Source organism: Acinonyx jubatus, chromosome C1 (assembly GCF_027475565.1).
Source record: "Acinonyx jubatus isolate Ajub_Pintada_27869175 chromosome C1, VMU_Ajub_asm_v1.0, whole genome shotgun sequence".
Taxonomy (NCBI): Eukaryota; Metazoa; Chordata; class Mammalia; order Carnivora; family Felidae; genus Acinonyx; species Acinonyx jubatus.
The window spans coordinates 56675699-57829131 of record NC_069381.1 but is presented as its reverse complement, the minus strand read 5'-3'; the positions used below and the strand labels follow the sequence as shown (position 1 = coordinate 57829131).

At 35.8% G+C, this 1153433-nt stretch overlaps 5 protein-coding genes, 4 long non-coding RNA genes, 2 other non-coding genes and 3 pseudogenes across 36 annotated transcripts in view; 9 read left to right on the top strand and 5 right to left on the bottom strand.

Annotated features, from left to right (window-relative positions):
* The window catches only part of LOC113599313 (uncharacterized), a 220382-nt gene extending 54300 nt beyond the window's left edge, over window positions 1–166082 (bottom strand). Inside the window, exons 1-6 of one of the 7 annotated variants that reach the window (XR_008294954.1) lie at window positions 164545–166082; window positions 158781–158844; window positions 56393–56547; window positions 27484–27578; window positions 21545–21674; window positions 13736–13945 (exon numbers count right to left, since the gene is read on the bottom strand). This is a non-coding gene — a long non-coding RNA (uncharacterized LOC113599313). Of the gene's footprint in view, window positions 1–13735; window positions 13946–14176; window positions 18749–21544; window positions 21675–27483; window positions 27579–56392; window positions 56548–79613; window positions 82475–158780; window positions 158845–164544 lie in introns of those variants that run through there. The other 6 variants (XR_008294957.1, XR_008294955.1, XR_008294952.1 and 3 more) reach the window with 6 other exon arrangements.
* Window positions 166083–196206: 30124 nt separating this feature from the next.
* LOC113599635 (U6 spliceosomal RNA) lies at window positions 196207–196313 on the top strand. Its single transcript, XR_003420554.1, has one exon. It is a non-coding gene; the product is annotated as a U6 spliceosomal RNA (small nuclear RNA).
* A 2126-nt stretch (window positions 196314–198439) lies between these two features.
* Window positions 198440–207172, bottom strand: LOC106982691 (nucleosome assembly protein 1-like 4; annotated as a pseudogene).
* Window positions 207173–263270: 56098 nt separating this feature from the next.
* CTH (cystathionine gamma-lyase) lies at window positions 263271–287938 on the bottom strand. Its single transcript, XM_015080881.3, has 12 exons — window positions 287566–287938; window positions 284423–284504; window positions 281825–281920; window positions 279988–280097; window positions 277825–277956; window positions 273805–273862; window positions 273271–273348; window positions 271355–271507; window positions 270133–270254; window positions 268650–268702; window positions 264692–264830; window positions 263271–264215 (listed from the first exon to the last, which is right to left on the bottom strand). The coding sequence occupies exons 1-12, from the start codon at window positions 287731–287733 to the stop codon at window positions 264189–264191; spliced, it is 1218 nt and encodes a 405-aa protein (XP_014936367.1). The 5' UTR covers window positions 287734–287938; the 3' UTR covers window positions 263271–264188.
* Window positions 287939–322740: 34802 nt separating this feature from the next.
* ANKRD13C (ankyrin repeat domain 13C) lies at window positions 322741–413219 on the top strand. 2 transcript variants are annotated; one of them, XM_015080876.3, is made up of 13 exons: window positions 322742–323523; window positions 346479–346520; window positions 363727–363831; window positions 369321–369406; window positions 370585–370630; window positions 374413–374479; window positions 379096–379240; window positions 384962–385093; window positions 388206–388367; window positions 398585–398664; window positions 400358–400456; window positions 405580–405680; window positions 410868–413219. In XM_015080876.3, exons 1-13 carry the CDS (start codon window positions 323079–323081, stop codon window positions 410996–410998), a joined length of 1641 nt encoding a protein of 546 aa, XP_014936362.1. In that variant the 5' UTR covers window positions 322742–323078; the 3' UTR covers window positions 410999–413219. The 2 variants fall into 2 exon arrangements, with proteins under 2 accessions (XP_026914679.1, XP_014936362.1); XM_027058878.2 differs by lacking the exon at window positions 400358–400456 and having other exon boundaries at window positions 322741–323523.
* On the top strand, window positions 330642–335935 carry LOC128313890 (uncharacterized). The gene is made up of 2 exons (XR_008294951.1): window positions 330642–333934; window positions 334164–335935. It is a non-coding gene; the product is annotated as an uncharacterized LOC128313890 (long non-coding RNA).
* A 5083-nt stretch (window positions 413220–418302) lies between the features above and the next one.
* SRSF11 (serine and arginine rich splicing factor 11) lies at window positions 418303–462065 on the bottom strand. Of its 9 annotated transcripts, none has more exons than XM_027058891.2 (13): window positions 461913–462065; window positions 445774–445995; window positions 439170–439303; window positions 435303–435412; window positions 433273–433365; window positions 432490–432539; window positions 430958–431085; window positions 429059–429140; window positions 425119–425250; window positions 422545–422634; window positions 420337–420453; window positions 419802–419940; window positions 418303–419696 (listed from the first exon to the last, which is right to left on the bottom strand). In XM_027058891.2, exons 2-13 carry the CDS (start codon window positions 445971–445973, stop codon window positions 419499–419501), a joined length of 1473 nt encoding a protein of 490 aa, XP_026914692.1. In that variant the 5' UTR covers window positions 445974–445995; window positions 461913–462065; the 3' UTR covers window positions 418303–419498. The 9 variants fall into 9 exon arrangements, with proteins under 9 accessions (XP_026914692.1, XP_026914693.1, XP_026914694.1 ...); XM_027058892.2 differs by having other exon boundaries at window positions 445774–445998; window positions 461913–462052; XM_027058893.2 differs by lacking the exon at window positions 461913–462065 and adding an exon at window positions 446203–446595.
* On the top strand, window positions 442257–442356 carry LOC113599645 (uncharacterized; annotated as a pseudogene).
* Window positions 462066–462096: 31 nt separating the features above from the next.
* LRRC40 (leucine rich repeat containing 40) lies at window positions 462097–509011 on the top strand. 2 transcript variants are annotated; one of them, XM_027058889.2, is made up of 15 exons: window positions 462097–462302; window positions 473336–473517; window positions 474939–475012; window positions 476776–476905; window positions 480093–480216; window positions 483860–484002; window positions 485243–485415; window positions 487398–487485; window positions 487602–487647; window positions 494136–494244; window positions 496903–497010; window positions 500384–500494; window positions 502541–502618; window positions 505184–505350; window positions 507575–509011. In XM_027058889.2, exons 1-15 carry the CDS (start codon window positions 462152–462154, stop codon window positions 507586–507588), a joined length of 1698 nt encoding a protein of 565 aa, XP_026914690.1. In that variant the 5' UTR covers window positions 462097–462151; the 3' UTR covers window positions 507589–509011. The 2 variants fall into 2 exon arrangements, with proteins under 2 accessions (XP_026914690.1, XP_014936366.2); XM_015080880.3 differs by having other exon boundaries at window positions 462098–462302; window positions 505184–505369.
* Window positions 509012–520426: 11415 nt separating this feature from the next.
* Window positions 520427–544930, top strand: LOC128313889 (uncharacterized). The gene is made up of 3 exons (XR_008294949.1): window positions 520427–525784; window positions 539087–539163; window positions 542696–544930. It is a non-coding gene; the product is annotated as an uncharacterized LOC128313889 (long non-coding RNA).
* Window positions 526599–1077573, bottom strand: LRRC7 (leucine rich repeat containing 7). Of its 9 annotated transcripts, XM_053214212.1 has the most exons (28): window positions 1075905–1077573; window positions 972557–972654; window positions 932862–932937; window positions 881042–881244; window positions 834255–834372; window positions 811321–811399; window positions 802022–802111; window positions 795915–795971; window positions 730239–730302; window positions 675371–675445; window positions 669269–669413; window positions 664128–664200; window positions 645504–645633; window positions 644383–644498; window positions 639472–639541; window positions 637403–637502; window positions 635363–635487; window positions 633093–633341; window positions 628019–628219; window positions 620009–620120; window positions 619616–619796; window positions 616125–617805; window positions 612027–612167; window positions 602813–602932; window positions 572078–572299; window positions 558480–558572; window positions 544289–544363; window positions 526599–528543 (listed from the first exon to the last, which is right to left on the bottom strand). In XM_053214212.1, coding segments are annotated over exons 3-28 (4629 nt in total). In that variant the 5' UTR covers window positions 932863–932937; window positions 972557–972654; window positions 1075905–1077573; the 3' UTR covers window positions 526599–528435. The 9 variants fall into 9 exon arrangements, 8 of the variants coding, with proteins under 8 accessions (XP_053070187.1, XP_026914680.1, XP_053070186.1 ...); XM_027058879.2 differs by lacking the exon at window positions 932862–932937 and having other exon boundaries at window positions 1075905–1077572; XM_053214211.1 differs by lacking the exons at window positions 932862–932937; window positions 1075905–1077573 and adding an exon at window positions 1075551–1075852 and having other exon boundaries at window positions 544289–544346.
* Window positions 531388–531517, top strand: LOC113599692 (small nucleolar RNA SNORA51). Its single transcript, XR_003420605.1, has one exon. It is a non-coding gene; the product is annotated as a small nucleolar RNA SNORA51 (small nucleolar RNA).
* Window positions 567326–572642, top strand: LOC128313888 (uncharacterized). 2 transcript variants are annotated; one of them, XR_008294947.1, is made up of 2 exons: window positions 567326–567684; window positions 571903–572642. It is a non-coding gene; the product is annotated as an uncharacterized LOC128313888 (long non-coding RNA). The 2 variants fall into 2 exon arrangements; XR_008294948.1 differs by lacking the exon at window positions 567326–567684 and adding an exon at window positions 569562–570284.
* Window positions 1030740–1031649, top strand: LOC106982685 (shugoshin 1-like; annotated as a pseudogene).
* Window positions 1077574–1153433: the final 75860 nt, after the last annotated feature.

Below are 1153433 nucleotides of genomic sequence, written 5' to 3'. Positions count from 1 at the left end.
TCTTAGAATAGATTTCAAGGCCTTATAAAACCAACTAATGATATAATGATATTTTATTCTATTTAATTACCAGGCATAATGCAATGTAATTAAATCCAATGGTATGAGGATAACAGTACCAAGATACAATTAAGTTAATCACAACACATGTAAGATCTATTTATGTACCATATAAATCTTCAGACAAGAAGGATCTAAATCTACCTTAATGAAAATAAGCATTTTTCTTGCATTTGCACATGATAAAAAGATACCAGTTTCCAAATTCTAAACAGTATAGGATAAACAGGCAATAACAGCGTTTTGAAAAACTAGATACTAACATTAACTGATCTTTAAAGAATTGGATTTAAGAGCGTAAGAATTATGTCTTCTAGTTCAGATGCTTAGAGACCCCGGGTGAGAAAAAATTAAGAATATTGAAGATGAGTATAAAGAAGTTAAATCACTATGTGGCACACCTGAAACATAGGTGTTTTGTGTCCACTGGACTCATATAGCCCTCAATGTAATGGTATTAGAAAATGGGGCCTTTGGGAAGTAATTAAGTTTAGATGAGGTCGTGGAACCTTCATTATGGGATCAGTGTCCCTAAAGAAAAAGACATCCCAGAGCTTTCTTCCTTTTCCTCTCTCCACCAAATGTCTGTACAGCAGGAAGGTAGCCATTTACAGGCCAGGAAGAAGGCCCTTACCAGAATCTGACCATGCTAGCACCTTGACCATAGACTTCCCAGCCTCCAGAAGTGTTATAGATAAGTGTCTTTTGTGTAATCCATCTAGTATATGGTATTTTGCTAAAATACTCCAGATTAAGACACTGTCATTTTGAATATTCTTCCCTATTTTTCCATATATTTAACAGTAATAAGTTTTTGGAAACTTTCTTCTTGTGCTCTTTGCCCATTCTACTGTATTTTTCTTATTGGGCTGGAAGTGATCTTTTTTAAGTATATGTAAACTGTGCCATATTTTTTTTTTGCTAAAATTTCCCCAGTTAAACATATACTTTTAAATATGATCATTTTTGCACACACAGATTTTTTTATCAAGTCCAGTGTATCAATATATACCAGTATATTTTTCATCATCTTAGAGTTAAAATTAATTCATATTTTCTGATTTTTAAATTATTTCATTTTTATATCAAATTTTTCATTCATCCGGCATTAATTTTGACATATGCTATAACAGGAAGGTCAGCTTGATTTTTGTCCCCAAACATCAATTTTCCTAACAGAATTTATCAAATAATCTCATTCCCCATCTGTTTGTGATACCTTATTTATTATATAATAAATAGGAAAATATAATTCCTACATATTATAAGAACAGTGTTGGGGCTCTTTCTTCTGAATTCAGATCACATTCTTACTCTTGAGCCAACACTATACTATCTTAATATATTGTTGCTTTATACTGTATCTTAACATTTGGTTACTGTGAATCAAGATGTAACAGAGGTACCTGGGTGGCTCAGTTGGTTAAGCATCCAACTTCGGCTCAGGTCATGATCGCATAGTTTGTGAGTTCAAGCCCTGCCTTGGGTTCTGTGCTGACAGCTCAGAGCCTGGAGCCTGCTTCGGATTCTGTCTCTGTCTCTCTGCCCCTCCCCTACTTGCTCTCTGTCTCTCTCTCAAATATAAAACATAAAAAAAATTTTTTTTTATAAGATGTAATGTAAAGAGCTAACACTAGTTGAAAAGTAGACTTTAGAGTATGGCCTTTCTGTTTTTGCTCCTGTAGTTTTTAAATTCTTATGCAAATTAATGGAAGCATTGTCTCCTCTAAGAAGAATTTTCTAAATTTTTTTTTAATGTTTATACTTATTTTTGAGACAGGGAGAGACGGAACATGAGCAGGGGAGGGGCAGGGAGAGAGGGAGACACAGGATCTGAGGCAGGCTCCAGACTCTGAGCTGTCAGCTCAGAGCCCGATGCAGGGCTCGAACCCATGAACCATGAGATCATGCCCTGAGCTGAAGTCAGACGCTCAACCAACCAAGCCACCCAGGTGCCCCTAAGAAGACTTTTCTAAATCCTTTTCCTTCTCCCAGGTTGGGTTTGGTGGCTTTCCTCTATGTTGCTTCTTTACATTCTCATAATGTCGCATGAATAGCTTTGTTATGACATATATCTCACTGCATTATGAGAGCTGAGTATTTGACTCTACCAGTGGACTATAGTAAACTCTTCGAATGTAGGAGAATATGTTCTGTATCCATGAGGCCTTGAATAGTTTCTTGCCATATTAGGAGATGGAGAAATTTCCCTTCAATAAATTAATAAATGGTATCAGTTGAACTTTCCCTTAATGTGGATATAGGGGAAAAGGAAATCTAGTGTACAATTTAGGCAATGTTTTCATTAATCTAGGATTTATTACAAATATATACACTATAGTCATTTTAAATACAAATATCTAGGTATAATTCAGCATTGTCTTGATTTTGAATTTTCTTATTCTGCTTCAACAAAAACATTTGACTATCACCACTGGATATTCAAAAGCTTTGGTTTGTATGCAGTTCCTAGTCATTAGCAGTTAAAATGCCCCTTGCAGGGGCACCTGGGTGGCTCAGTCAATTAAGCTTGGACTCTTGATTTTGGCTCAGATCATGATCTCACGGGTTCATGAGTTTGAGCCCCACACTGTGCTCTGCACAGACAGCATGGAGCCTGCTTGGGATTCTCTCAATCAATCTCTCTCTCTCTCTCTCTCTCCCTCCCTCCCTCTCTTTCTGCCCCTACCACACTCATGCTTCTTTCTCTCTCTCAAAATAAATAAATAAATTTTTAAAAAATTAGAAAAAAATGTCCCTTGCAGTTTTTCTCTGTTGTCAGCTCTATTTGCTTTTTAAGTCAAACCAATTTAAATCAAGTATCTGCCAAATATCTGGTAATCCCAGGAGGAGCTGAAAGTCTCAACACTTGTTATTTACACTTGAAAATAAATGACTTTTTGTTGTACACCCCTAACCTCACATGCTACTAGACATTATAACCTTTAGACACATAGTCACATCCCCAGCAGACTTTTGAGGACTAAAGTTTCCAATTAGAGATTTCTTAGGAAACTAACTTGCATCCCAACAGCTACTTAAAAAAAGAGGTCATTGATTTCCTTGGTAACAGCTGTGGACTTTTGTATTTTGAATCAGACTTACATCTCAGGATCGGATGTAACTAGCTTATTAAAGAGACCATACCTTTTACAAGAATTAAATTTAAAAAAATCTGAAGAGAATATTTGTGTTTTCAAATGAAAATATTAGAAGTTTTTGGATAGCTTCTGAGCAACCAAAATGATCATAAAATCTAGTGTCCGGTCTATTGAACTGTGTCAAAAACATTTTGGAATAAACCAATGTATAAATAAACATATAAATGCATACACTAAGAAAGGCAGATACCTTTTATAGAACAGAAATAATTGGGTATATGAGCACGAGTGAGCAGTGGAGCAGACAGCCTAGAGAGAGCTAGAGTAACTATAAAAGCTTAGCTGTAAGCTACAAAACAAAGAAGGCAGTCATTTAAAAGAGATTCAAATTGGCAAAACCGATGTGAAGTGGAGCACCAATGAATCTTTTATTAATGCAGTCTAAAATAGCATGTATAATATTGACAAATGCTTCTGCATTCCATGTTTAGTTAATGAGACCATCTTGAAGAATGCATGTTGACCACTTATAACACTCAAGGCTCCCTTTAACCTCTTGCTCCTCAGAAATGTGGCTTTTGAATCATCTATTTATGGTTGGACATGACATTACAAGATTGGAAACTTCACTTTCCCCCTCAGGAGCAAATGGAAGTCACAGCAAGCATCAGCCTTTCCTGCACTCACCAGCCACAGGGGAGCTCTGGAGCAGAGAGGAAATGATGGATGGATACCACACCTAAGAAAGCCACTGCTTCCTGAAGGATCTGACTATATGGGTTAAGCACAAACTAGTAATGAAGAAAAGAATATTCAGTGTAGCCAAATCCAGGGGATTAAAAACTCATTTCTATTCTCATTTTCCAAGCAGGATTTCAAAGTTTTGATTTTCATAAAAGGGGAATAATATAAATGTTTAATTGTGTTAATAAATAAGGAATAATTATGTTCCAGCTAAAACTAAATCATAGAGTAAGTTTTCCACATCATTATTAGTGCCAACATGCTTGAGATATAACTTTACCTTCAGAGGTGATTTTATATTGGGCATTAATAGTCTGCCTCATCCCTCCAACTCCTTACAGCAAAAAGAAATTCCCAGGCAAAGGACTGAAATCCCCACTAATGGAGAAGTCACCCTTTATGAAGTAAGCATTTATGTTTAAATGCTTCTTGTTCAAATACAAATAGCCCTGAAAACAGAGTATCAAAGCTTAGAAATCTTGAACATTTCAAGTGTAGATTTGCTTATCAAGGTCTTTTTGCTTCAGGGAAACTAGGGGAAGGGAAAACCCTGAGGCTCTTGTGTGGCCTGGGTAATTAGGGTTTCACCAAATAATTACCTGTCCACTTAGAATGCTGGGAGCAGCAAAGAGGGAGTGGGACACAGGGATTCTGATGGCATAGAAAAGAGAGACATAGGCCCATAGCTCCTCAAACACCAGGCCTCATCCTTCTAGGCCTCTGCCCTTGAAACTCTGCTTCTCTGTCCCAGCCCCAATGTCACCTCTCTACCCAACTAGTTCCTATTCAACCTTCGAGTCTTAGCATAAATGCTACTTCCTGAGGCAAGCTTTCATGGGCTCCTAAGATTAGCATGTTGTCATAGAATACTGAAATTTTCCAATTTTGAATATAGCAAATACCAATTAATTCTCTAATTATTTTTTAATATCAGCTTCCCAACTGGACTACTAGCATCAGCACAGAAGGGCCATAGCTGTATTACTTACCATTTTTTTCCCAGCCCCTAGCACACAGTAAGGAAATAAAAAATATGTGTGACAGATTGATTGGTACATTGTGAATGCATTCAGTAAGTGGAAGTGGAGTGTTATAGCAGCTCCTGTTATAGCATGACAGGAGGGTGATGGATATCTGGGTGGCAAGATGAGTCTGCAAAGAGAATGGATAAGGTTGAAGGAAAAAATGAATGAAGGAGGAAATAATCTTTAATTTCACAATTTGACCAAGCTTTGCCCTGTTACTTTGTATTGGCCCTTACGTTTTCTATTTCCTATAGCCTTTGCTTTGAGGGTTTTGGTAGAAACAACAAAAAATCAGACAACAATTTAAATAGTGCCTACCATGTGTCAATGCTATTCTAAATGCTGCACGTATACTAACTCATTTGGTCATCACAGTAATCCTATGAGAGAAAAACTGTTTTATTATCTTCACTTGAAAGTGAAGCAATGAGAGATTAAGTTGTTTCCCAAATTCACACAGGTAGAATATAGTGGACCTAGTGTTAGAACTCAGCACTCCGACTTCATAATGCATGCCCTTAGATGATTTGGTAGGATTACGTACAAAGGGAGTACAGAAGACATCCTCACTTAATTAACATCTATTTCCAACCTTCTTTTCCCTTGCCTATCTCCTTTGTAGAAAAAATCAAATGTTACTGCTTTTATTGTCTTCTTTGCACCTAGCAGTGGCTTTGTAAGCCATTTCTGATAAATAAGGCATAAGCAGACTATCTTCTGGACAGAAAATCCTTCTGAGAAAGGATTACTTTTCTGAACATGTAATAGTATAAATGTGGGTGTGGCCATCTTTCCCTCTGGTTCCTGCCTGGAACACAGATAGTAAGCCCTGGCAGCCATCTTGTACCCAAGAGGGAAACACTGAAGAATCATGAAGGTGATAGCCAAAGCCTTGAAATATTGAGGCACTGAAGCAATATCAGCATCTAATCATATTCATTCTCCTTGTATGTGATAAAAACAAACTCCAATTACTCACTCTTGGTAATGTTTTCTATTACTCATAACTGAAGACAAACTTAAATGATACAAGTCACAGAAAACATTACCAATAGCAGGTAAAAAAGACTTGAGGTAGTTTTGTTTATTTATTTGCTTATTTTACCACACAATAAAAAAAGAGTGTCCAAGAGATTTCTGAAAACATGTCAACCTATAATGATAATTTAAGAAAATACTATGAACAGCTAGAATTATGCCCTATTATACCAGAGTTTCAGAAAGAAAAAAAACATTCAAAAGGGCCTACCTGAAGATCATTCAAAGGAGATTGTATACAGAGAATTATAGAGTCAAGGAACAAATGGGATAATGAAGCACCCAGAATCTAGCAACAGCAGGAAGCTGGGCAAAAAGAGAGAACAAAGTTACCAGAGGTCAGAAAGACCTGAAGCTGGGAAGGAGCCCACTACACAGGAACTTTGTCCATGGAGATACGTAGTCACTGCCAGGGCCATGGTAGTCAGGGCTGGAGCGGGAGGTGGGTGCGTAACTATACCAATACTCCTCTTTTCTTATCCCCTGCCAGAGGCTCCCCTGTTGCAAACCCAACTGGAAGTCAGAGGGCAAGAAGACCCTGGGAGATCCCCTTCATAGAAATCAGTCTCCTAGGGCACTGAAAAAGCAGAGAAGGACTGAGAATAGATCTGGTAGCATTGTGGTCTGGGGCTCAAAGGGAGAGCTGGAACGAAAAACAAGAGGTACAAATGGAGAATACAATCAAACTTGCCTTGGAACAGAGAGAAAATGGATTTCCTCCTCGTCTTTTTTCATATGTCTCCCTAAACTAACTAAATGTTGAATATTTGGTAAAAGTAATAAGAATACTTCTAGCCCCTACAAATGGTGTGGCCAATAGCAAGTTACTCAACCATTGTCTTAAGGAATCCCAAGTCCATCTATACCCTGATGGTTCCAGGATTCAAGAGAATAGCTCATCCAATGCCCTACTCTTTTATTTCCTGGACTGACTTAATGATCTTCATTCATACCCATTCGTGACTATACTTCAATTATACATATATTTTTCCACTGGGAACTGTGAACATAAACAATCTTCAATCTTGATACAGTGATGTAGGAGTTTGAAAAAAGCCCCTCTCCAACACATCTAAGCCAAACCCAGACCCTGTAAATATGCTAACTTATATGGTATAAAGAACTTTGCAGGTGTAATGCAAAACAGGTGGAAACAATGAGGTAATCACAAGTGTCCTTTTAAAGATAGTGGGAGATGCTACCATAGTGGTGGAGACAACAATGTGATGACAGAAGCAGAAATTGGAATAATGCAGCCACAAGCCAAGGAATGCCAGCAGCCACCATAAATTGGAAGAGGCAAGGAATGGATTCACCCCTAGATCCTCCAGAAGGAACCAGTCCTGGAAACACCTTGGTTTTAGTCACATAAAACTCATTTCAGACTTCTTCTTGAGAACTTATAAGAGAACAAATTTCTATTGTTTTAACATGTTAAGTTTGTGGCACTCAGTAGGAACCCAATACAAACACCTTTCCTTTCAGCTCCGCATATGTTTGATTCCTCAGAAAGTTCCCCTGGTTCTTTTATTTTCCTTCAACAGTGTCCTGCTGTCTGTCCTTCTCTCCATTTGCATGATTTCCTTCAACATCCTCTTTTCCCAAGTACCCCTTTTCTTCCATCACACCCACTCAGCAAACACCAACTCTAGGTCAGTCCCAGTACCTGCTTTCTCATTCCTAGACCTGGGATGCCAGGAACTTCTGAAGAAAAAAAAAATCACGATTTCAGGAAATTTTACCACTGAAAATATAAGTTCTCAAACTTAACTTTAGGACAGCTTTTTTCTTCTAATTTTCTTGAGTCTATTTGTCTCCATGCCCTTATCAGATTTTTCCAGAGACATTTTTTAATAAATCCTTTTGTAGGGTCTGCTTCTGGAGAATCTAATCTAAGACATTAGAAAAACCAGTGCTATGTCTCCTTCCTCATGTATAACAGTGCTTAAGATATAAAGTCAACAAGCAGGAAGATGGGTTGAATCTCTGCTTCCAATCACTCCAGCCCCTCCAACAGATAAACTGGTAAATTCTCATTCTTCCCTAAGCTAGATTGAGTTTGATTTCTGTTACTTAAAATTAAGAAACACAATTCATCAAGGGGAGATAGAGTGACTCCTTCCCTTTTCCATTTAACAAGATTTTCTTTCTTTCTTTTTTTTAACTTTTTTTCACATTTATTCATTTTTGAGAGAAAGAAAGAGCATTAGCTTGGGAGGGGCAGAAAGAGAGAGAGAGACACGGAATCTAAAGCAGGCTCCAGGCTCTTACCTCTTGGCACAGAGTCCAATGCAGGGCTTGAACTCAGGAACCGTGAGATCACGACCTGAGCCGAAATTGGATGCTTAACCGACTGAGCCACCAGGCGCCCCTAACAACAGATTTTCTAAACAAGGGAGACATGTCCATGATATCACCATAGAGGAGAGTAAATCAGCAGTATTTTCTAAATAAAGTTATCACAAGATCACTGTCATATTCATTGTACTTTGGGTGTCATATACTCAACTTATAATTTATATATCTTCCACTAGGGTTTAAGGGTCTGTTTCCAGTCTCTTCCACAGTAACAAGCACCTGAAAAATTCAATCTATCTTGATATGGTGCATAATCCATATCATATATATGTTAAGAAAGAAAAAGAGAAAAGAGCAAAACCTTTCTAAAATGCACATCTGATCATGTCAGACCATTGAAAGCCTTCAGTAACACTTCTTTGTTTTCAAGATAAGGTTCATACTCCTTAAAATATCCTCCAAATACTATATTTTGTGGTGGAGGGTGCAATCTCCAACTACATTCTCCCCACTCCACTTTCATATTCCCATTACAGTGAAGACTTTCACCTCCTTGAGTGACATGCTCTTTCTTAGCCTTGGGCCTTTTTCCCTCCTCTCCTTCCACATGCTCATACCTCAGCCTCTCACCTCACTTGGATTACTTCTTTTGAGATTTCAGGACTTTGCCAAAATGTTACTTCTTCCAGGAAGCCCTCTTTGATGTCCCACAATCTATGTCTCTTATGTGCTCCCATTGTTCCCTTTTACTCTCCTATAATTTCATATATCACTCTCTAAGGTGATTAAATTTGTTTGTTTGAAATAGGAATATATGAGGTAAAATAGTGTCTGTTTGTTCAATGTTATATTGCTGGAGTCTAAACCAGTACCTGACTCATAATATATTCCTATTTTTGAATGAATGGTTGAAAAAGAAAAGAGAAAGAGATGTTGAGAGAGGAGAAATGATGTCTTTTTGAACGCCAGTGTAAACGGACACTGATTCCAATCAGGAAATGTCTCCTGGAGAGAAATATCTTGGTGGAAAAAAACATGTATGTATATTTTCACGCCAGCATAATTCTCCCTGGATGTCAACTCTTTATGATAGCTAAGGTTAATAACCATAAAATATGTACTCAGATACAAGACAACTCCTGTGATTAAACAACAGGATCCAGGGTCACTTAGCCATGATATCTGGCTTCCCTCCCAGAACAAGGTACCCAAGTTCTCTTAGAAGAAAGCTGAGATTGTATACTCACTGCCAAGGAGACTTAGGCTGATCACTCAACCTCTTTATTGTTATATTAACTTATAGATTAATAGTCAGGGGCAGCTAGCTGAAAAAACTGCTATTTAAAACAACTTTATTTCCAAATGTGTCATTTAGTAAGCAGGCATATTAAAGAATAAGGAGATACTGACTTACAGAATGAAGTGCAAGACTGAAAGTCAGAAGTTCATGCACTATGAAAGCAGAAACAGAAAGCTCTAATCTACATATTCTGTCTTATCTGGTGCAGTGAGAAATTTACCATTCTTTCAGAAGAGTTTATTCGTTTTAAACTGTCAAGTTTTACCTTGACTAAGATCATTTTGCTGAATGTTATAGCCTCAAATAACGGAGTAACCATTTTCAGAAATGGAGGATATGACCATGGTACTGCCACTCCCCTATGCAACTTCCTTGATGGTCACACTAACTCATCATGACATTCTTTTCCATGAGACAGACTCATTCTCAGAGTGTTCCTCAATGCATTCTTTCAGCAGTCACTGCTGGCCAAATAAAGTTGCCACAGGAGATAAAATTACGGTGTCACTCTGACTTTTCTGTTGAACCAATGACAGAATTATCTTTTGGGATGTTAAACACTCATTTCCCTGCCATTACTGATTTCCCTGTCAATATTCACAGAACTACTCACTACATGCCAAGCTCTTAGAGCACATAGGGTGACACCTATGGAACCAATGAAAATAACTGCCGACCCACATTGATTTTAAGCAGCATTTACTTCTTGGGGCTTACTCTTTGTTTCCTTTGCTATAATGTTATGGATTCCTTCAATGTTCACAGGTGCAAATAATGCCTGAAGGCTCATCTCATGGTCAACCCAATCCAGTCCGAATCTACAGAGATGTGGGTAAGGCATCCACACAGGCAAGAGTACCAGTAAGGCTTCTTTGTTTACATAAAAGTATATCAATCCTACCCACATACTCCTTTCATTTTTAAATATCTTGATCCAAGTACATTTGACAAAGAATGCTTGAAAATATGATCTTTGCCTTATGCTATTTGCTTCCCATCTCATCATTGATCTTAAAATCTATTTTATCTTCCAAATTCCTTGGCCCTCCATATTTCCTCTCTTATCTCATAATCCAGCTCAGGGTTATCTAAAATTCAATCATTTATATCATGCCTTCACAACCTTTGCCAACTATACTCTTATAGGTGATAGACAGATAGATAGATGACAGATAGATAGATAGATAGACAGACAGACATAGATAGACATAGACATTGATAGATATATAGACAATCTATTTTTAAGTAGCTCACTTTTTATAATCTTTTGCTTGTCCTAAATAAGAATACCCACTGATACTTATATATGTTTTTATGATACCCATTAAAAACCTTCATAATTACAACTTAAAGTGATTTAGTACCAACTAAAATGATCTTAACTGTGAGTATAACTCTCTGAGAAACAATGATTTATGACAGTGGTTGTCAATACTGGCATATCAGAATCACCTTCTCAGACTTTTTAAAAAATTCCAATTCCTAGATCTCACCCCAGAACAATTAAATCTGAATGAGAATATCTGACAACAATGGTATGTTCAAAAGATAAAAAATTATCATGCAGAAGATTCTCACTCTAGCCTATGAACTGTGTGAAAAACTCAAGATAGACACTTCCAATTAAAAAAAGATGTGATTGATGCATCACTAACTAACTTTGGGATTTCTTCCCATCAGGAATTTAGAAACTGGCATTCAATTTCTGTCCTAATCACTGGTTCTAATTTTTAAAAAGTGAGTTGTTGTTGGCTACAAAATTTAATTTTTCAAAGTTCATTTAAACTGAACAAAATAAAATCTTTCTTGACTAATGTAGAGTTCTTGACGTTCCTCCACCTGTATGCATTGGACTTGACTATGAGTTCTTTAAGAACAGGGCCTTTATATATATATATATATATATATATATATATATATATATATATACACACACACACACACATATATACCTATAGCTCTAATATTCATAAGGTTCGAGTTGTGTAAAAAATATTTTATAATTAGGGCACCTGGGTGGTTCCGTCAGTTAAGCATCTGCCTCAGTTTCTGCTCAGGTCATGATCTCACAGTTTGTGAGTTCAAGCCCCATGTCAGGCTCTGTGCTAATAGTGTGGAGCCTTCTTGGGATTCTCTCTCTCCCTCTCTCTCTGCCCCTACCCCACTCACGCTCTCTCTCTCTTTCTCAAAATAAGTGAATAAACTTTAAAAATGTTGTAATTACTTCCCTTCTCACTTGGACTTCATCATCTCTGTTGCAAGGTTTTCTTATAATAACTTGAAAGATAAAGACTAAAGTTTTCTAATATCTCATCCCTTGCTAAAAGGTAATAGTGAGAAATTAAATGCCATCTTAATTATCCGTTTTAACTGCACATGTTTTAGCATTTGAGATCTGAGGAGCTCCCATCAATTTCAAAAGAGGTGATTGCTTCTAACCATTACAATTGAACTGGCAGCATTTCACTCATATCCAACCACTGTCCAGTGTCCAGCACTTGCTATGTGCTCAATATATCTGAAATGGGGATTTGAACAAACATGACTTGTGGAATATAATCACAACACTTTTCAGTGGGGAAGTTTTTCCTCTATCACTTGATAAAACCCCTGGCAAGCCCCACAGCTTCCTACCAAGTACATTTAACCTTCAAAAAATTCATTTTCTTCATCTGAGAAGAAAGGGCTGATACTATATACCAGGCCCTCCTTTCTACTTTTAACATTCTCTCTCTTTTTTAAGCGTATAATTCAATGATATTAAGTACATTCATATTGTTGCTCTATTTCTAATTTTCTGACAATATGAATTTTCTCTGTCAGATCTGGATATGTCTTAACTTTGTTTTCTCATTCATAATTTCAGGAAATGGGATGACACCTTGCATTTCCATAGAGATCCCACTATGGTTTAAGTATTGATTTCATGTACACTTTTCAGCAAGGACAGGGTCTGTGCACACAGTGGATCCTGACAGAGCTAAAGTCGTTGACCTACAGAGAAAGACATACAATCTGCCTGATGATTTTAACGTCTTCCTATCAGGCATTTGCCTTTTTTTTTTTTTGAGAAGGTTTTAGTTTTCATTTAATTGATACATGTATTCAATGTGATTTCTTCCTCTCCATCAAGCTTTTGGATAGGTGCTACCAAATCTGCAAATATGGGCACGTTTCATACACTTGTGGAGAGATATATATTGGAAACTTCCTTCACACCATTATAAATTTCTCATATAAGACCTAGGGCTCACATTTCCTTGAGCTCCAAGAGCAGTGACTGCAAAATACTGGCGATTCTTATTATGGTGATATCTCTCACTGAGGCATGAACAGTCACTGCAATTGCATTGTCCTTGACTGATGTTTTTATTTTCTTCAGAATTAAATCCGAGCCAATTCTACCATATGTTGCACACAAAGGATGAGATAATTTTGGTTTGTTCCCTTCTCTTTTGTATCTGAAGCCCAACCTTTTAATTTTCTTATCTTGAAGAGAGATGTCAGAAAGAAATCTTTTTTGTTCCATATTGTTGAGCCAGTAATGAAAAATGCAAACTAAAACTTGCATTCTACTTTCTAGTACCAAATGAAAGGAACACATAGTTCTAGTGGGTAACAGCCAAGAAACTGAACTGTATCCTGAGGGGCCAGGAAGGAAACATGGCATCGTATTGTTCAGAGCAGCACTATTATGGGATGTAGATATCACTCGTGCCCTTCCTCTCAGAGAGTACATATTATACTAGAAATAGGAATGTGTGGGTGGTGAAAAATCCTCATAAGAAACCAAGATAGAACCTATTGCCCTCTATTTCTATTTTGGGGAAAATAGCCAAGAGGTTGTTGAGGAACCAAGGAAGTTGGATCACATTCTTCTTTTTATCCATATTCATTTATTTATTCTTTCTTTTGTACCATAAACTATATATCAGCACTGTGCTAGCTTCTGGGAACACAAATATAAGCTGTTAGCCATCAATAAGCTGAAATCAAGTTGGGAAATAGTAACCTATGCAGATTCTTATAATACAAGCTTTCCAGAGATCATGATTCTGAATTAAATTTTGCTTTAGTTAAACACTAAGCATAAATTTAACTAGTTGAGTAATACCACTTCACACTTGTAAAAAATTTTTTCCTTACCACATTCACACATACACACTTACCCGTAATAATTATTAAATGCTGAGTGTCAGGGCACCCAGGAGGCTCAGTTGGTTGAGGGTCTGACTCTTGATTTTGGCTCAGGTCATGATCCCAGGGTCGTGGGGTCGAGTCCCATGTTGGGCTCCATGCTGAGTATGAAGCCTGCTTGGGATTCTCTCTCTTTCTTCCTCTGCCCCTCTCCCCTGCTCATGTGTGCATTCTCTCTCTCTCTCCAAAATAAAAAAAATTAAAAATGAAAGCTGAGCATAAATTAAACTTTAAAGGAAGGAGTTAAAAGGTGAAGGACTGTAGACAGGATTGTGTTTTAGTTGCAACACTCTGGCTGCTTTCGGAATATGAATTTTGAGGAGGCAGAGCTGTTAATTATAATAGAGAGAGCAAACTGGGAGCTCATGAGCTACATCTAAAACGTGCGCGCTTGTGTGTGTGTGTGTGTGTGTGTGTGTGTGTGTGTGTTTAATTATTCTCTGCTTGTTCAATGCTAACATGCAATTTAACAAACCAAATTTTCAGTTTAAGTAATTAAAAAGCAGGAAATTTCACATAAAAATTTGGATTCCTGGCTTGTATTGAAAAACCGGAAACTCTGGGGTTATAAGACCTGCTTTTCTGGATGACAGTAACTGGCAGCAGTTGAGTAGCAACTGCTCTTCAGCATGCAGAATGGACTCTCCTACTCGACTGCCTGACCTGCTTTCACCAGCACATACTACATGCCTGGGCCTGTGGCACCTGCCCCTTTACACTACCTTCAAATACACTGCATGTTAAATATTCTTGATATAAACGGCCAGAAGAAAACACATACCTGAACTAGCAACTGCGTTCTCACCAGCTACCCCAAACTAATGGCACAAACGTATGGACCAGACAAATGTGAAGACAAGCTTTAGATAAGCGCAGGGGTAATGCCCATTCATAGGATCATTTCAAACATTATTTTCATCTTTTGACAGCACTGCACATTTTAGGTATGATGGTAAAATGACCCAAATGTAGAACAACTGAACAATCTCTTCCTGGGATTACAAGCAGTAACTTACCAGAAGGAAATACCATTTCGATTATAGTTCATTAGCAACTCCAATATTACTGGAGCAGAGTAAACCCACCCTCACCCTCCTCTTCCTTGGACCCAGTGCGCCCTTGAGATATGGAACACATAGGGTTTCAAGAAGTTTCCCAAATAAAGCCCCTGGCCACTATCCTTCCCAGCCCTGACAAAAGAACTATGTGCGACACTGGTCACTAACTTCCTCTTTTTCAAGGCCCATGTAATTTGTGGCTTCTACTTTTCTGAGTTCCTTTACAACGGCTGTACATTTCATCAAGACTTTTAGCCAGAAAGAAATCATGTTATCAGAGAAGAGAGCAGAATAAAATTAAAAGAGCATATACTTTCTGCCAATTATACCATACCTGTGAGTTTCCTCATTTGTAAATATTACAGGCCACAGGAAGAATTCCCAACTCCTTTCCATGTTTTATGAGACCTTTCATGATCTGCTTACCTCATTACCCAACTCTCCCATCCCTTCAGCCCCAAACTGAGTCGCCAGTAGTATTATGTGCTTTCATTTCCTCAAACATGTCATGTTCTCCCTTCCTGATCTCAGCACATGCTCTTCCCTCAACCTTGAACACTTTCATGAGACCCCTACCATTTGTTGCATATTAGTTACCTATTGTTCATGTAACAAAGTAACCAAACTTAGCAGCTTAAAACAACAAATATTTATCTCATAGTTTCTGTGGATCAGGAATCTAGAAACAGTTCAGCTGGGAGATTCTGGTTCAGGGTCTTTCATAAGATTGTGGTCAAACTGTTGGCCAGGGATACTGTCATCCAAAGCTTTTCTTGGGATGGAGAATTCACTTCCAAGATGGCTCACTCATATGGCTATAGGCAGCAGGTCTCAGTCCTTTGCCACCTTTTGGCAAAGGTATCAGCTCCTCATCACATAAGACTTTCCACGTGGTTTCCTGAACATCCCAACAACATGTCAGCTGACTTCTCCCAAAACAAATGGTCTGAGAAGGAGCAAGGCAGAAGCCACATGTCTTTTATGACCTAGTCTTGGAAGTGAAACACCATTACTTTGGCCATATTTTTTTTTATTAAGTCAGTAAGTCCAGTCTACACGCAAGGGAGGCAAATTAAACGCCATCTCTTGAAGGGAATGTCAAAGAACTTGTGGACACATTTTATACCACCACAGCCTTGCTAAAGCCAAATGTCAGATAGTTATTTTCTTGGCTAGTCTTTGTGACTGCCCCAAGACTGATGTGGTATCTCTCTTTAGCTCACAGGAGGTACTTCTCCAAATAAGGACTACATTTTTGGAAAATACCCTAATTCGTCTGTCTTTTGCAGTAGAGAGTAAGCAACTTGAAGCTAAGGACTGAGTCTTGCTCACATGTGTATCTCCAAGCCTGGCATAGTTCTTGGCTGTTGGTAGGCATTCAATGGTCCCTGAAAAATGAATCATGCCACTCAAATAAGTTCTTTTCTAGCCTTTCCACAGGATAAGCAGAGAATGAAAGGGGAGAAATGAATTTTATACTGCACTGCCTCCTGTGTCTTGCACTTTGTATATATTATCTCATTCAGTGACGCTGAAAACTATGATAGAAACACATCTGTGTGGTGGAAAAGAATGCATACCCTCCTGCCACTTGTTACCATAGAGTCTTGGCAGCTAACTTAGACTCTTGGCACTTTAGTTTTCTCCTGAAAAAAAAAACAACTAAGGATGTAATAATTCCTTTACCAACCAACATGGCTTTAATAGCATCAAATAAAACAACATAAATGAATGTTAAATACAAACCATAAAACATCATACAGTATATGAATATTACTATTTCTCAAATTTCTATGGAGTATGGATGATATTGCTAAACATGGAGAAGATGTTTGCATTTTTGGAAACTTAATCAAATGTGAAATTCTTATCCCAATATTTTAATTAATTCATTCATACTAGTATCATTTTTAAGTTTACTTATTTATTTTGAGAGAAAGAGAGCATATGTGCACACATGGGGGGAGGGAGGAGCAGAGACGGGGAGAGAGAGAATCTTAAGCAGGCTCCGTACTATTAGTGTGGAGCCCAAGTAGGGCTCGATCTCAATGAACTGTGAAATCATGACCTGAGCCAAAATCCAGAGTTGGACATTTAACTGACTGAGCCATCTAGGTGTCTCCATTCATTCTAGTATTGGTTGAACTCCTACCATGTGCATATTCCAAGCATAGCCCAAGTGCTCAGATACCTTAGATCCTTCAATTCAGTCCAAAAGCATCTGCAAGTTCTCAAAATCTTTTTATACAATTAGGTTCCATTTGTAATAACTAGCACTTTTTAAATGACGGTGAAGCTTGCCAGAACAACAATGCAAACAGTGGGCTAGAGGACTCAGTTGACTATTTCTGGAGTCAGATCTCTAGTAGTGCCTGCTGCTTGCTGCTAAAGCCTTGGGTCTCCTCTCAGGGCAGGAAGTGTTGGTGCCCAGCATTCAGCAAGCGCTTGATCTTGGTTAAACAGAATGACATAAATTGCTATCCCTTGTACAAGGGTCATTAGATGTGATGGCTAGATGGAATGACTCAAGTTTCCAAGCAAGCTGCCATATTTTGCAGAGTAGGAAGTAGAAGCTCACTAAGGTTAAGTCCCAAGATCATACACGGAGTCAATCGCAGAGTTTAGATTCCAAATAAATATTCTGACTTCCAGCTGTATGCGCATTACCTTTATTAAATACTGGACTCTATTTTAACAGTTTATCAATAATAGGGTTCCTGGGTCCTGGGTGGCTCAGTCGGCTAAGAGTCCCACTCTCAATTTCGACTAAGGTCATGATCCCCCAGATTGTGAGATCGAGCCCTGGGTCAGGCTCTTCATTGGGCATGGAGCCTGCTCAAGATTCTCTCTCTCCCTCTCGCTCTGCCCCTCCTCCTGCTCACACTCACTCTGTCTCTCTCTCTCTCTCTCTCTCTCAAAAAAAAAAAAGTTTAAGAGATTATCAATAGAAATAGATGACAAAAATGACTTGTCTCACAGGCTTTGCCCAAAGGACTATAGAGTAATGATGTCAATAAAGTACTTCACATATTTCCTTAATTATTCCAATGATAGCAATTGTGGCCAAAGTTTATGGACAAGCAGCACAGGCACATTAAATCTTCTGGACACCGGGGTAGCATTTAACACAAAGCAAATTGTGCATGAAAGGTATCCTGCAAAATGTTAATGTTAGAGCCGTCTTTTTGGCATAATAATAATATACAATAAAGTGTCAACAACACCACAGAAGTAAACTAGCACAAATTGTGCCTTTGTTTTATTTCTCCTCTCATCTGTATTTTCCTGATTATTAAAGGTCAATAGTATTTCCCCTAAAGAAAATAAGTGCTTTGTATCAATCGCGAGGCTGTGTGTCAGTTTTCCAATCAAGGTGATTCTGATGATGCTGAAGGCAGATTATTCACGCTCTGCCTTAGTTTTCTTGAGGAAGAGGGACTCATCCATAGGCTCATCTCACTAGCTGTTGAAAGCTAGAACGATTTCAATCACTTCCCAATATCTTCTTCCAGCAGTACTCTCATTACTTTCCCTTAACTACTGGTTTTGGACTTGTGGCTTTTACAAACACGCTGATCTTCCTCATGGAGTGTGATTACCATCAAATCATCCACGACACCTCTGGCAGGTTTTGAGCCAGGCTGGGCCTGCCTAAGCTCCTTTTAAGGAATTTGACCCTGAAGCAAAAACTTGAGAGTTTCACTGCTGGACCCATCAGTCGATATAAAATGTGATTCATTTTAGGCAGAAAAATATTCACTGTTCCATTTTCCCTAGTGCCTTGGAGGAATGCATGTGGCCTGTTTGTCTAAGTTCCAAGTGAGCAAAGCTTCAATATGCCTGGCATTTGGGGAAAGGAGTTGTAACTCTGAGTGAAAGAAAGTAAAGGGGCTTATTTGTGAGGGCCTTGCTAGCAGTCATCTCATGCTGTAAAGCAAAAGCAACACACAAATTGGTGAGAAGTGCAGTGCGGTGGTTAAAATGTATGCTTTCATATAAGAACTTGGTTTACAATCAAGCTCTGCACTTGGCAATTGTGTGAACCACGGTGAAAATTAAAACTTATTTATAAATTGGAGATAAAATACCTGAGAGCAATGTTGTGAGGATAAGAGAAATAATGACTCTAGATCATTTATTCGGTGCCTGTAACGTACTCAGTGTTGAATGAATTGGAGCTCTTATTATTACAAATAGTAAAACCAAACAAAGGTGACTTATTCTCTAAATAGTGTTCACTGCTCTTTAAGAATTCAAGAGGCTTTGCAATGTACACTTGCTTTCACCATAAATATGTGATAGATCACTAAACTGACCTAAATTCCCTGAGCCAATTAATGAAATGAGAACATTTATTCCTGTAAAGATGCAAAGCTCTGAACTTCCAGGATCTAAGTGGAGGTAAATCTAAGCTGTCTCCTCTCTTTCATCGGGAATTTTCAAGCGCTAGAATGAAAATCTACAGCTGGTCAAAGTGAGGCCTCACAGGTGTAGAGAATTTCTTTTGAGATGGTTCCTATTTACAAAATCTTGGGCTACACCACCCTAAAGTACTTCACAACAAATCCTCTTCTCCAACTAATACAGATCTCAGCATTAGCAAAGGAAAACGTTGATAGAGTAAAAATCCAGAGTAATCTCATTCAGGGATATTTTGCTATCCAATTAAATTTGCTTTCCTCTCTTATAAATAAGACTAATGGTATAAGTATAATGCAGAATGAAAAATTACAATAGTACTTTTAGTGCCATGGCAAGCAGCCCGTTCCTCCAAATTAGGATTGCCAAATAAAATACAGGATGCCCATTAAATTTGAATTTATGATGAACAACAAATAATTTTTTTAACATAAGTATGTTATAGATTGGTCCTGGCCTTTGGAGGTGGACTTAGAAAAATCATCAGGGTCACCCTTCACGACCAAACTCTATGTCAGATGCACATTTGAGACATAAAAATTTAACTGTGTGTCCTATATTTTATTTGCGAAGTCTGGCAACTCTCTTACAAATGAACTGAATCTGAGGTGCCTGAGTGACTCAGTCAGTTAAGCATCTGACTTCAGCTCAGGTCATGATATCACAGCTTGTGGGTTCGAGCCCCACATCGGACTCTGTGCTGACAGCTCAGAGCCTGAAGCCTGCTTCGGATTCTATGTCTCCCTCTCTCTCTCTGCTCCTCCCCAGCTCACACTCTGTCTCTCTCTCTCTCCCTCAAAAATAAATAAACATTAAAAAAAAAACAAATGAACAAAGCAGACTCTACAGTTATTTGTCATGCAATTACTTGATCACCTTTCAAAAAATCATATTCTAAGATCCCTTCAGACATTTTCCAGTACTTGTTTATTTTGAGGGGATAACAAAAATTCTAGGTTAGAAATTTATTGAGTGTGGTCACTTTTTATAATTTAATTTTACATAATGATAACTTCATAAGAAGAAAGTTAACATGCATAAAAATAGTACTTCACTCTCCATAGACAATCATGAAATAAATAGACAAGTGTAGGCTTCTGGGAACTGGAGACAGTTTTACTCTTATGATCGGAACCAGCTGGATAATTTTTTATACTAAGTCCATGACATTTGGTCACAAAGAAATTTCCAATTTCAAATTCTGGACAGTTTTTGCCAATGATATCATAGCCGAGAACTGGGTATTTTGGACTTGAAATGATATCAATATCATGTATTCGTAGACTGAAAGTTCAAAGTTCACCTGGGCTGATTTTGGACATTGTCATATTCGTGCCATCAAGGTTTTAATGCTGTTGAACTACCTTCTGGTGGCTGATAAGTGACAAAATCTGGAAAAAATCATTCCAAGTCCCAGTGAATAGTTGTAGTGCAGTTTCTCAACACATCCCTACAGGGTTTTGTGGAATTTCCTCTCATAAGAAGACCTCATTCATCTAATTGTTCAGTGTGTTGAGAGAAGCTTTGCAAGGATGTAGCAATGACAGCCTCAATGTGTGACCTTTGTTGGCTGAGGTCCTTCAAGCCTCTTATGGGTAGTTAATCTTGATGACCTGTGGCCCTTGAACTCGTCACAAGAGGATTCCAAGTCTTTTGCATTTCCCGTACAGTCTCTGGTGGATTTTGATCCAAAATGGGTAAGGACCGAATCTAGACCTCAAGAGTGCTGTGGGGTCAACAGAGCTGCTGTCTCAGCCATTACCACCTCTCCATGTGCTCTGCTCCCACCACCTTGTGGCCCTTTAACTGGAAAATGAACACCCACCCCCACTTCTGGCCAGTCCTGCAGTGTTTATTTGAGGGAAAATACATCGTCTCATACGGAGTCCCTGGCAAGCTGCTCTTTTTGATTTCCACAACCTCCTTCCTCAAGGAACTTAGGACAAATTCCCAATGTTGGGTCAGACGATATTTCAGTGGCTCCTGCTTTGCCTCACTGTCCTCTGACGTTGCCACTTTGCACAGGCTTCTGTGCATCTCGATTCCTTTCCTTCACTGGAGTGAACTTCTTGTCCACCCAGAGCACTTTACCACCCTTTTATTTTTGGAGACAAACTTTAGAACGTTGGATCCCATTGTAAATTTAAATGTATTCCCTGTTTTATCCAAAATACTGATGTACTTTTGCTTGTTTGTTTATTCAAATAATATTTTGCTTCAACAATGTCGAGTCAAACAATTTGCTTCCTGCCTTCATGAATCTCGTAGCTTAGAGGAGATATAGGTACAGAAGAAATAACTTACCTTATGAAGACATAAGACTATCTTATGTCTTCTCAATTCTCTCTAAATCTTGTTGTCTTGTAATTTGTCAAACTTCAAAAGAATAGCGTTTGTTTGTTTGTTTTTTTCCTAAGGAAAATGCAGTTCTTGCCTAGAACAAAAGGAACATTACTCAGGTTTGGGTTTCAAATCAGACTTCTTTCTAGGTATATTTAGAGCAGTACTCTTGGAAGCTTGGTTTTCTGGAGAGAGAAAGAGGTGTTCTGAATCCTGAAAAATTCCCTTAAATATCGGTCTAAAGTTTGAAGAATTGACTAGGGCACTTATCATAGAATAGGGAAGGGTGTATGTAGGCAAGAATATAATCTTTGGCTTCAGGGATGCCCCCAGCTCCCATGAAGGAAGTAAAATAAAAAGTTTTTCCAGGGCTTTGGGAGGAATAATAGGAAGGTTGAGAGAAGGGGAATCTAGGTTAGATACTGCCTGGGCATTCTCTAGACCCAGTGCGCATCACCTCCCAGGCCTCAGCACAGAGTGGAGATGGGGAGCAAGATCATAAGTGCGGGAAACACGAAAGTCCAATGGATCAAACCAAGTAAAAAGAATGAAACAGGTTAAGTTTCTTCTTGTGGAAGAAATTCTAGTTATCACCAGATTTCCCATTCATTCTTCCTTCTGGGCATATGGCTCCCTGGAATCAGGCATGGCCATGTGATCTACTTTGAGCAATAAAATGTGAACAAAAGTGAAAAGCTTCACTTCTAGGTAGAAACACTAGAGTCTCCATGTGTTCCTCTCCTGCTAGGCAACTCAGAAGGACCCAGACAGCACAGTTATAAGATATCAGAGATTCTGTCAGCCTGGATTCCTGAGTATGCGCAGCAGTGATATTTGGATTGTATCTTACATTTCCTTATTATATTTCTCAATTTATCCTGAACTCAAGGGGAAACAACAAATGTTTTGAGATGGAAATCATGGACTCAATTTTGGATATGTGAATATGTGATACAAGAGACATCTAAGATGTTAAGACAAATGGATATGTGGATATAAATTGATATAAAGAAAGATATATAAACTGATATATATAAATACAATCTCCCAGCCAAAGTACATGTCCCTCATTAGAAAAGATATTTTGAATTCAAGAAGGATTTAGCTTATGATGATCTTATTTAACTGGTGCTAAGTACTTAGAAGAAAATTGTACACATAAGCCACATTATTTTGAAAATATATAAAATATTTTCATTTATACGTGTATAGAGAGAAAATAAATGGTGCTACCATTTCCCTTTCTTGAAATTCCACTATATTTCTGTTTCAGTCTCAGATGAATCCATTTATTCATAGCAGTGATACCAAATACAAATTGAAACTAATGAATTTCATTCCTTAATTGATTTATTTCTGGATATTTTTAAAGGTGATTTTAAATCTTTTCAAAGTTTATTTATTTTTGAGACAGAGAAACAGACAGAACATGAGTGGGGGGAGGGGGCAGAGAGAGAGGGAGACACAGAATCAGAAGCAGGCTCCAGGCTCTGAGCCGTCAGCACAGACCCCAATGTGGGGCTCAAACCCACAAACTGTGAGATCATGACCTGAGCCAAAGTCAGACCCTTAACCTACTGAGCCACCCAGGCGCCCCTAACGGTGACTTTAAATCCAAGGTTTGAGAACACTGAAAATTAGAAACATTTAAAAATACATGAATTAATCAAATACTTCCCTATGTGCACCTAAATTTTGGACTCCATTAGGTCCAAAGTTATGTCCAAGTTATGAAGTAGGTGAGGTGAGCCAGTAAGAGGCATATAGGTACATGTGTGTACACAACCGATAAGGCAAAAGTGAGTGCACAATGCCACAAAACAATGTGTTCCTCTTTGAAGTGAAAAGAACTAAGTTGTTGCATGTTTTTTAGCTTACTACTGAGATTAGACCATTGACTAGTGACTTTTGCCTCACCATAGGAAGAGGAGAGATTAATGAAAGCAGCCATGATAGGGAAGAGACTTGAATTTGGGCCATCCATGGAGTGGTGGTAGCAATACGGTGCAGAGGGGAATGCCAGGGAGGAGAATAGCTATTTGAAATATTATAATGGCTTTTACATGTAATTGGATGGGCGTTTGATTTGGCAGTTTCAGAAGATAGAAGATACAGAGGTAGATTTCGCTCCAAAATAAGTGAAGGTTTAGAACTATTTTTCTTCTATTTCTGATTCCTTTTTTAAAAATGTTTCTATTTCTTTTGAGAGAGAGAGACAGAGTGCAGGCAGGGGAGTGGCAGAGAGAGGGAGACACAGAATCTGAAACAGGCTCCAGGCTCTGAGCGGTCAACACAGAGCACTACGTGGGGCTCAAACCCAAGAGCCATGAGAGCGCGACCTGAGCTGAAGTCAGGAGCTCAATTGACTGAGCCACCCAGCTTCTCCATCTGTTTCTGATTCTTAAAGTAATATGTATGCACTGTAAACATTTTTGAAAAGTACAAAAAAAGATATGTTAAAAAGAAAACACTCATAAGCCCTTCAGCCAGAGATAATCATTAATATTTTGTATATTTATATATTCATTTCAGCAATCATGTGCTGAGTCCTAATTACGTGTCAGCTCCTCCATTAGGCAGTGGAATACAGCAGTGAACAGAAAATGTCCCTGCGTTTAGGAAACCTGCATTCAAGCGAAGGGGAGATAGGTAATAAAGCATATAATATGTCCATTAGTGAGATATTCAATAAACAAAAAATAGAGCCAAGATAAACCGGGGTGCCTGGGTGGCTCAGTCAGTTAAGCGTCTGACTTCAGCGCAGGTCATGATCTCACAGCTTGTGAGTTTGAGCCCCGCATCGGGCTCTGTGCTGGCAGCTTGGAGCCTGGAGCCTGCTTCGGATTCTGTGTCTCCCTCTCTCTCTCTGCCCCTCCCCCACTCACACTCTGTCTCTCTCTCTTTCAAAAAATAAACAAACATTAAAAAAAAAAAAGAGAGAGAGATAAACCATGATGACATGAGGTAGGGAAGATATATTGTATGATTATGATGCTATTTCAGCAAAAACTTAAAGGAAGGAACCCAGCCATAGAGATATGTGGGAGAAGAGCTTTCTAAATATACACAACATAAGACTTACATAGCTTTGTAACCTGCAGTTTTATTTAACAATAAATAAGGAACCTCTTTCATGCATTAAGTATGTTTCACAAATGCTATTTTTAATGTATACATAGTTTATTGCATGGATATACGTAACATATGCAATATTCCACTGTTGGACACTTGTGTTGGGTTAACTATCTTGCTACTATACTGAATATCTTCATATAAATTATGTGCAGCTCTGATTAATTTGTTTGGACAATTTTAAAATAGACTTTCTGAATCAAAGGATAGTCTTTCGGTGGGGCGCAGGGGTAGGCAGAGGCAGAGGGAGAGAGAGAATCCCACACTGGGCATGGAGCCCAGCACAGAGCTCAAACCCACAAACTGTGAGCTCATGACCTGAGCTGAAATCAAGAGTTGGATGCTTAACTGACTGAGCCACTCAGGGGCCCCTGTCTACTCCTTTATATAGGAGTGAGCTGCATTTTGTGTGTGTTTGTTTTACGGCTCTCCTAGAAACCATGTCACTCTTTGAATCTCTGGAACTCACAGAACCTGTCTAGGAAACTGTTAATTAAGCCCAATTCCATATTTTATGAACAAGGAAATTAAACGACAGAATAGGTATGTGACATGTCCAAAGTCATGCTAGTTGATACCAGAGTCTGGACCAGATGCCATATCTTCTTGATTTCTGTTCTCATGTAGTTCGCACATACTACAGCCTCTCTCTTTTCCCACAAAGTTGTTTTTTTTTAACGTTTTATTTATTTTTAAGAGTAAGAGCATAAGAAGGAGCAGGAGAGGGACACAGAGAGAGAGGGGAACAGAAGATCTGAAGGAGCTCTGCACAGAGAGCAGCAAGCCCGATGTGGGGCTCAAACTCAGAAACTGTGAAATCATGACCTAAGCTGGTGTCGGGTGCTCAACCAACGGAGCCACCCAGGCGCCCCTTCCCACAACGTTTTGTTCTCCCCACTCATTCATCTCCCTTCCTTCCATCAGAAGTCCTCCATCTGTCCCTGCCTATTTCTGAGGCTCCACGATGTGAAAAAAGAAAAGCAGTGCCTTAGAGCATAAGGGGCTCTGAAATCAGACAGGCCTGGGTTCAAATCCTAACTCAGTCACCCAACCCCTGTGTGAATTTGGACAACTTCCTTACTCCACTGAGCCTGTTTCCACACCCATTATACTATGTAGTATTGTAAATAGAAACCGAAAACTACATGTCAAACAAGTATCCATGTAAGAGCTGGCACAATCTAACACTTAGAAACTGTTAATCTGTATCATTAACTATTTGTATTATGCTACACATGAGTATGTATTTATTTGTCCTGACACTCTGTTTGTAATGTGCAGGCACATCCATAGAGAAGGTGTGAGTTCAAACCCCGTATAATTAATATTGCACCGAACGCTGAGATTGTCTTTAATACTCTGACACAGAGAAGTCAAAACAATCTCTGAAAAAAGCCTGTCTCCAGAATTCTTGAAGCTGCAATCGTTGCTGCAAACACAAGAAAATCAATCCTGAACTCAATCTTTTCATTTCTTTTCATGATTACTGTTCTCAAATGGAGAACACAATTAAAACTAATGTTATATTAGTGCACTCTCCTCAAAATAACCATTGATCAGATTCTGTGTGAAGGGTCTGTAACATCTCTTCTGTAATTATTTTAAAATACATTAACAGGGATCTGTGTATTGTAGGACAGAGGACACCGTTTCTGCAAGACAGGAGCTCGGAGTTCTGGCACTAGCTCCTCCATTCACCAACCATGTGACCTATGGAAAGTCATTTCTTCTGGCTGACTCTCCATCTCCTCTGTAAAACGGGTACATTCCTACCTCCCAGAATTGTTCAAGGATCACACAGGTCATGAATGTTAAAGGCAACATTGTAATATATTTATAATAAACCATTATGATTACTACCCACATTCCTGAAAATATGATTAACACAAGCCACACATAAAGCAGAATCATTGCCTCAACACAAATAAGTTACAATGTTTATTATCATTATGATATGAAACAAATATTACCCAGAGTGCTCAGTGGGCTAACTAGCTTATATAATAAGAAAGGTTATTTCTTTCATTCTTAGATGACAGTCAAAGGTAAGAACATGGCTGAGGCTCACTACTGAACACTGAATTTTTTTTATTAAGTAATTATGCCTCCAACCGACCCAAAGTGATCAGGAACTGAGATACAATATACATAGTTTTGCATTCTTTTCAAAAGCAACCTACTGCTAGTGTGGAATACCAACCCAGGCTAACTGTTTGTCATAAATACTCTTTAGATTTTACTTTTTCCCTCAACAATGCTGATGCCTCAATATGCTGTTACCTAGGAAATGCTTCACTAATGCAAACGTTAGCTTAGCTCTTGTCAAAACCTTTAGCCATGAACTCTGACACTGTTTTGGAACTTCTAGATTTTCGTGTAGATGGAAATTTTGAAAATCCTATTGCTACCTTTAATAGCCCACATGTTGGATTAATTGTGGCTATCCAATAAAGCATTGCTATGCACACGAGTAATACTACTTTAACAGACACATAACGATGTCAGGATACGTTGTTATCAGCCATCATGGATTTCACAACACTATAAAACTTAGTCTTTCTTCCAGGTCTTATTGGGCTAAACAAAATGTTGACCCCCTATTTCATATCATAAAACTGACAACATTTATATCCAGACTTGATGCCAGAGGAGATAAAATTTTCCTGAAGACAGGAAATAAACCATCTGCTATGCTCATAGAAGGGCTGGACCAACTGCAAGCTCTTAATTGTCATCTGTAATTACTAGATGAAAGGGAAATGAGAAATTACCTTTTCAACAGAGGCATGAAACATCAGCAGGACCATGTTTTGTTGAGAGCTGCTACTCCAGAGGTTAACATTCCTCAGAGCCATCAGAGGGTTATCTAGAACAAAAAGGAAAGTGCAATTGAGGATATACAAGATATCCTTATGAAAATAAACCCAAGTTCCTTTTGACAAAAATTTCTTTATCTCATTTCTTTCTCTAATAGTTCAGCTAAATGTTTTTCATTCGACATTCAACAAACATCTATTGATCAATTAGTAATCTTCTTTCATTATTCAAGGCGCAGATAGAGGTGGAAATGGCACAATACCTACATTCAGGGAGCACAATGTCTTTAGGAAAGAAAAGTGTGTTCCCAAGCAATCAGAAAACAATAGGATATTATAGAAAAGGCATTCTAAATGCTATGGAAGCACAGAAGCATGGCAGATCCATGTTGTTAGTTAGCTTTTCGATAAAGAGGAAGCAACATTTAGCTGGAGCCTTGAAACTTACATAAAAGACAAGGTGATGATATTCTAGGAAAAAGGAATCAATAGTACAAAAGCACAAACTATGAGAAAGTATAATACCTTCAAGAAATAACAAGTAATTAATTACATTTGTGTGGATAATCGTTTTCGTACAAGAGATTATTGACTTCCAACTTTCTGAAAAGAACAGTGAAATAACCTGTTTGATTGATTGCTTACTGTGGTAAGAGGAGCCATTTACGACTGTGACAGAATCGTAGTAGCATCTTGGAAGCAGGGAGCAAAACCGCATTTGTAAGGTTTGGGGATCTAATATAACACATATCTTTCAATGAGGGAGTCTGATTGGTACTGAACAATGTTCATAATATAACAGCATAAGATTAATGGATAAAACAAGGTGGGGACTTTGAAGAGAATCTTTGAAGATTAAACATAATTTGACGAGCCCAGTTGAGTGATCTATTCTTCTAACAAGAGGGTATTTATCTAATTAGAACAAATTGAGTATTTCGGTAAATAAATTCAAGAGGGTCTGAAATAGATAATAGTTTCAACTTAATCTTTCTGGGCAAACATGTCCTGGAATATAAAATTAGGTAAGGCAGAAGTTGAAAAGTAAAATTATGTTAATGTGGAGAGCAAGCTGTATGGGTATAGATGGTTTCACTTATCAAGAAGCAGATAAAGTTTGAAATAGAACTTGGTGCTGAATTGTGACAGTCCTCATATGCCATTTTGAAGAATTCAAAATGGGCAGAAAGAGAGCAGTCTAGACCCCATGCTAAAGTGCTCTCTGAAAAAAAAAAAACAACACCGAAATTCATTTAATTTTTATAGCAATCCTGTAAGACAGATATTATCATCCCCTTATTCCAGATGATACTGAGGCTTAGAGAAGTGATACTTTAAAAATAATCCTCGCCCAACATCTTTTAAGGAATTAGTGGAGCCAGATTTCAAACCCAGTTCTAGCTGATTCCAAATTCATCTTGCTCTTTCTCTTACATAATGCTGTTTTAAAGCAGGGGTACAAACTGAAAAGATTTCTCTTTAGAGATTGACTAAAACATGGACCCATGGACCACCTGGCTGCTTTTAAGAAGTGCAGACTCTTGAGCCCCACACTGGAACTCCTGAATCAAAATCTACAAACAATATTCAGGTGATTACTATGCACATTAAAATTTAAAAAGCACTGTTGTAAAGGACTCAAGAGTTCTTGAGTCGCCATCCCTATGAGATCAGCTCATGTCACACAGTGGGCTTTTCTATACCCCTCCAGCTTCCAGCCCTTTCCTTTTACCCCTTATCTTCCTTATCTGTGATTTAAAGAAAAGTAACAGACACTGTTAGCATAATATCCTATGGAAATTGCTATGGAAGTGCAATGAACAGAGCAAGAAAAATTATTTCTTTAGTTATTTCTACCTTAAGGCTGAAAGACTTGAGCCTACTTCTAGTTGGGAAATTAGGACCAACCATTGTCTGTCCCTGATGGAAGCTGGAACTCATCTCCAGACTACAAACGAGACTATTGATTTGGTGGTGAGGGAAAGGGCAAAAGGATGCAAAGACAGGAGGAAAGATGGGAGGAGAAGGAAAAGGGGGTAAAATAAGGACGGAGACTAGACTTCAATGAGATTAGTAGCTACCCACAGAGAGGCATCACTGTGGAATTTTGGGGAAAACAAATGTTTTATATCATCTGAATCCATCCACGCATGTTGACAATCATAAGATCATAGCATTTCCTTTTGGGTAATTGTCTGTACCTGCACTGTAACCAAATATTGTCACTTTCTTCATTTATTCACTCATCATTTTTTTTTAAGGCCTATAATGTGTTAGACACTGCTCTAGGCAATGAAGATACACTGTCAAGATAAGTCTGTAGCTTCTTGGTGATTATATTCTAGTGGGAAGGAGAGATAGAAAATAAGCGGAGGAAGATGATTTCAGCTGTTTAAAGAACTTCTCTAAGTATAATTATAAATAGATGTCTAGACTATGAGGACAGGTGACATTTGAAATCAGTATTTTGGAGGGGAAAGAGTGGAAAAACTGCAATTTGCAGAGGGGAAAGCTGCAATTGAGCAGAATGGTGCATCATCTCTCATCCCTTCTTTTCAAAGCACGGCAGTAGTGTGATCATCATGGCTCTGATGGTAGGAGACAAGGAGTGGTCTCTGTACCATATGAGCATTTTATATTATTTCTCAATTTCTTACCACAACATTCTCTTGAGAGACTCTTTGCAGAAGGAATAGACACTCTTGCTTCTAGTTCCCTGCCTTTGAATCCCATTGTCCAAAGCCCTCACATAGATTTTTTTTTCTCATTATGAACAACACTAGAAAGTATGCCATCAATAGCTGTTCAATCATCACCTAAGAAAGCCTCCCAAACAGACATAGCTTGCTCTCCCCGGGGCATTTCCTGTGTGACACATGTGTCTTAGCAGCTTCGGTGTGACTTTCCTCCAGAGTGGCCTGGTTGTTCATCTGCATCTGGGTGATGTGGCTAGTGATGTCGCAGAGGTCTGGCTCCCTTCTATTAGCACAAAGGTTTTTACATTCTCTCTGCAAGTCTGAAGAATGGTAACTGTCATTTGTATAGTGTTTGATGGTTTACAAAGGCTTTTGTCACACTGTCTTATATTTTTATATCTTACAGCTAGGAAAATTGATATTCAGAGACCATAAACATCCTCTCCAAACATCTCTGTGCCCAAGAATTAAGTGCCATGCCTTCTAATTCCAAAGTCCCTACTCTTTCCACTATTCCAATGCTCATGTTCCATCATAGCTGGTCTCTCCCTCTCCCTTCCTTCTCTTTCCTTCTCCCTCTCCCTTTCTCTCTCTCCCTCTCTCTTCCTTATGGTTTAGATATTTTTAAGGCTCAAGAAAGATAAAAGTGAAGTAGGCATTCTTTTTTTTAAAAATTTTTTAAAAATATTTATTTATTCTTTGAGGGAGAGAGAGAGCACAAGCAGGTGAGGGGCAGAGAGAGGGAGATACAGAATCTGAAGCAGGTTCCAGCGCTTGGACTCACGAACTATGAGATCATGGCCTGAGCCAGAGTCAGACACTTAACCAACTGAGCCACCCAGACACCCCTGAAATAACCATTCTTAACTAACCTCTTACATTAACTCACTTCTTATTTTCATTGTCTTCTTTTTTTAAGATTTTATTTTTAAGGAATCTCTACACCCAACGTGGGGCTCAAACTTACAACCCTGAGATCAAGAGTCTTACGCTCCACTGACTGAACCAGCCAGGAGCCCCTTCATTGTCTTCTTTACAGGAATAAAATGTTTAACATTCTTCCATCATCATTTTCTATAAAGATAACATTATTAGTTATTATCCTTATCATGAATTATAAACTCCATTGTTAGTCCTACTGGCACTAAAAAGAAACGGTTGAATGATTACTGTAGGTCTTAAACTAGGTCTTGGTTTTTTGTTTTGTTTTTTTTTTTACTTTTTATTATTATAATGTATTAGCATTATTCGTTAAGGCCATAACAAGGACATAAATTTGGCGTTGATGGAGAAAATACCCACACATATCTCTTGGAGCACTTTGAAGTATATCACCACCAACAACAAAAAAGTCATTCAAAAAGGAAAAACAATTCCTCCATAGGAAACTTTTCTTTTGTATACAAGGCACTGATTATTTAGCCAGTTACTGAAACTTGAAACAAACTTCCCACTGAAGTATGTATATAAAACAATCTATAAACTAACTGTGGCAAGGATGAAAAATAAAAGTATGAGCAGTAATGTATGTAGAGATTTTAAAGAAAATCCTTAATGGATTATTATCACCTCTTCTCTTTTCAGTACCAATGTCTTACTGAATAGAAAATATTTGACTTCCTCTATGGTTGTTTCTTTTTAATTCGGAAGCACATTTACTTTGCACACTAAAAGTAAATTCGGGAATGCCTCAGTTTTGAAATTTTACCCTGATGCTCAGGTGTACTCAGTTTATAGATCATACTTTATCTGCCTCCATAAAGTGTTTACAAGAAAATTAAAGCAATTGTATTGATTCCTAAACAAGAATCATGTGGGTCCAAGAATTTATATTTTTTTAACCAACTTACCAAAATGGGATGAAAAGGCATTTAGCAAAGTTCCAGAATAAATGTCTACATTCTAGAAAGGTTCCAACAAATATCCTCAAATCCCAGAGAAACTTAAACTGAACAGACTACCTTCAAAAATTGTATTTTTTTCATACAGTTGTAATAAATAGTATGACAGAGTCAAATTTTCCGTGAACAGAGGAAGAAACCATGCCATTTATGTTTGCGTTTATAGACCTAGAGTAGCAACTGGTTTAGATATGTAATATACATGATACTGAATTGAATATATACTGATACATTGAGCTCTGTTCTTTCCAACATACCCAGGAGGGCAGAAACAACTAAATATGAAGAGAAGATTCCCTCTTCCCCACCTTGTGTGTGTGCATGCACACATGCAGCTCTGTTTGGATTCTCTAGTCCTACATTTGCCTTCTATGGCTAGATGAGAGGTTCCCAAGCCACTGTGTAGCCTGACTGTAGCCAAAGTGAAGTTGAGATAGAGGTATTGCCCCTCTCACTCTGAAAGTAGCTTTTTTGCTCCTGTTTCTGCCCTTTTCTCGGGCCCTATTGAATTACTCCAGGATTAAACTCACAAGCTCTCTTTCTGTTCTGATAATTTTTAAGATATTTCTTAGTATGATTGATGTTCTGCCATCTCACTATGATATTCCTGGGTGGGTTTTTCTTCTTTGTTTTTTAATCCTCCTCCACACTCAATAAGACTTTTCAATTTGATAGCTTAAATATTACTTCTAGAAAATGTTGAACAATATGTGCTTAAACAACAGAAATTTACTGTCTTACGGCTCTGAAAGCTAGAAATCTGAGACCAAGGTGTCTTGGGGTCAGTTCCTTCTGAGAGCAGTGAGGGAAAATCCTTCCCATGCCTCTCTCTTAGCTTTTGGTGGTTTGCTGGTGATCTTTGATGTTCTTCGACTTCTCCAGCATCACCGCCATCTCTGCCTCCATCTTCACATGGCATTTCCCTTTTGTGTGTCTATGTGCAAATTTCCCCTCCCTGTAAGGACACCAGTCATATTGGATTAGGGGCCCACCCTAATATGACCTCATCTTAACTAATTACCTCTCCAATCATCCTATTTCCAAATAATGTAACATTCTGAGGTAATAGGGGTTAAGACTTCAATATATGAAGTTGATGGCAGGGTGGAGTTCACAATTCAACCCAAATTCAACCCATAATAGACACCAACAATGTCTTCTGCACTATCCTTAGTCTGGTGTCCGTGTCTCCAGTCTCTGAATTCCCCATCCTCACAATATGAAGCCTAGATCACACCTGCCTGCACCCTGGCTATAATGAAGATTAGAAACAAAGTGTCTGGAGTTTAATTTCGGAAGGTGAGACTCATATTGTGTGATCCTAGTAGAATGTAGGGAGGGTGTTAAAAATACGAAGATCCATAGCTAGGGTTTATTTTGGACCCTTCCCCTTCTTGACTTGAGTTACTTAATCTCACTGATTCTTCAATTTCCTCATTTTTAAAATGGGGTGCTGTGTGTGTTAAATGTTAAGGTGTTAGCATAGTGTATGGTGTTCCATATATGTGTGTGTGTGTGTGTGTGTGTGTGTGTGTGTTCCATATAAACAGGTGTTCCATAAATGCCAGGTCATTCTATTTTCACTTCTCCAAACCCTCAAAACTCCTCAATTCTTGTCCAACACATTCTGTCTTGTGTTTTTATGTTTGCTTGTCACATTTATTTAATTTTATTGTGTTTCAAGAGCCAGGGACAGTTCTTCTCAAATCATTTGTGATAAAGGACCATTAATATATATCCAGACTGTCAAAGACCAAAATTTTTGTAAAATATAATAAAAATTTTTCTTTTTTAAAGTTTATTTATTTATTTTGAGACAGAGAGCAAGCAGGGTAGGGGCAGAGAGAGAGGGAAGACAGAAAGAATCACAAGCAGGCTCCACACAAAGCCTAATGTGGGGCTTGAACTCACAAACCATGAGATCATGACCTGAGCTGAGATCATGAGTCAGACACAACCGACTGAGCCACCCATGAGCCCCTCTAATAAAAATTTCTAATGAAATTAAGAAAAACAAAGACATATAAATTACAAGCCCCAATTTTATTTTATCATATTCAGTAGACATAAAATTACTCTGTCAAAATGAATTTTAAATGCTTACTTCAAGTTTCTGTATTTAATCCATTGTATACCAGTAACCAATATTTCGCTGGTCTATAGACCACATTTTGATTGGCATGTCCCTTACTCCCGGAATGTGGCCCCAACACCAGTAGTTTGGGTCTCACCCATGACAGTAGTGCAAATGCAGAATTCTGGACCTTATCTCAGACCTATTGAATCAAAACTGGCACACTGAGGTTTGAGAAACACTGTCCTGGTATTTTGAATACCTTTTGTTACTGAGGCTCAAGAGTTCAATCAAAAATCTATTAAAAGTGTTTGAGAGTAGAGACATTCACAAGAGGCCCCAGTATGTAACTTTAAGTGCATCTGTCAGGGAATTTTCATTTTATTGGGATCCTGTAACTATTTGTTGATGAATAATTGAAGGATTTTTGGAGGTCTTCTCCTACTACTGAAAACACCAATTTTTACATGAATAGATGATCTTATATTTTTAAATTACAGTATTATTACAACTTATATTCTTAATGCATGTGCATAGGGGTGTGTGTGTGTGTGTGTGTGTTTACTTCTGTCTTGTGTCTAGGTTTCAGTTTGTGAAGTATGTAAAGGAGGAACATAATTAACTAATTATGGTAACTCCACTGGATAATTTGCTGTTTGTGTTGCATTAAGTCAAGATTAAGATTGATAGAGACAGATTTCAAACCTGCAGTACATCATTGTGAAAGGAGATCGGCTTTGAAGTCAGAAATGCCTCCATCTGAACGCTGGGTTTTTGTCCATTGTTTCACTTCTTTTCTTTAATCAAAATTTGTAAAGTGAGATTAGTATTCTGATTCTGTGGGACTGATAAGGTTAAAAGACTTCGTATTAGGCACCAGTAAGATGCTTCCTCTACTGTTAGTACCCAGTGAACTTTGACTTTCTAAATGAAGAAAGGAGCTTAGATTAACATTTTTACTCATTCTTTTATGAGGCCATCGGAAGAACTGAAATGCATACAATGAAGTGAAGGACTCATAAAGTATATAAAACAAACAAGTAAATAAATTTGTTAGAGAAATATATGGTAGTCATTTCTTGGATACTTGTAAGCTTACCATTGTTGCTATATGCCACAAGTTGTAGGTCCTTAACGTGGTTTCCTCCATGGTAAAACTGATATTCTGCCAATATGAATCTGTCACATACCACTAGTACCTATTAAAGTGCCTTGCTCATAGAAGATTCCCCATAGATGTTTCTGGAAGAAATTGTGACTTCTTTGCTGTCATGTTTTATCTCTCCTTATCCTGTGGTCCTCTCATCGGTCTGTGGCAGCATACCAGTGTGCTGCTGTGCCCTGGTGAGCCACAGAGGGTTTTCAAGTGACCAGAGATCCTGACCCTCTATGCGTGCCCAGCAGCCCTGAGGAGCCTGGAAAACTACAGCAGCTTCCTTCCGTTTAGCCCAGCAGTGTTCTGACGTGAGAAAGATTAAGAGAAATGGGCCCATCCTATCTTCTTTCCAAACTGGAATTATTGCTATACATGGGTCTCTCCTATAAAGAAAATCCTTTGAAATGCCATCTGAATTTTATTCACCTCCCTTCTTTCCTCCTAGACAAACACAATTCATCTTTAGATGATTTGGAGTGACATTCTTACCAATTATTTTAAATAACAATTTATGATTACTTTTTGGTAAACTTGGCCTTGTCTCTAACTTGATGTCTTTTCTTATGTCACTTTTTCAGATACACCATACTATAAGTCGGTGCCTGACAGCATGCTCACTGAAATAATTTTACATAGTGTATCACTCAAGTTTTCCATGTTCAATTTCTTTTCAGTCCTCCAAGAGACTGCTCCAGTTTGGTGTTTGTGTGACTTTAATATCTTCTTAATCTCATGCTATTTTCCCTTTTTAACAGCGGGAATATGAGACCTCAAGTGTTTTAGTAGGCAACAGTCTCTTACCAAAATTTAATAATTTTGTTTTATGTTTATTGTCTTTATTTTTATAGTTTGTTTTAAAGCAAAATAAAACTATATTATTACTACATTATTCCTTTAAACTATAGTAATACCAAGCTACTTTTCAATATACACTTATTTAAGTAACAAAATAAAATGTTTACGTTCATGGATATAGCACACTCAAGTATATAGACATAGTAAATACATTAAAATTATACGCAAATAACTGAAATGTGCAAAACACCAATAGGGCAGAAAGGGTACTAGGTTTTGAATCTGAATACCTGTGATTGAGATGCAGCTTTGTCAGTTACTCCAGAAACCTGCCTCAATTACTCAAGACACATTTTTCCCCCTCATCTGTAAAATAGGGATTACAACTGCCTGAAAGAGCATTTCTTGTGAATTAAGTGAAACTATGTCTGTGAAAGAACTTTCTGACTAGAGAGTGACACAAATGTTAGTTATTTTTATGAATATATGACAACTGCCATTTCACATTTTACCACAGTGTTCTAAGAGTCTTATGAATGATATGAGTGTATTACATTTTTATCTTTTATTTATTTTCTTATTTGAAAGGAAGAGAGAGAAAGAGAGAGAGAATCTTAAGCAGGCTCCACTCTCAGCGCAGAGCCTGATGTGGGGCTTGATCTCACAACCCTGGGATCATGACCTGAGCCAAAAGAGTCAGATGCTCAACTGACTGAGCCACCCAGGTGCCCCAAGTGTATTAAAATTTTTTGATTTAATTTAAAAATTTTTGATTTTTTAATTTAATTTGAGGCCTAACATCAAAAATAATGAGTTTTAGGGGCGCCTGGGTAACTCAGTCAGTTAAGTATCTGACTTCAGCTCAGGTCATGATATCACAGTTTGTGAGGTCAAGCTCCGCATCGGGCTCTGTGCTCACAGCTCAGAGCCTGGAGCCCGCTTCAGATTCTGTGTCTCCCTTCCTCTCTCTCTGCCTCTCCCCTGCTTATGCTCTGTCTGTCTCTGAAAAATAAATAAACGTTAAAAATTTTAAAAATAATAATAATGAGTTTTATGGATTTTGTAAAATCCTATCAATATTGGCAACACTGGTATCACATTTATTTTCAAGGTTTATTATGTGCCAAACTAGCTTCAGGGGTAGCCAAATACGACTAACAGAGACTATTGTGAATGAGCTGCACCAGGCAATTAAGGAACTCCTTGGGCAGAGGATAAGAGAAAACCAAGTGGGGTAGAAGAAAGCAGGTTGTACTCTGAGGAGAGGTGATTAGGGGACTGTGTTCCTGGGTGGGTGGATTGGGGTGGGGGGGTAGATCTGGCCTACTTTGAGCCTCAACAATGTTTCCATGGGAACCTAATGAGTCTGATGGGAAGCAGGAAAGGAAGAGTGCCCAGGGATACTGTGGGACTTTCACACTGGTGGCAAGCCAGGCTATGTGCTCTCAAGAAGCCTGCCAAAATACACAGTCTACAATAAACTAAGGCTTCAAGAAACTTGGAGTACACCACTCTCCTAACCGTCACAATCCACATACTTCAAATAGCAAGCAGAGAAAAGGGGGAGATTTGGACTTTCTGGAAACCTCTAGAAGAGAAAGCCAGTTAGGCTCCAATAGATTCATTTACATACTATATGCCTGATGGGTTTGTTGAGGCTGAAAACCAGAAAGGAATATATATTTGAATCTCACAACAATCACTCTGTTAAATGGCTTATGGAAGCAATCAGATAAGGCTCCAAGTGAAAAAAATCAGGAGAAAGGACTATTATTATTTCTTATCTCTGCATGTCAGTAATGACAAAGGTCCCTGACCTTTCCCACAGCTTGTGTGAAAGTTTTAGAACTTATAAATCTAAATGGATATTTATGCATTCCAATACCTTATGCTACTAAATAGTCTATTTTCTTTAAACTTGGATCATCTTAGCCATGAATACTATTGTGCTATCAACCAAACAGCATTGATAGGACATTCCTTGTGCCATTAAGTTTATTGACCAACCCAGCCATTCTCAAATGTAGTCCTGAGACCCCTAGAAGTCCCCAAGACCCACTCAGGTGATCTGTAAGTCAAAACTGTCTTAATAATAATTTTAAAATGGTATCTTCCTTTCTTTTTCATTCTCTCATGAGTGAACAGCGCTGTTATGCAGAGTCAATATTAAATGCAGTGATGTAACAGAATGAATGCAAAAGCAGATACAAGACTCTAGCTGTCTTCTATTAAGCCATCAAAAGATCTGCACAAATGTTAAACAATGCCACTTTCCTCCTAATTTTTTTTTTTTTGTTTTGGGAAATATAATTAGTATTCAGTAAAAATAGGTCATTTCTGTTGACACTGATTTCCATTATTGTGTAATGGGTTTATTATTATTGTTTTCAAATGAAGAATTTCTCAGTTTTAATTTTTAACATAGAACCCAGCAATAGATATGTAACAGACAAGCAGCAACAGACATAGCACGTACTTTGGGTCCCATAAAGGCATCCTCTGGCCAAAAACATTGAGACCCATTAGACTAAGCTATTAAGCTGCCAGTTGCAGAGCTAATTTTCTTTGGTTTGGATTTTCTGGTATTGCTTTGAAGAAAGATAACCCATTATAACTCTATTAGCCATTTCAATTAGGTGGCAGCTGGATTACCATTTGTGAATATAACTACACAACACCCAGAGAGGAATCTTCTTCTATCAGCTACTAATCTGCTGTGCCCATCCTGAGCTGTAGAATCTTCACTGCAACTATCCTTAAGGATTTATCTGTCAGCGGTCAGACTATTGCAACACTTGAAGAGATGTTTAGATCTGTGAGTTTAAACGAATCACCAATGTTTTGATAAGAAATGGCTGAACCTCTAGTATGGTATAAAAACTGGAGACAGGTTTGTATGCAATCAAGTTGGGCCAAATGACATACATCACAAATACAAAGACTATGCAGCAGAGTTCTGGCAGTGACTTAAATCCTCTCTCACTAGAAACTACTGAATTCTTACAAAGGAGTATTGTGCAGTGAAGGATGCGGGCCCTCGTGTCAAGCAGAGCTGGGTCTGAACCACATCGCACACTTGTTAACAGCATGACCTTGGGAATTTTAATTTTAATTATTTCTGGAAGGTTCAGCTTCCTCATCTGTAGGATGAGAATAGTACTAAGCTTCACTTCGTGGGATGAATTGCAAACTAAATGAGACAATATGCAACATGCTTTGTGTACATCACTTCATTTAGCCCTCACAGTGATCTTAAGACATAGATGCTGCTATGTTTTCATTTTACAGAGAGGGAAACTGACATTTAGAAAAGCCAAATAACTTTCCAAAGATCATGCTACTATAAATGGTAAAACAGGGATTTGCTTTTGATGGCTCTAAATACAAACAGCCACATTACTGTGTTTTCTTAACAGCAAAGATTAGAAAATGGCATGCTTCTTTTTCTCTTGTCCACTGTTTTTAGCCCAACACCTCACTTTGTGTGAAATACACACAAACCAGAGCTTCCTGGAACACAGGGCAGGAAAATGGCAAGGAGGCTCAGGATAAGGTAGAGAGGGAAGAAGAATTTTATAATTCCCCAAGATATAGGAGAATTCACACAGCATATACGTATTTCACTAGTTCCTTTTAATATGCTCTGGAATAGGGTTGAGCATTTGTGACAGATACATAGAAATATTGGTTTATACACTAAGTGATAAATGATCTTAAGAAAGGGGAAAAATTACTTCCTCATAAAAGAGCTCTTACTGAAGCGTTCTAGACAAAAGGGCTTGAAGCAGTGCAGGCTCACTCTTCCTGTACCTTCGGGTTCACATGCTGAGGACTGGATGCCCTACAGCTGAAATTTTCTGTGTCTTAATATTGTAATGGAGATGTAGAGTAGCTGTGAATGTCTCCCAGATCTTGCTGTTTAAGAAACAATTCTATTTGGAGCAGTGTTGTTCCATTTATATACCAGACAAGTTAAAAAAAAAATCCCACATTGATGCTTTTAAAAAAAAAATGTTTATTATCAATTCAGAGTAATAGACTAGTGATTACACAGTTAATAATCTATGCATCTATTTATATTATGTGGATATCTATAGCCAGGAACCTTCTCTGTTTCCAGGCTGGCCATGTAAAATTGTAAGTAAATTTTTACATTTGATCTCAGTGGTTACTGTTTTCTCTTAGGTGACTAACAGGAACTGCTCACAACTCAAATCATCTGACATCTCTGGGAGGCACCTACCCATCTCCTAGTACTCAGTTGTAAATGTGACTGCTGCATGAATTAGTGGTGAACCTGATTAGGTCATGTTCTAGCCTTGAAGAAAGATCTCACCGAATGAATCATGGCCATAACCCATGAGTCAGACTCTTCTTTAGCTCTGTAAACCATAATTTTGATTTCACTTTTCCACTAGGATAGAGATAAGAAATGGCATCTGCTCATGTAAAAGTTGGTAGTTTTATGTTCGCCTTGTTATTGCGTAGATTGATATCAGGAGTTATCATATGCCTCTTATTCAGATTATTTCTATTTGAATTAATTCTATTTGAAGTTACTTGTGGATCAAAGGAGGCCAGTGGCAATAAGCTCCAACTTCAGTTTTCCATCTGGTATCCTGAGGACAGCACAGTTAGGGCTATGGGAATGATAGGCCAGTGCTCTGCATTCCTGTAACATCTTTCACCTGTATCTTTCTTTCACTTCACTTTTTAAAAGTAAGAGAAATTATATATGATGGTTTTCTTCTTTTTTAATTGTTTTTTAATTTTTTTAACTTTTATTTATTTCTGAGAGACAGAGAGAAACAGAGCACGAGTGGGGGAAAGGCAGAGAGAGAGGGAGACAAAGAATCTGAAGCAGACTCCAGGCTCTGAGCTGTTAGCACAGAGCCTGACGGGGGGCTCAACTCACATACACCATGAAATCATGACCTGAGCTGAAGTCAGTCGCTTAACCCACTGAGCCACCCAAGCACCCCCTAGATGATGGTTTTCTAAGATTAGATCCTAAACTATGACATCACACTTTCTAGTTCATTCACACATACTTCCTCCTTAGAAAAAATAATTACCAAGGTATTTTACGTATGTGTACGCAAATATTCTTCAAGGTCTAAAAACAACAACAGCAAAAGGTCCAAGATGTCATAGAATTCATTCAGGAGAAACCTTTTGATATGCAAGCCATTGGACACAACAAACAATAAATGCCTCATCCTTTAGGATTCCTTTGAATAATCACCTCCACTGCACAAATGCCATGTAAAAAGTAGAACTTAGGTATTCTCTCATTCCCAAAACTTCAATTTGTCCTGACTTATTCCTCTGACATTGCTTTACTCTTGATATCCCATAGCTTCTAACTTTCCTATTTTCATACATACTTCACTTTTTTAGAATTGACCCTCAACACTGTCTTCCCCCAACTTTGCTGTCCCATTGAACTTGATTTTAATTTTGATTCTTCCTCTAGCAATGTCCTCCATGTCATATTGAATAAATCTTAGTACTTAGTACAATAAATTTTACTTTTAACATTTCATTTATTTGAAAATCAATTTTATTGCAGCCAAAAATGTGGAATTAACTGTAAATAGTAAACTATTTCATATATATATATAGACACACATTTTAAGTTATAAGTTACTTTGGCAGATAGTGTTAAACAAGATGAATTAAATTACTAACTACTTTCAGTAAGTTTCCCACTTCAGTAGGGCCCCTGCAGTCCCTCTCTTAAGACCATCCCTGTGAGTGTAGTCTTATCCAGTTGATGCTGGCTTTGAAGCCAGCAAAACTTCTTACAAGAAGAAAAGGAGAAGGAGTGCCTGGGTGGCTCAGTCAAACATCTTTTGGTTTGGGCTCAGGTCATGATCTCATGGTTTGTGGGATGGAGCCCTGCATGGAGCTCTGTGCTGACAGCACGCAGCCTGTTTGGAATTCTGTCTTTCCCTTTCTCTCTGCCCCTCCCCAACTCATGCTCGTGCTCTCTCTCTCCCTCTCAAAATAAATAAACATTTTTTAAAAAGTTAAAAGAAAGAAAGGGAAAGAAATACAGATCAAACATAAACTGGTCAAATAAGTGCCTTCTTAGCTAAAATTTCTTTGGGGTTCCTAAGGAGCCAAAAACAAAACAAAACAAAACAAAACCAAGGGCTTAGTTAACAAATTCAGAGGTATCAGGGTAGCCTCCATCTGGTTTTGTTCATGAAATTCCAACTGTACTATCACCACTGGTATTTCTCTCTAACCCATATTTGTCAGGTACTGTTTCATGGTAGATGGAAATGCAGGGTTGATTGAGAAGTTTCCCAACTCCTTTCACTTCCCATAGGATCTGGGAAGCTCACAGCAGTAACTTTATTCTGAGCCTCAATATTCTGCTGAGAGACACAGTTCTTTTTACCTCAAGTAAAGGGAACTATATCAGGTAGCAGTTGGTAGAAACCCTGTTCTCAAACATCATGCTCTATCACTTCTTATTAACAGAAAAGATTTTACAATAGTGTAGGTGTAGATTCAAATTCCAGGCCTAGTTCTTACTACATGGTATGGGAAACATTTCTTCACCTGTAAAAATGACAATGATAACACTTGTGGATTTTTTTTATGAGATTAAAATAGGAAGAGTTAAGTGTGAACGCACCTATCAAATTGCCTGTCATTTAGCATATGCCAAATATACATAATATACTCTGTCTCTAAGTAACTAAAGGAGGGACCAAGTTCACTATCAATATGCTATTGGTGTCTTCTGTATTCAGCTTTTATTAAAGCAGTGCATCATCTTTCTTTTTTTTTTTTTCCAGTGCATCGTATTTCTATAGGACTGAAAACTCACTTCACTTTAGAGTCAAATAAACACTCTCAAGTGTGATAGAGTCTAAAATTAAAGCATATCATAGTTTCTACCCAAACATTCTAGAGGGGCCAACTTAAATGGAAATGCTTGTGCCTTTCTTCAGCAGATATCTCACCTCCCTACATTGTATTTATTATCTCTATAGCCAAGATGGAAAGTTTAGTAATCCCATCAAAAATTATTCCTGGATATGTTTCCTGCTCTTCCAAGTCATCTTGCGTGGGTTTAACTGATATGAGATCAAAAACTCAATACAAAATATCATTTTTCCAATGCTAAGTAATCCAAAGAAGGTTTTTTCCTAAACACATGATAAATCTGACCATAATGCTGCCTCTCTGGAACCAATCTGACAGTAACCAAAAACAGACTCTCATGGAACTAGATTGCACAAGGGGAAGAAACATGAGCAAACCTTCATACTTCTCTGTTTCTATCTCCTCTTTTGGAAAGCTGCCAATAAATGAGTCAGAGTCTTAATAATACAGCTCACATTTCCATCTGTAATGACTTGGACTGTATCTGAAAATCTCTGATTCAGTAGGACTTGTTAGGAAATAAAAAAAAAAAGCCATTTGTGTAAGACGCCTTATTTTATTCTTCAAGTCATTAAATATAAATAGAACAATGACAGTAAATGTTTATGAAATCAGGTTTTCATGCGTGTTTGGGTTAAAGAAACATTTCACTTCAAAGGGGGAGTCATCCACCTTCCTTTATCATCTTTAATATTTCATACCTAAATTCCACAGTCCATACTGCAATCATTTGTTACTTCTGCTGAGAATATTCATTTGGCCTTGGTATTTTTTCTTGCCACCATGCCTCCTGCACAGAACATTACAAAGAATGGCATATTGCCGTTGTGTATAACTCACCTCTATTTTCTTTATCCTGCTATTGATCCTGTCGAACCCTGGTCCCTGCTTCTGGAAGGAGTAGAGTAGATCTTACTTGCAAATTACTGAGTAGATTTGTTCTAACTTGTCTAAGGGCTACCTGAAGGACTTTTACAAAATACTTATTTCCTTTTGGCTAACTCAGAACTGAGGCCTCAAAAGCAGGAGGCATTGCTTTAAAATGCTTTATGGTGTGGGGAATAAGCTTAGGAATTCCCTGAGCCTGCACTGATGGGTTAACAAGGCATAAAGAATTAAATAGGCATAGGATGTACACACCCAAGTTTGGGTAAACAAGATTAGGTAAATAAGAATAGGTAAAGTGGGCCAAGGTCCCAGTATAAGACAAAGATATAGGAATAGGGAATCTCAGTATGAAAACTTCCAAGATGAGGTAAATAAGACTAGGTATTCAGGGTGGAAACGCCCCCTAACTTAGTGCAATAGCAGAAAGCTACTTTCTCAGGAAGGAAGGACCAAATTAGGTAAGCAACCGCAGCAGGCTGAAGTTGCCCAGAGTGGAGCTAATTAGCAAAAGAAAGGTACCTTGCTGACTCTGAGGTAGCAGGCTCTGTCTTTCTTGTCCCCCAGTCCAGTTTAGGTAAACAGAGGTGGCTTCTCATGTCTGCTGTAAACAATCTTCTGCCAGGAGCCAGGATTTTGTTTTGTATTAACTCAAACCCCTAACACCACATGTTTTCAAAACCCCCTTTCCCTCATGCCCATAAGTTAATATTCACAGTTTCATTGTCTCTTTGTGCACATCCATCACCAAGTTTGTAAGCTTTCTGATCCTAATAAAAATGGAGCAAGGACCCTTAATCAAGGCTCTTGTCTTCTCCTGTACATTAGCCTCTCTTGCACTTTTAATCTTGTGTCCTGCTTTCTTGCTGGACAAGAAAGAACTCCAGACCCAGAGTCTACGACATCATGGCAAACTAGCAATGTACAGACCCATACTACAAAAGATTACAGTACAGATATATAAAAGAAGCCTGTGGTACAGGAAGAAAAGCTGGGGAAAATTATTTGAGAAATTAGGATATTGAAAAGAACTATTTATATGGAAGGTTTAGAAAGCCACACATTTTCCCAGGGCAAGATACATGCTTAGAAAATACCCCAGGCTTTCACTTCAAACTGACCACCAGGCTTATTGAAAGCCTGGCTAAGTACTGCACCCCAGCACAGAGCCAATCTGCAGAAATGGGAAAAGTTGTTTTCTTTTTTGGTTTTGGTTTCTAGCTTCTAGCATTCAAGGAAATCTCTTCTAAAATATTAGAGCAATAACTAAAGCTACTGAAGACTTCAGTTACCAACAGGATAAGGAAGATAGTCTTTGCAAAAATAGTTTTTAAAAAGAAAGCAAATCTTGGGAATGGGAATAATTTGACTTCAAGGTGACTACACTCTAATATTCAAATGTTCAGTTTTCAACAATAACAATAACAAAACAAAAACAACAGAACACAAGACATAAAAGAAACAAGAAAGCATGAGCCACTCAAAGGTACAAAACTGAAAGAAATCATCCCTTGGGAAGCCCAGACATCAAAATTACTAAGAAAAGACTTAGAATAATTGACTTAAATATGTTCAAAGATCTAAAAGAAAACATGGACAAAGTACTAAAGAAAATCATGAAAGTGATGTCTTATCAAGATGAGAATATTGTAAAGGGAAATATAAAAGGTAACCAAAGAAAAAATCTGTAGCTGAAAAGTACAATAACTGAAATGACAAGTTTAAGAGAGTTTCAAGAGCAGATTTGAGCAAGCAGAAGAAAGAATCAGACAACTTAAATATAGATAATTGAAAGGTCTTAGTTGCAGAAAGAAAAAATAATAAAGCCACCGACTGGGTGGCTCAGTCGGTGAAGAATCCTACTCTGGATTCTGGCTCAGGTCATGATCTCAAGCCCTGCATTGGACTCTGCACTGGCAGCATGGAGACTGCTTGAGATTCTTTCTCTATCTCCCTCTCTCTCTGCCCTCCACCCCATAAAATAAATAAATAAACATTAATTTTTTTAAAAACTGAACAGAACCTAAGGGACCTATATATTGGAAGAAATAATAACTGTTGTAATAAATGTAGAGTTCTGTATAAAGACTCACATAAAACAGAAAAAAAATGACTGAAAACTTCACAAATTTTAAGGAGACATGAATTAACAAAGAAGTAAACTGGATCTTTAGATCAGAGTTTTCAAAATATTTTAGAGAAGGTATGCCACTCTACTTGGCATTGATAACATTCTTGTTCATCTTGCTATTCATGTTTTTTTATACATATATTGCTTACTTAACCTGATTATAAATCCCTAAAGAGTAATAATTGCTTTGTCTCAGAAAGTGACTGTACATTATTATAGAATCCATGACATGGAATGAGCCACCATCACTGGGCTGGGGGATATATTCAGGCTCAGGACCTAAGAATAACAGAGGATTCAAGAGTAAGATAGTAGAAAACACAGCGATTTACATGGAGGGGTTCAGAGGTTGGGGGTGTTCAGAAATTGGGAGAGAACATCCAAGTACATGGTCAGAGTAAAGTGAAAGAAAAATGTAAAGCAAAAATTTAGTGTCTCCCAAATTTAGGAAAACAGTTGTTACCAAGAAAATCTAGTAGCGGGGTGAGCCATGAGGTATGGTTTAGTCTTAAGTGGTAAATATTGTTTTTCATACCTTAAGGAAATAAGAACTAACAGGGAAAAATGGGTAAGATATTGATTATATGGTTCCTAGGGAAGCTACCAAGACCTAAACACATCACTGGAGCTTCAGGTCAAAATTTCGTTAACAGAATTAGAGCAGAAGAAACTTAATTAGCAGCAAGAGTACTTCAAAGTTGAGCCCCAACAATGAGAAAGAACGAAATATGGCCCTTTGTAGCCACATGGACGGAACTGGAGAGTGTTATGCTAAGTGAAATAAGTCATAGAGAGAAAGACAGATACCATATGTTTTCACTGTTATGTGGATCTTGAGAAACTTAACAGAAACCCATGGGAGAGGGGAAGGAAAAAAAAAAAAAAAAGGGTTAGATTGGGAGAGAGCCAAAGCATAAGAGACTCTTAAAAACTGAGAACAAACTGAGGGTTGATGGGGGGTGGGAGGGAGGGTAGGGTAGGTGATGGGTATTGAAGAGGGCATCTTTTGGGATGAGCACTGGGTGTTGTATGGAAACCAATTTGACAATAAATTTCATATATTAAAAAAAATAAAAAATAAAAAATAAAAAAAATTTAAAAAGTTGAGCCCCAAAATAATGAAATCAAACTCCTTAAAACTTTCCAGTCTAATTTTCAAGATTAGCTAGAGATTAATATGGGAATAAGCCTATGCATTTAGTGTTCTTATGCCTGGACAAGAGGTATGTAGCATTAAAAAGCCAGTTGGATCCTGATAGGAATTTTTGCTCCTTGAACTCCTCATGAGTACCCAACACAGATCCCTAAGTTAAGTGGCTGTCCAATAAATGTAAATGGGATAATAAAAGTGATCTGTACTTCTACTGGCATATCCTCACTTTAAGAATTTCTAATTAGAAAGCTCTGCAACTTCTTGTGAGAAAATAGAAGAGCCAGTTTTGTATTAACAAGAGCACTTAACCTTACTCCAAAATAACATTAAAAAGAAGGAATTTAGTTTTTATATGGTGTTCGGGTTTAAAAGCCCATTCAAGATATATCCTTCTGATTGTCACAAACAGATGACTTTTTATGGGGAAAAAAAAGCTCCAAGTAAATGCAAAATAAGTAATAATTTCTATGTAGCACAATGTCTTTACAAAAGTTATGGGACTTTAAAACTGGGATTTTAGTCTTGTTAAATACATGAATGAGTTTAAATAATATAACTCAAGGAAACAGTAATTATATTACAGGCACTGCAAAAACATGTGAGACATAAACTTTCCCATCACGGTAATTAAAATCTTAATAAGGAAATAAGACATGACAAACATGTATCCCAGAGATGAAATGTAAACTGCATATCCTAGACAATTTTATCTATTTCTGGCCATGTCAATAGGACTATTTGAGCTCTTCCCAAAGTTTGTTTATTCATATAATAAAGAAACTGGATAAGAAGTGAAAATGATCTATCACTTTAAGATTGTCAGCCACAGGACTTTCTGTATAAATATTGTGGATTAAATGCATCTATTTCCTTTGGCTCCCTCCCAAAAATCCCACTAAAATAATAGTAACATGATTCAGTTTAAAGGTATAAACACATAAATTAGGGAAAATGGAAGATAAGCCTACAGTAGCAAAATTTGTGTGAGCTGAAAATAAACTTGAAAAAAAATACTGAATCCTAAGATAACAGTGAGAAATGCTACAAAGTAACATGATATACAATTTGAAATATCCTCTAAATCTCAGGAATGGTTGGCACAACAAAGTAGAGAGGAAATGGCTAAAATGAAAGGATTTTTGAAAAATTTCTTGGAAAGTTAGATGCAATTTCTTTCTCCACTCTGATCATATATATGACTGTATCTCCCTTACTCTCACAGAAGCCTGGAGAGATTTTTATTTTGCTCTGTTTCTCTTAAGAAATTTCAAAAAAGAGTGTCTTTAAATTATAGCATGATACTGTAACAAAAACAGAGAAAATAAGCAAATGAATGTAAACTAGATGCTGAATTTCCCTTGCCTCTTACCCCTACTTAGTTGCAAAATGTTGGAAACAAGACATTTACCTTCCAAGTATGAAATGGAAATGACTTGGAGGAACTTCTCTGCACTCCATCACCAGACAAACAAGCAGCAAAAACAATCAATAGCAGCCTACCATTGTGGAAGGGATAAGAGCCTGGAGAGACACCAGAGTAAAGGACAAGAACTGAGAAAAAGGCCTAAACAACAAACATCATGATAAGAACAAGGCAATAATAAAGAAATGTAGAGCTGGTGGTGCACTAAAGTTCACCATAGCAATGAGCCCAAAACCTAATTAAAATCCTTACTATATGGACACAATATCCCACATCAACGGCCTAGCAGAAGGAAGGGTGTATCCATTGTCAGTCATGAATACTAGTTAACCCAGCCTCTGCTCCTCTACACGCTATGTCCAATAATCAATTAGACTTTGTAAGACATGCAACATTGGAGAAAAAACAACGCATTGTCAAGGATAAATCTATCAATAAAACAAGATTCAGAGATAACCTAGATAATGTATTTATTAGAGAGGGAATTTAAAGTGATTAGGATTAATATGTTATCTAATGAAAGGAGTAGACAGCATGCATGAATTAGTGGGGAATTTCAGGATGAACAGATGGGGAAGGTAAAGGGTAAGAAAAAACCAAATAGCAATGCTAAGAAATAAAAATCACAGTTGCAAAGATAAAGAATGCCTTCAACTGGCTTATCAGCACACTTGACACAACCAAGGATAGTTACTAGATATCACCCAAACTAAAACACACAAAGAAAGAGCTAGAAAGGGAAAGCAAAACAGAGCATGCAAGAGTTTTAAGACTCCAACATACATGTAATAGTAATTCCAGAAGAAGACAGAGAAAAAGAGTTGAAGAAATATTTAAAGACATAATGGCTGAAAATTCTCCAAAAAGATTAAAGGTATCAAACCACAAGCCTTGGAAGCTCAGAAAAACACAGAAAGGATGTAAAAATTAATAATTAAATTAAATTAACACATCTAGACACATGGTACTGAAAATGCTAAGCACAAAAGATAAAAAGAAAATCTTGAAATCATCCAGAGAAAAGGCACATTATATAGAGAAAAAAAAGATAAAAAACACACCAGACATCTTGTCAGAAACTTCCCATGTCAGAAAAAGATAGAGTGACATTTTAAAAAAATATTTATTTCTATATTTTGAGGGGTGTCTGGGTGGCTCAATTAGTTAAGCATCCAACTTCTGCTCAGGTCATGATCTCATGGTTCTTGAATTTGAGCCCCGTGTCGGTCTTTGTGCTGACAGCTCAGAGTCTGGAGCCTGCTTGGGATTCTGTGTCTCCATCTCTTTCTGCCCCTCCTGCACTCGTGCTCTGTCTCTTTCTCTTTCAAAAATAAACATCAAACAAAAAATAAATAAACAGATAAATAAGTAAATACATAAAATGTTTATTTATTTATTTTCAGAGAGAGAGTGAGCAGGGATGAAGGCGGCAGAGATAGGGAAAAAGAGAATCCAAGCAGGCTCCACACTGTTAGTGCAGAACCCAATGTGAGGCTCAAACTCACGAATTGTCAGATCATGATCTGAGCCGAAACTGACAGACGCTTAAGTGACATTTTTAAAAGGCTGAAAGAAACTGTCAATCTTCTATATCATGAAAATATCATTCAAAAATAATAAGGAAACAAAGACTCTCCAACAAACAGCAACTTAGAAAATTCATTAGAAGCATACTGAAAGACAAGAAATGTTAAAGAAAATTCTTCAGGAAAAAATACTGACAACACAGAAGTTCAGATCTACACAAAGAAATGAAGATCCCTGGAAATGGTTAAAATAAAGATAAATATAAAAGCCATTATTTTTCTATCTCTTTTAATTCCTCTAAAATATCATTGACTCTCCAAAGTAAAAGCAAGCAATGTATTTTGAGTTTAAAACACACGTGAAATCAAAATATATGAGACAACAATAGCACAAAAGGTGAACAGGAGATATTGATAAAGTAGACTGCGATTAACTTAAGATGTATATTGTAAACCCAAAGGTAATTATTCAAATAAATTAACATGAGATGTAGAAGAAATAAGTCAATAGTAGAGATAAAATATAATCTTAAAAAATACTTAATTCATACATGAACCAAAACACAAGAAAAAGAGCAAAAATATACGAAAACAACAGCAATATGGTAAATATTAATGAGACCATAACAATACTTATAGTATATAAGTAATAGGATACATATGACATACACACAAACATTCAAATCAGATATTGTCTGATTGTATTAAAAAACAAAACACACTATGTATAAGGAACCCATTATTAAATATAAATACTTAGAAATATTACAAGTAAAGGCATATTAAAACAGATAGTATGCACACACCAACCGAGAGAAAGCAACAGTAACTATATTAATATCATACAATGCGCAATTTTGAGCAAAGACTGTTACGAGGGATGAAGAGGAGTCTTACATAATGATAAGGGGCTCAATTCACCAAAAAAGACTTAATAATCCTATAGTTATGCACCTAACAGTAAAGCTTCAAAATACATGAAGGAAAGAATGAAAGGAGACATGAACAAATCTACATTTATCATTGGAGACTTCAGTACTCTTCTCTAAATAACTGACAAAACAGGACAATGGAAAATCAGAAAGGATATGGAACCTCCGAATATCACTAAAAATCCACTTGACCTAATCGCCATTTATAGAACATACAACCAAAAAGCAACAGAATACACATTCTTCTCAAATACACATAGAACATTCACCATGTTAGCCCATATTTGGGTAGATAAACCAAACCTCAAAGAATTTAGAAGAATTTAAATCATACAAAATATGTGTCCTGATCATAATAGAATTAAACCAGAAATCAATGACAGAAAGATATCTGGAAAATTAGAAATTAAGCAACATTCATCTATATAAGCCACATGTCAAGGGAGAAGTCACAAAGACTAAAGACTATTTAGAGATGTATAATAGAAACATCAATGACAGCTGCAAGATGTGACAAAGCAGTGCTTGGGGTATGTTTATAGCATTAGATTCTAGAAAAGATGAAGAGAAATAATTACATCGAACCAGACCAACCAAAAAATATATATAAAACACAAATCTTAGTTGCATTTGGTGTCATTGCATTTTTGTTTAATTTTCCTTAAATGATTTTCTGCTCCCTGCCATCAAATATCCTTAACCAGAATAAGGATAGACACATAATATAAACAACCCTGGAAAAATACAATCCCACGGGAATATTAGGATTCATGTTTAGTTGAAACGATTTAGGGAGAATACATATTCAGTTAACTTAATTTGTTTCATTTAAAACAAATTAGTCTCCACCGGGAAAATGTGCCTATATGAATCTACTTCTTTTTGTTTAATGCTTATTTTATTTTTGAGGGGTTGGGGGAGGGACAGAAAGAGAGAGACACAGACTCTGAAGCAGGCTCCAGGCTCCGAGGTGTCAGCACAGAGCCCGATGCAGGTCCGGAACTCACAAACCAGGAGATCATGACCTGAGCTGAAGTGGGATGCTTAACCAACTAAGCCACCCAGGCGCCCCAATGAATATACTTCTTAATGAACTGGTATTACATTTTAAATTAATACTGCTTAAAGTAATGTTACTAGAGAATAATTGAAATAGAAGAGGCCATTTTTTTATTTCATAAATTCTGCAGATGAAATCATTTTACACAAAACTACATATTTCTATAATTTTTAAGTTATTTGACTGCTCTAAGGGGAGAAATAGCTAGTAAAGAGAAAATGAGTGGTGTTTGGAAATGATAGGGGAAGCTACAATAATCCTAATATGCTAATCAGTCACCAAGATGTGACAGACTTTGTACCATATCTTAGCGAGGAATATGAACGAGACCAAAAAACAGTTTCTTCAATCTAGAGATACCAATCTAATTAAAAAGACAGGAATGCTTCATGTAGATAAAACCAGAGAACAGAGACAACATTAGTAGGGGATTTTTGAGAAAACAAAAAAAACAAAAAAACAGGGGGAAAAAAGTTGTATGAAGAGATAATACTAGAAAAGTAGGTTATGATCATTAAATGTTAATTTAAAGTTTTGAACAATATTCTGTAACAAGGATAGATTGTTTAGACTGAAAATTCTAGCCACTTTCCTGTGGGCCTCTATGATGGTTAACTTTATGTGTCAGTTTGACTGCACAACAGGAGACCCAGATCAAACATAATTTCTGGGTATGTCTGTAAGGGTGTTTCTGGACGAGATTAGCATTTGAATTGCCGGACTCAATAAAGAAGACTGCCCTTCACAAAGTCTCTAGGCATCATACAACCCTTTGAGGGCCTAAATACCACACAAGGTGGAGGAAGAAGGGATACATCCCTTTTCCCGCTAGCCTGCTTGAGCTGAGATCTCATTCTTCTACCCTTGGACTGGAATTTACACCATCAGCTCCCTTGGTTTTCAGGCCTTGGAGTTGGACTAAAATTCAGCAACTGTCTTTCCTGTATCTCTAAGTGGCAGATGGCAAATTGTGACACTTCTTGCCTCCATGATCCTGTAAGCCAATTTCTCACAATAAATTGCATTCTCTCTCTCTCTCTCTCTCTCTCTCTCTCTCTCTCTCTCTCGATATCTATATCTAGATACAGATATCTATAGATAGATAGATATCTAGATATCTATATCTAGATACAGATATCTATAGATAGATAGATATCTAGATCTAGATATCACCAAATCTGTATCTATGTCTATATCTTTGTCTATGTCTCAGTCCTGTTTTCTAGAGAACTCTGACTAATACAGCCTTTTTTATCCACTTGCCTCTTAGTGGCTGCTCTTTTGGATATACTTGAACAATAGCCTCACAAGGAAAGACACAATCCCAATCCAGTGTTTTTCCTGAGACTCACTTCTATATTAAATAAGATTTTTGAGAAAGACCTAGCACCTCACTATTCTCTCCTTCAAGGCTGTCACTTAAATTTTCTTGCTTCAGCTTGGGGGTATACTAACATTAGCCTAACATTCCCATTTCTTTAAGACTCAAGGTTGTGAGATTTAGTCAATTTGAATTTCAGGCCATTGGCAGAGAGCACCTCTCATACCAAATTGTATATATAGTAGATGAAGTGCAAAAAAAAAAAAAAAAAAGTCTCATAAGTTGGTGACTTTCTTTGTTATAAGACTAACAAAATGATTGATTTGACCTGCACAGCTAGACCACTGAACGTTCTGTGGGTCCAACAACATGGTAGAGGTCTGTCCCAGTCTAGATATGGTTTAGTACCATGTACTGGTCAATTGTGACTTCTAGGACAGCCCCAGTTACCTGGTAAGATTAGGCTTGGAGAATACTGGGATGCAGGGATCTACCTTCTTCCTGTTACCTTCCTGCTTCCCAAAGAGAGCTGCTTGCTAGTGTTCCATTTTCCTTACCTCCCTTCTTTACCACCCATTTTTCCAAGAAGATAAGTACTTTCTCCCACCCTGTTTGAGAACTTTTGTGAAAGACAGGAGCCAATTGCCAATAGCATTATTTCTGAATTCGTGTTAGCGACATAAATTATAATATATATCATCAACAAGGTGGATTTAACCAATAATGCAAGTATGATCAATACTGGGCAAAAAAATTCTGAATATATTCATCATGTAAATAGATTAAAGTAAAATAAAACATGTGACACAAAATGCTAAAATGATGAAGAAAGACCTTCACCTTCAGTAAACTCCAACACTTACTCATGATAGAAACTCTTAGGGAGCAAGAGATGAAGTATCTTTTTTTTTTTTTAAACAGGATAAAAATGTCTGCTAAAAATACAGAACAAGCATCATGTTTTATGGTAAAAGATTGGAAGTATACTCCTTAGTAACGGTAGCAAGATAAAAATGTTATTTGCACCACCACTACTAAACAATTCAAATTGGAAGCCCAGTCAGAATAATGAGCTAAAGAAAAGAAATATAAATTTAGGAAAGCAAAGAAAGCAATTATTCTTTGTAGATGATATTATCTATAAAGAGTGTTCAAAAGACTCTACAGAGAATCTACGAAAACTAACAAAGAGTTCAGAAAGCTATTGGATTCAATGTACATAAAATCTGTAAATAAATGGTGATATATCACATGTATAGGTGAGAAGAATCAATATGTTTTTAAAAAGCCAGGCTTTTCCAAAACTCCAACAATATTTTTAGCAAAATTACCAAGCTGATAATAAAACTCATATGATGAGAGGAAGACAAAGAATAGAGAAGTACATTATGAACAGCAACAACGAAGAATAGGGAAGAGGTGTGGGGAGGACTTGTAGCAGCAAAGATCAAGAAAGAGAATTCCTAAGGTAATTGGAGCACAGCAATTTTGGTGTAGGGATAGAAATATAGAATACATGTCTCAGAACAGAGCCAAGCATTTATGAAAACCTGTGAGAGATATGGTATTATAAATCATAAGAAGAAAAGGTGCATGTATGTGGGGGGAAATTATATAAATGGAAAAAAATAGAGTTAAATGCTTATTTCATATCCCACATGAAAATAAAACATAGAGTCAATAACTATATACAGAAAGACAAACCTTTGAAACTATTATAAGGAAACCGAGGGGTGAAGTTCAAAGGAAGACTGTAGGGGAACAGGATAGTTTTTGACTTTCCAAACTCCCCTACAAAAGAGACAAAGCAAACAGTATAGCAAAACAAAGCAGCCAAATCTAAACAAAACTAAAACAGCAAAACTAAACAAGTTCTCTCTAACAACCCCAACATTGAGGAACTGAGAGCAAATTGACTACAACAGTTGTAGTAGAGACTGTGAGGGAGTAAGCAGAGAAGGTGAGAAATTTCTGACAGCTGAGAAAGCAGGACTCAGAAATTGAATTGCCCAAGAACCCCAGATTGAGGGATCCATTCTGGAAAGCTCATGGGTCCTTCTTAGAACAACACCAAAAGTGGGAACTGGTTTCACAGACTCCAAGCCATGGGTGAGTGCAAAGGGACAGCAAAAGGTCAGATGGTATGGGTCAGTTTGTACCCTATAAAATTTTTAAATAAAACAACTAAAGTTCCTTTGTAGGACAAAGACCAGCCTCCCGGAGAGTCTTCTGGGAGTAGAATGTAAACTGAGCATGATAAAGACACTAGGACTAAATGAAAGAAAAGATCTAGGTAAAAGTACAGGAGGAGAACAAAGAAGATGGGTCATAGAAGTGTAAATCATGTATTTGACCACTCTGCAATAATAAGATGTCGTTTTACAACTGTGAAGCTAGGAAAATGCTGGCCAACACTCCTCTTCTGAGAGTGTGTGGAAAAAAAAATGATTTCACTTAAACATGGACAAGAGAAAACACTGTGATCAAGAGAGATAAAAGAAAATAATGCACAGAATCAAATAGGAAAACATATTTTGAAGAACATAGAATTAAACATCATGTATTCACATAAGAATAGATAGGCAAAATTTAAAAATACAAAATAGATCCAATTTCATATGAAAATTTAGTATATGCCAAAAGCAGCATCTGAATCAGTGGGAAAGATAAACTTTTTAATAAATGGTATTAGAACACCTACAGGTCTATATGGGGGGAAAGATTTGGTGCCTTTTGCAAAGGATAAATTCCAGTTAAAATAGATATTAAAATTTTTAAAAATAAAACCACACAAATACTAGAAGAAATTCTTAGAGAAGAATGCACACTTACAAAATGAAAACATAGAGTATATTATCTATATTATATGCAAGTTCATTATAAAAACTATATAAAATTTGTTTTGCACCTTGCAATTACAGAATGACTTCATGTTTGTTAACTGATGGCACTTTTTGCATTCATCTTTTGAGGTAAGTAGAGACATGGTATCATCCCTTGCAAAATACAGGAGGTGAGATTCAAGGAACCTGTCCCTGGTCATATAGCCAGGAATTAATGGAGCTGAAAAAAAAAAGTTCATTGTGAATCCAGAAATACGTGTTTCTCCTATTTCATCATGCTGTTTTTCCTTTTCTTTATGTTCTATATGCCTCTTAAAAATATTATTTTCTTCCCTTTACTTTCCTTCCTCTTTCTTCCTATTTTACTTTTTTCTGGTTAGAGAGAAAGGTACTGTGACAGATAGGTGGGGGTGCTTGGGTGGCTCAGTCATTTAAGTGTCTGTCTCTTGATTTTGGCTCAGGTCATGATCTCATGGCTCATGAGATTGAGCCCTGCATAGGGGCTAAGTGTGCTAAGTGTGGATCCAGCTTGGGATTCTTTCTCTCCCTCTCTCTCTGCCCCTCCCCTACTCATGCACGCACTCTCTAAATACATACGTACATATATACATACATACATACATAATTTTAAAAAAGAAAGATAGGTGGATGGGTACAAAGGAGGGTCAATGAATAGAGGCATAAATTACTAGATATAAAGACAGAAGAATAGAAAGATAAAGGGCTCGAAGATGAGTATGTAGTATGTAAGTGATATGTCATGGAAAAGAAACAATAAACTTATCTATTCTCAACCTGGACTATGACGTGTTAAGGAGAGCCATGTTCTACCACTAACATTATCTGGGAAAATAATGATTAGAGTAGGCTTTTGTGAATTCCCACATAATCCTCATGCTTCCATAGTATGTCCAGAGAAGTAAAGGATGTTTTCCAAACAAAATTATATCATGGCTGCTGGTTTGTAGGAAAACAGAAAATAACAATTACTATTACTATTATTATTACTATTATTATTATTATTATTATTATTTCATTTCTGCTATACTACTTTATGATCAAACCATGACCATTAGTGAAGTATGGCTGTGGCCCCCACTTGTCAAAATGCTAAGGATGATTTCCTAACTTGGGTATGAACTGTGGATGATTGTTTCTGGCAATGACACATTATTGATCACTTGTTGCCAAGAGTAATTTGCCATTTATTGAAGTTACCAGGAATAATTTGCTTTTACTAACAAGTTTTGTGAGATGTAATTCTTTGGTCTTGGCTCCTTCAGTTGAAACATGTTATCTATTGTTATTCCCAGGATCTTTTTGAGAGGCCCATAAACAATTTCAATAACCATTATGGCTGGTGGAATGATTGCACCCGCCAGCCTGATAATCAGGCACTGATTTTGTGTGGTCTGCTGAGGAAGAAAATGTGTTTCTTCCATTCATTCAGACTATCAAATGTTGTCTTTGCCAATTGCATTTTGAGTCATTAACAGACACTGATTGTTATTATAGAACAGTTACTTAGCTGTGCAATTGCCAGATTACTGTGTCTACAATATTGAGTACAGAACATGACTTCCAGCTAGAATTGTGGTACTTGGCTGTGCTGTAGAGATGAGGCAGTTACTTCATGAAGTGATTGCCTGAGTCTGTGGATAGCCTCAGGAACTCAGCAAACAAACCTATAACTCAATAAGCATTAAGTTTACACAATAGAAGTGCATCAGGTTCATAATCACTGGGCTCTACTTTTTATTCTCCTACTGTTCAGATGTATCTAAACAACAAAGTCAAGCTAAATATCCAGATAATTTATCTGTGACATGAGCGAAGAACCACTAGTTTTTCTTTGCCCCATAAAGAACATTTGGGCCTGAAAATAAATAGGGCAATTTTCTCAAAACTGCATTTCTTTTTTTTTAAGTTTATTTATTTATGTTGAGAGAAAGAACGTGCAAGTGGGGAAGGAGTGAAGAGAGAGAGGGAGAGAGAAAGAATCCCAACCAGGGCCGCACCACTAAGGCAAAGCCCAATGCAGGGCTCAACTTCATGAACACAATGATCATGACATAAGCTGAAGTTGGATGTTTAATTGATTGAGGCACCCAGGTTCCCCCAAAACTGCATTTCTTAAATCTCTTAAACCCATAGTGACCAAGAGAACTTGAAAGTAAATAGAGAGGCAAATTTATGGTAGGAGTCCCTAGAATTTTTCTTTTTTTGTTAGATAATGCAAAAACAAGATTTCAATATGGGAAAAAATAGCCTTTATGTATCTTTGCATCAATCATTGAGTGTTAACTCTGTCCTCAGTGCACATATATCATCATTTCTTATATTGATAAACATAAAGATTGGTTATTATCAATCAGTCAGTTAGTCAGTGAGTCTGTCAGCTGGTCAGGATGTTAACCCAGAAACAAGGATGGCTGGATAAAGCTTAAAAGAACCTTATATTTAGGGGCACCTGGGTGGCTCAGTCAGTTAAGTGTCCAACTTCAGCTCAGGTCATGATTTCATGGTTGGTGAGTCTGAACACTGCATTGGGCTCTGTGCTGACAGCCAAGAGCCTGGAACCTGCTTCGGATTCTGTGTCTCCCTCTCTCTCTGTACCACTCCTGCTTGTGCTCTGTCCCTCTTTGTCTTTTAAAAATGAATAAACATTAAAAAAAAACTTTAAAAGAAAAAGAAGAGGGGCAGAGAGAGAGGGAGAGAGAATCCCAAGCAGGCTCCACACGATTAGCACAGAGCCTGATATGGAGATCAATAGAACCATGAGATCATGACCTGAACTGAAATGAAGAGTTGGATGCTTAACAAAGTGAGTCACCCAGGCTCCCCAAAGATCTTCTAAATTGTATGTTTCCTGAGACCTCTATTTCCAGGAAAATGGATAGATAAATTTTTCCTTTTCCTCCCACCAAGTAGATGGACCACATATGAAAATGACCATAAGAAGACTCTAAAAAGTACAGAAAAGAGGAGAGAAGAGGAAGACTGGTTAAGAACCTTGAGGCTCATGGAATAACACCATGGTGAGTTTCCCTTTCTACCTCATATATCCCAAACCTGAAGTTGAAGAAGTCAGCAACCTGGAAAAGCCAATGGACAGACACACAAAAAGCCCCAACTTTTTTTGGTCTACTCTTTTAGCAAAAAGACCAGAAAAGTCACAGTCAAGCAGGACAAAAATCTTTTAGACAACAACTGCTTTACTACAGCCAAATCACAGAATAGCCATGGATCCATCCACACCCACACCACCAAAGGCTGAGTGGGGAGCCTAGGCTTCCATCCATGATAGGCTATCACAAGATGTCTCACCACTCCTACAAGGGTACTGTCAAAGAAGACCAAGTAAGGAGTCAGGAACTTCATTCCTGATCATCAATAACAAGCATACTTCCTCTTCCTTTCCCCTCCACTATCAGTGAAGACCATGCAGTGAACCAGAACTCCCATTTCCAATCAGCGATAATGAGAAGCTCTCTCTTCTGGTATCATTAGAGGGTAACAGTAAACCTCTATGTGGTAGTAATGAGGTAGCACACCCCCTCCACAGCTTGAACAATGCCAGAGAAAGCCAGCTAAAACTGAATGCTTAAACAATAACCACAGTCTCATAGTACAACACAGATTCAGGTTTCAAAAAAAAATTACTTCTCACACCAAAACACAGAAAAATCTCAAACTGAATAATAAAAAAAAACATTAGATGCTGATACCAAGATGACAGAAAGTAGAATGATCTGACAAAAATTTTAAGCAGCCATGTTAACCATGCATTAATCAACAATTATGAACCAACTGAAAACAAGTGAAAAAAAAAAGAAAACCTCAGCAAAGACATAAAAGATATAAAGACAAATCAAATGGAAATTTTAGAACAAAAAAGTATAATTGTTTAAGTACAAAGTGTAGGGGTGCTTGGGTGGCTCAGTTGGTTAAGTGTCCAACTCTTGATTTTGGCTCAGGTCATGATTTCATGGTTCATGAGTTCAAGTCCCACGTCAGGCTCTGTATTAACAGCACAGAGCCTGTATGGGATTCTCTCTCCCATTCTCTCTCTGCCCCTTCTTCTCCCCCACTCATGTGCATGTGTGCACACACACTCTCTCTCAAAAATAAATAAAATTTAAAAAAAGAAGAAATACAAAGTGTAGTGAATAGACTAGCCAACAGAGTGAATATGACAAAGGAAAGAATCCATGAACTAGAAGACAGAACAATAGCAACTATCTAAGCTGAAAAAAAGAAAAAGTAGGCTAAAGTTAAAAAAAATTGACAGAGCCTAGAGACCTGTGGGACAAAATATCTAACATTCACATTTTCAGGTTCCTGAAAAGAGAGGAGACAGAGGACAGAGCTGAACAGTGCTTGAAGAAATGATGACCATAAACATGCCAAATTTGGAAAGGACCATAAACCTATACATTCAAGAAGCTGAATGCACCCCCAAATAGTGTAAATTTAAAGAAATTCAAGCCAAAAAATACCATAATTTCTGAACAATAAGCAAAGAAAAAAAAATCTTGTAAGCAACCAGAGGGGGAAAACACCTTCCCTATAGGAGAGAAATAATTAGAAAAATAAGAAATATCTCATTAGAAACCAGTGTAATGAATGAAAAGAAGTGTCAGCACATGATCCTATACCTACAGAAAATGTCCTTCAGGACAAATCAAGACAATGTCTGATGAAGGAAAACAAAAAATTTGTCACTAGCAGATACATCCTAAAAGAATGCCTAAAAGAACTTTTGTAAAAGAAAGGAAATGATAAAAGAACTTTGGGACATCAGGAAGAAAGAACACAGTAAGCAAACGTATGAGTAAATATAGGGTTTTCTTTTTCTCCTCTTGAGTTATCTAAATTATGTTTGACATCTAGAGCCAAAATTGTTAACACCCTCTGTTGTCGTTCTAAATATATAAAAAGAGGAAACATGTTAGACGATTAGAAATGGAGAGGTTAAAGAGATATAAAGGAAGATAAGATTTCTGTACTTCACCCAAACTTGTAAAATGATGACATCCATAGACTGTGGTAAGTTACGTATATACAGTGTAATACATAATGCAAGTATTAAAAAAGCTTTACAAGAAGATATGCTCAAAGACATATAGGCAAACCTATATGAATCTATAGAATTCTAAACAATGTTCAAGCAACCCATCACAGATTGGAAAGCAAAAACAGAGAAATACAAAAAAAACCCAGTACAAACAAAATAAAAATTAAAATGGCAGACGTAAGCCCTGGCACAACAATAATTACATTACAATACATGATCTGAATACATTAAAAGAGATTGACAGGGCAAATTAAAAAATACCCAACTATATGCTATCTACAAGAACCTCTCTTTAAAGTAACAATGTAAGTAAAACCTTGGTTTGCAAGCATAATGCATTCCATAAACATGCTTGTAATCCAAAGCACTTATATGTCAAAGAGAATTTCAAGAACCATTGGCTCAGTTGTGATCATGTGATGTTCGGCATCACGTGTTACTCATATTGCAAGCCATCGTCCATTTATCAAGTTAAAATTTGTTAGAGATGTTTGCTTGTCTTGCAGAACACTCACAGAACAAGTTACTTGCAATGCAAGCTTTTACTATAGTCAAGTTGAAAATAAAAGGATGGGAAAAAAACAAACACTAATCAAAGGGGGAAAAAAGGAGCTGGATAACATCAGATAAAGTAGACTTCGGAGCAAAGAAAATTACCAGAGACAAAGAAAGATGTAATATAATGATAAAAGGCTCAATCTATCAAGAAGACATAAGAATCCAAGATGTATTTTCTCTACATCAAACATCAAAGCTACAAAATACATGAAACAGAAACTGAAAGAATTTAAAGGAGAAATAGATAAATCACACATATAGCTGTAGACTTCAATACCTCAGCAACGGTACAATAGCTAGACAGAAAATCAGCAAGGATATTCAACAACTCAACAACGCCATAAACCAATGGATTTGGTCAGCATTTATAGAAACCCTCCCCCAAAAACAGAAAATGAAGCATTCTTTTCAAATTACCACAGAACATACACCAACATAGACCATAACCTGGAGCATAGAACAAAGCTTAACAAATTTTTAAAAATTAAAATCATACAGCCGTGTGTTCTCTGGTAACAAGAGAATCAAATTAGAAATCAGCGACAAAAGATAATAGGAGAAGAACTATATATTGTAAACTAAATAACATACTTTTAGATAAAACATGGGTCAAATAGGAAGTCTCAAAGAAAATCAAATACATTTAACTGAAAGAACACAAAAACATAGCATTCGGGGTTTGTAAGATACAACTAAAGCAGTGCTGAGAGAGAAATTTATATCATTTAAATGCATATATTAGAAAAGAGAGTTTCAAATAAACAATCTAACCTCTACCTCAAGAACCTAAAAAACAAAGTTGAAACAAACTCCAGAAGAAGGAAATAACAAAGATAAGGGCAGAAATTAATGAAGTTGAAAACAGAAAAAAAGCAACAGAAAATCAATGAAAACAAAGACCCGGTTTTTTGAAAAGATCATTTAAGTTGACAAACTTCTAGCAAGTGTGACAAAGAAAAAATGAAAAGATACAAATTGCCCCTACTGGGTAATCAACAGGTGATATCACTACAGGTCTTAGAGAATCAAAAGGATAATTTAAAATGGTACAAACAGCTCTGCACTCAAAATTTTGACAACCATGAATAAATGGGTCACTTCTTCAAAACACACAAACTACAACTTCCCAGTATGAGATAGATCATTAGAAAGGCCCTCAAACTATTAAGGAAATTGAGTTCATAGTTTAAAAACTTCCCCCCCAAATCTCCAGGCACAGATGGTTGCACTGGAAAATTTTATTGAAAGTTTAAAGAATTAACACTATATAGTCTCTTCCAGAAGATACAACAGGTGAAAATATCTCCAAATTCATCTTAGGAAGCTAGTATTGCCCTGATACCAAACCAGACTAAGACACTACAAAAAAAGAAAACTATAGACCAAGATCCAAGTTCTGGTACAACGGTTGTTGTAATGTTGTTCTGCATTGTACTACTACAAGATGCTACCAGTGGGAAACTGGTAATATGTAGAGATCTTCTTTATTATTTCTTATAACATGTGAACCTAAAGTATCTCAAAATAAAAAAAATTTCACATATAAAAAATTGCTTTTTTTGGGCCTCATATTCTGAAATATTTTTACTGAATAAAATTATAAGTAATCATTCTTTTTCCAATTTTAATTAAACAAATTTCTCAGTTGGAACCAACAATCTTTTCCCATATCAATACCAAGATGAAGAAACTGAGATCCAGAAGAGTTGCATGTCTTGATCAAGTTTAATGACACCTTCACTACTGAATTATGACAGAAGTCCATGATGTCCAATTCACACTTTCTACCAAAATATCAGATTGAACTATATAAAATTACCAATATTGAGTCATTATTATCTATAAAAAGGTGCAACCCAGTGTATAATCTCTCATCATGGAAAAGACTTCAGATGTTGCTGTATTTTCAAATAAGCATTTATTTAGTATCCACTGCATATTTAATTAAGTATAAGATGTTTCACTCTAGGGGCCCCTAGGTGGCTCAGTCAGTTAAGCATCTGACTCAATTTCAGCTCAGTTCATGAACTCACCATTCATGAGTCAAGCCCTGCCTTGGACTCTGTACTCATAACTCAGAGCCTGCTTGGGATTCTCTCTCTCCCTCAGTCTCTGCCCATACCCCACCCCAACTCATGCTCATTCTCTTTCTCTCAAAATAAATAAATAAACTTAAAAAAAATTAAGATATTTCACCCTAAGGAATATGTCATTTAACTTTCCTCTGATATTATTGTGGTAGAATCCACTCCCTAAGGAAAGAAAAAAAAAGAAAGAAAAGGAAAAAAACAAAAACAAACAAAAAACTTCAAGGTAACCTGGCTATGTGCCTACGTGACGACATCCCTCATGACCTTGTAAACTGAGACTACTTAATCAGACTACATGTTTGTGTGTGTTACCATATATAGGAGACAAAAAAATAGAAAATGTGTTTTAAAAAAAAAAACTATGCCACGGGATATTCAGGGCTCAATTCTGATATTCAGGGCTCAACCCAACTGAGTGGTGCCAGCAAGGAATAACGTTGCTTCCTGGAAAGAAAAGCCTTGGTGTCATGACTCTCTGTGTGAGAATCCTGCTACATTACTAGTATTGTTTCCAGGACCTGAAATCCCTCAGGAATGACCCAAAGTTTCATTTCCTCCATCCTACCCTGAAGTCCTCCATATCTCTTGTGTCCTACCATGTTGATAGATTTGATGTCACTGGATGGGATTCTCAAAGCACCAAAGAAGCTGAAGGACTACCACTTGATCTATGCTCATCCAGAGGCTTGGCCCCTGGTCCAATCCAAAGTCTTCTAAGAAGCTCTAGGTCTAAATAAGTGTAAGACTCCCCAGGGCTTCTGAGAAACTCCCAGACTGAAAATTATTCCTAGTGCTCCTTTTTGTTTCAGACTAGGATTAACTCTAAGTGGCCAGGGACGGGTGTTGGAGAGGATGAGGCCCCAGTATCAACCTGTCCTGGGAGTTATTCACAATGGGGGGCATTTAGGGCATTTAAAGAAAGAGTCCAGGGCCTTTCCATTAGGCAGTCTCAATGCCACCACAATGCATTGCTTCCTGGTGATCCTGAGAACACACTTCTACCTACCTACTTAGGTTCTTATTTGGCAGCTGTCTCTTCGTGGGCCATAATAAATACAGACCAGAACAAAGAACCTGGGTGCTCATCCCAGCTGTGTTTGTGAGCAACAGTGTGACCTTAAGCACCAACTTTATTTTTCTTAGACTTTCTTGCTTAGCCGATAAAGTAGTGAAATTACTGATATAATAATCTAATAAGATAATGCTATGTTTTCCAAACTAGAGTATGTTCATTATTCATGATATATGAGATGATTTTAGGTGGTCTGTGATCAATATATTTATCTTAAGTACTTTTGCCTTCCATTTAGGAGAAGACAAATGGTTTCCTATTTACAGTAAATTCCCTTTAAAAAAATAAATGTGTGTACATTTTTCAAAATTTAAAGTCATTTAAAGGAAAATATTAAGTACATAATATTATAGGAAACACATGGATGTGACAAAATAACTTGTGTTATTAGAAACACCAAGTTAACAAATGTTGCACGTGTCGATGTATGAGAGCTTCTCTGGTCATTCCAACACTGTGATCAAAAGCAGTGGTGCATGCCTGAATTATCCATATGTCCACTCATCTTGACAAAATTTACGAGTTAATTGCTTCACTTTCCCTTTCTCTTTGCCAACGTATACAGTCCCAGAGCCTGCACTCACCAGAAACTTCCCTAGACTTCAAGATACATCACGTCATATCACATCATTGGCTTCCTGTGACTTTCAGTGTCCAACATAAAGTCGTTACCTTTATCATCACCTGAACTATTATCACCTCATGTCACCCCCTTTAACCACTCAAGACGCACGTCATCCTGGTTAGCACTCTGCTCACTGACCTTGTCTACCATGCTGCTGCTACTCTGCACATGCCCAATTCATTCTGCAAGGTGCATTTCAAAACAGACTTGTGTCTGCAAATCTAGCAAACCACATCACTTTCATACGATTTATTAATTTCATAAGGTCCCTCACCCTGGCAGTGAAGAAAATAAACTATATTTAATTACAGGGTTAACTGAAGACTACACTGCTCACAGCCATCTCCCACATTCTATTTCTGTCAAGTGAGTAATAAAGTTGAAGGTCATGGTAGAAAGACAGAGATAAAGATGAACATCATTTCTTTTTCTTATTTTCTTCCAGTTATAATGCCTCTCTCTGAATACCTTGCCAGACAGAGATGTGGCAACAGCTTCCTGGATGCCAGAGGGCAAACACTACATTCACCCTGGACGTGATCAAAAGAATATTTATTGACTGACTGATTGCTATTACTCAAAATATCCAACTTATAAACTGCCTTCACATAAATTGCTTTTATCTCCTTTGGTTTTCATGAAAACTCTGGGAAATAGCTAACGTCACCTTCCTTTAACAGAGAAGGGAAAAGAAGCTTAAACAAGGCAACGATGTAGCTAATTATGGCAGGACTTGGGTTTGGGTATGCTGCCTCCAGGTCCAGCAGGTTTATACTCCTTACATCTCTACTGAGAGGGTCTCTGACATAAGCCATGGCCATAAAAGAGATATTAGTTAGGTTCACTATTCTTTGAGTCTCTTGAAACGAGGCAGCGAAGTTGATGTAAAGGTGCTTACTTGTAGATCAGATGGCTGACATCATCTGGCTTCTCTTAACCTCATCCTGTGGCTTTATTCCCCCATCCACTGTTCTCAGTGCCCTGGGCCTCCTTGCTATTCCTCAAACAGGTTAAAGCCAACTGTGCTCCCCACTGGCTGTCACCCCATCTGGAATTCTCCTCATGACCCCCTTTCTAAGAAGGACCTTATTGAAATAGCATCACTCCCTTCTCTTCTTATCACTTTCTCACTCTTCCCTGCTGTATTTTTTCCCATAGCTTTTATCACCATCTGGCATAGCATAAATTTTATTGATTTGTTTGTTTGTTAATATGCCCTTCCCCACTAACATAAACTCCATTATGGCAAGGATTTTTATTGCATTTACTACGCTGTATTCCCACTCCCCAGTGACTGACACATAGCAGACATATAAATGCTGGCAGAGGGGGAAAAAAAGAGATCAAGAAGAGCAAGAAGGGGGAGAGTGAGGGGAGGAAGGAAAGGATTTGAGTTCTGACTCCACCACCTAATTCACAGCTGGGTGAACATAAGTCACTTTACTTCTGGGACAGTTTCTTCCTCTGACAATGAAGTGTTTAGATTCAGTCACCTCTAAGATCACTTCTGACATAATGCTCCATAATTCTGTGCATGATGATTCTATGTTTCCCTTGTTTACTGATTAGGTACAGGAGGATAAATAGTCATCACAAGGCAAAAGGCTGCACACATCAGTGAACTCCCCTTCCTGCTGGTATCACTTGTTAGTGTGCTGAACACAGCTAGCCTGATTCTAGCGTATGAGAGACCTTTCTATGTGGCAGTTTTTGAGAAATTTCAGGAAAGCTACCACTTGATAAAAAGTATCTTTCCCCCACAAGTTTCTGTTGATGTTTAAAATTCTAAGGTGAACAGCATTTCTGTGGACACCATCTCTTACCAAACTATAAAGGTCCCTCTAAAACCCTTATCAGTCTCGGATACATGTTTGGCCGCTCTGCAAAAAGACTAAGACTTTTGGAATGAAGAAAACCTGGATGGGAAGCCTGGTCTGCCACTTAGAACAGACTACCAGAACATGACTACCAAAACTTGAGCAAATGATTTATTTCTCTAAAACTTAGCTTTGTAATCTATAAAATGGGGATAATGATAGTACTTGTTTTATATAGATTTTCTGAGGATTAAGTGACATTAAGTTTTTATAGAACTTAAGAAATGATCAATAAATTATAGTTAGTATATTGCTTTTAATAGTATAAGAATAATTTTATCTGATCCCAGTGATCAGTTAACTTCTGGTGTTGGGTTTGTAAATAGGCACACTCTGGACAAAAGGAGGACATATAGATTCAGAATACAAGAGCAAATATTTCTTTCAGGATTCAAAAGTGCTAAAGGGCACCTGGGTGGCTCAGTCAGTTAAGCATCTGACTTCAGCTCAGGCCATGATCTCATAGCCCCTGGGTTCGAGCCCTGTATCGGGCTCTGTGCTAACAGCTCAGAGCCTGAGGCCTGCTTCAGATTCTTTGTCTCCCCCTCTCTCTGTCCTTGCCCCACTTGTGCTCTGTCTCTCTCTCTCAATAATAAATAAACATAAAAAAAAGTTTTTTTTAAATAGTGCTGGTATACTGGGAGGGGAGGCTGGGCAGTCTGGAGTCACAGAGATTCCATAAGGGAGAAAGGGATCAAAAGCAAATTGCAGTAATCACAGTCAGAATTATCACTTTTCCACTGATGTTTTAAACTTGAAAATTACTGCCTTTTTGGTTAATCATGACCACAGATCACTGTAACTCAGGAGATGTCACATATCACCTCACAACAACTCAATGCAACAGTAGCAGACAGAAGAGAATTTGGTTCTCCCTGAGGCAGACATGACAATCAATCAGTGGCCCTGAGTTCATGGTTCTGCCAGGAAACTTATCAACAAAGGTCAAAGTTGTTTGGGAAAGACCAAAAAAAGAAAAAGTACTGAAATCCTAGGCAGTGCCACTCATTAATCAAGACTAAATGAAAACATTGTTTCTATGCCTAAAGCACTGACATCTTCTGTACAAACTACAACACTTTTATTTTAGTGATTACGTTATGTTTCAAAACTGATAGAATACCAAGGAAAAGGAGCGGGAAGTGTCCAGAAAAATAGCTTTGCCCCCAAAATAAAAAAGAACCAGTATAATTGGAAACTAAGGATCACTCTGAATTTCTGTCTCCTTATTAAGCCAGTTCCTGTTTTACTACATATCATGAAAGTTTTTTTCCATATTTTCTCAATGTTTTGCATCAGTTATCTGAAATGTGTAATATTCTATATTAGAAAACTATAACTGCACTTATAAATAATAAAAACCTTTAGGGCAGTAGAAACAGAAAATGACAGTCTTAAATGTCTTATCACTTGATAAACTGCAAATTTATGATGTGACCTCCTTCTAAAGAACTCATATTTGGGTTAGAACAATTCCTGATTCAATGTTTGACTTATGAATGGTTTTAACAATTTGAGGACTATTTTTCTCAGCCATAAAATAATTGCTTCATAGAACGAATATACAAATAACAGTCATTTGGCAATTTACATAATGCTAACGACAGACATAGGCACTCTTACCTCTCAGGTCCTGCTGTACCCTGTATGGGTGGTGGTACATTTCACTTTGCATTTAAGCCCTTGAGAGCTGAAAGTTCTTAATTTCATCACTATCATGGTGCCTAGCACATATTAAGTACTCCATTGAATATCTTTTAAATTAATAATGAATAATGGATAAATTAGTCACTGGGAATGTGAAATTGTGTAAGGCTCAACTGATCTTACAAGTTAGTTGGATAGTTAAGATATGCAAAATTAAATTACAATCCAAAGGTTGAATTAACCCAGAGGCTAAACTGTTCCAGGGAAGAGTACCTGGGCAGTAACTACTGTGGAATGAGGAAAGGCAGATTAGTGTGCTAGGTAAGAATTTAGGCTCTGAAATCAATGGAATAGGTTTGTTGCTTGACTTTACCATTTTCCAGCTGTGCAAATGTAGATAAATTACTCTCAAAAGACCATGAAACCATCACACATTCTCTGAAATAAAAAGACAAAGGCTGAAGATATTCTTACTACAGCAAGAAAGAGTGAGACTGGCTAGGCACAGGCTCAGCTGGTCTTCCATAAAATTTGGGGAGGCATGCAGTTCATAGAGACTTTTAGGGGCATCTGTAGAAACCTGATTACTAGGTGTAAAAACTGCTGTTGATGGGTTAAAACTCAGCAATGTGTTTACTGGTGCAAGTCCTGAATGGCTAACTTTCAGAAGCAGAGGACTGGCCCTGATAAGTTGGCTTATGAAAGCGCACTCACTGTAAGGGACAAATTTAAAAACAGTTCTGTTGACTAATTGTTGCCATGGCTACAGAACAATTAATCATACCTTTGTGAAAACTAAACCTTTCTAAATTTGAGTTTCTTTATCAATAAACTTCACAGAGGTTTCATAAGAATTGTAAAAGGTGATGCTCATAAAGAACATACATTGTACTTGCCACATACTGAGTAGTCAATAAAGTTATGTTTATATTTTCAAGATAGATGGAAGGCAACTTGTCTAGAATATATATAGAATTCCTATGAAATATGGTCTAAATGCTTTTGCCAGAACACCATGAAATACTGCTTTATTCCCTCTCTACACTCTTGGTTAAAAAAAAAAAACAAAAACAAAACTAACATGGTATTTTATTTGCAAGGTCTAACACTAAGGTTAAATGGGTTTGTATTATGTAGGATTCTGCTTTTCTTCTGTTCTTAGCTCACCTTAGATTCTGAAGGCATGAGATAAATAGAATGGATATATGCCAGGCTCTAGGAGAACATAGGGAGATGTGGACCGGATTATGGTTTCTAATTCTTCCCTCCCACCTTGCTATAAAATTGTACACAACCTTACAGTATCACTCACCAAGTAAATAGTATGTTGCCCACCCCCATTGGCACTAATGTTGGTCATGTGAATTACTTTGGCCAACATACTGTAGCAGCTATGATATAAGCAGAGGTTTTAGGTTGCTTTCAGGATTTGGTTCAGAAGTTTGCATCTCTGCCATCCACCATGAAAGTAACATATGCTATCAAAGAAGCAAGGAGATACATGGAGCAGATCTGCACCCAACATTCAGGCTGAGGCCAAACTCAGCTCATCAACAGATCCATGAGTGAAAAAAAAAATTTTTTTGGTGTGAAGTCACTGAGATTTTGAAGTTGTTTGTTATACCGAGAAAATTTACTACATAAGGGAAAGACATAAGGCAGAGCCTGGATTGTTATAGAATGGAAAAGAGAAATGGAGCAAACATGGGGAATGAAGAATCAGAGAAATAGATTAGCCTAAAAAAAATAATGCCATTATTTGGTTTTGCTTCAGCTGTAAAGGGAACATTAATAAATTAGTACTTTCTCTCTTCCTAGGTACAAAATAAAACTAAGATAGAGTAGTCACAAAGACTACAGTATAAGGCTTTCCAGGAAAGAAAGATACTCAGAGTAAAAACGAAAGGTGAGTACTCAGTGCCTGACATATAACAAGCTAAGAAGGATATGAGCTGGAAAACCAATCCCAAGATTGAGGAGGTTCTGAAAGAATAGAGAAGACCAAGAATCTAGGTTCTAGGACAGTCCTCTTATAAAGCATCTTAGCACACTACAGATTGGATTCAGTGCAGGATTAAACTCAATTTGTTATGTACATATATGGGAACAAAGGAGCAGATATTAAGTAAAAGCATAGATCTCTGATGCACTGCTAGAAAATATCAGCAGATCGTAATTAGATGGGATGAATTTGGTAAGTGTGAATGTCAAGGCTTGTCTGTTAAAAGCAAGCTAACTCTGGCAGAAACTATAAAGAAAATTTAAAACCACACTCCATGATACCAATGTTTTCTTAGAAACAGATTTCAAGACTTCTGGGGATGAGTGATGTCACACTTTCAAAGTTTCTAAGTTAAGTTTCTTTGGTTGAAAGCAATATAATCTGACATTGGTTAACCTAAGGAAGGGGGGAATATATATATGGAGACAGAGAGAGAAAGAGAGAATCTTACCTACATTATAGCATCAGATAATCAGGGCTTAAGTTAGAGCAGCTCTGAGCATCTTTACGTGGACTAATGGAAAGCGTCATCTGGGCTGAACAAGCTGCGATTCTTTTTATCCTCGTGTCCTTCCCCATAAGTTTCCAAAACCCAGGCTGCTGAGACTGGCTGCCTTAGTTTATGCCATGTCCCTTTGTACCATCAAGATTGCAAACAATAAGGGAAGGATAAGTTTTCCAGAAAGAAATTGTAAATTGCACAAAAAGGGGGTTGGTGTGACCACATACTAGGTCACAAAAATAACGGACAATTCTTGTTTTGATTCTTTCATTAATTTATATCTTGGCGTGCCTTGCTCAGTGTTTGGTCCATAGTGGACACTCAATAAATATTTTTTGAGTAAATATTGAATGAATGAACATAAAATGAATGCTCTCAGGCCTGCTGACAATCCCTTTTTACAACTTCTATAAAATGGTTATGTTAATATCTGTCTTATCTTTTCATTTGTCTCAAATTGGGATGATATAAGAAATAATTTAGAAAATTTAATGATCTACACAAACAGAAGGAAGTTGAGTATTTTTGTCTACAATAACTTATATTTTGGGGGCACTTTTAATGGGTCAGCCACCATGCTAAGTACCTTACATAATTTCATTTGCTCTTCAAATCCTATGAAGTAGACGTTATTCATATAACACTCTACTGCTTCCATTTTATACTTGCAGAAACTAAGGCTGGAGGGCCATAATATGATTTGTGCAAGATGTCAAAGTAAATGAGAGTAGGTGTTTGAATCCAGAAGTACATGACCTCAAACACCACACTCTTGACCATTACATTCAGTAGGCATTCAGACTTTTCTGATCCAGAAGGAACGTGCAGATTTCATAATCATCAATGTAAGCATGCGTTATCTTTTTTTAAACATGAATGTACAATAAGAGAAAGTGGCAAATAATATAATTTAAGCCTCCCAGTTTAAGTTATGAAAATTAAATTACTATATGATGAAATAAAATACCATGTGCTTTATTTAGAGAGTGTTACCTCTGATTAAGCTAATATTAAAACTCTGATCAAAACTCCAGCAGAATAGCTTTATCTAGGTCAGATCCATTTCCATGAGAGTCCTGTTAATTTATAAGTGTTGAGCTAATTTCTTTTGTGAATAAGATTTTAATTTCAGATCCCAAGTGTTTGACAATGATAGACAAAACAAAAATGACCCTTTGGAAACAAAATATAAACTTAGTATAAATTATGCATGCCAGACAACATCTAATAAGTTTAGAACACTTTGCTCAAAAGCTTAGAATGCAATGAAATTAAACTGTTTATATTTGGGAATTCTGAACTTTTAGAAGAAAGGCTAAACTGGTCTCCATCAGCTCATCACTCTCTAAAACAGTTGATGTCCATTAAATGGCTATGAGATTTTTTTTTCCTTCACCCTGTGTGATGGTGTTGTAATAGTCACAACTTAGGGAAAAAGAGTACAAAGATATCCCCTGCTTTTCAGAATTTTTGCATTATGCCACTTCCCTTTTCCAGAAAACCTATGTTAGTACCTATTTTCACTAATAGAAATCTGAAGAGGATTTTCACTCTTAGGAGAAAAGGTGAAAATCGAAAATAACATTCCTCATTTGTTTCAGAGAGAACCTGTTAGGCAGCGCACCTTGAACAGCGAGAATGGCGCCACCAAGCTCTTTCCCTGGGAACTACACTCAGCACCTCAGCAATAGCTGCCATAGTTCTGAACTGAGTGTGAGTCCGTGTTTATCTCGATTTATTTTGTGCTAGTGTTAGCAAAATGTGTCCTAGGTATCAGAAAAACCTAAAAGAGGTTATTTTGGGGGCCTGGAAGTGCTGAAAATTTTTTCCACATAAATTAATGGTGATTGCTTCTTCACTTTATACCATTTCAGCTTACAAAATTTTCCATCGGAACATTCTCCTGTTAGCGGGGGACAATCTGTACTTTGTTCTCACTTCTGCATTTTTTTATAACATTCTCAACTTACCTCCACAGTCAAAGGAAAAGCAAATTTAGGACCCACTCTTTCCCCCGCTTAAACTTCTATTGCTAAAAGAAGACTCTGAAGCCTGATTTAGAGGTTCTCTACATAATCTGAATTTGTTGGATAATAATTGAAACTTTCACTTTGGTTTGGCAAAATGGGATTTGTAGGATACGTTAATATAGCTTTTGAAACTGAGGAAGTGCTCCGAACTAGTGACTATTGATCAACTAGACTGCTTCCAGGTACCATGAACCAAAACACAAGTAAAAGTTCCTTAAACAATCAAGACCTTTGTAACTCTTTTAACAAGAAGTCCAGAGGTAGGGAATCTCCAGAGTTGGTTAGTTCAGCAGCTGATTGAGCTCTGGCATCTTCCATACACTGATTTTCATCCTTGGGCATATGTCTTCTTGGTTACAAGGGAACAGCAACAGCTCCAGACAGCACACCTTCACAGCATAGCCCCTGCCGGGAGGAACCAAAAATGTCCCTGACTTCTGCCTGCTCCCTTTTTCCAAATTCCCTCAGGCAGTGCGGAGCCTGCTTGAGATTCTCCGCCTTCCTCTGCCCCTCCCCTGCTTGCTCTCTCTCTCTCTCTGTCTCAAAACAAATAATTAAAAAAAAAAAAACATAGTTAAAAAAAAAAGTAAATTAGTCACAGTGATTCTTTAAATTAATATTATCCTTCATGATTTTCAAAAGTATGTTACTTCTAGGAATCCATTTTCTAGAAATACATGCACATGTACACCTGTGTGTGTGTGTGTGTGTGTGTATTCACTGTCAAGTTATTGTAATCATGAAATTTTAGGAGCAGTATAAACTCATCAGTAGAAGCAGAGTTAAATTAATTGCTATATATTCATAAGGTAGAATTGTGGGCAGTTCTTTAAGAAAATTGGTAAATTTATACGCAGTGATGGAGAAGATGTATATCATAAATTATTCTGTTTTAAAAGAAAAATGTGGAACAATACTTACCCTATATTACATTTTTGCTTTAAAAAATACATGTGATATGAGCATAGAAAATCTCTGAAAGGATACACAGCAAACTGTTAACAGACAAATTTGTAGAATTGGTATTAAGGAATAAAATATTTTAATTTTCACTTTATAAACTATGTAACTGGCTAAGTATTATGTTTATAATTTTAAATAGTCTAAAAAGAACAAAAAGGAAAATTTCAGAATATTGTAGCCATTATCCCACTGGTTTTTTCATTAGAGTGATTTAATAAAAGGTATTGTAGGGAAGCAGTACAGTGTAGTGATAAACAAACTGCCTGGGTTTGAACACCAGCTCCTCTAGTTCTAACTATACATGCTTGGGCAAGTTACTTAATAGCTCTGTTCCCCACTCATCTGTAAAGTGGGGATAATCACAGTACCAATAGAGATTGTTGTAAGAATAAAAGAAGGTACTGGGTGTCATATGAAAGAGATGAATCACTGGATTCTACTCCTGAAGCCAAAACTACACTGTTAACTAACTTGAATTTAAATTAAATACACACACACACACACACACACACACACACACACACACACATATACAGGGAATAAAAGGAGCTAGCACATGAAACATTCTAAAACAGTTACCTGGAACATAGTAAGAGTTCAATAAATGCTAGCAACTAATAGAGAAGAGGTACAGAAAGGACACATGTCTTAATGAAAATGGTCTATCTCTTTGGTCCCAGAGTTGGGATTAGAACTTAAGTTGTTTAGTTCCTGGTTCAGTTGCCTTTGAACAACAGCTTTGTTCTTTCTCTTTTAAGCCTTTGAGATCAGTCTAGTTTCCTCCATTCTTTATTCTAGAGGACACTGTCTCCAGCATTCAAATGGAATATGTAGAAAATGATAAAAAAACAAACAAACAAAAAACAAGTCATCAAGAAAATATTCAAACTACAAGGACAGTAATTCACTCAATAAGTCTAACAATTTCCTGAAAACTTGTTTTCTTAAATTCAATATCCTGCAATTGTCAACAAGGTGCATGTGTATGATTAACTCTGAGGAAATAAGGATCTGCCAGCAAAATTTAACCTGAAAAAAAAAAGTGTTATGAAGCAAAATCCCTCAAAATATGACCAACGTGTCATGTCAATTTCATAGAAGAGCATAATGGCTCAAGCAACTGTTCATCACGGGCGAAATATAACATACATTTATATTCTCAAAAGATGCCACAGTACACCATCAAATGCAATTAGTACATATGAATACCAAAGCTTTTCCATGAATGGCCTGAGTTTTGGAAAGCCGTATAACTGTTTGTCACATATTAGGTATTCAAGAGATATCTGCTGAATGGATTAATGAATGTACACTTCAAATCTGATTACATAATTACCCAGCTGCTAGCTGTCCATCTCTGATGTACTTGAAAAAGCTTCTTTCTTTTTTAATATCTTACAAAGTAGAACAAAAGAGATTTTTAATTTAATACTATCTAAATCAACTACCAGTGTTTCCATTTTTCTACTAACAGAAACACTAAGCATTGAGAAATATTGTTCTGTTACATGAAAATCCTCTATGTTTTCATAAAATTTCATGAATACGTCAAAAAAGAAAGGGGAATGGATATATATGTATATATAGAGAGAGAGACAGAGACAGAGACAGAGAGACAGAGACAGAGACAGGCAGGGTTGGGGGAGAGAAGAGGAGAAAAAGGGGAAAAGGAGAAGGATTGAGATATTTCTACAATGTGATTACTCTAATTTTGGCTCTCGGGTCTCAACAGCTTCATTTCCCCTTTATTTCTTTTAAGATAGACAAGTAGTTTAGTTTCCTGGGTGGATTGCTGACTTCCACAGTCCCTGAATATCACTTTTCCTTCCATTTAAATTACCTTTACTGGCATGCCTGTTCCTCACACAACCCAAGTCTGGGAGACAGTGCCTTCTTTGACCCATACTGAAAACAGGAAGCAAAGCACTGGGTTTGCTTTGAATGACTGGGTTTGCTTTGTTTTCTTCTTTTAGCCTGAAGCATGAAGCAGAGTGTACCTTTTGGTTTTTTAACTTGTTTCAACTAAACACTACCATTTTTGTTACATCCACTAGACAAAATCTATGGAAGTTCCACACAATCACAAGGGAACTGGGAAATTCCACAGAAGACACACAGCTATTTGTAGCTCCATTCTTGGCAGTGTTGAGATTTGAAATTAAGAGGAAGAAAACTAAATACAAGACTGGAAGCTACTATTTCTAGAATTAGTTGGTTTTCAAATGCATTAATTAAGAATGTCCAATTACCTGGCTTTACCATGTTTGTGATTTGCACTCTTTTCTTCAGTTCTATCATCAGAAAATCATTTCAGACCCTGCCATCATTGCCACAATGTTATTTTGGTATGTTTTCAGTATGAAATCTCCTTTTCAGTGTTTTTTACATGTGTTGTTTATGCTTTCAATTTCTGATTCCTTTGATCTCTTTTATACTTTATCATTTATTTTAAAGCCTGTACTATATTCTAGTTGTTTTTATGGGTGATTCACAACCGTCTCTGAGTAAAAGCGTAAAGGTTTGATGAGCTTATTATGAACTGTGTGTCCTGTCCTTCTTTATTGGAACAAGAAGCTCTTCAGAATCTCAGTGGCTACATTCATAGCTTCTCAGAGCCTTGACACCAGCTTGGGGACACAGCCTACAGGTTTATCTGCTCTTTTCATGTTGTACTCAGAGCAAGGTGATATTGTTACTTGGCTTCTTGCATTATTTACAAGATAAATATTTTTGTTTACTACAAGCCTCCTAGACCAATACTTCAAAGAAATACAATCCAGGGCAGCAAATATTTACTGTAAGATAATAGTGAAAAACAGTAGGATCTGGAACCAAAGAGATGGTAAAGGAAGCTCCCTCCCCCACTGATTTTATATCTAATTAGGAAAACTAAGATGTCCTGAATGAAAAAAAAAATGGTGAGTAGATAACCTTAATTTTTTTTTTTTAGTTCTAGGATTCTGATTCCATCAGGAATAAAAGATAAATGAATAATTTTAAATGCAGGAGCAAATTAGACTGAACTCATTATATTATGAATAAAGGATTTATGGCATGTAGTCTCAGTACTAGAGAAGAGGAAAGGAGATATCTGCTACTCTCTGTTTCAAGAGGAATATGAGCCTTCTCATTCTTGGTGGGCCCATGAGGCCATGCATGATTTACCTCAGTATTTTATTATTTTTGCTTCCCCATGTGTCAGGCATCCCTCAGCACCCTGGAAATCTTCCTCTAAGAAACTTTGAGTCAGATACCTGTGCTATGTGACCTACAACCTTAAGCATATATCCCTGCTGTTGCCTCTTTACCCCCACTTTACTACAAATTCCTACAGGACACGGATATTGCAATCAATCATCACATCAATGAAGAGTTCTTCTTTATTAGATAGAAGAGATGTGGGTATGCGTATATCCTTGGAAGAATAAATAATTCAGAATTCTATAAATGGCTATGCTGCATTTCTACAGTGCCTCTTTCCCTCTATCTCCTTATTCTCCTCTGGTGTACATACTTCCTGAGAATTCTGGCAGGAGAGAGGAAGGATATGGAGCCAAGAACACTCAAGCATAGCAAGCCAGTTACACTGCTTCCTCAACAAAAGTCCACCTTACATCCATATTGTCATCAAACAAATGAATATTACAGTGAGGCATGGACCAGTGCAGACCCATCATTATTTCTCTAAGCCAGTATTTCATTTAAAAGTTGTACATGGTTCCTCAGTGAAGAACATGAGCTCTAGAATCAGGAAGACCTGAATTCAAGTTTGTCTCTCACTCCTGGCTACATGAATTTGGGCAAGAAACTTAGTTTTTATGCTTCCTTTTTTCAACCTATAAAATGGTGATACTCATAACAAATAACCTCGCAGAGTTATTGTGAAGGGTAAATAAACCAATATGTACAAGAAGAGCTCACACAGTGCCTAACAGTAAATATGTGCTTGACAAAAATTAAGTATGATGATTTATTCAGACCTTCACTTATTCATGCTTTCAACAAATATCAGTGCTGAAAATACACAGGGAAGAAAAGGGATAAAAATTCTTATTTTTACAAGCTTTCATTCTAGTAATAGAGACCACAGATTCATAAATATAATACATGATGTGTTAATGCAATGCTAGGGAGGAAAAATACAGCAGGGAAAGAAGAAAACTGAATGGGCATAACAGTGGTAGTGGTTGCACTTTTAAATTGGGTGATCAAGGAAGGCTTCACTCTGAAGATGATTACATAAAGTCATTACAACTCTTCCAATCTCCTGTGCCTAAGTAGGATCATACATAGAAACAAAAAAATTTCAGAATGTAAGCTCCACAAGATCATGAATTGTGTTTATTTGATTTATTACCATATCTGTAGTAATAGTGCTTGACAGGTAGGTGTCTAATGAATGTCTGATGAATGCTGATGAATAAATATTAAAAGTATATAAAGTGTTATGTGGCATGTATTATAAACATCTTGGTTGACAAAAGAAAATACAATCATTTGGGGCAAATAAGTATTAAAAATAAATGATAGAGTAAAATCAGTGTTCAATTGTTAGGAGCAGTGAACACTGCATTAGAAATCCTAGAAATATTTTATGGTAGCTGCTCCCCAGCTTTCTTCCACTAGGGTCTCTCTCTCTTAGGGAATCTGTCATTCCTTTCTCCCATATGGCAAATGGCAAACTACAAAGTGACCAGGTAACAAATGGGTGGGAAGGGCTGGCCCCTGGCAGAGATGGCCCATTCTAGGCAGAACACCAATTTTGGTGAGCTCATTTGAAGAGAAGCCAAGCCAATTAGACCCTCTGCTTGAGAAATTTGAACTGAAAGAACAAGATAGTTACCTGTAATTTGGATGCTTGAGCTGAAGGTTCATCTAGAGTTTGGGCTGCAGTGACCATTTCTGAGCCATGTTATGAGGAAATTGAGACTCAGAGAAGCTGGCTGGGAGTGAGAGATCAGAGTAACTGCAGAGAGGAAACAGGATGCCATGCGACAGAAAGACAAAGATGGGGAAGTGGCTGGCACTTAAGATTGCCTCAATTCCCACTGACTCTGCAGCCCGGTTGTTTAGTCTGTCCTGGATTATTGTGAGACATCCTCATGTCTTTAAGATAACCTCATTTTTACTTAGAGTAAGTTACTTTTCCTTCTAACCAAGAGAACACAGACTCTTGGTCATCAACTATATGCTTTGTACTTCAAACACAGAGTCTAATTTAATTATTAACACAATCCTTTTACTCATTTACTTTTGCAAGAAAATAAATGAAGTTTCAGAAAAATTAACCAATTCACCCAAAGTTGAATGGCTGTCAAATTAAAGATCTCACATTTAAGCCAAAGTTTGTCCAAGACCAAGGCCAATAATTCTCATCCTATTCTGGAGGATAGATAGAATATAAGCATTATGGGAAATAATAAAAAACAGACTCCTTTTGATTAGAGTATATAGATAAAACTTCATTATGAGAGGAAGGACTTGAGCAGACCTTAAAAGAGGAATAGAATGGAGAAGCATAGAGAATATTTTGGACTAGTGATTGAATGCTATTCCAGGTATAAATAAAACATAACCAAATCGTAGTGGGGATGACGAGAACGTCAGGCAAGACCACAGAGACACAAAGAAGCTTTGCATCAGTGAGAACAGGCTTAACTTTAGAGGATGGTATGAAATCAAGTTAGATCGTTAACTCTTGTAAATCCTGAATTCTTGACCTTGCATATTTAATACTGCTTGATGAATATTTTTTGAATGTGTGAGTGGCCTTATTTCTGCAATTCAAGAGTTGGAACTCGAGACAAAGATACTATTTTAGAAGAAAACAAAGACTACCCCCAATACTTTTATGTCTCTTCCCGAGGATCATCCTCCCCCACCCCCTTGCCACAAAAATAGAACTCTTCCTGACTCTAGGGAAACTACATTTCCAACTTTGGAATTGCTGATATCATCACTATAAGAGTAAATACCATGGCTCACCCTGTGGTCATGAGAGAGATTCAGCTATGACACTCAAGTACCGATAAGGTAATTTCTCTACACGGCATTTTAAAATTATTTGATTATAAAAATAAATCTTAAAGAAAGCAAAAACTGTATAAATCTCAAAGTCACTTAGAAGCAACTATCCCCACAGTAACCAAATCCTCTGGGAAAAAATCATGGTATATTTTCAACCCCCTAAAAATCCATTACTTTTCCAATAGCTTCTAATTCCTTGCCGTCCACTCATCATTAACTTATTGCATTATGACTATTATGACTATATATAACTATTGCATTACCTACTCTCTTTGAATGTAACAGTATGGATTAGTTTTATAGGACTGCCATAACAAAATATCAGAGACCAGGGGATTAAACAACAGAAATTCATTTTCTCACAGTTCTAGAGGCTAGACTTCCAAGAGCAATGTGTCAGCAGGTTTATTTCTTCAGAGATATCTTTCTATTTGGTTTGCAGATAGCTGTTTCCTCATCGTGCCCTCACATGGGCTTTGGTCTTTTTTTGTGTGTGTCACATCCCTCTCTTTTGGTGAGTCTAAATTTCCTCTTCCAATAAGCACACGAGTCAGGTTGGATTAGTGCCCACCCTAATGGACTCATTTTAACTTAATCACCCCTTTCAAGGTCCTATCTTCAAATTCAGTCACATTCTGAGGTGTACTGTTAGGCTTTCAACGTATGAAGTTTGAGGAGACACAATTCAGCCCATAACACTGTGGCTTCCTAATCAATAAATCCAAAGTTATTTCCTGCCCTCACTGTCCTCGAACTCTCTGGCATTTAATCCTGTTGTTCACTTCTTCCTCAAAATTGTCCTCCCTTTCCTCCTTCTCCTGGAGGGAGATGCTACTGTAGTAGGACCTCTGACCTTAGTGCCTTTGCACATGCTAATTTTTTCTAATTAGAGTAATTTCCATGCTCTTTTTACTTCCATCCCCAGTTGAACATCATTCCTTTGGGATGCCCTCCATTACCACCCTCATCAGTTTATATGTACCTTATCCTCTCCTATAATAGTAATGACAAAAATAATAAAAGGAGGAATCACTGACATTTATTGAGTAGTTTCTGTGTGGCTGGCACTGTTCAAAGTGCCTTGCATGTATTAATCTTTTACAACAACCCATAAAGAAGTAATAAAATATTATTCCCATGGTATAGAGAATGATATTGAGGCATAGCAAGGTAGGCTGTAGTCCATAATATTTCTGATAATGTTTAAAAAATCTTCATATACATAACAAATCTCTTGTGAGAGTTATTTTAATAATGGTGACAAAAAAGATTTATTGTCTGAACTCATTTGTTAGAGTTCAAGCCATTCCGCTCCTTCTTTGCACATAATTTGTACATTTTGGATGCATCCTGATTGATTTGCTCTGTCATACAACAACCTGCCATTCCTTTGAAGCCTGCAGCCAGGGTATCTGATCTCTCTCTCCACTGTGTGAGAAAGTACTTCCTCTATTTCTAGCCCCCATTAACGTAATTTCCTCTTAACTTTCCACCAGAATGCTTTACCAAGAACTATTCTGACTAGATGAAGAAAGAAATGAAAAGAAGGAAAAGAGGATAGAGAACATGGATAAGTAACCATACAAAAGCAGAAGGGAGATAACAGAGAATAGAAGACAAATATCCTGGCCTGCAACCATTTCATTGCAAATGGTTCTAGTTTCCTAGAACCTCCACACAGAGCCCTTCCTGAACAACCTGCCAACTATAGGGGACATTTGGATCTTCAAATGAACTGGCATGAATTTGGACCCTTTGTGTGATTACCTGGTACAATCCCTTTCCATCAATATTCCAATTGTTCTCATCAGACCCAGGTGTCACTGGCAGTTAAATTTAACTTGACATTCCTTTTGGTTTCTTGGTCTAATCTAAATGATAAGTCTTCATAGTTTATTACTTGTGTCATGTATTTTCAAGCTTACTTTTATCCCTTTAAATAATTTCAAACCTATTTCTAATAATTTAAATTTTAATTCCAGTATAGTTAACATACAGTGTCATATTAGTTTCAGGTGTACAATATACTGATTCAACAATTCTATTCATTACCTAGTGTTTATTGTGATAAATACACTCTTAATCCCCTTCACCTATTTCACCCATCCCCCACTGACCTTCCCTCTGGTAAACATCCATTTGTAACAACCTATAAGACCTATAAGACCCTCCCCAATGTTTACCCCCCTACTCCTCACTTCCTCTCTGATTTCACTTCCTTCAACTCTCCCTTTTGCTCATTCAGCTCTAAGCACACAGATAGTATTTGCAGTGTCTCCAAGGTCTTCACATTTGCTGTTCCCTGTGCATGCATTGTTCTTCCCTTCAGATATCTCTCTAGCTCACTAAACTTCAAGACTTCTCCAATATTACCTTCTGACTAAGATCTTCTCTGACCATGCTATCTAAAATTGAGCCTATGCTTTTCATACTCCCTGCTTCCCTCTCTGCTTGAAACTTTTCCCCATGGTGTTTATCACCATCAATCTTACTATTTAATTTACTCGTTTATTTTATTTTCTCTTTTCTGTTATTGGAAGATAAGTTCCAAGAGGGCAGAAAATTTTGTCCACTATTCACTGTCCTATCCCCAGTATCTAAAAAATTCCTGGAACATAAGAAATATTTAATACATTTGGGAATGAGTTTGCTTTCTCTCTTCACACATATCTTATGAAGGTAATACTTTATTGTGAACATTTTAAAAATCTGAAATTTTTTCTCACTTTAACTTTTTTTAATGTTTATTTATTTTGAGAGACAGAGAGAGAGATAATAAGTGGGGGAGGGACAGAGAGAGAGGCTCTCACAAACTGTGAGATCATGACCTGAGCCAAAGTTGGATGCTTAACCAACTGAGCCACCCAGGTACCCCTATTTTTTCTCACTTTAAAAACAACTATCCTACCTGCACACAGAAAGGCTTCAAAAGTATCTGTAGTTTGAATTTCTCAAATAGGAGCTCCTGTTGTGTTCCTGTTCTTAGGTAAGTACTGAGGGAAGCCCTGTAATTTTTTGGTAAGAAATGCCTAGAAAACATTTCTCAAATCAGCTAGAGCAGAGAACACTACATCTGGGACCTCAAAATACTTCTTTTTTAATTTGGAGAGAGAGAGAGCACCAAGGAGGAGCAGAGAGAGAGGAAGAGAGAGCCTAAGCAGGCCCCATGCTGAGTGGGGCTTGATCCCACAACCCTGCGTTCACCACCTGAGCCAAAATCAAGAGTCAGACGTTCAAACAACTGAGCGACCCAGGCACCCCTCAAAATATTTATTAATCCCCAAGAGGCTTTTCTCATGTTAATTCTTCTCAACTCTTTGATCACCATTATTTTTCTAATATACATGAAAATCACCTGGGGTGGGGGAGGGCAGGCAATGATACACAGGAGGAGAGCAGATTCTTCATTTGAGGGGAAAATGATCACTTTGAACCTGCCCCAAAATTTCAAATCCAACATATAGAGTTATGTAGGGTAGGTCTCATTATTAAGTAATCAATAATATTGGTCCTTAGTTAAGTGAGTCAACTTTATTCTCTATTTAGTCCACTGGATGACATTTAATGATGATAATATACAGTTGAGGATAAGTTTGCTTAGCTTTTGTTTTTCTACTACAGCTGTCCTTCCATAGAGGTCAGCACACAGTGCAATTGCCTTAATAATGCAAATCATCTATAATTAAAATTATATTAGCCATTCTCTAGGGGCACCTGGGTGGCTCAGTCGGTTAAGCGTCCAACTTCTGCTCAGGTCATGATCTCGCAGTTCGTGAGTTCGAGCCCCATGTCGGGCTCTGTGCTGGCAGCTTGGAGCATGGAGCCTACTTCGGATTCTGTGTCCCCCTCTCTCTCTGCCCCACCCCTGCTTGTGCTCTGTCTCTCTCCGTCTTTCAAAAATGAATAAACATTTAAAAAAAAATTTTTTTTAATTATATTAGTCATTCTCAATCCAGGTACCTAATTCTCCTGCAGTTATTAAATAACTAAGTTTCAAAAGGTCCACAAAGGAGGAAATAAATTAATATGTATTGCTTGCCTACTTTGTGTCAGTCACTAAGCTGGGCAATTGTGTGTAGGTGTGTGCACGCATGGTTCTTCATAAGAGTCCCATGAGATTAGCAACATCATCTCTATTTCCACCGTTGAAATAATTTGACCAAGGTGTCGTAGCTCAGTGAATTAGCATTTCTAATTCAAACATCTGTGACCCTTTCTTGCTCTGGTGTTTTCACATAAGATTTAGAAGATTTATGGCAAATAGGTATAAGGCTAACTATGTCAGTCAGCTTAAGCCAACCAAACACATTCTTTCGTGTCCCATGATTTGGAAGTGTGCATATTACATAAGACGGGAAGAGCTGTGTCCTTATTCAGCCAACAGCTCAGCTGCCAATTTTCTTGCAATCTACAGAAGTTAATAATCATTTGGAGTCTGGAAGAGGAAGCTTCAGTTTTAGGTTGTGGTCTATTTTCAACACAGCATCTAGAGTAATCTTTTTTAAAATAGAAGAAGCTAGATTCTGTGTCTCCTCTGTTCAAAACTCTCCAGTGGCTCCTTGGGTAGAAGCAGCAGCACTTGCTATAGTCTTCAAGGCTCCAGGTAATCTGGTACCTCTCCAATCCAATCTCTCATTATTCTCCCCCTTGCTCCTGCTTCTCTAGCCAGAGCTCCCATCACACATGCTCCCATCTTTCATTTGTTCTTTTTCACTTGTTCCTCTATCTAGAATGTTCTTCCCCCAAACAATCCCATGGCTCATTCCATCACTTTCTTCAGGACTTTACTCAAATATCACTTTGGGAGAAACTCCCTGGCACCATATCTTGGTCATGTCCACCATCACCCAGTGCATACATCATTCCCCGCTGCATCCACACAGGCACCCTCACTACCCTCAGCACTTCCTATTCTTACCTGTCCCTCTTCTCCCCACATTAGAATGTGAAATTCACAGGGTACCTGGGTGTCTCAGTTGAGCGTCCAACTCTTGATTTCAGCTCAGGTCATAATCTTACAGTCGTGAGATTGAGCCCCCACATTGGGCTCCACACTAATCATGGAGCCTCTTAAGATTCTCTCTCCCTCTCCCTCTGCCCTTCTGCTCAATGTGACTCTGCCAATGCAGAGTGTATTATCATTGCAGGTGTTTTTTTTTTTCCTTGCTCAATTTATCCATATAAGCAAATCTGCTGGGCCTTGTTTTTGTTTTCTACTGAATTTCCCTGAAATCATTCTTGTTTTCTTCTGAAATGTGGAGGATTTTCTGACAATTTTTGATAGCTATTTGCTATATCATAAAATAATATTTCATATAGAAAATTCCCAGGGTAATAAAAAGAAATATTCTCTCTTCTTATGACAGAATAACTCTAAAAATATAGAGAAATATATTGGGACTCCTGTGGGCATATTAGATTACTAAGCAGTAGCTAATTTATTGTCAATATGAGGCCTTCACAGTCTATTTCAACTGTATCTCAAAACTCTCTACATCACCTGAATTTTTTCATTTCTACTTATTTCATTTCTAGACTTATTGGTTTTCATTTTTACAAAGGGATTTTATTTTGCCTTATTTACAGTTACATAGCATTTGCAGAACCTTAACATCAAATTAAAGCCCTAAAGCAGATATGGCTTTGGGGACAGGGTGTTGTGTAATGGTGAAAAATTCATTACCAACCTTGCACATATTTCCATATGCGTGATTTTGCTAGCCACGAAGTACTGTGTAAGTAACCAGATTTGAGCCAGCATGAGAAGACAGAATAAACTTAAGTATATGTCGGAGAAATACAATTCTTGTAGAAAAAATATTTCCAACAGGAACATAAAACACAGGTAGAAGTTTATGGACCAACCAACCAATGTTTCCAGACCAAAATAAGAAAAAAAAAAAAAAAAGCAATCCCTTAGGCAAATAGACATATTGCCTTTAGGAATGCAGTTCAATGTCCATATTTGCAACAGTGCCCTGAATATTCCCATCCTTATCCCTGATTCTAATAATACATTCTGTTTAGTTCCATTACCTGTACATGCAGCAAATTTACTTTTGTATATAAAATTCCATGAAAAGATGCATAAAGATGCAATTTAAGGGGTGCCTGGGTGGTTCAGTAGGTTAAGTGTCCGACTTTGGCTGAGGTCATGATCTCACAGTTCGTGGGTTCAAGCCCCCACATCAGGCTCTGTGCTAACCCCCGGAGCCTGGAGCCTGCTTCATATTCTGTGTCTCCCTCTCTCTCTGCCCCTCCCCCCACTGGTGCACACGCTCTCTCTCCCTCAAAAACAAAATACGCATTAAAAAATAAATAAATAAAGTAACTTAAAATCATTGGCATTTGGCTCATCTTGCTTTTACGAGGAAAATTAATACTGATCAGGCTGAACTGTACACTATGTGCTCGGTGAGTGTCTGAAGCTATATAAACATTGTTATTAACACGTGATCAAGTAACAAGTGTAGCATTCTTATGTTCTCTTACCTGAATTTTTTGGAGTAGATTGATTTTTAAAGCATTTTGTTCATTTGCATCTTTTTTGAAATCCTTAAGAAAACTTGTATACTTACAACATGCATGTAAAAAAATATATTATAGTAGATTACCAAAGTGATTTTTCAAATTCTTCCTCTTGGTCTTCAAATGGTAATTGCAACCTAACAAAAAGAGCTACTACTTAACAAGTGTTCATGTCATGCTGGGTGATTTTTTATATTCTCTCTAATGCTACCAATGATCTTACAAAGAAAACATGAATTATGGCCTATTCTACAAGTGGAGAAACTGAGGCTTGCAGAAATGAAGGTGACACAACTAAGAATTGGTAAAGTCAGAATTTGAACCCAGTTCTCTGGGTATATGTTCCATTTATTCCATGGCATAACTTCTGTAAAATATATCTCAATAAGTATAATCATTTTATTTCCTTTCATTTCCCAGCATCCCCTTTTCCCCATTCACCTCTAAACATCATCTGGCATAATTTTTAGTTTAAATAAATTTACATTTTATGTATTTTCAAAGATTTTACAAAAATCTCATTAGGAATTTGAAAACACTGCTATGTTGCAAACATGGATAAAATTTCTGACTTACAGAAATTAATATTTTTAAGAATTTAGTCTCTTCCACTTCAAAAACCATCATTTGGGTTATGAATATTTTCTGATTTATTAATAAAAAAATTCATTCTTCCTTCAATATAACTCTGTGTTTCAGATAATAACCTTTTTTAATTTTAGCTAACCAATATGGTAATAATTTTCTTATTCATGCTATGCTTTGCTCATAGAATGTATTCATAAGTAATAACTAATATATTGATAAGTAATTCTTGAGAAGTTAAACAAATTATACACATTATTTTAATTTTTCAGTTTATAACTGATATTATACTTTATTCTATGATTTTTTACTCAATTAGTTTTATTTAGATGTTTCTACTTAAAGCTAAAATCTTTCAAATTATGCTCTAGGCTTCTCTTCCTAGAGTCTTTTATGGGGAAAATATTATCATTTTTGAGGTTTGTGAAATGCCTAAAATGAGCTTTGGAAAGTTCAGCTTGGTCCTTGACCGTTGAGAGTTTACAATGGATGGCAACATGATTCATTTTTTATTCACTGTACATATATCACTGAAATATGTAATCAGGAGGTCATTTATCTTGGCACCTCAACTATCTGAAATAGATCTGAAAATTAAAAATTATGCTACAACCCCATGGCTATGCTCCTGGTCACCTCAGAATCGATTTAACTTTTCAGTAGCATAATTTCAATTAGCTTGCTCATCCCCCTCACTGTTCCATTTCCCTCTCTCCTCCCCCACATAGTCATTTGGGATTTTTTGGTTTTACTACCCTGCACCTGGGCATCTTCAGTGCTTCTATGGAAGCTCAGGTCTTCATTCTGTTTCTTCTGACCATGGTAACCACCTCCCCAGTAGCTCCAGTCTCAATTCTCCTCTCCGATATCCTTCACCAAGGTGATCCTGCTATAAAGCTAATGGAATCATATCCAAACCTTCTGGCCTAAATCTTTAATGGATTCCCAGTTACTTCAGAATTGAATAATTGTTCCTGAGAATGGCATATAAGGCTCTTCACTCACTGGCGCCTGCTACCTGCAGACCAAGTGAAAGAGAGCAACTAAGGGCTGAGAGCGCCCCTTAGACATGTTCACAAGGTATTGTCCAGAGAGAAGGCCTCTGGCTTTGCACAGAGGTCTAATGTGCCCAGTGATCTTCCTAGATTTCTTAATGTCTAGTCTTCTCAGGCCTTTAAGAAGGTGAAAAGTCAGGAAGATTAGGAAAAGCTGTTCTTTCTTGGCCTGTTCTTGAATTGGTTGAATAAATTGATTAAATGTTTTTATCATTTTCAGAGCATTTTCTATTCAGTGAAAATTAATGACATTTTTTTCAGTCCCCAAAATCCAATAACTTCCATTGCTTTAGTAGAAAAGATATTGCAACAAATCAAAACCACACTCAGATATCACCTCACGCCAGTCAGAATGGCCAAAATGAACAAATCAGGAGACTATAGATGCTGGAGAGGATGTGGAGAAACAGGAACCCTCTTGCACTGTTGGTGGGAATGCAAACTGGTGCAGCCACTCTGGAAAACAGTGTGGAGGTTCCTCAGAAAATTAAAAATAGACCTACCCTATGACCCAGCAGTAGCACTGCTAGGAATTTACCCAAGGGATACAGGAGTACTGATGCATAGGGGCACTTGTACCCCAATGTTTATAGCAGCACTCTCAACAATAGCCAAATTATGGAAAGAGCCTAAATGTCCATCAACTGATGAATGGATAAAGAAATTGTGGCTTATATACACAATGGAGTACTACGTGGCAATGAGAAAGAATGAAATACGGCCCTTTGTAGCAACGTGGATGGAACTGGAGAGTGTGATGCTAAGTGAAATAAGCCATACAGAGAAAGACAGATACCATATGTGTTCACTCTTAGGTGGATCCTGAGAAACTTAACAGGAACCCATGGGGGAGGGGAAGGAAAAAAAAAAAAAAGAGCTTAGAGTAGAAGAGAGCCAAAGCATAAGAGACTCTTAAAAACTGAGAACAAACTGAGGGTTGATGGGGGGTGGGAGGGTGGGGAGGATGGGTGATGGGTATTGAGGAGGGCACCTGTTGGGATGAGCACTGGGTGTTGTATGGAAACCAATATGACAATAAATTTCATATATTAAAAAAAATAAAAATAAATAAAGAAAAGATATTGCATTATGAGTATTTTAAAAATTGTATTCCAATACCTAAAACTGGTATATCGTTTTCTTAAGCTTTTACTAAAAACTCATTAGAAGAATTTTAAAATATTTTATTACATAAGTTTTAATATAGGTAATTTTCAAAATGATAGCATAGAACATTTAAAGGCTCAGAGACGATTTGATTCAAGGTTTAAGCAAATAAAGTCATTTGGTAATAATCTTGGTAATAACCAAATTGTTCCATTTTCCTACAAAAGTATAACATCATTCATTTTTTATTGCTTATTCTTATTAAATATATAAATTCAAAGAAGATAAGAATCTGAAATTGGTCCTCCATTATTCTAGAACATGGTCCTTATTTTATTTTTGGCTTATTTTGTCACATTTCTAAGGTAGATAACTTATTTTAACTATAAATTTTTCATGGACTGCAAAATAGGTGAAAAACAAGATATACGGATGCCCTATCTTGTTTAAAGTCACATGTAACCAGGGTGCCTAGGTGGCTCAGTTGGTTAAGCATCTGACTTTGGCTCAGGTTATGATCTCGCAGTTTGAGGGTTTGAGCCCCACATCGGGCTTGCTGCTGTCAGTGTAGAGCCCGCTTTGGATCCTCTATCCCCTTCTCTCTGCCCCTGCCCTGCTGTGTTTGCTGTCTCTCAAACATAAATAAACATTTAAAAAATATAAAAAAAAAAAAAAGGCACATATAAGGTAGTCTGAAGGTACTCAATGGCCTAGGAATAAATTTATATGTTAGGGATGACTAAGTAATTAGTAATGACTTAAATTTTGTGAAAATTTTGTTTAAGAGTCAAATAAAAGTCAGATTCTCTTTTTAAGGTGGGCAGCAGGCTGACGAACTCAATAGCTTTCCATTGGTTTTCTCTCTGATTTTTCTAGTCTTTCAACTTGGTCCAGGAGGGACTCTACACCATCCTTATAGCATAGCCATAACTAATACAATACAATCACCATATTAGTCACGGAAAAGACATTATATAAGACATATATAAAATCACAGGAAAAGTGTCCCCAGCAGATAATAGAAGCATCTATCACTCCACGTCAGGATATTTCAACTACAAGGGGCAGAATAACAGACTAAAAGTGGTTCAACAGTAGAGGTTTATTGTCATATAAAAAAGGTCTGGTAGTAAAAGATTTCAAGGGAGGTTTAGCAACTTCAAAGAATCCATCAGGGACCCAGTCTTGCTCTTTTTCTCCCCCATCCTTGGAATATCCACAATGTTTCTTTTCATGGTTGCAAAATTGATGTTATGTTTCTAATTACAACCATCATGTTCACAAATGACCATATCCAAAGAGAAGAAAGAGTGGTTCTCCCTCTTCTCTCTCTCTGTTTCTCCCTCTGCCCATCTCCACCTCTCTCAAGTCAGTAGGGTGCATGGCCTAAAATTAAGGCCAAATATTATGTACTGTCTTGACATCTGGAAAAACTAGGAGAGTATCCTATGACCTAAAAGTCCCCTCTCCAGGATGTGGAGAAATGGGAACCCTCTTGCACTGTTGGTGGGAATGCAAACTGGTGCAGCCACTCTGGAAAACAGTGTGGAGGTTCCTCAAAAAATTAAAAATAGACCTACCCTATGACCCAGCAGTAGCACTGCTAGGAATTTACCCAAGGGATACAGGAGTGCTGATGCATAGGGGCACTTGTACCCCAATGTTTATAGCAGCACTCTCAACAATAGCCAAATTATGGAAAGAGCCTAAATGTCCATCAACTGATGAATGGATAAAGAAATTGTGTTTTATATACACAATGGAGTACTACTTGGCAATGAGAAAGAATGAAATATGGCCCTTTGTAGAAACGTGGATGGAACTGGAGAGTGTGATGCTAAGTGAAATAAGCCATACAGAGAAAGACAGATACCATATGTTTTCACTCTTATGTGGATCCTGAGAAACTTAGCAGAAACCCATGGGGAGGGGAAGGAAAAAAAAAAAAAGAGATTAGATTGGGAGAGAGCCAAAGCATAAGAGACTCTTAAAAACTGAGAACAAACTGAGGGTTGATGGGGGGTGGGAAGGAGGGGAGGGTAGGTGATGGGCATTGAAGAAGGCATCTTCTGGGATGAGCACTGGGTGTTGTATGGAAACCAATTTGACAATAAATTTCATTTTAAAAAATAAATAAATAAATAAAAATAATTTAAAAAAATAATAAAATAAATAAATAAAAGTCCCCTCTCCACACTTTTCCCATGGATAAGGTCCTGTAGCCAAACAATCCTCCTTTTCAAGGTGATCAGTGCAATTCCCGATTATCCTTAAGTAACAAGTTTCAGTTCCCTGACAGCCAGAAGAATTATTCAAAGAATCCAATCACATCTCCCCACAGGAAAGGGGGAGCATCCCCACTCTCTTGAAACTACAATGCCTGTCCCCAGAGGCCCTTGTTGTCTACTCTGTTCCCTAGTGCAATCCCCATGTGGTCCTGCAGGGCACGGTGTCCTCCTTCCCTGGGCTGTGAGTACATGTAACTAATAAATTGCTGTCAATCTCATCTGTCCAGTCTGGTGTCATGTGTTCAGCCATCCCCATAACCTTAGGATGGGACTCCCACCCTACCCCCTTTCATCGCTAAAGAAATGAATTGGAGGTGATTAAACCAATCAAGGAAGGAAACCTTTCCCTGAATTTCCTCAGGAAAGTTCCCTGAGGTTCCCTTATGTCTCATCCACCGGAAACAATTCACATGGCCACCTCTGAACTAATCACTGGCAAAAATGACTAGTGATCACGACTGGCCTAGAAGAGTCGGGCACTCATCCTCTGAAGGCTGCCCAGGGCTGCCCAGTGTCAGGACAAAACTGAGGTTCTATTAGCCTAGCCGAGGCGATGGCTGTTGGGGAGGAAAGCACTGAGCCATCGCAACCATTCTGTCAACACCTCTAAGGCACCTTCAGCGCTGCTAGCCTCGTCTCTGCAAAGAAGAGCAGGGCTGCTTCTAAATATAGACCATCTGGTACTTTTCATTCTGCCTGTAACGCTAGGAGGCGCAGTAATAAGTCAACGGTTAATGGCTGCCAAGGAAATATAACGGAGGCTAGGCAATCACAATAGCTTTGCTTTCATTCAATCCTTCGAAGCAACCTCTATGTGCCAAAATATTATTATCCACATTCCTCTGGCGGAGAGTTAAAGTTTTACATGAAGTTCAAGGACATCACATACTGAGTGGTGGATTTGGGATTCAAATGTGGGTCTCTCTAAACACAAAGCTCAAGCTCTCTTGTCACTGCACAATTCGACCTGGCTGAGGCATGCATGACCCCCAAGAGGCTGCTGAAGCAGAGAGAATAAGCTGCTGACACCAGAAAACTTGCTTTATGGGTATGAGATCTGAGTAACTGAGGCCCTGGGGGGCTTCTTCAGGATGAAGGAAATAAGAACCCATAGGAACAAAGTGAGTTTTGATGCATCGGATTTAGTCAGCTCTCAGTCATCTGGGAACTGATTAAAAGTCTGAGGATTCGAGTTATGTCTGCTTCCTTTCCTACCAGAGTCCTACATTTTGGTTGTTCTTCTAAATGGAAGGGATACTCATCAGTTACCTTTGCAGTTAATTAATAGATTTGATAAACTTTCCTGAGGGAGAAAGTTTAATGTATGGGCTCTGAGGATGTCTATGGACTCTAAACCATAATTTTTGAGAATAGATGTAATGTGTTTTTCTAATTCAACAATTCTGTATCTTTTGTTCTAATATTTCTAATCACTCCTGTTCAGAGCCCTCATTTGAATGTATTTCATAATAGAATTAACAAGGTAAATGAGAAAGTAAAGGAAAAGTAAGCATATTTTTGTAATCAAACTAAAACTAACTGATATATTACAGAGAGAGAGAGAGAGAGAGAAGTGGAAAGAAATCTGAGAGTGATAGGCTGAATAACGGCCCCTAAAATACCCAAGTCCTAATCCCTGAAACATGTGGATGTTACTTTATACAGCTAAAGAGCCTTTGCAGATATGATAAAAATGAGGACCTTGAGAGGCGCCTGGGTGGCTCAGTTGGTTAAGTGTCTGACTCTTGATTTCAACTCAGATCATGATCTCATGGTTCATGGGTTCGAGCCCTGTGTCAGGCTCTGCACTGACAGCACAGAACCTGTTTGGGATCTCTCTCTCCCTCTCTCTCTCTGCCCCTCCACCCCTCTATCCGCCTCTCATAATAAATAAGTAAACAAACTTTAAAATAAGGACCTTGAGATGGGGAAATTATCCTGGATTATCCAGGTGAGTCAGATGTAATCACAGTGTCCTAAGAGGGAGGAAAAGGGAGACGACCACAGACAAGAGAAAGACAAGGTGATGTGGGGAACAGAGACTGGAGTAATATGCTTTGAAGATGGAGAAAGAGATCACAAGTCAAGGAAAACATAGAGTCACTGGAAGCAGAAAAGGACAAGGAAATCAATTCTTCTCCCAGAGGCTCCATCAAGCCCTGCCCACACCTTGACTTCAGTTCAGTGAAACTGATTTTAGACTTAAAGCCCCTAGAACTATAACAGAATAAATTTGTGTTATTTTAAGTCACCAAGTTTGTGGTAATTTGTTAGAGTAACCATAGAAACTTATAAACTGAGCTTTACTATGTATTCATTTTTAAAGAATAATTTCAAAAAACATAGAAAAAAAATAGGCTTGAGATGAATGAACTGATTTCGAGTATTAGGTCCTCCAGTTATTACCTGTGCGATCTTGGAGAGTTCACCAGTTTAAGAGGAGAATTACTAAACCTTTCTGAAGCTCTTTACACATCCTCAACAGGGGTAATAATGACTATTGTATTAGAGTTCTTCAGAGAAACAGAATCAACAGGATGTATACATACAGAAAGAGAGAAAGATTTATTTTAAGGAATCGGTACACATAGTTGGGAAGGCTTGGCAAGTCCAAAATCAGCAGGGTAGGCTGGAAGACTGGAGGCTCAAAGAAGAGTTGCAGTTCAAGTCCAAAGACAGTCTGAAAGCAGATGTGCCCCTTCCCCTGGAGAGGTCTGTCTTTTTCCATCAAGGCCTTCAACTGATTGGATGAGGCCAACTCGTGTTATCTGCGCTACTCAAAGTCTACTGATTTAAATGTTAATCTAATCTAAAAATGCCTCTATTGAAACATCTAGAATAATGTTTAACCAAATTCCTGGGCACTGTGGCCTAGCCAAATTGAAATAAAATTAACTATCACAACTGTATTATGAAATTATTATGAAAGTACATGAGAGAATATATGTAAAATAAAAACTAAGATAAAAACAGGCATTACTATTAATATCACTGCTCACAAATAGGTAACATGATATACTACAAGGGGCATGAGTTTTGGAATCAGACAACACTGAATTCAAATCTTTACTTGATCGTTCTTTGTACCTATGATTTCATTGACTTTACTCTCTGACAATCAGCTTCTCCATTAATAAAATATGATTAGTAAAGCCTAGCCAATAGGGTATGTGAAGGTTACATAAAGTATTCATTGAAATTAGATAGTGACAACATGCATTGTGCTAGGTGGAAATATATGTGAATGTTCCTACCATCTCTCTTTTTCTTCCACCCTCCTCCTTCCTGCCCCTTGCAGCCTTCACTGTATCTTGCACATCTCTGGTTTCCATTGTTGCTACTGCTCATCTGATAGGACCTCAGGAGAGGGTGAGCAGAGACGTGGGCAGGGTCTAATTATTTACCATTGAGTGTTTCTGTTGGGAAAATGAATATAATTTTACACCATAAGATGGCCAATGGGACTAAAACAAGCTCTGGTCTCTGGCTTAGAAACCCCTCTTCCGGGTTCTTCTTGCCCTGTTTGCTGCCCATGCAGCACAAATATGGAGGCTGACAACTATAAATTACCCTTCCCGCTTGCATTCAGGATCAGATCTTTGGAGAAATTGTCTCCTCTGAGCCCGCCGGTGTTAAATAAATCTCCGATCCACCAAGATCTCTGAGTGCCGCTTGGTTTTTCTGCCAGAGTTCCAGCATGGTTCTGTAACATAGTCACTTAAAACACAACCCTCTGGCAACATCCTACTTTCATAAACACTCATTTCATGAAGTGATTCCCATATCCTGGCCAATGACCCCACTAACAAGGATGTGCTGATCTGGTTTCAACAAATTCTATTAAGAAAAAAATGTTGTAGACAGATGGATTCCCAAGGCTGTGTATGCTAAAGTCAGCCAATTTGGCAATTACATTGTAATTTTCAATCCATATTTATACTTTCTACTGTAATTGTGTCCAGCAAGATCTCAGTGGAGTTTAAGAGCAGGCGAAGTGGAAAGAACACTGGCTCTGGGATCGTTCTGAGCCTGGTCTGGATCCAAACTTAGCCACTTTTGAACTCTGTGATCCTGAGCAAGGTTCCAGGGCTTGATTTCCTCCTTTTTAAATGGAGATAATAATAGTGCCACTGTTCCGGATGGCCACAAGGGTTAGAAATAGTTACCCTAAGGTATGCAGCACATAACAAAATAAATGTTTAGACAATATACTATTGTCACTATAGGGAGTTTTCTAGAGCCTGGAAAGGACTCTAAGGGATAGATTTGAGGGTAAAGGATATCAGAAAGTCTCGGTGAGCTATAGAGTGAAGGATAAAATGTCAAGCTCAGCACACAGAATGAAAATGAAATAAGCGGGATCTCTCCTGCTGAGAGATATTCCTCTCCCTTAAAACAAAAATTAGTAAAGTATTTGGAAGACTTTCTCAAGTGTGTTATGATACAAAGCCCCTGATATCTAAAGAAATGAAAGAAAATGTCAGTAATTACTAACTTTTCCAAGATGAGTAGAAAAAAGACTTTCCTCTGCCTCCGTGGAATCTTTGTGATGGGGGAGAAACAGACAGGGATCAAAGACTCCCTTTCAGCCCTGCCAGTGAGTTACCATGGGGTATGACAATTTCAGAGAGAGAGTAAACAAAAGACAGGTTGAATCACTTTCCCAAGGATACAGGTATCAGAATTAGTTTGACTATGAATAACCCAAAGTAATATTGGTTTCAGCAAGATAGAACACGTAGTTTAGGTCTTGTTTGGTGACTCCACAAAATCATCATCTTTTCCATTTTTGTGCTTTCTATATTTCATTGTCAAGATGGCTCATGGTCTAGGAGGTGTGGGAGAGCCCCCCATCATGTTCACATTCCAAAGAGCAGGAAGGCGTAAAGGACAGGAGTATGAAAAGAGCTCACCTCCTATTGAGTCAGCAGCTTCCCAGAACCTTATCACATGGCCAAATCAAACTTCAAAGAGGCAGAAAATATGGTATTTTAGATGAGCATATTGCTTCTCCAAATAATATTGGGGTATGATTACTAAGGAAAAGGAGATAAGAAATATGTGATGGCAGTCCTAGAAAGAGATGGGAAATAGGACTACAGCTTTTTCACCCCATGCTTTCATGAAGTTGGTTTTAAGTGGATGTCCAAAAATTATTTGATTCTCCTCTCCAAAAGGCTAATTCCTTTGGGGCACCTGGGTGACTCAGTTGGTTGAGTGTCCAACTCTTGATTTCAGCTCAGGGTGGTGGGATTGAGCCCTGTGCCAGGCTCTGTACTGAGATTAGAGCCTGCCTGGGATCCTCTCTGTCTCCCTCTGCCCCTCTCCCCCACTCATGGGCTCTCTTTCTCTCTCTCAAATAAAAAATGAAATCTTTTTTTTTTTTTTAAGACTAATTCCCCTCCTCTTGAGTGTGAGCAGTGCTTAGTGATTCTAATGAACAGAATGTGATAGAAGTGGGTATGTTAGACTTCTGAGACTAGGTCATAAAAGACATTGTAACCTCCCCCCCTTCCCCCACTGTCTTTCTCTCTCTCTCTCTCTCTCTCTCTCTCTCTCTCTCTCTCTCTCATTACTTCTCAGGGAAAGAAGTCAGCAGCCATATGATGAGATCACTCAAGCAATCTATGTAGAGACTTGCATGGCAAGAAACTGAGACTTCCTGCCAGCAGCTATGTAAGTGGGCTATCTTGGAAGCAAACCCTTGAGCCCCAGTCAAGCCATCAAGTAACTGCAGCCCCTCCCAACACCTTGATGGCAATTTTATAGAAACTCTGAGCCAAAACCATTCAGCTAAGCCATTCCCAGATTCTTGACCCATAGTAACTGTGTGATGTGATAAATATTTGCAAGTTTAAGCCACTATCATCTGGGGTAGTTATGTAATAAGAGACAACTAATACTGATAGCTAAAATATCTATGGGTCAAAAGGGGATCTTTCATGTTTATCCTTTTTTTCTCATCATCAAATATTTATTGAACACCTTCTAGGAATCAGGGCACTGTTCTAGATACCTGGGATACACTCTAGTAAACAGTAAGCACAACAATCAAGTAAATAATATGTGGGATGCCATGAGGAAAAATAAATGCATGTTGTTATAATTCAGAGTCTTAAATTCAGGCAATAAAGGGGTGCCTGGGTTACTCAGTTGGTTAAGCGTCCGACTTCAGCTCAGATCATGAACTCATAATTCATGAGTTTGAGCCCCGCATCAGGCTCTGCATTGACAAGAGGAGCCTGCTTCAGATTCTCTCTCTCTTTCTCTCTGCCACTCCCCCACTCACACTTTCTTTCTCTGTCAAATAAATGAATAAACTTTTTTTTAAAAAAATGCAGGTAATAGAAGCTACTAGTTGCCTCTGCAGGAAGGAATTTATTAAGAGCTAATAGAAAGTTCACACAACAACGACCTCCAGAACTTTATTACAAAACTCACCTCAGGAAGCTGCTATGGCTGCTGTTACTGTTGCTAACTTTTGTATTTTGCATTATCAACAAGGCTGTTTTCTCTCCTGCCAACCCAAGGACTCATGGCTTCTGCTGACATTTGCATTAGCATGAGTGAGTACCCACACTCAGCCTGTTTGTCACACTGCTGCCTTCCAACTCAAAACCTTCCATGTGATTAGTGGTATCTGTACTCCATTGTCAAGAAATGCTTTTTTTTTAACTTCTACATTAGAAAAATTGGAATCTGTACTGGGTTCACAATATGAGACACTGTCAAAAGGAGGAGAGGAAGCATAAAATATTAGGGGAAATCCATGAGTGCTATATATCCACTATGCAGAGAAAAACAGGCTGGAGAGTAAGGGGGGCCATCAGGGAAGACTTCCCTGAGAAGGTGATATTTGAATGGGGACCTGAAAAAAAATAAAGGAGCAAGTGAAAAAACTTGGAGTATGAAATAGCACATTCAGTGTTTGAGAAACAGAAAATTCATCATTGAATCTAAAGCAGAGAGAGCAAGGGAAAGAAGAGGAATTTAAGACAGCTAACAGAGGGGGACCTAGTGGAGGATTTAGTAGGGATTATTTGACTATGAAGAGGGTCATTTAAAGCCAGTTTCTCCAAACTTCTGTTTGTTTGTTTTTTTTTTTAAGTACATGTCATTAACTTATAAGTTGGGAGCAGGAGAAATAGTTCCTGAATTAAGCTTAACATTAATGGTCATTCCTAACCTTGCTCATCACGGCACAAGTTGCTTGGGCCAGTGAGCTGTCATTTTGTACCAGTGTAGGTCTTTGAGTATTTCACTCTTTTTTATTATAATTGTTTGCTGTAATGTAGGCAAGTCCTAGGTGATTCAATCTACAAAGGATCTGTGTGCTTGACATGGTGGTATCCACCTTGCCTATGTTTCTCTGAATCTAACTAGAATGCACGACTCTCTCTCCTTAGAATGAATTCCCCTTCTGGAGATTTCTTGGCATCTTCTGTAAATAGGTCTCTAGCACCCTGTCCCAAATCAACTAGTTTCTTAACTCAAGCATAAGCCTGTGATATAGCAAAGAAAATAAAAGGGGTAAAAAAAGACCTCAAAACAAAGAAACCTGGGAATCAAATTAAGGTAGATAATATGTAAATATATTTACTTTGGGGTGGAGGAGACAGCTGGTAAGAGACAAGCCAATACTGAAAACCATCAATACTCTTGAGAGCCACCTACCTCACTGTTGTGGGTGGGGTAGTTGATAGGAGCTTCCCAGAAATTGTGGAAAATTATACTTTCTGATGAATTCTAAAAAAACATACACACTCTGGTTACCTAGGCTAAGAACACTGGTGGCAATTTTAATAAATTGATTCCCCATTTCTTTCAAAAATATAAAGCTTCTAATTCCTTGACTTGATTTTTTACAACTGGAATATATGGAGTAACTTTAATTTTTCTGACTGAACCTTGACTGATAGACCCAGGAAAAAGTGACCATTCATGTTTATGCCCACACTATAACATATAGTGATATTGATCATAGTATTTATAACAGTGTATTGTATTTATTTATTAAAGTATCTACCTATACACCTCCTCCCCACCTCTATGCAGCACACTTAAGAGAGATGGTGTTCTTTTACTTTTTGTACCCTCAACATCTTAGCATGATCTCTAGAATAACAGGAGTAAAAATAGGCTGTTTATTTTTAATGTTATGAACCATAATTGTTAATCGGGTCAAGGATTTTTTTCTTCAAGATGCTAGGGAAATGGAAGACAGGACATTGCCCACTTCCCACAAGTGACACAGTAGTTAGCTTTAAATTTTTCCTCGTGCCTAGTTGCTCCTATTTCCAAGGTTTGTCCTGCCCTCGAAGCAACAGCAAAAGGGAAAATTATACCTAAATCTACTGCAGTGTCTGGGGAATCTATCTCCTTCTCAAATAAACAAACAAACATTCATACACACAAACATGCTATTGTTATCCATAGTTAGCAATCACATTTCATCAATCACTCAGGCTATAGGCTCAGTTCACTACTTAACCTACTCTCCCAAAATTCAATTTATTATCTTTCCCTGGCATGTGTATAAAAATTTGATACACAAGTGTTTTACATACATTTTTTAAATGTTGAAAAATCAAACTGAGAGGATCACTTTAATGTATTCCCCTATTAATGAATAAGCATATCTGTTCATTCAGTCCTGCCTACAATAAAAATGTCAGCTGCTGCAACCTTCCCACCACTTGGTGGACAGCAATGCCCAGCTCCTGTTTGGCCGTACTGGATGGCATTGATTCCCCCAACATCTGAGGAAATGGGTAGCCCTAATCAGAGTCACGATGCTGGAGCAGAGTAGGTCATCTTGCAGTGTGGACATTCAACTGTCCATATATTCTACCTCATTGGGATTACTCAAAAATTGTCTGTTGAATAAATGAAATAATAAATGGATAAAAATCAAACACGTCCATATCTATACTTAAAAGTGTCTTTTGTGGTGCCAAGAGGAACAGAAAGAAAATGAACATTTATTGATTTCTACTGAGTGGTAGTAGTTTTATCTACCTTATTTCATCCAATCATTATCAACTAGATACTATCTTTGTCTTTTTACCAATGAGGAAAGTGACGTACAGAGAGGTCATTTATATAGCTAATAAATAAAAGAATTAAGATTTGGACCTAGATCTGTCTGGCTCCAAATTTCCAACTTTTTCAAACCTCCAATTGCTTCATACTGCTTCTCTAATTTTCATGTTTTTTTTTAATATTTCTAATGAAGAATGACCCATCAAATAAAACATGTTACTTGTAGACTCTAGGTTGTAAAGTTATCAGATATACCCTATTTGTCAGATAAAGCTCAGAATTTTCAGTGAAAGTTTGGCCCAGAGTAAACATTCTAAATATTTATCAAATATACTGAATAAATAAGAAAATAAATGTTTTGCTTTTATATATAAACTGGAAGTGAGGATCATAAAATGGAAAAATAAAGCACATATGATATCCAACTTCTTATTGTTAGAGCATTTTAGTTATTGATGCAAACTGCACCTTCATGTATATTATAGCTCCTTGTCCAGAGTCTACCAAGTAATCACAGTATCAGATGTGTCAGTGACTTCACGCAGGCACAAGGCACACTACTGAGAGATAAATAAGCCACCCAGTCGACAGTACCGGCTACGCTTTTTATACAGCGTCCCTTACATTATCAAATAACAAAAGTGAAATTCGCTAGAGTTCATTTGATCTGTGCATAACTGTAAAGGTATTTATTTATTTTTTTTAATTTATTTATTTTTGAGACAGGGAGAGACAGAGCATGAACAGGGGAGGGTCAGAGAGAGGGAGACACAGAATCTGAAACAGGCTCCAGGCTCTGAGCTGTCAGCACAGAGCCCTACGCGGGGCTCGAACTCACTGACCGAGAGATCATGACCTGAGCCGAAGTCGGCCGCTTAACCGACTGAGCCACCCAGGCGCCCCTGATCTGTGCATAACTGTAAAGTCAAAACATATATCCTAAACTTTGCCTGCAACAAAATCCTGTTATGAGTCAGCAATCAGTAAGTAGTTTAAAAGACAAGGCACCAGAACTTTCTCCATATTGTGCCCGCTAAGACACCCTACTCTCTTTGTTCTTGAGTGTAAATAGACTAATATTTAATGATAATGGTAATAGCTAAGATTTGTGGAGCACTAACCAAGTTGTACTACACCCACATTATCTCATTCAATCGTTATTTTTCAATGTTCTCTCATTTCCACGTTACAGATGGAGAAAAGTGAGCTTCTGACTTTACTAAAGTGAGACATAAGTGTCCCAAAGAGACTGAAGCTGAAGCAGTCTTACTCTTATGCAACTAGCCTCTCATAGTTTCATTAGTAAGCTGAGCAATTTTCAACACCCTGTGCAAAATTCGTAGAGAGAATATTATAATTATGAAAGCTAAGGGCCAAGGGCCCTCGTGCAAAAAAACTTGATGCAATGATAATAAGATATTAAATATGATTTGTTCATTTATTGCCTATCTCTTTTACTGGGATATGAGTTGCATAAGTGCAGAGATCTAGTCTTTCCTGTTTAGAGCTGATTTAAATACCTACAATCGTGCCAGCCATAGAGTAGGTGCCCAATAGTTGTTGAGTGAGAGAGTAAATGAATGAATGATGTACTATCAATAATTAAAAATTTTTAGAACTATTTTGAATTTTTATTTTAAATAATTAATTATATCCCTTGCAAATAAATGGCTTTATTAATGTCAGAGAATAGTAAATACATCTTAAATATATCTTTAAAATGAGAATTCATGTTTACCTAAAGAAGGTAGTATTATGTTAAACCTCACTTATCATAAAGAAAATATTCTTATTCAATGGTTACCATAATTTTACATTTTAGTAAAAATTTTTAAAAATTTTAAATTTTTAAAATATTTATATGACAAGCATATTACTGCTAACTTCATATTTTATAAGGTATGGACATTATTTTTCAAATCAATCAATCAACCATCTCCTTAATCAGCCTTTCATAAAATAAAGCATATTTTCCAGCCAAATAACTACACAGGGCTTAATCTCAGAATAAAAAACAATGCTTCCCCCAAAATAATAATAATTCATCTGACATTAACACAACTATGTGACTTTATTCTAATTTTTTCTCAGTTTCCTGAAGATGGTTGTAATCTCTGACATGTACTGGCACTGATCCACCAAAAGCTTTTTGTGCTAAAGCCTTTAAAAATTACTTATCATTATCAATGCAAAATCCATTAGTCTATATCTTAAAAGTGTAGTTGTCATTCAGGAAATTATCCTGAACTCGGTGTGTCAGGAATTTTCACATCCAACATTGCCCAAAATGCTTGGAGGCAAGTATTAGCTCCATTGTGTGGATTACAAAAGTGGCCCTGGAAGAAAAAGCAAATTACACAAATTCACACATGGACATCAATCATGAAGAAAACAGTTTTACAAATTCACACATAGACATCAACCAATTATACAAATTCACACATGGACATCGACTGTGAAAAAAACAGTTATACAAATTCACACATAGACAATGACCACATTCACTCTTTCTACAATGTCATGTCTATCTTAATTTTCAAGATATATATTCGGTTAGATATTTTTTAACTATCCTTAGCCTCACTTCAATCTCTACCAAAAGGGAGACATTTATCTCTTCCTCCTTTCTGCCTTTGTGCTACCTGGTATTTACTTCTACCATGACAAGTTATCCTGGCCTTGCATTTGACATGTCTTTCTCCCACGACCAGACCACGAGTTCCTTGAAGGGCAGAGACAATCTTACTATATAGTCATTTAGGATCTCCAAAAGCAAACATATTTATACCTGGAAATTATCCCAATAATTTTGGTTGAATGAATAAGCAAATACCTCATTTTGCGGAAAAAATGAAGTTTAAAGCACAAATATCGAAACTAATATTTAAGTTTATACTTGCCAAAAACCTGCCCACATAGTTCTCTAACCACAGCAAAATACACAACATCATTTTAACAGATGTTTTATCATCTGAGATATGTATATTTTCAATATATAGTAAAGGAGATTTTAGCTTTAAAGAATTTTAGAAATTAAGGAGTCAAACACCATTAATTTATGGATAAAGGAACGGAGCCCAGCGTGGTCTTGCAACACAACCACTCATGTGTCTGAGTTGATAATCAGAGGCCACAAACTGCATCTCCAGACTCCCAATCTACTCTTTTCTTCTGCATCATGCCATTTAAATAATATTTGCATTGCTAGCTGATTTTCCTTTCTATAAATAATTCAGTCCTGATATTTATAATTAATTAAATATATTCTGCCTAGATTAAAGCCCTTCAGTATTATGTTCTTGAATTTTAGTTATACAGAGCTATAGATGATTCTTCTAATAGTCTTCATGTTATCCAAATAGCACATTTCAAAAATCTACCCCTAAATGGACCTGTTTGCTAGCATCTCAAAATACAGACCTAAGGACAGAGGAGATGTTCATTTACAAATTCATTTAGTTGTCAAGCATTTGAGTGCCTAATGTATGAAAAAGATTGATTTTTATAGATGTGATGGTTACTAGTATTTAACAAATATTAGATAGTTTGAGTTTATTCAAGGTTAATAATTCATAGGCTTGCCAGACAAAATGTAGACAATATTTAGGAAATACTTATACTAAAAAAATTTACTTTTTATTTGAAATTTAAATTTAACTAGACAGCTTGTGTTTTTATTTGCTAATTTTGGCAACCCCATTAGTCTGACACATATTTCTCAGGGCCTTACTATATGCCAGGCCCTTAGAATATAATAATGAGCCAAACAGACTAAGCACCTGCTCTCCTGGAGCTTATATTCTAATTGGAGGGTTTTTATTATTGGTAAATAATGCATCAAAGAAAGACAAGTAATCTGAAGAATATGAGGAGGCAAGACATGCAAACAGGGCAACTGCTTATCATAAAAGTAGAAGACATAGTTTGTATTTCAGGAAAGTAGCATGGCAGTCCTACAAGCAAATGGCTTGTACCAGGGAGATAAAATAACAAGTGTAAAATCCCTGGAGTGTATATAATCTTGAGATACTTAAGAAGCAGGATATAGAGAAATAATTGAGAGAAGCGGTAGAAAATGAGATTGGAGAAGTAGTCAGGAGACAGATCATGCAGTTTTGTAGCCCATGGTAATGTCTTTGGATTTTAGTCTAAATGTTATGGGGAACCATTGGATACTCAGAGGACAGTGACACAATCTGGCTACAGAACCAGGGAGACCAATTGGGAGGCAGGCAGTCAACCAAGAGATGTTGGTAGTTTGAACACTAAGAGGTAAGACATGGCCAGCTTTAGGACATCATTCCTAATTAAGTCTGGGGCATCAGAAAAAGAGAGGAGTGAAAATGATTCCAAGATTTTTGAGCAACTCAGTAAATGAAGTGCTATTTGCTATGATGGGGACAGTATAGGAGGAATAGTATTGGAAGAGAGAAATCGGGAGTTAACTTTTTAGACACTTTAAATTTGAGATGCTAAAGAGACATCCAGTCAGATATTAGGAGTAGCCTATGATTCAGAGGCAATTCAGGGGTGAAAACATAATTTGTGCATAATCAGCATGTATTTATTCAAGCCTTGGGTTATGATCTATGGTGTGAGTATAGGTAGAGAAAAGAAGATAACTGAGGATGGAGTCCTGAGTTCTCCAACGTTTGAAAGAATGGAAAAGGAAGACAATATAGGAAAGAAGGATGAGTGCTAGTGGCCCATGAGGTAATTCATGTGGAATATCTCCAAAGCCAAGTAAAGAAAGGGTTTCAAGAGGTAAAAGTAAAATCTCTATCATATGCTCTTAGAAATGAGGGCTAAATATTGACATTGACTTCAGCAGTATGGAGGTCTTTGCTAATCTTTGCAAGAGTCATTAGAGAAGGATGATGAGGATGGAAACTTCATTGCAATGATTCCACTAGAGATTGAGAGGCAAGGAAAGCAAGATAGCATCTATAAAAAACTTCTTCAGGAAGTTTTCTATAAAAGGAAAACATGGGATCATGGCTAGAAAGAGACATGGCATCTTGGGATGGTTTTTTTAAGATTAGAGATGTTGTATCATGTTTTTATGCTGATGGTAAAAACTGATAATTTCAGAATGACCGTGGATAATTATAGAAGCAAACCCCATGAATAGGCAGATAGGATTAGATCCAGTGTTCGAGGAGATGAATTGACCTAGGATAGGCACTCTGACAGCTCCAGAACAATTGGAAGGGAGGCAGTGGATATGAGGTCAGAAGCATGCAGGTTAGTGAATTCAGTGGTAGGATAAGGGAATTTTCTTTGCATTACTTCTATTTTTCTCAATGAAATGTGAAGCAAGCTCACTGACTGAGAATGTCAGGGGGAAAGCAATGGTTTAAGAACAGAAAAATTATTCTCTGGAAGATGAAAGAGTGATTGAAAAAAAGATAGGAAAATGGTAGGGGTAAATGTAGAAAAATGTATTCTTAAAAAACATAGCAGGATTCACATTTCAATGTTTTGTCCAAATCATTAACCTTATATATAAGATCTATGTATTTAGCAAAAAGGTGAAAACACCTGAGGAGGAACTAAACTTTCTGTTCCAATTTCCGAATAAACTAAAATTTGAGTTCTATGAGAGAAGGAACTGTTGTCTGCTTTGCTCACAGCTAAAGCACTGTGTATAGAACATTGTCTGTACATAGTAGACAGAAGGCAGAGTTCAAAATATTAAGCTCTCAACAAAAAAGAATACAAAACTTGGAGTTTTAATTTGTCATATTCTGCTATTATTCTGTTTTAATTTCTCATATTCTAGACTTCAATAGTCCAGGTTGGATTAAAGGAACAAAACTTTTAGGACAAACTTCCAAGTATGTTACATACTGAAAGACTCTTCAACCAAAATCCCCCTAAGGAGTCTGGCTTGCAACCATAATTTTTTTTATCATAATCTGTTTATTTATTTACAGCAACAACAGTAGAAATTTTAACTATTTCTAATTATTTCACAGAAATGGATGGCTTTGTGCATTTATTGAACAGAGAAGAACAGAACATCTGCTCCTCTTCAACCACTGGAGGATATTAATCTTATTCTTTCCCACAAATTGGTCAATAAGTATGTGAAAAATATATCATTTTTCTAAGCAAACATAGCAATGAAAATAAAAGCAATAGACAGCATTTTCATTTATTAAAAAGATGATAAATGTCCACTAGCATATGGGTTTCCCATATTTTTAAATTATTTTCTTAGGGTAAAGCTTTTAGAATGGGATTATTGGATGAAAAGCTATGAGCAAGATTATGGCTTTGGAAATATAGAGCTAAATCACTTCTGAAAATTATAACAAATTACTATAGTGAAAGTATAAATTTTATAACATTCTGCCGACGTCAGCTTCTGGGGATTAAAATGTTTTTTTAAATTTAATATACAGCGAAAATGCACTTTCTTGATATATGTTCTATGAGTATAAACAAATGTATGTAGACATGTAACGATGCCAAAATTAAGATACAGGACAGGTCCACCACCCCCAAAACTGTCTTATCTTTACCCACTCCAACTTCTGGAAACACTGATCTCTTCTCTGTTCTTGTAATTTGCCTTTTCCAGAATGTCATATCTTTGAACATAAACTCCATGAAGTCTTTTGAAGCTGCCTTATTTCATTTAGCATAGGCATTCATTGAATGAATCAATAGTCTATTTCTTTTATAGTGGAGTAGTATACTGTTCTGTGGACATACCACAGTTCACTTATTCATTGACTGGTTGGGTTGTTTGCAATTTTTGGTGATTATGTCTGAATCTGTTATAAACAGTTCTGTACAAGTTTTTATGTGAATCAGAGATTTATTTCTGTTGAGTTGGTTGGTTGGTTGTTTTTTGTTTTTTGGGGGTTTTTTTGATTTGTTTTTTTTTTTTACAATTACTTATCCCATATTTATTCTGAGGTTTTTAAGTTCCCTTGTTACAAATTCAAGTTCTCTCAGGGAATTCTCGTGCCCCAATTTGAGCAACATAGGCTTAAGTAAAGAATAAGCAAAGTAGTAAAGTACTTTACTTTAAGTAAAGTAAAGGCTTAAGTATACAAGGCTATGTACATAATGCCCCTAGCCCTTAGTTGAAGTTTGGAAAGTGCTAGAGATACAAAGATACTTTCATAAGTAAAATTGTAAGACTTAAAATATTCATACTAGGTAATGTGTTGCTGTTGTTGTTGTTTTTAAATAATGTTTTCAACTTTCAAAACCTACTCTGAATGCTTCTTTTGGTTATGAGGAAACATGTAAGCCACAAAAACTTCTCAAATTATAAAATTTCCCCAAACAACTTCAAATTTGAATGATCCACATCAATTTCCAACAATCTTTGTAATTCTAAAAATAAAATACTAATAATTTTCCCTGCCTGCAAGGAGTTTACAGATTCTCTAGAGAGTTACCTTGTGTCTGGAGAGACACCCCACAATCCAGGACAGAAGGTTCAGAATAAGCAAGGAATGTAATAGTAAGTACTAATGAGTTCAGAGTTGGGACTTGGGGGAAAGACTTGTGGGAGATAAAGCTAAGGGTAAAATCTGCTGTATCTTGAGGGGAGACAGGACATTTCATTTGAAGTTGCAGCCTTCTCCTATCACTGGTCCATACTGGAGTGTAAAGGCAATTTAGACAGGCTCCTAGCACGGATTCTTCTCCCTGTCCTTGTACAGAGCTATAATGAATCACAATGCCACCTAAAATAATTAGAAAGCCCTTTTGGCACCCAAATAGCAGAATATAGTTACCTGCATATCCAGAATACTTGTTAAATGTCTTCTTCTACATCTGTCTGATAATACCCATACAATAGATTACACAACACTGCTGTTACATGTGGAGAACATCAACAAAGCAGGAAAGACTAATGAGTCATTCCAAGTAAAGTGGTCTGATCCCATTTGCATGACAAACTGATCAAAGTCAGATGCAGCTAAGTCTCAATTCACATATAATTTTGCAGACAGAAAATAATAGCGTTTTCTGTTTAATACCAAGGAGAATACACTTCCAGCACGTTTTCCAAAATGTGCCCACCTAGCACATCATATAAAAAAATCACGAGTTCATATAAAAATATTTTTGCACAAAAAAGTACATGAACAACCACTTTCCCTTTCTGCTTTCCATCTGTTGTTCTCTTTTACATTATTATTCCTTCATGCTTCTTCAGCTCCCCGCCCCCCCCCCAATAGTGGCAGTCAAGGAGTCTCCCCCCAAGAGGCCCTCCCTTAAGAGAGCCTGCAGGAGTTCACCAACATTCTTTCTCTCCTTTGCTTCCTGGGCACACAGCTAAATTCCATTTCCTTGCCTCCTTGCTGATTGGTTGGTATCACAAAACCAAGTTCTGGGAAAATGGAATGTGATATATTCTACTGGCCTGTAAAAAATCTTCCATAACCAAAGCCCCATTCTCAACCTTCCCATTCTATAGTGATTAAGATATTGGAAGTGCCAGTACCCAAGATGAAAGGAACCTGTGTTCCAGAATAGCTGCTTGCAGTAGGGTCCCTCTACCAACCAACACTGCACTGGGACATGAGCACAAAATAAACCTTTACTGTGTTAAGTCACTGAGATTTTAGGATTGTGTCATTACAGCAGTTACCCTGAGCTTAGAGTGTTTCTTCTATACACTAACCCTCTACTCTCCAATGTATATATTTTTGACTTGGCTTTTTATCAGTATACTGGATATTATTCGAGTGTATCAGTATACTAAGCAGCGTGACTAATTTTTACCACCTTCATTGAAGCCTGTTTCACCCACAACTCTATACTAACTAATTGGTACTGAACTTCTGTGTCCAGTTGTACATCTGCTCTAGACAAGAAAATCTCTTAGTTTCAAGACTTAGGGCCTTTCAGGAAGAAAAAAAGGCTCCTAAAACTGTGTTGACATTTATGCATACTGCTAGAGACTTCTTCCTGGAGACTGTTTACCATTTTCCTTAGTCATTTGGGTATTCTCATCTTTCTTTTCCTCTCCATTACTGTGACTTCCTTCAATCAGAAAGCAAGTTTTTATTTCACAGTTAGCAAAATAAGCAATCATAATATATCACTCTAGGGTTTAACACAGGTTATTTTTAGCAAGAAAAGTACCATATTAAACTCTTATCTTAAAATTGTTTTATAAGAACAGGGGTACCTGGGTGGCTCAGTCGGTTAAGCATCTGACTTCAGCTCAGGTCATGATCTCACGGTTCATGAGTTCAAGCCCCACTTCGGGCTCTGTGCTGCCAGCTCAGAACCTGGAGCCTGCTTCGGATTCTGTGCCTCTCTCTCTCTCTCTCTCTCTCTGCCCCTCGCCCGTTCATGCTCTGTCTCTCTCTGTCCCAAAATAAAAAACAAAACAAAACAAAACAAAAAAAAAATTGAAAAAAAAAGAACTTTAAAAAATAAGAATATATTTAACAAAAACATAAATGCTTACTGTAAAACTTGAAAAAAAAATACAAACAGATCTAAGGAGAAAATAATCTCTTCTTTATTCGCCCTAATTCCAGCCATAACCAACTTAAACTTAGTACTTTGTAGCTTCACAAGGAACTTGATTAGATTTTTATTACAAAAGTTAAACATGCTTCCTGAAACATGGGGAATGATTTAACCACATATAAAGATAATAATCTTTCTTTGATTCTCCTTCTAATGCCATCTCCTGGGATAAGCCATGTTTGGTAGCGTAGCATATATCCTCCAAACTTTCCCCATGCTCAAACAGCAGAATACAAACCTTTTTTTTTTTTTTTTACTTTTTATGAAATATTTTTTTATTATATAGTTGACATACACCATTATTTATGTTTCAGGTGTATAACACAGCAATTCAATAATCTTATACACTACTCAATCCTATACCACAATAAATGTAGTCACTATCTGTGATTATATTGTTATTACAATATTATTGACTATATTCCCTATATTGTCATTTTCATCTCTGTGACTTACTTATTTTATAACTAGAAACTTGTACCTCTTAATCCTCTTTACCTATTTCACCCATCCTCCACCTTTCTCCTCTATGGCAACCACCAGTTTGTCTGGTGAGTCTGTTTCTGGTTTTTTGTTTGTTTGTTCATTTGTTTTGCTTTTTAGAGTCCACATATAAGTTAAATTATATGATACTTGTCTTTGTCTGTCTGACTTATTTCACTTAACATTATATCCTGTAGGTCCAACCATGTTGTTGCAAATGGCAAGATTTCATTATTTTTTATGTCTAAGTAAAGTGGGTGTTGGGGTTTTTTAATGGTTTTTTAATGGTTTTTTAAAAAGCTGTGCAAAAGCTTTTTACTTTGTTGTTGTTCCAATAGTGTATTTTTGCTCCTGTTTCCTTTGGCTAGGAAGATATAGCCATAAATATGTTGCTAAAGCCGATGTCCAAGAGATCACTACTTACATTTTCTTCTAGAATTTTTATGGTTTCAAGTCTTACATTTAGGTCCTTAATCTAAAGGACCGGAATGTGGTTATTTTTATGTCTGGTGTTAGCGAGTAGTCCAGTTTCACTTCTTACATTTAGCAATCCAGTTTTCCCAGCACCATTTTTTGATGAGACTGACTTTTCCCCATTGTATATTCTTGCCCTATTGTATATTTCCCTATTGCATATCTAGATCAATCGATCATATAAGTATGGATTTATTTCTGGGTTCTGTATCTTCTTCCATTGATCTATGTGCCTATTTTGTGACCATACTATTTTGATTACTATAATTTTGTAGTATATCTTGAAATCTGAGATTGTCACACATCTGCCTTTGTTCTTCTTTCTCAAGATAAATGTGGTAGATATTTTTACATAGAATTTTCTTTTGTTACTTAAATATAGATCCTGGATATCCCTCAAGGACAGAAGATATAGCTGTAATTCATTCTTTTAAATAGTGACCTCAATTTCATAGTAGGAGTGAAACAAATGTTTTCAACCATCTCCTTATTGATATATATTGACTTTCTTTTATAGTTTCTGGGGGGGGGGGGGAGGAAGCAGTGTATCAGCGAGTGAAGAGAAAAAGGTCATCAATGCAAACTGTACTTCCATAAACATAGTTACACATAGGAGTTATATTAAAAATATATAACAACCAGCATGGCAAAGACACTTACTAATCAGAAGTGATATCCAATCAATATGCTGGTACTCTATGCCATGCATAATTTGATTATCAGCTATACTTTTGCATTCCTTCTTTTATATTGCTGCTTGTATTTCTATAGATTAGCCTCCCCCAAGATGATTGTACAGGTTCCATTTTTCTTTTCTTTTTTTTAATGTTTATTTATTTATTTTGAGAGAGAGAAAGAAATAAAGAGCAAGCAGGAGAGAGGCAGAGAGAGAGGGAGACAGAGAATCCCAAGCAAGCTCTGCATTGTCAGCACAAAGCCCAATGTGGGGCTTGAACCCACAAACTGTGAGATCATGACCTGAGCTGAAATCAAGAGGTGAACCCTTAACCAACTGAACCACCCAGGAGCCCCAAGTTTCCATTTTTCTACTATTTCATAGTAAACCATTCCACATGCAAAGTATGCTTATCCTCTCCAAAATTCTTCTAAAGTTTCATCCTATTTTAGCATCAATTTCAAGATCTGAGATCTTATCATCTAAATTCAATCCAGGCAAATGAGGTTACTTGTGTGTCATTCTTCAAATGTAGATTGTTTAGTATTCTTCCTCTCTATTTGAAGACCTGTGACCTAAGTAAGGATGACACAGCTATCATCAGGCAGAGTGACAGTAATAAGATATTACAGATAGAATCAGACACAGAAAAGAATACAGAAGTACTATAAAAAGAAAAAGAACAACAACTCATGCATTAATTTGAGCTATTTAATTTTTCCATAATTAATACTATACTTCTCAAATGTACTGAGATCATGAAAGCCTCATGCATCACAGAGGGATTGGTTGACATTAATTTTGACACTGTAGTTTGGAGCATAGCTCGGAAGTAGGCTCTGGGTTTTAATCCCACCTCTAATCTTCCCTGATTGTACAACTTTAGTTATTAATAACACAAGGTTACTTTATGGCTGTGCCTCAAATTTTTTATACTTGAAATGAAGAAAATAATAGGATCTATCTTACAACATTATTGTTAGGATTACATGGTATGATATACATAAAATGCTTAGAAAGGTACTTGGGACACGGTAAAAATCCAATAAGTATTAGCTATTGTTATTTTTATTATTTAGTTTAGTTTAGTTTCCTTTAGAAGATAAAGTATTTAGAAAGAATTTTATCACAAGTGGCTAAAATAAATATCACTCGGGTCTTAAAGAAGTGTGCTCCAGTTATCTGAAAAATCTGCTTATATGGAATTTTCTCATTCTAGTAAAGGCAGATAATAATACATTAGTGTCCATATTTCATAGACAAGGAAACAGACACAGCTGAAAGGATGAGCTGAAAGCCCTCAGAAGTCAATCTTAAATTCCAGTTCTAATAAAATCCAGGAAAAGATTTTATTGTTCTGTTTGCCGTTCTGCACGATTCTTTCTTGAATGGTGTCTTTGAGTATTGCTTGCCAATCTGGTCTGCCTGTTGCTGTCTTCTAATATCCCTAGGGCAGAAAAAATTTCCTTTTGTGGTTTAAAATGTCCTGACATTTTTTTCCACTCACTATTTGTGAGGCATTAAAATAAAAAAGCATCCTCGTGCCTGGGTGGCTCAGTCAGTTAGGCCTCTGACTTTGGCTCAGGTCATGGTCTCACAGTTCCTGGGTTCAAGCCCTGCATCGGGCTCTGTGCTGACAGCTCAGAGCCTAGAGCCTGCTTCTGCCCCTTCTGTGCTCTCTGCCCCTTCTCTGCTCACACTCTGTCTCTCTCTCTCTCTCTCTCTCAAAATAAATAAATATTTTAAAAAAATGTTTTTAAATCAAAAATCATCCCTTACAAATACAAATCAAAACCACAATGAGATACCACCTTACACCAGTCAGAATGGCTAAAATTAACAACTCAGGCAACAACAGATGTTGGCAAGGATGCAGAGAAAGAGGATCTCTTTTGCACTGGTAGTAGGAACGCAAACTGGTGCAGCCACTCTGGGAAACAGTATGGAGGTTCTTCAAAAAATTAAAAATAGAACTACCCTATGACCCAGCAATTGCACTATTAGGTATTTATCCAAGGGATGCAGGTGTGCTGCATGCACCCCAATGGTTATAGCAGCACTATGGACAATAGCCAAAGTATGGAAAGAACCCAAATGTCCATTGACAGATGAATGGATAAAGAAGATATATATATACATACACACACACACACACACACACACACACACACACACACATACACACTGGAGAATTATTCAGCAATCAATCAAAAAGAATGAAATCTTGCCATTTGCAATAACATGGATAGAACTAGAGGGTATTATGCTAAGTGAAATTAGTCTGTCAGAGAAAGACAAATATGACTTCACTCATATGTGGAATGTAAGATACAAAACAGATAAACATAAGGGAAGGGAAGCAAAAACAATATAAAAACAGGGATGGGGACAAACCATAAGAGACTCAAATACAGAGAGCAAAGTGAGGGTTACTGGAGAGGTTATGGGCAGGGCGGGATGAGCTAAATGGGTATGGGGCATTAAGGAAGATACTTGTTGGGATGAACACTGGGTGTTATACATAGGGGATGAATCACTGGAATCTACCCCTGAAGTCATTATTGCACTATATGCTAACTAACTTGAATGTAAATAAAAAAAGGAAATGAAAAAAGGGGGGAAAAGCATCCTTTACAATCTAAAGATATGAACAACTTTCTAAATAACCATTTGGGAGCAGTTTCTTGAACTTTGGAGGATCATAAATTTCTTTAAGAATCTATTGAAACTATTGATCACTTCTCCATAAAAAATGCATGTATGCATTTGTGTATAATTCGGGGAATCATGTGGATTTCCCCTAAGTTGATATATCAGAGAATCCATGATTCATAGTTTAAGAACTTCTGATCTAAAGACATTCGTAAGGTATGGCTTCCTAGAGAAGCCAAGTGTATTTTTTCTAATAGGGTCATTTGTCTTCTTTCTAAAAATTATAAGCAGAAATAATTGCTAATACAGCACATCCAGTTTATCTCCCCCAGAACTGAGCCAGAATCATCATCATATGCATTTGTTTCCTCTAATCTATATGTTTCTAGAGCTATTCTTGAATTGTCAAAGCATTCCTAGATTTGAACCTCATGTAATTGTAGAATCTGTCTTCCATGATTATTTTCCAAAATGTAACTTCTGTTTTGGATTCAATTTTTAGCCAACAACCAAATATTCAAAATATAATACTCTCACAAAAATTTCTCAGATTATTTCTGTTTTGCCTCTAGCCTTACCTTCTCTTTGGTGTTCCTGGGGAAAGAAACGCCCTTCACCTGAATCCAAGTTTTGCCTGCTTAGAAGAATCTATGATTGTATGCCATGCATCAGAAGAAACACAGAAGATCTTATAAGTAGCTAGACTGATTTATCCATTAAAAGGATCTCAGTTACACATCTTCCCATAAAGTGAATTTATATCCCCCATCCTTAAGTTTTCTAAATTTGCCATAAATATTATTTATTTGTTATATTTTATTTATAAAATAAGTTTATTTATTTATTTAATTTTCCCTAAAACATTGACAAAATGCCTTAAGAGATAGAAATGGAAAAACATATGATCTATGGAGGGACCATAAACGTTAGAGCTAAAAGATACAATAAGGTTGTTAGTCAAACACCCTCATTTATATATAAGGAAACTGGGGCCTAAGGAATTTCAACAGCTTATTGAAGTAAAGACCTCATGTAAGAATTGTGATGGACAGAATTGTTACAAATAAAGATGCATTGAAATACTTGGTTTGCCAGTTTTTCTTAATGATGAATACAAAAGTTTTTCACACCTGAATTTTTAGTGTGACAAATAGTTTCTTCCTAAATTCATTGTCTCAAAGTCCATTTAGTTATTCTACACTTTGGAGAGGGTGGAGGAAATATGATTAAAACTTCCCCATCTGTAAGAGTCTTACTGCATTCTTTAAGATTTCTAGTTAAGTCTCTTAACATACTGTTGCCTGAGGGGAGGTGGGTAGGGGAATGGGTAAAATAGGTGAAGGGGGTTAAGAGTTATAAACTTCTAATTATAAAATAAGTCACAGGTATGTGAAGTACAGCATAAGGAATATAGTCAATGATATTGTAATAACTTTGTATGGTGACATATGTAACTACAATTATGGCAGTGATCATTTTGTAATGTATGTAAATGGAGAATCACTATGTTGTACAACTGGAACTAACATAGTTATTGTATGTCAGCTATACTTCAGTTAAAAAAAAGTCTCTTAACATGCTAATAATAGCAATCTTAAAATTGGGCTAAATACAGTCATTGATTGGGGAGAGTCAAAAAGCTGGTTTTTCTTTATGCAGTCTACAAAAATTCAACTTTCCTGTGTGAGTTGAAAGCAGGGATAGAGATGACAGTTTTACACTCCAGTATGACTTAAAATTCCTGATTGTTTAATCTCAACTCTTTATTTCCTACTTCCTCTATCTTCTTTTCAATCATCACCTGAATCTTTGAAGAATTCAGTGAAATTTTTCCTTCTTTCATAAGCCTGTATTAACTGCTGTTTTGATAGTGATGTGGCATGCTACATAATGGAGAAGATTTAGCGAAAGTTTTTTAGTAGAAAGTTGTTTTACTAGAACATAAAGTTGTTTTACTAGAAAGTTGTTTTTGGTTGTTTTGTTGTTGTTGTTGTTGTTGTTGTTTGGGTGGGGGTTTAGAGAAAGAGAATGAGAGCACGAATAGGGGAGGGCGCAGAGGGAGAGAAAATCATTAGCAGGCTCAGCACTCAGCGTTGAGCCAGACGTGGGGCTCCATTCCACGACCATGGAATCGCGACCTGAGCGGAAATCAAGTCAGAGGCTCAACCAGCTGAGCCACCCAGGCCCCCCTAGAAAGTTGTTTTTATCCAGCACAATTAACCACCCCACCGTCTGGAACCTCCACGCCCTTAATGTTAAGTTACCGCAAACATTAGACTTGCGATCCCATGCCTTTGAGTCACAGCCATATATAAATATATTTTCTTTTTTCTTTTTTCTTTTTTCTTTCAAGTTTATTTATTTATTATGGAGAGAGAGAGAGAGAGAGAGAGAGAATCCCAAGCAGGCTCCATACTGTCATTACGGAGCCCAACGCAAGGCTCGAATTTACCAATCGTGAAACCAAGATCTGAGCCGAAATCAAGAGTTGGATGTTTAACCAACTGAGCCACCCAGACACCCCTATTTGCTCACTTTCTTGAGGGTAGATGCAAAGCAGTAAATTTTTTTCAAAATCTTTTATGATTAAAATGTATATATCACAGGTTAAACAGCTTAGACACACAAAGGGCTAGCATTAGACTTTACACTGCAGTGTTAGACATTTATTGAGCAGTTTCTCTCCCAGGATGATAGGAAAAGGGTTTCTTTTCTAATGTTGACAAACTGTGAGTGCCATTATTACTTTCCCCTGGAGTAACTACGATTTTTACCCTTCCTACAGCAGCAAGGACAGTGAATAGCCTTCTCTAATGGTAGCAGCTTGTAAACACTGAGTTGCTAAGAACTTGAAAATCCACTATCCAAAGGTTGCACTCCTATTATGTCCTACTATCAGCCTAAAATAAAACACCCATAGCTTTGATAATAACTTTAATGCATATCATCTATCTCCCTATAACAGTTTCCGAGAAGCCCTTCCAAAAGAATTCTTAATTAGCACCATTATCACCTTTTTTTAGAACACACAAAATCTGTGCAATATTTGCCTCCATTCATCTATAATAATCTTAAATAAAGCCATTTAACACCTGGCTTCTGGGGGGAGTTAAAATATCCTGCCTGGCATCTGGCTGAAACATAAAACCATTACAAGGTATCAAGCATGTGATTAACTGGGGAACTGCTCTCAGACCTTCAGCAAATGACAGGAAGCCATTAACTGCACAGCAACAAATTAAGGTTAGCAAGGGTGGGACCAGAACTGAGGAATATTCAAGTGCAATGGCCCCTTCCACTGGCTTGGAGTTGGGCCAGATGGGAAACAAATCTTCCAAGGACCATTTGCCTCCTGTAAGAAGCACAAATCACCATCTCCTACCAACAGCAGAAGAGGACATTTTCATAGGCCAACTGTCATGGCAGAACTGAAAATCTTAAACAACACAAGGGCTACATATCAAGCTTGACTCTCCCTGAATGTGCAGAATGTTTTCAGCTTTTGGTTTTTGGTTTGTTTTTTTTTAATTCTGGTGGGAAATTGATCATTTGAATGTCTTCAGAAAGACATGTACTCTACCTCAGGAACAAATAAGATATTTATTTCTTTTACACCTGGTAATGTGGTTATTTTAAGGAAGAGATTTGATAAACAAAACAGTAAAAGAAAGAATAAGAGTTTGGTTCAACAAAGTCTTTCCATGTCATAATTTATAAATAAATATAATGAATGGAATAAGGCCATGGTTTGTTGGATCTCTAAATCTAAATCCCATCATTCATAAAGGGTCCAAAAGACAGCTGTGAAAACCTCAGGCAATAAAAAATGTGGGCAGGACCAATCCTCCTCCATCTATTGGTGGAGTAGGTGCAATATTTGCCTTTCCTTTCTGAACAGTTGGCTTTTTTCATCTGAGCACCTGTTACTCAGGATGCAGAGAAAAGGGGAACGTTTATGCACTGTTGGTGGGAATGCAAACTGGTGCAGGCACCAGGAAAACAGTGTGGAGGTTCCTCAAAAAGTTAAAAATAGAACTACCCTATGACACAACAATTGCACTACTAGGTATTTACCCAAAAGACACAAAAATGCTGATTCAAGAGGGCACATGCACCCTGATGTTTATAGCAGCACTATCGACAATAGACAAAGTATGGAAAGAGCCCAAATGTTCGATTGATGAATGGATTAAAAAAAAAATGTGGTATTTATATGCAATGGAATATTACTTGGCAGCCAAAAAGAATGAAATCTTGCCATTTACAACAATGTGAATGGAACTAGAATGTACTATGCTAAGCAAAATAAGTCAGAGAAAGACAAATATCATATGATTTCACTCATATGCAGAATTTAAGAAACAAAACAGATTGGGGCACCTGGGTGGCTCAGTCGGTTGAGCTTCTGACTTCGGCTCAGGTCATGATCTCACCGTCTGTGAGTTCGAGCCCCACGTCAGGCTCTTTGCTGACAGCTCGGAGCCTGGAGCCTTCTTCAGATTCTGTGTCTCCCTCTCTCTCTGACCCTCCCCCATTCATGCTCTGTCTCTCTCTGTCTCAAAAATAAACATTAAAAAAATTTTTTTTAAAAAGAAACAAAACAGATGAACATAGGGAAAGGAAAAGAAAAATAAGGTAAAAACAGAGAGGGAAGCAAACTATAAGAGTCTCTTAAATACAGAGAACAAACTGAGGGTTGCTAGAGGGGAAGTGTGGGAAGGATGTGCTAAAAGGGTGATGGGCATTCAGGAGGGTACTTGTTGGGATGAGCACTCAGTGTTATATGTAAGTGCTGAATCACTAAATTCTACTCCTGAAAACATTATTGTACTATATGTTTACTAACTTGGATTGAAATAAATAATTTTTTAAAGAAGAATGAATGAACTTGACTGAGTCATGAGTCATGAGTGGCTTTGAAAGCAGAAGTATGGGGCGCCTGGGTGGCTCAGTAGGTTAAGCGTCAGACTTCAGCTCAGGTTACGATCTCGCGGTCTGTGAGTTCGAGCCCTGCGTCAGGCTCTGGGCTGATGGCTCAGAGCCTGGAGCCTGCTTCCGATTCTGTGTCTCCTTCTCTCTCTCCCCCTCCCCTGTTCATGCTCTGTCTCTCTGTCTCAAAAATAAATATTCAAAAAAAATTGAAAGCAGAAGTCCTATCTTAAATAAATAGGAAAATAGATGATGATGATGTTGATGATAATGATGATGATCTTGGATCATCTACTAATGTCTGGATTGCTATGAGATAGAGACTCTTGTTTTAGCCATTGTATTTTTGGGTCTCTATTGCTACAGCTTAGCAGTGATAAACTAATATAAACGTCATTGAAATGTCTTTACCTCACTTGAGATTCCAGAGAACAGTTTCTTCCTATGCACCTTCCTTATTCTCTAATGGAAACATTAAAATGGCAAGCAAGGAAAACTTTGGACATAGAATTTTCTAGTACTACATGTTCCCTTACCTTCTTTTATTTTATTGCAATATGTATAGCTATATTCCTTTTGGAAAAATATGTTTGGAGTAGGAGACTGGATATACAAACAGGCAATGTCCAGAACATATAGCTAGAAAGTAGAACTCTGACCCACAACCTGTAGCAAACCACCCAAGTTATCCCCCTTATCTACAATAAACAGCCTAGGAATCCAGCCCCCTATTTCAGACTTGTGTGAAGTCAGATTTCAATCTCTAGTAATAATTCAGAAAGCCAAACAATGAATTCTGTAACAATCATCCCCAATTGGCCAGGACTTGATCAATAACTGACAGCTTCTCTAATTCTTGTCTCTGCTGCCAATGTAGGACAAACCAGAGAAAGACAAACATGCTCCATAATCAATCACATAGGACACCCCGCTTCTACTTAGCTCCCCACAGCTTCCCCATGCAAACAACTCTAATCAGGGCATATCTGAAGCCTTCCCTTTTTTTCCCCTATAAAACTTTCTAACTCCTTTGCCTGCCTTTGAGTCTCTACCAGAACACAGGGAAGATGGCTGACTTCCTTGCTATAGCAAGCTCTGAATAAACAGCTGTGGCTATTCTCATTTCATTGGTCTTCATTTATTTCCCCAAGAGGCTTACTGAATCATGCTGGTAAAACATTTGTAGCCAAAAATATAAAAACTCCAGAAGAGTTTTCCAAGGGTCTTCTGACTGTTCTTGACATGTTTCCTGGAACTTGGGGATTCTTCTAGTCCTGATCTAATCATAGTTCCAGCTTCTAGAATTTGAATCAGCAATGATGAGAGTAAGCTCTCTGGATTCACAGTGAGGACCTTTTGATTTCCTGGTCTTGTCCCCATTGCTGCTGACCAGGGCAACTTTCACTAAAAAATCACTTTAGGTACAACAAAACTATGTTTCCAGACTCATAAGCTATGTACACATAGTTCTAAGTGGAAAGTTGGCATAAATCCTGTTAATTTGATCAATATAGACAGACAACAGGATAATTTAAGCCAAAATCAAAATAGACTTTGGCAGTCTTATTTGAATTTGACTTTTTAATTTATTTATCTAGTACCAGATCTCTATTTTCCTTTGTGCTGACTAGCCACAGACTCAAGATTTTTACTAGATTTGATGGTATTCAGAGTGGTAAAATGAACTTCTGTTATACTATAATTTAATTGTGTTCCTCTTTCTTTTGACGGAATTATAATGCTATTATAAATTCCGCCATCACCACCACCACCATAATTCATCACTTACTGATGGATATGCAAAATCCAAGGACAGAAACTAAGATGAATATACAGTGAGGACAGATGTTTTGATTATAGTTAGATTGGGATGGATAAAATATTAATTTATAAGCTAAACTTTGTCTGCTTGGACCCATTAAGGTTTTTTTCTGGATTTTAATGGAAAATTACATACTACTTCTCCTAGAGTAATTCAGACTAGTGTTATAGATGACATATATGTTCTACAAAACAAAGAAAGTATTCGAGTAAGGGATCTGGAATCTTTAGTGTAGGAAAAATGGCTCAAATTGATGTGGTTCATTATTGAGTCAAATTAAATAAAAATGATGCAGAAGTGGAGGGACTCACAGCATCCTTTGCAGAGGAGAGACCCATCAGTAGGTATGATTGCGGAGAGAAAATATTGTTTGTGTATCTTGTGCATAAGGGAAATAATGATTATAATCTAGGTTGACAGTATATAAGGTTCTTTTTATTTTATTCCCACTGCCTCTCAGGAAACATCACAGAGCCTTCTAGAGAAAATTTTTAGAATGAAGATAAATGGCTAAAACTAATTTAAATGCTATTTGCCAAGTTACCGTCATTGCTGAAGATTGTTATTTTATTCAGATTATTATTAACTTGCTGAATGCTTTTGGTTGCACTGTATAAAATGTCATTTCGGGCTGATTATATGATCTCTATTCTAGAAGTCAGGTCTTGGCCACCCACCTCTCTGTGCATGGCCTTCTCATTGCCCTTCTCCTCACAGGTGGTCAGTGTCTATAGAAATCATCATTTTGACTTGATTTATTTATATTAGAGTTGTTTTATTTACCACTGAATGCAAAGGCTAAAGTGACTGAGTAGCTTAAACCCCTGACCTCCCATCTTAATGGTCAATTTATACACGACAGAGAAAGTAAGAGTCTCCAGATTCTCTGCCCTGCTGCAGCTAGCAATATAGTCCTTCGCAGTTTTCCTGGAAGCTGTTGGGGGGAAACATAATAAGGAATTTTTAGAGAAAATAAGGTTAGAAGCAGAAATAAGGATAGTATCTGAAAAATGAAAAAGCATTTACAAGTATTTTTGCGTTTACCTTATACACAGTGCTTACCATATGTTAGCTCTCATCCTTAAAATATCTGTTTCTATATCTCCCCTCACCATCACTTACACAAAAAATATTTTTCCTACACAGGACCTGACTTTTTCTACTTCATATACTGCAGCAACTGAAACTTTTTTTTACTGAATGATTAACTGGAGTTAGCATATATGTTCTTTTAAAATAAATGTGGATAACTCTAGGAGTGTTAAGAGAAGATACCAGTTGTTTTAACCTCCTTATGAATTAAATGATATCATATGCTTACATAAATTTTCTTTGTGCCAACTGCTGTTATAATAGTCCATTTATATATTAATTTGTTTAATCCTGTGGCAAGTAAATGAGATTAAATCGATAATTATCATCCCTATTTTACAGATACTGAACCTGAGACCCAGAGATGCTTGGGACCTTGTCTAAGTTTAGATGACTACCAATTACAGAGTTTTTGTTTCAGTTCAGAAGACACATTCTTTTTTTTTTTTTTTAGTATTTTTTAATTTAAATTCAAGTTAGTTAACATATAGCTTAGTATTGAGTTCAGGAGTAGAATTACATATGATACTCAGTGCTCACCCCAATAAGTGCTCCCCTTAATGCCCATCACCCACTCAGCCAATCTCCCCACCCATCTCCCCTCCAGCAACCCTCAGTTGCTGAATTTAAGAGTTTCTTATGTTTGCCTAAACTCTCTGAATTTAAGAGTTTCTTATGTTTGCCTCCCTCTCTGTTTTTATCTTATTTTTCCTTCCTTTCCCCTATGTTCATCTGTTTTGTTTTGTTTCTTAAATTCCACATGAGTGAAATTATATGATATTTGTCTTTCTCCAAATGACTTATTTCCCTTAGCATAACACATTCTAGTTCCATTCACATTGTTGCAAATGTCAAGATTTCATTATTTTTGGTTGCTTAGTGACATTGTATTACATATAAATACCATATTTTCTTTATCCATTCATCAATAGATGGACATTTGGGCTTTTTCCATAATTTGCCTATTGTTGATAGTACTACTATAAATGTTGGGGTGCATGTGTCCCTTCAAATCAGCATTTTTATATCCTTTGCATAAATATCTAGTAGTGCAATTGCTGTGTCATAGGGTAGTTCTATTTTTAACTTTTTGAGGAACCTCCATACTGTTTTCCAGAGTGGCTGCACCAGTTTGCATTCCCACCAACAGTGCAAAAGTATTCTCCCTTCTCTACATCTTCGTCAACATCTGTTATTGCCTGAGTTGTTAATTTTAGCCATTCTGACAAGTGTGAAGTGATGTCTCATTGTGGTTTTGATTTGTATTTCACAAATGGTGAGTAATGTTGAACATCTTTTCATGTGTCTGTTAGCCATCTGGATGTCTTCTTTGGAAAAGTGTCTATTTGTGTCTTTTGCCCATTTCTTCACTGGATTATTTGTTTTGGGGGTGTTGAATGATAAGTTCTTTATAGATTTTGGAAACTAGCCCTTTATCTGATGTGTCTTTTGCAAATATCTTCTCCTATTCTGTCAGTTAGTTGCCTTTTAGTTTTGCTGATTGTTTCCTTCACTGTGCAGAAGTTTTTATCTTGATGAGGTCCCAATAGTTCACATTTGTTTTTGTTTCCTTTGCCTCCAGAGACATGTCTAGTAAGAAGTTGCTGTGGCCAAGGTCAAACAGGTTGTTTCCTGTGTTCTCCTCTAGGGTTTTGATGGTTTCCTGTATACATTTACATCTTTCATCCATTTTGAATTTATTTTTGTGTATGCTGTATGAAAGTGGTCCAGGTTCATTCTCCTGCATGTTTCTGTCTAGTTTTCCCAGCACCATTTGCTGAAGAGACTGTCTTTCTCCATTGGATGTTTTTTCCTGTTTTATTGAAGATTAGCTGGCCATACATTCATGGGTCCATTTCTATGTTGTCTATTCAGAAGCACTGATCTATGTGTCTCTTTTTGTGCCAGTACTGCACTGTCTTGGTGATTAATTACAGCTTTGTAATACAGCTTGAAGTCCGGGATTGTGATGCCTCCAGCCTTGTTTTTCTTTTCTAACATTGCTCTGGCTATTTGGGGGTCTTTTCTGATTCCATACAAATTTTAGAATTGCTTGTTCTTGCTCTGTGAAGACTTCTGGTGCAATTTTGATTGGGATTGCATTGAATGTGCAGATTGCTTTGGGTAGTACAGGCATTTTAACAATATTTGTTCTTCCAATCCTTGAGCATGGAATATTTTTCCATTTCTTTGTGTCTTCTTCAATATCTTTCATAAGTTTTCTATAGTTTTCAGTGAATAGATCTTTAACCTCTTTGGTTAGGTTTATTCCTAGGTATTTTGTGATTTTTGTTGAAATTGTAAATGGGATCAATTCCTTGATTTATTTTTCTGCTTCTTCATTATTGGTGTATAGAAAAGGAACTTATTTCTCTACATTGGTTTTATATCCTGAAACTTTTCTGAATTCATATATCAGTTCCAACAGTTTTTTGGTGGAGTCTTTCAGGTTTTCCATGTAGAGTAGCATGCCATCCATGAAGAGTGAAACTTTGTCCTTGACAATTTGTATGCCTTTTATTTCTTTGTGTTGTCTGATTGTTGAAGCTAAGACTTCTCTCTGTCTCTCTCTCTCTCTCTCTCTCTCTCTCTCTCTCCCTCTCTCTCTCTGCCTCTCTCTCATGTGTGCACATTTCTTCTCACACTCTCGCTCACTCTCTGTCTCCTCTCTCTCTTTCAAAATAAACATTAAAAAAGAATATTGTGTGGAGGTTCTATTCACACTTACATCTTACTATATATAACACGGTCACATGGCCACACATAGGTAAAGAAGAGCTTGATAAAGGTAATGTCCAGTGCACTGCCAATTTGAGGAAGAAGAATTAATCACCAAAAGGCAGAAGGGAAAAATAAATACAAGGAAAATAAACATCTTTGCCACAGATATTATAACAGCTATGCACCAAATGCTGAGAAAGTTACAAAAGAGCACAGAATACCTCTCTTTTTTGAAGCATTGTCCTGTCAAGCCCACGAGGCTTGGTAACGGGTTGCAGACAAATCTACATCTGTTTTTTATCTTGGGGATTCCAAACTTTCTCAGGCATTTGACATAGAAAACTTACCACCAAAGGGCTGAGAAGTAGTGCAGATGTTATATAAATATTATTTAATGCTTTTGGGGTTGTAGAAAGAAAACAATAGAAAAAAATCTTCACTTGTTCTCTCTTCCTAACAATTATTTCAGATCTAGCAAAGAGATAAGTCATGTCAGATTTTTACAAGGTCCTGAATTGTACCTTTCTTAGATATTTTAACTTTTTCTTTTCTCCTTTGTGTCTAAAATTCAAATAATAATCTGTCTAGTGAATTTTGAAATACTTAGAAAAATGTAAGTATAAAAGATATAAAGTGCTATTCATAGTTGCGCCAAAGAATTTGGATGATTTCAGTATAATAAATTATTCGCTTCTCACTTAAGCACCTGATCTCTGGAATTAAGGCTGTCCCAGGATTAAGAATGCTATTTCTGTACAGTTTAGACTTACCTATCAAGTGTAACCACCTCCACATCTATTGTCCTAAATGTTTTTCATCTTTCTGGTAAGTGACACATAGAATTTATTTCATTTTATTGTGCATGTGGACATGGGTGAGAGATCCAGATGTCAATATATGAGTAAAACCCTGATCCCCAGTGCTTTAGGGAAGAATCTATTATGGGGAAAGAGCTACAAGAGGGCGATACTCTGAGCCTCACATGTATAAGAGGGCTTAATCTTAGACTTTTGAAATTATCTAAAAATGAAGTCATGCATATGGATATTTTATCTGTATTTCGACATATAAATAGTTTCTAATAACATTTTTTCTAACTTTGACTTTTTTTAATTTTTCAACTCCCTGGAAGCCACAAATGTTTATTGAGTAAAATATTATAAGATCCCATAAGCATAAAGAAACTCCCTAGGACAGAGTAAAGTTTGCAGAGGTAAAGTGTGATTTACCCTCTCTTCTAAAATGTTCCCTAGAGGCACTTGGATGGCTCAGTCGGTTAAGTGTCAGACTCTTGATCTCAATTCAGGTCTTGATCTCAGCTAAGTGAGTTCAAGCCCTGCTTTGAGCTCCATACTGGGTGTGGAGCCTACTTAAAATAAAATAAATTAAAATAAAATAAAATAAAATAAAATAAAATATTCTCTAAACCACTATCAAAAAATATAGGTAACAACCATATTATATTTGGAGAAAACTAAAGATGGGAAAATACTGGTAATGCTGTGCTACAAGGTAGGGGTTTGTTTGAAATTTAAAAAAATATTTTTAAAAATGTATACATTTGATACAGGTTAAAACATCACATTGTCTTCATCCTACATAGCTCTTGAAAAATATATTGATTCTTGTCTTTTTTCAAATTACTCTGGAAAACTAAAGGACCATAAATGTAGTTATCAATGGGAATATTCTGAGCTGAGGCCAGACATTTAAAATCTTTGAAAAAAAATATTTGTTTACCTGGAGGATACCAGAAGGGAGAATCCATCATCTACCACATAAAATGAGCAAATTGCAAGTGCAACATGTTTCAAAAATATACCATTTTCTTTCTTTCTTTCTTTCTTTCTTTCTTTCTTTCTTTCTTTCTTTCTTTCTTCTTTTTAGAGAGTGAGAGAGAGAGCGTGAGCACAAGCTGGGGCAGAGGGAGAGAGAGAGAGAGAGACAGAAAGAGAGAGAAAATCTTAAGCAAGCTCCACACTCAGCATGGTGCCCAACACAAGGCTCAATCCCATGACCCTGGGATCATGACCTGAGCCAAAATCAAGAGTCAGATGCTCAACCCACACTGAGCCCCCCATGAGCCCCTCATTTTTTTTTATTTAACTCTTCTATGTTTTCTCTCAAATATCTGCTAAGCCTGCTTTGGGAACCAAAATCTTACTCTTGCAACCTCTTTCTCAAAAAAAGCTGATTTCCAGCCATACAGAGAAAGACAGATACCATATGTTTTCACTCTTATGTGGATCCTGAGAAACTGAACAGAAACGCATGGGGGAGGGGAAGGAAAAAAAAATGAGGTTAGAGTGGGAGAGAGCTAAAGCATAAGAGACTCTTAAAAACTGGGAACAAACTGAGGGCTGATGGGGGGGTGGGAGGGAGGGTAGGGTAGGTGATGGGTATTGAAGAGGGCATCTTTTGGGATGAGCACTGGGTGTTGTATGGAAACCAATTTGACAATAAATTTCATATATTAAAAAAAATAAATAGCTTATTTCCAAGGCAGCTGGGTGGCTCAGTTGGTTAAGCATCCAGCTTCAGCTCAGGTCATGATCTCACGATTTGTGAGTTCGATCCCCACATTGGGCTCTGTGCCGACAGCTCAGAGCCTGGAGCCTACTTCACATTCTGTGTCTCCCTCGCTCTCTGCCCCTCCCCTGCTCATGCTCTGTTTCCCTCTCTCTCTCTCTCTCTCTCTCTCTCTCTCAAAAATAAACATTAAAAAAGTATTTTAAAAGAATAAAATAAAACCTTTTAAAAAAGTAGCTTATTTCCTAATCCAATTCAAGACCACAGATTCCTGAAGTAGTCATTCCTGCAAGAAAAGTGAAGTGATTGCAGTTATGATTAATGAATTTGAAGATGAAATTAAGATATGCAAGTAAACAATATAATCAAGGAAATCTGAAATCAAGAGTGAAGTACAGTCATACTGTTTCAAGTTCTTGTGTAGCTAATAAGCTCAGGATCTTCTTATTTTATTTTATTTTATTTTATTTTATTTTATTTTAGAAAGCTTCTTTCTTTCTTTCTTTCTTTCTTTCTTTCTCTTCTTTCTTTCTTTAATATAATTCATTGTCAGATTGGCTTCCATACAACACCCAGTGCTCATCCCAACAAGTGCCCTCCTCAATGCCCATTACCCACTTTCCCCTCTCCCCACCCCCCCATCAACCCTCAGTTTGTTCTCTGTATTTAAGAAGACACAGGATCTTTAAACTCAGGATAACTACATAACAGAAGTAAGGGAAGATTGTATATTTAAGATTAAGAGTTCCTGAAAACAGATAGGAAGCACGACCAAAAGGATGGTATACATGAGCAATACAAATATGATTTTTTTAAGTTAAAGAAAAAAGAAAAAAGGAAGGGAAGAAGGAGTGGAAAGAGGGAGAGAAGGAAGGAAGAAGAAAAGCAAGGAAGGAGGATGACAGGTGCATGATGGAATGGAAAGTGTATAAACACTTCCAAATAATATTACAAACACATACCTGGGATCAACAGCTTTCATATGTGCAGAGCTTCACATCTATACTTACCAATAAATAACAACTCAGTTCTTGTTTTCTAGGCATTATTTTTTTTGTTATAAAAGTGACAGCTAGAACTCATCCAATCCTACCTGGGGTGTTATGTTGAATAATATAGGAATATTACATTCTAGTTGGAACAGAACAGTGAGAGTAGAGGTGGAACTGATGCACACCACCTGTATTCCATCACTTTGCCTTCTTGTGATGGGACACACGTGCAAGATGACTGACCACTATGAGAAATTCAGTCTATAGTCATGATTGGGTGATTCTATGTGAAGATAAATGGTGACCATGGCAAATGGCCCTTTGTCCTCATACACATAATAGAAATAATGACTGATGAGCAGATTTAGAGAAATATTAAGTCAGCCACATTCCAGAAATAAACTCCCTTATGTGCATCAGAACAGGGATTGCCAACTTGGGATGACACATGGAAGAAAGATCTATAAGAATTATCTGGAGAACTGTTTAAATGTGTACATTATCACCATTACCTAAGATTGAGAACTGTTCCTATCCCCCTAAACGCCTAGAGATCGAAGCTCTTCCATGCGCATGACTGCATTAAGGCAAAGTACACTCAAGAAAACTGCAAAACATAATACTCAAAGCAAGCATTCTTCTTTCTGTTTTAAAAATACAGGAGGGGCTCCTGGGTGGCTCAGTCGGTTAAGCGCCGATTTCGGCTCAGGTGATGATCTCACGGTCCGTGAGTTGGAGCCCCGCGTCAGGCTCTGTGCTGACAGCTCAGAGCCTGGAGCTTGTTTCAGATTCTGTGTCTCCCTCTCTCTGACCCTCCCCCGTTCATGCTCTGTCTCTCTCTGTCTCAAAAATAAATAAACGTTGAAAAAAAAATAAAAAATTTACAGGAGAATATGCTTTAGCTGTTATAATGAGAAAAAGGTCTACAATTTCGTTAAGGGGCTCTCTACCTCACCACACATTGAAGTATCCTAAATAGCCTTCAAAAATATGCATGCCCAGGCCCATCCCAAACCAACTTAATCAAATCTCTGGGGGATGAGTTCAAGTCCTTGACAGTTTTTTAAACTCCCAAATTGTTCTAATACCCTGGCAATCATTGGGAGTATTGAAACCACTAAATTAGATCAAATAGCATAAGGAAATCAGCACTTGATCAGAAATGTGACCTAAATTCTAATCCCAGCTCTGCTATGAGTTTGATGTGTGGCTTTTAGTAAGTTACCCAACCTCTTAGATTCTTACTTTTCTCAAAGTTAAAGTGAGAGAACTGGATTCAATCATTCAACAAATAGTAGCTTTCTAAAGGTACATCAGACACACATCTTAACATGCCTTAAATAATCCTTGCCGCCTTCCCCCAAGTGTGCTACTTTCAACCTCCAATTCTTCACTTCTGCCCTAGTGAACCTATTTTAGCTCCTTGATCACCTGTAATGTCTCCTTTGCTTCCCAATCCACATACATTATAGCCTCTCATTAGGAAACACTCTGGGTGCTCCCCCTCTTTTCTTAACCCAGTTATTATTACCTATCTAATCACATACACTTCTGACATAGGGCTGTTCTTGGGGCCATAAGTATCCTTAAAAGGGCAGAAAATTAACATTGATGGAGCCCTGCACAATAAGGCAATGTAATCATGTAATAAAGAATACTCAGAGAGAAAATCTCCAAAATTTGAGTTCTATCACCAGGCCCTGCTCTATTTAGAAAGTTAACCAAACACAACCCAGTAACTTCAATAACAACCTCTCTAAGTCTCAGGTACCCCTTTATCTGATTCATAAAGTTGTCTCCAGAATAAAAGGCAATCATAGATAAGGAAACACTTTAAAAGATTTTTAAATTATGAACCTAAAATATCATTAACACATACTGGAGGAGCTGAGATAGAATGCAGATCTTTCTAAGCAGTTCTTTGCAAAGAATTGTGGTAGCCATGAATTTCCTGAGGTGGATGAACCTGTCATGAGAAGTCTTCTAAGGGATGACCATGAGGTCAATTTTAAAACAGAATATGGTAGAAAGTTTGAGTCGTCCATATTATTTCCCATTCTCAATAACCACTGCTTCTGAAAGGTCATCTTTGGAAAGGTCAGGAAATGGAAATACATGCATCAGAAGAGACTGAAAACAGAGGATCTTCTTTCCCATAAACTCTGCAAATGAGTACTTCAAGGTCCCAGTGAGAAAGACCTTTAAACTTTCCTTGCCTTCTACATCAGGATAATGACTGTGGGAAGTAGAGGAAGTGCAGAGCATATTTTAAAGAGACAATAGGGGGATGTAGAAGCAAGGAAAGAATTTTGTTATACTTTCCCACAAATGCTAGACAATTTTACTAAGAAAGCATGTTATATAATCATGATATAGATGCAGGGCCAGCTCTCAGAACATTTAAGAATTAAAAGTGTATTCTGTTTTGTTTTGTTTTGTTTTGTTTTTTGAGATTTTATTTTTAAGTAATCTCTACACCCAACATAAGGGTTGAATTCACAACCTCAAGATCAGGAGTCACATGCTCTACCAACTGAGCCAGTCAGGCACTCCTAGAAGTATACAGTGTATTCTTATTCATTCCCCCTCCTTTTGTATCTATTTAGCCCTTTATAGAGCATCAACAGACACAAAATGGCATTTGGTTATTCCTAATTGCTCATGGCAACATATTGTGATGCCCCATCCAGCCCATCCCAGGCTTCCTCAATTTACTCAATCCTCTTCCTATTATACCCTGCAAGTCATGAAGCATGAAGAATGACAACAACAAAAGCCAAAAACAAACAGTGTTTTCCCCAGCTAGAGTATTTTGATCTGTTTGTGACTAAGAAGCAGAGAAATAAAGGGCAAGTAGGGGAAATTCACAGGCAATATCTCAGGTGGTAAGTGGGAGGGTTGGCTTTAGTGAGAGCAGGCTATTGTTACAGAATACATGGGTAGGAATGAAAGAATGGTGGGAATTTAGAAGTGGAGAGATGACTTAGTTGTATTGTGATGGTTCTTCATCAGGAAATGAGTAAATTCCCTTATTCATTAGAGATTAGAGGGATTAGAGAAGGCATAGCTGATACTGGAAGTTAACAGAGAGAGAAGGTATGAAAGCACCTCATAGTTAGAAAGCAGATCTATTAGGGAATTGTAGGAAGATGAACAGATAGCTCTGAGGCCTCACTTGAGATTTGTAATCATAAATGCAAAGTGAGAGCACTTCGCAAAAGTATGTTTCCAGAACTGCAGCCACATTCCCTGATGGGGTCCAGTGTGGAGTGGGCAGGTCATTGGTTTTGCCAGTTAAGCGAGTAGGAAGGAAAGGGTAACAGAGCATTGAGACCATAGAGTCTAACCTGGGCAAGGAGAAAAGAGAGAAGGGGAAACACTGGACAGTAAAGGGTGTTGGAGTGGATTGGAGGTCTGCATGGGGTGACAGAATGTTCAAAGCTAGTGGAGCAAAAAGGAACATGGTAGTGAGAAAAGATTAGGCTGCTTAAAATTGAGGTTCCAGGGTTTCAGTAGTTATTGATGATGATGACGATGAGGTCTAGACTAGTACTTTACAAACTGTTTTGGACAATAACCCTCAAAAAGAAAGAAATTTTACATAGATGTTTACTACACATCTACAAATTTTCACAGCATAATACTTAAATGCACCATATTTTAAATTCTATTCCATCCCATTTTTTAAAAATTCTAGTTACTAAATTAATTTTCAGCCCCACCAATATGTCACAATCTGCATTCTGAAAAACACTAGTCTAGGATAGGTTCAAAAGGAGTAGCTAAAGTGGGATAGAATAAAATACAGAATTAAGGAAATCATGGACTCCAGAGGCCAGAGTATAGAACTACTCATCTTAATTGGTATTGCAGTTGCCAAGATTAATAACAAAAGTAGTAGTGGAAAAGAAACAACTAATCAGATGTAAAAACTTTATATTAATTAATCTTTTCAATAAAAATAAAATTGTAATGGGGCGCCTGAGTGGCTCAGTCTGTTGAGCTTCTGACTTAAGCTCAGGTTATGATTTCACCATTCATGAGTTTGAGCCCCGCATCAGGATCTCTGCTGTCAGCACAGAGCCTGCTTTAGATCCTCCGCCCCCATCTCTTTCTTCCCCTCCCCTACTCATGCTTTCTCTCAAAAATAAATATTTTTTAAAAAATAAAATAATAAAATAAAATTGTAATAAATGGGTAAATGAATAAATAAATGAATGGATAATACATTACCCTTTATGCACTTGAATCCTTTCTGTAAGTTGGCATGAGTAAATACATTAATTAATAAATAATTATTTAAAATTAATTAATTATTACATAATTGACCAATTAATCTGGCATCTGTTTATTGAACAAACATTTGAGAACCTTCTCTGAGCCAAGAACTGTGTGCTAGTCTCTGGATGGCTAGAGATTATGGCGAAAAAAGACTTTAGCTTCTAGCCTCATGTAGTTTGTAATCTAGTGTGGGATGAGGACATTGAATAGATAATCACATAAATAATAGATAATCACATAAATACTGAGTTACAACTTGTGATAAGAGCAACAAAGTACTAAGAGAGAGAATATGGATTAAGGGAAGTAGTATTTGGGACACTTTCTTTGAAGAGATGATGTTTTATCCGAATCCCAAAAGATGAGTAAAACATAGTCATATGGAAATTCCTTTAGCTTTCTGTACCTTACCTTCTTCATTTATGAAATGACAATTAAAATAGAGAATCTCAGGATGGCAAGGAGCCTAATAATCCATCTATTTCAACAACTCTTCTGATTCTTGAATCCCTTATAAAATATCTCTGCCCAGAGGTGCCTGGGTGGCTCAACCAGTTAAGTGCCCAACTCTTGGATTTGGCTCAGGTCACGATCTCACAGTTCATGACTTCAAGCCCCACACTGGGCTCTGTGCTGACAGTACAGAGACTGCTTGGGATTCTCTCTTTTTCCCTCTGTCTGCTCCTCCCTCTCTTTCTCTCTGAAAATAAATGAATAAAATATCTCTGCCCAAATGTCAATATTGTGGCAAATGTGCTCTCTTTCAAAGGCAGTTAGTGAAACTTCCCTAAATATTATCTTATGTTTTTTCACACATTAATTCATTCAGTCCTCACCACTACCCTGTAGGAAGTAATGTGCTCTAATTTGTAGAGGAGAAAATAAATGGAGTTTATCTTGTTACACATTGTCCCTAGTAGCCACCATTTCTGGAACTTGTCCTTGAGGTGTTAATAGTGGCCAGATTTTTCTCTGATGCACCAACATATGCTAAGCAGCTACCTAGGTTTAAGTCAGTCACACGGTCATGGGACAGTTTCTTTGAGTAACCATCTGCCCATGAGCCAGCATGAATTTACATCCATGATCTTATTTGCATCATGCTGTAGTGAAATCTAGCCAAATGATTGATGTTTCATTCCCTATTGGCCCTCATTCTTTCTAACCAACCAACTCTACTAAGAGTCATTAGGCACTAAACTTGGGGATAAAGAGAATTATATTCCTGCCCCCCCACCTCAAGTGCTTACAAATTAATGGGGAGAAAGAGAAACAGAAGTTCCACACTAAGCACAGTGAGAAATGCAGATAAAGGTAAATAGAGGCTGCTAAGGGAGTACAGAGAAGAAGCACATACATACTTTTGTAACTCTAGTGGGAAATGCAGAGTTTTACAGTTTTTTAAGCATATGCTGCCTTCTGATAAACATTCACATTTCAAGTCTCTCCCACAAAAAAAAAAAAAAGTTTTAAAAAACTCCCAAAGGAGCCTCTATTGAGAACTGCAGTATTTTGTTTTCTTACTAGCATTTATGTTTCATATTCTGAATTACACAAACAATAGAATTGTCTTCTTTTTCCAAATTAAAAAAAAAGATCATATTGAATACACTTTTTAAACTAGCTAACCTGTGATCATCCCATATCTTTCACACAAAATCCCACTCAGCCTCCTTGGCAGGAGGATCTCATGCGTCCTCCTACTAACTATACCTCCTGAAGAATCCCTGGGTTTGGGAGGATGTCAAAGAACCAGCAAGTAACCCCAAGCACTTAAACTGAGGATTCTCAACTTTGGCTGCTCCTTGGAGGCTTTAGCAGTACATTTAAAATATTCTAATGTCCTTCCTTACAACAGTCCAAATTAAATAAGAGTGGTAGGGTGAGGTTAGCACCCAGGAAGATGGCACTGAATTTTTTAAAACATCCTAGCTTATTTTAATATGCAGCCAGGGTTGAAAACCACTAATAGAAATATAAGGCTGCCTTTTCTCTTTAATTCGTTCCAGAAATGTTCCCAATGGTACTTGGACTCTCCTGATTTGATTCATCTTGGGGGAAGCAACTCATTTCTATTTACTAGTGCTCATTATCCCGTTGATAAACAATAGCAATGGCCTTCTATCTTATGTCCTTACAGTAAGTCTCTCTACTTGCACTTGCTTGTACATGTATTCATTCATGAAGTGCAACAGTCAACCATTCGACATCATTGAGCACCCACTCTATGTTCAAGGTAGTGTTAAGAATATGCAGTGATGAAAGTTAATGGCCACTGCCCTTAGGAACTCTCAGTCTAACAGCAAGATCACACTCTGATAGATTATGGGAAGTATGTTAGGAAGGTATAGGTGCACAGGAAAAGAGCATTAACTGTGTCTGGGCATGGAATTAAAGGGGACACCTCAGGTCTACCAAAGGAAATACCTCAGCTGAGTACTATGAAAAATGGACATGAACTGTCAACTGTCAGCTCCCTAAAAGTCCATCAGAAAAATCTGGAGATCAGAACTAAACTTACGAGACTTAACTGCAATAATGGATAACACCACCTTGTCTCAGAAGAGTGAAGACATGGGATGATAGAGGATGTTGAGATCCAGGCTCAGTGCCTTTAAGGTGGGTTTTACTAGACCCATTTAGTCAGGGAGTTAGATGTGAATGGGCAGAGCTTATGACATAACTGTGGGTTGGTTTTGAGGCCAGTCTGGACAATGAATCAGTTGTCTCAGTAAGTAAAGTATTTTAACTAGTTCATTGTCTTACCTTCCAGGAACATGTCTTTCCTAGAGCAAGTAGCTAAGTTATTTGTGCTTGTTCTCAGTATTATTTAATATAAGGACAAGAAAATATGTCCAGACCCAGTATTGTTTAACCAGGAATACAAAATGTTATTTTCAGTACTCACTAAAGGAGATGAAGCAGTGGAGAGAAGGGGACTGAGCAATGAGATCAGTATGTGCAAAGACAAAGCAATAAAAGCAGCATATTCTCTATAAATCTGCCTCTTCTGCTTTTTGAATCAAGTCCAAGCTTTTCCACTTGATGTTTCAGAACTTCTAGAATGTAAAGCAACTTCCATCTAAAGCATTACAGTAACACCTTACATTGTAACTTGTTTTGTGAGTGTTCCACAAGGCGAGTAAACATTTCTAATAAATTTTAACTTGATAAATAAGCAACATCTTGCAATCCAAGTAATACATGACATCGAACATCACATGATCACAACTGAGACAATGGTTCTTGAAATTCGCTTTGATATACAAGTGCTTTGGATTATATGCATGTTTTTGGAATGAATTATGCTCGCAAATGAAGGTTTTACTGTGTTTCCTATTAATTACCTACAGTGCAACCAAAAAGAATTAGTCACCTTTCCTAATCTGCTGTGTCATTGCAGCACTGTTTGTGCGCCTTCATAACAGGGATCAAATCCCAGCTCTAACATTTCCTCAACCATGACTTTGAGCAAATAACTTGAACATTCTGTGCCTATTTCCTAAACTGTAAAAAGTTGGCAGTAAAATATCTACCTTGTAGATCAATACTAGTAAGATAATCTGTCAAAAAACAGATATCTACTCAGTATCTTCTAGTGTCAAGCCCTTGTTCTAGGAGGAAAGACTACCTGCATTCAAGTAACATATATTTTTAGGTAGGTCATGAGGAAAAATACTGAGTAATGTGACAGAGGATGACTGTGTTGAAGAGGCAGTCTACTTCAGCTGGGAGATTTAAAATGATCCCCATGCTCTTTGAGGAAAGGGACCATGATTATGCCTTTTTTGTGACACACACAACATTCTTCCACACTGTTGGCACTGAAAACCAATGAGTGAATGAGTGAACAAGTAAGATTCTCACATTATTACTGTAGAAAACGTAACAAGTGGTTTTTATACAGAAGCTTTTCCATGACCTTTAAAAATCATCTTGATGAAGGTTTTAGGAGGGAAAGTTGGGTTCAGCATAAGTTGTTAATTGATAAGTATCATTGTTAATATAATTGTATAATTAATATAGTTAATATAATTGAATATAACTGTTAATAATAAAATATGCAGCTATAATTTTGTAGGCAAAAATTAGATGCAGCAATGAGGTTTTTGTGTTTGAGAAGTAGGGCCTATAAAAAGTAGGGCCTATAAGGCCTTATCGTGCTAATAGAGAGAGCTTTTTTCTTCCTGAAATCAAACAAAAATTATGCAGTATTTAATACATTGCCCCCAAATTGATAAAATTTAAACCCTCTCTCTCAGGATTACACTAAAAATTAACAGTGTCTTCACAGAGCAATAAGCTCATTACCTCAGCTGCTTTTTCTAGCCATTGGGAAGAATGATAGAACAATTACATTTTCCCAAAAATAATACATTGTGAAGACGTTTTTGCATGGAGAAATTATCTGGACAAATGACATCAAACTAATAGAACCTAGTTTCAATTATCTGAATTCAACTCTACCAATTCTTGCTTCAACTCTATCCTTACAATATGCTTTTAAAGAAAAAAATACATTTAGGGGCTCCTGGGTGGCTCAGTCAGTTAAGCCTCCAACTCTTGATTTCAGCTCAGGTCATGATTCTAAGGTCGTGAGACGGAGCCCCATATTGGGCTCTGTGCTGAGTGCTGAGCATGGAGCCTGCCTGACATTCTCTCCCTCTCCCTCTGCCCCTCGCACATATGTGTGCTCTCACTCTTTCTCAAAAAATAAAAACTAGGGGTGCCTGAGTGGCTCAGTCAGTTGAGCATTCAGCTTCGGCTCAGGTCATGATCTCATGGTTCGTGGGTTTGAGCCCCACGTCGGGCTCTGTGCTGACAGCTCAGAGCCTGGAGCCTGCTTCAGATTCTGTGTCTCTCTTTCTCTGTGCCCCTCCCCCACTTGTGCTCTGTCTCTCTCTCTCAAAAATAAACATTAAAAAAATGTTTTAAAATAAATAAAAAGATAAAGAAAAATACATTTATAATTACTGAATAATAACTGTGCCAGGAACTATTCTAAACACTTTATGTTCACTATCTCATTTCATTCTCACAATAGCCCTAAGGGGTAGGTACTATTTTATCCCCTATTACATGTAAGAAAACAGGTCCAATAAAATTAATTGCCACACAGGTCTGGATATAAGACAACCCAGAATATAAGATGATCTTTCAATATCCAAATAAGAATACAAACACAATTGCAATGAGGGTAAAATCCTGATTGAATATATGCATACTAATAAGAATATAAATTTTAAAAGCCAAATAGCTCCATATTTGATTTAATTAGTTACATACTGGTTTTAAATCACCTATTCTGTAAATTAATGCATTACATTAAAAATATTACTTTCTTCTACCCTCAAATTTCATGAAACAACTTTATTCAAACTCTTCACATGCCTCTCAGTATCAAAATCCTACTCATCAGTGGAGCCACTTTTCTGAGACAAGTCAACAGTTTCATAGAAATAACATTTGTATTAATCAAGTTCTCTGAAGAACTAATAATACACACACATGCACACACACTATAAAAAATATAAAATTACACACTCACATACTGAGGGAGAGAGAGGAGACTTATAAGGACCTGATTCACACAATTATAAAGGCTCATAAGTCCAAAATCTGCAGAGCATTCCAATGGTGTGCAAGACCCACAGAGAGATGATCCACCTGGACGGCCATCAGGCAGGAAGAGCCAATGTTGCAGGTAAAATCAGAAGGCAGTTGGTTGGAGAATTTTCTCGTGGAGGGAAGGATCGTTCTTTTTGTTCTATTCACCCTTTCGACTGATTGGATGAAGTCCACCCACATTACAAAGGATAATCTGCTTTACTCTACAATTAAAATGTAATGTAATCTAATATTAAAATCTACTAATTTGAATGCTCATCTCATCCAAAAATGCCCTTGCAGAAACATTCAGAAAAATGTTTAACCAAATATTCAGGCACCATGGCCCAGTCAAGTTGACATATAAATTTAACCATCCCACCATCCTAACTTCCAAGTTGATTGAGATGTAGCATTTTTTGAATATGAGTGTTATATAGTCACAATAAATTCTATTATGGGATAAAAACACACTTGCATAATATTACTTTTTTCTACTAAATGTAGGTATATGTTTGTGATTTCCACAAGGTTAACTACTCAGAGTATTATTTTTAAGCAGTTATTTTCAAATGTGGTTGCATATTGAAATGGCCTGGGAAGTTTTTAAACATATATTGCCTGGTGTCAGCCCCAGAGAATCAGACTTAATTGATATGGAGTTGGACCTGGGCCTGAGAATTTTAAAAGCTCCGCAGATGATCCCAATCACTGTTTTTAAAGTAATCTTTAAAAGACTTTTTAAAAAACATCCACCACCTGCCATTATGAGGTCGTCCCCTAAAAAGAATCTGAATTTGAGCTATTTCTGTAGCTCCTCTTGGCCATTCCCACTGGGTAAACTCCAGAAGCTTCCTAAACTAGCATTTACTGAGATCATTTGGGGTCAACGTGCCTCAATCCAACGGCAGCAGAAGCACTGATGCTTTTGATGCTTTGCCATCTTTGGGTCCCACCAAATTCATAATGAAATAGTTTTTTTTTTTATCTTTGTTGACTCATTAACTACCCTGGGCAAGTCTTCTCACCCAAGGGACTATAAGCCCAAGACATGTATCACAGTTTATTTATCCATTCATCTATTGAAGGACATCTTGGTTGCTTCCAAGTCTGGGTAATTATGTATAACACTGCTATAAACACCCATGTGCAGGTTTTTGTGTGGACATAAGTTTCAACTCTTTGGAGTAAATACCAGGGAATGTGATTCCTGAGTGGTAGGTAAAAGTATATTTAGTATATTTAGTCTATATATATTTAGTATAAAAACAGTGGTTTTTTTTAAATGTTTATTTATTTTTGAGACAGAGAGAGACAGAGCATGAACGGGGGAGGGTCAGAGAAACAGACACAGAATCTGAAACAGGCTACAGGCTCCAGGTTCTGAGCTGTCAGCTCAGAGCCCAACGTGGGGCTCAAACTCACGGACCGCGAGATCATGACCCGAGCCAAAGTCAGATGCTTAACCAACTGAGCCACCCAGGCGCCCCAAAACAGTGGTTTTTATACAGAAGCTTTTCCATGACCTTTAAAAATCATCTTGATGAAGGTTTTAAGAAGGAAAGTTGGGTTCAGCATAAGTCATTAATTGGTATCATTCTTAATAAAATTGTATAATTAATATAGTTAATATAATTGACAAACTGTCTTCCAAAGTGGCTGTACCACTTTGCATTCCCACCAGCACTGAATGAGAAAGCCTATTACTCCACATCCTTAACAGCATTTGGTGTTGTCAGTGTTCTGTATTTTGGCCATTCTAATAGGTATGTAGTAGTATCTCTCTATCATTTTAATTTGCCATTTCCTAATGACAGATGATGCTGAACATCTTTTTATCTGTAGGTCTTCTTTGGTGAAGCTTCTCTGAAGGTCTTTGTCCCATTTTCTAATGGTTTGTTTTCTTATTTTGAGTTTTAAGAGTTCTTTGTGTATCTTGGATAATAATCCTTTCTCAGATATGTATTTTGCAAATATTTTCTCTCAGTCTGTGGCTTGTCTTATTATCATCTTGATATTTCACAGAGCAGTTTTTAATTGTAACAAAGTCTACCTAATCAATTATTTCTTTCATGGTTTGTGCCTTTGGTATTATATCTAAAAGTCATTGTCATACCCAAGGCTAACTAGCTTTTTCCCTATGTTATCTCCTAGGAGTTTTATAGTTTTGCAATCTGTTTTGAATCAATTTTTGTGGTGGATAGAAGGTCTTTGTCTACGTTTTTTTTTAGCATGTGGATTGTCCAGTTGCTCTGGCACCATTTGTTGAGAAAAGTATCTTTTCTCCCTTGTTGTTGCCTTGGCCCATTTATGAAAGAGCTATTGATATTTATGTGGATCTATTATTGGACTTTCTCTTCTGTTCCACTGATGCATTTGCTTATTCCTTCACCAATACCACACTGTCTTGATTACTATGACTTAATAGTAGGTTTTGAAGTCAGGTAGTGTCAGTCCTCTGACTTTGTTCTTCCCCTTCAGTTTTGTGTTGGCTATTTTGGATCTTTGCCTCTCTATTTAAACTTTAGAATCAGTTTCTCTATATCCACAAGGCTATGGAATTTTTTTATTGATAAATAAGACATATCAATGGGCTATAGAATTTTCACTGCATTTGTAAGCAATGGAGCACCACTAAAATGGGTAGATGGAAGGGTGGCAGGTACATTGTGAGCTTTAAAAAGTAATTTTGGTATTGGGGCCCCTGGTCGGTTAAGCGTCAGACTTCAGCTCTGATCATGATCTCACAGTTCGTGAGTTCGAGCCCCACATTGGGGCTCTCTCTCTCTCTCTCTCTCTCTGTCCCTCCCCCACTTGTGCACTCTCTCTCTCTCTCTGTCTCTCTCTTTCAAAATAAATAAATAAACTTTTAAACCAAGTAATTTTGGAAGTGTATTGCTTTAGAAGAGCAATACAGTAAGGGTGGAAAGGTGGTCCTATTTCCCTCCCTCCTGCTCTCCCTTGCTCTGCACTTCCTCCCCTCAATTTCCTTTTCCTTAATCTAGGCCTAACCAATGTTAACTTTCATCCCCTACATGGGACCTCTCTGTCAAGACTGGGAAGTGGTTGTTTTATATATGCAGAAAACACAATGTGGAAGTATTGTAAAAATGTAGAGCTTTTGTATACATTTGAAGTGAAGCTGTTGTCAGCTTAATATAGACAATTATAAATATAAGATGTTTTATGTAAGCTTCATCATAACCACACAAAAGATAAAGAAAAAGGATCAAAGCATACCACTACAGAATATCATCAAATCAAAAAAGAGACACAAAGAGGAGAAATGAACAAAATAATTATAAAAATAAACAGAACTCAATTAACAAAATGGTAACATAACCCCATATCTATCAATAATTACTTTAAATGTCTCGATACTACCCAAAGCAATCTACATATTCAATGCAATCCCTATCAAAATAACACCAGAATTCTTCACAGAGCTAGAACAAATCATCCTAAAATTTGTATGGAACCAGAAAAGACTCCAAATAGCCAAAGCAATCTTGAAAAAGAAAACCAAAGCAGGAGGCATCACAATCCCAGACTTCAAGCGATACTACAAAGCTGTAATCGTCAAGACAGTATGGTACTGGAACAACAACAGACACTCAGATCAATGGAACAGAATAGAGAACCCAGAAATGGACCCACAAATGTATGGCAAACTAATCTTTGACAATGCAGGAAAGAATATCCAATGGAATAAAGACAATCTCTTCAGCAAGTGGTGCTGGGACAACTGGACGGTGACATGCAGAAGAATGAACCTGGACCACTTTCTTACTCCATACACAAAGATAAACTCAAAATGGATGAAAGACCTAAATGTAATACAGGAAGCCATCAAAATCCTCAAGGAGAAAGCAGGCAAAACCTCTTTGATCTCGGCGGCAACAAAACTTCTTACTCAATACATCTCCACAGGCAAGGGAAACAAAAGCAAAAATGAACTACTGGGACCTCATCAAAATAAAAAGCTTCTGCACAGCGAAGGAAACAATCAGCAAAACTAAAAGGCAACCGACAGAATGGGAGAAGATATTTGCAAATGACATATCAGATAAAGGGTTAGTATCCAAAGTCTATAAAGAACTTATCAAACTCAACACCCAAAAAACAAATAATCCAGTGAAGAAATGGGCAAAAGACATGAATAGACACTTCTCCAAAGAAGACATCCAGATGGCCAACTGACACATGAAAAAATGCTCAACATCACTCATCATCAGGGAAATACAAATCAAAACCACAATGAGATACTACCTCACACCTGTCAGAATGGCTAACATGAACAACTCAGGCAACAACAGATGTTGGAGAGGATGTAGAGAAAGAGGATCTCTTTTGCATTGTTGGTGGGAACGCAAGCTGATGCAGCCACCCTGGAAAACAGTATGGAGGTTCCTCAAAAAACTAAAAGTAGAACTACCCTATGACCCAGCAATTGCACTACTAGGCATTTAACCACGGGATACAGGTGTGCTATTTCGAAGGGACACATGCACCCCCATGTTTATAGCAGCACTATCAACAATAGCCAAAGTATGGAAAGAACCCAAATGTCCATTGATGGATGAATGGATAAAGAAGAAGTGGTATATAGATACAATGGAGTATTACTCAGCAATCAAAATGAATGAAATGTTGCCATTTGCAACTACGTGGATGGAACAGGAGGGTATTATGCTAAGTGAAATTAGTCAGTCAGAGAAAGACAAAAATAGTGACTTGACTGATATGAGGACTTTAAGAGACAAAACAGATGAACATAAGGGAAGGGAAACAAAAATAATATAAACACAGGGAGGGGGACAAAACAGAAGAGACTCATAAATATGGAGAACAAACTGAGGGTTACTGGAGGGGTTGTGGGAGGGGGGGTGGGCTAAATGGATAAGGAGCATTAAGGAATCTACTCCCGAAATCATTGTTTCACTATATGCTAACTAATTTGTATGTAATTTTTTTTAATAAAAAAGAAAATTTAAAAAAAAGAATAAAAAGAAATGCAAAAGAGCAATAGGAAAATCAAATTTATATTTTCACCCTTCAGATAACAAGTAAATCTTAATTTCATTATGTTCATAGCATTTTCATGAATAGGCACAGGTTATTTTGTCTTTATGGATATATAAATTTCATTTGAAAAGAAGAGAATTAAAAATCAGAACATCCAGGTAAATTTGGATTTCAAAAACAAACACAACAAATCATGTTTAATGTAAGTATGTTGCCAATATTGCATTGGGCATACTTATACTAAAAAATCATTTGTTACAGAGAACAAACTGAGGGTGGATGGGGGGGCTGGGGGAGAGGGGAAAACAGGTGATGGGCACTGAGGAGGGCACTTGTTGGGATGAGCACTGGGTGTTGTATGTAAGCCAACTTGACAATAAATTATATTCATAAAAAATAAAAATTACTTTAAATGTAAGTCCATTAACTCTCCAATTAAAAGGCATGGAGTGGCTGAATGCACTGAAAGAAAAGAAAAGGAAAAAGAAAAAAAGAACAAAGTATATGCTGCCAAACTTTAATTTAAGGACACACATAGACTGCAAGTGAAAAGATGGGCAAATATATTCTATGCAAACGGAAATCAAAAGAAAGCAGTGTAGCTATACTTATATGAAACAAAATAGACTTTCAGCCAAAGATTGTAACAAGAGACACAGGTCATTATATAATGATAAAAAGATCACTGCATCAAAAGGATATAACATTTATAAATATTTATGCACCCAATATAGAAGCACCTAAATATATAAACAAATATTAACAGATCTGAAGAGAGAGATGGACAGCAATACAATAATAGTAGGGAACTTTAATACCCCACTTTAAACAATGGCTAGATCATCCAGACAAAATAAATAAGGAAACATTGGACTTAAACTACACATTAGACCAGATGGACTTAATGGACATATATAGAACACTCCATCCAACAGCCACAGAATACATATTATTCTCAAGTGCATATGGAGCATTCTCCAGGATTGATCAAATGTTAGGCCACAAAACACATCTGATAAAGTGTCACTATTTAAAATATATTTGAAAACTTATACAACTCAGCAACAACAACAAAAAAATCCAATTAGAAAATGGGCAGAGGAATTGAATAGACACTTTTCTCCAAAGAAGACATAAAAGTGGACAACAAATACATTAAAAGGTGCTCAGTATCACTCATCATCAGAGAAATGCAAATAAAAACCACAATGAGCAATTACCTCCCACGTGTTAGAATGGCACTCACCAAAAAGACAAGAGTGAACAAGTGTTGACTTGAATATGGAGAAGAGGGAACCTTTGTGCACTGTTGGTACACTGTTGGAATTGAAATTGGTACCACCACTATAAAAAACAGAACTGAAGTGCCTCAACAAACTAAAATAGAACTAACATGTGATCCCACTTCTGGGTGTATATCCAAAGGAAATGAAAACAGGATCTTGAAGAGATATCTACACACCCTTGTTTATTGCAGCCTTAGTCACAATAACCAATATACAGAAACAATCTTAGTGTTCATTGATGGAAAAATGGATAAAGATTCAAGATACACACACACACACACACACACACACACAAATGGAATATTGTTCAGACATGAGAATGAAGGAAATTCTTCCATTTGCAACAACATGGGTGATCCTTGGAGGCATTATTTTAAGTTAAATAAGTCAGATAAATACAAATACTGTATATTATTTATATGTAGAATCTTTAAAAGATGAACTTGTAAAAACTGGGAGTGGAATAGTGGTTACCAGGGACTAGGAGGTGGGGCAAAACAGGAAACATTGGTCAAAGTATACAAACCTCCAGTTATAAAATGAATAAGTCCTGGGGGTCTAATGTACAGCATGGTGATTATAGTTAATAATAAGGTATTACATACTTAAAAGTTGCTTAGAGAATAGATCTTAAATGTTCTCAATACCCCACACACACAGAAATTATAATTATGTGACATGTTACATATTACACAAAAAAAAGATATGTTACACAAAAAAGAAAGGATAATTACATGATGTAATAGAGATGTTAGCTAATGCTATGGTGATAATCATTTTGCAACATGTTAAGTGTATCAAATCAACACATGTACATCTTAAACTCATCAATGTTATATATCAAGTATATCACAATAAAACTGGAAAAAATAAAATCAAATGTTCTGGGCTGCTTTTAAGTTTTTCTCTTTATCTCTGATTTTAAGTAATTTGATTATGATCATCCTTGGTGTGACTTTCTTCATGTTTCTTGTGATTTAGTTTCATTGAGCTTCTTGGACCAGAAGCAATTTGGAAATAATTACAACTAATATTTATTCAAGCACTTTTTTCACCTCCCACTCCCATTGCCCATCAGTTCTGGTATCTCAACTACACAAATGTCAGACTGTTTGGTATTATCCTCCAGGCAGAACCAGCTAGATAATTTGAAGAGATCAGTGCAAAATTAAAATGATGGATACCTTATTCAAAAATTGCTAAGAATTCCAAAAGGTAACAGTCAAGCATAAACTAAATGAGGGCTCCTTCTGAATGCAGGGAGAATGTGAAAAGAAAGGTGGCATACCTATGAAATCTGCCTCATAGGTAATCTAGTCTCTTTTCATATTATTTCAGTCTTTTTCTCATCCTTCACCTTGGATAGCTTAGTTGCTATGCTTTTAAGATCACTTATCTCTTTCTTCTGCTGTAGTGTCTAAACTGCTGTTAAGTTCATCCAATAATTTTTTTCATTTTGGGTACGGCATCCTTAGCTCTACAAGTACCATTTGGTTATTTTGTGTTTCTTCCATTTCTCGTGATGTTCCTGTATTCCTACACATCCTTAATTCATAGATTAAGAACAATTAATGGTTGAGATATTCTGTCTAGTCAGAAAGCCAATGTTTTTCAGCACCATGTAATCTCCAGAATCTCGGTTCAGCTCCCCACCCACCAAGAGAAAGAAAGATAGAAAGAAGAAAGAAAGGAAGGAAGGAAGGAAGGAAGGAAGGAAGGAAGGAAGGAAGGAAGGGAGGAAGGAAGGAAGGAAGAAAAAGGAAAAGAAAAGGAAAAGGAAAAAAGAAAAAACCTGTAGCTGTTCTTTGCAAGACCTCATACAGTCATCCTGCTCCTGTGTGGTTTAACATTCAGCCAAAACTCAAGGATCCCTCTGAAGATTCTTTGTTCCTCAAGTTCGCTTTGCTCTCTCTCCCTGAACACCTATACCATTTATTACTTTGACATTTTTTATATTATAGGGGACAGGAATACGGAGAGTAAGTAAAATGGTTTACAGCATTACTATTTTTTTTAGAATGCATTCTCTAAAACTTTTTCCCCAAATTACACAAAATTATCTACATCTTATTTATAATAAATATCATTCCCTGGCAAAGGAAACAGGCACATGCTATATATCTATGAAAATGACCGTTCAAGTCAGGCATAATGTATGTAATACTTTTTGTCTTCACCGGGTATACAAATATTTGATTAGATTTCACTTAGATACACAGTATAATCATGTATTTGCAAACTCTGCTGAAGATTGGAATAAACTCCAACATGCTTATTCATATGTGTTATGACAAAATTTCTAACATATCTGAGAAAACCAACTTAACAAGAGCTACAAGCTAACTCGCCTTTATTTAGTGGACAGAATTCAGAACCTCCTGCCAACTATAGGCACAGATCTAACCTTCTTTAAGTGTTCTATTCTTTTTATGAATTTTATAATTTGTTTCTATTAAACTCTACAAGAGTGTCAGTACTATTCATTGGAATGAATCAAAAGTTTCTTCATACCCTATAGCCAAAACAAACTAAAAAAATAAACAAAAGATGATTACTGTTATCCAAAAAACCTAATTTCAGGTTATTGAGCTCATCCAAACTGTCTCAATGTTCTTATTAATTAACTTATTTTAAGTAAGTGCTAAAGTTGGAATTTTCAAATAAATTATTAATGAAATATTGTTTATATATTTTATAAGTTGTATATATGAGAAATCCACAGAAGATATAATTTTTTATAAAAAATATTTCCCCTTCTAAAAATCAGTTTTGAAAATCACTATTTAAGATGAACAAATAGCTTTGATGTTCAGAGAAATCCTAGATTGATTCTGGCTTAAATACTTTGCTTTTTTCTGGGCCTTCCTGCCTTTTTCTTTCTTGTCTTTCTGTAGTCTCTTCCCCCCATTTCTACCTCCTATGACATGCAAAAAAGCTACTTTTTATGTTTTCACAACCACGCTAATAGTAGCATGGATGCAACAAAATTTAATGAACATTATTTTATTGATAAACATTTACTTTGTTTCCAATACTCCTTCATTATAACGAACACTATCATTAAGATATTCAAGATTATAAACCATTTCATATTTTAGATTATTTCCTTAGGACAGACTCAAAGTAATGGAGTATTAGATAAAAACTATTATTTATTTCTTAAAAGACTTTTAGCAAATCATTTCAGTGGATAGTGAGAGCCTCTTCATACTGGAAAGTAAATACTGTCTTGTGTTATATGCTCAAATTTAATTTCACAGAACCTCTGCCTATTAAGTCATAGATGTTAACCTGTTAGATATTTGTTTTGCATCCCTTGCTCCAGTAAGACTTCCCTCATTCGTCCCCTCTACCACCCAAGACTGAGGATATATTCCTTTCTGTGGGCCCTCAGGGACCCCTTTGTTTTTATCTTTTATAGCACTAACACTGTTTCATAATTGCTGTTTCATATGTCTGCCTCACCCCGAGATTTTATGTACATGCCAACAGGGCTTTGCCTTGTTCACAGATATATTTCCCAGAACCTGAAACAGTGTCTGGCACTTAGCAGGGATGCTATAATTTATGCTGAATTAATTAGTTATCTTTATTATGGACGTAGTTACATATCTGTAGAGGACTAATTACTATCCATGCTCCCACAGCCAGCTTCCTCCACTCCAAATACAGACAATGACAAAGGAAGGTGATGAACAAAAACTACTAAACAAATTCATATAAAAGAAACCTTGAGAATATACATCAGGCCACTTGGAAATGCTCACTTTCCCATCCTAAATATGCCTCCAACACACATTCCCTGGCAGCATCCCACTTATAATTAACTTTTTCCCCCTTAATTTCTACAATGAGGAAATACACATGATGTCTCTAGAGCACTGGCATGAACAGTGTTCTCTGAAATGTCACCCAGAGGGAGAGGTCGGCAAGGGAACATTGTGTTCCAAAGACTTATATGCTAGTCACTTCTTATTTTATGGTCGCTATTATTTTCCCAAAGTAGGTTATGTAGGGAAAAGAAAAATGCCTTTTTAAAAGTTAATATCAAACAACACCGATATGCTTTTTTGCATCATTACAGGCAAAGGGCTAAATTGTTACCTGCTGGCTTGGAAGCTCTTTTAGCTTCTGTTCATAAGAAAGTCACAGAAAGAGACGTCTGTATCAGGTCCAGGGAGGACCATGGTGAAGAGGTGCCCCCCTTGCAGTGATCAGATCCATTGTTCTTGTAAGTGTAGTTTCACTCGTGTACTGTATTCAGGCTCACGGAAGTGTGGTCAAGGGCAACAAGGAAAATGAGAATCTGGGGACCGGTCCTGGACAAAGTTTTCTTTCATTTGAATTAGTCTACAACACTAATTCATCTTTTACCAAAGATTATTTTGTGCCTGGTGGCTCAGTTGGCTTTAGCATCCAACTCTTGGTTTCCACTCAGGTCTCATGAGTTCATGTTCATCTCACCGTTCATGAGTTTGAGCCCTACGTGGGGATCCGTGCTGACAGTGTGGAGCCTGCTTGGGATTCTCTCTCTCTCCTTTTCTCAGCCCATCCGCTGCTTACTCTCTTTCTCTCTCTCTCAAAATAAACAAACTTAAAAAATTTTTTAAAGATTATTTTGATGCCCTCAATCAATTCCGAGTGACAATATATTCCCATAGGCAGGTTTACTAATGTTGCTGTAATGGAGTTTTAGAAAGGAAGTGCTACTTGCTTCATTGTATATTAATAAAGGTTGATGCATGTCTCAACTGTTTCCTAATAAAATATGCCTAAGAGTGAGCTTAAGTAGGCAGCAAATTTAAATTATACACTGCCTTCAGGGACATAAACATCAGTTTTCTAGCATCTCATATTTATCAGTGAAATTATATTAAATTGTGAAACAGAAGTTCTCTTGGCTTTTGCTTACTTCCTACAGTGTAGTACCGAAGCACTATATCACTCAGTAGGCTTCGTCCTTCTCTGCCAAATCTATTTCTCAGAGTTTCTGGCAGCACAAAAAGAAGGCACCAGAGATGATTACTAATGTGTTAGATTATTAAAAATTAAGTTACCCAGAGTTCTGTTTTAAATTCATTTTCCAGGAAGGTAGTTCAGGACACTTGAATGAAAGGGTGCTCCTTGACCAATTTAACTTTGAATTGCTTCATTCAGAAGGCTGAAGGTCCCTCTCACAATCTGGGCATTTTAATGACAATGTAAATTGCTGACTAAAAGAAAAACAATCAACAAGGGACGGCCAACCAAATACCTGAAATAAATTAAGCTCAATGTTAACAATATTAGGTAGCAGACAACCAAAATGACTCAGAATTCACCCTCTGCATCACGTATATCATCAACACAGGTGTTTTTTTGTCATGGTAATTTGTCTGGGATGTACGAACAGATTTTAGGACAGATGGGTAAAAAGTATAACAAAAATAAGAAATTGCAAAGCTTCCCTAAACCTAAACATCTGCAGTTTAGCCCTTCTGTTATGCCCAGGAAAGGCAGAAGATTACAAGGCAAATATATAAAGATGTTTAGTATTCTTCCACATTCATAGCAAGAACTGGTGATAAGATGCTGTAGTAGAAATCATCAAACAACTTCTAGTTAGTATTCTGACATTAATCAGGTGACCTTCGAAGTTTCTTAGCTTTCTGACATAAGCCTATTTGGTTGTAAAATCAGTGGATTTGGCTATATCTTTTACATCCTCTTACAGCTATAGAACCACAAAGTTCTGCAATTATAGAAGCCTTATTTCATTCACTGCTAAACTTCAGCACTTAGAATCATGCCAGCACATGGTAAATTTTCCGTAACTGTTTCTTGAATGAATATAGGCATAAATGTTTGTTGAATGAATGCATATACAAATATGTATCCTTTCAATTTCTTACTAACTACATTATTATTTACATTCAGGGAATATGTTGTGAATAATTTGTTGAAAACTCCCAAAGTACCATGAGCTAAAATACGTGGTATAAAAAAAGTTACAGAATAAAGATAATATTTTCTAACATTTTTACTCTATTAAATACCTGGAGATTAATATATGAGCAATACATGAAGTGCAACAGATCAAGATCAGTGAAAACTGGTTAGTGTTTGGGGAAAAGATAAAAGTATACAAAATCCTTTTTTCAAATCTTTGAATTTTTTTCTTTTAATGTTTATTTTTTTTGAGAGAGAGAAAGAAAAAGAGCATGAGCGGTGGAGGGGAAGGGGCAGAGAGAGAGAAGGAGACACAGACTCCCAAGCAGGCTCCAGGCTCCCAGTGATCAGCACAGAGCCTGATGTGGGGCTTGAACTCACAAACCATGAGATCATGACCTGAGCTGAAGTCAGATACTTAACCAACTGAGCCACCAGGCACTCCTAAATCCTTGAATCTTTTGAACAAATGTTTCCCAGACTTCTGAGTTATAAAACATGAAATTAACAAGTTTTTAGACTAGATATTCAGACATCGAAACTGCCAAAGCAATTTTATCATGGCCTTGAGTATACCTCTTTGACTTCTATTGTCCATGTGTCTCATATGTGCATTTCAATTTGAAACTAAGAATACATGGCTACCGCAGGAGAAATACATCTTGTTCAAGCTGATATAATGAGTTAACTGCTAGCTAATGAGGTTTTTCTTTTTAGTGAAATCATTTATATTTGTCTATTTAAACATTGGAACATGCATTCTAAATGTAGAATTAGGTAGAATTAATGCCAAGCTCTTATTGTTGACAATAAAGAATCATACATTCAACTTCTACTTAGAGTCATTTTTCTTTTCTATGATTTTAAAGTCACCCATCTGTATCAAAGAGAAAATTTAAGGGAGAGCAATAGAAATAATGCAAGTAAAAAAAGGGAAAATCTTGTAGAATTGAGTGTGCACAGACCTCATAGAGTTTAGAAAGGCAAATGAGGAGACAGAAAATAATTTTAATAAACTATCATTCATTGAGTGACTACTATGAGCAATAAATTATATAATACTCATAACATTCATTAAAAAGTAGATATCATCACCATCTTACAGATGAAGAAGTGGAGGTGCAGAGAGATAAAGTAGCTTGCCAAAGGGCAAATAGTTAAAAAGTAAGATTTAAATTAAATTCTATTTGACTCCACAGTCCACTCTTTTGACCACGTCAAACTTCCAAAAGAGAACTTTTGATACATCAGTAATGTATTTACAGTGTCTCTGTACAGTGACATTACATGTATGTAATGACATACACATGTAATACAGTGTATTACAGTGAGAAGTCATGAATGTGATTTTTATTTACACTTCAGTTGTCAGGACTGATCACTTGGTTCTTTTATTACATACACTGCCCTTATAAGGCCTTAAATTAAAATGTTCTTAAATTTCCATATATTTTAATATTTCAGAGCAGGTAAAGCTTTAAAGAATGAATTCCAGTTTTCAGAGCTGAGCTAAAAATGTGCCTTTGACTTCCCTTCTCTGCCTTTCTAATCACATCAGTCACGATATTAAATCCATACTTCTCAGAACTCTCTTCTCATAAGCTCTCTTTCACAATACAATACCACCCCGTGTGTGTGCGTGGGCGTGTGTATACGTGGGCGTGGTGCGTGGGATCGATCAATCTAGATCTATGTTTCTATTTATGTCTATGTTATATTTATATAGATACAGATTGATGGATCTCACATTTCAGAAATAAGAACTCGACTCCATTCTTTTGAGGAATCTATAGTTTTTATTTACAATTTGTCTTCTTTAATCTTTTTCTTCCTTCCAACAGAATTGAGGTCCCAGGACTTTTCAAATGGTTTCCTCTGTGTTTCTCCCATCTCCAGTCTCTTAACTGTGGCCTCTCTTCTTCTCTTCATTCCCTACATCCCTCCCCCTTCCCTACTCAACTGAAGCACCCCAGGCTCATGCTGCTCCTCAAACATGCCAGGGAACTCCAGCCTGACAGTTTTGCATTTATTGTTTGGCTTTTGCTTTTTCCTGGGATATTCTTCTCTTTCTCACCAGATATCACACAACTCACTATCTTACCTCTGTAAGCCTTATGTCAAATGGAAGCAGCTCAATGCGCTTTCACTAAACACTTTTAACAAACTGCTCCCACAGCCTACACTTAACCCTGCTCTACTTGTCTGTAGCATCGATCACCTTCAAACATACTAAGTCATTTGCTTTTTATTTTGTTCATTGTTTATTGCCTGTCCACCCCCTATGCCGTGAAAGCTCCATGAGGACAGGGGACTTAGTTTTCTTTACTGATATATTCCCCAGTGCCCAACGCATAATAGGCTGTCAATAAATATTAGCTAAATGAGTGAGTATTTCATTAATATAAATTCTTAGGGTGAAATTTCTTAGTCAAAGAATGGGTAGATTTTAAAATTCAAATGCTTACTAGTAAACTCAATAGTTTATACTTATTATAAAAATTACCTAAGCCAGGGGTGCCTGAGTGACTCAGTAAGTTAAGCGTCTGACTCTTGATTTAGGCTCAGGTCATGATCTCACAGTTCATGAATTTGAGACCCGCTTCAGGCTCTGCACTGACTGTGTGGAGCCTGCTTGGGGCTCTCTCTCTTTCTCTCTTTCTGCCTCACCCCAGCGCTCTCTCTCTCTCTCTCTCTCTCTAAAAAATAAAAATAAAAGTTTAAAAAAGATTTTAACAAAACAAAAATTATCTAAGCCAATAAAAATTATGACCTTAAGATAGAAGTGCTTAAAACTCTGCCATCTTCACAGAGGACTCACTTCCTTAGTTCTTCCTCCTCCTGTGACCACCAGCCACAATTATCTACAAAACCCCATCACTGAGGAGCAGCAAACATTTCTAACTCTGATCTACTCACCCAACAAAGGTGCTTAAAAACTAAAGTGCAGACAACCACTGTTCTAGACACAACAGTCATGATCCAGGTGCTTTGTTTTATGGACCTTCTTTTATATGCAGACCCCAGAGATACTGTTCTCACTTTCCTTCTCTAGATTTTATTCTTTGCTGGTTTTGACAGACCTACTTCCAACCCAGGATCTTAATTCTTATCCTAGAGCCACACCTCTACTAACCCATCTTCCTGACCTGGCTTGGACTCCTCTTCTTGCCTATTTCTTCCATTTCCATCACCTAAGAGATAGGCTGCCAAATTCATAGTACCCATGCTTTCACTTTCTATAGAATACATGCTATGTCATTTATCATGCTAGCTGGACCTGCCCTCCATTGTACTCCACATTCAAACAAATATAGATCAAATATAAATGGGAAAAAAATATACATGTAGAATTATATACATAATGTGTATGTGTTCCAACTATTCTTCTCTGTAGGGTCCTTAACATATTATTAATGCATGTATTTATATCTCCTTCTACTTGTTTTTCCTAAGCCTGGCTCCCATTTAATGTTCACATTTCAGAGTACTTTGTCTCCTTTGGCATCTCACTTATTACTGAGAAAAGTTAAGCTTGCTCTTAATTGTTGCTCATTTGTTTTGACTTCTGAATAATAATAATTCATGATAGCAGTACTTTCTGTTTCATGGAAGAAAGCTGTATTAATTATAAGGGAAAGGGAATATAGGGAATTGAACAATTATAGTAAACATAAAGAGAAAGAAGTATAGAGAAGAACAAAGAAGGGTTAATACATCAAGTCGGGTATTCATACCATCCAGCCTTCTGACTGGGGAAGCCCCATGGTGAACAGCCCAGTTGAAGTCCCCATTGAGGGTCCTGGGCAGAATGTCCTCCCCTTATGTGAGGCTTTCCCACCAGGGCAATATATATACTACCATTGTCTGATCTACAGTTAGTCATTAAATTTGTCTAAGTACAATCCGGGGCGCCTGGGTGGCTCAGTTGGTTAAGCGGCCGACTTCAGCTCAGGTCATGATCTCGCGGTCTGTGAGGGCTGTGAGTTCAAGCCCCGCGTCGGGCTCTGTGCTGACAGCTCAGAGCCTGGAGCCTGTTTCAGATTCTGTGTCTCCCTCTCTCTGACCCTCCCCCGTTCATGCTCTGTCTCTCTCTGTCTCAAAAATAAATAAATGTTATAAAAAAAATGTATAAATTTGTCTAAGTACAATCCTAAGCAAGCTGGGTGTTTTTCTGTTTCTTTTATCATATCTCACAATCTTAGGATCGTGGACGTTGGCATATTTCTCTTCCCTCCTTGATCCGTATTTCTCTTCCATCTTGAGCCTGGTCAGGCTCAAGAAGGTGAAGCAAGTTAATCCCTCTTGGCTCCAGGAATAGAAGGGCCAATTCTGATCCCAAGGCCAGATATGGAGCATGAGCCAACAAAGCCCCCATGATTGTTTGTGTATGTGCAGGTCTGGGCAGAAATGCATGACAAATCACATCAACAAGTTCTATACAGAACATTGCCCCTTTGAATAAATGGAACAATGGAAGTAACACTTGGCTTTCTGTTTTATGTGCCTTGTGGTTTTCTACCCTGCACTACCAAATGCTAATCCACTTCTGCAAGCCTCCATCCATATTGTGTTCCATCATTCAGGGAAGAGCTCAAAGTGAGACCCACATTCTTCTGTCACACTCTCTAATGACACAATCAGCAAAAGTGCCACATTAACCCAATTAGATGCAAATATATTCAGGTTTATCTTTAAATCCCTTGTGTGCTATAATGCAGCATGTGTGCATTTTTCTCAAAATTTTCACACATTAAGTATTTATGATCCTAGGCTTTTACTAATTCAATCCTTGCAAGTTCCATTCCAATTTCCCCTTTCTCCAGCAGGGGGCACAGACTGAGGCTGACTTAATGGACTCTTAGATTTCCTTGTTATTTTCACTTCTCTGTCTTTCTAAGCAAGGTCTTTTTTTTTTTTTTTTTTTTTTTTTGTCTTATATCCATGGTGTTTCCCTGTGTCCATTCCCTGTTAATTCCTGATGAGCTTTTCAGAAAGGTCTCAAAGCCAAGACTAAATGATAGAGCTGTTTTCATTGTTCCCATTTCCCTTACCCCTTCTGGCTTCCAGACTAGACTCAGCTCTCTCGTGTGGGCCACCATTCCAGGCTCCCACTTACCTGTCTCATATCCATTATAGCTGGCATTATTTTCCACCTTAAAACATAATGCGACCACAATAAAACCCTTGGTGAAACACCTCTGTCCACATCACCACCACCGTCAATCCATCAACCTGTGGCCTCATAGCCAAAGACAGAAACCTCAGACCAGGGAAAAAGTAAAGATCACACATTGCAAAACCAACAGGGGTCTTTTCGGAATAGATGAGTAAGGCTGTGTTCTGCAAATCATATTAGAACATCTGCTTGATATATTCAAATTTGGCTATTTTTCTTTCTTTTCAGATATATTTCAAGTCTCCCTACTGCCATCTTTATCTAAAATGTGAGATTTTTTTTTATTTATTTTGAGAGAGAGAGAGAGAGAGAAACAGAAACGTGAGTGGGGAAGGGGCAGAGAAAGAGGGAGAGAATCCCAAGCCTGCTGCTCATTGCTGTCAGCTGGGAGCCAAGCCAGAAATGCTGAGGTCATGATCTCACGGTTCTCCAGCCCCATGTCTGGCTTGGCTCCCAGCTGACATCATGGAGCCTGCTTGGGATTCTCTCTCTCTCTCTCTCTCTCTCTCTCTCTGCCCCTTCCCCACTCACACTAGTGCTTTCTCTTTCTCTCTCTCTCAAAATAAATAAATAAACTTTAAAGTGAGATTTTGAATGCCAATAAATTATCTTTTCAAACTTTTCTCCTGGTGGACAATATGGGCCGCAGTAATCAGGATTGATGCCATTTACTTAGCATCAGGTTGTAGTCATCTGGATGCAAATCCTAGTTCCACAATTACTTATTTCCACAGCCCACTATTTTTGAAAACTTGTGCAAATAACTTAGGCTTTCTCATTCTTAGTTTCCTAGTCTGTTAAATGAAAATAATAATTGTAGCCTTTGAGGATCCAGCAGGGTTTAACAAAAGAAGTATTTACAAATGAGTGGGCAGACTTTAGAGAAGGCAACAAAGAGGTGCCCAGTGTTCTCAATGGCAAGAGTCCTTTCTAACCCTAGACCTGAGAGACAAATGATGTGGCAGTTACCAGAACCAGAGAGCTCAGAGGAAAGCAGCCAACCCAGTGTAACACCTCAGGCAGAGAGCTAGGCAGTAAACACACTGACATCACCCTCTTCCCTTTTTCCAATGTCTCCTCAGTATCTCCCATTGGCAGAACCCAACTGGAAGGCAGAGGGCAAAGGGACCCACTAGCTGCTGTCCACAAAAGTCAGCCTCAAGCACCTGAGCAGGAGGCAAAGTGTGAGTAGTGGATCTGGAGGGGCAGCAGAAGATATTCATCACGGTCTACTCATTTTGCTCCTCAACATCCATTCTGATCATTTATCTGGTGAAAAATAAATCTGTGTCCCTGCTATAGATGGCAAACAAATCATTAGCTATTACTTTAGTGCAGAGTCAGACCATAATCCCACTTAAAGTCTAAAACATTAGGTATGACCAGCACTCTAAATACAAGGCAGCAGGGGGAAGCAGCAACAATTAATTAACATGCAATTTAGGTGCTATGGTCACTGGCTTTGTAAATACAAAGCCTCAGTTGATAACCACAACTTGCTTTTTCTACAACCAAGTTGTTTACCTTACCCTCTTCATTTCTATAGGACCTGAGTCCTTATCAGTTCAGTCTTTACTGAGTTGCCACAGTTTACTGAACTACCAGTTACCAGAACTATTGGACCAGAGAGTACTAAAGGATGTTCTAACAAATTGCCTAGGTCCCAGGCATAGTCCTCCTTACCTTGACCATGGAGCAACAACCCATTTTTCCCTTGGCATTTGGGCACATTCATGTTGGCAAACAGTGACTCCTTTCTCTGCCTGTTGATTTAGTGGTATGAAAAGCCCAGAATAGCCAAAGTGCAGTCTGAACTTTCAGACTATGACTAGTTTCCCTGATTAAATCACTGCTCTCTTGGGCACTTAGATTTCCAAATCTACCAAGCCCAGGAATACACGTATAAGAGGCAAAAACAATTTTAATATGTCATTTGGCATAAAAGAAAGTATCCTTCTCGGGACACCTGGGTGGCTCAGTTGTTAAACATCTGACTTCACCTCAGGTCATGATCTCACCATTCGTGAGTTCAAGTCCCGCATCTGGTGAGCACAAGCTCTGCTTTGGGTGAGCCCTGCTTCTCTATGTATCCATCTCTCTCCACCCCTCGCTCTCGCTCTCTCTCAATACAAAGTGTTCCTCTTTCTACTATAAGAAGGTGGTCATCTGTAAACCAAGAAGAGAGAACTCACCAAAACCCAACTATGCTGGCACCATGGTGACCTTAGACTTCCAACCTCCAGAACAGTTGAAACTCTGGAAAATTAATAAAAGGAAATCTCATTTAGAATACAGTATGGAAGCTGGCAGGAGATGCATTCATGCCCTTTCACTCATCAACTACAGACCCAACAGGAAGAGAAGCACTTTGAACATAGACACTTCTTTACTATCCTAGCGTGGAAAAAGAAAGGCTTTCCTTCTCACTTAGCAACAGCCCAGCCAATGAGAGACAGCCACAACATAGCTAATGAAAAACCACTATACTTAGAACTCCAAGTTTACTCCAATGGATTTTTGTTTATAACAGACTTCCCAACTCCTCTTTTCTGTAAAAGAGCATTCCTCTCCTTTGTTTGGGAGACTAGCCTGTGGTTTTGCCATAGCTTGTTTATCCATCATTGCTATTCCCAAACAAACCCATTTTGCTGGTAGAAAGAAAGAAAGAAAGAAAGAAAGAAAGAAAGAAAGAAAAGAAAAGAAGAAAGAATGAAATAAGAAGTTCTAGTCTCCATTTTTTATCCCAGAGCCTCATATTCTGACTAAGGGGGAGACTAACACATGTGGGCTGATGGTTTAAGGCATACACCACAATCTGTACGATAGCTTGTAATCTTACGGCATGTCATCTCATAGCTGGTACTGTGTGACTGCTCCCGGCTCCCTGAAGTAAAGCAAAATCAGTGAATGTTGTGGGAATGAACCTATTGCTGCCCTTTCCTTGATGTAACATGTGCCCCAGTGGTGGAGGAAATGCTTTGTGAAACAGCCTGGTGATAGATAATACATCACTTTCTATAAGTCTATGACCGCTTGTGCCAATGGAACCACTGTGGGCAGAGAGACAAATCTGTACCCAGACCACATGTCTATTCTGATGGGAACAAAGCACAGCCTCTGCAGTGTTGAAAGAACTTTGATGTGATCAGCACATCACCAGATGACTGTCAGGTCCCCCTGGAGAATGATACATGTCCGGGATCAGATTTGGTGAAGGGAAACCCATGTTTATGGGCTCATGCAGAGATTCTGACACTGCTGCCATAGCTATATGTGTATGAAAGCTTAATACACATGCTGTGAGAAAAAGGCAAATGGAGAGACGTCTTGTCAACCTGATTACTGGAGCCTGCTTCACAGGGGATACCCTCTGGCAACACGTAAGCGAGGCGCAAACATTTCCCCACTTGTTACCCACCATGAAAGGAACATCACACACGTCTCTCCCACACCTCCTGACTATCAGACTCCAGCCTGGTCCTGAGTCATCTCTGTCCTGTGACTACAGAAGTTGGGAACCCTTTAAAGCTGCTACTGAGCCCTTCTGATTTTATACTCATTTCAGAGGTAGACATTTGGGCACTTTAACTTTTCCTTTACCACTTTCCTTGAAAAGAAGTGTATTTGTGACCATACAATCTCAGAATTTCACTTTAGGGATGTAAATTCTAAGGCTACTCTTGAAACCAATCACTTTGTCAGTCAGGGCACAACCAAGCTGGGTAACTACAGGGAATTAAAGAGCTAAGGTTGTGGGCAGAGTTTAAGGAAAGCAACAAGGAATGAATAGATATTAATATAACCAAAGGAAGTGGGAGCCAAGAGGAAGAGTTTTCAGGGAAAGACAAGAACACTTGTTAAAAACTACTTTATGCCACTCTTTTTATTTATATTGCCTTATATAATCCTCACAACAACCTTGCAGAGTAGTATTTGTATTTTTTTTACAGGTAGAAGCCTCAGAAAGTCAAGGAGCTTGCCCAAAGTCACACAGAAATTGAGCAGTAAAGCCAGAACTTGAGAACAGGAATTTCTCACACTCCAGGCTGTGTCCTTCCCACTGCCTTCTGTCACACCAGACATGCTAGAAATCTCTTCTCTCCTGACGCACACTTACACCCTACCCCTTTGCTTCCTCTGACCTTCATTCCATTACTTAGTTGGTCCAATTAAAACCACTCAGCTAAACACTGACTCATGTCAGTTCTGTTCCTTTCCTCCTTTATTTTGTTCTGCCCTAGGCTTTGAAGAAGACACAGAATATAGAAGTCTCAGACAGAAGCTTTGCTTACGAACATCGATAATTATTATTAAAGGGGCACCTGGGTGGCTCAGTTGGGTAAGCGTCTGACTTCAGCTTAGGTCATGATCTCACAGTGTGTGAGTTCAAGCCCCATGTCGGGCTCTGTGCTGACAGCTCAGAGCCTGGAGCCTGCTTAGGATTCTGTGTCTCCCTTTCTCTCTGCCCCTCCCTTGTTCTCACTCTCTCTCTCTCTCTCTCTCTCTCTCTCTCAAAAATAAAAAAACACTTAGAAAATTTTTAATTAAAAAATTTTTAAAATTTTTTTAAATAAAAATATTATTAAAGACCACACACACATATTGATTTTGTCATTCATTGAACCAGTATTTCTTGAGGTGCTACTATGTGCCATGTATATATTCTGAGCAAAGAAGAATTAGGGAATAACGATGTATTAAAACCCCCGCCTTCAGAGTTTATATTCTATTAGTTTGGAGAGATGTTAGGGAAGAGGAAGACAATAAAAAAAAGAAATACAAGTAAATATATAATGTGTTAGATGATAATAAAAGGGATAGGAAATGGGTGGGGGTTGGGGAGAGGGGCAGGCTGTAATTTTAAATGAGATGGCCAAGAAAGCCCTCATGGAGGAGGTGACATTTCAGCAAAGACTAAAAAGAAAGAGGGAGTCTTTATATATTTAGGTGGGAAGAGCATTTCAAGCAGATTGAAGAGCAATTGTAAAGACCCTGAGGGACAATGCTGCCAAGCATCTATGAGAATCAACAAGTGTGGCCGGAGAAGAATGAGTGAAGTGAAGGTCAGATTAGATGAAGTGAGAGTGGTAACAAACGCCAGACTGTGCAATGCTTTAGAGCTTTAGGAGTTCAGCTTTTACTCTGAGTGAGATGGGAAGCCATAAAGGCTTTAAACCAAGGAGGGACATGATCTGACTTCTGTGTAAACAGAAGCAGAAGGATCACTCTGGCTGCTTATGTAGAATGGACTATGGGAGACAAAGGCAAAAGCATAAAGATCAGTTCAGAGGTGACTGGAAACACACACACACACACACACACACACACACACACACTCCAATCAACTTATAAGAGTTTCATTCATTCGTTCTTTCTTTTTGTCACTTAATAAACATTTATTGAGAGCCCACTATGTACAAAGAACTATAAATGATATTATAGAAACCCTCTAGCCCACTTCCACCCCTAACCAAGAACTTGAAAAGAGGGCTGCTACAGACTGTCTGTAATCCCCTGAAAGTCATATGTTGAAACCTAATCCCCAGTGTGATGGCATCTGGACATGGGTCTTTTGGGAGATGATTATGGCCTGAGAACAGAAGCCTCATCAACACAATTTGTGCCCTTATAAAAGAGGCCTCAGGGAGGTCTCCTGCATCTTCCACCACATGAGGACACAATGAAAAGACTATGAACTAAGAAACAGGCTCTCGCCAGACATCAATCCACCACGGCCTTGGTCTTGGAGCTCCCAAGCCTCCAGAACTGTGAGAAATGAATTTCTGTTGTTTGTAAGCCACTTGGTCCATGGTATTCTGCTATAGTGGCCCAAACAGACAAAACAGGGCCCCTTTGCAAGTATTGCAGCCCCACCTTGTCTTCCAGGAAGACCTGACAGAGCTTTGAAAAGAGTTTCATATCTTTAATGCTTACTAAAGTAAAGACACACAACAAGACAGACGAACTTTCTGGATCACCACATAATCAGCTTACTTCACTTGATATTATTCTCAGAACTGTTGTATGTTTCCAAAGAAAAACTGTATTGTTCATAGAAATACAACCAGGGCCCTTAAAAAAAGACACAGATAATATCAGCAATTATTTTTATTACAAGAGGAGATTTCCTCATAATTCAAGAAAGAACTACAGTCATTTTTGCTATTTGGAAATATACATAAACATTATTCAAAGTTTCTACTTCTTAAGATTCCAGGAAAAGGAACTTTGTTTTTAAATACCATTGAGATGATCTGAGGGCCCAAAGCTCTGCAGTAATCCTGATGCTGTCCAGGATTGGGGTCATATAACAAAAGTCTCTAATCAGCAAGCCAGCAATCAGAGAAGCATGAGGCAAAGTCACTGGACTTCTTAGCTTTAATAGGTTTCTTGTACTGAAGCATTGACTTAAAGAGCATTGACCTTAGAAATCGTATACACTATCACTGTTCCTGGGATTTTAAGAATATGAAACAGATCATCACTTCTATTATGGTATCCTCTAGCTTGAAGTATAAGGTTGTGGGAAAGGGGGGCACCTGAGTGGCTCAGTCGGTTGAGTGTCCGACTTCAGCTCAGGTCATGATCTCACACTCCATGAGTTCAAGGCCCACGTCAGGCTCTGTGCTGACAGCTCAGAGCCTGGAGCCTGCTTCAGATTCTGTGTCTCCCTCTCTTTCTGCCCCTCCCCTGCTCATGCTCTGTCTCTCTCTGTCTCAAAAATAAATAAAAACATTGAAAAAAGTTTTTAAAAATTAAAAAAAAAGGTTGTGGAAAAGGAAAAAATAAACAAGGTTTGGGGAAAAAGTATGATGTTGGAGTTTGAGTACCATCTATCTTACACCTGAATGCCTTATTAATGCAGTTTTCTTTCCCATCTCTCTTTAATTGGCTCGCTTTCATTCATCCCTCAGTTTCTCATTGGGCACATCTCCTGCAGAAGTCTTCACTCAACATGAATCTCTCTATTATTTGTGTGTGCATCTCATCACTTACCATGTACAGTGAGTATCTTATCCATGAGACTATAAACCCCTTGATGAAAGGGATCCTGTATTATTCATATTTGTACCCATAGACTTTGCATGGTATTTAACAAATAATGTGTTCAATAAATGTTGGTAACTTGAAATGGATTAAAGACTTAAACATAAGACCTGACATCATAAAACTCCTAGAAGAAAACACAGGAAAGAAGCTCTTGATATTGGTCTTAGCAATGGTTTCTTAAACATGACACCAAAGGCACAAGCATTAAAAGCAAAAATCTAGACAGTATAATGCTAAGCAAGATAAGTCAGTCAGAGAAAGACAAAACCACAAGATTTCACTCATATGTGGAATTTAAGAACCAAAACAAATGAACAAAGGAAAAAAAGAGAAAAAAAACAGATTCTTAACATAGAGAACAAACAGATGGTTACCAGAGGGGAGGTGGGTGGGAAGATGGGTGAAAAAGATGAAGGGGATTAGGAGCACACTTACATGATGAGCACTAAGTGATGCATACTATTGTTCATGATACTATGCACATGAAATTAATATAACACTGTATGTTAATTATACTGGAATTTTAAAAATAGACTAGTAATGATAATTTTAAAAATAATAAAATAAAACTTTCAAAGAAAAAGAGAAAGCTACCGTTACATTTAGCATTGCTATTTTACTATAATTTCTTATGGGCCACATTTCTTAATAATATCATTTTCTTATTCCCTTGACCCCTCTCCTCAAGATTCCCAATTTGGTACATTTCCTAATCCTTTAAGTTCAAGATCTGGAAGCTACCATTGACTTCCCCTTTCTCTTTTACCTAGTCCCTGGCATGTGCAATCCATTTCCAAATCCTGCATTTCTCCCTTCACAGACTCCCTCGTATCTAGCTTTTCCTTTACATTTTTTTTTTTGAGAGAGAAAGAGGGAGAAAGAGAGAGAGAGAGAAGTGGGGCTTACCCGAAGCAGGGCTGGTGCTCACCCCATGCAGAACTCGTGCTCACCACATGTGGGGCTTGTGCTCACCCAAAGCAGGGCTTGAACTCACTCAATGTGGAACTCGAATTCACAATCCATGTTCTGTGTCAGTTTGCAAAGTGGGGACAACCCGGGTGAAATTTGAAGCTGACCCGTGCACACAGAGGGTGAGAAGAGACAGTGGAAGAAAGAGGCAGGCCACTTCAGAATGGTAGGAGGCGGGTTTCACAAGGAAGGCAAGTTACCTAGAAGGCTTGTTGTCCTCATTTCCACAAGATGAGTGGATCTTTGCACTCGCACACCGGAATTTTAAAAGTTTATAAAGAAGCATTAACTGGGTTCAGTCATATATACAGTCCTGATCTCAACAACACCTTATAGCTCAAGGCTGTGTCCTTGAAAATGTCTCCCACAGTGGGAACAGTAGCAGCAGAACGTGCATTCCAAGAACAAGGGAGGCCTAGAGGAGCCTCGCATTGCCCAGAGCCAGCTTCAGGGTCAAGCCGGGGTCAAGCCAGGGTCAAGCCCTCTCAGTGACCTCCTCCAACAACGTGGTGCTGCCTATTTCTCCCTCTTTTCCTCACTCACTCTGCCCTACTTGCTGTGCGTGCTCCAGCCAATTACACCCGTTTAAGTTCTGCACACTCACCTATCTCTTTCCCAACAGGATGTGGGTGTCAACTGCTCCTTTTGTCTTTATGATCTCCCCTGGGATCCTTATGGAGCTGTTTCTTTCTCATTCTCTAGCTTTGAGATCAGATATCACCTTTTGAGAGTAGCCTTTCCTGAACACCTCTAATGAGGTGATTCTCATTCACTGGATATTCTCCATCCCATTACCCTGGATTTTGTCTTTGCAACAATTGTATCACTCTCTGATTATCTTGCTCATTTACTTCTTTACTTGTTTATTGTCTATTTCCCTCCACAAAAACAGGAATTTATCTCTCTTATTTATTGCTATACATATGGTTCATTGCATAATTCCAGCCTCACAGGATGTGTTCAATAAATACTATTGAATAAATTAATGAATTAATTCATACATAAATACCTGAACTCTGGGGTCAAGGTCAATCACACTGAGGTCAAATTCCAGCTATACTTTACCAACTGTATGATCCACAAAGTTATCTAAAATCTCTAAGCCTTCATATCCTAACATGTAAAATAAGTCTAAGAGAATTTCTCCATATTTCAATTATAAATATTCAATCAGATAACATTTGTAAAATTTCTACATAGACACTGGTTCATATTAGATTCTCAGTAAATGCGGCTTTATTTCTCCATCTTATTTCTGAGTTCCTCTTCTGGTAAACTACCTATTCCCCCAGAACCCCCTTTCCTCTTTGCCTCTATGGATTATAGTGAATCCCCTGTTGAATGGGATAAAACAATACTTACCTTGTGGTAGGATCCCCTCCCTAAGGAAAGGAAAAAAAACAAAAAAAACCTTCAAGGCAACCTGGCTATCCACTTACATGACAACATCCCTCATGACCTTGTAACATGAGACCACTTAATCAGACTGCATGTTTGTGTGTTACTATATATGGGAGACAAAGAAGTAAAAAATAGATATATAAAAAACTACACCACGTGGCATTCGGGGCTCAGCTCTTTGGGTACGAACCCAGCTGAGCGGTGCCAGCTCCTGGGAAGAAAAGCCTCGGTGTCATGACTCTGTGCGAGAATCCTGCTACAACCTCACAGAGCTGTTCTAAAACAGTGATAATAGTGGTTAAAACATTTAACTAATACTGTTACTGCAACATCAGACACTAGATTATTGAAATATCCTGCAGAAAGATGCAAGGTACGATAGGCATTACTAGTATTTCCAATATCCAATATTTTTCCTATTTCCTGACTGTTGTGAGGACATACCTCTCCATCTCTTTGCAATTGACCACAGTTTTAATAAATGAGCTATCAAGTGACATGTGTCACTTTCAGACTGTGGTGGTGAAAATCCCATGCAGGATTTTCCAGTCTGTCTTCCTCTCCAGCGTGACAAGCCTTCTGTTGAGAAGTTTGAAACAAGTTATATGACTGAGTTGCCACTTGGAAGGCAGTTGTCTACCAGATATCCCAACAGATTTTGTATAAATAAGACAAAACCCTGGGGCGCCTGGGTGGCTCAGTCGATTAAGCTTCAGACGCTTGATTTTATTTCAGGTCATGATCTCACAATCTGTGAGATCAAGACCCGTGTCAGCACAGAGCGTGCTTGGGATTCTCTCTCTCCTATCTCTCCGCCCCTCCCTCGCACCCTGTCTCTCTCATTCAAAATAAATAAATAAACAAACAAACAAACATTCAAAAAAATGAGACAAAACCTTTTTTTGCACTGAGATTGGGATTTGGAGGGTTGCTTGCTACCACAGCCCACTTTATCCTATGCTGACTAATATATCCTATCCTATCCTATGTTGACAGAGTCAGGGGATAGTTCATTTCCTGGGGTAGCCATAAGCAGGACTTCTCTGAAGGTGACAAGGAATTCATTGACTTCATTGTTTCACGTTTTATAAGGGGACCAAATGCATTTTAGGATGTGGGAATAACCATAGCACTGTGACCTCAAGAAAATAACTAGATGCAAATGTTTTGATATATGCAGCAAAAGACTGACCCAGGTTACCTCTAAGGCTATAAAGTTATCTGATGTTATCAAAAAAGTCTGAAATTTCACATCGTTTTATAAAAGCATTTGCTTAAAAAAATGCAGACAGCAATCAGTTGAAAGGTGACTATGGACAACTCATTTTTATTAAATCATTTGTGTAAGGTCAAGAAGTCAGTTCTACAGAAACAAAGTCTTCTATATGAAAATTGAAAATCCTTTATATTCCTGTAAATGTCAACTAAGAGGCTAAAAGTTTTGCAATATCAAAAGTATTATATGTGCTTTTTGCATAAAATATTTGAGCAAAATACTGGTCTTTGGGTTAAAAAATTAATATCAGCATAACTCGTAAAATAACTTCTCTTAAAAACCAGTAAATCCCCTGGAATTATGTCTCTAATAAGAAGCCTCAGGGAAAAAGACTACTGCATCTAGCTGAGTTTTAGGGCATCCCATCTTTCCTTCACATGTGTAGCCAAGGAGATATATTCCTGTTAATGAGAAACTGCCTTGGAAGGTATTTTTCAGAAGCCTCTTTTGCAGTTGTAATCTCCACATAGCAATAAGGCTTTTAGCTGCATCTAACAAATTGACCTATAAATTTTTGTCATTTAAAAAATGTTGCACATACATTTCAAATTGGCTAAAATGCAACTAAGTTTCCAAAGTATTAACCACCTAATTTAAACCAATTATTAAAAAGAAACACAATGGTTCACTTTCTTACCTATTTCAGTTCTTTACTCAAATGCCACCTTTTCAATGAGTCCCTCCCTGAGCACACTAGTTAAAAAATGAATCCTACTGCCACAAGCACACACAATCTCTATCTTCTGCTTCTTTTTTCTCCATAGCATTTATAATGGTCTAAGAACATACTGTGGGTTTTATTTATTTATTGCCTATCTCAATCTCACTAGAATGTAAGTTCCCCGAGGGTCAGAATCTTGGTCTATTCACTATTGTATCTTAAAAACCCAGAAGAATATCTGGCACATAGAAGGTATTCAATAAATATTTGTGAATATTATGAATTATGAATAAGTGAACAAATGAATTCTCTTCCAGGAGACTTTTATTTTTTTATTTCTTATTTTTATATTTTAATGTTTATTTTTGAGAGAGAGTCAGAGCATGAACAACGGAGAGAGACACAAAATCTAAAGCAGGCTCCAAGCTCTGAGCTGTCAGCACAGAGCCCAACGTGGGGCTCGAATCCACAAACCGGGAGATCATGATCTGAGCCAAAGTCTGACACTTAACCAACTGAGACACTCAGGCGCCCCTTTTAATTTTTTTTTAATGTGAGGAGACCTTTAAACACTAACTAGACAAACCACTGTGTAAATCAATTTCTGCCCGCTAAATGATACAAACCCAGAAAATATGCTGGTGCACCTCTCCTCACATTCTAACTCCTCCATACAAACTGTAGCAGGAAGCAGTGCAGATACACGCAAATATAGGCTGATATTATCAGGAAAATGGTTTTGTTTTATCTATAAGTAGAACTTGGAATAAGAAAAGAGAGATGGCAGATTAGCCAAAGCCTTGTCCAACACTGTGTACTCAACAACAACAAGAAACATTACCCAGAATTCAACATGAGCACAGTGTTTCATAAGCTGGTCCTTCTTTCTCAAAAGAACCATATCTAACATTTTCCAAATTGTAGTTGGCATAAATTATTTGGATAACCTAACCACAAGGTTAATATAATAGAACTGCCAATATTGTAGCACTCTAGAAGAAACAACAAAGAAAACAGTGACGTGATCATGGTTAAGCTTTAAGCAACCTGCTTTGCCTTAGCAACCTCTAAAGGCCTGTTTTCAAGAACTTAAAAATAATTTGTAACAAACTGGGCTCTGTGGCTTCATCTGGTCTTACCTATTACCAACAGTTAGATTATAAGAGATTCATAAGGTCCCATGGTTTAGGTTATTGCTTTTAGAGGACTGACAGAGCAAAAGTAGGGTAGGTCAGATATATTACTTAGAACTGCAAGATGTTAGGTCAGAATTGATTTCAAACAACAAACGTATATAGCCTAAAACCAAATGCAAAGCCTTAAGATTGAGGGTTCAACAAACAAAATTAGATTTACAAAGCCTATTTTATTATAATTTACAAAAGCTTTCATCCATTTATTCAATCAAGTACTTATTTAGTGCCTCTTATGTACTATGCCCTGGTAATACAGTCATGAACACTGCATTCTTGGTCATGTTTCTTAAAGAATAATCTGCTCAGATAAGCCTTAATTACAGGTAAAATTCAAATCAGATATATAAATTCCAGATAATCCAAAAGCATAATCATTGAAATTGGAAAGGGATTACACAGATTAAGGCAGAATGAGGACCTGCAATCTTGTCCCTAAATCAAAAGAAGATGATTCATAGAAAAAAAAATCAAATTAATATCAAAAGTACTAAAGAAGAATATGTCTTAACAAGCAAAAAACTTATGACAATTAGTACTGGTCTCTTTTAACAAGTACAGTATTTAGCATAGTATCTTCCTTTGAGGACGCTTGACAGTCTGTATCTCAGCCTTTCTTTCTCTTATTAGTTCAAAACAAATGCTTTTTACCATTCATGATACAAACAAACAAAAAAGCTATGTCTAAAGTGAAACAATACAGGGATCCTCAGACTTTTCTCATCCTACAGTTCTCTTTTCTCATCCACCGACACCACCCCACCCTTGTGTTCTACTGGATGGTATAACAGCAAAGAGCTTTGGACCAGGAATCATCATGTCTGAATTGTAGTTCTGGATCTACCACTAATTATCTGTCAACTTTGTGTGAACTGTGACAAGTTACTTAGCATACACTGACCTCATTTTTCTCATCTGCAAAATTGAGTAATACCTGCCCTAACTACCACACAGGTTGATTATAAAGAACAAATGGCATAATGTATTTGATAATTACCTATACAAGTACGATGGGGCAAATACAAGTCCAGTACCTATATTTTCCTTAAAAGTTATATTGACATTCAACAGTGTGAACAAGGAGAACATGTGATTAATAAGATATTACCATATGTAATTAAGATCTCTTTTTAGGTCATATGTAATTAAGATCTCTTTTTAGGTCATTATGGTGGACTTGAACAAAAGGATTTTTTAGTTAACATTCTATCAAGACCTCCAGAAGTTAGAAATTGTTGGATGTGTATTATCTATCAAGTTATTTAAAAACAAAAAACAACAAACAAACAAAACCTCACCCTACTTTGCAGTGTTAAATTAATTGGACAAGCAGGCCATTAGCTTGAGATGGTTCTTTTTTTTTCCTTTAAAAAAAAAAAAAACAAAAACGGAGATCATTCTACTGCCTTGGCAAATTACATAAGCAAACCCAGATCTAGCCTGTAAATACTTCAAGGTTAAGAAATCAAAACTGAAAGACAACTGATTGCAAATAGCTAATGAGGCTTTCCAAATAAGGCAACCATTTAAACTATAACCAATCAAATAATTTCCTTGCTTTCCTTCTATGTCTTCTCTATAAAAGTCTTACCCCTAGCTCCTGTCAGTGGAGCACTACGAACCACTTCCAGTTTGGTGCTGCCTGATTCAAACTGACATTTGATCAAATAAACTCTTAATGTGTTTAACACGCCTCAGTTTATCTTTCAATAGCAGTATGTCTCACATTTTAATACAGAAATAAATCTAGAAGTCATCCAAGACACCTACATCTCCCTTGCATCTAGCCTCCCTCTTAATTCATCACCACATCAATTGGTTTTTATTTTTAAAGTTTACTTATTTATTTTGAGAGAGACAGAGAGCATGAGTGGGAAAGGAGCAGTGAGAGAGGGACAGAGAGAGAACCACAAGCAGGTTCCACATTGTCAGCATGGAGCCCACATAGAGCTCGAGCCCACAAACCATGAGAGCATGACCTAGAGCTGAAATCAAGAGTCCTACACTTAACCCACTAAGCCACTCATGCACCCCAACTGTTCCTTGATAAATGTGCCAAATATATTCACTTCTCTTTCTCTCCATGGTCATTATTCTATCCAGGGCAAGACCAAGATATTTATACATCCCATAATAGTTAATAATTTGGTGCCACTCAAAAATTATTCTTGGGGCACCTGGGAGGCTCAATTGGTTGAGTGACTGGTTTCAGCTCAGGTCGTAATCTCACAGTTCCTGGAATCAAGCCCCATGTCAGGCTCTGCACTGGCAGCTCAGAGCCCACTTGGGGTTGTCTTTCTCCCTTTGTCCCTCCCCTGCTCTCTCTCTCTCTGACAAAATAAATAAACTTAAAAAATATAAAATGCATGATGTGGTATGTATATATGGTGGAATAGTACAGAGCCTTAAAAAAGAATGAAATCTTGCCAGTTGCAACAACATGGATGGATCTAGAGACTATAGCGCTAAGTGAAATAAGCCCATCAGAGAAAGACAAATACCATATGATTTCACTCATATGTGGGATTTGAGAAATAAAACAAATGAAAAAGGCAACCACTCAGAGAAACAGTGCAGCTTTATCTACTAGAGTGGAAGATGTCCATTTCTATGATTTAATGATTCTACTCTAAAGTGGTGAATATAGTACGACATTGTGCGCACATGTACTCTGAGTGCTAGGTACAAGGATACTTTATATCAGTAATATGCAGGATAGTAAAAAATTGGAAATGACAAAAATGTCCACTGACACTACAGCAGTTAAATAAATATGGCATATTCATACAATGGAGAATTACACAACATTGCAAATGAACAGATAACAACTACACGCAACATGAATTCCACAAACAATACTGAGTGAAAGACACCAGATACCAAATAAAACATTTTGTATGATTTCATTTACATTAAATTTGAAAGAGGCAGAATAATCCATAATGCTAGAAGTAAGGATAATGGTTACTTTAAGGGATAGAAGACTGATTGAGCACGCATAAAATGTTCTAATATAGTGGCAGCGTTTTATTTCTTGACCAATATTTACTGAGTATTCATGGTTGTGTTCCTGAAACATTTTAAATTTCATTTGTGAACTGGAATTATGCTATCTCAAGAGGTCATTGTAAGGATTAAATAGTAATGTATGTAAAAGATGCACATTGTACCTGATACCTGCTCAGACAGTTGTAATTGTCATTGCTGTTATTAACAATGCTGTGCATACAATAAATTTGAAAACTTAAATAGTTAAAAAAAAAGAAATAAAACAAATTAACAAAGAAAAAAGAGGCAAACAAAAAAACCCCAGACTCTTAAATACAGATGGTTGCTAGAGAGTTGGTGGCTTAGGGAGATGAATGAAATAGATAATAAGCAATTAAAAGTACACTTATCTTGATGAGTATTGAGTAATGTATAGAATTGTTAAATCATTATATTGTCCACTTGAAACTAATATAACACTGTATGCTCATACCCTGCGACCCACCAATTGCACTGCTAGGTATTTATCCAAAGGATGCAGGTGTGCTGTTTCGAAGGAGCACATGCACCCCAATGTTTATAGCAGCACTATCAACAATAGCCAAAGTATGCAAAGAATCCAAATGTCCATCAACAGATGAATATATAAAGAAGATGTGGTGTATACATATACAATGGAGTATTACTTGTCAATCAAAAGGAATAAAATCTTGCCATTTGCAACAACATGGGTGGAACTAGAGTGTATTATGCTAAGTGAAATTAGAGAAAGACAAATATTATATGACTTCACTCCTATGTGTAATTTAAGATACAAAACAGATGAACATAAGGGAAAAGAAGCAAAAATAATATAAAAACATGGAGGGGGGAAACATAAGGGACTCTTAAATATAGAAAACAAACTGAGAGTCACTGAAGGGGTTGTCGGTGGAGGATAGACTAAATGGGCAAGGGGCATTAAGGAGGACACTTATAGGAATGAGCACTGGGTGTTACATGTAGGGTATGAATCACTGGATTCTACTCTTGAAAGCATCATTGCACTATATGCTAACTAACTTGGATATAAATTAAAAATAAATAAATAACAAAAAGAAGGAGAGAAAGAAAGAAAGAAAGAAAGAAAGAAAGAAAGAAAGAAAGAAAGAAAGAAAAGAAAGAAGAACGAGATAGAGGGTAGAGGAAAAAAAGAAAGAAAAACAAAAACTGAACCAAAACTGTTCCCTATACTTCACTCTCAAAAGTGTTTCTAGATTTTCCTTAGGCCCTTTACATAATTTCATCACTGTGAAAATAAATGAATGAAAATAGTTTGTAAAACTTAAGTCACATCAAAAAGAGACCAAATACTATTTTGCTAATTAACAAAGTTGAAAAAAAAACTGTATGTTCATTGTACTTCAATTAAAAATGTGTAATTAAAAAATCTCTTAATAAACTAAATGTATGCTTTACCTAATAAATTAGAAAGAATAAAGGAAAAGTCCAGACTACATAAAGACTCCCTTTGACAGTGGGGTGTGTGGGACAGGGAGAGGAAGAAGAGAAGAGACAGTGAAAGCAAGAAGGCTATATGCTTTCGTCCCCTAAAAACAAGCCCTTGGAGTCTTGGGAGTTGGAAGCAGAGGAACCCTGGAATCTGAGAGGAGAGGGGGGGTCTGTATTCTCTGAGAAGATTTGACAGCTATGTTCTCCTTCTTCAGCATAGTAGGAGAGTAGTAGACAGAATATTTGCAAGATTTGTCAAGTTGGAGACATTCCCTGTTCATCACTGTGGTCCAGGAGCAGAACCAGAGGTTTCTTATATACTACATGGGGCTCAGAGGCCATGTGATTCAGACACATATGTCTCAATGAACACATAAGTGACACACATGAAAATAAAATTACCCTATGGTCCAGCAATTGCACTATTAGGTATTTACCCAAAGGATACAAAAATACAGATTTGAAGGGGTACATGCACCCCAATGTTTATAGCAGCACTGTCAACAATAACTAAACTATGAAAAGAGCCCAAATGTCCATTGCCTGATGAGTGAATAAAGAAGATGGGGGAAGGTAAGAGAGGGAAACAAACCACCAGAGCCTCTTAATGATAGAGAACAAACTATGGGTTGACAGAAGGAGATAGGTGGGAGATAGGCTAGATGGGTGATGGGTACTAAGGAGGGCACTTGTTATGATGGGTGTTGTATGTAAATGATGAATAACTGAATTCTACACCTGAAACCAATATTGCACTGTATGTTAACTAACTAAAATTTAAATTTAAAAAAGTGACACAGATGGACTGATTACTAAAAGTGAGAAAATTAATGTAGATCTCAGCTAATAATCATAGTGGATAGATGACAATAACCAAGGATGAGAAAAAACACTCCCAGAGCCCCCATAAGTCCTCTAGAACTTAGATACAATACAGGGGAAATATGTAGGAGGGACGGTACCCCGGAAATGATTAAATTAAGATTTGATCTTCACCAGCAGGCAGTATAGGGGTTCAAAATCTGAATTGGTATAAAAAAAAATAAGAAATTTTTTTTATTTGTTCTTGTACTTCATGGCCTGAAATCTGCACTTCCTAGGCCTGCATATCTAAAACAATCAATTTGAAGGATACATTTACTGTGATTCATCATTTAGGGGAAAAAAAGGGAAAATTATGTGTTCTTTTATATTCCTTGCCAGAGTCTCCTGAATTTTTCAGCTCTCATTATTGATGGATTCCCAGAACTGCAGTGAAATTGAAATCATGATGGAGTCCACCTGACATTATTTCTACAGCAAAGACAATTTTAGAAATTACATCTAGCTAAACAACTGAGAGTCATATAAATAATGGAAACTATTCTCCACCTCACTCTACCCTCTGGTGACTATTACTACTTTGCAGACACAGGGAATATGCAATTTCAACTTGATATACATTTCCTCTGTATAAGTGGATAAAAGAAATTTTATTTACAAGAGTGTCAATTTCACATGTAAAATTAATGCCTATACCATATTACTCAGAGCCTGAAGAAATTTAAGATTGTGTACTTTCCAAATCTCTCTGCATTCTTTCAAAACTGTAACTTAAGGGGTCCATATTTATCCCAATATATTTTGAAAACAAAAATGTTAAGTGAAACTAGAAAACTAGAAAATTTACAGTCTTCTGTGAAGCTTTTTCTTCTAGAAAAAAATAATCAGTTTTTATAACAACCAAGCAGCAATTCCAAAGACCAAATTATTGGAGGGTGGGGGTAGGGAAGGTGTTTGGTAACAGTAAATATTTATTTAGATAAGCCAAAGGTTAAGTTAATTTTAAAGTTTCTACCAAACCTGGACATGCTAAAGAAGTTACTTATTGAGTTAAGTCCATAAAGGAACTGAAGGTGACAAGAACAAAAGAGAGAAAAATTATATGATTTAAAAGAGAGCTTGAATTCCTGGGTACCTCAGTCAGTTAAGCGTCCAACACTTGATTTCAGCTCAGGTCATGATATAACGGTTATGAGATCGAGTCCCACTTTGGGTTCGGCTCTGGGTATGAAGTCTGCTTAAGATTCTCTCTCTCGCTCTCCCCCTCTCTCAAAAAGATAAACAGATACGAATAAAAAAATAAAAGAGAACTTGACATAAAGCAGTAACCAATCCCCAGGTAAAGCTTCTATTGGAGAGACAAATGTGTAGAGTAAAATTTTACTTCCCCTACACAAATCTTTCACAAACCTGCTTTGTATAACATGAACCTCTTTCCCCAATATCTATGGTATTCCTGTATCATAGTAATGTTGTAATGATCTATGAAATGCTCTCTACTGTTGTTGTCCCCCATTTCTGCCCTTCTTTTCATTCATATATAAATCTTCTAATAATCTCTTAAGTCCTAATCTCTCTCTCTCTCTCTTACACACACACACACACACACACACACACACACACACACACACACACACATCACACATACATCTCCAGTGGCCCTAACGAATATCTCCCCACTGATAAACCCAAAAGACAGCTATAGCTCTTGTTGCCAGACCAGTAACACCTTTCTCATCCTCCAATTCATTTATGCCTGACCTATCCAATGGATCTTGATGTTATTTGAGGGTTGAAAATATGACTACTATAGTTTTCTTATTCCCCAAACACTCCAACCCCTTGTTGAGACTCCATAATTGAAGCAACTCTGAAAAATCTTCCAGAGTTTAATAAAAATTAAGTTCCTCAATTCTACTGAGAAAGTATTGCAATCTTCTGGAAAGAAGAATTTACTAGAAGAATGACCCCAGTTTATATCAATTTCACATACTGGCTAACTTGAAGAGATGCCCATACATACCAATTACAACTTTGGATTTAGGGCTTTTGGACTCGATTTCCAATGCTTTTCCTTAAGAAAGTTAAAAGAAAACTGAATTTAGCTGCTCCTGAAGCCCTCTATTTCAGAGATTATGTTGGAAATAAAATAGTTAGTTGACTAGTAAAGTGGAAATAAACCAGAAACAGATGGTTGATATTTCCTTCAAATCAGACATAATTTTAAAAGTTTAGGACAAAGGTGATTTGCAAAACAATAGCAACAACAAAAACATGATTCTGAGTTTAATACCTTCCAGAAACTTGTATAAGCTATCTTGATAGTACAAAATCATTTGGATTCATCCATCCATGACAAAGAGTACGTAAATATAGCCTGTAATATCTTCTTTATTAGCCTTCAAGATATATTTCTCCTTGAGTAAATGCACATCCCTTACTTCTAATCTAATCTCTCCAATTCTTTCCCAATTGTACATTTCTTGTGCTTAGCATCATGATATCTTGGTAACCAGTTATACAGAGCAAAGAAATAAAAGTTTTTAAAAAGACAGAGATTTATTTTTCTTACAATGAAGAAACAAACAAAAAAAACCTCACACACGCAAAACTATGCATGAAGTTCAAATCAATACACCTAACCTTATTCTGACTTCAGTTTTCAGGTAAAAGGGCTTATTTGTTGCCTAACACTTTTAAAATACATACATTACAAGTATCAACAGGCATTTATGTTCACTGAAAATTATGTTAAGAATTATTCTCATCTTGGTAAAACACTTCAAGTGTAAACATGTTAATGAAACAAACAAATAATGCTAAAACCCTATAATGATGGTGATGATAATGATAATGATATGATGGAATGTTAAAGACCAGGTTTCATATCTAAGCACCTCTATATACCATCTGTGTAACCCTAGGCTAGTTACTTAAATTCTGAGTCTTAGTTTCCTTATTTTTGAAATGCTCTTATAAGGGTTAAATAAAATAATATATGTGAAACTCCTTCTAGAGAACCATCTGTGAATGTTAGTTTCCTTCAGTATCAGTTATATTACTTGCAGTCATATGTTACAATTATCGTGGATCTACCCAAGTAGGGGTTTATTTTTATCACATAACAAGAAGACTAGAGGCACAAAGTCCAGGGCTGGTGCAGTGCTTAAGAAAGTTATCCAAGACCCAGGTTCCTTGCTGATCTCTGGTCGACCCACTTTAACAAGTGGCTTTAACCTTATGACCACAGGATTGCTGCTCTACTTTCAGACAACACTTCTGATTTATATTAGCATACAATCTTTTTACCTTTAAGTGAGTTCCTTACAGACAATATAGTTGGGTCAAGTCTTTTGAATGTATACCCAGAAGATAGATTTCTGGGTCATATGATAATTCTACATTTAGTTTTTTGAGGAACCTCCATACAGTGTTCTATGGTGTCTGTACCAGTTGGCATTCCCACCAACAGTGTAGAAGTGTACCCATTTATTCACATCCTTGTCAACACTTACCTTTTTTATACGTAATGGCCCTTGTACCTTGGGTGAGGAGATACTTCATTGTGGTTTTGCTTTGCATTTCCCTGATGATTAGTGACGCTGAGCATCTTTTCATTACCCATTGGCCATTTGTATATCTTTTTTGGAAAAATGTCTGTTCAGTTCCTTTGCCCATTTTTAAATCAGGTTATTTGTGAGTTTTTTGTTTTTTGTTTTTTGCTGTTGAGTTGCAGGAAGTCCTTGTTTATATTGGATATTAACTCCTTATCATAAGATATATGATTTGCAAACATTTTCTCCGAATCCATAAATTGCCTTTTTATTTTGTTGATTGTTTCTTTTGCTGCACAGAAGTATTGTAGTTGATGTAGTCACACTTTATTTTTCTTTTTGTTACTTGTGTTTTTGATGTCATATCCAAGAAATCTCTGACAAGACAATGTTAAAAAGCTTGTTCCATAAGTGTTCTTCTGAAAGCTTTCAAGTTTCTGGTCTTACATTTAAATCTTTAATTCATTCTGAGTTTACTTTTGTGTATGATGTAAGGTAAGAATCCAATTTCATTATTTTATGTGGATATACAGTTTTCTGAGCACCATTTGTTGAAGATACTATCCTTTTCCCATTGTATGTTATTGACTCCTTTGTCAAAGATCAAGAATGTATATGCATGAATTTATTTCTGGGGACTCTAAAATGTTCCAGTGGTCTATTTTATTTATTTTTTAATTTTTTAACGTTTATTATTGAGAGACAGAGCATGAGCAGGGTAGGAGCAGAGAAAGGGGGAGACACAGAATCCAAAGCAGGCTCCAGGCTCTGAGCTGTCAGCACAGAGCCCGATGTGGGGCTCAAACTCGCAGTGGCTCAAACTCACAAACCACAAGATCATGACCTGAGCTGAAGTCAGAGGCTTAACTGACTGAGCCACCCAGGCACCCCTCCAGTGGTCTAAATGTCTATCTTTATGGCAACACCATACTGTTTTAGCTACTGCAGCTTTGTAATATATTTTGAAATGAGGAAGTGTGATGCCTCCAGTTTTAACCTTCTTAAGATTTCTTTGGCTCTTTGAAGTCATTCTATATGATCCCAAGTGATTCCATACGGATTTTAGGATTTCTTTTTCTATTTCTGTTAAAAATGCCATTGTTGGGGCGCCTGGGTGGCTCAGTCAATTGAACATCTGACTCTTGATTTCAGCCACACTGCTAGAGCAGAGCCTGCTTGGGATTCACTCTCTCCCTCTCTCTCTGTCCCTCACTGCTCTCTCTAGCTCTTTCTTTCTCAGAAAAAATAAATAAACTTTAAATAAATAAACACATACATACATACATACATACATAAAATTTTGATAAGAGTCACATTGAATCTGTAGATCACTTTGGGTAGTACGGACATTTGGACAATATTAAGTCTCCCAGTCTGTAAACATAAGATGCCTTTCCATTTATTTGTGTCTTTAATTTCATTCAGCAATGTTTTATAGTTTTCAGTACACAAGTCTTCTACTTTCTTGGTTAAGTTTAAAGTATTTTGTTCTTTTTGAAGTTATTGTGAAAGATTATTTTCTTAATTTCATTTTTAGATAGTTCATTGTTGATGTATAGAAATGAAGCATTTTTGTATGTTGATTTTTGTAGCCTACAACTATACTAAATTTGTTTATTTTTAATAGATTTATTGTGTAGTCTTTAGGGTTTTCTACATATAGGTTCATGTTATCTGCAAACAAAGAAAATTTTACTTTTTCCTTTCTGATTTTTGTGACTTTTATATCTTTTTCTTGCCTAATTGCTCCAATAAGGACTTTCAGAACTATATCGAATAAAATTGGTGAAAGTGTGCATTCTTGTCTTCTTTCTGGTTTTGGAGGAAAAGCTTTCAGTTATTCACTGTTGAGTATAATGATATTGTGGGCTTTCCACATTTGACTTTTATGACATTGTGGTAAATTACTTTTAAAACTATACCATGGAGAGTTTGTATCATGAAAGGATGTTGAATTTTGACAAATGATTTTTCTATATCTATTGAAAGGACCAGGAGACTTTTATCTTTCAGTTAATATGGTGTATGAAATTAATTTATTTTCCTATGTTGAACCATCCTTTCCTCCCAGGGATAAATACCACTTGATCATGGTGTATGATCCTTTTAATGTGCTGTTGAATTTGGTTCTCTATTGTTTCATTTGGAATTTTTGCATCTATCTTCATTGGAAATACTGGCCTAGAGTTTTCTTCTCATGTGGTGTCTTTGTGAAGCTTTGGCATTAGTAATGCTGGCCTCATAAAATGAGTTTGAAACTGTACTTTCTTCTTCAATTTTTTGGAAGAGATTGATAAGAATTGGTGTCATTTCTTTAAATGTTTGGTGTAATTCACCAGTGAAGCCATCTGATCCTGGGGTTTTCTTTTTAGAATGTTTTTTATTACTGATTCAAACTACTTATTTGTTATTAGTCTGCTCAGGTTTTCTGTTTCCTATAGAGTTCAGTCTTGGTAGGTTATATGTTTCTGAGAATTTATTCATTTCTTCTAGGTCATCCAATCTGTTGGTACACAATTGTGTATAATTGTTTATTATGATCCTTTTTTTAAACTCTGACTTAAATTGTAATGTCTCCTCTTTCATTTCTGATTTTGAATCTTCTCTCCTTTTTCTTAAATAGTATAGCTAAGGGTTTGTCAGTTTTGTTTACCTTTTCCAAAAATCAGCTCTTAGTTTCATCAGTGTATTTCTAGGTTTCTATTCTCTATTTCATTTATTTCTACTCTGATATTTATTTTCATCTTTCTGATAACTTTGGGCTTAATTTGTTCTTTTTCTAGAAACTTGAGGTATAAAGTTATACTGTTATTTGAAATCTTTCTTCTTATAAATGTAGGCATTTATCAGTATAAATGTTCCTCTTAGTACTGTTTTTGCTACATCCCAAAAGTTTTGGTATGTATGTTGTGTTTTTATTTTCGTTTATCTTGAGATATTGTGTAATGTCTAGTTTTTCTTTTGATTTCTTCTTTGAGCAAATAAATTGTCAAGAGTGTGTTTTTAATATCTGTGGCTTTTCCAGTTTTCCTTCTTTATTAATTTCTAGTTTCATTCCACTGTAGTCAGAAAAGATATTTGATATAATTTCAACCTTCTTAAAATTTGTTTTGTGACCTAACCTGTGATTTATTCTGAAATATATTCTGCATGTGCTTAAAAAGAACACGTATTCTCTTGTTGGTTATGATGTTTTGTATACGTGTGTTAGGTTCCTTTGGTCTATAGTGTTGTGAAAGTCCACTGTTCCCTTATTGATTTCCTGTTTGAATGTTCTGCCCCGTATTGAAAGTAGGATATCGAAGTGTCCTACTATTACTGAATTGCTATAATTTCTCCCTTCAGATCTTTCAATTTATTTTTGTTTTATATATTTAGGTGGTCTGATGTTGGGTCCGTATATGTTTATAATTATGACATATTCCTGATGAATTGACCATTTTATCATTATATAATGATTTTTTGTGACAGCTTTTAACTTAAAGACAGTTTTGTCTAATATAAGTACAGCCACCCTGCTTTCTTTTGGTTATCATTCCAATGGAATATCCTTTTCCAACTTTTTACTTTTAGCCTGTATGTGTCCTTAAATCTAAAGTGAGTCTCAGGGCACCTGGTGGCTCACTCAGTTAAGTGTCCAACTTCAGCTCAGGTCATGATTTCTCAGTTGATGAGTTCAACTTCCGCATCAGGCTCTCTGCTGACAGTTCAGAGCCTGAAGCCTACTTTGGATTCTAGGTCTCCCTCTCTCTCTGTTCCTTCCCCACTTGTGCTCTCTCTCTCTTTCTCTCTCTCTCTCCCTCTCTCTCTCTCTGTCTCAAAAGTAAAGAAACATTAAAAAAATAAAAATAAAATAAAGTGAGTCTCTTATAGACAACATATAATTAGATGTTATTTTTTAAATTCATCAGCCATTCTATGTCCTTTGATTGACGAGTGTTTGTGCCCTACCCTGACCCCAAATTTGAATCTTGAAATCCTAACTTCCAAAGGTGATGATATTAGTAGGTGGGGCCTTTGGGAACTGATCAGGTCTTGAAGGGGTAGCCCTCATGAATGGGATTAGTGTTCTTGTAGAAGAGACCCCCACAGAGCTTCCTAGCCCCTTCCCCATGTGAGGATACCATGAGAAGTCTGCAACCCAGAAGAGAACCTTCACCCAAACATGCTGGTACCCTGATCTTGGACTTCCAGCCTCCAGAACTATAAGAAACAAATTTCTGTTGTAAGCTACTCAGTCTGTGGTACTTTATTATAGCAGCCCCAAGGGACTCAGACTGCTTCTTTAAAATGATTATTTTTAATTCTTTATCAGGAGATTCATATATCTCCATTTCTTTAAGGTCAATTGCTAGAGATTTATTTTATTCCTTAGGATGTATCATGTTTTCCTAATTCTTCATGTTCCAGTAGCCTTAGGTTGATATCTGCACATTTGAAGAAACCATCACGTTTACCAGACTTTTTGAACTGGCTTTGACTGGGAAAGACTTTCACCAATCAACCTAGCTAGATTCTGGCCTTTGTACCTAGCTGTGCCAGGCATTCAGTCTTTTATCTTTCTTTTCTTTTCTTTTCCTTTCCTTTCCTTTCCTTTCCTTTCCTTTCCTTTCCTTTCCTTTTCTTTTCTTTTCTTTTTTCTTTTCTTTTTTCTATTCTTTTCTTTCTTTCTTTCTTTCTTTCTTTCTTTCTTTCTTTCTTTCTTTCTTTTTGCTGGAACCCATAATCTCTTGCTCCCTCTGGCGTCTGACTATATTGGTTCCTTTGGCATTTATTGTGAACAATCAACAGTAACTGGCCTCCAGGGAGTACACTAAAGCACTGGAGATGTTAGAGACATGTTCTATTTGTCTCCCTCAGTTCTGAGTCTTCTCCCAATCTCTCAGAGCTGGGCCAGATGCAGAAAGCCACCTGCCCACTTTACTTTGTTCTTAGCTGCCTCAAAAGTCCAGAAGTGCCAGTATCTTCAGCTCTCCAAGGCAGGACAGAAACCAGGCCTTCAGGAAATGCACTGAAACACTAGGGACATTGGAGGCACACTCCACTCCTTTCCTTCTCTACCCGGGGAGAAGCCTCAGTTCTGTGCCTTTTCCCAATCTTGCAGATCTATGCTGGCCTCAGGGAGATTCCCTCCCTTTTTCCTTTCTCGTACCTGTTCAAGGCATCCAGACAATGTCAGTTATTTCAGCACTCAGCGAGAGGTAAGATAGAAAACCAGTCCTTTGGGTTGCAACTAAAAGAGAGGGAGGTCAAGTGCAATGCTTCACTCTCCTCACCCTCAACACACAACTGAGAAGTCACAGGCTGACCTCACCTCTCTTGGCACTGAGCTGTGCCGGTTTGGGGGAGGGGGTGCTAACACAGATAAAATGAAATTGCTCTTATTATCCATTTCAGTGCAGCTGTTTTCAGTTTTATGTTTGACTGAGGTGCTGCAACTTCTTAATTAGATTCTTGACTTATCATAAAGATAGGCTGGGACCACCTATTCCTCCATCTTCCTGACATCGCTCAGAAAAATCAGGGAAAATTAGTTTCATTTAATCCAATATATCCAAAATCTTACTTCAACTTATAATCAACATGAAGAAGTATTAATTAGATATTTTATATTCTTTTTACATGCTAAGTCTTTGGGACCTAGTGTATAATCTACATTTATAGCACATCTCAATTTTGGTAATGACTACAGTCACTTCATTGATAGCACAGCTCTAGATCTTCTCCCTACCCATGGCCATCCACAGAGTTTAATTCTTTTCCAAGGGGGGGCATTCTCTTCATCTATCACCCTCCAGGGCTATAAATGAGGTGAACATTATAGAGAATGTCTTTCCTGGAGTTGCATGGTTTTCACAACCCCTTGTATCTTATGTATGTTTGGAAGGTCTACTGATAACCTTAGAGGTTGAGTAATTGTAGTCTGTTGCTTGTTAAGTTTGTGTATCTTTGGCAGTAGAATTCACTCAAAAAATAAGTATTGCTTCTGTTCAGTTCTTTATAAAGCAATCATAATCAAAGATCTTGTGTAGACAGTTTCTTAGGATGTCTTAGGAGAGACCTGAACTTAGAAGAGAAGTAGGGCCTCAGTATGATGCTTGCATTGGCTTTGGTGACAGACATAGAAGCAGTTGGCATTTTTATCCTATCAGTCAATATAGATTGCAGGCTGAGATAAAGAGTATCTCCCATATTAAAGATGGACTTCCTTCTACCTTTGTTTGCAGTAAGGTGGCCCAGCATCTGGTTTGCCTAAGACTAAGAGGGCTCCTAGAATGCAGAGCTTTCCATTTTAAGACTGAAATAGTCCCAGGCAAACACTAGTTTGCAGATAAGTCAATTCTAGACTTAGGTTGTCTCTGTTGGGATTTTTTTTTCTCCAAAGTCCGATCCCCACTGTATTTTAGGATTTGTATTTATAGCAATCACTTCCAGGTTTTAGATGCTTTATTGGTTACACATTGTATTTGAATGCATACAATCAGAAACTTAATTACAGAAGTTTAACTAAATAGAAGACTATTTTTCTCAATAACTAGCAGTATGAAAGTAGATAGACCAAGTCTGCCATGGCAACTCCATAAAACTATAAAAGACTCAGGTTCACTCTTTTTCCCACTTAACTTGAGCATTTGGCTTCAGTCCTTATTATCACAAAATGACTGCTCCATCTTCAGGACCTGCATATGTATTTTAGGCAGGAAGTAAATTTAAGGTAAAGTACCAAAAAAAATAAAAAAAGAAAAAGAAGGAGAAGGAGAAGGAGAAGAAGAAGAAGAAGAAGAAGAAGAAGAAGAAGAAGAAGCGTGCCAACTGAGGCTGTGTTATTAACCAAAAAATTTTTAGAAGTCTTTCTCAGAAGCCCCATCTAGTTGAATTCTACGTATATCTCATAGAGCTACTCCAAGCTGCAAAGAAGTCCGGAAGATGAGTATTTTTCAGTTTCATTGATGCTTCAAAAAACTACATCTTCTGTTAGTAAAGGAGACCTGCATAGTTAGTAAAGGATACTGCATAAAGGATAAAGAATAAAGGACAAGGATAAAGGATAAATCAACTGATTTATAACTAAATCAATACCCTGCTATATAATAAAGGTAAAATTTATCTTATCTTATTTATCCTATTAAATTCAAAAGAAAAATACATAAACTTTTTAAAGATAAAGTAACAATGGAAGGGCCTACTTTTGCACATAATTCTTCACAAATGAATTTGTTCAGTGACTCAATTAAATTCATGAGTTTTATGTGAAAAACTTCAAAGAAATGCAGGTGACCCTAAGGAATTAGACTGAATCCAAGAGAATTTTGGGAACTTGAGTCCTTGTTCTTTTTAATTAATTCTACAAAGTCTGTGACTACTCCAAAGCCAAAGTCATAAACTCTGTCACCAGAGCGGTAACACAAATTAGTGAAAAATATTGGTATAAGACACATATTTTGATTGCTTGTTAAAAATTGCTTAATATTCTTGACAGCTAGAAAAAAATGTATTTTCTTCCATTTTTCTTGAAGCACAATGACCTTTAGGTCTATTTTTCATTTTCCCACTTTTAAGACATAGTAAAGAGAAATAGTTCTCTACTGTGAGAAAATAACAGTGCAAGCACAATGATAAATGACAACTGGCATTTGGTCTAGATTTGGAAGGCCAATTATGTGGGTTTGTGTCTGGCAAATAGGAGAGAACCTACCCTATGTAAAGGGGGACGTACTACCAAGAGCTAGGCATTCTTACCTATAGAAGTTCAGATCCAGAACATGCTGTCAGATTATGTTTAGGATCCAGATGTTTTCTATCAAATTTCCTGAGTCTTAACTATTGGTTCAAAAAGCATAAAAATAATGGACAAAGTAGATATACCAGTTCTGTAAATCAGATTTGGATTATGAACCATCAGCTGAATACTTTTGCTCTCCAGAAAACCTCGGAAATTTTCCAAAATCCTACATCTTTGGAAAGCAGTACAAGGGCATTAGCTGTTCAGACATGGGGCAGAGAAAATAAAACTGGTAGACCAGAGTTGGAAAAGAGGAAAAACAGAGTTCACACATTTTATGTTCTGATGTCATAAAGATGTAACAGATGCTTTAATTATATTTTGCAAGGACTCTATGTATAGACTTCAGACTGATTTTAATCACTTTTCAAGTAATGGTAGTAATTAATGCACTTCAATGAAAACAGGGTTGGCCAAAGTGGTCAGCACCAATAAATATTAACGAGGGTCAGTAAATGTTTTGCAGACAAAGGGCTAAGTCTTAAATTTTGAACTACAAAAGTCTGCAAGGCTGTATATGAAATAGGAGCAGGAATGTTTGGGAGAAAGAAAAGGAAACTACAAGCTGGATAAATAAAAACTTAAACAGTATAGCAGCATGGTTTAAAAAAGTAGGCTTTGGAATCAGGCAGATCTGGTTTAAAAGCTAGGTCTTGGCACCTATAGTTCTATGAAATGTAATAATTACCTTACTTCTTCAAGTATCAATTTTCTCATGTACAAAATCTCACTAATGATAATCCCTATCTTAAGCATTGCTGTAATGCTTAAATTAGTGTTTAGGCAATATATGTAAAGCACTTAGCAAATTACCCAGCACAGACTGAGAACTGCTACACCTGATATTTACATTCTCTGAGGATATGCACATCTTCTTGTATATTTTTATATATACTATTCAAGAAAGCCATCACATGCAATGAAATTCCACCAGTTTTTACCACTTTGCATTATTTTTCCTTGAAGATTCTAAGTATTTATAGCATATTCATTTTGTAGCATTTAGTTTAATAGGAGCATATTGATTTAATATATGTTTTCCCTGGTTTCACCAGCCTTTTTTTTTCTTAAGAAGAAAAAATATGTGCCCTAAAAAACAGGGTAAGTTTTACTGTTCTTTAGCTACAATCTCATTTTTACATGGTCTCAACAAACCAAGTGTGCTTTTCTTTCAAGCAAAAGATGAGAGTCTGAATGACAGCATTTGATAAGTATCATGTGAAATGCCTAGAAACCAATTAACCATGTTTCTCTCATTGAGCAATGCAGACAAGACAGAACATGCCTGTCATCACAGGCCTCCCCTTGGGGTTCTTTTAAGTGTAGAGGAAAAGAGTACCACGTTAGTAATCATTTTTTGCAATCTCAGAACTTGCCTTTTAGTGGAACACTGTATTCCCTCGAAAACCCTTTACGAAGTTTTTCCCAGCATTGTCCAGGCAAGACAAACTTTGTGTTATTCACAGTTATATTCCATAATATATGGAAAGTGCTCACCATAATATATGGAAAGTTCATTCGTGGGAATGAACTAAACTCTTTCTATGTTGATAATTCTCCTGGCAGACAAAAGAAAAGTTAAAATGTCCAAAATAGCACTTAAAGTTTGCACCATTATTTTGAATGATTGATGACTCTACTCATGTCAGTTTTGAGTGACATAAGCAGTCATTTTTTATGTTTTCTTCTCCTCTCAACAACAAGCACACATTAGATGTTTATAAATATCTACTAAACTAAACTAATATTTTCCATTTCCTTTTAACAATGACTAGGGACACCTGGGTGGCTCAGTCAGTTAAGCATCCGACTTGGGCTCAGGTCATCGTCTCGCAGTCTTGAGTTCCAGCCCTGCATCAGGCTCTGGGCTGACAGCTCAGAGCCTGGAGCCTGCTTCAGATTCCCTCTCTCTCTCTCTCTCTCTCTCTCTCAAAAAAAAAAAAAAAAAAAGAATAAACATAGGGACGCCTGGGTGGCTCAGTCTGTTGACAGCTCAGAGCCTGGAGCCTGCTTCAGGTTCTGCGTCTCCCTCTCTCTCTGCCCCTCCCCCACTCATGCTCTGTCTCTGTCTCAGAAATAAATAAACATTAAAAAAATTTTTTTAAAGAATAAACATTTTAAAAAATTAAAAACAATGACTAGCAATGCAAATTTTATACTAATGTAATCCAAGCTGTACACAGCTTGTTCTTGAAAATAAAATGACAATGCAATGAATTCATGAGATTGGAAATCTATAAACCACAAAATCAGACATAATTCTATTAAAAGAAGTAGAGTACAAGTTTTGAGTTGAGAAACAATAAAACCTTCTTATTCTAGACTAATACTAATGTTTCCTTAACTATGAGGATGTTGAAGAAATAAAGTAATGAGCCCATCTGGTTTAAAGTTCAAAATGATTGTGTTAAATAAGAACACCAGGATATTCTATGACTGCAAACCTCATTTGGTTACCTGTTATAGCAACCTATTTTGAGCAATTTGAACAAGGCAATTGAGGTTTCATAGGAGAAAATGACAGCAATTCCAGTTACATAAAAGTAAGTAATTCAATAAAATAGAATTTCTTCCCTAGAATTTATTAGCATAGCAAATAGATGAAATCAGTCTATACACAGTTCCCATTAGTAACCTCCCTGATAATAAAACAGATGGCATCATTCTGAATAATGTAAAAGGCAAGGCTCCTTAAAAAGACAGATGTAGCTGCAAAATATTAAGGTACAACTAAACAAAACCTGAGCCCTGAAATTTTAGGAAAACTTTTTTCTGATTTATTGAGTGCATTCCACCAATTCTTACATGTATGTCTGAAATACTGCATATATGTTTCAACTCGTACTAGGTAGGAATTTGGTTTTTGCCATTTACACTCTCTACTCCACTTCTCTGTGAGGAATGCGTAACTGTTTTTCCCTTAAATATGTAAATCTACATTTATATTTAATTTTGTCTAACATATTTTGCTTTGAATTTGTAGTGGGATGAGCAAACTTGAGAAAATGCATTAGAAAATGTATTTATTTCCTAAACCATGTGAATTCCAAAGAGGAAAATATTTCTTTATTTCTTCTAATGTAAACTAACAATAAAAAGTAAGGAAAGGAAGACATTTGTGTGATTAAATAACATGACAACAGAGAAAAAGTTCATTGGAAAATTCTAAAATTCTCCTCTTTGAATGAATGCATCTTCCTTCTTTGTCTCTATGAGAGAGCAATCAAGAGAGAACATTTCACATACACCAAATTTTGTAAATACAGCCTAAATCTTAAACTTCTTGATCCTCTGTTTCTGTTTCTTATTTTATTCATTTCTCTTATCTTTCTTATTTCCTTTCATCAATTTTCTTTAGCTTTTCAAGTCCTTCCTTAAATAACTCAAGCTATTTTCAAATTGAGCTGTAAATGAACTTCTATGCACTTTTCTTAGCAACTTGGATGAATAGAACTTTCATTGTCACTCAATTCTAAATAGATTGTAATTTTCATTTTGATTTCCCCTTAATTTCTTATGCAGTCTTACTTTTTTTGGTTTATAAATCTATAGAGTTTTTCTAAATAGTTTTTTATTATTGATTCCTAATTTAATATACTGTGTTCAGAAGACACGTTCCAACCTTACTGGAACTTCTTTTGGCAACTAATACCTGACCAATGTTTATTACTGTTTCATGTATCCTTAAAGAGAATGTATATTTTCTATTTTGGGGTGTAGATCAAGCTATTTATTCAAAATCATTACTTTTTTATCTACTTGATCTATCGATTCCTTATAAGGTTTATTAAAAACCTCCCAGTGTATTTGTGAGTTTGTCAGATTTACTGTATAATTGTGTCAGCTTTATATTTTGAGACAATGTTATGTACACAGAAGTTCATAATTTTTATATCTTCTTGCTAAATTCTTCCCTTTTTATTCTGTGATAACCTTTATCTCTACTAATGCTTTTTGTCTTGGTTTCTACTTTGTACTATTTTGTTGTGCTAACTTTCTTTTAATTATAGTTTTCTTAATATGTATTTTAATAACACTTTTATTTTTTTCATCTTTCTGTGTGGTTTAATTCCAGATTTGACTCTTGGATACATCATATAGCTAGATTTTGTAATGTTTACCCAATCTAATTATCTCTCCTTTAATAGTGAAGATTAATCAACACACATTTATTGAATCTTCATATGTACTATCACACTAGTCATAGTTTTATCATTTTCTTTTTTGTCTTCACTTTTTCTCCTTTGCCACATTCTACTGAATTGATAGTTTTGTATAATAATAATAACAGCTAAAATTGATGAGCATTTAGTATAGACTAGTTACAGTAAGGGCTTTGCATGTATGAATTCATTTAACCTTCACAATAACTCAGTAAGGGAGGAACTGTTAATATATCCACCTTACATTTGAGGAACTTAAGGCACAGACAGACTAAGTAACATGTTCCACATCATACGGACAGTAAGAGGTGAAGTTGGATTTGAACTTGGCAGCCAAGTTCCAAAGTTGCTCTCTGAACCACCATGTGTATTCTTCTTATAGTACCTTGTACAATGATTTTTAAATGATTTTTTGGTTTCAGAAAAAACCTACACTTACATCTACAATAATATCCAAACTGTGAATGTTTTAGTCTAACATCAACAGTGGAAAATAAGCAAATGTTTTCTGAAAACCTGCTATAATGTTACTCTTCTATTGATTGCCTGAAACTGGGAGAAATAGGGGAGAAAACTCAACACATAGCCTTATGATTGTTTTAAGTTACATTTTCAAAGTCCAAACCATTTACACATTAAATCCAAAGGAAATTTATTTTCAAAGTAAAATTATAATTTATAAATCAAAGGAAAATTATTTGGAGCAAATGATGATCTTGAACTTCATGGCCTAGGCTTTAAGAAGGTCCGGCAGCTTCTGCTTCACGCTCTTTGGTCCCGGAGGAGGCATGTAAGAAGGTTAAGTAACTAGAGAAAGTGGCCCTGAGGATGAGATGCAATTTGGAGCAAAAGTCGCATGAAGAAACATCAAGTGCCAGAGATATGAGTGAAGAAGCCGTCCTCAATATTCCAGCTCCCAGCCGTTCCAGCATCCCAGCTGAAGCCCCAGACGTTGTGGAGATTAAACAAACCATCCCCATGTGCCTTGCCCAAACTCTTGACAGAATTATGAGAAACATTTAAGTTATTGTTGCTTTAAACCACCTTTTCCACCTTTCTCATTTCCACATCAAGTCCCACACTTTGCATATGATCGCTGAAGCCAATGTCACATGCCTGTGGCAGCAGCAAGGATGTCCACTAATCTGCATCCTGACTCTTCCATTAGAGGTGGGACACAACAACAAAATTTCTCCAGTACATGAAAAGATAATAGCACCCATGAATAAGACACATGAGTACTACACATACCTTATAGCCATAATATGAAAAATATGAGCAGTTAACCATGGATCATGCATAAATTAGATGCAACTTGACAGCAGAGACTTTATCTGCCAAACTCACCTAGAAAAGAGTCTAGCAAATGCATAGTAGACACTATTTGTTAAAAATTACAGAATTATGGAAATATACATTTAGCATATCTCTCATTCCAATAGATATTAATATGTCTTTCTTGTTGACAAGAAGTTTCCTATACATTTTTTTCTTTTTGATGACTGTCACAGGGTGGGGATGGGATAAGTAGTAACAGCTTCTGGGACTCTTTGATTAAATTGTTTAAGGGAAAATGGACATAGAATAATTAATAAAACCCAGTTGAGTTATTGAATTTCAAAGACAAAGAAATAATACTTTACTTATCCAAAGGAGAAAACACATTTGATGGGTAATTTTATGTGTCAACTTAACTAGGCCATGGAGTGTCCAGACATTTGGTCATACCTGATTCTGGATTGTCTGTGAGGTGTTTCTGGATGAGATTAACATTTGAATCAGTAGACTGAGTAAACAAACTGTTCTCTTTAATATAGATGGAACTTATCCAATCAATTGAAGACCCGAATAGAACAAAATGACTGAGTGAGAGGGAACTTTTCCTTCCTGTTGAGCTGGGACATCAGCTTTGTCCTGCCCTCGGTAAATTTACAACCCATCACCTCAAAATCTACCAATTTTTAAATATTACACAGTAACTCTTAACCCAATTCTAATCAAGCCCCCACACTGAAAGTCCAGGCTTAACTTGGACTTCAAAACTCTCATAAATATCCCAACTTTGTCCTCCCTCTAAGATGTGAAGACATTGTCAACACAGTACTCTCCCTAACCATGGTAAGAATAAATTCAGTGTTTCCTTCTCAATGAGTTGTTTAGGTGACATTTTGAGCAAGCCAGTATTTAACAAAAATAATGACTAAATAAGAAAAACAACATAAATCATCTAGGCAAGAAAGTAATTACAAACAAGAAAATTCAATGATACCTCAGAAGGTCAGGATGGGGATGAGGAGGAATGAAGTACATAAGAGCTAGAAGCAAGTAAGACTACCAAGGACAAGATTCCCTAACAAAGGTCTGAGGTGGGTTTAACTTCTTTAAAAATAGAGTTTTAAAGGTAGCTGTTGTATTCCTTCTTGGGAGGCTGAGGGAACAAAGATCAATATAAGACCTTTGCCTTCTGTCTCAGGCAGTATTTATCAGAAATGTGAGTCATGGACTGCCTACCTCAGAATCATCTGGATTGCTTGATAGAAATGCATTCTCCTAGGTCTTATCAGATTCTGAAAGAAGGCCTTGAAACTGGCAGTTTTAATAAGCACTGCACTTTGGTAAACTCTCACACCAAATTAGAAAGTCACTGAACTAAAGGGTACAATTATCACATTAAAATCACCCTTTCCAACATTACCATTTATTATGGGAGGTATGACTCTTTAATTAAAACTACTGAGGGGCACCTGGGTAGCTCATTCAGTTGAGCATCCTACTCTTGACTTCAGCTCAGGTCATGATCCCAGGGTGGTGGGATCAAGCCCCACATTAGACTCCGCACTGAGCATGGAGCCTGCTTAGATTCTCTCTCTCTCTCTCTCTCTCTCTCTCTCTCTCTCTCTCTCTCTCTCTCTCCCTCCCTCTGTGCACTCTCCCACCCTCACACTCTCTCTTTAAAATAATAAAAAATAAAAAATAATTTAAAAAAAATAATTAAAAAAAAACAGCTGAGAACTTCTGGACAGAATAAGTAGTAGTAAGGTAACGTTCAACAAATCACATGGCTAAACTTTCTCTCCCTTAACCAAGCTCCCTTCTCACTTCCATGTACCACACCCCTGACTAAGTGTTGACTTATTGGGAAAAAAGTCATTTACTAGTAACACTACAGCAACTTGACTTCTTTGGAGTAATATCATGATTCCATTCCTTTTATTGTTCAACTATTTGCTTAAAGTTTGTTTGCTGGATAGTAATCTCTATAAGAACAGAGAAAATTTGCCTGATACCCAGACATTTTTAAAACAAAACTTATTCATGATACTTGTTAAAGAATAGTAAGGCAGATTTATTCAAGAGAACTATCATGATAGTGCTGGAGAGCACAGCAATAGAGTTTTACAGTAGGACAGAGTGATTGGACTCAACTCTAAATATAACAAGGAAAATGGAAATGTATAGCAAAGGAGTGGAGTGAGAGATGGAGGGGAGTCAATAAAATGGAAAACTACTAAGAGGAAATAGCAGGCATAAGGGCGATTCTGGCTAAACTGTCCTACTGGGATTCTTGCTGAATGTAGATCATGGTAATCAGACATCACCTGAGGGATGATGCAAGATGAAGGACCCTGTCAAGTATACCCCCAGAATACCCCAACGAGAATGGGGGATTCTGGTTAAACTGACACAGCAGTGTTCTTGCTAAAACTGGACAATGCAGAGATTAACACAAAAATCAAAAAGTCAAAGCCTAGTTGAAAAAATCTCAAAAGAACCTAACAAGAATTTGATCAAGGGAAAAATCTTTGAACAAAAAAGAGAGGGGGAAGAATTTTTGTCACTATGTCTCCAGATCCTAGCAGAGTGCTTTGCACATGGTAGATCTTCAATAAATATTTGTTAAACTAATTAGCATAATAATGAAAATGTTGGTCAAATGCATTGATTTCCGTTTTAGTGGAATCAATGGTTAGATAGTCTTTCAAACAGTAATTTGTCAACAAGTTATATTATTACGTAGGATCACTCCTCATTTGTGACAATAAAACAGTAAAAAAGATAAAATCTGAGAAGAATCAGTGCAATGAAAAGATTAATAGTTTTTGAATCTTATAAGAACTTTTTAAAATCCAAGATAATACATTTATTCTCTGTGTGACGTAGGCAAGTTATTAAACTTTTCTGAGATTCCAGTTTTCTGTGGAAATTGGTGGTTGTATTAACTAGGTCACTTACCTATGAACTAGAAGTGTTGACAAACGATAATTTATGGGCCAAATCTGGGTTTTACAGTCCAATCTTGTTCAGTCTGGGAACAAAGAATGGTTTTCACATTGAATAGAAAAAGGAGAAGGAGGATAGACTCTATGTGGCCCACAAAGCCCAAAATATTTACTATCTGGGCCTTTAGAGAAACAATTTGCTAATCCCTGTATGATAATTAAATTTATGTGTCAACTTGAATGGGCCAAGGAATGCCCAGATTAAGCCTTATTATGGGGTGTGTCTGTGAGGGTGATTCTGGATAGCTTAGCATTTGAATCAGTGGACTTGATAAAGTAGATTGCCTTCCCCAATGTGTGTGGGCTTCATCTGATCTATTGACAGGCTTCAAAAAGAACAAAATAGAACAAAAAGGCAAAGGAATGAGAAATTTGTTCTTTTGTGTTTCCTACCTGGCAGCCTGCTGAGTTGAGACATCAGTCTTCTGCCCTTGGAATGAAATTTACACAATGGGCTCCCTGGTTCTCAGGTCTTCAGATGTAGACTAGAATCACACCACCAGCTTTCCTGGGTCTCCAGCTGGCAAGTAGCAGATCTTGGGACTTCTCAACCTCCAAAATTGTGTGAGCTAATTCCTCATAATAAATCTCTTCCTATATTCTATGTATCCAATTGGTTTTTTATGTGAAGAACCTTGGTAATACACCCTAATAATGGTAAAATGCTAGAGAGTTGACACAGATAGTTGAGGTAGGATAATAAAGGGGCTGAGTCAAAGCAAATTGGTTTGTTAACAATTTTATTAATTAGTATAGAGAAAAAAAGCATTCAATAGGTCAATAATTACCAAATGCCAGAAGGTGTATTGATTTTCTCCAGTGACAAAATTTCATCTGGAAAGGGAGAGCTGATGGATTCACTACCAGATTAAGTTTACAGTAATCCACTTTCATTCTCCAAGATCTGCCTGTCTTCCAAACAGACCAAACAGTGAATTGAATCGAGCCGTGGTTGAAATGATTATTTCTGCATCTTCCAAGTCCTTGCAGGCTCTAATTTCTGCAATCAAGTAAACGCTGTCATAGAACACTTTAGTGAATATAAACTCTTCCTGGTTTGCCTGGGACTTTCCTAGTTTGGGCATTCTAGGATTCCTCTCAGTCCTGAACAAATCAGGAGTTTAATAGAGTGTTTTGGTTGCTTCTGAGTGACCTGGACAACTAGGGGAAAGAAAATTGTAAACTCAGAGTTTTAAGTTCCCCACTCAAAGCCTTGTTCAGGACCCAAAATTCTATAACTGCCCTGAAAGGAACCTCTGCCTTACATAGGGATTGGATTATAAGTGTCTATTGCTGACAGTTTAAGTACTATTTCGCCACTGCATGTCATGAAAAACAAGTGCTCTTTTTACCAATGGAAACAAGGTTATTACTGCCTTTAAATCTAATCACACCCAAGAACCAATTCCAAAAAACATCCAGAGCCAATTCATGATACCAATCCTTAAGGTTCTCTTCTTCTGGAACCACATCCAACGTCAACTTCTATAATAGGGTTCAATCAGAGAAAAAGAACTGCCGTGACTGATAACAGAAAAAGGAATTTATTAAGAGATTAGACCTCGCAGTATTCTGGGAGTTGGTGGTGCTGAGAGCTGTATTTGAAAACAGGAAACAAAGTTTTACTACTTTAAGAGTAAATTCAGGGACACCTGGGTGGCTCAGTCGGTTAAGTGGCCGGCTCTTGGTTTCAGCTCATGTCATGATCTCACAGTTCATGAGTTCAAGCCCTGCATCAGGCTCTGTGCTGACAATGCAGAGTCTAGTTGGGATTCTCTCCTCTCCCTCTCTTTAAGCCCTCACCCCCACCCCATTCGCTCTCTCTTAAAATAAATAAACTGTTTTTAAAATATAGTTTAAAAAAAAAGAGTAAATTCAGCCATTCCAGGTTAAATTCAACCAATTTAGAATTTGTCATCTCTGCTTTTCTCAGAGAAATAGCATATAAGTTCCCAAAGAAGGGTCATCATAAGAAGCAGGAGTAGGAATGCTTGCTTCGGCAGCACGTATACTAAAACTGGAACCATACAGAGAAGACTCGCCTGGCCCCTGCCCAAAGATGACACACAAATGCATGAGGCCTTCCATATTTTTATCCTGTTATATGCCCTGTGTCTGTTTTCCAATAAAAATAAATAAATAAAAAAGAAAGAAAAGAAACTGAAGGAAAAATAAAAAGAAGCAAGGGTGGGAAGTAGGAGCTCAGAGGTGAAGGGAAGGTAGCTGATTCTCCCCTATAGATCCTGGGTCCTACACTCTGCTGCCATCTAGTGAGATTCCAGTCCCAGTCAATGCTCAGATGTGTCTTCAGTCCACACTGGCATTCGCTGAGGCAGCCAACTTCCCACCTGGTCTTTGATTTTATGGTCCACACTTCTTTCCTCTGTAGTGTCCCTCATCAAGGATATGAGACTTTCTCAGATCTATCAAGTCTCTCTCTCTCTCTCTCCCCCTGTCACAGCTAACAGCTGTCCTCCTTAAGAATATGGAGAAAAATTAGCACACTATGCCACCCCAGTACCACGAGAGTTCCATTAAACCCTCTGCCCCTAACTCTATTTTATGGCATTCCTGACATGGTGGCATGGGGACTCCATGATACTGAGAAGTGGCCTTCTTGTGTGACTCCAGGCAGAAGTGAGAGAGAAAACACTCATACTTCCCGGGGAGTCCATCCTCCCTCCTTCTCAGAGACCTTTTCAGAGACCTTCACACCCGTCCAGCATTACCATTATCTCCTCAACCCATCTCCTTTTTCTAGCCCACAGAAGGTTCATCATTCCTGTTTTGACTGGGTTTATTTTCATTTGTGCGGGATTTATATTTTACAACTTTAATAAAATATTTTAAATATTTCATACACATTGAAAACCCTACAGTACATTACAAATGTGTGTAAGGCAAGGCATTCTCTACATGCCCGGTGATAATGCTGATGTTCTACTAGTGCCCTGCCAACAGACTGCTGCCATACATTTGAACATTCGGCACGTCAATCGAGAAACAGATTGTACCAAATCCAGGGCTTTCAAAGCAAAGTAAAATAGAGCGGTTGAGAGATGAAAGTATTACTGATAAAACAAGAATTTAAATTTATGGTTCAAAATGAGAAATTTATACTTTCTATTCTAAGCTTCTCAACACTAGTTGAGAAATAAAAAAAAAAAAACTAATAAAACCTGACTCTTGGTTGCAGCCCATTTAATTTTTAACTGCAAAATCCAGCCTGTATATTATGAAAACAATTCTTCTCCTTCAATAGCTATTGGCAAGAAGATGAAGATTTTCTGCACAGGCCCCTCACAATGATTAATAGACACCATTTCCTTCTGGACCAAGTTACCAGACCTTTGGTCACAAACATAACTTCATAAATCTTGAAGATAAGCAATAGCCTAAGTGAAAGTGCCTACAAACAAGATTTTAATATATATGAGGATGAACCCACAAAGAAGCACACAAAAGCCAGTGTACCCTCTTTCCCCCACTCACCCCATTCTCTGAAAAATTCAAACTGTGCAGTGTGAAAATGTAAGAAGAACATGAATTTACTCAACTTGGCTTGTCTGGCTGGTTAGCATAAATACACATATGAAGTGGTTTTTACATGAAGCAGGTTTTCGTTGCTGGAAAGAAAATGTGGAATTTTTCTAAAGAAACAAAGAATAAATTCTTTTGCTGGAGTGTTACAAAAGATTCTAAGAACCTCTGAACCACACTAGCATATTATCATCCCTATTTGTCTAGTGACCATTCCAACACTGCGGTCTCCCCTGCCATGCCCAACCTCAATGTGGCTTCTATTAGGTCCTCCCTCAGTGCAGGGCCTGAAAAGATCACCTATGTTGGTACCCAAGCCCCTAGAAAGTGCTGTAAGAGCTTTATTTCTATTTCTGATAACATTTGAGTGACAAGCAAACTTTTAAAAGGAGGAAGGAAGTTAAAATGAAAACCATTCACTCGTAAAGAAGTTATTTGTAAACACTGTCAATAAGAATTATTGTAGCAATGACTAAATCCCCGCCTACTGAGCCTGGTGCCCTGACATATCCATTACCTGTTCAAGCTTCACAGTAGTGTACTTGCTTCTTCCTGCTGCATGCATTCAGTGGGTTGGGTAGCTTTTTTTCTAGAAATGTATGAAAGATACACAGTCAAAAAATTACAATTAGGGTCAACTTCAGCATTTTCCAACTTTTCCTCCTTCCTCTTTCTATAACCTATTCTTCTCCTTTCTCACCTTCCTCAAACTTATCAGTATGTCTATGGCTTCCCCAGAAAAGTAATACACAGTATGTGGAACGATGTTTTCCAGAAGTGTCTAGTTTCAAAATCCAATGTTAATGTGAATTCTGAACCTTCGTCCAATGACTCTTCATCTCCAGATGCTATCTGTAGGCTGAAGAAGTTAATTTTAAAAAAAATGAATCACTCCAGAGTTGTTCAGTAATTGTTCTAACAGTGCCTAGACACCATGTTTCTGTTTTTCTGATTGTTTTAACTGTAACAATTTTCCTTTTTAGCAATTTTATAATCAGTATTACACCCAGCTGTCAACTATTTCAGGGCCTTTAAAACAAAAATGTTCTACCTTATCTGGGTCTGATTTTATCTTGTAAGTTTTTGTCAGAACTTTCTTGGTAAAGTAGTCACTGGGTTCAACATGGAAATCTAAAACAAGACACAGCGCAACCAGATCTGAAAATTCTACCCTGCAGGTTGTTCAAGATTTGTTCATCGTATTTCTGTGCTAATTCACTTACCTACCTAGAGGTTGGAGAATATATCTAGAGCAGGGAAACCAGAACTTTGAAATTCATTTGGGATCTGGGTTTCCTACTGTTGCTGCTTTTACTTCTGGTTTGACTTGTTTATTTTTCAGGACTGTTTTAGATTGTTTGAGCCACTATAACAAAATATCAGAGACTAGGTGAATTATATGAAACAAACATTTATTTCTTATAGTTCTGGAAGCCTCAAAGTCCAAGATCAGGATGCCACCACACTTGGGTTCTGGTGAGAGCCCTCTTCTGGGTTGTAGACTGCCAACTGCTCACTATGTTCTCACATGGTGAATGACTGCACTAGATCTCTGGAGTTTCTTTCATAAGAGTACTAATCCTATTTGAGTGCCCCCCTTCATGACCTCATCATCTCCCAAAGGCCCCAGCTTCTAATGCCATTAATTCAGGGTTTAAGATTTCAACATATAAATATTGAGAGGCCATAAACATTCAGACCATAGCAAGGACTCCAGCCAATTTATTCTCTACATCATTTTCACTGTTCCAGTCTACCTCTGCTTCTAGAAGTTCAACGTTACCACAGAAATTTTTTTCCCTTGCCAAGGAAAGATTGGGTTTAATGCTGCATACTTTATTTCTAAGTATAATTTCTTCATAGATCTTGGTTTCCAGATGAGCACATTTCACCTGAAGGTATCTCAGGGCATTGGTCTTCTTACTGCTTAGGTAGAGTTTCAATGTCGCTTAAAGGAATGAAAAGATGATTTTAAGTCGTTCTCAAAAAAAATCCCAAAACGTGAAGATCCTGCATCACCAGGATTTTCTAATTTACATTAGATTTTCTTTATTATCTTGCACTTTTAGCAGCTTCTAAGAAATCCAAAGGAACATCATTAGTTGTCAGAATGCTTTTAGCCCTCATGACTCTTCCAACAGGGCAGCGCCGTGGCTGTGCTCACTCTTTGGGCATGGCCGCCAGTGACATGCTCGTGTGCAAGGGAGAGATTTTAAACACCTATTTGTCACATTAACCTAGCTTATAGTCTCCCAAAATATAATTTATATATCCATGAGAGGTGCTTTTTTTTCACTTAAAAGCAATAATATTCATATGCATTTAATCATGTGTACCTGTGTTCTGTTTTCAAGGGGCAATGGGGTTCTCAAAGGCCTCAAATCTAGTAGTACATGGGGAAGAATCCTGCACTTAAAAGGAATGATTTGGGTGGAAAGGGAGACATATGCAGTCATGCTTTACAGTATCATCCCACCATACGACCTACAGTCCGGTGTCCTTTGTCCACAAGGCAGTCCATGTTCCGACCCCTGCCAAGGATTCCATCCTTATATCCTGTCACTCCTAACCCTTCCCTTCATACATGTACAAACCTGTGCCCCTACAGTACATCATCTGCAGATCATCACACTCTAAGACCAGGATGTATTCTTGTTTTCTCTTCTCCACTAGAATCTTTAAGAGGAAGGTTGATAAAGTAAGTACCCCCTCTATCTAATAGTACATATAATAAGTACTCAGTAAATATAAATGAATTAATAAAACAAACGAACATTACTATCTCATACAGAATTACTATCTCATACAGGATTTATATTAATTATTGTTTTAAAATTTTTTAGTGTTTATTTATTTTTTGAGAGAGAGAGAGAGACAGAGTGAGAGCAGGGGAGGGGCAGAGAGAGAGGGAGACACAGAATCCAAAGCAGGCCCCAGGCTCTGAGCTGTCAGCACAGAGCCCAATGCAGGGCTTGAACCCACGAATCGTGAGATCATGAGACCACAACCGGAGCCGAAGTTGGATGCTCAACCAACTGAGCCACCCAGGCACCCCAGGATTTATTTTAATTATTGATTACTTACCTTACCTTGTCATTTGACAAATAGATGTCTGCTCACTTCCACCATGGCCACTGTCCAGCCTCCACTTCTATTATCACCACTTAATTGTGGGGTCTTTGGGGACAAGAAAACATGTCATTAGCTAGTGTCCTCTGAAGCACATATCACACTGCCTGGCACAAAATTAGTATTTTAACTGCACTCACAGTATTATCTCAAGCTTGCTTTTACACTTTGTATGTCACTAAATGGACACCACTTGTATCTTCCATAACAGGCTTTAAAATGCATTTTACAGTCTTCTCACTTTATCTCCTAAGATATATTGCAAATGGAAGTCACTGTGAGTGATTCAACACTTATCATCAAGATATTATGAAGATTTCAAAATGCTTTAAAATTGATTCAGCAGTTAAATATTTCTCCATTGCTCCTTGGAGAGGCTCTAAAAGTCTTCCTCTTTTCCTTCTCCCTGTGACTTTATTTTCTTTTGATTTCTAAACATGTTTTCAGGACATTAAAACAAACCACTGAGAAAAATCTATGAGGCAGTTTAAATGAATTGGAATTTGTAAGAACTTTCCTTTTAAATCTGGGACCTCTAGGGACTAGTAAAGGCAACATTTTGCTCTTGGAATTAAATTCACTCTGTCTTTTTCTTTAGAAGCAATAGAGATTCCAGTATCATGGTTCATTATTTCAGCTTCCATAAGAGTTTAAATACATCTGAAAAGGTGGCTAGCTTTGTGAGGAATGAGATATGAAGAACTAGGAAATCCATGACATACAGTTGGAGTTGAAGATACAAATTAAAGATAGAAATCTGATAGTCAGATAACACCCTTTTGGAAAACTACTAGAATTTAGTCAGTGATGGGGTTCAGTGTTATATTAAAAACATAATTCTTGGGGTAACTGGGTGGCCCAGTTGGTTGAGCATCCAACTCTTGGTTTTGGCTCAGGCTATGACCTCACAATTCATGAGGTCAAGCCCTGAGTTGGGCTTTGTGCTGATAGTGTGGAGTCTGCTTGGGATTCTCTCTCTCTCCCTCTCTCTCTGCCCCTCTCCCACTCACTCTCTCTCTCTCTCTCTCAAAATAAATAAATAAACTTTTTAAAAATGAAGACATAATGCTTGCACAAAGGTCAAAAACTACTGTTCTTTGTTTTTTGTCCTCTCCTCCAATCTTGTCAATTTCCTCACATGGCATTTGGGTTCATCACCAAAATATACCATGACGTGGATAGGCTTCCAGAACCTTCTAACTACCAGCAGTGGCAATGAGATATTCGACTTGAAAGTACCCCCAAGAAATCAAATAACTTTAATTTGTTACTAAGGACTTCAGATTCTTAATATATAATAGCATTTCAATACTCTATGCAAGAGCTATATCAGAAATTTAGTGTAGATATTTTGTTTTTTGAAGTAAAAAAAAAAAAGTTAAATAAGAAGATGTGAGGAACAAAATCAACTTTAATTTATCATGTTGTAGGGTTGAGGGATGAGTGAATAGATGATGGGAATTAAGGAATGCGCTTGCTGTGACAAGCACTGGGTGTTGTACGGAAGTGTTGAATCACTATGCTGTAAGTTGAAACTAACAAAACACTGTACACAAACTACCTGAAATTAAAATAAAAACTTAAACAAAATAAGTTTACAAACACTTAGAAAAAAACTTACTGTGTCCTAAAGAAAAAATTACCACTGTATAATAAAAGTTACACCTCCCTCTTCTTTTACAACCAAGTCACATCTCACTAATAGGAATTTGATATTCAAACAATGTGAAAAATCAGATTGTCAAATTTTGTTGAAGAAGTAAGCACTGAAAACGTAGCTGAGGGGCACCTGGGTGGCTGAGTTGGTTGAGTGCCTGACTTTGGCTCAGGTCATGGTCTCTCGGTTTGTGAGTTCGAGCCCCACTTCAGGCTCTGTGCTGACAGCTCCAAGCCCAGAGCCTGCTTTGGATTCTGTGTCTCCCTCTCTTGTTGCCCCTCTCCCACTCACGCTCTCTCTCTCAAAATAATAAACATTTAAAAAAAAAAAAAAGAAAGAAAACGTAGCTGAGCCTTTTGGATTCAACTAAAGTGAAAAGTTCTACTGCTTTATTTTATTTATCAAAAAATCATATATTAGACCTTATTTGGGAATTACCTCTCAAGTTAAGCAAACGTAAAACTTGTAACACAAACACAGAAGAACTTTTATGAAAGGATTCCAGCAGAAGCAGGAAGACATTGGTACCATTACTTAACTAAAAGAAAAAGGAAGTTGCAAGTTTTCAAGCCAAATGTTTGTGGCACCCAATGTTTGAAGCTAGAGTAAACTTCTTTGTCCACCAGAGTGGACAAAGTTACTCCCAAAGACTCAAGTGAATCACAGCAACACAGACATCCGAGCAATATCCTTCTGGGAGATAAAAGGAATAAAAGAAAGCAAATACTAAACTTATATCATTATTTCCAAAGGAAAAATGTGTAAAGAAGTTGCTGCAACTGGTTTTCTGGTTTGTTGTTGTTGGTTTGGTTTTTGGGAGTGGAAAATGCAACCTCATCTTTGGGATCCAGTTTCCTTCAAGCACAGAGTAATGTATGTTGTGTTCCAAATTTGCAAAGTCCTGGTGTAAATATTAAGAATCTTAAGGAATATTCACTGCTTTGTATCCCCTTTGATTTTTGTTATTTCTATTATGTATCATCAGAAAAAAATAATAAAGTTTATCATTCCATAAAACTAACTTATTAGAGGTAATAGTCACAAAAGATTATAAAATTAACTTTCTCTGAAGTAGATCATTAATTTTTACAACAATCAATTAAAACTGGTGCTGAAATACACACGACATTCGGGAGGACTTGGATCAAGCCTGAAACAGCACTTTAAGACCCAAGAACTGAGAAGTCTGCGAACTCAAAATGAGTGACAGTGAGCATCAAATGACACATTTATGCACCTCTTGAATCTCTGATAGTCTAGTTATCTATGTTCCCTTTAATGACACTTATCACTAAAGTTTCTGTACATAAGAACCTGAAAGATATAATTGTGTGATTTTTATAAATATTCAATTAATGTGTATTTCATAATTTTGAAATTTTTGTGACCAAATAAGGACTCTTATCTTGCAACAATTGTTTGGTCTACCCTTTTCTTTCTTTAAGAATACAATACCAGCTTGCTTTAAAAAAGAAAAAAAAAAAAAGCACCGTCATGGAATGAAAACACCAAAAAAGAAACACTTTTGGAGGTTGGTATAACAGAATAGAAATTCTTAATATTAGAGATTAGAAATTCTCTCAATTTATCATTTTTCTCCTCTTATTCACAGGAAAAAATCCTCAATCCCAAGAACCAGTTTTAGTTTATCAAGTAGATAAACAAAAGAATCCATAATTTATAATGTAAGAATGATAATAAATTAGAATGCCATCATGTATATTCCCTGTGGCATTTTTTTATCTAGCAGCTGTCTCCTCTGTCTCTGCTAATTCTCAAAAACAACTAAACCTAGATAGTCCTCTTATAAATTGTGATATATTTCTGGGAACATTAGAAAATCCTCAGCTACACTGCAATTGTGTCACACTATATATAGTAAGAAAATTATTACATTTTTGTTAACTTCCTGGTAACTGTTGGAATTAAGTCAGGCTTTTATGAAAAAGCACCAAAAAAACTTTTCTAATTATGGATTTGTCAATTGAGTAACTGATCATAAATTCTATTTTTTCCAGTATCCTATTAATTTTTTCTAAATAATAACCGTGTTGTTGGATAACAATAGAGGCATTTTGTAGTGCTTAGGAAAATGCCTGATGCAAAATAGACAGTTAATAAATATTTTTTTAATAAATGACAGAAAGGTACTCCTAATTTTATTATCTGCCTTCATGTCAACCAAAGTTGTATTTTCTTTGGTTACTGTAATACACAAATATAAAACGTTCCATCTGATATGAACCTAACCCTACCTTAAAATAATCTGAAACTTTAAATTTAGCCAGTGCAATTTATCCAGATCCACTATGTTCTTAGTGGACACAGACCATGCAGGGGAAAAAAAAAAAACAAAACAAAACTGGAGGGATATAACAGTCAGCCCCCTCCCCCTGCAGAGCATGCAAAATAGGAAGGACAACATGTACATTAATAACTATAAGACTAGGGAAAATATAAGCATCAGAAGACAAGGGAATATACAACAGTTTAGCAGGGACCTCAGAAAAGGTGTCATGGAAAAGGTGACATTTGAAATAAATTATGAAAAAAGGTCACAAGTCTTTGGCATATGACATTATGCCTTGGGATATCTCAAGCAAAGAAAGCACAATGTACTTTTTCAGGTCTATTCAAGGAACTATGACTAACCCACTTGTACTGGAACAAATGGTCAATGTAGGAATAAAGAACAAGAGGAGCCTGAAAGTTGATGTTCAGCTTGGGGCTGGGGAGTCTATACTTACTGTAGTAGGTAATGGTTTAGGGTTTGTATCAGACAGAGTCTAAAGCAAATAGCACATTCCAGTGGTATCAATGGGTACAGTGGGATGAAGACAATATTTACAAAGGGTGTGGGCTGAGTAAGGGACACCCACAAGGAATGGGAACAACATCCTGCCACAACAGCACGGTCAGCAGCACTAGTCCCAAAGGGGGAAGTGGAAGGAAATATTACTAGAACCTGCAGAGAGAAACTATAACCATAAGAAAATGCCTCCTGACACGAAGCAAGACCTTCTGTGGTGGTGGGCAAGCAACCTATAGCTGAGCAAGGAGAAAACCAGAGGAATAAATACCCTAACTTCCTGTTTGCTCCTTCCAATCTGCTCCTAGTGCCCCCTACTGGCCAAACCCAAATGGAAGCCAGAGGCAAGAAATCTCACTGATGCAGTCTAAATAGGTCCTCCTCCCAGGGCAGAGAAGGGAATGGATCTGGAAGGGCAGAAGGGAAATATCCAGCACAAAGTTTCTAAGCATAACTCCTCTTAGAAAAATTAATCCAACAGTACTGGTATTAACCCAATAGAATCAATGGATGTGCAGATTAAGAAACTAAGAATATAATAGAGAAGACTAGTAAGGACAGTCAGAAATTGGGCCATGGCAGTGGAAAGAGAAGTGAAAAATTGTCTCTGAGAAATATTACGGTGATAGAATTGGGGGCTTCTAAAGGATTAAATGTATGGGGAAAGGAAAATTAGAGGGTCAAAATTTTCAATCTCAGTTCTTGGGAGAACAGGCCATTGTTAGAAACATAAAAATTAAGTGCTGGATTTTAGAGTAAAATAGGTAGAGTTACTAAGTCCTTCTCATGGGAATGGGGTAAACAGGAGAATGTGTGCTAAGAGTAGTATCTTAGAAATCAGGCCCAACCCAGGGTCATGTCAAAAAGCACAAGAGAAAGAATCCAAATCAATTTTGGGCCTAATATCATATACCCTTCATGAAAAAGTTGCTTTAAAAACTAATACTGCTGGAGTGCCTGGGTGGCTCAGTCAGTTAAGTGACCAACTCTTGATTTTGGTTCAGGTCAAGATCTCACAGTTCGTGGGATTGGGCCCCGTGTGGGGCTCTGCACTGACAGGATGGAGCCTGCTTGGGATTCTCTCTCTCCCTCTCTCTCTGTCCCTCTCATGATCGTGCTCTCTCTCAAAATAAATAAACTTAAAAATAAAAATGAATACTGCTGATTCCTCTCCCAAAAAATATTCCAAAAACCATGTAAATGGGAGGACAAGTGGGAAGTACTAACATAGAATGAAAGGCAAACAACTGTACTGATTGTGGTTATAAAACAGATGGCACAGTCAAAACTCTTGAAAGGCTGCATAAAGTAAAATCAGCAATTTGGCAATAAAACAAATAAAAATCCAAGAAAATACCAACCAAAGCAAAGAGTAGAAGGACGAGAAGAAACATGACTGTCAGCAATTAAAACAGTGTGGTAGTGTCACAGGACTAAGCAAATAGATGAAGAGAAAAGAATGATGCATCTGGAAAAGGTATGTGTGCATATAAGAATTGGAACATGATTAAAATCTATTTAAATTAGGGAAAGGGAATATGGATTACTTGATAAATTGTTTGGAAACAGCCAATCTTTAAGAAAAGATGCACATGAGATTTGGTATCATTTAGGAATGACGTCATGTGCAAGTAGCCAAAATCCCAACTAACAGTTGCTTAAATAAATTAGGCAGGGGGTGGTTACATGGTTGGCCAACAAGAACTCTGGGGATAGGCATTTCAGAACTGACAATGACTTAACAATATCACCAAGAACCAGGTTGTTTCTCTTGCCCACTCCACCATCACTACTCTGCTGGCTTTTGTTTTCATCCATGTTGGCTGAACCTCATGACCTCAGGCCTGTATCCCAGGCAAGCAGAAAGGGGAAAGGCAAAGAGCAAAATGGCCATACCAGTCACACATGCACCCAAATCTTACTGTTGGTGATATCTGTAACTGGAAGATTTTATGATTGGTTTCTTTGCTTAATCTGAATCTTTCCAAATGATCATGCATTGAATTTTGCCAGAAATTCATGAACCTGTTACCATTTTGCAGAAAGATTAATTAATCAAGGAAATCATAAACTTCTTCCTAATTCAGCAAGCTTCCACTGCTCTGTGATTCTCGGTATTTTGATTCATCTTAAATTTTATTTTTAGCATAGACCATTTACTAGATTTCTTCTTCTGGAAAATGAGCTGCAGTGAAAATTTACTTTTATGTACCAAACCCTTGGGAGCACAAAAATTATAGGTTGTCTTAGCAATAATGCTGAGTCTCTAAGAACTTTATTTAATGCATTTAGATAAGCTGTGTATTTCCAAGTATCTAATTGCAACTTTTAAAAATCATTCCCAGCATGATCTTCCCAGAAGGGGAAGATCTGGGAATGAGAAGAGAAAAATCAACCTACAATGAACTTTTCAATACTTCTCTCCATTTTCCTATTTTGTTTAAATATTCTGTTCTGCCATAGAATATTTCATATGCCATAGAATATAGAAATATAAATTTATTTTTACCACACAGATTAATATAATTTTTAAGAATCCAATAATATCATATAGTACCAAAAAGATTGCTAGAATTTGGAAAGAACAGAAATGTCTGTGCTTGAATTAGAAATAAACTCTCACTGTCCCCTAAACTAAAATGGTTCTTGTGATTAACTTACATGATATACTGAGGATTTAAATCAGGTTAATTATCTCATATGTGTAGGTTAATCATACTAACATTGGTGGCAGGAAAGCAGTTAAAGTCCAAAAGAAGAAAATGGTATTTAATTTGGGGTGACAGATTTTTCTTTCTTCCTGATCTTCAAATAACTCAAGAAAATCATTTTCCACATACCATTTCTTTTCCATATGCAGTCCTTTAATAACCACGTTGGTCTTCCAGTTAGGAATTTCTAGAAGTGGTGGAGAGAATGGACATCTGACCAGGCTGCTTTTCAACCCTAGCATGGCACTCAGTCATTTCTTGTAAACAGAAAGAAGTTGGGAACTGGCATGTTATGTTCTCTTTTTTAAAAACATTTTATTTGACATTTGTTTTTATTTTTGGGAGAGAGAGCATGAATGGGTCAGGGGACAGAGAGAGAGGGAGACAGTATCTGAAGCAGGCTCTGTGCTGAGAGTCGAGAGCCAGTTGTGGGGCTCAAATTCACAAACCATGAGATCGTGACCTGAGCTGAAGTCAGAGGCTTAACCGATTGAGCCACCCAGGTGCCCCATGGTGTTTTATGTTCTCTTTATCCTCTTCTCCATCAGTGGGATTCTGTCTGATTCATGGAAAAGGGTCGATTGCTACATTAACCAAAGCTATTTCTGATATCACTGTAATGTTAGTGTGAATCTTAGCTCTCCACTAAGGAGGTTCCTGATCTTTAACAAGTCAGTTAATAACTTTGGCTCTCAGTTTCCTCACCAGTAAAATAGGTGCCACTGGGAAGATTAAGAAAGATCATGTTTCAAAAGTGCCTTGCACATAATAACCATTTAATATGTTTTAGCTGTAATATATATTATTTTATGTTATATTGCATTATATTATTAAAATCCTATCCATTTTCAATACTCTTACATTCATGTCCAGCTTTCTCAATGAAACCATCACCCCTATAAGGTAGTCTAAACAATCTGCCCTTACTGATTTTTGTAAGACACAGTATCTTCCCTATTTGAGAATTTAATTACATCCTGTCTTATAAGTCACTCCCCAATTTTCTCATGTTGTCCCAGAAGGAGACCTTGATCCTACGGGGTCTGATGTCTTGTCCTAATCCTGACCAAAGTAGGAGAAACACACACTGTCGTCCAATATCTTTCTGGAATAATTCTGTGCCCTATACTTCATGCAAATGGATGAGCTCCATTCAATTTGCTTGTCCATTAAACAGATTTTCCATCTTATTCAGATTGCCTTGCATGTAAGATCGGGTGTCCAGAGCCTGGCATCTTTTCTTAAACCCATTCTCCTTTGTTTGTATCTCTTACTATCTCCTGCCAATCTTCTCCCCCAAAAAGGAGTGAGGCTATTTATTTCTGCTTCCTGCTTCCATCTTCCAGTCATAGGTAAGGATTATGTTAAAAATATCAATCACATAAGGTCGGTATAATTATGCTAGCAATGCCTATTCAAGCTTTCTTTGGTTTCTAAATTCTCTTTGTCATCTCTCCCATCCTCCCTGTGAGTTCATCAACATGACTTTGAGTATGGCTTATTTAACTTGTCCACACTCCCACATGAGGCCAGACCTGCAGCTTGACAGATTCTGTGACAAAATGATTGAGATTGTCCAGACCCTTAAGGAGAAGTAAACAAGCTTATACTTTGTCATAATGAGAAGCCCTTGAGGGTTTTAAAAAGGGAAGTAACAGGATAAAATATGTCTTTTAGGAAGATCTGTCCGAGCACAGTGTGAAGACATCTGGATGATATCTTTTTATTATAAACATCAAGCCAGTTATGAAAGGAAGGAAAAACCTGGAGGACAAGAAGGCCCAAAGAGGGTGAAAGGAAAAGGTCTGGTGTTAGAAAGTGGTGTGCAGGTGGAGAGAAAAGGAAGGAAATGTTACAGATGTTGAATCAACAGAATTTGATGACTATTTGAATATGTCATGGGGTAAGAGAAATGAGAAAAATGAAATAACTTGCTTAAGGTTGAATATCACATGCATGTTTCTTGCCTCATCAACTACGACAGGAATGATCTCAAATGTTTTCATACACACTTCAGTGCCCAGTAAACATGTGTTCAGTTAACCAACAAAGAACCAATCAATCTGCCTATGTTATCTGCAGCAAGCCTTGTCTATGAGGAATTGTCTTATTGAAATCTGGAATGTAAGCTGCAAAGCAATTGTAGCCAGTTTTTCCAAGTTTGCACTGGAAAACAATGCTGACAAAAAATTGCAGAGATGCCTGGAAACTAGAATATCAATTCACTCATTGTTTTAGAGGTAATATGCTGACCCGAGCCTTCTCAATGTGATAAATAATCATTAGAATAAATTTGGATAGGTGCTAATTAAGTTTATCTCATTTAAACTAAGGTTATCTAATTTAAGATACACCAGTGGTCCTCAAACTGCAGTGAGCATCAAAACCACCTAGAAGGCTTTGCTTTTCTTTTAATTAAAAAATCAGTTTCTGATTAAGTTGCTTTAGAATAGTATCCAAGAAATCACTTTGAGAACCACTGCCTTAGTACAGTGTTTCCAAAACTTCGATTATGAAAACCACCTACAGTACTTATTAAAAATAAAGTGCCCAGGGGCGCCTGGGTGCAGTCGGTTAAGCGTCCGACTTCAGCCAGGTCACGATCTCGCGGTCCGTGAGTTCGAGCCCCGCGTCGGGCTCTGGGCTGATGGCTCGGAGCCTGGAGCCTGTTTCCGATTCTGTGTCTCCCTCTCTCTCTGCCCCTCCCCCGTTCGTGCTCTCTCTCTGTCCCAAAAATAAATAAACGTTGAAAAAAAAAAATTAAAAATAAATAAATAAATAAAATAAAGTGCCCCAGTATCTCCTCGGATCACCTCTGAATCAGAGTTCAGGCGAGGTGTTCAGGTATCTGATTTTTTGTTAAATGCCTCATATGATTTTTAGAATCACCCAAGTTTGTGAAACACTGCCTTAATGCAGCCCTGAGGTAGATTCTATTATTATTCATATTGTACAAAACAAAAAGCAGAGGATTAGCAAGCTATAATACCAATAAACGGCAAAGTTCTTAACCCTTCCAATAGAGAGCTTAAACCACTGTTCATGATCAAATACAAAAAGTTTCTTATAGGGAAGTACTATGAACACTTTGATAAAAGGAATTTTATCTTATTTATCTCGGTATCTCTAAAACCTGGCAAGGTGGATGGATACTGAATGGTTGGTTAGAGCCAAGCCCTATAAAACAACGCTATGCTGATACAAAATTTAAAACACAGAGCAGGGGCGCCTGGGTGGTTCAGTCGGTTAAGCATCTGACCCTTGGCTTCACCTCAGGTCATGATCTCACAGTTCATGAGTTCAAGCCCCATACTGGGCTCCTCACTGACAGCACAGAGCTTGCTTGGGATTCTTTCTCTCCCACGCTCTCTCTGCCCCTCCCCCACTCACTCTCTCTGTCTCTCTCTCTCTCAAAATAAATAAATTTAAAAAACAACAGAGCAGCTAACAGCAAACAGACAAAGAAAAAAAAAAAAAACTCAGCTCAAACAATGAGTGAAATTCAGGAAGGCAGAATCAAGTCTTCATTTGAATGAATTGACTGAAAACTTAAAATTCTCAACTCAGTAACTCTTAGTAAGCAGAGAAAAAAACATATATTGACTTTGATGCCATAATAAATGTATTTTATTAAGCATTTTATAAATGGCTTGATATTTATAATAAAAAGACATTTATTACCCAGATGTTAAAAGCCTTAAAAGTGACTTATAGGGGTGCCTGGGTGGCTCAATCAGCCAACTTTTGATTTTGGCTCAGGTCCTGATCTCACAGTCATGAGTTCAAACCTTGCATCAGGCTCCACACTGGACAAGGAGCATGCTTAAGATTCTCTCCCTCCCTCACCCTGTGCCCCTCCCTCCCTTTAAAAAAAAGCGGGGGTTGTGCGTCTGGGTGACTCAGTAAGTTGAGCATCTGATTCTTGATTTCCGCTGAGGTCATGATCTCATGATCGTGAGATCAAGCCCCAAGTCGGGCTCTGCTGAGCATGGAAACTGCTTGGAATTCTCTCTCTTCTTCTCTCTCTCTGCCCCTCCCCTGTGTGCTATCTCTCTTTCTCTCTCAAACTAAATAAATAAGCATTTTTTTAAAAACACCTTACACATTTTTTACTAGATATTTCAGGATTTTCAGAAAATGAAATATCACTGTTTGCCACAGTGGTTTACATGCGCCAGCTATCCAAAAAAATTTTTCCTCTGAAATGTTCCACAATTTGATTGAATGACTTATCTTTTATTATTATTTTTAGAGAGAGAGAGAGTGAGAGTGAGGGAGAGGGGCAGAGGGAAAGAGAGAATCTTAAGCAGGCTCCATGCTCAGAGCAGAACCCAGTGTGAGGCTCCATCCCACAACCCTGGGATCACGACTTGAGCCAAAATCAAAAGTCAAATGGTTAACTGATTGACCCACCCAGGCACCCCAGATTAAGTGACTTAAAAAAAATTTTTTTTATGTTTATTCATTTTTGAAAGACAGAGAGAGACAGGGCACCAGCAGGGGTGGAGCGGAGAGAGAGAGGGACACAGAGTCTGAAGCAGGCTCCAGTCTCTGAGCTGTCAGCACCAGAGCCCAACACGGGGCTCGAACTCACAGAGGTGAAATCATGACCTGAGCCGAAGTCGGACACTCAACCGACTGAGCCACCCAGGTGCCCCAGATCAAGTGACTTTTAAAATATTTAGGATTTTATATTATTTGACTATAAACTTATGTAAATAATAACAGCTAATATTGATTATACTCTATGTCTTTTAACACATTTAGTTCTCACAACAAGTATTTGAAGTATGTATTATTATTTTCATCATTTACAGATGAGGAAACACAGGCCCAGAGAGGTCTGAGGCTGCCCATGGTTCGCTTAGCCAGAAAGTGGTGGAGCCAGGCAATAAAACCAGGCCGTCTGGGTCTAGAGTTCACATGCTATTCGACCATGATGTTATGCCGTCGCCTATATTTGGAATAAAGAACAGATATCCTCATTTCACTTACTTTCTGAATTTGTATCTCCCGGTGTCATTATTTGCAATAATAGAAGTATATTAGAGATGAAATGGAGACAATAAATAAACAATAATAAAGAATCATCTCTCAAAAAAAAAGTGCTTAATCTGGGCCACAGCTAAAAAGACAAAGAAGGAATTAGTAGCCAATACAGTTATAGGGATTAGACCACTAGCGGCCAATTATTTTTTCAAAGAGCAGCTCTACAGGGACAAGCAAATTCTGCCAAAACATGTTGAAAATTTCTTAACACAGCCTTGCTACAATGCTTTCCTAGAGGATCTAGTCAAAGAATCATGCTCCAGGTGGCTTGACAGATGCTGATTTTTGGTGTTCAGTCCCACATTCACCCTCTGGGGTTATGGGATGGCAATGTAAGCCAAAATCCCTGCCTTTCAGAATTGCAGTGGAAAATTTGAACAGATCCAGACAATTGAGAAACCTAAATCCCCAAACCCATTGTGCTTCTCTTGCCGGTAAAAGCAGAACTCCCTGCCATCTCCCTTCTCCTGCCCGAAGATCCTGAAATGACCCCATTGAGAGAATTCCAGTTCTCCTCAATTTCTGATTTCCTGACTGAAAACACACTGACATAGCAGAGTCACATTTTAGACATAATGGCAATAAATTTCATTAGTTTTACAATGCAAGGTACACAGCACATGCATAATGAATATTTGTTGAGTGGAAAGTTAGACAAAGTCTTAAGCAAGCCCATCTACACTATCAAATTCTAGACTTTGATGAGGCATATTACAGTAAAAATCTAGTAGGCTCCAATATTTTCTTCCTAACCTTATTTTTCTAAGTCCAATCTGATGAAAAGGAAGATAATTATACTAAATTTATAAATGTTGAATCTCCTTTCTGAACAAAAGAGCCCTTAACTTTCAATTAATAAAAATAAGAACAAAGACTGATTTTCCTAATAGAAGAAAAGCTTAAGGTAAAATTTATTAATTTTACCTACAGTGGCTTTTTATCTTCTAAAATATTTTTTTTTATTTTTATCAAAGTAATACATGAATACAGTTCAGAAATAAAATAAGATCAAAAGACTTATAAGGAAAAACAATTGTCTTCTATGTTACCCCCTCCACCTATCCATTTTACTTTCTAAGGGGAAACACTTCTGTTTTTTTTTTTTTTAATTTTTCTAAATTTTATTTTAAATAGGTTCCACACCCAATGTGTGCTTGAACTCACAACCCTGAAATTAAGAGTCCCATGCTTTACCGACTGAGCCAGCCAGACACCCCAGGAGAAACATTTCTGAAGTCCTTTCAGTATTTATTTTGGCAGTTAGTGTCAAATCTCCAAATATTTTTAGGTTGCTGTTCGTTGTTTAGCTATTCTAGATTTTATTTATCCACTACTATAATGTATGCATATTTAAATTCTCCCACCCTCTGTCTATTCTCCATCTTTCTCCCAACACAGTTATATAAAGTTTTAGTTAAAATTGCTAAGCTCTGTTTATAATTTTAGGAATGTGTGAAGCCAAGAACTTTACAGTGATTATATTTCCTTTCCTGTACAGATTTCCTGGAGTTTCTCAGTGTTTTTCTTCTCTTCATAAAATTTATTTTTTATAATAATCTCTCTCTCTCTTTTTTTTTTTTTTTTTAAGTTTCAATGGAGCAGATCCTCTGTGTAATCTCTATTTGTCCAGAGACCTCCTCCCTGGAGTCTTCTGTCTTCCTGCTGCCAACCAGGCTGTTTCTCAGATTTATTTCATGACTATCATCCCAATGATTTTTGCAGACTGAGCTTCTGGATCCCACTCTGCCTCATGTTGGTTTACTTCTCTATTTTACTAGGGTATATTTTCATAGAATTCTACTGAGAAATAAAAGCCATTCAGGTAAGATACACTTCCATACCTAAAAATGCATTTGAGCTGCCCTCCACTTGAGTTACAGTTTGAATAAAGAACACTTAGTTAAAAATCACTTTTCTTCTGAAAACTGTACCAGTGCTATACCCCCAGAACCTCCTAGAACAATTCCTAGTGCATATTTGGCACTCAATAAGTATTTGTTAAATGGGTGAATGAATGAATGTGATGCTTGTTCAAAGCTCCTTTTAATTCTCTTCTGTTTCCTGCCATGTTTCTTATTTTTCATTGCTCAGGATTCTCTCCCAAAAATACAGTGATCCTTCTTTGTCTATGCATATTTAAGAAAAAAAGCTCTGAAAAACTGATTGAGAGTGCTATCCACATGAGTGGTTCTCAAAATTTGCTCTTCAGCTTTACCTGGAAACTTGTTAAAAGGAAAATTCTCTAGCTTCATCCCAAACTTAGTGAATCAGAAACTCCAAAGTTGAGACCAAGAAGTCTGAGTTTTAATAAGCCCTCCAACTGATCCCAATGCACACAAATGTTTGAGAACCATGTAGGTAGGACCACTGCTTTTGGGTTATCTGGGGAGGAGTGAGCATTCATATAGGGAGATCTTTTATATAGGATTGCTAAGTTCTTCAGGGAAGAAATCTTGGGTCTCTCACCCACAAGCTAAATATCTAACTGCTAGTGTTTTGCTGGATGGTTGAGAGTGGGACACAATGACTCACTCCTCTGATATGATGACAAGATGGACAAAGTGACTCTTGGATCCTTAGAACTGCTGTAACTTTTCAACAAAGAGCCATCATTCCAATTCTCTAAGATATCTGTCATTTGGACCACTAATTCAGTTTCCTGTACCTCCTTTTTTGGAGACTATCTTTTCCATAAACTGTACCCACTTGAGGTAATTGAGTATGTCTCTGCTCTTGCCACTTGCAAGAACATGACAAACATAGTTGAAAATTATAAATACTTGTCATTATATGTACTATTTGAATTTCTTGCAACTCAAAAAATTTGTGTTGGGAAACAACAAAATAATTCCAGCTCTTCACTTTATTATAAAGTACATTTCACATATTTCTGAGAAAGACCACTAGGTGGCACTTTCTGCTCTTCTTATATTCACAATTTTCTCCTTTCCTTTAGGGTAAACCTTTTATGGAGTTCCTTTGCCTCTTGTTGGCACCTCCTCAAGATCTCCTGAAAGAATGGTTGCACTTTGGTGACTCAATTAGTCTTTGGTGACTCATTCAATTAGTTCTGCTGCATCAGTAAAGAGTCAAGTAATGTCTTCTAATTGTTCACCACCCTGTCACAAGTCGCATGTATTTTTACCTTGCCTGGTGGGAAATCTGAATACTAAACCCCCAATTCAACAAACTACAAAACAATTGCCTCCATCTGAAATGTAAAATGTTAGTAAGCTTATCACTCTGAGGATATTTTTGTCCTTGCAATAGGGTCCAACCAAATGAAGTTCAAAAGGAAAAAAATGGTTCCTACAAATAAACACGAGTTCCTTACACAGAGTAGTAACAATGATCCTTTGCCTTTTATAAAAATTTTTGTCTTACAAGTTTAAACAATGTGTAAATCAATATTTCATTGATCATCAGTGGATTTTTTTCTTATTTGAGAGGATTTCCTAAAGATTTTTCTTCAAATTTTTCCTATGTATTTAATGCTACTCATCCTTTAAGAATCTGCTCATTTGATCACGTCTGACAAATCTTTACCAAAATCTTGCTCTGTTTGAAGCTGAATTAGGGGTCCCACCTCAGTGCTCTGCATACCTCTACATGGCACTTCCCACATTGTCTTAGAATTGTCTTTTTGTGAGTTAGACCCCCTTAAAGTACAGGGCTGTATGAGAATGATTTCGATATCCTATTTCTATGGTGCACATTGCCATAGTGCACAGTGGGGTGTCTAGTTAGATTTTCATTTGAAAAGCAAGATAGGTCCTTAAGGGGCGCCTGGGTGGCTCGGTCGGTTAAGCGTCTGACTTCAGCTCAGGTCATGATCTCACAGTTTGTGAGTTCGAGCCCCGTGTCGGGCTCTGTGCTGACAGCTTGGAGCCTGTTTCAGATTCTGTGTCTCCCTCTCTCTCTGCCCCTCCCCTGTTCATGCTCTGTCTCTCTCTGTCTCAAAAATAAATAAACGTTAAAAAAAATGTTTAAAAAAAAGATAGGTCCTTAATTATTTGATGAGAATCTTTTAATGTTCACTCATTTTCTTAGAAGTCAGCAATCCAGTTAATTAGCGAAGCATATTACAAAGCAATACCAGCTAATATAAAGTGAGATTGGGAAAGAAAAAATGAGATTACCGAAATGGTAGAGATGACCAGAAGGAGACGTGTATCTTGTGCAAGTGACAGGTTACTTGGTTGTGTCCTCTTCTCTAAAATGCCATGGGGTGTTAAAATATGTGAGTTCGGTCCTTTGAGGTCTTTCCTTAAAACCCTCACCTTAGGTCACTTTATGTCTTACTAAATGACATATTTTTCATAAACATGAAGCAGTGCAAAACAGTCATCCAGTTGCTCCAAGTTTCCCCAAAAGTTCAGCAGCATTGAAAGGTGAAACATACAAATTATAGTCACTGGCATACAAATTATCACCTGCTGGCAGTTTCACAAAGTAAAATATAAATGTGCTTCCTCTGAACTTCGGCAGGTTATCTATTATTGGATTTGAGGGATTTTAGTTATTTTTAGGGAAATGGATAGGGACATTCTAAACAGGGGTAGTAAAATGTGGTTTCAGTAGAATAAATGAATTTTACCATGAATGATTTGTTTTTAATTTTTGAATGTTTATTTATCTTAGAGAGAAAGAGAGAGTGTGCAACTGGAGCAGGGGCAGAGAGAGAAGGAGACAGAAAATCCAAAGTAGGTACTTTCCTGTCAGTGCCAAGCCCAACATGGGGCTTGAACCCAAAGTCAGACACTCACAACTGAGCCACCCAGGCACCCCGCCATCAATGATTTTTTAACATCTCAGGGGATGAACTGTGAAAACAAACTGACCAGATGACTAAATATAAGAGAAAATATTATTTATGACTCCTTCTATGTCTTGTCAGCTGAAAAATGCTGAGCCTTTCCAAAGAGATACTAAGGGAAGACAAGACAGTAACCAGTCTTCTTCCTCAGCCAGAAAAAATCCCTGCTTTCAGTGTATAAAAATGTGTGAAACTGACCCAGAAAAGACCCTCTCGCTGGAACATAACCCAGCTTTCCACCTCTTGTGCTGGCTTCCAGGCAGCCTGACACTGAGACTAGACAAGAACCAGAACTGAGTTAGGGAGAAGAGAAAATGAAGAATGTGAGTGACCAAGACTTTACTTTTGTTTATGTGAAACTTCTCTCCATCAAGCTCTTCTCAACAGTTTGTTTAAGATGAACCTACAAAGAGTAAAACTGTACAAAATAAACTCCTTATTTGGTTTCAATCATATATCATCTCTAAGAGGCTTAAATAGGCAGATTTAAATATAATTTTATTTCATTTTCCTACACTGTGTTGTTTGGAGAGGAAGCAATGGACTGTGTAATCCCCATTCTGGGATGCATTACGGTCTTCTGAATGATAGGGAACAACTTGTCTTTTAGTTTTAAGAGTCAGAAAGCCCAGAGGCCATGGATTCAAGTCCTGGTGCAGACATGACTTTGAGACTTGGGCAAGTCATTCTATGAGCTCTGATATCTCCTAAAATAGCAATGATGGGAATAATTACTTCATATGACTTCTGCATGAGTCAGAAAAGGTAATACTAATAACCACCAAAATTTCTCATCTTGGAATAAATTTCTAAAGAGTAATTGTGCATTGAGAGGTAGAATTATAGACTGCTCTATTGTAGTCAGGAGGACTCTTTGACAACAGCCTTTCTTTTTGGAGAACAGACAAAAAAAAAGGAAGAAAGAAGATTAATTAAAATCAGTAATAAATCTAACTAGTGTACCCAAGAAAAGGCAGGCATAGCCTGCCCACAAAAGTCACTCAGGGAGGGATATACAGATCTGGGCTTTCTATTCAAAATGTTATGCCATTGGGTATGCATTCCTGAAACCTGGCTTATAGGTTTCCTCCAAAAAGTCTTGAGTCTATAGTCACCCTGTAGTCACATACACTATTCAGTTTACTTAACCTCCTACTGTGAGCAGAAGTGGCTCAGTTATTTCTACTGTCACCTGCCAGAGGATTAAATTCAGAGTAGAGCTAAGGACCCCTGAAGCTTGAGCAATTTTTCTCCTCAGTATGACCTAAATGATACATCTTCACCATAAGAAATTATAATGCTATACAGATGAAATAAAAAACTCTCACCATTTTCAAATGTTTCAGTTTTATACAAGCATCCAAAGAACAATTTTTTCAGTTTATTTCTTTGAGAGAGAGAGAGAGAGAGAGAGAGCACATGCAATTGGGGGAGGGGCAGAGAGAGTGGGAGAGAGAGAATCCCAAGCAGGCTCCACTGTCAGCACAGAGCCCAACTCAGGGCTTGAACTCATGACCCATGAAATCTTGACCTGAGCTGAAATCAAGAGTTCGATGCTTAACCCACTGAGCCACCCAGGTGCCCCCATCCAAAGAACAATTTTAAAATAACAGTTAATCCGTTTGTAGAAGCCTTTCCACAAGTACTATTTCAATTTACTACTGATGGACTTCAACGGAAAAGAAATGTCACAAGAAATCTCAGTCAGTGTGCCTGTGCAATGAAATCTCCATTAAAAACCCTGAACAATGGGGTTCAGAGAGCTTCCAGTTTGGTGAACACATGGAGGGACTGGGAGAGTGATATGTCCAGAGAGGGCACCCAACCAGCCTCTCCACATCTTGCCCTATACATCTCTTCCATTTGACTGTTACTTTGTTGTATCCTTTTATAACAAACTGGTAATAGTAAGTAGTGCCTTGCTGAGTTCTATGAGCCATTTTAACAAATTATCAAATCTGAGGAGGGGGTTGTGGGAACCTATAATTTGTAGGTCGTCATTGCGGTGGGGACTTGTGAATGGCATCTAAATTGGGAGTGGTCCTGTGGGGCTGACATCTTAACTCATGGGACCTGAAGCTAATTCCAGAGAGGTAGTGTCAGAATTGAATTGTGGGCACCCAGTTGGTGTCTGGAGAAATGGAGGATTGGTTGATATGAGAAAAAAAACCCACACATTTGGTATCACAAATGATATAAGTAAAAATAGCTTAAGTATTAAGAAAATTTTGAAAGGAAAAAAATTTTAATATGTTAGAGCTTAAAAATAAATAAAATGAAAATTTATGTTCACGTGGAATGTTTATAACACATGAATGTTTATAACAGCTTTATTTGTAAGAGCAAAGTACTGGAAACACAAATGTCCATCAATGGTCAAACTGTTCAATAAACTTTACGTATTGTTTGGAATAAAAATCTGTACAATACAGTACTATTTATCAATTAAAAAGAAAGAGCTATATATAGATACCCATGACAACCTAGGAGGTCCTCAAGGGCATTATGCAGAGTGAAAAACAAGTCAATTTCAAAAAGTTGTATTCTGTATGATTCCATTTCCATAATTCTCTCAAAATACCAAGACTATGGCAATGGAGAACAGATTAGCAGTTTGCAGAGGACAGGAGTGTCAATGGGGGGTATCAAACACAAAGAAGTAGCATGATGAAATTCTTTTGCGATGGAATAGTTCTGTATCTTAACTGTGGTGATGGTTGCATGAATCTATACATGGGATTAAATTGCACAGAGCTACACACACAAAAGAATGCAGGTTAAAATTGGTGATGGGCAAATGAAGTCTGGTTTATTTAACCAGACTACTTAATATTCTGCTTACTAGCCTAGTTCATTTTAATAGTTTAGTTAACAGCAATTTTAATAGTTAAGATTTAACAGCCTAGTTAACAGTAATGTACCAATGTCAATTTCCTGGTTTTAATATTGTACTATAGCAATATAAGATGAAACCACTGGAGGAAGCTGGGGGAAGGGTACATGTGTGAGATTCTGTGCTATTTTGTAACTTTCCATAAGTCTATAATTATTTCAAAATACACAGTTAAAATATAAAAAATAATAGTTAAAATAATACTTATATTAGGTTGTTAACATTTGCTTTGAATTTTGTTAATTTTTAAGAAAATAGGAATTTTTTCCCAATGTGTTAAACAAATGTCACTGTCTTCCCTTGGGCCATTTCTGATTTCACTTCATTCTGACCTGAAAGTCAGATTAAGCATTCCACTGACCTCCCCATTAAAAAAAAAAAAATCCATTTCAAGAGGCATTGATGAAAAATACAGATTTTATTAAAAATTTTATATAGGAGGGGAGCCTGGGTGGCTCAGTCGGTTAAGCGTCTGATTTCAGCTCAGGTCATGATTTCACGGTTCGCGAGTTCAAACCCCACATCAGGCTCTGGGCTGGCAGCTCAGACCCTGGAGCCTGCTTCGGATTCTGTGTCTCCCTCTCTCTCTGCCCCTCCCCTGCTCGTGCTCTGTCTCTCTCTCTCAAAAATAAAATAAACATTAAAAAAAATGTTTATATAGGAAACATTCCATAATGCACAATATTAAGTTCCCAGTTAGAAAATATAGAAGGATCCTATTCGCAATTGCAATAAAACCCATAAAATTAATAGGAAAAATGTAACAAAAAATGTATAAAACCTATACCAACAAAATTATAAAATCTTCTAAAAGATATAATTGAAAATTTAATAAATTGACAGAAAAATATAAAAGTTCCAGATGGGAGAAGATAAAGCTACAAAGATGCACTTCTACTGTAATAATCTTCAAAGCCAAAGTAATTACAATAAAAAATCATGAAGATTTTTTAGAAAATTCAATAAGCTTGTTATAAAGTTGATATGGAAAAGAAGGTGCATAATAATAAAAACAATGGCTAAAATTTCTGATTACTTAATATTCTCCATGTCACAAATTATCTTATAATCCTTATTGCAAGGATCATAAATCATCATTACAAATGAGGAAATTGGGTTTTAAGGAAGCTAAATGACTTGTCTGTTATCACCAAATGAATGAGATGAAGCATTACCTCTGACCCCAGCTGGTTTGACCCAGAGTCTCTGCTTTTAGCCACTAGATTCTTCTTCCTCAGAAGATAGGAGTCAACAAATTCCTCTTTTTTTTTTTGAGTAAACAAATTCTTTTATTTTTTAAAATGTTTATATTGAGAGAAAGAGAGAAAGAGATAGTGCAGAGAGGCAGAGAGAGAGAATCACAGTCTCCGTGCTGTCAGTGCAGAGCCTGACATGGGACTCCACCTCACAAAGTGAGATCATGACCTGAGCAAAAACCAAGAGTTGGAAGCTCAACCAACTGAGCCACCCAGGCGCCCCTGAGTCAACAAATTCTTAAAAAGAACAAAAATGGAGCTCCTGGGTGGCTCAGTCAGTTAAGCATCACTTCAGCTCAGGTCATGATCTCATGGTCTGTAGGTTCCAGCCCCATGTCAGGCTGTATGCTGACATCTTGGAGCGTGGAGCCTGCTTTGGATTCTATGTCTCCCTCTCTCTCTCTCTGCCTCTCCCCCACTCATGCTCTGTCTCTCTGTCAAAAATAAATAAACGTTAAAAAAAAGAAGAAAAATGAGGAACATGGAATGGTAATAGTTACAATTAATTAAATAATGTGTATATACAAAAATAAACAATAGAAAATAGAGCCCAAGAAAGGATCAGTAGTGATATTGATGAAAACCTAGCTTATAACAAAGGTTGCATTTCATATTAGTGGAGAAAAGATGGCCTAGTTGATAAATGGTGTTAGTATAATTGGAAAATATAGAGTTTCAGAGAAAGTTTGGAAATCAATGTTTGGTAAAAAAAAAAAAAAAAAAAAATACTAGCCCTACCTCATGACACACAGTAAATGCATTAAAGATATGAATGTATTAAAAATCATAGCAATACCTAAATATCTATAAAAGAATATTTTCAAATATTCAGGTAGAAAGAAACATCTTATATAAGGCATAACTCCATAAAACATAAATAAAAAATAAACTGATTTGTCCTAATAAAAATTCAGAACTTGTGTGACAGAAGAAACCATTAACTAAATTGAAATGCATGTGACAGATAAGAGATTTGTAAAATATATAATAACCATCAATAGCCAGTTTCTGTAAAGTATTTTTTAAATAAGAAAATCCAACACACACATAAAAAATGTGTGTGTATGGATGTATGTTGTACATGGAAAGATAGAAAGTAGATAGAAGTTTCAGGCAATTCACATAAAAATGTTATTTTCCATTAAAATTTTAAAAAGATGTTTAACCTCATCATTAATCAGAGAAAAGCAAATCAAAAACAAAAATGAAATATTATTTTTGCCAATCTGAATGGCAAATTTATTACAGATTGATAATAACAAGTAATGCTTTAAGAAAATGACCATTTTTTTTTTTTTTGGAGGTGAAAAAGAAAGGAATTTATTTCCATGAGGCCAACACCAGAAAGACAGCTGACTAACATCTCAAAGACTGCCTCCAAAGTGCTGAAAATACTTCTAGGTTTATATAAGGAAAATGTGGGACAAGGGTGGGAGGGTACCTGCAGTTGGGCAATAGAGGTCAGGTTGGTCATTGTCTTGGGGTCAATCACACCGGGTCTTGCTAGCGTCAGAGCGGTACCTATTGCTTGAGGGGGTAGTTTCGGTTCCCATTATGGGATGCTTTGCCAGCTGGGTCTTTTGCTTGAGTTAAAAGATAAGCTGGGGCTCCTGTGGGGAAATCTGAAGTGGGCGGTTTAAGTCCAGGAGAGCCCCTAAGTCCCTTCAAGATGATTTAGGAGGTGCTTCATTTTGAACCTCATAAGGAGGTAGCCCAACAGCTTGGGGTGCTTTTTTGCTCCTCAGTAGTGAGGGTAGGGGGCGCAGGGGCAGATGGCGGCAGAGGCACTGAGGATGATTTAGGAGTTGGCTACCAAAAGTGAGCATTCTTTTTTTTTTTTTTTTAAGTATTATTTATTTATTTTGAAAGAGAAAGAGTCATGGAAGGGCAGAGAGAGTGGGAGGGAGAATCCCAAGCAGGCTCCATGCTGCAGAACCCGATGGAGGGTTCAAACCCCTGAACAGTGAGATGAACCTGAGCTGAAGTTGGACACTTAACCAACTGAGCCACTAGGTGACCCAAAAGTGAACATTCTTAAGCAGTATAATTCCAGAATAAATTGAAGATGTCTTTCAAGAATACATTTTTGGCAATATCTTTTCAACTTTTTCAAGCTTCTATTCTCTGCCCAAGCAACCTCACTGTTAGAAATGTTGCCTAAAAAGAAATACTTTCACTTGTGCCCTAAGACCTATGCACAGGTATGTTTGATGTAACAATATGAAGCATGAAAAATTTAGAAACAGATGTGTGAATATAAGGTATTTACATAAGGTGTTTACAAAAGCATCCCTCAGAAGAGTCACTTTATAATTGGCTTCCCACCTATTCAAATTTACATTTCTCTGTGCCTTTTCAATCACATTCTTTTGAACAGCCAAATAATGTTTAAAGACGTATTAGCAAAAACAAACTCTAATCAGTTAGAAAGACTGAGAGAAAGAAAGATTTAACACAGCTGTTGTAATTATTCCCTCAAGTATGACTCACAATTAGAAGTGTTGGATATCCCAATTAACAAGCCTTTTAAAGACTTTTAAAAAATAATTCACTAAAGTAGGTTATGCAGAGGAATAATAAAAAATGCAGCTGTCCTACCATTATGCTGATATTATGTGCTTTCAGTTTGGCTGGGTACTCAATTTCAAATAATGGCATCACAAACAGGTTTAAAAAAATAAGTGAAATCTTAGCATAGAAATGAAGATGTTTTGCTTTAGAAAAGTGTCAAATGAGTCAAAAAGTGGTTCAATGATAGATAAGGATAACAAGGCAACATTAGAAGAGTTTGGATTCAATTGTTTTAGGGGTGCTCGAGTGTTTCAGTTGGTTGATCATCCAATTCTTGATTTTGGCTCATGTCATGATCCCCAGGGTCATGAGACTGAGCCTGGCATAGGGCTCCGTACTGAGCGTGGAGCCTGCTTAAGATTCTCTCTCTAACCCTCTGCCCTTTACCCCAGCTCATGCTCTCTCTCTCTCTCTCCTTTTTTCTAAAATAAATAAATAAATAGTTTCATAATAATATAATAATGACCAAAATCAGCTACTAAGTTAATATCCTAGAAATATGCATGATATTAAGTATTTGCAATAACTAAATTAGTATTACAAGTATTGCTCACTTCATCTTTACCTTGAAGGTTTATGTATTCACTATGACCAAAAGAAATGGGGGTTCTCATTACAAGAATGAGAGGAGTTGCTTTATTTGGAGAGTCACCCTACTTTAGGGTAATAATTGCCCAGCAGTAAGAGAGTCATTAAATAAACTATATCCAAACCATTAGTAGAATAAAATGCAAAAGTTACAAAGAATGTTAGACCTACATGATGTGACATGGAAATTTTTCCAAAAGAGTTAAAAATAAAACAAAACACAGTTGACCCTGGAACAAAGAGGTTTGAACTGCATAGATTCACTTACATGCAGATTTTTTTCAATAAATACAGCACAATGGGGCACCTGCATGGCTCAGTTGATTAAACATCCTACTTCAGCTCAGGTCATGATCTCACAATCCATGAGTTCAAAGCCCCTCATCAGGCTCTGTGCTGACAGCTCAGAGCCTGGAGCTTGCTTCAGATTCTGTCTCCATCTCTCTCTGCCCCTCCCCCACCTATGCTCTATCTGTATGTGTGTGTGTGTGTGTGTGTGTGTGTGTGTGTCTTTTAAAAATAAATAAACATTAAGAAATAAATAAATGAATAAATAAATGACAACACGTGCTGTAAATGCATTCTCTTCCTTATAATTTTCTTAATATTTTTCTTAAGCTTTCTTTATTGTAAAAATACAGTATATAATACAAATAATGTACAAAAACATGTGTTATTGTTTGTTATCAATAAGGCTTCTGGTCAACAGCAGGCTATTAGTAGTTAAGTTTTTAGAGAGTCAAAGTTGTACTTAGATTTTAGATTGTATGGGGGTCAGTGCACCTAACCCCCACGTTGTTCAAGGGTCAACTGCACTTGCTTTGTGTGTTCATTTAAATGACTCTAGAAAGATGTACATGACATTGTCAGCAGTTACATCTGGAAAATGAGAGTGGGTAAAGAGGGACCTTAACAGTTTGCTCATACTTTTTTTATTCTATGAATCTTACAAAAACGATATTTGTGTGTTGCTTATGCAAATTTTAACAGAAAAAAGGAAACTGATATAGATATAATGACATGGAAATACAGCAAAGATAAGTTGCTAACTTTTTCAACGTGATGGAATAATGTTTATGAAATCATGAGTATATGTATATGCATGTATAGATATATATTCCTCAAAGGGGTGTGTGTGTGTGTGTGTGTGTGTGCATGCACATGTGTCCAAACAGATTAGCATGATTACCTCTAAAAAAGAGGATGGGGTAGTAGGTTTTGGAAAATGGAAGTGACAGTCAATATTACAGTTTTGCTTAAATTTTTCTGATATGTATATATTATTTGGTAATTTAAAGTTTAAAACTTTTTTGCCTATAATTCACAACCCTCTCTAATTGGCCTTAAAACACATGTCCAAGCTTTTCTTTCACATCTAAAACTTGTATGTATAGTCCTTCACTCAGCTCAAAACTGCTATTTACATAAAGCCATATGTAACCACCCCAAGCCAAGACTGCAAGATGCAGTTATACAGGATGTACAGGATGTGCCCTGTACAAGAGCATCTAGTCAATGGAGTAAGTGGGGACCCACCAAGGGGGTGAGGAGCTCATGCTCACCAATTCTGCCATAGGCCTGACAACCTCCCTGACCTCAGCTAAGAGTGAACTTGCCCTCCTATGAATTCTTATGAGTCAGTCACCATCCTTTATAGACCATCCCCCTTTTCCCCCCTATTATACAGTGAAAATTCCTGAGGATGAGAAAGTTGCATTTTACTATCCTTCCAAGTAGAAGGATAGTAAAGGAGGTGTTCTATCCGAGAACACATACAATTTGGCAAGAAAGTTCTGCTAAATGATGAATGTATTTATAAATGTGCCATTATACACCAAAGTAGCATGAACCTTTCAGTATATGGATTGATATATAAACTTTTACTATAACTGAGGATTTATATATTGCAGCAATATCATACTGCCAAAACTTTGAGCTAAGTAGGTCATGAAAAATGATGTAAGGCAATATCCAACTTATAAAAGAGCAAAATGGCATAGTTTAACTCCCAGCTGAGACCAAAATATAATTAGTTATTTATTAAAACATAGAATACTGGGGCACCTGGATGGCTCAGTTGGTTGAACGTTCAATTCTTGATTTCGGCTCGGGTCACGATCCTACAGTCATGGGATGGAGCCTGGTGTCAGGCTCTATGCTGTGCGGAAACTGCTTAAGATTCTCTCTCTCTCTCCCTCTGTCCCTCTCCCCTGTTCGCTCTCTCTCTCTCTCTAAATTAAAAAATTAAAACACACACACACAAAACACTTTGCCCCTTGAATATATAAGTGAGCCAGATAAGAGAAATAAGACTTCTGAACAAGTAACAATGCAGGATTGGAGAAAATCAAAGGGAAAAAATTATAATTTACATATGAAGGCAAATCAATTCCATAAAGTATGCCACAAATATGATGGCATTCAAACATGTTATGTGAACTAAATAAAGATACTTAACCCAACTCAGTAATTGGGCTCTGTTAATAGGTTATTCTCCTGGAGCTCTTATGCTATGATTCAGATCAACAAGTATCATGAAGCAGGAACAGGCTCCAATCTGTAGTCTACATTCAAACCAGGATGTGTTCATTTAGCTCCAAAGATTGGACTACAGGGAGCTATATAGTTAATAATCTCCAGGGATCATTTTTCAGTATCTCAGCCAATTTAATTAATGTCTTTAGGTGCCAACTTCCTTATACAATGTGTTTGTGCATTTCTGGTACATTAATCACACTAGATAGACCTGGATGCTTGATCTTAACTTTAGAGCTCTGGGATTTAATACCAGGATATCAGGGGATTATATAGTGGATGAAATGAAAATTATTTGAATAGAAATTAAATCATCCTGCTATTCCTTAGCCAAAATGCCCATGTTGATTACTTATAATATATTGGTAATGATTAGAATCTTACTTGATTGCCAGTGAACTTTATTCCTTATTGGCAAGATTGCCTAGGAAATGTGCTCAAATTTACAGATAATTTTATTTGGTCTCCATAGTTTAGGCCCAAGAACTAGCTTGAACTCAGGTGCACAAAGCTAAATACCTAGTCTGCATCATAAAAGTAATTCATTGAGATTAAAGTCCCTCAAGGTGTTTCATATTAATTTCATTATATTTCAAAGCAAATAAGCATATAAGACAAATAGTTTTCTAAGCAGAAATAGAAAACTTCCTGCAGAGGATACAGCTGGGCCCATGGACTCAATATCTTGACGTATGCCAGTCTGATATAAGGGGGTGATCAATGGCTCATGGAGTCCTGTCATACTCATAAGAGAAGTAGATGGAGTATCTCTATTATCCTTACCTCATTGCTACAATTTCTCAACTTCTGCCCTCTCCAAAGATCCATCTTTTCTTAAATATCTGGATTTTGATGCTTGATATTTTTTATGACATGGAACATTCAATCGAGGAACTAATTCACATTAAAGTACTCATTACTCAAACATTTTATATTCTTTCTCTGTCATCCCCCTGATTCCAATTTTAACATCGATGATACTTGAACCTTTCACTGATGCCACATCTTTCCCAGTATATCTGTGTTCCTGAAGACTCATCCTCGTGAACACTTTACTCTCCAATTCCTAGTATTAGGAGAATCTCCACATCGCCTCCTACAATTCGTTCTTTCTTTCAGTTCTACACTTATTTAAATGTGGTAGTCAGCCATTTTTCCTTGATTTGTTAGAAGGCATTTCTTATATAGCAGACATTACTGAAGGTTCGGGGAAATGCATAAGGTCTATGTCAATGCAACATAAATGACCTAAAATTAAATGTTAGAGTAGTTCCTCAATTTGTTTCTACCTACTTAAACTGCAATTTTCAATACTGCTACTCTGTTGGTTTGCTAATCCCCAACCCCCATTACTCCTGCTTGATTGGTGTAGGCAAATTCCTCTGTCTTCAAAGCCAGCAATGTCATCTCTCTCTGACCCTACTTCTGTTTTCTGCTGTCATGTCACTCTGACCATAGCCTCTTCCTAGCTCAAGGTCGTTATCCTTAATCACAATGTCAAAGTCCTTTTGGCCAAGTAAGGTAACCTATTCACAAATTCTGGGCATTAGGACATAAACATCTTTATAGTGTGTGTGGTGCAATCAGTGGACACTTTTCAGGTGTATGTGGTACTGGAAGTGGCACTATTTGTGCCTTCCAAACTGCCCATTCATTTGTAGCCTTGGCATTCTTATATACAGTTAGCAGAACTTGGCAAGTTCATTTTAGAGGTTGGTTTCAAATATATCAAAATTAAATATGTACATTCTCTTTGACTGCATATACCTCCATATCTATGAAATCTATGCCACAGAAATAATTATTTATTTATTTATTTATTCAACAAATAATTATTGTAAGTATATTATATGCCAGGTATTCTTCTAGTTTCTAAGAATAAAGAGAAAGCCCTTGATCTCAAACCACTAGTGGAAGAAGGCAAAAAACAAACAAGCATGTATTATACAAAAGGGTCATAGATGCTTTTTTTTAACTGATGAAAACAAAAGCTTTAATCTTTCTTAATTCTTCTCCTTTCCATACAAACCAACACATCTTAGTGGTTCTATCTTCAAAACATGTAAGAATCCGACCATGTTCTGTTCACAAATATGCATTTACAAAAATATTTCCCAAAATAAACCAACACATTATTACCAGATTATAGGAGAGCAAACATTGGGTAGGATACAAACAAGCGTTTACCACGATATCTTATCCACATATCCAAATGTGTATAACACAAAGTCTAGCCGAGTAATTTACAGTTATGGCACACTGGCATATCATGAAGTCTTCACAGCTATCTATCAAATTTTTATTATTGCATAGATATTTTTATACCCTACCTGAAGATACATTCTACTATGACGATATCTGTTGAACAGATCATTGAGCTAAATGAGTGATATAAAGCAGTACTTTACCATATACAAATTGCTGTAAGTAAAAGCTAGAGTGATAATTCAGTATTAGGATAGCATCAAAGTTAGATCTCACATTTTCTAGAACATATGAGAACCTTGTTTCTTAAACATGGAAGCAAATCCAGTCAAGACCATAACCCGCATATTGGCAAACTTTTTCTATAACAAGATATTAAATATTTTAGGCATTGCAAGGACAAGTCATTTGGAATCTGCCACAACCACTGAGCTCTACTGTTAGAGCACAAAAGTAGCCACAGATAATACATAAAAAATTGACCATGGCTATGTTCTTTTTTTTTTTTTTGAAGCTTATTTATTTATTTTGAGAGAGAGAGAAAGAACAGGAGAGGGGCAGAGAGAGAAGGAGAGACAGAATCCCAATCAGGCACTGAACCATCAGCACAGAGACCATCTTGGGGCTTGAACTCATGAGCCATGAGATCATGACCTGAGCCAAAGTCAGTTGCTTAACCAACTGAGCCACCCAGGCACCCCTACCATGGCTATGTTCTGATAAAATACCCAAGTGTCATATAATTTTATTATAAAAAGGTTAGTATTAATATCTAAAAGAACCTCACTTTTAAAAACATAACAATGTTTTTGGCAGATGATGGGCCAGGCTATAGTGTAAAGATCCTTGCCATAACCAGTTCTGTTCAAATAACATAATATTGAAAGACATGAAAGTACATAGCCCAATAAATATCAATTAAGTGCAATTTAATTACATCAAGTATGCCTAAAACATTCCTATGTTTAAAAGTGTGCTATGAAAAAGCAAAAAACAAAAGTGTGCTATGAATAAGGTTAAGAACCACCCAAGTTCCCATTTGCCCCAGCTAGATGTGACTAAGTGCTTGCTGTTATGATTCAGAACAGTAAGTGTCATAAGGTAAGCAGGCTCTAATCCTTGGTCTATATTCAGAACAAAAATACCTTGACTCTTCTCAAAAGAGCATCTTATTTGAAGCTCAGTAGTCAGGGAACTTCAGGGTACTCTATTTTAGTATAAGTGCCCAGCTAATTTATACTCTTAGCTGACATTTCAAAAAGGTTTGAAAATAAGTGCACTAATCCTTCCAGAATCTGTACTCCTGATCTTCCCTTCAAAGAAGCAGGATTTAATACCTAGATATAATGAGGTTTAAGTTATGGCTGTAGGGCACACCAGAGCATTTAAAAATCACTTGGACAGAAACTGACTTTTCACTTGACTCAATAGCTGAGACTTATTTACTATGATCTATTAATTCTATCCAGACCATTTTGGCTGTCATTATTTTTGGCTGTAAAATTATTTTTCTTCAGTGACAGGATTGCTAAGTGAATGAACTCAGAAATTTTATTGACCACAATTTTAGCTTAAGAGCCAGTTCAAACAATTGCACAAAGCTACATTACACAATTTAAATCATTAAAATAGTTGGATGAGGATCAAATTTTCTAAAGACATTCCACATGGATTTCATTTTACTTACAGCACATTTTACAGCAAACAAGCATCGAAAGTTAAGTATCTTATTAGATGATAATTGCACTTTTCTGCAAATGTCATTGCTAGGCCCTCAGATTCAGTGGTCTGTCTCTTTCTAACATGAAATAAAGTAGAGGCCAAAGACCCAGGGAGCACCACATTTGAAAGAAAATCTCTCTTTTATAAGCCTCTTTCAAGTATTGTATACCCCTTTCTCAGAAATACCTGTGCCTCTTCCTACAGCTCTTCTTCCTCATGGGTACCTACAGGCATTAATGCTGCCCAGGACCCTTACCCCTTGCTTAACAGAATTAAGCCTCTGATAAAACTGTTTCCAACAAAACAGTAGTGACTTAAATACATTAGCTTCATCCTCCTTTTTGACACAACCAATAATAATTTTAACTCACATGTCATATATCCAGCCTCCAGTGGACTCCTTGATCCTTTCTCTCAGGATTATTGAGCATTCCTGTGATTAACCCTCTCCTGTCACCACTAATGCGTTTGTTCCTGAGTCCTTCATTATCGCCTTCCTTGACTGAGGTGTTCCATCATGTGAAACTCAGATTTATTTTCTTGTTTTCTGCAAACAGAAAAAAAGGAAAATGAAAAAGAGATCATTTATGTGATAGCCTTTTGTGAAGATATAAGGACAATAAATGAGGTTAGGTAGCAGTGACACACACAGTTCAATATTATCCCCACCAACTTTGAGAGAAGCATCTTCATGTTGCTCACCTCTCTCTTTCCCTCTTTACAAACACCAGCATTTCAAAAATACCACCTCTGGGGGCGCCTGGGTGGCTCAGTCGGTTAAGCTGCCGACTTCAGCTCAGGTCACGATCTCGCGGTCGGTGAGTTCGAGCCCCGCGTCGGGCTCTGTGCTGACAGCTCAGAGCCTGGAGCCTGTTTCGGATTCTGTGTCTCCCTCTCTCTGACCCTCCCCCGTTCATGCTCTGTCTCTCTCTGTCTCAAAAATAAATAAACGTTAAAAAAAAAAATTTAAAAAAAAATACCACCTCTGGGTTTCCTTTTATATATCCAAAGACTCTTCCATATGCTCTGGTAATCATAATCATTTTGTCTGAATCTAACTTTTCTCTCCAACTCCCCAGTCTCTAAAAGCAAGAGAGCTGAATGGAGATTTAGTCACTGATATGAATTATCAGTGAACCCTCTACATTGTAGGGCCAGCTAGCATTAATTTTTATTTTAAATAACCACTATTTCATTCTGTAACATTATATATCCTTGCTACTAGGTTCAGTGTTTCTCCTCGTAATGTGTTTAAACTATCTGTTTGGGTCTCTCTTCCCTCTTGGCACTATGAGCTTTTCAAAGTCAGGAACCAAGTCTTACTGTTTTGTTCTTAACTGTTTATTATGCAAAATAGTCTAATGAACCCATCTTCATTAGTACTCATCACCCAACTTCACCAGTTACCAATTTATGGCCGATTTGGCCATTATTAGAAAAATTTTTGTTTTTACATGTATTTATTTTTGAGAGACAGAGAGAGTTAGAGTGTGAACGGGGGAGGGGCAGAGAGGGAAGGAGACACAGAATCCAAAGTAGGCTCGAGGCTCTGAGCTGTCAGCACAGAGCCCAACGTGGGGCTTGAACCCACAAACCACAAGATCATGATCTGAGCCAAAGTCAGGCACTCAACCGACTGAGCCACCCAGGTGCCCCCCCGATCTGGCCATTTATACCTTGTCCCTTGCTCTCCCCAATATATAATTTTGAAGAAAATCCAGTTATCATATAATTTTACCTGTAAATTTTTAGTATGGGTCTCTTAAAGATTCAATAAAAACAATACAAAAAAACAATAAAAAAATGACCATAATGACACTATCATAAAAATATTAAAAATAATGGTTTCATGGGGCATCTGGTTGGCTCGGTTGGTAGAGCATGCAACTCTCAATCATGAGGGGGTGAGCTCAAGCCCCATGTTGGGCACGGAGCCAACTTAAAAAAAAATTAAAAAACAAAACCATTCCTTCATTTAATCATGGTTTGCTTTCTAAGTTTCCATTCCTACACAACACAACATGGAAGTGTTCAACTACTGTCTCTTGAAATATTGAGCTCTCAGGAAATTTTGAGGATGCAATACTCAGTCTCTCCTTTTTTCCCCAATAGATTCTGCGAACATTTCAAAATTCAACCCAATATTACCTTTTCTATGAAGACATCCCTAATTCTCCCAAATACAGTTAATCACTTCCTCTTGAGGGCTTTTGTAATTCATCATTCATATTATTTGCATGTATTTCAATACTATGTATTGTAATTATACATTTACTTGTCTGTGTTCTTGAATTCCGGCATTCTTTTAATGCAATAATTGTACCTTGTTTATCGCAGTAACCTCAACTTCCAGAGAGCCTGGTTATAAGAGAGATTATCTAAGTATTTGAAGAAAAGAAGGAAGGGAGGGAGGACATAAGAAGCTGGGGCTCATTTATGCTGCCTGTCATAAGAAGTCTGTGGGAGCATTTGCATGGCCCCCACATACCCTGACTTTGCTCTTAAGTAAGCAATAAGGCAGAGGTGTTCGTCTGTTTTACTTATTGTTTTATCTCTAGCACCTGGAGTAATACCTAGTAAGAGTTTAATAAATATTGGAGGAAGGAAGGAAGGAAGGAAGGAAGGAAGGAAGGAAGGAAGGAAGGAAAGGAGGGAGGAAAGGCCCTACATAAAAGATTGATGAGTTAAATGTGCACTTGTAAATTAAAATATCTATTATATTAACACTTTTAATGATTTCCGGCTTTCACAAACCTTTTGAATAAACCAGATATTTATACAAGTGTCCACCACTTGTGTTCAAACCAGGATGTATTCCTCTCAGATGAAGTATATATTATTTATTGTCTTAAACAATGCCTACCTAACAATCAGTGACCTGCTAGGAACTTGATTTCAATGTGAAAGCCCCCAACATAATCAATGCCCTTGATTGCCAGATCCAATGGTAGATGGTATTTCTGGGTGTACTGATCTTAATGCAAATGGCAACTCAACAAACAGAATTCTTGCTTCTTCCTTCAGGGTAACTGGATCCATTACCCAGATCTGCCAGGCAGAGCAGAGTAGTTGGCAGACAGATCTAGATGATTTAATTTACTGAGTTAAAAATTGCATTCTCCTTTGTTTCCTTGGCTCAGAAGTGCAGTTTGATTTACTTTGACCTGGAGATATTATTTGTATACTTGTTTGGCTGTCAGTGAGCTTTGGGCAATGGAGTCAAAAACCTTTTATGAATCCTATTGGTCTCCCTTTTCCCAGCCTAATAGTCAATAGCTTCAAGTAGTCACATGCAAATCACCTGATTTACCATTTAAAAAGACAAATATCCTTAACTTCCAAGATAACATCTCTAAGTTCCCATCATATCTAGGTACTTAGCCCCCCAGCTATTAATTATTTGGCACCTGCCAGCCTGAAAGAAAAGAAATACAGAATAGTGAAGGGTCAAAATGTCAGAACGAAATCTGTGAGATTTCTGTCAACCCCCATCCTCTTTTAAACACTCTTCCCACATGGCCCAGCTACCTTTCTTTCAGTAGCCTTTCTTTCCTAGAGTGCTTCAAGTTTTGACTTTTTTTTATATTGTATCCTGGAGTAAAATAATCTGATAAACAAATTTATGCCAAGATTTTCACGACATCCTACTTTATTCTACACACACACATACACACTTTTTTTTTTTTTTAACCAGGGGACTTCCAATTCATCCTTCAATTTTCAGTTCAGTAATTATTTCTCTGAGCTACTCATCACTGAATAAATGCCCCTTCTCATTAGAATTAAAATGATCTCAATAGCAAAATGGAAAGGCGAGCCACAAATATTTGTAAATTACGTATCTTATAATGGACTTACATCTACACTGTATAAGAAACTCTCAAAATGCAATAATAAGAAAACAACTAACTCAATAAAAAAAATAGACAAAAGATTTGAACCAATACTTCACTAAAGAAAATACAGAGGTGGAAAACAAGTACCTGAAAAGATGCTCATCATTATTAATAATTAACAAAGGAAATTAATACCATAATAAATAAGATGCTTCCACGTACTTATTAGATCGCCTAAAATTAAAAATTCAGACTATACCAAATGTTAGCAAAGATATAGAGTGAGTGGAATTCTCATATACTGGTGGTAGGAAAGTAAAATGGTATAATGGCTTTGGAAATCAGTTTGGCAGTTTTTAAAAAGTGTAATATTACCTACCATATGACCCAGCCATTCCACACCTAGGTATTTACCCAAGAAAAAATGAAAAAATATTATTTACATAAATACGTGTACATGAACCGTCATAACAGCTTTATTTATAATAGCCCCAAAGTGAAAACAACCCAAATGTCCATCAATGAATAAACAGAAATATAAATTGAGGATTAGCTTTGCAATTGAATACTTCTGGCAATAAAAAAAGAGACTAACTACTGATACACACAGAAACATGAATAAATCTCAAAGTAATTATGCCAAGCAAGAGAGGCCAAGCAAAATGAAATACATACAATATTCCCGTTTATATAAAATTTTTAAAAATACAGAGTAAACTACAGTGACAGAAAACAGACCAGTAGTTGTTTGGGGCAGGGGGAAGAAAAGATAAAGGGGAGAGATTACAAAGAAACACAAGGATATTTGGGGGAGTGATGGTTGCAATCACTGATTGCAGTGATGGTTTCATGGTTGTCAAAAATTCTGATTGTATATTTTAGATATATGGGATTTCTTTTAAGTTCAATTACACTTCCATAGATGCGTTAAAACTATTTCTTTCGTGATAGGGACAAAATATTAATTATATTTGTATCCTTGAGTTCTGGATGCTGCCTGCCCTTGGTACATAGTAAGCAGACTATATACAATAATTCGTAGCAATTGGCAAATGAGATAAGACGGGGATGGTGTCCACCTCCTATGGAGAAACCTCACAGTACTGTGGTCATGTAGATTGATTCTGAGCAAATAGACTCATCTCAGTTTCTGCAAGTGGTTACAGAACATTTATGGCGAAGCCTGTTTCATGGGAATACTTTTGGTTTTTAATAAATGTTTAAAAAGGATTTACTATCAGAAATATCACTATCATTCTTTGGGTGGAACCTTAGTACTGTTTTCTGTTATTAATTTCAGATATTCATTGTCTTTTAGCCAGCTCTTCATTCAGATCAATAGAAAAAAGAAGTATCTCAGTTACAAAGTATGAAAAGAAGGAAGAAAAAGCAAAACTATTTTATCTATTTTATCTTTAATTAGAACCCAATGGTGAGTAAAATTATAAAATGTTTAAACTCCATTAAAAACATTCGGCAATACATATAGTAGGGAACAATTCTGTCACTTTACAGCACAAAAAGAAATAACTATGAAATAGAATACATTCATTTAATCTAGGTTAAAATTTATAATAAAAATGTAAATCATCCATATGGTAAAACTCACTCTTTGGCACTTCCATCTTTAAAAAAATCACCTGACTCTATAAATCTATATTTATTGTTAATGTTGGATTTGAATATAGAGTGATAAGAATGCTATCAGTTGAACTGAAATCTTTGCCAAGGCATTTCTCATCCAGAAGGAAAATGGGAAAGACAGAGAGTTGGTAGAAAAGAAAATACAAATGACTCTTAAATATATGAAAAGATGTTCACTAAATGCAAATTAAAACTATAATGAAACACCATTTTTTGTGCATCAGATATTAGCAAGGATAAAAAGATCTGATAACTTCCTATGTTGGCAAGTGTTGGGGAAAGAGGCACTTTTATTCCTTGCTGTGGGCCAGCAAATTAATGCACAACACCCATGGATGACAATCTATCAAAATTAAGAAGCACATATCCATTGGTCTGGCTGATATGTACAGTCTTCTCAGTATAGTACTTCAAATTTATGTTCTGGGAATAAATGCCAGTCATACAAGTATCCTTTTTCTTAATGTATTATTTACTGTTAATGTAATTGCATGAATAGAAGAGAGCCCGTCTAAAATAAAATTTAAACTATGATATAGATTGTCTTGGTTAAAGTTTCTACATCATAACTTTTTCCACTTGGCCTATAAATTCTCACCAAATGTGTCTTTTTCCCCCTAAATGACCTAGCAACACTATTTGAAAAACAGAGACAGTACATCCCCATAGCTACACAATATTGGACCCCAAATGTCTTTTTTATCTTCGTTCCTGCTGTGCCTAGCACAAGCACAGCACATCTGAAGATTTCATTACAGATTTGTTAAATTAATCTAGAGACTGGAGGGATTTAAGAACCACTAAGGAACTTTTGCTAGCGAGGAATTTTTAATCATACAACATCCGTGATTTTGCATAGGGACAGGAGAGGCCTATTTTTGATTCAGAGTGCAAGCAGAATTTGCCAAAGCAAATTTAAAACACAGCCCCTACAAACACGGAACTATAACATGAAGAAGTCATTTTTATATACTAGTGCAAATAAAAAGACAGCTAGTGGTTTGAGGAAACATATTAGAGGAAAGCATACCCTTTTGTAAAAAAACTATTAATAAGGGCTTGATCCTTAAAGACTGTACTTTAAGTAAGTACATAATCAAAGGCTGGTTTTGTAATAGGAGCCTTAAAGGAAGAAACTGACAGATCGTATTTGTAGGACAAGATCCATATGGGACATACTCAACAGAATAAAGATAGGACCAGAATGGAAACTATTTCTCTGCCACAATAGATAAGGGATGTCACTAGATTCTTAGCAAAGAGAATTGAGGATTATTTCTGAAACAACTAAGAATCCTTTAAGGTGTGTTATATGTAAGTATATAAGGTAAACATTTCTTCTTACACAGTCTGTTTATTTATTCCCAACAAATCATTTCATTAAGTCTCCAGTTAGAGATAACAGAGTAGTGCAAGACTCCTGACCATGTTGCAAATCAAGGAATAGCCTGCACTGAAAAATTGTAATGAAGCCTATTTCGATCTTAAAAGGCAAAAGGTATTACAAATTTAGATTTTTCCAAACTGTATTTTTTGAAAAATTAGACATGGCTGATGCTCCCTGGTTTTGGGGTGAAGGAGAGAGGGCCAAGAGAGTGAACTGAGCATAAGTTCCTTAGTTCAAAAATGCTTACTATAGACCTCTTTTGGAAATTGATAAAGTATGCTACCTTATTAATGGTGGAGAATGGCTGCACTAAAGAAACGTCTTTAACATAACTTTCTCAAAGTTTTTTTTTTTTTTTACATAGATTCAATAATACACAGAAAGATCTACTATTTCACAAGACAAGCTTTGGAAGAGCTTTGTGGTAACTAGAGATGGGAGTAAGGTGCCTAGAATATAATTAGGCCCCAATAAATGGGAACTGTTTTCTCCCATACCAAATTATAAATCTGTTAAAAACAAAGACTGATGGTTTAATAACTAATATCCAGGAACACGAGTATGATTTGAAATATCTTGGATAGAATGACTTCTTGGGGAGTCTGTGTTCAAGAGTTTGGTCAGAGAGGGGCACCTGGGTGGCTCAGTCACTGAAGCGTCTGACTTTGGCTCAGGTCATGATCTCGTGGTTCATGAGTTCAAGCCCCATGTCAGGCTCTGTGCTGACAGCTCAGAGCCTGGAGCCTGCTTTAAATTCTGTGTCTCACCCTCTCTCTGCCTCTCTCCTGCTCACACTATGTCTCTCTCTCTCTTTCAAAAAGAAAAAAAGAAAAAAGAAAAAAGAAAAAAAAGTCTCAGGATACAAAAAAAACCGAGTTTGGGGAGGGAGAAACACTGCTAGATTGTATTGCTTAACAAATTGGAGGCATAGGGTAGAGTGTAACGACTCATAAAAAAGGGAACAAGTCATAAGACATCTAATGTGGTTTTGGAAAGCACAATCTAAGTAAAAAGGCTTTAAAGGGAGAGAAGAAGCCCCAGTAGGAAATCTCCTGAGATAAGAAAGTTTAAAGGTTAAGAACTATGGTTAGGAAATCATTGGAGAAATTAATTCTAGTTTACAAATATATGTTGACAGAGGAGGAGCCAACATGGAGGAACAGCATGGAAGTTTTTTGTCTCGCGTCCATGAAATACAGCCAGACCAATACTAAACCATCCTACACACCTAAAAAACTGACTGGAGGATTAACACAACAATCTGCACAACCTGAACCACAGAATTCAGAAGGTAAGCAGCGGGGAGAAGTGAACTTGGGGAGAGGTGCAGGAAGGGAGGTGCTTTTGTGAGCGGAGAGAGGATGGAGACTGGGGAGGGGGAGAATATGGGAAAAGCACCCCTCCCCAAAAGCAGCTGGAGAGAAACTGGAAAATTGGAAATAGCTGCAGGGACTATACTAAAAAGGTAGAAAGGAGAAAGGAGGGAGTTTAAATTCCATTAAGACTGTAAACAAGGGGAGCGTAGTTTGCAACTCTGCAGCTCCATACCTGGTGGTGCTCTGGTGGGAAGGGCGAAAACCCAGGAACAGAGTGGGGTCCAGGAGGATCTCGGGCCACACAGGGAAAAGCGGTTCCACTGCTGGAAGGTCATTTGGTAGAGACTGTTGAAGCCACCTGGTCCCAGCAGACTCCAGAAAGTGGCCACATTCACTGGGGCTAGAACAAGGTCATTAAGGGTGAAGCCTGGTGCCAGATGTGTGTTGTGATCTTCCATAATCCCTGAAACGCTGCTGCTACACTGTCTCGTGAACTTTTTGGGGGGCGGGCTGGCACCTGGCCGCAGTCTCTGGGCACCTGCAGCAGCAGGGTCCAGCAAACATTCCTGGGTGCAGCTGACATTCGGCCATTGCTCTTTAGGCCATTGCTCAGTGAGACCCTCCGGCAGAGGGGCAGAATGGGTCAAAGCCGCAGTCCTTCAGAAGTAAGGGGCCGGGAAAAGCAGCCGCATCTGAGACAAAACTCTGGAGAGAGGTACTGCCTGGGGCCTGGTCACAGAGAGTGAAAAAGCAGGTAGTGGACGAAAGCTGGAGACAGAGGATGGGTGCATGATTGCTGATCCCGGAGAACAGACTGGGTAGCTGGGTACGCGAGTTTCACCGCTCCCGCGCATGCGCATACGCACCTACAGGCGCCACAACACTCCACCTCAGTAGGCTAGCAGCGCCATCTAGTGGAAAGCGGAACTGTTACACTGAGCTCCGCCCAACTGGGCCAATCTGGCTCTTCAAGAACACAAGTCTCACTGCCGTCTTAGTTTATGGAATATAAAGTGCTTCATAGAATGACTTCTAGGGGAAAACAATTTCAGTCCTACTTCAATCTAGTCCATCTATTGAATTTGGACCTTCTAGCAGGTCCATCTATTCAATTTTCTTTCTTTTTTTTTCTCTTTTACACTTCTTTTTCTTGAATACAGAAAGAGAAAAAAATTCATTTTTACCTTCAATTTCTATTAAAAATATTTTTCTTTAATTTTTTACTATATTTTTTGCTTTTATGTAAATTTTTTAAAATTCTATTTTACTTCCATCATTTTATTTTAGTCTACTACAGTGTATTCGCTTTTTTAAATTTTCAAACGATTTTGTTTTTTCCTTTTTTTCTTCTTTTTTCTCTTTTTTGTTTCTTTTCTTTTTGTTGAATATAGAAAAAGAAAAATTCTTAAAAATTCTTAAAAATTTATTTTTAATTTTTAATAAAAATATTTTCTTTAGTTTTTTCTACTATATTCTTTACTTCTGTGTATATTTTTTCAAATTCTATTTTACCTCCATCATCTCATTTTAGTCTACTTCAGTGTATTCATTTTTTTCAAATTCTCAAACGACTTCCTTTTTTTTTCTTCTCTCCCTTTTTTTTTTTTCTCTAATCTGTCAAACCACTTTCAACACCCAGACCAAAACACACCTAGGATCTAGCATAATTTATTCGGGGTGTGTGTGTGTGTGTGTGTGTGTGTTTAATTTTTTAATGTTAATATTTTTTTAATTTTAATTTTTTTAATTTTAATTTTTCTACCTCATTAATTCCTTTTCTCCCCTTCAAAATGACAAAACGAAGGAATTCACCCCAAAAGAAAGAGCACAAAGAAACGACAGCCAGGGATTTAACCAACACAGATACAAGCAAGATGTCTGAACCAGAATTTAGAATCACGATAATAGGAATACTAGCTGGAGTCAAAAATAGATTAGAATCCCTTTCTGTGGAGATAAAAGAAGTAAAAATAGCCAGAATGAAATTAAAAATGTTGTAATTTAGCTGCAATCACAAATGGATGCAGTGGCAGCAAGAATGGATGAGGCAGAACAGAGAATCAGTGATATAGAGGACACACTCATAGAGAATAATGAAGCAGGAAAAAAGAAGGAGATTAAGGCAAAAGAGCATGATTTAAGAATTAGAGAAATCAGTGACTCATTAAAAAGGAACAACATCAGAATCATAGGGGTCCCAGAAGAGGAAGAGAGAGAAATAGGGGTAGAAATGTTATGTGAGCAAATCATAGCGGAAAACTTTCCTAACCTGGGAAAAGACACACACATCAAAACCCAGGAAGCACAGAAGACCCCCATTAGATTCAACAAAAACTGACCCAAAACAAGACATACCATAGTCAAATTCACAGAATACTCAGGCAAGGAGACAATCATGAAAGCAGCAAGGGAAAAAAAGTCCATAACCTTCAAGGGAAGACAGATCAGGTTTGCAGCAGACCTATCCACAGAAACTTGGCAGGTCAGAAAGGAGGGGCAGGATATACTCAGTGTGCTGAATCAGAAAAATATGCAGCCAAGGATTCTTCATCCAGCAAGGCTGTCATTCAAAATAGGAGACATAAAAAGTTTCCCAAACAAAAATTAAAGGAACTTGTGACCACTAAACCAGCCCTGCAAGAAATTTTAAGAGAGACTCTCTGAGGGGGAAAAGATGAAAATATATATATAAATAAATACCGAAAGCAACAAAGATTAGAAAGGACCAGAGAACACCACCAGAAACTCCAACTCTACAAACATCATAATGGCAATAAATTCATATCTTTCAGTACTCACTCTAAACGTCAATGGACTCAATGCTCCAATCAAAAGATATAGGGTAACAGAATGGATAAGAAAACAAGATCCATTGGGGCGCCTGAGTGGCCCAGTCGGTTGAGCGTCCAACTTTGGCTCAGGTCATGATCTCACAAGCCCTGCATCGGGCTCTGTGTTGACCGCTTGCTCAGAGCCTGGAGCCTCCTTCAGATTCTGTGTCTCCTTCTCTCTCTGCCCCTCCCCCGCTCACACTTTGTCTAACTCTGTTTCTTAAAAATAAATAAATGTAAAAAAAAAAAGAAGAAGAAAAGAAAACAAGATTCATCTCTATGCTATTTACAAGAGACACACTTTAGACCTAAAGACACCTTCAGACTGAAAATAAGGGTATGGAGAACCATCTATCATGCTAATGGTCAACAAAAGAAAGCCGGAGTAGCCATACTGATATCAGACAATCTAGACTTTAAAATAAACATTGTATCAAGAGATGCAGAAGGGCCTCATATCATAATCAAGGGGTCTATCCACCAAGAAGAACTAACAATTGTAAATATTTATGTGCCAAATGTGAAAGCACCCAAATATATAAATCAATTAATCACAAACATCAAGAAACTCATGGATAATAATACCATAATAGTAGGAGACTTCAACACCCCACTCACAGCAATGACAGATCATTGACAGATCATCTAATCAAAAAATCAACGAGGAAACAATGGCTTTAAATGACACACTGGACCAGATGGGCTTAACAGATATATTCAGAACATTTCATCCTAAAGCAGCAGAATATACATTCTTCTCCAGTGCACATGGAACGTTCTCCAGAATAGACCATATACTGGGACACAAATCAGCCCTAAGTAAGTACAAAAAGATCGAGATCATACCATGCATATTTTCAGACCACAATGCTATGAGAAATCAACCACAAGAAAAAATTTGTAAAGGTAACGAATACTTGGAGACTGAGGAACATCCTACTAAAGAATGAATGGGCTAACCAAGAAGTTAAAGAGGAAATTAAAAAGTATATAGAAGTCAATGAAAATGATAACACCACAACCCAAAACCTCTGGGACGCAGCAAATGCAGTTCTAAGAGGAAAGTACATAGCAATCCAGGCCTTCCTAAAGAAGGACGAAAGATCTCAGATACACAACCTAACCTTATGCCTTACAGAGCTGGAAAAAGAACAGCAAATAAAACCCCAACTCAGCAGAAGACAGGACATAATAAAGATTAGAGCACAAACTAATGCTATTGAAACAAAAAAAAAAAAACACAAAAAAACAAAAAAACAACAAAAAACAACAACAGTAGAACAGATCAATGAAACCAGAAGCTGGTTCTTTGAAAGAGTTAACAAAATTGATAAACACCTAGCCAGTCTGATAAAAAAAGAAAAAGGAAAGGACCCAAATAAATAAAATCAAGACTGAAAGAGGAGAGACCACAACCAACACAGCAAAAATAAAAACAGTAATAAGAGAATATTATGAGCAATTATATGCCAATAAAATGGGCTGGGCAATATGGAAGAAATGGACAAATTCCTAGAAACATATACATTACCGAAACTGAAACAGGAAGAAATAGAAAATTTGAACAGACCCATAACCAGTAAGGAAATCAAATTAGTATTCAAAAATCTGCCAAAAAACAGGAGTCCAGGGCCAGATGGCTTTCCAGGGGAATTCAACCAAACATTTAAGGAAGAGTTAACACCTATTCTCTTGAAGCTGTTCCAAAAATTAGAAATGGAAGGAAAACTTCCAAATTCTTTCTATGAAGCCCCCATTACCTTGATTCCAAAACCAGACAGAGACCCCACTAAAAAGGACAACTATAGACCAATTTCCCTGATGAACATGGATGCAAAAATCCTCAACAAGATATTAGCCAACCGGGTCCAACAATACATCAAAAAAATTATTCACCATGACCAAGTGGGATTTATACCTGGGCTGGTTCAATATCCACAAAACAGCTAACGTGATTCATCACATCAATAAAAGAAAGGACAAGAACCATATGATCCTCTCAATAGATGCAGAGAAATCATTTGACAAAATACAGCATCCTTTCTTGATAAAAACCCTCAAGAAAGTAGGGATAGAAGGAGAATACCTCGAGATCATAAAAGCCATATATGAACGACTCAACGGTAATATCATCCTCAATGGGGAAAAACTGACAGCTTTCCCCCTAAGGTCAGCAAAAGACAAGGATGTCCACTCTCACCACTGTTATTCAACAAAGTATTGGAAATCTTAGCCTCTGCAATCAGACAACACAAAGAAATAAAAGGCATCCAAATCAGCCAGGAGGAGATCAAATTTTCACTCTTCGCAGATGACATGATACTCTATATGGAAAACCCTAAAGATTCCACCAAAAAACTTCTAGGATTGATTCATGAATTCAGCAAAGTTGCAGGATATAAAATCAATGCACAGAAATCGGTTGCATTCCTATACACCAGCAATGAAGCAGCAGAAAGAGAAATCAAGGAATCAATCCCATTTACAGTTGCACAAAAAACCATAAAATACCTAGGAATAAATCTAAGCAAAGAGGTGAAAAATCTATACACTGAAAACTATAGAAAGCTTATGAAAGAAATTGAAGAAGACACAAAAAAATGGAAAAATATTACATGCCCCTGGATAGGAAGAACAAATATTGTTAAAATGTTGATACTACCCAAAGCAAGCTACATATTCAATGCAATCCCTATCAAAATAACACCAGCATTCTTCACAGAGCTAGAACACATAATCCTAAAATTTGTATGGAACCAGACAAGACCCCAAATAGCCAAAGCGATCTTGAAAAAGAAAACCAAAGCAGGAGGCATCACAATCCCAGACTTCAAGCTATACTATAAAGCTGTAATCATCAAGACAGTATGGTACTGGCACAACAACAGACACTCAGATCAATGGAGCAGAATAGAGAACCCAGAAATGGACCCACAAATGTATGGCCCACTAATCTTTGACAGTGCAGGAAAGAATATCCAATGGAATAAAGACAGTCTCTTCAGCAAGTGGTGCTGGGAGAACTGGACAGCGACATGCAGAAGAATGAACCTAGACCACTCTCTTACACCATACACAAACATAAACTCAAAATGGATGAAAGAACTCAATGTAAGACAGGAAGCCATCAAATCCTCAAGGAGAAAGCAGGCAAAAACCTCTTTGATCATGGCCGCAGCAACTTCTTACTCAACGTGTCTCCACAGGCAAGGGAAATAAAGCAAAAATGAACTACTGGGACTTCATCAAAATAAAAAGCTTCTGCACAGCGAAGGAAACAATCAGCCAAACTAAAAGGCAACCGACAGAATGGGAGAAGATATTTGCAAATGACATATCAGATAAAGGGTTAGTATCCAAAATCTACAAAGAACTTATCAAACTCAACACCCAAAAAACAAATAATCCAGTGAATAAATGGACAAAAGACATGAATAGACACTTCTCCAAGGAAGACATCCAGATAGCCAACGGACACGTGAAAAGATGAGTGAAAAACCGTCACTCATCATCAGGGAAATACAAATCAAAACCACAATAAGATACTACCTCACACCTGTCAGAATGGCTAACATGAACAACTCAGGCAACAACGGATGTTGGTGAGGATGTGGAGAAAGAGGGTCTCTTTTGCTTTGTTGGTGGGAATGCAAGCTGGTGCAGCCACTCTGGAAAACAGTATGGAGGTTCCTCAAAAAACTAAAAATAAAATTACCCTACGATCCAGCAATTGCACTACTAGGCATTTATCCACGGGATACAGGTGTGCTGTTTCAAAGGGACACATGCACCCCCATGTTTATAGCAGCACTATAGACAATAGCCAAAGTACGGAAAGAACCCAATTGTCCATTGACAGGTGAATGGATAAAGAAGATATAGTGTGTATACATCTATGTATGCACACAATGTATGGTATATATACATAGTATATATGTATACTCAGTTACTCAGCAATCAAAAAGAATGAAATGCTGCCATTTGCAACTACGTGGATGGAACTGGAGGGTATTATGCTAAGTGAAATTAGTCAGTCAGAGAAAGACAAATATCATATGACTTCACTCATATGAGGACTTTAAGAGACAAAACAGATGAACATAAGGGAAGGGAAACAAAAATAATATAAAAACAGGGAGGGGGACAAAACAGAAGAGACTCATAAATATGGAGAACAAACTGAGGGTTACTGGAGGGGTTATGGGAGGGGGGATGGGCTAAATGGGTACGGGGCACTAAGGAATCTACTTCTGAAATCATTGTTGAACTATATGCTAACTAATTTGGATGTAAATTTTTAAAACTAAAAATAAAACTCAAAAAAGTATATATATGTTGATAAACTGACCTTATGTCGTAATTCGTAATTTACACCTATTGTCTCAGCATGACAAGTAAAAGCATTCACTTTTGCTCTCAAAGATGTTTCAATTTGGGTATAAATTATATGGAGACCCCTTATCTATTGAACAGCTGCTATGTGCCAGTTGCACTAAGCAGTAATAAATTACAAAAAAAAAAAAAAAACTAAAACAATAAAAAAAAGGCAGGTTCCTTGCATCAAAGAAGTGAACAACTTCATTACAGAGGCAAGAACAGCATGTCTGAAACAAAGTGTAAACAAGAACAGGTTTTCTAGTTTAAGGTTAGTGTTTAGTACAGCAAAGATAGTACAAAAAAAAAAAAGCAGCAAGGAGAGAGGGTATAATGTACTCAAGGTGTTGATGAAGGTTGATGGACAGGCTGGTCCCTGGAACCCACACCTGAATCACTGTGCCCTAAGTGGAAAAAGGGTGCACACAGACATAACCCACTGACTCCACACAATGACCTTCAGGATGCCTTTCCTGCAGCAAGCAAACTAAGACTACATTCTCAAAGGAGGCTCAATTATGAAACCAGTTTCTTTGGATTAGGTCAGATACTGCTTCTACAGTAAATGCACCCCAACTATAAACAAGGACTTTCTCTTGTCTCCTTCAGACCATGAATATACCAAATTGGGAATTCTATTTATTTCCCCCAAGAACCTTTTAACTTCCAGAAAAGGGCACATTTTTGATATCCGGAAGCCAAACCGTAGGACTGTTTTGCTCTCAGAACATTTCCATGTCTGGGGAGCCTCTGGTTCTTGATCTCATCATTTTCCACTATGTCAGCAGTCCCTTGCTGAGTGTCAGCTCCTAAATTAGATCTGCCCCCCATGGCCTTGTGGGTTGAACCATGCCATTTTTCTAAAAAGTACATTTTCATTTTAACAGGTCTTATTTCTGAGTAGAGCCACAGAAGAACACAGCCATAGCTCATAAAAAGCAGACTTATATATTTTATGAACTTGGGTGGTTTAGGAAGAAGACACCTGCTGAGTGTGGCACAGAAGTCCACGGTTTTCACAGGGAAAGATGAATGAGGACATGTAATCATCCCCTCTGCGAGCAGCAGACCTGATGAAGAAAAGAGCCCTTTCATGTGGGTGCTTCCTAATGCTTTTTGCTGACTTCACACAGCAACTTCAAAGCCCTCCTCTGCCAAGAGTAATTCTCCAATTTGAAGAGCAACACACAGTCTTTTCACAGATCCACAGTCCCCTTCAGACCTCAGGCCATCTGGATGTGGATACTGGATAGCACTTCATTTCTAGTAAAGGAAACAAGTTCCTCATTCAGCCAATGCAGGAGGAAGGGGAATATTTTCAATTAAAGATTTCCCAAAGAGTTATGTCCTTGGTGTTGGCCTGCTACTCACAGTGGTCCAAGAGCCCAAGTTAGTACAACTTGAAATTAAAAGAAAGTATTAATTCTTGGATCACTGAAACAGAATCCTAGTGTGTGGGGCAACTCTTATATGAGCAAATCAATCCTAATGTTATATAAGACACAATAAACTAACTAATAAAATGAACAAAATGCTGACTTGTGCAACCTTAATTTAGTCCCTTAATAGTACTATTGTGTAAAAAACCACTTGATTCTTCAAACAATTACTGTCTGTGAAACAAAATATAATTCACATTTTCTTCAAAGGCAGTAGAAATTTCTTCAACATGTGATATTTTTTTACTAATTTTTTTAATGTTTATTTATTTTTGAGGGGGGGGGAGGGCAGAGAGAGAGGAAGACACAGAATCTGAAGCAGGCTCCAGGCTCCGACCTGTCATTACAGAGCCCCATACAGGGCTCGAACTCACGAATAGCGAGATCATGACCTGAGCAGAAGTCGGACACTTAACTAACTGAGCCACCCACGTGCCCCTCAACATGTGATATTTTTAAAGAACAAATGATAAAATATGAAAGGATTTTGGGATCCCAAATTGTTCTCATGTGCAATCTTTTGCATAGGGATTTTGATCATTTTAGTGCATCTTGCTAAAAGATACGAAAAGTGTGTGAAGGCTGTTACCCATTGTGAATTAACTTTCCTAGGATCCCATGCTTTTTTTTTTTTTTTTAACATTTATTCATTTTTGAGAGAAAGCGAGCAAGCGGGAAGGGGCAGCGGGTCAGGGGAATAGAGTATCTGAAGTGGGCTCTGTGTCAACAGAAGAGAATCCAATGCGAGGCTGGAACTCACAAACCATGAGATCATGACCTGAGCCAAGGTCGGATGTTGAACCGACTGAGACACCCAGGTGTCCCAGATTTCATGTTTTTAATTATTCACTAGTGGTACCTTTACATCTAAATTCTAGAAATAATTGCTAAATTTCTACTAGCATTTCTTTTATGTGGAAGTGATTTGAAACCAGCAAGAATCAGCTATGCACAGAACCTTTTCCCAATACATTGTTTTAATTAATTCTAATTTTTAATCAAAGTATTATATTTGAAGCATTTTTTTCTGGTATTGAAATGCCATGATGATTAGCCTTGAAAAAAGTGTGTCATTATTTCTTGTGCTGGAAATTTAGTGGGCTTTTCCAATCTGGAGTCATAAGTCTTTCAATTCTGGGAAATTTTCCAGTATAGTATCTAATTGAAAATGTATTCATTTCTGTTTATTCTGTCTTGCTGGGACTTATCTCAGTAGGATGTTAAGCCTTCAGAAATAAGGTTATCTTTACTTTCTTATTTTCTTATCTTTTCCCTCCTATTATCTATCTCTTTGTCTTTTTTATTTTTCTAGGGATTTTCTTTTTTTATGTTTATTCATTTTTGAGAGAAACAGAGAATGTGTGGGGAAGGGGCAGAGAGAGGGAGAGAGAGGGAGACACAGAATCCAAAGCAGGACCCAGGCTCCAAGCTGTCAGCACAGAGCCCAACAGGAGGCACAGGGGCATGAACCCACCAACCATGAGATCATGACCTGAGCGGAGATTAGACGCTTAACTAATTGAGCTACCCAGGTGTCCCTTAGGGATTTTCTTGGATTTATCCCTTGGTTCTCTTTTGAGTTTGTTTTTATTCAGCTTATCTTAATTTCCTGGAATCCTTCCATATTCTGATTGTACCTTTTTTATTGTATTCTGTTCTTGATTAATGGATGTCATACATTTATTATCTCTTTAAGGATAGTGACTTTAGTTCCTTTGATGTTTCCTTCTGCTGTCTGCATCATCTCTGCTTCCTCCAATGATTTCATTTTTTAGGTTGCTTTGTTTTGATGTCTAGTGCTCCTTAACTATCAGGGTCAGCCCTAGAGCTAAACGTATCCCACAGCATGTTTTTGTAAATACACTTGGTTTCACTTTCTCTAAAGACTAAGTCTCTAGTCTTCTGTAGGAGTGAAGAGGGTTAGTAACCTAATTAGCCAGTAAGGGGGAGAAGACAGGATCAATCTAACTCCTTCTTTTACAAACTCTTAAATAATCCCCTATCTTGGGGCCCCTTTAATACCACTTATGCCTACATTATGAATTATATTTCCAATTTCTGACGTTTCTCAGGGTTCTGCAGGGCAAATTAATTGGCTCATCCAAAGGGAAATTGCTATCCCTTCTGGAAGTAAGACATTCATTCAATACACAATTTCATCTTCTTGGTCTTTGAAGAGCCTAAGGAAATGTCACCTATAAAACAGAGAGCTGGATTGTGTGCTAAAATTACTATATTGAGGAACCCAACTCAGGATCAATACATTCTGTGATGCAAAGATTTCCTAGAGGCATAATTGTTTACTGCAGACAGAACCCCATAAAGATGAATAGGGGTAAACAAATAAAAATTGAAACATAACCAGAATGAAACCATCTGGTAGTGATGTTGCCAAATACAATCTAAAGTGTAATTGGACATCTGCTTAATGACCTTTGAGAGCTCCAAGGAATGTCTTTTAGCCACTGAGCCAAGGATGTCACTAACCACATTGCAAGCAGCCCAGAGTATGTCCAGAGGAATGATTTTCTAGTTAAGCAGAGACCTCTTGAGCTTTCACACTAAATTAGACTGACACTAGAGTGGGTATGGTAATGGAAATCTTTGAAAATAGATAGAATACTTAATCCAATTTTGCAAAGACTGATTTGTTCTTAACAAATCCCATGTTCTACTCTTAAAATACTCTTGAGCTCAGAAACGCTGGCTTCACAGCATGTAAAGCATTTTGTCCTAATTTTAATTCCAACTAGCCATGAAACAGAGGAAAGAAATTGAGAGAAGAGGGAGAGGCACAGAGGCAGAGACAGAGAAAAACAGAGTAAGAGAGACAGAATAATAAACTGTAATAAAAGATGACTCCCATGAATAAAACAATCATACACCTCCATTCAAAGATAGTTTATATAATAGAAGAATAAGACAAACCCCTTGCTCACATGAAGACTAGATCCTAGTATAAAGACATAAGATGTATATATCAGAAATATGGGATCACAGAAGCTTTTTATCTTCATGAGATCCCAATAGTTCATTTTTGCTTTTATTTCCCTTGCCTTCAGAGACATGTCAAGTAAGAAGTTGCTGTGGCCGAGGTCAAAGAGATTGTTGCCTGTTTTCTCTCTAGGGTTTTGATGGTTTCCTGTCTCACATTTAGGTCTTTCATCCATTTTGAGTTTATTTTTGTGTATGGTGTAAGAAAGTGGTCCAGTTTCATTCCTACATGTTGCTGTCCAATTCTTCCGACACCATTTGCTAAAGAGACTGTCTTTTTTCCATCGGATACTCTTTCCTGCTTTGTCAAAGATTAGTTGGCCATACATTTGTGGGTCCAATTGTGGGTTCTCTCTTCTATTCCACTGGTCTATGTGTCTGTTTTTGTGCCAATACCATACTGTCTTGATGATTACAGCTTTGGAGTAGAGGCTAAAGTTTGGGATTGTGATGCCTCCCACTTTGGTTTTCTTTTTCAACATTACTTTGCCTTTTCGGAGTCTTTTGTGGTTCCATACAAATTTTAGGATTATTTGTTCTAGTTTTGAGAAGAATGCTGGTGCAATTTTGATTGGGATTGCATTGAATGTGTAGACTGCTTTGGGTAGTATTGACATTTTAACAATATTTGTTCTTCTAATCTGTGAGCATGGAATCTTTTTCCATTTCTTTGTGTCTTCTTCAATTTATTTCATAAGACTTCTATAGTTTTCAGCACGCAGATCTTTTACATCTTTGTTAGGTTTATTCCTAGGTATTTTATGGTTCTTGGTGCAATTGTAAATTGGATTTATAATTTTATAAGTTATTTGTTTGTTTGTCCCCTTGTATGTTTAAAATATTATCTCCTAAAATTAATTATCTGAGAGAATGACTAAAAGAAGGAAGAAGGAAAAAGAAAAAAGAAGGAAATTCCTAAAATAATCTCTCTTGACAAGTGTGAATATGCTTCTCTAGAAACAAATTTATTGACAATATAATCTTGCTGAATATGTTTGCTGCAAACTTCAGTGAAATACATTTCATCAGTGGGTTACTTTGTCTGAAGTTTAGGTACTTTTGGTTGGGGATTCCCCTCAACCCTCTATGAGCCAACTGTAGTTTGCTGTTTCTGACACTGTTAATAAAACTCTGGGCACAAGACCAGATGTTCTTGAAGATCTACCAAGGATTAGTAATACAGTAAGTCTTTTTGTAAACAAAGAACCAAGGAAACACATTATCAAAATACCCAGCAACTTTAAAAACATTACCAGTTTGAAAAAGTGAAAAGTCAGAAGAGAGGGGGATTTTGAAGTGTCTTTTGTAATAGCAAAGCAAAAATGTAGTCAAATTTGGTTATAACTGATTTGAGGCATAGAGAGACAAGATAAATACTTCTCTCCTACAGATTTTTCCCTAAGATGAGGAGAAAAAATATCACCCAACATCGCCGCATACACAAGCTATGCGGAGATTCAGAAACAAGAGCATGGATTAGGGTGCAGGCAGGAAATGACCTCTGATCTTGGATCCACCATAATTGGCCATGTAACCACTTTCAAGCTCCTTCTCAATACCCTCGAGATAATAACAGTGCTCTTTCAACAGTAAGTTCTTGTATATATGTCAGACACTGTGCTAAGCACTTTACAAGTATTCAATCAGTTATGGTTCAAAATAATCCAGAAAAGTAGGTGACATTATCATCCCTGTTTTAGAAATAAGGAAACAGAGAGGAGAATAAGTAATTTGCTGACAGTCCCATGAAAGGCAAAAGCAGAATTCAAATTCAGGACATTTGGCTCCAGAGTCCATACTTGCAATCCCTTTTTGTATTTGAAAAAAAGTATGATGTATTCTAGAGACAGTATGTGATGTATAATATTGAAGTATATTTCACAGTGTTGCAAAATACGTGGTATTACAAGTTAAAATGTTAATCTTTTAAGTTAAAATTGTATTTCATACAATTTATGTTAAATTATGTTTAACAATTATGTTAAAACAATACTTTGCACAATTTTCCCCTTCTCTACTTCTGATAATACATTTTCTTGAAGACTGGTGAGTGGGGCAGTAGAGGGACATCTAGATATGAACTCACAAAATCTGGCCTCTGGTATCCAGGTGAAAGAATCAAGCTTATTGTTTCAGATTCGTTATCCCTCACCAAAATGGGGATGTTTTCTAAATGACCTTGCTCCTACCTGCCACCAGGTTAGATTCAGCTCAATACAGAGGGTAGGCCCTGGTTTTGTAGGTCTGAGGAGCAAGGAGAAATCAACTAAGAGTTGAGGAAGATTTTTTGCTTTTTAAGAGAGAGTTCAAGAAAGTGCATGAGCAGAGGAAGGGCAGAGGGAGAAAGGGGAGAGAGAATCTTAAGCAGGCTTTATGCCCAGCACAGAGCACTATGTGGGGCTCGATCTCAGGATCATAAGATCATGACCTAAGCCAAAATCAAGAGTTGGATGCTTAACTGACTGAGCCACCAGGCACCCTAGAGTTGAGGAAGACTTTAAGACTCAGTCAACCTTGAATCTGACCTGGAAGTAAGAAGGAAGCAGTGTTGGAGATCATTACCCCAATTTCGGTGAGGGATAACCAATATAAAAACATAATCCCCTTGATTCTGCAACCTGAAGTCCAGATGCCAGGCTAGAGAATACACATGCAGGTTGTAAATTTTTCCAGAATAACCTGAATATATAACACCTTGGATTATCCAAGTGAGCCCAATCTAATCATATGAGCTTTTAAAAGTGGAAAATCTTTCCCAGCTGGGTCAGAGAGATGAGCCGGAAAAAGAAGAGATTCAAAGCATGAGAGGCACTCAAACCACTTTTTCTGGCTTTGAAGATGGAGGGAAGGAAGCCCTGTGCCAAGGCATGTGGTGGCCTGTAGAAGCTGGGAACAACCTACAGATGACAGCCAGCAAGAAAACAGGGATCTTATTCCTACTATTACAAGAAGCTGAACAATGAAATGAATTCTCCCCTGGAGCCTCCAGAGAGGAACACAGCATGGCTGATAATACCTTGATTTTAGTGCAGTGAGACCTGTCAGTCAGACTTCTAAACTTCCTAACTGTAAAACAATAAGTGTGTGTTATTTAAGCTGGTAATTTTGTGGTAATTTGTTATGGTAGTGATATAAAACTAACACAGAAGGGATCTTAGTGATGTTTTAGCTTAGTCCTTAATTTTAACCAGTGAGAAAACTGTGTCCTAGCTATGTTGTAGAATGTTCTTCCAATCCTGTTCATCTGGCTAATACCTACTCTGCTCTCAAGATTCAACTTGGACATCTTTCGTTCCAGGTGTTTTCCCTGGCCTCAGGACTTTGGTTAGACATTCCTGCTGTATGGTGTCATGACACTCCATGCATGACTTAGCACATCTACTTCCCAGAAGCGCCACTAAATTTTTAAGAACTAGGACTTTGTCTTATTTAACGTGGTATCTCCTAAACATAACACATTTCTAGCAGTTATAGCTCAAAAACACTGAATGAAAAAAAGACAATTTGTCTCCTGATTACCAATCCCAGACTCTTTCTCCCATGCTGCCAGAGTATTCTACTAAAAAGGATGAGAGCATGGCAAACAAATTGGTAATCTTGAAGTAGCAATATGGCTTGTTTGTTAAGAGCATGGCCTTTAGGAATCATACAAACCAGGTTCATGTCCTGGCTCTACCATCTACTAGATGGCCTAGGCAAGTTTTTTTAAAGGTTAGTTTCCCTTAGTGTTAGTTCCTCATTTATAAAAAGAAGACAGTGATAGCATCTGCTCAAATAATTGCATGAGAATTCATTGAAATGATGCTTGTAAAAAGCTTAGTCAAGTACCTAGCACATAGGAAAAGCTAAATGAAAATTGGCCATTACTACTAGATATCTGTGATAGTTAATTTTATAGGTTTATTTGGCTGGGCCACACTGCCCGGATATTTGATCAAACATTATTCTGGATGTTTCTGAGGGTGTTTTGGATGAGATTAAAATTGAAATTGGTGTACTTTCAGTGAAGCAGATTGCTGTCTATAACACGAGTGGCCTCATCCAATCAGTTGAAGGCCAGAATAGAACAAAAGACTGACTTTCTTCAAAAAGAAAGAATTCTTCAGCAGATAGACTTCATACTTGAACAGAAACACTGACTTTCCCTGCATCTCCATTCTGGCAACACACACACACACACACACACACACACACACACACACATACACACACTCTCACATCCTACTGGTTCTGTTTCTCTTGAGAACTCTAATACAATATCAAACCTGTAAATATAATATTATTATGTACAACCTGTAAAAATAAAAATATGAAGATAAGTAAGATTCCCATTATCCTTTGTAAATAAATATTTCCTTCATTCCAATATCAGAGGGGGTTATTTGTGTTCAGAAAATCAGTAACAAGATAACAAAAGAGAAAGTAGCCTAACCAAAAAAAAAAAAAAAGGAAAAGAAGGTTAAATGGATGCCAGGCAGTCAAAAACAAAAGGTAGCCACTCTAACTGCTTAACAAAATCACTCTTTGCAATTTTGGTTATTCTGTCTTTTACAAAGGCTATTTGATTTTTGAGAGCCAAAACCACAAGAGGATATCTGGCACTAAATAATTTTAAATCTTCCATGCTGTAAACTCATCCAACATAGAAAATTTTTAACAATGAATTTCCTTTCTTGGCACCTTCAAAACAAGAGCAACTTCAGGGATGTCTGGGTGGTTCAGCTGGTTAAGCGTCCAACTTCGGCTCAGGTCATGATCTCAGAGTTTGTGAGTTCAAGCCTCACATTGGGCTTTGTGCTGACAGCTCAGAACCTGGAGGCTGCTTCAGACTCTGTATCTCCCTCTCTCCCTGCCCCTCCTCTGTGCTCTCTCTCTCTCTCTCTTTCTCTCTCTCAATAATACAATAAAACATTAAAAAAAAAAATTTAAACAAGAACAACTTCAAACCTTTCAGCAATATTCCAGTGAACATTATTGCTATTTGGTGATGATTAAGCTTTTAATCTTGCTTTGTATTTCAAAATACTCTTGTTATAATTTGTATTAGCTACCACATATGGGTTAGCCAGATCCTCTGACATTTCTTTCTGCAATATTTAACTAAAAACGAAGAGGAGGAAGAAGAAGGAGGAGGAGGAGGAGGAGGAGGAGGAGGAGGAGGAGGAGGAGGAGAAAGAGGAGGAGGGGGGAAGGAGAGGGAGAAGAATTCCCCCACACCAGTTGGTTGGAAGCAGCATGTGGCTAAACTAAAATGAAAAAAAACCTCCCCGCTTCTCCCTCCAACCAGAATAACCAGTCTGTAACTTAATAACAAAGTGTTGTAAATCTAAACTGCAACAGGAGTTGAACCACAGTTTTTATTTGCCATGACTCCACTATTCAAAACAGTCTATAAAAGAACTTGAAGGTGTACACACAGAAATTTTACGATGGTTATAACTAAGCTAAGGGATAGCTAACGATGACTGAGGACCTACCACACGTGCTTTACATTTATTATGCCAGATGATTCTTATAACAACTCTATGAAGCAAACATTGTTATTATCTCCATTTTACTTATAAGGACAGACAGTGATGCTTCAAGCATTTAAATAAGCTGCTCAAAACAAGGTCAAGTAGCTGGTAAACACATGAGCTGGGGTTTTGAACAGTCTGATTTCCACTTTTAATAATGGAAGCCTTTTTTTTTTTAATGTTTAGTTAGAGAGTGAGTGTGTGTGCACATGCTAGTGGGAGAAGAGCAGAGAGAGAGGGGGACTGAGGATCTGAAGCTGGCTCTGCTCTGGCAGCAGAGAGCCCAATGTGGGGCTCGAACTTGCAAACTGTGAGATTATGACCTGAGCTGAAGCCAGACACTTAACCAACTGGGCGCCCCTGGAAGCCTATTTTTTTTAATTGCCTTTATGGCGTTGGGGAACAAGAATTTCCTGTCCTTTTCAAGGTCCTTTTAGTTGGACTAAGAGTCAAATTGACATGAGACAGATAAACAGGAGAAAATAAAATTTAATTTCGTTCATATGGGGCATTTACACAGACATGGACATTCCAAAGACAGTCTGGAAAATATATAAAATTATATATATATATATATGAGATAAATATATGTATATATTTATCTCATATATATATATATATATATATATATATATATATATATATATGTCTTTCTGAACTAAGGAAAAGGGGTAGGAGTCTGGAACTTTAAAGAGAAAACATGCAATTCACAGGAAGATGAAAAAGAATAAATGTTTGGCAAACAAAGATTTCCTGGACCAAAAGGAAACAATGGGGTATAGAGGGTTTTGGTCAAACAGGCCTTACTAGGTTCTTCCTTGTCTAGCACTCCTAGTTTATAGCATAATGTAGTTATCTATGGTGATAACTCTTTTCCTAGAGCAGGTCCTCTATCTAAATTGAGGTGGGGGGGGGGGGGCGCGGGTAAAAACCTTTTTCTGAAGCTGCTGAGTTTTGATTGCTTTATTATTTTTATTTATTTATTTTTAATTCTTTTCATGTTTATTTATTTTGAGAGAGAGAGAGAGAATGAGCAGCAGAGGGGCAGAGAGAGAGGGAGAGAGAGAGAATCCCAAGCAGGTTCCATGCTGTCAGCACAGAGCCCAATTGGGGTCTCAATCTCATGAACCACGAGATCATGACCTGGGCCGAAATCAAGAGCCGGATGCTTAACCAACCAAGCCACCCAGAGCAGAGGTTCCTGATTGCTTTTGTTTTTTTAAGATTTTTAAAAAAGTTTATTTATTTATTTTGAGAGAGAAAGAGCAAAGGAGGAGAAGAGACAGAGGAGAGAGAGAATCCTGAGCAAGCTTCGCACTGTCTGTGAGCTCAGAGCCCTCCATCAGGCTCCAACCCATGAATGGTGAGATCATGACCTGAGCCAAAATCAAGAGCCGGATGTTTAACCAACTGAGCCACCCAGGCGTGTATCCTTGATTGCTTTTTAACTAAAAAATAATCTTCATGCCAAAGTGGCCCATCTGGAGGTGGCCTATCCCTGGCCTCTGTACCTATAACTCCCTAAACTCTATAGAACAAATCCTTTTGCCAAAAGAGAAAAAAAAAAAAATACTATGGGAAGGAGAAATTTTATCATATTCCAATAATCACATCACAGCCTCAGTAACTTTTTTAGACTAGCTTGGAGGTTGTCAGATATAAATGGACAAGGAGTAACTTAACACTTGTAGTGGATACTCTAATATCCAGTGGATATCCTCTACCATACCAGGTACCCATCCACCCTTCTCCAAAGAATTGCCTTGTGCTGGCTGGAGTCACTTCAGCAGGGAAGTTACCCAAACCCTCTCCCACCACCACCACCTTCCCTGTCCCCTCTCCATCCCAGTTCATAACTAATGACTGAATAATACAGGACTGTAAAAGGCCAGTCCTCTTTCCCCATTTCTGTAGGGCATTTATTTCAGAGACCAACCCTTAAGAAGCAGTCCAAGGCTAGACTTTGCTAGACTCTTATTCAAAATAAAATAAACTGTACGAATCAAATACATGTCTATCTTAGAGAGTTCCCACCCTATTCTATTCCCTCACCAGAAACTAGGGTTTTCCTTATAATGACTTGATCACATAATAACAACTTTCACAATTTCACCACCATAGAGTGGTTTGCTAATCTGTTTAGGAATTCTCTTATGCTGGACTAAGGAATGGTGTCCTAGAACAATGAAATGAGGTCAGAAGACCAGAGTTCCAGCCCTGGTTCTGCTACGTGATAAGGATCACAAGACCGCTCCGAATCTTCCTTTGCTTCTCTGTAGAAAATGGATTATACTTGTACTTTCCAATTTAACAGGGAAGTGTGAGAACAAGAGAGCTAATAAATGAAAACAAAAACCCATCAAACAATCAGGTCTGAGCATTTTTCTAATTGAAGAAATTGAGATATAAGGTTTAGTAAAAATAATAATGAAGTAAGTAATCTCTAATTCCTAGTACTATGTACTATATGTGTTCTGTCAGAGGCATTTTACTCAAAAGATGGGGAATGTTTGCAATTTCGACAGTTCCAGTGGGAACAAATTTATTTATTTATTTTAATTTATATTTTACCATACTTTCTTAAAATTTATTTACTTTGAAAGAGAGACAGTTCGAGTTGGGGAGGGTCAGAGAGAGGGAGAGAAAGAATCCCAAGTAGGCACCACACTGCCAGAGCAGAGCCCAATGCGGGGCTCGAACTCACAAACCTGAGATCATGAGCTGAGCTGAAATCTACTAGAGTCAGACACTTAACCAATTGAGCCACCCAGGCCCCCCCTTGTGGGAAAAAATTTGAATTGACTCTGTGACAAATAAGTCAAAATTGAATCAAAGGTGAATCTTAAAAAAATAATAATACAGCAATCCTTTTCTCAACTCATCTTTAATTTCTAACCCAAAGCAATTATATTTTTCATTATACTTATTTTTTTTTTCTAAGTTCACATTTGGATCATGAAGCGAATGGAATCAGGGTTTCTTTTATTGTGGAGATGGAAATTCTTTTTTTTTCTTGTTTATCTTTGAGTAATTCCTAAGAGAATTTCCCTTATTTTGAATAATACTACTTTTGTAGTATTTCTCTCTCTCTTTTTTTTTTTTTTTTTTTTTTGCTTATTGGCCTGAGGGTTTTCTTATAAAGCATTTATGTTGTTTTTCTAAAGTGCATTACAAGCTTTATTTCCTTTGCCCTAAAATTTTCTTTAGGTCCACCTGAGTAATTAAGTGACATTATTTTCATTTTATAAAAATACAGGATATTAGATTCCCATTTTTGTTAAAATAAATGTATAGTTCCCAAGTGTTTCCTGGCTTCTCTGTGGAATTCAGGTCATTTAAGTCTACTCTTGTTAAAAAGGATGTCTTGATTTTTAAAAAATATTCCAGATTTCATGGTACTTTTTATTTACTCCTCACATCTCAGAGCTGGTAGTCTTTGGCACAAAATTCCAAAATCATGGACCACCTTACCAACTTTACCTATAATAGAAATCTCTAAAAACTAAGAAAACCTACAAGAACACCGAGAGGAAGGGTAAGTGCCATTTCTTTTGTTATGTAATAGAAAGCAACCAGAAGCCAGCTATGAATAAGCTCTCAGGTACAAATATATGACTAAACTGAGTCACAAGCAAAAGAAATGAGCTTGTTATACTCTGTAATATTTTCTCTTAAATGTCATCTAGCTGAATATAATAAACATACTGCTGTATGTCTACTTAAGATAGTACCCACTGGCTTTGGTGTAAGGTACTAATTTCATTCAGAATTCCAACAGTGAATGTAGTAAACACGAGGGTAGAATGTTATTTTGGATAAAGTGCCCTATAAAGCAACTCAGTGAAAACAGTGTTCTGGCAGCCTGACTTCAGCTAACCCAACCAGAAGGTGACTGTCTAAGTATTATTTCCTTCTTACAAGGCCAGATGTATTATGAAGGGGGTGGAAGGTAGAGGGTGCAGTGTTTAAATACTAAGTCACTGCCTCTGTGTAAACTATATTAATGGAGAAAGATATGCTTGCAGACAACCAAAAGTTGTAGATAAACCTCATAAACCCTAATAAACATAATGGTGTCTTCTCAGGCAGTAAGTAAGGAACAGTGCCTAGGACATGTTTGTGATGGTTAATCATGCGTCAACTTGGCTATGCTTATAGTGCCCACTGTTTGGTCAAATACCAGTTTAGATGTTATTGGGAAGATAACTTTTAGATGTGATTAGCATTAAATTAGTAGATTTTGAGTAAAGGAGACCAGTCTCTATGTTGGGGGCCTTCACCCAATCAGTCAAAAGCAAAGAATTTAACATAAAACTAAGCCTCAAGACTGCAACACAGAAACCCTGTCTGAGACTGCAGATTCTGGACTCAAGACAGCAACAACTCTTAATGAATCTCTAGCTGGACCCACAGATTTCAGACTGGCCAGCCCGAGTAACATTAGCCAATTACTTAAAATTAATCTCTTTCTCTCTCTTTCTCTCTCTGTTCTGTTCCTCTAGAGAACCCTAATACAAGGGTAGTTACTGCTCACAAGAAGCTCTGAGAGACTGAATACACAAATGGACCATGGATAGACCTTATACAAACATGGAACTTTGACCTACAATCTGCAGCAGTCTCTGCAGAAAACCAAACCCTTTATCTACAAACAACAAACAACTGAGGAAGCCAGCCAGCTAGAAGTCAGACCTGCTATCTCTAGTGACAATCCAGGAAGCTAAATATTAATTTCTGTAACAATCATCCCCAAATGGCCAGCACTTGATTAGTAAGTGACAAAGTGACAGCTCCCCTAAGTTTGTCTGTTTTCAACTGAAGACCAAACCTAGAAAACCACATATGCACCCCTAACCAATGGCATTGGACATCCCACTTCAAATTAGGTTGCCTGCAGCTTCCCCATGCCAACAGCCCCTAACCACGGCATACTGAAACCTTCACTTGTTCACACTATAAAGCTTTTCCACTCCTGTCAGCCATAATTTTTCAGCTTTTTTTTTTTTTTTTTTTACATTTCTGACAGTGGTTTAATGTTTTCCATTTAAAAGTCTTCTGAGTTTTAAAAAAAAAATTTTAGTGTCTATTCATTTTTGAGAGAGAAACTGAGTGTGATTGGGGTAGGGGCAGAGAGAGACACACAGAATCTGAAACAGGCTCCAGGTTCTGAGCTGTCAGCACATGGCCCGATGCAGGGCTCGAACTCATGAACCACCAGATCATGACCTGAGCCAAAGTCAGATGCTTAACCGAATGAGCCACCCAGGCGCCCCTGCTTTTTTAAAAATATATTTTAAAAAGAGTAAGTAAGTGGGGGACAGGGGCAGGAGAGAGAGAATCTCAAGCAGACTCCATGCTCAGTGCAGAACCCAACCCCACAACCCTGGGATGATGACTTGAGCCGAAATACAGTCAGATGCTCAACCGACTGAGTCACCCAGGGGGCCCTTCTGACAGTTTTAAATATGGAAATCTTAGTTTCTCATCCACATCAACAGATACTAAATTTTCTACAATTCTTTTTGTTGTTAAGTAAGCTTCATGCCTAGCACAGAGCCCAACATGGGGTTTAAACCCACAACCCTGAGATCAAGACCTGAGCTGAGACCAAGGGTTGGATACACACTTAACCGACAGAGCGATCCAGGCACCTCTAAAATTCTACAATTCTTTTTTTTTTTTTTTAAGTTTATTTATTTATTTTGAAAGAGGGAGGCTAAGAGAGAGAGAGAGAGAACATGAATAGGGGAGAGGCAGACAGAGAGGGAAAGAAAGAAAATCCCAAGCTCCGTGATGGCAGGGCAGTGCCCAGTGAGGGGCTTGAACTCATAAACTGTGAGATCATGATCTAAGCCGAAATCAAGTCAGATGCTTAACCGACTGAGCCACCCAGGTACCCCCTAAATTTCTACAATTCTTTATGCTCTGCTTGCCTTTGAGTGTCTGTCAAAACACAAGTGACAGTACCTGACTCCCTTGTAAGCTTAGTATAAATAGTCCTTGCTTTTCTGATTTGGTTGGTTGTTGTGATTTCCACAGCCCTAAGGTACTAAGATAGGACCTGCCTCAAAATGCTGCTGCCTACAGAGTCAGAATTTCCAGACTCTTATCATGTAATTCAGAATATGCACAATATATAATATGAATTCTTGTGTATTTGCCGCCTACCTGGCATTATTAATCAAGTTCAATAATATGCTTTTTTAAGGTGAAACAAATGGCAAGAGCAGACAAATGACTAAAAGCCTTTAATATAAAAGCAATTTAAAACATCTAATTATTTGATTTATGGCTTCTTGACAATAACTTGCTGACAATGCACTTAATTCTAGAAGATTCTTATTTAAGCATTTATTTAGACTCAGTAAATTTACCATTACAGATAAAAATATAAATAGTATGTCTCTCTATAAAAGTGGCTTTTGACCTCCCCTGCTAGAATCTATAACGAATCTGCAAACACTAAGATTTGGACATGACAGTTACACAATTGAATTTACAAAAATTACTGTAAGTGGCTGAGACCTTTAATGCTGAGGATTAAAAGGGCCCAGGAATCCAAGTTAATGCCACATAATATAGGAATATCACAATAGGATGCATTTGATAATTAGATTTATTTATTTTTTTAAATAGTAAGTACAACGTTAAATCAGCAGAATTTCACAGTAGGCTTCTCAAGTATTTGATTTTTGGCTTATGGTAATTAAGTGTAAACCATTGCTTTAAGTGCTGTTTTCAACAATATGCAACAATCACACTTGATTTAAGAACGTTCATTTAATAATTTAAATTCTTCAGAAAAACATCAAAAATGAATTATCACTATATTGTAAACATGATCAATATAAACCTTAAGCTATGAAAAAAAGATCACAATCCCAAAAAGCAGCACAAATCTCGCCTCCTTCAGAGGGAAATGCATACCAAAATTATCAAAAAGAGAATAACAGAATTGACCTGTCAATTACAACAAGAGAAAGAGGAAACTGTTTTTAACAAGGATGATCCCTGTAAGGTTACAGCTGTGAAAGGTAATGAGGTGCCTTAAAATTTTCACTTGAAAGTCCTGCAAAGGCTCTTTAATTGCCCGTTTGATTACGCAGAGTTGACCTTCTCAGGAAGCAACTTCTACTAGCAGTCCTGGAATGCTAGTTATGACCTGCGTGTGGAGGGTGCTGTATTGAAAGCGCACAAGAAAAATGTTATTAGACCCACAGGCAGAGACTTCACTTCTTCTCACGACTCTTTTCTGAATACTACCATTTTTTTTTTTTAATTTTTTAATGTTTATTTTATTTTCGAGAGAGAGAGAGAAAGACAGAGCACTAGTAGGGAAGAGACCAAGAGATAGGGAGACACAGAATCCAAAGCAGGCTCCAGGCTCTGAGCTGTCAGTACAGACAGAATCCGATGCGGGACTGGAACCTGTGAACCGTGAGATCACGACCTGAGCCAAAGTCGGTCACCTAACCAACCGAGCCACCCAGGCGCCCTGAATACTACCATTTTTAAAATCTGCCCTTCTACTGAGTTCCCTGTCTATTGTAGGAAGAGAAGGAACCTTTAGAGTTTACAGTGAGGCCACTCTAGAAAACAGTGACCACCCCCTCCAAGATGAGGCACACAAACACCCCAAAATAATTAAACTTACTGCTGCCTTCAAAGCTTGATCTAGATCTTCAAGTATGTCTTTTTTATCCTCTAAGCCCACAGAGAGGCGAATCAGTGTGTCACTAATTCCAAGGGCATCTCTGTCGCTCTTAGGCACTGATGCATGGGTCATGATTGCCCTAAAAGAAAGAATAAGCAAATTTTAGATCACTATATTGTATTTTATTAACAAATTACAATTATCTTCCACTTTTTTCTACTCTAGATGCCAAATTCTTCATATGTCTATAATTTTTCACAGGCAAAAAAAAAATTTGTGAAAATTATCTTTTCTAGTCAGTAAGTGAAAACGAAGATCTTTTATTGTTTTTACAGCACCAGTGTTCTCAATCCAGACACTGAAGGTGCCAATCAAGCACTCCCATGCAGGAGGGAAAAACAGCCTCCAGTGCATGCGTTTTAACACCTGCCTGAATGAGGCTTTGACCAAGTCATAAATCCCATGACCAAGCAGCCAGACTTATGGAGGGTCCACTGGACTGAGAGCCAGCCAGAATTAATTCCCTCTGAATCAATGGATTAATCCAGAATGGCACCTTATGAGGCTGATCAGGGAAAGTCAACCCAGGAACACCAGCAGTGGCCAGCAGTGAGCATTAGGAATTCCAGCACATAGCCTATGAATGTAGAGGCTTGAAAGGATTTTCAAAACTACCTAGCAACCCATCTTCATCAACATGTGTAAAGGTAAAGCACCTACCTAAAGGTCAGGCACTATAATAAGAATTGGGAAACCAAAAAAAGGAGATATTTTCTCCACTCTAGATAACAAAGCAGAAGCTAAAGATGATGACAATTCATGGAACAGAACAGTCTGCAGCAAATGCCAAACAAGTATGGACAGTAAGGATTGCCAGAATTCAGAGGAGGGAGAAACCTGTGGGCGGAGGCATCATGGAGGAGAGAGGCTTGTAGCCTTGCTGAGCCCTACATACATACGCTGTCACCAATACTCATCCTTTCCCTGCAAAAAAATGCTTCTACCCGCAAAATCAATGCCTTAGTTGCTTTGTCCTGTCTCACTTCAGATCCATGGATAGAAAATCTCAGACGTGGTCAACGTAAATGAGTATCTTCTTTTATCACTCTACTGAAGGTCTACATGCAAACACCCTTCTTAAAATGTTGACTTTTCAGGCTTTTAATTCCTTAAAAGAGAGTATACACATAAAAATAAGAACTTAGGCCTCTGAGACCAACAGACCTATGCATGAATCAGTCCCTCCACACACTGGCTGAGTGGGCTTGTAAAAGTTACTTGTCCTCAGCATCGATGTCCTTATCTAAAATAATAATAGCGGGGCACCGGGGTGGCTCAGTCAGTTGGGCATCTGACTTCAGCTCAGGTCATGATCTCACAGTCTGTGAGTTCGAGCCCCGCGTCAGGCTCTGTGTTGACAGCTCAGAGCCTGGAGCCTGCTTCAGATTCTGTGTCTCCCTCGCTCTCTGCCCCTCCCCCGCTCATGCTCTGTCTCTCTGTCTCAAAAATAAATAAAAACATCAAAAAAAATTAAAAAAAAAAATAACAGCTATCACTTATTATATGCTTACCATAAGGCAGGTACTCTATGAGGTCATTTGTGTGCATTAACTCATTTTTTAAAAATGAATACACATTGGATATAACACCTATTTCAAAGTTTGGCACAGTCATTAATAGAAGAAACACATATAAAGCATTTACAAGTGTAAATGTACAAGTATGGAGTGTATTAGATGCCTAATAAAAAAAAGTAATTCCTGGTAATAGGTGACATTTATGGGGCACCTGCTATGAATCAAGGCATTGGGTTTGGGATATTTTTTTCCCCATATTTCCATAACAACCCTAAGAGCTGAGTACAGTGCTATCTACATTTCACAACTCAGGACAGGAGAGATTAAGAGAGCATCGGTAACTTTTCTGAGGCCATGGAGTGAATATGTGTTGTCAGGCTGGCAGACCAAGGCTGTGCACATTGGCTTCGCTTCCTCCCTCCCTTTTTGCAATGCTGTAGTCCTTGCAGTGATTGGGAGTCACAGAAGGAGGGGGATAGAACAGACAAGCCCTGACCTAAATTCACTCGTCCACTGGCAGGCATTGAGGTTATGGCGTAGCTGGAATATCTGAGGGCCAAGCAACTTTAAACCAAATCCCCAAATAAATCAAGAGGGCTCTATTTTTAAGAGAGACCTAAAGTAATACACATTTCTTTACTATGAAAAATAACCCAATTTCATATGCGGAGTGTGCCCTCTTGTGCATCCAGACTTACTAGCAGGCATCTTCTTGAAGACTCACAAAAACCTATTTTTGTTATCTTAATTATTTGAACAATTATTTGGGCATCATAGATTTTTTTTTTTAACTTTCTGTGAAACTGCCTGACTCTTCCCAGAAACTGTAAACTACTTACTGTGAGAGGGCAGGGCAGCAAATGTGCCTAAATTTTGGCAATCCCTGACACTCCTCAACACAGTCCTTCCAGAACATTGTTATTCCAGAAATGTTTATGAAAATTGAAACACAGAAACATACCAGGGACATTTAGTACACTTGATAACTATTAGGTAATGATGGTGAATTACCACTGCAATAATTACAATCTGTGGGCAGAGTGACACATAATAAAATCAGGACACAGCTCAGGAAGGCTAGGAGGGACAGGTAATCAATAAATGGCAATTATTATTTTAATTATCAATCACATTTTATGGATGAAAAACACTGAAAGCTTAGAGGTGAAGTAATTGGTGGGGCAAGTCTCAAACCCAGATCCAGGATGCTTTTACCTCCTCTCACTGTTTCCATGGGAAGTTTCAAGAGTTGCTAACATTTTCCCATGTTAGGACTAATCAGCAAAACTTGCTGAACCTTTGTTTCCTTGTCCATAAAATAAGTTGTTGGACTGATGGATCTCAGGCTGCACATTCTAACATCCTCTAGTGCTTTGATAAAATTAAGATGAATTGACTGGATCAAGAACACCAAGTTAAATTTGGGGTCTGTCTTGCAAATAACAGGAAGTCATTCAGGGTTTACCCAGAGGAACAGAAAATAATAGTATCTAGTAGGGCCCTCCTCTGACCATCGAGGGCATGGAGGTACTTTATCAGAGACACAGTCCCCATTTCAACATTTCAAGGAGATTTGAAATCTGCCCTTTTTTTTTTAAATATATTCTTTTTTTAAAGTTTATTTATTTTGAGAGAGAGAGAGGGAGAGAGTGAGGGGCAGAAGGAGAGGGAGAGAGAATCCCAAGCGGGTTCTGTACTATCAGTGCAGAGTCTGACATGGGGCTCGATCCCATGAACCATGAGATCATGATCCCAGCTGAAAACAAGAGTCAGATGCTTAACTGACTGAGCCACCCAGGCGCCCTGAAATCAGCCCTTCCAATACAAAGTCTCCAACCTCCCTTCTAGAGTGGAGTGGGATAGAACAGTCAGAGCTCAGAGGTCCTAAGGTACAAGCCCCCTGGAATCGTCTTCAGGCTGAAGGGGGAAGGAAGCAACATTGGGTGCGGGCGGGGATACATATAGCTCACTGAGATTTTATCAGGGTCTCCATTCTATTGGGTTAAGAGTCCATTCTGATTAGATACCAAGATGCTGTTCTTATTGTTCAGTATCTTTTTAAAAAAAATTTTTTTTTACTGTTTATTTATTTTTGAGAAAGAGCACGCACACAAGCAGCAGAGGGGAAGAGAGGGAGACACAGAATCCAAAGCAAGCTGCAGGATCTGAGCTGTCAGCACAGAGACCGACATGGGGCTCGAACCCACGAACTGTGACATCATGACCTGAGCTGAAGTCAGATGCTTAATCAACTGAGCCACCCAGGCACCCCTTATTGTTCAATATGTTGAATTATTCCTGATTTTACCACACTCTTTTTCTAAACAATTGTTAAAGCTGACATCAAAGTTAAAACACGGAGAAAACAGAAATATACTCACGGAAGCTCAGCAAGACTTTCGTATCCTCCCAAGCTCTCAGCCAGAGTAAATAACTATGGCAAAGAAAACATTCGTTTAGATCTTTCACTAAAATAAAACTACAAAACTAAATGTTTTTAATAGAATGGCCCTGGACAGACGGTGAAAAATGGGGATTATGAAGAAAACACCAGTCGGGCAAGAAACCCAGAGAAAAAAATGAAAATAAAATCCGTAACACTGATTTCACCCATTAGACATATTATGTGCAAACTTATAAAACATTAGAAGTTGAGGAAAGTGAATCTCCCATACCTTCCTAATTTGGTCCTATACTTAAGTAATAATTAACATGAGCCCTAAAACCTCAGAATTATTGCATTTGAGACCTAGTTCTGTGGTTACTCTTAAATAAAACCTCTATATGTCTACCAAGTTACATACGTTTACTTGTTAGTATATATCACTTACTAAATTAATACATCCATTTAACTGCCTCCTGGAGTAGAAGGGAAAAAACCTGTTTTTGTATTTATTTAGTGTTATAGTGTCATAGAATTTTACAAATATTTTAAAATTACTCTCCTAACCGTATTTAATTAAATATATGCTATCTTTCTGCTTTTAGTACAACTGTTAGTTACCAGTAGGCTTTGACTAATCTGGCAGCAGCCTATTCATTGACTTGCAGTATTTAAAACTCAGAGTCTGCTGCATGAGCTCTGTAAGCCCAATGTATGTAGTTACATAGACCTCTCTCCCAGGGCCCCTGAGAGCCCCCTGCTACCATGAAAATTAGACAAAGGCCTCCCTTCCTTCACCACAGGCAGACGCAGACGGGAGGCACAGGGTTTAGAAAGCCCTTCGTAGGCTGGATTTCAGAATAGCCTTTGTGCAGTGCCCTGACCACACATTAATTTGAAGTTTCATGTACTATTTCACTTGAAAGTGAATTTTTAAAAGTGAATTTTTAAAATAAATTTGAAAAACCAATGCATCAGAACATTCTGTCTCTCTCGAGTTCATGGCTATGACTCGAGAGTTAAGTAAATAAACATATTCAGATATCTGCTACTGAATCAAAGTCATTTTCCAACCCAATGCATTTCATGATAAGGAGGTTTGTGGGTGTGACTTGCAGGTACAAAAACATTAATCCGAGTTGGGTGGAAATGACAGATAATGAACTGCTGTAATTTATCTCTATTACTTATTTACTTTTAAATGTTTATTTATTTTGAGAGAATGAGAGAGCATGCATGTGCAAGCAGGGGAGGAGGAGAGAGAGAGAGAGAGAGAGAGAGGGAGAGAGAGAGAGAGAGAGAGAGAGAGAGAGAGAATCCCAAGCAGGCTCCACACCGCCAGTGCAAAGCCCAATGCGGGGCTCAATACCACTAACCATAAGATCATGACCTGAGCCAAAATCAAGAGTCGGACACTCAACCAACTGAGCCACCCAGGAGCCCCTATCTCTATGATTTAAATATCTCTTTTGAAAGTTTACCTTTAGGTTCTTGAGAAAAGTCTCAGCATGTTGAAGAGTGCCCTTAATATAAAAGGTGATCATCCCTGGACAGCCTGTGCACTGACGCTTTGCCAGCTCATGCTGGGGATGAGAGGGCAGTCCTATAATCATGAGGCATAATAAAAGTCTTATTTATAGTCAAACATGTAATTTCAGGACAAAAAAAAAATCACTGTTTGCCAAAGCAAACTGCAAATAAGCCTAATAATGAGCTTTATGCCATGGTCACATCTGATGACTTGTTCTGGCCCTTGTCTCTATGTCTCTGGCTTCATTTTGACCTATCTTTTCTACCCTCTCCATGCTGGAGCTACATTGGCCTTCTTTACACTGATTACCCCAGCCACTCTGTTACTTATATCATTCTTTAATTTCTTGCTTAACATCTGTCCTATCCACCAGACTAGCTCCGTGTGGAGAAATCCATTTCTTTTGTTAATAATTGGATCCCAGTTCCTAGTACAAAGCTTGGTCCGTAGTTGGCAATTGATAAGCATTCATTCACTGAATGAATCTGAATGCCTGTTCATGCCCTTCTAACAAGTGCTACCCATTCTTCAAGACACAGCCCAAAACTTTTCTCCCTCCTTCCATTTAAAATATACACCAGTCAACAGCTCTTTACCTAGGGTACATATGTAGTTCTGTCTTGGCTTACCTAAGCTCCTTGAGGGCAGGGATCAGGCCTAATTCTTCTGTCCACCCAAACTATATGGCAAATACCTCAAAGGGTTTAAAATAACTATTTACTTAAGACCACCACAATTTAAATAAAATAAATTCAAGGAGTAATACAGAAGTCTGCTAACTCCACATGAGCATTCTAGATGTTGCCCAGAGGTAAAAAATTCAAAAAGCAAGAGAGCTTCAGGGGAACTTTGGTACGTAAGTATCAAGTCTGAATTTGACAAATATCAAGTCCCAACCCAAATCAGATAAAAGTTAGAGCTAATGCAAAATAGTTGACTGACAAGACTATAAGCAAATCAACTGAAAAGTAAAATGGTGTAATCTTGGAATAAACACAAACTTCCAAGCTAAAGGCCATCACAGGAACATCTAACACATAAAATCAATTTCCTAACATCCAAGCAGCCACTAGACTATATGCAACACAAGGCCACAGATCAGGTCTATCTTCTTCGCCACCAGACCCACCACAGAGCCTGCCCATGAAACCCTAGGAGTCTCATTAACGTACCAGGATAAATAACCTTTTCTACCCTAGGATTAGATTCCAGAAACCGAGCAACTGCCATCCCATTTTCGAAATGCTTCTCCATTCGGACCTGTAGAGTCTTCAGACCTCGATTGCAGAGGTAACAGTCAACAGGAGATGGAACTGCTCCAAGAGCTGGAAAATGAACATATTCTGGGTTAGTCTGAAAGGTGGGAGGGACCCAGAAGATTCTCTCACTCTTTTTCATCATTGTGACTCTCAGAAGCCAGCTACAAAGGCCAATGTTTGACTTCTCCAATCAGAAGCATGAGAATGAAGTATAAATTATGCTTAAAGAGGAGCGCCAGGGTGGCTCTGTTGGTTAAGTGTCCAACGTTGGCTCAGATCACGATCTCACCATTTGTGAGCTCAAGCCCCGTGTCAGGCTCTGTGCTGACAGCTCTGAGCCTGGAGCCTGCTTTGGATTCTATGTCTCCCTGTCTCTCTGCCCCTCCCCTGCTCATGCTCTTTCTTTCAAAAAAAAAAAATAAACATTAAAAAAAAATTATGCTCAAAGAAATGGGCTTTTTAAATTTTTTTTAACATTTATTCATTTCTGAGAGTTGGAGAGAGACAGAGCATGAGTGGGGGAGAGGCAGAGAGAAAGGGAGACACAGAATCTGAAGCAGGCTCCAGGCTCTGAGCTATGAGCACAGAGCCCGACATGGGACTTGAACCCACAGACCGTGAGATCATGACCTGAGCTGAAGGTGGATGTTTAGCTGACTGAGCCACCCAGGTGGCCCAGAAACAGGCTTTAAAATGTGAGGGGAAATGAATACCCTGCAAACTACACATGAATACAATATGAACTTTTCAAATATGAAGTAAATAATCCTATGGTTTTGATTAAATGACATAGTGCACATAGTTTAACCTCACATTTCTTTGAAAAAGTAGAGAAAAATAGCAGTTCAGCTCCTATTGTTACTGAATGTTCTTCTAGCATTCTATTTAGCTTTTGTCTAAAGCAGCCTAGGAGTTAATATGCCTCCAGGGTACATACCTTGCCTCCACTTTATATAAATGAAAGGAATTTATCAAGCAATAAGTTTTGCTTTTCCTCCTTGGTGCTTCCTTGTTTTACTTTAATACTTACTTCCTAGGGAGGCATTTTTATTCCTAATTATGTTTCTCTCTTATCTGTCAAATTACAATGGTTAACGAAGTGTCTTCAAATAAACCCTTACCTATACTTGAGATAAGTAAACTATCTAAACAGGACATGGTGTTTAGACATCTGTTGAAAATATAGAAGTTCACATATTAAGTGCTATTTAAAATTAACCACCATTCTAGATATAAAAGGTATAGTATAAGAAAGCCATTATTCCAAAGGTTTTATTTAAAAACAAATCAAGTAAGTTTGAAAATGAAAAATTCATGTGGGCTTTACCCAATTACAGTCAAAATTAACATGAATTTGAAAAATAACAAAATTGGGGCGCCTGGGTGGCGCAGTCGGTTAAGCATCCGACTTCAGCCAGGTCACGATCTCGCGGTCCGTGAGTTCGAGCCCCGCGTCACGCTCTGGGCTGATGGCTCAGAGCCTGGAGCCTGTTTCCGATTCTGTGTCTCCCTCTCTCTCTGCCCCTCCCCCGTTCATGCTCTGTCTCTCTCTGTCCCAAAAATAAATAAACGTTGAAAAGAAAAAAAAGAAAAATAACAAAATTGATCCCTTGAGTCTTGTTATAAAGCCCTGCTATGATCTCTCTAACTATATTTTTATATCCCAATTTTTCTACTTTCCTTTAAAACTCAGAATCTTTCTCCCCCACATCTCATTTCTTCCTAATTTAGTAGAAAGCTATCACTTCTCAACATTTAGTGGAAATACAAATTACCAAATGTAGTCCCTCTGAGGGGTTAAGGGGAATTCTGGACTTTTCAGTACTTACAATTTTGTAAGAAGCGGAGCCTATCATGGAGGCTCTCAGAATTAAGAGACACTAAGCCCATTACAACATCACTGTGGCCTAAAACAAAACAAAAACCTTTAAGTTAAAAACAATGCACGTCTATTCTTCATTCTGGAATTTCTAACATATGACTTTCACTTGAAAAAACTCTTTTGGAAAATGATAGAATAAGTTTAAATAAACTGTGTTCAATTTGATAGTACCAAAAGGTATACCTATAATAATAAAATAAAAATCATATAAAAATTAAATGTTTCTTTTTAAGCTGTCAGTAGGATAAAAATGTAACTTTTTTTAGTAAATTTCAATCCTCTGTTCATAAGTCATGAGCATAGATTTGTCTGCTATAAAATGGAATCCCATATTTAACCAAAGTATAATTTTTTACTTTCTACATGAGTCACAGAGAAAACCAGAATAATAGAAGAAAAAAATATCAAAATATCAAACCCTATGGTATTATCATGTATCCATGGAAAGGAACACTCAAAGTGTAGACTATGTATGTCTTACCATTCATGTATTTTGTTGCTGAATACATACAAATATCAGCTCCCAGAGCCAAAGGCCGCTGAAAAGGAACAAAAGATTTTCATTTTCAGTGGTAAAGCACTTGAAAATATGTTTCATTACATGCTTATTTGCTATTGTAAATTTCATTCCTAGTCTAACTTTTCAAAAACACATGCGTCTTAAAATTTTCCAGGATCTCTGATGCTATCTTTTCCCTTTCTCCCTCCCACCAAATAAAAATACAAAGTATTGGACCCAGTATTCAATCCAAAAAGCACAAATTTTCTGGAAATAGCAGGTAAACTCAGGTCAACTGTTCTCCTGAACTTGTTTCTTTAGAGCAGTTGCTAGCTGGACCTAAGTGTATTACTAAATTTACAATGCAGAGATGCTGGCATTTTATGACTCAGTAAACACAAAAGTAGTTGACATAAACATTCAGCAACTGTTTCATCAAGTGAGTATAAAACTAATATGCTTAGATCTTTGATCATTAAAACCTTATAATGTATGCTGTAATTATTCACTTGATGTGCCATGATCTTGACTCTTAATTACTCTTTTATTGTACCAGTTGTGCCAAGTGTAAAGTCACTTAGTAAGAAAGTTGTTTGGATTGTTTTCCCTCACCCAACTTTCCTGCAAATCAATCCTTTAGTCTTAAAATGTCTTTGTTGGGGAGCCTGGGTGGCTCAGTCGGTTGGGCATCCGACTTCGGCTCAGGTCATGATCTCTCAGTCTGTGAGTTCGAGCCCCGCGTCGGGCTCTGTGCTGACAGCTCAGAGCCTGGAGCCTGTTTCAGATTGTGTGTCTCCCTCTCTCTCTGCCCCTCCCCTGTTCATGCTCTGTCTCTCTCTGTCTCAAAAATAAATAAATGTTAAAAAAAAAAAAATTTTTAAATGTCTTTGTTTATAGTGAGAGTTAAAGTTATAATCAACTTATTCACTAAACAATGTATTATCAGCATCTTTCCATTCTCTTTTTTTTTTTTAAAGTAAGCTCTATGCCCACTGTGGGTCTTGAGCTCACAACCCTGACATCAAGAGTCACATGCTCTACTGACTCAGCCAGCCAGAAGCCTATTCACATTTACATTTTCTGTAAAAGAAAGTGTGGGCATGTGTGGGCATATGTGTGTGTGTGTGTGTGTGTGTGTGTGTGTGTGTGTGTGTATTAATTAACCTCACCAGTTGTTTAGTCTTTGGAAGGTGTTACTATAACGGGGCTATAAGGCTTTTTCATTTGAGGTATTTCAAAAACAGGACATTTTAAATCTGGTATTACTCAAAGCACTCTCTACATAGGTGCTTGCTCATCTTCAAAGTGATGGAGTCAAACTAGATGAGGGTCTCTTCCAATGCTAACATTCTGTAAACTCTGGTCAAAAGAAAAGGAAAAATGAAGACCAATAACTAACACCTGTTGAGCTTAATATGTGCTAAGAACCATGTTAATACTTTACCTATCCCAGGGAAGCACAGTACAAAATATTTTACCCGGCTCAATAAAATCAGTACCTTAAGATTCTAATTGTACAGATGAGGAAAAAGGACTAAGAAAAACAAAATAGATCACTCAGATTAAAAAGCTGGGAGAGCTGGCACTCACACCCCGACTACATGAATCTAGAGGTTCTATCCTGAAACACTGAAACTTTATGCTGGTATGTCCATTTTGCCTTTTGTGACATTTATAGAAGATCCAGAAGACAAAAAGTAGGGAAGAAGGAGAATGTATCCAGTTTTCAGGAGGGTAAAATAATGAGAGGACCTCTTCAGAAGATTTGATTTATGGAATTAATACATGCAGTTCTTTATGGACAACATGATTCTGATTAACTCACCTGGAATGAATCCAGGTTGAAATGGAGCAAACTGCAGTCCCTGGCATGAGGAAATGTGATGTGGGCTTCAGAAAGGTAGAAAGACTGGACCTATTTTAGTGACAGTAATAGCGAAAAAAAGGGCCAGGCGTGATGAGTAATCTGGGCAGGCCCAGGCTAAAACAATTCATGTAGTCTCCATGGGAACATACAGGACTTAATGTGACTCAGCTAGAGCAATGCTATGCTGTGTTAACTGGCCTAGTGTAAGTAGTATATGGGGTAAGAAGTTGGGATAAAGAATCCAAGAGTGAAAATCACCTGGGACAAATAGAGAACTCCAGGAGTTTTTCACTTGGAAACAGTTTTACCTGATACAAGAAGAAGCTAAAGATATATCGTGAGCCAAATGTAGGTGGCCCATGAAGCTATCCAATCAATGTAGCCAGGAAACATGTTTGAGGAAAAGAAAAGAAAATATGGTAGTACCTTCTCACTAAAACAGAAGAAGGTGAAGAACAGGTTTATATAAACTCCCAGGAAATTGGCCAGTCACATGAAGGCAGCAGCCTGCGCCAACTTCAGGGACCCAGAAAAAAAGGGGGCAAGTATAAACAATTGGCTGTAAACACCTGCCTAGTTTAAGAGTAGCAGAAGATGAGCTGGGCTTTCAGAAACTCTGCAGGAAGTGCTTTAAGAATGAGCATAAGGTACAAGCAGGAAGGAAAGAGCAAGGAGAAGGTAAGCTCCTAATAAGGAAAGGAAACAGATTGGGCTACTCCAAGGAAAGAGAGAGAACATGTGGGAAAAGGGCAGACAACTAGTCAATTGTAAGGAGATCCCCAGATGATCTACCAAAAGGAGCAAAACAGAAAGAAGAATATGGAAAAAAGTAGGAAGAAAAAGAAAAGGAATGGAGGGTGAATGGGAGGGCTTGAGAGGAGTGGGGTAGGAAAAGAGACAGCTTAAAAGGAGCACTGCTGGGATGCCTGGCTGGCTCCGTCAGTTAAGTGTCTAACTCTCGATTTTGGCTCAGGTCATGATCTCAAAGTTCATGAGATTAAACCCTATGTCAGGCTCAGTGCTGGGTGTAGGGCCTCCTTGGGGTTCTCTCTCTCCCTCTCTCTCTGCCCCTCACTTGCTCATGTGTGTACGTACACACACTCTCCCTCTCTCCAAAAAAAAAAAAAAAATTTAATTTAAAAAAATAAAGAAATTCATAATATAAATAAGGTAAAGCTATAAAGAGCTGGACACTGAGGCACTGAAAGAAGAGAAACTAGAAAGGAGGAAAGTGGAGAAATAATATGTGTGACACACACTGAGATGTCATGGAGTATAGCCTGTGTTTTCCATTTATTTGGAAGGTTAGCCAGGTTTAATTATATAATGCATTATATATATATATATATATATATATATATATATATATATATATATATACACATATATATATATACATATATATATATATAATGTAGTACATTTAAATATACATCAAACTATATAGCTTAAGATTTAATTATATATTTTAATAATATATTAAAAAATAAACACATAATACATACATTAAATATATAACATACCTGTTTTTCAGTCACACCATATATATAAAAAATAATATAACTGACTTGTAACCAGTACATAAACATTGAAGTCCCTACTATTTATAAAGCACTGACAGATAAAATCACATAAGGTCAGCTCTTCAGAGAGTTTACACATCCTAAGAGAACTTAAAAGCTTTAATTAAGACATTTAAAACACACAAAGTCCCATACCACATATTAACCTCGGTTTCAAAAGATATTAACTAATGGCAGAAGGGTCCAATTAAAAAAAATTTTTTTTAATCTTCATTTTTGAGAGAGAGACAGAGTGTGGGCAGGGGAGGAGCAGAGAGAAGGAGACACAGAATCCGAAGCAGGCTCCGGGCTCTGAGCTGTCAGCACAGACCCCGACACGGGGCTCAAACTCACGAACCATGAGATCATGACCTGGGACGAAGTCGGACGCTCAACCGACTGAGCCACCCAGGCGCCCCTAGAAGGGTCCAATTTTAATTTTTTGTGTAATCAAGAACTATGATTATATTCCATGAGTTTAATAATGATTTTAATGTAAGCAAGTCTTTCCTTTCCTAGTTACAGGTATCTGTGTGGTCTACTAATAATGCCAAAAAATTTATTTTCATTTACCTGGAAATACGCCGACATGAAAGTGTTATCCACGACCAAAATTATGTCGCCGTGTTTATGGACGGTATGTGCACAGGCTTCAATGTCAATCATCTTCAAGTTAGGGTTTGTGGGGGTTTCAATCCAAACAAGCTAAAACAATTCAATAAATGACAATAGTTTATAACAATCCACTGCACAAACATACATCTCATATATTGTAACCATCTGGCAGACTACAGTGGAAGAGTGTGGGTGATGAAGTTGCAAGGTTTTTGAATCTGAATCCTAGGCCACATTAATTTCTGAAAAGTCATAGCTAAGTAACTTACCCTCCATATTCCTCAAATTTTACATCTGTACAATGGGGTTGATAATATTTATCTTATGGAGTTGTTATAAAGATCAAATGAGATCATGTTACATAGAAGCAGAAAAGTGCTCAAGTTAATTATTGTAATTATTTTCCATTATAAAGAAGATGAATTTCAAAGACATAGTTCAGTGTCTAGGAATTTTGTTCTCAAAGGTAAATAACACAGAACACTAAGATTATTAAAGCCTAGAATTTTCATTAAGGAGAACTACCCCTAAGCTATCAAACATATTCTAAATATTAACTTAAAAAGTGCCATATGCATTAGAAACTGTAAAATAAGTATCCAGAACTTGAACAGCATGGGTTTCAAAGTAAAGGAGAGAAGTTACACACAACAGAAAACCTGCTCACAGCTCATTTAAGAGACAGTATCATACCCCAAAACTTAGGGCAATTCAGGCACTGAATAGTAGATGCTTGATAGTGATTGAAAAGACCAAAGAAAAGAATTCTGTTTATTAAACAAGATGCCATTGCATTAAATGACATTACCTATAGCTTTCTTTTTAAAGGGGTTAATGATTCTTTATTACTATGTAAATGAGCAAGATATCTAGTTCAGTATTCTTCTGACTCAAGAGTTTTACCATGGAAAAGATAAGGGAGTTAATGCATATTCTATAAGAATTGAATTATTTTAAAAATAAAAAAATACTTTGGGTAAGAATTTATTACTCCCATTCACAATAAAAAATTAGTTAAAATAAAAATAAGTAAATAAATACCAAGTTGATTTTACAGGGACTTGAAAAATCTACTTCATATGACGAGGCAGATATTTCAGGGGGGAAAATGTATTAATTCAAGTCAGTAAAGAGCCACTACATAAAGTTCTGTTGACAAGAATTAACATACTCACAATTTGCTTTCCTCCCTTAGAAAGACTCAGACCAGCTATTTTAATAAGTATCTTTTCTCCTAAGCAAGATAAAAAACAAGTTCCTTTGAAAACAAACCTTAATCACTCAAAGCTCACCCCTGTGTTAATCTTAAAGTAATAATTTGTGTGAGAAAAGGTTTTTGTTTTTTAGCATTCACCACAACATAATCTTAGATACAACTGAAACCTTTTAATCATTAGCAAAAAGTTGGAAAAGGCTGACTTATAAAAGACACTGGTCCTTCTTTTACCCATGCAGAATTTAAATGAGGCCCCAAGAAAGAATATCACATATGCCATTCACTCAGGCACAAAACACCTTCCGGTGGCATACAAGATTCCCAGGACGGAGGCTGAAGATTGTTTGTGGCCTATTCTCTACTTGTAACTATTATTTTGCTGAAGTATCACTTAGAATTCTTAAAAAGCCAGTATGCTGAGGGTTTGGGTCTGGCAAGCTTCCTTTTCTGCAATCCAATCTCTGTGATGACTGTTACCAGTACCAGCTTGATAATGCAGTACAGAATTGTATGCTTTTGCTAACAAATCTTTTTAACAGTTTTTATGTGTTAGATACAATCCTAAGCATTTCATAAGCCTTACTTCATCTACTTTACACAACCACCTTTCTATAAAGCAGGTGCAATTATCCCCATTTTGGAAATGAAGAAATTGAGACTTTGCTTAAATAATTTGCCCCTGATAATACACCAACTATGATACAGAGTTAGAACTTGAACCCTGCTATGGAATTCATGTTCCTGAACATCACGAGAAGCCAGACCTATCTTAATCTTGTTGATGGTTTCCAATGGCTTCTAATAAAATTTGTTGTGCAAATTTAAATTATGTCCTCTAGTAAACAAAATTATAAAAACACAACATCACACAGAAAACAGACAAAACTGAAAACTAACTAAGTTACCTTGGTTTCGGGTGTAATGGCTGCCTCTAGCAACTTGGTTTTGGAACAATCAACAAAAGAAATCTTTAATCCAAATTCAGCTGCCACCTGCCTGAAGTACCTGTTTGTACCTGAGGCAGAAGAGAATCAGACAAAATGGAAAGGACACTGTACTGAGAAATGTTTATTCCTTATAGGTATAAATACTTTAAAAATATAAGGAAGTGTCAATCACCAATAAAAACAAAATCAACAATTCTACTTTGGTCAAATAATTTAGCTATCTTGTATAATAAAGAAGATAAGGCTTGGATTTTAAACTAAGAGTTAAAGGGTCAAATTAAACACACTTGATATCTGCACCAAGAACATGAAGTGAAGCAGAAAATATTTCTGAAAACATACAATCTCTGCTCTTTAAACATTAAGTGGCATGCATGCATCAGTATCTTTTTAACAATTTTTTCGTAGTAATCAAATTTAAAATGACTGAACCACTGTCAGTAAAACGTTCAAAATAAATTTTCAGTCTGATTATGCTTTGATAATAGAAAAAAACAGGTTATTATTCTTTGTACTTTCTCAATCTTTTTGTTATGTGGTTCTAAAAGCTTTAATGATAAATGAGGCAAAAAAATCAAACTACTAGCTTATAGTTTTACAGTGAAAGAGAGAAGTCATTCAACCTAGAATAATTTCTTTCATAAACACTGTTCTGGATTTGATTTTTACATATGCAAATTTAAAGGAAAAATTTCTATTATTGCTAGTCAAGCAAAAAAAAAATACTCTATGACCAAAGATATACTGAACTTTGATGTTATAAAGACCAACCCTAAGTAACGTAAGATTGAAAAAGAATGTAAAGAATTGTTAAAAATCAACAGCAATTTTCAAGATTTTATACCTAAGTGTGCCATGAGGTTTTTATACTGCATTATAAAAGCAACTAAGGGTTTGCTATTTTTATAATTTCTATTCAACAAACTATCATAGGGAACAACCATATATACCAAGCAGTTGGCAAATTTCTAGGAGGGTTAAATGATTACTAAAAGTAAGATTTAACTTTTTGTTAATAGGAGATAGATAAAATAATATTCTAGAAGTTTCATTTTAATTATCTGGAAGCATGTGGAATATATATATGTATTTACAACATTTTTGCTATTGTTTTGAACACAAAATCAGTCTTGCTTACAGGGCAACCTGTCTCCTTTACCTTCCTGTCCACCACTTTAAATAACTTGCATTTATTTATTTATTTTTAAGTTACTCGCATTGAAATTGTTTAAAATTTGAAGTTCTTAAATTTGGATCCATGATGGACTTCAAGAGGTAAGACTTCTTGACCCTAAACTTAAAATGATAAACATTGGGTGTAATCTTAAGTACACTTTTTGGGGGGAAAGGGGCCCATAGTTTTCGATAGATTCTTAAAAGGTTAAGTGTGTGGCAGGGATACAGGGGTGGATAGAGGTAAACTCTTGAGAGTGACCTGGGTTATAGCTCATTCTCATTACAGGTAAAAATTCTAAATAACACTAGAATACTCTCTCTTTAAACACTATCTTCTCTGTAGTAGAATATATGTAGAAGGTAAATCAGGTCCAACATCCTCATTCTAGCAGTTTAAATAAAATTATTATTAAGCAATCTCTCTTATAAGCAGTTCCAGAGCATGGATCCTAAATGTTTATACTCTTCCTTTACCAGGTCTGGGCCAGCATGGAGGTGTCCCTCACACCTTTAAAAGATAATAATCAATAAGCCTGGTAACATTGTTAATATAATTCTGGACCTACTTTATTGTCTTTAAATATCAGTTGACACAACATGAATGAGAGAGGTCACCTACCTCCATATACATCATCCATACAAATAATTTGGTCTCCTGCTTTTAAGAGATGGGTAATAGTCACAGTGGCTGCTAAACCTGAAGCAAAGGCCAAACCTAAAATAAAAGCCAAGTTAGAGTAAGCCAAAAAGTTAAACCTAAAAGTTGAAAAACACCTAGAGTATTTACTTGCTTTACTTTATGTACCTCTCTCTGCTGTTAAGGACAGCCGTTACTACTGAGTCACCAGAAGTCCTCCAGTTAATAAAATTGCCAAATTCCCTTGCTGCTTAGGATAAAGTATCTTTTTTTTTTTTTTAAGTTTATTTATTTCTTTTGAGAGAGATGGAGAGAGAGAGAAAGAGAGACAGAGAGAAGGGCAGAGAGAGAGAATCCCAAGCAGGTTCCACACTGTCAGCATGGAACCAGAGTCCAAGTCAGGGCTCCATCCCACGAACCATGAGATCAGGACCTGAGCCAAAATCAAGCACTGGATGCTTAGCCAATTGAGCCACCGAGGTGCCCCAAAGATAAAACATTTTTAACATCAAAATGTATAATTCTGCTTTCATTATAAAATTTAAACATTTCAAAGAAATAATTCTTTACAAAATTCTGAGATTAAAGGCCAATTGCCAATTAAGTTACAGTTTAAAAATAACTCTAAAAAAATTTCAAGCCTGAAGAACAGAGCTAAGATAGGATCACTCATTAACTATATGGATATCTCAAAATCAGACTTGAGATGTATCTGGTAAATTCTAAAAATATGAGTTTTTGAAGATTTTTTAATGTGGAATCTCTTTTAAACAAATATGATCCTGAAATCTCATACAGAACAAAAATAATGAAAACAACTTAAAAACAAAACCTGGCATTGTGTACATTAAACACTGTAAACGAAAATATCCTGACAAAATGTCAATACATCACTGTGATGATAAAAATCACTATATGGTAGAGAGGATAATTCAATAACTTGAAAAATGTAATTATTATAAAATCTCTCAGAAGTGTTTAGGTTGGGATTACAGTTCTCTTCTCAGCAGACCTGTGATCCAACAATGAATTCATATAGAAGGCTAAACTTTAAGCCCAGTTAAAAACAACCATGTTTTCTATATCCCACTTGAAAAACTTGTTGGCAAAACATATATAAATACTCAGCCTGTATACCTCTCACAGGAGGAAATAATGTTCCCCATACAGTACTAAATTATAGTACAAGTTTAGTGTTTAAAAAGAACTCCCCTAATGCTAACTAGTGCAGCCACTCTGGAAAACAGTCTGGAGGTTCCTCAAAAAATCAAAAGTAGAACTACTCTACACCCCAGCAATTGCACTACTAGGTATTTAACCAAAAGATATAGGAGTGTTGTTTCGAAGGGGCACATGCACCTCAATGTTTATAAGTGTGTCAACAATAGCCAAAGTATGGAAAGAGCCCAAATGTCCAGCAACTGATGAATGGATAAAGAAGATGTGGTATATATATATATATAGAGAGAGAGAGAGAGAGAGAGAGAGAGAGAGAATAGAATACTACTTGGTGATCAAAAAGAACGAAATCTCGCCATTTGCAACAACATGAATGGAACTAGAGTATACTATGCTAAGCGAAATAAGTCAGAGAAAAACAAATATCATATGACTTCACTCATATGTGGAATTTAAGATACAAAACAGATGAACATAGGGAAGGGAAGCAAAAATACTATAAAAACAGGGAGGGGGACAAACCATAAGACTTTTAAATACAGAGGACAAAACTAAGGGTTGCTGGAGGGTTTGTGGGTGGGGGAGATGGGCTAAATGGGTAAGGGGCATTAAGGAAGAGACTCAGAATGACCACTGGCTGTTACACACTGGGGATTAATCACTGGAATCTACTCCTGAAATTATTGCACTATACGCTAGCTAACCTGGATGTAAATTTAAAAAATTAATAATAAAAAAAACCTCCCCTCATCCAAAACAAAAGGAAATCCCCCCAAAAAATCCCAACAGCTCTTATTAAGATTTCTAACCCCTACACTCTTGCAATGAGAAAACTCAGAAGACTCTTATTTTCTATTCACTATTCTGCCCTCATTTAGTAACATTTATATAAAAAGTACAAAGATGATTTAACGGTAATCCACGCCTCTCATGAAAAAAAAAAAAGATTCAAGGAGTTAATCCCTCATCTCTGAGGTCACATTATCAAGGGTACCTGGGTATTGCAAATGTTCCCCGATGTTATTCTCAAGCATTATCAGGTGACTGAACCAGAGTATAAGAAAGTTTATATTCTCAGAGGCAGTGTTATAAAACTCAGTTAATATTTATCTATTTACACTGACAGCTCCAGATGGAGAGTGTATTTACACAAATACTAGATGGCAAATTCTGCCATTTTGCCTCTAATCATATTTATTTTTACCTAATAATTACACATACGCATATCATGCCATCTGTGGGAACTTAGACAAAAAAAATTCAATGTCTTAGTAAAATAAAAGTTTTTAAGTAGCTAATCCTTACTTCCTTCCAATTTAAAATTCTGTGTCTCTATGATTTTGTCTACACAGAGAAGACTGGGTTCTAGGCTTCACAAACTTTGAAATGGAAATCACTTACTGTACTTGGCCCCATCTAGTGCTGCCACTGCTTTTTCCAAGCAATTCCTGGTGGGGTTTCCAGAACGACTATATTCAAAACCCTGAAGAAAAGAAATGAGAGTTAATCCTAAGAGATTTACGTTTAGTTATCAGTGTCCTAACACAGCCACCTCCACAACTACAGGTTCATCCTACCATAATGAACTTCTATTATTTAGTGATGACATGTCTTGCCATTAAACAGGAACAATACTGTGGCTGCAGCCAGTGTGATTAGAATTAGGTATCTGCCGCTTATGAGCTGTATGCCAAATAGGTAAGTTACTTAACGTTTCCTAGAGTGAGCTCAGTACCTATTAAATGGGAATAAAACACAGAAAAATAATTCGTAAAACTGTTGTGATGATAAAACTATGTAATGTATAATACATTTGCTCCATAGTGATTGGCACATGCTAACGACTAGAAAAGTGGTTGTTTTTATTAGTAGTAGTATTACTATGTTAGACTCACCTTTACCCGTTCACCTGGGGGCATCAGGAAAAGGGAATCACCAGAGTAAACAGACTACACTTACTTCTACCCTATATTTCATTTTCTAAGAAATCAGTGGTAAAAGTCCTGTTTAGCAACCTACAAGAAACTATCAACAGATCCCACAAATGCTCAAAGTTCAGATCTTGGCTCTCCAGAGCAACTCGAAAATATGGAGAGTAATTCTTGGCAAAGTGGCTACACACAATGTTTTTAATTCGCTCCTTTTACATGCACCGTACTAGCTATGTTCATCTAGTCATTTCATTTAATGCTCGTGCTCTGCTTTTACAAAAGTGAAGCCAAAGACCATGGAGAACATCAGAGCCAGTATTCAAACCCAGGATGTAAACATTGACTAAAAATATAATTTTCTCCCCATGCTTCATATACCACATAACAAAACACATTGTTTCTGATTTGGGAGCCCAGGTATTAATAATATATATATATATATATATATATATATATATATATATATATATATATATATTTTTTTTTTTTTTTTTTTAAGTTCTGTTGCTTTGTCTGTTTCCTTGTTTTTGACAAACTGAGTTGACCTATTTTATAGGGTTCCAAGATATCCTCCACCCTCCCTCCCATCACCTCCTTGATGTCACCTGCAGCTGTACTCCCCAGACAAAAAAATGTTTGGATTCATGTGGCCACTGCCACAGAAAGGCACCCCATGTTTCCATAATTACTCACTGCAGAGATTTAACTTTCTTTGTGGGGGGGAGGGAAGGAGAAGTATATCTCAGTGGCAAATTCCCACCCTCTCACCCATTCTATGGCTTTCCAAATGGAACAGGAGAAATAGATGCTTCTCATTCAGCTCCTCAGATTGTCTTTAGTGCTCTCAACTGAGTTTTTAAAGGTATTAACAGGATTTTACCTGGATTTTACCATCCCTCCTGGCTCTCTGAAAATACTTAATTATTAATATCTAGTTAAATGGTTAATTTTGTACCAAGAGCTCAAGATTGGGTAGCCACACATTCACAAAATCCTACATCAGCAACAGACTGCATGCTTGGAAAACAGATTGTATAACACGTTTTGATTCCAAAATACAGTAGCTAGAAGTATCCTAAACCAACTGTAGAAATGCCCTTAGAATTCTATCTCACAGGGGCTCAGTAGGTTAAGTGTCCAACTTCGCCTCAGATCATGATCTCACGGTTCCTGGGTTTGAGCCCTCCTTTGGGCTCTGTGCTGACAGCTCCAGGCCTGGAGCCTGCTTCTCACACTCTTCTCTCTCTCTCAAAAATAAATAAACTTTAAAAAAAAAAAAAAGGTTTTTTTGAAAAGAATTCTACCTCACAAAACAAAGAGTTAAGTTTAAAATAATTTTTCTAGATTTATATAACAACACAATAAAGAGGTTTTTGAAATATAATCAAGGCTTTGGACCTAACAAGGTTTATTTAATCAATTTCCTTAAAAGCTCAGCAATTTTAAATACTTCAAGATCCCATCAATGTGTTATCAAAAGGGAGTAACAAAAAGAATCCTCCTTCAGAGCCTTGTAAGTCATTTATCTCTAACTCTGGGTCAGTTCCTTCTGTATAAAACTTGTGTAATACCTGTCCTGCCCTCTGACCTGGGGAAAGTGTGAATGTGAACACCGTGAAATACCCACCTACTGAACAATTATAATGTATGATAAAGCTTAACATATGTATCAACAATTCATGTGGTAAATACTATTATTAACCCATTTACTCAGGATTAACCTGAGGCTTGGATAGGTTAAGCAACTTGCTCAAGGTCACCCAGATCAGAAGAAGTGGTGTTAGAATTCAAACCTAGCTCCTCAGACCAGGTGATTTGTGCTCTTAATCACTAAGCCTCACTGCATAAATGATGCAATGAGTTAGATTATTACTAGTATTATTGGAGTAGAGCAGAGTGTAGCCTAATGTCTAAAAGCAGGGTTCTAGAGCAGAGTTGGAATCCTAGCTCCACAACTTACTAGCCATGTGGCCTTAGGCAATAGTTACTTAACACTCTTAAATCTGTTTCTTCCTGAGAAAAATGAATACCTAGTTCACACTAGGGCTGTTGTGAGAATTATCCCAGAGCATACTTGAAATACATATGATATACTATGTGTAAGTCTGTATCTAGCCCATAGCAAGTACTCAATAACTATTAATAACAATACAGCCATTGGGCATGATCTTGATTCTAGGTGAGTTATCAGATCCCGAGTTGTTTTTTGGGTTTTTTTTTTTGGTTGACTCCCTAGTATGTCTTTATAATTTCTGCTGCTGAAAGTGATTCAACAAAGTTATGACCCTCAGTTTTGAACTGCAAATTTCCCAAAATTACATGAATTTCAGTTTAAATCTACATGGCAAGTTGGACATACTGTTCCTTCCAGTCCTGCTTTATCAAAAGAAATGTGATCACTTGACCATCAAATACAAAGATTTAATGCAAGGAAGATTACAGGTGTAGTAAACATCTTTTGGGGATGCAAAGTGGCTACACACAATATTTTTTTTAATTTGTATAAGCCATCTTATAAATTATTTACATGCCTTTTTATGTATAAGCCATCTCTCATTTCCCGCCCAACCCCTGACTCCCATCCACCCACCTCCCCAGCCAGACCCAGCTTACCGAGTGATGGCCGGGAGCCTCTTGCTTGAACGTGGTGGACAGTGAAATGGGGGGCACCACAGCATGGGAGGTCCATTGCTCGGGTTCCTGGCCCACATGGATGGCCTGCGTGGCGAAATGTTGGAAGCGAGGCTGGAAACCGTACGGGGAGGCGTCTTTTTCCTGCATCCTGAGCTGCGCGGGAGGGAAAGAGAAAGAAGGCGAGGAAGATAAAACTAGACAACTGGTACGACGGGCCTGAAAGAGACACAAGACTAGACGAACGAGAGCCAAAGAAACGGCGGGTGAACCACCGCGAGCGCACAAAAACCGGGCTCCCCGATTCAGTGCCTGACACTTTAGTAGCCGGCCGGGAGCTTTGCGTTTACCGCAGGCGGAACCAGAGAGACCCAATGAGCTAAGGCCCCGACGCGGCCCCTGTTCCTCATTGGCCGGAAGCGGAGGCGTTGCCTGGAGCGTCGTTGGGACCGCCCTTCCCGGTGCTGAAAGTGGAGTGAAGCGGGAGTCAGTGTGTCCACGTGGTGTTAGTCCCTGCGGGCGAAATTCCTGAGTCCGGCCCTGCGGGAGCCTGCCATACTGGCTCCAGAGAGTCACCGAGGCGTCTGTGTGACCTCAGGGCAGAGGTTCGCCGGAGCCCGGGAGAAAGGCTGGCTCAGTTTGAAACCGAGTAACCTGTAAACAGGCCACACAAATAGCTTCCCCTTACTGTGTAGCCAGTGTCCCTGACCCCATCCCCAACCCCCTTTGCCCTAGGGCGATGCTGACCTGCCGCTAGCAACCAAGTGGAGATTCCAACGAAAACCGCGGCGCAATCTGCCATACCTGCAGCTTGGATTCTCATTAACTTCGGCAGCCTGCCTTTTAAAGTACACTGAACTTTGTAATGACCCAGTACTTGCAATGATGGAAACATGAGTGAGGGTCATATTTTTCTTAAGGGCAAAGCTGCTGTAGTGAAGATCTCTAATCAGAACTTTGGCAGCTTAATTTGAGCTTAAAATTAAAAGCTTAAAAGCCGAATTTGAGTTTTTTTCGAGCATCATTTTCTTCTTTTCAAGACCCGGAGAAACTCTCCCTGATGAAAAAGAGTGTGTGGCTTCAAAAAACTTATTGGAGCCTGAAATCCTTACACAAAATGACTTCACTGTTGCACAACTGACAGCCACATCCTGGTAGGAAAAAGGAAGCAATCCCCTGTGGCGATTTACTACTCACCTGCACCCAGAGTCCTACTCTCAAGGATCACTCATTTAAAAGAAACAACAAAAATCTCCTTGTTCCCTAAACAATACAGATTTGACCTACTTACTATTGTGACTGTTTTCTAGGATTGGGGAATTTAGGAATATTTCTGTTCCCACAAAATATTAGCTAAAGATCTGAAAACTTTATTAAGCCATCAAGAAAGAAGAGATTACAGAATAAACAGTTCTTAAAATTTTACTGGAAAGACCAAGGCAATTTGCTTTTCAAATTAGCTTCAGGGACACTCAGCCATTAAACACTAGAGGAGCAGTGTGAGAGGGTCTGAAAACTTTTAGAGGCCTACCAAAATGTGTATGCCTGGGAGAAAAAAATGGATGGACTCCAAAACACTAATAGATATTAATATCTATTTAATTAATATTTTCTATTTAAAATATAGCATGTCAACTCAAGAGGTATATAAAACTATACATGGGTATGTTTTTATGTGATATGCTTAGGGACCGGGAGGTTCTAAATAGTCCTCATTAGTTTACCTCCTAATATTTATGAGCAAAACCTGAATTGTATAAATATGGATTTTTTTTTTTAGTGTTACTGTAAGAAAGGATTCTTTAAAAGATAGCACCAATATAAATGTTCTATGTTATGCCTTCTTTTACTCTTATAAACTGAGGAGACTGGGGGTGCCTGGAGCGGCTCAGTCAGTTAAGCGTCCAACTTTGGTTCAAGTCATGATCTTTCAGGTTCGAGCCCCACAAGTTGGAGCCCCGCGTCTGGCACTGTGCTGACAGCTGAGAGCCTGGAGCCCGCTTTGGATTCTGTGTCTCCCTACTCAAGCTCTGTCTCTCTCAAAAATAAGTAAACATTAAAAAAAATTTTTTTTAACATTAAAAAAATAAAATTAAAAAATTGTTTAATAAATAAATTGAGGAGACTTTCTTCGATGATCGTTTAGTATTCTGTATCAGGGATTCTTATGACTCATGAATTGTAGGAATTTATCTTTCATATGTATTCCTACGTGTGTGAAGATGAGCCAGGACGTTCTTTATACCTGTTTTTTGCCATTTTTAATATCAAAAGAATAGAAAACAGCTTAGCTTCCAACCATAGGAGACTGGTCAGTCAGTTATGGCATAGTTCTGTGATAGGTACAGTTTGGCAGAGAAGCAGGAGATGAGATGAGGTGGTATGATGTGATCTCTAATTTCTGAGACAGCAAAGCAAAGTATATGTTATGCTTCCACTTTTGTCAAAAGAGTATATAACGTGCTGCATTATTTTTAAACAGATATATATGATTTAATGTGTATAAAAATCGTTCTGGTAGTAGAGACCATGGATCTGTAGTAGAAAGAGAACGTTCTTTACGTTTTATTTGCTTTGGTGTTCAAGTTTTATGCCATGGGCATATTTTACCTTTTCAACAATAATAATACCAAAAGTTGTAAGTTTGAAATTGTAGTTAAGCAAGTTATTTAGCAAAAAAAGTTTTTAAATAAATATAAAAGGTAGCCGCTTTATAGTAAATGCTACATAGTTTGGGGTGTATGCTAATTTTTCATGTAAATTAGCTTGTAAACAACAAAATAGCATCAACATACCTACTGAAATACTATTAATTCCTCCTGAGACTGAGATTCAGCATGGGCATATATTTTAGAGGAAATGGGAGACTTCTCATTGTTTACATGTTTTCACTCTTTAATCGTTTTATGTAACACAAAGTTCATTATTACTTTTATAGTATATACTTTGTAAAAACTATGAAAATGTCACTGTGCTTCTTGCATATATACACAGAGACCTCAACTACTCTCATTAAAGGCAGGCTGTAAATAAAATACTGTGACTGAATAGCAAAAACAGCACAGTAAGGACCCTGGAGGGATGTTCACATACTACGTTATTGTCAGTTTACATATGGGAAATGATTAGATCTATTTTGTTTTACCTCAAAGGAAGAAAAGTTTTGCTCTTCCTTAGGCTTTTGCCAATGAAATTATTAGAAGGGAATTTAGGGCATGGGGAGAAATCCTGAGGAACAGTGCACAAGTCCTTAATTTGTGGGTTTGTAGATCACTGCAGCCGGCCAAAGCCTTCCAGGTGACACCCACTTTCACTTGCTGGTGAGAACAACTTTTAAAAATAACATCAAAAGGAAGCAATCTGGTTTTGATATGACATAACTGAAAGTGACGTATCTTGAGAATGAAAGATTTAATACTGTTGATGGGATTACTAAATGTAATATCAAGAGAGACATTGGACAGTGAGTTTCTAACACAGTTGCTTTGTTTGAATGATGAGATGCAGAAAACAGAAGTGACATGCTCATGCTAACATATACAGTGAATATCTAATCTGAGAATAGAACAGAACTTCATTGGGATAAGAAGAAAAAAAAACACAGAAATCATTAGAATGCATTCAACAATGATATAAATGTTGCCAAAAATGACTGAAAACATAATGAAGTACTGACTCAGGCACTTTTGACTAACACTAAAACAGCTGAGTTTTGGAGTCAGAATGCTTGGGTTTGAAACTCAGCTCTAGTACCCTAGTACCTGCTATCTCAGTGACCTTGAGGAGTCAATTTACTTAACCACTGTCAGTCTCAGTTTCCTCCTCTGTAAAATGAGGACAATATTAATACTTGACAGTTCTCAAAAAAAAAAAAAAAAAAGTCCTTAGAAGCTCACGGCAGGGCAGAGATAGGGTAAGGGCAAATAGACTGAGTGAATGGCATATAGGTCAGAAAGCCACTTTTTTATATTTTTAATATTTCAATATCTTTGCAAAAGAATACTATTCTTAGGCCATGTGGTCCGGAGAAAGTGGGTGAGGTCTTTTTGCACAGCTCATAAGCCACCACAGAGATAAAATACAAGACATAAGATAAGGTGACTTGAACTATCCAGACATGCAGAAGTCTTATTCAACTGGTGATACAACAATTGAAAAGCTCTTGACTTTCTTGCTGACAATTTTATATCACAGAGAAAACATTTTAAAGGAAGAGAGAAAGGGAAAACACTTAAATTCTCCATGTTTCAGGACTGTCTGGCTTACTGCAGAGCAGTTAACCTTCCTGGTGGCCAGTGGCACACCCCCACGTTATTTCATCAACCCCAGCTGAGAACCATGGCGCTTGGAACTAAAAGACTGATCTGAAGTTAGTCTTTCCAACAAACAAAATGGATTGGTAATAGATAAAATGGAGAACTGTGCCTCTAGGAATATCTGTACAAAACAAACGGTTCTGTGGCCAAACACATTTGGAAAACACCACGTAATCAGCCATGTTTAGATTCCTAATGCCTGCTATTGGCATGACAAAAGGTCAGAGAAGTCTAAGACCAGGAAACCAAGTAATAAATATTTAAAAAGGGAAAACTCTTTTTTTCCATATGCCTCTTAAGATGTACTCTTCCTATGACCCCTTTCCCATTTCTGCTGTAACTGTGTTCGGTTAGCAATTTAAAATGAGCTTCTCTGCAGTTTTTTAAATATTTAAGAAAAAGTATAAAATAATTCTAGTGTAAAAGAAGACAGATCAAGGGGCCCCTCCGTAGCTCAGTTTGTTAAGCATCTGACTTCAGCTCAGGTCATGATCTAACAGTTTGTGGGTTTGAGCCTCGTGTCAGTCTCTGTGCTGACAGCTCAGAGCCTGGAGTCTACTTCAGATTCTGTGTCTCCCTCTCTCTGCCTCTCCCCCACTCAATCTCCATCTCTCTCTCTCTCTCTCTCTCTTTCTCCCTCAAAAATAAATAAACATTAAAAATAATTTTTCTTTAAGAGAAAAGAAGTCAGGAAAGTAGTAGAGGAAGCTCTATTTTTTTTTTAATGCAAAAGGAATGTAGTGTTTTAAGATTCTTTCCTCTGATCCTTTAAACCAATCACAAATTCCCTGGGATGTCCACAATTGGTCAGTTTATTTTCTGAACTGCCACTACAGCTACAGTAGGCTTTCACCACTCTTTTTCAAACCCCTACCCCAAGACTCTCTTCCTTCTTCTCTTCTTCATACCTTCACAGAAAAGTCAAGTGTGAGCTCACTTAAATTTCCTTTCTGTGCCCCAGCTTTTATCACCCCTTTATTGTACTTGTCTTATCTGAAAGTCACACTCTTATAATAATAATAGTTATAATAACTACCTTTTGTTGAATGCCTTGCTTATTCTAAGGGCTCTGCATAATTACAGTTGAACTTCGAGCAATGCAAATTTTAGGGTGGCTGATACTCCCCACTCCATGCTGTCAAAAATCTGCATATAACTTTTGACTCCCCCAAAACTGAACCACTAATAGCCTACTGTTGACTAGAAGCCTTGTTGATAAGATAAAGTCGATTAACACGTATTTTGTACATTATATGGACTATATATTGTATTCCTACAATAAAGTAAGCTAGAGAAAAGAAAATGTTATCAAGAAAATCGTAGAAAAGAAGATGCATTTACATTACTGTAGTACACAAAAACCACATATAGGGGCACCTGGGTGGCTCCGTTGGTTAAGCGAACCACTTTGGCTCAGGTCATGATTGGCTCAGGTTGGTGAGTTAGGGCACCACATGGGGCTCTATGCTGGCATTGCAGAGCCTGCTTGGGATTCTCTCTCTCTCTCCCTTTCTTTCTGCCCTGTCCCTATGCATACTCTCTCTCCCTCTCAAAAATAAGTAAACTTAAAAAAAAAAAAAGCCACATGTAAGTGGACCCATGCAATTCAAACACATGTTGTTCAAGGACCAGCTATAATTTCTAATCCTTAGAACAGTTTCAGAGGGTGGAAATTACCTCAATTTTATAAATGAGTAAACTGAAGTTCAAAGAGGTTATATAACTAGCTCCAGTCATAGAGTCAGTGGATGAAGATTCTAAGACTCCAGATCCTATCCTTACTTTCTTCTCCTACCTTTTATTATATCCTTCCATCCAACTCCTTACCCTCAGGGTGCAACCATGCTCAAACTCCTCCTGTTTAAAAAAAAAAAAAAAAAATCCTGAATCTCTTCATCCTTCTCTAGCAACAACCCTAATTCCCTTAATCTTTTCATAATCAATGCATCTTTTAAATGTTTTTGTGTTTTAAATGCTTTTTGTGCCCATTGCAGCATTCTTGATCAGGTTCTACTGTGTACTTCACTCTGTTCCCTTTTCAGTTGACATTGCACATTATGGGCAGAATCATTTTTCTAAAGTACAGTTTTGATCATGTCAGCACTCTCGAGTCACTTCTCCTAAGAAAGGACTTTGTGGGGCACCTGGGTGACTCAGTCAGTTAAGAGTTTGACTCTTGATTTTTGCTTCGGTCATGATCTCACAATTTGTGAGATCAAGACCCTTATTGGGCTCCATGCTGATGGCAGGGAGCCTACTTGGGATTCTCTCTCTCTCCTTCTCCCTCTCTCTCTCTTTCTCTTTCTCTCTCTCCCTCTCTCTCTCGCTCTCGCTCTCTCTCTCTGCTCCTCCTCTGCCCATGCTCTCTAAATAAATAAATAAATAAATAAATAAATAAATAAACAAACTTAAAAAAAAAAAAAAAGGACTTTATCCCTAGAGCTATATATGCATGTTTGGCAACTACCAACATTAACCTATATTCATTCTTCGTTAATTTATTCATTCAATAAACAACTATTCAATGCCAATTATGTGCAATCACAATGCTTTGTCTTGTCTTAAGTCTTTTACCTGTCACCTGGACTATTTGTAATGCTTCCATTCAACCAGAAAGAACATTAAAAGTTAAGGTACAAAACTTCATAGTCTGTCCTGCCTAGAAAAAGTTTAAATTCCTTTATCTGCTGTCCCAGAACCTTGGTTATCTTGCCCATCTTGTTGGGGAATGTCATTGAAAAGACATGACTGCCAGTTGAGTTGTGAGTTGGATCCCAGCAGTTGCAGGCTCCTTACTCCCTGCCCTGTTCTTGGAATGTGGGTTCTGCTTGTCCTTCCCAATCCCAGAGCCTGCTCCAAGAACACAGCCTTGAGCTAGAGATGTGGTGTTGAGAACACCTACACAGTATATGTGACTAAACCCAGGTAAGGCCTCTATAAACTTTTAAAGATTTGGTGGGTGGGTCCAGGGATCTATTTGTCTTGTCGCCTCCTGAGACAAGCCTCATATGTAAGTTCTCTCTGCTTATTAAAACTGCCACTACCAACCTCTAGTGGCCGGCCTCTTTCTTCTGGTCTCTCCCTGTCCTCTGAATATAGGGTCCAGTTTCAGATTACAACAGAGAAGATTCTTAGAAGGTTGCAAACCAACACATCCTTACTCTTCTCCAGCCACACCAAGCTATATCTATTTGAATATGCCAATGTCCTTTCATGATTATGGGTCTATATTGTTATCCTGGGATTTTCTTCCCCCTTCCTCACCAGGTGAACTAACTCATATATATCTCAGGTCAAGCTTTTCCTCTTCTGGCAAAATTTATCTGAAGCTGCTATCCCTAGAGTTAGTTCCTTCCCACAGACGTGGGTTCCATAACAGTTCTTAGTGTTTTTAATTGAAATTTCTTGTCTAAATGTCTTTTGCTAAATTATATATTCCTGGAAGGAAGGGAGAAATATTTTGTCTTAGTATCACCAGCACCTACATCTGTTTCTGGCATAAAAAAATGCTCAATAAACTTTTATTAAATGACAGAATAAACACTAGGCAATCAAGGGAATACCAGCACGTAGTCTTTGTCCACAAAAAGTCTAAAAAGTAAATAGTGGAAGCACACCAGTATTGCCACACTATTTACTGTGTTTTTTTACTTGTTTTAAATAAAACTAACTTCTTTATAAAGGAACTTTGTTCCCAAGTGAATTATAAAGAGCTGATTATAAGACAGCTGTAGATATATCCATAGATCTTTGGTTGTCTGTACGAGTGATTCTTCTGAAGTACAAATCTGACCATAGAAAGAAATTAATGTGAAAATATAGGGAGAGTTGTTAAGAAGCAATGGAAAATGGGAGAATAGGAAAAAAGTAAGCTAGCAGATTAAACTGTTCTTCCGATGGTTGTAGTTCAAGAAAAAGGAGGAGAAAAGATAAGCATAATATCTGCTGTTGCTCTTAAGTCTTCTGTCATCAAGTTATCACTCATATACTTTGTCTTCTACATGACTCTTATCTAATCATCAACAAAACAAATTATTCAACCTGAAAGACCATTGGGTAATTTTATCCAATAACATTGGAGCACTGTTGAATTCCTCTTACCGTAGTGTTTATTCTAAATGGGCAGAAAGTCATGTTCCTCCATTTATAAATCCATGGTTATTTATTTAAAAATTCCTTTAACCTTTGCAGAAAATTTTTCATGACAAGATATATTCCCTGAGATACCATAAACAGAAATTCTAAGTCCATTTATTTGTGCTAAATGTTCACTTATTAACAGAAACTTAAGCAAAAGATTGAGTCACAACTATTAGGGTTGATAATATCACCATCCAGTCATTCATTGAACATTATTTATTGAATTCAAACTATGTGCCAAGTACTGTGCAAGATGCTGGGTACATATAGATCCAGTGATAAGCAGAATACACGTAGTCCCCAACCTCAAAGACCAAACAAATAATCTTAACATGTTTTCTTAACACAGAAAGTCATTTTTAAAAGACATTCTTATTTGTTATGTCATCACCCAACTGATATTATGAACGATCCTTCCATTTTAACCATTAAAGACACAAGTATTTCCACTGCCTTTCACCACTGTCTCTCTGATGGATTACTGTCTTGGCCTCTCTTTTCCAGCTTACACTCCATGCAACACAGCAGCCTGAGTGATCATTTCAATATATAAGCCAAAACATGTCCTTCCTCCTTAATACTTTTACTCTTAACACTCAGGGTAAAAGCCAAAGTTCTTAAATTGTCCTACAAGACCTTAAATTGCTCTCATCTCCTACTCTTCTGCCCTCCATTCACAGTGGTCTTCTTGTTGTTCTTTGAACAAGCCAGACATGCTCTTGCCTTAGGGCCTCTGCACCAACTATTCCCTCATTCAGTGTACCTAAAGGACCCTTCCTCCAAATAGTCCATGGATGATAGCTTTACCATCTTCAGGTCTTTGCTCAAATGCCACCTTATCCTCAGTAAGATTACCCTGACCACACTATTTATTTAGTGTTTAAAAATTTTTTTAATGTTAATTTATTTTTGAAAGACAGAGCATGATTGGGGGAAGAGCAGAGAGAGAGGAAGACAGAATCCAAAGCAGGCTTCAGGCTCTGAGCGGTCAGCACAGAGCCTGATGCAGGGCTCGAACCCATGAACCGTAAGATCATGACCTGAGCCAAAGCCAGACGCTTAATCTACTGAGCCACCCAGGTGCCCCTGACTATACTATTTAAAATCTCAACCATTTTCTCCCCCAACTCTGATCTCCCTTATTTTGCCCCAAATTTACCGTAACATTTGTTGTCTTCTAGCAGACTACATAAATTCCTTATTTATTATGTTTATTAGATATCATCTTTCTCCTCACTAGAATTAAAATCTTTGGGACAACACTTTTTATCTTGTTTACTCACATATATCAGCAGCTAGTACAGTGTCTGGTAGATACTAGGTATGCTATAACTATTTATTGAATAAATAAACATAGAAAAACTACTGCATTCCAGTTACATAAAAAGCAGACTACTTTTTACTTGTATATTGATTCAGCCAAATTTATTAAGCATAAGTCATGACTTAGACACTCAAAGTAGAAGGTGAAGATGAATGGAACCAGGTTCTTTCCATGCAAGTGTTCATATACACACTAGTGGGGAAACACATAATTTCGTTTTGTCAGGTTAAGTATCACAATAGAGGATACCATATGAGCACAGAAGTAGAGTAGCTAAGTTTTGGAGATGCTCATAGGATGCAGAGAGATAATTTCAGCTCATAATAATTGCACTCATTGTATGGCTGTTTGTGGGGGGTGGTAGGAATCTTGCTCTAAAGAGGCTGGATGTATAAAATAGTGGTTGAACGTTACTGAGGTCTGGAACTAACATGCTTGAATTAAAATTTTAGTTCTACTCCGTGAGAGTTCTGTGATGTTGGGAATAACATCAAATATATCTTACAAGCACTATTATTACTTATCTTGACACAAGAGGTGCTATAACAAACACTCTTACATATCGATTTTAAATAAAGAACTCATCAAAGCAATAGATTTGCTTCACCTTTATGGACAAAAGGAAAAGAATAAATTCTAAGGCCCTTCTGTCTAAAAGACCAAGCTGATCAATTTTTATACCTTTATAAATCAGAGGTGTTCATCTGAGTACTATTACTGGAGACAACCAGTTAACAAGTGAAACAAGCAATACAACAAGCAAAGCTCTTCAGAGAATAAAGGATGCATTTCATATGCATTTCATATAATCTTTGAAGCTTATGTATATTAAATAACTTATTTTCCTGCTAATATCAAAAGGGTATTTTTAAAGTAACAGAAAAGTGAACAGGATGATTTTAAGTATAAGTTCTCTGTTGTGTCTATATATTAGGCAAAGACAGGTATTCTTGAAATGTTCTCAAGTTGATGCCTTTATAAGCAGCTTAAACTAGATTCACTTTTCAGAATTCTGTCTACACAAAGAGGAAAGAACAATTTCCTTTTCTTTACCTCTATAAATTCCTTTCACTATGGTTGTTCACTAGGATGCCTTGCATTTTTAAAGGCCAAGTACAGGGATTACTTTTGTTGGCACTGAGTAAAAAGTATAAAGAAAATGAAAACTTATTTAAAATTGCAAAATGTATGCATTTTTAACAACTGGAATATGTGACATGGAACACTCTGCTTCTTCATCTAGTTTTGGGGGATATTAAGTGAATTAATGCAGTAACAATTTTCTTTTTTAATTTTTGTTTATTTATTTTATTTGAGAGAGAGAGAGAAAGTGCAAGTGGGGGAGGTGGGGAGGGAGAGAGAGAGAGAGAGAGAGAGAGAGAGAGAGAGAATCTTAAGCAGGCTCCGTGCTCAGAGCTGAGCATCACATGGGACTTGAGCCTATGACCCGGGATCATGACCTGAGCCAAAATCAAGAGTTGGATGCTCAACTGACTGAGCCACCCAGACACCCCACAAGTAAAGTTTCTAGAACAGTAACTGGCACACAGTAAATGCTCAATAAATGTTATCTATTATAATCATGCAAAGTCTGTTTGCCAAAAAATGTTCTCCCAAAGAGGTAGAAAAATGCTAACAAGTCCATTAAAAGTGTTGTGAAGAAATCTCATGTGTTGATTCACTCTGATTTTTAAAACCAAATCAAGACAAAAATATTTATTGAGTACCTACTATATACAGAGCACTATACTTTGCCCTATGTTTATAAGTTATTATCAGTTTCATATTTGGCTTCTAATTTCGCCACAGATCCTTAGGGAGAGGTCCTAGAAATCTTAACATGCTAGAACAGCAGTTTAACAATGACAAAACAAAAACTACAATAATAAGTACATGCATGTTTAAAAAAAAAATTAGTTTCCAAATACTTATTTCACCTTCCCCTCCTCCCATATATCTTTTGCCCTTCTCTTTTGAATTTCAGTGAACTTCTGTAAGAAATTTTGATAATCAAATTAAAAGATACAATTTCATTAAAATATCTGAAATCTGGAAATTTTTGATTATTTGTATTAAAAGGATTTTAAAAATTAAAAGAATAGGGGCACCTGGCAGACCCAATCAGTAAATAGAGCATGCAGCTCTTGATTTTGGGGTTGTGAGTTCAAGCTCCACGTTGGTAACAGAGTTTACTTTAAGAAAATAAAATAAAGTAATAAAATAAAATAAAATAAAATAAAATAAAATAAAATAAAACAAAACAGTAAGATCTTGGAGAGGCGCCTGGGTGGCTCAGTCAGTTAAGTGTCTGACTTCGGCTCAGGTCATGATCTCCTCACAGTTTTATTTTTTGGTTTTTTTTTTTTAATTTTTAATGTTTATTTAGTTTTTGAGAGAGAGAGACAGAGTGTGAGTGGGGGAGAGGCAGAAAGAGAGAGGGAGACACAGAATCTGAAGCAGGCTCCAGACTCTGAGCTGTCAGCACAGAGCCCGACGTGGGGCTCAAACCCACAAGCTGTGAGATGATGACCTGAGCCCAAGTCAGATGCCTAACTGACTGAGCCACCCAGACGCCTCTCCTCACAGTTTTTGAGTTCAAACCTCATGTCAGGCTCTGTGCTGACTGCTCTGAGCACGGAGCCTGGTTCAGATTTTGTGTCTCCCTCTCTCTGCCCTTCCCCTGCTCACACTCTGTCTCTCTGTCTCTTTCAAAAATAAATAAACATTAAAAAATTTTTTTAAATAAATAAGTAAATAAGTAAGTAAGTAAATAAATAAATAAATAAATGAGTAGGATCTTGGAAATCTGCTGCCCTGAATGAGGTTTCTTGACCTCTACACATAATTTCCATCCTTATGCTTCTTCCTTGCCAAATGATGACATAGGGCTTATAGGAAGCTTGAAGCAGACAGGAATCAACATCAGTGCCCTAGTAGGAGTGGGAGTGCCTGGTCCTCATGACCTTCCTGTGGCTGGGAGAGTATGGGGAGATAAGGGCACATAGAGGCAGCAAAGCCTCATGAGGGACTGGCAGACAACCACCAGCCCATGCAGGGAAAGATAGAATTGCCTTCGTCCACCTGCAGTACTATCATATCTCAGCTACCATTACAACCAGACTTAAAACTCAAAGCTGACAAAGGAAAATACAGTTCATTCAAGGGACCATGGTATACCAGTTTCCCCTAGAAACGGTTTCTGCAACTCTAAGATTCATGTGTTGGGGTGGGGGGAGGGGTAGCGAAGATTCCAGGTAGCAACAGCTGTGATATAAGAGAAAACTGTGCAGAAGGAAAAGTTGAACTGCTGTGCCGTTGCAACAGAGGCTCCAGTAGTAACTATTGGGCACTCAGCACCTGGAATAGCCCTTCAACGTTGTCCTGCCTTGAGGCAAGATGGATGGACTTGCCCCCTCATGTACCAGTGGCTAGATATAGACTATCCCCAGGGAGGGGGTACATTGTTGGGTGAGGTGACTCTCTTCAGCTGTGGGCAATTCCTTGAGGGAGATTCAATAGTGACTCATTGGTCACCAACATTCAAAGCAGCTGGGAGAATGAGTGTGTTCTGTAGGGAGATCTGAGTGGCACACCATGGCATCCACCCAACTTTAGCCTGGGAGCTAAAGAGAGTGAGATCAATCTGGTCAAAGAGGATAAACATGCAGTGGAAGAGAACTGATGCCATCTTTAGTTCTCTCTTGGCTGTCAAATGTACTTAGTCTTGGTAGTCGTCCAAATGCTAACTCTCTTGTGGGGACCTTTCATGACCATCTCTAACACACATCATTAAGGATTATCCTTTATAGGTCCCTGATACAGACTTGTAACTTGTAACTTCTCAGTCTAATGGTTTCTGGTGATATACCTGGCACATAGACTCTCTCTCATCCTTCCAGATAGATTTCTTGGGTAGTTTTCTTATTATAGTTTTTTCTGTGAGGACCACATCATGCTCTGAGAAATAATTACCTTTGCCCATCTATGGCAGGACTGCAATACTTCTACGATGGGAAGCAGCAAGTGAAAGGGAAACAAGTGCAGGACCCAGAGTAACAATGGTAAAGACCAACCATGCTGCCTCTCTACCTTCTCAGTTCCAAGCTTGAGTTAGGCATAAGCTTGGGATAAGCAAGGTTATTTATCAATATTTGAATGAAAATGACAAAATAATCTGGCCCTATTGCATCTGACTGAGATTTCATGGACATGGAGGTGAGAGGCAGAAAAACCATTTGACATAATGGGTTTAAAAGTACAGAGATGATGCAACTACGTGAATGGAACTAGAGGGTATTATGCTAAGCGGAATTAGAGAAAGACAAATATCATATGACTTCACTCATATGAGGACTTTAAGAGACAAGACAGATGAACATAAGGGAAGGGAAGCAAAAATAATATAAACACAGGGAGGGGGACAAAACATAAGAGACTCTTAAATATAGAGAACAAACAGAGGGTTGCTGGAGGGGTTGTGGGAGGGGGGATGGGCTAAATGGGTAAGGGACACTAAGGAATCTACTCCTGAAATCATTGTTGCACTATATGCTAACTAAATTGGATGTAGATTAAGAAAATAAATTAAATAAAAATACCATAAAATAAAAATAAAAAAATAAATGTACAGAAATGAGAATAATGTTGCTTCTGCTTATACCCTATTAATTTTAGTTCTTTCAATTAACTGCTTTCATGCTTTCATAGATATGGTACTAGAATAGGAAGGAGTAAAAGGAACAGTGAGCAGAAGTGAGAAAAAAAATTAGATCCATGGTAAAATGGTGGATCACTTAGTAAATTTTGCTGCAGTATAATCTAGGAAACTGCAAGGACAGGCTTGGAGTTAGAGAGCTCGCCACTGATAACCTTGAAACTCAGAAACAAAAACCATGTTTGATTCTATAAAAAATAAAAGATTTTGGTATGACAAAAGAAACCCTGGGGTGCCTGGGTGACTCAGTAGATTAAGTGTCTGACATTGTCTCAGGTCATGATCTCACAGTTTGTGGGTTCAAGCTCCGCATGGGGCTCTGTGCTGACAGCTCAGAGCCTGGAGCCTGCTTAGCATTCTGTGTCTCCCTCTGTCTCTACCCCTCCTCCGCTCATGCTCTGTCTCTCTCTGTCTCAAAAATAAATAAACATTAAAAAAAATTTTTTTTAAAAACTGACAAGAGATAACTGCTGTGGATATTGGCTACTTATTTTATTTAGGCCCTACTCTATATAATTTGTATGAATTGACTCATGTAATCCTACAACCCTATGATGAAAGTATTAGTATTATCCTTAAGAATAAGACAACCTAGCCACAGGGAATTGGAAGAAATTGACATTGTTTATCTGGGTAGTAAATAGCAGAGGAAAGACTCACACTTTAGCAGCTAACCCCAGTATGAACCCTGCTTCCCACTACACTATTTTATCTCTCTGGAGTGTGGGAAAGTGTACCCCACACATTACTGATGATATGATGACAGCCTTTTGGAAAACCATCTGACAACATCCATTAAAAGTATATATATGTATATATACGTGCGTGTGTGTATGTGTGTGTGTGTGTGTGTGTGTGTGTGTGTGTGTGTGTGTGTGTGTATGGTTATTGAACCTATAATTCCAAACCTGGGAATCTAGCCCATATAAGTAAAACAACCAGCACATAAAAATAAATGTATAAGAAATGGGGAATGATGAATTAAATGATGAGATATCCAGAGAATGGAATACTATGATCACAACAAAAAAGAATGAAGTAAACTAAATTGACTAAAAATTTTCTTTAAGGTATTACTGAATGAAAAAAGCAAGATGAAAATAATTGTACATATAATCCCACACTTATAAAATTGACCAAAAAAACTGTGTGTGTGTGTGTGTGTGTGTGTGTGTGTGTGTGTGTGTGTGTGTGTGATAGAATTACAGAAGCCTGGAGAAAAATAAAGAACTAAAGAAAACTATAAACAGTCATAAAATAATGGTTAGGAGCTTCAGTTTAGAGTCAAACTTAACAGGTTCAGACATGAGATGCACCACTTAATGACTATGTTACTTTAGACAAGTCACTCACTTAACTTCTTAGTTCCTAAGTTTATCTACACAATGGAGATGATTCCAGTATAGACATCACACAGTTGTTAGGATGAATAAACCAGTTAATATACATAAAGTAAATAGATAGTGCCCAACACATAGTGAGTTCTCACTAGAGGTTATTTATTATTATTATTATTATTATTATTATTATTATCGAGAAATGGGAGGAGTCAAGTAAAAAGGAATTTTTAGATGACCTGATGAAAGTATTTTACAATTGCATTTACATAAAATTATGTCCATATATGTCTACATATTTTTAATAGACTTTATTTTTTAGAGCGGTTTTAGGTTTACAGCAAAACTGAGTTGAATTTCTAGAGATTTCCACATAGCCCTTGCCCTCACTTATGCATTGCCTCACCCATTATCAACATCCCTCACCAGAATGTCACATTTTTACATTTGAGGAATCTGCACTGACACATCAAAATCAACCAAAGTTCACAGTTTAAGTTTCACTCCTGCTATTGTACGTATTTCGGGCTTGAACACATGTATAATGATGTGTACTCATGGTAGTATCCTAGAGTAGCTTTGCTTCCCTGAAGATTCTCTGTGCTTCACCTATTCATCTGTCCCTTCCCCTAACTCCTGGCAACCACTGATCTTTTTACCCTCTCCATGGCTTTTGCCTTTTCCAGAATGTCATATAGTTTGAATTATACAGAGTTTATCCTTTTCCAATTGATTTCTTTTACTTAGTAATATGCATTTTAAGTTTCTATCATGCCTTTTCATGGCTTGATAGCTCATTGCTTTTTAACACTGAATAATATATTGCATTGTCTGCATGTCCACAGTTTATCCAGTCACCTACTGAAGGACATCATGGTTGCTTACAGGTTTTGGGATTATTAATAAAACTGCTGTAAATATCCACATACAGGTTTTTATGTGAACATAAGATTACAACTTCTTTGGATAAATACCAAGGACAGAGATTGCAGGCTTTTATAGTATGTTTCTTTTTATTATTTTTTAATGTTTATTTATTTTTAAGAGAGAGACAGAACATGAGCAGTGGAGGGGCAGACAGAGAGGGAGACACAGAACTGGAAGTGGGTTCCAGGGTCCAGGCTGTCAGCACAGAGCTCGACACGGGGCTTGAACTCATAAACTGTGAGATCATAACCTGAGCCGAAGTCAGAGGCTTAACTGACTGAACCACCCAGGAGCCCAGAGTATGTTTCTTTTTGTAAGACACTGTCAAACTGTTTTCCAAAGTGACTGCACCGTTTTACATTCCCACAAGCAATGATTGAAAATCCCTGTTACTCCGAATTTTTATCATCATTTGGTGTTGTCAATGTTCTGGATTTTGGCCATTCTAATAGGTATGTAAGTGTATCTCATTGTTTTATTTTGCAATTTTCTGGTAACATATGATATGCAGCATCTTTTTCTATTCTTATTTGTCATCTGTATATCTCCTTTGTGAAATGTCTGTTGAGATCTTGGCCTATTTTTAAATTAGATTGTATTCTTGGTTTGAGTTTTAAGAGTTCTTTATATATTTTGGATAATAGTCCCTTATCAAATGTGTTGTTTGCAAATATTTTCTTTCAGTCTGTGGTTTGTCTTCTGATTGACATTTTCTTTCGCAGAACAAAAGTTTTAAATTTTAGTAAAGTCCAGCTTATCAATAATTTATTTCATGGATTCTGCCTTTGGTGTAGCAACTAAATAGTCATTGTCATATGCAAGATCATCTAGGTTTTCCCATATGTTATTTCCTAGGAGTTTTGTAATTTTTGTGTTTTATGTTTAAGTCTATGATTTATTTTCAGTTAGTTTTTGTAAAGGGTATAAGATCTGTGTCTAGATTTTTTTTTTTTTTTTTGCATGTGGATGTTGGGTTGCTCCTGTACTATTTGTTGGAAAGATTATCTTTGCTTCGTTGTATTGCCTTTGCTCCTTTGTCAAAGATCAGTTGGCTAATTAACAACTCAGGCAACAACAGATGTTGGTGAGGATGCTGAGAAAGAGGATCTCTTTTGCATTGTTGGTGGGAATGCAAGTTGGTGCAGCCACTCTGGAAAACAGTATGGAAGTTCCTCAAAAAACTAAAAATAGAACTACCCTACGACCCAGCAATTGCACTACTAGGCATTTATCCACGGAATACAGGTGTGCTGTTTCGAAGGGACACATGCACCCCCATGTTTATAGCAGCACTATCAATAGTAGCCAGAGTATGGAAAGAGCCCAAATGTCCATTGATGGATAAATGAATAAAGAAGAAGTGGTACATATATATACAATGGAGTATTATTCGGCAATCAAAAAAGAACGAAATGTTGCCATTTGCAACTACGTGGATGGAACTAGAGGGTACTATGCTAAGTGAAATTAGTCAGTCAGAGAAAGACAAATATCATATGACTTCACTCATATGAGGACTTTAAGAGACAAAACAGATGAACATAATGGAAGGGAAGCAAAAATAATATAAAAACAGGGAGGGGGACAAAACAGAAGAGACTCATAAATATGGAGAACAAACAGAGGGTTACTGGAGGGGTTGTGGGAGGGGGGATGGGCTAAATGGGTAAGGGGCACTAAGGAATCTATTCTTGAAATCATTATTGCACTATATGCTAACTAATTTGAATGTAAATTTAAAAAATAAAATAAAATTTAAACAAACAAACAAACAAACAAAGTCTCTTCTGGTTTGCCTCCTGCCTTGTTTTTATCTTATTTTTCCTTTCCTTCCCCTATGTTCATCTGTTTTGTTTCTTAAATTCCACATATGACTCAAATCATGTGATATTTTTCTTTCTCTATAATAATCCCTTTAAGGAGGATTCAACAATGTGTTCCACAATAATAATATAAACAACTATCTCAAATATAAAAATTAAATGAAAAGTTGATCCCTCTTTCTTTTTTTTAAGTTTATTTATTTACTTTGAGAGAGAGAGAGAGAGAGCACAAGCAGGGGAAGGGCAGAGAGGGTAAGAGGGAACCCCAAGTAGGCTCCGTGCTGTCAGCCTGACGCGGGGCTCAATCTTGTGAACTGTAAGATCATGACCTGAGCTGAGACCAAGAGTCAGATGCTTAACCTACTGAGCCACCCAAGTGACCCTGATCCCTCATCTTCTGATAAATAAGACCTTTAGAAGTACTTTAGATGACGCTACTCAGTGAATTATAAATAAGATTCTGATATGACTTACAAAGTAACCAATATTTGTATTAGACCAGATCCAGTAATATCACATGACATCATCTCAAAAAGTAGGGTGGTTTATTGATTATGAACCGGAACACTGAAGCCAGTCTGCATGGGATCACGATAATGCACTTTAGGCAAGTTATTTGATCCCTTTCTATGCTTCAATTTCCTTATTTATAAAATAAGGGTTATAATAGTTTATATCTCAATGTTTATTATGCGGATTAAAGAGTGAATGCATGTGAAACACTTAGAACAGTGCCTTGCAAATAATTATTCAGTAGGTGTTAATTATTGTAATTTCTGAGGGGGAAAACCCATTTTGCAGAAAACTCAAATCTGTATGAAAGATGCATATTTGCAAGTTCCATTACGGTGACACATGAAACTTTGTTTTTTAAAAGGGCTTCAGCCTAATAATCAGGCTTTGGGTATGAGTTCCCTTGAATCATACAATGAAATTCCATCTCCTGACCAAGAATCAATTCATTAACAACCTAAATCATGTGACTCCAACTGGTGATTTTTGAGGAAGGAGATTTTGGCAGTGTCGGGAGGAAGGGGGAATGTGGTATGGTTATTGCAACCCTGCATATTATTTGGTAAAAAAAAAAAAATACAACGCCTTATCCAACAAATTCCAGTTCTGACTCAGTGGATAACAAACTGCCACCCCTAATTCCAATACTAATGGTCAACTGAGTATAAGTGTAATTTTTAAAGCCGTTGGTATGCCCTTCAAAGGTGTCCCTGTTAGGAGGTTTTTCTCCATCTTGGAGAAACAGCAATCCTGTTAAATCAAAGCAATTCTTCATTTACATTGTTTTCACACCAGCATTTTTACTCTATTGCTTTTTGGCATATTTATTATTCCCTAAAGTAGCCTCCAAACACATTGGGCTGCCTGACTGGGTTGTTTAAAGTTTCTTCTGAAGCACCAACTATTTTCTTGATACCATTCTGGCCATAGGGTTGCATAGGTTTTGGGTGGTCTGCTTCAACCCAATGTTGTTATTTTTATTGCATAATATTGCAGATTGTGAGGGTTGTAGTGGCATATATATGATACATAAGGTATGGCATAACCCCAACATCTTGAATTAATCATCATCCCAAACTTATTGTTATCATCCCAAGTTTAGCATTTTCATCATCATAAACATTTGTATGGTCACAGCACTAGACTAGTAGTTTCGAATAAAGATGATACAAAAGTCATACAAAAAATAATTCCTGCCAATAAGATATCTGAAATCAATAAGGGAGAGAGAATATATACATTAAAAAGACAAATAGCAAAGTATACTTAAGTATAAATTTAACAAAATATGTACAAGATCTCTAAAAGGAAAACTAAAACTCTGATGAAAGATATCAAAGAACAATGAGATAAAAGGAGAGATTCCATGTTAAAGGCTAGGAAGACTAAATATTGTTAAGATAGAAGTTCCTCCCAACTTGATCTATAGATTTAATACAATCCCAACCTAAGTATTTCATTTTTGGGTATGCTTCCATAAATGATGTTGTGTTTTCTTTTTCTTTCTTTCTTTCTTTCTTTCTTTCTTTCTTTCTTTCTTTCTTTCTTTCTCTTGCTTGCTTGCTTTTAAATTCTATTTATTTATTTATTTATTTATTCATTTAATTAATTAATTAATTAATTTAAAGAACAAGGGAATAGGGAAGGAGCAGAGAGAGAGGGAGAGAGAATCTTTTTTTTTTTTTTTTTAATCCAAGTTAGTTAACATATAGTGTAATAATGGTTTCAGGAATAGAATTTAGTGATTCATCACTTACATATAACACCCAGTGCTCATCCCAACAAGTGCCCTCCTTAATGACCATCACCCATTTAACCCATCCCCCCACCCAACACCCCTTCAGCAACCCTCAGTTTGTTCTCTGTATTTAATCTTATCTTATTTTTCCTATTTTTTATTTTATTTTTCTTTCCCTTCCCCTGTGTTCATCTGTCTTATTTCTTAAATTCCACATGTAAGTGAAATCATATGACATTTATCTTTCTCTGGCTGACTTATTTCACTTAGCATGATACATTGTAGTTACATCCACATAGTTGCAAATGGCAAGATTTCATTCTTTTTTGATTGCCAAGTAATATCTCATCATGTATATACCATATCTTCTCTATCCATTCATCAGCTGGTGGACATTTGGAGTCTTTTGGTAATTTGGCTATTGTTGATAGTGCTGTTATAAACACTGGGATCCACGTGCCCCTTCAAATAAGCATTTTTGTATCCTTTGGATAAACACCTAGTAGTGTAACTGCTGGGTCATAAGGTAGTTCTATTTTTAATTTTTTGAGGAAATGGTGTTATGTTTTCAATTTCCAGTTCCATTTGTTAATTACTGGTATATTAAAAAGTGATTAACTTTTATATGTGTACATATAAATTTAAGAATGTCAGACACAGTGTTTAAGGACAAAAGAGCCACGCTAAAGGGATTTCCAGCCACCAGGGATTCTGGACCCAGGTCCAGAATTGTGATGCCTCCAGCTTTGGTCTTCTTTCTCAACATTACTTTGGCTATTTGGGAGTCTTTTTCTGGATCCCATACAAATTTTAGAATTGCTTGTTCTAGCCTGTGAAGAATGCTGGTGTTATTTTGATAGGGATTGCACTAAATGTGTAGATTGCTTTGAATGGTATAGACATTTTAACAATAGTTGTTCTTCCTAACCATGAGCATGGAGTGCTTTTCCATTTCTTTGTGTCATCTTCAATTTCTTTCATCAGTGTATTATAGTTTTTAGAGTACAAGTCTTTCACCTGTTTGGTTGGGTTTCTTCCTAGGTATTTTATGGGTTTTGATGCAATTATAAATGGGATTGATTTCTCTTTCTGCTGCTTCATTATTTGTGTATAAAAGGCAACAGATTTCTGTATGTTGATTTTGTATCTTGAGACTTTAGGGAATCTGTATATTAGTTCTAGCAGTTTTGTTTTGTTTTGTTTTGTTTTGTTTTGTTTTGTTGTAGAGTCTTGGATTTTCTACATAAAGTATCATGCCATCAGCAAATAGTGACAGTTTCATTTCTTCAATGCTGATTTGAATGCCCATTATTTCTTTTTGTTGTTTGATTGCTGAGGCTAAGGCTTCTAGTACTATGTTAAATAACAGTGGTGAGAGTGGACTTCTCTGTCCTGTTTTTGACCATAGAGAAAGAGGTCTCAGTTTTTCCCATTAAAGAGGGTTTTTATCAAGAATGGATATTCTACTTTGCCAAATGCTTTTTCTACATCTATTGAGAGGACCATATGGTTCTTATCTTTTCTTTTATTAATGTGGTGTATCACATTGATTGATTTGTGAATATTGAACTACCCTTGCAACCCCAGAATAAATCCCACTTGATCATGGTGAATGAATTTTTTAATGTATTTTTGCACTTGGTTTGCTGGTATTGTATTGAGAATTTTTGCATCCATGTTCATCAGAGATATTGGCCTGTTGTTCTGTTTTTCAGTGGAGTCTTTATCCAGTTTTAGTATCAGGATAATGCTGGCCTCATAGAATGAATTAGGAATTTTTCTTCCTGTTTCTGTTTCAGAATAGTTTGAGAAGAATAGGTATATATTTTAATTTTTTTAACATACTGTATACTGTGTATACGGAATGCCTTAATTACTAATTAGCAAATGTGTTATAATAACAATAAAAAAGATTATTATAATTGTATGAATGAAATATACCCAATCAACAGGTTTTAATTACAAAGGGATCATTCAGAGAATATATGTGCTTGATAAGATCTGTGAGTACAGGATCTTGGGGAAAAAAGAAAGAAATGCTGAAGTAACATATCTTGGATATGAAAAAAATACAGGTATAGCAAAACAACATGTATGATGAACAGCCATGGCATCAAACAAACTGAAATTATATTCAAAATTCAGGGGGTACCTGGGTAGCTTAGTCAGTTGAGCGTCCTGAGTCAGTTTGGCTCAGGTCATGACCTCGCTGTCTGTGAGTTTAAGCCCCGCATAGAGCTCTGTGCGGACAGCTCAGAGCCTGGAGCCTGTTTCAGATTCTGTGTCTCCCTCTCTCTGCTTCTCCCCCACTCATGCTCTGTCTCTGTCTCTGTCTCTCTCTCTCTGTCAAAAATAAACATTAAACATTTTTTTTAATTCAAAATGAATTAATTTTGTATAATGAATAGTAGAACATTGAAAGGAACAAAAGCATATATGTAGGACTTGTTGAAAATTCAGGAAAGAGAATGATAGGAAATGCCTGCATTATGAAGGGGCACTTGGATGTTTAAAAATTCGAGATTGATTTATCAAAATGAAGCTGTACATATGTCCTAATATGTTTTGTTTAAAATTAATCTGAATACGTTTCTTCTTTTTTTCCTTCCACTTCCCCTCCCCCCTCCCCCCTCTTCCTCTTTATATTATTCATGGTTATTTAAGAACTAATTAGAAAAGCTTTGAGAAATAAGAATAATTGTCCTGTATTTTGTGTGTGTGTGTGTGTGTGTGTGTGTGTGTGTGTGTGTTTTGCACACAGGTACCCGTGTACATGTAAAAGGGTTGTTTAAAAAGTTTAACAAATATTTCAATTAGTACATCACATTTGTTAGTAATTTTCCTAATTCCCACTTCCTGAGATGAAATATTAAAAATATTTTTGCTTTTTATTTTGTGTTAACAGTATATGGACACAACATTGAAAAGCCTCCCCAAAACATAAAAATAAGGGAATAGTTACTTGAATTAAAATTTGAAATGATCACAGCATAATATATAGACTTGTTGAATCACTATGTTGTATGCTGAAACTAGTGTAACATTGTGTCTCAACTACGCTTCAATAAAAAAAAATACCTTATTAAAAGATACAATTAAATATAATTATCTAAAGTAAAAAAAATTGGAATCATCACATAATACATATGAGTAGAGATGTGCAAAGTCATCTAAAGAAATGTAACAGCTTTCTGGATTGGACTGGACAATAATCACAGGGAATGTTTGTTTTTGTGTTTGTTTCTCTATTGAAGTATAGTTGACACAGAATGTTATATTAGTTTCAGGTGTACAACACAGTGATTTGACAACTCTCTTTTTTTTTTATTTGAGAGAGAGAGAGAGAGAGAGAGCGAGCATGCAACTAGGGGAGAGGGGCAGAGGGGTGGAAGGAGAGAATGGCAGAATCTTAAGCAGGCTCCACTCTCAGCACAGAGCCCAACACAGGGCTCAATTCCACGACCATTGGATCATGACCTGAACCAAAAACACTGATGCTCAACCAAATGAGCCACCCAGGTGTCCCGATTTGACAACTCTAAACCTTGTGCTATCCTCACCCCAAGCGTAGCTACAATCTATCACTGTACAATGCTATTACACTACCATTTACTGTATTTTCTGTGCTGTTCCTTTCTTTCTGGTGATTTAGTCATTCCATAATTGAAACCCTGTATCTCACGCTCCCTTTCACCCATTTTGCCTATACCCCTACTTACTCCATCCCCTCTAGCAACCACCAGTGTGTTTTCTGTAATTATGGGTCTGTTTCTGCTTTTTTTGTTTGTTTGTTCATTTGTTTTGTTTTTTAGATTCCACATGTAAGTGAAATCATAACGTATTTGTCTTTCCCTAAGATATTACACTTAGCACAATACCCTCTAGGTCCATCCATGTTATTGCAAATGGCAAGACCTCACTCTTTTATATGGCTGAGTAATATTCCAATGTGTGTGTGTGTGTGTGTGTGTGTGTGTGTGTGTGTGTGCACCACATTTTTATACATTCATTTATTGATGGGCACAGGTTGCTTCTATACATTAGCTATTATAGTAATACTACAATAAATGTAGAGGTGCACATATCTTTTCAAATTAGTGTTTTTGTTTTCTTTGAACACCCAGTAGTGGAATTACTGGATAGTATGGTATTTCCATTTTTAATATTTTGAGGCACGTCCATCCTATTTTCCACAGTGGCTGCACTAATTTATATTCCCACCAATAGTATACATAGATTCCCTCACATCCTCTCCAAAGACTTGTTATTTATTGTCTTTTTGACACTAGCTATCCTGACAGGTGTAAGATGGCATCTCACTGTGGTTTTGATTTGCATTTTCCTGATGATTAGTAATGTTGTGCATCTTTTCATATCCCTGTTTGGCCATCTGTGTGTCTTCTTTAGAAACATGTCTAATCAGGTTCTCTGCTCATTTTTTTTAAATCAAATCGTTTTGTTTTGTTTTGGTTTGGTTTGGTTTGGTTTTGAGTTGTATAAATTATTTGTATATTTTGGACATTAACCTCTTATTGAATATATCATTTGCAAATACCTTCTTCAGTTCAGTAGGTTGCCTTTTGTTTTGTTAGCGGTTTCTTTTGCTGTACAAAAGCTTTTTATTTTGGTGTAGTCCCAATAGTTTAATTTTGCTTCTGTTTTCCTTGCCTTAGGAACCATATCAAGAAATATGTTGCTAAGGCCCATGTCAAAGAGATTACTGCCTATGTTTTCTTCTAGGAGTTTTATGGTTTGAGGTCTCATGGAATGTTTTAATATATCTAAAGAAAAAAGAAGCAACATGTAGATGCATATGAGATTGGCGGATGGAAGTGTTAGTAAGAAAAATGAGTCACAGAGGCACAAGTTGGCCCTGGCCATCAAAGCATGGTATGCTGGTGAGGAGTGGATTATTTCTTCTTAGGTCTTGTGAGTGTCCATATGCCTCACAGACTGAATTTCATTCTTGTGGAAGTGTGCACATCAGGCTTTCAGAATGCAATGCCATTAAAAATTAGAATCAAACACCTGACCCCTCTTATTCTGATTCCATGCTCACTAAGCAGCCTTCTGCTTATTTGGCTTTGTATGCAGTTTATCTACAGGGGGGTGTGCTGATGGATAATTCTAGTGTACTCAATGATTAATTTTAGATTAGAATTCTGTTACATTAGTCTGTTATCCTTGGTGATCTCAACTCCATCCCTAGAAAATGGACTCACTCTCAGAGAGCTGACAAAATTAAATTTCTTTACTTGTCACCCTGAAGACAAGCTCACAGACTATGGTGAATCCACCATAGTAAGTGCAACTAAAGAATGCTCTTGACTTTTAGCCAATATTCTGCAAACAATAGCTCTTTGCATTCCCTGGGCCAAACGTTTCTAACAGTCAAGGAACCACAGTAGGTTTAAATTTTAGCAACAGGGGTCCTCAGTAATTATATGATTGCTTAGTTTATTTTTCTTATTTTTTTCTACTCTTGATTTTGTCCCCAAATGACCCAGGTAATATTATTTTGGAAGCCACAAAGGTAGAATGTGAGGATAGGAGTTACCTGAGTGCTGGAATCAGAAAGCCTGAGAAATGGAAATAAACAGGGTGCCGTTGGAGTAAAGATGGCATCCTTATGATACTGTACTTATGACACCAGTTTCACATATTGTTTTATCCTGTTCAGCATGTTCCAGACTCTTCACCGGTATCTGTCTTTTCTTCCGTTAATGAGAATGAGGGAATGCTAAGGAGCAAGGATTCTAAGAAGCATCTTGAAATCAGGTAAAGTTCCTCTGCTATTTGAAGGAAGTGTTGTAAAGTTAATAATGGTGTCTAGAAAACTGATGAACAAGAAGGAGAAAGCTCGAGGAAGCAAACCCAAGGAAGTAAAGGAAAGTTTTATTCTTTTAGTAAGGTAGCAATGCACTGATGTTTACACATGGGATTAGGAGCTGTTAGTACATCACAATCTTTAGGTAGCACATGGACTTTAAGGGAAATGAATGGAATTTAAGGGAAAAGAACAGACTGAGAAGAAAATACAGGTAACAATGAAATTTTCAATAGAGTCCATAAATGCAAGTGGAAAGTATCAATGCATAATACCTATTGTATAATGTAATAATACCTACTATATTGACCGAATTTGGATTTATAGATACACAAAGCACTTTTCACAAACTTAATATGTAAGTCTAAGTGTGGTTTGTATAATCCGAGGAACACTTGCTATGGGTTTATTCTAAACAACAAAAGCGAGACCTAGTTTAGGTGACAGGTGATATTGAAACCAAACTTTGCAATATAAATGACAGAAGAGAACTTTATTCCAGGTAATGACTTCTAACCCGCATACTGTGAGGTGGCAACCTTTATGTTTACATCTAGATACTGATTTTAAAATGGGGTTCATATTAAAGTAAAATTATAACACACCTCAAGAATGTTAAATAAACCCGCCATGAATGTTAACTAACTAATTCATTCCTAAAGAAAATATTTATTGATGGTCCATTAGTGCCAGGCACTGGGTGGGGGCCATAGATGTTAGGATGAGTTCAACACAGTCACTGTATTTTTAGAGTTTATATTCTAACGGGAGGTACAGAGAAATAAGTCAGCATTTACACTTGGTGAAAATAAATGGGAAGCGGTGGTAAAAGTGCTGGTTTCTCTGGAAGAACAAAGAAGTACCTAAGCCAGATAGAGATGAGGTGCCAGTGAAGTACTAATAACTAACTTAAGATTTAGGGACAAGAGCAAGAAGGGTGGGGCTAAGTTCTTGAAAGAGGGAATAGAATGGATGATCTTTCGAGGGAAATTGTTCAGGACAAACAGACTGTTGTGTCAAGAACTAGAAGTGCCAAGATTAGAGAGGTAAACAGAGTCAGTGAAACCATGGTGGTGTTTGTAAACCATATTCAGTTCTTTGGACGTCATCTAGAGGGCTGCTAAAGATTTTTAAAATATATTTTATATATTTGACACACAAAAAAAACATAGTACTATAAAAAATCTGTGTATACACTACTAAGCTTAAGAAATGAATCATAAATACTCTTTAAAAAGGGAATAAGGGGCGCCTGGGTGGCTCAGTCGGTTAAGCGGCTGACTTCGGCTCAGGTCATGATCTCGCGGTCCGTGAGTTCCAGCCCCGCTCATGCTCTGTCTCTCTCTCAAAAATAAATAAACGTTAAAAAAAATTAAAAAAAAAAGGGAATAAAACCCCCAAAACAAAATTAGATACACATGCTTAACACAAATACACCTATGATGGAATTTGGCACATTTTCCCTTCATGCTCCACAGAAACCACTATCTTGAATTTGGTGTTGTTATTCCTATACTTTTGGATTTGTATTTTAACTACATATGTAACTCTAAATAGCACAAATGGTTGAGAGGTGGGTAAGTTTGCCATATAAAATACAAGATTAGTTAAATGTGAGTTTCAGATAAGCAATAAATAACCTTTTAGTATAAGTATGTTTCAAATATTGAATGAATATTTTCAATACTTGCAATGTTGTCCAATGCAATATGTGGGACATACTTATACCAAAAATAGTTTACCTGAAATTCAAATTTAACTGGACGTCTTGTAATTTTACTTGGTAAATCTGGCACTCCAAGGGGTAAATGGATGTAGGCTTCTGCATATGCATGTACAAGTGGGAAATGGAAGCTGGAGACACAGCGATTTGGAGGCAGTTTCAAGTGGTAGCTGCCTGAACCCAAGGATGGCCACTGTAAAATCAAGAGAAATGGTTCAACTTTAGAGATATGTGCAAAGTATAAAGGTCAAGATTTGGTAACTGCTTGAATGTGGGGCTGAGAGAGAGGGAGGAATTTAGGATAGTGGAAATTATACACAATTTTGGCCAGTGGGATTGCTGATGGAAATCAGCTCTACTTTGGACATGTTGGAGTTGGTTGTTCTCTTGAGGAACATTTAGGTTAATTGATACAACATGTAGTTGAATGTACTTTAGGCAATAAAACAGAACCAGGAAGCCATGGACACAAATAACTGACCCTTATCCATCTATTCCACTTAATCTCTTACATATCTACTTACTGTATCTTAACCTCTTTCAATGAAAAATCCACTCATATCCCTATTCTATCTCTTGTTCCAAGTCTTTGTTGGTAATCTAAAAATAATTTCACTTATAAATGTTGCAATGTATCTTTTCATATTCATCTCATATTGGCTTGTTTTCTCATTATGCTCCTGGCGTCTTTCCTCTCTCTCCCCTGCATAAATCTGTGTGTTTTATCTGTCTCAGAGGAATTCCTTCCCTCGTTCTGGAACTTCCACAGCTATTGGCTCTGGTTTCCTTGGCAACCTCTGCCTCTCTGATTTTTTTCTGATTATTTAAAAGAAATCTGACTAAATCACTGATAGTCACTGATCAGAAATAGTAGAAAAAAAGGAAAGTGCCCAACATTGCCTCAGAGAAAGGAATTGGGAAGATTGAGAGGAAACAGGAAAATACTGAGACCTAGAGAGATGGATGTAAAATGTGTGATGAAGGTATTGATCTACATGGTTTGTTATTTTCATTTTCAGTGCACTGTTAGGAATATTGTCAGGGGATGCTCAAGACGATAACCTCATTAGTCAGGCAGCTGTATCATCTATCCAAACAAAATTCTCCTAGACCTAGCTCAACCAATATGGAGTGCAGGAAATAATATTTCAGATTATTGTGAAAATATGAAATACAAGCTTTTAGAGAAAGAGGAAAAAAAGATGTAAACTGAACTTGCTTTAATTTTTCTATTAGAAATGTGTTTCTGGAGTAAGATTAGTAACTACCAATTTTAATTGTAGGTTTCTTGATGTATTTATAAAATATAACCAGTGAGATATTATTTTTTTTAACGTTTATTTATTTTTGAGACAGAGAGAGACAGAGCATGAACGGGGGAGGGTCAGAGAGAGGGAGATACAGAATCCGAAACAGGCTCCAGGCTCCGAACTGTCAGCACAGAGCCTGATGCGGGGCTCGAACTCACGGACTGCGAGATCGTGACCTGAGCGAAGTCGGCCGCTCAACCGACTGAGCCACCCAGGCGCCCCAAGTGAGATATTATTAATGTGTACAGTACATTCTGTGTTTCAGACTGTGATACGATTGCTCTCATTAAACCAGACAATGGGGATTAGGTGCTTTGTCTAAAGCTAAAACAGATACATACATTTCCAAAAAAAATTCAGAAATATAGATTCTTAGCTACACCAGGGGAGAGATTAAGGACTAGAGCATTACCTAGTAAGCTCAATAGTTGAGTTACACAGTTCACTGTTGTATTGAATTCTGTCTTGGTAATATTTGAATAAAAAGTAAATTTGTTGTTGGATGGTGTAGTTATTCACCTGTTTATGTAATTGATAATCACAATGTATTTCATCATATTGAATTCAAGACACAAGTTTTTTTTTTCCCAAGTAAAATCTCATTTTACATCTGAATGTAGTACTTTTGCTGACTGCTCTTGTCTTTGTCTCCTTTTCATCTTTCCCACCTAGTTCCCATTATGAAATAGTCTTTATAGTTTGTGAGGGTTTATCCCCAACTTGTCCAGTTCAGAAATGAGTGCTGATTGGCAAAACTAATCACGGTAACCACCTCCCCCACAGGGAGTTGTTTAGGTAACCCAGGCCTGAGCCAATCAGCACTCTCCTAGCTACAGGGATTGGACAGGGTCCTTTTATGAATGTCAAGCACCACACTTCTATGGTCATGGGCCCTGTTTCAGGAACTGAAGGAGGGAACACATGGCCCCTGTTAACTGCTGGCAGGCATCTTCTTCCCTGAGGGAAACTGGCTTTTCAGGGGGGACACTCCAAACAGGGAGAGGCATACTAAGAGTCACCTAGAAAGTGACATGTAGTTTGGATCAGGCCCCTCTTGAAGACATATCTTTGCCCCTTTCTGTAGTATAAGTTGATAAATCAACTTAATTTAAGCCAGTTTTCATTGAATTTGTTGTTATTTGTAAATGAAAAAACAATCCAAGATGAAATATTTTCTCTTGGGTCTCACATAAGAATCCAAGAGAGTAGTAGTCAACTTCAATGTAGTCAGACTGGGATTATTTGTTTATTTAGCATCTCATCACTTAGTTTACAATTGTCTTGGTACATTGTAGATACTTTGGGGTTTTATGTTCTAATTGATTGGTTAATCCAAGAACTGTTAATTATTAATATTAAGCATTCACTATTTCACTATCTGAAAGGCACTGTGCATACAGAAATGATAAACATAGTTCTGGGACTCAGAGAGCTCAAAGGACTAGTTGAGGAAGCAGACAAGATATAACTTGCAAAAATTAAAATGGGAAATCAGAAAGAAGGCAAAGGAAGGACACCTAATTCAGAATGGTGGCACGTTGGATAGGAGAGAAGGAGAGAGGAGGTGTCATTAGAGACTCCTAAAAAGGAGTAACTTAAAAAAATTTTTTTTATTATTTAAGTGTAGATGACATGTAATGTTATACTAGTTTCAGGTGTACAATGTAGTGATGCAACAGTCCTATGCACTACTCAGGGTTCACCATAGTAAGTGTAGTCATCATTTGTCATGCAGCGCTATTATGTTATTGACTATATTCCCAGGCTGTGCTTTTCATCTCTCTGACTTATTTATTTTACAACTGGAAGTTTGCACTAACTTTTGTTTTCGTGCCAAGAACCTCTTTGGCAGTATGGTGAAGCCTAGAGAGCCATTTTCAGAACAATGTTTTTAAATGCATAAAATACTTTGGGTTACAAAAGGAAATAGCTAATGAAATAAAACAAATCAAATCAAAATAAAACAAATCAAATAGCTATTGAAATCAAATAAAAATGTGATATAGTAATTAATGTGCTTTATTAACTCATTAAAAAACAAGATCAAGTAGTGGACATATTAATTAATGTAAGTTTGAGATAGTGATGAGCGTAAATGGTATTTTGGGATATCTGTAACAACTGTAATGTGGCCCAAAAATGTGTTTTCTTGTGATTGCAAAGGCACAAGTGCTGCCAATACTATTGTGGTTTGTGACCTACATTCATAATAGAAAGCCATGCTAAAATGAATTTTATTTAGAGGTTTAGTTCAATGTAATTTCCTGGACCCCTGAATTCTATGTCAAGTTAAAAAAAAAACCCTTGTGCTAAGAAGAGAGAAAATTTAAACTAATTTTGACAGACTGAGGAGGTATCTAGGTGAATGAAATAGAAATGGGTTTAGGACATATGGAACGGCATGTGCAAAGGCATGGAAACATGAGAGAGGATCAGGGACTGCCAGCAGATTGTTTTGGTTAGAATGAGGAATGAATCTGGAAATGTGGGAGGAGGCGAAGCTGGAAAGTTTGGCAGAATCTCCTGTTTTTGGAAGATGGGTTGATTATACATTATGGTGATTACATGTGGTCCTGTCTTTACTGTGTTTGAAATCTTTTGCAAACTCTCCACTGCCTAGTATATACCGTCCAAGTGTCTTACAGTTGCTCTTTACAACCTATCTCCTGCTTTGTTTTCTAGCCTTATTTACGACCACATTTCCTGTCACATACTATGCTCCAATGGTTCTAAAATATAATGCTGCATTTATACCTACTATTTTTTCACCTCTACTAATCAGCTGGATGATCATTTCCTGTGCCTCAGTTGCCTCATCTGTAAAATGGGGACAGTAAGTACCTCATAGAGTTGTTGTGTGATTAAATCGAACAGTTATTGAAACTTGCTTGGAACAATGCCTAATACATGGTAAGCTCTCAGTAAATGATAGCTGTTATTATTATAATTATTGTTATTATCTATATTTTTCCCCTTGCCCAATTGGCCAACTCTATACATTCTTTAAAACCTAATTCAGACTATTATCTCCTTCAGAAAGACTTGCTAATCACTTGACTTTCATTTCCTTCAAATAGAATTAATAACTTCTGTATTATATCAGGATCTCATATAATTTCTTGTATTTTTCACAATGTGTTGCAATCTTATATTTCTACACCACTTTTCACTATTATATTGTTGAACCCTTAAAAATAAGGGCTGAATATTACTTTTGATGCCTGCAGTGTTTGATTTTACTAGAGGGACACAGGAATTTTCATTTCTATCTACAAGTGGCAGTCACTAATAAGGTACTTTTAAATTCTAGATCTAGTGATAAGATACTTCTTAGCTATAATGGTAGACTATTTGGTGTAGGTTTTTGATTACAATAGGATATTGGCCACTCTTTTTATACACAAGCTTTACATATTGGTATTTTATTCTAGACTGGACCTTAATTTCTCACACTATGCACTACACACTGTTCCTTGGGGAAATTCAAAGACTTCTGTGGCATCAATTACTGTGTAATGATAACTCCTGAATCTTAACCCCGATCTCTGCCTTCTAGGGTAATTTCAAAATATCCAAAATGTAAACCATCTTACTTCTTCTGGTTGAGCAACAAGAAGCTTCAATTCAATATGCCAAAAGCGAACAAAAAAATTTTTTTAACTCTTGCACCTTCTCTAGCATCACTCTTACTAACTTGGTTCATGCTCTCATAATTTCTTACCATCTGAATTACTGCAAACTTCTTTAAAAATTAATTAATTTTTTCTGAAATAAAAACTAACCCTTTCCCTTTGTAAATAAACATTCAAGCAATGTAGGAAACACGTGCTTTTGCAATCCCATCTTCCAAAGCTAACCACTGTTCACTCTGTGTGATAGGTATATTCTGCCATACTTCTACATGCATTTACTAACACATTTATTTTTTGATTTATGCAGTAGTCTGTCAGTTTCTTTGTCTCTAGAGTAGCCTCCTTGTAGTCTATTCTTGATACATGTTTTTCTAAAGTATGAGTGAGTGAATGGCTCTTCTAAAAGGCAAATCTCATCATCCTATTCCCCTATTCAACGTCTCCAAAGGGCTGTCCATTTCCTGTGGGCTAAAGTCTAAACTTTGAAGAAGACATACAAAATCCTGCATGATCTGGCTCCTTCCTAACTCTCTAGCTCTAGAATCAGGCCGCATTGTGCTGCATTCCAGCTTTGAAGCATTGGGCAAGTTTTTTCAACTGTCCAGTGAAGATTAAAAATAATATCACAAGGAGATAATAGCATATAAAATGGCAAGCATATTGGCTGCCTTAGAGTTAATAAATATTGGCTATTGTGGAAGAACAAAGTGTTTTTGTATGTATGTGTTCAGTATCTCTTGCTTTATGAGTAGGATAGGATCCTTTGAGATGTTGATTAGGTAATGGTTGAAGATAATTGGAACAACCTTCATCCCCCTCCCCCTCTCCGCCCCGCTAAAAAAAGAAAAGAAAGCAGGGTAGAAATAAATCGAATTGAATAGATTTGGAAGAAGATGGGAGGTGAAAACCTGAATGGCAGGGAAGGATAAAGAGACCCCAGCTCCCACAGTTATTTATTTATTTGCCGAGGAATGGAGGTGGCAATAAAGTTTAAGAAAGAAGAGATTTGAGAGAAGCAGCTGTCAGTGTAAACGAGACTTCGAAAAGATAAAACGAGTGAAGGAAGACTTCGAGGATGTTTTTGCTAACTACCCCACTTCAAGTTCCCCACAACTTTAGTTATTTGGTCCAGACTTCAGATTTACGTTTCTTCAGAATTTGACGATGGGTCGAGTTTGGCCATGAACTAGTCCAAGGATATTTCATTTACACAATTATTATTTGCCATCCTTTAGCGTCCATTCCTTGCTTGAAACTCTGACACCTGTTTGTAACTCATTTATCTAACAAAAATCTGACTTCCCTTCACCCCGTTTGCCGAATAGACTGTTTTCCAAGGTCAGCCCCTAAACTGTTGTCTTTTCTGACACCCCAACGCGAAAATTTTTCTCTTATTTATTTGTTTAGTTTAGTTTTTTGTTTTCAACCCAGCTCCCAATTGTTTATCGTCCCCCCACCCCCACCCCCCGCGTTGATCTCTTTGGAGCCAGGAGTGGCGTCTTGGAAATCTAGTAGCTCAGTGTATGATACAAAGTAGATGCTTAGTAAATGTTGATTGAATGAGTATCTTGTGCAACATCATACTGACATCACATCCTGTGTGCAGTGGCGTCAGTTTGCATTACTCTGCTGGAGACCCAAAGGTCTGAGGGTTTCAGTCATTGTTTACAAACTGCATCGAATATCTCAAACACAAGTTAAGGTTTTACACCGCCCATCAGAAGCGCCAATTGTCAGGTCCTAAACTAGGGGCGGAGCTCGGTTACTCTCCGGGACTAGACGGTGCGAGGGAGGGAGCGGCCAGCTCACTTATCGCGGTGTTTCCTCCCTCCTCCCGAGGGAGCTCTCGCGAGAGAAGTCAGGGTAAGATGGCCGTGCCCTGTTTTCCGGCGTGAGGTAGTGGCGGCAGCTGCGGCAGCGGGGACAGGGATCCTGGTGTCGTGGGCACCTGAGCTCTAGCTCCCCCCAGCGAGCGCGCGTCCCTTCGTGCCTAGGCGAGAGCCGGCTCTTCTCTCTCCAGGAGATGCGTTTGTCCCGGGCTCGGGGGCGCCCTGAGAGTTCATGCTGCGCTGGAGGATCCTGGCCACCGCTCTAATCGCCTTGCGCCGCCGCAGCGCCAGCTCCGTCGCGGGCGGTGAGCCTCCCGGATCCCCTCTCTGCCCCTGGCGGCGATGACCGGGGAGAAGATCCGCTCACTGCGGAGAGACCACAAGCCCAGCAAAGAAGAGGGGGACCTGCTGGAACCCGGGGATGAGGAAGCGGCGGCTACCCTAGGCGGCACCTTTACGGGAGGCAGGCTTGGGACAGGCGGCGGCGGCAAGGGCGGCAAAGCCTGTCATAAGATCTTCAGTAACCATCACCGCCGGCTGCAGCTGAAGACAGCTCCGGCCTCCTCCAACCCCCCTGGCGTCCCGGCCCTGCCGCTGCACGGTTCCTCCGTGACTACCACCTCCCAGTCCCCGGCTCTTCTAGCGGGCACCAACCCCATTGCTGTCGTCGCAGATGGAGGCAGTTGTCCCGCACACTACCCGGTACACGAGTGCGTCTTCAAGGGGGATGTGAGGAGACTGTCCTCTCTCATCCGCACGCACAATATCGGGCAGAAAGATAATCACGGTGAGGAGTGCTCGTCCCTCTCCACCTCTCCTTTCCCGAACGTAGGGTGTGCCTTCCCAGGCCTCTGGAATCCTAGGCTCCTCTCCAACAGACCTTTCTTTCCTCTCCTTTGCTCGTCATCCGGGCCAAATGCCTGTAAATCATGACCGTTTCAGTAATAGCATGCCAGTGGTCAGGGGATTGATGCTTGTGGGTGCAAAGGAATGTTTCCTCCTTGCCCACTTCAAACTTTCCTCTGAGAAGCTGTTTTGTTTATTTTTGAGACAGGCCTTCAATGTATTGATTTTTTACAAAGAAATTGAAAATTGCCCCATGTCCAACCTGGCCTTCCTTTGTTTATGTAACTGTGTTTCTTTTCTTTCTCTCCCCTTCTCTCACCTGGGGATCTCGAATTTTGTACATATAAAATGGCCCACCTCCCTTTCATTATTCAGGTACAGATCCCAACTTGACTGTAACTGGTTGTGATTTCTACCTGCCCCCAGGTTGTCTGTTTCTTTTTCTCTGCTTTCAGGAAACTTAGTTTGATACAAAGTGTCTACACTTTGCATTTAAGATGGGATATAGAATGCTTTGATTTCTAACAGCCAAAATGTAGAGTTGTTGGCATTTGATACCTAGAGTAAGTAAAATGACTTAAGTAGCTAAAATTGTGGAGTAGAGTTTTGAGTGTTTTGCTTGTTTTACATAATTGCTAATAATGTTTCATCTTGATGACTGTGACTAAAAATAGTACTACAGTTTTTCATAGTAACTTCATCATAACCTATATGGCAAAATAGAGTATCATTTATTATTCAAGGACTGTATTTCTACTTTCTGTCGTAACTCATCAGCTGAACTTTTTTTTAATTTCAAAAATGTGATGTAATTGAGTTGACTTCCAAGCAGCAGTGCGTTTATTAATGAAAACACGTCAACACTGACATTTTCAACATTTAATAAGCCATTTTAAATTGAGTAGTTGACAAATACTATTTATAGCTCTGCTTTTAACTGAACATGACTATTGTATACATTCATTTAAGACACACTCAACTCTGGTCAAAATAATATATAACACATTAATGAAATGCTTGCCTGAGGAATAAGCTCCCTTAATTCCAGTGGACTCTAGGCTTCTTATGTGAAATTAGGGCAAAAATTTAGATTAAAAAATAGGATTTCTATTGGTTGTATAATTCTCCAACAATTGCACTTGTATCTGAATTTCCAGTATTGTTTTTTTAAAATAGTTGCCTTTTTAAAAATGTTTATTTTTGAGAGAGAGACAGTGCGGGGCAGGAGGCAGAGGCAGAGGCAGAGAGAGAGGGAGACACAGAACCCGAAGTAGGCTCCAGGCTCTGAGCTGTCAGCATAGAGCCGGATTTGGGGCTTGAACTCATGAACGGCAACATCATGACCTGAGCCAAAGTCGGATGCATCACCAACTGAGCCACCCAGGCGCCCCTGAATTTCCAATATTGTAATAATATCACTGTCATTGATCATAATTCAAATCCTCAAAAAAGTACCTGAAAGCTGCACCTGGTTTTTCATTCCTACATTTATTCAATCATTTTACTGTTATTGCAACAAGCATAATATTGTTTGTTGATGGTAATGAAGTAATTAGAATCCTAAATCCCTTATACTCTTGTCCTTAGCCTACTGAACTTCTCTTTTTACATTGCTTTGATGTACCAAATGTTTGCAGTGAACTTAGCTGCCCTTGTATTGTTGGTATTTCTGATGACTGTAACCAGTGGTTCACATATCTATAGAGAGTCTAATTTTTCCCCCTTCAATATATATTTTCATCTCTCACCATGAAGTCAACTAGGAAGAGTAGCTTATATTTAATGTGCTACTTCTTTAGTCCCTTTTCTTTCTGTAGCTGCATAATTTCCCCATTACATTACATGACTTTTATTCCTGATATTTTACTAACCTGGATACTTATTTAGATTTTAAGGATATTTTTTCCTTCACATTACAAAAGATAAACGCTTTTAAAATCACCAAACAAATGCAAGCTGTATATTATATTTGGATTGTTGTAACATGATAAGTGCGTAGCAGTTTCATACACTCATGCAGGTGCATAGCAGAGCCATGCAGTCATACCACATCATACCACATAGTTAGTTTTATATTCACCAGAGAGATACCTTCTACAACATGATGATGATGATGATGATGATTATCCTCATCATAGATACAATTTATTGAGTGTGTCAGCACTATGCTAAATGTTACCTATATTATCACATTTAATTTGCACAATCACCTTGCAAAGCAGATTCTTTTATCCTTATTTTAAAGGTGAAAAAAGTGAAGCCTAGAGATACAAGGAAACTTTGCTAAAGTTGCATACTTGGTATAAATTGCAAAGCTGGGAACTGAACTAATAGCTAGGACTCCAAAGTCCGTGGTCAGCCTCGGTAAATATTTCTGTTAGTCAGGACCCACTATACTGTACAGAAGTAAATTCTAGTAATGTGTACTGTGGAAATTTACAACAAAGTTCTTTAATATGTATTTTCTCATTTAGTCCTTATAGTAGCCTTATGGAGAGATTTTGCCGTTGGACAAATTTCAGAGTTGCTATAGAGCCCAAACCGGTCACTCTTGTTTGTTCTGTTTCCTTTTTATGTAATGGCACAAATAAATGGGCTACCTCATCCACATGATAGCCCTTTAGATCTTTGACAAGAGCTGTCATGTTCTTATCTTTCAGTTAAACATTCCTAACTTCTGCATCCATTCTTCATTTGGCATGGATTATAAAGTGCTTAGATGGTCCCTGAAACATTAAATACTAGATATGTGTGTTAAATAAGTAAATGAAAATCTTAATCATTGTCTTTTAGTGAAACTCAGTTTGTTAATTCTTCCCTTTGAGGATGGTGCTAAGAACTAACCTTAGTGTTAGAGCTATAGTAGCCTCATAAGCAAAGACAAAAAGGAGAGCATATTCGTTGCTTTAAGCAATGTATGTTTAGAGCTGAACAGTGTGCCAATGTGTACTAAAAAGCACACATTAAGTAATGCAGTGCAAGAGTATGTTAATTTTTTAATATTGCTTTTTCTCAAGTGATTGGCTGTCTCTCCATGCTTCCCTTCTTACAGTTATTTTTTTAACCTAAAATAGGACTTTACATTTATTAAATCATACTTTGTTCGTTTTGATCCTTTATTCTATCTAGCTGGAAAGCTTACTGTGCCCTAATCTGGTCATTTAGCTCACTGTTCGTTAGCTCTTTCAGTTTCCAGTGATGTCTTATTCGATAAACTTTTTAAAATGTGTTTTTGTGTATTTTTGTGTATTTACAAATTACTGACTTGAATAGGAGCAAGGATTGAACTTTTTCTTTTGTGATAAAATGTTCGTTGAGTATGAGTTGCTTTTTCTGAGTCATCAGTTATCTTGAGGAATACTGTCTTTGGATCCAAACAAATCTTTGGAAATATAAGTTAAATACAGTAATAGCTATAAATCGTGAGTATACTGTGTTCACATATGCCAAATAATTGTGACTCATTGTATATTTAGTAAAGTTTTGGGGGGGTGGGAAAAAAGATACACTACATTAAATGTTCACAAATTTATTTTTATTAATTTTTTTTAAGTTTATATATTTATTTTGAGAGAGAGAGAAAGTGCAAGTGGGAGACGGGCAGAGAGAGACGAATGTAAGAATCCCAAGCAGGCTCTGTGCTGTCAGTGCAGAGCCCAATGTGGCGCTTGATCTCACAAACCATGAGATCATGACCTGAGCCGAAATCAAGAGTTGGACACTTAACTGAGCCATCCAGGCGCCCCTAATATACACAAATTTATTAAATTTTATATCCTTAGTATATCTTTAGTTATATACTATTTTTTCTTTAGTATGGAATAAAGTTTAAGTCTAAGCCTCTCTTCATATTGTAAAAAATTTTCTGAATTACTTTTTGACATTGGTAGTTAAAGCATCATGGTGAAATGCTATTTTTTAGTTGATGGTAATGATTTTTACTTCTTTAGCACTTTCAGAATTGAGAATGCTTATGAAGCATATAGAAGACTTTCTTGATTTTGACTGCACTTCTCATTTGTTAAACTTGTAATTTTGTTTTTTCACTTGAGTTAAATATCCTCAGACGTAAATTATTTTCCTTTGGTCATTAATCAGAAGCTCTTAGGTACCAGAGTGATTGAAATCCTTCATATACGAATTGATTAAACCAGCTTTTCCTAGATGTGAAAAATTCCTGATATATTCTGAGAAATTTGGCAGTTTCTGCTGCCTGTAATTACATTGCCTGGCATGTGACAAGCCATCTTCTGTATACAGTTAATTTTCATTTAAAAAAAAAATTTTTTTTTTAACGTTTATTTATTTTTGAGACAGAGACCGAGCATGAACGGGGGAGGGTCAGAGAGAGGGAGACACAGAATCTGAAACAGGCTCCAGGCTCCGAGCTGTCAGCAAGAGTCCGACGCGGGGCTCAAACTCACGGACCGCAAGATCATGACCTGAGCCGAAGTCGGCAGCTCAACCGACTGAGCCACCCAGGCGCCCCTTAATTTTCATTTTTAATGAGTTGTAATGTAATCTTCGTGTAGCTATTACACACAGTGATTGGAGATTTCAAATGTAAGTTAAATCTCAACTGCGAGTATTGCTGCCAATGCTGGAAACTCAAGGGAATGGTAATGAAATGGTTAACATGTGTAACCTCTCTGCCCAGTGGCTGGCAGATTTCTTCAGACAGGGATTTTATTTATATTTTTACTTCTTTTTTAATTTTATTTTTTATTTTTTAAAATTTACATCCAAATTAGCATATAGTGAAACAATGATTTCAGGAGTAGATTCCTTAATACCCCTTATCCATTTAGCCCATCCCCCCTCCCACAACCCCTCCAGTAACCCTCTGTTTGTTCTCCATATTAATGAGTCTCTTCTGTTTTGTCCCCCTCCCTGTGTTTATATTATTTTTGTTTCCCTTCCCTTATGTTCATTTGTTTTGTCTCTTAAAGTCCTCATATGAATAAAGTCATATGATTTTTGTCTTTCTCTAATTTCACTTAGCATAATACCCTCCAGTTCCATCCACGTAGTTGCAAATGGCAACATTTCATTCGTTTTGATTGCCGAGTAATACTCCATTGTATATATATACCACTTCTTTATCCATTCATCCATCAATGGACATTTGGGTTCTTTCCATACTTTGGGAAGTAGTTGATAGTTGAAAGATTGTTTCTTTCCATACTTTGGAAAGTAGTTGATAGTTGAAAGATTGTTGATTAGTGCTGCTATAAACATGGAGGTGCATGTGTCCCTTTGAAACAGCACACCTGTATCCCGTGGATAAATGCCTAGTAGTGCAATTGCTGGGTTGTAGGGTAGTTCTACTTTTAGCTTTTTGAGGAACCTCCATACTGTTTTCCAGAGTGGCTGCACCAGCTTGCATTCCCACCAACAATGCAAAAGAGATCCTCTTTCTCCTCATCCTCGCCAACATCTGTTGTTGCCTGAGTTGTTAATGTTAGCCATTCTGACAGGTGTGAGGTGGTATCTCACTCTGGTTTTGATTTGTATTTCCCTGATGATGAGTGACGTTGAGCATTTTTTCATGTGTCGGTTGGCCATCTGGATGTCTTTGGAGAAGTGTCTATTCATCAGACAGGGATTTTAAAACATCAGAAAGATTAAAAACATGTTTGGGAATTGAGGCAATAGGATAATTTGATGCCTGTATGGTATGTTTGTTTTGGCTTATTCTATATAAATCTTTAAATTTCATTTTGATATTATTTTCTCTGCTTTGTTTTTGTCACTAAAATCTTTATGATGGGTGATGCAAGAAAATACTGCATTTTATGTCTGTTTGAGAAGAGGTGACTATAAAGCTACACTTTGCTTTCAAAAAAATTTTAGAATTAAGTGTTAGATGAACAGTTTTAGCCAGGAAGGTTAAAATGCTGGCACATCTTTAAAAGAACAGCAATAGCTTTGTATTTTTCTCCTGTGTTTTGTGGTGTTTTCTGAACTTTGTTTTTGAAAGGCAGACCTCAGTGTCTCTTAGAAAAAAAAAGTGAAGTACTTTTTGGAGGCCCAAGATAATCCATTAAAGCATCATGTACCTTCACTTGGCATGAAGGTGGATTGGCAGTGAAATCTATCATTTCACTGATCTGTCAGGGTTGATTCAGTTGATCTTCATGTCTATGTGAATATGACCTTCCTCTTACCTCTCTTCCCCCATATGCATCTCCCAACAGAGTAGGACTGTCCTTGGGTTAAGTGGCTATGTTTGTTGATGGCATTGTTATAAGTATTAGAATGTGACTTGACACTTAGAATTGTTACGTGAACACATCTGCAGAGCTACCTCATAAGAGGGTAGAACGAGTCCTCTTCTCCCCTTTCCTGTACTGAACTATAATAGGCGCAGGAATCCCTGACCTTTCAGCTTTGGCAAAAAAAAAAGGAAGCAGAAATGAGCAGTTACTTCATGTTGTGTCCTTTGCATCCTCAATAAGGCAGGAGAATTCTGGAGGAGTCCTTGAAGAATTGAATTCTAGGCAGTCTGTCCCAAGTTAATGTCATTCTTAAGTCATAGAAATCTAATGTGGAGTATAATATAATTGTCAGGATGCTTTGGATTCTAGAAAATGAACATAGTTCTTCAAAAATTGAGTGAGGGCTGGGTAGTCAAACAACATGTTCCTGTTCATATACTATTTATTTCATTGGGGGACAGATGGAACCTTAGTTTTATTAGAGCAAGACTGATATTGCTGAGGGTAGGAAAAAGAAAAAAGGTCTTCTTTCTGTTTGAAGATTATGAATGGTGTTTGTTATCAGGATATATTAGGTTTAACTGTATGGCTTGGTTGAATTTCATCTGTTCTTGAGCCTGTCACTCTTGTTGAAACCTCAAAGATGATCTGCAAAACTAGGAGGCCATCTCTATATTTGGAATTAGATCTTAGTTTGAGGCCACACTTCTCTACAAAGAGGTTTTTCTGAAATTCTATTTGCTTGACTACTGAAATAAGAAGATACAATAATATCTACCCCTTGGGTGGGGTACTGTAGTCTTGAATGGGAGACTGCATTTGAAACTCCCTTTGAATGGGAGACTGCATTTGTTTTTAACTCTGAAGGCTCATTTAATAGTAATACCCATTGATACCAATATCTTACTCTCGGTTTTCATGTTAAGTGTCTTCCAGCAGAAGACATTCTTGTTCCTGAGGTTTAGATAGTACTTCAGTTGAGGTTTTTATCTGATACTTGAATTTATACTGTCAGTCTTCTAAAGGGTTAGGTTTATTTGACTCTCATAGAAGTCATCTTTGATCTACTGGTGTAGTGTGTTTTGATTCTTGGCTGTAAGTATTTATCAGGCATGTTAATGCATGTGCTCTCTTACTCAGTACTATACTGAATTCTGTAAAACCACCTATATGCTGTGTTGAATATCCTCTTTAGCACATATATCCTTTGATTGGCTTTCATAGAGAATCATGTGGAAACCTGCATTGTTCTGTGATTGAATGCTTTTTGGAAAGTTAAAAACAGATTTTAACACCATTTTTTTTTTTAAATTTTTAACATTTATTCATTTATGAGAGACAGAGAGCACAAGCAGGGTAGGGGCAGAGAGATAGGGAAACACAGAATTGAAGCAGGCTCCAGGCTCTGAGCTGTCAGCACAGAGCCTGACACGGGGCTCGAACTCACAAGCTGTGAGATCATGACCTGAGCTGAAGTTGGATGCCCAACCGACTGAGCCACCTAGGTGCCCTGATTTTAGCACCATTCTAATGATTCTTTATAATTATTTAGTTTTTCTTCTCTTTGTTCATTCTTTCCTTCATTTAACAGATACATACTGAGCTCCTACTATGCGACAGTATTTTAGGTGCAGGGGTTGCAGCAGTACCTAAAGAAAATTAGGGAGCAGATATCTGGCAGAACAGTTTCAGATCGAGAATAACAAACATAAAAGCCCCATGTTCAAAGGGGTAGAAGGAAGGCCAACTGTGACTGGTACAGGGGAGAGTGGTAGGAGATAGGAGACTTGAGAGGTAGTAGAGGGGGTTAAGCCTGTGGAGCTTTTGTAGACCAAAAGGATTTTGGCTTTTATTCTGAGTAAATAGGAAGTGAGGATTTTGAGCAGAGAAGTAACACAATCTGATTTTACAAGGCTCCATCTGCTGCTATATGAAGCAAAGCTTGGATGGGCAAGGGTCAATTTAACATGCTATTGTAACTAGGGGTAGCTGTGGAAATAAGGAAAAAGTAGACCTGGTTTGGAGTCTAATATTATGTGTGTGTGAGTTTTAGTAGTATAGTACTGTTTATGAGAGAAAATACAGGAATTCTCCCTTCTTAATGCTTGCTCGGATGGGATTTGAAGGTGTCTAGAAGCTGGAGCTTCCTGTTTTCTCCCTAATTAGGGAGCGGGTGAAATCAAAACTATTTTTGTAATAATACAAAGTCATTGCTTGCCTTTTTCACTGTGCTGACACTTTTGCTGATGTCACAAAAGCAGTGGTGGGTAAAGTTATCAGAACCTGAGTATGAATCAAAGACCAAACTTGCTGGTATTTACTGTGTAGTCACATAATGCGTATGCCACATATTCGAGTTAAAAAAAAAAAAGCCAGTTTCACTTAATGTCTTTGTTGAAGCTGTAGAAATGATTAATCAAGTCTTAATCTTGAGTACATATCTTTTTGATATTCTTTGTGACATAATACAGTTTTTTCATGATGCTCTTCTGCATACTGAAGAGAAAATAAGGGAAAACATTTGTATAGTTCTTTGAGTTGTAAGCCAAACTAGCAGCTTTTGTCATAGAACACCATTTTTACTTGAAAGAACAGCTTCCAGACAAACTATGGTTTTTCCAATTTAGATACTTGGCAGACATTTTTCTGGAAAGTGAATGACTTCACAGAAGACAATTGGTAGTATTTATTGCCAATGAAGAAATTCAGACTTTGGATCAAAAATTACAATTTGGGAAACTTGTCTTTGTCACTTTGACAGTTTTCCAGGATCCAAAGACTTTTTTGGTTGGATTGATGGTATTTTGATTTTTTTTTCTTTGTATAATGAAATATGTTGATATTTGGAAGATCTGCATAACTCAATCAACTGGTATTTTTCAGATGATCAGAGCATGATGTTTCAAAATCACATAGAAGATCCATTTAAAGTACAAGAGAAACCAATGGGCTTCAGTATAACTCAATGCAAAAAGTTTATTGATACAGTTTTAGATTTCACATTGCAGCTAACCTTTAAGACATGACTACTTACTGGGGTGTCTGGGTGGCTCAGTTGGTAAAGCATCCGACTTTGGCTTAGGTCATGATCTCACAGTTTGTGAGTTTGAGGCCCGCATTGGGCTCTGTGCTGACAGCTCAGAGCCTGGAGCCTGTTTTGGATTCTGTGTCTCCCTATCTCTCTGTCCCTCCCCTGCTCTTGCTCTGTCTCTCTCTCTATCTCAAAAATAAATAAATATTAAAAAAAAAAAAAAAAAAGAAATGACCACTGAGTTTTGGTATAGTAGCAAAGAGCACCTCCAATTATTTAAAAAGGCTATTAAAATACCCCTCCTTTTTTCAACTGCATAGCTTCTGAATGTAGGTTTTCTTCAGATCAAAGCAAAATTTACACATTATTGAATGCAGAAATAATTATAAAAATCTAGTGTCTTCTATTAAGCCAGACATTAAAGAAATTGATTTTAATTTTTAATTAAAGAGTTTAAAATAGCACCATTCCTGTCATTTATTTTTTGTTTTGTTTTGGAAAATGCAATTATTTTCCTCATAAAAAATTTTATTAGTTTGTAATAGAGTGATTGTAATTTTAAAATTAATAACATTCTACATTTAATTTTAATTTCTAATATGGTAAATATCGATAGTTTTGTCCATATAAATAATACACATAAAAGATCTTTTTTAAAAAAAAGATCTTTAATAATTCTTTTTTCTAATAAGATTTCATTTTAATTTATTTATTTTGAGAGAGAGTGAGCGAGCAAGGGAGGGGCAGAGAGAGGGAAAGAGAGAGAACCCCAAGCAAGATCCACACTGTCAGTGCAGAGCCCGATGCGGGGCTTGAACTCATGAACCATGACACCATCACCTGAACTGAAATCAAGAGTAGGATGCTTAACTGACTGAGCCACCCAGGTGCCCCAAAATCTTTAAGAGTATAAATGGGATTTGAGACAAAAAGTTTGAAAACTGTTCATTTAGTAAAAAATTAACATACAGATTTCAGAGTCATGACTCATACAATTTCTAGATATATAATTTTAGGAAATTATCTAACTACTGTTAGCTTTATTCTTCTTACCTGCAAAATAGGAATAATATTTGTCTCACAGGGTATTGGGGTAAGATAAGGTTTATGTGGGGCGCCTGGGTGGCGCAGTTGGTTAAGCGTCCGACTTCAGCCAGGTCACGATCTTGCGGTCCGGGAGTTCGAGCCCCGCGTCGGGCTCTGGGCTGATGGCTCAGAGCCTGGAGCCTGTTTCCGATTCTGTGTCTCCCTCTCTCTCTGCCCCTCCCCCGTTCATGCTCTGTCTCTCTCTGTCCCAAAAATAAATAAACGTTGAAAAAAAAAAAAGATAAGGTTTATGAAGTATATATAGTACAGTACTGGGCACATACAATAGATGCCCTTTAAATCTAGCCTTTTGGTTGATAATTTGCATACTTCAGCACTGCAGTGGTCTTAATGTTACTGGAATATTTTTTATTCATTTGACAGGACAGAATTCAGTTTATTTACCAAGTTAGAACCACAGCATCTGATTTCAGATTTAAAAACTACATTGTGGAAAATTGGCAGAAGGTTATTTTAAGTTTTAGTATCTTTTATGTAACAAATTAGCTTAAGCAGCAGGTTGAGGTCTTAGAAAACTGAAGGGATAGTCGATGAAGCTTAACTAGGACATTTGAGCACTTAGTTTCATGGCATACTTGGCCAATAAAGCAAATCCAGTGTTGTCTAGAGAAGGAGTATGATGAAAAAATGATGATGATTTGCTTTTAAAATATTGAAGTCAAAGCATGATGTTTGTTATCTTTAATTAGAATATATTATTTCTGATTATGTACTTAACCTATAAAATGAGAGGGATTGGATAGTTGAATGCAAAGTCATTTCTAGTTCATAAATCTTCTAAAAATGTGATTAATTTAAACTTGTTACAGTAATTTTAATTTGTAAGCATCAGTAGGTACTGATGCTTTTGCCCTTTCACCTTTATTTTCCTTGCAAGCTTAAGAAAATAGAGTAATAATGTAGGTGCATAAAGGCCTGCTTTCTTTACCTAGGTGCTCTGCCTAGACTCTGGTAAGTTCTCCTTAATTTGTGTAGTTTTTTGAATAGTTATTACATTCACATGCTACAAAATTATAAAAAGATGTAAAAGATACATTGTAAAAATAGTTTGCCTCCCACTCATCTTTACCCACTCAGTTACCCTTCTTAACAGCAACTGGTGTTATCAGTGCCTTGTTTTCTTCTTGTCACCATTTAGAACATGGTCCTTTTTTTTTTCTCCTGGAAGATAGAGAAGTGAAGAAAGATAACTATTATTACCTTTTATACTATTAGGGCAAAAGTGGATATTCACAAATTTCTATGTTTGATTTTAAATGTCTCTTTTTTTACTGTCAAATTTGCATATACCTCCAATCTAGACTTCTTGGAGTTCCCATATTTTATAATTATCTCCACTTGGGAATCTCAGAGATACTTCAAAATTCATTTGTCAAAATGTTATTATTATTATTTTCCACCTTATCCCCTCCTACCTGGCCATCCAGTCCTTTATTAAATCACATCATTAATTATCTGGTTGCTCAAGCCTCAATTATTGGGATCATTCTTTGTCTCACCTCCTCTTCCTATCCATGCATATCTAATTAAGAGGTTATTTTGCATCATTCTACTTTCTGTCTCTATTGCCACCATTTTGAACACAATTTTAATTTTTTTTCCCCTTGGAATGCTACACTGGACTCATATCTGGTCCCAGGTCCCCCTTCCTTCACAAGAGTGATCTTGGAATGTCATTTTTATCATGTCATGTCCCTGTTCAAGATTCTTTAGTGCCTTCTCCACTAAAAAGTAAGTTCATATTTCTTACCATAGTTATAGAGCCTCACATGATCTGGACCTTGCCTGCTTCTCTGATATAATCTTTTGTACAAATGTCTCTTTTTTTTCTTTTCTGGCAATACTTGTTTTCTTTTCGTTCCTTGAATATGCCAGGTTATTCCTGGTCTCTGACTGTAATGCTTTTCTTCTTATTCTTTGATTTCTTAGTTTCTACTCCTCTTTAAGATCTCATTTTAAACATTATCTCATTAGAGAGGTTTTCCTGCCTGAAGAATCAAAGTTATGTATCCCTTTATTAATTTTTGTCTTAGCTCTTTGTTATTTTTCTGAACACCTATCATAATCTGTTTTGTCTCATTTTCTGTTTTTCTGCTCTCTTTTGTTAACATAAGCTCCTTGAGTACAAGAATTATTTCTAATCATAGTGGTTGACTCTTTAATATCTAGCACTATGCCTAGAACATAGTAATGCTCAGTAAATCTTAAGTGAAGATGAATGGATTTTATCTCTGGGTAAAATGTTGGGAAAAATAACAACCTTTGAACTTCTAATTTACATTAAACTATAATAATGACTCTAGAATCAAGTAAACTAGATTATGAGAAAAAATTTTAATAATAATATGTGATTATATATAGAAATTATATTGACTGACAGGTGTTCTATCCTGGAAGCAATGCAATATGACATGAAACCCTTGCTGATCAGAGCAGGGGTCTGCATACATAATTAAAGGGCAAGATAGTTATACCGTTGTTGAATCACTCTGTTATATACCTGAAACATTGTGTGTGAACTATACTTCCATTAAAAAATTTTTTTTTAAAGTGCGAGACAGTAAATATAGGCTTGCAGGCCTTACCATCTGTTGTGTGAAAGTAGCCATCAACAATGAGAAAGAATGAAATCTTGCCATTTGCAACAACATGGATGGAACTGGAGGGTATTATGCTACATGAAATAAGTTAGTCAGAGAAAGATATCATATGTTTTCACTCATGTGGAATTTGAAAAACTTAGCAGAAGACCATGGGGTAAGGGAAAGGGAAAAAAATAGTTTCAAACAGAGAGGGAGGCAAATCAGAAGAGATTCTTAAATACAGAGAACAAACTGAGGGTTGATGGAGGGGGGTGAGGGAGAGGAGAAAATGGGTGATGGACATTGAGGGAACTTGTTGGGATGAGCACTGGGTGTTGTACGTAAGCGATGAACCACGGGAATCTACTCCTGAAGCCAAGAGCACACTGTATACGGTGTATGTATACATTGACAATAACTTGATAATAAATTATATTAAATTTTTTTAATTTAAAAAAGAGAGTAGCTATCAACAATTCATAAACAATCAGCAGGTGGTTATATTCTAATAAAACTTTATTTATGTCATATCCCTGAATTAGAGGGTGAGAATGTATCTATATGGGAAACAGATGGCAAGTTTGTGCCCTACAATAAGCCTACCCCTTCTTTTTGCCTTCATTTATTGCTATCCTTAGGATTATAGCAGTAGAAAAATAATAAAGCTATTTCTAGTATCTTAGAAATATTCACATCGAAGAAGCAAGTGGGCAAGTAAGCTTATTTTAGTCAGGCGACATACCTGGGTGATGATTCTTTAGGTAAAATAAGATGTCCAGTACAAAGGCTTTTGTAAGGAAGACTTCTGTTTTTAAAATCGTTAGGGACATGAATAAATATTTGCTGCAATTCTAGCAACCTTACTTATCCCCCATTTATCTTCTATTTATTTTTAAGCAGCATATTGTAATATTATTCACATACCATACATTTGAACCATTTAAATTATACAGTTAAATGGTTTTTGTTGCATTCAAAGTTCTGTAGCCATTACCACAATTTGAGAACATTTTCATTCCCTGAGAAGAAGTCCTGTACTCTTGACCTTTTACTTCCTCCTCCCCCCCCCCATTTGCCTCAGCCCTAGATAACCACTAATCTGCATTCTCTATAGATTTGATTATTCTAGACATTTCATATCAATGGAATCACAATATATGGTCTTTATGACTGGCTTCTTTCACTTAGCACATTGTTTTCAAGGTTCATCTATGTTATAGCATGTATCAGAACTTTATTCCTTTCTGTTGCCAAATAATATTCCATTGCATAGATGTACCTCATTTTATTTATAGTTAATGGGCATTTGAGTTGTTTCTACTTTTTGACTATTATGAATTACACCGCTATCAACATTTGTATGGCAGTTTTTGTGTGAACATGTTTTCATTTTCTTGGATATATACCTTTGGCTGGGCCATGTGGTAACTGTGTTTTTCAAAGTATTTTACTTTGTATGAGGATGTATTTCAATTTCTCCTCCTTGCCAATACTTGTGTTACATCTTTTTGATTATAACCATCCTAGTGAATGTAAAGTTGTATCTCATTTTAATGGCTAATGATTTTGAGCATCTTTTCATGTGCTTATTGGCCATTTGTGTATCTTCTTTAGAGAAACAGCTATTCAGATCCTTTCCTGTTTTTAAATTGGTTTTTTTTAATTATTTAGTTGTAAGAGTTCTTTATATATCTGGATACTATCAAACTTATAATTTGCAAAATATTTTCCTCCCTAGGTTCTCTTTTCACTTTCTTGATGCCATTCTTTGGAGCAAAAAACATTTTAATTTTTATGAAAGCCAATTTATTTTTGCTTTTGTGCTGTGCTTTTGATGTATCTGAGAAGTCATTACTTAATTCAAGGTCACAAAGATTTACTCCTTTGTTTTGTTTTGTTTTCCAAGGGTTTTAATAGTTTTAGCTCTTATAGTTAGGTCCATGATCTATTTTTTCTTAATTTATTAAAAAAAATGTTTATTTATTTATTTTTGGGAGAGAGAGAGAGTAGAGGAGAGGCAGAGAGAGAGAAAGAGAGACAGACAGACAGAATACCAAGCAGGCTCCTTGCTGTCAACACAGAACTCAACGTGGGGCTCAAACTCACTAACCAGGAGATCATGACCTGAGCCAAAACCAAGAGTTGGACGCTTAACCAACTGAGCCACCCAGGTGCCCCTAAATTTATTTTTGAGAGAGAGAGACACACAGAGAAATGCATGCAGGGGAGGGGCAGAGAGAGAAGGAGAAAGAGAATCCTAAGCAGGATTTGTGTTGTCTTGTGGAGCCCTACATAGCGCTCAAACTAATGAACCATGAGATCATGACCTGAGCCTAAATCATGAGTCGGATGCTTAACTGACACCCAGGTGCCGCCTGTCCATGATCTATTTTGAATTAATTTTTGTGTATGGTATGATTGATCTGTTGATATTTAGGAGTGTCTTTATGCAAGTACATACTGTTTTGGTTACTGTGGTTTTGTAGTAAGTTTTGAAATTTGTAAGCCTTCCAACTTTGATGTTCTTTCTCAAGATTGTTTTATATATTCTGGGTACCCTGAATTTTTATATGAACTTTAGGATCAGCTTGTCAGTTTCTTCAAAAAAGCCAGTTGGGATTTTGATGGAGATCGTTTTAAAATTATAGACCAATTTGGGGAGTATTGTCATTTTACCAGTATTTAAATCCATGACTTCAGGATGTCTTTCTGCTTATTTAGGTATTATTTAATTTCTTTCATCGATATTTTATAGTTTTAGGAATATGTCTTGCACTGTTATTTTTATCTTTCATTTCTATGTAACAACTCCTCTGTCTCTCAGCTATCTGATACTCTTTGTTTTATCTAGAGTATTAGAATAGAGTGTCACAGGAAAATGCTTAGATATCAGCTTGTTCTTTTAGCTTCAGAGTTTAGAAAGGGTTTTTTACTTTGGTTCATTTTTTGAATGAACTGAGAGGAAAGTGGGGGAAGTCTGATTGTCTTTTCCCATACTAGATTTGAATAAATCTTCATTGCAGGATGGATGAGCAGGAAAAAAAAGTCATTTGATAGTCTTTGAAAAATACTCATTTAAAAGAAGTGTCATCAAAGTATCCTGAAGATACTGTTAAGTAAAGGCTTGACAGTATAGAAAATTAAATGAATGATGTAAAAAAAAAAATTTGAAAACAGACTGTAGAGGAAAAAGAAAAATTAACGAGAGATAAGTTATAAATACAGAGTTATACCTCTATAGATTTCATTTGATGAGTAATATGTACTTTCAGATAATAAAACAGAATAACTAGAACAGAGGCAATACTCAAAGCTACAAGTAAAGAAGAAAAACATTTTTTGATCTAAAATTGATTCAGACTCCAAAGTTACAACTCATAGAAAATTAATGAAAAGGGATTCTGTATATCTTGGTGATATTTTAAATTTTAATGAAGAATTCTATACATATATAAGTAAAGAGCACAGATTGCTATTGAACAAATGAATATCAGTTTGGCCTCAGACCTCTGCAATATTAGATCATACTTGCTGTGATATCCTCTAACTGTAGAATTCTTTCTAGTCAGGTATTCATTTGTGAAAGCAACAATAACATTCTAGAAAATAGATTAACCACCATGCTATCATTCCTGAAAAGTATTATTCAAAGAAATATCCCAAATCATAAGAGATGAATTTACATGATTAACCCAAGAAAGGAGTTGTGTCAGAAAAGCATTGATAGTGAACATTGAAACCACTTAAATGTACCATAGATGAAATCTAATAATCATAGTAAATATGATTACAATCTTGACAGCAAATTTCCAAAATAAAAAATCTTTTGCTTCAAAATTTAAGACATATATTCTATAAAGGGTAAGAAAAAGGTTTATAACTATTGATTAAATTAGTGAAACAAAAATGGAGATGAGAAATAAAAGCATTAATTTTTTCATTTTTTGTAAAAGGGAATCAAATGTATGGTTTATTTTTTGACTGTTAGATAAATGTTAAGTTTAAAAGTATTTTCTAAAAAGGTGTAAATTTTACTGCAAATAGAATTTAAAATCTGTCTATATTCTGTGTTACTGCAGAAAATAAATGCCATTTTATTTATTTATTTTTTAATGTGTTTTTATTTTTGAGAGAGAGAGAGACAGAGTGTGAGTGAGAGAGGGAGACACAGAATCTGAAGCAGCTCCAGGCTCTGAGACGTCAGCACAAGAGCCCAACATGGGGCTTGAACTCATAAACCACGATATCATGACCTGAGCCAAAGTCGAATGCTCAACTGACTGAGCCACCCAGGCGCCCCCCATTTTAAAAGCCCAGATAAAGACAGAATAAAAAAGCAAAAGCACTTTTAAAAAACAGAAATTTCCCAAACTGTGATTAGGGCAAATAAGGCTTTATATTCTTTTATTGTATTAGAAATGGTTTTTGCCATTGCAAGTGAAACTCACTGCAAACTAGATTAAGCCCAAAGGTATTTATTGATTTGTATAACTGAAAGTGATAGAGTAAGAGCTAATCTTGGGTTTGTATGTATCCGGATCTCCTGCAGTGTTGTGAGGACTTTTTAACATTTTTTTTTCTTTGTCTAATAATCTCTTAGCTTTGCTATTAGGTAAAGCTCCATTTTTTCCTTTTGCAGTTGGGCTTTATCTATTTCAGTTTTTTAGCCTCTGCTCTTGACATTTTGTGCCAGAGAATTATTTGTGAGATGAAATTGTCCAGTGCATTGTAAGGTATTTAGCAGTATCCTTGGCCTCTACTTTCTAGATGCCATTAGCACCCTCACTCCTCAGTTTTGACAAGAAATGTGCCAGACATTGCCAACTGTTCCCTTGGCATAAAATTGTCCCTGATTTAGAACCAGTAACTGAGGTGGTAGAGAATATGAGAACCACCTTAAAACATTGTGGTTCCAGCAGCAAAAGACAGTCTTCCCAGCCAGTTCTAGCACCAAAATAAAAATGCAGAAAATAATTTTCTAGGAAAGAAAGAAAGAAAGAAAGAAAGAAAGAAAGAAAGAAAGAAAGAAAGAGAAAGAAAAGAAAAGAAAAGAAAAGAAAGTTAGTCAGTCCCAGGTGGGAATTGTGCCTTTCCCGGAAATAGTATTCTAGCTGGGTCTAAAAATAGTAGCTATGGCATCTACTAAAAGGAAGGGAAAAGACTTTTACAGACACATCTAAAGGAGATTGGAAAAAATTGAAAATTTATGGCTGAGTCAATGGCAAAGATTATGAATGGAAAGATTAGTTACTGATAAAATTGAACTTGAGATAAGAATGATTTAAAAGTACTAAGAATAATTATATTTTGATTGAAGTTATGATCATTAGTGCTCATAAAATTATCTCATTTTTATACATTAATAGTACCAAAGAATAGAAGGCATAGTATTACAGATATGGAGAAAAGTTAAGAAATAAAATTGAAGTATCATTTCTGCCTCTAGTAATGATGGACTAGATTAGGATTAGTCTTCCTTAGAAACAAATAAGAATCAAATATTTAACTTAAGGTTATTGGAAATCTAACAAGGTAGGAAGTAATTACTGGGCCAAGTTCTGGCAGAAGAAGGAAATCCAAAGATTTAAGCCTCCCATTTTAGGTTATTTTGCCCCAGTAGCTTTTGTAGAGCCAAAAGAAGTAGTTAAGAGGCTGAGCAGCACTTTTGATGGCCTCACTGAGGTAAGAGGACAAGAGGTGGAGGCCAGTGCCTACTAAGTGTGAATATCTCTTTAGTACTCTGCTCTTTTAGCATGTAACTTGAAGAACTGCACCTTAGGAATAAGGGTGAACTGAAAGTAAATCAACTCTGATGGAGGCTGAAGCACAACTTTGTGTCATTATGAGGGCCAGAAAAAATGTCAGTCCCTGGATTAATGAAGTCTAGTAGTTCCGGCCACATGTGAAAAGCAAATGAGAGTATCTGGGTGGTTTGTTTCTTATGCTTCAAATTTTTATAGAGAGAGCTCATTAAATACTATATCCAGTATATTATTAGAGATGCCTGGGTGGCTCAGTTGGTTGAGCTTCAAACTCTTGATTTCAGCTCAGGTCATGATCTCAAGCTTGTGGGATCAATGCCTGCGTTGGGCCCCATGCTGAGTGTGGAGCCCTCTTAGGATGCTCGCTCTCTCTCTGTTTCTCTCTGCCCCTCTCTCCCACTCATGCTCTCTCTAAAATAAAAAAATAAAAAATTAAAATCATTTATAATTAAAGACCAACATTATAAGGAAACTGAACAACATGATGAAAACTGGGGTTTCGCGGGGAGGAATTAAAAGAAGCCCATCAGAACTTCATTTATTTTAAGTATTATTAGAGGCTTTAAATAACAACATTTATTATGTTCTTGGGGGATAAGAGATCAGTTTGAATATTTTAGCAGAGAACTGGAAACTATAAAAATTGAAATCACATATTTGAAAATGAGCCAGCGGTGCCTGGGTGGCTCAGTTGGTTGGGCGGCTGACTACAGCTCAGGTCATGATCTCGCGGTCTGTGAGTTCTAGCCCTGCATCAGGCTCTGTCCTGAGAACTCAGAGCCTGGAGCCTGCTTCCGATTCTGTGTCTCCCTCTCTTTCTGCCCGTTCCTGCTTGCTCTCTGTCTTTCTCTCTCTCTCATACATAAACAATAAAAAAATTAAAAAAGAAAGAAAATGAGCTAAATAAAAATTCTCAAATGGAAAAATATAATAACTGGAATTTAAAACTATATAAATAGGCTTACTAACAGTTTTAGACCCTGAAAAAGAATTCGTGATGTTGGAAATAGGTTAGAAGAAAATATCTTTAATGAAAAATGGAAAGGGAAAGAAGTTTTTAAAAAAATAGAAAGGGTAAGGGGTGCCTGGGTGGCTCAGTCAGTTGAGCATCTGACTTCGGCTCAGGTCATGATCTCACAGTGTGTGGGTTTGAGTCTCCCGTTGGGCTCTGTACTGACAGCTCAGAGCCTGGAGCCTGCTTCAGATTCTGTGTCTCCCCCTCTCTCTGCCCCTCCCCTGCTCATGCTTTGTCTCTCTCTGTCTCAAAAATAAATAGAAACATTAAAAAAAATTTTTTTAAATAGAAAGGGTAAGAAGTTTTACATTAATTGAACCCCAAGAGAGAAGAGAGGAAATGGAACTAAAGCAATATTTGGAAAGATACTTGCTAAGAATTTTACAAAGTTTGTGAAAGACACAGATTCAGGTATTCAACAAGTCCAACCCAAGTAGAATAAACAAAGGAATCCACACTGGAGTGAAAAGGCTGATTAATTTGAAAAACAAAACAAAACATACACATAAGTGCAGCCAGAAATGTCACATTACTTTCAAAGGAGCAGTAGAAAGTTCTATGGCTGGCTTCTCTACAAAAAAGGAAACCATAAGACCACGTAGAATGTGAGGAAAAAATAGCATCCAATCAATAATTATATACTCAGTATAATATCCTTTTAAGATTGAAGTTGAATACACATTTACAAACAAAAACCTGAGGGAAATCACTTATCAAACTATCACTAAAGGTAATCCTGAAGGATATGTTTTGAGTAGAAGAAAAATTCTAATGGAAGGTTGGAGATGAAGGAAGGAATGAAGAGCAGCAAAAATGGTAAGTAAATCTAAATGAATATTGACTCAATAAGATAAAAATAAAACCTCATAGGACTAGATAATAGCATAAAAGAAGATTGCTAGCTCCCTAAAAGGTCTGGAATTTTTGGAGAACTGGTTTGTTTTTTTGGAAAATAGCCTATGCCAGTAACTTGGCAACTCATAAAGTTTACTTCTTAAATAGCATTATGAGCAAAACTTCTTATCTGGGGACATGCTTCAGTGTATGATTATTAACAATGTGGGGCACCTGGGTGGCTCAGTAGGTTGGGCATCTGACTTCGGCTCAAGTTGTGATCCCATGGTTGTTTGGTTCAAGCCCCACATTGGGCTCTGTTCTGACAGTGCAGACAGAGCCTGCTTGGGATTCTCTCTCCTCTCTGCCCCTCCCTGACTCACTCTCTTTTGAAATACAAAAAAAAAAAAAAAAAACAAAAAAACAACAACAACAACAACAACGTGTATTATAGAGGTTTCCATATCTCAAGTAAAATTAGTTATGAAGTATGAAAACTGGGGAGTAGATTGCCTAGTTGCTAGTGGAAATTTTATTTCGGGAAAATATAATGTGAATTATGTCCCCAAATCTGTCTTTTTGTTGTTGTTGTTCCTAATAGTGAAGACTAAGAAATTTACTGTAGTCCAGGTTTTTGTTTTGTAAAATTACTTACAGAGAAAATTTAAGTTTATTGAATTTATTAAACTTCTAAATTTTGCGCAAAATACTATCTGGCTATCTTTACAGACAGTTCTTATTCCACTGTGCTTTTATTCAGCAAAAGATTGTGTGTGTGTGTGTCTGTGTGTGTCTGTGTCTTAACCATCTGTACAGGTTTTGTCAAACTAAGAGAATGGGATAGAATATATACAAGGTTTTAAAATTTTTTGGGGGGGCGCCTGGGTGGCTCACTCGGTTGAACATCCAACTTTTGATTTTGGCTCAGGTCATGATCTCCTGGTTTGTAGGATCAGGCCCTGCATTGGGCTCAGTGCTGGCAGCACGGAGCCTGCTTAGGGTTCCCTCTCACTCTCTCCTCTGCCTCTCCCCTGCTTGTGCGTGTGTGTGTTCTCTCTGTCTCTCAAAATAAATAAGAAAGATTTTTTCTTTTGGATAGAGAGAGAGCACATGTGTGCGTGCGTGATGGTCAAGCAGGGCAGAGGGAGTAGGAGAGAGAATCTCAGGCAGGTTCCACACCCAGTGTGGAGCCCATCCCTGGTGCTCCATCTCATTACTATGAGATCATGACCTGAGCCAAAATCAAGAGTCAGACACCTAACCTACTGAGCCACCCAGGTGCCTTAGATCATATATAAGGTTTTTAGAACAAGTAGTTAAATCTTGTTTTATGCTGTATATGATTTCTTGATAAGTGTGCAGCTCATTTTATAGGCAAAAATTGTTCATGTGGTGCCTTCTGTAAAAATGCTAATACTGAATCTGAAAATTAGTATACACAAATTTTATTTAGTAACTTTATTTGCAAATATTACTATAGGTTTTCTTTCTTTTATAATCAAGAGGTTTTTAGGCTACTAGTGTGGCTTAGGGTATCATTTTGAAATTAAATTAGTCATTGTATAACATCAACTAAAAGGATATATTCAAACTTGATAGTGTAGCCTTTTGCTTATCTTACCAATTTCATTATGTACTATTCTCTTTACCCCCACTGGCCATAAACATTTTTTTGTTGTTTTTGTTGTTTGCGAAGTATGAACTATTCTTGCATTTGAATGTAATTTGGGGGAATTGTTTTTAATTTTTAAATTGTTTTTAACACAGTATAATAGTGAGTTGCTTTATTTACCTATAAATTTTTAACCCATTCAAGACTGATTTCAACATGGTCCCTCTTTAATAGTTAATTGTTTGCACAGACAAAATTAAGAGCTCTGTTCTTTATTCCATTATCATGCTATACTCTCTTTTATTCTAATAAATAATAGCAATTATTTATTTTCCTATCAGTCTCTAACAGAAGACTTCTGAATGACTTGAGGGATTGGGTATTTTTGATATCTGTCCCCAAAGATGAGTATATAGTAGGTATTTAAATTATTTGCTGAGTGAACAAAGAATGATATGATAGATAAATTAGCAGGAAAGGAATCTGTGAAATCTCTTGGGAGAAGAAATCTCAAAAGCAAACTGGGTATCCTTTTTTTTGGTGGGGGTTGGTTTAGAATACATTGTGTTTAGAAATCATGGCATCCTCTGACTTTGAATTTGCCATATAAACAGGGTCATTTTGCAGTCACATTTTACTTAAATCTGTCAGTGAAATTTCTGAAGGAGGTAAAACCACTTTTAAATAACAATTTTCTATGTTTTTACACTAATTTAATTTTTTTTTTAATTTTAGGAAACACTCCTTTACACCTTGCTGTGATGTTAGGAAATAAAGGTTAGTAAATATTTCCTTTCTTATGTTTAACTTCATTCATGTATTTTCACATTTAGTTAAAGCTTTTTAAGATGAATTTTGTCTTTTGAGTTTTTCAAAATTAACCTGATTATTTTATTTGCTAATTGAGTTAAGAGTCAATATATTAAAAATAATAACATTTTCTCATTTTCTGTAGTTCACCTCAAGAGTTAGTGGAAATCCTGTACTAACTTTATGCTTTTTGAAACTGTGTGTTTTTTCTTATTTGGTTATTTTATCAAGGAAGTATTTATAATTTCCAAATATTAAGATATGTTAACTTTTATAATACTTTTAATATTCAGAGAGTTTTATAAGATTCTTTAATATGGACTGTTTTATATATCTAAACGCAGAAGTCTACACCTTTTGTATGTTAGATGTTTGTAAAATCTTAATATTTACTTATTCTTTAAAACAAAAACTTCATAGATGATTTAAAAGATTTACTTTGAGAGAGAGTAAGACAGAGTGTGAGCAGGATAGGGGCAGAGAGAAAGGGGAGACACAGAATCAGAAACAGGCTCTGGGCTCTGAGCTGTCAGCACAGAGCCTGATGGGGGGGCTTGAACTCACGAACGGTGAGATTATGACCTGAGCTGAAGTCAGACGCTTAACCAACTGAGCCAGCCAGGCGCCCCTGAAATATTTACTTTTTAAGGTTATTCCTAGAAGTGATAAAATCTTTGTTATCTGGCTTCCCAATAATCCTGGAGAGTGAGGATTTCAGATAGGTGATTAGTAACATTTTGAGTGCTGGATTTTTAAATTTTTGATGTGTTTGATAAAAACCTTTTAAAAACATAATCTTAAATTTTTAAACAGGCTAATGAATTTTTGTTAACATTTTTTCTTTCTGATAACCTAGAAGTATCATTTTGGGACAACTATTATTGATACAAAGTATAATACAGTTAGTGTAAACATTTGATCTGAATGTATGCAGATCCCAGGGGTGTTATCCGTACTTGCTTTGTTGAAAAACAAAATTTTTTTGTCAGTTTGGTTTTTAAGTTTATATGCCTAAGCACATGATCTGTAGGATAATTTAATGTTGACTTTAATTCTGTATAAATTGGTGACTCGTATTTTGTTTTCATTTTTAAATTTATTTTATGCTGTTTTTTTTTTTACCTTCTTGCAAGAAATATGAGTAACTTCAAAGTTAAGAGAGATTTATTAAGAAGCTACATATTGTAGAAACTCGAAATGGGGACTACCTATGTCTCAGGAAGAGAAGTAACTGAGATCATTTGGGAACTCAGCCATTCTCCCCCCACTCTGTCTGTCTACCTACTTACCTACCATCTGTCTATCTCTTCTGGTGTGTCTGCTGTTTTTTATGTATATGTAAATTATAGATATAATATTTATAATACTAAGAGGAGACAAAGCAAATATGATAAAATGTTAACAACTATTGAACCTAGGTAGAGAGTATTTAAATGTTCATTGAGATCATCTGTTTTTCTGTATGTTTGAAATTTTTTATAGTATTGAAAGAGAAACAGAAATGGTATTGTTATGCTTTATCATAGGTTTAAATTTTTTTTGTTGTTGATATTATTCATTTTTGAGAGACAGAGCATGAGCGGGGAAGGGGCAGAGAGAGAGGGAGACACAGAATCGGAAGCAGGCTCTAGGCTCTGAGCTGTCAGTACAGAGCCCGACACGGGGCTTGAACTCTCAAATTGCGAGATCATGACCAGAGCCAAAGTTGGACGCTCAACCGACTGAACCACCCAGGTGCCCCTATCATAGGTTTATATTAGCATGTCTAAATTATGTTTCACAGAACATTAGTTTTATGGCATACTAATAATATTTAGGGGAAAATAATATTTCCAGGTCAAATCGATTTGGAAAATAGTGGGTTTAATAACTATTAAGCAGTTTTCTTTATTATGGACTTTCTTAGAACTTTGATATGCTTATATGCACTGTGACCTTCTGAGTTGGGGCAGGTGTTGGATATAGAGTCATTATTCCCCAAAGTTATCTGATTTTTTCCCACATGTATCCTGAGAGATTAGAGTTCGGTGGAAGGTATTTTGGGGAAACATTTGGTTAAGTGATTCAGGATCTGCACATGATGTCAATATTTGCTTTTTCTGAGTCCTTTTCATATAAGGTAGGTCCAACCATTAATAATACTGATCCATTTTACATTAAAACAATTTTTTTAATGTTTATTTATTTTTGAGAGAAAGAGAGACAGAGCATGAGTGGGGGAGGGGTAGAGACAGACAGAGACACAGAATCCAAAGCAGGCTCCAGGCTCTGAGCTGTCAGCACAGAGCCTGACGCAGAGCTCGAACTCATGAGCTGTGTGATCATGACCTGAGCCAAAGTCAGATGCTTAACTGCCTGAGCCACCCAGGCACCCCCCATTTATGGTTTTTTATTTGTATATTCTTTTTTGCTTTTTTCTTTATGACCTTTAAACATTTTTGAAATTTGATTACACAGGAGTGTTATTGAAATGTGTAGTGGAAGATAAAACATCTACCTTATTGGGGTGCCTGGGTGGCTCACTTGGTTAAGCATCTGACTTCAGCTCGGGTCATGATCTCATGGTTCATGACTTTGAGCCCCACATCAGGCTCTCTGCTGTCAGCACAGCACCCGCTTTGGATCCTCTGTCGCCCACTCTCTCTGCCCTCCCCCACTCATTCTCTCTCTCTCTCTCTCAAAAATAAACGTTAAAAAAATATATAAGGGTGCCTGGGTGGTTCAGTTGGTTAAGTCCAACTCTTGGTTTCGCTCAGGTCATGATCTCATGGTTTTGTGAGTTCAAGTCCGGTGTCAGGCTCTGTACTGATGGTACAGAACCGGCTTGGGATTCTCTGCCTCCCTGTCGCTCTGCCCTGCCCTCTCCAACTCTCATTGTCTCTGTCTCTCTTAAGATAAATAAACTTAAAAAAAAATATATATACATATACACACACATATATATGTATATACACACATGTATATATATATGTATATACACACATGTATGTATACATATACATATATATACATATATATACACACATGTATATATACATATACATATATATACATATATATGTATATACATATATATATATATATAAAAATCTACCTTATTAATTTTGCATGGTACCATTGTTCAGTCTATGCCACTCCATTTCATCTTCTTCTTTAGAGAGAAATGTACTGTACCTTTACTGATTCATTGTTGAAGGAGCACTTGCTGTTTGTATACTTATTTGTAAACACAGTAAAAATACTCAGGGTACCCAAACAATATTTGTTGATTGATTTAAAGAGAAGTACCCCAGGACTTTTGCACTTTTATTTACTTCTGTCATTCATCTTAACTTAATAACTGTTCTTTTCACCATTGAAATCTGATTTTTTTCTGTATTTCTGGGTCTATTGACCATGTTGGCCTTTGAGGCTGGGAAGTTGTTGAACTATAGATTTGAACTGAAATGGAAAGAACATCATGCTTAAAGAAGGTTTCGGGAATCTTTAGAAGAAGAAATAGAAAAGAAATCTTTTCTTATCCTTTTGGTTAGACATCATAGAAAGGTTCTTCAGATCAGTTGCTTCAACTTTTAATTCATTCTTTTGGATCTGCAGTTTTAAATTTTTTGTCTGAAATAACTCTAGGGTTATTATAATTTCTCATTCTCATAAGAGTGTGTCTGGATGTTCTCTTTTGTTTGCACTGTCCTATTTATCTTATTCTCTCTCTTTGTATTTTATTACCTTTATAAATCTTGCTTATTTATATGTGATTTCTGTTCCTCATAATTTCATTTTATCCATATTCCTTAAGGCCCAGCTTCTTTGTTGCATTTATATATTTTCTTAAAAAAATAATTTATTGTCATGTTGGCTAACATACAGTGTATATAGTGTAGTTTTGGCTTCAGGAGTAGATTCCTGTGATTCATCACTTACATACAACACCCAATGCTCATCCCAACAAATGCCCTCCTCAATACCCATTTCCCATTTTCCCTTCTCCCCCAAGCTCCCTCCCCCATCAACTATTAGTTCTCTGTCTTTAGAAGTATGTTATGGTTTGCCTCCCTCTCTGTAATTTGTTTTTCTTCCCTTCCCCTATGGTCTTCTGCTAAGTTTCTCAAATTCCACATATAAATGAAAACATACAATATCTGTCTTTTTCTGACTGGTTTATTTCACTTAGCATAATACCATCCAGTTCCATCCATGTTGTTGCAAATGGCAAGGTTTCATTCTTTTACATTGCTGAGTACTATTCCATTGTATAAATATACCACATCTTCTTTACCCATTCATCAGTTTATAGACATTTGGCTCTTTCCATAATTTGGCTATTGTTGATGGCACTGCTATATATAAACAGTGGGGTTCATGTGCCCCTATGAATCACTCCTGTATCCTTTGGATAAATTCTAGTAGTGCTATTGCTGGGTCATAGGGTAATTCTATTTTAATTTTTTGAGGAATCTCCACGTTGTTTTCCAGAGTGGCCGCATCAGTTTGCATTCCTACCAACAGTGCAAGAGGGTTCCCATTTCTCCACATCCTTGCCATCATCTGTTGTTTCCTGAGTCGTTAATTTTAGCCACTCTGACTGGTGTGAGATGGATCTCAATGTGGTTTTGATTGTATTTCCCTGATGATGCGGGATGTTGAGCATCTTTTCATGTGTCTGTTAGCCATCTGGGTATCTTCTTTGGAAAAGTGTCTATTCATGTCTTCTGCCCATTTCTTCACTGGATTATTTGTTTTGCAGGTGTTGAGACTGGTAGGTTCTGATACTAACCCTTTATCTGATAGGTCATTTGCAAATGCCTTCTCCCATTCTGTTGGTTGCCTTTCAGTTGTGTTGATTCTTTCCTTTGCTGTGCAGAAGCTTTTTAACCTGATGAGGTCCCAATAGTTCATTTTTGCTTTTATTTCCCTTGCCTTTGGAGACAAGTCAAGCAAGAAACTGCTACAGCTGAGGTCAGAGGCTGTTAGCCCGTTTTCTCCTCTAGGGTGTTGATGATTTCCTGTCTCACATTTAGGCCTTTCATCCATTTTGAGTTTATTTTTGTGTATGGTGTAAGAAAGTGGTCCAGTTTCATTCCTACATGTTGCTGTCCAATTTTCCCGACACCATTTGCTAAAGAGACTTTTTTCCATCGGTTATTCTTTCCTGCTTTGTCAAAGATTAGTTGGCCATACATTTGTGGGTCTAGTTGTGGGTTCTCTCTTCTATTCCATTGGTCTGTGTGTCTGTTTTTGTGCCGATACCATACTGTCTTGATGATTACAGCTTTGGAGTAGAGGCTAAAGTTTGGGATTTAGTGATGCCTCCCACTTTGGTTTTCTTTTTCAACATCACTTTGCCTGTTCAGAGTCCTTTGTGGTTCCATACAAATTTCAGGATTATTTGTTCTAGCTTTGAGAAGAATGCTGGTGTAATTTTGATTGGGATTGCATTGAATGTATGTATAGATTGGGAAGTGTAAATAGATTGGGAATATTGTAAATATTTTAACAATATTTGTTCTTCCGATCCATGAGCATGGAATATTTTTCCATTTCTTTGTGTCTTCTTCAATTTCTTTCATAAACTTACTATAGTTTTCAGCATATAGATCTTTTACCTCTTTGCTTAGGTTTATTCCTAGGTATTTTATGATTCTTGGTGTAATTGTAAATGGGATCGATTCCTTGATGTCTCTTTGTGTTGCTTTATTATTGGTATGTAGAAATGCAACCAATTTCTGTACATTGATTTTATATCCTGAAACTTTGGTAAATTCATGTATCTGTTCTACCAGTGTTTTGGTGGAGTCTTTCAGGTTTTCCATGTAGTGTATCATGTCATCTGTGAAAAGTGAAAGTTTGACTTCTCCTTTGCCAGTTTAGATGCCTTTTACTTCATTTTGTTGTCTGATTGCTGAGGCTAGGACTTCTAACACTATGTTAAACAACAGTGGTGAGAATGGATGTCTCTCTCTCTCTCTCTCTCTCTCTCTCTCTCTCTCCTTGACCCTCCCATACACACACACTTTCTCTCAAAGTAAATAAATGAGCTTAAAAAAAAAAATAGCCTAGTGGGTATCCTTGCACATCTTCCTTCTTTTTTATATAACAGAGGGGATTAGTTTGTTTTTAATGAAGTTAAATCACTATATACAGTACTATGCTATATTTTTGTTTTCATTCAAAAGTTTATCATGAAATAGTTGTACAAGTTCATAGATCTTTATGAATGTTTATGTTCCTCTAACTTCTTTATATGTACACACATACACACTTATTTGCATAAAACTTGATGGTAGGTTTCTTGAAGGGAGAATCCATTTTACTTACTTACTTGTTTATTTATTTATAAAATTCTTTTTAACTGAAAAAAATTCTTTCTTTTTAGTTTTTTCCAAGTTTTTATTTATTCTGGTTAACATACAGTGTAATATTTGTTTCAGGTATAGAATTTAGTGGTTTATCACTTACATACAATACCCAGTGCTCATCAGAGCAACTGCCCTCCTCAATATCCATCACCCATTTAACCTATCCCACTGTCCAGTAACCCTCAGGTTGTTCTCCTTGGTTGAGAGTCTGTTTTGTGATTTGCCTCTCTCTTGTTTTCCCCCTATTGTTCATCTCGTTTGTTTCTTAAATTCCACATATGAGTGAAATCATATGGTATTTGTCTTTCTCTGACTGACTTATGTCATTTATCGTAATAGTCTCTGGCTCTATCCCTATCATTGCAAATGGCAAGATTAAATTCTTTCTGATGACTAATATTCCCATTGTGTGTGTGTGTGTGTGTATACATACACATAATTACACACCACATCTCCTTTATCCATTTATCAGTCAATGGACATTTGGGTTTTTTTCCAGAATTTGGTTATTGATAATGCTACTATAAACATTGATGTGCATGTATACCTTTGAATTAGTATTTTTGTATCCTTTGAGTAAATATCTAGTCTTGCAATTGCTGGATCATAGGGTAGTTCTAGTTTTAACTTTTTGAGGAAACTCCATATTGTTTTCCACAGTGGCTGCACCAATTTGCATTCTCACCTACAGTGTAGGAGGGTTCCCTGTTTTCCACATCCTCGTCAACATCCGTTGTCTCCTGTGTTGTTAATTTTAGCCATTCTGACAGGTGTGAAGTAGTATCTCATCATAGTTTTGATTTGTATTTTCCTAATGATGAATGATGTTGAGCATCTTTTCATGTGTCTGTTGGCCATCTGGATGTCTTCTTTGGAAAAATGTCTATTCATGTCTTTTGCCCGTTTCTTAACTGGATTGTTTGTTTTTTGGGTGTTGAGTTTAATAAGTTCTTTATAGATTTTTGGATATAACCCTTTATAAGGTATGACATTTATAGATATCTTCTCCCATTCTATAATTTTCCTGATTGATTCCTTTGCTGTGCAGAAGTATCTTATCTTGATGAGGTCCTAGTAGTTCATTTTTGCTTTTGTTTCCCTTGCTTCTGGAGACATGTCTAGTAAGATGTTGCTGTGGCTGATGTCAAAGAGGTTTCTGCCTGCATTCTTCTCTAGGATTTTGATGGTTCCTTGTGTCACATTTGGTTCTTTCATCTATTTTGAATTTATTTTTGTGTATGGTGTAAGTAAGTAGTCTAGTTTCATTCTTTTGCATATTGCTGTCCAGTTTTCCCAACACCATTTCTTAAAGAGACTGTCTTTTTTCCATTGGGTATTTTTTCCTGCTTTGTCAAAGATTAGTTGACCATATAGTTGTGGGTCTTTTTACGGGGTTTCTGTTCATTCCATTGATCCATGTGTCTGTTTTTGTGCCAGTACCATACTGTCTTGATTACTGCAGCTTTGTAACATAACTTGAGGTCTAGAATTGTGATGCCTCCAGCTTTGCTTTTCTTTTTCAAATTGCTTTGACTCTTTGAGGTCTTTTGTGGTTCCATACAAATTTTAGGATTGTTTGTTCTAGCTCTGAAAAATGCTGGCGGTAGTTAGATAGGGGTTGCTGTAAATGTGTAGATTGCTTTGGGTGGTATAGACAATTTAACAATATTTGTTCTTCCTGTCTGTGAGCATGGAATGTCTTTCCATTTCTTTGTGTAATTTTCAATTTCTTTCATCAGTGTTTTATAGATTCAGAGTACAGATCTTTTACCATTTTGGTAATGTTTATTCCTAGGTATCTTATGGTTTTTGGTGCAATTGTAAATGGGATTGATTCCTTGATTTCTCTGTGTGCTGCTTCATTATTGGTATACAGAAATGGAACAGATTTCTCTATGTTGATTTTGTATCCTGTGACTTTACTGAATTCATGTGTCAGTTCTAGCGATTTTTGGTGGAGTCTTTTGGGTTTTCTATATAGAGTATCATGTCATCAGCAAATAGTGAAAGTTTGACTTCTTCCTTGCCAATTTAGATGCCTTTTATTTCTTTTTGTTATCTGATTGCTGAGGTGAGTACTTCCAGTATTATGTTAAATAACCGTGGTGAGAGTGGGCCTCCCTGTCTTGTTCCTGGCCCTAGAGGGAGAGCGCTCAGGTTTTCCCCATTGAGGCTGATACTAGCTATGGAATTTTCATATATGGCTTTTACTATGTTGAGATATGTTCCCTTTATCTCTACTTTGCTGAAGGTTTTTATCATGAATGGATATTGTACTTTGTCAAATGCTTTTTCTACATCTAATGAGAGGATCATATGTTTCTTATCCTTACTTTTATTAATGTATCACAGTGATTGATTTGTGAAAATTGAGCTACTCTTACAGGCCAGGAATAAATCCCACTTGATCATGGTGACTGATTCTTTTAATGTCCTGTTGGATATGATTTGCTGGTATCTTTTTGAGAATTTTTGCATCCATGTTCATCAGGGATATTGGCCTGTAGTTCTTTTTTTAGTGGAGTCTTTGGTTTTGGAATCAGGGTAATTCTGGCCTCATCAAATGAGTTTGGAAGTTTTCCTTCCATTTCTATTTTTTGGAATAGTTTGAGAAGAATAGGTATTAACTCTTTAAATGTTTGGTAGTATTCCCCTGTGAATTCCTTCTGGCCCTGGACTTTGGTTTGTTGGGTGACTTTTGATTACTGATTCAATTTCTTTCCTTTTTATCAGTTTGTTCAAATTTTCTATTTCTCCCTGTTTTAGTTTTAGTAGTTTATATGTTTCTAAGACTTTCCATTTCTTCCAGATAGTCTGATTTGTTGGCATATAATTTTTCATAATATTTTCTTATAATTGTATTACTGTGGTGTTGGTTGTTATTTCTCTTCTCTCTTTTGTTATTTTATTCATTTGGGTCCTTTTACTTTTCTTTTTGATAAGTCTGGCAAGATTTTATTAATTTTTATTAATATTTTTATTAATTTTATTAATTTTTTAAGAGAACCAGCTCCTGGTTTAATTGGTTTGTTCTGCTTTTTTGTTTGTTTCTATATCATTTATTTCTGCTCTAATTTTTATTATTTCCCTTTTTCTGCTGGTAGGTTTTGTTTGTTGTTCTTTTTATAGCTCTGTTAGTAAGGCTAGGTTGTTTGAGATTTTTCTTGCTTTTTGACATAGACCTGTATTGCTATATATAGTTCTCTCTTATGACTGTTTTACTATATCCCAAAGGTTTTAGATGACTGTGTTTTCATTTTTATGAGTTTCCATGTATTTTTTAATTTCTTCTTTAATTTTCTGGTTGACCCTTCATTCTTCAGTAGCATGTTCTTTAACCTCTATGTAGTTGTGGTCTTTCCACTTTTTTCTTATGGTTGACTTCAAGTTTCATAGCTTTGTTGTCAGAAAAGATACATGGTATGATCTCAATTTTTTTGTATTTATTGAGGTCTGATTTGTGACCCAGTATGTGATCTATTCTGGAGAATGGTCCATGTGCATTTGAAAAAAATGTGTATCATTTAAAGCTAGTTTTTCATTTAAAACTAGTATTTCCTTGTTTTTCTCTTTAAGATGATCTGTCCATTGATGTAAGTGGGGTATTAAAGTTGCTTACTATTATTGTATTATTATCAATGAGTTCTTTTATTTATTTATTTTTTTAAGTTTATTTATGTATTTTGAGAGAGACAGCAGATGTGTGAACTGGGGAGGGGCAGAGAGAAAGAGAGAGAAAGAATCCCAAGCAATTCCACACTGTCAGTGCATAGTCTGACTTGGGGCTCAAGCCCTGGAACTGTGAGATCATGACCTGAGTTGAAATCAAGGGTTGGTCACTTAACCACTTGAACCACCCAAGCACCTCTTTTGTTTGTTATTAATTGCTTTATCTGTTTGGGTGTTGCCAATTTGAGGGCATAAATATTTCAATTGTTGCATCTTTTTGTTGGATAGACCCCTTTATTATGATATAGTGCCCTTCTTCATCTCTTGTTAGAGTCTTTGTTTTGGAATGTAGCTTGTCTGGGAGTACCTGTGTGACTCAGTCAGTTGAGCGTCCAACTCCTGATTTCAGATCAAGTCTTGATCTCATGTTCATGAATTTGAGCCCTGCTTTGAGCTCTGTGCTGGGAGCACAGATCCTGCTTGGAATTATCTCTCCCTCTCTCTGCCCCTCACCCACATTCTCTCTCTCTTTCTGTCTCACTCTGTCTCTCTCAAAATAAATAAAACATAAAAAATGTAGTTTGATATAAGTATTGTAACTCTTGCTTTCTTTTGACAACCATTTGCATGATAAATATTTATCCTCTCATTTTCGATCTGCAGGTGTCTTTAGGTCTAAAATGATTCTCTTGTAGGCAGCATATAGATGGTTGCTTTTTTATTTTTTTTTTTATCCATTTTGACACCCTGTGTCTTTTGATTGGAGCATTTAGTCCATTAATTTCAGAGTAATTATTGATATGTGTTAGTGCTGATTTATTACCTGTTTTGTCATGATTCCTGGAGATTTTCTCTGTTCCTTTCTAGTCTTGTGTGACTTTTGGTCTTTCCGCCCACTCAAAGAATCCCCTTTAACATTTCTTGTAGGGCTGATTTAGTGTTCATGAACTCCTTTGGTTTTTGTTTGTATGGGAAACTCTTTATCTCTCCTTCTGATCTGAATGAGTATTCTTCCTTGCAGATTTTTCTCATTTAGCATGTTGAATATATTATGCCACTCCCTTCTGGTTTGCCAAGTATCTGTGGAGAGATATGCTACTAACCTTATGGGTCTTACCTTGTGAGTTAGGGATTTCCTTTGGATGCTTTTAGGATTTTTTCTTTATCACTAGATTTTGCAGATTTAACTATAATATGTCTTCGTGTTAGCCTGCTTTTTATTGATTTTGATGGGAGTTCTCTCTACCTCCTGGATTTGGATGCCTGTTTTTTGCCCCAGATTAATAAGTTTTCAGCTGTTATTTCCTCCAGTAAACCTGCTCCCTTTTCATTCTCTTCTTTTTCTGGGACTCCTATGATAAGGATGTTACTAAGTTTGATGGAGTCACTGAGTTCCCTAAGTCTATTCCTGTGATACATCATTCTTCTTTCTCTTTTGTTGAGCTTCATTATGATTCCATTTCTGTATCACTTGTTCATTCCTGTGCTGCTTCTATCCTTGTGGTCATTACAACCAATTAGTTTTGAATCTCAGATACTGCATTTTTTTCATTTTTGCCTACTTGTTTTTTAGCTCTTTTATGTCTGTGGTAAGTCATGTCCCTGATGTCTTCCATGCTTTTCTCAAGTCCAGTTAGTATCCTTATGACTGTTGCTTAAAATTTTGCATCAGGCATATTATATGTGTTTCAATTTAATCTTTGGCTATGACCTTTTCTTGTTCTTTCTTTTGGGATGAATTCCTCTGGCTTGGCATTTTGTCTTGGTCTCTGTCTTCTCTCTGTTAGAAAATCCTGTTGTGTTTCCTGTTCCTACGTTTAATGGCTTTATGAAGAAGAGGTCATTTAATGTCCAGGGCCTGTTGCTTCAGGAAGTGTCTCTGGTGTTTGCTGTGTGCACTCTGCTGCTGTATTTTGGCTGCTCTCTCCCTTAGGTCAGTCATCTGCAGAGGCTCTCCTTGCCTGCAATAAACAGTGTTTGGATCTTGGCCAGAGTTTTAATAGGTGTGTTGTGGTCTGCCTGTTAAATGAGACCTGATGCTATTTCCACTAGAACTGAAGCTTTGCGGAACTCTTTGGTCAATAGATGAGGTGCATGCAAGGGTTTGTGCTGGTCTTGTGGGGAAGGGGCCTGCTGCTGTGGTCCTTAGGCACATTTGCCCAAGAAAAGCAGCACCAGCAGAACACAGGGGCTGGGGACCTGTTGTAATCAGGTTAAGCAGACAGTGTTGACACTGTGGTATTTACTGAAGTTGGTTTATGCTGAGAGGTGGGGAGGGGGGTGGGGGGGAATGTCACCAGCCAGCACCTTTTTCCCCAGAGAGGGGATCCCATGCTTGCTGTCCTCAGGATAGCCCTCCCAGTAGAGTGCATTATTTCCCCTCATGCATCCTAGGTGTTTTTCAGATTGCTGTTTTCACACTGTCTCCAGGTTGCTTGCTTGCTTGTCTGGAACAGTGCTGTGCACTTTGGGCTCTATCACAGCCAAACTTGCTGACTTTTAAAACTCCAAACTTTAGGTACCTGGTTTGGCAGGGCCTGTATTGGTCTTCCGGGTGAGGGTCTCACTGTGCTGGGACAGATGCAGGTTTGACCCAGAAGGGTAGTCATGACAGCATGCAGCGGCATGGGATTTGGACCGAAGCAGGCTAAACAGCCATTTTCCCAGTTAGCCACCCTCAGTCGGTGCCTCTGCACTTATGCTGAGGGATGGAGGAGTGAAATGACACTCACTAACTCCTTTGTTCACAGAGAGGCAATGGCACCTGTCACAAGATACCTCCAAGAAGAGGGAACAGTCTCCCTCCATGTGCTCTAGGCAATCCTCAGATTGCACTGTCTGCCCTGGGGTTGCTTGCCTGACTTCTCTCCAGAAGTAGGGCAGTGCCCTCAGGTCTCTATCCCAGCCAAGCCCACAGGGCTCCAAAACTCCAGTCTTTGAGCCCTGCTGTTTGCAAAAACTCATGAAAATCAGCCCCTTTTGTTTTCCCAGCCAATGGCTTTGGGGAAGTATTCTCCTTGTGCTTATTCCTGTTCACTCCACTCTCTTGTCTTTCTCTATGACCAGGGCTCCCTCCCTTCCCCAGCACCTGCAGTCTTTTTCAACCCCAAACCACTTCTCTGGGCTTCCTACCTTCCTCAGTATGCCCCCCCCTCCCCCAGTTGTGCAGTGTTTTCTTTCAGTCCTCAGGTAAATTTCTTGGGTATTTAGAATGATTTGATAGTTATCTAGTTGTGTTTGAGGGACGAGGCAAACCTAAGTTCCTCCCACTCTACCGCCATCTTAGCTTCTGCCCCTCTTACCTCTCTTCTTTCAGTAAACATGTTAGCAATCTGCTGGATATTCTTCCATACTTTTCCCCATGTTTATTATTACATATAAAAGTGTATGTGAATCTAAACACATACTTACAAAGGTAATTAAGTTATTTTCTAAAAAATGGGATCATAATACACTTCTGCGTGAGCAGATTTGTGATATCATTCAGCAGTACAACGTGGACATTCTTTTATATCTGTTGGGATGGCTTAAATTCATTCTTTTTAAACATGTGTCTTTTGGGGTACCTGGATGGCTCATTTAGTAGAGCATGTGACTTCTGATCTCAGGGTCATGAGTTCAAGCCTTACGTTGGGTGTAAAGCTTACTTAAAAAGTTAAACAAAATAAAAATTTGTCTTGTTTCCATTCTTTTTTCTTTCAGTGCTTCATTATGAAAAATTACATATACTCAGAAAAACAGAAATATGATCACAATGAACATTCAGATACTCTGTACCTAGGTTCAGTGTTTGATAACATTTTGTCAGATTTGCTTTCTCTTTCTCTTAGTGTTATATATATTATTTTTTCTGTTTCGTTTGAAAGTTTCACATAGACATCATGACATTTTACCTCCAAATACCTTAGCATGCATCTCTAAGAATAAGGACATTCTCTTTCATAACCACAATATTCTTATCACTTAAGAAAATTAATATTATTATAATCTCTAATATCTAATCCATATTTAAATTTTTCCAGTTGTTCCAAAAATGTCCTTTATATGTCCTTTATATTGAGACAAAACTCAATTAATTGAGGTTTAGTCATTGCATTTGGTTGTTATATCACACTATTTTAATATAGAAAAGTTTGCCTGCTTTTTTTTCTTCCTTTATACCTTACTTTTTGAATTGTATGCCCAGTCAATTTGTAGAATGTCCTTCATCTCAGATTTGCCTGATTATTTTCTCATGATGTGATTTAACTTATTCCTTGTATCTTTCTTCAAATTGAAAATTAGCTATCAAGATTTGATTAGATTCAAGTTAAATATTTCTGGACAAAATACTACATAGGTGACATTTTGAACTTTATATTGAATCACATTAGAAACACAAACCTGGTTGCTTTGTCCTTTAATATGACACTATTCTTAAAAAATGGCTGTATAACCCTCAACAATAGCCAAATTATGGAAAGAGCCTAAATGTCCATCAACTGATGAATGGATAAAGAAATTGTGGTTTATATACACAATGGAGTACTACATGGCAATGAGAAAGAGTGAAATACGGCCTTTTGTAGCAACGTGGATGGAACTGGAGAGTGTGATGCTAAGTGAAATAAGCCATACAGAGAAAGACAGATACCATATGTTTTCACTCTTATGTGGATCCTGAGAAACTTAACAGAAACCCATGGGGGAGGGGAAGGAAAAAAAAAAAAGAGGTTAGAGTGGGAGAGAGCCAAAGCGTAAGAGACTGTTAAAAACTGAGAACAAACTGAGGGTTGATGGGGGGTGGGAGGGAGAGGAGGGTGGGTGATGGGTATTGAGGAGGGCACCTTTTGGGATGAGCACTGGGTGTTGTATGGAAACTAATTTGACAATAAATTTCATATATTGAAAAAAAAGGATTCCGGACCTCAGTTTCCCCAACTGTAAAACAGGGATAACGATGGTACTTACTTCATAGCTGGCATGCTGTAGGTGTTCAGTAAACACCAGCAACTGTTAGTTGTCTCCTTATGTGAACCAATAAAGTCCAAATGGACAATAAAAAAAAAATGGCTGTATATTACTCTAGTGGTGTAGATACATCCTATTAATCAGTCGTTCTCACATGATGGATATTCACTTAGTTTCCAGTGTATTTTCCATTATAAACTGCTAAAATAAACATTCTTATGCATGTATTCTTATACACTGCTACAGATGTTCCTAAGTACCTCTGTGAAATTTCTATTTTACTTTATCTTAATAAAATTTAGTATAGTTATTCCTAGTGCTGTGTGCTAATATAGTTATTCCTTCTATGTCTAGGAATCACATTCTTCTTCCATCTCAGTTAACCTACATCACACTATCATAACACTCTTATTTCCTTCAGAGCACTTACCATTAACTGATATATATATATATATATATATATATATATATATATATATATATATTTCTTAATAGTTTATTTTCTTCTAACACAGGATGTAAGCTGTCTCTCTTTTTTAAATTTGTTTATTTATTTTGAGAGAGACAGAGAGAGTACTAGCAGGAGAGGGGCAGAGAGAGAGAAGGAGAATCTCAAGCAGGTACCACTCTGCCAACGCAGAGCCCAACGCAAAGCTCGAATTCACAAAACCATGAGATCATGACACAAGCCAAAATTGAGTTGAACGCTCAACTGACTAAACCACCCAGGCACCCTAAGATGTAAGCTTTCTGATAGCAAATCCTTATCTTTTTTCTCACTGCTTATATCCAGGACTTAGTGCTTAGAAATGGCATATAACAGGGACTTAGTTAATATTTGCTGAATGATGGATTGAATGAATGAATCGTTCATTTAGGAAATTTAGAATGGATAGCCATCCTAAATTTCCCATGAGCCTTAGTTTTGAATTTTTTGCCTGTTAATATACTTCTTATTTCTACTTTTTAAGAAGTGTATCCTCAACCTATAGAAAGGATTATACCTTAGACTTACTTTGACTACTGGAAGGACTGTCCAGGAGTACTTGGGTGGCTCAGTTGGTTAAATGTCAGACTTCAGCTCAGGTCATGATCTCAGGGTTCGTGAGTTCGAGTCCCAGGTCAGGCTTTGCGCTGATAGTGTGGAACCTGCTTCAGATTCTCTGTCTCTTTCTCTCAAAAATATATAAACATTAAAAAAAAAAAAAAAAAAAGACTGTCCAGATTTGTTCTTGTAATCATAAACAGATGTTTTCCTCTTTTGGGTTTTATTCTTGAAGTAAATGAATTGTAACATTTGAAAAGAAATGTTTATGGAAACATTACTGGTCCTTTTTGAAAGCACATTTTTTTTCTGAAATAAATTAGGAAGTTTCCATTTGACATTCCATACATACACGTCCTCTTTTGATCTTGATTAATAGGGGCGCCTGGGTGGCGCAGTCGGTTAAGCGTCCGGCTTCAGCCAGGTCACGACCTCGCGGTCCGTGAGTTCGAGCCCCGCGTCAGGCTCTGGGCTGATGGCTCAGAGCCTGGAGCCTGTTTCCGATTCTGTGTCTCCCTCTCTCTCTGCCCTCCCCCGCTCATGCTCTGTCTCTCTCTGTCCCAAAAATAAGTAAACGTTGATCTTGATTAATAGATAATTTGATTTAAATTACTTTTGGGGATCTTGTTATCTTTAGACTATGAAAATATTTTCAGAATATTCTTGGGAACAATTATTAAGGAACATAATACTTCCTTGTAGAGAGATCCAATTTATTTTTAAGTAATAGCATGGAGACTCCTTGAATCTGAGATCTAAAGTTTTGAAATAATCTTGTTTAGATATTTTGGGCTTTTAAAAATTATTTTTCTCCATAATACAGTGTTTATTTTATAGATCTATTTATGCTAAAATTTGTTTGTTTCTTTCTTTGAGAGAGAGAGACAGAGACAGAGCGTGAGTGGGAGGGGCAGAGAGAGAGGGAGACACAGAATCCCAAGTAGGCTTCAGGCTCTGAGCTGTCAGTACAGAGTCCAATGTGGGGCTTGAACTCACAAACCATGAGATCATGACCTGAGCCGAAGTTGTATGCCCAACCAACTGAGCCACCCACGCGTCCCTTAAATTTGTTTCTTAAATTCCTAAATGATTTTTATATTTAGAGATTCTAAAAATTGCATGTTTTTGATATTATTACCACTTTATGTTTCAGAATGTGCTCATTTACTTTTGGCTCATAATGCTCCAGTAAAGGTGAAAAATGCTCAGGGATGGAGCCCGCTGGCGGAAGCCATCAGCTATGGAGATAGACAGATGAGTAAGCAACATAAATTATGTTGTTGATATATATGCTAAAAATATGAAGTTATTTCATTTGACATAATTTTCATTTAGGGTCACTTTCCATAGTATGAAAGGTTTGTAGTTATTTGTAAACTTGTATGTGAATTGTTCATGACTTAGGAACTTGAACATTGGGTAGTACACAAAAAGAATTGAGGAATCGTGTTTAAAAGTATGTTATTATTTTTTCTTCTTTTACAGTATTCTGCTCTTGATATTTTTCCATTGTTTTACTTATTCAGTATGAAGTATTTTTAAAAACACTGAGACCCAACTGTCCTTTTTGGCAACTAAGTTATATGGGAACATTAATTGGAACTGAAAATAACCACAGTGTGTTGTAACAGTTATCTTTTTGCTTTAATTGCTGGGTATAGGCTGTGCTGAAAGTGAGAAGCAAATCTCTTTGTTTTAGTCTTTGAGAATTAAAAAAAAGTCACATATTTTCTCACAGTATGTGGAGTGTTCAGTTACTCTACCTCCCCTATTCCTAAGTTTTCTTTTTTCAACTTATACAGGTCTTATTTATGTCAAGCACATCTCAATAGTTGAAAATTGTATAAAATTTCAATCTGGATGAATAAGAATATTATTTTTCTGGTAATATCTTTTTATAATTTGAGGCTGAAAATAATTAAATCTAGCCTTGTGGAAGGAACGGTAAAAAAAAATTGAGCAGTTTATTAAAGAAGTGTATAACATTGAACACTCTCAGAATGTTACCATGGATTTAGTTCTGTTTGATGCTACATTTTGGGCTCTTATGCTTTAGCTTTTATGTAATCCACATAGTACATGTTTGTGGACTTTCTGAACACTTTGAGCAACTTTTAATGGTGAAGTTACATTTGGCCTTAAGATTTAATGAGATAAAATAGTGATGATTTAACAATTATATAGTATATATATTTTTTGTTATTTATTGTCCTTTCTGGACAAACATCAAGAAGCCCTTATGAAAGTAAGAAACCATACTAATTCTAGAATTATGTCAGGGAAAAGATGAAAATATACAGATCTAATAAACTAAGAATAAAGTCAAAGTTGCAGCAACCAGTCTGAAGAAACTTTCTCTGATGTTTCTAAGCCATTAGCAGAATGGAGAGGAAACCAGATAGATTCCTGGGCTTCTGACTTACACTGAGACTTTTGTGGCTTTCACATAACTTTTTTGTTTTGCACTTGATCTTAGCCAAAAGGCTGAGAAGTGGTAACTTTTATTTTTATGTTTGTATTTATTTATTTTGAGAGAGAGAGAGCAAGTGAGCATGTGAGTGAGCGGGGGAGGGGCCGAAGAGGGAGAGGAGAGAGAGGATCCTAAGCAGACTCCATGCTGTCACCATAGAGCTCATTGAAGGGCTTCATCTCATGAACTGTGAGGTCATGACCTGAGCTGAAATCAAGCCACCCAGGCACCCCAATAACTTTTATTTAGAGTCAGTGAATTTTTAATGAGTCCTTACTATAAAGCATGTATATAGGGTAAGATGTAGAGAATGAAAACATGGCCTCTGCTCTTGAGGAATTATAGTCTATTGGGTAGCCCAAGAAATAGTTTTCCTGGAAAATCAGTTACTTGACTTTAATATAAAAGATTGAGCCCCATAGTAGTTGAGGTTTGCTTTTAAAGTGATTTTCTTCTATAGAGTGATGGCTTGGATACACATTCTGAATAGTATTCCATTGTCAATCATTGAATAATTATATATCCATAATTCTTCAGTGGTTTTAAAAAATCATTTTCCATCACATGAAATGGAAATATTTAACTGCTAACTTAAAGGATAATAAACCTAACAACTCTTATGCTACTCTTAAGTATTTAGAAATATTAATCTATAACTCTTAAGTACTTAGAAATGTTAATATAAAAATATAAATGTGTTTATAATGGTGTTAAATTGGTCTTTACTTTGAGATTGTTTTAAGTATTATGATTTAAGTTTTTGATGGCTTGTGTTACATTAAAACATTCTGGGCATAGAAAGTTACATTATTTGAAAAATCAGAGATAATCTAATATTATAAATTATTACTGAAATATCTAATTAGCAAAATATAATCTAATATTATACATTATTAGAAAAAACTGTGACCTGTTTCTTTTTTGGTCTGATTTCTGCTAAAGTTTTTGTGCTACAGAACAGTGAGATAATGCTAAACTATTCATCTGAGACTTTTTAGAATTATTTCACTTGAGGGGCACCTAGCTGGCTTAGTCAGAAGAGCATGCAACTCTTGATCTCAGGGTCATGAGTTCAAACCCCATGTTGGGTGTAGTGATTACTAAAAAAAAAAAAAAAAAAAAAAAAAAAAAAAAAAAAAATTAAAAAGGAATTATTTTATTTTAAAATTAATTTAGGATTATGTTGCTTTCCAGCTTTATGCTGGTTGCATGGTGAACAGTGATCAGTGCAGGCCAGTATTACAGATCAGTCTGGGATTTAATTAATTTGATGTTAGATTTGTTGAGTTTAAGTTATCTGTGGTATATCTAGGTGGAACTAAGAAATGGGAAGTAATTATTCTGGAGCATAGAAAGAAGTAGAGGGCAGAAGATCCAGATTTAGGTGTACTGAATACTTAAAAAACACTTTATATGGGAAAAGAAGGAAAGAGAAAGATAAGTTGTAGTTTATTGGAGTTCTTCATTGGGAGTCTTTGTGTGAATTCTAATATCATTTAAATTCTCTAAAACTAATTATCTTTATTATCAGTCATCACTAATGAGATTCTTCTAATATGGGAGTACACATACTGATTCCCCCCGAAAGACTGGTCATTTTTTATAATTGCATTTTGAATGTATGTTTCTAAGAAGGTTTGAATTGATATTTTATTTTATTTTGTTTTATTTTATTTTTTAAAATTTATTTATTTACTTTGAGAGAGAGAGAGTGAGAGAGAGAGAAAGAGAGAGAGAGGAAGAGAGAATCCTAAGCAGGCAGCATGCTGCTAGAGTACAGTCCGAATCAGGGCTCGAAACCATGAATCTCGAGATCGTGACCTGAGCCGAAATCAAGAGTCAGATGTTTAACCAACTGAGCCACACAGGCGCCACCACAGTGTTATTTTTTAATGTGAAGTTTCATAGAACAAGAATCTCTTTGTCACTATCTTTTTAATAATGTTTGGGCATTTTAATCTAGTTATTATTTAGTGCATGCCTTTAGTCAGTTCAGTATATTTACCTGGTGAAAAATATGTGGCTTCTGCTTTTCATTAAGCTATCTTTTCTATCTACAAATTGAATTCTTTCCATTTTTTACATTCACAGAGGTTGTTTGAATTTGAAGGCAAATTGCCTTCCTTGAAGGCAAGGAAGATTAAAGTATTTGAGCTTAGTATTAAAGTATTAAAGTATTTGAGTGGAGAAGAATTATAAAAAGAATTCTACTAGGGGTGTTTGGGTGGCTCAGTCGGTTAGGCATCAGACTCTTGATTTCGGCTCAGGTCATGATCTCTTGGTTGGTGAGATCCTGCCCCGTGGGGGGTTCTGCACTGACAGCAGTGAGCCTGGCATGGGACTCCCAACTCAGGAATTAGAAATCATGACCTGAGCCAAAGTTGGATGCTCAACTGGCTGAGTCACCTAGCTACCGCTAGCATCTAAGAGCTTTAAAAAAGAGAATTACTTTCTTCTGTGATCACCATTTCATTTAAAAAAGACATTTTGAAACAAAAAAATGGTATAAAGAATAGTCCTTAAATTGAAAAAAAGTATATAACTTATAAATAAAGAAGAAACACCAACCTGATTCCAAGTCTTTTTCATTTTGCTGCACATCACTGGAAAGTTGAGAGTTTGGCACTGAAATGTAGACTTGTATTTGGAAACTACTAACCTAGGTCACAGAGCTAGTGTATAACTGAGATGAGGTCCGTGTTCCTTGGCTTCTAGGTCTCAGCCTCTTCTCTTGTTCCAAAAGACCTTGAGTAATTGAAATGTGCTCTTTGATTTTTGGCTTTTTGAATACAGTGGGATTATGGTTAGACCTGTGGTTAAAAGTAAGAATAGATTATACTAATTTTCAGATTCTTCTCTGGGCTTTTCCTAATTTGGCCAGTGTGGACAGAACAAATCTCGTCCAAGCTTTCACTGCTGTCTTCTTTCCTTTTACTTGAAAAAAAAAATATTTTTTTCAATGTTTATTTATTTTTGAGAGAGAGAGAGAGAGAGAGAGAGTGAGCAAGCGAGTGCTGGGGAGGGGCAGAGAGAGGGAGACACAGAATCTGAAGTAGGCTCCAAGCTCTGAGCTGTCAGCTCAGAGCCTGATGTGGGGCTTGAACCCACGATCTCTGAAATCCTGACCTGAGCCAAAGTTGGATGCTTAACCGACTGAGCCACCCGTTTTACTTTTTTTTTTTTTTTAACCTTTTGCTTCTGTATTCCACATAAAGGTTTAAGTAGCTTATAAGAATACATACTATAAAATAGTAAAAACTAACAATTTTTTAGTGTATATGAATGTATACATGTACATATGCATATGTATATACATAATGTATGAAAATATGTCAAGACTAGGAGGAAATCAGCATGTAGTGATATATACATTTTTTTTCCTCAGTGCATATTTTCCATCTTCTCATCTTTTGTAAGGTTTATTTCATTTAAGTATAATATTTTCCCTTATTTCAATACATGTTAGGGATTGATTGGTTTTTGCAAGTCAGTTTTAGACCATTCTAGTAGCTAAAAATTACATTTACTTAATTACAGGCATAGTAGTAACCAATTTATATTGAGCCTTTATATAAATTCCACATAGATTTTATTTTATTTTTAATTAACAAGTGAAAAAAAAAGAAACTGAAATTATGGGAAATTAAGTAACTTGTTCACATTTACATATAGCTAATAAGTAGTGAAGCTGGAGTTGCACTTCGGCATTGTAGCTAAATCTCAATCTGAACTATTAAGAAAATACTATGGAGGGCTTCAGGTTTTATTAGATTCAGAAACGCTTTTCACAGATAAAATAGGATCCATTTTTATATTTTCTTCTGCTATGTGGGGATGTGTGAGAGTACAGTCTCTAGTGAGAAAAGAACAGATACACCCAGTAACAATTACAAATAATTACATTTTTATATAAGTGATATCCAATGGGATCTTTGAGATCTTCTTTTAGATCAGTGTTACAATAGGACATTGTATCATCTGACTGAGATTGATAAATCTTGGCTCACTCATGTAAATACTTACTGATAATTAAAAACTAGGAAAACTAGTGTGAATATAAGTTCATGTTGAGGTGTCTCTTCTCAATTTTCCTTGGGGTTCCTAACAGTTTTATTAAACTTATTAATATAGTATTTATATCTATATATATCTTTGTATAATAAGTAAGTGATGTTTTCTAGCATGATAAATTTTTTTTATAAGTCTTTTTAATTGGGCTATAATTAACAGTCTAGCATGGTGAAAGTTATTTTAAATTGAAACTTTTTAAATTTTAGTTACAGCTCTTTTAAGGAAGCTTAAGCAGCAATCCAGGGAAAGTGTTGAAGAGAAACGACCTCGATTATTAAAAGCCCTGAAAGAGGTAGGCTATATCTCTTTGCTGATCTTTACCTAAAGAGTAATTGTAAGTGTACTTTAAGGCATTTTTAAAAATGCAGTCTAATGCTTACTGATGATTAAGAGTTAAGAAATGGTTTGTCAAAATCCTGTTTGAAATAAGCAATAATGATAAAACAAAATACTCTGATTATAAAGTATAAATTTAATTTTAGGGAATCACCATTTACTTTGAACTAGGAAGGTAGATAAAGAATTACTGTTTTCAGCAAATTAGATAAGAGATCTAAGAATAAGGGGGTAAGCCATAATTAATGGCAATAAAAGATTCCCTAAGAGCTGAAGCCACTACCTGCTAGCGGGAACAGCATCTTCTTTATCTAACAAAACTCTTATTATCTTCATGATGGTAGGAGCTGGGTGTGTTGGCTCAAAAAAGGAAGAGAGCTTTGTTTTCTCTTATTCTCTTACACTGTAGTTTTGATGTCTGAAGTAACTGTGGGAGAAAGATAGACCTATCGTGATAACTGTCTCCTCTTAAGTATGCCTTTTTTTTTTTTTTTTTTTAATCTCAAGCGATAGATTTTTTTGGGGAATATTTGATCACAGTAGTTTCCTTAACAGTTATAGGCTTTGCTTTTTAACTTCTACTTTGTAAAATTCAGACTTTTACTATACATCTCATAAGATGACATATTATTTCAGATTTAGTAAACTTGTGTTACCATTTTATAGAAAAAAGTTTCTATTTCAGTGTGTCATTTTCGTAATCCATCATGAGGCTGCACAAATAGTCATTTTGGAGGTTGTATTTTTTAACACATCTAAAGTTATGAGCTATTTTTACAACGATAGTTACTGTTATTTTGGCTATGCTGGGAAAATGGACTGTTTATTGATGCAAATTTAAATGCCTGTGAGTTTCAGATATTCCTGTGTGGTTAAAATGGTCTTGTAAAATCCATAGTTGGTGCATATTTTCCTTTGTAGTTAAGTATTATAATATGTGCTATTGTAATGTTTTAAGTAATTTAATCATATGTTTTTGTTCTTTCTTTTAACTCCAAACTTTTAAACTACTTTCTATTTCTGTCTATAGACCTTTAATGATGGTAGATTTTTTTTTTTTAAGTAAAATATTCAGTAAATATAAGGACTGCTTATTAAGGTGCATTCAGTAATTGTTTGTATTTTGTTTCTCAGCTAGGTGACTTTTATCTGGAACTTCACTGGGATTTTCAAAGCTGGGGTAAGAGTGTACTATGTTTTACTATAAAATATGTGCACTTGCAAAAATGCAAGTGCAAAAGTAGCTATTATATGGAAATGTTAACACAACAAATTTGTTACTTGCCCTAAGGAAAATTAAATATTTCTCATCACATTGAATGTAATAGTTATAAAGCCCTGTAGTAATAGTTATCCGAACTTGATTAGTAACTTTTAACATTCTTATTTTTAAGATTGAAAATTATCTTTTTTTAACCAAATGAAATGAAATATTATATTAATTAAATATAAGCAATTCTCAAAGAGAAGAGAGTAATAATTATGGGATTATTAGATTACTGAATTTAAGGAAGTTTGAAATCTAGTACTCAGATCCTGAATGAGAAGAATTTGGTTAACATTATTTGATTTTGTATATTTTGTCAACTTTCAATAATTTTTACCATTTTTATTGTGTACTTCATAGCTACTCTCTTAACATATTTTTTGGTTGTGCACTGTTTCAATTTTTCAATTATTTATAAAACCTTAATCCCTAGATATTTTGCAGTCTTTTAATGGTTTATCTTGGCAAGGTAAGTTTCTCTCCTCCCATTTTTAAACCTGAGTCCATTTAGGGAGAAAACCTTCATGTCTAAATAGGAAGTTTGATCCTAGTGACCTTTACTAATTAAACAACAAAGCAACTAAATTTAGGTTTTTTTTCTTGAAGATTTAAAACCAATGTAATCTGTATATAGATTTGAATATAATGAGCTTACATGTGTTTTTTTAAGCATCTGCATTAATTTTTGTGATATAAAGATATTTGAATGCTCAGTGATAATTATAAAACTAATCAGATTTGACAACTATAAAAATCACTGTTAATGTTTCACGAGAATGCTTTTGCATCCTTTTCAAAGTTTACACAGCATATGGTTGAATACATATATATGTGTGTATATATCCTCAGAATTAGTTTTTTTTTATGGGATCATGCCATTATATCATTATGCAATTTGTCATTTTTACTTAATGTATCTAATATTAGGCATTAATTCCATATTAGTTCATGACGAAGTACTTCAACCGTTGCATAATAATGTATATAGAATGAATGATTAAAGTTTTCCTAGTGTGTTTATTCTCTAAATGTAAAGTTTTGATTTGTGAAATCAGTTCTTTCCAACATTGTTACAACTCTAGCAAATCAGGTTAGTTTGGGCTCTATCAAAACCACACATGATTTTGTTACTTTGTAGGCCTACCTTGCCTTTATGCTTTATATATCATTCAGAAGCCCAGGTGTCTTAGAACACTGAGGGAAAAAGGTTTGTAGTAGCTTTGTATAATAAAAGAACTCCAAGTTAGATTGGTTTAAAGCCTGATTACTGTTTTTTACCCAGTTTTTTTTTTTTTTTTTTTTTTTTTTTTAACATCTTTAGAAACCCTAGTCCTGCTTGGTGAGCTTATATTCAAGGTTGTCCCTTGAGTATATTGGCTTTTTAACTGATTCTCTTAGAAACTGTTAGTGGTGTAAATTTAAAATAGTCAATTTATCTTGCTGAGCAAATGTTTTAAAATATTTTAATACTTTTTTTAAGTTTATATATTTATTTTGAGAGAGACAGCGCAAGCAGGGGAGGAGTAAAGGGAGAGAATCCCAAGCAGGCTCTGCGCAGAGCCCGACATGGGGCTCAAACTCATGAAACTGTGAGATCATGCCCTGAGCAGAAATCAAGAATCAGACACTTAACCAACAGAGCCACCCAGGCACCCCTGTTTTAAAATATTTTAAAAGTAACATTTCAGTTATATGAAGCAATGGAAATGGATGTAATCACTGCTGAAATTGTGCAAATATCTGTAGTTATAAATATATTTATAAATGTGTAATCAAATTCATGATGTAACCATTGAGGTATTTGTTAAAAGTACTGCTTCTTTGAGGATTGATAGAAAAAAGTCAGCACATCTGTTTCATTGTTGATAAAAGATTTTACTGCTTTCATGTCAAAACTATTAGCACCTGATGGTTAGATGACATGTATAATTCTAAAAACTAAACTCATTGGCTACATTTAATTTAGACACTTGGGATTAAAAAGCTCTGAATAATCCCTATTGTTAGATTTGATTAGTAAGCTTTTTTCTAGAGTTTAGGCATGATTCTTTCCATTGTCAAAACTCCTAATATCAAGGTGTGTGGCTGGCTTGGTTGGTAGAGCATGTGACTCTTAATCTCAGGGTTGTGAGTTCAAGCCCCACACTGGGCGTGGAGCCTACTTAAAAAAAAAAAAAATGAAGAAGGGAGAACTTATAAATTCCCTTATCAAACATAAAATGCTAAATAAACATGAAAGTTTTTTTTTTTAACTCTAATACTAAAAAAAAAAAAAAAAAAGGCAACCCAGAAATAAGAGGAAATTAAGAAATATTGAGCTCCAGGATTAGGTTTAATTTAGAGGTAGTGGAGCATGCACACCCTTTCTCATACTGTTGTATTTAGTGTTTGGCTGAAAATAGCCTCAGACTTGGTTAACAGCAAATCTGAAGGCAACTAAACTATTCCACCTTAGGTTTTTAGATATAGAAAACCTTTAAATTGGAATCAGAAGTCATGGCTCCTATTTGATGTGGCAAATCACATGTCTTTCATGGGCCTCAGTTTCTTTATTTTATTTTAAGTTTATTTATTTATTTTGAGAGAGAGAGATTGAGAGAGAGCATGCGCACGCTCACAAGCTTGAGCAGGGAAGGGGCAGAGAGAGAATCCTAAGCAGGCTCCATGCTATTGGGCAAGGAGCCTGATACAGGGGTTGATCTCACAACTGTGAGATCATGACCTGAGCTGAAACCGAGTCATGCTTCATTGACTGAGCCACTCAGGGACCCCTTCAGTTTCTTCATTTTTATATGGGAATAATAACTGCCCCAGATATTACAAATTTTGTTTATGTGTGGATGAAATGAAATTATTTTTTGAAGGAAGTCCTTTATATACTGTAAAAGCTTTAAGTAATTTATAGTATCATAATCATGACTTCAAGTTTAGCATCACATATATAGCACATTTCAACAGAAAAACTAGTAGTTTTTAAAGTTTCTTTATCTCATAATCTATAAAATATCCATTTTTGAGACTGTTATTTGTATATTATAAATGGAAAACTTTAGGTTTAGAAACTTTTCTTAAGACCAAGGAGTAAATGACAGCAAAACCAAAATTAAAATATACAGACTGTTCATTGTTAAATTCAGTGAATTATGCTACTTTTGGAGTGCTGTGTTAAACTCTCAGATTATGCTGTGATAATTTAAGATACAGAGAACTTGATTGTTCAGTTTACATGAGGGAGGAAAAGTCATCATAGAATTGGAAAATGCAAATTGCTCTATTGCTCTCCTGCTATTTAATGAAATTGTATTTATAGGAGTAGATAGGATCCAGGTCCATCAGGTTACCCATTCCTGATGGTTTAGTTGCCATAGGGCACTGTTTTCTCATCTATAATAATGTCCTACAATATGTACCCCAAAGTGGCATTGTATTGACTCTGCTACTTGTGTGTGTTGGTGGGTGGATGCGAGGGCAGAATGGTGAACTACACAGCAATTACAATTGAATAGTAGATATTTGAAGTTGCTCAAAATTGCCTTATATGCTATTTTAAATGGAAAAAAACGATTTTAAAGGAAAATTGTTACAATTTTAGTGAATTAGTAGAATATTTACATTATTCTTTTTCTAATAAAGAAATTTGTAGTGTCTCAGAACTTCAGGTAGTTATTTTTTATCTTTTCTTTTTAAAAATACAGTGCCTTTACTTTCCCGAATTCTGCCTTCTGATGCATGTAAGATATACAAACAAGGTATCAATATCAGGTAAGGTGATTTGATTTTTTTTCTGAGTAACAGAAAATTGAGATTTATAGGAAACTTTTCTTTCTGTAGTAATAGGTTACATTTGAATGTAGTATTTTATAACTTAAACATGCTGTTATATATTTACACTATTTTATCTTATTTGAGACATCCTACAGATAAGGAACCAAAGACATAAAATCTTGACTAAAACAAAGGTATTAATTCTAATTCACCTACAGACTATCTAGCAGGGAAACAGTGAAGATCATGGTATAATACTGAGAAGATTTAAGATGGTTATCTCTCTGATCCTGACTTTTTTTAAAGAATAAGTGACCCATAAGGAAGACACAACTCTTGTCCTTTTTTTTCCAACCCTCTCATACCCTTCCCTCCTGTATCCATCCATTCATCTAATCATCTCTTCCTTCTAGTAAAAACTTGAAGGCTAATTTTAATTTTCTTCTTTTTAAAATTAATATTGACTTTTTGATCTAATGGGAAATTATTTATTTTACTCATTTCAGAATTTACTTTTATCTTTCTTTATGTCTTTGTATTAATACAGGTATGTTTATAAATTATACATATGTAAATATATAAAACTGGCAAGTATGCCAACTTATATATATATATATATATATATATATACATATTTTAGTATATTTATAAATTATATGTATATAATTTTGTATGTCTATCTATAATTTTGCATATCTCTAGAGTATTAATTTTGTATATCTATCTCTATAATTTTGCATATTTCTAGAATATTAATTTGGACATGTAAGGGTCTAGAACTGGAAGTATCTTGAAAGATTATTTCATATAAACTCTTTATTTTATAGATGAGAAAATTCAGAGAGGTGATGTGATTTTTATAGGAGCATATTGCAAATTAATGGCTGGGCCAGGACCTCTGACTTCATGTCTGTTCTTACCATGTCACAAGGCAGAAATTTTAGAGTCAACTCTGAGATTTATTATGAGATATATTGAATTTTAGTGAAGAGATAATCTTTAGTTGAAAGTAAGTTCTAGGGTATTTGTTCTCAAGAAATAGAATTTGAGTAAGGTAGAAGTTTCAGGTTTTTGTTTTTAAAAAATAACCTCTAATGATGTTTCTAATTATGAAAGTGCTTATGTACATTAAATTCATGGTCATTATTAGAAACCTTGAAAAATGCAGAAAAACATGGAAAAAAAAGTAGGAAAGGATTTGATAATTACGTAGATTTACTTAAGCAACCTGTTAACAATATATATGATTTCATCAAAAATTACTCATCAATTTAGAAATGTTTACTATAGGTGCTTGCCAAAGGTAGCAGATAATTTGGGAGAATATTATTATATTCCTTGTGCTACTTTAAAAAATGTTAGTGTTAGTTCTATTTGATTCCTAGAAAAAAAAGGAGGCTTTAAAAAATTATTTCACATTTATATATGACTTTTAAAAGTAAATGATATGATGCATATTACATAATAAATACAGGTAGTAAAGCTGTAAATGGTTAAAATAGAGACATAAGAATAAAAGCCTGAAGGAGAATAATTGTGTCAGAGAATATAGATTAAAAGGAAGTTACTATAATTTAGGGGTGCCTGGGTGGCTCAGTCAGTTAAGCATCCGAATCTTGATTTCATGTTCTCACAGTTGGTAAATTCAATCCCCGCACCAGCCTCTGTGCTGACAGCATGGAATCTGCTTTGGATTATCTCTCCCTCTTTCTCTGCCCCTCCTCCACTAGTACTATCTGTCTGTCTGTCTGTCTGTCTTCCTCTCTCAAAATAAATAAATAAACTTAGAAAAAAAAGAGGAAGCTCCTATAATTTAGCAAGATACTCAGACCTGGGACTTAAAGCAGCTGAGGATAAAGGAGAGATGTGATAGGTTCTAAAGCTGTCATTACTGAAGTTTACCAGGTTAATGGAGAGGCTGGCTTTTAGGACATATTGCAAAAGTTTTTTGCATAGATGAGAAGAAGCTAATGAAAAATAATCCATTAACATTAAATAAAAACTTTCAAATGTAAACATCATGAGATGATTAGTTTTTATTTATATATTTTTTTAATGTTTATTTTTGAGCGAGACAGAGCACGAGCAGGGTAGGGGCAGAGAGAGAAGGAGACACAGAATCTGAAGCAGGCTCCAGTCTCTGAGCTGGAAGCACAGAGCCCGATGCAGGGCTTGAACCCGTGAACTCTGAGATTATGACCTGCGCTGAAGTCAGATGCTTAAACCAACTGAGCCACCGAGGCACGCCCAATTAGTTTTTTTTAAACATCACTTCAAATGAAACTGAATTTTAAAGTATGTTCACAGAAATCTTTAAAGTTTACTTTTATTTCATGACAGCCATGTGATCATTTAAAATACCTTTTCTGATACCAAGGAGAAATTAATACTTTAGTGGAAGTGGGAAAGTATGAGCAAGTTTATTGTTGAGAATATTAACATTTTCACTATTAATAATTATGAGGTAATCTTATGAGCGCTGACTGAAATGATCAGAGCAAAGTTTGCAAACTTTGCCTCATTTCAGGCTTTTCTTGTCTCAAGGCAAACCTCTATTATGTCCTTTTGCAGTGTTATTTGGCATTCTCCAAGCTTTTATCTTAAAAACAGTTTCTATTGATTTTTTTGAACACTTTTAGTTCCAATCTTTACATTTGTATAATTATATATTTTTAATGGCTAATTACATGGTAAAAATAGAATATATTTAGACTCATAGGCTTAAAGCAAGGACTAGTTAATAATTTAAAATACCATCATGACAAGTTATGTCATTATAAGGCATGTGTAATAAAGCTTAGTAGATCATCTAATATGTCAGGGATATTGTAGAAGATGCATTAGACAGTCTTCTTTCAGTTGCAAATTATAAAAACAAATGAAATAAAAATTGACTATGACTCATTTTAGGTCTAGCTAGATCTGAGGTTTCAAATGTCACCATGTCAGTCTGTCTCTGTCTCTGTGTATCTCTCCCTTCACTACGCTTACATCCACTACCAACCCACTACCACTCTCACCCAGGATGGGCAAGAAGGAAATGGATGCAGAAGATTGTTCTGTTTCATTTCGTCTTTTATGTGAGGTATAGAGTTTTCTGGTAGCTGCAGCTTGAAGTCCACATAGATCACTGATATAAAATTATCTGTTCCTTTTTGATATTCAGTAGCCCACATCTTACAGAGGTAAGGGATGAGCCTCTTTTACTGGCATTATTTTCTTACGCCACGTGTACAAGTAGTAACAGGATGTGTTCAGTAGTACAGGCTGGCCCCTGGAGGTGAACCAGGAGCTAGAATTCAGCTATAAAGCAGCAGACAGGATTCACTCCTACAGGAGTTGGTGACTTGCTTTTTTTAGGGCTTCTTGATTTCATTCTGAGGGGTGTATATATTTTATATGGCTCAGAAAGGAGGCCCTTATACATAAGGTAACTATACTTCCTTGTTTGCTGTTGATTCATCGCTATTGTCCTGACAAAATTATTAATGGTATCACGTTGATAAATTATATATGACCCCAGTTACTCTTTTTGATGCAGCATATAAGATATGTTCCAGTTCTCAGATTTTTTTCTGTGTAGGGAAACCAAGAATGCTCATTCACTTTGCCTAGTCTAGCATGAGAATTGAATAACTTACAAGGTAATGAATTCTTAGAAACTCAGCAGCCAGGGTGTGATCAGCATCTCTTAACCGCTTTGTCAACCCATTTTTTTGATTAAGGACTATATTTTGAGCAACCAGTAAGAGAGATCCTAATGGGATCTCCTACAAAGCTTGGTACAAGATTGAAACATTTTAGGGTACTTGTGAAGTTTTCCATTCTAGTATTCTCCCGAATTTCAGCAAACAGTGGTTTGTGGAATTTATTTGAGACCAATCCATTGAGCTAGACCATGCCAGGTCTTGGTTACTAAAGACTACGATAAACATACAAGTATGTTAAGTTCATGAATCTTTGATACAGTAATGATCCATAAATTTTTAGGCTGTGGAGATGTTGGGAAAGAATGCTAATGTGAATCAGAGAGTCAAACAGGACAAGAATTTGGAGTAAGTTAAATGATTTATCTAGTTGAAGGATGAAGCAAGGTTTGGTATCAGATGGCTCAGCATAAGGCATAGATGTAGTAGATCAAAAGAGCAAGATTGGAAACACAGTCCTTAATCTAAGAATGTGGTCCATCCATTTCTGTACCCTTTCTATATACTCTGCTGAGCTAGCAGCATGGTCTTATTGGGATCAAAGAATGTTAGACAAGTTTACTTTCCTTTTATGCCCTTCACAGTTGAAGTAACTTTTATGGAGTAGCTGCAGTAAGGGAAATGGTAGGGAACAAGGGTATAGTTAGGGAAATGAACAATATGGAAACAATATTTTTTTTTCTGGATTAATGAAGGATTTATTCAGAAAATGAACTATAGGAAAAATGGAATATTATTTAAATATTCTTTCAGTGTTTTTAAATAAAATACTTTAGCCTTAACAGTAAGTTTGACTTTGAAGTATGGTATTAGTACCTTGGTAGAAGCAATGAAGCTTGTTTAATTATTATGGAGTTTTATCAAAATTTTATTTGTCAGGATTTCTCATCTACCCGTCTTTCACAGGCTTGACACTACTCTCATAGACTTTACTGACATGAAGTGCCAACGAGGGGATTTAAGCTTCATTTTCAATGGGGATGCGGCACCCTCTGAATCTTTTGTAGTATTAGACAATGAACAAAAAGTTTATCAGCGAATACACCATGAGGTGAGCATGTCGTCTTATCAGTGTTCCTCTAAATGCTTTTGTAAAAATGTATGTATGCAACCAAGCCTCAGTGTAATTGTTTTAAAAGGCGTAAAGTATAGGTGAGATGGTTCATCCCCAAAGCTTTCATTTCTTTACTACTAGCTTTAAATTTTTTTTTTTTTTTTAAATTTTCTGGTCTTCATCCTGAGCATTCCAATGAGATTGTTTCTTCATAATTCACTGATGATCTCCTGGTTAAAGGATCTCCAACTTCTCTTAGTTCTCATTTGTAGCTCTCATTTGTTGAACTTGTGCTGGCCCTTTTACCATTTATTATCTTGCTACCTTAGCTTCTTTTAATTTTGCTGACAATCTCTGTTTCCTTAATAGCAACACCTCTTTTGGCTGTCTGTCACTCTTTTTGTACTCTTTTACTATCCCTAACTCTTTGGCTACTTTTCTCTATCTTTTCCATCTTAGAATACAAAATTATCTTCCTTCTGTCACATCATATTTCCCTGTTGGTATTGTTTCCACAACCACTGTTGAAAAACATATATACATTATTTTTATCCTTTGTTCCCTGGATGGCCATTTCCCTACTATAAACCAAGAAAAAGCTTTTCCTGTGTCTTTGTATCATTGATAGCCTTAAAAATGTTTTTAAGTCAACGTCTTATTTTGCCACTGTTGCTTTTCTTTTGTTTTTATTTTTCAACACTTCATTTCCCCATGTTGTCATTCATCATATCCTGTGGCTCCTTTCTTAATATCTCTTAGATTAGACCTTTCTACTACCATATGTATTCATGAGACCTTAATTATCTTATATGCATTTATATTAAATATTATTATTCAATACTGACATAGTTTCCTAACTGGCAGTGAGCAATGAAAATTTAGATTGGTAGAGGGAAGAAAAAGGAGGTATTCCTTATGGAAGAAAAGGGATGAATAAATTCAGGGAAATGGGAATGAGAATGGTCTGTTTGAGGAAAGAGATCTGACTACGGTGAAGATCTCTTATTGAGCATGGGAATGTGGTTTATGAAACGCTTTAAAAGCCACATACTAGGATCTGCTGTAGTTGGCAACAGAGTCATATTCTTTTTTTTTTAAGATTAAAAAAATTATTTATTATTTATTTTGAGAGACAGAGAGAGTGTGGGAGGGTCATAAAGATAAGGAGATAGAATTTCAAGCAGGCTCTGCACTGCCAGCATGGAGCCTGTTGCGGGGCTTGAAATCACTAACTGTGAGGTCATGACCTGAGCAGAAACCAAGAGTCAGATGCTTGACCAACTGAGCCATCCGGGCAACCCCAGAGAGTCATATATATGTTTTTTAACATTTATTTATTTTTGAGAGACAGAGTGTGAGCGGTGGGGGGGTTGGGGGGGCAGAAAGAGAGGGAGACACAGAATTCAAAGCAGGCTGCAGGCTCCGAGCTGTCAGCGCAGAGCCCGATGCAGGGCCAAAACTCATAAACCGTGAGATCATGACCTGAGCCGAAGTCGGATGCTTAACCGACTGAGCCACCTAGTCACCCCACATATATATATTTTTTTAACGTTTATTTTTCAGAGAGAGAAAGACAGAGAATGAGTGGGGGAGGGGCAGGGAGACAGACACAGAATCTGAAGAGACTCCAGGCTCTGAACTGCCAGCACAGAGCCTGATGCGGGGTTCAAACTCACAAGCCCTGAGATCATGACCTGAGCTGAAGCCAGATCCTTAACTGACTGAGCCACCCAGGAGCCCCCAGAGAGTCATATTTTTAAACAAGGTGTTGATTTGATCCACAAGTAATTTAAGTGCTTTGCAGCTTTACTCATTAAATCTTTAAAATAACCTATCAGAGCAAATGGTTTTATTTTCCCCATTTTACAGATTAGAAAATTAAGATTTATAGATGTTAAATGACATTTCCAAGATCACACAACTAGTATGTAAGATGGATTGGAAAAGGGAGACATTGGAGGCAGGGAATTTACGGGAGACATTTTTACAGTTCTACAGGTGAGAAGTGGTAAGGATCTTGACCAGGATGGTACAGTGAATACTTAAGACAAAGAGATTATGACGTACATTTCCCAGAATGAAAGACTATGACTTGCTAGTAGTTTGAGTGTAGTGAATTAAGAATTGGAAAGATTTAAGGGTGAGTGTAGTGCTTCTATCTTGAAGAGTAGAATCATGGTGGTGCCAAGGTTAGAATTAGGAGATCTGGAAATGGAAATAGGTTTGGGGTTTTACATGATGTTTGTTTGCTATAATCAGTGTACTTGCTTCAACCATCTATTGAACTTCTTTGAAGTATTTGCTATTATTGGTAACTCAGTTCTTAAAATTTTCATTTTCTTAGGATTTGACTTTGGTCAGTGGTTCTTTTCCCTTCTCTTCTTATTCTTTTTTCCTATTCCCTTTTCTCTGCCACCTCTTGCATCCTCAGTATGGTTCTCATTCCCTGCTATAAGTAATGATTCACAAATATATATTTCTACCAGGTAGATCTCTAAATGGAGATCTGTCTACTTAAATTCCTCATGGATATCATGTAGGTCTCCCAGGTACCTCAAAATTCAGCTCATCTAAAAGTAAATTCCTTTTTTCCTCTCCAAACTCCAAACCTGCTCTTTCTCTCATTGTCCTTGTTTTGGTGAATGATATCATTTTCTATTCAACCAGAAAACTGAGTTATTTTTGAAATATTTTCTTATATTCCATGTTCTAATTAGAGAACATGTGTGGTCCTTTCTGTCTCCCTAATGTCTCATTATTACCTCTTTTTAATCATACCATTATTGACACAATCCGGGTATTTATTATTTCTCAACTGGACCATTGCAAAAGTCTCCTACATGATCTTCCTGTCCCCCTTCTTGTCTGCTTCTAAATTATCTCACATATTGGAGATAGATTGAACATTGAAAGCAAATTCATGAAATCTGCGTTCCTTAAAGGTACTTTAAAAGATCTCTATTTTGGGGCACCTGGGTGGCTCAGTTGGTTAAGCATCCAACTCTTGATTTTGACTCAGGTCATAATGTCTCAGTTTGTGGGATTGAACCCCAGATCAAGCTCTGTGCTGACAGTGTGGATTCTGCTTGGATTCTCTCTCTTTGCCCCCGACCCCCAAATAAGTAAACTTCTACAAAAAAAATCTTAAAAAATAAAAAAAAATGAAAGGTCTTTATTTCCTAAAGAATGAAATCCAAATTCCTTGGCATGGCATGGAACCTTCTGTGATGTGGCTTTTGCTCACTTTTCTGCCCTGTTTTTACCTTGCTATCTTAGATACCCTTATTACTGAGGTGTTTACAGTTTTTCAGATGTGCCAGGCTATATAGTACTTCATTCCATTGTTCACAGTTTCTGCTTCCTGGAATGCTCTTCTTGCACCACTTCCACACTTGTGGGACACCTACTTAGTGTCACTTCTTCCCTTGCCAGGAGACCATTATATTCTTTATGCTCCCACTAAATCTGGTATCATAGAGCTTCTAATGCTATATTCATTTATGTGTCTTTCTTACTCTGTTCCCTGTGGTTCTTTTAGTTGTATTCTCTGGTTCCTAATATTTTGCATCAGTGCATTCTAGGCTAGAGTTTGGCAAACTCTTTCTGTAAAGGGAAAAACAGTAAATGTTTCAGATATTTAGATATATTTTTGGACCAGATGGTCTCTGTCACAACTATTGACAGTATTGAAATGAATGAGTATGGCTATACTCCGATAAAATTTTATTTATAGAAACAGGTGGTACACTGGATTTGCCCTACTGGCCGTAGTTTACCAGCCTTTATTCTAGACTCTCGGATAATTTGTTAAATAATTTGAGCTCTTGCATATTAAAGACAACAGGATAGCTAACTAGGCAACAAATGAGCTAGAAGCATGGTATTGAAATAGAAGCCAGAGATTAAGGCTATTTATATAAGTATTAGCTAATGTTATAGTATCAATGAGATCACTAAAGGATTGGTATTTAGGGTATGTGTGTGTGTGTTTTATGCCTAAAAAAATACAGCAAAGCTAGATTTTAAACATTAATCCTCAAACAGGGAGTAGTTGTTTATACTAATATACATAAATAATAGCTGTTCAATAAATGTTTGTTGAATGAATGAATCAACAATTGGTCTTTTTCAATGATGTGGTTAGGAAATGGTCAGTCTATAATTTTATAGAAGAGTTCTGTTCCAAAAGTTTATTTGAAAAGAGGGTTTTCAAAAGTTAAGGCACGTTTCTTCATACATAGTGTTATTTATCTAAAGTGTGGTCTAAAGTGTTGTTCGCAAGCTAATACATAAAATCCTAATTGATTTATAACACATTTGAAACAATGTTTAACAGTTAGTTCTATGCAACCTATGACAGCCAAAGTTTTTCTTTAGAAAATTGTGTTCAGAATTAGTTTGTTCACTGGGACTACGTTTTTACCTCTTTAGCTTTAGCATTAATATCAAGATTTTTCATTTTTCTCTTGTAAGTGTGCAGGAAATGGTACTATTGCAGTCCCAAGGTATTGCTGTTTTTTTCTGTAGTTCCATAGATTCAGAAATGGACTAAATCTGGGTGAAGTTTGGTGGGGAAGAATAGAAAACAGACCTCTCAGGAAGTTAGAAATCAGGATGTAAATCCTATGGACAATTCTCATTCCCCAGTTTCTGCCTTTTCTCTCTTCCTTCTCTTCCCCGCCCCCCCCCCCCCCCCCCCCTTAGGACACTGTAGTCTTAAAGTATCAGAGATTCTCTCTCTTGGCCTGTTACAGGACAGAACCTCATTTTATACCTACTCATTTACTGATCAGTAAGTCTTCTGCCTCTGAAGCAAGCACAAATCTTTTTTTTCTCTTTTAAAACAATAATAATCAGGGGTGCCTGGGTGGCTCAGTCGGTTAAGTGTCTGACTTTGGCTCAGGTCATGATCTCTGTTAATGAGTTCAAGCCCTACTTCAGGCTCTGGGCTGACAGCTCGGAGCCTGGATGGAGCCTGCTTTGGATTCTGTTTTTTCCCTTTCTCTCTGCCCCTCCCCAGCTAATGCTCTGTCTCTCTCTCTCAAAAATAAAAAATAAGCAACAACAAAAAAATCAGTTATTATATGCCAGCCCTGGGGAATATGTAGAGGATAAACTTGAAATAAGACTACTTACTAAGTTTAGAAACCATGGGTTGGTATTTTCAGATTCCATTTCTTTCTATAAGGAATATAGAGAAAGTTTCCTTCCTTTCTTCTCTCCTTCTCTCCTCATCTCCCCTTTCCTTCCATTTTATAGCTATTAGGAAAGAAAGGCTCAAATGATAGTGGTGGGTCTTTGGATGAAAAAAGAATTAAACTAAGATTCATCTGTATTAAAAAAAAAACCTTTATATGGGAATTTTGTCTCAGACCTGTCAACTTAATTCTTAATCTTTTAAAATTGCTCTACATACTCTATATTTCTGTAATGGATAAGTCAGTATTGTTTCCATCACATATTTTGAACACAAAGTATTGTATTTCATGTACCCTGTATATATAGACTTATAATTAATCATAATTCTAACTTAGTTAGATATATGGAGTTTAAACTTCTCTAATTGGTTTTTAGGATAAGTAGTACTTCACATTTTTTAGAATCTGACCTTTTGTTTTTTGAAATCTGTAACATTTTAATTGTTGATTATTTTCATATGTAGTACTAATAACCTTTGAAAACATAGATTTTTATATTTAACTTTTGTTCCCACTGCAGGAATCAGAGATGGAAACAGAAGAAGAGGTTGACATCTTAATGAGTAGTGATATTTACTCTGCAACTTTATCAACCAAATCGATTTCTTTCACACGTGCCCAAACAGGATGGCTTTTTCGGGAAGATAAAACAGTATGTGCCGATCTTGATTTTTCAGTTTAAAAAATTGTTTATTTTTTAATGTTGCCAAAATAATGTGGTGGAGGTGTAGGAAGCTTACTTACTTATTTTCCAGTAGTTTATTCTCTCCTCCTTGAATCAAAGATAGGGAATTATAATGGTTGTTTACAGAGTTGGAAGTTATTTTTACAGAAGCCAGGAGAGAAAGTTTAGCTCATTTGAATTTTATGTTGGGAAAGATTCTTGATGTCAACTGCCTTGTTATTTACAGGGAACAGTGTCTTCACATGGTTCTATTATATTTCTAATGCTTTTATTCCTTAAGAAGACCATTAAGAGGGATACACTTTTGAATTCATTTCCCTGGACCTTTTTATTGTTTCCACATTGACTTCAAAACTATGTACTCACTCAGAATCTGTTTCTCAGTAGTCCATATATATGACTAAAATTAAATAAGCTTAGATTTCTATAACACTGTCATTAAATTAAATTTCCATGGAGATTCCCTCATTAGTGAATTGTAAATTCTTTCCATAATTCCCATTTCATCTGCCAGCAAGAGGTTATATAAGACTATTCAAAATATGTTAAAAATGTTTAATTAGACATGAAGAAGCATTTGGTAAAGTTTTAAAGTTAAGAATTAATCATCATATAGGTGAAGGCCAAGATTTACTGCTCTTAAAAATTATGTATTTAAAATTATGTTTTATTACACATGGTAGAAATGAACATATTCTTCCTGGAAAAATAAAAACAGCTTGTATTAGAGTTCTCTGAGGAAATCAGTAGATCTCTGTCTGTATCTCTATCTAGATATATGTATATCTCTATATAAATATATGGATATAGAGAGAGAAGGAGGGAGGAGTATGGAAGAGATTGATTTATTTAAGGGAATTGACGTATGTGAATATAGGTGATGGCCACTCTGAAATCTGTAGAGCACTCTAGCAGGTCAGAAATTCAGGTAAGAGTTGATGTGGTCTTGAGTCTAAAATCTACAGGCTAGAATCTTTGGCAGGGTTTCTGTGTCACAGCCCTGGGGCAGAATTTCTTTTCCTTTTGGAAATTTTAGTCTTTGCTCTTAAGGTTGGCAGTTGTTTGAATGAAGCCTACCCACATTGTGGAGGGTAATCTACTTTATTCTAAGTCTAGTGATTTAACTGTTAATTACATCTAAAAAATACCTCCATAGCAACATGGAGACATGTTAAGCCAGACAGCTGGGCACCATAGTCTAGCCAAGTTGATACAAAATTAATCACCATACAACCTTATACATAAAGTTATAAAGTATCCCTTTACGAGTACTCAGTCCCCAGAGCCCTTTGTAAAGGATTATCCATTAGTATACTCAACTTTTTTTTATGTTCTGCATTCATAAATATGTATCCCTAGTAATATGTAGCTTTAGTTGTTGATATTTCTTTATTTTTTTCTAGTGTTATATCTACTGGTTTGGACCTTTTTTTCCCACTCTTTAGTTTGTTTAGAAGCTTTTTCTTATCAGTAGTGCCACTTCATTCTTTTTAACAACTGCATAGTATTCCATAGTATGGATTGTAGTTTATTTATCCAGTCTCTTATTTATGGACATTTTGATGAATAACACACATTTGTGCCCAGTTTTCTGCCATTATAAATGATGTTGTGTTTATCATCCATTCACATGCCCTTTCATTGTCTATTATAGACAGCAAGAAATGGAATGGCTGGATTATGAAGAATATACACTTAAAATTTTTATTGATATGATAATTTACTTTTAATAAATTCTTTCTCATTAGAAGATTTCAAAAAGTGAGAATTATCACCTGAGTATTTCTCAGCCATAGAAAAATTCTCACTTTTAGATATAGGCTCCTCAACTTTCTTCTCTAAGCCTGTTTGGCAACAAATAGTATTATAGGATTCCTAGTTGTGAGCTCCTACACTGCAATCCCTTTGTTGGCTTGAAGTCTTATTTGTTTGTACTCTGTTCTTCTGGACAGCATTAGAGGATCACCTCAAGAGAAGATAAAAATTGAAGCTGCTATTCATCTAGTACTACTGCTAAGCAGCTCAAAGCTCTTGAACAGCGTCTAGGTGATCTTCTTAAATCTTTGACAGGTAAGGAGGGAGTCAGTAATACTTATGGTTCCCATTTTGTAGGTAGAAACAGGTGCAGAATGCCTTACTTTTTGGTGACTGGTAAGGAGGCCACCAAAAACAAGGTGGACATGGAAATAACTCTAAACACATAGTTTTGGAATGCCAGGAAACATCAGAAGATGGAGACCAAGTGATTTGCATGCAGGTAGAAATGAGAAGCTTGTTTTCAGTAAGTTATTGATCATGTTTTTTGTAGTAAGCTGTTTGAAACTGACCACCCATGGGTCTGAAAAAGGTGAAGGTTAATGTTGAAGAAGGACTTCATTGAAAGGAAATAATTCTTTTCTTGATATCATTTATATCACTTGAGTTTCCCTATCCCTAATCCATAATGTAAGCACTTAATTGTAATTGTATTGGTGAGCAAAACTATTCTGTTGTTCTCTCTTCTTTATTGAAAGCAGCAAGCAGCTGTAACTTGAAGTTTGATCCTGTTAGAGAATAGAGTATTGGAACAGGTAATTAATTCTAGTTATGCTAGAGATTCTTATGTAATTTAGATTATTTCTTTTTATTCCACTTTTTTTTTCTATCTATAAAATGGGAACAGTAATTATCCCTGACCCCTCCTTGTTACTCATGGTGTTTGACTATCAGCTAAATAAAGTTTTCAGATAGCTTTGTGCTACTTGGGAGTAGATTTTAAAGGAATACTATGTGGTATTTCTATTTAGATTTAATTCATTTGAAGATTAACTACCATACATCTTGGGTGTTTTAAATTTTCCTTTACAAATTTTAAATGTGTAATTGTATATATATTCTTAAATTTAATAAAATGTATAAAATAATTTGTTAAGTTCAAGTACCAAGTAAATATTTATTTTCACCTAAATGTTACATGTTTATGGAAAAACATTGTGTATTACTTTGAAACTTTCTTTTTGATCTAAGATAAACTTAATTCATTTTATTATTCTGAAATATTTGAATGTTTTATTATTTTGATTATTTAATTTTGTTTTAGGAAAGAGTAGGAAACTTTTTGGCAGACTTTTATCTGGTGAATGGACTTGTTTTAGAATCAAGAAAAAGAAGAGAACATCTTAGTGAAGAAGATATTCTTCGAAATAAGGCCATTATGGAGAGTTTGAGTAAAGGTGGAAACATAATGGAACAGAATTTTGAGGTATAATATTTCTAATTTACAATTTTCTAAAGAGAGAAGGGGTAGACTTCATTCCTGGCGCTCAGTGAGTTTATAGAAGAACATTCATAGATTTGTTTGTTTGTTTGTTACTATGTATCACCTTTTATTTTTCTGTGATAGGGCCTTTGGTGACTTTTTTGTGAATTTATTCTTGGTCTTTGAGTCTTCATTAACAGATTAAACTCATAAGCATGAAACCCAGTGTTAATTTTTAATCTGTGTCCCTTTGCATATGTTTTTCCTACTTCATCAACTGAAATCTGTTGCTCTGAAGGCCCAGCTCCTTAATGAAGTCATTTCTAATCTATACTTTCCCATAAGTTTTTTATTCAGCATGTGTATATTGAGAGCATGCTTTCTGTAAAGAATTGTGTGCCAGTAAGGAAAGGGGAGGGGAAATTAGGAAATACTAAGGTACATGGGACATCATCATTGCCTCTGCAATCTTATTCCCTAATCAGATGAATTGGATGGGTTCCTAAATTTATTTTTCATTTTGACAATTTTAGGTTTACAAAAACCAACTAAAACTGTACAAAGAATTCCTGGATGCTCTTCATCAAGATTCCCCAAATGTTAACATTTTACTACATATGTATAGCAGTGTTTTTCAAATCGAAGGCACCATAGGGACCCCTTAGTAGTTGATGAAATCAATTTAGTAGGCTGTGACCACCCTTTTTAAAAGAGAAAAAAACTAGAATCTAAATAATGATGTTAGAGTAAAACCAGAGGACATCACATGTAGTATAGGTCATTATTTCTTTATGAAACCAAGTTTCAGGGGTGTATGTGTTTGTAAATATGTATATGTGTGAGTGCTGGTTTGAAGTGTAAAATGTGTCACAATAGCAAAAAGTTTAAAGGCTATTTTGAGGAGGCTTGAATTCCTTGAACATTTAGTCTCTCCTATGGTGTCAGATTATGTTTTAGCAATAGATAACCATTTCAGATTAGTATGCCAGGTTCCAGCTAATTCATGGTAATGCTGTGCATGCCAGGAAAATATTTTAATGTTTAGAAAGTTCATGTGTTTAAGTGACTCAGCCATAGTTTAGTTAAATAAGTACAGGATATGAAGTATTTAACAATCCTCATTAAATGTTAAAGTTGTGATTATGCCAGTGTAGTGTGGTCCTGTCCCCTTTCTGCCAGATCCTCTTGTACTTACTTTCTTTGGGCCATGGGATAGAGCCTCACAGGGTTTCATTTTCTGGAAGCCTTCGGGTATTTACTTATCTCTTGAGCAGTAGGACGTGATATGCTTAGGAAATAGATATGGAGAAGATGAACTGAGAGAGGGAATGCTGAGCTCTGTCTTTAACAAAGCTGCTACCCTCTTCCATTATTGACCAGATAAAAGGCCATTTCTTTGGACTTGCCCTGTGATTTAAATTTTATTGGGCTTGTTAAAAATTCTGAATAGGTATATAATAGAATAAAATAATATGAAATAAATTAACTAATTAGCTTTTGACTTCTGGTCAGAAATCAAAGGAAACACTTCCTGTGTGAATCATAGCCCCTTGAACTGTATAGTTCTTGATGAATATTTAGATTCAGTTTTTCAATTTGTATAAAAGAAAAAAAACTTGATGGGATTTTGATAGGATGATGTTGAATCTGTAGATCAATCAATTTTTACATAAATGCCTGCTTGATTTTTCTTAATTTGACTTTTCATTTTGAGATAATTGTAGGTTCACATACACAGTTGTAAGAAATAATACAGAGAGATTCTATATATGCCTCACCCAGTTTCCTCCAGTGTTAACATCTTGCAAAACAGTAATATCATCACAAGCAGGGTATTTGCATTTATAGGCAAGGTATAGAACATGGCCATCACCACAAGATCCCTCCTTCCCCTTGTATAGGCACACCTACCTTTTTGCCCCTTTGCCCCTTCCCTGTCCATTATCCCTGGCAACCATTAATCTGTTTCTCCATTTTTAAAACTTTGTCATTTCAAGGATGTTGTATATAACCTTTTGATTCTGGCTTTTTTCCTCCTTCACTAGACTTAATTCCCTGGTAGTTTTTCCAGGTGTGTATATCAGTAGTTTGTTCCTTTTACTACTGAGTAGTAGTCCATGGTATGAATGTACCATAGTTTGCTTAACTATTCACCTGTTGAAGGACATTTGGGTTTCCAGTTTGGGGCCATTTATGAGTAAAGCTGTCATAAACATTCACATATAGGTTTTTGTGTGGACATAAGTCTTTATTTCTTTGGTAAATAAATGTTCTAAATGGTCTCTTTGGGAATGCATGAAGCTGGCTGTTTGTGTGTGTGCATGAGGGGTAAATGGGCAAGGGGGACCCTTAAGGAGTGGGCCCTAGGACTCTGTATGCCCCACTGCGCTGATGGCTCTGGACCATGGTTCATGCTAGTTGTTTGATGTATCTACTCTGTGTACTGTTCATACTGTAACTGGGGCCCATGGGTGCAAGAGCACTTGGCTCTGATGATCCCAAACAGAGTAGGTTAGGCCACTTGCCACTGACAAAATCCAAAGGCAGAGAGACAAGTGGTGGTGAAACAATAAAGGAATTTATTTCAGTGAGGCCAACACTGGGAACACAGCTAACTGATGTCTCAAAGACTATCCAAAGTGCTGACAGTACTTCTGGGTTTATGCAAGGAAAATGTGGGACAGAGGTCAGTGAGTACGTGCAGCTGGACAGTAAAGGTCAGGTTGATCATTGTCTTGAGGTCAGTCACACAGGGTCTTGCTGGTGTCTTGGCAGTTTTTATTGCTGAAAGGAATAGTTTGAGTTTCTATCAAGGGATGCTTTGCATGTAGGGTTTTTGTCCAAGTTAAAAGATAACTGGAAAGAAGAACTGAATCAATTAGAAAGTATAGATGGAGGTTGAATGGAGGTATTTGAAGTCCTCTCTCAATACTTCTCTCTAGAATGTCCAGACCTTGTTCTTGCTCTGGTCCATTCAAAACTCCCTCCATAGTGAAGGTTCATATTCCTCCCCTCCACACACACACAAAGACTACAGTCAGGTCCAGGTGCAATTGCTGGGTTTTGTGGTAGTTGAATGTCTTTTCATGTACTTATTTGCTATAAAATATACAGATTTATATCCTCTTTGATAAAATGTTTCTTCATGTCTTCCCATTGTCTAATTGGATTGTTTCTTTACTGTTGAGTTTTCAAAGTTCTTTATATATTCTAGATACTAGTTCTTTGTCATATGTGTGTACAGGTATTTTTTTCCTACTCTACTCTGTAGCTTATCTTTTCATCCTATTAAATGGGTCTTTTGAAAGGAAAAGTTTTTAATTTTGATGAGGACCAGTTTATCAGTTTTTGTTTTATTGCTTCCACCAAGTCTAAAAACTCTATGCTTATCTGCAAGTCCCTAAGATTTTCTTCTATATGTTTTTGATGAAGTCTTATATTTCTACATTTTACATTTAAGTCCATGAATTAGTTAATTTTGTATAAGGTGTAATGTCTTTTTACTTCTTTCTTTCTTCTTTTCTTTCTTTCCCTTCCTTCCTTCCTTCCTTCCTTCCTTCCTTCCTTCCTTCCTTCCCTCCTTCCTTCCATATTTTATTTGCCTTTGATGGCCAGTTGATTTAACACCATTAAAATAAAAAGAGCTATGCTTCCTCCATTGAATAACCTGCTGGAATTTTTATTGAGGTACTGTTGAATCTGTAAATTAAAGTCTGGAGACTTGATATCTTAAAAATATTGAATCTTGTATTTCATAAACATGGTATGTCTCTCCATTTATTTAGGTTTTTTATAGTTTATCTCAGAAGTGTTTTGTAGTTTTTAGTATACAAGTCTTACACATTATTTTACTAAATTTATCTGTCAAGCACTTAGTATGGTAATGTGTTTGGATTTCATTTTCCAGTCGTTCCTTGATAGTATATAGGAATATATATGATATTTATATATTAGTTATATCGTTTTCATAGATTCCTTAGGGTTTTCTACAGATGACCATATCATCAGGTAATAAAGGTTTACTTTTTCCTTGGTAACCTTTTTGCCTTTGTTTGTTTTTCTTACCTTATTATACTGGAAAGTAACTGGGAAGTAACACTACAATATAATGTTGAATAAAAGTCCTGAAAGCAGGTGCCATGCCTTTTACCTGACCTTAGAAGGGATTTTTTTATATCAGTGTGAATTTTAAAAAATCATTATACTAATTTGCAGCCTGGCAGAGGTAATTTATTAAGAATTACTAAGAGCCATGACTATATTGTTATTTGTTAGCTCTATAATCCTTATAAGATTATATTTTTAATTGTTTTAGAATGAAGGAAGTATGTATCTCATATGTAGTTTGGACTTTTGATAGGGAAGAACTGAAGAATTACATTTGAGAATTTTTTGGAGTTCAATTATAAATATTTAGAAGAAATTTAAAGAAAATAGTAATTCTGTCAGATACTCATCTATACATATAATTTGATTTGGCTGAATCAGGTAAGGTACAGGATGCAAGAACATCAAAATAGTATTGATAGGTCTAATAATAAAAAAGGTACAAAAAGCTGTGTTTGTGTGTGTATGTGTGTTTGTGTGTGTTTGTTTGTGTGTGCGTGTATTTTCTTAGATAGAATTTGCTAACACATGAAAAGCAGCATGAAATTGATACCAGTTTAATTCTATTCAATAGTGGGAATTAAAAGAGGAGAGAAATATTTGAATGCATTTTGTAGGTAATTTTAGGAATATAGTTCTTTTAAACCTACATGAGCTTTTTAGGAAAGGTATATATAAATTAACATGCAAAAGTTTAAAAATTTGAGTTAAAAAAGAGTAAACGGAGGGATCTGTTGAGTTTTAATGATGAACTATGTTTATAATCTTAACAGAGTTTAAAAAAAACATATACAGGAGTTTAAAAAAACATAGGACCCTTAACCCAGGCTGTTCTTGCTTTAAGTATATTCCTTTCCAGTCTGCCTTGGTCGTAGTTGCTTCTTTCTGTATATTCAGATGTTTAACATGTCATAGAATTTCTTTCAAAATATTGGGAAGCTGAAGTTGGAAGAGGAGTGGCAGAACCTTAAGATACCATCCTGGAGAGATGCTGTTGGTAAATGTAGTAAAAAAAAAAAAAAAATCAGTATTGTGGTATTTAAAAAATTATGTTCATAAAAGGCATATTAGTAAAAAATATGTTTGGCTTTGGAGCATTATTGAAAATTTCAAGAATCTAGAAAATAAATATAATTATTCTTATTGTTTAAAAAAACATGAAAATAATATTTTTAAGCCACATTTTAATAGAAATTCAGTTTTTAAAAATAAATGTCTAATTTTTTTCAGAATAAATTTATATTCTTTGTTGTAAATGAATAGCTTTGAGTTTCTTCTTTTTTTTTTTAGGGAAATATTTTTTCTAATTTCCGTAAGAAATAACTTATAGATAGCATTTAGGAGGAATTGTTTGCCATTTAACTAGTTTGCCATGCCTCTTCTTCCTCTCCCTCCTTTCCAGATATGTTTTTCATATTTAGTGTATATTTTTGATACACAGAGGATCTGAAGTGGGCTCTCTGTTGACTGCAGACAGCCTGATGCAGGGCTCGAACTCATGAACTGCGAGATCATAACCTGATTCACAGTCGGACACTTAACCGACTGAGCCACCCAGGCAGGCGCCCCTTGACAATATTTTTTATAGGAAAACTTAAGTGCTCAGAAATTCTTAAGTCATGGGTACTTGCTCCTATGTTTTTGGTGCTTTTTTCCCTTTTTGTTCTAACCAGTTATTGTTGGAGGAGGGAACAATTCTCCATTTATACCTTAGATACAGAGTCATTGGTAAAAGCATTTATTGTGTACAAACTATGTATATATTATGTGTGTGTATATAATTTATATATTATATATTTAAATATATAAATATTTAAAATATAATATTGAGTTAAAGTCTATTACTATTTATGTATTTTTTAAGTATATAAAATCTAAATAGGAATACATAGATATAAAATAAATGAATGTCTTAAACTTCCAGAAGCCTTTGCTATATAATAGAATAGTGGCAAACCTAGCAATAAATTTAAAAATATTTTTTATATGCTTCAAGGAAAACAGGCATTTGAATTTTTGCATTTAATCATGAAGAAAGGTTTGATAACATTTCAGTTACAGAACCTGCTGACCTGGGGAAATAACATTAGAAAACCATCTGGTATTCTGTGGCAGCCTTCATGTCTTCCTGTTTCATTAGATAGCTATGGTAGCAGTGCTGAGGGAACACTAAAGGATGTAGCTACAAGTGTCAGTTTGTCACAAAGGATCAATTAGAATAAACAAACTAGGAAAGACTTTATTAAAATATAATAATTGATATCATGATGAGGTAAAGTACTCAATAAAAGGTTAAATTAGATTTATTACAGTCTCTTTATAAGATGGTAATGTATAATGTACAGTTTAGGAAGAATTTTATTAGAAACAGTAGGAACTGCCTAGAGAAGTACCTGAAAAAATATACTTAACTGACATGCCACATTATCTAATCATGCCTGGCAAATGAGTCTTTATTATGATAATATGTATATATGTATGATAATACATGTATATATACAAGTATAAAACCAGTTTTAGTCAAATATACATAAGTATTAACCAGACTGGAAGCAAGAGTAGACAAATTTGCAGCAGTGTTCAAAGAGAAATTGATTATAGCCTACTTAGTTAGAGATTTAGATGGAGGTGAGATTAGCTTTTGCTGTTTTTCTGTGTTGGAGCAGCAGTCTTAAGTTTTTCTAGCCTTTTCCCCCAGAATTACAGGTTCTGTTAGTTAACATATATCTGTCTGTCTTTTGCAATGCTACAAGATACTATTTTACCTCATATCACAATATTTATGAGGGTCATTAACTACCTTTTAAGCCTGCTTGTCATTGTACTAAGCCATTGCCACATACCACAGCTTTGTGTGTAGTGTCCTACTTCATGTATTAAATTGGTATTGATTACTTTTTTCTTCTGTAAAAATCTGAGTTTGTGTGGTTTCTCTGCTCTGTGGGTTAATCTCAGACCTACTCTTTTTTTGTCTTATTTCTTTGCTATTCTTAGATGTGACTCTCATCCACATGGTTTAAGATTATTTATTATGTATTTAGTATTGCAGCTAGCAGGAATAGTAGTAATTCCTAATAATAGTTTGGAATAGTTTGGAAGGAGAGGACTTGCCTGTTTTGTTTGAGGACCCAATCAGAAGTTGCACACATCACTCTGCTCACATCCCATTGGTTAGAACTTAGTAACATGGTAACACTTGGCTAGGATGGCTAGAAAAATAAGTCTTTAATCTAGTAAGTCATATGTGTAGCGAAAAATTTGAATGGGAGTTTTGTTTGTTTATATATTTAATTTATGTATGTATGTATTTATTTATTTTACAATAAAGAATGGGAGAATAGACACTAGGTAGACAACTAGTGGTCTCTAATGTCTCATTGGTTGGATACATATCTGATGATGCTTCTGTTATCATTTAAACACTGGTAACTCTCACCCAAAATATACTTTGGACAGTGACTTTTCTCCTAATCACCAGATCTTTAGTGCTTTCCATCAACTCCATTTGGATAAACATAAGTATCTAAAATTTAGTATATTTAAATCTGATCAAACAATTTTGTTCCTCCTGCCTGTCTTCTCTGTCTTGAGTGATGGCACCATTATCACTACCATTACCCAAGCCAGCAACTTGAAATTTGTCCTTAGACTTCTTTTAGCTTTCCTTACCCTTGTGTCTGATCAATACAAAATGTTGAAGATTTCTTGAATCTATTTTTCTCCTTCCATTTTGAAACCGCAGGCTGTTGTCATTTCTCATGTGGATTACAGAGATAGCTTTGTAAGTTACACACAGCTCCCAGAGTGCTCTGCCTGAAATAGATTGAACTTTGCAATGCCTGTGCTCAATAGCTAAAATGTATAGAGTAATTACTACGTGTCAGGCACTGTTTTAAGTACTTTATATTTAACCAGCCTTTTTTATCCTCACAACAACCTTGTGAGGTTATATAGTTGACTAAACTGAGACAAAAGAGGTTGAATAATTTGTCCAAACTCAGTTGGTAATTGGTGAAGACAGGGTTTAATCAGTCTGGCTCCAAAATGTGTGTGTTTAAAAAAAAAAAAAAACAACACATTATATTGTTCAAAATATTTGTCTGTTGCTTCCTGAGAAAAATACAGATCTACTCAGTGCACAAAACCCTTACAAACTACTTTTTCTCATTTCTGTCTTTCTCCCTTATCCCTGTTTCTTACTAGTTTCTCTTCACATACTCTACTCCCACTAAGTACACACACTACACTTGCAGTTTTCCAGTACACCAATTTTTCTCACCATTGTGCTTTCCTCAGTCTCCTTCAACTGGTGATTTTGTTCTCTTTCTTTTTGACTCAACTGCTCAGGAACCATGATTGCTGGCACTTACCTTTAGCCACTCCAGTCTGAGTCAGAAACACCTTCTCTGTGAGTTTATGTCCTCCTTTAGATCCCTAAATCATAGCCCCCATTATTCTGGATGATAACCTACTTTCTGTGTGTCTCTTGTAAGCTTTTCACAGATGGAAAAGCTTTCATACTGCCTATGTTCAGACACTGTTAGTTTCCTTTTTAATGACATCCTTTGGTGCTATTCAGAGATCTCAATGACTTCTGACCAACAAAATGTATGGCCCCTTTTCAGGCTTCTTTCTCTTTAAAAGTCTTTGTATCATTGTATTTAACAGTCTTTTGGCCTCTCTGACAAGTTGATGCTCTGATTTTTCTTTTTTCTGTATTGATTAATATTTGGCTTCTTTCTGTCTCTCCCACTACCCCCCAAAACCACCAATGCATGTTATTTTTAGGACTTAGTCATCAACCCTCTGTTTTCTCATATATATATATATATATATATATATATATATATATATATATATATATATTTTATCTAGTCAGATATTCCCATATCTTTAACTCTGATTTCTTCCCTTTTCTTTTTGTAACTGCCCTCTAGAAACTTCCCTGGATATAACTGTTACTGTTATTTACTGAATACTTTATTCTGTTCTAGGCAGTGTGCTCTTTCTATACATTAACTCCTTGAATTCTTAACTATAAGATAGGTGGTCATCTCCCATTTTGCAGGTGAGTTAAATTGACATAAGAGAATGTAACTTGCCCAAATTTCTACAACTACCAGTGGAGCTGGGATTCCAACCCAGTTTGCTGTCTTCAAAATTCTTGATTTTAACAGCTCTAGTATCCTACCTATTAACATCTAATGCTCATAATATCCAGAAAGAAAGGTACTTCTCTGAATGGGGCCCTCTCCCAGTGTCAACTCTTTGTCTTGTTATTTATATCAGTCTTTCATCGATTGCCCTTTGCTCCGTGAGTTTGTCTTGGCAGTTTTCAATTTCTGCGGCCACTCCCTTAGTCCTTACTGCAAATCCATCCTGTGGTAATACAAATTGATATTTAACAAAGACAACATGTAAGTTTCAAAAACTGATAGGATCTTTATCACTGTTGTTACTCTCTCTTCTGAACTTCCCTTTTCAGTTCAAATACATCAACTACTTTTTTTTTTTACCATTAATTCTTCTTGTCTAAAATATACTTCTTATTTTGTTTTCATTTAAATCTGAGCGTCCATCTCCTAGTCTCAATTTATTGTCCATAGAAGATTGTCCTTTTTTCTGAACTTCAGTACTACTCAGTTTTTTGTAAGTTCATTTGGCCTTTAGTCATGTAATATTTTATAATTCTGACTAACTGTTATGTCTGTATGTTTGTTTGTTTTTTTTCTTTCCAACTCTGAATTGTAAATTCCTTGAAGTCCGGGTTAGTTTTTATATTTCTCTTTTGTTCCCATGTTCAACATCTGGCATAATATCAGGAATATTTTAGATGATTAAAACATTGAATGAATGGATTTTATTACTTTGATACTTGTCTTATTTGAGATTTAGAAAAAAAAATAATCTTACTGATGGAGCTTAAATCACCATGGAACTATCTCAGAAGTACTTCCTAAAGCATTATATTGAAGGGATTTAATTTAAGTATGTTAGCAATTTAAATAGTTTATTTTATGTTTTTATTTTATATTTTTAAAAATAAGACATTTTTCTTTCCTCTCTCCCTCTCTTTGTCTCTTCTTTCTTTGTTTCTTTTTATTTTTTGGCAGCCGGTTCGAAGACAGTCCCTTACCCCTCCTCCTCAGAACACTATTACATGGGAAGAATATATATCTGCTGAAAATGGAAAGTAAGTTTTTTATTTTATTTTGGAAAGTAAGGGTTGTTTTTTGTTTTTGTTTTTTTTCTTTTGGTTTTATTTTGTTCATTGGTTTTTAGAAAGAACAATTTGGAAAAACATGAATATTCAGGTGTAAAATTATCTTAGAAAGAATTACTATTATGGTTTTGTCTGAAGCAATTATTTTTTCTTTTAAAAATATGATTAAGTGTGATCAGAATGGAATGGTTGTTTTTCATATTGCCTGATGCTCAAACACTTTCCTTTTGTCCCACATCTTTCTGATGCCATTCAAAGAAAATATAATGTGAGGAATTTCCCACTGCAGTTGCTTATTTGAGTGTTTCTATTATGTGTGAACTTTTATATTCTGTTACTCTGCTGAGACTTTACATGGTGGGAAAAGCCATGCACTGCTTTTCTACTTTTTACCTTTCTAAGCTCATCTCCTATCATTTATCTCTTTGTTTTAGCCTGTGCCAGACTTCTTCTCATCATCCTTACAAAAGACTTTGCTTAATGTTTTGTTACTGATCCTGGGGCACCTGGGTGGCTAAGTTGGTTGAGCACCCGACTTTGGCTCAGGTCATCATCTTGTGGTTCGCCAGTTCGTGTTCCACATTGGGCTCCCACTTCGGATCCTCTGTACCCTCTGCCTCTGCCCCTCCCCTGCCTGTGCTCACTTTCTCTCTTTCTCTCTCTCTCCCAAAAATAAAATAAACATTAAAGAAAATTATTTACAAAATGTTATATTACTGATCCTTACTAGAATACCAATTACATGGTTTGTATATAGTAGATATTTATTGAATAAAAGGATGATGAGTGGATAAATGATTTTATTTTTTTTTTTAAGTTTATTTTGAGAGAGAGAGAGAGAGAGCATGCAAGCTGGGGAGGGGCAGAGAGAGAAGGAGAGAGAGAATCTCAAGGAGGCCCTTTGCTGTCAGCTGCTGTCGGCGTGGAGCCTGACTTGGGGATCTATCTCCGGAACTGTGAAATTGTGAACTAAGCTGAAATCAAGAGTCGGATGCTTAACTGCCACCCAGGTGCCCTAAAGTGGTTTATTTTAAATGAATAAGTAAAAAGATTTTTTTTTTCTGGCCAACTGTGTCAAAGAAGGTACAGTTGTTTATAGAAAATATTATTCCTTTGGTGGAGAAAATAAAATATTGCCCACTTCCACGATTAGGAAGAAGTTGTCGTGACTATTTTTTTTTCTATTTAGGGTTTTTTATTATACTTTTCTAACTTCTCCAAAATGTTTCCATCTTATAATAGTCTATAGTTAATATAAAGTTCTTTATTTTTTTCTTCTTATTGGTCAGTGCTAAGAAGTGTACACAGTAAAAGAGATTCAATTGGATAAGTGATTTTAGAGATATACAATATTTTTAAAGTTTATTTTTTCCAGTGATTTGATTTATTCCTAAAAATAGTGGCTATTGAAATTATATTCAATATGAAATTTGTTGAGTTTGATCATTTTTCTGAACTTTTCATTATGCTAGTTTCTTCTTTTTTTTACCCTTGTCTCATTTCTTGTATATGTCTTAAGTCCTTTTAACATAATTTAAATTGATTTCTACACAGAGTAAGAAAAATTAAAATATTAATGATGTCCTTAGAAGATGACAGATTCTTTATAGAAAGATGATAACATGTAGAAAAGGTTTTCCTAATTTTTTTCCCCCCATTTTAGAGCTCCTCATCTGGGTAGAGAACTGGTGTGCAAAGAGAGTAAGAAAACGTTTAAAGCTACAATAGCCATGAGCCAGGAATTTCCCTTGGGAATTGAGTCGTAAGTGTGTTACAAACTATAAACGTTTATGAAAGAAACTGTGAAACCCTAAAGATTGTAATGATATTTGCATCTGAGTGTTGCATTTGATGCCTTTGAAATGAAAAAGCAAATAGCCATTGCTTTGATACTATGTCACCCTTATATACATTTTCTGGTTCACAAATTATTAACATTTTTACTACTTTAACCAGATACATTTTCAAATTGTTTTTAAATTATAAAAGTAGCAAATGAATATATGTTTATTGTAAAAAATCAAATAGCGTGGAAGTTTATAGAATAAAAATAACAGTTTACTTCTACTTCACTAATAGTTAATTGGTAAATAACTAGAGTATTTTTGTCTAGATTTTTCTGCGTGTTTTTGCATTCTTTATAAGCTTGAGGGATAGTTTACATTTTGTTCTGAGTTTTGCTTTTTAATTTCTTTTTTTCTTTTTAAAAAAAATTTTTAATGTTTATTTAGTTTTGAAAGAGAGAGAGAGACTGAGTGTGAGGGAGGGAGGCACAGAGGGAGAGGGAGACACAGAATCAGAAGCAGGCTCCAGGCTCTGAGCTGTCAGCACAGAGCCCAACATAGGGTTTGAACTCATGAAGTGTGAGATCATGACCTGAGCCAAAGTCAGACACTTAACCGATTGAGCCACCCAGGCGCCCCAGTTTTGTTTGTTTGTTTATTTTATTTAAATCTTGTATTTACTTTTGAGAGAGAGAGAGACAGAGTGCAAGCAGGGGAGGAACAGAGAGAGAGGGAGACAGAATCAGAAGCAGGCTCCAGGTTCTGAGCTGTCAGCACAGAGCCCAACACAGGGCTCAAACCCATGAACCATGAGATCATGACCTGGGCCAAAGTCGGATACTTAACAGACTGAGCCACCCAGGCACCCCTTGTTTTTTCTTTTAAAAATGAGTGTACAGTAGGCAAGTTTAGAAGAGGGAAGGAACTAAGAAGGAAAAAAAAATAGCCTGGGGCTTCAATTCATTCCTTACTACAAAGCTGTAATCATCAAGACAGTATGGTATTGGCACAAAAACGGACACACAGACCAATGGAATAGAATAGAGAACCCAGAATTGGACCCACAAATGTATGGCCAACTAATCTTTGACAAAGCAGGAAGGAGTGTCCAATGGAAAAAAGATGGTCTCTTTAGCAAATGATGCTGGAGAATTGGACAGCAACACGCAGAAGATTGAAACTGGACCACTTTCTTATATCATATACAAAAGTGAACTCAAAATGGATGAAAGACCTAAATGTGAGACAGGAAATCATCAACACCCTAGAGGAGAAAACGGGCTAACAGCCTCTGACCTCAGCTGTAGCAGTTTCTTGCTTGACTTGTCTCCAAAGGCAAGGGAAATAAAAGCAAAAATGAACTATTGGGACCTCATCAGGTTAAAAAGCTTCTGCACAGCAAAGGAAAGAATCAACACAACTGAAAGGCAACCAACAGAATGGGAGAAGGCATTTGCAAATGACCTATCAGATAAAGGGTTAGTATCAGAACCTACCAGTCTCAACACCTGCAAAACAAATAATCCAGTGAAGAAATGGGCAGAAGACATGAATAGACACTTTTCCAAAGAAGATACCCAGATGGCTAACAGACACATGAAAAGATGCTCAACATCCCGCATCATCAGGGAAATACAAATCACAACCACTTTGAGATCCATCTCACACCCGTCAGAGTGGCTAAAATTAATGACTCGGGAAACAACAGATGTTGGCGAGGATGTGGAGAAATGGAAACCCTCTTGCACTGTTGGTGGGAATGCAAACTGATGCAGCCACTCTGGAAAACAACGTGGAGATTCCTCAAAAAATTAAAAATAGAATTACCCTATGACCCAGCAATAGCAGTACTAGAATTTATCCAGAGGATACAGGAGTGCTGATTCATAGGGGCACATGTACCCTAATGTTTATAGCAGCACTATCAACAATAGCCAAATAATTTGAAAGAGCCAGATGTCCATAAACTGATGAATGGGTAAAGAAGATGTGGTATATGTACACATACATATCTATACACACACACACACACACACACACACACACACACACGTATACACACATATATATACACACACACATATATGTATGTGTCTATACACACACACACACACACACACACACACAATGGGTCACTACTCGGTGGTGAAAAAAATGAAATCTTGCCATTTGCAACAATGTGGATGAAACTAGAGCATATTATGCTAAGTGAAATAAGGCAGTCAGAAAAAGATATATGTTTTCACTCATATGTGGAATTTGAGAAACTTAACAGAAGACCATAGGGGAAGGGAAGGAAAAATAAGTTACAAACGGAGAGGGAGGCAAACCATAAGAGGCTCTTAAATACAGAGAACAAACTGAGGGTTCATGGGGGTAGGGGGTTGGGGGAACGGGGAAAATGGGAGATGGGCATTAAGGAGGGCACTTATTGCGATGAACACTGGGTATTGTATGCAAGTGACGAATCATGGGAATCTACTCCCAAAGCCAGGAGCACACTGTATACACTGTATGTTAGCTAACTTGACAATGAGTTATATTAAATAAATAATAAATAAAAATGAGTGTATCTCAGTATTTGCACAATAATTACATTTTTATGTCTTTTTCTTCTTTCCTTGGTATTTTGTAGTATTGATGTACTATCCTTTATTTTATTGTACCCCTACTGATAAACATTTTGATTGTAGTTTTTCACCATTGTAAACAATACTTCAATGAACATCTTGACTATGTCCTTTCAAACCTGTACTTATCAGATGCTCATTTAAAAAAAAATCAGTTTGGAGAGATGGGTGGAATGGAAGAGGTGGGTCGGTAGAGCTGGCTGACAGAACTATAGCTTTGGCCTCCTCTCTAAAGTAAGGGGTAAGTTGAAGCTGCAGGCTATTTTTCCCTTCTTCCTTCCCCTTCTAAACTGGCCTAGTATATTAAAAATAATTCTCATAAAAGAAAGAAAGAGTCATATTTTTTTTACCAAGGATATACATGCCTTATACTCCTCAATAACCCAAATATAGAAAAATAGAATGAACTATGTATAGTCCTCAATCTATAGATCAGAGAGGGAGATTGATAGTTCCCAGATGTGGCAAGGGCATTAGCCATGCATACAAATCTGCATAATTCATCCTGTCTTGGATCCAGTTGACCCATAAAACTGGATACACCAGTTTTATGTTCTAATAAGGAAGAAAATGTGGCTAATTGTAATATGCTATCAATTTTAGGAGTTATCCCAATTTCACTGTTAATATGTGAAAAAAACCAGGTACATTAGTATTTATAGTGTGGTCATTATAACCATTCCTTCTGAAAAAAAGAAACATAGCATATAAAAGCCAGACAAAGAATTCATTCTAGAATATAACATAGGTCAAAGAACAGAAGAAAATTCCTTGTAAATGCTATAGAAAAACGTAAAAGGTACCTGGGTGGCTCAGTTGGTTGAGCGACCGACTTCAGCTCAGGTCATGATCTCACAGTTTGTGAGTTTGAGCCCTACGTCGGGCTCTGTGCTGACAGCTCGGAGCCTGGAGCCTGCTTCTGGTTCTGTGTCTCCCTCACTCTCTGCCCCTCCCCCACTCATGCTCTGTCTCTTTCTGTCTCAGAAATAAATAAACATAAAAGAAATTAAAAAGAAAAACATAAAAGGAATGTGAAATCAGTGAAATGGATCATTCTAAGATGAGATGATAATAGAATGAAATAAAAAGACTATAAAGCTAAGGAAATAAATTAAGCACTAATAACACTGTTGCAAAATAAATACATTAGAAACAACAGTGAACACAGTAGATGTGGCTGGAAAATAAAATCCGATAGTTCGTAATGAATTTATGAAAAGAGATTAAAGGAATTGGAGAAGTAGCGTTGATGGAGGATAAAGAGGGTTCAACATAAGGATTATTGGTGATCCACTTATATAGAGAGCCTCCAAAATGTAAACAAAATAGTATTCAAAATAGGATCAAAGACATTTTTTCTGTAAGTAGAAACCCTGAGTTTGTAACATAATATTATGTTCTAATGAGAAAAATCAATAATGATTGTAACAATAATTATCCCGATTAGATTATTGGACTTCAGTTGTTGACAAATCCAAAAAAGAGGTTAAAATCCTGGCTTCACATTTTTTCACATCTCTGGCATTTCGGAGACAAAGAAAGTGTGATCAGGTAGTGTATCTGGCTAAGATGTCATTTACATAGCAAGGCAGTTGAAGAAAACACAGAAGAATTCAAGAAATATAGCAGCTATGGGTCCACTTTGAAAGAAAAACACTATTGCTAGGGGCCCCTGGGTGGCTCAGTCGGTTGGTTAAGCATCCGACTTCAGCTCAGGTCATGATTTCACCATTTGTGAGTTCAAGCCCCACATCGGGCTCTGTGTTGACAGCTCAGAGCCTGGAGCCTCGTTTGGATTTTGTGTGTCTCTCTCTCTGCCTCTCCCCCACTCACACTCTGCTTGTCTCTCAAAAATAAAGATAAACATTAAAAAAATTTTTTTAAAGGAAAACACTACTACTTAAAAATGAAATCCATCCAACCAAAAGATGAAAGGAGAAGTTCTAGTTAATAACTAGTGTAATACTGAATCCTGGGAGACATCATGAAATTGTAATTCAGAGGGAAAGAAGCATAAGCTGAAATTTTATGCCAGCTAGATTGCCCTCTAGCAAAACAGAACACTCATTTATGAAATCTGCAAGAAATCAAGGAATACTAAGCACATAAGAGCCCATCACACATAAAGGATTGACAGTGAAATACAGCCACTCAAACAGTGAGGCTAAGTAAAGAACTCAGGAAAGTGTAGACTTCAGAAAGAACATGGGTGTAAGCCTTGAGTTCATTTAAGTATAGATCTAAAGTCAAACAGTGTGGAAATTGTGGCTTCACATTCAAATGTAAAAGTTGTGAACTTTGACAGTAAAAAGAATAATAAAGAGTCATGAGGATGAAGGAGGTGACATTTCCTCATCCTTAACATCTAGAAGTTAATACTGTCTGAGTTTGATGCATATAGTTATAAAACAACATAAGGACACAAATCAATTTGAAAAATGATAACATTTTTTTCTCCTTCCATTTTTCAGATTATTGAATGTTTTGGAAGTAATAGCTCCCTTCAAGCACTTTAACAAGCTTAGAGAATTTGTTCAGATGAAGCTTCCTCCAGGCTTTCCTGTAAAACTAGGTAAGAGAAAAATTTACATTTCCTAATAGGTAATTTCATTGCCTATTAGAAACATGGAACAGTTAACTAACATTTAATAAGAAATGTGCTTTTGAAGGAAAATGATTTCCTAGTTGCTTATGTTTTTATAGTTTTTCTGTGATGATACGGATTGAGATTCATGTTTTCAACTATATAAAGTGCCCAATGCATTTCTAATTCTACTGGATTTAACTTACATATAAGGGATATGCGAGTATTTCGTACAATGGGGTGCGGGTAAACTTACAATGCACTGTGATAATGTTTTTAACATGGAAATAGGGAGACTGGATTTAGCCCTAAGTTTTAGCAGACTCTTGAGTTTCTGAACAGTGGGGATGTTTCTGGGATCAGCAGTCGGTATTCATGGGTAAAGTAATCCTCATTTTTCAGTCTTAAATGTTTAAACTTAATTTCATCTTTTTTTTTTTAAATTTTTTTTTTTCAACGTTTATTTATTTTTGGGAGAGAGAGAGACAGAGCATGAACGGGGGAGGGGCAGAGAGAGAGGGAGACACAGAATCGGAAACAGGCTCCAGGCTCTGAGCCATCAGCCCAGAGCCCGATGCGGGGCTCGAACTCACGGACCGCGAGATCGTGACCTGGCTGAAGTCGGACGCTTAACTGACTGCGCCACCCAGGCGCCCCTAAACTTAATTTCATCTTAAGCATGATCTTTAAAAATAGTAAACTCCCATTTTGTATGCAATAGTAGTGCATATTTAACTATTTAAGTATATCAGAAAACTGGGAACAAGAGACTATTAAAATTTTCTTTAGGAGTTTAGACTTATATTTAGCATTAAGCTTCAGGAGAACCTTTCATACCACCCATTTTATGTTTGGATGGCATTAATATGCCAGCAGATATTTAATCAGTGCTTGCTATGTGCCAGATGCTTTTCTAGGGGTTAGAGACAGCAAAGTCTCTCTTAGTGTTTGCATTCCAGTGGGAGAGAAAAATAATATATAATAAATATAACCTTTATATAATCCCTCAGATATATTTTATTTTTTTATTCAACATTACTGAAACCACATTTCACAATAATTAGGCCAAAATGCTTTGCTCTCAGAAATAATGCTTTAATTCCTAAAAAACATAACCTTCTCAACTTTCCCAACCTGGAAGTAAGCATTTTGAGGGTTAAAATGGATTTTAAAGCATGCTTTCAAAATGTCAATATGATTCCCTTTGTGATGAAAAATCACTGGGAACCCAGTATCTACTTGAAGAAACCAGTGATAAGACCTTAGGCAGAAATGATTTGAAAATTAAAGTGATCAAGAGATGTGTGTTTGAGCTGTGGGTAGGGATCATTATGTGAGCATTTCTGCTTAAAATCCCACTGTAATTTTCTATAGCCAGAAAATAGTTGAAGCAATGGACTCCCTTGTAGGTGCTGTATTTAAAGAGGCACAGTGACAAACTAAAGTAGTGGGCAGGGATTGAAATATGACAGTTTCACTATCCATGCATTCACATCTATTTAAGTCCCAAACCCCAAATGCCCACAATACAATATAGACTTGTGTGCAAAAGAAAAATCTGATTATGTGAAAAGGAAAAAAGAGTCTGCAATACTTCTTTGCAGGCATTTCTCTGTTTAGAACCACATTCTTAACAAGGAATTGACAATCTTTTGCTTGTATACTTAAAGTTTTCAGGAATTTGTTTACCTTTCTCTCTTTTGTCTTTTTGTCCCTCTTTTGCATTAAATTCCTATAAAACTCTGGTCCTGGGTCTGGGTCCACCATTTCTGTTTCTGTGTTCAGTCGGAAAAATACAATTGAGGGGGAAAATTATAAAAAATTTAGAAATTGTTGTTAAGACAATTGTATGTTTTCAAAATCAGCCAAAGCTTTAAATCTCTTTTTATTCTCCTTCCATTTTGCTCAAAGGCTAAATTTGAACCTCTTTTCACCAGTTCCATTCTTCTTCCACTATTTCCTCCCACAGTCTAAGCAGATGATTTTTGCTTCCTTTGTTCCAAAAAAAGACAATCACGGGGGCACCTGGGTGGCTCAGTCCATTGAGCATCCGACTCTTGATTTCGACTCAGGTCATGATCCCAGGATTGTGAGATCGAGCCCCACATCAGGCTCCACACTGAGCATGGAGCCTACTTAAGATTCTCTCTGCCTCTACCCCTCTCCCCGACTCGCATTCTCTCTCTTTGTCTCTAAAATAATAATAATAATAAAAAGAAGCTTGCTTCAAAAAAACATGATCTGAAACAATACCTCCCTATTACCACTCCCCATACAGACTTTTTTTTTGCTCCAATTCCATCTTTTCCTTTATCTTTCCTGTCTCAGTGGAAGTGGTGCCTCTCTTTTTAGCTTGAATAATCTCTCCATTTGTACTATGGATCTGTTTTTCTCCCATCTCTTTTAAAAAGCTTGCTCTATCAATCTCCCCCTATTTCTCTTTTATATTCAGACTCTCTTCTTCACTGCTTTTTCTCTCTTAGCTGTCAGACTTTGTTCAGATCTATCTCCTTTTAAGATTCAACCAATTGGGGCGCCTGGGTGGCATAATAGGTTAGGCATCGGACTTCAGCTCAGGTCATGATCTCACGGTTTGTGAGTTCGAGTCCCACATCGGGTGAGCACTTTGAGCCCAGCTTCAGGCTCCGTGCTTGGGATTCTCTCTCTCTCTCTGCCCCTTGCTCATTTGTGCCATTTCTCTCTCTGAAAAATAAATTAATAACAGAAAAGAGAAAAGAAAAGAAAAAAAAATTTCAACCAACTAAGTAAAATATAAAACAAACCCTTGAACTCTGTCGTACCCAGCACTTGCCTTTAATCTTTGCTTTTCATAGCCAGGCTACTTGAAAGTCTACTTTTTATCTCCATGGTTACTTTCTACTTATAGTTATATTGTAAATGGGAGAAGGTGAAGGGACATAAAGGGAGGCAAAGTTTTTCTACTTCACTTGAACTGCTAAAGTGATGACACCAGGAGACTATGATAAGTTAGTTATATATAATCAGTACCTGGCTGAAGAAGCCATATACAAAGAGAAGAATCACCTCAGTCTTTTTCTTCATTTTCACATGAATGTTCTTGCTGTATGTCTTCACACTTTCCCATGTTGTAAGGACACTTGCCAGATTGGATTCGGGACCACTCTAATGACTTTTAACTTGATTACCTCTGCAAATTGTAGACCTTGTCTCCAAAAATGGTCACATTCTATAGTAGGAGTTAGGACTGGAACACGGATTTTTGGAGGGGAAAGAAGTCAATGCACAGCAATAGCCAAAGCAATTTTGAAAAGAATAAAGTATGAGTAATTAGTCTGCTCAATTTCAATATTTATTATATAGCTATAGTAACCAAGACTGTGTTGTATTGGCTGAGGGATAAATATATAAATCAACTTAACAGAACAAAGAATCCAGAGATAGACCCTCATAAATATGCACAACTGATTTTTTATAAAGATGCAATAGCAGTTCAATGGAGGAAAGCTACCCTTCTCAACAAATGATGCGGGAGCTATTGGACATCCAAAGGAAAAACGGAAACCTCCACCTGAGTCCTGTGGTTATATAAAAATTAACTGAAAATGGACCAGAGATTGAATTAAAATGTAAAACTGTAAAACTTCTGGGAAATAAACAGAAAACACCTTACAGATACAGGTTTAAACAAAGAGTTCTTAGACTTCATACCACAAGTATGAGCCATAGAAAGAAAAATCAATGAATTGGACTTTATCAAAAGTAAAGCCTGTTTGCTCTGTGAAATACCCAGTTAAAAGAAAGAAAACACAAGAACTTTTAAGACTCATCAGTAACAAGCCAATTACAAAAGGGCAAAAGACACAGACATTTCATCCAAGAGGATATATGAACGGAAAACAAGTGCATGAACAACGTTCAGTATTATTAGCCATTGGGGAAATGCAAATTAAAATTAAGTATCACTTTACATACCTAACAGAATGGCTAAAATAAAACATGTGACAACACCAAATGTTTGTGCAGAGGTGGAAAAGCTGGATCACTCCTTACGGGTTGAATTGATTATAAAAGCCCCAACTAGAAACAACCCGGCAGCTCATTGCAGGTTTTCTTTATCTCTTCCACTCTTACTATGTTTATTATTGATATTTATATTGTTAAATCTAGATGCTTTTCTGTTATCCTTCTTAATCTCTCCAGGATCTGTAGCGTTCTATTTTTGTAGAGTCCTGTCTGAATGAATGATAGTTTTTCTTCAGATTTCCTCTGACTTGATAGAATTCTCTCTTGATTTTCTTCCTGCCTGTCTGGCTGCTGCTTCTGGAGCACATCTCTCCTTTTACTCTTGTCACCTTACATTATATTCTCATTGCATCTGCTAAAACATAAGCCAAAGCACGTTACTACTCTGCTGACAAACTTTCATTGGTTTCCCATTTCCTGGAGAGTAAAAGCCAAAGACTTTTTCTGGACCTCAAACCCACTTGATCTAGGTCCCTGTTTCTCCTCTAACCTCATCTCCTCCTTATCTTCCCCTCATTGGTCTCTTAGCTGTTCCCAGGGTACACCAGACACTTTCTTTTTTAGGGCTTTTGGGATTGTTCCCTCTACTTGGGATTTTTGCCCCTCTAGACAACTAACTGTATGGTTCATACCTCAGGTCTTTGGTGAAAGGTCTAGAACTCTTACCCCAATTATTCCAATTCTGATGGGATTTTTTTTATCACATATATTTAAGTGATGGATTGTAGTTAGTATTTTAAAACAAAAGGGACTAATGTATTTCTTTTGTATTAGAATGATAATAAATCAGCTTAGATTAAGAATAGCATCTATGCTATAATAAGAAGAAAAGATGCCAGAATGCAAAAAGCACAAATGTTTCTGTCTCTTTGCCCCAAGTAAAAGATCAAAAGACCAGTGGAGTCTGGCATTACAGTTTTAAGACTGGGAAGCAATGGGAACTTGTGTTTTTGGTGTGATTCTTGATGCCTTGGTGTGTTTCTCTTTTCACCAATAGAAACCCTTCTCCAAACTAGACACACTCACTATTAGACATATTTTAGGATTTATCAGTTCCTTGAATAATGCTTTTTTACATTTGAAGGAGTATGGATATCTCTAAAAGTATTTACGGTGTATAAATAGATGATCACTTTATTTTACGGTGTTATCATTGATCGTCCTCTCTAGATATTCCCGTGTTTCCTACGATCACAGCCACTGTGACTTTTCAGGAGTTTCGATATGATGAATTTGATGGCTCCATCTTTACTATACCTGATGACTATAAGGAAGACCCAAGCCGTTTTCCCGATCTTTAACTGACATGGAAAATGATGTCATCTGACCAAGGAAAGCAAGAGAATACAGAGACTCCAGAAGTGAATCCAAATAGAAGGGACAAATATTCCGCGGAGAAAAGGGAATTACATTGAATCGACACATCAGTAAAATGATATGATGAAATGGGCCTTTAAAAAGAATTTCAGCAAGTTTCCTGATGTGCCATTTTCAGTCTTTTTAAAAATATACATATTATAAGTGTAATAGTTTGACACCTTAATGACCCTGAGTACTTCTTATGTAAAACAGCTCTAAGTGCTGTGATTTGTTTTTAAAGATTTTTACACTTCTTGTTGAAATATATATGCATATAAATATATCTATATCTAAAACACTCCTGGACCATTAACATAAATTAAATGTCTTAAGAGATATGAAGCCCTTTTAAACTTGTCATCTTATATTCAAGGTGATATTTATAAATACTCCTTCAAGCTTTGTTTTCATAAAATGTAAACTATGTAACATTATGTATAGTTCAGTAATTTGAATGTTTGTTCAATATAATGAACTAGAAGGAATGCAGTTTTCTGTAGATGAATGAACCAAATGGTAACCATTAAACAATTGCATTTATATGTTGCAATACATTTCAGAAGGAGCGTTCACTCTGCAGGGAATAAGGTACCTCCTTTAGCACCTTAGTGCAATTCATCGTGGTGCTATTTGTTTTTACCTGAATTCTTTCTTCAATGGAAAATGTTTGTTACTAATCTTCCTTTCATAGAACCTCAATTTTTTTTTCTAAACTTGAGTTTAAAAGTCCTTTTTGTGTTCATGATAAGGTGTGGTTAGCATGCTTAAAGATACTCCTCTTCCAAATCTCAGCACTTTAAAAATACTCCACAAATTTTTAAACTTGCTTCCTAATAACTGCACATCATTCTGATTATTTTGTTTTTAATGGAACATGGATGCATTCGTGTCAGTTTTAAAAAAACAACCCACATATTTTGGATGTCCCTACATATTTAATGCTTTCAAAGTAAGGTAAAAACATTTTATATGCTAACAATATTTGTTACAAGCTAAATTCCAGAAATGTACACAGGATCGACAATTCCTACTGTTTATTTTTTTAAGTCACAAGAAAATATTTATTGATTTTAATTAATCTCCGAAGTGAAATCATGCATTACTCATTTTTGCATTTAAAATTTTTCATATTTATTCCAAGATGGTTTGAAGGTCCAAGAATGAAAATAAATTAGGGAGAATAATGTATTACAGTCATAAAATGTTATGCTGTATTAAAGAGCTTAAAGAAATGTTTTTTAAATGTGTACTGATAAATGTGTCAGAATGCATCTGTCAAATTTTGTAGAATGACCAAATAGTTTAAACTTTTTCCAGGATTTTAACTAATTTGAATGAATTTAGAGACTTTTATTGAAGAGGTGATTTATTTAAAAATCCAAAGCATCAACCATAAGAAAATTTTATAATAAACATCTTTAAAGCTGCATCTTCATGCTGAAACATACTACATTGCATATGTTGACATTTTATTAAATACATTTTATAATGAAGTAATCATAGTTAAAAATTCAAAGACCAATTACTACCTTGTGTGGGTCTGTTGAATTTTGTGGAAAAAGTTGGTAAACCCAGATTAGGTTTATTGAATAGAAGTTGATCCCTATTATTTTGGGAATGCTTGTTGATCAAGTGACTTGGAGACTGAATTATCCTGTCGGTGATTATATGAGGTGTGAGACACTGAACAGCAGTGGGCACTGTTGCTTTTAGGCTCCCTCGCTTTGTGGGAATATGGTATGCTTCAGGAGTAGACTGCAGATTTTTTCAGACATACAGACAACTTAGTGGATAAGAAACATGGTAAATTGCAGCTTGGGATTTATCAAGCTCCTAAAAGCTGTGAATATTTTGCTGGGGTACACTGGAGGTAGGAAGACTACTGAAAACTTTTGCACTTGGATTTTGTTTTTAACTCTTATCTTCTTCTTTCATAAAGAATAGATTATCCATTCCAAATTTTTTTTTTTAACTCTCTCATAGAAGCTTATTTAAAAGTTCAGTGGGTGATGGGCACCCATATTAAGGAGAGCACTTGTTGTGATGAACACTGGATGTTATATATGTGATAAATCACTAAATTCTCCTTCTGAAACCAATACTACACTGTATGTTAACTAACATGAATTTAAATAAAAATAAAATTAAAAAGTTCAAATTTAATGAAGCAATCAGGAAAGACTTTGTTTAAGAATTCTTCAGTCTTTGTTAAGAATCCCCAGTCTTTCAGGGATCAGCCCCTCTGGGTTGATCCAGGTTTTAAAAGGGCAACCTACTATCTCCCATTCTGGGTGGGATACGAGCCTACATATCTGTATTATGTATTATCACTCCACCAAAATGTCTTTTATCTGATCACAGAGGGCAAGCAAATGTATCTCTTATCATGGTGAAAACAAGGAGTTAATTAATGCAAATAAACTTTTCACAATATTAGACTTTTCAAAATGTGCCTTTTAATCCAGTTAATGAAGCTCTATGTATGCTGTGTTTCAAGTAAGTAGATCAAAAAACCATATATTTTGATAATCTCACGTGAAAATCTAGATTTTGTGTTGTTTATTTAAGTCTGTAAAATTCCATGTGCCTTCCAACTGTGACTGAAGAAACTGTTTAAACTTGGGAGACTGTAAAATGGTCACCTGACATGGCCCTTTACAAGTGCTCAATATTCCTGCCACCTAGTACAGAATCAGAGGAGATAGGATTCTTGTCTTCAAGAAAATTGTTCCCTAGAGACAGTTTGCCTCTGTGTGTAGTCATTTGTATACAGAGAATTGTCACACGTCACAAAGGGAAGCATAAAGCAGATGCTGTGATTATGGGGAGGCAGGTCCATACAGTGGTCTGGAAATGAACGCATTTTCAAAGAAGCCGATAGCAGCTGTAGCCAAAGAACTACCAACGGCTGACCCTTGAACACACAGGGGTTAGCGGTGTCAACCTCCCCCCCTTCCCCCGCAGTCAAAAATCCATGTAACTTTTGATTCCCCCCCACCCCCCCACATTTAATTACTAACAGCCTACTGTTGACTGGAAGGCTTACTGACAAAGAGGTGATTAACAAATATTTTGTTCATTATATATATTATATATTCTTGAAACAAAGCTAGAGAAAAACATTAAGAAAATGATGAGAAAATATACAGTACTGTTATATTTATCAAAAAATCTGCATATAAGTGCAGCTGTACAGTTCACACCCATGTTAAGTGTCAACTATAGTTTCTTTCTCCTGCTTAGAACTGGTGTTGCGCCCCACTCACTCAAAAATGGGTTTTCCTTGTGGTGTTCATGTACAGTTTGTTATTCACACCTTGGGGGATGGTGGTAAATGATTGTTTTAGTGAGCCTAGTCTTTCAAATTGAGAATTAGTGAGTAGCACGGGGCACAGTATGTCTCTACTGTTAACTCTAGCAAAAGGTACCTTAACCATGTTTTCAGAATCAACAAAATGCATCCTTACCAAACTTGTTATATTTGAAATTAGGAAGTTTCAAAGACGACTGATGGTGAAACTTGCCCCAGAGATAATTGGACAGGAAGTGTTAAACCACTTGTAAAGACAACAAAATTCAACTTGGTAAAAGCCCATCATTTGTATACTATGAATTAGCAGAAACTACTTTTGCAAAGCATTTTATGTCAGAAATCTGTGGCAATAGTATGTCCTAGTCAAACCATCTCAAGTATTAACATACTTTTTGGATCATGTGATCCTTCTTACAGTACTATCCAGTGAACTTTAAAAAAATTTTTTTAAAGGGTATCACATTGTAACTGTGTGTGTGTGTGTGTGTGTGTGTGTGTGTGTAATGTTTATTTTGAGACAGAGAACAGGGGAGGTGCCGAGAGAAAGAGAATCTCAAGCAGGCTCCGTGCTGTCAGTGCTGAGCCCAAGGTGGAGCTTGAACTCATGAACCATGCATGAGATCATGACCTGAGCTGAAAGCAAGAGCTGTTGGCTCAACCGAGCCACCCAGCCATCCCTCCAATGATGAACTTTTAAAACTGTTACAGCTCAGTTTAGAATAGTGCTTTCAGCCACAATGGCACCTATGGTACACAAAATTAGAATTTCACGCTGGCCACAGCACCTATAAACTGAAATAAAATCTCTTAAAGGCTTTAAAGAAAGGTACTTGGCAATCCTTCCTGAATTTGATCATGCTTTGCAGGTGAAAACAAGGTAGAAGCTGAGTGTAATGTAAAAACAAACCATCACTTATATCATCTGTACCTCTCAGAGAGTTCTTGGTCACTAATGGTGGCTAACAATGACTGGCTTTAGTATTTTAAATAATGAATGTGGGTGGCGTGGGAATTTCAGAGGACAGGACAGAAGCAGAAATTCCGTAGTTTATATACATTGTGGCTTCTCAGCTGGCACCTTTGGGATGATGAGGCAGTAGCTGGACCTACAATTGCCTCACCTTCCCCTAGATCCTCCTTCAGCTTCTTAGACAATCAGCCAGGACAGTGAAGGGTCCTAGTTTCTGCAGGACACCCCTGCCACTGAGGTCAGAAGCAAACAAGACCTGATGGACCTAAGTTTCAGCCCACCCTTGTGGGCTCTGGCTCCTGTGTGTGGTTCCATCTTACTCCTACTCCTCCCAACTATCCAGCTTCCACTGTAGACTGCCAGTGGGGCTTTAATCTCCAGCATTGCAAAGACAAACACTTTTGAGACTCCTTAACCAGCCCTCAAAATTAAGGTCAAATCTCTGTTAAGAAAGGTTGCTTCCAGTGATTCTGCTCCTCTGAACACCGATAAGAGAAACATTCTTAATCTATATGATACTTGTCTTCTGAAACTTGATACTTAAGCAAATTTTAACTTTTCACAGTGAATGAAAAAAGGCAGTTTTTACACCTGGTGTATTGATAGCATTGTATCCTAACTGAAAAGTAATATTAAGCATCATTTGGATCATCCCATTCCTTGTGACCCTAGACCTTTAATTTCTATGTACAAATCATACATTAGCTAACCAGCTTTTTAAAAAAGGACATCCTTTTAAAAAGGACTAATTTTAATGACGTGACCTGGGAAAATAACCTTCACAACAGAAGACTTTTAAAAGAACGTGAACATCACTTCCCCGATTTTTGTAAGGACAGAATTAAAAAAAAAATTAGTTCTATCAGATCCTTTCTCTGTGAATTCTTTGATTACCAATAACATCTACTATTACACTTTAAGTATATTCTTTAGAATATCCCCACTGGTGAATTAGCATGGTTCACATATGAATTATTTTGCTAAAGAATGTCTAAATGTATTTCACATAGACCTCGACATAAAATGAAAACGGCATTCAAAATGAAACTGAATAAAGCAATCTCAAACATCTACAACTCCAGATTAGTCTCACTTAGAAAAGCTGCTTGTGTCAATAAAGCCTTAGTGATAGACATACTCTTAAAAGTACCAGTAACATTTGTCACATTGATAGTTAGCTAAAATAAACACAATTACTGTACCTGATCACAGAGAAGTATTTTAGAACAGGGATGAAATTCATTAGCTTCGATTTGAGGCAAAAGGAACAGAAATCTTAATTCCAGCTTGAAAGGTCTATCTTCAAACAGCATGCGCTCCCACCACATCCCAAGTACATAATCTGGTGCCCAACTGGAGAAACTGGCATTGGTTTTGCTAGAGGGAAAGTTGGCTTGTGCCTGCTGATACTCACCACAGAACCTTAGTCAATTCTAAGATGCAACACCAAGGTTAAAGAAAATTAGTTTTTTACTGTTCCAGTGAAAGCCTAGTTTGATTTCCCCAAGTACCTAACATTTTCCTATGCTCCACATAATAGGTTATCGCTACCAGGAAGGTGATCCAAAATCCAGTCACAAAAAGAAAAACATAGCCTTCTCAAAAGCCTTGTCTCCACACAATTTATCTTAGAGCTTCTGCTAAAACATTATCCCAAACTAATTATTGTATAGTTTTGAAAAGCTCCATAATCAAATGGCAGGTACCATTTGCTGACCCCGGCATATTGTTTTTCTAACTACCAAAATGCATGGCAAAACCCCTCATTTTAGACAGGAAAATTAAGGTAAGAAACAGGTCTCCCACCTGGTGAATGAAACCAAAGTAAGAATGGACTCTCATATAGCCTACTACTTCTCATTCACTCCTGAAGGATTGAAGTAAATAAATAGGACAAACATTTTTCTAACAAAACCACCTTTATTTTTAAATCATTTTTACTACCAAATACAGAACATAACTCAGCGTGGAGGCAGTATTCACTTGATTTCAACTGATTATGTGGTAAAGGGTTGTGTCCCCAGTGCAACCCTTTGTGCATAAAATGTTCACTAGAAGAATAACCTAGAAGTGTGGATTCCCTTCACTGTTAGAATCTTAAGTCAATGGCACTATTTTAAAGCCAAAAATTTCTTAACTGCCTTTGAAAAGTTAGTATATTTGTTTGTATTCAGAGATTACAAGTGAGGAAACAGGTTTTACTATTAGGTTTAACCACATGAAACTGCCAATATTTTACTTGTTTTTTGACTTACAAAAATGGCAATGTCATATGGTTCAACCCTTACTAAAAAAGTTTTCGAAAGTTTAAACAAATGTCATTTGTCTTCAACTTTGTGTTTAAAAAACGCAATGGGACCATTACTAGAACTTTTTACTCACTATAGACAAAATTCCTTTGATAAAATCTTTAAAAAGTTACTTACTACAAACTGTAAAAACAATGCTGCTTTTCTATATGGCATTTTAAAAGTTAAAAAAAATTATACTCAAACTTGCATAAAAGCTACAATTCCAAGTCTCATTTTCTCCTTAATGCCAGCCAAACACTACTCATTTCATAACTGAATAAATATACTATTTAGTATTTTACAGTAGATACATACCATTGACAGTTTCTATACTATTCCAGAAAAGGCAAATATTTATATTTCACTGAAAATATAAATTTACTAGATATAGGTGGGATCATTTATCCTAAAGTTAACTGCTTTACTCAACCCCATTCCTACGCCCAGAATATGAGAAATAAAATTACACTAAGACTGTTTTAGATAGAAATAAAACCAACTTTGACAATTCTGATGGCAACTAATCGCTACACTGACAGATTTCATCTCATTACTGTATTTCAATATGTGGACTGAAAGGGGAAAGAACTTGATTTGTAAAATGAATGAGGTAAATGTCATACATTCAACAGTGTAAATAAATACAAATACAGTTTTACAGGAACATGAACATGAGTTTAAGGGTTTTATTATCAAAGTCTTGTAAAACAATTTCAGAAACTGTACATCAACATGGCACAGACTGTAGCCTACTTTTGTTTTTACTGCACAAAAGTGAAGCTTGAAACTCCTGTAACTAAGAAAACAGTTGCCTAACTACTTTGCATTTAACATGGAATCACTGTGTGCATAAGATTACTACTGCAGTAACAGTAACACAAATTTATTGGTTTTATACAACTTGAGATCAAATAAAAAGTACATTATCAAGTAGATTTGTCTTATTTTAAAAGCGTATGAAGGTCAATTTAAAATGCACTACCCTCTTTTTCCAACACTGAGATTAAAACAAATTAATAAAAGAGTGGAAAATTGAAAATCAGGACAAGAGAGAACTTTTCTCTTACAGATGGACTCAGGATAGGCAGAAGCTTTCACTGATGTAGACGTGGAATAAATTATTTCAGGACAAAAAAATTCCCAAACACCTTATGAAAAAGTATACAACTCTACTTCAAAATATGCTATTTACTCACTGCCAAAGACAGTTTCATTTGAAATCTTGTTTCTGTAATTAAAGCCTAATCAGCCATCAAAAAAGGTTAGTGCATATATAACCTTTCAAAGTTAAACAAAAGCCACAAAAATTTAGCCGCAAGGCTTAAAGGATTATCTATTTCAAATGTTCATTTTCAGGTGTAACTGTAAGAATGTTAATTTGTCATGTCAACAAACAAGACCATAAGTAGATCCATCATGTTGGAGGATTTTAATGACATTTAGGATATTCCTGCCACAATAACATGCAATCAGTGCATTCCCTACATGGCTCTATTACGGCAATGAATCAAATTCTAGAAATACTATAAGTGAACTTACTTATAATAAAGGAGATCATACAACATAAACAATCCATGCCTGCTGTAGATGCATGCAGCTTTTCATTTTTGTTATGAAGCAGCACCAGAATAGTAAAACTGCTTGGATACTCAATCGGATTTCACCATGTCAAGAATTGGTTACTCATGTGTCATTTTCTAAAAGCTTTTGGATGTAAATAACTAATATCAATATCAGGAGCTTTATAACCATTTATAACTCAGAGCTGTATACATCTAGGTTTGAGATGAACAAATACAGCATTAAGAAATCACACAAAGGAATGACACTGATGCATGTATACAGTTGGATTCCCATGGAGGCAATATTCAGTCACTCATATCCATGTCTTCTTCATGATGATCATCCCCATTCACTTTGGATTCTCTTAGTGAATCACCAGTTCCCTTTTCCACAGAACATTCTTTTGTTTTAGGGGAACTTGGTTCTGTTGGCTTCTTCTCCTCTTTTTTCTCTTTTTCGCTGTCATACCCTTGTTCCTCTTCATCGTAATCCCGTGTAACCTGCTTTGCCAAGGAGAATAAAAAAAGTAAACGTCTTCACAGAAAAACCACTTCTTAAAATTACCAGCACTACCCTAAGTATCAAAGTAAATTAGTTTGGAAACATACTTTCACATCTTTATCACTCTCTGATTTTCTTTCCCGATCCTTTTCCTTATCTTTACTTTTCTTCTTCTTGCTTGTTGAACGTTCTCTTTCATCTCTGCTTCTTTCTTTGTCTTTATCTTTCTTCTTCTCCTTTTTATGTCTAGGATGACAGTAAAAAGATTCTCAAAAAAGATGCTTTAAAGGAACCACTCAAGAAGTTTCACCCTTAAGTGTAGCAGTAAGTTTAAACTTCTTTAGATGGTGAGCCTGACCCAAATTCATACGACACGAAGAACAAAGATCCAACTTCAAAATACCGGATACAAGCTGTGCACAAATAATACAGGCAAGAGGACTGGAAGCGGGTTACAGGTCTAAACGCTCACTCCCAAACACTGTTTATTAGAACACAGTCTCAAGCATGGAGGGAATGAATACATCAGCATGTTCTTAAGCACTTTAATTCCTGAAAAGGAAGGAAAAGTCTAGAATTTTAAAAATAAAAACAGTTTCTGAAATATAGAGAAGTACAGATCCCTATGACTAATATTCTTACCTCCTAGGGGATGGTGAGCGAGACAGTTTTCTTTTAGGTGACCTAGGCTTTTTAGGAGATCTCGTGCCACTCCTACTTCGTCGTCGTCGTCTCTCTCTAGAAACACAAATGTGCAAACTAGACTTTAAAATACAGTATTATCTAAAATATGCAGGCACATCATAGCAGATGTGCCCATGAGAGAGCTCCACTATGAACTCCTACAAGTTTCTGGTAATGAAAAATCCATTTATTTTCCTTTAGTTTTTTCTCTTTTTTTAAAGATTTTTAGTAGTAATCTCTATACCCAATGCTCCACAGACTGAGCCAGTCAGGCGCCTCCAAAAGACCCATTTTCAAATACTGTTTTGAGCTGAAGAATCGAATGAATAATAAACAGCTGCAATGTTTTTGCAAACTGTGTGCTTTTCCTTTAATGTCCTCAAGAAAACCTTAAATTTTCTTAAAGACAAAAGTTCTAATGCGTGAGTAAAAAGTCTGAAGTAAATGTTCAGAAACTGGTTTTAAATTCAGTGGCTAGAAAAGGTATACAAAAGTATGTTGTGATATGAAAGTCAACTGCTAATAAACTCTAGGACAATTTTTTTTTTAGGTAAAATTCAAGGAGTGGAGTTAGTAATAACAGAGATCAAACTAACTCCCCACATTCCAACAAATCATGTTGCCGTCAACCCTGCTTTGAGCAATTGTTTTTAAGATGTGTATAGCCTTTCCCATCTTTAAAACTGTGGGTTTTTCTTTTCTTTTTAAATATTCTGCCTGCCAGTGTTCTGAAAATTTTTAAGACTTATAAGATAACCGTTATAATAATTTAGGCACAAAAAATAATCAAAATCCCACATTTTCGGTTGTCTTTTTTAAAAAAAAGCTTTTTGACTCTTACAGCCCTGGGACCTCTACCACCAGAAACATTACACACAACTTTTCATTCATCAAATATTTATTAAGCTTGTCAAGTCTGTATACCTCATTCTTTTTGCTACCGCTCTGTGTAATCGAAACTCCAAATACCCTAGATAGAACAGATGTTTTGTATTTGTCACATAGTATGTATGCAACAAAAATTTAACACCTATCAGTACATTTTCTTTTTACTGCTGAATAATATTCCATTGTATGAACATACCATTTTGTTTACCCATGTTAGTTAATGGGCGCTGGGGTTAACTTTTGGCTTATTATGAACAATGCTATTATAAATATTCAATGCAAAAGTTTTTATGTGGAAATTAGGTTTTCATTCCTTTTGGGTACATCCCTAGGAATGAAACTGCTGTGTCAAGAAATTCAAACTTTTTAAGGAATTGCCAGTTTTCCAAAGTATCTGCCCCATTTTAAAAATATTTATTTATTTTTAGAAGAGTACAAGTCGGGGAGGGGCAGAGAGGGGACGGAGGATCTGAAGCAGGCTCTGCGCTGACAGGCTGACAGCAGCGAGCCTGATGTGGGCTCATGAACTTGAACTCATGAACTGTGAGATCATGACCTGAGCTGAAGTCAGAAGCTCAACCAACTGAACCACCCATGTGCATTTTACATTCATATCAGCAATGTTCAGAGTTCCAGTTTCTCCACATCCTCACCAACCACTAGTTACCATCTGGTTTTTAAAATAGGACTATCCTAGTGGGCGTGAAGTGTTTTTAGTTTGCATTTCCTTGATGACTCATGTTGAACATCTTTTTATGCACTTATTGGACACCTGCTTACCTTCTTTGGAGAATTGTCACTTCAGATCCTTTGCCAAATTTAAATTTGGTTATTTGACTTTCTATGATTCTGCACATGTATTTCTGTACATCCTATGATTTCTGAACAAATCATATGGCCTCTCATTTTATCAATAAACCACTATGTATGTGGATATTTTAAGTATGACTTACTATAATAAAATGAACTTAATGTAGCAATTCAGCATACATTAACATTAAAACTTAACTGTTAGGAAAAGAACACAAGTAAACCAAATCAGGATGTGAAATGTATACGGCAAACATAAAAACTGACCTTTATAACTGAATTTCATGTCATTTCAAATGTAACACCATAAAACGTAAACAGAACTTTAGGTTACTCTTCAAAATTGCCTTAAAAAAACTTCAACGCTGAAGTATGTACTGATGTACTAGAAAACATTTAATGCTCACAGTCTACTATTCTTGCAAACAAAGTTTTAAAAGGTGCCAAGAACTCCTAATGCCACCTTACCTGCTTGCACTTCTGGAACGTCTGGCTGTGCTATAACTTTTTGGTGGTGTTTTGGAACGTTTCTTTTCTTTATCTTCTTTCTTTTTTTCTCTAATAGATGAACACAATTTATGAATGCATAAGAAGAGTCAGCTAATATAAATTAATATAGCACTACAAAAAGCACAATGAAATCTAATCTCATTCCTGAAAAATGAATGGTAACAGTATGGGAATAATAGCTCAAGTGGCATATTTGTAGGAAATCAATTTTAAAAAATCCCATTTTCCTGGTATTACACATAAAACTCTCCAACAAAGCAAAACAGACTGTATGATGAGAAAATAATAAAGGATGATGGCCAATTTCTTGGCATATACTCTGGCAATAAACACCAATAGTTTTAATAACTGCTTCTAGGCTCTTCAAACCTCTTCACTCTAACTGAGTACCAGTTTCCCAACCCACCATGGCTCTATGTCCTCTACTATCAAGCCAAACCCCATAATGTGCCACTGGATTTAATCATCAACATTACCAATATTCTAAAGCACATACTCTATGTTGTTAGTTAATTTCACCATGGACCAAGCCAACCTTCTACTTTTGTTTCCTGCTACATATTCTGGGCTATTCAGTGCTATCAAAATAATTCCCATCATAATGGACTGTTGCTACAACCATACCTCAACTTCTCCAAGACTCTGGGCAAAAGGTAACCAATGTCTTTGTTGAATGAGAAGTCCTTTAACCCCATAAATGTATACATACCCATCCTCAACTATTCTATAATTTTAGACATTAAAGTATCTCTTTTTTTCCCCCCTAAGCTAATTGCCCTATGCTACAGTTTCTATTTCACTCCTTTCCTTCTCTGGTCACCCTGCTTCCTTGAGTTACCTCCTCTCTTCATTCAAGTCTTTACCATCTAATTTCCAATTACTCTAACAGTCCCTTAAGGAGACCCAGTCATGTTTCCACAAGCTGATCCTTTATCACAAATCTTTTCAAAGTACAAATCTGAAAATAATAGCTCCTGATTCCATTAACTTTTCCATCTGGAGACACTGTCTCCTGGATCAGGTGTGTCTAAGTGTGAATAACACAGTCTTCCGTGTGTCACCTGTCTCCTTACACTTTTCCGACCTCATTTCCTAGTTCCCCTACACCAAAATACTTGTTTCCCTAAGAACGTATGCTAACTTTGTAAACTACGTTCTATACCTGAAACCATGTTCTTAAATCCAGTCAAATCTTTCAGATTTTTTTTTAATCTGAGAGAGAGAGAGAGAGAGAGAGAGAGAGAGAGAGAGAGAGAGAGAGAGAGAAAGTGAGCATAAGAACGTGGGAAATAGGCAGAAGGAGTGAGAGAATCCTAAGCAAGCTCTACATTCAGTGTAGACCGTGACATAGGACTCGATCCCACAACCCTGGGATCATGATCTGAGCCTAAATCAAGAGTTAGATGCCCAACTGACTGAGCCACCCAGGTGCCCGTCAAATCTATCAGAATTCAATACTCAGTCACTTCTCAAGTCTCTTCTAACACGACTAACAATGATACTTCCTTGGTAATCACATTAATCTCTCTTATATAAGAAAAGTTCCTTGAGGAAAAGAATGCCCAATTCCTCTTTGTATAATAAAGGTTTCATTACACAAGTTTGTTTGATTGACTGCATTAAGATGACTCACTCTGTAAAATATAGTAACAAAGCCTCCTTTCCCAGTTGAGTTATATGCTCACCAAAAATAAATTCTTCTGGATACCAGTTGTCTTTATTATTGTAATTACATAATTATACAAATGGATAACAGTCTAAAATAAAAGGTCTGCTTCTAAAAATTTGGGCAAATATTATAGAAAGTGATAAGAAAAGTTGCTAAAAAAACATTGTGAAACTATGTGACAACTAAAATTTGAGAAGAAAAAATTTAGTCACTTTTAAAATGTGATAGTTCTCTTGTCACCTTAATGGTGGCTGAAATGAAAAAACAAAAACAATGATTTAGTAGATGTTACTCAGGACTACATATTAACTTAAAAGGGTCTGGCCCTAAATGAAAAAGACTACTGAATGGATGCTTAAGTCCAAATAAAATGTTAACGTAGGATGTTTAATGAATCCTTCAACTTTAGCCTTCTGCTGGTTCCAAATCTTGGGATGAGACACTCTAAGTATGGTTCAGCAGTTCTTAAAAAATATTTATAAGGTGCTGACAATGAGATCTGTAAAGATGAATTAAGGCATGGCTGTCTACCATGAACTCTTTAGCAGACCAAAGGAATGGCTGGTAGCACCATATGCTTAGCAGGGTTGAGTGAAAAGAAGGAAATGAAAGAAGGCAGTGGGATAGCTAAGAAATTTTATTACAAAGAAATTATTATCTAGGTTTTCAGCTATAAGGAGAAGCCTCAAGTTTGCAAAAGGGCACAAGAAAACAAATGTCAGTCTCCTCAAACTTTAAAGAGTCTCTTCTCCAGTCTAGCCCTATCCCCTTTCACCACCTCTTTTGTCATTAAGTAGCACTGTATTTAAGTCTTGGAAACTCTAAAATTTGTATTCCCACTCAATGTCAATGGTCTACTGTACCTGGTTTTTGATGTGCTCCTTGACCTTCTACCTCTCTCTCTGGAATGAGATCTTCTCCGTCTTGGACTTTTGGATCGTCGCCTACTTCTTGACTTAGAATGTGATCTCCTTCTTGATCTGCTTCTTGATCGCCTAATAATGCAAAAAGAAAGCCAATACACATATATAAATGCAGAAAGACTAGCTTTGTGACTGTTTCATTTAGCAACAAATGATTCAGACATATGGGTTAACCATCAATAAGTATGGGTAATTTTCTGTCAGTTGCTGATACTATTCATTTAGTCCATAAATAAAACATCTTTGATACACTAGAAATTAATACTTTTTTTTTAACACCTGGAATTTCTCACCTTACCTGTCAAAATAGTCCTCCTATGCCCTACAAGTCTGAGCCTAAAAATAGTGCTAGACAATGAAGGAAAATAGAAAGTTATCTGATTCATTTGCATCATCTTCCACAACTACACAGAATTTTATCATGTATCTTATGTGAATCCTCACTACTGCAGGTTAAATCTATGTCTCTATTACCAAATACTTACATATTCTTACCATGTGCCTTACAAATACTCGTTCTCACAATAAGCCTGTTGAGTAGGTACCATTCTTATTTGCATTTTTTAAATGTAATCCACTAAACGTGTTCTTGCCATCTATGATTTCTAATTGTTTCACTTGATTGTTTCACTTCTATTATTTCACTTGATTTACAACTTAAGAGATATCCGAGCAATGCAGATTTATATAAAAATATGCAACTCAGCACAGTCTCTTTGACTCTCATTTCCCGTCAACATGATCATTATCTCTAAGTGATCACCCCTTTCCAGTCCTGTAACAGAAGTATTTCTCTCTGTGTCCTCTCCTCCTTTACCCCCAATCCTATATACTTTCTCTTCCAGAACTTAAGCACAATTAACTTTTTGATGTTGTCAATGATCCTCCTTCTTATATTTTATCCTCTTTTACAAATAATTAAAAATAAATTGTATCGTTTGCTTAAGACTTTTTTTTTTTTAAGTAGGCTTCATGCCCAGCACGGAGCCCAATGTGAGGCTTGAACTCACAACCCTGAGATCAAGACCTGAGCTGAGACCCAGAGTTGGATCCTTATCGACTGAAGCACCCAGGCGCCCCAAGACTTTTGTCATTTAACTTAAAAGGACCATTCAACTTGTTTCTAGGGAAAATTTCTAGTATAGTCTAAACTTTTTGTATTCACTTCTTCAAGTTGTCCAGAGGATAGACACTTTAGAAATGAAAAAGATTTTTGTGTTCAAATCTCAATTATAAGGCAGCACATCTAAAACATTCTCTGAGCCCATTGTTTGAACATGAAAAAACAACAGCACCTATATTACAAGTACTCGTCGTTTAAAATGGAATTAAAAAGTTCAGCTCTGCAGCGGGGCAGGTTGCCTGGTAGCTCAGTGGGTTGTATGTCCAACTCTTGATTTTGGCTCAGGTCATGATCCCAGGGCCGTGGGACTGAGCCCCGTGTTGGGCTCTGTACTGGCATGGAGCCTGCTTAAGATTCTCTCTCTCCCCCCTCCCCTACTCACATGCTCTCTCTCTTAAAAGAAAAAAAAATAAAAAAAAAGGAATTCATGGGCACTTGAGTGGTTCAGTCAGTTAAGCTTGTAACTTAGGCTCAGTTCATGATCTCACAGCTTGTGAGTTCAAGCCCCGCGTCAGGATCTCTGCCTAACAGCTCAGAGCCTAGAGCCTGCTTCGGATTCTGTGTCTCTCTCTGCCCCTTTCCTGCTTGTGCTCTCTCTCTTAAAGATAAAAATTTTAAAAAATATAAAAAATAAAATTCAACTCAGTGCCTTAGTGTAGGTGTATGTAAGAAATACTGACTGCCTTCTTTCCTCTTACTAATGTGCTAAGATGGCTTCTTTTGTCTCATTATCTCAAACTGGTGTTTCAAAACCTATCACTAGTGTCTTACCAAATTCAATAAATTTTTGTAAGTAAAAATTGTGATAAAAAAAATCACTTTTTTTTTTTTTTTACTGTATTTGGAAACTACTATGAACAATCCTTCTCAATACATGTCTATAGCCTAGGAAATGTTCATGTAATACGTACCTTTCTGTAAGCTTAATAAAAATGGAGAGTATATACATGTCTACCTTATTCAACACTCTACTCTTAACAACTACTATGTTGCCTAACTTCAGTAAAGGGAAATAATAGTATATTTTGGGTGATATGGAATACAAAATATCAGAATAATCACTTTCTTCTTGAAGGTTAAAAAAAATTCTGGAAAATAAAAATTGATGTTACTAGAATTAAGCACTACTCATCTTTTGAGGACTCTGGCTTTAAGAAAACTTAAAGCCAGAAAACTTAATGGTCGATAACCATTTAGCTCAACTGAGTTATTAACTCCTTTTTCCTGCCTTTAATGTATACAGAAAAATTACAGATGTAGAAAAAATCATAAGCACATTCTTAGTTTCTTTCTAAACAAAAGTGATTAATAATACAAAATATCTTAAAAAATTCTAATAAGCAGGGGTACCACACCCATAAATTTACTAAGGTCCTGAAACAGCTATTTTTTTTTAAGAGTGATGTGCTGTAGAGCCACTTTAACACACTAGCTTATATGAGCTCTTAAAAAAGAAATCAGAAAAATATACATAGCGGCATATTAAAAGTTCGTTAAAAGTAACTGGTCATTTTACAGATCAACATGCTTAAGATACTACAACCCATAATAATTCTGTTATGAGGTGTTGTTTATTACAAGCGTCCAAAAACACTGTTCAAGGAAATACATGTTTCATTGTAAATATTTCCCACTGGTCATATTAAAATAATTCAAATTAAAATCTGAGAACGCTACTATGTAGTTTGGTATATACAGAAGAAAAAACACTTAGGTTCTCCTTTTTACTGTAAACTAAGCTAGAATAGCATGGTCCTGGAAGATGAGGATTATAAGTAGGACCAATATTTCATGTCAGAGTAAAATTTTAGCTGATCCTGAACAAACAAAAACGAGTTCCTCAGGTGCAGGTAAAGATGTAGTAAAGATCATTAGGCAGAAAGGAACATTATGAGCAAAAACATGGAGGTACACAGAAAATGTGGCTCCTTGTATACTAGTGACATAGTATTGAGTACTAAATATTAAATCTAGTCCCTTAAGCAATGTTCTGTCCAATGAATGCAAAAATCACTTCTCGTACTTATTAAAAGGCCAATGGCTGTTATCAAAGAAACTGTCATGACTGAGTTGTGAGCGTAACTAACTGCTTTTCCCCTGAACTATCACCTTTACCTGGAAGAGTATGTCTGACAAACTATGTTCAGACTAGGTACTGGCAGACATTCTCTTGAAAAAATGAACAAAGCCTATCATGTCACGAAAAACAAACTTGTCGCTGATGACAACATCTGAACTTTCAAGAGAAAATTAAATTTTGGAACACTTGAACCCACTACAGGGAACATGACAGATTCTTAAAAGGGTTTTCAGATGAGATGTATGGTGGTATTACCAAAAGAATAGAAAATCATTTGCAAATATTCATGCATTAGATGGGTAATCAATCTGTAGGTTGAGTGATGACCTTCCAACTTATGAGTGTTAAGAGTCTAGTCAAAAATCAGAACCAGAATTCAAGCCAAAAGTTTCAAGTCTAGTGTTTTTTCCATAGTTCTAACTCTATTCAGTGCTCCAATCCCAGTACATTCCTCCCATCCCTGGATTTTTTGGAGTTTTAAAGTACCGATCATCTATTTAGCCCATACCTTTTCTTCATGTACACATATGTGAACTCACACACTGTACTAAAGCGAAGTTACTAAAACACACTTTAACCAAGAGCTAAGTATGTTAAAAGGTAGTAAATGAAGAAGGATGTGAGGTATAGAAATTATCTTTGTCTGTGATACAGTGAACTACCATAAACAATCTAACCTGTGCCTAGAAGATGAGGGAGTCCTCCTCCTTCTAGAACGTGATCTTGATCTTGAGTGCCTTCGTTTTTCTTCTTTCTTATCTACATTTTAAAAAAAGGAATCTGTATTTAGAAATCATCAAATAGGAAGATTATTCCCGTTCGTGAGTTATTCTAAGAATTTATTAATTTTCAGATTTCATATATCATCCTTAAATGTTATGTGATCATTTTATCCAGGCTTTTGGTAGACACAAATTAGGCTTCTGATTTTCGGCTAGCCAAAAGTTCCTTTCACTATTTCATTTTCACTAGACTTGGAAGGCTGTGAATGTAATGTCCATAAGCAATTGATGAAAAGGCAATTGATGAAAAGAATTAAACCTTCTCATTCTTTTATAGAGAATCCTCTATATAAGGATCCTTTCTCATCCTCTAAATGAGGAGTCCCTTTTTCCATTCCTAGGTTTACTTTCCCAAATATAGCCATAATTCACCCAGATTGAAATTATTTTCACATGTTATATATTAACACCTCCCAACCGGCACTTAACTACAAGATACATATTTTTAATAGATTTATAATAGAAATAGAAACATTTTTAGTTCTTAGTCCATTAAGATATTCCTTCTTTCTTTACCACTTAGGCCTAAGCTCCTCTGCTAAACAAATTCCAATACAGTTATGTTAAAGTGGTTGATAAACAGGTTCAATATTTGGCCTTTGATTCCAAAAAGTCATGATTCGTTCACTGTTCTCACTATACTCCAAGACAGAACTGGGTTTTAGTAAGCAAGCTGTCTTAATCTGTTTGATCCCTCCTCTTTGCCACCAATTTTCAACTGTGTAAGTGTAGGAGACAGATCTAGAATGATTTGACTCCCATTTCCTTGATTTTAAATAGTACACATAAGCAATTCCTTTAACTTGGGACTTAAGAGAAATAAAGCTATTGCATTCTTCATACATGGTTTGTATGAAAGTGAGATTGAAGACTTCTTTCACACTTAGACCATTTCATTAATACAATTCAATTCACTGCAAATGTCAATATTAATAACAAAATTCTTGGGGGGATTCATAAGTAAACTATTTTTAGTAATTCTAGTTACTAATTTTCAATGAACACAGAAAGTTACAGCATGGTATTCTAGCTTTGTAGTCCTAGATCCAGTTATGTCTACAGCTTGCCTTGTGGCCTTGGATTAATTAACAATCTGATTAAATAACTGACATAAAGCACTTGGTATTAATTTACCCAACATTATACTTATAACTATTTTCCTAATCCCGTACACATGTAAAACCTTCCATTAAGAAGAATGAAAAATGAACAAATCGCTACTTAAAGGGGGGAAAAAAAATCAGGACCAAACATCCAGTCTATATAGATAGACAACACGATAACCATTCATTTCATCTCAAAAAGACAATCTGCAAAGAATAAGGTACTATTTTTAGGTATTTGCTTTTGTTTAAACAAATGTCACAATAGAAGCATCTTTAGTAGATTCTTTTGGTCAAATTAAAGACTAAAATCAACTGGGCTATCCCAACACAGGCAAACATAAATCTAGGCATTATTATTTCAGAATGCATCATTCTTTGAGGGATGGGGTATGGTGCTTGTCTGGCAGGATATAGGATTGTAGGATGTTTAGTAACAATCTGACCCTCTACCCACCAGCACGACAATTAGGTATCCCCAGGTATTCTCAAATATGTCAAGGTGACACGTCCCCTCCCCTTGCCTAGGATCACTCCACTACATGATCTTTCATCAGAACTTGGAAAATTTAAAAAAAAAAAAAAAAAAAAAAAATGACTATAGTATTACTCAATAAATTTCCAAGCTTATGCAAGAATCATTTTCACAAACAATCATATATTTTCAACACAAATGCCTACAATACTTTACCTGGTTCTATAGCAGCAGATATTAGGGACTGTGCTTCTCGTACTCTCTTCATGGCTTCCTCTATTTCTTTACTAGAGGTATCTGATTTCAGACTTGGTGAAACAAGACCAGCAGCTACATGATTCAACCTGAAACAGAACCAAGAATTGAGATCCGAAGGATTTTAAAATGCATAACAGTATTTCAAATAAATGTACAAATGTTTTATATATCATCATTCTAGGAAAATACTACTTGAAAAAGAAGAGAGAATTTCATAATAATTTTGGTAAAACCACGTACAATATAGTATCCTTTTCAATACTGACAATGGCATCTGCATTTTAAAGATTCAGAGACCTCTGGAATAAGAAAAAATACCTGCTTAATTTTGCTGAACACCCATTAACTTTCCATAAGCACATGTTGAGAAATGCTAGTACATGGGAATACACAGATGCTGTAGATTTTTGATTGTAGATTAAGATTTCGATTTTTCATGATTTAAAAACTTTCTACAGCAGCAAAATTTTGCTGGGGAAGAGCATTACTTGTAAGGTTGAGGACAGACAGAAAATGAGGCAGAGGCCAATGGCACACCAAAGTTACTCATGGAATTGCTGACCGGAAAGATGGACCTCAAGGGTTTACACACACGTGAGAAAAAAAATTAGAAACAAATGTAGGACAGTAGTAATTGTTTGTGGAGAGAGGGAAATGTAAACAAGAATGGGTACACAAGAAATTTCAACAGTACTGGTTATAAGCTGGTTGGTAGGTACATGCTAAGATTTTATCTAATAAGTTTTAAGAAAAAAGGCAACTACCCTAGTCAAATGATTCTGTTCTCCCTCACTCCATGCTCTCCCACTTGCTGATAGTGAATTCACTAAGTAGGAAAAGCATTAAGTTCAATTTAACATAAGAAATTATCTATTAAAATACCTCAGGACTTTGTCACATATCAACTAGAGAATGTACACTTATAGCACAAAGAGAACTTGCAAAGCACCTAAGAAAAGATGTTGGCATTATGTGACATTCACTGCTCTTCTGCTCTGGGATACTGTTTCCTTCATTGCTGTCTCCCTATCTACTATTCATGCCCCAGGCTCAGCCTCTCTGATCTTAATATGAAGTTCTCCTTGTAATAAGTCCCCACAGCACCTGTGTACTTCCTCTTGTTGGATACACATACTTTTACTGTATTTAAATGTCTCCCTTTCTGACTACAGTATAAATGCTATGAAGGTACAGACTTATAGCAGGTACTCAGTATACATCTTTCAAAAGAATTAACTAAAGGTAACATGTAGCTCTTTTCTGGTCATCCTGGCAGAAAGTATTTACAATTGTTCAGAAAGACTCAAATTATATGAACACAAAACCCTTTACAGATGGGCTTACTTCTGAATTTTTCTCCTTGTTTCTAGAAAACAGAATTACGTATTGTACAATTTGAGATAACTTTCTAACTATCAAAAAGTAACTTCTCCAGACATTCACATACTATATCCATTATCACCAAAGGAAATACAGACAAAAATCCTTACTTGGGATCAACAGTACTCATAAGCTTCAGCAACTGATCTGCAGCAAGAGACTGCAAAAACAAAAATATAACAGTGAGAATACATAAAATAAGTGATTGCTTTTTTTTTTTTCCTTCAGTATGTTGAATGTCTTAGAATGCTCTCTGGCCAACCTCCAAAAAGTAACATTATTTTAGGCACAATCAATGGTAACCAACAGGAATATAATGTCAGTGAAACATGTCACATTAAGTTGAGCTGCTTTACCAAGTTAAATATGAATATCATAATGCTGAACAGTCTAGGTTTTATAAAACAATTACTTCCTGCTTATTTTAAGACTTTCTGAGGAGGTAACATTTCAAAGAAAAATGTAAAACAGAACTCCAAGTTCTTAGGCAGTGTAATGCAAGAATTCCACAATGTAAGGACTTTAGAAAAAAGTTTAGCCAAATTAAAGTGAGAGAAAACAAACTTTCCAAAGGAGTAAATAACAAGAACATGAATTATGAATCTATGTTCCCATCCTTTCATGACTATTTACTCTGACTCCATAACATAATGATGCACTGGCTTCTTGTGAAACTACTCTGAACTATATAAAACGAGAAATTCTCTAATGGTTAAGCGGCTATTAGTGCAGTAACCTTTTAAACCTTTCATTCACAAGTTTATATAAAAGACAGTAATACTACACTACAGCAATCAGTTTTTTCCTGTTCTGGAAATGCAAACATAACAGTTAGTGGAACAAATTCTTTAATTATAAAAATGCGCTCAAAATTGAAGGCTTTTAAGTTGTACCTGCGAGTTCAAGTTTGCTCCAGGAAGCCCAAGTGCAGCAAGGGCAGGATCAAGAGTAGGAGCTCCCAAAGCAGCCAGTGGAACAGCGCCAATCTGTAAAATTTCAAATTTTATTTAAAATTTAATTTTTGTATCTTATGTGAGGGGTCAACTTTTTCCCCCCTCTTTTAAAGGACAATGTAGTAACTAATTTAAGTCCGTAGCTATGTGGGTTCTGTTGCAACTACTCAGCTATGCCACTGTAGCTTCAAAACAAAGATAATACTAAACAAATGGGCATGGTTGTGTTCCAATAAAAATTAACAAAAATGGGGGTCTTGCCCAAAGGCTGTAGTTTGCCTACCCCCGCAATATACAGTAGCCTCAATTTTCACTTATTACAGCACATTTATCCCTATGGCCACAAGTTAGAAGAGTATTTTAAAAAATGTAATATATTCTTGTGCTAACAATTCTAAATATTTACTGCTTCTCAGCTCCAAATCCACTGTCCTTGCCCTGTTTTGTGATAATGGAAGTAGCACCCTTATAAATATTTCTCTCTTGACATCTGGCATGATGTTAAGCTTTACCTGTAGGGGGACCTAGAAAGACACTGTGGAAGGGGTTTCTCTTCCTAGTTCCTATGTCCCCTTTCTGATTGTTACTGCAGGGGGATGCCCAGTGGTTGGTTTTCATCTTTTTAGTGAGTTTTGGTGCCATCTTCTTGGGCACCTTCTTCTAAGTTCTGTGGGCACCCCAGAGAATTTCTGTGTCATGCATCCTTTCTGAAGGAGGTGTGAAACTTAGCCTTAAGAGAGAAGAATACCCTCATCTAATGTGTTTGCGTTCTTTCTTCCTCAGCTCTAGAAGTAACGGTTGCTTCTTAAACCTGTGGTTACTGTATTCATTGGGGTTGCACTAAGTAATCTCCTGTTACTAATAACTCTTTATATGAAACTTCTCCTATTCAAATTACTATGTGCTTTTCTCTCTTGCCTGACATGATTCTAATCAATAATAGATGCAAACCACGCAAAGTCCTGTAGCTCTACAGGCAGTATGACTTTCTTTGTAAGAACCGTGCAAAAAGCTCTCCCAGCTTCTAGTAATATTTAATAAATAAAAGGTACCAAACTGTACTATAACTGTTTACAGAGAACAATTAAAATATAGCTACTATTACTATAAAAATATCTGCCTTAGTTATTACCTAATTTTATATATCGAAGAGATCTACCTACAAGTTACCCAGATCCTCATTTTGTAAGTAAAAAATTAGGAGCTAAGTGACAACGTCATACTCAAAAAGATGGGAATTCCTAATGTCATCCTTTTCTGGTACCATACCAGTCACTTAATAGTTAACTGAACTCTTTAGACAGGTAAAATAACAGAAAAAATGCTATTATTTATAAAATTCTAGTTGAAGCTCGCTGTTCACTATTACCTGTGAAACCACTCACTGACTAGTTATAATCTCTGAATAAGAACACATGCAATTTGAAGTGCTTTCAGTCCTAAAATGAGATACTTCTTACAGTATCCAATCACGATGAGAAACATTACTACCAAAAATTTTCTCCAACTTTATTTCATCTTCCCCATGTTAAAAATCTCCATCAAGAATTCATCTTTATTTCAAGCCATGTACTTAATTCAAACCCCATAAGAGTAAAAGATCAAAAGGGCACTGAGAAAGAAAAAAAATAGTCTGAATTTCACCTTTCCTTCTGGGTCCAAACGAACATACTATTTTTAATAGCATGTTCAACAGAAGTCTTATACCTCATGAGGTTCCCCCCCCACCCCCAATTGTTCCTTAGGAGTTATTCTGAGAGTGGCAAAACCAAATATAACAGATTTGTGATTTTCAGAATGTTCTTAAAATGTAAATTTTCAAGATGTTCTCCCTAGTATCTACGATTACATTATAGGCTTTACAATACTGTGCACTGATCGTAACAGCACTTAAAAAGCTCAAGTACGATTAGGTTTATCCACAATTCTGTGTTCCTTTCTATCCTTTAAGAATTCAATGAAACTAGTACCTGGGTAAGTGGGTTAGGGGTAGGCAGGAGTCCACCACCAGGCAGAAGACCTGCCACTGCATTAGCTGGTGCCAACAGAGACAAAGCCTTAGTCTCATCAGGAATAACTCCTGCAGAGAAACATCCTTGCATTAGAACACACTCTTTTGCAAGACAGAAAACACACAAAAACACCCAGAAAATGTCTCCCTGATACACCACCTGAGTTTGTTGAAAAGTACTTATGTTCGCTAAAATATAAAGCTTGACTTCTATGATTACTTATCATTAATTTTATGTCAGAATGAAACTTCAATGTGTGAAAATTTGTTTCCTTTTTCTCTACAAATGGTTAAGTTTCTAGAGTAAAAAAAAAATAGCACAATACACACTACTTTTTTGTTAACACTGCCAAGATTTCATCACCTGTACTCGATTTTTAAGTCATGAACCAAACGTAAGCAAGCACAGTCGGTTCTCCAGGGGTGTGCTCTCAACTTTCAAAAGCTGTTTTATGAACAACGACTCGTGTCGGCTGCTTCACTATAAAGCACACAGAAAAATCAAGATACACAAGACAAAAAAAGTTTGATTTAGGGGTTAATAATATGGTACAGTTACTATGATTTTCTTTTACACCTACCATACAAATTTTGTAAAAATTAAGAGAAGAAAAGTATGTAAAGGAAATATTCTGTTGGAATCAAGCGTAGGGCTTTTGCTGACTCATGAAAATGAATATGAATGTTTCTGAAGGTCTCTGAATACACACAGGATGTGTGTGAAAGTGAGTAAGAAAGAGAGAGAATAGGTAAAACAACATGGCACATTCCTTACCTGTATAGTAAAATGCTTTATGTTCCAACATGTGCCATGCTAACCATACCAAAAATGCTGCTACATGAGTGTCAGTTCAAAAGCTAACTTAGCCAAACTCCTAAAGCCAAAAACAACATGTATGTCTGTTTTTAAAGCCTAATCTGTGTATTCAGATAAAATCTAAGGGTCCTAAGACAAATATTTATGTAGACAATTTAAATTCTATCCAACAGCAAAAGCCCTATACAGATGGATTAATCTGTTAATGTGCCCAAGCCCCCAAAATGAGAGTTCAATAATACAATTAAACTACATATTTGCAAATACCAGTAGTATTTCTGTAATACATATTAAGAAACTGCATCTCATCATAAAACATACAATATGTACAGGGCACTTAAGAGAAACTGGATAAGCTGCAGAAGAAAACTGTTGGGTGGTATTTTCAGCAGGGCCTGGTATATAGTTCAGGCTGAACCAGGGAAAAGAACTGTAAAACACAACAACAAAAAAGAAAAACCACTGTTAAATAAAGGTAATGGTTCCTTCCACCTATACTGAGAAGTGCCGATAATATAAACAAATGTATACTACACAGCACTGTTATCTTGCTTGTGTCAGAGCTGTCATCAATTTAGATACCAAGAGTTATGGAGGGGTGGGGGGAGAAGATCATTTAGATATAGGGCATTAATGCATCAATATTAACAAACCTACAAAGATTATGGGATAATTTTGCATGCAAAATTATGTCTCAAGAGGATAATATTAAGTATCAACATCTTACTCAAATTAGTGCATTTGCAACATATTTCTGGCAAACTAACATCCTCTTGAATATATTGTGAGACACCTGATAGAAGATCTGCATCCATTAAAAAAAAAGTCATGCATCTGATCCTCTGATTTAAAAAAGACTATTTAAAAATAAAACTACAATTTAAAAATAGCAATGAGGCCCCTCACCAGTTAATTTTCATGCGTCAAGAGTATTTTTTTTACTGCTGCTTTGATAGAACCATGAAATACTGCATGAATGTGTAGAAATGAAAGAAAAAGAAACAGACAAAAGAAACAAACATTAACCAAGGAACCTAAATAACCCCCAAATCCATTACTATTAAGAGTTCCTTCCATATCCAGCTATCTCAGTTTTTACCAATTAAGACTATTCCTTACCGTAGACTTTGTGTCTATTGTTTTAAAACACTGACCCAAGAGCCAACACCAAAGTGTAAGAGCTAAAACTAGGGTGAATGGTGACAAAGGGATTGAGTACATCAGTTATTTAACGGTGGCAACATTAATACAGCATATCATACCAAGAATTAAATACACCAAAAACAGATACTGGAACTAAATACTTCTGTAATTCTATATACACTCCTAAACATTTCATTTTCATAACAGATACTAGAAAGTTTACTATGGCCTAACAATATTTAAGAAAGCCAGTTATATGATATACTGTATTATGTTCAGGACTTGGGAACTATGATACTTAGACAATAAGAATTCTTTAAATTTAAAGCCTAACTATAGTTTTGCACATTACTCACATGATTTGAACCTTGTTTCAAAAACTGCATTTTACTTATCCTAAATCTGAATTCTGGAAATTTTCTCTTGGTGTTAAGTCTTACCCTACAACAGGCACACTGATATAAGAGAAATTGCTTAATCAAAACACGCTAAACTCAAACGTTTATCAGCACATATATAATTTAAAACCTTAAAATAGGGTTCACACACTTTAATATCATGGAGATAGATGTACTATTATTATATAACATGCCTTAATCCATCTAAGAATGCAATTTAATTTCTTCAGAAAACCACAAAGGCAATTCTTCTAAATTTTAAGGACTAGACAGTTCACAACTTTTACAAGGTATGGTGTAAATGTTCACACTGGTATTCAAGATCTAAGATAGCATCTAAAGTTAACAATATCAAGATTCTGCTTCCACTGACCAGTTCGTTAAGGGGAAAGCATTTAAATTCTGGTCAGTATATATGTTAAATTATTAGCCTAAAATCCAGTAATTTTATCATATTTCAGTGATTTCTTTGATCAAAATTTATAGTAACAAAAAGCAAATAAAGTAGCAGTACATTGGGAACAAACTAATTATAAAAGGTCTCAGAAAATTTTACAAAATGGAATTAAAATAGTGCTGTCTTGTCACAGTGGCTTTTTTAGATCCAAAAACCCTGCTCATTATTTTTCTGTCAAATTACGTTAACAGCCTAAAATGTAAAAAGAGAGAAAATGTAGTTAACAAATGGTTACACCAGGAAAACACTTGGGGGACTTGAGTGCTTGCTGGCCTTTAGTTAATGTCTAGAATCCCCTGTAGCTGCAGAGGACCCACTGTTTTTCAGTCATCTGGAAGAGTTTTGCATTTGCCTTCTCCACTACAAAAATCACACACACAAATAACAGAGAGAAGAATTTATTATTTAGAGATATCTAGAAAATATAGCAAGAATGAACAAGAAAATCTGGCATAAAAACAATTCACCCAGTGCCCAGCTGGCACCTAAGCTATAGGAAATCTTGAACTTTCATAAAAACCAAAATCATTGTAACCCTTGGTATACTGGAATTCAATGTGGGATTTTTTTTTTAAGTTATCTGTGAGAAGAAGTACTACATAAATAATACTAACCTAGTCATATTCAAAACAGAAATAACGTCATGCATTTATTTGAAGGTTTCTACATAAATGTGCATGGAGTGAACCATTCACCTTCAGGACTTTTTCATAAAACTCAACATTAACTAAGTAGATATATCTTAAGGAATTACAATAGGGATATGGTTTTAATGAACTTAAAATGTTTTAAAAGAATGCAAAAAGTTAAATATCTTATAAAAACAGGCCTGATTTCTAATTTTTAGAATTAAAAAAATCTGCAAGTAAAAATATAGACTGCAGTATAACAAGGGTTTCAAAATTTTAAAAGCTTAAATTTCTAACATGCTACTAACGCTCACTCTACGACTATACTGAGGTAGATGGTCATCATAGGATGCCCTCATAGGTAGTTAAACAAAGCACAAACCTTCTGCATATGGTACGACTATCAAAGCTCTGTCAACGAATACAGTGTTTGTCAGATGCTGTGCCACAACTGCTGAATCCGGATCATGGAACTTAACAAAGCAGACACGGGAAGAGACTGGCAAAGGTGAATCACTAAAAAATAAGCAAATAACATAAAAAAAGAGAAAGAGAATATAAGCTAAAACACAAATGTATGACTCACAAACATTCCAAAAGTAAAATAGGCAGATAAAAATACATACCACCGTATGTATTACTTTATTTAATCACTTCAAAAGAAAATGACGTTTCAAATAAGGTACCGCCCACTGAGCTCCTAGCAAATTGCATGTAGAGAAAAACAATCACTATTTAAATTTACAGTGTGTCAAGTTAAAAAACAGTTTGTAACTATAATCTCAAGAGTCTGAGCAGACCACAGAACTGTCAACATTCTTTTCCATTAATACCATACAACCCACTTTTTAATTACAGGTAAAAATAATTACTTTTGGTTTAGAAAAATTTTCATTATTGGTAACTTTTCAGAGTAAAAAACACAAAAAATTTCCACTTCAGGGATAAAAGAATATTGCAAGAAGGTACATCTTTTTGACAATCAAGCAGTTTCTTGACCTGACTACTAAATGCTGTCATCTTTCACCTACAGCATGTTAAAACTCCTAGCCATTATAAATAATTAAGGCTGCCTTACTCAGACCACCTTCAGAAAAACACACAAAAAATGTGTACACTTCTACAGTACTCCAACCCCAAGTATTACACAAATATTCAAAAATTCCCTCAGTTAATTGTTTTTATAGGTGTAACAAGAGAAGTGCAACTTATGGCAGGGTAACAAAGATTAGAGGAGGATTTTTCTCTTAACCCCACACCAAAAGTTATTTGAGAACCAATGCCCTAAAGCAGTAGTAATCACCAGTGGGGTAAAACACAACAAAACAAAACAACCCAGGTTCCCCACTCTACACAAATTAAATCAAGATCTTTGAAGTACTGAATGCCTCCTCCTTCTTTAATTCTCCGTGACGATTTTAACATGCACACAGAATAAAGCACGACTGCTTTATTAGAACAGCCAATTGCATTTTAAGACTCAATAATGAAAAGGTAAATCCTAAAACAGATTGGAATGCTACTAGAATGGGGCTTGCTGCTAACTTTTCTAGTAAATTAGATTTTCGTGTGTACATAAAAATGTAATTACATCAGATTTGGCTACACTATGTATTTCAGATAAGCATTTGTTGTGGCAAGGATTTTCCTCATAATTTAAGCACTAACATGAAGATATAATAGCTCAAGAACTCAAACCCATTAGAACTTTTAATGTTTCCTGAAAGGCATTGCCCATATATTGAGCACATACCCAAATTCAGGTTCAAAGCACAGCTGATAAGGTACATCCAAAGGGAATTTAAGCTATCTTATTACAGAAGCTTAATGCCAAAGGTTTTTGAAAGGATACAGTGTTTTTAATGTGGACACGGTGTTTCACCTTTTTAATGTGAAGCACTACTGGTCTATAATTTAACAATGCTGCACCCATAGTAGTGGAAAGAATGTCCTTTCAACAACTGTAGAAATAGCATCACTTTTAGAAAGTGTATCACTTTGTATTTCTTACATATCCACCTTTTTAGCACAAAATTAAAAAGTTCTTTAAATTATGCTATCATTTCATTCTTAACACCTACCACGATGGCTTGGGAAGTAGACACTTAAATTGCTGGAAAAGTGATCTCTACTATTTCTCTGACACTGTCATGTGACTAAAGGAGAAAATGACTATATAATAAGCTGTTAAAAGACATCAACCCAGTGAACAGTTCTTTTTATAAGAAAATTAGGAAATACTGCCTACGTGTTTCAGTGTATTTCCATTAATTCAGCAATTAAAATGCTTCGTATTTTTTCTATCCATTCATGTCATTGCAATAGTACAGCTATTGCTTGCAGCTATTATTTAGCTATATCAAACCTGTAAGTGGTGGGAAGCTAAAAACATAAATAATTAAATACTATGGAAAAGAGAGTCGTAAGTCACAGTAAGACAACACAGAAGGGCAAATAATTCATCTCTCCCCACTCCAAAAGATCTTTTTTAAAAACATTACTATTTGGACCCACGGGTACACTTTTCTATGTTCACTTAGAATTTATTAATAAAAGACACATACTAATAAGATAGCATGTTAGTTTCAGACTGATGCCTGAAATTAATTTTTTTAAATTCTTTTTATGTTTGAGACAAAGAGAGAGAGAGCATGCGTGTTGCACGAGCAGGGGAGGGGCAGAGAGCCAGACACAGAATCTGAAGTGGGCTCCAGGGTCTGAGCTGCCAGCAGAGCCCGACGCAGAGCTCGAACTCACAAGATGACGTGAGCCAACACTTAACTGACTGAGCCACCTAGGCGCCCCTGAAATTAATTTTCATACCTTAGAATTTTGTGCAAGTACCACTTCCAAAAATATAATCGTGTAAGAATTAATATAGATGAAGCAGGGCTGTTGAAAAGAACTGAGAAGCAAGATAGGAAAAATTGAGCCCTGTATGATGCTTTTGCCTTTAGGTAGAGTGGTAGTATTTTTCCACTGTTTTTTAAAGTGTCCTCTAAGGGTTGTTTCCAAATCTTTTGGGATGCACAAAGAAAATTGAGATTTCTGTTTTTCATCAAGCCTAATGAATCTGAGAATCCCTTTTGTAGGAGGGCTTTGATTCATAAGATCCACTGTTAATATACATGCCAACTAAAGTATGATAACTAGTTTAGGCCACCGATAATACGTTTTCAACTCCCACTTTAATACTGTTAACCAAACCATTTCTGGGTGGAAAATTTTGAGCATACAATCATAAACAAAGGCATCTCTTAGGCTCCCAAAACAACAGGTCAGTGACAATGTTAACATTCACCTGAAAATATGACTCTCTTGCCCTAATATGCACTCTTTTTGTGTCCTTATTCAGTTATAAAGAAATACAGTAAAATGTTGCATTCAATTAAAAAAAAAAGTTTTTAAAGATAACGTTGCCAAACTATTCTGTTGCTTATACTTATTACCCCTGATATACTTATTTTTGGTGCTCACTTCCACAGCACATATACTAAAATTGGAATGATAGAAGATTAGCATAGCCCCTGTGCAATAACACTCAAATTCATGACATGTACCATACTTTTAATTTTTTCTAATATATTTTTTGTTACAAGGTTTGTAAACTTTTCCTCAGAAATTTAATGTACTATGATTTTTTTTTTGCTGTGAAAGAAAACTAATTTTATTTTTGTTTTCCAGTTGGGATAAGCAAATGAGTTCCATGTGAGTTTGTGAATAGTGAATTAACTTTCAGCAACTTGAAATATCAAATATATACTACATCAGAGTCTGCTATAGTTATGGAGCTGGGTCTACTTGGCTATGCCTTCATTGAAAATAAAGTCTTTTGGTAACTATAGAAAAATAATCTATTTTTGGTTATTTAAGTTACTGACGTGAACCTTCAACTTAATGTGTAACTTTGACACATGCTTCCCTGGGATCATTAACCCAATGAACTCTCTGGTTATATTCTCCATTCTGAAATACACTAAAACCACACATTTAAAGAATACCTACTAACTGTAAAAGAATGATTCCACTCATAAGTTGCTTGGCTAAATAATGGAAATCCTTATCAAGCAAAGCAGTGAAAGACAATCACAACACTGGGGTTGAAATGCTAGTTCTGACACTGGTAGAGTAGTTTGGGAGTGCAAAACAAACTGTGAATTTCAGTTCACTCTTCGTAAAACAGGCTCAGATAAAATAGGAAAGCATCTAGCATATACTAGACATTCAGACAATGTTGAGTTTCCAATATGCAATTTAGGAACAAACAGAATCAAATTAACTATTTTCCTTTAAAAGAGAGAGAACACCAACAGAAGCTTCTCAAATAGCTGTATGGCTGTCATACCAAAGAAAGGGTTAGAGTATTATTTTTTTATGAAACATTATTATCACTGGGTAAAATTATAGGCCGGTGATTTTCTTAAAAGAACCAAGAGGGGGACTCAATAATGAAACAAAGGGAGAAACCTTCTTGAGATTGTCACTGAAATGTTTGGCATAATCCCAGGTCCTAGAATCTCCCTAGCCCCTGCCAATAGGCATTTATAAATCAGCATGTCAGCAGTGGTGGGTTAGGGCTGTCATGCTTCCCAGGTGATGCTGGTGACACAAGAGGACACATATTCTAAAAGAGGGAGGAAGCTAAACCTAACCTGTCAGTTGGTAATTAGGGCTTTAGAGAAAAACAAAGCAGTTAAGTTGAACAGAGAAAGCAGGAAGCAGCAGTGTTTTATTTCTATACAGGGTGATCAGGGAAAGTTTCTCTGATTAGGTGACATTTGAGTAACAAAAGGAAATAAGCATGTCATAGGTATACCTCTAGGTGAAAAGAGTTCAAGGTGAATATAAATGCCTTTTGAGGAAAATAGAAAATACATATACCTCCTTAAAAAAGTGGCAAATGTGTTTACAATAGATTTTATATATTCTGACCCATTCAATATTATTCTCTAAGTAAAAAAGTAGAGTTTTTGAATATTTTGGAATGATGAACCTTTCTGGAGTTCTATGTCAGATTCCATACCACATTATCCCTGGCAAGCTACCGCCGAAAACTGTAGTAAGCTTACAGAAACTGTCCATAAAGTATTTCCAAATTATGCAGGTCAGATTAGCAACTGAGACTTACATTAACAACATTAAATCAACATAAGTAGGAATCTACATCCATACTATTCAAATCACGAAGGCAACTAGGGTAATATTAGCATCTACTATATTGGAACCTTACAGTTTCAGATGAGAAAATTATATGTAGAAATATATATGAAGGGATCAAAGAGCAAAAATGTGTCAATATTTATCTGCTCTCTTCCCAAAACAGGGAAAAGAGTTCTTAATGCACAGCACTCCAGATCATGTTATCTGATGCACATCAGTTATTCTGCTTCTGATGGAACTACTCCTTTGATAATAAAGCAAAAAAGTCAGACTCTGGTCCATCATGATTCTAAGATGTTGATCATTCATTAGGTAAAAGAGGAACCAGTAAACAGCCAATACCTCTGTCATCTGTTTATAAACGCATCATAAGAACAGCATTTTCAAAACTAACAAAACATTCTAAAGTCAGCAACTGTAACGATATTCTTAATAACTTGTCAGACTGGAAATAATTATTTCATAATCAATCCAGTATGTCAAATACTTCAAGAAATAACATTACAAAAATCATATCTGTCATTCTCATTTTCTGCCCTTTTACTGTTTATTAATTTCACTAACAACTTGATAAATGGTATGTCGTGGGAAAATGGAATAAAATATTTTTGTATGCTCATATTATGAAAGCTATTTGCCCTCCATTACCAAAGGCAGTCAAGTTTCCATTCAAAATAACAAAATGCTCCCCGAATTCTACACTCCGTGAAAATCAAGCATCTCTCTGCATGAATATTTCCCGAAAATTAAACACACCAATCTGAAAACACTAAGAAATCATTTGAAAATATTTTAAGCAGAAAGTGATGAAATATGCGAAATACTTAATACTGCAGTATAATCAACCTGTTATTTTAGAGTAAAAATGTACTTAATGATTTATTACAGCCACAACAGTGGATTCCTTGAGGACTCCAATTTCCTGTTTAGTACTTAAGTGACATCATAAAACTCTCAATGTACAGCGGGTACCCTGCGTTCACTAGACAGTAATATTTGAATTTTCACTCTTCACAAAGAGCACATCATTTTATTTCAAATGTTGGTTCTAGTATTTATCACGTAGCTTACTTCATAGCTTTAGTTTTTCTTTGCAATTAACCCACTCATTTAATATTTTCGCAATGAGACAACAGAACCCACTCATTTAATATTTTCGCAATGAGACAACAGAATAAAAACAAAAAGCCATCAATCGAAATTCAAAAATTTAACATTCTATTAAATTCCTCTCAAGAACAATTGTGAAACATAAAGGTGTACGTTTTTGACACAAAAGAAAACCTTACGTTTCGGCTATAACCCATTTTTGTCATTAAAAAAATTAAGTATTAAGGCTCACTGAATTGTCAAAGAATATTAACTCAAATATATTCACTGCGCCAGAATCAGTTAACGGCAATACATAACAGTTAAGTGAACTGACAACAAACTTCATTATCAAATTAACATAGGAATGAATAATTTTGTTACTTTTCAAAGAACTCAAACATCTGACTTAAAAAAAAACAAACTATATACAAAATTCATAAAATTTAGTTTGCCTTCCTCTCTCTCAATGCTCAAAGAACGACCACGTTGGCACAATTTAAGAAAAACCCCAAATCCTGAGATTTTAAAATGCTGTACCTCTTTAATCCCCAAAACACTGTCTTCGCTTCTTTGCGTTAAGCCTAATACGCAGTTTCTTTCACAAGTAAATCAACAGCCTGCCTCAACTAAAGCAACCTGGTCCAAGGGAGCGTCGACAAGGGCCTAGGAAATGGTGTAGTTAGGCCCCGAACGGGGAGGAGTTAGTAAAAACGGTGATGGTGGACGATACTCACTCTGGCGGGAAGAGGCGCAGTTCGTCGATCTTGCCTAGGAAACCGAAGAGGGTCCGCATCTGCTCAGAGCTAGCGCTCGGGGAGACATTAGTCACCTGGATTACCTCGGTGCCGCCGCCTCCGCCGCCACCGCCGCCGCCACCGGGCCCGCCGCTGGGGCCCGGGCCCGCAGTACTGGGGACGACGGTAGTGTTGCTCATGGCGCTGCTCGCGTTCTCGCTCCTGCTTTAACACATCAAACACACAACAAACAGTGAGAGGGAGGGGGAAGAGGAACCGGTTCGCCGGAGAGGAGACAGACGTGTGTCCGCTGTTACAGCCGCCGCTGCCACCGCCGCCGTTCCTCCACCCCGCCGCTTGTCGGGGGTGGGGGGGGGGGGCGAGAGCGCGCGAGTTCGAGACCACGAGAAAACAAACGGCCGCCCCCACCTCGCTTTCCAACCACCTCACTCGCGGGCCCGAGTTCCCCACAATGCCTTGCGGCGCAAGGGCGCGTCACCGTCGACCCCGCCTCGCGCAGGCCCAGCAAGCCTCGTCCGCAGCCAGAAAAATGCGAGGGACCGCGGTCTAATGGAGGTCGTCGTCCCTCTTCGCTACCCCCACCTTGTTTTTTTTCTTTTTAAGAAGCGGAAGGCATTAACTTTAAAAAATAACCATTCACTCCTCTGCAAAAAATTGCACACCTTAGCAACTATTCTTATTAGAAATGACCACGATATTTATTTCTTCACACAGAAGAGCTACAGATCTGTCCAGTTACTACGGAAATTTCCTCGCTAGTTACCAAATTTTCCTCCCCATCACTATACAGTTATAAACCTTTACATACATTTTGGAAACATTAACTTTTTAACCAATTTGCGTTGCCACTAAAACCTTGAAAAGAGATTTCAGTGTTTTACTTTAGCGCTTAACACACACATTTTATTTCACAAGTTGACTTTTTAAAATCACACTTTATAGTACCTAAATATATTCAAGTATATGATCTGAAATTTCTACAGAAAAACTTGATTTACATACATATTATCTTGCTTAAAATAATTTTGAAGCTTTGACGATGAAAAATTGTCTAATTTTTCAACCTCATCTGAACTACTCACCCATTTTATCCAAACACGTGCAGTTCCCCAAACCTGACAAAATCTTTCATTTCACTGTGCCTTTATACAAATTATTAATGCCTTCCCTCATTTTATCTGCCATCCTCTGTGGGGCCTTCCTTCCCTCACACAACTTCTGCAAGCTGACTTAGGGCTTCCTCTTCTCTGCTCTCGACAACAGAGGATACATATACTGTATTTGTTATGTTGACATGTATCTCCTCCCAAAGCCTTTGAGTTTTCTGAGTCAGTTTAAGACTCAGGGAAATGTCTGTCACATAGTGAACGTCCAATAAATGTATTAAATACATGAATAAATATGCCTTAATGACAGAGCCATTCACTCTAAGACGATTGTTAAATATTTTACTTGCCCCTAAATATTTTTGGAGGCTAACACCTGAAGCTAAAACCTGAGGTCTTACAGGATATTTTTGTTCGTTAATACATCTATGCAATAAAGAAGTCAAGAGTGTGATTTGTGAGAGATTAGAACACAAAGTTATTGAGATTTGGATGTAGAGGCAATTAGCTAGGTTTATGCACTAAGTCCCTTCTACTAGTTCTTATAAAAACAAGGGGTAGGTTGGTTGCATGTAAGTCTCAGTAAAATTACAAATTACAACTAATGGCATGTCACTCATTGGTGTGTACTTGTGAATATAAAAAATGTCTGATAATTTATTTTCTCACTTTGAAGCTAACACATGTAACTGCCAGTTACAGACTCTTAATTTGTTAAAGTTAATTTGTATCAGGACACATAAAACTGAGGCTGCCCTAGTGGCCTGGCCCAAGTCATAAATCTAAACCTAAGTCAGCCTGCACCTACGGGAAACACCTACCTCAAGAAACCTAACTTACACCAATCACAATCCTCTAACTCAGCTTTTAGTTAACTTATCTTATCTAGAAAACAGGGCCTGCTAGCTTTATAAGAAAATCCCTCAACCTCCTGGCCAATCATGTCCTATTTCTGTGCTGCTTCTCCTAATCTTCTCTAGAACACGCTCTTGTCCAAAATCTTTTGGGAAGGGTGTTTAACAGTTTGTGAGGCACCGTAATCCCCGAATCCATGGATTGTCTTCCCTGGAATAAAGGACATCAAACTGATTACCAAATTGTTTTTTGCTTTGTTTTGTCATATGAAAAGTTCAACACTTACTAGAAGTACCTATCATGTGCCAATCCTGCTACATTGTTCTATGATAAAAGGACAACACAAAGGCAGGGTTCATACCTGCCTTTTTTTTTTTTTCTTTAATGTTAGCATGTTTTTATTCTTTATTGGTGGATACACAGAAATCTTTTATGTTACTCTACATATATCTGACATTTCATAATTAAAATTATACATTCAAACCAAAGAGAGTTTTGTGGTTAAACCATCAGAAGCCAGTTTATGTATAATGACTCACTGAATATGCCAATAGATGGTGCTTCCAAATGGAGAAACAATGTGGCAAAAAAGAATCTTATTATAATAAAGAGGATTTTTGAGTATTTTCAAGTCATCTGATAGGTAGAAAAAACACTAGATCTAGAGCCAGAAGAGTGGTCAGAATACCACCCTGTCATTTATAAAGCGTGATTTGAAGAAATTTCACTTCACTTCTAAGAATCTACTTCAATCAGGACCTGAACCATAATCATGAAAATCTTTGTAGGTCTAACAAGTAGATTAAATAATTAACTACCTTGAGTTATTGTTATATGATGCCCATAGAAATAACTAAAAGCAAATAAATATATCAAAGTAAATAACAAGTATATCTATTTTTTAATCTATTTTTTATGTTTATTTATTTTTGAGAGAGACGCAGAATCTGAAGCAGGCTCCGAGCTGGCAGCATAGAATTCGACATGGGGCTTGAACTCACAAACAGCAAGATCCTGACCTGAGCCGAAGTCAGACACTTAACTGACTGAGCCACCCAGGTGACCTGAATCTATAGTAGTTTTAAATCACTTCAGATTTGTTTAGGCTCCTGATTAAACATAACTATAATATAGAATCTGAAGATGGGTATAATGGTCATCTTAATTTAACGTCCATATCATAAATGTTGTTAAAAACTTACAAATTCCTTCAAGTATTATGCACCTGTTATGTTCCAGGATTTTCCTAGACACTAGGAATACAGTAGAGAAAAGATAGTCAATGTCCCTGATCTCATATAACTTTAGTCTGACAAACTTTCAATGAATAAACACAAAGATGTATGTGAATAATATGCCATGATGAAAATAAACCAGGATAAAAGATAGGGGAGAAAGTGTTATCGAGCTGAGACTTTAATAAAAGAAGGAAGCAAGCCTTTTGAATTTCTGGGGGAAGAGCAATCCAAACATGAGAAATAGCAAATTAAAAAGATCCTGAGGGCAAGAATAAGTTTGAAGCTTTCAAGAAAAGTTGGAAGATCATTGTTTATATTTCAGAGAGACTTATAAGGAGATCCTGTCAGTATCATGTGGAAAGTGAAGTGAAAGAAATATGTAAAGGGAAGGGTCACAGCTGATCTTTGGGAGTAGATTGGGAAGGCTTCCAGCTATATCTGAATGAGAAATATTACCAGTGTAACCAAGATTTAATGCTATTTCTAATCCAAAGCAAAAAGTAATCTGTCATTTTGGCCTATATACCAGTCATATTATGGCTTATATAGTCATATAATTGGTTTTGGCCTATATATGCATGTTATAGTGCATGATTTCTGAAAGGCTTTTGGAATATAGAAAATAACTTATAGGTTCCCCATAATGAAGTCCTATTACTTACAGGTGGGGAACAGCCATTATCACACTGCTAAGATATTGGCAGGAATATGTTGATATTCTGTAAAAGAATATTAGAAAGTAATACTTTACACAAATCTTCAGAAATAATACCAAGCTTCTTAGTCATAATGAACAAGCTTTAGTACTTTCCAATTTAAAGCTTCTACAAAGATCTCGTGTTTAAAAGAATGAAACTAGATCTCTATCTTACACCACTCACAAAAATTAACTCAAATGGATTAAAAACCTGAAACTATACAACTTCTAGGCAAAAAAAACCCCCCAAAAAAACCAAAAAAAACCCCCCCAAAAAAAACCACACACACACACCCACCCAACAACAACAGGGAAAAAGCTCCTTGACATGGGAATTGGCAATAATTTTTTGGACACCAAAAGCACAAACAACAAAATCAAGAACAAATGAGTGGGACTACATCGAGCTAAGAAGCTTCTGCATAGCAAAGGAAACCATCAACAAAATGAATGAAAGTACAGAATGGGAAAAATATTTTTGCAAACCCATAGATCTGATAAGGGGTTAGTATCCAAAATATACAAGGAACTCCTACAACTCAAGAGCATAAATAAATAAATAAATAAATAAATAAATAAATCCAATTTAAAAATGGGCAAAGGACCTAAATAGACATTTGTCTAACAGTTATATGAAGTGATGCTCAGTGTCACTAATAATCGATTAGGGAATTGTAAATCAAAACTATAATATCACCTCACACCTATCAGAATGGCTAGCATCAAAAAGAGAAGAGACAACAAATGCTGGGGAGGGTGTGGAGAAAAGGGAACCTTTGAGCACTGTTGGTGGTACTGCAAATTGGTACAGCTAGTAAGGAAAACAGTATAGAGGTCTCTCAAATATTAAAAATAGAACTACATATAATCCAACAATCTCACTTCTGAGACTGTATCTGAAGGAAACAAAAACACTATGTTGAAGAGATATATAAACCCCATGTTCACTGCAGCATTATTTGTAATATCCAAGACATAGAAAAAACCGAAGTGTCCACTGACAAATGAATGAATAAAGAAGTTGTGGTATGTATATGTATGTATATATATATATACACAATTGTATTATCATTCAGCCATAAAAAACAAGGAAATCCGTTCATTTCTGACAACATGGGTGGACTTTAGGGCATTATGGTCCCTGAAATAAGTCAGACAAAGACAAATATGGTACAATCTCACTTATATGTGAAATCTAACCTCTCCCCTCTACTGCCCAAACTCATAGAAAAAGAGATCAGATCTGTGGTTACTAGATGTAGGGGTGAGGGTAGGGGGAATTGGAAGAAAGTGGTCAACAGGTACAAATTTCCAGTTATAAGATAAATAAGCACTAGAGATGTAAAACAAAATGACTATTTAAAAAATACATTTTTTCCTTTCTATTATCTATATGAGATGATGGGTATTAGCAAAACTTATTGTGATAATTCACAATGCATTTAGATCAAATCATTATGCTGTACACCTTAAACTTATACAGTGCTGTGTGCCAATTATATCTGAATAAGACTAGGAAGAGAATACTTATAAAGATATTTCCAATGCAAAAAAAAATCTCATAATTTCAGCTGGAATTTCTTCAATTAAAAGATAGAATAGGCACAGGTATGTATTATCACTCTACCCACTGGATACCATGTTCCCAGTTGGATAAGTCAAGCAAGTCACCTGTTATTGTTAAGATTCGCTTGTGCACACTAATAGAAAAGGCCTCCAAATTGACACAATTTTGCGAATCTGCAAAAGCAACAGAGTTTTAATCAAATTAGTTAAGCAGCAATTTCTCTCTAGCAAATAACACTTTTTGAGGACAGGGAAGACAATGTATTTGTCTTTGTGTTTCCTGATGCCCAACAATATACTAGAACAAAGTCAGTATTTGACAAAATTTAGGAAGTATCATTTATGTGCTAGAAACTTCACAAATGCCTCACTCACATAATCCACTCAGCAAAGGCTAGCTGAATGAAGACAGGAATATACTTGTTAGATTTACAAGGAAATCTGGTTGAGATAAACTTTCCAAGTATTTGGCTATACATTTTTTTCTCTATGGCTATAGAATGTAGTAAGAAAAAATAGGAAATAAACTGCTGCTTACAGATCCTCAACTTAAAAAAAACTTATCTGCAGATCTATCTTAATTTGAATTTCATTAAAGAAAGGTTTTTTTTTTAATTTTTTTTCAACGTTTTTATTTATTTTTGGGACAGAGAGAGACAGAGCATGAACGGGGGAGGGGCAAAGAGAGAGGGAGACACAGACTCGGAAACAGGCTCCAGGCTCCGAGCCATCCGCCCAGAGCCTGACGCGGGACTCGAACTCCCGGACCGCAAGATCGTCACCTGGCTGAAGTCGGATGCTTAACCGACTGCGCCACCCAGGCGCCCCTAAAGAAAAGTTTTTGAAGGTTTTTTTAAAAATAAAATCTACACCCAACGTGGGGCTCAAACTCACAACCCTGAGACCAAGAGCTGCACACTCCACCAACTGAGCCAGCCAGATGCCCCTTAATTTGAATTTCTAATTTACAATTAGAGAATTATATTTCTAATTCTATAAATTAGATAATTCTATAAATATTAATATCTATTTTAATATCAAAATTGTAAATCTCACACTCCCCTTTCTTCTTCTCCATCTAAATGAAGAGGACAAGCTAAAGGATAGTTAGCATTATGCGACCAACAGATAGATGGATGAATGGACACACATACTAGGACAGAAAAAAAGTCTACTTAAATTTATTTCCAAATACTAGTTTTGTATTAATTTGTACTGTCTACCAGTAGCAGGAATATCTATGTTTTTCAATTGGACAGCACAGGGTCTATTAATACCTTGAATATTAACATAGAGGAAAAAAGTAGTAGTTGGAGCATTAAAATGCTGTTGCCTATATATACATATGCACAGTATTCACAGCCATAATGCATATGTATTACTTGGAAAATCACAACTTACTTCTACAGATTTGTTTGGCTTTTTGGATTGAAGAGGGTCAACATAAATACTTGGATGGAGAAGCTCCAGATACAACTCAATACTATCCTCTATGTTATAGAAGGTTCTTTTGGAGTTTCAACTGAGAAAAGGCCATTTGAGGGGCTGCTTCACAATTGTTAAAAAAATTCAGTAGAGTTACACGTATCTTTATTCTAAGTAAGCAGTTTCAAGCATTTTAATATTAAAGTTATCCTTAATCAAGGAATTAGGCATCTGCACCATTTGAGCACTTATTTTTTTCCTATGGTATAAAATTTTCTGTTTATGAAGGAAAATTATTTCGAAGGTCTGATAAAACTAGGGAAAAAAGAAAGTGTGTTCAACTCAGTAAAAAGAGGACCTACATTGGAACGCTTTTATAACGCCTTTTAGCCCTGGCAACACTTAAGGTGATTATGAATGCAGACCTAGAGTTAAACTAAAGGGGCTCTACCACCAATGAAGGGAATTGTGACCTTTGGCTCACTACTTTATGCTTCACATTCCTCATCTGAAAAATAAGGATAAGAGTGGGTTGTTATGAGGATGAAAATACTAATACAAATGCTTAGAAAAGAAAATATTAACTTCTATTATTATCCTTACTCTACAAATTAAAAATCTTCCATTTTCAAAAATGAATAGTTATCTCAACTGGGTTCCATTTTATTTACACTATCACTATATTTTAGGCTAGTACTGTGCCTTAGACATCATTCACATGAAAGATATTAATCAGAAAAGCTAATATATATAGAAGAGTTTCTTAAGATCTCACTTTAAGTTTGTTTGTTTGTTTTTGAGACAGAGAAAGAGCACTGATGGGGGAGGGGCAAGAGACAGGGAGGGAGAGAGAATCCCAAGCAGGCTCCACACTGTCAGCACAGAGCCCGATGTGGGGCTTCAACCCATGAACTGTGAGATCATGACCTGAGCCAAAGTCAGATGCTAAACCGACTGAGCCACCCAGCTGCCCCAAGACTTCACATTTTAACATAGGTTTTGTTTTTGGCCTATTTAAAAATTATAAAGTAATAAATGCCAAATGTTAAATACTAAAACTATTTAAATGTTAAAAAGTCCAAGTCCCCCATTCCACTCCTCTGTGCATGTTCTCAACCTTTATAATAGGGGCTGCCTATAATTAGCCATGTAAGCCCTAATTCCCTTATGTGAAAAATGAGGACAAAAGTACTAGAGTTTTTAAGATTAAAAATAATATGAATATGAATCACCTAGCATAGTGTCCAGAACATAGGCACTCAATGAATGGTATCTATCATTACAGGAAAGTCTGTGTTCACCTTATCTTTTCAATGTCTTCCCTCAGAGCATTATTGTCAAACGTGAAAATATTTTGGTAGTAAACATGTAAAACTAATTACTAGGTGTCCTTTCTTCTTTAAGAGGTTGCTACAACAGAAAAATGACACCAACAGATTTCAAATTTTCATACTCATTTTGATCCTAATACAAACAGCATGCACAAATAATTGATAATGGCTAAACAAAGCATCCCTTTTTTGGTAAAATGCAAATGTTTCATGGAAAAATCTTTCTAGGAAGGCTTCAATTACTTTTCTACATTTTTAGAGCAAGAGTATTAGTATTCTTATTTTTAAAAGACATAAGCAATTGCATGTATGCTTGATTAATCTTAAAAGTACTATGACATGGGTTAGAGCAACAGACCATCAAATGACCAAAGCACAGGAAGAAAAAAAAGGAAAATATTACTAAGTACATGAGACCATCTGAATTCCTGACAAACGATAAGCTAAAGACCATAATGCTTTTTCCCAAATGCCATTCCAGTCACTTGAAACTGTAACTATGAACTGCAATTAGCTCACATTAAGGTCTAAAAACACAGAGATGTTGATCAAATAATTATTTTGGATAGAAGAGATGGTGGAAAAGTAACTTTCTTGGAAATGAATTAAAAACAAAAAAGGTCAGTCTCTCTAAAATGGAAAATAATCAAAGCCGTATTAACTACGTAAATTCAGTAATGAGGGCAAAACATGTATCTCCAGAATGATGAAGAACAAAGCTGGGTTCACAGATTTGCCTTGTAGGGACCAGATATGTATGTATGTACATAGGTATGTATTTATTTTTTCAAAAAGTTTATTTACTTATTTTGAGAGAGAGAAAGAGCTCAAGTGGGAGAGGGACAGAGAGAGAGGGAAAGAGAGAAACCCAATTAGGCTCTGTGCTGTTAGCACACATCCCAACACAGGGCTCGATTTTGTGATCCATGAGATTGTGACCTGAGCCGAAATCAAGAGTCAGATGCTTAACTGGCTGAGTCACCTAGGCACCCCAGGACCAGGTATTTAAATGTTCACTAGTATTTTAACATCCCAATGATGGTACCTTTCAAATTATTGAAGTATACGTAACTGTGATATTTTAAATGATGGGGAAAAAAACCGATGGGGAAAAAATTGTGGACAGTCTTAAAGGTTCTTAAAGTTAAACTAGTGTTTATCTTAATTTCAGTTGTGAGTATAAATATTCTGTCTTGAAATCTGAGTATCAAATTTTTAAATAAAAATCTATTGATTGTGATTATCAACAAACTATCAAATCATCCTTATGTTTCTTTCTTATCAACTTAAGTTGACACTAAGAAAAAAGTCTCAGTGACCATAAATCTTGTCTTATTAAAACCTTATAAAAACTGTTCATATAGAACAATCAATATACGCCATGTATAATCATGTAATTTTACTCCTTTTTTTTTTCTTAAAGTATTGAGCAAATGAAGCTGCAAGCTGAATTCAACGGAACAAAACTGTCAGCAGGGGTGATATAAAGTCAAATTTTAAAACAGTGGATTTTTACTAAAACCAATTTTTAGGGGTTGGGCCTGGGTGGCTCAGTTGGTTAAGCGTCCGACTTCGGCTCCGGTCATGATCTCATGGTTCGTGGATTTAAGCCCCAGGTCAGGCTCTGGGCTGACCGCTCAGAGCTTAGAGGTTGCTTCATATTCTGTGTCTCCCTCTCTCTCTACCCCTCCCCTGCCACACTCTGTCTCTCTCTTTCCAAAATAAACATTGGGAAAAAAAACCAACCATGTTTAAACAGATTTATTTACTAGTGCTTTTGTATGTATTAATATAAAGATAGAATGATATTATAAAGCACACTCTAGGATTTGGTGCCCTAATTTTCTCTCTGTATTACTTTACTACTTTAAAGCAGACAAATTCCTAAACCCTATAAAATTAATATTTTCAGTCAGAGAAACATTAATCTTGGAAAAATGAGCAAGAAAATAGCTATTAAAGGTTAGGAGTAGGAATCACTGGGAATAATGGGAAACAATCTCAGCTGATTTTAGAAAAAACAATAAACAATACCATAGTGCCTTTTATTTAATGACAGAAGAAGACTACTTTATAACCTCCCATTCAGCTTTTTTTCAATAGAAAGGAAATAAACCAAAAAATAAAACTAATAGTAATAAGGATTTTAAAAAATGTATTTTTTAATTAGTTCCTCCACTTTTCTTCACAGGAAAAACACTAGCATGTAAAAGCCTTTTTGAAAGATGAAAATGAGGGGCGCCTGGGTGGCTCAGTCGGTTGAGCGTCCGACTTCGGCTCAGGTCACGATCTCGTGGTCCGCGAGTTCGAGCCCCGCATCGGGCTCTGGGCTGATGGCTCAGAGCCTGGAGCCTGCTTCCGATTCTGTGTCTCCCTCTCTCTCTGCCCCTCCCCCGTTCATGCTGTGTCTCTGTCTCAAAAATAAATAAACATTAAAAAAAAATTAAAAAAAAATAAATAAAAGATGAAAATGATAGTTTCCTAAAGCTGGTGGACGAAAATTCTCTTGTATTGAAAGTAGAGAGAAATATAAGACCCAACACTTGAATCAAATATTAAACTACCTAGAACAAGCTCACTGCTTTATGACTCAAAAGTGAAAAAGCACAGGGAACATACAAATGAATTTCCTAAAATAAAATGCACTCTCTCCATCAGAAAAAATTACCAAAAATTTTGTTGTTATTACAACAAAATACAATTCAAATCCAGATTTAAAACTATGAATAAAAATGCAAAATATGTACTGTCTTCAATGAAATAGTATAGAATGTTTAAAAGTTGGTAGTTATAGGCATAAATGGAAAACAAACGTGAAACTGCAAAATGAAATTTTTAAAGAAAACTGAAAGACGTGGGTAACAAACATCTGAAAAGTTGAATATTTAAAACATGGAGAGCCCCTGTCCTATATAATTTGCTCTCAATTTTGATCATTTAAAATAACTTACTGACGGGGCACCTGGGTTGCTCAGTAGGTTAAGTGTCTGACTCTTGATTTGGGCTCAGGTCAAGATCTCATGGCTAGTGAGACTGAGCCCCACATCGGGCTCAGTGCTTACAGTGTGGAGCCTGCTTGGGATTCTCTCTCTCCCCCCTCTCTGCCTCTCTCTCTCTCTCTCTCTCTTTCTCAAAATAAATAAATAAAGACTTTAAAAACATAAAATAAAATAACTTACTGACAGAGGAAGGGACAAACATAGAAAAAATTTGAGTAGTAAGTATATTAAAATGTAAAAAATTCAACTTAAGAAAACATTTAATAAGCAATATATGTTAGGTTCAACAATTCCAATCAATAACAACAGTGTTAAAAAGCGAAATGCTCTCTCAATAACTTTACAATAAGATAGCAGTTCTCACTGATTAGGCAATATTCTGAAAGATAAACAATACTAATTCAAAGTAGGCTACATCTAAATCTCTTAATTTACACACACACACACACACACACACACACACACACACACATCCTTCCTAGAAATGTCTGAAAAGCAAATTCACATTGCTCTTAGTTGGTAATATTTTTTAAACAAATGTGCTTAAAAATTTTGCAGAAATTAATGCCATTTTCCTTTACTACTGTTTCTCTTTTGCCTCAGTAAATCCATCTTACCTACTGTACCTTTCAGGTTTGAAAAAAATCTAACAAGTCAGAGTGGCCAAAATGAACAAATCAGGAGACTATAGATGCTGGAGGATGAGGACAAACAGGAACCCTCTTGCACTGTTGGTGGGAATGCAAACTGGTGCAGCCAATCTGGAAAACAGTGTGGAGGTTCCTCAGAAAATTAAAAATAGACCTACCCTATGACCCAGCAATAGCACTGCTAGGAATTTACCCAAGGGATACAGGAGTACTGATGCATAGGGGCACTTGTACCCCAATGTTTATAGCAGCACTCTCAACAATAGCCAAATTATGGAAAGAGCCTAAATGTCCATCAACTGATGAATGGATAAAGAAATTGTGGTTTATATACACAATGGAGTACTACGTGGCAATGAGAAAGAGTGAAATATGGCCCTTTGTAGGAACGTGGATGGAACTGGAGAGTGTTATGCTAAGTGAAATAAACCATACAGAGAAAGACAGATACCATATGTGTTCACTCTTAGGTGGATCCTGAGAAACTTAACAGGAACCCATGGGGGAGGGGAAGGAAAAAAAAAAACAACAGGTTAGAGTGGGAGAGAGCCAAAGCATAAGAGACTCTTAAAAACTGAGAACAAACTGAGGGCTGATGGGGGGGTGGGAGGGAGTGGAGGGTGGGTGATGGGTATTGAGGAGGGCACCTGTTGGGATGAGCACTGGGCATTGTATGGAAACCAATTTGATAATAAATTTCATATATTCAAAAAAAATGTAAAGAAAAAAAAGAAAGAGTAGAAAGGCTTCCATTTTAAAATCAAATTAACTATGGAGGGATAGTGGTTATTCTTGATGCCTTCTTTTTGTTACCTTCTACATCAAATATGTAATCCTCACCCACTCTTGTTAATCTTGCCTCCTTTACATCCTTCAAACTCCTAGATAGTCCTCTTGATCAAAACAGGAACAATCCAGTGTCATCTCTCATCTGTATTCATGCATCATCTTCCTAGGGAGATACCTCCCGTCTTCACACATGCTCTTTCTTCCCTGGGTTCATCCCCAAAGTTAACTTCTGGAAGAAAAAACTTACCTTGTCTCTCTCCTGATTAAAAATTCAGTGTCTCCTATAATGGTTAATTTATGGGTCAACTTGGCTTGGCTATAGTGCTCAGTTGTTTGATAAAATAATACTCTAGATGTTGTTGTAAAAATATTTTTTTAAGTTGTAATTAACATTCAAATCAGTAGATTTTGAGTGAAGCACTTTACCTTCTGCAATGTGTGTGGGCTTCATCCAGTTGGTTGAAGGCCTTAAAAGCAAAGACAGATTTTGCGAAGAAAAAGGAATTCTCTTCAAGATTTAAACATAGAAACCTTGCCTGCATTAGTTTTCAGCTTTCTCTTTATCTCTAGTTTGATGGATTAGATAAACAGATGGATAGATACATACATACATACATATGTACGTAGATAATAGATGATAGATAGATAGATAATAGAGATAATAGGTATAGAGACATAGATGTAGGTAAAAAAAAAGAAAAAAATCTAACATGTAGCAATGTTCTTAAGAGTAATATGGATATGTCTGAAAATGTCTTATTAAATTTTAATGGTAGAGACATGCCACTCTATCTTACTTTGATAATAGTTTACTTTCTGTTACGAAACATAACAGCATTTTTAGCTGGTATACTTTTTTAATAAAGTTTATCCATTTAGTTTGAGAGGGAGAGAGAGAAGAGAGAGAGCAACTGTGCATGTGTGCACAAGCAGGGGAGGGGCAGGGGAAAAGGAGAGAGAATCCTAAGGAGGCCCTACGCTCAGTACAGAGCCACATGCTGGGCTCAATCCCACAGAACATGAAATCATGACCTGAGCTGAAATCAGGAGTCAGACGCTTAACCAAATGAACCACTTAGGCATCTCTGGCTGATGTAATTCTTAGGCTCCTATATTTTTTGTTTCTTCACTTTCTTTTTTCATTTGGCAAAGAAGATAATCACTTTCTTTCTTTCTTTTTTTTTTTTTTTTTCATCTGGCAAACAAAATAGAAGAGAGAAACTTTCCATTACCTTATTAAGATGAATATAATAAGTGCAGCCTGGCAAATTCTGTTTCAAAAGGTAATTATTCAGTAGATGCCTGCCCCTGCACAGGAGACATCCATTTCATATTATTTTAAAAATCCATTTTTTTTAAAAAGTAAATGCTTTTGCTGAAATGCTCAAGTTGAAAAAGGATTGGTTTTTTTGTTTGTAATGCATTCTTCCAAAAGTAATACAACTACTATAAATTGCTAAGTCCCATGAATATAAACACATACATACATATGTGTATGTATATAAAACTATACTCTCTCATAAAGGAGCTCAATTCAAGTTGATAAGCTTTCAGTTTCTATCAATTTGAGATAAAATATGTAACTTTTCTGTGTGAGGTAATAATATTCACCCTCACTTACTTAATCTGCACTTGGTACACAGTACAATATACAGTTTACTATAGATACATACTAGTATACTGTTTACCTCTGTCAGTTTATATCTATTGAAGTTTACCACAAGTATATGGTCACTTGGGAGTTTTCAGAATTACTTTGCCATTAAGCAGAATTACGCTCTTCTTATACAAAGTGCAGCAATGTTTATTATAATTATATGTCAATAATGAAATATTTAACTTCACATAGAAGCACAATAAATGAAAATATTATACCTTGCCCATTCTTTTAAAAAATATTGAAAAAAGAATCTATGGTAGGGGAGAGGTGGTTACTGTAAACTTTTATACTTGAGTAATTCACCCTCCAAAGGCTGTTAAATCCTATGAAAGAGAAAAAGTGTTTTCTCTAATATAAAAAGCCTCTAAAACATAACTGAAGTGTCCCTTAAAATGGTTCTAGGATAAAGGTGTTGAAAATGATGAAATAAAAGCCACTAGGCAAGACATAATGATAAACAAGAAAGATTTTGGAGAGAGAACTAGGTTCACGTTCTTGACCATACCACTTACAGAAACTTGTGACCTCCAGCAAGTTTCTTAATCCCTTTTAGCCTCAATTTCTTCACCTGCAAAAATAGTTATTGTGCTAAATAAGAGCAAAGGAGATATTATTAGCACTGTGACTGGCACTTAGTAAGGTGACAATCATCATTACTGTCAAGATAAACTTGGGCTGCGGAGGAGGCTCATTACGATCCTTGCATTAATACCCACTCTCCTTCGTTGGTAGTGTAACTACTGGTACCTAGCTGTTACTCACTTTCAGTGTAAAGGACTCCAAAGAACTAAGAAGAATACAGAGCGAGAGGGGGTTAAAAGCCGAATTTTACAGGTAGCAAGAACCTGGACTCTGGCTGCAGAATTTGTCAGTGGGCCGTCATCGCACTTTTCAAAATTCTCCTGGTTCGCAGCCGAGTTGATGGAGGGTTTGGAGATTTCCCGGTTATGTGCATGCTTTTAAGAACAAAATCACTTCAGCCAAAAGAAAAATCTAGCACCCAGCACAGGACTGAAGATGATGACTTCCTTATTATTTGTTGAATCAATCAATACAGGTGTACATTTCAGGGGAAAACTATCCAGGAAAACCGACTTATTGAATAAAATTTTTATCTTCTATCCTGGAGTCCCTTTCCTCACCAAACGCTCAATATTTAAAGTTCTATCTTCACTTAATTATTTAAAAAAAACGAATGAGAGAGGAATTATCCCTAAATTCATGAAAAAGGAGTAAACTTTAAAAACGGTCAAACTGCCTACAGTTAGTTACCCTGCTGGTAAGCTACAGAAGCAGCTCCATTCGAACTCACATCTCCTGCGCCTCAAAGTCCAAGCTGTTTTCAATACACTAAAGTTTGCGCCTCCGCTTATCTCCGTAAACTGTCCAGTAGAGAGAACATTTATCATTGATCTTTCTTTTTCCTTGTCTGATGCCAGCCCTTCCATTTCACGCTACCTCCTATGCTGGGCTATGAACTAAATACAACAACAGGGAAGCTGCACGAATTCTAGGAATCGCGGTATATGCGCGAAGAACAGAAATCTGTTTTATCTTCTACGCCAGACGGATGTCCGGCGCCACCACTACAAACGACAAACACAGGCTAGGGTCCAGAGAGGCTGCAGACCGCGCCCAGGTCTCAAGTTTTGGTCAAGGCCCACGTTCAGGCCAGGCGAGGAGAGGTTATCCTTCCCCGACACCCTGGCCAAGGCGGGAGCCCAGAAGAGTAGGTTGGAGTCGCAGTAACAGTACAAACAATAAAGCCCAAAGTCCCTCTTCAGTCCGTTAAGCGCACTTACTTGAGCAAAGTAATTCCAAGACACAAGGCCGGCACCGGCAACGGGAAAGGCTCCTCTACCCTCCAGCCCAGGCGCTGGCGGTGACGACATCGGGGCCGCGCCGGCGAGAGCTAAGGCCCAGCTCAAGGCCACGAGCACAGCGCGCGGAGCGCGCGCTCTCGACAGGGGCGGGGTGACACGCGGGCGCCACCTTTAAGCGTCACGCGCGGGGCTCTGCCTCTGGACTTGAGGGTTTGAACATGTCGCGCCTGAAGGGAGTGGCCGAGCGGGATCCCCGAGTGGGTTTCAGAGCTGAGAGGAGAGACTGCGGTGCCTCGGTACCCCAGGGGCTTTTAAAGGCAGCGAGGAAGAGCGGCCAGTTAAACCTGTCGGGTCGGAATCTTAGTGAAGGTAAGATCCAGAGGTACCACCCGATTGTGCTGTTAGAAAGCACTTGCCCCTGTCTGGCACCCTTTCCTTGGCCTGCTTTTGGCCACTGCCACAGACTCCCAGGCTCTAATTCAGGCACTCATCACAGTTACACTGGTTCGGTCAGTACGGTTCGGTTCCTACTTTCTCTCAAGGAATAGTGAGCATATTTCCTAAATTGAGGATCAAGATAGATGCCACACAAAGTGAATTTGGCACCATCCTGAAAAACCTAGTAAAGATCAACAAGCACAGATTTGGACACCATGAATAATAGCCAAATGCTCTTTTTATTGTCTGTTGTGTAAAGGAGGGACTGGGAAGTGGGGAGAGAGAATATAGCATTCTTCCCATAGTGTTTTTCTCTTTTATTCAGATTTTAGGCGATCCGAGATTGAAACCTTCCATTTTTCATCTAATGATTGCTTTTTTATTGTGCCATGTATAGAGCAGATAAAGCAAATACTTGCTGAACGAATGAAAGGGTATATGAAGTAAAATCTCTGCTCTATCTGCAAAAGCTTTTTATCAGTGGGAACATAAATATTTTAAAACTACAGATATACATACACATTTGCTTTTCTCAGAGCCTGGAACAGTTTCCTTGATACCTGACTAGGGATTACTTGCTTCCTGTAGGACTCTGCTCAGAGGTCACACCTCTCAGAGGCCCTTCCTAACTACTCTATCTACAAACACCATTGCTAACACTGTTTTCTTGTTCGATTTTTTAATAACATTTGTCATTATCAGAATTTATTATGTATTTGTTTATAGTCTTCCCTGCCTTCTCAATAGAATGTTATTTTCAAGAAGTCAGGGAGCTTTGTTTTATTCGCTGTTGTTATTACTAACAACCCAAAATAGTACTTGGTACGTGATAGATTCTTATTAAATAAATATTTGTGGAAGGAATAAGTAAATGAATGAATATTTGCAAATACTAAGTGGTATACTGGAATGTACTTTTTGATTGGACCCAGATGATTTTGTCTAGTAAGTTTAAGGGAGCAAATGAATTTTGGCTCTGAACTCCATGATGACATGATCAGGGCCGTTTAGGTTATCATTGTATAAACAGAACCTAACAAAATTACTGGCCCATATTAGGTACTCCATAAATTATGTTGAATAAGTGGATGTATAGTATTTCATAGGGGAGAAAAAATATAAATGGGAGAAGCACATGGTATTTGTAGTTTATTATCAAAAAGAAATCCTTGTTACCGTAATGTAGAAGGTGTTTAACTGTAGCCTTCAACTTCTCTTGCCATTCAATCTTTGCCACCCAAACCACTGTAATTCTGAACTATGTAAAGTCCCTTATGGGGCCATGCTCTTTATCTCCATATCTTTGCTCCTGTAACTTTGAGATGCTTAATCTTACTGTGCCTTATTTTCTCATTTATAATGTGTTTGTGATAATAGGACCTACTAAGGTTTAAATGAGATAATACACACAAAGTATCTGGTACTAAAAAGTACACAGTAAAAATGAGTATTACTGTTATTACTATTAACATTGTAATAACTTTCTAAGTGCTTTCCTGGATTTCTTTAAATCTCACCCTCTACATCAGTGTCATCATCAAGATATCCTTTCAAAAGGATTTATCTTTGACAAATGCCTAATGTCATGTATCCACCATTACGGTATCATAATGAGCAGTTTTACTGCCCTAAAAATCCTCCGAGCTCTACTTATTCATTCCTTATCTGCTTCACCTGAGGCCTGGTAGTCACCAGTCTTCCTGTTCCTGTAGTTTTGCCTTTCCCAAAATGTCATATAATTGAAGTCATATGTAGCTTTTTCAGATTGGCTTTTTTCACTAAGCAATATGCCTTTAAGGTTCCTCCATGTCTTTTTGTGCCTTGATAACTCATTTGTTTTTATTTCTAAATAATATTCTATGGTATAAATGTATGTACCATTTTATCCATTTACTTTTTGAAGGACAACTTTGTTGCTTCCAGTTATTGGCAGTTTTGAATGAAGCTGTAATTTGTGTTCAGGTTTTTGTGTGGACCTAAATTTTCAAATAATTGGGTGTTAACCTAGGAGCGCCATTTCTAGATCACATAGTAAGACTGTGCTTAGCTTTGTAGGAAATTGCCAGACTGTCTTCCAGAATGCATGTACCATTTTGCATTCCTTCCAGCAATGAATGAAAGTTCCTGTTGCTCCATATCCTTGCCATTTTGGGTATTATCAGGTTTTTGGAGTTTAGCCATTCCAATGAGTGTGTAGTCCTCTATCTCAATGTTTTAGATATGATGTGCAACATCTTTTCATAAGCTTGGTTGCCGTCTGTATATCTTCTTTGGTGAGATGCCTGTTCAGATCTTTTGTTCATTTTTTTTTAAGTTTATTTATTTTGAGAGAGGCAGAGACAGAGTGAGTGGGGGAGGGCAGAGAGAGGGAGAGAGAATCCCAAGCAGTCTCCACACCATCGGCACAGAGCTCGATGCGGGGCTCGAACTCATGAGCCGTGAGATCATGACCTGAGCTGAAACCACGAGTCGGACCCTTAACTGACAGAGCCACCCAGGCACCCCTGTTCATTTTTTAATTGGGTTGTTTTCTTATTGTTGAGCATGGTTGTCCTTTATTTGTCTTTTCATGCAACATGTCTCTGTTCAGTAACTCAGGATTCAATGAATAAGTGATATATAGAAGAAGGCCAGTGGCCTGTTAGGATTTTTTAAAGTCAATATTATATGAAGAGTAGATAAAATCAATATAAGTATTGGTTTTTTTTGACCAAGTAATTGCAGAAAAATGATTACTACTCTTTTCTGATAAACTTTTACTAACTTGTCCCTTTTACTGGCCTACACATTGTTATACTTTTCAAAAACATACTCCTTTTTTAAAAAGTCTTCTCATTATTTATATTATCTCCAAATTTATATTATCTCTTCTCATTAAATTATCTCCAAATGTTATTACCTAAAATTATGTATTATGTTCAAAACGATTATCACATTTAGCTTCTTTCAGATTGTTATCAATATGCATGAGATATCATGAGATATTTATATGACAGATATGAGCATATGAAAGTGTTTGAATGCTACAGACAGATACTTATTTACATTGCATTTGTTATATACCTGTTATGTATGTTTTCTCCAGATATTGTGCTGAAGAAGCAAATTGACACTTCAGATAATTTATAGTCACATAAGCATTTTGGTATGTTTTATTCAAATTTGTTTATTAAAAATTGCACTTGTTAAATAACAAATTTTTTGTGTTGTATTCCAGGTCTTTCTTCCCTTCTTATTTATGCAGTAATACATAGGTACATTTGTAATGTACCATCATGTCCATAATTTCTACATTGGAAAAATAGAACCTAGCCTTTAATTTTGAGGTATATAACCCAAAACAGTTAACAGTCTGTTTATTCTTTCTCTTAGATGGTGGCCTCCTTGAATTGATTCTTCTTAGCAGAAGCTCTAAGAACAATGGGACACTTTATTTCCCTGATAGGGTGTTATCTGATACCCAGTACAGATTAATTTTTGTGTGTAACTGAAATCTGAGTATTCTTGGGGATTTTTAGTACCCTTTCTTTTTATAGGCTGTAGTTCTTTTATGGAAATACCCATTTATTATTTTCTTCTTTATAAAGCATTGTATCTATGACAGAAAAACTACTATCTATAGAAAGCATAAAAAGTGAAAATAACCATTCAGGGTTAATCACTGTTGATATTTTGAAGGTTTTTCTTCTATAGTTTTCTGTGTGAATGTGATGTATAATTTGCCTTTTATTTTTTATTTTTAACAAATTAAGAATTGTACTGAGTCCTCTTTTCTGAATTTTGTTTGTACATTTTTTGGTGTTACTTACATAATCTGATTATTTTTAATGACCATAATATTTCATCTTATGACTACAATAATATTCTTAAACATCTGAATGTTATTGGTAGTTTTAAAATTACCATTCATGAGTGTCAGTTTTATAAGTTACTCACAAAGTTATGCCTGAACAAAATAACTGTTAATAACCAACTTCAAAGAGAACATTAGAAATATTCTGGAAATTTTAAATGACTGCTCTTTTTTCTGAGCAAGTACACAAAAATATATCATTGTTTGGTTTAGTATAGATATTGCAGCTTTTTCATTGGACCAGATAAAATAAAGATGGAGTTGAAAAGGAGGTATTGATTGTTGCCTTGTGGTTGCCTGCCATTGGTAGAACAATAGTATAGAACATGTTTTTGGGTGATTCATCAAAAACTCAGTGAAAGAAAAAGGTGCCAGAATTTGGAACAAAAGAATGCTGTAAATTTTAAAGCAACCACATTGTTGAACTGACAAGAAAATTGGTAGGTGGATAATTTATTAAACAAACCAATTATGTTTATTCGAAAACCATATTATTTGAAAGGGAAATAAAGGTATAAGGCTATCCTGCCTTACCTTTCAAAGAGCAGTTTGGTTAGTTTCCATTTGTGGAATTAAGTAAATAGGTCTAGGGCTTCTAGGCCTCCAGATGTCATGTCATCTATTTTGAGGTAGTGAGAATTTGCCTTATTCAGTATGTAGAGTTTGTTATGACACTATAAAAAGTGTAACATAAACCGTATACTTCCCAAGTTTTAAATAACCACCCTTACATCTGTATTAACCATGTTCTGCTTTATTATTTACCTTGACTCTGTATTTTGACTACTGGTTGTCTTCATGGAATTTACTATAATATTCTAAACAGCTCATAAGAATTAACCAAAGTATCAGATTTTAACAACAAATAATTCCAGAAAGAAACTATATTTCCAGATGAGTAGATCATTAAAACAGGCTAATTCTTGAACATTTCTTAGAAATAAAAACAAAAGGAAAGTGTTTTAATCTGTATATGATGGCAGAATCTTGAGGTAAACATTTAATTTTTAGCATACTGAAATCCTGGGAAGTCTGGAACAAGGAATTAGATAATTAATTAAAAGTTCCATTCCTATTTCTTGATCTGTTAGAATAATTCTAAACTTTAGTGTCTCAAACTCTTGATGTGTATTTCAAGTTATTGTCAGTGCCAAAATTTGCTTAATAAATGAGTGCAAACTTAAATTTATCTCTATATTAATGTCATGTTCATTAACTTGCATTGTAATGTTTTCTTGAGTAAGAGTTAAGTGAATGCCATCTGTCATATATTGTCACAGGAAAAAAAATTATTGGGAAGAATGGAATTACAGTTTCAGTGAGACTTATGTTCACTATAAAGCTGAATGTACTCTCAAGTGAAAGTAATAAATTCAAGCATATTTTTCTCTTAAAGTGATTGGTAAAAATGTTTTCTTTTTTATATGTTAAACACTGTTTCATTTTTTCTTATAGTATCCTGCTGGACTTCAAGAGTACCATTCTCTTCATGTATTCTAACGTAACAATGACTCAGGTGCTCTAAAGCACAAAGATACATCTCTCTGTGTCAGTCTCAAGCTGCAACTGAGTTAATACCTTCTATGTAATATAATTTTATTCTGGGGTGTGTGTGTGTGTATGCGTGTATTTTTTTCTTATTAAGCTTTAAAGATAGTCTGAAAGTGACATAGTATTGTGGATTGTCGATATGGGATTCTTTCTTTAGTGTAATGAGCCCATTGGTTGTCATGAATAAACTACTGTGGAGAAATTTGGAATGTTTATCAATGGAGCTTTTCCTAATCTTTTACATAGTGTTGGACTTACTGGTTTATATTCAATTCTCATAATTTTTTAAAAATGCTCATAATGGGGTAGACAGTTTACTGAATGGCATTTGTAGGATAAGCTGTTATTAAAATATTATTCTGCACCTAGCAAAAGCCTTTTTGTACTACTGTTGTTGGATCCTAGCATTTAAATTATGATGGGGCCCTCTCATTTAATCAGCAAAGAAATTGGTAACCAGAGATATTAGATGAGATGTTAATTGACAATCAGTTGGATTAGTTGCACTGAATCTTAGTTCCCTGACTCTTTGGTCAGAAATACACCCATTATGTCCTATTGTGTATCATAGTTTAATATATTTACAGCCTTTTAGAAGATGGAATCTACATAGAGTAGGATATAGACCTTAATGGGAATGATTATGGTTTTCTACTTAAGGAAACATCATATATGGTGGGTAATCTTTATATCTATGAAACTGTTTAAAATGGTCAAAAAAGACCTTTAAATCTCATATGATCTGTTGCTCCTATGGTTTGCTGGCTACACATTCTTTTACCTCTCCATGTAAACACCATTTTAATCATGTTTTTTTCTTTTTTATTTCTTCTCTGTTTCTTCCCTTACTCACTTCTAAGTATCTTCCCCATATTATACAGTTCTCTACCATCAGCCCGTCTGTATTCCCCCTTTTTCTTTTTATTTTTTTAATGTTTATTTATTTTTGAGAGAGACAGACACAGAATGCGAGTGGGTTGGGGCAGAGAGAGAGGGAGGCACAGAATCTGAAGCAGGCTCCAGGCTCCGGCTGTCAGCACAGAGCCTGATGTGGGGCTCGAACTCACAAGCTGTGAGATCATGACCTGAGCTGAAGTTGGACGCTCAACCAACTGAGCTACCCAGGCGCCCCTCCCCATTTCTATAATTAACTATTGTAAGTGGAAGAAAGAGTAATATGCCAAAAAAACATGTAAAGAAATCTTTTCTCAGTCTCTGTTAAGGGCCATTCTGTCCAGTGTTGAAGCCTTAGTCACCTATGGCTATTTAAATTTTAATTAACCAAAATTAAATAAAATTAAAAATCATGTTCTACAGTCACTTTAGCCACATTTTAATAAGCGTTCAATAACTGTATGCAGCTAGTGGCCATCATATAGTGCAGCATATAGGAAATTTTCATCATTGAAAAAGTTGTATTGGGTAGTGCTCTTCAAGGCAATTATTATGTTGAGATATATATATATATATATATGTGTGTGTGTGTGTGTGTGTATGTGTGTGTAGTATACCAGTGTGTATATATGTATGTGTATTTATACATGTATATACCTCAATTTGTTTATTCATTCACTTGTTGGTACATATATACATAAATGAATAAATGTGTATATGTTAATAAGATTATCTTGATATATTACATCATCTGTATTTTTATTTTGCATTAACCTTATTGGAGTATAATTTACAAACAATGTATGCATCATTTTTTTAATTAATTTTTTTATTTTATTTTATTTATTTTTTTTTTAAAAACGTTTATTTATTTTTGAGACAGAGAGAGACAAAGCATGAACGGGGAGGGTCAGAGAGAGGGAGACACAGAATCTGAAACAGGCTCCAGGCTCTGAGCTGTCAGCACAGAGCCCGACGCGGGGCTCGAACTCACGGACCACGAGATCATGACCTGAGCCGAAGTCAGCCTCTTAACCGACTGAGCCACCCAGGCGCCCCTAATTAATTTTTTTAATGTTTATTTTTGAGAGAGAGGGACAGAGCATAAGTGGGGGAGGGGCAGAGAGAGAGAGAGAGAGAAGGAGACACAGAATCTGAAGCAGGCTCCAGGCTCTGAGGTGTCAGCACACAGCCTGATACGGGGCTCGAACCCACAAACTGCAAGATCATGACCTGAGCCAAAGTCAGATGCCCAACTGACTGAGCCACCCAGGTGCCCTGTATGCATCCATTTTAAGTGTATCATTTAATAGGTTTTGACATACACACATACACACATTTGTGTAAACACTACCACAATCAAAATGTAGAACATCTTCAATATTCAGAAATTACCTTTTAAGCCCCTTTTCTGGCAGTCAATCCCTACTGCTAGTTCTACACAACCAATGATCTGCTTTTTGTCAATATAGATTAGTCTCTTCTAGAATTTTATTTACATGGAATTACAGATTTGCAATTTTGATTTCTTTTGCTTTAGCCTTCCCTTGCTTAGTATGTTTTCTGAGGTTCATCCATGTTGTTTATATCAGTAGTTTTTTTTTTTTTATTGTTGAGTAAGTCTATTGTATGTATATACCTCAATTTGTTTATCCAATCACTTGTTGATATACATTTGAGTTGCTTCTAGTTTTTTTTTTTTAAGTTTATTTATTTATCTTGAGAGAGAGAGAGAGAGAGAGAGCAAGCAGGGGAGGGGCAGAGAGAGAGTGAGAGAGAATCCCAAGCACTAAGGTGCAGAACCTGATGCAGGACTCAAACTCACTAACCACGAGATCACGACCTCACCCGAAATCAAGAGTCAGATGCTTAACCGACTGAACCACCCAGGCACCTCAAATTGCTTGTAGTTTTTGACTATTATGAATAAAACTGCCATGATCTTTCAAATACAGTCTTTGTGTAGACATACATTATCGTTCCTATTGAGTTACATACCTAAGAGTAGAATTTGTGGACATACAGTGATAAATAAATGTACATTTAACTGTTTAAGAATTTACCAAGCTGTTTGCTCCTAGTAACATGAGTGAATCAGTTGCTGCACGTCATTACCAACATTTTCTATTGTCAGCCTTTTTAACATTAGCCGTTCTTGGGATCGTGTTGCAGTATGTCCTTACGGTTTTATTTACATTTCCTTAATGCCTCATGTTGTTGAGCATCTTTTCAACTGCTCATTAACCATTTGTGTATCTGCCAAGTGTTCATATTTTTTTGTCTATTTTTAAATTGAACTATTTGTCTTAAGTTATGAGACCTTTTCTATTTTGGGGATAGGAGTACTTCTCAGATATCTATCTCTATTGATAATCTATTATATCTTCTTAGTCTGAGGATTAATGATTTCTTTAGAAGAACATAAGGTTTTAATTTTGATGAAGTCCAGTTTATCATTTTTTTTTTCTTTTGGGTTTTGTACTTTTTCTGAACTAAGAAATTTTCTCCATCCAAAGGCTGTGAAGATTTTCTCCTCTGCTTTCTTTTAGAATTTTTATAGTTTTAACTATAATATTTAAGTCTATGATCTATTTTGAGTTAATTTCAGAGTATGTCATAAGGTAAATGTTGAGGTTCCTTTTTTCATCCGTATGAATTTACAGTTCCAGTGTGATTTGTTGAAAAGACTCTCTTTCTCATTAAATTGGCACCTTTATTGAAAATCAATGGATAATATATTATTGTGTAGAATTTTCCTTAACTTTTCTTTTCTATTGATTAATATATCCTTATGCTAATACCACAGTGTCTTGACAGGCTTTATGGTAAGACTTGTAATCAAGTACTGTTAAGTTCTAGAACTTTATTCTGTTTCAAAAAATTATTTAACTTATTTCAGTTCTTTTGCATTTTGATAATACATTTTAGAATCAGTTTGTTAATTTCTATAGAAATGCCTCCTGAGATTTTGATTAGGATTATGCTGAAGCTGTAAGTCACCTTAGGGAGAGGTGACATCTTAATAATTAGTTTGTAATGTGGTATATTTCTCTACTTACCCAGATCTTCTCTAAGTTTTCATATTTTATATTTACATACCACAGGACTTGCATATATTTGTTAAGCTGAACCCTGAATATTTCATGGTTTTAGATTGTGTGTCTTATAAATCTTTAAACATATAAAGAATATTTTCATTTATCAATTGCTAATACATGGAAACACAGTTGAGTTTTGTATATTAATCCTGAATTCTGTGCACTTTCTAAACTCATTACATATAATTTTTTTTTATAGATTCCTTAGGATTTTCTGTATAGATGATCTCTTAAAGAGACAGTTTTACTTTTTCCTTTCTAACCTGAACATCTTTTATTTCTTTTGTTTTATTGCATTGGTCAGGATCCATCGTAAAATTCTAAAGTAGTGAGAATGTGCATCAAGAAAACACTAAGAGAAAGCCCTTAGTCTTTCACCTTTATGTATAATGTCAGCTGTACCTTTTTCATAGAAACCTTTTTTTTGAGTGTGTATAAGTCTCATAGATTTAAGGAGAATTGCTTTGCTTCCATAAATCCACTGTATCAGACTAGTAAACCTGAATTGTACTTCAGTATCCTGAACTTGAAACTTTGCACTTTTTCATTTAGTATCATTCTGTAATCGTAGTCAATGACTGCAGGGTATAACTGATTGTTGCCTTGATTAATAACGCTCAAAGTTCTAAATCAGACTGATATGTAGTCCTACTTATATGATGGAATGAAGGACTCTTTAAAATAGTTTTGCTACAATGCTATAGCAAGTTAGTACCTTCTTGAGGTTTCAGTTTTCATAGTGGTGAACCTCGACTCTCCATGTTCAACTTACAGTCTATTTGCTGTGTTACAGGAGTTGCGATAGTTGTTCCAATGGGATTCACACAATGTTGTGTGATGGGGTAAGAAATAAAATTGTATGTTAGGTAAAATAGAGAGCAGCTACCAGAGTCAGTTATGCTTTCCAAATATCCACCGAGAGTCAAGACAGTAGTATAACTTTACAGGTGTTTGAATCCCATTTCTGCTCCTTACTGGCTGTGTAGCCCTGGGTAAATTATACATTCTCTCTGTGCCCCATTTTTCTTGTCTATAAAACGAGAATAGTAACAACACCTATCTCGCAGAGTTGTTACGAGGTTTAAATAGTATATTAGAAAATTGCCTGGTATTTGTAAGTGTTAGCTATTATCATTAGCTATTATTAACATCAGTGTTTTCTCAGACAGTATATACTAATGTTATAAAATTATGACATCACTTTATAAATGTTGATTTCCATGCCTTCTCCCTATTCTATTAGTGCAATGGTAGAGTCCTTTCTTTATTTGCATTATATGTCGACTGCAATGTGCTGTGCAGAGTATGTATATAGTAAATATAGTTGAATGAAGATAAAAGATTTAATATGTAAAATACATATCATATTCTGTTTTTGAATAAAATCAACTTTAGTTGTAATTCATTGTTCGTTTGAATTGTTTTTAAGTATTTTTTTTTAATGTTTCAGAAATTACTTTCCAATAGATGAACTGCATGGCTATTATAAAAATATGCCACTTAGTATCTCACTTCTTGTTTTCTTTCTTTTCCTTTTTTTCTTTTTGGTGTGGTGGTGATGGAAATAGTACCTCAGTGTGTCTGGAGAATAAACGTGGATATCCCTGAGGAAGCTAATCAGAATCTTTCATTCAGTGCTACTGAGCGATGGTGGGAGCAGACGGATTTGACCAAACTAATCATATCCAACAATAAACTTCAGTCACTTACAGATGATCTACGACTGCTGCCTGCACTCACTGTTCTTGATGTAAGTTGACTGATTCTAAATATGTCATTAGTTGCGACTCTAAGAGACTCTAAGGCTAAATTTAGGCTTCATAAGCAGAAAAAAGTAGAAAACCCATGTTTAATTGGTAGACTGTAGGAAGAATAACAAGTTATTGGTGGGTATAGCATGATAATTAAGAGTGTACATACAGAACATCAGGCTTCAGTTTCTGACTGTGCCACTTGATAGCTGTGTAACCTTGCAAAGTAACTTCATTGTGCCTCAGTTTCCACTTTTATAAACCAGGACTGACACTACTACCTATTTTTAAAACTTGTTCTTAGAATTATTTTTTTTTTATTTTTATTTTTTAAATTTTTTCTTTTTAACTTCTATTTACTTTTGAGACAGAGAGAGACAGAGCATGAACTGGGCAGGAGCAGAGAGAGAGGGAGACACAGAATCTGAAACAGGCTCCAGGCTCTGAGCTGTCAGCACAGAGCCCGACGCGGGGCTCGAACTCACGGACCATGAGATCATGACCTGAGCTGAAGTCGGACACCCAACCGACCAAGCCACCCAGGCGGCCCAAAACTTGTTCTTAGAATTAAATGCATTATTGCATGCAAACAGAATCAGCATTTAACAGGTGGTTGCTGCTGCTTATCCGTTTTCATTGCTATTATTTTTCTCATCATTATTCTAGACATGAAAGCAGCACTTAAAATTAATTTATTCTAAACTTGTCTTCAACGCTGACTTAAATTATTGAACATAAATTTTTGTGTGTATATTAAGAGACTGTTTTTAGTCTCTAGTTGCCATGTGTTGTGAAGTAAAGCATGAGTAGTTTGTTTCACAATCTACAGAGTTCTGATGTACTTTATGTAGGAACATCAGAAATCTTCTAATTCATGTTTGAAAAAGTTGGATCTGGTGAAATTTCTAGATACGTTTTTATTTTCTTCATTTGTAAAATGAATGGATTGGCTTTAGGTGTTCTCTCAGGTTTCTCGTACTTTCAAAATAATATGGTTCTGTGAGAACATGAGAGAGGTTCCCCCTACCCTTTCTCTCTCTCTCTCTCTCTCTCTCTTTTTTTTTTTTTTGCTATATGTTGACATAAATCATACCATCAAAGTGCTATTAGTTTCTAATAGCTATTAGTTTCTCATCTCTCATTTCAGATTGAAATTCCACTCAATGAGATAAAGTTATTTTTTAAATTGTAATCTTTAAAATTGATGACTTTATCACTTCACGGTTTCTGAACAGCATTGTGGTCAACTTCAAATTCCTTTTCCTCTTCTGTACATGGAATAAATTACCAAACTCCAACTCAGTACTGTTGAATTACAGTAACAAAATTATTGTGGAAGAATTCAGTACAGTGACAAACTCATGCTCATGTATTATTAATTATAAGACTAAGATATTGACTGTTTTTTAATAACTTTTAGATACATGATAATCAGCTGACATCCCTTCCTTCTGCTATAAGAGAGTTAGAAAATCTTCAGAAACTTAATGTCAGGTAAAATTTAAGCTTATTTAATTTCAGTATTGCTAATATAATGGTATAAATCTAATATTTTAAAAATATTTTTTAACATTAGAAAATATTTTTGTATGATCTCAGAAAGTGGTAAAAGCAGAGTAAGAGTTTTAAGTTTTCTCAGATTATTTATTTTTGTTTTAGAATTAATTGCCCACATGTTTTTCTGATTTTACAAATGTCCAGTTGATTTTCTTAAAGTACTTTTTGTTTTATTTTTATATAACAGTTTTTAGTGGTTATTTCAGAAAACCTTTTTGTTAATATCTCAGGTTTTAGGTTACTTTGATATTCTTTAAAATATCCAGGTCAAGCAAAGGAAGAAATTTGAAACAGTTATTTCATTAGTGATGAAAAATGTCATGGCTTTAGTATTAGTAGCTTTTAAACTTTTCTGAGGACTCTGTGGATATGGTTCTGATACTCGTTAGGTATGTGGGAAGCCAGGTGGCTAAGGCTCTCACTAACTTTTTTTGCCCTTCAATCTGTACCTCTAGACTTTTAAGAAATAACAACCTTATATGCTATATATGCACAGGTTAGGGGAAAAGGGATTTGGGAAGATTTCATTTAGTAGATAAAAAGGTCTAAGTGTTCAAAACATAGTTTGAAAAACTGTGGTTTATAAAATAGGTATGGTTACAGATCTATCTAACATAGCATAGTCAAGTCTCTGTGTTCTGGAGGTAAGTTCATTGCTTTGAGGGAAAATGGTTCCTTAATTTACAGCCCTCATCTGGTGAAAAACTTAAAATTACCACAAAAGCAAAAATAGCTACACACAAAAGGTGCTAATTGTTTAGAGCTACATCAGAACTCCTTCCCCATACAAGTCAAAGGCATGGGTATGGCCTGTAAAGGCAAGAGCCAAAATCTAGAGTCAAAGTCTAGAATCAGATGAGCCACCTAGGAGCCCCAATAGTAACCAATTTTTGACAGTTTTTTAGTGCTTCTTATTTTAGAATGCATCTTTTGGCATTTTTGTTCTAACTAGTTTTATTTTTGTATAATTTAAGGTTATTTTTACCCTGTTATATTTCTCATTTCACCCTGTTACTTGTTAAGTAATTATATATGGTGTGAAAGTAGAATGGATTCCTAAGTAAATAGTTAAGATAAATCTGGGGACAGGTTAAGTCAGGTCATCTCTTAATTATCAAGGAATATATCATGCTCAGTGACTTGGGACTTCTAAAACAATAAACCAAGTATCTCTACAGAGGAACTGAGTAGAAAAGTTAAGACTAAGTACAAAGAAGAGTGGAGTCACATATTGCATTCAGCTGGACATGCCAGGCTCTTAAAAAGAGCTATTTTTGTCTTGAGTGCTAGCTTAAAAACATAATCCCCATATGAGCTGTGACTCCCATTATAATGTATGTGTGCCCATGTCTCTTGTCAAAATTCTAAAATTCAGACATAGTATGAAAAATTGTCCAGTATATCCTTTCACATTGCATATAAAATCAAGAGTAGGTTATAAGGAAACAATTAAAAGTTCATAAATTATTTGGTTAAGAACCTGTATTTCTTTGTTTTCTTTGAAACTCTCTATTTGATTGCTTTAGCTTACTGTAATTTTAATGAGTTAACATCATTAGCATGTGAAGTTTGAGAAGTCCTTAAAATTAGTCACCATATTTTATTTTTTAAAATGAGCCCATGTAGTTAGCAAAAATACCTTTAGAATTATGTATTGTGTTGTGACCAAATTACTCAGCATTTATTTTATCAATCAATAGCCATAACAAACTGCAAATACTCCCTGAAGAAATTACAAATCTGAGAAACCTGAAGGGCCTCTATCTCCAGCATAATGAACTAACTTGCATACCAGAGGGATTTGAACAACTTTTCAACCTAGAAGACTTGGTAAGTTGTGATTTTCCAATTTTTATGTAATTTGGGGCAGGTGGGATTTTTCACCAGGCTTAGAAATTGAATGTATGATTGAAATGATGAGAACATGGACAGCTGATTACATGACTGGATTATCAGAAACTGCATTTCAATTAGATTGCTAAATTAGGTATTATAAAATCAGTTTTTCTTATTTTTTCTTATGAAATCAACTTAGGTTTGAATTTAGGAAGAGAGTGTGGGAAAGGGGTGACAAGGATGACTGTTATTCAGAGGATTTTTATGGTTTTGCAAAATAGAGCATGGGTGCTGTAGCATATACCAGTTCTCTTTTGTATACCCATCCTCCTTTATTGCCTCTATGACCCTCCTGTCCTATGAGTGTCTAGATAATCCCTTTAAGGCCTGCCTTTTCCTCCCCATTTTTCAAAATGTCCACATTACCTCACAAAATTTTCATTTTATCTGTCATATCCTAAATAGAAATAACTGTAAAGCAATACAGATATTATTTTAAGAATAATAGAAACAGTAGGCACTTGGCTTTTTGCTTTACCTATAGCAAGGTACATAGTTTTATCCCCTAGAATAGATACAGAATTACGGTTTATAAAAACAAAACAAAACAAAAAACATCTCATCTGAAGTCACATAACTAATAAGTAAGGAATTTAGGATTTTAACATAAGTCCATTTGACTCTAAAATGTATCCCTTTTTTTCTTCCACTATACCCTTGAAGGAGTAAGATTCCACTGTAAAATCTGCAATCTGAAAGACTTTAGCTAGATTAGATGGAGATTAGTTGTTCTGATATATACTCTATTGTACATGGTTAATTCCTCTTATATTCTTGTTCTTTTCCCTATTACATACTTTGAAGAACTTATTTATATCACTTTAGTCTTAAAGTTTATTTCCCACTAAAGGAAAAAGTAGTTCTTTTACCTCTGTTTTTTTACTTTTAAGTACATCTTCCTTGATATTTCCCTGATCTGCTGTAGTGTTTGAAATCAATGTATATACTGTCCTCAGACATTCCTTCAGTATCTGTCAATATCCAATCTGATCAAATTGGATATAAGGTTTGGAAAGCAAAAGGCATAGGTAGATAAAATGAATGGCTAAGGAGGGAGCCATCAGATTTTCTTATAAAGTTTAATGGTAAAAGATAGCAAATGATGAAAAAAAAGAAGAGTATTTAGATTAGAAAGGAAACGTAATAAACTGTAGCAGTTCCCAGTTGTTTTTATGGGTTCCCAGATAGGCATATGCATAATGAAAGGATATTTCAGTTGAGAATTGTGTTCTTAAGGACTCATTTATCATATCATAAATGTGAGCACTAATATATTACAACATTAGAAATATAAGCATATTAGGGGAGCTTAGGTGGCTCAGTTGGTTGAGCACCTGACTCTTGATTTTGGTTCAGGTCATGATCCCAAGGTTGTGGGATTGAGCCCTGCATCAGACTCCCCGCTGAGTATGGAGCCTTCTTAAGATTCTCTTCCTCTCTCTCTCAGCACAGAGTCTGACACAGGGCTCAAACTCACGAACTCACAAACTGTGAGATCATGACCTGAGCTGAAGTCAGAAACGTAACTGACTCAGCCACCCAGGCATCCCAAGCTAGTAGTATTTCTTAAAGGCATATAAAAACTGCTTAGCAATGGTACTAAATAAATATTTACTGAAGGAATGACAGCATAAATATGGATTTATTTATATATAATGTATTTAATGATATATAAAGTAGATGCATTAAACTAGATACAATGCTTTATATCTAATACAATTATTAACTGCAATAATGTTTAATTTCTTAGTAAATTTTGTTGATTTGGGTTATTTAAAATGTCTTAAGAATTTGTGAATTAATATCTCTTCTGTATCAAAACCCTTTTTATTTAAGCTTTTTATTTTGAAATAATTTTAGATTTACAAAAATGTAAAGATAGTACAGAGAGTTCTTATATATTCTTCACCAAGCTTTCCTTAATGTTGACAATTTACATACTCATGGCATATTTGAAAACTAAGAAATTAACATTGGTACAATATTACTGACTATACTATAGATTTTAAGATTTTCCCAGTTTTTCCACTAATGTCCTTTTTTTTTGTTCCAGGATCCAATCCAGAATACCACATTGCATTTATTGTCAGTAACTTTTGATATTAACAAAATATTTATTTGTTAGTAATCTCTTAGTATATAGAGTATTAGAGTTGTAGATTGTTGTTTCCTGTTGTAGTTTATGATATGCTGTGTTATTTATGATAGTAACAGTGTGTTTTATAAAAACTAACTGATCTAGCATTTTTACCTTTTTCTATCATCTTAATTGATTTAGGGTTACAAATGCAACTGTTTAATGTTAGACTAAATGAAAGTCTTCAGAGAACAAGTTACCTTAAGTCATTTTTTTCTTATCTATTGTTGCAGTTGTCCCTATCTAACAGTTTGCTGTTAGCTAGGGAAGTACTTACACCTAATTCAACTGTCATTAAGTATTATTTGATTGTCTTTTAAGTGCAGTTTCAAAAAAAATGTTCTCTCATAACTGTTTACGCTTTAATGAAAAACTAGAAACAATGATTTAAAGAAACAGGTATAGACATTAATTAGGCAAGCTTGAATGAAGGAAAAATAGAGAGCAAACTTCTGGACTCTATTAAAGCAGATTTGCTGAGATCAGCAGAAGAATGGAGGGACTATTTTTCCCTTAAAAATTAAAATGTCCATTTTCTCAGCTTTATTTTTTTTCTTTGAAGAATTTTTCGTTCTTGCAAATAAATTTTTCATTTCATATTACAATTTACCTATATGGTTTGCCTAATTTATCGTAGGTAGTCAATAAATACTGGATGAACAAATGGGTTTTTAAATTAAAAACATGATGCATGATATGACTTAGTAGTAACAGAAACCTTTATGTAAAATATTTCTGAAGTCAGAATTCATTCTGATTTCTTCCTGCTACATTATTAGGCACATAGTGGTCTGTAGAATACTGAGGTAATGAATGACAACTTGTGAAATTGTGAATGGGGGCTACAAAACATACCACCTCTGAAATAGTCTTGTTTTAGGTTGTAATCTCCTCAAACTTCTGAAATCCCTTTTAGGGATCATTTGTTTGTTTGTTTGTTTATTTATTTATTTATTCATTCTTTCTTTCTTTCTCTTTCTAAAGGATCTTTCCAATAATCGTCTTACAACTGTTCCTGCTAGTTTTTGTTCTCTGTCCAGTCTGGTGCGACTCAATCTTTCCAGTAATCAGCTGAAGAGTTTGCCAGCAGAAATAAGTGGAATGAAAAGTAAATCTCTATTTTAAAAAATACATAAATTTGAAGTTGGTGCAACTTATATTTAGAAAAATAAATTTGAATATAGTTAGTTACAGAGAAATAAAATAATAGATTTTATACTGGCAAAGCAAACAATAGCAAGTAGCCAGATTTTCTTCAGAGCATTATTGTCTAGCTTAACTTCCTAAACACCTACTACTAAAAACATATTTTCGCATATCAAAAAGAGGAAAATAAAATATGATTATGAACTATGGTAAAATTATATATCTGAGATATTGATTAGGGTTTTGAGCTATGCTATCTCCTCATTTATTCATTCATTCATTCATTCAACATTCACTAAGAGGCTATTCCCCTCCCATAGGTGATTCTGCTTACGTGGTTACATTATAGCTGTAGTTCCTCATGGCCCAGAAATAATGATGTCAGGGATGGTCTAGTTTTGTCCAAATGGTCAATCATTTTTTTTTAAAAAAGGTTAAAATAGTGGTTCTATTGAAGTTTACCATTGAACCATTATATTTAATGTATTCTAGAACTAATAATATTAAGTGATAAAAAAATAGAAGGCAGATTTCAGTATCTTTAAAATAATTATACTTAATCATCTTAGAATTCTTGATTTAGAGGCCAAAATCTTAGTAATTTTTGTTGTTGTTTAAAGGCAAACTATTATTATTTCTTGGTTAATGAGCACACTGTGTGTGTCAGCCTTACACTGTTTACCTTATATAGTCTTTTCTGCTAATCATATATAAGCCCTCTTCATTTCTTTAAATCTCCCTTTTGTGGAAGTTATGGAAGTGATTTTGTGCAGTTGATTACAGATCATTTTGAGATAAATTTGTAAAATTGTGCTGTTTTAGTTTAGATTAATAGTCATTTGTAATAAGAATGCACAAGTTAAATCTGCCATAAATCAAGTTGATATTCTAGGGGAGCCTTTGCTTCATTACTCGTAATGAAGACTTTGCTTGTCTTTGCCATTTTTCAGTAAACATAGTAAAAAGTAGAGCTAAACATAAAATATGTTATCTCTAGTTAGTATGTAAGAAGCATGGATTTTTTTTCCCATAAATTAGATGGACCTATCTTGAGAGATGGGAAAACATAGAGAAATTGATAGAAAAATACTTCGAATTTATGGCAAATTTTCCAATATGCAGCATAATTCATGATTAGATACTTTCTTCCTTTAGCCATGACAGTGATACTTTTGAACTATCACCAGTAGTACATTTGGTTATTATTTCACTATTTATGACTGGATCCCAAGAACAATATTCTAACATTCGTGTGATTCTTTGTAACGAATACTTTTACATATGTTGTTTTGCCATTACAAAGGTTCTGTACGTTAGGGGGATGTGTATTTTTTACATTTTAAAGATTCATAAACCTAGACTTAGAAATTATCTTATAAATTGTAAAGCCAAGGATCCTATAAGAGCTTGAATCCTCTTATTCCATCCCCATTGCTCTTTCCACTGCACACTGCTTGTATTCTCAGTCAGTGCTCTTAAATGCAAACAATTGTGAAAACTGTAGTCTCTAACTTTTATTATTATTTTTTAATGTTTATTTATTTATTTTGAGAGGGAGAGAGAGCATGTGTGTGTGAGAGTGGGGGCAGGACAGAGAGAGGGAGGTAGAGAAAGAATCCTAAGCAGGGTCCATGTTCAGCATGGAGCCTGACGCTGGTCTAGATTCCATGACCCTGTGAGATCATAACCTGAGCCAAAATCAGGAGTTGGACGCTTAACCCACTGAGCCACCAGGGGTCCCTATAATAGGTCTGTAGCTTTTAAAACCAACTTTTCTTCATAGAATTTACTGGATTTGGGGTGGATCACATTGTGACATTTAAAAAAATGCTGTAGCCAAATAATACATAAATTACTACATTATTTGTTGAAAGTAGTACATTCTTTTGAAAAACAACTTCTTTAAATACTTAAAGAGGCAGTTTAAGGCAATGTATCAACTCAGTCTTGCATTATGTTAAAATTGGTAGGCTCAAAATATAGCAAAAAATGTATATCACCTATTCAAACTAGACAGTTGAGACTGAATTGTGGAAAATATGTGGTGTGGTGGCCATTGCAAGTTGAAGAATCTGTGATATGGATTGGGGGAGTACTGCTTATTGAATTCTTAATGGAAAGAAGACCTTTACTTTTATCCATTTAGTTTTTGATTTGCCTTTTAAGAAAGAAAGATCCAGGAGGTAAGAGAGAGATGCTGCAAGTAAGAACATCCTTCTTGAGCTATATAGTATGCATTCTTGTCCATAGTGTTAGCTAAGATGTTAGAAAAAACATGTAATTTAGGGGCACCTGGGTGGCGCAGTCGGTTAAGCGTCCGACTTCAGCCAGGTCACGATCTCGCGGTCCGTGGGTTCGAGCCCTTCGTCAGGCTCTGGGCTGATGGCTCGGAGCCTGGAGCCTGTTTCCGAGTCTGTGTCTCCCTCTCTCTCTGCCCCTCCCCCGTTCATGCTCTGTCTCTCTCTGTCCCAAAAATAAATAAAAAACGTTGAAAAAAAAATTTAAAAAAAAAACAAAAAAAAAACCATGTAATTTAAACAAAAATAGAAAAAGGAAGGAAAGAACACAGGGAGAGAAAAGTAGTATGGATGGATGGAAGAATAAGAAGGCATACATAGAAATCCCAGGCTTTTTGGCAGAAAGTCAACTTGCCTAATTTAAATATATATGTCTGAGCTACTACTGCCACAGTTGTTTAATATCCATTCATACAGCTAGTATGCATGCGTCTTTATATGTCTTTAACTACCTTAAGCTTTTTTTTTAAGGATGTATAAGTACTGAGGGAAATAATATCTCATAGTATGTAGTTTATGTATTTTAGAATATCTTAACAGAGTACTGGAGTACTTTGGTTTTTACCATTACAAAGATTACTTGGACTATTATTATTATTTTTTTAAACCACTTTATTGATGAATGATTGACACAAAAAGCTATGCATATTTAATGTGCACAACTTGGTTAGTTTAAGATGTGGCTGGTTTTTTTTTGTTGTTGTTTTTTTTAAATTTACATCCAAGTTCGTTAGCATGTAGTGCAACGATGATTTCAGAAGTAGATTCCTTAATGCCTCTTACCCGTTTAGCCCTTTCCCCCCTCCCACAACCCTTCCAGCAGCCCTCTGTTTGTTCTCCATATTTAAGAGTCTCTTATGTTTTTCCCCCTTCCTGTTTTTATATAGTTTTTGCTTCCCTTCCCTATGTCCATCTGTGTTATATATTAAAGTCCTCATATGAGTGAAGTCATATGATATTTGTCTTTCTCTGACTAATTTTGCTTAGCATAATACCCTCCAGTTCCATCCATGTAGTTGCAAATGGCAAGATTTCATTCTTTTTGATTGCCAAGTAATATGATGACTTGGACTTTTATTAAACATTATTTTTAATATCAGTTCTCTTTAATTATAATTAAATGTAAAAAAAATCTTACTTTATGTTTAATTCTAGGGTTCTTGATTATTATATCAGTATTGCATGAGTTTATAAGTCCTCATGATGATCCTCATGATGATGTACACATTCTTTGAATGTATATATAATTATAGACTAATAATTTTCTTTATTAAGGTATTTTTGTTTTTCACTTACTATGTATTGCAGGATTAAAGCATCTGGATTGTAATTCAAATTTCTTAGAAACTGTACCTCCTGAATTGGCTAACATGGAGTCACTAGAATTGCTCTATTTGCGGAGGAATAAATTACGTTTTCTACCAGAATTTCCTTCTTGTAGGTTATTAAAGGTAATATTTACTTGATTACTAAATAACTATGTATTTTCTGAAAGTTAATTATGAAAATGAAAATTTTAATCTTGATTTACCTTGGGAATATGTATTAGTTATAGGTGCTATGTTTTTCCTATATTTTTCAGAATTTTAATATGACTAAATACATTCATGGTATTGCTAGTAATAGATTTTTTTTTAAAGAAATAGTCAACTTAAAAATAGGAATTTGTCTCTTTCATCTGGGGAGTGGTATACAACTGGAGAAGTAGGTGTTGAGACTAACGTCATAAGTTGGAGCCATACTGTAGGAGACCTGGAATACTAGGGAGGAATATGTATCTAATTCTGTAAGTTGCCACCTCTCATGTTTACCTGATCATAATTGGGTCTCTTTAAAATTAATTACTTTCTTATGGTTTTAAGTATATAGTGTTAACATTGTCTTTTAAATTTGTCATGTTTTGTTTTTCTTCATGTATACTGTTATGTATTAGAGTTAAAAGAGTTTTACTTACTTGTTTTTTAGTTTTTAAAGTTTTATGTTGAGATAGAAAGTGTGAGTGGAAGAGGACAGAGAGAGAGGGGGAGAGAGAATCCACAGCAGGCTCTGCACTGACTGTGGGGAAAGGCTTGACATGGGGCTTAAACCCATGACTGTGACCTCATGACTCCAGCCAGCCAAAGTCGGAAGCTTAACCCACTGAGACACCAGGTGCTCCAAAAGGGTTTCTTTTAAACAGAATGGTGGCAGTGATAAAAGGAGCTGAAAATGTTATTGTTTAAAGATTAATTATACATCTAATATTTATAGATTCTGTTAATGGGAAATCAGTATATATAATAATCACTAATGAAAATGTTGAATAACAAACTGTGATATAAATAACTTTTTAAGCTTAGTCTGATTTGTTTTAAAAATTTACTTTTTTTTATTAGTATAGTTCTTAGATTTGTATTTTTATTCTATAAATGTTAACTACTAAATAATTTCTGTGGTTTGGTTTTACAGATTTTGAGCTTCTGCCAGATTAAATCTGTAATTATTTTTAAATTTCCAGAAAATCCTTGAAAGTGTTCTGTTTTTGCCATTTTTAGCTGTAAGATAGCTTACTTGTAATTGAAAATTTAAGCACCTTAGTAATTAGAAACATGTTTTTCCATGTGTTTTTCAGTGATTAGATTTCAATATTATTTTTATTACCTAATAAAAATTGAATACAGAAATACATGTGATTGATCTTTGGTTTTGTAGGAATTACATGTAGGTGAAAACCAGATTGAAATGTTAGGGCCAGAACATCTTAAGCATCTGAATTCTATCCTTGTGCTAGACCTGCGGGATAATAAGTTAAAATCTGTTCCAGATGAAATTACACTACTACAGTCTTTGGAAAGGCTTGACCTAAGCAACAATGATATCAGTAGGTAAGTTTAAAGATCAAATGAATAAGAAATCATGCCTGCATTTGCTTATAATTCAGAAGTTAATTAATAAGTTAATAATATTTGAGAAAAACGTGGAGATCTTTTTTTTTTCTAAATTGAATTCAGTAAATATTTAGTAAACAAGTATCATGTACAGACCTACAAAGAATAGTTAGATTTGGTCCTTGACAGCAAGCTTAAAATACTAATAGAATCAGATCTATTTTACAAGTTACTCTAATCCACTAGAACGTAAACTAAGAAGTCAGGATATTTATCTGTTTTGTTCACTGCTCTGTCTCTAACTCCTAGATCAGTGCCTTGGTATATAGAAGGTGCCTGATAAATATTTCTTGAATTTATCAAATGGATGTAAAGACATGGGAGAGATATAAAGTGCTTTGGGGGCTTAAAAGAGATACAGGAACCAGCCATTTATTGAGAGGAATCAGGGCAGATTATGTAGAAGAAATGTTTTTAGATGATTGTTAGGACTTAGACTAGTGTGAAGCAAGTTAAGTGTTTAAGAGCACAAAATTTAAGATCATACCTACTTTCAGGGTCATGCCTCACTTTAGTCCCACCATGTGATCTTTAAAGGATGACTGCGATTTTTAAGTACACATGTAAGGTGATTAGAATGATTGCCTTGGTAGGATGAAACTGTACAAAGAAAGCTTTGAAAGTTCAGGAAATTGTAGGGATATATTTAGAGAACAGCAAGGAATCAAGTTTACCTGGTAAATAAGGTACATTAAGGGAGACTGTGGGAATTTAGGACTTGTAAGTTAAAGCCATGTGGTCTGTAAAATGCTTGTGAAGAGTCAGTTTTCATTCGTTAAGAGATGGGAAGCTACTGAAAGATTAAGAGCAGAACCAGTTTGATTATATTCTCATTAAAAAATAAATTGGTGGGGTTCCTGGGTGGCTCAGTTGGTTGAGTGTCCAACTTCAGCTCAGGTTGTGATCTCATGGTCCTTGAGGTTGAGCCCTGTGTTGGGCTCTGGGTTTACAGCTCGGAGCTCAGAACCTGCAGCTTTCAGATTCTGTGTTTCTTGCTCTCTATGCTCCTCCCTGGCTTGTGCTCTGTCTCTCAAAAATAAATAAACTTGGGGCACCTCGGTGGCTCAGTTGGTTAAACGTCTGACTTCAGCTCAGGTTATGATCTTGCAGCTTGTGGGTTCGAGCCCTATGCTCAAGCTCTGTGCTGACAGCTCAGAGCCAATGCCTGCTTCGGATTCTGTGTCTCTGTCTCTCTCTGTCCCACACCCCCTCACTCCCTCTCTCTCTCTCTCCCTCTCTCAAAAAATGAATAAACATTAAAAAAAATAATAAACATGGGGTGCCTGGGTGGCTCAGTCAGTTAAACATCTGACTTCAGTTCAGGTCATGATCTCACAGTCTGTGAGTTTGAGCCCTGTGTTGAGCTCTGTGCTGACAGCTCAGAGCCTGGAGCCAGTTCTCCCTCTCTCTCTGCCCCTCCCCACTCATGCTCTGTCTCTCTTGCTCTCAAAAATAAATAAAACATTAAAAAAATTAAAAAAAATAAACATTAAAAAATTAAAAAAAATTGGTGATTATGGGTTGAATACATGGGATAGGAGTGGTTTTGCATATGGGAAATCTCAGTAAACTATTAGATCATTAGGGAAGAATTTTCTTTGCTTACTTGACGGGAAAAATCGAAACATTTAATATTAATGAGTATGGCTGTCCTGAATCACTGATTCTTTCAGATTTGCTTTTTATGGTTTTTATTTAGCAAATGTTTTAAAGTTCACATTTTTTTAAGCAATCACAATATGACAATTTCAAAATAAATCTATTTTTTCTTTTACATGTTAAACATTTATCTCAAAGGGATTTATTTTAGGCCTATGTTACTTGGGCTGTTTTTGACATGGTTATATGATATAGTTTGTCAAATGTTACTAGTTTTATAGCCAACTATTTGGTTGAATTATGTTTAATCTTTTTTGTAGTCTACCCTGTTCATTGGGAAAACTTCATTTGAAATTTCTGGCACTAGAAGGAAATCCTTTGAGAACGATTCGAAGAGAAATTATAAATGTAAGCATATTTGGAATTCAGCTATGTTTTTAAATTTGAAATTCAAACATGCATGTTGGTCTATGAAACTGCAAAGTATGTCTTGGTGAATATATATCTTCTCTCCATGTTTTCAGAAAGGAACCCAAGAAGTTTTAAAATATCTGCGAAGCAAGATTAAAGGTACTTTTCTATATTTTCCTGTATTTTGAAGGAAAATGTGAAAGGTAGTGAAGTGCTAACAATACATAAATTTACATGTTATTTGGGGTATAAATAATTAGAGGAAATGGTCCATGGCAGGTGTGGTTCTAATTCTGAAATCAAATAGGCCATACATATGCTGAAATTATAAAAACATCCTTAAATTCACAATAATAATGTTTTATCCTTAATTTATTTGATTTGCGCTACATTGTACCAACTGGAAAATATAACAAAGATTCAATAAGTACTCTAGTGCTTTAACTTGCAAAAAAAAGCAAAACTTGGCTTTTATGGTAAATGAATTCTATTGACTGGTGGTATATTAATAGTATTTGAATATCTGCTTCATGCATAGTTTTGCCAAGTTCTAACAGATATAAAGATAAAACACATTTTTCAGGATATGTTAATTTAGTATGAATATGCACCCAAAGAGAAAGTGATACTATACATTTGATTTTGTTTTTAAATTTTTATGTTTATTTATTTATTTTGAGAGAGAGAGAAAGTACTAGCAGGAGAAGCCAGAAAAGAGGGAGAGAGAGAATCTCAAGTGGGCTCCGCACTGATATGCATATGTGAAATCTCAGTAAACTATTAGATTACTAAGCCTGATACGGGGCTCAAACTCACAAACCATGAGATCATGACCTGACCCGAGACCAAGTGTTAGACACATAATAGACTGAGCCACCCAGGTGCCCCACTATACATTTAATTTTTAATGCTATACTAAAATTGTGCTATATCCCAATTTTTATTTTATGTATGTTATTGTAGGATACACTAGAGCATTTAGAAAAAATCAGTTGTACCAGTGTATTGCTGAATAACAAACACTCTACAACGTAGTGGCTAGATACAGCAACTGTTAATTTAGCTCACAACTCTGTTGGTTATGCACAGCCTAGCCTAGCACCATATTGCCCATATGTTAAATGAATAACAGGGGCACCCGAGTGGCTCAGTTGGTTGAGAGACCAACTCTTGATTTCGTCTCAGGTCATGATCTCATGGTTTCTGGGATCGAGCCCCACTGTTTGCTAACAGCGTGGAACCTGCTTGGGATTTTCTCTCTCTCTGTCTCTGTCTTTCTGTCTCTCTCTTTGTTCTTTTCCTGCTCGCACTTGAGCACTCTCTTTCTCAAAATACATAAATAAAACATTTAAAAAAAATGAATAAGGTAATTGAATGCTTCAGCAATTTCCATTTTCCACCTTGACCTTCCAATAAATGAACATAATTTTGTAAGACTTTCATTTCCTGCCAATTTCTAGGTATGCTTTCTCCCCCAGAAAAATGTAATTCTGAAATAATCAGTTAGGTGTCTTATCAGAATAATCCAAACATTTTTTAAAAACTAAATTTTTTAGGGTAGTTTTAGGTTTACAGCAAAATTGAGAGGAAGGTACAGATATTCCCCTATATCCTCTGCCCACACATATGCATAGCTTCCCCCATTATCAACATCCCTTACCTAAATGGTACATTTGTTTTTTTTGGTTTTTTTTTTACTAAGGATGAACCTGCACTGACACATAATCATCCCAAGTCCATAGTTACCTTAGAGCTCACTTTTGGTGTAGTGTATTCTACGGATTTGGACAACTGTTATATATCTACCATTATAATATACAAAGTATTTTTACTGCCCTAAAAATCTTCTGTGATCTGCCTGTTTATCCTGCCATCCCCTCTTATCACCCGTCTCTGATCTTTTCCCTGTTTCCGTAATTTTGCCTTTTTCAGAATGTCTTGTAATTAGAATCTTTCAGATTTGCTTCTTTCACTTTGTAGCATGCATTTATGCATCCACCATGCCTTTTCATGGCATGACAGTTCTTTTTTTTAAGCACTGAACAATATTTCCATTGTCTGGATGTAGTACAGTTTATTTATTTACCCTACTAAAGGATACGTTGGTTGCTTCCAAATTTTGGCAATTATGAATAAATCTACTCTTTTTTGCACATGGATCTTCTGATGTTTCAGCACCACTGTGGAAGAGGCCATCTTTGCCCCATTGTTTTTATAGCTTTTGCTGCTTTGTCAAAGATGAATTGAGTGTGTTAATGGAGGTCTATTTATAGGCTCTCTGTTCTGTTCTATCGATCTCTTTGTTCTTTTGTCAATTTCACACTGTCTTGATTACTGTAGCTTTATTGTAAGTCTTCCAATTGGATAATGTCAGTCCTCCAACTTTGTTCTTCTCCATCAATACTGTGCTGGCTCTTTTGAGTCTTTTGCAGCTCTATATAAACATCTTGCCAATATTGAGTCCTTGTATCCATGAACGTGGAATATCTCTCTAAGTTAGTTCTTTGATTACATTCATCATAGTTTTGTAGTTTTCCTCATAGAATTCATGTACATATTTTGTTAGATTTATATGTAACCATTTCGTTTCATTTGATGCTAGTGTAATTGTAATTGGTATTGTGTTTTTAATTTCAGATTTTACTTGTTCATTATTGATATAAAAGAAAGCAATTTACTTTTGTATATTAACCTTGTATCCTGCAACCTTATTATAATCACTTACCAGTTTCAGGGGGTTTTTCTTGTCACATCTTTTGGATTTTCTACCTAGATCATGTCATCTGTGGACAAAGAATATTTTATGCCCTCCTTCCCAGTTTATATTCTTTTTATTTCATTTACTTACCTATTGCATTACCAAGGACTTCCAGTATAATGTTCAAAAGGAGTGGTGAGAGGGGGCTTTCTTACCTTGTACCTAATCTTAGGGGGAAAGCTTCAGGTTTCTCACCAAGTTATGATGTGAGTTGTAGGTTTTTTGTAGATATTCTTAAGTTGAGAAGGTTCTCCTCTATTCCTAGTTTACTGAGAGTTTTTATCATAAATGGGTGTTGGCATTTGTCAGATGTTTTTTTATGCATTTATTGATATGACTGTGTAATTTTTCTTTTTTAGCCTGTTTATGTGAAGCATTGCATTGATTGATTTTTGAGTGTTGGACTAGACTTGTATACCTGGGTCAAATACCACTTGATCACAGTGTATAATTTTTTAAATACTTTTTAAAATTCAATTTGCTATTATTTTGTTGAGGAATTTTACATGTATATTCATGAGAGATAATGCTTTCTAGTTTCTTGTCATATCTTTTCTGGTTTTGGTTTTAGGATAACTTGTTGGCCTTGTAGAATAAGTTAGGAAGTATTCCCTCTGTTTCTAGCTTGTGAAAGAGATTGAAAAATTGATATAATTTTTTCCTTAAATGTTAGGTAGAAATCACCAGTGAACCCATCTGGACCTGTTGCTTTCTGTTTTGGAAGGTTATTAAATATTGGTTGAATTTCTTTTATAGATACAGGCCCATTCAGGTTGTATGTTTCTTTTGTGTGGGTTTTGGCAGGTTGTGTCTTTCAAGAAATTGGTCTTTTTCATCTAGGTTACTAAATTTGTGGGCACAGAGTTGTCAATTTTAGAACATTTTCATTACCTCAAAAAGAATTTCCATACCCTTTGGCTATTATGGATAATGCTGTGATACACAATTATTTACAAGTTTCAGTGTGAGCATGTGTTTTCATTTCTCTTGTGTATATATCTAGGAGTGGAATTGCTAGATCAATGGTAATTTTATGTTTAGTCATTTCAGGAACTGCCAGACTATTTTACAAAGCAGCTGCACCAGTTTCCATTCTTATCCGCATTGCATGAGGGTTCTGATTCTTTCACATCCTCACCAACACTTGTTGTTTTCTGACTTTCTGATTCTAGATGCACTGGTGGGTGTGAAGTGGTATCTCACTCTAGATTTGATGTGCATTTCCCTGATGACTAATGATGTTGAATGTCTTTTCATGTACTTATTGGCCGTTTGTACATCTTTGGAGAAATGTCTGTTCAGATCCTTTGCCCAATTTTTAATTTTTTTTTTAAAGTTTATTTATTTTGAAGGAGAGAGAGAGAGGGAGGGAGAAAGGGAGGGAATACCAAGTAAGCTCCACAGTGTCAGCACAGAGCCCAATGCAGGGCTTTATCTCGCAAATGGTGAGATCATGGAAGAGTCAGATGTTTAACCAACTGAGCCATCCATGTGCCCCCAATTTTTAATTTTTTATCTTTTTATTATTGACGTGTAGTAGTTCTTTTGTATCTCTTGTCAGATATATGATTTGCATATATCTAGTCCTCTGTGGGTTTGGGGTTTCATTTTTTGGTACTGTCCTTTGAAACAAATTTTTATTTTTGTTTTTTTATTTTGATAAAGTTAATTTATCTGTTTTTGTTTCTTTTTTGCTTATGCTTTTGGTTTCACATCTGAAAATCCTTTGCAAAAATCTTTTTTGTGAAAACTATTTCCTTTGTGTTTTTTTGAAGTTTTGATTTTATATTGAAGTATTTGACTCATTTTTTATACTGAAGTATTTGATTCGAGTTAATTTTTATATATGATATAAGATTACAATTTATTTCTTCTCCATGTGGTTATTTAGTTTCCTTGCACCATTTGTTGAAAATACTATTTTTTCCTTATTGAATGGTTTTGTCATTTTTGTTGAAAATCAGTTGACCATAAATACAGGGTTCATTCTGGACTGTCAGTTTTATTGCATGGATCTGTATGTCTATACTGTGCCAGTACCACAATATCTTGATTACCATTGATTTGTAGGAAGTTTTGAAATCGGGAAGTATAAATTCCTTATTCTTTTTTTCTCAGGCTTGTTTTAGCTATTGTGGGTTTCTTGCAATCCCGCATGAATTTTAGAATCATTTTTTTGATTTCTACAAAGAAATCATCTGGGATTCTGGTAGGGATTACATTGACTCTGTAGATCAATTAAGGGAATATTGCCATCTTAGGTTTTTTAGTTAAAAGGTAAGTAAATGCTGATGATAAAAATTCAGTCAACATACAAAAATATATAATGAGAAGAAAATCCATCTCTTTCATAGTCCCTTCCCAAAGGATAATAGTTTCCCTCTTTACATTCTCCTTGGTGCTGATTATTAAAAATAGCTCAGGGGCTCCTGGGTGGCTCAGTTGGTTAAGTGTCCGACTTCGGCTCAGGTCATGATCTCGCGGTCCGTGAGTTCGAGCCCTGCATTGGGCTCTGTGCTGACAGCTCAGAGCCTGGAGCCTGTTTCAGATTCTGCGTCTCCCTCTCTCTCTGACCCTCCCCCGTTCATGCTCTGTCTCTCTCTGTCTCAAAAATAAACGTTAAAAAAATAAATAAATAAAAATAAATAAAAATAGCTCATTGGAAAGTGTTGAGAATACTCTTAGTATGCAATCATGCTAGTGTACATGTATATGTAAAAAATAATGCTGGGTTTTGTTGCTGGTTTGATGTTTTCTATCTGCTGGTATAATTTGGCAATATATATATTACATACTCTTTAAAGTGACATAACCAAACTGCCAGGGCACTTCTAAATACCAAAGCATTTACTTAATGCTAATATTTATCTTGATGTCTTCTATTTCTATTTGATACTGTCTTTTATTTTGTGCTACTTCTATAAATAAAATATCCATATATTTGCAGAAGAAATACTAGTTTAATGATTGTTGATTAGTGAATAACTGATGAACTCAATGCAAGAGAAATGTACTTTATAGTATTCAACAAATGTTCATTAATTTCCCAGGGATACTACTGATTTTTTTTTATATTCTTTTAGTATGCCTTCTTGTCTTAACATATGAATGCTAAGACTATTTTGTTTTTTTCATGTTGTTGAAAATTGTCTTTTTTACTCTTGTCTAGATTGCTGTGGTCTCTTGTCAAAAAATCGTAAAGCCATTTCTTTTTAAAATGTATGATTTGTGTTTGTTTTGCTCTTTCTACCATATGATGGCAGTGTTAAACAGTGTCTGGAGACTAGTGAGGGGGTTGATTGTGTGTGAATGTGTGAGTATGCATATATGTTAGAAAACATCTATTGAAAATAAAATCTTGCATTTGCTAAGAAAAACTCTTAACATAAATAACGTACCAAAAGCTTACTTGATTATGTAAATTGCCAGATTTTAAGTGATTGAGAATAATCAGTTTCCTTGTGTCCTAAACCGAGAAGATAGGCATATGCATATTTGGTAGACATTTGTGGGAAATAATACTTTTCCTTTGTTAACAAATTTCTTCTAATAGACCATATTATTTTTCTTAAGAAGGAAGTTTAGTGTCATTGTTTGTTCTGAGAGATTGTTGTTATTCTTTGAAGGTTCTTTCCTACTCCTAAATTTCCTTATGGTAAGATTTATTAAAAGATTTCAAAGCCTTATAGTAGTAATGTTATCTACTTTCTATTAATTAACTATTAAGTTCTAGACCCAGATTTGAGTCATTGGAAAAACAGTATATGACTAAAGACATTCTCACCAATAATAATTTAGAAATCACGCATACCATTTTTACATATTTTCGAAAATTTAAAAATGACTTTGTACTATGAATATTGATTTTTTATAATTTGTTTCTTGCCAGATGATGAACCTAGCCAAAGTGATCCTGTTACTGAGACTGCCATGACACTACCAAGTGAATCCAGAGTCAATGTACACGCTATCGTCACATTAAAAATACTAGACTATAGGTATGTAATTTTCTTAAATACTGCATAACACATAGGAAACTTTGAGAAATAATCCTTCAGATAAAAGGACAGTTGGTAAGGGAGAATTCATCAGAGTGCATTAGTACTTAAAGTAATAGCATTTGTAAAATCAGTGATGAGATAAAAGCATATTAAAAGTACAGTGAACTTAAATGCCCATTCCTTAGGTGCTTTGTGTTTATTACACTTAAGAGGTATATAGGTGGTTATTAATATTGAAATTATTATACTAAAGAATATTTTATTATTATCAAAAATAAAAGAGTGACAGTACTGGTTGGTAATACATTTTGACTCAGTAACCAGCATCAAGAGAGAATTTTATATTGCAGGGGTCTGTGTTAGTAAGTAAGTATCATTTAGTTAATGAAGACTTCAAGCAGGCAGAGCTTGAGAGATTGTACCCCATTAATAAATCTAATTAATAGAGCATATAAATCTAATATACTGGAGCCTAATATTATGCTCTAGTATACATATATTAAACCTGAAACAATTGTAATACTGTTATATAAATTGAGACAAAAGCCTAACCATTTTTATATTATGGAAGTTTATTCAACTGGGAAAGAAGATACCTATGTACAGGTTGGGAGGGGTTGGCAAGTCTTTTTTCAATACTATCTAGGCAACAATGATAAAACTAATCAATACTGTCAAAGCTCCTACACTGATTGGCTTGTGTCTGGGTATTATAACGGTAATACAAAAGAATACAGACTCAGATTCAAGTCAGGTGACTAGATTTATTTATTTAGTTACCTAACAGCCAGCATCAGTGTCTAGCCTCTTTGCCTTACTGTATCACTAGGAACCATCTTCTCAGCAGTCAGGATACAATTTCTATTTCAGATCTGTTGTTTCATTAACGTTTTTACCTCTAGTCTGACACTCTTCTGTGTATGTAGAAATCACTGCTCTAAACCAACTTCCTTTTTTGACACTATAACACAAGATAGTACTCTTCCATACTTAAATTTGTATCCTTCTTCTCTCATAGCATAGCATGGAGACTTAGCATGTCTTATATTACACATAATATATCCATTTATTCAATAGATATTTTCGAACCTAATAGGTATCAAATCCTATGCTAGGTGTCATAATACACCAAATGATGATAAGACAGACTTGATTCCTCCTTAGAATTTCTTTTTTCTCTGCCTTTATTCCTTCCACCATTCCTTCAATCCAATAAATGTGTACCATTTATTGAGTCCCTATTCTATGCTGGGCACTGTACTAGATATTTTACAGATGCTGTTGCTTTTAATCCTGCAAACAGTCTATAAAGTAATACTGAGACAGTTTTATTTAAGATAACCATTCCCACTTTTTAAAGTCACAGGTATCACAAAAGTGTTATAAAGATAGCAGTGAAGACCATACATCTTAGATTGTTGTGATTCTAAATTTATTGTAATTTATTTTCCTCAGAGACTTTAATTGGAAAGGAGTATTCCATTTAAAATATAAATGAAGTCCCAATCTCAAGGCATAAATGCCTTGAACTAAATTTTTTAAGAGTGTGAATCTTCAGCATTTGATTAAATCAGTTCCGTGTGACTTGAGCATTTCTGATGGAAAAGATAAAAATGCTACATCTGCACAATAGAAAATAGGGCCCGAAAGCAGAAGTCGAAGGCGTAAAAACTGAAATTTTGGCTGTCTTTTTATCTATCTATATTACAATGCCTTTCTTATAAGTTCCTCCATATTACACATTATATGTAATAATTGTTTTCTTGTCCATATAGTCATTAATTTAGCATTCCATCAACAATTATTTTAAGTGGATGGCATATTAGGCATTGAAAATTGTAAAAGAAGAATGTAAATGGCTAATTATAACAACAAATTAGTAAATCTGCAAATGTCAGAGTACTACTGTATTTCATTTAAGATTAAATGTATACTTAATTGAAAAGGAAATTTATTTACAGTATACATTATACATTTGCAAAACTTCTGGCACACATAACAATGAATAACTCTTTAGATTCAATTTCACAGAACTGAGGCTAAGAGAAAGTAAATTACAAAGCTCCCTTAATGGTAAGACCAGGGATAGTTTAGTCGAAGGCCACTATCCTGTCTACTTTGTCACATGCTAACAGAGGGAGAAATTGGTTGAGGTTATGAGAAAACAGTTTAGTATAATGTTGAACTTTTAAAAAATTATTGTTACCTTGCAGTTAACTGTACACCACATAAAATTGGCAAATAGTCCCTGTTAGAGATTTTTAGAAAAGGGATGACAACAGTTTTAAAATTATAGCTTTAGTTCTATTCTGAGGTAGAGGAATCCATTTACTGATTACTGTCCATTTACTGTATGGCTTCTAAGCATCTTAGACTCTGAAGATATATCTGTTTTTATTCACATGGAGTATGTGATTGCTCAGAAGGTATGATACAATGTATTATGATACAACATGTTGTCTGAATTCTTAATGGTGAACATTTTGTGAGTTGGCAGGTTTTTGTGGCATTCTTTACAGAACTTCAAAATGTTCTTCATAGCCAACTGCCTTGAAAAATCTTATAAAATCTTTAAAGTCCTGTAAAAGTGAAAAGTAATAATCATATCTTCCTGGACTGTTAAGAATGATGCATTTTAAACCATTTTCCATTTAGTGATAAACAAACAACTTTGATTCCTGATGAAGTATTTGACGCAGTAAAAAGCAACATTGTCACTTCTGTTAACTTCAGTAAGAATCAGCTATGTGAAATTCCTAAAAGGTGAGAATTGCTCATCATGTCATTTCTATTAAGTTGTGACTCATTCTCAGTGGTTTTTGCACTTCAGTGCCAAGAATTATTATTTTTCACAGTTTTTTAACTTGAAAGTATATGTATAGTTTTCTTCATTAATGTTACTTGAAGGATTTAGCAAAATTCACCTAAGTATTCTCTGAGACATATTAACATTTGTCCTGAGAGGTGTACAGGTATAGGTATTAGAATTTTAGGTATTAGAATTACTGATAAGTATTAGATATAATATAAATAGGTATTAGAATTATTATATCTATAATATAATATACCTATAAGTAGTCATTAGAATTATTAAAAGTATAAGTTACTTTTTCCATGTAATGAAATATTAGAGAACATTTTTAAGATACCGTCCAAAGCCAGGTCCATGTGGCTTAATAGGAATTTTCATTTTGAGCTTCATGTTAATGAATTACCAAGCCACTGAATTTTTCCATTGATAGTAAAAGCAAAACAGATTGAATCCTATTAATATTTTCCTCCCAAAAAAGAATTCTTGACTTCCGAATATTAGTGCATGTGCATTGTTCTTTGTATTATTCAGTGTATCTTTGTTGATATTAATTATAGCAAAATCTTTAAGTTATGAGAGAAAATTAGTTTACTATAATGTTGAACTTTTAATTTTTATATATATATGTTTTTTAATGTTTATTTATTTTTGAGAGAGAGAGAGAGAGAAAGTATGAGCAGGGAGGAGCAGGGAGGAAGGAAGACACAGAATCCTAAGCAGGCTCCTTGCTATCAAAGCAGAGCCTGATGCAGTGCTCAAACTCATTGTGTGAGATCATGAAACCAAGAGTCGGACTCTCAACTGACTGAGCCACCCAGGCACCCTTATGATACTGAACTTTTAAAATGATTGTTAGCTTACAGTAATCTGTATACCCAAAGAAAGTTGACAAGTAACCTTGCAATGAAAACAACAATATGGGAGACAGAATGGTGAAATGATAAAGAACTTGGACAGCGGAGTCATTGCATATATCTGTATCCCAGATCTGTGAGCTGTGTGGCTTTGAACAGGTTAACTCGCTGTTCTTAGTTTTCCTACCTGTGAAGACATAAAGTCCCTGTTTTATAAGAATTAAATGACATAATCCCCACAAAGCATTTAACCAGTGCCTACCACTTAGTAAGCACTTAAGTATTAGGAAAAAAAAAAGAGTGGGAAAATAAAATGGCTTTCATCTGACTGCCAAAAAAAATTTTTAGATGTTCAAAAATTTTTAGATGTTCAGACAAAGTATAACTTGCTTTCTATTTTACAGACCATAGTTTGAAGAATGCAGATTTTTTTTTAAGTTTATTTTTGAGAGAGAGAGAGAGAGAGAGAGATATCACAAGCAGGGGAGGGGCAGAGAGAGAAGGAGAGAGAGAATCCCAAGCAGGTTCTGCACTGTCAGCACAGAGCCTGACACGAGGCTTGAACTCACAAACCATGAGCTCATGACCTGAGCCGAAACCAAAAGTTGGATGCTTAACCAACTGAGCCATGAGGCACCCTGGAGAACACAGATCTTAAAAGACAATTAACTTTGAGATTCTGTTGCAAAAGGAGAACTAGTTCATCTCTTGTTTAAAGGGCTCAGAGTGTATTTGACAGAATAACTAAGCACTTAGATTTGCTCTCAGGATGTTTGCCTTGGAGATCCTGGATCAAAACTGGGAATGAAGATGGAAGGAGTTAAAAGATATCACCTTATAACTTACTTTTTCTTTTTACCTGACAATCTGGTTGTTCATATGCACAACAGTATGGTTTTCTGTTACCTCTGTTATTTCCTCATATTTTTTTTTTAGCAATTTAGAGGGCCAAAGAAGAAAGATAGTAGAGACATACCTTGATCTAGAGTTTCTGAGTCATTTTCCCTCTTTCTTAAATTTTTATTTCACAAGTCACAGTTTTCACTATATTATTTCCTGATTGTGAAAATAATACTTTTTCATAAACATTTGAACTAAATGAAGGGACAGATCATTTCTATTTATTGATTTATTCTGATTTATTCTATTCATGGCATGTTTTATTTCAAGCTATTTCCCATTTAGATTTATATATACCATTTGTATCCCAGCTGGTTTATATGTCATAAGTGTTTCCCTATGTTGTAAACAATACTTTTAAAATCTAATTTATCTGTGGACACTTGGGTGGCTCAGTCAGTTGAGCGTCAGACTTTGATTTCAGCTTGGGTCATGATCCCAGGGTTGTGGGATTGAGCCCTGTGTCAAGCTCCATGGTGAATGTGGAGCCTGCTTGGGATTCTCTCTCTCTGTCTCTCTCTCTCTCTCTCTCTCTTTCTCTCTCTCTGCCCTTTTACCCTGTTCGCACTGTGTATTGCTCTCTAAAAAAAATAATAATAAAAATAAAATCTAATTCACCTATATACCATAGGTTAATTATGGCAATAAGTAAAGCAAAACATTCTGTTTCTTTAGGCCAGGTTTCCAGGAGAATTCCTAAAAGGGGTATGACTCTCAATTCAAATATCCAAAAACTTTCCAAAATTTTCTTATCAGTTACTTATCCAAACTCCTCTTTCTTTAGCAGCTGATAACTCTTTCTTTCTTCAGTTTGCTAATATGATAGAAAAAAATGATTTATAGTTATAGCTTAACTTACATTTCTAAGCAAATTTTATATAACATTTTTTGTTCTTATAGTTAGTAGCATGCTTTAAAATGACTAATGTTGATTAGGCTTGCTTAGAAACATTTAAGTCTTTGACTTAAATTGCTTAGTTGTGACACCAAACCTAGGAATTAACTTAATGTTTTCTTCCATTCATGATTAATGATAATTTGAACAAAAAATACTATACTTGAAAATGTTGACATATCATCTATACTTGAAAATGTTGACATATCATAGAAAAGATTGTGAAGTACTCAGATACTGAGAATATTGTATTATGCAGTCTAAAAAGAAAACTACTATAATACAGAATACACATCTAAACTGAAATTTTGTGAGAAAACTAAAAGTTACGGAAAATCTTTTTATTTTACTTTTTTAATTTTTAATGTATTTATTTTTGAGAGAGTGAGACAGCATGAGTGGGAGAGGGCAGAGAGAAAGGGAGACACAGAATCTGAAGCAGTCTCCAGGCTCTGAGCTATCAGCACAGAGCCCAATGCAGGGCCTGAACTCATGAGCCGTAACATCATGACCTGAGCCAAAGTCAGGCAATAACCAACTGAGCCACCCAGGCGCCCCTAGAAAATCTTAATTAGCAAAAATTATATCAGAGTTTCCCCCCTATGGTCTGCTTATAGTTTTGAAGTTCTGACAGTAAATTCAAGGGCTAAAATTTTAAAATGATTTTTGTTTCAGGATTGTGGAACTGAAGGAAATGGTTTCTGATGTCAATCTCAGTTTTAATAGGCTTTCCTCCATATCCTTGGATTTATGCATGCTTCAAAAGTTGACTTTTTTAGATCTCAGGTATTTATTGATACTATTGCTTCACTTTTTCATTATAATGTGTCTTTGAGTTTTGCCTAACATTTGCCCTTTCTCTCATATTTCCTAACCAATCGTGGAAATTGGTCTTTAGGTAATTAATAACATTTTTAGGACAAGTCTAAAATTAAGCATTTAGGAAATAATTTAATCAAACATCTATCATTTGTAGGCAGTTTATAAGTTAAATAAGAAATAATGATTTGAAAAATTAGAAAATATGAACACATTCTTTAAATTCCTACGTAAGCAAAGTTACAAATAACACATGGAAAGTGTTTGTTTCACACTGTTCCTTTCCTGAAAGTAAATTAAAACTGTCAAAATCCTCTGCTGGCACAGCAGCTAGGATGGCTTCTCTTAAAAAGAACCTTTGTGGTTTCAAATATTATGTTAAATGTGCAAGGCCAGAAATAAAGAAAAAGAACAGCCTGAGTGGCAACAAAAGGAAAGAAACTATTTAAAGCCCTGCAGTGGTAATAAGAAGTTTAATTTAAATGTGTCCTAAATTGAAGAGACAGCATCAGAATTGTCACAGTTCTTTGAGGGTAATAATAAATGGCTCAGGGGTAGATAGTCATTTATTTGTTTGGGCTTTAAGTCTTTATTTGTAAGCTATATCTCTATTTTCTAGGCTTCCTACTCCTATACTGTTACTGGGTGTGCTTTTAGTTTATTTAAGGCATAGCTCCTCTTATTCTGCTCAAATAATAGGCAAATAACAAGCTAAGTTATATCTGTTTGAGAATTTATTCTCTATTCTTTCTATAGAGACATTTTTTATTTTTTCTTATGGAATTAAAGCAAATCTACTAATACTCTGCTCGTATTAAATGTAGAATTGCTTGTTTTGAGTTGGTAGTTACACTGCCAAAGTAGTGTAAAACTATATTTTAGTTTAGTATTAATGGAGAATAATGAATTCAGAGAGAATGAATTCATGTACTCATTCTTGCTATCTATACTTTTGTCCCATTCTTGTGTGTGTGTGTGTGTGTGTGTGTGTGTGTGTGTGTGTGTATGCCATTGTCTATAACTATACCTTTAGGTTTCTAATTAAGTGACTAACATACACTTTTATATCTGATATCAGTAGGTATTTATGACTCTAGGAAAAGGATAGAAATCACCAGTGAGTTATTCAGTACAACTTAATAATAACTGTCTTTCTAACTGGAGAAAGGTACGGAAAAAAGAAAAAAAGAACATAGGTGTAGAAAGTATGACTTAACATATTAGGCTTGACTTTGGAATGCAAAGAAATTTAGAAAAAATTCAGCTAATAGGTAGCCATCTAATTTTCTCACAAATATTTTCTATTATTAGTAATTATATAGTTTCTAGAGTCCTTCTACCTTCTTATTAGCCTTTCTTTTAACATTGTTCCCAGATCCTTCCAACAATAAATGCGATTCTGTTTACTGCATGTTTCATCATAAGATTCTAAAAAAAACATATGTATTGTGCAAATTGAAATTATAAACTTAGAGTTGAAATGGACTTGCTTAATGCCTATGTGGTAGAAAGCTCCAAATTTCTAAATTCATAGAATCTCATTACTTTTCCCTTCTTTTTTTTTTTTTTTCATATAATTTTACACTTCTGCTTGGAGTAGAATTTCATGTCTGTGTGCAAGATATAGGTATTAAACACCAATCAAATATTTGTGGAATCAAATAATGTGATATTCATAGGCATGATCTCAAGGGCCCTATCTGTGAGAAGTATTGATGAGCTCAGTTTAAAGGAGATAAGGGATTCGTTTACAGTGTTGCCCTGTTAAATTTATTATTAAAGACTTGGTTGTTTTATCAATTGGTTGCATATTGGTATTAGGATTTGGCATACAAATCAAATACCTGAGACAGCTGACTAATTCAGAATTCTTAGGACTTAGCTTTAATGAGATAGATCAAGGACTGAGAAACCAAGCTACGTAATTTTTTTGTCTGATCAACACTTTAATTATAAATTAAAGTTGTACAGATTTTCAAACTTTGTAAATCATATTTTTTTTTTCCAATTTAGGAACAATTTTTTAAATTCTTTGCCTGAAGAAATGGAATCACTGATAAGACTACAAACAATTAATCTTTCCTTTAACAGGTGAGAGACAGAACCGACTAATCCATGACTAAGGATTTTTCTGTGGAGAATTTGTAGGTTTTACTAGAGAATACAGCTAAAAGAACCAAATAAAACAGCCCCATGTGTTTACTGTATTTAAGTATTCAGGTCTATTTTCACTTTATTCTACTTAGAATTAAAAAGTGATACTGCTTTCTTAGAATTTTCACAGCTGATGTCTGGTATACATTTTGTTCCTTTTAACAATTTTAAGAAACTGAAACTTACAGCCCAGTAGGAAGACAGATATGCAAATAAATAATTATAATTGTTATAGGGAAAACACAGTGCATAGGTAAATGTATTTCCTGAGATTTCTTGAAGGTGGAGGAGACAGCATTGAAAGTAAGACTTGAAAATTAGATGTTGGCCAGACACACAGGGATAGGGCATCCAAGGTGGAGTAAATAACATGTACTAAGGCACAAAAATGTGAGAACACTTTGTGTTTGGGACATGTCAAGCAGTTGATATGGATCAGACCATAAAGTAAGGGGCTAGAGAAGTAGAAGTAACAAATGAAGTTGGCATATAAGCAGTAGCAGGCCCTCTGTGGGATTTATATACTAAATAATAGATTTTATTCTGCAAACACTATAAAGATACTGCTAATAATTAAGAGTAGCTAATATTGGGGCACATAGGTAGCTCAGTCATTTAAGCCTCCAACTTTGGATTTAGGCTTAGGTCATGATCTCATGGTTTGTGGGTTCGAGCCCCTCATCAGGCTGTACATTGATAGCAGAGAGCCTGCTTGGGATTCTCTCTCTCCCTCTCTCTCTGCTCCTTCCCCACTTGCACACTCTTCTCTCTCTGTGTCTCTCTAAATAAATAAATAAAGTCATTTAAAAAAGAAGAGAAACTAATATTTAATGGGAACTTATTATCTGCTGATAGAGGACTAAGTACATACATCTCATTTAATCCTCAGAAAAGGTGGTTTCTGTCATTATAGTTCTGTATTACTATGTTCACTTAAAAATCAAGGATTAGAAGTTAAGTAACTCACCTAAGGTTCACATAAATAGTAAATAATAGATCTGGGGTTTGAGCCCGGTGGTTTGCCTCCACCAATTGGGCTCTTAACAACTATGTCATAGTGTTTCCTATGATGAAAGTGTTTCTGCTAACAATCTAAATATTAATAGCTAACATTTACTTACTGTATTCCAGCTGAAATAGAATTATTCAGTCCTTATAACAAGTGTGTAAGTTTAGTACTATTATTATTCCTCATTTGCAGTTGACGAGGCTAAGGCACAGTGATGTAACTAAAATACTGCCTCTTTAAATTTTTGTTCTGTCTGCTTCATTATTGCTCATGCTTTCTCATGTGTAGGTCAACAATGATATCATTATTGTCATTATTTAAAAATATATCCACTTCTTGGATTTCTGCTAATTTTTATTTGTGAATCAAACTATCAGTTCTCTATTAAGTTTCCTATTGAGCTGTCAATCACACTGTCAAGTAACGTCTGTGGGGAGATGGCAAAAGCTAACCTAACTTCTGTGTGAACAGGTGAGCTACACCTTTTTAAATTAGCTTCTTCATGCATTGGTGTGGAAAAACAGGAAGGACCCCTTAGGGGCTGTTCAGTCCATCTGTGCTCCTAGTTATTCACTCGCCAGTCCCTCTGGGACTTCAGAGCTGCCTTGAGTTTACCTTTGCTAGTCTTTCTCTTCTTTTCTTTCCTTTTCTCATCTTTTCTTTCTTCCTCTCTCCCTTCCCCCCTTTCCTCCCTCCCTCCATCTCTCTCTTCTTTTCTTTTCCCTTTCTTTCTTTCTTTCTTTCTTTCTTTCTTTCTTTCTTTCTTTCTTTCTTTCTTTCTTTCTTTCTTTCTCTCTTTCTACATCAAGGCAGCAAAAGAAGGCCTGTATGTGGAAGTAAAAAGGCCACAACTATAAAACTGTCCTTCAGCCCATCCCTTGTCATTTCTAGTCCATGACACAGTTTATCTCACACTGAAACCAAACCAGCCACTGTCCCCCAAAAGATCCTCAATAATGTTGCATTAATTGCTGAGAGCTGTCAGCCTTCCCTTCTTTCTTGTGGCATCTTCAGTGTTGCTTTGGATGAGGAAGCAGCAGGCTATGTTAGTCTGTCATCTTTTGAAGAACCAAGAATACATTCATTTGGAAGCTTCATCAAAGCAAAATACAAATCTCTAACATTTACTTAAAACATTGGCAGTAATTCTGTCTCTTAAGAAGTAAAAATGAGCTAAGGAATAATACCTACATGGAGACATTTTATAGAGAATCTCAGAAGGATTTCCTGGTTTCTTAAATGCGAAGAGAAAAACATTGTTGGATTTACACAATAAGTAGAAAGTGTTACAAATCTGTCCACTTAACATATATTTCAAGGTTTCCAAAATCAGTTCATTTTCTTGAAAATTGGGATAGAGGACTTATACCAAATACAAAATAAATTACACTAAAGAAAACTACATCATGATAACAGACTTAAGATAATCTATTTGAAAGAATGCTTTTGCCCTGATCCCAATATATTTAGGTGTTCTGTTCATATTTTAATAGGTTCAAAATACTGCCTGAAGTTCTGTATCACATCCCCACACTTGAAACAATTTTGATTAGTAACAATCAGGTTGGATCTGTGGACCCTCAGAAAATGAAGGCAATGGAAAAGCTGATCACATTGGACCTTCAAAATAATGACCTACTTCAGATTCCACCAGAGCTTGGTAATTGTGTGAACTTAAGGTAGCTACACCATTCTACTAGAGTTTTCCATTGATTTTATTGATTTGTAAGGATTTTTTTTTCTCTCTTATTGAGGTACTTTTGCAGGACAGTTGAAGTAAAAAAATTGATGTTGTATTAAAAATAACAGGTAACAAAATCCAGAATACCAATTGTGCTTTTCAGGTTTTAGCAAATATATTTTTTTTTAGCTTTGCTTATATGGTATAATATAGTGTAGTAATTGTTTTCTGATACTTTTGTCATCACTATATATATGTCTAACTTGAAACTCCACTGTGTAAAAATGTCAGTTGTGCATGTAAGGTTTCTCAGAATCTGTTACAGTCACCATGTATTTCAAGCCCAGCATGGTTTTCCTTATTCTTTGTGTTAGCTGTTACCTTAGTCTCAAATGCCTTTACCCTGCTTTTATCAGCAATCAACCTAAGTATCATCTTTGAAAACTTTCTCACTTCTCCAAGCAGTTAGTCCCTCCTCTGATTTTCCATCCTGATTGTTTGGACTCATTTATACCATTTCTTTTACCTCCTTTAGAAAAGAGTTGTCCCAGTGCCTAGAACACAGTAAGCACCCAATAAGTGCTGGTTAAGTAAATAGAAAGTGAGTTTGAGATGTCCACAGAAAGCGAAGTGCTTAAGCAGAATGTTTCAGAAGTAATTTATTGAAACTGATGATGGCTTGGCATATTTTACTAGGACGCACTGGCATCTGCTTTGGTACCTCGTATTAGTGAATGTAAGAGTAAAATACTGTTGGTTCTCGTCATTTGCTGTAGTTTGTATTCTATAAAGTCTCTGTGAACACCGAATTCATGAATACTGAGCCATTTCTGCTGGGGAAGTATCGAGTTAGGTTCTTTTGAGCCTCTGGTCACATTTTCATGAACCAGTCAATACATAACCTTGTTCTCTGTGTGTTTCTGTATTTCATGTTATTTATTCATTAACATTTAACTATGGCCAAATAATACTATAATTCATGCCTGAATGAAGCTTATCTGACATATGTATTTTCTCTGTAAGGCACACGATAGTCTTCTTGTGTTTAGGGAAACTGGACAACACTTGAGTCCTTACTTGGCAGGCCAATTTTAAACAGTGAGATCACCAACACAAAGTATAAAAATGCAAAAAATGTTGTACTAAGTAGACTACAGAAAGGACACTTGATTACAGTATGAGAACTGACACAAGAAGGGAGAACATCACCTGTTTAACCTCAGCTGAGAATGTTCTTATTGACTGACTCAAATTTTTTGCTGCCCTGTGCAATATCCAAAAATGACCTCGAAAGTGCCATGAGTATTGATTTGGGGTTACTAATAAATTTTGATGATAGGCAAGTTAGTGCATAAGGAGTCTGTGAATAAGGAGGATTGACTGTAATGAACTCCTTTTTATAAATTAAGAAAACAGCCTTTAAAAGAATCCCCATGGACCATAGAAATACTGAAGATGTAATTTAGATCTACTGTATAATATGGTATGAATCGTTTGACTTTATTTACATACCTAAGTTTGAAAATTAAAATAAAAGTCTCTTTATTTTATAATTTATTTCATTAATTATATAAAGAAACAAATCAAACAGCACTCAAATCTCAAATTAAACCTCATTTCAGAACATGTGAATAGATTTTGTATGTGTATCTGGTCAAGGGAGGTGGAGAGCAGACACGTGTTAATGTTTCTCAGGGTGGAAGTGGGATATGTGGATTATATTATAGTCCTTGGTATGTGTACTTGTCAGTATGCTCATTCTAATGTGTAAATATAATTGAACCATGTTGTATATGATCATTATAAGATTGAGAAGAGGATGGGTAAAATGGGGGTTCCTGTCACAGCTCCTCTGTTTAGTAGCTGAATGATCTTGGACATGTCTTTCTTACTCCTCAGGATTTATGCTTCCTTATCTATTAGATAGGAATATTAATGCTGTCTAGATCATAGGGTTGTAAGGTGATTAAGAGAGTCAGTGAATATAAATTACTCAACACAATATCTTTCATATAATAAGTGTTCAGTTAATGTTGTTTGGGTTATTATTGTAGTTCTAATTCCAACTATTGAAATGCTTAGATTTGAAAAGGGACAAGTAGAAAATAATACACACATTTTATTTATAAAGTTGCAAATGAAGTTAGAATAAAAGCCTTCCTAATGGAAAATGTTGAAATTCTTAATTCTCTCTTTTGTTTAGAACATTACTGCTAGATGGAAATCCATTCCGTGTTCCTCGAGCAGCCATATTAATGAAAGGAACAGCTGCTATTCTGGAATATTTGAGAGACCGGATTCCTACTTAAATTGGAGTTGTTTTATAATCTTGATCATGTTCATTCTTAGACTTCTTAACATTGATAAGTAATGTTTTTCTAAGGTATCGTGTGCATTTATAATGGTGATAACCACATACAGTGTTAATGCATTTATTCTGATTGTTTTGCATAAGATTTATCTTACTTTCATTCCTTATAAGATAGCAGTTTCTTTAGATGTGAATTTTTATTTAATGTAGTTTAATATTTTTATAATGATAAAGCATTTTTGTAGAAGTGGGTTTTTTCTCCCAATTTCTCATTGTGTTACATATAATGTGACCAATGAATTTGAATATGACCATCTAATTTCTACCTTTTTGTTAGATATAAAATTGGATTGAATTTTATTCAAAACTGTTCTTTGGTGTTTAAAAAAATAAGACTTTTTCTTACCCATGATAAGACTTATGTGATACGGTTAGTCTTGGTATAAATTTTAAATTAATATTCACTGTCTTGTTTTTGTTTTAATCTAGTTGAAATGTTTCTTTTCTAGCCTTTTCCCCATATCTTATGAAACCATTTTGTCAGAAATGCTACATGAAGTGTAGTTACTGGTAGAGAAAACAGTAAAAGTGTTATAATTTTTCTCACAATTTTGAATTTAAAACTTGCAATGAAATGCATGTATTAATATACAATATGTCTATTACTCTGTACTAATATAATCTAGTACTTCTGGATTCAAAAAATTTAAAGAGATTGGATCTGCATATTTTTATCTCCCAAGTATGAGTGTTTAAAAATAACTTTTGTTCTTTTTAAAGTCCTGAAGACCTTATTTTATTAATTCTATAGATATCAGCAGCAGAAAATAACTAACAACATATACTGCAATGAAATCTTGACCTGTACTTTCTTAAATACTTACTTAGGTATTTGTACATGTAACCTACTCTTTTGGTGTGTTCTAACCCAACCTTGTGCATTTTTTTTATTTCTAGAGCCTTACTTTTCAAATTTGCTTCTAATCTTCATAAGACTGAACCTATAGTTAATGTGGTAATTTTCTGAAAGGGAATTTGTTATAGGTTAACTTGATTTAGTAAAAAATAAAATATAAACATTTTTATTTACACCAAAAATACCAGAAGTAGGCTGATCAGTCATTATGAAACTTACCATGTGAATCTATTAAGTAGCCAATCAACAGAATGTCTATTAATTTATATAGACAGGTAGGTAGGTAGGTAGCTAGCTAGCTTTTGAGTGATTGTGGCATGCTCATATTATGGGGAAAAAAAAACAAAACAAAACATTGCCAATAAGGATAAATAGCTACATGTCCGTAATAAAAGTTACATTTTTCAAATATTGCTTATAATGGTTATGTTTTTGGTTTAAAAGAAACATGCCTTTTTCACACTACAACTCTGTGGCTAAGAAATCGGCTTTGATATTAAACAAAAGACACTTTACAATAAGGTGACATTTTATTATTTATACAATAAAGAGACTTTTATGTTATTCAAAACACGTTTTTAAATACTGAAAAAGTTGAGTACACCAAAGCCGAAAAATGGCTCTGCTATACACTGCACAGCATTATTTTAGTCCCTGTATTTTGTATCTGTACAGAAAGCATCTTCAAAATGCATTCTAATCACATTGTACACCTTTACCAATTAGTGTCAGTACATAAAATAAACTGGAGAATACAGCTTGCATTTGCAAATTAACTGACAAAGTAATTAATTTCACTGATTCAGTAAATTTAAAATATAGATTCATAGGACTCCTTTGCACATAAAATGAAGCAGCTTTCAAGGTCATTATGGTCTTATACTGCAAAAGAAAAAAACCATTAAGTACATTCACAATCTATGTTAATAAAGTAGTAAATATGTCTTCATTCAGTTTTTATTTACATCAATATGTAGTTCAACTAAAAAGTACTGTTAATTGTGATACAGTTTGTTAACACATACAAAAATGACAACTTTTTATATATAATTTAAGCTCAAAATCACAATTATCTCAAAATATTAATTACAATACAGCCATTTCAGTTAAACATGTCATGATTTAATTGTTTTTTATAAAATGGTAAAATTTGTTATTAAAGTAAGCAATTTGTTTTGAATTGGCTACAGTTCACCCATGTAGAAAACCTTAAATGTTAAGAGGTGTTTCCTGCCCCTCCCACCCAAATTTGTATACAGCCACCTAGCCTAGCAAAGAGACAGAAAAGGCCCCAATTTATAAAGATTAAGCCTCTTTTGCTATACTGCTGTGGCTTGTTGCTTCTTCCATAAAAGCTTTACAAGGGGAGTGTCAATAAACTATGCAATGAAATGCATGCATTAATATACAATATGTCTATGTAAAATGTTAGTGTTTACCAGTGCACATTAAAATGTTCACAAAGACTGCAAAAGAAGTCATAAAGAAGCATTTATAAAGATCTACCAGTTGCAAACTGTGAACTTGAAAACTACTTGATAACGTAATGAAATTTCTTTGAAAACAGATTCCAATTCTCTGGCTAAAGGAATTCTAGTTACTTGGCCTTAAGGTGTCACTGTTGTGCTGCACATATGGTAGTGAAGTCAGATGTTGAAAAAGAATGAGTCTAGAGACTGTCTTCATCTTACTAAAATAGTGGCCCAGTGTTGCATCACTGCATAGGAATTTTTCTTAAACCTACAGAAGAGTGAAATATTTCACTAGCTGATTATATGCTCTCAAAGGAAAAATGGACAGTTTATATGTGTGTGCATGTGCTTAGCATATGGAAAAATATTAATATAAATAGGTGGAATTAGAACTTTTTTATATAGTAATAAAACGATTGTGTCCCTCCAAGTAACTAAGGTCCAAAGTAATCAACTGTCAAGTAGTTTAGGAATGAAAGAATAATTTTCATGGGTACTTAAAATTCTAAAAACCTGCATCTAGTATCCTTTTACTTATAATTCTTTACAGACCAATTAAAAGTCTAGCACTGTCTATTTAGAATTGCTGCTGTTAATATTTCTTTTCTGAGTAGAAAGAGACCTTATGTTTTACTTATATGCAGCTGGGTGGGGAGGGTGCCCTTAGGTGGTTATACAGTGGGAAAATGAAACTATAGTACTTGCAGCCTTACTTTTGCAAGGTTATTTGAGATGGTCTTTGAAATTTGCAAACAATTTGGTAGATTCACCTCTGATTTTTTAACCAGGAAAAAATTGCTCTTTTATATGAGGACAGTGCCATTGTCCTTAAGCTTCCTTTAGTCCCTTCTCTATGCTGAGTACAAAGAGAAACTTGACTGGCTTTGAGACAAAAATATCCAGCTTATCTGCCTATTATCTTTCTCTTCATTTCAAACAGAAAACAGTAAGGCTTGTGTTTTCAAGGAGAAAAATGTAGTTGAGGGTGTTAAAGGGAAATACCTAAACATCATAAAGCGGTATAAAACATTTATTGCATTCCATTGACACTAGGTGTCATCAAAGCTAAAACCAAATTACCAGAGTAAAACTTAACAGACAACACTACTCACTGCCCTGAACAGATGCCTTTTCCACATTCAAGACCAGTAAGAGTCCTCTGCAAGGAAAGACTACAAGTATTGAATATGGAATTGATTCTGGCACTACATTCTGAAAACTAATGATCATTCTAACAAATATGGAACTGTTTTATGTTCTATCTGCCTGAGACTTGCAACTTGGTTTTCCTGTGGACTTTCCAAAAAATTACATAAGATTTCCTGACTAAATAAGAGATGTTCTTTAGTAGAGTGCTGGGGAAGGGGAAGAGAGATGGAAAGATACAAAGAGTTATAATATGATTGCTTTTGTCCATTCATCAAATACCTTCATTAATCTAGCTATCATAAAAGTCAGTTGACCTGCATACCTGGGCATTAATCTCATTGCTTTACCTGTGCAAAACAAGTGTGCAAAGAAAAACACCTACATATGTGTGTCTATACAAAGACACAAAACCTGAGTCACAATAAAAAGTTTTTAATGTAAGAAAACTTTTCTTAATGTAGGAAAATAACCTTTAAAGGGCCAAAAATACCTTTGTACAATATTATCAGCTGACTTGAAAACTTCAATGTGCTTAAGTATCACGTATTTTATAAGACCCAACGAAAAAAGAGATCACTTACATTTGATAATTTTCTTAAGTATAGATATCCACATTTTTACTTCTAACATCTATTTTCATTCCCCTGAATTCATTAACTTTTCAAAAAATAAATAAAAAGTACATTCAGCATGAGGAGTGTTTAATTTCTGATGAACAGTTCCTGATTTTTTTCTAAATATTGAGGACATAGGAGATTTGGGGTTGCTAGGCATATAACTAACTGCCAAGCCACAATGGAATTCTAAAATTCAAAACAAAATATAATCTGTTAAGAGAAACATTACTTGGAAAAATATTTTGTAGATGCAGTTGGGCCAAAGTCTGCGTAAAGCTATTCTCTCATTTGCAGGTTCCCTCCCTTTCTGCAGACAGCTCAAAAACTCCTTTTTTCTCTATGCTCCATTTCTTTAGCTTTCAATGGTTTTCTTACCTTTTCCCTACTCGAACCCTGAATTGTGCCAGCTGAAGCTCCCTTGCCCACATTCAGCCACCAGTTACAATGTTTTCTTTACTCATCTACATCTTTGTTATCTCTTCCTCTTCTTCAGGAGCTCCGTTCTCTGGGATGACTCCTTGGCTTCCCTTCATGTGCCACTAACTAGTCAGTTAGGAGAAAATCTGTTTAAATGTCCCCATCCCTAACATTAGACACTGACCTAAGGCTCGATTCAGGACATACTTGTTCCCTGGTCTGTATACATCTTAGATGCATACTGAGGATATTTTGTAGAAAAATGAGTGCAAGTTGCTTCTCCCATGTTGCCTTCAAATGGCCACTGCCATCAACTATACATTTATGTCAGTTAAATTACTGGCACTTAGAAGAGGAAGCCATCTGAACAAAAGGTTCAATCCTTGCATCTGTAGTTGGTTGGAGGGGGGGGCGCTTTGAATACTCGTATCAAAAGGTGAAGGGATTCTGGGCAGTGGGTCTGGTTTGGGGATAGGTGGGAAATAAATGCAGTAGGGTAAGGGATTAGAGGCATTAGCCTAGGGAACTGTAGTCTCTTCCTGCCTTTTAGTATGACACTTGCCCAAGGATCACTAGAAGGATTTTGTATTGTGTGGAAGGCTAAAAGCAGAGTCACACTTTCTCTGCCAATAGACTCGTTACCATGGGAACCAATGCAGAAAAATGAAAATATGACAAGGAGCTGAGGATTAAATGTGGAGAAAATTGATAGGGAGTTAGTTTGTACATGGCAATTTGAGCACTGGGGATTTAAAGAAACAGGATGTTCCTCGGGTGGCCAGACCAATGAAAATGGACAAAATGCCTTGTTGGTAACTGATCCTGGAGGCTGAGATGTGGGGGATGCAGGGGAGAAGGCAGTAAGCATGTTGTAGTTTGGACAAGGGGGACTCAAATCCAGTCCCATCCCTGGTGAGGTTAAACTCGTCAGTCCAAACGTCAAGTTAACCATATGATCAAAGCTGCCCTCAAAAGGCATGTCCATGCTTAACCTGAAAAATAAAAGCAGACTGCCATAACAATTTTCTTCTTGCCCTTCCAAAGCCAGGACAATCTATCTGACGAAAGTATTGCACACTTAATATATTATTGCTTGAAACACATTCCTGAATATTAAAAAAAAAAAATCACAACTTTAAATTTGTGGTTGCCAGCCCCCAACAAGCAGCTACTGTAACCTAGAATTTAAATTAGTTTTTCATTAAGGAAATAATTATTTCACTTCACCCAGTACAAGTCCTCTTTATGTATATGCCTCAGTCATTCTGGAGTTGATCATAAACTGATCAAACCAGACTCTAGGATTCCAGGGCAATCTTCAACCAGGACTTGAAGCATCCACCTAATCTGAGGAAGGCAGACGTACACATTGTACTTTCAGAGGTTCTAGGGAGACTGCACCATTGTGTCCCTTAAGCTTCCCAAAAGGCTATTTTCTGAAATCCAACGATTAATGCCTCGTTCTTGTGACTTAAGCTTTTGGCCCATATTTAAATGTAGTTGTCCTGAGGAGATGAGGGAAAGTCACAGTGTAGATGACTCGATCGGATCCTTCCCGGAAAGCTAATTTTCAAGTGGTAGTGACACCCTTCCCCTGACCCGCCCTCCCAACACACACACATTAAAAACTAGAAACACCATCCAGGAAGTAGGAGACAAGCCATTGTTAGATAGCTGTCTTTAGGGTACATCTAATTGCAAATGGTCTGGATAAAATATGATCTTTGCACAGTGCTAACTAAGTACACTGGAGATAGATTTCACTAGAAATGTTTATTTATTTACTAATGATTTACTGTTCTGTGTGAGTTTCTTACTGAAGCCTCTGATAATCTCAGCAATGGGTTCTTGAAATGCCAAAAGCCCATTAATTTCTGTTTTCTCAAGAGTTCTTGGAGAATTCTGAAATCCAATAAAATGCCTGAATTTTCCTCCACTTGCAGAGTTGGAGGCAAACTTGATAAACAGAGATTTGAGTACAGTGATCTTGCTTACGCTAAAATAATTTCTGATATAAATATTCCAGTGAATTTCAGGATTGGAGACATCTATGGTTGGTTTTTGCAGGGAGGGGGCATTACAATGACCTGACACAGGACTAATCTTTACAGTCACATGCAGGACTGCTTTGTACGAGGGACAGACAGGTAAGCACATCTCTTTCTGAGGTGAACAAAGCATAACAGGGCCTTCACAAGCAGCTATGCCTTTGAATTTGACATGTCATAAATACAACACTGCTTCTTTTCATTTCTAATATGGTCTCTGAAATCAGGCAGCAGTTGCCTGGAGGAATACTAACTGTTCTGGATTAAACTAAAACGATTAGCTTTTTCTGTGACTTTGTACTGATTGTCTCACTGGGAGATCTTTTCTTAGACAAACTTCAGCTCCTCCAGGCTGGGAGGCCACCTCTGACACTCTTGTATTTAATAGTTTTACCACATCCATTCATTCTTCAGCCAATTTAAAAAACTGTCCTAACAAATGTCATGATGTATTGAGAATTTAAATTTGATGCCTTCAAATATTTTAATCAGTTTGGTTTTTCCTCTCCATTTTCTTTGAGGTTGTGTAAGTGATTCCCTGCTCTATCACGAACGCTAAGGAGTTAGAGACACAACTTTTACAGAGTTTCCTCTAGTTTTGCATACAGTTGAGTATACAGTTCACAAAAGAACCACTCTTGCCAATATTAGGACTTGTATTGCTTTCATCTCTCACAACAGTTTGGAAATATAAAAGCTGTCTTATGGGTGGAATGATGATATTTGCATAGTAGGAATGTGAGGAATAAGTCTAGAGTACAGCATGCGGACTGTAGCTGATAAAATCATATTAAATACTGGAGATCACCTAAAGGGTAGATTTCAGGGGCTCTCACCAGACACACACAAAAAAGGTAGCTATGTGAGGAGATGAGTTAATTAGCTTGACTGTAGTATAATTCGCTAACGTATTTGTATATTGAATCATCAAGTTGTACACCTCAAATATACAATTTTTATTAAAAACAAAAAAAAAACCTAAAAAAGAAGAGCATCACACTCCATAGCTGTTAAATAAATAAACAGTTCAATGTAATAGTGAAAAAAATGTGGCTTTTTCATGTTGGCCACTGAATATATGTGGATACCGGGCTTTTTCCAATACTTTTCAAACTTCATCTCCAGCACTATGTCCAAAGTGGTACTTGAGGATCAGAAGCCCACTGACTAAGTATTGGAGACACACTAACTCATAGCTGTAAGCATGCTTCACAATCCATTGCATAGTTTTAATAAACTTATATTTTCTAAGTCGGTGCACAAAGACACTAAATTGCTCTAAGGTAAAACCCACCACTTCGTCTCCAAATGGCAACTAATTTTCCAGACCATGGTTGAACTCATATACTTTTTGAACCCACCTTGATTATATAGTTGCTGTTCTACCTCTAGGCTCAATCCAACCAGAGTAAAATAAATAAAAACCTTCACGTTAACCTCAAAGAACAAACAAAAACACTGGGATTTTGTTGGATGTAAAACCGTATCTCTCTTTCTCTTGCCAATGTAGTAGTCACTGACAAGATTTTTCCCTCAGGATATAACTTATGGGAATTTAGATGGCTGCCACAGCTGAGTGCTTAGAGATGTTGCCAGGTGAAATTGCCGATGCTGAAGGACCTTAGAGAAGGGTCTGGGGATGGGCCCCATAGCACCTCCGCTGTCTATCTCTCTGGACAGCGCGCATCTGTATCTGCTAGTCACTCTGTCCAGCCACTCTGGTTTTTTGCTTTCTAGAAAATTTCATTATAGGTGCTCTTCAAGTTGCTTTTCGTACTGAATTCTAATGAATCCTGTTCTGTTCCTAAACACAAAGCATCCCCCTAATGGTGAGGTGTTTGCTAATACTAAAGAGTGTGATCTTTTCCTTTATGTAAGTATATAAATATTTAGACTATGCAAGTCTACCGGAATTAATTGTGTTTAAAATACAAATGAAATACTTTAAAGCAAAATTTCAAGAGACAGCAAACGTTCACCATTCTATTCTCTCCTTTCTTCAGACTGATCTCTTCAAGCGGCACATTAGGCCTTTGTTGCCAAGCTTCAGTACTCTCTCTCTCCAGGAAACAGGAGCTGCCATTGAGTCCTTCAGCCCCTCTGACTTTGGCCCTTAAGGGACAACCCCTTGGAAGGACAAAGCCAAGTGAAAGTGGAAAGCCAGAACTCAGCTAGCCTAGAGACTATCCCTCCCTGATATGGTTCATTCAAGAGGAGGACTACAGTTATTTCCATTAACCTGAGACATTGTCCTTTTTTGGAAAAGGATATCTATGAGGGACAGGAGCCTGCCTTCTTCCTAAGGAAATAGAAAAATATTCCTCATTCATATTATGTTAAAACAAAAAGGTGAAAGGAAGCTTTCGCCATCTTATTAGAGGAGGAGAGGTGATAATACACTGTGCTCCGTTCTCCCCTCATGTTTTGTACCTACACAGTACCATTTATTAGACTTTCTGTGTCTGTTTCCCCACTACACTGTTTCTTGAGAGGGGGCACTGTGGCTTATTTATATCTTCCATTGTCCTCAAAATCCTTTGCTCATCAATATTTGTTGATTAAATTGCATGTACAGCAAGACAAACTGTTTTAATTACTGATAACTTTTTTAAAAGAATAAACACATAGATTGTCCAGAGACCAAATCTTAGGGTGGTCCAGAGGAAGACTTAGAGAAAAATGCTTTAACAGCTCTTGAAGCTAGATCTGTTCCAATCCATACACAGACCTGGGTGAATGCTCTAAATATGGGTATATATTGTGAGGGTGTAGGTGAAGATGCTGTAGATATTTATGGAAAGTTTAAAAAATAAAAGAAGTTATAGAATTTTACCTTCGAGTGGTTTATGATGATTTGGGTCCCTAGATCACAGGGATAGTAAATATCATTTTTCAGAAATAAGTGAAAACCTAAAAAATGATTGACTTGTGTGTGTGTATGTGTGTGTGTGCACGCGCGTGTGAGACACAGAGTCCCAAGTTTGAATTTCCCTGGGAAATGGCCACAAACCTCTATCTATAATGTTTGCCAGCAGCCTTCATGGTTTTATAAAGAACATATCATAGAGATGGCCTGCTAGAGAAATCTGTCTTGATCATAACAAGGCTGTGTGATTCTATCAAGTGCAAAATACTTATTGCTAAGTTGAATGACACCACAAGTATGGCTGAAGAATTGTATTCAAAGACTAGTCCCCAAAGAAGGTTGAATGAATTCCCTAAGAGTGCACTGTATTAGTGGTTCCCGATCAGGGGGCCAGAAGGAAATGGTTTCCTTTGGAGGAAAACACCAGAGGATTTAAGTAGTTTTACATAGACTTCGGGAAAGAAGAACTTGTTTTCCTTCTATTTTTGCTTGGGGTTGGAAGAAGAAAAGATTAAATGGTTTTAAGAGAAACCATGAACCCACAAATAAATAGGACCGATGGAATTAGCAAAGGAGAGTCCCATACAAAGGTGCTGGCTAAGTTGTGAGGGTGAGGATATAATTAGCTTAGAAGCAGTAAACAGAAATATTTGGGTTTTAAAACTATGATCGAGCCATCAGACACTCTGAAGTTCCAAATATTTAAGAATCAAAACAGCTTGAGGACAATGTCACCCAAACTGCCAGAGGCTCTCTGTCTTCAATACCCAGACATTCTGACTGAAAGAAGGGAGGTGGGGGAGATTTTAAACTACCTTTGGAATCTGATTATCACTTAATGAGAAATCTTTTGAAATACATTCCTTATTCCCTTTATAATAAGGTACAATCTGATTATATTATGCTAATTACACAGATAAGTTAGGAGTTTATATTAGATGCCTAGCTGCTGCCAGATATCAGCTGGAAATAAAGCCATACACAGATACACACATATTTGGGTTGAACTAGTTGTAGAACTGTGTAAGGAAGGCTATGCTAGGCACATTTACTTCTTGATGTTTAAGTTTTAGACAGCTCATTTAAAAACATGTATTTTAAATAATTTGTGGCAAATATCTTTCTACATATTTAGAATGAGCACATTGTAAGGAAGCTTCTTAACAATAATGGCAGATAGGCACAAAATATTTGGAAATCACAATGAGATTAGAGAATAGCTATTAAAAAGGTGGATGTAATAATTAAACTGAACAATTGGGAATATCAAAACTTCAAATCACACATTCACTGAGGCTTAGAGAGAGCCCTATGATTGGGTCTCTTTATGATTGGGATACAAGCAGAAAGGTTTAGTAAAAAATATAGAAACTACTTAAACCCAAAGCTCTTCATTTGTTTTCTTATATTGTTTAAATTTAAAGCATTGTTTCAAATTAATTGTCTCAAAAGAGTATAGAAATGGGTGTTAAAAGTTTCATCAACAATTTATTAACACTTACTTATTCACAGGTACATCAGCATAACCGGTATGAGAATGGACTGTCAAGAGTGTTTGGTAATCCAAACTAGAGAATTGCCAGGATTTGGATATAGAATATAGATATAAGGGCTCCATCTAGTGGCAGCTCTTCCTAACTGCAGGCATGTTCCTAAAATGTATGTGGATCTGTGCAACTACAGATGAGGACAGTATATGTCAGATTTGAATCCAGCAATTTAAACGGAGGGTCTTATTTGGGATGAAACATATGTTTTGTTTCCTTTGCAGGGTGGGTTACTGAGGAAAGTGGTAGCCTGTTCTCTGGAGAAATTTAAAAAAGCATTAATTCTTCCCAGAAGGTAGACAGATTAACCAGATCTTCTCAAGGTCCTTTTCTATCTTCTGATAGGACAATAATTTCCCTTGTTTTCCCTCAGAATTTACTTATGGATATATTGTTTGATATTAGGTTTTATTTCAGAAAATTTCCCTGTTATTTTTTTTAAGGAGATAACTTTTGGTGATTTTCTTCATACTGAGAAGTTGCTTGTCCAAAAAATTATCCACTACATTATGAAAGTAGTTTCTAGAAACAAATAGCAATTAAATGAAATATAATTCTAATACATGCCTCAGTTTTTCATTTTGAATTCTTTCTACTTCTAGAAGAGTGGGAGGGAGGCCAGAAACCAAGGAGAGCTGAAAGATCACTTTACCAGCCAGGAGAGAGGGGAGGGAGGGGAAGGGAATTCTGGAACTGTCTGAAGGAGGGGCTTTGTCACCAACAGACTGGAGAGTGTGTCTGAATCTGAATGTGATTTCTGTCATCCAGTTTCTCTCTGTTCTTCTCTATCACTCTGTTACCTCCCTTCTTTCCCTTTTTTTCTCATCCTTACTTCCCTAATGTACTAATTTCTCTCCAACCAGCTCTCACGCCTGCTTTCACTCTTATTATTCTAAAATACTCTTACTTAAAATACTTCAATTACTGTTACTATTCTGAAATATTCTTACTACTCTAAAATGTTACTCTATCAACTAATAATTTACTTTTCATTTTTCACTTCAATTGGTTCAAACGGACATTGGCATTCTTTTCCTCTATAAATATAGAAACACTGGGCTACAAGAGCAAAGTGTAGGTCTCTGGTGAGTTTGAGGCACCATACTCTTAAAGGAAATGATGATGAGAGTTTCCTTCAATGTATATTTATGGTTTCTAGAATTTAAAAAATCCTGAAAAGAAGCCATCATCAGCCAGCTAGCAAGTTCTCCTCATATAATGAGGAGGTAGCAAGTTCCCCTCACACAAAGAGATTAAAAGACAGGCAGATGGAGTAATTAATATTATCTGTATAAGCAAAATAGTAGATGAGAAATGGATTTAACTTTGGGAAGATTTCACTCAATTCTGTAGTCAGTTTGTGTTGAAACTCAAATAGAAAAAGATGGGAAATAATTCTGAGAGAAAGCTAAGAAAGAAATGCTTTACTTAGAAGGAAATCAAGATCCTATGAGGCAATGAAGGAAATGTGGTTAGGAGCTTACCAACCTAGGGCTTTCCTCTCTTAGATGCTGTTTTTCTTTTTAGGGGCTATATTCTGCTTCCCCTCAAACCCTTAGATGAGGGAAGTATCTAATGAAGCTGATGCTAATGGCAGTATAAATAATTTTCTCTCTACTCTGATATCAACAGACCAGATTCTGACCTCTATAAAAGTTTGGCATGGGACACGTGATTTTATCACAGACAAAATCTGTGATCTGTGATCTGTGATCTATCTAAATAGTTCATCATGTTAATGCTATAGCTTTTGTGGCTTTTTTTGATAATTTTGGCTGGAGTATATGACATTTTCACTTTAGGGATACAGGTGGTGGAATCTGTCCATGAAATGATGCCAAAATGCAATGTGTAAACATTGTCAGAGTGAACTATGGTCAAAGGCCTCTGGACAGGCTCTTCCTTATTCTAAAATGGACAGCATGAGGCAGAAGTTAAATTTTAGAGCTAAAATAGGGTTGGGGACTCCCTCTTCCCAACTACCTTTCCCTAATCCCATTCCCAACTCAACTCTTTACCATTTCCCATGCTTCCAAATTTTAAAAGTAGCTTGAGCAAAGTAATCTACCAAGTTGTATGTACAGGGAGAAGAGCCTTAAAAGGGGGTCTAAAACCAGATCCAGCCATCTGTTTGTCTTCTCAGTTCACAGTCACTTCACCTCTCTAGGACTTTGGGCCTCTGATAAAATGAGGAAACAGGACTTGATTATCTCTAAGATGTCTGTAAGGCCAAAACCATGGCTCTGTAAGTTCAACCTCATGCACTCATTTCTCTGAAATATTTCTGGAATCTATATGCATGACTTCTTCCAAGATGAGAAAAAAAAAACCCCAAATAAATCAAAAGGATAGATGTTATATATTCCAATTCAATGAACAAAAGCCACTTCTTAAACTTTTTGGACAATGTTAAGGTCCTTAGAACACAAATAAAGGGAAATTAAACACAATTGCTAACACGTGGAAGAGGAGCTTAAAAGGTCTTAGGAGAGGATCTGGAGGATTGGAGGGGAGGAAGATTAGATTAAAAGGGGGAATTAAAAAAAAACACTAGAAACAAAAGACTAAGAATGGTGAATGAACTGAGAGTTAAGATTGTGTAAACTGGACATAAACTTCCACTTAATTTAAAAATCCTGTCATCCATTTAATTATTGTATAAACATTTATTGAGCACCTACTATGCTTCTGAGTCTATGACAGGCACGAACGATCCATGGTAAGCACAACCAGATGTGCCGTCTGGAAGCTCTTCTGTCTAGAATGCCTCTTTTAAGTATTGTCTGATCCTTTCAAGGAGTTGATGGGAGAGAACAAACAAATACCAAATAGCTATGTGATAAGTGCTATAGATAGAACAGAATGTGGTACTATAAAATATGCAAAAAAAATTAATAAGACCTTATTATCATAGGGAAGAGAAATTTCTTCCAGTTAAGATCAGGTAAAGTTTTATGATGGTGGTGATGCTTGAGCTGGATATAATTTCAATAATTTAGAAAGGGAATGGGAAGAGCAAGACATCACAGTGGAGGGACCAGTGTGGGTAAAGGCAGAGGTTGAAAATCACAGGGAATACTCAGGGAAAGGTAAGGATTTCTAGGTGTCTACATCACTGGTTATGTATAGTTAAGGTGAAGAAAAAACCAACAATTCTTAGATTCAGAGGAATCAGATTTCCTTGGAAGAATAAATAGATGTCTATGATATGTAAATATGTGTATGATCTAACCTCACGCAAAGTCATGGGGTGGAATGAACAGCCTTCAGCGAAAATGTCCCTCACCCCACTGAAGGAAGTGAAGTAAACAAACAGGAAATGCAACTGCTGAATGAATATTCACTTCATTGCATTTCTGAGTGCATCATTCTAACATTGGATAATCAGGACTCCCATGCTCCCCAATAGTCGGTAAGAGGCAGTGGTCATAGGAGCAACCCTTTGGGGACACAACACAGAAGAAACTCTTCAATCCAACAGTCCATGTCTTTTAAAGTACTGGCTTCCATCTCCTTCCCCCAACATGTCAGGGGCCTATAGACACAGTGCTGTTGAGGAGCACCATCTTTCACTATGTTCTCTCTCTTCTTTAGAACGAACAAACTGGCAAAATTCTCTTCCACGGATTCAAGGGACTCTGGTTGCTACTTATCTTGTCCAGTAAGGTCTCTTCTCTTGTCACTTCTAGCCTATCAAATCTTGCCCTAAATCTTGGCAAACATTGATAATGGCCTCCCAAAGGCCATAAGACCCGGTAGGGAGAACTATGTGTATAGCTCCAAATGGAACAACCATGCTCAAACACGAGAGATTTGACTAGATAAAGATGCTACTTCCTTTTGCTATACACAGGTTGAGGGCAGGGACAAAGGGACTCACCACATTGCCTTGTACTGTCTTTTTTTCTGGAAGCTCTCTCATCTTCCCACTTGGTTGTGAGACTCTGTGCAGAGGAGACCATGTTGTATCCCTTGCAGAGCCTGGTCTATAGTTGATGCTCCACAAATAGTTGTAAACATTGCACTTAATGTTTTCATTATATTCTCCAATAAAATGCCCATATTTTGAATTTTGAATGACATACCTTAAACTTCTGAGATTCAGCTATAGTAATTGTTTTCCTGTGGAGGAAATATGGATTTTTCTGATGAAAATAAGTCTGTGTCAGATATTTTACTCCAGGTATAGAGATACCTGACTATACACTGCTTACACATGTTAAAGTTGGGGGAAAAAAAAACTAGCACAAATAATACAATTGTGCAACAGTGATAGTTTAAGAATGAATATATATATACATATATATATGTATATATATACCTTTCAAACTAGAGAAAGATTGGATCACTTATTTAACTTTTACTCAACACTCGTTCCCATACTCATTGAAAATTATGGTAGGTTTGAAAATAATATTTGTAAAAATTTGACCCATGGCTTTTTCTTTGGGTCAAGCCTACATTGGTTCTGATACCAGACTATTAAGAGTCACAGGATTTCAGTGCTTTTTACATAAACACTGTCAGGATTTCACAATCTTCCACTCTTTAGGTACTGCAATTAATAATATTAGGCAAAAAAAAAGTGTTTTGTAGCATAATTTGGGGAGATACTGGTACAGCTTCAGAGATATCCTTATCTGTGCCTGGCTTACATCCAGTTCCATTGCTTATCTTGCTTAGTGCTCAGTGAGTTGTTACCAAGTGTGAGCTTACTGTCCTACAACAAAATCCAACAAGGGAAACTAGCAGATGAAGTAATGCTTCTAGAGCTGGAACCAGTGTATTATTTCCCTTCCCTTTCAGTTTTCTCTCTTTACTTCCCCTGGAATTGCTCTTTGGGAAGATTATGACAATCACATTGTTAAAAGTCCAGGGGAGTCAATATTCCTAGATTTTCATTTATTCCTTTTAATCAAACATCAGAAATCTCTGGCTTCTCCAAAATAGAAGGCTTGCAATCTATATCCTCACAAGAGAATGTTTCCAAACCATTCTCTTGCAGAGAATGTCAAAGGTGAGGAAGATTGGAACCTGTCCCACTAGCAATCGGCTGGCAGGCTTAGAGAGAGTCCTCGATATGGTAAAATTCAACACTTAAAAAACAGAAGTGGAAACACGGTTCTATTAAGGCATTGTCACCCTTGCTCTTGAACACACAGTTTGTTGTCAGAGACAGAAGTGTTCCACCTTTGCACCTTGGTTAATGCTACTAATCCAGGTTCCTTGATCACCCAAGAAACTTCTTCCCAAGCTGGAAGCTGGAACCATCAGTAGATACTCAAGTGTCTCCAAACAATTAGAACTCTAAGGGGCCCTCTTAGTCTTGTGTCAACAGGATAGAAGCAGCCGGCCACTGCCTTTGGAACATCATGGGGAGTTAGAGGGATGAATCTATAGCAGCAATAGCAGCAATGAAGAGAGGTCAGTTTTACATACTAGAAACAGAAATGACCCCGAAAGTTTCCAAATATAACTAGAAAACTTGACTGCATCTGCTTTGACTTTTGTAGAGTGGGATGTTTCAGAAAATACATTCTCTGAAATGTTTAGATCAAATGAAGCTGAAAGGCTGCATTGGAGAGCTGACACCCAGGATCTCCTATAATATTAACCCACACGCTTTCTATGCACATCCTTTTTTCCACAGCCCATGTTCTATTATCTTTCTATAATGTATACTTGGGTGATGGTCTTACTGAGTGATGGGGAAACATTCTGGGCCAAGGCAAGATGCTTTTCTTAGTGGAAAGCAGTTGTATTGCTTGGGAAAAAAGGTTCATGCAGGTGATCTCACATCTGAAGATTTCCCCCCAATAACCAGATGACCAGATAACTACAACCATAAGAGAGGGCACATCACCAACCCAGTGTTTGAACATTTTATTGAGCCTCACAAAGATTTAGCATTGCTGTGAGAGGAATTTTACTGGAAACTCAACCCTGCTCTTCTTGATACTACGTAAAGGATCCATCTTCCTAACTTATTGAATTTCATTATTTGCATAACTTTTTACTGACCTAGTGTTTCAATAAACCTGCTCTTTGGTCAGTATATCAGGAGTCAGTCAAACATATTGTCTGATTGAATTCACCAAAGGCTTAGAGTAATAGTCTTGTACCAACATGCCGACATGGTGGTTTATCTGGTTATGTTGTATTGTTGCCTCTTGATAACAGTGTCTCCATCAGAGTAGACATTCTTGATCTGTGTGCCAATGAGGGGCAGAAATTGACTGAGGGCGGCATTAACAGCCAATGAAAAGACAGGTTAGGAAACACACTATGTTTTCTAAATATTTAAATTTTGGTGAAGATATTAAATAGATTTTATGATTTATAGTAAAATGTTTTTTTCTGGCTTCCTTCATCTAGTCATTTTGGCAAATTCAAATACTTTTCACTTAATATTTGAATGTATAAATCTAATTTCTTCATTTTCTTTCATCTGAGTACACCTTCTCTTCAGTTCACCTGGTGAAATATATTTCAGTACTACTTTTTAAGCAAGCAATTTTATTAGTAATATGTGTGCAGCCATCTTTAGGATTAAAAACAAATTAATGTTGATTTGTCATCCTCTCTTTAAAACTGCCTTTTTCATATTGAAAGTGGTAACCCAATGGAAGACCCGGAAGTGACTGGGATTGTTAGATGTTTATATAATTAACAGTTCTAATTAACGGGGACGCATGTATTTTACAGGTTTCAATGAGTGATAAATCAGCACGATGTAAATATTAGCATGTTATACTGATTTTGAGTATTCCTTGCCAAAAATCCACTCATATTTTGAAATTACTATGTCTAGATGACTTATGTCTGAAGGTGGAAATTATCATAAGGGAGCTTTTGTGACAATGTATTATAAGCCATGTAAGTTGGTTTTTAAAAGTTGTCCACTAATGTCTATTTGGTTTGCAAATCTGTAGGAATTCTACCAGTATTTTTCAGTGCTTGTTCTTTGCACCTCTGATCCTTCTCATTCCCCTTCATTGTGTCTTACTGATCCACCAGATATAGACAGCTGCCTCAGGAAAAAGATCTCAATAAAAATCAAAGACCAAGAGGTGAGTCTATTGGAGTCATCATGAATTCCACTCCTTTGTTGTTGTCAATCTTCTTTTTTTAAAGGCACACCTTTAACTTTTTGGGGGAGGAGTGGGGTTGGTGAGGGGCGGTTAATACAAACCGCCAGATTCTAAATTCAGGCAGCAAAAGCAGTTATTCCAAAAAAAGTCAATACTCAAATTAATGTATTATTGGTTTTGGTCACGTATGGAATAAATTAGATTTTTTAACCCCCTTAAGTAATTAGTGATTTTATTCAATCTAAAAAAAAATGCTTCTTTTCATTATTACCTGCCTTTTCTCAGTATGCAGCATGGCAGTACAAGTGACAATGAGGTGCTTTGGCACATCACATTTCTTTTCCATTTGGTCAGGTATCCCTTTTCACTTTTTCTCACTTCCTATGGGAGAGGAAGGGTTAAAGCATTGGCGCAGGACAACGTTGTCACATCAGGAGTGGCAGAGGTGTTTACTATGATCCTCTCAGCTTTGTGCCTCAGAAGCATCTCCTGAAACCCTGGGTTTGATGTGGAAACCTGACATAAGAAGAGACTTGGGAAGTCCTCTATCTGGCTCTTCTCTCATCTCTCCTGTTAAAGATTAAACAAAATTGATGGGATGACTTGAGATGCTTCATTGCCACCAAACTATACCCATGAGTTTGTTTTTCCTTTACGTGATCTTGTGAGGCCAGTGGCGGGGTGGGGGGCATCTATCTTGATTCATGACGATCATTCTATACTAGGAGCTGGAAACAGTGGTACCATGGTTTGGTGTGAGTGTTTGACAAAGAAAATTAGGCTCTGAAAGACATTTCTCATCAGAAACTGTCAATATATTAAAATGCATTTAAAAGTTACTTCTGGGAAACATATTAAATAGGCCAATCATTTAATCATTTGCTAAATGTCAAACCCTATAAAATCATGGTATAATGTCACCCTGACATAAAGCAACATCAAAATTAGTGCATCATCTATAAAGTGAAGTATCATTTGCCTTCAAGTGACAAATTCTATTGCCAAAAAATACCACTGTACTTCTAATAAGTGACACTCATTTTAATAGACCCTACAAAAATACAGTATTTTCAATGTCCCCATAAAACAGTTAACTTACAAATATTACTCTCAGAGCTTTGGTGACATCAATATGTGATACTATTGTGAAAATCCTTATAGAATACTTGAAAAGCTAGCATATAAACTAAATTCATTATATATATATAATATATATATAATGAGGAACTATGAGGGGGAACATGCATACAACCAACTCTGGGAAATTATTCTGGAATTTCAAATGAACATTTTAATCAAATTAATGACTAATATATAAAAGAAATATTTTTAAAGGATTATAAAATGAATTTTGATCATTTATAGAGGAAAACAATTCTAATGTAAAAAATAACTAATTCTATATTAACTATGCTTGTCTTTCTCTCCAGTAAGACAGACTCAGGATTTTATATACTTTGAAACTTTTTTGGAAAAAAAGTATTTTCTCTATTTTTGCCCACAAAAACAGGCACTGAAATTAATATTACAGGTAGACCACAGCTCTGAGAAATTATATTTGCAGTTTCATATTTAAATACTAAAGTTTTTTAATCATCCACCATAACTTTCTAACAACAGTCTTTCTTAATGATAAATTTTATCAATCTCCAAAACTCATTTTAAATGATTTAAAAGTAGCAAATTAGATAAAGCAACACACAAATAAATTCCACATTTACAAGTAAAGAAATCACAGGGGCTACATTTTATAATCAACATAAATTTGAAAGAAATAAAGCAATATCTTTCCTGCCACCCATCATTCACTGCTTAAATTTGTGGTGAAAAAGATTTATCTATAATGACCTTTAGTCTGTATCTTAACTCTGTGTGTATTGTAATTAGCTAAAGGCATTGAACAAATTAGTTTGTCCTATTTTTATTCAGGTCCCAGAGATAAATGGCTAATTTATGAAATATTTCACTCTGTGTTATGAGAATTTAGCAAATGAATATGGAACCAAATATAAACACTTTATACCATATGTACAGTTACTTTCATAAGGCATTATCATGTAATTTTTATTGAAAAAGATTCAATATAGTAAAGTCTTATTTTAAGATATAGTTTCTTTCTCAATCCGAGATGTTTAGTTTATGAAAATATTATTTTTCTCTATATTCTTTTTGTATATATGCCAACATATACCTGTGCTAGAAATATTTTATGGGAATTACAATTCTTTATATTTGTATTTTCTATATAAAGGCATATACAACTTTGAGGCAGTGTTTCTGATGGAGAGCAGAATTCGTAAAGAGCTTGTATGTGCTTCCGTGCTCTGAAATTATATGAAATCCACTTCGAGAAGAAACTTATTTGATTAAAAAAACAAACCAAAAACAAAAACAAAACTGCACCAATGCACAGCCAGAGGCTGACAATTAAAACTAATACATAACCACATGAACATCATATTTATATAGTTAACATTTTTAAGGATGATCAGTGCTAACATATAGTATTATACATTTGGCACTAATGTTTGCCATTGGTCCAGCAATTGGCAAAATTTGTTTCTATGTATAAATTTATTTTTTGAACATTAGGTCTGGCTAGACGTATCTTCACTATTTATAAAAAATATTTAGACAGTAAGCTCACGTTGAATAACTAGGTCTACTGTGTTCTGGAAACTCTTCAGTAGTAATACAGCTTTTTCATGTTCCATATGTACAAAACTATGTCCATTTGCCTGTAAACACACAAATAAAACAGGGCAATCAATGCAAGATACTTGTATGTCACTTCACCATTGTTTCTCATCATAAGAGTCAAGGGAGTATTGAGCAACCACAAGTTATCAGTTTTTAAAATTCACAGAATTGTAACTATGGAAACAACGAATTAATTTCATCCAGTATGACTCAATTTATTAATTCAACAAATATATTTATGAAGCATCTGGTATGTCCTATCTGGGACTGTCCTGGCCACTCTGCTAATCATGGAGATACACTGGTGAATAAGAGCCAAATGTGTTTGAAATATGGTACTTGTTCTGTGGTTGTTCTTTTGATTTGCTTGTTTTTTGCAGGAACTTAGTTGAGATGTTTTGGAAGTGCCCACAGGACCATTGCCTTCTTGCCATTTAATTTCTGATAGAATAAATCCATTGGCAAGGTCGAATATTTCACTCATGACACACATGATTGTGCACTCATAGTATTATTAAATCTTATTTTGCCTTACTGAAAAGTTCTTAGTTTATGCATTTTTATACGAAAGAGATCATTTTTATTTCTCCCATTGCTAAATGCAAGTATATTCATTATTTATACCAGTGGTTCTCAAGGATGCCATCTAATATACCTAAGAGATCGATCCCTCAGAGGTAAAGCACATTGACATTAGTAACAGTGAAGATGCTTGCCATCTTCTAGTTAATAATCATCAATCTGTGCATTCAAAATCCATTTTTGAAAGTTTATTTATTTATTTTGAAGGCGTGTGCAAGAGTGGGGGAGGGGCAGAGAGAGGGAGAGACAGAATCCCAAGCAGGGGCTCCACACTGTCAGTGTGTAGCCCAATGTGGGGCTCTATCCTCTGAACGCTGAGATCATGACCTAAGTCGAAATCAAGAGTCAGATGCTTAACTTACTGAGCCACCCAGGCTGACCCCCAAGTCCACTGTAAACATAATTAGCCTAAGGTTTCAATTTTGGGATTCCAACTGACTATTATTTAACATTTCAAAAATTTTCTGTAATGACTGCTCATGGTTCTTTTTCCTTTTTTTTAATTTTTCTTCTCTACATTAAATTACAGATTCTCTTGATTGGAATGATTTTTATTATTAATATATACAAAAGTGGATCCCATAAACCTTCACTGTCATGACGGACAAAATAAAACCCAATCTTACTGGAATTTGGTAGGAATAAATCTTGGAAACTTAATAGGCAACAATTATGTAACTGTTTTCCTTATAGGCTGGGACGCCACTGATTTGGAAGAGTCAGCCAAATTGACTACTTGGCAAAGTATGGACAATAGAGCCAGTTAATTGGTTGAGTTTTTCAATTTTCAATTTGCTGAAACTAATTTTGGGAATCCATTGCCTTTTTTGTTTTATTTTTTAAATGCTTTCTTAAAATATGATTAATATTTCACATAACCACTCAAGATATTTCACTGCTTTTGACTTTTTAAAATTTATAAGAGTAGGGGGTACCTGGATGGCTCAGTTGGGTAAGTCTCCCACTTTTGATTTCAGCTCAGGTTATGATCTATCTCACAGTTCTGAAATGGAGCCCCATGTTGGCTCTGCGCTGACAGCAGGGAGCCTGCTTGGGATTCTCTTTCTCCTCTCTCTCTCTGCCTCTCCCCTGCTCATCTTCTCTCTCTCCCTCTCAAAATAAATAAATAACAAATAAATAAGATTGAAAACAGCAGCTTTCTAGCATTACTGGATAGTCTTTATATCATAGATGAAAATCGTGGGACACAATATATGTTATCACTAGTTTGTTAAAATTGGTTGGCCAATGATGTGATAAAAAAGAAAGTCCTAGAATATTGCATTTTTTAAACCAAAGTACATCTAACAAGTAAGGAAAATACTAGGACACAAAAATGTAAACCCATGAAAACCCATATAACTAGAAGTTTAAATTTATTTTGAATTAAAGAATCTCCCTCTCTCTCTCCCTCCCTCCTTCCTTCCCCCATTCTCTCTTTCCTTACTCTTTTCATCTCTCTCTCTCTCTCTGTATATATATATATATATATATATATATATATATATATATATCTGTAGCTATCATCTATCTATATCTCCTTTAATATGTATAATAACATTTAGTTAATTGAAATGCCTATCATGGTTGGCATTGGCTGTTGCAGTGGCAGGAAACAGTAATTGGGTAGAACTTTGGGTTTGTTACACAGCCCAAATTTCTTGCTTTAAGTTATAGTTAAAAGCAGACAACTGGGTTCTGTGTGATGTTATTTCTGGTTAGACGGTGATGTGGAATAGAGAGAGCACAGCATATGGTACATTCTTTTTATTCTCAATCTGTATCTGACATGAGGAAAATAGCAAACTTGGGTGAAAGGTATGTTTATTTTTGAGGAATAATCTAACTACCTTAATGCTTCAGTTTGACCAAAAGGCATGCCTTAATTGTGAAATAAATTTAACTTTATTTACTTATTTACTTACTTATCTTAAGTAAGCTCCATGTCCAATATGGGGTTGGAACTCACAACCCTCAGGTCAAGAATCACATGTTCTACGGAATGAGCCAGCCAAGTGCTTCTAAATTTAACTTTAACCATGGAGTCCTTGAATGTTAAATATTGTTAATAACTTTGTGAGTGCTCAGATTTCCTCTATCAGAAGACTCAGAACCTGGAATTGGAATGAACTCAAACCCACCAAGAATTTTCAAAGCATTGTTTGAAATTTAAATATCTTGGTGTTTCAGGGAAAAGGAATGTTTTGGGATTTGGAGGCCATCAATGGTATATTGTCCACCATTACACTTCACCATTCCTGGTTTTAGCAACTACTAGTCTCAAAATAATGTCAATTTTGAGCCTCCTGGTGCTTACCACAGGCTGTGTTCTTATACTGACTGTACAGAAAGAGGAGGCAGAGTAAATCCACCCATATACACCCCAGCCCAGTGCTTTGCCTCATCTGTGTTGGGAATGGGGGGACATGGAGTTGAGGTTTTGAATCTGACTTGTTCCCTATTCTCCAGGCAAAGAATAGAAATGGAGAGAGCTGAGGCTGTAGCTTTGAGACATAGCAACTGGGCAGGGAGGGATTGTGGCTGGCTCTTCAAAAAAAAAAATAATACCAATTTTAAGGGCATAAGTGACACAGAACCCAGATAGCAAATTAATCATAGCTGTTAATTTTTAGTGATACTTTTATCAAAAGTTCTTCAAAAAAGGTTGCTCTGTTTCCACCATTTTTTCAATCAAACATAAATCTTTACGTGTTAACTGTGCCCAAGGCATTGTGCTTGGCACTGGGGATAGGAAGTAAGAAAGAGATGAGACAGGGACGCTCCCATCAAAGAGGTGACTATATGGAAGGGGAAATTAGCCATGGACACAACTAAAAACAATGTAGAAAATGCCTTACCTGTAGTAAGGACTCAGCAGTTGCTGAATTGAATTAATATCAGAAGAGATAAATAAAGTACTAGAGTAGCTCAGTGGAAGGAAAAGAGAGAGGTTAAATTTCCAGAGAAGTTGTTTCTCTGAGGTACATAAGAAGTTTCTCTGGTAGTCACATCTGGCAAGAATGTGATTAGTGAAGGGCCACAATCAATGTTTTGTCTCAAGGCTGGGGTTCTCTCCAGCCTTAGACACATGAACAATTGGCTCTTTCAAGTAAATTTTTCAACAATCGATGCAGGGAAAAGAGTTTTTATATGATCCAGGTATGTAATCATTTTAATGAGAATTTAAAAATAAAAATACCAGTGAGTTGAGATCTTAGGCTTTAGCATAAGAAGCAACCATAAGATTAAACTAATGTGGAGGGGCTTGATAGGATGTGGGGTTAGTTCATAGATTCCTTTCTTCAAAATGAAGAGAGATAGTTCAGTATGTGAAACATTTGAACAGAACTTTTCTGGAGAGACAGAGAGAGGGAATGAGAGAGAGAAAACGTGAGAGTGAGAGCAAGCATGATCTAAGCTAATCCTGTTATTTTATAAATGAAAGAGTTATATCTCAGAGAGACCAGCTAAGTGACTGAGGCCACACAGCCAGGGCTGAATAATCTGATACCATAATATTTCTTCTCATTATTTCTCTCAATACTTCACTGAAATAATAAGACTACAATTGCTTCCATCGATTTGAGCTGGCATTTCACTGATTATGCTAAAATAATGAACATTTTCCCCTTGAAATTATTGCTATATCACCTTCTGACATAATTTTGTTCTTCACTGCAAAACCTAACTTCTCATTCAGATTCCTATCAGGATTAACTTAATTCATTCTAAAAATACTGGTAGAAATAACATTTAATCCTAAATTAGCATCTCCAGAAATGCTGAATCTCTCATTCTTATTATAGTATTAACTCTGGCTTAATTGGGTTCTTGTAGCCATATGTGAGCTTTCACTCTCAAAAGTGGAAAGACTAAGTCAGGCTATCTGCTAGGATAGTGCCAGGAAACTTGAGGGGAAATGGATTAAAAAAGGAGAAAAATTTTAGGGTAAAATCTATAAATTTGGCATCTCATTGAACATGGGTATAAGAAACAAGAATCAACCTGTGATACAATTAATGAAAAATGGAAATGAAAATGGAGTTTGAGGCCATGGCAATGTGTGCAAGGGAAACATTGATCACATATTTAGAGACAAAAGAGTAGAGTCCAGGAAGGAGGTCAGAATGGCAGCATTAGCAACAGAGGTTAGGTTTTACTGCAGTCTGGTATTCACCACATGGAAGGCTGAGAGATTTATCAGAAAATACGTTTAAAAGGGAACACTGTGAAAGAAGGAAAATCTAACCAAGGGAGGATGAGGGGGCTGCAGCTTGGGACATGGAGAGCAGAGCTGAGAGATAGTGTTTGCTGTTGACCTTGGCATCTAAGAAAACCTGTCTGAATTAAGGACGGGGAAGGTAAAGCAGAGCCTAATCCTTCCTGCCCAGGGATGGCAGAACTATAGAACAGAGATTCCCATGGGACCGATGCACGAAGGGGAGAGAATAGGAAAGCTGGGTTCCTGAGAGCTCCCGGGAGGAGAATCACTGGGAAGAGTTGTCATGAAGGGGGATCAAGGTACTGTGCTCATAAAGTAGCAGGAAATCCAAGAAAGTAAAATCTTTTCCAGTGGCCCCAGTGAACCCTAGTTTTCTGCAGCAGAGTAAAAAAGCAGGGAAAAGGAATAGCTAGATGAAGTCTGGCCTTGTATTTGGGTCTGTTTCCAAAAAACAGGCTTCAAGATGTTCCGAATCATAGTCCGGGTTCTAATTCAAGGCTAGAAAGATCCCATGTATAAATGAGCTTTTAATATCACTTTAAATATCAGCTTTTTGTTTTCACGCTTTGTAAGTGAAAAATGAGAGTTATGTAGTTGGAAACTCAAATACAGGGCTGATTTTCCAGAAGGAAATAAGCAGATTGATAACTTAGATCACCAAGTTAAATAAACACTAAGACTCTACATGCAATTTTAGTACCCAGACATGTTTTGGATCCAAAACCCAAGCTTTGGTGAACCTCAAGAGGACTGTTCAAAATGCCACAACTAAGGACTGCCTGGGAATGGCTTCAAAACACCAGGAGGACTCTGAAAGATCAGAAAGCACATTATTTTAGGAAGTTCACTAAAGATTAAATGAGTTAATATATGTCAGGTGCGTAGGCCTGGCAAACTATAAATCAATCAAATGTTAGCTACTACTATTAATATTACGTCACTATTATTTTCTTGAATTTTCATGGAGTCACAAATAGAAGGACAAAATGTCAGAGGAACTTTTCTTTTTTCTTGTTAGTTAACCTTAATTTTTTTTAAAGATGAAAATGTGAGGAGGATCGGAGACAGTACATGAAATATCCAAGCTCAGAGTGCTAGTGACTAGGTGGGAATTTATGTCACAGATGTCAACTCTGCATCTTGGCATAATTCGTCCCATTGGATGTTGTGAGGTTGGTAATGACTGTTTTAGGTTCATTACATGAATTCAATATTTAATATTAATTGAACCATTTCTTGATATGGAACATTATGTTAGACCTGATGTTGGGGGATACAATGATGGAAAGGGTTGGAAGAAGGGTTTGAATACTTATGGTTGTCTTATGTGTCTGACTAGAAAAAGAGCTGAGGAAATAAAGGACAGTACTATGCAATATTAATTGCAAGGTATAAATCCAATGATGCTTTGAAAGTGATGCATATAACCTACATTTGTGCATTTCATAATTTGGATATACATAATGGAAATGCAAAAGATGGTTGAAAGACTATATGTTAAATTAATGAAATTTTTATTTATTAGAGAAATTTTAATGTTTATTTATTTTGAGAGAGAGAGAGCGAGAGAGAGAGAGAGAGAGCGTGTGTGCATAAGTGCGGGAGGGGCAGAGAGAAGGAGAGAAAGAATCCCAAGCAGGCTCTGTGCTGCCAGTGTGGAGCCCGATGTGGGGCTCTAACCTACAAGCCGAGGGCACACCACTGGTCCGTCTCGCCCGCCACGCCGGGGAGGTGGAGCATGAGCGCACGTGTTAGGACCCGAAAGATGGTGAACTATGCCTGGGCAGGGCGAAGCCAGAGGAAACTCTGGCTGGATCATGACCTGAGCTGAAATTCAGAGTTGGATGCTTAACTGACTGAGCCACCCAAGTGCCCCAGCTAAATTAATAAAATTTTAAAATACATTGCCACATTTGGCCACATACATGTTTATATAAACACAGTGTCTATTGTGGATTATAATAAAATGTGTGCACTTTAGAGGAAATAGCAATTTAATGAAAAAATGAGAAATAAATGAAATGGCTTATTAAGTTAAAATGAAGTTAATAAAAAAAATTTAGGAATGAAAAGATACTCTGAAAATTTTATGCTTCCAGAATATATGGCTAATGGATTTCTGGCTTTAGCCGATTTGAAAGTATAAAGGAACATTTTACTGTATAATCTTTATACTGTTTCCAGAAGATATCCTACCTTTTAAAAATTCCATTTGATATCTGTGCCATAAAATGATTTTTAATTGCCCCTTTGCATGATTTAGATATGGAAAGATGGAGGGTTAATGAAAAACAATATTTACAATAACAACAAAAAGTAGAGCTTTGCAATTATGGTAATCAATTTACTATAAAACATACTTGGTTTCTGGATTTCATCCTTTTTTTCCTTCCAAGATCTATCTTTGATTTCCTTCTGGTAAATGCTTTGTTAAAAGGATAAATTATGGATGTTTATACTATAGAACTTCTACAGAGGATTCTGTAATTCAAGATTCAGGAATTTTGTTGTACCCTTATTATTCAAAACTTTAAATTTAAAACCTAATTGCGAAGGAGTCTTGGCTGAAAGGTAGGTGGTATTATCCAATAAGACGGACAGCATGACTCTTTTAGGATACAAAAAACAAATGGAATTAGAGACTCAGAGGTGTGATTTTTGTTGACTGAAACTCACCTTCAAGGACAAATATTTAAAGGGTCAGCATAGATGCAGTTTTAATTAAAATTTTTTTTAATGTTTATTTTTGAGAGAGAGAGACAGAGAGAGACAGAGAGACAAGTGTGAGCAGGGGAGCGGCAGAGAGAGAGGGAGACACAGAATCTGAAGCAGGCTCCAGGCTCTGAGCTGTCAGCACAGAGCCCAACATGGGGTTTGAACTTGGAAACCGCGAGATCATGACCTGAGCCAAAGTCGAATGCTTAACAGACTGAGCCACCCAGTCACCCCATATGCATGTATTTCATATATTAGATATACATTAGTACATTAATATCTTTGAATGCCTAGGCTCTTGGAATGAGGGAAAACTTAAAAAAAAATACAGCAACCATATTAGAGTTATGAGGGCAAGCCTTCATGGTGTTTAATCCTGACAGCCAGACATTATGAGAAACAGTAGAAATCTTAAATAATTATAATTATGTTTCACATTAGCTACCTGGAATTAATTCTCATTTCAAAATTTTAATCTGATAGAGTGCTCTCATTAAATATTGGCATATATTTGGAATTGAATATACTGCATAATCAATACTACACTGACTTTATGCCAAGTCATTTGGAAACTTTTCCTTTCTATCAAAAATCTGAACTATAGATCCTAAATTCTGGGAGAGTTCCTATGAAAAGTTTACACAGAGCTTTTTAAATGTGAGAAGTCTGAAGTCTTAATGGCTTTTACTTTAGTATTAAAAACTCTTTATAGAATAAAACATAGATAAGAATTTCTCTTCTGTCTGAAGTGCACACATGTATTACTGCTTGAATATTTCATGAATTCAGGCTCAGAAAAGACATGTTAAGATAGAATAGACTCAACTAAATGAAATACTTTGTCAATTTTTGGTTTACAAATTTGGGCATGGAGGGCACCTGGGTGGCTCAGTTGGTTAAGTGTCTACTATTGATTTCGGCTCAGGTCATGATCTCATGGTATTTGAGTTCAAGCCCTGCATTGGGTTCTGTGCTGACAGTGTGGAGCCTACTTGGGATTCTGCCCCCTCCCCCTCAAAATAAATAAATAAACTTAAGAAAATTTTTTAACAAAAAAAAGTTTAAAAAATTTGGGCATGGAACTGATAATAGTCATCTTGAAGACATTTACTTATTTATCTGATTTTAGAATGCTGTTTTCTTATCAAACATCTTAAATGAGCATCTCTAACAAATGGGTTTCCTACCTTGGTTTGCAGAGCAGTTCCCTGATAAGATAGATGTTATTTATTTTAAAAGAAATAGAAACTGCGAAGTGAACCGAACTGCAAAATCAACTTCTCATTTTCAGGGGCTCATTGTAGCCATGTTGGTTTCCATTTGGTAAAACATTTTCTCTTAAAAGAAGACAGACTGGGAGCTGATTTTATTAAATGTTTAAAGTCCCCTTCTATCTATCCTCTCTTCCTTCTTCGTTTTCTGCTCAGGTAATTTTGGGCATGTCTGCTTCCTGGGCTAGGTTGTATGAAGCCAGGGACTTAGATACATTCTTTATTACATTGTTCACATTGCTTGGCACAATACTTTGTACACAGTGCGCGTTTAATACATATTTTCCAAATATATAAATAGCAAATGTGATGAATATGATGCTATCAGTAAAATTTGTTGCAGTAAAGCCAATATTGTATAATGGAAGAAGGTCAAATAAGTTATTTAACCTCTGTCAACAGTAGATACCTTGCAGGGTTGTCTTGTGATATAAAAGATACAATAGAGGTACTTAATTGTTATTTTTATTTCAGCCAAATTATGGAAGTTAAAGGCAGACTAATGAGCTTAACTTGTTTTTGTTGGTTTACCTGTTTTCCTTATCTCTTATTTTTTTGATGTGCAATAAGTATTTACTCAATCTTTTATTAGCTGACTGTACTGAACTTCATAAATGGAATGAGATATGGAGTGAAACTCTGGCATATAAAATCATAAACAATTTTGAAAATAATTTTTTGGTGTCTTCTAATCAAATTGTATCAAAAAATCTTATTCTTTGAATGTATCACATCATTATAAGCAATAGTTTCTCTAAACACTAAAAATGACATGACATGATTACTGACCCCCTCCCCCACCTTTCCCTCCAGCCTCTCTTATGTTTTTGATTTTCAACCACCAAATAAAATCATAAAGAAAAGCATTAACTCATTTGACCTTGCTGGGAAATGCTTTAGTGAAATTTCCAACCACCTTAAATTTATTTTTTTTTGAGTCTCATACTTCCTTTTAACCATAATGAAAATTTCTCACTCTACTTTTTGTAGCCTTTTTGGGAGAAATTTTTAAAAATTCAGAGACATGAATATACTCTAACCCATTCTGAATGACTCATGATGATAATTATGAACATGAACTCTCTGTGGGATAAAGCTGTGGGTCCAGTTAGATGCTTCTATAAGAAACATTTCCTAAAGTGTGTTCTGTGGAGGTAGTTAATTGATGTTGTTATTAAGAGGGATGTATGGTTAAATATGTTGGGAAATAAAAGTTTGAAAGATTTTTCAGGGTCTGAAATGCTTAATACATTGTGAAATACTGAAGCAAGGGATAGAATCTGAGGTGGCTCAGATAATTTAAGGGATGCCATTGGGAAACACCTTATAGTCTATACTTAACGACTCTGCTGTACTTTTTGAATTTTGTTTCTGTCTTTTAAAAGAAGTTTCTCGAAGAACGAAATTGGCCCTTTGTAGCAACGTGGATGGAACTGGAGAGTGTGATGCTAAGTGAAATAAGCCATACAGAGAAAGACAGATACCATATGGTTTCACTCTTATGTGGATCCTGAGAAACTTAACAGAAACCCATGGGGGAGGGGAAGGAAAAAAAAACAGAGGTTAGAGTGGGAGAGAGCCAAAGCATAAGAGACTCTTAAAAACTGAGAACAAACTGAGGGTTGATGGGGGGTGGGAGGGAGAGGAGGGTGGGGGATGGGTATTGAGGAGGGCACCTTTTGGGATGAGCACTGCGTGTTGTATGGAAACCAATCTGACAATAAATTTCATATAGTGAAAAAAAAATAAAAAATAAATAAATAAAAGAAGTTTCTCTCCCTTCCTGCACAGTGAAACTGTCAGCTATGACTTCCTGCTGCTGACGATGTGCCTGGATCCAGAGGGTTTCTCCTTGGTGGTCTGGAAAGGTAGGCAAAAGATTCCAAGTATCCAAGTATGAAATCGGGTCTTATGAGTAAAAGGCATGATATTTAGTGCATGGGCTTTGTGACATTAATTATGGCTTCTCAGAAGCACTTTGTTTTGAGGTTGTTGAAGAAATATGCTAAGCTAAGTAAGATAACACTGTTAGCAGCTAACCACACCTACTGGTCATTCAAAAATGTATAAAACTTCCATTCAGACAAGGAAGGTTTGATCCGGTGGTCAGATACAGATACAACACTATATATCTGTATATGACAGATTCAGGCATCTGTGGACATTTCATTTAGACTTTTGGGAAGTCTAAACTTTTTTTCTCACATTCTGAGCCTTGAAAGCTGTATCTCACCACCTCCTCCCCATTCTAAGCCCCCTTTGTGTTTCAGTTCTCCAACTCAGTACAAAACCTTAAAATTCTAGGATTTTCTTTCTTTAAGCCTGCAATTTCTCTCTCCAGTATTCTCTCTTTGAACTCCACACTCACTCATTCTGAATTGAGTCTCTCACCTCTGCTCCTTAACAGTGTTGCCAGGCTAGCCCACAGCTATTCCTCCTGCTACTTATACTCCTTTCTCCTCCCTGTTAAGCTTGGGGTAACTCCTGCTCACTCTCTTTCTCTCTCTCTCTCTTTTTTTTTTTTTGAGAGAGAGAGAGAGAGAGAGAGAGAGACAGAGAGAGAGAGGGAGAATCCCACGCAAGCTCCATGCTGCTAGCACAGAGCCTGATGCAGAGCTCCATCTCATGAACTGTGAGATCAGATGCTTAACTGACTGAGCCATCCAAGGCACCCAACTCCTGCTCAATCAAGAGTAAATTCTCTTGATAAGACACTCCAAGTCAAACAACCTACTGACAGCTAGCTGAAACTTGATAGACTTGTTTGTTGAGAGTGGGTTCTTGAATTGTCTATATGAATTGTACAACCAGAGTTTCTTATGACTAGAAAACAAGGGGGAAATATCTTATTTTTTTGAATTATCGTATCTTTTGATTATTTTATTTTGGTATCTTAGAGATATAGCCATAGACCAGGAATATATTTTGGGAAACTCTTAAAATTATGGTAAGGTAGAAGAGAGTATGAAATGATCTGCAATTATGTATCATATTAGTATACCTTATATGAGAAAAATCTGTTTTGATGACTGGTAAAATTTGGATGTCATTAATAAGTATTTATAAATCATTTAATTTCTTTTCTCCTGCCAAAGTTAGGCACTTGTGTGTGGACTAGGGGTGGACAGACAAATGAAGAGAATATTTTGACTACAGTCATATAGTAGAATATTATACTTATAAATATAATATGTAATATAATATGTAATATACTTACTTAAATGAGCATTGTTATAACTGTGAACCATGTTAACTATCAAGTACAATATATTATTTTCTCTAGTCTATTCATTTTTCAACAGAATAACTATAATTAATAGATTTTCTATAGTTAAAATTTTTTTAATGTTTTAATTTATTTTTGATAGAGAGAGAGAGAGAGAGAGAGAGAGACAGAGCACAAACAGGGGAGGAGCAGAGAGAGAGGGAGACACAGAATCCGAGGCAGGCTCCAGGCTCTGAGCTGTCAGCACAGAGCCCAACGTGGGTCTCTAACCCACAAACCGCGAGGTCATGACCTGAGCCAAAGTTGGATGCTTAACCAACTGAGCCACCCAGAGACCCCTACATTTTCTACATTTTAACATATTTTACATTTAAAATGTATAATAAGTTAGATTGAATTTTTTTTTAACTGGAAAGAACGTTACAAAAAAAAGAAACTATGATGTTAAACCAACAAAATCACTACTTCAAAAATGGTCAAATATTGGCAAATTCACATGGTTCAATCTAATAATTTTTTTGTGATGAATGTGCTTTTATTGTTCTCTCTCACTCCTGTAGGATTTGACTTTATGTATGAAGATGAGGTTGGGAGGGTTCAAGTCTCCCAGCATGGCGGTAGCTTCATTTGAATATGCTCATTAATTATAGTGTATTTATTCTGGGAAAATGAACAGTGAAATGTCGGAAACATCATGCAAATATATTTTAATTAAGATCATCCTCTAATGCACACCTCTTCATGTAATTCCTATGACATGTTCCTGATCCCATAGCAGAGTAAGAAGAGAATAGTGGGTAAAATAAGTTCTAGACAAAGAAAGGAACAGCTCTTATATAATAAATTTGGGGTTTGGTGGAGATTTAGGAAAGGTATATCTTTTTTGCTACTTAATATCTCTTTTGTTATTTGCTATTGGGTTAGATCAAACCCAATAACTCCCATCACTTAGGGAGCTCATTTGTTGATTTTTGTTTATTTCTTTGTTCCTTTTACCTTGATTTTCTAGGCTATTACATTGGTAACAAGGCTTGTAAATAAATTTGCTCCAGTAAGGAGCAAAGATCCTCCTATTTCTTTCTGAAAGTATAACCCACGTCTGCTTTTTAACTAGTATGAGTAAAACTGTGAATATAGTAATTCATTTGATTAAGGTCTATGTGCATTTTTCTTTTGCTGAAAATGAATTTTGATTTTATTGTACTTGATACAAATGAGTTCCAAAGCAAAAAATAAAATGTTACATCTTTCATAGTCATTTGTGGAGAGAAGAGCTAACCTGGGTGCAGCTCTTCTGCAGATTTTTGGCTTTTAACAGATTGGGTTTATGATTCCTTCCTACTTCTTGCATTAGGAAATGATTCCTTAGTGCACTTTGCTGTTGCTGTATACCTCTTAAGGACTAGAAATACTAAACTCCCATGTTCCTACATATAAGCCTTCTAGAATTGCATAGCTAGAAAAGAGTATTCTAACCCTGAGACTAGACACTAACTGATTTCTCATTTCCCTTATTCAGTATATCTGTATTCATCTATACTGATTATCCATCTATCTACCATCATCTATCACCTACCTATAGATATATGGATATGTAACATTTTAGCATGTAACATAAACATATATTATGCATTATATCTGGATTCTCCTGAATCCAGAGAGAAAAATCTTTCTTTTGCTACCTCTGTCATGAATGAAGACAACTCTTCGCCTTATCTCAAGTTATGGAAGACTTCTCTAAGCAGCCTGGCATTCCAAAGATCAGAGATCTGAGATTAAGTGCCTACATTTTTTTCAGGCTCAGATATTCAAAATAATTGTTGGAAATTCAGTAGAGAAAAAAACAAAACAAAACAAAACTAGCCCTTTCCTTTGCTAAACAGTAGCTCTTACCAAGTGTTAGGAAATTACATTGTTAATTTATTCTTGACTGTTTTCCATCGAAATTTTTAAAATCATTGAAGAGTGGAACATTTAAGCTGAGAGGACCTTAGATATAACATAAACCACACTTCATTCTACACATAGTTGTGAGTCCCATAGATATGATATAAAATGCTTAAGATCAAAGGGCTAGTTAGGAAATCCAAAAATATAGAACTTACAGAACAAAATGGCAAAAATAAATTTAGATTATTTTATGTGTGTATTTTGTTTCAATATTTTAACTCTAGAGATCAACTGCTGGCTTGGTCTTCTGCCTTCATGGACTGGACTCAAACCTGTTGGATGCTGTTTCTACTGTGACAATGCTACAGGTCAGAGCAACCCATAGTCTTTTCAGAGAACTATGATTTTTGAGAACTTGAGTTTTCATGATCCTGCTAGTTAGTTTAAAATATTTCTGAGCAGGGACCTGGTTGGCTCACTCAGTTAAACACCCAACTTCGGCTCAGGTCATGATATCAAGGTTTGTGAGTTCGAGCTCTTCATCAGGCTCTGTGCTTTCAGCGCGGAGCCTGCTTTGGATCCCATCTCCCTCTCTCTCTGCTCTTCCCTCACTCAAGCTCTCTCTCAAAAATAAGTAAACATTAAAAAAAATATTTCTGGGGTACCTAGGTGGCGCAATTGGTTAAGCATCTGACTTTTGATCTCTGCTCAGGTCAAGATCTCACAGTTGGTGAGTTCGAGTCCCATGTCGGGTTCTGCACTGATCGTGTGGAGCCTGCTTGGGATTCTGTCTTTCCTTCTCTCTGCCCCTCCCCTGCTTGTGCTTTCTCTCTCTCTCAGAATAAATAAACTTAAAAAATAAAAAAATAAAAAATATTTCTGGGAATAAAATATTAAAATATATGTATATATAGTTATATAGGGTTTCTACTTTCCTATAACTTTTTGAAAGTGTTTGGTAAATAGATAGATCTCCTCAGAGCCGAATTGTATTGGGCCCTTGCATTGTTGTAAATGTTTGCAGAGCCAACCTAGAAGGGTCCTTTCTGACATGTCTTTTCTTCCCAGTGTCCTGATAGATTATGTTGAACCATTTCATAATTGCTCCAAATGCTTAAATATCTGTGATGAAAGATACTTCTGCCTAGTGATATAGCGAGAAATTTCTGGGGTCATAAGTGAAAATACTGAAGCTTAAATAAACTGATGATACTTAAGTCCCTTTCTTTGCAATGTAGGAAATAATTAAGCAGAAGTGAATTCAGAGAGAGGAACAAAGAAAGCAAAATGATTATACCAAGCATTTACTTAGCTGTTTACTGGAGTGACCCTTTTCTGTTCCACAGAGCTTTAAGTTAGAGAAAAAGTCCTTTCTCTCAGACAGTACATTTTAATAAGTCATCTTATATATAGGTGCTTGTTCAAGCATCTGAGAAGGGGGAGGAGGGAGATATAACCATGTGTTTCACAGTTTTCAAACAGTAATAAGCTTACTGTTGAGAATTAAACATGGACGAGTCCCTTCTTCCTCATCCAAAGTCACATAGATACCCTATTTTGGTACCTCATGACTCATATTTGATAGCTATGCATAGATTATTGTATGTCTCAATTCTTCTTCCATTACCAAATAACAGTATTCATATAAACAAAAATATGCAGACCATCTACCATATGCCAAATCGTGGAACGTAAAGAATTATATGAGATTGAATTTGTTTCTGACTGCCTCTCAACCCCCCCCCCAAATAAAGGCAAATAAAAAATGTGAGAAGGACTTATTGCCAATCATTTAATTCAAGTCATTCAACTTAATAACATGGATACATATTTGTTTTATGTTGTCATTTGAAAACAATGCTTTTTATCTCTCTTACCTGAAGGATCTTATCACCAGGCTGCAGCAGATTGGATGCTGGTCCATCAGGCTGAACCCTAGTAACAAAGATACCCTATAAGTCAGAAGTAACAGAGGTTAGGATTATTATCAAGAACTAGCCCTAGTTAAAAAAAATTTTTTCATTCACATAGAAACAATGAAAACAGACTAGAAAAAGTTTACATATGTAAGCTTCAAAGGTTATTACAGCATTTTAAGCAAGGTACCACTCTTCAAGTCAAGTTTGAGAAGCAACATCTTATTTGGATAACAAAGGTTTATCTTGTTTTTAAAATACACTTATAATTTATAAATTAATCTCATAGCATAGTCTTAATCGCTTTCTTAAATAGTTTGAAATATGGTACTAAGCGATTCTCCATATAATTCTGAAATTGTCCTAAGGTATTCTTCATTGAAAATGTATTCTATTCGATAGGTTGTAATCTGTGTACACTTTAAAAACCTTATCAGAATTACATGTAAATATTGGTTTATTTTAATCAGTATTACTTTGTACGTTACTGGGAATTTTAATATAAAATGCGTATGAACAAATTAAGCATAAAAAAATTCCAAGCATAAAGTTTCTACCCACATAGTTACAAAACCCCTAAATTGATTAATTTAGTTTATAAAAAATCAAAACAATTTTCTTGATCATGTATATAAAGCAAGCATTATTGAATGTCTACCATATGCTAGGTTTCGATTGCTAGTGTTATAGTGATACACAGAATATAATTTTTGGCTTCAATAAGCTCACAATATAGTAAAAGTCAAGAAAACAAGAATTATAAAAAAATTAAAAATATAAATAATTTATATAAAAATATGTATCAACGTATAAAATTATATCTTAATACAGTTATTATTTTTTTGTTCCTAAGAAGTATTAATAGAATAGAAGATAATATTTTAATGTCATTGCCTGTTATTCAGTAAATCATCTTATTTGTTGATTTGTAAACTTGATGACTCTCCCTTCAGCCCATTAGCTTTATATGCGTGTGTGATGGTTTAACAAAAAGACCCGAATTGAAATACGTCTTTGTGTGTTTTTATTTAGCATTTCAGATCTTTATGAATTATTCATTTAAAGCATCTGAATGGTTTTTATCTTTCTGATTTTAAGCAGTTTTCCTTCCCATTTAAAGATGGAACTACAGGGGTGCCTGGGTGGCTCAGTTGGTTGGGCAGCTGACTTTGGCTCAGGTCATGATCTCACAGTTTGTGAGTTCAAGTCCCGCGTTGGGCTCTGTGCTGGCAGCTTGGAGCCTGGAGCCTACCTCGGATTCTGTGTCTCCCTCTCTCTCTCTACCCCTCCCCTGCTCACACTCTGTGTCTCTCTGTCTCTCAATAATAAACAAATATTAAAGAAAAAAAAATTAAAGATGGAACGACAGACAGTCATCAAGATCTTTAGAAAACTGCATAACTTTTAACCAGTAATTCAACTTCTAGAACTTATCTTGAAGTAACTGGACAAGTGGCAACATTCATTTACTAATACCTTAATCATAGAATTATCCGTAATAATAAAAATACCAACCACACATAAAAGTCTAATAACAGGGAATTGATTAAATTACAGTAAACTCATACAATAGTATGATATGTGGTCATTAAAAATGAAGTCCTAAATGGCAGGCATAGAGTTCACTAGTGCTTAGTGAAACAAGAGGGCAATAAAACATTATACTGTGTGATGCTATTCTTATGCTATGATACTGTCTTTGCTGAAACATGTTTATATACATATTTATGTGGGAAATATCTGGAAGGATATATTCCTAAACATTAACAGTGGTTGTTCCTGATGACACTTCATATATGTATATAATGTATATTTTTTTCTTTTTTGCTTCTCTGTGTTTTCTAATTTTTCTATAATGATTATGTCCTACATGTAACATTAAGAAAATAATAATAAAACTTAAAAAAATAGGTTAATAATGTCACTGTTCAGAGTGACAGAGTGCTCAGCTTCAGTTGTACAGATGGTCAATTCAAAAGGAATAAGAAAACTGGTTGAAAAGGACAGTAAAATAAGGCATGATGGTTAATCCACCCGACCAGTGAATGGCACTGGTCATGAAAATAAATATAATTTTTACAGCCTGTACACATTGGGCATATAGCACTCATGCCATCAGTCCAGGACACTGTATGTGCAATTGGTCCCTCTGGTAGTCCCCCTCTTTGTCATCGGGGTCTCTGTGCAACAGGCAGATTGTCACTGTTACCCAAAATAAGCCACTACATCTCTGGGTGCCAGAGGTGAAGTTGTTTTGAATATTACTTTATCCCAGCAGTCAAAGTCTGGGCTCCTAGTTAATTTTGATTGCCTTTCTTCAGCTTATTCTATGGGAGCCATTTTTAATAATGTTTGCATGAATCCAGACCATAAGAGCTAAATTATGGGTATTGTATCTGCAATGTTGGGAGGAATAGTAATGCTCCACAACCTGACTGCTGAAAGAATACAAGTGTAATGTACGTGACAGGTTTAATTTCATCCATCACAAAGCTCTGTGGGATTCAATCGCTGTTCTGAAGACTTGCTTTGAAGCTTACTCTTATGGTGGCCTGAGTCTTCCAAAGCATTTATTGCTGCTTTCTAAAGCTTTAATATTTCTTTTTTTAAATCATTTTATTTTTTCCCTTTTTCAAAAATTAAAAAGAATTGTCTACATTTATTTATTTTTGGGAGACAGAGAGAGATAGAGCATAAGTGGGGGAGGGAAAGAGAGAGAGGGAGACCCAGAATCTGAAGCAGGCTCCAGGCTCTGAGTTGTCAGCACAGAGCCCGAGGCGGGGCTGGAACTCACAAACTGTGAGATCATGACCTGAGCCAAAGTCAGATGCTTAACCGATGGAGCCACCCAGGTGCCCCTCCTTTTTAAAACATTTAAATCAACATTAGTTTCTTAGTTGATGAAATGTATTGATTGACTAAATTCTACCCCTGAAACCATTACTACACTGTATGTTAACTGTTAGTGCCCACTGGTATAGTATTTTTTTTTTCCTTTACATATACATATATGTCTGATCAGGCTGCATACTGCCACTTTAGTTGAAACAGATAGCAATGAGTGTTATCTTTGATAATGCTCTGTGGCATTCATTATTTGTGTAAGTGGAATGTTTCCAAAAAGATTGCCTGCAAAGGCCAGTGGCCTGATTTTTCACTCTATTTATGTACATAAATACAGCCATAGAAAAAAAAAATAACTCTGAACCCATTTTGTGGCCTCTGCTATGATGAATATTGATGACTTTGATGCAGTTTTGGGAAATCCATTATAGTAATGTGTCATTCATCTTTTCAACAAATTCATTTTATCTGAGACTTCAAAGAATACTTTGGCACTGATGACAGAATTTGGTAAGGAATCAAACTATTTGTATTCTAAATGTTAGAGTAATAACTTCCTACTGTTTGGTAAAAAACCATCATGTTCTTATCAAAGATCCATATCATGGCATTATCTATTTTATAACTTTTCTGCAAGATTTAAAGTATGTCCAGTTTCTTTTCTTTCTTTCTTTTTTTTTTTTTTAGTTTATTTATTCATTTTGATAGAGGCAGAGAGTGCAAGCAGAGGGGGGAATGTAGAGAGAGGAGAGAGAGAGAGAATCCCATGTAGGCTCTGTACTGTTAGCGCGGAGCGCCACATGGGTTCGGACTCAATGAAACTTAGTTGAAATCAAGAGTTGGACTCTTAACTGACTGAGCCACCTGGGTGCCCCAAGTATGTTTAGCTTCTTGTAATATTTGGTTGAGTGACAAATGTGGGACAAACTATCATGTAATACATTCAAAACAAGCAAAACAACCTATATACCTAAGGTTATAGCAAGACCATTTTGCCCAAGGAAGGAAAATGCCTCAGTAACTCTTTTTCAACAAGGTTGTATATATTAGTATTTTTGCTGCTGCTGTCAAGTTAACACAAACTTAGTGGCTTAAAATATCATAATTTTATTATCTTACAGCTCTGTAGGTTAGAAGTCCAAAACAGGTCTTAATGGGGCTAAGACAAAGGTTTTGGCACAACTGCATTATTTTCTGGAATATCTAGGGGAGAAGTTGTTTCCTTGCCTTTTCCAGCTTCTAGTAAATGAACACATTTCTTGGCACATTGTCCCATTTTCCATCCTCAAAGTCAGCAATTGTTCATCTCTCTGACCATTTATCTATGTTCATATGTCCCTCTGACCATAGCCAAGGAAGATTCTCTCACCTACATGATTAGACCTGGATCCAGGATAATCTCCTTATCTCAAGGTCCAGAATTTAAACTCACCTGCAAAGTCCCTTTGCCATGTAATGTAACATATTTACAGGTTCTAGGAATTAGGATGTGGCTATCTTTAGGGGGGCATTTTTTTTTCTGCCTTCCCCATAGTGTAAGAAGTGAGTAAGAGCATAGCTCTAGAGTTAGCTTATGTTTACCATTCATTAATTGGTGACTTTGGGCAAGTTAATTAACTTTTGTGTACTTATCTTTTCCTCATCAGTAAAATGGGCATGGTAATGGCACGTACCTCATAGTTATTAGATTGAGTAAATACATGCAAACATACTTAGAATAGTGCATGGCACTCAGTGTAGCATCAATAAATGTTATTATAATTATTGAAAGTCTGAAATCTGAGCTACAATCCAAGGTCTTTATAGCCAGTAAAACCCATACTGAGAGTTTCTGAGTCTCCAATTGTACTAGATTGATTGTCTGAAAATTCTTCTTTACCCTCAATTGGGAGTATATTAAAAGGCCAACATTTGTTATCTTTCTCTTGAATGCCCATCGGATAAAAGGATTTGCATCTCCTGTTTAGAGAAGAGGACAGGAAGAGAGCTGGGAAGTCTCTGCTATCTCATCTGTGGTTTCCTAGTGGTGGCTCTCAGTGATAATGGCTCCAATTATTGTTCACTCTCAGTAGTGGACATGGGTGCCAACTAGGGGGCTTTCTGATGGTTCTTAGTAACTTTCAGGTGTTGCTTCCTTTCATAGCTCCAAGTCAGGAGTGTTAGCTCCTTGTAGTAATAGCTGTTAGAGTCTAGTTACTGGCTTATGGCATTTCTGAGTGTGTTGTTCTAATGTGTAACATCTCCTGACCAGCATAATGACTTTCCCCTCTAGACAGCATCTCACAACAGAGCCACAAAATATGTGCTGCAGCCCTTTCTGAAGAATATATGTTTGCTTTCCTCAGACACCAATATCTGGGTGTGCTTGAGTCAGACACAGCCTCCCTGGACTCATGCATCACAGAGGGACCCCCATAGGTTTGAACCAGAGCTAATCTAGAGAGGGCTGGCCAGATGCTACTAATAGGTGAACCTGTTGCCATTTCATTTTTCTTCCCCATTTTTTTAAAAATCACTCTTTGTGCAAGTCATAAATCATTTTTTTTCTAAGAGTACCCAGAATGGGTTTTTAAAGAAGTTTTACTTTTCACAAGTAATTTTGAAAAGTCGCGAGTATGGGAAGTTCTTCATGGAGTTAAAATCAGACCTTGTCTTACTGGTTACCTAGTCTATACACCTCTGGACATAAACCTTAATGGACTCAGAAAGTTAGTCTACAAGGTGAACATTGAACGTTCTAACTTTAGAGGAGAAAGGAACTTTATATGGCTTTTTAATGATGAAGGTGAATGACTGTGACAGTCTCAGCGATTGTAAATGTAGACCCCAAAATAGAACTTGTCTTAAGGGAACTGTAAGTTCAATTTATGAAATATGTTTTTCTTTAAAATTCTGAAAAATCTTGGCTCCAGCTGACAGTAAGAAATTGGTTTCTAGGAAGGCCATATCTCAAATAAAAATTGCATACTATTACCATTACAATTCAGAACACCTTGGTTAAATATTATAGAATATAGTATTTTATGCTCTCATATACTTAAGATAGTTCAAAAAGTATTTTTGGAGGAAAAAGTGACTCAGAGCAAACACAGCTAATAGATTCAATAGCTTTTAAAGATTTTTTTTTTTTTGCAAAAAAAGGGCAAATAATTTTTTTTTCATGGGTTGGATCAAGTTAATATGAAGCTGGGATGTGGCTCATAGAAACAGCATTACACATATAAAATAGACTAAATTTAACCCCTGTGATTAGTGGAAGACGTGCCACATCAAGGATAAAGGTATTATTATCAATAGTTTTCCTCAGTATGAATCAGGAGTGTGATCATAAAATATTTTAAGACTAACTGTTGAGTATCAAATCTTTGGCTTTGAACAATTTGCTACCTTAACAACTGAGGAATCTATATGTACCAAGACAAGAAATGTATACCATGGTCATAGAAACTGAAGGAGAGTGGGAAGGGTGAGAGGAAGAAAAAGAGGCATTAGCAGCTGAATATGATGCTTCAGTGTACGAATGAACTTAAGTCAACAAAACAATGAAATATAAAATCCATAAAAGATAAACAGAAATCATTGTTTAGAAGCCTAGAAAACTTGAGCCTCAAAAAAACAGAGATATAAATATGCTACAACTGACCAAAGTCCACTAAAAATTTCACAAAAATATTCTGCACAGATGTTTAAAGGAACACCAAACTCCTTTTCACAAGTTTTTAAAATAAACATTAAAAAGGAAATCACTCGCCTTCATTTGTAAAAAAATTACTAATAATTCATTGGAGCAACACAGAAACTGGTAAAACCCATAGAAATTAACTACATGATTACAAACATCCTGGTGGCACTATAATGGAGAGGAAGAACTACATATTGTTTGCTCTTTAGACTTGTATCCTTCTTTGAGGTCATTTTAAGGGTTTGTTTAGTAGCCAAAAATTTTTTAAAAATCTGTATTATATATACTAAATATACATAAATACCACTATAGATGGTATATAAATATATATTCTAAATATATATGTTTAGTAGCCAAATAACATATATATACATAATATACGTAGCCATTTATATTATAGCCATATATATATATATTTTTCAAGATACTGCTTTTCTGATTTGCTAAAAGCATCCAAAATAACTTATTTATTCCTCTTTATTTGAGATTCCTTAAGAAATGACAAATTAACTACTAGAATCTTTTTATGGTTTGATGCTGATCATCATGAAGTATTATTTTCTGAATATATGGGTTAAAATTATATTTGGCTTTAATTACCTTATAATTATAATTTTACTCTTTAAGGAAATTTTTTTTTTAGTTTTTATTTTTGAGAGAGACAGTGTGTGAGCAGGGGAGGGATAGAGAGAGAGGGAGACACAGAATCCGAAGCAGGTTCCAAGGCTCTGAGCTGTCAGCACAGAGCCTGACGTGGGGCTCGAACTCACGAGCTGTGAGATCATGACCTGAGCCAAACTTGGTTGCCCAACTGACTGAGCCACCCAGGCACCCCTAATTTTCCATTTATTAATTGTTCCAGTATTCCAATTATTAACTAACAGTGAAACATCTCTGGGATGTCTGTCCATGGTGACTGAAAGTACCTTTGCTTCCTGCTCATTTCTTGGTGAAATTCCTGAGCTTAAAAAAGGTTTCTCTCATTTGATTTTCATATTTTCTCTTAAAGACAAATCATGACACTCCTTCACACACTGTCTTTTCAGATTTTTGCCTCTTTGGAAAAAATATAAACATGTTTTCATTTGTTTTATTTTATGAATTCTTTAAAGTCTATATTTAATAAACCACCTCAACTGCTACTGAATATTTGGGTTGCTGAGCTTCCTACAGTTTACTGATTCTGTCAGGACCTCTCGTGGCTTCTATTTCCAGCTTCCTATATGGCATAAAATAGTAGAAACTATCAAAAATAGGAGTAGGTTACTGTAGGTGCCTGTGGATTCTTCTTTGAAGCAATTCCTAAAATAGTATCGGTAATCAGCTTTCTGATTATCATCACTGCAGACTTCCTCAAAGCCCCTTCGATGGTATAATTTTTGACACTATCCATTTCAAAATAATGAAGTGAAAAGTGAAGAATTCAGTGAAAACTTTTTCTGTCATTTATGCAAAAATAACATTTTTTAAGTGAAAAATTATTTTGTAAGCTATATTCAGTCAAACTATGATTCTGTTAGACTTAATTTGGCTTTATACAATGGCTAACACATCGTTGTATAGTTAGACCTTGCTAGAAGTGTTGTTCAGAGATGGCAGTGAACTCAGGAGGTCAAAAAGGCCAGTGGTAAATGTCTGGAAGGCATACAGTTGTAAATTCCTGACACACTGACTGATGAAGTGGCCAAGGCTGTGCATTGGCAGTATAGCGTGGAGTGACAAGGAAGGTTTTTGTTTTTGTTTTTGTTTTTCTTGTCTCTCTATATTGCTATATTATTTGAAATTATATATGTTAATGTTTTCATTTGTTATCTGTGTAACTTTTTAGAAATTGTACGTTAAAGAAAAAGGGATTTGCAGTTGCACACATTTGAAACCAAGAATGTATTATGTTTTGTTTTATTTTATTTTATTTTATTTTTTGGGGGGAGAGCACATGCAAGGGACGGGCAGAGAGAGGAGGACAGAGGTTCCAAAGCAGGCTCTGCACTGACAGGCTGATATCAGCAAGCCTGATGTGGGGCTTGAACTCACAAACCGCAAGATCATGACCTGAGCCGAAGTCGGACGCTTAACCAACCGAGCCCCTCAGGTGCCCCTTTATATGCAGTTTAATATTTATGTAGTAAATATAAATCACATGCTATGTGGAGTTCTAGACAAATGTGTTTGCTATTCTTAATTTTTATATCTGTGAAGAATACATGACAAGAAATAGACATATGGCATGTACCTTTTTCATAGGCCAAGAACGTACCTTTTGAATCTTTTTGTTTACCAATTACCCAATGCCATGAATCTAAGCAAACCTGGAAAATTATTCTTGTGCATTTTCTAACTTGCCACTGCCCAGTGTGCCTCTGAGTATTATTATTCTTGAGTAAAGGTATCAAGTAAATGCTTTGATTCTGCTCATAGAATACATCTTCTCAATATTTATCATATAAAAACTTTCATTTGATGTAGTACTCATGTCCACACAAAGAAAAAATCCCATTGTTTTTCTGGGTGTTGAAGGAAGAGTGTAAAGTTGAGTCCTGTTGCAGGCTGTTTTGGCATCTGGAGTCAATCTTTTAGAAGTGACGTAGGATAGAATACAATAACTTATTCTGAAATTCCAGAACATTTATTTAGGGTTTCTTGGCAATTATATTTCACATTTGCCATGTTTACAATATTTTTCTTGGGCTTGGGACTTCACCTGTACTGTAGACAAATTAAGGCATTTTTAAATTTTTCATTTTTTCATTTCTGTGTCTACATACAGACTGCCCAAATCCGTGGAAATATAGGTGGACTCTGTGGCATCAATTGAATGTGGGTATTATGATAAAATGGTGGAGAATAAGTGATTCTTTGGTCCCAGTGCCCCAGTATGTGTATTTCCTGATATCAAGTATTTTGAGGATATCCATAATATAGCTTTCATTTTGATACTATGACTAGATGATTGTTCGTGGGACTGTTCAGTACTATACTTTTAGAATATATAGAAAAAGTGACTAAGAGTTTTCTTTAATATCTTTAAACTTTAGGAGCTTAATCCTTCCTCCTTAAATAAGGCAAGGAGGGATAGCAGTCTCTGAATGATGAACTATGTGAACGCATCATTTAAAATTCACTCATCTACAGAGTCTTGGGCTGACTTACGAAGTCACTACAACAATACAGTATCAGTCATCCATTAATCCAGTCTCTTCTTTCTAACAACATCCAGTGGAAACTGTATTGGTCAATTATTTGAATTTTGCAGTCATGAGTTATTATCCCATGTACATTTAAAAATAGGCAGAGATTATTGTGGTTTGTTCCACTGGCAGAATCACCACTCTAAATGATACCTTAGTGCAGAAGTTATATAATTGCTTAGCAATCCACTGTGTACAGTCTGCTTCTAATTATCTAGGTTCAATGGAGAATACATGCTGACTTCCAAGGACTTGTTGAAGCAAATATCTAGACTTGACTAATTAAAGGATTTTGTAATACTTTCAATATTAGAATATCATATTAGTCTCAACTCTACAGGGTATAAATTTGTCATGTGGCTCTTCCGCTAAGTGGCATTTGCAGAGTGTGGCATGCATCATAGTGCTTATTAAGAGAAAAGGATTTGGAGTCAGATCAATTTGTGTTCAAATCTTGTCTGCCACATATTACCCAAATGACCTTGGACAAGTTAATTAACCCCTCTGGGCCTCAGCAAAATGACAGATAATAATACTCAACTAACACAACTTGTTAGGAAGATGAGATAAGTGTATGTACATAAAGAGCCTAACAGAGTGACCAGCACATTGTAGATACTCAATTAAAGGCTATTATTCTTATTTTTTATTATTATCATCAGATCTGTTAGATCAAAATCTTTCATCTCTCTGCAGCATATGGCTATCCTGACAGCAATGTTTCTCTATGATAAGAGACCAGGTCATGGCTTCCGTCCACTTACTGGGAGGACAGAGGCAAGCATTATATAGGGCCATTTTCATCTGGTTTTCTCTTTCCAAGTATGTAAAAGCAGTTTTCACCTGGCAGTGAGCCCAAAATAATGAACTCCATGATAAGTGAATTGGTCTGTTCAGTTATTAAACCTTGTTCTGACAATGACACAAGCTGTAGGACTAACGGTACTCCATCCATTTAGCCCCAGGAGACTATATTTGATTAGGACTACCTTGCGCTCTTTGAGAGGAGTTAAGTTTATAAGACCAGGTGCTGTCTGAGGCTCTCAAAGTCCAGTACAAAATAGTCCCCATATCTGGATTAATCCTGAATTCCCCCTAAAGCCTCAGTTAGCTTTTGGAATGTCTTAAGTATTTTCTGCATAAACTCATGCAACCCCAGAATTTACATTGGAACTTCTACCAGACTGAACAACACAGTTCACTCTTGCCCTATTCTCATACTTCCAGCGTTTTGGGATGATTACTTCACACTTCATGCTTTCCTTATCTGGCTCTATATAGGCAATCCGTTTGGATCCTGTCTCATAATGGACCTTGATATTTGGCTGAAATAGTGGTTCCCACTAATCATAATGAAGAGAATGGAACAAATCTACTGGCTACTTTATACAGAAAGTTCTCAATGCCTTGAAGACATCCAGGCATCTTGGATATTTAGAATTTTGAGTGTCATTACAAAACAGTCATACATTCATTCATCAACAGTAAGTAAAATAATACAGTGTGCTTTGGAGAATATTTCTTTTTTTAATAAATTTTTTATTTTATTATTATTATTTTTAACATTTATTCATCTTTGAGAGACAGAGAAAGAGAGAGCGTGAGTGAAGCACAGAGAGAGAGGGAGACACAGAATCTGAAGCAGGCTCCAGGCTCTGAGCTGTCAGCACAGAGCCCAATGTGGGGCTTGAATTCACTGATTGCAAGATCATGACCGGAGCCGAAGTCAGACGCTCAACTGACTGAGCCACCCGAGCGCCCCTGGAGAATATTTCTAATCCATGAGTTGTTTATTGAAAGTGAATACATATCATATTAAAGTTTAAGCTTTTGCTTAACTTTGACTAGGACTCGTTACAAAGCATCCACCCTGACTAAGGTAGTATCTGTTGAATTTAAGCATCTGTTTAATTTGGTTCTCCTCACCCTCAGCTGTAAATTAGCCACCTGATGAAAAAACAGTCTGTTTTTCAGCAGTGAAGAGAGGAGTATTTTTAAAGTTCATTTTCATTTTCTTACTGTTTGGCATTTTTAGTTTAGTTTAGTTTAACTTTAGTTTAGTTTAGTATAGTTTAGTTTAATTTAGGCATTGGGTTCTACTCTAAATTTATGCAACCACTATAAGAATGGGACATGGGGCTAAAGAGATGCAACTGAATTTCCAAGAGATTAATCCCTTTCCTTGTGAGTGAATTAAATTCTTGTAATAATTGTCAGAGCCAATATCTTAGATCCTCTGGACACTTCTAACTAAATATCCACCATATGTTTGGTGTGACATCAAAAGTGGTCAATAAAGTAAGAGCAGTCTTGACAGTCTTCTGCAGATTTGGAAGTTTTAATTACTCCCACCAATTTTGCAATAATAGAGATTCACTTTTCAGATTGTGAAGTGTTTTAGAGAGGAATCAGGTGAATAAAAGTGCTTTTTAGGGGAAATCTTTCAGTGGACACAGTATCAATTCAAGCTTTATATCCGTTGTATTTAACCACAAGAGCACATTATAATGTCATAGAAATAGTTCAGTCTCACTAGAGACATCAAAATGTCATAAATGTGAAATTAAATTAATAGTTATAAAGCGTTCATATTTGTCACAGTGGAAGAATTACAGGAATAATTTTAAAGTCTCACATTTACTGTCTCTTTCACTTGAAAATCACACAGAAAATCAACAGCATTCAGACCTCTTGACTACTTAGCAATCTGTTCATCCTTAATTTAAAAACATTTATTACCCTGTACCTTCCAAAAATATAATAAAAAATGTACATGCTCTTGAGAAAGGAGTGAAAAACATGTCTTTTGGATTTTACCTGTCTTAAGAATGATAAGATTATTAACTTCTCATCGGAAGAATTTAGGGAGAAGATGTGAAACCAGAGGCAAAGAGAAGGGTTAAGATGAATAAAACATAATGATTTGAGTCTTTTAAAAATACCACCATATGTTTCTGATAACTGTGAACTTTCATAATTTTTTGTCTTAAGATATATTGATAATTTATCAAAATTAAATAAACACTTCGTCCTGCTAAACCATGAGTATTTTAATTCTATATCAATGGTTATCCTCAACATCATTTCAAAATAGAAAGGCAGTAGTTAATGATGCACAGACATTTCTAACTGGCATTCCCCTGATTACATAGGGCTGCCTCATATACATTACTTATATATGAATAGCTGCTCCAACCAGTTGACCAAAGGAACGCTTATCTATAGCCACTGGGGAATTCTTTATAGTCCCTTCCATCTTAATATGTTGGGTGTGAATAATTCTACCTTATAGACTACCTCTTCCTCTCTTCTTCTCCAGAAAGGAAACAAAGGAGGGCACAAACAATATTTGAAAACAAGAAGATGGAAGAAGTAGAGGAAATTAAGAGATAAAATCCTGTTTCAGGCTATAGAAATCTCCAGAGCAGGGGCATCCATGGTTTTTCAGAAGCAGGTTTTATGATCAGAAATTGATGTATGGTTTTTTTGTTTTTTTGTTTTTTTTTTAAATAATAGTGATAAGTGGAAAGAATCAGTCCCAGGTTGTGACTCAGAGGTAAACCGAGACCTTGTGGAAGTTTCATTCATATCTAATTTCTGTCTGTTTTCATCATCCCAAAGTTTTAAGCCACTTAAATGCAATTAAATTTGATGAGGTCAAAAGCAAATAGTTTCAATTATCATCAATTATAATATAATTATAATTACTGATTGATTCAAAGTTGAGAGCATTAAACTCTGATGCCAGCAGGGTAGCTCAGGGTAACTTTTCCAAAATAAAAAAAAAATCAGGTGGTCCAGGTCCACAGAGGGATCATACAGGCCAGATATGAATTTGGACAGCATGTTCGGTGTTCAGCATTGAGGTAGCGGTGAACTTTTACTCATGGTGTGACAAACAGGGCTAAGCATAAGAGGAGGCCCTGATTTTTCTGCCATGGCTAACTTTAATTTTCCCACAGAATATTTATTTTCAGTGGTCTTTCAGTCCATACTTCTATTAGTGAAATACATTATGACCATGATAACTTAAAGAGATTTCAGTCAGCTGGCCCTGGCCGTGAAGCATTATTTAATCATTCTGTTACTATGAGAAAACATTTTCCCAAATAAGTGATCTACAAGTAAACTTTTGGAAACAACTTGTTATAAATTGCCTGTATAGTTTTCTTTGAAAATATATACAAATGTAAGCAAAACAAAACACAAAAAACCAAAAAACCTTTTCTTTCAAAGAGAATGCTTAATTTTCTCCCTATTCTTAGGATTTGTCAAGCACTGCAGTGAATTCCGTTTCCCTTGTGCTGAAAAAGTGTGTAATTGGATTAATAATTAGCTAGTTTATTAAAGCCCAGTAGGTTTTTTCTGACATTTTTTTCCTTTGGTAGAAGACAGTGTTTTCCTAATTAAAACTGTCAATAAGAAATTCACTTCTTACCTTGTCAGAAGGTTTAAATGGATTTCCTTGTCCGCTAATTCCACCACTGATACTAAATCCAAGGCCAGGATTCTTTTCTATTCTCACACAAAACTATGTAAAAAAGATATAAAAAAAAGTGATCAACTATATATCAAGGCTAAATATCTTCAAATAACTGCATCACAGTAGAGAGATTCACATTTCACTTAAGTTGTCAGCATTAGTCTATATTAATTTAGTACAGAAAAGACAAACTAGTGCTCCTATAGGCATAAGTTATCATTGAAACTAGCTTGAAATTACCTGGTAAAGCAGATATTATTGAGAAATTACTCATTACTATGTGTAGGAATACATTTTGACAAACAGTTTTTAAAAATTAAGATTTATAACAATAACAAGATTGTGCATTATTTCAGCTACCTACTTTAAATCCACATATATTCTGATCAATTTAGAAGAGACTGTATGAATAAGTGAAAGAAAATTTGCAAGTGTACATTTGGGGAAAATATGGTTATTTAATTAAGTTGCCACTGCTTTCCAGGAGAGTAGTTCAATTCATCTCCTTGGTAGATGGTTCTATTGTTTAGAAATATAGGGCTTTTATTTTGAAAAAGAGTAGAACTTTTGACCATAGTCTGAGTGTATGTGGAACAGAGGAAGAATGAAATAGTAATAAATATTTTGGGTTTGGCACCAGCTCCTGGAGGGACAGTTAGAGCCCTTGGAAGACAGAGGACACTGGAAAAGAAAGAGGTCAAGGATATGGAGAAACGGTGATAGGCAATAGTCGATGAGTATTTAGGAAAGTGAAGGATAATCTTCTAGTATTCTGTGCTTTATTATCTTCCTAAGCCCAAATGAAAGTCTGTTAAACACAAGAGCCTTGTGCTTTGAGACCTATGGGGAAAAGATGGCACCAGGAATAGGTCCAAATCATGCTAAGGCTGTAGTAAAGATGTTAGCTATTGTAAGAGTGAATGAAAATGTAGATCAAGAATCCAGCAGAAGGAAAATCATTGCCATGAATGACTTAGAGGAATTATAGCAAACCTAGGAATTCTTGATGATTCTGAGCTAGGATATGTATGAGGACCATGGTGAAAAAGCTAATTTTTCATGAAAAGTGGGATGGAGTGACCCTAGGTGATTGAAAGACTTGGGACCCCAGAGGTAGCATACACTTTGGTTACATAAAGAAAGAAAGAAAAAAAAAAAACAACCACACTTTTATTATAACTTCTAAGCACAGAACAAGTGCTGGAACTAGGTGAACCAAGTGTTACTAGAGATTGGGAGGCAAAAGATTAATAATGAATTAAGAAGAAAACCTAAAGAAATACATTAGCATATATTTTGTATTTATGTAAATATATACTGGGAAAGTTCCTAAAGATGATTGGAAATGTTTCCTTTCTTAAGTAGCTTACTATTTTCCCTAGCAATCCTGCTTAGTTAGCCCGTTGATTTGCTTGTACAAATGCACATGCCCAAATGCTCTCTATATTTTTATTTTCAAGGTATCTTTAATCTCTACCTCTTAGATAGATCAAGGCAAACTTGAGTACTGTGCCTGGCTTAATTAGCATATATTATGAGTTGCCGGGAACTGGATTAATTAGGTTTGGCTGTTTAATGAGACTACCCTTAATTTACTATCATATTTCATAATAATAAATATAATGTTAAACTATTACAGAGTTCACTTACAACACAAGGGCAAAGAACTATCCACTAATGTGATTTTTATGGTAGAGTCTTTAATGAATAGTTTCTAAATTATGGGTAACTGCAATTACCATAAGTACTTTCCCATATTTTTATTTTAAAGATATGTTTAATTATAACTTTTCTTCTAATTGAGCTAGATTTGTTAAAACTAGTTATCATAGGGTATTAGCAACTACAGTTTATAATAGCTTTGTATTTATATGGCTCACCATCTGTGGATATGAACATATAATAGCTTGATGTAGCTTGAAGGAATATTTTTGCTTTATTCAATATACCGGTTTACCTTGTAGTCCTTTTTTGTTATTAGTGGTTAATTAGACAATAGGAAGAAAGACACTAATATAATTTAAACATTTTATCTTTGTGTCTTCCCATATATCTGTGCATTTCCAATTAAATTATTTGAGATTTGGGTTACATCTTTCTCGTGTGAACATTTTATATTGTACAATGAACTATGTGGAAGGTATATACACTTTTGGCTTTCCCCAGGCCACTATAAAACCTGAAAGGAAACATATGCAACACATTTTATTTACAAAGTAAATTGCTGAGAGTACTTTCCAGTCGTTCTCTTTCAATGTACCAACTGTATCTATTTTATATTATTGTCAATCTGGAAGGCACTAAAAATCTAAGGGAAACAAATTTCATATGTGCCAACTATATGAATAACTGCCTCAATAAACTTTTTAATAATAGAAATAATAAAGATGACACTGTGGTTTTATAAATGTGACAAACAGCCATAAATTTTGATCTGAAGCTAGACTGCCCTTGGGCATGCTGTGGTATGGCTAATAGGTTGTGTTGTGACTGTTGTGTCCCATAAAGCATGTCAGAGAGAGTATCATCTCAAATATAAGGAGTTCCACCTGCCTGGTAACAGGGTCATAAAATGTAAGACGAGACGATACCTCACAGCCAAGAAGCAGTCTGAAACGAAAGAGGATTATCAAAGCGGAAACGTGGTTTTCTAGCAAAAGGTCAGAACTAAGAGGCTAATAAATAGCTTATTTAATGAAAATAGCATTTCAATGTTCTATTAATATATTGATATCAATGAATGAAATTTCTGGCTGAAAATATAAACATCAGCCTGGAAGTCAAGGGTGTATTTGCTTCTTTTAGAGGCTGCTTCCATCACTTGATGCGTCTGGGTCTCTGTCAATCTTGCTCTAATTAAAATACCGGGTCTTAATTTAGAGATGTCTATGATAAAATGAATTGTTAATGTGGCAGTGAGGCCCTGTGAGGTCATAGTCTATGATCTCTAGAAGGTAGTAATCTGATTTGGCCTTGCAATGCTCTACAACCTAGTGCCAAGAACAAAGGAAATGGTAGCACTTGTGTATACACATGACATAAAAACAACACACGTGTGTGTGTGTGTGTGTGTGTGTGTGTGTGTGTGTGTGTTGGGAGGTGTCATTCAGGTTTAAGGCGTTGCATTACAGAAGGATATTTCGTGATGTTGTAATGAACCGGTTTACTATGTTCTAATTACCATTCTCTTTCCTAGCAGTATGTATAAAAGCTTTCAATGGATACCTATTGCTTTTGCTGCTCAAGATCCATTCATCCTAATTCTGGTAGCTATAACCTTAATTTCTCTTTGAATAATCACCCACTTTCCTATTCTCAGCCTATATGCTTTGGACGGATCATGTTATGTAGGCCTAAAACAAAGCACCATATCCCCTAGAAATATGATGTGTGACAAAAGATACTTTCAAATATGCATTGTCAAAAGTATATAATGGTTCCTTCTTAAAACATGTGATCAGCTATTAGTAAGTATGCTAGTTATTCAAAGGAATGCTTCAATTAATAAATTACCTGCTTGGTAAAACCATTATAGCTTTGAAAATAAAAATTGTAGGAATCATGATTCATGCCTTTATTCCACAAATAGTTATTGATTTCCTACTAAGTGCCAGGTATCTTGTCAGACAGAAGAAATATCCTTACCCTCATGGAACTTACATTCTAGTGGGGAAGACAGATAGTAAGCATGTAAACAATAAACAATTTTGGATAGTGAGATGAGCTGTGAGAAAAATAAAGCAGGGAAGGTAGTAGAGAGTGATGGAACAGGAGTGTGGAGCTATTTTAGGTAGAACAGCCAAGAAATTACATTTCAAATGCTCAAGTGACATTTTAGCAGAAGTATGAATAATGTAAAAGATGAAGCAACAAACAAAAAGAAAAATGGCAAAACTGCCAGCCTCCAACTCAGTTATTTTAAATGCCCTAAAGGCAGATGGGTATTTATAAAATCAAGAAACAACAAGATGGCACAAGGATAAAATTGGGAGTCCAGAAACAAACCCTACTATTTATGGTCAGCTGATTTTCAACAAAAGGTCCAAGGTGATTCAGTGAGAAAAGAATAGTATTTTCAAAAAATGGCACAGAGACAATGTACCATTATCCCATACAATGGGATATCCACGTACAAAATAATGACTTTTACCCTTACCTCACACCACATGCAAAAATTAACTCAAACTAAATCCAGAGACTGAAATGTCAGAGCCAAAACTATAAAACTCTAAGAGTAAATCTCCATCATCTTCAATTAGGCAATGATTTCTTAGATATGAAGCCAAATGTGATAAAAGATATGACTGACTTTATAAAAATTAAAAACTTTGGTGCTCCAAAGGAGACCACCAAGAAAATGAAAAGACAACCCACAGAATGGGAGAAAATATTTGCAAATCATATATATGATTAGGGTCTTATATCCAGATTATATGGACAACCCTTACAGTTCAGGAATTGAAAGAGCCAAATAACCTAATTAAAAATGGCCAAAAATTTTAATAGACATTTATTCAGAGAAGACATATGAATGGCTAATAAATGCATGAAAAGACACTCGACATCATTAGTCATTCAAGAAATGTATATTGAAATCATAATGACATACTATTTCATAGTGTAGCTATAATAAAAAGATAGATATATCTATATTTTTATTTTATATATAATAATCATCATATATAATATATCATATATGTAATACATATATATAAATATAATAAATAATAGAAAGTGGAGAAATTTGAATACTCATTCATTGCTGGTGGGAATGTAGTTTGTGGTAGCCACTATACACAAGAGTTTAGAAACTTCTCAAAATGACAAACAATTACCATTTTGTGAAACTGAGCAATTTTATTCCTAAGTAACTGCCCCCGCCAAAATGAAAACATACATCCACACACAGATTTAGAAATGAATGTTCTTAGCAATATTATTCATAACGGCCCCAAAGTGAAAATAATCTAAATGTCCATGAACTGATGGATAAATAATTTGTGGTGTATCCATGTAATGGAATATCATTTGGCAATACAAAAAGGGATGAATTAGTAATACATTCTACACTTAGCACATTATGCTAATTGAAATTAGTCAGTCACAAAACTCCCACATATTGTATGATCTCACTTACATTAAATACCCAGGGTAGGGAAATGTATAGAGACACAAAGTAGATGAGTGATTGTCTAGGGCTGGGAGGAAATGAAGGGGAGGCCGTATGGAAAGTGACTGTTAATGGGTACAAAGTTTCTTTTTGGAATGATGAAAATGTTTAAAAATTACATTATGGTGATGGTTGCACAATTTTATAAATATACGAAACCCACTGACTTGTACACTTGAAACAGGTGAACTTCAAGGTGTGTAAATTATATCAATAAAGCTGTAACAACAACAGGTTCAGCATGACTAGAGAAAGAATAGTGGAAGGAAAGTGAAAGAGACTGGCAGGGGCCAGGATATATATAATTCCAGAAATTTCAAAGCCAATAGGGCTTTTTAAGCAGAAGTGTGACATGATATGATTTATATAATGACATGATCTGATATTACGTGATACGTAATATATTAATATACTATATATAATTATATGCTGTAATAATTATATGATAATATGTGATAATTATATAATATAATCAAATATATAAATGTTAATATTTAAGAATAGTTAAATTTTTTATTCTTCTATGTTCATACCTTTTTTTGTTGTGAATTAGAGATGTAAGTCCAACTCAAAGTGCTAATTAAATCTTTTGAAAAGACATACTAAATAAAGATTAATGAGTAAAGTCCTCTGATGTACCATTTTCTAGATCTTCCAGAAAAAAGTAGCCGACTCTGTGTGTATCTAAGAAATAGAAGCTCAAATGCTTAACTCACTAAAATTTAAATAAAAATAAAAAAAGAAACTCAAATGCTTTTTTGTCTGTAAATAAATTATAAAGGTCATTCACTTCATTTCCTTCACTTGAGGAAAGAAACCAAGGAAATCAAACATATATTTGGTGGAACACTGACAGAGGCCTTCTGTTCCTACTGCAGTGTTTACTGAACTCTACTTTGTAGAATTTGTGGTGTTGAGTTACACATTATTTGTTTCAAACTGTGGATTATAACTTCAGAGTTGCAGTATTATTTTGGTTACTGAAGAATAAAATTCTAGAGGAAAAATATAAATAGGAATACTTTAAGTGGAATAGAATGAGGTATGGGATGTCCCTGAAACAAACTGAGTAAATAACATATATTAAAACCATTTTAATACCTATTTTCCAACCATCTTCATCAAATTATTACCTTTTAATTTAAAAATCCATAATTTAAATAAAATTTTCCAAGTTATTATTCTTATATCAAACACTCAGAATAATGTTTTCTTCACTTGACCTCAACAGATGAAAGGCTCACCCTTATGAGCTCTTTAGGCAGCTGACCAGAGCATCTAAAGAAATGTCTGAAATATTATCTTTTCACTAACTGTTTCATGTACTCCACATAGTACTTAATATTAAAATGATTTCTTCCAAGGTAGACTGGGGTGGTTTTGGAATTTGTTTTGCTTCTTTTCCCTTGAATATGAGGGATGCAGATCACTTTGTATAACTCACAGAAGTTAATTCTAATGTAATTCGAAGGTAGTAAGTTCTCTTTCAGGGACAAACTTTAGTTTGAATGTATACTCATGGGAACTGGCAAGAGACATCTATGGAACTCCTGCCATCCTTGTATGTTAGGTCGATTAGCGGGTGTGTCCTCTTGTCTGGGGCAGACATGGACTCAGGGATTTATTTTTCCATAGTTTACTGTTTCCATGTGGGCTTGCTCTTGATCTCTGTGTTTGGCTATAGTGCAGCAGGCTGCAGCATATAATGTGTTTGACTCAAGAAACTGGATTTTAATACCAGCTTAGTTTCTAAATGGTTGTGTGACCACAGGCAAGACGTTAACTTCTCTGAATCTTACTTTTCTAGTTAATAAAACAGAAAGTGCTCTACCTCTATCAGATCATTATTAATTGGATTAAATAAGTTAATACATGAAAGGGTTTTGAGATGTTTGAAGCATCATGTTGATGTTTTTCTTTCCTATTTCTGCTTTGATATCTGTATGTTCCACATATATATAAATATACTTTGCCTTGGATTATACATTTGCAAAAAAGAAAAACCAAGTTAATGTTAGTTCCTTTTAAAAATATTCAGCAAATTATGGACAATATATGTATCAAATTAGTGACAATAATGTAATTACCCAGCAGTAAATTGTTGAGTTATACAATATCTAAAGTATTGGCTCTTAGCCTTGGCTACACAACAGAATTCATTTGGGGAGTTTCAAAAGTTCCCATTAACCAGGTCACATCTAGACTAATGAAATTAGTTTCTTTGGGAAGGAGGCCAAGGTGTCAGTTTTAAAGCTCCTGAACAGATTCTAATGTACAGCTGAGGTTGAGAACAACCAATATACAGTATTGTACGGTACAGGGGATGGTAAGGCTAGGATCCTCACTAGGATTGGGAAACAAAGGGAAGAGCTGAGACTATTCCACTGCTTAATGTAACTCTGACTCAAATCCTCTGTTATGATTGTCAATAGTCAAGATGGCTTATGCATTGAAATCTCTTTTCTAAGTAAAATTCCCTGAAAATGAACTTCAAGTAATATGCACATGGTTTTGTGTTGTAAATAATTTGTTAAAAAGAACATCCATTATGAAATCAGATTTATAGTCTATAGAAATTAATAGACTTGAATCTGGGTAGCACTTTATGGTTTAAAATTTACTTCCATATATTTTATTTAATTTAATCCTAGAGTTGAAAACAGACTTGATTTTCAACACCTCTGAAAAATAAATATGTAAATATAAGTGCATTAAATTAGAATTGTTGGACATTTTGCCCTGTTTTGTTGTGGCAGGTGGTTTGAAAGTTGAGATGTTTCATCATTGAGGAGGAACGTCAAAGTTTACTAAGTGCTTTTCTATGGTTAAACAAGGTTAAGAATTCTGGCCAGGTAAAAAATGACATTCATTTTAATTCATTCAATGTCCTCGGTGGTGGCATTTATTATATATGCTTATTGCTATATGGAGTTTATTCTAATAAGATTAGAAATGCGTTAGTTCTTTAGGTCACATTAAGGGATGCAGAGCTATGTTTTTGTTAATAATAAAACTTTCCATTTATTCAGTACCTTTTGATTTTCAAAGCATTGGAAGTGCTCATGTGAGTTCAAGTCAACACTCCATCTGCATAAGGCAGTTCTGTAAGTCTGAATTGTAGCTGAAGCAGATTTAATTAATATTATTTGACAGAAGAGGACACTGAGGCCACAGTGGGCAAGTGTCTGAGGTCATGTGGTTAATTGAATTGGGACACAGAACTTTGGTTTTGAGTCAGACAAACCTAGGTTAAAATTCCAACTTGCCCAATTATACCTTTGACAAGTTACTTATTTTCTCCGTGCCTTGGTTTCTTCATTTACAACAAAGAAGAAAAGGTTATTGTGATGATTAGATAAAACATTATGTGTAAGCAGGACCCGCTATATACTTAGTGGTGCAAAATGAAAATGTGAGTCTCCTTGTTCAATGATTATTACTAATGACACAATGGCAACAGCAGAGCATTAAACCAAGTGTGAGGTACTTCTAAGTGCAAGACTTTGTGTAAGTGCACTGGTCACACACCCCTGAAGCCCTGCCTGTGTTTAAGATACATAATATAGGGGCACCTGGGTGGCTCCGTAGGCTAAGCATCTGACTTTGGCTCAGGTCATGATCTCACGGTTTGTGAGGTCGAGCCCCACGTCAGCTGTCTGCTGTCAGTGCAGAGCCTGCTTTGAATCTTCTGTCTTCCTCTCTCTCTCTGCCCTTCCCCTGTTCATTCTCTCTCTCAAAAATAAACATTAAAAAAATATACATAGTATATACGACATATATACTATACAGTAGTCCCTCCTTATCTGCAATTTTGCTTTTCATGGTTTCATTTATCCGTAGTGAACTGTGGTCTGGAATCAGATGATCCTCCTTCTGACTAATCCTCAGCAGGTTGATAATAGCCTAACACTATGTCACAATGTCTACATCATTCACCTCACTTCATCTCATCATGTGGGCCTTGTATCATCTCACATCATCATGAGAAGAGTGAGTACAATATAAGGTATTTTGAGAGAGACAGAGGCCACATTAACATAGCTTTTATTACAGTTTATTGTTATAATTATTCTATTTTATTATTAGTCATTATTGTTAATCTCTTACTGTGCTTAATTTATAAATTAAACTTTATCATAGATTTGTATGTATGGGAAAAACAGCATATACAGGGCTCGATATTATCCATGGTTTCAGGCATTCACTGTAGGAATATATACCATATGAATAAGGGGGGGGGGGTTACTGTATATAGTATATTTAGCATAGCAGACACTCAATGTATGGTAACTGTTGTCACTTCTTTTCCTATTTTCATTTAGATTTCTTTTCCTTAAATTAAAAAATTTGTATTAATTGTAATTGGATTTTTTTCAACTATAGCATTGCAATAAGTGATTATTTAAAAAAAATTTTTTAAATTTTTTTAGAGAGAGAGCAGGAGCAGGGAGAGGGGCAGAGGGGGAGGGAGAGAGAGAGAGAGAGAGAGAGAGAGAGAGAGAATCTTAAGCAGGCTTCATGCTCAGTGTGGAGTCCAAGGCTGAGCCTCTCCCATGACCCTGGGATCATGACCTGATCCAATATCAAGAGTTGAATGCTCAACAATTCGAGCCACTCAGGCACCCCCACCCCTTTTTAATTTTATTTTTTAAAATGATTAGTTTTTTTAAAATGTAAAATCTCCAAACTTTAATAGAAATTATGGTGCTTCATCATGCTGTGTAGTTTGCCTATACTATGTTTATAATGTCTCCTTGCACTTAAAAATTATGAATGATTTAGGTTTTTCCCATATTGTACAGATCTTCCTCAACTTACAAGAGGATTATATCCAAATACATCCATCATAAGTTGAAAATATTATAAGTCATAAAATGCATTTAATACACCTAACCTACTGAACATCATAGCTTAGCCTAGCCTGCCTACTTTATATGTGCTCAGAACACTTACACTAGCCAACAGCTGGGCAAAACCATCTATTACAAAGCCTATTTTATAATAAAGTATTAAGTATCTCATGAAATTTATTGAATACCCTACTAAAAAAGAGAACAGAGCAGTTGCACAGGTACAGGATGGTTATAAGTGCATCAGTGTTTACCCTCGTGATGCTGTGACTGACTGGGGACTGCAGCTCACTGCCCCTGCCCAGCCTCAGGGGACAGTACTGTCCTGCATATTGCTGGTCCAGGAATAGATCACAGTTCAAAATTTAAAGTACAGTTTTTACTGAATGAGTATTGCTTTTGCACCATCATAAAGTTGAAAAATCGTTAAGTCAATCTATTGTAAGCTGGGAGATGTCTGTACTTGGCCAAACCAACATTGTTGTCATCACTTAAGAAAACTCTGTTTTTCTCTTTATGGCTTTTTAATTGCACCACTAGAAATGCGTTATTAAAATAGAGTGTCTTGATTTATATGACTGAAACCCACATTAGAAATTTTCAGTTACTTCCTTGATCTTTGCATTTCAATCACTACTCTATAGTTTTCATGTGAAACTATATAGCTTTAAAATATTTTAGGGGCGCCTGAGTGGCTCAGTCGGTTAAGTGGCCGACTTAGGCTCAGGTCATGATCTCCTGGTCCCTGAGTTCGAGCCCCACGTCAGGCTCTGTGCTGAGAGCTCAGAGCCTGGAGCCTGTTTCAGATTCTGTGTCTCTCTCTCTCTGACCCTCCCCCATTCATGCTCTGTCTCTCTCTGTCTCAAAAATAAATAAATGTTAAAAAAAAATTAAAAAAATATTTTAAATATTTTTCTCGTTTTTCCCTTGTTAAATATGGGATAAAAGTCGTTAAAGCATGCGCGCGCGCGCACGCGCGCGCACACACACACACACACACACACACACACACATTGGAAAGGTCTGAGTTTTCAAAGGAATTCTAACCCAGAAAAGTAAAAAATACATGTAATATTTTCATTATGAGAGTGATATACATAACCTTTTTCAGCCTCTTTGACTCTCTCTCTCTTTTTGGTTTTATTTTGCTTTATTTGATTTTCTGTTTGTAGATTAGGGAAGTTGGGACTGATATCATGAAATGCCCTCCAATATTTTAATTCTTAAAATGTATTTCTACCTCTTCTATTTCCTATTTCTGTACTCTCAGTGCCAGGCTAACTATGTGTGTATGTGTGTGTAGAATTGTATCATTTGACTCTTACAAAAATCTTTGAACGTTGTTTGTGGGTGGTAATGTTCTCATTTTATAAGGAGGAAAACAGAACCTCAGAAAGAGTTAATGACTTGGCCAGGGTCACACAACTAATAAGCATTAACATGAGACTCAACTCCAAATTCTGAGACCCACCCCTAGTATTCGCTTTCCTGAATGCTATGGGGTTAGGTGAAGAGGTGGAGAAGTTAGGGGGAAAAAAAGAGATGAAAGAAAACAGTGTAGTACTTGGTGGTGTGCTGGAAAATGTTTACAAGCTGGCTGAGGGTAAGGGATAGCCTGATTTGTAGTGTTCATTAATTTCCCTGGTGTAATTATGCCCATAGTTTCATCCTATGGTGTGATGTCACTGAAGGAGGAGTTGGGAAGTAACGATCCAGTATGAATCTAGCATACCACCGGTGGTAGATAAAATGTTACAGTGAATTGTGAAAAAAAGTTTTGAGAAAATGTCAGATTTATAGCTCAGGGGAATGGGGAGCATAGTTTGGGGACTAGTGCTCATTATTTAAAGACTCCTTAGGCTTCTCATGGTCAATCCAAAGTTTAATCTCAGCATTCCAAACCATTTCAGTCTGAAACCAATGCAGAAAAAATTGGGAAGCTGAGAGGAATTTGCTTAAGTCCCTTTCTTAACAAAGCCATTGAATGTTTCAGTTTTTACCTCTTAGTTTGAAAGGCACCTGGATCAAATCATTTGCAAGCAACTACAAATACCTTCTCTAAAAGAATCATGATATTTTAAATTTAATTAGTATATAATTGTAGAATTTAGTAAACCTCTCATTGGTCAAACTATACAATTTATGTATTTTTGAGAAATAAGGTAAAAAAGTCTTTAAAATTACAGTGCTCACTAAACCTATTATTCAAAGTAGGTAAAAAAGGGCATTGATCTCAGTGAATTTTTAAATGCGCTGATTCTAGGTGAAAAAAGATCATGTAGCTGCTAATAGAAATAACTAAATCAGAGAACTGGGTTAGGTTATGATATTTGTGGGAGAGGAAATATGAATAATTTTTAACCTTCTAGGTGCCTGTAAATAAGGCATAATTAAAACTTTATCAATGTTTAAGAATCTCTGGAGAATTAAAAACATCATATCATAACCTGATTAAAGGCACCTTTCTGGTTTATTTTCCTTATTACCTTAAATCCAACACTTGACCTAGATCAAGGCAGGATAGGAAGAAAATTATCTTTAAAAAAAAGCCAATGATTCTGAGAATGATTAAGACATAATCTCAGCTTCAAGAAGGATTTTAAGAAATAGAGGCAATGTCTACAGCAGCTGGGATCCAAATAATGAATGGCTATTAACAGTGTAAAAGAAAAAACTGGAGAACGAAGGTAATGTCTGAGATGTTCAGAAAATAAGGTAGGGTAATGTGTGAAGCTTAGAGTAGGCAGTAATAAAATGAAATCCTTATATACCATATTAAGGAGTTGGTGAAGTCAGTAGGAGCTTTGCCAAGTTATCTGAAGAATGAAATAAGAGAAATTAATTTTATGGGAGTATTAAGATCTTAATGTCTTGCTTTCTAAGTGTAATATAATTTAATAGATAAGATCCTATTCAGTTTTCTGGTTCTAAGGAAGAAAAACAGATTCTGTAATGGAAAAGTAAGTCCTAATTTTAGATACGTCAAAGGAGAAGCAATTTTTGTGCTACTTGGTATTTGTCAGTAGTTTTTGGAGCATTTCAGAAATGTTTCCGTTCAAACTGCTCTTTATCATTTTCTTCAGAGCAAAGCTTTATCTTTGTCTTATTCAGCAATCAGAAGATAGGACTTTCAAAAAAGGTTCCCACTGTCCCACAGTTTTACACTGTCAGTTTCACCAGAGGCCTTGGTAAATACACTTAATCCCCTGACTCTAATATTCAAAAGCCGTGCCATAGAGCTAAATTGGAGTTGAAATTGAGTAGATGGTGTAGGATAAACAAGAAAAACTTCCAGTTCATCAGATTTTCCTTATGTGAAAAGGACATTTTATCAACAATCAATTTTTATGTGTTGTAGTGTTTAACCACTGAAAATAATGAGAAAACCCCTACAAAGAATGCTCCACTCCATTCAACATGGTGACAGCATTAATTTGCCCCAGACTACATAAATGAGAGAAGGTAAACCATGGATTCAGTGGACTGCCCTGAACATTCCCTGAAACTTCATCAATTATAAAAACTCTTCTTACCTGCTCTGGATATCCATCCATACTCCTTTGCCCTTTAGTTTGAATTAAGCACCGTCCAGGCTGAGGTCCCCGGGTGGCCTGTGAAGAGGGGATCTGAATAGGCAATGGTGACTGAAATTGCTGGATGGTCACTTTGTTTATATTTCCCTCATATGGCTGCTGCTCCCGGCTCCGATGCTGAAGGCTTTGGGACCCCATCAAAGTCTGGATGTGGCTTCCTGCCTGTGGAGAAGATAATTTGTCAGACGAAGATTCATGGTGTTGAAAGGATGTGATTAAAGTAGAAAACACGTACAGAATACCTCTCTGGTAAAGTGGCATCATTTGGGCTCTCAGCCACTGCTGGAAAGGATAATGAAAAAACAGTAAGGGTCTGCCTACTGTGGTTTGTGAAAATGTTAATGTTGGAGCAAGGTTGCAATAAATACATTCATAGTCATTTGATGTCTTGCCACAGATTATTTTGTCCCTGATTTTAAGGGAGCAAAATTCTCCCTGAAAAATTTCAAGAAGAAAAAGAAGTCACAACTTAAAAATAAAGTGGAGTTCTATCTGGCATTTTATTTTATTTTATTTAAAAATTTTTTTTTTACATTTATTTATTTTTGAGAGACAGACAGAGCACAAATGGGGGATAGGCAGAGAGAGAAGGAGACACAGAATCCGAAGCAGGCTCCAGGCTCCCAGCTGTCAGCACAGAGCCGGACGCGGGCTCGAACTCACTGCAAGATCATGACCTGAGCCGAAGTGGGACATTCAACCGACTGAGCCACCCAGGCGCCCCTCTGGCATTTTATTTTGAATAACAGCAGGGAGAGAGATGTAGTATAGGAAACATCAGGGGGAGAATGACAGCACCCAGTTCCTAATTCTGTAGCAAAAGAATTGAAGTGTATATATTCCTTTGTGCCACAGTGCATAGTGAGCTTGTTCAGGTGAGTTTAATCAGTATTTATTCATTTTCTGCATTATTAAATCAAGAGTATGGTTTTGGGAATCTTTAAGTCATATTGAAAATGAATGATATGATAAATTCTTGTGAGTATCTGTAACTCATGGAGGCACTAGATATGGAAAGGTCTTCAAAGTGAGCTCTGCATGCATATCATCCCATTGTGAGTTTTAGAGAGATTATTAGTACCTCATGTAAAGCAATCTACTTTTTTTTTTAATGTTTGTTTATTTTTCAGAGACAGAGTGCAAATGGGAGAGGGGCAGAGAGAGGGAGGGAGACACAGAATTGGAAGCAGGCTCCAGGCCCTGAGCTGTCAGCACAGAGCCCAACGTGGGGCTCAAACTCATGAGCATGACAGCATGACCTAAGCTGAAGTTGGACGCTTAACCAACTGAACCAACCAATTGCCCCAGTAATGATCATTTCTCACTTCTTAAGGGTGGCTGTTGGAGGGAGAAGACATGTTCACTTGGTCTCCAATCTTCAAATGATATGGTGCATACCACTGCTTCTGTGCTCACTTTGATTTTCTCACCTTTGTTCTAGCATTGGTTCCTTGAATCGTTCTTTCTGAAACTTTTTCCACCAACCAAGCAGTTCTGTTTATGGGCTGGTAACCTAGCATACGCCTTTCAAAATTATGTATGGTTTAACATGGAGGTCTAACATGGAAAGTGAATGCTTATCATTAATAGTTCTAAACATATGTTTTACTGTTGTGCTTGGTACATCACCTATTACTATGGAAAACATCTGAGGGGTTACTTCCTGAATTAGTTTTTTTTTTTGATCTTTTAAGGGTAGATAATTTGGAATTCAAAAGTGAATTTTACCTTAGAATTCATTAACTAGGAAAGGCTGTGAATTTTGCTATTAGTAACAAATTTGTAATTCATTAGCTAAGAAAGTCTGACTAATCAAGATTTTTGATTAAGAAATCAGATTGGAGGAATAAAGGAAACATTATTAAACATGTATTCAAGGAAGAGATTAATTTGAATTTTTAAAAATTCTTAAAAAAAAGAGCAATGTGAGACATAGAAAATAGTGATCATGGAATATCATTTGGAGAAGATGGGAGGCATATTGCTTGGTTCCAAACAAAAGGTGATTTCAGTAAAAAAATACTCAAAGTTATTATTTCACAATATGAATGGCAAAGTAAACAACCATTTGAATATATATTTAGACCCCAACTGGTTAGCTTATTATCATGTACAATTTTTTACATTCACAAACACTAAACATATATCAGTCATGAAAAATTGGAAGAAAAGATGCAAAAAAAGAGTGTCAGGCAAAACGAGCACAATGTGAAAATAATTACCAATCCAACGTTATCCAACACAACTAACCAAGAATGGCAAAACTATAACATCATAAACACAACTAAGATAGCTTTATAAAGGGCAAAAATATATTTCTTTATTGCACCTATTCCCTTCTCAGAAATCTAAATGAAAGGAGATGTTGCAACTTTGAGAGCTATTCTAGATGACTGAACACCCTCCTGGTCAAATTTTTGTCTTTAGTTTAATTCTCTCCTACCTCTATAGAATTTCACATTCTCTTGTTCGGTAGGAGAGAAAAGCCATGACATTTTGAGCTGCTATACTCTGAATGAACTCACTGGCAGGCTAAGCTATGCTAAGTTACATAGCTAGACATTGATTTCCTGGAGTTAGAGGAGCTGATGATGTAGGCCAACTGAAGCTGTACAACTTGGCTATGGAACAATAAATTGATTTTACACTTATACCTGCTTGTCACCTCCACTGTCATAATTCATGGGTCTTCAGTCAGTGCTTGAGCCAGTGGAAAAGAGGAACACCATCAGTTTAAATGAAAATGATCACATAGACAAGCAAAGAATTGTTAACACCCAGAAAAACTTAGAGGGATTTAGAGGGGCAGAGATGGTGGAATAGCATGGAAGTTTTTTTGCATCTCTTGTCCCTGAAATGTAACCATCCTGCACACCTAGAAAACTGATTTGAGGATTAACACAACAATCTGTACAACATGAACCAGAGAACTCAGCAGGTATGCAGTGCAGAGAGGTGATCTGGCGGGGGAGAAGAGGAGCTGTGCAGGGCAGGGAGCTGTTTTTGCTTGTGGAGAGAGGACGGCAAGGGGGAGAGAATACAGAAAGCACCTCCAATGCCCAAAAGCAGCTAGAGAGAAAAGAAAGTGTACATAAAGGACTGAACAAAAAAGGGAGAAATTAGAAAGGAGAGGGTTTAAATTCCATCAAGATTCTATAAACAGGGGAGTGCAGAGTCTGAAACCCTGCAGCTTGATACCTGGTGATGCTCTGGTGGGAAGGGCGAATCCCCAGAAGCAGAGAGAAAGAGGTCTTCAGGGTCCTCAGGCCATATGGAGAGAGGCGGTTCCCCTGCTGAGAGGAAACTTGGTAGAGGCTGTGCGGCCTCTCCACAGGCAAAGGTCCCAAATGGTCCCCAGAGACAATCACATTCACTGTGCTGAAACAAGGATGTTAAGGGGAGCCTGGCACCAGATGTGTGTTGTGATTTTCCATAATCACTGAAATGCTGCTGTTACATGATTGCATGATTTTTTTCTGGGGCAGGCTGGCACGCAGCTACAGTCTCTGGGCATCGGCCGCAGCGTGGTCTCCCAAACAGTCCTGAGGGTGGGCTGGCATCTGGCCATTGCTCTGTGAGACCCTCACCCAGAAGGTCTGAGTAGGTCAAAGCTGCAGTCCCTCAGAAGTGAGGGGTTGGGAAACACAGTCACATATGAGATAAAACTCAGGAGGGAGGTGCTGCCTGGCAACCTGATGGCTTGGTCACAGTGTAAAAGCGGGAAGTGGACAGAAGCCAGAGACAAAGGAGGGATGTACAATTGCTGGTTAGGGAGAGCACAGAGTTCTGATACTAGAGATTGGGTAGCTGGGTGACACCAATTTCACCTCTCCCACGCATGTGCATACACACCTACATGTGCCACAACAATACACCCCAGTAAGCTAAACAGCACTATCTAGTGGAGAATGGAGCCCAGCCCAACTGGGCCAAATTCACTCTTCAGGAACAACACAAGTCTCTCCGCCTGCTTAGTTTATGGACTATAAAGTGTTTCATAGTTCAACTTCTAAGGGAAACCAATGTAATTTTAATCATACTTCAGTCTGTTTGCTGGCCCATCTATTCATTTTTTTTCTGTTTTTATTCTTGAATGCAAAAAGAGGAAAAAAATTATTGTTATTCTCCATTTCTATTAAAATATTTTTCTTTAATTTTTTTCTACTCTATTTTTTACTTATTTGTAAAACTTTCAAATTCTTTTTTTTCCTTCCATCATTTCATCTTATTGTATTCATTTTTTCAAAATTTCAAACATTTTCCTTTTTTATCCTTTTTTTCCTTATCTTTTCCTTCTTTCTCTAATCTATCAAGCTCCTTTCAACAACCAGACCAGAACACACCTAGGATCTAGCATCCTTTATTTGATTTTTTTGTACTGTTTTTAAGTTTTTAATTTTAATGTTTTTTACCTTATTAATTCCTTTCTTCCTTCAAAATGATGAAATGAAGGAATTCATCCCAAAAGAAAGAAAATGACGAAATGACAGCCATGGACTTAACACAGATACAAGCAAGATGTCTGAACTAGAATTTAGAATCATGATAATAAGAATACTAGCTGGGTTGAAAACAGATTAGAATCTCTTTATGTGGGGATAAAAGCTAGTCAGGATGAAATAAAAAATGTTATAACTGAGCTGCAATCTCAAATGGTGGCCACAGTGGCAAGGATGGATGAGACAGAGCAGTGAATCAGTGATTTAGAGAACAAACTTATGGAGAAAATTGAAGCAGAAAAAAAGAGGGAGACTAAGGCAAAAGAGCACAATTTAATAATTATAGAAATCAGTGACTCATTAAAAAGGAACAACATCAGAATCAGAGGGGTCCCAGAAGATGAAGAGAGAGAAAAAGGGATAGAAGGGTTATGTGAGCAAATCATAGCAGAAAACTTTCCTAACCTGGGGAAAGTCACAGACATCAAAATCCAGGAAGCACAGAGGACTCCCATCAGATTCAACAAAAACCAACCATCAACAAGGCATATCATAGTCAAATTCACAAAATACTCAGGCAAGGAAAGAATCATGAAAGCAGCAAGGGAAAAAAGGTCCTTACCAACAAGGGAAGACAGATCAGGTTTGCAGCAGACCTATCCACAGAAACTTGGCAGGCCAGAAAGGAATGGCAGGATACATTCAATGTGCTGTATCAGAAAAACATGCAGCCAAGAATTCTTTATCCAGCAAGGCTGTCATTCAAAATAGAAGGAGAGATAGAAAGGTTCCCAGACAAACAAAAATTAAAGGAGTTCATGATCACTAAACCAGCCCTGCAAGAAATTTTAAGAGGGACTCTCTGAGGGGAGAAAAGATGGAAAAAAAAAACGACCACAAGCAACAAAGACTAGAAAGGACCAGAGAACACCACCAGAAACTCCAACTCTACAGGCAACGTAATGGCAATAAATTCATATCTTTCAGTACTCATTCTAAACATCAATAGACTAAATGCTCCAATTAAAAAGACAGAGGGTAACAGAATGGGTAAGAAAACAAGATCCATCTGTATGCTGTTTACAAGGGACTCACTTTAGACCTAAAGACACCTTCAGATTGAAAGTAAGGGGATGGAGAACCATCTATCATGCTAACAGTCACCAAAACAAAGCCAGAGTAGCCATACTTACATCAGACAATGTATACTTTAAAATAAAGACAATAACAAGCGATGAAGAAGGACATTATATAATAATTAAGGGGTCTATCCACCAAGAAGATCTAACAGTTGTAAACATTTATGCTCCAAATGTGGAACACCCAAATATATAAATCAATGAATTTATAAACATAAAGAAACTCATTGATAATAATACCATAATACTAGGGGACTTCAACACCCCAGTTACAACAATGGACAGATCATCTAAACAGAAAATCAACAAGGAAATAATGGCTGTGAATGACACATTGGACCAGATGGACTTAATGGATATATTCAGAACATTTTATCCTACAGCAGTGGAATACACATTCTTCTCCAGTGCACATGGAATGTTGTTCAGAATAGATCACATACTGGGACACAAATCAGCTCTCAACAAGAACAAAAAGATCGAGATCACACCATACATATTTTCAGACCACAATGCTTTGAAACTCAAAATCATCCACAAGAAAAAATGTGGAAAGATAACAAATACTTGGAGACTAAAGACCATCCTACTAAAGAATGAATGGGCTAATCAAGAAGTTAAAGAGGAAATTAAAAAGTACATGGAAGCCAATGCAAATGATAACACCACAGCCCAAAACCTCTGGGGTGCAGCAAGGCAGTCATAGGAGGGAAGTATATAGCAATCCAGGCCTTCCTAAAGAAGGAAGAAAGGTCACAGATACACAACCTAACCTCACACCTTAAAGATCTGGAAAAAGAACAGCAAATAAAACCCCAAACCAGTAGAATACAGGAAATAATAAAGATTAGAGCAGAAATTAATGTTATAGAAACCAAAAAAACCAGTATAATGAATCAACGAAACTAGAAGCTGGTTTTTTGAAAGAATTAACAAAATTGATAAACGCCTAGCCAGTTTGATCAAAAAGAAAAAGGAAAGGACCCAAATAAATAAAATCAAGAATGAAAGAGGAGAGATCACAACCCACACGCAGAAATACAAACAATAAGAAGAGAATACTATGAGCAATTATATGCCAATAAAATGGGCAATCTGGAAGAAATGGGCAAATTCCTAGAAAAATATAAACTACCAAAACTAAAACAGGAAGAAATAGAAAATTTTAACAGACCCATAACCAGTAAAGAAATCGAATTAGTAATAAAAATTTCCCCAAAACAGGAATCCAGGGCCAGATGGCTTTCCAGGGGAATTCTACCAAACATTTAGAGAAGAGGGACCTCCTATTCTTTTGAAGCTGTTCCAAAAAATTGAAATGGAAGGAAAACTTCCAAACTCTTTCTATGAAGCCAGCATTACCTTGATTCCAAAACCAGACAAAGACCCCACTAAAAAGGAGAACTATAGACCAATTTCCCTGATGAACATGGATGCAAAAATCCTCAAAAAGATGCTAGCCAACCAGATCCAACCATACATTCAAAAAATTATTCACCATGACCAAGTGGGATTTACACCCTGGATGCTGGGTTGGTTCAATATCAGCAAATCAATCAATGTGATACAGCACATCAATAAAAGAAAGGACAAGAACCACATGATCCTCTCAACAGACACAGAGAAAGCATTTGACAAAATACAGCATCCTTTCTTGATAAAAACCCTCAAGAAAGTAGGGATAGAAGGATCATACCTCAAGATTGTAAAAGTCATATATGAAAAACCCACCGTTAATATCATCCTCAATGGGGAAAAACTGAGAGCTTTCCCCCTATGGTCAGGAAGGAGACAGGGATGTCCACTCTCGCCACTCTTATTCAACATAGTATTGGATGTCTTAACCTGAGCAATCAGACAACACAAAGAAATAAAAGGCATCCAAATCAGCCAGGTGGAGGCTTACTTTCACTCTTTGTAGATGACATGATACTCTTTATGGAAAACCCAAAAGATTCCACCAAAAAACTGCTAGAACTGATCCATGAATTCAGCAAAGTCGCAGGATATAAAATCAATGCACAGAAATGGGTTGCATTCCTATACACCCAATAATGAAGGAACAGAAAGCGAAATCAAAGAACCAATCCCATTTACAATTGCACCAAAAATCATAAAATACCTAGGAATAAATCTAACCAAAGAGGTGAAAAATCTATACACTGAAAACTATAGAAAGTTTATGAAAGAAATTGAAGAAGACACACACAAAAAAGGAAAAATATTCCATGCTCCTGGATAGGAAGAACAAATAATGTTAAAATGTCAATACTACCCAAAGCAATCTACGTATTCAATGCAATACCTATCAAAATAACACCAGCATTCTTCACAGAGCTAGAACAAACAACTGTGAAATTTGTACGGAATGATAAAAGACCCCGAGTAGGCAAAGCAATCTTGAAAAAGAAAACCAAAGCTGGAGGCATCACAATCCCAGACTTGAAGCTGTATTACAACCTGTAATCATCAAGACAGTATGGTACTGGCACAAAAACAGACACTCAGATCAAAAGAACAGAGTAGAGAACCCAGAAATGGACCCACAAACATATGGCCAACTAATCATTGACAAAGCAGGAATGAATATCCGATGGAATAAAGACAGTCTCTTCAGCAAATAGTGCTGGGAAAACTGGACAGTGACATGCAGAAAAATGAACCTGGACCACTTTCTTACACCATACACAAAAATAAACTCAAAATGGATGAAAGAGCTCAGGGTAAGACAAGAAGCCATAAAAATGCTTGAGGAGAAAGCAGACAGAAACCTCTTTGACCTTAGGGGTGCCTGGGTGGCTCAGTCAGTAAGCGTCTGACTTCGGCTCAGGTCATGGTCTCGCGGTTTGTGAGTTTGAGCCCCGAGTCGGGCTCTGTGCTGACAGCTCAGAGCCTGGAGTCTGCTTTCAGATTCTGTGTCTCCCCCTCTCTCTGCCCCTCCCATGCTCATGCTCTGTCTCTCTCTCTCTGTCTCTCAATAATAAATAAACATTAAAAAAAATTAAAAAAACCCTCTTTGACCTTGGACGCAGTAACTTCTTACTCAACCTGTCTCTGGAAGCAAGGGAAACCAAAGCAAAATGAGCTATTGGGACCTCATGAAAATAAAAAGCTTCTGTGTACCAGAGGAAACAATCAGCATAACTAAAATGCAACCAACAGAATGGGGGAAGATATTTGCAAATGACATATCAAATAAAGCATTAGTATCCAAAATCTATAAAGAACTTATCAAAGTCAACACCCAAAAAACAAATAATCCAGTGAAGAAATGGGCAAAAGATATGAACAGACACTTCTTCAAAGAAGACATCCAGATGGCCAATTGACACATGAAAAAATGCTCAACATCACTCATCATCAGAGAAATACAAATCAAAACCACATTGAGATATCACCTCACACCTGTCAGAATGGCTAACAATAACAACTCAGGCAACAACAGATGTTGGCGAGGATGCAGAGAAAGAGGATCTTTTTTGCATTGTTGGTGGGAATGCAAACTAGTGCCACGACTCTGGAAAACAGTATGGAGGTTCCTCAAAATTTTAAAAATAGAACTATCCTGTGACCTAGGAATTGCACTACTAGGTATTTATCCAAGAGATACAGGTATGCTGTTTCGAAGGGGCACATGAACCCCAATGTTTATAGCAGCACTATCAACAATAGCCAAAGTATGGAAAGAGCCCATATGTCCATCAATGGATATATGGATAAAGAAGAAGTGGTATGTATATGCAATGGAGTATTATTCAGCAATCAAAAAGAATGAAATCTTGCCATTTGCAACTATGTGGATGGAACTAGAGGGTATTATGCTAAGCAAAATTAGCCAGTCAGAGAAAGACAAATGCCATATGACTTCACTCATAAGTGAATTTTAAGATATAGAAAACATGAACTTAAGGGAAGGGAAGCAAAAATAATATAAAAACGTGAACTGAGGGCTGATGGGGGGTGGGAGGGCGGGGATGGTGGGTGATGGGTATTGAGGGCACCTTTTGGGATGAGCACTGGGTGTTGTATGGAAACCAATTTGACAATAAACTAAAAAATAAATTAATTAATTAAAAAAAGGAAAAAAATAAAAATGGTATCTAAGAAAAAAAATAATATAAAAACATGGAGAGGGACAAAACATAAGAGACTCTTGAATATAGAGAACAAACAGAGGGTTGCTGGAGGGGTTGTGGGAGGGAAGATGGGCTAAATGGGTAAGGGGCGTAAGGAATCTACTGTTGAAATCATTGTTGCTTCATGTGCTAATTAACTTGGATGTAAATTCTAAAAAATAAGTAAATTATAGAAAAAAAAAGAAAAACTTAGAGGGGTCTAGAACATTACTTTAAACCCATGGATGCATAATCTACATGAGAACATCAATAAAGACTGCTTAACAACCCCTTCATTGATTAGAATATTCTTGTAATGGTCTATCCAAGGGTGAAAAGCTGATTACATATATTATATAATAGCCTGTAGAATTATTTTTATGGTTTATTTTTACCTTCTCATGGGATAGGTGCAGCCCAGGACTATGCTTTGATTTGGAACTCCTTGAAGGCAAGCTCTATATCCTACTTATCATCTTTAGTGATTTGCACAGTAACTGGAATTTAATAAATAATGACTACTATCCAAACACTAGGTACTAAACAATGCACTAAAACTTCCCTTATACATATTACCTCCTTTAGTCCTTATAACAGCATTAGAGATTAATTATTATGAATTAATATTACCCAATTTTGCTAAGGAGGAAACTAAGTCTTGGGGAGGTTAAGTAGCTTTCCCAAGTAATTTGCACTAGTGGTAAACTGACAGGATCAGGATTTGAATCAAGGCTGTCTGACTATTAAAGGTCATTCTCTTAAACACAAAACTATACTGCAATCTCCTTACCCCCAAATTGACTTTTCTGTTCTGAAAAGGAACAAAAGGATCAGGTTTAGGATATATTAAATTTCTTTAGCAGCTCTTTAATTTGCCAAAGGGCCATTCCTACTTATTGAATTAGGTCTGTTATCTATTTTAGATCCTATGGATGTGACAGATTGTTATAGTTAGGCAAATAAGTGTATTTAGCAATCTTTCCATAATTATGAAGTAATGAAGCTCATGTTCTCACATGCTTTGGTAAAACATCAAATGGGCATGAAAAGAATGTGCTGTAAAATGATTCTGTTTGCATCAGTACTGTTCTTTCATTCTCTATTGGGGATACAGGCTGCAGTGAATGGGGAGAGGGAGATACAGAAGAAAGCCAGGAGTTAACACTACATTTTGTGTGAATTAAGCAAACATAAATGACATAAGATATCTAATGGGACAATTACAGTGTTGGAGGGACTGTAAAGAGGGTTTTTTCTGACTGGCACAAAGGCTTGAGAAAGGTAATGAGGATGCTTATGATGAAGTACAAAGGGCTAATGTAAATGTAGAAAATGTCAGAGGCTCGATTTGTTCAAGCAGAGGGTTAGTCTTGAGAACACTGACTCATACTGAAGGGGAATTTGAACATGAAGCTTTCTGTAAAGACTGTGCTACACATTTTGAATGATAAAAAGAAATAGAGTAGATCTGACATTTGTTTTGAACTTTCAAGGGGAGGTTGGACAAAATAACATGTATTTGAGGAGGATAGTGATGAAACATAGTATTTTCAAGTTGACCCAAAACCATACTGTCAGAATTTACAGGGAAAAAGTCCAATATCCATAGAACCCAAGAAAACGTTTATGTCAACATCACAGGAAAGAAATGTTGATTTGATACCAAATGGCACTGTTCATACAAAATTCTGCCCACAGCCAAACCAGCTTATTACATACAAATTTTAAGTGTTTGGGAGGCTTTATAGGATATAAAAGAAATAACTTTCTCACTACAACGCTGCTTTAGTTCACACTATTCTCTAAGTGAAGAATGCTAGACTGAGAAGTATATTACCCAATTCATCTGTCATCTGTTTTACTAGCCACCTTGGCTCTTGAACCACTTAGGATTGCTTCCAAAAATCAAACAGCCTCGAAAGATGACAGTTTATGCCGCTGAGAATATTCAAATGGACACAATTCATTCTCTCACATTAAGTCCAACAGAGTTCAAAAATGTTTGGGAGCAGTGTCAACAACACAGAATCATCTAAAAAGGATAATTCAGTAACTAATTTCAAGGAACCAGTGACGCTCATTTAAATGAGTCAGTTACAATAATTTTGTAAAACGACAAAAACCACAAAACAGTCCTAATCACTTTCCATTTATACCATATGTTCTGTAGTGACTTTTTTTTAGTAAGCAGGTTAAGTTTAAAAAATATAGACAATTGGACTTCTGCTTCCAGTTAGATGAAGTAGACTGACTTTTCCCTGTTCCCTTTAAGAACAATTAAAACCTTGGACATAATAAAGAAACTTGGACATATAATATAAAACAAATATATAAACTATATATATAATTATATAAACAAATATAAGGGAACTCTGGAAAGAAGACAGAATAATGCAGATCAATTACGGATCTGGAGACCAAGCAACAACATGGCACTGAATCTCTTGGGTTTTATTTTTGTGAGAGTCAGGACCTTCTCTATCATTCAATGAGGCTACTCCCACTGAGGTATTAGTGGAGACCCTCTGTGGAGCTGGAAATTCCATCCTCATCTAGCAATAACAAGAAGACTTTGCCTCAAGTGTCAACGGAGACTGAATGGGAAAATTGGACTTCTCCCTACCTGGCCTGAATGAGGCAGTGCCCCATTCTTCTCCAGTTGGAGTGGTTTCAAGGAAAGATAGCTAAAACATAAGGTTTAAGTACAATCCAGAGTTTTATAACATTCTACAAAATTTCTAGGTTTAAATCATACCAAGAACCAGGAAAATGTCAAACTAAATGGAAAAAGATAATCACTAAATGCCAACACTGAGAGAACGGAGATATTAGCATTATCTGACAAAAATTTTAAGGTAGCTAATTAAAAACATGTATCAATGACCAATTATGCATATGCTTAAGCAAAATGAAAAAAAAACCCAGTGAAAAAATATAAAATTTCAGCAAATAAATAGAAGATATTAAGAAGAAACAAATGGAATTTTTAGAGCTGGAAAATACAATGACTGAAAAGCTCAATGGATGGGCTTAAAAGCAGAATATAGAAAACAAAGAAAAGAAACAGTAAAGTAGAAGCCAGGGCAATACAAATGATCCAATCTGAATAAAGAAAACACACTGGAACAAATGACCAGAGTGTTAGGGACCTAACAATCATATTATCGAAAGGAAAGGAGGAAGAGAATGGGGCTGAAAATTAAATGAGGAAATAACTGCTGAAAAATTCTGATATTTGTCAAAATACAAAAACCTACAGATCTGAGAAGCAGAATATCACACAGATTAAACTCAAAGAAAACCATGCATTGACACCTTATAATTAAACTTCTGAAAACTTAAGACAAAGAAAAATGTCCTAAGGCAGCCTGAGAAAAGTGACATCTCACCAGAGACTAAAAACAAATCAAATGGCAGTGGATGTCTCATCAAAAACCAAAGAGAAAGGAAAGAAGTGGCACAATATTTTTCAATCGCTGAAGGAATAGAACTGTCAACCTAACATTTTATACCAGTGAAAATGTTCTTCAGGAATGAAAGAGAAATTGAGACATTCTCCGCTGAAGACAAATGAAGAAAATTTGTCACCACCAGGCCTATCCTAAAATAATGGCTAAAGAAAGTTCTCTAAATAAAAAAGGAAATAATAAAAGAGGAAACCTTGGAACATTAGAAAGAAAGAAAGAACATAGCAAACAAATATATGGATACATATAATGAGCCTTCTTTATCTTCTTGAATTTTCAAAGTAATGTTTGATGACTGAAGTAAAACTATGTCATTATCTGAGGTGGTTCTATATGTGTGTAGAGTAAATGTTTGAGACAGCTATCAGCAGAGGAGGGTGAAGTGACAGAAAGACAGGTAAAGTTTCTGCACTTCATTTGAACTGTTAGGTTATGACACTAGCAGACTCTCGTAATTTATGTATATAGAATATAATAGCCAGAGCAACCATTTAAAAAGCTACACAAAGAGGTTTACTAAAACACTGTAGATAAATAAAATAGAAATTCTAAAAAATGTCCAAATAACGCACAGGAAGCAGGCAAAAACAAACAAACAAACAAAAAAAAACAACAAAAAAACAGAGAAGCAAAGAGAGAGAGAGAGAGAGAGAACAACAAACAAAAAATTACATTAAATCTTTAAACCTTAATGTGTCAGTTCTTAAATTCAAAGAGACTAAATGCACAAATTAAAAGGCAGATCTTGGCAGAAGGGATTAAGGAACATTACTCAACTATATGCAGACTATAAAAACTACATGCAGACATTACTGCAAATATAACAATATAGGAGGATAAAAAGTAAAAGCATTAAAAACATATATCATGCAGATATTAGTTAAAGGAAAAGAGAAGGGGCTGTATCAATACTAGATAAGGTAGATTTCAGAGCAGAGCAAATACACTCAATATAAAGAGGGATCTTATGTTATGAAAAAAGAGTCAGTCCACTGAGGGGACATAGCAATCCTAAATGCATACATAGCTCCAATAACAAAGCTGCAAATACGTGACCAAAATTGATAGAACTTATAGAGAAATAAACAAATACACAATTAGAGTTGGAGATTTCAACACTCTTCTCTCAACAATTGATAGAACTACACTGAAAATGACCAAGAATACAGAAGAACTCAACAATACCATCAACTAACCAGATCTAATTGTCATTTATTGAACATTCCACCTGACGTCATTCGAATACACAGTATTTTCAAGTTTTCATAGAAAAATTACTAAGACAGAATATATCCTGAACCAGAAAACAAATCTCAGCAAATTTAAACGAAATAAAATAACACAGAATGTATTCTCCAACCACAGTAGAATCAAACTAAAAATTTATGACAAAAAGATAAAACTATCTAAACACTTGTAAACTACACAACGCAGTTTGAAATAATGTGTGGGTTACAGAGGTCTCAAAAGAAATAAAATAATATATTGAACTGAACATAAATGAAAATACAGCACATAAAAATTTGTGGAACACAGCTAAAACAGTGCTAAGGGAGAAATTTATGACCCTAAATGTAGGTACTAGAAAAGAAGAAGCCTCAAATCAATAATTAAGATCCTACATCAAGAGCCTAGGGAAAGAAGGGCTAAATAAAAGCAAAGCAAGTTGGTTTTTATTATTAAGTTATATAATAATATAGTTATATAGTTATTATTATATTATAGTTTTTATTATTATAAAAAGAGAAGAAAAAAGCAGAAATCAGTGAAATGGAAAGTGACTAACAGATAAAATAGATGAAACAAAGAGCTGGTTTTCTGAAAAGATAAAAAAGTTGACACATTTCTAGTAAGACTTAAAAAGAAAAAAGAAAGAAGCATAAATTACCAAAATTAGGAATGAAGAAGGGAATATCATTTCAGTCCTATAAACATCATAAGGCTAATAAGGTAATACTAAAAATAACTCCACACATAAATTTGACAATGCATATGAAATGGGCCACTTTCTTGAAAAACCCAAACTACCATATTTCATCCAATATGAAATAGATAATTTCAATAGTCCTGTAAATATCAAGATTGGAATCTGTAATTTAAAATCTTCCAGGAAAGAAATCTCCAGGTCCAGATGGTTACATTGGAGAATGCTAACAAACATTTAAATAAGAATTAACGTCAATTCCACACACTCTTTTCCAGAAAAGGAAGTAACATTCCCAATATATTCTATAAAACTAGTATTGTCCCAATAACAAAACCAGACAAAGACAGTACCAAAAAAAAAAAAAAAAAAAAAAGAGGAAGTAAAAGAAAACTACAAACCTCCTTCATAGATGAATGCAAAAATCCTTAACAAAATATTGACAAATAGAATTCAGCAATATATATATATAAAAGAATTATGTACCATGACCAAGTAGGGTTTATTCCAGTGATTCAAAGCCTGCTCAATATTTCAAAATCAACCAATGCAATGCACCATATTAATGGACTACAGAAGTAAAATCATGTGATCCTATCAATGGAAGCCTAGGACATTTGACAAAATTCAGCTCCCATTCATAACAAAAATTCTGAGATATATAGGAATGGAGGGGAACTTACCCAACTTGATAATGAACATTTCCAAAAAACTTAAAGCTAACATTATACTTAATGTTGCAAACTGAATACTTCCTCCCTAAGATGAAGTACAGGCACAGATGTCCACACTCACCACTCTTTTTAAACACAGTACTGGAAGTTCTAGTCAATAGACTAAGGCAAGAAAAGGAAATAAAAGGCATACAGATTGAAGAGGAAGAAATTAACTGTCCTTATTTGCATATGACATGACTGTCTACATTGAAAATCAAAAGAGTCAACAAAAATATATTCCTAGAACTAACAAGTGAGTCGAGCAAGTTTGCAGGATACAACATCAAATGTATTTATGTACATTAGCAACAAACATGTGCACATCGAAATTTCAAGCAACAGCATATACAATCACACACACACAAAAAAGTGAAATATTTAGGTGTAAATCAAACAAAGCTTGCACAGGACTTATATGCTGAAAACTACACAATGCTGATGAAAGATATCAAAGATTTAAATAAATGAAGACATATTTATAGATTGGAAGACTTAACATAGTAAGGATGTAATTCTCTCCAAATTGATACACAGGTTTAACAAATTCCTATAAAAATCCCAGAATGATTTTTTAATGGATATATATAAGATTATTCTAAAATTTATATTGAAAGGCAGCAAAAATAGAATAACTATAATGATTTTGAAAAAGAAGAAGAAAACAGGAAGAATAAGCCTATCTGATTTCAAGATTATTATAATTACAGTAATCAGGACTGTGTGATATTGGCAGAGGGACAGACAGATAAATGGAACAGTTCAGAGAACCCACAAATAGATTCACACAAATCTGCCCAAATGACTTTTTGTCAAAGGTGCAAAAGCAATTCAATGGAAAAAAGATAGCCTTTTCAACAAACGGTGCTGGCACCATTAGACATCCATAGGCAAAATAAATGAGACCTGACCTATGTCTCATACTTTGTATGTATATAAATTAGCTCAAAATAGATCACAGACTTAAATGTAAAATGTTGAGAATGAAAATCAAACTGCAGAATTTGAGAAAAGATTAGCAAATCAAGAATGGGATCAAGAACAAAGAACCCTCAAAATGCAAAAGTAAGAAACTAAATAATCCATTCGGAATAATGTTGAAAGATGTGAAGAAACATTTCACCAAAGATTATACAGATGGCAGCAAATAAGCACATGAAAAGATGTTCAAAATCATTAGCTATTGGAGAAATTCAAATTAAAACCACAGTGAGATATCACTACACATGTATCAGACTGACTAAATAAACCATAGTGACAACAACAAATGCTGACAAAGATGAGGAGAAACTCAGAGGCTGCTGCTGCTTGAAATGTAAAATGGTAAGAGCCGTTCTGGAAACATTTAACAGTTTCTTAAAAAACTAAACATGCAAGGAGTACCATATGATGCAGCAGTAATATTCCTGAGCATTTATCCTAGAGACTTAAGACCAACATTCATACAAAAACCTGTCCATGAATGTTTAGAACAACTTTCTTCATAACAGCCCCAAACTAGAAACAATCCAAGTTTCTTTCAGTGGGTGACTGGTCAAACAAACAGATGTGTCCTTACCATAATATACAAAACAGCAATAAAAAGTAAGAAACTATTAACACACACACACACACAACGATATGAATGAATCTTCAGAGAATTATGCTGAGTAAAAAAGCTAAGCCCAAAAGATGACATACTATAGGATTCCATTTGTATGACGTTCTTCAAACAACAAAATTATAGAAATGGAGGGTTGTAGAAATGCCAGGAGTTAATTTAAAAAATAAGAGGCAGTACAGATAACACAGTCTTTGAAGGTAGATGACTCTGGGTTTTATTTCTTGCTTTTAGTTGTGCAATCGTATACAAGCTACCTAAGCCCTCTGCTTATCATATGAAAACTGTAGATATAATAAGTGCTTCATAGAATATTGTGAGGAATAAAGAAGACAATGTATTGAATTGAGCAAATTTCTTGGTACATAGTAAGTACTCAATAATTGCAATGAGAATAAAAAGTTCTCTGCTGCTTAAAGATCTGATTGTTCTTTGGACATAGCAATAGATAATCACCCAAAAGAACTGTTTTTAAACCTGTGGCAATTAATCAATGTCAATTTGCTTTATAAACTGCTCCTGAAAGTTAGCTAATCAGCAAGAGTCTCACTCAAATAACCATGCTTCCCCAGTTCAAGGTCAATTAACCCCTAAATATTCCAACTTCTGAAAATCCATCAATTCTTGAACTCCATGCTTCCTCAGACTGTGGTTTTACTCAGAGATTGTACCTTACAAGTTATTTGTTAGCAAGCAGTAAATTATGTTTTGTTTCAGATATTGAAAAATGGCTTCTTTATGGAGGGATACCGCATATACAAATTTAAAAAACACAATTCTGGGGCTACTGCGTGGCTCAGTCATTTAAGAGTCCGACTTTGGCTCAGGTCATGATCTCGTGGTTCATGGGTTGGAGCCGCACATCAGGCTCTGTGCTGACAGCTCAGAGCCTGGAGCCTGCTTCAGATTCTGTCTCCCTTGCTCTCTGCCCCTCCCCCACTCACGCTCTTCCTGTCTGTCTGTCTCTCTCTCAAAAATAAACATTAAAAAAATGTAAAAAACACAATTCTGTCATAAGTGGAGATGATGCTACTCACTCTTCACTAATACAGCTAATATTTTAAGTTGCAGTGATTCACCTTCATTTTTTTTCCCATAGACACTTCCATCCCTATTATTTATATGATTTCATAAAACTGTCCAGATGAAGAGTACAGCCAGTGTTAATGTATAAGTAATTCAAAAGAGACACTAACTCATGACCTTGGTCTCATTAACAGCCTGCTGTTAGGAACACCGCTAAATGAAAATTTAGCTTGTCCCTAATTAACAGATTTTTATCCAAAATAATATTATAACAGCTACCAATAATTAAACACTTATATGACAGACATTGTGGTAAATATTTTACATCATGGTGTTAATTTTTAGAACCACTCTATAAGGTATGCATCACTGTGCTCTTTCCCCCATTTTGGAAATTCAACAACAAAGCTTAATATGCGCAAGGGCCAATCAAAGATAAAGTTCAAGTTGATAATTTCTCTTGCACTCCTGCTTAAAAGAAAAAAAAAGAACACGATCGTAAGAACTAATAAAAAATTGAGATTTTTTTCCCTGCAGCTTTAGTGCATTATTTAGTTTTTATGTTTTAGTGTAATTGTCATTTTGCAGGGATTAATTCAATATTCAGTGCAGTTTCATCACGTTTACCAGTGGTTTTGGTGACAGGATTTATGTTATTTTGTGGAAAATGGAGAGAGTGTTAAATAGGGGGTGGTGGTTGGAATCATAGGTGATATAATCAGGAAGTTTGATGAGCTAAATTATTGAGAAACAGAATTAACAAAATGAACTAAATTCAATACTATAGAAGAATCTGTAGGTAGGTTTCAGTCATGCCCAGAGCTCCTACATCTGTTCCTTCTGGATTCACAAAAGTAAGTAAAGACCTTGCAAATGTTTCGGATGAAAGAAAATGAAGGTTTAGGGGAAAAAAGTGCATTTAAGATCTAAACTCGATTTGTGTAGGATTGGGAAGAACAAGTTGAAGAGGACTCAAAAATTATTTTTAAGTACATGACTGGTGCCAGGGTTTCTTTCTCTCTTCTGAACATGGAAGAGAAGAAACAATACCAAGTTGTGGCAAAAAGTTCTAGCTAACTACATATCAAATATATTGCTGATATTGAGGGTTATTTATTATTACAACAGGTCTGTGCTATAATGTTTTCTGAAAGTTTTTGGTTGAGTGGGGTGGGAGGGATACAATACCTTAGTAGTATAACATAGTAGTTAGACCAGGTTGTAGAAGCAGACATTACTAGGCTTCAATCCTGTGTTCCTCAATTCCATGCCTCTGGCTCCCTGTCCCATAAGATTGTTGTGAAGATGATACGAGAGTGTCTATGTTAAACAACTTAGTACAGTCCTACTCTGTATTGTAGAAATTGTTTTATAATTATGTTAACCAAACTAGTAAGCATTATTTCTTCTTCTTCTTCTTCTTCTTCTTCTTCTTCTTCTTCTTCTTCTTCTCTCTCTCTCTCTGTATTTTAAATATTCAGCTGGGGCAGTTTTGATGCCAAAAATCTATGTTCTCCCATTTGGGCATTAGAGGACAATTAAGCACAGATACTTGGAAGGGAGCTCTGAAGCTTAAAAGAGAGGGGGCAGGAAGATGTTCTTTCTCCTGTCCTGGGGACTGGGTGACATTGCATTCTGCTGGCATAGTGCAATATTTTTAGAGGGGGTTATTCAAAATACTTGTTGACTTCAATTTTTTAAGAGTTAAAAACTGGTGATATACTTCAATGCCCCAAATGACAGTTAAAAGGGTGAGGCAATAGGCCCTTTCCCTTCAGTGCATACGCCTTAGGATGACAGCTGGCTGATATGTGCAGACAGTCTTTTCCGGCTTATTGAATCTCATAAGCATATTCTCTTATGATTAAATGTCAACTTATAAAACACAGCTATGGAACTGGAAATTATTAACCAAATGAAAAAAACAATAAAGGATCCACAGTAGCGAAAATGATGAAATTAGAGCTAAGTCTATACTCTTCAAACTACAATTTGTTTTGTGATGATGCTAACTTACTACATTCCTGAAATAAAATAAAAAGATGTTAACAGTAACAACAAAAATTGACAATTATTCCTTTCACCCTTAAGATTTATTAGAGCCTTTAGATAGCCAGATAAAGTCAGATAAAAATCAAGTGGCAAGACATGGGATCTTACTCTTGTGATATCTTCTATTCGGCAACAATCCTTGATCATCTGCCAGTTGCCATGTTGTTTAGATCTTCAAATTACATACTCAGTCATGGACATTTTTATTTCACTGGATTAATTTTTCATTTTCCTTTTGCTTTTATAGGTCTTCCAGAATGAAGATAGTATAAATGTTATTGAGTTATTTCAATTTTCCTAGGCAGAATAGTCATTTGTTTTAAGGAACAACAAGAATTGATGGAATAAGTAGTTTTAATCTGCCACTTTATTGTTTTAATCTGTGGCAAGGTTTTTTTTGTTTTTTTGTTTTTTTTTTTAACCTCTGACTTATCAGTCATTTGATAGACGTTCTTTGGGTTTGCACTCTCACTGAGGAAATAATGTAGAGTCAGTCCAGATAAGAGCAATCTCCTGATTTTATAACAGCGATGGCTTTCACTACTGGACACAGCTGTATTGTTGTACTTATATTAGGAGATAAAGGGATGTACTCTGGAAATTAAAGAATTAATGTTGTATTAAGTAAAAAAAATAATTAAAAATAGCAAGCATGAAACTAAACAGGGTTTTACTCAACTGCCACTTTTGCTTCAAGTTAGAGATTTTTTTCACTCACATTTCTACAAACTCCTATCCACATTAATAATAGTACATCAATCGATTAAAAATATATCATTCTAGCTGGTCAGATTAACAAAATAAATCTTTGCAATGGATCATTAAATAGAGGAAATTACTTCATTGATTTCTTCAAACGCTTCTTCCTGATTCAGCTACTATTACCGAGGACATGGAACTGCCCCTGAAGGGGCCCCTTTCCATGAAAGTTTTGACTTCCTACAGGCCATGTACTCTTGCTTTGGCAATTAATTCTTATTTAACAAGCAAGTCTTACTATTTACTCAGGCTTCTCTCTCTTATTTCAATAATTCGCAATTATGGGGGGCATTGAATCTAATTGGATGCATTCATTCTTATTTCTCTAGTATAGTGAAAGACATGGCTGCACTGATTTACTGGAATAGATAACATGGCAATCAATCAGGAAGCTGTGTTTTAAAAGCATACATTTAATTCATCTGAATAATGGTTCTGATACTGGTAACATAAAAGGAGTGCAACTTGAAATTCTCAAGACTAGATTTGAGCCCTTAGCTTACGATTCCTACAATTATTCTTTGGATTATTGTATGTATTTTAATATCTAGCAGTGCATTTTTATCCTGTTCTAGAACAATAACTGATATTTATGCCATAAAGACCATGCTGAGGCTACTCTAGTAGATATAAAAGCATATATTTGTTAGGCAGGGGACATTAGTGCATGTCTTAATGTAGTCACTAAACATAAGCATCAGAATTTCAAAGAGCCTCCAATGGATATTTGGTGGATGCCTAACAATATTAGCAATAATTGATACTTAACCATAAATCATATAAGATAGAGTTTTCACCTACTTCCCTCTCCTACTCTTGACCCCTCCTAACCTGGAAGGAGATTTGTATGACAGTGGGTATGCTTGCTTCCCAGGCAACTCGTGTGTTGCTTAACACTCCTTTTTTTGGGTGCTGGGGTGGCTCAGTCGGTTAAGTCTCTGACTCTTGATTTCAGCTTAGGTCCTGATCTCATGGTTTGTGGGTTCAAGCTCCACGTGGGGCTCTCCGCTCACAGCGCAGGGCCTGCTTCAGATCCTCTGTCACCCACCCTCTGCCCCTCTCCCAGTCATGCTAGCTCTCCCTCTCAAAATTAAATGAACGTTAAAAAAAAAAAACCCTCCTTTTTCAATCTAAGGGCAAAATTAAGGAGTGGGTACTTACTATGCACACAAATAATCATTTTCAGATTATTTCTGGATACCAAAACCCTACTTTCCAGGATATCAAAGAAAAGTATAGTTGCATTATTGTAGATCCAGAAAGTTGTCTTCAAAATCCTGCTAGGGATTAAGGTTCATGCATTTGCTATCTTCCCACTGTTCCCCTGTCCTTTTTAAACTTTAGTTCCCTGAAAAAAGTGGCTTTTGGTCAAGAGAAAAATTGCATATATTAGTGTAGGAAATGTCTCTCTGGGGGCAACAGATTGTGCCAAGAGTTTTTTTTTTTTTAATTTAAAAATCCATAATTATATGACGTCATCAATTTGCCCTTTCACTGACTCATTTCTTCATTTTTGGGCAGAGCTCCCTGACAGTGAATGAGTTTGGCTGGTCTTTCTTCTTGAAGCTCAGCAGCCTCAGTGGAATATGCTGTCACCGTGGATATCAATGTGGTCTCGATAGAGTCAATACAGAGTCCTAAGTGACACCACCGTGAGTGAGAGTGACAGGAAGAGGATGAGGGAAACAAGGAAAATCTCAGTCTACCAAGTGACTCAGAAAAATCTTTTCCTAATGTTTAGAAAAAAATGTTTGGAGCTTAAAATGACTATATAAAGGATTCCAACCTGTTTTTGATTTTCAGGGATGGCCCAGTCTACCAGAAATATTAAAGAAATATTTACTCTGGCCAGTGCAAAATGTGCCTCTATCAGAGGAGAAAAATGAGGCCCGGAAAAGAGAAGCAGAAAAGCAGGAGCCAGGATTGTGCTTGGCATTACTCACAGTGATAGGGAAAGTTGTTCTCATTTGCTTATGGACTGACAAAGTCGAGGCATTTATTCCTTGTGGTTCTTTACTGTTAATAATGTGCATTGCTTTGGGAGGGAAAAATACAAAGCCTCAGGTAAAACCTACTATACCTGACATATTTCTTTCTGTACAAAAGGAGAGGTTAGCTACAGAATTGACAATTACTAAGTTTCAGAATATTTTTTTATTTCACTTTTATTTTAAGCTGGAACTTGACTCTGATGTAGTTGATGGAAATGAGAAACATACCTATTTCCCTGTATCTTACCTCCTATATGCAAGGTTTACTGGGTTGATTTTCCTATCTGCTTCTTCCACATATTGACTTGCTCTCTTATAGCCTCAAGATCTACTCTACTTTTGCCATCCTTACTTTTTCCAGTATTTAAATATTCATCTCTCTTTCTTACCTGTTCTAGACTTTCCACTCTTTCCATATAAGCAAGCTATGTTTACCCGCCTCCCTGCCTTTGATATAAGGGATTCCAACAGCACTATTGCTGTGTCTCAGCTAAATTACAAAAGTCGTGAATTATTGTTACTTTTATTTCAGTTCCACATATATACAGTGTGTATAGCAGTATTTGCTCTTAATGGAAAAGGGTTTGGAAAAAGTTACTTTTCAATGGCTATAACTTAATAATCATGTATTTTAAATACTTTTTTTTTTTAATGTTAGAGAGAGGAGTGACAGTGAGGGAGAGGGGCAGCGGGGAGAGACAGAATCTCAACTTCCCCTGCCTAACAAATATATGCTTCTTTAACAGAGAATCTTAAGCAGGCCCCACGTTCAGCATGGAGCCTGATGTGGGGCTCTATCTCATGGCCATGGTTCATGACCTGAGTTGAAATCAAGAGTTGATGCTCAACCAACTGAGCCATCTCTAATGATTATATATTTTAGATGATATCTATGGTAGAATAGTAAAATGCTTTTTATTTAAACAACTAAATATGCAGGTTAATTTTCATCTGTCACACTTTTAAATATCTACTTTTTATTTAAAAATGATCTCACTTTTTTGGAAAGTTCTACAATAGATGGACTTTTATTACCAAGTGGAAAACCAATTCTAGTAAAAATTTGATTCACTTGTTTTAAAATAAAAATGATATCTTGACCATATGGTCAACAGCAAGGCAACATAAGATTTTCAGAAGGTATTTTAGATCTTATCTTTCTAAGTATGTATAGAAAGAAATGGTAAAATGCATTATACTAAGATACCTGAAAATGCCAAAATTAAAATAAGGAATGAATATTCCTTCCCAGGAACTTAATTAAAAAAAATTTTAATACTTCATATGATTTGAAAAAGCAAAAATTCTAATTTGGTTCCTGGGAAAGAAAGGATAAAAAGACAATGAAAATGATAAAAAAAAAACCCACATAAGTTTTCTTAACTTTCTTTAAGTTTCTCCTAATGAGTTCATGGGCATGCCTCACAGATGACAAGCATCTGGCAATCACGAAGCCCTTAATGGCTGAGCTGGCTTTGTAGATGTGAGAAAATCCTGGGCAAATTCAGCATCAGGGACAAGTTTATGAGCCAAGACTAAATTAGCTGCATTTTTATACTTTTCTTCTCAACTGTGTCCATCTTGATGTTGACCCTTGGTACCTATCTTTATTATTCTAACTGCCAACTCATTATGCACTTAACCTAGAAAAACAGACACTTGGGGAGGGAAGAGTTGCTAATGCTGAAAGAGACCTTTGAATGTCTAGTCTTTACATATTAAAAGATTTTCAGATTTAATATCACTAGGATTTTAAAGTTTCTTGGTTACCCTTTCCAGAAAGGGAATGTTTGAAATTTCATTTGTTTTAATATGCCACTTTAGCCTTTTTGCCACAATGCTTTTCTGCTCCAACATTGCAACATATCCTTACAGGCTTTATCCTTCAATTTTAAACCTCCTCAAGGATATGCAACCTTAAGACTCTCAAAATTTTTTTAAGACTCTCAATATTCTTAAAAGAGTTTGTCATTTCAGAAGTAGGGAAAAACAGCCTTGTCATTCCTATGGAAGGAGTCTACCAAATCAGAGTATAATATCTGGCTTTAAAATGAAAAAATTTTCACATAAGAAAGGAAAAACAAAATTTCACTATGAACTTCCTACTATTTTCTCTTAAGTATGGGAATGTAATCTAAAATATGTAGTCACCTGTGAAATCTTGGTGAGTAATCTAACTTAAACCCCACATCTCTCGGAAGAAACTGTTTCTTTTCCGACAGCGGATAAAAATAATAAAAAATAATGAAAATAATAGTACTTACCTGATATGGTTGTCATGGGGATTAGATGAAGAAATACATTATAACATTTAGCACAATACCTGACACAGAGTAATATTTAATATATGGTACATAATAGTTCTTACCAGAGTGACTTTAGCATAATCCAACAGATGACAGCTGTGAAAGCAGAGATGTGACAGCAGTCTAACGTACAAATATTCCTGAAACCACTGTTGTTTTCAGCCATTCAAAAATTTTTAATAGCAATTCTTAAAGTGCTTGTGTAGTAATGTTTGGAATTCAGGGGGAGGTTTACATAGCTGTGACATGTTCTTCCAGCAATGACCCCCAGACTCTGCATTGACGGATATTTAGAATTTGAGATTTTGGACACTGACATAGCAAGAGAGAACTGAAAACTACCACCTACTATTACACCATTAAAAGAAAAAAAAAAGTCAGTTAAATCCCACCTCTTGCCACTCAGAAAAAGAAAGCAAAAAAACAAGTCGGGATTTAACACCCTCAAATTTTGCCATGGATTAGCCACTCTCGGTACTCAGGACAGAAATAGTAGATAAAGAGCAAAATCCTTTCTGATCGATGAGCACTTTTTGTCTATTTTATGTGTCTGAAATATTTGATGTGTTGGAGGGTACCCAAATTTGTTCTCCTATAGTGTTTGCAGTACTCACAGGCATGTCCGTGAGTACTACCAACATTAGTTCAACCAAAGAGCTATGATAGCCAGAACGGAGAGCCACAGTTCAATCAAAGCCTTTCTGAAACTGTGTCTCCCCCTGAATCTCTGAAGCACCACAAGGTTTCTGATCATGGTAGTATCACAGCACTAAATACCACACAGTTGAAGTATCACAGTAGTAACATAGGAGTATCTCTAAGAATAATAATAAGATTGTTTAAAAACTCTAATACAGAGATTTCAAGAAATACACTGAAATGGAGCTGGCTACGACTTCATCATTTATTCTCCTTTGATTCCCCATTCCATTTGTAGTCCAATTCTTAATTTTCCATTCTCACTCTGTCTACCCTGACTACTCACTTCAACTGCAAAAGTAATATTGATTTTTAAAAACATTCACTGTATAATAAAATATAAACACAATAAATAGTAGTATTTTTTTCATATTTATTTCAGTGAATCCGGAAGCCCAGGTTAATAATCTCATTACCATTTTCATTTCCTTAAATTGATTCTCACTGAATATTAACTTAATATATTCATTTAGAATATAATAAACTAAATTTGGATATTTAGAGGATCTTTTAATCTCTCTACTCTGTGAGATAATAGGTAGACACATCTATACATTCTAAAATCCCAGATTTTAGGCAAATTTCAGGTAATCTGAAAATGCATATCATGATAGTGGGAAGAAGATACAAATGAGTTTACACATGAAAGACATACTACATTATTTCACATTTGAAAAGGAGTATCAAAGGTTATGAAGTTTTCACATAGATGAAATAATTATTTTAGTCTCAAATAAGACCAACTACCTTACTAATGTTTAATCAATACAGGATTGCATGGGGTTCTTAAAAAAAGTAGAGAAGCAAGCAAATGATTATCATGATTTTTACTGATGATATGATTATGGAGCTTGAAAATAGATTTCAGGTAAAGTGCATATATGGATGGTTAATGTAAACACCTCTTAATTCCATTTAGAATAATAAGTGAATAAAGCTTTTTCTTTCATGGGAAAATTATAGTAGCTTTTGCAACTATGTAAGTGGATATGGTTCCCCCCTTGGGTAGGCAACCTCCCCTTGGCTCTGATAGGTATTCCTTCAACTTCCTGTCATCACATTCATCCTCTTATCTTTCCTCAAAAAGAAGTAGATCCCCCTCCTTTCTTCGCTGAGATTTTCAACTTTCTCTTCACCGGTAACTTCTCATCAGCCTTCAAATATGATCAGGTGTCTGCCACTTTAAAAATTCCTTCTGTCTTCCTTACATCCCTTTTTATATTCTACCATAATTCTTTTATTCCTTATGAAGAAGCTCCTTTCTTGATATTCTAGGTTTCTATGTTTACCTACTCCTTAATGTAGGTTCCAATGAATTACACTCCATCAAGTAGGTATTAAACTGCTTTTGCCAAGACCACCAATGATCTGTTTCTAAATCCAGAGAGCCTTTAGTCGTACTTATTTTGTTTGAATTTTTTTTGTTTTTGGCAACACATGACACCGTTGACCACTACTTCCTTAAAACATTTTTTTCCATCTAGTTTTTTATTGGTCACTGGAGTTGAGAGCCCTGTCTATTCTATTCCAACTGATTAGTCAAAGCTAATCATATAATTCCATTCATTTTGCTAGGGGTGGGAAGTCCTTCACTATTTTGGATCAATGAGATCTAAGAAGACATTGATATTTAGGGTTGAAAAGTTTTGCTTGAAGTTTTGAAAAGTTTTGCTAAGAAGAGGTAGGGATTTAAGATTGAAAAGTTTTGCTTGTAACAGACTGCTTTTGGAAACTTGGCTCTTTCCCTTGATGGATTTGGAAGAGGAAGCTTGTATCTCTAATTGTCACTGGCACACAACATAAATAATGAGAGGGACCAATTTGGGGATAAAGCCAACAATATGGATAGAAGAATGGAGAGGGAGAAAAACCCTAAGTATTTAAAATAATATAACTGAAGACTAAATCTGAGGCTTACTCTAGATCTTGATAATCAGCTAGATATTTACTTAATATTCAAGGCTGTTTCCCTTGAAGTTTCTATAACTTGTGGTAGACCCTATTGATAAAATCTATGGTTATTCCTTCTCTGTTCTTCTTCCTAAGAACATCCCTAAATGTTGGTGTCCCATGGAGCTCTGTGTCATCGATCTGCCTCACAGCTCAATTATGACATATATTTTGATGATTGCTAAGTCTGTATCTTTAGCTAAGATTTCTCTCCTGAACTTCAGATAAATATCTCTAAATATCCACTAACCGTTACCACTTAGATACCCTAAAGATACCTCAAGTCAACACAGTAAAATGTAAACTAGGCTTGCCTCCTCCACTTCCAACCATTAACTCTTCTTGTGCTTCCAGTCTTAGTGAATGGCACATCAGTCCCTTGTCCAAATGAGAAACCTGTGTCTCAACCATGGAACTTATATCTATCTCCTATACCCTATGTCCAGTCAATCCCAACATCATGTTGGCTCACCTTTTAAGAAGATATTGAATCTATGCATTTCGCTCCACCACCCATTGCTTCCACTTACTCTCCCCTGTATTACAGTAGAAGCTTTTTAACTGGTCCAGTTGCCTTCAGTCTTTCTTCTCTATAATTCATTCTCTGAAAAGCTATCAGAATGTTCTTTAAATGAAAATTTAATCTTTGCTGTCTCATGTTTAAAACATTTCAAAACTCCCCTTCTCATTTCCTTCAGAATAAAGTACAGCACGATCAACCTTCTGTTTACCTTCCAGCCTTATTTTACACCACTCCTCTCAACTTTGGTTTCTTTACTAAACAGGTGCCCTTTCCAGAAAATCTCATAACCCTGTGTCCCAACTTCAAAGCACTAATCACACATTATGTTTATCTGCTGTGTTAAATATTGCCCAACAGGCAGATTAATAACATGTGTAACACCTGTAATCAGGGTATTAACAGCTATTTGAGGCAAAATAATTTGATATTTAATATATATATATATATATTTTAAAAAGCACTGAAGTAGTCATCAAGAGGAAAATCATCACCTAAATTACAAAGAAAGTGTGTGATTATGTAGTATATACGTAAGCTATGAAGCATAATTATAAAATTCAACCTAAGAAATAAAACAGTAGCAAGAATAATACAAATTTCCTCCATGATCTTACCCCAGTTTCCTCTTTAGAGATACCTCTAATCATAAATTTTGCTAACCATTCCCTTTTAAAAATAGTTTTCTGACTCATGTACTTATGCCTAAACAATATATTTTAGTTTTGCTTATTTTTGAGAATTATAAATTTGATAGGTTTGATGTGTTCCATCTTCTGAAACTTGTTTTTTACTAAAATTATATTTCTAAGGTTTATACATATTATCATAATTATTGATTAACTAATTTTCATTGCTTTAAAATATCCTTTTGTGTGAATAACAGAATTTATTTACATACTTTTCTGGTGGTAGGTTTTTCCGGTTTCCTACCATTGTAAACATTAAAAGTGTCTTGAATAACATCTTAGGAGGACAATTTTTAGAATATAAGGTACACTCATGGTCATCTTTATAAGATAATTTGATTCCAAAATGGCTGTTTTTATTCCTACAGGAACTATGAAAAGGTTTCCATTGCTCTTATACTAGCAAACAGTTTACATTTTTCAGACTTAATTTTTGTGGACTAGTAGGTATAAAGTAGCATCTGTTTTTTTTTTTTTTTGCATTTCTGATTGACAAAAATATTCTGCTTTTTAAAATGTTTATTTACTCTCCTAATTCTCCTTGTATTTTACCATTCTTTTGTATTGTGTTGTATGTCTTTTCTTATTGACTATATGAGTTTTAAAAAATATATTCTGGAATAGCAATCCCTTGTCTCTCATATATGTTGTAATTATCTTTTCCTGGGTTGTGGCTTTCTTCTTATTCCCTTTATGGTAATTTAACATGTAGCATTATAATTACGTACTTATCACTTAGGCTACCTCACTAGACTAAAAGATCTTCAAGTTAAGACACCATATCTTACTTTTGTTCCCCAGAATCTAAAAACTGCTCAACACATAGCTGAGCACAGTTGCTCAGTAAGTATTTATCGAGTGAATGATTAGATGAATGAACCGGTATGACTTTACAAATGGTAAATCAATCTTTTTAGTTAAATTTCATTTTACACAAATTGGCTACACCATACTGCTAAACTCAAGAGGGTCAGAAGTGTATATTACACACAATCCTGTACTTGCACTTCAAAGGTGGGTATCAGACACTAGTAAGAGGTGATAGTATCCATAGAGGTGGCAGGATATTGTTTATAAAAATCTGTTACCAACTCTGAACATTTGGCAGTGTACATTTTTCATTCTTTTCAATGCACTTATGGTTAACTAAACTCCTTATAGTGGGAAAATATTTAGTCTAAATTTATTACAAAATTAGAAATGAGGTTATGACATAAAATATGGATTACATATTACAATGGATGCACAAGGTTCATGGTTTGTGTCATTAATTTGAAACTGGTTACCTTTTTAGTAATGGTGTCCGGAGGTACATCCCGCCTCCCAAGAGGATAAGGATTCCATTGGCCACTAGGAGATACATCTTCTTGTCCATTGTCTAAAATGTTGCTTTGCTGGGACGGGGTCTATTGCAAAAATGGTATGGCATTCTTTAGTGATGTAATAGAAGTTTATCATAGTTTTCTGAAAAGAGTCCCTAGTGACTGTAAGATTAATTGTGTTTAATCACAGAAAAACAAATATTCTGAACTGGAAGTATTATTATTCACTATTTACTTAATAAGAATTCTGAATTGACAGGTTTTTGGAAGCAATGAGAAATTCAATAAAAATAACCACTTTAGAGTTATTTACTGAATTTTAAAGAAAAGTTTAGATTATTTACAATACCTGAATAAAAAATAATCCGAATAACATTAACCAATTTTTAAAACCCACAACATTTAAAAATTGCTTAATTCATTTCTTTACTATAATCTTACCGTTTAGACTATAAACTGAAACCATATAATACATAGTATATAACTTTCAATATTCCAAACCTAAAACAAATTTTATAAGGCTGTACTGATTCTGGGAGAACATGCATTGCACTAATCCAAAATAGTGTTAATAATAGCGTAGTGTAAGACTTACGGTACTATGACATTATCTACAGATAGCTTTTAGGGAAATATGAAAGCAACATCAAAAACGTTGTGCTATTAGAATCACAGCATAAAATAAATCTGACTGTTGTGTTTCTAAATTTATTTATATAGATCATTTGTGCTTTAAGTTTAAACACCTCATATATTTTTAGCTGATTTACTGCTTATTATTTTTAACAAATAATAATACCCCTGTATTTATTATTATTAGTATTTGATATGGGAGAGAGTTCCATAGTTTGACCTGAGCAGGTAATTACAACCATCAGAAAGATGGGCTCCCATAGAGGGATATAGTAGTGGTACATTTTTCCTGTGGAATGAGATTAACTTTTCTCAATGACTTTTCTCCTTCTCTAACCTACCACATATGCAGCTACTCCTTGATTTGCTGGGGAATTCTTCTGTGGATGAGAAATTATGCTGTTTCGTACACCGTTTTCTGTATATGTTTTGAAGTATCCCTATGGATAAATCAAGCCTAGTTAGAGGGTGCATGTGCAGCTCTATTCTGTGTGAGGAAGTGTCCAACCCCAGGGTGGGAGAACTGGGCCATTCTCTTCACAATGTTGCACAGATGGGCGGCTTGGCAGCTCTCATCTGGTTATACAGAGTGGTCCTTGTTGGTTTTTAAAAAAACAATTATATAACCATCCAATCTGCATGCTGATTGCATGTGTTTTTTAAAAAGGATTGCTTGGAACTATTTTAAAACAGGGTTATGATACCAGATGGAGTTTTCCTAAAGTATAATGGATATAATGAAAAGTAAGGAGGTAACTCAATTTTCTTATTGTACTTTGGCCATGTGAATTCCTTTTTCAGAAGTCTATCAGAAACTATGAACAAAGAGAAAAACCATCCTGAACTGAAGCTTCTGGGTTAGCTAGGAATGCATTCACTTGTGGTTGTTTGAAAATTCGCATGTAGGTAACACATTTAAAGTACATATTACTTGAAAAAAAACAGATTGCTACTAAATCCCTGTCTGTTTTCAAGCATCAATTTTCCTTTATTTACTAATATTTCCTTTATAATATTTCCATTATAATCTTTTCCTTTTTCAGATTAACACGTTTGCATATGCCCCCCCCACAGTTTTTCTATATATTAAAATACAACAAATCAAGTTATTAAAATTAAGCAGTTAAAATATAAGTATTCAGGGTAAGCACTCCCAGCTGGTGTTTTTTTGTTTGTTTTTGGTTTAAATTAATATCCATGTCTTTCTGGCTTGATTTCTTTGCCAGTGAAATGGGATAAAAAATGTGTTCATCTGGCTAGGTGTTTGCAAAATACACTTTTAAGAAGTGGCCAGAATATATAACACAGATATCCCTTTTTTTCCCCCTTCTATATCATGTCCATCTCCTTCTCTATTTCCTCTACGAGTCCTGCTTCAGCTTCCCAGACAGGACTCTTTGTCACAGAGAGCAACTGAGAATTGCAGAATTTTTCTTGGTGTTAAAAAAAGGTGAAAACCCTTTAGTTGACATCCTAATATCGTAATGGTGTAGGTTCTTCATTCATTTAGGAATCTCTCTCTCTTTTTAAAATTAGAATGAGCAACCACATCGATTCTACATTACAGGGGTCAAAGAAAACATAAACATGCAGACACGTGAAAAAAATACTTTCACTAGACACGGAAATTAAAGGAATTTCCTGAAAGCAATTTCCTTTATTCATTTCAAGAATGCTCTGGCCTTTTTTGTTTTTCTTAAGTGAGACATCCTGGGAGGAAGGGGAGTTTAAGTTTGGAGAAGTAGAAAGACCATGAAAACAGCTTATCAATGTTGGGGGGAGGGCGGGGATGGGTAATCTAAAAAAGAATTATACAGTGGGTTCACATTCTGTTCCTAAGGTGTACAGCTATTTACTAAAAAATTATACTTTTCACAAACTGCTACTGAATTGTATGTAAATGCAATTGCTGAGTTGTGAAAATTCTAACAAAGGTTAAAAGGAGCAACTGAAAAACATTTAAAAAAGTAATGAAGCTATCATTGTTGAAATTTGTTATTTCAGAGAAAATAACCAAATTGAGATTCAGTTACTCATTCAATTATTTCTAATACTACATTCTAGATGTTTTCTTTAGATACTTTAAAAAAGTAGGAATGAATCTTCTTTTCCTCAGCATATGTAACCAATTAAATATAGAAGACATCGAAAATTACCATATTGCACCATTTTCTCAGCGTCTAAATTCTGTAGATCTTTAATATTTCAAAATATAGACAAAATGGTCATTATGATTTAGTGAAAAATCAGAAATTATATTTGTTAAGAAATACTCCAATGCTAGGAGTTTTGCTGATGGGACTCTGTCCCAAAAATGACCATGGACATTTATAGATTTAACATTTATGTTTTTGACTACTGTGAATGAGCACAAGTGTGTACTGGAAGAAGTAATTTCTAATTTGGCTGAGACATAAATATGCATGAAAACGTGTGATATATATATGCATGTATATAAATGTGTGCATGCATGTGTTTATATGTGCCTATGTGAGTATGTGTGTATATGCAGGATTCACGTATATGAATAAATGAGCTTAGCTGACCCAGTAGTTTTACTTGGGTTAGCTAATTAATGGATACACTGAATGCTTGACAAATTATACTTACTGCATTTAGCTGGAGAAATTATATGAGAGTGGTATTAGCATTTGGCACTTTGCAAATGTCTCAGGATGTATGCCTTAAGATCTCAAGGATCTATTTTGCTTAGTAATTAGCCTATAGTTCACAAAGGCATTACCATAGATTCAAAAACGTTTTAAAAACAATTTTCCCAAAAGTATTTCCAGTGAAAATTGGAATATAATTTATTTTCCACATATATTTAAAAAATAGGTATTACAAAGACAAATATACGCCAAGTTACAATATAAATGATTTTGATTTCAAGGGGTCCAATCTGAAGGTGGTAATGTAATGTTCAGATGATTTTTAAACCAGCATTTCATTATTATGGTTAGGAAGCGTATGTATGAGTACTAACATTATTATGTTGGTAATGTTAGTCATTGTCCATGAGGATTTATGTGGATTTACAGGCTGGAGGTTTTTTTCATAATTAGAAAGATAAGTGAACCTTCCTTGAGTGATAGATAGCCGATAATAAATCCAGCAGAATCAATAGAAACTATAGGCAATAGAAACTATAGCCCCAAGGTGCTACATAAATCTTGCTTTGCTTTCAGCAGAAAAAAATGGGATTAAGTAACCCATGAGAGTAGGGTGAATAAATGCATATCAAATGTTGGTACTATTTGATCCTGAATCATGTGCATAGATCCAGTAAGAAAGGACATTAGAAATTTAAAAACTAATTTTAAATAGGTGCAAACATTTCTATCTAAATTTCTCTAATTCAAAAGATAGTAGGATGAGTATCAAGTAATAAAACAGATAGCAAGGCCATCTTCTTCCAGGCAAAATTCTATGAAAAGATTATTTAATACATATATTTCCATCATTTCAACTTCCCTTCCTCTGAAATTGTAATTTATATTAGTGTCTGTTCCAATAAGGCACTAAGTAGTGGGTGCTACGGTATAATATGGTGGGAGAAGTTGAAAAGAAAGGAACAAGACAAAAAAGTATCAGTTTCTTCAATGTGGAAGAGATCATGCTATACCCCAGCCACACACCTGCAGAGGTGGAATTAGAAGAGGCCAGTGATTTCTTCCCCAGTCCCACTTGTCTCTGGGGCTGCAGTAGCAGGAATGATTAACTTGTGATTTTGGGGGGTTCACAATCTTTGGCCTTTCCCTGCCATCAAGCATATTTCCTGGTGATACTGAGTGCCCAGGAAATGGGTGAGCATGAGGTAACTTTAAGCGGTTACTTTAAGGTAAAGGTAAGGTAAGGTTACTTAAGGTAACATTAAACATTTACTAAATTCTGCTACGAGAGCCCTGTGTCCGTAGCACAGAGGGAATGATTTGGGTCATGATAGGTTTTGGATTAGTTAATATATTCGACTTGTGTATTCTCTTCTCCATCCCATAATATCTATTTTTCTGGATTATTGTGAAGATGATGTGAGATCATAATGTATATGAACAAACTTTATCAACTATTTTGAGTTATGTTCTCTGAAAATGCCAGGTTTTATAAATATTTGAGAAGGCTTCATTGTACAGTAAAAACAGCTGGGACCAGGGTGCCAAGCAGAGTCAGATTCAAATTTTGCCTACTACCATGTTAAGTGCCAGGGTTACAGTAGTAAAACAGAATTGAGGGCAGTTCCTTTGTGTGACACGTGAGCCTCAGTTTCCTCATTTGTACAATGAGATAAATACTTCCTTTGTGGATTTATGAGGGTAGTGTGAAAAAACATATTTAAGGTACCCAATGGTACCAGGTACACAGTAGATTCTTCATAAATCCTAGTCTTTATTCTCTTGTTGAAATTCTTATTCTACCATTAATCTGGATAATAAAAATGGCATTTTGAACTGACATTTTACAATATTAGATTTCTCTCTAATAACATAAAATTTCAAGACAATAGCTAAGCTCAATTACAACAGAACACATCCAAAGAAGCACATGGAACCATTAATAATGTCATAGAAAGTTGCTTTAAATGCTTTTTGGAGAGGCAGTAAATAAATGATAAATGGATAAATGAATGAATGAATAAATAAATAAATGAATAGATAGAAAATATTAATAATTTTATAATTTAATAGCTGATTTATATAGGTTAAGTGTTCTGGTTATAAGTACTATTAATTTTTTTAGGAAATTAAAATAAATATCAATGAATAAAAACATTAAAGAATATTAAATATTAAAATAATTTTGGGGCACCTGGGTGGCTCAGTCAGCTGAGCGTCCGACTTCAGCTCAGGTCATGATCTCATGGTTTGTGAGTTTGAGACCCGCATTGAGCTTGCTGCTGTCAGCACAGAGCCCGCTTTGGATCCTGGGCCCCACCACTCTGTTCCCCTCCCCTGCTGATGCTCTCTCTCTCTCAAAAAGAAATAAAACATTTAAAAAATAATAAAATAATTTTGTTGTATTTATTAACATTCTGTTAATATCTTAACAGATGTCATACAATTACCATAGAATATGTAATTTACTGTTCATAGTGTGGAGCCTATATGTGGCTTGTAATTCATGAAAAATGTTTAATACTTGACCTGGCATGTAATAAATATGAACAAATTAGAAATATTCAACGCACAGCAAAATCTGGGAAAGTCTTTTCTTTTCATCTACATAAATATTCACTTTTAAAATAGAAGTATAGATTCTTTGATCTTCATTCACAAATAGCTATATCCTTTAAATAATTTATTACAAATTTGTTTAAAAATTTGAAAAAAAAACTAGATATTTTTGGTAACTTAAATAGAAACTCAAACCAAAAAACAAATAATACACTGAGTCAGGACCTCAGTTAGCACAAATAGTGACTTCCTGTCAATTACCAAAATGGAGGTCGGGGGAGGTCAGAAGCACTGAAAGGTGCCCTCTCTGGGCAACCTGCAAAAAGATAGTCTCAGTGTGACAGAGAAAATACAAACAGTGCTCCTTTCTCTTAATTGAGAGAGGTTAAGGCTTGAAAACAGAGTATGGGGAAAGAGTGTGGATTTCAGCCTTGAATGTTCCCGGGGTAGGGCACTACCTACACAAAAGTAGCTGCAACTCGAATTCCAGTGCTTACATGGTAATGCATGAAAATGTTAATTTAGATTCCTTCGACATTCAGAGTCATTTACCACAGCACCTAACTAAGGATTGCCAGGATTGTCATTTAGGAATTTTATAAATAAAAAGAGCTCAGTATTTCCACGGGAACATGGACAGTTTTGTCAATTTTATCTACTGAAAATGTTTGTTTATAAATTGCTCTTACTCTATATTTTCAATGAAATTCTCATGGCTCACAAGCGTTTAGAGACTGAAAAGAAATCTTAAATTACTGACATTAATTTTTATTATCTTAAGTAGCGAAAGTGTTGTAATAGGTTTTTATGCAAAGGAAAATAATTTTTGCCTGTCTCCTCTCCTGGTGAGAAGGGTTCAGGGAAATTAAGCCTCAAACATAGGATCTGTTAGCAATGGCCAGTGGAGCCAAGAAAGGAAAATTTTACGAGAGGCTGTCTCTAAAACTTGGCAGAGAAACCAAAGAAATTTTCAAATTAAAGAAGCTCTGTGGAAGAGATGTGCCTGAGCACAAAGATAACGGGGCAGAGACAGACTGGAATCCATGGAAGTAGGGTCTGGAGTATTATTGAGATATCGAGCACTCAGTGCCCATACCTAATAAAGTTCCTGCACTGGCAGCAGGTAGGAAAGTTGTCCCAGATGTCTAAAGCTCAAAGTTTATAGGGCTTAAACTGATAATTTAGGGTCATAAAATCTTTTAGGGGTAATGGAGTAGTTGCCCTGTCCGTATTCTTTATTCCCTCCCTTGCCTTCTCTCTCTCTCTCTCTCTCTCTCTCTCTCTCTCGTGTGGATAATAACATATTGATGATAATTAGTTTTGAGATGGAATATTTCAATACTTGAATTATTCTTGGTTTGCAGTTTAATGAAGTTCCCAAAGAGAATTCCTTTAGCTCATCTCTGTACTTAACCGAGGAAGGTTGAAAAGTCTCCAAATATGATAACTCTGTAATATTTCCGATATAAATGATCTTAGAGCTATAGTAACAGTTAATGAATGCATTTTCTAGGCTACCCCACACAAGATCAGAAAATTAATACAGCAACACAGAGGTACTGAATTTATATCTGGGGAACACTGCAGACATTGAGAAATATATGTTTCAAGTATAGCCCCATTTTTCAGAATATATTTATGTCATTCTATAGATGGATAAGCAAATAGGACTAAACAAACAAAATAAGGGGTTTTCCATATAATTTGAGGGGGTTCAAGCAATAGCTCCCTTCCTATCAACATGTCTCTAATCTGCTCACTGAATTTTGAAATTCCACCCTCTTAGTTTAAGGGTTTGATTTCTACCAAGTGCCAAGCCCTCCAGGGGAGAGACCTATTTCAGTTGTGATGTCTCATTACTCCTTAGTGCAAACACATTTCAGGGTCTTTTGAATGCTGGTTTTGTGAGGGCAGAAGATGAGAATCCTGGGCATCTGAGGGGACATGAAGAAAAGGTTCCATTAAAGTAGAGGCTGCCATAGAAAGGGTCTTGCTGATAGTGTGCTGGAGCTGATTTGTACTAGCTCGTGAGAGCTAACTGGACTCATGTCCCAGTTCTGTGTTCAGCGATGTTAAGTTAGTACCTTGAATTTGGCCATAGAGGGAGTGGTTACATCATAGACATTAGCAAACACCACAAACCAGGGTTTGTTCTTCTCCCTGGAAGGAAAGTTACCTACACACCCCCTGTCCTGCCACAGGAGACTGAGGACAGGAAAAACAACATTCAAAAGTTCTTAATTTAGTCTTTTTTTTTTCTTTCCAAAATAATTGTGGGTGAGGAAAAAGCTGTGAATATAAATGTCTCTTTGGTTTTATTCCTCTATTCACAGTAGGAAGCAAACTATCCAGAGTCAGGGATTGTTATTAAGACTAATTTGACAATAAAACATGGATTCAAGGTCTTTTGACCCTCATTTTGTTGGGATAGGTTTTTTTTTTCTTATGTTCATCAATTTTATTATGAGAGAAGTGTTTGGAGGCTACTGTCATTCTGTTATCCCTACTTTGCATTGCTTTTTTCATAAAACTTACTAGGTTAATGACTATATTAATAATATAGTCATAATGACATATTGTGTGAAAATGACTCATTAGCCTCCATCAAAATGTAACTAAGACAGAGGCATTAATCCATTTCAACAGGTAAAATGTGCATTCTCAGTTTTGCCTGAATAAAACAGCAGAAATGTTCTTTTGACAATGGAAATGTTTCCTCTTCCAGTATATTTCATTTCAAATTAGCCCACAATTTCACTTAAGGCCATGTTAACGTGCTCCTTTCCCATTAGTCTAGGGTGAGTAACAATTTGCTAGCTAAACCACAACTTGCTCCTCACGTTTTATGTCTGTGTAATATTTCCCACAAAGACAATGGGCTGAAGGATCATTGAGAAGTGCCAAACACTTCATTCCCATTCTAATTTAGGTCTCTATGTCGTTTCCAAAGGAATCAACTGAAATCCAACAATAATTTCTAGCTCTGTTCTCAGAATGTGTCAGCAAGGGAACATAGGGCTATCTCTGAAAAGGTTTAAAAATACATGTTTATATATCTACACACACACGAAAGAAAGGAGAACAAAGAAGAAAAAGAAATGGGTAATAAGAAAATGAGCCTTAGAGCAACTCAAAAAGCCATGTGCCTGCTCAATCCAAAAAGCAAAGCTATTAAGCAGGAACCTGCAAATCGTTCTAGCTCCAAAGATTCATTTAGCAGCTAAGAGTTTGGGCTCCACATCATTTGCCCTTGTGCTTTTTGAACTCAGGAGAGTCTATAAGCAGGGTTGTATGTACAGCCTAAACACATTAAGTGAACAAACAACATTAATTGGCTTTGGTATGCTGACACATGTAAGGCAGTCCATACTTACTTTCTGAAGAGGTAGTTCTTGTAGATCAAATTTAGACTTAGTCTGCAAGTTTAAAGTCATGCTTCTGCCTGCATGCATTGCTGAAATACCTCCATAGGGCAGCATGCCAAGGTTAACTGTGTTGTGTTTGTAAGCAGCATTCTGAGTAGAGGAAATAATCATGTGACAGGGTGTGAACACATGCTCAACAAACTGATTATTACATGAACATGTTTAAATTTATAACATTTAACTTTAAGCGGGCAAACAGTAACTTCCTTTTAAACATGCACTTGATCAGACAGAAGCATACAGTAAACAGTGTTAGTTATGCACATAATGAGTACCATCCAAAACTACAGAAAAGACAAAAAAGCAAGGATACATTCTGTTTTACATTTGCTGCTAACTCAAAGGCATAAAATCTATCTCTTCTATATCATGATAGTAGTGACTTTGGACAAATGTTGTTCATCTGTGGTAGTCTATTGATTCGAAAATTTCAAACAGTGCGATCTTAATCAAATTCTGCCAGCTGCAAATCTCATGGTCTCTTTCACATTGTGAGATAAACACATACAAAAGACAAATGCCAGCTTCTAATGCTGCCTTAAAATGGATGTACTACAATGTTAAAGCCAAAATCAGTGTCCTTTATTTCTGTCTATAGACATAATTACAGCAACTCAGAAAAAGATCTGGTCAGAAAATCATTCAATCTGACTATTGGCTAACTGAATTTACTGATTAATTTAGTAAAACCAGTCAAATAACTTGTATGTGGATCTGAGGATTCTAAGGTTTTTTTTTGTTGCTTAAAAATTACATTTTAAAATGGAGAAATTTCATAATGAATCTATAGGAATTTTGATTTGAACTATTAATGCTATGTATCAATTTTAGTATATGTGCTGCCGAAGCGAGCACAGTGCTATGTATCAAAAATACCTAACTATCTAGAGCACTCTGGTGATATCTGCATCGTGGTTATCCTTCAATCGGTGCATCTAAAGTTATCCCAAGTGTCTGATAGCTAGTTAATTTTTTTCTACAGAACGTCATTTAAATTAAAACATTTTGTAGGCCCTGTCATCAAATAGCTTCCATTAGTACAATCTCCACTTTCCAACTCTCATAAAAATGTAATAATTAACAGTATTTGGCCCTTTTAAGTAATTCTCTTATTTTGGATTAAAAAAAAACTACACAAATTAACTTAGTACACTTTTTAAAGACTGAATGTTCTTGAACAATAACAGCAAACAGCTATTCTATTCTGAGGGCGTTGTTTGCAAAGTAATGACTTTTAGCATCAGTTTTACTGAACTCAGTTGAAAGACTATGCTCCTGATGGTGTGTGCTTGTCTACCAATCACATTTGTTATGGATCCTTGATTATTTCATCCAGAGATTTTTCATTGTCACCATGCCAAAGTTGAAAAGGACACTGAACATTTCAATCTAGCACCTGAATGATTCCTTAAGGTTTAAAATTACTTCAGTCTAGTGCCTTCTTAGTTCCTGCAGAAGAGTAGCAATCTCGGACATAGGGGTTCAGGTTTTAAATTCTCTCAGTCACAGTGGGAGTCTGTAGTGGAAGCATGAGCCTTGAGGTTAAACTACAGGAGAAAACAGCATCTTTTATCTGTAGCTGCCTCTCCAAGGTCAACACCGGGCAAGATCCTTAACCAACACCATTTTGGGCTGTTAAGCTTATCCAGTGTCCAGGCCTCTAGGCAGTTCTGTCTTATGAAGAATGGACAAAGATCTTATGGTTTCTAACATAACTATTTGATATCCGGATTGAAATCTTCACCTAAATTTCACTGGGAAAAAAACACACCAAATCTCCGGTGCAGTCTGACTTTGAACAGTATGTGAAGTAGCACAGCTATGTCTAAACCAGTTTTATATAACGAGACTGTGCTTCAGTACCCTGAATTCATGTTTGTGAATAGCTGAAAAGTTTTAAGTAAGATACAGCCTGAAAAGCTCAATAACTCCACTGAGGGGGGGAAGAAATGTTATGTGGAGGAAACAAGAAAAAGAACTTTCAGAACCCAGTGGCTTGAAGCAATACTCTCAGGTAACTTAATTTCTTGGAATAAAATAAGAAGCTATTGCACATACATTGAAGTTGATCTGAGGAATGAAAGACAGACTGAGGGAATTATAAACATACAGGGGAAACGTGGAGGCTAATTAAAAAGGAAGGTGTGGGCACAGCAATAGGAAACACGCATGAGTTTACTTTTAATTATCTGGATCTGGGATTGGCAGGAGGCTTCCAAACTTCTGCTGATCCAAATCCCCCTCCCCCAGACCTATTTTCTTCTTTCCAAATTCCTGCTCCAGCTAGCGGAGTAGCTCTGATCAAAGGAGAGGAACTGTTTATCTGAGAAACCAGTAAATAAATGATGGTACCAAATGCTTAGAATTTTGTCTTCTTTCTCATGCTTTGTTCTCACTCACTCTTCTCTTGCCTCAAATTACTAGCCATTGCACATATGCTCCGAAAAGCTTCTTATAACCTTTCTTGACTAGTTCATCTTACCCTGTTACGTATGGTCGTGTCTACACGAGGCCAGAGTTCCCAAACTGTACTGTATTATTTGGCCCCAAATATTTTCGCCCTCCAAGTTATCTGTCTACATGGAGGGTAAAAGTTGAGGTAAGGCATGGTGACAACTGACCAGGTGTCTCCCACTGACAGCCAGTCATGAGGCTTTGATGAGGCTCCCTTCAATGGGACTGAGCACACCTATTTGAAACAGACATTCTGATGAAATATTTTGCAAGGCAGAACCAATTTCCACATTGAAAAACTAACACCCACACCCCCATTTATCAGTTCACTTTTCCCTAAAAATAATTGTGTTCTTGTCATGTAGACACGACCTCCAAACAATATAACTACTTAAAAAGAGTATACCTGAAAACATAAAATTCAATATTAAAGAAATATATAATAAATGCAGTGACCTGTGTTTTTAACAGGACACCAAATAAAATAATAAAACTATTGAGCAAAACTTTCTAATGGTATATTATTAATTATTACCCAGAGCCCCAATTTACACTAAGTTCTTCAACCCTAGGAAATGAGAACAAAGGCTCTATTTTTACAAGAGACCTGAGGATTCTAAGGTCAATGCAGAGTACGCAAAGCCCTCTACACCAAAGCCATGAAGTATACTCACTGATAATGGTCAATTGATCATAGTTCTACAAAATGGAATACCAGATTTTTCTTAGAGAGATAGATATGAACAGGCAACAAAAAGTCATTCTCAGCTTTAAAACAGTACATATATATATATATATATTTTACTCTCCTCAATCACTATTAATTCCATGCTTTATTATGACTCAGTTTGTAACTGAATTGGGATTAATTTCCTTTTGCGTTGTTGTTGCAATATTCACACTAATTTGTACATTTGTAGTCTTCATAAAGACATCAGCTATTTTTGTTGCCTATAGTATGATTTGAATTTAAGCATTTATTTCTTTATAAAAGCCAACATTTGAAATGGCAGGATTTTTTATTTAATAAAGTAATGTGTAGGAGGGCATTTAATCTCTGCTTATTTTATCTTTCTGTTTCTTGCTGGGAAGATTATTGCTCATTAGAAGTAATAAGTTTACGAGTCCCATAGCAGTAACTGTATGCAAATTTTATAAACAAATTAGGCTTGACTTTATTATAAGTGAGTCTGTGCATTAAGGGGCAAAATACTCACTTTTTATAGATTCAATAAAAATCGTACTCCCTAGGTCACTAGAGAACAGTTCTGTGTCCTAGGAGAGGCATTCTGCCTTAATGGCCAGAAAGCAATTGAAGCACCGTCCCATATAATAGAGTCAAATTCTTTCTTACTAACAATATTTAGGCTAGATTTGATAAATCATTCACCTACAGGTTATGGACTCTCGAAGAGCAGTAAACAATATCCATGAGAAACTATTATGATCGATTTCCCCACAATATAGAGATAAATAAAATGCTGATCATCTATTCATTCATGTAGTTCATGCTTCACTACATGTGCTTAGAAATGCCAATAAAGTAAAACTAAAGGCAGGAGGGATATTCTTACAGAGAAATGCCAGACATACCCTGTCTAACCTTCTAGCTTCTATATGTCTAAGCAGCTGTTGTCTCCAGTCTGCAGGCATTTTACCACAGCTCTCCTCTCCCTTCACAGGAGTAGGCCTCGTCTTTATATCACTGTTATCTGATGGCTTGTCACCATAGTTACCCAAGTTATAGTCAGATGGTATTTTTTCCAAAAGAGCTGCCATAGTAGGCCTAGCTGAAACTGGCCTGGTTTGGGAGGCACCGTAACTCTCTGTACTGTAGCTTCTTGCAGACAGTGGCCTCCTCTGGGTAAGGTTTTTAACTGGAAAACTTCCCGCCTGAGCTTTCACTTCTTGATATGAAGGGTGTTCATCTTCATACCTGCCATTCCTTTTCAGGAACTGGGACTCAGTCACTGAAACGCTGCTTTGGCGATCCAGACCTCCCCTATATGGAGGTCTGCCGTACCTATCACTCGGAGGCAGCTCATGAGGTTCACTGACCCTTCTAAACATGGCCATTTCTGTGGAGCTCGCCAGGGAGTCAGCTCTTCTCAAGAAGCCTGCCCTGGCACCTTGGCTTGCAAACTGGGCATTCACCACAGCATCCTCATTAACAGATGGCTGAGAAAATGAGAACATTTGCTCCATTGGTGGGTATCCTCTGTAAGCTCTAGGACTAACCAAATCCTTGGTGATGTTTTTGCTGGGCTGTTGCACGTACTCAGAATTGTGTTGAAAGGGGGGTGGTATCCTCTTTTCGGCTTTAACTTCCACTGCTCCTTGGGGATTGAAGCTTTGGTCAAACTGATAGACTTTTTTTGTCATGGAAGCCTTCTGTTGTTGTGGCCCTTTACTACTTCCATAAGTGAGCATCTCATCATCCAGCATTGGGACTGACTGGCTTCGAGACATACTGGACATACCATGCTCTGGTCCCAACATTTTATCTGGTCGTTCATGGCTTCCTAAGTGATCACTCCCAGAAGCATAGTTTTCTAATGGTATATTATAAACCTTGTACGTACCAATGTCAATCTCATCGATACTCTGTGACTTTTTGAATTTATTGGACTTGATATCTTTCATTAGTGGGGAAAGCCTCTCTGTGCTTTTGCTAATGGAAATAACACCTTTAGAAGATTCTGGGCGGCAGTGGATTTGAGAAAAGACATTGCTAAGACTCCTGTTGGGATTGGAATCGTGATACTCCCATGGTACTCCTGGAGAAAAAGGACTAGGTATTTCAACAGATTCTTTTATATGTTCTTTCCTTTCAGGCAATGGGCTGGTGGTGGGGGTTGTCTCTAATTTGGAAGGGAAAGCGGTCCTGTCTTCAAAAGGACTAGGGGTTCTGGTCCAATTCTGCCAAGGATTGGAAGGAGGCACTTCTGTTTCTGGTGTGTGTCTGTGTGTAGACTGCTCAAGTTCCAGGGGAACACCAACAATCCTATCCTGCCTAATCAAAGGTCTGCGTCCGTGAGAAGATGTGCTTCTAGATTTCGAACTTAAGAGAGGATTGTTGTTGGCATTCTCGCCTGTGGTCTCCTCTGCAACAAACCCTGTGTTATCATAATGTGAACCATCAGTCCAGTTGTCAGTGAAGGCATCACTCATTGGCAGCCGGTCAGGACGCTGTGGTAGATTCCCTGGGGGAACAGCCTCCCGCTGGCTGAGTAATGGCTTTGAATCAAGAGGCTGTGGGAAAGATGGTGCAATCCTGTGAAGACAGTGGGAAGAAGAAACATGAAAATGAGGAAGAGCTGGGTCTTTGTCAGAAAGAGAAGCATCATCCAAAAATGACACAATCCTTTGTTAACGGATCATCCAACCACACCTCACTTATGACTAAGATAGCATTATTATTTCATATCTATCCCTATACCTTTCTCTGACTTTTATTTCCTCCTTGTAATTATCACCTTCTAACATATCGTATAATTTACTTACCTATTTTATTTATCGCGTTTTGTCGTGTGTCCTCTGCTAGAATGTAAACTCATGAGGGCAGAAATTTTTTTTTCTCTTCAAGCCTAGCATCGTAGGCACATAGTAGGTGTTTGTTGGATGAATAAATGAGTGAGAGAAATGGATGGGTCTTCAGTAATGGTCCTGAAACTTGTCCCATAATTAGAATCCCCTGATTCCTTTCTGGTCCTCATCCTGGAATTTCTGATTCTTACATTTCCCAACTATTGTTTGAGAGTACCTTTCTTATAAATACTTGATACGTCTAATGAACCCAGACTATCTTCAAATAGCATATATTTGAAGGTCAGGTATTGAAGACGTTAAATCCATTGTATAGAGAACACATTTTCTTAGAATGTAAATTATATTATATTATATTATATTATATTATATTATATTATATTTTTTGGTCATTAGCCTGTTTACACTAGTGACCAAAGTATCTCTAGAAGATGTTCATTTTTCTAGGTTTATTGTAAATGATTTGCACAGTTATAACATTGAATTATATATTTTTTTATCAGTGAGGGATTTTTGTTTTTGCTAATATTTTCATCACAGGCATTGAATATTTTCATCACGGGCATTGAAAGGTAGAAATAGTTATTCATTAATTACCAAAGAATATCTTGCTAACAGTACTGATGTTATCAATAAAATATGAGTCGAAATCAGTGACTACCTATATCATATGATGATTTGTATTTGCTGTTTATAGCATAAAACATAGCAGCAATTTACAAAACAAAGAATCAGAACTGGGTGAGTACTACCTCATGGAGTCACTCTATCGTGCTCTTTGTCTTTTAATTTTTCATCTGTAAAATGGAAATAATATAGTAGGAACTATTTTGGAAAGATTAAATATTTTTACTTACATCCTAACTTTTCCAGCTGATGATAAATTGATGATGATGATAACGATGATGATGATGATGATGACGATAGCATTGAAAATTTTATTATTTACTTCACACTAGGCAATAAGTGCTTTCCATGCATCTTACTTTAACCCATTTTGGATAGTGAAATGAGCACATGTGTCATAAATAAGTATTGGGCAAACAGGGCTTTTGGTTTCTGATTTATAAGGGATGCCTGGATGACTCAGTCAGTTAAGCCTCTGACTCTTGATTTCGGCTCAGGTCATGATCTCACAGTTTGTGAGATGGAGCCTGCTTTGGGTTCTATGCTGACAGTGAGGAGTCTGCTTGGGATTCTCTCTCTCCCTCTCTCTCTGTTCCACCCCCACTTGCATGTGCACATGCTCTCTCTCTCTCAAAAAAATTTTTTTTAAAAAATTACAAAAAAATACAATTTCTTGTCCTATCATCTCAACCTGATAATCTCCCACTGTCTCTCCCTTAAACAATGGTTTTGCTGCTAGAAACCATTCATCCTCTCCTGGAAGTCCCAGGGGAACTGTTTTTGCTTACCTGCCTGTTCTGTCTTCTACGCCACTCATGTGCTGAATACAATTCAAAAATTAAGATTCGATTTTTTTTAAAGTTGCTGAAAGAAAGCACTTGGGAACAGAAAAAAGGGAATTCTAAACACACCTGTTACCCCACAAAGAATTATGTACTGCATCTTTAGCTGTTGTCTGCAAGGACCCCACTTTAACCCGGGTGTTAGAGGATCCTGAGGAAGCCTGGGAAGGTGAGTAGTCTGAGTAAGTGCCTGAGGAAACACTGTTATTCAGACAGTGAGTTTTGTCAACTTCAGACTCATCAGTTGATTCTGAAATGTAAAGGGGAAAATGTTATAATGCTATGCACATTGACAAGAATAAACACAGAAAAGCAAGTACGAAAAACAGATAGCATAACAATGTTAGGAATATATATTTGTAAAATATTTCTACAGACTATGGTGTATCATCATTTCCAACTGGTGATTCATCATGCACATGCATTTGTGGCATATTTTCCACATCAGGTTCACAATGTTACCTTTTTTGTCCTTCCCTAGCAGAACAAGTTTGGGTGGGTACAGAGGGGTCTCAGCTAATGAAGGGTGAAGTTCCCCAATCCTCATTTCATTAGCTGGATGAACAAAAGAATCCTGAGAGATATAATAATATAGGACAAGGAAAGTAAACATTTAAACATTGGTTAACCCAGATGGCAATATCTTTATTTGGCTCACATTTAAAGATTGGGGCTCTAGAATTTAAGTCACTATGGAGCACTAGGAGAAGTGCATATGTTTCTCTGAGCTAAGTACTAACATATTTTGCTTTTCTAATTTAAATGAGTCCATTTATTCACCAGATATTTTTTGAATGCCTGTTTATATGCCTGGCACTGTGCAAAGAACTGTGGACTTTCCAAAGAAAGATAAAATGGCACCCATGGCCTCTGGAAATTTATAATCGAATTGGGGAGATAAGCTATATCTCATTACAGCACAGGACTGACTTATGATAAGCTGTATGTGAGTATATGATATATACATATAGATAGATATATATATACACACATGTGTGTGTGTATATATATATATATATATGCACACATACATGTGTATATGTGGTATATACACATGTAAAGGGAGAACTTCCTTAAGAGTTCTAAGAGGAAAGTCTATCACTGACCAACTTTTTTGTTTTCATCCTTAGTCATATTTATGCACAAGTGCTATTTAACAAGTGGTCTTATCTTCAATTTCTTCAGTTTTATCATGACTTCTTCCTAACATTTCTAGTTTTCTCATGATTAATCTAGCCTGTTGAATCTTCATTCTAAATCCGTTCATAGAGTGTAATGACCAACATTGGTACAAGAATAAAACTTTATAAAGACAAATGAACATGTTAAAAAAAGTATGAATTTAAACTTCTATAATTAAAATTATTATTGCCAGTTAAACAGATAGTGAGACGGCATTGGGGAAAGTAAAATACCAAAGTCTCATTTTCTTCCACATATAAAAATGTCTTGTCTATACCCATGGGGAGGTAGCAATATAAATTTATGCACGGCAGTTATCTTCATTTCTTTTTTTCTTAAATCTTGAGTTAATTTCAATTCAAAAGACAATTTTTAGTATTTTTCAGTTTTCTCATTCATTAGTACTTGTTAGTTTAAAATAATAATGTAACATTTAGAAATATTTTGTTAAGTCAAAGAAAGCATATACTTGAACACAAAAATGTAGTAAGTGAAATGTGTTCTGTCTTACACCTAATTGGTAATAGTCAGAAAGTCTTATTATACATTTTATTGCCCGACATAATGACAGGCTCAAGTATTTGGGTATTGCAAAGAAACATCCATTTCTTTAACTTGAGGCTTAAGTTTTGTTTTGGGGGTTACTTTTGGTTAGGTTTGTAAGAGAATATTTGCCTGTGAAAAACCTGGGTATATCTGATATGTGTTAATTATTTAAAAAAAAACATTTCTAGTCAAATTCTTTCATTTTCTACAAGTGGGTTTTGAGACTCAGTGAGGTCCATGCTTACAGAGATAATTAGACCAAGATCCAACATAGAGGCAGGATTCTGGGGTTCCAGTCTTATGATCTTCCCTTATATTGTGCTGCCTCCTAGTGTGCTCAGCTGTGAGCACATCTGAGACTTAAAATCCAGCTCCAGAGTTGAAGAGGGATAGCAAAGAGAGTAGGATTGATGGAAATTCTGGAGATGAAGAGGGAAATCTGTGTTCTCATGGATTTTGAAAACTATTTCAAAGGCTTAGCATAAGAAATTCATGATAAAATTTTAAGGTGACAGAATAGAGAGTAAAGCCTTTACACATCTTTGTAGAAATTTATAACTACAGGAGACCCAAGTTTGAGAAATTGTACCATGGAAAGGTATAAAATATGTTAAGTTTTGTCAAAACTATTTCAGTTGCAAGGTGGCATATTTCTATTCTATTCCTGCTTTATCATTTATTAATCGGGCTATCTTGTACAAGTCAGTGTACTTCTGTGTACCTTATTCATTTCACCAGTAAAATGAAGGTAATAGATGAAAGGAATTAATGTTATTTTCTGTCTAGTACTAACACTCTATGAATCTAAATATAACTTATAGTTACATTGAAATAATATTTTGAAACAATATTTTAAAAAGGAAATATTCTTATGACACCTGATAGAGAACTACAGGAATTTTGTTTTAGTCAATAAAACAACCCAAAAGTTGTACAAACATAGAAATGTAAATAAAATTAAGGGTTTCATTACTTTTTTCCCTTATGCCTTACACATTTAGTATGCAAGTTATATTGCATGTATAGGTCAAATTTTCAAATTTGTGTCCTAATTTTGTGGCTGGAGCTTGGCATGGTGGCTATGATGTGACTCACTGCTTAAGAATTTCTATTTTGAATCAAAAAGAGCCATAGTGACTAGGGAGTATGGTAGTAGCTAATCATGAACTGCTTCCTTTCTCCAGAGTTCTGTGAGGCCCTCCACGTAGGAGGACTAACACTGAAGCAAGAACAATGGATTTGCACTGATCCAGTTAGACTCAATTATCTTTATGAACAAAATGATAATAATGATGATGATGATGATGATGAAGATGATGATGCCATCAGTTATGGAGAATCTATTACATAGCTGCTACTGCTACTATGCTAAACACTTCATCTGTACTATTAATTATTTAATAGACAACTTTGTTTTTCACTGTTATTTATTATTTTGAGTTATTTATTATCATCATCTTTGTTTTGCAGTTAAGAAGATGAAAGCTTAGAGAGGTAAAGTCATAATTCCAAGTTACAATTTCAGTGAATGGTAGAGCCAAGATTTGAACTTGGATCTGTCTTACTGGAAGGTCTTCTCTGTAATATTATGTATTGTGTACCCAGAGAAAAGCTCACCTACCAAATGGACTTCACAGAAAAGACAAGTTAACTGTCCAACAAAGGAAATTAAGCATCAACTTTGTCTCTATCAATTCTTTTATAAAGAGGCTGGAGGAATCAGGTTCATGTTGGAAAAGTGGGTGAAGCTTTTGGGACTACTATGGTGAAGACAGTGGAGGCTATTGGTAGGGAATCAAATATAATGAAGGTCATTTTTTAAGCACATTGAGCCATATTTGCTTCTGAGGAGACAGAAGAGGGAGAGAAAGAAAAGGTAGAATCTCTTTTTTCTTTAACTCCATTGATCTTGTGCCATTCAAACTAAATCTCCACTGCTATGGCTGTAGTGAAAGGGAGCTGACGACAGAAGTGAGGGGTAGGGAAAAGCTTGTGTCTGAGCTTTCAAGAGTCCAGGCCTAGTATTAATAAAAGCATTTAAGGACATTTTCAATGGTAATTGACTACTTATTACCAGGAGAAAGATGTGTTTTCTCTATATAAAGAAATTAGGTGGAGTCTCCTAACAAAGGAAAAAGTCCAAAACCTTTCTGAACATGGTGGACATGGTGAACAGGTATCCAGTGAGAAGTTCTCTGTAATGCAAGATAGTGGCCCACAAAATGATTAAAGGGGGTTGGGCAGGATTAGCACATGATTCTCTTGTGGAAGGGAAGGGAATTATCACTTGTTGTAACTTTCCTCTGTGCCAAGAACTGTGCTTGCAGTTGTATAAAAGTATTTGTTTTTGTCTGATTTCATCTCCACAAAAACTAAGCATTATTGGTATCTGTATTTCTAAGATAAAGAAAGCAAAGCTTAGGAAGTTTTCAATGACTTGTCAAGGTCACAAAATTGGTAACAAGGTAGAGTCAAGATTTGAATTAATGTCTCCTGGACTTGAAAGCACTTCTCCTTGTTCCTAAACTGTGCTCCAAGGTACCTGTGATGCTGTTGTTAATTCACAGTGTTACATGGGTTGTTTTAAATATTTGGGGGAAACAAAGCAATACTTGACATCAGTCAGATATTGTGTGAACTGGTGGCTCTCAGTTTCAACATTAGATTGCACTTTCCTTTGATGACAGTCTTTGTGAAGCTGGCTTTTTGGTGGTTCTATGATTAAAAATCAAGTGTCATCCAAAAATCAATATGAAACAGAATTGTAGTGACTGATGTGATTCCAAGGTTTGAGAAGATAAGTGGTGTCCCACAGGTACACACATTTCATCAAGTACTTTTGTTATTTAAGCATGAAATAAAACTATTATCTCCCCTTTTAGTGTATGTGTATTATTTTTCAAATGGCCACTAGGCAGGGCATAAATATTTAATAAATTGTTCAGAACTAACTGCTTAATAAATGGAACTGTTAGGTACTTCTTTTGGACTATGGTCCTTGTAACAAAATTACTAAGATACTAATGGCATTTGTATGCCAAGGGTTTTGGAACCCCCAGATTTTACTTATTTTACATCATAGCTTTATTTACCATACTGTTCTTCTTTCCTTCCCTGATTTTCTCACTCTCCCAATATTTCATCATGATAGTTTGCCTTTACTCATAATATTATATTAGTGTATTAATATAGCAAATTGTTATTGTTAAAATACATGTTATTCAACACATAGGTGAAAAATATAAATAATTGTTGCAGTCAATACTTAATTCATTATGAATGTGACAAAAACCCAAGAGAAATTGTTCTTGCCCTCAATTAACTTCTATTGGATGTAGAGACACACATGTTATCAGATAAGAGTCATTCATATACTCAACAGGTAGTTACTGTGCCCAATTCTGTACTAGGCATTGTGCTAGACCCCAGAAAGGCAATGGAGACAAGACATACCTGACCTCGCGAAACTCACAGCCTGTAGTTAATAAACAAAATAATTAGAAATATTTTTATTATATGTAACACAAATAAACAGGATAATGTGATAGAGAAAATCAGAGGTTCTACTGATCATGGTGATCAGGGAAAGCCTTCCTGTTGAGGTAATCTTTAAACTGAAGGTTGGAAAAATATGGAAGTGTTAGCTATATAATTGGACCTGGGTGCTAAAGACTGAATGTTTGTGTCCCCTCAAAATTCATAAGTTGAAACCTATATGATGATATTTGGAGGTGGGATCTTTGGGAGGTGATTAGGTCATGAGGGTAGAACCCTCATGAATGAAATTAGTGCCACTATTAAAGAGACCCCACAAAGCTCCCTATCTCCTTCTACCTTGTGAGGATATAGAGAGAAGATGGCCATCTATCAACCAGAAAGTAAGCCCTTACTAGACACTGAATCTCTTCGTGCCTTAATCTTGGACTTCTTAGCCTCCTGAACTGTGATAAATAATTTTTTTTTTAATAGCCATGCAGTCTATGGTATTATGTTATAGCAGCCTGAATGGATGAAGACACTGGTAAAAAGCGAATGTAAACTTCATAAAAGGAATTTGGAAGTAGAAGAGAACCTTCATACCTCTCCATCCTCCTTGTTCATATGACTCTCCCGGCTGTATTCTCTGTCTAGCATAACATATATTAAAAGTCTTGGTATAGGTTTGGCAAACAAAGTGATCAATAAATGTTGATTTATTTCCTTATTCTTTTTTCTCTGCTGAATTTGTAATCTGTTTACCTTGTTTTTTCTTACTGTTTTCTGCTTCTGGTTCTGCCTACCTCTATTCTTTTTTTCCTTCATTTTCCATATTTAACCACATGGATAAATGCGTCATGCAGTGAGTGATATTCTCTTCCACATTCTTGAGAATATGAACTAAATAATGACTCAAAATATCAAACAAGTGCAAAACATACAAGAAAATATTATACACTTAATATAATATACATTGATCAGCTAGACACTCGGTTGTCTGTATTAATTATATCTGAACGTTGAAAATATGGAGCATGGCCCCTTAATCTGGGTGAGTAATTTGATAAAGAATTGGCTTCTCTTTGCTCTAGAATGGCTAAAAGTTGGGTAAAGAAGATCTAGAATTTAAATTTTAGAAAAAGTATTGCACTTACCAGTGAGAATTCTACTCAACATAAAGGGCCAGGAGAAGAAAACTTAAGAAAGGTGGGGTGAATCACTGAAATAACTATAAAGACTAAGACTGAGCTTCAATTAAATAGGCAATAAGAAGCCACTGTAGTGTTTTTAAGCAGAGAAAGTTAAATTTGTTTTTAAAAGATCATTAACAGAGTAATGAGGGGGCTGAGGACAATGTAAATCAGGAAGTTGACAGGTTTTATACAAATGCAGGACAGAGTTGAGGGCCTGAAGAGGTCAAGGAGATACACTTAGATGAAAATGTATAAGCTTAGGTGATTGTTTGGAAGGGGCAGTGAATGCAGAGAAAGAAGGAATAAGAAATCAGGATATCTCCCAAATTTCTACCTTGAGTGGACTAGTAAAATAATGGTACAAGCTGAGATCAAGATCGGGCATATAAGAGCAGAAGCAAAACTGGGGAAGAAACATCCGATTTAATTTTGGATTTTTCATTTGAAGTGTTTATGGGATAATTTTAAGATTTATTTTCTCTACTAGGGTTATTATTAAATTCATGACCAAAGCCATCTTTTCCTTGCTTCACCTATCCCAACCCTGAATTAAGAAATTTTAGAATCTTCTTATTTTGTAGTAAAATTACTCAGTTTATGGGTTATCATGACCTCACAGTTATTTGGATGTTAAACTGTGACTACATGAGATTTAAATACAAAGTGTCTCCAGTGTGTACCTGCTAAACATTGGCTTTCTTCCTTTTTATATTATTGAAATATCTTAGAGATAAAAGCCTGTTATCAGACAATATCAGACAATAATACTGATTTTATAAGTAAATGGAAAAAAAACCCAAAATGAGTACTTAAATTTTCCTCCCTAGATATCCAGCTATATTCTTCTCTTCTGGGGCAGGCTGGTACCTCCACTGGCAGATGTTCACACCATGCTTATTCTTGCTCAAGCTTTTTCCTTTGTCTGGAATGACTTCCTCTCTTTCCACTTTAGATGAATCACCCAAATATCAATATGCGGTTCAACTTTAAACTGTTTCACATAACTTTTTAATTGATTGGCCGTGATTGCATCTCTCTCCAATTTCTTAAAGTATTATATTTGCCATCACTCAACAAATCATGTGACTGTATTTTATATGATATGCTCTCTAATCACCTTCTCTGTGGTAATTTTACCTAGATAGGCTCTAAATTATTTGAGGACTATGTGCACATTTTATATTTCTTTTCTCTCTCTCACAGTGTTTAGCACAGTGCTAAATATACAGTTGGTGTTTTATCAATGCAACAAATTGATGCTGTGAAATGCAGATTTGTAAAAGAGTTTCATGAATCTAGATTTTTGAGAAGTGCGTATAGTAACTTCTAGATGTACTCATACCAGTTATGTTTCTAATGAAGATAAAAAAGGTGATAACCAAATTGGCTGAAGAGTTGATGAGATAGTACAGAGGTGGCATAAATGTAGTTGAATTCTTTTCAGACCACACAAATTGATAAGGATGAATATCTAGTTTATTCTAAAATATAGGAATTAAGCTTCACATGACTAGATCCAGAAAAGCTAAATTTCAAAGTTATCTCCTGTTTTTCATTTATAGTAGTGTTTCCTATAATGGGTTTAATCCAAACCCTAAAACAAACAAACAAAAAATTGGCTCTAAATCTGATCCAGAATTTTACTGAGATATGCAGAGTACAAAAACAAAACAAAACAAAACAAAACAAAAAACCCCCACAAAAACACACACAAAAAAACCCAACTTCATTTAGTCTTTTCTAATGACTCATACAATAAAAGTTTGGATAGCCAAAACAGTACCATGAAAATGGTATAATGCACTTACTGGCCAGACCTCGCTAGGTGAGCAAGTATTCCTTCTGTGTGTATTGGAACTTTTGGAGTCGTATTATAATTTTAGGCCATGAGGGTGTCATTTACCTGTAATTCAGTAAATGCAACTCTCATAGTTTGAAAAAGTAGAGAAACTCATTTATATCTTAGGGAAAAAAATGCACTTATCAGAGATCTAATCAGTTTTAAAAAAACATAGAATTTAGTAATTCCAAAAAATCCAAACCACACTGGCAATTACCAATAACCTTGAAATACCTCCACTGTAATCTCCTTTGGGGCTACAGGCCACTTGTGTTCATACTTTTCTTTCACAGTTTGCTCCGTGTTAGCAGTTGGGTTTGAATTCTCAACACGCACTCCATGGCTTGGCTTACCCACCAGATTTTGAACAGATTTTACCATATTCTTTAAATCCTCTGGGTAAGGAGTTGGATATCGTTTTAGGTTTATTTCAACCTAGAAGTTTATAAAAAGAAATTTCACATAAAAATACCTTCGGCAAACATGTTCACAAAACTACTCCATTTTATGTGCAGTAGTGAAACCAAATGCAATATAGTGAGTGTTGAGCTGGCTGAGAAACTGTACTGTTGCTGTCATTGGTGTTCTTTCCATATTCTGCCCTCATGGGGCTTCTTCCCGCCACACCCACCTTCTAGATTAAAAATAATTTGGGGATTATATCCTAGCTTTAGACCTACCCTGAGGATCATTGAAATAGGAGTAGGTCAAACATATAAGTGACTAGCAATCTGAAGATTTTAAGCAAATTACTGTCAGCTGCTTTTATACTTTAGAGGCTGTTCCTTCCCTATCTTAGTTATTTATAAGTAATTATTTTCATGTTAAAAATATCTTTGGAACATTAATATAGATGATAGAAGGAGACCCCAAAAGATTTACAAGTAGAGTTTATCATGTCTTTAAAAAATGGGGAATTGACAGTATCTGCTACCAAATATGCATCAGCTCAATGTTAATTAATTAGCATGTTATATCAAAAGGTAGGGTAGCTAATTCTTGTTAATACCTAAAAAAAATGCTTCAGGGTGGCTTTTATATTTAGTTTTTACCCTAATAAAGTAACAATGTAGGTACTGCCTTAAAATACTTAAAATCTTAAAATACTCCTTTGTAGGTAATGTCTTAAAATAAAAAATTAAAAATTGAGGAGATTTTCTAAGATATTCTATGTAAACACATAAATGTTGGCTTATATTTACCCAGATATCTATTCCCCTTTCTTGAATTCATTTTTGGTGTATCAATCTGCCTTTAGGGAATATATATTAATGCTCATTCTTCACATTTAATTTAGAGGGAGAAAATATGAGACACTTCCTTATGGAATATCCCATTATCAGAGTATTTAAAATATACCTAAATTGGAATAAATCCAATTTATTCATGCCGATTAAAAGGGAGTGGGAAGAAATATAAGGAGCAGATTTATTTGGCCTGGCTTATTCCAGTAGTCACAACTTTTTGCATCTGAGTAGAACCAACTTTACAAAATGGAATGGTTTATGTGATTGTAGTGGGTATGTGTCTGTGGAAAGTGTGTGTGGGGGTAGGTGGGAAGGAACAGAGAAGGGGAAAGCAAAGCTGAAGAAGGAAAGAGTGGGAATGAGAGACGAAAGGAGAAAGTGGGGGGGCACATGCACCCCCACCTGCCCACACCCATGGAATTCATGGGATGTAAGAAACTATGATGGTGGTATAGATCTGAGGATTGTAAATATGAATTCAAACACTTTTGCTCATCTGCAGATTTAGCAAATCCACCAACTTTGCCATATTCATCTTCCTCGTGGCTCATTTTCCATATCAAATGCTGGGATTGGACTCCACTGGATGATTTCTAACATTTCTTTTAAGACTAAACATACAAAATTATTTTTCGAATACATTTTTGAAAGGCTGATGAAAAACCAGATAATTCTGCTAGTATAAATATTGTTTAAATGTAATTTTGTCTTTTACACTCCCAAACAAATAAGAATGAACTTAATAATATATAGAAATAAAGCTACAAAAATATAACCCAAGGAAAATTTAGACTTCTCAGAAAAAAAGTGTAAGGTGTTAGAATGTAATATAAATATAGCTCAGGGTACTTAATTTATAATGCATTCTTAAGTAAACATAAAGAGAATGATATCCATGCTAGACAAAGTCCATTGGGATGCATGCATTCTTGGATCTGCTGTTTAAGTTGGTATTAGAAATGTTCATCATAAATTAAATCTAAGTTTTAAATGATATTGTTGAACTCATTTAAAAGTACTTGATATCAAAGGGCTAAAAGTCAAAAAACTACATTTAAAAATATAGATTGTAAAGTGGTATGACTATTATGCCAATTAAGAACATCTTTTAATTTTTAATAACCAATGGTATATGAATGAAAAATAATTTTCAGGTAGAGAATTAAAATCCTATGTACCTTAAAAAATTCTCAATGCTAAAATTATACTCCTAAATTGAATCAAAAGGAAAAAAAAAGTGTGAAATGTTCTTCTTTAATTGAATTAGATTCTTCATTGAATAATGTAATCTATTTTTTATAGATGCTATGTCTCATCTGACAAAATTAGATGACTATTTACTAATGGCCATGGTGCCAATATTTTCTGGTTATTTTATAAACAAGTTAATATGATATTTTGGTCACATCACCAGAATATGTTTGGGTACTTTATCTTTGAAAAATATTTAAATTTAGAAACAGAAACAGATTTGTCATGAATTTAATGAAGCTTCAGTTTTAGAGCCTGTCACTTGCACAGCCTCTTTCTAAAGCCTTGTGAGGGGCCCTACTTATGTATTTAAATGGTTATTTTATATCCTTTTCCTTAAAAGAGGCCCCTCTCCAAACTGTGGGAGTTTCAGGTCTCATACAACTTGGATTTGTTTCACCTAGCCAATAAGTTCCTTGTTTCCCACTTGTTGGACCTGGAGTCAGAAGATCTAAATTTAAGCCACAGATTTACCTCAAACAAGCTATCAGCCACTAACCTTTCTGTCCAGTTTCCACTTGTGTAAAATGTGAATGATAATATCTTTGGTGAATATATGACTAAAATGAGATAATACCTGTGACAGTCTTTTGAAAATGTGTAAATTCTATTCAGAGATTAAATACTATCTAAAATCAGATTCTACTTAGGTATTTTTAAAATCTCAATTCTTTTGGCAGTTTAGATTCTACTATATATACTATATACTCATATATGTATATATATACACACACATATGTATATACATATAAACACCATACTACCTGTAACTATCTGGATTTTTTCAGATTGTATGCAGCAGCAACCATTATTTATTCAGTATCTGCCATTTGCCAGGCACATGCAATATGTTTATAAGGATATTTAATTTATTATTATCTATACGATAAATAATATCTATATGATAAATAATACTTATTTTATTATTTATCATATAGATTTAAATATAAATAAACACTGACTAATTATAATTAACAATAATTAAATAATTATAATTAAACATAGTTTAAATTGCATAACTCATTATGCATCTGTTCCCAGTCTACCAAAAGGGAACAGTGTTGGTCCAAAGTCATACAGCTATAGGTAGCAATGCCCAAATTCAAACTCAGGTCTTTGACTCCAAAGCCTATGCTATGGAAGTGTTACTTGGCTCAGAGCTATTGTCTGATAGAAGTGAAGCACATTATTTGTACAATCTTGTGAAAAAATGGTGTTTGTAAATCTATAATGTAAATTTTACTGAGTTAAATAACAAGATGATTTCAATTTTTAAAAACATAAAGCTAACAATTTTTTATAACAATTTTATAATTGTTATGTTTGTAAGTTCTGTAAAAACATATTTTATATCCTTTTACAGATTGTTTTGCCTTCCTACTTTTCTTTTTTTGTGCCTTCCAACTTTTTAACTCATGTGTGCACTGCTTTAGAAATGAATAAACATGCTCATAAACACAATTTTATTAATAGTTCAGTAATACCCCAATACAAAAGCAGTTTCTTTATATTTCTAAATATATAGGCTAGAAATATTCCCTTATTCTAATATGGGATGGAAAAACAAATAGGTGGGAAAAATTGTCACTTATGTTCTTACCAAAATGTTGTATATATCACTCACCATAAAGTATTTGTTCATTTTACATATACATCTTATTAAAATGCAAGATTTTGTACTGCAATGTTATTTCACTTTAATTTTAGAAAAATAGCAATGTTTCACAACATTCTGTATATCTCAGATCTAAAACAAGTGCAGTAAATGCAAATAGCAGCTGCAAGATGTTGGAGACTCCCAAAAGTTTAGCAATGGAAGAAAGAATTAACATAAATAGCTAGGCATTTAGAGATGATATCTTGAATTCACAAAGAAAACCGTGGTTTTCTTATGTAATGATTAAATTCTAATTTGGTTTGGCTGTAAATTCCGGTAAGAGAAATAATAGTGAATGCCTTGATTATTGATTGTTAAATATCTTATTCTGGGATTTAATTAGGACATTTTACACAGAAAGGAAACCTATAGCAGTTTCAGTGAGGATTCTCAGCTGGCCTTATATTGTGCATAGAATATAAGACACAGAATAAGAATCTAGTCCATTACATGTGGATGGTAAAGCTTACCAAAAATGTAGTGTTCTTTCACATCCCATTAAGATATTTTTTTAAATGAAACTTTTAAACACCCAACCCACTGAGATAAGGAAGCCCTATTTGCCACAACTCCTAAACCAATCTTCTCTTACAGGAATTCTCATCATCTGTGCCTTCAAATTAGAGGGAAATCGATACTTTTCAACAAATGTCCATCTTTGTACTCAAAGTCCACTCTCAGCAAATCCCAATTCAAATCTCATGCTATTTTATGAATCAATTTTTAGTTATTTAATCTCCCTCAGAATTGACATTATACAAAAATGCATGTATGTATGGGGACAATTTAGATGTTATCAACAGTGTCATCAACATTCTGCCCGACTATTGGTATTCCCACACTTTAAATTAAAGAAAAAAATATTTAAAAATAAAAACATAAATGAAAATGAAGCACCCAGCTAAAAAATCATGCCATATATCCCACCATTAGGTACCTCATTATTAATGTTCCCTCCCCTGACTTGGTTCTCTCCACCCCATTGCCAATGTCAATGAACAAAAACTTAAATTGGGATCGAACACTGGCAACTGGATGGTTTCTATAGGATCGACATTCCTTACCCCAAATCATGCAGAACATACCCCATAAACCACTGTTCCAAGGTTGCCTCTACATGGGGGGTTCTCCTACCCCAAACACCTAGGCCTACCTGTCTGCCACTTAGAGAGGGAAGAGTGGTGGATTGTGCTGCAACTGGCAATGGAGTACACATGCTCCTTTCCTGCTGGAGGCCACTTATACAACCCCATGCCAGCTGTGGGTCATTCTGGGGGACGGGCATATCTTGGATCTGCTGATCACACCTGGCCCATGGTGTGCAGCAATCGCCAGACAGTCTGGCAGGTTGGAGAGTAATCCCACGCTGGCCCCTTTCCCAGGGGGCTTGGCAAGAGTGATCCTGTGGGAGAAGGAATCTCCATTTTCTGGGAGAAAGAGGAGCACTGTAGCAATACTTTCACTTTATCATTTTCCTACTCTTGATTTTTTTTTCACTCTGGGTAATGCATTTAAAACAACCACAGAAAATTAGTTCAAACTCTCTAACAAAATGGTACCAATATCAAATGAAGCTAAAGGGTCACCACTTCTTCACACAATGCACCAGTTATACTACACTGTACACTCTATAAGTAGGGCATTATACTCTAGTCCATTTGGAAGTTGATGGCATAGGTCAGTGGTTCCTTTTTAGATTTTATGTAAATGAAAGGTAAAATGGTGCTAAATTTAATGTATATGTAATGAACCAAAAACGTGTGATTAATTTACTATAAGATTTCCATACATTCCATTCATCATACTTCCATGATGATTTATTTAGAAGTTTGTTTGTGTTCTAATTTGCCCAATAGCCAATGGCATTGGAAATGTTCAAATTAGTCAAAACCAAGTGTTTGAGATTTTTGAAACACATATTGTTTCGCCAAAATATAGATAAATCAAACATAAATAAGCATAAAGAAAATGCAATCTAAAGTATAATGAGCCTACTCTGATTATAAACAAACCTGATCACATAACACACAAACAGGGCTTCTAAATAACGGTTTCCATTTACCATATTTTATGTTTTCATTGACACATATACCAGAGTATATTAAATGTACTATTTTCTTGTTGGATCCTTTGAATATGGATTTTTAGGAATAAGTATGTAGTTTTTGACATTCAGTGAAGAAAAAGAATGAATCAGAGGTCCAGTATAGAATGCATCATCCATTGGTTCTATATTTAACGTACGAAATCTTAAAAGAAGAACTGAGATGTTGTAAGGGTCTTTGTTTACTTTTAGTTTGGCATTGTTTTTTCCAGGAATTCACAAGTTAAAAAAATGTTTCTTTGGTTATTAGATAGCATTAACCAAGCATCCAGAAACATTTTTTTTCAAAGCCAAATCTTTAACAAAGCTATCATTTTGATTTGGGAGTCCGTTTTGGGTTCTCCACAATGATGTAGAGGTAGGCCTTGTCAATTACCTTACTGTCTAAATCTAGTAAGGTTCCAGAGTGTGTTGGTTTAAGAAAGAAGTTTAGAAAATGTGGGAATGAGGGGAAAGAAAAGAAGAACACATTACACAATCTATATCTATTAACAGGATGCACATAACAATTACTTAGGCAATTAGTCACTCAGAGTGAGAGCTGTTAGTATCCATGATGGAAAAAGTACACAAATAATACTATAAAAAATTAGTGAGAGATTCAAGATGTTGCCATGATGTTAATATGAAGATCTGATGTTGAGAAGAACTATATCACTTCTGATATCTTCAAGCTTAAATACTTAAAAATATAGATTGTAAAATTTCACCTTGTTACTTGACTTAAATTAGTTCCAATGAAGAATTTTAAAAATATATGTTTGAGGTGAAAAACTGAATATCCCCTGGTATTCTTGCCTCCTTTAAAACTTGTTTTCATATTTAAGAAAACTCAGAAAAATTTCTCAGATACCCCAGGGACATTGAATCTTTCAGAGATTTTAATGCCAATGTAATATATTAATCTGTTGGTTTTTCCTTAAATGTGTACTTGGGTCTCATATGGCCTGCCTGATGCCTTGCTTGGCGATTAAAAGAAAACCATTTCAGTGTTTCAAAAATATAATAAGATGCTTAGGTAAAGTCTATCAGCCAGATTTGTTTGTTTGTTTTGGCTTTCTCTCACCTTGAATCTCTTTCATGTTGTTACTCTGTAAGATGGGTATTAAATTTGCTCAGAGACATTAGTCTCATTCTGAAGCACACCAATGCTTCTCAAATTACCATCCTGCTATAATGAAAGGTACCACCAGAACACTTGAAGATATATCTGACCTTCAAGCAGAGGTCACTCAATTTTTCCCTAAGTCTATTGTATTAATAACAATGGACAAACAAAGATAATGAGAAGAAAGAAGAAACAAAATTAAAAGTTTCACCTTAACTTTCCCAGCATTTTCGTCATCTTCCTTTTTTTCTTCAAATTCAAAGGCAACAGTCATGCGTTGTTGTCTCTGCTCTTCCCACAGTGTTGGGTTAAAGCTGTCACTGTCTGACTGGAAATCTACAGTTAGATTCCAAAGTATTATTGCTTTTTTTTACATGAAGTGTTATTAATAGAGCTTAGTACACTATGCAAAAAAATGGCAATAGGTACTATAAACAAGTACAAAATAAAAAAAAAAAGGAAAAATAAAGAGAAAGAAAGAAAGAAATAAAGAAGAAAGGAAAGAAAAAGAGAGGAAAGGTCCTTTGATATTTGTTACATGGTCTTTTACATCTTAATTCAAATTCAGCTTTCCTTAGTACATATTAGTTACATATTGGGATTGGGAAGTTTTCTAGTGCAGAGAATGGGCTCTCCAAATACTACTACTAATGATAATACAAGAGAGCTGGGCTATACGTTTTAAAATATTAATTTTTAAATCTTCACACCAGCACACTATGGGTAGTACTAATATATCCTCAATTTGTTAATGAGAAAACTATAGTTTTCTCTGGGCCAGTGCAGGATTCTATTCCATGTCTGTGTGATTACACAGCCCATACCCATATTTGTAGCCACTAAACTCTATCAGGATTTTATAAAAGGTACTACATAACATTGGTTTTTCAGTAAAGTGTGTAAGATTGAAAGCTTTATTTATTTATTTATTTTTGCTGTGTGTATGTGGTTGGGAGGAAATGGAGGGGAGCTTGTTTTTAGGGTTATGAACATATGGAAATTCAGTCTTTAACATTACAGTCTCAACTAGTCTATATATATCCCCAATTAATAAGGAAAATAAGTGGCTTATAAGTATTTAATTTATATCAAAATATGGACTAATAGTAATATCTTCCTTGCCAACATTAATTGTGAAGATCACATGAAAATGCAGTACAAGTACTTCGTTCAGGCTAAATTCTTTCCCAAAGGACAACACTTATCATATATGTACTTGTTTGTTGCAAGGGATTCTGAAAATTCATTAATTATACTTCTGCCTGAAAAGCCAAAGGGTGACTTGCTTAAAGTTCAAAGAATTTTTCTATTACCAACTCTTCTTTCCTCAAAAGAGAGCAAAACAAAACAAAACCTGGCTAATTCCTTAACATCACACTTTGCCTAACCAGATCTACCTCACTCCCTACAATAAATTAGGGATTCAATCTGTGCAACCATATCTCAGAAATGACCAGCAAATCTGAGATTCTTTTCACTTTTCCCTTTATTTTTTAAATGAAATATTTTGATAATCTAGGGACTAATATGAAAATATAAGTAAAGTTTAGGTTTAGGTTTTTCAACACGTATATCTATCATAGCTACTGACATCATTTAGAGAAACTCAACTTGAAGGAGAAAGAATGGTCATTATTTTCAAGTTATCTCTTTATGGTCGACTCTTAACATGAAATAATTTGGGGCCTGGGATCACCAGACTAAATGTTTAAATTATGTTCATGAAATTAGTGAACACAGGAAATAAACCAGTTCACTGAACCTTCCTTAAGATCTGACCCTTCTTAGCTCATTTCAGTGAGCTGGGTACTACATTTAGTTAACTAGTCCTATGTCTTAGAATCCACCAAGAGAAGTTGCTCCCAAAAATCAACACTTTCATATAAGATATGAAGAGGGAGAGTTACATTTTTGGGATCTTATTTAAAATAGTATAGTGTACATTGGTTTTGTAACCTGCAACTTTACTGAATTCATTTATCAGTTCTCCCAGTTTTTTGGTGGAGTCTTTCAGGTTTTCTATATGGAGTATCATGTCATCGGCAAATAGTGAAGGTTTTACTTCTTCCTTGCTGATTGTGGAAGATAAGATTCATGTTTAGGGTTAACCCCTGGATGACTTATATGTGTCATCTAATTATTTTCATAGCCTTGCCCATGTGTCAGTATTCCTGGCCAGATATCAGAATAAAATTATTCCCTTTTATCCATAATTATATAAGTATAGGAGAAATTTTTACTGATAATTTACCTTCATCACCACGAGGTTGCTGGGGAAACATGTAGTTAGTCAATACTCTTTGCTTTGTTTCTGGATGGGCTTCAGTTTGTAAAGGGATAAGGGCTTTTGACTAGACGCAAAGAACATACAAAATAGATTAATAAGATAGTGAATATGAAGAATATTACTTTTATATAAGACATGGTCAATAGTTTGGCCTCACTGAGCTGAATGAACAATTAAAAGAAAGGCAAGGAAAAAAGTAATCAAATAATTAAGGATTACATAAAAGACTATTGCTGAGGAATATTCTTAAATTCTAAGGTCTTCATACTGAGAGTTTCTTTTTCTGTAGGATACTTTTTTACAAAACCTATCATCTTCACTGAGCAATGTCAGTTTTAGTCTTAAAGAGACCAAGTTAAATTATTCAACTAAGTAAGCTTTTGGTGTGGTTCTATATGCTCATTCATTTTCACAAACTGCTGCCCTAAAAAGACAAATGGGATTTGCTATCAAATCCATGCTACTGCAAGATCATCTATGAATTTAATTAGGTTAAAACAGAAGCATGCTTTGAGAGATATTTTTGTAACCAAAGACAGAGTCCACATAAAAATAAGCAACTATTCTTGTTGTACCTGATGTATCAGTATATTTCTTGTGGATGGTAATATTTAATTCTTTATTATTAATTTGATTTTACAAATACAATTTCTGAAGGGTATTGTAGCACTCTGATATTAAATTATATATATATGTGTGTGTGTGTGTGTGTGTATATATATATATATATATATATATATATACACACCTTATTGGAAATGATGATATCTAATGTTTAAAAAATCCACTAATTTCATGACATTTATTAATAGGAGTGAAACACAAAGTGGATTTGGCGTATCAACTTGTCTCATGCAACTGAGTCAGAAACACATTAAATCACTGTTATAAATAAAAGTTAAATGATGCAGTCATTGTTCAGTTCAGTCTCCCACAAGAATAATAAATCATGATATTAGCAGATGTTTTTTCACAATGAAAGACTGTAGAATAGATTGTTCCATTAGCATAACTCACATTGAATCCAGAAATTATTTATTTATAATGATATATTAATGCCTTGAAAAATCTATAGTTCATTGATAAGATTTGGATTTGAATCTAATTTCTCTACTCAGCAGATGGAAGCAAGTACTATAATGACTGTAGGGACACAAACATTATTCTTACACTTACATTTTATGTTTTGTAGAGATTTAATTTTTTCACAGAAGTAGCCCAATACTTAGAAATCTGGTCAATTCATTTACCTGTAATGCTGCGTTTATGCTCAGGAGATAATGATAACAAACTAAATTCAAGATGATTTGTTTTCATTTGGCTATTCATATTTGCAAAAAGGTGTTTCAAAATTTTGGGATTATGAGAAAAAAGTAAAGATTAATAAGCCATGTCAAAATTGTCCACCACCATTTTTTTTTTCTGGTGGCAAATCAGATGTCTTCAACTATTTCTTGTTATTTCCCAGTTATTAAAGTTATTCATTAACACTCAATTACTGATTTGGATATAATCTATTTTTGTGATTATAAAAAATAATATCAAACCAATTTCACAGAAAATACTGATAATAGTCACAAAATATATCTGAAAATTCCTTGTATAAAATTTTAGAATTAAGTTGATTATAATTGAAAGTATTTTAAAAAGGAATACATTGGATAATAATTCCCTCTGTGATTTCTTATTCCTTACCTTCAGAGATATAATTAAAGAACATCCCCTAAGGACACAGAGGTACCTTTTAGAAGTACAAAGCTATAAAAATGATCGTTTTGTGTGTTTGATACATGAGAATGAAGTCGATGCTAAATCAAAGTATTTAAAGAGGGTGGAGATTATAGTACTGTATTATCTGTAGCAATGAAATACACACTTGAACTGCTATCTTTACAAAAATCTTTCAGAAGATAAAGGGATCTATATTTTGTAGTATATGCCGAAGGTAGCTACTGGGAATAAGTTAGTAATTCAAAGCTTAAATTATAGTTCATCTTAATAAACAAAAAAAATCAGGCAATAACGGTTTTTACCTGATTGTCAGAAAGCCACAAAGCTGCAAGTTCTTTAAGTTTGGTAAATGAGAATGGTAAATTCTTCAACCTGCGAAAACAAGAATATTCTAATAGCGTGGGTGAAGATGGATATAGTTCATTTTTATGAAGAATTATTTAAAATACTGTAACTTATTGATTTCATTCTTTTCTCTAATTCTTTCCCTTCAGTAGTCTGAGCAATCTTTAAAAAGTGAAAATCCCCATTTGCAATCCTCCAAATGCTTTCTATCACATCTAGAAAAAAATCCAAAATTGTTACCATGTCTTGTCAGATCTTACAAGATCTGGCCCTCCAAGCCCCTCCAGAAACTTCTGCAACTCTTTTCCCGGCTTAGTCCCACCAGCGCCACTTACTGGCCTTTTATCAGCCCACTACAAGGAGTAGCCAAACTCTTATCTGTCTGGAATATTCTTTCTCCACAACTTCACTTAATTAATTCCCATATGTCTTTTAGCTCTTAAATGCCATTTTCTCAAAGAGGCTTTTCCTGCCTCCTTATTTAAATAACTTTCCCCAGTGTAGTCTCTAAGTACCTTATACTTTCTTTGATGGAACACATCATAGTTTGTAATTATATATTTATTTTTGTGATTACAGTTTTGCTGGCTGAACTCCCCACAGAACTGTAGGCTCCATGATGGGAAGGAGTCATGTCTGTCATACTATTAAAGGAACCTACAGCTCCTATAGATGAGTCCCGAGAGCATGTCCTTTTGTTCTGTCACCTTTTTGTATTCCAAGAGGGAATTTTTAAAAATGCATTTTGAGGTATGTGAGGTTTGGCATCAGCTATGATATTCAATTGAAATGATCTATTTAGTATTGGCTTTAGCCTTTGTAGGACCAAATTGCCAAATGCCTACTTCAGCGTACTATCTGATATCCCTGAAATTGTGTATGATGCATAAATTGTGATTGCATAGGCATATATGTGATTGCCATCATAGTCACTCAGCAAAGTGGTAATATAAACAAAGCCTGCCACTGGATTCATTGTTAATTTCTGCATATTCACTTTTGAATAGAGGTACACATTTTAGATAGAACTTGGAATGAAAATTTCCTTAAGTCTTTAATATGTTGGAATTATTTCGGCCAATCCGTGAATACATATATTTTGACAATGGAAATGGAAAACATTACAATAATTAATAAGGATTGTGGAAATGGTTTATATTATATGCAAAAGGAGTGACCACTTCAAATGATTTAGTAAATTTGAAAAGATATTGATAGCCAATACAAATAGCAACAGTGTGCATTAGCCAGATAACTTTAGGAAGAATATAATAACCTCTCTGAGCTCATAAATATTTATAAAACATAAATAAGCATATAAAGAGTAATGGAGACTGATTTATATCATAGTTCTCTTTTTATGAAATTATTTGTTATACTAGTATTTATAACATGAAACTAAAATACGTAAAAACTGTTTGTAGTTTTTGGTTATTTAATTTCATTGAAGCCGGGAATTATGAAGTAAGGTGTTATGGGAAGAATTTTTCTACATCATATGGAGATGAATTGAAAGTAGAATATCAATTCTGCCACATCGAAATTATGTGAGAGGGAAACTCTCCGATATCATACAACAAAATGCATGACAAATCATCATCAATCCAGTCATAAATGTGGAGTGTAAGGAAAAGAGACTGTTAGAGGAGGACAAGTTACACTCAATTCTCCTTAGTCCCCCAGTAACGTATGTTAAAAGTGAGCTTCTATTTAGTATCACAAATGTGCAATAAATTGACCATAGGAACAATCTTGCAGTTGACAGTGCATGGGAATAATTTTTCCTAAACTATAATACCAAAATTTTTAAAATTCATTCTATTATAAATGTGAAATTGTGATAGTCATGACATTTGGATGACATTTCATATTTAATCTTTTATCCAAGCATTTCATATTTAATCTTTTATCCAGTTCTTTCTCTGATAGTAATGTTAAATTTGGCCTCAGATTTGGTTGAATATTGATTTTAATTGCAAGTCAAGTCATTGATTAATTCATTAACTAAGAAATATTAGTTGGCTCTATACTATGTTCTAGTCGTTGTAGTAGGAGAAAAATTAAGCTTATATAACTGACCTGATGAAATAAGTTCCTGGATATTGTGAGATTCTCAATGACTTATTCATATCTTTTGCCCTACCATCTAGCAATATGTCTGTCCCATTGTGGTTACTGAATTATCCTCTATTTGTTGAATAAATAACTTCATTAGCAGCCTTTCTACTTTCTTACACCATACACAAAAATAAACTCAAAATTGATCAATGACTTAAATGTGAGGCCTAAAACCACAAAACTCCTAGAAGAAAGCAAGCAGTAATTTCCTTGACATAGGCCATAGAAATATATTTCTAAATATGTCTCCTCAGGCAAGGGAAACAAAAGCAAAATTAAACTATTGGGACTATAAAAAAAAAAAACAACAAACAACTTCTGCACAGTGAAGGAAACCAGTAACAAAACCAAAAAGCAATCTACTGAGTGGGAGAAGATATTTACAAATGATATATCTGATAAGGGGCTAATATCCAAAATATATAAAAAAAAAAAAACTTATACAACTCAACACCAAACAAAAAATAAGCCAATTTAAAAATGGGCAGAGGACCTGAATAGTCATTTTTTTTCCAAAGAAGACATACAAATGGTCAACAGACACATGAAAAGGTGCTCAACATCATTAATCATCAGGGAAACGCAAATCAAAACCACAATGAGATATTACCTGTCAGAATAGCTAGAATCAAAAAGACAAGAAATAACAAGTGTTGGTGAAGATGTAGAGAAAAAGGAACCTTGCTGCACTGTTGGTGGGACTGTAAATTGGTGCAGCCACTATGGAAAACAGTATGGAGGTTCCTTAAAAAATTAAAAATGGAAATATTGTATTATCAAGTAACTCTACTACTGGGTATCTACCTAAGGTAAAGAAAATCAAAGCTGTAATTCAAAATGATATATGCACCCCTACACTTATTGTAGCATTATTTACAATATCCAAGGTATGGAAACAACCCAAGTGTCCATCCATAAATTGATGGATTAAATGTGATATATAGATATTTATGTCTCTATCTATAAATATATATTACTCAGCCACAAAAAAGAATGAGATCTTGCTATTTTCCAGGTCAAACAAGGATGGACCTAGAGGGCATACTGTTAAGTGAAGTCAAGTTAGACAAAGACAAATACCATATGATCTCACTCATGTGGAATTTAAGAAACAAAACAAGACAAGAAACAAACAAAAAAAGACATTTAAATACAGAGAAGAAACTTGTGGTTGCAAGAGGGGAAGTGGGTGAGGGGATGGCTGAAAGCGATAAAGGAGATTAAGAGTACACTTATAGTGATGAGCATTGAGTAATGTTTGGAATTATTGAATCATTATATTGTACATCTGACATTAATGGAATACTATATGTTAATTATGCCTCAATAAAAATAGTCAAAAAACAACTTTATTAGTATTACTTCTAATTATGGGTCATTTTAAATATTTGATAAGCATATTTTCTATATCATCATGCAGATTATTACTGAATAAAAGTTGAGCAGACCAAGAATTTAAGAGAGAAAACCCCTCTCCAAGTTACAACAGTAATGGAGCTCAGTTCCATTGGGGACTGTAATGGAATCTACTGAGAATCCATCTTCCTATTATATCTACATTATCATATTTCCTAATCTTATTCATAAGAATATAATTAGAAAATTTTGAAAAATGTTTTGCTGAAAGTCATGTAGAACATTCAAAGCATTTCTCTCATTTTCCTGTCTGGTAACCCAGTCCAAACAGGAGAATGAGATTGATTTGATTGGACTTACTCTTGTACCAAGGTATGAAGCTTCCTTGTCATCTTGATTTTAAAAATTAAATCCCAAACCTTTTAATAAAATGCCTTATTCTCTTATATGGAATATTATTGAATTACTAAGTGAATGTGATTTTTGAAAATCACATTATTATTATTATTTTCTTCAAACCAACAAACAAATGAGAACTCGTACATCCATCTTGAAACTTACAGATCTCAACATTCTTAATGATTCCATCTTTGACAGTTTCATTGCAATCTCTGTTTCTCATTCTATCACTTGTCTGACTGAAATTTATTTTATATGTTCTATTCTATAATCATTTTATCTACTGAGTAGTTATCTTCAGTCAATATTTATTTTTATCCTTTCCTATTGGAGGGCAATTGTGGTGGAAACAAAGATGAATTGCAGTTTTGCTTTTATGTTTTTGCGTATCCACCACTATAACAACTTTGTCACAAGAAGAGCACCTATCTTTTCTTTTTTTGCCTTGCTCTGAACATGACTAAATAGCCATTTGGTTGTCTTTACCATAATGTACAAACTTTATGGCTTTTGATATTAGCTAATTGGCAATATTCTTTCAGCATTTTGATGGTGTCGACAAGACACACATTGTCCAGTTAATTTACTGGAGACATAAATATGTACACAAAAATATATACATATGAATACATACATATATACTTATAAACATATTTTAAGTAATAAATTTTGTAGCTTTTTATTATAATCTTTTCATGTTTTCATAATATTATGATTTCTGAATATAGGAGGGTTTTAGTATATAAATTTGGGTGTACAAATTTTATGTAATTTAAACATAATAAATCTATGATCTGAAATTAATCAAATGCACAAATTTAGAAATATCAGTTTAAAAATAATTTAGCTTCTGCCATTTTCTCAATAAAACATGGATATCTACATTCTATAAACCTCATAAGACAGAAAATATTTTTTAAATCATTAACAAGATATAATAATAATTTACTTTTAGTAAATAGCTAATATGTGATTGTGAAATGTTGCAGAAATACCTGTTGTCACTCAAATTTAAGACTCTTAGTTTCTGCATCTGTCCAATCTCTTCAGGAAGAAATTCCAGTTTATTGGAACGTAGAGACATAACTGTTACATTCTTACAGCTTCCAATCTATGGGTAACAAAAGAAAATAAAGAAATACACTGTAAACCATTTTATATTAATTTTTAATTTTAAAATACTTAATTTACAGATTTCCTTGTCACTTTTAAGACTCCCTTAATATGTCTATTGTTTTATTTTTTATAATCCACTCTTTAAAATATGTGTATATATAATATATATTCCTCTAGGTATTAAGGCAACATATATCTCATATTCTTTTGCACATTAGGAAGGAAGAATTTTCTTTATAATTTTGTTATTTAGAATGCTCACTAACTTCATTGTTTTAATAAGTTACATTGTTTTTATTGTCCATCCAAGTGAGTGCTAACACATCTATGTTTCTCATAGATCATACATACTCAAAAGATGTTGACATTGTCTTGACAAAGTTAGTTTTATTTCATGTTGCAATGGTACTTGTTATTTCTATTCATAACTTTTGGTTTTAAAATAATGGCATATTGATTATTGTTCCTTCATTATGAAAATGTTTAGTATAAAATGTTAAATTGAAAATATACCCCACATTTTTTTCTTGACATTAATAAATAAAAATCCCACTTAGAAAGAAAAACCAACAGAACCTCCTGGTGAATTCTAAAATAAAAATAATATTATTATGCCACATGATACCTAGAAAAACTATTTACGTTAAAAATCTTTCACTTCAGAAATGGAAATGTAATGATCCCAGAATGCTATTTATCATTATTCTTAAGAGCAAAATATTTAAATTATATAAACTGCATTCCTTAGCATTGAGTAACTTACAATATTTTATTACTTTTCTTTGCAAGTAGTGTTTGAGTCAAATGCATTTTCTGAGTCAAATATAAGCACTTATCACATATTACTTAAAGGATAATAATCAATAAATACTTATACAGATAACTCCTATATACATTGACAGCTCAACTCATGAATCTACATTGCTACTGCACCAGTTAAGACTTAATCCCAAAACATATTCATTAAAAGTTAGTTAACAAAAACAAGTTTATTTCTCACTTCTCTGGGTAATTCTGGAAGGAAATTCTCATCGACTGCTAACGTTCGAAGACTATGAAGGTAGCCGATAGTAGAAGGTAGAGACTCCAATTCATTACAGCTACAGTCAAATTCTTCTAATAAAGATAAACTGAAAAGTTAAATACATTAGTTAGACATTTTAAAAGGTAAAATGGCAAAAGAGCTTTTAAAAGGCCACATATCCAAGTTCACTGAACAAAAAAAAGTTATTCATTTATGACTACAATGGTATCATATACATTGTTTTATCAGTTCAGCCAAATGGTTCAACCAATGCTATTTAATAAGTGGCTCAACTTATGGGGCACCTGGGTGGTTTGGTTGGTTAAGCATCCTACTCTTGGTTTGGGTCAAGTCATGATCTCACGTTTCATGAGTTTGAGCCTCGCATTGGGCTCTGTGCTGACCATGCAGAGACTGCTTGGGATTCTCTCTCTCTCTCAGTCTCTCTCTGTCTGCCTCTCTGCCCCTCCCCCGCTTATGCTCTCTGATTCTCTCAAAAATAGATAAACTCTAAAAAAAATTTAAAAAGAAAAGAAAATGACACAAGGTTTTGTTTGTTTGTTTTATACAACTTAAGTGTCATTTTAGCTTGATATTCATAATGTATATCCTTGGAGTGGATGCATATAAGTGGCATGGGATAGGTAGAAGGGTGTGAAGGGCAGGTCCACAAAGGAATAGTAAGGGGGGCAAAACATTAACAACAAATCACTGATTAAATTTTAGGTTTACTAAGCACTTTAAAGATAAAAATAATCTTTACCTTATAACAACTCTATAAGATAGCTATTATTTTTAAACCCATTTTACAGATAAGGAAATTGAGGCTGAAAGAGGCTAAGTAATTTGCCCAGGGCCACACAAAGTAGGAAATCTGAGAGCTTAAATGCACACAGTATGCCTCTGCTGTATTTTCTTGCCTCTTAGCCACTGCATCTGTAGCCAAGTAGCCGAGAGTACAGAGAGGGCTCATTTCAGCCTGCAGATATGTTCAGTTTGGTTTACATAGTATTTTAAAATGTGGTAAACTCTACATAATGATCGAGATTCTTGGTACCTCTTGAAAGAGGAAGATCTGGCAATACTGGGTTGATATTTCTCCATGACAGGCAATAGAAACAGAGTAATGGCTGCTGCCTTCACATGAACACAGTTCTTTAGTTTATCACAATCCCTACTACCCCATATATAGCCAGTTTTGACCCAGATCTACAGAAAGAAATTCTATAAATGCACATTCAAGTTATCACCAGGGAACAAGAAATTTCAATATCTGGTTTGAGATAGCTGGGAAAGAAAGATGGCCTGTCACTAGGGAAGCACTATCTGTATTTAAGTTGTCACTGATGTTGTTGTTAATATTATTACACTGTTATTACCATTCATAACATCATTATTACTGTGATAGGAAGGAACCCCCAAGAGCAAGGATCTTGCTGTTATAAAGCGAAGGATGAATTAGAGTTAGTTGGATTTAAAGTTGTATAATCAGCTTCCATCAGCTGACTTGAATGCAATTTACCCCCATCATTTAGTTAATGAGTAAACACAGAAATTAAACATTATAGGTTTTAAGTCAGTCAGAATGGACTTGTGCCCAAGCTCTGTCACTTACTAGATGTGTTACCTTGGGTACCAAACAATAAAACAAAGACCACAGCTCAAACACCAAAGCTGATTTTCTTTACCTGCCAGGCAAAGGAACATACCAGGGAAGAAATTCACAGAGTAGTGCTCTGACGGGGAAAAGTCAGTGCCCAAAGGGGGTGGGTAACAGTGGGATGTGCTCATTAAAGATCAAAATTTGCATTATGGAGAGGGTGGAATGAGTTCACAAGCCTGTGTACTGTTACATAAATCAAGTCCTGTTAACCACGGGTCAGGAAAGAATAATTTGGTAGGTTAAGTCTGACCCTGAACCGAGGTAACTCATGATTCATAGTCCTTAACAGTTTCAGCTACTTAGAACCACGTGTAGTGAAACACAGCATTCAGCTTTGAATAATATCTCATAAGCAAGTGCTGCTTAAGTGAACAATTTTCCTTTTTCTCTGAGCCTTAGTTTCTTCACATTTGCAAAGAGAATACTAGCAATTCCTGCCTCATGCAGTTGCTCTGAGTATTTTATGAAATATTGTAAGTAAAGGATTTAGCACCTTTGCTAAATCCTGCCATAAAAATACATGCTCAGGAAATGTTTTCTCTTTGTATTAGTGAACCCTGATGAATTTGTTTCTAAAACTTTGAGGCCGCACATGCAGGGGTGGTTATGTTGCTGGTACCAGGTGTGTATGGCTCTGTGTGTGTGTGTGTGTATGTGTGTGTGTGTTGGTGGGGGCAGGAATCAATGTATGTGGGAAACCCTGTAACAGTTTTTTTCTTTAAAAAAAGTCTAGCATAGTGCCTTACATAGTGTACTTAGTGTACTTAAGTACATAGTGTACTTAATATATTTGGTAGAATTGAATAAACCATGTATGGATGATTTAGGGTTATGTACTCAGCAAGTGACCGGTCATAAAAGTGCCAGAGGCTTTCAAAAATAAAAATTTCAGATGTACCTTCAGAGAAGAAGTCAAAGACTTAAACAGTTCAAAATATAATTAACGTTTTTCGTTTTTCTTTTCTTTTATAAAAACATGTTTTGAGGGGCGCCTGGGTGGCTCAGTCGGTTAAGCGTCTGACTTCGGCTCAGGTCATGATCTTGTGGTGTGTGAGTTCAAGCCCGGGTAGGCTCTGTGCTGACAGCTCGGAGCCTGGAGTCTGCTTTGGATTCTGTGTCTCCCTCTATCTCTGTCTCTCCCCCACTTGCGCTCTGTCTCTCTCTCAGAAATAAATAGACATTAAAAAAAATTAAAAAAAAACAAAAACCCCCATGTTTTGAGTTTAGTTTTGAGTCACAGTAAGGCAGCCTTTTGTGCGGTTCTGATATGAACAAATTTCAATCATCATGGTTTCATTAAATAACATTGTACCCCCACAACATGGCTCAAACATAAGTATACTTACTAACTGTGAGAAACTGCATAAAGTATAAACTTCGCTCTTAACTCTTGGGTCCACAAATCACAATGTAAATAACAGATGGGCATCATGACTAGTCACATTACTTCCTTCAAAGTCTGTCAGTGATTTGTGTCTGAACGTCTGTCATTCAGTTCACACACAAACAGTACATCATGTAGTTGCATTGCCTTCTTGTCAATCAGCGGTAGATAGATACTATAGGTATAATAATTCAATATTATAGCACTATTACTGCTGAAAAATCTCTTGGTCTCCCTAATGCTCTTGGTGAGTTAAATGAAAATGTGAAAACTTGCTTTTGATCACCAAGAGCAAATTCACTAATCCAGCCAATGGACCAAGGAGTTATTTCAACTTTGAAAGCCTATTATCTTACACAGACTTTGCAATAAGCTATCAATGCTACAACTGGAGATCATGAAATTTATTTAGCTGAGTTTTGGAAGAAATATGACATAAAGCATACAAATGAAAGTATTTAAGCAGCATGGCAGGAAGTAACAGCAAGTAGTACACGTGCATTACAGCAGGAACTTTTAACACAATGTGCGAACAACCTTGGAGGACTTGAATCAAACATAACTGGAGTTGTAGAAGAAAGAGGGTCACCTGGGTGGCTCAGTCTGTTAAGCATCCAACTCTTGATTTTGACTCAGGTCATGATTTCACAGGTTTGTGAGTGTGAGCCCCACTTCGGGCTCTGTGCTGGCAGTGCGGAGTCTACTTGGGAGTCTTTCTCTCTCACTCTCTGCCCCTCCCATGCTCTGGCTTTCTCTCTCTCTCTTTTTTTCTCTCAAAATAAATAAATAAACTTAAAAAACAATAAGAAATAGCGGACTGTGGGCATAATGCCTGTCACTATTCAAGGTACTGTAAATATGCTGCCAGAGGAACTTGGTAAACTCATTGACATAAATGAGGAAAGCGGTTATAATGAAAAGGATGAAGACATCCTGGAGGAAGCCATGCTGGTAATAAACTTCACAGTAAAGGAACTCTCAGAGAGGTTTCACGACACAAAAGCACAAAGGACAGAAGTTTGGAAGACAATTCAAACTTAAAACGTCAATTCACTGATGCATAGAAAAGACATTCACTGTGAGTTATAATTTACATGATGAAAAGGCAAGTGATGTTCAAACTAATCTTGATAACTTTTTTTACAAAAAATATCACTGTAATTCTTGATGTTCCTACTGTTTACAAGGACAGCAAACAAGATAAATATTACTTTTACTATTTTTCCATTTCCCTATACAATTATAACCAATTGTAACAGTATTTAATGTCCTGAAAAAGGTTTTAAAGACCTCAGGCAGTACTATCATGGTTTTCCCTCAATGATTATTAAGACCGTTGCATGGTTTCAGCTTCCATGGCCATTTCCACAATCTTCCGCTACTGTGCAAGGTGAGAACTTCCTGCATTAAAAAGACAACATTTGACTGCACTAAGGGCTGTACTGAATTAATAATTTATAGTCGAAGTATTTTACATCTCTGGGTTAGAGAGAAAGCTAGTGGTGCAAAACACACACTCTTCAATGATCTCTGACATTTAAAAGATTTAAACTCATAACATTCCAGCTGACTTTGCTGATGGTTATCTTGTTAGAAATCACTTAAGGTATTCTAATATAGGCTCCTCTCTGAAAAGAGTTATATCACATTTACTCAGATTATCACTGGCTTTCAAAAGATAGATCAAAATAAGTGAAATAGGTCACTAGAAAAAGACAAATAATGTCTTATCTCACTTATATGTGGAACCTAAAACAAAACAAAACTGAGCCCATAGATTCGGAGAACAGATTGGTGCTGGCCAGAAATGAGGGTAAGGGATGGGAGAAATGAATGAGTGTGGTCAAAAGGTACAAACTTCCAAAATACTTCATGGGGATATAATGTACAGCCTGGTGACTATAGTTAACAGCACGGTATTGCATATTTTAAAGTTGTTAAGAAAATAGATCTTAAAAGTTCTCATCACAAGAAAAAATTGTTTGTAACTATGTTTGGTGATGACTATTAACTAGACTTTGTGGTGGCCATTTCACAATATATACAAATATTGAATCATTATGTTGTACACCTGAAACTAATGTAATGTTATATCAGTTATATCTTAGTAAAAAACACATTCGGTATACTTTTTGCAAGAGAAAGACCAAAAGTTCCCTTTTTTTAGAATTGTTATCTATAGTCTATAATTGGACACACTGAAAGGAAAAATCAACAGCAAGGAAAGTGTAAAGTAGTGCTTCCCAAACTTCAGTGTGCCTATGAATCACCAGCCAAACTTATTAAAATGCAGATTCAGATTCAGTGGTTGGGATGAGCCCAGATTCTGCATTTGTAACAAGCTCATAGGTGATGTAAATGCCCCTAGTCCTAGGGCCACACACTGGGTTTGTTGTAAAGCTTTAAATAAATACAGCTCTTACAAATATTTCCAGAGTTACACTTAAACACACACACACACACACACACACACACACACAAAACAGACATACTCATAAAAGATAAAATCTCCATAAATATTACAAGAGTTGTGTTCTGTAAAGCTTTGCCTTAGTTCACACATGACTACTACTACTGAAGTATGCTACTGAAGGTAGTAATGCTTGAAATTAAACAGTAATGGTATTGACTTCATTTTCTAAAATTACCCTCTCTGTTTTTCTCTAGTTTGGTTTTCATGAACTAGTTTTGGCTGGGAAGTTATTACTGTAACATTAACCTTCAAGTACCTAGCTAAATGATAAGACTGTGAATATATTATGTAGATAATCTATAATTTCGCTTTAACATCATTCAGGACCATTAGAAACCATTAGATACTATTAAATCTTCTATTAATGTAGATGGTAAAAAACATAAAAATAAATGGGTTTGGGCTTCACTTTCCTTGTTCAGTTTTCACTCATTAGAAATAATGTAATTCAGTAGAAAATATTCAGACAGGCATGGGTTCTAATTCTAGTGTGGCCACTTAATAGCTGACTAATTTTGTCTACTATTACTTCCTGTTTTCTCATCTATAAAATTGGTTGATAATGCTTACTATATAGAGTTTCAAAGAGGATTAAATGTATGCTAAGCCCCTGGTATAGATATGGCACTCCATTAAAATGGCCAAGATGGAGAGCACCCTAAAAAAAATCTTGAACAATGTTTCTGAAATACGTAAAAGTTATCCTGTGGTAATTCAGTTTTTAAAATGAGTTTTTCATATAAACAAAACCTTCTAGTAGACAAAATGTAAAACTACCTGAAATTGATTAGTAAGGCATGGGAGCTAGACAAATTTAAGGTGATATGAAAGAAATTAAATTAAATTTAATTGTATTTGTGAAGATTTAGTAGAAATAGATATATAGGCATAACATGGAGATATTGTGGGTTTGGTTCCAGACTGTCAAAATAAAGTGAATGTTGCAATAAAGTGAGTCAAATGAATATTTTGGTTTTCCTATTATATATTGGTGCATGTAAAAGTTATGTTTACATTATACTATAGTCTATTAAGTGTATAATAGCATTAGGTATAAAAAATATACATACCATAATTAAAAATGTTTTTTTGCTAAAAAACGCTAACCATCATCTGAGCTTTCAGAGAGTTGTAATCCTTTTGCTGGTGGAGGCTCCCGCCTTGATGTTGATGGCAGCTAACTGATCAGGGTGGTGGTTGCTGAAGGTTTTCATAAAATTTCTTAAAATAAGACAACAGTGAAGTCTACCATATCAATCGACTCTTCCTTTCATGAACAATGCTCTGTGACGTGATGTTGTTTGATACTATTTTGCATACAGTAGAACTTCTTTCAAAACAGGAGTCAATCTTCTCAAACCCTGCTGCTGCTTTATCAATTAAGTTTATGTAATATCCTAAGTCCTGTGTTGTCATTTCAACAATCTTCACAGCATCTTCACCAGGAGTAGATTCCATCTCAGGAAACCACCATCTTTGCTCATCCATAAGAAGAAACTCCCCATCCATTAATGTTTCATCATGAGATTGTAGAAATTCAGTCACATCTTCAGGCCCCACTTCTAATTCCAGTTCTCCTGTTGTTTCCACCCCATCTGCAGGTATGTCCTGCACTGAAGTCTTGAACCCCTCAAAGTCATCCATGAGGGTTGGAATCAACTTCTTCCAATTTCCCTTTAATCTTAATATTTTGACCTCTTCCCATGGATTATGAATATTCTTCATGACATCTAGAAGAATGAATCCTTTCTAGGAGGCTTTCAATTTACTTTTCCCAGATCCATTTAAGGCATCACTATCTATGCAGTTATAGCCTTACAAATTATATCTTTTTTAAAAGTTTATTTATTTATTTTAAGAGAGAGAGAGAGAGAGCCAGCAGGGGAGTGGGAGAGAGAGAGAGAGGGAGAGAGAGAAAGAATCCCAAGCAGGCTCACAGAGAGCCTGATGTGGGGCTCGAGTCCACGAACCATGAGATCATGACCTGAGTGGAAGTCAAAAGTCAGACTTTTAACTGACTGAGCCACCCAGGTGCCCCAATTCAAATTATATTTCTTAAATGATAAGACTTGGAAGTGAAAATGACTTGGATCCATGGACTGCAGAATGGATGTTGTGTACAACATCAGTCTCATTCTACATCTCCATCAGAGCTCCTGAATGATAGGTGCATTTTCAATGAACAGTAATATTTTGAAAGGAATCTTTTTTTCTGAACAGTAGGTCTCAACAGTGGGCTTAAAATATTCAGTAAATCATTTTGTAAATAGATGTCCTGTCATCCAGGTTTGTTGTTCCATTTATAGAGCACAGGCAGAGGAGATTTAGTGAAACTCTTAAGGGCCCTAAGATTTTTGGAATGGTAAATGAGCATTGGCATCTCGCTTAAAATCACCAGCTGCATTAGCCTCTTGAAAGGCATTAGCCTCTTGAAAGGCATTGGCCTTTCAAAACAGCCTGTGTTTTGAAACTCCAAAGCCATACATTAACTTCTTCTCTCTAGCTATTAAAGTCCTAGATGATATCTTCTTCCAATAGGTGGCTGTTTCATCTACATTGAAAATCTATTGTTTAGTGTTGCTACTTTCAGGAATTATTATGGTTAGATCTTCTGGATAATGTGCTGCAGCCTGTACCTCAGCAATTGCTGCTTCACCTGGCACTTTTATCTTATGGAAACAGCTTCTTTCCTTAAGCTTCCTATACCAACCTCTGCTAGCTTCAGACTTTTCTTCTGCAGCCTCCTCACCTCTCTCAGCCTTCAAAGAATTGGAAGAGGTTCTTGCTCTGGATTAGGCATTGTTAGGGCAGGGAATATTGGGGCTAGTTTGATCTTCTGTCCAGACCATAAAACTTTCTCCATATCAGCAACAAGACCGTCTTGTTTTTCTTATTATTTGTGTGTTCACTGGAATAGCAGTCTTAATCTCCTTGAAGAACTTTTCCTGTGCATTCACAGCTTGTCTGTTTGACACCAGAGGCCTAGATTTAGGCTTATCTTGGATTTTGACATGACTTCCTCACTAAGCTAAATCATTTCTAGCTTTTGATTTAAAGTGTGAGTTACGCAACTCTTTCTTTCACTTGAACACTTAGAGGCTGCTGTAAGGTTAGTAATTGGTCTATTTTCAATATTATTCTTTCTCAGCAAATAGACAAGGCTGAGGAGAGGGAGGTTGATGGGGGAATGCCTGGTTGATAGACAATTTAGAACACAAACGACATTTACCAATGAAGTTCACCATCTTGCATGAGTGCAGTTCATGGTGCCCCCAAACAATTACAATAGTAACATCAAAGATCACTGATCACAGATCAATCACCAAAACAAATATAATAATAATGAAAAAGTTTGAATTACGGTGATAATTGCCAAATGTTACACAGAGACATGACATGAGTAAATGATGTTGGAAAAATGGCACTGATAGTGTTACTTAATGCAAACCTTCATTTTGTAAAAAATGCAGTATCTGCGAAGTGCAATAAAATGAGGTATATCTGTAATAACTAAAGGGAGAGATATAAAACTTGTTTGGAGAACATTTAGAATGGGCACATAGTGAATGCTAAGTAACTTTTGCCATTATCCTTATTTTCATATGTTGTAAAATAAATTTCATTTAATTTAGGCCAAGAATCAAGTTTTAGACTCTACCCTTAATTTTCTCATTAATATTTGGTAAGTCACTTGTGCTACTTCTAAATAATGCAAGAAATTAACAGAAATTAAACTAATTCTTTTCTATGGTGTTTATTAAATGAAACTCACCCAGTTTTTATACTAAATCCTACAGTCTAAGATGAAATCAGTCAAACTGTGGTGGAAACAGCATTTGTTAGGAGTAGTCAATCATTTAGCGATTTTACCCGTGAAACATCTATGTTAACTGATTTTGAACAGTTACCATCATTATCAAGATAATATACTTTTCATTTGACCCAATTTTCCCATTTTTCCAAAGTAATCACTGATCTTTCCCTTCCTTTGAACCCTTTAGGAAGTTAATTAAGTTGACTGAAAAGAAAATCTATAATTTTTTTTATTATAGGAGAAAAGTACCACCCAAATGTAAAATTCTATTTAAGTATTGTTTTAAGTGAACATATCTATAATCCATGAGTAGAAAATAGCTTTGCCATTGAAGAAGACCACTAAAAAAAGATTCTATATGTGTTGCTTGGGTGGCTGAGTTGGTTAAGTGTCTGACTCGATTTTGGCTCAGGTCATGATTTCGTGGGTCATGGGATTGAGCCCCTGTCGGGCTCAATTCTGACAGCACAGAGCCTGCTTAGGATTTTTCTCTTTCTCTACCCTTCCTCTGCTTGCATGTACGCTCTCTTTCTCTCAATATAATACATAAATAAACTAAAAAAAAAAAAGATTCTATATGCTTCAAGATAGGATACTGAAAGATTTTTTAACCAACAAAAAAGTAGAAACATTTCATTTATGCTGCATTTAGAATTTGGCGACAGCCCATAAATGGTCACAATCCTAAAATATTGGGACAGGGAGTGAAGGAGAAACTAGGCAGTAGAGGACAATGGCTCTTAAATGGAAATCATTGCTGGTTTTGTCCCTTAACTGGAATCTTATACAATCATAAATGAAATTCCATTTGATCATTTCTCTGTACTTTTCTCAATAACTTTTATTTTTTCTGTAAGGATAACTCGACCACTTCAGGAAATAGATTATAATCTTTTTCTTTTGTGTCTTAAATTTCTCTCTCTAGCTCCTTAGACTTTTCAACCAAATACTATGATTCTAAAAGCTTATCTCTGAGGACTCTGCTAAAAAGCATAGAATAATTTCAAACACTGCTTTTCTTTTCTTTTCTTTTCTTTTCTTTTTTAATGTTTTTCTTTATTTTTTGAGAGAGAGAGAAACAGAGTGCGAATAGGGCGGGGCAGAAAGAGAGGGAGACACAGAATCGGAAGCAGGCTCCAGGCTCTGAGCTGTCAGCACAGAGGCCATGCAGAGCTCAAACCCATGAACGGCAAGACCATGACCTGAGTGGAAGTTGGACGCTTAACCGACTGAGCCACCCAGGCACCCCTAAAACACTGCTTTTCTTGAGAGTATATTTTATAAGTTCAAATATGTATGTCATGGACTGAATGTTTTTGTCCCACTTCCCAATTCATATTTTAAAGTCTTAACCTCCAGTGTGATAGTGTTTAGATGTGAGCCTTTGGGAAGTAAATCAGTGTTAGATGATGTCTTTGAGGATGGGGCCCTCATAATGGGATCGGTGCCCTTGTAAGAAGAGATGCTAGAGAACCAGCCTCTCTCCCTCTTTCTCTGTTTTTCTTTTTGTGCATCACAAAGAAAAGGTTGTGTGAGCACAGTGAAAGATGGTAGCTGCTTGTAAGCCAAAAGAGGAGACCTCAAAATGAAACCTATCTTGCCAACACTTTGATTCTGGACTTCCCAGCCTCCAGAACTGTGATACATAAATTTATGTTGTTTAAGCCACCTAGTCTGTGATATTTTATTATGGTAGCCTGAGAAGACTAAGACAATATATTATTATACTTGCAAATCAGTATAAAACATTTTTCTAAGAACTTGATGTTATCATGTTATTAATCATCACACAAAAGAACATAAACAGCAGTAAATAAATGTCTTTTTGATTATTACTATTAAAGCCTATTATAATTTATTGAAGGCTATCTAACAACAACCTCTGAGATGTCTCACAACAACCTCTGAGATGAATTATTATTTCCATTTCTCAGATGAAACAATTGCAGTTCTGAGATGTGAAGTGACATGTCCAAGGTCAATTAGTTTAATCAGTGGAGAAGCCAGGATTGGAATCTGTCTAGTTCCAAGGCTTGCAAACATGCCCCTCTGCCATACTGCTTAGGTACAATGAAGGAGATTAAATATTCTCAAAACATGATCTCAGACCTTAAGGAACCTATATTCCAGTTGGTAGGACGTGGCAAAATAATGGAAAAGTTTAAATCATGATACAAAAGATAAATAAAGAACTTATATAACAAATGAAAAAATATCACAAGTTAAGAGTGTTCTCTACCTTATATATATAGTTCCCAAAACTTATCTGTCCATGAAACTTATCTTTGTGTCATACCTATTAAAATTCCCAATAATAACTGTTTTGAGTAATATAATTCAGAAAATGCTGGTCTACTTTGTAGGTGTACTAGAGCTTTTGATTTAGAAGAGGAAGCTGTAGCAGTCTGGGTGGGCAGAAGAAATAAGAATTAAGCTGTAAAAACAGTAAACGCATTTCTTGAATCCAAAACCCGGAAATGCAAATTAAATAAGTCAGTAATTTTTTACTTTATCAAACTATTTTTTGAAAACATTTATTGAATATGTGCACTTTCTATTTATTAATACATTTAATCCTCACAACATTCTTATGAGGTAGGCATTATTATTATGATTTCTATTTATAAGGAGGAATCTAAGGCTTTGTTGCCCAATAACGAATCAAAGAGCCTGGTTTTGAACCCAGAAGGTCTGGCTCCAGAACCAAAGCTATCAACACTATGGTAAACTTCCTCTCTAAGGCAGCTTCATTTTAAACTGGCACTTCAGGTAATTCTGATGCAGGCACAACAGATTCAGGTTTGAGAAGATAGCTGATAACTGTAAGCTGAATCTAGATAGTTGTTCTCAAACTTTAGCATATCATAATCCCCTAAAGGTCTTGTTTACACAGAGATTGAGGGCACAACACCCAAAGTTTCTTATTCAGTAGACCTGGGTTTGTCTCAGAATGTGCATTTCTAACAAATTCCCAGTTGAAGCTGATGCTGCTGATCAGACAACCACATGTTGAAAACCACCAGTTTAGACCATGTAAAAACTTGAATATTTATGTAAATGGATTTCAGTTTCATCCAGTGAAGTGTGCATGTGTGTGTGTGTGTGTTTTGTCTTTAATTAAAAAAATTTTTTTTAACATTTATTTATTTTTGAGACAGAGAGAGAGCAAGAGTGGGGGAGGGGCAGAGAGAGAGAGACACAAAATCTTAAACAGGCTCCAGGCTCTGAGCTGTCAGCACAGAGCCCGATGTGGGGAACAAATTCACAGACCATGAGATCATGACCTGAACTGAAGTCAGATGCTCAACTGACTGAGCTACCCAGGTGCCCCTGTCTTTAATTTTTTGACTAGAATAACATTACATAATGGAAAAGTCAAGAACTACAGAGTATTTGATAAAATCAAGTCTCCTTATTTTTCTCTATTCACCAGCTCCCGCATTATCCTCCCCAAACTGGTGTACATTTCTAGTTTCTTATGTATCCATCTATGAAACAGGAAAACAGAAGGAAGAATGTTTTTAGTGTTCAGGTACCTAGAATAAAGCTCACTTATTTTCTTGTGATAACAGTATAGTAAATAGACTACTGGAATTTACTATCTGGGGTATTGATATCATATAAGCTAAACATCGGGATCAAAGAACTAGAGAATTTTAGATGCAGGTAGAAATTATAAGTGAGGAAACTAAGCCACAGAAAGGTTAAATAACTTGTCCAAGTTCACACAGTAAGTGGCATAGCCAATATTCACATCCACGATGTTTGACTCCACAGGCAGTGCTCCTTGCACTATCCCTTAGGAATCTGAGGCCCATCAAGAAGAAAGGTCTTACTCAGCTTTGCTAAGTTACATAGATTGTCTGGTTTCTAGTCCAGAAATATTTGTTTGACCATACACTGTGAGGGAATGACATTTTAAAATTTCCATTCACATTTTTGAGTTTTTATTGCGTTTTTTTAATTGTTAAAAACGTTTATTGATTTTTGAGAGAGAGAGAGAGAGCACACACAGTGGGGGAAGGGCAGAGAGAGAAGAAGACACAGAATCTGAAGCAGGCTCCAGCCTCTGAGCTGTCAGCACAGAGCCTGACACGGAGCTCAAACCCACAAACTGTGAGATCATGACCTGAGCCAAAGTTGGAAGCTCAGCCAACTGAACCACCAAGGCACCCCAACTTTTTATGACTTTTGACCAAGACAATGGAGCTAAGAAAGAGAGGGCTTAGTATGCAGTTTTTCTTACTATGGAAAATCCTTTGCCTCTACAGCAGTGTGACCCATTAAATTACCAAATACTATGAAATGTAGGATACAATTATCATATATAATATTAAGAGGCATCATCGGTCAATTGACAGCTTAGCTATGAAATCTATTGACTTCTCTCAGCCTCAGTCTCTAATTGTTGATGGGAAGATAATAATATACATAGAATGGTGTTAATGGGGACTTTAACTAAATAAGAATTGGGGTAAAGCACAAAACATGGTATCTGGTGCCATGTGAGTAAAAAAAAGTTATTTATTATTATTTTCATTGTATATTTGACTCTTCGAGTGGAACTCCTGGAACTCCTGTACCTGGAACTCCTAGGTACAGTTTAATGTTGGACAACAAAAATAATCAATTTTACAAGTCATTTCACTCAAAAGTCATGGAATCTTTTTCAACTGTGAAAAATGTTGAAAGATTAATTCTTCCAGCACTTTTTACTAGTTGGACTATTAAAAATGACCAAAGAGGAGCACTTAGGTGGCTCAGTTGGCTGAGTGTCCAACTCTCGATTTCAGTTCAGGTCGTGATCCCAGGGTCGTGGGACTGAGCCCCATGTCAGGTCCACCCGCACTGAGCATGGAGACTGCTTGAGATTCTCACTCTCTCCCCATGTGCCCTTTCCCCCACTAGCATGCTTTCTCCCTCTCTAAAATAAAAATAAAAATAAAAATGAACAAAGATAAGTCTAACATATTGAAACATTCTAAGTGTAGAATGAGATTAACACTACAGCTGGTCATAACATTTCCAGGATTTTGGAGAGTTCCAGGTAGAATGTTTAATAATAAACTGCTGACTATTCTTTTCACAAAACACTTTTTGCATGTGATCTGGGATGCCATTAAATACCATCATAATCAAATTTCACCTCTAGCCTTTGCACTGAACCTCTGATGTATCAATTCTGAATTCCCTAAGAAAAATAAAACTATTATTATTATTGCTATTGTTATTATTTTTATTTCATACAGATTGCTTATTAAAGTATATTATAAAATTTTAGATATATATTTTTTGCCATACATGCAAATTCAAATTATACATATGCAAGTGCTACATTGAAGTGAGAATATAAGTTAGAAAATGGTCTTGTAATTTTACTATACAAACCATGATGTGATATAAAACAGATACCTTCAAACTTGTTGGTCTTTATAGTCTTAAAAATTATTGATAACCCTAAAGACTTGCGTTTATACTTTTTATATCTATTGGTATCTACTATATAATAAATTAAAACAAGAATTTTAAAAATAATTATTATGTAAAATAATAATAAACCTATAACATGTTAAGATAAATAACATATTTTTATTCAAAGTAATGATATTTTTCTAAACAAAAACATTTAGTGAAAAAGGTAACATTGTTTTTATTTTTGCAAATCTCTTCAATGTTGGGTTTAATAGATGATATTAGATTCTCCTATCTGCTTATGTATTCAATTTGTTGTGATATATTGTTTTGACTGAGTTGTGCATAAAAACATCCAGCCTCACACACATGCATAGTTGGAAAAGGGAGGAGTATTTCAATAGTCTTTTTGGATAATTGTGATTATTCTTTGATACTACACCAAAACTCGCCAAGTGGCTGTTTTTTAGGGGATAACTGCAATGTAGAATCTGAAACTATATCAATGAACTTTTCTTATTCTTCATACCAATACATTAAACTCAACTGGCCTATTATGCATTTTGAATGGGTCTTTTACTCATGCCCGATCTTGTAACTCATGCGTTGGTTATTTGGAAAGCGTTGCTTCACTGAGTTGCACAGGTTTTCCAGATGTTGACACATTTCATAATACACTATCAACAAATTATGTTAATTTATATCATACTAGTCTTATCAGAAAAGCCTATAAGTATTGGGAAGCTGTCAAGCTCACAGTGGCAGATAGGAATTTTCCAAAATTCCAATTTTTGCTTGACAGCTCAAATTTTATTGTCAGTCACAAATTCTGTCAGTTGTTTTCCTTGAAGTGATGAGCTCACTTTGTTCATTTTTGACAAAATGTCTGGCAAAAACCCAAGTTTAAATAACCAGTTTGTCAGTCATTCTCCTTTTTGTTGAAGACTATGTCTTAGGTTCACAGCAAAAGTGAATAGAAGGTATAGAGATTTCCCACACACTTCCCAGTGGCTTCTTTTTGTTTGTTTGTTTTTTCACCTTTTTTTTTTTCAGTCCATGTCTCTAATACTTTCTTTTTATTTTCCTTGAAACAATAATCAAATTAAGATAATGACACTTAAAATAACTAAAAAAAAATGAGCTTCTATGATAAAATTCTTAACCTTTATCCCTCTAAACCAGTAATCAACTTCTGAGTTAAATAGGCCCATTTATCTTTGATGAATATTTTTTCATACCTTCAAAGGCAAATAATTATTAATTTTTAAAAATTAAAATGCTTAAAAGAAGACTAAGTATGGAAATAACCTAGCATCCATATTCACAGCTAATCTAGCATCCGAATTCACACCAAATTTACGCCAAAAGTTGCATACTAAAAAAGCAACTTTTCTTTGTGTATTTTTAGATTATCCACCCTTTTTAATTTGTCTTCACAGAGCTAGGGTAATTAATTTATATATTTATATAAAATTATGTGAACATGAGTGGTAAAATATCAAGCATGATCTTGGTAGGCGTAAATGGAGTTGAATTCAGTTTCTCCTGAGTATTGACCTAAAGAAGAAAATTAGTGCCTAAGAATATAATTATATAGGAAGAGTTGTTTTTTTTTTAAAGCATCAGGCTGATAAAGATGATTACTTTTGTGTACCCCAAAGGAAAGTTAATTTCTCTCTATATTGGAGACAATGTGAATAAATGCAGAGAGAAATACATTGCATGGTATTAACATTAAAATATTAAAAATAGATGAGATTTTTAAAAATAGCTGAAATTTTCACTACTTTCTAAAGTTTGGATATTGGTATTTGAATTTAGTCATTGTTCTACTCTTGGATTTTCCATATCCATTTTCCATATCCATTTTCCATATCAGTGGTTACTTGCCAACTTGGGGTGAGGAGGGGAGACAGAGAGAAAAGGGGACAAGAAACGTTTGGGATTGAAGAATATGTTTATCATCTTGATTGTGGTGATGGTTTCATGGCTTTCGATCTATTTCAAAACCTATCATATTGTAGATTTTAAATATGTGCAGTTTATTACATGTCAATTACACACATTAAATATTACTTTAAAAAAATTAATGTTTAGTTTTTTGAGAGAGAGAGATCAAACAGGGGAGGGGCAGAGAGAGAGGGAGAGACAGGCTGGAGCAGGCTCTAGGCTTTGAGTTGTCAGCACAGAGCCTGATGTAGGGCTTGAACTTACAAGCCATGAGTTCATGACCTGAACTGAAGTCAGATGCTTAACTGACTGAACCACCCAGGTGCCCCAAATCTCACTTTAAAAAATGGCCACTCTTCCCTCACTCCCCAAATATACCCAAATCTGTTAAATTATGGATTTCTGTAATTCTTCATTCTGATGTGTGAGGCAAGATTCTTATACAATGAACTTACATAATTTTAGAATGAAGAGAGCCTATCAATTCCTCACTTCACACAAGTTATAAACAAAAGCATTTTCAGTGAAACATTGATAACAATACATATTTCTTAAAGAATCGTGAACCAAATGTTAATGGCAACATAAAATTAGGAAGAGATTGCTCTCAAATAAATGGAATATATTTTATCCTTAAAAGGCAATTATGAGGCCATCATCTTGAAGCTTTCAAAAATGCAAGCTAATAGTATAATGCTAGATGAAAAAAGTCAGAAAAAGACAAATACCATATGATTTCACTTGTGTGGAATTTAATAAGCAAGAAAAAAAAAAGCAAGCAAAGGAAAAAAGAGAGAGAGAGAGACAGAGAGACAGAGAAACTAAGAACCAGATTCTTAACTATAGAGAACACACTGATGGTAACCAGAGGGTAGAAGGGTGGGGAGATGGCTGAAATAGGTGATGGGGATTTAAAGAGCGCATTTGTGTGATGATTGCTGGGAGATGTATGGAATTGCTGAATCACTATATTGTACACCTGAAACGAATATAGCACTGTATGTCAACTATACTGGAATTGAAATAAAAACTGAATTAAAAAAATCAAGAATAACCACATTAAAATTTGTAATAAAAATTTAAGAGAAATGCAATATAATTTACTACAAACTATAAAAATTCAATTGAACAAGCTCTGCACTTCCATTTGATTATTTAGTATTTCATATTTATTTTTTCTTTCTTTATATTTTCTTTCAAATTTTTATTTAAAATCTAAGTGTTGAATCACTAAATTCTACTCCTGAGGTAGAATATTGTTCTAGATTTTAGTGATTCATCACTTACTTATAACACCTGGTGCTCAACACAAGTGCCTTCCTTAATACCCATCACCCATTAGTATTTAATATTTAATGCTAGCATTGAAATAATAAAATTGGCATATGCCATTTAAAAAATGCATGTTAAACAGGTGTTTATCTCTTTAGCTTCTAAAAATACATTGAACTTCTATAAATATCAATTGGTAATATAACTTTATTATATTATTATAAGTAACCTTTACAGTACTATTATATGGCACTATTGCTATAAAACAATTACTAATATAATATATAAATCATTTATAGTGTAATGGTAATATAGACTACAGAGTTTATACAAATTGATTTGATTTTGTAAGACATATCCAAGTGAATTTAGAGCTTCTACTCAAGTCAAAAACATCAAGCTAATAGTATCTGGGAAATTATAGGCAATAACATAATTGAAGATCTAGGTAATCCCTTTGCTTAAGAAAAAGTCATAGTTATTTCTTGTGATATTATATAGTTAAATGTCAATGCAATGTTCAGATATAAAAGTAAATTAAGATAGTAGAAAATGTTTTGAAGTAAAAAATCTAACATATCGTTTTGTTTCTGGCTTAGAGGGGCTGACTGGTATGAAACTTTGGCACTTACTTTCCGATTGTATTGGGTAGTATTGTAAGTTGATTGTCATCTACTTTGAGAGTAGTTAGTTTTTTCAAAAGACCTAAAACAGAGAAGAAGTTTTATTAATACATAAGAACAGATCTCTAACAGAAAATACAATATGAAAGAAAAGGAATCACTTGTGAGGAATATTTGTCATGCCAATAGGTTGCACTCTGTTCATATAAACCTACAAATAAACCTACAAATTTGCATGTGCTCTAGTTTTGACTGTCCAGTTGAAAAAACTTTACCTACATCAGTGGGAGTTCAAGTACATCAAAGCAGACAAATAAACAAAATGTAGGGCTCCATAGAAACTTAAGTTGACAGCAATACTACCACATTTCCCTTATCTATTTTGCTGCAAATGGACCAGATGAAAAATTTTAAGCCAGCTGTGATTTAATGTATAATTAATTCACAAGCACTAAAAAATAACATTTTTTATTTGTGATACAAATTAAAAACAAATCTGAATTAAGCCTAATGATCAACAAATGGGCACTGAGGTATTGTGATGCAGTGATTATAATTATGGACTTGGAAAATTACAACATATGACCTCATACTCTTTTTGTTACCATAAATCCTTGAACTTGGATCAGCAGAAAGTACACAAACTTGCAATTTTAATATACCGAGTAGAAGTGGCCAAGAATTGAAGTTTCAACTATTTATATTTCACTGTCGGATTTATGCCTTTCATACCCTTACTGCCTACTCTATTCCCAGGATTCTAAGGAGTAATAGCCACAGAGTAATTGAAGTACAGCTTCCTTTACCCAGCCATAATTTAATCTTTGGTATCAATATGGCTTAAATAGCCAAAGTCCAAGGGCAAAGCATGGTTAATTTTTGTTTTACATTGGAAATATGCATATAAGCTGTAGGCTACTTGTTTTGCAGAAAACTAGTTTTGATGGATATGGTAGGTTCCATGGTAAAATGTGTTTGGGAATTACTAAATTAAACAACATTAAACATATTTCTTAAATGAAGTTTTCCTAGGAGCTTTTAATATATTAATGTAGCAATGTGACTCTCCAAAGTTATTGCAGAATGCGTGTTAAGTGTGCAGGGTCTTGTTCAGCTAGTGTTTGATGAATGTGCTTTGAAAAGCATCGCTGTAGATCATGCCCATCCACCTCAAATATTCTGAGGATTCCTTAAAAGCATAAAGTCAGAATATATTTGAAATAAAAACCAATTATTACACTTAAAATTGCAGTACCCTCAGTTACATATTCTGTAGAAGCACTCAGAATCTCTAGTGAAGAGAAAGGGTCTCATTGTCAAACTGCTGTGAGAAAATATCTACAAAATATCAAAACTTAATACATCAGCTTGTGCCCCCAGGATACACTGCTGAAGATAGCAGCACCTGGGAAAGACGACAATTCTCACTGGGGTAATTTGTCTCTGAAGTTTGCACACCCACTGCCATATTTATCTATGTTTAAAGGGTGAGTGAATCACTTCAGCTTCTCTAGTGTGTATGTAAAAAATGTCAACCTTGGAAATATGAAAGAACTCCTAAGCTTGTTCATCAACTGTGAAAAGAAAACAGGGGACGATGAATTACAGCTAAATTTTTTATGACTTGGTAGCCCTAATCAAATGACTGCACCTGCCCACCAATGGAGCTAGAAGGTGGTTGACAGTCTCCATCACTTGACTGGGTCATAAGAAGTTTTGAGCTGGGTCACAAATGGCTGTGCAAACACCATGAAACCAGGTTGCAAGGTATCCTTTAAGAGAATGACAGTACTTAAGTCTAAAAGTAGTGGTGAAAAATCTTGAAGCATGTTAGGGACTAAAACCAAAAGGTTGATGCAACAAAGTTTTTCGAAGAATGGAGTAGAGGCTCTGACAGCTGATAGAAGCTTCTGCAGCTTTAAAGGTGGAAGCAAGTTAGGTCTCTTTGCTTAGTTCCATGTCTGTGGATTTAAAGGAATCTCACTCATTTGTGATGTGGCAACTTTGTCACTCACATATTCTATCTAAGAGGATGCTCTTTGGACAGATTCTGGAGCTTCTATAGGAATATGGTTGTCTGTAGAGCAGAAATAGAGCATCAACCTTACCTTCATTGCTCATGACTTCCTCGGGCAGATAATTCCTTTACTGCATTTCTATATCATATCTTCTTGGGCTTTCTTCTTCTACTCTACAGGAATCAAAGGCATTCTATCTTGTTCCTTCCCTCTATTTGGGTTTTTCCCTAATTCCCCACCTCTTTATCCTACACTCCCAACTAAGAAGTATTGAAGAGAAAGAAAGAGGAGGCCTTTTACTATGGTTTTAGCTACTTATATATAAATATATAATAAGCAGCAATGTTTTAAACATTAATATGATTTGTTATCAAAATAGCTAATATTTACACGACAGTTACAGATATGTAATAAAACTTTGAAAAACCAAATAGCTGTGTGCTCATCAAATCTGAGATTATAATAATTATCATATTATTATAATAGCTAATACAAGCACTTACTATGTGCCAGTTACTATCCTAAGCAATTCTATATATATGAATTCACTTATTGCTGAAAATAATCCCATGATGCAGGTACTACTACTGCCCCACTTAATAGATGAAGAAACTGAGCGCAGAAAGATTAAGTAGCTGGTCTAAGGTCACAAAGCTAGTAAGATAGAAAAGCCAGAATTTGAACTCAGGTAACTTGACTATGAAGTCTGTGTCCTTAACCATTAAGTAAAAAAGATAAATTATTTTGGAAAGTAAAAAAAAAATTAATTAAAGCTCTTTCTAGAGGAGCAAAAGAGCCCCCTTCATTTTCCCTGGAACCAGACAAGGAAAGGGATTCAGCATGCAGGGGTTGTTGAGTAAATCACTCCATTCAAATACCTCATGGCTGTAGAACTAAAATAGATGTGAAGGAAGTAAAGATTTAAATTTTAGTTGCTATTTTCCTTTATTGGTACTATGGAATTTCTTATCTTTTGTTCTTTTAAATGTTGGTAGCCCCATAATGTCAAAATAAAGAAGACAAGATGCAATTTCCCATCAGAATCAATCCCAATCAGAATCTATGAATTCTTTTAGGGCCTGAGGACACAGCTCTCAGTCTCCTATCTCAGTTACTTCTCTTGATCAAGAAGGGGATTTTTGGAGGGAAGTCAGCTATTGTACGTGTATAATCAGGGACTCTGGCAACTCTGCAGATGCATAAATGTAATCTTCCCTGAAAGGTCAATAGAGTTTAAAGATCTTGTCTGAGGCGTAAGCTACTATAACAAAGTTACTTTCCTAATTTGAGAACCATTCAGATTCTTAATTAAGGTATTAAAATACATAGTATCACCTGTCTATCCTAGTTGGCTTTATGTCAGCCAAGCATCCAATCTGATGTTTTCTATCACTTATCCATGCTATCTTCCCCAGACCAGAAAGCTACTTTCCTGGTCTTCTTTCTTAAAGGAAGATATTTTAAACAAATAATTATATCATCTTTTGTTTTACTATGTGCCATTTTTATTTCCAGGATTTCTAATTTTTTTTTAAAAACCACCTATTCTTAGTAAGAGTTCTTATTTTTGTTTTATTAGTTATTATTTTTATGAATGTCATCCTAACTTTTGTGTATTTGACAATCTACACATACTTAAAAATCATTTTTTACATTTCTTGGTGACTTCGGTTTCTCCTGGGTAAATTTTCCTATTTGTTTGAGTTTTGGTTGTGGTTATAACATTAGTTTTCCTTTAAAATTTTCATTTGCATGCTCATTTGTGAAAGTGAATGTTTTCTCTTTACCGATGCTCACCCCTCCCTGCCTGATAGTTTTGTAGTTACCTCCCCTGACTCCCAGGTTTCTGGAGTGGGAGTATAAGGCATGTATTTTGACTAGGTGATTATCTTGACTAGATGATCATCGCTGTCATCTTAAAGGATGCTCTTTTTAACCATTACACTTCCTCACTTTCTACAACATAAAAGAGTATTTTCTAAACTTATCTAATTATAAGTTTCATCTAGGATGTTTAATAAAAACAAATTAGAGGGCCTACCACAAACTTACTGAATCAGAATTTTCAGAGAAACTGCCTGGAAATGTGTAAGTGCCTAATAAAACTGTCAGATAAGTCTTACAATGGAATGAGTTGGAAAAATACTGTTATAGTACAGTATGTGATTATATAAATCAAAAAGTTATTAAATCTAGACAGAAAGAAATTCTAGCCTGTTTTTCAAAACTAGTATCCTCTATTAGCTTGAAGGAATATGAAAATGGAAGCAATCAAATAGTGAAGAAAAATTTGGAAAACTGCTTTATCTTCTAGCTTCCTTCTAATTAGAGTACCTAGGTGTAACTTAATTTTCAGAAGCTTTAATAAGTTCAAGAATATATGACACATTGTATTCAAAGAGTGTTTAAAAACTAAAACCCAAAGTTAGGTAATTTGCTGATTATCCTCCTAAGTCCTCTCATAAATAATAGTAAGATATGTACACAAAACAGTTTACTTATTATTAAATTAGATTCTTTAGTTACCTTACTCATATAAAAATTTGTAACAAAAATGGATTGGGTGCTTGATAAATACCAACAGACATTCTCTGCTGTCATGAATCTTAACAGCATATAAAAGAAAATACATCTTTTTTTAAATAATAGAACTACAAAGAGATTTTATATTTATTATATATTTATGTTATTTTCAGATTATAGCAGTGTTATAACAGTATTGAAAATAGGATATAGCAACACTCTGTGGATAGAAGCTATTGCAATTTTATGGTGATAAAAGATGATATACATGGTTATCAAATTACTCTAAATCTAAGAAATCTACTTTTTACAGTAACATTTTACAACTTAAAAGATTTGAATTGAAAAATATATCAATTTGGTAGGATCATGTATTTTAATAGTAGAGCCTTCTTGAGTTTGACAATTATTTACCATTTCATTTTAAGATATTGGTAAAATAGTATTATACCAGTAATAATGAGCTTTGAATAATGAAGTTTGTAATTCATTATTATCAGTCAGGCTAACAGTATATTCCCTATATCTACTGATAAACTAAGACTACGCCAAAAAAGAAAGTTTCATATATTTCATATAAACATTCATGACACAATAGAATATTCTTACCTATAGAGTCGGGCAACTGTTGCAACATATTGGATGACAGTAAGAGGTCCTCAAGGGCTTCACATCCAGAAATTTCCATGTCAACCGTTTCTATTCTGTTTTTTGACATATCCAGGTATACCAACATCTTTAACTTCCCTATAGACTTGATAACATTGCGTAAACTCAGGATTAGTTGAGAAACTTTCACAAGACATTTGAAAGTTGTAAAAACCACAATACTGTAAAACTGATTTTAAAAGCAACTACAACAATAATATGTGTTGGTAAGAATGTTGAGAAATTATAATCCTTGTACATTGCTAGCAGGAATTTAAAATTGTGCAGCCACTTTGAAAAACAGTTTGGCCATACCTCAAAATGTTATACATAGAGTTTCCATATCACCCAGCAGTCCCTAGGTGTATACTCCAGGATGCAATATATGTCCACACAAAAACACAAACTTTAAAGCAGTATTATTCACAAGAGCCAAAAAATGGAAACAACCTAAATGCCTATCAGTTGATGAATGGATAAACAGCATGTGTTATATCCATATGTTGTACTATTATTTTGCAATACATGCAAATATATATTACAAAATGGATGAACCTTGAAAATATATATTTTCACTGGCAGTGAAAAATGCCAGTAATAAAAAAAAACAGCTGTTGCATGATTCTATTTGTATGAAATGTCCAGAATAGGCAAATCTATAGAGATGGAGAGTAGATTAGGGTTTCTAGAGGTTGGGGGTAAGGGGACATGGGAATGACTGCTAATGGCTTCAGGGATTTCTTTGAGATAGTGCAAATGTTCTAAAATTAGATTGTGGTGATGGCTACTCAACCTGTGAGTATTCTAAAAGCCATGGAATTGTATATTATAAATGGGTGAATTTTATGGTATGTGAATTATATCTCAGTACAACAGTTAAAACAAAACACAACCATCTCAAAGTTGTCACTGAATTAAATAAATTAATTAATAATAAAAAATAAATAACAATTGTCACCCAAACAGCATATGTTGACATATTGATTCTTACACTTTCAAATGCATAAGAAAGGGTTTAAATCCTACCAGATTCAGTATTCTGTTAGTCAACAGTTCTTTTTGAGAGTCTACTATGTAACAGGGCTTGTGTTATACATGGAGACCAATCATGAATAAGTCAACTAAGTATGAGGAGAGACTTTTCATGATACAGACAAAATCTGTATCCTTATGGAGCTCACAGTAGTGGAGGAAACTGTCAAACAAATAATTACAATACCCTATAATATATGCAATTAAAAAAACATGTAGAGAATGTCATAGAAGCACAGGGCTGCAAACTGCCTGGAAGACACAGCTTGGCAAGAAAAGGAGAACATGCACCTAAAAGAGAAAATGACGTATACTGTTCATAGTAAAATGTGAAAAATCATGGCATGTTTGAGGAAGAGTGGGACATTTGATTTATAAGATTATAAGAAGACATGTGTTAAAAGGCCTTACATATTATATGAGGAGATGTAAATTCTACCTTTTAAGGAAGGAAAGCTATTCAAGAGGTTTTTGTTTGTTGGTTTTGTTTTGTTGAAAGAGAGAGCATGCATGTGTGCCCCAGCGTGCCTGTGAACACAGTGGGAGTAGGGGAGGAGCACAGACAGAGGGGAGAGAAAGAATCCCAAGCAGAATCTGTTCTGTCAGCACAGAGCCCAATGAGTGGCTCAACACCAGGAACCACGAGATCATGACCTGAGCCGAAATCAAAAGTTGGACCCTTAACCGAGTGAGGCATCCAGGTGTCTGTATTCAAGGTTTTTAAGACAAAGCATGACATGATTAGATTTGTGCTTTAAAAATCCAGCTTCAGGGAACTACAAAGGAGAGATTCTTTGATGAGAGTTGCAAAGACCCATCACAAGGATCTGGAAACAGTTTTTTTTTTTAAGTTTATTTATTTATTTTGAGACAGAGAAAGATAGTGTGCAAGCAGGGGAGGGCAGAGAGGGAGAGAGAATCCCAAAAAGAGTCTTCACTGACAGCCTGATGACAGGCTTGAACTCACAAACCATGAGATCATAACCTGAGCCAAAGTCGGACACTTAACTAACTGAGCCACTCAAGTGCCCCTAGAAACAATTTAGCTGAGGAGATAAGGGCCTGAATTAAGGCAGCGGAAGTGAGGAAGAAGAAGGGATGGGCTCAAAAAAAAAATCAGAAGTGGAATAATTAAACTAGTAACTAGTTGCTGAGGACAGGGAAGGAACAAAGTCATACTGTGAACAGGAGTAACAGGGACCGCTTAGCTGGGACATGGAGCACAGGAGTCAGGACAAGATAAAAGTCCTCATTTTCAGTTTCTTTCAGGGCATATTTTGCAAATAAATACCCTACACATAACTATGTTCAGTGGATCATCTGTCTGTTTAATCCACCCGTATCCATTTTAATATATTGTCTCTATTTATTTGACAGAATATAAATAAAAAAATAAACTTATTACACACACAAGCACACACTTGGCACTGTGCCAAGTACTTTGGCTATATTATTTGATTTAATACTTCATATCTTTGCTTCTCAAAATGTGTTTTGCAGACCAGCAGCATTGGTACCACCTGGAAGCCTGTCAGGAACATACAGTCTTAGATCTCAGACGCACTCTGGACCTACTGAATCAGAATCTGCACTTCAACGCACAATGAAATTTAGTAATTAATGTCAAGGAGACATTAGAGACAAGGAGAAGTTTATGAGAGAGTGTTCTTAGGATCAATACCAGTGGGAAGACAGAGAGGAGAAAGGAGGCACGGCTAGGCAGATGAAGCAGCTGAGCTGGAATGAAATCTTGAGGAACTCCTTGGGTGGCCCTTTAAGAGTCACTGAGTTGGATTGCCTGGCAGTAGTAGGGTGAGTCTAAGTAAGGATGAGGAGCCAGGCCTTTATCCCTGGTCATTGGGTACAGGTCTCCCAGACTAGAGATGTGACCCTGGGTAAGGAGGTTCTTTTCAGCTGGAGCAAATCCTGAAGAAGGTGGAAAGCTGCAAACAGTATTCCCAGAAGCTTCAGGAATAGAGAGTAAGTTCTTCATTCCAGGAGGATGATTCATGACAGCAATTATTACAAATAACATTCCAAGGTTACCCCATTAATGAGGGGTGGAGCTAAAATTCAAATCACTTTTCTCAGATTACAGACCACAAAGCCTATTGATTATATCAGCAGTCACTGACCTCTAACTCCGTAATTAACCCAGCATATATCTCTAGGTCTGTGACCTCACGCCCCATGGAGGCACAGATTGTGCGAAGTCTTGGAATAGATGAATAGTTGCTAGGCTAGGAACTGAGTACTTTGGGTGAGTGAAGCCAGAGGGCTGAATTCTCCCTACACCTGGAAATATGTCACTTGGAAAAATACTGTCACTTTACTTATAGATTCCCACCCTAAGGAGCTATTATGATACCATAACCATTCTTCTTTTCTGGTGAGCAAGGAAGGAATGATGTGTGTGGGGGGGGGGCTCTTTTTTGTTCTTTCATCATGAGAAAATTTCTTTACTCTTTGAAGCCCCCTTCATTGTTATTTCCAGCACAACTCAATATTTTGGTGTGAAGTTTCTAAACATCATTTTTAGAAGCAAAACAACGCTTTGGTGTTTATTTTTGAGTCTTTCTAAACCCTCACTTTCAAACACCTTATAAAAGCAATAGTAGCCTGCGGTGATAAAGACCTTTGAAGTCTAATGTCTCAGAATCCTTGGGGATATTGAATGTTGCTCCAACATCTCTCGATACAGAGGGCTCTATAAGTGAGCAGTAGATAGTAAATGAAAAAAGTAAAAGCCATCACAAAAGAAGATACTGGAGTTTGTTTAAAAATAAATACTGATTCAATGCATTGTTTACTCACATTTTGGTTGATTGATCTTAGAGTGACAGTGAACAAGATAGCTATGTAGAAGACTAACTTCTGATCATTAGCTCCTTTCTTCTCTGATTTATGAAAAATGGAGTAGTAAAATGATAGCTCAGTCTTCCAAAAGTATTTTAAAAGTATGTTACTTTAATGTACAATGATACATGAACTAATAATAAGATGATCTTGCTTTTTTCCCTGGGTCTTATAACACTAAATATTTAGGATTAATCATTCTGTGAAACTGATAGACTGGCTAGTTTAAGGCTACATTCAAGATTAGACTCTCAAAGACACGTGTTTCTAGGTCCTTGCATAACAACTATTTGCCAGCACAGACATTCAGAAAGCCATGCCTCTTTATGGCAGGGAGGTGGGGGTATTCCCACAAGGAATAAAATAAAATATAAAAACGCAAGTGTACTAAAGTGAGAAATCTACGTAAAGCAGTATGTAAGAAAAATCTATTCTCACAACACTTATCTGTTCACAGACGGTTTCAATACTACTTTTCTATTTAGATAAAAAGTTTACTAAACAATATGAGGTCTGAATTGATTGTTAAGTTTGGATTTTGGAAATGTAATGACTATGAAAAATAAGATGAACCTAATTCTCATCTGTGCCCTTTGTTGATTCTCTAGCAGCAGGATTTTGGAGCTTGAGAATGAACAACAGCCCCTGGTGTTGGTTTGAATTACACTTCCACTATTTACTGGCTGCGTGACCTTGGGCCAGTTTCTTATTCTTTCTGTTTCAGTTTATCATCTGTAACATGGGGATAGTAGGAAACCCTACTTCATAGGCTTATTATAAGGACTCAAGGAGTATCTATTTGTAAAACATCTAGCATTTATCATGAGTTAGGCATTATCTAGGTGTTTTTGAATTAGTAAATATATTGAAGAAGCGGGTATAGACTTTTCTGATTAGACATACATTCTGATTTCTCAATCTCTGCACAGGGAATTGGTGAGTGTCTTCCCTGTGTTGCCCCAGGATTTGTACATACTTTGGCTATGGCACAAATTGGGCTCTACTACATGTAGTGGAATCTAGATCTGTCTCTCCTGTTATGTGTGAGCTCCTCAAACAAATGTATTCAAGGTCATTGAATATATTATCTTTGTAGCTCTAACATTAGCATGGTTTCTGGTTCATAGAGGTGTATTTGTAAATGGTTTTTGAATAAATCAATATATAAAAGATGTGCATGCTTTTTTGTTTTGTGTCTGTGATGATAGTATAAATGTATTCTTTTGATAAGAGAAGAAAGTATTTTTTTCCTTAATCTTTTGCCAGATTTTCTCTTTCATGTGGTCTTATGCTTGTTCAAAAGAGAAACACTTCTTGTTCTTGTTGCTTTTGCAATTATTTTAAGGAATTTTTAATGTCAAGTCAAAAGAAGAATAAAATTGGCTTTGGGAACACACATCAAAATCTCAGTGGCTGAAGAGTTATTATAAATCCAGCTCCCCTGGCTACTCAGCCCAATTGTGGTTGCCGTGTGTGTGTGTGTGTGTGTGTGTGTACATGCTTATTTGACTGCATGTGTTATGAGTGGCAAGAGGCAATGTTTTTATTGGAAGCCACTATTTCACTGAGTGGGAAAGGCTAAATATTCAAACTCAATGAGTTAACTGGTAAACCTACTACTTAGGAGATATTACTGGATTGTCTGTGTGTTAGTAGAAAAAAAATGGACTCTAGTTGAACTTTCTATTTTTAACATCTGATAATTTGCCATTTACCATTTCGAAAATTCAAATGGGTTCTAATGGAAATCACCCAAACTGAGAGAAAAATTTTCATTTTGTGGAAAAGCTCTAACATAAGCAGAAACTATTATCTAGTTACCTATACGAATAAGTTTGATTTTGCAAAAATAAGACTTGGTATTATATGTAGCATTTTCTTTTTCAGTATATAACAATATAACTTTCTCAGTTTTAAAAATCGGTATGTGGAGAGATGAAAAATATAATCCTAAGAGAACAAGAGAATCTTTCATACATTTCATATGCCTATACTATTTACAAAAGGTATGTGAAATACAAAAAATAAACAAACAAACTAGTGAAAAAACACTTGGTAACCAAATGTTTTATTGTGAAAGGCAAACACTGATATTTATATATTAAGATTATTAGTCATTACCATTAATATATAGCACAGATGCTAGACAATGTGGCATAATAAAAACTTACATACCCCAGGTAGCACTTGTAATGCATTATTATCCATCCATAACTCCCTTAAATTTTGTATTTGATCCAGAACTTCAGGCTAGAAGAGAGGTAGGGAGAAAGACAACACAATTAGTCTTTTCTTAGCACAATAGAAGTGTAATTTCTTGAATCTGGAAACTTTATTTGGGAATCTAATGTTAATCCTTTAAGAAGTTCTAAGTTTAACAGACTTTCATCAAAACTGAGAGTCCCTCGTATAGCTAACTTAGAACTCATCTGGAAACAATCAGAACAACAGTAATAAAAATTAGAATCTATGACTCTCTCTTAACACCTTACAATGATCCTTTGTAGCATTTATTACACACTAATTACTCAATGTGTCTGTCTTCTTCACTAAAATATAAGCTTTTGAAGAGCAGAGCAATGTTTGTTTTTTTCATCTTTATTGTTTTTTTTTATTTTTTTTTAAATTTTATATTTTATTTTTTAAAATTTACATCCAAATTAGCATATAGTGCAACAATGATTTCGGGAGTAGATTCCTTAGTGCCCCTTACCCATTTAGCCCATCCCCCCTCCCACAACCCCTCCAGTAACCCTCAGTTTTTCTCGTATTTATGAGTCTCTTCTGTTTTGTCCCCCTCCCTGTTTTTATATTATTTTTGTTTCCCTTCCCGTATGTTCATCTGTTTTGTCTCTTAAAGTCCTGATATGAGTGAAGTCACATGATTTTTGTCTTCCTTTGACTGACTAATTTCACTTAGCATAATACCCTCCAGTTCCATCCATGTAGTTGCAAATGGCAAGATTTCATTCTTTGTGATTGCTGAGTAATACTCCATTGTGTGTGTGTGTGTATATATATATATATATATATATATATATATATATATATACCTCATCTTCTTTATCCATTCATCCATCGATGGACATTTGGGCTCTTTCCATACTTTGGCTATTGTTGATTAGTGCTGCTATAAACATGGGGGTGCATGTGCCCCTTCGAAACAGCACACCTATATCCCGTGGATAAATGCCTAGTAGTACAATTTCTGGGTCATAGGGTAGTTCTATTTTTAGTGTTTTGAGGAACCTCCATCTGTTTTCCAGAGTGGCTGCACCAGCTTGCATTCCCATGTTTATTTTTTAATCACTATTCCTCACATCCCCATTGCTTGCCATGGTACTTGACACACAATAGGTTTTTATCATGAGTATGTGTTAGAGCCTTACACACAATTGTCCCCTCCCCCACCGTCCCAGGCATTGTATTACTGAGATATGATAATAGTATGAATCAGACCCACTCATTTCTTATCTCTTCCTTTACTCAGCAAATTTTGATTGGTTGAACAGTGGGGATGCCTACTATGGTAAGGCACAGTGTACGATCCACAGTTATTCAAACTCAGTTACTGCCTTGAAGTAACGGATGATCTAATTGAACAGACAAATGCATATAAATAGCAGAAACAGAAGGTAGCATATGGGAGAAAAGAATAATGTAGAGAAGTTCAGAGAAAGGAGAGAGAGAATATGATCAAGGTGTAACACATAGTGCATAACGAAATTTCAATTCCCAAATTGAAGCATTCTCTAAATTGTACCTCATGGGCAGCAGACTATATGGAAAGGTTAGAGGTTGCTATTGCTACCATCATTATCTTTTTATTCGTGATGACCTTTTTCTGATTTCTCTCTAGAAATTATCCTATTCAGGCCACCAGCTTCCCTTGAAGTTGATTCCTTCCAGGAGGGAAGTGAGGAAGGCCTAAGCTAATTGGTGCATAGTATTCACCTGGCCACAGGGTTGGCTGGAGGATGGGAACATGATCCATTCAGAGCAGTTGAGAAACAATGTTTCTTTCACTGAGGCTTCAGGGGAAAAGGCTTGCTCTTCCCTGCTGGATTAGAAACTGGAAGGGGACAGCCCTGGGAGCTTCAGGTGTGAAGAAAAGGGGAAGGCTGTTTCAGTTAAGAGATGGATCCTGATGACATCATATTAGGCCAAAATTAAGCCACACCTGAAATCAGATGTTTTGTCTCTTTCAACTGAAAAAAAAAATTATCACTGAAACAAAGTACAACCATAGTTCAGTAAACTTTGAGACCTACTTAGGAAAAGTAGTGTATTTTATAGAATAATAGTGTGAAAGAATGGAATTGTATATATGTTAAGATGAGAATATTGGTAATCGTGGGTAAGCAGGAGTGATGTACACACATCTTTGACACATTAGAAGGGCTTCAGAAACTGCTAGGACTAGTTTGGAAAGAGGCTCTGATACCTTTAGCTTGCAATTGCAATTAAACATGGTACTATTCCTTGGAGAAATTCCATTTACAACAAAGATCAAAATCTAAAGTTAGAGAGTGGCATTCAGCTGTGGACTCAGAGGCATGTGTGAGTAAGTGTGGGGGATTTTTTTTTGTGTAGGAAAATATTCCTACTTTTACTAACACCAATAGCAAACAGTCAGTGAACTACTCCAACTGTATGATATGCTGGGCAAGGACGGAAAACATAAATCAAGTCGTAGGAAGCACACTCTGATGTGCAGAGACTTTGAAGCAGAGGGCTGGCTAGGAATAGTCAAGCCAGTTGGAAAACATCAGTCATATGGTGCAGATTTTCCTACACCCAGGCACCATGCAGACTTTATGAAAAGAGATAAGAGTTGCATACTGGAAACTTCAATACATCCTTATGTATGTGATAAGATGGAGATTAATTTATAAACTTCGAATGGTGAACATTACTCAAGATAAACTCTATTGTGTTGTGGTAACAAATTAATCCCCAAATCTCAGTGGTTTAACACCACAGGCTTACTTCCCACTCTCACTACATCCAGTGTCATGGGTTGCCACCATCTCAAGACTTCCAGAAGAGCCAAAGCAGAGAAGACAGTATAGAAAACTAGTCATTGCTCTTAAAGATCTCAGACTAGAAGGGACATATATCACTTCTGATTATACCTAATCATCTAGACTATTTCTATGGCCTCAAGTTTAAGAAAGCCTAAGAAATATAAGAGAAATTCATGAATTATTTGGTGAACACTACTGTCCCTGCTACATGGTGACAGCATATATATAAAACAAAAGAATGGCAAGAATGGATACATAGTACTTCAATAAGTCAGTTATCCCTTCATTCAGTAAGTACTTATTAAACACCTAAGTTCTAGGCATTACACTAGAGTCATAACGCATGGTGTGGTCTCTGTCCTCAAGAAAGTCATGGTCTATTTCTGCAGCAAATATGCAAAAAGCAAATACATGGCATTATGGGAAAATGAAGAAAGGGGAATCTATATGCCCTTGTAATGAGGAAGCCACATAACTATTCATGGAGCTCAGATGAGAAGGAGTTGGTCAGTAAAGAGGAGAGAAGAGGAAGCACATTTTAGCCAGAAGCAGAGAGATGAGAAATAGCATGATGTATGAATGGCAACAGGCACTTTGCTTTACTGGGGTGTTAAGTTTGAAATAGAGTGAGTAGTAGAAAATGAGGCTAACAAAAGAGGGTGGGGTCTGTGAAGGTCTCATGTTAGGGAGATAGAACTTTATTACATGGGTGAAGGAACATCACTAAAATATTTTTAATAGGAAGTGATTGTGGCAGATAGGTGTTATATATATATAACTGTCCTGTTGGAAAAAGGAAAAGAAAACAACAACAGGAAATCTTAATAGGGCTAGTTACGAAAGAGATAATGAGGACTAAAGATAAAGAAGTTGAATTCAAAAAACACTTAGACAATGAAAACAATAGGATTTGGTGACTTAATATAAGGGTGAGAGTGAGGGTCATGCACGTCCCCCAGTTTCACAGCACCTGGTAGTTGCCACCAATGGAAATGCAGAATATTGGGCTGGAAACATATGAGAGAGACTGAATTTAGTGTTTTTTTTTCTCAAAGGTTTTATTTAAGTTAAAGTTACTTAATATATAGTGTAGTATTGGTTTCAAGAGTAGAATTTAGTGATTCATCACTTACATACAACGCCTAGTGCTTATTATAACAAGTGCCCTCCTTAATGTCCACCACCCATTTAGCCCATCCCCTGACTTATTTTCCCTCCGGTAACCATCAGTTTGTTCTCTATATTTAAGAGTCTCTTATAGTTTGCCTCCCTCTCTGTTTTTATCTCATTTTATTTTTCATTCCATTCCCCTGTGTTCATCTGTTTTGTTTCCTAAATTCCACTGAGTGAAATCATATGGTATTTGTCTGTCTCTAACTGACTTATTTCACTTAGCATAATACACTCTAGCTCTGTCTACTTCATTGCATATATATACATACACATTACATCTTCTTTATTCATTCATCAGTTCGTGGACATTTGGGTTTTTTCCATACTTTCGTTGTTGTTGATAGTGCTACTATAAACAATGGGGTGCATGTGCCCCCTTTGAGTCAGAATTTTTGTATCCTTTGGAGAAATACCTAGTGGTGCAATTGTTCGGTTGTAGGGTAGGTCCAGTTTTAACTTTTTGAGGAACTGCCATACTATTTTCCAGAGTGGCTGCACCAGTTTGCATTCCTACCAACATTGTAAGAGGGTTCCACTCCTTTTCTGTGCAAACTTGCAAACATCTGTTGTTTCCTGAATTGTTAATTTTAGCCATTCTGACAGGTGTGAGGTGGTATCTCATTGTGGTTTTGATTTGTATTTCCCTGATGATGAGTGATGTTGAGCATTTTTATGTGTCTGTTAGCCATTTGGTATGTTTTCTTTGGAGAAATGTCTGCTTATCTTCTGTCCATTTCTTAACTGGATTAATTCTTTTTAGGGTGTTAAATTTGATAAGTTCTTGTAAATTTTGGATTCTAGTCCTTTATCTGACATGTCATTTGCAAATATCTTCTCCCATTCCATGATTGCCTTTTAGTTTTGTTGATTGTTTCCTTCACTATGCAGAAGGTTTTTAACTTGATGATGTCTCAATAGTTCATTTTTGCTTTTGTTTCCCTTGCCTTCAGAGACATGTCTAGTAAGAAGTTGTTGTGGCTGAGGTCAAAAAGGTTGCTGCTGGTGTTCTCCTTTAGGATTCTGATGGCTTCCTGTCTCACATTGAGGTCTTGCATCCATGTTGTCTTTATTTTTGTGCATGGTGTAAGAAAATGGTCCAGGTTCATTCTTCTGATTGTAACTGTCCCGTTTTCCCAACACCATTTGTTGAAGAGACTGTCTTTTTTTCCCATTGGATATTCTTTCCTGCTTTGTTGAAGATTAGTTGACCATACATTTGTGGATCCATTTCTGGGTTCTCTATTCTGTTTCATTGATCTATGTGTCTGTTTTGGTGCCAGTACCATACTGTCTTGATGATTACAACTTTGTAATACAGCTTGAAGTCCAGAATTATGATGCCTCCCACTTTGCTTTTCTTTTTCAACATTACTTTGGCTTTTTGGGGTCTTTTCTGGTTCCATACAAATTTTAGAATTGTTGGCTCTAGTTCTGTGAAAACTGCTGGCGTTACTTTGATAGGGATTACACTGAATGTGCAGATTGCTTTGGGTAGTATAGGCATTTTAACAATATTTGCTCTTCCAATCCATGAGCATGGAATGTTTTTTCACTTCTTTGTGTCTTCAATTTTGTTAATAAGTGTTCTATAGTTTTCAGAGTACAGATCTTTTACCTCTTTGGTTAGGCTTATTCCTAGGTATCTTAATGGTTTTTGGTGCAATTGTAAACGGGATCGATTCCTTGATTTCTCTTTCTGTGGCTTCATTCTTGGTGTATAAAAATGCAACAGCTTTCTGTACATTGATTTTATATCCTAAGACTTTGCTTAATTCATGTATCAGTTTTAGCAAAATTTTTTTTGTAGTCTTTTGGGTTTACAACATAGAGAACTATGTCGTCTATGAATAATGAAAGTTTAACTTCCTTGACAGTTTGGATGCCTTTAATTTATTTTTGTTGTTTGATTACTGAGGCTAGGACTTCCAGTACTATGCTGAACAACAGTGGTCAGAGTGGACATCCTTGTTGAGTTCCTGACCTTAGGGGGAAAGCTGTCTTTTTCCCCATTGAGGATGATACTAGCTGTGGGCTTTTTGTATATGGTCTTTGTGATGTTGAGGTATGCTCCTTCTAGCCCTACTTTCTTGACTTTTTTTTTGTATCAAGAAAGGATGCTGTATTTTGTCAAATGCTTTATCTCCATCTATTGAAAGAATCATAAGACTCTTATCATTTCTTTCATTAATGTGATGTATCATGTTGATTGATTTGCAGATATTGAACCACCCTTGCAGCCCAGAAATAAATCCCACTTGATCATGGCAAATAATTCTTTTAATGTACTGTTGGATTTGATTTGCTAGTATCTTTTTGAGAATTTTTGCATTGGTGTTCATCAGGGATATTGGTCTGTAATTCTCCTTTTTAGTGGGGTCTTTGGTTTTGGAATCAAGGTAATTCTGGCCTCATAGAGTGAGTTTGGAAGTTTTCCTCTCATTCCTGTTTTCTTGGACAGTTTCAGAATAGGTATCAACTCTTCTTTAAATGTCTGGCATGGGAAGCCATCTGGCCCTGTACTCTTGTCTGTTGGGAGATTTTTGATTACTGATTCAATTTCTTTGCTGGTTATGGGTCTGTTCAAATTTTCCATTTTTTCCTGTTTAATTTTGGTAGTTTACATGTTTCTAGGAATTTATCCATTTTTTCCAGAATGCCCAATCTGTTGGCATATAATTAATTGCTCATAATAGTCTCTTACAATTGTTTATATTTCTTTATATTTCTGTGGTGTTGGTTGTAATCTCTCCTTTTTCATTCTTGATTTTATTTATTTGGATCCTTTCTCTTTTTTTTTGATAAGTCTGGCTAAAGATTTATCAATTTTGTTAATTCTTTCAAAGAAGCAACTCCTAGTTTTGTTGATTTGTTCTACTGTTTTTTTTAAATTTCTATATCATTTATTTATGTTCTGATCTTTATTAATTCCTTTATGCTCATTTTAGGTTTTATTTTCTGTCCTTTTCCAACTCCTAAAAGTGTAAAATTAGGATGTGTATTTGAGATTTTTCTTGCTTCTTAATAAATGCCTGTATTGCTACATACTTCCCTTTTATGACTGCCTTTACTGCATCCCAAAGGTTTTGGACTGTGGTGTTTTCATTTTCATTTGCTTCCATGTATTTGTAAATTCCTTCTTTATTTCCTTTTAAATGTTTATTTATTTATATTGAGGAGGGAGGGGCAGAAGAGAGGGAGAGAGAGAATCCAAGCAGACTTTGTTTTGTCAGCACAGAGCCCAAAGTGGGGCCCAAACCCATGAATCATGAGATCATGACCTGAGCTGAAATCAAGAGTTGTATGCTTAACTGACTGAGCCACCCAGGCAACCCTAATTTCTTCTTTAATTTTCTGGTTAACCTATTCATTCTTTAGTAGGATGTTCTTTAACCTCCACGTGTTTGTGGTCTTTCCACATTTTTTCTTGTGGTTGACTTTGTTTCATAGCATTGTGGTCTGATAACATGTGTGGTATGATCTCAAATTTTTTGTACTGGTTGAAGGCTGATTTGTGACCCACTATGTGATCTCTTCTGGAGAATGTTCCATGTGCACTTGAAAAGAATGTGCATTCTACTGCTTTAGGATAAAATGTTCTGAATGTATCTGTTAAGTCCATCCAGTCCAGAATGTCATTCAAAGCTATTGTTTTCTTGTCGATTTCCTGCTTAGATGATCTGTCCATTGTTGTAAGTGGGGTGTTAAAGTCTCCTGTTACTATTGTATTATCAATGAATTTCAAGTTTGTTATTAATTGATTTACACATTTGGCCTCTTTCAAGTTGGGGGCATAAATACTTAATAGTGTTAGATCTACTTTTTTTTTTTTTTTGGAGAGAGAGAGAGAGAGTGAGAGTGTGTAAGCAGGGAAGAGAGCAAGGAAGAGGGAGAGAGAAAATCTTAAGCAGGCTTTATGCCCAGTGTGGAGCCTGATGCAGGGTTCAATCTCGTGACCATGAGACCTGAACCAAAATCAAGAGTGGATACTTAACTGACTGTGCCACCCAGGCACCGCTAAATCTTCTTGTTCAATAGACCCCTTTATTATCATATAGTGCTCTCCTTCATCTCTTACTATAGTCTTTTGTTTAAAATCTAGTTTGTCTGATATAAATATGGTTACTCCAGCTTTCTTTTGATGTCTATTAGCATGTCCTCACTTTCAAACTGGAGGTGTCTTTGGGTCTAAAACGAATCTCTTAGGGGTGCCTGGGTGGCTCAGTCAGTTGGGCATCTGACTTCAGCTCATGATCTCATAGTTTGTGGATTCGAGCCCCATGACGGGCTCTATGCTGACAGCTCGGAGCCTGGAGCCTGCTTCGGATTCTGTGTCTCCCTCTCTCTCTCGCTGCCTCTCCCCTGCTCCCACTATGTCAATCAAGAAAATAAACATTAAAAAAATAAAAAATAAAAAAAAATGAATCTCTTGTAAGCAGCCTATCAATAGGTCTTGTTTTTTTTTTTTCATCAATTCTGACACCCTGTCCTTTGATTAGAGTATTTAGTCCATTTGTATTCAGAGTTGTTATTGATAGATAAGAATTGAGCGCCATTATATTGCCAGTAAGGTCACTATTCCTGTAGATTGTCTCTGTTCCCTTTTAGTCTTTGTTGCTTTGGGTCTCTCTTTCCCTCTCAAAGGATGACCTTTAATATTTTTTGCAGAGCTGGTTTAGTGTTCATGAATTACTTTAGTTTTTGCTTGTCTTGGAAACTATCTCTCTTTCTATTCTTAATGACAGCCTTGCTGGATAAAGTATTCTTCACTGCATATTTTTCCCATTTAGTACATTGAATGTATCATGCCTGCCAAGTTTCTGTGGACTGCCAAGTTTCTGTGGATAGGTCTGCTGCTAACCCTATGTGTCAACCCTTGTAGATTAAGGACCTTTTGTCCTTAACTTCTTTCATAATTATCTCTTTATCTTTGTATTTCTCAAGTTTCACTATGATACATCTTGATGTTGACCTGTTTGGTTTTTTTAATTTTTTATTTTGAGGGGAGTTCTCTGCGCCTCTTGAACTTGGATGCCTGTTTCCTTCCCCACATTAGGGACTTTCTCAGCTATATTTTATTGAAGTAAACCTTCTGCCCCTTTTTCTTGCTCTTCTTCTGGGACTCCTATAATATGGATATGATTGCACTTAATGGAATCAGAGAGTTCTCTAAGTTTATATTCATGATCTAATAGTTTTATTTCCCTCTTCTTTTCAGCTTCATTATTTTCCATAATTTTGTCTTCTATATCACTTATTAGCTCCTCTGATTCTTTCATCTTCATTGTGATTAAAACTAGTCAGTTTTGCATCTCAGTTATGGCATTTTTTATTTCAGCCTGCCTAGTTTTTAGGTCTTTTATCTCTGCAGCAAGTTTTCTCTGATGTCTTCTATGCTGCTTTCAAGCCCAGCTAGTATTGTTATGATTGCTGTTCTAAATTTTTGTTCAGATGTATTGATTATATCTCTTTTGAGTAAATCCCTGGCTATGATTTCTTCTTGATTTTCTTTTGGGGAGAATTCCTCTGTCTTTTCATTTTGTCTAGGTGTCTGTCTTTTACGTGTTATGAAAGCTTGTTATATTTCCTGCTCTTGAGAGTACTGCTATGTTAAGAAGGTGTCATACACTGTCCAGGGCCTGTTACTTCAGGAAGTGTTTCTGGTGTATGCTGTATGCACTCTGCTGTTGTGTTTTGGCTGCTCTTTCCCACAGGCCAGTCCTCTGCAGAGCTCCTCCTTGCTTGCAGTGTGGAGTGTTTGGACTTTTAACGAGGTGTGCTTTTATTTGTTTGTTACAATATGCCTGATTAAAAATTATAAAGAATAAAATAAAAAAAAGAAAAAAGCCTGATCCTAGAAAGAGAAAAGGAAAAGGAACTAAAACAAAGAATTAAATAAAAAAACTGTAAGCCTGGTTCTAAAGGAAAATAAAGTTAAAAAAGAAGACTGATCCAAAAAAAGAGAAAAGGCAATGAACAAACAAACAAAAAACTATAAGCCTGATTCCAAAGAAGAAGAAAAAGAAGAAAAAGAAAAAGAAAAAAAAAAGCTTGGTACTATTTCACCAGAACCGAAGCTGATGCTTTGGAATACTCTATAATCAGTAGACTTGGTGAATGGCGTGGGGTGGGGAGAGCTATGCTGGTCCTCTAGGGGAGAGGCTCACAATCAGATCTGCCTTAGTAAAGATGTCTCTGCAGAACACAGGGGGGCAGGGTTTGGTGTACGTGGCTTCAGTCTCTACTGGAGACTGTTGCTCACTGCTCTCTGTTGCTCACTGAAGTCCCACCCTGCTGGTGGATGGTGTCACCCTGCTCTCTTATCCCTGGAGATGGAAGCTCATGACTGTCACTGGTTGGGAAGCCCAACCAAAAAAGCAAACAATCTCTCCCTCTTGTGTCCCAGGCTTCTATCAGATCCCAGCCCTCACCATCTGCCTTGGCTATTGGCATGCCCAGTGCCACAGTTCTCGTGTGCTTTATCTCTGGTGTGCAGCTGGGATTCAAAACTCCAAATATTAAAGAATGTGGCATGGTGCAGACCTGCTCCTCTCCTCTAGAAGAGAGCTTCACTTTGCTGTATCTGGTGCCATTTTGTCCCAGAAAAGCAGTCACAGGGCTACACAGGTGCGTGGAGTTTATGGTGAATCACGATGAAAAGCTTCAAACAGATTATCTGCCCTCTGCACGTGCTTCTGTCCCTTGCTGCTGAATGTCTGCTCAATGGTGCCCACTGGGTCTTTTGTCTTTAGAGAAGCAATATATCGTCTTCCAAATGTACTCCAGGAAGGGTAGTATTCTCTCCCAGTGCGACCTAGTGGATCCCTCCGCTATGCTGTCTGCTCCCTGGCCTCTGTCCTCCTTTCCAGGAGTACTGCTGCCCACCTGGCTTGACTCTGGTGAATGGCGTGGACTTTGAAAACCTCAGAATTTAGGGGTGCCTGAGAGGCTCAGTCATTTGGGTGACCAATTTCGGCTCAGGTCATGATCTCATGGTTAGTGGGTTCAAGCCCTGCACTGCACCCTGTGCTGACAGCTCAGAGCCTGGAGCCTGCTTTGGATTCCGTATCTCCCTCTCTCTCTGCCCTTCCCCATTTGTTTTGTCTCTCTCTCTCTCTCAAAAATAGATAAACATTAAAAATAAATTTTAAAAACCTCAGAATTTGAACTCCATTGTTTTCAAAGACTTGCGATAATCAGTTCCTCTTGATTCCTCAATCAATGGTTTTGGAAAGATGTTTTTCTTGTATGAACCCAATGCACGGCTGTCTCTCCTCTTCCATTTTCTTCTCTCTCTTCTCTGTCCATGGAAAGGGCTCCCTCCCTTCTGCGGCACCACAGCTTCCCCCCACCCCCCCACCCCAATTCACATCTCTGTACCTCATAACCACCATATTTTCTCTCTCTAATTTTGCAGATTTTTCTCTTAATCCTCAAATAAATTCCCTAGGTGTGCAAAGTGATTTGATGTTAATCTACTTGTGTTCAAGGGACAAGGCAAGCCCAGGGTCCCCCTACTACTCTGCCATCTTAACTCTCTCCTCTGAAATAAGTTTTGACCATGATTAGATTTAGGTTACTGTGAGATACTGTTGGAGATGTCCAGGAATCAGTTAACTACTAAAATCTGAAGGTTGGGGAATAGGTCTGAGCAAGTATAAATACATGTGGATGAGTTCCCTATGGAAGAATGTGAGGAAACCAGAGATACAGCTGACTGAGAGAAGAACCTTGGGTAACATTAACACTCGAGAGCTGAAAACAGGAAGAGCAAACTCAAAAGAAGGCAAGAGGGCATAGAGTCCAGGAGGGAAAGAGGTTACTAAAATCCAATGAATTGAGTTGTGTTAAGGAATAAGGAAGTGTGAATAAAAGTATCATTTACAGGAGAGATGTCCAGTGAAATAAGAGACTGAAACTGTCCACTTAATTTTGGAAATAGTAGTATAATGGTAACCTTAGTGATAGAGAGAAATTGAGGGGCTATGAAGAAATTGAAGAAGTCAAGGGAAAAGAAAGCTGATAAGAAGATACTAGTACAGACAGGCAGATTAAAGACAGTTAAATGGTATAAAATTAATTAAGTAAATTCTAAAAGGTGGCAAATAAGTGAAATTGATAACACAAGAGGATAAGCTGGCCTTGAATAGAAGTAGGACATCTCTTTCACTGAGACTCCAGGGAAGATGGTAAAGGTGGTGTGGTTGTAGGTGGGCTTGACTGGGGAAAGGCTGAAAGTGGAAATAGGGCATGTGTGAAAGTCTCAAAGTTTCTTGATGAAGTAGAGAGCAAAGTAACCTGTTGAGCAGGAGGGGTCAAGCAATTTGTACACATACAGCACTTGGGGAGAATGGTACACACTGGCATAGTTTGAGGGGAGTCAAAGAGGAAGGTAAGGGCAATCAAAAGAGTCCTGTCAATGATAATTATTTTAACTTTTTGGGGGGCCATGTGGGGGCTGAAGTCTAGAAAAATAAAAGAAGAAGCAAGAGACTTCAGATTTCCAATGAGGTCAGTGAGGAATGAGGTAGAAATGAGGCATTGAGAGAAATAGGAGGATAAAAAATTGGAATGAGAGCAGGAGTTAGGAGTTTAAGATTTCTCAAGTGGTTCCAGGCAATGATAGACTTGAAGCTGGAACTTTGGGTAGTATGAAATCTTGGTGTGTAGGCAGGGGAGGATGCTGTGGGAACATAAGGCCTTGCATGGTCTCTAAAACTTTGGGTAGGCTTTGATGCACTGTATAACTTGGTCCCTTGGCTGTGTGTGCCAGATAAAGTGGCAGATAAAGCTGACCAATTACACCTCTAAAATATCTCTCACACTGGGTTCTACTGGGAACCCGAGGCATCTATGACTACTTGGAAAAGGATAACTAATGTCAATCTATACTTTTACTTTATTTCAAAAGTCCTCATTTAATTTATTTAATGACATAATAAGATAATCATAGTCCTACTTTATGGATGAAGAATCCAATAATCATTTCCTGAGGAAAATGAGAATGACTTTATGAGCATTGCATAACTATAGCTGGGATTGTTCCTCATATCTTCTAGCTCCAAAGATGACATCATGTTACCACTTAAAACTGAAATCCTGAAATAATGAAGCATGCTGGTGATCACAGATACCCAATAAAGAAAGTAAAGCATATGCTGGGTTAAAAAAATATATAATATTTTTATTACTGGATGTTATAATAACATATGCCACAGAAGAAATTTCAGCTAGTTCCTAATAATAGCAGAGAGAAAATATATTTAGTAGATCAATACATGACTTTGCTGAAACAAAAGCCATAACATGAAGATGATGCAATGGCATTTCATGATCAATCAACAATTTTAAGTGGCTCTTCAAATGAAACTATGTGGCTTACACTCAACCTTACACATAAACTGCCTTTTTAAAAACACTATAGATCTTCCCAGACTTGTGATGGGGTTACATCCTGATAAACCCATCAGAAGTTGTAACTATTATATGTCAAAAATGCATTTAATACACCTAATCTATTGAGCTTCATAACTTAGCCTATCCTGCTTTCATGCTCAGAACACTTACATTAGCCTACAGTTGGGCAAAACCATTTAACAAAGCCTGTTTTATAATAAAATGTTAAATGTCTCATGTGATTTATTGAATTCTGTAGGGGAAGTAAGAAATGGAATGGTTGTGTGGGTACAAAATGGTTATAAATGTATTGGCCATTTACCTTTGTGCCCCTCTGGCTGCCTGGGAGCCGTGGCTCACTCTTGCTGCCCCACATCACAAGAGAGCATCCCAGCACATATTGCTAGCGATATGATCAAAATTCAAAATTTGAAATCTGGTTTCTACGAAATGAGTATCATTTCTGCATCATTTTAACGTTGAAAATTGTGTGGAACCAATGTGAAGTCAAGGAATATCTGTACTTAATGTCATATCAAAGTTAGTTGTTTCCATTAAAAATGAATGAATTTACTCAAGAATGGCTTAGTGTATTCAATGCTGGTGAAGGTGTGTGAGCTGAGCACTCACATAAAGTGCTCTGAATATTACAAATTAGCATAGCCTTCTAAGGAAAACATTTTCAAATATGTTTCTAATGTCTGAAAAATGTTCATATCTGCTTTCAGGCAACTATTCTACTGAGATGCTCTGAAATATAGAAAAATCTTATTGTAGAAAAACATCGTTGCAGAGTAATTGATAATATTAAAAAGTTGGTTAGAATCTAAGTAAACAATAGCCTAAGGGAACAGAATACCAAATTATGATAAAATCATATGTTGGTATAGTACACAACAATGAAAGTGAATTATCTATATTTTTAAGTATGCTGATGGATAGAGCTTGCAGACATATTGAGTGAAAAAATAGGCATAAAAATTCATACACCACAAATATATACATGCAGTTAAAATAGGAATATATGGAATAGAAGCACACCAAATTCAAAGTTGAAATTGTGCTGGGATAGGAACAAGACTAAGAGGGAGAACATAAAAGACTTCCATTTGATCTATAATGTTTTATTTCTTTGAAAAAAAGATTGATCTCAAACACAAAAAGTAGTTAACATGTGTTCATTTGGGTTGGTAGGAGTTTGACCTATTACTTTAAATTTTTATATTTTAGGGGCACTTGGTGGCTCAGTTGGTTAAGTGTCTGACTTCGCCTCAGGTCATGATCTCATAGTTTGTGAGTTTGAGCCCCCCATGGGACTCTGGGCTGATAGTTCAGAGCCTGGAGCCTGCTTCCAATTCTCTGTCTCCCTCTCTCTCTGCCCCTCCCCCACTCATGCTCTGTCTCTTTCTCTCTCTTTCAAAAATAAACATTAAAAAATTAAAATTTTTACATTTTATAAAGACATATTTTATTTAAATATTTATATACTTTATAAAAATATACTTTTTTATATGTTTTTACTTTTTTTAAAGGTAGAAAGGGGCACATGGGTGGCCCAGATGGTTAAATCCCACTCTTAATGTCAGCTCAGGTCATAATCTCACAGGTTCCTGAGTTCGTGCCCCACATTGGGTTCTGTACTGAACAGCGCCGAGCCTGGTTGGGATTCTTTCTCTCCCTTTCTCTGCCCTTCCTCTGCTCTCTCTCTCTCTCAAAATAAATTAAAAAATGAATTAAAAAATAAAAGAAAAGAAAAAATATCAGAAGAAACTATGTCAAAATATTAATTTAAAAAATATCAGTGGTGGGATTACACGTGATTAAAAATTTCCTTCTTTTACATTTTTTCTATATTTTGCAAATTTCCTACAGCATGTAGGTATTACATTTAATAATAAAAATATTAGAGAACATTTTAGGCTTCTAAATTTATACCCACTTAAACCACTTTAGGATTCTTTTTGTAGTGACCTTACTTTGGTTAGTTAAAATAAGCTAAGAAAACTATCACATCAGTATTAACATAAATGGAACATATATTTTGTAATACTGCAACAAATTGCAATAACTTCCATCATGTATATACAATTGTCTGTTGTTCTATTTATTTGAATATATGTAATACTTTTATTCCAATAATTTGCATAATAGTTAGTTTGTATTCATTTTTATATCTATTAAAATTTTCCTTCAATGAGACTAAGAGAAATACTAACAGAAAAACATATTAACTGAAGTTTATCTAATTTTGTTAAAATTAAACTAAGAAAATTAAAAATCTTAAATTTTAGGAAAAGGGCTTTAAACTCTAACTGCCTTAAGTTGATTGGATGATCTGGTGATATAGCAACTTGTTACTCCCAGAAAATATGTATAATGAAAAAGCAGTAAGATAGAATCTACATTTTGAAATAGACTGCAGATAAATAAAAAGGTGTTTTCTCAAACCAACAAATGTAAAGTACTAAATGCAAATTTGAAAAATTATACTCTCTAACAAACTGACATAAATTATGATATTTAACTGAGATATTTCAGTTACTACATTTTTTGAAATTTTAAGATCAATACTTCAAATTATTATTTTTATTTAATTTTTTCTTACATTTACCATTTTTGTAAATGTAAAAAATGATACTCTTTAGTGTTTGCAAATTGCCAAGGAAGAAAAATTACATTTTAAGAAACTTTCTCCCATTTTTCTTTAAATCTTTGATTTAAGAATATGCTTGGAATATTACTAGCCCTTTAGTCTCATAACTGGAAAATTTTTCATTCACACATTTAAGAGTGCACAGTTGAAACCCTTTCTGATACACAAAATTGGATGATTAAAATTGTTCTGCTCTGATGACAAGCATATGTGTTCATTCTCTCAATTGTTTTCTCCTATATGCCTTGAGATCATTTAACTTCTTCAGTTAATTTCTTTGGTGATGAAAAGTTTAGCTGTCTCTTCAACCTATCTCCACTTTACATTAGTTCTCAATTTTATTTCAGATGTCATTCCCACTACAATGTTTTTATTTTAAAGCTGTGTTTTTAATTCAATTACTGTAATTAGTTAATATTTAAGAATATATTTGTATATTCCATAAGTTGTTGAATGAATAAATAAATAGATATTCTTAACAGCAATTAATAATAAAATCTACTGCTGAGAAAATGTGATTAATTTATAATTAATTGAAACACTTTCAGCCATAAAGTTTAATGAATATTTTAATATGAATATGAATGAAATATAATCCATTTAAATACTCAGATGAGTATACTGATGGCACACAGTAAAAAAAAATCTGATGACATGATGCTGGGGGGAGAAACAATACATGAAATGACTGAATTAGTATCCAAAATGATCTGAAAATGTTGGAAGACTGGATAGCTCTAATTATGTGCAGTTCAATAGGGAGAAATGTAAAATCCTGCCATATGTCTCAAACCAATTATACACATAAAAATTAGAAGAAGAAGTACCTATGAAGAAAACAGGATTTAAGTCAAAAGTAAGCTCAGTGTTGGTGAATTCATTTGTTTATAGGTGCATTCATTCAGTGAAGAAATACTATCTGCCCCATGCAAAGAAGGCACTATAATGATCTCTGGGAATATAATTCAGACTGTGAAGGGCTGTGTTAAGATACTTTTTGTTAATGCCCCATTGTATATGCAATCATCAACCCACCGAAGGACTACAGAATTCTATCCCCTCTAGGTGCCCAAGTGTAAAGGTATCTTCAACAAACCAGAGTTTACTCAAAATTTCTGGAAACCATGCCATAGGAGAAATGGCTGAAATGACGTAAACTGGTTAGGTTGGAGAATGGAAGATGTAGGCATAAAAGACACCTGTCTTTGAATATCTGAGGGCTGTTGTATGCAGAGAGGTTGGATTTGTCGTATCTTCCTCCCTGGTTCAGAACTTGAATCAGTGAGGAAAGTTGCAGGAAGGTAGATGTAAGTAAGCATTGCAAAAGGAGTGACTTTCTCCCAACTAGATCTGTTTAAAATGAAATAATCTAATTTTCTGTAGTAGAGAGTGACTCTTCTATCAAATGAACACATAGTTTCCTAAGAAGATATAAATAATAAGAATAAAAAAATAACAACAAAAGCTAACTTCTATTGGGTACTGACTACAGTAAAGCACTTTTCAAAGTGCTTTTACATAAATTATTCTTTTTAAAAATTTTATTTATATTCAAGTTAGTTAACATACAGTGTAGTCTCGGCTTTAAGGGTAGAACCCAGTGATTCATCTCTTACATATGACACCCAGTGCTCATCCTGAAAAGTGCCCTCCTTTTTTTTTTAATGTTTATTTATTCTTGAGACAGAGACAGAGCGTGAACAGGGGAGGGGCAGAGAGGGAGACACAGAATCTGAAACAGGCTCCAGGCTCTGAGCTGTCAGCACAGAGCCCGACACAGGGCCCGAACCCACGAACCGTGAGATCATGACCTAAGCCGAAGTTGGAGGCCTAACTGACTGAGCCATCCAGGCGCCCCACGAAAAGTGCCCTCCTTAATGCCTGTCACTCATTTAACCCTCCCCGCCCCCCACAACAATACCCTCCTCCAGCAACCCTCAGTTTGTTCTCTGTATTTAAGAGTCTCTTATGGTTTGCTTCCCTTTCTGTTTTTATCTTATTTTTCCTTCCCTTACCCTATGCCCAACTGTTGAATTTCTCAAATTCCACATATGAGTGAAATCATATATCTTTTTCTGACTGACTTATTTCACTTAGCATAATACCCTTCAGTTCCATCCACATTACTGAATCTCAACAACTATCCGATGAGGGAGGTATGATTATTGGACAGGTAGTAAGCAGGGTGGTTAAGAGCAAGGTTTCAGGAGCTAAACTGAGTTCAGCTCAAGGTTTTGTTGATTATATGCTGTAAAATCTTGGTTTGGGTTCCTTATCTCTACTAGGTGAATGGCAGTGGCACGTTAATGAGGATTAACTGTATTAAAATATTTAAACTGCTTGGAACACTGGTTTTAAAAAATGTTTGTGCATAATGCTCAATGAGTATTATCTATTATCCCTACCTTACAGACAAGGGGATTTAGGCATAAAGAAGCAAATCACTGTGCTCAAAGTTTTATGGCTAATATATAGGGAAAGCAAGAGCCTGATCTTGAAGTTTTGTTAGATGGTGAGTAAGGTTCAAAAGGAGAGGGGTATCCCAGAGAAAAGGACTAAGTGGTTCATGCCTAGTATGATGCTACTTGGGCAGGTAGGTTTAAAATGAAGGTGCCAAAGCAGGAGATCAGATGCTAATCAGAGACTTTATTTCACTCAATGTATTCAATTAGTATTTATTCAAAGTCTATTTTGAACTGGGCACTAGAGGAACAGTAGTGAACAAAACAAGCCTTCATGGAGATTACATTCTGGTGTTTCCTGTTTCCTAATGTCGCATAACACATTAACAATTAGATAAGGGAAGCAATTCTGATTACATAATTTCCATTTTAATATGCTACCCACTACCCCACAGAGATTACAAGTTTTGATGATCTTGACTAAATCCAAATTTAAGAGTGAAAAGTGTATAACACATACATTCTCATCTCATAATTCAAACTGGTCTTCTAGTGTTCTTCAAAAAACTGCATCCACTTCCTTCCTCCATTCTTTATCTACACTGCAGCCAGTAGGCCATTTCATTATGTCTGCTTTTGCTTGAAACAAAGCTTTCCTACCATCCAAAGAATACACATCTCAGATACCTTTACATATGATACAAAACAACTGTCATCTGACATTTTTCTTTCCCTACATCCTCATTCAAACTGGAGCCTCAAAGAAAACCTAACTCTGCTGTTCCTAAAGGCATCATGCTTTATCTCACGATCAGGCCTTTGCAAATATTGTTCTCTAAGCCTATTGATCTGATCATGGATTGCATTAGGTATGCTTCCTTCCGTGTTGGAATTCCTACTGGAGCACTTTGCATATTATACTGTGAGCTCCTTGAAGCAGGGAACTGCTTATTTACCTTTGTATCTTTAACACTTTCCATGGTAACTTGTGCATGCTAGTGTTTCACACATTCTATCTGAATTGAACAAAATAAACAATCCACATTCGTAATCAATCTTTTCCTCGACTCTGTTTCAGTAACTCACTCCCAATATCCCACTTAAACTGTCAACACAAGTATCTGTACCAATTCTGAATTCTCAATTGCAAATATCCCACTGGCTGACCATCAGCTCCTATATTGCCAGTCCACTTGCTTCAGTAACATAGAACTCCCTGGAGCAGTTACTGGTACGACTGACATGCCAAATCTACCTTTATTCATCTATCTTTCCTTCTTTACTCAGCTGAGAGTCATGGTAAACCCTATATCATTATAAATGGTTTCTTGCAAACATCATTTGGCAAATTTGTCCTCTTTCCTTTCATCACATTCACCTAACTGAACTTAACCTGGGTCCAAGCCAACTTTCTGCTTTTTTTTTACTGCACTAAACTTTGTTGGAAGAAATCACAAGGTGGCTGTTTGTCTCACTTTAAATTCATGACAAATACCTGAAACGAGGACTGAATACTGCTAGACAACCATATTACTTTTCCTCAAGAAGTCTTTTTTCAATTCTCTGAGACTATTTCAGAGTTCTTCAGTCTTGTTAAAGATTGCATGCTCCTCTTAACTCCAGTTCCTAACCTACTCTATTGTTCACTGAAACAAACAAACAAATAAGCAAACAAGCAATCAGAAGTGGAATCACTCCAGAGGTAATGAAGCTTAGACTTCAGGCCTCTCACATACATGTTGAGACAAACTTTCAAAGAAATACATTGTAGAGACAATCGGTTAAGATTGCTGTGGTTTACTACACAGACTTTCCCTCCATCATACTTCCTTGGGCATAATGTGGCACGTTCAGGATCTGGCTTAGTTGAAATTGAGTTGGGGATGCCTTTAGTCTGGATTTAGCACAACATGTTTATGTGTTTTGTAGTCACCTCTGTGGTTCTCTTTCATTAGCCACCTCTGGCCCTTCCAAATGCATATCCCCTTCCTGTCCATTTGAGCTCTAGATTGTGTCTCTTCCATGTCTTCTTGTCTTTGCAGGGATCTAGACTTGGAGTTATCTCTTTCTCACATGCATCAATCTGTGTGGCTACCAGGTCATACAAACATGCTTTAGTTTCTCTCATCATTAAAGAAAACCCCAAAAAACAAAAAAATAAAACTATTTTCATTGCCTCTATGGCCTCTTCCAGCTACTTTCCCATTTGCTGCTCTTCTTCAGAGACACCTTAGAAAAAGTTTTGTCACTATTTGCCTTGGCTTCCTTATCTGCCATTCACCCTTAAGACACTCTGAGGTATCACCGAAAACTGCTCTTGTGAAAGTCATTATTACCTCTACTTTGTAGGGGAGTCCCTAAAATACAACTACATACATCAGACTTCGTGCTTAGCCGCTAAAGTCAGATAGTACAGGGTAAATAGCAAATCATGGGGGAAAATATTAAATGTAGAAATGAAGAAATTACATTAAAGTCCAATTAACTAAAGGAAATATTATGGTTGTAAGTATTTTCATGGGAGAAAAAAATTAGCAGTTGCTAATGCAATTTTAAATTCTAGAATCTTCAGGTGATATATGGATATTAATTAATGCAAATTATAATTATATTAAACTGTATAATTTCTATGTTATGCCTATTTTCCCAATGTCTTATTAATGTTTGAAATGTTGCAAATATATACATATACTTATAACATATTCCATAATTTACAAATTTCTATGAGCTAATCTGAAAATACCTAAAATTGTTTTGTAGCAGGTAAGTATCTTTCCAATATAGATATCTGAGTCACTATTTTTTATTTACCACCATTGATCAATCCCCTGACATGGATTAATTTATAATAGCAGTGAGAAATGTTTTTAATGAAATTGATGAGATGTACATAAGAATCTATTATAGCATTAGTCTGATTTTCTATAGGTACTGGAAAACTTTTTGTCTTGGTACTTCTTGATATCATTATTGGATTTCACTTAAATATGGTGAATATTAGTGTATCCAGCAAGCCAATAACCTGAAATTTCTTTAAACTTTCAGTTTTACTGAAAGTTCACTATTTTGAACTAACTTCTGGAGCATATCTTACGTCTCTGAATCCCTAACACTGAGCAGTGTGCCTGTTGCAAAAAATACCAGCAATGACCCTTGAAGGTCATAGAGGTGTACTGCAAAACTAAAGTACTCTTGAATCTAAGACTACTTCTATTCAGAGTGATTTCAATGAAATTCAGGATTTAAATTTCTTGAAAGTCAGTAATCAATCAATGGTATATATGATAATTAGTTCTCCATAAACCACAGAATGACCAATTACTTGAACAGAAAATAACAAAGAAATTTCCACTAATCTGCTAAACAGTAAGAATTGTAGCAAATAAGAAGCTTAACTGTCAAGTGTGTGTGCATTAACTTTTCTGCCTGAAAGTCAGTCAACAATAAGGCAGATAATTACATTTTATGTCAGTGTCTTAGGTTTGTTCAGTGGAAGTGAGGACCTATATTAAAAATTGTAAATCTTTCCATGTGAAGACCATTTTGTTGTGTTTGGTAGTTCATTAAAGGCAGGCAAGAAAGGATTCAGACAAGACCCATTTATATTTGAATTCCAAAGCCATTCTGTCTTTAATTTGTAGCAGTTAGGAAATTCTAATACTGAGTCATAACCATTGTATCTTTACCACCTAGCCTAGTGGATGTTTAATAAATATTTGTTAAATGAAAAAAGAAAATTATTAGTATTATGAGTAGAAGCCTTTAATCTTGCTGTGCTTTAATTTTCCCATTAGAAAAGTGGAAACCCTTATATTTATCCTATTTTAATGCACTATATAGTAATGTTCGACACATCAAAAAATGTTTGCATGTTATACATCATGGGATTTTAAACTACATTTTGAGGACATAAGTATTTATAAACATTATTAGTTTTATGGGTTATTTTAAGTAGAATTTGGGTTATTTATTTTGCATATTATTCTTTTATTATTACTTAATATATTTTTGTTTATTGTTCCTGCATATGTCATCTTCATTTGTGCATATGTCATACTTTTATAATATATTCTTACTCTCCAGTTATGCACATTATTATGTTATGCACATTATTGTTATTATGTTATGCAGTTATTCTTAGTTAAGAATCAGATCAGGACACAAATGGTGGAAGGATTGCTGGATATTTCTTATAGTTTTTCCATATCCCTAATAAACAATATAAAGTGGTAAGGAAAATTTATAACATTCCACAACATCTATCCCTAAACCTGGTTACTGTAATACTTATTAAGTAATAATAATAATTAATAATAATAATAATAATAATAAACTAAACCTAACAGCTTATACTACCTCTCATTATTAGTATTAAAATATACACTATTTATTTATAAATAGTATAACTGGTCACTTCTGAAGATTTCATAAGTACTTACCAAGCACTAACTTCATACCCAGCACTGTGTTAAGGGATATAAGTGCACGTGCATGTTGGGGAGGGAAAACTCAAGTATTGTAATACAATCTCAGACAAAATGTCGATACAGGTTAATGGAGAGAGGCATAGGATCGAGAGCTAACTATTGTAGTGGAAATTATAGTAGTATACAAGGCCAAAGGAAAAAAAAAATGAATTGGGGAAAATAATATTAGTCTACCTGACCAAATGCCTTATAGTAACTAGGGAGAAAATAAATTCAATTGTGTCTTCAGTCAGGTTTTAACATTTCATTTTTTCCACATTTGCTTTAAAGCTCTTTAAAAGTCTTAGCTTTACTTTTCCTGCACAAATTCTATTATGTGAACTACACAATTAAATATATATATTTTTTATTAGTTTTATACAACAGTTGAATGAGTTGTTTGCCAGGGTATATTAAACTGTCAATATAGTTCCACATCAGTACACCCTAATTATTCTTATGGTACTGTGTTGATTCCTTTATTAACCCCCATTTGTGAGCTAATTGCCAATATGTAATTTAGTAAAATTATAATATTTATTGGTGCAATCTACAAAGATCAAGGCCAAGTAATTTGAAATTACATGCTTGATTGTTTTGCTCATCTCTGTAAAAAATTGTATGTTTTATTGGACAACTTTTTTTATATTACAAATGAGCAATGAGTTTCAAGATTATAACTGGAAACAGTTTATATTATGTCAACTTTAAATGAGATATTCCATTATCTATATAACCTTGGATAATATTTATAATTCCAGAACTCTTTAAGAGTTGTCTTAATACACTTTCACCTTACCTACCTCCTCCTTCTCTTTGTCTGGTTAATTGTACTCATCCTTTAGATTTCATTTCAAGATCACTTCTTCAGGAAAGTCTTTGGCCACATTCCTTTATAGACTCCTCAACACTTCTCATAGCTGGAATTTTATATTTGTGAGTGTATTTGATTAATATTTGTTTCCCTCACTAGACTATAAACTCCATGAGGGCAGGGACTATCTTTGTTTTCACTTTACTTTTGTATATGAGAGTTTGACAGAGTGATCAATAAATATATTCAACCAAAATATATTAGTGTGTGGGATGAAGCAGAGAACAAAGTAAACTCATACAGCTACATCCATTCATCCAAGGATGAATGGATAAAGGAATGAGGGACAATTTGTTGAAACAAATGATTCCATATCTGCCTTCCATGTAATGACGAATCTTTTAGTTTGGATATTACACATGGTGCTTTATGATTAACATTGTGTGTTCAGTGCCTTGCAAGTAGTAGATTGCTAACGACTATTTGCCAGATTAGTGAAGGAATTAATTTCTAAGTGGATTAATTTTAGATGTACAGGTGATGCCAGCTGTGTTATAAGACCAAAGGAATATATTTTAACTGAAAATTTATTATCCTTTTAATAACAAGTTCATTTCTTCTTCACGTGTGAACAGAATGTTTTTTTTAAATTTTGCTTTATCATTACTATGGTTATTAATATTCAAATTCACATGAACACATCAATAAGGGATTTTGCTAAAAATGTGAATTCCAGCCAACGTAATATGAAAAAAAAGTTGTCCATACTTCAACTTGAAACATATGCTTTAGTCTATTTTTTTCTTTTTAATACGGAGTTGTGAACAGATGCTTGGGCAGGTTAATTCTGTATTAAATCTTGTACTTCTACACGTGCCATGGAGGTGGATGCTTGCCAAGTCTGCACTGTAGCTCCCTTGTCGGTCATTAATCACATCAAAACCACTTATTTTTGCTTTTATTAAATTAAGATGAAAATGAGAATTCTGCTAACAAAGGTTTATTTTATAGAGTGGGGAAGCAGCCTCATCTCTCATTCCTCTGCCTAAGAAACTTTGCTTTTGTTAAATTAATCTAATCATCAACCCTCAGCATGTTTGTGTTTCGTCCTCTGCATTCATTCCTATGATCTTGTCAATCCCCTGGCTGGGATGCTCTCTTCCCTCCCCACCTATCTAAATCCAGCTCATTCTCTGAAGCCCAGCAAATCCTGTTTCTTATGGAAAACTTTTTAAAATTACACCAGTCATCAGTAATCCCATTAACATACATCAATCCCACAGAGTCTGAGAATCTACTATATTCTGATAGCTAGGCCATAGACGGGAAAAACACAAAAATTAAGTCTTTCCCTTATGATGCTATAATTTAAGAGAGAGAGAAAAAAAGTCAGCATTAATTTAACAAAGACTTATTAACTGGTAGCCATTTTCAAATTTACTGTGGATAAGAATCATCTTGGATGTTTGATAAAAGGTAGATTCCTAGGATTCATATGAAACCCACTGAATCAGAATTTCTAAAAGTATGACCCAGAAGTCTCAACTTAAAAATTTTTAAGTGTTGATGGTAATTTAAGGATGTTTCCTTAATACACATTGCTTGTACATAGGGGTTGCTAAGATGAATATACAGATTCTCTGCCCTCAAGGAACTCACATCCTAGTTAGGGCAGGTGGTTAGTAACAAAACAAATCAAATATTATGTAACTATTACATTAAAAAATAGAATAGGCTTGAGAAATGATTTCAGGAATCATAGAGGATAGAAAAAGTCAATATCCCTGGATGCACTGAAACCACAAGTTAGCCTCACTGACTTCTGAGGGATTGAAATCCTTTTATGGACTATATTTGCCAAGCAGTAGGGGTGGGAGAAGGGAAGGTTGTGTATTGTGATCATGTACCTACATAGATAGGGACAGTTGTAACATCAGGAGGGAAGTAACGGGTACAGTAGAGATTTCTTTATAGAGAAATTTACACAAGGGGAAGACAATTTCCAGCTAGTAACATCAGAGAATTTTTGAGGAGGTGCTGCATTTTGGCTGAACCTTGATGATGGGTAAGATTTATAAACTATAATATAGAGATGAAGAAAGGCAAGGATATTCCAGAAGGAAGAATTAATACAGTCAAGGACACAGAAGCAGGAAAGCAAGCTGCATGTATGGAGAATAGCAAACAGTTCGGTGTGGGCTAGTGAAAGGCATAAGAAGGACAATTTTTGTTTTTCTTATAGTTTTAGATTTAGGGAAACACTTTAGAAAGGTAAACTGGACCAGATCTCAGATAACTTTGAGTACTAGAACTCAGAGTAACATTTATTCCTTGGACAGCTCATTTGACACTTAATATATTCTACTTTTTATGCCTTGTCTCCCCAGCAAGCTTATACTTTCCTTGGAGAAAGGGAAATGTTTCATACTTCTTAATAAGTCCTTCAGAATGCAGTGCAATGTCTGGCACACAGCAGGAGTTCAAAAAATTTTCTTGAATGATTAAGAGGGATTGCATTTGTTTCCGCAAGGAAGGCTTCCATACCACGCAGGAAGGCCATGAACCACTGGGGTTTTCTCTACTCTGTTGACACCACATATGAGAAGACTATCACTGTCAACAATCAGAGGGGTCACGCTCTGAGTAGGTTGGAAGTGTCAGAAAATGAATAATGCAATTCCAGCCCACTGGGAACTTTACTACAGAGGCACGCTCCTTTTTTGTTTTCTTCACATCAACTATAAATATTTTCTTAAATTTGTATCTGTCTTATTAGCATAATATAAACGTGGGTACTTGGGATGGAAAAAATAGTAACTGTTCTATACAACAAACTGTTCTAACATTTAAAAAATAATAACTGATTGTTGTAGTTTTATTTGGGCTACAAATTTAAGGAAGACATGTTTTGTTTTGTTTTGTTTGGAGATTTTTTTTTCAAAGTTATAGAACTGGCTCTCAAACTCTTCATAGATTTGTGACTGTTGAAGAGCCATGATCCCTAATCCACCCTATAACAAACACGTATAACACATTCAGTAAATACATCCAGACAAGGCAAGAAATATCTACGGAAAACCTACCCCTTATTTGAAAATGTTTTAGGTTCTTGGAAGTGCTGGTAAACAAGGGAAACAAAATCTCTGATTTTGTGAAACTTAAATTCTGATAAGATCTAGTACTTTGGTTAAATTGTTTCAGCAACAGCAACAATAAAAGCAAAAACAGTAATTAGTTATACTGTCTAATATCTTAAATTTGTAAAACTTTCATTTGCTTTGTTATTTTCCACAACACCCTTCCCTTCTGATTGTACACATGTTTCCTTTATTTTTAAGAAATTCACTCATTTTGCTCCTCTCCATCCTTTGCACATCTGGCAACCACCAATTTATTCTTTGCATTGAGGAGTATGGGTTTGGTGTGGTTTGGTTTTTTGGATTTCACATATAAGTAAGTAAAGTCACACACTATTTATTTTTCTCTGACTTATTTTACTTAGCATAATACTCTCTGGCTTCTCATTTAGTTACAACTAAAAGCAACATACCTGATTCTTTTCACCCAGTCCCTTTCTGCTAGTTCTTTATGTCATGGATCCAACATTTTGTTCCCCCTCATTTCTCCTGTCTTCATTTCTTACTTCTGTCCATATAATCTGTTTCCTAAACTATTACAATAACTTTTGCTTATCACTGTATTTAATCCATTCCTATTAAAGTTCTAGTTGCTACTGCAATTTCTGACACGTAGTAGGTTATCCATAAAATATTCATTGGGTGATTAATTCATCCTTCATCTCAGCGGTAAATTTTAAAACGCAGACTTGCATATTTTGTTTTTCTGTTCAACGATTTTCAGGCTCTTTGTCGTTCATGGGATAACTGCCAGATTCTTAGCATGACATTCAAAGCCTCTGATGCTCTTACTTTAGTTCATTTTTCTAATCTCACCTCCCTTTATCCTACAACAGAATCTATACTCCAGCCATAGCTAACCACTTCAAGCTTTCCAAGGCTACTCTTCTAATTTCTACTCTTTTGAAACCTCCATGAGCTGTTCTCTCTCCTCTACTTATCTTTCAAGTCTTTCCTCACCTTGAACCTCTCAAGTCTTTCCTCCCAAAGTCACTCTTCGGTTCTCCTATTTTATAATCCATTTCTCCAACTACCTTTTATTTGCTAATTGTGGTGCTATCATTTGCATTTTCAAAATTTCTGAAAGGTAAATTTATGTTTTATTCATCTTTGTATTCTCAGTGCTTGCAGCGACTGCATAAATACAGAGCAAATGTATGGTGAATGAATAAACAGCAAGTTGATTCAGATGTCAAAGTGGGTTTTATCTCCCATCTCTCTCCGAGTTCCATTAAGAGGACAAAACAGAAACAAAATTCAAAACAAACAAAAGGGAAAAAAAACAGTGCTGCAAGTGAACAGGAAAGGGTAAAATTAAGAAGCCAGAAACTTAGTTTTTTAGAAGATACTAAGTAGATTCAATTATATTTTTAAAAAATTCAATGCTAATCACCTGTGACTTACTACAAACCAAAAGGGGTCTCTCTGGGAAGTCAGAATTGTTTGGTTTCTCTAATGAGTTCCAAAAGTTTGTGTATATTAGTACGGCTTTCGAGAGGGAAAATGTGCAGGACCCACTAAAACAAAACATGTGTAACAGACAATCCAGCAATTCCCCTCTAAGAAACCGTTCTTTGCAAATATTTGCATGTATATGGAAAAACTGGTCATCGCCTTATTAAAATAGCAAACTATTGGAAACAACATAGATGTCCATCGATAGTCTACAGAATAAATAATGTCATGCCCACTATAGGAAACCATATGTAACTTTTAAAACAGAATAAAGGATGCACAGTGTCCATTTTATGTTCTCCAGTGGAAAAAAATGCATATGCACATGCACCTTTGTAATTGCATAGAAAAAGAAGAGGCATGAAGACATTAAACTTTGTTTACCTCTGATGAGTGAGACCAGGAAGTTGCTGAGGGGGATTTTTTCTCTTTTTCCTTTTTATACCTCTGTATTAAAATCACTTTTGTAACTAAAGTGCCATATAAACAGTTTAACAATTTAAACAAAGAAAATTTCCAGATGTGAAATAGCAGGGGCTGAGAGCAAAATAGGCCATGGTCAGCCCATAGGAGCAATTGAAGGACTTCTAGATAGTTGCGGATTAGTACTTCGGGTTATTTCACTAGCTGGAACTGCTCATTAAAGATCTGCCCACTGGCTTCTAATATGAGTGGTAGGGTCAAATAGAGAAGGAGGCAGTATTCCAGCTAACTTCAGGCTGGCACAATCAAAGCAACAGTAAAATTCTATAATGTGTTTATCCTCAACAGTAATTATTCCTCCACATCTTGCTAGCAAGTGCAGCTGTAGCCCCTAAGAATCCCCTGACAATGGCTAGACAAAATGATGGGTTGAGGACTGCTCTGAGGACCTGCAACCTAACTAGAGTGTCTCCTTACAGGTGGCTGACCACAGCATTAATTATCTAGGCATGGGCAGCAGGCTTTGCATTGGAGGTTTCTCATGTAAAGAAGGGCCCTCTGCTGCCATCTACCTTTCTTGCAGGCCCCAAATGACATCTGCTTGCTGGTCTACCTACTTGCTCACTTACCATAGCCAATATGTAGTACCCTGCTTGGGGACCCAGGGAGAGTGAAATAGGGAAAGGGAAACCGAACTAAGCTATTATTTTACAGTAGAAGTGCTGCAGCTCTATGCTTATGTCTCAGGGAAGAATATAAGTCTAGCACCGACCCTTGGCTGAGATAAGGGCAATGAGCTAATTAATAATTTATAATGTACTATTTAAAGTTTGAAACTCCCCTGGTGATACCCAGCACTGATCTGTTTATTGGGGCTTATGCCTGGCATCACCAGTTAGATAGCCTGGTCTAGCTATGTGTACAGAAGGGCACAAAAGGCATGAAAGGTATAACTTTTAGGAGCTCTCTTGAAACTAAGATTTATCATTCAAATTGTGGTGCTTTTATTTACAGATGAAGCACATACTTGTGTGAATGCGAAGGATCTTGGGAAGCTGCACTTGGAAGGTTCTCGGTCCCCTGATGTTTCACCGCATTCTTTCTACTGCTCTACTGTATCATTTGCCTTTATTGAAAGTCTTATGTGAGTATGCTCTGTGGAGACTTGCAAATCCTTTCAATTATCCAACATGTTGTAATCTTTGCAAAAACAATGAGTACAACATAGTGTATTAGTTTTTCAATGCTGCATAACAAGTTACTGAAAACTTTGCCGCTTAAAGCAACGTTCACCTATTAGTTGTCAGTCTTTAGGTCAGAAATCAGGACGTGGTATGGTTGTGTTTTCTGCTGAGGGTCTCAAAAAGCTAAAATCACGGTAATGGCTAGCCTGCATTATCATCTGGAGCTTGGAGTTCTCTTTCAAGCTTGGGTGGATGTGGCAAGATTCAGTTCCTTAGGGTTGCAAGAGAAAGGTCCCTGTTTCCTTGCTTGCTGTCAGCTATTTCCTTGCTGGGGTCACTTTCTGGTCGCAGAAGCTAGCTACATTCCTTGAAATATGGCTTCTTCCCCTGGCCATATCACACTTCCAATCTCTTTAATTAAAAAGAATCCATTCCCTTTTAACAATAACCTCATTAGGTTAGATCCACCCAGGATAATCTTTCTATTTAAAGTCAGCTGACTTGGAACTTTAATTACATCGGCAACATTTGCTTCCTAGCAGTACTTGTATTAATGTTTGATTGAATAACTGGGAGAAAACTTCTGTATTCCAGAAGGTACAGATCTTGGGGTCATTTTAGAATTCTGTCTTTCATAATGGCTTCAATTTGTTAATTGAGCCTATTAATACAAACCATAGAATTGCATTTTGTGGAGCTAGAGAAAGTAGAAGACTATTTGGCACCAGACCCCTCTCTCATTTTACCAGAGTGACTACTTTTACCTATTATACACAATTTTGGCCTGTATAAGTTGTTGTTATTACATTTTGTTCATACCCCTCCTTTTGGTAATCACATCTAGTCTCATGATTTTAAATTACACACATGCACACACACACACATATATGTATATATATACATATGTATATATATACACACATATATGTATATCTGTACATGCATAGATAGACATATATATGTATATATATATCTATCTATGCATGTATATATATATGTGTGTGTGTATACATATATATATATGTTATATGTATATATGTATATATATTTATATATATATACATGCATATATATATGTCTATCTATGCATGTATATATATGTGATAATATATATATATTATCTGGCCTGAACTTCTGCCCAGATTCATAATTAATAGACTTTTTGAATTCTCTACTTGGATTTGTAATAGGCATATTAAACTTCAGATTCTAGAAAAGAACTCCTGATCTCCCCCTTTAAAACTACACTTCTTGTAACCCAAATCTCTAGCTGGGCTAATTGATGAAGGTCTTCCCCTTTACAAAACTAATCTGTAAAAAACGGGGAAAGGTAGGTGGTTTTGTTCAGACACCAAAACAAAGTGTCATGGAACATTGAGAAACAGGGAATATAGCCAAAACAAAGGAACAAAATAAATTTCCTAAAATCAATGCTAATAAATGGAAATATATTAATTAACTGACAAAGAATTCAAAATAGACATCATAAAAATTCTCAATGAACTTATGAAAACTATATATGAGCAAAATAAATATTTCAGTAGAGAAAATATAAATATATTAAATATTTATTTAATATTTAAATATATATTGAATATACATATTTAAAAAAACAGATACTTGGGAGCTAAAGAACACAGTAACTGGGGCGCCTGGGTGGCTCAGTAGGTTGAGTGTCCAACTTTGGCTCAGGTCATTATCTTGTGGCTCATGGGTTTGAGCCTTGCGTTGGGCTCTGTGCTGGCAACTGGGAGCCTGGATCCTGCTTTGGATTCTGTGTTTCTGGGTCTCTCTGCCCCTGCCCCACTGATGCTCTGTCTCTCTTTCTCTCTCTCTCTCTCTCTCTTTTCTCTCTCAAAAATAAGTAAACATTTAAAAAATTAAAAAAAAATACAGTAACTAAACTGAAAAATTCACGATAGGGTTTGAACAGCAGACTTGATCAAGCTGAAGAAAGCAGATTTGATCAAGGAGAAGAAACTATAAGTCATTTGAAATTATCCAGTCAGAAAAGAAAAAAGAAAAAAAAAGAGTGAAAGCTGTGAAAAGAGCTTAAGGAACTGGGGTGCCTGGGTGGCTCAATTGGTTAAGCATCTGACTCTTGATTTCAGTTCAGGTCGATCTCACTGTTTGTGGGATCAAGCACTGTGTTGGTCTGGCACTGGCAGAGTGGAGCCTGCTTGAGATTCTTTCTCTCCCTGTCTCTCTGCCCCTCCCCTACTCATGCTCTCTCTCTCTCTCTCAATAAATAAATTTTAAAAACTTAAAAAAAAAGCTTAAAGGACTTATGGGATACCATAAAATGTATTAATGTGTGCATTATGGATATCCCAGAAAAAGACTAAGAGAGAGATAGGGCAGAAAGCATATTTAAAGAAATAATGGCTGAAAACTTCTGGGGAAAGAAGTGATCATCTAAGTTAAAGAAGACTGTAAATGTCCAAGTAGGATGAACTCAAAGAAATCAACACCTAGGCATCTTGTAATCAAAGTATCAAGTCAAAGACAAAGAGAATTTTGAAAATAGCAAGAAAGTCACTTGTCTCATACAAGAGAACATCCGTAAGACTCTTATTGGATTTCTCAGCAGAAACCTTACAGGCCAGAATAATGTGTGATGGTATATCCAAAGTGATAAAAGAAAAGAATTGCCAACCAAGAATACTATATCTGGCAAAACTATGCTTCAAAAATAAAGGAGAAATAAAGACTTAAAAAAAAGTTGAGAGAGTTCAATACCTGCCTTACAAGAATCCTAAAAAGAATCCTTCAAGTTGAAATGAAAAGATGCTAAACAGGAACATGAAGCATACAAAAGTATAAATCTTGCTGGTAAATATAAATACATAAACACATGCAGAATAGTACAATTCTGTAACAGTAGTACACAAATTACTGTCAATTGATATAGAAGTTAAATGTATAGAAGTACAAAAAGTAATTAACTATAAAAATAAATTAATAGACAATATAAAAGATGTAATACACTTCAATAAAGTGTAGAGGGAGAAATAAAAGTATAACTTTTGTATATAATTGAAATTAAGTTGTTATTAGTTTAAAATAAATTCTCATAAGATATTTAAATAAATAAACATAAATAAATAAAATAAATTCTCATTCTTATAAGATGTTTTATGTAAGCTTCATAGTAAAAAAAAGAAAAGAAAAGAAAAAGCATCTATAGTACACACACACACATACACACACACAAGAAAGGAAACAAAATATGTCCCCACAAAAATAATTAACAAAACAGAAAGAAGACAAGAAGAGGAAAAGGACAGAAAAGCTACAAAGCAGACACAAAACAATTGACAAAATGGTAATGGTAAGTCAATCCCGATCAATAATTACTTTAATGTAAGTGGATTAAACTCCCCAGTCAAAAGACACAGAGTCATGGCCTTTCGGGTTGTTTTTGTTTTGTTTTGTGTTTTGGCTGAATGGATTAAAAAATAAGACACAGCTATATGCTGTCTACATGGGATTTACTTTAGATTTAAAGACACACACAGGCTGAATGTGAACAAGTGGGATAAGTATATATGTACCTAGAAAATATCAGAAAATCCAAACATGTAAAGAAAAAAATTGAAAGAACTAAAGGCAGAAATACATGGCAATGTAATAATAGTAGAGGATTTTACAACCCCACTTTCACTAATGGATAGAACATCCAGACAGAAGATCAATAAAGAAAAAGAAGTTTGAATCACACTATAGACCAAATGGACCTAATAGGCATATACAAACCATTTCACACAGTAGCAGCAGAACACACATTCTTCTCAAATGCACATGCAACATTTTCTGGGATAGACCACATGTTAGGTCAAAAACAAGTCTTAACAAATTTAGGAAGATTAAAAAATACCAAGTGTAGTTTATGATCACATGGAATGAAACTAGAAATTGATAGCAAGAGGAATATTAGAAAATTCACAAATATGTGTAAATTAAATAACACACTCCTGAACAAGCAATGGACCAAAGAAGAAATTAAAAGGGAAATTAGAAAATATCTGGAGACAAGAGAAAATGAAAACATAACATAATAAAAACTGATGGGGGGCGGCTGGGTGGCTCAGTTGGTTGAGCGTCTGACTTCAGCTCAGGTCATGATATCCTGTTCAGTGAGTTTAAGCCCCATGTAGGGCTCTGTGCTGACAGCTCAGAGCCTGGAGCCTTCTTTGGATCCTGTCTCCCTCTCTGTCTGCCCCTCCCCAGCTCAAGCTCTGTTCTCTCGGTCTGTCAAAAATGAATAAATGTTAAAAAAAAAAAACAACAACTCATGGGATGCAGCACAAGCAGTAATATGAGAAAAGCTTCTAGTAATAAATGCCCATATTAAAAAAGACGGAAGATCTCAAATGAACAGCCTAACTTCACACAACAAGGAACTAGAAAAAAGAAAACAAACAAAGCCCTGATTTAGCAAAAAGAAAGAATAAGAAGAATTAGAACAAAAATGAAATAGAGTAGAGAACAACAATAAGAAAAAACTCAATGAAACTAAAAGTTGTTTTTATGAAAGGATCAACAAACGGACATCTGTTTGGCTAGACTAAAAAAAAAAAGAGAAAACTCAAAAAAATGAACTAGAAATAAAAGAGGAGACATTACAACTAATGTCACAGAAATAAAAACAATTATAAGAGACTACTGTGAACAATTAGACACCAACATTTGGACAATTCCTAGAGGAAATGGATAAATTCCTAGAAATACACGACGTTCCAAGACTGAAATGCGAAGAAAAAGAAAACCTGAACAGATGAATAAACAAATAAGGAGATGGAATCAGTAATCAAAACCTCCCAAGAAAGAAAATCTAGGACCAGAGAGTTTTACTGGTTAATTCTACCAAACTTGTTTTGGAAGAATTAAAGCCAATCCTTTTCAATCTCTCCAAAAGACTAGGGAAAAGGGAACACTTCCAAACTCATTTATGAAACCAGCATTACCCTGATGCCCAAATCAGGCAAAGTATACTACAAGAAAAGAGAATCACAGGCCACTAGCCCTGATAAACATAATTGAAAAACATCCTCAACAAAATACTAGCTAACAGAATTCAATAGCACATTAAAAGGATGAACCACCAAAACCATATGAGATTTATTCAGAAGATGCAAGAATGTTTTAACATAAGAAAATCAACCAGTGGGATACACCACTTTAGCATAAGAAAGAATAAAATAACATGATCATCTCAATAGATTCAGAAAAGGCACTGACAAAATTCAACATTCTTTTATGATAAAAGCACTCAAGAAATTAGGAATAAAAATAAAGTATCTCAACAAAATAAAAGCCATATATGAAAAGCCCACAGCTAACATTATACTCAATGGTGAAAAACTGAAACTCATGACTGAGGCAAGGATGCCTGCTCTCACCGCTTCTATTTAACACAGTACTAGAAATCTTAGAACATATAGGCAAGAGTAAATAAGATATACATAGCATTCAAATAGGAAAGGAAGAAGTAAAAGTATCTGTTTTCAGATGAGATGGTTTAAATGTAGTAAATCTTGACTCCACCAAAAAAAAAAAAAAGACTCATTATAACTAATAAAAAAATTTGACAAAGTTGTAGATACAAAATCAAGATTCAAAAAGAATCTGCATTTCTTTACACTTTCAATAAAATATCTGAAAATTAATCCCACTTACAATAGAATCAAAATAAATAAAATACTTAGAAATAAACTTAACCAAATGTGATGAAACACTTCTTTATTGAAAACTACAAAACAATGATGAAGGAAATTGAAGAAGACATAAATAAATGGAAAGATGTCTTAGGTTCATGGATAGCAAGACATAATATTTTTTAAATGCCCATACTAACCAAAGCGATCTACAGATTCAATGCAATCACCATGAAAATCCCAATGACATTTTTTTTTACAGATATATGGAAAGCAATCCTAAAATTTCTACAGAATCACAAAGGATCCCAAATTACCAAAAGAATCTTAAGAAAGAAGAACAAAGGCATAGGTCTCATACTTCCTGATTTCAAAACACTATGAAGCTACAGTAATTAAAACAGTAAGGTAATGGCATAAAGAGAGACATATAGACCAAGGGAACAGAATAGAAAGCCCAGAAATAAATCCACTCAAAAATGATCTTCAAAAAGCGTTTAATGATACACAATGTACAAATGATAGTCTCTTCAACAAATGACGCTGGGAAAACAGGATATCTCCATGTAGAAGACAGCAACTAAACATTTATCTTACACTATACATAAAAATCAACTCAAAATGGATTAAAGACTTAAATATTAGCCCTGAAACAATGAAATGCCTGGAAGAAAACATCGGAGAAAAACTTCATGACATGGATTTTGGCAATGATTTCTTGGATATAATATCAAAAGCATAGAAAACAAAGCAGAAATAGGCGAGAAGGACTACATCAAACTAACTGCACAGCTAAGGAAATAACAAAGTAAAAAGGCAACCAAAGGAATGAGAATAAATATTCACAAATCACATATCTGATAAAGGATTACTATTCAAAATATAGAAGCAACTCCTACAAGGGGCGCCTCAGTTGGTTAAGCATCCGACTTTGGCTCAGGTCATGATCTCACAGTTCGTGAGTTTGAGCCCCCCATCAGGCTCTGTGCTGACAGCTTAGGGCCTGGAGCCTGTTTCAGATTCTGTGTCTCCCTCTCTCTTTCTGCTCCTCCCCCACTCATGCTCTGTCTTTCCTTCAAAAATAAATAAAAAAACGTTAAAAAAACAACAACAACAAAAAGAAGCAACTCCTACAAGATGGAAGAAAGACTCAATTAAAATATGGACAGAAAATTTGAGTAGACGTTTCTCCAAAGAAGACTTTTAAATATCCAGCAAGTATATAAAAAGATGTTCAACATCACTAATCATGAGGGAAATGCAAATCAAAACCATAAGGAGATCATCTCCTATGTATTAGTATAGCCATTATCAACAAAACAAAAAAATCACAAGTGTTGAAAAGAATGTGGAGAAAGTAGAACTCTCATGCACTGTTGGTAGGAATGTAAAATGGTGAAGCAACTATGGAAAGCAGTATACAGGTGTCTTAAAAAATCTCACATCTGGATATACATCAAATAGAACTGAGATCAGTATCTCAAAGATTTATTTGCATTCCCATGTTCATTTCAGCTCTACTCACATGGCCAAATGTGGAAATAAATGTCCATGGACAGATGAATGAATAAAGGAAATGTGATACACACACACACACACACACACACACACACACATATATATACTCATATGTGTATATATATATATACTCACATGTGTATATATATATATACTCATATGTATACACACACATATTTATATATACACACACATATATATGGAATATTATTCAGCTTTAAGAAAAGAAATTCTGTAACATGTGACAACAGGGATGAACTTTGGGGACATTATGCTAAGTGAAACATGTCAGTCACAGAAGGACAAATGCTACATGATTGCACTTATGCGAGGTACCTGAAGTATTTAAACCCATAGAAGCAGAAAGTAGAATAGTGGTTTCCAGGGGGAGGGGTTTATGGGGAGCTGTTCTTCACTGGGTGTAAAGCTTCAGTTATGCAAGATAAAAATGTTCTAGAGATCTGCTGTACAGCACTGTGCTCATAGTTAATACTATACTGTATACTTAAAAATTTGTTAAGAGGGTAGCTAACGTTATGTGCTTTCCCCCCCAAAACAAAAAAGAATTGAAAAAATAAACAACAACCTTGCATCTGGTAGGGTAGTCTACCCAGAAATAGAAATTTCCACCGACAATGTAAGAGAAAACTGATGCAGCCACTCTGGAAAACAGTATGGAAGTTCCTCAAAAAAGTTAAAAACCTACAACCTAGTAATTGTCCTACTAGGTATTTACCCAAAGGATACAAAAATATAGATTTGAAGGGGCACATGCACACTGATGTTAATAGCAGCATTATCAACAATAGCCAAACTATGAAAAGAGCCCAAATGGCCCTGGACTAATGAATGGATAAAGAAGATGTGGTATATATATGGGTAAAAAAGATGTGGTATATATATGGGGTACCTGGGTGTCTCAGTTGAGCATCTGACTCTTGATTTCTGCTCAGGTCATGATCCCAATGTGGTGGGATTTAGCCCCGCATCTGGCTCCATCCTAGGCATGGTGCCTGCTTGGGATTCTCTCTCTCCATGCCCCTCTCCCTTGCTTGCACTCTCTCTCTCAAATAAAAAAAAATATTTAAAAAAGAAGATGTGATACACACACACACACACACACACACACACACCCCAGAATATCACTCAGCTATCAAAAGGAATGAAATCTTGCCACTTGCAATGATGTGGATGGAGCTAGAGTATATTATGCTAAGCAAAATAGGTTAGAGAAAGACAAATACCATATGACTTCACTCATATGTGGAATTTGAGAAACAAAACAGATGAACATATGGGAAGGGAAAAAAAGCAAAAGAGAGAGGGAAACAAACCATAAGAGACTTTTAACTATAGAGAACAGAAGGGATGATGGATGGAGGTGAGTGGGTGATGGGCTAAATGAGTGGTGGGTATTAACGATGGCACTTGTTGTGATGAGCACCGGGTGTTATATGTAAGTGATGAATCATTAAATTCTACACCTGAAACCAATTTTACCCTATTTGTTGACGTTAGTTTAGTTATATATAACTATAGTTATATAGTTATATAATTTAAAAACTTGAAAAAAAGTAGAAAATTTATCTTTTAGTTGCTTAGGTCTCAACTCATGAAGTCATTATTAACTATTCTCCCTCTCATTCCTGACATCCAATCTGTCAATAAATCCTGTTGCTTCTACCTAGAGGCAGGTGTACTTTAAATTTAATGAGGTTCAAACTTTCAGGACCTTATTTGCATGAACTCCTTGCCAGATCCTGGGAGGAAGTCTGGCAGTGTGTTTACATGGCCATGTTGTGTGCAATTTGCAAAACTAAGCTTGTTTTCTTTTTTAAGATTGTTTTCTTTTTTAAGATTAAAAAAATAGAAATATAATTCACATACCATAAGTTTTACCTTCTTAGAATATAGAGTTTAGTGACTTTTAGTATACTTACAAAGTTATGCAATCGTAACAACCATCTAATTATAGATCATTTTCATCACCTCCCCCAGAATACATCACCTCCCTCCACCATACTCAGTCTCTCCTCTCTCCCCTTCCCCTAATACCCTGGAAAGTATAAATCTATTTTCTGTCACAGTGGATTTGTCTATTCTGGAAACTTCATATAGATGCGACTGTACAATACATAGTCATTTATTTCTGTCTTCTTTCATATACCATACTGTTTTTAAGGTTCATCTATATCAGTCCTTCACTATCTTTTTATTGCCAAATATTCTACTGTATAGGTATACTACATCACACTTATCCATTTATTAGTTAATGGGCATTTGGATTTTTTCCACTTTTAAGCTATTATGAATATGCTGCTATAAATATGCATGTATAAGATTTGGTGTGGACATATACTTTAAATTTTGGGGGGTAACATGGTAAAGTGAATAATGGCTCCTGATAGTTGTGCACATCCTAATGTCCAGAAACTGAGTATGTTACCTCACATGGAAAAGGAGAATAGAGGTATTATTATTTCAAAGGTCTTGAGATGGAGAAGAGAGATTATTCTGGATTATACAAGTGTCCTAATGTAGTCACAACTGTCCTTATAAGTGGGGGCTGGAAAGTCAGAGAAGGCAAAAATGGAGATATGATGACAGAAACAGAAACTGAAGTGATGCAAGGAAGGGGCCATGGGATAAGGAAGGTAGGTGGCTTCTAGAAGCTACAAAAGAAGAGAAAATGAATAGTTCTCAGGAAGGAACACAGCTTTAATGACACTACAGAACTTTAAAATAATATATTTATGCTATGTTAAGCCACTAAATTTGTCATCATTTGTTATCATTTGACAATGGGAATTATATTTTGGAACTTGGAAGTGGGTTACTGCCATAATAAATACCTAAAAATGTAGAAGTGTCTTGGAATTAGGCAGGGGCTAGAAAAATTCTGGCTATAAATTTGTGAAAGAAAAATCCTAGATTGCCTTGAACAGAGTGTTAGCAGAAGTGTGGATGATAATGACCCTCTGCTAAGGAAGACTCTGAAGGAAGTGAAGAGCATGGTAAAGAAAATCTGTATCATCTTAGAGAATACCTAAATCATCATGAAAAGACTGCTGATAGCAACATGGATGCTAAAAGCACTACTTTATTTTTTATTTATTTTTTAACGTTTATTTATTTTTGAGACAGAGAGAGACAGAGCATGAACAGGGGAGGGGCAGAGAGAGAAGGAGACACAGAATCCGAAGCAGGCTCCAGGCTCTGAGCTGTCAGCACAGACCCCATCACGGGGCTCGAACTCACGGACTGTGAGATCATGACCTGAGCTGAAGTAGGATGCTTAACCGACCAAGCCACCCAGGCACCCCCTAAAAGCACTACTAATGAGAGCTCCGAAGGAAATGAAAAAACATGTTAACATGGAAAATAGAGGAAAAGGGGTCTTTGTTACATAGTAGCTGAATTGTGTCATACAATTATGTGGAAAGCAGAACTTTCAAGACATAAACTTAATATTTCGCTGAAAAGATTCCCAAGCAAAGTTTTGAAGGTGTGTCCTGGTTTCTAGTTGCTAATTACAATATAATTGCAAGAGGAAAGAGATACATTGAAAGATCGCTTAAGCAAAAAGAAACCAGGACTTGATGGGATCCTCATGCTATACAGATTAAAAAAAAAAAAAAAAGCTAAAACTAGGAGATTTTACTGCCAGGAAAGTGTGCTCCAGACAGAAAGTCAAGGGTGTGTCTGGTCAGACTTTTGCCAGTGCCTTGTAAGTACTAAAAAGTCAGAGTATTCATTCATTCATTCATTCATTCATTAACACAGAGGGTTCTGAAGCTATCAGGTAGGTGTCTCATGGAACCTGTCAGACATCTTAGAAGAAGCCAGGAATAGAGATGGGATCATCCAAGGAAGATTTGTGAAGGAACTTCTTGGGCAGTGGAGAAATTGTCAAGATATACAAGGGAGATCCACAAGGTTCTTAAGACTGTTGCATCAACAGAACTACTGCCAGCATGGACTGAAAGGGACAGAAAGAGTACAAAATGAAAGAATATTGAAGGCTTCCAAAATTCTAGAGGTAGAAAACAGGTTGTTCAATCTACTTGACTGCAAAAACTTGTGTTTCTTCCTGTAAAGGGAAGGGTGACTCTGAGGGTGGAGCCATAGGCACAGAGCAATAAATCTTGAACTACAGAAGTTATTCCCAAGCCTTGAAACCTAATGGGTTTTTTTCTGGTTGGATTCAGAAATTGTTTCTGAGTGTAGAATCCCTTTGTACTCCTATTCCCCATGCCCCCGCCCTATAACTGTTATCCCATGCCTATTCTGCAATTGTATTTTGGAAGCAGATGAACTGTTTTCTAGTTTCACAGTCTACAGATGGGAAGGAATTTTGCTCCAGGATGGACTATACCCACAACTTTACCCATGCCTAATTTAGATGCTTTAGATGATCAAATTTGGGACTTCTGAGCTGATGAGATTTAGATGGAATTCTGCACTCGAGTCAATGTTATAATGGATGAAACTTCTGAGAAACTTGGGTTGGGGTGAGCATTTTCATGTGGGTCAGGCATGAATCTTTGGGAGTAGAGGCCCGACTATAGTAGGCTGAATAATGGACTTCCAATGATGCCCATGTCCTGATCTCCAGAACCTGTGAATATATTACCTTACATGGTAAAACAGAATTTGCACATATGATTAATTTAAGAGTCTCGACATAAGGAGATTTTCCTGGATTATTTGGGTGGTCCCAATGAAATCACAAAAGTTCTTACTAGAGAGAAGCAGGAGGGTCAGAGAAGACAGAGAAAGAAATATAATAATGGAAGCATTCAGAGTAGGAGACGTACTATCTGATACAGAGAATGAAGTGATGTGAGGAAGGGGCTGCTGGTGGAAGAATGTAGGCAGTCTCGAGAGGCTAGAAAAGGCAAGGCACGTATTCTCCCATGAAGCCTCTGAAAGGAGCAAAGCCATGGTGATACCTTGATTTTAAGAATTGTGACCTCCAGAACTGTAAGATAATAAATTTGTATTTTTTTAAGCCACTGAGATTTTTACAATTCTGCAATAGGAAAGGGCTATAGGTACATATCTAGTCCCAGAATGCTGGGTTAAAAGTAAGGCATGTTAAAATGTTTCTATAATTTCTATCATGGCTTTCCCTATGTTGCAATTTCCCTCATGTCATGTAGTGATGGATTGGCCACAGACATTTTTGGGAGCTGGACACAAGGCATCTTCATGGCAATAGAGGTTTAGTGGAATATATTTTATGATTTGCAATCTTGCTTGCATATAGTTAACTTGTTACTAGCCAACTAGGATAGAAAAGACTTTCAGAAATACTCCTGCTCATTGTGCAAACTCCCCTGACCATCATGACATGAAAATGCAGGGCCAGAGGATATATTGGAAGATGAACATTCCTTTGGTTCCCAGCACCAGAAGTACGTAGGTGGTGGAGGAGAAACAGGCTTGAAATGTTTGGAGCCAGACATTTCCCCAAATATGGCAACAATCCTAAAATTTTACAAAGCATATCAGTGAAAAATTGTAAAGCTGAAATGAATGGTTCTGAATTATCAGTAATAAAAACCATGGTAGAGTAGAGATTGGATTATTTTTCTATTATTTTCATAGAAAATGGTATTACAAAATGTATGTCATGTGAAGACTCTCAAAGAGCATGAAGCCAAAATGTAGGGGGAAAGAGAACATTATAGATATGTGTCATTATGTTGTTTTCTTTGACTTAATGATGTCTATGTCATTTGCTAATTTTTCAAAATTGTATTTTATTAACTTTAATTTGTAATTTAAAATTTACAGCTTCAAAACAATTCATAGTTTCTTTTTCCATCTTAAGTAGGCATTCACTTTTGCAACTAATTTATTCCTAATTTTTATATTATTTATTGAAAGAGAGTATCTCCAAGTTACAAGTTCAGATTCTACTTCTGGCTATATCTTTCAAATTTACCCCGAAATTAAATCCTACTGTCTCCACTGCTAGCTACTACCTCAATCTAGGATACTACTATTCCTTGCCTATATTATTGCAATAGCTTTCTAACTGGTCTCTTTGACTTCACCTTGCCCCACTTTCTACTTACGTTCAACACAGCAGTCAAAGTGATCCTGGAAATGTAATGTAATGTGATGTAATGTAATTAATGTAACATGTAATGTAACATACTGTAATATAATGCAATGTGATGTAATATAACTTAATATGTCAGACCACAGGTTTTACTTGTCAAAACCTTCCAAAGGGCTTCCATTTTTCTCTGAATAAGATACAAAATCCTTAAAATGTCTTACAGGATTCTCTCTACCTCCACCTTCCCTCCAAAATTGACTTATCATTTACTCTTCCAACTTATTCTGTACCATCCCTTTTAGTCTTTCTTCCTGTTCACATGTCAGTCTTGCTCTCATATCAGATGTTTGTAATACCTGTTTCCTCTGTCTAGAACAATCTTACACCCAGATATTTGCATGGTTCACTCCTTCACTTTCTTTCTTTCTTTCTTTCTTTCTTTCTTTCTTTCTTTCTTTCTTTGTTTATTTTTTGAGAGAGAGAGAGAGACAGACAGACAGACAGAGTGTGAGCGGGGGGAGGGGCAGAGAGAGAGAGAGGGAGACAGAATCTGAAGCAGGCTCCAGGCTCTGAGCTGTCAGCACAGAGCCTGATGTGGGGCTCAAACCCACAAGCTGTAAGATCATGACCTGAGCCGAAGTCAGATGCTTAACTGAGCCACCCAGGTGCCCCACTCCTTCTCCTACTTTAGATTTTTACTAAAATGTCACCTGAGTGAAGCTTCCCTAGCCACCCTAACTAATTACACCTTCTGTAAACACACAACTTTATCCGTCTTCTTCTTGATAGTTTTCATTGTCTTTTAGTTTTGGTTTACTGTGAAACCTGAAATCAAATACATCGTTTTCTATTACTTCTATTTCAGATAGTATGTCCAAATATTACCACTGCAGTACATAAGTGAGGAAAATGTAAATTTTAATTTGATTACTTTCAATACAGTCTTTCTGTTATTTTTTGGATGAATCATAATCCCTATTCACAACTCAAGATTATTCTTTTGGGGTTATTCCATGATTGTATAATACTTCTATTTTCTTGGGAAAGCCTTGATTATAAATGTATACTCTTATTTGATGTAGTTTATCCTGCTTCAATTAGGGAGTATTTCTTTTTCCTTTAATTTCTCCGGTAGAAACTGTTGACAGAAACACGAGGACACTTGACTGCATTGAGATATATGCCATTCTTAGAAAAATCTATCTATGGAAAGGCAAACAGAGCTAATTAATTTCATTCATGGTATCCAGTCATGATATTGCAGTAATGAGAAATGGCAATTGAGAGAAAACAGGCAAAGATGACTTATTTTATGGCTAGGGAAGGGAAAGTTTGAAAGCAAGAAAATGACTTTCTTTATTTGCATGTGTGACATTTGGGTTTGCTTATTAAAACCCCAGGTCAACAGATGTGGTATTTATAAAAATAGAGACCCCAATTTCATCATCTTACGAATAAAAAACCGCCACAATTATTTCCAGTCAGAAAATACATTTTAGTTGAATGATTCATCAAGGATTCCTTTCAAATTCCAGAGTTAGTGGAAATACAGTTTTATTTACTTATTGATCACAGTGGCAAATTGTGTACTTTCGGGTTTCATGGAGAAACTCATTTGGAAGTTTGTCTCAAAGTGAATTGAAATTGATTCCTCAAAGGATATCTAATTGTAGAATGATTGCTTTGCAGGTAAACGAAAGTATTGCCTCCACCTCTATTATTGTTTAGTTTGAATTAAAAATTTCCAATTTACATAGGCACGATTTTGATGATGAGAATCGACTGAACTATTCACTTTAAAATTAAATGATTCATTCATTCATTCAAAAACATTTATCAAGTGCCAGTTGGGGACATGGAGCTCTGCTAAGTGCAGGGAAAGCTTTCTGGAGGAAATGATGTCAAAACTGAGTCCGCCAAAGCAAATATCCATTTTATTTCAAATGTGTAAGCTCTTGTCTTTTCAGCAGTGGGTCCACTTTTCCGTATTCTACTTTGCAATTCCGAGGTTAACAACATTTCTATTTTGAGAGGTTGCTCGGTGTCAGGCACTGACAATTGGGTAGACTGGAGAGACTGGAGAGAGACTGGGAGGCTACAGGAGGAAGATGGGGTTTGCTCCTTCTAGTTCACTCCTGGTCATTTCAGTCTCAACAGCAACACTTCTCTTTGCAATGACATTAAACTTCAGCAACTGCAGCAGATTTCAGTTTGTAGTTTTTCCACACAACTAGAACCAGCCTTATCATGCCCCCTCAGAGACCCCAGCACCAGCCTCTTTATGGGTCTAAGTCCCAGCTTTATTTATTTATTAAAAACTTTTTAATGTTTATTTATTTTTGAAAGAGAGACAGACAGAGTGTGACAGCGTGGTGGGGGGGGGTGGTGGGAGGCAGAGAGAGAGGGAGACATGGAATCTGAATTAGGCTCTAGGTTCTGAGCTGTCAGCACAGAGCCAGATGCTGGACTCAAACTCATGAGTCATGAGATTGTGACCTGAGCCAAAATCTGTCACTTAACCAGCTGAGCCACCCAGGCTCCCCTTGATTCCTAGCTTTAATTCTTTCTAGCTCCTTATACTACCTTCCATTTGTTCTCTCCCCTAGAAGTGCTAGCTGGGTTATTACCTCTGTGATCCTTCCGTGTCCCCTTTCTGTACTTTCTGTTTTCTAATACATGAATAGCTGTTCTTTATATCAAATTTCCTTTGTTAAACCATGGATTTTGTTCCCACGCCCTGACTGGGCCTGGACTGATAAAGAAATTGATGTGCCTCTAATAATTTTTAAAATGTTTCATTTATCATGTTTCTCTTGATATGTTAATAACCTTTGGCAATGCTTGTGATATATATATATCTATAATCAATGTCCACAGTAATTTTACAAACGCAGGAAATGGAGGAGGTAATAATTAGGATCTCTCAAATATTTTCCCTAAAAACATGAGGCCAGTTATATGATTACAAATTGTATTTTACTATTTTGTTCTTTTTTTGTAAGCTTTATCTGAAAAATAATTGACAAAATCTGATTAGTAGGTATGGCAAACCTATGTTATAATAACTCATAAAAGAAATTACCAGATATGTAAATATATAGTGCTTGCCTTAGGTACACATACATCCTAGGTAATTAAAAATGAGAATACCTTGGGCAAACTAGGGAGGTGAAACCATTGGCAGCTATGCTTTTAGTAGAATGAGTTTAATTTAATTCTAATCAATTTAAATTACAAGTTAAAACATTAGCTAAAGTACTCGATTGTTTCAAGTTTCTATGAAAAAACACTTGTGTAATTTATATAGCCCAAATAAATATTCTATTGTAGGAGCCAAGGGTAGGTAATACAAAAGCTACTTCTTTGGCATACTGATTATTTTGAACTAAAAATTACTTAAGTGTAAGAACACTCTGACTCCTTTTCGTCTCTGGAAACGGGAAATAAATCAACCTTGTGAAAGGTACTCTCCCTGTACCAGCAGGTAAAGGGACATTCCTACCATCATAGATAGGGAATTCAGAGCATAGAAAGCTATATAAACAAAGCTTATAGTTTTAGTAATTGACTAACTATTCCAGCCCAGTCCAAATTCTATTTAGAATTCCTTACTAATTGAAACCCCCCGACATGAAGTTTTTTTGTCCCACCAACTTCACACAGATTTATTGTCTTTTTGTCTAAAAAGTATAAAAACTGCCTGTGTTGGTCATTTCTTTGGGTCTCAATTTCATTTTGGGGACTTCGTGCACACACATTAAACTTTTTCTTCCCCCTCCTGTTAATTTGTCTCATGTAAAATTAATTCTTAGATCAGCTGGAAGAATCTTGAAGGGTAAAGTAAAATCTTTCCGCTCCAGCACTATACAACTATTGGCATTTCTTCTCAGTGTCTCCATTTTTTATTTATCTATTTGACATTTTTATTTGACCCTACGAATAAAGTGAAAAAAATCAACAAAACTATTTCAGTTTGAACACTGAGATTAGAAATTCTTGCTTATTGTGATCTGTAGACTTACTAAGCATTTAAAATGGTGATTTGTGGAATGCAGAATATTTTTTAAGCTTTTCGGAAAAGAAGTTTTATGGAATATCAATCCTCTAATGTAGTTCACGGATGGCTGAATTTATGAAATGTTCTTATAAAGACTGCTTAACATACTGTCTTAAATATTAGATAGTTAAATTGATAGTACTCATTTCCTGATGAATTCTCTGGACTTTAAAATACAACCCGTCTTTGCATTGTCTTTCAAAAATTGAAAGTTTTTGTTCATCATATGAAATATATACTTTTACTGTTTAAAATATTTTTGTTGCTGTAATTTAGGTGTTTGTTTTTAAAGTTTTTTAAGAAAAATATTTATTCATTCTTGAGAGAGAGAGACAGAGACAGAGCATGAGTGGAAGAGGGGTAGAGCGAGAGAGGGACACAGAATCTGAAGCAGGCTCCAGGCTCTGAGTTAGCACGGAGACTGACGTTGGGCTCAAACTCAAGAGCCATGAGATCGTGACCTGAGTCGAAGTTGGATGTTTAACTGAGCCACCCAGGCGCCCCAGGTGTTTGTATTTTAAATTCATGTTTTGTTCTTTAATATAGAATGAGTGGCCCATTATTTAGAGATGTCTCTGTCAGTAGCTTGTACATCAAATAGTTCAAAGAGTTGAAAGTACTCTTAAAATGATATCACTATCATGTCTCAAATTCTGGAGAATTAACACTGGATAATTTTAGGTAGAGAGGCAGAAAGATTTTCTTTAAGGAGATGAAATAAACATTTTAAAATTACCCCTTATCTGATTGCTTTTTCAAAGAAGACCTTACAAAATAATTATTAAAATAACATTTGAAAATCACTTATGATATCATATTCATATCATATTTAGTCCAAAGTCCAGAAGGATATATGGAATGGAACACATAGACAAAAGGAAATATCTGAGGAGATAAGGTCTGATAATTTTCCAAAATTGATGAGAAACACAAACCCACAGATAGAGAAAGTACACAAGAATAACGTATACAAATCAAATGCATAAGCATTGATTTTTAAAAATCCCAGAAAGGATTAAATTAAATACAGTTTATATAGGTCAGGATCATCAACATATTAGGATTATGTTGGATTTATTTCAGGAATGCAAAGGTAGTTTTACATTAGAAATCCTCTACATAAACAAAATTAAAAGGTAACCTATTAAACGGAAGAAGACATTTGCAAAGGACATATCTGATAAAGGGTTAGTATTCAAAGTATAGGAAGAACTGATACAAATGAACATACAAAAAACAAATAATCCAATTAAAATCCACTAAAATGTGAAAAATCTTTTTTGAAGAAAATCATAAAACTTCACTGAAAGATATTAAAATGGACAAATAAATAGAGATATGTCACACATAAGGAGAGTCAATAACAGAAAAATATAAATTCATCATAAACCAATGAAAATTAATTTATAGAATCAATGCATTTCTAAATGAATTCCAATGATATTTTTCCATTTTAAGCAACTTGATAGACGAATTCTAAAATTCATATGCAAACTAAATGTCCAGATGCCTAAGTTGTAGAGACTTATCCTATCAGATATTAGAAACTTATTATTTGTGCTAATTAAGACTGTGTGGTTTTAGTACCCAGAAAATAAACTAACCATTGAAGAAGGTAACCTATGAATATATGGATACCATATTTTGTTAAGAAGTTGCACTCATTCAGAGGAGAAGGAAGGACTGCTTAATAAATGTTGTTTGGAAAACTATCTGTTCAGAAAAAGAATAACATATGCAATGTAAAATAATTAAGCCTAGATGGAAATACACCTGGCTATAAGTAATGAAATTTTCAAACTTTTAGAATAAAAGATGTGTTTGACTTTGGGGAGGCAAGTTGTTCTTCTTCCCCTTCTTCTTCTACTTCTAGAAAAAGAAGACACACTTTAGAGAGACACTGAGTGAGAATGCATGAGGAGTGAGGAGGAGAGAAAGAATCTTAAGAAAACTCCACACTCAGTGCAGAGCCCAATGTGGCTCAATCCCATGACCCTGGGATCATGACCTCAGTCAAATCAAAAGAGTCAGATGCTCAACCGACTGAGCCACACAGGCACCTCAGGGAAGGCAAGGACTCCTTAAGCAAGACACAAAATATGCTAGGCATAAAAAAAGTATGCATTTGATTACATTACAATTAAGAACTTCAGGCCATCAAAAGACACCAAGAAGCAAGTAAAAAGAAAACTGCAGAGATTGGGAGAAGGTATCTGTGCTACATATAACCAACAAGATGTTAGTATCTAGAATATATAAAAGTTCCCTGTAAGTCTACAAGAAAAAGGCATCCAATAGAAAAATGGGCAGAAATACATGAACAGGCATCTCACAGAAGAGGAAACACTATCAGCCACCAACATATGGAAAAAAAGCACCAATCTCGTGAAAGCTGAGGGATATTCAGATTCAGATAGTAATGAGATGACCCTGTTAGCCATTATAGAGGCAAAAAAAGTCTGATGCTATCAAGTGTAGGTGAAGAGGTGGAAATGGGGGGTCTTATACAGTGCAGGTAAATGAGTACAACTATTTTGAAACAAAAAAAGAAAAGCATTATTTTTCAAGTTGAATATGTGCACAATTAATGACTAGTAAATTCTACTTCTAAATATATGCTTTAGAAAAATTCTTGCACACATGCACTTAAGGAATATTCATAGCAGCAATGTAATAAAAGCTGGACAGAAATGACTATGAAGAAATAAGTATATAAGTTGTAATATAGTCATATTTTAGAAAGTCTGAGAACAAGCAAAGTGAAATAATATAACGTTTAGACATATATATAAATTTAGGGAATGTTAAAATTCAGGATTGTAGATATTTCTGGGAATGAGGCAGAATTAGGTAAGAGCAAATAGGTAGCTATACAGGACTGGTGATATTCTATTTCATAAAAATATGGTGGCGGGTACACAGGGATGCATTATATTATGTTTTGTAACTTAAACATATATTACATATATTGTTTTGTATGCATCAAATATGATATTGTAAAATTTCAAGCCTCCCTGACTTTATTATTTTCTCTTAAGTGTAAATTTCAATTCACTACTTATATTTTGGCTATTATTTGACAGCCTTCCTAATTTAGTTGCAGAGAAAACTTCTAACTTATAATGTCTGTAAAGAATTTATTTGAATTTGATAATCATACAGTAATATAAAATAGAATGCAAACTGTAATTCCAATTTGGTAAACAGAAACATCTCTATAAAAGCACACATAAGCAGTATTATTATGTCACGGTTACAGTGAAATTTCAAATCTCACTTCTCTGACCTCCCTCCACTTGAAGAGCAAGAGATCAAGAAATCAGGCCTTTCCTGGGATCCTCCTCCCCAGTTACTGCTTGTAGGAGTTCCTTTTGTGGCAGGAAGGTGAGTGGAGACAAAGAACCTCCCACATAACAGGAGATGCTCTTCCAATGACCTCTGTAATCCATGTTTTCCTTTTCTGCTGCGCACTGTCACTCATGCTGCGGTAGGCAGGTTGTTGCCTGTGCCACAGTCTGCCTCCATTACGTTGCTGTACTCTGAACCATGTACAGACCACTTAACAGTTTACTGTTTATCTCCTCTGGGCTCACCTCTTTTCTCTTTCTGGTTTGCAAAGAAGCATTCTTATTTTGTTTCTTAGAGCTGACTCTTGATGCAAGTTCCCACGGCAGAGTTGTTGGGGGCTCTTACTTATTACCAGGGCCCTCCTTCAATACAGGAAGGGGAAAGCTCAGGGAGTAGGAGACTGGGAGCTAGAAGCTGGGGCTAGATTGGGGGATGGTCAGCCATAGCCTCACCCTGATTCTGGAGCCACTGATCCCATCTTCCTCCAGGTTCTGCTGTTCAATCTGCTTCCTTTTCCAGTATTCTTCTCACTTATGGTGATTGGACTTTGGGGGCTCTGTTATTTCCACTACTAGTTCAGGATGAACAGGACTCTTATTTCATCAGATAGATCTATATACACCTGAAATATGGCTTCTGGGCCCCATTGCAGTTAATGAACCTGTTTTAGTGTCCCTGACTATTCTATGACTATGGGAAGTTCCTGATTGCTCCGTGGAAGTTAGAAGGCTGTTCTACCCAGAGTACATAGAGGAGCTTTAAGAATTGATGGTATCCAACACATCAACCTGATAGTGTCTCATTTCTGACCTGGCCCCAATAATACTCATCTGACCTCATTAAAAAAGAAAATGGCAGTGGTGGGGGGAGAATATACCAAAACCACTAATCATGGTTTTATAAGGGGTTGAGATTATGGATGACTTTTGCTATCATTCTTACAATCCTCTTAACTTTCTGAATTTTAAAAAATGGAGGGGTGCCTGGGTGGCTAAGTCAGTTAAGTGTCTGACTCTTGATTTTGGTTCAGGTTGTGATCTCATGGTTAATGGGATGCAGTCCCAAGTTGGGGTCTGTGCTGACAGAGCCAAGCCTGCTTGGAATTCTCTCTCTCCTCTCTCTCTCTCTGCTTCTCCCACTGTGTGCATTCTCTCTCTCAAAATGAATAAATATTAAAAAATTTAATGGAAATATATTAATTTTATATTGACAAAAATAACCCATGAAAGAGACAACAACAACAAAACCTCTGAGAATCTATTATGTTCCTGGAACTTTGCCCAGTATTTCCTGGTGGCCACTGCTGTTAGAAACATAAAATAATTCCTTCTGTTTAGGATTTTTGAAGTAGATATTTCTACTTCAAACCTCATTAGCATATTTACATTGAGTCTCAAACAAGCAAGCTTCTGTTCTTTTTATTAGACTTTTACATTGTAAGTTTTTTGTTGTTGTTGTTGTTTTTAACTTATGATCATCTTCTCTCCATATCTGTCTCTTTACCATGCCACACAAATGAATTCTCTAACAGTAATCGCCTACGTGACAATACCTAGCTACAGAATGGAATTTATCCCCTTGCCTGCACATGACATTGTACCCAGAGGCCTCTTATCAAAGCAAATTCTCTTATTTGCTCATTAAAAGCTGTTACATTCAGAGAAATAACAGCTAGTCCCACACATATGACTAATAAAAGTCAGACATTTGATTAAAAGTTAATGACATAAGAGATGTGAAGTTCCATAATTACACTCCCATCTCTTCCTCCCTCTGCCAAGCAACTGAGTATTATCAATAAATAAAGCGTCTTAAAACAAATGCAAAAGAAATTTTTTTAGAGAGATTTGTTTTGTGACTAACACGGAAGATTGGGAGTTCAAAATAAAAAAAAAATGTTTCTGCTCAAGTGATGATTTCTTAGATACCATGAAGCATAAGTTACAATATGTTTCTAAGTGTACTTTTACTATGTCTACTTTCAAAAAAGTAAACATATCTTATTCATGTTTGTTGGTCCAAATATTTATAGTAACACATTGATTCCTAAACTATCCATGTGAAAGGCTTGCAAAATGATACACTTGACAGAATCAAAATTCATAGAAACATATATTGAATGCTTATTATAGATTCTCCTGCATAGAACTTTTCCCAAAAGCCTGTGAAATGGATGCCTTTGATGCCTTTATTTTATTGAAGAGGACACCAAGGATAGAGAGTGAGCTATATAGACTCAAAGGTACCCAACTAGCCAGTGATGGAAATGAGAGTGAAACCTCAGTTGTCTGAATCCATGGTTCATATTTTTTCAACTAGTAGGCCATGCTACATCTCTTCATGGAAGCATGGGCAGATTGTAACTTCTGAACAACTGATTTTTAAACTCCCAGTATAAAATAGTTTTGTCACTGCTATTCACCACCCTTACCAATCTCTCTTCCTACATTATTAGTTAAGTATCTACTTTAGAAAAGCCTGGGGTAGGTACATTAGATTATGTACTGGGTCATTTTGCTCTAATATTTGTGTTGAGGTCACTTTGCAAGCTGTCCTATCACAAAGTTGAGTGTCTCCCAAACAAAGCAAACTTGGTGGTGCAATGTAGCAGGCAGAAGGAGGCTCTGAAGTTTACTTTTTACAGAGGCTCTCTCAGTTTGCACATCAAGTGGACTCTCAGAGCCTGTACGCTCTTAATACTAGTATTAAAGCTGGTGAGGTATCTTCACAAAAGAAATCGGGGATGGACGGCCAAGCCTAATACTGGAGGGAAGACAGGGCAGAGACTAATATATCTACAGCCAATGAGAGCTGAGTGGTAGCAATGCAAACAAGGGAGAAATGGCCAGTGCTCAAAAGGAGTATTGCCTGAGCCTAGAAAATTGACTATGGCTTCAGAACTCTAGCCTTAACACAAGGGGCAGGGTCAGCTGCAGACATCAGCCCTGAGGCCAGCATGTGTGGCAGGACACTTCTGAAAAACAGCCTGAGACCAGAGAGTCCCTTTCCCTCAGGTCAGAAAGACATGTAGCCTTTGCACATACTCAAGATCCATGTTATGAAGAGAAGCTGGGGAAGGTGAGAGGACACACGACAGAAAGAATTTTTATGCGAGGAAGATGACCACAGCCCAAAGGAATCTTGTAACTTCTTAAATCAGGTGAAACTTTTAATTGCAGAAGAATGAAAGTCAGCTTTTACCCTCAGTGAACAGCTGATAGAGGCTGGGATAATGGCCAGATTAGTTATGGTCAAAGCTAAACAAGCTAATTTCTTTGCACATTCAAGATGCAGTGCAAATCACACCCTGTAAACTGGCATTTACTGAGAATCCCTTTTTCCCATGCATTATCTCATTTAATTTTCACATAAGCCCTGCAAGGGAGGAGCCATTTTAATTTCCATTTTATAGAAAATGAAAAAGAGGCTTAGAGAGGTGAAGTGATTTGCACAAGGTCACATTGCTAGCAACACAGCTGGGAGAGAATAGTTGATTACTTAATTACATGTTTTAATTTAAAAATAGTTAAAATACATTTCAGATGAATTGCATTTTTTAAACTTGAAGATGTTCAAGTGGAGACTTCTGAATTAAAAAGAGTCTGCTTATAAAGGAGTATTTGCTTTCTAACTTGCATTTGAGATTCTAGTCTTCAGGCAAATTTTAAAGAAAACTTAAGTCCTGAAAGGAGAAGTCAGAATTTCTTTCAGTTTTGGTGGCAGTGAGATTGGAATATGTATTCATTAGAAAGACACTCTCAGTACAATTAGAAATAGAAGGATTTTAACCATTCCTCTCCACTAAGCATCCCTAAAGGAAGAAGTCTTCAAGGTATGAGCTTTGAGTTAATCAAGTCTTGCTTTAATTCTTGTTCAATTACATAAAAGCTGTGCAAGCTGGTGACCACTTTGAGCTCATTTCCATAAAGTTAACATGGCAACATAACAAATAAGGGTTAAGTGAGATAACATAAGTGACACGCTGAACTTGGTGCCTGCTACATAACTGGTGCTCGAAATTGTCAATTTGCATCTGTTTACCTATTCCTCTCTCTCTCTCTTTTTAGTGCATCTAATATTATCTGGTAGTCTGTGGTTTTCTATACAGTCAAACAATCACTTTATTTCCCGGATTCCATTTTGTTGTTATATTTAGCAAATGCAAATGTGCAGTTGGATAATTCAATACCTGCAGTTACAGAGACAGAGCAAAATAAATAATCTCCTGGAGTGCATTTATCAAGTTTAGAAAATGCATTCGCTTACCAGCTCACTGAATTCATTATTGCCTAGGTCAAGTCTTTCCAACTGGGCCAGTTTGTGCATTGACCTATAACAGATGGAGAAAAATACTATTGTGAGACAGTCCGTGACACATTGCTCCAAAAGACATTCTACCCACCCTCTGTCAGATTTACCTGGTTTTATAGTGCACAGAAATTGGGGTATTTTATAGAGAGAAGCAAACTGTAAATATAAAACAATGTATGCAAACTGTCACCTGCTTATCATATTTCCAAATGCCCATTATTGTTGGGAATACAGAGCTGGCTGTTTAACATTAAATCTGGGAAGCTTGTTTAATGTCTAGACTAGCACGTCCACAACAAATATATTTTTAAGAATCACCACAGGTTTAGGAACCAATGAATAAACACAATTCTGAGCAAAGCATTCTAATGCCCCACAAAATGGCCACAATTTCATCATCAGTATTCATTATCGACTTTGCTAAGTGAATTTCTGCTACAGACTATTGTATTCATTGTCTCCTGAAGATATTGTCTGGGATTCTGGCACCACCCTATGAAACGGCAATGGTAAAACCTTGGGTAGAGTAGGTGCCAAAGGTCAGAAGTATCCTAGCCCATGACACATGCGGTCAGCATTTCTTAAGCCATTCTCAAGTACAGTATACGGTGTAAGAAAAGATCACATTTTTCTGAGTTCCAAGTTTTTATCTTCCCACTAACCAGAATGCTATCCTTAAATCATGACTATATAGAAATTCTAGATACTTCATTGGCTCAAATCTCAGAAATTTTAGTTCCTTTATCTTTAAAATGGCTACAGTAATTATCTCATAGCATTTTTTGAATATTAAAATACTACTGTAATCCAGACACTGTCAGGAACTCAGAAATGCAAAAATGCATGAACCCGTTTTCATTCAGCAGCTGTTATTGAAAGATGATGCACCAGGCAATCTTCTTGGGTCTGGAGTACAATAGTGAATAAAAGGGACAAAAACTCTTGTCCAAAGGCACTTTACATTGTAGTGGGGGGAGAATTACAATAAGTAAAATGATTAAGTAAAATATAATAATATATTAGAAGGTTATAAGTGCTATGTAGAAAACTTCAGCAGAGGAGGTAGTACGAAGAATAGACACAGGGGGATTGCAATTTTTAATAGGGAGATCCAGATAAGGTCTTACCAGAAAATGAAATTTGAACCACGCTTAAAGGAAATGAAGGAGCATGCTAGTGCATGGACCCTAAAGCAGGGACATGTTGCTTGCTTGAAGACATCCTAAGAGACCATGTATCTGAAGCAGAGTGAGGGAGAAAGGATGTAAAGAGATGATAATGAGAAGTTAGATAATCTGAGGGCTTATAGCCCAATGTAAGATGTAGGCTTTGATTCTGTGTAAGATGGAGAGTCAGTAAAAGGTTTTGATCCAGAGTGTGACTGAAGTGACTTATTTTAAAAGGCTATTTGTGATGGCAGGCTTGTAAACAGACTGAGAAGGACAAAAGTAGAAGCCAGGAGATCAAGCAGGAGGCTAATGGAACAAACCAAATGAGAAGAAACGGCAGTTTTGGACCAGGGTGGTGGTAGTGAAGGCGGTGAGAAGTGGTTGGCTGCTGAACATATTTAAGATTAGAGTCAAATGTCTTGTTGCTGAAATATCTATGAGGAATAAGAGAATGTAGAGTCAAATGTAACTACAAGTGTGTTTTGGTCTGAGCAACTACAAGGGTGAAGTTATAATTGGTGGGTAAGGAAGACAGGGTAGAACAGGGTTTCAGGTAGTTCAGAGATTTGGTTTTAAATGTTCTTAACCCCACCAACTCACCCACCCACCCCTGCAAAAAAAGGTAAATATTTGAGGTGACGGATGTGTTAATTAACCAGATAGGGAGGACTCCCTTCATAATGCACATCAAATGATCACTATATACCCTGAATGTCTTACATTTATTTGTCTATTATACCACAATAAAGTTGAAGGAAAAAAAAGATGTCAAATTTGAAATTTCTATTGTAAAGCCAACTAGAGATGTAAAACAGGCAGTTATATACACAAGCCTAGAGTTTAGAGAAGTCCAGGAAAGAGAGATAATTTAAACATGGTTAGCAAAGAGACAGCATCAGATCTTGAGAACATGAGATCATTAAGGGACTGAGTGGAGATGAGAAGAGAATAAGTCCAAGATGACACGAGGAAGAGCCAACAAAAAAGCCTGAGAAGTGACAAGGGACAATAGGAAAAAAAAGAGTATAAAGACGTGCGAGTCAAGTAAAGAAAGTGTTTCAAGATGATGGAAATGACAAATTGTGGCAAAAACTGCTGATAGGTCTGACAACTGATCACTTGATTTACTAACGTGAAGATTAGTGGTCACTCTGGGAAGATCAGTTTTATGTTTTAAGCCTTTGCTAATGCTCTCCCCCCCCCATTCAATATGTCATACCCATACACGTCTAAATATTACTTATTCAATAACATAAATATATTGATTTCCTATTATCTCTCAAGTTTTAAGGTTATCAATATGAAAGCTATGTTCATATTGCCAAGTAGTTCATAATCTTGAGATGTATAGCTAAGACAGTGGACAATGTTTACCAGTGAAGTAAATGTCATAGAAAATATATGTGTAAGTTTCTAAAGAGCACAGGGAGAAGTACTCTCTCAGTGTTGGGAGTAAAAGGCCTGGCTGACATTTCATTCTGGAGCATTGATCAGACTATAGAGTCAGAGGATATGGTCTTTTTTGGAAGAAATGTCAAAGGGGTGGGTTGAAAGAGATCATGGCCCATTTCAAGGAATGGCAGGTTCATAAACATAATAAGAAATAATAAGAAATGAGAAAATTTGTATGAAATAAGAAATAATACGTAAGCAAGGGCCGTATTATAAGCTCATCCATATCAAATCAGGGAGTTTGAGTTTTAGCCTGAAGGAGATGGAAGCCTTTAGGATTTAGATCAGATTTGTATTTTAGAAAGCTCACTTTGGCAGGTTGGAACAGTGAGAGAAGTGGGGAGAGGATATGCTAGTAAAGAGGCCCAATAAGACTGCTCTGAAATGCAGGTAGGATGTAACGGGGTCAGAAATAAGACAAAGGCAGTATGGATGATAGAGTGGGCAATGAGAGATGCTCTGGTGAAGAAATGACTTGGTGATGATGACTGATTGCGTGTGGGAGGTAAAGGAGAGGAAGGAATTTAAAATAGTTTCTGGATTGAATACCAGTGTGGGAATATTAGAATGGAATTAGAGAAAAGTATTACGTGTATGTATGCATGTGTGTGAGAGAGAGGAAGGAGGGGAGAGAGAGAGAGAGAGAGGGAGAGAGACTGGAGCTCAGGTAAAAGCTCTTGACTGGAAATAAAAATTTGAAAAATAAATAAATGATGTTTTTTGTCTATTCCACCTGAAAATTATCCCCCTTTTTAACTCACATACCATTTGCTTTCTTTTTTATTTTTTTAATGTTTATTTATTTTTTGAGAGAGAGAGACAGAGAATGTGGAAGGGAACAGAGAGAGAGAAACACAGAACCCGAAGCAGGCTCTAGGCTCTGAGCTGTCAGCACAGACCCCGATACGGGGCTCGAACTCACGAACTGTGAGATCATCACCTGAGCTGAAGTCAGACGCTTAACCGACTAAGCCACCCAGACACCTCCCACTTGCTTTCTTGAATTGTCCATTTCTCACAAGCATATGCCTCCTTTTTCCACTTAGATCTTAAAATATGTTTCAAGATGTCCAGAAGGGTCTGTGCAGGACCTCCATCAGTCCAAAGAAAGTTGTGAAACTGTGGCCAGCATTGCAAGAAGAACATCTGTCTCCCCTCTTGCCAAATCTATACCACTGAATAGGTGTTTCTAGGAAAGGGGATGGTAGTGGCTGGACCCCATGAAAAAAGAGTTAGATTTTCTTCTGAGCCTGGGAATATTGAGGAATGGTGAATTCTTGCAAATCTTGTTGCTCCACCAAAAGCCCAATAAGTAAATGATGAGCACCAAAGCCTTGAGAGCCAAGGTGAAGGGCCAAGTGGCCAGATGTGGCAAATGAATGAGAAATAATCACATGAGTAGCAGAGCCACATGTATTTGACTTCAGCATGGTGTAGCCTTGGGCAACAAATATTCTAGTGAAAACCACCATGAGCCTAAGACCAAAGGCCTTTGCACAATTTTCTGGATTCTCTGAACTCTATAGTTCTCACTGACCCCCAAGGAAATCATCACATAACCCTGAGAATAAGTATTTTTCCCAGCCTTAATGGTGGAGAACCAAGACAAAATTAATTTTATTAAATGAAGAAATGGGGAGGTCTTTATACCCGAGTGTCCTAAGGCAAGTTTTATTAATTCTAGGATGTATCTTTTTTCTAGGCTAAATATTACTGACTTCTTTTTTTTAAGTTTTAAAAACTAATTTATTTATTTTGAGAGAGAGAGAGAGAGAGAGAGAGAGAGAGAGAGAGAGAGAACACATGCTTGGAGGGGCAGAGAGTGAGGGAGAGAGAGAATCCCAAGCAGGCTCTGCACTGTCAGCACAAAGCCCAACGTGGGGCTCTAGCTCAAGAACCATGAAATCATGACCTGAGCTGAAATCAAGAGTCAGACACTTAATTGATGAGCCACCCAGGTGCCCCTGAATATTAGTGACACTTTAAATCAATCCTTGTATGTTAGGATTTCCAGGCCCCTAAATACTCTGATTATCAATGTTTCTCTTCCAAAGCAGGGCCAGGTCCATATCTGGAAACTCTGCTTTTGTACGTGAAGCTTTATTGGAGCACAGCCATGCCCATTTGTTAACATATTATCTATGGCTATTTTTCACCCCAACAGTGGAATTGAGTAGGTGTGACAGAGATCATATGGACCACAGAACCCAAAACATTTCTTATCTTTGAGGGCCAGGTGATAGTCAGAAATGAACACTATTCTCTAGATGTGGGCTGACCAAGAAAATGTATAAAGAAACTATTATCTCTTATGTGTATCCAGTGTAGTTTAAGTTTGATTGCTTTCATGAGGGGATAGCTAGCCTCTATGTCATCTCTAAGCATTTTTCTCTTCCCATCCTAGTCTTGGGCTACTGCTTCTGAAACCCCTGGTTCATAAATTCATACCTAGAAATCATATTTTAAATATATAACATAGCTTCCTACCATTCCTTTGCCATTCTTCTGAATGGGCAACATTTTTTCTTTTGCTTGTTCTGGAACAATAAAAAAAAAGGCTTTCCCATGAGGTTTTCTGAATGTTTCCTGAAGCTTATTTAAGTTCTGATACTTTAAAAATAGCATTTATTTTGTCTTAATCTTATCCATTTTATTTTTATGATCCCCCTTTCCATTAAAGTTTAATTACTGTCACCAAAGTTTCCTTCTGCCATTACATTCTTCTGTTTTCAAGTTGTCTTTCTAATATGATTTCTTACATTTTATACCTTTAAAATTATTACATTCTTATTTATGTTTTTTGAGGATGTCATTTAATATTATTTCTTACATTTTTACACCTTTAAAATTAACTGCCTTTACCCACAAGATTTTAGACGGTTCATAACACAGCCCACTGCTTTTCTTGTTCAGGTGCAAGTTGTTAAACTATAATCGTTCTGTCAATTGTCCAAAAAATGTTCCTTTTAGCTGAGTGTATGTAATAGGTTTTAAATTTCATCAGGATGGAAACAAGTAAGACTTTATGAGAAAAATAAAATAGAATCCATGGTATTTTGTGTTAGTAGTGTTCTTCGTGAGTACTCATTCATTCACTTAGTTTGCACTTTTTACGGCAGGCACCATGTGGGCATTGGAGTTACCAAGATTCCTGTGGAGTTACAAAGATTTCTGGGATTCAGGGTTTCTCAACTTGGCACTAATGGCATTTTGGACAAATAAATTCTTTGATAGGAGCCTACTGTGGCATTGTTGAATGTTTAGCACATCTTACACAGTCTTTACTCGGAAAGACTTATTTTCTAAATGGGAGTGACCTTTAAAAGAGTAATTACTTCCCAGGGTGATAAGTGCTAAGGTAAACATATGTATACATTGCCATTGGAAATCAGAAGAAGGAACATCTAACAGTTTAGTAATTAGGGAAAACTTTAAGAAGAGGTGACATTTCAGTTGGGTTTTGGAGAACCTTGCAATATTTACATATATCAAAAGAAGCAATGAAAATACAGAAAGAGTACATCTAAAGCTGAGGTTCTTCTGAGATTGTAGCTTAAGTCCAACATTTTAACATGTGTCTGTGAAGGATGTGAAAGATTTTGGTCCCAAGTGAAAAAACTAAAAATTCCCATTGTAGTTTGTTGCAGGAAACCCTATTGTCCTACAATATAGCTGGGATACGGTTATCTTGTACACTGTGGGATGGTTAGCTGCATAACAGAAGCACTCTCTTCAGTCTTCATAACCAAAATATCTCCACACGTTGTCAATTATCCCCTGGTTGGGGATGCAAAGTGGGGGTGGGGAGTGGAAATTATCTCTAGGTGAGATATACCTTGATAGAGGAATACTTCAGACCTTTATCTCCTCTCTTTATTGATCAGTAGGAGGGTGAGCATCTTATGTCCATTTGTTTATGTCCTTACTCCACCAGTGGGTTCCCATGTAGGCCGTCCTTATGCAGTTCATGCCAACCTGCTTGAGGGATGCACTCATTTGACCATGCTCCTTATGTATGGTAAGCATATGTGGGTTTGGGGCCTAACTCTCCAACCCCACAGGGAAATCCAACTGGTGTGATTTCCCCTTACAAATGGCTGGCCTTGAAGACATGATCACCACCACAGGTCAGGGAACAAATATTAGGACCTGGTCACAAATTTGGGCCACATTTTCTACCAGTAATGCTGACAATTTGATCTTCATCTGCCTGAACCAAGTATCTTGCTGATTATTTAGATTCATTTGTAAGTTTGTCTAGTAATTAGATGGTGCAAGTTCCATAGTAATTGGTTGTATTAAATAATGTTTACCAACTATGGTCATATTATATACGTAAAAATTGTATAAGTGTATAGTATTTCTATGATTGTCACTTTTATCATTGCTGTTTCTCTTGACTGTAATATTCTTCCCCTATATCTTCCAATAGCTGGCTGCTTTTCCTCAACTCTGCTGATAACATTTTCTCCTCATATAGTCCATCTCCATTACTCAAAATAAAACTTCCTTTGCACCTTCACCTTATATGTTCTTGTGTTTCATTTTATTCTTAATTCTTAACACTGGAAATATTTATTATTTAATTAAATATTTTATTTAATCAAATGTTTAATACTGAAAATTAAAATCATTTTCCTTTGCTTACCAATTATTTTTCCCATGCTACACTAGCACCCCATGAGAGCAAGTAAGTTGTTAGTCCTGTTCACAGTGTAAATAGGTTTTCAGTCAGTGTTGTTTAATGAAGACATTCACCCGTGCATGAATGAATGATTCCTTATCAGTTAGAAGTTTGCATCTAGAATATTTACAAAGACAAACCACTCAATTTTTATCAGGTATCTACAATTAATTAACAGTTGCCAAGGAAGCAGCTACAATTAATTAGCAGTTGCCAAGGAGATATCCTGATAGGGCTGTTTTAATGAATACTGTAATGAATATACATTAGCTCATTTATTATGAACTATGTATGATGATAAAAGCAGGTAAGTCTGAGGTTCACTAGTCTCTGGATATCTAAATCTTGTGTTAAGTTGACTTAATGATATTTCCAATAATAGGTTTTTAAAAAATTCAAATATTAAAAGAAATATTCTGTGACATATTTAAGTTAGGTTTTTGACTCTTTTGAATATCTGAAACATAACAACAAAACTATGAATGTGGAGTAGTTGAGGGCATGGACCCCAAATCTCCCCTCCAGAGCCTTATTCCTCTTACATGCTATGTCTACTTTTTGTTCCCAGTGAGATTGAGATACTATTTTTATTTTAAAATAATTGTATCTCACCTTTTCCTGTGCTTTGGCCACAACATTCAGACTACCTGAGTCTGAATCCCTATTCTACCACTCACTAGCTGTTTGATTTTTTTTTAATTTTTTAAAAACCTTTATTTATTTTTTGAGAGAGAGAGAGAGAGAGAGAGACAGAGAGAGAGACAGAGAGAGAGGGAGCGAGAGCATCCCAAGCAGGCTCTGCCAAGTCAGTGCAGAGCCCAATGTGGGGCTTGAATTCATGAACCGTGAGATCATTACCGGAGCCGAAATCAAGAGTCAGACAGTTAACCGACTGAGCCACCCACACACCCCAGCTGTTTGATTTTGAACAAATTAAAGCACATATTTGCACCTCAATGTTCTTATTTGTAAGTGGGATGATAATAATAATCCGTACTTCATAGAGTTGTGTGATTAAAATAGTTAATTTAGGTAAAGCACATAAATAGTGCCTGATAAATGGTAAACACTCTGTAAGAGTTAGCTATTAAAATATGAAGGTTTTCAGAGTTGGAAATAACTTCAGAGATTTTCTAGGTCAGAGTTTCCTAAAGTATTCTTAAGGATTTATAGGTATGGCATAATTTAAAAAAGATTTCAGATGGCCAGTGCATTTTGGCAAAGCTCGCTAAAAATGTTAAAGGCAGTATATCTTGAAATCTGGGACTGTGATACCTCCAAGTTTTGTTTTTTTTTAATAATTCCAGTACAATTAATGTACAGTTTTATATTAGTTTCAGTTGTACAATATCAACAATTCTATACATTACTCAGTGCTTAACAGGATAAGTGCACTTTTTTTTTCAGTTTATTTATTTATTTATTTTGAGAGACAGAGAGAGAGGGAAAGAGAAAGTGAGAGAACCAGCAGGGGTGGTGCAGAGAGAGAAGGGGACAGAGGATCTGAAGCAGGCTCTGTGCTAACAGCAGCAGGCCCAGTGCAGGGCTTGAACTCACACACCTTGAGGTCATGACCTAGGCCAAAGTCAGATGCTTAACCAACTAAGGCACCTGGGCGTCCCAGGATAAGTGTACTCTTAATCTCCTTCACCTATTTCAACCATCACCCCCCCCAACCCCCACCCCCCCACACACACCTTTCCTCTGGTAACAGTTTGTTCTCTATATTAAAAGTCTATTTTTTTTATTTGCCTTTTTTTTTCTGTTTTGTTTCTTGAATTCCACATATGAGTGAAATCATACAGTATTTTTCTTTCTCTGACTGATTTATTTCACTGGTATCTCCAGTTTTGTTCTTCTTTTTTAAGATTGCTCTGGCTATTCAAGGTCTTTTGTGGTTCCTTACAAATTTTAAGATCATTTGTTCCAGTTCTATGAAAAATGCTATTGGTATTTTGATAGGGATCGCTTTAAATCTATAGGTTACTTTGGGTACTATGGACATTTTAACAATATTGGTTCTTCCAATCCATGAGCATAGAATATCTTTCTATTTGTCTCTGTCATCTTTAATTTATTTCATTAATATTTTACAGTTTTCAGAGTACAGATCTTTCACCTCCTTGATTGTTTATTTCTAAGTATTTTATTATTTTGGTGCAATGGGATTGGTAAATGGGATTGTTTTATTAATTTCTCTTTCTGCTACTTCATTATTGGTGCATAGAAATGCAAAGATTTCTGTATATTTTGTATCCTGTGACCTTCCTGAAATCATTCAATCAATTCTAGTAGTTTTTTGGAGTCTTTAGAGTTTTCTATATATAATATCATGTCATCTGCAAATAGGTAAAGTTTTACTTCTTATTGGCAGTACCTCTCAGGTAAAATATATAAATGTTCATTTTGATTCTCTAACAGATGAAACTAAATTAGACTTTTTTCTTGTCTTTGTGACCAAGGGACATTTACTTTTTCTTTCCTACAGGACGTTTCTCATACTAGGAGCACACTCTGGAAAACTTTTTGCAGATGAGGAAACCGAGTTCTTGTCCATGAAAACATAGGCCTAGGCATATTTAAATACTTTATTTGAATATTTAAATTCGATCAGATCACCCTCATTTGTCTGCTTGAATTTCTGACCTTTTAGGCTCTGCATCTCAGCTGTCAATACTGACTTTAGATTCTCCTTGTGTTTATGACTGTTTTGGATGTAGTTCTCTGACCTTTCACATTTTCCTGAAAAACCATGCAATTTTTTGCCATTTGACCTTAGGCACCACAACCTCAGTAAAAGGAAATGCTCACTTCTTACTAGAGGAGAATTGTGACTTATTCAAGGTCACACAGAAAGTTAATAACAAGGTTAAGAATGGTAGACTCATTCTTTTCCCAGCACGGGCCAGCCATCTACCTCTGGCCTGAAATGTTTGGATTGATCATTGCTTAAATGTGAATGCTTTTATGAAAAGCATGTGCTCTATAGCTCACCATAGTCTATGCCAGGGGCCAGCAAACTTTATCTGCAAAGGGGCAGGTTGGAAGTGTTTCAGACTCTGTGGCTCATAGGATCTCTGACTCAACGACTCAATTCTGCTATTGTAGTGCAAGAGTAGCCACAAATGATATGTTAACACATGGACATGGCTTTGTTTCAGGAAAGCTTTATTTACAAAAAAACCCAGGGATGCCAGATTTGGATCATAAGCTATAGTTTCCCAACTCCTAGTCTACATCACTCCTTAAAATCTCACATCTAGATGGCTTTATGGGTTTGTGATTTAAGTCTGGTCCCTAAAAATACTTAAGTTTTCAAAACCTTGAATATAGATATGATAGATAAATTAAGAACTGAGAACATTATTAGGGAATTTCCACTAGATAGCTATTTATATTAATTATTTGAAATTCTCATGTTTTAGGGTACAAACTATTGGAATCCAGGGACATTTGTTCTTAATACTGTCATTTTGATTGTGTTTATGAAATTTGAGTCCTTACTAGCATGCTATTACTTTATAGAATTTTCAGTTGCAAATCTGGAATAAGATTCCAATGGGAACAATGACAGAAAATGATGCAATATCTTGGTGCATCTGCATACAATGTATGGTTTTCTTTTTATCAGATGCAGAGACTTTATTTAAATGTACAATTATCCCTGAAGCCACATAAAGTTGGCAGAATTCATATTTCCTCATAAATTCCCAGTGTAGTAACTTAGGATTGCTGACGCTCACAGGATTCTGCCAATTTTTGGCCTTGGTTTATGCATTCCAGCTTTTAACTTGTCTTTCAAATGTGCTCAAACACTCTCTAATTAGTGGCTATTCATGGCACAAGGAAAGGAAAACTCTCAGTTGTTAATGTCCGATATTTCTCTCTTATTGAGACTTAGGGAAAGAAAATATTACCTTTCCACTTTTCTTAATTTGTGTCTTATGTTTAATGAACATAAGTATTTTATAATTTTGACTTGCCAAGTTTGCCACATTATCATGTTCTTCTCTTGTTAATAATTTTTCAAATGATGCTCATATTATAAATTTTTGAAAAAAAATCGTTCTTTACAGTGTAAGCAGTAAACACTAGAAGGCCCAAGACTCGACATTCTTTAAAAATGGAACTACTGGCACAACTTATTTTGAAGAAAGATAAACTTATTATCTTTACAAACCAGGAAAAATTAAAATATAGTGTCTGAAGGCAGATACAGCATAACTTCTTTGATCAAATATTTTAATAAAAATTCTCCCTTGATTATTACTATATTTTAAACCCATGCCACAGCTACAATTTCTTATTCTTCATCTTTTCAATTCAACTTCCCCCTAAGAACAAGAACAACAAAATGCTAAACTGGCTTCCTGGAATCTTCTAGATGGATATGTAGCCAAACTAAACATCTATTACTTTGTCAAAGAATATTGGGAAGACAATTTTTTAGACAAGTTTATTAATGTTTCTCAATTAAGATATTCTTCCCTGCAGTATTTAAGTTATTAGAATAAACATTTAAAATATATAATTTACATAAAGTTGTCACATATTTTGAGTATTTCCTTTGGAAATATATTTTCCTATTAAACATTCAACGTTTAAAGGTTTATGTTGATTTTATGATGTCTTACAGGAAAAATTCTCTTTCTTGTAATCATTTATCTCTACTTCAGGGCAGAACATGAAAGAAACATTCTGTATGAAGAAATAAACTCTCAAGTAGTCTCTCAAGAATACTCCTAGTTCACAGGGATGCCTGAGTGGCTCAGTTGGTTAAGCGTCCAACTTCGGCTCAGGTCATGATCTCACTGTTTGTGAGTTCAAGCTCCGTGTCAGGCTCTGTGCTGACAGCTCAGAGCCTGGAGCCTGCTTCCGATTCTGTGTCTCCCTCTCTGTGCCTCTCTCCTGCTCACACTCTGTCTCCCTTTGTCTCTCAAAAATAAACAAACATTAAAAGAAATTAAAAACAAATAATCTAAAAGAATACTTCTAGTTCATACAGTAAGGTATACTTGTCCAATGAAGTAAAGTGAAAAACGGAACCATAAGGACAGCAACTGGCTACAGGACAAATTCTGTACTGCTCCCTTTTTTTTTTTTAAGTTTTAATTTATTTATTTTGAGAGAGACAGAACATAAGCAGAGGGTGAAGGGGTAGAGAAAGAGGGGAGAGAGAATCCCAGGCAGCGTCCATGCTGCCAGTGCAGAGCCTGATGCGGGGCTCAAACCCACGAAGCTATGAGATCACGACCTGAGCCGAAACCAAGAGCCGGACACTTAACTAACTGAGCCACCTAGGCAACCCCACACTGTTCCTTTTAATGAATGGTCTCCTTAGAGAAGAAGCCTGCATTTCATTCCATTTTCTACAGTCTATTTGGGTTTATAACCAGAACTAATCATTCATTCACTCTTTACATGAATTTTCCCACTGGCCAAAATTATTGTGCATTCCTAACTCATGACAATGCAGCAAAGATGTAATTATACTTGTAAGGCTTTTTGAGCTCTTCATAGGGGAAAGGTGCCATATAATCAGGAAATATGACAATTGTCTCTGTGTATGGCTACCTGCTGGAACTGACACTTCTGGCTTGCATGGCAACAGTCTGATCAAAATGTTATTAAGAACAGAATCAGCTACGAAGATGCTCATTTTCATTACCACATATTGCAACCTACGTTATGAGGTTATGGAGATATTTTGAATGCTACTGAAAAAATAGGCAGGTTTAAGCTGTTTTAAAACTCCTATAGATAACTGAGCAGGAAACACTAACGACAAGTTCCTTTACCAAGAGATTCTTTTAACACATACACGCACTCGTGCACACACAGAGATACACACACAGACACACAGACACACACACATGAACTTGATTCAGGCTCATCATCTCCTGGCTATACTTCATAGAAAACTTTATCACTGGTTGCACTGGGCTTTCTAAATACTAATTCATGTACTTTTACATAGATTTGGCCTTAGATTATTGATACTCTAATTGATGTATAATATGGATGGATGCAATCCTGTTCCTAAGGTGCCAGAAGATTTGAACTTCAGAAGAAAAAAGCCTTTGGGATGCCTGGGTGGCTCAGTTGGTTGAGTGTCCAACATCAGCTCAGGTCATGATCTCAAGGTTCGTGAGTTCCAGCCTTGCATAGGACTTTGTGCTGACAGCTCAGAGCCTGGAGCCTGCTTTGGATTCTGTGTCTCCTTCTCTATCTGCCCCTCCCCTGCTTGTGTTCTCTCTCTCTCAAAAATAAATAAACATTAAAAGAGAGAGAGAGAAAAAAACAAAAAAGAAGATAAAAGCCTTTGAAAATAATCAGCCAAGGCTGGCAACTGTTCCCAGACAACTGCCATTTTACTCCCTCTTCTTCTTTGCTGCAGTATCCGCTTTGCATCAGAGACTGAAAAGCCAGATAGTCCCTAGGCACACCTCCTTTGAAGTTAGGACATGAACTCATGACTCTATTTTGGCCACTAAAACAGGAAGAGGAGGAGGAGAAATTCTGGATCGATTGCTGAGGGAGATTTTGAAAAAAAATTTCCTCCTTAACTTAAAAGAGAGAGGTGGGGGCACGGGAATCCACCCCCCCCCCCAACCCTAGCCCCTTTATTCCTCTTTCTCTTGTGATTGGATAAGAATGTGATGTCTAGAGTGGCAGCAGATGTTGTGTAACCATGAGGTAACAAGTCTAAGGATAAAAGCCAACATTCTGGGGATAGCAGTATAGAAAAATGGGAAAAAACCCAGGCCTTTGATAAAATCATTAAGTTACTGAAACCAACTTTGGAACTGCTTACCTTGAGACTTTGTTATGAGCAACAAATGTACTTCCTATTCAGAGTCACTTGTACTCAGAATTCTGTTTCTTATAGCCAAAAACATTATTCCTACTACACTCATTCTACAATTCTAGTGTTTCGGGATCATGAGAGATAAAGTGCATTTTAAATAATTTTAAAAGAAACAAAATAAACAGGAAAATATTTGCACAGTTTTATGTGTTTATCATAAGGTTAAAAAAACATTTCTACAAATCATTTAAGGTTTAGGATAGTTGATATTTTTCTTCCTGCATCTGACTTCAATATTCTAGTTTTCCATTTTGAGAATTCCATTTTCATAAATTATTCTGGTGTGATGCCTGATGTTTATAATTTCTGCTTGTCAGAAGCCATGACTGTGATTCTATATGTATTCTGTTTCTTTTACTTATCATTACTTTATAGTTTCAGGAGTCAGGTAAAGATGTTCATATTTTTCAAGTCTGTATTCCTCTTCCTTTTTATTTTTATACCTTCAAAGAGAATTACTCTACAAATCATTTTCTCTAGGTTCAATTTCTTCTTAAAATAATCTTTGTGTCAGACTCAACTAGATATTTTGTTTTAAAGTTATCCCTAGAGAGTCTTCCCTTACCATTTGAATGCTAAAACCTACACCACTGGCATATATTTTTAAAAATTTTTTTAATCTTTATTTTTGAGAGAGAGAGAGAGAGAGAGATAGAGAGAGAGAGAGAGAGAGAGAGAGAGAGAGACAGAGACAGAGTGTGAGTGGGGGGGAGGAACAGAGAGAGGGAGACACAGAAGCTGAAGCAGGCTGCAGGCTCTGAGCTGTCAGCACAGAGCCCAATGCGGGGCTTGAACCCATGAACCCTGAGATCATGACCTGAACTGAAGTCTGACGCTTAACCGACTGAGACACCCAGGCGTCCCGAACTGGTATATTTTTTGATAGTGTCTATCAATACATGAAAATAAAACTGGATTTTATTTAATAATTGGAATGATACTTTGTATATGCTTTCAGCTGCATACATTCATTTCAAATAGCAATTTGAGAACAAATTTCACCTAGGATGAATTTCTGGTTGGCCTTAACCAGGACTAATTTTTTCCCCCACGTATATAACTTCACATAAAGATTATCATGCTAAAATATGATTATAACAATCAGCACTTAGAAGTTGTGAAATACAATATAATAGGATACCTATCAGAAATAATGGACTATACAATAGAAATAACAATCGGTAAGAAATCTACCCTAAATGAGACCACTGTGAAATGTGCCTCATAATGAAAAATCATTTCAATCTAAGAACTTTAAAAGACACTGAAGTCTAATTGCATTACTTCTTATGGTTAATTATACTTATATAAAGTAAATCTTGCTTTAAAATAGTCATGAGTTCAACCAGTGCTTCCTGACATACTCTCAAGAAAAATTATATCTCTGAATCTGAATTTTATTAAGGAAAGACTAACTTTTTGTCAATGTGGCAAAACACTTAGCAAAGTGTCCAAATAGGAAGAAAGGCCTAAGTCTTCATATCATTGTTATCATTGTGGACCAAGTAGTAAGTTTATTATCTAAAATCTTTACCTTTGTATTCTACTGATACTTCCTTTTATGAATTCTGTGTAAATTAAGATTTTAAATTCATTAACCAAATAATTCTTTCTTTAATGTAACAAACATCTATTGAAAACATATCAGATGTTAGCCTAAGGAAGCCTATGTTAGCCTAATATCATACTATGATATGATTGTTGCCTCAGGTACCTCACAACCCAATGGAATGATCATAAGAGCTTACAATTATTTACATTAGCTATGTTATTACTAGCTGCATTATTAGTTACACTATTAGTTACAATTAGTTGTGTTATTACTAACAAGAATAATGAATACTGTTAGTTTTTTATTATGTGTGTGACAGTGATTCAGGGATTAACAAAACAGACACAATCACGGCCTTGATGGAGTTTCCATTCTGTTAGAAAATTCAGAAGTTAAATGATTATGTAATTAATGTATTAAGCCTGGAACTCATGCTACCTAGATATCAGAATGCTATAAGAACTTGTAATTTAGGGTCTGACCGAGAGATGGCTTCATGTCAGGTAATACTGGAATTGGGGTTTAAGAAATGAAGAGTTCACCAGATGGAGAAGGCAGATTCCAAGAAGGCAGAAGGAAATTCCAAGCAAAGAAGATGATGTATAAACCTAGGTGTTTAAAAAAATTAGACACGTTCTGAAATAGCAAAATATATTCTAAATAAAATTCTTTGCAACATGGAGGGAATCAGAGGAATTGCTTGTTTCCTTAACGTTAATGCCTAAAGAAGAGACAGAAAGTTCTTTTTCAAGAGCAATTTATTCATGGAGGAGACTGGTCTAGAGAAGTATTCACCTGTCAGGCTACAGTAGGCTATGTTCTGAGGGTGAAATCATATTGGACCTTCCCACCGTGAACAGCACCTCATTCTTATAGATGGAGTAAACATCAGAGCCAAAATAAGAAGATATTTATTGTATATTGTATTCCTACAATAAAGTAATCTAGAGAAAAGAAAATATTATTAAGAAAATCATAAGAAAGAAAAATACAGGTGCACCTGGGTGGCTTAGTTGGTGAAGCATCTGACTCTTGGCTTCAAGTCCTTATAAGGAGAGGAAGGATAGAGTGTCCCAATAAAGCAATGATAGAAAGAACTTACCTCTTACTTATCTCTTTCTTATTTTGGTGAATGTTACCACTATACTCCCTATAGCCTAAAATGGAAACTTGGAAGTCATTCAAAACATTTTTTCCTCCATTACTGTCCAAATTAGTCAGTTATGAGCACTTGTTTATGCCACCTCCATTATATGTCTTGAATGTTCTCTTTCAATCTCCTCTGTCTGACCCAGACATAGCTTCTTCATATCAGGTTATACTAGAATTAGGGTTTAGGAGATTAACAGTCTCTTAGCTCCTCTCACTTCCTAGTGTACTTACTTTTAATTAGGCACTTGTTACCATTTTAGATTAGCTCTTCTTACTTTCTGGACTATGGTAACCCTGACCTTTCTAACAGCCTTTCACCAGTCTGCCTGTCTCCAATTTCAGCTCCTTCCAATCCATATTTATCATCGTTACCAGAATAACCCCTAAAATAATTTGGTGATGTCATATCTAGGTTCAGAAATCAAATTGTTTTAGGAATAGGTCTAAGTTTCTCCACACTGCATTCAAGGAACCTTATACAGTTGGCCTTTGAACAACATAGATTTGAACTATGCTGATGCACTTATATGTGGACTTTCTGTTTTGATAAATACAACACAGCATTTTCACAGCAATGTATTTTTCTTTCTGTTTAAAAATTTTTTTAATTAATTAATTTATTTTTGAGAGAGAGAGATAGAGAGAGTGAGTTGGGGGGGGGGGCGCAGAGAGGGAGACAGAGAATTCCAAGCAGGCTCCACACTGTCAGCACAGAACCCAGTGTGGGGCTTGAACTCACAAACCATGAGATCATGACCTGACTTGAAGCCAAGAGTCAGATGCTTCACCAACTAAGCCACCCAGGTGCACCTGTATTTTTCTTTCTTATGATTTTCTTAATAATATTTTCTTTTCTTTAGCTTACTTTATTGTAGGAATACAATATACAATAAATATACAAAATATGTGTTAACTAACTGTTGGCTATCAGTAAGGCTTCCAGTCAACAGTAGGCTATAGTAAAGTTTTTGGGGAATCAAAAGCTATATGCAGATTTTCAATTGCCTGGGGTGATGGTACTCTAACCTGAACCTTATTCAAGGGTTAACTGTAATTTGACACCAGCTTTCCTTTCTGGTTTTATTGCCTGCAAATCCCCTCTACATATTATAAACTATAGCCATAATAAGCCAAATGGCACTAAAAGTTAGGTTTTCTAATGGAGCCATTCTCTGGTGAATTTCACTTTGGAGGTCATGAGACTAAGTTTGGCCCATTTAATGTATCTCAGAGGGCTCTTCAGATTACAAAAAAACAAAAAAACAAAAAAAAAAAGAAATGCAATTGGGAATACAGTAAAACCTTGGTTTGTGAGCATAATTCGTTCTGGAAACATGCTTGTAATCCCAAACACTTGTATATCAGAGAAATTTCAAGAACCATTGGCTCACTTGTGATCATGTGATGTTCAGCTATTACTGAACTACTCATAAAACATTGCTTGTCTACCAAGTTAAGATTTATTAGACATGTTTGCTCATCTTGCAAAACACTCACAGAAAAATTACTCGCAATACAAGGTTTTACTGGGATTGCATTTCACAAAGAGGAATTTTTAGAGAAAGTATTTGTTTTGACTTCACTTCTTGAAAGAACGTTGTTATTAAAAAAAAGTCATAATTTTTATAGATCACAAAAAAACTCCTAAAGCTTTTGGTTTGTATGCAACCAATACAAAGTGCCTCATGTGAAACTGACCAATAAGAAATGATCTTACCTAATCTACGTAAGGGATGTACTGCAATATAATGACTATAGTTAACAGTGCTACGTGATCCATATGCAAGTTGTTCAGGGAGTAAATCCTAAGAGTTCTCATTGCAAGGAAAAATGGTTTTCTTTCTTTTTCTTTTTATTGTATCTATAATCTTTGATGCATGCTAACTAAACCCACTGTAGTAATCACTTCATGATATATGTAAGTCAAACCATTATTCTATATACCTTAAACTTACACAGTGATCAATGTCAATTATATCTCAATAAAACTGAAATAAAACTGAAGAAAAGGAGTATTATATTTATCATTATAAATATGAATGATTCTATATTTAAATAAAAGTAAAGTAAACTTAAAAAAAATCTATGTAAAGAAGTCTGGCCTAGAACATCAATGAAACAGTAGGTAGAGTCTGTCAGAGCTCCTCCTCTCTCTGCCATGAGGGGACACAGCGAGAAGGAGGCACCTGCAAGCCAGGAAGAGGGCCCTTGCTGGCAAACAGAATCAGCCAGCACCTTGATCTTGGTTGGACCTCCCAGCTTCCAGAACTACGAGAAATAAATTCCTGTTGTTTAAGCCACTGTGTCTATGGTATTTTGTTATGGCAGCCCAAGCTGACTAATACAATACCTAATAGCTGGAAATTGTAGGCTTGAGTAATTTTTTAATTGGCAGCCCAGCATCGGGCGTTTTGGTAATTGATGCTTGAAGGGTCCTGGTGGGAGGCAAAGCTTACCTACTGAGAAAGGGAAAAGCAGCCCTGGCAGCTGACAGCTGGTAGATTGCTGGGTTGCTACTCCCTGGGCCCTGGTGTTTCCCCACTGATCACAAACAACTTCATAAAATACCAACCTCAGTTGAGGACTGTTTATGGTCACGATGGAACAAAACAAGAACAAGACAACTACCAGATCATACCTGAATGGAGACACAAAGGCCTGATGCCTCCTCTACTCTGAGGGGCTACTGTTCTTCTCCAACAGCAGCTCCTGCTCCTCTCCGTTCCCCTGGTCTCATAGGTTAAAAATACTAGAATCTCCAATAACCAAATGTCCCACTTTCAGAGAATACTCAATCCAGAAAAGACAACCATGTTCTTGAAACTTCTCCAAAATACCTACAAAGTCCTTTCTAACTCCCTCAATTAATAGGTGCAATTAATACACCTAATGTTGGTGAGTAGGTATAATTGGTGGTCTTCACTTGCTAGTTATCAAAATCCCTTTTAGGATCCTTTTTTCAAGGCTCTCTGGCATTAGTGAATTGGGCACCTGGGGTACACAAGTCAGATGCATCAACTACTCCACAAAAGCCACTGACTGTGGAGTAATCACTACAGTTTAAGCAGCAGCAGCAGCAGCAGCAGCAGCAGCAGCAAGAGCGGTGATAACAACAGAGACTGCAGCACAGGTCAGCACCCAGCTCTGGCAGGGGGCCAGAGCAAACGATGGCTTTCACAGTGGCATTTCACCACACTGTTCTTTTTAAAATTGCTTTTGCCAGTGTTCTAAATTTTACCTATTGTCTTATGGTTGATTCTTTCATTTATTTAATGTCCTCTCACTAAAGTCTTTTTCAGCTTAAAGCATACAGAATTGGTTATTGTGTGATCAACTAAGAAGTCTTTGATATTGGAACCGTATTCTACATAATATTCCTGTGCAACTTCATGCATTTGATGACTGAAATATAACTCTCCAGTCACAGAGGCTCTTCTAAGTTCCAGGTCTACATTTTTTTAATTGTTTACTGAGAAGCTCCTTTGACTATACAACATGAATTTACAATTTATCATATTGAACACAAAACTAGTCATATTCCCAGGCCTCCTCTATTTATTTGTCTATGCAGTTGATATTATCTAAATCAGAAAGCCATGACTAATTATTCACCAAGCTCTATGGATTCTACTGTCTCTAAAATCTATTTCTTCTCATTTTTATAGTCACCTTTATAGCTCTAGTTCAAAGTTTTGTTTACCCATGGGTTATTTCCATGGTTTCATTAACTTGTTATCATGGTTGCAGTTGTGACCTCTATAATCCACTCTCCACATAGAAGCCACAGAAATCTTGTTAAAATGCAAGTCATATGATGTCATATAAAAGCTTTTTTTGGTTCCCTTTTGGAGAACAGAGTTGGTTCCAGAATAAAAATTCATGAGATACTGGAATGTCCAGAAATGCTCTTGAAATTTCCAAGGCATGTGCATGTCCAATTATGCTATATGAAATAGATTTTGGTGTTCATGTTTTTGTCTAATAGAGAGCCTTTTAGGTCTCTATTCTAAGCAGAGAGTCAGTCTGTTAAAAGGGATTTTTAAAAATCTTTGCCATCCCTGTAATACCACAGTGGCATATTGCAGACTGATTCAACGAATATTTATTAAGTTTTTACTATGGATCAGGCTTTGTTCTAAGGTATAAGAATATAGCAGAAAGTAAAACAGATAAAGTCTTTGCCCTCATGGAGCTACCATTTTAGTGGGGAGAGATGTATAATAAGGAAATAAGCATAAGTATATAATACAACATGTCGTGTTAAGTGCTATGAAGAAAATAAAGCAGGGTGAGAATGACTAAGCATATTTGGAGGGCAGCTATTTCATAATAAAGTGGTCAGAGAAAGTCACTCTGAAGAGCTAACATTTTATCCATTTTATCAAAGTTCTGAAGAAAGTGTGGAAATGTAATGACATAAAGTAATATATAGCTTTTTGTGTTTATATATATAGTATAAAAGTATAGTCTTTTGCATGTAGTATATATACAAAATATATGGTTATACTATATATATAGTTATATATTACATATATAATATATAGTATAAAAGTATACATAGACTAAACTTTTATACTATTCAGTATAGTCTTTTGTATATATATATGTCTATATATATATACATAATAGATACATGTATATATATACATACATACATGTAGTATATATATATACTATATATGTATATTATGTATATATGTATATATATACAAAAAATATATATATACAAAATATATGCTATAAATGTATATATGGTATATATACAAAATATATAGTTATATATAGTTATATTATACTAAATATATAGTATATATATATTATATATATAATATATAGTATAAAAGTATATATACTTTTATATACCTTTTATATATATATATATTTATATACCTAAAGGTATATATTTATATACATTTTATATATATATATATAAACACAAAAGACTATACTGAATAAAATAATGAGTTCTGGAGTTAGACTGTCTGGGATCAACCATGAACTCTGTGATCCTGGATAAGATATTTATCTTTGGGGCTTAACTTCCTGTTTGTGAAATGGAAACAATGTGAATACTTATACTGTTGGGTTGTGCATCTTAAATAAGTTAGTGGATGTAAAAGTTTCAGAGAACACAGTAAATATTCAATAATTGAAGTTATTACTATCTTGAAAAATGTATACTCAGAGAATTGAGGTTAGGAAGAAAATCTTTCAGTATCGCAGAATCTAATCAATAACTTGTAGACCGTAGGGGAAACAAAGCCTTTAGTAGAAACAAATGAAGATTCAGATACTAAGCTTTGAGCGGCACATAAACAACCATTCATATCACTCATCCAAGTGTTCACTAAATACCTACCATGTACCAAGCACCACACCAGAAAATGGACATGAAAGTGAGAAAGTTAGACATTATCTTTTTTTCCCAGAAAGTTTAAAGTGTAACAAGAAAGACATACAGTAATTATGAAAACAAGCAAGTAATTAAGACAACAAGCAATTATGATAGAAGGTATATAGATAATGATATATAGGACATATAAGGATACTCTAGGAGTATATACCTGGAATAGTAGTAGGGGCTATGAAATAAAGAACAGACATGCCAAACAACATATAGGAAATCATCTGGATTAAACCAAATAATTTCATTAGCTTCACTTTTATTTTAATAAGGTACCTATAAAAGAATACATATCAGAAGTATAATGCTCACTAAATTTTTGTATCCTGAATTTGTTGCCCATGTAACCAATATCAGGATGAAGAAACAAAATATTCCAGAGTACAAAAGCAGCCCCCCTAGGTACCCACTTTTAATCACCACCTTACCTCTCAAAAGATAACCACTATTATAATTTCTGATAGCATAGACTAGTTTTGCCTCATGTTGTATTCTATGTAAATGAAAACATATATTATATATTCCTTGTGTCCAGCTTCTTTCCCTAAACATTTATACAGAGACTTGTGCATGAATGTTCATAGAAGCCTACTTGTAATAGTCAAAAGCTGGAAGAAAACCACCCATATATCCATAAAGAGGTGAAAAAATAAACTGGTATATTTATATAACGGAATACTATTCAGCAATAGAAATTGATAAACACTACAACATGGACAAATAAAATAATTATGCTCAGTGAAAGAAGCCAGACCCCCCCCCAAAAAAAGAGAGAATATAGTTTATGATTGCATTTATATAAAATTCTATAACATTCAAACTAATCTGTAGTGACAGAAAGCACAACAGTATTTGCCTGGGTGAGAAGTGGGTGAGCAGTGCCATTGAGAGTGATGGAATGTTCATTGTCTTGATCATTGTGATGTTTTCACTGGTGCATATATTTCAAAACTTATCAAGTTGTCCACTTTATGTATAGTTTATCTGATGGCAATTATATTTAAATAAAGGTGTTTTTTTTTTTTTTAAAGGAGATTTGGGTAGTTTACTAACAAGTATTAGCAAAATCTTCCTGAATTCAATATGTATTGAAACCTCTAAAAAAATACATCATCACATATCTTCAAAACACATATCTTCAAAATCCACTTTGGGTGCATTCTACTTGGCTGTGCCATGGTAATTAAAAATAAGGCTTCTGAGTCAGGCTGTCAGGGTTCAAATCCTTCCCCCTCACCTTACAGGCATTGTAACAACTAGGCAAAAATTATTTCTTTAGGTTTCAGTTTCCTCATTTATAATGGGCACAATAATAATACCTACTTGAAAGAGTTAATGTGAGGGCTATATGTGTTAACATATGTAAAGAATTTAGAACTCAATCAATATTAGCAATTGTATTACATAAAGAAGTGGAGATTCTGGTGCCTATATTAGGTAAAATTAAATGGGCAGTTTCCTTGCAAAATTGACTGAATTGGGCTTATTTTCTGTATTGATCTGACTCATATACTGGCACACAACACCCTCCCTGAATAAACTCTCTTCTATTTTCCAAGTCTCGTTTCTTGACGTGCACAAGTCAGGATGTCCTACCCAAATGAATCTCCTAGTACTTTACATAATTCATCAGTTTCTCTCCCATCTCTCTGCTTTTGCACATGACTTTTCTGTGGCTTAGAATATCTCTTCCAGAGAATCAAGAACTCATTAAGAAGACTGAATATATTTCTGAAATTCTCAACACATGGTGTAGTTCTCACCAAATTGTAAGTTTTCAACAAATGTTGGGCAAGTTTTCCCTGATTCCAATTTTCATTCTTTTATTGAGTTTTCTGTCACTAATGTTAAATACAGTTATTTCTTATCCTGTCCCTTAAGCTTGGTGTTAACTGAATGTACCATTTTGCACTTCTGTTAGAATTAGTAAATGACAAAACTGGGATGACAGTTTATAGATCTGCATCTCACTGTGTCCACATTTCCTACTCTTTTTTTAATCCTCTTTTTTCCCCAGTCTTCCTTTACAATTAATTATAGATGCCCACATAAGCCTGTTAATCCATAGCAGGCTGATAAAAATGATGTTTTTTTTAAAAAATGTTTTTAAATGTTTATTTATTTTTGAAAGAGAGAGAGAGAGACTAAGCACAAGCGGGGGGGAGGGCAGAGAAAGAGGGAGACACAGAATCTGAGCTGTTAGCACAGAGCCTGATGCAGAGCTTGAACTCAAACCTTGAGATCATGATCTGAACCGAAGTCAGACACTTAACCAACTGAGCCACCCAAGAGCCCTAAGAATGATGTTCTTTTGCTTCTTCCTAAAATTTTATCCAGTTTCTCTGTTGTTTTTTTTTTTTGCTAAATTACAAAATGCATACCTATAATCTGCATCACAGAAAATAAGAGCTTGTTTTTCAAGTATGAGAAATTTCATATTAAAAAGTAAATTTAGAAATGTTACAGAATGACAAATGCCTGGATATGAGAAGCTACATAGTTTCTATATATATTATATTAAGGAATATTGAAAGTACATTGTTCAGTAATTACTGTATAGAAACATTCAAAACTGCTTAACTGTGTTTTATGGTAATTATTGTACTAAAGCAATTATATTTCAACAAGTTTTACCAGTTAGTGTGAAATCCTTTTGCAAAGCATAAACTTATAATAAAAATTATAGTTCTAAACATTTGTCCTCAAGGAGAAACATAATATAGAATTAATAGACATCAATAAATAGTATAAGCTGACACAAAAATTAGTGTACTGCCTGTGGCACAAACAATATTATTTATATGATAGTAAATAACACTAAAGTTCTTATTAGCTGAAAGGGAAGTATTTTTTATGCCCTCCTTACCAGGCTAATGTATAGATCAAAAAAACATACTGTTAAAAGCATTTTTTAATAGGCTTTGAAAAATGTGCATGTTAGCCATATGAGGTATCGTTACCTTTATAATCTTGTATGTTAGGAAATGAAAAAAAAAGAAAACACCTTTATTTTAAAAGTTTGAAAAGATAAAACTGATAGTTAAGGATATTGAGCCATAAAACGGTGGTACAATAATTATCTTATATTATTAACAAATAAACTGACAGTCATAACCTTATGAAACTCACTGATCATCTCCTCAAGGTATCATGTGGACTGAGCAGTTGACTTATGATTCCAGAACACAAAATGCACCCTGACATATATCTCAAGAGAATAAGCAATTCTTGTCATGTGTGACAAATGTCTATAATCTAGTAGAGGTATTAGTATAATTTGATTTCTAATCAAGTGCAGTGCTGTGGAGGTAAATCAATCAAATGAGCAATATCAGCATAAATAATTTAAATTGCTAAAAATATAATTAAAGCAGAACTATAATCTGTAAGCAAACAGTGAAGTTGATACACTATGGAATATTACAGATAGCAGTGGATTTGAATCCAGGTTCTCCCATTTTCTATCAGAGTGATCAGTTTTCCCATTGGTAAAAATGTGGTAACATATACCTTACACAGTTGTTACAAGCTTTAATGAAATCATGTTTGTGGGTAAAGATTCTTTCATATCCACTAAATAAATATTAGCTTCCCTTCATTGTCAAGAATACAAGCCCACTTGTAAACTAAATCAATTTTGTCTAGATTATTTAAAAAAAATTAATATGTTTATTTTTGAGAGCGAGAGAGACAGAGCACAAGTAGGGGAGGGGCAGAGAGAGAGGGAGACACAGAATCCAAAGCAGGGTCCAGGCTCTGAGCTGTCAGCGTGGAGCCCCATGTGGGGCTTGAACCCACGGACTGTGAGATCATGACCTGAGTGGAAGTCAGATGCTTAACCGACTGAGCCACCCAGGGTCCCTGTCCAGATTATTCTTTTATCAGTAGGAAAGAAAAAGTTTGAGTTGTAATGCACATGTCTTCATGCATCTTCAGGTCTATCAAAGTGCCAGGATGCCCAGAAGAGATTTAAAAATAAGTAGAGTACTGTGTTTAAATATATCAACTGCTTTATTTATAGGATGTTGCACTAACAAGTATTTTCTCTTTTTTAAGTTTTTAACTTCTGACTTCAATACCAACTCTTCCTTGTTACTCATATATATAGTCAAGAATCCTTTAATATCTACCAATTAGCCAGATTCAAACTCCTCAATCTACCTTTATGCTTTTATTTCACCATTCCTATTAACTTATTTCAAGTATCAGCAAAATTAGGGCTTTCCTTATTCCATAGATATGCCCTTGGACTTTTCTCCACCTGTCATTTCCCCTGACTGCTTTCCCCCCAATAGTTGAAATGTAACTTCCCTTTTAAAGACTAGATCAAATGTTCTCAAATCTACCCTCTCTTCCTCCCAAACAGAAATAATTTTATTTTCTCTAAGTATTTTTTTTTGGGGGGGGTAGGTGGTACTTTTCTTCCTTTCTATCTTTCTTTTCTTTCTTCTTCCTTAGCTATACACACTATATGCAAGCCTTTATGCTAGGTACCCTGGAGGATGAATAAAACACAATAACTGTCCTTAAGAAACTTACAATTTGGAAAATACAGAAGGAAAGTGTGTAAATAAATGAGTAAAATCTAGGTGGAATACAGAGGACCGAAGGATAGAAGTGTAGGCCTTCTACACAGGAAGAAGTCCCCCAGTGTGTGCTTCTCATGGGTCATGTTCCCTCACCTCTGGCTTCTGCATGAAGCCCACAGGGGATTACAATTCTCCTCCTTTGATAACTTTTCTTTGAAAGAATCTTCCAGGGACTGTTGTCTTTTCTCCTCTCAGAAAATGGAGGTGGAGGAAGAAGCCAAGTGGGCAGAGTGGAAGAAAATATAAAAATGTCCATCTCATCACATTCCATTTTAATGTGTGTCTCTCTCTCCCCGAGTATGCAAATACTTGTCCAACATCTCTCTGGACATTTCACAAAGGAATAGCAACTTCTTATGATTTGAGTATATTAGAATTAGTAGTCAATCTCTTATCTTTCTAAGACAAAAAGAGTTTGAGTTTTGTAGTCGATGAATGCTCCTTATTACTCTAAAATAAACCAAAAACACCAACACATAGGGTTCTAGATTTGTCTCATCCACCCAGGGCTAAGCCAGGAGACCCTAACTCTGTGGCTTGGGGATTTATTTCTATTCCTTACTCTGGGATGGCTCCGGAGGGTCACTGGCCAGAGCTGAGAAGTTGCTCATCACCTCCCAGAGACCACAGTGCACCAAAGAGCCCCTCCAATACTGGGGCATCACAGAGCATTTCCAGCTTCCAGGGACACAAGGATGGGGTTCCAGGGAGGGAGTTTTGTTGATAGGCCCTCTGGAGACCTGTCCTGGTGGTTTTGTTCTGAGAGTCCAACCTTGCCTGGTTCACTTGGTTCTTGGCCTGAGGCCAATCATGACATTAAACCTGGAGATTTTTGTCAGGCTCTCCTACTGAGTTACCTCTTTGTTGATGAACTTGTCCTTCCTGGTTTACTCAAATGGTAGGCATATTCCAGGCAGCATCCAGTCTTTTTATTCCATCAGCTGCACTGGAATCCTGTGATTTTTTTTTTTAAGTAACTAGTAATCTATACAAGTAACTCCAAAGCTTGCATTATCTTCAGTCCTACAGTATAGCCAGATAAGCAGGGCAGCCCTTCTAGCTAGTGAGGTAAAGCTTGAAAGTAAGCTCAGGGAATGTTCCAGAAGCCTTATCTTCTTTTGCAGAAAGATCTTTAATTTTTTCAGTACTTGGGTAGCCTAATAATGCCACTGACATGCTTCCCCAACTGAACAAGAATTCCTAAACCAATCTTGCATTCTCTAAAAAATTGCAGTTCTAATCTCAGTGTAATGATCACATTGTCCCAAGTGGTTTTCCAAGGAAAATACAGTTTGTTCTAGATTCACTTTTGAGCTTTTATACTTTAACTGCAGATGTCAGTCTGTCATGATTTCTTGGCTTTCTCTACAGTAATGCATTCTTCAGAGAGGTGATTTTAACTTAAGAAGCTAACAAAGCTTGTGATATCCACAGATAGTAGCCACAAAAGTCCTATTTACAAATATTTACAATGTTTACAAATACCTATTACAAACCTTTAAGATGGGAATGAAATTGAAATTTGAGATTTAGTCTTCAGCAAATTTTATTAAAATATCTAGATATGTTTTCTTCTACTTTCACATTACTGTGCGTTTCTGATTCTTCTACCCTCACTGAAATGTCTTTTTGTGCCATCCTATCCTCACCATCTTAGGTCCTCTGTCCTTCACACAGTGGCCAGGCTCACAGGACATCCTTCTTCTACATCTTGTTTTCCTAGTATGCATTTTCTCGTTGGGAGTGGAATATTGCTGTTCTGTTTGTCTCCTAACAATCTGACAGAAACCTCAGAAACATTATGCCAAGTGAAAGAAGCCAGACAAAGAGACTACATGTATGATTTCACTTACATGAAATGCTCAGGAAAGGAAATTTATAAAGACAGAAAGCAGATTAGTTGTTCCTTGGGGCTGTTGTGGGAACTGATATAAAAATGAGGATAGATTGCAAATGAGCACAAGGAATTTTTGGCGGGTGTGATGGAAATGTTCAAAACTGCATTGTGGTGATGACCACAAAACTCTATAAATTTGCTCAAAACTATTGAATTATACATTTAAAATGGGTGAGCTTTATGCTGTGCAATATATACCTCAGTAAAGCTGTGAAAAAAAGAATCTGAGTGACTTTTTTCCTTAGTTTCCTTAGCTGGGAGGGTACATGAGAATTCTTACTTAAATTTTATCCCATCACTCATAAATCTAACTTACCATTTCTCTGTTCAAACCTGTTTCATTAAAACCTCATCATTGCCCACTAAATGAAGTTTAACCATGGCACATGACCCCCTCCATCATGGTTACTCTTTCCTCATGCGTACTATTTGCACATTTAATTACCTGTGATATGTTCCTCTTTAGCAACACTCCTTTTCCTACTGCCCACTGTTTAAATTACAATTTATTGTCCAAAAGAATCCTCCAACTTCATGTCCTTTGCAATTCCTATGTGGACTTTACCAATAGGATTAAGTTTTTCTTTGCACTCTTTCTGTTCATTCATCACACTTGTATAATCCCACGTAATATGCTGTATTGTATGTAATGCATTACTTCTCTATGTTCCTTACCTGACTGTAACCTGCCTAACACAAAGGCATCTGTTGTACTTAGTGTGTCTAATAATAGTCACAATGTTTAGCACACAGTAGGTCTTCAATCGATGCTTACTGAAGTGGACTGAACTAAAGATTTGTATTTGCTCCAAAATTTGCCCAAGTGGTGACCGACAGTTTGGATTTCAAATGTTATATCCGTATGTATCATATCTCTGAAACCAAAGAAAGTTGTATGTGGGGGGAGGAAGACACAATTACTGGTTTGACAGATTTTTACCTCAATGAGATTTTGAGCAACTTTGTAGTCTGTACATCCTCAGGCTGTTCTAACCTTCTTCTATTCTGAACCTGTCATTTTTACTGTACTGACATCCAGTTGCTGTACCTTTGTCCTACTAATATTTGATTTTTAAGCTGATAAATAAATATAAATTATCTGTTTTTATTCATTTATGTTGATCACTAATGGCAGAAGCAAACAACATAAAATAAAACATACAACACCTAACATGGCTTCGTTACATTTTGTTTTTTACTAAAAACTGAAAAACTGATAGGACAATCATATACACATGTATATGTATATATATACATGGGGTGTGTGTATATATATACATGTATGGGTGTGTGTGTATATATACATGTATATATATATATATATATATATATATATATATATGGGGTGTGTGTGTTTGTGTGTGTGTGAGACAAAATTTAGATGACCTGCTTGTTTTGTTCTAGGAAAAGTTGACTTGATTAAAAAAATACAAATTGGCAAAAATTTTGGTAAAATTTGATATGAACAGAAAAATAGGGATGGGAGAGTATATGACATTCTTAATGAACTTGCAAGAAACTGTAACTTCTAAGAAACACAGGGAAGATTTATCCTATTTTCTGAGGCATTCCTAAGAATCATAAAAATTGGATTTTGCTTCATGAGATGTTAGTAAGATGGTAAGGGCAATTCAGTATGTTGCTTACATGGTGGCCCAGGTTTCTGGGAGTGACATTTATATCATGAGAGAGAAAAACTTCTGCTTGACTTGGTATCCTGGAGGATGGATAAGCATATATTGAGCTTCCCTCCTGTTAAGGGTTATTTTGTGTTTTAGTTTTGTTTTTTATCGAGTACATTTTGTTAAATTCTGGTTTAATATGCCAATCCCATTACCCATGAATTTATAATCAACATATTTCTAAAAGGCAGCACAATAGGAAATTATTATTATTTCAATAACTCCAAATGCAAAATACATTTTGTTCTCTTACCATTTCATCTAGTTAAAAATAGATCTAGAGGCTAAAAATTATGTAATTACAAAAAGAACACACTTAATATTTTTGTTAAATTGGTATGTGTGATTCCTCTTAGAATAAAATTAGAGTGATATAAACATTGTGAATGAATTTACCATAATTTATACTTGTTGGGACATTAACAGTGATGCATAACATCCACAGGGGTCAAAAATGAATCAAGTATTATATTCAATGGTATTTGTTTAAATTTTACTTTTGTAATCACTTTTGCTGATGAAGTTTTAAACCATTCCAGTTTTGACAATAGTTATTCAAGTTAGTTGTAATTTCTTCTCATTAAGAAAAGTTTCCTTGGGGCTCCTGGGTGGCTCAGTTGGTTAAGTGTCCGACTTCTGCTCAGGTCATGGTCTCATGGTTTGTGAGTTCAAGTCCCAAGTCAGGCTTTGTGCTGATAGCTCAGAGCCTGGAGATTGATTCGGATTCTATGTCTCCCTCTCTCTGTCTCTGCTCCTTCCCCTGCTCGCACTCTGTCTCTCTTGCTCTCTCAAAAATAAATAAATGTTGAAAAAAAACTTTTAAAAAGAAGCTTCCGGGGCGCCTGGGTGGCGCAGTCGGTTAAGCGTCCGACTTCAGCCAGGTCACGACCTCGCGGTCCGTGAGTTCGAGCCCCGCGTCAGGCTCTGGGCTGATGGCTCCGAGCCTGGAGCCTGTTTCCGATTCTGTGTCTCCCTCTCTCTGCCCCTCCCCCGTTCATGCTCTGTCTCTCTCTGTCCCCAAAATAAATAAACGTTGAAAAACAAAATTAAAAAAAAAATAAAAAGAAGTTTCCTTTATCTACAAATACAAGCTTTCAATTGTAATTATCATAAGACCAGAAACTCAAAATGGTTTACTGCAGTAAGATCATGCCAACAAAATAATTATCCACCAGAACTTCTGCACATTGCTACAGACTTAATTGCAGCTTTATAAGACTTTAAAACTTTAACAATGGAAAGTCCAGTTTCTCCCTTGGTACATAATAGAGACAGAACAGCAGTATTTCCTTAATCATTAAACCCCCTTTCATGCAGAATGTTTAAATAATCTCTAAAATGGCATATGAAGGACATGGTGAGAACATATTATAAATTTACACTAAAATAGCCCAATTTATTTTAAAGCAGAGTCAGAGATTTACTTCTGTGTTCATAGAATAGCAACATACCCTTTAAAATACAGTTTCTAAAGATATAGGCAATGTATGTAAGAATGACAGAAATCAATTAACATATGGCACACTCAGCCAAAAGTGATATTGTACAATTAAGTAGATTTATGGATTTTTACCTACAGATCTTCACAAGTACTCCCAAAAAATCAGCATTCACACAATTTTAACTAAAAAACCAACATAGTTTCTTATGTATATGTGCTTTTTACAAAGGGCTACGCATTTTAGGACATAATTTTATTATTTTATATAGTTCACATAATTAAAATACATTAAAACAGAATAGAAACATTCAGAAAAGTGCATTTCAACTCTGTAGTGTAGGTTTTGCAAAAAATGGCCATTTGTAACATCCTAAATGACAAAATGGAATAGAAATAAAACAAAACAAAAAGGAAGAGCTATTAAGCTCGATGTATACAATAAAACGAGGATAAATTCTTTGTATCTTGCTTTGTTCCAAAAAACAAGTTAAGATGGGGTAAAGGATGAATATGTCAAACACATCACGATGAAGCCCTCTGTAAATTGAATTTCAAACTCTTCAAAGTTTCAGTATGAAACATACCCTACTTCCAAGTCCTATGTATACAGTGTTAAAAGTACATGCACCCACTATGTTGATTGTTATTTATTTTGCAAAAACATCATTACAAAGACTCATTTTACATGCAAATTGAAATGCTTTAAGTCATTGAACTGTACAGATAAATCCAAGGTGGTTAATTAACAAATGTGTTTTATATAACTATTTCACAGTAAACCACATAAAATGCAAGTACACCTAAACCAATCAATCACTGGCTTTTCATATTTTGACTTGGGGCCATGTGGGAATAATCTATCACTTTGGAAAATAATTTCACAATGAAACATTATTTGAGAGTACAGCAGAAAAACTGGGCAACCATATTTTGTCTCTGAAGAATATAACTGACTAGAAAAATTCTCCTATTTCCTACATTAGGATGACTTCTAAAATGAATTATTCTGATCTATTCAAAAATACTCATACAGAAATTATCTGTGACAGCAGCTTTATATTACAAATAATGAAATAAATTTGAGAATATACGGGTATTAATGTTTTTCTGGGACCGAGAAAATGTTGTATTCATTGAAATTTAAGGCAACTGAACACACTTGTAACAAAAATCAGGTTTCTCAGTATTAGTCAGAAACGTCATTGTTAAACTTTAACAAAGACCAAACATTTTGCATAAATCTAGGGAGTAGGAAGGCAGCCCCCATCAGCAGGCAGCACACCAAAAATGTTTGGTTTCAATAATACAGTTTGGGAGAACTACCTCTACAAAGTCTACTCGTGCTGATGCTCCTGATGCTGCCATTTCTGACGCCCGAAAAGCTGCTGCCTCCACATCCTCTGTTGTAGGTGTCACTGTATAGTCTCAGGCGATTGGGCAAGGGGCACACTCTGGATCTTCAGATGCTAAGATGAGAAAAATCAATTTCAATGCCCAAAAGATGGAACTCCTAATGCAGAGGTGACTAAAATAATTACCTATTGGTCTACACGACAGGGAAGTGGGATGTTTGTTCATTTTTACGTAATTCCATAGAAATAGGTTTTAAACAAGATTGTTGTAAGGAGGTACAGCTCTAGGATTAGGAAGCATTTTAGACAAGATAGAAACAAAAATAGACTGAGTGGAATTGGACCAGATGACTAAAAACATGCATACTCCCTGAAAGGAGAAAGCAAAATATTCACATAAAGATCGTTGAGTGATATTTTCCCATGAAAATAATCTGCTTAAACTTCCATTTCCAAGGTAATTTCTGCTCATTTAAATTAATTCTCTACAATAACAAACATTATTGATGAATGCCATTTAAGGCAGAATATGAATGGATCCATTGGTATTTTACTCTGAATTTCAGCATTCCATTTTCTCTCTGAAAATAACAGACTTTATTTTATGAATATCTTCTGTTATATGAAATTTTTGTCTTAAATATATCAGTTCCCATCATAATAGAATAATTCAGCTTAATCTGTATAGTGTTTGAGAAAAAGCTTTTATATGAGAAGACATCACTGAAAGAAACCAGTAAGAGATACATATGAAAGAGGACATACTGTAGAAAACTGCATTGTATAAAAAGAATTTTGATTGAAAGAATGTTTTGGGTTGTAAAAATTGATCATTGCTCCCATTTTTAAAATTAAATATTTAAACCGCAGCTTTTGCCCAGCATCTTCACATTGTAATAAAAATATGTGTGATTTGTATCTTGAAACATAATTTTTTATAAATCATTGACTTGAATGCAAAATGATAAATGCAAATGTTGGAACAAAACAATTTACAAAATATTTACCGGCTCTGGAAACACAGAAATAGTGCAATTTAAAATACCATGGTTATTTTTAATTAAATCAGTAAAGTAACCATCTTTTTTATTTAAAAAATGGCATTCTTATGACAGTCATTTATACAGCTTATGCACCTGAATCCATTTTATTTGATATACTGTAAAGGGACAAATGGTCACAAATTATACTGACAGATTCTTATTGAATATAATTTTTCAGCAGGAGCCATCCTGAATCAATTAATCATGCCATTACTCTAATTCTGCTCTCCATTGTTTCCAGAAAAGCCACCAATCACGTTTCACTTAATGACTTATACATATTTTATTTACAATTTTTGATGCACTACATTTTTTCAAATTCATTAAATGCTATAACTTTCCTAACATATAATGATTTAAAAATTGGATATGCTTAAAAACAAAGCAAATCATGGATTCTCACATAAAAGCAATTATGGTTATAATAATATTAAATGATAATTGAATGCTTTAGCTATAATAGAAATTCTCTTTGGCCCATCTAAAGAGACTGCTATATTTTCAATTAAAAAATAAAAATGTATTTTTACATTACAATATTTTTGCATACAACTGAAATTAGTGCACATTAATCTTAAAGCATTTTCACAGAAGGCAAGAAATAGAGTCTTCAAACCATATAAAATTATTAATTAAATTAGAAGAACTTGGCAGATTTTCTAAAAGTTGAACAATTCCAGGCTTATAAGAGGTACATTAAGAATGCACATAAACTATTTGAATAAAAATTACTTATCTGCATGTTTAATTGACAGGCGATACATAGATTCTTTGTGAGGATATTTTGCCTCACAGATATTACTAGAATTTTAGTTTCATTATTTCTTGCTTGGTGTAATATGATGTAGTTATTTAAAAGAGATGTTTATTTACAAACTGACATAGCTATTTCACATCATTATTTTAATGATCCCAATATATAGTCCATATTCTTATTATTAAGAATTAAATCCATATTCTTAACTTTAGTGACATAAGGAAAATAACAGCACGTGCAAATATTACAAAAATATTAATTTTATATTTTATATATTCTACTGTATTTTATAAGTTAGATGTAGATAATACTATGTAGCTTCAGTTCAAATTCAAGTTGAATATAATTGTACACTTCGTGTATTTTTCTTGAATAATTTGAAATATGCAGTTGGATAGCTGCCAGACTCAAAATAATTAAATCTTAGAGTTTTGTCTCAGATCTCTCTGCCTTATCATTTGACCTTCTCATAGGGCATATAGATTATTCAAGAATGAATTTGTCTAACGGAATAGTAATATAGCATTCAGTATTCTCATTCCAATATTGAACCAGCCAGAATTCAACAGCACCTGAAATCTTAAAGTATTACAGAATCCAATTTGTCTTTGAAGATAGAGGACAAGTACAAATCATTTGTTTAAACATCAAAGGCGATTAATAGATAAATCTTTATAATGGCAAGTAACATTTTATTCTTTAAATACATTGGATAAAATTCCCCAATCCATGTGTCATTTGCAGTTTAAGCTTATTAAAACTCAAGGAACAAAGAATGTGCTTTTATCACAAAATGTAGTCATTTGACAAATAAGAAAATTTAGGCTATAAATATTATTTGTATATAAAAGGCTGAAGAAATAATAAATAATAAAATGCAATTATGTACCACCTAAATCAACTTCTGAGATTCCTTTGCTCTAAAACATACCTTATAATATTTAAAAATGTTTTGTTGATATACTAAGGTATCTCAAAGGAGTTTAATTTTTTTGTTTTTTGTTTTGTTTTTTGTTTTTGTTTCATTTTGCTTTGTTTTTTTGCACAAGAGAAAGAGCATGCGTGAAAGAATTGGGGAGGGGCAGAAGGAGAGGGAGAGAAAGAATCTTCAGCAGGCTCCACAACTGTGACATCATGACCTGAGGTGAATCATAAGTCAGATGCTTAACCAACTGAGCCACCTGGGCACCTCAGGAGTTTAATAAATAAGTGGAAGAGTGTTTTAACTATGGTAAGTCACTACAGAAGTAATGCATTTAGAGGTATAAAAGAGAGGGAGTGACAAGATTCTGTTTGATGAATTAAAGAAATAATTCAGAGATAACCTATGATCTGAGTCTTTATTTTTTAATAAGAGATAAGCATAAAGAAGAAATTCTAGGCATATGGAATTGCATGTATAAACAATATTAAAAATTTGGAGCAAATGACTTCTAAATAGTATTCTTTTACAAAGGAGCTTAACATGGAAGGAGTTGTTGGAAAATGAAGCAATTTATCACGTGTCCTTATACATTTATTTCTATACCCCATTCTTTTTGTTCAGCCTAAAAAAAATATTTCTTCACCTATTTCGCTCAAATTCTTACTTGTGCACTTAATCCCAGATCCTATCAATCTTTTCTGGGAAGGATCAGGCTTCTTAAGTTTTCCTCTCTTTCTTCTTCAGTGATATCCTCTCTACTGGTTCCTTACTCTTGGGCTGTGTGCAACCTACAAGTCAGCTATCTTCTCTTCTACCCATAACATGTATACTTTATGCCTAGCTCATGTTAACATTTATTTCTTATTCAGTGAACTAAAATTCATTGAGCAGCTACTTTGTGCCAGGCAATGTATTGAACAATGGAGAGCAAGATGAGTTGGTCTCTGTCTTCTTTCTCTTCTGAAAAGGGCACTCTATCTTCCTTCTTCATCAAATGTTCAGTCATCACCCCACTGCTCTCTAGATTTCTTGCCTCAATTTATTTTTTTAAATAATTTTTTAAAATGTTTATTTATTTTTGAGAGAGAGAGAGAGACAGAGCATGAGTGGGGGAGGGACAGAGAGAGAGGGAGACACAGAATCCAAAGCAGGCTCCAGGCTCCACGCTATCAGCACAGAGCCTGACGCGGGGCTCAAACTTACAAACCATGAGATCATGACCTGAGCTGAACTCAGACACTCAACCAGTAGAGCCACCCAGGTGCCCTTAACCCTCCAATTTAATGAAACTGCCTTGCTCTTAGGGAGTTAGTATCGCTAGTGGTGAGTCTGACAGTTTTGGTGAATAGAAAGCAATCTAGAACAGACACCCACATCTCCTGCTATCTGCTGACTTTAAGCTAGTTATTTGACTTTCCTTGAGTCATCATATTCTTAATGTATGAAACAGTCACAATGACACTTACCTCAGTTTACTGAGTGAAGCTCAAAATGAAATATAATGTATGCTTTATAGCTCTTTACCCAGGGCCTGGCACATAAAAGTTCAAGGAGTTGTTGTTAGGTATCAGTGTCCAAAAATCTTTCTGATTCCAAATCCTACTAACAGTTCTCGGTCTTTATCTTTTTGGGATTTCTTTGCTTTCTTTGCCTATTGATTATTCCCTTCATCAAAGCTCTTCCTTAAATTCTACACACAGTGATCTTGTGCTTCATCTCACACATTAGTGTCTCCTTCTCTACCTATTCTGCAAATGTTGGTTTTCTGTTCTAACTCCATTGCTCTCATCACTCAATACACAAAGATCTGCTCCCACAATCTAAAATAACATATGTACTAACGATGCTTACATCTATCCTTCCAACCAAATTTTCTTTGAGCTTCAGATTCCTATATTTAACTGTATTCCCGGTATAGAATTGAATCTTCTTAAATTGAATTCATTGTTTCCCCTTTAAACCAGCTGTTCTCTCTGGACTTTTTAAAAAAATATTCATTTACCTTCACTGATTTACATTCATTATTCTGAAGTACATCATGAGTTCTTACCTGGATTATTACAACCGCCTGTTAATCTGTTCCCTTTTCCTGAAATCCATATTCCACATGGTTACCAAAGGACGTTTAATCGCACCACCCTCTTATGAGCTGAATAGTCTCCCTTGCCCTCCAAATTCATATGTTGAAGTCTTAATTCCCAGTACTTCAGAATGTGACTGTATTTGGAAATAAGGTCTTTAAAGAGATAATTAATTTAAAATGAGGTCACTCGGGGGGACCTTAACCTAATATAACTGGTGTCTTTATAAGAAGAGGTGATTAGGATATAGATTCACAGAGGGAAGTGAAGACACAGAGAAAAGACAGCCATTCACAAATCAAGGAGAGAGACCTCAGAATAAACCAATTTTGCTGAAATTCTGATTTTGGACTGCTTATTTCCAGATGTGAGAAAATAAACTTCTGTTGTTTAATATGCTCAGTCTGTAATACTTTGTTATGGTAGCCTTAGCAAAAGAATATAATACCCTGTTATATTTCTTTAACAGTTGTTCAAATTACATGAGATAGAATCTCAACGTAATAAGCCTCCCTAGAGCTACCACACCTTTCTATTTAGCTTCCTTTCTGACCCTTGTGTGTCATCATACTAAACTTAAAAGACCCTCCACTGCTTATAGTTCACTGCCCAACTGTATTCCTTACCTTTGTACTTCTGCTACTACTGTCCTTTTAACTGGGCTGATTTCTATCCAGTCCTTTAGATCAACTTAATTATTATATTTCCTAATTTGATTTTTAAGAAACGTAGAAGTAAGAGCTGTAAAACATGGACACATAGAAAAATGGGGGAAATCACCATAACCTTTAACCCTAATATGACCACTATAACTCCTTAATCTTTTCCTTCTAGCTAATTTTTTTTTTAATTTTTTTTCAACGTTTTTTATTTATTTTTGAGACAGAAAGAGACAGAGCATGAACGGGGGAGGGGCAGAGAGAGACGGAGACACAGAGTCGGAAACAGGCTCCAGGCTCCGAGCCATCAGCCCAGAGCCTGATGCGGGGCTCGAACTCACGGACTGCGAGATCGTGACCTGGCTGAAGTCGGACGCTTAACCGACTGTGCCACCCAGGTGCCCCTCCTTCTAGCTAATTAAGACTGATGTTTACACAACTGAAATTTTACTATATGAGCAATTTTGAATTCTGTGTTTATTTGATTTGATATTATTCTTTAAGCATTTTTTTTATTATTAAAAAACACATAATTAATGTAACCATTAATGACTCCATAATATATTTTACCATGTTGGTTTACCTTGATTAATCTAATCATTGTTCCACAACTAGAAAGCTGTAAGTTTTCACTGAATGGGCTTAATAATGAATTGTGTGTTGTAATTCCCAAACTTTTAATTGTAGACTTCTTTCCTTGTCTTTGCATCTGTTTATGAGTTGGTCCTCATTACCAGAGCATTTTACCAAAACTTAGTCCAGAACAAACCTCAGTATTTCCAACTATTACATTCTCACCCGTCCCATATCTCCCAAACCTCTTTTCCACCTCTACCACAGTAATTCACCAAGTCTCCCAAACTAGCAGCCAGTGGGTCATCCTGACTTTTCTTTCTGTCAGCCTTTCCTATTTCAAATTCAATCATTCACTAAAATGTTTTGACTTTGTCTCCTAAGTAGATCTGTGTCTTTCGTCTCCACTCTACTGTCATTGATATAAACTCTTTCACATGATCTCAAGGCCACTGAAATGGCCCCTAAATCAACCCCCTCTGTCTCCAGATTCCTCAATTCTATCTTCCTCAAATTGCTTCATAACTTTCACCATAACTGTTAAAGATATAAATCCGATCATGTCAGTCCATAGCTTAATAGCTTCAGTGGATCACTGGATCCTTCAAAACCATGTCCTAACTGCGGTATTGAATAAATAACTGAGTTATTTACTGAGATGTTACCTTTTTTAAATTTTACAAATACTTGGAATTCAATGCGGTTTTTGTTTCCATGAGGATTAATTTGGAAAGGTTCTTAATGACATTCCACTGATTTCAGATTTTGCTTGAGGTTGGCTTTAATAAATTGTCTTGTACAATCCAAATTAAAACAAACCTATATTCCAACCATTTCTCATGGCACTGTAATAGGTGTTTTATATATATATATATATATATATATATATACACACATATATATATTTATATATACAATATATATAATATAATATTTATAAAATATTATATATTTATATATATATACAACATACATTAATATATAATTATATGTTGTAACTTATACATTAAATATATATTTTGCTATTCAATCCTTTCTGCAACCCCCTGAGGAAATCAGCCTGACTTTTCCATTTCATATTAGTGTTTCTTGAAAAACTATATTGTGACTTTACATAAGTGTCTGTGTGCCTGAATCCACCCCCAAACTGGGAACTTGGAAAAACAAAGTATAATAAATAAAAATCATTAAAGAATTTAAATATCTGTGTCGGCAAAATCTTCACTGGAGGTTTGAGGTAGGAAGAATATTAAAAGAGAAAGAGGAGACTAAAAAATATCCTTGGGTAAAATCATAATCGGAACAGAAATAAAATATTTTTTCATTTCTAAATTCCTTTGGCATGGAGACATACAATAATTCTGTGAAGCTCTCCATAATGGAGCCTTTACTAAAGTAGTTAGGGGTGCCTGGGTAGCTCAGTCGGTTGAGGGTCCGACTTTGGCTCAGGTCATGATCCCACGGTTCGTGAGTTCAAGCCCTGCATCAGACTCGCTGCTGTCAATGGAGAGCCTGCTTTGGATCTTCTGTCCCCCTCTCTCTCTGCCCCTCCCCTGCTTGTGATTTCTCTCTCTCTCAAAAATAAATAAGCTTTAAATAAAAATAAAGTAGTATATTTATACCAGTGTCTCACAGGGCCTGAGAAAAATAAGACTTTGTACTCCTATCGTAAGTTTAAATATATATAAACTTCTCAAGGTTTAGTCAATTCACAAATGTTGGAAAAACAATAAACATATTGCTAAAAACATTATTTCTCTAAGAATAACTCATTAAATCACACACAGTAATCAATAGAAGTACACATTCATCATTTCAAACATGGAAACTTAATGGAGGCTTGACAGTAAGCAATAATTACCAAAGAAACACTAATGTAGAATTGATATTCAGCACTAACAAATTAATTTTGAAGCTAATTGAAAAGAAACTTTCTTTGAATAACACTACTATATTGTTATAATTTTTTATTATACTTTTAAAGAATGTTCTGATGCATTCATTATATGGGGCAGAAGTATAATAAGAAGTTTTGTGAACAAGAAATGGTAAGTAACCCTTGGAATCAGAAGGTACAAGTCTGAAAAGTCTGGATGCCATCAGATCCTAACCCTTAAAACTTATTTAAATGTACTTTAGGAGAATTAAAAGATATCTAGCCCTCTGCAGTATGTCACACATTGCTGGTTCCACACATTCTCTCCATTTTTTGCTCCATTTTGTGGAAATTAATAAAGGGAAGCCTCAGTAAAATGGGGCAGGAAGGATAGAAGGGGAGGCAACAGAGGGAGCTGTACCACTAAAGGCCAATTATGGGAAGAACTGTCAATTACCAGACCCCAGCAGAAGAATCATTGACAGGAAAGAATCATCAATTACAGCGCCATCCATGCCTCCCCAGAAAGAAACGTGTACATCGAATCTCTTATAAGAAATTGACTACCCACCCCTGCAACTCAGCCAATGAGAAACCACAGTCACCCATAATCACAGGCTTTTCTCCAAAGGACTCATGCTCAAAACAACCCTACCAGCTTGCCCCTTCTTCTCCATAAAAAATGCTCCTTTCCTTTGTTTGTTGGACTTGCCTACGGTTTTGCCATAGCTTCCATGTCCCAAATTGAAATCCTCTGTTATTCCCAAGTAAACCCATTTTAACTGTAAAATAACTGGTTTTTGTTTTGTTTTGTGTTGTTGTTGTTGTTAAGGTTAACAATGCCCAGACCCTACAGCTTTGGCACCTCTGGAAGCTCTGGCAAGGCAACCCTATCTGCTCTGAAAACCACATCTCCCATAAAGAACCTTTAGCTTTAGTGGACAGGAATTAAGGAGAACATTCTACTTTCTCTCATTTTATCCACCTATTGTTTTCTTTGTTTCAGATGTAGTGACTTAAGAAAAATTTTAAAACACAACAAATCTACTTTTTCTATTAGAATGCTCACCCTTCTGGGCTCCATCATTCCAAAATTTGAGTGTTAAAAATAATAATCAAAAAGAATGAAATCTTGTCATTTGCAACAATATGGATGGAACTAGAGTGTATTAGGCTAAATGAAATAAGTTAGAGAAAGAGAAATATCATATGGTTTCACTCATATGATGAATTTAAGAAACAAAACAGATGAACATAGGGGAAGGGAGGGAAAAATAAGATAAAAACAGAGAGGGAAACAAACCATTAGAGATTCTTAAATGCAGAGAACAAACTGAGGGCTGCTGGAGGGGTGGTGGGTGGGGGTATGGGCTAAATGGGTGATGGGCATTAAGGAGGGCACTTGTTCGGATGAGAACTGGGTATTATATGTATGTGATGAACCACTGGGTCCTACTCCTGAAACCAGTAGTACACTGTATGTTAATTAACTTGAATTTAAACAAATAAATTAAAAATAATACACCTAAAGCAAAAGCGTCCTGTTGAATTTTATTTGGGTTTCTTTCTTTTGCCATTTGAGAATTTGCTATCTTGACCACTACAAATCTACTCATGATTAAAAGTTAGATGAGGTACATTTAGGCAAAGTTATTTTTTTCCAAGCATTCCATCCACCACTAAATATTCTTTTTCACTTGGCAATAGCACTTTAGAGCTATGTCTTCAATCATTACTGCTGGTGAATCTAAAGTTATCCTGGTCACAGGCTGATTTTCAGGTCACTCTTAAAGTGACTAGAACTTTGCTCAGTGGCTCTGTCTTTGTCATTTATATAAAAGGAACTTTCTTGGGTGGTTCACTTATTCTGATGCTCTTGAGGACCTTAATCTCTTGGCTATTGGAATCTGGTGGCTATTAGTGTTGACATCAAAAGTTCACTATGGCTCCATTACATCAGCTACCATTAGTTCTTCCTTCTGATAATTAGTTTTTGAAACATAGTGGTTATTTAATGAGTATTTGTTGAATACTGGACAGATGTCTTGCAGATTGTCAACTGGCATCTCTACTAGGACCATAGAAGGTATGTAAGTACTTGCATCGGTGCTTAGGTAATCCTTTTCAGGCAAAAGAAGTTATTTTTGCAGGTTTGTTGAGGTTTGGGTAGAAGCAGTTCCCCTCTACTAGGATGTTCTCAAGTAGAACAACTAGAATCACCTCATATTTATACTTTTGGTTTATACTCATTCTATCTCTCATGGTTAACTGCAGCAAGGAACTTTCTGGCTGCAAAAAAGAAACCAACTTATCTTTGTGCACTCATATTCCTCTTTACTCGAAAAAATAGTCAACTTCCTTTGGACAGCAATAGTTGCCATATATTTATTAGTAAGTGTCAGCATGCACTGTATTTATTTATTATTCTAAATATTCAAGCTTCCTTAACATATGATATGGTATTGCCTCCATGACTCTCTGTATCCAGTTTACAAAGATTGCAATCACACCTTTTCCTTTGCTACAAAGTTCCTCACTGTAGACTACAAGATGTTAAACCCTTTGTTTTAAGCAGTATTTCATCAGTGGTAGAAATCTTGGAAACCATCTTTCAATCTGATGATGTAATTGCCATGTTGCTTTATCTTCCAACACTTCAAATACAGGGCTCTAGAGAATTAATGTTCTTTTTTTAAATATCAACAAACATGAAATAAAATTAGTGAATAAATTACTTACTGAGTATTGCCTGTCACAGTGTTTGGAATATCCCAAATGGGTTTCACTATCCTTCTGTTCTAACCAGTATGTTTTTTTATACACATAACGTGTATGTTTGAAGCTGTGTTGAATATCATCTTGGGCTTTTATTTTTAAGTTTGTCAAATGAATTCATCTATCCATTCATCCATCCAACAACCATCCTTCTATTTATTCTACACACTTACTACTGCTTTAGGTAATGTCGAAAGAAATATGAAAGACATTCTGCTATAAAGGAAATTATAGGCCTGTGAGGAAAACAGGCAAGTAGATAAACAATTATAGTATAACAAGGATATATATGTTTTTTCTTTTTTCTTTTTTTTTTTTTGAGAGAAAAAGAGAGCATGAGCAGGGGATGGGGGAGAAGAGAGAGAGAGAGAGAGAGAGAGAGAGAGAGAGAGACAGAATCTTAAGCAGGCTCCACACTCAGTGCCGAGCCCAATGTGGGGCTCAATCCCACCACCCTGAGATAATGACCTGCGCTGAAATTAAGAGTTGGATACTCAATCAAATGAGCTGTGCCCCTATGTATTTTTTTAAATTTTATTTCTTTTTGCTATGAGAGGACAGAAAATGGATGGCTAGGACAATCTGAGTGGGTTCAGAAAAGGATTTCTGTAGGAGCTTATCTCCAGTGAGTTATAAAGGATAAGCAAATTAGTTAATCAAAGAGTAGGGAAAGATGTACTAGGCAGAAGAAACAATGTACAGAAAGACCCAGAGATAAGAGTATATAATTCAGGATGACTAGAGCATGGAGTGTGAGGAGGAGGAAGAAGTGGTGATCAGAGAAAGGAGAGAGAGTTGAGGGGTAGGTCACAAAGAGCCATTACTTAAGGAGGGTAGATATTTTCTTCTTGAGGGTCATTGAAGTTATTAAGGATTTCAAGGTAGAAAATGACTTAAAATTTGCATTTCAACTTTGGAAAAAGAGAGTGGAGTGTGACAAGAGTGAGGCAGGAAAACGGGTGATTTTAATAGCTGAGGAATGAGATTAACAATAACCTGAATTAAAGCAATGGTAATGGAGATTAGAAGGGAAAACGTATTTAAAAGTAACTATTCAAAGCTGTAATTTTACACTGACTTATGTATTTGATTAGTAGCTGTCTCTTTTATTAAATATAAGCTCTCTGAGTCCAAAGACAGTGTTTGGTTTTGCCCCACCACCATATTTCCTATACATAACACAGTGCCTGACATACAAGTGCTTAATAAGTGTTTGTTGAATGAATTCTATAAATGAATAAATTCAAAAAGTACATTCATATTAAATGTATACTATGAACTAAACAATATACTGGGCAGTGAGCATACAGTGATGAACAGACTAGGCAAGATTCCTATTCTCATGGAGAAATTTTAGAAAGATGAGACATAAGTAATAAGAGAATTTGTGATAGTAATCAGTGTTATAAAGAAATTAAAATAAGGTTTTGGGGAAGTGATGGGGTGGGAGTGGCTACTTTAAATTGGAGGTTTATCAAAGACTTTTGGGACAAGTGACATTTGATTTAAGATTTAGATGATAAAAAAGGAGGCAGCCACGGATGGATCTGGGAGCAGAGAGTTCCAGACAGAAGGAAATGAATAAGCGAATTAGACAGATTTGACAGAACTTGTTGACTGATTGGATGTGGGAGTAAGAAATAGGCTTAGGATGATTCACAGGATCTAGAAAATGTTATTTCCATTATTTCTAAATGAGCTTAGAGATACTGGAAAAATTATAGATAGTGATGTAAATGATAAGTTCATCGTTGGAACTGTTGACTTTATGGTACCTGTGATGCACTGAAATATATAGGTTATTCACTTTTAAGATTCTTTCTAAGAACAGAAAGGATATAGACTACAACTCTAAAGGATTGTTGCAATAGTGTTCTCTAGGTTAAGTTCTTATTTGACAATATCTTCAGTTGACTGCATTTGCTGAAAGTCTTCCCAATACCTTCTGCTATTCAGGGCCAGTAGACACTCTCCTGTTCCAAAATTTTCTGTTAATGTGGTCATCTAAATACAGCATGACTATTAATTATCGGTAGGCTTGAGATAGGGCTATTTACTTCCAGGCAGAAATCTGGAATCTGGACTCTTCTACTGTGCTTTTCACTATAATGCTTCAGTACTCTTTTAATATCTGCTTTCTTATAAAAATAGATTCACTTCTGTTGAAAGAGGCCCGGATCTTTTGGGATCTCATCGTATACTTCTGTCCAGCAAAATAACCTATATGTCATATGTTAGGACTACTACCACTGTTTCATGTTCTACCTAGGGGGTTGAATTCAAATCTGTGTTTCTAATACTGTTTTGGGCTGTAGGTAGTTCCCACTGTGCAAGAGATGAAAAGGGGGGAAATTAGACTTCTTTACTGAGGATACTTTTGGTTAATTTTGGAAGGTGTTGTATTGACTGATGATCATCCAAGGTATGAAGTGCTCTTTGCATCAGACATACCAGAGGGTGCCCTTCTACATAAATGCACAGCTACTGCAACTTCACAATGAAATATGATCTCAATAGAGAAGGCTCAACCCCAAGGAATTGGACCTGATAAACCTGTCCTACTTGTCAGATAACTTTAAAAGTGCCAGAAAGCTAGACTGCCTCATACAAATTCTAAGATTGTTTTGTCCAATTGAAAACCTTTGGAATTACAAGGGAAGATGGGTTAAATAAATATTGAACTTTTTTTTAAATTTTTTTTAACGTTTATTTCTTTTTGAGACAGAGACAGAGCATGAACAGGGGAGGGTCAGAGAGAGGGAGACACAGAATCCAAAACAGGCTCCAGGCTCTGAGCTGTCAGCACAGAGCCTGACGCGGGGCTCAAACTCACGGACCACGAGACCATGACCTGAGCCGAAGTTGGCCGCTCAACCGACTGAGCCACCCAGGTGCCCCAATATTGAACTTTTTTAATGAGTAATTTGGGGAGAAATAATATTTTTATGACATTAATATTCTTATAAATGAAATGATATGTATTTCCATTCATTCAGATCTTCTTTTATGACTTTTGATTAGGAATTATAGTTTTTCTTCATAAGAAGTATGCCTTTCTTGTTAAATTTATTCCTAAATACTACTTAGTTCTGGTTTCTATTGGGAATGAAACATTTATTTCCATTTCTTTTATATATTTTTTTTCTAGAATGGAAAAAATATTGATATTCATATATACTTATTTTGTCTCCAACCACGTGGAAAACACCTTAATCATTTTAGTAATATATTTTGGCTTAGATTCACTAAATGCATGTAAGTATGATTGTATGGTTAGTAAGTAATATAACTGTCACTATCAGTTACTTCTACCCGATTCATTGAGAAGACAGCTTTATCCTTGAAACCTTATCTGCCTTTAAGAGTTATACAATATTGGGCAAATTGTTCAACCTCTGTAAGGCTTATTTTCCTCATCTATAAAATGTAAACTGGTAATGGTATCTATGTCATTTGGATTAAATATATCGATAATACAAAACACATTTGTACAGTGCCTGGAAGGTATAAAACCCTGTGAAATGTTGGCCGTTATTATTACTATTCCTGCTGAAGAATTCACAGGCAGAAAATCAGTTTTAAGTAATAACTGTAAATTGTCCAGTAGTATGGCTTCCTAATAATATTTAAAGGGAGAATAGATATAAGATTTTTAAATAGGCTAGCTATAAGGGCTTGGTTTCTTCTGGAGAACAACAGGTTCTCCATGCAATATGGAAAAAAAAAATAACCCAAACAAAAAATACAAAGATATCTGATTATTTAGCAAAATACAATCCAACAAAGCATACATATTTCATCCAATAAGCCTTTTCAGATTAAAAAACAGTAACAGTTAAAAAAAACTCTTATCATAGAATTGATGTCTGCATAAAGAAAGAAAAATAAAAGAGAAAGAGAATGGTGAATTATATTTTGTGAATTGTGGGAACCAGTGGAAGAGAGAATTGAACTTATAAGTCATAACTACAGCAGAAATAATTATGTCCAGTATAAATGTCTGCTCACATCATTTAGTTCAATTTAACTTCTTAATAAAAGAAAAGTAATAATTTCTTCAAAAAAAACATATTGAAATGTAATTCTCAAGGAAAGTTTTTGTTAATTTAAAAATGGATCAAAATTAACACATTGTATTTGTCGGTTTAAAGAAACTTTCCATACTGTTTTGAAGTCCTCATTCCTTTCTGAACTTTGCTAACTCTTAACAAAATCATTACATTCAGAGAAAGGTTGACAACACTTAAATTTTTATAATTTAGCTAAGAAAAGCTTCCGCAAAAGTGATTAATTTACACTTGTCAAAGGAAAGAGATTTAATATCAGAATCCATTAACCCTAACTGCCACCAGTGAAAAATAAAAGGGAAGAAAAATTCTTGGCTCAATTTATAATAAAAACCTGTACTAACTGAAAAGAGAAGACAGAATATTCGGGTTAGCTGTTTGTCACTAGAACATTGGATTTGGGGATCATAATCAATATAATAATGATAGTTTTGATAATACATATATAGTAAATCTATTATATAGGCATGTAATACTAATATAATATGTTAGAAAAGCTAAAGAATAAACTTTAATCTGAATAATGCAAGAATCACAATGCATGTGTTATCTGCACATTAAAAAGTGTTTAAATTTGTCTTCATCTAATTTTTGGAAATTATAAAAAATCAATTACATCTATTTGTCTTCATCTAATTTTTGGAAATTATAAAAATTTAAAATTATATATAAATTATATATATATATAATTATATATTATATTATATATATTATAAATAAATTATATATATATAAAATTATAAAAAATCAATTACATTTATTAATGTAATCTTCCTACATACAGATGGTACAAAGTGAGCCACTCTCAGCAGAAACATGCCCTTATGGGCCATGTATGAAGCAGTGTATTTGGGTTTGGGTTGACCTAGGAAAACTTTTTTGAGGGGAGCAGTGGGGCTTATTTTTGTTTGTAAATAGTGACATTTATTTCCTGATCAGTTATCTAGGTTTAAGAGTACACTTTATAGTTGCAAAAACCATTTCCTTAAACTTTATCCTTTATAGAGCTTTATAAAGTGTCTTTGATTGCCTCATTAATGCCATTTTCTATTAAACACATGATTGGAATATAAATACAATCCAAGCTTTACCCTTCTTATTTCTGTGTAAAGGGGCTCTTTGTTGCACATCGACAGAAATTCAACTGAGTTAAAAAAAATTTTTTTTTAATGTTTATTTTTGAGAGAGTGAGAGAGCACGAGTAGGGGAGGGGCAGAGAGGGAGATACGAATCCAAAGCAAGTTCCAGGCTCTGAGCTGTCAGCACAGAGCCCATCACGGGGCTTGAACACACAAATTGTGAGATGGTGACCTGAGCTGAAGCTGGATGCTTAACCAACTGAGCCACCCAGGCGCCCCCAACTAACTGAGTTTTATGCATACACTTATTCAAAAAAATTATAATCTTCCTTATAAAAAAACAACAGTAAGTTATCTTGCCTCTTCGAAGCTATATGGAGCAAGATTATCATTTTAATAACTATTCTTTCTGTGTCACAGAATCAGGAATAAGGACCTTTGCTAAATAGTTTCCTTAACACCAGCGATCCTCTATTGAAATTGCCTCATCAGAAGACTCACCAAGAAAATATTTGCAGTAGGAAAGAAATGAATAATTAAATCAAGTCAAACATCTAGAACTACTTTTTTTTTTATTTTAGAGAGAGAGAAAAAGAGAAAGTGTGGGGGGGGGTGGGGAGAGGAGAAGAGCACAGAGAGAGAGAGAGAGAATCTTGAGCAGAGCTCCATGCAGAGCTCCATCTCATGACCCTGGGATAATGACCTGAGCCAAAATCAAGAGTCTGCTGCTCAACCTATGAGGCACCCAAGTGTCCCTGTAGATCTACTTCTTACATTTTCATTAATTTGAATGGGTTATTTTAGGCTGAGGTTTGTATTTTCTTTTTGTATTCTCTATAGGTTTTCTCATACTATAAATTATGGTATCCTGCTTTGGACATATTAAAAGGTTCATGGCACATTAAAGAAGTCAGCAATAATTCAATGCAGTAGCTATGAGAGTGTAACAATATCACATAGTATTTATGAAAGCACCCATAACATTAAATTATTCCTTATTCATCCTTATTTACTTTTTGTCTGTTTGAATAATACTGTTTGCTGCCTTTACCTGAATTAGAATATATTCAGGAGAAAAATTATCATTTGTTTCAATAGGCATGCTATCTTCTTTTGGTAGGGGCTGACTGACTCTGTATGCTCTGTTCTCTTATTTATGGAAGTCGTGTCCCTTTCCACCCACTGTCAGAGTCCCCACTCAGGACAGTATTCTGCCTGATGCTCACTGCCATAATAATATGGCTGTCCAATTAAAGCAAAAATAACATTTATATGTTAATTGCGTTTGGCTTGCTTTTGAAATGTTGATGAGGTTCTCATGTGCCACAGCATTCTGGCTAAGAACAACTTGTCTAAATTAAAATTAGCCAGATATAATTCTAAATAAAGGTTTTGAATTTATTTCTATAAGGTTTTCATAGTTATTCAAACATTTACATTGTATTTTTAAGAAAAGTTTGAAAACATGATAGATTTTAAGTCTTGCATAAAACGTGCTGTATTTACTATCAACTAAGCATGGAAATAACAAAGAAATTTGAATACTTGATCTTAAAGTATTATAAAATGTATAAATATTAGCAATAGCATAAATATACAGACTTCATTATCCACTATGTGAAGCGAAAATAATAATTTGAAAATTTTCAAACATTGTTTCTATAAATAAACACATCTTTCTTCAGTCACATTAATGACCCATATATCTACTCAGGGATTTGATTCATGAGGTTTTTGCCTTGATTAAGTTTGCCAGATTTCAGCATGAGCATATGAGGCACATGATGTTTGATTTGGAGTATGGAGTGTAACTGTATACCTATAAATACTGTCTGGTTGCACTTATGCTATTGGTGTATCACCAGGACTTCTGGTTCCAAGTTAAAACATGCATCCTGTGAAAACTAATGACACGTCTTCATTTAGGATGAAAGGGAAAAGGAAAAAGAGAACACCAGGAGTGATTTGGCATGGTAATACTGGTGTAGTCTATGGGTATGGTCCCCTTCTTTCTGAATTTCTTTTTATCTTGAGCAAAGACTATTGCAATACCTGATTCTTTGTGAGAAGTTTCTCAGGGCTTCTTCTTTGTTCCCTCCTTCTGAAGCTTAAGACACACTTTCATTTATCATGCATCAACTATGTGCAAACACTACTGGGTATAATATACATACTATATTATCTATTATGCCTAAATTCATGATACATATAGGAAACTGAAGTGTGAAGAGGCTAAATTGTTCACGCTAAGGGACACAGATACTAAGTGGTAAAATAGATTTGAAATCATGTTTGCCCACTTTAAAGTTTAAGTCCCTTCCACTTGGCCATTGTGCTTTTCCTGCTCCTGATGCAGGTTGAGTTAAGGAAAAACAATCCAGATTTTATTTTGTAAACTTAAAAATATATATTATCAATAGAATTTTTGATATTTTAAAATACTGGTGTCCTTTGGAAATTTGCTTTGAATTTTAAAAGATTTTTAAATTTACTATTACACTGTTGGAACAACTCATCTAACTACTGTTGTTGTTGTTTTTTTTTCAAAGCAATATCTATTTTTTATTGCATAGTTGTCAAGAAATAACTTTATTCTGTGTGAAATTACTAAGAATTTCTGGATTCCCATTATATCAGGTCATCCTAAATATGATGGTTAAAAAATACTTTATGATATACCAGAAAATTCATATTCCTGTTTTCTCTTGTCTAGTAATCACAGTGAAAAATAAAGTGTGTATTTCTATTTTAAGATAAAGATGGAAAAAAGTAACAAACAATGGAAGTAACTTAGGGAACTTAATTATCCTTGTTACAATTGTATCCAAGATCTCAATTTACAAACAGGCTAAAATTATGTTACAGTTATACTCAAAGTCTCAACTTATAAACAGGCTAGAGTTAAAACTATGTTGACTTACTTATTTAATACTTATTTTGCAGGTATAATAGGAATAGCAAACATAATCAGTTTATTTGATGGAATTTTGTATCATCTATCCATAACCTTAAAAATGGAAGGTCTGCTAGATTTTATAAGGGAGTAAACTTTACTTGTGAACTAATATTGGATGTTAGTCACTATATTTGATAAGGAATATACAAAATATTATGTACATTACTGAATTATAATTGAAGCAAGAATTTCAGTTTTCTTATTGTTATTGTAAACGGTAACAGCCATTCACTGCCCAAATCAACTGAGTTTATATTTCTCATCTACTTTCTTCCACTATTTGCTGAGTTTTAGTTCTGCCTTCATCTTGGATTAGACTCTTTCAGCACACTTCTTATAACAATTCAAATATTTATTTTAAGCACAAAATTTTGTATCAGGAATTATATCTAAATGAAAAAATAAAAGGTGCTAATTTCTTAATAACTCAAGTAGAACACAATGCCATTAAAACATGGCTTATTTTACAATGTTAGGTGGTTCACAAACCACCAAATAATGGTTCCTTCACTACAACAATGGAACACACTGTGTTTCATCTATTAGCGGTTTTTGTTCGCTTTATTGTTTTTCATGATAGCAGTCTCATCACGGAAATGGGCAGCAGTCACAGTTTGGTCTGGTGGATGATTGGAAGACTTTGTAAACATTTAGGAAGCCACAGAAACTTTGGTAAAATATGTCTATAGCAAATTATAACTGCATTTTGGATATTCAGATACAAAGTGTTTTGAATGGTTTGCTTCCCTGGCAACAACATTTGACAGTCTAGAAGAGGCCATATTGCCTCACAATACACTGTGCCTTCATTATTTCTTTCTTTAGAACACATTTCCATTTTACATAATTCTATGGAAATTCATTCCATGAAAAAGTATTATAATAAATATTCTTATATGGAAATATAATGCAATATATATAGTGCATATAATATATAAACAAAGAATATGTACAGAGTTGATATTTATTTTTTCAATTGAAACAATTAACATATTAAATTAACTAATCCAAGAAAGTAAAGTCCATGTATAACTAACAGTGTCAGTTTAAGACATGCCTTTATATTGTCAACATTTAAAAAAAAAAAATTAAAGACAGCAATACTAATTTGACATCTGTAATGCACTCTATTTCAGGCTAAGATTAAATGGAATGACCAAAAAGCATGCAATTATAATAAGAAAAAAAGAAAAACAATGTGCATTATGCTTGAGTTAAGTTTTAAATAGTCAAGAGCCAGCTGCAGTGGACAGATTATTTAATGAGAAAATATCAAGACTTTAACTTTCTATTCATTTCTGATCCTTACAATCAATCAGATACCCACCAGGTACCCACCATGTGCCTGGCATTGTTCTAGGCACTGAAGCCCTTCTTTCTATACCGCACTGCCTGCCTTTATGCAGCAAATGCTCATTGAAAACTTTTCTTATGCCCCACATTGTTGTGAATATAAAGATAACAAATAAGACATTGTCCTTCTCATTAAAAATTTACAGTCTTGGGAAATACTCTTAGACAACAAATCCAATATAATGTGATAAAGGCTATCAGAGAGGAATGTACACAATGCTACGGTAGCAAAGAGTAAGGAATAATTACTTGTGCCTTAAGTGTCTAGAGACACTTTTGTAGAGAAAGTGGTATAGGATTATATTTTAAAGATTAATTTTGATTGTATAGCAAAAAAGAGAGAAGAACAAATAGACATTCTTCCCTGACTGTTTCATATCTTCAATTACCTCCATTGTATAACTGAGATTCGATAGTCCCTGATCCCAGGCACTCTCCTGTACACAGCCTGAGCTCCCTCCACTGGGAATGCCTGGCAAAACCAAGCCAGCTGTTTTCTGCTGGGCCTACAGCAAAGTATCTGACTTTCTGAAGAAGAGGTCTCAACTTTGCTGAATGGATTCCCTTTAAATATATAACCTTAAATTTCAACTGGACAGTCAGCACTACCAGATGATACTATGACAGCACCCTTGTATATTCACTTCCCCTTCTATAAGACAACTTACTCTTTCACACTTTTTCATATCTCCAATCCAACATTTCTTATTTACTCTCAGTCAATGATTTTTCTTCATACTTCATAGAGAAAACCAAAGCAATTAATTGAGAATGTTCTTATTTTTCCACCCTCAAGCCAGCAATCTATGTTTATATCCATTTTCTTTAAGACCCTTATGTTTCCATGTTAGAAGAATTTTTTGCTTCTATAGCCATTTCTCTCACTTGTGCTTTGCACCCCATTCTCTCACCTCCTCAAGCATCTGGTCTTATAATTATTTCTCTTCTTCCTGCATTTTTATTTTCTCTGTTTCTACTAGATCATTCCCATCAGCTTGCAAATATGTTTTGAAATTATCCATTGTAAAAATCATTTCCCAGACACCATATCTCCATCCAGTTTCTGCCAGCTTTTCACTCTTCCATTCTGCAACTAAATTTCTTGAAAGAATTGTCTGAACTTGCATCTCCTTTTCCTAATCCCTATTCTCTCCTCAACCACCCCAACGAGGCTGCACATAATGCATTACTGAAATAGCTCTTATTAATGAACTATTTCTTGCTAATGCCAATGCTCAGTTTTCTATTCCAATTTTACTTGACTTCTAAGTGGAATTGATACAACTGACTCCTTTCTTCCTCTTTTTTTCTAGACTTCTGTGGTACTTCTCACATTTGGTTTCCTTCTTAACTCTTTGGTTGCTCACTCTGGTTCTTTCACAGAGTCACCTTCCATACTTAATCTGTAAATGTTAAAGTGTTCCAGGTTCAATTCTGTGTTCTTGTCTCTTTTCCATATTCTCTCCCTTGATTACTTCAACCAGTGTCTGAATTCTAAATATCATCATTCAGTGAAGACTCTTAAAAATTTATCTCTATCTTCCTGAGCATATGAGTTATGTACACTTGACTGTCTAATAGGGATCTCAAACTTTCCACTGCCAGCGTCAAATCTCTGATTATTTTCATCTACTCCTCTTCAAATTTTCTCTATGTGAGAAAATTTTGCCACTTTCCATCTTGCTAGTCAAACCCAATTTTGGAGAAAGTATTTGATTCCTATCTTTGGCTGTCATCACAAATTCTTTCCATCCACAAGGCTCTTCCTCCAAATGGATCCTAAATCTGACCACTCAACATTTACAAAAATACAATCCTAGACAAAGCCATCATCATTTCTTGTCATTACTATTGCAATCATCTCCTAAGTAGTGTTCTTTCATTTTGTCCACATAAAACCCCTTCTCTGTAGAAGTGCCATACTGATCTTTGTAAAGCTTCAATCAAATCATATGTCTTCTTTGCTCAAATCCTCAAATGTCTTTCAATTACAACCAGAATATAATCCTAATTTTCAATCACGGCCTACAAGGCACTTCATAATTTTACCCCACCTGATCTCTAATCACATCTCATACCCCTTCACTCTATGCTCACTAAGATCCAGCTACACTGGACTTTTTATTCCTGAGATACTGGGCTTACCCCCATCACAAGTGCTTTTACATCTAATGGTTTTTGTTGTTGTTTTTGATTTTCTTCTAGAATTTCAAATCATTTTCTTTTTAAAAATTTTTTTTTTCTTTCAACGTTTTTACTTATTTTTGGGACAGAGAGAGACAGAGCATGAACGGGGGAGGGGCAGAGAGAGACGGAGACACAGAATCGGAAACAGGCTCCAGGCTCGGAGCCATCAGCCCAGAGCCTGACGCGGGGCTCGAACTCACGGACCGCGAGATCGTGACCTGGCTGAAGTCGGACGCTTAACCGACTGCGCCACCCAGGCGCCCCTCAAATCATTTTCAATATTCAAATCTAAATGCAAATGCCACCTTTTTACAAAGGTCTCCCTGACCATCCTACTCCATAAACAAACAAAATAAAACCAAACAAAAAACCTCAAAAGCAGCAACCCACCAATTAAATACAAAAAGCAAAAAAACCCAGACACTTTCCATAATATCATCCCATTTTCTTTAAAGCAATTTCTTATTTATTTGTGTTTATTGTCTGTCTCCCTCCATCAGACTTGAAAGTCATTGAAGAAGAGAGAATCTACCGTTCATTGTCTCTATTACTCATTGTCATATCCTCTAGCACCTGGATTGGGTCTGACACATGTAACATTAAATAATTAAATAACTTTTAATTAAACTTTTAATAGCTTTTTAATTAAATAACTTCAAATAATTAAAATTATTTTTAAACTGACTTGTTTATTATATGAAGGGAGAATGCATCAGTAAATGTGCAGAGACACAAACCTGTAAGTCATATTTAGAGAATTCAGTGAGAGGTGGCTGGAGGGAAGGTAGGAGTCAAACTGTGAAGGGCCTTGAATGCTATATTTAGTAGTTTGCATGTTACTGTACAAGCTATGGAAAAGCAAAGGTTTTAAATTATATATTCTCTCTTAAATAGTGCCTTCAGGTATGAGATCTTTCTTTTATAAACATTGGGTATGCATTTCAAAATGCATATCCATTTAGTTGGATGCAATAATTAAAGAGATACTCTTTATAATTCTATTTAGCGTAAGAAATGCTTTTTCTTTTGCTTCTGGAAATTTCATGAAACATTTCATCAAAATAAACTTTTTACTTTTAGAAATTTGTTCAATTTAGAAATGCTTCAATATAATCAGAAGAATCAATAGCCTTCAGAGCATTTTAATGTAATTAAAACACAAAAGTAATTCATTTATCTAAATTGCCACTGAATATTTCTTAGTAGAAAATGTATTATTCTTACCTTTTAATTCATGTAGCATAATATTTTCTATCCCATGTTTTTAGCGCAAATATAAATCTGATGAGTTAATGCTTGATAAGTCATATCATTTCAATCTGATTTATTTTATTTCAATTCTTATAAAATTAGAGTTTATATCTAGAAAAGATTGCTATTATATGCTAAATGTTAACATAGGTCTTTTTAACATATTGAATAAAGTTTAAATATAAAGAATAAATGGATGGAAAGACAATGCAGTTAGGAATAGGTTTGGGATCTTTTTGAGGATAAATAATATAAAACTAAACATAATGGAATATGAAATTTGGGAAGGAAGAAATAATAACTTTTAAAAGCCATGAAAGGACACCTAAAATCTCACACTACTATAATAAAACAAAATATACATTCAAGGAAAGTAATGTCATAAAGTTATTGACTTTTTACTTTTAAAATTGCTATGGCACTATCTGTCATAGAAACTGGAAAACATAGCAACTTAGAAAGATTCCTCTTGTTCAGCAGAAAATCAAGCTTTTTTTAGGATGTATTTTGCATATTAAAACACCTGAATTAACCCTGATTTGAGTAGAAAGGAGAGTGGAAACATAAAGAAAGCAAAAATATCTATAGAATTAGATACATTTCATCTGTTTTATTGGTCTTATTGAACCAACTATAGTTTGTTATTTATTCATATACTAGTCCTTTTTAAAAGTAAAAATCAAAAGATGGATGGCAGGGAAAACTTTTTAAATGCTGGAGAAAAACGTATCTCTTGAAGTTCAGTTTTCCTGCACTTACTAGAAGTTAAGTGCATTTATAGAATACTGTAAAAGGGCCCTAATGAAAATCAATTCACCAAATCTCTTCTGTGCCCACTGCTGCTGAGACTATGTACCATTACAAAATTTGTAATTGGGAAGGAAAAGCATACTGCTTGGCATTGCTTAGTTGATAGCTGGACTATGGAGCTGAAGCTTATTATAAGGTTTTTGAGTCAAACTATAATTAGAGCAAAATTCCTGTGAAAACTTTGCCTTGAAAAATATCTAGGAGATTTCCTAAGCTACTACACTGAATGCAGAATCTATGGTTAATTTCACAGTGTAAGTAATGGGAAAATTAAGGGATGATTTGTTGTTTTTAGGACAGAAACAGGGAAGTTACCAAGAAATGCTTGTAAATACAAAGGTGCATCGTATATTAGATGTAGCAGAGAGATCCTGTTGGATATAATGTTGAGAGGTAATGGTATTAGAAATGGTGACTCCAAACTATGAAGGATCTTGACAGATTTGTCTTCTAAGATCTGTAAGCAGTCATTGTGAGCTTCTAATTTTTTTTAATGTTTATTTTTGAGAGAGAGACAGAGGATGAGCCAGGGAGGTCAGACAGAGAGGGAGACACAGAATCCAAAGCAGGCTCCAGGCTCTGAGCTGTCAGCACAGAGCCCAATGTGGGGCTCAAACTCATGAACCATGAGGTCACGACCTGAGCTGAAGTCGGAGGCTTAACCAACTGAGCCACTCAGGTGCCCCATGAGATTTTTAAATGGACATGTGTCATGGTGTGTTTTAGTAAGGAATCTGTGACAATGACAGAAGATGAATTCCAATGGGGGGAGAGAAGAGGAAGAAGGAGTTACTGGATGTTAAGGCAAGTCATGTTAAGGACCTCAAGTCAGACAGTGACAGAAGGAAGGGAAGGGTGCTTGCATGTGACATAAGTTGATGGCCAGATTTGGGGGCAGTAGGATAGGAAAAGAGGATTGAAATTTCTAATTTCTGTAATAGGCGGATGGTCCTGTCATTAGGTAATATATAATTAGAAACCTGGGATTTCTGTTTTGTTTTGGTTGGTTTGGTTTTGTTTTGCTACGGAGTGATGGTTGGAAGAGAGAGATAAAGGTGATTTCAGTTTTGATACTGGTGAATATTCCATTTGAGATCTGGCTATTAGAATATAGAAATGGAATTCAGGTACATATTTGCAATTCACAACCACGGAAGTAATATCTGAGAACATAAGAATAGATCTGTTAACTAGGTCTTTTCTGTCTTTGTGTATTTTTTTTTGGCCCAAGACTCTGAGACCAAGATCAATATTTGGTCTATGATGTTCAGAAAATATCTTTAGTAAAGAGACTACATTTATTCATAAAAGAGAGCAATCATTCACACTAAATAACGTGAATTTGCAAATATGCAGCGAATGGATTTATAAAAGTACAGGAAGTCATAAATGGTGGATATGTTTCTTATGGTGCTTGTTGAGAGCTTTTATTTTTTAACGTCTTTTAAAATTTGAGTTCAATCTACAGTTTATCATTTATAAAGTTTATTTATTTATTTTGAGAAAGACAGAGTGTGTGAGCAGGGGAAGGGCAAAGACAGAGACAGAGAGAATCCCAAGCAGGCTCTGCATGGCCAGCGCAGAGCCTGATGTGGAACTTGAACTCATGAACTGTGAGATCATGACCTGAACTGAAATTGACAGTAGGATGCTTAACTGACTGAGCCATCCAGGAGCTCCTCAATTTACCCAATTTTAAAGATTTGCCAATCTTAAAATGGAAAAAAAAAACAGCCTTTAAGAATTGATAAGTAGTTAAAGTTTTTATATACTTTTATTAAAGGGAGACAATGATTTATATTAGTTCTCATTACAACACTGCTTAAAAAATAAGAAGGGCATATTAGCATTGCACATTATTTTTAAGACTTTGTTATAAACTAAATAATAAAAAAAACACCATTCCCTTTCTAATAAAGAGATTTTTATGAGATAAAATGAAAAACATGATTCATGCGATTTTTAAACATACACTCGAGTTTTCTAAGTGCCAGAATTTAACAACTTTTGTTTAAATACTTCTCTAGTTTTAGATGATCACAAGATTCAATTCATCAACTCTTATCTAAAACGTATTTTCCAGTTTAATGGAAGTAATGACCACTGAGTATTCTTTAAAAATGATGACACTGAAGTTCAGAGAAGTTAAGTAAATCAATAACCAAGCAGCAAGGGCTTGAACACCAAACTAGAGTTGTCTAACAGCAAAGTATAAACTCATTCAAGTACATCACGGCACTTCTCAGGTGAAATATAACTAAATACACGCTAATTGTTCTGTGAGAGACTAAGCCTTAAGCTCTTATGAAACTGAAGCCATAGCACTTTCAACCTCACTAGTATATAAGGCAGTTTTCATCTTTTGGAAAATTTACTCATAAGGGATCAGAGTGGCTATTAATTGAAATTCTCTGAAAAAAATGATTTGGTTCCACAGTTTTACTTAGCTTTTGTGCCCTCTCCTAATCTCTTGACTGGACTTGACATAACCTTATTAACTATAATATTCTAAGTCTTAATTTTATGTTAAAAACATAAAGCTGGAAAGAAGTACAATTAGTTCAAAAGTCAAGAGAGCTCACAGCTTTTCCTTTGGTTAATCTTTGGAAGGTATATGTTTGATATGTTAGAAGGGACTCTAATAATCACATTATTATAATGCATTATTATTTATAGCATGCTTTTAAATACAGGATGCCATAAATATCATTTATTTCATTTTATTTTAAAATATAAGACCAGATGAGCAGAGGTAAAGAAAATACCTAGTTCTAAGTGCAACTCTCTGAAACCAGAGGTCACTAATATGATTAGTTGGTTAGTTAACATATCAATCATACTGTTGCTTTCAATAAAGATAACCCAGGATGGGATGGTACAACGTGTTTAACAAAACATTATGCCTTATAAATTGATATACCTTGGTAAAAGCATAAGGTAATATGATTATAAAAACACGTTGTATCCAATTATGTATTATAGTCACAAAAACAGAGTTAATAGAAACATCAAAAAGCTATTCTTGTAAGCTGTGCCTGACAATGGAATTTTTTTGTTACAATAGTACTAAGGAACCTATTGATGTATTTCATTGAAGTAACTTGTACAGTAATGCCAAATGAGATAATTCATTAATAGGATCCTGAAATGAGAATAGAAAATGACTTAGTCACACCTGTCCAGTTCAGATTGCATATTATTTTATGACTTTTTCTTCATTATTCTGACTATAACTGGTAGTAAAATAGATAATAAAAGAGAGGTTTTAAAAGAGAACACATGATGAGTACATTATATTTTTGTAAGTCTGCCTATAAAGCAATCTTATTTAAAAAGAAAAATGAACTGACATGAAAACTAAAAACATGTATTTGCAAGTGAATAAAAATTTGAGTGATAATTATAGAGTATTTGTTACCATTCAGGTAGGAAAATAATAAATCATATCTATATCTAGATTAGATATAGATGTGTATAGATATAGATAAATATTTCACATAAGTAGAACCTTAATCCCTAAAATATTCATCTTTATAGTTATTTTAGTATGTAAATGAAACTCTCCCCTTATACTCTATATACATACATATTTCAGAAATGAAGCTGATCATTTTCTCCACAGTGATACTGTTTCTTTTTTTCAAAGATTTTATACTTTAAAACAGCTTTTAAAATAAAACTTTATATTAAAACAATCTTAAAATTAAAAAGTTTCAAAGTGCCTTACAAATAACTGTTCTGAACTACTTGAGAGTAAACTGAAAACTTGGTACCCCATCAATTCCACACTTTAGTGTATATTTCCTACACACAAGAACATTCTCCAACCAAATCGAATACAACCATCCAAATTAGGAAATTTACATTGTTACATTGCAACCATCTAATTCTCAGAGTCCATGCAAGTGTTACCAGGTACCAATAATATTTTTAGAGAAAAAGAATCAATTCAGAATCACTGCTCATAGTTAAAATGTCTCTTTAGTGTTCTTCAATCAGAAATACCCCTCAGTCTTTCTTGACTTTCATAATATAATGTCTATCATTAATAATGCATTAATGTAGCTCTGGTTTTAATTTATATTTATAATTCAAGGGATCTTTTTTTCTTAGAGAATGTCCAGATAAGGTATAATGTTTTGGCACCATCTATAAATAGTTATACATGTGTTGTGTGTGGGCCCTTAGGCATTCTCACAAATATGGGGAATTTTTATTTATAAATAACTCACCATTATCACTATTTATATGCTGCTACATTACTTCCATGGAAACAACTGCTAAATTTCATTTTAAAAAACTGTTCTATCCTTTCATTTTTATCCTGACACATTTCTTGACTAAACGTATGATCTTTTAATGACAGAAGCAGAGAAATAAGTTATAGTATTTTGGGCATTTCTTTAGTTGTCAGATATTAATTTCCTTAACTTGACTTGAAATTATTTACTTCCCTTGTCATGCCTTAGCTATTATATGTAAGTTAAAACCACTGAGGGACCATGTGTGTGCATATGTGTGTGTGTGTGTTCATGTATGTATTATATTATATGTAGGTTTAAAAATCAAGCCTCAGCTATCAGCTATTGAGAGACTCATCTGGTTATAATATTTGATATTTCATATAATTTTCGATGGGGAAAAGTAATAAGGTGACATAAAATGTCCAGGTCACAGAACAGATATTTCTAATCATGACTCAATGTATTAACATTCTTGTTTATTTAGTGAGTGCCAACTATTTGCCGGACACTGTTTTAGGCACTGAAAATACAGCAGTAGAAAGAGAGAAAAAAAAGTCTTCTTAACAGAGCTTACGTTCTCCTAAGGAGATCATCTCCAAGTAAACAGAGTCAAAATAATTCAGAGAACCATAAATGGTATGAAGAAAATCAAAAAGAATAGTGAAATGGCACAGAGGCTAAGAAAGGACAATCTCGTGTGATGTAATCAGAGAAAGCCTCTGAGGAGACAACATCTGAAGAAAGATGTGACTCAGAAAGAAGATGTAGCCATGCAAGGTTTTGCGGGGAGAGTTCTAGATAGAGAAATAGCTGGTGCAAAAGCTCCAAAATGAGAGCAAACTCATTTTGTTGTACTTCCCCTCAAAAACATATAATTAAGAAGATACTTCTGCTATGAGGAAAATTGTACCATGAAACTTAAAAGTTTTCTTTTTGGTTATCTACTTTTTTCAGATGTTCAACATCCTCAATTATTACATGTAATCAAGACTTACTATTTCAGGGATTTTTAAGCAAATGTGTATCTGAGGAATTAAATTTTTTTCTGACTTATTCATATTCCTAGAAGAATGATGATAAAGGAACATCATAAGAAAGTTTATAATACTAACTTGTATTTAGTAACAAAGAATTTGTCTTAGAATCTGCATCTATCAAAATGTCTTATGTACCAAATACTAGTTTACTTAAAGGATACACATTTTAATATACATTTTATTTTAATTCTTAAACATTTTTACATTTTGCACAGATTGATTTTTAAGACAAAATTAAAAGAAGAGAAAATCACTGAGCACCCAATAAAAACTTAGCATCTTATTTGTATCCTTGAGCCATCTTTTGTTGGAGTAACTGTTCTAAAACTAAAATTGCTTTTCCTAAAATTACATTTTTCCTTTATTTTCATTGAAAGTACAAAATAAAGGACAGTAGAAAGCTCTCATATATCTCTTAGTTACAAGTCTAGATTGGTGCTCAGAAGGTATTGTATAAAATACTTAGTGAAAAAGTTTATTTTTATTCAAGATAAAACTTCATGCAATTCTCATTTTATAGACACCAAAGCTAAACTACAGTTCTCACCACATTCTATGCATGCCCTTGGATCTTCAGATTTCTGTCTATAACTTAAAAAATAATACAGTAGACTGGACATAACTTTGAAAATGATTTTTAAATGTAAAAACTATAACAGCTTTACAACATACATGCATAGCGGTCTGCCAAGGAGACTTAGTGTCATTTCTACGCATCTTTACAAGATTTTTTAATGCCAAACATAGTTAAATCCATGTTATCCTACTAATTTTCATTATGTTTGATAGTGGGCCATACTCTCAAAGCCTAAAGAATACCCCTGTACCAATTATGAGCATCATTACTCATTACTCTGAACAGTTAACAGAGCTACATCAGATTTTAATTTGTATTTAAAATGTCTATTTAAAAATATATACTTAAAACCCTGACAATCTGTGTCAGATTTATGTTATATTTCACATCAACACCATTATTTGCAAGCAGAAAGGATTTTCTGGAAAAAGGATTTTCATCCACATACTTAATATTTTCTCCTTGACCTAAATGTATACATTTACACAAATGGGATAACTGCTCTTTCACTACGGTTTGGTTTCCACTGAGCCATATTTCCACTCTATTTTAAACGTAGACATTTATAGCATTAGGGATGGAGACATTAGGGATGGAAACTTTGGCAATTTGCATTAGCAGATTATTGCTAAACAAGTAACACTCCCAAACCACATTCCCATATTCCCATCTTTGTTTATGCCCCCAACCTGGGACATGGTGCCTCCATTAGACCTATGTATAATAATACATTAGCTTAGCGAAAAGCTACTCAAAATTGCATATGGTGTTCGTCTATAGAGACATTTTCTCCTTTTCGTGTTTTCTCCTTGTCTTTCACATATGGAGGAATGAATAGATGTTTTATTTCTATGTATATATATTTTTAAATGGGATCATATCATTATTGAAACTTTTTATATTGCATTGACAGAATTTTCATACATAGTGTCATATATAAAATGTACATGTAGGTATTATGTTGATATATTGGTTAAAAAATATCAATGAAATTCAGTCTAGTTAGCTTAGGGAAAGAATTTAAAAAGTAAAAAGTAAAATTGAGTTTTGGTCCAGCAGAGGAAAGGTCTCAAAGTCTGACTGATATGTTGGAAAACTAATAATTGTATTCAATATTTTTCTCTAAGACCCCAGGAGGGTAATAATAGCAACACAGTACTTTCTTTTTTTTTTAATTTTTTTAAAAGTTTATTTATTTTGGGGAGAGAGAGAGACAGAGCATGAACAGGGGAGGGTCAGAGAGAGAGGGAGACACAGAATCTGAAACAGGCTCCAGGTTCTGAGCTGTCAGCGCAGAGCCTGATGCGGGGCTGGAACCCACAAGCCATGAGATCATGACCTGAGCTGAAGTCGGATGCTTAACTGACTGAGCCACTCCGGTGCCCCAACAACAGTACTTTCTATAATTTAACAGCAACATATGCAAGCCATATTGATTTACTTGTGCAAAAAATTACCCATTTTAAATAATTTTTGACTTTCAAAAATATTTTTTTCTGTAAATACAAAATTCTATTATTAGACATAAATATGGCAAGGCAGGACAAAAGAAGCATTTTATTAAACTAAACGCTGTGTAAAATTTAAGGGATTAGTTCTTGCATAAAGATATCCTATGCTTTTATATAAACCAAATTTTAAATAGACTAGTAGAAAGAAAGTTTTTGAAAGAATGTATAAAATTTCTGCCAAACCATTTTAGGATCTTTAGAAAAATTTTAATCATTTTTATGAAATATTTTTGCATATTCTTGATTTAAAAACTGAAAACTATCACCACCCATAAATTAACTTGAAGAATTAAGCAAATGATTAGGTTGAACATTTTGGTTGTTTTGAGCTATAAAAATGTCAGTTTCATAAATTGTAATGAAGTAACTTCCTAGTGTGTGTGTTCAGCTATGAGAAGAACCTTAGATGGCTCTTCCCACATTGACTTGCAATCACACAGTTTTATAAAGCAGTATACATTCTTAATGTGAATGTTTTATAGTTTACTGTACTGTTTTAGGCTCTCAGAAGAAACTAGAAAAATAAACTCAATCAAAATGGCTATGCATAGCCAAAATAAAAATAGTCATTTTTTTCCTAACACTGAAAAACCACAATTCAAAATTTAGAAAAGACACAGTCACTTACTTTGGTAGAGTTTTCAAATGATTTTCTCTTAACTCCAAGATTCGCAATTTGACAAGTCTGGAGAAGTGAATAAAAAAATTGCTTCTTAATATTTCTCTATAAAATCCAATTCCTCTGATAGAGTCAAGTATCACTGTATTATCCAAACAACTATGTCTGGACATTAAACATCATGGTTACAGATTTTAAAGAATTATACAAATCGGTTATAAGTAGAGTTGTATCAACATTGGACAATGACAAATATCATTTTACTAAAAATAAAGATTATTCAAAGATACCATTGGGTCCAAGTAATCTAAACTTCATGTTTTATAAAAATATATTCACTGTTATTTAATTGTATGTCACAGATTACTAAATATGTACTTAATACCAGGTGCTCTATTCACTGGAACATGGTAATACTGTCCCTCAAGAGACTATAAATGAACTTGTATAGCAAATAGCATAGTATAGTGGTTAAAAGTTTGAGTTTTGTGATTAAATCTGGATGAAATCCAGACTCTTTCATGTTCTATCACTGTGACATTGGGTGCATTAATCAACCCTTCCTAACTTAAGTTTCCTCATCTATGAATTCTACATTTCATACTTACCTACTTGCTAAGATCTATAGTGTGAGACACACTATTGTTAAAATGTCTATAACTGAGCTTTCAAATGTACTTAGTTGAAGCTACTTTACAACAAATATTAATTGGATTCTCTGAATTCTTGGTGTTTTGGGAATATTTCACTATTTGAACTATGTCTCTTACATTTACTGGGCTTTTAGATATTCATCTAGGTCTCTTCCTCTTTTCTTTGGGTTTTGACTCCTATCAAATTCTAATTTAATTTTAATTTTAAAACTCCTCATCACTATATGAAAAAAAGTGATTTAGTTATTCAGAGCACGGGTATATCACTAGTAAGATTTCTTAAACATTTATATGTCTCAAATCTTCTCAATATTTGTATGAGTGTGAAGACATTTTGTGACTTCTTTTGCCTTTTAGGGGCACCAAATCTCAGGCTTTGGAAGGAAATTTTGTAATTCTTTATTTTTTTTTTTTTTTAGTTTTATTTATCTATTTTGAAAGAGAGAGAGGTCAGGGGAGGGGCAGAGAAAGAGAGGGAGAGAGAGAATCCCAAGCAGGCTTTGCACTGTCAGCACAGAGCTTGATGTGGGGCTCGAACTCACTAACCATGAGATCATGACCTGAACTGAAATTAAGAGTAGAACGCTTAACCAATGGAGACACCCAGGCGCTCCAAATTTAGTAATTCTTTTGTTATGCTATCCAGCTAAGGGTTAAACAACTGTTTAGATTACAATAATAAAGTAGAACATATTTTGGCAGACAATTTACACAAAATTAAATTCTAATTCTAAGTGGTTTTGGATTTGGTATTATGTTTTCTGTTGGCCCAAATCTCTTCCTTCACATTAGGAGTACTAAAGAGAACTGAGAAAAATTTAACATATAAAAGTATGGTCTAGGGTGATAAATATTCTCTGATTTGATAAATTAAAAAAAAGTGTAATTATAGTGCTGGAGTCAGTACCAGAGGACAGAGATAGTTATATGGACAAATTTTGAAATGTCAATTCATTAGATACTAGGTAAATGCTCTTTTGAAGATCTGTGAATTTTAAAAACTGTCCAACTATATTGTGTTCGTAGGTATATGATATCATGATCCTCAAAAGTAATGGAATTTGGGAAATGTTGATTTGCTCTCTGTATATAAAATTAGGCTATTACATGTTAAGGGACTTAAATAACAGTTCTTTAAAAAAATTTTTTTTTATTTTATTAAAAAAATTTTTTTTAACGTTTATTTATTTTTGAGACAGAGAGAGACAGAGCATGAACGGGGGAGGGGTAGAGAGAGAGGGAGACACAGAACTGGAAGCAGGTTCCAGGCTCTGAGCCATCAGCCCAGAGCCCGACGCGTGGCTCGAACTCACGGACCGTGAGATCCTGACCTGAGCTGAAGTCGGATGCTTAACCAACTGAGCCACCCAGGCACCCCTCAAAATTTTTTTTTAACATTTATTCATTTTTGAGGGACAGAGTATGAGTGGGGGAGGGGCAGAGAGAGGGAGACACAGAATCCAAAGCAGACTCCAGGCTCTGAGCTATCAGCACAGAGCTCAATGCAGGGCTCAAACCCACCAAACTGTAGGATCGTGACCTGAGCCGAAGTCAGATGCTCAACAGACTGAGCCACTGAGTCACCCCAACAGTTCTTTTTTTTAATGTTTATTTTTTTACTTTTTGAGAGAAAGACACACACACACACACACACACACGCACGCGCACACACACACACACACACACACACACACAGGGGGAGGGACAGAGAGAGGGGAAGACAGAGAATCCCAAGCAGGCTCTGCACTGTCAGCACAGAGTTTAACAAGGGGCTCCAACCCACTAATTGTGAGATCATGACCTGAGCTGAAATCAAGAGTCAGAGGCTTAACTGACTGAGCCACCCAAGTGCCTCTCTACTGAGTTCTTAACACCAACAGATAGGTGTTGAGTTATACTCAATTTATTATTTGAATAATTTCAAGAGTGATCACTTAGAAAAACGCAGTTGATAATAAATGAAAAATATCTTAAGTTTTAAGATACATCTTTTATATATAAAAAATAGTTCATTGTTGAACACTTGGAAAACATTGAAAAATATGAAAATTAAAATTATCCATAATTTCACTTCCAAGGAGCCAGTCTTTTAGCTCACTCATAATTTATATTGAAATTGGTTAAATATAGTTTATATATTTTATTATAATATACTCCTAAATATAACTTATCATAGGAATTAAAAGAACTATTTCCCTAAACCAGATTATCAATTGACATAGTATTGTCATACAGATGTGTCATAATATATTCAATTAATCTCCTAGACAGATGTGTGCCTTCACTTCTTTCATATTGTAAATAATGACAAATATCCTTGCCCATAACTCTCAGTGTGGTATCTGATGTGGATGTCATACATTTCTAGAAATAAATTACAAAGGCAGTAGTAGCAAATATTTTCAAATCTTTTAAAACACACTGGTGTGAAATTCATCCTCCTTTCTTAATAAAAACCCTCGAGAAAGTCAGGATAGAAGGAACATACTTAAACATCATAAAAGCCATTTATGAAAAGCCCACAGTTAATATCATCCTCAATGGGGAAAAACTGAGAGCTTTCCCCCTGAGATCAGGAACACGACAGGGATGTCCACTCTCACCGCTGTTGTTTAATATAGTGTTGGAAGTGCTAGCATCAGCAATCAGACAACAAAAGGAAATCAAAGGCATCAAAATTGGCAAAGATGAAGTCAAGCTTTCACTTTTTGCAGATGACATGATATTATACATGGAAAATCCGATAGACTCCACCAAAAGTCTGCTAGAACTGATACACGAATTCAGCAAAGTTGCAGGATACAAAATCAATGTACAGAAATCAGTTGCATTCTTATACACTAATAATGAAGCAACAGAAAGACAAATAAAGAAACTGATCCCATTCACAATTGCACCAAGAAGCATAAAATACCTAGGAATAAATCTAACCAAAGATGTAAAAGATATGTATGCTGAAAACTATAGAAAGCTTATGAAGGAAATTGAAGAAGATAAAAAGAAATGGAAAGACATTCTGTGCTCATGGGTTGGAAGAATAAATATTGTCAAAATGTCAATACTACCCAAAGCTATCTACACATTCAATGCAATCCCAATCAAAATTGCACCAGCATTCTTCTCGAAGCTAGAACAAGCAATCCTAAAATTCATATGGAACCACAAAAGGCCCCGAATAGCCAAAGTAATTTTGAAGAAGACCAAAGCAGGAGGCATCACAATCCCAGACTTTAGCCTCTACTACTAAGCTGTAATCATCAAGACAGCATGGTATTGGCACAAAAACAGATACATAGACCAATGGAATAGAATAGAAACCCCAGAACTAGACCCACAAAAGTATGGCCAACTAATCTTTGACAAAGCAGGAAAGAATATCCAATGGAAAAAAGACAGTCTCTTTAACAAATGGTGCTGGGAGAACTGGACAGCAACATGCAGAAGAGTGAAACTAGACCATTTTCTTACACCATTCACAAAAATAAACTCAAAATGGATAAAGGACCTGAATGTGAGACAGGAAACCATCAAAACCCTAGAGGAGAAAGCAGGAAAAGACCTCTCTGACCTCAGCCATAGCAATTTCTTACTTGACACATCCCCAAAGGCAAGGGAATTAAAGGCAAAAATGAATTACTGGGACCTCATGAAGATAAAAAGCTTCTGCACAGCAAAGGAAACAATCAGCAAAACAAAAAGGCAACCAACAGAATGGGAAAAGATATTTGCAAATGACATATTGGACAAAGGGCTAGTATCCAAAATCTATAATGAGCTCACCAAACTCTACACCCGAAAAACAAATAATCCAGTGAAGAAATGGGCAGAAAACATGAATAGACACTTCTCTAAAGAAGACATCTGGATGGCCAACAGGCACATGAAAAGATGCTCAACGTCGCTCCTCATCAAGGAAATACAAATCAAAACCACACTCAGATATCACCTCATGCCAGTCAGAGTGGCCAAAATGAACAAATCAGGAGACTATAGACGCTGGAGAGGATGTGGAGAAACGGGAACCCTCTTGCACTGTTGGTGGGAATGCAAACAGGTGCAGCCACTCTGGAAAACAGTGTGGAGGTTCCTCAAAAAATTAAAAATAGACCTACCCTATGACCCAGCAGTAGCACTGCTAGGAATTTACCCAAGGGATACAGGAGTACTGATGCATAGGGGCACTTGTACCCCAATGTTTATAGCAGCACTCTCAACAATAGCCAAATTATGGAAAGAGCCTAAATGTCCATCAACTGATGAATGGATAAAGAAATTGTGGTTTATATACACAATGGAGTACTACATGGCAATGAGAAAGAATGAAATACGGCCCTTTGTAGCAACGTGGATGGAACTGGAGAGTGTGATGCTAAGTGAAATAAGCCATACAGAGAAAGACAGATACCATATGTTTTCACTCTTATGTGGATCCTGAGAAACTTAACAGAAACCCATGGGGGAGGGGAAGGAAAAAAAAAAAAGAGGTTAGAGTGGGAGAGAGCCAAAGCATAAGAGACTCTTAAAAACTGAGAACAAACTGAGGGTTGATGGGGGTGGGAAGGAGGGGAGGGTAGGTGATGGGCATTGAAGAGGGCATCTTTTGGGATGAGCACTGGGTGTTGTATGGAAACCAATTTGACAATAAATTTCATATATTAAAAAATAAATTAATAAATACATAAATAAAAATAAAAAAATAAATAAAACACACTGGTCTGCATGAAGGTCATAACATTCTGCAATTCTATCAGCGGTATGTGAACTGATCTTTTTCCTTAAACTCTATAAACAGTTTTTATATGACAGAATACAAAGCTCTTTATTCTCATTTTAATTTGTATTATTTTTATTGTTTGTGAGGATAAACACTCCATGTGTTCACTGGCAATTTGTACATTTAATTATAAATGGCTCATTCTGTCAATTACCCATTTTTTCCATCTAATGAGCTCTTTGTCTTCATACGCATTTGTAAAATTCTTTATATGTTAATGATATAATTTGCTTTCCATATATAGTACAATGTTTTCTCAGTTTATTGTTTTACCTTAATTTTAAAATACTTTCTGATATTATTTTATTTTAAATGTATTTATGTAGTCAAACCTATCTATCCATTTATTATTTTTTCCTTTGTTTCTAAACTGTAGAGGTATTTCTCAGTCCAAGAGCCATAAATATTCATGCGTGTTTTTTTGCCAGATAAGCTCTCATTGTATTTTTTTATATTTAACTCTTTAATTTCCCCAGAATTTATTTGATTTTTAATGATATGTAGAAACTTAATTTTACTTAATTTTGTACAAAATATTTCATTACTAACTTTGTCTCACTTAATGAATAATAATGAGTACTATGTTTAATCACAATTGTCACTTTTGAAGCCTCACCTACCGGTGCTGGTAACATATTCACTTACCCATGGTGAAATAAAATTTCATCATTTAAATTTCTTATTCTTACCTTCCAAAATTGGCTGGAAGAAATTCAAGAAAGGCGTCATTCAGGTAGAGCTGGGTCAGATTTAGAAGCTGTGTGAAGCCATCAGGGAGTCTAGAAAGGAGTTAAAGGTTTAGTCACTGCATGGATGTTGCCATAGAAACAGAACAAAAATATATATCTCTAAGGAGAGAAAATAGATGTGTAATACATTTTTCAACTCTCCTTTGGTATCATAGTAATGGAAGAATTTATTGAGCATGTTGTTACAGCTTGAAAATTTTGCTTGTTATTAAAATAAATGGCATTCACCCACCTCTACGCTGCCCTCCTATGCTGAGATTTATGTCACCATTATATCGTCTCTTCCTGTTGCCCTAACCTCATGCACACCAGTGAGATATTTTTTATAGAAATTTCAAGTTGTATGCCATGTTTTGCAATTTTAAATTTAATATTCTTTCTTAACAGAATATTCACACTTATAATCAGGCAAGGGTATCTCCTTACTCTTTCACTAAATCATTAACATGTGTGTCTACCTTATCGCAATGGTGACCAAAGTTGGCCAAAAGGACAGAAGAAGCATTCTGTCCCCCTAACTGATAATGTATGTGAATTGTAACTTAAATTTGTGCAATTAATTATTAACAAAAATGACCAAGAAGATTGAAACTATAAATATACAGAATCCTAAAAGCTTTAAGAAGCATTAAAAAGGTTGAAGATATATCCTTTGTGAAAATTTACCATTTGGATGAAATAATCATTTGCAATATTTAAATATTTTTCACCAGAAAGACTTAATTCAAGGATTTTCCTGGAGACTTTTTCTTAGCAGATGATTTAATTTTTTCCTATGATTAAATTTCTATTTAAAGATCTTTAATGACTTCATCAATGGTCTAGATAAGACTATGCTCTTTAATAAAATACTTCTCAATAGTGTTCACATTTGCCTTCCCCTCAAATTACAGCCTATCTCCCTCCTTGCATTTACTGACAAAATTATTTAAAGACCTGCCTATACTCACTGCTTGTTATTACTCCACAAGCCATGGTTTTCTGGCATCTACACCAACTCTATTTCTGCAACTGCACTTGCCAAAGCCTCCAATGACCTCTAAGTCTCAAGTCCATTAACTTCATTTCATTTTGTATCTAGCACTGCCTAGCAACAGTTGTCATTGATTGTTCTCTCTTTCTTGGCTTCTAGTATACCCTTTTCCTATTTCCCCTCCTCCTCTTTCTGGGATACTCTGGGTTTCATTCCATGGTTTCTCTTCCTCTGGCCAATCTTTTGTTATGAAAAGTTATGTATCCAGAACAATACATATGCATCCACAACATGATTTAATAAATAGAACCTGTGCCTTTAAGAAACCCCTGAGTGCCCATCCCCAACTACCTCATCCTCCTATTCGCCCCTCAAATTCCTGAATGATTCTTATTAATCTGCTTTCTAGTTTTACTATACCTTCTTAAACCCTAAAAAAAGTGTGGTTTTTTCATGTTTTTAAACATTATATAAATCAAATCAGGAATCAAATCAGTTTCAGGAATATTTTCCTGAAACTTTTAAAAGTCAGCATTAGTATGAAATTCACCCATTTTGATGTCAATAATGACTGATCACCATCATATAGTATTCCACTGTATGCCTACACCACAATTTATTTCTTATTCCCTTTTTAATGAAGATTAAAGATGTTTCTAGTTATTATATTATAAATATTGTTTATGTAAATATTTTTTTGACATATGTCCTGGTGATTACGTAAGTTATATCCCTCATCATAAGGGATTAATGTGCCCTCAACTAATGACTAGTAAGATTCAGCTCCTTCACCCATTATGTTTCACAACTCTGTGATATGTGTTTTATGCTGTTTCCCAGAGCCTCCCCAGAGAGATTAAGGTCCAGTTGTCCATACTAGTAAATAGTTTAATAACATACCCTCAACAAGTATTTCTTGAGACCAGTTCCTAAATATACTGTGTGAATTCTTTTCTAAACACCTGTTTCTGGGGAGTCCAAACTAAACACAATTAATATTTTTACATTACTTTGTAAGAATTATTTACACAGTTAGGGTACTATTTTTATATTGATTGTTTTTACTGTAAATATCTTGCTCCAGTTTTGTTTTTGTTTTTGTTTTTTGAGAGAGAGAGGGTGCAAGTGAGTAAGGGACAGAGAGACAGACTGAGAGATGGGGAAAGAGAGAGAGAGAGAGAGAGAGAGAGAGAGAGAGAGAGAGAGAGAGAGGAGGGGGCTCACCAAAGTGGGGCTCAAGTTTTACCCAAAGTGGAGCTCATGTTCATCCAAAGTGGGCCTGAAACTCACCTGAAGTGGGGCTCATGCTCACCTAAAGTGGGTCTTGAGCTGCTGAGTTGAGTTCAGATGCTTATTAACAACTGAGCCATCCAAGTGCCTGCCAGTTTGTATTTTGAAGTTGGACTGTTTTTATATGACCACATAGAGTTTGTTTCCATAGATATTCCCTTAAAGAGAGGTAGGATTCATGAAAATAGAAAAGAAAGACAAAGAAGGCAGAGGAAGAATAAGGGTTTTATAAATAGAGGTGAGAATTCACCTTAGAGGAGTGGCAAAGGGAAGATGAGTTCTAGGGAAAATAGTTTATGTACAAGATATTAGGAGGGAAGATTTGAGAATGTCGGTAGGGGACAGGATTTAGAAGGTACTAAATGCTTAACTCAAAGGTTTGAGCCCTATCCTATAGGATTAAAAGGTATCTCAGGGAGATCACTGTTTTTCTCTAAGTTATCTTTTGTTGTAATACATTAGCTCATATCCTGATAGTATGGTAGTTTTTATGATAATGGTACAGATGTTCAATAGATTTCAATACACATTTAATTACTATCTTACTTTAATGTCCTTATGACTCCTATACTTATTGGAAAGAAGGTATCATTTATGAATTTTTAAAAATGAAGATTAATACATGTAAAGTGACAAGAATGTTAAAACCTTTGATCTAATAATTTACTTTAACATTCTAGTTACTAACACATAAAAAGGCTTTAAAATGCTAAATTTCTAGTTATAGGGACAGTTTGAACCATCCAGCTTCCCTTAGAGTGCTATTCTGCATATGTATGTGCCCTAAATGGTATTACATTATACTATTCTTTGATCAAAAATGTATTTCTTTATTGCTGCTTCTCTGGCAAAGGTTTTTTTTTTTTTATGCTGCAGGAAAATTTGGATTCCTATAATAGAACACTTCTTTAAGGATTTAAGAATTGACCACATTGTGCAGATTCGAATTGTAAGATTGGACTGCTAAAAATAAGTTACATCAAAAAACAGAATACAAAGTACGATAGCTTATTTTCAGGCTGGTTATAAACAAACATGTGGTGCCATTTTATATTGAACCTTTATTTTTTAAAGACTGTAGAGTTAAAGTGTATATTTATACAGTATGTCTTGTTCAATACTATGTGTATTTTTATTTCAATTCACTTCAACAAGAATTTATTGAGTAGTTACTCTGTGCTTAGATTCAAAATTAATGTCTTCTTCCTCACTTTCTTGGAAGAATTACACTCATAGATTTAGCAAAATTCATACCAATTGCTTTATACCAAACTGCTTATAATAAATGCTTGTACTAATTGCTTTGCACAAGTGTTGGGCACTTTCTATTCCTGGGATAAATTCGTTGGGGACAATGAATTTTAAAATTTTCCTGAGTAATCTAGTATTTCAGTTTGAAAACCTATTATTTGGAAAATATATAAAGTCAGTAGCTATGCTAAAGAAGACATTTAATTCTATTGATTTTTAATTTTATGGTACAATTTTGTAGCTTCTAATAGAGACAGTGGCCTCAGTTATCAATATTACCATTTACAGAGGAATGTACAATGATAAAGATGACAATCACGGATTGTCTTTATCCTTAATCCAAACTGATAGAACTTTTATCCAAGTGCTTCAATTAAATCTAACAATTTACACTAAGTTAGGGAGCTCACAATAATGAAATGCTTTTACTATCTAAAAGTAACTGATGATTTTCCACATTTGACTGATACAATGAATTCAAAGAAGAATGTCTGGGGCACCTGGGTGGCTCAGTCAGTTAAGCATGTGACTTCAGCTCAAGTCATGATCTCACGCTCTGTGAGTTTAAGTCCCACGTAGGGCTCTGTGCTGACAGCTCAGAGCCTGCAGCCTGCTTCAGATTCTGTGTCTCCCTCTCTCTCTACCCCTCTCTCACTCACACTCTGTCTCTCAAAAATGAATAAATGTTAGGGGCACCTGGGTGGCTCAGTCATTTGGGCCTCCGACTTCGGCTCAGGTCATGATATCTCAGTCCGTGAGTTTGAGCCCTGTATCGGGCTCTGTGATGATAGTTCAGAGCCTGGAGCCTGTTTCGGATTCTGTGTCTCCCTCTCTCTCTGACCCTCCCCCGTTCATGCTCTGCCTCTCTCTGTCTCAAAAATAAACGTAAAAAAATGAATAAATGTTCAAAAAAATTTTTAATAAAAAATTAAAAAACAAAGAAATGTTTTATATATATTGGCAAATAATTCTTTAGTAAAGAAGCATATTCATTTTATTAATCACTTAAATTAAAAGTGACATATTCAAACTACAAAAAAGAAAGTTTACTACAGCAAACACCCATATAATTTAGTGGTTGAGCACATGGGCATTGATGTCAAAAGACCTAGGTTTGAATTACAGTTCTTTTAGTTGTTACCTCTGTGACCTTGTAAAACTTTGTAAGATTCAATTTCCTTATTTGTAAAATGATGATGCTACTATCCGCTTCCAGAGTTGCTCTAGTGATTAAATGATTATCTGCCCCATAGTAAGAACTCACTAAATGAGATCAATTATATTACTTGTCCTTGGTATTACTTTTATTCTGATCTTTCAATATTAACTACAGTACTAATTTAAATAATTTTATTAATGCTATCTTTATTGTTAGAATAGGCAAATTAAGATTGGCCACCAACCTCCTTCTTCCAATACTTTTTTCTAATTACATTTACTTTAGAAGTTAAATGAAAACCTATTTGACCCCTGATAGAATAGTTCAGTCAAATTACATTACAGGTTTTATAAACTGTGATTAAGAAGTTAATGTAAAATCTTCTCTAACTGAAAATATACTTTACATCTAAATATTTTATTTTATACATTGTAAAATTATAAAATTAATATAACTATTTTACAGTATAATTTGGAATATAAAGGGAAAAGAAAAAATTGCACATAAATCCACTTTCTTAACACAGCCATAATTACCATTTTAGGTATTCCTTTTTTAAATTTTTTATTATTTTTTAGTGTTTACTTGTTTTTGAGATGGAAGAGGGGGAGAGAGGGAGAACCAGAAGCAGACTTCAGGCTCTGAGCTATCAGCAAAGAGCCCAACACAGGACTCAAACTCACAAACCGCGAGATCATGGCCCAAGCCAAAGTCAGACGCTTAACTGACTGAGCCACCCAGGTGGCCCCATTTTAGGTATTTCTAATCTATTTTCCAATTAAATGTTTTAACATCACTGAAAAATAGGATCATGATTTCTCCCTTTACTTTGTAATTATCTTTCAATTTTGCTATATAATCAGAATCACTACATAATCTATCTTTCAAACTAGGACATTTTTGAGAATTAAAAATGAGCTGTTATTAATCATGTCACATCAAGTGGTATAAACTAGGATGATTTGAGCAAACAGAGACATATGGTTACCCTATATATAATCTTTGTATCCATCCAGTAGATGTACCATAATTTATTAGCAATGTCCTTACTGTTATGCATTAAAATGTGTCAAAATTTTCAAAATGTAGCTTTTAATTTAAACCAAAATGAAATGTTTCTTCAGAATTGGTGAAATACAGCAAAAGAATCCCAAGCATCTAAATACTATCTTAATGTGTTTCTATCTGTAAAAGGGTATACAGATAATGTTTACCTATTTCATAAGGTTACTGAAAAGATGAAAATGAAATAATGTATCTAAAAGTATGAGACATGATAGACTCTCAATAAATGTTGGTCCATGCCTTTCTCATTAAGTAGTTTTTGTTTTCAATTTTTTCATGGTAATTTTCACCAATGACTTGGTTAGGGCATTCAGACTATACTATAAAGTTCACATCTAAAACTAAAACTAAAACTAAGATCATAATACTGAAAACTGTAACTTTTATATTCCAGGGTCTTTATGACTTACTGCTTCATAGAAATCTCGAGTCAAAGAAAATGAACAGAAAAGCAACAGAGAAAAACCAATGAAACCCAAATATGGTGTTTTGAAAAGAGCAACAAAATTGACAAATCTCTGGTCAGACTGATCAAGCAAAAAAAAAGAAAGACACAACTTATGGATTACAAGAATGGAAGAGAGAGCACCACTAGAGAACCTGTAGATATTTAATGGCTGATAAAAGAACATTCTAAAAATTAAGATGCCAATAAATTTTAAAACTTATATGAATGTACAATTCCTGAAAAGCACAAACTATCAAAGATCACTCAAAAAAAAACAACAGGTAATTTCAATAGTTATTATGGTATTTAAATTTGTAATTAAAAACCTTCCCATTAAGAGAAGTCCAGGCTCAGATGGCTGTACTGGCAAATTCTACCAATATATGAGGAGGAAATAATTCTAATTCTGTACAAACTCTTATAGAAAATAGTAGAGAATGATTCCAAACTATTTTTATGAGGCCAGTTTTTACCCTGTTACCAAAGCCAGGCAAAGAAATTACAAGAAAAAAATTTCAGACTAATATGCTTCATGAATATAGATGGGAAAATCCTCTACAAAATATTAGCAAGTCAGAGCCATTAATTTATAAAAAAGTAATACTTCCTAATCAATTAAGGTTTATTCCTGGGATGCAAATTTGGATCATCATTCAAAAAACATTCAATGTAATTCACTATATCATTAGACTGAAGAAGAAAAAACACATCATCATGTCAACATGTTTGAAAAAAAAAAGAGCTTTGACAAAATTCGATATCCATTGGTAAGAAAAAGTCCTAGCAAACCAGATATCAAAGATGTGGTGGACAGATTCCAAGGTAGCCTCAATGACCCTCACTTCCTGATGTTCACACTTTTCTATGATCTTCCTTAGAGTGTGATAAGAATTGTGACTTGCTTCTAATCAATGGAATATGGCATATATGATGAGATGTCACTCTCATAACTATATTATAATACTGTCTTGCTAGAAAATTAACTACTCAGCTGCTGGCCTTAAAGAAGCAAGCTGCTATGTTGTGGACTGCTTATGGAGAAGGTCAACATGGCTGGGAACTGTACAATAAATTCACTGAGCTATACATGCCGTATGTAAAATATATCTTAAAAATCCTTTACAATTAGTATACTACTTAAATTGATTTTTGTATTGAGTAATTTTTTATTAATTCCCAAATTACTTAATGCTTTTAGTGTTAGGCATTTTTTGATGAAGTAGGACATACTCATTCATCTTTTGAAAAGTTAAACATATGGAAGGAATTCAGAGACATAGTCAAACCACAGTCTTTAAGCTTCTTAAAGATATAAATTATCATCGGATTTCTACTCCCAAAGACATTATCATGATTCCTAAATAAGATGAGCTATTAGAATTAAAGAAATAGAAGTCAAAACAATTCATCATCTGCCCTGGATTATAACTCAAGTCAAGGACTTGGTTGCAGTCTTGGTGTGAAAAGTTACTAATGCCTATTCTTTGTTGAGAAAATTGCATTCTGGTTTAAAAGTTCTGGAAAACACTTTTCACAGTTGTTTTTTTACTTCCATACTCTTTTTAAGGTAGAAAAGTTGTTATTTTTCAAACATATCTTACTTCTTGATGTTCCATACTTTCTACTAAAGGCCTTAAATTATTTTACAAACCATTCACTGTAAAGATCTCCATCTAAACTTCTATCTCCTTCTTTTATATTCTGTTCCTAGTCTTATCTACAGACTCTTTTCATGATCCATAAAGAAACCATCCTCATTACTACCTCTTCTTAACCGTATTGATAAAAAATCTCCCTTCACACTCCCTTTGATAAACTTCCTTTGGTCTTCTAAAAAACACTCCACTCATTAAATGCTTTTCCAGTGGGCTTCAGTTGTTCCTAGTCTCCCCAACTCCATACAGACAGAAGACTCAGGATTTTTTTTTCAAATTCTATTATCAGTTTTTGTATAATTATAATGTCAGTCTTACTCTGAGACTACTTATCTGTGTCCCATACCATTGAATTGTTTTAATCTCTCCCAAATATTGCTACTACTGTCTTTCCAGGTTTTATTTCTACTTCAATTGTTAAGTGACTTTAACATTCAGATTCATGATTTATCCAATCCATTCATTCCATGGTTTCTTGACCTATTTGATTGCACAGTACACTGTATCCCTATGACATAACATTAATTTGCCAACATGGACACATGCTGGGGCTCATCTTCCCATGGCATTTCTCTAGTAACAGATCATAAGCCACAAATACCCATTTCTTTTTTTTTTTAGATGATTTTCTTTTTCTCTTATGTTTATTTATTTATTTTGAGAGACAGAGAGTGCGAGTGGGGAAGGGACAAGAGAGAGGTTGAGAGAGAGAGAATCCCAAGCAGTCTCTGCAATGTCAGCACAGAGCTCAACATGGGGCTCTATCCCATGAACTCAACAGATCATGACCTGAGCTGAAATCAGGAGTCTGATGCTTAACTGACTGAACCACCCAGGCATTCCCACAAATATCCCATTTCTGATTACAGCATCTTTACCATCCAAGTCTTCCATTTTGTTATCCTCGTAGAATTGTCTTTTTGCTCTTCCTGGTACACAAATACTCTCCTTATCTGGTCATACTTAATTCATTTTCCAGTCGGAACTACATAATCAACTGTTTTCATGCACCTATCAATTTATTAACCTCTTGCACTCTCGTGAACTTTCATCACATCCTTAGTGTTAATTTTCCATCATGATCATAACTAATAACTGTTTCCTTAGTTTCAGTGTTCTTTCATGGAATGTTGCCTGAAAGGCACAGGAAAATGATGACATAGTCTGCTTCATAGTAATGCCATCTTGTGCCGATTAGGCCTTCATCATTATTCAGCAAAGCTTTTAATCATCTTTTGTTAAACTATTCTGATTTCATTATTTTCCCCCATCATTCTGTTAAATTGAATTTTAAATGCATGATTTAAAACTCATTTGTTATGTGAATTTCCTTTATATGGGTACATTATTATCCAATGGAAACATTAATATAAATAAAATGTAATCATTCATACTCACTTAGAAATGGGATTGACACTGGCTTCAATAATTGTTAAACACTTACAACATTTAATGTTTTCTGGAAATTCTTGTACACCTAAAATGTAAACAAATAAATAAATAAATAAAAAGGAACATGAAAATGTCCCAGCAAAAATTCTTCAAACTATAGTTCTAATACTAAGAATAATTAACTAAAATTATGAGTTAATATATAGTACAGATATAGTACAAATATACCATTAGGATAATCATTTAAATAAGTATAACAATGTAATAATATGTTAGTGTCCTATAATATATACATACATTTAAAAAATAAAATTTAAATGTTAAATAATATTTTAGCACAATAATACTTGGAAATTGGTTATAAATTGAAGACAATTGTATGCTCAGCATAAGATAGATCTTGGGTTTTTACTAATTTAAAGCAATAAAAATAACTAGGTATTTGAATACTAAGTGCTACTACTGTAGTAAGGGGATATCAGCAGATATAAGAAAACAGAAAAGAAAACCTTGGCTTCTTTTATAAGATTGGAAGATTGAACATGTGAAAGATACATAGGGATATATCACAAAACCAATAGATATTCCCAAACTAATGTGGGTCTCTAATAAATTTTATGCAATTCTTCTTGTTGGCTGCACAGAATGTAGTTCTACATCTGCCTGAATGGGTGAAAAGGTGAACAACTCTTCATCGGGTCCTCTCTCCAGTCTCTGAGGCAGCCAGCCTGGCTCATCACCCTATCACTCTTAGAGAACTGCTCATCTGCTGTCAAAGTTGTGCTGTGGGCTATGTAACAGAAAAACAGGTCTTTCTACAAAACGGAAACTCAGTAAGCCACAAACCTAATCCATAAATGTGAGGGTCAAAGAAATAAAAGATGTGGAGGATATTTCAGTTGATACAAATCAATCAAATATAGTAGGTTATACAAGAGATAGAAGAGAGGGCAGCAATATGAAGCTATTCCTATATGTCTACAGTACTACCAGCTCTAAATTTTTGAAATTATTAAGGGGGTAATATTCCTATAAAGTACTAGACCTGCTCAGTATTTCATATTTGACAAGAGGATAAGGAACATTTTGTGGCAGGATTTTGTTGAACTTTTTAATGATGTTACTGTCAAGAAAGAAAACCACCACCTTCCAAGATTCCATTGACCTACACCACCATGTCCACAGAACCTTGAAGCCCAGTGAAGCAGCAGGAGGACAGTCAAACCAAGACAGGTCATTTATCCACTGCAAAATAAGGGTACAAAAGAGGGTATGGAGACATTTCTCATGCTTTTTCTCCCTATGTGAAAGTTCATCAGAAACTATGCTGTCCTAAAGTTATTGCTGAAGTATTTTTGGTTCTTAGTTAAGAACCCAAGGAAGTGTAGGAGCTCTGTTACATACAAATTGAATGAGAAAAGCCAATTCTCTTTTTTGGAAGGGCCATAACATCTAGAGCCACCCTCATTAACTAGACCTGAATAAAATGGCAAAGAAGTCAATATGTCAATCCTTGAGATGTCCTCAATATTTCCCCTATGGTATTTATATTTCCTTTGGATATTTGCAACCAACAGGTGGGTAAGGCTTCCTTTATGACTTTAGCTTTTTTGTTCAGCAACCAGTTGGGGCTCATTGCATACTGGTATACCCGATGCCTTATCTCTACACGTGCCTGCCTTCTTAATTATGTGTAAACCAAGACATAGAAGCAGAATCAAATTAAAAAATAATTTTACAGAAAAGATTGTATCTCTTTATCTTCTATTGAAAATGTAATTCCCTTTTGTGGTGAAAATACTACTAAATTATTTGTTTAAAAACATATTATGTTGTTTGTAGTTCAAACTTAAACTTGATCAGAGCTGAGTCTATTGGATTAAGATGGAATCCCAACTTCATCACTTAGTGGTTGGGTAACCCATTTAAATGTTCAATATCTACTATGAAAAATGCTGATTATATGAATGGTTTCAAAGACAGTGTGGTGAGGATAGAGAGATAAAGCAGCAAAGCAATTGGCACAAGGTGCTGTATAAATGTTACCTATAACGATTAGAAATACAGAGGAAAGGCCAAGATGATGGAACAGCATGGAAAATTTTTTTGAGTCTCTCATCCCTGAAATACAGCCAGATCAACACTAAACTATCCTGCCCACCTAGAAAACTGATTTGAGGCTTAACACAACAATCTGCACAACCAGAATCACAGAACTCAGCAGGTATGTGGCACAGAGAGGTGAACTGAGGGAGAAAGCTGCAGAGGGCAAGGAGCTGTTTTTGCTTGCAGAGAGAGGACGGACACAGGGTGGGGAGAGAGTACGGAGAGCATCCCCCTTGCCCAAAAGCAGCTGGACAGAAAAGAAAGAGTACATGAGGAACTGAAAGAAAAAAAGGGAGAAAGAAGAAAGGAGAGGGTTTAAGTTCCATGAAGACTCTAAACAGGGGGAGAGTGGAGTCTGAAACTCCACAGCTCAATACCTGATGAAGCTATGGTGGTAAGAGCAAATCCCCAGGAGAAGAGAGTGAGGTCCAAGGGGTCCAATGGCCACATAGAGAGAGGTAGTTCATCTGTTGGGAGGGCATTTGGTAGAGGCTGTGCGGCCACCCGACACTCAAAGGTCCCAACAGACACTGGAGAACAACCACATTCACTGGTGCTAGATCAAGGATGTTAATTAAATAGGAAGCCTGGTGCCAGATGTGTGTTGTGATTTACCATAATCCTTCAAAGGCTACTGCTACACAATTGCATAAACTTTTTCTGGGGCAGGCTAGCACTCATCCATGGTCTCTGGGTATAGGCGGCAGCATTGTCCCACGATCGTTCCTGGGCCACTGCTCAGTGAAACCCTCCCCCAAAGGGTCAGAACAGGTCAAAGCCGCAGTCCCTCAGAATGAGGGGTTGGGAAACACAGCCACATCTGAGATAAAACTCAGGAGGGAGGTGTCACCTGGCAACCTGATGGCTTGGTCACAGGCAGTGTAAAAGTGGGAAGTGGACAGACTCTGGAGACAAAGGAGAGGTGCACGACTGCTGGTCGGGACAGCACAGAGTTCCAATACTATAGACAGGGTAGCTGGGTGATACCATTTTCACCCCTCCTGCGCATGAACATGCACACCTAGAGGCACTGCACAAACCACCCCAGTAAGCTAAGGAGCACCATCTATTGGAGAATGGAGCCTTACACTAAGCCCCGCACACAGCGCCAACCAGGCTCTTCAGGAACAACACAAGTCTCTCCACCTGCTTAGTTTATGGACTATAAAGTGCTTCATAGTTTGACTTCTAGGGGAAAAAGATGTAATTTCATTTGCACTTCAATCTATTTTCTGGTCCATCTATTCAGTTTTTTTTTCCTGTTCTTAGTCTTAAATACAGAAAGAGAAAAAATTTATTTTTATTCTCCAATTCTATTACAAATATTCTTCGTTAATTTTTTCTACTATATTTCTTACTTTTTTGTAAATTTCTAAAATTCCATTTTTTTACTTCCATCATTTTATTTTATTCTATTTCATTGTATTAACTTTTTCAAATTTTCAAACATTTTCCTCTTTTTTCCTTTTTTCCCCCCCTTTCTTATCTTTCCCTTTTTTCTCTAATCTATCAAGCTCCTTTCAACAAGCAGACCAGGACAACCTAGGATCTAGCATCCTTTATTTGTTTTTTTTTGTGTTGTTTTTAAGTTTTTATTTTTAATTTTTTTTTACCATGTTAATTCCTTTTCTTCCAAAAATGATGAAACGAAGGAATTCACCCCCCCCCACCAAAAAACAAAACAAAACAAAAAAAAAACAGGAAGAAATGTCAGTCAGGGACTTAACCAACACAGACACAAGCAAGATGTCTGAACCAGAATTTAGAATCATGATAGTAAGTATATTAGCTACAGTTGCAAACAGATTAGAATCACTTTCTGTGGAGATAAAAACTAGTCAGGATGAAATAAAAAATGTTATAACTGAGCTGCAATCTCAAATAGATGCCACAGCAGCAAGGATGGATGAGGCAGAGCAGTGAATCAGTGGTATAGAGGACAAACTTATAGAGAACAATGAAGCAGAAAAAAAGAGAGAGACTAAGGCAAAAGAGCACGATTTAAAAATTAGAGAAATCAGTGACTCATTAAGGAACAACATCAGAATCATAGGGGGCCCAGAAGATGAAGAGAGAGAAAAAGGGGTAGAAGGATTATGTGATCAAATCATAGCAGAAAACTTTCCTAACCTTGGGAAAGATACAGACATGAAAATCCAGGAAGTACAGAAGACTCCCATTAGATTCAACAAAAACTCACCATCAACAAGACATATCATAGTCAAATTCACAAAATATTCAGGCAAGGAAAGAATCATGAAAGCAGCAAGGGAAAAAAGTCCTTAACCCACAAGGGAAGACAGATCAGGTTTGCCGCAGACCTATCCACAGAAACTTGGCAGGCCACAAAGGAGTGGCAGGATATACTCAATGTGCTGAATCAGAAAAATATGCAGCCAAGAATTCTTTATCCAGCACACTGTCATTTAAAATAGAGAGATAACGGGGCGCCTGGGTGGCGCAGTCGGTTAAGCGTCCGACTTCACCCAGGTCACGATCTCGCGGTCCGGGAGTTCGAGCCCCGCGTCAGGCTCTGGGCTGATGGCTCAGAGCCTGGAGCCTGTTTCCGATTCTGTGTCTCCCTCTCTCTCTGCCCCTCCCCCGTTCATGCTCTGTCTCTCTCTGTCCCAAAAATAAATAAATGTTAAAAAAAAATTAAAAAAAAAATAGAGAGATAAAAAGTTTCCCAGACAAACAAAAATTAAAGGAGTTTGTGACCACTAAGCTAGCCTTGCAAGAAATTTTAAGCAGGACTCTCTGAGGGGAGAAAAGATGGGGAAAAAAAAGACCAAAAACAACAAAGACTAGAAATGATCAGAGAACACCAACAGAAACTCCAATTCTATGGGCAACATAATGGCAATAAATTCATATCTTTCAGTATTCATTCTAAACATCAATAGGCTAAATGCTCCAATTAAAAGACATAGGGTAACAGAATGGGTAAGAAAACAAGAACCATTAAATCATGTTTACAACAAACCCACTTTAGACCTAAAGACACCTTCAGATTGAAAGTAAGGGGATGGAGAACCATCATGCTAATAGTCACCAAAAGAAAGCCAGAGTAGCCATACTTATATCAGATAATGTATACTTTAAAATAAAGACCATAACAAGAGATGAAGAAGGACATTATATAATAATTAAGGGGTCTATCCACCAAAAAGATCTAACAATTGTAAACATTTATGCTCCAAATGTGGAACATCCAAATATATAAATCAGTGAATCACAAACATAAAGGAACTCATTGGTAATGATACCATAATACTAAGGGACTTCAACACTTCACTTACAGCAATAGACAGATCATCTAACACAAAATCAAGAAGGAAACAATGGCTTTGAATGACACACTGAACCTGATGGACTTAACAGATATATGCAGAACATTTCATCCTAAAGCAGTGGGATATACATTCTTCTCCAGTGCACATGGAATGTTCTCAAGAATAGATCACATACTGGGACACAAATCAGCCCTCAACAAGTACAAAAAGATCAAGATCATACCATACATATTTTCAGACCATAACACTTTGTAATTTGAAATCACCACAAGAAAAAATGTGGAAAGATAACAAATATTTGGATGAATGGATAAAAAAGATGTGGCATATATATATACAATGGAGTATTACTCAACAATCAAAAAGAATGAAACCTTGCCATTTGCAACTATGTGGATGGAACTGGAGGGTATGATCCTAAGCAAAATTAGTCAGAGAAAGACAAACATCATATGACTTCACTCATATGAGGACTTTAAGATACAAAACAGGTGAGCAAAAGGGAAGGGAAGCAAAAGTCATATAAAAACAGGTAGGGGGACAAAATATAACAGACTCTTAAATACAGAGAACGAACAAAGGGTTACTTGGAGAGGTTGTGGGAGGGGGGATGGGCTAAATGGGTAAGGGGCATTAAGGAATCTACTCCTGAAATCATTGTTTCACCTTTTGCTAACTAAAAAAAATAAATTATTAAAAAAAAGGGAAATACAGTTGACCCCAGACCAACATGTGTTTGAACTACATGGGTCCACTTATACATGGATTCTTTTTTGATAAATACATGCAGTATTGGAAATGCAGTCTCTCTTCTCTATGAATTTCTTAACATTTTCTTTTCTCTAGTTTATGTGATTGTAAGAATATAGTATTTAATACATTTGTATGTGTTGATTGGCTGTGTGTAATTGATAAGGCTTCTGGTCAATAGTATGCTATTAATAGTTCAGTTTTGGGAGAGTAAAAAGTTTTATGTGGATTTTCAACTGTGTAGGAATTGGAGCCCAACCCCTGTATTGTTCAAGGGTCAACAGTAAATGGAAGAAGACTGTGTCAGTCAACAAAGGAACCAAATATCAAAATGGGCTGGCTTGAGGTAACACATTTGTAAAATTTATCCACCTAAGAGAACACAGCAAATAAATAGGAATTAGTGTGCTGAAGGATCCCTATAGCTAACCAATATAGTATCTGAGATAAATGTTCAAAGGTTTCCAGGGGGAACTCTACCATATATACTAATATATGGGCCCTAGAGTTTAAGTTCTAGAGCATAACTTTAACTTATAGTTCAACCTAAACATGAAGAGGTCGTTTATCAAAGAGTTAAAAGTACAGGTTGGAATTGTAACTGTGCTGTCATATCTCAGTGCTGTCACTTAACTAGATATTATTTTATATAATATTTGAGCATCACTTATTCATTTTTTGTCTAATTCAAAGAGTTGATCTGAGTATTAGTAGGAAGGTAAAGAAATTAGTATGGCACTAGATATAATTCATATATTAATAAGAATTAAGGTAACTTACTCTTCTCTATACCACTGTGTAAAATAATTTATCTTAATAGTCTTATGGGAAGATATATTAAGCAATATTATTTGCATTTTATGGATGACAAACCATACATTCACAAAGATTTGGTGACTTATTTAAATACTAATGGGTGTTTACAGATGAGAATGTGTAAGGTAGGATTTAGTTCAATTTTTTAACACTATATCTTTTATTCCTTTTTACTTCATTATGTTATTTCTTATTAAAATTACATTTGATTTGATTATAGAATCCACATCTTCATCAACCAGTCTTTGAAACTGATCTGTATAGTCCTCTGAAACACAGTGTTTTCAATTTATAAGAAAGGTGATATTTGTTTTACATAGATATATGGTAGATATATAGATAGACACCTAGATAGATAGATAGATAGATAGATAGATAGATAGATACACCTACACACACACACACACACACACACACACACACATTTTCTATCATGAACTTTGTTTCAATTTTCAAATGTATTCATCCTGAAGTAGAGGGATACATATCCTGTACTTCAACAACACATATACTTCAATCATATTAATTTGTGATTACTATAGGAAGTGGGCTCAAACATTTGTAGGCCATTACAATTCAAGTTCTACTCCCTGTTTTTCAGCTGAGATAACACATAAACTTTCTAACACAGGCCCATAAGGAACTCTCTTCTAAGGCCATGAAGAGTTCACTTTTGGGAATCCCTGGAGATTCAAGTTCATTATGTTTAGAATAGATTCAAACCTAGGCTGGAATGCCATATGTTCACTTCAGTAACTATATCACAAAACCTATTTTGAATATGTTCATAGAAATATCATCAAATGAAAAATTAGATTTCTGCATTCTGAATTTAAAACAGAAATAAATGTTTAATGTAATGGAATGATCAAAATTGCATTAACAGAATATTAATACCTTGAAGTAGAAAAGATATGATTGACTATTTTATCTGATTAATTGTGGGGTTTTGTTTTGTTTTGTTTTTACCTTCCTTTAAAAAAATGGGTTCAAAAAGTTCCTGCTCAACTTTCAAAATTATTCAGGAACTTATGCCCTTTGTGGGTTATTCATTCTTGTCCTTTTTCCTGCTGCTTCTATCTCAGTCATTCTTCCAGAGGGGGTGCAGAAGAAGGGAAAGGGGAGAATTCTGAAATCAATCAAATATGGATCTTTCCTGTGTAGCATGATAGAAAATGAAAAGTCATTAAGTTTAGTATATATCTGGTTAATTGCTTTTATTTGGAGTATCTTATCTATAACTAATGCAGACATCTAAGTCTTGACAATGATCTTAAACCTATAAGTAATATAGTTTTCAGATTTATTTAATTATAAAAAATATTATTGGTGGCAAAATAAAAATCAAAACTCAAGTGTTTTTAAAATCTTGGGTTAGGCTTTAAGTAGGTTTTAAGTTGGCAATAAAGTATGAAAGCAAATGTTTTTCCCCTGCAATAGATAAGTTTAGAGTCTAAATGTAGCAAACAATTTTGTCATTCTCGCACATAGAGCCTAACAAGAGTAAGAGCAACATTGATCCTTATGATCATAAATGAAAGGCAAACCTGAGTGTAAGACATTTACATAACATATAAACTGTTTTTAAACCTTACTTACTGAATATATTTATTTAATGTGTTATAATTTTTACCTGTCCTCATCCACTCTCTCACCTAAATCTTCAGTCTAAATATCATCCATAAAAATACATTTATATTCAATGATCTGCATGATAATTTATTTAGCTATTTTAGGACATGTAGCTCTCTCTTCTTAATACCTAGCATTTTAGATTATATAATGTCTGAAATGAAATGATACTCAAAAAATAATGACATGGTACTTGCTTATAAGTTGAAGATTCACTAATTTACCATCTTATTGTATATTTGATATTCTCTGATATTTGAGTCGTTAACTATAATAATAGGGTCCCTGAGAGAAATGGGTCATTTCATATATTAGACAAATATTTGAATACTTATTCTGTTAAGAACTGTACTAAATATTGGGGATACAGGAGCTCCTGGGTGGCTCAGTCGGTTAAGCATCCGACTTCGGCTCAGGTCATGATCTCACAGTTTGTGAGTTCAAGCCCTGCATCGGACTCTGTGCCGACAGCTCAGTGCCTGGAGCCTGCTTCAGAATCTGTGTCTCCCTCTCTCTCTTCCCCGCCCCCACTCATTCTCTCTCTCTCTCTCTCTCAAAAATAAACATTAAAGAAATATTGGGGATATAGCATAAAAAAGAAGGACACATTCTCTTCATTTGTGGAGCTTATATATTCTATCAGAGAAATTTGTATAATAAAACAAAGATAATTAATAGAAATATCAATGTATAAAATCATATAGTATCTTAGCAATGAGAAATGCTATGGGAAAAGATAATTAGAGCAGAATGAAAAGGATCAGAAATACCTGGGAATGTCCAAGTTAACCAGGGTGATTAGGGTAAGCCTCATTGATTGGGAAGATGGCATTTGAGCAAGGACTTGAAACTGAGAGATAGAGACACATATGACTGGATGTCTGAGGGTGGAAAGTAAGAGCCTTTCAGGCACAGGGAATAAATAGTGAAAATTCTATAAGGCCTGAGTATGCCTGGTGTATTCTAGAAATAGCAGGGAGTCCAGAGTGGTTAAAACACAGCCAGGAAGAGTAAAGTAGCAAAACATTAAGTCAGAGGGATAATAAGGTTGTGTATGTGGGTGAGCAGATGAGGGTGTCAACCCATTTGGGGCTTCTTAAGCCATTGCAAGGAATTTGGTTCTTACTCTGAATGAAATAAAGTGACATTGAAGGACATGAGTGTATTATGATCTAATTTATAATTTAAGAGGATCACTTTGGTTCCCGAGTAAGGTGGCCTTTGTAAGAGGGAGGACAACTGGAGGCTGTATAGTAAAACATGAAAAGAGTTGATGGTGGTCTACTTCTGGGTGAAAGTAGTCGAAGGAGAGAGAAATGAATGGAGCCTGAATGTATTTTGAATGTAAGACCAATAGGATTTCCTGATAGATTAGATCTGGAGTATGGAAAAAAAAAAGGGGGGGAATCAAGGATGACTGTAGGCTTTTTTGCCTCAAGCAACTTGGATGAAGGGGTTGCCTTTAACTTAGATGAGAAAAAGCAATATGTGAAGTAGGCTTTGAAGAGAAGATAAACAGTTCATTTTTTGGACATGTGTAATTTGAGACTTCTAAGAGGAGATGTCAGGTAGTTGTTTTTTATGAATCTAGAGTTTAGGAGAGAAGTCTAGACTGTAGGTCAAAAAACTGGGGATCCATGATTACATAGATAGCATTTAACCATGAGACAAAATATGAACACCAATGATGTGAGTGAGATAATGAAGAAAAGAGGACCAAGAACCAAACCATGAAGGACTCCAAAATGAGGATAGGGAGAAGAGGAAGAATCAACATAGGAGACTGAACAAGATCAATCTGACAGATGGGACAGATAATTAGTAAGTATTGACTTCTAAAAGCCAGAAGTAAACATATCAAGTGGGAAGAAGTGATCAGTTGTTTGAAATGATGCTGATAGGTCAAGTGAAATGATGACCAAAAACTGCCTGTAGATTTAGTAATGAAGAAATCAGGGTGATCTTGACTGGAATGATGTTGTTGGAGTAGTGGGCTTGAAGATAAGAGTGGTTTGAGAGAGGAAGAGGAACAAAATTGTAGATAGAGAATACAGACAACCCCACCTAGTGCTTTTGCTACAAGCAGGGGGAGGGGGAGTCATTCAGGAAAGAGGAGCTAAGAAGTTTTGTTTAGAATGGAAAAATAACAGCATGTGCATACACCAATTAGAGTAAACAAGCAGAAAAAAACCTTGATTATGTAGTAGAAAGCAAGGAGAATTGTTGGAGTGATATCCATGGGTAGGCAAGAGAGGGTGGTTATTCAGTGGCTTCAGAGAGGAACAGGAATAGTTCATCTGTACTAATGGGCAGGAATCCGAGAATACGAGTGCAGATGCTTGTAGATGGGGAGATATGATGGTAAGTGTCTGGGGGAAGTTATCATGTGAGAGCTTTGATTTTCTCAGTGGAGTAGAATCAGTAGCCATAAAGATAGGAGAGAAGGTATGGGAGTTTGAAGAAAGAGTAAAACAAATAAAATAATCACAAGAAGAGGAGAGGCAATGGATTAAGGAAGTAAAACGTGACTTTGGAGAAGTGTTAAGGCTGCATTTCAGATTTTCAATCATGAATTTAAAGTGATATCAGTGTGATTGAATGTTTTTTCCAGATCCTTTTAGCAATAGGTAGAGTTGGGTTCAACCAGGTTTGTAATTTTACTGAGCCAGCACAGTGATATAAAAGGAGGAAAGGTGTCAAGGGTATCATTTGACAAGTGACCACAGAATCCAAGCCATGTAAAGAGGGAAAAAGAAAATATATGAACAAAAAGGCAAAGTTGGAAAGATATGTCAGAATATTAATAGATTGGTGGTTCTGACAGGGCTAAATCATGTTTCGAGCTATAAGAGAAAGTCATCTGGAAAAATAGGAGGATGGAGTTAGAGAGTGAGATTCATCAGTTGACATGAATTTCTTAATGTTCCTGACAGTACCTAGATCAGACCTAGGAAAACAATGAAAAGTCAGTGTTTATTAAATTGGATCTAATTATATTTTCACATCAATACCTTGAAGCAATGAACTAAAATACTTTACAAATATGGAAAGAAACTTGATTTTAGTCAGAGGGCTTAGATTGAAAGGTATCTCTTTCTATTCAAACATAAAATTGGGGCACCTGGGTGGCTTGTTGGTTAAGTGTCCAACTTCGGCTCAGGTCGTGATCTTGTGGCTCCTGAGTTTGAGCTCTACGTCTGTATCTGTGCTGACAGCTCGGAGTCTGAAGCCTGCTTTGAGTTCTGTGTCGCCCTCTCTCTCTGCAATCCCCTCACCCCCCCTCATGCTATGTCTCTCTCTCTCTCTCTCTAAGATAAATATTTAGCAAAAAACATAAAAGACTTCCTACAAATACCAAATTTGGAATGATTTAGTGTTCTCTAATGCATTAAAATTTATGTTTATTACTGGGGTGCCTGGATGGCTCAGTCAGTTAAGCATCCGACTCTTCATTTTGGCTCAGGTCATGATCTCATGGTTTGTGAGATCGAGCCCTGCATTGGACTTTACATTAACAGTGTGGATGGAGCCTATTTGGGATTCTCTCTCTCCCTCTCTCTGTCCTGCTCACACTTGCTCATTCTCTCTCTCCCTCTCTCTCTCTCTCCCTCACTCTCTCTCCCTCTCTCTCAAAATAAATAAAATAAAATTTTTTTTAAAAAGAAGACCCTCTTTAATAACCAAATTTATTTTTGTTGCTTATAATTTTTGTATGAATTAGTATGCATGATAATAGTTGTGGATAGTGCATGTTGAAAAACTTGTTTACTGAATTTCACAGATATCATCAGTCTAAATGGTTCACTATGTGATATAAGTGCCATATGCTGATAAAAGACAAAAACTTTAATATTATGCCTTGTATAAAATAAAGGAAGAAAATAAATTTAGAAAATTTTAATATTTTTATATGCTATTTTGTGATACCAATTTTTATAATTGCTATTTTGTTTTCAATTTTGAGAAGGCAGGCAGGCTATTTATATATCTAGTATATTGGATTAGATTTAGGAGCAGATAAAAATAGAATTTTTTGAGGACAAGTTTTAAGCACCTTGCTTTATTTCATATTTATAACAATTTTATAAAGTGGTTTATTACTCCCATTTAACTAATGAAGAAACTGAGGCTTGCGGGGGAAGCCAGGATTTGAAACAAGGCCAACCTTATTCCAAATACTATCAAATTTTATCTAGGTTAAGCTGCCTCCATCAAATCTAGGGTTTAAACTACTTTGGGGTATAAGTCTTAGCTACCCAAGATTCGTAAGGTAGCATTTATAACAAAGCACTATATATTGCATTTGTTCCATACATACTGTCTACGTCAACTACAAACAAGCTAAACTTTCTGGAACTCTGAATTTAGTGCACATTCATAATTGACTACGTAGCATTCTTACATGGTGCATAGTAAACTGCATTTGTTGTATAATTACCTTCAGTCAAATTTCAGATGGTATCAACTTCCTGAAACTTTAAGTATAGTGCTCAAGAATAAGGTTCCTTATCTCTGAATTTAACATATCTGCAACAAGTGCTATAAACCTAGTTCAGAATGTTTGTATTCCTTATATACCATTCAACTGACAGTTATTAGAAGGAACAAATAGGAAGGGGTGCCAGTATGAATAAATTATAACTGATAATCTGATAATAGAAGGGATGATGGGAAAAACTACAAAATTAATAACAGAACTATTCAAGTCTATCATTCTTATCTTTCTTAGAGGCAAGCAGCTACACATATTAAAAATAAAAGTTCAATAAGACAGCCCATGATGAACTCAAATCAACCTGGAAAATTTAAATTGCATTAATTACACCAATTTAAAGAAGATAATGCAATATGAAACATCCTTGGAACAATTTCCAACCAGAATGATTAAATAAAATTAAATATTTTGATATATAGAAGGATAAATTATAATTTTATTTTGGAAAATTAGTTTGTATATAAACCCTCATTCCCCAAAGATATTTGGTAAATGAGGCAATACTCCACTGAGTAGGAAGCAATGATTATAGGGAGATTTCAGAGGGAGCAATCTACTGCATGAGAAAGGAAACACAGTCAGGAATTAGATTAGTAAATTTGTGAGAAACTGTATAGGCAAGTTACACCTTAAAAGAAAGAGAGAGAAAAAAACAAGAAGAATAAACAGACTGGAATGGTTTGCTTTACCTCTAACCACTCTGGTGAAGAGAATGGAGAACTCGGTAGGAAGGTAAGCAAGGATAATCAAAAAGTATCCTGCAAGACTATGTCTATTTTAGTGGTATTATGAAGAGAAAAACCAAATGCAGGTACGCTAATGAATAATTCCAGACAGTCAGGCAACTAATTCTGCCTTAGGGACATGTCTGGCAAACATTTTGAGAAGTCTCTGTGACCTTGACCAACAATGAGTTGATTCACAGAGGAATAAATCTCACATAGATAAAATGAGTTAATGAGTGATACCTGATTCCCTCTCTCCCTTTCTCTATTTCAAAAATAAGCACATTGAAAAACAAACATTCTTAACAGTGAAATGAACTGCTTCATAATCTAACTTCATAGTCGATCGATGAATTCTTCCTTCATTATCAATCAACCACTTCATTGAGCACTTACTGCCTGCACATTGATGTGGCCACTGAGGATGGAGAAGGAGTGTGTGGTATAGCAGTTTTTGTTCTCAAGGAGTTTATATTGATGCGGGGAGGGAGTCAGAGTAGGAGAGAGGGCTCACATGCTTCATTATCAGTTCAATGTTTTTCTCTTACAATTTTCCAGGATTTACAAAGACACAGAAAACAGGTTAATCACTCAGCTCAGAAAAGGCTCTGCTGTTACTCAAGGAAAAGTTTTCAGTTTAGGTGACAGAACAGACCTCAGAATGATGAGAAGGTGAGGGTAATTCCTTTTTAAAAATATATATTATATTACCCGATTGTAAACTCCATACCCCGTGGAGTAAATCCAGATAATACACATAAGCATTGCTTGTTGATTTTATTTCCTGACGAAGACATCAGAAAAAGTTAAAAGTCCTGGCATCAGGCTGAGAAGGTGACAAGGACACAGGCCTGGTATTTGTTGCCATCATATTCTCTAATGGAAATACAGGGAGTCAATCCTTAGTTTATTTTAACACTGTAATCTTGTGTAGAAATGGGCTTTGTAGAAAGGAAACCTGTTTTAGAGTAAGGCAAGTGCTAGTGATTTTCAGATAAATAACACATTAAGAGTGTTGTGAGCGAGCCATTTAATAGGGCAAAATAATATGCTTTACTCTAAACAAACGGTCCAATGATTTGCCAAACACCAAAAAGCACATTTATTGTTAATTGAGAACAACTGCATGGTAACATATTCTCCCCAGCTCATAATAAAGCATCCCAAAATAGACTTCCCTAAGAATTTATATACATACTTCTTGAATCTCTTTCTCTTATGCTGAAAATTTTAAAGATTTTTATCATATAATTGGCTGCTCATTTCTTCTTTTTCTAGTGTATTTGAGAGAAACTCACTCTCATAGAAAGTTGAGGATATTATTTGTCCTTAGTGTTTTGCATGCATTTAGGGAAAGGGTGGAATAATTGGCAAGTTAGTAAAACACACAATAATGCCTTCAACTCTGATTGCCTTTCATTTTAACTAACAATAGTGATTTTGCCCACTATGATGCTGTTCAAATCTCTTCTTGCATAGAAATAAGTTTTAGAGGATGAGAGAAAAATCACTTAATTGCTGCAGAATTAGGAAGGGCTTTCATGTTAATTCATTTTCATTAAAATCGTTAAATTATAGCATCAGTCTCTCTGAAGCTATGATAAATCAACATCAGACTTAAAACTGAACCACTGCCTAATTAAACCTTATCATTCATTGTCTTGCTTTACCATATAAAACAATTTACTCCATTATGACCATGCATCAGCTCTACAAAAAGGCATAGACTATTTATTCAGAGATCACAATATCATAAAATGTGTTTATCTCTGATAAACAGGATTTTTATTTTACTACTGAATTAAGATCTAACGAATAAATAATAAAAAATCCATTGGCATGGAAAGTGATGCATTTACCCATGGATTGCTGCATGTAGTTTTGGTAACAAAAAGACTTAAGAGAGGAAGGGTGATTTAAATGGAGCATGAATGTTTATTTACTTGTCTCTCTCCCCTCTCTGTGTCTTTATATATCTATCTATATCTATATCTATATCTATATCTATATCTATATCTATCTATATCTAATCATCTTATGTAATTATATTATATTATTAGTAGATCCTTAGTGTGTACTCAATAACCAGAGAATATGTATTTTTTTTAACACTTATTTATTTTTTGAAGACAGAGAGAGACAGAGTGCAAGCAGGGGGTGGGGTAGAGAGAGAGGGAGTCACAGAATCCGAAGCAGGCTCTAGGATCTGGGCTGTCAGCAAAGAGCCTGATGTAGGGCTCAAACTCACAAGCCCAACCAACTGAGCCACCCAGGCAACCCAAATATGTATTTTTATTACAAGCAAAACCAAATATTTATAAAATTGACAATACACTTGGCCACAATGTGAAAGTCAATAACGAGAAATCAGTATAATCTAGACCATGTAGTCTGCAATATAGTTCAATAAGAATAATGTGATGACTAAAAAAGTCTCAAATATGTTAGAATACTGAAAGTAACTGAGTAAATCCTAAGAAAGGAGGAGAATGATAAACATTGCTGCAGTTGGAAATAGAAAAGTAAAAATCAATGATGGAAAATAAACAAGCCAACCAATAGAGACACTAACATGCCAAAGAGTATTATTTGAAAAGTTAGTAAAGTAGAAAAACTTCTGGCAAGATGGATGATTAAAAAAAAGAAAAGTAAAAGACATGGGACGCCTGGGTGGCTCAGTCAGTTAAGCACCGGACTTTGGCTCAGGTCATGATCTTGTGGTTTGTGAGTTCAGGCCCCGTTTCAGGCTCTATGATGACAGCTCAGAGCCTGGAGCCTGCTTTGGATTCTGTGTCTCTCCCTCTCTCTGCCCCTCCCATTCTCATGCTCTGTCTCTCTCTGTCTCTCAATAATAAATAAATGTTTAAAATTTTTTTTAAAAGTAAAAGATGTCATGAGTAAACAGTATTAGAAATACAAAGGAACAAATGGCCACTGATATGGTAGAGATATATGAAACACATAAGAGAAGCTTATGGGTGATGTTTGACAATAAAATTGAGTATCTACATGATGGGATAGGTGATTTCCTTGGAAATTATAACTTATTAAAAAATGACTCAAAATATATAAACATATAAAGGGTGGGAAAGAAAAACCTGTCACATGCAGAAAATATAATTTTATACATAAAAAATTCAAAAGAATCTAGTGGTTATGTATGAGAACTTACAATTCAGCACCATTGCTGAATGTAAGATTAAAATATGAAAATTAATAATGTTTCCATATAACATGAACTAAAGCTGTAAAAATCACTTTTAAAAAATGAATACAATATAAACTAGCAACTTAAACTGCTTAGAGATAACTCTTGACAAAATGTGTGAAAGTCTCTCTTGAAGGAAATCACAAAACCTTATTGAAAGACACAAAATAAGACTTAAATAAAGCTAAAGTTCCATAGTATGCTCATAGATTACAATAGTTACTGTCACAAACATATCATTTCTCCCCAAATTAATCTTTAATTCAAGCCGATTAAAAAATGCCAATAAATTGTTTAAAAATTTCAAGAAGTTAAAACTAAAATTCATATGGAAGAGTTGAATACCAAGAATAGCAAGGCACTCTTGAAAAGGAAAAAAAATGAGGTCTTGGGTTATCAGATATTGAAACTTAATATTAGTTATAGTGATCATAAAAATGTGATATTGGCACAGGAACAGGCAAGTGGGCTGACAGGGCAGGAAAGAGTTTGGAAAAAAATGTCTTTCATATGTAAAAGAGGTTGAATTAAAAATTAATGAGGAAACAAGGGATGATGTAATAAATGTTGCTGGACCAATTAATCATCTTACTCATATGGAAAAAATAAATTTTGATTACATACAGCATAGGAAAGTAAGTTGCAAATGGTTTAAGGGCCTCAATGTGAAAAGAAAAACTAATACTTTTGGAAGAAAATATAGAGAAATATATTTATGATATTAAAGTAGGAAAGAAGTTCTTAAATAAGCTTTAAAAATACAGACTATAAAGGAAAGAGTGAAAAATTTTATTACATTGAAATTGGCAACTTCTCCATGACAAATGGCATCCTAAGCAAAGTGAAAAGACAAACCACAAATTGGGAGATAATATTTGTAGCCCATTTAACTAACAAGGAAAAAGTGTTCACAGTAAATAGATCTTTTGAATCACCAGGAACCTAACAGACAAACAATAAAAGAAATAAAATGGGCCAAAATGAAAATGTGCCAAAAAGACAATTTGTAAAGAAAGAATCTACACTTGCCAATAAAAAGAAATTTAAAAATGCCAACTTTACTGGTGATTATGGAAATACAAATGACCAACCTACCCTTATATATTCATCTGATTAGCCAACACTTAAAATATCTAATAATCCCAAATGTTGGCAAGAACATTAACAGTGGGAATATTGATACTTTAGCTACTATCATTACATGTACATTGATCATTTAAGGACAAATTTCAGAAACATGCGTGGAATGAAATACTTGTAGGCATTCAATGTAAAAATCTATTCTTTCCTTCAACTCCCATATGCATTCAGTTACCAAATCTTGCAAATTATCTCCTCAATGCACATGGAGGAAACATGTCTGTTTCCTTCTCACCATTCCCATTGTTACAATCTTAATTTAGTCCCTTTGTCTCTTTGCTAGACTACTTAAGTAGCCTTCTAATTGGTCTCCCTATCCCCCCTATTCCCACCACCATTACCAAACTCATCCTTCACAAAGTAGCGTTAGCACTCTTTCTAAATTGCAGATATGGCTAGGTTATTCTCCTATTTAATGTACTTCAGTTGACATAGGCTACAATGTAGATTCTCTAATGTAACAGTGAAATTCTAACAGTGCAGGTTAGGGTAGATGACATTTGGTTTTAAATACAATGTTTGGGGTATTTGTGAAACGTATTATGGCTATGTTCAGCCCTGCAGTTGGCTATACCAATCTGAAGCTCAAGGAAGAGACCAAAACTTGACACAAAGTAGTCATTATTCCAGACAGCAAAGATATTAAATATATTATTACATGTCAGGTTAGTGCTGATTTTAGTAGTTATTCATTATGTATTACAGTGCCATTTCCATCTTTTCCAGCACTCAGTTACACTTAACAGTTCCCCAGGATAGCAGGTGGGGACCCTATTCTATGTAGGTCCCTAATGGAATATAATATAAATATACAAGTGTATATTTGTTAAAAAATGCTTCTGTATAATGTTTATTTATTTGCCAAATATTTATTGAGCACCTGCCATGGTTGCTGGCCTTTGTTTTAGCAGCTCCAAATAAAGAAATGAATAAGATAGTGCCTGATTTCAAGAGTTGCATAATATAATCATATATATAAGGGTATACAGAAATTAAACAGTGAGATAAGTTCAAAATGAAAATATATACAAGGCATAAAGTTATCACAGATGAATGAACAATTACTTCTCTTTGTGTATAAAGGTCAGGAATGTATCTCAGAATAAATCACATCTGAAATGTCTCTTAAAGGTGATGAGGACTCTGGTTGAGGAGTTACAGCAGTGGGAAGGAAGGAATATTTTGGGCAGACAAAATAGTATTGTTTCCTTGTGTCATGAGTAGCCAGCCTGATGCATTTGGGAACAACAATCTGGCATTACCTGAGGATGAAATGCAAGGGGATATGGGTCCTTTGGAGTTGTGGTTAGAGAGGTAGATGGAAGCTATTCACACAAATAGTGTAGATGTTTTCTATACACAATAGTTCACTTATCTAATGTTTTAATATAAAAGAGTAATTTTAAATTATGGAAGTTAAACAGTGAACAGGATTTCAAGTGGCAGAAATGGATGTGAAAAGTAAAGATTGGGGGCCACATGGACAATTAAAATCAGCCTCCGAGTGAATTAGTTTTGTCATAAAAGGTCACATATCAAATTCAAGCACATTTCAAGCAAATTTTTACCTAGATTGACTAGTCCTTAAGTGAGTCCCTGCCTCAAATTAATCATTCTACTGTCTGTACCTAAATGCCAATGCAGATTATATTCTCTCATGCCTTGACTCTTCCACCAGGACTATTCCAACCTTGTCAACGGTGATGCTGACACTGCCCTTACTTTTTCCTATCTAGTCTTTCTTCCCTTGACAGATTCCCAAAGGATGAGTTATGGCTCTTAAGTAACTATCTAGATCTCTGCCACAGATTTCAGGGATAGCTTTTTTAGGTACAATTTTGTGAAAGTATTGATGTGTCAAAATCTTTTACTGTCTGTGTAACTTTTAGCAATGGCTGATATATCATCGTGTTCCTCAAACCTTTTGTGCTGCTAACTTTGCAGATTATTTTGCCATGTCTAGCATGTATTTTTGCATAAATATTTCCAGAACATAGAGACCATAAGCACAGCAAAAAGTCCCTAATAATATTCATAAGGACTTCTAAGGATGCTCACAGAGTTCTTTCTGAATAGAGGACATACAACTCTCAATTCACTTCCTGGCAACAAAAATGTCTTGATGCAAGAGGGCCACTAGGAGATAATTATAAAAATAACATATTTCTTAGGAATTTCATGTTTATATTTAGAAAAGTTTTTTCTAATCCTCTTAAAAAATAGATATTTATTTACTCAGAATACTCAGCTAAAGCTGACTGAAGACCAAGGGATGCATTATATTTGTCCATATAATATTTTTCATAAATTGTAATTTCAAAATAGAACTTGATGTGTTAATATATGTAAATATATAAGCAATATATATGTACCAAAATATCAATCCACACAAATATGTGGCCTATAAATCTATTCTTAATAAAGGTAGATGTAATGTCATCTTTCAATGGATCTAAATTTAGTTGCTATTCTAAGTCAACATGTGGTCCTTTTAGAATTGTCTTCCTGAAAACCCTCCAAGTGGTAAGTCAGGTTGGTGTAGAGAGATGTGTGTGTCCCCGTTTGCATACTGTTTTCTTCAAATGAAATGTTCTCACTTCCTCAATCCATAGCCTTTATTGAATAATTCCCTAATAAAATAGTCTTAATTTTCTAAGAATTTATCATTGTAACTTGTGCCATATACTTAAGCATCTCATTGTACAGCCTCATGATATTTATTTATAGGTGTTAGTCCTATTTCCCTAGTGACACTGTAGATGTCTCCATGACTCTTAGACTCATAGACTTGAAGAAATCACTAGCAATTCACACTGGTACTATCAACAAGTGTTCCATGTTCCAAAAGGAACATTCATGAATTCAATCAATAATATTTATCGAGCTTCTATAATATGCCACACACTGTTTTAGGCAATAAAGATATACCAGTGACTAGAACAACAAAATTGGAACATTACTGAATTTAATTCTAGTAAATGGGACTCTAGACAATATATAAACAATTTAAATATGTAGTATGTCGGTTTCTCATAAATAGTATAAAGAAAATGAAACGGGGAAAGGAAATAGAGTGTGTATCTAGTGGATAATAACAGCAGGATCTTAATTTTAAATGGGATGTTCCAGAGTTTCTTAGGTATGCTACGTTTACATGTGATCAAGAGATTTTTCTGGTGGTCTTTAATGACACATTAAGATCCTTATGTACCTAGAATGTCAAACCAGTCTTACCTAGCTGCTGCTTCTTCTTCTTCTTTTTTTTTTAGTATGCTTGTTAGTTTTTCCTTTATTTTTTTGTTTCCTTTTTTTTTAAAAAAACACTTTATTGAAGTATAACTGATACACAAAGAACTGCACATATTGAATATATATAACGTAATGACTTTGGACATATGCAAATACCAGTGATAACATCACCACAAACAAGGTAATAGATTTATCCAAAACATCTCAGAGTTTCCTTGTGTCTCCATATTTTTTGTGTGGTAAGAACATTTAATATGAGATTTACCTTCTTAAAAATTTTTGAATTGCACAACATTGTTAACTATACGCACCATGTTGTAAAGTGGATCTCTATAATTTACTCATCCAGCATAAATGAAATTTTACAGCTACTGAATAACAACTTCTATTTGTCCTGTCAGGACTTAGGTATCATTTCTTAGGGTAACTTTCCCTAACCACAGCAACTGGATTTATTCTACTAGTATACATGCCCTTCACATCCAACGTATCTTCACACTAATTGTTTATTTAATCATCCATAATTACTTGTCTAATGTCTAATGCATCCATTAAAATGTAAGTTTCATGAAGGGAGGGACTTGTTTTGTTTACGCCTGTTCCTTTGGCACCAAACATACTGCCTGAAAAAAAAAAAAAGCAACACGCACATGTACACACACACATACACACACACATACATGCACACATACATGCACACACACGTTTAACCAACTTGTTTAATGATTGAGGGTAATGTTTTATATCCTCATAGTGCCTGGACATAAACCTTTTGACTAATCTTTCTTTTATTCTAGTAAAATAAGGAGCCAAGTTAATTTGGAAGATTTATGAATATATGAGAACACAGGAAATCCCACAAACATTTAAAGGAAAATGTCATCAACATGAACATCAACATTAGCATCAGCATTAACATCACCACACATGTGAGTTTGGCCAGAATATAACAAATACTACTAAGCACTTATTATTTCCCAGCCACTGCTCAAGACATCTGAGATAGATATATCAGTGACCAAAACAGAAAAATCCCTCCTGCCTAATAACAGAATTTACAATCTGAGGCAGGAAAAGATAGGCAGTAACCATAAAAAGTAAGTGAATTCTATAATACTGAGAAGATGGTCAGTGTTATGTGGAAACATGGAGCAAAGTAAGGGAAATTGGGAGTTCAATTCCAAGTACAGTGAATAGGTACACCTCACTGAACATGCAGGAAAAAATTTTACTCTGATTATGAGGAAAATAAGTGGTGTAAAGATAGTAAAATGTTCTGCAAAAGATTAAATCACATATCTGAATACAGGGGGGAAATAAGGCCTGAGTGAGCCAGAGATATTAATAAGTGGAGGGGAGAGAGGTTTTCTGTCTTTGATTTATAGTTTAAGATTTAACGTTTCAACAAAATTAACTTGGAGTTAAAACAAAATCAAATAAAAAGTGTTATATCATTTGCTAAGAGAAAACAAAGTATGTCTTCATATAAAAATTCAAATTATTTAGAGATAAGATGAGAATCTTACCATTTTTACTGATGTCGAGTTCTTTAAGATTAACTAAACTAGCAATAGTGGTTGGCAGATTTGAAAGATCATTATCAGGAATACTTAGTTTTCTTAGAGCTTGACAGTTGAACAATTGCTGTAAAAAAAATAATGATTAATTAGATTTCAGTTTGGTTAAATCCATTCATACATAAACTCAGCAACAAAATTCAAATCACCATCTTTATAAATGGGGTAATAAAAGGACCAGCTGCAAAAGTCTCACCTTCTTCCACACTCATATTCTCAATTCTTTTCAGAATGCTTCATTTTCCATCTCCATGTTAGTGCGTCACTATTCTCTGCTATCCAAATTCAAAACACAAGGGATTGTTTCTTCCCCTATTGTTTACTATTAATGTTCAATTTGCCTCTGATCCTATTGATTTTTTTTTCTTTCAAATATGTTCTGGAGTTGTCCCTTCCTTTCTATTCCCACAGCTACCAGGGTAACCTCAATTCTCTTTCTCTGCAACCACGTATTACTTCCATTTAACCATGTTTGACCGTTGTTTATTTGGCATGCAAGTACTGTGATACAATTGAATACATGGGCTCATATTTCTCTGTGTCCCTCCACAGTGCCATAAACATCTAGCAAATAAAACATTTAACTTCTTTTTTTTATTTATTTAAAAGATTTTTTTTAAATGTTTATTCATTTTTTGAGAGACAGAGTGTGAGCAGGGGAGGGTCAGAGACAGAGGGAGGCACAGAATCTGAAGCAGGCTCCAGGCTCTGAGTTGTCAACATGGAGCCCAAAGTGGAGCTTGAACTCACGAACTGCAAGATCATGACCTGAGCCAAAGTTGGACGCTTAACCAACTGAGCCACCCACGTGCCCCAAAACATTTAACTTCTGATATTTAGCTAAAAAAATCACTAGTGATTGGTTCATATCTGCCATCAGTCCAAAGTACTACGTGGAGAAGAGTTAAGTGTTAAAGCAATGGTTCTTACATCCAGCATGGTTTTAATCACTGGTAAATCGAGGTGCTTGTTTCAAATGTGGATTCTTGGGCTTTACCCAAAGAAGTACTGACATGATGGGTCTGGGATGGGGATCAAAATCTGCATTAAAAAATTTTTTTTTTAAATGTTTTTATTTATTTTTGAGACAGAGAGAGACAGAGCATGAGCAGGGGAGGGGCAGAGACAGAAGAAGACACAGAATCCGAAGCAGGCTCTAGGCTCTGAGCTGTCAGCACAGAGCCCAACGCCGGGCTCGAACTCACAGACCAGGAGATCGTGACCTGAGCTGAAGTTGGACACATAACCAACTGAGCCACCCAGGCGCCCCTGCATTTTTTTTAAGTTTATTTATTTTTGACAGAGACAGACTGTGAGCATGAGCTGGGGAGAAGCAGAGAGAGAGAGGGAGACACAGAATCCGAAGCAGGCTCCAGGCTCCAAGCTGTCAGCACAGAGCCTCATGTGGAGCTCAAAGTCATGAACTGTGAGATCATGACCTGGGCCGAAGTCAGACGCTTAACCGACTGAGCTACCCAGGTGCCCCTCAAAATCTGCATTTTTAAACAATACACTCTACTGATCTGATTATTTTGATGCGGGTGTTTCCAGTACCATATTTTGGGAAACAATGTTAGGTTTTTTAGCTCTGCCAATCTTATTTTGAATACTCAAGATATGAACAGTTGGGGCAGAATTTTTTATTCATTTCTGGAAGAATTATCTTAATGAGATTTTTTTCTATTTGACATTTCTAATTGTATTTTGCTGAATTTCCACAGATAAAGTGTCTGGTATCCAGGACTGTGCAATTGGCCCACAGAGCATTTACCTAGTGCTTATTCTTTCATGGAATTAGTTATTTATAGGCAAAAACAATGTAATACATGGTTGTTATTTCTTAATTCATTAGTTTTTTAAAAACTAGATTCACTGGTTTTTCCTTAAGATAAAACATACAGTTTCTTGCTTTTGGTTCGTCATTTTTGGCTCCTTATAAAGATTATTTCCAATACTTAACATAGTGCTAGAATTTCAAAATGCCATACAGAAGTGTCACTACCTCTTTTTATAAAACCTAAAAAAACAAAAAACCAAAAAACCAAAAAGACAAAAACAAACAAAAAAAAACTTTGATGGATTGTTTTTACTAATTACTAATTTTCCCTTAAAAAAATAGAAAAACAGATGTCTATACTCATGGTAGATGTTAATTTAAATTTTTGCACAGTCTCTATCATTCTGTTAGGACCATTAGGTCCACCCACATGCAATGTGGTTAGTTATACATATAAAGATTTTGGAAATTCAAATGCCTCATGATTGATGTTGGTAAGATGTACTAACTCTTTAATCTGATTACTATAACCATTTTATTCAAAATTCGGACAAATTATTTTCAAACAGCTTTTTTTTAAATTCAAGTTTCATCATCACCACAAAATTCTCAATTTATCTCAAGAATTAATTAGAGGTCCTTGTTTTGTTGAATATTAATGGACCATATAGTTGCGGGTTAATTTGAGTTTTCTATTCTGCTCTATCAATCTATGTCTGGTTTTACGCCAGTAACATACTGTCTTGATCACTACAGCCTTGTAATATAGCTTGAAGTCTGGAATTGTGATGCCTTCAGCTTTGCTTTTCTTTTTCAAGATTTTTTTGGCTATTTGGGGTCTTTTGTGGTTCCACAAAAATTTTAGGATTATTTTTCTCTACCTATGTGAAAAATGCTGGTGGTATTTTGATAGGAATTGCATTAAATGTGTAGATTACTTTGGATAATATTGACATTTTAATGATATTTGTTCTTCCAATCCATGAGCACAGCATGTTTTTCCATTTCTTTGTGTCATCTTCAATTTCTTTCTTCAGCATTTTATAGTTTTCAGAGTATAGATCATTTACCTCTTTGGTTAGGTCTATTCTTAAGAGTCTTATGGTTTTTGGTGCAGTTGTTAATGGGATTGATTCCTTGATTTCTCCTTCTGTTGCTTCATTATTGGTGTATAGAAATGCAACAGATTTCTGTATGCTGAATTTGTATCCTGCGACTTTATTCATGTATCAGTTCTGGCAATTTTGCCGGGGGGGGGGGGGGTTGGATTTTCTATAATGGAGAGAAGACAGTTTTTAACAAATGATGTTGGCAAAACTGGACAGCAACATGCAAAAGAATGAAACTGGACTACTTCCTTACATCATACACAAAAATAAATTCAAAATGGATTAAAGACCTAAGTGTGAGATAGGAAACCATTAAAATCCTAGAGGAAAACACAGGCAATAACCTTTTTGACACTGGCCATAGCAACTACTTACTAGATATGTTTCCTGAGGCAAAGAAGATAAAAGAAAACATAAATATTGGGACTTCATCAAAATAAAAAGCTTTTCTGCACAGTGAATGAAACAATCAACAAAATTAAAAGGCAACCTTCTGAATAGAAGAAGATATTTCCAAATGACATATGTGATAAAGGATTAGAATCTAAAATATGTAAAGAACTTAAAAAACTCAATACCAAAACCCCAAATAATCTAGTCAAAAAATGGGCAGAAGACATAGATAGATATTTTTCCAAAGAAAACATCCAGATGACTAACAGACACATGACAAGATGCTCATCATTCATCATCAAGGAAATACAAATAAAAACTAACAATGAGATATCACCTCACACCTGTTAGAATGGTTAAAATTAACAACACCAACAGGTGTTGGTGAGGATATGAAGAAAAGGGAACCCTTTAACACTGTTGGTGAAAAAATGCAAACTGGTGCAGCCACTCTGGGAAACAGTATGGAGGTTCCTCAAAAAGTTAAAAATCAGGGGCACCTGGGTGGCTCAGTTGGTTAAGTGTCTGACTTTGGCTCAGGTCATGATCTCATGGTTCCTAAGTTCAAACCCCATGTTGGGCTCTGTGCTGACAGTACAGAGCTTGGAGCTTTCTTCAGATACTATGTTTCACTCTCTGTCCCTCTCCCATTTACACTGTGTCTCTCTCTCAAAAATAAATAAATATTAAAATTTTTTTTAAAAAAAGTTAAAAATGAAACTACCCCTATGACCCAGCAATTGCGCTACTAGGTATTTACCAAAAGGATACAAAAAATACTGATTTGAAGGATACATGCACACCAGTGTTTATAACAACATTATCAACAATAACCAAATTATGGAAAAAGCCCAAATGTCCATCAACTGATGAATGGATAAAGAAGAAGTGGTATATACATACAATACAATATTATTCAACCATAAAAAAAAATTAAATCTTGCCATTTGCAACAATGTGGATGCAGCAAAGAGACTATTATACTAAGTGAAACAAGTCAGAGAGAGACAAATACCATATGATTTCACTCATACGTGGATATAAGCAACAAAACAAATGAACATGGGGGAAAAACGAGAGAGCAAACCAAGAAACAGACTCTTAACTGTAGAGAACAAACTGATGATTACAGGGGAGGTGTGCAGGGGGATGGTTTAAATAGGTGGTGGCTATTATGGAGGGCAGTTGTGATGAGCATAGGGTGTTGTATAAAAGTGATCATCGTTAAGCTCTAAACCTGAAACTAATATTACACTGTATGTTAACTAACTGGAATTTAAATAAAAACTTGGAAAAAAATAAAATAAAATAAAATAATTAATAGAGGACACTATATTCTTTTTCACTTTTAAATGATCTATGTCCAGAGCATAGTTCTAAAAACTCCTAAACACCTTATTACATGGAGAATTGAAGACTCCTCTGGTATAGAGGTTAAAAGCATGGCATTTTGAATCAGCTTGATGGGTTTAATTCCCATGCATTAGTTATTAGCTCTGTGATCTTAGGCAAGTTACCTAACATCTCTGAACTCTATCAATTTCCTAACTTGTAAAAATGGGAAAATAACATTACCTAACTTGAAGGGTTGTTGAGATATTTAAATGAGTTAATATATTTCATCAATTTTAAGTACTGCATTTTTTTTACATAGTAACATCTTTGATATTTGTAATGAATTGTACAATCATGAGCAAGTTACAATTTTTAAGGAGTGTACCTTTCTTAGTGGCACAATGATGGCATACCTTATTGTATTGATTAATAGCCTTGGATTTAATGAAATGAATAACTTATGAAACTGTAAAAGTATTAGGCACATAGTAAGAGCTTGATAACTGTTAGACATTCTGAGTATTTATATATGCAGATACAGAGGCATACCTATATAGTAATTGATTTCTTACTTTTCTATATGATGAGGTCTTTGAAGGCAAGAGTCTTGTTTAATTCATCTTGATATCAACTTGTTTCACCTTTGTATATGCCAAAGCAGCTAGCACAGTGTCTTGTACATAGTGTATGCTGAATAAATATCTTTGAAAGTACACTTAGATAAGCCAAGGGAAAAATGAGGAAAGTGGCAAAGTCCAGCCGAGAGTGGTACTTCACTGAACTGGAAATTTCAGATAGGTAAACAATCTCAGTGGAATCTAAATTTCATGAACAAAGCAGTCAGCTTTGAACATGAGTCAAAATGTCTACAAGTTGGCAAAGAAATTAAGAAGGCATTTTAGTGATTCTTGCAAGATTCAAGCTTTGAATGAAAATGAAATAATGATTATGAAATAGCTGCAATTCTTTCATACAGTATAAAAGAGAAAACATAATTAATAGTGAATAGAGTAAGCCTGTTAATGGTAATGGTTATCCTGGTTTTCATTTGTTAATGATATTTCACATTTCAAAAACAATAAAACTGTTTTGAATCTTAAAATATTTTTGTAGTGAAGTGTTCTTGGGCTAAATGAAGCAGTTTAACTCTGACAGAAATTGGTTTGAGAAGAGTACACAATTTAAATTACTGACTCTGGAAAGCAATGGTTAGATTTTTAAAAACATTTTTTAATGTTTATTTATTTTTGAGAGAGAGACAGACAGACAGACAGACATTGGAGAAGGGGCAGAGAGAGAGGGAGACACAGAATCCAAAGCAGGCTCCAGGCTCTGAGCTATTAGCACAGAGCCCAACATGGGGCTCAAACTCATGGACCGTAATAACATGACCTGAGCCAAAATGGGATGCTCAACTGACTGAGCCACCCAGGCGCCCCAATGGTTAGATATTTTTTAAGAGAGCTGATACAAAAGATAAAGGTCTGAGTGTTGAAATAAAACATATTTGGAGCCAAAAATGTATATTCTAAAAGGCATAATGTTCATTTATTCATGGAAAACCATTAACTGATACTTGTTACAAACTACATACTATGCTAAGTGAAAGGGTCACAAAGTGAGTAAGACACAGCAACTGCGATCAGATTGCTTACAATTTAATATTTAGACAGACAATAAATTAGATACAATGTGAATAAAAAGTCTGCCAAGATAAATATCAGGTGTGATGAAAACACAAAAGGAGAATATCTGCACCAAATTATGTTGATGATAGTGGTGGGGTTGACTCATGAGAGTACACCTGGACGGGGTGATGAAAAAATGGATCACCCAAGAGACAGCACAAGTTAGCCGGATGAAGGCTAAAGAGGAATAATAATGGGGCTTTCTATAGCATTTAAAGATATTCCCACTCAAAGACTGTGTAACTGAAACTAGTTTCAGAAAATTAGTTTCAAAGCATGAGGAGACTTGGATCTTTGAGTGAATGCTCTGAATCTACAACATTTACATGCATTTAAAATACATTTAGTGAATACCTATCATATGCTATGGTCTATGTTGAGCACTGAAAATAAAGACATGAAGTGATACTGTCCATTTCTGTTTTTAACAGTATGGTGGACTAACTATTCAAAGAAAAACATTGTAGTGAAGCAGAGCTAAACACACACACACACACACACACGCACGCACACACACACACACAACTAAATTCTGGCTGTAAAGTACAAGAATTCCTCAAATTCCAGAATAACAAAGAAAATTATAATGCATAGAGTTAAATAGGTCTACATTTAACTTTTGCTGCAGTGATATCTGTTGGTCTCTGGTGCCTGAAGGCTGAGGTGGTTTTTGTTTTGTTTTGTTTTGTTTTGTAAATAGAAGGATGGAAAACTGCTTGGGATCTGAACAGAGTGGGAGCTTGGCTTACAGACCACACCAGTTAGAGTTGGGATCTCCTAAGGGTAAATGAACTAGAAAAAACAGTTCTGCAAAGAGGGTTGGTGGGGAATGCATGCTTTTTTTCAGTTTGGCTCTGAGTGAAGTGAGAAGAAAGAAAGAAAAGAAGAAAGAAAGAAAGAAAGAAAGAAAGAAAGAAAGAAAGAAAGAGAAAGAAGAAATGAAGGGGAGAGAAAGAGAGAGAGGGAGGGGGAGGGGAGGGATGGAAGGAGACAGGAATGATGGAAGGAAGGAAGGGAAGGAAAGGAAAGGAAGAGACAGGAGGGAAAGAAAAAAAATTGGAAAGGTAAAAAAAAGAAACAACTAAGGAAAGGAAGGGAAAGAAGGAAAACTGGTACAAAAAAGGAATGGAAGGAGGGAGGAAAGGAAAGGAAAAAGGTAGGGAAAAAGAAAAGAAAAGGAAGAAATAAAAAAGACACAGAAAGAAAACAAAAATTAGCCTTCTAGGGATTTCCAACCACAGCCTATCTTCCAGTGAGTTAGGGGAGTTAGGGTGTGGAATTCACAGTATCTATAAAGCTCCTTAAAACCCAATCCAGAGTTACAGGTGGTCTAGATTACTACTGCCCCCAAATAACTGGTAAAAGTAAATACAAGTCTCCTCTGAAGGAATGTATTTTAAATTCAGGCCTCAATGAATTCCCACAGATAAAGTTCCAAGAAACATGGGATCATTAAAAAAAAATCACTAAATATACAATTAAATAATCAACTGAATGAGATACTACAGAAAAATAATCTTGCCTCTAAATAATGCAAACACTAGAATTATAAAACACAAAATGCAATTTATACACAGAAATAAAAGTATGATTTGAAAGAAAGCATGATGATAAAACAAGACATTATCAAAAAGAGCTCACAGAACAGAAGAATAAACATGGCTGGAGAAAGTAATTGTGAACTAGATGTAAGAAGAAATGAACTGAATGAAAGACATGGAGATGGAAAATAGAAAAGACTGGTTAGATGGCATGAAGAATACAGTAAGAAGAGCTTTTTGAAATGTACATAAAATTTAGTAGAGAAAAAGAGGATGAGGTTCTTAAGGAATTCCAGAATTGTTGAGAGATCCTCATCTTCAGGTTAAGGAAGCTCAACAAATTCTAAATAAGATAAATCAAAAATAACTATATGTAAACTTATATGAATCTGCAGAGTATCAAAGGCAGTAGATCTTAAATATTACCAAAGAGGAAAGATTACCTTCTAAAGATTGAGAAAGAGAAAGACAGAAGATTTACCAATTAAAGCAATGATTCATTAGATGTTATTACTAAAATACTAAGAGTAAGTAATATAGTATTTACAGCTACTTAAAAAAATTTTTTTTTCAACGTTTATTTATTTTTGGGACAGAGAGAGACAGAGCATGAACGGGGGAGGGGCAGAGAGAGAGGGAGACACAGAATCCGAAACAGGTTCCAGGCTCTGATCCATCAGCCCAGAGCCCGACGCGGGGCTCGAACTCACGGACCGCTAGATCGTGACCTGGCTGAAGTCGGACGCTTAACCGACTGCGCCACCCAGGCACCCCTTACAGCTACTTTTTAGGAAAAGGACAACATGACAACATTTTTAGAAAAAGACAAACTGAGTTTACTACCAAGACACTTTCACCAAAACAACTGTCAAAGAGCATCTTTTAGGAATAAGGCAAATGACTCTAGCAGAGAGGTCTGAGCTACAAGAAGTAATAGCATTAACATTTTTAAAAATTTAAAATACACAGTTGGTTAAATCTAAAGAAGCATTGGCTATATAAAAATAAAAATGGCAAAATTTTTAATTAAGGTTTAAAACACCAATATAAGGGGGCACCTGTGTGGATCAGTCAGTTAAGTGTCCAACTCTTGATATTGGCTCAGGTCATGATCTCAAGGTTTGTGGGATAGAGCCCTGCATCAGGCACTAATAGTGCAGAGCCTGCTTGGGATTCTCTTTCACCTACTCTTCCCCTCCCCAGCTTGTCCATATGCCTTTTTTTTTTCTCTCTCTCTCTCTCAAAGTAAAGAGATAGGTAAATACATACATACATACGTACATACATACATACATAAATGTAACTGAAAACAGTTTGGTAGTGGCATAAAAACTGACATATAGATCAACAGAATAGAATTGAGAGCCCAGAAATAAACCTACTTATATACAGTCAACTAATTTTTGACAAGGTAGCCAATAAATGAAAGGATAGTCTCTTCAGTAAATAGTGATGGGAAAACTGGATAACCACATGGGAAAAAGTGAAATCAGACACCTATCTTATATCACTTACAAAAATTAATTCAAAATGAGTTAAATACTAAATGTAAAATGTGAAACTGTAGGACTACTGAAAGAAAATATAGGTAAAAAGCTCTTTGACATTGGTTTTAGCAAAGATTTTGGGGACATGACATCAAAACCCAAACAATAAAAGCACAAATAAACAAGTGAGACTACATAAAACTAAAAAGTTTGTGCACACCAAAAGAAATGATCAGCAAAATACAAAGGTAACCTACGGAATAAGAAAAAATATTTTTAAACCATTTATTGAACAAGGGGTTAATATCCATAATGTACAAGGAACTCATATGACTCAATACTAAAACAAAATAAAACAAAAACCAAAATGATCTTATCAAAAAATGGGCAAAGGACTTTTCCAAAGCAGACATACAAATGGTCAACAGGTACATGAAAATATGCTTGACATCACTAATCATCAGGGAAATGTAAATCAAAACCACAATGACACATCACCTCCTCCCTGTTAGAATGGCTATTACCAAAAAGACAAGAAACAAGTATTGGCAAGGCTGTGGAGAAAAGGGGACCTTTGTGCTCTCTTGGTAGAAATGTAAACTGCTGCAGCCACCATTAAAAACAGTATGGAGTTTACTCAGGAAATTAAAAATAGAACTACCACATGATTCAGCAATCCCACTTCTGGGTATATACACAAAGGAAATGAAAACACTTACTTCAAAGAGATATCTCCACCTCCATATTCATTGCAGCATATTCACAATACCAAGACATAGAAATAACCTGTGTCCATCAACAGATGAATGAAGAAAGAAGGTATGGTGTGGGGTGCATGGGTGGCTCAGTTGTTTAAGTGTCCGGCTCTCGATTTCAGCTCAAGTCATGATCTCATGGTTCATGAGTTCAAGCCCCACATTAGACTCTGCACTGACAGTGCAGACCCTGGGTGGGATTCTCTCTCTCCCTCTGCTTCTGCCTCTCTCCCTCTCTCTTTCAAAATAAATACATATATGTGTGTGTGTGTGTGTGTGTGTGTGTGTGTGTGTGTGTGTGTGTGTATCTCGGGAATGCTATGCAACCATAAACAGAAGGAAATCCTGCCTTTTGTGAAAACATGGATGGATCTTGATGGCTTTATGCTAGGTGAAAGAAATCAGAGAGAGAAAGCCAAATACTGTATGATCTCAATTATATGCAGAATCTAAAAAATTTGAACTCATAGGAACAGAAAGTAGAATGGTGGTTGTCAGGGACTGTGGGATGGGAGAAATGGGAAGATATTGGTTAAAGGTTATAAATTCCAAGCTATAAGATAAATAAGATCTGGAGATCTAATGCACAGCATGGTGACTATAATTATCAGTACTATATTATATAGTTGAAAGTTTTAAAGAAGGTAGATCTTAAATGTTATTACGCACACACACATACACACAAATCATAATTATGTGAAGGGATGGAGATGTGGTAACTTACTGATAACATCTTATTGTGGTAATTATTTTGTAATATATACATGTATTTAATCATCACACTCTATACCTTAAATTTATATATGTTTCATGTCACTAATAGCTCAATAAAGCTGGAAAAATCTACATAGAACTAAAATTCTGAAGAAGAAAAGTATATGTATCAGGGAAAAGATAATCTGATTAAAAAAGTCTCAGATATTTGCTTTATGAGGAGGTTAAAGATACTGATTAACTTTAAATTAATTTCTACAGTAATTAAAAAATTTCTAGGGTAACAACTAAAGCAATAGTAATAAGGTGCATAATTTCCTACAGGGTAGAAGCAAGATAAATGGAATAAGATAAAAATAAAACATATATTTAGTAAATATAATGGAAAACAAGTAAATACTTAACAGAAGCAATATAGATAAAAATGAAGACTAGTATGGAATATATTAATGAAAATATACCCAGAGTAGCCTTCAATAAATATGGATTAGTTTCTCCAATTAAAAACAAAAACTATCATGTATATTAATATTAAAAATACTCAAGTGAGGGGCACCTGGGTGGCTCAGTCATTAGGCATCCAACTCTTGATTTTGGCTCAGGTCATGATCTTATGGTTCATGGGATCAAGCCCTGCATCCAGCTCTGTGCTAGCAGCACAGAGCCTGCATGGGATTCTGTATCTCTGCCCCTCCCCAGCTCTGTTCACACTCTCTCTCAAAATACATAAATAAACATTTAAAAGAAATCAAGCTATATCTTATTACTGGTGATCCACTGAAAACTTGATGGAAAAATAATAAAACTGGCATAATTAATCAAAAGAAAGTTTATGCAACAATAATGATTTGAAGCAAAATGTATTACTAGAGAGAGAGTGGCCATCTGCTAATAAATACCAGCTCATGAGGAATATATAACTCTAAACTTGTATGCACCTACTATCATTACCTTGAAAATATTTGAAGAAAAGTTTAAGTTGCCTACATGGAGGTAACATGATAACAGGGTATTTTAACAAATATCTCTCAAAAATTTATTGAAAACAGACAAAAAGAACAGCATGAGAAGGATAGGTATTTAACTCTGTTTAAATGTCTGGCAGAATTCCCCAGGGAAGCCATCTGGTCCAGGACTCTTATTTCCTGAGAGATTTTTGATAAATGATTCAATTTCTTCACTAGCTTTAGGTCTGTTTAAATTTTCTAATTCTTCCCATTTGAGTTTTGGTAGTGTGTAGGTGTCTAGAAATTTGTTCATTTCTTCCAGGTTGTCCAGTTTGTTGGCATATAATTTTTCATAGTATTCTCTGATAATTGCTTATATTTCTGAGGGATTGGTTGTGATAAAGCCATTTTCATTCATGATTATATCTATTTAAGTCCTCCCTCTTTTCTTTTTGAGAAGTCTGGCTATGAGTTTACCAATTTTGTTCATTTTTTTCAAAAAACCAACTCTGTTTCATTGATCTGTTCTACTGTTTTTTATTTTGGATTCTATATTATTTATTTCTGCTCTGATGTTTCTTATTTCTCTTTTTCTGCTGGGTTTGGGGTTTCTTTGTTGTTCTGCTTCTAGTTCCTTTAGGTATGCTGTTAGATTTTGTATTTGGAATTTTTCTTGTTTCTTGAGACAGGCCTGGATTGCAATGTATTTTCCTCTTAGTACTGCCTTTGCTGCATCCCAAAGCGGTTGGATTGTTGTGTTTTCATTTTCATTTGTTTCAATGCAATCCCAATCAAAATTTCACCGGCATTCTTCTCAAAGCTAGAACAAACAATCCTAAAATTTGTATGGAACCACAAAAGACCCCAAATAGCCAAAGTAATATTGAAAAAGAAAACCAAGGTGGGAGGTATCACAATCCCAGACTTTAGCCTCTACTACAAAGCTGTAATCATCAATACAGTATGGTACTGGCACAAAAACAGACACATAGACCAATGGAATAGAATAGAGAACCCATAATTGGACCCACAAATGTCTGGCCAACTAATCTTTGACAAAGCAGGAAAAATCATCCAATGGAAAAAAAAAATCTCTTTATCAAATGGTGCTGGGAGAACTGGACAGCAACATGCAGAAGGTTGAAACTAGACCACTTTCTTACACCATACCCAAACATAAACTCAAAATGAATGAAAGGCCTAAATATGAGACAGGGAAACCATCAAAACCCTAGAGGAGAAAGCAGACAACAACCTCTTTGACCTCAGCCACAGCAATTTCTTGCTTGACACATCTCCAAAGACAAGGGAATTAAAAGCAAAATTGAACTATTGGGACCTCATCAAGATAAAAAGCTTCTGTGCTGCAAAGGAAACAATCAACAAAACTAAAAGGCAACTGACTGAATGGGAAAAGATATTTGTAAATGACATATTGGATAAAGGATTTTGGTTAGTATCCAAATCTATAAAGAACTTACCAAACTCAACACATGAAAAACAAATAATCCAGTGAAAAAATGGGCAAAAGACATGAATAGACATGTCTCTAAAGAAGACATCCAGGTGGCCAACAGACACATGAAAAGATGCTCAATGTCACTCTTCATCAGGGAAATACAAATCAAAGCCACACTGAGACACCACCTCACACTGGTCAGAGTAGCTAAAATGAACAAATCAGGAAACTACAGATGCTGGCAAGGATGTGGAGCAACGGGAACCCTCTTGCACTGTTGTTGGGAATGCAAACTGGTACAGCCACTCTGGAAAACAGTGTGGATGTTCCTCAAAAAATTAAAAATAGAACTACCCTATGACCTAGCAATAGCACTACTAGGAATTTACCCAAGGGATACAGGAGTGCTAATACATAGAGGCATATGTACCTCAATGTTTATAGCAGTGCTTTAAACAATAGCCAAATTATGGAAAGAGCCTAAATGTCCATTAATTGATGAATGGATAAAGATGTGGTTTATATATACAATGGAATACTACTTTGCAACAAGAAAGAATGAAATCATGCCATTTGCAGCAAGATGGATAGAACTGGAAGGTATTATGCTGAGTGAAATAAGTCAGTCAGAGAAGGACAGATACTATATGTTTTCACTCATGTGTGGATCTTGAGAAATTTAACAGAAGACCATAGGAGAAGGGAAGGGGAAAAACTAGTTACAAACAGAGAGGGATGGAGGCAAATCAAAAGACAGGGAAAATGGGTGATGGGCATTGAGGAGGGCCATTGTTGGGATGAGCACTGGGTGTTGTATGTAAGCCAATTTGACAATAAATTATATTAAAAATAAAAATAAATAAAAAATAAATAAACAAACAAAAATAAAAGAAAAGATATAGAATTGATGGCCACTAGATTGAACTAGTGGACACATAGAGAACACTGAACTCAACCATTACATAGCAATTTTTTTTTAAGTGCATATGAGGGGCACCTGGGTGGCTCAGTCAGTTGAGCATCTGACTTCAGCTCAGGTCATGATCTCATGGTTCGTGGGTTCAAGCTGGGCTTTGGGCTCTATGCTGACAGCTCACAGCCTGAACTCTGCTTTGGATTCTGTGTCTCCTTCTTTCTCTGTCCCTGCCCTGCTTACACTCTTTCTGTCTCTCTAAACAAACAAACAAACAAACAAACATTAAATAAATGTTTTTAAAGGTGCATATGAAAAACTTGTAATCAACCATGTACCAGATGTAAAGAAATTCTCAACAAACTTCAAAGAACTTGTAATAAAAAGGCCAAATTCTTGGACCATAATTCAAGTTATAAATTATTAACCAAAAGATAACTTTAAAAGTTTTGTAAAAATTTAAATTTAAGAACTCTTGAGTCAGAGGAGAAATCATATTGGACATTACAAAATACAAGTAAGTGATAATAAAACGTGTGTTAAGAATGGCAGGAGATAGCTCGAGAAATTGGGAGTGATTTGTCGCCTTCAAAGCTTACATTAGGAAAAATAGAAGGCTGAAATGAATGAGTTAAGTATGCAGCTTAAAAAGAGAGGGGCACCTGGGTGGCTCAGTCGGTTAAGCGTCCAACTTCAGCTCAGGTCATGATCTCACAGTCCGTGAGTTCGAGCCCCGCATCGGGCTCTGTGCTGACAGCTCAGAGCCTGGAGCCCGTTTCAGATTCTGTGTCTCCCTCTCTCTCTGCCCCTCCGCTGTTCATGTTCTGTCTCTCTCTGTCTCAAAAATAAATAAACGTTAAAAAAAAATTAAAAAAACAAAGAGAGAAAAATGGTAACATAATGTAGAAAAAAACAAAAATAAAGAAGAGTCCCTTAAGCAAAGGAACCATGTCTTTTCTGGGCCATTATATGTATCTTATGATTCCTTTTCTCTTTGTAACTTTTTTATTGTGAAATGTGCATATACAAGAGTTTATATAATCTGTATGTTCTTTTAAAAATTATGATGATAGGAGTACTTGGGTGGCTCAGTCGGTTAAGCGTCTGACTTCAGCTCAGGTCATGATCTCACTGTTTGTGAGTTCGAGCCCCACATCAGGCTCTGTGCTGACATCTCAGAGACTGGAGCCTGCTTTGGATTCTGTGCCTCCCTCTCTCTCTGCCCCTCCCCTACTCATGCTCTGTCTCTTCCTCTCTCTCGAAAATAAATAAGTATAAAAAAATTAAAAATAAAAATTATGATGATACAACAAAAATCCATATTCCTCAATCCAGTTTAAAAAGCTACTTTCTGCCCCTCCCATTCATGTCCTTTGTTTCCTACCTGACCCATCTTGAGGCAACCAGTTTGTGGAATTTTATTTTACTCATTTGCTCACTTTTATTTGTACTTTTACCACAAGTCTACTAATCCTAAAATACATATTGTTAAGATTAGTCCACTTATATTAACTGGAATAATACTGCATGGTTTCTTCCGCAACTTGCTTTCACTCAATATTATCAAAATTATTCCATGTTGATGTATATAATCTATTGATTCACTGTTACTACTTTGCACTTCATATAACACAATTTTCTTATATATTCTATTATTGACAGACTTTTGTCTTTTTTTCCTTTTTTTCCTAATATAAAGCAATACTGCTAAGAATATTCTTATACATGTCTGCTAGTGCACATATACAGACATTTCTCTAAGGAGGTAGACATATGCTCAAATTTACTAAGTTATAGAAATTTTTTTCCAATGTAGCTGTAACAATTTAAATTCTCACAAACAAGGATAAGAATTCTTTTTTTAAAAAATATTTATTTATTTTGAGAGAAAGGGAGAGAGAGAGATCACAAGAGACTGCACAGGCGGGTTAGGGGAAGAGAGAGAGGGGGACAGAGAATCCCAAGCAGATTCTCTGTCAGCACAGAGCCCTACATGGGGCTCAATCTCATGAACCAATGGATCATGACCTGATCTGAAACCAAGAGTCAGATGCTTAACTGACTTAGTCACCCAGGTGCTCCAAGGATAAGAATTCTTGTTTCTTCATACTATTTCTGAAATTTGGTATTTTCAGACTATATAATTTTTTCCCAATCTGTGGGATAAACAATGGTAATACATTTTACCTAATAACTAATAAAATTGAACATATTTTTCTTGTTTTATTCATTTGAAAGAGTTCCATCACATATTCTGGATACTAATTCTTTGCCAGTTCTCTCAATACATGGCTCTTCTTCCCATTCTTTTTATGGTATCTTTTGATAAAAAGTCATTTACAGTAGTCAAATTTATCCCTCAGTTTTAATATGTACAGATGGTCTCCTATTTTCTTTTCTTCTAAAAGCTTTAATGCTTTGACTTGACTCATTTGGAATTTATTTTTGAGAAGGATGTGAAGTAAGGATCCATTCTTTTCCCTTTATAGATGACCAGTTATTCTAGCACCATTTTTAAAACAGTCCATTATTTCTCCACCAATTTACAAGACAAGTTCTGTTGTATATCTGATTTCCACGTAAGTATGAGTTAGTCTCTGGACTTTCTATTTCTAGTACATTGGTCTATTTGTCTATCTCTTATTACAGCTGGATCTTCAGAAATCTATGACTGTGACTTTGTCTTGTGCTAGAGAATAGCAGGGGAAAAATACCAGAGAATGCCTCAAGAAGGTAGAAACATTTCATCCAACTTTAAGAGAGGGATAGTTCTGTGAGCAGAAGGTGGGCTGGGGAGGTGAAGATAGACTGGGAAAAGCAGAGAAGTCTAGAAAGCTGTACTAGGAGGAAAGGCTCAGAGACATATTAGGAATAGTGGAAAGAAAAAAAAAGTGGCGACCATCTAAATTTTGTGGAAGGCAACAGGAAATGAAAGTTTTAGCCAGAATGTGAAAGGGTCTAAGAGCCTAGGCTTTATCCTACAGGAAGCGCTTGGATGGTAATCTTTAATCATTTGTGTCAACTTTACAGTTGCTATCTCCAGAAACACACACACGCACACACACACACGCACGCACACACATGCACAAACACGCATATTTGCCACCCATTTCAAGAACTTGCAAACCACCAGAAGCCCATGCTTGGATCTGTGGAGCAGGCTAAGAACCCTTGTAGTAGGTCATAACATGTTACTTCTGGAAAAGCAGATGTAATCAGGTCCATCCCCTGCTTATGTTTTCATTGTCTTCCTGCTCTCTTCTGAGCAGAGCCCAGATTCCTCAATGTGGCTTTCGATGCCTTTCACCTCTCCTGTTTCTCATCTTGTCATTCCCCTGTCCCGTCTCTTCCTTACACCTTCCCTTCTACTGGCCTGCATTACCATATCTCCTGCCACACTCAGCAGCTCCAGTTTCTGTACCCACTTTACTCTGCCTTGTCTTTGCAAAGCCAGGTCTTCAGCTGAAGCTTTTCTCCATTCCACCCTATCCCAGCTCCCTTCTACCCCATCTCCAAGATGAGGCCCTCCAGTCTTTCAGGTCACAGCTTAATATCAGTTTACTTGGCTCTACTCGTGTACACTCACAAAATTTGATATTTATCCCTATTGAAGCCTGGATGTCACTATTTGGAGATTGTTAGACTGTAAGTTTCTGTAGTTCCTGCAGCATCTGCAGGGTATCATTGACACACTGTACTTTCTCAGTAAACCATTGTTCTTTCATGAATATTCTAATACAGGGGAATGGTAAATAACAAGATAGTCCTGGCACCATTTCCTGAGTGTCTATTATATAGGTGCAAGCCACTAAGTTAGATTTTAAAATATATCGTCACTATTTCTTACAACAATGTTGCAAGGAAGGTATTATTATCCCTACTTTGCAGATGAGAGAACTGGGAGGTTAACTTTTACAGTATCAGACACCTGAGAAGTGTCAGAGCCAGCATTCAAATTCGGTTCTGTCTGCTATAAAACCATTTCTACTGCAGCACGCTGCTCCCTCTGCGCCATCAGATCTGTGTTTTGGAAAGATAACAGTGACAACTGACAGAAGTTGGCAGCTGCCTAAGAGGGGAGAGTGAATAAGACAGTGGGAAACTTGAACCCTTCATTATGGTCCCAGGAAGATTAGGGAAGAAAACTCAGATTCAGGGACTATATTTAACAGCAAGGACCTAAATTAGAGTAAATGTGAGTATATGTTATAGCACTTTGCTAACCCTGAGGTGCTATACAAATGCAAGCTGTTATAACTTGGATTAACATTTTATTACCACCTTTGACTCAGACTTGGAAAATTAAGGGCACAATAAAAATGTCATGAATGTGAATGACTATATCTCAAAACAGTTCCTTAGAAAAAACTAAGATATAAGATGTTTATTTTTCCACCACAAACAAAAAATATTAGTTGCTTGTGAATAAAAAAATAAACACTTTTCCAGAAAAGTATCATATAAGATTATAAATATTCAATGAGAGGTTTATTAATGCCATGTGTTGGCACAAGGGGATTCCAACAGGGAAAATGACTGATGAGTTGGCATTGCTGAATGGCTGGTTTCTTAGATGTTCTTCTTTTGAACCCCTTTAAAAGTGTTCAAGCAGTATGGTGTTTCCAAGTTCTTTTGAAAGCTGTTTAAAAAATAATAATTTTATGCACATTATAATAACAATTTGAAGATTCTTTAGTTTAATACAAATGTTAATTATTTTTAGTTAGAAAAAGCCAACTCAAAAATAATAGAGTAAAAAAATGAAATTGTAAGCTTCTAATTATGATGTTCATTTGCTTGTTTTTTTTCCTTCCTCTCTCCCTTCCCTTTTCTTTTCCTTCCCTCCTTCCATTTCTTCCTTACTTCTGCCCTTTTTCTCATTTCCCTTCCTTCCTGACTGCTTGCATTCAGGGAGCACCCTTGAACATCTACTCAGTAACAGACACAGTGACAGGACCCAAAGATAAATAACAAAATATCCCCTTCCTCAAGTATACAGTCAGCTAGTGGTTATAAATACAGAAAAAGAATATAATGCAATGAAATAAATACTATAATAAAAAGAGGCCTTTGCAAAGTGCATTTTTTATTTCCAAAGAAACACTTCTAGACCTTGCTTTTAACCTAGAGAATTGGGATGTGTGGATTCACGTGCCTTTCAAACTGTTTTATACTGTTCCCATCCATTAATGTTCACTCCTTAAGTGTTCATAATTGGGGGAAGTGACTGACTCAGGTTTTTTCTTTTTTGTTTTTTGTTTTTTGAGAAACAACTGGCACCTGTGACCAGAAGCAGACAGGTGGATGGTCAGAAAATCGCTAGGCTAAAAACAACAAGAGTCTTAGTTAAGGCACTGTCAGGAAGGGTGAGGAGGCAGACACACTGGGAGGAGAAATCCTTCAGACTTGATTTGAGGCAGTCAAGGAAGGGAGGGTTTTGGGGTACAAGAAACATTAAGATCCCCGGCAGCAGTGGAGCGATAGGTTGATGTAGGAGGTGTGGGCTTGGCAGTGCTGATGCATGAAATAAGACTGCAGCTCTAGGTAAAGGGGGCACTTAAAAACCCTTCTAGGGCATTTTAGTAGTACTGACTGTGCTGCAGAGAAAAGCTCTTTTCTCTCTCACATAAAGATGACAACTACAAGAAATACCTAAACATTTTATCCCAGAAAACAATAAACATCACTGCTGTTGTTTTTAAAATATAGATCTTTTTCAGCAACAATTTGTACAAGGGTGTTGTTGAATCATTTCTTCCTTTAGAACAGCAAGGTTATTCTAGCATTTGTCATCGTCTTAGAAGGAAGGAGATATATCTATTTTATTGGAGTAACAGCTGTCAGTTTGAATATACAAGGCATAGCAACCTTGCCATAACCATTCTACTTGATCAAAACATGCGTTTGGAAGTTTTTAAATGAAAATGTTTTTAAACTCACATATCCATAATTACTTCACTTGATGGTAACAAGCTAATAATACCAAAAAAGAAATAGAAAAAAAGTAAAAGCTGAATATAAAAGCAGCACTTTTTTATTTTTAAAAAATATGTATGTATGTATGTATGTATGTGTGTATGTATTTTGAGACAGAGCAAGAGCATGCATGAACAGTGGAGGGACATAGAGAGAGGGAGAGAGAGAATCCCAAGCAGGCTCCACACTGTCAGCACAGAGCCTGACGCAGTGCTCAGTCTCATGAACCATGGGATCATGACCTGAACTGAAATCAACAATCCGAGGCTTAACCGACTGAACCACCCAGGTGCCCCCAAAAGCAGCACTTTAAATGTTCTTAATTTTGAACTTGCTGCTAAGCATTTGGGGCAAATTCCTGGTATCTCTATAATATTTAAGACAAGTGATGCAATGGCATGCATATGCACGTATGTTTTGGTGTGTTGCTTGTGTGCCCACAGGTATACCTTGGGGGTTTCTTTTGTTGCCTTTTTAGTAACTAGTAGTTGGTAAAAAAAACCTGGCTAATTGACATTTATAAAAGTCTTGGCTTTGTCTATAGAGAGAGTAATCAATATGGTTTGTGAGCAACTGGGTTGAATGGCATTAATTTAGACATTCCTATATAGATAGCAAGGTTTTTTTCTATTTATGCTTTGATCAGTTACAGGTAACTAAAAATCCAACTTGTGCTGGATAGCCCTGCCAATCAGTAAATCAAACAAAAGATGGCTTATAGTATAGCTGGAGTCTCTTTTCCACTTGTAGTCATGGTAGAAAAGTTATAAACTTTGGAATCAAACACACCTAGATTTGAATTCTGATTCTACCCTAACTAGCCACCTGCTGTTGAGCAAGTTCATACATTTTCTCTAAGGCTCAATTTAGCATTCCAAAAGCCCAGTTGGACTGTGTTCTAGTATTACCTCTAACAATGCACTTCTGCCCAGCATAATTCCCCACCCCCACCCCCACCCCCCAACCCCTCATCCCAGCAAAGCATGATTGGTTGTCTCTCTACTGTGGTTTCATATAATCTTGTGTATGCAGTTCTACAATCCACTTTTACAAAATCATATTCCAATTAATTATGCAACAAATATTTAGTGAGACCCTAACTGTGAACCAAACATTGTGTTTCCTGTTGAAACAAAGACTAAATAGACATAGTCCCATATCCTAATGCCTTTCTTCCTCAACCCTATTTCCTTAGAGTCCAGTAGGTATTCAACAAATGTGTATTGAATGAACAATTACCTTAGGTTTGTTAAGTGCCACTGCAGAACTCTACACATGGTAATATGGAGACACAGGGGAGAGTTAAATAATTGCCAGTGAGTGAGGAATGACGGTTGTGGGAGGAGGTGACAAGTGAGGTGACTCTTAAGGGGACCTATGAGGCAGAAGAAAGAGCTTAGAGGCAAGAAAGGGTTTTGTGTTTGAGGGACACTTCACATGAGAGCAAAGGTGAGAGGCTGGCAAGGTCAGCTGTAGCCAGACAATGCCTCACAGTAGCATGATAAGCTCAGTTGCGTGGTTTTGTTCTGTAAGTTAAAGAGGAGACAGGGAACAGTCTTAGTCTATGCTGTGGCCTGGTCATATTTACATTTGGATATATCACTGTTGGCTGTGTGAAGAATAAATTGGGGCAAAAAAGAGCAGGCTTCAGGCCTATCAATAAGGAGAGTGTTCCATTAGTCCAGTAAGAGATGCTGAGGGCCTCACAAAGGCTCTGTTTACAGGGTGGAGAGGTAAGATTAGATTTAAGAAATATTTGGTAGCAAAATTGACACTACTGCTGTTGACTTGAGGTGGAAGGTAAATAAGGAGGGAAAGAATGACAGGGTCCTGCTATTGCTACTGAAAGGAGAGTCACCAACTGAGACAGAATATAGAACGGAAGGGTTTTAAAGGGAGGAAAGTAGACTTGTTGAGTGTGAATATTCAAGAAAATCCAGAAAGCACACATAAATCTGAAGACTGAGAGATAGGGCTCAGCAGGCAAAATAGATTTGTGTCTTCAGTACAGTAGCTAAGAGCACGAGAATGGATGAATGTGATACCCTAGAGAAAGTGGGAAGATGAAGAGCCTCAAGTTGTTATTGTAAAAGGCATAAATAAAACTGTATTGCCCAGTCTAATGAATTACCTAGTTTTCGCCTTGCATGGCATCCGTGTTCCTCGACAATTCCATCAGTCCCTCCTTAGAACTCCCCGCTCCCTAGTTCCCTTGGCTCTGTTCTTAACAGAGTTTGGACTTCCCTGTTAGCATCCCCCATGCCCTGCTCCTCTGGCCTGTACCCTGCTCCATTTCTCCAGAGAGTTAGAACTTCTGAGCAGGCTGCTGACAGTCCCTCCCTGGCAATGACAGAAAGAGCCATCGTTAATGTTAATGAGTAGATTCATGTGGTGAATGTATATTACAAGCTTTTATGTAGTCAATTCTTAATTGTTTAGAACAAAGAAGAGAACCTTTATTCCTATTAAAGGCTACTGACACAGACAAGGGACAATTGAGGGCCCTGAGAGTTAAATTTAACACAATTAACCTTTATTGCCACCTCAAAAAAGAGAACAAATGTTTAATTCATTTACTTAAAATTTAAAGACAACAGAGTTAACTCTTTAGGCAATAAATAACCCCCCCCCCCACACACACACACTCACGCACATGCATATTCACTGAAGCCAAAATGAAAAATCAACAGTGAGTCTGCTTGATACTAGGAAATCAAGCAAAACATTTCTAAAGAGATACATAGAATACTGGCATTTCCTCCAATCCATGCTTAAGATTTAACTAATTTATTGCTGCTGTGGGTTCCTTACAGACACAGCAAACTACTTCTTGGTATAGAAAGGATAAATATCTCCAGGATTTTGTTAAAAACTAATTTTCACATAATTTCTGGAAGAATAGGTATCTACAAAAGATTTTCTTTTTTCACATCACTGTTAATTTAAAAAAGGAAATAACTTCCTTTCTGTAAAGTGGCTTATCATTTCTCATTTCACAGAAAAAAGTCAGCTTTCTGTTGTCCTTTATTGTCTAGCAGCTGCTAACAAATGAGGTTTTGCCAGGTCCCATACTCACACCTCACACGCATTGTTTTTAATCTATAACAACAAAGAATTACCACAAGGTCAATAAATGACAAACACAAGATGCTGGTAAAACAATCCTGGAAGGTAGAGGTTATCTCTTAAATAGGGGAGAAACTGAGATGTAGGGCTTGCAGGAAATCTGCAATTCAAATTCAAATCTGCCTGGTTCTAAAGCCCTACTGTTTTCCACTACACCAGACATTTCACTTCTAACTTCTCTTTGTCTCAGCAACTACAGGCTCTAGTGGAATTATGAAGCTGACCTTCCAAGTTAAATAACACCAGCTAGCAGGCAATAAGTGTGAGTTTACATTATTCATATCCTTTGCTTCTCTTGTTTCCTATCATTTCTCAGCACCTGGGGAACAGTTCATTATCTCTGAAGTCTAGTTGAGGGTCTCTTAAACTTTTCTGCCATGGTACAGTACCTCTAACAACAGAATACGGCGAACATGACTTGTTAACTTTGCAATGTAGATGAATTTTGTATTTGATTTTATAACGTATTCCTATTTCTCTCTTAGAAATCTTCTTAATTAGTTGCCATTCTGGAAAAACATAGCACATGTATACTATAGTAGATCCTAACTCACGGCCTCATATGTCTGTACTGAATTTTGGAAGCAAATGTTCACATGGTGATTTTTACATATGACTAGAGGTAAATCTATGGAAGATCAGCCTCATAATCAGGTTGAAGGAATTTCATGCCCCAATCACAAGTTGGGAGTGGCCTGACTTTCCAGGAGTCCCTGGTCAAAAACTGGATCTCGAAGTGGTTCTAAATCAGAAAGGGCATTCTACTAATGCAGCAATTTGGACCCACTTCTGGAATGAAATCAGCCTTTAGGGAACTGATGGAGCATTATTTCTCTACAGTATAATAAAACATTTGATAGAGGAATTGTGCCCTAATTTCTCTAGAAATTTAGAGGATAAATGTATAAAAAAAAACAAGCAAATAAGAAATGAAGCAACTTCATTTATACTCTAGGGAAATAATCCTCTATCAGTTCCCTAAAGGCTGATATCATTCTAGAAGTGAGTCCAAATTGCTTTTTTAGTAAAATGCCCCCTTTGCATTAGAACCACTTCACATAATAATGACTGAGCCAGGAAATGAATAACATTCAAAACAAGTAATAATCAGCTAATAACTATTGTAAGAATTAATTAAAACAATAGATAGCAGATACTGACCCACCTTTGTACATTTACATTTTTACTTCTTATATCATTTACTTTTCTCAAATAATACTTTATAATTTACTTGAGCACTGGACATTTGCATTCACCACTGCATCTTACAGATCATTTTCAAAAGAAAGGACCACAATACGGTCAGATCCAGCAAGAGGTTAACCCCTGGTTTTCTCTTCCAGCTCAAGTTTCTTTCTTTTAATTTTTTTTTTTAAATTAACGTTTACCTTGATAAGAACATTACTTCACTTCTTTGTCCTCTCATTTGCAACCTACCGTTCCTCTTATAGAAGTAGTTGTTTTCAACTTTTTAAGCTTTTATTTCTTATAATTTCTTCCATATTTCTAGAGATTACACATGTATTTCTTCTTCTTCTTTATTATTACTATATTTTTTATTTTTATTTTTGAGAGAGAGAGAGCATGAGCAGGAGAGGGGCAGAAAGAGAGGGAGACACAGAATCCAAAGCAGGCTGCAAGCTCTGAGCTGTCAGCATAGAGCCTGACATGGGGCTCAAACCCACAAACCATGAGATCATGACTGGAGCTGAAGTTGGATGCTTAACCAACTGAGCCACCCAGACACCCCTAAACGTCCTCTTTTATCAGTTGTAGACACTGTCTATATATAGCTGACCCTTGAACAACAAGGGTTTAAATTGCACAGGACCACTTATCTGTGAGTGTCTATCAATACAGTTAAGTCTTATAAGTATATTTTCTCTTCTTTATAATTTTAATATCGTTTCATTTTCTCTATTGTAAGAATTCAGTATATAACACATATAGCACAAAATATGTTAACCAATTGTTATGTTATTGGTAAGGCTTCAGGTCAACAGTAGACTATCAGTAGTTAAGTTTTGGGGGAGTCAAAAGTTATATGTGGATTTTCGATTGTACAGGGGTCGATGCCACTAACCCCTGTGTTGTTCAAGGGCCAAGTGTATTTCATATTATGGCAGTTGAAAAATCATATCATTTCTCACCATCACTTCCTCTCTTTTTCCTCATCTTCCCATTATACATACATCCTAATTTGTTGTCAAATCAGTAGTTAATGCTAATATTAATAATGTTTATTGTACACTGTGTTTTTGTTTACTCAAAAAAGATTTTTTTCCTTAAGTTCCTTCAGGTTTTATTTGCTTGGTTTCCTATGCATCTATCCTTATTTTTTTCCCCCAAATGCTCAAACAGCTCTATCAAATGCCCAGCAATTATATTTTCAAATGCTAAAGCACATTAGATAAATTTCATCTTAATTTGATTCTGGAGGAACTCACTTCTGCATCCTGTGTAGCCAGCTCCAGTCTTGGCAGATTGCTCTCTCAGTGTGATATGCACATGGTTTCCATAGTTACTCATTACCAGTCCCCTGAACTGGGGTCTGGTTTCCCAAATTCCATACTTTCTGTCTGTTGGTTTACACTCACATCCTCTTCTAGAAACCTGAGTCACCTGTCACTCATTTTACTTCTTCTTTTGAAATATAGATACAAAGCAGATGACCAAATCCAGTAAATTTTGCCTCCAAAAAGCATCTCCAATCTGTGTCCTTTGCTCCATCCTCAAGGGTCACCATCTGGGGCCAGACCATCATCACACCTCATAGATTTCTAGAAGATATGTCTAACCGGTCTCATTGCTTCTGGGACTACTCTTTTATTTCTATTCTTAGTGTAGCTAGAACTTTCAAAACTATGTGATGATGCTATTACCAGATACACTCTCAAATAAATTTCCATATATTTCAGGATAAAATTCAAACTGCCAATCTTAGAGTAGATGGCCTTCATAACTCTCCAGCCTTGTTTCTCACCATCTTTCTTACACTGTGTATTTAAGCAATACTAAACTTCTTTCAGTTCCTTAAATATGCCTCATATGCACTGTCTCTGGAAATACAGCTCTCTCCTCTTCTAGTGAACTTTTACTGTCGTTAAGTCTTAGTTGCAATGACATTACTCAGGAAAGATGCCCCACTACATGTTTCCAAAACACCCATTCCTTCTCCACCCATCATAATAAACAGTATACTTTATACAGTTATTTGTTCAATGTCTGACTTCCATGCTACAGAGTACATACATCTGTTCAACAGCTGCTTCTAAGTGACTAGAGAAGTATCAGGCACAAAGCAAAAGTGAATTATTTTTTCATGAAAAAAATAGTGAATATCTATATTAGGTTGCAAACTCCAATTTTCTATAGGAGCTAGACAGCCAACTTCAATGCTAGGGGACAGCCTGCATGGAATCTGTGGCAAACTAGATCTGCTATATCAAAAAAAGCCCAGCAAGTGGGGGAAGAGCCAAGATGGTGGAACAGCATGGGTTTTTTTGCATCTCATGTCCATGAAATACAGCAGATCAACACTAAACCATCCTGCCCACCTGGAAAACAGATTTGAGGATTAAATCAACAATCTACACAACCTGAACCACAGAACTCAGCAGGTACACAGCGAGGAGAGGTGAACTGGGGGAGAGAGAAGCTGTGGAGGGCAGGTAGTGGTTTTTGCTTGCAGAATGAGGATGGAGACTGGGGGAGAATACAAGAAAAGCACCCCCCACCCTGCCAAAAGCAGCTGGAAAGAAAGTGGAAAAGTGGAAACAGCCGTAGGGACTGAACTAAAAAAGGAGAAAGGAGAAAGGAGAGGGTTTAAATTCCATTAAGACTCTATAAACAGGGGGAGCACAGAGTCTGAAACTCCACGGCTCAATACCTGGTGGTGCTATGGTGGGAAGGGCAAATCCCCAGGATCAGAGTGAGGTCCAGGTGGTCTTTGGGCCACACAGGGAAAGGCAGTTCCCCTGCTGGGAGGACATTTGGTAGAGGCTGTGTGGCCACCCCACAGGCAAAGGTCCTAGCTGACCCCAGAAAACAACCACATTCACTGGTGCTGGAACAAGGACGTTAAGGATGAAGCCTGGTGCCAGATGTGTGTTGTGATTTCCTATAATTCCTAAAACACTGCTGCTACATGATTGTGTGAACTTTTTCTGGGGCAGGCTGGCACCCAGCCGCAGTCTCTGAGCATTAGCAGCAGCACGGTCCCACAACGTTCCTTGGTGTGGCCAGCACCCAGCCATTTCTTGGTGAGACCCTCCACCAGAATGTCTGAGCAGGTCAAAGCCACAGTCCCTCAGAAGTGAGGGATTGGGAAACACAGCTGCATCTGAGATAAAACTCAGGAGGGAAGTGCCTCCTGGCAATATGACGGCTTGGTCATGGAGAATGTAAAAGCAGGGAGTGGACGGAAGCTGGAAGCAAAGGAGGGGTGCACAATTGTTTGTCAGGGAAAGCACAGAGTTCTGATATTAGAGATTGAATAGCTGGGTGGTACCATTTTCACCCCTCCTGGGCATGCACATACACAATTACAGGCGCCACAACAATCCACCACAGTAAGCTGAGTAGCACTATCTAGAGGAGAACAGAGCCGTTACACTAAGCCCTGCCTGACTGGGCCAACCTGGTTCTTCAGGAACAATACAAGTCTCTCTGCCTGCTTAATGTACAGACTATAAAGTGCATCATAGTTTGACTTCTAGGGGAAAATGATGTAATTTCAATCATATTTCAGTCTGTTTGCTGGTCGAACTATTCAATATTCTTTTTTGTCTTTTTTGTTTTTTTTCTTTTTCTTGAATACAGAAAGATAAAAAATTTATTTTTATTTTCAAATTTTATTAAAAATATTTTATTTTTTCTACTATACTTTTTACTTTTTGGTAAATTTTTCAAATTCTATTTTACTTCTATCATTTCATTTTATTCTATTTCATTGTATTCATTTTTCAAATTTTCAAACGTTTTTCTTTCTTTTTTTTACTCCCTTTTTTCTCTAATCTATCAAGCTCCTTTCAACAACCAGACCAAAACACACCTAGGATCTAGGACCTTTTTTTGATTTGTTTTTATTTTATTTGTTTGTGTGTGCTGTTTTTAATTTTTTAGTTTAAAATTTTTTTTTACCTTATTAATTCCTTTTCTTCTTCAAAATGACAATACAAAGGAATTCACCCCAAAAGAAAGAGCAGGAAGAAACCACAGCCAGGGACTTAATCAACACAGATAAAAGCAAGATGTCTGAACCAGAATTTAGAATCGCGGTAATAAGAATACAAACTGGGGTTGAAAATAGATTAGAATCCTTTTCTGTGGAGATACAAGAAGTAAAAGCTAGTCAGGATGAAATAAAAAATGCTACAACTGAGCTGCATTCTCGAATAGCAGCCACAGCAGCAAGAATGGATGAGGCAGAGCAGCAAATTAGTGATATAGAGGACAACTTGTGGAGAATAATGAAGCAGAAAAAAAGAGGGGACTAAAGCAAAAGAGCACAATTTAAGAATTAGAGAAATCAATGACTCATTAAAAAGGCACATCAGAATCATAGGGGTGCCAAAAGATGAAGAGAGAAAAATTGATAGAAGGGTTATGTGAGCAAATCATAGCAGGAAACTTTCCTAACCTGGGGAAAGACACAGACATCAAAATCCAGGAAGCAAAGAGGACTCCCATTAGATTCAACAAGAAAATGGCCATCAACAAGGCATATCATAGACAACTTCACAAAATACTCAGGCAAGGAAAGAATCATGAAAGTAGCAAGGGAAAAAAAGTCCTTAACCTACAAGGGAAGACAGATCAGGTTTGCAGCAGACCTATCCACAGAAACTTGGCAGGCCACAAAGGAGTGGCAGGATATATTCAATGTGCTGAATAAGAAAAATATGCAGCCAAGAATTCTTTATCCAGCAAGGCTGGCATTCAAAATAGAAGGAGAGATAAAAAGTTTCCCAGACAAACAAAAATTAAAGGAGTTCATAACTATTAAACCAGCCCTGAAAGAGATTTTAAAGGAGACACTCTGAGAGGAGAAAAGGTGGAAAAAAAAAAAAAGAAAAGAAGACCAAAAGCAAGACTAGAAAGGACCAGAGAACACCACCAGAAACCCCAACTCTATGGGCAACATAATGCCAATAAATTCATATCTTAAAGTACTCACTCTAAACGTCAATGGACTAAATGCTCCAATCAAAAGACATAGGGTAGCAGAATAGATAAGATAATAAGATCCATTTATATGATGTTTAAAACAAACCCACCGGAGACCTAAAGACACCTTCAGATTGAAAGTATGGGGATGGAGAACCATCTATCATGCTAATGGTCAACAAAAGAAAGCCGGAGTGGTCATACTTACTTCATACAATCTAGACTTTAAAATAAAGACTGTAGCAAGAGATGAAGAAGGGCACTATAGCATAATAAAGGGGTCTATCTACCAAGAAGATGTAACAATTGTAAACATTTATGCTTGAAATGTGGAACATCCAAATATATAAATCAATGAATCATAAACATAAAGAAACTCATTGGTAATAATACCATAATACTAAGGGACTCTAACACCCCACTTACAACAATGGACAGATCATCTAAACAGAAAATCAACAAGGAAACAACAGCTTTGAATGACACACTGGACCTGATGGACTTAACAGATATATGCAGAACATTTCATCCTAAAGCAGTGGAATATACATTCTTTTCCAGTGCACATGGAATGTTCTCCAGAATAGATCACATACTGAGACACAAATCAGCCCTCAATAAGTACAAAAAGATCGAGATCATACCATGCATATTTTCAGACCACAATACTTTGTAACTCGAAATCAACCACAAGAAAAAACGTGGAAAGATAACAAATACTTGGAGACTAAAGACCATCCTACTAAAGAATGAATGGGCTACAGGGCACCTGGGTGGCTCAGTCGGTTGAGCGTCCAACTTCGGCTCAGGTCATGATCTCACAGTTTATGGGTTCAAGCCCTGCGTCAGGCTCTGTGCTGACTGCTTGCTTGGAGCCTGGAGCCTGCTTCAGATTCTGTGTCTCCTTCTCTCTCTGCCCCTCCCCCGCTCATGCTTTGTCTCACTCTGTTTCTCAAAAATAAATAAATATTAAAAATTAAAAAAAAAAGAATGAATGGGCTAACCAAGAGTTAAAGAGGAAATTAAAAAATACATGGAAGCCCATGAAAATAACACTACAGCCCAAAACCTCTGGGATGCAGCTAAGGAGGACATAAGAGGGAAGTATATAGCAATCCAGGCCTTCCTAAAGAAGGAAGAAAGGTCACAGATACACAAACTAACTTTACACCTTAAAGAGCTGGATAAAGAACAGCAAATAAAACCAAAAACAGCAGAATAAAGGATAATAAAGATTAGAGCAGAAATCAATGCTATCAAAACCAAAAAAAAAAAAAAAAAAAAAAACCAATAGAACAGATCAATGAAACCAGAATCTTGTTCCTTGAAAGAATCAACAAAATTGATAAACACTTCTCCTTTGATCAAATAGAAAATGAAAAGGATCCAAAAAAATAAAATCAAGAATGAAAGAGGAGAGCTCACAACCAAAACAGCAGAAATAAAAACAATTATAAGGGAATATTTTCAACAATTATACACCAATAAAATGGGCAATCTGGAAAAAATGGACAAATTCCTAGAAACAGAAGAAATAGAAAATTTGAGCAGACCCATAACCAGTAAAGAAATAGAATTAGTAATCAAAAATCCCCCCAAAAACAAGAGTCTAGGACCAGATGGCCTTCCAGGGGAATTCTACCCAACATAAGGAAGAGTTAACACCTATTCTCTTAAAGGTGTTCCAAAAAATAGAAATGGAGGGAAAACTTCCAAACTCTTTCTATGAATCCAGCATTACCTTGATTCCAAAACCAGACAAAGACCCCACTAAAAAGAACTATAGAGCAGTTTCCCTGATGAACATGGATGCAAAAATCTTCCACGAGATACTAGCCAACTGGATCCAACAATACATTAAAAAAATTATTCATCACAACCAAGTGCGATTTATACCTGGGATGCAGGGCTGGTTCAATATCCGCAAAACAACCAATGTGATTCATTACATCAATAAAAGAAAGGACAAGAACCACATGAACTTCTCAATAGATGCAGAGAAAGCATTTGACAAAATACAGCATCCTTTCTGCTAAAAACCCTCAAGAAAGTAGAGATAGGAGAATCATACCTCGAGATCATAAAAGTCATATATGAAAGACCCACTGTTAATATCATCCTCAATGGGGAAAAACAGAGCTTCCCCCCTACGGTCACGAACAAGACAGTTCACTCTGGCCACTGTTATTCAACACAGTATTGGAAGTCTTAGCCTCAGCAATCAGACAACACAAAGAAATAAAAGGCATCCAAATTGGCCAGGAGGAGGTCAAACTTCCTCTCTTCACAGATGACATGATACTCTATCATGGAAAACCCAAAAGATTCCACAAAAGAAAACTGCTAGAACTGATCCATGAATTCAGCAAAGTTGCAGGATATAAAATCAATGCACAGAAGTCAGTTGCATTCCTACACCAATAATGAAGCAACAGAAAGAGAAATCAAGGAGTTGATCCCATTTACAATTGCACCAAAAACCATTAAATACCTAGGAATAAGTCTAACCAAAGACATGAAAAATCTATACACTGAAAACTATAGAAATCTTATGAAGGAAATTGAAGAAGATACAAAAAAATGGAAAAATATTCCATGCTCTTGGATAGGAAGAGCAAATATCATTAAAATGTCAATACTACCCAAAGCAATCTACATAATCAATGCAATACCTCTCAAGATACCACCAGTATTCTTCAAAGAGTGAGAAAAGAACAATCCTAAAATTTGTATGGAACCACAAAAGACCAGAAATAGCCAAAGCAATCTTGAAAAATAAAATCAAAGCAGGAGGCATCACAATCCCAGACTTCAAGCTGTATTACCAAGCTATAATTCTCAAGACAGTATGGTACTGGCACAAGAACAGACACTCAGATCAATGGAACAGAATAGAGCACCCAGAAATGTACCCAGAAACGTATGGCCAACTGATTTTTGACAAAGCAGGAAAGAATATCCAATGGAATAAAAACAATCTCTTCAGCAAGTGGTGCTGGGAAAACTGGACAGCGACATGCAGAAAAATGAACCTGGACCACTTTCTTACACCATACACAAAGATAAACTCAAAATGGATGAAAGACCTAAACGTAGGACAGGAAGCCATGAAAATCTTCAAGGGGAAAGCAGGCAAAACCTCTTTGACCTCAGCCTCAGCAGCTTCTTACTCAACGCTTTTCCGGAGGCAAGGGAAACAAAAGCAAAAATGAACTACTGGGACCTCATCAAAATAAAAGCTTCTGCACAGAGAAGGAAACAATCAACAAAACTAAAAGGCAACCAACAGAATGGGAGAAGATATTTGCAAATGACATATCAGATAAAGGGTCAGTATCCAAAACCTATAGAGAACTTATCAAAACTCAACACTCAAAAACAAATAATCCAGTGAAGAAATAGGCAAATGGCATGAATAAACACTTTTCCAAAGAAGACATCCAGATGGCCAACTGACACATAAAAACATGCTCAACATCACTCATCAGCCAGGAAATACAAATCAAAACCACATTGAGATAACACCTCACACCTGTCAGAATGGCTAACATTAGCAACTCAGACAACAACAGATGTTGGCGAGGATGTGGAGAAAGAGGATCTCTTTTGCACTGCTGGTGGGAATGCAAATTGGTGCAGCCACTTTGGAACACAGTATGGAGGTTCCTCAAAAAATTAAAAATCGAACCGCCCTATGACCCAGCAATTGCACTACTAGGTATTTATCCAAGGGATTCAGGTGTGCTGTTTCAAAGGGGCACAGGCACCCCAATGTTTAGAGCAGCACTATCGACAATAGACAAAGTATGGAAAGAGCCCAAATGTCCGTCAATGGATAAGTGGATAAAGAAGGTGTGGTATATGTATATAATGGTGTATTACTCGGCAATCAAAAGGAATGAAATCTTGCCACTTGCAACTACATGGATAGAACTAGAGAGTATTATGCTAAGCAAAATTAGTCAGAGAAAGACAAATATCATATGACTTCACTCATATGAGGACTTTAAGAGATGAACATAAGGGAAGGGAAGCAGAAATAATATAAAAATAGGGAGGGGGATGAAACAGAAGAGACTCATAAATATGGAGAACAAACAGAGGGTTACTGGAGGGGGTGTGGGAGGGGGGATGGGCTAATTGGGTAAGGGGCATTAAAAAATCTACTCCTGAAATCATTGTTGCACTATATGCTAACTTTCTTGTATGTAAATAAAAAATTAATTAAATAAAATATCATTTTCAATGGGGGTGGGGGGGTGAGGAAAGAGCCCAGTAATACTCAATACTCAATTCTACCTATTTTTTACCAGTTAGGAATATGGACTCCACCAGATCTACCCTTTTTGTTGTTGTTGTTAAAGACAAGCCAGCAATGTGGACTTTTCAGTAAAATCTGATGTTTTATAATTTGAGCACTAACTCATTAAAAACAAAAGAAAACAAAACAAAAGCATAGACAGGCCTAACAGAACATGGCTTCCTGTTTCAGTCCTGTGGGTGAAGAATAGATATGTATTGCTAGTATTGATCTGATGAGGCCGTTTCTGATCTATCACGATCTTCTAGTATCTTTTTGAGAATTTTTGCTAATATCAAATATTATACATCTAAAACACAATATGTCATGTTTTTCTACATAATATCCTCTTCCAATATATTTTTCAATAGTGTTATTTCCCAGTTCTCTAGGATGAAAATCTTATCATCTTTAATCCCTCCTTGTTCATCCCTGAGTCTACTAAATGCCAAACTCTTAAAGGTCTTCCCTTGGATTAGCAAAGTGAAAAGAACATGAGATTTGGAGTGCTTTAGGCCAATTCATTATTTCAAATTCTTCAACCCATTTTGCTTCAGTGCCTTTACATTTAAAATGAAGAAAACAAACTTATCTGTTAGGGTTGCTCTGAAGACAAAAGAGCTATTGCATGTGAAGTACCTAGTACACAGTAGGTGCTCAATAAATACCCATTGCACTTCCTGCCTTCTCTTTACTTGCCCTGTCACCTGTTTTTTTTATTCTTTTCTGATTCCACAGCTAACACACTGGTCCAGGCACGTAAGCTAATGTAATTTTAACTTGCCTCTTGCATGTGTTTCTTGGCTACCGACCATGTCAAGAAAGAAACATTACATAATATAGCTACTTTATACAGTTAAGGTTCTCAATTTCTTTGTAAATTATAATCCTCTGTAATCCTAAACTTCATGCACCCATGTTTTCACCCTGTCAGCTCACATAAAGATTGACACTTCGTATCCTTTCAGTTCAATGGCTCCAGCATTTCTTTAACACGTGGAGACCCTTACCATTTGAACCAAATGTCAATATCCATCATGTCCCTCAAGTCATACAAACCATCATCATCTGTACCCATATTTTCTTTTTTCTCTCTTATTAAAATGGAGGAAGCATGTCTGTTTCTCTCAAAGGTAACACCTTCACGCATTCTGTGAATTCTCTGTCCTTTTACTTTCAAGACTTGGAATTATTTTCTTCTAATTTCTTCTCATTAGTGTACAAATGTGCTCTAATGTCACTGATCTTAAAACAAACAAAATACTTATCCTGACCTCAAACTTCTCTCTAGTTTGTCTCATTTCTCAGACTTTCCTCACAGTATAACCTTTTAAGAAAGATGTGTATCTCCATTTTCTTTTCAATCTACTTCACTGGGTTTCCATGCTACTCCTCGTATCAGGGTCACTAATTACTTCCACATTAGCAAATACAATGGTCCCTCTGTCATTTTAGTCAATCTCTTGGTTTGCCACTCCCTCTTCTTAGATCACTTTCTGTTCTTTTCTAGCTTTTAAGACAATACCTGATTTCCTCCTCCTATACCCACAGCAGTCCTTTCTCTCCTTGTTCTCTTTCTAAATCTTTCAGCAGGTCCTTATCTCTTATCTCTCAAATCCACACCCTTAGCAAATCCTATTAACTTTACCTACAAAACTTAGTTTGAAATGTTTCTCTTTTTCTTCACTTCTATCAAACTAGTTGAAGCTACTAACTTCTCACCTGAATAACTACCATAGCCTCTAATCTCCTCACCTTCACTCTCCACTAGTCACAATGTATTCCCACACTTCAGCCAGAGTGGTATTTTTTAAAATATACATTATTTCACATCACCTGTTTTCCTTAAAATCCATCAGTGGCCCCTCATCTCACTTAAAATATAAAATCTGAAGTTCTTCCCTGGCTTACTTGACCTTGCATTATTTAGCCTCACTAAGTACCTACCTCTCCTACATCTTGTACCCCTCTTCCCCTTACTCAATACACCTCCACCTTCTTTCTGTTCATTGAACATGCTACATTCATTCTTGCCTTAGAGTATTCCTTCTGCCTGGAATGCTCTTGTCAGAACTGCATAGTTGACTCTTCTTTGTCACCCAAAACACAACGTAATTCCTCTGCTTTATTTCCATCATGGCACTCACTGTTACCTAACATTTTCTTTTAAAAATCACTTGCATTCTCTTTTTGCAGCAATGTAGATTCTGTGAAAATCAGAACTTGTAGGTCTTGCTCAATAATGTATCTCTGGTACCTAGTGTATATACATAATTGGTACTCAAGAAATGTTTGCTGGATGAATTAACAAATCAATCAATGAATATATTTTGCCTAAAATGTGTTTTTTATACCATTTCCAAAAATATTGGCAGTAAAAGTCAGCAAATGGGTTGCTTAATCAGATTTCAACAAGATTTGATATTGGGTAAAGGTAAGAAATAAATGATAGGATAAGTAAGACTTCAGTTGGAAGATTGTGAAACAGTTCAAAAAATGACTGGGCTACTATGGATGCCCTAGTTTCTCACTGATACATAAATAAGAGAAATTGATACTATAAACATTCAAACAGCAAAATATTTTAAACAAAAATAGAAAGCAGAGTATGATAACAATGATCTAAAATCTTCCACACATAAACTATGTTTTTCACAAATTTTTTCTTCATCTCACTGTCCCTTGAACCCCTACAGAATCCATTTACATCTTTATTTACTGGAAAAAAAGGTACACATTTGAATGCCAAAATAATTGTAATAAACTAACATATTTGGAGAAAGATGCTTCAGGCAAGAGATTAAACAAAGTCAAATTTTGATTACGTATGCATCACTCATGTGAAAGTGTCATTCTGGAGGTGGTTTTATATATTCAGATAAATTCCATACCTCTGGCACTGGAGGAGGGAGTGATGCACCATGAATATCTTTGAGGGAGTGATAGAATTAAAAAGGTCTCCCCCCCCCCCCTTTTATTTAAACCCAGGATCTTAGAAGAACCCCCCATAGATATATGTGAGGCTATTTATTCATGTAAAATGCCAAGGTTATGGATAATTCTTTGTGTCTGAAAGAGAAATACTTAAGGAATTATTTGTTAACGTGCGGTTCAAAAACTGAGGCAATTTTATTAAACAAGTGGTAGTTTTCATGTTCGCCATTTGTAAATTTAGGCCATGTTTAATCTAGGGCAAGGCTTTTCATATTTCTCAATCATGACAATTGTTTAATCAGCAACTATAGTCATACAAGTAGTGCCTTCCATTTTGAAAGATTCCTTGGAGTAGAAGAAAAAAGGATCAATTATCATCCAAGTTTTGATAAACTAAAGTTAGAATCATGAACTAGCATTTTGAAATTTGTATGCCCTAAAATATTTCTTCTGTGGCTCCTTTGATCTCATTAGATTTCTCACAACATAAGCAAGTGCCCTTGATTTCAAAGGCCTCAGGAAAACATGCCCTCAGACTGCTGAATCCTGGTTAGCAAATATCAGTGAATAAAAAGAAAAAAAGAATCAATTAAATTGAAGATATATGATACGTAAAACATTGGAGGACACTGTTTTTTTGCTTGTCCAGCATCCACTCTCCTCTTTTTCCATTAGAACCTTGACCTTCCTTTCAAGGGCATCTCTCTTTGTATATTACTTGGGGAGGAATGTGGAATTAGTATCTTGGACAAGCATCATGATTACACGGGGGTGTTCGGAGGTTGGGTTCCTCACAAGAGCAGCAGTGCGCGACCCATGCTGCTACCGTGCTGCGGATTCTGTGCAGCAATCCAGAGCTCTCTTGGTTCCTATCCTTTTCCCAGGTAAAGTTCTCCAGGCTCCTATTAAGTTAATGAGCCCCTGATATATTTCCAATAAATGTTCATCTTTACCTAAACTGGACAGTTGGTTTTGTGGCCTATAATTCAAAAAACAAAAACAAAAACAAAAAAAAATGAGACAACTATAAATCCATATTCAAAGAAAATCCCCGTCATTTGTTTACCAATTAATTTTTTTTGTGTGTGATTGTGCCACTGGATTTGTCTAAATTTCTATTAATGAAAAAATCAACTTTATCAAATATGTGCCCTTTCTTACCACATTAAGTCATTTCTGTTTACTCAAGAGTGATTTTTCATTTTACTGTTCTCATAGAGCTTTCAGATACTTTATGTTATTGGCTCCTCACCACACTCCTCAGAAATGAACAAGAACAAATTTGTTTGTACCTACTGGGAATGAAGAAGCTATGGTTCAAAGGGGTTAAATAATATGTCTGAAGGTACATAGCTAACTAGTATCAGAACTTGTGTTTAAACCTAGGCCCGCTTTCTCTAGACTTCTTTACATTGTTCCATTATTATGTGATAATAACCGGTGATTACAGTCACTATTCTGTTTGTCAGAACACTTTCTTCTATTGCTTATCATTGTTATCTATTTAAAAGGAATTTCAACTGAGTGAATCACAAAACATTAAGTTTGAAAGAAATTAAGTTTAGAGGATTTATTCCTCCTCCATCCCCATATATGTGAAAGTGCACGCCATGACATCCCTCTGTGGACTGTTTTAGAGTCAGAGAACACATTCCTTAATCTTCCTTAATTTGAGAAAATATTGTGACAGATTTACTTTATATGGTTAAAGTACATAATGGAAAACATTATGCTCAGTGAAAAAAAAGCCAGTCACCAAAGGCCCTATGTTGTATGATTACACTTAGATGAGATGTCCGAAATAGGCACAACCCTAGAGTTGTGAGAGTAAAACAAAAAATGGAGACTGCAGGGTATTAGGTCGTGAATTATGGAGAAGCCACAAAAATTACCGTACCTCATTTCAACTCCCAGAATCAGCATCAAAAATTAAACAAACCACCATTAAATGAGTTTTATTTTCTGTGTCCTAGGTTGATATGCTCTAATTTTTCCTGTCCTTCCTCACCTCTGGCCACCATCAAAGGTCATACTCTTTGATAAAATAAGTAACAACAAGTAGTTGCAGCAATAACTATTTTATGTCTAAACTAACAGACATATCAGAGGAAGCTATCTATGCTGATGTTTTATTACGATGATTAAGTATTTAGGCAGTATCTTAATACTGGTTAACACAACTGAAATGTACAAAAACTCGAGAGATGTAACTAAGTCTTAAATTTTGTTGGAAGGATCAAGTGGTGGTGGTAGTGGTGGCAGGTGTTGCTATTTCATAGAAGGTCAAAACTTCTTTGGTAAGGTGATGTCTGAACACAGACCTGAAGGAAATGAAGGCACAGGCCATGTGGAATGCTGGCAAAGGGAGGAGCAGGGGCCATGTCTCTAAGCAGAGGGCTCCTTGGCTTTAACGTGCAGGCTCAGGACAAACAGCTCCAACACAGTTGTCATAGCTCATTTGCCGGTCATTAACTTTGAGCTCTATTTTACCTGCTGGCTGCTGGCACAATTCAGGAGCATTTTTGTTGCTTGTTTATTTTCTGTAGAGTCAGTGAGGATTTTTGCTATTCATGGCCCAGTGACTGGAGCCACGCCATGACAAAATTTCCATCCATCTAAAATATCCCTCTTTGGTAAATTCCTGACTGCTTCAGGTTGTAGGATCAATGTTTCAGCTGCACAGCCCTGCGTGAGTGACCAACGTGGAGCAGTGGGCACCAAGCAATGGTTTTTTGTAATTATAATTTTTTTTATTATTAAGAAACATTTTTTAATGTTTCTTTATTTTTGAGAAAGAGAGAGAGAGACAGAGAGAGAGAGAGCGAGCTGGGGAGAGGCAGAGAGAGGGAGACAGAGGACCCAAAGTAGGCTCTGCTCTGTCAACACTCAGCCCATGTGGGGCTCCAACTCTCCTACTGTGAGATCATGACCTGAGCCGAAGTCAGAGGTTCAACTGACTGAGTCGCCCAGGCACCCCCACCAAACAATGTTTTTTAATGTAGCCCTTGCCTGGTCCCTGGCTCCCAAGCATCTGTCTGTTTCCCTGGAGAAGCAACTGATAGATATGTGGGCATTTTTTCTAGGATCTGTCAGCTTACTGACAATACTGTATATTAGATGTATATTGTTAAGAGCTTACTTTCATTTTTATTATATACCTTTGGGAACTTGAATTTAAGCAACTGCTTCATTGAAAACAAAATACTGAGGTAGTTGGATACTGGAGCTCAACTTCATGTATACTATGGATTATAAAGCTCAAAACTGATGTATTTGTATTGGGAAAATAATTACACACTTAGATTACAGAAAAATAACACTTTTAGTAATTTGCCTGCATTTCACAAAGTGTCATATCTTATTTTTAAAAGTGGTATGTGGTATATCCATGCAAAGGGATACTATTTGGCAATAAAAAGGGATGAAGTACTGGTACATGCTACAAGGTCAATGAAACTAGAAAACATTATGCTCAGCGAAAAAAGCCAGTCACAAAAGGCCCTATGTTGTGTGATTACACTTAGATGAGATGTCCAAAATAGGCACAACCATAAAGAAATTTCCAGGGACTAGGGGAAGCAAAGAATGAGGAGTGACTGCTAACAGGTAGGGTGCGTTTTGAGGGTATGATTAATATTTTCTAGGATTAGACAGTGGTGATGGTATTAGAATTCTGCGAATATAATAAAAGCACTAAATTGTATATTTTGGGAGGGCGAATTTGATAGGTATGTAAATTATATCTCAATAAAACTGCTTTTTTTTAAGAGTGTAGGTTTACTGCCTACCTTTTCTTGTGAAAGAATGCCATTTATTCTGTGTTTATGAATGTTTTCCACTTTGGCTGTGAAAGCATTCTTTTACAGTAAAATAATAAAAGTCTTGTATGAGACTTTAAAATGTTTATTTAGCAAGAAAGAGAATGTCAGTTGCCATGTTTTGCTGGATTTTGAAATCCAGAAGTGAGGAATCAACTGATGTGGGTCAGGCTGGGGAAACAGGCCGCATGGAGACATTGTCAATATGCCTCCAGATAATCAGCAAGGTTTAAGAATGTAAAGTTTAATATTCAAATGAATATTTGTTTCTTTGGCCTTCTTGCTAATTATTTTATAATAGTTGTATCATTAAATGTTGTATGATGATAACTGTTTTGTGACCTTCTGAATGTTTTATGGTATTTTGATAGAAAGCTAGAACCTATCCTTTCTCGTATTTAAATCTCATATTTTCTAAGTAAAATGCTCATGACCTTCAATTTCAAATGTCTTGGAAGACTGGAAATTTCCAGGATTAGCTTTGATAGTACTACACAATTAGGGCTATCCTTATCTTCTATTCATTATGAGCCAATAGTTTTTTGTAAGCTATAGAAACCTAGATCAAGATTAATTCAGATGTCATATTCCTCTTACCCATGGAGGTTTTTATTTTTTTTAATTTTTATTTATTGATTTATTTTTACCTATATGAGCATAATAAAATTTCCTTATTTTATCCTTGTACATACAGTTGCCATGACTACTGGGGGGAAAACAAGGTTAAGTTCTAGGCAAGTCCTCTGGTAGTTTTGTACTATCATTTTGTTTTTAAAATTTTAATTATTTGTTTCTCAGCAATCAGGGACATGATCTTGTCTTCTGGTTCTAATTCTCAACTCTGGGTAGATGACTCTTAAATCCATCTCCAACTCTGACCTCTCTCCTGAGTTCTTTCACATTTTGTTTATTCCTCTGTGGAATATTTCCACACGGACAGATATTTTTTTAATTGATGTATCAATGTCTAAAGCCAAGCTAATAATTAGAATGTGTCCAGAATATTGCAACCAAGATGGTGAAGCATTTAGAAAGCATGTCTTTGAAAAATGTCAAAGAAATTTGGAAACTTGCCTTGGAAAAATAGAACTCTAAGGCAAAGCATATGAATGCCTTTCAAATACTTGAAGGCTCAAGCATAGTTCCTTGTCCAGAGAAGGCATGCCTTAATAATCTTTGTATCACACCAAGTACCTCACCCAGTTTTAGATGGATGAATATGGGTAAACATCATTAACATATTGTTGAACATTCTAATAACCAGAACTTTCTAATAATACACTTATTTGCTTCTTAATTTAATGATTTCTTTCACTAATAGAAATGTTCATGAAGAGGTTGGATGAGTGTTGCAAGAGCAACAAAAAGTTAACATTTCTGCACTGGGTGGAAAGTTAGACTAGTTGACTGTGGATACCTAAAGGGCAGTGCTTCCTTCCAACACTCACTGGACACCAAGAAAAACTTTTGTTCATTTGTGCACTGAACTTTTGACTTGTTGTTACTGCAGCATAACCTATTCTACCCTAATGAATACACAGATTTGGTAATAGTTTTCGACAGGAATCTAACATCCTATGTGGGCTAAGAGAAGTTAATTAACTTTCCTGGCCTGGATTTGCTTATTAGTAATAATTGAGGGCTAAATAAAATAATCTCCAAGGTTGCTCCTACTTAAAAATAATACAACATTGTGATTCTGTGAATCAAAGAAATTTTCTGGGAAAACAGTGATGCTATCACAAACCTGCTGGTGCAGCTGGTAGAGTCAAAAACCTATCGCCCATTGTAGTCCGGGAATTGTTTTCCTAGAAGCTGTCTTCGGAACTTTCAGGCAGAGATAAAGTCATGCCACAACAGTTTTTGTTAGAGAGCCAATGCCCAGAACTACCTTGAGATGTTACAAAATCTTACTTTTCTTTTACTCAGGGTAATTAACATGGGAATTTTCCTTCATCTGTGAGCGGAGAATAATGAATACGGATTATTGAATATTTTTCTATTCAAGGTGTTCCACATACATTATCTCACCAATACTCATCTATTTATCTACCTGTTATCTGTCATCTATCTCACTACTAGTAACCTCTATTATTTTCCCAGTTTTGCTAAAGATGAAACTGAGACTCCCAGAAAATAAAATATCTTCTCAACCAAAAAGCAGTGCTACGATCTAATCCCAGGTTTGTCTGGGTCCAAAGGTCAGGTTCTTAACCTGTAAAATATTTCAAGAGTAGGTTGTAAGTTTTAATATGAAGAAAATTTTGTAGGTAGGGTGCTTCAGATTTAGTTCCATCCTCTTTTATATATGGTTAAATTGACCTCACCTACCAAAATCACTCTCTATATCTTTCAATTTTGGTCACATAATAACTTTTCCAAAATTATTTCTTTTCTCTTTTTTAGAGTTCTCCTTCAGTTTCAAGAAGTTTCTCAGCAGTTTTTCTCCTTATTGTTTTTTTTTTTTTTTTTTTTTTTTACTTTTGCCTTCCCATACTACTTTGTATATAATATACACCTGTTATGGTCTATCACTCTGTCTATAATTTTAAGTTCCTGGTTCAAAATAGAAAGCAAAACAGTACTAAATTATAAGCTGTGTGGGTTTTCTATCACTGTGTGAAAGACATGTCATTTTGTATTTTTACCTTTTACTACAGAAAATTAAGTAACACAGATTGAACTATTCTTAATCAAAAAACTTCCTGTTCTTTCACTTCTATTTTTGCATCTTTTCTGACAGTTTTGACATACCTTTTTCTAATGTCATTAACATTGACACTGTTCTATACCTGTTGTGTAACATCTTACAATAGAAATTCTTGGCCAGCTAGAAAATTCTCAGTATAGAATATCAGAAAGAAAAAAAAAATTAAAACATTTGCAAAAGGTAATTCTTACCATAATGTAAAATCAAAAATACAAATAGCTATCTCATTTACTCAACAAATTTGAAGTCACCATGGTAACAATGCCAAGGAAACACAAAGAAAACAATAAAATAAGATGGCAGACAAATAGGGTTTCATTTCATTTAACTTTGAAGATTAAACTCCCTAGAGATTCAATACTTTGTTTACAAATCCTTAAAAACTTTGTAAATTGTCTGATTAACAGCAACTTTTCCTCACGAAGCAATGACTGCATAACATTTTGTTTTGAAGTGTGCATTGTGGTAATCTCCCTAGAGTCCTTGCATCCCTTCCCTTTTTGCTTTGTGTTTCAGCCGGCAATCACAAATCCACAGAGGTGGCTCATCGTTGTTTAACTCAATCAAAGTAATCTCATTTTTCTTGCCATAGTGGATTTCACAGCAAAGGGATTGGATCAGCAATGAACATGTAACACAGTTAAGGCCAATGAGACCTAAGAACAAATAAGGACTTTCTTGCTCTTCTCAGAAAGAGAGAGTTTTTATTTCTTAACTTCTTATTTTTCTAATATGCACAAATATATCCATGTACTATTATGATCATATCTCAATGTCAGATAATTTAGAACATATCTCAATATCAAATACATTAGAAGAAAGTAACACAGGACTGTTTTAGCAACAACTTTGAATTTGGAAACTCAAAGAAACCTTGAGAGATTATGTGAAAAATATTTGAAATATATAAAGCATACCAACAATTTTTCCTCAATTCAATACACTGGGAAATTACATTGAGTCTTTGGTTCACTTGTATTATTATTTTTTGTTTATTTATTTATCTTGAGAGAGAAAGAGCACAAGAGGGTAAGTGGCAGAGACAGAGGGAAAGAGAGAGAGAATCCCAAGCAGGCTCTGCACCATTGGCTGCAGAGCCCAATGTGGGGCTCGAACTCCTGAACTGTAAGATCATGACCTGAGCCAAAATCAAAAGCCAGACACTTAATCAACTTAGCCACCTAATTTATATGTATTGTTAATCCAAGCTCACTTAGGCTCCTAGTTACTTACTTGATATGTAAGCTCTCTAATGACATTATCTGCTTAATGCATCAAGTCAAACAATGCTGTGCAACTCTCAACACCTTTCCTAATCTGGGTCTTCCCTGCTCTCTCTCTTCTACCTACATATTGTTGACACTCCCTCACATGTAACTGCAGCTCTAGACTCATCACAGTTCTGCTGTTACTCTCATCTCCCTCTCCATATATACCATCTCAATTTTTGCATCTATACCTTTTGGTCAAGCCCTCTCACTCCACCTGCAAGGATGAAACTCCTCTAGCACGGTATTTGACTCCTTGGCTCTGATTACACGCTATCATGCTTTTGCTTCTAATGCTTCAGTTTTCTCTGTAATTAGGTTGTTAGATCCTTAAGAGTAAGGATTGAGATTTATGTCTCTTGTATCCCCCTATAGCCTCAAACACTGTGTAATAAGAATAGACACTAAATAAAAACTTGCTTGATTAATAAACCATGTTTTGGGGCACCTGGGTGGCTCAGTAGGAGAAACATCTGACTTCAGCTCAGGTCATGATCTCACGGTTTGTGAGTTCAAGCCCTGGAGCCTGCTTGGGATTCTCTCTCTCCCTCTTTCTCTCTGCCTCTCCCCCCCAACCCCAACCCCTTCTCAAAATAAATAAATAAACTTAAAAAAAGTAAACCATGCTTTTACTATTTGTTTTATGGAAACTGTTGCATGGATCTAGAAAATGATTTTAAATAACTAGTTGGCTTAGGGGTGTCAAGATTTAACAAACAAAAATACAGGATGCCAAGATAAATAACCCCTTTTTTTAGTATATCAAATGCAATATTTAGAGCATAATTATACCACAAATTTTCTGATTTTTAGTTAAAAATTCAAATTTCATGGGATGTCCTTTACTTAATCTGGCAATCTTATATTAGCCCACTCTAAAAAAAACACTTGTACTTGTTTTTCTAAATTCAAGCTAAATGTCACATTTATGAATCATTTAAACCTTACACAGTTTTGCTAATCAAGTTCTGTAATACACGAAGTTCTCTGCATTGTTTTACCTAGCGGCAACAACAAAGAGATTGAATATCCATTATGTGAAAGTCACCATGCATGTTCCTGTACAGGGAGGCAAAGATGAATAAGGTGCCATCTCTGTTCTCAAGAAGTTCATATTCTTTGGGAGAAAAAGCTCAGCTCATGCCAGTCTCTATTCGATGTTCATGTACATGCTAATCTATATAGTTAAAACTTCCTTTAGGACTGACCCACACCTCCTGACCAAAGATCCAAGACGACACTATATACTTTGATTGTCAAAAATGAAGTATTTTGGTTTTGAAGTACACATTAAATAGTTCCTGTCTCTGAAGTATTATATAAACACCATAATTCATAATCCTAAGTGGAAACAACTAATCATAATTTGTTTTGATCAGCATATTATTCTCAGAATTTGATAATGAAGCTAGCTTTTATTATGGAAGGTTCTTTTTCTGGTTTCTAGGTATTTAATATGCATTTTTTAAGCATAAGCAATGGAAATGTATTGCAAGACATTTTTTTGTTTCCCTTTGAGCCATGGTGTAAATCCTTCACAGATAAATGCCATACCAACTACTTAATATGAGTCACTTATTTAGATGATCATTAATATACAATGATTTAGATTTTGAAACTCTCTGCTGTGTGGTTTTGGTCTGCGTTAGCTACTCTCTTATCATCCAATCTTTTCTGCGGTAGAGAACAAGGGCATTTTCTTTGCATAGCATAATGTCATAATGGCAATGTGTATGTATGTGTGTGTGCACAAAGTTTGATATTAGTTAAAATTTTTAGCTACACTGTGCTTATACTTGTATGTCATATAAATCCAGTAATGTCTATAATAATCAAAGATTCAAAATTCCGGAAACAACAGCATGGTTTTCATAATAGTAGTGTGTGTGTGTGTGTGTGTGTGTGTGCGTGCGTGTGTGTGTGTAAAAGTATTTCCTAGACTTAGAACATACAATTCAAAGTTTTAAAACAATGTTACCTTAACATACAACATATAAATTATAGTTCTAGAATGGAGTGTCATGTTTTTCCTTTCTTTTCCAAACCTAACTATTGATCTCAGTGCACCAATATTGATCTAAATGCCTAATTCATAAAATGATGATTTCCATGGAGTTCAATTGGTTATAAGCATATCATGTGAAATGACAAATGGAGTGGTATTAAAAGGTAAAAAGAATATTGGGGAAAGTTATATCAGTTTGAACAATTTGTCAATTTTCCAGATAGAAGGCTATAGCTAACATCATTAGTAAAGTCTTTGAAATTATGAAATACTCATTTACAGTATATATACTTTAGGTTTTGTCAAAAATTACCTTAGGTAGTTCTTCAATTTGATTGGCATCTAGATAAAGCTCCTCTAATGTCCGCTCAAAGTTAAAGACCTCCTTTGGCACCTGCTGAAGGCTGCAGTGGGAGTAGTCTAAAACTGAGATGATTTCTTCTTCACCTCGGAAACATCGGCACGGCACCAGTCGGCCGATGATTTTCCGTTTGGTGGTCATCTCCAGGCACTGCACTAGAGAAAAAGAGAAAAACAATCTGCTTAGTTGTCTACCTTTGAAGGGAATTCCTGTAATATTTAAAGCCTTAGAAATTTACTTTTAGTATAAATTTCATAATTATGTGATGCTTTAAAATTTATATAAAAAGTGCGCATTATATTATTAACACTTGAACAGCCCTGTATGGTATGTAAGCTATAGGTTTTATTCCCATTTAACGACAAAGAGATGGAATTCACAGAAGTTAAGAGATTTCCCAACATCACGCAGCTTTGGAATGGCAGAATCTAGTCAGAACACAATCCTGACTCTGTACAATGCAATCACCATACTTACATTCTCATTTGACACACGAATCAGTATTTTTTAATTTTACGCATATTACACTACAGAACACAAACATCTGTAATTTGTTGAATAAAACTATATTTTTTCCATTTCCACCAAAATATTCAAGTTTCATTCCTAAGGTTTATGATAACCTCTTTTTTACCCACAAATTCATTCCATTAGTGAACATACATTTATTAAATAACCACTATGTTCCAGGCATTGATGTAGTTAGTGGGATAGAGTGATAAATTGAACAAAGTCCCTGTTTTCATGAAGCTTCTATTGTACTGGAACTACAGATTAGAGTTAGATTGGTTATTTGCTTCAGAATGAGAACCTAGCTTTATGAATCCTATGATTTCACTGGGAGAAAACAGGTTGCAATCATGGCAGGAATTCCTGTAACATCTTTGTCTAGATTAAACTGGCCAAATGCCATAAAATCTTGCACAGGCCTGTGCCATTTATAACATGCCATTATAACACTTTATCAAATTTATTAACTTTCATGTCATTCTTCTAGAATGTAAGTCTCTTGAGAGTAGAACAGTGTTTTATTTGTTTTGTATTTGTCTTGATGCTTGACATATGGTAGATGAATTTATTCCATAATAAATGTAGAATAAACAAATGAATTCATGAATGAATAAATGAATAAATTTAGGACCTCCCTCCCTCCCGCCCAACCACCATCAGCTATGGATAATTTGCTTGAAGCACTTCTCATTCTGACTAAAAGGTCACTATCTCTGTGAATGTCTCTCCAGGAAGAATGATTACAGTCTTCCTCTGAGTTCTCAGAGCACTAATCATATTTCTTCCCAATTACATGTTCTATTTCCCCACTAGGTGAGTTCTCTGAGGAGAAGTTCTTGTCTTACTCATCTTTGAATTCACGGACACAGTACAGTTTGCCAGCTGCAGAGTAATACTAAATGAACATTAACTTGAAACATGCAAATTTTGGTTCATTTATTTGACTTACCAGCATAAGTTTATTGCTAGAAAGTAGTGATAGTTTATAAAAACAATATAGAATTTTGCTTTTTATTTATTTAAGTTTATTTATTTATTTTGAGAGACAGAGAGAGAGGCAGAGAGAGAGAGGGAGAGAGAGAAAATCCCAAGCAGGCTCTGCCCTGTGGGCACAGAGTCCAATGTGGGGCTCAAACTCACGAACTGTGAGATCATGACCTGAGCTGAAGTTGGACACTTAGCCAACAGTCACCCAGGTGCCCCAGAATTTTGCTTTTTAAATTGCTCAGGTTAAATCCTATTTGGAGGAAAATGAGTAGAAAATGTTTAGGAGATGTTGGACATTCAGCCCAAGTTTTAACTTATGAAATTAATAAAATGAAATTTAGGGGACAGGTTTATGAGTTAGAATTTACAGATGGTTATCTGCCTTTGGTATTGTGTAGAAGGCCAACTACAAACATTAAAAAAAATGACCTTTCTTTTTTTTTCCCAATATATGAAATTTATTGTCAAATTGGTTTCCATACAACACCCAGTGCTCATCCCAAAAGGTGCCCTCCTCAATACCCATCACCCACCCTCCCCTCCCTCCCACCCCCCATCAACCCTCAGTTTGTTCTCAGTTTTTAAGAGTCTCTTATGCTTTGGCTCTCTCCCACTCTAACCTGTTTTTTTTTTCCTTCCCCTCCCCATGGGTTTCTGTTAAGTTTCTCAGGATCCACATAAGAGTGAAAACATATGGTATCTGTCTTTCTCTGTATGGCTTATTTCACTTAGCATAACACTCTCCAGTTCCATCCACGTTCCTACAAAGGGCCATATTTCATTCTTTCTCATTGCCACGTAGTACTCCATTGTGTATATAAACCACAATTTCTTTATCCATTCATCAGTTGATGGACATTTAGGCTCTTTCCATAATTTGGCTATTGTTGAGAGTGCTGCTATAAGCATTGGGGTACAAGTGCCCCTATGCATCAGTACTCCTGTATCCCTTGGGTCAATTCCTAGCAGTGCTACTGCTGGGTCATAGGATAGGTCTATTTTTAATTTTTTGAGGAACCTCCACACTGTTTTCCAGAGTGGCTGCACCAATTTGCATTCCCACCAACAGTGCAAGAGGGTTCCCGTTTCTCTGCATCCTCTCCAGCATCTATAGTCTCCTGATTTGTTCATTTTGGCTACTCTGACTGGCGTGAGATGATATCTGAGTGTGGTTTTGATTTGTATTTCCCTGATGAGGAGTGACGTTGAGCATCTGGATGTCTTCTTTAGAGAAGTGTCTATTCATGCTTTCTGCCCATTTCTTCACTGGGTTATTTGTTTTTCGGGTGTGGAGTTTGGTGATCTTTATAGATTTTGGATACTAGTCCTTTGTCTGATATGTCATTTGCAAATATCTTTTCCCATTCCATTGGTTGCCTTTTAGTAAAAAATGACCTTTCTTCTTCATTACTTTCTATCTCTTGAACTCCTACATTTTACATTTCTAGGAACCTGAATCAGAAAGTTTTGTAACTGTTATTTTACTTGACACTTGAAATCCCTGATTGTCAGTTGGTGCCTTCCATGTCTCTACCTGGGCTTTAGCACATATTAGGCAGCCAGTAAATGCATCTAGTAAATATCTGACACATATTAGGCACCTAGTAAATGTTTGTTGAAGTTATTACAGTTATAAAGGTAAGTGATGATGGCTTAGACTATGAGAATGAAAGCAAGGATAGAGAGAAGTGACGGATTAGGAAGACATTTTGGAAACAGAATCCAATGTGTTGGTGATACATTAAATGAGAGATGGAAGGGGAGACTGTGGAGGGAGGGATGGAGAGGTCTTGAAAGATTCCCAGATTTTTAATTTGAGTCACTAGTACTCACACCAACCACCCAGCTGTACTGTCATAGAGCTAACTCAAGGTATATACATGCCCTTGTCTGCCTCTCTGACCCACAGATGAATGTGGAATCAATTGTCCCTGCCTGTGTTGTCCAGTGACTTGCACTCACCCTATTGTGTTGAACCATGTGACTATGTCTTGATACTTGTCTGCTGTTGCCACTGCAAATTTTTTATTATAAACCAAGAGGAAAAAGAATATTCAGGCCTGCACCTAAACCATTTGGTCAGAGGATCCACTGTCCACCAAGACTTTAGAAACTCAGTTCACTAAGACTTCTTTCCCTTTCACTTCCCCAAAATGGAGTCTCTGTTGGTCATCCTCTGTATCCCTTCTCTCATCCCCACAATGTACCAAAGTTTTCCCCTGGCCCAATTTCTCTCTTCTCTATTCCCTGTGCACATGGAGAATGTGCCTTATATCATGATCAAAAACTTCATTGAGCCTTGTCCTCTTCACTGAATGCTCTCTCAGTCTCAACTAAAACTTGGTTCACTTGAAGCCTTTAAAAGTAGAGCATGCTGACATTCTCATGCCTTAAATACTTCAGGGCTGGAAAGTGGAATTGCTTTCCCCCTTGCTCTCTAAAAATGATTACTTTTCTCACATCCTATAAAACCCCTGTTCCTTTGGTAGTCTTATTACCTAGCAGTAACATCCTTCCTCTGTTCCTCATGCCATTCATTTACCATCTCTTGAACACTCCTCTTCACCCTTTGATGACTTTGGTATCTCATTACCTGGACTATTTCTTAATCATAACTGCTTCCATTCCTGATTTATACTCCCTATATCTAATAAATTTCAATTTTTTAGCTTTTCTTCATTCTAAATTTCTAAATAACTTGATTATAGTTTTCCTCCTTTATTTTTCAAAACTGTTTTTTTTTTTTAATGTTTAGTTATTTTGAGAGAGAGTGAGAGAGTGAGAGAGCCTGAGCAGTGACTAGGGGAAGGTCAGAGAGAGAATCCAAGCAGACTCCATGTTCTCAGTGCTGAGCCTGATGTGGGGCTCAATCCCACAAACCATGAGATCATGACCTGTGCCGAAATCAAGAGCCAGACGCTTAACTGACTGAGCCACTCAGCCACCCCTTGCAGGTTTCGAACATGTAATGTGCTGGTTTAACTTTCTTCTAATAAATTCCAACACACTTTTATTCTAACCAAGCAAAAATACAGAAATTTTGTTTCAAATCAATAGGATTTATTTTATTATGACTACACTATTGTAATTCAATCACATTTTAATTTTTTTTAATTTCCTTATTTTTTCCTTTGCTTGATTTTTCTGTGTACCTTTTATTAATTCGATTTTCTGACTATCTCCACTTAGTATAGTCAAATAAGTGTAATCTGTCATTTTTTCCTCTGAAATAATCCTCTTGTTTATTTTTATGTTTGTTTGTATTTTCTTGTTCCTATCTTGAATGTCTGTTTTCTTCTAGATCTGATATATATATTTTCCTGAAATGTCTCTTCACTATCATTCTGTGAATTTTCCATTTCTTTCTCATGTTATGTCTTTTATTTTCTGAATCCTGTGTCTTTTGTTCTTTCTGGATTTATTGGAATATAACTGCCAAAGTAGAACATAACGTCTAGTAACTTCCTGAGAAAGGATCTCAGGTAGATACATTTTTGAGAGCTTTGCATGTCTGAAAATGGTTTAACTTCACCAAAAACAATTGAAAGTTTGACAGGATATATATTTACAGGTCAGAAGTAATTTTGCTTCATAAATTTGAAGACGTCTTTTTTATTTTACAGCTTTTAAAGTTGTTGCCCCAAAATCCAGTTCCATTACTATTCAAAATCCTGTTTTATACCCACCTTTCTCTTCCATGAGAACATTTTAGGATTTTTATCTTATCCTTAGTGTTTCGAAATTTCATGATAATGTGCTTTGATGTGTTTTTTAATCCACTGTACTGGGTACTTGACAGACCCTTTCACTTTGGAAGCACTTATCTTTTAATTCTGTTAAATTTTCTATTATTATTTAATTGTTAATTTTGTCATCTTCTTTGTTTTTATTTTCTCTTTTTCTTCAATCTTGATCAGCTGGATGTAAGACCTATCTCCTAGATTCATCCTGTAATTCAATTATTTATTTTTTCTTTTGTAATTTCTTTGTCTTTGTCTTATTATTCTATTTTCTGAGAGATTTTTCTGAACTTTATCTTCTAAATGATCTTTTATCTGATGGCATAGTTTTACTGTCAAAAGTTATTTGTTGTTTCCTGAATGCTATTTTTACATAGTATCCTGTTTGTATTTCAGGGTGCAATATTGTTTTCATTTCTTTCAGAAGATATTAACTATAGACTTTTTGTCTTTGTCCCCTGCTTCTTGTTATTTCTGAGTTCTATTTTTCTGTTTGTTTCTTTTGATCTTTGTCTTTTGTAATAGGGGTTTTCTATAAGTATCTGGTGATTCGTGACTGTCCTTTAGTATCGAAGACTGAAGCTCTAAGAAGTTAATTGGAAGTTTGGTATGCAGGATAGGTTTCACTGCAGGATGATCTGGCAGTAAGCCAAAGAATATTCTGGTCTTCTGTCTGGGACATAGTGATGTAGCTTTAAATAGAGAGTAGTTCAGTCAATTTTCCTATTTTCAGTACTAAGTATCTTCAGTTCTTTGCCTGGTATTTGCTATCTCCCAGACTCTAAGGAGGTCTATGCAGTAAATCAGTTTTCATATCCCTTTGTGGGTACTTTATATTGTAGCTAACAGTGTATTTTGTATGTAGATGATATTAACTACATCTTCTTTCACTTTTATCTCAAAATTTGTTGAAATTTAGTATTTCCTGATACCTTCTCTTCTATTTTCTCTGCCCTTGTGAGTATATGTATTTTAAATTTTCTTTTAGTTTAATGGAATAATTTGGGTTGTAAGACTAGATAAATAAGGATGGTGAGGGATTAACTTCCATGTTTAAAATAAAGTTTTATTTTAATCCTTGTCATACTTTTCTTTCTTTTTTATCTAACCTATTAGGAGCACTGGGCAGGGAACTACATCCTTCTTTTGAGAATGCTCTCTTCCTTTGGCTCTCCTGACATCATTCTCTTCTGACATTTATCCTTCCACTTCGGTTCTTCCGTTTAAGTCTTTTGAGAAGGTGCCATCCTCTCTAACAAACCCTGAGATTTATAATATTAGATATGCCTCCATGTCCTCAGGCTTGGTACCCTTCTAACTGTAAAGAGAGTTCTCCCTTTACAATCTCATTCATCTTTCTCAACTCTGACCTCATTTAACTTTGACAATAGGTGGCTATGAAATTTCTTTTTATATCTACTCAGACTTATTTCCCTCATCATTTCCACTTTATATTTTAGGGGCATCTCAAACATAACATGTTCAAAATTGACATGATGCTCTTGAAAGGTATAGAGCCCATCATCACAGTCAGGAGCTTGGACGCTGGAGCCAAAACTCCCTGGCTGTGTGACGAGGCACATTATTTTATCCCTATGTTTAGTCCCTCATCAAATAACAGAGTGCATACAAAGCACTTAGAATTGTGTCTTCAGATTTTAAGCATTCACTAAGTGCTAGCAATTACTGTTCTGCCTAAATCTCTTCCCCCTCCCGTGTTCTCCGTCTCTGTGAGCAGCAATACGATTCACCCAGTGTTGCAAGATAGAAACCTTGGTATTGTTCTTGACTCTAGTACCTACACTCCACATCAAACAATCACCAAGTAGTAATGATTAAATAGCCTACATATTTCTTCAATGAAGCCTATTTTTCTTCACTTCTGGTGCCCAGCAACCTAGCTCAGACTATTATCTCTTACATGTATACTTGTCTCTGTCTTTCTATTGTTCTCCCTCCACAGTACAGCAGGAGTGACCTTTATAAAACAAATATTATATCACCTTCTTGCTGCAAATACTTCACTGAGTCCTCTGAGTCCTCTCTGCCCTCTAGGCAAAGTCAAAAATTTTTACTGGCCTGTTAAGAATAATATAGTCCTATAGGTCTAACTCCTACCTTCCACACTCACACCTAGCCCCCTTGCAGCCTGGCCAGGTTCCACTTTTCTGATTGTTTTCTGAGCTCTTTGCATTCACTATTTCTTTCACATTACTAAAACTAATTTTTTTTTTTTTAAGCTAGGGTCTTCAGAAATAGGGCTGTCTCTATATAACACAATTTCCCTTGCCTTTAAAAAAATAATATTAAGGGAAAATAGCCTCTATTCATCAAGGCAGGCTATGACTTCTAAGAATATGTTCCAACTATATGCTGCAATTCCCTTTTCTCACACTTTAATAATTTAATCAATATTGATAGTGTTCACTAGATTAAAAGCTCTGTGGAGAGAGGTACCATGTTTAGTCTGTTCAACAAAGCATATTTCCAGTAACTTGTCTAGTATCTGGTTCAGAGTACTTTAAAAATATTACTATTATGGGGCGCCTGGGTGGCTCAGTAAGTTAAGCATCCAACTTCAGCTCAGGTCACGATCTAACAGTTTGTGGGTTCAAGCCCTGCATTGGGCTCTGTGCTGACAGCTCAGAGGCTGAAGCCTGTTTCAGATTCTGTGTGTGTGTGTGTTTCTCTCTCTTTCTCTGCCCCTCCCCGGTTCATGCTCTGTCTCTCTCTCTCAAAAATAAATAAACCTTAAAAATTTTTTTAAAATATTAACTATTAAATGAAAATTGGGGGCTAAACATGATTATATGACTTTTATTTGTACAGGTTTTTGAAATTTTCAAACCAGTTTACAATTTACCACCTTGGTTTTTTTCACAAGAAATAAGTATTCGTATGTTATTTTCCTTATTTTATTTGTAATGTTTATTTATTTTCAAAAGAGAGAGACACACACACACACAGTGCGAGTGAGGAAGGGGCAGAGAGAGAGGGAGACAGAATCCAAAGCAGGCCCCAGGCTCTGAGCTGTCAGGACAGAGCCCGATTCAGGGCTTGAACCCACAAACTGTGAGATCATGACCTTAGCTGAAGTCGGACGCTTAACCAACTGAGCCACCCAGGCACCCCATATTTTCCATACTTTAATCATAATCTGAAGTTAGTGAGTCTGTGATGTATATATCACACATAAAATAATTAGTATACCTGAAATTAGATCTCATATCTCCTTACTCTAAAGCCATTGATTTTTTTTTTCCTTTAGCAGACTATGTATTACATTAGCAGTCATGTATATAGATTAACATATAAGAATTTACTAAGACATTAATTTACCAGTAATTCTATCTCTCTCTCTTTCACACACACACACACACACACACACACACACACACACTTGACAGTGATTTACACATAGAATATTTCATAGGTACAATATCATTGTTACATAGGTACAAATAACATTGTTCTCCTAACTAGCAATCAGTATTAAAGACTTTTTTTTATGTCAAAGGAAGGGGAATGTAGTAAGTTAGAATGGAGAAAGTGTTTCAAGAATTGAGAAGAGCACAAAACACAAGAAAGAGCATACATGTTACATACATGATATACAGAAGCACATATTTGCTTTTCTCTGAAACACAAACAGTGCCCAGTATACCACAGAAGCTCCACATCCAATATTTGTACTTTAACTCAGAAGCAGTCTGACTTCCTTTGCACAGATCCTTAGCACATATCCAAAAAAAAGTAATTCTTAGATTTTTTGTTTTTTCAAAGGGATTTAAAACTCAATCATATATATATATGTATATATATATATATATACATATATATATATGTATATATATATATACATATATATACATATACATATATACATATATATATATATACATATGAATTGCTAAAGAAGATTTTTCTTCTTCCATACCACTGTGCAATCAATAGTCTCCCTTTCAAGCACTCTCCCAAAGTCAAATGCATTTATACAGCAGGGCTTGATAACCTGGACTAATACAGGTGAAGTAACAAAAAGATTTATCTTGCTACTTTCTTCAAATCCTTCTCTATTGATTAAATGAAAGATAATTTCAACCACTTGAGAATTATACCTGTGGTAGTTGACTCAAACAATAAGAATATGCGTATCAAAACACCTGGACTTATACCATTGCATTCCCTAGGCTTTTAGGCCCGTGTTTGTCCCTGTTATCCGTATCTAATATTCCATACCTGGAAAGATAAAAGGACAAAGGAAAGTTCAAACTTTCTAAGATTTGTGATAAATACTCTGGCTGTCCTCATTAGCTGGCACAGTCTTACATTTTTCAAATGACAAATGTTTCTAATTTATTCACTGAGAAACCCTTTGCTTTACTAAGTATGCCACAGGGATATGGAAACCTGCCAAACTCTCTCCATGCCCTACTTCAAGAAACATCTTTAAAGCCATTACCTAACCTTAAGTATGTCTCTGAAACCTCCTTATCCAGACAAGATACACGGTGATTCTGGGACTCCAAGTGGAACATCTGAGGCTTCTTTCTTTGTTTTTTGACTGTTGAAATAATTATATTTAAAAAAATACTCAGATTTCATGGGTTTGTTTTCATTTTATCATTATAATATCTGCAAGCCTGCGACTGTTATACATGGTTTGATTTGCTATCAACATAAGGAAACCAGTTTATCTTCATGAAGATCAATGAACTGTTATTAGGACAAACCCCCTTGTGGTTTTTAATGCTGATGCTATCATGCCAGCAATCAAAACAAGAAATCAAGAAGGAAAGCATGGTGCCTGGTACTGAGAAGGAGCATATTAAAAATATTTCTAAGTTCTGCTTTTAGACAAGTTACTTATTTTAAGAACGGCAATGCTCTGTCTCTCTCTGCACAGTCTTCCCAGGAATTTTCATCTACTGACTTCAAAGAGACTTCAAAGAGTTTCTATGAATGATTTCTAATATAAACCATTATCCCCGATTTAGTTTCTAACTGCTTAATGAGCTACCACTCACTCTTTAATTAAAACTCAACTTGTGTAACGCAGAATTTGGAAATATTTACTAAGCTCCTACTCTGTACCAGACACTGTGCTCTCTTGATTTCTTGTTTTGATTGTGTTTTCATTCTCTCAAGTCTGTACCTTGGCATTATCTTTCATTGCTCCTTTTTTTTCTTCTGTATTACACATTTTACATCTTCCCCTTCCTTTCTTTACCATGCACTCAATCTAGTTCAGACGCTTGCCATCTCCTAGTAGTATTGCTGAAAGTACTACTGAATAAAAGTATACTATTTCCAGATATCTTTCCTCTACAATCATTTATTCAACAAATATTTATTAAATGTCTACTATGTGCTAGATACGGGTTTATATGCTAGGAAAAAAACAGTGAGTAAACTCTGGTCACTGCTCTAATGAATTCACTGGATGTGAGGGAGATGAATATTAAATAAAGAATTTTTCAAATAAATCTATAATTGCACATTATGATAATTACTATAAAAGAAAATATTAATGCTTTATCATTTTATATATGGACATGTACATTAAATATCTTGATTAGTTTTCTAAAATGATGTCCATTCCCCTGTTCTAGAAGCTTCACTGAGTCTACATTTTCAACAATAATATGTCCCAGCCCATGTTCCTGGGTTATATTCTCCTCCAAGAAAAAAGCAGTGTACATTAGCATATTAAGGACTCAGAGAGGTCCTGTGATAAAGAAATATGCTTATCTTTATTCAAAGCAGTGTTGCCTAAGGCACTTAAAAAAAACTTAAAAGCTAAAAACTTAAAGTTCATCACTCTAATTAGGAATTAGTATTCTGGTGTGTCTGTATGGCTCAGTCAGTTAAGTGTTTGACTCTTGATTTCAGCTCAGGTTGATCTCACAGTTCATGGTTTCAGGCCGTGTGCTCTTGCCCCTCCCTGCCCTTGTACACAAGTGCTTGCTCTCTCTCTCTCTCTCTCTCTCTCTCTGTCAAAAATAAATTGGGACACTTGGGTGGCTCAGTCGGTTAAGCGTCTAAGTCTTGGTTTTGGCTCAGGTCATGTACTCATGGTTTCTGAGTTTGAGCCCAGCCTCGGGCTTCGCACTGACAGCGTGGAGCTTGCCTGGGATTCTCTCTCTCCCTCTCTCTCTGACCCTCCTCTGCTCTCTCTGTCTCTCAAAATAAATAAACTTAAAAAAAATAAACCATTAAATCAATCAATCAATCAATAAATACATAAATAAATATTTTTTAAAAGAATTAGTGTTCTGAATCACACATTTTAGGAAAGGCTAGTCTACAAATTTCTTTAGCTTGGCATTCAAGCTATCTTCAACCTAATTTTTCATCCATTTTACTTCTAGGAACATATTTTTCCAGTTCTATGCTCCAGCTTGCACCACTCCTAATACCTAATGTCTCTTATTCATTTTCTTCTATACTCATCCAACCAATCTATGATAAAACACTTAAATATTTATAAATCATATTGAGTGATTTCTTTTGTTGGCTATTATAATTGGTTTGCAGGTCTTAAAACATCACAGTACCAGATGTTACAAAACTCTGTGGAATGGAACTTCTTGGAATAATAAATGGAATATTTTTTTTCACTCTACTTATTTTCTCACCTACTGGTCACAGTATGTGCTGTTAGAAAAAATCCACTTGAGTCTGGATCACTTATGGAAGCTTAAATTCTTCTTTACAAAGTCTTGTCTAAGTATTCTAGACTATAAATAATGCTGCTTTCCTTGTCTTCCTTCTCCTCATTATTTATATTGTCATCATAACACTAACTACCCTAAAGAACATCAACCTAAGGATTATAGAATCAGTCTGGAAAAAAAATCCCTTGAGAGAAGATTTGTAATAAGTAATGGCATATACTTACTCAAAATTTCTCCTTATTGTACCACATCTGTCCATACATCCTGTCTTAGAATTTTTATCTGCTGATTTACTTAAAGGTGAAAATATAGCTATAGAAGACAGTAGAGAACAAACTTCAAGATTAGATTAAAAAAAGCTCAAGTTCAGGAAAAAGTTCTAATTCTTTTTTAAAAAAACTGTTACAGTAAAATTTTTGAAGAATATTGCTCTCAGGCAAGTTGTGAACCTCAGCCAAGAGTAGCACGAAGAAACCAATTACAAACCACTAGGACACTTTCAAGGATCTAACTTTAATAAGGTGAAAACCTAAAATAATGTTTCTGAAATAGCTTCTGAAGGCTTGTTTAGACAGAGATACAGAATAAGGTAGTAGCCTGGAAGTAGTCAGATATAAGTTATTTAATTACTAGAAACTTAAGTTTGCTTGGAAGTTTAGCCTAATCACTTATCTCATCCTTGAATAAGCTACTCAGATGACGGTTTTATACCCTGATATCTCCTGACATATTTTTATACTGTGGTATAAGACAATGGTTTATGTTCTTAATGATGGCTGAGTTACTAGGAAAAGATCAGTTATTCAGCAGGATTTATTGAAGAGCTAGAGATATGTATAGTATATTTAGATGTAGTTTAATCAAATATTTTATTTTCTTTTAGATTTATTTATTTATTTACAGTGAGCATGAGCAGGGAAGGGGCAAAGAGAGAGGGAGAGAGAATTCTAAGCAGGCTCTGCACTGTCAGCATGGAGCCCAGTGCAAGGCTTGAACCCATGAAAGAAATTTGGAGATCATGACTACCCAAATTCAAGAGTTGGATACTGAACAGACTAAGCCACCCAGGTGTCCTGGTCAAATATTTTATTTAATGAAAATCTAGTTATATGATGACCAATATTTATTTTTGTAAAAAGTCCTTTTATGTGAAACATTTCATACTTTCTTGAGTAGGAGCTTTAGTAGAAGCTACTAAGAAAGTATTTTCCATGTAGTTCTCTCATCTCAGGGATTCCTTGCCTTTTGTGATGTTGACACAATGTCAATATAGTGCCTTTCACAAGACATGATAAAAGACCTATAACAAAGGATTTTTAAATGGTATTTCATGCTGCTTTATATTCATTCTTCAATCATAACTATAGATAACTTCTAAAACTGTCTATGTTTATTAATATTTTAATTAATGCTGATGATGGTGGTACTTGTGCCTTCAGGTTAGAGCAAATGCTGCCATTTTGAAACAACTAAATAAACAGAGCTTGTAGTGATGATCTTTTAATCAATTAAGTTGCTTTGGGTATAAATCTAGGCAGTTACTTTATAATTGGAAAGATTTTAAGAGATTATGAAACATATAAGCCTACTTGATGTCACCTTCAGGCTGAAAAAATAGTTAAAATAAAAGAAAAATTAATTTAAGAAGCTTTCTGCTAGGAAGTTAAAGGCATGTCATAATACACGTAGAGATTTAATAATTGTTAAATGAAATGTTCATGAAAGTTACCATGGCAGAATCAGACGCTCATATTTTAAAAATGTTTATTTACTTATTTTGAGAGAGAGAGGGGGGGGGAGAGAGAGAGAGAGAAAATGAATGAATGGGGGAGGGGCAGAGAGAGGGAGACAGAGAGTCCCAAGCAGGACCTGTGGTATCAACGCAGAGACTGATGCGGGGTTCAAAATCACAAACTATGAGATCATGACCTAAGCTGAAATTGAGTCAGATGCTTAACTGATTGAGCCACCCAGGCTCAACTTTAAAAGGACTCATTTTAAAAGGAACTACTTTCTAATAATTCTGAGATGGTTTTCATTGTTAGTGTCTGATATGAGTAAAAGTACAATTTCACATAACAAATTAAAGCATCTTCAGTATTTAAATGCTTATCTTTATTCATTTTGTAAGTAACAAATGCTACATATAGAATTTTTGCTGTTTGCTTAAATTCTTACTGAATTAAAGTGCTTAGGAAATGGTAAAAGGCAACAGAATTTGAAAGAATTAAGAGAATGAAACCAGGAAAAACCGTTTTGCAAAGAGGATTGGAAAAAGCTTTAAAAAGGTAGGAGAGCTCTTGGGATGAAAAGAGCACACCTAAATAATGGGGTCCTTTTGGTGGACAGAGTGTACTTCACAAAGATCACAGTGCTACCAGAGTAAACACTTCTAAAATTCAAATCTAAACACATGTAAAATTCTTCACAGCTCCCTGCTACCTTCACTATCAATCCTATTTTTCGAAGCACAGAATATAAGCCTCTGCCAAGATTACAGTCTCCCTAGCAAACCACACTTTTGCCTTGTATTCCATGCTTTTGTGCCTTTGTATTTCCTGTTCTCCTGAACTATCTTGCTTGATCATCTCTTTTGGAATACCCTTCCTTACTGTTTTTAACTAGACTCAGGGATTATCCTTGTAGAAAAATTTCCTCTACTATCCCTGTTATAGTTGAATTATATCCTCCAAAAATTCATGTGTTGAAGTTCTAACTTACCGTATCTCAGAATTTGAAAATAGGGTTGTTGCAGGTGCAACTAGTTCATATGGGGTCATAACAGAGTAGGATGGGACCCCATTCTAATATAAATGACACTCTTATAAAAAGAAGACATGTTGGGGGTGCTTGGGTGGCTCAGTCAGTTAAGTGGCTCAGGTCATGATATCATAGTTCATGAGTTTGGGCCCTGTCAGGCTCCGTACTGACAGCTGAGAGCCTGGAGACTGCTTCGGATTCTGCCTCTCCCTCTCTCTGTCCCTACCCAACTCATGCTCTCTCTCTCTCTCAAAAATAAACATTAAAAAAAGAAAAGAAGACATGTAAAGAGAGATGCACACAGAGAGAAGATGTGAAAAGACATGGAGAAGACATCCATCTATAAGCCAAGGAGACAGTTCTGGAACAGATCCATCCATCACAGTCTTCCAAAGGAATCAATACTAACAATGCTTTGATTTAGGATTTCTAGCCTTCAGAATTATGAGACAAAGAATTTCTGGTGTCTGAGCTATCTAGTTGGTGGTCTTTGTTATAGCAGCCCTAGCAAACTAACTCAACCCTCTTTATCAGCTTCCATTCAAAAGTTAGGTGGCCCTTAACCAGCGTCTATAAAACTCAGGGCCCAATATGGCAAAGACTTACTTACAATTGTTTTCTTGTCAGTCTCCTGAAGTAGTGTGAGTTCCTTCTTTTTATTTTTTTTTTAAGTTTATTTATTTATCTTAAGGGAGAGAGAGTGCACTCACCTATGAGCCAGGGAGGTACAGAGAGACAGAGAGAGAGAGCGAGAGAGAGAGAGGGAAAATCTCAAGCAGGCTCTGCACTGGTGGCATGGAGCTCAATGCGGGGCTTGATCTGAGCTGAAATCAAGAGTCAGACGTTTAACCAACTGAGCCACCCAGGCACTCCATGGTAGTGTGAGTTCTTAATTAGACCATAAGCTCTGTCCTTTGTTTTTGATGTTGTTCTCCTAATCCAAGATAGACATGGAATGTGAAATTCTCTTTTGTACAGATTAATGAAGACAGGCAAAGATGGAACTTTTGTTTTGCCTTAAATTCACCAACTGTTTGAAGTAAATTTAAAACTTCAGTTTCAGTTACAGACAAAATTGCCCAACAAAAGTATAAAATTAGACACTCTGCTATGTGTGACATAGCAGAAAGAACAAAATGGGTAGGTTACCTCCTCATTCTCAGAAATAAACATCCTAGAAAAGAAATGACTGCCAGTGTTTTTCATGAATACACATAGTGACTATAATAAACTACTCTAACATAAAAATTTAACCCAAAGATTTAAATAAAGATTTCAGAAGTGTCTTGAAAAATGGATATGGTAGTTATCATGCAAAAATGATGGGCATATCTTGTTTAGAAGGAACAGTTCTAATAGAAAAGAGATAGCACTATATGTCAATATGTACATCCTAAACTGATAATGGAAGTAAATTAAAGAACACTTGAAAGAGAATAAAAATAGAAATTATGTTACCTTGAAAGTGTGGAGAATAAGCTTAGGAATTGCACTGCACTGATGGGCTAACAAGGCATAAAGAATTAGAAAGCCACAGGATGAACACACCCAAGTTTGGGTAAATAAGATTAGGTAACAGGGCAAAGTCCCCAGTATAGGACAAAGACATAGAATAGAAAAGCCTCAGGATGAAAGCATCAAAAATGACATAGACAAGATTAGGTATTCAGGGAGGAAATACCCCCCAATTTAGTACAATAGCACAAAGCTGCTTTCACAGGAAGGAAGGACCAAAATAGGTAAACAGGGCTATAGACCACAGCAGGGAGAAGTTGCCCAGAGGGGAGTTAACTAGCAAAGGAAAGGTGCCTTGTTGACCCTGAGGTAGCATGCTCTGTCTTTCATGTCTCCTAGGCTAGTTTAGGTAAACAGAGGTGGTGCCTTACGTCTGCTGTAAACAACCTTCCACCCAGCACCAGACTTTTGTTTTGTATTGACCCAAATCCCTCACACCACATATCTTCGAAACCCCCTTTCCTCCATGCCCATGAGTTAATGTTCATGGTTTCATTTTCTCTTTGTGCGTGTCCATTAGGCTTGTAAGCCTTCTGATCGTAATAAGAATGGAGCAAGCACCCATACTCAGGGCTCTTGTCTCTTCCTGGACATTAGCCTCTCTCACATTTCAACCCTGCATCCGCTCTCTTGCTGGACAAGAAAGAACTCTAGATCTGGAGTCTCCGACATGAAAGGACGCTATTAACCACCAGATCATGTGAAATACATCTGAAGGATACTTTTCTAATGAATATTATTGTATTGACAGAGAAAAAAATAAGAATAATGAGAGAAGAGTTGTTTAGACATGGTGGGCACATAGTTCAGTTCAATCAAAATATTGCTACTTAAAATCTCATTTGTTATTTTCTCCAGAACATAAAAGTGATACATATTTATTATTAAGAACTTAGAAAATATAGAAAAGTGTAATAAAAGAAAATTCACCACATTCTTATCCAGATATAAAGCACTATAAACATAGTGGAGTATTTTCTATCATTCACTTAATGTTGTACTCTAGGTACATGCATACAGACACATACACACAGGCACAAACATGCAACACACATGCATATCATTAAAATTAAATATATTGTTCTGTGTTGTACTTTTCTACTTAGCATTATACTATAAACATTTTCTCATATTATTAAACATTCCTAGAAACATACTTTTTGAAGATGATGAAATATTCTGTTGTGAATATGTCTACCAATTTATGTGACCAATCTTTCTTCTATGCTTTAAATTTATATGTTTGCCATTTTCTCCAATTATAACTAATACCTTGATAAACAATTTCAAATACAAGTTCTTGTGCATTTACTAGGTGAGAAGGATTTAAATGCTTTTGTCCTTCTTGATAAATATTACAAAACTGCCCAATTGCTACTGCCCAGAATATTATATATGAATATCTATTCCCTTGTATAATGTATATTATCAGTTTATTTTCAGTCATTGTAAGTTTGATAGAGGAAAGTATAATCTGAAGTGTTTTCAATCATTTTCTTTGTTTGCTCCTTCTTTGTGCTTATAAAATCAGTTTGCTGAATGGACTTAACTCAGTGGCTTCAAACAGGAAACATTTTATTTTTCATCAGTTAGTCTCAGTCTCGGTGTGTGAATAATCCAGATATTTTTGTAGGTTTACTGTTGGTCATAGTTTTTGAGCAGGTGTGTCCAAGAGAACAACATAAATGACCATACAAAGGATGTATCCTTATAGGTGAAGAGGTAATAGAATTTAATCCTTCGTTTGATTGTGTTTCATGTAAGTGTTATATACAATAATGTGAATAAATGGGGAAAAATTATAAGATTTTATTCTCCACTGTCATAGATGGATCCTTTCAAATGGAAATGCCTCTTGATAGCACTTATGTTGATTGACCTTGAAATTTTGCATCAAACTTTAAATCAAGAATACTTATTTTTCTTACTTATACAGGATGCCACAGAGCAAATAATTTTTATAGTAATATAAATTCTGTTTTTCCTTTGTTTCATGAACCCAGTTAGAGGGCAACCTACCTCTGCCAATTATAGTGAGATAAACATATAAATGCTGTCAGAACAAGTTTTCTTTCTATTTCACATTTTCCAGATATATGTAGAACAAAACAAGGTACAGAGCTAAGCATCAATGGAGAAAAAATGCACCTAATTTCTCAGTAAGTAGCAACAACAGTCTTCCTAGACAGGCTAAGAACCAAGGGCCAACTGTAATCTAAAGCAAAAAAGTAACATAATGTCATTATTCACCTGGAACATCTTCTTAGTTTTTAATAATATTAGAAAGGAACTCATTAAATGAATTTATATGCATCATGTTTGTGTGTTTGTATGTGTATGCTGAGGTTAAGAGCATGTAGAGCTCAGAGCAGGGAAAAAGCTGGACACTGAGATAAATGAATATACCTGGTTATTAAAGTAATCTTTTTATCTTCTTAGAATAAACATTTCATTTATATTTTTAAAAATATTTTCCCCATAGTAAAGGGGATATATTTAGAATAATTACTTTCTTTCTGCTTGTCTCACAGTTATCATGAGTATTGTGGTATGTTTTGTAAAGATTATAATAGATATAATTGGGCAGAGTATAGAAATTAAAGAGCAGGTAATCATATATTTTAGACATTTTCCACTTTTAAATAGAAATAGAGTAAATATATACAGCCATACTACCTCAGTAATTATTTTTTTCTTCTTAAAAGTTTACATTTCAGCTCATCCTAAAACACCAGAATATGCATTATTTCTAAGTGCATATGGAACATTCTCCAGAATAGATCACATATTAGGCTACAAAACAAGTCTCAATAAATTTTTAAAAAATAAAATCATTCTATATATCTTTTGTGACTACAACATTATGAAACCAGAAATCAACCACAAGAAAAAATCTGGAAAGAGCACAAATACATGGAGGTTAAATAACATGCTACTAAACATTGAATGCATCAAACAAGAAATCAAAGAGGAAATTAAAAAAAAGTACAGAGACAAGTGAAAAGAAAAACACAGTGGTACAAATCTTTGGGATGCAGTAAAAGTTCTAAGAGGGAAGTTTATAGCAATACAGGACTACTTCAAGAAGGAAGAAAAAATATTGAATAAACAACTAATCTTACATCTAAAGGAGCTAGAAGAGTTAAGAATAAACAAAACAAAAAAACTAGCAGAAGGAAGGAAATAATGAAGATTAGAGCAAAAATAAATGAAACAAAAAGTTAAAAAGCAATAAAAAAGAACAATGAAACCAGGAGCTGGTTTTTTGAAAAGATCAAAGAAATTGATGAACCTTTAGCTAGAATCATCCAAAAAAAAAAGAGAGAGAGAGAGAAAAAGTGAGAGAGGACTTAATAAAATTAGAAATGAAAGAGGAGAAATAACAGCTGACACCACAGATACACAAAGCATTATAAAAGACTATTCTGACAAATTATATGCCAAAATATTGGACAACCTAGAAGAAATGAATAAATTCCCAGAAACATATAATATTCCAAAGCTGAATCAGGAAGAAAAAGAAAATCTGAACAGACTGATTATCAGCAATGAAATTGAATCAATAACCAAAAACTCCCAACAAACAAAAGTTCAGGATGAGATGGCTTCACAGGTGAATTCTACCAAACATTAAAGGAAAATGTAATACCTGTTCTTCACAAACTATTCAAAAAAATAGAAGAGGAAGGAAATCTTCCAAATTCATTCTATGAGGCCAGCATTAACCTGACACAAAAATCAGATAAAGGACTGAAAACAAAAGAGAACTACAGGCTAATATCTCTGATGAACATAAATGCAAAAATCCTCAACAAAATATCAGCAAACCAGGAGTGCCTGCGTGGCTCAGTCGGTTAAGCATCTGACTCTTGATTTCAGCTCAGGTCATGATTTCATGGTTCATGAAATTGAGCGTGAGTCAAGACTCATGCTAACAGCATAGAGCCTGCTTGGGATTATGTCTCTCCCTCTCTCTCTGCCCCTTCTGCACTTGTGCTCTCTCTCTCTCTCAAAAATAAATAAATTAATTAAAAAAATATCAACAAACCAAATCCAACAATATATTTAAAAAATTATTCACCACAATCAAGTGGAGTTTGTTCCTGGGATGCAAGGGTGGTACAGTATTCACAAATAAATAAAAATGATACATCACATCAGCAAGGGAAAGGATAAAATCCTTAGGATCATTTCAATAAATGCAAAAAAAAAAACCCACCCATTTAATAAAGTACAACACCCATTCATGATAAAAACATGCAACAAAGTAGGTTTAGAGGGAACATACCTCAACATAATAAAGGCCATATATGAAAAACCTACAGCTAACATCGTACTCCATGGTGAAATACTTAGAGTTTTTCCCCTAACCTCAGGAAAAAGAGTTGAATATGGAGTTTCACCACATTTATTCAACATAGTATTGGAAGTTCTCATCCCAGCAATCAGACAGAAAAGGAATAAAAGACAACCTAATTGGCAAGGTTAGAAGGAAAACTTTTCACCATTTGCAGATGACATGATACTCTATGTAGAAAACCTTAAGGAGACCACCAAAAAACTACTAGAATTGATAAATAAATTCAGTAAGGCTGCAGAATACAAAGTGAAGGTACAGAAATCTGTGGCATTTTTATACACTAATAATAAAGCAACAGAAAGAAATTAAGAAATCAATCCCCTTTACAACTGTACCAAAGAGAATAAAATACCTAACAATAAACTTAACCAAAGAGATGAAAGACCTATACTCTGAAAACTATAAAACATTGATGAAAGAAACTGAAGTCAACACAAACAAATAGAAAGATATTCTATGCTCATGGATTGGAAGAACAAATACTGTGAAAATGTCCATAATATCCAAAGAAATCTACAGAGTTAAACCAATCCCTATTAAAATACCAACAGTAATTTTCATATAAGTAGAATAAATAATCTTAAAATTTGGATGGAACCACAAAAGAACCCAAATAACCAAAACAATCTTGAAAAAGAAAAACAAAGCTGGAGGTATGACACTTGAGATTTAAAGTTCTACTACAAAGTTCTAGTAATGGAAACAGTATAGTATTGGCACAAAAATAGACAAATCAATAGAACAAGATAGAAAGCTCAGAAACAAATCCATGATTATGGTCAATTAATCTTCGGCAGAAGAGGCAATAATATGCAATAGGAAAAAGAAAGTCTCTTCAATGAATGATGCTGGGAAAATGGTACAGCTTCATGCAAAAGAATGAAATTGGGTCACTTTCTTACAACATACACAAAAATAAATTCATAATGGATAAAAGATTTAAATGTGAGACACAGAACCATAATAATCCTAGAGAGGAACACAGACAGCAACCTCTTTTGACCTCAGTCATAACAGCTTCTTACTAGACACATCTTCAGAGACAAGGGAAGTAAAAGCAAAAATGAACTATTGGGACTTCATCAAAATGAAAAGCTTCTGCACAGTGAAGAAAACAATCAATAAAGCTAAAAGGTAGCCTTCAGAATGGGAGAAGATATTTGCAAATGATACATCTGATAAAGGGTTAGTATCCAAAATATAGAAATAACTTCTCAAACTCAACACTCCAAAAACAAATAACCCTGTGAAGAAATGGGCAGAAGACATGAATAAAAAATTTTTCCAAAGAAGACATTCAGATGGCCAATAGATACATGAAAAGATGCTCAATATCACTCATCATCAAAGAAATAAAAATCAAAACCACAATGTGTTATCACCTCACACCTGTCAGAATGGATACATTGAACAACACAGGAAACAACAGAGATGCAGGGAAAGGGGAACCTTCTTGTACTGTTGATGGGAATGCAAACTGGTGCAGCCACTCTGAAAAGCAGTATGGAGATTCCTCAAAAAGTTAAAAATGGAACTACCCTATGATCCAGCAAGTGAACTATTAAATATTTACCCAAAGAATACAAAAACACTAATTTTAAAGAATATATTCACACCTATGTTTACTTCAACATTATTTACAATGCAAATTATGGAAGCAGCCCAAGTGTCCATTGATAGATAAATAGATAAAGAAGAAATAGTATGTGTGTATATACATATATATGTGTGTATATATACACATATATATGTGTGTATATATATACATATATATGTGTGTATATATATACATATATATGTATATATATATGTATATATATATATATATACACATACATATCAAGTGTCCATTGATAGATAAAGAAGAAATGGCACATATATATAATATATAAATTATATGTATAATAAATATAAAAAACATAAATATAATATATATGAAATTTATATATATATACTATATATGTGAAAGAAATGGTATTTATATATGTGTGTGTATGTGTGTGCGTAATTTTGCCAATTGCAATATGGATGGAGCTGGAGAGTATAATGCTAAGTGAAATAAGTCTGTCAGAGGAAGACAAATACCATATAATTTTACTCATATGTATAATTTAAGAAATAAGACACACAAAAAGAGAGCAAAACAAGAAACAGACTCTTTTTCTTTCCAAATTTTATTTAAATTCTAGTTAATTAACATATAGTGTAATATTGGTTTCAGGATTAGAATTTAGTGATTCGTCACTTACGTACAACACCCAGTGCTCATCATAACAAATGCCCTCCTTATTACCCATCACCCATTTAGCCCACCACCCCCATCCCCCTCCTCACCCTTCAGTTTGTCTCTGTAGTTAAGAGTCTCTTATGGGGTGCATCCCTCTCCCTTTTTTTCAAAAAAAAATTCCTTCCCATATGTTCATCTGTTTTGTTTCTTAAATTCAAGATATTAGTGAAATTACATGGTATTTGTTTTTCTCTGACTGACTTAATTTTGCTTAGCATAATACACTATAGCTAGATCCACAATGTTGCAAATGGCAAGATTTCATTATTTTGATGGCTAAGTAATATTCCATTGTGTATATATACCACATCTTCTTTACCCATTCATCAGTCAATGGACATTTGTGCTCTTTCCATAATTTGGCTATTGTTGATAATGCTGCCATAAACATCAGGATGCATGTACCCCTTTGAATCTATATTGTTGTATCCTTTGGGTAAATACCTAGTAGTGCAATTGCTGGGTTATAGGGTAATTCCATTTTTAACTTTTGGAGGAACCTCCATACTGTTTTACAGAGTGGCTGCACCAGTTTGCATTTCCCACCAACAGTGTAAAAGAGTTCCCTTTTTTTCATATCCTTGCCAACACCTGCTGTTTCCTATGTTGCTAATTTTAGCCATTCTTACTGGTGTGAGGTGATATATCATTGTAGTTTTGATTTGTATTTCCCTAATAATGAGTGATGCTGAACATCTTTTCATGTGTCTGTTGGCTGTCTGAATGTCTTCTTTGGAAAAATGTCTGTTCATGTCTTCTGCCCATTTCTTCACTGGTTCATTTGTTTTTGGAGTTAAATTTGAGAAGTTATTTTTATATTTTGGATATTAACCCTTTATCAAACATGCCATTTGCAAATATAATCTCCCATTCTGAAGGCTGTCTTTTAATTTTATTGATTGTTTTCTTCACTGTGCAGAGCTTTTTATTTTGATGAAGTCCCAATAGTTCATTTTTGCTTTTACTTCTCTTATCTCTGAAGATGTGTCTAACAAGAAGTTGCTATAGCCAGGTTTGAAGAGGTTGTTGTCTGTGTTCTCCTCTACGATTTTTATGGTTTCGTGTCTCACATTTAAGTCTTTCATCCATTATGAATTTATTTTTGTGTGTGTTGTAAGAAAGTGGTCCAATTTCATTCTTATGCATGTTGCTTGCTGTCCAGTTTTCCCAACACATTTGTTGAAGACACTATCTTTTTCCACTGGATATTCCTTCCTTCTTTGTCAGAGATTAATTGACCATATAGTTGTGGGTCCATTTCTGGGTTTTCTATTTTGTGCCCTTGATCTATGTGCCTGTTTTTGTGGCAGTACCATACTATCTTGATGACTACAGTCTTGTAATATTGCTTGAAGTCCAGAATTGCTATGCCTCCAGGTTTGTTTTTCTTTTTCAGGACTGCTTTGGCTATTCATGGTCTTTTGTGGTTCTATACATATTTTAGGATTGTTACTTCTAGCTCTGTGAAAAATGCTGGTGGTATCTTGATAGGGATTGTATTAAATGTATAGATTACTTTGGGTAGTACACACATTATAACAATGTCTGTTCTTCCAATCCATGAGCATGGAATGTTTTTCTATTTCTTTGTTTACTTTTCAATTTCTTTCATAAGCATTCTATAGTTTTCAGAGAACAAATCTTTTACCTCTTTGGTTAGGTTTATTTCTAGGTATATCATTGTTTTCATTGCAATTGTAATTGGGATAGAATCCTTAATTTCTTTTTCTACTGCTTCATTATTGGCTTATAGCAGGGGGTGCCTGGGTGGCTCAGTTTGTTAAGCATCCAACTTCAGCTCATATCATGATCTCACAGTTCATGACTTCAAGTCCCTCATTGGGCTCTGTGCTGATAGTGTGGAGCCTGCTTCAGATCCTCTGTCTCCCTATCTGCCCCTGCCCCACTTGTGCTCTCTGTCCCAAAAATAAATAAACATTAAAAAAAAGAAATGCAACAGATTTCTGTACATTGATTTTTATATCTTGCTATTTTGCTGAATTCATGTATTTGTTCTAGCAAGCCTTTGGTGCAGTCTTTCAGGTTTTCTACATAGAAAATCATGCCACCTGCAAATAGTGAAAGTATGACTTATTCCTTGCCAGTTTGGATGCCTTTTTTCTTTTTGTTTGATTCCTGAGTCTAAGACTTTAAGTACTCTGTTAAATAGTAATGGTTAAGAGTGGACATCCCTGTCTTGTTCCTGACCTTGGAGGAAATGGTCTCAGTTTTTCCCTATGGAAGATGATATTAGTTGTGTGTGGGTGTTTTTTATATGGTTGTTATGATGTTGAGGTATGTTCCATCTATCCCTACTTTCTTGAGAGTTTTTATCAAGAAAGGATGCTATATTTTGTCAAATGCTTTTCCTCTGTCTATTGAGAGGATCATATGAATCTTATTCCTTCTTTTATTAATGTGGTGTATCATGTTGATTGATTTGCCAATATCAAACCACACCTATATCCCAGGAATAAATCCCACTTGATTATGGTGAATAATTCTTTTAATGTACTGTTGAATTCAATTTTCTAGTATCTTGGTGAGACTATTTGCATCCATGTTCATTAGGGATATTGGCCTATATATCACCTTTCTAGTGGAGTGTTTGTATGGTTTTGGAATCAAGGTAATGCTGGTCTTGTAGTATGAGTTTGGAAGTTTTCCTTCCATTTCTATTTTTTGGAACACTTTGAGAAGGATAGGTATTAACTCTTCCTTATTTATTTAATTTTTAAATGTTTATTTATTTTGAGAGACATAGAGCACTCATGCAAGCAGAAGGGCAGACAGAGAGGGAGAGAAAGAATCCCAAGCAGGCTTCACACTCAGCATAGAGCCCCATACAGAGCTCAATATCATGACCATGAGATCATGACCTGAGCTGAAATCAAGAGTAAGATGCTTAACAAACTGAGCCACCCAGGCACCCCTAACTCTTCTCTAAGTGTCTGGTAGAAATCTCCTGGGAAGCCACCCGAACCTGGACTTTTGTTGGTTCAGTGATTTTTTATGAGTGATCAATTTATTTGTTGGTTATGGATCTATTCAAATTTTCTATTTCTTCCAGTTTCAGTTTTGATAGTTTGTATGTGTCTAACAATTTGTCCATTTCTTCCAGATTGCCTGATTTGTTGGCATATAATTTTTCATAACACTCTTATGATTTTTTTGTATTTCTGTGGTGTTGGTTGTAATTTCTCCTCTTTCATTCATGATTTTATTTATTTCGGTGCTTTCTCTTTTCTTTTTGGTAAGTCTGGCTAGGGGGTTATCAATTTTATTAATTCTTTCAAGGAATCAGCTCTTAGTTTCATTGATCTATTCTACTCTTTTATTGTTGTTGTTGTTGTTGTTGTAGTTTCTATATTGCTTATTTTTCTTTACTCTTTATTGTTTCCCTTCTTCTGCTGGACTTAGGCTTTATTTGCTGTTCCTTTTCTAGCTCCTTTAGATGTAAGGTTAGGTTGTGTATTTGAGACTTTTCCTGCTTCTTGAGGGAGGGATATCCTTTCCTTTTGGACCATCTTTGCTGCATCCCAAAGGTTTTGGACTGTCATGTTTTCATTTTCATTGACTTCCATTTATTATTTTTTATTTCTTCTTTAATTTCCTGTTTAACCATTCTTTAGCAGGATGTTCTTTAACCTCCACGTATGTGGTCTCTCCAAATTTTCTACTGTGGTTGATTTCAAGTTTCATAGTGTTGTGATCTGAAAATAAGCATGATATATTCTCAAAGTTTTGTACTGGTTGAAGACTGATTTGTGACTCAGTATGTGAACTACTTTGGAGAATGTTCCAGGTGCACCAAAAGAATGTGTATTCTGTTGCTTAGGATGAAATATTCTGAGTATATCTGTGAAATCCATCTGTTCCAATGTGTCATTCAAAGCCATTGTTTCCTTGTTGATTTTCTGCTTAGATGATCTGTCCATTGCTGTGAGTAGGGTGTTAAAGTCCCCTACTATTATTGTACTATTATCAATGATTTGCTTTTTGTTTGTTATTAATTGATTTACATATTTGGGTACATCCAAGCTGGGGGCATAAATATTAACCATTGTAAGATCTTGATGGATGGACCCCTCAATTATGATATGGTGCCCTATATCACCTCTTATTACAGTCTTTAAAATGTAGTTTGGTTTAAAATGTAGTTTGTCTGACATATGTATGGCTATGTCAGCTTTCTTTTGATGTCCATTGTTGTCTCTTGCAGGCAGCATACTGATGAGTCTTATTTTTTTTTATCCATTCTGATACCGTATGTCTTTTGAGGAGCATTTAGTCCATTTAAGTTCAGAGTGATTATCATAGACGTGAATTTAATACCATTGTATTACCTGTTTCTGGAGATTTCCTCTGTTCCTGTCTAGTCTTTTTTGCTTTTCATCTTTCTTTCCCACTCAAAGAGTCTCCTTTAATATTTCTTGCAGGGCTGATAGTGGTCATAAATAAACTCCTTTCGTTTTAGTTTGTCTGGGAAACTCTTTATCTTTCCTTCTATTCTGAATGACAGCCTTACTGGATAAAGAATTCTTGGCTATATATTTTTCCCATTCAGCATGTTGAATATATCATGCCAGTGCCTTCTGGCCTGTGACATTTCCGTGGACAGATCTGCAAAACGAATCTATCTTCCCTTGTAGATTAAATACCTCTTTCCCTTGTTGCTTTCAGGATTATTTCCTTGTCTGTGTATTTTGTGAATCTGACTACAATATGTCTGGGTGTGGGCTGGTTTTTGTTGAATTTGATGGCAGTCCTCTGTGCCTCTTGGATTTTGATGTCTGTGCCTTTCCCCAGATTAGGAAAATTTTCAGCTATAATTTTCTTTCCTTTCCCCCTCTCTTCTTCCTCTGGGACTCTTGTGATTTGAATGTTATGCTTTAAGGAGTCACTGAGTTCCCTGAGTCTACATTCATAATCCAATACTTTTCATTCCATCTTTTTTCAGCTTCATTATTTTCCATAATTTTATCTTCTATATCCTTTTCTATATCTTCTATATCTTTTATCTTCTATATCCTTTGCTTTATCCATCCTTGATATCATTGTACCAAGTTGGTTTTACATCTCAGTTATAGCATTTTTTATTTTGGCCTGACTAGTTTTTAGTTCTTTTAGTTCTGTAATAAAAGACTCTCTCTTCTATAGTTTTTCTCAAGCCCAGCTAGTGTCTTTATGATTGCTGTTTTAAATTCTGGTTCAGGCATCTTACTTATATCTGTTTTTGATTAAATCACTGGCTGGCCATTACTTCTTCCTGTTCTTTCTTTTGGGGTGAATTCCTCAGTCTTGTCATTTTCTCTAGGTCACTGGGGTGTGTGCGTGTGTGTGTGTGTGTGTGTGTGTGTGTGTGTGTGAGATTGTTAGGAAAGCCTGTTAAATTCCTGCTCCTGACAGTAATGGCTATATTAAGAAGAGTTCTGATACTCTCTTGGGCCTGGTGATTCAGGAAATATTTCAGAGTGTGCATCCTGCTTCTGTGTTTTGGCTGCTCCTTCCATCAGGTCAATCTTCTGCAGAGTTTTTCCCTGCCTCCAGTAGGGGCGGTGATTGGACCTTGTCCAATCTGTGGCAAGTTTTAAATAGGTGTGTTTTTGTCTGCTTGTTAAAAAAAATAAAATAAAATTTAAAAAAGGCTAGATCCTATTTCCCCTAGAGCTGAAGCTTTGGAGCACTCTATGATCAGTAGACTTGGTGTGTGCAAGAGGTTTGTGTTGGTCTCCTGGGGGAGGGGTCTGCTATGCTGGCTCCTAGGCTGACTTGTTAGGAAAGATGCACCTGCAGTGCACAGAAGGGGTGAGATTTAGGGTAAATGGCTCCAGCCTCCACTGGGGTGTGCTCTGTTGTCACTGAAGTTGGTTAGTGCTGTTGGATGGGGGCAGAATGGTGTTATCTTACTCTCTCATCCCTGGAGTGGGAAGTTCACACCTGCTACTCTTCAGGAAGCCCTCACAAAAGAGGAAACAATCTCTCTTTTTCTGTTCGTGGTTTGCATCAGATCTCTGCTTTCACCCTGTCTGTGACCAAGCTGTCTGCCCACCAGGCAACACAGTACTCCTGTGTTTTATCTCAGGCATATGGCTGAGTTTCAGAACCCCAAATTTTAGGGACTCGGTACAGTGTGGACATGCACTGATCCTCTGGGGGAAGGTCTTGCCATGTTGTCGTCAGTGCTGGTTTGTCCCAGAAAAGCACTGCATGACAACACAGGGGTTCAGAGTTTATGGAAAGGACAGCAAAAATATGCCATGAATTTTGCTGCTCTCAGTAGGTGTCTATGTTCCTATGCCAGTGAACAGGGCAGTACATTGGCACATGACAGCTCTTTTGTCCCCGGAGAGGCCATGTCACCACTTCCAAATGCACTCCAAGAAGGGGAGGTATTTCTCTTTGTGTGGCCCAGAGAATTCTCAGACCATGTTGCCTGCTTCTGGACCTCTACCCTCTTTCCCCACAGAATCACCGCTAAGCCCTGCTAAACTCCCTAGGCATGACCCTGGCAATGGCACAGACTTCTAAAACTTTAGACTTTGAGCTCCGCTGCTTATAAAAACTTGTGGTAGTCAGCCCCTCTTCTTTTCCCTGTGAATGGTTTTGGGAAAGAGATTTCCTTTGCAATCTCCTGCATGCCGCTTTCACTCTTTCTTTTTCTCTCTTTCCCTCTCACTTCTCTCTCCATGATTAGGGCTCCCTTCCCTCTGCAGCACTCACAATTCTTCTCCCCCAAATGAACTCTCTGCACCTCCTATCTCCCATGATGTAGCCATTTTTCTACCTCTAGATGTGCAGTTTGTTCTCTCAGTCCTCAGATCGATTTTTTGGGTGTTCAGAATGATTTTATATTTATCTAGCTGTGTTTGAGGGGTGAGGCAAGCTTAGGGTCCCCCTACTCCTCCACAATCTTAACTCATCCATAAGAAACAGACTCTGAATTACAGAAAACAAACTGGTGGTTACCAGAGGGGAGTAACCAGAGGGAGGGTGGTTGGGGGGAAGTGTGAAATTGGTGATGGGGATTAAAGAGTACATTTATCAGATGAGCACTGAGAAACATATACAATTGTTTATTATCTTATAAACCAGAAACTAATATAACACTGTATGTTAACTATACTGGAATTAAATTCAAAACTTAATACAATTTTTTTAGAGAAGTTTACATTTCAGATAAATATCTCAGATTGTTTTTCCCAGTAAATTTCTGCCCCTGTACAGATTCTCTAATTGACAACTACTATCACTGTCCTTTGAACTGATGCTCTTATTATTTTTCCCCCAAATCTGACCTTCTTAGTGTACTGCCATCTTGCAGTTAATGAATTAACACTCATCCAGTCTCCTAAACTAAACATTCAGAACCATCCCCCACTCTATATTTTCTACCATTATTCTCTTTCAATGTCACAAATGAGTCAGGTTTTCAAATGTGGCTCCTCTCTGTAATCATTGCAGGAATGTTGGATTATGTTGCTTCTCCTCTTCCTTTGATTTCTTAAATAACTTTCTAGTTGGTTTGTACATAGCCTACCCTATAAATGCTGTCAACTTTTTCCACCCAACACATCCATGATGCCTCTGCATTCTTCCATGCTTTTGGAAATGCTTTTCTCTGCCAGGAATGATCTTCACTCTTTTTTTTTTTTTTTTTTAAATTTGGAGAAATCTTAATCATTCATCCTCATGACAGCTCAAATGTCACTCCCTCTTCAAATCATTTCCAACTTCCTTAGAATCTAAGATATTTTCTTCTTTTGCCCTTAGACCTCCTTCTGCATTGATTGTGGTAAATTGTCAAAGCTCATTCTAAAGAATTATCACAACCCAAACCTACTCAGTCTTGATCAAGACAGACAATTCCAGAATTCTGTATTTTACAAGTGTCCATCCTTAACCAGCTAACAATTAAAATTTCTTTTTAAATTTCATCAGAAAGGCGAGTCACAGCACTTTCATCCTTTATTAGACGTTATATATGGGTGACATCTAAGTGATGAATCATACTTCTTATGAAATGTCTTCTATGATAACATTTATGTTCTAAAGAATACCCTGGCAGGTTATAATAAACAAGACCAACCCTGATTTCTTTAACAATAGGATATCTTATATACTTAGTAATTCTGCTTTAAGCATAAAACAATGCATATGTTTTTAAAATTCTTTGTCATTTATACATTACAATTATGCCCTGTAAACAATAAGAAAATGGCTGACAAAATTGAGAGCATTAATATATTTTAGTCCCAAAGATTTAAAATAATGAAGGACTATGACATATCTCTGTGAAATAACAATCATCTAATTTTTCTGATTTAATTTGAGAATGATTGACCATGCTAAGTGCTAAAACTGGTTGGTAAAAATATTATTAAATAAATGGGTCTTATATCTCCCAATTATTCATTATATATTCAGCTATTACTGAAATATCTTATAATATTTACACACACACACACACACACACACACACACAACTATACCCACAAACACACATATGTAAATATCTTCTAATGACTATAATCTGAAGACACTAAACACACCCAAAACAAAATATATAAAATGACATAAAATTGTTTTACTTACAAAAATATTGTGCCTTCAGAATTACTATTGGTTTGGAAATCCTTTCACTGGAAATATTCTCTATTACTTGGTTATACATAAATTATACAAAGTAGCATTGTTAAAGTATATTGTATTCAAATATTAAGCAATATGAATTCTAAATAGTTCAAACCAATAAGTTTAAACTACTTCATGTTTAGTTCTTCATAAGTAAAATAATAATTTTTTACTGGAATTTCTCAGACCTTTAGCAAAACTAATAGCTTATAATTCTAACTATTTGCATATAACTAGCTCTGTTTTATTTTATTTAGAGTCTGTAAGAATTTTAGAGTTTTCCTTTTGAGTTTTTGTGTCACATAATTTACATTAACACATACACACATATCATTTTTGTTTTGTTCTTGCTCTTTCAAAACTATGCCCAAATCTCCACTAGCTTTTAAATCTTGGCATCATTTTCTGAATAATTTGTATTAGCTTAAACAAGATGAAAGTTCATCTTGAAATGTCCTGAGTGTTCTAAGTGGAAAGGATCTGATCAGATCTTCATTTCTATCTTGCTAGAGAATAATTTGAAGAAGGTTAGGAAAGCTATCAGTAAGTTCTGTGGCCAAAAAAGAGACAGAGAAAAGAGAAGTAAACATGGTAATAGATGAAACAAATAGATAAATTACAGTTATAATCAGCAAAACTTGGTGATTGACTGGTCATGGTTGGTAAATCTCCTTTAGCTTGCTCCTGTACAGAATACCTTTGGGGCTAGTAGAATTTGGTTATTATTTCTTCTATCTCCTCCTCGTACATTCCTCTGTTCTTTACTCTGCTTCCCAAACGCCTGCTTCCCTCCACTAATTCTCTCTACTTGGCATTTTGGTGATTTCTACACTCACAACTGATCTCTAGCATTTTTCTTTTGCCAGGATTCTTCTTGCTTTTTTTTTTTTTTTGGTTTCCTATTCGTTTCCTAGTCTTATTCATTCCCTCAGGTCTTAGGTTATATGTTACCTCTGTGGAGCCTTCCTGATACTCCTGGATTGTAGAGTTGCCAGATTTAGCAAACAAAATAATAATAATAATAAATAATAATAATAATAATGGCAAACCACAGGCACAACCAAAAAAAAGGATGCCCAATTAAATTTAAAATTCAAATAAACAATGGATAGTGTAAGTATGTCCCATGCAATATCTGGGACAGTTATTTGAAATTCAAATCTAATTGGGCATTCTGTATTTTATCTGGCAAGAGAGAATTGCCTCTAGATGCTACATAGCTCAATGAATTTGGCACTTTCTACCTAATATATTTTAGTTGTTTGAATGGTTCCCTTCACCACTAATCTACAGAGTAAGATCTCTAAGTCTCCTTTTCCTTACTGCAGTTCCTCCAGTGCCCGGTGTAGTGTCTGGCACATAGTGGATATTTCATGGATATTTGGTGTATACATTTATGGATGGATATTTCTATTAACTTGCTCTGGTTTGGGGTTTGGCAATACTATGGAGCGAACTGTGTCCCCTTAAAATTCATAGGTTGAAACCTTAATTTAAATGTTACTCTTTTTGGAGAGAAGGACTTTATAGAGGTAATTAAGGATAAATGAAATCATAAGAATGGGCCCCAATCCAATAAGGACTGGTATCTTTATAAGAAAAGGAATAGACACCAGGGACATACAAACACAGAGAAAAGGTCATGTGAGGACAGAGCAAGAAGGTGGCTATCTGTGGGCCAAGGAGGGAAGCTTCATGAGAAAGCAAGCCTGCCAGCACCTTGATCTTGGACTTCCAGCCTCTGGAACCATGAGAAAATAAATTCTTTCTATTTAAGCCACATAGTATGTGATATTTTGTTATGGCCACCCTAGGGGATGAATATAGCAATCTTTGGTATGCATAGCCATCATCAATCAATATGCTTTTTCCCTTCTATTTAGAAAACTGACCAATCATACAATAGAGCCCATAACCACTCATCTCTTTTTTATTTTCTCCATTTGGTTGCTCTTTGTATTTGTATTTTTGATATTACTCATATTGTGAATGCTGGGTAGTTATGAAACCATATTGTGACTGACAGATGACAAAGGCTTTTTTTATTGTAAACTTTTCAGATGAATTCAATTTACCTAATGATAGTTCTTTGTTTAATAGCATCAACCAGGAGCCAGTTTCTCCTCTGATGATTGACATCTTGAAAATTCAGACTTATAGTCACCATTGTACAAAAATTAAACTTTGTTTTGGCAAAATAGGACTATATCTTCGTTAGCTAGTTTTTCATTAAATTAAATGAGGTATAAATTCTCTAGCACAGTTAACCAGTGAATTGCCTCGTAAACCACCAAATAGCCTGCTTCCTCTGATAATAAAAATATAAATATTCAGAGCAATTGAAAAGAAAAAGAACACACAGGCCTACAGTCAAATCAATTAACTTTCTAAAAGTATGCTCCCAATCTTATTTTACTCGTGTGCTCTCTCATGTTGTATCCATTCTGAGACTGTACAGTTTAAATCGTCCCATGTCTCCTAAGCAGTCTTGGCAGTAAAAAGATGGCCTCAAGTCATCCTGATCTTTGTGAGTTGAAAGCATTCATTCTTCTATATTCCTGGGCTTGGAATGGACGTGCTGCAAGCCCACAGCTCTACGGCCAGCACCTTTAATTACTATGCTTACCCTTATCTTGGCCTGCCTTCTGTTAGCCCCAGTGAGGGCAGGGGAAACTATATAATTTAAATTGTGATATTTCCTAGCTAGTCCCTATCCCTCTATCTTTTCTTTTCCAAGTTAGAAAAGAATAGATGGGGAAAAGCAACCTGATTTGCTTTCTCTATAGCCCTTATACATAAGCTCAACATAATCTCAGCAGTGTACTCTCCCATCAGCATCATTTCACCTCTGGTTACCATAGTGACCAGCTACTACTATCTTGCTTTTAGTCAAGTCTCTCAACCCCTCTTTATTGTTCAATATAAGAATTTTGCATTATACCCCATAACCTAAAAACTGCAGTTTGGGGCATAATTATAGTTTGTTTTTCCTCTCTAAGGAATTTCTCACTTGGCCATTTTTTTTAGGTCCTGTTTGTTTCCAAGCTGTTAAGAGTCTCCCAAGGACTTACTCCTGCCTATCTACTTTTTACTGAGTCTCCAGGGTCCACTTAAGTTTTTTTTTTTCTTTTCAAGCTGCCAAGAGTCATATTTGTAATTCCTGATAGTTTATTAAGTAAAGCAGTCTAGCTCATTCCGTGTCTCATTTCTCTCACATAAACTACCCCTGGGGGGCCTTGTCTTTTACAACTAACAGATCCATCAGTGTGTTGTTTTTGAATAAAAATAGGCTTTTTTCTCTCTCTCTCAAAGGAGTACTATTCAATATTTCTCAGCAATTGGCTCAAACAGCAGCCTACTATTACACTAACACTTTGTATAACAAGAAAAACACATTAAGGTAATTTTTTAAAGGTAGGCCTTTTGTTTTCGAGTTCCAGGTTTCAATTTTAGAAGACATTTGATGAACTGACCAAAAAAAACAGTAAAAAATGGCAGAAAAAACAATTTTTAAATAGGTTTATATCACTATCAGAGGTCCCAAAAGACACTCAATTGCAGATTAGTATTAGCTCGAGAGTAGGGAAAGCAGAAAGCAGAATGAGAGGTCAAGAACATGGACCATGAAATTATAAGATCAAGGTTCAAATTCACAGCTTTACCAGTTACTAGCTTTATAATCACAGTTAACTTTCCCACTAAAATAGAGATGTCCCCTTCTAAATAGGACAGAGTAAAATAATTAGTGCAAAATTCCTTATTAGATCTCAATACGTTTCCCATTATCTATGGTCTCATTGAGCCGAAGATGGCTTTCCTCAAACAATTCAGCCCTCATTTGGCACCCAAAAAGGTTCTCAGTAAGCCCAGACAAGACATTTTTCCCTCTGGAATAAAATGAGGCAGTTTCTGCCAAACATAGTCATATTCCCTGTTGGACAAGTGCAATGTGAGCCTACAGTCAAATTCCCTTGGGTGAGGGTGTGAAATAAATGCAGCCAAAAGCTCTTCTTTTCCTTCCCGCCTATCCTAAAAAAAGCAAGAATAAATTCCAGACCTACTATTTATTAAAAGACTCAGCTTCATAATCTTTGATCCAAAACTCCAGTATAGACTGTGGGAAGTTTAAATATATTAGGGCTGATCAAGGGAAAAACATATCAGAATAAAGCAGTATTTTAAAAGCTTTACTGCATAGCACATGGACAGGTTTGCAAGAGTTCTGGGAATTCTCTCTGGAAAGAAGACCTTCCAGAGACAGTGGGGTGAGATCAGCACTCAGAAGAGGAATGGGGCAATGGAGAGGGGGCTTTTATGTGTAGAGTATGTTGCTCAGCAGCAAAATAGGGAGTCTCTGAGTTGGAGAGGTGCCAAGGTTAACAGCCATTTGAGGTCTTTGTAGCCATAAGGTTTGCCTTATCTATAGGTAGCATAATGGGTTCAGTTTTGTGGGGCATGCAAAGCAGGCAGACTTGAAATCGCTTTTAAAAATACTTATTTGGACTCTTTTTAAAGCAATTGGATACATAAGAATTTGAATTTGGCTCTGGCAGGCTTTGAGCCAGCAGTCTTAGCTTGCTGTGAAGAAATAAATATAGGGGCCAATACACAGAGGTCATCTTTAACTAATTTATATAACCAAGACTCATACTTTCAGAACCTTTGTTTACAACTTTATTGTCTCCACTCAAGTCAGGGGCTGATAATATCAAAGGCAATGTAAAGACAATGATGATGATATTAATAATCATGATGGCTCCCTTAATTAGGTGAGGGCCTATAATGAATCTCCTAAGAAAGAGTTGGCAGCTTTAATCCCTTTATACTGCAAATAAGGAGACTTAGTCCCAAAGCAGTGAATGCATGGAGATTCAAACACATGAAATCTGTTTAAGTACAAAATCTGTATTTGTGTTCTATATACATTCTCTTCTTATCATGAGAATGAAGTTTTGTACGAAAATTAACCCAGATTTTCTGCAACGTTCTAAATAGCAATTCTGTTTTAGAAGGTGTTCTGTTTCTCTGAAAGACCATTACTTAACTTATTCACACACACTAATGAGGTATTTTTGAAAATGTCTCATTGTCATTGAAATACTACTGGATTTTGTTAAATATGAAGAAAACATTAAGTAATTTTTATTTGTGTAAAAAATTAAAAATAGAGAATAGTAACTATATATAAATTCAGTATCTCAGACATTTAAAAAGATGACTGGTTAAGACTTTCTAAAAGTTTTAGGTAGTGATAAATGGAGGAGTAAAGCTAAATGCCTTTGAAGAAAATGACAATTTTAGCAAAGACGGTATTTCTCTGCATTAAAAAACAAAACAACAAAAAACATGTGCAGTGTTAAGAAATCTGTGCAAGAGGTTTTTCGTCTTAGCCAAGAATGGTTTGATAGCTTAAAGAAGAGAAATGTTGGTCATGACATATAACACCAAAATTCAGGGAAAACCTGCAAAAATTGATGTGAGAGGCACCAATATACAACAATTTTTTCCACCATTATTCAGAAATAAAATTAAAAAAAAATTGGGAGTCACTTGTACCTAATATAGATGAATCAGGTACTTCATTAATGCAAATAAGGAAACATGAGCAGAAAATAAATAATCAAATCATGTTATTATCCCTGTTTTCTGTACAACTTAAATCAAATTACTTCACTGGCTTAATTTGCACACTCTTCTCTCTGTCCCTGGGTGAATAATGTGCCATCTTATGGAATCTGAGAAAGGCATGTTCACAGAGAAGTGGAACAAGGACCAATTATAAGCTTAATTGCGTGTCTAACAGGGAACATCAAGTATCATCAGGAATCTTGCCAGAATTCCACTAAAAAGCTTTGGATTAAGAGTCAGGAGACCTGAATTCTAGTCCCAGTTCTGCCATTAAGTAGCCACATGATCTGAATCAAATCACCTTTTACTTTTTAAGTGTTCTTATCTATAAATAGAGTACCCTGGTCCCCATTACTATAATTTTCTAACTTTACCATGTCTTAAATAGATAAGAAAATACATGTTCCAGTTAATTTTTCTTTACTTGTATTTTCTATGCAAACCCATCTAGATCTCTTCCTACACTGAGATCTCCCTTAGGAATTAGCTATTGCTTTCACAACTAGCTGTACAGAGGTACAGAGCCTCTGGATCAATTGTGGAGCCACTGACTGATTTCTACTTTCTCAGGAATGTATAGAGTCCTATTAACCATAAAAATGCTTTATTGCTAAGGTGTTAAAGTGGATTACACTATAGAAATAATTTGGCAAACATGTATGTTCAAAATTTAGAGTCAAAATATTGCCAAGTACATATTAAGCCCAATTGAGCATTGAAGAAATTTTTTATATCTTCTTCAAGAGATGGCTGTATCTTCTTCATTATTATATTTACTTAAATCTCACTTTTCTCTAGATTATTGTCCTTGTTTCTCAATGTCAAACAATCTTTATTACATTCCCTTACAACAGAATGTTAATGAACAGAGCTTTAAAATAACTGCTGTTTCACAGTTCCTGAATTTGGATGAGATATTTAGATTCTTTACTTCTAAGTTTTTAAGTTTACCTTTTTTAATTGACTAGAAGTTTTGGGATTTCTCAGTGATTGCATATTTTAGTCATAATTGTATGCATCTTCTTTTGAACAGTTAGCTACATATATGTTCTATCTTTCATTAGATTGCTCAACACCGTCTGATTTTTTTAAAACTACAAACGACCTTCAAAGATTGATTTTCCTTTATAAAAACATAAATGTTTCCTTTATTTAAAAAAAAACTCCTCTTTTTTTTCCTGAAGTTATGATTCAGATCTTTTTAAAGGAAGTCATTATTTTAAAAATTAGCTAAGTATTAATATTACTAAATTGGAATTTTTTGCAAGTTTAATACATTTTTAATTGAAAGCCTGTTTTGTATTTTATTACATTTTCTAAGCATTAAATGGTCTGAAGAGTAGTTCCATAATTTGTATAAAAGAAATCAAATAAAATTCTTTGTCTAGTATTTTTTTTAAACTAAATTAACTAGTTAGCAATAAAAATGTTCATTTTTCTGTAAAGTGAGAAAACTTAGGGATAGTATAAAGGACATTTTCACATTTCAGCTGGAAATATCAAGCAATAGCTTCTTATTACTAATAAGCAAGTTCTTTTAATAATGTCACTCCTAATTCATAATTCTATTGCTTATAACTGCTCAGAACATTTGATGTTATTATCTTATCTTCAAAATGTATCAATAGAGAATCCTTAGATAGACTTGATAACATTCACAGATGGAAACCACTTTCAATAATTTTAGCATTGCGTATTTTGTTCCAGATGCAGTTTTCCAATGTGTTATTCAACAAGAAGGTGAACACCTTTCAATATTACAATCCAAGTAAAAATTCACCTTGTAAAGGGTGTCTAAATACTTTGTTTTTTCTTTTTTGCCAGAGGTAAGTCAGGTGCATTTTGTTTTATGTTACCATCCTCCAAATGTATCTTATACATTTGTGTATAATGTGATGTTTCCGTGTTTTGGTAAAACAATAGCAAACACAGACAACTGGCATTACCTAGCTTATAAAGCATACCTTTTAGCAATGTGTTCCTTTCCCCTGGGCATAGCTTCAAAACTATACATCAAAGTTTACTTCTTTCATGTGTCAAATTCCTTGATTGCAAATAAAAAAGTTGTGGGGTTTTTTTTTCCTAGTAGAAAAAGTAGATCTGTTTCCTTAAAATGAAGGAAATGTAATTAATTTTCACAATTCTTTGGCTATTGATGATGGAAGAAGCTGGAATTTAGAATCCAGTGTTCTCTTTCCAATTCTCTTATTCTCCACAATGGCAGATATTTGATGTAGCAAGAAACAACCAATCTGTCTTGTTCACAAGGAGGGCCCCACACAGTAGGTGCAGCCAGTGAACTGCAGGATGGCTTTATCCCTTTTTCCCTTGCTGCATATTTTATTGCCTTTAATGTGTAGCTTCATCCCTTGTTAAATGCATACTCCAGGCAATTTGACAGATGGGATGGTTTTTGTTTTTTGTTTTTTTTTTGGTGTTTATATGGTATTTTCAAAGCAAGAACAAATCTGCCTTTTCAAATAGTCTCTAGTTAGAACTCTGTAAAACTGCACATGATTCTGTTTTGTGGGGGGAGAGGGGAGGGGTGTTTTTTGATTAAATGGGCATTCAATATATTAGAACTTCATAGTTTCCCCCCGCCGAAAGAAAACCCAGGCAATACATCACAAATATCAAACTATTCTATTGATAATTTAAAAAGATAAATAAAAATATGGCCCTATATATTCTGAAAAAAGTAATAAAGCTGCCAGGAAATATATATCCCAGGTGACTGCCAGAGGCAGTTGATAATGCATTAAGCACCACAGGAACGTAAGGATGCAGGATGATTAAAATGTGGTTGACATAATGATATATCGCATGTTGACTTAAATTCCCCTGGGAACTATTTTTATACTACCCTTACATCAGAGCTGCCGTAAATTAATAATCATCAAATTGATTAACAGCTTTTATTTAACCTTTTCTGTATTCATGAGCGTGAAATTATAGTAAGAGTTCATATTTATAATTGTAGAGTCTGTTTATTTAGTGTCTTCTAAGGAAATATAAAGCCCCACATGAAATATGTAAAACCAGACTCTTCAATACAGGGTCTTAGTGATACATCAAGTCTTGGTTTGTAATTTCCACACTCCTTAACTTAGAGCTTCCATGGAAAACCTCCTTTGTAATGGTAATTGATCTAGAAGAAGCAATTCCTGTAAAATATGGTTATTTTTCACATAACATGTATTAATGGACGTGCTATAAGGATCCTCTAAACTTACTCCTGCTCATATGGTACAGGATAGACCAAGAGTAACAGTGAAGAACAGTGAAAGAAAAGAGAGCCACTTAATTGAAGGCCATGTGAGTAAATGAAACATCTAAGAAGAAAACCTGGCAATAAAGGAGTTAGCTGGCAAGAAGATGGTGGCGGGAAAGAAAAAGGAAGAGAGCATTAATGGCTGAAATAATAAAAATCTCTTAGAAAAAAGTATTTAAAATAGAAACTTAGGGGCACCTGGGTGGCTCAGTCGGTTGAGCGTCCAACTTCGGCTCAGGTCATGATCTCACGGTTCGTGGGTTTGAGCCCCATGTCGGGCTCTGTGCTGACAGCTCAGAGCCTGGAGCCTGCTTCCGATTCTGTCTCCCTCTCTCTCTCTGCCCCTTCCCTGCTCATGCTCTCTCTCTCTCTCAAAAATAAATAATAAACATTTAAAAAATAAAATAAAATAGAAGCTTAGCACTTCCTATTCCTTTCCCCACTCTCTTCTCCGATGCTGTGAGGTGGCTGCCCAACCCAGATCCGGTTGTGGATGGAACCATTCATTCTCCCAGCTGCTGGAAGGCTGCCTGTTAATGGCTCACAGGTGCATTCCTCTCTGGCACTGCCTTTTACTGAAGTAGATTATCTTGCCCAGGTTATACTCCTCTGATAACTGGTGCATGCTGGTTTAAAAACCCAGCCACCTTTTCTCACTTTGGCATAATTATGAAGGGCTTCCCCAGCTCCAGTGCTACAAATAGGCTCTGTCGAAGCCTCTGTTACTACCTCACTGTAGTTAATTTCTCTTTCTACTCAACACTCCCCAATAATCCTTATCCTTATCCTTAGATCCCATTTCCAAGGAGCCCAATCTATGACACATTTGATTCCTTATCCTACAGAATTATAAAGTCCTCCACAGGTCCTCAACACTATCTTAACCGCCAGATTCCATGAACCCTTAAACCTTGTACTTTTTATCTAACTGTTGATCATGGTCTTTCCCTTAGCATTCTTTATACTCTTGCTTACATGTAACTGCTTTACCCTGGTTATCCTCCTACTTCTTTAAGCATTTTCCATTTTTACTTTTGGTTTTAACTCAAGTTTTTCTTTCAGTACTCCTCTTACTTTGCTTTGTACTTTTTCTTGGGAAATCTCATGTACACTCTTGGCTTTAGTCCCCATCTTCATAGTAAAACCTTCTGAATCCAAATATTTAGCTCAGATCTCTGTCCTATATTTCAGAAACCCACTAGGTATTGTCCCTGGATATTGTATGGCTGCTCCCAATAGACATTCTTCTACCTCCATGATCCCCACCAGTTTACCCTTCACACTATGACCAGAGGTACCACATTCAATGCTTCAATGCTTACTGCCACTGTCACTGTCCCATTGTTGTTGCTTTAAGAAGGACTTGTTCCATTTCTATTTCATAAACCTATGACTCTACACAGTTTTATAATGGTTATGAAATTTTATGATGTTCTCTCCATCCAATTTCTCTCATGCAAACTTTCTTGCTGGCAATACAGTAGAAAGGGAATGGTCCTTTGAGTCATATAGAAATAGACTGTGATGCTGATTATCCCTTTAGTTAACTGTGGTAACCGTGAAAAGTCACCTAACTAACTTCTCTGCAGCTCAGTTCCTCAACTCTCTTATAGAGATATCATGAGGGCTAAGTGAGAAAATGTGTGTATAAATGTACTTGGACTACATAAAAGTTACTCAATAAATGTCATGTTCTCTCCCTTCTGCCCTTCCTCTCCTCTCTAGGTTTATTGCTCCAGCTATGCTTTAAACAACTCAATTCAGTTTCTAAATTCCAGCTAAAAAGTGCTCAACCAGACCACAGGTAGGAAGTGGGCTCTTCGTTCAGCACAGATAATTAGGAATAAAGTCAGATAGACATGGCAGCACTGGGAACTCATTCACCTGGCATCAGAACACCTCAGGGTGCAGAAGCCAGTTGCTGGTTCATGCAGAGATCCCCAGAGCAGCACACACCTGGCCAGGAGCCTGGGGTATGCACCTGGTCATAGTCTCTCTCTGCTTATCGTGGCCTTGACAGTCAAGTACGATTTGTATCAACTTCACTGCTTCCCTATAGCTTCCCTCTCCTACGATCACTATTTTGTGGCTTACCCCAGCATTTAGTGACTTCTTTCCTCTCATAATATTCAAAACCTTTTGACATCTAAGTTATATACAGATAATATAGGATTTAAAGAATGATGGCATCAATTTCATCCTTTATATTTTAAATATCTGTCCCTATAGATGCCACCTGTAATCTGTAACAGCTGTTTTTCAATTTTAGGTTATTCTCAAATAAACCATATTAAATTATTTTAAATTTCTAGCAAACATGACTGATACACTTTCAGTAAGATATTGATTTGGAGGTGGTTTAGGTTAGTTTTTTGTTTTTTGTTTTTGTTTTTGTTTTTTTGTAGTATAGGCTTACTACATTTTTAAGGGAACCAAATATATAAACCAAATAAAGGAATACATAATTATTTGTGAAAACAGTTGAAGAGGATTTATTTAAAAATAGCAAATCCTCATTGTACATTGAAATGATTTTATTTACAAAAATTCAGTAACATTATTGTATAATTTTTGTAAGTCTCTCTGCCATTTATAAGTATAGACCTCTGTCTTCTCACCTCAAAAGAGACATGGCCTCTTGAGTGATTCCTACATCTCCTGTTTCTCCCTATTCCAATCCATATGTCGCACAATTCTCAGGATTTGTGTTCCAAATTCATAGGCCTAAACGATCACTCCTTTGTGCAAGACACACACACTCAAGAGAATGTGGATTTCATATTTTATTTATTGCTGTAACCCCAAAACTTAGAGTAGGGTTAAGCTTGTAGTATATGCTCAATAAATATTGGTTGAATAAATAAATCCTATTTAAAAATAACATAAATTTGTCCTTTTTGGGGTATAATTTTCTAACGTTATATTTTCCTTTACAAACTATAAATGAAAACTTTTTCAAAATAGTTTAGAATAGGTTAAGGTTTGAATACAAATTCTGCTTTAAATATGCTTTCCTTTGAAATAAATTTGTTTAATTTGGTTTATATTTATTGACTCAAACACGTTATTTTATTTTTGTTTTATTTTTATTTTGTTATTTATTGATTTTGGGGGTTTTTAATTCAAGTATAATTAATATACAATGTTATACTAGTTTCATTCAATATAATGACTCAACAATTCTACTCATTACTCAGTGCTCATCACAATAAGTGTACTCAATCTCCTTCACCAATTTTACCCATCCTCTTACCCACCTTCCCTCTGGCAACCACCAGTTTGTTCTCCATATTTAAGTCTGTTTCTTCTGTTTGTTTCTTTTTTTCTTTATTTGCATATTATGTGCTTGCTATGCATCATGTATTCTGTTGCTTCTTATGCCAATCTATTTCTTATACTGTTCTCAAATTTAAATTTTACATGAATAGCTCAAAATTCCTCATTTATAAGGAATGGGTTCTGTCATTTTCATTTGCTGCTTCATTCCCAACACCTAGGCAATCTTATGAGGCAAATGCGATTATGATGTCTTTTCTTTTCAAATGAGGAAACAGAAACAATGGAAAATTAAAGAATGTGCTCTATTTTATACAGCTTTAAGTGGAAGTGCTGGATTTTAAAGTAGATAATTCAACTCCAGAACATGGACTTCAGCCACTAGACCCTGCAGCCTTCATGGCGTAGACATCTTTGTTACCCCTTGGTGCATATCTAACACCGTAACTTGAAAAGAATAGGGGACTCTAAATATCACATAAGATGAATAATGATAAGAAGAAAGCTTTAATTCCCAGTGATCTTCCTAAAACTGTGGCAACTAGCCAATAAAACATGGAGATAAATAAGAGAGAACCCAAGGACTTTTGGCAACTTATGTAGTGTCAAAAACTGAAACAAAAAACACCAATACTCTTCTCCCCATCTTGGCATTTTGTGGTACTTTTTTTCTGTTAACCCAGTAAGTCTCAGATGAGGTTTACTATCTCTCATTTATTTGACATCTCTTATCTATAAAATAACATTTTCAGGATAGCTGCTATAAAAGTATGAAATCATCTTTACGGGTGCTTGGGTGGCTTAGTCTGTTGTGTGTCCAACTCTTGATTTTGGCTCAGGTCATGATCCCAGGTCATGGGCTTGAACCATGCACTGAGCTCTGCACTGAATGTAGAGCCTGCTTAAGATTCTCTCTGTCTCTCTGTCTCTCTCTCTCTCTGTTTCTCTCTCTCTTTCTGTCTCTCTCTCTCCCTCTGCCCCTCCCTCCAGCTTGCACTTGCTCTCTGCATATAAAATAAAAACAAATTTTTAAGTCTGAAATCATCTTTGTATTCCACATTAAATATAAAATGTTCCATAATTGTAAAAACTTTCATTATCACAAGTGAATTAAGATTAAAATAATAAAATAATTCAAGAAGACAGACTTCCTGTCATAATCTATAAGAAATTCCCAACTGCTTCTAAAGAAATAAATACCAACATAAATTATCTATAGAAGTATTATAGCAAAAAAAGAATTAATTCTACCAACAAAGAAAAAATGTATTTTCCCCATACACTAAAATCACACCTCAGGTGATGAAAATATTTGCAATATATATGAAAGAAAAAAGGGCTCGTATATATAATATAAAAAGATCAGTTACAAAGTGATAAGAAAAAGCCAACACAATACAAAGGTAGGCAAAAATCTCAATATACAAATTGCAGAGGAGCATGTGACTAATATACATATGAAACAATGGTTCATCTCTCTAGTAGTCAGGAAAGAATAACCTGAGGTAATTCAGATATTACTTTATATCCAGTAGAATGAGAAAAATAAGAAAACAGTGATTATGACTTATTTCTGAGTAGCAATGTGGGAAAGGATGTTAACATATCTGTGACACTATAAATCACTGTAGCTTTGAGTACAATATTCACCTATTAAATACAGAAAGTCATGTGCACCACATTATGGATAATGGTAAAAACTGGAATAAGCCCTATGCAGGTCAATTTTACAAATTCTACCAAAATTACAAAAAGGCATGACATTGTATATAGCAATTCCACTCTTCTTATGATAAGCTTGCATAGATGCAAAATAAGCTATGCATATGATCATTTAGAGTAGCTTTTTGTGATAGCAAAAGACTGGGAGTTATATAAATCCACACAATGTGCTATTTAGGAGTTTGTAAAAAAATGAAAATAAAATAAGCAAGTTTTCTAAAAACAAATATGAAATTATGTCTGATATTTTCTCCTTACTGGGGAAAAAATGCCATAATCTAAGGAAAAGAAAGAAAAATATGTATGTGTGTATACATAGGCTTATTATATATTGGAGAGATATCTCTGGAAGTCTACATAAGAAACTGACAATACCAGTTACATTGATGTACAACAATGCTAATGTACTTAGTGCCAAGTGAACTGTATACTTAAACATGGTAAATTTTATGTTATGTGTATGTTATGTGTATTTTATCACAATGAAATGATTTAAAATCTATGTCCTATATAAAAGTAAAATAATATAATTTAAAAATTATGTATGTACAAATTTACAAATGTAAAGTGTATTTATGTCCTACCAAGCTTATATCTGGGTATGTTCCCCCTTGGAAACACAAGTAAATAAATGGGGATATATTCAAGTTAGCTCATATACCATTATACTAAGAGGGAAAAACTGGAAATAGAGTAAATATCTCCGAGTAGGGGATTGTTTAATAAAATGTACCCAGATATTATAGAATCTAATACAACTGTTAAAAAGAATACATTATGAATGGATAAATAAACTACAGTACATCTGTACAATGAAATATTATTCAGTGCTAGAAAAAATTATCTATCAAGCCACAAAAAGATATTCAGGAAATATAAATGCATATTATTAAGTGAAAGAAGCCAATCTGAAAAGGCTACATACTGTTTGATTTCAACTATATGACATTCTAAAAAAGGCAAAACTGTAGTTATGTAAAAAGGTCAGCAGTTGTCAGGGATTAGGAGGGATGCAGGACAGAGGATTTTTAGGGGAGTGAAACTATTCTGTGTAATACTATAATGATGAATGTCATCATACATTTGTCCAAATCCACAGAATGTACAGCAGGAGTGAAGCCTAATGTAAACTATAGACTTTGGGTGATAATAATATGTCAACATTGATTGTAACAAATGTACCACTCTGGTGAGGCGTGTTGATGGTATGGGAGGCTATGCATGTGCAGGGTCAGGTGATATATGGGAATTCTCTGTAGTTTCCACTTAATTTTGCTGTAAACCTAAAACTGCTCTAAAAAAACCAAAAGTCTACTTTAGAAAAAATTCTAACAGAAAAAAGAGGAAGAAATGAAAAAAAGACATTAATCTATGCTAGTTGACATGTAAAAGTTTCCATGATACACAAAAACAAGGCACACAAAGTGTTTTTTGGCAGCATCAATGCTTCTAGAGAGAGAAACTGGAAAACCCATGTAAATGTAAACATCTGTTTTAATGATTCAAAGAGCTGAGGCAGCAACAAAGCTAGTTACTTGGGTAAGTTTTCAAAGTGGGGAGAACCAAAAAGAAAGGAGCTTTTGATGCCCAGCTCATCTCCTTTCTCTGGAAGCATTTGCCAATTCTATGATAGAATTTAGAGTCTGATAATCTGGGTTTAGTTTGATCAGAGGGCCACAACTGGGGAAAGACAGATAACAGCTTTGGGTGGTCTGGAAAGCCTAATGTAAACATTGGAGAATTGAGGAACCTTAAATGTATACTCCCCTTTGAGAGAGAGTCATTGGTATATTTTGACGCTTCGTGACACAGAACACTAGAGTTTTAGATAAAAATATCTAAAACACGGAGCAAAATGTCCTGCCTTATCAACAAATTCATGAGGGGCAAGAATCATAGTAAACACTCCAAGGTTTCAGTTGAAAATCTTAGAGGGCTATGCTTCAGAAAAGGAAGCAACGAGAGACAGACTGAAGCATTCAGCCTCTACTCATTTTAATCCCTGAAAAAAATTAGGTGGAATATTTTTTTCTGCTTTACTTGCCAGGATATTATCATCTGGTGACTCTAAAAGTTTTCATACTCCATGTCTGGCATTTAATAAAAAATTACTTAAAAAGGTAGGTTCATAATGGCCAAAGTAAAAGGAAATAAACAGACACTAAAAATAGATTTGCAGGTGATCACGGTATTATGGACAAGAACTTCAGAATAACTACAATTGATATGTTCATGAACACAGTGGAAAAGATGGACATGATAGATCAGATGAATAGAAATAAAATTTCTCCAGATAATTAGAATTTATAAAAACAGATCCAATAGATGTTCTGTAATTGAAAAACATAATCTCTGAAGTTCAGAATTTAACAAATATTTTAAAAATCATATTAGAGTGCGCCTGGGTGGCTCAGTCGGTTGAGCATCCGACTTTGGCTCAGGTCATGATCTCACAGTTAGTGAGTTCGAGCCCTGTGACAGGCTGTGTGCTAACAGCTTGGAGCCTGGAGCCTGCTTCTGATTCTGTGTCTCCCTCTCTCACTGTCCCTCTCCCCCTCACGCTCTGTCTCTTTCTCTCAAAAATAAATAAACATTAAAAAATTAAAAAAAATCATATTAGAAATTGGATAATGAGCTGGAAAACAGATCAATAGACAGTACCCAATTAGAGAGGAAAAGAATATAAAATAAAGGATAGAGTACAAGAGAAATGTGGGCACAGCGGAGAGACCTATGTAACTAAAGTCCCATAAAGAAGAGAGAAAGAATGAGATTGGAACAGTACTTACAAAGATGATGACTAAGTATATTCCAAATTTGATGAAAAGCTCTAGCCCAGGAAAATCTGTAAACTATGGGAAAATGACTGAAAAGAAAACCACCCCTGGGTGTATCATAATCAAATTGCTGAAAATAAAAAAAAAAATGAAGAGAAAATCTTAAAAGGCTATAACAACAACCAAAACCAGCTCAATTAAAAATTAGGCAAAGGATTTGAGCTGACATTTATGCAAAGATGTACAAAAGGCAATAAGCACATGAAAAGATGCTCATTAAAGCACTCATTAAAGGATAAATGGAAATTGAAACTACAATAAGATATAATTTCATATCCATTAAGATGGCTACCATCACACGCACACACAGGTACACTCACACACACTCACACACAAACAGGTGTTAGCTCAGATGTGGAAAAACTGGCTTGCTTTTTGCACCATTGGTGGGAATGTAAAATGGTGCAGCCACTATGGAAAACAATACGGCAATTCCTCAGAAAACTAAAAACAGAATTATCATATAATCCAGCAACTCCACTTCTGGATATATACCCAAAAGTATTGAAGGCTTGGGTTTAAAGAGATATTTGCACACCTATGTTCATAGCAGCAATAATCACAATAGTCAAAAAGTGGAAGCGACCCAAGTATTCATCAACAGATGAATGGGTAAACAATATGTGGTATATACATGAAATGGAATATTATTCCATCCTAAAAGGAAGAGGATTCTGACATATGCTACAACATGTGCAAAACTGAAGGACATTAATGTTGAATGAAATAAGCCAATCACAAAAGTACAAATACCATAGGATCCCACTTATATGAAGTTTCTAGAGTAGTCAAATTCAGATAAAGTAGAATGGTGGCTTCCAGGGGCTACAAGACATGTAGGAAGAAATGAAAGACAGACATGTTAGAATTGTTGTGAGAACGGCAGTCATGTGAGAGCAAAGAAGGAACACAGGAGAAGGACTGGGCTTTTCCCAACAGTGGCAAATGGAGTATTTGTCAGCCTACTATGGGAAATCATTTATGAGATTACTACATGAAATAATAATGGGCCATATATAATTGATAGGATTACCCTGTAAGAAAGAGTTCTTCAACCAAAATACATTAAGTTGAATTAGCTATTCAAATCAGAAGTTTCAGGGAGTTATGATGATATTCTGAGAATAAGCAAATCTGAATTAAAAATATGAAACTATGCAAGACAAATCTGAAAAACATAATTCTATTATTGGGATTGATATATGAAGGAGATAAGGTAAAGAATAAAGGTGCTATATTGGAAAGGATTCACAAATTCATCTGGCCTCCAAAGTTGGATTATCTCCATGGGGTTCCTAAGCACTGACAGATATCTCAAAGTTTTTTCTCATTCAGTCATCCTCCTCCAAGGCGTCTCAGCAGTGTTTGACATGGCTAACCTCTATGAATATTTCTGCTTTTGTTTCTTTAAAAAACAGAACAAAATACTGGAAGCCAGTTTTCCTCTTACTGCTGACCACTGCTCAGTTTTTGTGGCTGATTCCTCTTTCTCTAAGCAGAATTTTGATGACTGAATATTGATCCTAGGAACTATACCTATGGTAATATTCCCCTTCCACTGTGTACATGTTTTCTGCCTGGTGAAATCCTGGTGGCTTCAACCACTGAGTCTATTCAGAGAAATCTTCTAGTCCTACCTCCAGTTCTGCATTTCCACCAACCCTGAGATGTCCCCATTTTGCTATATGCTCCAGGCACCTGAACTTCACATTCTGAACTAAAGTTACCATTTTAACATCCTCTACTGAAGGTAAACTCCTCTTCTCTTAATGCTCCAGATTTCAAATAATGGGGTCACTATGCATCCAAATGAAGTTCCTATAGAATCCAGTGAAGAAGGTATTGTTTCAAATCAAAGTCCTCCTCTCTCTCTCTAATGCCATCACTTTAGTTTGAGTCCTAAGTTCCCCAGCAAGTGTCAGTTTCCTGGGCTCCCACCACCAGACTTTCTCATCTTGCAGAAGTTTTTCTTTTTAAAAATAATTCTTCTTTTAAGTTCTTTAATTCCTTTTAAATTATAGTCTTCTTCATTTCCTTCTGAGCTGAAATTGATGCTATTACCAAGGCATTTCTAAACCCATTTTCAGAATTTTCTCTCCTTTAATACAAAGACAGCCCAACTGAACTATTTAAAAGTCTGAATTTTGAATTTCAAAATTCTTACACCTTATAGTGTAAGCTTGTATCACTGTATGACATCCTAAGATAAAAAGTCTAAGTTTATAAACCAGATTCATTAGGCTTTCATTCATGCTTTTTTATCTCTGAAGTGTTTTTTGAGTTGTTGTTTAGCATTCTTCTTATCAAAATATGTGGTTTCAATTGTATAAACATTTGATATAATTTGTATGTGAGGTGTTTATCAACCATGATTTATCATTTATAAAGCCTTAACAAAAAGACTGAAAGGGAAGAAACTTTCTTTGGCTTATATAATTCTTTAGGAATCTGTACTGTTAAGCAATTGAAATATAATTTTAAATGATGTCTGTAATTATAGAAATTTCTACTACTATAGGATTTTAAATTAAAATACATATATAATTTCTAAAAGTTTTGATTGTGGATACTGCCATAATTTCTTATAGATTTTTCTTTGCAGATATATCTTAATCACCATCCATTGAAAAATATCTGTTAAATTAAGAACTAATTATATTATTATCCTGAAAAATACATGTATATTATGTATATATGTGCATATAAATATGTTTATGTGTGTGTATATGTGTAATTTTAACATGTAAAATCAGTTTCTAAGTGCAGACTTAGTTCCTTAATCCATACCAATGAAAGACTTGATGCAAATACTTTCTAAAATGAGTTTAGTTTTAACATTTTCTGATTCTATTACAATCTCCAAGATGCATTTCAGGAGAAAGAATCAGCTTCAAACACTTTAATATGGAACAATGAGATTTTCAAAGATTCTTGTTGCCATTCAAATAATCTTATTTACCCTTTCCACATTCTTAAGTCTTTTTTAAAATCCATTCATCCAAACATTACATGCTTTTATCATTGAACCTCCTATTTCATTTCTTGAAAATGTCAGTGAGTACTGATGAAGGGAAAGTTCCTACTTTATGTCTGGATTTCATTTGATATCACCTTGAAATTTTAAAATGTAACCTTCAAAAGTGAATGTAACTTCATTCTCTTTCTTAAATCATGATTGTATTATAATTCCTATTAATGGTTTAGGAGAGGAATTAATACATTTATACAGTGGTTGAATGTGTTGCAAGATACAGGGAGATTATCAGTCTTTTCAGAAAGGAATATATTGTTGAATTAGGTCTCTAAAAATAAGACCTAGGAAAAGACACAATATTTAAACTCATCTTTTTGACCAAAATCACTTCATTATCATTGACCAAAAATCTGTTTCCTGAAATCCATAGTTACCAATTTTCTTCCTAACTATTTTTGTGATGTAATATAGTTAACACAAATACTACTAAATATGAATTTAAAATTACAAGGCTATTTGTAATTATAGAGTAAAATTCCCAGAACACTACTGAATTCTATATACTTAAGCATAGTAAAATAACATAGTATCTACTTGCTAGTTATTCCTGTCTCTGCAGACTTCTAGGTTGTGACCACTTTGACTTGCATTTTTTTCATGTAGCGGGCTCCTTTAAAAAAAAAAAAAGAAAATTTAAAAAATTTTAATTACTGTACTTATAAATTGACAAATGCATCTAAATGAACATAATAAGCAAGAATGGAATGTGAAGAGCTTAATCAGATGTTTTTCTAATTGTCAGATTACACATCTTAATCAGAATAATTCCACAAACACTACCATTTTAAATATTTGAGCTTTGAATATATAAATTCAGTGTGGAACAAAGAATGATAATATTGTCCAATATTCCTTCTAAAAACAATTCTGTTTCTGCGAGGAAAATTCTTTGTATAGTGATTTTCTTCCTTGTGTGTTTGATTCCTAATAACTACATAATAAATGTGAAATGTTATTTTTACCTTGTTTTTAAAAATTACAGAAACAGAATTTCTTTTAAAATATTTCATAATTTAGATTCTTACAGGTAAGAGTTGCCTTTCCTCTAATTATTTTGAATGAATAAAGTTTTATGTTCTCACTATTACACCTTCAACCCTGATTTGGTAATTCCCAGTGATCATTAAAACAAAGTGCTTTGACACTGGCACTTATTACGTGTGTGGATACTCACAGCTTAATGTGTTTGATATAGTACAATGAAAATAACCCAGCCTAGAATACCCATATGCATTTGTAATAATCAAATTTATTTTTTTAAAGTGACTTTAATGAGATTAATGCACATACGCCCATTTATTTAGTATTGTAGTTTGCACTCGATATGTTACAACCTATGGTTGACAGGGGAAATAAAGAAGAAAATGACACCTTGAAATTATTTGTTTGAATACTTAATGTAAAGGCTTCATATTTATAAAACCCAAGAATTTCGATATAATTATTAAATATGTAAGTCAGGACTATAAGGTGATGAGGGAACCTAGGGCAAGCTGAAAGGCCTCAAAGGCTCTACCCCGTACCCCCAGGTGGGATATGTGTGATATTCCTGGCTGCCCAAGAACAAAGGAAAGGAGAAAAACAAATGGGTAAGTGGTAGAGATCATAGTGCTGCAGGACTTAAGTCTCCATCACCCCTCCATAGTGATGTGGGAAACCAAAGTAGAAGGAAATGGCAGACAAAACGAAATTTCCTTCTAACCTGCAGCCCATTGACAAACACTTGAGGATGGCAGAATAAAACATTTCTCCTGGAACTCCCTACTGTCTTAATGCTAATACTTTGCTAGAGGGAAAAAATAACCTTAAGCTAGACAATAGCTAAGACTCCACTATACGGGGAGTCTTGTTTAGCATATGAAAATATCACTGAAAACTTCCCCTGGACTTTACCTCCCCCAACAACCGGTGTCTCCTCATGGTCCCAAGGCAGCTCTTCCAATTTACAGGTCCTATCCCCGTGCTTCAATAAAATCACCTTTTTGCACCAATGACATCTTCAAGAATTCTTTCTTGGCTATCAGCTCCAGACCCCATGAACCCCACAAACCCCACTGTCACCCCAAAAACCTCATCATATGGAACCTCCATTTATCAGTGGAACAGAGAAGGATTTAGTCGACACAGAGTCAGGCAGAGCCTGGTGTGTTTTAGGAGTCATAAAAGAAAGCTTTATTGATATTATTTAGTACAATTATCTAATAAAAAATTTGAAAAGGGGCATTAAAGGACTAAGAAAATATTCAAGATCTGTTTAATAAAGCCAATTGTACATGGTGACATTCAGGTACCAAAAAAATCTCTTCTTGAAATTAAGACTCTAAAAGATATTTCGGAAGATAAAAACTGTAATGAAATATATAAATAGCAATTAAAATGCTGGAGATTATGTTTATTTAATTGATGCAATTATTTACTTGTATAAAATGCATGGTTTTAAAATAAGGCTTAGCAAACCATATGTTTAGGCTACAGTAATTTTCTGATTATAAATGCAATATTGAAATGAAATAGAAATTAACAATTTTTGTAGTTATTCTTAATATTTTTGTCTTTTCATTTATACTAAAATTAAAAATGATTTACCTACCACCATTACAGGTTACATAATGAAATGCTTACAGCCTGCAATATAGTATACTGAATTCTGTAGAACTACACAGATGCAGTCTGATTCAATACCATTTAACATAGTCTAGAGTCTAGATTAGAAAACTAGAATCATCTATTGTAACTTCTTTATCTGTATAGCGGCGATAATAATTAACCTTAAGTGTCTCACAAATAGTTTTTAAAAAAATAATATAAAGTAAAGTAAGTTTTTAGTAGCTAAGCATACAACTTAGGAGATCTGTCTTTGCTATTATTTTGTTTTATTGTAACAAGTAAAATTATAAGCTTAAAATATACTATTCTAGTGCCTAAAAAAGTGATATATACTTTAAAATAAATTATTATATTATTGTTTTCTGTTTCCTTCTTGCTACTTTGTTGGAAATAAAAATTGTCCCTCTACTTCAGGCAGATTCCCTTTCAATATAATGAAAAAAAGTCTGAATTATTAATATTATTATTACAGTTATATTATTATACTATATGATCCCATAGTATAGTATGCTATACTATACTATTATAATAGTTATATCATTATATTATTATAGTATAATATATAGTTACGTTATTTTGAGAATGAGTAGATTTGCTTTTGTTATTTGCAAATCACTGGAATTGGGCCTTGCCATGGCTAGCTGGGCATGCACACTCAGCAGGAAATGGAAACAATGTTAGGAGGACACACACTCTTTTAAACACAGTATTTTATTTTACTTCTATAAATGACCTAATATACTTAGTTACAGATAAAACCACATTTTAAAAGCTGATGTTGAAGGGGAAAAAAGGAACTCTTTGGTTATAATAGAGACTAGCATACCAGCCTTGATGGCAACCTTTTACTAAATAACTTAAAATGCTTAAAAGAGAAAGAATTTTCCAGTGTGTGTGTGTGTGTGTGTGTGTGTGTGTGTGTGTTTTGTTTTTTGTTTTCTGTTTGTTTGTTTTTTTCCCAGCACTATCACTGTCCCAGTTGGTGCACTGTATGTTTGGCTAAGTGCCTGAGCCTCAGGTTAAAGTCCATTTTAAAAGACTTAGTGCAAGAGCTTACATATGGAAGCATTGTGTGCAAGTCTTTTGGAAGGTTTCTTGCTTCAGGGTACACTCATTTTTCGGTATTTCTGGTTTCCAGTTTTTCAGTCAACAGTCTGGCAATATAATCTACTCACTCAGTGCCTAAACTGTATGTAAAGGATGACAAAAACAATCCATGTTATGCATTAAATGGATGCTAATTATCACTAGCTAGTGCTCCTTATTACACCCCTTTTCTTCCCAAACTGTCCATATCTTTTGATAGTCTGAGCTGCACTAACCCCAATTTGACCTGCATTTTCAACTTGCTACTCAAAAGTACAAAGTGCATATGAAAAGTCCTTAAAGTATGGGTTACTACTTAAAATACAGCCTGGGGGGGCAAGTCTATATTCAGTTATGCTCTAGCCAGTGCGTCTCACTCTGTAGAGGCTGTAATATTTAACAAGTACTGATACAGCCTTTGAGCTATGACTATGCAGTAAACAGGCCAGATTTGGATGCTAAGCACTACAACTCCCAGCTTCACATTTCAATTATATTTAAATGATATTGCCTAATATAAGTGTTTAAATGTTCATTAAAATTAACCTTTCGTATCGAGAGGGCACGGTGGGTATTCTTGACAACACTAAAATTTTAGACATAGGTTTCCAACTACTACTGGATAAATGAAAATTCAGAGGGTTTGAAATGTCAAGAATGCTGTGAAATAGATACTGAATTGGCTAAGAAGTTTAACTCTGTCTCATGGTTAATGTTCTCTTAGTGTTTCTGTGATGTGATTACTAATAGTAATTAACTATTTAATGCCAGTAATGCCAGCTAATGAGGTACAGACTCTGCTTATCACAGAAACTTGATAATATCAACCCAGGAAAGACTTATGTGGCAGGGAACAAACTTAGGTTGAATTACAAGGTTAAAACAAATTTGAAATACCCACAGTCTGTTTTAGGAGGAATTTCATCACAGCCCTCCTTAGCAAGTGAAGGTATTTTGAAGGTCATCAGTATCTTTAGCAAACTCAGGATTTGTTGTCACACTTGCAAGTATCAACCTATAAGAATTCTAGGGGGAAGGCTTTCCAGAAAGCATGAGACCATACACTTAAAACTGGATTTGTGAGACCTGAGTGGAGCAAAGGATGTCTTAGTAGTGGCACTGTACGTCATTTGACTTTAAAGAAGAGCCTGCAAGTTCAGATATGAAGGCTTTTCAGAAACCAGAGGGCAAAACAGAATTTCCAGTATGAGACTAAGGCCTTCTAGATATCCTACCTGTGTAGGCTCTCAGATAAATTATGAATAAACCCTAGAAGAGCTGATCATCGAGGGGCAGTGATCCAAAGCAGATTTAAGTATAAACTGAGCCAGGATATGTTAGAAGTGCACACATTTTGCTACAGGAGCTGGGGTGGCGGGGCACTCGGCACAATCTGGAAGTATCTGGAAGGCTCTGACTCGGTGATCAGTCAGTAACTTAGATGCCCTGAGCATTTTATACATTTTATTAGATTTTAATTGAATTTCAATTTATAAAACCAAGATTCTTTAAGTTTCTTCCCTGTATATGTATTACTTTGAAGGCCAATAAAAAGACCAAATATGACAGCGCCTTGTGAATCACTATAAGCCTTTGTGTTCCTTTTATATTTACTCCCCTCTTCAAATCCCTTAAACTCTTCAGGGGGGAGGAGGAGGAATAGACAAGCATAGAACTGCTGATATTTGGGGTTTAATTTGTTACCATAGTATGGTCTGTTCTTCCTTTCTCATATAATATAAAAGTTCACAGGTGAGACAGACAGTAGACAATGGAATACAAAAAGCCAAAATTGCTTGGAAGGCAATAAACTGAGCACTTTAAACTGGAATAAAAAGAGAAGACCTTTTGCAGTATATTGGATCATAAGTATTTAGATGTGTTCCCTTCCCACCCCTCTTATTTCCATGGGAGGAATAAACCACCGATGCTGGGTTTGGCTCTGTGACTTGCTCTAGTCAATAGAACAGGTGCAAGTAATGGTGGACCAGTTCTGATTCTAGCCCTTAAAAGGCCTTATGTGTTTCTGTTCATACTGTTACACCTCTGCCATGTATAAAAACTATAAAATGAACATGTTCAGATTAGCCCACTGGTCCCAGGAGGAAAATGAGAAATATATGGAGCACATTGTAGAGCAGAAGCATCATAGAGATCAGCTGACTTCCATCTGACCTCCAGGCATGAACAAATCAGCAGAGGCACTGAGTGAAGCCCAGGCTGCCTTGACAGATCCCCAGCCAACCCCCAGACACTTGGGCTAAAAAAATGTTCATTATTGCATGCCACTGAGATTTTGTTGTTTGTTATGCAGTATTACTGTAGTAATAGCTAACTGATACATCTCAGATAAGGTGGTCAAGGAAGGCCTCACTGAGAAGGTGACAATTAAGCAGACACCTAAGGAATGAGAGAGACCTCTTTATGTAAACAGCTGATAATTAAATTCCAGGAAGAAAGATCAACATTAAAAAAGACACTAATGCATGTGGCATACTTTGAGGAACTAAATAATGGCCAGTATGCCTGAGCCTAATCAGCATAAAGGAGAGTAAACCAAGAATAGATTGAGACATAAGGAGGTGACAGGTCAGATGTTGTATACCCTGGTAGGAAATTAATTTTTAAAAATTTCAAGAGCCAATAGGATCTTTAGGTTATCTGTTTAAGGCTTGCTTAGAAGTGGAAAATGAGTTAGAAGAGAAGACAAGAAATACTTGAAAATGTACTTACAAAAAAAAAAAAGAAAATGTACTTACATAGCAAGCACATTGGTTTTACTTTAATTTTGTGCATTATATGCACAGTTGATCCTAGAACAACATGCATTTGAACTTACATTGCACATGTAAGTGTGGGTCCACTTACATGAGGCTTTTTAACAGTACAGTACTGTAAATGTATTTTCTCTTCCTTATGATTTTCTAGTAATATTTTCTTTTCTCTAGCTTCCTTGTTGGGAGAATACAGTCTATAACACATATAAAACACAAATATGTGTTCATCAACTATGTTATTTTAAAAAAAATTTAATGTTTATTTATTTTTGAGAGAGAGAGAGAGAGAAAGAGAGACAGAGTGTAGGGGAGGAGGGGCAGAGAGAGGGAGACACAGAATCCGAAGCAGTCTCCAGGCTTTGAGCTGTCAGCACAGAGCCCGAGGTGGGGCCCGAACTCACAAGCCATGAGATCATGACCTGAGCCGAAGTCCGACGCTTAACTGAGCTACCCAGGCACCCCTACTAATGTTATTGATAAGGGTTCAATTCAACAGTAGGCTACAGTAGTTAGGTTTTTGCAGAGTCAAAAGTTATATGCAGATTTTTGACTGCATGGGAGTGGGGAGTTGGTGTCCCTAATCCCCACACTGCTGAAGGGTCAACTGTATATATAGCAGCTTTGAGTGCTGATGGAGATCAGAGGTCCTTTCACATTTCCACTGCTACTGCTACCTGACAAGCCTAGTATGACAGATAATCTCGGACCAATCTTATAGAATGCTTTGCTGATCTCTCAGCCTACTTTTATTGGCCTAAAGTGTGTGTGTGTATATATATACACACACATATATATATACACATATATATATACACACACATATATATATATACACATATATATACACACACACACATATATATATATAATATATATATATATATATATATATATATATATATATTTTACCCAGTGGTATCTTTATGGCACCACTGCTTTCTTATAATATTCCATTGAACCACGTAGTCCAGCAGAGTATATAATGTGCAGTAAAGAATACAAAAGAATAGGGGCGCCTGGGTGGCTCAGTCGGTTAAGCGTCCGACTTCAGCTCAGATCATGATCTCACAGTCTGTGAGTTCGAGCCCCACATCAGGCTCTGTGCTGACAGCTCAGAGCCTAGAGCCTGTTTCGGATTCTGTGTCTCCCTCTCTCTCTGACCCTCCCCCGTTCATGCTCTGTCTCTCTCTGTCTCAAAAATAAATAATAAATAAATAAATAAATGTTAAAAAAAAAAGAATATAAACAGGCCATTGTAACTACATTTTACTGGCATCTCACATTGTCCTGACTGGGGTTTTATTGCTTTTTGTCAGCCCTAAAGCTATTGTCTGCTTCTTCACTGGTTTCTAGGACTGTAGCTTTAGCTACCTCCAAAACAATAATAAAGTCTAGAGATGACTTTCTAAAACATTTCATCATGCATGCTTGACTTTGGGGAACAAGGGTGAGGAAACGGAGAACTAGCATTTACTGAGTACATATTCTGTTACAGATATTATCCTAAGTGGCTAGAGACGATATTTCTCTCAGATTGGTTTCCCCCTGCAGCAGATTCTGCATAAGGCATAGATTAGAGAATAAATGCTTTATTTAGGAGGCAATCCTATGAAACACCAGTTTAAGAGTAAAGAAGTGAAACAAGGAAGGGAAGAAAGCCAGTAAGTGGTGTTTAATGAAGCCAGTGCCACTCTGGGCAACTTAAGCTGTATCTGTATGGAATATATGTCAGGTGGGTATGGGGTGGGTGGTGAGGAAGGTAAGCTATTTATTCCCTCACTCCCATCTGTCAATGACTGAATCTGCACTGGGAGGCATCCACTCCTATGTACTTCCAGGCTGCACTGAACACTTGCTGGAAGAATGTTCTCAAGAGGATTCAACAGTGTTTGCACTTAGATACCATGGGCACACAGTAGAATGTTAAGGATCAAGAGGACATGGATGGGTCCCCCGCAGCTACAGAAACTTTTTCTTGTTTATTCTTATTTTTTTAATTTTTAAAGTTTATTTAAATCCAAGTTAGTTAACATATTGTATATTAATAATTTCAGGAATAGAATTCAGTATACCCAGTGCTCATCCCAACAAGTGCCCTCCTTAATGCCCATCACCCATTTAGCCCATCCCCCTACCCACCCCCCCTCCAGCAACCCTCAGTTTGTTCTCTGTATTTAGGAGACTCTTATGGTTTGCCTCCCTTTCTATTTTTATCTTTATCTTACTTTTCCTTCCCTTCCCCTATGTTCATCTGTTTTGTTTCTTAAATTCCACATATGAATTATGTCACCATTTTACAGAGGCTTTTCCTGATCACTTAATTTAAAAATACAAACCCCAGTTCTCTGTCATTTGTTCCTTTCCTTCTAAGCCTATATCACAATTGTTCACTATTTTTTCTTAAACTAAAATCAAATGATTACAACTTTAATGTTTATTTATTTTTGAGAAAGAGAGAGACAGACAGAGCGTGAGTAAGGGAGGGGTAGAGAAAGAGGGAGACACAAAATCTGAAGCAGGCTCCAGGCTCTGAGCTGTCAGCACAGAGCCCAATGTGGGGCTCAAACCCACTAACCAACCATGAGATCATGTCCTGAGCTGAAGTCGGATGCTTAATCAACTGAGCCACCCAGGAGACCCACAATATATTTCTGTATTTGTCCCTAGTATGTGAGCATATCAAGGTCAATAATGGAGTTCGTTTTTTGTTCAAAGACATCTAGTACAAAGTAGGAACACAGTATTTGCTGAATCTATTATTGAATGACAGCTCTATGAAGTAGGTAGTGTGATCTTCATTACTGACTGGGAATACTAGGGCCATATTGGTGGTGACAGTATTCCAATCCAGGATGGTCTGACATAAAATCCCGTACTGTGATAATGATACCATGCTGTTTTTCTATTTCTTGCCTCAGAAAATTCAATTATTTCCTATTTCCTGCATCATTAAATTTAAATTCCTCTGCCTAACTTTCAATTCCTTCTATAATCTGGCTAGTTAGATTATTCGTGCGTCTTAAAAAAATTGTGCATAAATACATTATAGGATGAATGAAATGTTGCTTAAAGCCACATGTAAAAATGACTTACAGGCTGCTTATTGTCAATAACTAGCTTAATATGAGAAAACAGTGTGATCTGGCCTCCAGAAAGTCCAATATAAAAGGCTAAATGAGAGGTGCCTGGATGGCTCAGTTGGTTAAGCGTCCCATTCTTGATTTCAGCTCAAGTCATGATCTGAGCATTGTGGGATCAAGCCTCATTGGGTTCTATACTAGGCATGGGGCCTACTTAGGATTCTCTCTTCCTCTCCCTCTGCCCCTTACTCATTTGCACACACACATGCTCTCTCTCTCTCTCTCTCTCTCTCTCTCAAAAAAATAAAAATAAAAATAAAGGCTCAGTGAATGTAAATATAATATTTAGAGCAGCCAAAGGAAGGGTGTGAGTGCTGGTGGAATGCAACACTGTTTCTGAGGCCAAAATGACTGGAACTCAAAGTAACTAATGATAGAACAGCAAATTCCTTTTATCCATGCATAGGTAAGCGATTTTGCTTTAGATAGTTGGGCCTGAACGAAAACCATACAACTATACAAGCAAAACAGAATCAGGAAGGATGAAGCCAAAAAATAAGAGAATAAAAAAAATACCCACAATGTATTCCTACTTATATTTGCTAAGAATGTATAGATGCTTTCATTTGCATGATCTCATTTAAGCCTTAGGACAAGGACATCAATATGGCTGTAAGACCTGACAAAAGCAAGAAAATAATTTAACATTCAGTCTTGCAGTAAAGAAGCAACTGAGCACTAGAGTAAAAATTCATATAAGAAATAACTAGGTGGTAATATAACCAATTTTTTTTTTTGAGGAAAGATGTTGTAGAATGCATTGATTGATCAAAATATGTGAAGTATTTTCCCATGCTATCAGGCTCCTTCTGTAGGTGCCTCCTCTCATGGGAGGATTATAGCTCCTGCCCCAGCAATGTTAGCCCAGGCCGTGTGACTCACTTTGGCTAATAGAATATAAGCCATGGGAAAGCTTTACACCAGCTTGTGCTACACATACTCGTGCTATGTGCTGTCCGTGGCAAACCCTAGCTACAAGCTCCATGTTTCTTTCTAGATTCTGCAACAAAGAGAAGGCAGAGCTGAGCCCCAGCCAATATGTAGCCAACGTGTAATGGTGGTGAAAAATAAATTTTTGCTATTTTAAACACTAAGGTTTGGGGTTATTACTGGAATGGTAAAAGTTGTGTGAGAAGAAGTAGGTAAAAGTGTCCTTCTAATTCTGGGAAAATTTACAAATTAAAAATTGAGATCATGAAGAAAACCACTTTCTATTCATAATTTTGAGTTTAACGTAGGAAAAATTTATAAATGACATTAAAAGTGCTTATAATATTTAAAAAAATTGACATATGAGGGCATAAGAACATGTGATTCCAAACAAAATGAGAAATGAATTATTGAGTTGTAATGTGATGGGGAACAGAGTATGCCACTTTGGCATGTTAATTATTTTGAATTAAAGTTACTTCAGAACAGCTGGTACAAAAAAGACACTCCGACTCTCCTTTGTCTCCCGAAAGCAGGAAATAAACTTTCTCATGTGAAAGGTACCCTCACTGAACCAGAAGAGTGGAAGGTCTTCTTACACCCAAAAATAGGGAATTATAGGGCTCAGGAGGCAGTACAAACAAATCTTGTTACTTCTTCACTAATTTACTACCCTAAGCCCAAACCTCTTTGTCAGTTCTTTACAAATGTATTCTTTGTCTATCCTTTCTTTTGTCTACAAAATTAAATTCATTTTTCCCCTGTTAATTTGTCTATGTCAATTTAATTACTAGGCCAGACAAAGCACTTGCAGGGGAAGAAAGGGAAAGTTTCCTGCCCCTATACATGTTTATTTGAAATGTGTAGGAGAATTTTATTTACTTGGTTAACAATAGTACTGTGATGCCTAAAAGAACTTAAAATATACTACATTTATACATTTAATTGATTACATTTGCAAGAGTGGTTTAAGTGCTTAGGGAGGTTTTGCATGTTACATCACAGCTTGAAGAACGTAATTGAGGAACATAAAATGTATTAGATTTATGAAGAAAATAAAAATGTTTTAAAAATTTAATAGATTTTAAATAATAAAGTTTTAAACTAATTGGTAAAATGTACCAGATTTATAAATAGAGGAAGATTTGTATGTTTAGCTTTAAAAAAAAGTACTGAAAAGCCAGGTTTAAATGTAAAAAAAATTTAACTTATAAAATAAAAATTAATTTAAAATTGCAAATAGCCATAAATAGTCTTGACTGTGCAGAAAAGTCTTCCTATAATATTAAAACCTCACAATAACAGAAGTCACTATGAAGCAGTACCATATTTCCCATTTTATAGATGAGGAAATAGAGGCATAGAGGAATTAAAGTTGCCCAAAGCCAAAATTATGGTAATTTACTCGATTTAATAATTCCACAAATTGCAAAATAGCTTTCAAAGGCTTCCTAAAATGTACTTTGTTCTTTTTTGTACCTTTAAAATATTAATGCGTGTTTACTTATAAAAGTTTTCTAAACTGTCAGGTTTAAATGAAGTACTAGCTATTACAGATATTTGCATATTGGAAGAAAATTATTCTGTCTGATTTTTCTGTTGACAATTAAAAAAAGTAAAAAAAGAGAGAAAACATAAAAAGGAAAAGAAAGAAAAAACTTCTTAAAAGACTGGCATTGAATGAATCTTTTTGCTTCCTGGAAGAAAGGCAACAGTGGAAAAGCACAAGCTACAAATTTTGGTAGTCAGTTTCAAGGAAGCTCATTAATTCTGATCCTAAATTCTTAAAGGGTGTTAATTTGTTGATTTATGTACCTTTTAACCAAGAATACCTCTAAATAAGAACATAACCAAATCCTTTACTTTTTCAAGTTTAAGAAGAAATGGAAGAACTTTTGATAAATCAAACAAAAGTGATTGTCAGATGCATGATCACCTCTATACTTTTATATTGATAGCCTTTTGTGATAAATCAGTGTCATTAGTTAAAGAACAAGTCTCACAATGAAGTTTATTTTACCATATGCATTATACACGTGAGACATAGGCACACACACACACAAACACATTTATACCATCTTGAGGATCTGAAACATTTACATAATCTGTTGTATGATTCCCTTATATCAGAAATTTCAATTTATTCTTACATAGGTATATAAATATGTAACTAGTGTGCTATCATAAAAGACTCTAAAGTTATGGTATCCTTGGGTAAACAAGCTAAGAAGTGCAAATTTAAGATTAAAAAATAACCTTCTCAATTCTCATATTTCCATATAAAATTTGTCTAGATTTAACATTGAAATTTTAAAATACAGCACCAATTTTATGAAACAAAGGAAAATAAGATTTATTTGTTTTTGTTTTGAAGCATTAAACAACTAGAAAAAGTAATTATGTGGTCTTAACCATGTGTAATCTTTTTAAAATAAATATATATTTTAAAATTTTATTTAAGAGAGACAGAGAGGGGCGCCTGGGTGGCGCAGTCAGTTAAGCGTCCGACTTCAGCCAGGTCATGATCTCGTGGTCCGTGAGTTCGAGCCCCGCGTCAGGCTCTGGGCTGATGGCTCAGAGCCTGGAGCTTGTTTCCGATTCTGTGTCTCCCTCTCTCTCTGCCCCTCCCCCGTTCATGCTCTGTCTCTCTCTGTCCCAAAAATAAATAAACGTTGAAAAAATAAAAAAAAAAAAATAAGACAGACAGAGAGCACATGCACAAGTGGGGGGGAGGGGCTGAGAAAGAGAGAGACAGAGACAGAGAATCTCAAGCAGGCTCCACCCTCAGCTAAGAGCCCTATGTGGTGCTCCATCCCACAACCTTGGGATCATGACCTAAACCAAAGTCAAGAGTCAGACGCCCAACTGATTGAGCCACCAAGATGCCCAACCATGTGTAATCTTTAAAAATGATGCGAGGAGAGACTCATTTCACTGAGATTTTACAAGATAAAATAAATCAGGACAAGGTAAAAATAAAATGGGGTTGGTAAATCTGAGGTATTATTCATCTAAAACTTTTGGTATTTTCTCTTCAGAATCTTGCAGGGTCTCACAAGCACTAAAAAAACATTAAATAATTAAAGGCTGGATTGGATGGATCCAATCGCTGATGGATCAGTGAACCAGGGATTGGCCACCTCAAGCACTTTGCTTAATGATGGTGTAGGTAATACATAACTAGAAATATAAATGATGTCTATGCAATAACCATTGCAATTGATCCTAGGAGTAAAAGAAAAACATGTCTGGATAATGCTTGCCATAAAGCTGCTCACCCTTTCCTCACTGTTAGTGAATTTTTTTAATACAAAGGTCATTATGGCTATTAAGTACATATTATACTATGCCGAGAATACTGCCTACATTTCACATATCATCAGAAATATTCATCTCAATAATAAGTTTCCCAAGTGATATAATTATTTGTTTAATCAAAAATCTTTTTTTTTTTTGCATTATTTATAATCTTTAAGTTCACCTCTCTATCATACTCAGTCTTGATATCCTTCGATATGCACTGCGGTTCTTAAAAATTGGTAAATATAGCCTTTGAGCCAAGAATGAAAAAGTGAGCTTTTAATAGTCACTTTTCCGTTTTTCCTCTTTCCAATTAATTTTATAATAAGTTTAGTTAAGAGTTTGCCTGAAGGGGAAAAAAAAAGCCTGAAAAACTAAAAGCCTTAGAAAAAGCTTAAAAATCATTCTGTGGCCAATGATGCAGGAACTATTTATTGTTCCACCATAGATTATCCTTGGTAATACTGTCTAGCCAAAGTATTATTAATAACAGGATGCCAGCAGAAATGTTGCTGATCACAAAAGCTGTCATATTCACTGTCATCTGCAGTGCTTGGCTCCATAAGAGAGCAGTAAGAATTAATGCCCATTTTGACATGTTCTATCTTGCCTGACAGTAAACTGATAGGCATGTGACATGTCAAATACCAGAGGTGAAAATATATTCTTGATTAAACATGGTGTGTGATGACCCATGAATACATAGGTAACATTAGTCACTCTTCAGGATGCAGCCAAATGGCAGAACTAGTCACATATATTTACACATTGAAAATCAAGAAGGAAGTATTTAGCTTTGGTCTTGATGACAGGATGTTCGAACTCACACAAACTAAAGCAACACGATGCCTGGTTTGGGGGCATTTGTTATAAAAAATGTAAATTAACTTAAAAACAGAATTTAGAGCAAGACTTTCTGCACTTTGTACCATATGGATACACCATCAGTTCAAGTAGTTAAAATATGCAAAATGTCATCCTTCTTTTGGCCTGTACAATACTGAGGATGCCATTTTAGAATCTTTAAGTACAGATACCCTCTGTGTACCAATTTGAAAATAAATTAAGCCAACTCTTTCTAAAATAGCATGCTCCAATTAAACCTTTTTCTTTAATAGAACCAGAGAATCTTCCAAAGGGGCTAGAATACATTCCTTGGTTTCAGAACCTTTATTTAATAGAAACAATTACTTATTCTACATATAAAAACAGCCTCATGTGGATCAGAGTTTTAGAGGTTATGGGTCCATCAACAAACTCCAAGGAACATGAATTCATATATATTCCACTGGCTTTAACATGCTATCAATGTAATGACTTTCTTTTTCATTTTAGCATGGGAGATAGATGAAACAACAAAAATTGAAGTGTGTGTATTTTTTTAATGCAGATTTATTCTGCTATTCATTAATTAACTCATTTAATAAGTAAGTTTATAGCAAGCATCCCCATGTGCCAGGCACTAGGCTGAGCACTGGTGATGCAGATGCAATGGAGGCACCATCTCTATCTCTACAGAACTAAGAATCTAGTGAAGCAAACTTCACAACACTACATTCTATCCAAAGTATTTCTGCTTTTGGTGGGTATTTTACACTAACTTTATTCCAATAAACCTGAAACATTTAAACTGCATTGGGTTATTCTCTTAATATATACTTCTTGGTTCTTTTTTTAAAATTTTTTTTTAACGTTTATTTATTTTTGAGACAGAGTGAGACAGAACATGAACGGGGGAGGGGCAGAGAGAGAGAGGGAGACACAGAATTTGAAACAGGCTCCAGGCTCCGAGGTGCCAGCACAGAGCCCGACGCGGGGCTCGAACTCACGAATCGCGAGATCATGACCTGAGCAAAAGTCGGACTCTTAACCGACTGAGCCACCCAGGCGCCCCTTCTTGGTTCCTTTCAATGCAACATTTGATTTGACAGTTTAGAGAAGAAGTTTCTGGAGGCTTTGTCTACACCTTTATCCATGATTTTAAAGCCAAAAGTACCATTAAAAAATAATAATTTGAACCAAATGCAAATCACCTGTCATTTTGCAGCCAGGGCTGCAATGGGTCAGAAGTCAAGGATGCCAGACATTAATAATAGAGAGGGAGCCAAAATGGGACATAGAAAAGTCATGAGCTCCAAACTGCAGTGGATACCTCCTGGGAATCATTTGACCAGTGAAAATTCTTTCTCTCTGGTAATGGCTGTAGTACACAATGCAGCATGACCCTGGACTTGGGGGACAGAGAATTGACTCAAACTGACTGGTCGTATCATTTCTCTGTTTACAAATAAAACATGAAATGGGGGAGATGGTGATTTTTAATCTTTGGATCTGAGTCACATTAATGCTGTCACTTGAGAGAGAATAGCCATGAATCCTAACTGAATTCCCTAGAATTTTGTAGGTCCCTGTCTTTTCTTTGTTTTGTTTTGTTTTCCCCTCTTCTTTCTTTTTTACTTGAGTGAGGAAGTTGAATGTATCAAGTTACTAGATGATTTCCCCCCCTGGGGCTAGCACTGCTATTCTATGAAGTAATGGAACCAACCTCATAGTAGGTAGAAATCTCTCGTGGCCTCACTGCTTTACTCTGGTTTTCCATCCAATGGTGTGGGGAAGGACATGAAGATGCCAGGTTAATATGGGTTTCTGTTAGCCAGCAGAAAAATGGGAAGTACTCACAAGTATAACAAGATGTTCAAATACAGAATTCAGTAGACGCAGAAAGATAAACACGATATTCCAAAGCCAAATCTGTGTACAGAATTTACAAAAGAATAATAATAGCAAATCATTATATAGTGTTTACTGTATGCCAGCAATTGTTCTAAGAACTTTATATATGTTAACTAATTTAATCCTTACCATTGTCTTCAATGAACAAAGTGAGGGACAGAGAGATTAAGTAATTTCCCTGAGTCACACATCTAGTTAAGCAGTAAAGCTGTTACTGAACACAGGTAGCTTGGCTACAGGATCTGTATTGTAAACTACTCCCAATTGTTCTATGCTACCTAATTTCAGGTTCTGCAACTTTTGGATATCCCAGCCAAATCAATAATTTATAAGGGATCAAAATATTGAAAGAGAAAGAGTTTATGAAAAGATTTCTTTGGAGAAGCTACTGGCATTTATGAATACTTTCCCCACCCAGGGGTAAGGATTCTTGATGTTCCTTCCATCACTTCAGGCTTGCTGAGTGAAGCATCTACGGAACCGTTCAGAGAGCTTGAAATATAGTCTCTGCAGTTGGAAACACACAAGACTGGTATTTGACTCATGCTCAGAGTGAGAATGCAGCATGTACAGCAGTTTATGGGAGGCTACATGGCTACCTCAGGATCTGTATGCATGCCCAACTTTTGAGCAAGAGATGTGTAAGTGTACCTGTCCATTGAAGTAGGGCACACAAAAGAGAGAACTCAGGTGGGGTCATCTTTGTTTATGTCCAATATGGCTGCCTAGAAGGACAGATGAACCCTGAGGCAATAACCTGGAAGCAAATTCTGAATTCCTAGGAATTGCAGAAGATGTTGCAAAGACAGAAAAGAGATGTTTCTGCAAAGACTAGGGAGAAGTTCTGCCAGTGAAGCAATTTGCCAAAGAAAAACCATGGAAATAACTACCCAAATAGTTACTTTTAACCTCTAGCCAAGCAAGATCTTCCATGTCACTTAAAGTTTCTCCACTTCCTTTTTTGGTCTTAAGAGGTTCTGACCACACCCACTTGCCTAAAGTCAAAAAACAGCTACAAATGGACTGGGATGTGAGGGAAGAAAAATCTTAAACTTGAATGAAGATTAAAGCATTAATCAATAATTTGTACTGACATAGTCTAATGACAAAATTGAGGTTGTGATTTGTGACTTAAAGCAATTACAATGCTGTCTATTCCCTAAGAGTGGATCAATACCATTAGGGTCCGAAGATGACTATCCCCTTTTAGAAGGATACAGGGAGACAAAAAATATAGTTGCATCTCAATTATATCATGAAATGTGGTTGCTCAACATATTGATTATATAGGGACGTCTGGAACAAAAGTAGAATGCAACATATTTGGTTGTAGGGATACGAGAGGATTCTAGAAATTTTGTGCACTTTTCTATATGTTCCTGGAGAGTAGATTTAATAAAAGGAGAGTCAGGTTGGATTCTCAAATTATGGGAGGCTTCTTGTTGATTTATTTAATGGCAGCTTTGGATAGAGTCTTTGCTTTCTGGGGCATGGTTTTGAAGTCATTCTGGGTGAAGTATTTTGGCAGGAGGTCAATTTTGTCAGGTACCAGAGAGGTGGCATCAACCTAAGAAGTATGGGGGTTGAAAACTAAATTTAAATAATATAGGAAAATCTGTATGGTGTTATGGTACCTCATGGATGGGTAAGTCTTATCAGGAGAAGCTTTCTGGGTTGGCTTTTCATTCTGAAGCAAGTGTTCTAAGTATTGGCATGCATCATGGCAGACTGAATGGGGATAACTTCTGCCAGAGACAGTTCATGGTTATAAGTGACATAGGAGTGTAGTAGGAGAGGAGAGACTTATTGTTTACTTCTCAGATTCCATTTTTCCTAAACTTTCCTAAACTTCCTAGGCACTTGCCCCATTCTCTTTTCCATGAATATAGAGGGTTCTTTCTTCAGAAAGAGCATAGATGCAGAGCTCGGATCCTTACCCTCTCTTCCTCCTAGAGCCTGCCTGTGAAAATTTGGTTTTACCCTCCAAGGCCTCAGCTGTACTACAGTAGGCCACATGAGATGAGGCTACATGGGTTAATTCTCAGACTGTAGCCACGTACTTGAACCACATCCAACAATGTCAGTTTTATCAACAATAAACATAAATAGACAAAAAGTAGATTTGGGTGATTTAAATTATACCTGGAGAAGTTTTTGATGGGACCAGGGCATATGACTATGGGCTTTCAGCTTTAACAAGTGAGCCATGCAGGATTTGATTTAGGCACTTGTTATAGCTCGCAGCAGTTTTATTCCCAAGGAAGTGGTTGTTTTTGTACAGGTGGAACTATTTTATCAACACTGTACTGGCCCTGCTGACGTTAGTGGATAGTAGCAACAGGGCTTGTGTTACTAATGTATGACCTGAGCTTTGGGTTGAATAAGCACATAAGCACTGTCCATGGTCTTATAATACAGAGAACACTCATTGTGGAGGCGCTCACAGTAGAATGGTGAATCTGATTAGTAAACAAATAAAAAGTAAAATGGAGCCCTTAGAATAATGAGCATATGCCCTTTCCTAGGTGGAATTGAAAAAGATAACAAACAAGTCAGTGAAATTATTGCATACCTAATGGATATACAAAGAAATAATAAAGCCTGCATTTGGAACACATAGCCTTTAAGAAGTGAGTTTGTGTAGGGTATCCAGAATGAATTGCAGTGATGTGAAAAGAGTCTTCAGTTTTATTATCAGAATAGAAGCAACAACAAAAAAATAAAAACAAAATACAGGAAAACTAGCTTATTCCTTTGAAAAAGAGATTTCCTTAGGAGAAATACTGAAATCATATGGGATAGATTAGACAGATATGAAGCAGAAAATGGTATCTTGAAGGCTGAGAGAAACAAATATTAAAAGGAAATGGGCAGGGGTGCCTGGGTGGCTCAGTCGGTTGGGCAGGTGACTTCAGCTCAGGTCATGATCTCACGGTTTGTAGGTTGTGGGTTCGAGCCCCACCTTGGGCTCTGTGCTGACAGCTCAGAGCCTGGAGACTGCTTCAGACTCTGTGTCTCCCTCTCTCTCTGCTCCTCCCCCACTCATGCTCTGTCTCTCTCTCTCTCTCCCCCCCAAAATAAACGTTAAATTTTTTTTTAAAGGAAATGGGCAGACCCAGCTCTGACTAATCTTAAAAAGCCAAGTAGAAAAGTAGATGTCTCAGCTGTATAAATCAAACAATTGTGACTGGATCCTAAAGAAATCTAACCAAAGCAGGGTGATAGAATTTGAGAGAGCAACCTAGAATGAATCCTTGAGATAGGGCAGGATCAGAGGAACTGAGGATGTGGCCTTTTAAATGTGTGGATGAAAAGTTCAGAGTGACAGCTATTGGGAATTACAACTTGAAGAATAGAGAACTATACCAAGGGTCCAGAAAACCTGGACAAATTTAAGGGTAGGAGGCAAAAAACCAACACAAAATATTTAAAGCATTCTTGGAGGAGTTTCAAAGTGATACAACCATTAGAGGTAATGGTACAGGTAATGCCTTGCCCTTGGGTAACATTCCAGAAATTTAAAGAATCAGCATTTTAAAGAAAGATCCAACAAAGGGGTGCCTGGGTGGCACCTTGATTAGGTGACACCCAGGCACCTCTTTTTTTAATTAAAAAAATTTTTTTTGATAGAGAGAGTGTGCACATACATGAGTGGGGGCGGGCAGAGAAAAAGGGGGACAGAGAATCCAAAGCGGTCTCTGTGCTGACAGCAAAGAACTGGACATGGGGCTTGAACTCAGGATCCATGAGATCATGACCTGAGATGAAGTCTGATGCTTAACCAACTAAGCCTCCCAGGCACCCCAAGTGTCCAATTCTTGATTTCAGCTCAGGTCATAATCTCACGGTAGTGGGATGGAGCCCAGTCTGGGGCTCTGTGCTGGCTGTGTAAGCCTGCTTGAGATTTTCTCTCTCCCTCTCCCTCTGCCCCTCCCCCACTCATGCTCATGTGCACCCACAGGTGCTCTCTCTCTCTAAAAAGAAAGAAAGAAAGAGGCAAAGAAAGACAGAAAGAAAGAAAGAGAGAGAGAAAGAGAGAAAGGAAGGAAATATCCAGCAAAGAAAGACGACATATTAAAGAGGACATATTATAGGAAAAGGCATGCAGAATAATAAGAGCTCAAGTCCAGGCTTTAGCCTGATGTTACTTCATGGGAATCTTCCTGGGTGGGATTATCCAACTCAGGAAGGAGGTCATGGATATGATTTGTTTAAAGACTGAAGGCTTTGAAAGACTCAGTACTTACTGATTTCATATCTCATATGGGAGACCTCACAAGACAATATTTAAAAAATATATTAGAAAAATATATATTTGCATCCAAAAGCAATGAAAAACAAAACAGAACAAAAGGCACCAATAAGTAGTACTAGTTTTACACTGTTAAAGAAAGAAATAGATCAACTAAAGGCACAACTTAAACTCTTAGAAACTCAACTGAGGCCCCCTGAAAGTTGCCAGATTTAGCACAGAAAAATAAAGGACATTCTGATGGTTAATTTTCTGTTAACCTGACCATCAACCTAGCCACAGTACCCAGATATGTGGTCAAACATTATTCTGGATGTTTCTGTGAGGGTGTTTTTAGATGAGATTGACATTTAAATTACTGGACATTAAGTGAAGCAGATTGTCACCCATAATATGAGAGACCCTCACCTAGTCAGCTGAAGCCTTTTATAGAAAAAGATTGATCTCTGAGAAAAACCAAATTCTGTTACCAGATGGTTTTTAGACTTGTCTTGCAACATTGGCCCCACCTTGAGTCTCTTGCCTACCAAGCTACCCTACAGATTTTGGACTAGCTAGACTCCATAAGCATGTGAGCCAATTCTTTAGTAAATCATACACACACACACACACACACACACACACACACACACAAACACACATACATACACACAGGGAGATCTATACACAGAGATCTATCTGTATCTACAGATATAGATATCTATGCCTATGCCTACAATTAGATATAGTGTTAAAAATGAAACAACAAGCCCCAAATGGAGTCATTTGCCCCCGCAATAGCACACCAAGACTTAATTACAGTTTCAACCTCTCCCAGGAATGTGAGCTTTTACCAATCAATCTAAAATCTCCAGAACAGCACTAATGAGGTAATCTGTGTGATAAAAACCCTGCCATCCTTTCCCCCCACAAAAAGATGTGACAATCCTTTCTTGTCTTTTGCTAATAACCTCTTGCCCCACACTTCTTATATAAACCTCTTTTGTACAGTTCCTCAGAACATCTCTCTACTTGCTGGATGGGATGCTGCCCAATTCATGAATCACTTAACAAAGCCAATTAGATCTTCAAATTTACTTGGTTGACTTTTTTTTAAACAATAGATAGATGGATATATTATTGTTTCTGGTTTTCCGGAAAACCCTAATACAGACACTCAGTTACATTTCAGATTCACATAAGAAATGAGTAATTGCTACTATAAATGTGCCCTAAATACTGTCTGAGACATACACTAAAAAATTATTTATTACTTATCTGAATTCAAATTTAACCAGGTGTCTTGTATTTTATCTGTCAACCTTACTCTAAAAGGAATAGAACACTATGTGCCTATGTCACTTCTATCAAAAAGATACAGTAGAAAGAAACTCTACTCAAGATCTATCTGGAACAATATAATGTGGAGGAAAGCAAGTTTCTCCAAAGAGGAGGCATTTACCCTCATGAGGTCTTCAGAGGCACACAATTCAGCCGTAACAATGGCTGCTTTTGGTCAGGAACATGCTGAGGTTAATTCCCCACAAGAGACAGGCAAGAATGACAGCGGTTGTACAGGTCTAAGAAATTCCACAGCAATGCACATGGCCGTGGCCACTAGGCTTCCAGGATCAAAGACACTTGCTCACCAGACTGTAAAATACATGCCATTAGACAGATGCAAATTCAGTGCATTGCTGGCACTCAAAGAGTGCCAAAAATTAAAATTAAAAGTTTGGAAATGTTTCATGGGAAAGAAAGGCACTCTGATGATTACAGTGTTCATCATTATAAATTTCTAAGTTTTGGAAAAAAACCCACTCTCTTAATAGCCTCTGAGAGAAGGTTATATATACAGGTGACATATCATAAATGCATCAAGCCAAAATTAATCTTTGGGGGTGTTCTCCCAGCTGAATTTAAATGCAGAAGTCATGGATTCTAGATAAGTAGTAGACTGGTGTGGCTAACAGCTTTACCTCCTTGCTTATATGACATCCTTTGTGTGAGGTTTATTCTATTCTCCCCACTTAAAATTGCCCTCAAATCTCTCTCTGGTCCTAACCCCCCATAACTTTGCTTATATTTTTCTACAAAATGAATCACCTTCTAATGAATTATTACTTATTTATTTTGGTTAATGTCTGTTTTCTTCAACTAGAATATAACTCTGTTGAGAATGGGAAAGTTTGCCTTTTTTGGTTTTTAAATTTTTGCTCACTATGTATCACAAGCACCCAGAACAGGGTGAGAGGTGCAAGGCAGGTACTCAATCAATATGTGTTGAATAAATGAGCGAATTTAAGCATATTGCAGAACCCTAATCACATAGGACATTATTTGGGATGACAAGTAGAACATGAAATGAAGTGTCAAGATTTTGTTTTAAAGTGGTCTTAGAGTGAAATTTATACTACTTCTCTCTGCCCCCAATGATCCCAAAAGGATCCACGGAAGAGTAGCACTTGATATCTGGTTAGAGACTGCCCTAATAAATCCCCCCCCCCCATTGTCTAAGGGCCTAAAGTTTAAGCCCAGTAGCTTAAGAGATAAAAACCCTAGGAAACATTGTAAGTGGAGATTCTTCTTATGCACTCATCTAGTTTCTGGGTGCAGAAATTTCCCCAGCACCCTTGACCTTTATTTCTTTTCTAACTCTTGTTAGGAAGTGAAGCAATTTATGTAATTCATAAATTTTGAAGGGGAAGTAGACATGTGTAGCCCAGTTTGTTCCTCCATGTTTCTTTGAGACGAAGCTGCTTCAGGAGATAAGCTACATTGATCTGTTCCTCAATGCTATAAATTTTTTAAGAGAAATTCCCCATAGAAAGAAGCGTGTGTTTTTTCCTTATTGCTGTGGCTGAGTAAGTACATATGCATACATCTGAAGTGTACTATGAAGTAGCAGATTGTTACCAAACATCTTAGCTATGTCCCCCTATCTATCATTAAAAATGATTCTTTATCTCTGACATTTTGTCAATATTTAAATTGGTTCCAAAATTTTTCTAGAATGCAGAAGTTATTTATTGGATGTCTTTAAACTCTAGTAGGTGTCATGACTGAATCAAATTGTAAGTTTCACAATTCATTCTTTTTTGTAAATTTTTATTGGAGTAATGACTATATATCAAATATTGTGCTCAATGCTAGTAATAGATGAATAAGATGTGTCCTCTTGCCCTTAAGCCACTTATAATCCAATGGAGAGGAAATAGACATGCAAACAACAGGATAAAATACTGTGCTGTAAGCACTGCATTCACAATCTGTACAAAGTGTTCCAGAGACAGATAGGAGGGAGGTACTGCCTTCTGTCAAGAAGAGAAGCTTTGGTAAGGAGGAATGAATTAGCAGGGTGGTTACTACTGAAATGAGAGGAAGGATGTAGAAAAGGCTGAAATTTTATGTGAAAAAGCTTTTCACCAGATAATAGAACCAACTCTTAGCAAAAATAGTAGCAAGTCAAATTTATTTGTCAAACTCCTCATCTATGTATTTTTCGGAGAACTTTCCTTTTCTTCCTGGGCATCCAAATATGTCTTGATGCTTGATTCCTTCTAATTATTAAGGTCAGTGACCTAAAATTGCTTTTATGTCAAAAAGTTTCATGATTTGACTGAAGTTCCCCCTTGAAGGAATTTGCATTTTAGAAGAAGTCCAGCGGAGGTTGAAACCCTAACACAAATGAATGATATGTTAAGCCAGTGATGCTACAAAATAATCTTTTCTGAAATTGCATCCTAAGTAAAATCTTGGAAGAAGCTGTTTGCAGTGACAACTAAGCATGCTGGCTTAAACGTATGGACTTTCCAGAGATCTTAAGACATATTTTTTGTAAGTTACTTGCCTGGATTTCTATTACAACCTTGGATATGATGTATCTAAAATATATCAACTCTATACTGAATTTGCATGAGCCTGATTTCAATTTTCTAATAGGTCTAAGAATGCTCAGTCTGCAGATCAAGTTTAATCTAATCTTCCTTTAATCTTATTTTTATATCATGCCAAAATAATTAGTCAATAACATGTTAATTTCAAGTGGTGATTCAACTGAGTGCAACGTCAGTTTTTGTTATGGCGCTGCATAATCACAATCTACAATATTACTAGAAGTGTAACATTTAGTAAGTCTTCCTAGCCAATGAGCAATCACTGACCATTTATTTCTCTTGAGTTGTCTTCTATTAAAATTATATACATTATTCGCTTTGTTGTAGGACTTAAATGTTCACCTTAAAAATGGATCTAAGCAATGAGGAGTAGGGAAGACTGGTCTCCTGGAATGGAGGTATTGAACTAAAAGAGAAGAGCAGAGGTGGGTAGGAATATGCAATTTAGCAATTCTGATATTTTAGGCACATCAATGCTAATTTATAATTCTTTAAACTGTACATATATGCTATTTCTTTGTATATATGATATTTTATGTTTAAAAATCTGTAAGGATTAAGCAGAAGATGAATTTTAAAGAACTAAAATGAGGACACAGCATAGTGGAGTTATGTAGAATGGAACAGAAGAAATTAGATGGTTTTCAGAATCAAACTTAGGTTTGTATTCCAGCATTGGCACATAGATGTGTGAAAACTGTATATGTTACTTAACATGTCTGAGATTCTATAGCCTCATCTGTAAAATGTGACTAATAATTATTTAAGCTTGAAAGTAAGAAGAGCCACCCCCAGAATGGGAGATACAGGAGAAGTGGGTCTCATTTCAAACCAGAAAGAAACTGGGGGTTGATGGGGGCGGTGGGGGAGAGGGGAAAATGGGTGATGGGCGTTCAAGAGGGCACTTCTTGGGATGAGCACTGGGTGTTGTATGTAAGCGATGAATCATGGTAATCTACTCCCTAAGCCAAGAGCACACTGTATACACTGTATGTTAGCTAACTTGACAATAAATTATATTAAAAAAAAAAGAAAATTAAAGGAAAAACTGAAAATAATGGCAACACAAACTTCCCATAAAGTGTAGAGCTTGAATAGGAAAATAAGGTGCTGAATTATATATGAGGTCCCTTTAATATCAGTGCGCAGATTTCTGATCTTCCAGGTAACATCCCTTATTTCCTTTATTCCTATTCCCAACCTTAAAATATTTTGGGATAGCTGAAAAAATATAGACAAATACTACAAATATTATAAGCCATAGTATGTGATACAGTGTTGGATAACTATATGAGAAGCCAAATGGCAAATACATTACCTAAGATTACTTTTAACACTAAATTAACTCTTTAAAGTGACTGGCACATTATTATAGGCTTAAGCCAATGACTGTATAGCATTTCCCTGGAATACAGTAATGGTACACAAACAGATATATAACAAAACTTAAGCTAGTGAAATGATAGGGAACATTTTCTAGGAGCTTCTTGGAGATTTTCTAGCAGAAAGAGAAGTCCAGGAAATTTTCGTTGTACCTTGACATTGTTATACACATGAGCAAGGTCTATAACTGTATAGCCTGAGAATTTCATTAGATTTCTTTATTGGATATGATCTTCATTAGATTTCCCCTCCATCCCCCAATGCCTAAGTCCCCAACCAAGTGAGCGAAATGACAGTAGCACCAGGTAACTAACATCATGGTTGAGTGACTACAACATGGTTGCTAGAAAAGAACCCAAGTATCTGGAAAGCTAGCACAGACCTGAAATGAGGTCAGTTAGAAAAAAGGTAACCTCAGGATATTTTAAAATAAAGCACACCACTTCTGCAACTGAATGTTCTATAATTCTTTATCTTATTTACCATAGATCATCCAAGGCTTGATTGTTTTTCAATCCTTGATTCATTAACATTTATTTTATGATTCTTAACAAGGATGGTCTATCACCTTTTTGAAGGAGGAAACTAAGACAGTAAACAAAATGTCAAAAAGAAGTAGCTTAAAAGCAATAATTATCATGGCAAAAGTGACAGATGACAACTTGATATGGAAGAAAGCACAGATGGAATTCTATTACCACAGCTCACAGTAATGGGTATCTATAAAACTCCTTGAATCATCAGGAGAAGTTTCAATCATGTTCAATAACTTCTAACATGAAGGAAGGAACATGACTAATCATCATGATTTTCACTAAACTGGTTAATACGAGAATATTTGGCATTTGGAAAGGTAACATTCAATTATTTGAAAACAATATAATTTTAAGTGTTATCTCCTGATAATATCAAATAGATTTTTTTTTTGTTAATGGAAAGTATAATATCATTGCCATAAGGGTAGAATTATGTTTTTAGGAATTTAAATTCTATAAGAAGTTTAAATAAAAAAAAACTTTTCAATGTGTTTTTCTTATTATTCAGAAACTCAATAGATAGATAGGCTTTGTGGAATTTTAGTTTCCATAATACAGACTCAGTTTAATTCTGAGTTAAAATTACACCTTCATAAACGTTTCCCTATATAAAAATAGTAGTGTTTTTGTTTAAATAGGCCAGAGTCATAACTATGCTACCAAGAATTTCTTAGTATTACAGTTCTTAGAATTACAGTTCTTGAAAAAGAAACTGTAAAAACAAACAAAAAAAAAAAAACAAACATTATAACAAAGCTAAACTAAAGGGGAAGTATATACAGCTTAAAGTTATATACAGGTAAAATCAAAGAAAATATAAGTTTGTAAAAAATAAATTGAGGATTGTTTATCATTATGGAATGACTTTCTTTATTATGTTTGATTTTGAACTTTTTTTAAATATAATTAAAGTCCCTCTAGCTTTCATTTAAATAGTATGATATATATATGTATATATATACATATATATATATTCTTTTTTATCCTTTTATATTTAATCATCTGTGTCTTTAAAGAGATTTTTTTATAGGCAACACATGTTGTCTTTCCTTTTTATCCAATCTGACAAGCTCTACCTTTTTTTTTTTTTTTAATTTGAGAGAGAGAGAGAGAGAGAGAAAGAGAACATGAGCAGGGGAGGGGTAGAGGTAGAGAGAAAGATAATCTTAAACAGTCCTCCAAGCTCAGCACAGAATTCAATGGTGGGCTCAATCCCATGACCCTGAGATCATGACCTAAGCAAAATCATGACTTGGAAGCTCAACTGACTGAGCCAACCAGGTGCTCCAACAAGCTCTGCCTTTTAATTGAAACATTTACACCATTTATAATTAATGTAATTATCGATATCATAAGGCTTAATGCTGCCATTTTATTATTTTTTGTTTGTTCCTTGGTTTTTCATTCCTCTGGCTTTTTTTTCTTGCCTTCATATGGGTTATTTGGATATTTTTATCTCAATTTTTATTTATAATTTATTTTTATTTACTTATGATTTTTGAGTATATAATTTTGTATAATTTTCTTAGCGGTTGCTCTGGATAACATAACATAACTATATAACTATCACAATTTACTGGATTTTCAATGTCATTACCACTTCGTGTGAAATAGAGATCCTTATTTACATTTAGGTCCCTTTACTCTCCCTACTTCATATATGTTCCTATGTTAATTAGTTCTTCTACATACGTTGTGCACTTTATCAAGTTCTGCTATAATTTTTACTTCAACAATAAAATATGACAGAAAAGAATGTCCTATTAAGTTTAGTTCTATTTTTACTCAATTTTGTTGTTCTTCTTTCACATCATTAGAATTTGTGTTCCTTTATAGGTAAAGGGCTAAGTCTTTGTTATTTCTCTCTGGTTCTAAGATTTTCTTCTTTATCTTTAGTTTTTGTAAGTTTAATTATGACATATCTTATTGGGGATTTTTAGGTTTTATCATTTTTAGAGTTCATCTAGCCTCTTGAATCTCTAAACTTATGTCTTTTACCAATTTGGGAAGTATAACCAATACTATTACAAATTCTTTTTTTTTTAGATGCTCTTTCTCTTCTCTAAGACCCTATTATTTTTACAGAAATTCTAGAAGTTTTGTCCATTTTTGTTAAGTCTATTATTCTCTTTGTTGTTCAAATTGAGTAAATTTGCATAATTTGTCTTCCAGCTCACTTACCTTATTCTTTGCCATTTTCACTCTACTATTGAGTCTATTCAGCAAGATTTTTATGATTTCTATTTTTAATAACTTATTTCTTTGTTGAGATTTTCTATTTTTTTCACTTGCGTCAAGAGATTATGTAATTGTTTGTTGAAGCATTTTTGTAATGCCTGCTTCAATTCCTTGTCATATAATTTCAATATCTGATTCATCTTAGTACTGGTGTCAGATAATTGTGGTTTTCCTGGTTCTTGATATACTCGTATAATATCATTTTTACCTTACAAATATATAATAAATCCATTGGTATAATACGGTTTTATTTTTTTTAATGTTTATTTATTTTTGAGAGACAGAGTGTGAGTGGAGGAGGTGCAGAGAGAGAGGAAGACAGCAGATCCAAAACTGGCTCCACACTGACAGCAGACAGCCTGATGCAGGGTTCTAACTCGCGAACCATTAGATCATGGCCTGAGCTGGAGTTGGATGCTCAATCGACTGAGCCACCCAGGCACCCCAGAATAATACAATTTTCAATCCTATCTTGGACATTTCTGGTTGTTATTGTTGGAGACTCTTGAACCTGTAAGAATCTTCTACTTTTACCAGGCACTTATCTTACTTAGATTTAGCATATAGATTCTGGACTACTTTTGTGGGTTTTAATTACAATGACAGTTTTCTAATCCCTTGTAATGCTAATGCTATTCTGGTCTGCTTTATTCTTCTGGCACTGTGGGCTATTGCTCACACACTACTGGTGACATCTGCCACAATGAAAGTGCCTTTCTGGGAACCCTAATGTTGCAGAGTACCTTTCTGGGAAGGCACAGAAAGCACAGGGTCTGGGTCTACTTATGCCACTGGGTGGAAGGCAGGAAAACACAGGCTTTCACAGCCACTCTCCCCTGCTACCTGCTACTGAAGGTGGGTTAAAGTGCCTGTCAGCTGGGATTTTAGAATGTTGGTTAGGACTCTCTACAAGATATCTACTGGGCTTCTCTCCCATTCCTTTGGATTGAAAGAACAGGTTTTTCTTGCTTATTACTATGTGTTTGTTGTTGTTGTTGTTGTTATTCATGTCTTTTGACAATGCCAGTTTGCAGTTATCTATGGTGTCCAGTCCAGGGATATATGGAAGATAAAAAAAACAAAACAAAACAAAACAAAACTCAAAAAACACACAATGTTGTCTTTCCTCAATTACTGAAGTCCCAGCCAGTTTTTCTTCTTCTTTTAAGCTTTCAGAGTCCTTTCACTGAATAATTTTCAGGGAAAATTAGAAGGGAAAATCAGGGAAAACTGAGTTCTTGGCATCTGTTTTAAAATGAAAAATTTGTCCTTCCATTCTTGCTCCCTCCCTTCCTTTCTTCCTTCCTCTTTTCCTTTGTTTCTCTCTTTCTTTCTTTCTCTCTTTCTTTGTCTTTGTCTGTTTCTAATTCTTTCTCTCCTCTTCCCCTCTCTTTCAAGGGGACTCTTATGGTACACTTTTATTTTAAAAGTTAAGTAATTAATTTCTTCACTTTTCTGAAATATTTGTTAAATATCTCCTAAGTTCGAGACACTACATTATGTGTGGCTGATATAATGGTAAATAAGACAGATATCTCGCTCTTCAAAGAGTTGATAGTGTGATTTAAAAAAGCTTATCAAGGGGCACCTGGGTGGCTCAGTTGGGTAAGCATCTGACTTTGGCTCAGGTAGTGATCTCCTGGTCTGTGAGTTCAAGGCCCATGTTGGGCTCTGTACTGACAACTCAGAGCCTGGAGCCTGCTTTGGATTCTGTGTCTCCCTCTTTCTCTGTCCCTCTCCTACTCACACTCTGCCTCTCTCTCTCAAAAATAAATAACATTAAAAAATTTTAAATAAAAATGTTTGTCTAGATGTTTCTGGAGGCAGATCTCATTTAAGTGACTGTATAGCATACTGTAAGAGATTTTAATATGTAGTCACATGTGTTCATTACCTGGAGAAGTATACTCAACTAAGTCTGATGACTTTTTCCTTTGAATCACTCTGATTTCTTTCTTAAAACAATTTGTAATTCTTAGGTTGGATTCTCATTTTTTACTTCTTCATATATTTGTCATTATTTCCCTTCATCTTTTTGGGGGGAATATTTCCCTTGTATTCATGGGTTTTCTATATTTGTTCTTCAAAGATCTGATATTTTGGGGTGCTTGGATGGCTCAATTGGTTGAGCGTTTGACTCTTGATTTCAACTCAGGTCATGATACCAGGGTCATGGAATTGAGGCCCAATGTCAGGCTCTACGATTAGCATGGAGCCTGCTTGAGATTCTCTCTCTGCCCCTTTCCCCCCACTGCTGGCGCTCTCTCTCTCTTTCTCTCTCTCTCTCTCAAAAATAAATAAATAACAAATAAAAATTTTAAAAACATCTAACATTTTACAATGTCAAATTTTCTTTTATGGACTCCCATGAAGATTATGTCGAGTTTCTTCTAATACCTTTCCTCATCAGAGTTCATTTTTATTTCTGCTTTTTACTTGCCAAAAAAAAAATTCTGCCTTTTCCTTATTTTTTACTTTGCAATGGGGCACCCGGGTGGCTCAGTTGGTTAAGTGTACTACTTCAGCTCAGGTCATGATCTCGAGGTTTGTGGGTTTGAGCCCTGCTTTGGGCTTTGTGCTGACAGCTCAAAGCCTGGAGCCTGTTTCAGATTCTGTGTCTCCCTCTCTCTCTACCCCTCCTCCACTTGTGCCCTGTCTCTCTCTGTCTCTCAAAAATAAATAAATGTTCAAAAAATCTCTTTATACCTTGCAGGTATTTAATAGAATATTTATATTCTTGTGATTATTAAAAAATTCATACTACTTTATTTTTTTTCATTTCTACATTCAATATTTTTCAAAGGTATACTATTCCTTTCCAAGGTAATTTTTGTTGTTGTTCTCTGATTCTATACCATTTAAAAATATATATATTCTGTCCCCCTATCACTGAATATGTTCAGGAATTAAAAGAACACCCATGTGGTTGAAATACAGAGAGTAAAGGGATAGAGTGTGAGATGAAGTTGAAGGGGTGGGTACAAGTTAGACTCTTGGAGGTCCTATAAACTATAGTAAGGCTTTTGTCTTTCTTGAATGAGCAATGGAAATCCATAGGATCATTTCAAAATGAAAGATTTTCAGAAGTGTATATAGGAAAACCACTTTTTGGAGTATCTGGTAGAATCTTAAAATCTTTGCAAAGGAAATGATTTGTGAGCAGATTCAAAACGTATTCAGAAGGCAAAATTAAGAAGCCTTGAAATGGTGGCTATAGGAGGAATGTGAGAAAAATGTATGAAAAAAATCACTTCTAGCTTTATGTCTTTTGAAACTGGACAGTTCAGAAGATACAACATGCAGACAAAAAAAAAACAATGGAAGAAGCTCAGGTTTTGAGGGAAAGAGCACTGATTTTGAGACTTTGAGGTATTTTTTTTAATTATGTTTATTTTTGAGAGAGAGAGAGAGAAACCGAGTATGAACCAGGTAGGGGCAGAGAGAGAGAGATGAAACACAGAATCCAAAGCAGGTTCCAGGCTCCAAGCTGTCAGCACAGAGCCTGACATGGGGTTCAAACTCATGAACTGTGAGATAATGACCCAAGCAGAAGTCAGACACCCAACCAACTGAGCCATCCACTTTGAGGTACTTTTAAGAAAACCAAGGAATGTGTCAAGTAGATATTCTGATATATGGAGAGAGGCCTGGGTTGGAGGTACCAATCTGTGAGGAATCTGATTGTAGTAATAATTGATGCTGTGCATGTAATTAGATTGTTCATGGAAAGAGTATTTTTGGAAGAAGAATTCAAACAGTCTTCAGAAATTTTAATATGTAATGGATGGAAATAGCAAGTTGAGCATGCAAAAAAGTAATCAGAGAGACGGACAAAAATCAGAAAAGTTTTGTATTATGGTAGTCAAAAAAATTTCTTTCAAAAGAGAATCAATAGCATTGATTTGTGCTAAGAAGTTAAATAAAAAGGACATTATAAAAGTTGTTCACTGAATTTAGCAAGTGGTAGGCAGAATTCTAAGGTGGCCCCATGGTCATCATAACCCCAAGTTCAGAACCCCAAGTTCAAGCCCTATATAATTCCCTCCCCTTGGAAACGGGTAGGATCTGTGATTTGTTTATAGCCAATATGTGGGGGATAAGCTTAGGAATGCCCTGGGCTTACACCAATGGGTTAACAAGGCATAAAGAAATACAAAGCCATAAAATGCTTACACTCAAGTTTGGGTAAACCAGATTGGCACCTCATGAATAGGGAGATGCAAAGGTACCAGGAATAGGGAGGTGCAAAGGCACCCCAAAATAGAGAGGAGGTCCAGGGCCCCCAGAATAGAAAGGGAGGGGCAAAGGCCCAAAATAGGAACGGGCACAAAGGTGCCCAATACATAGGTATATGAAATAAACAAGATTAGATATTCATGGTGGAAGCACCCCTAATTTAGTACTATAGCATAAAGGCTGCTTTCACAGGAGAATAGGGCCAAGTTCAGTAAATTGCTGAATTGGACTATGGAGCGCTCCGTTGCAGGCAAAGCAGCCCAGAACGGAGATGGTTAACAAAAGAAAAGGTGCCTTGTCAACCCTGAGGTTATTTCCCCTACCTGTCTCATCCCCTAGACTAGCTAAGATACACAGAGGTGCTGCTTCATGCCCCCTGTAAACAACCTTCCTTCCAACTGCCCAGATCCCAGATTTTGTTTTGTATTAACCCAGACCCCTAATCCCAAGTATCTTCAAAACCCTCTTTTGCTCACGTCCACAAGTTAATGTTCACAGATTCATTGTCTCTTTGTGCATGTCCATCGCCATGTTTGTAAGCCTTCTGATCTTAATAAAAATGGGCAAGGACCTTTGTTTGGGGCTCTTGTCTTTTACCAGACATTAGTCATCTTTGCTTTAATCCTGCATCTGCTCTTTTGCTGGCCAAAAGAGAACTTTAGACTTAGAGCCTATGACACCAACAGAATATGGAAAAGGTGAAGGTGTAGTTAAAGTCCCAAATCAGTTCACTGTGAATTAAACAAAAGTGAGATTATCTTGGGTGATCCTGGCTTAATCGGCTGGAAGCCCTTAAAAGATGGATAGGGCCTTCCCTGAGGACAGAGTCTCCTTGTTGTCTCAATGAAGTGAGCAGCCATACTGAGAACATACATGTAGCAAGGAACTGTAGGAGGTATCTAACACCTAAAGATGGCTTCCCGCTAGATGCCAGCAAAAAGTAGGGCTTTGGCCATACAACCACAAGGAAACAAATTCTTCCAACAACCTGAGTAAGCTCAGAAATGGATGTTTCCTCAACTGAGCTCCTGGTAAGATCCTGAAGCAGAGAACCTGGCTAAGCCCACCCTGGACTCCCAACCCACAGACACTGCAAGATAATAAATGATGTTTTAGCCACTAAGTTTGTGTAATCTGTTGCATGGCAATTAAAAACAAATAACAGCAACACAAAGCAATTATTGGTGGTCTGAATGAAAGCTATTTTAGTTGAGTGACTGGGTAGGACCCAGATTGCATGGGTTTGGACGACTGAGTGGGAAATAAGTAAATGGGGTAAGTATAGATGACTCTACAGAGGCTTACCTAGGAATAAAACAGAATGTAGTGCTGTAGCTGAATGGGGCTGTGGTTTGGCAGACAAATTTATATCTTTGTTTTTTTTAATAGGATGTAAGTTGAGCATATTTCAAAGCCTGTCTTTTACAGGGAGCAATTTATTTTTACTGAAAGTTTGCTTGACTATGCTAGATATAAAATATCAAGATATAATTCACATGAAATAATTGGTTAAGAGCTATGTCTGGTGACCTAATGTTGATCTTCACTTGAAAATACTGCAGAAAAGTATAAAATATTATAAAAGAGAGCAGTATGAATTATGCTACTTAGCAAAACCTTCTGTATGCAATATCTCCAAATAAAAGAGACTTCTCCTTGCATCTAAAGGAGTCAATTTCTACTGTTCCTTCCAATTCAAAGGGGAAGCCACATTTAGCTTTCTATGATGGCTTTCTAAGGTGGCAGCTTTCCATGGGAATTGACCCAGCAAGTCTTGGTCAAGATCCCATATGGAATTTGTAGAATAATAAAGAATGATGCTGCTGTGTGAGAAAATTACTACCTAACATGAATTACTATTTAACACTGCTGCAAGAATTTCAGATTTATGTCATTTGTTCACAAACTGTTGTCTGCTGTGCATTATTGTTTCTAAAGATAGTGGTGGTAATTTCTATTAACTTCCATTTCTGTGACCAGAAACATGCTTTATTATCTTCACACAGATGCTAAGTTTGAAATAAGAATAATAATAAGTGAAACAAAAGAGAGAAGAAAGAAAAGAAAACTATGTCCCAGGTTCTATACCAAGTACTTAATACAGGCATACCTCAATTTATTGCATGGCACTTGATTGTTTCACAGATAATTGTGTTTTTACAAACTAAAGGTTTGTGGCAACCCAGTGTTGAGCAAGTCTATCTGTATCATTTTTCAAACTGCATTTGCTCACTTCACATCTCTGTCACATTTCAGTTTTCTCACAATATGTCAAACTTTTTCACTACTATTTTATTTGTTATGGTGATATCATGTGATCTTTGATGTTGCTATTACAATTGTTTTGGGGAGCCACAAACTATGCTCATGTAAGATGGCAAGTTTAATCAATAAATGTATGTGTTCTGTTTCACCACCTGCCATCTTTCTCCCTCTCCTAAAGCCTCTGTATCTTCTGAGACACAACAATATTGAAATAGGTCAATTAATAACCCTCTTACATGTTCAAGTGAAAGGAATAATCACATGTCTCTAATTTTAAATCAAAAGCTAGAGATGATTAAGCTCAGTGAGGACAGTAAGCCAAAAGCCAAGACTCTTGTGCTAGTTAGCCAGGTTGTAAATGCAAAGGAAAAGTTCTTGAAGGAAATTAAATATGCTATTTCGGTGAACACATGAATGATAAGAAAGCAAAATACCCTTATTGCTAATCTGGATAAAGTTTGCATGGTCTGGATAGATCAAACTAGCCCCCAACAGTCCGCTAAACCAAAGCCTAATCCTGAGCAGGGTCCTAACTCTCTTCAATTCTATGAAGGCTGAGAGGTAAGGAAGCTGCAGAAGAAAAGTCTGAAGCTAGTAGAGATTAGTTCATGAAATTTAAGGAAAGAAACCAACTCTAATAACACAAAAATGAAAAGTGAAGTAATAAGTGCAGATGTAGAAGCTGCAGCAAGTTATCCAGAAAAATCTAGCTACGATAATGAATGAAGATGGCTACACTAAACAACAGATTTTTAATGTGGATAAAACAGACTTCTATTGTTTGCAGATGTCATCTAGGACTTTCCTAGTTAGAAAGGAAAAATCAGTGCCTGGACAGGCTGACTCTCCTCTTAGGGGACTAGAGCCGCTGGTGACTTTATGTTGAAATCAGTGCTCAATGACCATTCCAAAATTCCTAGGGCCTTTAAGAATTATGCTAAATCATTGGTGCCTGGGTGGCTCAGTCGGTTAAGTGTCCAACTTTGGCTCAGGTCATGATCTCAAACCATGATCTCAAACCATGATTTGGTTTGTGAGTTCCAGCCCTGCATAGGGCTCTGTGCTTATGGGCTCTGTGCTGACAATTTGGAGCCTGGAGCCTGCTTCAGAATCTGTGTCTCCCTCTCTCTCTACCCCTCCCCCACTCATGCTCTGTTTCTCATTCTCAAAGATAAAATAAACACTAATTTTTTTTTAAAAAATTAAAAAAAAAGAATTATGCTAAATCTACTCTGCCTATGCTCTATAAATGGAACAAAGCCTGGATGACAACACGTCTGTTTGTAGCACGGTTTACCAGATATTTCAGTCCACTGTTGAGACCCACTGATTAGAAAAAAAGATTCCTTTCAAAATATTACTGCTTACTGACAATATATCTGGTCACTGAAGAGCTCTCATGAACATGTACAACAAGATTCATGTTGTCTTCCTGCCTATTAACCTAACCTCCATGCTGCAGTCCATGGATCAAGGAATCATTTAGACTTTCACATTTTATTATTTAGGAAATACATTTTGTAAGATTATAGCTGCCATATACGGTGATTTCTCTGATGACTCTGGGCAAAGTCAATTGAAAACTCTGGAAAGAATTCACCATTAGACATTTGTGATTAAGGACATTTGTAATTCATGGGAAGAGGTCAAAATGTCAACATTAACAGAAGTTTGGAAGAAGTTGATTCCAACCTCCTGGATGACTTTGAGGGACTCAAGACTTCAGTGAAGGAAGTGGTTGCAGATGTGGGGGAACTAGCAAGAGAACTAGAATTAGAAGTGGAGCTTGAAGATGTGACTGAATTGCTGCAATCTCATGATCAAACCTTAACAGATAAGTTGTTTCTTATGGATGAGCAAAGAGAGTGGTTTTGTGAGATGGAAACTACTCCTGGTGAAGATGCTGTGAAGATTGTTAAAATGACAACAAATGATTGAGAATATTGCATAAAGTTAGTTGATAAAGCAGTGGCAGGGTTTGAGAGATTTGACTCCAATTTTGAAAGAAGTTCTACCATAGGTGAAATGGTATCAAACAGCATTACATATTACAGAGAAATCGTTCGTGAAAAGTAAATCAGTATACAAAATGTTTTGTTGTCTCATTTTAAGGAATCACCACAGCAATCCCAACCTTCAGCAACCACCGCCCTCATCAGGCAGCAGGCATCAACACTGAGGCAAGGTTCTCCACCAGCAAGAAGATTACAACTCACTGAAAGCTCAGATACAGTTTGCACTTTTTAGAAATAAAGTATTTTTTTATTTAGATTGTACATCACTTTGTTAACCATAATGTTATTGCAGACTTGACAGACCACAGTATAAACATAACTTTTAATATGCACTGGGAAGCCAAAAAAATTCATTTGACTCATTTTATGGTGATATTCACTTTATGATATTCCCATTGTCTGGAACTGAACCCACAATATCTCCAAGGTATGCCTGTATAAATACCTTCCTTTAATTCTCAAAACAACACTATAAGGTAGACTCTATCACTATCCTCATTTTTCAGATTAGTAAATGGCGTCTTAGATTAAAAAAAAATAATACCCAGATTCCTGCAGCTGGTCATACTAGTGTCACATTAGAGAATAAACTCTTCTGTGAGACTCTGAAGTTAATGTATTAATTAATTAATATGATATACTGCTTCCATTCTGAAAAAGAGGATTTTTTAGGGAATTAACACTGTTTGGTAACAAAGCAAGAAGAATTGTTCATTATACTAACAAGGGATAACGAAGACCTCTCTAGAAAAGAATAACATTTTATAAGTTTCTTATTTCTCATTATGTCTTCCCACGTTCAATAACTTAGTCAACCCAACTGAGTTCCTGAGATGATATTTGAAAAATGCCCTGACTGCCACAATCCAACTGATGAGGACTTGCTTGTGAATACAAGCATCAGTTATGTTATATACCTTCCATACGACAAGAATAAAACTGAACTCTAAAATATGCCCACCTTCATTAGTCTTTTGTATCCATGATGATTTACTATCATCTGCAGCCAGTCATTTGACTTAGCCTAGTGGTTTTCAAATTTAAGTTGGCATCAGAATGCTCTGCAGGGTTTCTTCTAAACACACAGATTACTGCACCCAACTCTCAGAGGTTTTGATTCAGTAGTTGTGGATCACAGCTCTTAAAATTTGCACTTCTAACAACTTCCCAGATGCTGCTACTGTGTTTGCTCTGGAGAGCATACTTTGAGAACCAATGGCCCAGATCTGGCTTTAGAAACCCTTTCCTGTAAAGAATCAGGTAAATACTTTTGGCTTTGTGAGCCATCTAATCTCTGTCATAATTACTCAACTTTTCCTCTGTAGTGTGAAAGCAGCCATACACAATACCTAAAGAAACAGAGATGGCTATGTTTCAAAAAAAAATTTTTTTTTTTACAGAAACAAGTGTCAGGCTGGATTTGGTCAATGGACTCAATGGTCAACCTCTGGCCTAGACTAACTCAAAGTTTTGAAAAAACACTTTATATATGTTAAATAGCAATTCTGAGAGAATCATTGGTAGATTCATTCACAAAACTTTCTTATAAGTTTTAAAATAAAACTTATAGAGAACTAAGCATTTGTGTTAAACCAGCATAGAGGAGAAACCCCAGAGCTTCCCTATGAACCCAATAAAAGAGCAGTACTTTTATGTAAGAGTCTGCTTCTTATACTTTTAATTTTATCATGCCCAGAATTCAATTTTCATTTTCAAATTTTAGTTTTAATTGGATATTGTTATAGTGTTAAAAGCCATAAATCTATGAAATAAAAGAAAACACTAAAAAAACTAACACTATCCTGAATGACATAGATGATAACTCAATCAGATTGTCTATTAACTTTATAATAAAACAAAATAGAATGAAAACACTCTTCCTGCCATGAGTGTGCCCAGTTCTAATTATACGGTCTTTACTCAGAACTGCATACTCGAAACTAATTTAAAATGCCAATATTATCTAAAAAGTCAATTAAACTACATATGCCAGTGAACCAACCACATTAGCTCTATCCTTATAAAATGTAAGTTTCTGTAAAAGGAAAAAAAATCGCATACATTGTGGTCATAATAGAATGTGTTTTAGTTCCCTGAAAATAATTATATGCAAATAGCAAGAGGAAAGTTAGTATTATTGGTCATCTTATAAACTTAAAATGCAAATATTATGTCAAACGTCTCCAACAATGCTACAGGCTAGAAATATTAAAGTCTCCATAGACAATTCCATATTCTAATATTTACTAATCTGCAGATGGAATAAAATGATTTTATGGTAAGATATATGACTTCCATCTTTCAAAATATTTTCGTAAATTTGATTGTTTCCTTTTGATCAATGTTTTTGATCAAATGTTTCCTTTTGAGCAATGGTTTTATGTTTACCATTAGATATTTATTCTTTAGTCTAATGCAATGGTTTTCAAGGGGTTCTCAGTTTTAAAAAATGTTGAAAGAGTGTTGTGGTCAAATGAAACCGGAAACTATTGATTTGAAACACATTTCAAAAGTTTCTTTTACATCAGGACTCTTCAGAAACATTAATATTCATGGTATGAATATCTAACAAAAACGTGGTAGACTATGCAGCCTTTTCCAATCTCATTTGAACATGGAACCCAATTATCAGTAGAATATCTTGATGTACAAGAGAAACAGTCAACAGAACAATGTTCCTAGTGTCTGAATCAAGGCATCATTTAGTCATACGGTTTTAAAAATAAATTGAATTTGATTCAATAAATATTTATTAAGTACTTCTGTTATTTGACTAATCACTTAAAAGTTAATCCTTTATTGTAAATGCTACTCACCAAACTCTATCTAGAACATAACCCTATTAAACATACTTACACTCTTCTTCAGGCCTCTTCCTGAGTGCTGCACGAACTTCTTTACAAGGACTTCTCTGATATTGTGGGGGATTCCTTCCCCTTATTAGGTTCTCCATCCTATAAGAGAGAATCAAAACTAAATTTAATACCAAAATCTTTATAAATTTTGACTCTCCAAATGGTCTAAATCAAGAGTCAATAATTCAAGTATCTACTAAGGCTTGGTAGACAACACTATTAAGTGTCTGTCAAGGAATGAGACAGTAGGGAGTGGCAAGGACTGTGGCAAGTGGAGAGTGCTTGGCTTTTCCAAGGAGTTCTAAATTTTAAAAAAATTAAAAAACACCACGTAGACAAAATTCATATACCTACTCTCCAATTACAGGTTGCTATGAACTGAATGCCCCCCATCCCCAAATTTGTGCATTGAAATCCCCTATGTAACTTCTCAGCTACTAGCAATATATGATGCTGACAACTGGAGAATAACAATAAATGAATTAAATGCAAGTTGGATTAGCATATTTTATAGCACATACTTTGTGTTCAGTATTTTTTGATTTTAGTAAACATAGTTTTGTGCCACCAGTACATAGTCTACTCATTTTGATAACACTAAAAACTACTGAGAGTTCAGAATTTGAAAATTCAGAACAAAACCATCTATTATCACTTTGAAAATATAAACATAGCTTCTTAACATCTACAAGATTATTCTAATGGGATATCACTGGTTTTGATAACAGCTGCCAAAAGCATATATACCATTGAAAACAGCATGGTTATTATGGGTGATAGTGGTGTAGGGTCTCCTAGTAAGTGGTGCAGAAGATTATGTTTCTGGTGTCTAGGGGGCAAAATTAGGAGAGGACAATCCCATAAAAGCATTATTTAAAATTATGTAAAATGTGAGATAAATAATCTTTTGTAGTGGGGTAGTAACATAACACTATTTCTATGGGAAATGGTCATTAGTTCTTAAAAACACTTTTCAATATACTTCCTGAAATTAATCCATTTGTTTGTAGGGGCTTTTGTGTGTGTGTATATGTGTGTCCATGTATGTTCAAATGTACATGCCTGTGTATATAAAGTACAAGAAAATGTTTCTTAGTATGTGATGGTAAGTTGGGCCTTAGTTTCACTTGAAGTTCATTTCAACTGAGAAAAAGAATTACTTCTCTTGAGGTATAGCAATACAGTGACAGGGAACAAAGCAAAAACTTGAAAGGTTTAAGACATAATTTACTCTAGCACTGTTTATGAGAGGAAAATTAGCTTTCAGGCCTGTCCCTACAGTTTAACCATAAGGATTAGCTGTATAAACTAAATTATATAAAATTTTCTAGTTTCTGACTCTTGAATTAATTCAATGCACAATTTTGATTACATGTTTCAGCAAATATACAAATTACAATTAGATCTAATAATAACTTTAAGTGAACTAATAATTATTCACTAGTATTTACAAGCTCAAGACATTAAAATACAATAAACATAACCTGTACATACAAATGTCTGCATAAAATTGTGATGTGATTTTAGAAACCAATTTTACTCAGACAACTTATTCTGATCAGAATCTATGTAAACCACTCTCTTGGATGGGTTATTATTTTTCCTTTTGTATCTCTGACTACTGAATATGTGAAATTGATTCCATATAATTATGGTGGGGTTTTTTTATTTTTTTATTTTTATAGAACAAGTCAGGAAGCATTACTAGGGCTCCAGGAGAGTTTTACTCATATGGTTGCTATTGGGCCCAAGAATCTCCAGGTCAATCTCCCCAGGAATCATGGTGACCAAATCTTGTATTCTGAGAACATTCACAAGCAGATCTGCAGATTATGCAATATTAGCAATGGCTTAAATGTGTGAGCCTCGGTTCTGGGAATCAGACTGCCTAAGTTCAAACTTCCATTTTGTCTATGAAAGGATGATTTTAGAGAAAGATAACCTATTTTGCACCTTATTTTTTCATCAGTAAATGGGGAACACAAGCCATTTCATCGGACTGTTGTGAGGATTAAATACATGTAAAATAGTTTACATTGTGTCCATCACACTTTGAGGGCTCAACAAATATAGCCATTATTTATCCTAACTATCCCAAGTAAAAATGAAATCATATACTAAAATTTTAAATGTCTAGTATGTTAGGAAAAGTATGAAAACTGGCCTTTATTTAACAAAGAAAAAGAACAGATGGCAATGTTGAGGAAAAAAGAAATTCTGGCTAAATAAATGTTTTGATTATTAGCAAAACACAAAACATCCATGCATATGAATTGCCAATTTTCAGAAATAAAGAACTTAATAAAATATACTTCATTTTATTTAGTAAGATTTAAGATTTACTCTATGATAATCTTTCAAGGATACTAAGATGGGTAAAAGTGAGTTGCTATTCCCATAAATTAACTAAAGTGCTACATAATGTATTCTTAGAGAATTTATAAGATATTTCAGAATTGTACAGTGCCCTGTGACCTTAGCAACAAGTGAATTTATCTTATAATGTATTACCATTTATCATTTATTCCATTTTGTCTTTACAACAACCTCCTGAAAGGTTATTTTATAATGAGGAAACTAAGGCTCAGAAATGTTCAGTAACCTGCTCATAGCCACACGTTATGTAAAGGTTCAACTGAGATTTAATCAAGATTCTCTGACTTTTTATCTTTTTCTACTTGTTTCCTAATCCGTTATTTCCACAAGTCTATGATTATTCATTATAATTCCACTAGGAAACTGATACTTGAGATTCTACTGTGTAATGAATAATTAGTGGCAACGTTCTTCTTAAACACAGCAATATTTACATTAATCTATGCCTGTATATAAATAGTATACATATTAGATATTTATATAAATATAACACTACACAAGTATATATATATACATATATATTCGTATTTAGGTTTATTTGCTAATTACATGTTCATTTTTGATCATTTAGCTATTTTAACTGAAATGTTCCTTTCTATCAGTGACTATTTAATTACTTAATTTTTTTAATGCTTATTACTGATTTTTGAGAGAGACAGACAGAGTGTGAGCAGGAGAGGGGCAGAGAGAGAGAGGGAGACACAGATCTGAAGCAGGCTCCAGGCTCTAAGCTGTCAGCACAGAGCCCGACGAGGGGCTCAAACTCATTACATTTTAAGTTTTTGATAACCGCCAAAAAGATAACTGGAGCCAAGAAATTCACTATAAATGATATATACAACACACTAATAGATGAAAAAAAATTGTAAAAAGCATTGAAAGTTCATTTTTTCTCTGGAATGCCAAATGTTATGCCCAGTAGAAAACACAATTTGAATTAAGTTAAAATTTTACAGAGCAATATTCATGTCCAAACTATTACATAACTGTGAGACTTCCATCTTCCTGAGATTACACTCTTGGTTACATGAACTCTTCCACCAGTGTCATTTATGATCTACAGTTTGCATTAAATGGTCAGACAAAAAGACCAAAAATGAAGCTTTGGAGCACAGCCAGGACACAGCAAAGGAGCTTTTCTTGCTACTTTCAAACTTGGCAAGCCACCAGTGGGAGTGTGTTAACAGTGCCAGCAAGGAGAGATTAAGTGTGATGACCACAGGCAAGACAGATGCTCTAACAACTCATTGAAGAGCTCTGAAAAGTGCAGCCTACATGTCAACTGCTGGGAAGAAATTGAGACAGCCACATTAATATTAAAGAGTGTGAAAAAGCAATCAGAGATTATGAGCAAAGGTGTCTACAGCTCTCTTGGTGTGTACCCCAAATTTAGGTCACAAAATCACCTGAGGAGCTTTAAACAAGTACACATTCCCCCATTCCCACTACTAAAGATTTTCATTCAGTAGGCAGGGGTCAGGTCCAAGTAGATGTATTTTTTAACATGAATCAAATACTTCTAAAGTAGCCTTACACTGATCCCCAAACTGGCTTTTGGGAAACCCTATAAATAAAAAATATACACTTGGGAGATACAGGGGAGGGAAGTTCAGTGAAGTCATTCCAGGATATAGCCATTTGCTGATACCAAGGTGAAAAGACTGCAGTTAGGACAGGTCCTATCAAAAATGAAAAGATTAGCCCAAGAGATATTGTCAAAGGCTTGCCAAGTTCTCTGGTAGTCCACCAGATGAACCAGGAGGCTGCCCACTGATAAGGCTGATAATCTCAACAGTGAAATGATTTCCTCCAACAAGGTTTGGCAGACTCAGCTGGAACACAGAACAAGTTTGGATTAATTTAGAATTGTGGGTTGGATTGGGAGTATGACTAGTTGAAAAAGGAAGTGAAACTTGGGTATAAATATGGTTGAAATGAATTTGTACTGGATGGAGGAAGATGAGGGAGAACGACTGAGTCACTGGAAGACAAAGGTGTTTGGTTAAGAGAAGAGAACCGTTAGATGTAAGTATTTCCAAAATGTCCATTATGTGTCAGGTGCTATGTTAGGTTCTTTATATATGCATTATCTAGGTCATCCTTATTTTATTCATGGTTAACCTGAATTTCAGACATGTTAAGTAACTTGCTTAGCATCATACAGTAAGTGCAACATTCAGGATTTAAATCTAGATATGTCTGACTCAAGAGCCCAGGCTATTAGCTACTATGTGAACTGTGCAATAGAAATTTCTGTGATGATGGAAATGTTCAATATCTGTGTTGAGACAGTAGCTGCTAGCCATATTCAATTATTGAGCACTGAATACGTGGCTAGTGTGACTGAGGAACTGAATTTGTGATTTGTGAAATTTTATTGAATTTAATTTATTTAAATTTCAATTTCAATAGCCACATGTGACTACTGTAGTAGATAGCACGACAGGCCTAGAAGTCCCCGTTTAGCACATGACTGGTAAAAATACAATTCTCCACTGAAGAATTCTGAATTAGTGAATAAGAGGGAAGTAAAATCTTTTTTTTTAATGTTTATTTATTTTTGAGAGAGAGTGGGGGAGGAGCAGAGAGAGAGGGAGACACAGAATCCAAAGCAGGCTCCAGGCTCTTAGCTGTTAGCACAGAGCCCAATGTGGGGCTTGAACTCACGAACTGTGAGATCATGACCTGAGCTGAAGTCGGATCCTTAACCAACTGAGCCACCCGGGTGCCCCTGATAGGGAAGTAAAATCTTGGACAAGTATTCCACATGAAGGTCTTTAGAGACAAATGAACAAGTGAACTCTTCTTCAACCTAGAATTGGTTTACAGTGACCTCTTAGGAGCCTCTTGGCAGAAACACACTTTTTCAGGGCACCTGGGTGGCTCAGTTGGTTGAGCGTCTGACTGTTGATTTTGGCTTAGATCATGATCTCACGGTTCATGAGATTGAGCCATGAGTGGAACTCCACACTGACAGCACAGCTTGCTTGGGATTCTCTCTCTCTCTCCTCTTTCTCTCTGCCCCTCCCCCATTCATATGAGCTCTCTCTCTCTCTCTCAAAATAAATAAATAAACATTAAACAAAACACTTTTTCATTCAACTATGGTTTTCAACTATGAACTCTGCCTGTAGTACATCTAAGTGCCTTCAATATGCACTTAAAACTCATTCCTATCTCTGGGCCTCTACATATAACGCTAAATGAGTTCTTCTCTTAATCTATCTGAATAGTGCTTTTTTTTTAATGTTTATTTATTTATTTTGAGAGAAAGAAAGAAAGAGTGTGTGTGAGAGAGAGTGCGTGCATGCAGGGGAGGGGCAGAGAGAAAGGGAGAGAAAGAATCCAAGTGGTCTGATGTGGGGCTCAATCTCATGACCATAAGATCATGACCTGAGTTGAAATCAAATGTTGAATGCTTAACCAACTGAGCCACCCAGGCGGCCCTATCTGAAGAATTCTTAAACATCACTTTTTGAGATAATAAGGGATCACTTTGACACCTTAATCTAATGAGATTCCAAAATATGGTTCCATCCTACAGCCTGAAGTGTTCCATCATAACAGTTATCACAAATTGCAATTATATATTAGTGTTCCAAAATTTTTATTTAATGTCTGCTTTCCTCTTGGAGTATAAGCCCCATGAAGGCAGAGACGATGTTGATTTTATTTTCCACCTTACTGGTGGAGTGAAGAAATGGGCATGGTGTTTGGCATTCATGGATTATTTTCTGCTTGAATGTATGAATAAACCTGCCTTTCCTAATCCTTCCATGAGGGAAATTGTATGCTCTGGGATCACTGGGTATGACCCAGGTAGTTAAACTAGTGAGTGACCTTCTAAATATTGCTATTGTTCCCTTATCCCCAACCTATGTGCTTCCCCTCAGTCATTCAACAGCACCTCCTAACACTTTCCTACTAGGCCATCACCTTGCACTCAATAACTGCCTCTCAGCACTGCACTTTCCACCAGCTGCCAAGGCTACGAGACATCAGAGAGCAGGTGGGACAATCCTGGATTCCCTTTGTTGCAGGGCTTAGGAATGAGAGGTGATGAGGGAGCTGCTCTCCTTAGTGTGATGCTGCTCTGTGGGTACTTTCACCGGCAGAACCGGGTGCCCCAACTGGTGTGTGTGTTGGGAGAGTGATTTAATCATGACATAAAGGAAATGGATTAAAAAGTAAAATCAACTTGTTTTGCTTACAAGATACCAAATATACTGAGGCTAATTTTTCCCTTCTCACTGAGCTTATTACTATATTTGCTGCTTTGTGAACACACCTCAAACTGGAGAAATATAGTGCTTAGTGGGTTTATTTGATGAATAGACAATTTAGATAAAGCCCTTAAATGAAGTTCGGCACACAAGCAATGAATTGAGTATTTGCAAATCTCTTTGTTTGTGCTCTGTAGGCTCCCTAGGACTCCTGAAGGATTTTTTTAAATCAGTTAAGTAGATATAAAATAAATTATAAAGAGTAAATATCCTTGACTTGGTTTCTAAAACAGTAAACATTTCAAGTATGTCTTAATAATTATTTTTAATTCAATAACCTTGAACAAATGCAGACATTTAAAAAAATCAGATCTACTTTCCATTGAGCTTTTATTTAATTTGATTATAAGCAGAATTAGACACAATAAACTACATACCTATGAACACAACCCCTTATATTTAAAATAGCAATCAATATGAGTAGGAAGCTCAGTAAGATATATAGTAAAATATGGTAGCATTTGTTGCCTTCAAATTTAACAGTCATATACAAGGAGCATTTCTGTTAGAGTACAGAGCTATATATATGATATTGACTACAATCAGAAAATTTACCCAATAATTTTGTGGTAAAGAGCATACTACCTTTTAACTCATCAGAGTCCAAAGATTAAAATATATATCATGTGACAAAAGTCAAACATCTTTTTCTTTCCACAGGTACTCCATCTTCCATGGTATTCTTTAGCACAGTGCCTAGACTACAGTAAATACTCCATAAATACTTAACAAAAGATTGAATAAATAAATGGATGAATGAAGTCTGCTCCTTCCTAGCAGGAACATTTGGAAGATTCTTCTTTTCCATTACAAATTTTACCCATACCTTGAGCTCAATAACAGCCTCTCAGCACTGCACTCCCCCCAGCTGCCAAGGCTACACGACATCAGAGAGCAGGTGGGACAATCCTGGATTCCCTTCGTTGCAGGGCTTAGGAATGGTAGGTGATGAGGGAGCTGCTCTCCTTAGCATGATGTTGCTCTGTGGGAACTTTCGCCAGCAGAACCAGGTGCCATCCCTGAAGGCCGATTTTTCAGTCCCAGTTCCACTCAGAAACAAATCCAACCACTTCAAATATATTCAGTGCTTGCCTTCTGAATTTTCCATATTATATCTATTAAACGTTGGAAGAGTAACCAGCAATTTTCAAGTTAGTATTAGTCTCCATTTCAGTTTTTGTGCCCTTTACTCATATAGATTCTAAACTATTTGAGAGCTTTGATATAGTGCACTGCGGTTGTTAAAATGTTTCCCCATATCTTATTTCATTTCATTTTCATGACAATTCTGAAACAGATATTAGTATGTCACTATTTTATAGATGAGACAATTGGAAGTCTGAGCTACTAAGTGACACGTGCAAAGTGACACAGAAAGGCCAGAGTTAGGACTTGAACTCTGTTCCTTTGACTTCTAAAAATCCCTCTTCATTTCACATGCCACCATGCATACAAAATATTTATTCTTTTCTTTTTGCTAGGGTCTTGTACGGTAAGATTTTTACGAAGTGAGTCATAGATATTCAAAAATCTTAAAATATTGAATAGTTACAAATAATTGTCACTTTAATTTATTCTTCTGTATGGCTGAGCACTCAACAAAAATATTCATCATAAAGTAAAATAAATACAAATAATAGGGATTAAAAAATTAATGTGTGCTTAAGCATGCATACGGAAGAAGCAAGGATAAGATTTCTATTATTTTTGGAAATAATGATTAGTAGTTTGTCCTGCCCAAAGGAATAAAAGAATTAGGGAGCAGCATGCTGTGACTATCCAACCTCACCAAGTTCTAAAGCCAAGTGACCCCAAGTGAAGCCAAGTTTCAGAATTCCTTAATTGGCTTAGAATTCAAGAAAAAAAGGGAAAAAGTTGAAGAAGCAATGGAAGTGCTCTTGCTCTATCACTGAACTGCTGTTTTCTTGTGAGTGAAGTTCAGCCCAAATTCAGCACAGTGAACCAAACCCCAGAATAAAACTATGCATGCACCTTGAGCAAACAATAGCCATTAATAAGTCTCCAGTGTTTATAAAGACCCAATTTGAACTGCAAATGACATAGCAAAGATAATCAATACCCAATTATCTCAGCCAAATGTGTTGAGATGATACTTAATAAGGACAAACTGAAGTTAAAGAGCAAGATTATTGTGAAAAGAAATCACTTCTTAACTACACTTAAACTTCTTGAAAAGAGATTGAAATGCTTAACAGAACAGAAAGAGACAACACACTTTTGAGTCGGGAAAGTATCACATGTCTGAGTTCTAGGGCCAGTGATGATTTACCAAAACTGCAGGGATCATCAATAGTTTCAAAGAGTAGAAGCTTGTTTTTACATGGCCATTTAAGGGATGAAAAGTCTACAGTATATTGTTTCTACCTTTTGTAAACCACAAATCAGACCTGAAAAGTGGAGGGTTACATATAGTTTACTTTATAGAGGTTACAGCAGACAATTGTCCCATAAAAATCTATGAAATTAATGGGAAGAACATGTGTTAGCAATGGGAAAAAAATTCAGGAAAGCACACTATTGACAAAATTCTAGTTTTAAACTGATTTACTTCTTTCTTATTTAAGAAAAAATATTTTTGTTTTTTACCCATACACAGAATAATATTGTACCAGAAGTCTGTTATCTATATGAAGGTACTTTATTGACAAATTCAGTTGGTACAAGGTGTAGCAAGCTTCCCTTATGAAAGTCCTTACATAAATTAATAGTTACATGCAAGATTTAAGAACATATTCATTGCCAAAATTACAAAAGGATAATCAATTAAGTTCACTAAACTCAGAGTTATTGAAAAAAATTCCTTAAAATTATACAAATGAAGTGGCTAAATTAACAGAGACTTTCACCTACAAAAATGAATGACATTCACAGGATGACAAAAATGTGAAGAAGGCATAATAAAAAATAAAATCAATACTTCCAAACCACTCTCAAGAGCAAAGAGAGCTGGCAATGAGGAAGAAATATATCCATTAAAAAAAAAAGGTAAGAATTCATAGAGTAGTCCTAATGTTGAATCAACATAATTATGCAAAGAAAAAGATTCTAAAAGGTACTGAAAATAATGCTAGGTTCTTCAGTAATATTACCACTCAGATTATGATAACATTACAAATTATATATGAATTATCCATCATTCTTAAAATTTAATAGCATATGGCAATTATTTCTCTAAAAAATTGTATTTTGAATAAGTTGAAATCCATAAATATAATTAAATTACCTGCCATCTAGAAATTATTACAATTTAATACATTTATAAGCCTTGGGGTGCCTGGGTGACTCAGTTGGTTGAGCACCTGAATTTGGCTCAGGTCATGATCTCACAGTTTGTGGGTTTGAGCCCCACATCGGGATCTGTGCTGACAGCTCAGAGCTTGGAGCCTGCTTTGGATTCTGTGGTCTCCTTCATTCTCTGCCCCTCCCCCGTTTGTGTGCGTGCTCTCTCTCTCAAAAATAAATAAATAAACATTAAGAAAATTTAAAAATACATTTATAGGCCTAAGTTTGATTCATTTTCCACATTCTTTTCTTTCCACCCATCCTTTGACTTTAAAGAAGAGAAAGACACCTGAGTCAACATTTATGAAAGAAGAATACTAATGTCACCAGAATACAGAATCATCTCTCTTTTGAAAAGCCTTCTATGGTTTTGCCCACTTCCCCAACTATCTTCTGTCTCTGTCCTATTAAGGGTCCTATGCATATATCTTATCACCCCAGCCTCCACTAACAATCCTTGAGGGCAGAATTGTCTCCTCTGTGAGGATCTAGCACAATTCATAGACGACGATGGAAATTAAATATTCCTTTCTAAGTGATTAAATGAATAAACGGTGTTAGAAATAAATGTATGTCCTCTACAGTTCTAATGTGATGTATGGTTATACAACATTTTCATATATTTATTTATTCCTTATAAAGAGCCTGCGAACTTAGTATTTTACAGATGAAGAAACTGAGACTCATTTACCCAAGGTCAGCACAAAGCCAGACTCATGTCCATATTTTTGGATTCCTGCTGATCTTCCCACCTCGGCACAGCTGCCTAAATGAAGGAACAGCTCTGCTCCTTTTAAGATGATTCCACTTTTACTAGGAGCCTTCTTAAGTCTCAGACGGGGGATTACTATCACATAGCGTAGTTGTTTAGATGCAGAAAAAAATGTATATGAAAGTTCTGTATTTATTTTGCAAGAAAAGAATGTATTCCTTTCTCAAAGTGAAATGGGGAGAGTTGGCAAATATGAATAAATATTATTCTCAAAATGTGCATAAATATCTAACCATATAGTATAATATATAAATAGAATGGCATCAGTCTTTGTTTGTAATGTAGGGATGTGAAGAGCATGTTCTTCCCTGTAGTTCTCTGTCTTCAGCCTGTTCTGCATCCTGTTCCTGATGAATCTCTTTTAGTCACAGAAAAGGCCCACAGGTCAATGGTTCACGGTCACTACACTGAGGTTTTTTTGAATGTTAGGACAATGTTCTAGTAATTTCTCTAAAATTGTTGCATATGGTGCAGAGTCACAGAAGATATTCAAAATGTTCTTCAAATAAATGAACTGTTATGATTAATCAAGTGAGTACTGTTTGATGGCTATAATTCTTACTAACGACAAAAGCAGATGACATCATAATCAGAAACATATTTAAAATTTCTAGGATATTTTAAAGCATAAACACTTTCAATCTTTTATGGAATATGGAATATGTGGTATGTTTTACTAAGAAAGAGAAGTCAAGATGATTCATCTAGGAAGATAGATTTCTGGGAAAAACCCAATTAAGTTCCTATTTGAGGCTGAGTACCCGAACAGCCTGAACTACTCAGATGGACATCACATAATTATTTGCTATTTCTAGGAGCATTTAAAAAATCTTTCTGCTTTTTCTAAAAATTTATGGATCAAAGGAAGGATCATGTCACATGGTGTATGGCTATTTTACCTCAGAACCTCTCACCTGGCATTTCTTGTCACAATGTCTTCCCATTACCCTGCCAGAGGGATTTGCTTTTTTGTTTCCTTTTGCTTATCTTCTATTGCCTACTGTTGTACATATGTAAATACATTATTATCCATTAAAACAATATTAGAGAAAACATTCACAGGGTCTGTGGTACAACCCTTGCTTCCCTATGGTCTATTTTCAATTTGGCACCCAAGGAGTCTTTTTGAATCAGGAGTCAGATCTTGCACTGCACTGTTCCCAGCACTCTGAGGACTCAGATTTTACTCACATGAAAAGCCAAAGTCCTTAAGATGGCCTGTGGGGCCCTTTGTTATGGTGCCTCTCCTCATACCCCTTTCCTTTCCCTCTTAGTCAATCTAATTGGGCATATACACTATGCTCCTGCCTTAGGCCCTTACTCTGGCAGTGTCCTCTGTGCGGAATCCCTTCACTTTGTCAATTCTTTAGTCAGAGGTTACATTATTTCAATGATGTCTATCCTAACAACCACATTTAATACCATACTTTGAGCAACTCTCCCAATATTTCACTCATGCACCAATACTTCTGATCGCTCTTGCCCTGTTGTGCTTTTCCTTTACCCTAGGGCTTATCAACTGGCAACATAATCTTTTAATCTACTTATTTGTAAAATTAATTGCTTATTGACTGTAAAGTCCATGTGTGCTTTGAAAAGAATGTATATTACCATTATCCAAGCATTGATGTTTTTTGTTTTTGCTTACATATATTAATTAGTGAGAAATGTATGACTACTTCCCCTGTATGCCTGGTGAATTTGTCTATTTCTCCTTGTACTTCTGTCATTTTTTTTTTTGTTTTATACAATTTGAGTCTATATTACTGAGTATATAGAAGCTATAACTATAGTATCCTGATGAATTGAATCTTCTGTCATTTTGTAGTGATCTTAAGATCTAATAAGGCTATTTACCTTACAATCTAATTATCTGATAATACAGTTGCAACAACTCTCATGGATAGCAACTGCCTGGAATATCACTTTCCATACTTTTGGATTAAAATTTTTTGGGTCTTTATAAGTAAGTTCTATTTCTTGGAAAGAAAATATTGTGTATTTTAAGTCTAGCTTTTTACAAATTCATTTTGAAATCAGAATGTTATATTTACATTTATCTGATTTTACTGAAAATAATTTGGATTTATTCCTGCAGTTTTATTTTGTGCTTTCTATTTATACAGATTGTCTATTTTCTTCTTTCAAATTGAGGGTTTTTTTTTTATTTTCATTTTATTTTTGTCTTCTCATTTGGAAATTATGACCTCTATGTTTAGATATACTCATGTATTTAATATTGGTTTCATTATTCTTTTCCATCTCAGACATTCTCCCTTTGATAAGAATCCTTCTTCCTGAAGTTCATCCCTTAAAATTGCCTTCGAAGTGAGTCAGGAGATTTTAAACTTCTTGGTTTCTCATCTGAAAATGTCTACATTTTGTACCTCTTCTTAAGAGATATCTCTACAAGGTAAAGAATTAAATGTGGACAGACAGCTTAGAGCTCATTGAAGGTGTTATTTCCAACTTACAGCCCCAGTGTTGCTGTAAAGAATTCCGGTATGATTTACTACTCTTCTTTGGGAGTTAACCTTTCTTTCCTGTCTAGCTGATTTTAAGATCTTTCCATTGTCTTTTCTGTTTTTCAGTTTCACTATGACATTGTCTATTTATAAATTTCTTTTTATATTGGCTTTGCTTTTTGATTTGAGATATATTGTTTTTTAGCAATTCTGAAAAGTTTTTCATTGTACCTTTGATTATGGCTTGTTCTTGTTTTTTCTCTTTTTATAACTTTAAATGGAATTTAGGCCTTTGCACTCGATCTTAAATGTCTCTTAACATCTTGTGTTGGAAATTCTCTCTTTGCCCCATTTCATCCACTCTGCTCTGTGTCCTGGGACACTAACCTCTATGTCATGTATCAATAAAGTCCCCCTGCCTTTGACATCCAGATGTGTTTGACCAGTGAAAGGTATCATCAGTGTGATACCTAAGTGTGAGAGAAGAGAGGCAGGGGTACTTATTTTTTCTGTTGCATTCTTCTACCAAAGTTTGCAGTTCCTTTCAGAAGATGCATTGCTATAGCTACAAAGACAGCTTTCTTAAGTTTCTCAAAATCTGTCTTTTTCCATGCTATTTTAGACACAGGTGTGAAAATGGCTCTTTGCTGTTGTTAGCCCCAGAATGCTTCATCATACATTGTTGATTTCTTTAGTTCCGCCAATTGTGATTTTATAAATCCACGTGATTATAGACTCCTGTTCTTTTCTCACATTTTCATTTCTTATTTCTTAAAACACATAAATTTAAGATAATTCTAATGTCTGAAAACTTTGTGATCTGATGATTTTGGTTCTTGTTTCTGCTGATACTGATTTATAGTGCCATGCTTCCTATGGTTTCTGGTTTCTTTATGCATTTTGTGACATTATAAGATGAGCTCATTTTTCTTGGAAATTTTATCTTTGAGGATTCTTTGAGGTCCTGATTGGAGTGTGTTTAGTCCAGAGAATATCTAAGATTTACTTCCTGACTGCCTGGCCATTTCCAGCCACTAAAACAAGAGCTCATGTTTCCTACAGTTTAGCAGATGGCCTTAGGGTAAGTCTAGTTTCAATTCTTACCTATCTTCCATGGTCTTCTCCTTGATTTAGCTTTCGGCTACTTCCTTATTTTCTAGCCAGCTCAGCAATTCATTTAAAGAAATGTAGTTTATATTTCATCCAGATTTTTAAATTGCTTTCATGGGAAGTTTCTTTCAGGGTATGCAGTACTTCATGCTGACAATAACAGAAGTAACATTTTTTTTTTTTTTACAAAACAAACATATTCAATTACCATGATATATTTTGCTAAGGTGAAAACAAACTAATAGGAATTACTTAAAATATTACCACTGTATTCAAGATATGAGGAAATTGAGACTTAGAAATGCTAAATATGTAAGCTATAGGATATGACACAGATAGGAAGTAGGAAAGAGAGGATTCAAATTCACATTTCTCTAATTTCAAAATCTCTATGTTATAAGACCTCTGTTAACCCTGGCTTCCTTGCATTGTATCAGAATAATATTGCTAAGAGTATAAATAATTACTTTGAGATCAAGTAAGAGCCATTAAATTCTCATGGTACTAGTATAAAAGTGATGAGTTAAAAACAGCTGCTACAAGGTGCACCAGAGAATATTAGCAAACTAGTATACAGATTTTTTTAACCAATGGATTTCCATCATTTACAATATTAATAAATCAATAAATATTTGTACTTGGTGAAAAACAGAAAATAAATGAACCTGCAAGATAGCATGATAAAGATCCAAAATTATTCCTAGACAAAATTTTAAATAGAAAAAAATTAATCTGCATTAGCCCTCAAATATCTTTTTGTTCATTTCTCTCATTTCCCATGCTTTCTCCGCTTTCTCCCAGTCTCTGCAGATCTGGGTAAGTCAACAACGTCTTATGGTGGATTCAATCAATATTACCCCTTAGAATATTTTATAAAGGAAAGATATATCAGGCAAAAGAATATGTACGCATTTTACTTATGGTGGTTTAGAAACAACACCTGGGTGAAAGGGATCCTTGGGAATCTTTATAGTACTTTTCAAATTGGACAATATAGATATTGTCTATATTGTTTCCACATATGGTTCTATGTGTCATTCTGAAGTAATTCTATCTATAAGAATTTTCTTGAAGTACTGATAATTCTTTACATAAAGTCATTTATGCAAAAGATAGTGCCATCAAGAATCCAAGAGATTGGGGCCACCTGGGTGGCTCCACCAGTTAAGCATCTGACTCTTGATATTGGCTGGGTCATGATCGCACAGTTCAGAAGATCAAGCCCCATGTCAGGCTCTGCTCTGGCAGCCAGGAGTCTGCTTTGTGATTCTCTCTGTCCCTCTCTGCCCCACCTCCACTTGTGTGCTCTCTTTCTCTCTTGCTCTCAAAATAAATAAGTAAACATTAAAATAAAGAATCCAAGAAATTATTGTTTTAAACAAATAATAATGTTTTTGACTAGTCATTATACTTTACAAATATTATTATGTTTGGTCCTTCACATTAATCATATAGTAATAATATCTCGGGAACATTTATCACTACTATTAGGAAACACACAACTGTGAGTGAGAAATTAGGTCATGTGAATTTGGGTCAGTAAACAGTATCTCTCTCACATGCAGACAGACTCACAATGCAAGTATCTAATTTTGTGTCTATAATTGTGGCTTTTTATACCTTAACAAACAACTATGATTTTGCTTCTAATCAAATATTTTTGTCTTCCTTTTTCCTTTTCTTTTTCTTTCTTTCTTTCTTTCTTTCTTTCTTTCTTTCTTTCTTTCTTTCTTAATTTTTTTAATAATTATGATGTAGTAAAGGATTATAGTAATTTCTTGATACTTTCCATTATATTGTCACTCTAATTTATTTCTACTATAATTAACATCATAGATATTTATCAGCATATAATCAATCTTTAGGTTCTAAAAATTCTGTTCAATGAAAAAGTTCTTTTGAAACTCTACTTTTTGTTTTGAGAGAAATGTTTGTATTACAAGTTATGTTAAATAACATGAAAAGTCTTGTTAGGAAACTAAAGCCAGAAGTGGATGACTTCACATTTTTTAACAAATATTCTTTCCTATTTATCAATTACCATATACTAAATAAGCTAAATGTCATTCTTTCAAATGTTACACAGCAACATTTTTTTTATGTTTTAATTAGAAAATCACTAACATGTTCAGAAGAGATGCATTATTCTATACATAGATCTTTAATTAGTCCTCTTGATATTTACTGCCTCTCTTTTTCTCTGTTCTGTTTTCCTAGATTAGTGGTTCCCAAATTTTGGACTGTGGATGTTAAAAGCTTCACTAGGGAAATGAGAATAATAAGCAAAGTTTTGAACTCTGCATTGAGCAACGTTTTGGTGTTGAGATGTTCTTTTTCATATGATGGTGGTGATAATAAATGGTAAATTTATCATTATTATTCTAATAAAATGTCCAAACTATTAAAAAAATACCCCTGCTTTGCGAAATTCCAGTGGCAAGGGACCAGTGAATTGCATGATCTTGGAGAGGATCTTTTGGGAAAACATGGCATTCTTGACTAGCATGATAAGTTGGAGATTGGTAATACTCTAGCTTAAGGAAAAATGATACCAAAAAGCAAAAGGAAAACTTTACCTCTGTTCCTAGCACATGGTAAGCATCCAAAAAATAGCACCAGAGACCATGTCTAATGAATGAAGGTACAATTGTAAATATAGGTGGATATATTTGAATGTGTTGCCCAGTCAGAAGTGTTGCACACTGAACTGATTTTGAGGGCTATGTGCCTGGCAGCACCATAATGATAAGCATATAATATGCACAAGTGAATAAGGAAACAAACACTAAAAGCCAATATACAGCAGAAAAGCTCTTAATCAAGATTTATCTGAAAATGTAAGAGAGGGAAAAAAAGAAAAAAATATTTTCCTTTATAAACCCAGCTCAATTTCAGTAGAAAATTTAAAAGGTAAAAATGGCAACAAAGAAAACAGTCTTTCCTGAGTGTACTATCCTTTATACAAAAACATATTTTATCATTTTTAAAGCAATATTACTTTACATAGCAGTCTTTAAAAATAATCAATCAGACCCTATTTTGTTAGTATTGAATCAAAGTTGTGTTTGCTAGCATTGAATGGTACAAGTCCTAAATTTTTGACCTAGAATGCTATTTTTTCCCTATGCTAGCCAGCATTATTAAATGGGCATTGGTAAAAAATAATGACGGGGCACCTGGGTGGCTCAGTTTGTTGGGCATCCGACTTCAGCTCAGGTCATGATCTCATGGTTTGTGAGTTCAAACCCCGCGTCAGGTTGACAGCGCAGAGCCTGGAGCCTACTTCAGATTCTGTGTCTCCCTTTCTCTGTGCCTCTCCCCCACTCACACTCTGTCTATCTCTCTCTCTCTCTGTCTCTCTGTCTCTCTCTCAAAAATAAAGATTAAAAAAAATTTTTTTTAAAGATGCATTAATGACATTATATGTCAATTTCCTTATCTAATCTGAAATGGTTCTCATCACAAAAACTAACATTTTATTAGACCTTGTACTTAAATAAGTTGCCCTCTGTTTGTTAAAATAATAGCAAATTCTTGATCAGAAATCATGATGTATTACTACAACATGAAAAAGATATATTATTTCATATTACTACTTATTTTGTGCATTTTAGCATTAAGTGTAATAATAAATAAGGAGGTATGGAAGAAAAATGATGTCTAAATAGATTGTATTATGGGCTCAACTAAAATTCATTGTGTTAAAGCCTTAATCCCCAATATGCCAGAATGTAACTGTATATGGAAATAAGGTCCTTAAAGAGATGCTTAAATTAAAATCAGGCATTAGGATGGGACTTAATCCAATCTTAATGGTATCCTTACAAGCAGAGGACCCTGGACATGTGAAGACATTCCAGTGACATGCACGCTAAAAAAAAGACCATTGAAAGACAGAGTGAAAAGGTAGCAATTCATAAGCCAATGAGAGAAGTCTCAGAAGAAACTAAACCTGCTGTCACTTTGATCTGGGGCTTACAGCCTCCAGAACTGTGAGAAAATAAATTTCTGTTGTCTAAGGCATCCAGTAGTTTGTCATGACATCCTTAGCAAAATAACACAGATTGCATCTCTATCAGTCTTTTTTGTTAAAGGCTAATTGATTATTTTATTAACTCAGATTTTGTGGTCTGATTACTGACAAATAAGGAACTGTTTACTGTGTACTGTCCGCTGTCACTTTGGATTGAGATGAAGACACAATGACTTTATGGTGTGGGAGTAGAACAGGATTTTTAAAAATAAGAATCCTGCATTAATACAAAAGCTTAACTCTTAAACAATCTCTTCTATAAATTTGGAATTCTTTATTGGCATTAAATAATTTTCTGTGGATGGGGATTTTTTACATGAAGTACTACCTTGGTTTATCATAATTTTTCCAAATACCAAAGAGCACTAATTCTCAACAGGGAGTAAATCAAATAGCTACAGTTGTGGTGGGGGGTGGAGGTAACTTTCTAAGTCAGAATCATAGCTTCTTTTTCTGTGGGGATATACCTATCCTATAGAAAACACAGAGAAACATTAAGCTAGAATGCTTCTGTGAGCTTAGTAAGCAGTGTTCATTGCAAAGTACTAAAAATATCCATTTTTACTTATTTTCTATTATTAAAAATCCTCAACTATATAAATTGCAGCTGACACTATGCAAAGACACCAACAATAAAACAAAAATAAAATAAAACCTCTAAATTTCATAATAGCAAACTTTGTTCTGAGACTCAAGTAAGGTTATACATGTTAAATGCTTACATGAGTCCTTTGTGCTCAGTAAGTAATCAATAAATGTTAGATAATTTTACCAAAAATTAAAAATTGTAGTATATCAATATTTGTAGTAATGGTATTTAAATATGAGGAAAAGTTTAAAATATATTTATTTTATTAACAAAGGCAAAGAAAAGTGCATAAAATGGCTAGGAAAATATCTATCAAATACTGTTGAATAAAATGTATGTTGAGCCTTAATAACTCAGAATCAAGTAATCAGCTAATAGCCAAAATGTATTGAGAATGTATGATTACAGGAATTACATAGCTCATTTATCCTCACAACAACCCTATAAGGTCAACATTTCATAGAGAAGGACATTCCTTGCTCAAGGTCATTCACAGCTAGAAAACAGCAGAGCCAAAATTTGAATTCAGGCAATGTGGCTCCAGAACCCACGCTGTTAATCAAAAGAACTGAACATTTCTTTTAAAACTAAAATTTATTGTACCTATAAAATGTCTATATGGAATCATATTTAATCCTCCAACCAACATTATAACATTTTTCCCTTTGAGAAAAATTCCATTTCCCAAATATGGTGGAAAAGTGAGAAGTTCTTGTAATACACATGTGAGTAACCTGAAGCCTTCTCTTTATAACAACCTGGGAGGAGGCATCTTTCACTTAGAGTGCAATGTGAATGATGGCCTGTGGAATTGTGGATCCTGGCAACCATGAGCTCAAACTGGCATTCACTAGATCAGACTATCAACTCCTGAGAGCAGAAAGTAAACCATGTTCACTAGTATAGCCTCAATGTCAATGAAAGTGGTTGGGATAGATCAGTAATCAATTTGATGAATATTAAATAAACAAATGCTGGCATAAGTTTTTTTATTATAACATAAGACTTGGAGTTTTCAATTATAAAGCACTATTTAAGAGGGAGTGTCACCTGGTAATATATGAGTTAGGCATCAAGAAAAAGTTACTATTCAACATAAGGTGAATTAAACCAACTGTCACATTGTTGCAAAAAGCATTAGTCAGTCCTAGTGTTATATAAGTTCATATAACAATTGTTATACAATACTTTCCTATTTGCAGGATACCTCATCAAGCCTTGTTAACATTGAAACACTTGCAGTTTTGTTCATGTTACTACATAGCATATATATATTTTTAAGTATTTATTCATTTTGAGAGAGAGAGAGTGAGAGTGAGGGAGGGGCAGGGAAAGAGGGAGAGAGAATCCCAAGAAGGCTCTGCACTGTCAGCACAGAGTCCAATGTGGGGCTTGAACTCACAAATCATAAGATCATAACTTGAGCCAAAATCAACCATGAGATCATGACTTCAGCCAAAATTAAGAGTCGAACGCTTAACTGATTGAGCCATCCAGGTGCTCCTATATAGCATATTATTATCACAAAAGACATCAGATCAATTTATGGCTTATATACAATCTCATAAATTTAAGAACTCAAAATTATAGCAATTCTTAGATTAATATTTGTGGGTAAAATCTCAAAATTTGACAGATAAGTAAGAATGTTTCCATTTTGTTGGTTACTGTTCTTGGAATGCTTCAAATTCCTTTTTAATTATTATAAAAATTAATTACAGTATAATTAATATACAGTGTTATATTACTTTCAGGTGTACAATATAGTAATTGAACAATTTTATACATTAGTCAGTGCTCATCATGATTAAATGTACTCTTAATCCCCTTCACCTATTTCACCCAACTCCCCACTCACCTCACCTCTGGTAACCATCAGTTTGTTCTCCATAGTTAAGAATCTGTTTCTTGGCTTGATTCTTTCTTTCTCTTTCTTCCTTTTGTTAATTTGTTTTGTTTCTTAAATTCCACATATGGTTGAACTCGTATGGTATTTGTCTTTTTCTGACTGACTTATTTCACTTAGCATTATACTCTCTTCCACTGTGTATAATTATATCTATACCTATCACATATTCTTCATCCAGTCATCTATTTTTTTGAGAGAGAGAGGGAGAGAGAGAATACATATGAGCAGAGGAGGGGCAGATGGAGAGGGGAACAGAGAATCTTAAGTAGGCTCCACGTCCAGCACAGAGCTCAACATGGGGCTCCATCTCACAACTGTGAGATCATGACCTGAGCCGAAATCAAAAGTCAGATTCTTAACTGAGTTACCCAGACACCACTACCCATTTATTTATGGATGGACACTTGGGTTGCTTCCATAATTTGGCTTTTGAAAATGATGCTGCAGTAAACATAGAAATGCATATATCTTTTTGAATTCCTGTTTTCATATTCTTTGGGTAAATATCAGTAGTGAAATTACTGGATTATATGGTATTTCCATTTTTAATTTCTTGAGAAACTTCCATACTGTTTTCCACAAGGGTTGTACCAGTTTACATCCCCACCATCAGTGCATGAAGGTTCTTTTTTTTGACACATTCTCACCAACACTTGTTCTTTCTTGTGTTTTGAATTTTACAAATTCTGACAGGTGTGAGGTGTTACCTCATTGTGGTTTCGATTTGCATTTCACTGATTATTAGAGATGCTGAGCATCTTTCAGTATGTCTCTTGGCTGTCTGGATGTCTTCTTTAGAGAAATATCTCTTTATGTTTTCTGTCCATTTTTAATTGAATGATTTATTTTTGGTGTTGAGTTATATAAATTCTTTGTTTCTTTTTTTTTAAATTTTTTTTAACGTTTATTTATTTTTGAGACAGAGAGAGACAGAGCATGAATGGGGGAGGGTCAGAGAGAGGGAGACACAGAATCTGAAACAGGCTCCAGGCTCTGAGCTGTCAGCACAGAGCCCAACGCAGGGCTTGAACTCACTGACCGTGAGATCATGACCTGAGCCGAAGTCGGCCACTTAACCCACTGAGCCACCCAGGCACCCCTCTTTGTTTCTTTTGAATACTAACCCTTTATTAGATATGTCATTTGCAAATATCTTCTCCCCATAAGTAGGCTGTTAGTTTTGTTGATTGTTTCTCTATGCAGAAGTTCTTTATTTTGATGTAGTCCCAATGACTTTTTATTTATTTATTTATTTATTTATTTATTTATTTATTTCCCTTGCCTTAGAAGACACACCTAAAAAATATTCCTATGACCAATGTCAGAGAAATTACTGCTTTTGCTCTTTTCTAAGATTTTTATGGTTTGAGGTCTCACACTTAGGTCTTTAATCCATTTTGAATTTATTTTTGTGTATGGTATAAGAAAGTGGCCTAGTTTCATTGTTTTGCATGTTGGTGTCCAGTTTTCCCAATGTCATTTGTTGAAGAGTCTATCTTTTTACCATTGCATATTCTTGCCTTCTTTGTCAAAGATTAATTGACAAGATTAATTGTGGGTTTATTTCTGGGGTTTCTATTCTTTTCCATTGATCTATTTGTCTATTTTCATGCCAGTGCCATGCTGTTTTGATTATTGTAGCTTTGTAGTGTATCTTGAAATATGGGATTGTGATACCTCCAGTGTCGTTCTTTTTCAAGATTGCTTTGGTTATTTGGGTTCTTTTGTGACCCCATAGGATTGTTTGTTCTATCTATGTGAAAAATGTTGCTGGTATTTTGATAGGGATTGCATTAAATCTGAAGACTGCTTTGGGTAGTATGGACATTTTAATAATATTTGTTCTCCCAATCCATGAACATGGAATATCTTTCTATTTTTTTTTTTTTGTATTTTCAATTCCTTTCATCAATGTTTTATGGTTTTAGTGTATTTTACTTTCTTGTTTAAGTTTATTCTTAGGTATTTTAATATTCATTATGCAATTGTAAAAGGGAGTGTTTTCTTAATTTCTCTGTGTGTTCCTTTCTTATTAGTGTGTAAAAATACAAATAATTCTGTACATTGATTTTGTATCCTGCAACCTTAATGAATTCATTTTTCAGGTCTAGTATTTTTTGATGCATCTTTAAAGTTTTCTCCAATATCTCTAGTATCATGTCGTCTGCAAATAGTGAAAGTTTTACTTCTTCCTTGCCAATTAGGATAGCTTTTATTTATTTTTCTTGTCTCATTGCTGTGGCAAGAACTTCTAGTACCATGTTGAATAAAAGTGGTGAGAGTGGATATTGCTGTCTTGTTTCTGATCTTAGAGGAAAAGCTCTCAGTTTTTTCTTATCTTAGAGGAACCGCTCTCATCCTCATTAAGGATGATGTTATCTGTGGGTTTTTCATAGATGGCTTTAATTATGTTGAGGTATGGTCCCTCCAAACCTACTTTGTTGAAGGTTTTTATCATGAGTGGATGTTCTACTTTGTCAAATGCTTTTTCTATATCTATTGAAATGATCCTATGGTTTTTATCATTTCTCTTGTTGAAGTGACATATTAATTTGATTGATTTGTGAATATTTAAGCACCCTTGTATCCCAGAAATAAATTCCACTTGATCGTAGTGAATAATTTTTTTTAATGTACTGTTAGGTTTGGTTCGTTCATATTTTTTTGAGGATTTTTTCATCAATGTTCATCAGAGATATTGGCCTATAGTTCTGTTTTGTTTGCAGTCTTTTGTCTGGTTTTGTTATCAGGATAATGCTGGCCTCATAGAATTAAGTTGAAGCTTTCCTTTCTCTTCTATTTTTTTAAAATAGTTTGAGAAAAATAGGTATTACCTTTTCTTTTAATGTTTGGTAGAATTCACTCATGAAGCCATCTCATCCTGAATTTTTGTTTGTTGGGAGTTTTTTGATTGTTCATTCCATTTCATTGCTGGCAATCATTCTGTTCAAATTTCTAATTCTTCTTGATTCCATTTTGGGAAGTATATGTTTTTAGGAATTTATCCATGTCTTCTAGGCTGTCCAACTTGTTGGTGTATAATTTTTCATAATATTCTCTTTTAATCTTTTTCTATCTGTGGGGTTTGTTGTTATTTCTTCTCTTTCATTTCTGATTTTGTTTATTTGAATCCTCTCTCTCTCTCTCTCTCTCTCTCTCTCTCTGTCTTTTATGAGTCTGGCTAAAGGTTTATCATTTTTTTAAGTCTTTTCAAAGAACCAGCTCTTGGTTTCATTATTCTGTCCTATTGTGTTTTGTTTTTTTTTTTAGTGTCTATTTCATTTATTTCTGCTCTAATCTTTATTATTTCCTTCCTTCTGCTGGTTTGGGGTTTTGTTTATTCTTTTTCTGGCTCCTTTAGGTGTAAGGTTAGGTTGTTTGTTTGATGCTTTTCTTGCTTCTTGAGGTAGACCTGTATTGCTACAAACTTCCCTCTTAGAACAGTTTGTGCTTCATTCCAAAGGTTTTGGACTGTTGTGTTTTCATTTTCATTTGTTTCCATGTATCTTTTCATTTACTCTTTGATTTCTTGGTGGACCCACTGATTGTTTAGTAGCATGTCACTTAACCTCCATGTGTTTTTTCCAGATTTGTGTGTGTGTGTGTGTGTGTGTGTGTGTATGTGTGTCTGATTTCTAGTTTCATAGTGTTGTGATTGGAAAAGATAAATGGTAGGACTTTGCTCTTTTTGAGCATGTTCAGACTTGCTTTATGGCTTAATGTGGGATATATTCTGGAAAATGTTCCATGCATACTTGAAATGAATGTGTGTTCTACTATTTTTAGATGGAATGTTCTGACTGTATCTGTTAGATACATCTGGTCCAATGTGTCATTCAAAGCCACTGTTTCCTTGTGATATTTCTGTTTGTGTGATCTATCCATTGATGTAAGTGGAGTGTTAAAGTCCCCTACTATTACTGTATTACTATTCATTACTTCCTTTATGTTTGTTATTAGCTTCTTGAAGTATTTTGGGGCTTCCATGTTGGTGCATAAAAATTTATAATTGTTATATGTTCTTGTTAGATTATTCCCTTTATGATTACATAGTGTCCTTCTTTGTCTCTTATATAGTGTTTGTTTTAACGTCTATTTTGTATGATATAAATATTGCTGCTCCCTAACTTTCTTTTCAATTCCATTTGCATGATGAATGCTTTTCCATCTCTTCACTTTCAATCTGCATATGTGTTTGGGTCTGAAATAAATCTCTTTTAAGTGAATGCTTCAAACTCTCAGAAGCATTCTGGTGATGTCCTCTACTCATTTCTCCCTTCTTTACTAATAGAGTCCCAATTTTGTTCAAGATATTTGTTCCCTAAATACTAAAATCCTACATCTGCCAAACTCCTTTGAATCTAGGGGTGGCAATGTGACCTAATCAGGTTAAAGTTCTATAAGTCAAAGTCTAGGGGCTTTTGAGGAAACTGTTTAAAAGAGGCAGACACTGTTACCCTCTTCTCTGTGTGTTGTCCTTTTGTCCTGATTATCACATGGATATGATGTTAGCGATGGCACATGCAACATTCAGGCAATAAGCAGGACAAAAAGTATATGGCTGAGTAGACAGCTGGGAGAAGCTGGTGTTTCTGGCAACATCTCTGAGCTACTTCACCAGCCTGTTATTACTACTTACTAGTGGAGACAAGTATAGAAAAATAAAACATACAGGTTTAAGCCACAGTCAGTTTGGGGGGACTCGTATTACTAAAAATTGAATGTAATCCATAACCTGTACAGACATCTTTTAGTAATAAATGTATTCAAGCATATATATAAGGTCTGTGAGTTCTTGTAATTAATTTCATTAAATATTTATTAAGTAGAATTTTATTACAGAAATCTGAACAAGTTCATAGCTTTTTCAACCTGCCTAATTACTCCTGGGATTCATTTGCTTACTGGCCTGAGGAGACCAATTAGTTGTGAGAGATGGATCTTATACCATCTTAGAAGAAAACCTTGATCATGATGAAAGGCAACAGGGTACACACACTGAAGCCAATAATTTTGAGATACTGGCCAGCATATCTGCTGTGGGTAATTCTGATAATTTTTCATCAAAGTGTATATTTCTCTATTAATTTCATTTCTGAGAAGGGTAACCCATTTATGTTATTAAAACAATTTACCACTTATTAACAGTGAATAAGTGGCAGGCAAGTTGCCATATCCTCTTTTAACTTAACTTTCACTTGTTTGCAAACGATAACATGTACACTTTCTCTTGTAGCCTAATAGCAGCTACCATCTTTTTAAAAATACACCTAAAATGCATAAAATAAGTACATTGGGCAAGGATTCAGAAATAACTTATTAAAGTTGAAAAGTCAGATGCTCTGTCTTAAGAATGATAGCTTTGCTTTTTTACCTGGCATCACTACCTAAGTGCACTACCTAAGTGCAGGCAGGCATCGTAAGGTCTATGACACATACTCTGTGTGATAAGAGTGACTACTTCAAGAATGATTGTTGTTTCTTCTTATCTCAACTCTTATTTGGGAAGCAAGTATCGATTAGGAATTTAAACTGGAATAAGCACAATTAAAATATATTTTTTCTTATCTAGATTGTTTTGAATGAAACAATCTGAAGTTTCTCAGGCTGCTATATTTTGATATTTTATCCTGTTTCTAAGATAAACATAAGGTTCTTAGTATCATGTCTATGCTTTCCCTCTGCTTCTGACTTTTATGTAAACTACCCAGTTAATTTTATCTGCTACTGCCTTTTAAAATACCTCTAGTAGATGTTGTGAGGCAAAATAAATAACCTTTGAATTCACAGATGTAATTGGGTTTTCAAAATTTCATTATGACCAAAGAGGATACATAATTTGGTCTCGACTACAAAAAGAATTAAAATTACTTTCCTTGCAAATTTTAATGTTTTTTTTTTTTAAATCAGTGTCATAGCCGATGTGTAAATTAGGTTAAACTTCCCTCAGCAAACAACTTTTGTAAGTGTATTTATTTCTTTAAATAGACTTGCACATTTGAAACTATATATGAACAATAGGAATAAAATATTTAAAAAGTTATAATTATTTATGTCTGTTAAGTTTATTCTAGAACTTAGTTATATTCAGGTTGTACCTTTGGCTTGTCACCTAATTAGAAAGAGTTGACATTCATCACTTATTTTTATGAATCTAGATCTGCCAAACTGTCTCGGGGAATGATTTAGCTGGAGGCCTCAGTCCATAATTCTGGAATTGACATCTATACTTGTCATCACTGCTGTAACTTTCACATGAGGGTAGCCTTCCTATCTGTGGCAGCTATAATCGAGTGAAAAATGTGCTAAAATATACCCATTAAATTAGGTAAGCTATTGACAGTGCCAAAGTAATGATGCTTACAATCTGCTCTCATGTTCTGCCAAAGTGTGTCTGCAAATTTGAAGCACTCAGAGTGCATTTAAGAAGAAAGAATAAAAATTTCTGATTATAAAAAACTGCACGTTACATCTTATTCAGAAGTAGTGGTTAGAAACACAAACAACACAAAGCTTACAGGCCTGCATGTAAAAGTCAAAGACTTCACAGACAGCCCACCCACCCAATAGGTGGTTAATAAATATTTGCTTTGTGAATGAAACAATGTATTCCTCTATAACAAATGAGATAGGTGTTTGGCTTTTTATCCGAAAGTTTTTTGACAGTGCTCCAAAGCATTTTTTAAGAAGTAAATTTGTTCTTTTTTATGAGGAAGAAACAGGATTAACAGTAAGATGACACGGAAAGAATTGCCTTGAAGAAGAAAAACACAAAATAAATAACAAAGTAATATTTCTACCATTGTGCTATGTCCTTGGTTTCATTAGCAGAGAGCCACGCTTATTTTAATATTTTGTGTGGGAAATACTGATGGATTTTCTTACTATATCTTATAATCTCTTATTGTATGCTTGCCTGTCACCATTCATAAGGGATTCATGCCTGTACTGAGATTAAACATCCTTGAGAAGAGAGCCCCATCCCCATGTGACTGTCATTGAAGGTCAAGTATTAGCCTATAAGGGCGTCTCATTTGATATCCACCTTATTCTTTATTCATTCTTAACTGCCTTTGCCAGGTCCTGGGTAAAGTCTAGAGGTGCTTGCTATGCAAACTGGGGCAGTTTGTTAACTGCACAAGGACTCTTGGCTTGGAAAGTCTGTTCACCAAACCATATGTTCTTGCATGATATGCTCCATCTGCATGAAGGAAGGGGAGTCTCCTTTCAATTAGCGCAAAGGCACCATATGGGCTAGCAGTGTCTTTGTTGACATCTGTCCTGGAGGGTTTCTAGAGCTTTCTTATATTCCTCCCAGTCTCCACTCTCACCTCCTTCCAATTCTATTACCCAAAGGTATATCAGAGGTTATTTTCTAAAAAAATAATTACGAAATGATAGTTATAATTAACTATCCCTTTAAGTGTTGACAGTTCCTTATATTCCAGATATTTAATGAAACTTTATATGTCATACAAGGTCCTTCAAAACCTTTTCAGCATTCAGTTCCATTTGCCATAGCCCTGCAAGTCTGTCTAAAGTCTAGTTTAGGCAAAGCAAATAAACTGTTCCCCATTTTCCAGAGCAAAAAGTAGTTTCCTGCCCCTTCACAATTGGCAAATAATAATAATAACTACTCACAATTTTAGAGTACTCCTTGTATGATAGGCATCATTCTAAGCTCTTTATGAGGTACAATAGAAGAGTTGCTATTATGATTTCCCATTTTACAAATAACTAAGCTAAGGCACAGAGAAGTAAAGTAACTTAACACAACATCAGGTAATAAGTAAGTGGTGGAACCGGGATTTGAAGACTATAGGGAGGGAGACAGAGAATCAAAGAACGTGTGCTCACATTCCAGTAAAAATTGTCTCTGGAGAAACTGAAGATTTTGAAAAACCGCAACTGAAGATTATTAATAAAAATTTACTTCTGTGTCAGCACACTATTATTTTCTCAAAATAATAATAATAATACATTCTCAATGCTTTCTGGTGGCTTTCCATAAGGCATAGAAAGAGTATCGCATACTCCGTGCTTCCTAGAACATGCCTGTGCTATCTACAACATGTCCCATCGCCTCAGTTTTTTCCTGGTGTCTCATGGTGTAAACAAACCCACAAACAAAAACCACTTCAAGTTTTTATAACAGAGAGAAGTAAATGGAGAGAAATTGGTTAAATGGGAGGTGGAGGAGCTGAGAAGCCCAACAGGGGAGGGAGATTAGCACTAGCAGGAAGCCACTGTCAAGGCTGGTGTGTAGTAAGAGAGGAGGAAGGTGTGTTTCTGAAGTCCACGGTATCCGGTTCATCTGGCACAAGCAGGAACTACAATAAGCTGGTCTAGCAGGAACCAGACTGAGATGTAGCTGCTAGTAGCTAAGCCCCTAAGCACAAAGTGGGAGAGAACTACTCTAGCTTCTCCCTCTCCCCTTTCTCTCTTCTCCACCCAGAATCTCCCCCTGGTTAGCTTCATTCAGAAACCAGCCAACAGGTCATCCCCTGGAGCAGGTAGAGGAAGAGCAAAGACTGACCCTAAGGGCACACAGGCTCAGCTTTTGGTGAATGCCTCATTCTTAGGCCTCCCTGAGGAACATTTCCTTGTTCCTCTTACATTCTCCCACCAAACCATACAATTCACTTCTCATAACACTTTGAGTATTATCTTTTAATAAAATGAACAATAGTTAACAATTTGTGAGCAATGAAAATGGGATAGACACTAAATCCCATACAGATTCTCATTGAAACCTACCAACACTCATGACAAACAAATCTCCATTTTCTTTTACTGGGTAAGTTCCATGAGGGCAAGGTCCACGTCTACCTTGTTTTCTACTAGTAACCTAGCATTTAGCATAGATCCTAACATGTAGTAGGAAACCCACAATTTTTTATTGAATCATTAAATTTCCTTGAAATAAATCTGAAAAAAAAAGGATTATGGGCTAAGCTTAAAATATTTTTCATATTAGTGAAAGGTATTTTCATTTATATTCAAACTGACTCAAAGAATCACTGAATTTTACAACCTAACTTGTAACAAATTAGCATGCTAGGTACTTAACAAATAGTCGTGAATTCCCAGATGATAAAGCTATGTATTAATTTGAGGATAAAAATTGTCAAAATGTATTTCTTTCATGAATATAATATGACTGTTTCGGAATCTTTCTGAAGTAAATTTTGTATGAAGTTTGTAACTAGTGGTTTTTATTCCTCTTTAGAATTTTTGGAATTTCTTCAAATGCTTAACTCATTTTTTACTATTAATACCTGCAAGTGTGCAAGGGAATAGTAAAATCATTTCATGAATACAGTTTTCTAAGTCTTAAACAGTTTTTCTTTTAGTAGGTTTTTATTTAACATAGAATAAGAAAGCCACACCTCTTTTGATAATCAAAAAACCAAAGCACTGTGGGCCAGTAAGTATGGGAAAGCCTATCACTTGCCAATTTAGCAGTGATTCGCATTTGTTTTTTTTTTTTAATTTTTTTTTTCAACGTTTATTTATTTTTGGGACAGAGAGAGACAGCGCCTGGATGGGGGAGGGGCAGAGAGAGAGGGAGACACAGAATCGGAAACAGGCTCCAGGCTCTGAGCCATCAGCCCAGAGCCTGACGCGGGGCTCGAACTCACGGACCGCGAGATCGTGACCTGGCTGAAGTCGGACGCTTAACCGACTGCGCCACCCAGGCGCCCCTCGCATTTGTTTTTTAAACTAAACTCCAACTGGTTTGAGAAAGTGCTTGTGGAATTTAAGAAACAAAACAGATGAACATAGGGGAAGGAAAGGAAAAATAAAATAAGGTCAAAGCAAAGAGGGAAGCAAACCATAAGAGACTCTTAAAGACAGAACAAACTGAGGGCTGCTGGAGGGGAGGTGGATGGAGTCATGAGCTAAATGGGTGATCGGCATTAAGGAAGGCACTTGTGATTAGTACTGAGTGTTATATGTAAGTAACGAATCAGTAAAGTCTACTCCTGAAACCAGAAAGAGAGAGAGAGAGATGTTAGTTGAGAAAGAAAGGAAAGAAAGTGATGTGCTTATTCTCAGAATATGAACAAGCTTTTTAAAACAAATATGCGAATCCAATTCTTTCTCTGCTATATGTTTTCTGAGCCTCCTTAGATGTGAGCATGTGGACTGATTCTGGCCTATGGGTGGTAAGACTATTGAGAGATTTCTGGGAATGTTATTCCACCTCAAAGAAAGAAAAATCTTCCTTCCTTTAGGGATGCTTGAGACTAAGGAATCCGTATGAGACCTAGATTCAGAAAGGCAAAGAGAATCAGAGAGTTCTGAATATCATCAAACTCTTAAAAACAAATGAATTGTAGACTCTCCACCTTCAGACCTCTTGCTAAGTTAGTTTGAGCCCTTGTTTGGTATCTTTGGCTAAGTAAGAATAATCCAAGTTACATATATCCTACCAACTAAATTCAGAATAATTTTTTAACCAGAAATGTATTTTCTTTGTAAGAAAAAAAAATAAAGGAACTAAGTATGTGATGTATAGGAAAGAAAGGCCTGAAGTAGTATAACTCTATTCAGTGTAAATTCAAACAGAAATAATGTTTGATGATTGGGGCGCCTGGGTGGCTCCGTCGGTTGAGCGGCCAACTTCGGCTCAGGTCATGATCTCGCGGTCCGTGAGTTCGAGCCCCGCATCAGGCTCTGTGCTGGCAGCTCGGAGCCTGAAGCCTGTTTCAGATTCTGTGTCTCCCTCTCTCTGACCCTCCCCTGTTCATGCTCTGTCTCTCCCTGTCTCAAAAATAAATAAAACGTTAAAAAAAAAATTAAAAAAAAAAGAAATAATGTTTGATAAATTTTTATTATAAAAACAAAACAAACTAATGAATCCTGCTTGATTAACAAAAATATGTGAATTACAGTGACTACTGCCTTACAGTTTTTCATTATTTCATAAATATTTATTGGTAATATATTAGACACAATTCCTATTTATTTGGATTTTCAGAGAGAGAGAGAGAGAGAGAGAATGCACATGCATGAGTGGGGGAGGGGGAGAGAAAGAAGGAGAGAATACCAAGCAGGCTCTTCACTGTCAGCACAGAGCCTCACACACAGGGCTCAATCTCACAGACCTTGATGTCCCTTTTTAAAAATACTCTTAGTGGATGGAAAAAAGGATAAAGTAAAACAAATATATATGAGTCTCTAGAACTTTAACAGAAATTTTAAGTTACTGCTATAAAATACAAAAATAAAATAGAATCATATGGCATGTATGATCCATACTTCTCTAATGTTCAGGATGGAAAGCAACATAATTTTTACCTGTGTTTAACAATACTGGGCGCAGACACACCTTCCTGTCCCTATGTTAACCCAGACTGACAACGAACAACAATAAATTGTTACAGGAAATAGTTGGCATTATAAAATGAGATTGTGAACTAACTAAAATGAAAATAGTTTACCAAGATTAAAAAGAGAATAAAAATAGTTTATATATCAAGCCTATCAGCTTACTCATCAAGACTGATTCAAGACACTTGCCCAGCTGTGCCCAACAATTCAAAGCTATTATGTCATAAACTGACCAACTCTAACCAATTCTCTACCTTGTAATTCACCTTAAAATTATACGGTCTGGTAATAGTTAGTCCGGACCTTTACTTCTGTTTGATGGCCTATATTGCAGTTTAGGATTAGAAATGAACGAAAGAATGTGACTAAAGACTACCATAAGTGTAATTTCTTGACACTGTGTTAAGAATAAGAGTAGGAGTATTTTCCTATATCTAAATTAACCAATGCTGAGATACTGCATAGTTTCCTGTCCTTATGTTAACATCAAGAACAAGCAAAATAAACTTGGTTTTTGTTCTAGTAAATACTTGTTTCTGAAAGATAATTCTGTGGATTAACCAAAAATTTTATTTGTCAACATTATATTTTACTGACACTCACATCATTTTGCCCTTCAATCCCAATCCCATCTTATTCCTCTCCTTGCAGAACCTATCTGAAAATCTCTACTCTCTTAAACCCTGAAAGATCCCACCCTGACCTCCCTATTCTGACATACTACCAAGATTCTCTCAAGGTAGTATTTTATTACTTATTGTACTAGGCTTAAGAAAGTTAGCTTTGTTTGACCAAGACATATCTTTGGTTATCTTTTAAGAATTTCTTTGTCCTTTAGAAAATCAGCCACTGACATATTAAAATTATTCTATGAAATTAAGTATAAACACACAAAGCAAAAGAAATAGGCCAGGAAGTATGGTGGCTATAGGGAGTGGAATTATATAAGGTAGAGAAATTACAAAAGGTAATTTACAGACTTCAAGCAGCTATAAAAGAGAAGAAAAAAGAAAAAGAAAACTAACATAATTGGTGATCCCTCTCTTAGAAGGAGTCTGACAATTTAAATAAATTATCTGATTTAAATCTCAGAATAACTTGGCCAATTTTCTAAATTTTCAGTAAGGAAATAGAATTGATGAAGTTAAATATCTTGCCTAAGCCAGAATGTATAGTGACAGAGATGTGATAATATATCAGGTCTTGTAACTACCAGTCCCATATTAGTATTTTCCTGTCTAATTCTGCAATACTGAATTATTTCTTTAGAAATAATGCCAAGACTATAAACAATATCGTTCTTTTAAACTTGAGAATGTAAAGGAATGTAAACAATTCCAGGAAGAATTACAAAATCTAAATTTATTTAGAATTATTAAAAACATCCACCCAGTAAAAATCAAACACAAAATCAGATACTACCACAAAACCCCTAAGCCTAGATGGTTTGGACAATCTACTTTACACAACCTATTCTAGATAAAGGAAAGAGAAGAAGAGAAAGTAAGGGAAAAGAGAGAGAAAAAGGGAAAGAACAGTGAGGAAGGAAGGGAAGAGAGACTATTGCCCAAATAATATGGAATCATCATATGTCAAAGAACAAGACAGGGCAATATGAAAAAAAATAGAATCTAATTTAATTCATAAACATAGTTGAAATAGTAATAAAATTAGCAAACTAAATCCATTCAGATATAAATATTTAAAACTTATTATTAATATGTTTATTCCCAGAATGCATAGTTGATTTAACTTTATTTGTTTTACTTTTTGAGAGCTAGAGAGAGGCCACAAGTGAGTGAGAGGCAGAGAGAGAGACAGAGAGAATCCCAGGGGGTATGGGGGAGAGGGGGGTTAGAGAGAGAGAGAGAGAGGGAGAAAGAGAGAGAGAGAGAGAGAGAGAGAGAGAGAGAGAGAGAAGCAGGGCTCATCCTAAGCAAGGTTCATGTTCACCCAAAGTGGAGCTTGTTCTCATCCAAAGCAGGGCATGAGCTCACCAGAAATGGGGCACGAGCTCACCTGATGTCAGACTCAAACTCATGAACTGTGAGATCATACCTGAGCTGAAGTCAGATGCTTAACAGACTGAGCCACTCACCAGAACTTATTCATCTTCCAATTGCAAATTTGTACTCTTTGACCAACATCTCCCCGGTTCCCCCATCTCCTAGGCACTGGTAACTACCATTCTACTTTCTATTTTTACAAGTTTGCCTTTATTTGATTGCACATATATGTGACATAATACAGTATTTACCTTTCTCTCTGATTTATCTTATTTAGCATAATGCCTTCAAGATCCACCTATGTTGCTGCAAATAGTAGTTTCTTTAGTTTTCATGATTAATATTCCATTGCTCATGCATGTATGTGTGTGTGTGTGTGTACACAAATATCTTCTTTATCAATGCATACATTGATAGACCTTTAGGTTGTTTCCTTGGCTGCTGTAAATAACTTGATCTTCAAGAAGGCAAGAGATAAGTATCAGTGAGGATGTGGAGAAAAAGGTAATTCTTGTGCACTCCTGGTGGGAATGGAAATTGGAGCAGCCACTATGGAAAACAATATGGAGGTTCCTCAAAAAATTAAAAATAGAACAACTGTATTATCCAGCAATCCCACCTCCAGGTATATATCCAAAGGAAATGGAAACAGTATTTTTAAATGACTGTCTCAAAGATCTTTGCATACCTCACAATAATTATGTAAGGTACTATCTAAAGTTTGCAAAATCAACATAAAACTACATGGAAATTAAGCACGGTGGTTAAAGCAGACTCTTCAGCCAGACCGCTTAGGTATACTTCCTAGCTCTTCTATTTTTCTATGCCTGTAATCTTAGCAAGTCTCTAAATTATTAATTATTGTTAAACATTGCCTTTTATGTCACTAAGTGTAAATAAGTTAAATCCTATCAGACTGCAAAGACTCTCACAGACTGGATCACAAGACAAAGTCCAGCTGTAAGTTATTTATCAGGATTTAACTCAAAGAAAAATGACAGAAAAATGTTAAAATAAACTATTAGACAAAAATAGTGCCTGGGTTAAGCGCCTGACTTCAGCTCAGGACATGATCTCATGGTTTATGGGTTTGAGCCCTGAATTGGGCTCTGTGCTGACAGTGCAAGCCTGCTTGGGATTCTTTCTCTCTTTCTCTCTCTGCCCTTCCCCCACCCTCTCTCTCTCTCAAAATAAATAAATGAACTTAAAAAAAAAAACTATTAAGAAAGCCCTATTTAACTCTTAAGCTAGAGAGAAAATTAAAATAGAAACTTCAAACTGGTTAAAATTATAGGCTTAAAATTAAGTATTTATTCATTAATCCTATATATATTCACTATTCTAGTCTCTGAGGTTGCCGTGATAAATAAGACAACACAGTCCTTGCTTGGATGGAGCTTATATTTTTGTTGGTGAGGAGAGAAAGGCACCTATTAACTCATTCAGCCACTAATTCAGTAAACCAGTAAGTTATCAAATAATCAAAGAGGGAAAAAACGCTGAGAAAAGCAAGAACAAAACATGGTGATTAATAAAACAGTGATTTGGAGTACCAAAAGATGTTAAAGTGAAAAATAAATATAAAATAACTTTTTGAAAGAAAAAAGCAGTAGAGTGGCATTTTACATAGTAATTATGTAAAAAGACTAATCAAAAGCATGCAAAAGTAAGAACAAATTATGTAGAAAATTTTAAATGTATAAAGGGATACTTGGGACTTGGTTAATTAATTCTACAGATATTTATAGACTATATAATAGACTCCACGTACTGTGCTAGGTGTTGGGAATAAAATGGTGAACACAACGGTTTTATTTCTTTATATAGCATAAAGTCTGGTGTGGGGGCCACAAAAAGTATCCAAGGAAGAAAAATATAATGTGATAAGTGTCAGTGTATGGAAAGAAGCAATGGATGCTATGGGCACAACTAAGAGTGGCCACTCACCCTGTCTTTGAGGTTCAAGAAAGGGTTACAGGAAATGCATGGGGTCTTGGCCAGAAGGAGCAGCTTGTGAAAAGTCCGTAAGGTTAGAGAGAACACATTTTATTAGATAATACAAACAAGATTCAGACTGTCTGGTGCAGAGAGAAGAAAAATATTCAGAAAGGGGGGAAAAAAAGGAAATAAGGGTCAATCAAAAAGTCTTGTAAGCCATGATAAGGGTTTTAGATTTTAACCTTAGGTCAACAGGGAGTCTTTGGAGTGACCTAAGTAGGAGATAGACATGATCAGATTTAAGATTAAGATGAACACAGTGGCTAGATACAGAGTTGAAAATAGATTGTGGACACACTGAGAGAAGGCTGCTGATCATTGGGTTGCATTTCTTTATCAAGCAGCAAGCCAGAGTGCAATAATATACAAAAGTAGAGCTTAAAGTTTTAGGGGTAGGTGGTAGCAAATGAGAAAATACTTGTAATACATATTCATACATTACTAATACATCCTAGAAACATAAAGATAAAAGGCTAATGGGTAAACACAACTAATAGAAAAAGAAACAGCCAATGAATATTTGAGAAAGTACCAATATCATTAAAAAAATTAAAGCAATTAAATATAACATTCAACTTTTAGATTAACCAAAATTAGTTATTAGTAACAAAGTAATGGTGGCAAGTATAGGTAAATGGAACTGTTGATGTGTTGGTAATTGTTACGGATATTTTTGTAAGTCAATTTGGCAGCAACTATAGAGTCTTTAAACACTAAAGTCCCATAGCCCATCAGTAACAATCCTGTACCTCCACTCTACACAAATATCTGCTAATTTCACTATTGTCTGAATAGCACAATATTGAAAATAGTCCTCAGTGTGAAACTAGACTACCCTCTCAACAAGTTTTGTTATAAACAGGACAGAAATAGATGGTAGATAGAGTGGACACAAACCAAAGTAGTGGAGGATAATTTGTTTGTTTTTAATTAAAGATACTTGTGGAAGTTTAAATGAGGAAGGAAATCCACAAGACAGAGATGTTAAAATGCAAAGACATTACATAGGTAATGGATGGATGGAAGTAGAAGATAATGTAATCCTAAGCACGAGCAGAAGATTCACTTTATAAGAACTGCAGGAGGGAACAGAAGAGAATAGGTACATACGCCAGTGTGATTATGGATTTAGTGGCAAGAGATTGAAAAGTTTCACATCTGACGATGTCTATATTGTCTCTGATTTAAAAGTAGTTTCGTTTCTGCAAGTTGGAGGAGATATAGTCAAGTTATATTTAGGGGAAGTAAAAAAGATAATAAAGAGCCAATGTATATATATTGAGGACAAGAGCATAATAGTAAAATATAGAAATATTAATTCTAATGGCACCTATCCTTGGGGTTATTTACTTTTGTCAATAATTAAGTAAAAGCAGAGAGAAAACTTGTCACTGACTAAGAAGGACAAAGAGAAAGGAATTGAAGGAACATTGTAAAGACGGTGGTTAAAGTGATGTAGTAAGGAGTCAAAACTAGGTCAAAACTGAGATGAAACAGAATCGATAAAAAGTGTAGAGTTGTCATGGTAATGGAATCTCAAAGCATTTGAAGAATGGTGATAGGATGATTGAGTTTAGAGAAGGCAGGTTACAGAGAATAAGAGGCCTAAGTAAGGTTACAAAGAGTTGGCATTTCTAGCTGATAACATCCGAGGTGTGAATAACATGCTCCTTGAAGGAGCAATCAATCAATCTTAATGTACAGTTTTATTTGAAGTTTATCAAAATTCTTATGGAACTAAAAATGCTTTCAAAGCGGTTATCATAATGACTTTTTGAGAAAAAAAAACAATAGATTTTTATTTAAATAGATTTTATTTTTTAGAGAAGTTTTAGGTTTAGAGCAAAACTGAGCAGAAAGTGCAGAGTCCCAGACACTCACTGCCCTACTCTCACCCACAGTCTTCCCTACTATCCACATAGACACCAGAATGGAATCCTGTGCTCTGCTTATTAATCCTTTCCTGCACTCTCTAAAGTCTGGCAATCACTGATCTTTTCACTGTTACCACAATTTTGCCTTTTTCAGAATGTCATACAGCTGGACTCATACAGTATGTAGCCTTTTCAGATTGGTTTCTTTTATTCAGCAATATTTATTTAAGTTTTCTCCACATCTGTTCACAGCTTGATAGCTCACTCTTAGCATTGAATAATATTGCTTTGTCTGGGTGCACCACAGCTTATCCATTCATCTACTGAAGGACATCTTGGTTGCTTCCAAGTTGTGGCAATTATGAATAAGGCTGTCATAAACAACTGTGTGCAAGTTTGTGTGAATACACTGTTTTCCACAGCGGCTATAACATGTTGCATCCCTACTAGCAACAAAGGATGGTTCCTGTTGCTCCACAATTTCATCAATATTTGGTGCTATCAGTGTTTTGGATTTTTGCCTTTCTAGTAGATATATAGTGGTATCTTATTGTTGTTTTAATTTGCAATTTCCTAGTGATATATGGTATTGAGAACCTTTTATATACCTTTTTGAGTAGGTGTCTTTCTCAGGTCTTTTGCCCATTTGTGTTTTTTGGATAAAAGTCTTTTATCAGATACATCTTTTACGGATTTCTTCCATTCTGTGGCTCCTTCAAAATTGTGTTGGCTATTTTATAAACTTTAGAATCAATTTGTCAATATCCACAAAATAACTTGGCAAGATTTTATTGACATTATATTAAACCACATTATTTGTGTATTCTTTCACCAATAGCACATTGTCTTGATTACCATAGCCAATAAACATGGGATATATCTCCATTTATTTAATTTTCCTTGTATAGAACTTATACATTGTGGCTCACACACCTACATGTCAATTGCAGAACTATAAAACTCCTAGAAAATAATATAGAATAAAACCTAGATGACCTTGGATTTGATGATGACTTTTTAGGTGCATGACTAAAGACATGATGCATGAAAGAAATAATTGGTAGTCTGGACTTCATTAAAATTAAAAACCTCTATTTCCTTTCTGAATATTTTTTTTCTCTCTGCACCAGGCAACACTCACCACAATAAGTATAGTCACCATCTGTCACCATACAATGTTATTACAATATTAGTGACTATATTACCTATGCTATAGTTCTCATCTTTGCCATTTATTTATTTTATAACTGGAAGTTTATACCTCTTAATCCTTGTATCTGTTTAACCTATCCCTCCCATCTACCTGTCCTTTGCCAACCAGCAGTTTGTTCTCTAAGAGTCTGTTTGTTGGTTTGTATTTTTTTTTTGTTTTTAATTCCAATATAAATGAAATCATATGGTTAAAAAAATTCCAGATGTTTGGAAATCCAGAATAAGTGTTCTAAACAAACAAACAAACAAACAAATGGATCAAAGAAGAAATCAAAGTGAAAATTAGAAAATATTTTATTTTATTTTATTTAAAAAAAAATTTAACGTTTATTTTTGAGACAGAGAGAGACAGAACATGAAGGGGGAGGGTCAGAGAGTGAGGGAGACACAGAATCCAAAACAGGCTCCAGGCTCTGAGCAGTCAGCACAGAGCCCGACGTGGGGCTCGAACTCACATACCGCGAGATCGTGACCTGAGCCGAAGTCGGACGATTAACCGACTGAGCCACCCAGGCGCCCCTAGAAAATATTTTTAAAAGAATGATAATAAAAATTCTACATGCCAAACTTGTGAAAAATTATAGATATACTTGTTTATATCTAAACTTGTTTATAGCCAAAACTGAAAAGAATTTATAGCCATAGACTAGTGTGTTAATTAAAAACAAAGACTGAAACCAATAATCAAGCATCCATTTACAGAAATTAGAAAAAGTAAAACATTAAACTTCTCAAAGTATAGAAGTTTGGAAATATTAAAGGGAATAGAAGGAATTATTAAAATATCGAACAAACACACAAATGAGAAAATTAACAATGTTGAAACGTGGTTCTTTGAAAAGACTGACAAAATTAATAAAGTTCATAACTGAGTCTGATTCGGAAAAAAATAGATAAAGCATATATAATACCAGAAATGAAAATGAATTCATCACTAGAGGTTCTATAGCATTAAAAACTGAAGGCTATTATGAACAAAACTATGCTCATAATTTAGAAAAAAAAAGCACAATGTATAATAATTATGAAAGATAGTACAAATGTAGATGATACAAATCCCCCAAAATCTAAACATAAATTATTTTAATTAACATGAGAGTTTATTAAAGTTGGGGGATATAAGATTAATAATCAACTTTATTTCCAAATATCAGAATTTTTTTCCTACATTATGACAATATAAATACAACATAAAATGTAAATAGTAACAGTGAGTACCTTTTTCTGGTTTTCAGCCAGAATAAACTTTCAATATTCCATCGTTAAGTATGGTAACTGATAAAAGTTTTTATAGATACTTTAATTAAAGAAATTCTTCGCTATTCTTATGTTGTATATGCTTACAAGATCATCACATTGTATACCTTAATTATATGCAAATGTCAATTATTTCAATAAAATTTTCAATAAAATTTTTTAAAAAGCACCATTCATAATAGCATACAAATACATAAGAGTAGAATGAATTATGCATATAATATCTTACAAAATACCATGACACATTATTGGAGGGAAAGTAAAGCAGATCTATAGAGCTAGAGGATATACAGAGTGGAAGATACATTATTAAGATGTCAATTCTTCCTAGATTTATTTACAGACTTAATAATTCCTAATAAAAGTCACAAGATTGTTTTTTTTAAAGGATTTGGCAAATTGTTTCTAAAATGAATATGAAAATGGACCTAGTATAGTTTAGTATCATGTAATAGAAATAGGAGCCTACACAAGTATAGGAAATTATAGTCAACTATATAAAGCATATAACCAAGCCAGTATAGAAGAACAAGGAGGGAGGGCTATTCTCACAATTAGTATAATTATAAAGCCACAGTAATTAAAATATGTGGTAATGACTTAAGGATAGAGAAATAGGTCACTGGAAAAGAATAGAGTCTAGGAACAAATGATGCATATGTGGCCATTTGAATAGTAATAACTGCTAGATGAACTAGGTAGCCATGATAGGAAAATTAAATAAAACTTGATTATTACTTTATACCACATATAAAATTAAATCTAAATGAATATAGATCAAAATATAAAAAGCAGAGATAAAACTTATAGACTGTAATATAAGAGAATATCTTCTATGTGACTGGGTGGCTCAGACAGTTGAGCATCTGACTTCGACGGAGGTCATGATCTTACGGTCCTTAAATTCGAGCCCCACGTCAGGCTCTGTGCTGACAGCTCAGAGCCTGAGCCTGCTTCAGATCCTGTGTCTCCCTCTCTCTCTGCCCCTCCCCCCTCTCATTCTGTCTCATTCTCTTTCTATCTCAAAAATAAACATAAAAAAAAAAAGAAAAGAATATCTTCATGACTCTGGCAGCCACATGTTTCTTAAGGAGAACACCAAAGACATATCCTACCCAAAAAAGTCTGATACATTAGATATTAAAAATTCTAAAACCCTCTTTTATTAAAAGATAAATGGAAAAACAAACCACGGGGTGGGAGAAGGTATTTAAATCACATATAATCAATACAAAACATTTATACAGAATGTTTAAAGAAATAATAAATAAGAAAAGGGTGACCGATAAAAAAGTACATGAGTCTTGAACAGGTAGTTCATAAATAAACATCTCCAAATGGTTAATAAGCATATAAAAAGGTGCTCAACATCATTAGTCATTGGGAAAATGTTAATTTAAATCACAGTGAGATTCTATTACATGTCCACTGGAATGGCTAAAATTAAAAATGACTGACAGTACTGTGCATAGGGGCCAATGAATAACAACAGGAATTCTCTGCTGGAATGGCTACAAATAGTTCAACAATTTTGAGAAACTCTTTGGCATTAGCTACTGAAATTGAATATACATACATCTTATTACCAAGCCATTTGACTATAAGGTGTCTAATACTCAAAAGAAATGTGTGCACCTGTCTCACAGTTTTTCCTTTCTCAAAATTCCAAGGGGCAGCAAACCTGAACTGTGATTTATAGAGATTTTCTGAGCACTCTCAGGGATGGCAGACAAATTGTTTCCACCCTGAGCAGGCAGACCAGGAACCAAGAACTACTCAAGATGTAGCCTCGAGAAGGACCTGAGGCCAGTCTTGAGCCCATCATCTATTTAGAGCAATCACCTCTAATAGAGTTGTAAGCTTCCAATACTTGAGCATGTTTAGTATCTTTAGCTTTCACTTGCTAAACTGAATATAGTTTGGTCTCTGATATGTTATCAGGAATTATTGCAAAGAGCTTTCTTATATTTGGAAAAGCAACATATAAGATGAGAATACTGTTATTTTCCCTGAGGCACTGAGCTTCTTCAAAATCCATTACATAGCTCATTTTACCACCACTTCAAGGTGAGTTTCTGTACAGTGTTCCAGATTCTCTTCATTCTGAACATTACACAAGGTCTTGGGTTTCAGTGAAAGCCAGTATTTCCTAGGAGTTATACACCTTTGGTATTAATGTATAATAAAGTCCATAATCTCTTCTTCCAGTTATAGAAGAATCATGGGTTGTCCTAAAGTCCATATCAGAGATGCTAAGTCCAAACAGAATAATGAATTATCTTCAAGTTATAAGATGAAAAACAGATTTCATCTTTTCTTGACCTTTTTGACTAGATTAGCATGTAGAAAATGGTCCTGAACTAACGAAAAGCCATATGTGGATAAACGTCATTTGATGAATAACTACAGTGAAAGAGTAATCCACACATGGATAAGAAAGTTTCCATCCAAAAACCAGTGCCAAGAAAATAATAATTTAAAAAATCATCTACTTTCTATGTGATGTTCATTTTCACAGAATTTTCTGCTTATATTAATTAGTAAACTTAGAAGGATAAAAAGCATATTTACCTCCAGTTACACAAAATGAACAACTGTTATACATAAGGCATTATTAAGATAGAAGATGAGTAAGGCTGGATTTCTTTGTTCAAGGAAGTTATGAGTCTAATTTCAGAGTAAGCCAAGTACACAAACAGATAAGGTAAAATAAAACATAATAGTGGCTCTAAGAAAGATACAAATGAAACTGGGAGTTCAGAGAAGAGAAGTATTATATATAATAATCTGCTAAAGCTTTGTGTAAAGGTCAGAATTCAGAGAAACGTTGAAAAATCAAAAGGATTTAATTAGGTCTGAATAGGATGGAGAGGACTTCCTTGGTTGTTTTTTTTGTTTTTTGTTTTTTTTTTTTTTTGTTTTTTTTAATGGAAGAAAAGGCATAGGCAGGTAAAGGGCTGAGAGAGTACAACACAAGTTAGAAAAAGAGTGGTCCAGTCCAATAAAGGCTTAGAGAAAGTCCATGGCAGTAAGGGAAGAAGTGCCAAGGCATGGGCAGAGGCTTTGAATACATTCCAAGTTGCAATTTATACTTAATTCAGTAGACATTTGAGGGGCACTGAATGTTTGAAACATGGGAGTGGTTCCACCAGTCAGTAATGAGTAGGAAGAGCTGGACAGAGAAAAATAGAAAAAAATGAGGAAAAGCAGGTGAATTATGTAGCATATTTATTGCAACAGTTCTAGAGCACATTTATTGCATATTTATTCCAGAGATTGAACTTGCCAGAGTGGCTGCTACTAAACTAGTTAGAAAGTCTGGTACTAACATATCTTTACAAATAAAAGTGATAGAACCTGACAAGGCAATTTGCAAGCTAACATTTCAAGAGTAGAAAAATAAATGCCATATTCCAGTAAAGAGATTGAGGGTAATTATTAAATGACAAAGGTATTTCAGCCAGGGTGTTTTCTAGTGAGAGGAAATCTCTTGTATGTGACATAAGAACATGTTCTGAATTAATTTCTAAAGATTTCCTAAAATCCTAAGGTTCCAGACAATGTGAGTTAGAGTAGAAAATCTATTAATACTAATATAATTTAATAGAAAATTAGATGGCCAGGCTTTGATTTGGGACAGTCATTTTTCCATAATGGAATATAAGAAAGTGAAAAGAACAGAGACAATGCAGTTGGATAAGTCTAGTTTGAAATCTGATCCCAGAGGACGTTGGCTAAGTTACCTTACCATTTTGCACCTAGATTTTCTCTTCTGCAAAATGGGGATTTCCTTCCTCATGAAATTTTTTTGAGTATTACTTTAAATGTAAAAGTAAAGCACCTTGTCAAGATCAATTCATAGTGTGGCCTTGATAAATGATAATTACAGAAAAGAGGACACATATTTACAAAACAAACAAATGCCAAGTAGAAATGAATAGAGAAAGATGAGAACAATCCTTGTAAGGGGAGGAATATTGTCAAGAACTTTCTACTTGCAGGCACATTAAAAATAACTATAATTTCAAACACAAAAAATATTGAGGAGAGTGACATTATTTGCAGTATGCAAATTTATTTAATGCTGGCTTAATATAACTAGATTTTCATGTCTAATTCTGTATATGAAAAAAAATACCCTCACATAGACAAATAGTTGGAAAAGGCAAATATGTTAAGATGATTTTGGATACTTCACAAAAGCTCCTGGTTTCTTAAACCTCATTACAATACAGAATCTGGGGGCACCTGGGTGGCTCAGTAGATTAAGTATCCAACTCTTGATTTTGGCTCAGGTTATGACGTAACAGTTTGTGGGATTGAGTTTTGCACTGGATTCTGTGCTGCTGGCGTGGAGCCTGCTTGGGATTCTCTCTCTCCCTCTTTCTTCCCCTCCCCCATTCGCACACGCACAGGATCTCTCTATCGAAATAAACTTTAAAAAAATACAGAATCTGAAACTATACCAGCAAACATTTAATATTCTGTTACATTAAAATCCATGGTTCTATGTTGCACTCTGAATGGACAGCTAACCAGTACATGATTTTTCACTAAGCAGTGGTCCTTTGGAAAACAATTGATCACCAAGTTGATCAATTTCTTCCAAATTATCTTCCAAATGTTGACACATATCATTATACAATATCAATATTACCACCAATCTCATCAGAAAAGTCTTAACATTGGAGAAGCCTTTAAGCTCATAGCAGCACAAATTTCTAAATTTTTAAATTCTATATTCTAAATTTCTAAAATTCTGATTTTTACTTGAAACCTTGAATTTTACCATTTGTCACAAACCCTGACAATTGTTGTTCTTGAAATAGTTGACTCACTTTGTTAATTTTTGAGGATATTTCCACAAAACACCAAAGTCTGACTTGTCTGTTCTTTCAAGCAGAAATAATATTCCAGAAAAAAAGACAAGTTTAGCTTGAAACTCAAATAATAGAAAAAAACAATAGACAAAGGGCTTCTTCTTGAGACAATCTGGTGTTCAACGTAAGTTGTTTTATGCATACAAACATTTCTTCATGCAGAATACAAAAGATTTGCACCCAGGGTGCCTGGGTGGCTCAGTGGGTTAAGGGTCTGACTCTTGGTTTCAGCTCAGGTCATGGTCTCATGATTCGGGACTTCAAGCCCCATGTACCAGCTCTCAGCTGGTGGTGCAGAGCCTGCTTGGGATTCTCTCTCCCTCTTCCTTTGCCCCTCCCCAGCTCACACTGTCTCTGTCTCTCCCAGAAATAAATAAATAAATAAACTTAACAAAAAAGATTTGCACTCAAACATCAAGATTTATTAAGATAATTATTCTTCCTTCATCAAGGACATTCTTAAGAAACTGATGACATTTTGACTGCAAGTGAGTCGCAGTGAAGAAGACAGGAGCTACTATTACATTTTGATGCCAATGCTTTGATTGGTGAAAAGGCACCAGCAGTGTTACCATTGTTTTTTTTTTTTTTTTTACATCAGTACAAATGTCAACATACTGAAAAAGTCATATAATGTCCACAAGTTACTAAAAAAGAAGAAGAAAAAGTTTGGCCTTATAGGACACCACCTCCCTACAAAGGTCCATGGACCATAATTTGAGAACTGTTGGTCTAGGAGTCACAGGGTCACAGATAACTGGGGCAGGGATCGCTGAGGCACTAAAGTAGAGCCTGTCAACATGCCAACCCCTCCACTCAACATAGAGCTACATTGAACTGTGACATGAGTAAGAAATAAACTTTTATTGCTTAAGCCACTCAATGTTGAGATTGCAGCAGTGAGCTTCTCTGAATATAGAAATTGGTACTTTGAAGTTGGGTGCTACCATAACAAAAACTGAGATAGAGGGCATTAAGCTAATGCAGGCATGTGGGCCATAGATGGCAAGGAATCAGAAGTTTCAAGGCTGGAAAGCCCTATTCTGTTTTTCAAACATTTGGTAAAACTGTCAAGAGTTTGGAAATCAGGCACATGTTCACAGAGCCTATAGCTCTAAGGAAAGTAATGAGAAAGAATCCACATGTCTAAGTGGTGGATGCTATTGTTGTTTTCAGCAGAATCTTGAGAGAAAGAGATGAGCTTAAGCAAAAATGGGCAGGGTTGTTAGCAGAAGTGATAGTTAAGAGAAAGCCCACAAATTTGAGGGCTTGAAGGAATTCTGAAGACAACTACTTCTAGGCTTCAAGCAATAGGAAATAATTTGTCTCTGGGATCTCTGGGATTCAAAGGCCTAAGTGTTAGCCTTTATGGTAAAGATCAGATTCAGGATACAACCTCTCCATCCATGTCTGATGGCCTAAAGTAGCCACCATCCAATGGAGAGAGACTGGCATGTACAAGAAAGAACTTTGGATATTGCTACTGACATAGAATTAACTAGAATCAAATAGATCAAAGCCCAGTAAGTTTTCAAGGAAATTTTATGGCTAAAGAAACCAGGAGCCTGAAATTATTTGATATTTAAAATAGCTCTTTGGCCCCAATACTTGCATTTGCCAGCGATAAGCTGTGAATATGGGGCAGCAACCAAGGTAGGTATACACCCAGTGCTCACACCACATCTGGCAATGGAAGCTAATGGAAGAGGAAAAACTTCCCAGAGTCTGGAGCCAGGGGTCTTAGGAAAAAATGGATCAATGTGTTCTTAGCAGAACTGAAGTCTAATTAAGGAATATCCCTCTCAATTGCACTACAGTGGGGGTCTTCACATCCTGTCTAGTCATAATTCATAATTTTTATGGATGAGTGTCTTCTGCTCTTTCTCTACAAACAAGTTTCTACTGTGTTATTTTTATTAAGCTCAGTCACTGCACATTATTACATATAAGAGTGTGGATTACTCTTCCTTTCAGTTCTTACGCTACTGGCCCACAAGGAACAACATCCAGATCCTACAAAGATTGCTTATCACCCAAGTACTGTCCTTGTGCTTTGACCTGGATCCAGTGACTAAATGTGATTTTGGTTTGTCTCTCTGGAGGAGAAAGGAGTATATTCTATGCATGGGAAAAGAGTTAAACAGTGATGTTCAGAAAAGAGGACTATGACAGACACCACTAGTGCTGACCAATTTACATGTTCTCCCCTTGTTCCTGAGCAAAGTGAGAGTACATTTTCCATACCCTTTAAGCGTGGCCTTGTGACTTATTTTCAAACAATGGAATGTGAATGAAAGTGATGTGTACCAATTTCTGAGTACATAAATACCTCTTTGTCTTTCTTCATCTATTGGCTGATGGAGAAAAATCTAAAGATTTAGAGGAAATACTTGTAAAAACAAATACAGGGACCCTGGATCTTTGGATGACTGCTTGTATAGAGTGCACATTATGCACTCTATTGGATATTCTATTGCAGTCTATTGGACTGCATTGGACATTCAAAAGAATATGAGATAAAGCTTTTATTATAATTATCTGCTGACATTTGGGGAGGTTTTTTTGTTTTTTGTTTTGTTTTGTTGTGTTTTTTTTATAGCAGTCAGCTACCCTGACTATAAACGCTAAGCTGTTGAGTTCTTCAGACAAAATAATTTCTTCCATTTGTGGACTTAAGCCCCACCAGCTCTCAGAGTATTTCTGATTTTTTCTCTAAGCATATAACGCATCTTTCATCTTACAAAGATTTTTGCACCACATCCTATCCTTGTTGCTAAGTGTTCTTCTTATAAATCATACTCTCAAGATATTTCTGACCTTGTTTTTTTTTTAAACTGGAGAGTCAATAACTATCAGTTGGGAACCTACCATGTGCCAGGCATTGTAGGTACTAGTGATACAATGGTAAGCAAATCAGATGTGATCCCTTTCCATCATAAAAACAATACACTGGCTTTTGCTGACTTATTTGCATTTGACTTATAGACTCTTGCTTTTATGTTAGATGCCATCCTACTCTTTCCTGGAGTGGAACTCTAATCTCTAGCTGCTCCCACCCATATTCCAATGTAATGAGGACATCCATTCAAATATCACAGCTGTGAGTAAAATGTATTTAAAAAAAGGAGTGCTAACAATGAAACTTGCCACCAGACAATTTGCTGGTTGTGTTACTGATTAGACATTGAATTTCTTTGTCATGTAGCTTGAAATAGATGGAGGATTAAAAATGCAAATACAATATGGAAATTAAATTCTTCTCAAAGAACAATGAATAACTTTGATGTCCAACATTTAAATATTCTAGTGGTTTAAAGTTAAGTTCAGGAACACATGTTCCTCTCACTTTCCTGCAGTACATTTGAACACGGATGTTTCATTGAGTATTAAGTAGTTCATTAGACAACAATGCTTCAATCGGTCTTATTGCTCCCACTCTAGCCTATCCTTTGCCTAGTCTAAATGTGTCCCTTTCACTTTGAAATACAGGTCATCTCATTTCTCTGAAAACCTGCTAAGGCTAACATTTTTGACAACATATCTTTAAGGTTGAAGCCAGACTGACCTTCGTTATTCATTAGCAATGTGAAATACGTTAAGTGAAATTTATTTTCGGTTGGTCTTTCTAGGCTTTAGATTATTATTTTTCCTTATCATAAAGCCCATGAATGTATTAAGTCATCAAGCCTTTGGAAATTTCCCATTGAATTGTCTAAATCATAATAATGATAACTCTAAATAAAAGATTGGTAAGCTAATTGAGGAATCAAACACACAGGACTTTAAGGCTTTAGTATAGAGTATTTTTATGTTATTAAAAACTTGCCTATAAGGGGGTACTCTGGATTTATATGTGGTATTAGTACTACTAAAGAATTTATTTTAACAGAGAAAAATTGACCTATTAATTATTTTAGAATGTGAGTACAAAAGGCAGGCATACTTTTTTACAATAACAAAAAGGATTTTCTTACTAATAAAAAATTAATACTTTTACTAATTTAATTCTCTTGCAAATAAAAATTTTACTGGATTTTACTAATAAAAATCCACTTTCTAGGTAGCTGAAATTGACATTAAATTTTATTTATTGCACCATGATTACATTAAAGGTTATTTTAAATACATTCAATACTTTCTGCAAGCTTCTTAACATCAGATATTAAGAATCATGCTTTTTTGTTAAACGTTGCAATGCTAGCACAGCACTGCTTTCACAGATGACACTTGAGAAATATTTATTGAATTCCTTTGATAATCACATTTCAATTTTGCCTTGTTTTTTAAATTACAGTAAATTGATAGTTTCATTAATAGGAATCTTGGCAATACATAATCAGTGATTAAGACTTACCCTCTGACCAGCCCTAAGAGAGTTAAAATTCTTACCTTTTCTGTGGTGAATGTGTGAAGGGGGATGCCTTAAGATGTTAGGAAGTGATTGCTGCTTGATCAGTGGGGATTTTCTCAATGCAGTATGTGGTTATAACAGTATAAGTTTTTTAAATTTTATAATTATACTATTTCTGCTAAAATAGTGATTTTCATTAACCTCATCGCAACATGAACCAAAATTTCATAAATTAAATATCTTTGCACCCCCCTTCTTAAATTGCTTGCTTCATTAACATATATATGCATATATATAGTATTGCATGTACATTTATACTCTTTTCTCATTTCAGGAATGTGTTTAGCTTACAACAAATCCACTTAGAGTGATTTAAATAAATAAAGGCTTATTTTTCTTCACATGGTTAGAATTTTGAAAGTAGGAATCTGGTGGTATAGATTTCATAGCTCAACAAAGTCAACTCCTTGTTCTCTCTTATAATTTTGTCTTTTTTTCAAGATGGCTACTGCAGATTTCTTTCAATGTGATAAGAAGGGAGAAGGAACAGTATCAGTAGCCTCTGCTTCTTTTACCATTTCAAGAACCTCCCCCAGTAATCTGCTGTTTCACTGACAAGAACTATTATTACAAGGCTAACCCTAGCTGCAAGGGAGGCTGGGGAAAGGAGAAATTATATTTTTAGCCTCGGTAAACTCAAGTGGCGAGAGAGAGGGGAAATAAGAATGTTTCTTGCAAAAGTGCTCATAAATTCTTTACAAAAGGGATTAAAATGTTGATAAAATCTAACAGATGATTTTAGAGCGGGAAGAGTAATTACATGGATCTATAGCCCAGCATATTTATATTTAATCTGAATATCTGATGCCAAATATTTGGCTAAAAATAAGGAAAAGTGGGAGAAAACTACCCTAGGCTCCTGCAAAGACACAAATAGAGTGTATCTAAGCTAGTTCTTATCCTACCCAGTGGGGTACATTGTGGAGATACTTCTATGTTACACTGAGAGACATTTTATACAGCCTATATGTAGTCTCCAAATTTGTGGCAAATTGTTTCTAGTAATTCTAGTAATTAGAGTTGCCTGGTATTATTAGGAATTCTGTTCATTTCCACAGTAAGTAGATTAGTTGCATTTTACAAATGAGATAGATCACACAAATTGTTAAATTTCTGTATCCCTCAAGTCACACAGAAGTTAATAGGAGAGCCAAGATAAGTAATCAGTGCCAAGAAAGGGAACACGAATGAAGACAATGAAAGTTGCCTAAGGGTGATTTAAATTGCTCCTGTTCCTTCCTGCACAAAAGAACACAGCCCAAATTGGTGTTTGGTCAGTGATATCAACAGGCCACAGAGGCCAGGACAAATGAGTTTTATCTGCCTACAGCACTGATAGGTAAAAACAAACCCATTCCCTAGCTGGTTTGCATTCAGTTTTAGTGGCACAGAAAAGAGTGACACACAGTTATCACATACTCCAGGGTTGTATTCCAATTGTATTTAATATTGTTTGAAATATGTTGACAATGGAATTGGGCTTGGAAATTGTTCATTATAATGAACAGTTTATTATTATGCTCTTGGGTGTCTGTCTTAACAAGTTTCTGAGAAGAGGATCTGTGTCTGTTACAGTCATTTCATGTTGGTGTGCCTCTCATGTGCTCCTTCAAGCACAAAAATGATTAACAAATACTCTTTTAATTTTTTTTATTATTTTTATTTTTAAATTTTTTCCTAACATTTATTTATTATTGAGAGAAAGAGAGACACAGAGCATGAGCAGGGGAGGGGTAGAGAGAGGGGGCGACATAGAATCCAAAGTAGGCTCCAGGCTCTGAGCTGTCAGCACAGAGCCCGACGCGGGGCTCAAACTCACAAACTGCGAGATCGTGACCTGGGCCGAAGTCGGTCGCTTAACCAACTGAGCCACCCAGGCGCCCCACTCTTTTAATTTTTTAAATGTTTATTTACTTTTGAGAAAGAGAGAGACAGAGTGTGAGTGGGGGAAGGGGCAGAGAAAGAGGGAGACACAGAATCTGAAGCAGGTTCCAGAACAGAGCCCAATGTGGGGCTCAAACCCACAAACCGTGAGAGCATGACCTGAGCCGAAGCTGGAAGCTTAACTGACACCAATAAAATTTTACAACAAAGAGTTCGTGTATAAATATGACATATTCATGGATATATCTTAATTAATATGAGATAAAAAATGAACTGGTTTGCTAAGAAAAGAGTGATTGTATATGTGATGAGATGAATGTTTTCTAATTGCTAATGCGTTATGAATGATAATATTGTGTTCTTACAATCGTATGTCAGGTAAGTATTTTTATACATTAGTTTTTACTGTTTTCCAGGCCTTTTTAAATATTTTTTTGTTTTAATCTTTATTTATTTTTGAGAGAGAGACAGACAGAGTGCAAGTGGGGGAGGAACAGAGAGAGAGGCAGATACAGAATCCAAAGCAGTCTCCAGACTCTGAACTATCAGTACAGAACCCTATAGGGGGCTTGAAATCACAAACCACAAGTTTATGACCTGAGCCGAAGTCAGAAGCTTAATGACTAAGCCACCCAGGCACCCCTGTTGTCCAGGCTTTTAATGAAAAGCCATAAATATTTTTTATTATCCTTTCCTCTTGGAATTATATATACACCTTGGAATATATATATATATATATATATATATACACACACATTTATGTTTATACTCTGTCATTTAACTGCAAGTATAACTTAATGACACTACAAAAACACCTTTCCAGGATAATTCCTCTTCTCTAGCTTTCTCTCATAAGTCAATTATAATAGCATCAGGAAGTTAACCATCTCAAAAGTTACAAAATGCTTACATTTGCTGAATCTAGAAACAGGTTGCTTTGTTCAACATTTGTAAATATACCTTTATTTAAGCAGCAAAAAATTCAAATCAAATGGGCTCACTATATGCTAGCCAGTATGCTAGGGACTGAGAATACAGCAGTGAACAAGACAGATTCCCTGATTGCACATACAAGTAAGAAAAGCAGCAAACATAATACAATGTAGTCAATATCAACAGAAATGTGTTGAGCATTTCCTGCCTCTACTTGAGAGACACCTCCCACAGACTGGAAGGTAGGGCCTGCACTGAAAACTGAAAGACTAGGGAAGGAAAACTGAAGGATGAGTCAAAGTTCATTAAGTGAAGATGGTGGGGGAAGATAAGATTGAGGAAAAGGAACTAGCATATGGAAAGGACAAAAAGTGAGAAAGAATGTTCCAAATTACAGAACGTGAAATTGTTTAATAAAACTAGAGCTGACAGTGCACAGGGTGAAAAGATGAGCCTTGGTGTTAGCATTTACTTGCTATGTAATCTTGGACAAGTTAGTTGATTTGGGTAAATTCTTTAAGCCCCCAAGCCTGCCCGTTTCCTCATTTGTATGGTAAAAATAATGATATGTTTAATACAGAGTTGTAAAAATGCCTATGTGTGTGTGCATATATTTATTTTACTTAATTAAGTTAAAAACATTAGAAACGTTTCAGGTAGGTTACATTACCTGGTATAAAATACACAAACCAATTTAAGAAAACAGTTCCTCATACCAACACTTTAAAATTCCTGACGTGTTCCCTTCACCATTATGGGTATGCACTTAAGGCAAAAAGAAGCTTCTACATAAGTAACAAGAGTTTCAAAATAAAGCTAATCTTCTCATTAAGTATATTTCACAAGGGCTTATTTTCAAGCCAGGCTATGGCCACTTTCTAGTAATTAAACTCTGTATTAAAGCATATAGTAGAACAACCAATAACCAAATTCTTAAAAGTCTCACAAACTTAATTTACATGTATTTAAATATTTTCGAGGTGTTAGAATAGTAATTGCAATAAGAAAATACAGAAAGTTATATAAAATATAAGTGTTATTAATTGAAAAAAGGCATGAATGATGATTTTTAATCTTCTCAGATCAAGGTCTGATGTAGTCATGTAGATTTTTAAATTCTTAAGAATCTATAGTACAGTATTTTATTGCAGAAAACACTGGTTTATATTATTTAAGTCACAGTTTGCTGAAATACAATTATTTACTTTTAATGAAATATATTCTTCAACATTAGAGCATAATAGGAATTACTCAAAGACATCATTAAAATGTGGGTGACTTAAAAAAGCAAATTAAAAATCAGAAAGGAAATATGGTCAATCCTCAATATTTGGAGATTCTGAATTTATCAAGTTGCCTTTTCACAAAATTTTTAAAATTTTTTTTAAGTTTTAAAATTTTTTTGTAACATAAATTTTTTTTTTTGTAACATAAAAATGGCCATATTTTTTGGCCATTTGTGGTCAGGTGGATACATGGTGGCAAAAAAATGTAATAGCTCAATATAGACACTTCCAGCCGAGGTGGAATGCTTTGCCTTCTTGCTCCACCACTCATATTTTAAACAAGTGTCCTTTTTGTGGTCTTTAGGGTCACATTTTGGCATTTTTGTATTTTTTGTTGGAAATTTTTCTCTTTAAAATGTTCCCCAAGCATAATTGCTGAAATGTTGTCAGTGTTCCTAAGCATGAGAAGGCTGTCATGCATCTTATAGAGAAAATACATTAGATAAGTTCTGTTCAAACATGTGTTAGAGTACTCTGGCCATGAATTCAATGTTAATGAATCAATAATGTATATTCAATTAGGTGCCTTTAAAGAGAACACACATAAAACAAAGTTATATATAGATTGGTTAATAAAAACTTGACCAGAGGCTCACAGGAACCTAAATTTGTATTTCTACTAGGAGCAATGATTTAATATTCACTTATTCTGTGTTTGCAGCAACTTATTAACAATATAACTACTATGAAATAAAAAAAAAACTCTCCTGTCATATTTTATCTCATATAATTTAACAATTACTACATGGAGCACCTGGGTGGCTCAGTTTGTAAAGCATCTGACTTCCGCTCAGGTCATGACCTCATGGTTTGTGGGTTTGAGCCCTGCGTCTGGCTCTGTGCTGACAGCTCAGAGCCTGGAGCCTGCTTTGGATTCTGTGTCCTCCTTTCTGTCTGCTCTTCCCCCCACACGCGCTCTGTCTCTCTTTCTCTCAAAAATAAACATTAAAAAGTTTTTAAAAATTGCTATACATCTAAAGGAAGGTAAATAAGGTGAAAGGCAAATGACAATCTAGGAAAATATTCACAGTACTTAAGGCAGCAAAGGTTTAGTATCAATAATATATTTAAAAAAATAGAAAAGGATGTGAAAATAAAACATATTAAGAGCTAAATGACTTAAATTTCACTTTTGCTAAAATTGTAAGTACAATCATTGGTCACAAATTTCAAGACTATTAATGAAAAACTTGAAGTAAAACATTAAAAAGCTATTGACATAAGTGTTTTCAGATTAAAAGCACCAAGTTATTCATTAACTTGTTGGAGAAAATTAGCAAATATATATGTACATTTTCCATAAATTTATACTCATTTTATATATTTTCATCATAAGTTGATTTCTTATCTAAGTATATTAAATAAGAGTAAATATCTTTCCTATAGTCAGATTTAGTAAACATTCAAGAACTATTGCCATATGAATCTGAAAATGTTTGCCATAGAAAACTGTATTTAAAAGTAATATTCTGTGTATGGTGCACCTGGGTGGCTCAGTTGGTTAAACTTCTGACTTCGGCTCAGGTCATGATCTTGCAGTTTGTGAGTTCCAGTTCCACATCGGGCTCCATTCTGACAGCTCGGAGCCTGGAGCCTGCTATGGATTCTGTGTCTCCCTCTCTGTGTGCTCTCTCTGTGTGTCCTCTCTGTGTGCCCCTCCCCACTCACTCGCACGCGCACTCTCTCTCTCTCTCTAAAGTGAATGAACATTAAAAAAAATAAATAAAATAAAAAGTTGAAAAAATGTTCTGTGTAGAAAATTGTGTTTTCCTTCAATTTATGAAATACTTTTGTCTTGAAGACTGAACAAATTCACAAGTCTTATAATCGGTTACCTACTATGTGTTATAAATTAAGGCAGTATATAAGAAAGGTTTCTATTAAATTAGAAACACTTTTAAAGCACTCTTAAAAATGTTTTATATAAAAAAAATTTAAACATGTCTCTAGCCAGGTTACATTATAATACAACAAAAGACTTGCTCATTTTTCCACAATGGCAAATACTGCAATGAACAAAAGACCAAGAAACAATCTATTAAGACAGTTCAAAACGCCAATCAATAAGTATGTGAAAAAAAAAACTCGCTATCACTAGTAATCATAGAAATGAAAAACAATGAGTTACTAATTTTAGGCTATCAGATTGGGAAAAAATTAATAAAGAAGAAAGGGAAGGGAAAGGAAGTTAAGAAGGAACATCGACCAAAGGATATGTCCCTGAACCCAGTGAACAATCTTGTCATCGCTAAAAATGCAGCAACCTGAAATTGTATACTTCCTAATATGGTACACAGTACCACCGATAAAGTATTCTCGCAAAAAAAAAAAAAAAAAATTAAACCTGAATCTCCTCAAGCTTTTAAATGTTCATTTTTGAGAAAGTTCACACAGGCACGTGAGCTGGGAAGGGGAGAGAGAGGGGGATAGAGGATCCAAAGCAGGCTCCATGCTGCGAGCAGAGCAGAGCAGAGAGCAGAAAGCCCGATGCAGGGCTCCAACCCAGGAACCAGTCCCTGGGATAGTGACCTGAGCCAAAGTCCGGCACTTAACTGACTTAAGCCATCCAGATGCTTCTCCTCAAGCTTTTAGAGCTAACCACCAGTTCATAGGAGGAGATAAGGTGGGAAAACAAAAAATAAAAGATGGGAAAATGAACAGGCTAAACAATATAACAATAGATTAGTTAAATCTATAGCATAGAAATTTGCTGAAGAAAAATGATGCTATTTCTTCAACACATAAATTGCAAGAAAGAAACGGAAAATCATTATAAACTTGAATTCCTTTTTTTTTTTTTTAAAGTTTAGTTCTTATCTGCCGGAGATACACTCTGACATACTTATGGATAAAGTGATACATTATCTGAATTTTCTTTATAAATTATAGTAAATAAACACCAGTATAAAGGAAACAAAAGTCATAAAAGTGATCACTGTTGAAGCTAGCTGATGGGATATTTTGGGGTTCATTTTAATATTCTTTTTACTTTTTCTGTATATATGAACAAATTGTGGGAAATAATTGTGAAAGGTAGTTTGTAAAATGTCAGTTGTACAAATCTTTCATTTTTAGGCATTTTTATAAATAAAACAGTGGGCAAGATGTCCAGTGTTTACTGCAGCAATGTATAAAAAAATGTAACAATCTATCCAAAAATGGAGTGTTGGTTAAATAAAATACACATACCCACACATACCACTCATTAGAAACCATAACATAAGAACAATTATTCACATTGGCTTGAAACAGGGCTTCGAAGTTGACAGGTTCAAATCATGTCTATGCCACTTACTATCTAAGCCCCATTGTATAAGTCACTTAACACAGCTAAGCCTCAATTTATTTATCCATACTAATAGTACTCAGTGAGATATTTTTAAGATTAAGTGTTATTAGTGTTTATTTCTGGGTGATAGGATAAGTGTTGATTTTTTCCTTTCTTCCTTATAGTTTTAGGGTTTTTTTTCTATTATATATATATATGTATATATATATATATACACATATATATACATATATATTACATATATATGTAAAAATTAAGATAGGTTCATAAATTTATCCAATATTTTGATTTCATACAGTAAATTTTTTTCTTTAGCTAAGATTAGAATAATGTAAAGATTAACATATTGAATAATTTTCCATTATTGTTCTATGTAACTAATCATCTTTATGAATATGTATAAGTGGTTTAGCTTTGAATAATTAGAGGGTAAAATAAACTGCTATATGACTGAAACAGAGAATAGAAGCAATATTCTAACAATTGTAACAAAGCAAGGTCAAACTGTGAAACCCACAGTCTCCTTCCATTCTTCTTTGTCTGCTTTTATAGACTGGTTATTTCTCATCACAACTAGAAAGCCTAATGTTTTCATGCTGCCTCTGCTAATCATCAAATATCCCATTCATCTGGAAATTTTTTCTATGGAGAAATACCAATTTCATAAATATCATGTTGTTTTAAACTATATGAACATGTATTCTGATAAATTCTACTTTTTCTAGTATGTAAAATTAAAGACATTCATGGTGACTCAGAGAAAATAGCAGTTCTTATCTTAAAGCTATTTAAGCAAAACACGTGGTAGAATATATCACCTCTGAGGACAGGGTTCTTATAAGTCTTGTTCACTTCTGTACTCCATGACCCAGCAAAATGTCTAGTATATTAAAAACATCTAACAAGTATTTACTGAATTTGTTGAAGAAGCTGAAAAGAAACTAAGTTAGGAACTGCATATGGCAAGGTAACTGGTCATGATATTTTTTATTAAGTTATTTTAAGATATGGTGGGACAGTGGCACAGAGGGACTCTCCCTGAGTGACTGGCAGTGCCTTCATGTCACAAGACCACATCCAGTGAGACAATGGGCGGTGCAGCAGAGAATTCCAAAGGTGGCCACAACAGCTGCATGAGACAGAAGATGGTGTCACAGTCTTTGAGGGTAAGGGGGATGCCAGCAGCCTCAAAGAACCTTGGGACGTGAGGAGGACGGCTGTGGCAGAGGTGGTGGCTAAAAAATGATGGCCAAAGAGAGGTGCTTTAAAAAGTCTTTTCAGGTTAGTCTTGAAGATGTAAAGAGAGAAAAAAGGAATAATAACTTAACAGAGAGTGAGAAACTCAAAATCATCTGTAGCTATGCTATATCAAATAATCACCAACATTTCTATATTGTTTAAAGATTATCTGAACTACAATAGAATGTAAGTTTTAGATTTGGAAAATGAAAGATCCGAAGTGAGAGAAGCCCAACATATCACCTTACAGCTGAGAAAAAATGCTACTACCTTGAATGTCAGCTATTTGCTTGGAAAGAAAAACATATTTTGGAACAAAGAAAACCTGCTCAGGACCAATGAGTATGTCCCTTTGGAATGGATCCCAATAGTAATGACGACTCAAAAGACTTAAGGTGTTTATATCAAGTTCCTCCTCAGGAAGCTGACTTTCCAGAACAAGGAAAATCATTACAAATAGAAGAGCCAATACCTGCTATTGCTCAAAATAGACTATTTGATTTTGAATATACCAGTTTAGGTGAACATAATCTGCTAACAATATCTTTTACAGAATTCTATCTATCTATCCATGGCACCTGGAAGAAAAGTTATAATTATCTTAGTAACTTTGATAGCTTTGATGACTTTGAAATGAGTTACTTCTAGGGAAATCTTTTGAATTGAAAAGAATAACAGTTGCAGATCCTCTAGTAAACGTACACACTAGCTGAAAATGTAGAACAAAACTCTGTCAATGTAACGACGAAATTATTACCAAGGCTGATTCACCTAGAAAGGATCACCAACACAAAAGAAGTTATCTTCAAGGCTAAATTTGAACAAATTAAAACTAAACTTAGAAATTCACAAGGAAGAAAAATAGAAAAGAAAAGCTAACAGAAGTAGAAAATCAATGTATACATCAAAGTATAGAGGGAGCCTGGATGAAAATTTTAAAGAAAGAACTATTTCCAAGAAATATTTTGATGGCACTATCAGTTCCAGTAATGCTTACAATTTTAATTTGATTTTATGTTACTCCTTTCTGACAAAACAAAATAAGAAATGATTCTAAAGACAAGAAAGAGGCAATGAGCCTGAAATGAGCACTAATGAATTAAGTCTAAGAGATTATTATAATTACTTCTATTTGCCTTCCAAAATGCTTGTGAAAACCTCAAAATATTGCCAGTAAATCATATGGAGCCTGATCACCAGGCCTCCATCTAAAAAGACTAAAACATACTAGTGAAAAACAAACTAAGGATTCCAAACCAACACAAACTGTTATCTGTATGCCATCTGAAACTCTTCAATCACCTCATCTTATTCTGAAAGATATCATCAATGTTTATTTGTCTCCTTTAGTAAAAATCAGAAAATTAGATCTTTTTTCCAAAAAAAAGATCAAAGAATAAAGAAAGCTCTTGACCTTGCCTAAATGTAGGTACACATTCAGCATGAGCTACAAGACTCTAACTCACTTTGAAATTTAAAAAAGGGAATTTATTTAGGTGTGTGTACACAAAAACCTACAACTCTAAAAAATAGAAATCAAATACAATGGCACTTGAATTAAATGATTGTTGTTGAAATATGTCCTGTACCTCTTCCCTTTCTTTGCTCAAACAAAGAATCTGTAAGGTGGTACATCACTGGGTCAAACTGCCATGGGTCAAACTGTCATGGACTCTATAGATTATGAACACTTCTTCAAAACTATACTGAAAATATGTTTTATCTTACGCCTTTAATAAAGTTAAGCTTAATTTTTAAATATACATAGCTGGACTTAAGTACTATTATAGAATTATAGCAGATTTCTTATACTGCCTGTAACCCTAATTATAGTCAAAATGTATACTATACTTCATCGGAAATCAATAAGATGTTTTCTTTATTTTTTTAAATTACTTTTTTATTTGAACATAGTTGACACACAATGTAACATTAGTTTCAGGTGTATAACATAGTGATTCTACAAGTTTTTGCATTATCCTACGTTCACCACAAGCATACCTACCATCTATTACCAAATAATTTCAGCACAATATCATTGACTACATTCTTTATGCTTTGCCTTTTATTTCTATGATTTATTCATTCCATAACTAGAAGCCCATAACTCCCTCTCCCCTTCACCCATTTTGCCAATCATCAGTTTGTTCCATGTTATCTACAGATATTTTAATTATTATGTTTGGCATCTTCATTTTTTCCTTAAGCAAGAGATGAAAGTGAATCATTTTGAAGACAGGCAGATGGGCTTTTGAAATTCCTTACAGTAATATTTCAGTAAAGTAACTATTGGACATTCAGAGCATGCCTTAAGTTGCATGTAAATCCCTATAACACTATTGTACTTAATTTCTCAAATAAAATGTTTTTGAGATCATGATTAGAGAACTGACAATTTCTTAGGCTCAGGAACTAGGTAAGTGACTATCTCTGAATTAGTTCTAAAAATATGGTACTTAAAGTGATGCTTCAGCAAAATCACAATACTAGTGTTGCAGACTTTCAGGATAACTCTTATTGAGACAAAAATTTAAAACATTAAATGCATGAATGTCAAGGACATTTTCTACTTGCTTTATATAAATTTTTTCATCAAACAATGAGAAGGAATTAGTTCAGTTCAGAAAGTTTGAGACCTATGTTCACACATATGTGTGTGTGTAGATATAGATATAGATATAGATATAGATATAGATATAGATATAGATATATCTTTAGTTTTAAAGCAAGTGTAGTTTGTGCCTTTCAAAGTAATATTTATAAGATAAAAACATAATTCTGAGTTTGATCTAAAATTTAATGTTTAGATTATTTTACTCTAAATCTTTGCCTAACATTAGGATCATTCTCTATACCTGGCACACTTATTTTTCCAGCCATAATTCTCAATGAGCCCTATATTCTAGTCAAAATAGATTTTAATTCTTCTTTAAATTTTTTTTAATGTGTGTTTATTTTTGAGAGAGAGAGAGAAAGAGAGAGAGAGAGAGAGAGAATCGACAGAATCCAAAGCAGGCTCCAGGCTCTAAGCTGTCAGCACAGAGCCCAACATGGGGCTCAAACCCACGAACCATGATATCATGACCTGAGCCAAAGCTGGGAGCTTTGGCTTAACCGACTGAGCCACCCAGGCACCTCATAGATTTTCACTTCAGATAAACAAATAAGTAAATAAACAATAAAAATTCATGCCCTCCTACATGCTTTTTTTTTTTTTATTATTATTTACATCCAAATTAGTTAACATATAGTGCAACAATGATTTCAGGAGTAGATTCCTTAGTGCCCCTCACCCATTTAGTCCATCCCCCCTCCCACACCCCCTCCAGGAACCCTCTGTTTGTTCTCCATATTTATAAGTCTCTTCTGTTTTGTCCCCCTCCCTGTTTTTATATTATTTTTGTTTCCCTTCCCTTATGTTCCTCTGTTTTGTCTCTTAAAGTCCTCATATGAGTGAAGTCATATGATATTTGTCTTTCTCTGACTGACTAATGTCACTTAGCATAATACCCTCCAGTTCCATCCACGTAGTTGCAAATGGCAAGATTTCATTCTTTTTAATTACCGAGTAATATTCCATTGTATGTATATACCACAACTTCTTCATCCATTTATCCATCGATGGACATTTGGGCTCTTTCCATATTTTGGCTATTGTTGATGGTGCTGCTATAAACATGGGGGTGCATGTGTCCTTTCAAAACAGCACACCTATATCCCTTGGGTAAATACCTAGTAGTGCAATTGCTGGGTTGTAGGGTAGTTCCATTTTTAATTTTTTGAGGCACTGCCATACTGTTTTCCAGAGTGGCTGCACCAGCTTGCATTGCCACCAACAATGCAAAAGAGATCCTCTTTCTCCACATCCTCGCCAACATCTGTTGTTGCCTGAGTTGTTCATGTTAGTCATTCTGACAGGTGTAAGGTGGTATCTCATTGTGGTTTTGATTTGTATTTCCCTGATGATGAGTGATGTGGAGCATTTTTTCATGTGTCAGTTTGCCATCTGGATGTCTTCTTTGGAGAAGTGTCTATTCATGTCTTTTGCCCATTTCTTCACTGGATTATTTGTTTTTTGGGTGTTGAGTTTGATAAGTTCTTTATAGATTTTGGATACTAACCCTTTATCTGATATGTCGTTTGCAAATATCTTCTCCCATTCTGTCAGTTGCTTTTAGTTTTGCTGATTGTTTCCTTCACTGTGCAGAAGTTTTTATTTTGATGAGGGCCCAGTAGTTGATTTTTGCTTTTGTTTCCCTTGCATCCGGAGACGTGTTGAGAAAGAAGTTCCTGAGGCCAAGATCAAAGAGGTTTTTGCCTGCTTTCTCCTTGAGGATTTCGATGGCTTCCTGTCTTAGATTTAGGTCTTTCATCCATTTTGAGTTTATTTTTGTGTTTGGTGTAAGAAAGTGGTCCAGATTCATTCTTCTGCATGTTGCTGTCCAGTTTTCTCAGCACCACTTGCTGAAGAGACTGTCTTTATTCCATTGGATATTCTTTCCTGATTTGTCAAAGATTAGTTGGCCATATGTTTCTGGGTCCATTTCTGGGCTCTCTATTCTGTTCCATTGATCTGAGTGTCTGTTCTTGTGCCAGTACCATACTGTCTTGATGATTACAGCTTTGTAGTATAGCTTGAAGTTCAGGATTGTGATGCCTCCTGCTTTGGTTTTCTTTTTCAAGATTGCTTTGGGTATTCGGGGTCTTTTCTGGCTCCATACAAATTTTAGGATTATTTGTTCTAGCTCTGTGAAGAATGCTGGTGTTATTTTGATAGGGATTGCATTGGGTAGTATGTAGATTGCTTTGGGTAGTATCAACATTTTAACAATATTTGTTTTTCCTATCCAGGAGCATGGAATCTTTTTCCATTGTTTTTGTGTCTTCTTCAATTTCTTTCATAAGCTTTCTATAGGTTTCAGTGTATAGATTTTTCACCTCTTTGGTTAGACTTATTCCTAGGTATTTTATGGTTTTTGGTGCAACTGTAAATGGGATCAATTCCTTGACTTTTCTTTCTGTTGCTTCTACGTGTGTTTTTCATACCATATCTTTATCTCATCTTAAACTACTGAAATATTTTCCATCTTTCAGGACTTACATCAAATATTCTCTTTACCAGGGATTATCCTGGAGTACCTGAGCCAGTAGTTGCATCTATCTAATCAGAACTATAGTCACATAACACTTATCTATATACCTCAATTGACATTAACAGTATACAAATTGCATGTCCCTAATAGGCCTAAATACTTCTAAAGAAGACATTTTGTCTGATTAATTTTGGCATCCTCTATGGCATGTATCAATTACCTTGCACAAAACAAGTTGTCAGTAGCTTTGTTGAATGCATTCTATATATTTAATAAAACAGTCCAGTTCTATCAGGACAATCACCCTCACTAAGCTGAGAACACACCTGCTTACCTAGCCAATCACTCAGATGTCCAGTGGGGTGCCATATGTCAAAACCAGATTGCTCTCACAGATTTCCTGAATGACTTTTTGTAACATTTTGTTATTAAAATATTTGTTATCACATAAATGAGGTGTCTTTTCTACTTTCTTGTGTAATAGCAAGAGTAGTAAATAGTTTAACTTTCTTTTACAGAGTACACACTTACTGATTTGTATTATCACTCAAATCCTAAATGGCAGGAAGTTTCTTAGAGCTACCCTAATGCTGCCTGTGATAAAAATGTCAGTAGATTTAAAACTACTTATAAAATAATTATAGCAAAACACATGAAACAATAAAAAGTTATGCCAAAGACATCATAGTACTTCAAAACCTAATCTATCATGCATATAATTCTGTTCTCTAGTAGAAGTAATCCAACAAACCAAATCACTAAATCAAGTTAAGGTATTATTGACTCAATATTTTTTAGTTCCACATAACATCTTAATCTTAACCGAAGACTTCTGTAACTCATCTGCTTCTCACTAATCAAGAGGATTATTTGGGGATTTTACAAGTTTTAAATTATTTGAAAAGGTCAATACAAAACCGATTCTTATTGACAATTAAAATTAAAAATCATATTGTTATGAAAATAAAAAAATTGCAGTATTTAGCTCTGTGGGCTAGGTTCAAATCTGGAATGACTTGGCCAAGTAAAATAAAATCAGAAACTTTATAATTTTTTAGCAGTTTGAGGTTTTAGATCTTGAATTTGAAAACAGCATATCTACCTATGTAAAGTCTTAAAAAGAACAACAGAGAGGTCATAATTTTCCTTCCAAAATGTCCCAGATATAAAATTTGATTCCCCAGGTCCAAAGAAAAGGAAAAGAGATCTTAAAATATTCAAGAGCTTGATAATGAAAAACAGCAATAACAACAACAAAAACCCCAAAACACCAAAAAACAAAAACCCAAACAATTCATAAGGTTGATATAAATTGAATTATTTTACACTGTTAATATGTTTGAATATAGTCCATTTATTTTTAACCAAATTTTTGGGAATGAAACCAAACTACTAAGGATGCAGAAAGAGAAAGGCATAAGCAAAGCAACTACAAAGGAGAGTAGTTACTGTGCCTCCTAACTTGTCATCTACATTATGGTATTCTAAAGAATATATAGTAAATTTAAATTTAAAAATGAGTCAGATTTGAATATTATTAATGAGATATAGCATAAAAATAAAATAATTTTAGCCTTCTGATATCAAATATCTAGGCCCTAGAATCTAAAAAGCAATAAATGAAACAAAAATTTCTACTTATTTTTTCCTTAAAAACTTCTGTTTCCATGAGTCCTTGGATTAAGATATTAGTCAAACAGAAATTATAATGTGTAGAGAATATCTGGTAAAGTGGTGTTTCAGTAATGAACCATAACATGAATTACACTAAATGTAGGAGTTACATTTTTATGAAATGAAAAGTTATAAAATATAATTACTATTACATCTCAAGTTATTTTCAACATACTTAAGTTCTTTTCCTAACAATCAAGGGAGCTCTTCCATTTATCACATCCATCATCAGCATTACCAAATTTCACCAGGCTCAGATAATGAACAAAATTTACTGATGTTATTCTGAGTCATCTGAATTCTACTATTTAAGCTATGTACCTATATTAGACTGAATACTGGCTTCAAAAAGATAGGTCCCAGTTGTAAACTTTGATATCTGTGAATGTGATCCTATGTGAAAACAGGGTCTTTGGATTTCAAGATGATGTACATTTAGGGTAGGCTTTGCAGCCAACCATGAGTGTCCATAGAACAGAGACAGAAAAAGAGAAAAGAGACACAAGGGAAAAGCCAGGTAAAGATGGAGTTAGATGCTGGGGTAATACATGTATAAATCAGAGAGCTAAAGACTGCTGGAGTCTCAGCCACCAGAATGTACAAAAGAGGCATGGAATAGACTGATTTTTCCTCAGAGCCACCAGAAGGAACCACTCCTGCTAACACTTGGATTTCAGACTTCATAGTCTCCAACAATAAGAGAATAAATTTATGTTATTTTAAGTCACCCACTTTGTGGTAATTTGTTAAGGTAGTGCCAGGAAACAAATATAACATATAGAACAAGGGTAAAAAAACGATAATGAAAGCAATAATTTTTAAGAAAATTTTATTTATTTTACCAAAATTCTTATTTAAAATTTTCCATTATAAGACTTCATAAAATTCAGATATATAATGAAATATGTACCATGTCATCTTGAGGAATATAACACTTGAGGAATCATTGGTTTATTTCAAAGTACATTTTTTCTCTTACAGCTTATTTTGTGTACAATATTATAAGTATTAAGCATTATGTTCAATGCCGCATGGCTGATTAGGAATATTGCTTATGTTATTTATTTTATTTATTATTCATTCACTTATTTTATAGCAAGATTTTAAATTTTTTTAATTTTTAAACAAATGTTTATTTATTTATTTTGAGAGAGAGAGAGAGAGAGAGAGAGAGAGAGAGAGAGAATCCCAAACAGGCTACACACTGTCAGCCAAGAGGGCCCCATGTGGGGCTTGATCTCAAGAAATTGAGACAATGACCTGAGCCAATATCACAAGTTGGACACTTAACTCACTGAGCCACCCAGGGACCCCTAAGCAGGATTGTTTTTTAATTTTTTTTAAGTTTATTTATTTATTTTTAGAGAGACAGAAACAGCAAGAGAGAGAGCCCGACGTGGGCCTCGTACTCATGACACCGTGAGATCGTGACCTGAATCAAAACCAAGAGTAGGATGCTTAGCCAGCTGAACTACCTAGGCACCTCTAAGTAGGATTTTTTTTTAAGATTTAATTTCTTTAAATAATCTCTATACCCAACGTGGGGCTCAAATACACAACTTCCAGATCAAGAGTTGCACGCTCTAAAGACTGAGCCAGCTAAGTGCCCCTACTTATGCAATCTAGTAACATCAAGTAATTATAAAAATGTAAATAATAGTGTATGTATTAAAATGAATCCATTTGCTTATGACAGAAAAATGCTGTCAAAATTATAATTGAACAGGGAGACAGAGATCTGGGTTTTGTTTCTTTGGCATTTTAAGGTCATATGATCATGAAATTAACTAAATCTCACTTTCTTTATCTGTAAAGTAAAACTGACAAAACTTGCCTATATAACTCCTTGAGATTCTCTCTGAAATAAACTGAAATGTATATGAACATATTTTATACATTATTGGGGTTGCATAGTTCAGTTTTCTTATTTAAGTAATGTTTATCATAAAACTGCAAAGAAAAAACTATATATGTGTGAACCAGTCAAAGTAACTTTATAAAACCGAATCCAGCTGTTCAAACTGTGGCTTCTTCTAAAGGTGCAAAAGCAATACTTTACCAAATTTTAACATGAAAATCATTTGAGCCTCAAGACAAGTATACTCATGTCATTATTGTTAAATGAAAAAAGACAATACAAAAGAAGTGGATAGCATAACCTAATATTTATTTATTTATTTATTTATTTATTTATTTATTTATTTATTTATTTAAGAGAGAGAGCATGAGTGGCAAAGAGGGGCAGAAGAAGAGAGAGAGAATCTTCAGCATGCTCCAGACTCAGTGGACCTGACCACATTAAGTGTGGAGCCAGACGCAGGGCTCCATCCCACAACCCTGGGATCATGACCTGAGCAGAAAGCAAAAGTCAGATGCTCAACTGACTAAACCACCCTGGTGTTCCTTCCCCAGTATCTTTATTTTCTCACGTGGAGCTGGGAAAAGTTTTGTGTACTGATACTTGTTTTAAGATATTATTCATGAACAATTTGAAGATTACATTGTTGTATGTTTTGTATGATAAGAATGACTACATTGGCATATATATATAGTGGTGTTGAACAATGGATAGTGAATGGTAGAAATCAGGTTTCTTATTGTTGCAATAGGGGATCTCAGAGAAACAAGAGGTGGTGGATAGAATGATCCATGTGTTAATGGGCTAGAAACTGTAAGAATTCATGTTTAAATTAATATAGATACATGGTTACACATAGAAATATTTCTGGATATGTATATATACACATATTAGTATGCACACATACATTTCCTTGCTCTGTCAGCTGAGAAGGCCTAGAAGCAGTAATACCCCAGTAGCAATACCACAGCTAGTGCTCTCATTTTCTTTTCTACTACATTCTTTACAAAATGTACCAGAGCTTCTTGAGAAATGTTTCTAGGACTGGGACAGAAAATATACAAGATGACCGCGGAAGCATCTCGTAGGGACACAAAGTAAAGAAGTGATAAAAAGTATGTCAAAGGATGGGGTACCTGGGTGGTTCAGTCAGTGTCGGGATTTGACTTCAGCTCAGTTCATGATCTCTCAGTTTGTGGGTTCTAGTCCTGCATCAGGCTCTGTGCTGACAGCTCAGAACCTGGAGCCTGCTTTGGATTGTGTCTCCCTCTCTCTCTGCCCCTCCCTCACTCACATTCTGTCTCTCTCCCTCTCAAAAATAAATAAACATTAAACAAATTTTAGAGGCGCCTGGGTGGCTCAGGCAGTTAAGTGTCCAACTTTGGCTCAGGTCATGATCTCACAGTTTGTGGGTTCAAGACTTCTGTGCTGCCAGGTTGGAGCCTGGAGCCTGCTTCAGATTCTATGTCTCCCTCTCTCTCTCTGCCCCTACTCCACTTGCCCTCTGTCTCTCTCAAAAATAAATAAACATTTAAAAAATTTTTTTAAAATTTTTTTTTAATGTTTATTTATTTTTGAGACAGAGAGAGACAGAGCATGAACGGGGGAGGGTCAGAGAGAGAGGGAGACACAGAATCTGAAGCAGGCTCCCGGCTCTGAGCTGTCAGCTAGAGCCCGACGTGGGGCTCGAACTCACGGACCGTGAGATCATGACCTGAGCCGAAGTCGGACGCTTAACCGACTGAGCCACCCAGGCGCCCCTAAAAAAAATTTTTAATTAAAAAAAAAGTATGTCAAAGGAACATAGGAGTCCAATGAAAGAGTACCTAATGGTTAAAGCTGAAGCAATTTGAACAATAAAATAAAGTTGTATTGGATTATAACTTCAAGTATAAAACAAACATCCATGAGTCCATACTGGTACTTTATCTCTGTGTTCTTCCTCCCCAAATCCTATAGCCCTAGCCTAATCATAAGAAAAAACATAACACAAGTCTCAGTGGAGGGACTTCTAGAAAATACCTGACCAGCATATCTCAGAATTGTCAAGATCATCAAAAATAAGGAAAATGTGAAAAAGTGTCACAGCCAAAAGAATCTTGGGAGATATAATGACTGAATACAATGTGGTATTCAGGATGATATTCTGGAACAGAAAAAGACATTAGGTAAAAACTATGAAAATAGGAATTAAGTATGGTATTTAATTAAAAATAATTATAAGTCAATATCAATACTGACTTATTAATGGTGACAAATGTACCATACTAATGTAACATAATAAAGGGGAAAGTGGGCATGGCGGTATATGGGAGCCCTCTGTAATGTAATACTTACACTTACTTTCAAGACAGTAAAAAAAAAAAAAAGATTATATTAATGGAAGAAGCGGGCTTAATAAGTCCCCCATTCCAATGACCTCAGCTTATGTGGGAAACTGAAATACACATTGGCTCATGCTCACAAAAGTTATTAAATGAAATAAACTGAGAGTTATACTTAGTTCAATGTATTGTCCACTATACTACAATATCAATCTATTTCTGAAGACAAATATAAAACTCACGGCTTTAGTTTTCTGTTACTTGCTGATCCCATTTCAATTGACCCTGGACATAATTCAATAATACTTTATCTATGTGGCATCATTTCAACGGAGTTCACAGTGATTTGTTACCGGTAGATTTAATTGGAAAATACTGAGTACCACTTAGAAAATATCATATTGTACATTTTACTTTTTTAGTTAACAGAATATACTAAATATCTTTTCTGAACACCATATATTTGGCTTTTCTCTAATACAGTGATTCCCTGAGTGTAAGTATGTGTGCTTTGCCTGCAATTCTAAACTTGGTTTTTGCAATCACATGGTGGTAATCAGCTATCTCTACCTCCATGACCATATTTCTAGTTTTCATTTTGTCATATACTTTGCCACCCTTCAACAGCCAGTTCCCTTCCTCAATTCTGTTACTTCTGGGAAGTCTGCTACATTGTATTAAAAAGAACACAAGCGGGGCACCTGGGTGGCGCAGTCGGTTAAGCGTCCGACTTCAGCCAGGTCACGATCTCGCGGTCCGTGAGTTCGAGCCCCGCGTCGGGCTCTGGGCTGATGGCTCAGAGCCTGGAGCCTGTTTCCGATTCTGTGTCTCCCTCTCTCTCTGCCCCTCGCCCGTTCATGCTCTGTCTCTCTCTGTCCCAAAAATAACTAAACGTTGAAAAAAATTAAAAATAAATAAATAAAATAAAATAAAAAGAACACAAGCAACAGAGTTGGAAGTCTTGGGTCCTGCCACTTGTTCACAACTTTATAATTTGAAACAAATCTGTAACCTTTTTTGAGCTTCTAAGGATTGTATAAGGATACAATGAGATATATGCTAAAGTCTATATGTAGTTATTTTATTTGTTTTCTCCTGGAAGTGCAAGTAGGTAACTAAGCTTTATAAGAAAAATTTTGAAACAAAAAATACTTAGAGTAGAAATTAACAGTATAAATAGTCAATAAACACTTATTGAGGATCAGCCTTTATTTAAAGCTTAGAATGCATAAAATGAGCATAGAGCATAAGATGTCCAGCACTATATTAAAGTGCATAATATCCATTATTATATTAAATCCTTATGTAGTAGACTTATTACCATTTCCCTTGACAGATAAGGAAATTGAACCCTCGAGAGCTTAAATGTCTTGCCCATATGAGCTTTGGTGCTGAAATTTGGGGGTCATTATTTTTCAACTTGGAGTGATATTTTATTGATTTTTTTAATTAATTCTTGCTACATTTTAATTTTTCTAGGTCTCATAAACAACAGCAAAAGGAAAAAGTAGAGAAAAAAGATGCAAGACTCAGCATCACTCCAAAGAAGGTGCTGTTTCTTCTTCATTAAAGTCAATTGTGTCATTTAGAATGGATTTGACTGAAAATAATAGAAAACTTGGCTTCTTTGGCTCAAACAATAAAGAATACTGTTTTAACTTGACATATAAGGTAAATCTTAGAGTGGCTCTAGACTTAGTCTGAGCAGTGTCTTGGAAGTGTCACCAAAGAACTGGGAGGCTTCTATCTCCCTATTCTGTCAACTCCTAAATTATATTAATTCTAAGACAGGCTAGTTTTTTGGTCAAATATGGGTGCAGCAATTTCAGATATAGTATCCAAATAAGAAAATATGCAAAAGAATAAAAAGGGCAGTTTATTTGTGTGTGTGCATGTATCTTCTTAAGAGTGAGGAATTTTTTTTTTTTTTTTTTTTTTTTTTTTTTTGCAGACCTCCTGTCATGTCTTGTTGGCCGGAACTGGGTCTAACCAATCCTTGATCAATAGATTGAAATGGTCATAACTGGGCTAGACTAATTATAGTTTACCCTAGAGATGGAAAGAGAGACCTCCTCCTGAGACTTGTGTGGGAGGGCAGATACCTGAAAAAAAAAATACCCAAATAAAATCAGGGTTCTGGCAGCAAGGCAGAAAAAGGTACTGGATGTCACATATATAAGTAGTTATGTCTGCTGCCATACCACAATTAAGTAAATGAAAGAACCAAGGCTTTAAAAAATCCCAGGCTCCAACTACTGCTCCTTTTCATTTGTAGCATGTTGCTTCAATTTATCAGATGTGACTTCCTGATGAATGAAATATTATTTTCTAAGGCTTATGTAATCAAAAAGTCTTATATGGGGCACCCGGATGGCTCAGTCGGTTGAGCGTCCGACTTCGGCTCAGGTCATGATCTCGCAGTCTGTGAGTTCGAGCCCCGCGTCGGGCTCTGTGATGACAGCTCAGAGCCTGGAGCCTGTTTCAGATTCTGTGTTTCCCTCTCTCTCTGCTCCTCCCCCACTCATGCCCTGTCTCTCTCTCTCTCTCTGTCAAAAATAAATAAACATTAAAAAAAAATAAAAAGTCTTATAGTTTTATTGTACTTAAAAAAAGACAGATAACTTACAACATGGCTAAGGATGCAGACTGGAGTTCATTCCATATTCTGCCTAGTTCCCTGCTATAATTTATATAAATTATTTCATGAGAATAGAAGGTCCAAAGCAATGCAGTAAAGTGTCTGGTGAAAATTTAGCCTGTGCATGTGCTTACAGATTAGAGAAGCACTATAACAAGATAAATGATGCAGAAAGCTGCCAGTGTGCTTCTCCAGGTGTGCACAAAGATTCTTGGTAAATGTAGCAAAAGTAAAAGGACACATACACCCAAAAGAAATTAGTGTGAACCACATGTGCATTCTATTTGTGTGATCCTAGGCCTATGATTTACCCTCTCTGGTCCTTTGATTCCTCACTTGTAAGACTGAGATCATTTCTACCTCACACTTGAAAAGAGCAATACATCCTGTTTGTCTGTTTCTACTTTCTCTATAGAGACTCTTCCTAGAGCTTGAGGCACATTTGTGGCAATTATTATGTTTCATTTGCCATGCCAGGTCAGGTAAAAAAAATAGTGTGTGAGCAAAGTATATGAAATCCATGGTGACTGTGAAATTGTCTGAAATATGCGAATAAGAGAGAGCGTGCACAAGTACTCCTGAATGGGGCCAAAGTTAATAACGTCCAGTACAAATACTAAAGAATGCAAAATTTGTAAACAATGTTGGATCACTGACTTTGATAATGGCATCCTTCACTTAACCATTACATCCAATATCTTTTAGTACATTTTGACTGAAAACACCTTGGTATTTGTGATAGTAAATTTTATGTATGAACTTGGCTGGGTTACAGTGACCAGGTATTTGTTCAAACATTATTCTGGATGTTTCTGTGAAGGTGTTTTTTAGGATGAGGTTAATTAATATTTAAATTAGTAGACTTTGCATAAATATATCACCCTCCATAATGTGGGTGGACCTCATTCAATCAGTTGAAGACCTTAATAGAAAAAAGACTGACCTCCTCCCCAAGTAAGAAGGAATTCTGTTAGAAACTCCCTTTGGACTTAAAACATGGCTAAATAGCTCTACACCCTTCTCTTGAAACACTTCTCTGAGTCTCCAGCCTGCTGGCCTACCCCATAGGATTCTGAACTCACCAAACCTCCACAATATTCATGTGAGTGAATTCCTGAAATCAATCCTCTCTGTCACTGTCTGTCTGTCTGTCTGTCTCTCTCTCTCTCTCTCTCTCTCCACACACACACACACACACACAAATACATATACACATACATTATCTATCTATCTATCTATCTATCTCCTGTTGGTTCTTTCTCTAGAGAACTCTAATAGAGTATGTGTACTGAGCCTGCCTTAAACATTTGTTGACATAATGGAAAGACACATATAATGAGAACAGAAGACTCGATTTCAATTAGAGTTCTGTTATTTCCCAATTCTTGGTAAGTTTCTTTGATTTCTTTTTAGTTGCTTCACTCCCCTGGGCTTCTATTTTCTCTATTTAGTATATGGTGGTAATCACATCTACCTTACAAGATAGCTATAAATATCAACGCATGTGAAACTCCTTTTGGTTTTTGGGAACAGTCCCTCATAGAACATTCCCTAGTGTTGTTTTTCCTGACAAGTACTCCTTTCTTTCTTTCTCCCTATTTTCTATGACTATGATTGAAATGAGCTCAATGAGTCACAAAAGTATTCTATTTGCAAAAGTGGTAATTATAAGGAAAGCAATCACATTGCTACATGTTTTTTATATATCATTTTATTTAATATGCTAGCAGTCTACATTGAAGTTAAAGGCAAATGAACATCATCTGAAATAGTTAAGTCAGTCTAGCAGATTGCTTCTCACACATTTCTTCTTAGTATCTTTTCTGCACTCACTCACTTTGGGGTTTCAAGTCAATAACCACTTTTCAGTCTACAGTAATTTACTGAACATTTATTATGGATCTGGTATTTTCCTAGGTGCTAGACACACTGTGCTTGATGCTGGGGTTTGAATTAAACCTGGAAGATTTATTACTTAAATTATATCAGTCTCATTTAATGGAAATTTATATTTATACTATATGGTAGAAGGGGACAGACAGGCTAGAAAAGGTAGGAAAAACAGTAAATTTTCCTACCTTCTAAAGGCTCTAAGAACCCAAACCCTTTAAATGATAATGGATCCTAATAGTTTAGAAAATTAAATACAATCTTTGTGGTCTCTGGACTTTTGTACATGATTTCTTCCCCTTAATCCATGACTGTCTCTCCAGCTTTTCCCCCTTCTCATCCCAAAATGTAAATGTCACTTCCACTCAGATCTACCCTCGTTTTGAGTCTTGGTTACATGAGTATGTTCCTGTCTGATGTCACCATGTAATTTCCCCATCATAAAATTATAATGCTTGTCTTGGTTTTATTTGTCTCTCCCACAAAACTGTTAACATTCTGACAGTAGAGGCCATGCATTTCTTGACTGATATTTATCTCTAGGGCCAACAGTAATATTTAATAATTATTTGTCAGATAAATAAGTGATTGGATCGGTTACACCACAATCGATAGAGAAATTACACATCCATTCCCCAAATCTAATGATCTTCATGTCTCTACCTCATTCATTCTTTCATGTATTCATTCAGAAATTCTGTGTTAAGCTTCAGGGCTGTATATCAAAATCAGAATTAAATACTCACCATGTTCTGCCTAAGAAAGCATATCTGGATATGAATTAGTTAATTAACTAGGTCATCAGTTATTGATATTGAAATACTTGTTATTTCCAATATACTCTATAAAGTACTTATTTTTTAGATTCATCACAGTAACACGTCTTATGCCATACCTCCTAACTAGAATATAAGCCATGAGGACAGGGATTTTTGACTATTTTGTTCAGTGCTTTACCCTGAGGTCTTAGAAGAGTCCTGGCACATACTAATTACTCAATACATATTTGTTGCATGAATGAAATAAATTAATGCACGTACCATAGAAAGAACTCTGGTTTACAGATTAAAGCCCCAGATTTTGTTAACCCCATCCCAACTTGGCTGGGAATCTCTGATAGTACAAACCACACAGAGTTCTGTGAGGGTTAAGTAAGATAATATTTATGAAAGCAAATTGGGAAATACTGACCAAGTGCCAGGTAGTATCAGTAATACTGAATCAGAAAAACATCCTTTTATAATAATACTGATAAAAGATAACAGTATTTATGGTTTCTATTTCTCAGTTTTATAAGGTAGCGAATGAAAATTTGAATTAATTTTTGAAGCTAATCTGCCTGCTTCGCCAACACACCAAGTGATGCCACCGGCCTGTTCCCAAACCAGCTCAGTGTAAATTACGTGCGGCTCATACACCAGTCAAAGAGGGGAAGGAAATGCTGCTTACATTATAACCACATACTTCATAACTGAGTCGAAAGGTACATTTGTGGGTGAACTCCATTTCTGCGCTCAAAATAGGCGTGAGGAGATGCTTAAAAGTAAGCTTTAACTCCAAATGAGAATATGTGTTCCAGGTTTTAGCTAAACCTAGTAACAAATTTCCCACAGATCCAAATGCCTGATACCCTGTTCACTGAGATGGAAGAAGAAAGTTTATTTTTATTCCAAGTAAAGCTGAAAATGTATTTATAAGCACTCTTGAGTTATAAAACAGGTTATCTTTCTGAGACACTTCAACAGATACTGCTGTTTCTATCCATTGGTTTATCTCCATAATACAAAGCATCCATTATGTGCCAGTTTGCTTGTGCCTTGGTTAAGCTCTGTGAAGCAGTAAGTATGGTTAGATTTATGCAGAAATCTAGGCACAGAGACATTCTACCAGACAGTTGTTGCACAGTGGTTAACAATAAGGTCTCTAGAATCAAATGGTCAGAATTTTTGTTCTGGTTTCTCCATTTAATGTGCTGTGTGGTCTTAAGCAAGCTACTTAACTTCTCTAGGTTTTTAATTTTATAGCTAAAAATGATACTGACACTAACTTTGCTGTGAAGAGCAAAGGGGGCAATCCTAGTACAGTAGTTAGAATAATGCGTGGCACAGACTAAGTGCTCTTATTATGACGAAACACTGGACTCAGAGCAGAAAAAAAAAGTGTTTGCTTTAAGGTACCTGGCCAGTCCTTCTCTTACAGATGTAGACCCACAGGTACGACCATCCACGTGTGCGTGATTGAGGACACATTCTTCTTACTTAGAAGAGTCAAGTAAAAGGCAAGTAAAGCCTCATGTCAAATCACACCATACAAGCTACTCTACGAGACAGTTTAATATCCTAAGAGTAGGCAATCACTTACTGAATACATTATTAAATATATTTTCAGAATAACAACATGTGCTTTATTATAAAAGCTAATCAAGTTAAAGGAAATTTACTGAAAAGTCAAATAGTATATTGTAGTTCAGTATTTTCAAAAGAAGCAAAGGATGGGATATCTATACAGATTTCATAATATGTCATCATATCATATAATATTGAAGTGCCATCTGGAAGAGTTAATTGTTGTTGGAATGAATAACATGATACACATTTTCACCACATCCGACATGCAGTAAAGCCAGAATAGGTTGAAATTTACCATGTGTGGTAGTGTCTACTGCACCATTAGAGCAAGGAAACCAAGGTAGGGAGAATAATGCTCTAAAGTTAGCAGCTGCAATAATTACTATTGAAAAAGATACAAGTTGTCAGGCAGCTGTCTGCCCTGTACTGGTTAAAAGCCAGACTTCCTGGGTTTGAAACTCGCCCAATCCACTACCAGCTACAGACCTTGGGCAAGTTACTTAAGCTTCATATACCTCACTTTCTTCATTTGAAAAACGGACACAATGATAGCACCTATCTTATGAAGCAGTTGTGAGGTTTAAATGAATAAATCCATGTGAAATGTTTAAAATAGTGCCTGATACATGACAACTATCACAAAAATTAACACTGATCATTTTTATAAAATTCTCTTTAGGTTCAGTGACATCATCTTCTATGTATGTTGATATTAAAAGAGAATGATGTGAGACTCCTTCTCATCTTTTAAGATAGTTTAAATAACACCTCCTCCAGGTTGAGTAGGAGTTAGCCAGGCAAACTGGTAGCAAAGTCACTGAGGAGAGAAGCAACATAATGAATGAAAAATAAATGCAGGATTTGACCAGATTCTGCTGGCACCAGAGACTATGACTTAGTGCAAGGGGGTGGGGGGATAGGGGTGGCAGAGAGACCAGGTAAAATGCTATCAGAATATGTCAGGCCAGAGATTATGAGGATCTAGACTAGGGCATTGACAATAAGCAGAGAAAAACATGGGCGAGCATGAAAATCTGTATGGAGAGTATGGACAGGACTTAGTAATGAATAAGATATAGGATGCTGAGGAGAGGGAGAATTCAATATCAAGTCCTGAGAAGCAAGTAATAAGAGTAATTCCAAAGGCATTTCAGGACCGTTAGGAGCCATAACAGAATTGTTAGCATCAGAATAGAGCCTTCCTAAGGGTTCCTTTGAAGAAGAGTATACAATTGCATTTACTGTTAGTGTTTGTATTCTGGAACACTTGCCAAATAAAACTGGTCACAGTAAGCGCCCAACATTAGTATAATCCATTTGGAAAACAATTTGACGGTACGCATAAAGAGTCATAAAACCGTTCATAATCAACCATATAAGAATTTCACTTCCAATAAACTATTTCAATGAGTTTAGTCAATACAGGGATAAAAAACTGTGTCCACAAAGATGTACTTTGAACATAACTGACATTAGAGAAAATGTTTGCATGGCCTGAATGACCTTCAGGAAGAGACTAGTCATGTTGTATATCAAGTTCATAGAATGTTATACAGACAACAAGAATTATAGATTGTAATAACTCCTATCGCTTTCTGAGTTATTGTACTTTATACATAGTATAATACACTTTCTAGATTATTTAACTATCATAATTCTCAACAGTCAGTCCTTTTTTTAAGTTTATTTATTTTGAGAGAGAGAGAGAGCAAGTGTGAGTGCAGGAGGGGCAGAGAGAGAGGGAGAGAGGATCCCAAGTAGGCTCTGTACTGTCAGCGAGCCCGAAGGGGGCTTGAACTCAAGAATCATGAGATCATGACCTGAGCAGAAAACCAGGAATTGACGCTTAACCAACTGAGCCACCAAGTACTGTTATTCTCATTTTGCAAATTAAAAAATTAGGCTTCATAGCTAATGAGTGGCAAAGGGACTGGAGATGGGGGCTGTGGATAGCTTGTGTTAAGGGATAGGGCCAGCTGTATGTGCTCATGGCTGTAAGAAGTTCACAGTCTCCACTTCCACAGATGAAATCCAGAACAAGGATTTAAGGTCAGGTCCGGTTCACCTGACTACAAAACCTGTGCTCTGAACACCAGGCTTACCAAGTTGTGTTTAAATAAGAAGAGATGAATGCCATGTGCAGTCTATGTAAAATGTGCACGCCTAAAAGGTAAATAGCAAAAGGAGACAGGAGAAATGAGAACTGTTGTGTTTTGTTAAGTTTTAAAATTTCCTTAGGTTGCAATTTGGTTTTATTCTGAAAGGACATTTAAAAATATGTGGATATTAGAGTTAAGAAAAATATATTGTATATTCCATTTTACACATCAAGTCTCTTGATGACATCTCAAATTGTCAGCACACTTGAAAAAATCAAAGAATAGCTACTCAATAGCTACTATTTCCTTAAGAAGATATATGAAAAATTCATTAACTACCTATGGATTGGTTCTAAAAGCAGAACAATACAAAACAAGTATTAGATATCCAAATATAGTTTTGTTATTATTAAAACCACTTGGATTCTACTGTGGTCATGAACTTACATTACTTTTCACCAATTTGCTTAAAACAGAATATGATTCTTTCTCAACCAAAATTCTAAGAATAATCAAGTTTTTAAATGATCCAAATTATAGAATTCTCATTTTCTATGCTTCATTTACTCAGCCTTTCTTACATGCTACATACTACAAACCTAAATAAACTCCATTCTCTGAAAAGCTGATTTTTTGAAAAACCTGTACACAGAATAAAATGAGATATTAATTAAAAATATTATGTAAAAATTAAAAAAAAACTGAAACTTTTATGAGGCATTAAGAGGTAGCATTTAAGTGTCAGGATTCCTGGTTTGGATTTTAGCTCTGCCTCATAAGACCCTGAGAAAATCACTATCCTATCCAATCACACATCTACACTCTCCTCATTAGTAAAACTGGGAAGATAAAATTCCCTTTCTTCTAGAGATGTTGGCAAACTTAAGTACATGTTGGTCATTACTAACATATGCCTGATAAATGAAAATATTAGCTGTTATTTTTAAATCTAAAAGTAGGATTCTTGGCATTTCTATTTCCAATATAAGTTCTTAAATTTCTACAGTGCCCCCTAAATGCTCACTGCCATAAATTCAGTCATGAAGTCAAATCAGGCAATCTTTGCCCTTTAGATAGAAAATTGACAGTGGTGTAGGCTAGCATTCAGTACTTACAATGGGATGACTGGAAACTCAAAAGTTATGAAAACGATCAAGTGTTGCCAAAAAGTCAGCTTTTCTGGGAGAAAATATTGCTTATTCTGTCTTTCTTTTCTTTTGTTATTCCTTTGTTAGGAATAAAATATAATTGCTCTAAATTTGTTATTCTTGATCCTTTTCAAGTGATGTTCTTATGTTCTTTTGAATCAGTAGATTTTACATAATGATTTAATTTCATTTAAAACTTTCATTAAATTGGAACATCTGTTCTTTTTCAAATTTTTTTAATGTTTATTTATTTTTGAGAGAAAGAGAGACAGAGTGTGAGCCAAGAAGGGGCAAAGAGAGAGGGGAGACACAGAATCTGAAGCAGGCTCCAGGCTCTGAGCTGTCAGCACAGAGCCCGACACAGAGCTCGAACCCACAAGCCATGAGATCATGACCTGAGCCGAAGTCTGGCGCTTAACCGACTAAGCCACCCAGGCGCCCACATCTGTTCCTGTTTAAAGACTGAAGAGAAATGGTATGAGGGTTGGTTTGTGTGTTGTGTGTGTGTGTGTGTGTGTGTGTGTGTGTGTGTGAGGGAGGAAGACAGGGAAGGAGGAAAGAGAAAGGAAGAGCATATGAGGCAAGATAAACTATACCACCCTATCATAGCACGTGGTGCAAAGTAACATAATTGCCTTTACTCCTCTGGACAGTAAAGTGTTTAACAGTAGAAATTAAGGCCATCCCCAGCACTTGACATGGTTCCTTGTACATAGGGAACATGGTTAGATTAATATATTTTTAAATAAGTGTTTACAGGACAAGAGACAGAAAAGATAAAGGGGGAAATAAAAGGAGGACTGCCAACACAAAGATATGAGGAAAGCTTCTGTATTACTGAGGGAAAATGGTAGATAAACCTTACAGAGATATCGTACAGATAGATAGGATAAATTTGCTAATGTCTTATTAATAAAAATAAAAAATGTCCATTCCTTCTTTATCTAATTTTTCTTTGTTCTAATTGGATGAAGAAATGGATAGTTAAGTACCACTTGATCATCCATCCTGAATCACAGATTAGATTTCTGGTGGATTTCCAGTTAATATAGAAAAATAAAGAATATTTATCTTTGTGATACCAAGTTATGAAAAAATGTGAAATCAGAGGGAGTTGTCAAAATACTAAAGATCAGATTTATAAATGTCCATAGAGCAAATCCATCATGGAAGCTATTGTTTTTATTATACTTTTCTATAGGGAGATTATTTGAGGATCATATAGCTTTACTTCAAAGCATGTATGATTTATGTTTGCTGGGTAGAGAGATTTTTCCTCTTGACATCTATGAGAAAACAACTGTTCTGCCAAATGGCTCTTAACCCCATCCTTTTTATGTGGCAGCAACATAAAATGCTCCTAACATTAGATACTGGCATAAAGAAAGAACTAAAATGTATGTAAAGTGATCTTCCGTGTTAATTGAACACGCTATCTTTTTTTGTCATTGATTATCACTGTTTTTGGTTCTGCCCATTTATTTTGAGGAAATCTCGAAAATTGCAAGGAGGAAAGCAATGGAAGTCCTATAACTGCTGAGCACAGCCTCTGGTATGCTATCCACAATCAAAGATCAAAGATTCTATCCTGCTATTTTCATAGGATTTCTTACAGTTTATTTCCCATTTCAATTAATGATTATCATCTTCGTCTGACGAAAATTAAACTTCAGTTTATGTATGGCTAAGATTTTCTACTTGTAAGCAAAATACCTATAGTTTCTAACCACTACTTCCTCACATAATAATATTAATAAATGATTATCTATGATATTTTACTGCATCTTATATTTTAAAGTGTTTTCTTATTTATTTTCTTTCCAATTTTTGCATCTCTGTAAAAGTAACAGAATTAAAAGAGATTAAATTTCTACAAAGATCATATCTTTTATATATTTTTGATATTAGCTCATATTTGATATTAGGCCAGGATTAATGAGCTGCTTAGGACTGCACATGCTAAGAGCTGAGCAGAACATCTGTGGGCAGATGTAATACCATAGTTGGCATTGTCAGGATTAACTGGATATACCATCAAGTTAGAAACCTGGAACATAAGATCCACTACTTCCTAAATGCTCCAAAGACATATCTTCACATGACATCCCAGTCAATTTTATACTAGTGTATCACTTATTGTGGTAGTGACTTCCGGGAAAAACTTTCCAAAGCCCATTGTTGCCAACAATTTTGGGGGTAAAGTAGGCTTCTTTTGTGCAAAATATCATGTTTTCTAAAGCTTCTGTAACACTGGCAAAAGTCCACCATAGCTGGCTGATAAAGCAACAACTGTTAGTACTGCTTCATTGCTAATGTTATTAGACTTTGCTAATTCTGACCGCTGATTAGCTCTGTTAAGAGCTATGGAAGAATACAAGATGAAAGAAAGAGTAGAGCGCTAACTTTATTGAGCACCTACCACATGCTAGGAATTAACTGGGTGCTCTACAGATATTATCACATTTAATGCTCACAGTAACTTGACAGGGTAGGCATTATTATACCCAGTTTGTAGATAAAGAAAGTTAAGCATAGCTTTGTCTTCAATTTCTGATCTACTTGGGGATACAGAACAGACAGAACAAACAAATTTGTTACTTTACTTTTTTGAGGAAATTGTTGGATATAATTGGTGGTTTATTTTAAAGAAACAGAATCTAAATTGCACAGACTAATAATATTATGACCATGTAATATTTGGAGATGCTTTATGGATAATACTCTTTCCTGCATTCCCTGTCTACAACCTCCTATTTCCCCTGCAACTGTGGAGCCACTGGCCTTCATTTTAGGGGGAGAGAATGAATATGGCTGAAAACAAAGAAGTTATTGCTCAGCCTTAAATTTCAAAATAGAGTGTTCAAAGCCCTTATCTGGCACAATAGTCAGAAAGCCAAATACCTGTTGAGATAAAGGTTTTTCTTGGAATTTCAAAAGCTGGACATTAACTATAAAGAATAAGCTAGGAGAAAGGGCAAAGATTGTAACTGTCAGCCACAGAATACCAACAAGTATTTGATGACTTAATACCTGACTTCCTATCCCAAAGGAAACAGGCATTTACCATATAAGACAGAACGATTCAAAGTGAACAAAACTGGAGTATGGATACCATGGGTGGGTAATATCAGCCCATTATTCGGATCAAAATCTCAGGTGGAAGGGACAGAAATATCCAAGTGGCATTAATGGCATCTCTTCAGGGCTTGTGCTTATCTTCCCAAAAATGTAACCCTAGAAGTTTACAAGCCTCTTAAAACATCCCAAATCTACAGGGCGCCTGGGTGGCTCAGTCAGTTAAGCATCCGACTCTGGATTTTGGCTCAGGTCATGATCTCACAGTTTGTGAGTTTGAGCCCCACATCTACCTCTGTGCTGACAACATGGAGCCTGCTTGGGATTCTCTCTCCCTCTCTCACTGCCCCTCCCCCCCCCCAAATAAATAAATAAACTTTAAAAAACTACCCCAAATCTACAATTGGTATCTGAGCAAAAACTGAGGAGATCTCTATAGACATGGGGCCAAGAGCCACCTCACAGAGTTCTTCATACCCCATAGTTCTTTGTGAAAGTTTGTGAACTAAAACTCTCTGAGGTGAGCATGAAGTGCTGAAAAGATGGGCATCTTTAGGGATGGAGAGTTGAGATAATGAGAACATAAAATACTATGACATTTGAGCTAAAGTAACAACATACAGAAAGTAACAATATACAGAAATGTTAAGGGTGATAGAGGCGATGGTAATGGTGGCTAACCCAGTGGTTGGATACCTCAGGTCAGCAGAGGCCAGAGAGCAAAGGAAAAGAAGGGCATAAAGGATAAGGTATCCCACACCCAATGTATGTGACACACACACACACTCACACATACACACGCACACACGCACACACAGCAGTGTAGAGAAGGAAAGACAAAGACTATTTTAGACAAAAAGTGACTTGATAAATTTGTCAAGGAAATATACATTTAACAAGAACAAAATGAGACCTTGGGAGATACTTTGACATTAGGTAAAAGTAGATTTTTAGAGTTACATTTTGGCACATCAGAGTTTGTGACTGTGACTATAAATTTAAACCTACCAAAATATTAAATTAAAAACATCTAGTCTCTAATAGTTTATAAAACATTTCAATATATTTGTCTCATTTGATTCTTATGGACAGATGGTGAGGTAGACATTAATATTTTTAGTTTCTTTACACAGATTAAAAAAACAAACCATTAGAAAAATTATGTAGCCTGTTCCAAATTTCCTAGTTATTTCTTGGAAAGCCAGAACTCAAATTCTAGGTTCTACAAATGATAAAGCTCAGGCTTTCTCCACTACTCTATATGGTTTCATTTTACTTAATATTGATATACTCAATTTAGGAAACTAAATGCTTAGTATATTCTTTAATCAGCATCTAATGACAAGAATAAAAAGGTAATTTAGAATGCAGACTTGATCACATTATGCCTGAAATAATTAGCAGTGAGTACATAGGTTAGTTGTCAATTTCTTATCAAGTTCATTTATACTTTTACTATTCATTTATTCCTCAAATATTTATTATATAGGTACTGTGTGCTAAGAGCTGGGTGTACCAAAAAAAAAAAAAAAAGAATAAGATGCTAGTTCTAATATCACAATGGTCTTCCTAGTGGAAAGGACACATAAACAATTAAAATACAACAGAATTAGTCTTTTGATAGAGATGCACGCAAATTACTTTCAAAACAGAGGAAAAGCCACTAATTTACTCTGGAATGCTAGAAGGAGAAAGGTTATAGAAGGCCTTCATGGAGAAAGTAACATTTGGAATTAGAATGTAAAAAATAAGTAGAAGAAGTTTGCCAGTATTTCTGGTACATGCCATGGCTTGGCACAAAAGCTGGGTACATTTTTGGAACTTCTAGTAGCTCAATATGGCCAAAATATTAAAGGCATATGGGAGCAGAGTTGGAGCAGAAGTTTCTGTGTGTATATGCCATCCATGTCAAGGAGTTTGAGCACAGACAGTCAGGGATGGCTTTTAACCAGAACTGTCCTGGTAGACCTATTTTTCACAAAGTCCCAAGGCCAGAGAGTCCAATAGAGGTTGGATTGGAGGAAGAACAGTATAGAGGAAGTCAGGGGCCACTGCAGTAGGGCCTAAGGAGGCCTTGAACTAGGAGAGGAGTAGTCGAACCAATAAGGGAAAAGGAATTTGAAAACTGTTTAGGAATTAGAAATCATACAACTAAAAGAAAAAGCTTATGTTGATAAGGGAAGGAAAAGTAAGGTATGTCAAGTTTGGGTCACTGAGGAAGGAAGAGAAACAACAATCAGAGAGAAGTGATTTAAGGAAGAAGACATTTTCTATAGCAGTAAAGTACTCAATGATATTGTACAATATTTTAACATATGAAAACTTAAAAATATTCCTAATAACAGACATCTAGGTATACAAACACATACAATATATTTCTTCAGGTAAATACGTTAAAGCCAAGAAAATAATACCTCCTACAAATGACATTTTTTAGATACAATTGTGAGAAGGGCATGAATATGTTAGGAGTTATTAGAATCACTCACTTTCCATTTTGTTCCTCAGAATTCAGAAAACAGTAAAACTAAGGTTTAACAATGAATGGGATTTCTTAAGACCTTAGATTTTGTTGCTTAGTAATGGACAAAGAACTGTATTTTAGAGAAATAAAAAAGTATTTATGAAATGTGAATTAAAGCCTTAAGTAACACTTGAAATGCCAAGAATAACAGGTAAAATTGCTTTTTTACATTAATGGCTTGATTTTAAAAATCTACATTGGCATCTACGAAACAAAAGACTTGTTTTTCAATTACAATAAAAATACATAACATTTATCAAGACTTACTGAAATTATTTTAGGTAAATGACATGCATTGTCTCATTAATCCTCCCTCAATACACTATCAGAACAGGAATACTTTGCATATTTTACACATCAAAAATGAGAGACTAATCTGTCCACAGTCCCCCAGATGAAAAGAAGCAACACTAGAACCTGTTCCAGACCAGCTGAAGCTGGAACTCTTGCTCCTGACCACAAAATCGACACAATCTCTCTTCTCATTTTGTCTTCATAATCAAAAACATGCATTTCACTGTGACCTTGAGCAATTCACTGGTACTTCTGGGGAATATATGAACTCAGTAAAGCAAGTGGTATGAGATCTAGCATTTATTAAGCCTCAACTAGCAGTGCTGGGCTCTGTATCTATTATCCTATGTAACTTTAAAACATGTTGCTCTGTATCTATTATCCTATGTAACTTTAAAACATTCCTATGAGGGTGCGTGTAATTATTATTGCAGAGTTGTTCCCATTTGAAAGAGGAGGAAACCCAATCAGAGGGGAATGGAGAAAGCTTTGGACTCACAAAGCTCACAGGTTACTGGCAGAGTAGAATGGAGACCCATGCAACTCCTCACCATGTCTCCTTGAGGGAACATACTTTGGAGAACCCAGCTCAGTTTAAACAGGGTGGAATATTTGTAGAAAGAAGAAGCAGAGTGTTTGAGAAACCTGTAAGCGGAATGTTAAGGCTGGTGAGCTTCAGCTTAAGAAATTAAGACTTTTTATAAGCAGTGGGAAACTCCTAAAGATCTCCCAGAGGAAAATTAATTTTGTAAGGAAGGCATTCACAAAGAATGGATTAATTTGACAGATGGGTGAGGGACACTAAAGTCAGAAAGACCAATTACAATAATACATTAAATTCTTACACATAAGAAAATAGGCAGACAGAATGAAAAAAAAAAACAACAAAACTTCTCAGTGGGTAAATATTTTAAACTGACAAAAACTAACATTTATTTTTGGAATTTTTTGGCTTACCTTCTAACATAACTGGAGCCAGTAAGCCTGGCTGAGTGTCAGATCAGTTCTTAGTACCTCCACTACACGGCAATAGTAGATTTAAGTCCACAATAACCCTCTATTCTCTACAGATTCATATAAGAATCCACAGTCCTTCCATTTTAAGAATAAGTTTTTGTACACAAAGATTTTTATCTAGTTGATATTAACCATATTTGTGGTATAAAGGAATCAAAGGCATCATCTTGTAAAACATATAAGATAAATAATGGAACAGTTTGCTAACTAAAAATTTTAGAGGAATATATTTCCTGGTAATAGTTAATGTAGTTCTTTCCGAATTCCCTGGTGGCTGGCTGTGTCATCCTGACAAGGTCAGTGGCCCTCATTTAACTGGCTGAAAGTGTTTTATCACATATTCTACTTCTAAGAAATGTTTACTGTGATGGCCCACAACTTATTCTTGACATCTGCAGCCTCTTTCAAACCTTCTCTTTTTGTTTTTATGATGCAAATGAGTATTGATATCATAGATACTTCCATATGTAATGGGAGTATTTTTATAATAGTGACTTCATTTATAAATATATAAATTATGCACAAGATACAGACCATCGTCTTTTCAAAAGCTTTATATTTCATTTAGTCTGATCTATGCAAGTGGTGTAAATGTATCCTTGGGGGGGAAAGAGAATTAAAATATTCTACAACATGAAATTTTCCTTATGTAATAAAACTTTCCTGTAACTCTCTAGCTTTTCAACAAGAGACAAAATACTTTTTGGCCTTTATCTTAAAAGAAATGAATCAATAGAAATCAATAAACTATTTTCAATGTATAGGAGATAAAGTAATTTTGATTTGAATGTCCAGAGTACGCTGAGACAGTAGTGAAATGAGTATTATTATGTTCATTTCCAGGATTAGTAAATTATGAAGTAGAGAGTTAAAAATAATTTTCCTAAGATCACCTAGCAAGAAAGCACCATAAGAAACTTTAAACCCATGTATTTGCTCTACCTGCAGTTCAACTATACATGTCACCAAACTACAGATGCCAGCAAAATAAAATTTTGACAGCTATATAATAAAATAAAAATTTCAAGTCCAGGGTGGCAGAAGGTAAGAGATTATTATGGGTTAGCCAACGAAGGTGATAAGAATTCCGTGTCTTCTGAAATAGAAGGCCTCAAAATACCCTCAAATATTTCAGTCACATGTAAAAACAGAGAAATGAAATTCTGAGGAAGTAATCACTCTGTCTACCTTTGCCTCTGAAGTTCTTTTTTTGCTGATCAGCCTGGGGTCCACTTTCATAAAAACTGAAACCTGCTTCAATAGGATATTTAGGATGACAGAAGTGATCCCAAGGCCTCACAAGTAGAAACACTAAAACCATCCTAATGAGCTGTATTCAGCAAAATGAGTCTTTTCATCTGCCTCAGATTATCCCAGAGTTGTGTTTTCTCTACCATTTTGCTTATTTAGCTGGGCACAGAAGATATTCATTAAGAAGCAGAACTGACATTGCCAAATACCTTTCTGTGTTGAAGAAGCCTCGAATACACACTGATAATTGGCGTGATAAAGTGAAACCCTCTGGAGAGTTTTTGTGTGGATAATATCACCCTCTGTCAATTGAAGAAAAAAAAAAATGAAGAGCTAACACAACGCAACCCTATTCATACTCCTTGAACAATTCAAATGACTTTGCTCAGCTCTAAATCTGCTGGTAGCCTGTAGCAGAAAATAAATAATGTGTACATTTTCTTATAGTTTCCTCATTTGGGGTAAAAAAAAAATTCTGTTAAAATAGGATGTGAGAAATTATAAAATAATTATACTCTGACATGATGGTTCTTGAATATAAAACACACTGATTTCCAACACAGCAGTCTTACTTGTCTTTGTTTTATGCATTGGGGTTGTTTGTGCTATTTCACTTGCTAAAACAGTTCCACAATTACAAAAATGTTTGAAAAGCATTCATCTCCTGGTGATGAATCCAAAGTCTGAGTACAAGTGGTTTCAAAAGAACACCAAAGGAGGTTAAACATGAATGATTTAATCTATTTACTTCTGAAGCATTTTAATTAGAAATATTATCAATTTTAATGATTCTACATGTTAATACGACAAAACAAAAATTAAAATTTTCTTTGTGAAAATATGGTTCATGCAACAAACAATGGTTACATTTCAAAGTGATAGCTAAAGTAGACGTGAACAAAAGTAAAATATATAAGGTTTCAACATTAAAGGGAATTTCAGATTATAGCTTTATCAACAGTCATCTTGAAAACTCCAAAGTATATCCATTCTTAAAATCTGAATCACTCCACAGATCCTCAAAATTTTCATTAAAAAATAAAATTTTATTTCTTAACTAAGCTTCAGCGCTTTAAAAGAAATTCTGTTTTCCCAAGCTAAAAACAAATTACTATTAATCTAAATTTCAAGATGAATGTTATTTTTTTCCAAGTGCCCCATGCTAGGAAAATAGTTGTGCTAAGGAAATAGCAGGGCATAACAAGAGTAATGTATTAGAGAAATTTATAAAATACATTTCAATTCAATCAAAGAAAAAAAACAAAATGTATTCACAAGTATTACTATATTAAACAGATCTGCATTCTGGCTAGGATTAAAAGAAGAAGAAAGAAGAAGACAGGAGAAAGAAGGAAGAAGAAGAAGAAAAAGAACAAGAACAAGAAGAACAAGAAGCAGGAGAATAAAAAGAAGAAGAAGGAGAAGAAGAAGAGAGAGACTGGAGAATTGTAGTTGATAACCATTGTTGTTATTATCTTTGGTGCCAGTCCACTTGAAGGCAATTATGTTAAGGTAGGAAAACTCAGAGTATAAATGCTAAGAACAGTACCCATAAGGTGGATGATGATTTGAAAAGAGTCAGAATTCCTGACGGCATCACTGAGCCGTAATGCCAGTGTGGATGCTTACCCATCTATTCTCTTGCCATGCCACTCTTGGTTATGTGACTTGCCACGGCCAAGGGAATATGAGTGGACACAAAATATGTTATATGTGAGTGGAAACTTTCATTGAATGGGTCAGTGAGGCCTCTTCTTCCTGCCCTCTACCAGGGGAACAACACCTCTCAGATAAGGGCTACTCCTCCAGCCTGGATGCTGGAGTTAGAAGACTGGTAAATACAGCCAAGCAGACTTCTGACTACCTCAAAGGTCTGTAAGTGAGAAATAAATCTCTGTGGTTGTAAGCCAAGGAGATGTTTGGGGATTGTTAGTGCCCACTGCAAATGCTAACTGGAAGAAGGGGTAAAATCACTATCTTAATGCAGCCACTAATTGTTGGTTACTTGCAGCTGAACACATTCCTAAAGAATGTACCGATGATATGTACATGAATGAATGAGTATCACTTTACCTATATATGCACTCTCTGGGCAGCAATTTTCAGTGTGTCTTAACTGACAAAACTTAGTGCCAGGAAATTAAAATGGTGAAAGGTTCTAGGAAAGGGACTACACACACAGGATAAGTTGCAAATATGTGTGGCCTTGCCCAGAGAAGTCCACAGTATGGATACCTGGGTAGCTACAGATTTACAAGGTGCTACAAAGTACTTGAGATGAGTTGTTTCAACAAACTCCACCAGTAGTTAACATCCTTCTGCACATCTCAGGCAACCAAATATAGAAGGACCAGGAGTAGATTGTTCTTTTAAAACTTTAAAGCATGATGGGGAAAGATGGAAGAAATTAGTATTCAGAAGGAATGGATATATATTCGTGTTTCCTCTTCATGCCAAAGAACAATTAGAAAAAAAACCATGATAGCAATATAAGTGAGTCACTCTAATGCATACTCAAAAATCATTTATTTGAAAGAATCTGTTTTCTTAAAAAGAAGCTCTAATTGTTATCCCCACAGACTTATTCACTATATTTCCAGTAATTTTATATAGGGATGTTTAGTTTTATAAATTGATGCTCTGATTCATGTTTCCTCAATATGTCAGCCAGTTATTCAGTTTCCTTCTATTAGTGTCAATATTCTGGTTATACGTGAATAGATTAGCTCCCTCTCCAGGTTTCCCCAGACAAGAAATTGTACCTGCATGTATCCAGTTGTTCCTGTCAGAAATCTTGCAATAATTCTTGATACTACACTTTGACTCACTAGCCGTCTCCCTATACCAATTCAGCAATGAATCTAATAGGTTGTACAAAGCATATCTCAGCTCTATCCACATTGTTCCATTTCCACTACCAAAATCCTAGTCCAAGACACCTCAATGTCTTGCCCAACCTTCTGTAAGCATCTCCTAATTTATAAAGCCCTACTACTACTCTTGGCTTCTAACACATTGTAAACACAGCAGCCAAGTGATCATTTAAAATATCAATCAGTTTGTACTATCCTTCCTTTTAAAAATGTTTAATGACTTCACATGGAATATAGAATAAAAATCTTAATTTTTTAACCTGGTCAATAACCCCCGAGGTGATCTGCCTCATGCTTTTGTCATATTGTGCCAATCTTCCTCTGATCCCTAACATCCAGCTACACCAACCTCTTTCCAATCACTCTTCCCTCCAATGCACCATCTTCTCCTGTCTTAAAGTCTTTGCATATATTATTTGCCTGGCCTAAATTCTCCCGATTCCTCCCTTTTATTGGCTAAGTTCTATCATCTTAGAGGTCTTATTTAAATATCAGTACCTCAGAGATGCTACTTCTTCTGCTCAGACCCTCATTATATTCATTCTCAGTTCCTTGATCTTATCCTTCTTATCTCTTATCATAACATGAAGTTATTATATCCCTAGAGTGATTATTTATTTATTGTCTGCCTATCCCATTAGTGCCATGGAAACAGGGGTCACATTTGTAATCAGCCTTCCCTAACACAGGCCCTGGCACAGAGTAACAGCAAAATAGATATTTAGAATGAATGAATGAATACATACCCTTGAATAAAATGTATTAAACTGAGAAAATTTTACAGATTCTAGTAGATATGTTAGATTCTTTATTACATATATTGTCCTACCCATCTATAGAATGGGAAAATATGTATCAAATAGGAAGATGTTTCATTTGTTTACTAATCAGAGGAGCTGTTATTACATTGTGCAAGAACAGTAGCAGAGTTCTTAGACTTTCAGTGAATCAAAAATATGAGTGCACACTAAATTACAAATTGAGAAAGTCAAAGTGTTTAAAACTTATCAAATTTTCTCAAGCAGACTGATCTTTGTTTTTTTTTATATGAAATTTATTGTCAAATTGGTTTCCATACAACACCCAGTGCTCATCCCAACAGGTGTCCTCCTCAATGCCCATCACCCACCATCCCCACCCTCCCACCCCCCCCCCCCCATCAACCCTCAGTTTATTCTGTTTTTAAGAGTCTCTTATGGTTTGGCTCTCTCCCTCTATAACTTTTTTTTCCTTCCCCTCCCCCATGGTCTTCTGTTAAGTTTCTCAGGATCCACATAAGAGTGAAAACATATGGTATCTGTCTTTCTCTGTATGACTTATTTCACTTAGCATAACACTCTCCAGTTCCATCCGCGTTGCTACAAAAGGCCAGATTTCATTCTTTCTCATTTCCAAGTGATATTTCATTGTGTATATAAACCAAAATTTCTTTATCCATTCATTAGTTGATAGACATTTAGGCTCTTTCCATATTTTGTCAATTGTTGACAGTGCAAGCAGATTGATCTTTGTATGAACTTGTGAACTATGAGATCGTGACCTAAGCCGAAGTCTGATGCTTAACTGACTGAGTCACCCACGTGCCACCTTTCTTTTTAAAATTTTTTAAATGTTTATTTATTTTTGAGAGAGAGAGACAGATCATGAGTGGGGGAGGGGCAGAGAGAGAGAGAGAGAGAGAGAGAGAGAGAGAGATAAAGAATCTGAAGCAGGCTCTAGGCTCTGAGATGTTAGCACAGAGCCCGATACAGGACTCAAACCCATGAGCTACGAGATCATGACCTGAGTCAAAGACAGACACTTAACTGACTGAGCCACCTAGGCACCCCTGATCTTTGTATCTTTTAAAAATACCTTTGTTAATTATTATAATTTTAATCAGTCATTAAATAAAATACATTTTTGTATTAAAATCAGAGACATATGTAAATAACATACCTTTAATTGTCACACCATATACTGGACATTAGGACTCCCCTTTCACTAGAATTTCACTCAGGGAATGAGTGAAAGGCTAGGTTGTCTTCAGTAACAAACAATACCCTCATTCCCCAAATCTTAATAGTTTTCTTTCTCATGCTACATGTTGAATGCATGTGTGCAGAGATGACTTTATTTAGTGTTGTCGTTCAGGGACCAGGCTGATGGAGGACATATCATGACACACATTTCTATAGTTGCTTCATCAGGGAAAAAGCAAAGTGTGTACTAGGCCATAAATATTTCTATTCAAAAGAGACACTTCTCACTTTTTGCTCCTATTGCATTGGCCAAAGTAAGTCACATACCATGCCTCACACTGAAGATAAACTGAGGAGTATAATGGTGTTCTTAGAAAGGAAAGAGAAGAAGAAATTGAAGGGAATACTAATGGCTACAAGAGTCACTTAGAAGCATTCAGAAGCATTGATGTAACGTGCATTTTTCAATATGCTGTGAGCTAATTTGCTAGGGATAAAAAAATCAAGTAAACCACTATATATGTGCTGGTTTTGGAGACTGGAGACAGTCGTTCAAGCAATTACTTAATGCTAGGAATGATGTGTATTCACATACTGCATTATCCAGAAAAGACCAAGTTACAGTCATCTTTGATCACACAAATTATACAATTTTTTAAAAGAAGGATCATTTTAAAAAGGTTAATCAAGGAACTCTAAAGTTTCAGTACACTACATTCACATTCTACATATCTTCCATTCAAACAATCACTCTAAAAAGAACTTACCAACTTTACAGTGATCTTTACTCAGCTTAAGGATAGATTTCTGACTTGACTCAGACCCAGAAGAGACTGCAAAATCCTTCAAGTAGTCTATCAAGTAGCATCATAGAGTTTTTTGTTACCTTTCTTTTTGGTGTAAATACCAGAAGCCATTATATTAGTTTTATAATGTGAGCATCAGACTATAATTCTTGACTCCCAATAAAATATTCTACCTTCTATACCCCAAATACACTGTTTTGTCCATTGTTAAGCAATAATATTAAAAATATTAGGTGACATTTACAACAAGAAATTATTCATTCATATTTCCCAAATCCAAGTTCAACTTTCTGTTTTCTGCATTCCTATTTTTCACACATGATCACACAAAGACATTCTATAGGAAGGGGCACCTGGGTGGCTCAGTCGATTAAGTGTCTGACTTTGGCTCAGGTCATGATCTCACAGTTCGTGATTCTGAGCCCTGCGTCAGGCTCTGTGCTGACAGCTCAGAGCCTGGAGCCTGCTTCAGATTCTGTGTATTCCTCTCTCTCTGCCCCTCCCCCTGCTCGTGCTCTGTCTCTCTCTCAAAAATAAGTGTTAAAATTTTTTTAAAAATAAAAGAAACTATGTAGGAAGAAAGGGGAATAAGATTAAGAACACATTACATTTGTAAAATTACGGATAATTTTACACATGCAAAGAAGGCATGCACCTGTGAGGTTTGGGGCTGTCGTGGTCACATGCAGAGTCAAAAAGAGTGACAAGTGCATCCTCAAGACTGATCACAGACACTGGTATGTTATTTTGTTAGCAGCCACTGCTACACCATGTCTTCAGGGCTGAATTCATGTTAATTAATAAGTGTTAGAGAAAGTATATACCTAATAACTGCTACAAGAGTCTACGAAGACAAGTACCCTTGGCCTGGCTCGGAAACTATCTTTGGGTAGATCTACAAAGAGTGCACCTGGCACTAAGAGCTTGACATATGTATAATTATATCTAGGAAAAGCAGACATTAAATACTGTTTATACAAACCATCTTCTAACTTTTTTATTTACCAGCACATTTTAGACTTTAAGATAGATGATTCTCAATTACCCATTGTCTTCCTAGTCTTTCCAATGTATTTTTCTTAAATAGCATGTAACTTATCTCAGTATGGAATGTGATCCTGTTAATCCATATATTTATTAACTATTAATAAAACTTATTTTCTTTATGGTTTTTATATATGTGCCTTACAGTTCTAGTAGTTTCTTCCTGTTCCAAAGTACAAAAGTACATCACTTTTGTACCTCTCCTCCTTTGTTCATATCCTACTTTAGTGTTTGTCTACTGTGTTTGAGTTTTAGCAGCTTGCTGATTATCTGCAGCAAGTGAACCTTAGCTATGTCAAGATAGAAAAGGCAAGAGAGCAAGTAAGGGAGCAAACACAAACACTCATACTCCTTGTATTACCTGTCTAAATATCTCTTTAAATAAAATTAGATACTTTGAAAGATAAAATGGTATTATTATGAAGATAATTCGAATCCTGAACTGGCAAAGGTTGACATCTTGTCTTATCTTTAACACCGAGTTTTAGGACATTCAGATTTTGTCATGTAAAACGGTGTGTGGGATTATATTCACAGATACAGAAATATGTTCCGTTCTATCACACCCACGAGTCCCAGAACAGTACACTGAAAGCTGGCATGAATAGGAAACATTCTACAAATGAAAAGCATAGCTAATCTGCTGATATGTAATGAACTAATTTAGTCATCATGGTTTTTCTTCCATTTTAAACACCAGCGCTGCACTAAAATGTTCTAATTTCCCTTTGAAAGAGGATTCTTAGATGTAACTATGTAGGTATGTCTTGTTAAATCGATACTTTTGTTTGTAAATATTTCTATATGTCATTGCTTATAAATTAAATGCATATTTTAAGAGATGTACATCATAATTTTAAAAGTGCTTTATAATTGTTGCAAATATGTTTTGGCAGTAGGTTAAAAAATAAAAAAATCATCCTGCTCTAAGTTTCCTAGTAACCAAACTTCTTGATAAAGTGAACTCGGAATTTTAGCATTAGAAAAAACATTAAATGGTAAAAATTTATTTCAAATTTGTCTCATGAAAAAAGAGAGAATTAAGCCATAACAGATATATAAACAGTTATTTAGCAGTTAGAGAAAACTTGTAAAACTTGTTGAAGGACCCTTCAAAATGTAACTTTGTAATGCAAAAAAAAAAATCATACAAATGAATATGTTTCACAAATTCCAACTGCATCACCTTTTCTTCTTCTTTTTTTTTTTCAGAGCAAGAAAGCATGCAAGCTGGGGAAAGAGGTAGAGGGGGAGAGAGAGACAGAAAAGAGAGAGAGAGAGAGAGAGAGAGAGAGAGAATTGTAAGCAGGCTCCATGCTCAGCCAGAGCCCTGCTAGATTCCAGGACCCTGGGATCATGATCTGAGCTGAAATCAAGAGTCATATGCAACGCTTATGCAATTGAACCACCCAGGCACCCTTCACATTTTATTTTCTTGATTAAAATGTTTTCTTAATAAAAATCTAAGGCAATATTATGTAGAAAGGCCTAATCTCAACTAATCTCAATTTAAATCATTCTCATTTTTTGGTAAGATACCTGAATGATTGCTCATTAATTAAATTAGCAAATTTAGAGGATAATTCATTTATTTGAAATGAATTAAACATTTCTCCATCATCCAACACTAATTTAGTGGGTATTATATGAAAAAAGACCAGTAATTTAAAAGAATATTTTAACATTCATTAATAAGGATATAGTATCCAAATTTAGGATATTTTATATGAGTGAAATTAAGTCCATATTTCCTAAATAAAAGTATCCTTTAAAAAATAAAATACTTAATAGATGTTAAATTTATAGTATTAAACTGCCTAAGCCACCAAATCACAGTGGAAAGATAACATAATTATCAAAAAAAAAAAAAAATAGACCAAAATTCAGGCCAAAAATGACATGAGAAATAGATGTATTTTGGATAAAGTCATCATGTTGGTTGGCTTCATTAACTGGATTTATAGGATTAAGCTTCTTTTTCCTATTTCCCTTTCCTTAAGGGTAAAGGACTCCAATAGTTCCAAGGGTATGGTTTTATTGGCAGAGGTCGGGAGGCAAGAAATCTGGTTCTACTTCTGTTTCTCTCACTAACAGCTATGTGCCTCTGAGCAAGAAAACAAACAGTGGGGCTCAGTTTCCTCTTCTGTAAAGTAAGACCCTATAGAGTCCTTACCATCTCCAAAGTGTTACAAACTAATGAAATAGTAAGGTTATAGCTGTGTGTGTGTGTGTGTGTGTGTGTGTGTGTTACAAAATGGAGCAATTATAGCGTGTATGTACATGTGTGTGGTATGCCCAATGTTCAATATGGTATTACCCTAAGGACATTGCTAATATTTAACAATCACTCAGAATTTAAATAGGTATTTGATTTAATTACAATAGCTTTTATAATTGTCTTAAGAAATTAATCACACTTGAAGTGGGGAAGAAATTTTTTTCATGTCTTGAATTATACCGTCTCAGAATAACACCAGAGTAAATATCCAATGTGGTATCAGTGTTCGCAATATGTAGTCTGAGGTGCACCTGCATCCTACATGACTCTAAGACCGCTCATGGTAAGAGCTACAATGTTGAATACCTTAGATGCAGAATACTTACATAGTTACTACTCAAGAAGTCTAATTGTTTGCACTTTTAAATTATTTTAGTCACAGGATGTCTGGGTGGCTCAGTCAGTCAAGCATCAGACTCTTGATTTCAGCTCAGGTCATGATTTCATGACTGAGGAGATCAAGCCCCACATCAGGCTCTGCACTGACAGCATGTAGCCTGCCTGGGATTCTTTCTCTCCTCTCTCTGGTCCAACCCCGCACATGTCTGTCTGTCTGTCTGTTTCTCAAAATAAATAAATAAACTTAAAAAAATAAATTATTTTAGTTACACCATTTATGTCACATTAATTCTTTACATTTAGTTAAAATAGTTTAGGTTTGTGCCCATTGCTCACCTTTTTGGTGCAACAAATGTCTTCCTAACACTTAAACCCTATCTCAGAAAAGCTCATTTCCTGCCTTTCTATTACCAATTAATTTGATAATGCAACCAGCCATCTATGAAATATTTTCTATAATTGAATTAAAACATATAGCATGTGTTTACTTCCTGGATAGCACAAAATTTAATTATCTTCATCAGAACACACACACACACACACACACACACACACACACACATACACACAGGCACATGCAAATTCTACAATTCCATTGTTCTTAACAAATTTGTTACCTTGGGCATGGTATCTCTTAAATATGTTCTCAAACTTACTGAACTTCATGTGGAGCAAAAATACCCTGGCACAACTGAAGAAACTACATCTTTAAGAAGCCAATAAATGAGTTCTTTCAACAATGTAATTATTCCATTGTTAAAATATTTAAGCAGATCATGTCAATGCTAATTTAAATTTCAATACTTCATCTCTGGTGACTGTTGCTTTCACGTGCATTAAAGTAAAATAATATTTTTGTATAGAGATTTTAAGTAATTTTTCAAGCAAGGAACAATGTAATGAAAATGAGTATATGCAGGAATTCCTGTGGGTCATTAAATTTATTTAATATTTTTTCCATGTGTCATTGAAAAACAAATAATAATGTTCTATTATGATTAACAACTTAAATAGCACATATGATACCTCTCCAGAGGTTTATATATCAAATATATCATAATAGTTTTGAAGTAGACATGACAGCTCTTGACTCAAACTTGCCTTATTGAAAGTCTCCTTAATGTACATTTATATGACAGATTCTAATAGCTTATTAAATGTTTCTGTCATTAATTAATTACCAGAAAGATAAGCAGTATCTCTGTGCCAATATTAAATTACGGTCACAAAACCAATATGGTGCATTATTGCCAAATATGTAAATAACTTTGAAAAGCTGGTGTTTGAGATATTAAATTTTCTTTATTCATTAAGAAATAATTCTAAGGGCATCTGGGTGGCTCAGTCACTTAAGTGTCTGACTCTTGGTTTCAGCTCAGGTCATGATCTCAAGGGTTGTTAGTTTGAGCCCTGTGTAGGGCTCTGTGCAGAAAGTGTGGAGCCTGCTTGGGATTCTCTCTCTCCCTCTCTCCCTCTCTCTCTTTCTCTCTCTCTCTCCCCACTCTGTGCCCCTCCCCTCCACATGCTGTGTCTGTCTCTCTCAAAACAAATAAATTAAAAAAAAGATATAATTCTATGATCTACAGATCTCAGTCATTTAACAAGTATTAATTTATACCTCTGAGGGAGAGGGCATGGTATGAAACAAAAAAATCATAGGAGCCAAATCTGGGTTTAAATCTTTATCACTTTCTAGCTATGTCACATGGACTTGTCATTTCTGTCACTGAACCCCAATTTTCTAATCTTTCACATGGTGAGAATAAGCTTCTGGCAAGACTATTTTGAAGTAAAGCATCTGAATCATGATAGGTGTTTAGTAACTGGTGGCTGCTATTATAATTATGATTATAGTTCATGCACTATGGTAAGGGAAGCAAGATGACAAGGGATGACTCCCGATCATGAAAGCTCATGGATTTCTGAGCATAATCACTGAATTCCAATATAGAAGACAGATATGTGTAACTATTTCAATGGCATATCTTAAAAATATACTACTATGCCATCACTATACACAGCATCCCCCCACCACCCACATGACTAGAAAAATTGGTTTGTATCACAAATTTTTATGTCCCACTCTTCTAAAGTATTCAAACCACTTTTCATGTACCATTTTGTCTTATTTGCTATGCACTAGAATTATAAACTAGCAATTATTACTACCTTTATTTTATAGCATTAAAAGAGGCTAATTTATATTACCAAAGATCACATGTTAATTCTGGAAGTAAGAAAAGTAGAAAACCATAGAAAACTAAGGTTTTCTTACTCCTCTTTCACTACATAATTCACTAGATAATTTTCTATAATTCTATAAATTTCTAGGATAATTCACTAGAGTATTTTCTATAAAGCATTACTACTTATAATGATTCAAATTTGTTTGACCAAACATGGCTAAAAACTTCATAAAGGAAAAATATTATTGGTTTTAGGGTCATCATCTTCCAAACATTGTTGATTCATATATAGTGCCACTTGTAATTTTGAGTTTTCCTTGACAATTCACAATTCAGTATTTCAACACATATGGAAAATTTACCATCTATGCATCGCCTCTCTGCTTTTGTGTTTCCTCAGAATACAATTTAATTGCTATACTACACGGTCAAATTGTTATTTTAATATTAAGATTCCATTTTTTTTAAACCTGAGGTATTAAAACCTCTCCACTGAATAGTGATATGACCCCTAGATTTAAGAGAGTCAGTGTGAAAAACAAAAACAAAAACACAAAACAACTTCAGGGTTCTCAGAAGATCCTAGGGTCATCTCCAAGTCATTTCCTTGGAAATATGAACTAGTTAGTGACCATTTGCCTTGGCACAAACTAAAAGATATGTCCTGTGTCACAGATTTGAATTAATGGTCTCCCCAGAGTCATATTACAAATTCACATGACTGACTAGACTCAGCCCAAAAAGAATATGGGTAACACTATAGAGCAGTCATTGTTACTGAAGAACAAAATGTTCCAAATAATGTCTTTTATTGATGGTGTGGTTGTTACAACTGTTATACTCAATGAATTACATATATTCTTTAAGTGAAGAATTTTCTGAAAATTATGAAATAATTTATGTGAAATAAGAAAATGTAAGAAGAATCCAGAAATAACTTGGATGGTAATTCATCACTAGTTGGTTACTCTTTGTGTACTCTGTTAATTTGGATATACAATGAACTTATAATACCATGGAATGTGTGATCTATCCTTATGTTAAGACCATAGTCATCTGAAGATATAATTATAGTATAAACAGGTGTAATTTCGATACATCGATTATTAAGTTATCAATTAATCAAGGTAAAATATAACATCTTCAAATTTTCAACTGTTCTAGAGTGGACATTTTAAGACATGATTAAACAGACCAAGTTTGTCTATCAAATATTACCACACACTATGAACTGCAAATAAGAGAGCTCTAAGAAATACCCCTGGGAATTAAGTCCATGTGGGTAAGATAATTATTTAATGACTTTCATAAGTGATAAAAATTCATAGTGATAGTCACTTGTATCTGCACATTTAAAAATAAATCCAAAGCAAACAAAAATACAGATACACAAAAACTTTAAGCTATGTTCTGTATTTTACAGAGGAAACAGAAACATTGAAAGCCTACAAAAGAAAGTGGAATAAGATTTCAATTAAGAAAATTTTAATGCTAGCCTAAAACAGTGCTAAAATTCTGAATAAAACATGGCTACTGCCACTGGACCAGGTTTATTTCTTTAAGAAGTTGTTTCTAATTCTGAAGCTGCATATGTGCAGGCACACGTGACAGAGAATGTAAGGGTTGCCATGGTAAGTACACATCTTTTCTTGGACAGTGAAGTATAAAAAAATGTCTAAAGAACTCTCACTTCATAATATGTCATGGAATTTGACTCTGCTTTCCCTACCACAGCATATTATGTGATGCAATGCAGTATAGTACAGAAATAGCCCACATTTTTAAAACTTCAGCCCATTAAGATGGCTAATAAAAAACAAGGAGTGAAAAATGAAATAAGAGAACTCCAGGTCAGATAACTCTATTTAAATGGCGAGACTAGAACACGTTCTACATCCATTAAATTTATAAATAATCACACCTTGGGACATTCCACAGGCCTGAGATACCTCCCTCCCGGGAGTCCAAATGCAAATATGGCTAAACCACCCCTTTCGATATACTTGAGTCCTAGGACTCTTATTTTTAAGGAAAAATAAAATCATTCGAACATCCCTGCTTCTTCATTCTTGCCCCGGTGCGATGAATGATTTTCAGGAAGCAGGGATTTGACCCTCCTCTACTGTCTTTTGCAAAAAGATCTTCTGGTGGTTCTCTTAGAGTAGGTGAAGTCAGCTCAAGACGCCTGGATGGAGGCGTGACACGGGCTGGGGAGGTGACGGAATCTGTTGCGAATAGCAGCAGCAGGTCCTGAGGCGCTGGAGAACTCACGTGTGCAGGGGCTGAAGAACTTTTCTGCCACGTCTCCCGGAAGGAATGCCTCACTTTTAAATAGGAGACTAGCTGGGGCGAGGGGTGGGGCGGGAAGTGGGAGGTAAAAAAGAGAAGTGGGCGGCAGGGGAGAAGATCCAAGCCCTCCACCGGTATCTACCTGTGCTTCTCCACCTCCTACTCTCGCCCCTGGTCAACTTTATTATTTTACCTTCTAATAGGAGGACTTAAGCAACCGGATGCTGAGCATCTCATAGGCTCAGCCTGGAACAAAGAAAATCGAGTTCCTAATACTGTATCTCTCCCGTCTGAGAGATCACGTGTCCTGCTTTCGCTGGAATGCACTCTTCTCGCCCACGCTATAAAAATCTCTATTGTGCTTAGAAATTTTGCCAAGGTTAAAATATGCTGTCATGCGAATTGCTTTTAATCTATCCAAAGAGCTACATTTCAGTGTATACAGGTACACATATTTACGTGCTGACCCAGTTACCACTGCAGGTAAATTCAGTGTGTTGAAAGTGTGATGGGAAAGTAATCGAAAAGCGCAGGTGGAGAACCTTTATGTCTCACTGACCCCTCCCCCATCATTTCTAATCCCCTTTGAAGGAGAACTTCGAAAGGAACGTGGGAGTCGCAGATGGTTGCATTCTGAAGCCGATTCCCGGGAGTTGTGAAAGTGACCCCTTCCCTTTTCTGCCTGGCGCTGTGCCCTCTCGCCCAGCCCGTTCGCTTTGTGACTTGGTGGGGAGGAGACAGTGAGGGAGAGGGCGGAGGCGGGTCCTTTATTCAGCCCTGATGGCCAAGAAGTAGTATAATGAAGCAGTTTTGCAGCCATCTCCGTTTTGAAGTCACACTATTTTAAAAGGCATTTTGTTCAACCCCTATCCCCTCACCCGCATTCTTGAGTCTGCAAACTGTGAGACTAGAGACCTTCGGGAACCAATCTAATTGTCCATGAGCTAGGATGCCATGATTACCGTAATGTTAATGTGCTTCCCTCCCTCTTTCAATGTAGGATCCGAAACTAGTCCTGCATCCTTAATGACTCTAAGAGGAGGAGGCAAGATGCTGAAGGGGGCCCAGCTCTGGGACTGGGAATCGTGCAGGTTCACCAGCTTCGCCTTGCAACACAAAGGAGATGTGTGGGTAGGAGTTGTCTAGCTTAAGGGGAGAGAGGCATCATTCTCCCTGACTCCCTGGAAAAGCTTTCACTCCATTGCTACCCACTTCTTTCTGTCCTCCAATCTGTCATACTCCTCTTCCCCTCCAGCCCCCCCCCCAACAAACCCCACCCTTTCCCTTCAATTCCAAAGGCATAAAGATTTTCTAATTGCATTTGCCAAACAACCGAACACCAAACAGTAATACTACACCTTCCAAGATAAAGGGACAAATGCGACCTTCCACAAGTGTGTGTGTGTGTGTGTGTGTGTGCGTGCGCGCGCGTGTGTGTGTGCGTGTGTGACACGATCAAACGGGCGCTTCATCCCTCAAACACCTCCAAGAAAAAGCTTACAGGAGATACCCAAGATAATAAAGAGGAGCTAAGACTAACCTCAGCTGCACCAATGGTCCCAGCACCAGCGTCCAACACTGGCTCTTTACCTTTCCTTTTCGCAGTATGTAACCCTTTAGGGTCTCCCGCCAGCCCAGGCCACTCGGTGCTCCCATGCACCCACACAGCCAGCACCCATTTCCAAATGCCCCGCAACCTACCACATCCCCGCCGCCTCCGCGGGCCACCTCTCGAGCAGCTCCCTGAGAGCGCTGAAGACTCGTGTCCTCCCCCCACACCCCTCCCCCCGCGGGGGCTTATGTCCCACACCTCGGGCGCTCACGGTCGCCGAGGCCAAAAACCGCGAGGCCCCCGCAGCCCCCACTGGCCACGAAACAAGAGTGTTCTACTCACATCGCCGGCGGGAGAAACTGCCCATGAGGTTCCAGAGAGAGTGAATCGTGCAGCTGCCAAGGCTTATTCCTTAAAGTGTTCGGGGGTCCGCAGTGGAGTGGGCACGAGGGTCCTCGGAGGAAGAGAGGAGGGTGGAGTAGGAGGAGGAAGATGAGGAGAAAGGGGATTCCAGCCAGGTGCCGCGTTAGACCATGATGCCGGTGCCCTTCAGGTGGACGGCTGGAGAGGTTCCGGCGGGAAGCGGCTGAGGGGAAGCCCAAAGCGTCGGCCAGGGAGGCAGGAGCGCATTCACTCCCTTGCCTCCGCCTGCCCTGCGCGCCGCGCTAGCGACCGCAGCAGCAGCAGCAGCAGCGGCGGCGGCGGCAGCGGTGGCGGAGGCGCAGCTACCTCCCCACCCCCAGAAGGCTCCACAGACAATAAATCCCGGGCGGAGAAGAGGCGAGCAGAGAAGGCGAATCGTGCACCCAACTCTAACACACCCTGCCTGCCGCTGGGCAAGAATCCCCGAGGACCCGGCGCAGTGGCGGCTCTAAGGGGCCGAGCGCTCCCGCGTCTGCAGGCGACAGCGGCGGTCCGAGAGGGCGGTTGCAGGTCCCTCCGGCGAGAACCAGCTGCCCAGGGGCTGGGTGTCCGTGGTTTCAAGCCCGAGGTTCTCCTGGAGTGGGGTCCTCCTCCGTGCAGTGGCTCGGCGCACAGGTGCCAGGCTTGGCAGGCGAGGAGGCGCCGCTCGTGGCTCTTGGCTGTGTCTCCCGGCTCTCCCCGCCCCCTCTCTTTTTTCCCACCCCCTTTTCCGACGACACCAGCTGCAGCTGCCTCAAAGTGTGAAAAATGTCAAGGAGATTTTCCAGTGATAAGAGGGGGTGCCCACTTTCACAGCCCTCGGCCCCTTTTTGAGGATCCTCGCCTGCCTCTCTGACCTCTACACACGGGCTCCCCCAAATTGAGAAGAAAAATCCCAGTCCGGCGGAGAACTGAGATGCTCGCCTTCTCCGGGCTTGCTCACAAGCTGCTTTTAGAGAACGGGACAAAAGGCCGAGATCTCTGGGTTCCTCCCGTAGCTCGCGGTGGGCTAGGCAGGTGCTCAAGGAACCGTGCAGGGCAGCGCTCCGCCAACGGCTCCTCCTGCTGCCGGACTGGCCCGTGGCGCTCGAGTGGCGCGGCGCGGCGCGGCGTCCTGCAGCGCGGGCGACTCCGAGGCTGTAGCGGCTCCGGGCCTCTGCGCCTCCCTGAGCGCCCCTGCACCCGCACCAGCTCAGTGACGCTGCGCTCGTGGCTCCGCAGGCTGCTGCTCCTGCTATCTCAGCAAAGAGGCGGCCAGGAGCGCCTCCTCGGGGTTTCCTCCCCCGCCCGCCTTTCCTGCTGCAGGTTGTTGGCTGCCAAGGAGAAAAGTCTCTGCTTGCGGGTCGGTCACTTCACATCAGTCAAGGCAGCGACCTTTGTGCCTGCTCTGACATTTCCTTCTCATTCTGTGGCCAGGGCTGCTACCATGGGAGTGCGCAAAAAGAGAAGGGGTTTCCCAACTACCCTTCATGGTTTCACCGCCACTCCTCCTGCCATGAGCATACACTCTCACACACACTCCTAGCTCCTTCACGTAAAGGCACACACAGACACTTTATTCTCACACACTTCTCTTTAAACTCTTATAAGCAGCAATATGTTAAGAAACATACTGATGAAGTTAGTACTATTTTTAGACTTCTATTTTATTCTTTAAACCCATCTGATGAATTCTCTTTGAAACTGGATTTGTTATCCTGGAATCATTCTTTTGTGCAATATAGGCTATAGGGTTTTTTTGTTTCCTCCACATGGAAGAGAAAGAATCTCCATTTCCTAAGAATACAGTCAGGCTGCATGGCATTCAATTGCCACTCTGGGGTGGATGTAAACTCAGAGTTTGCTAAAAAGAAAATGCACTTGCTTATATTCTTAGATTTGCAATGCTAAAACCTTCAAGGTCAAAAACCTTCCTGGCTGCTGGGATTACCTAGGAAGATACTTCGGAGATTGACATCTAATCTGCAGAGTACCAAGAATAAGGATTATTTCCCACTTTACCTGGGCCATGAAGGTGGGCTGACTTTTAAGGACACCTTGCCAGTATTTGATATCATTTGCATGTGGAAGAGAGAATATGTTTTAAAAAGTCAGATCATTTTTAAAATGTATTATAAAACACCACAGAGGAACGGTTCTGAAATGGCAAGGAGGTGGAAAAAGAATGTTAAAATGACAAATTTTTGAATTGACCTCTGTGGAGCTCTATTCTTTTCCACCCATAGTTTTGTCCTTGTAAACGTATTACCGCATCTCAGTGTCTCAGCTGGATGCAGTGAGATGAAAAATTTTAGGTACTGATTGAAAATATAAAAAACTAACCTCACACAACAATTACACAATTGTGCAGTCTTTTATAAACTTCCAGGGTTTTTTTGATATAGTTTACACAGAATTTTCACTTTCCTAAAAGTACTTGGTGGATAATGTTATCTACACTTACAGGAAGGGTACAAAGGCTCAACTCAGAAAGGTCCCCAGGTGTCTTGTATTTGAACTCAGAATTTCTTATTTTTCCTCTAGGATTCATTCTCTTGTACCAAAATATTTGACAAAAATCATTCTACTTAAAATCATAATTGACTATAAGTAACTGCTTACATACCCACCAATAAAGTTACCTCCCTTGTGTTACGTGGAACTGTGTCCCTAACTCAAAACAAACTTGTTCCTTCCCAAGAGGGAGACAGATGTTTTGAAACTCCAAATTAAAAATTGATGATGTCCTTTTAATATACTTCAAACTATATGTCCTCCTTTTCCTTTTATTTTATCCTCGAACCTTGATTTCAGGTTATAAAGACCCAAATGGATAAAAGTTTTTATATATGTACAGATGGGATGTAGTACCTATGGTTTTTAACAAACATAATTTTAGCATTTAAAAAAAGAAAAGGAGAGAGATGAATATTTTCTGTAGAAGAGGCTTTGGATACTATGGCCTATTTTTTTTTCTAAGATTTATGAATCTTGAACAAAATGTGGCTACCTTCACTATTTAAACAACGAGGCACACTGAAGAGATGTCAATGCTTTCATAGAATTATGGAACTATTGAAATGCAAATACAGGTGCTGTCTTTAAACTCCAAGTTGTTCTGTCATCAACCCTCTGGAAATGCAGATGACTGTGTGATAATTGGAGAAAGATGAATGAATACCCTTAGGCTGTCACTCAAGCAGAGGTCTAAAAGCAGAAATAACAACAATTTCAAAAATTAGATTGAGGTAGTTTTAACAGATTAGCCGTTCAGATTACATCTATGAATGGCTAGACATCACCCCTATACAATTTTGTAAACTGTTAATCAATCCTTTTTACTCACACTACTACAATTTTTGAAATGATAATCTATTCCCAGGATTAAATTCCTAGAGAATAAAGACATATTGTGATGTTAAACAATCAAGTGCCAGCTATCTTCCTAATATTTCTCTTTGGAAGCCTGAAATGTCACCCTTGTCTTAAAAGATTTCCTCTCTGGCAATTCCTCATTAAAGTAAAACTACTATGGGAAGCACAACACTTTTAGCTTTACCAACTGTTAATAGCTTAGATACTGGTCGTTGGGAAAATAGACAAACATGTTTAAAATTTGAAACAGCTGGAGGAGTTTGGTAGTTATTTTTACTTTTTTACTATCATTTATGAGAGTCTCCCTTGAACCACATCTCGGTAGTTCTTGGTATTATCAGATATTTTCACGTTCTCTAGTCTTAGGGTTGTGAAATGGTTATTTCATTATGGTTTAAATGCAGAATTTCCTGGTTACTTAATAGATTGAGCACCTTTTCATAGGTTTATTAATAATAATGATCAGTATCAGTGGGTTACAAGAAGGATAGGAAGTGCTGCATTGTTGTGGTTAGCTTTTGAAAAGCTGGGGAGAAGCTCTGAATACGAAGTAGGAATCATTAAAATTCTTCCTCAAATTAGTTACATGGCCTTTACTGTGAAACTACTCTCTCAGATTAACAACCTGTTCTAGCTAAAGTGAATGCTTCTTTGTTGTGGTTTTTAATCTATCTGGATAATTATTTTTAAACATTAATTTGCATATTTAAGGTGTACAAAATACAATGAACACTGATGTACTTACCACACACCTGAAGAGGGAAAGAGTGAAGCTGCCTCTCTCATTCTTCTATTTCTGCCTCCTCACCCCTCAGAGGTAACCTCATTCCTAAATTTTGTGTTTATTTATACCTTTGCACATAAATAAATCTCACGCACTTTTACTGCTAATGATGTTTTTGCATTGCTTTGGAAATTTAATCCTTATATAAATAATATAATGTAGTATGCATTCTTTTGCAACTTGCTTTTGATATTTTAAAATATGTTGTGTTTCTAAGAATAATTGATCTTAATAGGTGTCACTCTAGTTCACTAATTTTTACTGCTGTATGATAGTTGATTGGATAAATTTATCATATTCACATTCTGATGACAATTTTTGCTTTCATAAGTGATGTGAACATGTTTGTTTTTATCTCTTTTTATCTCTTTATGTATGTGTATGAGTTTTTCTAGTTTACATGTCACCTACAAGTAGACTTCTTGTGTTGTAGAGTACATTCAATATTAAATTCGTTTCAGTTTACTTCTTTACTATCATTTATGAGAGTCTCCCTTGAACCACATCTCTTTAGTTCTTGGTATTATCAGATATTTTCACATTCTCTAGTCTTAGGGTTGTGAAATGGTTATTTCATTATGGTTTAAATGCATAATTTCCTGGTTACTTAATAGATTGAACACCTTTTCATAGGTTTATTAATAATCCACATTTCCAGTTTGAATTTCTTGGTTTCTATACCTCACTCATTTCAATTTTGGGGGAGTGTGCGTGTGTGACCTACTTTCTAATCCTTTGTCAGTTATTTTTCACCTTTAATTATCACTCTTAATATGGTTAATATGTTTTTTTATGTTATTTATTTTATTCATTTTGAGAGAGAGAGAGAGCATGTGAGCACAAGGGAGGGGAAGAGAGAGGGAGAGCAGAGAAAGGGAGAGAGAGAGAGAGAGAGAGAGAGAGAGAGAGATTGAGAGAAGGGTAAAGACAGTCCCAAACAGGCTCCATGCTATCGGTGCAGAACCTGATGCGGAGCATGATCCTTCAGATGATGACCTGAACTAAGATCATGACCTGAGCTGAGATCAAGAGTTGGATGCTTAACCAACTGAGCCATGCAGGTGCCCTTAACATGATGTTTTTATGAAAAGAAGTTTTAACTTAGTATTATTAACTTTACCAGCATTTTCCTTTATGATATATGCTGTGCATTTAATTTAACAAAACCTTTGCTATCCCAACATTAAAAATACCTTTTTTCTATACTATATTCCAAAAGCTTCATAATTTTAATGTTTTACTTTCAGACTTTAAACCATCTGAAATTGATTATGCATATGGTGTGAGGTAAGGGATCAATTTTTGTTTCCATTTTTTTCCTCATGAGAAACTGACGCCTCCTCTATCATATACCAGCTTATTGGTCAATTTTTGGCCTGTGCATTTGGTTCCATCTGTCTTGCTATACTGTCTCAATTAAAAGCTGTTCTAAATTGCTGTCATTACATAATCGATACTGATATATAGGAAGAACATGGCATCTCGTCTTGTTCTTCTTTAAAATGTCTTTGACTTTTCTTCATCCTTTCTTTTGGGATATTGATTTATAAGCATGGTATAGATCCATGAGAGCTTCTTTAATGTTTTTCACACCACAGATATCTTGATAACAGATGTGAAATCCCAAGACCTTGCTCTGTCTAGTGCTGTATAAAATTGGCAATTCTCTCTCATAAGCAGTTCAGACTAAATGTATCATGCCAGTAGTCCAACAGGAAGGTTATCTTAGATAACATGTGAAGAAAAAGACCAACTGACAGGAATAAAATCTCTTTTTAAAAGCAATGCATGTGAGTTATCTAACATATTATGCATAAAAATTTATTGAGAACATCTTTGTTATCTCTAGGCAGTTTCATATCTATGTACAAAATTTAAAATACACATTTCTTTCTAACATTTATATTTGTAGTTGAAGCATCCTAAAAGGTCTTTATGATTCTACAATTGTATAGTCGTATGTTCTTAAATTTTAATATAGTACATTATTATTAATTGAAGAAAGAATTATAAAAACAGGTAGGAAATTGATGTTCTTCCCAGCAAAGTTTTTTTTTTTAATACAACTATAAGCTACTGAAGAACTTCCAGTGGTTTGCAAATATAGGAATTCAAACTGCATAATGAGCCAGAGTTCAGAAGATTACATGTACACACAATCCAGATCATATATAACACTCTACTTCCCTTAAAATGATATAATCCTTTAATCTAAGGAATCTGTGCAATGCTAATTTTTTTTTCTATGCTAAACCCGGTTTTCTATGTAGAAATGCTAATTATCTTTCCTTAGAAGTTAGGACAAAAAAAAATTCATTGTTCTTTTTCTGCTTTGTGCTCTGTCCTATCTTCAGATGGATAACTGAAAAATTAGCTACCATTAAGTTTTTTCAAGTTTTCCATCAAATACCTGCTAGAATAGTGCCTTGCTATGGTCAATATTATGAAGTCATATTGGCCCATCTGTAATTGTTTTCTTATATAACACAAGTCTTGGACTTCAATTATAGTATCATGAATTTGCTCTGGTCCAGAAAAATAATTCCTAGGAAAGAACAGTTTTCCATTCAATGATGAGAAAATAGACATAGCCAGAAAAAAATATTATGAGTATGTTTTTGTTATGTAAGATAACATCTAAAGAGAGATGGAAATGTTGAAGGTAAATTTAAATAGAATTAAATCCTAATTTAATTATAGAAAGATATATCAAGCTGTGACAACTTTGGTAATTTTGTTTTATAAGTTTTTTTCTCTTTTTCAGTCTGCACAATCTTGTCAGTCTATTTGCCTGAGAAAATAGTCAAATGGTGGTGCCAAACAATTTGATGAGTTGATTAAATTACTTATTTTTAGTAAAAGCAGCATGGAATGGGTGAGACATCTTATGTAGTCAGGAGCCAAGCATTTTTTGGTTAGGTCTCATTATTTTGTTTACTTCAAGGCCAAAGAAATGCCTTTTAGTACATAAATCATACTAGACTATTTCAGTATGTTTCAGAATGGTAATATTTAGCATGGAATATAGCCAAAGTTCAAAATAGAGTCTTGATACTATTGATTAATAAGAATAACTTCCTATTGTATGGATTTTATTTGATAACATTTTATTTCAGTGAATTTTTCTCCCTAACAGTTTTCACCTGATATCTTACAATATGTAATTATAAAAACTCAAATTCCAAAATTTTATGTTAGATTAAAATCTTTCTTACACCTTATTTTTCAATAATAATCTAACTAGTGTACAATTCAAAGTTGATGGTTATTATTCCTCAGTATTTTGTAGATATTACTTCATGGGTTTTGGTGTTCATTGTTGCTGCTGAAATATTTGCCCTCAATATAACTGCCATTTATTTGTAGCCAATCATTTCTTTCATTCTTGCTATTAGATATTTTCTTTTTGTCTGTGAGTACTGATGTTTTTAGGAATGGTTTCCTTTCTTTTATTTCCTAGATTTTATCTAATGTTATTTCCTTTATTATTTTTTATGCTGCTATGAATTAAAAATTCATTTTGGAAAAAAATGAAGCCTTTCTCTGGATATATTTTGCCTCTCCATCATTGCCTATCCTGTTTCCTTATCTTCCATGTCTCTTAACCACTCTTTAACATTTTTTCCTTTCATCTCTCTGTGCTACATTTTGTGTAAATTTGTGTGCTTTTTCTCCCAGTTGACTAATTCTTCAATTATCTAATGTAATATTTAACCCATGATTATGTTTTTAATCTCACTAACTATATTTATATTTCAAAATCTATTTTATGTATCAAAATTTTCTGATCTTTTCTGAAAGTGTCATGTTTCTTACTGTTTTTGATTCCTTCTTTTATAGTACATTCTGTGTCTACTTGTTTTAATATCTGAAGTTCAAGGGGTCTAATTTGGGGTGCTGACTTATTTTCTTATTCAGGGTGGTATATCACCTTGGATTCTGAGCTCATTTTCAGTTAGATGTTACATGTGGAAATAATGTGAACCTTGGGCTGAAGATGTTTTCCTCCAAGAAGGATCTATATTTGTTTTTTCAGGTGCCCTGAAGAGCTAGCTACCCAAATAACTTCTATGGGTTTCCCAGGCCACCCAAATAAGTCCCAAGTGATCAAAAGGAGATGGCTGTGATGATAAATTCTCAGAGAAAGACTTTTTTCTCCACTCAGAGCCAAGAGTGAAGCAGATAATGTACCTTGTAATCCCTGTTTACCAGGGGTAGATAATTTTAAATTAACCTTTTAGTAAAAATGTAGGTCTTCATGTGTTTCCCACCTTCTAAATAGAGGTCTCAGTTAACTCCCATCTTTCTCTTTTTAAAAAAATTTTTAAATGTTTATTTAGTATTAAGAGACAGAGCGTGAATAGGGGAGGGGCAGAGAGAGAGGGAGACACAGAATCCCAGGCAGGAGCCAGGCTCTGAGCAGTCAGCACAGAGCCGGATGCAGGGCTTGAACTCACAAACCACAAGATCATGACCTGAACCAAAGTCAGACGCTTAACCAACTAAGCCACCCAAGTGCCCATAACTCCCATCTTTCTTAAGCAAAAGGTCTAGTATCCTATTTAGCTGCCTGTTAATAGGCACATTCTAGATTACTGAGTGGCATAATGCCTTCAGAGGAGTTAAATATTTAATGCTTCTTCTTCTTCTTTTTTTTTTTTTAACGTTTATTTATTTTTGAGACAGAGAGAGACAGAGCATGAACAGGGGAGGGGCAGAGAGAGAGGGAGACACAGAATCCGAAGCAGGCTCCAGGCTCTGAGCTGTCAGCACAGAGCACGACGCGGGGCTCAAACTCACGGACCATGAGATCATGACCTGAGCCGAAGTTGGACGCTTAACCGACCGAGCCACCCAGGCGCCCCATCTTTTTTTTAAAGTAATCTGTACACCTAATGTGGTGCTTGAACTCAGAACCACAGGATCAAGAGTCATATGGTCTACCAACCAAGCCAACCAGGCAACATACCCTCTCAACTTTTTTCTTTTTTCTTTTTTTTTAATTAAATGCTTCTTATCACTATAATTTTCTGTTTTCTCTTAATTTTTGACCTCTAAGAAATTATCTTATTTTTGGAATTTCTCTGTCCGCAAAATAATAAATAAAAGCAGTTTGTTATTTTGCTCCAGCATTTCTAGATATTTTGTTCAAGTATTTTCATGATATTTAGGCTGCCATACTTTGGAAGTGGAACTAATTTATCTGTTTACAAGACAATTTTTGAGGTGATATTTTCATTGTCAAAATGTTGAATTAGCTGAAATAGCATTTGTTTACTTCTTTTTTGTAGAGCATGCTATTATAAGTGGTAGCAGTGGGTATGAGCTTTGCCACCATGATGTTACAAATGATAGTGTGGTGACACTACTGACTGATAGATTTTAAGTAAAATAAACAAAAACACATTTAGTTATTTTTTGATTTCCCTAATATATCTTCAGGGTCAGTGTAGGCACAAATCTCTTTCAATACCAGTTATCTTCATCAGTTAGATAGTGAACACGTTCTACTAAATGAAATTTATTATTATTATTATTATTATTATTATTACAGGTCCAACTATGAGATAGCATTCAGTTATTATTTGATTAAAGCCAACTCCCCTGATAGCAGTATCACAAACAACTTGAATCACGAACGGTGTTTATCTACCAATTAAAAGTTTAAATATGAGACGTAAAAGAAAAAAACATGCAAATTTAGCCCCGTTTGGAATACATGGACTCTTTGATAAAGATATAGCAGTGAATTCAGTAATCTAGAAAATTATGGAAGAAAAAGAGACTAGTAACAACACAGCATTGTTAAAGAACATGTTAAATATTACCTAATTGTTTCTCTGACAGACATTTTTATATTTTCATTCTTTTCTGATCATAGAAGAAATATATATTTATTGTTAAAATCCCAGGAAATGCAGAAGTTTTATGAAGTAAAATATTAAAATGCTCTATAACCTCTTCCCTTGAAATAGCTACATTTATTTATTACAATGGTGTATCCTTCTGAATTTTTCTCAGCATATATTAATATACAGCTATATTATTAATTTTATCCTGCAGAAAGGTATTCTTACTATGTATGTTGCCTTATAACATGCTCTTTGCTGAATAACATATAGTGAAATATCCTTCTATTTCAGTTTCAATATAGTAATCTCCTTTTCTCTTAGGATTTATAGAATCCCACCCCATGGATACCATAATTTATGCAACCTCTTTCCTATTAATGCTATTGGTGACTTGTAATTTTTTCACCATTATAACAATTTTGTAATGCATTTCCATGTACACATGTATTTGTATTCTTATGTGAGAATATGTAGCATATATTTTTTGAAATATTGATAAACTAAACATTTTATAATAATATAAACATATATTAATAATAATATAAAATATAGTCATATTGTAATTGTTATAGTATTACTGAAAATGATAATATGTAAAAATTGATAGATGGTACCAAAATCCATCTCAAAAATGTTAAACTAATTCATGTTGTCATAAATTGTGCATCACAATTCTTGTTTTTTCACACCACTGTTGATCTTGGGTATCAGTCATCTTTTAAACCTTCCCAATCTAATAGACAAGCACATTTCATTACTTGCATATCTGCAATAATTATTAAATTGAGGTTAAGCATGTCTTCTTATGAAATTTGAAATGCAGAGGGTTTACCTTATTACTTGTAAGTGGATAAGATGGTCTCATTTCATCCTATCTTCTACCTGTGGCAAGAAAATAACCAGGAATAAGATAACAGTACAGAAATCAAAATCTTCCCCACAGAAAATCAGTTTTTAGTTAAATCCCATGAGACTTTAGGGGTAAAAGGAAAAGTGTTGAAGTTCTTTCAATTCATTACATATCCCCACAATCCCAACCCCCAGCTCCTTCTCATTTCTCTACCAAGAAAAAGGTCACAGATCTGAGAATGTCTGATATCCTCCTGGATTTAAACCACATCAATAAACTAACCTTCACCTAGTTGACTGAAAGGAATGTTTTAGTGTTCAGACAGGAATTTGGCCATTACATAGATATTGCCAAAGGGTTTTTGATAACCTTATTCTTCCTACCAGACACTGACAGTTCACATTGTGTAATCTTCAAGCTCAATAGCATTTTCCTAGTTTCATTGTCTGAAAATGCCATAGACTGCTATCTCTGAGCGTGGATCACTTAGTGTATTTGTTCCTGCATAGGAAGAGAAAATTAGATATAATTTACTGTCAGTCATTTTGTCTTAAGCTTGATATTTCAAATAAAAATGAGTAGCATTTGTTTCTATACAGTTTCTTTATGTACAAGGCATTTAAAAAACAAGTAAGAATTTGGGAAGGTTGAGAATAAGTAGATAATATGAAAATCCTTATGAATATAATTTATTTATAGTATTAAACCTGCAACGGTGTGTTTTGTTTTGTTTACTTTCATTATATACATGATTTTGGATGAGTATACTATCTTCTAAAGCCTAATAAGGTATTATAATGTTAAATGCATATCTAAAATAACCAGGAAGATTTTACCATTGCTATTTAACCTTTATGTATTGTATTCTTTAAATATGTCAAGATAATATTCCTGTTTCTCTAAAGTACACACCTGGATAACTTAAGATTTCTATGCTTATGGTAACATTAAATTTAAAGAGATTATTTTACTTCCCCAGAAATAACTCAACATTTTATATAGGTAGCAGAGTTATTACATTAAAAACTCCTTAATTTAAAATTGAAGTTGCTGGCTTATACTACCCACGATGTGTGCTTAAGTGTCTTTGTAATTACAATCTGTACCAAAATTATTTAACAAAAAAATTCCTTTTTATACTTTCACCATATTTATGCCCTCTAATACATCTATTTTTTTTGGAAATTATATTGTTAGCTGATTTTCATAAAAATGACCATGAAATTAAAACTTTGAATTCTGTTTCCAAACTCTACTTCATACTAAAGGTATGGTTAATTGTGTAAAATGATGTTCAACACATTTAATGCAAAACGCTTTAAGTGTTTTAAGGAGAATATAAATGACAGTATCATGGCTCCCGGATCAGCATGGACATTTGAGTCTCTCAGAGAATAGGAAGAAGGTAAAAATGTCTATTCAATTAATGAGGTTTATTCAACAATGTGTACAGTTGATACCAGTATCTGTTACCTTGCCCCATTATGATACCGAGAATTTGCAACCAGAAGGTAGACTCCATTTTAAAGTTTTTGTTTTCCAGGAAGGAGTCTATTATTTGCAACTCCAGCCAGCTGCTCTGTGATGCACCACCTCCAGACACCTTTTCTCTGATGATGCCACCACAAGAGCTTAAAGATTTTTTTTTTCCATAAATTGCATAACTTCTCTCTCAGGCAAAGTAAATCAAAGTGCAACAGGGATAAGGTTTGAAACATATGCAAAGCAACAATAACAACAAACAAACATGGGCAGAACATGTGCATATACCTTCGCTCTTCCTCCTTCCCATCTTTGTCCTACTTTCCTCATGACATAGCAGGGCAGTCATGCAAGTTTTTTTCTTTTATAAACTACATCCATTATGGATGTGTCTATCAATTCCTGCCTCTAAATTCTCATGACCTTTCACAATGAAGATGAAATAGACCAAGTCTCTGGCTTCTAAGAGCTTAAAGTCCAGTAAGTTCACATAGATGGTATTTGAAAAACTCCTAACTAAAATGGACTACTGGATTCTCTCCTTTCCAGTAACATAAAACTGAATAAATAATACACCCCTTTCCAGAAGCATTGGAGATAAGGAAATCTTTTTTTTATTAATTTACTTTATCTCATGGTCTATTCTATTTAAGCAAACTAAATAATATTTAATACAGTGTTTACCCAGTGCAAGGGTCTATGGATAACATAGAAAAGTAGAGTGAAAGCCTTTGACATGTATTCACACATACACACAAACACACACATATGTATATATATACATATCTACATAAGTTATTTATAATTCTTATTATTTTCTAATATGTGATGATTCATAACAACTGAATAAATGTATTATTATTGTTATTTTTCTGAGGTATTGGAGCTGGGTGTAAGAGCTGAGTGTAGAAGCTCATACTGAATATATTATTCTGCAAGTAAAGTGGGCAGTGGCAGTGTTGACAACAGATAGAAAGGGGAAATCAAAGAAGGTAGAGGCTAGGATATTGGCCACCATTTGGAGTAGGATTATAGAAGATATACCAGGGAATGAGATAGTTTGGGGAAGAAAATTAGATGGTGAGATTATGGGAGTCAAATGCCAACATATGAGTCAGCTACATGACTCCATCAAATCTTCACAAATGGGGCTAGATTGAGGAAATGCTGATTGTATTTAGATTTCTCATAACAAGCAATGGGGGAATCTACTTCTGGAGAGGGGAAAAGTGTCATATCAGCCTATGAGGATGATCCTCTTACATTTGAAAATGTAAGTAATAATTTATGAAAGAACACAACAACTTCTGAAAGAATACATCAACAGGAAGTATTTTACGACTTCAGACAAGGGTGGTCAGGAAATTCTTCATATAGAAGGGAAGATTTCTAAGCCTTTGCAAATTTATGTCGAAAACCACCCACTGCTAAATAGTAATCCAAGCAACAGTTTCCTACATACCTCACAAATCTCAGGAGATCTTAAAGCTCCTTAGGAGAGCAGGCTTGTGTGCACCTGTAGAGAATATACATAACAGAATTTATGTTCTGGAGAATATGAGAATATGTTCCAGCCCTGTTCTTAGCCTAGGCAGTAGAGACTAATTATGATTATTGTACATGGGGACAAGTGTCTATCATAGAAATCATTATTAATCTCTCAAACTCTGGCATCAAGCATTTCCTTTAAAGGTTTTGGCACCTCTCTGTCTATATTATGCGACAGAGAAGAAAACTGAGTCTTTTTTTTTTCTTTCAGAGTTCTCAGAAAGATATGTTATGAACTTAAGACATGGTCTCTTAAATTACATTCTTATAATTGATCCAAGCAACCACAAAATATTTATAAAGGAATATGGAAACAGCTTGAAATAACAGCTAAGTTTATTAGGTACTATCCTCACTAAAGTATTACTTAAGTATGAAGTATTATCCTTACTAAAATTTAATATTCTTGGACTATATTTGTATAGTCCTGGGTCCTACTTATACTCTTTATTGCCCTCTTGAACTATGATTATTCACATACCCATTTTCAATATCTTGGTAACTTGGATGTTTTTATAGTCCTGGATATTATACACAAGCTGAAATAAGACAAATTTCAAGGAACCCAAACTTCTCCTCTGCCATACAAAATTAATTAACAAATAAAAAATTCCTGATGATACACTAGAGAAAGTTACCAAGTGGAAGTAACTGGTTATGAGGTTAAGAATAAGACATTGAAGTCAGGCAACTCTATGTTCTGCTTCTGGTTCTGCTAATTATTGCCCAAATTTTGGCATTAAAAAAATGCCAGTGCCTCAATGTCTCCCTTTATAAAATGAAAATGATATCTAATTGTCTATATTATATGAATATTAAATAAAACCATACCTAAAAAGGGCTTAGTGGCTGCGTGAGATAAGGATTTATAAATTATTGTTATTTATTTATCATTAACTTACATATATAAATGTTAATTCAGTGTAGGAGTAAAATTAATTCCTTTTGTACAAGAAACATTATAACTACAAATAATGACTGCCTTTCCCATTAGAATATAAGTGTTATGCAGGCAGGGATGTTTATCATATTTACGATCCCATACCTATAAGTCTCAGAGCATGGATGTCATTGAACTGTACATGTTTACTTATTGGGTGCATATGTATCATCTGGGGAATTTTTATGGAACTTTTAATGGTCCCAAACCAAATTTGGAAAACCGCTTATCTACAGAGGGTCAATCAGGTATTCAGACTATGACTAAACAAATTTGTGAAATTTCACTGAATCCTGCTTTGGTTCATATGAAGGAGGAGCCAAGTTTGTGGCCATCTGTTCATGATAAAAATACTAATGGAAGTCAACTCAGTGATTTGGATTTATTCTCTTATTTTTATGAGCAGTGATTTGCTCATTGTAAATGATAAGTAAGATTTAATCTTGTGATCTAATAGAGAATAAAAGCATTGATACAAGGAAAAGAATGATAAGGACCATTAAAGAAGTACCATTAAGAAAGTACCATCAAAATGTACTGTGAATGCTCAAGTGGGGAAATATTTAAACATTAATTTTAAAAAGTAATTACTAATAACTGATTAATACATTTGGTAAATAAATCCTTATATGATCTACACATTTGTTCTCCCATGATCTCTTGATTTTATTCTCAACTTACTATCCTTTCTGACAATTCTGTGTTGTAGATAGAATTATTTTTAGATAGAAGAATCACTGAAAACTTTTTATGAGAGCCAGAACTTGAATAAGATTTAGAAGCAAGAGAAGGATATCTGGAGAATAAGATAAAAAAGACTACATTTCACAATTAAAAATACTCTTTAAGAATTCTTATGGATTTCACCATATAATTAGAAAGAAATATTATCTATGTGATTGTGATTATTATTTGGATAGTTCAGGTGTATTTTTCATTCATTTGTGCTTGCAATTTTCTAACTTCTGCTCCATGAGCATGTGACATCACAAATAGTCCTGAATGCACTTTGCATGACTTTTTCCTCTTCCAAACTTTTCCTTCAGCTTCTCTATTGCCTGAATGATTTCTTAACAGTAAAGTAGTATATAGCTCTGATTTTAAAGTAAATCAGTTTCATATGTTCAAATTGTATTTAAAATATTCCAAGAAAAATAATAACCAGAGAGTGGTATGAAGGAGTGACCAGTCATGTTAGGCACCAGTGTTACCTGTTTTAAAAATCAAAATCAAGTTTTCAAATGTGATTAAATAGGTTTCACTGTACTGTGAGCTCCTTGAGATCACAAGCTTTTATCTTTCCATTGCCTGGCATGTAGTACATCCTCATTCAATCTTTGCTTGATGAATATTTGTAGTGTTAATACAGATTAATTACTGAGTAGTAGAAAATGGAGAAGTTGACGTTGAATAAGGTTATGAATTCTTTCATTTATTCCTTCAACAAAAACTAGCTCAGTTCTAACAATTGTTCAAGAATTGTTCCTGGTACTGGAGATAAAATAGTGAATAGCAGGCTCTGACTGTCCTCAAGGAGATTCCAGGCCAGCAGGAAAAAAGCACATTGAGCTACCTTTTAACACTTCTTGTGGCAAGTGCTATGAAGGAGAAAGCACCAGAAGCAAATGACAGGAGGATGTTTCTGATTGTAAAGCTTACATTAAAGTTAAACTTTTTCTTTTTTAATGCTTATTCATTTTTGAAAGACAGAGAGAGACAGAGCACAGCAGGGGTGGGGCAGAGAGAGAGAGGGAGACACAGAATCTGAAGCAGGCTCCAGGCTCCAAAGCACAACGCCTGATGCGGGGCTCGAACTCACAAAACGTGAGATCATGACCTGAGCCGAAGTCAGATGCTTAACTGACTGAGCCACCCAGGAGCCCCTAAAGTTAAACTTTTTAAAATGTTTTTCTAAATATAGCAAAGAATATAAATATAGCTTATTGTAAGAACTAAGAGCAGACTCAGAATAAATAACACAAAAAATTTAAACAGGAAAACTTAAGCTGAACAGTTTCTCCTTTTCCCTGATAAGATTTAGGTAAGATTTTTAATATTTGAAGGAACATGTTTTAAAACTAAGGGAACCTGAAGAATTGGGGAATGAGGAGGGTAATGAAATGGACTGGTTCTGAACATCATTATATTCCTAAAGCATGTGGCACTATGCTTTACATGCAATATATGCTCAAAAAAGTGTTAAGATACTAAATTAATTAATTGATCTATAAGAGTAAGGCAAGATGATGGATTAAAAGACATGTAGAAGAGACTACCAAAGTTGGATTATTTTAATTAGGGACTAGGAGGGAATTTGGAAAGAAATGATATGATAATGACTTGGACAAAGGGATTTGTATTTCTTTTAAATCTTGTTCTTTAATGCCTCAGTTTGTTCATATATTACTTCTAATGTGTCCTTAGCTAACTTAAGCTAGATGAGGCTGAGGATTAGTGCTGGGCCAGAAGGATATTAAAAAAATATAAAAATAAAAATAAACTCTACTTATCTACCTATTATCAATGTAGATTACAACTGAATTACTCTTCATTAGAACTCTCATTTGCGATTAGGCATTTTTTTAAATTTTTAAGTGAAAATGTCATTTAAAAAATATATATATATATATACATTACTTGTTAAATCACAAAGTGTCGAATCCACTGGATTAGGTCACCTTTTTTATTATAGGTGACTCATTTGTAGAGACACTGATTTTCCTGCTACTCCTCTCCCCTCCCTTGGTTTGTGTTAACAGCCTGCTTGTCTTCCGAAGTAAGTGAAAACAAGTCTGATTTTCCAGAGGTAAGTTATAGGTTTTGGTGGGAGTAAAGTTGTTTAGAAGAAAAAGGGCTAAATTGCATCTCATTTAGGAGATGGAAAGGTATAGATATTGTTGGTTGCCTATGCTCAGCCATTATCTTCTTCCACTTATTAACCCAGATGATCTGAAGCCACTTTTAGTTGTGCATTGTCTAACCTGAAATCAAAATCATTCTAACTGATTAATGGGGAGTTAGTGTGGATCTGGTGTAAAAGAAATTATGCAGTTAGTTTATATTTTAATCTATTGGTATAGTATTCTTGTCACACAATGAATATTATATAGAAAACATAGTATACATTTTGAATAAAATAGTAACATCCTTGGATAGCCATCAATATAATACTTAGTTTGATATAATATTATTCTCAAAGTTCTCAAAAGTGCTGAGAAGATACATTTGTTTAAGCACTAGCAATTGTAGTTAAAAAGCAAATCTGTTGGTGCAGCATCATAAATTATTATTGCTATAAAAAACATAAAGCCAAAGTTTGAAAAGACTTTGTCTGAGGCCTGAATCAATCAGCCAAATAGGTGGGGACGGTGTTCTAGACAAATGGAAGAACATGAACATCGGTTGCCCTGCAAATTATTCCTCATGGCAAGAAAGCAACAGATGAAAGTCAAAAATCTATAACATTCTACTTAATGGGAAGTTTGAGAATAAAATATAGCTATCTTATTGCACTTAGAATACTTTTGGCTACAGAGATCAGAAAGTAGGACTCCAATTAGTTTAAACAATAAGGAAAGTAATTTGCTCAGATATGAGCTCCAGATGGAGAGAAGTTCTCAGGGGTGGTTGGCCTAGTATGTCAAGAGCCTTACCAAAAACCCAGGTTCTTTCTATATCCTTACTCATAGGCACCCTAGATGACTGGGTGTTTGCCAGTGGTTACTGAAGCTGTATTCTTTCTTGTCCATATGCAGACATGGGATGAGAGGACTAAAGGCTTTTTGTGACTCTGTTTTAAATGTTAGGAATCATTTTTCTAGAAACTACTTCCAAACTTCTCTCTGGTTCTTACTGGCTTGACTTGAATCTCTTGCCCATTCTTCATAACTCTAGACAAGGGGGAATGGGACTCTTAAAATAATCAGTACTATCCCAGACCTAGGAGGTAGGGACATTTTTTTCTGAGCCATGTGAGCTGCTGGGAAGGGCTATTATACCCAAATAAAAGTGAGGCTCTAAGGGGAAGAAAGAAGAGATAGAAGGGTTAGAATAAGCAACAAAGAAGCCAATTACTTTTTATTCACCAAAAGTCTACTACATTCAGGTGTAGTAGTAGAAATTTTTATTCAGTAAATTATTTAATTAGTATATTACCTACAAATCAAAATGGTATTCTATGAGGGGAAAAGTAGTTTTTTTCAGCTCATAACTTAAACAATTATATAAGTCCTTTTCTTGATACACATACATTTTATTGCTATGCAGAAGTATTCTGGAATACTTCATATTTTTGTCACACAGAATATACTTTAAAAAGTATATTTAAAGGTTGGGATTTATTTCAATAATTTTTATTACTTTATCAATAATGGCCTTAAGTAAAACTGCAATTATTATTATTTTTAAGAGTCTGAGTACTATTTTTAATTATTATTTAATGTAAGTGTGGTTAAATACAACAACTGACAGTACAGTTTGGTGCCACTGTCCTGATTCTTGCTACGAAGTAGGCAATTTTACCCACCATTCTCTTTGCACCGTCAGTGTAAATTTTAACATAGTGAATAAATAGTGAATAGATCAAATAATGTCTTATTATTATAAAAATATTTCTGTCCTAATGGATTCCTTATAAAAGCTTTAAGGGTATCCAGAGGCCTACAGACCCGTCTAAGAATCACTGGTCTGTAGAAACATTGTAAAGTCAGCCAATTAAGTTACAAATTCAGCTTAGTTTTTACAAAAATCGCAACCTTGCTCTCTTCTTGGCACCATGGTAGGTGTTAGGGCAAAAAAGGGTGTGTAATGTTCCTACTCTTAAGAAGCAGGCACATTGAAGCATGATTCTAGGCCTGGGAGCAGAATTGTGCACAGATAACTGCCTTTCTTTCTCACTCATCTTCACTCTTCTGGCTAGTCAGGGGTTTGCTTTTTATTAGAAACACAACAACAAGAACAACAACAAACAACAAAACCTACTTTAAATTTTCAAAGATTACCTAGTTGTAACAGATTTTAGTTTAAGTTAGTCCCTTATGATAAATGCTGTTTTTCATAGTTTTGCATCCTTCCTTTGGTCTTCCCCAAAATGGCATTTGGAATTCTAGGGGAGAATACTGTGTCCTTGTGGTGCTACCAGTAGAGAAAAGGTGCTTCATATCCATTGGGTAATGGGGTGTCTTTTTTGGACTCTGTACTGATTATTTCCTTGTCTATTTAGTCATTGCTTTTTTAACTGACATAATGACCAAGTGGAAATTATGTTTTCCCTGAGCTTAACTAAGGGCCTCTTGTCCTCCCTGATAATGTGGTCCCACGTGAGTCTTCACTGGCACTTGAACTTTGGATACAACCCAATTAAACCCTGATCTACAGCTTTGGACTTACTTTCTTCTATTGCAGCAGTCTCTATACTAAACTCACCAGCAAGCTACTTTCTGTGACCCCTGCAGGCACTTGGGAATGTCTAGATGCCGGCCAAACCACAGGGCACTCTGGGCATTGACACACTTGGTGAGTAACTAGTTAACATCTGTCCACACTCTGTCACTGCCCTTATTTTGTTTAATAGGTTTGCCTCTGGTGTGCAGAATCGTTCTGCAGAAGGGTAACTTCACCAACACTAGTTAAGGAATAGCTTTCACCCCCAGAATTGACTCTCATTTATATAGCAAACAGCCCTTCTTTACTCTGGAAATGAAACATTGGGACACACAGGTCCTATCGCCTAATTCCTTGACTTCAGGATTTCTCCACCTTCCCAACATTCATCTGAGGTCAGAACAGGCAAAATTTCCACTTACCCCAGATTTCACTAGTATTTTCCCTAAGTCATTCTATACTCCTTCTGGGAAAGTCATTCATTCTATTCTCCCTTCCCAAGGCCATACTAGTGGAAAGAATACAATGGGCACAATTTACATGACAGTAAAGTATATCCTCTGACGTTTTAATATACAATGTAGGAGGAACTACAGGAAAGAGATGTGTCGTGTTTTTTTTTTCTTTCTTTTGTAAACTTAGTCACAAAACTTTAATAAAGAGTATTTCAAGAGATAAATTTTCTTGAAAATTTGGGAAACATTGGAGATTTTCTTTTTTTAATTTTAAAAAATATTTTCATTTATTGCTGAGAGAGAGAGACAGAAAGAGACAGAGCATGACCCCCTGGTCATGGGGCAGGGGGGCGGTGCGGAGAGAGAGGGAGATGCAGAATCCTAAGCAGACTCTAGGCTCTGACCTGTCAGCACAGAGCCAGACAAGGGGCTCAAACTCGTGGACTGCAAGATCATGACCTAAGCAAAAGTCGGATGCTTAACTGACTGAGCCACACAAGTGTCCCCCTCCTTTTTTAATTTTTAAAAATATTTTTATTTATTTTTGAGAGAGAGGCAGACCGACAGACTGACAGAGCATGAGTGGGGGAGGGGCAGGGAAACATTAGAGTTTTTCAAAAAGGAATAAAAGAGCCACAAGATCAGATACAGGAGAAAATTTCAGAAAGTTGAAGGCTTGGGATACACTGCTAAGTGATTAATGGGGAATTTCTTGGAGATGTTAAGAAGCTTTTGTTTACTTTTTTAAACAATTTTTTAAATGATTTATTATTTATTTTTGAGAGAGAGGTGGGGGGGTGCCAAGAGAGAGGGAGACACAGAATCCAAAGCAGGTTCCAGGCTCTGAGCTGTCAGCACAGAGCCTGACGCAAGGCTCAAACTCATTAGCTGTGAGATCATGACCTGAGCCAAAGTTGGACGCTTAACCGACTGAGCCACCCAGGTGCCCCACTTTTGTTTACTTTTTAAATGAGATTGTAGAGAGCTGAGAAATAAGCAGGAGATAAGAAAATGGCAATGAGTGACACTATGTTTTCCAAGGAGTTTGGTTGAGAAGTGAGTAAATTAGGGCAGTGGCTAGAGGGGAGTCTCTTCATAAAGAATTCTTCTTTTTTGGTGGTTGAAGCATAAGCATATCTATACTAAGCATAATGAGCTACTCAGAGAAAATTATTGGAGATTTAGGAGAAAGGAGAATGGAGCAAGGTCCAAAAAGCCATAAAGATGATTCATATAAGGATGACAAACAGAGCGTTACTCTGGAAACAAGATGAGGGCCATATGTGCCCTGGAGGCAGGTAGGATGGAACTGTGCATGTGTATAAATGTCCAAATGTTTCTACACAGAGAGAAGAGAAGATGATGGTGGTTTAGGCCAGACTGCCTTACATTTTGTTAAAGATATTAGCTGGGAGTAATTAGCGTAAGAGGTTTGAAGAAAACTGGGAGGAAAATAGTGGAGGTCTGAAAAGTTCTGTAAAGAAAGTGACTAAAATAGTAGCTGAATATAAAAAGTAATTAGGTGCTGATACTAGACCCATGAATTTAGTGGCAACAATGTGCATGGTCACAAAATTTTTATCAAGCAGCACTCAGTAAGAAAAGGCCACTGTGAAAGTGATCCAGAGTTGAGATTTTGCTACGTGGACAACACAAAAGAACATGAATTTGAAGGATCTGAGCATGATGGCAAGAGAGTAGTTCATGTAATCAACAGAAAAATCCAGGTAAGAAATTGGGGTCAGAAAAGGACAAATAAAATGGATACCAGAAATAGAAGGACCAAGTTCCTCATTGTATTCAGAAAGAGGTATATTGTAGGCAAATAATAATAATTATAATAAAATAAAATAAAATATAAAAAAAAATTCCAAGTTGCAGGAACACTGGGTGTGATCTAGAGTGAGAACAACTGAAATGTGTTCTAGGTGACTATTCCTGGAAATTAGAAGAAATAACAATAGTTCATTATTGTTCCAATGTATAGCCAGTGTTCCCAATGCCATGCCTTGATCATTTGGTCTTTACCCTGCTGATTTGCAGTATTCATGATAAATCAAGTTCCCCTATACATGTGACTCCAATTCTGTTCCATTCTCATGAATGACTCTCAATCAAATGAGTCTATAATAAAATATATATAGTGGGTTTTAATATCTGGTTAGACAAGTTCCCCTTCAATATATTTCAAAGTATTCTTGGCTCCTCTGGTCTAGCCACTAACTTAAATATAATTTTTTGGTTAAGCTTTTCAAAATCATTGAATAACCCTGGTGAAATTTTCATTGGAATATCATTGAATGTACAGATTAAATTGAGACAGTTTACCTTGTAGCAAGAGCAAGTCTATCCATTCATGAATATGTTAGTTTGTTAGATTTATACAGATATTCTTTCATGTTCTTTACGATCTTGCTCATCACTAAGATTTATTCTTGTTTTTTTCTACAGATTATTTTAATATTATGAATACTATTGAAAACTTATTATCCAACTGATGTTGATATTGAATGGAAATTATTACTGCTCTTTTTTGAGTCTGGGGTTGTTTATTATACAGCAATAGATACCTAGCACGGTGACGTGTTGTTTTTTGTTTTTTTTTTAATTGTTCTATTCTCAAATTAGTTAACATACAGTGTAGTCTTGGCTTCAGGAGTAGAACCCGATGATTCATCTCTTACATATGACACCCTTTTAGACAGTGATCTTATATTCTTACTGATTAATATTTAGCTACTAGACTTTAGTTATTAGTTCTCAGAACTTGTTGAATCTGCTAGTCTCATATTCACTCATATCAGTGAGGAATAGTATATTATTTTTTTCCCAAATACCTACACCGATCAGTTGGAAGGAACATTTAGGGAAAGAATAAATATAGGAAAGCAAGTGGTATAGGTATTTGGGGGAGGAGCATTCTAGAAAAGTGGGTTTTGTTTTACAGTATATTATTTTTTATTTTTTTACTTTATTTTTGAGAGAGAGCGAGCATCTGTGAGGGAGGGGCAGAGAGGGAAACAGAGTTCATGCTTCATGCTGGGCTTCATGCTGACAGCAGTGATCCCAATGCAGGGCTTGAACTCACGAATCACAAGATCATGACCTGAGCTGAAGTTGGATACTCAACCAACTGAGCCACCCAGGTGCCCCTCTAATATTATTATTTTTATAGTCCATTTTCTTTCCAAATATACTCTCTCTCTCTTCCCTCTCTTTTCCTAAGCCTAGCTCATTGTCAACTTTGTTATTTTCTTGTTGTTTATAAAGATCTAGTTTTGCTTTCACTGATTCTATTAATTTATGTTCCCTATTCAATAATTTTTTATATACATCATCATTATCACCTTTCTCTTATTTCCATTTGCTTTGTTCTTTTTATAATTTCTTGAATTAACCTGTTAGCTCATTAATTTTCAATCTTTTTACTTTCTTAATGCCATTGATTTCCCAAGATATCTCATAAGTTTTGATTTTTAATGTCTTTATTGTCAAATTCTTAACATTATGCAACTTTCATTGTGATTTCTTCTTTGAGACATTTTATAAGATAATTGAATTTATATTTTTTTCATATTTTTTTGGATATTTTCTTTCTAGTAGATGATCATATTTTGAGGAAGTTTTATATGTGCTTCAGGAGAATACAAATTCTCTACTCAATGAATTCTATGTTAAATTTAATAAATATGTAGCTCAAGTCATCTATTATTTCACTAATTTTTTCTATACTCAATTCATCAGTTACTAAATAAGTATATTAAAATGTATTTTGATTATAGATTAATCATTATCTTTTATGTAATTTTGTAATTTTGCTTTATGTATTTTGAAGCTATGTTATTCCATGTATTTACATTTAGAATTATAGTATCTTCAGGATGAATGTTATCATTTCTTAGAAACTTCTTTTTCCCAAATAATTTTTTTTTGCCATTATTTCACTTTGGTCTGATATTAATGGAACCACACCATCTTCCTATTAGCATTTGCCTAGCATATTATTTTCCCATGCCTTTATTTCCAATTTTTGTCAATCTTTAGGTGTTCAGTGTATGCTTGACAGCAGATGTCCTATTAAGAAGCATATATTGGATTTTAATATTTTCAATACAGACTGAAACTATCTTTTAATGAGTTTATTACATATACATACATTGTTATAACCAATATATTTTGACTTCCATTGAACATCTTACTTGTGTTTTCTTCTTATCATACTTTTAGCTTTTTTTCTCCTTTCCTGCTTTGTATTAGATTGTTCCAGCAGTTTTCATAACCATTTGATTTTCCTCTCTTTAGATGATTTGAAGTTTGTACATTACACATTTATTTTTTAGGTGAATACTTGACTTAATGAAGTTTATTCGTAATCCATATTTCTGGCTTACAACAGAAGACTATAGAGATCCAACAGCATTTAAACTCACTTCCTCATATTCCATGCTAATATCCAGTATTTAGCTCCAACCTGATCTTATACCTCAAATTAGCCATCATCATTATTATTGGTTTTATACAATTGATACTTATTTAGATTTGACAATACTAATTACTATGCTTGTCAAATTTCTTTTATCACATTCTTTCTTTCTGGATTTGAATATCTCCATAGTAAAGTGTTGACTTTAGTGCTGATTTCAAACAGGGTCTGTGAGTGGCCTAGTCTGTTAGACTTTGTCTGACATGTGCTTGTTTTCATTCTTCAAAAAAAAATGTTTATTTATTTATTTTGAGATTGAGAGAGAGAGGGTGAAAGAGTGTGCATGCGAACAGGGGAGGGGCAGAGAGGGAGAGAGGGAGAGGGAATCCCAAGCAGACTCTGAGCTGTCAGCATAGTGCCCAACCTGGGGCTTGATCTCACAAACCATGAAATCATGACCTGAGCCAATATCATGAGTCAGATGCTTAACCAACTCAGCCACTCAGGTGACCCATTGATTCACAATTTATATGGGAACAGATTTTCAATTACTTTTCAGTAGCATTTTGAATATTCCAATATTTTTCTGTCTTTATGACTATTGCTATTATTGTTGTCTGCCTAAATACCATTCTTTAAAGGTAATCTGTCTTTTAAGTTGTACATGAAACTGTAAACATTAAATATCTTATAGCATATACAACAAGTAGAAGAGAGTATGACACGTAGTAAGTTCAAAATTAATCTTCATCACTGTTGTTACTACTTTAAACATGCATATTTTTTCACTTGACGTTTTCTTTATCTCAGGTTTTTAAGTTGTTGATTCTTTTGTTTATATTTTCTAACTCTCCCTTATGAGGAATTGTTTCCTTACATGGTAGTGGTTTATCAGTTTAATTTTTTTTTTGAGAGGAGAATGTATGTGCAGAAGATGACTGTATCCATTTCCCAGTGGGAGCTTCCAGAACTAGTTTGTTTTTGTTTTGTTTTCATTTTTCTATTGAGTTATATTTGACATAAAATATTTTGTAAGTTTAAGGTGTAAAACATATTTGTTTGATACATTTATACTGCAATATGACTGCCATGGTAGCCTTAGCCAACAACTTTATTGTGTCATATAGTTATCACTTCTTCTAGTGTTGGGAACAGTTAAAATCTAGTCTCTTAACAAGTTCAACCTTTATAATACGGTTTTGCTGCCATAGTCACTATACTGTGAATTAGGTCTCCAGGATTTATTTATCTACCAGTTGCAAGTATGTACCCTTAAACAACATCTCTCCCACCACCACACCCCCTAGGACTCAACCCCTGGTAACTACCATTTTACTCTTTGCTTTTATGATTTCATCTTTTTTAGATTACACATATAAGAGGTATCACATGGTATCTGCCTTTCTCTGTCTGACTTATCTCATTCAGTATAATGTCCTCAAGCTCCATCCATATTGTTCCAAAGAACAAGATTTCCTCCTTTATCATGACTGAATAATAATACAGTGTGTGTGTGTGTGTGTGTGTGTGTGTGTGTGTGTATGTGTGTGTGTGTGTGTGTGTATCTTTTTTCATTCATTGATAGACTCTTAAGTCATTTCCATATTTTGGCTATTGTGAATAATGCTGCAGTAAACATGGGAGTTCATAAGTCTCTTTGGTAATCTGTTTACATTTCTTTTGGGCATATGTACAGAAATGGGATTGTTGGATCTTCTGGTAGTTTTATTTTTAACTTTCTGAGAGATCTCCATACTGTTCTCCACAGTAGCTGAACCAGTTTACAATCCCACCAACAGTGCCCAAGACTTCCTTTCTCTCCACATCCTCACCAACACTTATCTGTCATCCTCTTAATGACTGCCATTCTTAAAATGTGAGGTGACATATCATCTTGTTTTTGATTTTCATTTCCCTGATTATTAGTGATGTTAAGCACCTTTTCATGTACCTGTTGGCCATTTGAATGTCTTCTTTGGAAAAATGCTTATTTAGCTCCTCTGCCCATTTTTAATTTTTTTTAACGTTTATTTATTATTGAGAGAGAGAGAGAGAGAGAGAGAGAGAGACAGAGACAGAATATGAGCATGGGAGGGGCAGAGAGAGGGGGAGACACAGAATCTGAAGCAGGCTCCAGGCTCTGAGCTGTCAGCACACAGCCTGATGCAGGGCTAACTCACAAATGAGATCATGACCTGAGCCGAAGTTGGACGCTAACCGACTGAGCCACTAAGGTGCCCCTCTTCTGCCCATTTTAAAATCAGATTTGTGTTGCTGTTGTTAAATCAGATTGAATTGTGATGAATTCTTTATAAATTTCAGATATTAGCCCCTTATCAGATACATGGTTTGCAAAACTTTCTTCCATTCTGTAGGTTGCCTTTTTCACTTTGGTTATTCCTTTGCTGTGCAGAAGCTTTAAGTTTGATACAGTGTCACATGTTGATGTTTCATTTTGTTTTGTGTGTGTGTGTGTGTGTGTGTGTGTGTGTGTGTGTTTAGTGTTATATTAAAAAAATCATTGCCAAGACTATGTGAAGAAATTTCTTCCTTATTTTTTTCCTAAGAGTTTTATGATTTCAAGTCTAAGTCTTTGATTGATTTAGAGTTCATTTTTGTGAGTTGTGTAAGGTAAGGATTTAATTTCAAGGTTTATCAGTTTTGTTTTGCTTTTTTTCTGTACTTACCCCCCCCCCCGGAGGTTTTATTTGTTTGTTGTTTTGGGGTGTGTGTGTGTGTGTGTGTGTGTGTGTGTATCTTTTCTGTGAGCATCCCATGAGTTCTAGGTTCTCAAACTTTCCATAATGCAAATTTTTGCTTTTTGTTGGACTCCCTAGAGTTTTCCTGTGTTGGGCCAATATTTATACTTAATATCTTGGAATTGCTATAACATATGAGTAGTGTCAACATGAACCCCAAACTATGTAAGACACAGTGTAAGATGGGAGTCTTTCTTAGTATAAGTATCTAGGTTTCAGATCCTCACTGTACTCTGGTCCAAGGTTTCATCTCCTACTCCCTGTTGTTTGTTAAAATCACAACCCCTAGGAATTATATCTGGCTCAATGTCTGTCTAAATTGACCTTCTTTTCAGTCCCATGGAATTTTTCATCTCTTCCATTTGAGGTTGATTATGTATTTAAAAATTGCTATATTTCATCAAGTATTTCTATATATTTGAGCAGGAGTCTTCTCCATGCCAACCCAGTCTGCCATAATATTGGAATTTATTTCTTTATATCTTGACACATAATACATGGTCAATTAACCCCAGTTTTCTGTTTCACTATTGAGCAGCTGGGTGGATATAGGGATCTAGTGCTTAAGAGAGAGATCTGATTCATTTACTATATTCATTTACTAAGAAGATAATACATTTTTGGCTTATTAGGTACTTCATAACAACAACCCTGTCTGCCAAGTATGGTCCTTATCTTCTTTTTATAGATAAGGAAACCAAAGATGAGATTAAATGAATTACCCAGAAGTAACAGTTACAACCAAGATGATTATTCAAGATACTAACTCCAAATACAGATTTCTTTTATTTCTAAGGCTGCTTGTAAGTGTAGGTGAAACTTTCCAGACAACATGACTATTATTCTATGTAATGAAAATTTGAGGCATTATCTCAATGAGAGATTATAGAATATGAAAGCCATATCAGAAAGATTATATGAAAGCCATATCAGAAAGAAGCCAGAATATCTATCAATATTTTATGTGCTGTGCCTATTTTACCTATCCTGAGATCTAAAATGTGGTCAAAGTCTTTGGGTCGAGGTAAGTTCATGATAAGTGACTACTTTCATAAGAACTACATAGGAGAAAACAAAAACAATGTGTAATGGTTTTGTACTCCATGTCAAGAAGTTAAACTTACTTTTTCTTTAAAATTGACTTGAATCGGGGTGCCTGGGTAGCTCAGTCAGTTAAGCATCGACTCTTGGTCATTGCTTAGGTCATGATCTCATGGTTCATGAGTTCGAGCCCTGCATTGGGCTCTGCTCTGACAGTGCAGAGGCTGCTTGGGATTCTTTCTCCCTCCCTCTCTCTCTGACCCTCCCTTGCTCATGCTGTCTTTGTGTCTCTCAAAATAAATAAATAAATAAACTTAAAAAAATAATTGAGATTCAAAATTTTATACCTATCTTATTTCTTTTTAGAATAAAAAAATTTGGGTTTGTTTGTTTGTTTGTTTGTTTTCATTTTTGTTTTAGAGAGCAAGAGAGAGCATGAGTAAGAGAGAGGGGCAGAGGGACGGAGAGAATCCTAGAGATTCTCCCCAGAGATTCTGAGATAGAGAAAGCAATTGTTTAATTTATACATCAATACATTATCAGAAACAGTATGTGTGTGTGTGTATGTGTGTGTATGCAAACACACAGACATGCATACATATACAGTATATATATAAACATATATAAACGTTTGTTTTAGATCCTTTTGACTTCATAATATAATCATGTTTTAATTTCATACAAAGCTAAGCTGTGGGGACTAAACATTTTTAAGATATTTTATCAGTTTTCTATTTATGAATGGAAGAGCTAGAAGCAAAATTAGAGATAATTTAGTTCTCTCTTCTTATTTCAAAGATGAAATAATATCAAAACAGAACCAAAACTAAAATGCTAGTTTTAGTATCTTTCAAATATGTTATGATTCTTATCAATGTACTAAAGTGTAAAGGGTAAAGTAATTTAACAAAATAAAATGTTTATTTTATTCATTTTAAACCTGGGTGTTTAAAACATCCATTACCACTGAATTCATTTATTCTGTACTTTATAAGATCAAGGTACATCTATTTAGACAACAGAATTGATTTGTTTGAAAATTCCTTATTTTTAATGTGGCTGCTTGACATGGTGAAATCAATAGTCAATGTTACAAAACTCATAGTAAAATGTTAAAAAATGCTATATCTAGCATTTTGCTTCGATGTTTGTTACTGGATTTGAAATTAGAGACAACACAAATATTGACTTATTCCCATAATAATTCTTTTGAAGTAAAAAAAAATAAACAAAAATAATGAAATGGGTAGCAGTCTTCCGCTGGCATAGCAGTTAGAATTACAGACTCTGGAGTGAGACTGTCTGGCTTCAATTCTGGGTCAGTTATTTAACCTTTTTGTGCCTCAGTTCCATCCACAGAATGGAGTTCCAAACACCATTGTGAGAATGACATGTGTTAAGTATGTACAGTGTTTAGAAGAGTACTTCATGCAGAGTTAATAGTGAATGAGTCAGCTATTATTGCTTTTGCTGGTGATTGTGTTATTTTTGATTATTTTATTTTGGTAAGAACACTTAGCATGAGATCTATATCCATAACAAATTTCTAAGTGTAAAATAATGTTGCACAATAGATTTCTAGAGCTTATTCATCTTGCTTAAATGAAAATTTGAGCCCATTGATAAATAATTCTGTATGTCCTCCTTCATTTCTTCCTCTCTCCAGCCCCCAGGAATCACAATTCCATGCTTGAAACCTATGATTTTGACTATTAGTTTTTACTACCAGTGTAATAACTGTGACAGTAGAGAATCTTCAAGGTAGCTAAGAACATCTGATAAATTGGAGAAGAAAATGTATGTTGAATTATTTAGATCACTAAGGTTTATGGGGATTTATAAGGATTTAGACTAATGTGGAATTTAGTTACCTGAAACAAATGAGCCATTTCCAAATGGAAATTTAGATTCTGGACAAGAACAGTATCGCAAAATTGTGATTCCAGGTGATCTAAGACTTTTTTCATTTTCTGGATTTGTGTTAACCGTGGTTGTCTACATTTTAACGGGGGCTAACATAATCAAAGATAATATCAATAGTACAGATCAGTCTTAAACTTGAGTATTTGGTAAGGCCCACAGTGAACAATATAATCAAAGAGAGTATAACCAGGATAGACTGAGACTTACTAAGACAGCCTTCTCTGAAATATTGTCTAATTCACCTGTAAATTATAATAAATTATTTACATAAAATATTATATATGATTAGACCCTTATTTTCTTTTCTCATTCTTCTATATGTGACTCTGTGTACCAACCAAAGAAAACATGCAGAATTGGCAATTGGAGGATTAGCAATTTTCATGGACTCTCTCTCTCTATATATATATATAGTCACAATTTGGCTTATATCTGATCATATTTACAAAGGAAGCCATAGGTCTATGGGTTGAAAGTAATTTTTAGACCACAGAGTGGTATTTGTAACAGACATGACTTGTCTTGCTAGTATCTATTTTACTTCTTTCCCATTTGAGGCCACCATGCTAGTTCAGTGATTTTGACCACCCCGTGTGCAACAGTTGGGTTAAAGCAATCAGGGAAATTCTGTTTCCTGCCACAGTTAATAGTTTAGGAATGGGTACATAACTCAGGTCCAAGCCATCTGGTATAGGATATTCTCCTGATCATAGTAAATGTGACTAAAGTTATTTTATTGGAAGGGAGCTTAGCACATTATTGGCAATGAATGAATGAAAGAAGCCCTCTTTTCCTCCTGGATGTCATCACGAAGGCACTAAGCTGCTGTTTTCTTACCACGAGAAAAGCAATCTGAAGACGCACCTAGTCTGTAATGATGGCTAAGTTGAGAGAATCAAAGAGAAATGTAGCTGTAAAGAAATGTAGATGCATGTTAAAGATATTTGCTCTTTTAAAAAAAGTTCCCAGCAAATCCTTTGACTCTATCTTTAAAATATATTTGGGATCTGACCAACTTGCACATCTATCGTTATGGCCTAGTCCAAGCCACCTACATTTCTTACTTGGCTTGTTACAATAGCTTTCTAACTGGTTTCCCTGCATCTACCCTTGCGCCTAATCAACTCTCAGCACTGTAGCCAAGAGACTTGTTAAAATGTATGATCTGGCCAATTCTCTGCTGAGTGTCCCCTAAGACATTCCCATCTCATTCAGAGTAAAATCTAAGCTTCTTACAATAGCCCTTAAGGTTCTATGAACACTGTTTATTTTCTTGCCGTTTCTTTTCTTTCATTGCTCTCTACCTAACTTTCCTTCACTCTGTTCAGACCCAAATGGCCTCCTTTCTGCTTCTTAGCATCCCAGGCAAACTCCTACCTGAGGCTCTTTCACTACTTATTTCCTCTGCCTGGAATGCCTTCCTCCTAGATATTCTTATGGATCACTTCTGCATTTTGTCCAGGTCTTTATTCAGATGTTACTTTTTAGGTGAAACCTTTTAAGACCACACTATTATTACAAGCCCCACCGTCTACCACATACACCCACCACAACTCTGCTTGCTTCCTTCTCAGCATTATTTTTTCCTTTATCATCTTTATCATCATCTAATTGCTATTCACTTTACTTATTAATTTTGACTTTTTTTTGTCTTTGTCTTCTCTTAATTGAATATAAGTTCTAGGAATGTTTCTGTTTGGTTTGCTGTTATATCTCCAAAACAGAGTACATTTCCTGGCACAGAGTTGGCATTTAATGAAAACTTTGTTGTTGAGTGACTCATGAATCTCTGAAAGAAATTTTGCCTACAGTCTGATCTCCCTTTGAATTTTTTATTTACATAAAGCAATACATTCCTTTTATTATGTAAGTAAATTTAAGTTGAACTATCTTTTCTTTGCAAGTGACAGCGTTGTAACTGAGACAGTAATTAAATATTTGATGGACAGAATGAGCCTGCCAGAAGCAAACCTTGAGATGAGAATTCATGTGAAAGTGATTTATTAGGACAGACTTTGTTATGGGTTGAGTTGTGCCTCCCCCACCAAAGATGTTGAAGTCCTAACCCCCAGTACATGTGAATTTGACCTTATTTGAAAATAAGTCATTACAGATGTACTTAGGTAATGTGAGGTCATACTGGAATAAGGTGGGATCTTAATCCATAATGACTGGTGTTGTTATAAAAAGGGGAAATTTGGACATAGCCACCAACACAGGGAGAACACCATGTGAACCTGAAAGCCAAGATCAGATGATGCTTATCCAAGTCAAGGAACAAAAATTGTCAATAAACCACCAAAAGCTAGACGAGAGGCATAAAACAGATTCTTTCATAGCCCCTCAGAAGGAAGTAACCTTACCAATACCTTGATCTTGAACTTCTAGCTTCCAGGACTGTGAGATAATAAAGTCCCACCCAGTTTGTGGTAGTTTGTTATAACAGCCCTAGGAAACAAATACAAGTTGTTGGGGGCATTTAGGAAGAGGAATTGAGATGGGAAGGAAGGCAGACAAACAAGGGGATAAAGGTCCACAAAGGTGACTTTTGTTCAATCTCAAGAAGTCTGTGAACACTGTAAGTACCACCTCTCAATTGTTCTAGTCAGAGGCAGGAGGGCAGGAGCTGTTGAACTCCTACACACAACAGTTATTGATTAGGGGAACTGCATGGTACTGGGTAGATGGAAGGGGCACCTCTGGTTTCCCTGTGCTCTCTATATGCAAGAATCCACTGTCTTTCCTACTGTACTCAGGTCAAGATTGCATTTTTGTTTTCAATTGTGACTCTTCTTTAAAACACTATTCATTTCTTGCAGGTAGTTACTTTAATACATTTGATCAAATCCATGAACTATCTGACTCAAAATTCTGACTGTAATATTCACACAAATAAAGGTTTTGTACTTACAGATCATTGCATTGTTTTATTTCTTAGTATTATGCGAATCTTGTATATAATGAGCACAATAAATATTTGCTTTTCTATTATTTTGGAAGACTTCATTAGTGGCTTATCCAACAACCATTTATCCCTTCCTCCTTGCTAGTAAAACCATAATTTTGTTCAATGTGTCTGACTACATAGAGGAATCAACATTTGTCCAGGCCTATCATAATTTGTTTGAACAATCCCATTCATCTTAGTCAGTTACTGTTTTGACCAATGAAATGCAAACATCTATGGAAGGACTTCTGGGAAATATTTTTCTCCCTGGTAGAAACTCATAAAAGAGAGAAAGAAGAACGCTTCCCCCTCATCTTCATTTAGACCCTTGTAACCTTGAGAAAATAAGTTAATGACAAGAAGCCAGCAAGGCACATATGCTTGAGAGGAAGAATTGAAAAGAAAAAAAAAAAAGAAAGAAAAAGAAACAAAACTTGGGATCTTAACAATGTTGTTAAGCTTCTATAAACAAATTTGGGACCACTGACTTCTAGTTTTGTTAGCAAATACAAAATGTCCCGTATGAGTTACTATTGTTCATGCCTTCTTTTACTTAGTTCTAGCTGAGACAATTTTTCTGCATGCATATCATGTGTTTGTCTAAAGATTTTTTTTTACCTTTGATATCTAAACATGAAGTTTGTGCACTTGTGTTTCTTATTTTCCAATATTCTGGCTATAAGTTATTCCTTGATGTCACACATTTGTGACATGTGTAATCGTCATATCATTTTCCCACACGTAGTCTCTCTGTTTTTGCTTACCTCCTAAACCTGTTTTGTTGGTCTTCATTCAACATGATACAATAATGTAGGGTTTGTGAGTTAGACAAAGTTGAGTTCAAGCCCTTATTGTGCCAATTAAGAGCTGTGTTAAGTTAATCAAGGCACTTAATCTCTCTTAGGCTTCAATTTTCTCATCTGTAAAATGAGGAAACCAATGGCATCTTCATTATCTTTTATTCTGATGATTAAACAAGTTCTCGGTCAATAACCAGCAATGATGCTTATAAAGATAACACTTCTGCCCTACACATATGCATTCACCATAATCTGGTGTGCTTATTTGTTTGCCAATGGACTCAGTTACATGAGGACAGAAGTGTTGTTTGTTTGCTTTCACTGCTATAGCTCTAGTACCTTGAATAGTTCTTGAAACATAGCAGGCACTCAATAAATATGTTGAATGATTGAATGGATTTAGTTAATGACCATGATTTTGGCAGTTCTATAATCTAGGGTTAACAGTCTTAGAGAAAATTGCACAGTACCATGGGAAATAATTTACCTATATAACAGCATTGATATACAACAGGCATTGTTGCAAAGAAATCTGAAGATCAGGATTTGCCTACCTGCTGGGTCTGGCTGACAGACAAGTTTTGTATGTCTTATATACGTTTCAACATTTTTTTAATTAGTTGTCAAAAAAATTTTTAAGAGTCTACATGAAATTAGTTTCTCTTTGAAACTGGAAGATTTTAAATCAGCTGCATGACAAACAGCTGAAACATAGTAGCTGTTGGCTTTAGTTTATTTATTTATTTTGAGAGAGAGAGAGAGAGAGAGAGAGAGCGAGAGCAGGGTGCCCTGTGCACAAGCGGGGGAGGGGCAGAGAGGAGAGACAGAATCTCAAGCATCAGCCATCAGCACACAGCCTCTGTAGCTGTTTGCTTTAGATAGTTCAGGTTCTCAGAATTCTTGCCCCTCACTTCCTTTTCTGACGTGGTTGCCATTGCTCAGTATGTTTGCACTGCAGTGTTTTTGTTTTTTCTTAAGCTTTACAGAGGCATAACTGACAGATAAATTTGTAACATATTTAAAATGTAAATTCATGGTACTGCAATGATTTGCTATATGTATACATTGTAGAAAGATTTCCCTTATCTAATTAATTAACACATCCATCAACTCATATATTTATGTTTTGGGGGAGGTAGGAATTGCACCACAGTTTCTGTTTAGGTTACCCTCCTTCATGTATGCCTATTGTTTGCCTGGTTCTGGTAGGCATTTGAGTTTGTAACTTTTGCAGATCAGACCCTTGAAATTTACCTAAGGCTTGCTGCTTCATGATATGTATCATTTTCAAGTCTTTCTTTATCAGGAAACTTGACTAAAAAGACTCAGGATTACAAGATATTTAGTTTATACTGTGGAGTCTCATAATTTTTCCTTTTTAAAGAAAAATTAACCGTGATTTTTGATCCAATTAAAAATGCATATAGTTCAAAAAATAGCACTAAAAAGGTATGCAATAGGATAATAAAATTAAATGTCTTTTTTAGTTTTATTCGATGACCAAAGGCCAAGAATAAAGAAATCATTACCAAATAGCCCTGTATTCTGAATCAAGGTGCTACACTTATGCTGTATAGGCTAACCAATTGTGGAACTGATTCTCCCAACTTTCATGATTCCTCAGAATAGAGCCAATAGAGGGGAGGCTAAAGACTTGGGAAAGAGAATTCCCAAAGAAGGCTCTCATGTACTGTATAGTTTTCACCTCTAGAAGGTGGAGGGCGAGGGATGCCTCCCTCTCATCTTAAAACGAATGAGAAGGGCCTTGAGAGGATCAGTCTGATAACTTGCATAGACTTCTTAGATTTTATGGGGACATAAATACACGTAACTGACTCACATCTACGAAAATTAAAGTAAAAAGTAGTATGTAGAGTTGCCTGCCTGCAGCAGAGCAAACAGAGCACGTTTTTCCCATTTTCTCCTTGGGAGGAAGATGCATTTCCATTTTGCCTGGCAGGAATGTGACACTTTCCCATGAGTCTAGTGGACCCATAAGATGTACATGGTCTGCAGTCAAGTTAAAATAGTGTATCTTATAGGACGAAGGTGTTACTGGATTCATAAATGGAGGGTATCAACCTAGGAGAGCAGGTTACCAGAGAGAGCCATTATATTCCAAAGCAAAAAAAGGGAGATTTTATTGGGGGAGCCCCAGAACAAGTAGCCCTGAGAAACACAAAAGTGCCACCACCCACAGGAGAAAAAAAAAATCAGAGGGTAAGGGAAAAGGAAAAGCAATAAATAGAGAAGTCTTCCATTGTCTCCTGTCACTATTCCACAGCCCTCTCTGTAGGCCTCCCAGCCTATAACAGCCCTGAAGAATAAAGTTTTTTAAATGGGGAAGACTATACCTCTCTGCCCTTATCACCTGAACCCAGACAATGTAAATACTATGCTACGTCTAAAAATGACCAGAGTACATTTTATTGTCAATGAGTAACCTACAATAGCTATTTTATCTACAAGAAAATTTACCCAAGAGATAAAGAGACAGAAGATTGTATTTGAAAGAGCAGTGGAGGCATCAATTTGTTTTCTACTTGCACCTTATTGAATCCTGCTCATATATATAAAATAAAATTGTCACCCTTATATCAAAAAGGATCTGTGTCCAGAATGTCTTCTCTATTGTCATGCTTCCCAGAGGCAGCCACTTCTCAACCTTTTAGCTGCTTCCTCTGGTATTTACATCCATACTTCTACTCTGATTTCTCTTGGTTGATTAATTTTGACAGAATCCATTAAACTTTTCATTATAGCAGTTAAGAGTTTGGATGAGCTAACATTCTTTTATCTTCTCTGTACAAAGACAACTACATCATAATTTTTTGTGAAATTGTGAGTATTTAGAGTACTAGAATTAAGCAAATTGCTGAGCCTTGTCATGGACTCTGAATATATTTCTTTTTGCAAAAACACATTTAATTTTACCTAAGCTAATTATTGTCTCATTTTTATCCATTTGCTTAGTGTTACATGTACCAATTATTTATTTATTTTTTCTAAATTCTCTCACAGGTCTGTCAAACACCTTACAGTAATGTTCACAAATACTGCTAAACATCACATGATTTATCATTTCTATGTTTTTATTTTCATCTGTTTTCTCTCTGTCTCCCTCCTCTCTCTAGTTTTCCTTCATGCAATCCTTTGTTTTTTTCTGCTCCACTTTGAACAGATTTCTTTCTCAGCCTGATGAATAGCTGCTATCCAGGGACTTCCTTAACTTTTATTTTGGAAATCCCCTTTGCTTAATTTCTTTGTTGCTTAGGTTTTTCTTTCTTTATTTCCTTATTCTTCTTAGATTCAACAATCATTGGTCCCCTAAGATAATGAATTAAATGTAATGTATTTTTACTCTTTACATGTATGAAAATTTTACCCTCATAATTGATTGAGAGTTGGGTTGGATACATTATTTTAAGCCGGGACTAATTTTCCCTAAATATATTGAAAACACTGCTGATTGTTTCTAGTATCTGCAAGTGCTATTGAGAAGTTCAATACAATGTTTCTTATTCCTTTGTATCTGACCTGTTTTTCTCATCCAAAGGTTTTCCGACTCCTCTTGGTACCCAGTGTTCTGACATTTTATAATGCTGCCTTGATATGTATCATTTTTATTCACTCTGTTAGATCCTTGCTGAGTTTTATCAATGGAAATAGTCAAATATTTTGGTTATGAAAATTGTATTTTATTAATTATTTGCTAACTTCTCCCTTTTTCTCTATTCTTTCAAAACTTCTATTATTCAGATATATATAACATTCTACACTCTTTAATTTTCTATCTCTTCCTTCCTATTTTTGAGATCTTTGTCTTTTTATTTTCTTCCTAGGTGATGTTATTTTTCAACGCTTTGAACTATTCTTTTGAATATATTTATTTTGGTTATCATATTTCTCATTTTCAAAAACTTATTCTTCTCTGTTCCATTTTTATATAATTCCCTCTTATCAATGCAATATGTTATCTTTCTCATATTAATTACAGTTCTTCATGGCTTTTTTCAAAACCAATGGGCCATGGGGTATATATTAGTAATAGTTTCCTCAGCGATCATTTCTTGATGGCTGTACTTTAATTTGAAGTCTTTTATTTTAAAGTATAAATAAAACTGGGGCGCCTGGGTGGCGCAGTCGGTTAAGCGTCCGACTTCAGCCAGGTCACGATCTCGCAGTCCGGGAGTTCGAGCCCCGCGTCAGGCTCTGGGCTGATGGCTCAGAGCCTGGAGCCTGTTTCTGATTCTGTGTCTCCCTCTCTCTCTGCCCCTCCCCCGTTCATGCTCTGTCTCTCTCTCTCCCAAAAATAAATAAACTTTGAAAAAAATTAAAAAAATATATAAATAAAACTTACCTGAATGTTAAATGTCTACTTGTTTCATTGTATTATTTTTTATTTAACTATAGGACTATTTATTATCAACACACAATGTAAGTAGTAATACAAAATATCAGTTACTTATATCATTTAATAAATTATGAATTACTTATTCCATTTGCATATATAATGATTTGTAGATGATAGCTTTGGCATTCTGGTCACAAAACCACTATATTAATAAATTGCGATTAACATTTAAGTTTCATTCCATATTTATATTTGGGTCACTGATAATATAGGATAATCAAATTTTCTTGCAGATTAGTGTATGAGTGGAATTATTGAAACCCTCCATTTATAGACAATCACAACTGTTGCATAGTACTTATTTTTTGTGTTTTGTTGTTAACTTGGGGACCATACCTTCACCAAAAACCATGCAGTATTTTCCCTTTGGATAAAAGAGCAGCATATATTTGCCATTCGCTGTAGTCTGCTGGATATCTGCAGTGGTTTGTGCCAAATGCATTGCAGATGCTGCGGCAGCAATAATGTATTCATACTGTGTACAACTACATTTCAACAGGAACAGTTTCTAGATGTGTTTAGTCAACTTTTGGCCTTTGCAAGGAACATAAATATAGATTGCTTCATATACTATGCACATCCATCAAATTTGAAATAGAATGGACCCTTATAAATGGTAATATAAAAATCCATGAGTGTGATGCAGAATAAAGTAATAAAAGTTTTATTCATTATAATTTGAAATCTGACAGGTAACCTATGAAGTATTTGTTGTTTGGATGTAGAGTGTCTACTTAATTCATGCTACAGCCTATTAGTCAAGTAATTCAACAAGTCAAAAATGCTCCATATAGTATCTAAAGCTAAATATAATGAAAGGTGGGGTTAGCACTGCCTAAAGATCAATATGATTCTTTAGATGGTTAATGGAACTCAAGTTTATATAGCATTCGAGCTTTAAACTGTGTAATAATGGATAGGTTTAAATTACTATAATCATAAATATTTTCTTCTTAAAAAGTGTAGTATAGACTTCCAGTTTCCCCTTGCATTTTTTTCTCCTTTCTCCCAAAGCAATAGAGACTTTAGCTAGGTAGATTGCAATTCACATGAAGATTATACTTCCAAATCTCCATGGCAGCTAAGTTGTCCACATGATTAAGTTTTTAACCAACGGAGTGTAAGTAAACGTGGTATGTGTGATTTTCAAGTCTTGCCTAGGAAGAGATGATTCACATTATCCTCCATTTTCCCTTTTTGCTAACTGCAATGTCAGCACAGTGGTGAGATGTTTCATACCACTCAGGCAAGAACACTTTACAAACTATGGATCCCTTGATGAAGTCATTCAATACAGTCAACAAACAAACTTACACTTTTGCATAAATAAGAAATAAAACACTTCTGCTGAGGTCTTTCACACAATCTTGCTTGGTCTATCATGTCAACTAATCTCTCCTATTCTTACAGTCACTTATCATGAAATTCGGGGACTTCTTGTTTTTTCATCTTATTCTGTTTGGAGTTGATTTTTTTTATGTGTGTGTATTTGTTACCCTTATAACATCATGACACAGCCATAGCTTTTCCTCTCTCAATGCCATCAAGAAATAACTAGTATACTATACTTTAGTACCACTGGATTCTTTGAACAAGCTAAGGATATTTTTTCTCCCAGCATCTTTGAATTTGTTACCCCCACTACCTTGAACACTATTCTCACAGGTATATTAGATATCATATAAGATATTATGACTCATTTCTTTCTGGTCTCTGTTGAAATGTTACCTCTCCCAGATGTCTTCCCTTATCCTATTTCACATTAACTCCTTACTCTGCTGTGTGCAAACAGCAAGGACATTAGACCAGAAACTGATGAACTACTGAGATAGAATATAGGGCATATCAGGGAGAGATCCCTGGAGGGAGGAGTGATTTGGGGAAACCAAGCTCAGAGCACATGGATAGAAGTGGAGAAAAGAAGAATGTTAAGATGATCTCTGAGTAAGCTGTATTTGAAGCAGTTTAGGGATTGTCTCTTTATTTCCTTATGGTTGGCTGAATAGTTAGTAAATTGGGTTATTTGCCCACATATTGTACAGGAGCGAGAGTGTACATTGAAACCAGAGAAACAGAGAATACCCGCAGTAGTTAACAACCCAAGTTTGGCACCCAACTGGTCTGGCACCTGGATGCCAAAGACAAACTTCTAGTCTACATATCCCCATATTCCATCACAAGCACCACAGGCAGGCAGGCAAAAAGAGAATCTCAACACAAATATGAGAAAATAACCAAGAATCATTGACAATTCAAGAAAAATTGATACCATAAAACAGATACCAAACTCAACATCAATACTAGTAAAACAAAAAATAAATTTATATATTACTATATATTTTATATTATAAATATATTTATGAAGATATACTATAATGGAGAGTATTTCTGAGCCTACCATGTATAATTAAAAAAAAAAAAAACTAGAAATGCTGGATATCATAGAGAAGACAGATACCGACTAGAACAAAACAGGCAGGGAATTCATTGCTCAGTATTAAGTTTTAAGATACAGATTTAAATTCCAGGTCTGGGGGCACCTGGTTGGCTCAGTCGGTTAAGTGTCCAGCTTTGGCTCAGGTCATGATCTCACAGTTGGTAAGTTTGAGCCCCGCATTGGGCTATGTGCTGACAGCTCAGAGCCTGGAGCCTACTTCAGATTCTGTGTCTTCCTCTATCTCTGTCCCTCTCCCATTCATGCTTTGCCTCTCTCTCAAAAATAAATAAAACATTAAAAAAATTTAAAAAAATCAATTTCAAGTATGGGAAAATGGTTTCATTTTTGTATTTAAAAATTTTTTAATGTTTTTATTTATTTTTGAGAGAGCAGGAGAGCACCAGTGGGTAAGGGGCAGAGAATGAGGGACCAGAGGATCCCAAGCAAGCTCTGCACTGACAGCAGAGACCCAGATGTGCAGTTTGAACTCACAAACCGTGAGATCATGAGCTGAGTCAAAGTTGGACACTTAACCGACTGAGCACACCTAGCACAAAGGTTTTAAAGTCGAATATATTTGATTTTAGTTGAAAGGGAAGATTGTCCTTATTTTCATAAGCTGAGTTTTAACTATAAGAAGCAAACTGGGGAGGACTGAAAAAAAAATTGCCATAGAGCAAGACTATAGAAAGAGGAAGCTCATTAAGGGAGAGACGTAGCGTTTATTTGCTGGTAAATTCCCAAGCTATCTCTATAGTACCTCCTGCAGGCCAAATCCCAATGTGCATGCAGGTGGATACATGGGTGCGTGTGTATTTGATAAAAATGATCTTTCTGCTCTGAGACCTCCCAAAACGTAATTATACAGATGAGCAGGGATTTGGCTTTGCACTTCCACATCCAGAGAGGATGCAAACTTCTTAGAGATGCCCAGTAAGACTAAAGAACAGTGGAAGGGAGTATGTGGTTAGACAGATCATCTGAAAAGAAATGTCCATTTGGTGAAAGCAAGCAGGCAAGTAGCTAAGAAATTCAGAGACCCCCCTCCTTCTGACCTTCCCACCAGCATCAATGGTAGAGGGTCACAGATATTGAAAGGGCAAAGGAAGAGCATGCAGAGTCTGTGGAATATGGGACAAGAACTCAAGTGACACGAGCAGCTGATGCCAGTGCAGAGTGTGACCATATGTCTGGCAGTGAAGATTAGTAAAAAGGGAGGGTGGCATTCAGAGCAGACTGCACTTCCCTGACACACGTATTTGCCTCTGTAACAGTTTTCATTTGTATAGCAGAAACTCCTCTAGTTTAAGCAGATTAAATTACATTCACATTCTGTTTTATAGCTGCAATTGTCATAGATATTAAAATTTAATTCTTAATTTAAATAGAATTATGAATAAATATTTTATGAGAAAAATAAATGTAACATTTCATAAAAAAGTATTTTATTTTTTCCATGTTTTATTTTTATAATTTTACTATATAAATTCTTTTTGACTCATCTCCCACTTGACTAGATGACTTCAAACAATTAAAAAAAATGATACGAAGGTGATGCTTGTAGAGTGCTGGTGTATTTTAATATGTATTTATACTGCCAACACAGGTGGATGACAATCTGAATGGCTAAAGGTCCTGATTTGCCTCTTAGCCTTCAGCTTTGCACACTGCTCCATTGTCAACATCCGAAGTTGCTGAAGAGAAGTGTGAGGTAAATCTATTTCTTTTTCTTTGTAAGAGAGACCTGTTTATTTTACCTGAATGTTTCTTAGATAAGCTAAATATAAAATTAACGACAAATAGAATTTGCAACTCTGAAGCTTTGCAATTTTTTTCTGACAGGTAGACCTCAGTGAGTCCCTTGGAGGTGCAGATTTATGTCATCTTTTGTTTCAGGACAGTATTCTTTCATTAATATTTTGATTTTTTTTTCTTGTTTACTAGCTCAGTTCTCTTCTCTTGGCATACCAGTAATCTCTGTGTTGGATATGTGCTATCTTTTTCACCAATTACCTTTTATTTGCTTTCTAGGGTATTATGTGATTTCTGAAATCTCTACTGCATGCCATCGATTTGATCTGAAAGTAGACTGCATTCTTTCTGTACTTCGGTTTGTTTATAAGTTCTGTTCTATCTTTATTGTTCCCTTTTATTTTTCCCTTCTTCTGCTTTAGTCTATGTTATCTAATTTATTATCATAACTTCTATTTCATAAAATCTGGTTTCCTCAATGTCCTGAGTTGCAATATATTTCTTTTTAAATATATTTTGTCAATTTTTTTTGCTGAAATCCTGTTTTTTTTCTGTTTACTTATGTTTAAGTAGGGTAAATTCTATTCACACCTATATGTCACAAAGTTACAAGTATAATCTCCTTGACTCTCTTAGTATTTATCTGTTCATTCAATGCACATACATTTATTGAGTGTCTACTCTGTACCAGGCACTATTGTTCACCCTGGAGGTATAAAGGTTAACAAGACAGGCAACAGACCAGCCCTCCAGGAGGTTGTATTATAGTATGAAAACTTAGACAATAAGACAAATACATAGGATGATGTTTAACATCAGTAAACACTATGGAGAAAATGAAATGTGGGAATGTAGTAAAGCATGACTATAAAACTGATGCATATTTAGCTAATATTAGGTAAAGCTTTCCTGAAGATGTTAGAAACTAAGTTATAAATTCAGTGTTTGGTATTTTGATTGCCTACTGAGGTCCCAAGGAGCTGGGACCCCAAGCAATGCACTGTGGTTTACCTGATTTTTTTTTAAATCATTAGATTCATTCTATCAGACCAGGAATATGTCTTGTCCCATTCATGGTGAGTTACCTTGAAATTAAGATTCTCCTTTCTATTGTGACTGGCCTAGTTATTTTGCTGAAAACTAAAGTGAGAGAGAGACACATAATTAGTGAAACTTGTTTATATCATAGTCCAAATATTATCTCCATATAGTTATTTCTCATACCTGTACTTCTAGCTCTCATTTTTTTTCTCATTAAAAGGCCAGGTTAGATAATAAATGTTCTTCTACTCATGCCTGATTTGGTGACTTAAAGAAGTATGGGTCTTTTATATCCTATCACAAAGCCCACTTTTATTTAACCTTCATCTATTAGAACCTAAAGGTAGAATTTTCTAATTTATTCCTCATAATACTGCTCCATGCTCATGAACAACTGAGCCGAGCCGTACATTGGTTACCAGTATCCTTCCTTAAGTTGGTTCAGAATTTTCGTATCAGGTGGGTTTTCACTAAAATTTGTGGCAGGTGGTTGAATTCTTCACTGGTTTTGGAATAGATAATATTTTTATCTCCAGTTGGACCTTTTTGTTGTTAAATTCCTTGGGTTTTAAAGAGGGTTATTTGCTAATATACACTTATTCCAAAAATTTTACCATGTTTGTTGAAAGTCCACCCTTTCAGTGCTCTTCATTGTGCACTTAGAATATTTGTTACTTTTTTATACTTTACATACATGTCACTTATATGTTACATATATCTGTTATATATGCTTTATACATGTTATTCTAATATTTACTTACCAAAGTCTATCTATTGGTCATATAAGAAGAAATAAAACACAACAGCATTGCCCTGCCTTTATAAAAAAAAAACAAACTGATTTATTTGTTCTGTTTCAATATGCTACGGGAAAAAATAAAAAAAAACTCAGAAGACATGAACATTTTATAGTAATATATTTAGTTCAGTAAATTCCCATCATCTTTCAACACTACTAAATATTAAAGTATACATACATATATGCATACTGTGAAAGAATTACAGCTCTCAATTGCTATATATTTTGCAGGGAGATATGAAGAAAGTATAAGGAGATACTGATTAGTAGAAAAAAGTATGTTTTGGTTTTTTTTACTCTTAGCACTGCAAAATTTGTCACACATACTTTAAATATAATGAGCAAACCCAAGATTCTTCACATTCCTCTTGCCTCTAGAAACTGGTTAACTTTCCACTCTTAATAACACAGAAAATATTCTCTAGAGAATCCTGGTATGCTCGGACACTGTGAGAATATCACCTATATTACTTGGTCCTTTGTAATGTTTCAAAGCAGTGATTTCGGGCAAAAAAAAAAAGTGTTACTAAAACAGAAGAGTAAAAAGAGAACCCTTAAGTAACTACCCTTTGTTTACAATTGGCCATCATCAAATTGCAGAGCTTGCATCACAAGATGATCCATTGCAGTATAGAAATAATTTTTTAAAATCCATAATTATATATATTTTATCTTATACTCAAAAATTGTATGTAGTTTGCTTATGTTCTTCATAAGAAGTTAATACAGTAGAACACACAGTTAATTTATGAATAATTAAATGAGTCCACAAGTCTTGAAGGTACATGGTCAGATATTTTTACTAACAGAGTGCATAATGAAGAGAAAAAATGGTTATCCCTGCATGCAGATCAAACTGCCTCTCCATCCTCCATCGAATTGCATTTACATCTTTGCAAAAATCATTTTGCTGTACTTGTGTGGGCCTATTATCAGTATCACATTGTTCTGATCAATGTAGCCATATAATAGGCCTTAATATCAGATTTCTTCCACTTTATTTATTATTTTAGCTATTCTAGAGACTGTATCTTTCCATATTCATTTTAGAATAAGCTTGTCTATGTCTACAAAATACCTTGCAAGGATTTTGATAAAAATTGCATTAAGCCTATAGATCAAGTAGGGGAGAATTGATGTCCTTAATATGAATATTCCAATCAATGAACACAATATTAATCTTTTTCTCTCAAAAATTTTCCGTGAATATTAGTGAAATAATATACTGAATTAATATGAGTATTATTCATATAATATGGTAACAAATAGAAACTTGGTCTTATTAATTTAGACTTCTATTTGTCTTTTCCCCCACTACTTTTTTCATCATTTCCCCTATTAGTTGTATCGAATTAATTTTGTTGTTTTTTTTTTAAACCACCTATAACTGAGGTATAATTGACATACAAAAAGCTGTACATAATTCATGAATATAGTTTAATGAGTTTGGAGATAAGTATACACCCATGAAACAATCACCACAATCTATGAAACTTTGTACACTTCGGCTATTACTCTTTATTCTTCCATACCCCCAACCTCTGGCAACCACCATATATTCTCTGCTTCTATGAGTCTATTTTACATTCCTTATATAATGGTATCATGTAGTATTTGCCCTTCTGTGTCTGGCTTATTTCACCTAGCATTATATCCTCCAGGTTCATCCGCATTTTCATAAGTACCAGGATTTTCTTCTGTAAGTCAGTATAATATAACATTGTATGCATATATCACATTTTCTTTATCCATTCATCCACCAACGGACATTGAAGTTACCTCCATGTCTTGGCTATTGTAAATAGCACTGCAATGAACATGAGAGTGCAGACATCTCTTTGAGAGTGTGACTTTAATTCTATTGGGTATATACTCAACAGTGAAATAGTTGGACTATATCGTAGTTCTACTTTTAAGTTTTTGAGGAATCTGCATATTGTTTTCCACGGTGGCTGCACTAATTTACATTTTACCAACAGCATACAAGGGTTTCCTTTCCTTCATATCCTTGTTAACATTTATCTTTATATTTTTCACATATATTTTACATATATGTAAAATATACATGTTTAATTTAGATATATTATATATAAAAATTGATATTTACTATATATGTTTATATTATTATATATAGCCATTCTAACATGTGTGAGGTGATATCTCCTTGTGGTTTTGATTTGCATTTGCTTGATGATAAGTAATGTTGAGCACCTTTTCATATACTTGTTGGCCATTTGTAAGTCTTCTTTGGAGAAATGTCTATTAAGTTCCTTTATATGTTTTTAAATTGGATTATTTATTTTTTACTATTCAGTTGTAAGAGTTCTTTGCATTTTTTGGACATTAACCCTTTATTGGATATATGGTTTGCAAATATTTTCTCTCATTCTGTAGGTTGCCTTTAATTTTGTTGATGGTTTCCTTTGCTGTGTGGAAGCTTTCAAGTTTCACATAATTCTATTAGTCTATTTTTGCTTTTGTTATCTGTTTCTTTGGTGTTCTATCCAAAAAATTATTCCCAAGCCAGTGGTAAGGTTTTTCCCTATGTTTTCTTCAAAGAGTTTTATGGTTTTAGGTCTTACATCTAGGATTTTAATCCATTTTAAGGGGTCCCTGGGAGGCTTAGTTGGTTAAGCCTCCCATTCTTGATTTCAGCTCAGGTCACGATCTCATGCTATGTGAGAGTGAGCCCTGTGTCTGGCTCCACACTGACAGTGCAGAACCTGCTTGGGATTCTCTCTCCCTCCCTCTCTCTGTGCCCCTCCCTCCCCTCTCAAAATAGATAAATAAACTTAAAAAAAGTTTTATTCTATTTTGAGTTTATTTTTGTTTATGGTGTAATAAAGGTCAATTTCATTCTTTTGCATGTGGATATCCAGTTTTTTTAAGATCACTTATTGAAGATACTGCCTTTCCCCAGTATGTATTCCTGGCACTCTTGTTGAAGTTCAGTTGATCACATAGGCATGGCTTTATTTCTGGGCTCTCTAGTTTGTTCCATTGGTCTATATACCTGTTTTTATAACTGTACCTGTTTTGGTTACTGTAGTTTTATAATATATTTGAAATTAGAAAGTGTCATGCTCAAATTGTTCTGACTATGCAGAGTATTTTTGTTTCCAAAAGAATTTTGGGATTTTTTTCCTGTAAAAAGTTCCCTTGTGGTTTTGATAGAGATTGTATTGCATCTCTAGATTGCTTTGGGTACAGTAGACATTTTAATGAATAATTCATCTAATCCAATAACACAGCATATTTTTCTAATTATTTACCATTTAAAATGTCTTTCATCAATGTTTTATAATTTTTGTATGTAAATCTTTCACTTCCTTTGTTAAGTTTATTCCTAAGTATTTTATTCTTTTATATATTAATGTAAATAAAGTTTTTTTCTTGATTTCCATTTCCAATTGTTCATTGCCAGTATGTATAAATGCAACTGCATTTTAATATATTGGTTCTATATCCTGTAACTTTTCTAAATTTATTATTTTTTTTGTGTGGAGTCTTAAGGTTTTCTACATAAAAGATCATGTCATCTGCAAACAAAGATGATTTTACTTCTTTCTTTCTTATTTGGATGACTTTTATTTATTTTTCTTACCTAATTGCTCTGACTAGAACTCCCAATACTATGCTGAATACAAGTGGTGAGAGAGGGCATCCTTCCCTTGTTACAGATGTTAAAGAACAACAGTTTTTAATGACTGAGTACGATAGCTGTGGACTGTATTGTGTTGAGGTAAATTTCTCTATACCTTATTTGTTGAGAGTTTTCATCATGAAAGGGTGCTGAATTTTGTCAAATAGTTTTCTGCATATATAGATATTATAATGCTATTTTACCCTTTGTTCTGTTAATGTGGTATTATCACATTGATTATTCCATGTTGAGTGATGCTCCCATCCCAGGGAAAAATCTTACTGGAGTATGGGATACAATCCTTTTAACATGCTGTTGAATTTGGTTTGCTAGTATTTTCTTGAAATTTTTGCTTCTATGCTTACCAGGGAGATTGACCTATAGCTTTCTTTTCTTCCAGTGTCTCTGTAGCTTTGGTATCAGGGAATAATGGCCTCATAAAATGAGTTCAGATGTGTCTCCTTTTCTTTTTTTGTAAGAGTTTAAGAAATACTGGTAATCATTATTTAAATGTTTGGTAGAATTCATCTGTGGTACTGTCTGGTCCTGGGCTTTTCTTTGTTGAGAGGTTTTGATTACTGATTCAATCTTCTTATTTCTTACTGGTCTCTTCAAGCTTTTTATTTTTTCTTGATTCAGTCTTGGTACATTGTATGTTTCTAGGAAACTATCCATTTTTTCTAGATTATTCAGTTTGTTGGCATATAATTGTTCATAAAAGTTTCTTATAATTTTCAAAAATTTCTAAGGCATCTGTTGAAATGTCTTGTTTTTCATTCCTGTTTCTATTTAGTTGAGTCTCCTTTTTCTTAGTCTTGCTAAGTTCTGTTTATTTGTTTATCTTTTAAAAAATCAACTCAGTTTCATACATTTTTTGTATTGTTTTGCAATTTTCCATTTCATTTCTTTCTTTTTTTAAATTTATTTTATTTTATTTTATTTTATTTCATTTATTTCTGCTGTAATATTTATTATTGCCTCTCTTCTGCTTACTTTGGGGTTAGTTGGTTCTTCTTTTTCTTGTTCCTTGAGGTATGCATTTAGGTTGTTTACTTGAGATCTTCTTTTTAAATGTAGGTGTTTATTGCTGTGAACTTGCTTCTAATATGGCTTTTGCTACATCACATATGTTGGGTATGTTGTATTTTCATTTTCATTTGTTTGGAGATATTTTCTAATTTCAATTTTGATTTCTTCTTAGATTCAGTGGCTAAGAATGTGTTGTTTAATTGCCACATATTTGTGACTTTTCCACTATTCCTTCTATTGATTTCTAGTTTCATTCTATTGTGGTTAGAAAAGATACTTGTATAATATCAGTATTCTTAAATTTATTAAGATTTATCTTTTAACCTAGCATGGACCTATCCATGGAGAAGGTTACATGTTTGTTTGAGTGATGCTGTTGGGTCAAATACTCTGTTTGCTTCTCTTAGGTACCTTTGGTCTAAGTGTTTTTCGAATCTACTGTCTTCTTATGATTTTCTGTCTGGATGTTCTATTCATTATTGAAAATGGGATATTAAAGACTCCTACTATTACTGTCTGTTTCTCCCTTTAGATTTGACACTTTTGCTCTGTATATGCTCGGATTTGGGGTACATACATATTTATAATTGTTGTATCTTCCTGTTCAATGAATTCTTTCAGCATATAGTGACCATCTTTGTCTCTTAATGACTGTTATTTATATAAATTCTACTTTGTCTGATATAAGTATAGCCACCCCTGCTTCCTTTTAGACTATGCACATATAGTGTAGACTATACACTTTTAGACTATACACATACATACTTAAATCTAAAGTGAGTCTCTTGTAGAAAGCATATTGTTGCATCTTGTCTTGTTATGCATTCAGCCACTCCATGTCTTTTGATTGTGAAGTTTAATCCATTTACATTAAAAGCAATTATTGATGGGTAAGGACTTACTATTCCCATTTCTTACATTGTTTTATGTTATGTAGCTATTTTGTTCCTCCTTTCCTCTTTTTCTGTCTTCCTTTGTGATTTGCTGATTGTTTTGTATTGATATGGTTTGATTCTTTTCTATGTTTCTTTTGTGTATCTTCTTTAGTTTTTTGGTTTTTTTTTTTTTTTTTTTTGTGGTTACCATGAGGCTTACATAAAACATCTGATACTTAGAACATTCTATTTTAAAAGATTTGGATACGTAATTCTCTAAGCACTCTCAAAGCCATGGGCACATCTTATTGTGCTTCCTGTCTCATTGTATTTACAGTCTTTGTTTATTTTATCATACCTTCATCTAGGCCTAGAGATTCTTAAAAGCAGAGCTTTTCCCTTGTTTTCTTCATCTCTCTAATGGCTGGCACATAAAATGCATTCAGTGTTTGTTGAATGTACAAGTTATTCCTTGCAATTAATGGGGATTTACAATGATATAAAATCCTTTTTAATTATTATCTTACTTGTTATCTCAATTACTATCTCATTCTTGCACTAATTGTAAGAACTATATTGCTTTATTTTAATATCACAAGTAAGGGAACTGAAATTCAGATAGTTTCAGTGCCTTGTTCATCGTCACAAAACTTACAATGATGTACTATTTTCCTAATCTAAGGCAATGCATTTTGTGTTCATATTTACTTTGAGGCTAGAAAGATAGACAAATATTTTACAATTTGTACAATCTGGTTTTTCAACAAGAAGAAGGAAAAAGAGACTTAAATCAATTAGAAAACTCATATGATTAACATGCTTCCTGTACCCTACTTAATAGCCTCTATATGGAAAATGGGAACATTGGTAAAGAAAGCTGTCATCACCATTGCTAAATTATTTTCTATTCCCAATCCACTCTATCTAAAATGGAAAATCTCTTTGTGACAGAAAGAAAAAAAAACTGAAGTGTTGATTTATGTTATGCTGTCTTATTTAAGGTTGTGTCAATAAAATGCCACAGATAAAAGTAAAATACATATTTCATTTATATTCATAATTGGAATCAGTCTTCTGAATTCTGGTAAAGAACTGGATTGTCTATAACAACAGAACAGTTGGTGGACTGAAATATTAAGAAATCATAGGAAATTTAGTTTCTTTGATGAAAAATATGCTAAAACTGAATTGTTGTTTTGAGGTAGTATTTGCAATGTCCCAGGCTCATCCAAATTAACTGAATGTTTGACCTGAATCTGGGTGCTGACACAGCCTAAGTGGAATGAATGCGACTTGATTATGATGAAATCAAAGCAATGAGCTAAAGGTTTTTAAAAATCCTTTTTAGACAACATTTTAACTAAAACAAATATAACCCATTATATAATTTATGAAGCTGGTCTGCAAGTGTTCAGCAATAACCAAACTAAAATATCTTTCTATTGGGTAAAAGAACCCTACACTGAAACCAAACAAATCTTTGAATAAGCTGTAAATAGATATAAAAGGTATAAACATATTTAAAGTTAAAAGACTTGAACAGAAATAAACTATTATAGCTTTAACATTTTCAATTAATACCTTTCAAAATACTACATCTCTATCTGGGTTAAATTTCAACATAATAATAAAATCTTTAAATGATGTGTAAGAGAGCTACTATGAAGCACAGAATAGGTGTTTGCTATAATTAATGATTGAATAATTATCTTCATAAAATTTCTCAAAACTTCGTTAATGTGTATATTTAACTTTCATCTGAATGATTTTTATGATCTCATAATCCTTACTTGTTCTTAACTTTTTAAAAAAAAATAATATTTATTTTTGAGAGAGAGAGAAAGAGAGAGAGAGAGTGGGGGAGGGGTTAGTGAGAGGGAGACACAGAATCCGAAGCAGGCTCTAGGCTCTGAGCTGTCAGCACAGAGCCTCATGCGGGGCTCCAACTCACAAATCGCCAGATCATGACCTGATCTGAAGTAGGATGCTCAACTGATTGAGCAACCCAGGTGCCCCTTTAATTTTTTTAATTTTTCTTTTAAGTCTGTTCACTTGCCATCATAGTCCAAAGTCAAGTTTCATTCCAAGTGCCTTCCTTTTTTTTCTGTATTCCTTCTTAACTTCCAAGTACTAAACTAGCCTGATACTTCTCTATCACCAGGTTTCCTCTTAATCCAGATTCTTATCACCTCTTAGCTAAAATCTCACAATTGTCCATTTACCTGCCACTGCTCCTGCCCCCACCAAAGCAACTTCTATCCATTGCTTCTAAAAGTAGGATCCGTTCACCAGAGCACTGGATTCATTTAGGGATTTTTTTCATCTGGCTTCACAAAAAGATCTGTGTAGAAGTAGAACATGCCTGTCAAAACACTGCTGTGTCTTGAGATAAATAAAAGAAATTTATTGTGAATTAACAAAGTGCCAAGTCTTAGAACTCAATTGAGATTGTATGCATATATATATAATTATATATTAGATAATATATAATTTATAATATTTAATAGTATATATATAATATTTATTATATATCATACTATTATATACCATGAATTATATATATATGGTTTTATTTATATTATATATATATGATAATCTATACAAAACATATGAATATCATAACTGTGGCTGCATTGCAAATTGCCCCCAAGGGACAGGATGAACAATACATTGCAGCTTGGTGACTCGCAGTCCTGATTGTTAAATATGCTATTTGTGTGTTTTCTCTTTGCTGTCTGAATCTGATTTTTTCTTTAAAGTCTGCTTGACTTAATACTTACAGCTCTTAAAGTCTTACTTCACTTCTAACGAAATAATAAATATTGCTTCTTTCAAAGAAAAGCAGCATATCATAGTACAGTAAAAATTTTAGCTTGCAAATCAGAAAGTAATCCAAACTTTTCAGCGCTGAGTGCAGAACTCTTGCACTGTTCATTGTCTATACATTTAGTTTTAGGTCTGACCCATTTCAGTTCCTTTTACCACCTCCCCCTGGAGGCAGCTGGATTTGTAGAACAAAGTCAGTTAATAATAAAAGATACTGTTCTCTCTAACAATGCCAAAATGAAAAGCAACTAAAGCCAAAATATGAGAAAGCAATTATTCCCTCTCTTTCCCAATCCATCCAGGATATAAAATATCCAAGTAGCCCCCTGGCTGGAAGTGGGCTGCTGTTTCAGTAATCTTTCTACAACAATAGTTTTGCTTGGATATTGTAGGAGAGCAAGATTCAAATAAAACAAAACAAGAACAAGAACAAGAAGTGATAGGAAAGCATGACACATTTGGATTTCTAGACCTGGTTTTAAATTCTAAATCCTCAATTACACTTAAATTTTTCAAGTTACCTAAAATCTCTGAACCCAGATATGTTACTGATACAAATGGATTCAAAATATCTGCAGTTTGAGAAGTAATTAGTAATAACAGCAATAAAGCTAATATTTATTTACCATTTACCTCATATCCACATAATCTAAGTGCTTTACATACCTATTTTATTTCATCACTCATCAACTTTGCTGAGTAGCTTCTATAATTATAAAAATGAAGAAATTTAGTGTTATTTTGCATAAAATAACTACACAAAAATTGGCAAGCAGGCAATTCAAATCTAGGACTGTCTGATTCTAGAACATGAGTGTCTCCTATCATAAAACACTGCACAGGATTAAATGAAAATATGTGTGTGAATGTAAGTGATACATAACATATGCCAATTATATGTCAGTTTCTTTCCCCTTTCCTCTATTTTAAATTTATGATATTCATAGCTAAACAATGAAATCATAGTAGTACTATTGTAATTTTACAAATCCAGGTATCAACAAGTCTAAAAAATTTTAAATATTTTCAGACTGTAAAAAATGGAACACAAGGGGCACCTGGGCGGCTCAGGTGGTTAAGCATCTGACTTCAGCTCAGGTCATAAACTCATGGTTCGTGGGTTTGAGCCCCACATTGGGCTCTGTGCTGACAGCTCAGAGCCTGGAGCCTGGTCGGGATTCTGTGTCTCCCTCTATATCTCTGCCCCTCCCCCACTCGCACTCTCTCAAAAATAAATATTAAAAAAATTAAAATAATGGAACACAAGATTACAAGAAATCCAGGAAAGCCTCTTGAAGAAGATAAAATATAAAATGACTTTAAAGGATATGGTACGTATTGACCAAAAGGAGGGAAGTGAGAAGGTAATTTGCCCTCCATTGAGGTCCACATGTAAAAGCTATTATTTTAAACAGAATTAGTTTTGTATTTTTTTTTCATTGATTTTTCAGGGTCCTTGTTATAAAGTTCTTCATTTGCCAATAGAAGTTAAGTGTTTTATTTCCCCAATAAAATTGACTTTGAGTTGTAATGACCTAATTTAGTTCTATGAGCCATATTTCTGTGAACTCTTTAAATCTGAGTGTTCAGTTCTTCATTAACATCCTGATTTACATGTCCCTAGTGCTGCTACAGCTGCTTTAGTCAGCATAGGCCCATTATTGGAAAGCTTTGATGGAATCAGAGGCAAATATTCTCTTGCTTCACTGGGCATATGCTGAACAACCAGAGATATTCATAAGCAAAAAAATGCTTAATAAGTAAAACAGAGGGAACAAAACTAGACATTGATAGATTTTTTTTTTTTGGCAGAGATGATATATTGCTGTGAGGCCATTTACCAAATTAAGTGAATAGAACTTGATTTATTGCCATTTTATTAACTTGTTACTTATGAGTAGTTTTACTTGGGCTGGGTCCATGTACATAAATTTGTTGCACTTAGTCAAATAATAGATTCATTTCCACCCATATACGGACATCACAAGTGTTTGAGTATGGACTCCATATGAAAATTCTCCATATAATTAAACCATAGTCAGCCACCATTTTGTTATGGGAATAGATTCGGCAAAACACCAGGTTAAACATTTATGCTTGTAAAGTGTTCCTGAAATCTGGATATAGATATGTCAATAACCATCAAGGAATCCAATTTCACTATATATTTATAAATAAAAATCCAATGTGTTCATACTTCAAAGTCAACAGAATCTATAAAGGATGAATAAAAGGAATTCCTGAAAAGGGTAATTAATGGAATTGATGATTAGCATTAACATGGACCATGTATTGTGATAGGTGCTATGGGGGAGAGTTACAGTCTCCATTTTCCTCTTATTTCTTTTGGTATTAAATCCCAAACTCCAAAATAAGGCTGAGAAGTAGGCTGCTGCTAGAGACATGTGACAAAGTTTGGGCCAGTGGGATGGAAGTTGAAATAATGTGCACAATGTGTGCTAACTTCCTGACAACAAGCTCTCTACCCTGGACTTCCATGCTCTGTCATCTCCCAGAACAGAAATGCAGATGTGGAGGTCAGCCAGCTTCAACCATGAGCACAACCATGCCATAGAATATGAGAAAATGTCAACATGGAAAGAACTAATATCCCCGAAAGGCCTCGCAAAGCAGGACTCACTGACCCATCTTGGTCTTTTGAGTGGCAAAGACATATGTTCCTTTTTTTCAAATTCCTATAATTTTTGGTGTTTTTGTTATAGCACCTCAGCATATACTGTGAATAATAAATGGGCTTTATGTATTTCCCCTCATTTGATCTTTAAAACAACCAGATGACATGGGCATTATCTCTGTGTTAATGTTCAAAATGCTAGGCTATGTAATGATCGAGTCTTTGGTTCACATAGAATGGAGAAAGTATTTGACTACACAACTTATGCCTTTTATTTATTTAAAAAAAATTTTTTAATGTTTATTTTCAAGACAGACAGAAACAGAGAGCAAGGGGGATGGGCAGAGAGAGAAGGAGACAGAAGCTGAAGCAGGCTCCAGGCTGCAAGCTGTCAGCACAGAGCCCGACGCGGGGCTTGAACTCACAAACCACAAGATCATGCCCTGAGTCAAAATCGGACACTCAACCAACAGAGCCATCAAAGTGCCCCTAACCTATGCCTTTTAAACAAGCATTTGATTTTTTTCTGAATTCATATCTGTCTTCAATTCCCATGTAATTTGTGATTGAATGCCTTTGTCTCCTCTTTTCCTAGGTGTCTAGGTCCTCTGTGACTCCCCTGGTGCTGTCTTGCTACCTCAGCAGCTCTTTTCAGTCATTTCTGGGTTCAGCATTTCCCAGAACTGCAGTGTTTTGGTTTGCAATGTGTAAATTTTCAGGATACATAATTGAAAAACTATTGAAAAAATTCCATTTTTCATGAGTTCATGTAAACCAAAGAGAAATAAATCTGATTGCATTAAAAAGACCAATTCAATGAAATAAATATGCTCTGTTCCTTGTAGGCCTGGAGACTGAAATCTGGTTTACTGCACACATTTAAAACTTCCATTCCTGGCTCAGAATCACCTTCTTCCTCTCCTCTATCCTTAGTGACTTATGCATCAATGATGTCTACGGAAACTGGAATCTCAGTTTTTTGTTTTGTTTTGTTTTGTTTTTTTTCTTTCCGCTTCCAAATGATGGTTTCTTCCACTCCATTTCAGCCATCTGTTCTTCTGGATGCACCTGGATGCTGTCATCAGAAACTGAGACTTCTCTTAGATCTGAGTTTCAGACACACCAATATTTCATCAAAACTTTCTCTATACCTCTAAGACATTTGCTATAGAACCACAGCTCCTTTAATTCAACTTCCTTGAGACCTAACACATCGTACTTTGGCTTTTCTTGCTACCTCTTTGCCTCTTCCCTCTTGTCTTTACTACATTCCTTGTTCAGGTTAAATTCCCTAGTCTATAATTATAATCACACCTTGGCAAGCATCCTCAGCTTACCTGCTCCTCTCTCTCTCTGTTGTTATCACCTGAGATAGCCTCCAACCTAGAGAAACCAAATTCCTTTCTCTTCTTTGCCTATACACAAGGAAATGAATATTGCCAGACAAAACCATAGAGTGCTGGTTTCATTTTAGATTCATACCTACAAACCTCAAACAGGTCCCTGATTCTGCACATCCTTTCTGCTGTGTGTTCCTATAAAAAATATTCCTCACTCTCTGAAATAATTATTTCACACATTATCCTAGCTGTTCCTGTTTCCCCCAGTTATGGTGGACAAAGACTCCCTCCTCCTTGTTTTCTATATTCTGTCTTTCCCTTCTTGAGCAACTGACACCTTCGTGTAACTCTTAACCTTTCATTCATTACCCCTTTCCTTCTTTTTATCTCTACCTCAGTCAGGTAGAGAGATGCTCTGACAATAACCCCCCTTTTTCTGCATCATCATTTTTTCTCTTTTTTATTGTGTACCAATCCCATCAGTATGTAAACCTGCCAAAGTTCTTCCCATCTTACCAAAGAAAATCTGCCCTTGATCCCACAGGTGTCCCCTTGTTTCTCTACATTTCTTTGTTTCTGTTCATATTTTGAAAGTCACCTACTCCCTTCATTTATTCACACCCTGTTATTTTGTTGACTTTTCTAATAAGTTTTCTATCCCCACCAGGGAACTGAAATTGCCATTTCCTATGCTTATCTTATCGGACCTTCTTTCTGAATAAGTCCTTTTCTCAATCTTTATAACACTATGCTCTATTGGTTTTCTCACAAAGGTTTTAGCTGCTCTTTCTATATACAGCTATTAAAATTCTGTGCTAGAGCTCAGTTCTTGGTTCTTGTCTTTATGTTTTCTTGCTAGATGAGCTCATCCATTCCTATGACTTTGAAAATTATCTTTACACTGTCAACTTCCATACTTATACCCACAACCCTGACATTTTTTTTCTGATATCTTGACTTCTGTAACTGAAGAAATATTTGACTTTGCCAGTTATGTATTTCACAAGCATCTTAGAGTTAACATATCCTCAAATAAAACTATTGCATTTCCCCCCAAACCTATCTCCCCCAAACGCTTCCCCCATGTCACTAAAATCGAATCAGATGTTCAATTCAGAACCCTGAGAGTCATTCCTGATATCTCCATCTCTTGTAGATTACATAACCAATCCACCCCAGTTCCATTGGTTCTGTATAATGTATTTCAAATATGTCTGCTCCACTCCACCATCACTGTTGCTGCCCTTAAGTATCATCATGTCCAATCTGAATGATCTCTTAACTTGTCTCTACAGTTTCACTTTGCACCCTTACAATCTATTCATTAAACACTCAAATGAGCAAAATATTTTCTAACCTGCCTACGGGTATGCACTGTTGCTTGCCTACCCTCCAAACTCATATTGCATCAGTATCCCTCTTGCTTCACTTCTGCACTTCAGCCAAATTCACTTTCTGATAGTCTCTGGTATATGCAAAGCTCTTTCCTATCTCAGAATCATCATCCTGGCATTCCTTGAAATCTGGCTTCTTCTCATAGTTTAGGTTTAAGTTTAAATATCTCTGAAAGTAACTGCATTTTCTACTTATTGATTTATGGGAAAAAAATTAAAAGAAGATTTTGTTGTTGTTAATGCACATCAGTGTAAGTTACCTTCATGGCATACAGCGTTTAATAAAGGCGAAGTATTATAGAATTTGCTGTTTTCAAAATATTTTACTAGGACAAGTGCTAATGAAGAAAAGACTTTATGGACTTTTTTTTTTGATACATAAAACTTCTCTATAAGTATTCAAGGTGAAAGTTAATGCAAAGGTTTTTTTTTTTTTTGATTATTCAGGTCATAGTCAAGTTGCTGTAGCTTGTGCTTCACTGTGAAATCGCAACAAAACAGTCTGTGTTACCGTTTGCATACTACTATTCGATACTGTACTGTGCTGTTTATTCATTACATATTCTCACTCCAGATTTAATGCTTGAAAGAACCCTAGGGAACAGAGCTAAAGCCAATATGGATTAAGGTCCTTAGAAAACTATTCATGACACAGAATACAGAATCAAGTATGTATTCTGCACAAATCACTCTTAAAAATTCAATGTGATTGATAATATGTGTTACTGAAGGCTATATTGGAATGGTGCTGCTCTTGTGATAGTAATTAAATGTCTACCTTGCTTTTACCAGACCTTTATAATTTGGTTGAAAGAATTGTCTAAAGGTGAGCCTGGACTCAGCAGCACTGTAATTTTATTTTACTACCTTTCAAAAAATACAGTTAGCTTTTGTTAAAAGTATAAACAACACAGACATTGATGCTTCAGGTGCTGTCTTTAACTAAAGGAGTTTGCTTAAACCAATTTGGACATATCTTTGTGTAATAATGCCCCCTTGCCCATGCCTGATATTTGAAATTACATATTCTTACTAAAATTGGTTATGAATAAGCCATATGTTACAAGGTATCTGGAAATCTTATGAACCTTTTCCTGATTCTACCTCATAAGGACCTCATCTCTTTTTTAAAAATTTTTATTAAAATTTTTATGTTTATTTTTTATTTTTTAGAGAGAGAGACAGACAGACAGGGAAGGGTCAGAGAGAGAGGGAGGCACACAATCTGAAGCAGGCTCCAGGCTCCGAGATGTCAGCACAGAGCCCGATGTGAGTCTCAGACCCACGAACCATGAGATCGTGACCTAAGCTGAAACTGGATGCTTCACCGACTGATCCACCCAGGTGACCCAGGACCTCATCTCTTTGAAAGAAATTCTATGAATTCCATTCCTTACTGTCTATGATGTTTACTACCTACTAATTCAACATTAAATAATAACCATGTTATGTCATCACAGGCTTTAATAGCTGCAGGTCTTACTCAAGACTCGTTTTTAGAAAGCTGTTTTGAAAAAGCAGTTTCTATAATTTGATTTTCTCTTTATGAAAAAGCAATACTAAATGAGTAATCTTAAATAATATAATGTGTCTTTTAACTAGAACATAAAAGCAGCTTTTATTCCTTTTATTTGTGAATGCACTAATACATGTTAAAATCTCAATTCTAAAATGATTTTGATTTTTTTAATGTTTATTTATATTTGAGAGACAGAGAAAGAGAGAGAGAGACAGAGTGCAAGTGTGGTGGAGCAGAGAGATGGAGACAGAATCTGAAGCAGGCTCCAGGTTCCAAGCTGCAAGCTCTCATGGGACTGGATCCCACAAGCAGGGAGATCATGGCCTGAGCCAAAGGCAGATGCCCCTGGCTGGGTCACCCAGGTGCCCCTAAAATGATTTTCTATGTACCTGTCCCAACCAATACTTTACAAAATAAACACAAAGTTCATTTGCTCTTTGAACCCATATTTAATGAATGCTCACTGAACATTGTGCTAAGTGCAGATGTCATACACATGATTGTTTTTACATGATGTCAAACCCAAAACAATCTTGTCCAAAATTAAAGATGACCACAAAACCTTTGACATTCTTCCTATTGAATATTCTGTGTAGGATAAATAACTGCTTTTATTGGTAGAATAATACGGAGATGACGTGGTACAAACTTCTGAGTACACACTCCAAAATTGACACAACCGTTGTGCCATTTCCTGCCCACTGGTTTTCTTGCCTCTTCTTTCTCTTGATATTTAGTCACCATGCTGTGTGGAAGCTCAAACAGGCATATGGGAAAACACAGGTAACAGCCAATACCAATATGCCATCTGTGGTAGCCAGTTTCTAAAGTGGCCCACAATGATCCCTACTTTCTGGTATTCATGGCCTTACATAATATCCACTCACACTGAATTAAGTTGAACTATGCTTGACCAATCGAATATTGCAGAAACAACATGGTGTGACTTCGTAAACTAAGTATTAAAAGCCATTGCAACTTCTGTCTTGCTCTTTCTCATATCACATTGGGGAAAGCCAGCTGCCATTTCAAAAGGTCGTTCAAGCAGCCTTACAGAGAGGTCCACATGGTGAGGAACTAAGGTCTTCTGTCCATAGCCAATACCAACTAACCATCCGTGTGAGTAGGCCATTTTAAAAACAGATTCTCCAGCCTCAATCAACCCTTCAGATGACTGCAGTCCTAGTCAATGCCTGGCTAGCATGATGCATGATGCAGCATGAGAGACCCTGAGAAGAAATACTCAGCTAATGTTCTCTCAAAAATCTGCCCCACAGGAACTGTGTAGAAAAAACAAAAGCACCCACAAATGCTTTTGTCTTTCTAAGCCACTAAATTTCAGTTAAATTGTTATGTACTAATAAATAACTAATATACCAGCCATTCATAAAAGCCATCTTGGAAGTTGGTTTTCCTGCTCTGGTTCAGCCACTCCACTGATACTGTGTGGAACAAAGACAAACCATCTCTGCTGAGTCTTGTCCAGATGGTAGATGATTATTTTTGTTTTAAGCCACAAAGCTTTAGAGTCATTTGCTGTGCATCAACTAAAAACTGGAACATACAAGGATCCAGTAATATATATTCCCACTATAAGAGACCTAACCCAACAGAGGCAGATCTTAAATAAATTCACAAAAGTGTTATAATAGAGGTAATAAACTGTACCATTGGAGCACAGAACAGGAGAACCTAACCTAGGCACAAGAGTAGAAATTTTGAGAAGGCTTCCCAGAGTACATAAGTCTTGTAAGTCTGAGTCTTGTAAGATAAGAAGTTTTTATTCTGATATTTGGAAATGTGGCACACCCACATGAATGAGTATTATTTGCTTCCTCATTCCTCACTGTCCTTAGAAATCCAAGTTTACAGCCCTTTATAAAACTTGATGAATAATAATTACTTTAACAGAATATAATTCTATAAAATTGGTCATTATTATCATACGAAACATAAGGCCAGTATTTGTTAGGAACAAACATATTTAACATCTTTGATTAACTTTATATGCTAGCTCTAATTAACCATTATCGTATTTGTAGAAAGGACAGTCCAGTCCTACCATCATCAAAACAAAACCTTTTCATGTTGTTGAAGGATCTGGATTAAGAATGTTTGTCTTTGGAATCTTAATTAAATCCTTACAATTTCCACAGATCGTTTTCTGTCTGTCTTACTCTCACTGCCTCCTCTGGGCCATTCTAATCCCTCTGGTTGATAGTGATCAGCACAAGGAACATAATCTAAGCAGAAAGATTCTACAACCATTTTGAACCAAAGCAGCTTCCACAGGTTACCAAGAAAAAGGAATTGACACCATTTCTCAGATAAAGAGTTCTTTAAGACAGTGATTCCAATATGTAGAACTGGTGAGACCACATGAATATGCAACTATTAACTTATTTAAAAAATTTATTTTTAATGTTTATTTATTTTTGAAGGGGAGAGAGGGAGAGAGAGAGAGAGAGAGAGAGAGAGAGAGAGAGAAAGCGTGAGCAGGGGAGGAACAAAGAGAGAGGGAAACACAGAATCCGAAGCAGGCTCCAGGCTCTAGGCTGTCAGCACAAAGCCCGATGCGGGGCTTGAACCCACAAACCATGAGATCATGACCTGAGCTGAAGTCGAACACTTAACCGACTGAGCCACCCAGGTGCCCCAACTAGTTACTTATTATGTACCCTAACTTCTAGCAAAGTCACAGGGAAAAACAGGTATGTCATTCATAAAAGATTTTTCAAGCACAAGTTCAAATTAAGCATTCTGCGTACAATTCAAGCTCTTTCACTCATGACCTTAGTTTTCGTGATGGCCCCTATTCTGACATGGTGCTGATTAGACAATGTGTGGCTAGTTCTATCTCTAATTTATTCATTTACATATAATATTATTCACCATAATAGCATTACCATAGAGAAGTTCTCCTTCCAGGGCAATCAGGGGGACTGCATGTGCAGCACAGCATATACTCAGTGAAAACCTGCTGTGTTGTTTACTTACTTCATTTTTGTGATATTAAGAGCACATAAACTTTGTGCAATTTTATGCTTCCCTTTTCTTCTTCTACTTCTTTTTTTTTCCCTTTCCCAAACAGGCTTTAATCCATTGAACTAGAGCATTAATCCAAATGTAGTATTTTTTTTCAGGATAAAAAGATACAACTTTTATTATTTTAGGACGAGCAATAGAAACATAATATACCAATTAAAAGTAACCATTTACAGGGCACCTGGATGGCTTGGTTGGTTAAGCAACTGACTGGCTCAGGTCACAATCTCACTGTTCTTGAGTTTGAGCCCTGTGTCGGGCTCTGTGCTGACAGCTCAGAACCTGGAGCCCACCTCGTATTCTGTGTTTCCCTCTCTTTCTGCCGCTCTCCCACCCCCTCTCTTTGTCTCTCTCTCCCTCAAAAATAAAGAAACATTAAAACAAATTTTTAAAAAGTAACCATTTATTGGGGCGCCTGTGTGGCTCAGTTGGTTGAGTGTCCGACTTCCACTCAGGTCATGATCTCACAGTTCGTGAGTTCGAGCCCGCGGGGCTCTGTGCTGACAGCTCGGAGCCTGGAGCCTGCTTCGGACTCTGTGTCTCCCTCTCTCTCTGCCCCTCCCCCCCTCATGCTCTGTCTCTGTCTCTGTCTCTCTCTCTCAAAAATAAATAAACATTAAAAAAAATTTTTAAAAGTAACCATTTAGAATTTCAACATAGGCCAGTTGATTTCTTATATATCTAGATGTACTTTTTTGTTCATTACTTTCAACATTTTGATGAAGTATACCCTTGGTATTAAATCCAAAACCAAATCATCTTATTTAACCTAATTACCTTTGATTTTGTCCCCCTTCCTCTTTTTAACAGAATCCCCTTTTCATTAATGCTGTCTGTGTTTAAGATATCTCTTTGGATGTTCTAACAAAGAAAAAGTAACATTGGTTTAAATAACATAGAGATATCATGCAAGAATACAAGTATAAAGAGTCCCGATCTTAAATGAAGGATCCATAATATCAGAGATTGCCATTATCATAGTGTGACTACTATATAGTCTAAGATTATAAGGGATACATTCCAGCCAATGGGAAAGAGATAAGGAGGAGCCCAGAACATGCTTCCTTCCTTTAGAGACTTAGCCTGGAAGTTGCACATTTCACTTTCATTCACAACTAGAACGAATCCTAGCCTCGCCTAGTTGCAAGGGACACTGAGAGATACAGAACTTTCCTGGAATATGTGACATACCGAAACTTGGGAGTTCTGTTACTAAACAGCAAGAAAGAAGTGATAACAGATGTCATCCAATTCTATGAAGAAGAAATACAAAATTGGTGTATTCTATTTCTAATTATGATTCCTGAGTAGATTTTTATTTATAATAGATGCTGCATAAATATTTTGAATAGCTATGTAGAATATATGTTAAGATATGACAACAAATAAACCATAATTATTCCTCTTTCTGAAGCAGAGAGTCATGAAAACTCTTAAGCTTCTTCTGGTATCAAGGAACAGAGAGCCACTAAAAGTCTCTTAGACTTTTAAGAGTCTTAGGTAAGAGTCTTAGGTAAGAGTGAAAGTAGAAACTTTAAACTAGAAAACCAGGAGCTTACTCTGTATCTCTCAAGCACTGTATAGTCTGTCTGTACTCAGTTATGCTCCAGAGTTGGCTGCATTTATCTCCACCACCAGTCCCCACCATGCTCTGTCCTGATTAATGTATATACATGCATATATTCAGATAATGGCCACAATCTTCAGCTTTATGTCATGGCCTCCCAGTTGTAGCATATTTTATTAACAAAAAGTCTTTCAGGTTTCAACTTCCTGAAACTGGAATCAGATTGAGTCAAGTTCAATTTTCCAACAATTCCACAAGTCACTGGCCAGCCTATATGTATTTTCTCTGAATCAGGTATCCACCCAGGGCTTGATCAAAATTGTCAGGTGTAATTTTGTTTGTTTGTGTCTTTTATTAAAAAAAAAAAAAGCTAAGTTGTAAAGGCCATGTTTGTCAAAGGGTAGCTATTATATCAAAATGAGGGAGGGTAGGGAAGATACTGATAACTGCCAGTAGTTCAGTCTGCAAGTCATTTGCCATTATTCATGATATCATCATCATCTTCATCATCATCACCATCATCATCTTCAACCATCATCATCCTTATACACCTATGATTAACTTTACACTTTGCCAATAGACATTTACACTTCGTGAGATAGACATTTAGATAGAACCATAGAACTTTAGATAGAACTTTGAGACAAATACAAATGCAAATAGCAAAACAAATGAGTTTAAAATCACTGAAAAGCTAAATGCTGCTTAGTTTCAAGTGCTTGTAAAAGGCCTAAATAATACAATACGGGACAGGGAAGGGCAACATCAAACTTGAAACTCTACCAAGAAAAAAAAAACAACCAAAAATGAGAGCTATAAATGAGAAAGGATAGTAATAAAAAAGAAAAAAAAGAGAGTTAGAGAGAAGAAAGGAATAATAACAAAATGGAAATGCATAAATGTCTGTTGAGAATTGGGTATAGGCATGTACTAAGAGATGTATTTCAAAAATTTCAAAGATCAGCTTGAGCAATGCTTGCTGATATCACGAACATAAAGCCCAGGCTGAATGTTTAAGAATTATTTAAGGTTTTCATACAAGAGACATCAAATTTTCAATATGTTTGGCTTATGACATCTCAAGAAGCAAGGAAGAACACATGCTATTCATGGCCATCTTTCAATACACATTTATTGTATGCATAGTATATGCCAACCACTACTGGCTTTCAAGTTGGGCTTCCCAATCAGCAGTTCTTTCAGTAAACTGGCATTGTGTGTGTCCAATATTAGTAATGTTCAGGGTGCTTGGAATGTAAAGCTATCTAGAGGAAGAGAATTTTTTCTGGAAATAGTCTCTCATACTCCCTTTGTATGTTTGTTAAGCAAAAATATAATTCTGTGACAAATTTTTGACCTAACTTACAAATTGCTGAGAAAATGTCAGGGGTATATATAACTGAAGTACTGATAATAATGGGCTTATTATTTATTTAATAAATGTTTATTATTTATTATTATTTATTGTTTATGTATTTAATAATTGTAGGCAGTCAATGAAATATTTTATATTTAGGAGGTCTTTTCTTACATGTTTATGATTTTGGAAAGAAAGCCTAAATTTTAAAAATCAATAGATTTTATAGATACTGTGATGGTTAATTTTATGCGTCAACTTGGCTGGGCCATGGTGTTCAGATATGTGGTCGAACATTATTCAGGACGTTTCTGTGAGAGGGTTTCTGGATGAGATTAATATTTAAAACCATAGATATTCAGTAAAGCAAATTGCCCTTCACAATTTGAGTGGCCTCATCTAATCAACTGAAGACCTTCATAGATAAAGACTACCTTCTCGCAGGCACAATGGAATTCTACCAGAGATTGCCATACTCGCTCTTTCTTGGTTCTCCAGCCTGAGGGCCTTTTGACTTGAACTGCAACAGCTCATCCTTGGTCTAAAGACTGCTTGACCACCCTGCAGATTCTAAACTTACACCCCCCATAAGCATGTAAGACAATTCCTTCAAATAAATCTCCACTTATAAATCTCTTTCTAAGTTGGTGTAGGGGTGTGTGTGTGTGTGTGTGTGTGTGTGTGTGTGTGTATCCTACTGGTTTGTTTCTATGAAGAATACTGATTAATATAGATACAAACACACTTTCTACTGATATTTTTATCTCATTCACGTGATATATGTTTAAAAAGATAAGCATTGTGGCACCTGGGTGGCTCAGTCAGTTAAGTGTCTGACTTGGGCTCAGGCCATGATCTCAAGGTTTTTGGGTTTGAGCCCCGTGTTGGGCTCTGTGCTGACGGCTCGGAGCCTGGAGCCTGCTTCGGATTCTGTATCTCCCTCTCCCTCTGACCCTCACCTGCTCACACTCTGTCTCTCTGTGTCTCAAAAGGAATAAACGTTAAAAATTTTTTTTAATTAAAAAAAAAATAAATAAAAGATAAGCATTGTAAGTTTGAAACCTTCATTTCAAGTGTATTCACTTCTGAAGTATTTTTTTCAGTTTGTCTAAAGGATATTTTTTCTGATACCATTTCCAAAAGCAGGTATTTTGTCTTCCCATTGAATATTACACAAAAACTTTCAGGATAAAAAATGATGGCTTATATATTCCCTAGGTGAAAATACTGAAGTGTTTTTATGGTCCTTTCCAAAGAAGATAGTCTTGGAAAAATTCCTGTGAAACTGAACTGATATGAACCAAAGACAGATCTACATGTTAGATCTAGTACTTATACCTCAGTTTGGCTGATCTTTATCTCTTACTGAATTAAACAAATTAAGAGTTAATTCCTTAAAAATTTTATTTACAGAATTAAGTAAATCAATGTTATTTTTACAAATTCATGAATCCTTACTGAAGAGATCTATGTATTTTCATTTTCTTTTGCTTTTAGCCTTACTATTATTATTGATTTCTTTCTTTAACAAATAATACCCTCCCAACATATTCATCATTGATTAGTTTTTAAATGTACTTATTTTTTTGTCTCTTGCATCTTTGGATCATAACATTATGAAGTATGTGGATAATAGGAATGGTTTGAAAAGACACATGAGGCTCCAAGTTCAACACAATAAAAAAGATGAGACTCAAGTCCCTTTATCATTCATTGGTATCTCTGGTAAAGTCTCCTTCTTCCCCATCTCTGCCACATTTATTATTCATACTGTTATCCACTCTGTCGTCATGAGCTAGAAGTGTCACTGTTATTCTTCTAGATTCTAGTGGTGACCTGAAGTGCTTAATGTCTCTTATGAGGCTGATTTTTCTCCAAATTCTACCTGTGGTCCCTTTCCTCCACATTAGGCTCTTCCAAAGATGACCCATTACTGCAATATTTTTGTCCTATCGTCATATCTTCTACTAAAGTTTCAGAAAGACTCGCTTTAAGCCCCCTGTTTCTTCTAGCACTTCTCACTTGAAGTACTTAGGGCAACTTCCAGGGAAATGAAAACAAAAGTATGTTTGTGTGACACCCACTTTCCCGTCAATAAATGTCCTTTACCACCAAGCAAACAAACTCTCAAGATATGTTCAAAAGTGCTTAAACTCCCTGAGCTTTAGAGAAATATTTATCTACTTTGGGGATAGCCCTTTATGTCCCATTTTATTAGAGGGTTTTAATCCAGATGTCTTGGATCCCATTGTCCTAATTCTGGAGCCCCTTGTCCAAACAGTATGTCCATTTGGGCTGCTGGATTCCAGCAGAGATGGAAAATTTCTCTTAAGCAGCTTTATTCTCCACTGCATTAACCCAGATACAGGTGCTGGTGGCACAAGACCTTTGTTAACTTCAAACCACTGAGGCTTCACAGGGCCTCTTAGACTCTCAAAACATTCCTATCATTAAGAGAAGACCAAAAACCAGTTTTGTCAGTTCTCAATCCCATTGCTTCCTATCACTCCATGTTAATACTACTGTCTAGTAAGATTTTGGTTGTATAGTAACCCCTCATTTTCCTTGAATGTTAGTGGATATTTTCTTCTATTTTGATATGGTTAATTATCAGAAAAGGTGTTGGCCAAAGAATAAACTGAGGCACAAAGAGGCTAAGGAGCTAGTCCATGCACAATGTTAAGTATTGGAATTGGGAGATTATTTTCCTTCATCATGCTGGCTATGTGCATGGTCCCACATTAGGTCCTAGGTATATGTAGGACAGAAAGGTAAGAATTGAAGGCACTTACAAAAGCACAAGGTACTATTGTTGAATACAGTAAAACCGTAATCACACACACACACACACACACACACACACACACACTCAACAGCAATGTGCTCCTTCACTTCTAGGGATGATTTTAAGACTTTGAAAGCCCTACTGTGAGATTATCTCTAATCAGATAAACAACAATGCAATTGTCTATAACCAAAACCAAAGAAAATATAAATGGAATATAAAGAATATTCTTCAATCCTGTCTCTTCTGGTGAAAGTGGCGGATCATTCACTGAGAATATGGTCTGCCAATTTAATGAGGAAAGCGTAAACTGCTGAACTGTGGTTTACAAAAGTTGTTTCCAATTGCTTGTCCTTTTTTGGGAGTAAAATTATAATTGCTATCTTAGTCAACAGTTATCATCAAGTGAAATAAGCAAACAACAGAACAAACTGATTTAAAATCCCTTTCTCCAGGAAAGACACAGATCTAAACAGATTCATTTTTACTGTATCAATGTGCCCCAAATTTTAAAAATTATGAGTACTTCTACATATTACTTTCACACTTAAAATAATTTTGGTAATTTGATGCAACATTATATGGTTTGTGGTTATTTCTTAAAGTCATAAAACTTAATTTTTTAGAGTAGTTGTAGGTTCACAGGAAAATTGAATGAAAAATATGGGGAGTTCCCATATACCCATCATCAGGCATGCACAAATCTTTCCCACTATTGACATCCCCCACTACGATGGTACATTTGTTACACTTTATAAACCTACACTGATGGATCATTATCACCTAAATTCCACAGCTTGCATTAGGGGTCACTCATAGTGTTGTATATTCTGTGGGTTTAGACAAATGTATAATGACATGCATTCACCATATACAGAAGAGTTTCACTGCCTTAAAAATCTTCTATGCCCTGCCTGTTTATCTTCTCATCACTTCCTATCCCCTGGCAACCACTGATCTTTTTACTGCTTTCACAGTTTTGGCTTTTCCACATAGATAGAGAGTTAGAATCATCATATGGGATGTAGCCTTTTGAGATATGTGTCTCTTTTTAAGAGCAAGAAAAACATGACCAGATATCTGTAGCACACCTCTGCTCATATGTCATCAGGCAGAATCAAGTCACATGGCTGCCCCATAACAAACCCATTGGAGGTTATCCTGCTCAGTACTGACATGGACTATATGAAGATGAAATGACAAGTGAGGTGTCTTTGGATAATGTGACACTGAAATGAATAGGTGCTTTGAAATCACATTGGCTTGGATTTTAATCCTGAGTTGGCTATTTACTTGAGCCACATTTTTCTTCTTTCTAAAAAGCAGATTTAAATACCTATAGGATCCTTGTAATGATTAAATAATCATGTAATGAAACTGATGTGGTGCCTGGCAAAGAGTTAGTGCTAAGTAAACATTTCTCACATACAATACTCTGCCTCTATACATACCACATTCACAATACATGTAATTGAATACAACTGAGAATGGTGGGGCTCACCCTACCGATATGCTAATTCAACTAGTCATATCTATAGCAACAGATTTACATGCAGTTATAAAGAAAAATTAGTTGGATTATTTCAATTAAAAGGGATAGTCACTAGATTGTTATTAGTAGGTTTTTTCTAAGTAAAAAAATGTTTTGTTTTTACAATTTTCTATTGGCAGCATTTATTTTTTTATTTTTCTGCATGAAAAAAAATAATGCATGTGTCTATGGATATAAAAGTGGGATGATCTCATGCAGAGAAATGTCTTTTGCCTTTTCTCCTTAATCTAAGTGGAGTATGCCCTGATGCACACACTATTTTATTTTATGCATGTTCTTTTATTTTCTGAACTCCATTCTATTTTGAACCAGGTTTGTGAAGCTTTGCTAAATTTTCCCTGTGAGAAAATGATTTTGAGCTTGTCAATCCATCAGCATGATGACTGGGAAATATTTTAAAGAAAATACAAATTGTATTTACCAAGAAGCTGAAAATATAAAGCAGTGTTTTCTACTTGTCACCGTAAAAGAGCATGACAAATTCATTGTTATCCTGACTTCACAGTCATCAGCGATTCCACACACAGTGGTCACATAGGCACTATGGTTGTCACTAGCAGTAGAGCTCGATATATCTTTACAAAAACATCAAACATCACTGCACTATCACGAAAGGAAATGCCCATTATTCCTGGTAAGACAAGGGTTACCGAAAGGTTTATGATTTATTCACTGTGGTTGGACAACTTCAGCAATGAGGTTAATTGTATTGTTTCGATAGGTATTGGAGGCAGATAGATTTGTTTCTCTCAATTTTCATCCTAGTTTCTTGTCAGTTGTCCTATAAATGTGTGCAGCTGGTTGACAAAGGGATCATATTAAAGAGCATTTATCAATTCTCAAAGTAGAGGAGAAGAAAAATAAATTTTCCAGGGAGAGTACCATCTGCTAGGCACTGTGCAAAATGCTGGGGATACGCAGGTGGATGCAATAAGATCCTCATTTTCAAGATACTCACAATCTATGGGTTGGCAAAATTAAAGCTCTGATACAAGTGTGGTTTATGCTGGGATGGAGCTGCACACAGAGTGCTATGATAGCACAAAGAGGAGCGGCAGAGAGAGCACAAAGAGAACTTATTTGATGAGATAACTCTTGGTGTATATGATGCAGGAGAAGCATGGTAGCAAAGGGCATTTTAGGCTAAGGGAGTAGCCAGCACAAGATCACAGAGGAGCTGGTGGTTCAATGGGAGTATAGTTTTCAGTGTGTGGGGGTGGGGGTGGGGGTGGGGGAGGCGGTCATGGCAAAAGATCATGTAGATCCTGAAGATAGGGAGAGGAGGAATCAGGTCAGGAAGATTCTCCATGCCACAGAGATCCCATATTTTACCCTGAAAATTACAAGGTGCCAGTATAAAGGCAATGAACATATTTGCAGAGTAGTTTTGTAGCATGAAAAATAAATAGGATGGGAATAATACTAGAACTAAATTCCTTTGGTTAAGCACTGTAATACTGTTACTCAGCTTTTACTCCCCCAGAGTGATTCCTACAAATGCTGCAGGAGGAGGATGTTAAATTACACAGGAAAAGATCATCACTATTTCTGTAACCAAGGACAAATAATACAACTCTCAAAAGCAAGCAAGATTCATGTCTGCCTCCAGGGACACTTCTCATTAGATAAGGGCTATGCTATTATGGCACTCAATAGGATGGAAAAACCATCCTGCACATGAGGGCTCATGGTGGAAAGGTATTTCCAGCAGTTAGAGAACAGAGTACACCAAGCTATTTGAGCTGGAAATGCAGTCTCAGATGCTGCCAAGAAAGGCCTTCTGGCACTCTGTGGGCAAGGCCTCTGGTTATTACTTCTTGCTTCCAAGATGCTCGCCATTATCTTAAGCTCATGTACTGCTTGAATTCAGACAAAATCAAAAAACAAAGTAGCCCATTAAATTATGTGAAGGTGCTCTCAAGACATTCAAAGCGTTGGGTTTCAGGAGTCCCTGAAAATGATAAAATGTGGCAGAAAGACATTTAGAAATTACTAATATGATTCTAACCTTTAAACATCAATAATAATAATAAGTTTTCAATGGCTGGAAATATTTAGATTAGTATATGTTAGTCTGGGAATGGACTCTCATCTGTGAAGTTTTTTTTTCTTTTTAAGATAATTTTTGTCTTATGAGGCAAAGTGAACCCACCCTGTAACCAACATTCAGTTCCAGAAATAAGATATTATGTGATAAAGCTAAAATAAAAAAATAAAATATAAAAGTTATAATGACTTTTCCACAAAGTGAAATGTATTCAGTGAAAAGCCTTTCTTAACACTCAGACTGTGTCGCTTGCTTGCTTGCTTTCTTTCTTTCTTTCTTTCTTTCTTTCTTCCTATGTTAAGATACTCTTTCTTTCTTTCTATTGGGAAGTGATATTTGTAGATATTGGCTTTCTTGGTTGATATTTTTATTGTCTTCAACTTGACAAAATGATAAGGTATCAAAGCCAACACTGGCTTCCCTGGATACCTCTTGAAATGTCTATCTTTCATCAACCATGAAATCCCAGCGTATAGGTAACTATGTTAAAGAATGATAGAAAGGGTATTTGTTCATTGAATAGTGGAGGAATAAAATATATATAAAGTTTTTTTCCAGTCTAAAAATAAAACCAAATAAATACAATTTTCTCTTAAGAGTTAAAGGACTTTTTTCTGTATTTTTGTCTCATTTTAAAAAAAGTTCTTTTTTACCTGTTTCTCTAGAAAAGAGTGGATCAAATGTACATATCCTTTAAAAAATTTTTAAATAAATTTGCCACAAAATTTGTCCTGTTTCTCAATATATCAAGAGATTATGATATCCTTCATGTTATGTAGCTTATGGTTTCACATTAAAAAAAAACAACACGATGTGAAAATTCAGTTAGGACCTTTGTAGTTATTGTTGAATAATCCTTACTTCTAAACTTAATTTAGCAAATATAATGGTTTTATGAGAAAATCAAGATATATTTTATGCTTCTAAGTAAAGGTATGCTTTAAACTTATCAAGAATTTTAAAAGGTATTTTATAGTGTACATTTTAAAGTGTATTGTGAAAATGATTTTTCCTAAAAATATCATTGATAACAATAAACTGCTTTGCCACAATTTCATCTTGTCCAGAAATTTTACAATACAAGAAAAGATCATTGCAAATTGGTTACTACTTCCAAAAAGGCAACTCAAAACCATATTACTGATGACAAGTTGGCTACATTATCTTTGCTTACAGAAAGATAGGAGTTTAGAGAATGATGGCTGAGCAGAACTGACTGTTTTTCCAATCAAAACTCTGGCTGACATGCTTTATCTAGAAGCCATGAATAATGTCTTCATTTTTCAAAACTCTGTCATTATGAGCCTGCTGAAGTCCAGGAATATAGTTGCGTTCATCTTTGTAGTTTGCTATAGATAAAGGAAAATCCTACCAATATAATTCTAGATAACAGATGTGTAACTAATGAATCTATTATTTCTCATGGTGGTAAGATAGATCAGAATGAGGCATCCAGGAAAGAAGGATATTAGATATATGGTAAATGGTTTAAACACCATAAGCCACAATTTTGTACCATGTACAACTAAAGCCTCTGAAATGTTATTCAAAGACTGTCTAAAATTATTAAAAAAGAAAAGTAAGATGGTATTCAAGTTAATAAATATTTACTGAGTATATCTTATGTATTGGGTATTGTGCAAAATTATGAGAAGAATACAGGGGCTAAACCACAATCAACTGGATAAATAGATTCATACGTTATTATAATTACAGGTATTAATCTAATCATAGGATATTAACCTAACTAACCTATTGACATGCGGTTTTTGAGATTACTCCCCACTCCCCAGATATAACACAACTTTTAACTTTGTAAGGGATCAAAGAGAATTCAAATTGAAATAAGGTGTTATGTATAATTATTAAGTCATATAAAATAAATTATTATAAAGGTCTTTAATGCTAGAGAACTAGAAAGAAAAATGCAGCAAGTACACATTGTAAGTGGTACTGCAGATTGGCACAATATATTTGAATTCATTCTGAAAAAATAATTCTTCAGAAAAAAAGCTATATAAACTTAGAGGTTAACTGCAAAATTTTTTTAAATGAGATCATCATAAATATAAAATAGGAGGACATTGAGAAAGTTATAGAAAACCAATTCAATGAAATATAATGGGATCATTAACATTTAGGTTATAAAAATATAGGTATACCTTGGAGATATTGTAGGCTCAGTTTCAGATGATTGCAATAAAGCAAATATTGCAATAAAGCAAATATCGCAATAAAGCAAGTAAGTGCATATAGAAGTTATGTTTTCATTATACTATAGTCTATTAACTGTACAACAGCATTATCTCTAAAAAACAATGTACATATCTTTTCTTAAATTTTTTTTAATGTTTTTATTTATTTTTGAGACAGAGAGAGACAGAGCATGAACAGGGGAGGGGCAGAGAGAGAGAGACACACAGAATCTGAAGTAGGCTCCAGGCTCTGAGCACAAAGCCAACGCGGGGCTCGAACTCACAGACCGTAAGATCATGACCTGAGCTGAAGTCGGATGCTTAACTGACTGAGCCACCCAGACGATCCAACATACACATCTTAATTAAAAAATACTTTATTGTTAAAAGATGCTAACCATCATTTGAGCTTTCAACAAGTTTTAATCACTAATCACAGATCATCATAACAATAATAAAAATAATATTGGAAAAGTTTGAAATATTGCAAGAGTTACCAAAATGTGACACAGAGATACAAAGTGAACAAATGCTATTGCAAAAATGTTGCTCATAGACTTGCTAGGTGCTGGGTTTCTATAAACTCTAATTTGTTAAAAAAACATAACACAGTAAAACCTTGGTTTGGGAGCATAATTCATTCCAGAAACAGGCTTGTATTCCAAAGCACTTGTATATCAAAATGAATTTCAAGAACCATTGGCTCAGTTGTGATCATGTGACATTCAATGTCACATACTACTTGTATTGCAAGACATTGCACTTTATGGAGTTAAAATTTATTAGAAATGTTTGCTCATCTTGTGGAACACTCACAGAACAAATTACTTGGAATCCAAGGTTTTACTGCACCCGTGAAGCACAATAAAGAGAAGCACAATAAAACAAGGTATGCCTGTAATCTAGTGATTTTTTAGAAATAATAATCCTATGGCCAACTAATCTTTGACAAAGCAGGAAAGAATATCCAATGGAATAAAGACAGTCTCTTCAGCAAGTGGTGCTGGGAAAACTGGACAGTGACACGCAGAAAAATGAACCTGGACCACTTTCTTACACCAGACACAAAAATAAACTCAAAATGGATGAAAGACCCAAACATAAGACAGGAAGCCATAAAAACCCTAAAGGAGAAAGCAGGAAAACCTCTTTGATCTCCGCCGCAGCAGCAACTCAACATTTCTCCAGAGGCAAGGGAAACAAAAGCAAAAATGAATTAACTATTGGGACCTCATCAACATAAAAAGCTCCTGCACAGTGAAGGAAACAATCAGCAAAATTAAAAGGCAACTGACAGAATGGGAGAACATATTTGCAAATGACATATCAGATAAAGGGTTAGTATCCAAAACCTATAAAGAACTTATCAAATTCAACACCCAAAAAACAAATAATCCAGTGAAGAAATGGGCAAAAGACATGAATAGACACTTCTCCAAAGAAGACATCCAGATGGTCAACCGACACATGAGCAAATGCTCATCACTCATCATCAGGGAAATACAAATCAAAACCACAATGAGATATCACCTTATGCCTGTCAGAATGGCTAATATTAACAACTCAGGCATCAACAGATGTTGGCGAGGATGTGGAGAAAGAGGATCTCTTTTGCATTGTTGGTGGGAATGCAAACTAATACAGCCACTTTGTAAAATAGTATGGAGGCTCCCCCCAAAATTAAAAATATAACTACCCTATGACCCAGAAATTACACTACTAGGTATTTATCCAAGGGATACAGGTATGCTGTTTTGAAGGGGCACATACACCCCAACTGTTTATAGCAGCACTATCAACAATAGCCAAAGTATGGAAAGAGCCCAAATGTCCATCGAAGATGAATGGATGAAGAAGATGTGGTGTATATATACAATGGAGTATTACTCAGCAATCAAAAAGAATGAAGTCTTGCCATTTGCAACTACATGGATGGAACTGGAGGGTATTATGCTAAGTGAAATTAGTCAGTCAGAGAAAGACAAATATCATGTGACTTCACTCATATGAGGACTCTAACACATATAACAGATCCACACAAGGGAAGGGAAGCAAAAATAATATAAAAACAGGGAGGGGGACAAAACAGAAGAGACTCATAAATATGGAGAACAAACAGAGGGTTACTGGAGGGGTTGTGGGAGGGGGGATGGGCTAAATGGGTAAGGGGCATTAAGGGATCTACTCCTGAAATCACTGTTGCACTATATACTAACTTGGATGTAAATTAAAAAAAATTAAAGACAAAAGCAATACAAAAATAAACATTAACAAATTTAAAAAACAAACAAACAAAAAGAAATAATAATTCAAGGTAAGTCTGCTGGCGATGATAGAGTATTATCTAGTAGACCAGTACTTTCACCTAGAATAATTAAAAAACAAAAAAATAATAACAACAAAAACTCCACTAAAATCTTGATAAAGATATTAGAGAGCTTCTAAGTTACCAGGATGTGAGGGGCCATATCAAACAGAGAAGAGACCTTTACTAAAGTGTGCCCAACATTCTTCATGTTGTTTTTTCTCTGAGGATATTTGCTCACATTCTGCATAGGTAAAGAGACCAAAAGGCCAAAAAGCTTGCAGAATAGGCACTGGCAGAGAAGCCAGTAGAGTTTCAAGACCATCTCTTTAGGCTGGGAAGATAAAAGTTGAGTTTAGCGTCACCAAAGCA

Bases quoted from the DNA above. Each gene is read 5' to 3' on its own strand.
- CTH (XM_015080881.3), bottom strand. From the start codon at position 287,733: ATGCAGGAAAAAGACGCCTCCCCGTACGGTTTCCAGCCTCGCTTCCAA. The intron at 270,255-271,354 runs GTACGTTAATGA...TCATGATTATAG, and splicing joins AGAAAAGGTTATTTATCCTG to GACTGCCCTCTCATCCCCAG. The intron at 264,216-264,691 runs GTAAGTTTAATT...CTTTCAATACAG, and splicing joins ATCAAGCTTTGAAGGCAGCA to CACCCTCCACACGCAGGTCA.
- SRSF11 (XM_027058891.2), bottom strand. From the start codon at position 445,973: ATGAGCAACACTACCGTCGTCCCCAGTACTGCGGGCCCGGGCCCCAGC. The intron at 433,366-435,302 runs GTACTAGTTTCA...GAAATTTTACAG, and splicing joins CCCCTAACCCACTTACCCAG to ATTGGCGCTGTTCCACTGGC. The intron at 419,941-420,336 runs GTAAGAATATTA...CTGTCATCCTAG, and splicing joins CGCTCACCATCCCCTAGGAG to ACATAAAAAGGAGAAGAAGA.
- LRRC7 (XM_053214209.1), bottom strand. From the start codon at position 1,075,666: ATGGGAGCACCGAGTGGCCTGGGCTGGCGGGAGACCCTAAAGGGTTAC. The intron at 617,806-619,615 runs GTGTGTTTAGAA...CTGTCTTCACAG, and splicing joins AATTCTTTGTGGGGTAACAG to GATTGCACCATCTTTCCCAC. The intron at 544,364-558,479 runs GTAAGAAGTGAA...TCTGACTTATAG, and splicing joins CATTTAAACCTTCTGACAAG to GGTATCTTTGTTACTAGGGT.
- LRRC40 (XM_015080880.3), top strand. From the start codon at position 462,152: ATGTCGCGCCTGAAGGGAGTGGCCGAGCGGGATCCCCGAGTGGGTTTC. The intron at 473,518-474,938 runs GTAAGTTGACTG...AATAACTTTTAG, and splicing joins CTGCACTCACTGTTCTTGAT to ATACATGATAATCAGCTGAC. The intron at 487,648-494,135 runs GTACTTTTCTAT...GTTTCTTGCCAG, and splicing joins TCTGCGAAGCAAGATTAAAG to ATGATGAACCTAGCCAAAGT.
- ANKRD13C (XM_015080876.3), top strand. From the start codon at position 323,079: ATGACCGGGGAGAAGATCCGCTCACTGCGGAGAGACCACAAGCCCAGC. The intron at 369,407-370,584 runs GTAGGCTATATC...TTTGTTTCTCAG, and splicing joins TATTAAAAGCCCTGAAAGAG to CTAGGTGACTTTTATCTGGA. The intron at 400,457-405,579 runs GTAAGTGTGTTA...TCCATTTTTCAG, and splicing joins TTTCCCTTGGGAATTGAGTC to ATTATTGAATGTTTTGGAAG.